Here is a 1,153,433-nt window from a genome sequence, read left to right as displayed (position 1 = left end):
GCCTGGAGAGCCCAGTTGAGGTGGTTCAGTTCATCTTGGAGGAGGTGGGGTTCGCAGATTCTTTTTGTACGGTCTGCCAAGGCTTTGATGGTGCTTCTTTTTTGACTTGGGTGGTGGTTGGAGTTTTTATGTAGATATCTATCTGTGTGTGGGGGTTTTCTGTAGACGGTGTGACCCAATTGTTGATCTGGTTTGCGGATGACTAGGACATCTAGAAAAGGCAGTCTTCCTTCATTTTCTTTTTCCATGGTGAACTGGATGTTTGGGTGGATGCTGTTAAGATGGTCCAGGAACCTGTTGAGTTCTTCATCTCCATGGCTCCAAATGGTGAAGGTGTCATCCACATATCTGAACCATATCGTGGGCTTTTTGGTTGCTGTCTCCAGGGCTTGTTCTTCAAAGTGTTCCATGTAGAAGTTAGCTATGACTGGGCTGAGAGGGCTCCCCATAGCTACTCCATCTTTCTGTTCGTAGAATTCATTGTCCCACTGAAAGTAACTGGTGGTGAGGCAATGGTGAAACAGAGCCGTGATGTCTTCTGGGAACCTCTGGTTGATGAGTGCCATGGTGTCTGCTACCGGGACCATGGTAAATAGAGATACCACATCGAAGCTGATCAGTTTGTTGTTTGTATTTAGCTTGAGATTGCTGATTTTTTCTATGAAGTGGGCTGAGTCCTTGATGTAGTGTGTAGTGAGCCCAATATGGTTTTGTAACTGTGCAGCAAGAAATTTTGCTAGGTCGTATGTGGGGGATCCAATGGCAGATTCTTTTTGTGTTGTCACATCCTGTTTGTGTGGCTGGCAAGATTGCTTGGGGTGTCTCTTTGCCTTTTCCTGCCAAAGTGGTACCTATTTATCTGCTGACACTTGAATGTTTTCAAACTGCTAGGTTGGCAGGAGCTGGAGCTGACAGACGAGAGCTCACCCTGGCTTGTGGATTTGGACTGCAGTTCAGACAACCTTTAGGTCAGCAGTTCAGCAGCACAAAGGTTTAACCCATTGCACCACCGTAGCCCCTGACCACAAGATTTGTGAAAAAAATAATACATCCTTTAAAAAAAAGGGGGGGCATGGCAATCACCCCAGTAAGAATGCTAAAGCAATGAAACACCAGAAAAAATGGTAGGACCATAGTATCCATAGTACCAAAATGTCCTCAAATTTATAAAAAATAACATGACCTGCTTCCCCACAAAAGCTCTTTAACCTGGTTAGATGTATATATGTTTGTTTAGTAATTTACAGTACTTTGATGACCTGGAAAAGAAAAAAAATAAGAATAACTCTTCTTAATTTACTTTAAAAACTTGCACTGCATTCTTAATATGACTTGGTAAGTTAAGGGGCCAAAAGAGGGCACATGCAGATCCACTAAATCAAAAAGTAGATTTTGCTTGCTTGTAGATACTTGCTCCAGCTAAGCTCGTGTTTTAATGTCAGTGCAATTGAATAAGTTCATGTCCTGATAGAATGACACAGATTAATTCTGCTCCCTGTGAAGAAATGGTCCCTCTTGTGTTGCTGCAGCTGTGAGCTGTTCCATGCTCTTGTGAGAAGCATGAGATTAAACCCTGTCACCACTGTAGTATTTTTTAATTAATTCAGCCTCCAAACTAATAATTTCCTAGTACTATTTTCCCCTCTCTGGTCCTCAGATTAATTAGTTAATGTCAAATTAATTAGTTAATGCATCTGCTGATGAAAAGCTCTCTTTCCAGCTGATAGGGTGATTGTTTGAGCTCTTTCTGGCAATTGCTGGAAAGGAAGAAGGTCAACCCGCTGCATGGAGAAAATGTTCTTTGTGCCCAGTCTCGGTGCCATTGAAGGTATCATGAAAAAAACATTTTCCTTAAAATTTATATCTTGCCATTGTTGCCCCAGCAAAACCATCAATAAGTAAAGATTCATCAATAAATAACCAAAAAATTGAATACAACAGTAAAAATAAAACCATATGAACATGAGGACAGTATCCCTAACTAGCATTTCCAAACAGAAATAGGGAGGTAACTCAGAGAAGGCTAGGTGAGATAATACTTTACATGTACTAAATAGATAATGGTTTAATAATATTAATAATACTAAATGTGAAACACAGTCAAGCATCTATTCCTCCTCTTAATCACACCTTAAGATGGATCATCTCCTAAGTCACCATGCCTGAAGAGGCTTTCCTCCAATAAAACATTAGGTGTCAGATAGCTGGAAGGTCCATCATTTATCTTACATACATGTTTTGATGTTTTGATGTGCACCAGTTTACTCACTATTTCCCCACCTGTTATGACCAAACAATTACTGTAATGCATAACTACATTTGATAGCCAAATTATGCCCTGGTGGGTACTACAAAATAGGGGAGAAATGAACAGTCCAGTTGTGGTCTTTGGCACATATATGTGAAGTTTGTTTTCAAAAAGTACTAAATCCAACATGGAGCCCCCGGCGGCAGGACTGCTGACTGAAAAATTGGTGGTTCAAACCCAGGGACTGGGGTGAGTTCCCATTGGTCAGCTCCAGCTTCTCATGCAGAGACATGAGAGAAGCTTCCCACAGGATGCTAAAAATTCCAGGCACCCCCTGGGCAACATCCTTGTAGATGGCCAATTCTCTTACACCAGAAGTGAATTGCAGTTTCTCAAGTCACTCCTGACACAGAAAAAAAATCCCCAAAAAAGTTGAAAAATGAGTTACAGATGGCAGCAAATTGTTGACTAGGAGTTGATCAAAACTATCAAAATGTATATCAAATCAAATCGCCTCAGTACAGGGGCTGAAAAATAGTATTTTATAGCAAAATAATGCATATTCTCAGCACATTTTCTTCAATTCCTGTAAAATATGTTTAGATGGATTGGGTACCTTTTGGAAACAAGCTCACCATAGTTAACTCTGGGCAGATCCAAAAAGCCTTTTATCCCAGGAGCATCCACTTAAAAAAAAAACCACAAATGTTTCTGGAAGGCTGTATACACCCACCCCAGAAAGCATGCACTTCCCAGTACAACATCGGGAGACCAACCGCTCTCCCCAGAAGCCCTCCTAAACTGAGTAAAAAAAAAGAGTAAATAAAGTATTTTGATGGAACAAACCCAGTTAACAATCTATTTATTTCTTTAAGGAATTGCTATGCCACCATTCTCCAACAGACTCAAGGCGGCCTACATCATTAAAACATACAATAAAGCCATTAATAAGATAATCCACATTGGTTACATAAATACTTCCAGACTTAAGTTGACCCTGAGAGAGGGCCGGCCCCCGGGCCATAGTTTGAGGACCCCTGATCTAGACTAATAGAATAAAAGAAGTACTGCCTGAAGAGGGAAAGAAACGAAGAGGTGAAGCTCATATTAGTATACAAAACTAAAGACAGAAAAAGGGAAGAACAAGCCACAATGAAGACCTTCATTTTTACATATATATTACCTTTTTTCTTTTTTCTTTTCTCTTTCTTTTTTCTTTTTCTATTCTTTCTTTCTCATTTCATATTTTAAATATCTATATGCAAAATTTCAATAAATATATATTTTTAAAATACCATTAAATTAAATTAAAACAGTCTAAAAATCCCATATGGTGATAAAATACTATAAAGTACTGTAAAATCCCATGCTTCTGTTTCAATTCAATTAAACGCTATCCCAAACAGGAAGCTCTTCATTTTTTTCCTTTAAAAACATGACAGTAGGGGCTGCTCTAATTGCTTCAGGCATCATTCTGAAGCCTCTGGCTGAGAAAGGCGGTATACAAATACGGTAAATAAAATAAAACTAAATAAATAACTGGAATTCTGAATTCTGAATTCAATCTGTCTGAAGAGATTCCTCATGTAGGATTCGCCATAAAAGTCATTCTCAGAAAGGAAATAACAGCAAGAATGAAAGCATGAATGACAAGATCAGTTATGTTGGGGAGAAAACATTGTTAGTGTTGTCATGCCCTATGAAGTTCACGTTGAGCATCCCTTGTAGACATATGAATTCAGGGAAAACCTTGTCCCATTTCATGTCCCGGTTTTCATTTTTTGTAAGCCTCCTGAATTGGGAGGGTTGTTTTCAGTTATTTCATTTGGGGCCCCGAAAATTGGACCATTATGGCGGGGGGGGGGGGGAGCTTCCTACCTAGTGGCTCCCATTCATGGCACATATTCCTCTTACCTAGCACCTGCTGTTTCTACTATAGAGTAAGAGGCACTTGGCTGTAGGTACTGGGTAGGCCCGCATACTTTCCAGGCCTAACTGCACACCCCACCACACATGCATTCTCCTTGGAAAAAGCGTGTGCACCTGCCAGTGTTTGTAACTGAGTGCCTCTTACCCTGGAGTAACAGGCGCTCAACTGCAGGCATGCTCCAGGCCTGCCTGCATGCCCCACTACACATGCACTGTCTTTTCAAGGCAAGGAGGCAAGCTTGGATGTACACAAAAACAGGCTGTAGGCAGGCTTTCATGTTGAGCAGATTTTTGTGTGGGAAGGTGGCTTCCTGTTTTATGCTCCCAAATAAATGGAAGACATGAAGGAGACAGTAGAAATGGTAGGAACACATTTTATGCACTTGTCTAATCCCTTGTCCAGAATTCCAAAAACTAAAATACTCCAAAATCCAAAACTGGTTGCATTGGTGAGATAATGACACCTTGCTTTATGATGATTTCCACAAACTTGGTTTAAATTTTTAAATTATTTCAAATTAATTCAAATATTATCTATATCTATATCTATATCTATATATATAATAAAGAAGAGTGTTTGTATGGGAAGGACAGAGGTGCGGAGGGCGGAAGGTGTATGTGCCAGCGTTCTGATTGGCTGCCGCTGTGGTGCTATTTGCATATGGTCTCTGATTGGGCAGCTTCAATAGGAGCCCCTGGTGGAGAAGAGGGTTCATGGCAGAAACGGGGCATGACAGAAGGAAATTTGCATATGGTCTCTGATTGGCCAGCCTCAAATCCAACATTCCGAGATGAGAGAGGAAAGGAAAGGCCAAAGGGAGCTGGGTCAGAACACTCCCAATACAGACCGAAATAGGTACACAGAGCCCCCATGACCCACTCTACATCCTACTGCAGTTTGGAGGACTATGAACCATGGATGATGGGACTTGCAGTACCACCACTCACATTCTGAGACTGCTATTAACCTTATCCAATGACTGATCAGGACCAAACTTCGCACAGAGACCTCTCATGACCCACTTTACGTCCTGGTGTGGTTTGGCTGGGGATGGACCATGGATTATGGGACTTGCAGTACCATTGCTCATTCTTCAGACCACTGCAACCCTCATCCAATTACCAAAAAATACCAAACTTGGCACACTGAGTCTCCATGACGCACTCTACATCCAGGTGCAGTTTGAAGGAGGATGCACCATGGACGATGGGACTTGCAATACCTGCACTCCCTTCCTAAGACCATTACAACTGCCAACAATGATGGATCAGGACCACAATTTACACAGAGACCCAGCATGACCCACTCTACATCCAGGTGCGGTTTGGAAGAATTTGAAAAAGGGTGATGGGACTTGCAGTCACTTCACTCACTTCCTGAGACCACTGAGACCCTCGCCAATGACTCATCAAGACTAAACTTGGCACATGGAGCTTCAATGACCCACTCTACATCCTGGAGCAGTTTGAAGTACGACAGACCATGGATGATGGGACATCAAGTACCTGCACAACCCAAGACTGCTGCAAAACTCATCTAATGACCAATGAAGACCAAAGTTGGCACACAGAGCCCCCATGACCCACTCTACATCCTGCTGCAGTTTTGGAGAAGGATGGACCATGGATGATGGAACTTCCAGTACCTTCACTCACATTCTGAGACCTCTGCAAACCTCATCCAATGACGGATCAAGATCAAACTTGGCACATAGACCTCTCATGACCCACGTTACGTCCTGGTGTTGTTTGGAAAACTTTGGAGATGGATGATGGGACTTGCAGTACCTTTGCTCACTTCCTGAAACCACTGAGACCCTCACCAATGACTAATCAAGACTACACTTGGCACATGGAGCTTCAATGACCCACTCTACATCCTGGTGCAGTTTGGAGGAGGACAGACCATGGATGATGGGACTTCAAGTACCTCCACTCCCTTCCGAAGATTGCTGCAACCCTATTCTAATGACCAATCAAGACCACACTTGGCACACAGAGCCCCCATGATCCACTCTACATCCTGCTGCAGTTTGAAAGGGGATGGACTTTGGATGATGGGACTTGCAGTACCTTCACTCACTTACTGACACCACTGCCACCCTCATCTAATGACTGATAAAGACCAAACGTGGCACGCAGAGCCCCCATGACCCACTCTATATCCTGCTGCTGTTTGTAGGAGGATGGCCCATGGATGATGGGACTTCAAGTACCTTCACTCACTTCCTGAAAACAATGCAGCCGTTATCCAAAGACCAATAAAGACCAAACTTGGCATACAGAACCGCCATTACCCACTTTCTCTAATAACCCGGGCAACGCCGGGTCCCCAAGCTACTATATAATAAAGAAGAGTGTTTGTATGGGAAGGACAGAGGTGCGGAGGGCGGAAGGTGTATGTGCCAGCGTTCTGATTGGCTGCCGCTGTGGTGCTATTTGCATATGGTCTCTGATTGGTCAGCTTCAATAGGAGCCCCTGGTGGAGAAGAGGGTTCATGGCAGAAACGGGGCATGACAGAAGGAAATTTGCATATGGTCTCTGATTGGCCAGCCTCAAATCCAACATTCCGAGATGAGAGAGGAAAGGAAAGGCCAAAGGGAGCTGGGTCAGAACACTCCCAATACAGACCGAAATAGGCACACAGAGCCCCCATGACCCACTCTACATCCTACTGCAGTTTGGAGGACTATGAACCATGGATGATGGGACTTGCAGTACCACCACTCACATTCTGAGACTGCTATTAACCTTATCCAATGACTGATCAGGACCAAACTTCGCACAGAGACCTCTCATGACCCACTTTACGTCCTGGTGTGGTTTGGCTGGGGATGGACCATGGATTATGGGACTTGCAGTACCATTGCTCATTCTTCAGACCACTGCAACCCTCATCCAATTACCAAAAAATACCAAACTTGGCACACTGAGTCTCCATGACGCACTCTACATCCAGGTGCAGTTTGAAGGAGGATGCACCATGGACGATGGGACTTGCAATACCTGCACTCCCTTCCTAAGACCATTATAACAGCCAACAATGATGGATCAGGACCACAATTTACACAGAGACCCAGCATGACCCACTCTACATCCTGGTGCGGTTTGGAAGAATTTGACAATGGATGATGGGACTTGCAGTCACTTCACTCACTTCCTGAGACCACTGAGACCCTCGCCAATGACTCATCAATACTAAACTTGGCACATGGAGCTCCAATGACCCACTCTACATCCTGGTGCACTTTGGAGGAGGACAGACCATGGATGATGGGACTTCAAGTACCTCCACTCCCCAAGACTGCTGCAGAACTCATCTAATGACCAATCAAGACCAAAGTTGGCACACAGAGCCCCCATGACCCACTCTACATCCTGCTGCAGTTTTGGAGAAGGGTGGACCATGGATGATGGAACTTCCAGTACCTTCACTCGCATTCTGAGACCTCTGCAAACCTCATCCAATGACGGATCAAGACCAAACTTGGCACATAGACCTCTCATGACCCACGTTACGTCCTGGTGTTGTTTGGAAAACTTTGGAGATGGATGATGGGACTTGCAGTACCTTTGCTCACTTCCTGAGACCACTGAGACCCTCGCCAGTGACTAATCAAGACTAAACTTGGCACATAGAGCTCCAATGACCCACTCTACATCCTGGTGCAGTTTGGAGGACAGACCATGGATGATGGGTCTTCAAGTACCTCCACTCCCTTCCGAAGATTGCTGCAACCCTCTTCTAATGACCAATCAAGACCAAACTTGCCACATAGAGCCCCCATGATCCACTCTACATTCTGCTGCAGTTTGAAAGGGGATGGACTTTGGATGATGGGACTTGCAGTACCTTCACTCACTTACTGACACCACTGCCACCCTCATCTAATGACTGATAAAGACCAAACTTGCAACCGGAGCCCCCATGACCCACTCTATATCCTGCTGCTGTTTGTAGGAGGATGGGCCATGGATGATGGGACTTCAAGTACCTTCACTCACTTCCTGAAAACAATGCAGCTATTATCCAATGACCAATAAAGACCAAACTTGGCATACAGAACCGCCATTACCCACTTTCTCTTTTTTTTTTTTTTTGAAATGATTTTTATTAAGTTTTTCACAATCCACACAAGGAAAGAGGGGGAACAAAAAACAAGAAGATAGAACAGTAGGAAAGGGAGAGGTACACACAAAAAAAAACACAGAAACCCACCATATCTAACTACCATCTAATACATACAACACAACTACTCAAACTATTCTAAAATGACTTCCACTCCAACCTCAGGATCTTTTCAAGATATTTCTTCACCTTAATATCTATTCTCATCCCATTGTTTTTTCAGCTTTCTTTTCATAATCATATATCAGGGACCAATCTGTCCTCCTCAAAACTCTTCCTTCATTTCTTCTCAACAAAAAAGTTAGTTCGTCCATGTCTCTTATTTCTTTAATTTTCTTCCACCAGTCTTCAATACTCGGAACCTCACCATTCTTCCAGTATTTGGCAAAAACCATCCTAGCCGCCGTTGTGCAATAGGTAAATAATTTATCTTCATTCTCATCCAGTTTACAGTCATCATCTGTAAATCCCAGAAGATAATATTCAGGTTTCTTCTTAAAGCTTTTCTTTAATATTTTTTGTAACTCCTCATGAATAATAGACCAGAACTTTATTGTTTCTTTACATGTCCACCACATGTGGTAAAAGGTGCCTACTTGCTCACTACATTTCCAGCACTTATCTGATACATTTTGATACATATGGCTCAGTCTACTCGGAGTCAAATACCACCTATAAAACATTTTATACCAATTTTCTTTTAAGTCCATAGCATATGTGTATTTCAATTTTTTATTCCACATCCTTTCCCATTCCCCAAAGTGGATGGGCCTTCTTATATTTTCCGCCCATTTAATCATAGAGGTTTTCACCTGTTCTGTTTCTGTCATCCACTGGAGCAATTTATTGTATAATATTGTAACCGTTTTCCTTTGTGTTTTTAGTATTCTATCCCATGTATTCTCGTTCCAATCAAAACCTGTTTTTTGATCTTGTTTAAAATAGTCTTTAATTTGTAGGTAATTTAACCAAGTTATATTGCTAAATAAAGTCTTTAATTGTTCAAATGATTTCATCTCTATTGTCCCCTTCACCAATATATCCTTGTATCTTGGCCATGTCCTCCATCCTAGTAGTCTTCTTTGATGCGCTTCCATTGCTGAAATCCATAATGGTGTTGTTTTATAGAAAAGAGCTTTATACCTCATCCATGTCCGTAATAGGGAGGCTCGCACGAAATGATTGCCGAAATTTTTCTCCTTCATCTCTCTATTATACCATATATACGCGTGCCATCCCACTCTTAAATCATGACCTTCTAGATTTAGGCACTTCTCTTTGTCTAAAGTCATCCAATCCCTAATCCAGGACAGTGCGCAGGCCTCATGGTAGGTCTTCAGATCGGGAAATCCCAATCCTCCTCTTGTTTTCTTATCTATTAAATTCATATAATTAATTCTTGGTCTTTTTCCTTTCCAAACGAATTTCATTAAATCTTTCTTCCACTGTTTGAACAGAGTTTGACTTCTTATTATCGGTATATTCTGGAACAAGAACATAAGTTTTGGTAATACATTCATTTTTATCAAGGATATTCTACCCAGGAGAGATAGTTTCAGCCGGTCCCAGTTCTGCAAATCCCTTTGGACCTTCTTCCAAACTAATTCATAGTTATTCTTTAAAAGTTGTCCATTTCTGGCTGTGATCCAGACTCCTAGATATCTAATTTTCTTGACACCTTCAATTCCAACCTGTTGTTGAATCTTTATTTGTTTCTCCTTATTCACATTCTTAAATAAAAGTTTAGTTTTCTTCATATTCATCTTAAAACCTGCCACCTTTCCAAAATCTTCTATTTTGTTTATCCAACTTTGTAAATTTTTCTCCGGGTTTTCAATTGTACCTATTAAATCATCTGCAAACGCTCGTATTTTATATTCAAATTTACCAATTTTTGCTCCTTTGATCTTTTCATCTTCTCTGATTTTCTTCATCAGGATCTCCACTGCCATAACAAAAATTAATGGGGAGAGTGGACAACCTTGTCTCGTGCCTTTCGTAATTTCAAATTCTTGAGTCACTTGCCCATTCACTTTTACCTTAGCTTTTTGAAATTCATAAATAGCATTAATTGCATTATTAAATTTCTCTCCCATATCCAACTCTTGTATCAAAATCTTGAAGAAATCCCAATTCAAATTATCAAATGCTTTCTCGGCGTCTATTGACAAAAGGGCAAATTCTTTTTGATGATTGGTCTCATAATATTCCAAAAGATCTAGAACGTTGCGTATATTTTCTTTCATATGTCTATTTGGAAGAAAACCTGTTTGTTCTTCTCCAATCCACTTACTTAAAAAAAATTTTAATCTTGTGGCCATGATATTTGCAAACAGTTTATAATCCGTATTTAACAAGGAGATCGGCCTATAATTTTTAATATCATTCTCCGGTGATCCTTCTTTATGTATCACAGTTATTTCTGCCTCCTTCCAGGAGTCTGGAACCTTTCGAGATATTAAAGCTTCATTCGCTATAACTTTAAAAATAGGTATCAACTGCTGTTTAAACGTTTTGTAAAATCCTGCCGTAAACCCATCCGGTCCCGGAGCTTTATCTGCATTCATTTTACTAATGGCTTTCTCGATTTCCTCTTCTGTTATTTCTTTGTTCAGTTCTTCTCTATCTTCGTCTGTTATTTTATCCAGTTTCATTTGTCCAATATATTCCATAATATCTTCTTTCTTTATATCCTCCTTTGTATATAGTTGTGTATAAAAAGTCCGAAACTCCTCCAAAATTTCTTTATCCGTTTTCAAGTCCTTCTCCTTGGTACTTATTTTAGCAATATGGTTGATTTGCCTCTTTTTTCTAACCTGGTTTGCCAACCATTTACCCGGTTTATTAGCATTTTCAAAAGCCTGTTGCTTTAGAAATTTCATCTGTCTTGATTGGAATTCCAGCTCCACGTAGTTTTTTTCCTGTTTCAGTGTCACCAATTGTTTCTCTGTTCGTTTAGATGGGTTTTTCTTTAACTCCATTTCTTTTACTGCTATTTCTGCCCTCAACTCATTTATTCTTTTATTTCTCTCTCTATTCCTTCTTGCTCCTTGTTGAATAAAGTGCCCTCTCATGACTGCCTTAAAGGCATCCCAAACCACTCGTGGCTCCATTGAATCTAGTCTATTTGTTTGTAGGTAGTCCTGAATTAACTTCTTGAAATATTCTTTGTCATCTTCCATTTTTATTAAGTTCTCATTTAATCTCCATTTTCTATGATAATTTTTTTGATTTACGACAATTTCCAGAGGGCAGTGATCTGATAAGTCTCGTGGCAGAATATTAATCTCTTTCACTTTAGTAGAGAGATTCTTAGTAATCCAAACCATATCAATTCTTGACCAGGATTGATGTCTATTCGAGAAGAAGGTAAAGTCTCTTTTATCTTTATTTCTAATTCTCCATGCATCTTCAAGATCGAAGTCTTTTTGTAAGTCCATGAATTTCTGGGGGAGTTTCCCTCCCTTAAACTTCTTTTTCTTCAAACTTTTATCTATCTGACAATCGACGACCCCATTAAAGTCTCCTGCCAAAATCAGTTCATCAAATTCTGTTTCTTTTAACTTAATATTTAAGAATTCAGCAAATTTTTTCTTCGGTCCATTGGGAGCATATATATTACAAACCAATATTTTGGAATCTCCAATTATTATTTTCACTGCCACACATCTTCCTTCTGTATCTCTAAATGCCAATTCTGAATCTATTGAGTCCTTTACATACGTAACCACTCCTCTTTTCTTTTTTTCATAGGCCGAATAATATTCCTTTCCTAATTTTTTATTCGGAAGGTGTGCCACATGTTTATCACAGATATGCGTTTCCTGTAACATTATTACATCAAAATTCTGTGTCTTCAGACTCCTCCATACTCTCTTCCGTTTTTGGGGGGAATTCATACCGTTAATATTATTCGAAAAACATTTTATTTGTCTCTCCATCATTTTATTTATCTTTATCTGGTCCCAATCCTGTGTCGCCAAAAGCCAATTCCATTGTTTCAGTTGCCGATTGTTCCGAACTCTGACCTCCTTTTTCTTCCTTTTTCCGTGGTGTCATTCTCTGTGGTTTTGGTTCTTTTCCTAAAAAGCCATAATCCTTTGGTGATTTATATCTTGCCTTTTTTGCCTTTACTCCTTTCCTTGGTGTAGATAATCTTCTTTCTTCACCTTCCTCTACCTCTGCTTCCTCTTCCTCTTCTTCTTCTCCTAATTCTTCTTCTTCTTCCTCTTCTCCTTGCTCTTCATCTCCTTCCTTCTCTTTCATAAGTTTTTCATAAAAAATCTTGGCCTTGTGTTCTGTTGTCAACCAATATCTTTCTTCCTTGTATGTCACCATTATCCCTTCTTTTCTTTCCCACCTGAACCTTATCATTCTTTTCTTCAATTCTTCTGTTAAGAAAAAGTATTTTCTTCTTCTTGCTAAGGTTGCCTGTGGGAATTCTTTCAGAACCGCAATTTTCTTTCCTTTGTAAAAAATTGGTTTTTTATTATTATTATAGAGCACATCATCTCGTACCTTCTTTCTTGTAAATTTCACTATCACGTCCCTATCTGTCTTATTTCTTCTAGAATAAAATGATGATATCCTGTAGACTTGGTCCACTTCCTGTTCTAATTCATCTCCCTCACATTCCAAACAATCTGCCAGAATTTTGATTATCAATAATCTTATATCTTCTTTGTCATCTTCCATTATATTTCTGAGTCTCAATTGAAAATCCATTTGCATTTGCAGTAGTCTTTCTTGTTCTAGTTCTATTTTTTCCCTTTGTCTGTCTAATCCTTTTATTTTTTGTGTCATCTCCTTTTGCGTTCCTTCTATTTTCTCTTTAGAGGCTTTCAATTCCTTTACTTCTCCATCCAGCTGTGTTATATCTTTCCTTATCTGTCCAAATTCCTCTTTTATTTCTGTTTTCATTACTTTAAATTCTTCTGTCATTTTAGTAATTATTCCTTCTTGTTTCTTATAATACTCCTCATGTTTAGTCTTCATTTCCTCCTTCAATTCTGTTTTCAACGCATCTTGTTTCTCTGATATCTTTTTAATCTCTTTTAAAAGATTATCCATTTTAGGATTTATATCCAATGATCCTCTTCTTGACTCTGCTTTACCTGGAGTTGTCATTTCCCAATTGCCTCTTATTTCCCAAAAATCTTTATTCTAATTACATCTATTATCAATTATAGTATTGATTTTCAAAGCAAAAGTCCATCAATTTAATTTAATTTCATAGCCAATTATGATATAAATCAATTTCTTACTTCTTACTTCTTAAAGGTCTTCAATTATTCAATTATTAACAAATTATAAAGTTAATTCATTCACTCATAATATATCTACCCACTAATATTTAAAATCTAATACTTTCACCAATTTTAATTAATTTTATTTATTTTATTCTAATTTTCCCCCTTTTAAAAAGGATATGACACTATCTTGTTTAAAGTCAATTTCATGTAATAGTATATTGACTACAATGGGTTATCAATTTATCACCAATCTAAAATTTCTAAAATATAAACTTTCTAATAGGAAGCACAAACTCTTTTCCTCCACTTGGGGGCACCAAAATTTTAGGTTAGTCCTTTACTTATCTGTTCCTCTTTATGTTTGTTCCTTCAATGGTTATTTATCATCCAGTTCTCCTCCCAATTATAGTAATTTTCGTCTACTTCTCTTCCTGGTCCGATGTCATCTTCTTCTCTTCCTGGTCCGTCGTCGTCTTCTTCTCTTCCTGGTCCGTCGCCGTCTTCTTCTCTTCCTGGTCCGTCGTCGTCTTCTTCTCGTCCTCGTATCTCCTCTCCGTCACTTCTATTTATGACTCTTATGCTTGCACCGCCACTCCTTTGCTCCTCCAATTCTCCCTGTCTTCCAAATGCACAAATTCCTTCTCTGCCAGTCTATAACGTTTTTTCTCTATGATCCAAAATGGCGCCAGCTCTCCTTCCGCCCCGTCACTTCCTCCTTCACTCCTTTCCGACCCCTCTTGGTTCCTCTCTTTTCTTAGTCCTCCAGAGTCTCCTGCCTTCCTGTTCCTGCTCCGTCACTTCCTTTACTTCATGCAGCCAGATTGTTTATAAAGAAGGCAGGGGTAGACTCAACAATAATGGCGTCAAGGTCGGTATTGTTTATCTTTCTTTCTTCCGTCTCTAGTTCCAAAAGGAACCTCCACTAGGATTGCGTGAGGGGCTCTTTATCCTCCTTACTTCTTTTATAGTAAATTATAGTATATATATAAAGATTAATTTCCATAGATCAGCTTATTTTCCATTAATTTGATCTATTTTCGCCAAATTTCCTCTTATCCAATTCAGTCCAATTTGCCCAAGTTATCAAATCACCTATATATAATTTATGTTCCTTGATTGTCTTTATTCTTTGGTTCTTTATTCTTTATTCTTATTGTTTGTTCCTTCTTCAGCCTTCCTTATCTTTCTCTTCCCTCCGTTCCTCCCTTCCTTCAAATATTATTAATTTGGGAACACCTTCCCGTTACCTGGGGTTGGGGTCTTTCTTTTTTCCTTTCCCCAGCCGGGGTTTCTTCTGTCTTCCTCTTCTTCTATTTTGAGTGGTTTTGGCGGCGGTTAGACAAGCCTCGCGGCTTGATCCTTGCGGGGTGGCTCGCTTCCCCTTCCCGCTCGGACCCTCTCGATTTCTCCTCCTTGAGGGGGGAGAGATCTTTGGGGCCTCAAGCGTCCTTGGGGTTCACGACACCTTTGCACTCAATCCGGCAAAGGGGGGAGCTTTTTTTTTAGCTCTACCTAACCACCCACGCTGGTCCTCGTCGGGAGCTCCCTCTCGACGAGGCTATCCCGTCGCCATGTCCACCGGAAGTTCATTTTACCCACTTTCTCTAATAACCCGGGCAGCGCCGGGTCCCCAAGCTAGTATAAAATAAGCTTCAGGCTATAAGTGTATATGAAATATAAATGAATGTGATGTTTAGGCTCCAAGATATCACATTATGTACATATATGCAAATACAAGAATTCCAAAATCTTTTTAAAAATCCCAAACAAGTTTGGTTCCAAATGAGTTGTTTAACCTGTGTTTTAAAAATCAAGGAGGGCAAAAGAAACATTTGGTTTAGTCATGTGAACAAGGTGTCTAATTAATAAATTGATGGGATTTGCTGGACTCTAAGAAGTGAAACAAGACAGTCAGTGCTAACAGGGAAAGTGAGTGCTGTGCTGCACTCCATAATATTGTTTGGCACCTGAGTTTTATTCAGAGAAGGGTCTTAAACGGGATACTATATATCTTCAAAAGTGTCTTTCTCAGTGTGGTTATTGACTCCAGCTGGGAAGATATGAAGCATATTTCACATTTTTAATGAGGCGTTTCCAATGACATTTCATTACTAGTTTCAAAAGTGATAAAATTTGGCATTGTGTTACCTGTCAAGATTGTCCTTAAATCGGTTTTCAGTAGTTGTTTGGGAAGGGGGGCCAAGAGGGAGAAGGGAAAAGACTTTTAGCTTTTCTTGAAGGCATTTGTACAGATGCGAGCCAAAGCTTTTTAAATGACTGACTTAATGGGAAGTAAATGGAAATTGTTTAATACAAGCTACCAACTCTTTGGCAGTCAAGCATCAGATTTGGAATGGATAATAGCTAACTTGACAAAAGGAGAAATAATTTCCTAGAAAAATAGAATGTCTGCAGCATAATTAGACACACAGCAAGTTTATGGCATAATATTCAAAAGCTAATACTTTTTCTGACATATTGCATTTCTAATTTAAGAGGTTAGATTTTACATAATGGACAACATGAATGAATACACAAAGGTTGGGAAAAATACCCCCCCCCCTTTATTGACTTTTTTTTTTTTTTTTACAAAAACAGGGTTGATTGACCCTGTTTTTCAAGGTTTGTTTGCTTTTTTTAAAGGCAAATAATATTCTGCAAAAGATTTTTCCAACCTAGTATCCTTCAAAACTATTCAACTTAGTGCCCTTCCAGGCATGCCCTATATCCCAGGATTTGATCCCAGGTTTTCTGTTTATCCCATATTATCTGGCAGTGGGGACTCATATAATCCAGTTAAAGGAAATGGAGGACACGAGGTGGAGGAAAAAAATGACTATCCACTTATTAGTGGATAGTCAATCCCTCAAGAATAATATCTCTCTGACAGACCATGGAAAACTATTTATGGCCTCATGTCTCTTAAGTTATCCCTCTTAACAGGACTCACACACAGTTGTGTTGTGAGCATTCATCAGGTACAGTATTGGCATTGCAGTACCAATGGTTCTTGGAAAGAAATCCCAAATTATTTTCAGTTTCTGGGAATTTTAGTCTAAAGTGTGCATGGTAACATTCACATGGCATTATTGGACAAATCCCATTTTGCCAAAGTTTATAAATTGACCTTCTGTCCTTTCTTTTGGTATATGGGATAAGCAACCTTCAGATGATGATTTTTAATGCATTGGTGACTTTTGAGTATAGGTTGTCAAGTGGGGCAGTGATCCAGTATTGGAGTTCATGCAAAATTCAGGAATAACAGAGTTCCCTAGTATAAAACATGACCAAGTAGTCTCAAACAAAGACAGATAAAATGTCTGGTAAAGATCTTGACCTTTGATATTAGATTCATAAACATAGTTTAGGATAACTTTGCTTACAGTGTAGTTATTATATTTATTTATTTAATTTCTGTTTAATTTCTCCCAGAATGGAGATTCAGTATTAAAGAGTACCTATATTAAAATTAAACAAAAATGCAAAACATCTGATTGAATTTTGGTTTGTTATCCTAAAAGTATTACTTAGCCATGACACCATATGTTATATGGTACTCCATTTTAAACTGGAGAGTTTCCCTCTTTCCATAGTTCATAACTGTGATTTTGGGGGCTTCAACACAATGTCCTAGTTGTCTCTTGCAGATTTCCAGATGATCCATCTCTGCTGTTGGGCTCCTTACATTTCTTTTGGTGATTGCAGATATGATCCATAATCACTGGACATGGCAAGGGATTTGTAGCCCTTGTCTCCATGCAACTTGCAGAAGAGAAGTTTGAGAGGAGGCATGATTCCCATGTTTACATCTTTCAAATGATGTCATAAGGAAGAGGGAGCAGATTTGTTTTCTGCTGCCCTGGAGACTAGGACTCAAATTACAGGGAAGGAGATTCCACCTGAATGTATTGTCGAAGGCTTTCATGGCCGGAATCACTCAGTTCTTGTGGGTTTTTTCGGGCTATATGGCCATGTTCTAGAGGCATTTCTCCTGACGTTTCGCCTGCATCTATGGCAAGCATCCTCAGAGGTCTGTTGGAATTAGAACAACTGGGTTTATATATCTGTGGAATGGCTGGGGTGGGGCAAGGAGCTCTTCCCTGCTGCAATTAGGTGTGAGTGTTTGGCTAATCACCTTCATTAGCATTTGAAGGCCTGCTAGAACCTGGGAAAGCCTGTTGCTGGGAGGTGTTAATCTGTGCCTGGTTTCTTCCTCTCTGTTGTTTAGCTGTTATAATTTTAGAGTTCTTTAATACTGGGAGCCAGATTTTGTTCATTTTCATGGTCTCTTCCTTTCTGTTGAAATTGTCCACATGCTTGTGGATTTCAATGGCTTCTCTGTGTAGTCTGACATGGTGGTTGTTGGTGTGGTCCAGCATTTCTGTGTTTTCAAATAATATGCTGTGTCCAGGCTGGTTCATCAGGTGCTCTGCTATGGCTGACTTCTCTGGTTGAAGTAGTCTGCAGTGCCTTTCATGTTCCTTGATGCGTGTCTGGGCGCTGCGTTTGGTGGTCCCTATGTAGACTTGTCCACAGCTGCATGGTATACGGTAGACTCCTGCAGAGGTGAGAGGATCCCTCTTGTCCTTTGCTGAACGTAGCATTTGTTGGATTTTCTTGGTGGGTTTGTAGATAGTTTGTATGTTGTGTTTCCTCATCAGCTTCCCTATGCGGTCAGTGGTTCCCTTGATGTATGGCAGGAACACTTTCCCTCTGGGTGGATCTTCATCTTTACTCTCCATTTCCTTGAAAACACAGAAATGCTGGACCACACCAACAACCACCATGTCAGACTACACAGAGAAGCCATTGAAATCCACAAGCATGTGGACAATTTCAACAGAAAGGAAGAGACCATGAAAATGAACAAAATCTGGCTCCCAGTATTAAAAAACTCTAAAATTATAACAGCTAAACAACAGAGAGGAAGAAACCAGGCACAGATTAACACCTCCCAGCAACAGGCTTTCCCAGGTTCTAGCAGGCCTTCAAATGCTAATGAAGGTGATTAGCCAAACACTCACACCTAATTGCAGCAGGGAAGAGCTCCTTGCCCCACCCCAGCCATTCCACAGATATATAAACCCAGTTGTTCTAATTCCAACAGACCTCTGAGGATGCTTGCCATAGATGCAGGCGAAACGTCAGGAGAAATGCCTCTAGAACATGGCCATATAGCCCGAAAAAACCCACAAGAACTGAGAGATTCCACCTGAATATTAGAAGAACTTCCTGACCATGAGAGCTGTTCAACAGTGGAAGTCTTTGTCTCAGAGTATGATGGAAGCTCCTTCTTTGAGGGCTTTCAAACAGAGGCTGGATGGCCATCTGTCAGGGGTGCTTTTATTGTGCTTTTCCCGAATGACAGGAGGTTGGACTGGATGTCCCACATGGTCTCTTTTAACTCTATTATTCCATGATTCTATGATTCATGCTTCTGATTCACTTTTATATCTATTACTGCCAGAACTCATTGCCTTAGGCTCTTCCTTTTGTCTTCAAGCCTAAAAGAATATGTAGCTGTATGTATGTGTGTGTATGTATCGGCATATATGTGTTTCTGTGTATAGCTATAGATATACACAGAAAAAAGTAAGAAAAGTAAAAAGTAAAAAAGTATGAATAAATACAGAAGAGTGTCCAAGATCTAGTGTAGTCATAATGAACTCCAACTTTCATTTGCAGGTTTCTATCAAACATATCCAGGAACTAGCCATTTTATAGACTAAAATAATTGTTAGGATTTTCAGTCTTCTTTAGGGCAGGTCACACTTCCTCAAAATCTGCAATATACTGATCCTGTGAAAATTATCACTTTGGCTATTGAAACTGCTTGCCTCAGTCCTTATCTTGCATAAGCTGGAAATGCAGATGTTTTCCTAATGCCAACAGTCTCACTAGCGAATTAATGTGCCATGTCCATTCCTTGAATGCTCTCTAGTTTCTCATTTTCAGGGCCTCTCCGTTTGAAGCTGACCTGCTATACCTTAATAAAAAATATCTATTCATTTCTATTTATTATCAGTGTGGGCCCAGAGACAGCCTGTTTTAGAAGAACTTGACATCTGGCTTGGAGTGGAAAGCTCATTTGTTTTCTCTAGTTTTCAACTCATAGTGGGTAATGCAGTCTGCATTATTAAATTACAATTATTGCACTGTGTTCTGGCATGATAAAGTGCTCAGCAAGCAGAGATACGGAATATGAAATGTGTTTTCCTTGCTGTGGCTGCCAGAGACCAGAAGCTTGTCTTCAGTGTCCAAACAATGAGGTTTGTGCTGTTGTTGAGCACTTTCTCACTTTCTCCCCCCTCCCCTGCCCCACGATGTTTCTAGACTCTAAGGATTTAAAAAGCTACTGCATTCAGTAACCTTCTTCTCCCTTAGTATCTGTTTTGTTCTCTGATGATTATCAGGCCATGTAGGGTGATTTTCTTTTCTTTTCTTTTCTTTATAGAAGTCTGTCCTCTCTTTGAAGATGACCTTTATTTGGATGGACTGCTCAGAACCTTTGGAATTGGTGACTCTGAAATCAGTGGAGGCAGAAGAGGCTATAAAGGCACTCTGAAAATTAGTCCAAACTTCAGTTCCTTCAGTCCTCAAATTAAAATTGGGAGACATTCACAACTTTCACTGACATTGGAATGCCTAACCACCACATAATCACAACAACAAAAAAGAAATTGCTTTTCAACTAGAGTTGTGCGTGAAATTCATTCCTACCATTTCTACTGTTTCTTTAGTGTCATTTCTTTGGGAACACAAAACAGGACGTCCCCTCCCTGCATGAAAATTTGCTTGGCACGAAAGCCTGCTTTTGTCTACAGCCGAACCTGCTTCCTTGCCTTGGAAAGAGAGTACGTCTGTGGTGGGCCGTGCAGGCAGGCCCTGAATAAGCCTGCAGCTGAGCACCTCTTACACTAGAGTAAGAGGCACTTGACTGCAGGCACTCTCCAGGCCTGTCTTCAAGCCCTGCCACACATACACTCCCTTTCCAAGGACAGTGTGTGTGTGTGGCATGGCATGGCATGCAGGCAGGCCTGGAAAGTGTGTGCGCCTGCCAGTGCCTGACTACAGCCAAGCACCTCTTCCTCTAGAGTAGAAATAGCAAGTGCTAGGTAAGAACAATGGAATTGCTTAGCTCTTGTGGGTTTTTTTCGGGCTATATGGCCATGTTCTAGAGGCATTTCTCCTGACGTTTCACCTGCATCTATGGCAAGCATCCTCAGAGGTGAGGTCTGCTGGAGCTGGGAAAAAAGGGGTTTATATATCTGTGGAATGACCAGGGTGAGACAAAGAGCTTTTGTAAGTTGGGCTAGGTGTGGATCTTTCAACTGACCACCTTGATTAGCATACAATGGGCTGACTGTGCCTGGAGCAAACTCTTCTTGAAAGGTGATTAGATGTCCCTGCCTGTTTTTCTCTCTGCTGTTTTTGCTGTTGCAGTTTTAGAATTTTTTAATACTGGTAGCCAGATTTTGTTCATTTTCATGGTTTCTTCCTTTCTGTTGAAATTGTCCACATGTTTGTGGATTTCAATGGCTTCTCTGTGTAGTCTGACATGGTGGTTGTGAGTGGTCCAGCATTTTTGTGTTCTCAAATAAAATGCTGTGTCCAGGTTGGTTCATCAGGTGCTCTGCTATGGCTGATTTCTCTGGTTGGAGTAGTCTGCAGTGCCTTTCATGTTCCTGGATTCTTGTTTGGGCGCTGCGTTTGGTGGTCCCTATGTAGACTTGTCCACAGCTGCATGGTATACGGTAGACTCCTGCAGAGGTGAGAGGATCCCTCTTGTCCTTTGCTGAACGTAGCATTTGTTGGATTTTCTTGGTGGGTTTGTAGATTGTTTGTATGTTGTGTTTCCTCATCAGCTTCCCTATGCGGTCAGTGGTTCCCTTGATGTATGGCAGGAACACTTTTTCTCTGGGTGGATCTTCATCTTGACTCTTGTGGCTTGTTCTTGGTCTTACAGCTCTTCTGATGTCTGAGGTGGAGTATCCATTAGCCTGTAGAGCCCAGTTGAGGTGGTTCAGTTCATCTTGGAGGAGGTGGGGTTCGCAGATTCTTTTTGCACGGTCTGCCAAGGCTTTAATGGTGCTTCTTTTTTGACTTGGGTGATGGTTGGAGTTTTTATGTAGAGATATCTATCTGAGTGTGTGGGTTTTCTGTAAACGGTGTGACCCAATTGTTGATCTGGTTTACGGATCACTAGGACATCTAGAAAAGGCAGTCTTCCTTCCTTTTCTTTTTCCATAGTGAACTGGATGTTTGGGTGGATGCTGTTAAGATGTTCCAGGAACCTGTTGAGCTCTTCTTCTCCATGGCTCCAAATGGTGAAGGTGTCATCCACATATCTGAACCATATCGTGGGCTTTTTGGTTGCTGTCTCCAGGGCTTGTTTTTCAATGGAATTGCTTGCTGGGAAGGGTAGGCAGTGGGTGGGAAGCCCCTCCCCATAATGGTCCATTTTTCAGGGTCCCAAATCAAAAACAACTTTCCCAATTTCAGGTGGCTTCCAAAAATGGATTGGGGCCCCAAATGAAAGCCGGGACATGAAATGGGACAAGGTTTACCCCAAAAGCACAACCCTATGGTAAACCATTAGCATTGGGAGTACAGAATGGGATGTGAACATTCAGACAGGCTGCTTGCTCAAAGCCAGCTTGGAAAGGAAAGGTAAGGTAAGAAAAAGAAAAGAAACAGAAAACCTCTTCTGGAAAGGTGTCTCCTTCCCTGCCCATTGTTATCCCATCAGCAGATGCCCTCTTGTTGGTGACTTTTATTTGAAAAGCATTGCAACATTGGCCCTACTTTAGCACCAGAAGCAGTGGCAGAAAATGAGAGGGGAAGGATAGAAAGGAGAGAGGATAGAAGTGGGAGACCCTGCACATTATTTGTTCTTGCCAGCTGGAGCAATTGAAGGGCCAAGTCGGCATGCCTCTGAGCGAGACAGTGATGTTGGTGTCACCTTCTTTGAACATGTCAGTTCAGCCTGAACTCCCTGCATTGCCCTATGATACTAGTAGTTCCAAAGGCAAGATTGTCAAGGTCTGCTGTGCCTACTCAGAAAACATTAGGATTTCAATATTTGAGTATACAGGAGTGCAATCTAATTATACCAGCAAGAAAAGTAAATAGAGACCTAGAAAAAAGCTGTAAACAAATTTATAAATACCACATATCTTACTAATAATTCCATCTCAGATCTGAAAGTGAGGAAACAAAAGGACCAACTGACACCTGGTTGAATAAGGATCTACAACAAACTGCAGTTAGTTTTTATAGTCATTAACATACTAGATGCCACAAAACTACCAAATGTGTAACTCATCTGTTGATACTTTCCAACATTTCACAGTTGAAAACCAGGAAACATGTGAATAAGCAACATCAGAGTGTAGTCAAGATGGCAAAAGCTTGCCATGAAGAAGAACACACAAGCTAGGAAGGACTGTATTAGTTTGTTTGTGTGTAAACCTACCAGGAAGGGTAAGATTCTGGTCTTCCTCTCCTCTTTCTTTTGCTAAGTTATCTGAATGCACTTTTGGATGACAGAGAATTAATCAGAGCTTTCTCTGCCAAATCTGGAGGCAAGGAAGCTATGACTGTTCCATGATGGGTATGAGTAACTGTACTGAGGCCTTTTCATTGGGGAAAAAAGGCCAAGTTAGATTGCACTTTTATACAGTTAAGGAAGGGAGGCAAGATTTATGTGCATGCTCAGCCCCAAGATCAAATGCCATTCTGTTTTTATCAGGTTTCTGACATTTGCAGGCATTGCTTTCACTTCTGCCCCATCCATCAGCTCCTGAAAATACTGGCCTTTTCATATTGCCACCTTTATTCTGTGTTCTGCCACAGCTGTGCATTAGAAATATGCCTTTCATACTTATTTCTTATTTTTCATCCCTTTTTAAATATTGTTTTCATGCAGTGCTTTTCATAGCTTATTACACAATAAACACTGGTGCCTGAGATGAAGATGTATCAGGTTCGGCAGAGCACCTCTTCATTCCTTTGTTCAAAGGTAATTGGTTTTCCCAATGCCCTCCCTCTCTTGCTATCTTGCTTACTCTTCGAAATATACTGCAATTTTGCCAAGGGGCCAGAATTGCTTCTTCCCATCTGTTTCTCTCTCTAGTGTTTCATGGTTAGCCTTTTCTCAGATCCATCTTTATGACTTAGACTCATCTGTAGAAGGTCCTGCCCTGTCTACGTTCTCTATATAAAAAGGAGGACTAATTGGGATAGTTTACAGAAATTGTGATTCTATAGTATTTGTGGCAAGCAAAATAGTAGCAAATAGTAAATCCTCCATTTGTCTAATCCATTCTTGTCCTTTCCAGCTAGTGAAGGCAAAGGAAAAGGAGGAGGAAGAGGAAGAAATGTAGCCATGAATCAGGTTCTTTTAGATTGCTTTTTGCAGATATATGCAAATTGCGTTGGTTTAGTATTCTGAAGAGGATTGCAAGTTAAAAGATCTACCCTACCAGTTAAGAACATAGATGAAAATATGAAATCACACCAAGTAGCAATGACAGGGAATTTAATCTCTGGCCTATGTTTGTCAGTGACAGTAGTTAGACAGCATCAATTCACTATTCATACTGCTTTCTTAAAAGAAATGATGAAAGGTAAGTGCATTACACACCGAGCCCTTCTCAGGAAGCTTAAGAAAGAAAATCAACACGGAGCCTTCATTCTCCTTTTGGCTCTGTGCTTTGTATATATTAAGATGAAAAATGCTTCACAGCTGCATTTTGCTTACTTGTACCATTTGTCTTTGTGCTTGTTTGTGAAACAATCTGTTATGCAGCAGAACTTCTCTTACAGTTGATTTTTATCCTTGAAAAAGGCATCCTTTTTTGCAGGTTAGTAACGTCATTACATTTTGTAGGTCATATTTGCACCTTCTTATCCATTCCACTTTTTGCAGTTTTGCCTAACTGCAGTTAGCTAGCCTTCCTATTTATAACTTGTCTTGTTTCTCTGCATAATGCTGGATATTCAAAATTTGGGCAGTTTGAGAAAAGGGAGTGAAAGGGAATACCAAGGCTGCTTATATTCAGATTATTTACTGTAATTTATGGGGTTTGGACTGTATGATGGCAAGACAAAATAGTTTGTAATTCCTTTGAATATTGCTTTGGTCCAAACAATGGAGAAACCTAAGGAAGGAGGAAGGACCTACTAGCTAGAATTGGACAGAAGCTGCGGTTGCCATGATTTGAGTTTCTTGACATCAAAATAATCCATGCTATTTGCCTTTTTTCTTGAGAAGAACTAGTCTTCAGAGGAAGGTCAGAAGAGATGCGGGCCAAGCAAAATCAGACAGTGTGCTTGGCTCAGATAGATAAGTCAGGTATAGTCCATGTACATTTTATATAACATTGTTAATAATTTTGTGCATGAAACAAAGTTTGTCTACACGGAACAATCAGAAAGCAAAGGTGTCATTTTCTCAGTAATTCCTGTGGATAATATCAGATTTTGGAGGTTTTCAGATTTCAGATAGGGCGTGCTCAGCCTATACTGACTTCTTCCTACTCCCCTTTGGAGAGCTGATAAGGAATAAATTAAAATTATATCAGCATCCATCAGCTCCAGAATACTTCCTTCAGGTAGGAAGTCAGATGAATCGAAAAGGTCTTAGTTGATATGAAACAAGGTTCTTGCTTTCTAATTTTCATTAGTATTAGTGCATCCCCTCCCAGTGTTGGGTTGTTATATGTTTTTCGGGCTGTATGGCCATGTTTCAGAAACATTCTCTCCTGACTTCACAACCTCTGAGGATGCTTGCCATAGATGCAGGTGAAATGTCAGGAGAGAATGCTTCTGGAACATGGCAATATAGCCAGAAAAACTTATAGCAACCCAGTGATTCCGGACATGAAAGCCTTCGACAACACACTTCTAGTGTTATTGTTTGGCCAGTGCAAAGTGATGCAAGTCAGCTTGTTCTATCTATTAAAAATATCAACGAAGATAGAAAAAAGCTGTTTCTTGGCAACTTTCTTCCTACATACAATTGGCAGTTCAGCCCATCTTTTTGTTGTACTTCCCAGACACCTTCCTACAATAGCTCCTGAACTTAACCAGGTTTCTGAATCTCAGCACCAGCACAATTACAGATGAATAACCAGAGTCATTGGCTGCCTATATGTTTCCGGGCCCAATTCAAAGTGCACCTTATTACCTATAAAGCCCTACACCAGGAGTCCTCAAACTAAGGCCCGGAGGCCAGGTATGGCCCTCTAAGGTCATTTACTTGGCCCTCGCTCAGGGTCAACCTAAGTCTGAAACCACTTGAAATCATGCAACAACAACAACAATCCTATCTCATGAACCAAAAGCAGGCCCACTACCCATTGAAATACTAATAAGTTTATATTTGTTAAAATTGTTCTTCATTTTAATTATTGTATTGTTTTTAGGGTTTTTTGCACTACAAAAAGATATGTGCAGTGTGCATTGGAGTTTATTCATGTTTTTTTCTAATTATAATCCAGCCCTCCAACAGTTTGAGGACCCCTGCCCTACACGGTTCATATTCAGTCTATTTATGTGACCGCATCTCCCCCTATGAACCAATTCGGACCTTTAGATCTGCTAGGGAGGCCCTCCTCACGGCCCACCTCCATCACAGATGTGGTTAGTGGGGACGAGGGAGAGGGCCTTCTCGGTAAGTGCTCCCACGATTTTGGCACGCCCTCCCTAGGGAGATGAGACAGACTTCCACTCTATCCATTCCCCAGAAGGAACTAAAAACCTGGTTATTAAAACAGGCATTTGAAAATGGGTAAACTTAATGTCATCTAACGGTTGGAGATATGTGATAAATCTAAATTGGATCTTACTGTTCCTTTTCACTTGAATAGTGGCTGGAATTTTTAATGAATGATGCTTTATGTAATTTAAAATGCTCCTTTATATTGTTTGCCTTGTTATTAACTGTTGATTTGATTAAATTGGATGTATTTATGTGTGTTCTTGTTGAATGATTTGCATAATTATATTGTTCTGAGCCACTCCAAGTCTTACATCCCTATAGCGCTTTGTCCACAACAAAGGATTGCTTGTAATGGCATGGTTCCTCCCATGTATCTCTGAATCCAGGAGGGTCCTCTTCAGGAAAAGGTGCATGGCTTCATCTATCAAGACTGCAGGCATCATCCTGATATAAGGAGAAATTTTATATACTGGATCGATGCAACCAATGTGCCTCTTTTAGATCCTATCAGCCAAAATAGGATGATAGAATCTGAGTCCCTTCAAGGAGAGAGGCCAGGTTATAAATAAAGTATTATTATTATTATTATTATTATTATTATTAAAATAGTATCAAGCTTGTTGTTCATTCGTTCAGCCGTCTCACTCTTCGTGACCTCATGGACCAGCCCACGCCAGAGCTCCCTGTCGGCCGTCACCATCCCCACCTCCTTCAAGGTCAGTCCAGTCACCTCAAGGATGCCATCCATCCATCTTGCCCTAGGTCGGCCCCTCTTCCTTTTGCCTTCCACTTTCCCCAGCATAATTGTCTTCTCTAGGCTTTCCTGTCTCCTCATGATGTGGCCAAAGTACTTCAACTTTGTCTCTAGTATCCTTCCCTCCAATGAGCAGTCGGGCTTCATTTCCGGGAGGATGGACTGGTTGGATCTTCTCGCAGTCCAAGGTACTCTCAGAACTTTCAAGTATCAAGCTATTGATGTAGTAAGGCAGACTTCTATGTGGCATTAGTGGGGCTCTTTTCTATTTGTTTCCTGGGTGAATAGGTTTTTTTCCCCCCTGGTGCACAATGGCTAAGTATTATACATAATTCTTATCAAAAAGGAATTATTTCCTTTTCTGAGTAGAGTGACAAAAGGTGAGAGATTAATCCATCTCAGGAGAACCTAAAAGAAGTATGGTTTCCTTCTAATCGCACCATTGCAGTGGAACGTCTGACCTTTTAAAATGATTGGGTAGGAAAATTGTGACAGCAGCAGCCACTGGCAGCTGATCCCCTGAAGTAGCATTAGTATTTTCTCCTCCCCATGGAATAGCCTTAGGCTTATAGACAAGTCACACCAAAATCCATCATTTTGGCCCCCAAACCTGCTCTAGACCAATACATGAAGTCGACTTATACATGAGTATATACTGTGGTTAATCTGGGTAGGAGGTTATTGTGGAGGAGGGTGCTAGATACCTTCATTCACACTGATCCAAAAAAGGGTACTCTTCCCAGTGACTGTGGCAACTTTGACATTATGTCCTGACTGAATATGGATGGCTTTACAAAGAGCTTAGCAGATTCATTGCAGCAGGCGACCTAGCGTTCCATATCTAACTCTTCCAAGCTCTGTCTTAAGAAACTCAAATACTGTGGATCAGTCTCTGCAATGGAACAGTTTGCTCCAGAGATGTGAAGATTTCATTCCCTTTGCTTCGCCTTTGCCTTTGTCTAACCTCACTTTTCAGGAGCTTGTCTGACACATTCAGAACCAAATCCTAGGCTATATGGAGGCTGAGAAGAAGGTTGAAAAGAGCCTCTATGAAAACTGAAAAATGCGCGTTCATGGAAGAGACAGTTTAGTGGAGTGAACTAGGCACTTGGGAGAGAAAAGGTGTGTTCCTCTACCACTGCTATTCTTTTCAAAAGAAAAATAGGAAGAGATGTGTGGGAGGAAGTGAACTCAAGTGAAAAAGCATCAGTGAGAAAATAACAGAGCAGACAATACAAAGAGGGAACATACAAAGGCTCCCTAACTGCTTCCGTCTAATTCGGTTGCCCCTTGCAGGCACATAGACACTGGTGCAAGTCATTTTCATATGGCTTCACTTCCAACACCAAATACTTGTCTGCAGTTCTTTGCATTGTAAAAAAATATATAAACTGATGGGGACCTTAGCATAGGAATTTATGGCTTCTAGGCAACATCTCAAATTATTTCTCTTCCTCTTCTAAAGCAAAGCTTTTGTTGAGAAATATTCCTTGTGTGCTTCGGAATACATAAAGGGGAAAAGTCAGCACGGAGGAACATCTTTAAGCAACAGCTTACCAATCTCAGCCTTTTGGAGGAAAACTCCACGAGTACAGCATGCTGTAATAAAGAAGTGTTTGACACATTCAGGGACGCCAACATAATAGGAGCCAATTTCCGGCAGAGCTGAGGAAAATTTACAAGTTGTATGCAAGCAGTGCTTCTCCATGAACAATCCTTCTCTAACGGAGGTGGAATTTACAAGAGGTGGTTCAAGTTTTCTCATAATGAATAACATCAAAGATTCACTTACTCTATAACAAAACTGATTTATTATAACAAAACTATTTCTCTTTCTCACACATAACACCAAACACATGCACTCATACATAGTTAAGCTTATACTTTAATTATTAATTACAATATTTACATTATTATTAATTAAATACAAAATAATACAAAAATTAGAAATACAGAGGGGAAAGCAAAGTTAAATGAAAACTAATGATGCCAGATAGGTAAGAATGGTTTGAGTCTTGTTTGTTATAGGTTGATCCTTCAAAAGGCTTCTGAAGATGCAGTCCCAAGAATTAATTTGTCTTTGTGCTTCCCCTTTCTATTGCAGAGATTTTTGCATTACAAATAATTTAATAGATTGGCTCCTTACCTGGAACTTAGTGCAATTACTACATGTACATGATGCACAAACATGAACTTTTCTTCCCATCTGAAGGTACTTTCGTCAAGTCGTAACGATCATCTAGGCACAAAACATGATTCTTATTTAATATATGGCTTCTGGTGTTCCTTTCACCACCACAGCAACATTAACATAATGATTGTCAGCAGTTTGTTGTGATATTTGAAATGCTGACACCAAAGCCTTTTCAACTAGATCAAATACAGATTATGTTTTCTTTCGAAAGGTCTCTGTTCTCGCATTTCCACTATACATTGACCAGTGAAAGAGCATAATTGCAAGCATACAGTTTTTTTCCATTGATTTAACTTTCTTTTTTCCTCTTGACTTCAGGTGCAATTTATTATCTCAAAGGAGAGAACAGTTGTTAGTTAAAACAACAAAAATGCTCTTGTAGACCTTTTCTTCACTCCTAAATATAATCTATTCTGAGCATCCTTCCTACAGGTGCACCTACACTATAGAATTAATGCAGTTTTACAACATTTGAACCACCATGGCTCAATGATATGGAATAATGGGAGTTGTAGTTTTACAAGGCCTGTAGCCTTCTCAGCCAAAGAGTGCTGATGCCTCACCAAACTACAAATCCCAGGATTCCATAGTGTTGAGCTATGGCATTTAACACAGTGTCAAGTTGCATTAATTCTGCAGTGTAGAAGCACCCTTACTCTAAAACAAAGATAGTTATGCAACCTACTCTGGTTGAAGACTGAACTGAAATGGTGATGGCAAAGTCTGAGGCACACCTTTATGCTTGGCTTTTTCACATCTCTTCCTTTAAAAATTCAACCTAAATAGAAGATGTGAAGGGTCTTTTCCATCATCTGCATAGTTTAGCAACCACTGTCTCTTTATGTACTAAATTGCAAGGAAATCAGTGTGGTTTGGAATCATAAAGACGCAAACCAAAGTTTATCTCTGAATTTTCTGCTCTTTTTTATCCAGCCTGGTATCTTTTGGGTGATTTATCTGGCCACTCAACTAACTTCAGGTGGTAAACCATTTCGGGAAATTTATCCTTCTAAAATTTAAAAGGCAGGATGAATTTTATTAGTTGACTTATTGACTCAATAAACAAGACTCTTTTTTGGGTGATTCCAGTTATGAGCCAATTTTCATCCAATGTCACAGACACTTTAGAAACTCACCACTGACTTATGAATATATGGGAATTCGTATTCAGCTAAAGTAAGTTTTAGGACTACTGCTCAGGAGAATCTCATTAAAATTGTACTGAAATAATTAAGCCTTTTATATCCATCATACTTATTACCTAGAGATTCCAAGAAGTCTTTTCCCCTACCCATCAGTAAGAAGAGAAACATCTCAGCACAGCAGATGAGCATACACATCCTTTATCATTACCATAAAAAGAGATCTATGACCTTGCAGAATTCAGTTCTTCAGGGGCCTGAATTTGGAAGAGTTACTTTTTTTGGACTACAGATCCCAGAAACTGCAGGCAATGTCTCTATAACATTGGCTATCATAGCTTTCTGGAAAGATATTTTGGGATTATTAGCCAAGGAACAACCATTCTGAGCAATCACAGAGTCCAGAAAAGCTCACCTGACTGCTCAAGCCCTCATCCTTTCCAACACCACAGTAGCTCAGAAAAGAAAGTACCCTATGTCTACACCTTGAACCAGCTGCAAGGAGTTCATGCAAGGTATAGCCAGTTCAGCAGAAATGCTGCTTCCACAAAAGGAATTGCAGGGTATTCTGGGGCTTCCAGGAAACTCTGAAGTGAATTCTGTTCTTTTTGATGCATGGACAGCTGGATTAGAAATGGAGATGAGCACCACCCCCCCCCCCCCCCCCGAGTCAGACATGCCTAGACTTAATGTCAGGGGAAACCTTTACCTTTATCTTTATATGACATCTCTTTGCATTTTTAATTTGGCTATGATATTATCAATTTATTATGTTTATTAATGCAAGACAACAGATATTCACTAAATAGGAAATAGACTTCACCTAGATGCAATATATATGGGGGGAGGGGGGGGGCTTGAACTTTTCTTAACCCAACAAGATTTTTTTTTTATCTCGTGCTACTTCTCTTGGAAATTTTTAGCCTCTTGTACGCATATAGGAAAGCTCAATGTGAAATAGGTGTTTGCCCCTATCCTTCATGATTCAAATGAAATGGTGAAAAACATGTCTCTTAATATCAAGGTTTAACATTTCCCAGTGTTTCGCTTTCCCTGAACACATAGTTGTATCTGTATTGAACAAGAGACCCCAGTGAGGTACCACAAAAGCTATTGTGATGGAGGTGAAAGGACAGAGATTTAGGTCACTGATGATGGAGAAAAAATGGTCTGTACCCACATTTTGCTCCCTGTATGGAAACATCACAGTGCTGGGCTTTTGTTGTGGGGAAAAGCCATCTCTCACTTCGGCAAATACAAAGTATATGTTTCCTTCTTTTGCCCCTTGATATCTTTTAAAAATAGATCTGATCATTGCTCTATCTGGAAATACAAAGGAGCAAAAGAAAAGTATGTCTCATTGTCAACTAGAAAAGGAAGACTCGATCCATATCCCTTTTCTCTGTTGGAAATACCTATTTAGCCACCAGTCCACTATAATAAGGTTTAAGCCTCTGCATTTGAATATAATTAGGCTCTGCCTAGGATAGTATTTCTAAAATACTCCCTATAGTTTTTATAAACTCCTTAAACAGTGTTGAAATAGGTTTTCATATACGTTTGAAATCCTTCACCATTCTTTTTGAAAATTTTAATGGCATATGTCTAGTTCCAAAGAAAACAATCTCCAAGACCTCCTGCCCTTTATTTCTTTGATATTTTCCTATTTGTATCCAGAAGGAAGGCTGCTTGGGAACTATACAATAGCATATTTCACGACATCTTCAACACTGGTTTTTTGTCACCTTTGAAACTTTTTTTTAATTTTAGTTCAAAATGTTATTGCACACAGAATGGTGCCACTCCCACCTAGGGATGAATGGAACTGGGCTGTTTCTTTCTTTTGAGCAATACATTGAACAGCAAGTTCCATTCTGCACTAATGAATGGATTTTGTGGTTAGAAGCTGCACAAAAATGGAGACACATTTGCCTAATGCATTTCCTCTTTTTATTTCTAATGCAAGAGTGGGCAGGGCAGAAGGTAGAGCAGGTTCAATTAGCAGGTATCTGGTTTATTAGTAATAGGTTACTAAGAATGTTTGCTATCCACTTTCATTTATAAATACAGAAAGAAAGTGACTCTTCCTTGGCCTAAAATTATACTTCTGACATGAAATAACACTTAACAAGCTTATTATTGTTTTGAAAAAGGGAATGCATTTTGTATGGAAGGACTATCACCTACATTTAGTTGTGGTATCACTGAGTGGAATTATATTAATCCACTATCATGGTGTTGTGTACATGTTATGCCAGGGGTCCACAAAATTTTTAAACAGAGGGCCAGGTCACAGTCCCTCAAACTGTTGGAGGGCCGGATTATAATTTGAAAAAAAAAATGATGAATTCCTATGCACACTGCACATATCTTATACACAATATAATAATTAAAATGAAGAGCAATGTTAACAAATATAAACTTATTAGTATTTCAATGGGAAGTGTGGGCCTGCTTTTGGCTGATGAGATAGGATTGTTGTTGCTGTTGTGTGCTTTCAAGCCTTTTCAGACTTCGGTTGACCCTAAGCTAGGGCCGGGTAAATGACCTTGGAGGGCCTTAGTTTGAGGACCCCTGTGTTATGCCATCATAGTCCCTTTTTATTGCTACAGAGGTCAGAATTCTATTAATGCATATCATCCTCTGAAACTCCTCAAGTATTCACTAGGAGGTCCTTCATAGGGAGTTCAGCTAAAGAAAACAGTTGGACTCACCTCTGCTATTCTCCCTGAGCTCAACCATTGAATCATAGAATCCTTGAGTTGGAAGAGACCTTGTGGGCCATCCAGTCTAACCCCTTGCCAAGTAGCAGGAAAATCACATTCAAAGCACCCTTGACAGATGGCCATCCAGCCTTTGTTTAAAAACCTTCAAAGAAAGAGTCTCCACCACACTCTGTTCCACTGCTGAATAGCTCCTACAGTCAGGAAGTTCTTCCTCGTGTTCAGGTGAAATCTCCTTTCCTATAGTTTGAAGCCATTGTTCCACATCCTAGTCTCCAGGAGAGCAGAAAACAAGCTTGCTCCCGCCTCACATATTTATAAAAATATATGTTTAGCCTTCTCTTCTGAAGGCTAAACATGCCAAGCTCTTTAAGTCTCATAGAGCTTGTTCTCCAGACCCTTGATCCTTTTAGTCACCTTTCTTTGGACACTTTCCAACTTGTCAACATCTGCCTTCAATTGTGGTGCCCTGGTGTGTTCTGACCAAAGCAGAATAAAGTGGTAGCATGGCTTCCCTGGATCTAGACACCATACTTCTATTTATGCAGGCCAAAATCCCATTGGCTTTTAAAGTTACACCATGACATTGTTGGCTCATATTTAACTTGTTGTCCACAAGAACTCCAAGATCTTTTTCACATGGTCTGCTCTTGAGCCAGGCATCCCCCATTCTGTATCTTTGTATCTCATTTTTTCGCTGCCTAAGTGGAGTATCTTGCATTTGTCTCTGTTGAACTTCATTTTATTAGTTTTGGCCCATCTCTCTATTCATTTGCGTCATTTATATGCCGCCCTTCTCACCCCGAAGGGGACTCAGAGTGGCTTAAAATATACATTTTCATACAATATATTATATTATTAGCATAGTACAATATAAGTATTATATATTACTATATTGCACTATACCATTATATTGTATTATTATTACTAGTATTATATTGCATTACATATAAATATACTATATTATATTATTAGTAAAGACAAGATGGAAATGTCTTCTGCTCCCCTCTGTTTTCGCTCTGGCCAGAGCCACAGTTGGTGCCACAGGGGGAGGAGATCTAATCTCTCTAATCTGTTCAGATTGTTTTGAATTCCGCTCCTGTCTTCTGAGATATTGGCTATGCCTCCCAATTTGGTGTTGTCCCCAAACTTGATTATCCTGCCTTCTCACCCTTCATCTAAGTTATTAATAAAAATGTTAAACAGAACCAGGCCCAGGACGGAACCCAGCAGCACTCCACTTGTCACGTCTTTCCTGGAAAGAAGTGGGCACTACCTATATTAGGAAGAAGATGGAAGATAAAGAAAGTGTGTGTGTGTGTGTGAAAAAATCAATTACTCAATCATTCTATTAATCAATTCTGGATGCAGTTCTCTGTTGAAAGAAAGGGTAAGTTGGTCATGTTTCTTGGGTTCTTTTTCTTTTTCTGAGAGCTGCAGTTGGCATGGGCCATAGTCATTAGTGCTTGGTCTCTTCTCTCTACCCCTTCCACCTATTTTTGGCTAATTGGAGAGCTGCAGTTGCCTACTAAAGTCACTAAACCTTAAAGGATAGAGGTACAGTTCTATTTTTCTGCCTGGAAAAACATGTTTTTACCCACACATTCTGGCTGAAGAATCTTTTATATACATCGAATAACTTCTTGACTGCTTTGAATATCTCTGTCTCATATATCAGAACAATGTGGATATGAAGCATTTAATATGAATAGCAAATTATGTAAGAATGAGGCATTTTTCACTTGTATCAATTATACGTCTGCAAAAACGCCTTCCTTGTTCATTCATTTCCTCTTGTCTTTGATACAGACACACACACACACCTTCTCTAGCAACAGCTGCTTGTGCTTTTCTCAGTGTAGGCCAAAACACATGCTTTTCTGTGGTGTGGTATCATGGTAAATATGGGTTTAATTTGTAATTTTGATAGCTCAGAGACAAACACACACACAAATGCAATCTCAGAATACAAAAGGGTGGGGTATGGATACTTGAATATTCTGCTGTATCAGCTATAATGTTGTATGGTTTGGTACAGGAGGAGGTCCATAAGGGAGACATCAGAAGTTACCGTACTGGGTGATACCAACCCTAGTGATGCCATCCCCTTAATACCATCCCCTGGACAGTGGTATCTTCATCTTTAAAAAAAAGCATTTCTAGTGTTCCTCATATGAATATACAATCTAATTAAAACAGTACATTGGGGGGTGGGGGGAGACAATTGCATTGCGGCATACAGTAAAGAGTTTGTACTGAAGATCTGTTGTTTATCTGTAGTCATTAAAAGATTTTCGAAAGTTTCCTTCAATGTGAAATGCTCTCAGGCATTGTATAATATGAAATGCACTCAGTCAATTTTGTGAGAGGTTTTTACATGACACATGTTGGGTCATTTGATGGGACGTAGGCCCATCAGTTTGATGCCTGTCATTTGTAATGCTGCTGATGTTTGTAGAGGGGTCTTATTAATCTTTATTTAATGCATCCCTGCATAGGAGAGGCAAGAAAAAAATAAACACAGAAATAATAAAGCATATGCATTATGGAATCCCTCTAGGCATTCAGACTGTATTTTTCATATCTTCGAAAGGTAAAAATGGCAAGTTGTATTAGCTGAGTTCAAGACACAAAAGGCAATATTCATTTCACAGCATGTGTAAGTTATGCTAATAGGAGCAACTTCGGGGAAAATAGCAACACAATATTCTATCCATTGGAATAATACAATTTAATAAGTACTTGTCATAAAAAGCAGCAGATGAGTTCTGCTAACTTTCCCTCTCTCTCTTTTGGCTCAAGCTGTTGTTTAACTTTTTTCTTAAAGAAAATAAAGCAAGTAGAGATGCCCAGGCACAATATATGCTTAAAAGAGGGAGGTCTTTAGAACAAAATATGTTTAAATAGTCTGATTACAACTGGTGGAGATCTGCAATGTGATGTCCTGATATTTTGGCCACTCAGAGCTACATAGATCATTTGGAAGAAATATAAAGTGTAAAAAAATACGTCTTACAAATTAGAAGTGCATGTGATGGAATTTATTCATGAATTGTCTTGCCCACCATCGTTATTCTGTTTTGGGCCTGGAAAAAGCAACAGATGGAAGAAAGCTAGTGTTAGTTGATACAGTTTTGGACTAGGGCTGTAGAGACCCAGTTCAAGTCCCTATTCATTCATGACATCAATTGAGTGATTTGGAATTAAACACTACCTTTAGGGGCCCTTTCACACTACACAAGCATAGTACTATGAATCCACTATAACTACTAGGGCTACATCTAATGGAATCCCGGGACTTGTAGTCTGGTACTCTTTGGCTGAGAATTCTAAATGCTTTGTCCATAAAGTACACATTTTAGGATTCCATAAGATGTTGTCATAGCAGTTAAAGCAAGATTGTGGCATTCTAACTGTGTGTGTACTGAGAAAGGACCCTGACCTCACCTAACTTGAAAGGGTCAATAATACAGGGTGAACTGGGTGTGAGGACCATGTATTGCAGACAGAGCTACTTAAATTATTAGGTATCTTAGTGATTATAATATCCTTTTAAAAATAATCGATACACACACCCTTTTTCAAGAGCTGATTGCTTCTCCAAGCACCCTATAGCAAAAATGAACTTGTCCATAAAGGTACAGTATAAAATGAAGGAAGGATGAATTTGGATGACAATTGTGCTTTGAAGTCTGCTCTTGGAAAGGGGGCTTCTTTTCTGAATTGATGTGTTAGGTATAGGTTTCAGATGAAGTTTTTTGGATTTGGCAGGCATCCAGACAGAAATCTATGCATTTGAACATATTCCATAAAGCAGTCTTGGGGCCAATTCTGCTTCCTCCAGGCTTTCTCTTGCTCCTTATTTTTCACATGCACTGGTAGAAGGTAAATTATGTAGTTTGTGGTTGTCTGGAGCATCCTGAGCTAGTGGCTCTCAATGCCATTACTCGTGCCTACTGATAACATGGAAAGAATGCAGAGCAGCAAAGGAGAATTTACAGAATCTGTTAGCTCAGGGTACTAAGGGGCTGCAGAGTACCGGGTAAGACCATCTGATAAGTGAAACCAATATGATTTTGCATGTGTACCATATCCACAGATCTACAATATTAAAACTCAGTGATAATTTACTTTGTGAACTTTTAATGTGCATGTACTCTGGTCACAGCTGTTGTGATTATCCACGGATGGCATGGTTTCATTTGCAGATGCTAAAAGCACCCACATGTTTTTATCATTGCTTATTTTTTATACTCACTGAATTTGTGAGCATGGGGTGACATTGTGAGTTACTGCACCAGGTGACACCAACCGTAGTGACACAATTGCCTGAAAGAGTTTGGATTGGAATACCTTCAGCCAGTGGTGTTTTTCTCTCATGCTTTGTTCCTTTGAGTATGTGGGATAATTGAGGTATATGCTAAACCTATCTTAGGTAAGGATACCTGGAACATCATGAGCCTACAGTTTTCACTGTCTTCTCAAAGAAAGCAGGGATTGTTTTGGCAATGTCTTACCCCTGTGAAAAAGTCTTTGGAAACAATCTGATTCTGGACTATTTGGTACAAATAGTGTGTGATTTATCTATGTAGTAAATGACATTTTCAAAGTAGGATGCACCAATCTTTTTAAAATAAATATTTCTGCATAGAAACAGCTTTCCCCCTATACAGGGGATACTGTTTTACTGATAACAAAACACAGTAGTTATGAACAAGGCCATAGCCAGAAAAAAAAATTCGGGGAGGGTTGGAAATTTGGGGGGGGGGGAATGGGGGGGTTGAAACCTGCCTCCTAACTCACACTGAAGCAAAGAGCACAGCAGGGGGCAGAGCAGCCTTCAATAGCCTGCAGCTCCGCCCCTGTCAACCACCTCCACCAAGTCTGCCCTCCTTAATGAGAGCATTCAACATTGGCTATTGCTTCAAGTAATGACAGTGTGAATAAATTGTCAATATTTGCTTGAGATAGTGCTTGCCGTTCTGGAGGGACTATTAATTTTTTGCATCTCATAGACTTAGCATGGGGATTAGGTTAACCAGTTAAAATTAATGAGTAAACCAATCCTCACTGGTTTAGAGGTGGGGGTTACTCTGAATCTTTTTTCCCCTAATCTCCATAATACTCTACAAATATTAAACATTTTTTTTAAAAAAAACACACACTAAAATACTGTAGTGTAGCACTGAAATAGCCACACAATATGCTCCCAGGGAGATCACAAAACTGTGTTCAGAAGATGAGCAGGAAGATGAACAGATAACAAGCGATAACTTTGGCTAGAAAGTTATCTGGTTATATCCCGTATAGATTACTGCAATGCGCTCTACATGGGGTTGCCTTTGAAAACTGCTCGGAAGCCCCAAATGGTCCAGCGTGTGGCAGCCAGGTTGCTAATGGGAGCAGCGCTCAGGGAGCACACAACTCCACTGTTGCGTCAGCTCCACTCGCTGCCAGTTTGCTACCGGGCACATTTCAAAGTGCTGGCTTTAGTCTATAAAGCCCTAAATGATTCCGGCCCAGCTTATCTATCCAAATGCATCTCTCCCTATGAACCCACCAGGAACTGGAGATCGTCGGAGGAGGCCCTTCTCTTGATCCCACCTGCTTCACAAGCACATCTGGCAGGGATGAGAGATAGGGCCTTCTCTGTGGTGAGCCCTCGGCTATGGAACTCCCTACCTAGGGATATTAGATTGGCCCCCTCCCTGTCCAAACATAACTCCCTCTATGAACCACCAAGGAAGTTATTATCATCCGGGGAGGCCCTGCTCTCAGTCCCACCACCTTCGCAGGTATGACTGGTGGGGACAAGAGACAGGGCCTTCTCTGTGGTGACTCCTTGGCTGTGGAACCCCCTCCCCAATGAAATTAGGATTGCCCCTAAAAACTTAAAATCTGGCTGTGGGATCAAGTATTTGAACAGTAGATGTAGCAACTAGGAAGAAAATGTTTTAAGTAACTGACAATGGACTGACCTGGACAATGTTTCTGAACCAGTGGACTGTTTTAAATTGAATGTTTATAGTTGTTTTTAATTGTAACTGTGTATTTTAATGTATTTGTTTGGCATCTAATGGTTGCCTGTTTTAAGCCACCCTGAGTCACCCTCCGGGGATGAGAAGGACAAGGTATAAATGTTCAAAATAAACCTGTATTTTACATAGCCTTGTAAGGCAAGACATCATTACTGGAGGACATTGAATGTGACAACAAATGAGTAAGGAAAATGCAATTTTGTACGCAAATCCCAACATGGGCCATTATGTTCCAATTTTAGCAGCTTGTGTAACCATGAAAACAAAAATCAGTCTAAAATGTGTATGCCAACATTCAATAGCACAAAAATATTTCAGTTTTTTTCCCCAAAGCCAAGACACAAGGTGGCTTACAACTTTAAAAATAAAACAATATAGCTAAATCATAGAAATGTGTAATTGACATTAAAATATAATTAAATTTTCAAAATGTGTGTGTGTATATTGGTTTTCATACCTGGAAATCTTGTTGCCCCCTGTTCTGCCTCCTGCTGGCTCTGTTTAATGTCTTGCCACCCTGGATCCACCTGCCTCAATCTCATCAGCTGTAATGGGCAGCAGCCATCACTGAGTGGTACAGTTGAGCTGAGTCCCCAGTGTCCCATGGCAAGCAAGTCGTAAGCCTTTAATGTTATTTGTGGAAATGTTTAGTTGGAGCTTTTTAGTGCTTTATGCAGAGAGCATAAGGGACCATTACTATGCCTTATATAATATCTACCATTTAATGAGGTGATCATAACTGCTAATTGCCTTCTGGATGTGAAAAGGCATTAGCTGGGAGCTTTGAGATGCCAATATTGTAAAAGTTCTGTTTTGTTTAAAATGCCTTAAGGGTGAAGCAGGGTATACTGCTAGAAGCACATACCAGCCAATAGTCCCTCGGGTTCAAGAACAGCTTGACTGGATTTGGTGGGTAGGGGTAAAGACAGAATTGAGGATGCACAGAGAACCTCTGAGGCCAAAATGGTATTGACAAATACCACATGTCTTGTAAAGCTGCTTCTGAATCTTAGAGCCCTCGTGTGCCAAAGGTACCAAACTCAATAATACTGCTTTCTATCGTGTAATTTGGTCTAGATAGGGTTTCCAGAGTGCAAACTGGAGAGAACTTTCGTATTTTTAATAGTTGTGCAGAAGAGAGGATTTCAGCAGGTTTTTTTTTATTTCACACAGTTGATACAAAGCAACATCTACTGAAATCCTCTCTTTTACACAAACTTTAACAGTTTTCACTCTGCCATCTCTAGATCTAGAACTAGAAATTTGTAAATGTGGTCTGTATCAAATAGGTCTACTATAATGACATTTTAGTAGTAAACTGCCAGGTTTGTTTGTTTCTCCCAAGACACAAGGTGGTCAAAGAAACCATAGACTTCTGGCTGTTGTGGAATGTGAGAAACTGTAGTGTATCACACAAGAAAAATAATTAATATTCACAAGCATAACATGAACAGTAACCAGATCCCTTTCATTAGCTCACACACACAGGGGTCAGCAGATTAAAAAACCGAGTTTAGGGAAAACCTACACTGTATTATTAATGCAGTCTGACACCACTTTAATTGCTATAGTTCAATGCTGTGGATACTCTGGAGTTGTGGTTTAATGAAGTTTTTATCCTTCTCTGTCAAAGAGTGCTAGTGCATCACCAAATTGCAACTAGTGTGATTGCATAGCATTGAGCTATGGCAGTTAATGCGGTGTCAAACTGCATTAATTCTACAGTGTAGATACACCCTTAGTCTTTGTAAAAACATATGAACCAGGATTACTTACAGATGGGTAAAGTTTTATAACATTCCATCATCAGAAGCTCTGTAACATATGTTCTTCAGACATGTAACGAAGACAGAGAATTGTGAACTACAAAATGTCGAGTAAACAAAACTCAAAATTACATCCAGATTAAGTGATGTGAAAAGAAGGGAGGTGTTAGTAGGACTAATAAATAGGAAATATTGTGAATACATGCTGTGCCTGAAGTGTCAGAGAGACATGCAAACTAGCAATTATTCAGTATATGCATAGTATAGTTTCTTCCTCTAACATCGCCATTGAATGGTCTAATGTTTCTATTAAATAATTTGTGCAGACTTTAGTGAAGGTCTCTAGAGATAATGGACATCTTTTACATGAACAGATTTTACCCAGATGACAATTGAAATCTTGTACCTTTCCCTCTGATGGCAAGAATTTCCTCCCTCCCTCTCAAATGCAAGTAATATAATCTTAGCAGATAGTTAGATTCAAGTATCAGTGGTGAGTATGATCTTCACTTACTTGCATTTGGTCTCAGAGTTTTAGTAGGCATGAAAAAGAAAACAGAAATTTGCTCTAAGAAGTGTACTGATAATACCACAAACCTATAGAGATCTCATGTATTGCAAGAGAGTTGAGATTTCTTTTAAACTAACTGTTCAAAGCAGAAGTGGCCCTTGAAATATCAAGGTTAATAGTTTCTTCTGTGCTGAAAAGGAAGAACATTCAATTCCAGGTATCTACGTTGTTGGTGTATTTTTCAGAGTATCACAGTGATCAATAACAGATAGATTGAAACATGTGCCTTTAATTTCCCATGTTTGTTGTCTACCAGAATAATGTATTGACCTTTCTGGTGGTGTTAATGAACAATTTATTAATTTAAATTGGACCTCCTCCTTTATGAACGATGTTTGTGTGACTTACCTCCCTCACCTCATGAGAGGAGAATGTGTCCCAAATAAGCTGTTTTTTCCCCCTTTTTGGCTTTTTGTCTCTTTGACATCAGCATGGTATGAAAGGTGACTTTGAACACACCACCTTGTCTTGGTCAGTGTCACAATCTGGACTCTTTTGCTTTTAATTTTGCAGTGCTTGCACTGGTCTGTATAATCATATTTCAACCCCCTCTTGGCTCCTGGGAACTTTTCACCCATCACATAACTGCCGTTTTCCTTCACGGGCTAGAGTAAGTCTACAAGTTATGACCTTGTAAAGCAGTAATTTGTAAGCACTGATATTAATTCATGCATTTCCCCATCTCCTCATATCAGACACAACCTCAGTTTGCATAAGTAGTATACAACCAGCTGACCTCTTTCTCCCTAGGTGGGTTTTCTGTGCAGCCAAGATATGCAACCATCTGTGACTTTGCAATGCAAAAGGCCCTTTGATATTTCCCTTTTTAAAAAGAGCAGTCCCATGATATCAGTGTTTTGCTTTCAATATAGAGAATAATAATAATACATTCTCTGTTACCAGAATTAATTGTGAATTGACATTAATGAGTTTGATTTTATACCTTTGCCAGATGTCTGAGGTAGTAAAAATTCAACCAATAGTTTTTATGGGAATAACATTGTTATAGGCTGTCCTGTTGACATCAACCCATGGATTCAACACCCTGAACCTGATGAATCCTGTTTGGATTTTTGGAATGTGCTGCTTTGGAGTGTGATGGAGTCTCTTTCTCTGGGGTTTTTTAGACAGAGACTGGATGGTTCTCTTCTAGCTCTGTGATTTTATGGTTCTATGCACTTTCCACAATTGCTTTCAGTTCAGTGGTAGAGCGACCAATTGAAGTCCTTCATTCTTCACTAGCAGATCCCCTATTCCATACAGACCAGTGGGAAGAGCAGTAGTAAAACTTGGGGCATTTCCACACAGGACTTAAACGCTTCAAAGCAAGAATAATAGGATAGGAGGATAATAGTGGCCAAGTAGGTTTTTAAAACTTTTGATGGTTTATTTTTAGGGTTTGGGGCAGGGGTGCCTGTTCCTCTGTTTTTCAGGCTCCTGGAGCCCAAAAAACAGACACAGCTGTATCCCTGGGCTCAATCCACACAGAACACACACCTGGTAAGACCTGGATTTTACATAAGATCTGGATCTTACCAGGTCTTTAATTAATTCATAACAAATTGGGAAAACTCTGTTTTTTCTGAATTAATTTGGTTTTACTGACGGTGCTCTTTGGACGCCTCCAGTAAAACCGTAGTCAATTACTCCCAAATCCCTTTCATATGTATGACTTTTAAACCAAGCATCACCCATACTAGACTTCTGCATTTCACTTTTTTTCAATAGGACAGTTTTTATCTCTTACCAGCAGTCTCTTCTCCGTTTTTTTCAATATGGCTTCTAAGAGAAGGTTTAGTCTGCTGCATCCTAATCAGGTGACTTCAATGATTATGAAAATCTCAATCCAAATCCAGAGATTGGGAAATTAAAAGCTAACAAAATAGCATTTTTTTAAAAAAACATTCCAAAGAACAATAAATAAAATATCATTATAGGAAAACACAAGAAAAACATGCAAAATACTCACTCTAGCTCTGCCTAATACATGTAAATATTAAAATGTATGAACCACAATTTCTCCAAGGATTGGCATCTGTTGTTTCTTTGGACGATTAACTCAAGAAACCATTTTAATGGTTCTGGAGGGAGGGAGGGGCACTCTCAATTAACGAAACAAAGGAAGCGATTTGTATTTCCTGGTATTTCCGATCTTTTTTTAAAGAAAATTTCGGAAATAATTTCAAAATTGAACCATTATATACAAAACGAGTTTACCAAGCCTACTAACAACATCACACTTTAGTCATAGGAGAATACAAAAGTTCAAAAACAAATCGTACAATGTGGTAAAAACATATTAAAATATAACAAATGCTCTTAAAACGGCATTTAAATCAAAATTACTGGCTAGCATCATGTTAATGAGTTTCACTGCTGTAAATAACATTGCACAAATGAGTGTACTTTTTTTGGAGCCTGCAACAATTCTGCCAGCCTGTGAAACTATTTCTTAAAAGTGATATGTTCCCTATAACCCACCCCCCCTCCCCCCCCCCCCACACACACACCTTCCCAGTCAGTTGCTTAACCTCAACATTTTGTCCCTACTGAAGTTTTCAACAATATATTAAGAGTTCTGGAAATGGCATCCAGTCTTCATAAATAAAGATTACGCAGAGTGAGCTGAAAATGTCAACTTTAGAAGGTATCAAGTGGGCATACCAGCTGAGATCCAATGGACATAGCAATTGGGGGATATTATTGTCCAAAATAGTGACTTATTCAAGATCTGAAAAATAATATATTTTTCTCAGAACAGTAAATCAATGCAAGATTACACATGACCTTTGTAACCAAGAGCTTTTGTTTTAAATGTAAATCAAATATCAGATCCTGACAAAAGACTGTGAAAGTGAAAATTGTCATCCAGAAAATACCTCACATGAATTACATGATTTGGGCTCATGCTAATTGACTTCTTGGTCTTGTAAGTCAATCATCATTTGATTTATGAGGCACAAGTTCCATTTGACATTAACAGAAGGAATAGCTATTTACAGTGAATAGTCTGGTTATAATGGACAATATCCAGAAGGGCAGCTGACTTTATGCAACAGAACAATAGAGAGTTATAAAATCTCTTGGTTTAGTTACCTGCTACTCTCAGTTCCTTGTCAGCTTAGAGCAGGTGTGGGCAAACCCAGGCCCAGGGGCCTGATGCCGCCCTTTGGGCTCTGTTCTCAGGCTCTCCTCTCTCTCACCCTCCTATCCTTCTTTCTTTCTCTCTTTCATTCCTCTTTCCCTCCTCCCTCCCTTCCTCTTTCTCCTTCCATACTTCCCTCCCTTCCACCCTTTCATCCTTCCTTCCTTCCTTCCTTCTTTCCTTCCTTCCTTCCTCCTTTCCTCTCTCCTTCCCTCTTTCTCCCTTCTTTCTTCCATTTTGTCTTTCGTTCATTTTGTCTTTCCTCTCTTCCTCCATTCCCTTCCACCATCCCTTCCTTCCATTCTTCTCTTCCTCTTCTTCTTCCTTCTTCCTCTTTTTCTTTCCTCCTTTCCTCCTGGGGGATGTTTAGCTGGGAGAAGAGAAGGTAGAGAAGGAACATGAAAACTATGTTCCAAGATTTAAAAGGATGTCCCATTGAGGAGGAGGGGGAAAACCGATTTTATGCTTCTCTAGAGACTAGGGCACAAGGCAGCAATGGACTCAAATGGCAGGAAAAGAGATTTGACTGAAAGGATTAAGAAGAACTTCCTGAGAGTAAGAACTGTACAGAGGTCCTTGCCTTCTCAAACTTCTCAAACTACATTTCCCAGAATTCTGCTCACACCAGAAGAGCACAGCTGCCCATGTTATAGCCCCAGTGTAGCTTAATCACATGTGCTTAAATTGGAAAAAAATCTTAAAATCAGTTTGCGGTTGGATAATTTCAACAGAGGAAGGTTATATACTGGATATGGACAGGAAGAAACACAATTCTCAAAAAGTTACTATGAGTATAAGTTTTAATAAACACACAGAAATAGAACGGACTTCCAAAGAACATGTCTTTATCCCTCTCCCGCAAGTGCCACACCACAAAAGACAGATTCAACATCGAGGGATCACCGTATTTTCTGGTGTATAAGACGACTGGGTATATAAGACAACCTCAAACTTTTCCAGTTAAAATATAAAGTTTGGGATATACTTGCTGTATAAGACTACTCCTCTTCTAACATACACCAAATATTTTTTTTTAAAAAAAATCAGATTTAATTTCAATATGGTAATTTTCCTATTATCATACTTCCATCTCTGCCTCTCAGATCTCACACATGTGTGCCTGTGCTGCTTCACTGCAGTCCTCAGGAGCGAGATCTGAGAGGCAGAGAAGGCGGTACAATAATAGGATACAAGGGTGGGCCAGACGGGTGAAAGATGCGTGTTTTTCTGAGCACAGTGCTGCTCTATCTCTTTTTTTCCATACCCCAGGTGTCCTGGATGTGGGCAGCTTGCTCCACCCTTCACTTATATCTTCCCGGTTAGGTGCCCCCTCACCTTGTCATTGGGATCACGTTAAGTCATGTCTTTCCATGAATCCTGGTGAGTGGATTTTCTTCTACGCTTGCTGCTTTCATACGGTTCATACGGTTGCCACATATGGCAGGGATGTGGCCGTGGCCGTTTTTGAGCTTTTATGCAGCGACTGCAGATTCTCCAGTCCAGATCAGCAGTTTCAGCACCTGCCCTATAAGATGACACCTGGCATAAAAGATGGCCCCTGACTTTTGAGAATATTTTCCTGGGTTAAAAAGTAGTCTTATACACCAGAGAACACAGTATATATAAAACCAGCTTTGCAGAAAGATTTGGCTTTCTTCTGTTGATTGGCTGACAAAAAAAAAAAAAAACAGGCATGCAGCTGACCTTATAAATCACATCACTCCCCTCCAGCCCCAACCTCAACCCCAAACAATTACAGGTGATGGGACAGCAAATTATGTTACATTGACAAAAAAATGAAAGCTCTGAAACAACAAATCTTTTATGGATATCTCTGAAAGTTTCAGAGGCTTGTGTTTTGATTTGTAAATGCTTCAGGGGGGTCCTTTCTAATAAGTAATTTGGAGATTCACATTTATGAATAATTTGAATCTCTGAATTATGCAGCAGCACTCCTAAGCTTTGCACATCCCTAAAAGAAGGGCCCAAAGATTGGTGATCAAACAACCCATGGCTTCTGGTGAGCTGAATCCCAAGAGAAAGTGAAGCTGAAGTGACTGTGGAAGGGCCTGTATTCCAGGGCAGGGCATGGCAGGGCTCAGAAACATCTCCATAATAAAAAGGCTTAACATGTTTTGAGGATATCACTATATTCATGAGGCACAGAAACATCCTGATGTATTTGGTTTGGATTCAAAGTAGTTTGTCAGACATAATGTATGCCACTTTGGAAGGCAAACAATGTTCTACACTGTTTGATATGGACTTGCTGCCTGAGTCATAATTTAAGATCCCATTCATAGGACTGTAATGTCCTGATGTGTAACCTGTTTTTAGGCAATGTGACTAGAAGGTCTCTCATTAATAGGGTTGCCATAGACCAAAGTTGACATGAAGACAGTCAGTAACAAATAGAATTGAAAGTATTTGAGGTTTTCAGATATCTTATAATATTTCGAATGACTTTGTGAACCCTTATATGGTCAACCTGTTCTGTGCTTTATCCCGTCTTTTACCTGTAGTCATATTGTGTTTATACAAATTCCAATAAAACTCTCTGGGGGTGATGCTTATCATACCACGTAAGAGAGTAAGGGGAAAGGCATTTAGCTTTTTATTATGGAAGCCGATAATCTGTAAGATTCATTCTGCAGGACAACTCCTCTAAGCTTCTTGATAGAATAATTAAACATTCTTAACAAACAGAAATAATCCTCCATGTACGTTCTGTGCTGTGTAACAAAGGTCTTGAAAGGATTTTCCCCCGCTCCCCATGCTCCCTCATACAACAGGATAAAATTGTATATTAAGCAAAACTTTGACAAACTCTCTTCCAAGAAAATGAAAGCCTGGATCAAATAAAAGATTCTACGTGAAAGTGGGAAATGTAATATAAAGGTTTCAGGTAGATCTAGCATTTTCATATATGGTAACTATGGTGCTGGAAGAAATCCAAAGTCAAAGCAAAAGCCAGAGGCTCTGTTGGTATTCTCATTTTGTATTCCACATTTTGCAAGGTGGCTTACACAAATTAAACCAGATGAAGATGAACACTCATGTAGACAAAACTGTATCAAATGTCACTTCATGCTGAAATTTAATTTAACAATTGGAAGACTTAAATCTCATTTCTGCATCAATCAGGAGCAGCTGCTTGTGAGTATTCTTCAGAGTCAGAGAGATTTGCAGCAGGAATCCCTTTTTTACCTGTCTTGATGGAAATAGCTCCCTATAACCTCCACACTTACATATGGGTTGAGGGCTATTCTAGAAGAGCCGGCAGCAGGGGGAAACTTGGAGACTGTAGTTCAGGGAGGAATGACACACAAAACCAGAGTCACAGTGGCAGTGTTTGCTCAAGAGAGAGCCCAGGTGAATCAAGAGCCATGAATTGAGAAGCTTCACTATTTTCATTAGTTATTAGACTTGTTTAGGTTCACTTTGTTAAAACCTTAAATTTGTTAAAACCTACTGAATTTGGTCTTCCGAATCAATTTTGAAACATGCAGGAAAAGTAAGAGGTGTAATTACGATTTGAACCACTTACCCTTTTTATTCATAAATATTTCGTAATGTTCGGAAGTCTCCCAAGGTTATTTTAATTTTCATAAGTATTAAGCAACTTTTGTAAAGTTTTGCTTCTGCTCCCAGGCTGTGCAAAGGAGGGATGAGGTGGATGTGCCTAAGCATGGCCATTGCTGTAGTTTGTGAAGGGAAGACCTCCAATGGTAGAGATTGCAAAAGGCCGTGTTGTTAAACTACATTTCCCACACTGCCTTGCTGTGCATTAGCCGAAATGGTCGAGCACCATGCTCCTCCTCCTCCTTTTCTGCATTACCAGCTGGATTCCCACTCCGGAGTTTGCATTCAAACTGGATTTTCCTCACTCCCCCCTTCTCACCCCAATCTCAAGGTTTGGCAACTGGGAGTTTAGCCAGGCAGGAGGCAGCCTCCACTCAACAAGATCAAGCCAATGCTGGGTTTAAAAAAAAGGAAAGGGGGAAGGCGGGAGAAAATGGGGAAGGGAGAAAGGAGATGGTGCTTTCTGTCATAGATCAGCAGCACTAAAGGTTGATTGGGATATCAGTTAAAGTGACCAATTTTGGAAAGGAAGGAGAACCTGTCAGAAGCATCTTCCTTCCTTCCCTTCCTTCCCTTCCTCCCTTCCTCTCTTCCTTCCCTCCCTCCTTCCTTCCTTCCTTCCTTCCTTCCTTCCTTCCTTCCTTCCCTCCCTCCCTCCTTTCTTCCTTCATTCCCTCTCCTGCCTTTCTCCCTCCAGGTGGATCAGGCAGATCTTATCGAGGAACCACTTCCAACCGCTTCGCCTCAATGCTACACAATCCTGGGAGCTGTAGTTTTGCATGGTTTTTTAGCCTCCTTTGCCAAAGAGCACCATACTACAAACCCCAGAATCCCATAACATTGAACTGTGGCATGGCTGCATCTAAACCAGGCCTGGGCAAACTTTGGCCCCTCCAGGTGTTTTAGATTTCTATTCCCATTATTCCTAACAGCCTGAGCCAAGTGGCACCTGAGGGGGCGTCGCTGCCTCCTCCTCCTCAGCATTGACAGCCAAGGCAGGCCTGGAGTGGAAGAGCCCCTGATGTTTCCCCAGTGCCAGTGCTGTTTTTTCCTACTGCGCACGCGTATCTGCCATTAATGAAGCGGTTTCGGAAGTTTCTGAAAGTTTTGAATTTTTTGAAAAAACAAGAAGTTACTTTAGAATCAAACCACCTTGGGAGACTACATCTAAAATGAGTTTTGAACCCCCTCCCCCCCCCCTTTTTTTTTTTTTTTTGGATCAAACAAGCCTACTAGTTATATTTATCCCGTTCTTGCCACCACTGGACAAAGTTTCTTACTATACTTACCCAAAGTGCTGTTGCAACTTCCGACACTGGATAGAGAATTTGGATTTGCACAGTTGGACAGGGCCAATGGATGGCTCAAAGAGACCTGTAATATCCTACATCTAATCTGTTTTCTACCAAACTGTTGTAATAGGCCCACCAGCAAGTCCTTTAGCATGTAGATGACCACATGGAATAATTTTGCTCAATGTAATGTTGCTTTTATGAAATCACAATTCGTGGTGTAACTAATATTTGTCCAGATAATATATGCAGTGATTAACTGAAGTGTTTCTATCAGAGTTTTGTTTATTTTGCAGCTTGCAAAGCAATTATTATGCTGATTTTATGACATTTATTTCTGAACATGAACATGTTTTCAGATGCAGGATGCTATTTGAATCTCAGTAGAGAACTCTGTGGGAATAAAGAGGCTTGCATTATGAATTTGGTGCAAGGCTGTTTTGTATGCTTCTCTTTAGAAAAAACATAACCATGTTAAAAATAAATTCAAACTTGACCTGATCATTTCTTGATTTAGGATGTTATTCTATGAGCCACATTTGAGGCTCCCTAACTACAAATGAAAAAAAATGTACCATTGCATGACGTTGTTTAAACTCACTGCAAACCACTCTACAGCTCATATTGAAGCAGTCATGTTTAGAAAATTGGGGGGGGGGCATTTTAGGGCTGCTGAATGCATGTTCAGGGAGTCTTACAAGGGTTTTCAGCAAGGTGATAATATTAAGCAGCTTCTGCAGTGACTTTGGGATCAGTGGCATCTGTGCTGGGTATGCTGTAGATGTTTCTTCTATTTTTGGCAGTTTCCTGTTCCCATTTTCACTTTTGATAGACATACAGATCTCTGCCTACCAAAAGTTTCCTCTTTTCTGATCACTTCCTTTTTTTCAAAATTCAAGTAACTGAGTGCCTCCATATCTGTACCAAGCCACTGATTTGAATTTCCCATCTTAATTGTTTCCTTTCCTTGCAAGACAATTTTGCAGAATCTACCACTCATGCATGGTTGTGCACCATTCAACAAGGTTTCGGGGTTAAAACTATACCTCCTTCTTGCAAAATGTCACAAAATAGAAAAAGGCTTTTAATTCTAAAATGCCTATTTATTTTTAATTAATATTTTACATGTTCATATGGATATGCTTTGAAACATTGAAAACACAGAAATCCAGAGGTTCACAGTTACAAATTATCCATAGAGCAGAAGTCCAGTCTCATGAGTTTGTGAACTCTTGCAGTTGCACAATTCTCACAGAAAAAGGGAGCTATGAGTACTCAAGCAAGATGGGTTTGCAATGGCCAAACCCATTTGAGAAGCCTTGTGTGATAATGTCCTTAAAAGAAATCTGATGACAATTTGCCAAACCATTTTGTATATATTGGGGGTCCTCACCAGCCCAAACTAATTTTCAGCCACAAAATTTAATGATTCTAAGTAGCTGTAACAAAAATAGATATTTTATTGGTGTACAATATCAGAGCTATATGACCATTAAGAATTACTACTATGTCCTCCTAATCACCAGGCAACAGTGAATACCTTATAGTGGAGCCAGGAACATTCCTCTCTCACTGATCTTGCCATTTTTATCTAATTTCCCTAAACCTAGGTTATAATTTTTCCCGCGGGGTTAGGTCCAGAAGGAATATTGAAAGCCAGTTTCACAGAACTGGTTTTTGAATTGAATATTTTATGTTAATGCTAATTAGGTAGGTAAGGGAAAAAAGTATAATCCTTCATTTGATCTAGTTGTGTGAACATTATCTTCCCACCACTTCCCAAATTGCTTGCAGCTAAGCTGAAGTTAGTGACGTTATTAGCTATAATGAGGACTCTCATGTGCTGTAGTAGTTCTCTTTGTATGTTTACAAAGAAAAGGCTTTGTTTCTCCCATTTTGGGTTGTTGTGTGTGTTTTTTTCCATTACTGATTGTAGTAACTGGGTCAGGCTATCAGTAAAAAAGGAGGGTTAAAACATGCCAGACTTGCAGTAGCAGTGTGAGTCAAAGTGGAAACTGAATAGAGATACAATTTTGTCCTCTTTGCCTTCTAACATCTTCCTGCTCCTGACCTGTTGATTCATTGAAGTAATTAGTAGATTGCTCCATCAGGAGTATATACATTCTGATATTTTAGGATCAAAACCTGAAACCTATGTATGATCCCTCGTGACCCATGGATAATCCCAAAAGGAAGCAGGTCTTAGTCATGTCATTAAGAATGATACCTTAAGTATCAACTGCAGTTTCACAAAATGTGCCCTTCAATTAATAAAACCAAGTTCTGAAGGGTCTGAAATCATGCCCTATGAATATGGCTAAGGGAGCTGGGTATGTTTATTCTGGAGAAGAGAAGGTTAAGCAGTGACATGATAGCAATGTTTAAATAGTTGAAAGGATGCTATATGAAAGATAGAGCTAGTTTGCTTTCTGCTGCTCCAGGGACTAGGCCACAGAGTAATACATTCAAACGACACAAAAAGAGATGTTGCCTAAAGTGTAGGAAAAACCTCCTGATGAGGAGAGCTGCTTAACAATGGAATAGGAGTTCGGTGGCATTTTCTTCACCAGGGGATGAATGATAACCTTTGGGAAGTGTTTTGGTTGTGTTTTTCTGCATGACAGGAGGTTGGACCACATGACTCTTGTGTTTTCTTTCAACTCTATGATTCTAAGTTCAACAAATGAAGAATATGTCAGGTAACTCTAACATCTTGGCAATTCCTGGAAAGTGTCTTCATGAAGAAATCCAGCCAGGATCCAAGCGTATAGGAGCTGAACTGCAAGAACAACACTGACACCAAATGAAGATGGTTTTTACAAATGCAGGAAGGCTTTATCTTCAAAGGTTGCACAAGATATTTACAGCTATACAGAATATACAATCTCTATCTCTCCACTACAGCTCCCATCCGTTCCTGATTACCACCATCAGTTCCTCATATGTCCCTCATCACTGAGCACATGGGAGCAACTTGATTTTATACCCTCCCACATTGCATCAGCCACATGCCTGGTCATGGTGACACAGCACTTTTCCATGTAACTAGGCTTGAGTGACTAGGCCATTTACCATTTTAATATGACAAGCATTTTTACAAGTCTTGATGTATATACACTTTTCAAAGCAGTAATCACATCCTGAGATATCTCTTTCCCAGTCTTTGGATTGGAGAAGAGAGTCCATGGACTGGAACTCAGGGCCAGACCCTGAGATCTATGGACCATTACAGGAAGCACCAGAACTTCACTGATTCTAAGCAGTCGCCTGAGGGCTGAGAAGGGCAGTATACAAATATAGTAAATAAATAAATAAATAAATAAATAAATAAATAAATAAATAAATAGTGCTATTTATCCAGCCTATAATTCCTTAATGTGTCCATGGAATACTGACACTGCTTATTCTGGCCAGAGATTCTGAGAGTTTTATTCCAAAATAGCTTCCTTAACTTTTACTTTTAGACAAATTGATTATGGGGTCTCTGGAAGGTCTATGGATTTGAGTTAATATAGTCCCACCAGCATGTATATTGTATTACCAAAAGACTACATAAAGATAGCTTGTTAATCCTCAAAGATCTTATAAAGAGTTTATAAACCCAAATGGTGAGAGGCAATAGGGGAAGAGGAAGCGGGTAGAGGTATGAGCTACAAAGAATAGTATATGTTTAGTTACAGTCTTGCTAGTACAAGACTGAAGCAAATGGCAACATGATAGCTAAGCTTTCCCAATACAAATTGGGGTGGGGTTGAATCTTACTTCAACATTCTCCATTATATCTGAGCACAAAAGATCATCTTAAGGATTACAGGGAACCCTGGTGGCAGAAAACTCACTACTGTCCACTCCTAGCCCTCAAAATGTATTTTTTGAAGTTGATGTCTCATTATATTTGATGTCAGACCTGGTCCTCCATATTTTGAGGTGTAGTTGAGGGGTGCAGTGCACTAAAGAATTCTACCAGAAACTTTGTAGAAACAGTGAATTTTTGAAGAGGATTTAATGAAAGAAATATAGGAACTGTCATACCAGGTCTTATATTTTTGGAAGTATGCTCAGGCATAAATAGTGGGAAAAAGGTGCCAAATCCTGTCTGACCTTGGAAGCTAAAAATCCTCTTTAGTACATGGATGAAAGATGAGAAATGAACACCAGGTGTTGTTGCCTATAATTCAGAAGAAGGGAGTGGCAAACCAATATCTGAGTATTCTTTACACATACAAGGAAGAAAAAGAAGAAGTCCTTTGATGGGAAGCATGAGTCAATAGGAGAGAAATCAGGTGTCCCAGAAAGCTGAATGTATCTATACATGTAAATTATCACTCACTCACACACACACAATAATTTTAGGACATTTGTCACTTGTGGTATCTCCAAATGCCAGAAAGGAATTGCCCAGATGATGTTCTCCCACCATCCAGAACCCCATCCCTTATTTTTTTAAAAAATTAAGACACAACTAAAAACGTGATATAAAATGATATGCCAGAATGCTGTGAAGTTCCACTGGAGCTAGCCCATACACAGTACACACCCGAAATTGATGCCATCCCATTGTCTTGAGCTGTATTTCGCATCAGCCCAAGTTAACACATTCAGTGTCAGAGAAACAAAAGGTCCAGAGTATCTGAAGAACATCAGTAAAATGGGAAATAGTAGTTTCTGCTATATTTCACTTCATGAAAGAAGGAATTATTTTGCATGTCAAGGTAAAGAGAACTGCCAGCAGCATCTGAGGTTAGATGATGGGCAAATGTCAGCTTTGGAAAAACAGTCTTAATCTAAACAGAGGGATGACTAAGTTTGGATCAAAGTAGGTTGTATCTTTGTGAACATGGAGGTGAAGTGTTGCTCGTGTGCATGCTGTTCGTGTTGTATGAACACTCAAGTTCTCCTTGACTTTGTATTTTTTTCAGCCAATGTGTAAAGTCCATATTCTATTGAAGGTTATAAAATCACATGTGATGCTATTGCTCATTGTTGCATATTGTGCATTATATAATATGAGAATGAAACATCAATTGTACAGTGGCACATTGGTCATTTCAACATCACATATCCCTAACAAAGTGACACAGAACATCTAATGCAAACCTTTACAAACATCAAGTCATGCTACATCTCTTCTCTCTCTCTCTCAATTTTTAAGGCTCTTCTATTCAAATGCTATCAAGCCTTACTGGGTGCAACATGAAAGCCCTGTCCTGCTGTTGCAGAAGATAGTCATTTGGAAGCCTTCGAAGAAGATTATGTCCCGTTCCCCCCACTTTTTTTTTTGCTTTTTATTAAACTTTACATAAAATTATTTCCATGAAAAATATTTGTTTTTCAATTTATAGGACAGGTTTCTCCATATTGCTTTGTTCTTGCCTCCTTTCCCCCTCTCAATCCCTCTCCCTCTCTTTCTCTTTAAAAACATTCTTTGTAAAACTACAAACTGAGGGTCAATGATGCTTCCCTTTCTTTTTTCCTCCACAGGAGTAAAAAACAAATCTCTCAAAATGTTCTTGTGCTAGAAGAAGCCCTGAGGCAAGACAAGCAAAATGGTAGGAAAGGCAGACCTTTTGTAACAGTGTGTGATACCTTGTGGGAGACATAAGTAGTTCACAATAGATATTTACCTTGCAAAGAAGAAGTGTTGATAGATCTTTGGCTTTGGCAACAAAGGGAAAAACATTTTTTTTAAAAAAATAAACTTAAACAAAACAAAACCAATAACGTAATAAAAGCATGATAAAAAAACTTGTGGATTTCCTTATGGATCTCATCTCATCTCTAGGGCACAGTACACATATTTACTGGGTCTATATTGCATTCTCTATGTTGTAGGAGAATATGAGCCTCTTTTTTTAGATCATGTAGTTTCTTCACAACATTAGCTTGGGCCATTGAGGATAAACCTCTGCTTTTGCATTCTACCTGTCAGTGTTTGATTTGGCCTTCTAGGAAGCTAGACAAGCTGGGCTCCCCAAACCCTCTCAACATCGCTTAACATACAAATATCAAAGGCTTATAGGTGACTTGATCTTTTAATGGGTTAGGGCCTTAATATCTCAAATGGATATTAACCATTCCATCCTCTCCTTCTCCACTCTGTCATTTGTGATGATAGTATAGGGTACGATCATTTGCAAATATTGCATCAATGGCCAGGAAGAGGACATGTTTTGCAAGCACTCTGAAACTATAGAAGAAACTTCAGGGGAAGTTGCATGATGTTTGTTGTCCACTTTTACAGTTCAAAGAACTATCTGAATAAAGACCAGCTATTTATCTGAGAATTCTTTACATGACTTAATAGTTGTTTGTCACCTGAAAGTGTAGTGACTCCTCCTTCACTTACCTGTACTTGAATGTCAGCAGATGAAATCCTCTTCCAAGAGCCTCTTTTTGGGATTGTGAGACATAGAAGCTACACCAGTGTAACTTCCCTTACACATATTGTTATGCAATGGACAAAGTCCATGTCTGCATATGTGGAATTCCATCAGCATAGTCTAATATGAACCTAACTCTAGTTGGTTCTATGTAGAACAAAGCTACTGAATCAATTGGATTTACCCATTAGCTGACTCACATTCAGCAGAGGTTATTTTCTACTTGCCAATAATGAGCTGCTAATTTTTGGATTTTTCTTAACTATCTGTCATAGTCTACAGCATATTACTATATATTCTGATATTGCCAAAAATAGCTTCTGTGAATTACCCATTGAACAATGGGGCAATAAGCAGGCACACTGGAAGATGTGCCATTGGTTTTGGCAGGTTTGGAGCAAGAGCTATTTGGAAGAGCTCGTCCAGAAAGGAGGTGGGCTGGCAAACATATAGTGGATCAATAGGTTAAAGAGTTCATGATAGAATTAGTGATTAAATACAGTTTGCACAAAAGTTCAGCCTAAGAACACAATATAACTTTCATGCAGCTATGATTTGTTCAATGGAAAACATACAGATTTTATCTGTATGTTGGTAGAGCCTGGCAACCGCTCATATCTGAATTCCCCCAGGAGATGGAAATTTCTTTTGATAGGATATGGGAATTACAGATAGCATTGTCTCTTCATGATGGACTTATATCACAGTAGGTGGCCAACTGGCACATACACAATCATGATATTTGCACATTATCCCCCATGCGCTGGACTGCATCTTATACCATTGTTTTCCCCTCCACTCCAGTGCATGTTTAGTTTTTTTTAAAAATGCAGAGCACATATGAAGAAATACACAAATATTATAACCATGTATATGATACAGTGATATCTTATAAGAAACCAGAGATGTACACTCCTGAGGCATGGAACAAAACTTTTGTTAGGGGATTTTAAAATAGACTTACTGTTCTGGCCTTCACAGACATACCTTTCCTCCTCACCTCCCCCAAGGGTTTAGTCCAGCAAAGATTAAGTAATTCCACCCCACACCCTGGAATGTGCAGTTGCAGGAGACAGAGTTTCTACTGCAGACCATCAGAACAGACCTTTTCTGATATTCCAGAACTTTTATTAAAGTGCCAAAATATATAATAAATTTGTAATTTGGTTTAAAGACCTATTCTGAGTTTCTTGTTTGGGAGGAGGTCGGGTTTTTGACAACAATGGGAGCTGTAGTTCTTTAACCTTCCCTGTCAAAGAGTGCTGGTGTTTCACAAAACTATAAATGCTGGGATTCCAGAGTATTGAGCCATGGCAGTTAAAGTGGTATCGAGTTGTATTAATTTTACAGCATAGGTACACCCTTAATACCATCATTTTTTTCTTTTCACTTGATAAGGCATGATGCTGGTTTTTTAATATGTGAGTTGGTGGTATTTTAATAGGGTGTATTTTTTATTGGATTCTGTGTTTGTAATTTTGATGAACTGTTCTAGAAATGGGAACTCATTTTCTGAAGAAAGCTCATATGAAATGATGTTAAGAATTACATATGTATTCTTTCTCAGCCCATTAACCTTATTCTATATGGTTGGCCATAAATACAACGTATTAATTGCACATTTTCCTTTGGACTGGATAAATATGTGAAAGAGGACTCTTGTCTTATAGAACTGATAATATGTTTATGAGTAAACATTGCCGCTGTTCTCAAAATAGGTTTGTTCTTCTTTCTCTTTCACATTATTTTCAGGGAAATGGCTGCTTTTTCTTCCCATATTGCCAGAACAGAAAATCAGAGTCATGGGCTGTAGTGACAGCCCCATTGTGTTTTAAAGATGATTAAGAAGGCAGTACTTCTGAAGCTAGATTTATTTATATTACCCAACGAAAGATTCACAGTCCTATATATATTTCAGAATGGGACTTTCCTCAGAGCCCCATCAGTAACAGGCTGATGAATTGCATCATTTGAGGCCTGACGGAAGAACGACTGGGTGATACTTCAAAAGGACTGAAGACATTATAAAAACCCTTGTAATAGACTTAATGTTTTTGTACCAACAAACTGCATCAAGGCTGCACATTTCTAAGCAGGGAAACTGTTTGTGACCCAACTTCCACAGTCATTGTGAAGGACAAAGAAAAGGAGACATTGCAGGATTCCTATTGACAGTGACCTCTTAATTTATCTCTTAGGCACACACTCTTCATACATTTTCTAATGGGCAACTTTGGTGATTGCTTACTAGTATTTATAGTAGTAGTTGTGATAAAGTCAATGGAAACAGTCTGTATTAGATTATGTGTTCTTTATTTATTTATATAGGATTTGGTCATAGTGTTGTCTAGAATAAATAGCAGGCCTTTCCCAAAAAATGCTCAATGGCAGAATAACTTACATTTGTGCATCTATAAACCATGCCACAGATGGTATCTTTTTGTGACACACTACACTTTCACTGGCTACATCTACACTTACCTAGATAACCTTGAGTATATTCTGGAGTGCCCCAGACGCAGCATGGGAGTGTCCCCATGTAATTTTGGTGTCCAGCCAGCTTCCTAGACTATGAGTGCATTGGAGCTGCCACCACAGCCACTGTTTTATTGGTCCAAAACTGCTTCCTGGCAGATTCTTCCTGGTGATGTCACTTCTGATCAGGTCACAGCAGGGCACCCATCCTTGTGACCAGAAGAAGCAATGTTTCAGCTAAGGCTCTGCCAGTAAGCTGCTTCTAGTTGGTGATACAGTAGTGGGTCTTTTGACATTAGACCAGATCCAGACCAATCCATCTGCCCACATTTCAAGAACACTGTGATCACTCTGGCGCTTCTTGGAAACTCTGGAATACATTTTGGTTCTCTTGTTTCAGCTCCCTGCTCAACAATGGAAACCCACTGTGTGACTTTCAACAAGTCATACTCTCTCTGTTTCAGGCAGCCCCCTCTGAAAAATATTGGAAAGAAAATCCTGTGATAGGGTCACTTTAGGGTTACCACAAGTTGTAAATATCTTGAAGGTACACTGCAGCAGCAGTATTTTCTGACCACTGTGTATAAAGCTCCTCCAACTATTTAATTTTTTTTGTTTCATATTAAGTGTTCCAATGGTTAGCTGAGAAGCATACAAGAATTTGCCAGAACAAAAGCAACATGCCTCCTTAACCTGTGCAATACCTTCATGGTTAAAATGTTGTAATAGGACTCTAGAAACTAGGGTCTGAATCCTTACTCAGCCGTGGGAGCTCACTGAGTTATTCTGAGGTAGTCACACCCTCTCAGTACTGAAGAAAGGAAATGGGAAACCTCTGAATAAATCTTGCCAAGGATCCATGTGATAAGATTACTGTAAGTTGGAGTCGACTTGAAGGAATGCAGTAACAAAGGTTTTAGCCAGCTTCTGCAAGGTAATATAAATCGAATGATATCTGTCCACTAGAATAGGTTTAAACTGTATAGTGCCTTCAAGTCTTTTAGTCAATCCACTTTTTGTTTCATTTATCAGAATACAAAATTTTGAGCTTGCCTGTGTTTGGATGGTCAAGAGATTCTTGTTTAAGAGCCCTTAGAATTTAATATCTTTGCCTCAGTCTCCCTCTCTGCAGTTCAACAAAGTATATTGCCCTCACCAGGCATGTAGCCGGGGGGGGGGGGCTCGGGGGGCTTCAGCCCCCCCCAAAAAATTTTCATGGTGGTTCGCGAAAAGGCCTTAATGGTGCATTATTTAAACTGTTATGTTTATTCATATCATGATCTGATCACCATACTCAGTATATCCCATATGCATGGGGGTATTGGGGTAATGATACAAAAGGTTTGCTAGGCTAGACCCTCTTTCACTCAGACTCAGCCCCCCCCCGAAACCCCCCCTGAAAAAAAATTCACCCCCCCCCCCACCCGAAATGAAATCCTGACTACGGGCCTGGCCCTCACTCTTGTCTAGAGGCATTTATAAACATGTTTTGGGGAAAGTGTTGCAAGAAAATAGGGTAATAAGCAAAACAAAAGAAAACAACATTTCATTATAACTTTCCATTTCCATGACATTTAAATTTGTGCACCAGCATTTTTTGAAAACTGAGTGATCTTACGGTTTTATTGATTCTGTTTTAATAGTCTGACATAAAATGCTGATTAAATGAAAGATGGTAATAAAGGAGGATGCTGTACACATGAGCTTTCATTCTCTCTCTTTCTCTCGCTCTCCCAAATCAGCATGCTAAAAAGAGCTGCTCATTCTGGAATGAACTGGCAGAAAATGTATGAGGAAAGAGAGGCATGGGGCAAAATATTCATACTCAGCATGACAGAAGATGGGCTAAAACACTCCATTCAACTATTTTAACTAGACAGCAGTCTGAAATAACACGTCCACTCATTGTAGTTGATGAAACCCTCTGTTGATTAAAATGAAAGCGAATGTTCATTAATTATGGGAAACTGATTTATGAAATTGGTCCACATTTGGTCTCTAATACATTGTATGACACTAAATGCTTTGGGCTGGATTAAGACCAAAACAGCCACACGAAGATTAATGGGACTCATTAGCTGTCATGACTAAGTTTTCCCATTAGTTTCATTGGGACCTAAGTGCACCCTATGTAGTCTGTATCCAATTCATTTTCCACTCCTTCAAGATGATTTTCCTGCATTTTACAACATCTATTTCTTGAAAAAATTCTGTAAGAACAACTTGGGGTGTAATTCCCTTCGGCTTGCATACAACGTTGTTCAACTTTTATTTTAAATTTGAAGCTTCTAAGGTTTCTATGCAACCCAGCATTCAGTAGAAGGAGGTGGATCACACTTTGTAGATAAATGCCAGAGTGTTGAAACTATGAGACAGCCATAAGCAATTTCCACTGAAAGTGTACACTACATTTTAAAGAAAAGTATTTATGCATGATACACTAAAGTATGTCTATGACTGAGTATCTTCTTGCTTTCAATAGAACCTCTAAATCGATGGACGCAGAACTCCAGTTTTAGCAGGCTCAGACTGCATTTTCTACACTTTACCAGGGTATTAAGGGCTAGCTCTAACAATAAGGTAGTGTTAATATTGAAGCTTCAGAATCAGGATAATATGTTGGAAAGGGCTGCTGCCATTTATCTAGTACCTGTATTTGGAATATCCTGAAATCATTTGAAATACACAGTGGCACAATAATATTACTAAGTCAGAAAAGCAGAAATATTGAAAGACATTTTCTCCCCCCCCCCCCTTTTTTTTTCAGATAGAAGGGTGCACTTTAGATGCAATGGCTTTATGCATATCATGAAATTATTGCCTGGGAGCTTTCCTTTCCTTTATAAGAGGCAGAAATGGCTTTTTTGATTGTGCCTTTGGGCACAGATACTTCAGAATCCTATTTGCCAAATTGATTCCTGAGCAATTTGCTTTGGGTGAAGTGTGTGTGTGTGTGTGTGTGTGTGTGTGTGTGTTGGTCTGATAGATTTCACATGAAAGAGTTTGGCTGAATTATATTATCAAAACTTGAACTGGAAAAATCGCTGTTCTGTGTGAAACGACTACCCAGTTCTCAAAGCTGCTAAATAGTAAATCAAGCATATCTGTGATTTAATCTGAAAGATCCTCATTTGCCTTCAATAAAGAAGATAGCAATGGTTGAACAAAGCTGTTCACCTTATTTAATGCTTGGGAGATACCCCTTCCACACCAAACCATACAAGACACAACTGATACAGCCTGTCTATAAAGGCACTATCACATTGGAGGATTAATAAGCAATTCTGTTCTGATTTTTTTTTAAAAAAATGCTGTGTAGCTAAGAACAGTGATGTAAAATGTTTTATAAAACAAAAGTGAAACTTGGTGATGTTTAAAAAGTTTCTCATGTGGGAATTAAATTATTTTATAATGAATGTATTTGTCTACCAGTGGAGGGAAGAGAGACTTTGGTCCCTTCCACACCGCTGAATAAATTCCCACATTATCTGCTTTGAAATAGGCAGCCATTGCATCCTCCTGGTGCAAAGAAATGATGCTCCAGGAGACCAGGGGGATGGGGCTATTTTCCTCCTCCCTTGTTGCCTGGCACATCATTTCTTCATGACAGGAGGATGCAAGAAATGAAGCATCTTAATTTCAGTTCAGTAAGTTTTTTAAAGAGTTTAAAGGGTTGTTTTGGGGACTTGGGGGGGGGGGGGCTTGGGCTGTAAGAACCTGGAAGGTCTTGGAAATAAAGCACATTCACAATGAGGTTTCACTGGAAAAATGTCTTATTCTCCATCTTAGCAAAGTCAAAAAAGCTAGTTCTACCAATTCTACTAGTTCTACTCCCCTTGTTATACACCCTAAGCAGCTCATACTCGCCCCTCAGCAGGTTACATTCCAACATCTTCAGTTAGTCGGTTCCTATAACAACCTGGGTCTAGATGGGACTTATCTCAATTGCAACTCCCAGTCCTTATTTCTCTCTCCCCTTTTCCCATCATAGGCCTCTCATGTCAGGATGACCAGTCAGTCAATTCTCCTGCTCGAGTGTGGGTTCTGGACATGGGCGCTATCCTGGACCTTTGGGTACTACCTGGGGGGTGAGTCCCCACAGACCCCAATATCCCATTAGACCTAGACCTTTCAGGAAGACCCAAATGTAATGCAGTATTTAATTAATTCAAAATAAGGTTATTCTAAATTAATCCGTTTTTACCAGGGATAAATCAGGTGCCAATTCTCAGCTTGGATGCCTTTGGGAAAAACCCAGACAGGTCTCAGTTTTAAGACCAGTCTGGATGGGCCCATTATCTCAACAGAGCAGACAGTAGCTATAATACAGACCTTCAAATCACTTCTTGACTTTTGGCAGCCCCATGAATTTCATAGGGTTTTCTTAGACAGGAAAATTCAAAATGTAACTTACAATGTCTGTACTTATTTGGCAGTACTCCGTCCAAATACTAACCAGACCTTATCCTGCTTGACTTCCAAGATCAGGCAGGATATGGTCCTTTCAGAGGTTGATGTCTATTGTTCAGAGGGATAGGGGCATTGCATACCATGGATAAATCAGGTGCCAATTCTTAGATGGCCAGCATGTACTTGCCAACTGAGAATTGGCACCTGATTTATCCCTGGTATGCAATGCACTATCCCACTAAGCAATAAACATTATAACCTGAAAGGGCCACATCCTGCCTGATCTTGGAAGTTAAGCAGGACCAAACACTTGTGCTGGTAGGACTGAAGATAACAAGTTGGAGGTTTGAATCTGGGGAGACCATGGATGATCTCCCTCTGTCAGCTCCAGATCCTCATGCAAGGACATGAGAGAAGCTTCCCACAAAGATGGTAAAACATCAAAACATCTGGGTGTCCCCTGGGCAACATCCTTGCAGACAGCCAATTCTCTTACACCAGAAGCAACTTGCAGTTTCTCAAGTCGCTCCTGACACACACACACACACACACAAAGCATGTACCTTCTAACATTTACTCTTCTTGATCTTCATGCTCCAGAACAAGTATGTCAGTCCTAGAGGGAAACCGAGGAAACCTTTCTGTTCAAACATGCTGTGTGGTTTCTTGGCAGAGATCTTTCATTTTCTTCTTTAGAAGGCTCTTTTTTACCTAGATTGCGGCCCCATTCTTTTCTGCTCTCTTTTCAGTTTAATAAATTTACAGACAATTTACATAGTATAAAGCCATTCTCAGAATTATATTACTTATTCCTCTTGTTGCAACTTCAAAATTAGCTTTCCTTTCATAAAAACCATGATCCAAATTGCTTCTTTTTCTATAATCCAAAAAGCATCCCTGCTAATGGGGTTGTGCTGGTCACCAATTCTGGGGCTTTATCCCTTGAACAAACAATGTTTTCAAAGATGGCTAATCTAATTTTCTCTTCTTAAAAAAGAGCAAGAGGAAAATGGAGAGGCAGAACTATTGTTTATATGAAGCTGGATCAGGTGCAAGTAGTCAAGAGAATCTGAATACTAAAAGTATTTTATTCCAAGGCACCAGATATAAAAAGCAGCCGTCTTCTTTCTTCTTCCTCCCCATCCTCCGTTTCTCTTCCTCCTCCTTCTTTTTCAATAATGAAATGAAAACAGTAGCCTAAATATCCTAAAGATGCCAGATATCATCTGACCTTGGAAGCTAAGCAGGGTCAGTCCTGGTTAGTAACTGGATGAGAAACTACCACATAATCCCAAATGGTGTGAGCTATATTTCAGAGTTAGAAATTGGTAAAACAAATCCTTTGCTTATCAAAATCCTACAATGGGCTATTGTAAATTGATAGGCAACATGAAAACCAAGCAGAATTGTGATAGACAATCCCATGTGCGTATTGTTATTTGGACATCTTTTTTATTAAAAAAAAAGAATTATAACAAGGGCTTTAAGAGCTAAAAACTGACAGTGTTGGCATAGACTTGAACATTTCACAGATGACCACCAGAACACAACATTAGTTCACTTAAGGTGCTAAAATGTATTAGTGAGAAAAAACACACAAGGTATGAGAGGCAATTTCCTTTTGCCTGAACTTTCTGGAAATAACATCTTTCTGGACTTTCTCTCCTTTTCCACCTGCTGAGTTAATTTTGTATAAATAAATTTTGCATTTTGAACTCAGTTTGAAACCACTAAAGTTAGCTGAAAACAAATGGGGAAAGTGGAAGGAGAGAGAAAATGGGGCATTTTAAAACCAGACAATAAGTAGGAATGCAAGGGATTAATGGAGACTGTCCCTGCCACAGCTGGCCAAAAATGTAGGGTCTGTTACATTTTTTTGTCACAGAATGCCAAAACCAATGACAAAAAGAAAAGAAAAGAATTTCTCAATCACACCCATTCATTCTTTCAAACATACTATGGATACAAAACTACTAGATATTTACATAGTGACACAATCATCTATCCAAATAACATCATAAATATTAAACTCTGGTGTGCAGCCTTCTTCCTTAAGGTATTGAAAATACTGCAGAGATGTTTAGCATATTTCTTTAGAAATGCATATGCCTCACGTTTTGTTGATTAATAAGTGTATATTAATTGGAAGTTTCACTTTTAGCAATTCTGACAAATAAAACAAACCTGTTGTTTTTTGAAATATTGAGTTTACAGAGGAGCATGCCACCTGCATACTTTTGAGATTAATTTAGATTATATGGCCTAAATGCTTTTATTGGACTCAGTTAAAATGTTAAGTCAACACTTACATAATTTGTGATGTCTTTAGCCAACATACAATTGTACAATGTAGAATCAAGGCATTGGCAAATGCTCATATTCCTCCGAGGGAGCATTGTTGGAGTTACACCATTGCGACCATGGCACAAGCAAAATAAACACAATGGGTGTTGCAATAGTATGGCATTTTGTGAAACAGGTCAAAATTGCACAATGACAGCACAAAGAGCAAGGGAATAATGACATTAAAAAGAGTTGAGGGCACTGGTAATCCAGAATGGAGGGCAGAGCAATAGGAAGTCATACCCCAGAAAATCTTCCCACTTTTCAAATTGCCCCTTTGCATGGTGGGAGCCCCTATTGCATACTGGGTATTCAACATTTCTCCTGCATCTACGGCAGGCATTCTCAGAGGTTGTGAGGTCGAATGTTTCTGGAACATGGTCATACAGCCCGAAAAACTCACAACAACCCATTGATTCCGGCCATGAAAGTCTTTGACAGTTGTAGTTTTACATGGTCTTTAATGTTCTCTTCGAGATAGTGTGGGTGCCTCACCAAACTACAGCTACCATGATTCCATAGCATTGAGACGTGGTAGTTACACTGTGTCAAACTGCATTATTTCTACAGTGGAGATGCACCCATGGTGCAGGACTGTTACTAAGAAATACAAAATAACATCAGTAGATTTGTTTGATAATGATATGATATGACAAGCCACCCAAGAACACTACAGGTTGAGCTTTCCTTAACCAGAATTACTAAATCCAAAATACCCCAAAATCTGGAAATATTCACATGGGTGGTTGAGACACCTTTGTTTTGTAATGGTTCAAGGTACAAAACTTTATGACAGACAGATACTGTAATAATTGTTTTTCATACACAGCATTACTACAGTTATTGTATAACATTACCTTCAGAAACATATATTGATTTCTTGTTGAGACTTGGGCACCTTTTAAAAGATATTACTCCTCTTTTATGGATGAATATGCAAATACAGGTATTCTGAAATCCAAAAAAAATCCAAAATCCAAAACATTTCTAGTCCCAAGCATTTTGAGTTAAGGATATTCAAACTACATTAATATAAAACATTTGTGTACAGACATCTCCCCAAGCACTTAAAGTTCTTCAGAGGACTATTTGGCATATTGCTTCAACAATTCACATGTCTTTAGCTGATTAATATATATGTCAAATGAAAAATAATGCAAAGTGAAGCTTTCTACAGTTTTAAGGAATAAGGTGGCAATATGCTTTGTTTTGGTAATATCAGGTTTACACAGGAGTGCAGATATGAAAAATAGATGATTGTAAAAATGTGGGATTGACTTGCCTGGTGTTAATAATACTAACAGTCAATTTTCCAGTGTTGTATTTTCATATTTGTACACCTGAGTAAACTTGATATTACCATAACAAAATATGTTGTCACCTTATTGCTTAGAACTGCTGAAAGCTTAAGTTTAGGCTAACATTAAACCCATTTATATCTCAAAATGTCACACTATAACCAAGTATGTTAAGCCTGATATTCTTGGCAGTTCTGGTGAACAATATATTGGGTACAGGTGGTATGAGTGTTCAAAATATTCAGAATTTCAAAATATTGTGATAATTCACAACACTGGACGTTGTTTTCTCATAATTTTGGGAATTAAAGTTGCTGTCTGGATGTTCAGAGCTCTGACAATGCCTTCCAGGTTACATCCTGATTTTAAAGGACCGCAGGTTGCTTAGAACAGAAGGGATTGGGGTGAAATAAAAAGTGTGAATTTCCCTTCACTTATGGGGAACATAATGAGATGCATGTGAAATGCTAGCTAGTGTTACCAGTCACTGAATCATGGAAACATAGACTTGGAAGAGATCACATGGCTCCCTCATAACAAGGCAGCCCTAATTCAGAACGAACATGGTTGAGCACACAAGGATTCAAGCACAGTCTTTTAAAAATTAAGATCTCAGTAAGTATCACTGATTGGGAAGTTTAGAACTTTGATGCATCAACACAAGTCAATTACTGCAGGGCTGGTCTGGAGTGACAGTCCTTCAGACTGGTCCCAGTGATGGCTATACTAGCTGCTTCCGTTCCACTTGGCCCTTATTTGTCTCAGTCTTCTGTCACTTTACTGGTACCCATATAGTTCCAAAGAGCTGCTGGCCATTGCTTGGTGCCTTTTACAATGTCAAGAATGGTAACCACATGAGAGAGGAGTCCAAGTTGTATGAGCACTTTTGATAACATTGCAAAAAGTGCCAAGCGATGTCCAGGAGCTCTTTGGAGCTCCATGGCTACTGTTATGGTGGCCAGAAAATGACACAGGAAGGTGTTATCCCAGTTTACCCATGTCATGAAGTGCAGCAAAATGGGATGATGGTACTGGCAGCCTTTTCTAAATTGCAGCTAGCCCAATTATTCACACCAAGTGTGGAACTGCTACAGAACATTCCTCATCTTTACCTAATATAGAGCAAAACTTAGCCCCCTTCCACATTGCCCCTATATCCCAGGATCTGATCCCACATTATCAACTTTGAAGTGGATTATATACCAGCATGTCTCAGATAACCTAGGCCCTTCCACACAACCATATAACCCAGAATATCAAGGCAGATAATCCACACTATCTGCTTTGAACTGGGTTATCTGAGTCCACACTACCATATGACCCATTTCAAAGCAGATAATGTGGATTTTCTGCCTTGATATTCTGAGTTAAATGGCTGTGTGGAAGGGCCCTACATCTCCACTGCCTGAAAACCTAGAATAAGCAGATAATCTTGGATCAGATCCTGGAATATAGGGGCACAGCCCTATATGCCAGAATATCAAGGCAGGAAATCCCACATTATCTGAGTGTGGACTCAGATAACCCAGTTCAAAGCAGATATTGTGAATTTTTTTGCCTTGATATTCGGAGATATAGTGCTGTGTGGAAGGGTCCTCAGACTCAGACCCCTTACATTCCAGTTAAAAAGCAACTTTCAAATCTTGAAACATTCCTATAAAAAATAAAATGAAGAAAAATATTCCCAAACTGAAAAGCCAGTGCTATTTGTATATAGTTAATTTCTGCCTCAACTGTTCCTGAAGGCTATACAAGCAAGGACAAGAGATTGCAGCAAAACCTATAAATAGCATCTCTTTCTGAGACACAGTGTTTTGTATACTTTACTGTGAACAAAGTGTATGTGTGTTTACATGCTGTTTTAATTTTCACAAAAGAAGAAAGCTATCATTTCCACACATTGTAAATGGGATTGGCACATAAATTCCCACACTTCACAGAACCAATGCGATGTTGAGATTTCAGCATTGGACTTGGAGACTGAGGTTCGAATCCCTGCTCAGCCATGGAAACTCACTTTGGCAAGTCACATCCTCTCAGCCTCAGAAGAAAGCAATGGAACAAATCTTGCTAACAAAACTTCCTGACAGATTTGCCTTAGGGTCAACATGAGCCAGAATGTGAACATGAACATACACAATGGCAACAACAGAAAGATGAACTACATCACATTAATATCAACCATTTCATTGTTAGAAAATGAAGATTTAATCATTATCCCAATGGGGACTGGAACAAATGGAAGCTTCAATTTATTTTTGTTTGAGATCTCATCTCCAGTAACCTGTTAATCCAGGCAGAAATGTTCTGGACTGGTGGTTATACGCACCACCCAAAACCTATGGTGGTGGCAGGTTAGAGTTCATATGGGCCCCACATGGCTGTTACCTTACCACGCATGTTGCAGTTGGCCCTGCATCACTGTCATTGCTCTTCCCAGGCAGCCATGAGAAATCCCGGCCAGCATGGGCTTCACATGCTGACATCAGCAAAGGCATCCACATGACCCACTCCTTCTTGGGTGCCTCTGCTGATGTCAGCACTGGATGCCAGTAGAACCTCAAACAGAGCTCTGTGAGTTGTCAAAGGCTTTCATGGCTGGAATCACTGGGTTGTTGTGAGCTTTCCAGGCTGTGTGGCCATGTTCCAGAGCTCTGTGACTTTCTGGGAACAGAGATGGTAGTGATATGGACCCGATTAACCCCCCTCCTTTCTATGCACTGATTAGTTCAAGCAAAATTGGGTTACAGAAGTGATCCATGTGAATAGCCCAAATCAATCTTGATCCTGTTATCTACACTGCCTTAATGTTGTAGAGTTACCCCAGAATACCACACAAGCTCTGAATCATCCTCCAACTTTTCTTAATGTAGGGATAGAGTGGATTAACCTGGTTTACCCCATAATGAATACCAGAAATAGAGAAACTATGTAAAAACAACTAGCACCAAGTACATGGTGAGTACAGGGTACTAGGTTCATGTCAGTGACCTCTAAGACAAAAAGGATACAGTTTTCTGGATATGTATATGTCAGATAGGAAGTGTAATACATTGGCTTTGGAAACAATATTTCTTATCCTATCTGCAGCCACACCTAGGAGAAACATGAGCCACATGTGAAGGCCATCCTGAAGGCTACATAATGAGGCATTAATAATAGAGTACTCTGCACAATAGGGAGAATGTGGTCTGATATCTTTTTGTTTGCTGTCAGAATGAACACAAGAGTGTTTTAAGACATTTTATCTCCTTATAATCACCCCAAAGAGGTCTGTACCACAAATATGATCACTGTGAAACTTCCATGGAAGGAAATGGTGTTTGTGTGTACAATAAGAATCCTGGCTCCCTTTCTCCCTCTTTAAAAATAAAGAAACAGAATAGAAATGTGGTTTGTTACAACACTTAGATAAGATCATGAATCATGTATTGTTAGTCGTTATAGTCCCCCAAAGATGAACGAGTACAAAAAACTATGCCATACATACAAACACTTAAATAATTTAACAGCCATAAAGGAGGCAATTGATACATTACAATATGTAAGAGCTAACCCATTTTAATGCTTCGGTGAAGTAATCTGAAATAAAGATGTACAGAAGAAGAGAGCACATACGCCTGCTGTTTACATTATGGGGATTATACATAAGGTCATAAAGAAACTGACAGGCATTTTATGGCTTTATGGCTTTGTTGTGTAGATCATCAGAAAGTATAAATGTAATTTCAATGGAGACAGAGGCATTTGCTTGCACTCTTAAGATGGTTATTATTGAGAATCAATAGGCCATGGTTCCAGCGAGATCTTTTTTAAAAGTATTTTTTAAAGCAACACAAAGAACAAAAAAATTAGTGGCAAGAGAAAGAACCATCTTTTAGAGGGGTTCAGAAGTACTCTGCAGCACTATGCCAGAAAGGTTATATGTGGGGTACAAGATACAGAGAATTCTTTTTCCCTTATTAATGAAGACTGCTTTAGAGAGTAGCATTGGAGATTCCTGTTCAACCCCAAACTGAGTTTTAACTTGTTTCCCATTCTGTTTAAAAGCTATACAAAGCCACTGGGTAAGGTAATTAGGAATGGGAAGAAAAGCCTAATTACATGTCTGCTCCTATTTTTCTTGATCTATGACCTCACCACACAAGGCAATTTGCCCGTCATATGGTGCTTGCTCTCCCCTTTCACCAAGGAGCCCATTACACGATGTACAGCTGCTTCTGGCCAGAGTCTGCGGTGAAAGGGTGTATGCCACCACTGTACCAACATGGAAGGTTTCCCGTGATGCCTTTGAAACATTGAAGGGAAGCAGGGTGGAGGACACTTCCCCTCATGGGATGGGCTTCCAGGTAAGTTGGTTAATACGGGGCATGGGGCAACAGGTTCTCCACACATCCCGCCAGGAATCCATGGATTCGTCAATGTGATAAAGTCACTAGTTAGTTGGGGTTAACAGATGTTTAACTGTGACTTAAAGTTTAAAGGGATATAATTCAAGCTCTATCATAGAGGGACAAAGATGAAGACATGTGCAATCTTGTGACCCATTTGTGATCTCTTCAAAACAGTCATGGTGTAGTTCAATCAGGTGTTATACTGAGGGGCAAAACTGGTTTTCTGCTACTCCAGGGACTAGGACATGAATCAATGGATTCAAATTGCAAGAAAAGAGGTTCTATGTTAACATTAGGGGGATGAGCTGTTTGATAGTGGAATACGCTGCTTCAGAGTATAGTGGACTTCTTCTCTAGATGTTTTAAAACACAGGTTGGATGGCCATCTGTTGGGGGTGCTTTTACAGTGTTTTACTGTGTTTTCATGCATGGCAGAATGGGGCTGGACTGCATGGCCCTGACAATCTCCTCTAACTCTATGAGTCTAGTCTATATAACTATACCAGCTGTTTGCCTCCACTAGAGACCATATTACAATAAAGAAAATAAATTAAAGACATGAAGCACAGGCTGAAATAACACTCATCTACACTAAAAGAATTTCTATCCCTCACAACGTGAGGGAGAGAAAGGAATTTGCCTCACCCCCGAAGAAGAGAATGGGGGCATGGCCAGCAAAGGGGGCATGGCCAGCAAAGGCCTGGCCTGCCTCATGGTCCTCAGTCAGGACCTGAACGTCAACCCACCACACCCGCCCATTAACAGTATAATCATTGGTTGCCTTTTGGGGACCGGGTAGGAATTTTTCCCCTCTGGGAGGGTTTTTTGCCTACCCTGTACTGTTTAAGGGCTAGATAGTATGGTGGGGTTTTGTCTATAAATAGGCTTAGTGGAAAATAGTTAGGGAAACACAAAAGTTTCGGTTCACACAAGGCATCCCCCTTTTAGGTGTGTGGGCCATTTGCTAAAACACTCACCTGAAAGTTAAGTTATTTGGTGAGGTGAAATCGGATGGCCCAGAAATGGGAGAGTCTGGTCTCAACAAGTTTGAGAAAGTCTCCTTTCACGTTTCCCTTTCACGTTTCCCTTAGAGGTTGCTCGGGTATGGTTACCAGGGAACCTAGGTTTTCGCCCAAGTTAGCCGAGGGATATACCCGGCTGGGATACCTCTTCGGCTTTGTATCCAAGTTCATTACCCCCGTTAGTTTAGGTTAAGGCAAAAAATTAAATAGGTAACATTTAAATTAAGTTGCCCATAATTTAATCCAAATTATGGTGTGTTGTCTCTTTATTTCGGGGATGGGCAGGCAAATCCAGTTAAAATCTCTTTTGTTCAACTTCTGCAGCAACAAATGATAACACTATGTAACCAAATTTGAAACATTTTCTGTTCCTGATTTGAAAGTATTGTTCCTGTTTAATTGTGAGGTACATACTTTGAAAGTAGTTGTTCTACTTCAGAAACTTTTTGGGGCTGCCACAAATTATGTTGAATTGGTTGAGACTCTATGACAGGGGTCCTCAAACTTTTTAAACAGAGGGCCAGGTCACAGTCCCTCAAACTGTTGGAGGGCCGGATTATAATTTGAAAAAACAAACAAACATGAATGAATTTCTATGCACACTGCACGTATCTTATTTGTAGTGCAAAAAAAACAAAACACACACACACTTAAAAACAATACAATGATTAAAATGAAGAACAATTTTAACAAATACAAACTTATGAGTATTTCAATGGAAAGTGTGGGCCAGCTTTTGGCTGATGAGATAGGATTGTTGTTGTTGTTGTGTGCTTCCAAGTCGTTTCAGACTTAGGTTGACCCTAAGCAAGGGCCGGGTAAATGACCTTGGAGGGCCACATCCAGCCCCCGGGCCTTAGTTTGAGGACCCCTGCTCTATGAGATATTTTTTGAAAAACTATAGCAATATGTGCTGTAGGATGTCCAGCAAAACAATGTTTTTTGCAGTTTAATAAACATTTTCATGTTTTTATGCTAGAATCAATTAAGAAATGACGTTTATAACCCAAGAACAAAAAATATGTGTTACATAGTGTTATTGATTTCAACATAGAAAGTGGATTATGTTGATCTTTTTATTCCAATGTGCCTGTGAGGCCAGGTAAATATTAAATTTTGGCTTTAAATGTGGGAAACTAAAGCCTAGAGATAGCAACTTACCACTGTTTACAGGTATGGCCATAGCTGAGCAGGGCTTTCCAGATTTTAAATACATGGAACACATTGAAGAATAATTGTGGCATCCTAACTTTGCAGAAATACAATGTTCTCTCACTTATCGTGGGTGTTATGTTCCAGAACTACCCATGATAAGTGAAAATCCATGAAGTAGGAATGCTCCACCCATTCCTCTCTCCCCCTCCCTCCCTCCCTCCCTCTCTCTCTCACTCAAGCAGCACGGCAGAAGGGGGGAGGAAAATGGAGGATTCCTGAGCATGTGTAGAGTGCTTCCTTGTGTGCCTAGTCATCTTCCTTCCCTCACTCCCCCCCCCCTTCCTGGCACTCACCCAGAGCATTTGCTGGTCAAGCTTGTGACAATCATGGCTAAGTGGGCAGCTAGCTCAGGTTACGCGGCAGAAGGCAGAAGAGGAGGACAAAGCAGCAGCAACTGGCAGGCACCCAGGTGGCTGAAGAAGCAGAAGTGGAGCTGGAGGGGTGGCTGAGGAGGAGCCTGGCACCAGGGAGGAGGGAGGGAAGGAGGGAGGATGGCCAAGGAAACGGCACTCAGAGGGACAAGGATGGCCAGGAGCACATCCACTGTTGCATTAGAGCCATGGCAAGCAGAACAGAGTCGGATTGCAATGCACAAGATGCGCGAGGCAACAGATCATGTACACATATTCATTTTTTTAAAGGGGGGGGGGCAGTAAAAGGAATGGAGACAGGTCTCAAAAATCCGCAAAACAGCGAGTTTGTGAAAAGCGAACGATGAAGTAGCAAGGGTGCACTGTATTATTGTTGTTATGAAATCATAGAAACAAAATTGGAAGAGAACATAAGGCGGCCCAGTCCAATCTCCTGCCATGCAGGAATCAAATTACTCCCAACAAATGTCCTTCTAGCCTTTGTTTAAAAACCTCCAAAGATGGAGACTCCACTACCCTCTGAAGCATCATTTCACACTCTGAAATGATGCTTCAGAGGAAATGAACTCTCAGGAAATGACTACTAATGAATCTGTTGGTCCATGTCCTTGTCTCTGGAGCAGCTGAAGACTTGTGCACCTTGAAATAATTTTTGATTTATGGCGATCCTAAGGCAAACCTGTCATACTGTTTTGGCAAGATTTGTTCAGAAGAGTTTGACTTTGTCTTTCCCTGCCTTCCACTGTCTGACTTGCCCAAGGCCACCCAGTAGGTTGTTATGGCTGGGTGAGGATTCAAACCCTGGTCCCCAGGATCTTAATCCAATGCTGTAATCACTACAGCACTCTAGCAGTCTGCAGAAAGATAAACGTTAGTTGCATTTAGTGCACACTTGGCATTCAGTAATACTCATAGGGACAGGATTAATTCTATCTATAGAATGAAAGTTAACAAACATGGCATTAGGGCATTGCACTTTCATCATGCTGTAATGAGGCATAGGCTAGCATTGTGTATCACAGTTACATGTTCATAACCTGGAGGTATGAATCTGTAATTGCACTGTATTCATTAACACTACAGCCTACTCCCAGCCTACTTTTACAGATGACGGCTACATTGAGAGATGGAGATCTGTCCTTCTGTCTATTGGGGCACAGAAGGATGATGTTTCCATCTCCTGTCCCTCCCATGAGCAAGGTGGCAATAAGGAATTGCTATAGGGTTCTTGCTTCTGATGTCTCAGCTGTCCTTGCAGGTAATAGGTGATAGATCCACCATTCTGCCTGATCACCAGCAAAGGAAACCTTGCTCTCTTAGTTTGGCCACTGACTACACAGCTCAACAACAATAGCAAAATCTTGGTGTCTTGGTCTTTAGGCCTGTTCCTGCAGTTATTTGGGGCACTGATTCCAAAAATTGCTTAGAAGGGACTGCATCAGCTTTAGTTTCATAAATATGATTATCATGATTTTCTCTGGATGATCAAGTGAAGACTGGTACATGGCATATGTTCTATATCTCCAAAATTAGAACTGATATGGGGAAACTGGTTCCATTTTTGGAATTAGCAGTCAAATATACCCAAAAACAGATTTAACGTTTGAGGCACCAAAATGTGTGTTGACCAGTGCTAGTAAAGTAGGTTCAGACCAGGAGATGCTACTTAGTTTACCCATTCATAACTGTTTTTTTATTGTTAGCTGCTTTCATAATGATTTCAATTTATGGTAATCTCAATAGAATGGGAGACCTCTAAGCTACCGTATCCTCAACAGCCCTGCTCAGATCTTGCAGACTCAGATCTGTGGCTTTCTTGATTGATTCTGTATATCTGGAATGCAGTCTTCCTCTTTTCTTACTGCCTTCTACTTTAGCAAGCATCATTGTCTTTTCTTGTAAATCATGTCTTCTCATGATATGTCCAAAGTATGACAGCCTAAGTTTAGTCATCTTTACTTCCAGGAAGAAGCCATTTTCTCTAGGGTCCACTGATTTCTCTTCTTAGCAGTTAATGGTATTTGTAGAATTCTTCTCTAGGAACACATCTCAAATGTCCTATCAGCTTTCTTCAGTGTCTATTACTATTAAGATGCTGAAGAACATCCACTCTGGATTACAGTGCCAGCTGTCTTATCACTGAGCTAAATGATTTCTTAGAGTTTCAACCCCAATCCGGTTTTGGTGAGAGGTAACTTTGTGCCTTCAGCTCATGTCAACATTATTAATGTTGCAGCCCAGCCCAACCGATGTGACACCTCTGCATCCAAAATAATGCTCAGCCAACAAGGAAGCAGTCGATGAAGTTAATGTTTATTGTAAAAATAAGTGTAATATAGAAAAAGCTAGTTCAAAAATACATTCCAAAATAAAAACTATAAAAGTCTCTTCCAAGTATATATAAAAGGTAGAAGCATGAATACACCCCAAATACTGGTTTCAAGGGATATTCCAAAATGCAGGTTACAGTCATAATATTCTTGATGCTGCAAACCACACAAATCCCTATAGAAATTAAAGCCAAAAAATCCCTAAAAGTTATATCCAAAACATGACTCTCCAAACCAGGAAACATGTCATGAAAGCAAGGTCCAAAATCTTCTATTCTGGAGCTCATCCAAACAGAATAAACTTCTCTTGAAAATGCCAAATTGCTCTCAGAGAAAACAACTGATGAAGCTGACTTAAGAAACTGACTCATTTCCATGGGGAAACTAATGATCTACCACCTGGCATTTCTTTTTATCTTTTAGATGCTGTGAGAATCTTAATTGTTTTTGCCTAGCGTTATCTCACCTTAACTGAAGGTGCTTTTTTCATGTCAGGAGTGACTTGAGAAATTGCAACTCGCTTCTGGTGTGAAAGAAATGGCTGGATGCAAGGATGTTGCCCAGGGGATGCCTGGATGTTTTGATGGTTTACCATCCTTGTGGGAGGCTTCTCTCATGTCCCCGCATGGGGAGCCGGAGCTGACACAGGGAGCTTATCTGCACTCTCCCTGGATTCGAACCTGCAACCTGTCAGTCTTCAGTTCTGCTGCCACAAGGGTTTAACCCACTGCACCACCAGGGGCTCCACAACTGAAGGCGCTGAGAGATAGGAAACAACCCAGCCTCTCCCGCCTCCCTCACATAATTCCCAGGGTCAGGCCAAGCCTCTGACTGTGTTTCATGGGAAACATTCTCACTAGGATTAGGTCTATGAAGCAATTCCCATCATCCAGAGAAGAACTACTTTCCCCCAAGGCACTACAGAAACAGAGGGCTCCAATTTAGACTCTATTTCAAGAGTATCAGCCCCCCTCACCAAAGTGTCCCCCTCCTCCTCTTCAAACCAGGTCTCAACAATTAAGTTTAGTTTCTATTTAATAAAGACTGCCTTTGGCATGAGTGAATTACTCTCCTAGTTGTCTACATACAACATTTTCTTTGCATTTCAGTTTGTGATATATTTGATATGATAGTATTTCTTGCTACAGATGATCTTAGGAACAGATCCATTCTTATGAATATATTATTAAACATCATTTCAACTATGTATGTTAGACTGGTTTATTGGGCTCATATAAAATATATCTTGGTTTGCAAACTTTACCTTGTTTTTCTTTTAATCCACACCATTATTCTCTGCACCTTCTTTGGTTGGTTAAATGATTGACTCTGCACTGCATGTGACATGTTCTATTTGCTTTTCACTGAAGAGTTTAGATTTTGTATTAGCCTTGTGGGAAATTCATGAATGCCTTCCTTTTCGCTCCATTGAAAACAAATGTAGAATTTTACTAAGCTTTCAATGAACTATATGCAGTCCATCTGGGGGAAATGGTTGAGCTATCAATAGCTCAAACCGGCTTCCATTCTAGGTGTCCTTGATTTTGATCCTTTGGGATAGGTCTACACAACACACATCCATTTTCAACTTGAATTAAACAGCTGACATCACACTGGAATTTAGACTGAACATAATAATGAGATAGCTTTAGTAAATATGTAATGATGTGTAGTTTTAAAAAATAGTTTAAAAGATCTGTCCTGGTTAGGTAGATTCTCTTTCATTGGAGAGGTTAAACTAGAAATTAGATAATAATGTCTCCTTGGTGCTCTAGGAATTGACTTCTACGTGGCAGGGAATTGGACTAGATGGTACCTTCAGATGCTTTTATTTTTATGTTATAGATTAGCCCATTGACCAATTCTGTTAATCTTATTTTCTGCTGGACATGTCCAGAGAAATGTGACCAAAAATGATCCAAAGACTGGAAGCCAAGTCTATGAGGAACAGCATAGGGAGCTAGGTATGTTTAGCTTGGAGAGGGGACATGATAGCCATGTATAATTATTTGAAGATGTCACATTAAGGGGGAGGTAAGCTTGTTTTCTTTTCCTTTAAAAACTAGGACATGGAGCAATGGAGTTAAAGTACAGAAAAAAAAGATTCATGTGGAAACATTAAGAAGAGCATGCTGAGGATAAAAGCTGTTTGACAGTGCACTATGTTGCCTCATAGTGTTGTGGACTCTCCTTCTCTGGAGATTTTAAAGTAGAGGTTGGAGGTTGGGTGTTCTTGGCCATGGTAGTCCACGCTCTGGTTACATCCCATATAGACTACTGTAATGTGCTCTACATAGGGTTGCCTTTGAAGACTGCTCGGAAGCTGCAAAGGTCCAACATGCGGCAGCCAGGTTGCTAACAGGAGTGGTTCTCAGGGAGTACAGAACTCCTCTGCTGCACCAGCTCCACTGGCTGCCAGTTTGCTTCCGGGCATAATTCAAAATGCTGGCTTTAGCCTATAAAGCCCTAAACGGTTTCGGTCAAGCTTACCTATCCAAACATATCTCTCCTTATGAAGCATCTAGGACATTAAGATCTTCTGGGGAGGCCCTGCTCTCGCTCCTGCCTTCCTCGCAGATGCGCTTGGTGGGGGTGAGAGACAGGGCCTTCTCAGTGGTGGCCCCTTGACTGTGGAATGCCCTGCCTAGGGATATAAGATCGGCCCCCTCCCTCCTTCCTTTTTGAAGGAAGGTGAAAACCTGGCTTTTTGAGCAGGTTTTTCCAAGTACAGCATAGCTATACGAACACACGGAATGACTGACAATGAAACTGAATAATGACTTGACATGGAGATGCTCACAATAATGTTTTAAGGGCTTGTACGGTTTTTAAAAATATATATTTTTAATATTTTTATACTCTTATATTGTATGTTAAATGTTTTGATGCTATTTTATGGTTATTTTAACTGTTATAATTGTGGCATTGAATTGTTGCCAATTGTGAACCGCCCTGAGTAGTCCTCGGGCTGAGAAAGGTGGTATACAAATATCGCAAATAAATAAAATGTATGGCAGGGGTTGGACTAGATGGTCCTTGTGTCCCAACTCTATGATTCTGTGCTGCTCCAGAGAATAAGGTCATTTATATACCAGCAAAAAAACCCAGATTTGAACCTGAAGCTAGTGCTTCAGAATGTAGTGGAGAAGACTGGAGGTGTTTAAACAGAGTCTGCATGACCATCTGTTGAAGGTGCTTTGATTGTGTGTTTCTGCATAGCAGAATGGATTTGCCTGGCTGGCTCTGCCAGTCTCTTCCAATGTATGATTCTATGAACTTCGCTTTATTCCCTCCAAACCTGGTTCCTAGGCTTCTATGTTAGTGGAGAGTTAGCTCTGTGCATCAAACTCTATCCTTCAAATAGTTAATGACCTTGGATACCTCCCTGAAAATTCAGACCAAAACTCAGAATGGATTCACAAAAGGCAGCAAAGGCATGACAAGCTGTCACTGTCACTCGATAAGATGAATGTAGCAACAAAGAAACTAAACATCACGGGCCTATCTTTCAAAGAGTCCTCCAAAATAGCAAAAATTCATTCACATTCAAAGTGTTGTATTAGTTTCCTCAATATCTTTGTAACTAGTATGATCTTTCTAGCAAAAGGACCAAAACAGACAATGCTAAGAGATGCTTGAGGCACCTGTTCATGGTGTTTTCAGTTCTAAAAGAATCTGTAGGTCTTATAGATTTCAGATCTGAGGAGACTAAATGCCTGGGTGAAATTTTGGCATTTATGAATGTTCACATCCTACAACATCAAGGTGGATATAGTCTGGTTGAATGAGAAGACTTGAAAGACACTTCTGGCATTTCTCAATACATCAATAGCAAACCAAGATGAATGATGTGAAAGAGGAGGAAAGGGGTTTTTTTTTTCCTAGTGTAGAACCCATCCTCCTGGCAATCAATTATAAAACCATGATAAGAGAATGAATTTTCTTTTGTTTTGCCAGGCAATGTCAGAGACCATTTCAGCATTATTTCAAACATGCCTTTTCAGTACTGTTTCTGAAAACTTCATCTTTTAAAAAGACAACCTTTTACTTAAATAAAACATTCTGGCATACAAAGCATGTAAAAAAAACCTATGTCAGAAAACTTTCATCTGATTTCATCAGAAATTGTTAAAATGACCTGCTATTTATTCAAATCCAGAGCTTGGAAGTAACTTGTTATCAGTAACAATTATTTGTAACTTGTTACTTTTTGTGTAACATGGAGGAATGCCCTTTCTTTCACAAAATAATGGCGCATCAAACACTTTGCTGGTGTAAATGGTGTTTTTCCTTCTTAGGCTAAGGCTGAGGACTCGTGCCTAGGCTTAGTTTAATAATGAGGCAGAGGGAAGTTTATTTCCTCCTTTTTAAAATTCAAAATATGGTTTCCATGCTACCCTGAGCAATAGGGAAAGTGTGCTTTTGGAATTTCTTCATTTTTGTAGGCACTCTGGCCACTGTCCAGAGATTTTTAAAATATCTGCTGCTTTGCCACTTGTCGATCAATGCCACCTCCACATCACCATCTTGGCATCGCTATTAAATGCTTCGTTAGGAGAAGAAACAGGACCAATGGAGAAAGAGACAGTGACTCAGGGCGGAGAAGGAAAGGAGGATTCATAAGGTGAGCTAGCCAAGTTAGGCAATTGTGGGATCCTCTAGTTACATGGAAGAGAATGGCATCGTGAAGCAGTTGAGACAACTGACAGAAGAAATGGGGAAAGAGAAAGCAGAATAGATGGAGGAAAGGGAAAGGAAAGGCAGAATACAATACGATGAATTTAAATAAATTTCTAGTGGCAATTATTCCAGCTTATATAGTGGCAGAATTTAAGATGAGTCATCTAAGTGAAAATTGGTTGATTTGAAGCAATCTCTGCTTCCCTCTATAGCAGGGATGGGCAAAGTACTAGACTTGTTTAGGTTCACTTTGTTAAAACCTTAAATTTGTTAAAACCTACTGAATTTGGTCTTCCGAATCAATTTTGAACCATGCAGGAAAAGTAAGAGGTGCAATTACAATTTGAACCACTTACCCTTTTTATTCATAAATATTTCATAATGTTTGGAAGTCCCCTAAGGTTATTTTAATTTTCACAAGCATTAAGCAACTTTTGTAAAGTTTTGCTTCCCCTCCTGAGCGATGCAAAGGAGGGATGAGTGGGCATGCCTGAGCACAGCCATTGCTGTAGTTTGTCAAGGGAAGGCCCCCAATGGCCAAAGGCCCTGTTGCTAAACTACATTTCCCACACTGCCTTGCTGCGCATTAGCCACAATGGCCGAGCAGCAGGCTCCTCCTCCTCCTTTTCTGCATTACCAGCTGTATTCTCCCTCCGGAGTTTTCATTCAATCTGAGTTTTGCTCACCCCCCCCCCCCCTTCTCACCCCAATCTCAAGGTTTGGTAAATGGGAGTTTAGCCAAGCAGGACGCAGCCTCCTCTCAACAGGATAAAGCCAATGCTGGGTTTAAGAAAAAGGAAAGGGGGAAGGCGGGAGAAAATGGGGAAGGGAGAAAGGAGATGGTGCTTTCTGTCATAGATCAGCGGCACTAAAGGTTGATTGGGATATTAGTTAAAGCAACCCATTTTGGAAAGGAAGGCGAACCTGTCAGAAGCCCAGCAGCGGGAGCCAAGTGGCACCTGAGGGGCGTCGCTGTCTCCTCCTCCTCCTCAGCATTGACAGCCAAGGCAGGCCTGGAGTAGAAGAACCCCTGAAGTTTCCCCAGTGCCAGTGCTGTTTTTTCCTACTGCACATGCATATCTGCCATTAACAAAGCTGTTTCGGAAGTTTCGGAAAGTTTCGGAAAAAAAATTAAAAAAGGAAGTGACTTTAGAATCTAACCACCAGTGCCCCCTCCATCCGAAACAAGTTTTGAACCATGTTTTTTTTATTTTTGATCAAACAAGCTTACAAAGTACAGGATATGGGCAGCATATGGTCCTAGAGCACATAAAAAGCTTTTTATATACCAAAAGGAAAGGGAGGAGGTCAGATGATACAGGAGGTGAAACAGCCTTCTGAGATCCAAGAAAGTTTTGTGTTCCCATACCTCTGACTAATGACCATCCTTGTTCTATCAGCTGTTTCTCTCTAGTCTATAGAAATACTACATTCTACAGGCTAGAATGATATGATATGCTAGCCATTGCAGGAATTGTTATTGTCTGGAGGCCTATGTTACTTCCTGCAATGATAAGAACATCACTGGTCACATTCTGTGATGTAGCTGGTGATCTTAGGAATTCTGGCTGTTCAGATCTCTGCAGAAATTGCCTGTCTGAAATGAAAGCAAGATGCAGGGAGGTAGATTTTCATTCATTTTATTCTATTCAGGTAAACACAAACAGAGACACAGATGCAGAGCTCCAGAACAAGTATTACCATGACCAACAAAGTATGTTATGTGAATCAACACACATGCATGAGCTACTGCAAGAGTCTCAAAAAGAGCAATGGAATGGTTTATTATTTTAAAGTAATATTCCAAGTTCAGCTCAATGGCATTTGTAGAATAAAGCTAACCAGGTATCAGTTTTGTCTTTCCTGTAGGGTACCCTTGAGCAACCTATGGCCCTAGGAGTTCAGAGACTAATTTTAAAGGGCTTCTTCTGTAAAATGCCAGATCAGATGTCAAACAAGAGCCAGGCAGCTCTCTCTTGGCAGCCCACTGGGTGGTAAATGAGAAAGGGGCAGAGATGGAAAGAAAAAGAATGGAAGAGAAAACGAGAAAGTGGCAGAAAGAAAAAAGGAAACCAAGGCAAGGGCTGGCCCTGACTACGGATTCTTGCCTCAAATGCTACTTCTGGGCATTTTCTGTGGTTACCTCCAAAGGTCTTCACCCCTTGATGTCAAGGTAACATGTGCTCCAACCGTCCCAATTTTGCAGGAACAATTGCAGTTATTCCTCTGGCATCTCACTTTTTTGATGGTTTTAAAATGTCTCAGTTTCTCCTCTCCCAGGATGCATCTGGACAGCCCCTTTAACATGGGACTTCCAACAAGGGGGCTGTCCAGATGACATCCCAGGCAAACCCAAATTAATTTGCCACAAACCAGGAAACTTTGAATTAATTTGTTAGTGGGCTTATTCCACTCCTTCTTGGAAGCCACATGATAAATCCACTACTTCTGCTATCTGGACTGCTCCCTCAAAAGTTCTGGATTTTTGAGGGGGCATTCCAGACAGTAGTCCCATGGTTTTCCAGGATAAATTAGCCATGGTTTTCCAGGATAAATTAGCCAACCCCCTTACAAAAGCCCCCCAACCCCCCTTTAAAAGTAAAATAACTTAACCAGTCTCCATTCCAGTGGTGCCAGAGCTCTCCTGGTGTGCAGAAATGACATGCTAGGAGAGCTGGGGGGGGGGGGGGGTGTGCATCATTTCCCTCTCTTCTCCTGGTGCATGATTTCTATGTGCCAGGAGACTCTGACACCACTCTAATGGAGTCTGGGTAAGTTCTTTTACTTTTGAAAGGGGTCGGGGGGCTTTTGGGGAGGGGGTTACAGTGTCTGGGTGTTCTCCTGGAAAGTTCCAGGAGAACATCTGGACACCCACCCCAGAAAGTATGTGTTTTCTGGGGGGGGGGGGTGGTGTGTGGATGGGAACCCAGGAACATTCGTGTTTTTTAAAAACGAATGTTCCTAGTTTAAAGGTCTGTGTGGAAGCACTCCCACTCTTCACTTTTTCCTTTTGTCCCCAACTTACTTTATTTGGTGCAAACTGAATTCGAAGTGTGAAAACAGCTTGAACAAAAACAGTTTAAACTAGCAAGGGATAGATGAAAGGTCAGATCCTTGCATGCACTTTAAAAGTTTCCCATGTAAGAAAAGGGGTTGTGTAAGTTTTAAAAACCTTAAGAATCCCTGCCCTGTGGTACTGTTTTTCTTTCTTGTTTTTCTTTTTTGCAAGTTCATAACCTCAATTCTAATGAAGAAATATTAAAATATATTTTTGTTCATACATAGCTGTGCAATTCCAAAAAAATGTAATTTCTTTTTAAAGGAAACAATAACATAATGATGGGAAAGTGGAAAACATGTAAGGATTTATTCAGGGTCTTTCTCTGACTGCCACCAAAAGTGTACTGCCAGATGGTTCAGCATAGGAGAACTGAGTATCAGGAAAAGACTGCACCCAAAAACACACCCTGAAGGACACATTACCTGCACAGTGGATGAGCTGCAGACAGGTGTACAATCAGAAGTCAAAAGCCACACCACTGATGCACATGGAGAAATAAACAATGAGTGAAGACTACTGGAATCCTATTCTTACAAAGGGTACTCATTGCACAGTCTTTGCATACAGGGGTCTACTGATTATAGACAAAACAGATCATACATCATGTGATAGGACCCAAAGGAACCAGCATGTAAAGGATGTCAGTCACAGGTATATGACTATGTGCTAAGGTTCTCTGTTTATGATCTTGGATTGGCTTGGTTTCTACACTGTTTGTTTCTTGAACCAGAGTTGTACTCTTTTGGCATGTGTCACCCTGAAACAAGATAATAACACTCCAAATCATGTCAGATTAACATTAAAACGCTATCAAATTAAAAAGCAATTGAAAATATACTTTAAAAGAGCACAGCATCTACCAATTAAAAACACCTTTCTCAGCAACCATTTTATTGTCAAAAGTCTGCTTGAATAAAAAAAAGTTTTTGCTTACTCAGAGAATGAGTGGGAGTTTAGTTTTTGTTGAAAAGATATTATACACACACTGTATAAGTAAATCAAAGTTTTTTTTTATTGAAGACTCTATAACTTTAGTTAAACAAAATGTCACCCAATGAAATAATTGCACGGAAGGTGGCCTCAGTGGTAGAATGTGAGTAGAACAGTACACTATAGTTTGACTGAAGAATGGGCAAAAGCAAAGTTCTTGTGTTTGTGAAGTGGAGGTCTAGGTATACAAAGACAATGTTGGATGTCAAATCAAGAGGGGAGATAACAGCAACCATAGAATAGATTAACTTGGGTGGAGTATGGTGGGAGTATGGTGACACAAAGTGGTCTGAGATACTGAATAAACAGAATGGGAAACAATGTCACAGCTCAGGATAGATTCACCTTGTTCAAAACATCACCACACACCAAGGCTGTAGATTTTGTAGTTTACTGAAGAAAAAGCAAAATCAAAAACATAGAAATAAGGTTGCAAAAGTTCAATAGCCAAAACAGAGTCTTAAATGCAAAGGCAAAGTTTCCAAGATTCAAAGGCAAATAACATGAAGTATAATCCATTAGCATTGGTCAAACAAGAATCCATGGCAACATGACAAAGTCCCCAAAGACCAAGATCAAAAACCCAAAGTCCCAAAGAGACAGAAGCTTTCCCCAAAAGCCGGGGCAATTCCAAAGAAGATAACAGGGTGTAAGCAAAGTAGCACTGACAAAAACTGGACTTCAATCAGAACGTTAAATACGTTTCCCCACAGCATGAAAGCATTACGTTGACCTCAAACTTCCAATTTGTTGGCAAGCTGAGCACTTCGTTGTACCCTTAATTGCAAACGGTCCTCCCTAATCAAATCCCCATCACCTTCAAGGCCGGATAATTCATTATCCTGGGACTGGTCACCCTGGGAACCGTGAGGCACTGAGCTCACAGATGGAGTGGCTGACTCCTCCACCTGCAGCTGTGAAGTTTCACTTAAATCATGACCTTCATCTAAAACATTTCTGGGAAACATAAATGCCGTCTCTTCTTCAGAATCAACACTGTCTGCCTCAACAACAGGGACATGTTCAGAAATCTGTAATCCATCATCCTCCTCGTCCTGAGGAAATTCATGCTCAGACAGCTCAGGCTCAAACTTAGCCATAACAAACAAGACACTAAAGAAGACAGGCAGCATTTGTCTGAATTTACTAGGATTGTATTGCACTAACCAGTAGAACTTTGGCCTAATCTGTCTAGTTCTCATTCCCTTTGTCATGTATCATGTCTTGCAATTGATTGTGGTTGGTAGTGGCAGGCCTAGCAGTTGGTGAAGGAATGCTTAATGTAAGTCTTAGTTCTAAAGGGCTGAGTAATTTGTAAGTAACAGTTTACAGGTAAAAGCAATTAAGGGTGGAGGCATGCAAGGGATAAGTTGCATGAATTTAAGGAGCTAACCTTGGGGCTGATATTTAGGAGAAAAGTATGGTGGTAGATGCTGCTAGTTTGTCCCCAGGTTTCTGGATTTTTGATGTCCTGACCTGTCTCCTGAACTCTTGGAACCTTGAATCTTTGGACTGGCTTTTGACTATGGTATAGACTCTTGATCCCTAGACTTTGCTCATTGGACTCTCAGCATTTGACCACTGCACTGGAGCCTTTGACTACGGTGTAGCATTTGCTATCAATTTTTGTTTTATATTCTGTGGCTGAGTGCTATCTTTATGTTTTATAGTTTCGACTATTAAAACAGCCAGAAAGTAAGTACTGTTTTAATTAAACTGTTTGATACAAACTGGGTATTTGTTTGATTCACCTCTGCCTGAATACCGGCAGAGCCCTGGCATTGTGACACCCTTTAATAATTTTCATATGACTTCAAGATATTTTTTTGCTTTGATCATTTAATAAGTTGTTGTGATAATTATGAAATGAAAGAGAATTAATTATTCTGCTCATTGCACAAAGATTTAGATAGCCTAGATTAAAATCTTTGATCATAAGATATCTGCATTGGTGGCTTAATAGTACGATGTCACGTAACCCATGTGCATTAAGAATGTACTGTCATATACACATGAGCTGGTTCTTATCTGATTCTCAGAAATCTAGCTCTTATCATTACAGATGAGGTGATGAAAATCCAAGTGTGTAGAAGCTTTCTCCAGCTGACCTTGCAGTTCTAGCCCTTAAGTTCCTATCAATTACTTTTGTTTTTCTACCGGAAACCTGCTCTGGATTCAAAACTCTGAACACAAGGTGACCTCTATCCCTGATAAATGGCTGTGTTGATCAGTGAATTCAGTGTAATCGAGCATGGCTATTTGTCCTTGTTAATTATTAAATTAAAACATTCAGACAGAGATGTTGGGAATACAAGCAGTAATGATTTATCAGATACCAAATAAAATAAATATCTACCCTAAGGCTGGTTCCACATGCAGTATACAGTAACATCTCAGTATCACTCCAAAGAACACTTCTCTTTGAACTCTCTCCACGTTCTCCTCCTACATCCAACCCTATTTGAGTCTCTTTCATTCACTGCTTCCTAATTGGTTCTAACTAATGTATCTATGCAAATATAACACTAACCTTTTTTGGCTAAATCAGCCTGCCAAAACTGGGGTGTGCATTAGATTTGCATAATCTTAGTGCTGAGCCAAAGCAATAAGGAAAGCTGCTTCAGGAGCACCTAGAGTTCCTATTTGAGGGATGTCGTCTTTAATTTAATTGCCATAGATCAATGTTATGTAATCCTGGCATTTGTAGTTTGGTGAGGTATCTGCGTTTTGGGCAGAGCAGGCTCAAGGCCTACAGCCCCCCCCCCCCAATACCATAGAATTGAACCAGGGCAGTGAAAGTAGATTTATTCTACAGCATAGATGCACCCCAAGGTTTTCTTTTCCACTGCTGGAAGCTTTGGTGCTCTAACACTTTTGATTTTAAAGAAAGAGTTCTAAGCAGGCAGCAACTTTAATGGCCATCAAAGAGTCCTGGGCATTACATTAATTAGCAAATACTTTTTTGGTTTCAGGGTTTTGAAAATTGAGATGTGCATTAGATTTGATGGTGTATTAAACTTGAGTAATATGGGTAACTGTTTAATAGACAAGTCTCTAGGCTATTTCATTTCCTACATTGCCCATATGTTGGTCCTACCCAAGGTTGCTCAGCTTCTTGCTTCATAATGCATGAGTTCTTGGTGTTTTTCTAATCTCTCTATTTTTTCTTTTCCTTTTTTCTTTAATAACATCAATCTGTTTCTTAAATCAGAACGTATGAAAGTTACATATTTAGACTACAGCTTGTATAATCCCGCCAGTGAAATTGTAGTGAAATAGATGTGATGCCTTCATCCCTATTTCTGAATAGAAGTTCTTATCATGAACAAGTTATTTGTATCGTCTCAGAGGTCATTTTGCTAAATACCTCTCTGCCAGGCATGTAGCCGGGGGGGGGGGGGGGGGCTTGAGGGGCTTCAGCCCCCCCCCCCGAAATTCTCATGGTGGTTTGCCCTGGTGCATTATTTAAACTGTTATGTTTATTCATATCATGATCTGATCATCATACTCAATATATCCCATATGCATGGAGGTATTGGGGTAATGATACAAAAGGTTTGCTAGGCTAGACCCTCTTTCACTCAGACTCAGCCCCCCCCCCCGAAACTCACCCCCCGAAACCCCCCTGAAAAAAATTCAGCCCCCCCTCCCCCCCCCCCCCCCCCGAAACGAAATCCTGGCTACGGGCCTGCTCTCTGCCGTATATAATATCTTCATTAGAAGTTGAAAGAGATACTGACAAACTGGATGGTATCCAGAGGAAGGCAACTAAAATGATCAAAGGTCTGGAGACCATGAATCCCTATCAGGAGCATCTTAAAAAGCTGGGGATGTTCAGCCTGCAGAAGAGAAGGTTGAGGCATGATTGCCATCTATAAATGTGTGAAAGGATGTCATAAGGAAGGGGGAGCAGGTTTGTTTTTGGTTGCCCTGGAAACTAGGATTCGGAGCAATGGGTTCAAACTACAGGAAAGGAGATTCCACCTGAACATTACAAAGAACTTTCTGACTGTGAGATCTGTTCAGCAGTGGAACTCTTTCCTCGGAGTGTGGTGGAAGCTTCTTTCTTGGAGACTTTTAAACAGAAGCTAGATTACCATCTGTCAGGGGTACTTTGATTGTGTTTTTTCCTACATGGCAGGAGGTTGGACTGGATGGCCTATGTGGTCTCTTCCAATTCTATGATTCTGTGATTCTAACTTAGCATCTAAATTGTAATACTGTTGTGGCAAATAGCGAGCCTCACTTCCTAGCATAGTTATTGTAGCTAAGCCCACCTTTTGTCAAATTTTATCCTCTTTTCATTCTATTGGAGTGGGAAAATTCTGTAATTGTTAACCGAAACCATCAAATCCTGGTTTCACAAAGTATTTTCATTTGTAGGAAGTAAGTCCTGTTTTATCCATTAAAAGACATTCAGATTTATGCGCTTAAAGATGCTTATGCCAGTAATTCCTAAACAGCATTGTGTTCCAATCATACAAAAGAGGTGTGGATATCCAACACCAGAAGAGAAAAGCAGGCAATCCTGCTTTTCACCAGAAGAGAAAAGCAGGCAAATGAAGGGTTGCATTTTGCAAATCTGTTCCATTTAGCCACCTTGATAGTTGGAGGTGTTTGTTACAAAAGCCAAGACATTTACCTTGACCTTGCATTTCTTACATGTTTTGCAACTCTTGCATCTGCTTTGTGTAGCTATTTCCCTCTTATATATTCATTTCTAGTGAATTAAACTGAACCCTTTTAGCTGAACGTAATCTGGACCCTTTTGAAAATTTGTATGTAGTACAGTCACTTCTTAAGAGTGTTCCTGATTTCTTGAGTATATTTTTCATTTCCAATGTTCGATTGCTATGCAGTAAGGAATCTGCCTTCAAGTGTGGCCAGAATATTATCTGTGTATTGCTTACTGGGTTATTTGAGAACCATTATATAATGTATGCTGCTAATGCAACTATACCTATTCTCTAAGGCACATTTTAAATATTGACAGCTTTCTAGCTTTTTATGAGCCAATATTACATTGGAAAAACTTTAGAAGGAAGTGGATCTTTGACTTTTGGGGAATGTGACATTTTTGTGCATATACGAGAATGCTTTTTTAGTCAGAGAGAGGGTGTTGATGTAGTAAAGTTTATCATTTTTATCACTTAATTCATCACTAGAACATCTCACTGCAGAATGTTTATTTCTGCCGTATGTTTGATGCGACCTGTGTTGGTGGGGATCTCATGAGTTCTTTTTTGTTTGTGCTGCCTTGGCCACAATCCAAAGGGAAGCATATGCACGTTTTGTGTATGCATTTTCACTTTTTTGAGTTCCTTTTCTGAAATACCCATTCCAGAACCCTCAAATTGTTACTTTAGTTCTACAAAGTCTGATCAGAAGTCTGGGGCTTTTATCTGAGAAGAATTCAAAGAGTGTTTGAGTGCATTCTACTGGCAGTCTTTCTTTAACATGCTGTTTCATGACATTTCCTAATGTCAGTTTCTAAAGTCAAGTGAATCACTTGTAAGGGATGGCGATGTGCTATTTGTTGATCTTTTGAGTTCTTATGCCCTACAACTCCTCCTCCAACAAAGTGATAAAGGGAGACTGGAAGTATTTGCTCTCATTTTTAACTTTGTTATAAGATTAGACAAACTATGTGTTGAAAGCTTGGAGAAGATAATGATGCTGGGGGAAAAGGAGGGAAAAAGGAAGAGGGCAAGATGGTTGGATGGTATCCTTGAAGTGACTGGCTTAACCTTGAAGGAGCTGGGGGTGGCCACAGCTGACTGGGAGCTATGGCGTGGACTGGTCCATGAAGTCACAAAGAGTCGGAAGTGACTGAACGAATAAACAACAACGTGTTGTAATAACTGTGGTGTCTTCAATCAAGGTGAATTAAAACTCTGTCTACCAGCAATATTTTGAACCACTAGAAGATAATGAATAGCCCCATATACAGTGCATTACAGTATTATGAAAAGGAAATATGGTAATTAAGGCATGTGTTACTAAAGGCAAATCTGACATATCCAGGAAAGGCACCCTAGCCTTAATTGTGCAAACAGCTCCTTTATTTATGCCCCACCTTGTCTCTAAAACATTTTGAAACTTTTAAATGACTTAATAGGATTTTGTGCTTGTTTTTAAGAAAATGTTTGAGATTATAAATAGTTTTTACAGTGTTCCATTTTAACCTATACTATAAATTATGTTGCAGGTATAATAATGATGGTTAATCCCACCCTCACTGCACTTGTGTCTATAAACTGAATTTATTTGAAAATGCAACTCTGTATTATCTCACTTTGATAGAATACATATAAGAAACATGGAATCAGAAAGCTGGAAGAGATCACAAGGACCATTCAATCCAATCCCCTGCCGTTTCAATATAGTGTATTAAATGACTATACCATTAAACAGGAAATAACACTTTCAAACCAGGATCAGATTTTCTTTAGTATTAAAAATTAAAAAATTCTTCAAAATTCCATTGATAAGTGAAACATTCTGAAATGTTGTGGGCTAACAGTGGTTAATGTACTTTACCATTGTAGCAAGTTTCACCATAATAGCTGTAAAATAGGGGAGCCTCTGAATTTTCCCCAATTATAGTAATTATGCATAATTACTATAACAAAATAGTAACAAAATTCCATTACTCTTGTTATAGTAATGATTTTTCTCATTAGACTTTAGAAACACTTTAGAAATGAAGCACCTGTGATCCCCCATTTTATAATGACTTTGAAACATTTTTTTAAAATTAATCGCACATCCCTAGTAGATGGGAAGCAAGACATGATCACATATAAGATTAGGACAAATGCAACTACTTTGAGGCTGATCGTTTTTCATGCCCCAATGTTTGAGCAGATTCTTATGGTTACAGGACCTGCCTTAGGTCTCTGTGATTGGCAATAATAATTCTTGGTTTAGAAATATAAATGCAAGATGGCTACATTTATGTTGCTTATTCTCTAGGGTATACTGGATGGTAACTGACCTCACACCAGGCCTGTAGCGAGGGGGGGGGGTTTAGGGGTTCAAACCCCCCCCCCCCCGAAATGTTTCAGATGTTTTAAAAAAAAACCTGGTTTACTCATGAATTTTAACTGGTTAACCAAATCCCCATGCTAAGTCTATGAGATGCAAACAAATTAAGAGTCCCTCCAGAACTGCAAGCACTATCTCAGGCAAATATTGACAATTTATTCACACTGTCATTACTTGCAGCAATAGCTGATGTAGTGGAGCTGCAGGCTATTGAAGGTTGCTCTGCCCCCTGTTGTGCTCTTTGCTTCAGTGTGAGCTAGGAGGCAGGTTTCAAACCCCCCCCCCCCCGAAATTTTCAAACCCCCCCCCCAAAATTGTCAACCCTCCCCCAAAAAATTTTCTGGCTACGGCCCTGCCTCACACCCTGCTTTGCAGCTGAGCTGAAACAATAATCATGTAGTCAAGTTACAGCAATGAGCACATATGCTTCTGTTCTTGATGTATGGCAATGGCTTCAAAGTTATTCCTCTGTGTTTGTGCTTTTCTTACAGAGGATGGGACTTACATGGTCTTAGAGAAACAATGGTGATTATTTAGACTATCCGTCATGATAAAATATCCCTTTCTACCGAATGTGTGTTCCACTAGATTAGTGTTATTGATCATTCACTCCTCAAGTAGTCAACAGATGATTTTGGAAATCTGAAACTATTCTTCTCTCTTGTCTAGTGTAATTACAACTACAAAGTATAATCTAATTAGAAGACAACAAGGATGCATTCTAATTGTTCTAATAAATTATACAATGCTTTTACACTTTCTGTTAGGTTTTAGTAAAATAAAGCAACAAACAGTGTGGAATCTTGTCTTCCTGTTGCTAACAAGGGAAATGGAAAACAAAGCAACTATCTTCAGTATTTCATGGGATAAATATACTTTTTAAAGTATTACGTGTATTTGTTTTGCTTTTCTTTCCAAATAGATTTTCCTGTTGGAAACTGGAGAGGTCTTCAACGTTGCTCTGTTTTATTTTATTTATCTTTCCCCACATATTTTTTAATGTATAAATCAGACTAATTTTTTGTGTTGGGGTATTGCCGTTGCATTTTAAATCAACATTTCCAAGCAAGTCTATTGTGGTTCATTTGACACTGGAGGACTGCGCCTTCAAAGAATACTGGTATGTCATTAAACTACAACTCCCAGATTCCATAACACAGACCCATGGCAGTTATAGTGGTGTCAAGGAGAGAAAGGGAATAGAAGGTGTTAATTTTTTAGTTTTGTGGCTGGACATAGAGCCACAATCGACTGTACATTCCCCCTGTCTTCCATGGCTCTCCTAGGCCGAGCAAGGATTGATTTAACAACTGGGGGGAGGAGGAGATGGGATCTCAATCTGGGCCTTCAGAGCAGCATGGTCGGACCAAGGGACATCGATTACTGCAGATAGGGATGCTCGCACCCCAATATTGAAAATCAGGTCTAAAGTGTGGCTGGCCCGATGTGTGGGGCGCGTCTTAGTTAATGAGAGCCCCAGAGCTTCCAAGGTTGGTACTAGATCCTTGGTTATTGATGAAGATGACAGTGCCTCCACATGTGCATTGAAGTCACCCAGAACAATAAGTCTGGGGAACCTCAGGACCCAGTCTGCCACAAGATCTAATAAGTTAAGAAGACTCTCTCCCGGAGACCCAGATGCACGGTATACTACAAGAATGGCTAAAGATTCCCTGCTAGCCAGAACCGCACCAACACACTCAATACCGGCTATGTCAAGGTCTATTTTCCCCCAAGAGTGCCTCAAGAGCGCCCCTGGGCAAAATCAACTATATTGCAAATGCTTACTTTGCATAATGGGTTGAGCTGCCCCTGAGTGTGACAATCTCCTATGACTAAAAGCCACATGCTTCAGAATGGCTAGTGCCCATTGAATGTGCTTCTTAGTCTCAGAGAAGTTGCAGTGGAAAAAAACAAGCCTATCCAGGATCATACAGAGAGAGTCAGAAGAAGAATGGTGGAGGCATCAATGCCATCAATGCCATCAAAGAGTTGCCCTAGGGCTGAGAACGGCGGTCTACAAGTGCAGTAAATAAATAAATAAATAAATAAATAAATAGGAAGATCAGTCAGAGCAGGAACTGCTGCTAGTCCATGAGTCACTGAAGAAAATAATCTGAGGAGCAAGCCAAAATTCAAGAAATGAGGCAGACTGAATATAACTCCTGCTCTTGAAATGCTTTTGAAATAAAAAAAACATAATCAAACAATGTCAAACAGACATTTTGGAACTATTGTTAATTTATAGTGAGCTGGGATTTGATAGAGTTGGCCTAATCACATCAGTGTATTCCTTTAAGGCAGAGCAAGGTATTTCCTGCTCTTTTGTGTCTGGTGTTTCAGTCTATAACAGTGGTGTGCAACCTGTGGCCCTGCAGGCGTTGGTGACTCCCACTCCCAGAAGCTCTAGCCAGTTTGTTTGATGGTCAGGAATTTTAGGATCTGGAGTCCAAAACACCCAGAGGGCCAAAGGTTGTACACCACTGGTCTACAACATTCAGGAAGGTGAAGCAGCTCAGTATATAACTCTTGAGTGCAGCAGCTGAATGTCCAGGCTCTTTCCAACACTTTCTGGGGCAAGGCTCTATCCTGCTCTGATTTTGAATAGCCTCTATTATCATGGCTTTTCTTTTTCTTTCACCACATAGGACATAATAGCAATTCATATAGAAATAATACTTTTTCCTCTGAATGAGCAGATGCAGAGAAGGTATTCCAGTCTTTCCATACTCTGGTCCTGAAGAGTTTGAAATGTTATTTTAAAGGAACTCAGTACATTACTTACAACTCTGATGAGCCATTTTGCCATCTTTCATAATGGGCATGTTTTCATTATGCCACTGAATAACAGAATTTAAGCATCCACAAATTTTGGTATCTATGGGGAGTCATAGAATGAAGTCAAGGGCCGATTGTATATTATTCTGAAATGAATTACAGTTCAAGATGTTATCGGAGGAACAGTAACACATCTCATTACTGTGAAAAGTAACTAGCTTCTAATGGAAGGAACATTACCTTCATGCTCTGGGATAATGTATAGATATGTATGTTTATGTGCATCCACTAATCCTGGAGTCACCCCCACATTGAGGCTGAAAGCTGAAAGGGCAGCACATGGCCTAGCAGAACCTGGCGGAACTGTTGTCTTCTCTAGCCCTCTCTTCATTTGGAGCAGCCATAGGTTTCTGTTTCTCTTTTGACCGATTGCATTCTATCATTGTGCTCAAATCTGGACAAATTGAGGTTAATCTTAAGTCTGGTTAATGACACAATTTAACTTTAAACTTTCTTTTCTGTATCTGAAATGTTTAACCTAAACTAGAACTTAAAGGTTCAAACACAGTGTTAAACTGTAATTAAGCAAAAAATGAAGAGCTCCAGATCGTCTCATAATTTAATGATACATCTGAACAAGAAATGGTGAATGCATGTGACTTTTTATGGCATGAACCTTTTAAAGAAAGGGAAAATAATCTTTGCTGAATGGGGTAAAAAAACTAATGTCATACCTCTATGACCTTTCAGAGCAAAACTGTAATACTAATTGAGTAAACACCATCTGCCACGGTGTAAATATGATTAGTTCAGAACTGTGTTTTTCACTTCTCAAAGTACTGAGAATGTCAGTCTTCCAAAACAACTCCTGTCCTTCTGGACCAAGGGCTCCTGCTTGCAGGTTTATTTTTCTTTCCATTTGTCTCTTGGCAGAAAGGTTGATTCCTTCGCTGTTCAGTGTGGCAACTAGCACCCTGAACAATAACCCATGATTATTTCTAATAGTAGAGCACTTCCTTGTGTGTGTCTAAATAAACCCAGTGCAGAGAAAATGAATGAGAAATTTTCTATCGCTTTACTATTCATAGTTTTATGCTTAGGACAGCAGATAAGACTAATAATAAAAATAACAACAACAACAACAACAACAACAACTTTATTCTTATATCCCACCATCATCTCTCTGAAGGTACTCAGAATAAAATATAACCCAATTAAAATACAGTGCATTTAAATAATTAAAACAATAAAACTGAACAACAGACATCATAAAAATGTAAGAACAACAATAACCATCAACCAGTAGCCAAGAACAGTGAGCGTGTTCAGATCTAGGAGGGCTGGGCAAGGGCTAGTGTAATACAGCTGTAAGGATGGGGCAGGTAATAAAGTGCTACAAGGCCAGACAATGAATTAGGATTAGGGGAGCCTAGTCAATAGATGAACCGATTAAAGTTGAAACACACAAGTTTTCAGGTCATAGCAACTTAGCAGCATAGACAAAATGTGCTCCAGATGTTGTTGGACTATAAATCCCAGCCTTGCTCACCTATGGAAGTTAGGAATGCTAGGAATTACAGTCCAACAGTACCTGGAGGACCTTGCTTTTAAGCACAACTGCTTCAGAGTCCTTGCTGAGTGTCTTACCAATTTACATCTGGGAGGAGAGCCAGAGTGTTGTAGACTTTGGAGAGTTGGATTATGACTCTGGAGACAAGGATAGAACCCTACTCAGCCATGTAAACCCACCAGATGACCTTGGCCAAGTCACATACTCTCCATGTCAGAAGAAAGCAAACAAACCCCTCTAAAGTGTCTTGCCAAAAAAACCCCTGTGATATGGTTGCATTAGGGTTGCCATGTTGGAAATTACTTGAAGGCACACAACAATAACAAAATCAGAGTAAGGATCAGTAACAATGTACTAAATGATGAAATCAGCAATCCACTTTGGCAATTATGTATCTTGTCGCAACCAAATTGTCACCACCCATGCTTATTTTTAATAGTCATGTCCCAGTTTCCTATGTTTTGTTATTGGTAAAACCCCCATGATTATTTTCATTTGTCAGAATTCTACATGAATGGCTTAGTTAGTTGCATCTCTGAGGATCTCATCAGATGAGTTAAATTGTCTGTCATACAACGGTCCTACTCTACTTGTGCCACGGAGTTCATTGACTCCCATCCCACAGCATCAAATTACTTTTGGTGGGGCTCTGTGGTGCAAGCAGAGTAGGACTGTTGTATGATGCTGCTGCGGCAACACGGTAGACTTTCCATGTTGCATAGCCAACACCAGGAGGAAGCTGGGTGATGGACACTTCCCCCTGTGAGATATGGTAAAGGAGAAGCCGGGGCTTGGGGCAACAGGGCTTGGAGCAAATCCCATAGGTAATGTGATAAGGTAAAGTCATAAGTAACATCTCTCAGCCTGAAACCTACCCAGGTAGTATTAACTGCATCAGTGAGGGTCTATTTACCTGTCAATCATCACACAGAAGAGTGACATTTCCATTTCCCTCTCAACAGCAATGTCTGTTGTAAGGAGGAATTGTATCAAGGATCTTACTTCTGACTGGGGCACCTGAGATTACTCATAATAGGCGATGGTGAAAACCATGGTCTGCTGTGTACTGTATGACAGGGCAACAGACTCCAATTGTTTGCAGCCACTGCTGCCCTGTTAAGTCAGGTTTGAAGAGTTTTTATGATCCTTATCAATGCCCTATAATATTTAATATATATAAACCATGAATATGGAAGTATTTATTTATTTAAAACTTTTATATCCCAATCTTCTCAACCTCCATAGAGGGACTCAGACCCTAATTGTTTCTAACTGAAATTGCGAATTTTAGTCATTGTCTTTTTTGTTGTTGTTGAGAAGAATAGGGTGGGAACCACTCCTAATCTTTGGCCCGTCTACCTGACAATTCAATGCAGTTGGAAGGTAGATTCAAACTGCAGTGGTCAGACAACAAACTCCCACCAAAGCATGTGAAACAAAGGCTTTTATGTGCATCAATATTTTGTTATTTGCATAATCACCATCTAGGCTTCAAACTGATTCCAGGTTTCCTATGTAATCTGCATAGCAAAACCACTTTTTCAAAACTGATTTGAAACTGCACAAATTGATCAGTGTAGATGAGGTTATTGTGAGCACTTTCTGGTTAGAAAGACATTTTAAAAATTTGACAGATAAATTGCAACCTGGATCTACCTATGTCAATTCCATGTCACTTTTTTAACACATGACTTTATATAAGGTCACCAGGCTTTGAAACACTGGCTGAGGCCCCGGAAAGCTGCCTGAAGGTTTGAGGACTGCTTTTCTTCTTCAAGTGGAAAGAATCGCTTTAGGATGTGTAGAGCTAGAAAAGGAGAAAGTTTAATGTTATTGTATATTTGTACTGTATATTCTCTCCTCCTCGCTTTTCACAGGATCACTGTCATAGCCCAAAGTTTTTTGTAATGTGTTATGCTTGCAGAGTGTCAAGAAGTGATGAAAAACATCAGTGGGAGGAAAGGAAGTGAGATAGACAGAGCTAGTGTTCAGTCACACTTGTGTTGAACCAGTTGGGAAGAAAGTTTGGAGAGAGGAATCAAGCAAGGGTTTGGCAGTGAATGGTTAGCATGTGTCTGGCCACCTCGGAGAAGGAAGGAAAGGAAAAAGTTCAAGGAAAGGTTAGAGAGGATACAAATTTAACAGGGGGATTAAATATGACCTGCTTACCCATGAATTCAGTATCCATGGTTTCACTTAAAGGCTCTGCTGAAGGAGCAGTGCCGGAGGGGGGTATGTGTGTTCTTACTTCCCAAACAGTTTCCTTCTGAACTGTTGAGTAAGAGTCTTCAGTAAATGAACTTCAGAACTTTCAGATCTGATACATGAGGGTTGTTGATCTTATTTGAACTACTCTGGAAATATTTGGGATGAAAGTGAAGGGTAAATAGTAGGCCTGTGCAAATAATCACGTGTTTTTTGGATATTGGATCTACTGTATAAAATTTGTATATACAAATATATATTAAAATACACAGGCTTGGGGGGGGGGGGGGTGCACATGCAAAAAATCAAAACACTCAATACTTTTCATTTGAATGCTGTAAGCCTTGAAGTCTCTTGTGCTTTTTAGCACAAGCAAGGCGAAGCCGAAGAGGCCACCATTCCTCTTTAAATTAAGAAGAGCCAGGCTGCCTGTCACCATGGGTGCAAGTGGCAGGATGGGATGAAGAGAGATCAGAATCCTGTGAAATTAGGGAAGGCAAGGACCCCTGTGGCAGAGAATTCAAAAGGCTCAGCATCAGAAAGCCCCAAGATGGATAAAGGAGAGCTTCTCTCCATAGCAGCAGCCAATCAGGCACACAGTTTGGAATTCCAATCTGCAATGAGGACGAATAATAAGTAAATTGTGCTGGACTGGGAGAAAATCTCTATGTTGAAGTTCTATGGTTATGTTATGTTGTGTGTCATATAGAAACACTCAAGGGGATAGCTCTTGTGGCTTTCTTTTAAAAAAGGTTTTGTCAAAACTTTTTTTTAAATCCCCAAAATCATTAGATGTGCAAATCTTTCTAAAACTTAGGGTGAACAATCCCTTGTTATTGTATAGAAAATTCAAAAAGATAGGTCTTGTAGGTTTTTTTTTAAATGTTTGTAAACACTTCAAAAATTCCCCAAATATCAGTGAATGAGTGAAGTGTTCTGAAACTGGGTGGGCGAACAGTGGTAAATGGGTACTACAGTTATAGCGAGTTTCATCCTGTTAGCTCTAAAAATGAGGGAGAAAGAAGCCCCAGAAATTTCCCCACTTACACAGCTATTTAACAAAAAAGTAATTAAAAAGTAGTAACCTCATTATAGTTCTGACATGGACCCCCACCCCAATTTAGTAATGAGTATTGAAACATTTTTTTAATGATTGCACAGGCCTAGTAAATAGTACTGTCTCCATCTAGACACTCACTCACTTGAGAGGTTGAGTGGGCTAACTCCTAAAAGTAGGGAAATGTAGTTCCTCAGATAAAAAAAAACTATGAAGTGCATGCAAATTCAAAGCGGTGAGTTAATAAACAAAAAATTACTAGCTTATAAAGCCTGTTTTTCTTATACATTGGTACCATTAGGGGATGTGGGCTGTGCAAACCACATCAGGTAACACCATCAGCGAAGGTGACATCAAAATGACTATAACATTTTTTGTGCAATTTATAAGCAGAAATTTATTATTTTAATTTTTCATAATTAATTTTTCATAAGTCTAGTTTACATTTTTTGTATTACTCATCATCACCATCACCACCACCATCATATATTTATTACCCACCTCTCCTAGTGGCTTGAGGCAGGGTACAACATGGTTAAAATGGTGAGATAAAACAAAACACTATTAAGATACATATAACAAATAAACACAAGTAAAATGCAGATTAAAATTAACAAATAAAATGCAGGTTAAAAATCACAAGTTAATATTAATAAATATACTTATAAAGGTTAAGCTATATGCATAATTACATTTTGAATCCACTGATGAATGTGCACGTAGGACAAAGCTGTCATTATCACTTAATTGCAACAATGTTCTGAATCATATGATTTCTTGTGCATGTGCTGTTGTTTATGTTGCTGATTTGTATAGTCACTGATTTTGTCATAGTTTCTGACATTTTAGCTACAGTGTGGCATGTTCTGATACAGGCAGCGATCCATGAGGATGATACTATGAGATACCTCATTGGGTGATACATAGAATCATAGAATCAAAGAGTTGGAAGAGACCTCATGGGCCATCCAGTCCAACCCCCTGCCAAGAAGCAGGAATATTGCATTCAAATCACCCCTGACAGATGGCCATCCAGCCTCTGCTTAAAAGCTTCCAAAGAAGGAGCCTCCACTACACTCCGTGGCAGAGAGTTCCACTGCCGAACGGCTCTCACAGTCAGGAAGTTCTTCCTAATGTTCAGATGGAATCTCCTCTCTTGTAGTTTGAAGCCATTGTTCCGTGTCCTAGTCTCCAAGGAAGCAGAAAACAAGCTTGCTCCCTCCTCCCTGTGGCTTCCTCTCACATATTTATACATGGCTATCATATCTTCACCTCAGATATGCAGACACCACTCTGATGACACCACTCTGATGGCCAAAAGCGAGGAGGAGCTGAGGAGCCTTCTAATCAAGGTGAAAGAAGAAAGCGCAAAAGCCGGGTTGCAGCTAAACGTCAAAAAAACCAAGATTATGGCAACAAGAATGATTGACAACTGGAAAATAGAGGGAGAAACCGTGGAGGCCGTGACAGACTTTGTATTTCTAGGTGCAAAGATTACTGCAGATGCAGACTGTAGCCAGGAAATCAGAAGACGCTTACTTCTTGGGAGGAGAGCAATGTCCAGTCTCGATAAAATAGTGAAGAGTAGAGACATCAGACTGGCAACAAAGATCCGCCTAGTCAAAGCCATGGTATTCCCTGTAGTAACCTACGGATGTGAGAGCTGGACCTTAGGGAAGGCTGAGCGAAGGAAGATAGATGCTTTTGAGCTCTGGTGTTGGAGGAAAGTTCTGAGAGTGCCTTGGACTGCGAGAAGATCCAACCAGTCCATCCTCCAGGAAATAAAGCCCGACTGCTCACTGGAGGGAAAGATACTAGAGACAAAGTTGAAGTACTTTGGCCACATCATGAGGAGACAGGAAAGCCTAGAGAAGACAATTATGCTGGGGAAAGTGGAAGGCAAAAGGAAGAGGGGCCGACCAAGGGCAAGATGGATGGATGGCATCCTTGAAGTGACTGGACTGACCTTGAGGGAGCTGGGGGTGGTAACGGCCGACAGGGAGCTCTGGCGTGGGCTGGTCCATGAGGTCACGAAGAATCGGAGACGACTGAACGAATGAACAACAACATCATATCTTCTCTCAGCCTTCTCTTCTTCAGGCTAATGCCCAGTTCCCTAAGCCGCTCCTCGTAGGGCTTGTTCTCCAGACCCTTGATCATTTTAGTTGCCCTCCTCTGGACACATTCCAGCTTGTCAATATCTCTCTTGAATTGTGGTGCCCAGAATTGGACACAATATTCCAGGTGTGGTCTAACCAAAGCAGAATGGAGGGGTAGCATTATTTCCTTAGATCTAGACACTATGCTCCTATTGATGCAGGTCAAAATCCCATTGGCTTTTTTTGCCGCCACTTCACATTTTTGGCTCATGTTTAACTTGTTGTCCACGAGGACTCCAACCAACCAGCATGGTGGCAGAAGCAAAAGAGGGGCCTCTATGGCAGATCTTACTGCCCGCACTGGTTCATAGGGAAAAATGTGGTCGCAAAGGTAGGCAGGACCCAAACATTTAATAACATGCACTTTGAATTGGGAACATAACCTTATTCTTCTTCTCTACCTATCTCCAACACTATACAGTTTGGTTACATCCCGTTTAGATTACTGCAACGCTCTCTACGTGGGGCTGCCTCTGAAGACTGCCCAGAAGCTGCAACTAGTCCAACACTCGGCAGCCAGATTGTGCTGGGTACAGGGAGCATACAACCCCTCTGTTACGCCAGCTCCACTGGCTGCCAATTAGCTTCCGAGCACAATTCAAAGTGCTGGTTTTGACCTACAAAGCCCTAAATGACTCTGGCCCTGTTTAGCTGTCCAAACGGATTCTCCCCTATGAACCATCAAGGTCTTTAAGATCTTCTGGGGGGGGGGGGGGGCCTGCTCTCGATCCCACCACTGTCACAATCGCGGTTGGTGGGGACGAGAGACAGGGCCTTCTCAATGGTGACTCCCCGGCTTTGGAACTCCCTCTCACAGGAGATTAGAACTGCTCCCTCCCTCCTGACGTTCAGGAAACTAACAAAGACTTGGCTATGGAATGCGGCCTTTGATAACTGAGTCAACTTTGGTCCACATGGAAGGTGTGAAGTCTCAGCCTGTTTATTTCCCTGGAGTTAGACTGTTCCATTCTGTTAAGTTTTAGAGTAGGAGCTTAGGCTCGCCCTATAGGCCGAGCTCTTTGGTTCAGCCCATTCTGCCTCAGAGCCTGGTGAAAGACTTTTTGGCTCCATTCCTTTTGATCATAGTTTATAGATAGTTGCCAGAAAAGTGTCTGGTCTGGCTTGCAGTCCGTACAGGCCATCCTTATCACATATTTGCTTTAGAGTTTATAGTAGATGTTATAAAGAATAGATAATATATGCTTCATAGAATTCTTAGATAATACATGCCTTAGAGTTTATAGTTTATAGAATACTTACCTCATAGATTAGAATATACATCCCCCAATAGTTAATAGTTATATATGCCATAGTTATAGCACACACTTGCCATAGTTTATAGAATACTTACCTCATAGAAATTATAGTTTGTTACCTCAGAGTTTATATTTCACGGTTCTAACACCATCATAATCAAACTGTACCTTTATACCTTGATTATTCAGTAAACAATTGTTGAACTTAATCTTGTTTGTAGAGTTTTATTTTGGAGGAATTATAGTAATTTAGGGCATACCGATGGTCACTGGGAAAATAGCCAGACACGTTTAGTTTCTCATTAGATCTTCCTGGTGTGCCATCATAGAAGGAGAATGAATAACTGTGAATTATGACCAGGAATGCTTTGACGACGTGGCTATATAAGTGTGATGATGACGATGTTGTATTGTAATATGTTTTTAATTGTGTAATGATGGTGCATTGTGTGGTTTGTATTTTTGTATATGAACACATGTTGTGAACCAGATCTGAGTCCCTCTTGTAGGTGAGAAGATTGGTATAGAAAACTTTTAAATAAATAAATACAGGCACACAGAGCTGTTTTTGATAAAACCGAGCTGTTCGGAACACCAGAAAAAGAAAGAATCCTTAGTATTGGCTGGAAATGGATTCTGGTGCTTAAGGCAGGGCAATTGAAGTGCATGCTTTCATTTTTCCCTCCCGGGCAAGATCAGATGTGCTGAAACTGAAAATGTCTAAGACTCTTTTTTGACTTGATGTTATTGGTCCAAAATGATAACAATTGTGTTATACTTTATGATTCCCCACCCTTTTGATTTTTCCTTGATAAGAGGGAATGAACTGCATTCAAATTTTTCAAGGTCACTATGGAATAGTATATTACTGGTCTGTGGCAGCATTACAACTCCCACATGCTGTGGTGGCGTTGAAATAAGACTGTGGCAAAGAGCTGTGCTTGAGATCTCAAACTTTGTGGAGAAAAGAAGGAAGGTATATTAATTTGTCTAATTTAATATTTCCTTGAATTTGAAATAAATTTAATTCATAGTGTAGGCACATACAAACTGGTTTGTATACCACATTTCCAAAGTATTGTTGCTGGGTGCTTGCCAAGAAAACCTATCATGAGGTTTTCTTGGTAAGGTTGATTCAGAGGATGCCTTCCTCGGAGGCTGAAAGATTATGGCTTGCCCAATGTCACCCAGTAAATGTACATGGCTGAGCAAAAACCCTGACCTAGTACAACACTCAAGCCACTACACTATACTAACTTTCCCTCATAATATGTTTTTACCCTAAAGTCTTTAAAGTATAACATTTTGTTAGTTGCCATATGAACATTGCACCTACCTCCAAAACCTCTACATTTCACCTGTCATGTCCAGCACTTTTAAATTTGTTCATTGCATTGGCCCGGCCTTAGGTTATAAATGCGTCATGGTGTCATTGTTTTTAGTGTTTTATTTTTGCTTGATGTTTATTGTTTGCTTTATGAGTTTTTTTGCTGTATTGTTAGGTTGTTGTTTTGTTGGCGGCCTTGGCCTTTGTAAGCCGCACAGAGTCCTTCGGGAGATGTTAGCAGGGTATAAATAAAGATAATAATAATAATAATAATAATAATAATAATAATAATAATAACTGGTTAGTACTTGGATGGGAGGCTGGCAATGAATACCAGATGCTGAAGGTTTTATTTCAGAGAAAGAAAGAGGAAAAATGACCTTTTAGTGTCCCTTGTCTAAGAAAACCCTATGAAATTTATGGGGGACACTGTAATTCAACTGGCAATTTGAAGACAAATACACACAAATCAACTCTGATCTAGAGTGACCCTAGATTAGAGTTTTCTTTTCAAGGCTTAGTCAAAGGAGGTTTGCCATTGCCTTTTTCTTAGTCTGAGGGTGTCACACCCCAGACCTGAAGCGACCTATGACAACAGCATCACACAAGAGTCCTAGATAGAAGCAAACAGTTTATTGTAAAACACTCAAAAGACATATATACTAAAAAGTCAGCAATAAATAAATCAGGTATATAATCCAAGTAGTTGGTAATCAATTGTCTCTTGTAAATCCAAGGGTTAAATAGTCCAAAGATAGTCCGAGTATACCAAGGCAGCTTAAGTCCATAAGCAAAACATGAACATGTAATACTTAGATCCAAAATCATGAGCAAAACTTGAAACAAGAATACAAAACAAGACCATGAGATACTTGGATCCAAAACCAAGACTTGAAATGAGAGAGCCAGGCCTAGCTGATCACTTGAATGTCATGTTAACTTAATCAAAGAGCAAAGTTTCCATTAATAAGCAGACATGAAAGTATTACGTCTACCCTAGAATTTCTGCTTCCCATGAAGCCGTGATGACCTAAGAATCTGGTTACCTGTTCGAATCTGCAGGCACGCCTCCTTGCTTAAGTCAGAAACATCAGGTGCGTTCCCATATGAATTTCTCATCCCCTCATCTTCGCTAGACTCCTTATCTGGGAAGGATGATTCCAAGTCCTTTCCCTAACCTTGAGGTTCAGAAGCAATTATATTCTCAGGCCCTGCATTTGTACCGGCCTCTCTAATCAAAACAGTTTCATTTTCCTGGCCTGCATGAAAAAGAATCCCAGGGCGTGTATCAGTATGAATCCTAGGAAAGCCCACCTCTAAAGATCGGGACCTTAATATAAGCTCCAGGTCTTTAGAGGTGAGGGCCCTGCTTCTTTGGGCTCCCAAAAGCCTGGAGGATTGGGAGGGTGCCCCCTTTCCTCCCAGCTCCCCTTTTCACCCCTCCCCCCAAACCCAGCAGAGAAGCCTGCAGGCAATGCAGGCTCCTTTGCAGAATCCCCCTGATACTTGGAAATGACATGTAAGGAGGTTGGGTGGAAGATGAGGGATTTCCTTCCTCTCTCTCCTGGCATGTCATTTCCAAGCATCTGAAGACTCTCTGGAGGAGCCTGAGCTGCTGGCAGACCCCCCTCGCCCACATTTTATTTGGGGGGGGGGAGTGAAGGGCAGAGGGGCTGGATGCCAGCCTGGGTTGATCTTTGGTGACCCAGGATGGCAGCTAGCCACCCGCCGAGGGAAAGCTCGGGGTTGTAGGAGGTGGTGGGGACTCAAAACCAGGAGAAATTGGGTTACTTTAACTTATTTCCTCCTGGGGTTTAGGCAAGTGTAGAAGGGCCCCATCCACTGATTTTGGGGAATTTTAAAAAGATTTGTGAACAACATTTTTTTTAAAAAAAAACTACAAGAGCTATCTCCTTGAATTTCTTTTCTTTTTTTTTTTGTGAGAAAATGCAGACAGGGCATAATTCCCACAAAGTTTCAGAAAGAAAGTGTTTTTTTTGGGGGGGGGGCAGGAATAAATGAGTTCTACCATTGCTGAAAATTTCATCCCAATAGCTCTAAAAGGAGGAAGAAAGGAGTCCCCACTTGTCCAATTACTTAACAAAAAAGTAATAAAAATTGTTAAATCCTTATAGTTACGATACGGACCTTTAACTATAGTTTAGAAACACTTTCAAAACAAGCCCTCCCCCCAGCCTAACATTTACTTGTAAGCATACTATTAAATTAAACAATAGCTGTATGCCTCAGTTCAGACCAGTGAGGCTTCTGTTACATTATATGGTGTACTCAAGACTTTTTGTTTCTGTTTCTCCTCTCTCTCCAGGATTGACATTTTATATGACAAATTATTACATAGGAGAGGTTAGGCATAATTTGAGTTAGTTTTGGAGGCTTTGCTGGCGCCTCGCCTGGCTAAATGTGTGGGCAATCTGTCTTTACCTCAGTGGGAACATGTAAAAACTGAAAAATGAAGCAATTTGGCAAGTGCATAATATTTTGAACTATGGTGAGTGGAAGAAATGTGGAGGGGGCAGTGTAGAGTGGGTGGGTGAGATAGATAGAAAAATAAGATGGCTGGGATTTATTCTAAACATTTTCCTGCTGCACAAAAAACAGTATCGAGGAGCTTCTCTCAAATCTGTCTGGCAATGCATGCCATTTGGATGACCATATAGTGCTATGCTATCATATTGAGGACTGAGGCAGAACTAGTGGTAAAAATCATAATGAAATCTGATGCTGGAAAACAAACCTTACAGCTATGGTGCAAAAAGAGTGCTAGAGGCAGTTGACAATGCCTCCAGCAACACAGTTGGATCCAAAACAGCCAGGCAAATCTTTATACATGTATCTTCCTTAGTCACAGATTGAACTGTCTAGTACACTCTGATAAAGTTATGAAGACTGAAAGGTAATAGCAATCATTTTAATATTCTTTTTTCTATTCTGTTAGTTTGCAGAAATCTTGTACCTCTTCAAAGCCCATACTGCCAACCTCGTATGGCACACTACATTTGAGTAAATACGGGTAATTAAATTGGTCACCCTTCTCTGGGCATGTTCAGTTTGTCAACATCTTTCTTGAATTGCTGTGCTCAGAATTACACACAATGTTATTATAATTTCTTCATATAGTACCACCAGGGTACATGGTGCTTTACATAAGCAGCTAACAATTGTTAAATTGATAGCCCCCTCTTCTCAGCCTTTCAATCTAAAAAGACTCAACACACAAGGAAAAGGGAGTGGCAGTGGGAAAGGGAATTAAATCCAGCAGAAACTGTTTGCTGTTTTCTCCCTCAGATACCAGAGCAATGGCCGTTGGGATGGATGGAGGTCCTTTCCTGCCTATTCTTCTCTCCCTCCAATGCCAAGCAGTATAAGTTCAGTCACTCTAAAAATGCATATATGCATACAAGGCAGAAACCAATTCCCTGGTTCTGTATGACCTTTTGTAGACAACACCAATAAGAAACCCCAACAGACTGATATCAGTTATTTCAATGTGTATAACAACAAATCCCACCCATTAAAAATTCTTTCAGAATCTCTTTGAACTAAAAAGCAATTATGTGAAGATAGAATTATTTTCTGTATCCTAAATACCTTCATGTTTAGCTTGCTCCTTGTCTCTAATCATCTCTATACCTCTAATTTAAAATGCAGATAGAATGCAGCAGCCATATGCATGCTCATGCATATATGTGCTCTTTCCTTCCCCCAGTAGGGCTAGTAGCTTCCACATTAGTGAGATTCATTTTAGCATGAACTTCAAAGGTTCAGATCTTCAAAGTTTGGGATACAACTCATTTGGGATACAACTAACTTGAGTTAGCTTCTGTCATTGTTGAGGAAGGAAGGGAGGGAGGGGTTGGATTGGATGGCCCACAAGATCTTTTCCAAATCTATGATTCTATGATTCCATGAAGGAATCGTAGAATCATAGAACTGGAAGAGACCATCCAGTCCAACCACCTGCCATGCAGGAAAAGCACAAACAAAGCATTCACAACATAATATCTGATTCTCTTGTTGCTTCTTCCACCTTCTGGACAACAAATTGTCTGCAAGGCAAGCAAGGAATTTGTTGGATTTTGTACTCTTGGAAGAATTTGTTTTCCAACAAATATCAGAATAGTTGAAATTACTACTGTATCTCTTCTTTCTGCATGCTTGCTTAATCTGTTCTCGGAAGGCTTTATGTAGGTCTTCAGTCTAGCTTGGAGATCTGTAGAGGACTCCCACAACTACATCTTTTTCAATTCTTGTTCTCTTAATTCTTATCCAGGAAGGAAGGAAGGAATGAAGGAAAAGTCTAATAAAAAGAAAAATAGTGGACTTGACCATTTCCTATTTGAGTGTACAGACAATTTGGTGTAAAAGAAGGCATCATTTGTAATTTTTGTATTCCTAACTGCTTCCACCAATTACAGATTTTGTTACAAGAAATGATATTATTTTCATGCTTCTTTTTTATTTCTCCCTTTTTTAAAAAATCACAAATACCTTTGATGTATGCTTGTAGTGTACCCCTTTCTTATTATTATTCAAACAACAAGCTTGTTGATGTAATGCCACTCACTAAACTCAACATTTGATATAAAACAATGAGCTTAACTATGCCACGTATTGCACTAGGATAGAAATATAAGGTGTTTTCTGGTGAGCATATGCAGCTTCCAGAACAAGGAGAACCCAGTCTCTTCCTTTTCTCAAGAGCAGCTGCAAGCCAACACTGACATTGTGCCTAGTTTTGAATGCCTTGAATTGCCTTCATGTGCAGTGTAAGCGTCTGCATACATTAGACGTGTCAGAACATAGTGAATAAATGGCTGTTTCATAATTATATAAATGCCTTTTGTACTTTACTAAATATTTGTAAATTCTGTATTGTAAACTGTTTCAAGCTGCTCCAGCACCTCTTTGTTTGAGCTATAAACATCTTATGAATGTGGTCTCTGAATGTCTCAGGGAACATCTTTTCCCTTGTTCTTTACTTCAACCTTTAACACAATATGAGAATGTATTCTTGAAGCCTATATTGGTGCAGCAGGATTTAATAACTGTTTTGTGATAGTTATCTCTTAACAACAGAACCATCCCCTCCCATCCTGAATTATTGGTCAATGCCAGAACTTGTATGCATTGTGAAAACATTATAATGTCATCTTTCTGGAACATGAGTACACAGGCATGGGAAATTCAACTGTTACATTTCTATATAGAATTAATTGGATATACTAGGTTCTTGTGGGTTTTTTCGGGCTATAGGGCCATGTTCTAGAGGCATTTCTCCTGACGTTTCGCCTGCATCTATGGCAAGCATCCTCAGAGGTAGTGAGGATGCTTGCCATAGATGCAGGCGAAACGTCAGGAAAAATGCCTCTAGAACATGGCCCTATAGCCCGAAAAAACCCACAAGAACCTAGTGATTCCAGCCATGAAAGCCTTCGACAATACATTAATTGGATATAATGTGCATTTCGGTTGGGATCATGCAGGTCTCCAGATATTGCTGTAGTGCAGACCCAGCATTTCTCACCTGTGGCTATATTAGTTAGGCCTGTTTCATTTGTCCAGTCACATCTAAAGGGCCACACAATTTCCACTCCAGGATGTGTTCACACTAGGTAGTCACAGTAATGGTTTGAAGTTACAGGAGAGTAGATAAGATTGAACATCAGAAGGAACATCTTGACAGGAAAAGGAATTTGGCAATGGAACCAATGGTCTAGAAAAGTGGTAGCCCCCCCCCCCCTTTGGATATCTTCAAAAAGATTCTGGACCCCTACCTGTTGGGGACGCTTAAACCCTGCACTGAGTAGGGGCTTGAATTTGACTGTCCATGACGCCCTTATCAACTCTGTGAGTCTATGATTTTAACATGACTGTAGACTTGGAAGCACACACATGCACAGACACGCACACACACAAGAAAACTAGATCTTACAGTTTTCCTCTCAAGTTTCAGGCCAGCAGAACTTTACAGAGGCCAGATGGCAAACTTTTCTCTCAAAACAGTTCTCTAATAGATCAGGCATCACACTCTGACTAGGTTTCTGACTCCTACCTTCTTGATTTCCTACTTCTCTCCTGCTTCGCTTTCTCTTCTTTGCATTCTCCTTCAACTTCAATGGTAAATCCAGCTCTCTTTTCATTTCTTCTGCTCAGTTTCTACTTCTAGCTTTTCCTCCAGCTCTCCAATTAAAAAAAACTGAATTCTTATCTGGCTTATTTGCTTCAACTTTTGATTTCCTACCACTCACTTATAATCCTCAAAAACTTTAAATTTAATGAACAAACATTCACCACTATACAGTATGATCCCTGTATCTGTGGGGTATGTGTTCAAAGACCTCAGGTGCATACCTACAACTGTGGATACTATTTTGACTATAGTTGGGCTAAAAGCATGCAATAGGATCACACCAGAGGACCTAGAGAGGACCACAAACATTTCCAGGATGGTGGATATTTTTCAAAGCATGAGTTTGTGAAACCATGGATATCACATCTATGGATAGGGGCTATACTGTATATCAATACAAAATAACATAAAGCACTCCTTCATACTTGTAAGCCAGTGTAGAACACATTCTACCTTCCTCAATGTGCTAAAATTCTGTGTGTAAAGATAATAAAAATATCACCACCATATTAATGGTTTTTGGAACAGGGCTTACTTGGCATATTTCTTTTCCATCTAAGTATACTGTGCATGTTAGAAAGAAACTGCAAGCTCCATTTATATTATTAGCAAATAAGGGACATTGTTGTCAGATACTGACACAGATTATTCATATAGTGCTGCAAGACCTCATAAGTCGAAATGTAATAGATGAGGAGGGGGCAAAGCACTCACAATCATTAGGATTTGATCATGTAAATGCAGGAATAGTATTAAGTGTCTTTATAATGTGCTTGATTGATGTAATAGGTTTCAGCAGCCCCGTCGGGACATCTATCTTAATCCATTTTCTGTGTCACCACTGGAACAGAATCTTGTCACAGGTCTCTTGCCAGTAAGTAAATGCCAAAGCAGAGCAGAGACGTTTATTTTCAAAGTGGAGAATGTTTTATAACATGATAGCAAGCTTACGCTAATCTCTTTTCAGTTCTTAACACGGTCTCCATGATATCAAGTGATTTAATGCAGCTATAACAAGTATATTTGATTTCAGAAAGTGTGTATATATATGTTTGTGTGTACATGTTTCAATATTTCCAATTGTATAATGATGAGGATAGATTCCTTTGTTACTCTGAATGTTTGTGGTTTAGCATGCAGGAAGAGCTAGTTTGGATTTACAAAATATATGTCCTCTAGCACCATCATCCTGTTCCTATACACATTTCTGTTACTCATATCACTGTTCAGTGCTTTCCTTCCTCCATTTTTTCAGAACAGATTTCTTACACTTGGTTAGTTAGAACACAAAAGGGGAGCCTCGATGGAGAGCTGAGGTCATAGAAGAAGCCTTCCTTTAATTGACGGTCTCATTCCATGAGCTTTCCCTCCATGGAAGAATACAAGAGGAGTTGCCCAGATAGAGAACTGAGCTCAGAGAAGAACCCTTCTTCTAATGAAAAGTCTCATCTCTCTTGGAAAAAAGACATCTGGATAAAACCCAATTTTTTTTTGTTGAGTTGGCATTAATAATGTTCACAGTTCTCAGGTGACTATGGAAAGGTATTCATGCTTCCTTTAAGAAAGGATGATCGCCTTTACTGAAAAACCAATGAGGATAAATAAGTGATGTTGGCAGAAGCAATTAAATTAGCACAACAACAGATTAACACCATTAAACGCATTATGGGTTATGAGATGAGTCCAGAAACCCCCGAAAGCCATGTAGGACCCCACAGGTATAACTGATCTTTCTTGTTCCTGCTCAATTCCCTATGGTTGCCAAAAAAATAATGAGGTTGGACAAAGGCAGATCTCACTGCATCCTGATGCCACCATTGTGGTCAGGAAAGCAATGAGATGCGTGAATGAAATATCTGATCAAAGGCTATATGTGAGTCTGCTGTCAAATTTACTTTCTTAAAACATTGGGACATTCTCCACAAAGGTCTTTTGCTGTTGTTATTTGTTTTCAAGTCAACTTTGACATTTTTGCCATTATATAAATAAGAGGCTTCCAAAAACTCTGGTCCTCAACAGGCATTAGGAAAAGAGGTCCTCAGGTCTTACAAACTCAAAGCTTCCTTGATTGATTCATTCTATCTGTAATCCATTGGTCCTCTTTTCCTAATGCCTTCTATTTTCCCAGCTTTTTCCAATTAATTGTTTCTTCTTTTTATCTGTCCAAGGGTCAATAGCCCCAGTTTAGTTGTTTGAGCTTATGGAAGACTTCAGGATTAATTTGCTCTTGGGTCCATTTATTTATCTTCAAGCACGACATCTCAGATTAGTTGTTTTCCTGACAGCTTTCTTCACTATCCAACTTTCACATTCATACATAGAAAACAGAAATGCTGTGGCAAGAATGAGTCTGACTTCAGTATACCTACATCTGAAGATGTGATTGACTGGTTCCATATGGTAACTTTGTTAGAAGGAGGCCCTCACCATTTGTGTTAATAGAGCAGAATGCAATGATTACTCATGCTGTTAAATAGGCAAGTATGTGGGAAGCTATCCTACACAGTTTTATCATTTGTAGGAGCCTACAGACTCGATTTCAGGCTAAGAGTTTCTTACTTTCAAAGACTAAAAAGAATTAAAACTAAGATTTTGCAAGACAAAAAGAAAGAGAGAATTGGTGCTACCAGACCTAAAACTGTATTTCAAATCATGTACATTAGTTTGGATGACAGATTGGTCAACCTTAAGAAATGAGAGACTGTTAAAAGAAGGTCATGATTTACATTTTGGATGGCACATCTACATGTGGTATCAAAAAGCAAAAGTACATGCAGAATTTAATTACAATTTTATAAGGCCAGCCATACTAAGGATATGGAACAAGAACAAAATTAAATTATGTCCAAAACCCCAATTATCAATTTCAATTGAAGAAGCGTTTTGCAAATTAGTTAAGAAGAAAATAGAATGATAGATTAGATAAAGAGATTTAATAATACATGAAGATGATAAATACATATTTAAAACTCAAGAGGAATTGATGAATGCAGGACTTCACCTACAGTTGTACAGATATACACAACAGAAATATACATTAGATATACATTAGATAGCAAAACCACTGGATTTGAAAGAGAACAATCAGAATTTGAAAAGAAGTTCTGTAGTAATGAAGAACATATTATTTTTTTAAAAAATCAATTGGTGGTGGAAATAGAACAAAATTGATAAAGGAGTGCATGATTCAATAGGCACAAAATGTTGGACACAAAATAGAATTAGATAAATCGGGAAAATGTGTACTATTAGTTTAAAATTCTGTGCTATGACCTTAGAGAATTGTTTTATAAAATGATAAACAGGTAATATCTGAGTCCAGCAAAACTTACTAAAATGTATAAAGGAAGAAACAACAAATGTTGGAAAGATAAAGAACATGAAGGAACTTCCTTCCATATGTGGTGTTCCTGTAAAAACCCAAGAGAATTCTGGGGCAAGATTCAAAAAACATGGCAAGAAATTTTAAATTAAGGATACAATTAAAGTCTGAATTGTTTTTATTGGGAATGTCAAATAAACAAACAAAATCACTAAACTACAAAGCATTGCATGGACATTATATGCCCAACTTTGGGACCAAGCTTTTGGTCAGTAAATTAGAGCAGTGCAATAAGAGATTACAAAATAACATAATGATAACTTGGATCAGTCCTAGAGCATGACTTAGATTGTATGATTTTAATTAATGTCTCAATGATTTTAATTTTTTTTATTTTAATGCATTTTTATTTATTAATCTGTATTTGTATATGTAGCATTGAAGGAGCCCATGGAGTAGAAGCAAGATACACCTTCAATAATTATTCTGAATTAGGGTTTCTGCCCCCAATGTGGTTGTCTGACAAGTTTTGTACTTAATACAGATTTTTGTTTCCCTGATCTAACTACTAGTGAACTGAGCAGTATTGTCCAGCTGCCCTCTCCCCCTAGTATGGTATTTCCTTAAAACTCATATTTGGAGTTTATATCCAAAAGACTAAAAGCAGTTTTGTGTATTTGTTCAGCTGTGAGTACTAGGCTTGGTTGCCTCCTTGTTTGTTGTGTTTTGACTGCCCTAGAAGCAAAGTTCAGCCTAGCACATTTAATATTTCCCTGTCTTATACATCCCCCAAACTCTTGATATTTGGGACATGAAATCATAAAAACAGGGATGTGGGAATGGGAAGCAACTTTTCTAGAGAACATTGCTTTCAAACAAGATGATTAATGTGGTCTGATAAGACTGCAAGAGTTTCCTTTACAAATGGTACTGGTTTCTCCTTCTTTTAAACCACTCTTTGTGGTTTCCATTAATTCTTCCATATGATGTTAGTGTGTCAGAACATGAAATGCCTCCACTGTTGGTCAATATTTGTTTAACAATATTGAAAATAAGAAAGGTGCTTGTCTAGCTCATGTCTTATAAAGAAGACATAGAAAGAAAAAACCTCCCCCACTAAAATCGGAAATGGGTAAATCACATTTTAAATTACAATGGTAATGACAATAGCTCTCCCTTGAATCTCGTGGTTCAATACAGCTCCCCATGAGCACTTTCCACTTTTTACAGTAAGAGGATTTGCACTGTATGTGATCCACCAATTGCATTTATGGGAAAATATCTCACACTTCATTTGTTCAGTCTAAAACTCAAATGTTTATTGCAATGTGCAAGAGCATTAGAAGTAGTTACTTAGACAAATTAAATGATTCAGTGCAGTAGCTTTGAAAAGCCTAATTTCTATGCATTGAATAATTTTTATAATTGTGTGCAGAGAGCAGAGAAAAAGTAGATTTACATTGTTATTCATAACATTTATGTCCTACCCTGTTGGTTTAAATGTCAGCAGCCTATCCAGAGCCCATCTGTAAGCTAATAATGTCTCACGTGCACAAGTGTTTAAATAACACTAAGATTTCAACATCACATCACCCTAGATTATCTGTCTTTAACATCTTTTAATGTAGACTGCTAGAGAGCTCTTTGGAGTTAGAACAATCTGAAATTTTAGACTTTCCAATATTTTAATGTGTTTCTCTTATAACAGCTCTGTTGGAATCATTATAGCCTTTTCATGCAAATATGCAATTAGGACATTCTAAAAAATACATATGATGGAACCTAGTAATTTGGAAAGGCTCCTTTGGGTATTCAGTGAATGTAATTGAGATTTTCTTTTAAGTCCCTTTATGTTTTTTCAACTCTGTAGTTAGTGATGTGTGTGTGTGTGAGAGAGAGAGTGTGTACACTTCTCTCCATTTTACAATTCTTCTTCCTCTTTTTACAATAGATATATTGAGGCTATGATCATGGCTTTGTGGAGTCGCCAATTTCAAAACCTTGCATTCTGTAGTGTTCATATGATCTTGTGAATAACTAATTTGGTATTCACAGTGTTGCTGGCCCATTAAAGATAAATGTGCCTATAGAGTTGCAAGAAAATATGTGTGTGTGTTATTGATGGAAAGATTTAATAGGCATAGGAATCAATGGGATACGGGAAATATAACTGAAAGGTAAAACAGCAATAAAATGGGGCTGCTGTTTGAAACAGCAGAGGTCTCTTTGCCTTTCTGTAACATCTGGTACAATGTACTCTATGTTTTGACAGCTGCAAAGGAAAAAGACTACCACTCATTTTAGTCAACCCACAGCTATGTCAGCTTTTTCAGTGGACCTTCAGGTATGGTTCCAGGACACCTCCGTAGATACCAAAATGTGTGGATGCTCAAGTTTTATTATATACAATGGTGTAGTAAATTGGTGTGCCTTATATAATAATGTCAAAATCAAGATGTGTGTTTTTTTTAATTAATTTAATTTACTTTTATGTGTGTTGGGTACAGAATTTGTGGATTGTTGTTGTTCATTCGTTCAGTCGCTTCCGACTCTCCGTGGCCTCATGAACCAGCCCACACTAGAGCTCCCTGTCGGCCGTCACCACATCCAGCTCCTTCAGAGTCAAGTGAGTCACTTCAAGGATACCATTCATCCATCTTGCCCTTGGTCGGCCCCTCTTCCTTTTTCCTTCCATTTTCCCCAGCATAATTGTCTTCTCTAAGCTTTCCTGTCTTCTCATTATGTGGCCAAAGTACTTCATCTTTGCCTTCAATGAGCAGTTGGGCTTTATTTCCTGAAGTATGGACTGGTTGGATCTTCTTGCGGTCCAAGGTACTCTCTGAATTTTCCTCCAACGCCACAGTTCAAAAGCATCTGTCTTCCTTCACTCAGTCTTTCTTATGGTCCAGCTCTCACATCCAGATGTTACTACGGGGAATATCATTGGTTTAACTATGCAGATCTTCGTTGCCAGTGTGATGTTTCTACTCTTCACTATTTTATGAAGATTGGTCATTGCTCTCCTCCCAAGAAGTAAATATCTTCTGATTTCCTGGCTGCAGTTTGCATCTGAACTAATCTTTGCACCTAGAAATACATTTGTGGATACAGTAGGTCAAAATTACTTTTCATTTTAACCTTTTAAACCATTTTCTTGCTCACCTCCATGACAGGTTCAAAGCAAGCCTGAAGACATGGAGTTGACATAACTTGTTGTTGTTGTTGTTGTTGTTGTTGTTGTTGTTCTGACCTTGCTGTAGAATACTTTAACAAGCAGGTATTAACACTTTACTCAAAAGGTGAGTCTAGGAGAAAGTGGGCATAGGGCAGTGGTTCTCAACTTGTGGGACTTACCAGCTGTTAGGATTTCTGGGAGTTGAAGACCAAAACATCTGGGTATCTACAGGTTGAGAACCACTGGCCTATGTTGGGACTCGGCCTGTGATTGAACCTGAGCCTGTGCTTGAACCTGTGAATGTGTTTCAATCTCCTGATGTTTCTGTGTCTGATGTGGGTAATGAGGAGGGAAATCAGTCCCCTGTTGCTTCTGATGTGGAGGATGCTGGGACTGACTCTGAGGTGCAAGATGGAGACACTTTGGTCAATGGGTTTCATGCAGACACTGACAGAGAGGTTTTGGGGCAAAGGGCAGTTTCTCATGAGAATGGTTTGGTCAGGCCTTGGGAAAATGGTTTACTCCCTCCGTCTGTGAGCCCTTGAGATTCTAGTTTGGAAAACAGTCTGACACCTGCTAAAGTTAATGAGGAGTCAGATAAGCCGAGACGGCAGCTGGAGATTAGCCAGAATCAACAAGAGGCCAAATGTTTATGTAGATCCGAAAGAATTCGTCAATTAAAGTCAAAGACTGGGGGAAAACGAAACCAGTTCTTGGGATTTAAGGTTTGCCGGTAGAAAATCTTGTCAGAACAGGTATTGTTTGGAAACCTAGCACAAGCCTCATGGAATTCCTGTTCAAGTGATCTCATCTTCATGGTTTTTTCTTGCCTTTCAACTTGACTAGCAGCGTCTGGTTTGTGCTTGCTTCTTGGTTAATAATAAAAAGGATTGTTCCTTCACTCAACATGTGGTGTGTTTATAGTCATAGTATTCTGGAGTGCAAGAGCCTAGGGCAGGGGTTCTCAACCTGTGGGTCCCCAAATGTTTTGGCCTTCAACTCCCAGAAATCCTAACAGCTGGTAAACAGGCTGGGGTTTCTGAAAGTTGTAGGCCAAAACACCTGGAGATCCACAGGTTGAGAACCACTGGCCTAGGGAAAACAATCCTGTAAACCATAGTCTTTGCACTTTTACAGAAAATCTCTATGTTTAAACATGCCAATTGTACATCCTATATCAGACCCACAAAATTTGTAATTTTGTAGGCCAAAGGCACCATCACAGTTTCATAAATCCCACTGGTTTTGTAATGGCATAATGAAATTATATTCTGAAAGAAGACACTTGGTGTATTAGTTACTAGACATGCGCATTCAGGGGAAACCTTGTCCCATTTCGTATCCTGGCTTTCATTGGGGGGCCCGATCCATTTTTTGTACGCCTCCTGAAATTGGGAGGGTTGTTCTCTATTTGATCTTACTGTAGTTTTGTGTGCATATGTACAACAGGCAAGGTAAAGAGCAGCTGCCTCCAGAATGACTTACTGAGCATGTGTGAAGAGTAAACAGAAATAAAAGAGGAAAGCAGACTTGCTTGCCTTACCAGCCACCCTGAGAGGTTGAAAAAGCATGGATATGTAAGTTCATCCATACTTCAAAATATCGGACAGTATTGAGCAGTGCTTCTTAAATTATGGTTTCTAAACCCAAATGAGGTTCCCTTTGATCAATGTTAGGGTTGTGAAAAAAATTGACCACAGTAAAAGCTTTTTGAATGCCAAGCATTTACACTAATCTATTAGCAACAATGTGCAGTATTTACAGTACACTCTGAAGAAAATGCTTCAGGAAAATCATCCTGCTTAGCAAGCTTTACAAATGCTGATTTATTATCATTAAATGTTTGGTTTCTATATCTATTTTATATACCTATATAACCAGGGTCACATCAAAGTTTGTTGGGCCAAAAGGAGTCCTACATGAAAAAGCTTTAAGAAGCCCAGGTATAGAGTACCTGGCAGTTGCTAGCTTTTGTTGAGTACAGTTTCTCTGCCCACCAGTGCACAATATACAGTGCATGGTCCATGTCAAGACTTGTCAGGATTCTACAATAGAATTCAGCTGATTTCCCCACAGTCATAAACTTCCTGGCAACAGAGAAGGAGAAAAGAGAAGGTAACTTGCATGCCACATGATGTTTACTTTGTATTGGGGAAAACAATTTTATTCCATTATCATATTGCCATTCTTCTCACAGGTGGAAGAACTGCAAATAGTGTGAAAGAATTTTTAAAAAAATCTCTATGGCAAACTCAGTCTTTATTTTATTTCTTGATGTGGAAAGATACACGAGAAAGGCTTCCTAAATTAAACAATGGAACTGGAAAGGATTTCTCTATTATTCAGTGCTTCTTCTTTGTGAATAGTGTTCCAGCACTTCACAACTGATTCCCCTTTTTAATCACTTTTTGAGGGATGAACTAATGAAGGTTGAGTCTTGTCTCATATATGTTAGCTCAGGCCTTTAACAAGTCCACAGTGTTTTAGCTAAACATTTAACCCTGATGTTTAATAGTCTAAATTGGTTATATTGACAAAGCCAGCAAGTAGTAAGAATAAGCACTCCAAATCTTTCCAGTTAACCGGATGAGTGCAATACTTTCCTGAAGTCAGTTCTCCTTTTTATCATGGAATTTATGTGCACATATTAGTCATTAGCTTTTAACCTGCTATCATTCTGCCCTGTATTAGAGGTAAGCTTTGTGATATTAAACATTCACATATTAAATTAAGCCCAGGGTGCAAAGCAGATTAAACATCAACACACCAATTTGGAAAAAAAAAACTATCCCAAGTCCGGTGAATGCCTATGTAGAGCTAAGAGCATTTATTCATACAATAACTTGGAAAAGTGAAGATTCTTTGGATTATAACTTCATAAATTAACCAATTCCAATAGCCAGGCCATTGGCAAAGCTAGCTAAAGAGCAAAGCAAGCCTTAGGTCACACTAGAGGTCGAAATGACTAATCTGAAGCTGTTGTACTTTGGCAATATCATGAAACGAAATGGGTTCATTAGAAAAGATGAAAATACCCAGCACAATGGAAATATGTAAAAATATCATGTTGTACCTTAAAGCAAGGCTTCTTAAACATTTCCCACTTGTGACCCTGGGCATATAGATGTGTAAAATAGGTTTAAAAATCAAACATTTGCTGACAACAAATCAGCAGTTGCAAGGATTGCTTAATAATCTGATTTTTCTTTTTATGAAGTACAGCTGAAGCATCTTCTGTGGAGTCTAGTGTAAACATTGCACAACAGATCATGTAAACGTTTTAAACAGCCATTATGCCATGTTCAGAGAACTTTTACTGTTGCCATTTTTTTCAGGGTCTCAACATTGAGCTAAGGGGACTCCATTTGGGGTTGGGACCTACAGTTTAAGAAGTGGTGCCTTTGGGACTAAGAACTATCCCACCAAAATGAATGCCATAACAGTCGCATTAGGGTAAATAATGCCAAGTTCAATTTCACACTTCTCTTTGGTAGTGCAATTGTGACAATATGCCAATCTGCTGTTCCATGACCAAACTTTCATACACCCTTATAGCCTCATCTTCTTGAACTACTCCCTACTACTTCCCCTTGCAGCTCATTTATAGTTTTAATTTTAATGCAACTGTACAATTGTAGCACCATTTTAAAAATGGCAAAAATATATACAAACACATATATACAAAATCAACCGCCTTGGGAATAGCAAAGGGAGAGAAAAGATAGGGAGTATCCAATTCACTGATGTCATGTTACTGCCAGTATTCCAGCACAGTGGGATTTGAACATTTCATTAATAGAGTGGAAATCTGATATAAGCTGATATGTGATTGGTGGATAGAGGTGATACTTTGTCATACAAGAAATTATTATTATTGAATCTGCATTAGTAGTTATGGAAGAAGACATAGACCTGTTTCTAATTTTACATTCTTATCTTTTTATACTGGAATAAAACATATTGAACTTGAAATAAGATCAGAAACTTTCCCACACAGATGGAATAAGTAAGACAAAGTTGCTTTCCACAAGAACCTGAAATGAAATTTGATTTGGACAACATTCCCTCCACCAATTTAAAATGAATGATAGTTCGGTTTTTAACCTGTCCTCTCTTCCTTAAGAGAGCATCAGGGTTCAGAAATCCGTTTGACTTGTGAGAACTGATGCATTGACACATTATCATCAGCTATATATTTTATTTAGTAGACATTACCTTCTCTCAATCACTCTATATTATAGAATATTTCATGTAATGTTCTGAAGGGCCAAAGTCTTCATTAACAGGGACTGTGCTTCTTCCTACTCTTTGACTATGCAAATAGATTGGCCAACGAGTTGTCTGCACCAGGACTGAGATATCTTGGTATAGTGGTGTTGATATTATATGCAATTTGTTCATGTCAAAATCTCATATAATGACTACATTTGGAGGATGAACTGCTTGGTTTCAATGAAGCACAATTAAGATTAACCACAGATTAGGGTTGTGACAAAATGCAAAATCAAATAAGCTGAAACTGAAAACAAAAGCATCCAGTTTCTTTGTGGCTGCAATGGACACTCAAGGGCTCTTCATTAAAAAATGGTGAAATACAGATTGATTGATTGATTGATTGATTGATTGATTGGAGAGTAAGAGAGGAGCAGGTATGTATTTCCATGGCTTTCTGAAACCTTATTGCATTATTACATTTAAAGGTAGGTCACATTTTTTGAAAAAGGAGGTTCATGTAAAACGGGTTTTCTGTGATTGAAACGCTCTTTCAATTAATGAAGACTTTGGACCAAACCTAACATTTTCTTAAATATGAGATAACAAGTGAAAATTAACAAAAGGAATAATAATTTGTGTGTGTGTGTGTGTATAATGCATACATACATGTGTGTGGTATATACACACACAAATATTTGAATAATGTTTCCTAATATTTATATAATGTATGTTCCTAATTATACTCTTTCCTGCCCCCCCCCCCCCGGCATTCCATTGTATTGATTTCCAGTCTTTTGGGTCGAAGACAATAATCTATAATTTTATTCTTCCTTCCTAGTGAAATGTTTTTCTATTCTTCCTTCTAGCATAATTAGTTTACAATTCCATCCAAATATTCTTGCAAATAAATGTTAATTTATGAAGCTTTCTGTAAAATACTTTTCCCTTTTTCTTTTTTTAAAAAATAGAAATGTTTCTCAGTCTTTGGTAAAGTTCTTTTGGTTTTTTTCTTTGTTCAGCATGGTCAATTTATCCAAGTGAAATTTCAATGTACAGATTCAATAAGGTTCAATTGTCTCATCAAAGCAAAAGTATGAAATTTGAGTTAATCACTTGAGTTAATTGGGGATTAATCAGCACAGCTACATCACCATTTCCTCCAAGGGGCATCTCTATGACAGATTGGCTCTTTAAAATGTCCAACCACCGGCTATCATTCCTCCTGTCATGGGTATCTTTTTCTCCAGGCCATGATGTCAGGGGAAACCCTGGGCACAGATCCTAGCCTGGCTCTTTTTCAGCCAATCAGGGGAGGGAGTGGGACGTTTGAATAGCTGTCAGAACTGTATAAGATGTCATGTATTTCTCTGTGAATTTATCCTTGTGCCTTTTGAAGTGTATTTCTTGTACTTACACCTTTTTTGACCAAATCGAAATAAATCTCTGTGGCTTGCTTATTCTCTCTCCTGGCTGATCTGATTTTGCAGATGCTCACTGGGCACAGACCTCTCTAATTGCAGTTCTAGTTGAAATCATTACATCTTGGTATCTATAATAGTGTGTAAAATACAACACAAGCAAGATACCAATTTATAAAGCAAATAGATAAGTCTCCTTAGTACAGTGGTTCTCAACTTGTGGGTCCACAAGTGTTTTAGCCTACAACTCCCAGAAATCCCAACCAGTTTACCAGCTGTTAGGATTTCTGGGAGTTGAAGGCCAAAACATCAGGGGACCCACATGTCTGCTACCAGCACAATTCAAAGTGCTGGCTTTAGCTTATAAAACCCTAAACACTTCTGGCCCAGCTTACCTGTCCGAACGTATCTTTTCTTATGAACCATCTAGGACTTTAAGATCATCTGGGGAGGCCCTGCTCTCGGTCCTGCCTTCTTCACAGATGCATTTGACATGCATGAGAGACGGGGCCTTCTAAGTGGTGGCCCCTCGGCTGTGGAACACCCTTCCTAGGGACATTAGATCAGCCCCCCTGATTTCTCAAAAAAAGTTAAAACCTGGCTTTTCGAGCAAGCATTTGCTAATGCAATGTAACAGGCAAAGATAGGCCCATTGGAACGACTGATGATGTGACTGAATAAGAAGATGCTGAGGATTTATGTTTTATTGGTTTTATATGAATCTATATTTTATATGCTAATGTTTTTTATGTTTTTGGGGGAATCAAATTGTGCCGAATGCAAACTGCCTTGTGTCACCTTCAGGCTGAGAAAGGCGGTATATAATAAATAAATAAGGTAAATAAATGAGCAAACATGAAGGAGCATTTTGAAATGAATCTGGGAAACAATATTATAGATTGGTGGTGGCAGTGTTTATATTCCCCTGATTTGAGAAACTAACTTGAATGGGTCTTTGTAAAGACTTTGCAAGTAATGTCCTTTAACATTCTTTGAAAGAAATCCTCCCCTTCCTCCCATCCAAGAACCTTTTTAAAAAATTCTCTTTCCAATAGTAAAAACAAATAATGTATACCAAGTACACCTTCACCCTTAATTTGGGGCTTCCAGCATTTTTTAAATAGGAAAGCCTAAAGCAAAGCCTAAATGGTGGCTTTTACTTATTTATTTTGCCTGTGGTCTGTTTCCTTTCAGATTAGTGAAAAATACATTATTATTGATATTATTTAAAAGCCAGTGCCCCTTTCTTCCTTGAATGTCTACAAGAGAAGCATTAATTCCAAATACCAGGAGAGCAAAGAACAAAGCACCAGATTGTATTCACTGCTAGGTCGTTCGGTTAAATGTGGGATTTGGATATTTTTGTGTCACTTAAGCAGGCTCGTTTAAATGTTTGTGGCATCCCTGTTCCAGCTCATGCTTTATCTCTGTGACAGCCTCTACCTTTTGTAATAAATCTAGGCTTACCGTCACTTCAAAGAGTAAAGCCGTGTGGCCAGTAATCCCTTCTGAGAACTGGCATCCTTTAGTATCAGTTCCCTTTGTTTGGCTGACTTATTAGATGCCCTCTCTCTATCAAGCATGAGAGGCTTGGTAGATAGCATCCACCCCTTCCTTTCTTTTGAATCAATAAATCCTAAATGCCACATGTAAGACATAGGTTTCCTCCCCATGAATTTTTTTTCTGTTTAATTCTTGGTGCAACATGTAAGTTATCTTTCAAGACTCACATCTCTTCCGTGTCATATTTTAGTTTCTTGACCTCTCTGGAATCACAGGTCTGATTTGAGGAACCACTCAGTTGGTCCAGAAGAGCAGGAGTATTGAATCAGAAGCAGATTCAATATCTTAATTTAAAAAATCAACTGCAGCTTTTGGAGACCATGCAAATAAGATACCTTCGCTTGAATATGGTTTTCCAGTGAATGATGGATTGACTTTAATCTAATGTTAAAAGTGTAACCATCTCAGATACCAAATAAAAAAAAACTGGAAGCAAGAATTAGAAAGTACATAGAATAGATCTATAGCTTAACTTTGCAATCTAACATTGTCTTTATAATGTGATTCAATTATTTGAGTTCCAAATATCTAGCTGGCTACTAGAGGTGTGCATTTTTCCCATTTGCCTCATAATTCGAATAAATTCGTAAAATTTTGTACATACAAGGCGATATTAGACATGTGGGAGTGGCCTGTGCCAAAGATTTCAGAATCAAAACTTACCCATACTTTTTCGTTTTGTAAATCTCAGAAGGCTCCCAAAGTCAGTTTCCTTTTCAGCACAAGGAAGCAAAGCAAAGCCAAAAAGGTTGTCTTAGTTCATTGCCTTGCCTTTTCCCTAAATTAATGGGGTCTCAGCATTAGAAGTGAGAAAAAGAAGGAGCAGTGTTTGCTGGGAACAGCATAGAACTCTGGGAAATGTAGTTTGGGAAGAGAGAAGCTCTAGGCCAGAGAATTCAAAAGGACCTGCCCTAAACTACATTCCCCAGAATGAATCAGCATCAGAAAGCACCAATCAGAATAGCAGAGAGAAGATTTGTTGATACCTAACAGCAGCCAGTGAGAGTTCAGATGAATAGTTGAATCTGTAAAGAGGAGGACTGACAGATACTTCTAATAAGTAATCTCTGTGTTGGAGTGAGAAGAAATCCCTAAATGGATGCCCCCCATACTAAAGGGGAAGCATATTATTTTATTTATTTATTTATTTAGTACACTTGTATACCGCTAATATCTCAGCCTAAATCGGCGACTCATTGCGGTTTACAACATTTAAAAACAACAATATTCCAATTAAAAATATAAAACACATACATATACAATACACAGTATTGGGCCACCAATACAGACCAATGCATCTCTTAAATTAAAATCATAATCCAATTTCGTTGTCTGTGATTGCCAGTCCTTGATCAGAGACTTTATCGCATCAGATTAGCCGAATGCTTGCTCAAACAACCATGTCTTCAGTTGTTTTCGAAATACCATCAGCGAGGAGGGTGATCTTATCTCTATAGGGAGGGCATTCCAAAGCCGCGGGGCCACCACAGAAAAGGCCCTATCTCTCGTTCCCGCAAGCCGCACCTGTGAAGCAGGCGGGATGGAGAGAAGGGCCTCTCCCGAAGATCTTAGGGTCCTGGTGGGCTGATAGGCCGAGATACGTTCGGATAGATATGTTGGGCCAGAACCGTTTAGGGCTTTAAAGGCCAATGCCAGCACTTTGAATTGGGTCCGGTAGCTAATCGGCAGCCAGTGGAGCTGGTACAGCAGAGGAGTTGTATGCTCCCTGCGCCCTGCTCCTGTTAGTACCATGGCTGCCGCCCGTTGGACTAGTTGGAGCTTCCGAGCCGTCTTCAAAGGCAACCCCACGTAAAGAGCGTTGCAGTAGTCAAGGCGGGATGTAACCAGAGCGTGGACTACCGTGGCCAAGTCAGACTTCCTAAGGTACGGTCGCAGTTGGCGCACGAGTCTTAACTGTGCGAATGCTCCCCTGGTCACCGCCGAAACCTGGGGTTCCAGGCTCAGCGATGAGTCCAGGATCACACCCAAACTGCGAACCTGTGTCTTCAGGGGGAGTGCGACCCCGTCTAACACAGGCTGTAACCCTATACCCTGTTCGGCCCTGCGACTGACCAGGAGTACCTCTGTCTTGTCTGGATTCAATTTCAATTTGTTCGCCCCCATCCAGACTGTCACAGCGGCCAAGCACCGGTTCAGGACCTCGACAGCCTCCTTAGTAGCAGGTGGGAAGGAGTGACAGAGTTGGACATCATCTGCGTACAGATGACACCGCACCTCGAAACTCCGGATGATCTCGCCCAGCGGCTTCATGTAGATGTTAAACAACATGGGAGACAGTATTGAACCCTGAGGAACCCCACAAAACAAAGGTTGTGGGGTAGAACAGGAGTCCCCCAGTAACACCTTCTGAGACCGACCCTCGAGGAATGACCGGAGCCACTGCAAGGCAGTACCTCCGAGACCCATTCCCGCGAGGCGTCCCAGAAGGATACCGTGGTCGATGGTATCGAAGGCCGCTGAGAGGTCGAGTAGCACCAACAGGGACACACTCCCCCTGTCGAGCTCCCGACGGAGATCATCCACTAAGGCGACCAAGGCTGTCTCGGTACCATGCCCCGGCCTAAAGCCAGACTGAGCCGGATCCAGATAATCCGTGTCTACCAAGAATGCCTGGAGTTGTGAGGCCACCACACGTTCCATGACTTTGCCCAAAAAGGGGAGATTGGAAACAGGCCGATAGTTGACAAATTGAGTGGGGTCCAGTGATGGTTTCTTCAACAGCGGTTTTATCACAGCTTGCTTTAAGCTGGCTGGAAATATGCCTTCCCGAAGGGAGGCATTAACCACCACCTTAACCCACTCGGCCAATCCCCCTCTGGCCTCCTTTAGAAGCCAGGATGGGCAGGGGTCTAGGATGCATGTGGTAGCTCTCATTCCTCCAAGCACCTTGTCCACATCCTCGGTTTGAACCAATTGAAATGAATCCATCAAAATTGGACAAGCAGATGCTCGTGTTACATCCTCAGAGACTGCCGTTAATATGGTGTCCAGTCCAGAGCGGATCAAAGCGACTTTGTCTGCAAAGAACTGAGCAAAGGCTTCACAGCGAGCTGCCGAGTCATCAGGGCACCCATCCTGAGTGGTGGGTTTTAACAGGCCTCTGACAACTCGGAACAGTTCAGCCGGACGGTTCTTTGCAGACGCAATAGTGGCCGCAAAGAAAGTTTTCTTTGCGGCTCTTATTGCCGCGGCATATGACCTTAAAAAGGACACAAACCATGTTCGGTTTGGCTCACTCGGATCCGAACGCCACACGCCCTCTAGTTCCCTCTTCTTTCGCTTCAACGCTGCCAGCTCCTCAGTAAACCAAGGGGCTGGTTTAGTTCGGCTACTTGAGAGGGGACGTTCTGGAGCGATCGTGTCTATTGCCCTAGTCATCTCCCCATTCCAGAGAGCGACCAGGGCATCAACAGGATCACCAACCGAGGTGGCGGGGAATTCCCCAAGAGCCGTCAGGAATCCCTCCGGATCCATAAGCCTCCTGGGGCGGACCAATTTAATAGGTCCTCCACCTCTGCGGAGGTTAGGGGGTGCAGTAAGTCTAAAGCTGACCAAGTGGTGGTCGGTCCATGGCAACGGAGAGATGGATAACTCCTCAACACCGCCGCCTTCCTCCCATCCCTGACAGAAAACCAAGTCCAATGTATGTCCAGCACTATGGGTGGGGCCAGATACTTGTTGGGACAGCCCCATGGTCGCCATGGTAGACATGAAGTCCTGAGCCGCTCCCGTTAGGGCAGCCTCAGCATGGACATTGAAGTCCCCCAGCACAAGCAGCCGTTGGGACTCCAATGCCAGGTCCGAGACCACCCCCGCTAGCTCAGGTAGGGAGACTGTAGTGCAGCGAGGTGGGCGGTACACTAACAGAATCCCTAATCTGTCCCGGTCACCCACCCTCAGGTGGACGCATTCAAAATTTGTTGACTGTGGGATGGGGGCCCTGGTCAGAAGAATGGAGTCTCTATAGACTACTGCAACCCCGCCTCCCCACCCTCTGGATCTCGGTTGGTGCTGCACAGAGAACCCGGGTGGACAAAGCTGGGTTAAATTTACACCTCCCGCTTCGTCTAGCCAGGTCTCTGTAATGCATGCCAGATCTGCTCGTTCATCCAGGATTAAATCTTGGATGAAAGTTGTTTTACCATTGACAGATCTGGCGTTCAACAGCACCACTTTCAATCCCGAGGGACCGCCAACCTGGTTACACCAACTTACCGTATCAGGAGGCCGATTTGGAATTACTAATGTTGTTCCATGTTCCCTAGGCCGAATTAAAGGTCTCCCTTTCCCGTATCTCCCCTTCCCCACCACAACTTCTATGGGGGCTCCTCGGTTAACGGAAGCCTCTCCCTCCTCCATGACGCATTCAACATCCATAATAACAACCCAAAGATCATTATAGACTGTTTGACATATTACAGCTTCAATTTGCCATGACTTTGCCTTCCAGTCATTTCCCGTTCCTATTATGTTATATTCGGGTCCCCCTGAGCTACTCCATTCCCTCTGACCCACATATGCAATTAGCAACCAGATTAACAAATGCCGGGGAGTGGATAATGACATGAGTGACAGCTGTTAAACACAATCAGGGGGTTTGTTGAGGCTCTTAGAGTGCAGATGGAAAATTATGTCAATATACACGATGGAATAATAATTAAAGTGCAGTGGCCTGACAGTTAGCTCTAAAGTGCTTAATGAAGTGCGTCATGGAGGCTTAATTCTACGCTAGATGTATCGAATCAGTTAAAGTGCTAGAGTTAGTTAAAGTGCCACAGAAGTAGTAATCTAAAGTGCTAATAAAGTAAAGTGCTAAGATCACGCAGATAATGACCAACACTGAAGTTGGTCAGCACAATTGAGACGGTGGTCACACAATCAAGGATAGTTAGCACAGTCAGAAAGGATCAGCACAATTTGGATGATCAGCACAGTTTAAGACAATGGTCAATACAATCGAAGATGGTCAACACAATCGAAAAATGGACTGCAAAGTCAAAGGGGTCAACACAGACAGATTAACAACGATCAGCACAATTTATCCAGAATTGGACCAGCGAGATGCAAAAAGGTGGCAGTAATTTGGTCACAGGTGGCCGACTCAGTCTTCCGGGAGATGGTGGATACCGGGCAGACAGCGAAGGATAATGGCCAGGTAGCTGTTAGAATTAAAAACTGGCTCTGTTATCTGTTGCCCGTCAGAGATGGAATTTCTTCTAGGGCCTAAGCGTTGGAAAGGTCGGCTAAGGCTTCGATGAAGCAGACTGGCCCTCAAGATGGCGGCAGCGTGCTAAGGCCGGCGAGGTGGACCCAAGATGGCGACGCGGCGCCGCCCCACGGCAATCCAGCCGAAGCGAGCCGAAGCGGCAGCGTCCCGGCTCGGCGTCCACGCCAGAGTTGTTCAATAGCCGGGGGCAACGCCGGCCCCCCGATGGAGGGGCCCACTCCAACGCCGAACGCCGAGGCCCAGATGAAAGGCCTCGCCAAGCGCCAGAGCCAGGACCGGCCGACGCCACAAGAGCCGGGTACTGGTCCCCGCAGCTAGGCAGGAATCCAAGCCGTCACGGGTCCCAAGCAGCAAGCAGCAAGGCGACGATGCAAGCGGCGTGATGTCAGGCCGCGCTCTAGGCCTCCAGCTAGGCGGCGATTCAAACCGCAACAGCGCGGAGCCAGGCGGCGCTCCCCCAGGAGAGTGGAAGCGGAGGAGCACAAGGAGCAGAGTCTCGTACTCCGAATTCCGGCGGTCCCAGATCAAAGCAGGCGCCGAGAAGGAGGCAAGCAAAAAGCTCCCGAGAGCTCCCGAGAAGCAGGCAGCCCCCGTCTCCTCGCCGACAGCGGCAACAGCAGTTTGGTAAGTCCCGAGTGGGCGATGGAACCAGCCGGGAAGGGAGCGTACTCAAGGCCGCAGCTTTATAGTCACTCCCTCCTTGGAGGATTGCTGAATCACACCCAGTTGGAAAGGGCCTGGGGCTTCTCCTACTCACAAGTAGCCCAAGGAACAGCCAAGCTGGATGGAAGGATTCAGGACCCCTGTGGCAGCAGAAGCAGCAGTCTGAGGCTCCAGTTTAGAGACTGGATGCCCACCTGTCAGTAGAGTTTTCTGTCTGAAAGAAGGGGTCGGACTAGATGGCTCTTGGGGGGTCCCCTCCAACTCTAGGAGTCTATAAATATGTATTGGTAAATATTGGAAGAGTAAAAAGGACTGAACAAGAAATCCATTTGTAGCCATTATATATAACATTATAAATATAATCTATTTATCTACAGTATATATCTACCTTGAATATACTATATATGTGTATAGTGTGTGTGTGTGTGTATGTATGCGTGTGTACATAATTTATTACATATCTGATATATATTTATGACCCTAAATATTCTAGAGGCACCAGATCCATCTGATCTTAGAAGCTATGCAGCGCCAGTGATGGTTAGTGCTTGCATGGCTTGCTGTCAATAAATGCCAGGTGCTGTAGGTTATAGTTCAGAGGATGGAACTGGCAAAACCATCTCTGAGTATTCCTTGCTTAAGTAACTCCTGTAAAATTCATGTCAACAGGGGTCTTGAAGTCATACACACATCTGATATATTTTCTGTGATTTGTGTATGATAGTATATATCTGATTCATACCTGATCCTTTCTTTCTTCACTTATCTTCCCCTTGATACAGTTAAATCTGGTATCTTGGTATGAAATGTAGCTCACAATTACATCACAGATACTTGCCTGGGTGAAAGCAACCATCAGCCATCAAAGGGTTGTGTCTCTTCTCATGCTTTTCTGCCTCTGGCCCACTCCCTGCAAAGTCTCACTCCCATCAGTTTAATTTTATCCTCTGGCAAAAGTTGAATTATGCAGCTGGGATGACTCTATGAATTCTAAACTTGGTACGGAGACAAAGTCAGATTATCCTTAGGCACCTGCAGCCTAACAGTCATTTCCATTCATATACATTTGGAGATAATTGATCCTGAAGTGGCTTGCCCAGAAAACTAGTGGCTTCACAGTGTCACCTAAGAGAGGTAGCATAATAATAATAACACATAGCCAATACCCCTGGCATGGTATGTTCTTTTTTCTCTCTCCCTGAGAGGAGACAAAGAACTTTCTCTTTCCTGTAAAGGCAAAAGAATGTCTGCATGCAGATCTCCCCCTGGGATGTCTATATTCTGGGGAATAACTTTTGTAAAAATAAAACATAAAAATCTTTTAAAGTAATCTGCTACCCTTAGGTTCTTGAAGGTTGTTTTTTTTTCCTGAGTAGCAATTCAGAATATCTATCTTGGATTTCAATCTCTCTCTTTCTCTTTTTGCATTATCAAATCAGTATATAGTGTTGATGTGCAAATATATTTTCATTAAGGACTAGCCGTCCTCTGCCATGCATTGCTGTGGCCCAGTCTTTGTATATGTGTTTTGTGTGTATATATATGTGTGTGTGTGTTTGTGTATATATGTATATATGTGGTTGTGCCCGTGCATTGTAATGTATTTTTGTTTTTTGTTTTTAAGTCTCTTCTGCTATGTTTTTCAATGTTTTTATGACTGATGGTCACTTGTTGGCCTGATAGGTGTATTGGGTCCAAATTTGGTGTCAATTCACCCAGTGGATTTTGAGTTATATTAATTCCACAAATGAACATTACATTTTTATTTATATAGAAAAGCCGTCCCCTGCCATGTGTTGCTGTAGACCAGTCTGGTGATCTGGAAAATAAAGTAATGAGAAAGTGTTGATTTCTAATATATGTAATGTCTTTATGCTTGTGGGTAAACAGTATTTCTTGCTCTTTCTTTGTCAGTGTTGACACGAAGATTGTCTGGTTTGCCTACTCTGGAACATGCATCATATAATTATCCTTCTTTAAGAGCCTCTTTCAAATCTGTGATACTATATCTCTCTGTGTGTGAATCATATGTATCTATCTATATCTATGGCTGGATGTCTTTTCTTGCCCCGGTGAAGGGAGTTGGACTGGATGGCCTTAAGTATGGGAGTTCTATGTGGGAAGTTTATCCAATTCTATCGTTGGTGGGGGTCAGAATTCTCTTTGATTGTAGGTGAACTATAAATCCCAGTAACTACAACTCCCAAATGTCAGGGCAGGGTCTATTTCCCCCATATTTGGGCATATGAAATATTTGTGCTAAGTTTGGTCCAGATCCATCATTGTTTGTGTCCAAAGTGCTCTCTGGATGTAGGTGAGCTACAACTCCAAAACTCAAGGTCAGTGCCCACCAGGCATGGAAGCAGGGGGGAGGCTTGAGGGCTTTACCCCCCCCCCCCGGAAATCTCAGGGTGGACCATGAGAAGGCCTTACTGGTACATTATTTAAACTGTTATGTTTATTCATATCATGATCAGATCACCATGCACCATGCTCAATATATCCCATATGCATGGGGGTATGGGAATAACAATACAAAAGGCTTGCTAGGGTAGAGCCCTCCCCCCCCCCCCCCCGAATCAAAATCCTGGCTATGGGCCTGATGCCCACCAAACCATTCTAGTATTTTCTGTTGGTCATGGGAGTCCTGTATGCCATGTTTGGTTCAATTCCATCATTGGTGGATTTCAGAATGACCTTTGATTGTGGGTGAACTATAAATCCCAGCAACTACAATTCCCAAATGACAAAATCTATTTTTTTGAGTGATGATCACTCCTTGGGTTAGTAGGTAACCCAAATTTGGCTGCAATTTGTCCAGGGGTTTTTGAGTTATGTTAATCCCACAAACGAACATTACATTTTTATTTATATAGATTAAAAGGAGATGGGAATATGGTCCAAACTTTAAATGATCTATCTGCGGTGTGAAACTCTGTTCCCCATGCAAAAAAAGGCACAGCACCTTGGATAGTGCTCAGACTAAAGACTTAAGCACATTTATACATGCAGCCCGAAATGAGAGACTCAAGTTGCACCTATAGATGATGTACATTTTTGTGCGCACATACACACACAAATGTGTAAAGGCAGAAGTTATTAAGAAATATAGAACTAAATAATACAATTATATTGTGCCAGTGTGGCAAAGAGGTTGGAGACTTGAACAATTCAAAACTCATACACATAGAGAGACTCAGCCCTGGTCAGGTCAGCCATCATCTGTTTTTGGAATTGAGATAACATGGCAATTATGTTTTGACTGATAAAATAGCAGGTATCATTGAAAAACTGTACTAAGGAACAAACAAATGAAACTGACTGATACATCAAAGAGGAACATTTCACATGACAGTTATCATGCTCCTACTTATTGGCATAAGTTTTCAATTAATGGTTTTAATTGATGTGTTTTAATTATGTAATTTTAATGTACCTGTTGTTTTTATGTTGATATATGTTCAAGGCCTCAAATTGTGCCTTTGTTTCGAGTCCCCTTGGGTGAGTAGGGCAGGATATTAAATAAACAAACAAACAAATAAATAAATAATATTGATTAGCAATTCAGAATATCTATCCTGGATTTAATCTCTGTCTTTCTCTTTCTTTTTTCCATGCAGTCATGCTAGCCACATGATCTTGGAGATGTCTATGGATAATACTGGCTCCTTGGCTTAGAAATGGAGATGAGCACCAACCCTCAGAGTTGGACATGACTGGATTTAGTGTCAGGAGAAATCCTTTACCTATAGGAGAAAACTCATGTAGGTGTGAAGATATATAGAATCATAAATTTGGAAGAGACCTCATGGGCCATCCAGTCTAACCCCCTGCCAAGAAGCAGGAAAATCACATTCAAAGCACCCCTGACAGATGGCCATCCAGCCTCTGCTTAAAAGCTTCCAAAGAAGGAGCCTTCGTCTCTCTTTCTACCATCATTGGAGGTTGCCACAACCATCCCAATGCGACTGGCTCTATATACCGGGTCCTAGGGAAGTGCACTTGGAAAGAACCAGACGCAGGTCCTTCGCTATTTCTGCCCCTGCCTTATGGAATTCCTTGCCTCCCTATTTAAGAGCCATGTGTGACTTAGGGCATTTTATCCTAGCACTTAAGACCTGGCTTTTTTACTAGAGCATTTGACCTATGTTAATTTTAATATTTGTATGTATGTGTTTTATCCTGTATAATTTCTGCAATGTAAATCGCCTGGAGCATCTCAGATGGAGGGCGATTAATAAGTAATAAAAGATGATGATGACGATGATGATTATGATGATCACACTCCGGGGCAGAGAGTTCCACTGCGGAACATTGAATACCAAAGTTAGGAAGAGAATGAACTCATTTGAATGTGGTGCTGTAGAAGAAGCCTACAGATACTCTGTCTGGACTGTCAAAAATCAAGCTTGAATTCTCCCGAGAAGTCATACTTGGGTCATATCATGAGAAAAGATGGAAGGTAGTAGGGAAAAGATAATATCCAGATGGATAGAGTTCAGCAAGGAAGACACAGCCCTTAAACTGCAAGATCAGTATAGGGTAATTTGGAGGTCTCTCATTCATAGGTTTACCATACATCAGGACTGACTTAAGGCAGTTAACAACAGGGGGAAACATATTTTTCTGTGAATACAAACATAAAATTCTCCTTTCTGTAGCTTGACAATGAATGTTGCTATTGGGAAAGCAACATACTGCAAAAGATTCCTGCCTTCACATTGAAGGCATTCTTGAGTACATGGAAATATTTCTGGTCTAAACTGTAGAATGTGCTCGATTCCACTAGATTGAAGGCACTTGTTAGAATAGTTGTGTAAAAAAAAAAGACAGTAATGGAAACAAATAAAATAAAAATAAAGTCATCACACATTTGAAAAGCAACAGTGTATTATTTCTTGTTTGCTTTCTAAAGCTAGAGCCTTTTGTGCTTTTGATCTCTGTAGGCCAATATGCAGCTTTACCATGAAGCAATGCTAATGAGAGTTTGGAGCCTTTAATTTATGATGCATCTGACAGCATTGTAGTGAATTGGGCACGAGATGCATGCGATTATGCCGGCACGCTGAAAAATAAACCAGCTGCTATTTGTTCTGCCAGCGTTCAGAGAAACACCCTCTCGTTAATGGCCCATAGCATGATCTGGCATCTGGTAAACTAATACGTTGTCATCTTTACCGTGAAAGTCGCCACAAATCATTAATGAATCCAACAACCCTTCAATTTCTTATGTTGTCTGAAATACACCAATTACTGTAAAAGTGTTCCTATTAGCAACATGATTGAATGATAGTAACCAGAGAGTAACTTGTTAGCACAAACTCTTGTTACAAAGACAGTAATGAACTGCTCATTCCAGCACTTGTTATTTTCTTTTACTCAGGAAGGATGTTTAGACCTGATTATTTATATTGTATCTTGCAATGGCACCCAAGGTAGCAAGCAGAAAAGTATTCAGCAGGGAAGCTGGCTCCAATGATATCTACCTGCAGCTACAGTCCAAGGTAAAAATGAACTAACTTGTGGAGATGGTTCCTACTTTTCTAAGTTATTAGGAGTATAATAATATATTTATATGTACAGATAAAGAACACTAAATTTCTTATTTTCATTGGGATGTGGTGTTTTAACACACTGAGAAACACCATTGAGAAAATGAACATGGCCCATGAGTTATTTTGCACTTTGTGCAATATTTGTTTATCTCCAAATACTTAGTATTTGCTAAAACTTTATTTTGTGCAAAGCACACTGTTTTCTGTGCAAGCATTTTTTTCTTTTGCTCTCACAGAGTTGTACCAAATCCTATTGCTTCATCGAGGTGAGACCAAATAAAACACAGGGATGTAGCAATATTTTGACCCATCAGTCAACAATGGATTTAAGGGGCTCATTCTATTTGGGAGCTGACCAAAGGGGTTCAGGCCACAGGTGTGAGAGTGTGTGTGTGTGCATGCACATGTGCAACTGAATACTTCACACAAAAAGTCTTATTTTTTAAAAAAAATGCATTACATTTTCGTAATTTTATCAAGCATGGACACAAACAACTGAAAGTATTAATTTCTACACATAAGAATGCATATGTTCTGATTTTCATTTGTGCTTATATAATGTATTATAATATAATGTTATATATATATATATATATATATAGAGAGAGAGAGAGAGAGAGAGAGAGAAATAATTGCATATGGATATAATTCATAGGCATGTCTCTACATGATTTCCCTACATTTGAAAAGAAGGTATTCACATGTCATTGAGTGTATCAGTTTATTTTTGGTCATCCATGTGTTTTTATAGGATAACATATTTTGAAAACTTTGTTTTCTGACATGGAGAGTGCATGTCAAGCCATTTTCCTGGCTTGTTATGTAATAGAATCATGGAGTTGGAAGAGACCATACGAGCCATCAGTTCTGCCATGCAGGAAAACATAATAGAAGCATTCTCAACAGGAGCCATTCAGCCTCTGATTTAAAATCTCCAGAAAGAGAGACTCCACCACACTCTGGGGCAATGTATTTCACTGTTAAACATCTCTTACCATCAGCAATTTTTCCTAATTTTAGGTGGTATCTCTTTTGCTGCAATTTGAATCCATTGCTCCGTGTCCTAGTCTCTACAGCAGTGGAAAACAACTTTTCTCCCTACTCAATGTGACATTCTTTCAAATATTTGGCTATTAACATGGCTATTATGTCCCTTCTCAACCATCACCTATCTGAGCTAAACAATCCCAGCTCCCTAAGTGGCTCCTCATACAAACTCACTCATTGTTTTCGATATGGTTAATGGAATATAAATGGATTAAATAATAAAGAAAAATAGCATTTTAACACAGATAATATCTCAGGATAATGGTGCTCAGTTTGCAACCTAAGTGACCTTTACGAGCTTCAGTAATCAAGAGTATGAAAGAAATATCAGCAACTTTTTAATACTGAGTGAGGCAAATAATTCACTTGGCTGAACAGCTCTCCAGGGTTACAAGTCGAGGTCTTTTCCAATCATCTCTCAGTTATTGCATGCCAGGGACTGAACCTGGGATCTTCAACAGGCAGACATATCTTCAAGCCTCTCTCTGGAAGCACTTATAAATGACCATAAACATGGAAAGTGTTTAGGCTGCAAGTATTGATTGTAATTGTTGTAGGCTTGCAACTGCAAAAAGCTGTAGTGGATAGAGGAATGGAGGGGAACAAGGAAATGGGTTTTACTTGTTGTATACATGTGGTAGGGTCTAAGTGAAAACATAAACACTTATTTTAAAATGGGAGTGAGTTGTAGGTTTTGATGGAAGCTGATGTCAGGTAATGGACCCATGTATAACTCCACTGGGTACCCAATCCATAAAATGCTTTTGCAGCCCAGAGTGAAAAGCAATCTTGGACTCCTGAGCTACAGCTGGGACTATAAATAAAATGTAATTTATTTTACCAATTTGAGAAGTGCATGACAGGGAGACTTGTGTGCTGGTAATGTACTGGCTTTAGCATTCAGCCATATAAAAGTTTTAACAGAGAGTTTAGCTTTCAAAGGTTATCAAATGGGGATAGTATCTTTTGGTTGTCCATATATTATTTAACTGCATCTCCCATCAACCCTAGTTAATACAAACAACGATGAAGAACGGTGGACAGACACGACACACCCACAGGCTGTCCTGATTTGGCAAGCGTAGCAACAATTAGTTTTGACCAAAGTAAAGAGTAATTAAAATATTAAACTTTATACCATGTTTACTTGAATCTAATGCTCATCTGTTTTGGCTAAAATATCATCCCAAAATTAGGGTGCACATTAGATTCTCATCATATGGTAATCTTAGTGCTGAGCTAAAGCTACTTCAGGAGTGCCTGGAGCTTCTATTTGAGGGACATAATCTCTAATTTAATTGCCATGGCTCAATGCTATGCAATGCTGGGATTTGTAGTTTGGTGAGGCATCAACATCCTTTGGCAGCCCCCATGATCTCAAGATACAGCCCCCATGACCCCATAGCACTGAGCTGGGGCAGTTAAAGTGGATTCATTCTACAACATAGATGCACCCCAAGGTTCTCCTTTCCTATGCTGGAAGCTTTGGTGTTCTAACACTTTTTTAAAAGAAGGAATCCTAAGCAGGCAGCCACTGTAATAGCCATATTACAAAAGGTGCCTCTTTTGCTGCTGTGTGTTACATTCACCAGAAAATACTTTTTAAAATTGGTTTCAGGGTTTTGCAAATTGAGGTGGACATTACATTTGATGGTGCATTTGACTCAAGTAAATACAGATCATACATTTTTTGTATTCTATCTGAATAATTTGGTTTATAATTGTAACATGATGTTCAATACCAAGGAAAGTTAATCATCCATTTGATTTAACATCAGGATCCTACTTCCTAATATGTCACTTATTCTGTATTTTAAAGGAACAATAACTTTGAATATTTGAAGCTGTATGAATCTAGAAAGATTAGAAATATTCTAAAATTATGTGTACAGCACCAACCTACATGCTGTCAGCCCTTCAAACAGCAAAAAGTACTAGAAATCAATGGCATATATGTAAGTCAGGGTTTCCCATTTCTTCTTTCATTTCGGTTTCTATGTCAGAGGTCTTTTTTATTGGCATTACACTAGTTGCAAATTGCCTAGTACTCTGGGCAGCACACAGGAACAAAATGTGCAGGATTTTCTCTCTTCCCAGGATACAGCAAGACCAGAAATCCTATTTTGAAAGGCCAGTCACCTTTCTCTGCACAATAATTCTATCCTTCAAGTACTCGTTTCCTTTTAAAAGTTTATATCAGTAGTTAGAAAGGTTGCCTGAGGCGGTTTATTTTCTGTTACAACTCTTCTCCGTGTAAAGCATTTCCTTCTAAATCCTCTTAATGGATGACCTTTCCTTAGCTTAGGTTCATGCCCTCTTTCCCTTTTCTTTGTCACAATTGCCTATAATTTTTATGGGATGCTGTTTTCTGTTGGGAAGTCTCCTGTCCTTTGGAATAGCTACCTGTAAATTTCCGTCTTTAGAACAGACCTGGTCTGTCTAGTTTCTTAGCCTATTTCAAGTTTAGAAGTAGCCTTAATGCACATTTGCATTGTCTTCTCATTTCCTGGTGCATAATATTCAAACAAAGGTGCCCCAGAAGTTACTAGTGTCTCATTTAAAGACACTTTGTGTGCTTTTAATAGATATAAAGTACTGGTCAGTACATGAACTACTTAGGGTGCATCTACATTGTAAAATCCATGCAATTTGACACCACTTTAACTACCATGGCTCAATGGAACAAAGCTTTATGTCTCAATCAAGAGATAAAAGCAGGATATATAAATAATAACAACAATAACGCAATGGCAGTTGTAGTTTTACAAGGCTTTCAGCCATTTCTGTCAAAGAATGCTGGTGCCATACCAAACCACAACTCCCATGATTCCATGGCATTCAGTAATTGCAGTTAAAGTAGTGTCAAACTGCATTCATTCTACAGTGCAGATACACACTTAACTAAGTATGCTTAATTAACTAAGTATGCTCACTGTTTTGTGACAACAGAAATCAAAACTGCTAAATGACATTAGTTAGTATTCCGAACTAAACTTTGTATGTCTAGCTAAGTAAACAACCTCTCCTGGCCTAGCAGCCTCCCAAACCTAAAGCTGATTCCCAGTAACTTAGTTTGAGTGTATTGTGTCACCATCGTGACTAAGTAGTGATCATGAATATGAAACAATTATCTCAATCTAACAACAACAACAACATTTTATTTATATTCCACCCTATCTCCCTGAGGGGACTCAAGTGGATTACAGCATATAGGCAAACATCCAATGCTTTGATAAAATGGAATGGAAATTCACAGACAAAGGCAAAGGCTTCCCCTTTCATCTCTGGCTTCTGGAGTCAGTGCTCAAATCCAGCTCTTGGAAAGGTGTTCATCTCCAATCTGAGATGCCTGTGTTGTCCATACACACCTCTTGGTCGTTTGGCTGGCATAACTGCTTGGAGCACCTATTGATCTACTCATATTTGCATCTTTTCAAATTGCTAGGTCTGCTGGAGCTGGGGCTAACGTGGGAGCTCACCCCACCCCACAGATTCAAACTGCCAACTTTCAGGTCAGCAAGTTCAGCAGATCAATGCTTTAACTCATCGCACCACTGTGGCCTCTCATTGTGCCACCACAGCATCATATTTTTTCTATATTTGTGATTGCTGCCTGGCACAATTATAACTCTCCCCCAATTTATTTTAAAGTTCATTGGCTGCATGGGGAGAAGATTCATTCTACATGTGATCAGAGCACAAATAAATGATGTTTCCATCACCTCTCAAGAGGAGGGATAGGAGATGTTATTTAATTGTGTATACTTAACTAGGCATATAAAGCAAAGTTCAGAATATCATTTAGCAGTCAGGATGACTCATGCTGTCATGCAACTGCATTAAAGCAAAAATTGTAAACCTCTATCCTTTATGGGTTTTCCATTCAGCCTACATGTTTCCACTACTGTAAGTTTCTCCAAAGCAAGACAGGAGCTATTTAAAGCCTGGAAAGCTTTTACATGCAGATAGTGTTAGCTTGGGAAAAACGTTTGTTGGAATTAATCTTTTCACCGCTGGATGCTGTTGCATGGAACTGATCTGTGCTTTGCAGTAGAAGTCATTGCACTGCCAGCTGCTGCTTATGGCTGCTCAGTAACACAGCATTGAGCTATGTTTTGTATGCCAGCAGGACAACTTCCACATTTAGTAAGAATTACATCTCTCCTACCTATTTTGTTTTGACCCCACCCTCTGCCCTGATTAGCCCACAGGAATGCAGTCGATAAAATACTTTCCAAGTTGGAACTTGGCTCCAAAGGCCAAAAAATGTTCTCCAGACCCACAGTATTTTTTCCAGCTGAGTGTCTTATTTCTTTATGGGTATCAGAGATTCAGGAGGACTTTTCAAGGCAAGGCAGTCTAATAGCTACCCTGTGGGTAAAATTATAGTTCCTGGATATATGTCTTCATGTTCTAATTCACACTGAATGTGTTGGATTGCTATCAGGCCAGGGTAAAAGAAGGGGATAACATACAGATCTGTTATGTTCATAAACTCTGAGCCTGAATATATCTATAAAGGCCAGGCCAAGGCCTTGATAGGAGGTTATAAACCAAGAAGACTCTGTGAAGCCATTGTTTTGAGCTACAGCCTGAAGTGTAGCAAGTAGAAATTATTGCGCAGTTGACCAAGCAAAGGCATTGACCAACTCTTTCAATTTATTCTAAGCTTGGCCAATTCATAGGTGGCACATTTCCAGCCAATGTTTTATTCCTCTATGACTTTTTGTGCCTAAAGCTGCTTAGAGATCTGATCACACATCCCTAGCTTTAGATTCTCAGCATATCTAGTTCATTCCCTGGAGTCCTGACTTTAGGGTTTGAATAATGGAACTAAAAAGAAAAAGAAAGCATGTCTATCTGTATATTTCAGCAACTTTACCCTGATTTTCCTCGCATGGACTCTGTGGTCTTCTGAGGGCACTGCTTAGAACTGTCAAGTCAGGTTTTGTATGCCTTATTAGAAGAAGTTTGCGGAGGAGCCTCAGGTGGTACCTTGTGGTTTACTTTGACCTTGCAAGTTCCAGTATGCACAAGGTAGCTTAACTATGCAGGAAATCTGAATAAAATGCTGTACAAGATGATAGGGAAAATTAAGTGGAAGGAAAAGCAATGAGTAGACAGTTTTGTCTTGGACATGTAGGGAAGTTTTAAAGATCAGTCATTTGCATTTTATTATGTTTATTAATTTCTATGCTCTAGGTACTTGCTCACTGCATACATTCCACTAACACACATTTTTTTTCTTTGCCATTTGTCTTATTTCCAGTTTGTTTTTTTTTAGAAATTTTGGCAAAGTGTGAATGGCTGTCTGAATGCATGCAGGGTCCAAGCTGGGTTAGGTCAATGGAATTCATATCCATCTTCTGTGTCCATCGGAGTCACAATTTGGAAAGCTATAGAAAGCAGAAAGCAAATGATTAAATATTGAAGCTGGCATGGCTCTCCACACTATCTCTTTGGACTGAGGAAGTGATGATTCTTTACAACTTCTCAACAAAACTGGGTCTGTCTGGAGGTTCCCTTTATCTGATTACCTGGGAAACTCAACTTGTGATTCATGGTAAACTCCAAGCAAGTAAAGTTAGCAACAACACTCCACATCTTAAAAACTGAAATCTCTATTTATTGCTATGGGAAAATGAATAGGCTCTTTGGTGTTCCTCTAGGCTATTTTATTATATACAGCCAAAGATATGTAAACATACACTCCCTGAAACATAGAATATCAGTGTCTAGGCCCATTACATTCATTGCATCTATTACAGGAAGACATTGTACAACTCAACTTAATATTAGGGTGTTCTAGTCCATATTCCATCTGTAGACAAACACTTGCACATCTAATCAAATTAATATCCCCAGTCATCACTAAATACATAACAGTATCCATTCTTTATCAACATAGCAGGAAATATCAATTTTAGTGTACCCTAATTCTCAGCAGTGCTGTCAACTAGGAACAATGAAGTTTTTAGGAAACAGTTGTCTTTGCTAGCTGTTTATTCTTCTTCAGTTTTTTGTTCAATCCTCTCAATGATCTTAGTAGTCTTTACTCGAGAGTAGGCCTGCACCACCTGTGGCCCTCCAAGTGTTTGGCACTCCAACTCACAGAAGCCCTAGCCAGCTTATCTAATGAACAGGCATTCTGGGGGCTGAAGTCCAAAATACCTTTAGAGGCACATACTGTGAAGGTCTGCTCTAGGGCAGTTTCAGACAGCCCTTTATCCCAAAAGCATATGCGTTAAAAAAAAACATGGCATGCAGTTTCCCCCTGGAGCAACTCTCCAGATTTTCCTCAATTGTGACTCATTTGTACACACTGGGAGAGTTGCTCCTGGAGGAAACTGTACACCTGGTAAACTTTTCTTACTTTTCTAAGGGTCTGGGGGCTTGGGGGAAGGGAGTTGGTATTCCCACAGTTTACTGGGCCACGGAATAAATACACTATCAAATTAATTTGCTACAAACCAGAATGTTGTCTGGCAGCTCCTCCTTTATTGTGGGAGTACCAGCAATAAAGGCCCTGTCTGGACGGACCCCTAGAGCATAATCCTTGATGAGCTCCAGTTCCTTGACTCCCTTCCATCAGATTGTATCTGCCAGTAACTCTTTAATGTAGTACTGGTAAACCTTTCATGTAGTTGCTTTCCGGGGTTTATTATAAATCTATTTGCTATTTATGCTTCTTCAAGTTTCTTTTTTAAACATTGGCTTCATGCCTAGAACTAGTCAATGCCTATCTCTTAGTATTTCACATACAGGCATTCATGATGGAAAAATGTGTTATTTTAATACTTTATCAAACACACTGAAAAATATTCGCCCATTCCTGGTTTATGATGCTTGAAGTGAGACTAGGGGTCTGTCTGTTCTAGCCCTAAAACCCAAGTGGACTAGAAGGCATTATGGAAAGTTTAAAACACCCTCACACTTTACGCAAAGTATGAACAACAGACATGCTCCAGTGCATTGCGATTTGCTATCTATATGGTTCAGCACCACTTCCCTTTTCTCCTATTCTTGTCAGCACAAAGAAAAGGAGATAGGTTGCCCTCCTCCTCCTTTCTGGTCATGCCGATATCATTAAAATGTCCTGGTGCTGGCCAGGATGTCTCTAACATGACAGAGGCAACAGAAAAGGTAAGGGTGACAATCCAGGTGGGTTGAATTGGCTTCAGCCTGCCTGTACTGTGAGGACTCCATCAGACCACTGCCGCAGTTGGTGGATGGAGTATATGAATTCCCCAAGGCCACATGTTTTCCTTCATCACTTTTACTTTGATATGGCCATGAGAAGGAGTTTAAAAGCTTTCATTTATGTTGTAGTTAGTTTTAATTATAGCATGTTTGATACAAGCCAAGAATGGGTAAAGAAAGTGGTTTATTTCTATGAACTATGGTTCAAATTAACAACTATTTAGAGTTGTAATGCTAAACTGCTGTCAATTAAGAATGGAAGTGTATGCTTTTGACCTCCTTGCACCTAAGTTGAGAGAAAAAGAGAGCCAGAAGCTTGCCAAGATATTTCTCTTCCAGAAGAATAATAGTTTAGCATGTCAACCAAATACAATAACTGTGATATAGGAAGTAGGTTAGATAAGCCTCACTATACAGGGAGGTAAAGGCAAGGAAATGATTGTTCAGTTCATCTTGTTAGCTAGACATGTAAGGCCTAAGCATTATAGCTTTCTTGACATCTTTTAAGAGTTTTATTATTGCTCTGTATTCTATAATGATCTTGGGGATTCCTAACTCTTGTACTGGGAGAAAGGTGAGATATAAATAAAATGGAATAAAATTCCTTTATTTGATCCAATACATTTCTGGAGACATCTTATCAACCATAGGGTTCTTAATAATGTCTTGTTTTAGCTCTTTTCGGGGTTTTAAAGGAATATTTCTTAAAGTTTGGCTCATCACAAACTCTTTTCTTATCATAGCATTAAAAGCTTCTTCTTTGGAGGCATTTCAACAGAAGCTGGATCGTAATCTGTCAGGAGTACTTTGATTGTACTTTTCCTTCATGATGGGGGTTGGACTTGATGGCCTGTGTGGTCTCTTCCAGTTCTATGATTCAGTGAAAAGTTTAATGCAGTGATTCTCAACCTGTGGGTCCCCAGATGTTTTGGCCTTCAACTCCCAGAAATCCTAACAGCTGGTAAACTAGCTGGGATTTCTGGGAGTTGTAGGCCAAAACACCTGGGGAACCACTGGTTTAATACACCAGGACCATTTTTCAGTGTACCAAATGGCTGAGCATCACATAGCCACAGGAAGCAGAGTTACATATGAGTTTAGGGCCTAAGCTTTGCAGCAAATCATGAAAAAATGTTCATTTTAGCATTTTTAATTTTACCAACAGCCCTCCATAATTACCTTTAACTAGTTTATTTGCTTTATATTTTCTTCTATCTAATACATTCCAACGTTTTATAGAAAACCATGACACTTGTGATCATGCAGCAGTTTGTTTTTGCTTGGGCTGGCAGGGAAAACAGTTTGCTTGCTGGTTTCCTCTCTCTTTTGCCAAGTTAATTGAGATAAAAGCACTTGGCACTCTGAGCTCTGTAAGCTGAGGACAAGGGGATTAGCGGAAGGACAATGGTCCCATCTACACTGCCATAGTGTAGGCATGGGCAAACTTGGGTCCTCTAGCTGTTTTGGACTACAATTCCCAACAATTCTAGCAGCCTGTGGAGTGTTAGGAATTGTGGGAGTTGAAGTCCAAAACACCTAGAGGGCCCAAGTTTGCCCATGCCTGGTGTAGACTCATATAGGGCAGTTCAATGGAGTTGGACTGTATCACATTAGTCTATATTGGTCATATAATGCAGTTTCAAACCACATTATATAACAGTGTAGATGGGGCCAGAAAAACATTTCAAAAACAGCTGAAGATGTGTGGTCGCCAATGATTAATTTGGATTGTCCCCATCAAAATCCCATCTTGACTACTGATGTTGTTTGGAAACATGTGTCCTGACTTTCATCAGTGAAATGTTGGAGGTATGTAACCCGTCAGACAAGACTGATCACAAACAAAGAATTTGACCCTGTATTCTTTGACTGCAGGTCAAAGAATATGCTGGCTATTCTTGTTTCACAGCTGCATAAGCATGCCCCATCACCTCCTTGGCCACTATGAGGATGTGAGGATGTTAGAGAAATGGGAAGCTCAGTGCAATAATGTCAGTGGAGCTTTATGTACACTCCATCAGTGTTGGATCTTGAGGGTCAAAAAATAATAATACTGGGAAGCAGTGATTCAATTGCCTGCAATCTTGCTGGCAGTACTGAAGGAAATAAATCAACAGCTGGAGATAGTTTCTACACCTTCAGTAAAACATAGATAGGCTGCTGAGAAGCACAGGTGGAAGAAACATGATACAAGGGCTCACTTATCTGATACTACCCTCTTCAATATGAAGGGGTTTTTTTTTCAAATATGAAAGGTTAGCAAAAAATTAGAACAGATAGCAGATATCAGGGGATCAGAACACTCAAGAAGAGGAAGAATGTCATCTTGTGTATGAAAAATGTTCCCTTTTACTAAGAAAAAGAAATGCCTGTTTTTTCCTCCCATATCTAATAAATAGATGTCGGTTTCTTCTCTCATGTTGGTTTTACACATCTCTTATCTTATTTTAATTCTTGGTTTACACAGCACCATACTGAAATACAGAGACAAGTCCCAAAATGGTGGTTCATATGTACATTTCCCTTATGCAAGTAGATGTCCTTTTTTCAGGCATTGTGTGAGTTGATATTCCCTCCCGCCCTCCAGAACACCAGCACCCCTCCTGCTTACTGAAAAGCACCTGGAGCAACCCCTCATAGGTATTTCATGCTTCACAGAAAGTTGGCAAAATTGGAATCTCATCTGGCTACATTCTAATTTTTTGTTGTTGTGTACCATCATCCTATAGCCAGATGCTCAGTTAATACAGCTGTGCTCAGATCCTAGTCTGCTTCCCTGGAGATTAGGATGTGGAACAATGGCTTCAAACTACAAGAGAGTAGATTCCATCTGAACATGAGGAAGAACTTCCTGACTGTGAGAGCCATTCAGCAGTGGAACTCTCTGCCCCAGAGCATGGTGGAGGCTCCTTCTTTGGAAGCTTTTAAACAGAGGCTGGATGGCCATCTGTCAGGGGTGATTTGAATGCAATATTCCTGCTTCTTGGCAGGGGGTTGGACTGGATGGCCCATGAGGTCTCTTCCAACTCTTTGATTCTATGATTCTATGATCCCCAGAGAACCTGGCAGATTTCAACATCAATGCCATATTTCAAATCTGGCTATAGATATTTAGCCAGACACTTCTGTTTGGTTGTACAAAACAGCTTTAAGACTATTCAGTAAATGGAAAGGAGTAGGTATAACGATCATTTATTTATTTATTTATTTATTTATTTACTTTGCTTATATACCGCTGTATCTCAAGCCCGAAGGCGACTCACGGCGGTTCACAAACAGTAAAAACAGTAGAAACAGCAGTGGTTCCATACAACATATAACAATTGACTTAACACATTATCCATAAATTACCAATAAGCAATTACAATGCACAATTATTACAAAAAAAACAACCGTACCCAATCTTCTCATCATCCAAGCGTAGTCCAGGTTCGTCGTCCATTGTTCCATTCCTATGTTCCATTACCAGATTGCACTAAATTACTCAAACGCCTGCACAAACATCCAGGTCTTCACCTTTTTGCGGAATACCATTAGAGATGGTGCTAGTCTAATGTCCGTAGGAAGGGCGTTCCACAGCCGAGGAGCCACCACCGAGAAGGCCCTATCTCTCGTCCCCGCCAGCCGAGCTTGAGAAGCAGGCGGGATCGAGAGCAGGGTCTCCCCGGAAGATCTCAAAGTCCTGGTGGGTTCATAGGCAGAGATGCGGTCAGATAGGTAGCTTGGGCCGGAACCGTTTAGGGCTTTAAAGGCCAACGCCAGCACTTTGAATTCAGCCCGGTAGCAGATTGGTAGCCAGTGGAGTTGGCGCAACAGGGGGGTTGTATGCTCCCTGCGCTCCGCTCCTGTTAAAATCATGGCTGCCGAGCGTTGGACTAGTTGGAGCTTCCGAGCTGTCTTCAAAGGCAACCCCACATAGAGAGCGTTGCAGTAGTCTAAACGGGATGTAACCAGAGCGTGGACTACCGTGGCCAAGTCAGACTTCCCAAGGTATGGGCGCAGCTGGCGCACAAGCTTTAGCTGTGCAAATGCTCCCCTGGTCACCGCCGAAACCTGGGGTTCCAGGCTCAGCGATGAGTCCAGGGTCACACCCAAGCTGCGAACCTGCGTCTTCAGGGGGAGTGCGGCCCCATCCAACACAGGCTGTAACCCTATGCCCTGTTCGGCCTTGTGACTGACCAGGAGTACCTCTGTCTTGTCTGGATTCAATTTCATATTTCCATAGGGTTTACTAGAGAGTGTAACTTTATGTAGTTTGTTGTGATTTACTGAAAACACACAAGCAAGGAAGGTCTCATGTTCTATTCCCAGTATCTCCAGGAAGGACTTGAAAAGAGCTCTGATGAAATGCTATCAATAACTTCAACAATATGGAGTCAAATAGACCAATGGCCTTAGTTGGTATAATGTTCTTTTTAGTTCCCTTTCATTCTAAGGAACTACTGCAGAAGCACATATCAGACGTGTTGTTGTCTATTTTGTGCTGGAGCACTATGTGTTGCAGGTAGCAACCTTACTAGGGGATATTAGTTTTCACTAAATTTTATCTTCTTGGTGGTAGCAAGAAATAATTTCAGCTGTTTGCTTCCTGGAGTGAGAAAAATCTACAAAAACCACACAATTTCTAAAGGTTAGTTGCAATTTGGGACTTGTTCTGTGCAAAATTCACATGTGGCAGTGTTCAGCACAGGGAAAAAAAAGCCTTTTCAGCACAGGAAACAGCACTGTCTGTATAGACAATGCTATTTCAACATGTAAATTTTAATTCCTGCGCAGAAAATGCTGTTTTCTGTGCAAAAATATTTTCTGCCTTCAAATAATATTTTTAATGCAGAAAATGCTGTTACCTGCACACACACACATTTTGCTTAGAATAAACCCAAGCTATAAAAATTCTCATCAATCCAGGATTCTTCTCAGCAGTCAAAACACATGGGTTTTGACAATTCTATTTTTTAAAATATTGTTTGCAACCCTTGACCTTACCGTTGTACATTTGTACATTGCACGCATGCATCTCTAAGAGTTTAGGTACAGAATAACTGTGTGTTGTTCTTAACCGCATTCTCTTCTCTTTCATCAATTAGTCTGCAGTCTGAGTTTGTCTTCCCTTTTCCAGTCTGAAGTTCTCTCTCTTTCATAAAAAAAAGCCTATTACAGAGGGGTTTTTAAAACCATGGCAAGGTATAATTAATCTGTGATGTCTTGAATTACAAGGTAACATTTCATGAGGATAAACTATATGGGTACAAATTTAGTATCCTGCCCCAAAAGTTGAGATACATACATGCAAACAAAGTCAAAGTTGGATCAAGACTCAAAATTCTACCATCACAAGGTAAAGTTGAGGTAAAGTTTCCTCAAACTGCAATATTTCATTATGATAAATGTTGGCAACTTTTAATGTAAATGAAATGACTGATATAGGTAATAGCTTCTATTAAGAATAGGGCTTTTCATCCTAGAAGCAGAATGACCTAAGAAATCTATTACTTGGCCTTTGTGTTCTCTTCCTATCAAATAGCTTTATTTGCCTGCCTCTTGTTGCATGTAGCTGTCATTGCTTTGTGGACACCCGTGATTGAAAATACAAAATATTAGCAGCCAACAATGCTAGTACATGATCCAAGGCAGGGAGAAAGCAATTCTTTAAAATCATATTATGTATACTTAATGCCTACCTGACCTTTTCTGCTGTTACTTTAATCTTTTAAAAATTCATTTAATTTAAAAGCCAGTGTATTAGGCCATTTATATGTAAATTACCTTTAATTCATGCATTGATTTAACAGACTAATCCAAAAGATCCTTTACCACTGGTGACCTTTTTGACTTTGTACTTCTGAGGAAACTGTAAAGTGGCTCCCTGTGACCTCCCATCTATGTGTAGCATAACATGCCTCTTTCAATCTGTATAAATCAGTCATAATAGCATGAATTTCTGCCAACAGTGAATTATTAACAATACAATAATATGAGATACTATTGGAATTACACGCTGTTGTTTTTGCTGCTTTCTCTTCTTTCTCTCCGTTATCATCTACTTCTCTTCCTCCTCCTCTTCCTCCTCCTCCATTTAAAAATGTGGTTTTATCATTATATGCTATTTAAAGTATAATTGTTATTATGTGCTTTTGAGTGAATTGTGGCTTATAGTGACTCATTCATGAGATTTACATGGCTATTTTTATTCAAAGAAGACTTGTCATTGCCTTTCTGTAAGGCTGAGTTTCCATTGCGAAGTGGAAAGTCAAATTCCAGTTTTCAGAGTGAAAGCTCAATGCTCAAACTTTCTGGATTTTTTTTTTAAAAAAAACAAAACATTTTCAGATGGTGGCTGGTTGAATCTGTGGATACAGAATCCATAGATACAGGGGGTGACTGTAATAGTGAAACAGACTCTAAAAGGCATATGCAATAAATCAGTGAGATATAATGAAATCAGTATGTCTTCAGAATGCATTCTACCTATGCCTACATCACTAGGACCTCACTAGTTGTGTATCATCCCATCCAGGTCCCACCAAATATGTGATATTGTTGAGATAGTATATTGGACCCTGTTGGGTTGATTAAAAATCAGGAGAGGAATATATTAAAGCTGAAGAACCAAATCTTAATAAGCAGGTGGTGGCAGAGATGCTGTGAAGGCTTCTGATAAGGCTGACACTGTTGTCAGGATCCAAAAGGTTTTGAATTTGCCTGAAAGACAAAGACAAAAACCTAGAAGGGAGCACGGAAAAGAAACTATTTTAGATCAAGGATGAATGAGGAGGGAAAATCTGTGGGGGAGAGGGGAGAAAAGGGAGAACATATGCAATTTGTCATCAGTGTGGGCTGCATAGAAAACTCTATTGAATTCTCACAATGTCTTCTGGAGTGCATCCTCACTTTGTGCCCTTACCCCTACATAAACAGCCTGTTTCCTTAAGTTGTTAGTACCGATGGCAAATGTTCTTTGACACTGGTGGATATGCAATAGTTGGTAACTCATCAGAGAAGGCAGAAATGGAAGAGTTAAGGGACTTAGTAGAGAATCTTAGGCCTAGGGAGAATCAGAGAAAAATAGTGGCCCAGAGGAAGTATAGGTATCTTAGGCCTCTATAGCAGGAAGACTACACTCTGAAACAGAGGGTGCATCTACACACTTGAATTATCACAGCTCAATGTTATGGAATCCTGGGATTTGTAGTCTGCTGTAGCCTGGGAACTCATCAAATGATAGATTGATTTAAGCTTTGGCAGAGAAGGCTTAAAAAACTAGTAAAAATACAACTCCCTTGATTTCATAGCACTGAGTTATGGCAGTAAAAGTAGTGCCAAACTGCATTAATTCTACAGTGTAGATGTGCCCAGAGACTACTCTTGAAAGGGAAAAATACTTTTTTTGTAGTAGGGTAAGAGAGAAGAAAGTAAAGGTGTGTAAGCTCAGACTTCATAAAGAATGTGCATTGCCCCAAGGATATCAACTGAACTGCTAAACTGAGATATGATCTACCCTAAGACTGCTTTTGGTGCTTTGATTGTACTTTTCCTTCATGGCAGGGTGTTGGACTAGATGATCCATGTGGTCTCTTTTAACTGTATTCTATTATTTTAGGATTCTATTTTTATGCCATAATTTTTGTGTCAATTTACAAAATTTAGGATAAAGAAATTTAGGATAAAGAAAGGGGCTTTCTTTATCCTTTAATTGTCAATTTATGGAGTTCCTCAGTTTTGTTTTTTGTACTCATTTTCTTATCTAACATCTTTTGTTGTTCTAATCCAGTGAAAGACATCTACCAATTTTAACTTTATTGACAGAATCATAATTGTCTCTGAAGTTATTTTCTTACAGTGTATCTCATGATTCAATGGCAGGTGTGATTCCTTCGTCTCAGTCATAGGCCCCTTCCACACAGTTGAATCAAATCCCACATTATCTGCTTTGAACTGGAATATATGGCAGTGTGGACTCAGATAACCCAGTTCAAAGCAGATATTGTGGGATTTTCTGTCTTGAAATGTTGGTTTAGGTTCCTTAGAGTTATCCAATCTCTTACACCTAGTTATCAAGGTGAGTGAAGATTGCTTTACATTAGATATGTCATTATTAGTCATTAGTTATGTCATTATTAGTAAGATATGCCATCTGTCTAGGTGAGAGTGGATGTGCAAACATTTATTATGACAATCCCCATAGCTGTACTCTTTCCAAGAAAGTCCAGATTGAAAAGGAGCCCCAGCAGTTTTCAACCCAAGTCCTAATTATACAAAAAAATCATTGAATCAATAAGATGTACCTATGTTGACTATTCAGTGGTAATAGGAGGATCCAGACCTTCATGTCTCCCCCCCCCCCCCATCACTTCAGGGCTTTTGTAAAGCTAGTAGTGGGTCTTAATTGCCATTAAAGACCAAGTGGGTTAATTGCCTCTCCTAGAAGTTTCCACAAACATCACCTGTTTTTGTATGAGGTTGTAATCCCCCCTTGCACTGTTTAACATCACAAGTCACATTTTTTAAACCAGAAGTGGACTTATGAAGTCTTAGGTTTGATGTTTCAATTTTTGATAGTCAATACAGCCCCATAAGATCCCTAGGGTTGAGAACTGATCCCTGGACACACAATAGTTGTCAACACTTGGTGTTGGATTTCTTTGGTTTGGTTTGAATTTGTTGTTACTTTCAAGCCCCATTATTAGATATATCTAACAAGTTCTAATAGCCTTCCAAATGTTAATACAATAAGACATCCATAATTGGGGAACCCATATCCATGGTTTTAGCAATGCCCAGGGGAAAATTGTCTCTCTAGGAATTGGCTAGTTCCACAAATTATTCTATGGCATACTTCTCCAGGAAGTTACCACAGAGTCATGTTGGAGGACCTAGCAAATTCCCAGAAAAGTAACTATACTCTGGCCAAGAACTTATCCACCTTGGATAAGAGGTGGTGCTGTATTGTTGAATCGTTGTTGCACTTAGTTAATACTTAAAAGCTAAAAATGATGCATTATTTTCCCCTTACCAATACAACAAAATTAATAAAGAACAACATTATAAATCTATAAAAGAAATAATTCCTTTCTCAAGACTGTTGCATAGGAAATTGAAAGGTATTTCTTTAAGCAAAATAGTGCTTGTGCAAATAATTGCTGGCATAAAGAAATATTAATTCAGGAGATGCAAACATAAAATCAGCCTTTAAAACACTAGCATAAAGTTCTATTTAGGCAATGAAGCACACTGGAGGTGTATTTTTCAGTGATTATACAGTAAATGCAATTTATTTGTTTATAGCTTTGCTTATATGAAATGCCATAAAACAGTTTACATTGAGAGGAATGACAACTTTGCAAAGTTATGTGCAGTCACATACACAAAGCAAACGAGCATTCTAAAAGCTTGCCACAATGAAAACAGGAAGAAAAAAATGTGTCAAAATGCTGGCTAACAGAGATAAGGTCTATAATAAGACTTCATTTTGTTATGAATGGTAGAATGTATTGACAGGATTTAAAATGTGATCCCATCTATTCTCCAGAAGATAATGGATGTATAGAGATATAAATATATGGATATATAGATATAGCTACATTCACAGACACAGATTCATGCATACACTTATACAGGGGAGAGGAAATACATGCTGAGTAAATGTGGGAAATACATTAAAATGATTATATTGTATGTAGAAAACAATTATTCCAGAACAAAAACATTAGAAGATAGGTAACGCAATCGTTTTTTCAAAGAACTATAAATAAAAATCTTGCTGTTGAGAACCATAAAGTATGCTCCATGCTTACAAAATAATTCCTAAGGGTCAAGGTTGGTCTGTTCAGATTTTCTCCTTTCCTAACCATGTTGAAGCTCCTGATTGGGGAGTTATATGGTGAGAAGACCTGTGTCCTGGACAGTTTTGACAGTGAGGACGAAGGGTTGTTAAAAGGTTCATTGTTGGATTTGGAGTCCCCAGTAGCCCTCTTAGCCTACCTTAGTCAGCGCAGGAGAAGAGCCTTCAACAGAATCTACCACTTCCCAGCAGGAGGAGCAATTAGAGGCCACTACATCAGGGCAGGATGAGGAAGGGTTAAGTGCTACACCCCTTTTACAATTTAGACTGCTGCGTGCTGCTAATCACAGTTCTGTGTGATTAGCAACACTTGAGAACATTGAATAAAAGGAGGCAACATCTTGCTTCATGATAAAACCAGATGCTTTGGATTATTTGGCTGTCTTGAGTCTAGACTGCATCTTAATTTCTGTGAGTGGATTTTGTCTTCAGCTTACTTGTCCGAACGCATCCACCCCTACATCCCACCTCGTAATCTAAGATCATCCGGGGAGGCCCTGCTCTCACTCCTTCCAACAGCACAGATGCGCCTGGTGGGGACGAGAGACAAGGCCTTCTTGGTTGTGCCCCCCCCCCCCCTATGGAACACACTCCCAAATGAGGTAAGATCCGCTCCCTCCCTCCTGGCTTTTAGAAAAAAAATAAAATCATGGTTTTGGGGACCAGGCCTTCAGGCAGTAGAAGTAAATGTATGCAGCATTTTGGAAAGACAATGACTGGAACGGCGACTGTTTTATTGTTTTAAGACTGCTTTATTGTTTTAATTTTTGTTTTATTGCACATGGGTGTATTTTTAAATTTTGATTTATGTCTAATTGTAGTGTATAATTGTAATTGTTTGTACTGGCATTGAATTTTTGCCATTACTTATGTGTATTTGTATACCGCTTTGAGTCCCCTCGGGGTGAGAAAAGCGGTATACAAATACTGTAAATAAATAAATAAATAAATAAATAAAGCCCATCTTTCTAAAATATGTCATTAGTTATTCAGAGTGTCTATGTAAATTAAATAAAACTATGGAAACTTGATAAGTCAACACTTATCCAAGTTCTGTTGATGCATTGCGTCTATGTTATATGAGACTACACAGATGCCATGTGTGTCTAGTCAACCATGTAAATAAATATTGATGTGAAGAATGCTTGCTGTTGTCCTGTATAAACATCCAGTTACTAATCCCAACTATAATAAATGAAGTAAATCAATAGATTTACATAAATATTGATTAATCATTCAGCAAGTGATTCAATATATCTATTTTAGGCGGGAATATCACTTGAATTTACATGAGTGAATTTCTTTTTTTCTTTTTTTTTTAAAAAAAGAGCTTTAAATCTAGCATTTGACAAGGTATGATTGGTTTACCACTCATAGGACCCCTGATGGCCTTGCTGGTTGTTGGATTCTGGAAACAATGGTCCAGAAGACAATTTCTCTCATTCTGATGAAAGAGCAAAGAGTGAAAATTATGACACCTTTGAGTTCTTCTTAAACTCAGATTATAATCAGAGCTGTTGAAGATCACAGATCTTTCCTTTCTCTTTCCACAATTCATTCTAGAAGTTCAAAAAGCTTGATCAACATCTCATCTCCCTCCATACCTTGTTGCTCCTGTGAAAGAGTTATGAAATCCCTTTCTTCCTCTTCCGTATATAGAGCTACAGTAAACCAGATGCCAGGTAACATGGGTTTCTTATGGAGAGATTGAGTCCATGTATTTAAACAAAGGCAAAAGTTTGACAGGGTTTAATAGCTGTCTTGATATGGCTAAAAAGAGAACATGTTTTTAAAAGTATAAGAAATAAATACACTGGAGGTTATGTAACAGCAAGCAACAGTTAGGGTTGTTGAGTACATTTTGGAAGCTCTTTGTGTGCCTGCCTACCTAACAGATCTAGGCGAGACCAGCCATTATTGTATATTATAATTTTACTATGATGATAGTCATTTGCCCAGTAAATTAGAGATAATCAGCTAATTAAAGGAACAGATATGGGGAAAGTCAGCCAAAAAAATTAACTGACAAGATAATGTTGTTTGTACCAAAGCCAAGAACATCACTGCAGATCATCCGATGGAAAACTGTCAGTTCTAGAAATTCTGTGGGCTTTAAAGTAATTGATGGGAAGCCTAATGAGCATGTGGCCTGACTTTAGTATTATATGATAGAAGAAAGAGAGTGTCTTGATGGAAAACATGTATTGAGAGGAGAAGAAATAGGATGACGGTGGTGGTGTGAGAGTGAGATTCATAACAAGATACTAATGAGGCAATTATGGTGGAATGAACAGGGTAATCTTCTATCTCTTCTATTCCACACTTCTCAGAAGTTACGGGAAATATTAGAAAAGAGACACACTCATGTGTGGTTTTTATGAAGCATGGTTATAACCTCATAGTGAAATTGTTCATAAATGATCAGTGGTAGGATGATGACCTGGGATCTAGAGCTTTGTGTCCTTTCTTTCTTTCTTTCTTTCTTTCTTTCTTTCTTTCTTTCTTTCTCATACTTCTCTGTCTTTTTCCATACCACAATGCTTCACAAGACAATGAATAAAAAACAATTAATACTATATACTTTTTTAAAAAATAGCCCATAATTTAAAACTTTTTAAAAGACTGAAAATAATCTGGAAACCATTGAAAGAGTGCCATTTCAAACATGAAAGACCATTTGAAACAACAGTGTTTTAGCTGCTCACTGGAGCTAAAATTATTATCCTACTACTTTTCTATTATGTTCCTCAAGATCTTACTATTTAATTATGACAATTCTTTACTGAACCTTTTTTGTGTGCTCCTTGACACGATTCATACTAGGAGACAAAAATGAGGCAGTTGAGCTTTTTTAATATAAGGAAATTATTCAATGTATAAGGCTGAACAATCACTGTAAAGTTATCACTCTACAGTAAAAGAACAGCCATTAGTGCAGTCCAGCCCATATGATATCAAGTAAAGGTTTACTTGGCTGCCCTTTTATTTTGGATGAGGAAGATATTTCACATACCCTTTGTCTGGAAATACTTAGGGCCATACCCTTATCAATCCTTGTAACACTCATATTTCTATAATTTAAAAAGCTTAATAATTATTAGATTCTTCTCCAGTACAGGGAATAAAGTATTTTCTACGGCTCTGCCAGTCACAACAGTATAGTGACATGATCATACACTTTAGTCCACCATTCAAACATTTCTCTGTTACTTTTGTCCATTTTTGCAGCTCTTAAGACTGGATACAGAATGCATATTCTTCTAGATGTTGTTGATCTGCAGTTCCCATCAGTTTTGCCCAGTATAGTCAATAATAAGTAATGGTGAGAGCCGGGATGTAAATACTTACTTTTGAGATAAATAATCGGCTTTCTCCTTGAGTTGGGAGAAAGCAAACATCACCATATTCCAATATTCCAAAGTGTTGTACCAGAATTATTTTTCAGAGAAAAATCACGTATTTTCTTGTGCAAACCCCACATTTTTGATGCAGTAAACCCATTTTCAGTGTAGAAAATAGGGTTACTTTCTACAAAGAAAACTCCCTGTAGAATGCTTTGATATAGCCAATACAAGGAGAAAATTGCTCTGAATTTTCAGTGTTCTTTTATTTATCCTAGAGTTGGGGGAACTGACTGTCAGGAAACTTGCTTTGTGACCTCAAAATAATAGTATTCTTTCAATTTTTTAAATTTTTGATGACCATGTGTTCTGCATCCTGCATTAAAGCATTCCTTGTTCCTGCCTGTGCCCTGCATTTTCTCTGTTGTTTATCAGTCCTCAAAATTATACTCCTGTGCTTTGGTTCATCCCTATGTTTTCTTTTGCCTTATGTTCACTAATAATCTGTTGTGATTTTCCCCTGTAGAGCTTGTGGATGAGAAAACATTTTAGAATTATGATGGAGAGGTTGCCAGCTTGCTTATTTATTATTAATCAATGCATATTATTATTAATCAATGCACAGACTGTTCGGAATACTCAAAGTTATCTTGCAGTAGTTTGCAATGCAACATTGTCATACTAAAACACACCAAAATAGGAAACATCATCATAATACTTGTCTATTCAAACGTTTAAAATTAAGTCTCAAAATTCTGCACTTGAACCATTCAAAGACTTAGCAGCATAATCCATCACTAAGAGCTGGAAAAGGATAATAATTAATGGAGTGAAACCTAAGGAAGGCAACAAGATTCATTTCTATTCATTTCCAAGCAGAATAATGGCTTTCCCAGTTCTTGGGGAAACCCTATGGAGAAGAACTGAACAGTGATGAGTTTCTTCAAATTCTGTGCAGCCTTTCAATGCAATTTATTTGTTCAAAAATATATGCATAGGGATCAGTGCCTTTTGTATAGAAAACCTTTTTTTGTGTGCAGAAAAATGAGTTGCACCTTTGTATAAAATAATTTTCCCCAAAGACTTTATAGAAGGTTTTTAAAACCCTCTTGAGAAGTCTGCAGAAATTTTTCATGTTTTCCTGCAGTTTTGCAAAAATTATACAAACTACGTTATTTATCCTTGCATGCAAATACGAAGAATATAAGGATTTACTTCCTTGCTTTAGGCCACACTGCTTTAGGCCAATCTATCCAATAAAAGTTCCAGAGGACACACTGCTTTGTTCAGAAGTATTAAATAGTTTCATCAATGATTTGAATAAAAAGTGTGTGCGTGTGCATGCCTTGAAGTCAACTGTTAATTTATAACAACTCCATCAATTTCATAGTAAGTTGTTGTAGGTTTTTTGGGTTTGTATGGTCATGTTCTAGAAGCATTCTCTCCTGACATTTCACCTGCATCTGTGGCAAGTGTCCTCAGAGGTTGTGCAGCTTGTTGGAAACTGGAAAACACAAGGAAACTCCAGCCAGGAAACAATCAGTAACACTGGTCACCTCTCAACAAGGAAATTTCCCAGGTAGTAACAAGCCACACCTTAAAACTGTCAGGCCATCAAATGCTAATCAAGGTAGCCAATTGAAACATTCACACCTAGCTCCAACAGATAAGAGTTCTTTCTCCCACTCTGGACATTCCACAGATATATAAATCCAATTTTCCTGTTTCCAACAAACCGCACAACCTCTGAGGATGCTTACCACAGATGCAGGTGAAACATCAGGAGAGAATGCTTCTAGAACGTGGCCATACAACCTGAAAAACCTTACATCAACCCAGTGATTCCAGCCATGAAAGCCTTTGACAACACAATTTCACAGTAGCTTTCTTAGGCAAGGAGGTGGTTTTGCTAGTTCTTTTCTCTGAAATATAGCCTATAGTACCTGGTATTTGTTTGGAATCTCCCATTCAAGTACTGATCAGGGCTGCCCTACTAAATTTCCAAGATGAGATGGGATCTGGTTCCTTTGCAATATTTTTCCTTGCAAAAAGAGTAGGTGACATGCTTTTCAAATCTAACTAAGAGCCCTTCCACACAACCCTATATCCCAGAATATCAAGGCAGAAAATCCCAAAATATCTGCTTTGAACTGTGTCATCTGAGTCCACACCACCATATATTCCAGTTATTAAAAACAGATAATGTAGGATTTTATTCAGCTGTGTGGAAGGACCCTGAGAAAGAAGCTATGAAAGACTATAGAGGTTAGAGAACAGATGTGGGCAAATTGCCTTCTTAGAATCCATTCAACAATAAGCTGTACTGACATCTATTGAATATATATTTTAAATATACATAACATGACACCTAACGCAAGAATTTGCCTTCCTTTCTAAAAGTCTTCACTTATTTTCTTGTCACAGACAAGAACAAAGAATTCCAAAAAATATTATCTCTGTTGGGTGAGGTCATAACAGGTCTTCCCCCTCCGCTTTAAGCAATATTCAGATATCAGAGCTTTTTCTGGGTGAAATGCTCATTTATGAAAGAAGAAGAAGCAGCCTTAGCACCAGCAGCAGAAGAAGCAGAACCAAGGATGCAAAAATTCAGCTTTTTTGCCAACACATGGGATATTATGAAAGATACTTATTTTTTTGCAACTAACATTTTTTTGCTTGCCAACTGCCATAATGGCTCGAGGAGTCAATGTGTTAAGTGAGTCATCCTTTCAAGGATGAAAAAATTGTGAATATGCTTTGCATCCATAAGAATATTTGATGAGGAAAGAGAGAACTGTATTTGAGAAATTTGGGCTGCTTAAATTTGGGCAACTTAGTGGAGCAGAGACATAGGAGACTACAGCTTAAGGACATGTTTTGTAGTGGAATCAATTATACCATTCACTGGAGTGGTATTTGTCAAAATTGTGAGCTTGGGAGCTAGGTTACACACAATCCCTTTATGAATTAGGGTATGGCCTGATGGTTATTGGTCCAAAGTTATCTCAAAACCTTTCTGGCTGATGTATACTCAAATTTCCCTAGAGATAAAAAGGTGTGTGTGAGTGTGTACACACACACACTGCCATAGATGCACAATATATAGTGAAGACCATATTTTTGAAACTGTTCTGATACCATGTCTATGCATTCTTTGGGGGGGGGGGGTGATGTTGTGGCTTCTGATTTAGCCCTGAGTATTGATTACCATGATTTAAAAACATCTGATAGGTGATTTGCGGATAAGCTTTTTTAGTTGTCAGTGGCTTTCATGGCCAGAATCACTGGGTTGCTGTAAGTTTTTCAGGCTATATGGCCATGTTCCAGAAGCAAAAACTCTAAAATCATAACAGTAAATAAAAACAGGGGAGCTCCAGACAAGAAACAATCAGGGACAGCTAATCACCTCTCAACAAAGGATTCCCCCAGGCAGTAAGAAGCCACACCTTGAAAACTGCTAGGCCATTAAATGCTAATCATGGTGGCCAATTGAAATATTCATAACTATGTCAAACAGACAAGAGTTCTTTCTCCCATCCTGGGAGATATATATATCCCCTCTTCCTAGTTTCCAACAGACCTCACAGCCTTTGAAGATGCCTCCCACAAATGCAGGTGAAACATCAGGAGAGGATGCTTCTGGAACATGGCCATACAGCCCGAAAAACTTACAACAACCCAAACTTGTTTATGTTGCCACCTAGTGCAAATAATGTCATACATTGATTCAACCCCATTTATTCACACATAAAGGGATGTATCTTCTTGTGTGCATCTGATCAAGGTATATTCCAAGACTCCCTGTGGATACCTGAAATGGCAAATAACACTGGACCCTATATACTGCTTATACCTGGGCTGGAAACATAACGTAGCATAGCATTGGAGGGCCCTTTCACACAGTCATATACCTAGAATATCAAGGCAGATAATTGACAATATCTGCTTTGAACTGGATTATCTGAGTCCACAGAGCCATAAAATCTAGTTCAATGTGGATTTTATACTGCTGTGTGGAAGGGGCCACAGAGAGACCTACAAGGACTTCTGAAAGGGAATATATTTTGGAGCGTGGATAAGTGAAACTATGGTTATCAAGTCCACAGGACAATGGGTTGCTTTCCTTGTTTTAAATTCACGTTTTAAAAGATTTTGATTCTGTTGTTAGCTTTAAAAGTTTAAATCACATATTTTTGTATGTTTTTCTCCAGGTTTTTTTATTTGTAAGCTGTCTTGAGTCCCAGTTGAGGTGAAAAGCTATGCCTCTCTCCCTGATGTCATCTGGCATTTGTACAGAAGTGCTGCCATTTATAACGGAACATATAAACATATAGCTCCTTTCCAAGGGGTTTCCATGACAAGCTGAGAGACATTGTCCCCTTTCTTAAAAAGCCTGTAACCGTTAGAGGTGAAAGCACATCCAGGCTTTTATAAGTATTCTGTAACTCTGTGTTCAACACAGCTTTGGGCTATAACATGGCACGCCTGTGATCTCAGCCCGGGGGTGCATTTTTCTTGTTCTTGTTTTTTCCAAAACAATTCATTTTTTACATTATTTTTAGATGCAAGAAAATAAATATTTTGTCTTTTACTGAGACCTAGCAATTGATTAGCCAGCCTGTGCTTACCCCTCTTTTTTAATATCAGGGGGCTGTTTTAAAACAAAGCCTTCACAAAGGAAAGAGGCTTTGATTTAGAAATGATGTAAACTGTATTGGCAGCTCTCTTGAGATCTTAATTTTCTCCTTTGATGAGAAGAAAGGTTATGATGGATGTAAGTATCTGCCTTCCAAGTATATTTTTCAATTCATATGCATCCTAGAATCTGAGATTTTAGAGTTAAAGCCTGAGGTGTATGGATGGCGTCTTATAACATCATTGGTGGTTGGCTTCTTTTGCATTAACATAATAAGCAACAACCATAGTTTCTCTTAAATAAAATGAAAAGAGAGCTATCTCCATTACTGTGCAAATCTCCTGGTTTGACTCCTGGAACTCAGCTTGAAAACTGGTAGTAAGCCATCTTAAGTGACAGTATTCTGTGATACTGACTAGCAGGGTATTAAAAGATGATATGATCCGCCCTTCCTATTATTATTATTATTATTATTATTATTATTATTATTATTATTATTACTTTATTTGTACCCTGCTAGCATCTCCCAAGGGATTCGATGCGGCTTACAACAGGCCGGAGCCCAACACAATACAACAATACAATACATAGCAAATAAAACAGTTAAGCAGAAAACAATAAAAACAATAGCAATACAACAAGACATTATTAAAAACTGTGCCGGCCGGAGTAGGGGTACAGGATTAAAAAGTGCTGATGTGTCGGAGGGATATGGGATTAAAATATAAGTGGAACAGGGTTACAACAAAGAGGTACAATAGGGACCCATACTCCTTGCACTGCTCCTCACACTGGTGCTCCCTGGAGAAAGGGCATGTTCACATCATTATTTATTTATTTATTTGTTTATTGTTCTTATACCCCGCTACCATCTCCCGCAGGACTCGGAGCAGCTTACAATAGGCCAATCCCAACAGCATCATAAAAAACAACAACAACAAAAACAATAAATAACTCATAGAAGCAAAACAATACAATAATAACAACACAAAACGTTTAAAAACATGAGGCAGGGCCAAATGTGAAAATTTAAAATTAAAAAGCTGGAAGTTCAAAGGGAGATAAGAGGAGTGTTTTGGGTAGATGGACGTGCAGACAATTCTAAATCTCTCATAAGGTGCATTAAGGACATATTGCTTAGGATTCCTTATTCTGGGAAGGCACACTGGAACATCCACTTTTTCAAGCTCCTTCTGAAGACTGCCAATGTTGGGGCCTGCCTAATATTATCCTGCTGCATCCTGCTCACTAGTGCCATAAGAATATCAGGTCTACCCAGACAGTCTTTAAGCCCTAAATGGTTCAGGTTCAACTTACTTATCCAACTGCATCTCCTCCCCCCTTTTCTGGCTGTCATAAAACCATAGAATAATTGAGCTGGAAGAGACCATGTGGGGCATCTATTCCAACCCCCTACCATGCAGGAAAAGCCGATTCCTCTCCAATTCTTTTGGGAGGAATGGCTGAGAAATTGTCTCTTGACATCTACTAGAAACTAACTCGGAGTTGTGCTAACCCTCTTAGCCCATTGCTCTTTATCCTGTATGTTAGTTTACCTTTCAAACATCTCAAGGTTCCTAACTCCCCAAGTGCTTGGTTCTTAATTCCTAAATGCACACTATTATTAAGCATAATATTAACCCTTTAGTATGTATAACTTAACACAAACATTCAAAAACACAATCCGCTACTAGAGCTTTAAGATTGGCTGAGGAGGCCCTGCTATCAGCCCCCCTTCTTCACAAGCACAATTGGTGGGGAGGAGTAACAGGGCCTTCTCAGTGGTGGCCCCCTGGCTGTGGAAATCTTTCAGGCTGACCCCATCTCTTCTGGTGACATCAGGCTGACCCCATCTCTTCTGGTTTTCAGAAAAATATTGAAGATCTGATCCTGCACACAAGCGTTTGAAGAATAAGCTATTACAGATTTTGACACAGTCTGAATAAGGATTATGGATGAATGGTATCATGCACTTTATTTATTTATTTATTTTTTTATTTATTTTATTTACCATATTTATATACTGCCCATCTCAACTCGAGGCGGTTTACAGTCAGCAGTCAATGCCCGCAAACAACATAACTAATCTACCTAATTTGACCATGAATTTACACTCAATCTAAGATTCTCTGTAGGTTTTCTTCTGCGCCAGAATTGCTGTGTACTCTCTTGCAGTTTTCTTCAACTTGATTCTCTTCAGATATACTAGGCTGGATTATAGGAGTTGTCATCCAAAATATCTGAAGGATGACAGTCTGAGAAGTGTGCTCTATTGGAGGATTGTCAATTATCACATGAATTTATGATTAGTAGTTTATGAAATTCAGCTTTGATGTATGCATGGCTGTTGCTGTGTGCCTTTACGGTGTTTATGCTATCACTATGGCAAAGCCATCACAGGGATTTCCGGCAAATTTTGCTCATAGGGGTTTTTCATTCATTTCCTTTAAGGCCAAGAAAGTATGACGCATTCATTTCCTTTAAGGCCAAGAAAGTATGTTGCAATCACAAGAAGTGATTGCAACATTCCTTATGTTAAGAAGGTAGTCAACATAAGATCAATACCAATCAAGAGGATCAACATCTGGCAAGGAAACTGAGATGGAACCAGGATGGAAGATGTCTATCATTAATTTACAACTTTGGGACTACATCAGCAGAATATTCCTATAAAAGTCTCAGTCTAATAATGCTCAAAGTGTGACAGACAGAGATGCTGTTTACCCGCTTTGCTGTGCTTCATGGGAAGCGGAGAGGAGAGTGACAGATATGCTATGGGAAAGCATGATTCTGGTCACTTTGGGTCTTCTTTCTCAAGTGAAGAGAAAGAAGTGTGCTTTTGGAGTCTTAGATTTTGTGCAGGGGGTCAGGTTCTGCTGTATGGAAAACAGAGATATGGTCCTTGGCATTGTTCTTAGGGAAAGAAGTTTTGGCATTTTGAGGTTTTGGCATTATGGAAGTTTTGGAACTATGCATTGGCAGACTGCAGGAAATCAGGGTCTGGCCTAACAGGTGCTTCTCCAAGGAGGGGGGAAATGATATGGTAATACTTGAATTCCTGAGGATGAATGTGTGTACATGTGGCGTGAATGTTGAGTGAAAATGTAATTCCCCTATGTTTGTTTGTTAACCAATGTAATTGTAAATCCAATGTAGTTGCATAGAATCTGTATGTCTGTATGTCCAATGTCATTCTTTGTCTAAATGTTTTTCTGTAATCTTATATACCCTCTCACACTGGAAATTGCAATAAAAAGAACCTATGCATCAAAGTTATTGAAAAGTCATTCATGACAAAATTACTACACCATGCTGGCTCTCCACCAGTCTCTTGCTGTGCAAAATTATCTGGCATTGTCTGTGGAGCATCCTCAGGTCTGTAATAATTTATACAATATGTTTAAGTTGCTGCACATGTATGCGTAGATATGAGTCCTCCTCCTTAGACTTTAGAGATATACAGAAATATATATGGGTAATGACTGAAATACAGTTAAAGCATGTCTCCAATGCATGCTGATGAACACTGGAGCCAGGGCAAGCATGCAAAAATGTGAATGTAAAATGTCAGTACCTGCCAAAGTGGAAGATAGAGTAAAGTCAAGGCAGAGAAAAATAATGATCCAGGCTGAGGCATATTCACTCATTCCTAAGGCCTTTAGCTTACAAACACAGTTTGTCATATTATCTACTGTATTGGTGCTGTAGACATTATGTTGGATTCAGTGTCAGTCGTGCTCACAGTTGGCCTAACTGTACATTTTGATTTTTCTTTTGTCCATTTTGATTCAGTATTTTTTATTTTTGAATGGAAATATTCCAAAGATGCTGTTTTATAGGTAAATTAGATTCTTTATTCAACTGCCGTGTCCCTTCAAAAAAAATCACCTTTTCCTTAGTTAAATTTAATCACTTTTTTGAAGCCCTTGTGGGAAGATGAAATCATGTAGTCCAATTTCTTTTTTTCTGTTTTTCTCTCACTCCCTTTGCAAGGAGACCAATTCTAAATGACTGGGTAGTTTTAGGGAAAAGGCCTGCAAGACTCTTGTATCTGTGTTATCTTATATTCATTTCATTTTGCTCTGTCACTATCACAATGGAACTACTTCATTGTGTAATTTCCATGTAACTCCTCTTGCCTTTTTGCAATTCAAATTTTTGCCTGCCTATTGTATTACACAAGAATTGAAGAACTAGGATATTTGCATGAAGGACATTTTAAATTCTAATGTCAGGGGTCATTAATCATTTTTTGTTGTTATACCTACAAAATACCATTTCTATGCAAGGGGGGGGGATGCAGAAGAGGTTTCCATTTTGAAAATGCTGTCTGAGATTAATTTTTCACTTTTTTCCAATCCTCAACCCTCGTCTTAATAAATTAAAAAGAATCCCAAGTCAAAATAATTTACATTCATTATAACTTTGGCAGCTGTTATCCATAATATCTGTCTGAAAGTGTTGATGCTGGAATTAACACTTTTTAAAAAATGTGTGTGTGTGTGTGGGGAGGGGGGTGCATTTTAAAAATTGGGATTTCCACAAACTGACTTTTTTGATACTTTCTGTTTTTATTAACACTGATGTCTCCAGGGAAAATGCTGCGAAGTCTTTGAATATCTCAAACGAATTTGCAAAAGCTAGTTTTGGATTCAATGTGAAGGTTCCCAGCACTATTATCATTTCAAGATAGAAATGGATTTGTTTTCCAGCTAAATTATATGTTAATTAATTAATGGAGGGGCGAGCAATGTTAATTCAAAGTATTATTTGCAATTTTTTTCTTACTGATAATCACTTTGAATTGTGGAACAAGTTTCATAATTAATGGTGCAGTTTGCATTTCTCATACCATATCCTTGTCTATATCACGCCTAAGATACTTGGCCTCAAAACAGTAGCTTTTAATGGAAACAGACAAAATTGTGTATGCATAATGTAGTAATAGTGTGGTTGAAAGCAGTAAGGAATACCACTTGATTCAAAGGAAGTTAAATTTTCAGTACTAGTCAGGTTGTATGTGGATAACAGGTTTTTACTTATTTATTATTAAAACGTATATTTGCATCTCTTTATAGAGGGAGCTCAGGGCAAGTGTACATGTAAAAAACAATATACAAATAACATTTTTAAATGATAAAACACATTTACAAATGTCAACATGATAATGTATTTTAAACAAGATGAATGTAAAATGAAATCATTTAACAAGATTACTGTAATTTTGAAAAGTTAACTAGTGAAAACATTTTAAAAGATTAAAGCCAAATGAAAGTATGAACATGCACATTTGAAATGTAGACGAAGCCCCAAAATATGTAATAAGAGCCAATGTTTTGACTTCACTAGAGAAAAATCAACTTGGTGTCAAATCAAACATCTGAGGTGAGATCATTCCATGTACAATACAATCCCCTTATCCACAGACTCAGTATCCATGGTTTTCCTTACCTGTGCCCTGCAAAATCTCCTCCCAGACGAAGTCAAAATTTAGTGTTCCCTATTACCCAGGTATCTGCCACAAATGTTGGAAGTGTCTCACATGGATATTTTGGTGGGGGGGGGGGGGGGGACGGACATACACTTTCAAAGTAGAGAGGGCCATCTCCTATTTCCTCTTGCAATATATTGCTTCCACTGGTGGGGCAAGAAGGTAGCACTGATAAAAAATTGCAGTTCTCAAGCATGTGTGTGTAGATTATGTGGAACATATGTAAATCTTCACGTTGCATTTCATCAATTCTAATATGCCATCAATTTTAAGATGCAAACTTCTTTCACTACCAACAACAGATATATATATAGGTAAAGGTTTTCCCCTGACATTAAGTCTAGTTATGTCCTACTCTGAGGGTTGGTGCTCATCTCAATTTCTAAGCCAAAGAGCCGGCGTTGTCCATAGATACCTCCAAGGTCATGTGGCTGGCATAACTGCATGGAGTGATCTACTCACATTTGCATTTTTTCAAACTGCTCATGCCACTCCCCGGATTTGAACCTGCGACCTTTCAGTCAGCAAGTTCAGCAGCTCAGCACTTTGACCCACTGTCCCACCAAGGACTCCAAAGAAAAAAAGCTTTCCCCTGACATTAAGTCTAGTCATGTCTGACTCTGGGAGTTGGTGCTCATCTCCATTTCTAAGCCGAAGAGCTGGTGTTGTCCGTAGACACCTTTAAGGTCATGTGGCCAGCATAACTTCATGGAGTGCCATTACCTTCCCACCGGAGCTGGGGCTAACAGGGGCAGCTCACACTGCTCCTCGAATTTGAACCTGTGACCTTATGGTCAGCAAGTTCAGCCTGAATCATCTATGATTCTAGGATTTACCCCATTTCGAGGTATTTATATTGGAAATTGCATTTTAGAATCTTGTATAGAAAATGCTGTTTTTCTATGCAGAATGACTAAATGAAAATTTTAGTGCAAACATAGCCCTAAATTGCAAATGGGCTTTGAAAACTTTGATAACTGCCTCTGATTCCCTTTGGGGAGAGAGGGCGGGTTATAAATAAGTCGTTGCTGTTGTTGTTGTTTTCTATGACTTTCTCACAATGAGAAGAAAATTGTTAAAATTACTCATTGCTTCCTTAGAGAAGAAAATTAGTTAAAAAATATTCCCGTAATTGCATTCTGTTCCTTTGCTTGAAAGCATCCCAAAGCCTTGTGGATAGGGCAAAATGCAATGCCATGTTCTCTGTTGTTTAAAAAATAGAGAGGGGGGGGGGCAACTACTGTTTTCACTCATAAATGAAGATGAAACATAAAAGAGTTTCAACCTGTTGTTTTTACATCTGTAGTGCAGATGCGAACTCTGCAGTTCAAGCCACAGTTATGAAATGAACATTGGGATGGCACTCATTGTCTTAAAGACCAATGAAAGACAAGAAAAGGTCATATTTATTTCTATTTCATTGGTATAAATTAAGGTTCTTCTCAATGATACATGAGATAATGCCTTATTAAAATAAAATAATAAAATGGATATAAAATGAATACATCAAAATACTAAACATAAAAAGGAATCTTCATGTCCAAAAGATTAGACAGGGAGAATGAAATAATAGAGGTTGAGAATGAAATAATAGAACAGCATTGATATCAAAAGTTTTATCCAAACAACAAGAGAAGGAAATAATGGAGACTTCTGTATTTGAGGTATTGTTAGTACATAAAAGGCCAAGGCTCACGTATCTCCCATTTTCTGCAGTAGGAAAATAAAATGTGCAGTAGGAAATAAGACTTTGTACAGCTGACACAATCACTCAATCCATCAATCTCTTTAATTATAGCCTGCCTTTTCCCTGAAAGTTGGACTGAATATGGGTTTTCCTCAGGAACAAAGTTATTTCTCAAGACAAACAGAGGAGAAAAAGAGGAAGAAATAGAAAACTAAAATGACCACAGTGATCCTCCTGACTTCCTAATTTTATATTAATAGCCTTTAAATAGTGGGGTAGTTTGTTCAATAAAATACTATTAATACAAGATTATGAAGATTAAAAAATAATAGTAGTAATTTGAATTTTCTATTTCTCTTTTTCTCATTTATTAAACATTCATATCTACTGGTAATGAACTCTGCAAATAAAAGGTTTAGCATTACATGGCAATACTAACACAGAACAGAAGGCTAGACAAATGTGCCATATGTCATACACTATACTGATTATGTCAAAATTGCCAGTATTTGTTTGTGTAGAAGGACACCTCATCTCACACATGCTTTCCAGTTTAATTTAACTACTGCCAGGAATGCAAAAGTGGCAGCTGGACTAACATTAAATAGAGCTCCGATCTAACGTTTAATCTGACCATCAGTAGTGGAGATTGACAGTACAAAATCCATGGAATGAATTGCATCCAAAGTCTTGGCCTTTTCAAACACTTCTACAACTAGAGTCATAGATCTGTTTGAAGATGCTTCCTATTTTTGAAAGATATGCAACTTACTGTGATGCTAATTACTCTGTAATAGTTATCTTTTGAAATGCCATACCTAAGAGATGCAGCCTACAAAGTATTAAGAAGGTTCTCCAGAACTGAACCCAGTGACAGCTGGTAGCTCCCATTTTGCAGCAGTTTTAGTCTAAACTTTAAGGAAACTTTCCAAGGTATCCTAAATTGTTTGGGGTATAGGTTTTGGCACCATTTAAAATTTGGCACTTTAAAATTCAGAGAGAAACCTGGAACAGATTGTTACCCTACTGACATGAAAACTGTCAGTTGCCACTAGCTGGACCGAATTTGATTTAAGCACTTTGCAAGCATAGCTCTGTATACTTATAACTTTGGGTATGTGTGCAATTTCAAGCAAAATAATAAAAGCACTATCCAAGGTGCTGATCTTTGCCCTGAACATCTTGTGGAATCTGGGCTGTATGAGTGCATTTGCCTGCCTTCAAGTCACAGTTAACCCCATGAATTTCATAGGATTTTCTTAGGCAAGCAATACTCAGAGGTGGTTTTGCCAGTTCCTTCCTCTGAAACAGAGTCTACAGCACCTGATATTCATTGGAAGTTTCCCACCTAAGTACTAACCAGGGATGACCCTAGTGCCTTTAGGGATTGGTACGGGGCGGGGGAGGGGGGGTGGAGGGTGTGAATGCCACATTTACAAAGTTTTTATACTGATAAATTACTTAAGATCATCATGAAGAATCCACACCACCACAATGGTTCCGTGGTTCCCAACCTTTTTTTGACCAGGGCCCACTTTGACCAGGGCCCACTCTCCAACATTAGTACCCAAAAGGGGTAGGGCTGATCAGCTCTGCAGAAAAGAGTGGAAATAAAATAACTAAAATTAAATAAATAAATAAAGAGGAAGGAGGTTCACGGACTGGATTTTCATTCCCTCCCTCTCTCCCTCTCTCTCTTACACACACACACTAGCATCAGACAAGTGGTGAAATTTTATTGATTGATTGGATTATATCCCATCCAATATAGAATGTTCTCTGGGCAGGTTACTGCAACAATAGAACAATACCACAGAAAATCAAGTAATAAGGCTTTAAAATTGAGCATAGCATAGCATAGCATAAATAAATAAATATATAACCTGCCCTATCTCCCATAAAGGACTCGGAAGGTTTGCCAACAGAAGGTTGAATCCCTACAGGAGAACTCACAATGACACCAACATTTCAGTTTTTCAAATGTCAAATATCCCACGAGTTGAAGCTAAATGCAAATGATAATTCTACATCCGTAGGTTGACCACACATGTGTTTTTGTGGATTTTTTCCATTATTATTAAAACAAAAGGGTTGTAGATTTTAAATAGGTTCTAAAGCAATTTAATGTGTTTTCTTTTAACACTATCCTAGTTTCTTTTTAATATTTTATTTTTATGGGCCTTTTCATCTTGTACACATCATGCCAGAGCTAGAACATACTTTTAATTTGTCTTCCAGATCAGTTACAATGATCCGGCTCATGAGCACTACAACAGGACTGGATCACATTGTATAGCTTTAATTATCATGTCCCTAGCAATTCTAAACCAAAGTAAAATTAAGGTTTTGAATTTGTTTTTAAAGTTGTCTGAAAGAGAAGGAGAAATTGCATGTTTTTACCATCTTTAGAGATGGAAATGATTTGAATAGCTCTTATGCAAATAACACAGACAAAATAACAATGTGTAAAGCATTCACAACTTAGCTATGCTTGCACATTCTAGCTTTGATTGTTCTTCAAAGATACATAATTTAGTGAAATATATTGCTTGCTCTGGTTACAAATGGAAGTGGCCCAAAAATAACCGAAGGAAAAGTGGTGCCTGCTTTTGCTCCCTTCCAAAATGTGTAAATCTTTGATAACAGTGTCCCTGTCACTCAGTAGTAGCCTGAGGGCAACAATAGCAACAACAACAATTTCTATTTGTTATCCACCTCTCCTTATGACTCAAGGCAGGATACAACAAAGTCAAAACATATCAACATAAACATATACAATAAAATACATATATCATATAAAATACATATATAAAAAGCATACATCAAACACAGGGCATAAAGATCAACATACAGTGGTAGCAGAATGCAAATCCCAAACTCATGATTCAAAGTTGACCAGGTAGGCCTGATGGAAGTGTTGTGTCTTCAGTTAGGACTTAAATTCTGATATCTCATTTACCTGTTGGATCTGTTCTGGCAGGTCATTCCACATTTGTGGGGTGAGTAATGTAAAGGCCCTATAGGTGACAGTTGTTAGTTGAGTACAGGCTAGTTGGAGTAGCTGACCACTCCCCAGAAGACCTTCATGGCCTAAGGGGTGGATTGTGAAAAAGAAGGTGATTTGTATGAAACCTGGACCCAATGTTTGTAGTACTTTAAAGGTCAAAACCAACACTTTGTATTTTGCTTGGAAACTAATTGACAACCAGTAGAGGGACTATAGTGTAAGTGTGATATGCTCACTCCTAGCCCAGTCTGGCTATTATCATGACTGATCCTGGTTTATGTGGCCAGTACAGACTCGGGCTTACTTCCTGTTTGCCTAAATGGGAGGAGACATACTTTCACTGTTCCCCACCATCACCATCATCTGGTCCCACCACTTTGTTTCTTTGTCAATTGTTTTACTCCCTCCACCTAAAAAGAATACAGATAAGGACAATAGGGCCTAGCCAATTCCCGGGCATCACCCTAAAATCATGTCTACTAGAGGGATGGTTTGGAAGGGAGATGATTTCAAATGAGTTATTTAGATCCCAGTGTGAACTGAGCATCAAAATAATTCATTTGAGCTATGTCCATTCTCAATCAAGTGCTGCGATGGGGACAGGCATGCAATCAGTAAGAGAAATTACTGCATATTGCTCAATTCAACCTGATGCAAAGAAATGGAAGACAAAAAAAGGCAATTAATTTATTTTCCAGGAAGATAAGCATTAGACTAGAGATAATAATATTACTTTGTGTAGCAGAATTTCAAAGTTAATTTAGTTATAAAGCATAAGCCTTTATTTCTAATATTCTTCATATAGGTGAGGTGAAATGATTAAATTGCAGATTCTGATGTAAATCAGCTTTGACAGATGCAGGTTATCAGCCTGAAGTCAAAGCATATAGAGAAGCTCTTTGAGAAGACCTCTGTAGTTTCAAGCATTATCTGTCTTCACATACTTTTATAATGCATTCATTCTTCCATGGTAATTATGGAATGTCATCTTAGTATGTTATTTATTATTTATTTACTTACAACATTTATATGCCACCCTTCTCACCCCAAAGGGGACTCAGAGTGGCTCAGATCAATAGGTGAAAAATATAGTTAGGCCAATGGAGACAAATGAAAATGGTTGGTTATTTCTGTCAGCCTACAAAGTTTTAATAATCCTGGAATGATCCTGTCTTTTAAATAATTTGATTACTCTTGCTGATGAGACCATAACAAGTTAAAAGTGATAATTGCAAACTCAACTATATGAAGGATATCATTATGTAAGTTTATCCATGAACTTTTGACAGTGTCTTCTAATCATAATCATGAATACTTAAGTCCTTATTTTTTCATATAATTTTATTGAAAATATATGAGGAATTGGGAGGGGTACAAGAGTGGATATAGAAAGGGGTTATTTTTAACATCTTACATTTTCATCTTATTCCATAGCTGTCTAATACTAAAAAGGTCTCCATGAAGTTAAAAAAGAAAAGAGAAATAATAACAATAGAAAATTTCTTTTCTAATCTAAAACAGAAGGATAGAAAATTGGGTATACAGCGTTATGAAATAAAGGAGATAGAAAAGTTAAGAAATGGAAAATAGAAAGCCCCAACTAATGCTTCACTAACTAATGCTTCTCACCCTGTCTCTGCTGCTTGGCCTGGTATTAAATATTCCTCCACCAAAGACCAGCATAGAATCTTTGAAGATTAAAGCAGAGTGTCCCACCATTTTGGGAGGTCCCTGGCTCAATTTGATATTAGATCACTTCCAGAAGTCCTTTTGTTCACTCAGCTCCATCAACCCTCCAAACAAGTACATGCCATTGCCATACACCACGGCCGAGTGACCATGTCGGGGGCCTGGATTGTTGCCATAAGCTGCTGCTGGGAGAGGGGGCTTCTATTTGTACCATCGGCAGAAAGAATCTGTAGCTTATGGTACGTGGAGTTTCAGTTTCAGTTTTATACATGTTTATAGAGGGTTGTCCTTTTCAGTTCAATAGAGTTTAACTTATGAGGGAATAAAAGTATGACCAGTCCATTAGTTGCAAAGTTTTACTACTTGGCTCAGGCTTTAAATAATTATGGCCTGAAACCTATGACATTCTAAAGTCAAAATGTAAATGAGTTTACTGAAGCTCTGACATTTATCGGATTCTACTGTATTTTGAAACCTTTAGAGACACTTGTATAGACATCACATCATCATGGTCATTGTCATGGTCATCATTTTACCAATGATAAAATCTTCATTAATCAAGGATCCTTCAAAACAAGATCACAGCTTATGATACTGACTCATACAATCTTGACACTCACAAAGAACTATTCAAAGTATTCTTTTTCTTCAGTAAGATTTATTCTTCTAGGTATTTATCATTTGATTATGACTAATGCTTTCCACCAGATGGAAAGCTAACTGGTCTTAAATAATATTCAGAGACGAATTCTAGACATTTGGACCTAATGTGCATGTGTGCTGTGTTGTTATGTACATAATAATAATAATAATAATAATAATAATAATAATAATAATAACTGAAATGCTGGCACAATATGAGGATTTAAAGATTGAACTGCAAAGGCTCTGGTACAAGCCAGTTAAAGACCTTGGCCTGCACTTGAACACAATTGGCACTGACAAAATTACCATCTGCCAGCTGCAGAAGGCCACCTTACTGGGATCTGCATGCATTATTTGCCGATAAATCACACAGTACTAGACACTTGGGAAGTGCCTGACGTGTGATCCAATACAACAGCCAGCAGAGTGATCTTGTCTGCTGTGGACTCATCTTGTTGTGTTTCAAATAATAATAATAACAATATTTATTTCTTACCTGCCTTTCCTCGAGGCTCAAGGTGAGGCACAACACAGTTAAAATTTCCTGGAACCCTACTGCATCCTTTTAAACATTTGGTGATACACTGGCTAATTTCTAGTCCTTGGAATGTCAGCAATATGAGAGCATAGTTCTAACTATGCTGTGACCAGTAGGACTATGTGTATGGGCAAGAAATCTGGAAGGCAGTTCCTGCAAGGGCATCTGATATGTATGGTATGTTTTGTTGGGTAAAGGAAGAAATTAGATGAGTAAGGTGGAAAAGACTAGAGTTTGCACCAGCTGGACATTTTGTATTTTCTGTTTGTTTGCTTTGTTCTGTTAGAAATGTAATATAATTGACTGGCTGCCCTGACACGAGAAATAAAACCAGCTGGACTACTCATTCTTCCTATTTGTATATCTGCCACCAGTTGCTTTGTGGGTAGGATTCTAGGAGTAAGGCAGGCAGAATGATATCAGCAGGGCCTCAAGTGGGCTTCTCACCTTTTCCAGTAGGATCACATAGCACCAACTGCTCTATGGGAGGAATCCTAAAGCTCTTAGCCCCAAGTGTATAGCCATTATTTAATCTAGGTAAGTTGCCATTTCATTCCATTCTGCTTTATTCAGACATCATATGGAATACTGTGTCAAGTTCTGGACACTACAATTACAAAAGGATTCACAAATTTTTCAACAGTGAATTCCCTGCCTTGGAGTGTGGTGGAAGCTCCTTCTTTAGAGGTTTTCAAACAGAGAAAGCATGGCCATCTGTCAGGGGTGCCTTGATTGTGCTTTTCCTGCGTGGTGTTTCCCAACTCTATGAGTCTAAGCTGGAATGTGTATCCAGGGAAGAACAAATAATATGATCAAAAATCGGGAAACCATGCCTTATGAAGAATGACTAATTAGGCTATATCTACACTGTAGAGTTAATGTGGTTTGATACACGTTTAACTACCAGGACACAATGCTGTGGAATTTTCTGATTTGTAATTTGGTGAAGTGCCCACATTTTTATTTTTTGCAGGGAAAGCTAAAGGCCTACATCTCTCACAATTCCATAGCATTGAGTCATGGCAGTCAAAGTGTTGTCACACTGCACTAATTCTACAGTGTAAATGCCTCCCTCCCTCAGTCATAATTATGACATTATTATGATAATCACTATCACTTTAGCAGAGATGAGTTGAACGGGGAGAAGGAGGTCCATTCTGATACTGATCAGAGCATTGATATTTTTGTCATGGAGTTGAGCCAAGACAGACGACCTAGTTACACATTCCCAACTACGTAACCAGTGTAGAATACTGGGCACTGGAAAATAATAATGTGTATAGTTTGCCTTCCATATCCATGGATCCTGTATCCACAGATTCAATTATCGACAGCTTGAATGTTTAACCCCCCACCCCAATACAAACCTTGATTTTGTCATTTTATATAAGAGACATAATTTAATTACCCATTATATAGTCATGGATTTTGGTATCCATAGGGGATCTGGGAACCAACTCCAATAGATACCAAGAGCCCACTATACTTGTAAGACGTCTTAATGGGATTTAAAAACTGGATCATGAATAACAATAGTGATGACGGTGGTGATGACATCTTACCACGAGAATGAACTAAAGGTGAGGGAACTCAGAGCTGAAAGCAGAAACTTTGCCCCTCTCTTATCTTTTAGTTTTGCCCTAAAACTGTCTGGGGCATTATGATTGTCTGGATGTTGTTGGTCTGCAATTCTCATCAGCCCTTCCCCACCACTGATAATAGTGAAGGATTATAGGAATTTCAATCCAATAATACCTGGAAGGCCTGATAGGTTTACAGATCAAATACAGCAAATTCTACAGGGAAAATACAGGGCACTGCAGATAGCTAAGATCTCAGAGAAATGCCAACAAAAATATCTATGTTTTGGAGTTCAATGCCATCTGTACACAGATGATGTTAAACTCTATTACTCTTTTCCACCTGCTACTAAGAAGGCTGTTCAGGTCCTGAACCAGTGCTTGAATCCAGACAACACAAAGGTTCTCCTGGTCAGTTGCAAGCCAAACAGGGTATGGGGCTAACCCCCTGTTACACCAGCTCTACTGGCAGCGAGTTTGCTACCGAGCATAATTCAAAGTGCTGGCTTTAGCCTATAAAGCCCTAAATGGTTCCCCACCCAGCTTATCTGTTCGAAAGTATCTCCCTCTATGACCCTCTATGACGACGGATGTTAAGATCATCTGGGGAGGCCCTGCTCTTTATCCCACCACCTTTGCAAGTGCAATTGGTGGGGACAAGCGATATGACCTTTGTTGTGGTGGGCCTTTGTGTATGGAACTCTCTCCCCAATGAAATCAGGTCAGCTCCTTTCCTCCTGTCTTTCAGGAAGAAGCTTAAGATGTGGCTGTCGGACCAAGCATTCAACCAGTAAATAGTGCAATAAGGATAACGGACTAATGGAATTGACCATTGAATAGACCTTGGACTACCATCTGGATTATGTGATTTGAATTGATGTTTTAATAATTAATGTTTAATTTTATGGTTTTAATTGTATTTGTTTATTTGTATATTTATATGTATTGCCATCGAATCGCTGCCCCAAGTCTCCTTTTAGGGTGAGAAGGATGGGATACAAATATGTGAAATAAATAAATAAATATGTCTATACAGAAAAAATGTAATAATGCCACCTTGGCAGTGTTTCCATTTCTGTCTGCTTCCTTTGGAAAAGCTTTTAGTTTTGGTAGGCAGGTAAGTTGCTAGTTGTATCATACAGATAATCCGTGGGCTGAATAATATTTTCTCAGTAGGGGAGTTTTTCTTCATTGGGATGTTTTTCATTGGTAGATAAAATGCTTAAAATATTTGCTTTTGATTATATTCATATCTCAATATTCTTTTGTTAGAAGATCAAGTGTTTGACTTGACTTGCTACTGTGCCTCTATATTTTTCCATTACTATGTTTTTCTTAGAGAAATCAATGGATATTAGTGTTGTTGTTGTTATTGTTGTTAGATGTATTTATAAATTGCCCCTTTGCTCACTGGAAGTTCAAGGCAATATACCACAGAAATCCACAATAAAATCAAGATAAAACGAAGACATTATCATAAGGAAATAAAAAATGGGACCCTCACATTCATCATGATAACATCAGACAGCAGCATTAAACACATTAAAAGAATAACAGAATACTATAGACCGTTACTCACCTAAAGCATTATAAAGAGGGGTAGAATTTTACATCTCTATTATTAACCAAACTATCTTCTCTTCACCTTTCATTTGCCTAGCATCCACCTGGAATCAGGGTGAGTTATAGAAGTGTCAGAAAAAGTGTAGTTATGTGTATGTGTGTGCTTCCTTCCTGTATGTGTCAAGGACAAAATTTATCTTTTCAGGTAAAATGTGTTAACTTGCATTCCTGTAAAAGGTTTACTTCATTGGTCAGAATATATTTACAGACCCAGGAGATGCATTAAACATTTTGAAATAGTTTTGCCTTCGTTTTCCTCTGTCGTATTTCTTCATATATTTTATTTTCCTAAGCAAAGGACTTGAAAAAGATAGGAGCACAAACCTTTTCATTTTAATGAGACCTAATCTGACCAAAGGAGCATCTGTATTGTAGAATTAATGCAGTTTGATACAACTTTAACTGCCATGGTTCAATGCTATGGAATCCTGAAACTTGTAATTTTGTTGAGGCACCAGCAGAGAAGGTTGTAAAGCTATAACTCCCATGATTCCATAGCACTGAGCCATGGCAGTTAAAGTGGTATCAAACTGCATTAATTCTGCAATGTAGCTGTATCTCCAGGTCCAAGAAACAGGACCTAAACCATAATCCCTATTGTATTGACTATAATTTTTGAGGTATAACTATATACTACTGAAAGTCTTTCCGCGAGTTTCTCTAATTCTCCTGGTTTGGAATCATAGATTTGGAAGAGACTACATAGAATCATAGAATCAAAGAGTTGGAAGAGACCTCATGGGCCATCCAGTCCAACCCCCTGCCAAGAAGCAGGAATATTGCATTCAAATCACCCCTGACAGATGTCCATCCAGCCTCTGCTTAAAAGCCTCCAAAGAAGGAGCCTCCACCACACTCCGGGGCAGAGAGTTCCACTGCTGAACGGCTCTCACAGTCAGGAAGTTCTTCCTCATGTTCAGATGGAATCTCCTCTCTTGTAGTTTGAAGCCATTGTTCCGCATCCTAGTCTCCAAGGATGCAGAAAACAAGCTTGCTGCCTCCTCCCTGTGGCTTCCTCTCACATATTTATACATGGCTATCATATCCCCTCTCAGCCTTCTCTTCTTCAGGCTAAACATGCCCAGCTCCTTAAGCCGCTCCTCATAGGGCTTGTTCTCCAGACCTTTTATCATTTTAGTCGCTCTCCTCTGGACACATTCCAGCTTGTCAGTATCTCTCTTGAATTGTGGTGCCCAGAACTGGACACAATATTCCAGATGTGGTCTAACCAAAACAGAATAGAGGGGTAGCATTACTTCCCTAGATCTAGACACTAGAGTCCAACCCTGTGTCATGCAGGAAAAGCACAATCAAAGGACCCCTGAGAGATGGCTATCCAGCCTCGGTTTATGAGATCAGGCAACTGAAGCAGGTCAGTTTAGAATCCCTGGTCTCAGTCTAAATGCTGGAATATTAAAGCAGGCATCTATATTCATTCATTTTGACCCTTGGTTTGAGGCTTTCATCGTTTAGCTTTCTTGATCAACTTTCCATCCACTGCAGCTCTGCTTTCCAACCTAAATGGCTTGAAGCTTGTTCCCCAGCAGGTCTGCTGAAGTCATTGCAACCTCCTGGCTCTGCTATACTGTTATTTGTAATGGCTATTGTCTGCATTCGCCATGCATATAGAGTTAATGAAAGAAAGCGAGGTGTCATATTCTCCATATGCCTCCACCTTCACTCTAGTTGCTTAGTGGGAGACCAGCAACTGAATGGGTATGAGTGAAAACAGGGAGGAGGATGGGGTTCCATGCCCATGCAGCCAGGTATCCCAGCGAGTCTTTCTTGCCATTTCCTACATTCACCACGTCTCCCATTTCCTCCCAAAAAAACCCCTAGAGCTGACACTGATCATCAGCTCTGGATTCCAAATACTAATGGGATAATAATTCTTTTTAATGATATTTATTTATTACAGTTAGGATTTTACTGGTGACACCATTCTGAAATGGTCATCACTGGATCTGAGGTGTTCCTTGGAGACTTTAGTTAATAGGTGTATGTGGCAAGCCTAGTCTTCTCACTGCATACGAGATGATGGATTCTTAGCCTGCAGTCGAGAGATGCTAAACTCTCAAGCAGCCATTCCAAATGTGGCTAATGGGGATAGGGGTGGTAAAAGGGTAGTCTAAAAGATCAGAAAATTCTCTATTCTATCAGGTAAGAGAGAGAAAGCTCGAGATGATGGTTGGACAGAAGCCAGAACTCAGGGGACCTAATCAAAGAACAGAAGATGGAGATCACAGTGAAATCAGGCACACCAGACTGTCAAACTTTAGACAAGCCTGGAGCAAAGCACACAAGGAAGGTGAGCAGGCGAAAAGAGCTGGGAAAAGAATGAGACCAGGGCAGATGTAGCCAGAATCCATAACTCTACCATGACAAGGTGGTACCATGTATTCATGTTACACCTGATGCATTGCAATGCGGCAATCTTTTAGGCCAGATAATATATGCCATTGGCACATCCTTTGAAATACAATGGAGCACAGAAACTCCCAATATTGACTCTACAGAGCAAATCTATGTTGTTAACAAAATCATAGCCTCTAACAGTGTAAGTATGTGCTCCATTGTCAGCATTATAGCATTGCTGGTGATTTTCTCAGCCCAGCTCTGCTGCACACTAGGCATGGTTAGGTTCGGTTGGAATCTTCATAATTCAGAATAAATTCGGAAAGATTTCCTTTTTGAAGCGATTTTGAAGTTTTTAAGGAAACCGGAAGTCCCTTTGCTCTTCCGAAGCTTTTTCCACCATTTCTCTTATGAATCAGTAAGTAAGTCGGAAATGATTTTTCAAAACAGTGTGGATGGATTGGATTCCCTTCATTTCCTTTCCCTCCCACGTCAGTCTTGGGTGAAAGAAGCAGTTTAACCCCTTGTGGAAGGATTCCCTTCATTTCCTCCCCCCCCCCCCCCCCGCATCAGTATTGGGCGAGAGAAGCAGTTTAACCCAGTGTGGATGGATTTGTTTCATTTTGTTTCCTTTCCCTCCTGCGTCAGTCTTGGGCGAGAGAAGCAGTTTAACCCAGTGTGGATGGATTTCCTTCATTTCCTTTCCCTCTCGCGTCAGTCTTGGGTGAGAGAAGCAGTTTAACCCAGTGTGGACGGATTCCCTTCGTTTCCTTTCCCTCTCGCAATTTCTTCACTTTGCTCCCCCCCCCCCACTTCTGGAATAAAACAACTACTTTCAAAGTAAAGACCACCCAATGAAACAGGAAATAACACTTTGAAACCATTAATGAAGGATTTGGAAGTCTTGAAAATTTTGAAAAGTTTTGAACTTTTTTTTCTGTGAAAATCAGAATTGACTTTAGATCCAAACCACCAGCGCCCTCTACATCCGAAACAAGTTTTGAACCATTAGGTTCTTGTAGGTTTTTTCGGGCTATAGGGCCATGTTCTAGAGGCATTTCTCCTGACGTTTCGCCTGCATCTATGGCAAGCATCCTCAGAGGTAGTGAGGTCCATTTTTTGAACCATTTTTTTAAAAATCAAACAAGCCTACTGCACACCACAGGACATGTCTCTGGTCGAGTCAGGAGGACTAGAAATAGAGCATTTCCTGACTTCATCTCATCTTTCAGAGTGGTCTGGGAGTTCATTTGTTGGTGCTGCTGTAGATTATCTTCCTCATTGTGAAAAAAGCCCCAACTGGAACTAGGGCCTTATCTGCACTTTCAAAGAATGCAGTTTGAATTGCATTAAATGGTCAGTGTATACTCATATAATACAGTTTAATGGCATTGGAACTGCATTATATGAATCTACATTGAGTTGCCTCTGGGCTGAGAAAGGTGATATACAAATATGGTAAATAAAATGCAGTTCCATACTGCATTCCATGGCAGTGTAGATGGGGCCAGAGTTACACAGTGCTCTCAAGTTTTGAACTGCATTTCATTGGTGCAGAACTTAGAAGTTACTTTTCAGACTAAAGTATCCAGAATCTTCCAGTCAACACAGGCCATTGGTTGGATTTTATTGAGTGTATATAATTGGCAATTGAGAGGAAAACATATACAATCAACCTAATAGTTTTCAGGGCTGCAGTTGCACAGCTGGTTAAATTGCTAGCTGTAGAAAAACTTGTTGCCTGGAAGATTAGCAGTTTGAAGCCGCAGGTCGGGGTGAGCACCCACTGTTAGTTCTAGCTCCTCTAGCAGTTCGAAAACATGTAATGTGAGTAGATCAATAGGTATAGCCTTGGTGGGAAGATAATGCAACTATGTCGGCAAACACAGCCAGGAGGGTGTACGGGCAACGGGCTCCTTGGCATGAAAAATGGAACAAGAGAACCTCCCCATGGCCAGAGTTGAGCATTACCTCCAGATGCCAGGGATGGAAAGGGAAACCTTTGTCTTTGTTTGTGTATTGTATGTTACTGTATAAAAGGCATTCAATGTTTGCCTATATATGAGTAAACTGTAATCTGCCCAGAGCAGAATATAAATAAAGATTATTATTATTATTATTATTATTATTATTATTATTATTACTACTACTACTATCTATTGAAAATGAAAGTGTCTAATCTGGAAGTGTTTTACATTGATTGTATTTGATTGTTATGGTGAGAGCCTATGAGGTAAAAGTGTTCTAATAAATAAATAAATAAAATATATAGGAGGAGCCAGTCATAGCTCTGTAGTAGAACACACATTTCCATCAAGAAGGCAGCAGCTTCAATCTCTGTCACTTCATTGAAATAATGTTAATAATAATAATAATAATAATAATAATAATAATAACAACAACAACAACAACAATAATTTGCTAATGATGGGGGGGGGGTGAACTTTTACTGGAACCCTAAAAATCCATTTTAAGTCAACAAACTGAGCTCATAGTCCTGCTCACTGTATGGCAATTCCATATGTTTATTTTTAATAGAAGATTAGCAGAAGCTTTGGCTGAGATGTGAAATACCTGGCAATCTAAACAGGTGAAAGTTAAATTAATTGTATCTGAGAGTGTGCTGGTGTTTCTGTACGGAAATTCTCTTTTTACATGATGCATGTCAACATCAGGCATAACGAGCAATCATTCCCATGAAGTTTTATCCCTTCCTGTAGTTTTTACAAAGAAATAAGCACTTTGAGAAGCAAAATGTAAAGTTCTCTGGCTGCTTGATTTTTGATGTTTGTTCTCTCAAAGTATCAATCAATGCTATTGTTTTTTCCAGCCCACATTCATAAGTGGAAGCACATTGGCTTGTCCCCCCAGCTTTCATATGGAAGATAAAAAGACTTTTTTTCTGACTCCAAGCCAAGATTATTTTTGCAATTCTTCCAAGGCTAACTGAATTTTCCTTTCATATCCACCATTTATTAAACTGCATTATGTAAGTCTATACTGCCTATATATTGTAATGCAGCTTCAAACTGCATTGTATGGAAGTGCAGATCGGGTCTGGAACTTTGCTAGTCGGGGTTTAAAATCTCTACTTAGCCATGACAACCAAGTAAGGACTTTATCAGACAGGCAAAATTGCTCATCTTATGACACTGGGCCTCTCTTTGGGCACAAGGTGCACTAGATCCCATCACATGATGTCGATGTACTTCTAGCAGGGCTCCATGCCTAAGAAGAGGTTTCCTATGTTGCATAAACAATGGGGGGAAGCTGGGCAGTGATGTTTCATCACATAGGGTGAGGTGAAGGGCAAGGAAGTTGATGCAGGCTGTGGGGCAACAGGTTCCGCATACTCCCCGCCAGATTTGCCACAATTTGTGGTAAATCCCCCTGCTATCACCTGGATAGGTGACTCAATGTGATGAGGTTGTAGGAGCCCGTGAACTAAGCCTCTGAGCAAAATAACAGTAAGCCCCTTGTGAACACATCCTGACAAGAAAATTCCATCATAAGATCATCATAGAGTTGTCATAATAATAATAATCATCATCATCATCCATCAAGGAATAAGACAACAATAATAAAACATTGGCTGACCCTGTAAGCCTGTACACTTTATCCTAGTGTTTAATCCCAAGGAATTAGTCTTAATTCTGAGTAGGTAGTCCCTGAACATTAAGGCTGGAATTACATCCAATAAGTCCCAAACTGTGGATAAGTTCCATGAAGTCAGAGTCACTTCCTTCTGAAGCAAACCTCTGTTATAATACAGTGTGTGTTTCTAGACTTCATGTGGATACACAAAACTATGAATAATAGGGTGGTATGGCCGTAAACCTTATTGAAGTGAAGAACTTGTGGAGTAATGACACAATTGCACCCATAAAATGGTAAAACTGTACCCATAAAATGGTATTTTGTTGGACATGGATAAAGGAAGCTGAAGGTGCTGTTCCTGCAGATATGGGAATTGAACTGTGCACGGTATGATATAAAACTTCAAAAGACTAAGTGTTGGGAAAAAAAGCATTTAAAAGTGAAATTGAGGAAGATTTTATTAAAAGAAGAATTTCACCATGGTAGTATTTTAATCAAGGTAGTATGGCATCATTTAACTTGAATGACTTGGTGATTTGGGGGCTAGGATGGACAACAAGAACCACCAAACAGGATTATTCACATGTCCTAACCATTGCACTTTTATATAACCAATACAAATTGGAAAAACATGTGAAAGAACAGAAATTAGGCAATATAACCTGTCTAAGAAAAAATGTGAATAGCTACAGCAGTTTCACACAAAACAGTTGGTTTTAAAAATAAGTTTTTGAAGCATTCACAACTACAGGAAGACTACATCTCTGTACGGATGTGTCCACTGTTCTGATTTTGTACTGCTATATATAGACTGCTCCTCCCTTGTTGTTTAAGACATTTCCTTCACCAAAAAATTCTTATTCTTTACTCGAAGCTCATCTAACAATCTATTTATCAAGGGTTTTTCACTTGAAATTCTTAGCTGTTGGGAAGCTCTGTGAATAATTGATATTCCTTTATTACTCATTGTTGGCTCCCCTTGCATAAAGAAAGGCGTTTATCTTTTATAGTTTACTCTCTTGTGTACCAAGATAGAGCTGGCTTTAGGCATGTAAAAATTAACAGCCAGAGGGACTTCCATTTCTAAGTAGTTTTCTTCAAGTAGGTTGATAGGTCTGCATTGTTAATTAAACAAAACACAAAAGCTGTTATCACCATGACATACCTACTGGGCCAAATGTCTTCTAAATAGACTATAATGTTATAACCAATGATAAGTCATCTTATTTCCCCTTAAAATCATGGACACACCACTTCATCCTGCCTTGCAAATGCTGTGTTCTCACACTGGGAAACTCTCTAGCGATGCATCCTCCTTTCTCTGCTGAAAGGAAGATACTGTGAGCTTTCTCAAAGGGAACTGATACATATTCAAGACTCACCTGCTGTACAAGATTTGTTCAAGATGGAATGTAAAAATAGGTCACTCTGAGTTTTCCATTTGTCAAGTAATTTAAATGACTAGAACAAACAACACTTGCACAAAAGACCAATTTAAGTGGCAGCGTATAAGGGCAGATGTAGCCTTATAGCCACAGAAGGGCTAAGAAACCTGTCTCGTTCATGTGCAGCTTCACAGCTCAATTCTGGACACATTTATTGGGAAATAAATCACATTCGTCTAAACTAGCCTCCTGTTTAAGGAGACCCAGTAATATAGGTGAATACTTTAGAGGCAGAATCACAATGTTGAACTGGGCCGCTAAAGGTCTAGAGGCTACTCTGAAGATATGTTGGGCTCAACTCCATGTGGTGGACCTTTGTCCTAGTGAAGCTATTTTACATTGATTCAAAGTGATGGACAATATCTGTAGTGTATTCCATTTTGAACATACAAACTCAGGATGTTACTTTCTTAAATCCTGAAAGTATGTCTTAAATAAAAATGACAATGGGACATTACAAACAGTTCAAGGTTGAGTATTTCTGGGAATGTTTCCAGTCATACCATTCCACTTTCTCTCGTACTTCCCCAATTTTCCTTTTCTTCTCCCCTCCAACCATCAACCAGTGCCCTCAAGCAGTTCAATCATTATTTTGAGATTTTTGGTTGGCATCAAATCCCTAAAAAGACAGTGGGGATTATGATAATCAATCTACTCTGGAGTCAGTCTGCAAAAACATTGTGTCCATACACTGACTAATCTTAATACACATGCCAACATGTGATGATGGGATGCACTCGCTAATGAATATAAATATCTGAAACCATCCTGTTCTGCAGAACATCAGCGAGCTAAAATACTTGTTTGAAGTATCTCTTATCCTGGGTAAAACAATTCAGTCTCATATGCATAATGATTTGCTTGTCCAGCGTCGTTAATGTGTAGTCCAGTGTTTATTGATCCTAAAAGCATTTTGTTTGCAGTGCATAGAAATGAGATTGCTTTTGCTCTGTGGAAAGAACAAAGCCCCATTTTATGTTCCCAAAATGCAGTGTCACACTGTCCTCCTTTTCCTTCATCTGATGGACTCATAAGTAGCTTCATAATGGTTTCAACAGCAGGGATGTTTGTCTAATCAGGGAAAGGAAATGGAAGCAGAAAAACATCCATATGAAAAAGGGGAGATGGGAGGAGGTGGAACTTCTTGCTTTGTTTCACAGGATGCATCTACTTCAACAATTTAAATTTGCATATGCTGGACTATAAGGAGAGTTTTTGTCTGAGCACATTATATGTTTAGCAGGAATTGCATGTAATGAAAGTAGCTGATGGAAAAGTTATGTTGAGCATCTGCTTTATCACTCTAATGGGCAGAGAGTTAATTGCAGGGAGGACAATGGACATTGCTACTTCCATAGGATCTGAAATACATCATTTCTCTGATTAGTTGTGATTGTTTCTTCAGTGTGTTATTGACATGACAATGAGGACATGGGATAAAGTATCCGTAGCAGACTATTACTGCTAATGGCACACTGGGGGTTTCAACAAGCTCTAGGATATATTGATTTTCAATATCTAGTAAAGTGATGACTACCTTTATTCACCACATATTGTCTAGAAAGTGTCTTTGAGCCTGTAAACCGGCCACCTGATATAATCAGGCTCCATCACACATTCAGGGGTGGTTAACTGTGTGGAGGACATGGACTCCAAATCAGGCTTAGGGGAATAGGAGACCACAAACTGTGTCTTCCAATGTCATCTGGACCCATGGTTTGCCTTTTGGGACATTTTTTTTTCCATATAGGAAGAGCTATCAGGGAGTTGGAATGGTGTAGCAAGCCCAGGTGTGGGCAAGACTTTCAAATTATGTGTGTTTCTGGTTTAGTGAACTGGGGAATGTCTCAACAAAATTATTAAAAACACTTTTTTCCTACTTGGATTTCATTATAGCAAAAACAGATTGATATGGTCCTCCATGGTTTTTGTTATACCACAACAGCTTAGCCAGTGATTTTTAGCTGATGCTGGCCTTCTGCAGTATAATTATAATCTGTATTTAAACCAGGTGATCGAACTGAGCCAGGTGTGAGGGCGCCAAGCCAGTTCCACAGCTCTCTGTTCTACCTCATGTTCTCCTTACTCTCTCTTTTTCAAGTATCAGAATAGAAATATTTGAAAGAATGTCTCCAAGCAGCACAGTGTTCTAAATATGTTTTGGTGGTTGGTGCCATGTGACAAAAGCAGAACTGAGATATGCTGGTAAGCAGATTGATTTTATGAACTTGTAATCAGTTGTTAGCATTAGTGGATCATCCAATATATGAACACAAATGAGAAGTATACTGAAATATGTGCACTAGCGGTAATGAGGACTCATTAGAATATAAATAATTACCATGTGGCCCTCAAGATATTTTTGGATTGTAAATCCCAAGCTCTCTGTACAGCCAGTAGTGCAGGCTGCTTGGAGTTACCATCAAGCAACATTTAGAGTTTGCTAATTCCTGATCTTTACATAAGAAATAAGACAATGCCATATAAGGGATTGCTTGCCGATGCCATCTGCCCCACTCCATTACTGTAAAATAAGTCTGCATACTTATTTCTTGGCTATTCAAGCTGTCAAAATACATACATTATTAAGATAGTTGTAGAATTATGATAGCTATGAGAGTTTGAAGAGTACAAGAATGAAGTTTGTGGTTATATGTGGCCTGTGCTTTATGCTTGAAGTCACCCTTCTTAGTGTCTATTGGAGGTGAAGAAGAGGAAGAAGAGGAAGAAGAAGGAGGAGGAGGAGGAAGAGGAAGAGGAGGAGGAGGACTGTTGGTATTAATGGATGATAACTGACAAATACACATCTTTCTTTTCTTTTGTGTGGGTGGGGAGAGACTTTCAAGATACAAAAAGAGGCCAGGGGTGGTTTAGAACTCCTCTTATGGAGCACATGCAGTCCAAAATGATAGCCTTTACTTACCGGGGGGGGGGGGGGGGAGGGGGGAGAGAGGCTTCTTAATGTGAAATGCAAAAATGTAATGTCTATCTAAACCTCATTAAAACAAAGGAAGCGTGATATGACAAGCTTATCTCAGTAAGTGTGTATATGCCTTTCATTTCACACTGAGGAACACTTCCGAAATGTTCTCAGTTTCCCATAGACATCAATATGTTTCTGAACTGACTTCTGTTAGTGAAAACTATGGATAATAGCAAATCCTATTAAATGAATAACATCAGATGGAAGTATTATTGAGGCACAGTAACCCCCAACCCTGGAAGATCTATAGTTAACCAAGGGTTCAGAAATGGTTTTTCTTCTGTTTTTTTTTTTTTTAAAAAAAAACATTTTCCCGACTTGCACAAGTTCAAAGCATCAGAAGATTGAGACCGAACCTGCAGCAACTGTAAATTCCCCTGGCTGATTCCCAAGTCTGATAATCATCAGATTCATTGTTTATATGTAAAGACAGACAATCCCCTGTATCAGCCAGATTAGCTCAGAAATGCTTGTGTGATTCTCCTGAAGTTGAGAGCCTGTTTTCCCCACAGAAACAGAGACTTAAAAATAGGTACATTCCTTAAGTCTTTTAATTGACAATCCAGCCCCTGTCTGCCCAGGATGGGCACCTTTGTGCCTCAGAGGATCTGAGGATGCTAGCCACAGATGCAGACAAAACATCAGGAGAAAATGCTGCTAGAACATGGCCATATGTAATGAATCCCTTAACTTGGCAGGCTAGCTTAGGCTTAGGGAGGTGGGCCTGGCGTAGCCATGGCATCCATTTTAGGAAAGGGAGTCAGGGAGATGCCATCTTAGGTTAGGTTTGCCTTGAGGGGGCATGTTCTAGTCTTGGAGGGAAAGTTAGAAGGCTAGGATTGGTTAGGAAGATGGGGGAGGAGCCTAAGGGTTCTAAAGCAGTGTTTCTCAACCTGTGGGTCCCCAGTTGTTTTGGCCTACATCTCCCAGATTTCTGGGAGTTGAAGTCCAAAACATCTGAGAACCCACAGGTTGAGAACTGCTGTTCTAAAGGAAAAAAGTGGCTTTTAAACTGAGGTTTGAGTTCCCAGGTTGCCAGTTGGACTTTGGAACGGGTAGAGAGAAGAATTGTGGGTGTTAGGGGGAACAGTTTAGGTTTTTGAAGAAGAAGTTTGGGTTAGTCTCTTATTTAGTATTCAAAATAGCTATTGAGAATTATAGCTAGAATACTATGTGGAGCAGAACCCCTTTAGTAGTCTGTTCATTCCCTAAGGAAGCCTAGTTCAGGGTTTTGGCTAGTTTCCTAAGGGGTATTTTTGGGAGTTACTTTCAGAGATTTATTTCCTGAAGAAATTTTTTGTGTTGTAACTTTTAAGACTTGTAACCCAGAAGTTTTTAAGATCTTTACTCAAGCGCAACCATAAGCTTTTTGTGCCAGTATTTTACTGAAACCATTAAGCCTTTGTACCTGAATTATTCAAGCCTGTTCAATAAACTTTCTTGTTATTTTTATCAACTTATACCAGCCTCAGTGGAAATACCTTTGTGGTCAAAGCATTATTCAAGTCAGCTTTCAGCAGCCTCTAAGAAAACTATAGTGGCACAGAGTGTGATACTGAACAGCCTCTCAATAATACCTCAGCCTGTTTATTATTAATATGGCGGCAGTGGAAATCTTTTGAAGAATCATTTTAAGTAACTCAGTTCCAGTGGATCCCAGTTTCTAACTTTTAAAAATACAGTTGATTCAGCAACCATCCCCCTCTATATTTTGGTGAATATTGTTATAATTTGGCTGAGCAGCATTGGGATTATTTTTCTATATTTCCCTGTCTGATAATTTCAATTTTAAAATCTCTTACTACTACCCTCGCTGCTGCTCGTTATACCATACAACCCAGAAATAGCATATTTGTTTCTGAGTCTTGCACATTTGTTTCCTGAGCTCTATATCATTGTTTGACAAGGAACTAGACAGTTGAACTAATCAAAAGTTCATCAACATATCGCTAGCATTGTCTACTCCCAGCAGCTGATTGATCCTTAGCCTGACCAATCCCCTTCTTCACCAAGGGAATCCCCACATGGGGGCCATGATATCAGCAGAGCCTTAAGCCAATCCTGGCATGGATCCTAGCCAGCCTCTTTTCTGGCCAATAAGAGGCGGGAGGTTTGAATAGCTGTCAGAACTGTATAAGATGTCATTAGTTTCTCTATATCCTTATGCTAATACAATTTGAAGCGAATTGCTTGAACTTGCATCCTTTTTGCCAAATTACAATAAACCTCTGTGGCTTATCTTCAACCAGGTGAGTTGTTGCTTTGTCTTGGCCCTTCTGGCTTTAGCATAAGCTCTCCAGGCACGGATCCTCTTGTTGGATATAGCAACCTTCCAAGCCTCCACTAACTGTTTGTTAATACAATTGTTAACCTGCATTCTATGTGTTTGTTGATTTTCCAGTTTGGCTTGCATCTTTGATGTGGGAGGAGTTATAGATGTGATTTTACTGAGCATGTGCAAACTGAGGACTCCATTTTGTGTTCAGTATGCTTTTGAACTTCATTGAAACTGGATGCATACTTATGGACTTCAATGAAATAGGTTTGGTTTCAGACCTCTTTGGAGATGGATATGTGCTCATAGACTTGAGTGAGTACAGATATATTTAAAGACATTTCAAGACTATGTGCCTGTATGGTGAATATGAATCTACATGTTTGTTAGTAAACAAGATTTGTTATTTTTCAAAGAAGACTACTTTGTTTCGTCTCTTGAGAGCATGTCTTAAATAAAAGGTTTAAGGGAGTATTTGGTGAAAGTATGATAGCTGGGACGCAGTGCTGGTAGCGCTATGCTGTTTGAGTAACGCGGCTGTGAATTAGAGGAGGGAACACATGCACGAGACACAGCATCACGTGAGTGAGAGACCAGATGCTGTGAGAGACTCAGCTGTGACAGAGTCTACAAGGCAGTTCGATAGAAGTGGGGGGGGGGGGGGCAGGCAAGCATAGTGATGTAGGCTATCCGGAGATCCTATGCAATCACGTTCAAAAACGTAGTTGGATTGGAAGGAAGGATAAAAAGGAGGGAGAAATACGAGTGGAGGTGAAAAATGAATCAAATCCAGTTGCTGTTACATTACTTCACTATTATCCTGTCCCACTTGCATTGCAATACTTCACTGGTATCCTCCTGAGGCTGCGTCTCTCACTCAGTAGGCTGTTTCACATTGCACTGTTTCGCATTGCACAACCAGCGTAGCACTTCCAGCACTGGGTCCCAGCTATCATAATTTTACCGAGTGTTTTTTTTTTGGTCAACAACAATTACAACTGCTAATTCTAATTCAAACAACCATCCTCTGCTAACCAGATATATTTTTGTAGTGGCCTGTCTTTATCCTTGGTCGTTTAAAGACATGGTTCCTCAGTTTAACAGCTGAGCTACCTGTGAGCTATGACATTAATGTTTTATGAATATCACTCATCTTAAGGTTTGGCTTAAGATGTTGAAATGACTAGAAGTCATTTGTTCAATAGGGTTTGCTATTTTCTTCAATTTTCACTAACAGCAGTAATTCTGGGAAAGTATCCCCTGCAGATATGGGGGCCGTACTGTACTTATATAAATTACACTGAGTCAGATTAGGACTAATTATTGTATTTAAGACATAGTAACTTAACAGTGTAAAGGTATAAAATAGCTGAAAAATTTATTGCAATTTTGAATAAATGTTTCTAAGAATAACTTTATTTATATGTGGGTAAGGATAAATGGAATAGTGCGAGGGATCTTGAATATAGCTTAACGGGACTGAAGAACACTTGGAAGGATAAGCTATGGCAAAATGCAATTATAACATGGTATGCAAACCATAACGATCCCTGGCTTATTAATATAAGCACCAAAAGCGTCATGGAGGAGGGAGAGGCTTCCGTTAACCGAGGAGCCCCCATAGAAGTCGTGGTGGGGAAGGGGAGATACGGGAAAAGGAGACCTTTAATTCGGCCTAGGGAACGCGGAACAACTTTAGTAATCCCAAATCGGTCTCCTGATACGGTAAGTAGGTGTAACCAGGATGGCGGTCCCTCGGGATTGAAAGTGGTGCTGTTGAACGCCAGATCTGTCAACGGCAAAACAACTGTCATCCAGGATTTAATCTTGGATGAGCGGGCAGATCTGGCGTGCATCACGGAGACCTGGCTGGACGAAGCTGGAGGTGTAAATCTGACCCAGCTTTGTCCACCCGGGTTCTCTGTGCAGCATCAACCGAGATCCGGAGGGCGGGGAGGCGGGGTTGCAGTAGTCTATAGAGATTCTATTCCTCTGACCAGGACCCCCATCCCGCAGTCAACAAATTTTGAATGCGTCCACCTGAGGGTGGGTGACCGGGACAGATTAGGGATTCTGTTAGTGTACCGTCCACCTCGCTGCACTACAGTCTCCCTACCTGAGCTAGCGGGGGTAGTCTCGGACCTGGCATTGGAGTCCCAGCGGCTGCTTGTGCTGGGGGACTTCAATGTCCATGCTGAGGCTGCCCTAACGGGAGCGGCTCAGGACTTCATGTCTACCATGGCGACCATGGGTCTGTCCCAACAAGTATCTGGCCCCACCCACAGTGCTGGACATACATTGGACTTGGTTTTCTGTCAGGGATGGGAGGAAGGTGGCGGTGTTGAGGAGTTATCCATCTCTCCGTTGCCATGGACCGACCACTTCCTGGTCAGCTTTAGACTTACTGCGCCCCCTAACCTCCGCAGAGGTGGAGGACCTATTAAATTGGTCCGCCCCAGGAGGCTTATGGATCCGGAAGGATTCCTGACGGCTCTTGGGGATTTTCCCGCCACCGCGGTTGGTGATCCTGTTGATGCCCTGGTCGCTCTCTGGAATGGGGAGATGACTAGGGCAATAGACACGATCGCTCCAGAACGTCCCCTCTCAAGTTGCCGATCTAAACCGGCCCCTTGGTTTACTGAGGAGCTGGCGGTGTTGAAGCGAAAGAAGAGGGAACTAGAGAGCGTGTGGCGTTCGGATCCGAGCGAGTCAAACCGAACACGGTTTGTGGCCTTTTTAAGGTCATATGCCGCGGCAATAAGAGCCGCTAAGAAAACTTTCTTCGCGGCCACTATTGCGTCTGCAAAGAACCGTCCGGCTGAACTGTTCCGAGTTGTCAGAGGCCTTTTAAAACCCACCACTCAGGATGGGTGCCCTGATGACTCGGCTGCTCGCTGTGAAGCTTTTGCTCGGTTCTTTGCAGACAAAGTCGCCTTGATCCGCTCTGGACTGGACGCCGCATTAACGGCAGTCTCTGAGGATGTAACACGAGCATCTGCTTGTCCGATTTTGATGGATTCATTTCAATTGTTTCAATCCGAGGATGTGGACAAGGTGCTTGGAGGAATGAGAGCTACCACATGCATCCTAGACCCCTGCCCATCCTGGCTTCTAAAGGAGGCCAGAGGGGGATTGGCCGAGTGGGTTAAGGTGGTGGTTAATGCCTCCCTTCGGGAAGGCATTTTTCCAGCCAGCTTAAAGCAAGCTGTAATAAAACCGCTGTTGAAGAAGCCATCACTGGACCCCACTCAATTGGTAAACTATCGGCCTGTTTCCAATCTTCCCTTTTTGGGCAAAGTCATGGAACGTGTGGTGGCCTCACAACTCCAGGCATTCTTGGTAGACACGGATTATCTAGATCCGGCACAGTCTGGCTTTAGGCCGGGACATGGTACCGAGACAGCCTTGGTCGCCTTAGTGGATGATCTCCGTCGGGAGCTCGACAGGGGGAGTGTGTCCCTGTTGGTGCTACTCGACCTCTCAGCGGCCTTTGATACCGTCGACCACGGTATCCTTCTGGGACGCCTCGCGGGAATGGGTCTCGGAGGTACTGCTCTGCAGTGGCTCCGGTCATTCCTCGAGGGTCGGTCTCAGAAGGTGTCACTGGGGGACTCCTGTTCTACCCCACAACCTTTGTTTTGTGGGGTTCCTCAGGGTTCAATACTGTCCCCCATGTTGTTCAACATCTACATGAAGCCGCTGGGCGAGATCATCCGGAGTTTCGGGGTGCGGTGTCATCTGTACGCAGATGATGTCCAGCTCTGTCACTCCTTCCCACCCGCTACTAAGGAGGCTGTCGAGGTCCTGAACCGGTGCTTGGCCGCTGTGACGGTCTGGATGGGGGCGAACAAATTGAAATTGAATCCAGACAAGACAGAGGTGCTCCTGGTCAGTCGCAAGGCCGAACAGGGTATAGGGTTACAGCCTGTGTTAGACGGGGTCGCACTCCCCCTGAAGACACAGGTTCGCAGTTTGGGTGTGATCCTGGACTCATCGCTGAGCCTGGAGCCCCAGGTTTCGGCGGTGACCAGGGGAGCATTCGCACAGTTAAGACTCATGCGCCAACTGCGACCGTACCTTGGGAAGTCTGACTTGGCCACGGTAGTCCACGCTCTGGTTACATCCCGTCTTGATTACTGCAACGCTCTCTACGTGGGGTTGCCTTTGAAGACGGCCCGGAAGCTCCAACTAGTCCAACAGGCGGCAGCCATGGTATTAACAGGGGCTGGGCGCAGGGAGCACACAACTCCTCTGCTGTACCAGCTTCACTGGCTACCGATTAGCTACCGAGCCCAATTCAAAGTGCTGGTTTTGACCTTTAAAGCCCTAAACGGTTCTGGCTCTACATACCTATCCGAACGTATCTCGGCCTATCAGCCCACCAGGACCCTTAGATCTTCAGGAGAAGCCCTTCTCTCCATCCCACCTGCTTCACAGGTGCGGCTCGTGGGAATGAGAGATAGGGCCTTTTCTGCGGTGGCCCCCCGGCTTTGGAATGCCCTCCCTACTGAATTAAGATCAGTGACCTCGCTAATGGCATTTAGGAAAAAACTAAAAACCTGGATGTTTGAGCAAGTCTTCAATTGACCCTCGTCGTGATGTTTTATCTGACCATGGATTAGCAATCAAGACAACGAATTGGATGACGATTTTAACTATGAGATGTCCCGATCTGTATTGGTGGCCCAATACTGCGTATGTTTTTTGTATGTATTCTTAATTTTAATTTTTATATGTTTAAGTGAATTGTATTTTTTAACATTGTATATTTTAACATGTTGTAAACCGCAATGAGTCGCCGCACAGGCTGAGATATTAGCGGTATACAAGCATACCAAATAAATAAATAAATAAATAAATAAATAAATAAATAAACTTATGGCTAAAACATAACATCCTGACAGAATTCAAAGGTAAAGTCAGGCCTATCCTTGTATATAAATATCCAAATTTCTATCCATAGACTTCCTCATTTTCACCACAGGGAATAGAAGCTGGTAGGGAATGTTATTTTTTCAGTGACTTAAGATGACTGGAATTTTATTGCTTTAGCAGATTTGGACTTTATCAAAATACCTGTTTTAGAAAAAAAGAACACAGCCCTGCTGTTTTTCTGTCCATTAAACACAAACAGCATTTGAACAATGGCTCTGCATAATTCAGCTAAATCACAATATTCTCATAATCACACCATGATCATCCTTTGTGTCTCAGACATTACTGGCTTGTTCTTTTTGGCATTCCATTAAAAGCCATTATCAGCATGAAATCCTGTGGTCCTCTTTTCAAATTGTCATCACATTCATTATCTTGTGTTTAGATTTTGGAAACTGAATTGAGCAATGCCTTTTCATTATCAGCCATAATAACAGAGTGGGGGGCAAATGGTCACGTTCCCAGCTCTTGTTTATCAATTAAGGCTTTTATTAAAAAATGTCAGCAATCATATATGCAAAGTGGAATACTAATTCCATTCATTCTTTTTTTTTCCAGGACACCCTCATGCTAGCTTTGTAATAGTGCCATTGAGCCACTTGCAGCCCGGAGTTGTTTGTTAAACCATGATAATCTCCTTGTTTTAATGTGATATTAATGAACATAAGACACAAGATGCCAGCAACAATGCTTGCCATGAAAGTGCTATGAAAACATAATCTGATGTCCTTAATTAAATAGGCTGTAAATGTTTAATCAGCAAAGGTTTGTCTGGTTTGGGTTCTTTGGAATATTTGTGGATGAATGTCATAGGAAGATTTACTCTCTCTCTTTGTCTATCCCTTTTTCCAGTTGATCATAAAATCATGGAATTGTAAAGTCATGGGGCTGGAAGGGATCCCAAGTACCATTTAGTCCAATCCCTTGCCAGTCCAGAAATGCATCACATCCACCTTCACACTGATCTCAAAATATATGATTCTACCCTAGATCTTATTTGGCTATGTTGGTAGAGTTTTTGGGCTAATGTAGTGGAGTTGGTTGCTATTTTGATCTTTATTGCTGCTCTTCTTGAAGCTATTTGGAACTACTGTTTGATGCACAGTCTGTTAGAAATGGTCAGTGCCAAACTCCAGTAGTTCATCAAAGATCACTCTTTCTAGACCTTCTTGAGAAGGATTTCCCTCTTCTGCAAGCACAACATACCTGATAGCTTAGCTCTTTGGTCACATTGATCTGCCCCTCCTCTATTTTTCCTCTTTTGAAAAAGAAGGGAAATTGAGAACCAGAGCAGCTGGCAAACCAATTGAAAAACCTGATCATCCAACTGGCACATTTATGAGAGAGGAATTAGCTGGATTATTTCAGTATCAGTGCCTAACTAGGAACTCAAAGCTTTCTTTCTACCCCCTACTGTCAGCTTTGTTGAATGAATAAATACAACATATACTCACAATCCCAGACAGTCCAGTCAGCCTTCAAAAGATTAGGCTTCATTCCTTTTATGCATGGCACAAATGTCCATAAAGAAGAAGAGTGTGCATTTCCTGGAGTTTTCAGCGTGGCATTTCCTGGAGTTTTAGCTTGTGTTAGTATTTGAACATACTGCTCAATGAATCTACATCCTTTTCTCTCATTTGCTATTAGAGCAGAGGAACTTTAGACAGTATAAGAGTTTTCTGAATGTCCCCTTCTTTTTTTCTGGGTCATGTAAATGTCCCATTCTGATGTCAACAGAGACTCCCACAATGGCCAAGTGTTCTCACATAACTCTGTGGCTAGAGTGATGGTACAAACACAGGTATAATTCATCCCCTTTTCCTGTGTTGATGGTAAATAATGGCACTGGTGTCTCACCTATACAATGGACTGGCCTGAACTAGACCCAGTCCAACTGCCTCAAAATGGGACAAAGTGGCTTAAGACTAGAAGGCTAGTCATTGGAAGTAGCTGTGCATTGTAAAAGCAGCCATGATGCAGAGCTAGTTCAGGTGACTACCACAATAGACCTGGGGTTCTTGATTTGTGCATTCAAGGACTGAGTCCCAAACTGGATGAACTGCAGAACAACTAGGTCACTGAAGTATTAAAAAAATACCCTTTAGACATTTATTCTAGGGAAAATACCTATTCCATGATCCACTCATGAACCTTGGGACCAAACTAGTTATGATTTTCATCATATAGTTGCCACAATGCAGTTATTTTTTTCCGTGTCTTTATTTATTTATTTACAGCATTTGTAGCCTGCCTTTCTCAGCCTTACGGTGACTCAAGGCAGCTTACAGAAATTGGCAGAAACTTATTTGTATTTATGTGTACACATGCAGAGAAAAACAGTGGAGCAGTGTTTCTTTTAGATGCAAAAGGTTTTTGAGTCATACTTTCAAGAACCTTTTTATATGTCTAAAGATTTAAAAGTTGCTGAAGACAGCTCTAGTTTAGTCTGGAAAAAGGCTCATCCTGGCTGGTTCTGCCTATCCATGGGAAACTGCTTTTGCCTAGAGACTCAGCACTATGCCTATATTTCCTATCAAAGAGCTTTACCTTATATCATAACAGCCAATTCAAACATATCATTATGGAGTATGCACAAGATGATGGAGAACATAGTGAGTCATGAAGTGAAAAGTTTAATTCCTTTGTTAAAAGTACAGGTGGCATTTCCTCTAATTTTCTTACTATGAGAAAAGACTAAAATGGATTTCAGTGTTGCCTATCATGTCTCAATATAGAGCTGACCTGTTCCATAATGTAGTTGCCTCCAAAAAGAGATCTGAGGTGTCATGAAACCATTTTTGTTAGTTATGTATCATTATGGTATTTCCCCCCCTTACCAGGCAGGTAAAGAGAAGCTCAAGATATGTTCTGCCTCTGGGACTTAATAATTTGGCTAGCCCGAGATACTTGATGGAGTGGCATTGTGTGCACCACTGTTTCAGGCACTAAAATGCCTTAGCATTAGTATGCGCATGCTGGGTTTCCAATGAAACCCAGTGGCTAGAGTAGAACTTAGGAACACGTTTTTCAAAGATTGGCCATGCTGCCTGAAGAATTCTGAAAATTGCCATCCCAAAAAGTAAGTTTCTAAACTCTGGATTAGGGATACATCTGTGTGTGGGAAGTGTCCTCTTTCTGTGTAAGGCTGGTGCACATTATATGAGAAGGTGAAGATGCATTAATGTGTGGGAGGAGAAAGTGGCAAAGAGGAAATGTTAATAAAAACTGCAAACTCCATTTGGGACTTTTCACACTTCTCTGTTTGTGATTGGGTATGATGAAAATAATTGATTTTAGCAGAGCTTGTTGACTCTTATCAACTCTCCTCCGCTTCTGATTGATCTCTTCAACAAGTAAACAAGCCAGAGACAGAAGTGAACAAAGGGGTCTTACTTATAGGGATCTTGCACATAGCCATTTTAAATTAAGGAAAGTCATAAAGCCCATGGTAACCAAAAGAGACAAGATATTTCATTTTGGATTATCACCAGGGGCAGGAGGTCTTCAGTGCTCGTTTTGATGTCAGACTTCTGATATAATAAGTAGTCAGCATAAAATTCAAAATGCCCCAGAGCAAGAATCATTATCCTCTTTTTTCAGTCACTCCAGAACGTACTTTATTCAGTTATTTATGCATGAATCAACATTTTCAGCCTCCAGATCACAGAAGTAACGTGGGGAACACTTTCTCTACAATGTGATTTTGGCCATCTTCTGATAAATTCCAGGTGATTACCCTTTGGAGGGGAGGGAATGGGATGTCTTGATTTGTTTCTATAACTTTCTTTTTTAAAAAAACAACCTTTTTTATTTGAAAACTCTTTGTCCAGAGTTCTTTCAGTGCTTAACACTGAAACACGTTATCACTGAAGATAAGCTTTGCTGGTAGTAAATGATGCAGTAGATGGTCTATAGCAGAGCTTTCCCAACATTTCATGTTGGTGACACACCTTTTTAGTCGTGCATCATTTCATGACACAGTAATTCAATTTTACTAGCAATCTGAAAGTTAAACCAACCCCTTATAAAAGATATGGGCAGATAGATAAATGTAAAGGGACACTACGTATCTCAGGAAAACTGTTTATTTATATATATATTTAAAAATATATGATTTATTGCTTGTTTCACATAGACTCAAACTTCTTACATTCATGTGACATATCCACATACTGCAGCCAACTTACTAAAGTGTCATATCACACAGTTTAGAAAACTCTGGTCTAGAGTAAAGAGGCATTCCAGCCCTTTTCTAATGGGTAAATCAACATGTACAAGTGTGAACCCATTTCTTCTCTCCACCCCTACATCGCCCGATAGATATAAAACTGCACATGCAGGTTCACTACAGAGCAACATTCTCTCCTAGTCCATTTCCAGCCCTCATATCTTTTCACCACCTCAAACTATCAAGGAAATGAGAAACTATCAAACAAGGCCACCAATACAAATTGAGCTGTTAATGCCACTGGACAGCAGTTTGGCCATGATGTCAACTGAACCTAGACTCTAAAACTGATCTTCCTGGTGGCAAAGAGCCAACTTACTACATTGGTCAAAGAGGAGAAAACTGCCTATTGGGACTTCTCTTTATCTGATCACTAGTGGGAAGAGCAAATAGTAAAAAATATGTAGACACTATGAGCTTTTCCTTACCCTTCAGTTCTTTAAAATTTTGTTTATTTTTAGTTTATAAAATATAACTTAAGTTTAAATGCAGTTTTCGATGTTTCCAGGTATATAACAATATGTAATCTATATAAATAAAAATGTAATGTTCATTTGTGGGATTAACATAACTCAAAAACCACTGGACGAATTGCCGCCAAATTTGACCACAAGGCACCTACTAACCCAAGGAGCGACAATCATTAAAAAAATGAGTTTGTCATTTGTGAGTTGTAGTTGCTGGGATTTATAGTTAACCTACAATCTAAGAGCATTCTGAACTCCGCCAATGATGGAATTGAACCAAACGTGGCACAGAGGACTCCCATGACCAACGGAAAATATTAGAAGGGTTTGGTGGGCATTGATGTTGAGTTCGGGAGTTGTAGTTCACCTACATCCAGAGAGCACTGTGGACTCAAACAAAGATGGATCTGGACCAAACTTGGCACAAATATTCCATATGCCTAACTAGGAACACAGATGGAGCTTGGGGGAAATAGACCTTGACATTTGGGAATTGTAGTTACTGGGATTTATAGTTCACCTACAATCAAAGAGCATTCTGAACCCCACAAACAATAGAATTGGGGCAAACTTCCCACTCAGATGACCAACAGAAAATACTTAAGGCCATTCAGTCCAACTCCCTTAACCAAGGCAAGAAAACATAATCAAATACTGTTTACCCACAAGCATAAAGAAATTACATATATTAGAAGCCAACACTTCCTCATTACTTCATTTTCCAGATCAACAGACTGGGCCACAGCAATGTGTGGCAGGGGACGACTAGTATGTTATATAATATGTTGACTACACAAGCTTTGATGCTGTCCATTGTATGTTTTGTGTGGTGTACGGACAGCGTATCGGCAGCTGAAACTCCCTTAGGTGGAATACCATAATGTTACATGTTGTTCCCATTTCCCTCTCTGAATAAATCATGTTTCTGTGTAGTTTTTCAAAGAATCCTCATTTTACTCATGTGCGTTTTAAAAGTCACACATTATGTTTTACACACTTTACTTTTGGAAACATCCCCTAAGCTAGACATCTGTACAAATCCTCAAGGTGAAATGAGCATTTTCTAACAAGTCTCAGAAGAAAGACGAATGCAACTTTTGTGGAGTTCAACAGCATTTTCCCCCATCCCTTGCAGTTAGTGTATCTTTGATCTGACGCTTATGAAAACAAAAGGAAGGCCATAAAACAGCAGAGCAATGATAACTTCACCCATCCACTTTAATAGCTTCTCAAATAGCATCCTACAAACGAATGCTAATAATGAGGCTCTGATGAGTTCATCCAGATGCCACGTTTTTAAAGCCTTCCTTGCAACAAGTACCTCGAGCATCAACAAGGAAAATTGATTAAGGACGGGGCTCCACTGTGTCTGCCTTATTCTCCTAATGAATGGTATTATCTGTGCTTAAGGCTTGCTTGTAAAAGGAGAGTTATGGCAGTGACGTTAAGAGACTGTGCATCCGAGTCCAAGTGATCAAACAGCCATGTGAAGAGATCATTTTTTTTTATCCCATGGCTGCATAATTGGCAATCTCAATTGACCCTCACATTTCGAGAGCCCTTCCATACTGAAATGACTCGTGAGACTACTATCAGTGTCTTACAGTGGTTAGAGTGTCAAATTAGAACTCAGGTGGCCCCGTTTCAATTCCTATTCAGTTCTGACCTCAAATCAGTCACTGTTTCTCCAACATGAATGGATAATATGGAATGGGGATAGGGGGAATGTGCCATAATTTCCACTTTGGGCTCCTTCCAGAAAAGCTGATTTTTTTGTACTAGAAAATACCCTAAATACTCATATATAAGTCTAGACATTTTAGTAAAATTTAACCTCCAAATGGGTTGACTTATTGTGAGTACTGTACATTAACTCTTTATACACACACACACACACACACACACACATATAAACGCAGCCTTCTTTAAGTAGTGTGGTGAAAGATGAGCTTAGCTAGTCCATCCCCAGAGAACTTAAAAGTATTGACCCCTTCAATTCTCTCTGGTGTGGCACTACTACTGATTTTTTTGAGTGCCTTGGTGGGAAAGTAGCAGTGATGACAGTCAAGGGCAGCATTGTTGCTTTCCCCTCTATGGAATAGTGGTCGATTTATTTATGGGTCATATCAGAACCTGTAGGAACCGTTGGTGGCAGCAGGATTACTGACTGACAGGTCAGTGGTTCGAATCCAGGGAGAGCAGGTTGAACTCCCTCTGTCAGCTCCAGCTCCCCATGTAGGGATATGAGAGAAACCTCCCACAAAGATGGTAAAACATCAGACATCTAGGCATCCCCTGGGCAACGTCCTTGCAAACAGCCAATTCTCTCACACCAGAAGCGATCTGCAGTTTATAAAGTAACTCATGATATGAAAAAAAAATCAGAACCCATAACTCTGGCTCACAAACCTGCACTTGACCTATACATGAAGGTGACTTATACATGAATATATATTATGAGAAACCTAAGTTTATCAAATTATCTAACATTCCTAAGACAGAATTACAAGTTCTAGAGAGTATTTTAATCTGCTTTGGAATGGTGGTATGTGGAATTTGAATGGAATGAAAGACTGCATTATTTCCCAAGGTATTTTGTTTTACACATTTTTATATTGATTTATATAGCCTTTTCCAAGCAAAATGCCTGACTGAAAGTACAGCCCTGTCATTGGATTGAACCATAGGCAGCAGCTGTAGACAAGCCAGGAGCTGAGAGGGAATGAAAGAGAATGAAGAAAGCCAGGGCTCAGAGCCAAGGAACACACTGGAGCTGCAGAAAAAAAATATCATTACTACTCAAGCAAAGCCAAAAAAAGAACGGTCCCTCTAAGTTCTTTCACTTTCATGCTGGCCAGTGGCTACGTTGGATTGCTAAACTTACCCCAGATGTTTTTTCCACTTATACAGGTGCTCCAAATTGTAGTTTGATATTATAACTGTTGTTATCATTGTGTGGCTTCAAGTTGTTTCCCATTTATGGCAACCCTACAGTATACTTATCATGAGGCTTTCTGGGACGGAGAGGTTATGACATCTAAGGTCACACAATAGATTTCCATGGCTAAGTGGGGAATTCAACCCTCCTCTCCAGGGTTAAAGTCCAAATGCTCAAACCTCTTAAGGTTTAAACCAAGCTGGGATTTTTTTAATTCTGTTTTGAAAAAGTGAAGACATGAAGAAATTACCCAAGTAATCTAACTAGGGAAGACTTGATTGCATTTGTATTATAAACCTTTTAAGATTACTTTTTTATGATTATGGAACGTGGTCTTATTAAATAGTAAGGAGGAACAGACTACGATTCAAGAGCTGATTTATATTGTGAGTCCGATGGCTGCCTTGTGATCGGCTGTATGATACTGTGATAATAGCAACAGGTGTTGTCGTAGGCTTTCATGGCCGGAATCACTGGTTTGCTGTGAATTTTCTAGGCTGTTCCAGAAGCATTCTCTCCTGACATGGACAGAAATGCAGTAGGTTTGAACACAGCAGACGGTGGCAGAACATTTTGTCATCTTCTGACATCTGACCAATTCAGGTGCCTGATCTCTCTAACCAGTTCCACAGATTTTTCTGAAGACTTCTTGCAGCACCCCCCCCCCCCCGACAATGAATAAAATTGCTTCAATGTCAGATACTAGAGTCCCCAGCTCAATCTCTGGAGTCTCTTGAAATACTCAAGAGATAAGTAGGAAGTATGCCAAAGAAATGCGAGAAAGAAAGATAATATTGTATTGTCAAAGGATTTCATGGTTTGAATCACTGAGTTGCTGTGCGTTTTCAGGGCTGTATGGCCATGTTCCAGAAGCATTCTCTCCTAACATTTTCCCTGCCTCTATGGCAGGCATCCTCAGAGGTTGTGAGGTCTGATCTCACAATCACTGAGGATGCCTGTCATAGATGCAGGTGAAATGTCAGGAGAGAATTCTTCTGGAACATGGCCATACAGCCCAGAAAACTCATAGCAATCCAAGAGAATATTGTGCTTAAAGTAGCACATAGTTTTAGTGGTATTAACTTGAACAGCTAATTGTAGCAAGAAAGTTGTGCAGTTTGACAAAAGCTTGTTTTTAAGTGTTTGGTAGAGGGACTTGTCCCACTGAAAATAGCTGGTGGTTTCACCATTGCCTCACCACCAGCTATTTTCAGTGGGACAATGAATTCTACGAACAGAAAGATGGAGTAGCTATGGGGAGCCCTCTCAGCCCAGTCATAGCTAACTTCTACATGGAACAATTTGAAAAACAAGCTCTTGAAACAGCAACCAAAAAGCCCACTATATGGTTCAGATATGTGGATGACACTTTCACCATTTGGAGCCATGGAGAAGAAGAACTCAACAGGTTCCTGGAACATCTTAACAGCATCCACCCAAACATCCAGTTCACTATGGAAAAAGAAAAGGAAGGAAGACTGCCTTTTCTAGATGTCCTAGTCATCCGCAAACCAGATCAACAATTGGGTCACACCGTCTACAGAAAACCCACACACACAGATAGATATCTACATAAAAACTCCAACCATCACCCAAGTCAAAAAAGAAGCACCATCAAAGCCTTGGCAGACCGTGCAAAAAGAATCTGCGAAACCCACCTCCTCCAAGATGAACTGAACCACCTCAACTGGGCTCTACAGGCCAATGGATACTCCACCTCAGACATCAGAAGAGCTGCAAGACCAAGAACAAGCCACAAGAGTAAAGATGAAGATCCACCCAGAGGAAAAGTGTCCCTGCCATACATCAAGGGAACCACTGACCGCATAGGGAAGCTGATGAGGAAACACAACATACAAACAATCTACAAACCCACCAAGAAAATTCAACAAATGCTACGTTCAGCAAAGGACAAGAGGGATCCTCTCACCTCTGCAGGAGTCTACCGTATACCATGCAGCTGTGGACAAGTCTACATAGGGACCACCAAACGCAGCGCCCAAACAAGAATCCAGGAACATGAAAGGCACTGCAGACTACTCCAACCAGAGAAATCAGCCATAGCAGAGCACCTGATGAACCAACCTGGACACAGCATTTTATTTGAGAACACAAAAATGCTGGACCACTCTCACAACCACCATGTCAGGCTACACAGAGAAGCCATTGAAATCCACAAACATGTGGACAATTTCAACAGAAAGGAAGAAACCATGAAAATGAACAAAATTTGGCTACCAGTTTTAAAAAATTCTAAAATTAAAACAACAGAGAGAAAAACAGGCAGGGACATCTAATCACCTTCATTAAGAGTTTGCTCCAGGCACAGTCAGCCCATTGTATGCTAATCAAGGTGGTCAATTGAAAAGATTCACACCTAGCCCATCTTACAAAAGCCTTTTGTCTCACCCTGGTCTTTCCACAGATATATAAACCCCCTTTTTCCCCAGCTCCAGACCTCACCCTCTGAGGATGCCTGCCATAGATGCAGGCGAAACGTCAGGAGAAATGCCTCTAGAACATGGCCATATAGCCCGAAAAAACCCACAAGAACTGAGTGATTCCGGCCATGAAAGCCTTCGACAATACATTGTTTATAGGTGTTTTACACTGGAACAGAGCTTTTCCATATGATTATGAGGTGTTTGCCATCGCGCCTGGGGCTATAGAGAAAGAGGCATGGACATGACTGTTTTGCCCAGGGGATTGCTTTCTTGCCCTCCTTTAGGGAAACTGGAACTCCCAAGGACCAGAACACAACAGTTAACTCGAAATGATGTTTATTGTTAACAGTTCTCTTTCTTTGACACAAACTTTATGTTTCAACTGGGAAAAGATACTTTATAAACTCTAAGTCCAGGGTCCCAGGAGTAATAAGCTGAGAAGCTTTTCCGGTTCCCTCTCTCTCAATGGCTATGGATGCCGGAGCAAACCACAACCCCAGTTCAGTGGCCTAAATTGAAGGACAAGACCTTCCTATGGTGCCAAAGAACTGGTGTGAGGGCGCCTGAGGTCTTCACATGTTCGTTCAGGGGGTTTGAACATAAAGAATAAGACTCAGGGGTAAAACTTAAGAACTGGTAGTAAAAAATGACTTGACCAGGGGCTTTTGGGCCAAGCTTTTGGACACGTCCATCCAATGAGTCTTTTACTGAGGTAAAAAAAAGGTGAGGGAGAAACCTTCCCTTTCTCCCTTGGAAGGGGCGGAGCCTAAACAACTGAACTGGGGAAACAAACCAATTGGTGAACAACAACAATAAATTGACAGCTATAGTAACCAATGAAATTTAACTATACATGTACAAGGTAGACAGAAATAAAATGGCAGTTTAAAATCCTGCAACTAACAGTTCAAAATATATGAGGCGCCACACGCGCCGTCACAAGGTGTGAAAGTTCAGTAGGTTTAAAAAAGAATCTGAAGTTTTCATGCTTACCTCGAAAGCTTATTGTGGGGAACTTAGTTTGCTTTTGTCAGAAGTTCAAGGATTTATGAAAGACTTTTGATAGTATATACATAGATTCAGCACTTTCTGGCTCAATCTCCATTTCTAAGTCGATGGAAGATGAAGGGGAGAAGATAATGTGGTCTGACTTCACATCTGCCCTGCAACAGGCATAGAAAATACAGACCAGATTATAGCTCATTATTTCATATTGTTTCGACAAGGGGAAAAACAAACTCCTCTACATAATGGTTTAGCTTCTGCCGTTGCCATTGTGTGGTCGTGATTACAGATTTGCTGCGCTTTTGACAAAAGTTGCTTGAGGGTCCACACGTCATCAGCCTGGCCCCTCACTTGCAAAAGTATTACTTAGCGTGCCTTTGTATAGCTTTTGAACAGTTGCAATATTTTCTGATTTCTAAGGCCGTTAAATGAGCTCCATTGTTAGACAAGGGGTGAGAGATTTACGAATGAGGCATCCTATTTTGCAACAGAGATTTCTTTCTCCTTATGCTTGCTTTTTCATGGCAGCCTTTCCTCTCTGTAATTCCATTTTCCACTGCACTAGTAATAGGCTCTTGCTGGAGCTTGTCTTCAGTTCATGGCCTGGCAACCACTTTAATACATCGCCCAAAATTGTTCTACAGTATTTCAGCCATCTGCTGTGACCTCCTCTACATTGAGTACAGGGGTGCCAGGACCTCTGGAAGTGAAGCTTTATTCGTGCTCTCTGCATTTCCCATGTTTTTGCCTCTCTCCCATCTCCTCTATTCTTTCTGAATTTTGTTGAAATGCTCAGAGTAATGGAGCAAAAATGGCTTTTTGCTGTCCTTATTTTAATCCAAAGCATTTGGTTTTGGCTTGGCCATGAATTGACAACAATGACCCCTTCAGCTTCAGTAAGAGCTAGCATCTGTAGTGGTTTGTATGCTGAACTAGGACTTCAGAAGACCACACCCCATCTACACTCATGGGCTGTTTGAAGCTGCTATATATGACTCTCCACACTGACCAAATGATACAGTTTCAAACTTCATTATATGGCAGTGTAGATAAGGCTCAGGTTTCAAATTTCTGCTTAGCCTTGGAAACCCCAAGAGTAACTCTGGACAAGTCATACTCTTTCAATGGAAACCCCCTCTGAACAAATCTTGCCAAGAAAATCCCATGACTAATTCATTTTAGGGTCATCACAAATCAGAAATGACATGAAGGCACAACTATAACAAAGCTTTCAAAATGATCTGCTTCTGGTGAAAACATGAAATCCTGCGTTTGTTGATACGAATCGACAATCTTGCATCAAAATATCCATGTTGGGTTTTTACCCTTAGGACTGTCATGATGACAGTCCTCACTTCAAATTTTACGACTTGGGAGTGGTGGTGGGTGGTGTTAGTTACCAAAGCTGTTTTCATATGATTTTTGGAGTTTGTATTGAAACATGAGATTTCACACTACATAATATTTTCCTGCCACTGAGGCTGCAATACTCATGAATGCACCTTCTCAGCCTTGTGGGATGTTGTTCCCATGCCACTGTATGTGAATAGGGACTAGGGTATAATTTGCATTATCTCCAAAATACCTGGAGGGCCAAAGTTTGCCTAGGCCTGGTGTGGATGTATCCCAAGGAAACAGTGCTGATCGCTTTCGAATCCTTGCATTGCTCTGCCTTTTTGGTGTATCTCAACACTGCGACATTGCTATGGAATGCTATGAAAGTCCAAAACACCTGGTGGGCTGAAGTTTGCCCATGCCTGGTGTAGATGCACCCCAAGGAAACAGTGCTGATCGCCTTTGAATGCTTGCATTGCTCTGCCTTTTGGGTGCATTCTCTACACCAGTGGTTCCCAACCTTTGGTCCTCCGGTTGTTTTGGACTTCAGCTCCTAACATTCATAACAACTGGTAAACTGGGTGGGATTTCTGGGAGTTGAAGTCCAAAACAACTGGAGGACCAGAGGTTAGGAACCACTGCTCTACACTATAACATTGTTGTGCTATGAAGTCCTGGCTGTTGTCGTTTTTCATGGTCTTTAGCCTTCTCTGCCAAAGCATTGTGGTTGTTGTTGTTCATTCATTCAGTCACTTCCGACTCTCCGTGATCTCATGGAACAGTCCACGCCAGAGCTCCCTGTTGGCCGTCACCACCCCCAACTCCTTCAAGGTCAAGCCAATCACATCAAGGATAGCAGCCATCCATCTTGCCCTTGGTCGGCCCCTCTTCCTTCCACTTTTCAAAGCATCATTGTCTTCTCTAAGCTTTCCTGCCTTCTCATGATGTGGCCAAAATACTTCATCTTTGCCTCTAATATCCTTCCCTCAAGTGAGCACTCAGGCTTTATTTCTTGAAGTATGGACTGGTTGGATCTTCTCGTGGTCCAAGGCACTCTCACAACTTTCCTCTAATACCACTCTTCAAAAGCATCTATCTTCCTTCTCTCAGCCTTTCTTTTGGTCCAGCTCTCACATCCGTAGGTTACTACGGGGAATACCATTGCTTTAACTATGCAGATCTTCGTTACCAGTGTGATGTCTCTACACTATTTTATCAAGATTGTTCATTGCTCTCCTCCCAAGAAGAAATCTTCTGATGTCCTGGCTGCAGTCTGCATCTGCAGTAATCTTTGCACCTAGAAATACAGTCTGTCACGGCCTCCACATTTTCTTCCTCTATTTGCCAGTTATTAATCAGTCTGGTTGCCATAATCTTGTTTATATATATATATATATATATATATATATATATGATTCTAACAGGAGCGGAACGCAGGGAGCATACAACCCCCCTGTTGTGCCAACTCCACTGGCTACCGATTTGCTACCGGGCTCAATTCAAAGTGCTGGCGCTGACCTTTAAAGCCCTAAACGGTTCCGGCCCAAGCTACCTAGCTGACCGCATCTCGGCCTATGAACCCACCAGGACTTTGCGATCTTCCGGGGAGGCCCTGCTCTCAATCCCGCCAGCCTCACAAGCATGGCTGGTGGGGACAAGGAATAGGGCCTTCTCGATGGAGGCTCCCCGGCTGTGGAACGCCCTTCCCACAGACATTAGATTAGCACCATCTCTCATAGTATTCCGCAAAAAAGTAAAGACCTGGTTATTTGGGCAGGCGTTCGAATAATTAGTGCAATGAATGGTAATGACATAGGAATGGAACAATGGATGACGAATCTGGATCTTGTTTTTTAGTGATGAGACGCTAGTGAATGGTTATTATAGTAATTGTGTATTAACTGTGTATTAGATTAGGTTGTTAACTGTTTTTATATTGGTGCATTGAATTTTGCTGTTTTCCTGTGTGTTGTGAACCGCTGTGAGTCGCCTCCGGGCTGAGAACAGTGGTATAGAAGTAAAGTATATATATATATGTGTGTGTGTGTGTGTGTGTTTAGCTACAACCCAGCTTTTGCATTTTTTCTTTCACCTTGATTAGAAGGCTCCTCAGTTCCTCCTCACTTTCGGCCATCAAGGTGGTGTCATCTGCATATCTAAGGTTGCTAATGTTTCTTCTAGCAGTCTTAAGTCCAGCCTTGCATTCACCAAGCCCCGCACATCGCATGACGTGTTCTGCATACAAGTTGAATAGGTTGGGTGAGAGTATACAACCCCGGCATACGCCTTTCCCAATCCTGAACCAGTCTGTTGTTCCATGGTCAGTTCTGACTGTTGCTACTTGGTCCTTATACAGATTCGGCTTAGGGAACTGGGCATGTTTAGCCTGAAGAAGAGAAGGCTGAGAGGAGATATGATAGCCATGTATAAATATGTGAGAGGAAGCCACAGAGAGGAGGGAGCAAGCTTGTTTTCTGCTTCCTTGGAGACTAGGACGCGGAACAATGGCTTCAAACTACAAGAGAGGAGATTCCATCTGAACATTAGGAAGAACTTCCTGACTGTGAGAGCCGTTCAGCAGTGGAACTCTCTGCCCCGGAGTGTGGTGGAGGCTCCTTCTTTGGAAGCTTTTAAGCAGAGGCTGGATGGCCATCTGTCGGGGGTGATGGCCATCTGTCAGGGGTGATTTGAATGCAATATTCCTGCTTCTTGGCAGGGGGTTGGACTGGATGGCCCATGAGGTCTCTTCCAACTCTTTGATTCTATGATTCCTCAGGAAAGAGACAAGGTGATTTGGTATGCCCATACCACCAAGAACTTGCCACAATCAAACTACAAAAGCCCAGGATTCCATAGCAATGAGCCAGGCAGTCAAAGTAGCATCAAACTGCAGTTAATTGGACAGTGTAGATGCCCCCTGAGACTCAAAGGCGCTCCAGCCTCCTTTCCCATAGACTTCCTCCACAGAGATGCAAAGCTCGCATTCTTTTCCCGTGGTGCTTTGCGAACTCACTCTCTTTTGCCCCCTCCCCTCCATGTCCGGCTGTGCTGCTTTGCCGCCCACTAGCCACGCCCCCGCCGCCCTTTAGCCACGCCCCCCGCGCACCCTTTCCTTGCCGCAGCGCAGCGAGAGCCAGGAAGGTCCTTCAGTGCCATACAAGGTAGGCCTGGCCAAGGCGCGCCTGTCTCAAGACTCATTTATTTTTTAAAACTGTGCATTAAAACCATCGTGTCTCTTCAGCTCAAGTCAGAGCGGTTCAGCAACGAGGAGGACCTTTCACACGTGTGCACAGTTAGTCGCTCTGTGGGGGTCTACTATGTTTGCCCCGTGGGTTTCTGGGAGTTGTAGTGTGGCGCCTGAGTCCGAGCTCGCTCTGAGAGTTCTGATTACTCCAGCAAAGACTCCAAATCCCAGTGTTCCTTGGCAATTTAAAGGGAAAGAACCAAAATATCGTTTAGGACCCTTTTCACCTTATACTGCCTTTAATGCAGTGATTTGAAACCTTTGGTCCTCCCAGTTCTGGATCTTCACTGCAATGCAATTAATCTACATTCAGAAACTGGATTATAGAGCAGTGTAGATCCAGCCTTAGATTCATAGAGTTGGAAGAGACCCCAAGGGCCATCCCCATCCAACATACCCCCTTTTGCCATAGAGGAACACAATCAAAGCATTCCTAATAGATGGCCATCCAGCTTCTGTATAAAAATCATAGCTGTGTGGAAGAGTGGCTTTCAGCTGGTATTGATTGCTTCACTTGTCTCACCCTGGTCATTCCACAGATATATAAACCCTTTTTCCTAGTTCCAACAGACCTCACTACCTCTGAGGATGCTTGCCATAGATGCAGGCGAAACGTCAGGAGAGAATGCCTCTAGACCATGGCCACGCAGCCCGAAAAAACCTACAACAACTGTTTGACATTTCCTCTTTTATGTAACTAGGAACCCTTCCAGGTCCTATATCCCAGAGGATGCTTGCCATAGATGCAGGCGAAACGTCAGGAGAGAATGCCTTTAGACCATGGCCACGCAGCCCGAAAAAACCTACAACTGTTTGACATTTCCTCTTTTATGTAACTAGGAGCCCTTCCAGGTCCTATATCCCAGGATCTGATCCCAGGTTTTCTGTTTATCTCAGATTATCTTGCAGTGGGGACTCATATAGTCCAGTGTAAAGCAGAAAACCTGGGATCAGTTCCTGGGATATAGGACCTGGAAAGAGGGAGGCATTATCACTCTGTGGCAAAGAAGACAACCCGTATTTTTTTAGAGACTCTAAAATCAGGACAGTCAATAAAGAACAACACTCAAAAAACAGCGGAATTCCAGAAAGGAGACAATCAGGGCCAGCTAACACCTCCCAACAAAGGATTCCCCCCAGTCAGGAAGCAGCCATGCTTTGAAGCTGCAAGACCATTGGGTGCTAATCAAGGTGGCCAATTGCAACATTCACACTTGCCTCCAGCAGACAAGAGTTCTTTCTCCCACCCTGGACATTCCACAGATATACAAACCCCACTTGCCTAATTTCCAATAGACCTCACAACCTCTGAGGATGCCTGCCATAGATGAGAATGCTTCTGGAACATGGCCGTACAGCCTGGAAAACTCACAGCAACCCAAGGCTAAAGACCTTATAAAACTACAACTCCCAGGAAGGATTCCTTGCTTGGAGCCATGGTAGTCACAGTGGCATCAAACTACACTGATTCTTCACCCCTGGAGGTCTGTATTTGTCCCACTCTTACTCTGTATCCGTCCCTTTCTACAAAGGGAGAGGCAGGGAAAGAAAGTCTTGCCTGAGGCAGGGAAACAGTATTCTAGTATGAATGGGGAAATCTGCCTTGCCTCCCCAATTTCCCTTGGAGCCAGACATAAAGTGCGGTGTCAATGTCTGTTTCTCTTGACAAGGAAAACATCTCAACTTTGACAATGCATTTTATTTATTTTTTCCAAACTGTGGGAAGGAAGAGGTTTCCACGGATTATATCTGCCTCTGTTCTGCTTCTAATGAGTCCGGTTCAGGTCTGCTTAGGTACACAAGCCTTGAGTTTTAGCTGAGCTTACCTGAGAAGGGACATGATAGCCATGTTTAAATACTTGAAAGGATGTCACATTGAGGAGGAGCAACCAATTCAAATTGCAGGAAAAAAGATCCCCACTTAAACATTAGGAAGAACTTCTTCATGGTAAAAGTTGTTTATCTGCAGAGTATGCTGCCTCTTTGGAGCATGGCAGAGGCTGGATGGCCATCTGTTGATGGTGCTTTGATTCTCTGTTCCTACATGGCATAATGGGGTTGAACTGGATGGCCCTTGAGGTTTCTTCCAACTCCATGATTCATAGAATCATAGAATCATAGAATCAAAGAGTTGGAAGAGACCTCATGGGCCATCCAGTCCAACCCCCTGCCAAGAAGCAGGAATATTGCATTCAAATCACCCCTGACAAATGGCCATCCAGCCTCTGCTTAAAAGCTTCCAAAGAAGGAGCCTCCACCACACTCCGGGGCAGAGAGTTCCACTGCTGAACGGCTCTCACAGTCAGGAAGTTCTTCCTAATGTTCAGATGGAATCTCCTCTCTTGTAGTTTGAAGCCATTGTTCCGCGTCCTAATCTCCAAGGAAGCAGAATGACTTGTGGTTGATTAACATAGGGTGGGATCACATTAGTGTTATAGAACGGAGGCTTTTGTCTCCCTATTTCCCAGTTTACTCCTACAGAATTATGGGAAATGTGGTTTAGGGAAGCCAGGACTGTTCTATCCAAGAATTGTCGGAGTGCGACAGAAGCTTTGGAGCTTAGAAGAATGGACACTTTGAGACTTCAGTAAAAGCAAACGTATAGCTTTACTCAGTAGAGCAAATATACTGCACAAACTCGCATTGACACCTAACCAAAAAAGACAGCAACAAGACAAAAGCACCGAAGTGAGAAGGACGAATGAAAACTTATCTCTGGATCCTCCCTACGTGTTCCAGGCACACTCAGGGTCACAACTTCACAGTTCATTAGAGGCTTGACTGATTAACCCTTTCAGAATCAATACACTCTCTGCTAATGCAATCAGGTTACATTCACAGGCATTGCACAAAATTACATTTAAACATTCACATTACACTAATCTTACATTAGCAAGAATTCCAAAGGCCCTGCCCTAAACTACATTTCCCAGAATTCTGCAGGAGCAACAACAACAAAACTTTATTTATATACCGCTTTACCTCCCCGAGGGGACTCAGAGCGGTTTCCAAGTAACATCATCAAAACATATAGAGTAAACAACATAAACATAAAATTAACAATATAAGCATAAAATTGTCACAATAGCACATATATATATTAAAAATAATCCTACCTGCTCAAGGCAATTTAAAAGCTGGGCTGAGGCTAGAGCAAGCTCAAAATTTCTAGAGGTCCCGGGAAATTAAGTGCAGTGCTATAGCAGGCAACAACAATAACAGGTATGGTCTATGGCTGTTCATTTCTGGGGCCTATTAGAGGAAGTGACCTATTAGAGGTAACTGGTAGGAAAAATAAGGCTATATTCAGCAATATCTGGGGCTGAGCTAGAACTAGTCATTCTCAAAGGCTTGTTGAAACCACCAGGTCTTCAAGCTCTTACAAAAGGAGGGAGGGATGGGGGTCTGTTTTATTTCTCTAGGAAGGGTGTTCCAGAGGTGGGGGGCCACCACCAAGAAGGATCTCATCCATAGTCTATCTAGGCATCTTTAGGTCCTCTAGTGTGACCCTATAGTCAACTTTTGGTGGAGGTTGATCAGAGTTATGCTGAGAACCTAGAGATTTCTAGCGAAATGTTCTTTTAGGTTTGAAATAGTGGGTTTTTATTTGCAGGTTTCCCACTTTTGCAGGGGACCTGCAACTCTAACCTCAGCCAAGGTGGAGGGCTGATTGTAACAACATTTGGGAAAAAAATCTGTTCCTGATTTGAAAGTGTTATTTCCTATATTTAACCCGGTGGTGCAGTGTGTTAAGCTGCTGAGCTGCTGAACTTGCTGACCAAAAGGTCAGCGGTTCGAATCTGGGGAGCAGAGTTAGCTCCTGCTGTTAGTCTTAGCTTCTGCCAACCTAGCAGCTTGAAAACATGCACATGTGAGTAGATCAATAGATACCACTTCAGCAGGAAGGTAATGACAGTCCATGCAGTCATGCTGGCCACATGACCTTGGAGGTGTCTACAGACAACACTGGCTCTTCAGCTTAGAGCACCACACTCCAGACACAACTAGACTTAATGTAAAAGGTGAAACCTTTATCTTTTATTTACTTTGAAAGTAGTTATTATATTTTCAATATTAATTGTAAAACTATAACAAAATCTGCTGCAAGATGTCCTGTAAAAACAAAAGTTTTTGCAGTTTAAAAAACTTTTTCCATGTTTTAAGGATAGAATTAATTAGGAAATGACATTTATAACCCAGGAACAAAAGTCATGTTACATAGTGTTACAGTTCCTTATTTTCCACCATGCAGATCTTTAGGTTGAAATCATCTAGCCCTCCAGCTAATGTTGAACTTCCTACATTTCTCACTTTTGTCTATGTTGACTTAAGGATGCTATTTATTTATTTCACATATTTGTATCCTGTTCTTCTCACCCCCGGAGGGGGACTCAGGGCAGCTTCAGAACAGACATTCATTCAATGCCAACAACAATAATAAATGATAATGCAATTAAAATATAAAGCTACTAAACATTGTTTACATCACGCAGGTTTGAAATCATAGTCCAGGTCAGTCCATTGTCCTTCACACAAATTGGGTCTCATTCTAAATTTGCTGCCTCTACTGTTTAAATGCTTGGTCTCATAGTCAGGTTTTGAGTTTCATTCTAAAAGACGAGAGGGAGGGTGCCAATCTAATGTCACTGGGTAGAGAGTTGTATAGTCGAGCAGCCACCACTGAGAAGGCCCTGTCTCTTGTATCCACCATTCCCGCTTGCAAAGATGGCGGGACTGAGAGCTGGGCCTCTCCTGTCGATCTTAGACTTCGTGATGGTTTATAGCAGGATATACATTCAGACAGGTAAGCTGGGCCAGAACCATTGAGACTTGTAGCCAAAATCTGGAGGTCAACATAATTCCCAGCCTTGCTTGAGGATGCTGGAACATGACTACTTGTATATAAAACACATATGAACACAAACAATCAGAGTAATGAGCTGATCTCTTGGGGGATCATTTTCTGCAACAAGAACAATACCAGTTTTGCTAAAAACAATTAGTTTTGAGATGAGAAGTTATGTGCAGAACCAAACTCGGGGCCTTCAACTCATATGTGTAGGGGTTGGAGAATGCATTTTAGAAGTATTTGCATGCATACAACCCATAAGATTTTAATGCACTTCATACAACTTCCACTTCATCTCTTTTAAATATGAAAAGCACATAATTTTTTCATGAATTACTTCTGACATATTGTTCTTTTCTCCAGTTGGATTTCTAAAATTATCTTGTAACGTGTCATAGAAAAAGACGTGGGCTCTCACATCTAATGGGTGGCAGTTCAGATGGCAAAGACCTTTTCCTTTGGACAGGAAATGTCTGTTTGTGGCGTAGACGTGGGAAGCTGAATCCAGCAATTAACTCTTGAGCGTAATGGGAAGAGATGTGAATGTTCCATTCTTACAACCTGCTACTTTACTTCGCTAATTTATATTCTTACTTTGTTTGCATATTCATTCTGAAAGCATCTGGTGAGCTTTATGTTGTTGTTTGTTGGGTGGGCTTCTTTGTGTGCCTTTTGAATAATAAGAAAAGACAGAAATCAAATTCAGCAGAATGCAAATTAAAAGCGACAAATGGGATTTGGCATGTAAATGAAGAAATTGGGGAGGGCTGGTCCATTTTCCTATTGCCACTGCTGTAATTTTTTTTTTTTTTTTGGTGATACATCAGTATGTATGCGCCACGTATTGACTAGGGATATGCTTGTGAAGGTCATTGCGCAGAGAATCAAGAAAATTGCCTATGCAAATCCACACCTAAAAGAAGGAACCCGTATATCACTCTTGTATAAGTTGACGTCATGTATAAGTCAAGGATGGATTTGGGCCCAAAATTATGGATTTTGATATGACCAGTGAATAAGTCAAGGAGAGGGGAAAGTCCGTAAGTCAATGGAGAGGGAAAAACACCAATGTTGTCTCAGGGGGGCAGAAGCGGCATATTGGCAAAAAGAGCAACAGGGGCAAATGCTTCCTTTAGGTTCTCCTATTGCAGACTAAGCTCTTTCCTTTTGCTACTCAATTTAGAGAAGTGAATGTTTCTTTGTTATGTAAGCGTTAAGATTCAGTAGCTGCATTGACCCATGGACAGGTGGACCCAGGTTTTTTTGAGGTCTTTTTCCCCACTAGACTTCTACATGAGTATATAGGGCAATTTCCCTCAGCCCTACTATACTAATTTGTGGAACAGACAGTTTTCTAGTGTAGTTTTGGCTTGACACACTCATATGGAGCTATAGCTCTTCCATGGTTTCGTTTGGGCAAACCACAAGCTGTTTTATCTCTGGCCAGACTATTTCTAGTTTAGGTTTTAGACCGCACGTGATCAGGTGCCTCATTTGTTATGTGGAAGTGTTAGGAATTGAACTTGTGCCGTTTTATGTGCAGAGGTTATATTCTGCCACAAAGCTGTGGTCCCAAAGGTATATAGCCTTATATTCTTCTCCTTTGTAAATGTATGGTGGTGTCATATTGGCATCTGCACAGACCACATCTGGTTCTTTGCTCTTCAAGGGCTCTTGAGCTCTTTCTTTCAGCACACACAGAGAGACTGGGCACTTAGACTGGGCACACAGTCTGGGCACTCAGACTCGGCCCATAACCATTTTTATTAGGGAAAACGACCCTAAATATACAGCAATCATCCGAAAACAAATAGGACACTTAAAGTTGAGCATTCAGCTCATTAGTGTGCAGAGCGTGAAGTGCTGTATGACGTGGCTGCAAAAAAAATAAGAGCTTAGGAGGCAAACATGCAGAGTCCAATCTTAAACAATCACAAAAGGTTTATTTACAATAATAAGAAATAACTCCATTTCTTAATAATTAAAGGACTGGGTCTGAACTACTCTAACACCCATCTCGTCTAAGGTTTCAAGAGACAAAAAAGCTCAATCACTACATCTCTCCTGAAACACAAGCAGAGAGAGATCTCAAAGCACACAGCACATACTCTCCCTACTAAAAGTGTAAGAAGGCAGAAATCAGATTTAAAAAGAATTGCAGTAGAAAAGTATCTATTTTAAACAACCAATCAGAATGAGAGCAGAAACAGAGAGGAGAGAAGAAATACATTCCAAACTGTCATTCAGGATACATGGGGGAAGGGAAACCCATAGTCTATACTAAACTAACTGCTCCTCATTGAGGACTTGAGACTTGGGAAGTGTGGGGTTGAATTCCAACACCTTGTAGTTAAGGAGAGAACTGAAGTTTGTTCATAGAATCATGGAATTGGGAGAGACTGCAAGGGCCATCCAGACCAATCCCCTTCTGCCATGCAGGAACACACAAAGCACTCCCGGCCTTTGTTTAAAAACTTCCAGAGAAGGAGACTCAACCGATCGCCGAAGCAGCATATTCTACTGCTAAGCAGCTCTTGGCATCAAGAGGTTCCCTAATGTTTGAATGGAAGCCCCTTTCCTGCAAATTGAATCCATTGCTGAGTCCTGGTCTCTAGATTAGCAGAAAACAAGCTTGCCTCCTACTTAATATGACATCTTCTCAAATATTTAAATATGGCTATCATTTATCGTTTCAGCCTTATTTTCTCCAAGCTAAACATACCTAACTTCCATAGAGCTTGGCTTCCAGACCTTTCATCATTTAGGTTGCCCTTATGTTCCAGTTGAAGCTGACATTCTTGTGAAGTAGTCCAGAAGACAGCAGGTCCTTTATCATTGGGAATATGTTCCATGACTGCATGGATAAATAGAGAACCCCTTTTGATTGGGATGAGTGTGAGAAGGACCAAGAAGAGGGTGTAGCTTGTGTAGAAGGACTTAAGAAAATAAGTGACACCATGGATAAGTGACACTATGCATATTGGTTCTGCAGGGTTGTACAGTGTTTCAACTGCTGATACATAGTCTTCAACTGGCATTTCATCCCTGAGAAAGGTTGTGATGCTCTTGCTTTGCACCAATGCAAGACTTCGGGCTTCCTATTTGCTCTCTTACTTATCTGATACCCAAGGTGCCCTTGGATCTGAGTATCTGGCAAATAGTAAACTGCCCCAGCAAAGAAAGCTTTATCCTGGAACATTGTACTAATGCTTCTGAAAGTCTGTGCTGGCTTTGCTACTTTTTACTGGTGTTGAAAGAACAGCAAATTACACAACTGAGCCAATGCAAAACATGTGGGATGCTCAGTTTTCTGTGTAACTGGCTATTTACTGCAGAGGGAGAAAAAGGGAAGAACAGTGAATGAAGAATAAAGTAAGTATGATGCATGCATATGTGTTATGGAAACATAGCAGTGAGAAATTCTTCTGCTTGCTTTTATTATGCTACTCTGAACATACACAGTCTTATCTGATTTTCAGAACTGAGCAGGGTTGGACCTGTACTGGGATGGGGGACCAGACATTAGTAAATTAATAATAACCACAACCATGATAGAATAATTCTGTCTGCATTCATGAGAAATACTGTGCATTGACATTTGCATCTCATTTATACTCAGAAAAAGATAGTTGGTATGTCCAAGTGACAGACTTAGACAAATGATTGGGATACTGTATCTTCTCCTTTTCAGAATAGGAATATACCTAAGACTGTATTAAAGGTTTGCCAGTCTGTTTGTTTTTTTGTTTTTTTTTTTTGTATCGCCTCCCAGGCCACAAGGGTTATCAAGTCAAAGGACCAAGAAAGACCAATTAATAAAATTTTTAAAATCTAATGAGAATGCTCCTAAAAGCAGTCCAAAAACAATTTTAATTGACAATTTTTGAAATAATGGATAAAACAGGAGTGAAAGTAGAGGTTCCAGAATTCTGAAATCTGAAATCATTCATGCGGTTGGGCGAAGTAGTGACACCTTGGCTTTCCAATAATTAGACTTTATTTCATGTGCAAAAATATTTAAAATATTGTATAATTACCATATTATGTGTATAAGGTATATATGAAATATAAATGATTCCTTAGATTTATGTTCCCTCTCCAAGCTAAGATCATCAGGTAGGGTTATGAAAATACAGATATTCCAACATCCTCCCAAAAATCTGAAATCCAAAACTCTTCCGGTATGAAACATTTGGGGTAAAGGACATTACATTCTATTGGGAGGGCAGAAATGGGGCAAATCTCACACACAAAAAAACAAACAAAACAACCAACCTTGTGATAGATTCACCTTAGGACTGTCATAAATTTAAATGACTTGAAGGCTCACAACAAGCAAATAATTTCACCACTTTCACCTTGATTTTGTAACATCAGCATTGCATAACAGAGGTTGCTGTATTGAGTGACTGGACAAGAATGTTTCAGCCATTGGTGGCTATGACTCACACCACAGATTGCTTCACAAGGCCGCCCTGTGCAGCCATGCTTGACAGTGGGAGGAAATGTCTCATTCAGTGAAGGTGTCTTTGTGCTTCCCAGAGTTGGCTAGTCCAGACTTTTACTTTAGAGTTCGTCAGTTTTGTGTTCATTTCTATTGAAAAAATCAAAACCCTGACCCAGTATAGGCTGTACAAGAAGTAAGCTTGTTAACAAATGTAGGCATTTCTACTTTAGTTCAGTTTTATTCATGCGATAAATGGTGTCAAAATGTAGGTGTGTGTGTGTATCCAGGCAATCCTCCATTTCAGAGCTTTCCAAACGGTGTTTTGCAACATGTTAATGTGTCAATGTATTGTTGAAGGCTTCCATGGCTGGAATCACTGGGTTGTTGTAGGTTATTTGGGCTATATGGCCATGTTCTAGAAGCATTCTCTCCTGTCGTTTCACATACATCTATGGCAGGCATCCTCAGGGGTTGTGAGGTCTGTTGGAAACTAGGAAATTTGGGTTTATATTTCTGTGGAATGTCCAGGGTGGGAGAAATAACTCGTGTCTGTTGGAGCTAGGTGTGAATATTTCATTTGGTCACCTTGATTAGCATTTGATGGCCTAGCAGGTTTTTTTTGTGTGGCTTGTTGGTGCCGGGGGAATCTTTTGTTGAGAGGTGATCAGCCATCCCTGATTGTTTCCTCTCTGGAGTTGCCCTGTGTTTGTTGTTTTACAGTTATAATTTTAGACCTTTTTAATACTGGTAGCCAGATTTTGTTCATTTTCATGGTTCCCTCCTTTCTGTTGAAATTGTTCACATGCTTATGGATTTCAGTGGCTTCTCTGTGTAGTCTGACATGGTGGTTTTTGGAGTGGTCCAACATTTCTGTGTTCTCAAATAACATGCTGTGTCCAGGTTGGTTCATCAGGTGCTCTGCTGTGGCTGACTTCTCTGGTTGGAGTAGTCTGCAATGCCTTTCATGTTCCTTGATTTGTGTTTGGCCGCTGCGTTTGGTGGTCCCCATGTAGACTTGTATATAGCTGCATGGTATACGGTAGACTCCTGCAGAAGTGAGAGGATCCCTCTTGTCCTTTGCTGAATGTAGCTAATGTTAATGTGTCAGCTGCATTGTGTAGGTGTGTCACTCAAATATAAGGAGGAACCTCTGAGCCTATGTGAAATAAGCAGTAAATATTTTAAAATATATTAATGAAGGGTTTTCATGAGATATGTTTTGTCCCTATACAGTTATGCGTGTTTTGTATCTCTTGTAAGGGCTTGGTTTAACCTCCAGTTTATTAGTAAAACTGAATTACTGTGTTGAGAAACGATGTATGTGTCAGAAGTGTGTCACCAACATGAAATGTTTGGAAAGCTCTGCTCTACTGGAAAGAATACAATATCCACCCACATATATCTTCTTATGTGTACCTAATGTATGCCTAAAGTTAGGAAATGGCCTTATGCCAAGTGAGACAGCTGGTCCATGTAACTCACAGTTGTCTGTTACAGTGATGCCTTGAAAAGACAGGGATCTTTCTTAACCAGGGATCGGTGCCACAATTTGCTGTGTGCAGAGCAAATTTTCACCCATGCATCTTCCTCTCAGGACCAGAGCATTAACTTTTGTATGCCTGATTATAAATATCAGAAAAAGAGGAAAAGCTGATCTAGGAACACATTGTGTTGCAACTATAGCATTGTTTTATCAATCTCCATGATACATTTTAAATAAAATAGTCCTCAATGTAATAAGAAGTGTGCTGAATAGCAAGGAATGACATGCAAGCCATGGAAATGGAAAGAGAGGTCTAAGAAAGGCCAAAAGGAAGATCTAATCCAGGTATGGACAAAAAGCAGCCCTAGTGTCCTATGTTTGATATATGTGGCAATCTGTGGGGGCTTTGAAAGGTCCCAGACAGGGGCGGCTCAACCCATTACGCAAAGTAAGCATTTGCAGTATAGTTGATTTTGCCCAGGGGCACTCTTGAGGCGCTTTTGGGGGAAAATAGACTTTGGCATATGCAAGTTGTTGTTACTGGGATGTATAGTTCACCTATAATCAAAGAGCATTCTGAACTCCACCAATGATGGAATTGAACCAAATATGGCACACAAAACTCCCACGACAAACAGAAAATATATATCAGTGATTGGTTGGGGTGGGGGGCAAAATACTGTTTGCTTACCATTGAAAATTACCTAGGGCCGCCTCTGGTACCAGAGAAGAGGAAGTTAGCCCCAAACCAACTACACTTGCTCCCCTTTGAGTCTAATGTTCTTTTGGTGGAAGATGCTAAGAGAAGAGTCAGAGCTCTGGAAAGGGGTGGTTGGGAGCAGGCATGTAGCCGGGGGGGGGGGGGGGGGCTCGGGGGGCTTCAGCCCCCCCCCCCCCGAAATTCTCATGGTGGTTCGCGAAAAGGCCTTACTGGTGCATTATTTAAACTGTTATGTTTATTATCATGATTTGATCACCATTCTCAATATATCCCATATGTATGGGGGTATTGGGGTAATGATACAAAAGGTTTGCTAGGCTAGACCCTCTTTCACTCAGACTCAGCCCCCCCCGAAACTCAGCCCCCCCCCCGAAACCCCCCCTGAAATTTTTTTAGCCCCCCCCCCCCGAAACGAAATCCTGGCTACGGGCCTGGTTGGGAGGGAAAAATGGATCCATAACAATATATTACTTATGTACATGATTTAATCTACCTCACAGTGTTGTTGTAAAGAATGGGAAGTGAATCTGAGTTCCTTGGAGTAAAATGCAATCTTTAATAAACAAAGACAGGTTAAAATGATGGTTTTGCTTTTCCTTCCTGTGCAGCCCAGCTGACTTTTCACACTAGTCATTGGATTTCAGTGGAAGATCATTGCAAGTGTGACACACAGCATGGGTCCTTTAGGGACTATTTGCCACTAACCAGTGCTCCTTCAGCCCTCTTCAGCCCCCTAACTGGGTTAGACATGGCTGCTGCTTCAAATGAGTCTGAGGAAACCTATTACTTCAGCCAGGGTTTGGGGAGAGGGTAGTTCTTCAGAGTTCAATTACAAACCCTAGCAGTTTAAATGATAGTTGCTGTGCCATAATCTAAAATAAATTGCTTTTCACAAGAAGCCGTGTAAGCTTTTGCTCTGTGATGCCAAAGAGGCTTCTTTTTCTTCTTCCTTTTTAACTCATCTGAAATTCAAGTAGCACCAACAGACTTGCCTTTGAACTCGCCTCCATACCTCAAAGAGAATTAGCCTCTTCATTGGGGCTTAGGTGTTTCTTTATACCAGAAGTTTACATTTACAAAAACAAGACTCTCCCTGGGTTTCTCCCTCTCCTCCTCCTCAACCCTTCTGCCTCTTGACAAACTGCTACAGAATTTTCTACCAAAAAGAATGAAATAAAAGAGAAAAAGGAGAACAAAAGAGGAAACTATTAGCAGATAAGAGCAGATATCCACAGTGGATACATTTCCCCATTTTCTTCTTGATACACAAAACCACAGATAATAGCAAACCCTATTGAAATGAAGGACTTCTGGTCCAAGAATACCATACACATGTCCAGAGAAGACATATTTTGTTGCATGTGGATAATTGAAACTGTGGATACCAGTCTCACAGATAGAGAGGTCATACTGTATTCCTTATCTGTGCCACTCATACCTACAAAGCCAAGAAAACACCTACCCAAAGTCCCAACTGAACATCTCTGATGTTAATACAGTCTAAATATAGCAAGAGAGAAGAAAAGAAAATATGACGCACATGTATACCTTTGGGTTTAACACATCCGGGATTGTCCCTCTACACAGGGAGGTGGGTGGAAGCAGATGGCACCTCGGAAGGCTATGCCATTGCAAAGAAGTCTCACAACAACAGCAGTAAACATGTTTCATTGGCTCCATGGCACGTAAAGAATCCTTGTCATCTCTCAAGAGAACTGTGATCTGAAAGATTTAATTTCTACTTCTTCCCAAAGCACATGAGGATTTTGGTGGGAACAGTAGAGATGATAGAAAGATAATGGATCAAAAAGAGACATTGGGAAGCATGGTGGAACATCTTGGATAGAGAGACAGCATAATTTAGTAGACTAGGATGGAGGGCTCATCCACCTGTTTTGGGATATATTGCACTGTGCATCCTCTGGGCATGTGGGCCTCCTGTGTGTGAGACAAAGAGAATCAGGCAACAGAAAGCATGTTGGCTTCTATCCATCAGACTGCAGCAGTCCTATGCACTTCAATCCTTGCAGAGAAGTGCAGGCCCGTAGCCAGGATTTCGTTTCGGGGGGGAGGGGGGCTGAGTTTTTTTTGGGGGTGGGGGGTTGGGTCTGAGTGAAAGAGGGTCTAGCCTAGCAAACCTTTTGTATCATTACCCCAATACCACCATGCATATGGGATATATTGAGTATGGTGATCAGATCATGATATGAATAAACATAACAGTTTAAATAATGCACCAGTAAGGCCTTTTCGCGAACCACCATGAGAATTTCGGGGGGGGGGGCTGAAGCCCCTCAAGCCCCCCCCCCCCCCCCCCCGCCTACATGCCTGGAGTAGTGTGATTTCATGCTACTATTGAGAAGGTTACTTAAAGCTCAGTGAGATTATATCACAACAGGAAGGAGACAAAAGAGGGAAGTTTTATATAAACTTTGGAATTTGCTAATATATATTATTTATACAGACCAGTTTCCCTAAAATGATTACATTTAAATAGAAATATGATACACTTCATCATAATGCTGAAATCTGACCAAGTGAGTTGTGGGCTTGTGTATCACCTTGAGTCCCTTTTATCTGGAGAAAGGCAGGATAAAAATAAAGTAAATGAATACAATTAATACAGTCTGCTGCTCAGGTGTTGGCAATTGTTGATGAGAAGCCCTGGTCAGGACATCTCATTGGTAAGGAATGGTCCTATTGGCCCACCAACCCCTATGAAGACCTAGCCACAGAACATGGTTTTATCTTGGAGCTTGATCTCTTCCTGAATTTGCCTGTGGAGCTGGTTCTGGCAACTTGAGCCTTGTTTGTTGTCCTGTAATATATTTTGAACTGCAAAATACAAAACACATTGGGTATGGGCCAGAAGTGAGAATTGGATGGTTCCCCAGATGCAGGACTGGAACACTCAGTAGTCTAAGCTAGTATAGCTGTAGTGAATACTGTGAGTTGGAATTCAGCAACAACTGAATTAATGAAGTTTTCACCTCTCATTTTTACCTTGTTAAGATTGAATAGACCTGGAATATAAGAAGATGCTTTATACTAATTGGACTATTTGGTCCTTCTGGCCTAGTATTGTCAGCAGTGACTGGCAATGGCCCTTGAGTATTTTAGGCAGGACCTCTTTCAGACATCCTTGGCAATTTGTGGATGGACCCAATACCTGTATTCAAAATCTACACTCCACCCATAAATGATAAATTTTGAGTCTTAAAACCATCATGGTTTGAGCACTCTTCCACATAATATGGAAGTTCCTGTTCATCTGCCCAGGGGTCTGTTGTTCTCCCTGTGCTAGATGACAGTTTATTTCTCCCGGAGATAAAGGTTTGCTGCTTGAGATTTTCTTTGATTCATTATGATTACAAAGGATAATTCAGTGAGATCAATGATCTTTTACCATCTTAGACTGGAATGTCAGTTTAGATTGAAATGCCACTTGGACAGAGACAGCTGACATTCAGTTATTCATGGTTAGATTGCTGTAAAATGGGATGCACAGAGCTGCCTTTGAAGACTAGGACTACTGTGGATGCAGAATACATCTTAAACACTGTTGCCTGGAAAATGGCCTTTTTATGCCACCATTACACCAACAACACTGTTTTCTAGTTTGTTTTGAGGTCCAGTTCAAAATGATGGTTTTGCCTTTTAGGGATGGATTTCCTTTGCCTGGGTTCGCCTGTCTGCTCTTGTTGGCAATCTATTTCCTCCACAACTTTCTCTTTATACAGATTTTATTGCTGGACTTTTACCAACAGTATGCTCATAAAACCTGAGACTTTTTCCTTTATGTGAAACATGTGTCTGAAGGAATATATTACAGGCATATTGAACAATTATGCAGAGAATTACCAAGGGAAACAGGTCTGTTTAAGAAGAGATGTGTGGCTTGTTCTTCAGTTTTCCTTCAAGCTGATAGCTCTGTCCTACCTTCACCACATTGTCTTGTCTTTTCCTCTTTTCCTTGGCAAGAAGGCTTGAGCTGCTGGCTGCCCTTTCCAAAGCTGCCAGTAAGTCTTTTCAGGCAGAGTAGTTGGCTTGCTTGGGAAAAAGCTGGATGCTTTGCTACTTTCCCTAATCTAAATTATGTTTCCACTGTTCCTTGTCAGTGAGGTTTCAGCACATTGACAGGCAAAATTAAACGCCATAATTTAGTGAAAGAGGGGAGAAATGACCATGTAATCCACCCTGTTCTCATGCAAATTTGTCCAAAGACAATTAAAACCAAGCACATGCAATCAAGTCAAAGCACACTTTGATTCTATACTGATTTGTCTAATAATATTGAAGCTGTGCTTTGAGATTACTCATGTCCAGGAGTGTGTGCACGCAAGTGAGTGAATGAGAAGTCTTGGCATTTGTTCTGGGGGACAGATGTTCAGTCAGGCATATTTTAACGAAGTAAATGTATAATAAAGTGTTCTGATAGATGCAATTAAGGATGGATCCACATATCCCCTTCCTCTCCACTCAAACTGACTTTTTATAGTTTTCTTCCCCCATCAGAGAACTTGTATTGGCTGTTGCTCTTAAGTTTCATAAAGGGAAAATGCTATGTGTATTGGGATCAGTAATGATGTCAGGTTGTGTGAAGTCACACCACATCAGCTAGTTGTGTTTCAGCTGTCACTGATCTGTACTTTGACACAGGTCATGCCAGATACTCTGCTTCACATAGAAATGCTGGTGAAAAAAAAATGCCAACCTACTGTCATTTCCTGTGCCTGCTCTCTCCCTATGGTGCTCATGTAAAAAATAACCAGTATTGTTTCCTCACTCACACTAGCTGTCAAGAGTGATGTGAAGTGGAGACAGAGAAACTGTCTAAGGCAGATGGGCACCTTGGTCCTCCAAATGTTGGACTACATCATCCATAATCTCTGACCTTTGGTCATGCTGTGTAAGACTGTGTATGACAAAATTGTGAACACTTCTGAAAGTTAGGCATAGGTTCCAACTGACAGATGTAACAATATTCAGCAAATAAAATAAATACCCAATTGAAAGAAATGGATAGAACATTTTTTCATTTCCGACTCTTTGTGACCTCATGGACCAGCCCACTCCAGAGCTCCTTGTCAGCTGTTGCCACTCCCAGCTCCTTCAAAGTCAAGCCAGTCCCTTCACGGATACCATCCATTCGTCTTACCCTTGGTTGGCCCTTTTTCCTTTTTCATTCCATTTTCTCCAGCATCATTGTCTTCTTTAGGCTATCCTGTCTTCTCATTATGTGTTCAAAGTACTTCATCTTTGCCTTCAGTGAGCAGTCGGGCATTATTTCCTAGAGTATGGACTGGTTTGATCTTCTTGAGGTCCAAGGCACTTTCAAAATTTTCCTCTAACACCATAGTTCTCACACTGGTCATTGCCCTCCTCCCAAGAAGTAAATGCCTTCTAATTTTCTGTCTATAGTCATGCGAGATCTCCTTTTCTTTATGCAGGTTCTGGTTGTTAAAGTGGGTTTGTAAGGACCCTTATGTAGCCTTACAGTAGGGCTATGAAATCTGTAGGTTATGAGTCTGTACCTACAATTCGGAATGATGGCCAAAATCCTTTGGACATCTCTCATTTATAGGATCTCTCTAAAGTAAATCTTACCTGATGGGACAGAATTACAATAATGAGGACAGAAAGAATTTGAAAAGTTCTTTATCAATACTGTGGCTTTGGATGCTGGCTGAGATTTCCAGAAAGAAACTATGATTCTCCTTCTATCACTAGCCCTGGCAGATTCTGTGCCAGATTTGTTGTCTTCCTAAAAGTTTATTGTTAGCTGGTAAGGATCTGCCCATCTCTTTTACGTTTAAGGAACATGGTAGACACGATGAGAGACATCTGGGACGCTGCTTTTTTCTTTCTTTTATAAAGAGACTGTATAAGCTCTGTTGTTTGTTATTAGTTTTGGGTTTTGTCCAATAATCTATCCATTGAAAAAATGAAAATTGGAAGCTGGCTCCAACCTGTCGCAGGACAGAGGACTTAATAACATTTGCTTCCATTAATTTCTCAGGCAGCCAAGCCAGAAGTCAAGTTAAGCAAAATCCCTCTTATTGTTGGGAAAAGGGAAGAGATGAATTTAATGTACTCATTATGGGTCTTGAATGCGAATAAGGAAACAGATCCAGGAAGTAACATAAAAATTTATGCAGTCCCTTTGCCATTTTGTTAACTTTGTTAGATTTCCAATAGGTAAGATCCAGGAATAAATGTGTGTTTTACCTTACATTGTCTTCTTTCATTCCCCTTGAAAGAAAAACAGTTATAAGAAGGATAAACACACATGCTTATTAACAGCTCAAGAAAATGGCCGTAAAATAGATTCGGATTTTTGTGACCCCCCACCCCCGCATGCATGAAATGAAAATGGGATTTAGCACCCTCAAATTAAATTGCTTGAAAAAATTTCTTCCATGCCTATCTTAAAAAGCGCTAAGGAATTCACAAAATAAAAATGACCACATAAGGTTTGTTTCCATTCCTAAAACAAAAAATAGAGGTGATAATAAAAACAATGAACCCAATTAAGAACAGTTGGAGTGAAACAGCCAAAATCTGTTTTAAATGAAATTTTGCTACAATCCTGGAAGTAAGTGGCTTTCATCTCAGCCAGGCTTAATTAGAGCAAAAGAATTATGGAGCTGTAGGGGCCTCATGAGTCATTTACTCTCACCTTTCTCTCAATGCAGGATCTCTAGCTAAAGCATTCCCAACAGGTAGCTCTCCAGACTCCTTTTGAAGATACCCAGAGAAGGAGACCCTACCTTCTTTCTAGGAAATTGGTATCATTGCCAAACTGCTCTTACTATCAAGAAGTTCCTTATAATAGTCAATCAAAATTTACTTGTCCCTTCAGAGTACTAGAACTGGTCCTACCCTCTAGGACAGTAGAGAAAAGACCTGCTCCTCCTCTCTGTGACAGTCCTTGAGATAAGAGTGCAATCATATCCTCCATATCTCCAGTTTGGACTTGGGTAAAGAAAAAGAGCAGATGATGGGGCCAAAAGAGAGGAGAGACAGGGACATGTGAGCTTCATTAGGGAGGAAATTCCATAGCGAGAGAGCCAGGGAGCAGGCTTTTGGAAATAGAAGCAAAGCCCTGCCCAAAGGTCTTAATATTCAAGCAGATATGGTCTTTCAGACGTTTTTAAAGTAGATGAATCCCTTCCTCATGAAAGAGAATATTTTGGTTTTCTTGCCAATAATACACACTCAAGCTCCTTATTCTACAAAGGAGTCACCCCACATTGGTCATATCCTATTCTAGGACATGTTATGTTTTTCTTTCACTTATCCTGAAATGAGATCATCCCCACCCATTCAGGAGGTTAAGGGAGGAGGTTGCAGGCGATTTCTTGGCTTCAGTGCCTGCTTCACTTTGGAGCTGAAATGGTCAAAATCGTAATGAGAGAATCGATCTGCAGAAATATGTAGTAGAAGGACTTTATTGAGTTACAGTCAGTGTGGATTTACAAAATACAGATCATGTCAAAGAAACCTGAAAGCCTTTTCCAATATAGTCACTGAGTGGGCGGAGAAGGCAGATGTCGTGCACATGATGTGTCAGAGTAGCAGCAGGGCCTTTGACATTGAACCACACAGGAAGCGAACAATATGTTTGACAATCAGCGTACCAGTTGACAGACAGGAAATGGTGAGATATTATTGATGATTACATCAAAAGTAGAGCGAAGGAACACAAATCCTGAGGCCACAACCTTACAAAGACCAGCTGGAAGGAAGGCATTTGTTATTTCTCTACTAACATCTCACCTGAGTGGGAAGAAGTGTAGTTTTATTCTCAGATTTAAAGAGTTTATTATGTCCCTTTTTATTTTTAATGGGCAGAGTCGAAGCAGGAGGTGGGTGGGAAAAGCAGAGCTTCCGTTATTGAATGGCACAAAGCAACCATAGTCCAAGCCTTTTAAGTGAGGCAGAGCCAGGTTGCTTGACTCAGTACTCTGTCACAAAAAAACACCTTCCAGAATGACTGAATACAAAACAAGGCAACCTTGATGTGCCCAATAGATATTTGGAAAATGAATTGTATTCTTATAGGTTTATTTACTACAGTTGATGCAATTTTTATCGTACCTAGATTGTTTTATACTCTAAGTCTCCTTGTCTTGAAGTTTAAAGGTATCATGGGTAGAGAAGTGTGTAACCCTCCCGATATTGTTGGACTGCATCTCTCAGCATCCTTGGCTGTGCTTAGTTGGAGTTGCTGGGAGTTGCAGTGCAACAATATTTGGAGGGCTGTACAATTCCTGCCATAGGTGTCCATGATGGCCACAATCTCTCCTGGAGCTCTGAGCTGTCCAGCAGTAGCAGCAACAACAGGGAAGGCAAGGTGATGGTCCATCTGGGCTGAATTGGTTCAGCTTGACTAGACCATGTAGGCACTGCTCCACCACCACCTCGGGTAGGGAATGGAATGCATGGCTACCTCTGGGGCCAATACAGGGAAATACTGTTCTGGACTGGCCACAGATGAATAGGCTAGTGTAAATAAGGCTTAAATCTCTCAGGTTCCAATGGGAGATAAACTATTTTAGACTTTCTGTATTTATGTGCTGTTAAGTTGCCATCAACTTGTGGCAACTTAGGTCCATGGAAGTAGAAAGAATGAGCTCAAAAATGATCAGTCTAATTCATGGAGGGTGGTTGGGATTGTAGCTTTCCTTCTCCTTTCCTGATTAGTCACAAAGGTAAAATCCTCTCTGTACCTACTCAGGAGTAAGATGCATGAAGTCAGTGGAGCTCAAGTGGGTATACAATTGCAGCTGAAATTATATTCTTTGCTCTCTAATTCAAATCAAAGAGACTCAAAGTGCTTGCTTTGGGTTGCATTGTGTCCTCTGTGTTTACTGCCCAGGATTAATTCCATTGAGATAATTGGAACACAGGTTGTGTAAACTAGTACTGAAGAGAGATAAATGAGCCTCCTGTGGTTATGCAGTTTGTATGAAGCCTTATTATTTCTGAAGCAGAAACTATAACTAAATTATGTCTGGGCTGTTACCGAGAAAGGGCTAAGGAAAAAGGTAGGGAAGACAGTGAAAAGGTTTTTTTTAGACAGTACTCAATAGTTTGTCCAGGAGGTGGGGTGAAATTAATTTTTAAATGAAATTCGAAATACAAATTAGATTGAAACCAAAAGAGGGCATTCATTTTTGTTACTCCAACCTGCTAAGCCCATTTTTTGATTATTTTTTTCTAAGTTTTAAATGGTTTGAGAAACTGTTGGTAGGCATTCATATTCATTTTTCATGGACTTGAATTTTACACAGGCATAGCTCCATAGATAGAAGTGCATTTTTTCCATATTGTTTGACTAGCTTCAAGAGATTGTGCTATCTTGGACAAATGACAAAATTGTGCACTGTTAACATATAAAAGATGACAAGACTTTCAGCTGAACTTTTATTTTGTCACAACTGGGAATAGACCAGCTTGGATGTGGGTTTATCATATGGTGAACGTCTCTGGGATCTTCTCACTGCTGCCCATGTTGCTCACATGTCTAATGATAGGGCCGGTCTTGTGTGCCATATGCCAATAGGGTGGAATCTGCCTCTGCTTGCAAAGGTGATTTCATTTTTGTACTTGAGAGACAACTCAGAATTTAATACAGTTTTGTACAGTTTGGAAACTTCAAATACTTAACGGCTTATCTCTATTTCTATGAAGGATCAAGTATGTGATAAGAGTGCAAGTGTGCATGTTGCAGATGTCCAGGGAGCCACAGCTTGCATTGATTTCTCAAATCCTTTAAACCATGGATGGCGGCTTGTAGCACTACAGAAGTTGTTGGACTAAAAGCCCCATAATCCCTCACCTATGCTACCTAGCAAGAGCTGATGTGAATTGTTGTCCTGAAGCCCTTGTATATGATAGTCCTGTATCAATGATGCACCCACTATTTCAAACAGTAACGGCACATCACAAAACATTCTTGGGGATCGTTCTACTACAATGGCCTATATGTCCTGAGGTTAGCATTTGATGAAGTATTTCATGAGCATTTTCAACATTTTGCTGGGTCTATCTATGCTTTGCTAAGATTAAGGATGCAGAACTAATATATATTAATACCAAACATAACAACTTAAAATAACTTGTCAGCATTCTTGTATATTTTTATGGACTTGTTTTATAGCGTTGTTATAAACCACTTTGGGATTGGAGTATAGAAGAAGTGGGATAGATATGTTTCTAATAGTAAATTCTAATTTGTTGAAATGGAGAGTTTTTGTATTCTAATGGGTATTTTATATTTATTATGTAGAAGCGTTTGACGCATTTGATTTTAAATATTTTTTGTTTTGTGACTTTAGAATGAGGCCAGATAAATAATATGAGGCCTTCTTTGAGATTTGGGACATGAAAACTCTTGCATCATCCCTGTTAATAGCCATGGCTGGTTATGCTTTTTTTGTAAAATCTTTTCAGAAAAATTGAAAAGAGCGAGAAAGAGGGAAACAGCTGCATATTCGATTGTTAATCTCATTGCATTCTTAATCATAAAAGGATGAAAGTTTGTATTGTTTTTGGAAACTGATTTTTACTAAAATGGCATTTATGATGTGGTCCTGCTTATAATATGTTTTAAAATAAGATTTCAGTCAATTTTAATTCTGTTATTATTTAATGCTGCTTTTGTATATCTTTAACTTTTGTATATAAGTTGTGGGCAGGTTTTGGAAAATGATGGATGTTGATATGATCCAGGAATAAGTCAAGGGTAATTCCACAGAGACAGGGAAGTGCCAAAGCTGCCTCTGGCTGCCACAGCTGCCATTTGCCTACCTAAGCATTCCAAAACAGCAGAAGCAGTATCACAACAGAGATAATATTTGAGGTCAGAATTTTAGATTATCCCAAGATCACTGTGTCGCTGATACTGGTTGTTAACCGCTCTGAGTCGCCTGATGGCTGAGAAGAGTATACAAGTAAAGCAAATAAATAAATAAATAAATAAGATGGAAAGCCTTTGTCTTTTACCATTTCATTCTGAGAAGGGGATGTTTATTTTAAAAAAGTAAGAGTTAAGATATAGTAGACACATGGACTCATAAATAACTTAGGTGTTTTGCATTGATTTTTTGATTAAAATTTCTAGACTAATGAACTAGTAAACCACTTTGAATCCCCGCCTAGAGGAAAGTCAGGATACAAAACTAAATAAATAAATAAATAAATAAGAATGGTGTTGATGATAGTGGTGGTGTTGATGGTGACAACAGCAGTTTAGTGATTTTGAATTACTGGGACTCCTCGCATAACAAGTATGAAACCAATTTGTAGTCAAAGTCTTGGATGCCTTGATTTTACAGACACAATAACGACTCACCAAACCTGATCATGATTTACCACAGCTTGATGTCATCAGCAACTAAAATAATGACTTTCTTGATCCCCCCCCCCCTTTTAAAAAACCAAACAAACAAAAAAAAAAACCCAAATCATTCTCTATTCATTGTGTGGGGAAAATGCACAGAATCTTAAAAATCTCCACCATTCCCTAAGTTGTTCTGGAAACTTAATTTTAAAACTATTTACAAAAAAAACCCACTTAACAATTTAACGTTAAGTAGAATGGAAAGCAGTTCTTGGGTCTGAGATGGAAAAGTGATCTGCTGAACTTCATTGCTCTTCCTGTCCCCCGGCTTCCCCATTTATCAAAGAGATTTTTCATCATATTGCACATCTGCAGCTTTCAGAACAAATTCTGGCAGGAGCAGTCAGCATCACCATGAGAGAGGGGGGCGGGAAGGCTTAGATGTTTCCTCGGGATAGGGGGAAGGAAAGCAGCCCCCCTATCAATTCCCATTTCTCAGACAGAATGATGCCTTTAACACTCAGTAATGAAAAATTTTATATGTGAGAGGGATTACCAGCATCAGCCTGTTATTGTCCTTTGATGTGCCCTAGAAATATTACAGTAGAAGTTATTAAAGAATAAATTGTGGGAAGCAAATAGCCCCTCTAGTTGTGTTTGCCTTTTTGCCCTTTAGCCACTTTCTGTCATGGTGAATTCCTTCTTTCGCAGATGCTTGTTTACCTTCTCTTAGCTTTGTAAAAATCCTCTTCCTCTATTTTATTTTATTTTAAACCCAAAAAAGATACTTGATGGCACAGTATTCAACATCATGACTGCTATGTGAAGCTGATGAGAAAAATATTGCTTATCAGTAACTACTCGTGTATGTCAAATGGTTCAGTGGAGTAAGAGGGAGATGGTTTAACCATTTTTTTAAAAAGCTTTTGATCACAAAGAGAAAGATTAGCTGGCATGGTGCCTTTGGAATGGAGAAAATACAGAGACTTGCAAAACTTCATGTTGCCAAAACTGACTTTCAAAAATCTGCCAGTTTTTGAATGTGCATGTAATTTTATTTAAGTGCTGCTTAAGGTCGGCAAAAACTCAGGCAGTATGCTTCAGTGGAGGCTGATTAACTTGGACCTTCTTTGTACAGAGAGCTATGACTTGGGCATGTGGTGGTAGGTGGCCCAATGCCCATTGATGGAATGGATTTCACCAAAGGACCACCCTTGGTCGAACCCGCTGAAGATAAAAGAACATGTGCTTATTAGTATTTCTCTCTAAGGATTAATTAGATTTTTTCTTTCCTTCTTTTTGGGGAAGAGCCATGATACCCAAACAAATAATTTGGAGAAATTATGAGAAGTGAATAGATGGCCAGGAAATGTAGACACATTGCCATCTGTCTTGGGCATTTTCACTTGGAAAACCTTCATCTGTTTGAGAATAAAGCGAGATGTTAGAAATAGGTATGAGTCTGGGGAAAGAGAGATTCTCTCTCTCCTCTGCCAGCTTCGCTTTTTCTAAAATAGATTTATATCATGCATTATAAATACCTTTTGATTTCTAGGGAATCGTGAAGGTTAGTGGATCAATTTATGTTGGTGAGCTCACACTTTGACAGACTTGGGGGTTATTTATCTAAATTTACTTTGCCCATGAGCTTTTAAACGCTTATTCTTTTGCTTGTTTTTCAGTTTTTAGTAGAAATATGTATTCAGTAAACATATATTCTTTTTAAAAACAGTCCACTCTGTGTTGCTGTATTTTTTGTTTTTGTTCTTATTACTGTTGTTTAAATTACAGCTTAGGGAAGAATGGGGGGAAGAAAATAAGATTCAAGTGCAAACATACATTATTAAATAACAAAGTCAGAGTAATCAATTCCATTTATATCCAATATCTGTATACAATGGTGAAAGTTGGACAGTGAGGAAAGCTGGAAGAGAATCAAGTTATTTTTCAACGTTGGTTTAGAAGAGAGTTCATGCATACCATGCACTGTTAAAAGTCGGAGGTGATTTGACAACAAATAACAAAAAATGGAGAAATTATCCTAAGATTAACGCAAGATTAAAACAAAATAGTCTCTTTTGTTACATTGTAGCATCATCTCCACCACCCCTGCCTGCATTACCTCAATATCTTCCCTGCATTGTAGACCTTTGGAATTTAGAAGTGAGGAATTTAACCTGTTTTCTATTAAGTTTCTCAGTTATCTTGCGGAGTTGAAGACTGAGGATCCTAAACTGATAAGGAAAGGTTCTGGCCTGGGTCCACGGTCAACAGGGTGTAAAACAGTAAAGAGATGAGGGCATGCACAGTTCCACTATCTTGTTTCTTCTGATATTAATAAAACCAGTTAGGATGCTTGATTGTAACAGTGCAGTGATGTGATTGTTGTAATTATTGGTGAACTCTAGGTCCTAGAATTGGTTTTCTGTAGCAGTACAGATTGCCAACGCCTACTTAAAATGCTAGCTCTAATTATAGGCCTCCTTACAGAATATGGAACAATCCCCTTTCAGTGTCAGAAGTACACATGCCCTGTGTGTTAAGAGGGTAAAGCATAACAGAATAAGGCAAGACTGTGAGCCAGTCTAGATCATCCACAACAAGTAGCTTAGGCAAACTATTTTTCTGACTTCAACTCCATTTTCCTGCAATATGTAGGTTCAACCAGGCACAAAAATATGTAAAATAGGAAATAATCAACTGAGATTAGCAGGATTGTTAAATAAATAACAAAATATTTCTTAAAACAGCAACTGTTTTCTGTGCTTATGCATAAACAACATTTTAGCCTCTACCGCATCTCCACAACTCCCTAAAATATATCAGTATTATTATGTAGGTAATAATAATTATTTCCTGTTTTACATATTTTTGTGCCTGGTTGAACACAGCAAACCGAATGGCATTGGTTCAGAGTATGGGTTACATCCAGATGCCATATTGAGTTAGTTGAATTTATATCCCATTGGGATCCCTGAAACAAATTACTGATGAATTCTGTCCCATTGACGTTCTGCTAATGTAATCTGGAAGCATCTACGGAAAGCTTGAAACAGGTGTGGAGTGTAGAAAGAGAAGTACTGTGAAGCAATATATTGAATTGCTTTAAAGAAAGGGTTATTAGAGTCCAGGATAATGATGATGAATGCAAATTGTTATGTAAGTAGAGGATTAGCATTAATCACAGATTCATGTATAGCATGAAAATTTACACTAATATTGAAATGCAAATTACAGTGCTGAAACCCAGGTCTCCACCTTGTGTACTTGGTCAGTACTCATTAATGTTGAAAGCAATGACATTTAAGGATGCAGGTGGTCTGGGTAGCCAGGCATGTCCTCTTCAATTCTGTTGGTTGATGGAGAGGCATTCTGAGTCTCATTATATCTGTGTCATTGACTCTTATGGGTAATCTGAGCGCATGGAGAAGGAATGTTGATATTTATTTCTATATACATCCAATTTATCAATAATGGTGGAATCTTTTAAGTAAGAATGTTGTTGCTATGTGCCTTAAAGTTATATGGTTGCTCTTATGTGCCTTCTGCCTTAAGGGTTTTCCTGGCACAATTTATTCAGAAGAGGTTTGCCATTGACTTCCTCCAAGGCTGAAAGAGTGTGATTTACCAATACTCCTCCAGGACCTCCCCACATTTTATATCTCCCCATTATCCCCATACTGATTATTTTCTGTCACTAGAAAGGATTAATTGTGTTGTTGGTGTTTTTTTTCGGGCTATATTTATTTACTTATTTATTTATTTCTTGCATTTATTGACCGCCCCTCTCAGCCCCAGGGGCGACTCGGGGCGGTGCACAACAACAAAGAAAAACAGTGTACAGTGAGTCAGGACAATACAAACCAGACAGATACAACATAACATACACTTATACTAAAAATCCGCTTCGTCAAGTTCTGGGGTCATAGCCGAAAATCGTAGTCTTGATTCATTCCAGTGTCAATTTAACTACACTCAATTGAAGGCCTGCTCGAAGAGCCATGTTTTTAGGCCCCTACGAAAGGCCATCAAGGAGGGCGCCTGTCTGACTTCAGCAGGGAGAGTGTTCCACAGCCGGGGGGCCACCACCGAGAAGGCCCGCTCCCTCGTCCCCGCCAGACGTGCCTGTGAGGCAGGCGGGACCGAGAGAAGGGCCTCCCCGGAAGATCTCAAGGCCCTCGTGGGCTCGTAGGCCGAGATGCGGTCTGCAAGGTATTTTGGGCCGGAACCGTTTAGGGCTTTGTAGGATAACACCAGCACCTTAAATTGGGCCCGGTAGCAGATCGGCAGCCAGTGGAGTTGGAACAGCAGAGGCGTTGTATGCTCTCTGCGTCCAGCTCCCGTTAACAACATGGCTGCCGCGCGCTGGACTAGCTGAAGCTTCCGGGCCGTCTTCAAGGGCAGCCCCACGTAGAGAGCGTTGCAGTAGTCGAGGCGGGATGTGACCAAAGCGTGTACCACCGTGGCCAAGTCAGACTTCCCAAGATACGGGCGCAGCTGGCGCACGAGCCTAAGCTGTGCAAATGCTCCCCTGGTCACCGCTGAAACCTGGGGATCCAGGCTCAGCGATGAGTCCAGGGTCACACCCAAGCTGCGAACCTGCGCCTTCAAGGGGAGTGCGACCCCGTCCAGCACAGGCTGTAACCCTATACCCTGTTCGGCCTTGCGACTGACCAGGAGTACCTCTGTCTTGTCTGGATTTAATTTCAGTTTGTTCGCCCTCATCCAGACCATTACAGCGGCCAGGCACCGGTTCAGGACTTCGACGGCCTCCTTAGTAGCAGGTGGGAAGGAGTGACAGAGTTGGACGTCATCTGCGTACAGGTGACACCGCACCCCGAAACTCCGGATGATCTCACCCAGCGGCTTCATGTAGATGTTAAACAGCAAGGGGGACAAGATGGAACCCTGAGGAACGCCACAGGTCAACGGCTGCGGCGTTGAACAGGAGTCCCCCAGTAACACCTTCTGAGTACGACCCTCCAGAAATGACCGGAGCCACTGCAGAGCAGTGCCCCCAAGACCCATCTCTGCAAGGCGCCCCAGAAGAATACCGTGGTCGACGGTATCGAAGGCCGCTGAGAGGTCCAGGAGCACCAACAGGGACACACTCCCCCTGTCTAGCTCCCGGCGCAGATCATCCACTAAGGCGACCAAGACTGTCTCGGTACCATGTCCCGGTCTGAAACCAGACTGTGCCGGATCCAGATAATCCGTGTCTCCCAAGAATACCTGGAGTTGTGAGGCCACCACGCTTTCCATGACTTTGCCCAAAAAGGGAAGATTGGAAACAGGCCGAAAGTTGTCCAATTTAGTGGGGTCAAGTGATGGTTTCTTCAACAGCGGCTTTATAACAGCCTGTTTTAGGCTCGCTGGAATCTTGCCTTCCCGAAGGGAGGCATTAACCACCACCGTTACCCACTCGGCCAATCCCCCTCTGGCCTCCTTAAGAAGCCAGGATGGGCAGGGGTCTAGGATGGACGTGGTGGGTCTCATTCCTCCAAGTATCTTGTCCACATCCTCGGGTTTCACAAACTGAAAAGAATCCAACAAAAACTGACAAGCAGGTGCTTGTGTTACATCCACGGAGACTGCATCTAATGTGGCGTCCAGCCCAGAACGGATCGAAGCGACTTTGTCTGCAAAGAACCGAGCAAATGTTTCACAGCGCGCTGCCGAGTTGTCAAGGCTCCCACCCGTGGGGGGAGTTAAAAGACCTCTGACAACCTGGAACAACTCCGCCGGACGGTTTTTTGCAGACGCAATAGTGGCCGCAAAGAAAGTTTTCTTTGCGGCTTTTATTGCCGCAGCATATGCCCTCAGAAAGGACACAAACCGTGTTCGGTTTGACTTGCTTGGGTCTGATCGCCACACGCTCTCTAGAACCCTCTTCCTTCGCTTCATCGCTGCCAGCTCCTCAGTGAACCAAGGGGCTGGTTTAGCTCGGTTACTTGAGAGGGGACGTTCCGGAGCGATCTTGTCAATAGCCCTGGTCATCTCCCCATTCCAGAGAGCGACCAAGGCCTCGACATTATCACCTACCGCGGTGGCGGGAAACTTCCCAAGAGCCGTCAGGAATCCGTCCGGATCCATAAGCCTCCTGGGGCGGACCATCTTAATGGGTCCTCCACCCTTGCGGAGGTTGGGGGGCGCAGTGAGCCTAAATCTAATCAGGAAGTGGTCGGTCCATGGCAACGGAGAGATGGACAACTCCTCCACACCGCCACCCTGCTCCCATCCCTGGCAGAAAACCAAGTCCAATGTGTGTCCAGCACAGTGGGTGGGGCCAGTTATTTGTTGGGACAGCCCCATGGTTGCCATGGCAGACATGAAGTCCTGAGCCGCACCTGTGAGGGTTGCCTCGGCGTGGATGTTGAAGTCCCCCAGCACAAGGAGCCGTTGGGACTCCACCGCCAAGCTCGAGACCACCCCCGCTAGCTCAGGTAGGGAGACTGTAGTGCAGCGAGGTGGACGGTACACTAGCAGAATCCCTATTCTGTCCCGGTCACCCACCCTCAGGTGGACGCATTCAAAATTTGTGGTCTGCGGGATGGGGCTCCTGGTTAGATGGATGGAATCTCTGTAGACCACTGCGACCCCGCCTCCCCGTCCTCCGGCTCTAGGTTGGTGTTGCACGGAGAAACCTGGAGGACAAAGCTGGGAGAGATTTACGCCCCCCGCTTCATCCAGCCAGGTCTCCGTGATGCACGCCAGATCTGCCCGCTCCTCCAGGATTAAGTCCTGAATCCAAGTTGTTTTTCCGTTGACAGACCTGGCGTTCAACAACACCACCTTCAAGCCAGAGGGCCCGCTCACCTGGTTACACCAAATTACCTTAGGAGACCTATTGGGAATAATTAATTTGGGAAAGCGGTCCGAATTAGGCCGAATCCGGGGTCTCCTTCTCCCGCATCTCCTCCTTCCCACCACGACCTCTATGGGGGCCCCTCGGCTAGTGGAACATCTCCCTCCCTCCATGCCGCAGTTATGAGCCATAAGAGTATTTTCTCCTATGCTTGTTGTTAAGCTTATTAGTTCTTGCCCGCATCCCCCCTCCCCCCTCTCCCCCCTCCCCACCACACTTTCAATCCCAGGCTCCGGGCCACCTCCTCTTCTGCCCCCTCCACCACACCAGAGCAACGTAAACAGTATCCAAAGGGGGGCGGGGGACCACATGGGTAGCGGCGATTCAGATGGTGGTATCGATACAGCCAGTTCTTAGAGTGCAAAGTATCGTCGGTCTTAAAGTGCCAGTTCTTAAAGTTCTTAAAGTGCAAGAGTTTCGGGAACAGTCCGTCAATGATCGAGGATGATCGTAAATTACTTAGCAGCAACACACATTCAAAGGCACATTGATGAGTGCTAGGTCTAAAGTGCTCTACTTAACGGTATAAAGTGCGGCACAGAGGGACAGGGAAGGGGTGAAAGTGCTGATGCAATCTAGCAGCAGAAGGCAGGCGCCTGGGTGTTCTAAATCGTTCTTATTACAATGATCACAATGACAACAAGGACTACCGGACAGTGCTAGTTGATATTATACGACTACCCGTATACGATAATGGTGGTAGTTAACTAATATTGCTATGACCCCAATAGGACTTAGACGGTTGACAACCAGCGGATAGGCTTCCGGAGTTGATACCTCGGGGGTGGGGCAGCACAGATGGTTAATCACACTTTGCTCAGTAAATCACAAAGAAGAAGCCAGCTTAAAGATCTCCACACAAAAACCACACCGAATGCCGGCCAAAGGTCCACACAGCTGTCTACACAAGAGTAGCGCTCAGTAAAAAGCGGGCTCGCCCAAAGGTGGCACAGCTCGGCGGCCCAACAGCGGCTCAGCAACCCAGCGGGGCCTAGCAACGATGACTTTGCCGCTGGCAGCACTCGGCCTCTCCTTCCGGCCAAGCGGCCTTCGGCCCAGCAACCCAGCGGGGCCTAGTAACGATGACTTTGCAGCTGGCAGCACTCGGCCTCTCCTTCTTGCCAAGCGGTCCTCGGTGTCGACAATAGCCTGATGGAGGGTGGCAGCACGAGATCCTCCGTGCCGGCGGGCGAACTCGCCCGAAGATGAGGGGCGGGATGGGTTCGGCCACCAATGGGGGAAGCTCGATGTAAGACTCGTAAAGATCGTCCAAAATGGAGGGTGAAGATGGACTCGCCTGATGGCAAAACGGGCCCAGCAGCCCAGCAGTGGCCCAGCAGCCCAACAAAAGCCGCGGTGATGACTCTCCACCGGCCGCGGTTGCGGGGGCTAGGGAGCGCCCAGCCCCCCACCCGACGGCCGGCGGCGGCGGCGATGGTCCGGCAACAATTGCTCAGCGGCTCAGCGGCTCACGGCGGCGGCCCGTCACCCAGCACCCGGCTTCAGGCTTCCTCACTCCACGGCGGCAGCCCGTCACCCGGAAGCCGGCGGCGGCGGCGATTCGGCGGCCCAGCGGCACGATGGAGGGGGCCAGGCAACACTCGGTCCTTCTTCCGGCCAGGCCGCACCCGGCCGCGGTGACTTGCCGGCGGCCCTGCGGCAACCAGACGTCCCTCCTTCACGCCGCCCCTCAGCAGCCTGCCGCAACGGCCCGGCGGTCCTGTGACCCCCACGATGATCTTCTTACCATCGACAGTGGTAGCGGGGGCCAAACGGCAGCGGCGACGGCAGCGACAACGGCGGCAATCCGGCCGGCCGGGCCTCTGATCTCGGTGGCGGTGCTAGAAGGCCGCGGTAAGATGGCGGGTGTCTCCTCACCTTCTCTATCTCTCCGGGTTTTTCGCTTTCCCCAGCCTCTTCCCCGGTCTTCCACCCCTCTATCGGGGCTTGAGGCTTGGGTTTCTCTCCCCCCCCCCGATTAGGAGATGGTAGGCAGGGGGGGGGCCTCCGGATTCCCCCAGATTGAAAAATTTGGCTGAGCAGCACAGCGTTTTGCTGCCAGCCACCATACCGGAACCGGAAGCTATATGGCCATGTTCTAGGGGCATTCCCTCCTGACGTTTCGCCTGCATCTATGGAAAGCATCCTCAGAGGTAGTGAGGTCTGTTGGAACTACAATAAAGGGTTTATATATCTGTGGCATGACCAGGGTGGGACAAAGGACTCTTGTCTGCTGAAGCTAGGTGTGAATGTTTCAACTGACCACCTTGATTAGTATTTTATGGCCTGGCAGTTGTTTGGCGTGGCTTGTTAGTGCCTGGGGCAATCTTTTAAACGCAGTGCCCAAACACAAATCAAGGAACATGAAAGGCACTGCAGACTACTTCAACCAGAGAAGTCAGCCATAGGAGGGCACCTGATGAACCAACCTGGACACAGCATATTATTTGAGAACACAGAAATGCTGGACCACTCTAACAACCACCATGTCAGACTACACAGAGAAGCCATTGAAATCTACAAGCATATGGACAATTTCAACAGAAAGGAGGAAACCATGAAAAGGATTGTCTTGCCTAAAAATTTCCAGGAACTGAGATTCAGTCTTTGAATGAAATACATTGGATTACTGCAATATTTTGCATAAAAGGTCAAAAGTGGACTTGTGAAAGGGGTTTTCCCTCTAGGTAGTTTTGTAATTCTGGTGGTTTGTAGAAGTTCTAGAGCTGGCTGCACAACCTGAGTCTTCCAGGTGTTTGATCTTCCAATGCTCAGAAGGTCTAGCTAGCTGTTCTAATGGCCAGGAATAATGAGAGCTGATGCCCAAAACACCTGGAGGGCCACAGATTGTGCAGACATGTTCTACAGCCAGCAAATTGGCTTCTGGAACTGCCAGTATTAGTCACTATTTGTTGCAATGTGTCTAATATCAGGATACGTGTGAAAGAGAGTTCTACAGAATGTCCTTTTTGGAATGACTGGAGAATAAGCCCCAGGAACCTTTGGCACTATAAAAAAGAGCATTCTAGCTGAGGATGGGTTTAAGCAATGTGGATATAAGTGATATTAATGTCTGTATATATTTATGGTTTAATGTCCCAGAACTGAATGTTTGCCGTATATATATTGTGCTCTGCCCTGAGCCCCCTGTGGGGTGAGAAAGGCGGAATATAAATGTTTTAAATAAATAAATAAATAGGATGTGATTTCATGAGCATATTTTCACAGATTTTATCCATTGTTTGTTCCCATTCTAGCCCCACTTCTCTTTCCCTCCTCGCCACAAATGCTTGGTCTTCATATCATGTCTCATAACACTGCAGTGCATAAGGTCTATATCAAGCCTGAGAGTCATTTTGTAGAAATCTAATGTGGTCTTGCTACAGGTTTTGTTGTTGCATTGAATGAGTAGTTTGTGTAGCTCTTCACTAAGATGTTGTGCTGGCAGAAGAATGATTTATCAGACTATTATATTTGTCAGCAGTAGTTACTTTTCAAACAGGTAGTTGTCTTTCTCTCTTCTCTTTGTTCCTATCTCTTTCCTTACTCTTTCAATCTCTCAATCTTTTTTTTTTTAATTCTTGTATTCTCATTTCACCAACCAAAAAAAAAAAATAGCAAGTTAAACAAACCAGAAACATTGAAAGCAAACAACATCAGATAAAGACATGAACTGCTAAATTAACTAAAGGGCATTGCTTCTCTATTGAGATGGAGTAGAAAACTGGAGCAGACAATAGAAGTGCCATTCTAAGTATGAGCTGTTGGATCTCCTAGGTCATAGTAAATCTCACCTGATGTTAACATGAGGACAATTTCCTAGAAGAAGCATTACAAGCAAACGTTCTTGCAATCCTTGCAGGTCCCTCTTAGTGAGGATTGATGAGTGCTTTGGACTGTAATGCTGTATACAGCAAAGTGTATCAAGCTTGCTAGATTTAAGAAGTTCTTTGTCTTCTGCAGGTGAGACAGACATTTTTCTGCCTTTTGGAAGTATGTTTTCATTAATAAAGTTGACAGATGGTTGTGGGGCACATTTATTCTCGCTTTGATTTTTTTCCAGCAAAGAGTGTCTTTGCATTACTGTGGTTTCAGTGATTGTTGGACTATGTTTCTAGAGACCAGGTTTGTGTAGATATAGAAATCCGTTGGGTGACTTTGCACAATTCACACCCTCTCATTCTTGGAGGAAACAATGGCAGACCTTTTTAAAAGAAACCTTGCCATAAAAACCCTATAACAGGGTGATCTTAACTTAGAATTGACTTGAAGGCACACAACATCTTAAACAACTCCTCGGTTTGCCCATTAGCACTGCACTAACCTCTGCAGGATTTTACATTATCCCGTTTGTGCCCATTCCAAGAATTAGTGTACCTTTTAAGTTCCAGGTAACCAAGGTATGACTGGCAATGTATTCGATGTGGTCATGAGTACCTTATTGTAATGTGTGTGCTGCATTCTGTAATGTACATCAGAGGCACATGAGTGTTGAAGAGCAGTATGATAGCAACTCTTTAAAATCCAGCCAAGTTTTTTCAGCAATAGTAATCACTTCACCCTTCAAATTGCTTTGAAAAGTCTCCCCCGTCTTCTCTTTCAAAATAATTATTCCAATTCCACCACCTCTATAAAGAATGAGGCTGAGCTCATTCAAATCTTCTTTTAGCCATGAACTCTGTAAGTGAACATTGAGATATTCTTAACTCCTTTTGTGCTCTTCTGTTAGCAATACGCAGATGATAATACTCACTAATAATGCCTGGTTGTTGTCTGAAATTCTGAACTACTTTATATGAGGTGGGTTTATACCTTTCAAATTGTTTTCTAAATGGATGGATTTCAGCAGGATAGTAACGGTACCTTCTAGATCTTAGGTTCATTTCACAGCTGAAAGGTGGCCCTCAAACTGTATGGGATAAGGGGGCCTTAGTTGTTTAACACCAAGCTGCCTGAGGCCACCTGTTACAGGGGTGGGCAACCTAAGATCCATCAGATTTGTCAGCTTCCATTATCCCTTTTTCTGGATGAGGTTGATAGGCATTGAATTTAAACAGCATGGGGACCAAAGATTACTTATTTTTTTAATTATTCTATTTCTTCATTTCTAAGACTCACTTTTCCCAAATATTAGCATATCTAAAAATGGAGTGCATTGTTTATATCAATAGAACTTTTTTTTTTTACTGTTGGTGTGCATTTTACAAGCAATGACATCTTAGAATTTAAGAAATACGGCAATATAAAATATGCATTGATTGTTCTTAATATGTATTCATTCTATGTGATCTATCAAATGACATTATGTGTGTAAATCATTATTGTTCTCCAGCTTGATCTATAGGGAGAGGTGAGTAAGAAGTAAATACTATAGTTGTTGTTTTCACACAGTATTACAGTCAAGATTATAAGGAACATCTGTTGGCAGAATCAGATGCATATATTTAGCATATTTTCTTCGAGGTATAAACCTCACTTTTTCCTGCAGTTATCCTCATGGAATAGCACACTCACATTGAACCGCCATGTACAGAATATGGGGGAAATCACAGTCCTGTTAGTTGTACGCTAAATTTTATGTCTAATTATTAAGGTGAACAAACAGTCCTGTGTATTCCACAGAAGTGCTGCTTTTTCTGCAAGGATGAGAGAAAGATGTGCTGCTCCTAAGAGAAGAGAGAAGAGCTGTAGTAACCTGAGGCCATTTTTCCGACTGTAGCCAGGCAGTTTTGCTTCAGGGCACTGCTTTTGTTATCTCCCCTTATGCCTTCTGCGAATGAAAGCATACAAAGAAGCTTCCAAGAGAGAGCTACCTTTTTTTGAGTAGAACTCGGCAGCTGAAGGAAGTTGCTCTTGATGGATAGGAACAGGGGGCTGCTTCATCATAACTAAAACAAAACATGTTCAATAGACCTGCTGTGATTGCTGAAGGCTTCTTTCCTCAACTGTAGTTCAGCAACAAAGGTTACATGAAGTCCTAGAGCGGATCCTCATGTGGATGCACTGCACACCACTGTGATGAATGTGTGTTCCTCCACCATGGAACAAAAGCAAGGTTTTACCAGCCAAGGCAGTGCCGCTCAGGTTGGACAGCTGGATTTGCTTAGAAATAAATACTTGCTTTTGGATTTAAGATATACTCTGGGATTGTCTGTCTGAAACATGAATTATCCTTTTGACCAAACAATTAGTTGACGTCACAGATCTAACATAGCTGAACAAAGATTCTTCTCCCTGCCAAATCAAAATTTGCCACCCATTTGCAAACTGACAATAACATAAAAATGAACAGCATAAACACAGAGTTCTGCTGGACCTCTCAGCAGCCTTTGATACCATCAACCATGGTATACTTCTGGGATGCCTTGCAGGAATGGGCCTTGTAGGTACTGTCTTACAGTGGCTCTGGTCCTTTCTGGAGAGTTGCACTCAGAAGTGTTACCGGGAGACACCTGTTCATCCCCACAACCATTGTCTTGTGGGGTACCACAGGGCTCAATATTGTCCCCCATGTTGTTTAACATCTACATGAAGCCACTGGGGGAGATCATCCGGAGTTTCAGGGTGCAGTGTCACCTGTACGCAGATGATGTCCAATTCTCTCACTCCTTCCCACCTGCTACTAAGGAGGCTGTACAGGTCCTGAACCAATGCTTGGCTGCTGTGACGATCCGGATGAAGGCGAACAAATTGAAACTGAATCCAGACAAGACAGTCGAAAGGCCAAACAGGCATAGGGTTACAGCCTATGTTGGACAGGGTTACACTGCCTCTGAAGATGCAGGTTCACAGCTTGGGTGTGATCCTAGACTCATCGCTGAGCTTGGAACCCCAAGATATAGCGGTGACCAAGGAAGCATTTGCACAGTTAAAACTTGTGTGCCAGCTGCACCCATACCTTGGGAAGTCCGACTTGACCACGGTAGTCCACACTCTGGTTACATCCTGAATAGATTACTGCAATGTTTTCTACGTGGGGTTGCCTTTGAAGACTGTTTGGAAGTTTCAAATGGTCCAACGGGCGGCAGCCAGGTTACTAACAGGAGTGGGGCTCAGGGAACACACTATTCCTCTGTTGCGTCAGCTCCACTGACTGCCAATTTGCTATCAAGCACAATTCAAAGTACTTGCTTTAGCCTATAAAGCCCTAAACGATTCCATCCTAGCTTACCTGTCTGAACGTATCTCTTCCTATGAACTGTCTAGGAGCTTCAGATCATCTGCTCTCGATCCTGCCTGCCTCGCAAGTGCGATTGGCACAGACGAAGGACAGTTGTGCCCCCCCCCCCACCTATGGAACGCTCTTCCCAGGGATATTATATCACCCCCTCCCTCCTGACTTTCTGAAAAAAGTAAAGACCTGGCTCTTTGAGCAAGCTTTTGAGAATGTAGCAGAATAGATAACACGGAACTATGAATGATGAACATGGAATGACCAGACAATTTTACTGGATAACAGTTTTAATAGGATGTCACCAATGATTATATGCTTTAACAGTTTTTATATATGTTTTATATTGTAATGCTGATTGTTTTAATGGTACTTTTATGAATGCCTGACATCAAATTGTGCCAATCTGTAACCTGCCTTGAGTCGCCGTATGGCTGAGAAAGGTGGGCTATAAATATCATAAATAAATAAATAAATAAATAAATAAATAAATATTTTGTATGTGTATGGGAGGGATGTGAGAGGAAATCAGCAGTGGCATAGATAGGACAACTGGATTTATGACTGTCTTATAAATATATCTCAGTATAAAAAGTAGAGATTGTTCTCCTTTACCTTGGCTCTGTAAACACCAGAATCCTGAACTTTTAAGTTCTGCCAGTAAAGAACCCAAGTGAGTCTTCCATGAAAGGGAATTTGATAGTTTAGATGCCAACAAAAGAGGAACTCTTTCTTGTGTAGCCTCCCACCACACGTCAGATAGGACATGTGTGGAAGTGCTTCAGAAGATGTTGTAGATGTCTTTTAGGAGAGGTTTTGTTATGTGTCATGGCGTCTACCAACCTTAAGCATCTGCCCATTCTTGATTGATGCTCTTGACAAAAGAAAAACGAAAAGATAAAGGAAAAGGTTGAGGCTCTCGAGAAAAGGAGAAAGTCTAATATTTTTCTTCCACGATAGACACTTTCAGTTTAGTTGAACTTAGATCCTGGATAATTAGACTTCCTCTTATTCACAGAAAGATCCCTGGTCCCTGAAGTCATACTCTGGAAAACTGTATTTCATTGATTTGTCCTCAGATGAGATCCATGCAGTATGATTACCTATATGACTTTCCCCCCTCTTCAAGATGCGTGTGGCAATAACTGTGACAAATGTTGAAAAATGCAATATGTGGTTCAAGTAAGCTTTCATCATAATTTTACCTGCTTTTCTTTATCACTGTATGAACAGCCAGACTGCTTCTGCCTGCCAAGTTAGGCATCTCTATAAAGAGCTCCAAAATAAAAGGCATGACCTTTCCTTCTGACACAACCGAGACGTCTTTGTACCTGCTGCTGTGCCACAGACGTCACAACTGGCAGACCTGTATGACTCTATGAATAGTGTGTTTTGGAAAGTCACATGATGGCTGTCGTAAATGTACAGCTACAAAATGAAGGTGATGTTTTACTGCTGTACTTAACACTTGGCACTAAGTAGGAGTTGATTAGGCAGGAAATAGACAATGAATTAATTTGAGCAAATTACAAGGGGATTAGCAGTGGATGTAGTTTTTATGTCATGAGTGGTACATGATAGAGCTGCTTATCCAGAAAAAAGAGTCAAATGGACCTTCTCAAATGTATTTAAGGGAAGAGAAAGGCGAGTAAGGAATAATTCTGGATTTTAAATATATTTCATTATTAAATGGAAATGTGTAAGAGTTACCTATTCAAGTAATACCAGTTGGTTGTTGGCGAGGGCAAATTCATTGATCTTTTGCCTGCTTAGCCATGAAAATTCACCTTGGACAAATCATGTCCGCTCAGAGGAAGGCCTGGTCAAACTTCTTTTGAACAAACAAAGACTAGTGAAACTACTAAGATGTCATATGGGGCATATGATCTTTATTATTAAGATAATAGTATTTAAAACACTCCTCCAGGGGTACAATTACGTTGGAAAGCAAGTCTCATAATCCCCTTGTGTCATATTTTCTAATGGAAGTTTTGCATTATTTGGCCATTGTTCATTGGAGGAGAGAGAAGATGGAACCAATTGAATTCCTGTGAATATACTGAACTCTGCCAGAAGCTATTTCTAAATGTTTAGTCGCTAATAGAAGCTAAAGAGCGACACTTAGATCCAGCAGTTTTTAAGGTTAAACAGAAGCAAAAATGAGAAGATAAGATTAGTACTACTACCATAAAAGAGCCAAAGCATTTATTGGAAAATTGACTAAATCCGATACTCTCCAACTGTCCTTGACTTGGCAGAAACAATCCTGATTAATCCTTTATTTTTTAACTTTTCAATTGTCTTTAAAATGTCCCCATTCCTTCTCCCATTTTTCCCTGCTTACTTTAGTTGCTGAGGGCAGAGTCCAAAAGTAGCTTACACTCAACTAACTCAACAGCAGGGAGAGGAGAGTAGGGGTGAAATTGTGCCCTTCCCTGTAGAGTTGGTGAAAGCAAAATGCTTCAGCCTTTCCTAGCTTGTGTAATTTTATGAATAACTTTTGTCATCTTGATTATTACCCATATTTCTTGGTCACAGATGTCCTGGTTTTCATCTATGAAATACATATGCAGTCTACTTGATAGAAGATTAATTAAACTACCATATATAAACATGAATAAGTCCATCCCATGTATAAGTCAAGGACAGGTTTTGGGGCCAGAGTTGTGGGTTTTGATATGACCTGCAGATAAGTCGAGAGTTATTCTATGGAGACTGCCACTGTTGCCATTTCTGTACCCAGACATTCAAAAAGACCAGAAGCAGTGCCATGACAGAGGAAATAGAAAGACCCAGTACTTCTTTTAGGGACTTCAAAGAACCTAAAAAAACATTCTACTTAGAGAAGGGGATGGTTTCTTTTTTTCATAATATGCCCAGCATATTTTTAAATTTTAATTATTACATTTGGCCCTGCCATAGATTTTAATACGTCGTGGTATGTTGTTAATGTTTATTGCTTTGTTTTGAGTTCATTCATTGTTGTATTGTTGTTGTCGTTGTTTTTACTGATGTATATGGGCTCGGCCTCTTGTAAGCCGCACCTAGTCCTCCGGGAGATGGTAGCAGAGTATAAATAAAGGGTTTATTATTTATTTATTTAAATAATAGTTAAGGTACAGTAATCACACTGACCTGTAGTTAAATCAACTCAGATTTTTTAAGTTTCTTTTTTTCCTGAAAATTTTAAACATATACAGAAATATATTGTATATCCAGCTTTGAACTCAAGAACGGAAAACAGAATGTTGGTGGGCAGGAAAAGAGATCTAAAGATGGGCTCAAAGCCAACCTTAAAAACTTTGGCACAGACACTGAGAACTGGAAAGCCTGGCACTTGAGAGCTCCAGCTGGAGGTCAACTGTGACCAGGAGTGCTGTAGAATTTGAGAAGGCATGAATGGAGGGCGAAAGAGAGAAATGTGCCAAGAGGAAGGCGCATCAAGCCAACCCCGACCAGGACCGCCTTCCACCTGGAAACCGATGCCCTCACTGCAGGAGAACAGGCAGATCAAGAATAGGGCTCCACAGTCACCTACGTACCCACCGCCAGTACATCGATCTTGGAAGACAATCCTACTCGGACAACGAGGGATCGCCTAAGTAAACAAGTAAGTATATTCAGCTTTGTTTCCTTTCAGTTTCAAGACATTGACTTTTCCTGGGAAGCAGTAATTTGTACTTCATCAAATTTCACTAGCTCTAGCAAAATCCCTTCCCAGAATAGCTCCTAATGCCCCCGTCTTATTTCTGATCTACATCAGTTTTGCATTAGGCAGTTCTATGCCTTTATATCAAAATGTAGGAAATAAAAATCCTCCTCCACCTCAGCAAGAAGTGACCCGCTTAGTAGCTTGAAATACCGAGTGGCAAATCACGGGAAGGCATAGGCCCACTGGGGACATCTAAGTAACTACTTTTACGGAAGCTATTCTCCCACTTCAGAAGTAACAAATAATCCTGTAACTGAATATAATTTTTGTTGAAGGGAGCAGCATTAAATGGCCCATGGAAGCGTGGCTCAGCATATTTCATATAAATCTTGAAAGGAAAGAAGACGGGATGGTTTTGGAAGCAGGTTTGCTGCTTATCTGCAAGTGAGAGGAAAAAATGGCTTTAGAACTAGTCATGGAAGAAGCAACAGAAATTTATCTTCACTAAAGAGCTGGAACGAAGCCCGGGAGGAGGCTGTGCGTATTGTGCTAAAATAGGTGTACTACCTGGAGGGCGTCTTGTCAATGACTGTAGCATCTTGAAAGACTGGCGCCTACAGTGTCTTAAGCTGCTTGAGCCGCCAATTCCCAGCAGCAGTTCTGCTTTTACCGGGAGGGGATTGTCCCACCCGGAAGTTAAAAATCAACTTTGCCTCAGCCTGTGTAAGTAAGCACATAGGTCAGAGAGGGTTAAACCCAGGGGCTAAAATCAAGTCCACAAAGGTGATGGTCTCCAAGCTAAATAACTCCAATCACTCATTCATTTATTTGGTGTTGCATGTCATTCCTGATGTATGGTGACTCTGGGGGTGCATTCTACACAATAGATTGACATCACATTGACTGCCAATGTTATGGAGTCATGGCAGTTGTAGTTTTACAGTGTCCACAACCTTTTCTACCAAAGAGTGCTGGTATCTCACCAAACAACCACTTCCAGGATTATGTAATATTGAGGCATGGCACCTGATGTGATGTCAAACTGTATAAATTCCATAATGTAGATGCATTCCAAGATCTCCCAATTCATCTTCCAACCCTAGTTCAGTCTGTGACAAAATATGCCCCCGCTAGTCATTTCTGTGTTCTCTTGCATGACTCTATGGCAGTGTTTCTTAAGCTTCCCAATGCCGCAACCCCTTAATACAGTTCCTCATGTTGTGGTGACCCCCAGCAATAAAATTGTTTTTGTTGCTACTTCATAACTGTAATTTTGCTACTGTTATGAATCGTAATGTAAATATCTGATATGCAGGATATATTTTCATTCACTGGACCAAATTTGGCATAAATACCTGATAGGCCCAAATTAGAATAGTGGTGGGGCTGATTTTGTTATTTGGGAGTTGTAGTTGCTGGGATTTATAGTTTGCTTACAATCAATTCCGAACTCCACCAATAATGGAATTGAATGAAACTTGGCACATAGAACTCCCATGACCAACAGAAAATATTGGAAGGGTTTGATGGGCATTTATTTATTTATTTATTTATTTACTGTGCTTATAGACCGCTGTTCTCAGCCCAAGGGCGACTCACAGCGGTGTACAACATGAAAAGAATAAGATGCAAATTACACAACATAATCTAACAACAACTAGCAATATTAAAACATCGTCATCAACAACATCAACAATCTCAATATCAATATACAAAAATACAAAAAGTAATTCGCGTCGTCTCATCGTTAAACCACAATCCAATATCGTTTTCCGTTATTCCATTCCTGTCGTCATTACCAATTATTGCACTTTTTGTTCGAATGCCTTCTTGAACAGCCACGTCTTTAGTTCCTTGCGGAATGTCATCAAGGAGGGCGCTAGTCTGATGTCCACGGGAAGGGTGTTCCACAGCTGAGGAGCCACCACCGAGAAGGGCATTGACCTTGCGTTTTGGAGTTGTAGTTCACCTACATACAGAGGGCACTGTGGACTCAAACAATGATAAATCTGGACCAGACTTGACACAAATATTCAATATACCCAAATATGAACACTGGTGGAGTTTAGGGAAAATAGACCTTGACATTTGGGAGTTGTTGCTGAAATTTATAGTTCACGTACAATCGTTCCAATTTTAGTATATGAGCTGCCGAAGCGAGCACTATAGTTCACATACAATCAAAGAGCATTCTGAACCCCACCAATGATAGAATTGTGCCAAACTTCCTAAACGGAATCCACAAGCCTCCCTCCAGGATTGCATGCTGTCCCTCACCTGCACATGTACACAATCCTGCCTTGCACCGAGCACACCTGCTCTCCCCTCCCTGCTTGGAGTCTCAGAAATAGCCCTCCCCTTGGCTGAGAGGCTGGCTGCGAGGCTGGCCAATCACAGTGGAGGAGGGCTTTTGGTGGGAGGATTTGCTGTTTGTTTCCAAAATGCAAGAGTAAGACAGGCAGAGAGCTCTTTAGCCTTCTCTTCCAGAGGGGATCCTAAGATCCCCAGGTTGAGAAACACTGCTCTATGGTATTCTTCACCCATACAGCCTTGATTTCAATAGGGTTCACTATCATCTGTGTTCGTGTATGCATGTGCAGCCTAAGAACATATGTATTCCTCATGAGTATAGAGGTTACACTAGTTAAAATCCCCAATTTAGCTTCATTGGCAACATCCTACAGAATTCTGGGATTTGTAGTTCAGGGCCTTTAATAATTATCAGCCCGAGAGTTCTCAGTCCTCAACAAACTACAGAAAACCAGGATCCCATTGGATGCAGACATAGTGTTAAAAGTGGGGATCTTAGCTATTTATAAAGTATGACCCCTGGTATCCACAGGAATATATTCTAAGACTTTGCATGGATACACAAAACCACAAATAATAGTGAACCCTACACTGCAGTCATGGCAGTTAAAGTGGAATTGCAGTGCTATGAATTGGTAGTGTGAAAGGGCCCCTGGTTTCTTAACCCTTGTATGGCTGCACAAAGGGTTGTGTGAAGTGCTCGGTCTTCTTCCTGGGCTTCAGCTCCATGTTCATGTTTTGTGTCACGGCCATCCCGCTCATAGTATGGTATAGCTTTGCTGTTGCCATGGCAACTTTGGCGTTGGCTTTGAGTTGTCACAAAGCATCGCAAGAGCGTGATCCGTCATTGTAAAGCCTAAATAACCTTGCCGCCATTCAATTACAAAACAGTCCATGTTACAGGAGGGTTAATTTACCATGTAATGAAACCTCCCCTGAACCAGTAGGCCTTCTCTCCTCCATAAAGAATCCCAGCCATTGCTACTAATAATGCCCATAAAGAGCCATTTGTGTGTGTGTGTGTGTGTGTGTGTTGTGTGTGTGGAGGTGTGCACAGAATATCAGCACCATTAAGAGCGAGAGAAGATTTTGATTTTCCTCGCTCTGCTTCAGCAAAGCAGCCGCTAGAGCAGCATTTCTTCAATGCCTTCGTAACCACAGAAACACACCAAATCTCAAGGCATCTTGACGGCAAAGCATTTCCCTTTTGCTTTAATTCAGGAAGTACTCAATCCTGCGAACGTGAGCGCCACGTTTTGAACTTGCGGCATCTGAAAGCGAGATGGGAACTCCCTTGTTGTTCCTTCCATTCAAGGGCTATTGCCCTTTTCTGTTGTCTGATCTTTTCAGACAAGCCTTTACAGGAGGGAGCTTGCTGGATAGCCAGAGGGTGAGGCGGTATGTTTGGGCTTAGGCAAGGCAAATGGGAGTTAGCCCGAACATCTGTTAAAATAAGAACCAATTAATCAAGATTAATGCGGAGTAATGTAAGCTAATTGCAACGGGTTTGTTAATGCAATTGGAGAAAAGCGGCATGAGAAGGAGTGCTTGCAGGGCAAAACGTCTCCCCGTTGTGTAGGTTGGAAAAAACACACAATGGTGCAGAAAATATATTACAGTTCAGTATCTCATGGAAAAGTTTATGCCTGCATCATATACACGTATGTAAACGTACAGTCAGCCCTATACACAGACATACAGTAAGATGTATTTTTCCGAAAGGGTTTAGTTCCCGGACCCCTCAATGAATACCAAAATCCGTGGATGCTCAGTCCCATTATATGCAACAGCATCATAAAAATGGGGTCCCTTGTATAAAATGACAAAATTAAGGCTAGATTTTGGTATTTTAATTTTTTTGTGCAGAATCCATGGATTCCAAGAACTTGACTATATATATTGTATATACCAGGGGTCTTCAAACTTTTTAAACAGAGGGCCAGGTCACCATCCCTCAAACTGTTGGAGGGCCGGATTATAATTCGGGGGTGGGGGGGGGGAACCATGAATGAATTCCTATGCACACTGCACATATCTAATATGTAGTGCAAAAACCTCTTAAAAATACAATAATTAAAATGAAGAATAATTTTAACAAATATTTCAATGGAAAGTGTGGGCCTGCTTTTGACGAGATAGGATTGTTATTGTTGTAGTTGCTGCTGCTGTTGCTGTTATTGTTGTTGTGTGCTTTCAAGTCATTTCAGACTTAGGTTGACCCTGAGCGAGGGCCAGGTAATTGACCTTAGAGGGCTGTATCCAGCCCTCGGGCCTTAGTTTGAGGATCCCTGGTATATACAGTAGACTCTCAGTTAACTGGAACACAAGCAATCAAAGCTCTCAAGCAACAAGCAAATGTTTTTTTTTTTTAAATCAGTGGTTCTCAACCTGTGGATCCCCAGATGTTTTGACCTTCAACTCCCAGAAATCCTAGCATCCGGTAAACTGGCTGGGTTTTCTGGGAGTTGTAGGCCAAAACACCTGGGGACCCACAGGTTGAGAACCACTACTTCAAAGAAAAAGCATTTTAAATATAAAACAGCAAAACAGTAAAAGTTAAATTTGTCTTTATTTCACTTAATTTGTTTTTAATTATTGTATTTCAATAATTATATCAAACCAATACTGAGTTTGTGGTATGGTATAGTATGGGGTATTGGGTCTATTTTAATAGCTACTCTCAAGCAGCCAGAAACTATATTTATCTGGCATCTACCAATCTCATGGGCACCAGTTGACTGAGAGTCTACTGTGTATACTTGTACACACACAGAGTTGGGCCTCCACATTTGCGAGTTTAATTTTGTGGATTTGATTAAAATGGTCTCTCTAGTAATCTCTAGGTTCTCCAGTGCCGTTCTGTTGTCACTTTTTGTCAGAAATAGAGCCATTGGTAGATAAATGTAGTTTCTGCTTGCTGAAGAGTCATGTAGAAGAGTCTTCTACATGACACTCCACATTTCTCCCAGCAACACTGGAGAGCTGCAGTCTCCTTTGTGATGGGAGCCATGCTATTTTTTTCTCCACCTACTGTGTCCATAAGGGTGCTTTATAATGACTATGCAACGTCCTCATCCAGGCATCCATATTAGATGTCACATTTTTCTGCACAGCTCCATCAGTCTGGTGCTGTACTGAAAAAAGGATCCAGTTGCTAAGAAAGTAAATGAATTTGAACAGGAGAACGATACTGAGAATACTAAGAACCATAGCATGTCCTTGAACTAATAAAGATAACAGATGATAATTTTGATGTTTCTCCTTTGTATTCCATTCAACACAGGAAGAGATGGAAAGCAGTAGTGTGTGGCCTGGGCCTGCTCTCCCATTTCTCTCTGAAATTTCTGAGCTTGCTGTGCAGAGAGAAGAGAGTGTTTCTTTCCAAATGGGATGTGTAGCACATATATTTCGTTTGCATGTCTCTGAAGTAAGGGCTTGTAACATTAAAGAATCTTTCTGTCTACCTAGTGAGTGTCATGTTAACTCTGGTGTGAAGCTTGTTGATTGCCTTTGATGTGCCTTGATCTTTCTTCTCATGCTTCCCCATCCTGAACTATGTTTTATTAAAATACTGTAGGAGTTATTGACTCTTTCCAAGATTTTGTTGCCTAGGCACCCCATAGAGAATAGAAAAATTCTTTAGTCTCTTTGGAGAAGTTGAGTGAACAAGTTGTCCAAATGTAGCGGCTTAATCAGTAGGAAGGGCTTCTTGGCACTTAACAATAATAATCTAATTATTGTGCTAATATGGCCCAGGAGTGGGTGTTGGGAGAGTGGGAAGAAGCTAAGAAATAACTTAATGCTAAGGATATTAATTTACAAATCTGTCATTTGGATTCTGACATTCACAGGTATATCTATGTGAAATGAAGAGAAAGCTTCTATTTCCATTTTTTACTGAACACATGAAGTGGAATCCTAGGGTGCATCTATGTAGAGTTAATGCAGTATGGCACTACTTTAGCTGCCATGGCCTACAAAATGGAATCCTGTAGTTTGGGAGGCACCAAGACTCTTTGGTAGAGAAGCTAAGACCTTGTGAAACTACAACTGCAATGATTCCATACCATTGAGCCATGACAGCTAAAGTAGTGCCACACTACGGTAATTTAATAGTGGGGATGCATCCCTAGTCACACACCATGGTTACCCACCACTATGTCCACATATTGACAATTCTATGCACAAAGACTTGTCATTTTTGAACATGTGTGGGTATTTTGTTGGCCAGTCAACTTATGTAGCTTAACAGAGTTTAATCACAAACAAAAGATTCTGTGTTGAATGCCAACAGCTGAAGCATGTCCTCTGAGCTATTGATCTACCGAAAGAAGCAGTTCTCAGTAGCGTTGTTATTGATAACTTAAGTTTTTCTCAGGGATATTTGAGCCATTTGTTTCAGTCCATTTTAAAAGATAATCTTCCAACATTTGGACTATTTAGGAAGGTAAGAATTTGAGAAGAAATTAAGAAAAAAGGATGTGAGAGACCAAAACATGATTGACTTGCCTATTCAGACCCATGATGCTGAATTCCTTTTTTTTTTCCCAGTGTGAATCCATACCGAGCTATGTTGTGAATTTGAGTTTTCTGCTTTTTCCCTCTGAGATTCCTTGTGATAGGTAGATTCTATAAGTGTCACATAAGTGCCAAATATAGAATCATAGAGTTAAAAGAGACCATATTTAGTCCAATCTCCCTGCCATGTAAGGTCAGGCCTGGAGGGGGAATACCAAGAAATGCCAAGTTATATATTCAAATAAAGCAATGGCAGCCTTCCCCTGAGTATTTCTTATCTAAGAAAACCTTTTCAAATTCATGGGGCCCTCATACCTGGTGTGGGTCCAGATTACCTACTGAATGGCTTTCTCCTGTACAATCCACCCTGAACACTGGGGTCCTCTGGGAGTGTCTACTCCAGCTTGCCAGAACCTGACTGACAACCACCACCCAGAGGACCTTTTTATCGGCTGCCCTAAGATTGTGGAACGACCTGCCAGGAGAGCTCCGAGAGTAGATCAGCTGTTGGAATTTAAGGCACAAGTGAAGGCCTATCTCTTCCAAAAGTCCTTCTGAGACATTTTTAAGGATGAACTTTAAACTTCTATTCTATGTCTAACTTCTGTTTTGTGCATTTTAATATGTATTTTATGGAAATATATTTTAATATGTGTATTCTACAGGGTTTTTTTTAAACGTTTTAGCAGTGTTGTAGCCTGCCTTGAACCATGAGGAGAGGCAGGTAAGAAATGAAACAACAACAACAACAACAACAACAACAAATTGGATAGGCAACTTGAAGGTACACATTTTACTTTTTATATGGTACCACGACTGAAGTGCCAAACAAAAGTCTGAATCAGGCTTTCTGTTGTATCTTCTCCTTTAGTCAAAATTCAGTTCCTTCATTTATCTCCTAAAATCATTTGTATCTTTCCCCAACACTCTTCAGCATTGCCTGGCAATGTTAGATTTTTAAGAACCTTGAGATGGTTCATCTCTGCAGCTTGCTATATTCTTCACAATATTCTTTGATTTAAAGACAAGCAGAGAAGTGGCTACATTCCCGAACTTTGCAGGACTAGGAGCTGTAGATGATTTTAAAAGCTTGTCGGCAAGGCAGGCTGAGAGGGCAAGATATGACACAGTTAGGAAGGTGTTTGAAGAGTTTTGCATTGGAAAGAAAAGTGAAAGATTATTTTGTGAGTGGGCGGGGAAAGAGATAGCGAGAGAAGGCTTTCACAAGATGACCCAGTGGGAAGGTGAGTCATCTAAGGAATCTTTCTGCAGACACAAAGCTGTAATTTTGGGCAGTCAAGAGTTTCCATCAAAAGATAGACTGTAATCAGAATCAAAAACAGACAAGGTTAGTCTCAATTTGGACAGCATTTTAGTTTACACAAAGCACTGAAAATGTGACAGGCAGCTGATATTGCCAGCATTGTGCCAGTTTTGATTATTTGGGGCTGGACATGAGCTACAGGGACTTAGAAAGTTTACATAAAAAGAAGAGTCGAGATTTACATGTCCTGAAATCTTTTCCAGGTCATATAAAAATCTAAGTAAATGGAGAATTCCCATCTCCCTCCTGCCTGTAGCTGCAAGGTGCCAATACATACTCTTCGCTATGTTTTACTGATCCTTGGGCAGGTGTTGAAGGCAGAAAGAACAGTCAGGTGAACAATAGCAAAATCTGGTCATTGTATATTGAGGCCTAAAGACTCAAGTTCAATGGGACACGTGATGCTCTTCTTCCTCCTCACTCTCCCTCCTTCTCTTTTATACCTTCTCCTCCCTCTCCCTCCTTCTCCTACGCCGCCACTTTTCTTCTTCTCCTTCTCCTGCATCTTTCTCCTCATATTCCTTCTTCACCTTTTCCTCTCATCTTCTCCTAATTTCCTCCTTTCCTCTCCCTCCTTATCCTCTTCTTCCCCCTTCTCTCCCCTCTTCTTCGTCCCCTACCCCTCCTTCTCCTCTCTTTTTTTTCTTCCTCTCCTTTTCCTCCTTTTCCTTTCACTCCTCCTCTACAGTTATCCCTCCCCCTCCTCCTGTTCTCCTTCCTCTCCCTCTCCCACTTTCTTCTCTTCCTCTTCCCAATAATAATAATAATAATAATAATAATAATAATACATTATTTATATAACACCCTATCTCCCCAAGCTAAAAATACATTGAGTCTCTTTGATTGTCATTTACATAATTTTGATAATAACACTAGTCCATAATGTTCATAGCAGAGTATAGTGGTGCATATTCCTACATTTTATTAGATTCCAGTAAATCTCCTCTCAACTGAAAGTTCTGTAAAAATCCCTTAGCAGATTGCATGTCTGTCAATGCATTTTGAACTGGAGAATTTTTTTTATCAGCCTATACCTGTGTTTCCTTTGAACATTCAAACAGCATGTTTGCTGAAGGCAAATACAATTCTTTTATGAAAGACTCATGTGTCAAAAAAGGAAAAAGAAAGAATGTGAGTGACACATTCTGAATTACTTTTTTAAAGAGTAGTTAAATACAGTCTCAGTCTAGCTGATCATTGGAAGATAGTGTACATTATGGTTTGAAAGTTTCTCGAGGCATTTTGTAAATGATATTGAAAAGATTATCACTCCTAAGTGCTGATAATGCACGAGGAGGTTTATGTCTTTATTACTTGCTGACAATGTGGTATTATCACCCCATAAATTTGCTTTTACTCCTAATTAAACTTTTAAAAAATAGTTAGACTTGTCCTTTAAGAAGACGAAACATTTGCATGTATACAGAATGATGCATTTGCAAAAATAGGTAAGAAAATATAATATTTATTGACAAAGTGCCATGTGGCATTGGCACAATTCTAGATAACGTTATAAATATCCACAAATGTGTTGGAGGCAATAGCTAAACTCACGCACAACATTTTTCATGTTTTGTTGATAGTTGGCTTATACATGCATAACCAATGGTTTCTAAGTGGTTTATTTAAATAACTTGGAAGTGCAATACAAAGCAGTCATTTTAATCTTTACATCTTCCATTAGTCCTTTTCTCTTTCATGGCAAATCCAGGCATATTTGCTATGGAAGCTTGGAATGCTATTGTAGAGAATTTGGTAAGAGATATTCTATCAAGTGGAACATGAATAGTATTTTTCTGATAGTATTCAGAAGGGAGGGTATCTGTATACTCTGTGCTCATTGCCCTATTTGGCCTCCCTGTCTCTCCTCATAAGTGACAGTGTGCCCCAAAATACGATTATGCCTATATGAACTTGTCCCTTGTGTTGGGCTGACTAGAGCATGCCTCCTGAATTCAACCAATGAAATAAAATGAAAAGCAGGTGTAGAAACCATCAACAGAATTAATGGATGAAGTGAAATGAAGGGAGAAGAGAAAGAAAAGCAATTTGGGTGATTAGCAAAAGTTAGTTGTGGATTTCACAAACTAAATAGAGGCAGCCAAGAGTTGGAGAACAAAGAATCTGTGAGGAGGATAGGATTAGAAGATTGGGTTTGAGACAGCTTGGAGGATGTATGTAAGAGCACTGCTTTTTGGATTTATGTCGACATAGCTGTAACTAAGGGCACATTTCTATTGTACAATTATTGCCATTTGGCACCACTTTAACTGCCATGGATTAATACTATACAATCAAGAGATATGTAGTTTTACAATGTTCTTAGCCTTGCAAAACAAGGTTGTTAGCCTTGAGTGCTGGTACCTAACCAAACTACAAATTCCAGGATTTCAAAGCATTGAGCTATGATAGCGAAAGGGGCGTCAAACTGCATTAATTTTATTGTGGAGATGCGCTCTGAATGAACTAATGGTGCTTTCTTCATAGGCATGTTCCTGTTTTATTACTGCAACTTTGGAAATGGTAATATTTAATCTGATACTTTTGCTTTCATTGAGACATTAAGCCAGAGTTATTTTCCAGAAAGATATAAGATGGTACAGTTTGAAGGCAGGGAACTGTCAGATTAATGATTTGTAAGCTGTCCAGGGAGTTGATTGTGTTGAAAGTAGGGGAATAAATACTCTTAATCAATAAATTAATAAATCTGACTGAATTACACATATTTTTAATATCAAAGTTTTAACACAATGTTGCTACTACAACATAGTATTTCTACTGTTTGTTGTACAGATAAGTAGGCAGGTGAAATAAACCCAAATAAATATTTTAAATAAATAAATAAATGGAAATCAAACTTATCTAAAACTCTCCTGGCTGGGAATAAGTTATGCTGAAAAGTGGTCTTTGGCTAAAAATTTTCTGAGCCTCTTAGGGTCCGAGAGCTACATTGAATTGGCCTAGCATTTTAGGATCAATTTTCAATCTGATGGTTTGTAGTGCTACAGGAGTGCCGCAAGCCATGGGACACACTACTTCAAGATTTTGTGGAATGGGATATGGAGGAACCAAGGAAGTATTTCTGATTTCTGTCTTCCCTCATCAATTGCTACCTTGCAAACCTAGAAATCATCTGGTTGAAATTTGATCTGACATCTGACACTTGATTTAGTGTATGCAAATGGGGTAAATAATGAACTCTTTGTCATGTGTCCATGGAGGCTGCAGAGTTCTGGGAATCATCTCAATAATAATAATAATAATAATCATCATCATCATCATCATCCTCATCATCATCATCCATCATTTTGTTACCTTCCTTTTCCAGTGGCGCCTTGAAGCCATCATTTGATTGTTTTTGACACAAGGATTCTGCAAATGAGAAAAAATAGCTATGCTCTAAAAGCAGCTCTGATAATATTAGGAAGACCTAAATACTTCTGAAGGCACCAGATCCCAAGTAAATCTCAGAAGCTAAGCTGAGTCAAGTCTGATTAATACTTGGATGGGAGATCACTAATCAGTATCATGTGCAAATAGGCTATATTTCAGAGGAAGGCAATGGCAAACAACCTCTGAATATTCCTTGCTTAAGAAAACTGCAAAATGCATGGACACTAAATTAACCAGTAATTTGATGCCTTATACCATTACAATAAATTCAGAGCAGGGAATTATTTGCATGGGCTAGGCCATTGATAAATCTTATAATTGCATAATAGGGTCAAGAAAGCTTTTAAACTTGCAGTGAAAAAGCTACTGACCCATATTATCATTGCTGATATTACTAACCAGTGGTAGCTCTTCCAAACATAACTTAGGAGGATGTTTTAGCTTGACCCTTTCTATAGCACTGAATAAAGATGTAGGTCCTCAATTACTTTTTTCTTGCCTGATGAATAATTACAGTAGCCTTCTCCCTACTGTGGAGGAATTAACCTGGAGAGACAAAAGGTGTGTTTTCTATACAAGGGAATTATTTTCCGTAAAATATTTTTTTTTACAAGAATTTTTCTGCAACATATTGGGACATCACAATACTAGGTAAAAAATGCTCAAAATTCATTTTGGTCTGCTATTCTTCCCAACAGACTTTCTCAATTGTTTGAAAACCTGTTTTTAAACTGGGAATAGTTGCAGATATTCTAGTAGTGGATGCAGGTGCCATAGCTCACAGCCTAAGTATGACTACAGGTTAACAGAAATTCTTTGTTGAGCCTATTATGTAGTGATAAGAATGGCAAAAAATATATCATACTATTCTTCCACTAATGTATCCTCAATGTACCACCCAACAGAGTTCTGAATGGTGAGGAACCTGTTGGGATCAGAGTTAGAGAAGCCAGCAGTGGAGTCCTCAGTTGCCTGCTGTGACAAGTTTGCCAGGTACTTCAAGGGGAAAGTAGCTCATACTTAGTCAGAGCTTTATGCCTTGGTTACTACAGAGTCTGGGGGAGTGTCCAATACTCAACTTTTCTGATATCAGTTTTAAGTTACTGAGGCCCAGAGGTGTGGATAAGATATTTGAATTAGTCCATCCCATCCCATTATTGTTTGAGTGGGTCCAGCAGGTGGGAAATTCTTCACTCTGTCAGGGGAAGTACTTAATTCATTGTAAGAGGAAAAATGTATTTAATAATGTTATTAATTGCAAAGTATTTGAGTTACTACATTTTACTACTCCACAGTATGTTATATTTGAGCACCAATGGATATTCACAGGGGATCCTGGAATCAAATCTTAATGGATACTGTGACCTGGTTGATTCCTATCCATTCTTTTCAGTTTGTATTTTGCACAAAAATATTTAGAAACATGTTTACCTCAAAACATCATTATTATTTACTTTCCCATCTTTGAATAAATTCTCCAGAATTATCTTGTTGAGAAACAGGCTATATATTGCATATTACCTTATTGCATGAATTCTGAGAAGGCAGTGCCTCAGTAATGGTAAAGGATTCTAATGTACAACCAAGCTTAGTTGTATATGTGTATGTTCTTACTATTGCATTTGTTCTCTCTGTCTCTTCAGACATTCTGAATTGTGTTTGAACTTTGTGGATCATCTGAATGTGGACTCACCGCTCTCTATCTCTGTCTCTCGTTTTCATAATTTCTCACACACACTGGTAGAATTTGGAATATTCCAGGTGCCTGAGCAATTGACGCAAGAAATAATAATCCTGCTGAATTCATCAAGTTTGGACAAGTTTGATATTTTCCTTCCTAATGGATTCTTTCAGTTAGCCATGCTCATTATCAGTTTCTGAAATGATCAAGTGACTGTTCACACTGTGAATGTAATTCCTTCAGAGAGTAATTCCTAGTGAGCTGTTTCTAATATTAGGTGTTTTTTTTTTCCATGATGGCTCTTGTGAAAGTGTGTGAAAACATATTGCTTAGGCACTTAAAGCTAACCTAGAATAATCCTGTGTATAGTCATGAGAGAGCCCATGTGACTGCAGTGGTTTGAACGTTGGGCGATGACTCTGGAGACCAGGGTGTAATTCTCCAATCAGCCATGGAAACCCACTGAATGACCTTGGGCAAGTCATGTGCTCTCAGAAGGGGAAAAGAGCTTTCCTCTAAATATATCTCAGCAAGAAAAACATTAGAGTCGCCTTAAGTTGGAAATGTTTTGAAGGCACAACAGCAAGAGCAATGGTCACAAAAGAACTTGTGCCAGTATGAACAGTCTTGCCAGCTGGGAGAAAGAAGGCCATGTCATCACGCTTATCAAGTTCTCCCCCTCCTGCACCAATCCTATCATGACTAATACAACCAGTCCACTGCCTAGTACTGAAGAGGGAGTATTTCAGAATCTGTGGAGAGATTCTATAATGGACATCATAGCCAAATTCCCAATGGCATAAGAAGGGTTATTTAGTCTTCGGTAGGTCCTGCTACAGACATCTGGTATAGTATAGTAGTTTGAGCATTGGACTACAAATCTGGAGATCAGAGTTTGATTCCTGAAGCAGACACAGTGAGCCATTAGGTGACTTTTGGTGAGTTGCACACTCTCAGTCCCAGAAAACCCTGTGAGAGGTTCACACATGAGTCATTTAAATTGGAAAGCACACAACAACAACAACAACAACAACAACAACAACAACAACAACACCTTGTTAAATAGTTTATGCTTTACCCTAGCAGTTCAAAGATATACAGACATCTGGGAATAAACTGAGGGAGGAAGGTGTCCTGTTAACAACTTTCTATTGTCCTTATGTCTATTTGAAATAGAGTTATGTCAGTTTGCAAAATGTATTTTCCTTCATTTGGTTCTACTTTAGATAACAACAGGGATCAATCTTTCAATTTTGTCACAGGTTTCGTGTTCATCCCAACTTAGTTGACACTGTTATCCTGCCATGGAGATTTCATGGGATAGCTTGAGCAGCATTTGCTATTTAATTGGCAGATTCTTCTTCTCATGAAATAGAGTTGAAAGCACTCCCAGTGCCAATGCTTTCAAAGCTATCTGATGTAGGTGACTGGTGGGATATCCCCCCCACCCTCAAAATGTACCAGGACTGAGACCCATGATTATGCTATTACTACAACTGCTTCTCTACTGAAGAATATCTGAAAACTGGTATCTGATGGCTTGCAGACCAGCACCAGTCAGTGGACTACCACTGAACAAAACTGAGCTAAAAGCCTATTTTGTCTTCCTCTGGTGTTTTTGTTTGCCATTAGTTGAGCTTATCCTATAACAATAGATTAGGCCAATTTTCTGTATTCAAGCACACTCTTGAGGAGGCCACCCAGTTCCAGCCCTTAACAAGTACTTCTCTTCACTATTTGTCTAGCTCTTCGTGGGTAGAACAAAAGAATACGGTACACAGCTGCTCTCAGAAGGTGAGACTTTTTCCTAAATGGAGGAGTAAATTGATTAGGGGCCCCTGAGCACCTACTATGGTGCCACCTCTCTTCAACAAAGCCATGGCTTTAGGAAATTTCCAGTAATGTGTTGCTTTAATTATGTTTGAGATATGATATTTCTTCTACCTCTGTAGCAAGATCTCTCTTAGTTGGAATGCTATGGCAGATATTTTGGATGAATTTCCCTTTGTGCATTTTAGTAACTAGAAAAAGCCTTCACAAGCTGTATGTTTGTGTCATGCATCATTCGAAGGTGCCAGAGCCTAAACATATCCACGAAAGAAGAAAAAACAGCTTTCAACCTGGTTGTATCAGCCCAAACTACAGATTGAGAGGTTCTGAAATGTTTAGAGATATTTTCCAAACTAATGAGAACAATCCTTTTGATATATGGAGGTGGCTTGGTAGTAAGCGTATTTACACCAAAGTTTAGTTCCCAGAGGTATGCTATTTCCCTGTAAGGGTTTCCATTGATGGGAATGTTATATTTGAAGGCATTTTACTGCAAGCGGATTTACATGGTTCACTGCTTGGTTTTGCTTCTCGGTGCCCAGTTGGGAATTTTACTTTTATGTCAGCTCTTGTTTTTAGGCTTGTTGGCTGTCAAAATAATAGTAAAAGTCATATATGAAGAAGTATAACCCAGTTCATCTTCATTTTCCTCTAATATTGGTAGTCTAGGACAGAGCAAAAGCTGAAGTCAAGATATACCACCTTATCACATTCAGAAATTTCCCAGTTGTAGGACACTTCAACCTCTTTGCAGGCATGGAGAGGCACTGAGCTCATCACATGAGTTAAACTACTGTCATGCATAGCCCTCTGTGGTTGAAAAGAGGTAGAAGTGTCCTGAATGAAGAGAACTCTGGCAATTGACCTCATCACATTGACAAATTTTCCCCTTGTAGGAAATTAAGCCTCTTTTCTAGTATGAAGCAACATGGAGCTCATCACATGTTCTAGGATTGAAAAGTGGCTGAAATGTCCTGAAAGGAGGAAACTCTGAACATGGGTCAGCAATCATGTTCAGTACTCCTTATCACACTGTACTCATGGTTTCAACTGAAACAGGTTTCCCGACCTTTTTCATTGCCCAACCGTCAGCAGTCTCTTGTTTTCTATAGGGTTTGATGCGGAACCATAGGATCTCATGAAAAGAAATTGGTTTAACCTGAATCAGATCCAGTAAGTTTGAGAGGTGAATTTGGGGGGGGGGGGGGTGCCATCCTGCTCCTCCAGGCTTTGGGGAGCTTGAAGAAGCAGGATGGCTGTGGAGACTGACTGTGGAAGCAGTCCCAGGAGTCACTCACTACAGAGCCCTCATTTCTAAAGACCTGGACCTTAGCTTAAGCTTCAGATCTTTAGATGTATTTAATGAATGAGAAGTAAACTGGGAAAACCTGGGTTACTCTGTATTAATTCGCTTTTATCTGAGGCATCGTTTGGATGGGTCTCGCGTTTTGGCCTTTCTGAAATGGCTCTGAGTCTTCTCACTGCCTAAACAGGAGAAACACTGTCACTACTACAACCATACCTTCCTTACTACCTCAACCCTCTTTCTTCTTCTGTATCTTGGAACTGCTACTGCCGTTCTTTCCTTCCTTTGATTCTTTCTAAAAGCATAATGTATTCAGCGGTTGTTTGCTAACAGAGACGTTTCTTTGCATAAGTGGATAAGCAGTCACCATATGGTACCTGTAATACAGTTCATGGGGAAGGCTAGCTGGGGCAAGGCAGCTCCCTTCAATGAACCATGAAGGATGGGATGTGTAGATAGAGGTGACAAGGTAATATGAAGTATGAATTGCAAACTTTACCATTCCTCCTACCTACTCCATACCTTGCTCAGGTGACATCCAGATCCTATGAAGTTATGCCTGCTGGCTCCCATTAATTTTGCATTTCACTATCTGTAGCATCTAAAATGCCATGCACAATGCCACTAATTTGGGAGAAAGAGAAACTTTTAGCACTTCCCACTGTGTTTCAGTAGCTAATTGTCAACAACACTAAAATCGATATTAACACTCTGAGGCCCCTTCTACACCACCATAGAAAATCCAGATTATCTGCTTTGAACTTGATTATATGGCAGTGTAGACTCAGATAATCCAGTTCAAAGCAGATAATGTGGATTATCTGCTTTAATCATCTGAACTATATGGCAGTGTAGAAGAGGCCTGAATTTCCATGGCATTGTATTAAAGATCTTGTTACACATTTTTAGGGGTCAGGGTGCAATATTTGGACCTAATCATTTATTATACAGGCAATCCCTGAGTTACAAACATCCAACTTACAAACAACCCTTAGTTGTGAATGGGCATGAGACAACAGGGATTGAGAGAAATCTGTTTCTGGGTAGGGAAATTCACTCCTGAAAGAGTTATCATGGGGGAATGGTATCTCATTTGAAGCTTTATCAACAATCGTTGTTTCCACAACAAGCCCTTTTTTCTTTTCAAAATTCAATTATCACAGGGACAGAAAGTGAGGTGAAATCTCCTGAACAGGGGCACAGACTGCAAAGGAAACCCCACAAGGGGTGTTAAGCCTTCCCTATGCTGGCGTTACACTTAAAAATGTGCTGTTCGGACTTACAAACAAATTCAACTTAACAACAAATCTGCAGAACCTATCTTGTTCATAACTTGGGAACTGTCTGTATTAACTTTGGTAACTGGCAACTTACAGAAAGTCACCTTGTTCTCTGATACAACTGCATATGCATTTTCTCTGTATCTGTTTTCCATTTTTTCCTCAAATTTCAGCTTGCTATATTCTTCTAAATTTTTGCATTTTGGATCAAGAATTTTCTTCTTTGTTTAAAGCCTGTATGTAACTGTGCATGACCACCATAAGGGGCTTAAAGTTTTCCATAATCAGCTACAATAAATCTATTATATTGGCAAGAACATTACCAGATGCTAGAAGCAACTCTTACAACTGGATTAATACTTTCCTCAATAACAAAAACAACCTTTCCTCAATATCTACTGCCAATAGAATGAAAATACTATTTCATCCTCTTAGAGCTGAACAAACTTGTAAGCATGGCAACAAAAGAAGGGGCAAATAACAACCTTGTCTCTGAAGTATTGTAGAAGGAACTTTGGGTTCATGATCACTGCTTCCAAAATGTAATACTTCAGAATTGTAGAGATGGTTGTATTTAGAACCAAGAGTCCTAAATATAACAGATTAAACTGACATAAAATTGTTGTTGCTTTAAGAAATGCTTCCACTGTGGACTGACATATTTGATTCATTATTCAGTAAAGCATATATTTAATATAAATCATGTGCTTTCCTCACAGTCTCCTCATTTTTTTATGCTTCGAAAAGTACATATTTTATTTTAAAGGTTGGGTGAGCAGTATAGTTTGCGTAGGTGCTACCCTCAGTTAGGTTTCATTACTATTCTTCTGTAGAGTCTTGAATATTTTACCACTTCCTATCTAGTCTTATAGCCACTAAAGGGTTAAAATGGAGTAGTTTGGGGGTACGTTTGTTTGCACATAAGGGAGACAAAAGTCTTTCTCATATTAAACAAGACCAGCAGTTCGATGATACCTTAAGTGCAATGGTTGAATCCTCTGAACTCCTGGAACTTATAGTTTGGTGAGTCAGTAGAACTCTTTGGCAAAAAGGTCCCCTAAAACTACAAAATCCAGAATTCAGCAGGAAGGAACCATGGAATCAAACTGAAGGAGAAATAGTGCTTCTATAGGTATCCTAAAAAATCATGTTCATAGAATAATAGCACTGGAAAAGATCACTAGAGTACAACCCCCTGGTAGGCAGGAATACAAAATTAAAGTACTCCCAACAAATGGCCATCCATCCTCTGATTATACACCCTTTTAGAGGAGGATACTTCACCACACTCCAAGGCAGTGTATTCAACTATTGAACAGCTCTGACCATCAGGATATTTTTCCTAATGTGTAGGTGGAATCTCTATTCCTGCAGTGAATCCGTTGCTCTGTGTCTCTTAGTTTTTGTAGCAGTGGAAAAAAGGTCTTTCTCTATCTTCAGTACAACATCCTTTCAAATATTTCATCTATGTTATCATGTCAGTTCTGAACCTTCTCTTCTCTAGGCTAAACATACCAAGCTCCCCACACTGCTCCTCATAGGACATGGTTTCCAAACTTGGGCCATTTTGGTTATCTTACTCTAGGCATGATCCAGGGTGTCAATATTCTTCTTGAACTGTGATGCCCAGAAGTGGCCACATTATTCCAGGTGAGGCACAGTATTCACGTATTCCAGGTGAGGTCTAACCAAAGCAGTATAAAGTGGGACTTTTCTTTTCTCAATCCAGATACTATTGAATTGCATTTTTGTTTGTTTGTTTTACCTGCTGTATCACTGTTTGCTCATATTCAGCTTCTGGTCTACTAAACCTCTAGATCTTCTGTTTACTCATCATGTTTACTTTGGTTTACTCATCCATTGCAACCACCACTCTTTGTCTATCAGTTCATCTAAGAGGCTTACGGTGGTCTGCCTTTTGAACCCAACCCCATTACCTAGGACTCAGTAGCTTGAAGTATCCATTGTCTGTGCTGTAACCAGCAATGGTTTATCATGTTAATGCCATTTATAAATGAACAGTCAGTTAGAAAATTAAACTGATTTTAAGTTTCAAAACATTTTTTTCAGGGTGGTGAGGGAAAGAATAACTGAGTTAAGTGCCTTGATTAAAATGCTCTGAGGTTCACCCACTGATTTTGCTGTCATGACTTGTCTGGCCCTCTGCTGCTAAATGACCTTGCTCTTTGTATGCTAAATGCATACAGTGTGTGAGAAAGGGAAAAATCCTCAGTTTGGTTGTTCTTGATGCCCAAAGAGCTATGGCTCTGGAAAGAATGCAGAGCAAACCCAGAGCAAACCAATTCAAAATGATTTGCTTAGATCAGGTTGAAGCTCTGAATTTGTGACTTCGGCAATTTTGTGCGGCGAGGCAAGGGAGCAAGAGTAATCGGTGAGACTCCAGCCTCCAAGCTGAGTACACCGATATTATTATGTTCAAAACTGTTGTTACAATATTTGGCAGCTGTAAAAAAAATAAAAATAAAATACAACTTTAAGGCCAAAGAGGTTTGTGGCCTCATTCTACCTTGAGTCAGGCTATTCCTTTCTGTTTCAATCACCTATGTTTATTCTGAGTTATCTATATTTATCTCTATATTTCCATTTTGAGACAACTTGTAGCCTCAAAGAAAAACTGATCCTACATTTTGCCAGAGTGCATTCACCTCTTTCTAGTCTCTGTTAAAAAAAGTGTTCCAAAATTTGTGTTTATTTTATTATATCTTTTCCTTTAGCACTAAAACACAAATCAAAACTTTTTCCCGGTGCTCTTTTCCGTTCTGGAGAGAAGATACATACAAGGACAGGACTAAATGTGACACTGGACATGCATGAATTTGACACAACATAATACATACGGTATGTCCATGTAACATTTAAGCAGGCTTTTTCATACTCCTGGTTTATGTCATTACTTTCCCTTGTTGTGGGCAAGGAAACAACAAAAATAAATTATGTGTTGAGGTTCTGAAGTTGTTAGAGTTCTCTTAAAGATCATGACCACAGGTCTACGTATTGTAAGATGTGATTTCACTGCTTGCAGGAAATATGGAAATGTTCACATGTGGAAAAATAACAGAAACAGTGTGGTTACCTGCCAAGGATTCTGGGATTAGGAATCAGAATATTTTGCTGCCAAAGGCATAATGCCTAAAGCGAACCAAGCTAATTTGGCATGAGATACAAAAATTACATGAGCACCCATCTGTAATTAAAAAATCAAACTCAAAAACCTTGGTCAACTTATTCATGAGTCAGTGAGAGTACTGGAACTTAACTCTTATCAAAAAAGGAACCATGCCCTTATCTGAGTAGAGTGATGAATGTCAACAGCTTAGTCCATCCCAAGACAACCTAAATAAAGCACTGACACCCTCTACTCCACAATGATGCTGCTTCTGGCCTTTTGGAATGCCTGACTTATCCACATATAAAAATCCATAATTTGTGGGTAAACCTTGTCCTTGACTTATTCATGGGGTTGACTTGCTTATATATATATATATATATATATATATATATATATATATATATATGGTACTATAATTACCAATTTTCTACTCTTTTTTAAAATTCAGAATCTCTTGCTTGAGGCAGATGTCTCCCTCTGTCTTATAGCAGACTTAGTCGTACTCATAAGTTAAATCAAGTCTCTGGAGGAAGAAATACATATTTTTTGCTGGGTGTACCTGTCACCACCACATCCCAAGAAATGTTACTAGGCTTTGGGTCAGGGAAAAGGAGATAGTAAGTACTTTTAGGATCCCCAGAAGCAAAAACCAGCCCTATAAAACCCTATACTTCTCTGGCCTAGTGTACCTGTCCGAACGTATCTTCTTCTACCTCCTGCCTAGGAATTTAAGATCTTCTGGAGGGGCCCTACTCTTGGTCCCGCCCATGTCACAAACGAGGTTGGTGGGGACGAGAGACAGGGCCTTTTCGGTGGTGGCCCCCCGCCTGTGGAATTCACTCCCCGGGGAAATTAGATCATCGTCATCCCTCCACTCTTTCAGAAGGAAATTAAAAACATGGATATGGGACCAGACCTTTGGATAAACTGGCAGACTGACAATGGACAATGAGGACTAAAGCTTTGGAAACAGACTATGATAAGAGGAATGAATTTATCAATTACGAACTTGGCAAAACGATGGCCACCAGGCTGGCATTTTATTGTATTTTTATTGTATTAATGTAATGTTTTAACTGTTATAATTTATTGTTACTATGTATTTTACTGTGTGAATTGTAGGCATCAACGTATGCCAGTTGGAAGCCGCCCTGAGTCCCCCTTCGGGGGTTGAGAAGGGCGGGGTGGAAATACCTGAAATAAATAAATAAATAAATAAAAGAGCATTCAGAAAAGTTTTTTGCTTCTTGGAAAAACTTTTTCTAATACTTGCAACATTCCAAAGATGTGTGTCTCAAAATATGGAAGTATCATTGCCACAAACAAATGAGTGAATACCATATGAGTAAGCTTTTTCAAGTAGGATACATAGGCTTGATGTCTGGTGTAGGATTTTCCTGTATAGCTGTGAAAAGGCCCTTATGCTCCAGTCCAAAATGTGCCAACTTGGAAGAACATCCCACAGGAACCAAAAAGCTGATTCCTGAGAAAATGGCTCCCAAGGTTGGCCCATGGATGATTAGCAACAAAGGTTGAGTAGTAGAGTCAGCCTCTACACCACGGACATCCATACTATGAATATACTCTTTCGATTAATTCTGGATATGTTATAGGCTGTGTGCTGATAACTTCTCATAAGTTGTGAACTCTTTTTTTTTTTTTTGTAAAGTCCTCTGATGTGCAGAGCTTTTGCCGCTGGTGAAAACAATTCTAAAGCGGGGGTGTATTTTGATTCCCTCTTGTGCCTTCAGGGCATGTGTCAGTTTCCTCTTGCGTAACATCGCCACATCTTAAGGAATTCTGTTTTATAGGCTAGGATGATGAGGAGATGGTAGAATCTGCATATCTTTGCATCAATCCAGAGGGGGAATGTTCCCACAATTTATGAAGCAATTCTGGGTAGAGCTGGTGCAAAGTGTCAGAACAAGAAGCTTTTGAGTGCATTTCCTGATTGCTGCCCTAGAGAAGATAAAATTCTTCTGTAGTTCAACAGATTTTATGCAGTAAATTTGAAACAAACTGGCTGTAAGTTTCTTTTCAACACTTGTTTCAATCATCCATTGTGAACTATTTCCCACAATACTTAGAAAAAAATCACATAATGCATTTTCTTGCAAGGAATTAAATGTATTGAAGTCAGCCCTGATAAACAGCAAAAGAAGTAAGAGCTGCAGGAAGTATACAGAGTGGGCAACTACACAAAATGAGGGCAGATTTGCCTCCCTTTGAACTCCTACTCCCATGGACCATACCCTTGACAGTGTTGCTAAATATATCAATCTTCATTGGAATTTTTCCCAAAATGGTGACCAGAAAGAATACTGTGTCATTTCATGCCACATGTTTGATAAGGACACTAACAAGAATATTTGTGAGCCTGACAAGGGGTTCTGGGGGTATTTTTTCATGTTCTAGGGGCTTTCTGATGATTTTTGGTGACCCCCCCCCCTCCAAATAATTTTATTTATTTATTTTGTACACTTCTATCCTGCCCTTCTCCCCACAAGGGGGACTCAGGGCGGCCTCACATAGCCATCAACGATGCTTACAACGTATACATTATCAGAATACAATTAAAATAGTAAAAATATCTTAAAACATCATACAAATCAGCCAATAAATTCTTTTAACAATAATATTAGAATGCCAGTAAAACCAAAAATCAAGCCGGGAAATCCTGTGTCACAAATCCAGATTCCTTTTCCTATTGTCACTTTCATCTAATCAAACGCCTGGCCATAGAGCCAGGTCTTCAGTTGTCTTCTAAAGGACACGAGGGAGGTGGCCAACCTGATGTCCGTAGGGTGGGAGTTCCTCAGACGGGGGCCCTATCTCTCATTCTCACCAACTGCATTTGCGAGAGTGGTGGGATCAAGAGCAGGGCCACTCCTGATGATCTTAAGCGTCTTGATGGTTCATAGCAAGAGATATTTTCGGACAAGTAATATGAGCCAGAACTGTTCAGGGCTTTAAAGGTTAAAACAAGCTCTTTGTATGGTACCCAGAAGCCAATCGGCAGCCAGTCGAGCTGGCACAATAAAAGAGTAGTACACTCCCTGTACGCCGCTCCAGGTAACAACCTTTGGACTAACTGAAGCTTCCAAGAAGTTTTCAAAGGAAGCCCCACATACAGAGCATTGCAGTAGTCTATTCTGGATGTAACCAGAGCATGGACCACCGTGGCCAAGTCAGACTTCTCAAGGAACCGGTGCAGCTGGTGCACAAGCTTTAATTGTGCAAAAGTTTTCCCGGCCACCGACAAGACCTAGGGTTGCAGGCTCAGTGGTGAGTCCAGGATCACTCCCAGACAGCAAACCTGTATCTTCAGGGTGAGTAATCCCATCTAACACAGGCTGTAACCCTATCATCTGTTCGGCCTTTTGACTGACCAGGAGTACCTCTGTCTTGTCTGGATTAAGTTTCAATCTGTTCGCCCTCATCTAGACCGACACAGCAGCCAAGCACCGGTTTAGGACCTGCATAGCCTAAGGAGTAAAAGGTGGGAAAGAGTGATAGAGCTGAACATCATCTGCGTACAGATGACATCTGACCCCCAAACTCCAGATGATCTCTCCCAGCGGCTTCATGTAAATGTTAAACACCATTTTTTGCTAAGACAATTGATGGAAGAGCTTGATGGTCTGGCGGGCAGTTTCAGAGCCACAAAACTGACTTCTAGGAACTGTGTTTTGCTCAACCAATCCACAGCAAATATAGATATCATGAGGCCATACAAGTGCCATGGCTAATAAGGAGGAATGCTGAGTTTTGGTCTGGAGGATCACATATTTTTCAATCCCGTTCACCAAGCAGAAGGCTAATGGAAAGAACTTGAGATGCAGTGCTAAATGCCATACCTTCCAACATTTTACAAATGAAACCTGGCATGTTTGTGAACAAGCAACATTAGAGTGTGGTCAAGATGTCAAAGGCTATTTATGAGGAAGAGCATGTCAGGTGAATGAGGCTGCAGCAGTTTGCTTTTGCCTCTTGAGAAGCTTAAGCATTTTGAGGGCCTCAATGGAGTTGCCTGGCTGATTATGCGATTTTGCTGAAATTTTTAGCATCTCTTATTCAATCTTCAAAATTCAAAATGTGTGGTTTTCTCGTTAATTATGAAACTTGGGCCTGCGGAAAGTGGCGATCAATGCTTCAATCAGGGGATTAGTGTTTAATGATTTCCAGACACAAATACCTAAATTTATCTGACGTAGTGTTCCTCAGATTTGAGGAACTGATAGGTAACCAAGTAATTTAGCCAACAGGGTAATGAATTTATGGATTGTTCTCCCAACCTGAAAAATAAACTTGGTTTGATGTTCAATTGCAGTCAGGCTGTTTTAGTCTCCCTTGAATTTAAGTCCCATTGATCAGATGTGCTTTAAAATAAAAAGTGAAACAGGGCAGGGAGCATAATGGTTATTGTGCATAAGTGATGAATGAGATGATCTCATGAATCATGACATCAGCTTGGCTTATTCTGAAGCCAAAGTTGACTTTCAAGCTATCCCTCACAAGCACACTGCAAACTATTCTAGTACACTATTAAATAGGAGTATAAAATGGAGGGAAGGATACTAGAGACAAAGCCGAAGTACTTTGGCCACATCATGAGGAGACAGCAAAGCCTAGAGAAGACAATTATGCTGGGGAAAGTGGAAGGCAAAAGAGGGGCCGACCAAGGGCAAGATGGATGGATGGCATCCTTGAAGTGACTGGACTGACCTTGAAGGAGCTGGGGGTGGTGACGGCCGACAGGGAGCTCTGGCGTGGGCTGGTCCATGAGGTCACGAAGAGTCGGAGATGACTGAACGAATGAACAACAACAACAACAACAATAAAATGGGAATGCAGAAGTAGTTTCCTTTCTGCCTCTTACTCATACCAAATTTGATAAGTAAAGGTAAAGGTTTCCCTTTGATATTAAGTCTAGTCGTGTCGACTCTGGAGGGGGGTGGGTGCTCATCTCCATTTCTAAGCCAAGGTCATATGGCTAGCATGACTGCGTGGAATGACAGATGTACTATAAAATTAACCTTGAACTCTGCCAGGAAGACTGCAGGGAAGAAATTAATGCAATAATTATCTGTTACTGGTTATTGTTGTTATTGTTTGTCTTCAAAATCATGTGATTTTGAAGACAAACGGTCACCAAAAGGGAAACATATCATAGGGTTTTCTTGGCAAGCTGTTCATTGGGAATGTTTGCTCATGCTTTCCTCTGAAAGTGATTTTCCCAAGGTTAGTCTGTGAGTTTCCATGACCAAAAAGGGATTTAGATCCTTGTCTTCTGGAGTCCTAGTCTATCAGTCATCCTGCTACAAAGTATTTTCACCTGTCTTTGAGAGTTTACTAATCGCAAGGAATATTCTCTGGTCATGTTAGATGAGAGTGATGTGAGTTGCTGTGCAACAACATAGAGAGAAGAACAATTTCTGCATCCTATATTTAAAAATGGAAACATATAAAAACCTTTTGCTTATGAGTTCTGCTTTTGTAATTTGTACCTTACATCCTACATTAGGAGAAAGGTAGGGTATAAACACAGTTGAATATAATGCAAGACAATAAAATGAGCCTGAAAATATGTACTGTTGCATTCCCACATGGACATAGCATTTTGCAGCTTTTGAGGCACGGTAGAGTGGTCGTGGCCTTCAAATTCATTTATTTTTGCAGTCCATGCTGCATTTTAGAAAAAAACCACACATATGCTTTTAAAAGATTCTGGCTTTCATGGCCAGAATCACTGGGTTGCAGTGAGTTTTTCGGGCTGTATGACCATGTTCCAGCAGCATTCTCTCCTACATCTATGGCTGACATTTTCAGAGGTTCTAAACATCTGAAAGAAGGGAGAGTAAAGGGAGACATAGCCAGGTCTCTCTCAACCCATGTTATGAGGTAAAGCCAGGACAGTGCACCGCGACAAGTCCCCTTCCCCCTGGGCAGGTGCCCCCAAAATCAACAGGACTTGCTGCAATACTTGACAATTCCAGCAGCACATGTGATGAGGTCTAAGGAAGAATAACACAAATAGTTGTGCAAGACTTTCTCTGTTCTTCCCAACTCATCTAAAGATACATAATGAAATCTAGATACGTTGCAGGGGAAAGATGTAATCATTATTCCATGCACACTGACTCAGTTTTGACATCATCTCATGCTTATAAGTGAACCAGTTCCATTTTGGTGACTGTATCTGCATGCATTCTCACTTAGACTGAGGAAGAACAATTGCTCTATTTTCTTTCAGTAAGCCTTGCAACTCATTGAATGGGTATTTTACTCAGGTCCCACGCTATCAAACAGCAAAGTTACTACCACACCAAAGCAGGTTATGAACAGAAAAGCTAGAGATTGAAAAAGAAATTAGCTGAATTTGCATTCCCACATGGACATAGCATTTTGCAGCTTCTGAGGCAGAGTGGAGTGGTCTTGGCCTTCAAATTCATTTATTTTTGCAGTCCATGCTGCATTTTAGAAAAACCACACATATGCTTTTATAAGATACATGAAACATAGAGTTGGAAGAGACCCCAAAGGCCATCCAGTCCAATCCCATTATGCCATGCAAGAACATACAATCAAAGCATCCCCGTTAGAATGGCCATCCAGGTACTGCTTAAAAACCTCCAGAGAAAGCAATGCTACCATACTCCAGAGCAGCATTTTCCACTGTTGAACAGCTCTTAGTGTCAGGGAGTTCTTCCTAATGTTTAGGCAGAATCTCTTTTCCTTCAGTTTGAATCAATTGCTCCATGTCTTGGTGTCCAGAGCAGCAGAAAACTAACTTGCCCCTCCTCAATGTGACACCCTTTCAAATATTTAAAACAGAGCCCCCATGGTGCAGTGGGTTAGACCCCTGTGCCGGCAGGACTGAAGACTCGACAGGTCGCAGGTTCGAATCCAGGGAGAACACAGATGAGCTCCCTCTATCAGCTCCAGCTCCTCATGCAGTGACATGAGAGAAGCCTCCCATAAGGATGGTGAAAACATCAAAACATCCGGGCATCCCCTGGGCAACGTCCTTGCAGATGGGCAATTCTCTCACACACTAGAAGAAACTTGCCGTTTCTCAAGTCACTCCTGACATGACATTTTTTTAAAATAAAATATCATATACTATAAAAGGGGTGGGGGATAAGGGAGTGTGTGTGGAGATCTGTATAAATGAAAAATAGGTACAAAAATAGGCACTTAATTTCCAGAGAACAAAGAAATAATAATAGAATAGAATGAATATGTGGGGACAAGTGGGAGAGATTGTGAGGAATGCAGAGATAATTTTGTTTGCTGTTTTCCATTATTGATGGACATTATTGGCATTACTGGCTTTCATTCTGCAGCTTTTAGTTTTCTGTTTGCATTTTAAAGATTAAAAGAACACTGTGTCTTGTGCTGATTACCACATAAATAATTTAGTGAGTGGTTTGTATGTTGATAGCTGGTAATGTAAGTTGTAATTGGAAGACATGTTTAGTACTTTTAACACTCAATGTACTAATAATAATAAAATATAAGAATTATATATTTTATATTACATGTAATATTACTAATAATATTACAGTATAGTGGTATAGTATAGTATAGAAATATATAATACTAATATTGTGCTGTGCTGATCACACAATATATTGTATTTACACATAACTTCTAAGCCACTCTGAGTCCCCTTCGGGGTGAGATAGATGCCATATAAATGTCATAAATAATTAAATGTATCTCAACAGCATCAGAAGTTGCTCACATGCCAAGCAACATGTTAATATGGTACTTTCCTAATTGATGAATTTTTTTTTCCATGTCACGAGCAACTTGAGAAACTGCAAGTCACTTCTGGTATGAGAGAATTGGCTGTCTGCAAGGACATTGCCCAAGGATGTCTGGATGTTTGATGTTTTATCCTTGTAGGAGCCTTCTCTCATATCCCCACATGGGGAGCAGGAGCTGACAGAGGGAGCTCAACCTGCTCTCCTCAAATTCGAACTGCTGACCTGTTGGTCAGCAGTCCTGCCTGCACATGGGGGCTCAATGAATGATATTGAAATATGGATTTTCAAGCATATCATTTTCTGGTAGCATTTTGATATAGAACAATGTGCCACACATATTTTTTGTGCTCGGGTCATTCCTGTACATTATCTAAAGCAAGATGAATTGACTTCATTGAGGCTTTCTACCTGGAAGGTGTGTTTGGGATGGCAACCCAAATGACTTTTTGTATGTATTTTGTTTTTGCCAAGCCACTTCCCAACTTTAATTTATACAAACCTCTGTATTTTCCTTTGGAGACTAGCAGCTGATGTGTTTCACGAATATTCACATTTTGCATTTTTATTAATAGAGTGAGATAAAAATGCTCTTGAGGACAGTTGGATATTGTAGGAAATGCTAAGCATGTGACAAATTATCTGTATCATACACTAGGGCCACATTAATGTCAGAAGGTTTAAATATATTGTATTGCAAATGGAATAAGGTATGATAAATCTTTACCTTCAGACGTCTCTACTGTTTTCTTTGCCTGTTTCTCATTCTTACTTTTTCCAGCAGCGATAAGGATCTCTCTGTTTATGCTTATGTTTCTTTCCTGCAAATCTGTAATTTCTTGATATCATTCTTTGCTCTATTTCTGAGTTTCAGGCTGTAAATGCCATTATTCAGCAGCCAAAATGACAGCATCAAAGGCTGGAAGCATCAGCAGCCATGTGGAATCTTGATCTTTGCAGAAATACACTTTTCTTTTTTTGGGAAAAATAAAGTATGAAGGAACCTTATGTAGTACCATATGGGGTGTGCCACTAGGTGTTGGGGGGGGGGGGGTAAGATAGGAAACTGTCACAAAAATGACGGTACACAGGGTCCCTTTTGTTTTCTATTTCAATTCTGTTGCTCTCCTGTTTGTTTGTTTGTTTATTTGTTTATTTCTTTGTTTGTTTAAAGCATTTATATTCCACCTTTCTCGCCCGGAAGGGGACTCATGGCGGAGCATAACATAAATAAAGCAAACATTCAATGCTAGAATAAAAACAAACTATAAATATACACAACATTAAAATCAATTGTATCCACTTTAAATCAAATTGTTAAAAACCATCTCAAACCAGCCATACCAGATTATTACCTAAAGCATGTTAATCTCTGTAGTAACCTATGGATGTGAGAGCTGGACCATAAGGAGACTGAGTGAAGGAAGATAGATGCTTTTGAACTGTGGTGTTGGAGGAAAATTCTGAGAGTGCCTTGGACCATGAGAAGATCCAACCAGTCCATACTTCAGGAAATAAAGCCCCACTGCTCATTGGAGGGAAGGATATTAGAGGCAAAGTTGAAGTACTTTGACCACACAATGAGAAGACAGGAAAGCTTGGAGAAGACAATGATGTTGAGGAAAATGGAAGGAAAAAGGAAGAGGGACCGACCAAGGGCAAGGTGGATGGGTGGTATTCTTGAAGTGACTGGCTTGACTCTGAAGGAGCTGGGGGTGGTGATGGCCGACAGAGAGCTCTGGCTTGGGCTGGTTCATGAGGTCATGAAGAGTCAGAAGCGACTGAATGAATAAACAAAAACAAGCACTGTCCCAAAGGCTTGGTCCCATAGCCAAGTTTTACCCTCTTTCTAAAGGACAGGAGGCTGATCTAATCTCACCAGGGAGGGAGTTATATAGCTGAGGGACAATCAGTGAGAAGGCCCTGTCTCTCGTCCCCACCAATCATGCCTGTGGTGGTGGCGGGGCTCAGAGCAGGGCCTCCCCAGAAGATTTTAGTCTCCATGGTAGTTCATAGTGAGAGATAGTTTGGACAGGTAAACTGGATTTATATCATCTTGATATGTTCTTAACAGGTTTATATCATTATTCTTCCTTTATATCATTGTCCTTCCTCCTCCACAAGATTTCATTACTATTTTAAAAGTAGTCCATCTTCCCTATCCCAGAATGATGACATCTGATGCTAAAGAATCACAACTGTGTTAACTATATCAAGAATTGAACAGGAATTGTAGATGAGTGAGAGCACCATCTCAGCTGACTATGGTTACATTTCTCAGAACTGGGAGCAATGCATATTTGATGGAAATCGTTCATCAGATTGGGATTTGATGGAATTGTCACCAGACTCTTCCATGTGTGTGTGTGCACTAACTGTTGACTTATGGTGGCCCCATGCATTTCATTGGATTTCCCTTAAGAAAAGAACACTCAGAAGTGGTTTTGCCAATTCTTTCATCTGAAATAAAGCCTACAGCACATGGTATTTGTTAGCTCTCTCCCATCCAAATGCTAACCAGATCTGGCCTGCTTATCTTCCAAGATGAGATGGGATGTTGTACCTTTCTGGTATTTGACCTTGAAGTTCTTTCTTACATATGCTTAAGTGCCCAAGTCTCAATGGTATCAATTTGAAGTTGAAAAAAATGAAGTTTTGTAAACCTGCAGATACCAAGGGAAAGTCTAGCGAGTTCCACCAACTGCAAATGTCCCAAGACAAGAAATCAGAATCTCACCAGCATGAACATAAATAACAGATGTTTTTATTCAATCTGCAGAAGGGATGCTTACCCCAGAAACTAGTGCTCAAAATTTATAAGCATAGCAAATATGGAAAAGGCAGGAATTTTTATACACAAAGAATTCCATGCATTAACATTACTACCTGTTTGAAACTGCCACCCAGCCTCCTAATTGGTATGGAGGCAGGACCTTGCCGGCTTGCTCTCCCATTGGCTGGAAGACAATAACGTAGCTGGGACTTCCTACCTAGCTGGGCAAGGAAGTCCTAGATCTTCCAATGAGCCATTGGAGACAGTGTCTGGGGCGGAAAAGTATCCAGGTCTGAGCTCATTGTCTTTACATCCATGCTTGGAAGACAAAAATAGTATCCCAGAAATGTCTATTGGTTTATATAGTTATTGTAACAGAACTGAACCGAGGCTTCAGTTGTATTTTTTTTAAAAAAAACCAAACAAATAACACCACAAATATTAAGAACTTGGCATTATACTAAATGTCCTTTGACCAGTAGCTGGCCACTTGGAGTGTCTCTGATATGCTATAAGAAGATCTTCCATTGTACATGTAGCAGGGTTCAGATTGCATTGTAATAGGTGGTCTGTGGTTTGCTCTTCTCCACACTCGCATGTCGCAGACTTCACTTTGTGAACCCATTTCTTACGGTTGGCTCTGCATCTTGTGATGCCAGAGCGCAGTGTGTTCAGCACCTTCCAAGTTGCCCAGCCTCCTATCTGCCCAGGGGCGGGGGGGGGGGGAGTCTTTCATTCAGTCTCAGCCATAGGTTTAGGTGCTGGGTTTTAGCCTGCCACTTTTGGACTCTCGCTTGCTGAGATGTTCCTGCGAGAATCTCTGTAAATCTTAGAAAATGATTTCTTGATTTAAGTTGTTGGCATGCTGGCTGATATCTGAATGGGATGGGACCAGAAGTGACTTGCAACATGTCTATGTGACTTGCAAAGTTTCTTCCTAAACCTTTGTCCCCTGGATAACTGAGATCCCCAAAGGGAAAGTTCTTAGTGGCAGGCAGATGGCCTCCCGCTGGCATGTAGGAAGATTCTTTGTCCAACAGATTATATCTTGTCTCTAGTTCCTACACAGAGTGTGGAAAGAGTATCTGGAAGGTTTGAGATTGCTCAAGAAGTTATTAGAGTTCACAACTTCATGTAGGTTTTGCCTTCTATTTCATAGAAGTTTAATTATAGTTTAGTGAAACAAAATAATAGTAATAATAAAATAATAATAATACCTTATACAAGATAGAGTCCATGTGATGTTTCAATATAGGTTTCTAGGTGGAAAGAGGGGTGAAGGGAGAGGGGCTGCATGCAGGCCATGAAAGATTGTTTGCTTTATTTTTATTTATTCCTCTATGCTCATGTACACATTCACATAAAGAAATAAAGAAAGAAATATAAAAAGATACTTTGTATTGTGGAGAGTCTGGACATGGAGGTATAGGATACATTGTATTAGTCAGGGTGGCAACTTAGTTGGGAGAGAGTGAGGCCATGAGACGATCTTCATCTGAGTTTGAAGTTTGCTGATGTGAACTGGCTTAGGCTGAACACCTGAGCTAGGGTGCATGCGTGTGTGGGAAGTTGGGGGTGCTGCTGGTCCCAGGAGGCTGGAGGGAGGCTGGAAGGATGATGCCATCATAGTTCATTTCACCCTCCATCCTTGGGGAACTATGTCTCCTTTTTATTAGGGGTGGTCATGGTGGTTGTGTTCAATAACAAGTTCACTTGGGTTGAGAACAATTATTTCTTCCCTTTCCTAGCTCCTGCAAAAATGTCTTACTTTCCCCCGTCTGTCAATTGTTTCTTGCTATAAACTCTGAGTTCAAAGTACACAGTGTTGTGCACACAGTTATCTCAGCAGGGGTTCACTTGCAATCTAGACAGGAGAGGAGGAAACCTTTCCCACTCAGATAAACAAGCAAAAAAACCCTCCGAAATTGCAGTTGCAGTCATTTATACATTGCATATTGAACAAATCAAACAGATTACAGCTAGGTTAAGAGACCAGGGCATCCATGAAGATGGGAAAACCATGATTTTTTAAAAAAATGTTTGTTGATCTGAGAGAATACCTTTCTAGGAATCTCTTAAGCCCCCCATCTCAACCTTATGGTCAATTTCTACCTATTATTTCTTTATTTGAGTCAGTATGAGCATGCAACAAAGTGGCACAGCTCCACAAGAAAAGAGCTGTAACATGTAGTAGTCTAATGTTGCATAATGTTTACGGTCTAATTCAGGCCCGTAGCCAGGATTTCATTTCGGGGGGGGGGGGGGGGGCTGAATTTTTTTCAGGGGGGGTTGAGTTTCGGGGGGGGCTGAGTCTGAGTGAAAGAGGGTCTAGTCTAGCAAACCTTTTGTATCATTACCCCAATACCCCCCATGCATATGGGATATATTGAGTATGGTGATCAGATCATGATATGAATAAACATAACAGTTTAAATAATGCACCAGTAAGGCCTTTTCGCGAACCACCATGAGAATTTCAGGGGGGGGGGCTGAAGCCCCTCAAGCCCCCCCCCCCCCCCCCCCGGCTACATGCCTGGTCTAATTACTAGGGTGAGAAAATCTTTTTAAAAGTCCATTTACTGTCAATAAATACTGATGAGGAGAACCCTGGACAAGAGTCTTCACAGAATTAGGCCGAAATTGTGAATAGTCTTACAGAACTTCTCCGTTTCGAAAACATTTCTCTCATTGGGGAGAAAATTGGAAAAATTACTTGTTGTTTCATTTAAGAACAAAAGGAGCACAGAATTAGATCATGATACTTTGAGAAAGCTTTTTCCCCTACAGAGCAATGTTCCAATTACATAAACAATGCAATCTTATCCATACATAATAAAAAACGAACCACAATGAGTTCACTGTGACCTACTCCTAAAAATTGTGTGTTTAGGACTGTAGTCTAATACATTAATGAAAGCTAAATAAATGAAAATGCTTTTTAAATATAATCATGGTTTTTCTAGCTATATTTTCCATAACTAATTTCAATCCATTTATCTCCTAGAATTAAAAGTATTGTTCATGAATTTCCCCTCATCCACCAAACTCCTCCATTTCTATCCAAACAACAAACCTGTGAAGTAAATTAGGATGAGATAGTTATGTTATGCCGAAACTGGGCTTTTGCTGCATCTGTAAGGTCCATTGGGATATATGTGAATGCTGGGTGCATGAAGTGACCATCAGTCTGAGCAACAGTAGTAATTTTGAACAGATCTGATAAAGATTCTTTGATTTTACTGTTAGGCATTGTATAGTAGTAAATTTGTTGCTAAATATGATGTTCTTACATGTAAACGTACATGTGTTTGGCTAGTTGCTTTAGGACCCTTCTAAACAGGCCCAAAACCTGGGAAGAACTGTTTTTTTTTTAAAAAAAACCATTTCCTCCCAGGTTTCTGTCCCCCAAAAACAAAACCTCTGGCTTTCCCTCAGGGGGTGGCTAGATGCCATCTAGGTCAACCATCAGCCCCCCTCTCCAGCCCCCCATTTCCCCCTCCAAAACTCACCTGGAGAGCCTACCAACAGCATAGCACCCTCCAGAGAGTATTCCTGATGCATAAAAATAAGGTGCGGGGAGGAGGGGAGAGGAAAATGGGGGACTGGGACATGCTCTCCAAGAGTCCAAAGACCTGGGATGGCTATGGGGATTGCCCCCCAGGACTGCAGCTCCAAATCTTTGCAGGTATCAGACTAATCCAGAGTAACTGGGAAATTCCAGTTTACTCCAGATTAAGCTGGGCTAACCTGAGGCATCATTTGGATGCCTCAGGTTAACCTGTAATGGGTTGCAGATTTCGGGACAGTGTAGAAGGGCCCTCAGATTTTTCCCCTCCAGGCTTTTCTGAAAAGGTCTTTATATTGTCAATAGTAGTTTTGTGTAATTTTTCTCATTAATAGCTTTTGCCCTCTTTGGGCTTGGCCATTTTGATCACACTTTAAGGTTGCTGAGCCAAACATATCCCAGTTTTTGTCTACGAAATGATGGAGGGCATGGGGCATTTAGAAATTCAGCTAGATTTTCTCACATCATGCAATATTTTGATCAATATTCACAAATTGTAGACCATAATGTTCCAGTTTTCAAAGAGAAAATAGATACTCTCGTGTCTCTTTCCACTTTTAGGTTCAAACTTCCTTTTCCATTGAATAGCAGAGCTGAGAGCTTTTTGTTCCATCATGCAAGGTCATTCTGTATTCCATGGCCTTGAAGCACATACATTTAAGCATGGCTATTTCATTCCACATACTGTTATTTTTTTGTAGCTCCTTTATCTTGCTTCTCTTTATCTTACAAAAATAGAAATAAAATATATTTTAGCCTCCCAATAATATGAAAGAAAACCCAAAATATTTTATTTATCCCTCAGGATGAAAGGTAGAGTTTGCATGTATTCCTATGGGAAAAACAACAACATTTAATTCCAAACAGATACTATAGCTATTTCTTAGGTTCTGCTCTTTAAAAAAAAAACTCTGGAAAAGAATGATTGATATTAATCTTTTATTTTCCTTTATAAAAAATTATTTTTCCCTGAACTGTGTGCTGGTAATACATTATTCAGTCGTTTTCTTCTTCTTTTAATAACAGCTTTGGGTTCTTCCATTAGTCACTACAGTTATTACAACACTAAGGCCTAATTCATCAGCATTTGACTTGCGCGGGCAGGGTGTAATGCATTTCTGATTCCTGTTTGCATCAGGGCTGTCATTTTTGGTCACATAAGAAGTAGTTAGGCAGAAAGGTTCCAGTGAGAAGCAAATGTGGCATAGTGGGCAAGGTGGGTCCATGCTTGCAGACAGCAGCATGTCAGGTGTCTTTTGTAAAGAAAATCCTAATAAAATAAATATAGTATGGCCCCCTGATCTGCAGTACCAGTACCCACAGTTTCACCTACCCATGCCAAACAAATATGTTCTCACTAAGTATTTTCTAGGACCTTGAACACAATGCATTCATTTCCACAGGGCATATTTGTAATTCCAGGATCATAGCTCCTGTATGGAAATTGTATTGTATACATTGTGAACATGTGTGGAAGTGTGGTGTTTTAAGCATCATCATCATCATCATCATCATCATCATCATCATCATCTTCATCATCATCATCATCATCTTCATCATCATCATCATCATCTTCATCTTCTTCATCATCATCATCATCATCTCTTGCCTTTCCACAAGACTGAGACTTAAACTGACTTACACATTGAAATTATACAGTAAAAGTCAACATTTTAAAAAAAGAAATAAGTTTGATTTTCATATCCATAGGACCGGTACTTGAAGTTTCACTTATGCATGACTCGATGAAAAATAGTGTCAAAGGGGAGGAGGAGAAGGAGGACCTCGGGTCCCAGAAGTTCCACCCCAGAGGTTCCCACCCGGAAGCCCCCACGCCTGGGCTGGGTGTCCCTCATTTTTAAGGAAGACACCTGGCAACCCTATCTTTTAGCCTCCCTAAGAAAAAGGCGGAGAAAGACTAAGGGCAGCAATCAAAAAGACCTTCTCTCATAGTCTCACACACCAAACCTTTGAAGACTGAGACTCTCTGGATTCAGGCAGGCTCTTAGGAAGAATTGTGACTGTCTATCAGATAGATGGACCTAAGCCTTCATTATAACCAACATTCAGAGTTATAAAGCATTTAGAGCAGGGAACATTTAGCCAACATTCCAAAGGGAATTTCATAGCAAGAGTTAAGGATAAACAAAAAGGCCCATCCCGCGGGACTCGTAGAACCATGGTTTCCATTTTGTATCATTTTATATATTTCATAAGTTTGGGGGTTCCAATTTCTTATAACAACTGCAGAGAGTGACCTATGTCTGCCATGGTAAGGAAGACCTAAAACCTGAAAAAAGAGACCACAGGGCGTTATTGCTCCTTTCAGGGTCTTCCATCATGGATTAAGCTTAGCCTATGCCAAAAAAAGCCTGAAAGAAGCACCCTTACTTACTTAGGCGATCCCTCGTTGTCCGAGTAGGATTGTCTTCCAAGATAAGTGTACTGGCGGTGGGTCCGTAGGTGACTGTGGAGCCCTGTTCTTGATCTGCATCTTCTCCCACAGTGAAAACACTGGTTTCCAGGTAGAAAGCGGTCCCAGTCTTGGTTGGCTTGACGTGCCTTCCTCTTGGTATGTTTTTCTCTTTCGCCCTCCATTTGTGCCTCTTCAAATTCTACAGCACTGCTGGTCACAGCTGACCTCCAGCTGGAGCGCTCAAGGGCCAGGGCTTCCCAGTTCTCAGTGTGTATGCCAGAGTTTTTGAGGTTGGCTTTGAGCCCATCTTTAGATCTCCTTTCCTGCCCACTAGAAGCACCCATCACCCTGCTCTCTCAGCCATATTTGGAAGCCCCAACACAGCTGCCACCACTATTTTCTTCAAGCAAGCATTACAAAGTGCCAGAAGCTTTGCTGTGATGGAGAGAGGCATTGACCTGTGTATAAGCCATCACAGTTTTGGGTGATCTTTTTTTTTTTTTTTACAATACTTTTTGAACAGTTATATATACTTGAACAAGGGAAGTACTTCCTCTTGGAGGCACAAACTCTGTATTTCAAAGTGGTTTTGTGTCCTTCAGCAGAGATGCAAGTGTTGAAATGACTATATCTGGAAGATAAGCAGGATAAAAATAAAGTAAATAAATAGTAATGAGAAATTGCAGTGGGGAATGTGCACACATGCCTGAGAGCCATGGTCATTTTCAAGGCTCTCTCTCTCAGATTTGGGACTTACTTTTCTTTGCCATAAAATACCTGTGATACCCATGAAACACTGATAGATTTGCTTTTCCTTCAGCAGCTTTGTCTCAATCTTGTCCAGCCTCAAATATGTTTTGGTGAGCTGGGCTTTTCCAAGCCCTAAATCATGACAGGCTGTATGTTGACTTGTACAGATTTCTCCTTTAATATACCTCAGGAGTAAAGAAAGAGACAGTGATGTGAAAACATCACAGAGGAAGAACAAGCGTTTACTTCTGAGTGCCTCTCCTTCATTATTCATTATTTCATCAAAATGGTGAGAACATAGGTAGTGAGGGGAAATGTCACTTTCTGACATAATCAAACCCTTTTAGCAAAAGTAAAAAATAAATAGCTAGAAATACATTTTTAGGAAACAATTTTGTTAAACCAAAGGGCAAAATAATGCATCTTAGAAAATGTCAAGGAGAAAATGAATTTAGCAATAAACATTTTCCTGAAGACACATTTTATTTCCCCAGCAACGACCTATGTCAAATACTCATTTCTGTGTATTTTTCCCCAAATCCAGAGCATTCACTTTGCCATTTAAAGGTGATCTTTAAAAATTACAGAATATAATAAAGCTAATTAAACAAATGAATGTGCTTATATAATGCATTTGACCTCCCCCATATTAAAATTTGGGCTTAAAAAATTAAAATCAGTAGGGAGTCTATTGAAATCAGTAATTAGCAAGTGGGCTGACATTTAACAGTCTGAAATGACAAATCCCAGACATTTAAAAACACTGTCTTGTGTGAAATCACAGCGCTACCTTCTCTCACCCTCTCTGCCAATAGAACCCTCACATTCTGATAGAAGTAATCGTCTGGGTCTCCTTTTTTCTCCCCATAGCTAGTCATGGTCCCATTTTGCAGTATCTCATCCAATATTGTGGCTATAAATTTTGGCAAGAGTGATGTCCCCTTGGATGGTTTTGAAAGCTTGGAACTGAAAAGCAAACCTTGAACATGTTTTTGTTTTCTCTGGAAGCAAAACTCTGAGATTATTTAAACTGAATATAAGCAAGCTTACAACGGTATTCAAAGATATCATGAAACATCTGTTCTTGTTTTGTTCACTTATGCTCCGTCATAAAACAGCCTACTTTGCTTGTCCCCTTGGAAAGGAAGAATAATGTGGCACATAACAACCTTGACTAATGAAGAACTTTGAAACATGGTGCTAGAAACTCTTACAGGGAAAAAATGGACGGAAGTGCTGCTGTTTATTTAGCCTTTGGTTATTCTGTGTGGAGAAAGATTATAATCACAAAAAATTTGGAAGAAACTCGCCAAGTTTTGATTGCTGTGGTTGTCTCCCTTCAAATTAACTATGAGTTATGATGACTCTATCCTTTGGTTTTCTTGGCAAGATTTATTCAGAGAGAATTTGCTATTGCCTTTTTATATCTGTCCGACCTACCTGTCCGAACGCGTCTCCTCCTATGAACCAGTTAGGACATTAAGAGCATCTGGGGAGGCCCTGCTCTCGATCCCGCCGGCTTCACAAGCACGCCTGGCGGGGATGAGAGACACGGCCTTCTCAGTGGTGGCCCCTCGGCTGTGGAATGCCCTTCCTGCAGATATTAGATCGACCCCCTCCTTGCTGGCATTCCGGAGGAAAGTAAAGACCTGGCTGTTTGAACAGGCATTCGACTAAGCAGTGTGATTGATTGACTGACTATCGGAACACGGAATATCGGATAACGAGTTTGGATTCTGATTTCATTGATGAGACCTGATGGATTTGTTATATTGATATAGTGATGTATTGATATTGATGTTTAATGATTTGTGATGCTATTGCTTTTAAATGCTTAATGATTTTGTATTGTGTATACCTAAATTGTTGTAAACTGCTCTGAGTCGCCTAAGGGCTGAGAAGAGCGGTATACAAATAAAGTAAATAATAATAAAATAATAAATAATAATAATATATGGTTTAGAGAACATGTTAGACCAGTGGTTCTCAACCTGTGGGTCACCAGGTATTTTGGCCTACAACTCCCAGAAATCCCAGACAGTTTACCAGCTGTTAGGATCTTTGGGAGCTGAAGGCTAAAACATCTGGGGAAAGACAGGTTGAGAACCACACAGGTTGAGAACCACTGTGTTAGACTTTTCTAAGATTTGACAAGCTGAAATGTGTCCAGAGGAGGGTGACTAAAATGATCAAGGGTCTGGAGAACAAGCCCTATGAGGAGCAGCTTAAGGAGCTGGGCACGTTTAGCCTGAAGAAGAGAAGGCTGAGAGGAGATATGATAGCCATGTATAAATATGTGAGAAGAAGCCACAGGGAGGAGGGAGCAAGCTTGTTTTCTGCTTCCCTGGAGACTAGGACGTGGAACAATGGCTTCAAACTATAAGAAAGGAGATTCTATCTGAACATGAGGAAGAACTTCCTGACTGTGAGAGCCGTTCAGCAGTGGAACTCTTTGGCCCAGAGTGTGGTGGAGGCTCCTTCTTTGGAAGCTTTTAAATAGAGGCTGGATGGCCATTTGTCAGGGGTGATTTGAATGCAATATTCCTGCTTCTTGGCAGGGGGTTGGACTGGATGGCCCATGAGGTCTCTTCCAACTCTTTGATTCTTTGATTCTATAATTTGCCAATTGATTTTCATGGTTGGTTGGGGATTTGGACCCGGTTCTCCCACAATCCTAGTCTAAGATGCAAACACTATGGCATGCTAGGTCTCTATCTGGCAGTAGACCAAGACATGTCAGTTCCCCCGAGTCATGATTTGTATCAAATCCACACAAAAAGCAGGTCCACAATATGGGCATTCTACAATATTGTCATCTGAACATCATCTCCACATTGCAGTAACTTATCACAATTGCTTTCTTCTTTCTTTCTTGATTTTATGAATCCCTTTCTCACAATGTGCCACCCAAGGGAGCTTACAATATTAAAATTAAGTAAGCTAACACCCGGAAGTCATTGATAAAGTAATTAGTCTTATTTTGTTAAATAATCTTATTGCATTAATTAAATCTTAAAAACATAAACAACAAAGGGAAGGGAGGCAGAGAGGGGCTAGGATATCCTCTTATAAAAGAGAGATCCACAGACAAGAAGAGGAGCTACTGAGAAGGTCATCTCATGTGTCCCTACTAAATGTGCCTATGTGAGCAATGGAATGGTCAGAAAACCTTCTAAGAACTTGGGCAGGTTTACATGGTTACATTTTTTAAATTAATAGAAAATTGGGACAAAATTGATATTGATTTATTTTACTTAAGGAACTCTGTTCCCCCCCTCCACATCCCCCACAAATGGAATTTATTGAGATGAAGAAAGTTCTTCAGCAGTTTTCTTTTTTCCTTTCCTGTCCTTTCGAATTGTGAAGTAAAGAAGCAGAAGTGATTTAAATTTATTGGCCTATTCACATGGAATGTGAGGTTTTGGCAGGGGAGGGGAGACTATAGAATTCATTGGGTTCAGAAATATCCATAATACGATGATTATCCAGAAAGTAACATTACAAGGCAAGTAGCTCTCATGGGAAATTTTTGCGGGGGAGTTGATATCACTTCCATGTAGCGGGAAGCCAGCGGAAGTGAACGAGCAGTGTCAGTCATCAGCAGTTCATCGACTGGCATTGTGGTGAAGGTTAGAGATAAGCACTCTCCTTCCATTTCCCTTCTGTCTGTCTCCTTCATGACAATGCATGTCTGCACACCACTCATTTGTTTGCAATGTTTTAAGCCACCCCTCTCACAGCCCCAATCTTGCACCCAGTGACTATCATCTGTTCACTAAATTGAAGGAACACATGAGTGGAAAACACTTTTCTGACGAAAATCAAAGTGACAAACTGGCTGAAAATGGCGGCAGGAGACTTCTCTGACACAGGCATCAAAAAACCCGTTGCATAGATGACAAAATGTATTAAACTAAATGGTGATTCTGTGGAAAAATAATGTAATACCTGTGCTATAATCCATGTAAGTTTTATTCAAATATATTCATTCTTTGTATTTTTAAAAGATTGTTACTTTACTTTCCAGATATCCCTAGTATAAGAAGTAGCATGCAAGTTAATAAGTTTCTTTCTTTCCCCTTCCCAATTTTTTACATGTAGCAACTATATTGCTGGCTGTATTCCAAAATCTCTCCCCAGAATCTTCCCTGGTGCAAAACCTGGTTACACAAGCAATGCTTGCAGAAGGAGGAATCCAATAGCATTTATGCAAGCCATTTTCCCATCCACATGTCCTCATGCCTTAGGTTGTTTGGAGGACACAGAGGGTTACACTGCAGCACATAAATGGTCCGGTAAGCATCTTGCATGGAGGAAGATTCAAATATATGACTTCTCCTTCTGCATTCTGAAGAGGTAATGTCCAGCAAGCGCAATGCCATACCATACCATCAAAGCCATTTCCTGCTGATTGCTGTTAAGTCAATTCTCCTAAATTGTTCTGGATTTAATGCAGCATTTTCTACAAGACCAACTATTTCTAAAGCAAATAATCTTCCCTTGACACATTTGCAGAATAGAAATTGGCTGTGCAGTACATTACTAGACAGTTGTATTGTTGAAAACACAATGTGAAGAATGGCACAACACTGACCCTTTCTTTTAAGGATGGAGGGAAAGATAGTTTAAATGGTACATAATGACTAATTAGCGATTCTTGTCAAGAAGTGTAAAGACAGCACTGGAAAAGCATTTACTTTTAAGTGAAGAGGATAGTCAGATATAAAAGCTCTATAATAAAATCACCAAAATAGCATGATAGAGAGGTGGAAAGAATAAATTCACACATCTGGCTCACACCCCAGTAGCATTACCTCTCATCTGGTAGTGTCTAAATAGATTCAAGTAAAAAGGCAACACCAGAAGCACTCCAAGTGGCCAGATACTGGTCAAAGGACATTTATTCAACTACCAAACTCATACATTTTGTATTTTCTCTGTTTGTTTGCTTTGTTCTGTTAGAAATGTAATATAATTGACTGGCTGCCCTGACACGAGAAATAAATAAGTAAAAAGGCATGTCCACATATAATCTCAGTTGTTTTACATTTGACTTTCTTACGTGATGTGGTGGTTGTAGTCCTAAAATCTCAATTCTGCAGTTCCTATCTTCTCTTTAGCTGTCAAACACCAGGATGCCAACTTTTCTGGTTCCTTATCTGAAATAATAATAATAATAATAATAATAATAATAATAATAATAATACCCACCACTCCTTGTGGCTTGAGGTGGGGTACAACATGGTTAAAACAGAGAGATAAAGTGCAACTTTCTTAAAATACACAAATAACAAAATACACACCAGACCAACACCAACATAATGCAGGTTAAAATTCACAAATGATAATGGGTTTTAGATTCCTGCACTGGAATCTAACACCTCGCCACCACTTCTACCTTCTAAATTATTTACAAAATTGAAAAAGCATCCAAGTATTGTTGCACATAAGAAACAAAAATACTTATGCAGAATTTTCATCAGAAGTTGATAATAAAAAAAATTGCTGGAACCCTAGAGAAGATACTTCTCTATGCATTTTCTAGGTCCTTCAGAGTGATGCTGTGGTACTCAAAAGCTCTTCACATATAAATAAAATGCTATTCAACATGTTTAGATAATAAACAGGCCTACTGTATTTCCAAGGGCTGTTTAACAGTTATCAGTACAAGGGTTGCATGCAGTAGCCTAGAAAGGAAGTTTTCTTGACTCAGAGCACTGATGAAGTGTGTAATACACACATATAACATAATTGCCCACAATAAAAATAGCATATTATCCATGAATTAAAACACCCACAGTTTGAAAATATCTTATATCTTATATCTTATGTATATAATGGTACTTGAGCATCCACAGATTTAGTAGGCTTGGTTGATCAAGGAAAAAAATGGTTCTAAACTCATTTCATATATAGGGGGCGCTGGCGTTTTGATTTTAAAATTATTTGTTGAAAAAAAAAATTGGAAATAGCAAAAATCTGAATAGCTTCATTTACTTCATTAATGGAAGGTGCCCCTCCCCCCTGTTAGTTTAAAATCTCGCAGTTTCCCTGGCCTCCCAGGCAATAAGCGGCAATGCGGTTTCCTCCAGTGGCCGTCAAGAAGAGCTGGGCATAACCAAGCCCACCTTGCCCTTCTGCATCGGCTCTTGTCACCAGGGAGGCTAGGGAAACTGCGAGATTGTAAATCTGGTGCAAACTTTACAATCTCGCAGTTTCCCTGGCCTCCCTGGTGACAAGCGGCGATGCGGAAGGGCGAGGTGGGCGTGGCTACGCCCAGCTCTTCCTGAAAGCCATGCCCCCAGTGGCAATCAAGAAGAGCTGGGCGTAACTACGCCCACCTCATTCCCCTGCCATCCATCGCTCTTCGCAGACACCCAGGGAAGGGAAACGGCAAGATTAGTTTTAAAATCTCGCAGTTTCCCTTCCCTGGGTGTCTGTAAAGGGCGAAAGATGGCGGGAGAATGAGGTGGGCGTGGCTACGCCCAGCTCTTCTTGATGGCCACTGGGGGTGTGACCTTCAGGAAGAGCTGGGCGTAGCCACGCCCACCTCATTCCCCTGCCATCCATCGCCCTTTGCAGACATCCAGGGAAGGGAAACTGCGAGATTGTAAAGTTTGCACCAGATTTACAATCTCGCAGTTTCCCTGGCCTCCCTAGTGACAAGCGGCGATGCAGAAGGGCAAGGTGGGCGTGGCTATGCCCTGCTCTTCTTGACAGCCACTGGGGGCATGGCCTTCAGGAAGAGCTGGGCGTAGCCACGCCCAACTCGCCCTTCCGCATCGCCGCTTGTCTCCGGGGGGGGCAGGGAAACTGCGAGATTGTAAACCTTGACCAGACATCCAAAAATAATTCTGAAAAATTGGTAAATTGTTTCAATTCGTAATTACTCCTCATACTATTCCAGCATGGCTCGAAATTGTTTCTAAAATCATTTCAATACAAATTCATTCCGATTTTAGAAGCTTCCGAACCAGATCAACTAAGCCTAAGATTTAGATATCCACCGGGGGGGGGGGGGACAAAAATTAGGTGAATATCCAGGCCCACTATATATGAATTATGCATACAGCTACACTTACCTAGGAATTGTCTAATTGTAAGCCATTAAAAATCTATGCATGTGTGTATATGTGTGTATACATATACATACATACATACTCATGTGGAGTTTTAACTTGAGGAAACTTCCACTAATTTAGGGATGCCAGCATATAGAAAGAAGAGACATACAGGAATGATTTCTGAAAACCTTAAGAAGGTTAACCTTGCCTCTCAACTTCAGTTGCTTTCTTAAAAAACTGAAATTCCACAGCATAGTATTACCCTATATTTCTGAGTGGGATTTGATTACTTCTTCCCTCAGTGAATCTCTGAGCTACTGTTAAACACATTGGGGGCTCAGTGGCACTATAGTCCCTGGTAATTCAACGGGAGAGTTAGAATAAAAAGTACCAGATCAGCACTTTTTTACTTTCCCAGGAGCTTAGGTTATTGAAGCATAGGATCTGCCTTTTATTTCCAAGGTCATCAACCTTCTGCTTGAAGTGTTTATTGTTTCTGAGTGTGGCAGGAAGCATCATCTTCGCTTCTGCCAATGTGCTCTCTGTGTCTGACATGCTTTCTTTTAATAATTCTATTTTGGAGGTGTTGGCTTCCCGCACCCCTCCTCCTTCTGTTTTTCAATGCCAGTAAGTGGTTTCTTGATAGCTATTGAAGCTTTTCTTAATTCCCATTTTGAAATTATTGCTAATCGGATTCAGCCTGTATGCTATTAAGAAGCGATGGGTGGAGAGCTAAGCTTACTTCTGAACTATATGGTTTCCTATGGCTTTGTATTGTATTATCTTCTTCTTCTGAGAATTTGTAAATTTGATTATTTCTGGGTTTGATCAATAGGGTCTCTCCAAGAATCTCTAGATACCCTGATGCAACTCTGAGGTAAACTTCCAGCAAACCTAGATATGCCTAAAGAATTGTTATCTGCACATTTCCTGATCTTTCCACATTCAGCACCTAATCTTTTAGACATTATGCTGTTTTTAAAATGTGTACTTGTGATTTTAACTGTTTTTCTGATGTTGTTGATTTTAACTTTTTCTTCATTTTATTTTATTGCATAGGTTTTACTTTGTATTTTCAGGCTTGTCCCCTTGGAAGCCACCTCGAGTCCCTTTGGGGAGATGGTGGCAGGGTATAAAAATAAAGTTGTTGTTGTTGTTGTTGTTGTTGTTGTTGTTGTTGTTGTTGTTATCTCAAAGTAAAAAAGTTGCATTTTTAATTTGCAGATTTTCACTTTTGTGAGGGTCCTGCACCCTTAATTTCAACAAATGTGAAGAGCCTATTGTACTTTAAAAAAATAGAGTTGCCATAGGTTGGAGTTGACTTGAAGGGGCTCCGTTCCACATTCGGGCTGTGCTGGCAAGTAAGACTGGTACCTAATGATTTCAGGTGCCTTTTGTGTGTAGGAAGCCTTTCAGATTGATATGTTTATAGGGCAGTGGTCCTCAACCTTTCTAATGCCGTGACCTCTAAATACAGTTTCTCATGTTGTGGTGACCCCCAAACATAAAATTACTTTTGTTGCTACTTATGAATTGTAATGTAAATATCTGTTATGTATTTTTATTGTTATACATTGAACATACTTAAAGCATAGTGATTCATCACAAAAACAATATGCTTGGGGGAGTATGGACAATGGATGATGGGATTTGCAATACCTTCAACTGATGCAGCTCTGACTTCCACATACCACTGAGACCCCCATGAATTATAGACCTGGACCAAACTTGGAACAGAGAACCCCCATGACCAACGGAAAATACAGGAGGGGTTTGGCAGGAATTGACAGTGATTTAGGAGAGATGTACTTCACCTACATCTGTGAACTCAAACAAGTATGGATCTGGACCAAACTTAGCAGGAATACTCAAGATGCCCAAATCTGAACACTAGTGGAGTTTGGGGGAAAATAGACCTTGACATTTGGGAGTTGCAGTTGCTTGGAGTTATAGTTCACCTATCATCAAAGAGCATTCTGGAATGGAATTAGACCAAACTTGGCATACAGAACTCCCATGACCAACAGAAAAAACTGGAGAGGTTTGGAGAAAGTAGGGAAAATAAGTTTGGAGTTATAGTTCATCTGCTATCAAAGAGCATCCTGAAAATTTCTCCTGAACTTGTCCTCCCCATTTGGAAGCTACACTGGAAGCGAACAGAGAGGAGGAGGAAGAAGACCCCAGAGGAGAAGGAGGATGGCAGGCAGGAAGATAATGGTGCAGGGAACGGAGGCCTACCTTCCTTCTTCCCCTCCAGGGTCTTCCTCCTCCTCCTCTCTGTTTGGAGTGCCCAAATGGAGAGGAGGAGGAAGAAGAGCCCAGAGGAGATGGACGAAGGCAGGCCTCACTGCTGCTGCTGCTGCCCTGCACTCTTTTTGCTGTTCTTCGAGGCTTCCACCAGAAGTAGAGGCCTCGAAGAGCAGCAAGAGGAGTGCGGGGCAGGGCAGCAGCCCTGAGGCCTGCCTTCCTTCTTCCCCTCTAGGGTCTTCCTCCTCCTCCTCTCCTTTTGGAGAGCCCAAATGGAGAGGAGGAGGAGGAAGAGCCCAGAGGAGAGGGACGAAGACAGGCCTCACTGCTGCCTCTGCCCTGTGTTCCTCTCGCTGCTCTTCGAGGTTTCCACCAGAAGTGGAGGCCTCAAAGGGCAGCGAGAGGAGCACGGGGCAGGGAAGCTGCAGAAAGACCTTTTCTCCTCTCCATTCTCTTCCACTAGTGCCTCCAAATGGAGGTACAGCTTTTGCTGCAAGGGTGTGGCCTCCTCTTCTTCCTCCTCCTCCTCACCACCAGATTCGCCTTCTCACTGGCTTGGGCGCTCCTGCGTTGCCCCCGGGGTCCCGGCAGCCATTGCAGGGAGGTGGAGGGGACAGGCCCAAAGGAGGTGGCATCATGACCCCTTGGAAACGTCCAATCAACACCCCCGGGGGTTGCAACCCCCAAGTTGAGAACCGCTGTTATAAGGGATCTTTCCTCAAAAAATATATGGCACAGTAAATTCACTAGGTTATAAGCTCACTATTTTTAGCAGAATTTGGGTGGTTGACTGGCATCAAAATAGAATGGAACAAAGACATAACTATGAGGAATACATGTGGCTGCCTCCATCACATCTAACTTGACCCATGCTCATCTCATTCACTGATTCCATGGTATTATTTCTAAACATACAGATTTACTGTCCTTTTTATGCCCTTCTGCCTCTCATCACTACCTGAGGTTTGTAAATCCAGATCACTCTGGGAAAGGAATGGTTTCTTTTGATGCTTCAGCTGCAAAAGTGCTACTTCTTGTGAAGCGTTATCCTGGGAAACATACATTGCTACCTCGTTTTGCAGGACTCAACCCTCCAGTGAATGTAGAATAACTCCTATAGAAGGACATCCCTCTAAACTAATAGATTTCAGCAGATCCAATATACTGTAAAGGTTTCTGCAACTGACTTGTTCTCTGGTCTAAATAACAGGAGACTGTGTTCTTCTTAATTTGTCCTTGTCTTACCTTGCTTTTTCTATCTCACCTTCAATAAAGACTAGATCTGATACAATTAACATATAAAGTAGTGTGTGTGTGTGTGTGTGTGTGTTTGTGTGTGTGAGTCAAAGCCAGTCCCCAGTGTCTTCCCTCCTGTGTCATAAGTGCTCTGATTGTTTGGTAAATGAGGCAGGCTAAATTTTGCTAATCAAGTGTTCCCTCTGGGCTGATGTTCTAGACTGAATATCATCAATTAAATCTGCATTTTGAGAATAGTTATCTAATATCACCAACTGATTGGGATGAATGAAACCCAAGTCAGCTTCTCAGTTTGAACAACTTTTCTCACTGAATAACCAAACAATTTGCTATTTTATGGCTCACCTGCTTAGATTGTCTGGAGCTCCAACAATATACAATCAATATTGAATTGATCTGCTTGTAACTGTTTTGATCCTTGCTTCAGTGGGCTAGAATGGAAAGCTCAGCTTGCCCGGATCCACATCTCTTGTCACTGCCCCAGGGATGTAAAAATATCTCTAAATGTTCTCACCTTGGGCAATGAGATATCCCATTCGGAAAAACTATCACCCCTTCAGATTTTTCACTTTTGGGTATTTTTTTCTGGGTGAAGAAAAAACCAATTTAACCAAAAAAGAAAGAACCAATTCAACTACCAGGTTTCAGCAGAAAGGCCCCCCCCCCCCTCAAAAATCTTTATTCTGCACAAAATCCAACATTTTGGCACATTTTTATTGGCTAAAAATAAATATTTCAAAAAAAAAGTTCCAGATTGGGTAAACAATCATTCTATTTGTTTAGAGTAAACTTTTTGTTTAGAGTAAACTTTTGAAATTATTTTGCATGCAAACAAATGAGTGGAAGTTTGCATCCCTGGGCAGGGGCTCAAAACAAAAAGGCCTGATTCTTGCTGGTAACATGTCTTTGTACCTGTTGCTGTGCTATAGTTTTCACAACTGACAGACTTGTATGACACTGCAGGTTGGGCAATCACATGATGGTTTCCATAAATGTACAGGTACAGAATGAATGTGATGTTTGACATTTGTATAATATTTAATACTTGACTCTAAGAACACTAAGTAAGTGACCCTCTTCTGATTAGCTACTATGTCCCATCCATAGTCATTTTCAAAGCTAGGCCAAGGTTTAATATTATTTTGACAAATCAAAATGGGCATTTTTAGATACATCTTCCTTTCCTTCCCACTTTTGCCATCTGAATAGAAAATAAATATTGCAGTGTGCATGGGCATTATTTTTTGGGATTCAATGATGGGTTCAGTCCTGCTGGCACAAGGGTTTAACCCACTGTGTCACTGGAAAGGATTGAGTGGCAGCAGTGGGGCCAGTTGTGGGGTGTTCCCCTTGTTCTATTGAGCTGAGCAGAGTAATGTGCAGTCATCCCAGACCTCAGTTACTTTTTGGGCCCCTGTTTTAGAACAACAGTGTCTCTGAAAATTAGCCCATACAGTTGATGTGATGATTTCCTTTATTCTCCTTAACAGTTTCTTCATGTTGAATATGTCGCTCCGTTTTGGGCAGCACCTCATCAAGCCTTCCGTGGTGTTTCTGAAGACAGAGCTATCTTTTGCTCTGGTGAATAGGAAGCCGGTTGTCCCGGGACGTATCCTTTTTTCCCTTTGGAGAGAAAATATCCAGTGTGCTGGTGTTGGATACTTGGCTGTCTCCATCGGAGAAGAAGAAGTGTCTCCTCTCTTCATATGGAAGAACAGGTAAGATGTTACTCATATTTATTCTGAAGCCAGTCAGTGGAACGTAATATGCTTGATCAGTGTTGCAGAACTTCTGAAAGTGGTTGCTTAGCAACAGTGACCTTAGAGGTGAATTTTCTACTGACCTTTTCACCAAAGAAGATGTATAAATAAACAGGTGGCATTTCTTTCTTTCAAGATCTGAAAGCTTTTTTACGATAATCTCTGTTTAAAACTATCATATTATTGGTCCTGTGACACTATTGGTTTTTACTAATGCTTCCACAAGTATTATCATCTATGGAAATGCCTTGCTGGGCCATTAAAATAAAATGCAACAATTCTCCTAAGATGTCCAAATGTCATGTTGTCTGACATCACAGCAACAACTCCCCAATTCTCCAGGGGAGTGGACATCACCAGTTAAACAATCCAATTAAACCTCTCTCTGGTTTGTGCAGGATAAACTCAGACTAAATTAGTTATTTCTTATGAGGGAAAAGCTTCTGTATAGTTACTGGGAGTTAATCATACCTCATTGGAAAAGCAAGTGCTTTCATCCAGGTTATATCTAAGCTTCATCTAGTTAAAACATGGATGGAAGAGCCTTAGACCTTGGGAGCAAATCTGAAGTCCCAATTTAAGGGTCAATAATAATAATAATAAGCGTCATCATCATCATCATCTTTATTTGTACCCTGCCACCATCTTCCTGAAGGGGACTCGGGGCAGCTAACATGAGGCCAAGCCCAAAATTACAGTACAGCAAAATAAAATACAAGAAGAAAGATACCATCAAAATAAATACATGAAATAACAAAATGAAATAAAAAGTTACAAAATAACATGATAGAGAAATAGAACACAGTAGGTGAGCCAAATGCACTAGGATAAAATTGATAAAACCCTGGATGAGATAAGTAGTGGGAGAATGTGTTTCTGAGGGAGGAGCTCAAAAGGAACGAATAGTGGAGTTAGACCTTCATTAAGGGTGGGGAAAAAAGTGCATAATGAGGACAGAAACTGTAGTTGAAACAGACAAAATATGGAATATATGTTCACTCGCCAAAGGCACATTGGAAGAGCCAAATTTTTAAAAGCTGCCAGGGTAGAGGCTTTCCTAATCTCACTAGGTAGTGAGTTCCAAAGCCGAGGGGCCACAGCGGAGAAGGCTCTCTCCCTTGTCCCCACAAGTCGTGCTTGTGGGGACAAGAGTGAAAGGAGGGCCTCCCCAGTGGATCAAAGAGATCATGCAGGTTTCTGGTAGAAAACACAGTCATGAAGGTAGGCGGGTCCCAAACTGTTCGGGGCTTTGTAGGTGATAACCTGCACTTTGAATTTGGACTGGAAGATGAGCAGCAACCAATGGATCTCCTTAAACAAGGGGGTAGACCACTCTAGGCTTTCTCATGGTACCATCATTTTGTAACTTCCAACTTTCCAAGTTCACTTGCCCCAATTCATCTTACTTAATGGCAACAGGATGTCTGAATGTTAAAATATGCTGGCAATTTTGAAGACACCCACCATTGATATGTGACCATTTACAATTTGTTTTGGAAACTGAATTATGCCCTTTCAAGAGTGGTTATTCACAAAATATAAAAGATTGGTAATGTGGGAAACATTTACCTAAGGTCCCTAGAGTATGTAGTACTCAGTCCATGTATGCCATACTGAACTGTAGGTATGGATAGTTTATACTCTTGCAAAACAGTTTCCTATGTATTAAAACATATATCTGGAATGCTATTATGACTTGCGTGGATACTGAAAATATAATGAAATCTGTAACGTGCAAGGCAGTGTCTGTGCCAAATATATTTACTGACTAGTCCTCAAAGTTTATGGTAATTGATATATCCAAGGCTGCTCAGAACTATTGCTTTTATGAAAGTTTGCATTGAGTTTCAAATGAATGCCCTTTAAAAGAATGTTGGTATAACTATCACACAGCAGCCTACCAAATTATAACAATGACACCATTACAGATTAGCTCACCAAAAATATAGAGGGAGAATAGTTTTTGAACCAACTGTATATTTACAAGCTAGGAACTGGGAACCACTGGAACTGTGAGGCTTAAAAGAATTCTTTAAAAGGTTTCCGCTGCCACCATATTACTACTGAACAGGCTGAGGTACTATTGAGAGGTTGTTCAGTAACACACTCTATGTTACTCTAGTTTTCTTAGAGGCTGGTAAAAAGCTGACATGAATAACACTTTTACCACAAAGGTATTCACACTGAGGCTGGTATAAGTTGGTAAAAATAACAAGAACTTTTATTGAACAGACTTGGATATTTCAGGTAGAAATGCTTGATGGTTTCTGTAAAAATCTGGCATAAGAAGCTTGTGGTTACATTTAAGAAGAGATCTTAAAAACTTCTGGGTTACAAGTCTTAACGTTTCAACACAGAAAATTACTTCAGGAAATTATTCTCTGAAAGTAACTCCCACAAAAATACCCCTTAGGAATCTAGCCAAAACCTGAACTAGCCTTCCTTAAGGAAAAGAACAGACCACTAACGGGGTGCTGCTCCCCACAGTATTCTAGCTATATTTCTCTATAGCTATCCTGAATACTAAACAAAAGACTGACCCAAAATTCTTCTTCAAAACCCCAAACTGCTCTCATTAACACCCAATGTCTTTGCTCTACCCTTTTCCAAGCTCGAACTCCCAACTGGCAAACTGGGAAACTCAAGCCTCAGTTTAAAAGTCACTTTTTTTCCTTCAGATCATTTAGGCTCTGCCCCCATTGTTCTAACCAATCCTAGTGGTCTAACTTTCCCTCCAAGACTAGAACACGCCCCCTTAAGGCAAACTTAACCTAAGATGGCATCTTCCTGTCTCCTTTCTCTAAAATGGATGCCGGGGCTTCGCCAGGCCCACTCTCCCAGGCCTAAGCTAGCTTGCCAAGGTAAGGGATTCATTACAGTTGGCTTCATTGATAAAGCCTCAATTTTGGTCAAGAAATGGACTGAAAAGAAGACTTCTAAGGTTGTGTTCAAACTGATATTTAACTGGGAACATAGGTATGGTTACAGATCAGGCATGCATATATAAATCAAATATTACATCACATTAAAAATAACTGTCTGAGTAAACTTGTAGTATATTTTTTGTTTATGGGATATCTCGTAATATGATTTGGTTGACTATAACATATAGTCTTCCAATGTGATGTGTCTACAATTTTAGATTGACAAACTTTGTTTTGATATTCCACAGTATGTAAAAAGTGTGTGTATGTGTGTGTGTTTGTTACAATGAGTGAGTGTGCATTATGTTGCATTTTGAAGTAGTTCATATGATGTATACAGCCTCTGTCTTGGGTTTTTTTCCCTATTCTTTTCTCATTGTGAGCAAGTAAGTGTTTAGTTACTAAAAACAAAAGCAAAGTCTTCTCCCCACAATTATATGGAAAGGGGAAGGAGGGAAGGGGGAGAGAGAAAATTACTTTGCTGAAAACAGACTGTGGTATGTAAAATAAAGCAATTTGCTGCTGAGAGCCATAAAAGGCTTGCATAAAGCTATATTCATCTGATCTAGCAACAAGAATGTTTCCTGTACTTTACAGCAACAATTTTATCTCCTTGGTTTCTGACTCACTTAGAGCTTGCCTTTTAAAATATATGTATTTCCTAGCAGACAATGAAATATTAATATATTTGAATTCCTGTGAGTTGGAGACAAAAAGAATGAGTACAAAAGCCAATTCACGTCAGATGTCATGTTAATTAACTTGTAAGCTTTGAAAAAAAAATCCAGATTTAAAATAGGCAGGGAAAGGTTTTAGACGGCGAGTTTATTCCCAGAATATGGACAAAGCCAGGATAGTTACCTTTAATAGTAAATAGTTCTACTTATAGTTCAAGTGGCCAACCCAAATTAGTGCTTTTGCAGTGTGGTGAAGCAATTTGACTACTGGTTTCCAGGAGACCAGAGTGCAAATCTCTGCTCAACTATAGAAACCTCCACAGTCTGGCTTTAGGCTGGGACATGGAACTGAGACAGCCTTGGTTGCCTTGGTAGATGATCTTCACCGGGAATTGGGCAGGGGGAGTGTGTCCCTGTTAGTTGTGCTGGACCTCTCAGCGGCCTTTGATACCATCGATCATGGTATCCTTCTGGGGCGCCTCATGGACATGGGGCTCAGGGGCACTGTTCTGCAGTGGCTCCAATCCTTCCTTGAGGGACGGTCCCAGAAGGTGTTATTGGGTGACACCTGTTCAGCCCCACAACCGTTGTTGTGTGGAGTCCCACAGGGTTCAATCTTGTCCCCGATGTTATTTAACATCTACATGAAGCCGCTGGGGGAGATCATTCGGAGTTTCGGAATGAGATGTTATCTCTGCGCAGATGATGTCCAAATCTGTCACTCCTTTCCACCTGTCACCAAGGAGGCTGTCCAGACCTTGAACCAGTGCTTGGCTGCTGTGTCGGACTGGATGAGAGCTAACAAATTGAAATTGAATCCAGACAAGACAGAGGTCCTACTGGTCAGTCATAAGGCCGAACAGGGCATAGGGTTACAGCCTGTGTTAGATGGGGTTACACTCCCCCTGAAGACGCAGGTTCACAGCTTGGGAGTGATCCTGGACTCATCGCTGAGCCTGGAATCCCAGGTCTCGGCAGTGGCCGGGAGAGCTTTTGCACAATTAAAACTTGTGCACCAGTTGCGCACGTACCTTGGGAAGTCGGATCTGGCCATGGTGGTCCACACTCTTGTTACATCCCGATTAGATTACTGCAATGCACTCTACGTGGGGTTGCCTTTGAAGACTGTTTGGAAACTAACTAGTCCAGCGGGAGGCAGCCAGACTGCTCACCGGAGCGTCATACAGGGAGCATACCACCCCCCTGTTGTGTCAGCTCCACTGGCTGCCAATCCAATTCCGAGCACAATTCAAAGTGCTGGTTTTGACCTACAAAACCCTATACGGTTCCAGCCCAGTGTATCTGTCCAAACGGATCTCCCTCTACGTCCCACCTCGGAGTCTAAGATCTTCTGGGGAGGCCCTGCTCTTGGCCCCGCCTCTATCACAAGTGAGATTGGCGGGGACGAGGAGCAGGGCCTTCTCGGTGGTGGCCCCTCACCTATGGAATTCACTCCCCGGGGAAATTAGATCAGTGACATCCCTCCTTTCCTTTAGGAAAAAAATGAAAACTTGGATTTGGGACCAGGCATTCGGACATTCTGGCAGCTAAACAAAGGACTTTGACAATGGACAGGGATTGACTAAGCGGAATGGAATTATGGAACTCTGAAAGATTAACGCTGAGCATGAGATTAGTTTTATTGATTGTGTTATGTACCGATTGTTTTTAACTTGATAATTGTTTTAACTGCTATTTTGTATGTATGTGTATCTTGTGTAGGCATCGAATTGTGCCTTTTTGTAAGCCACCCTGAGTGCTCCCCCCCCGGGGGGGGGGGCTGAGAAGGGTGGGGTAGAAGTACCCAAAATAAATAAATAATAAATAAAACCTACTTTGTGACCTTGAGCAAATTAGCTCTCTTGGCCTAATTGAAAGGCAATGCAAAGCTCCGATGAATAAACCTTTTCAAGAAATTCCTAAAATAGTGGTTGCCATAAGTCAGAGTCTACTTGCAGTCATATAAGAGCAACAACAAACCAGTGCTTTCAAGGGGTTTCTGAAACAGGACACTGTTCCAAACAGTAAAACATTGTACGAAATGGTCCTGATCTCCAAAGGGGATAGTGAATTTCTGGAAACTCAATGGTCAAGATAAACTTGTTTACAGAACCCATTATCCTGTGATAAAAATCCCTTAATCCTGTAACGTCAAACCTGGAGTTCAGTTGTTTGAGAAAGGTGTTAGAAAGAAACTCTTTAATTCTTACTGATTTGCCCAAAGGATTTGTTAGACAGGTGGATGAGGTTAAAGGGATCTTTCACGGAGAAGCTGAAGTTCAAGGTGTGCTGAAGTGTTTGTTGAGCGAGTACTAAATGGGAGGGATGAAATAAATGGAACCAAACAGAGCTGTAGAAAAGAGCTAAGAGCAGAGCAACTGACGTGTGATAAAGGATGTCTGCTTTTAAGCATCAGCCAACAAAAAGAATGAAATTAATAGAAAATGGCATAATTTGGAGGTGAATGATGTTGAATGAAAGATGTGGAATTATTAACCTTTATATGATTGTTGCTGAAAGATTTTGTGTGTGCATTTTTGACAAACAAAGCAAGAAATGAATAATGTGATGAATCCACAATCATTACAAGAGCAAATCCTTTTTCCAATGGGCGATTAGCTGTGAAAGAGAATGGTAAGTCATCTCTAAGTTTGTATTGTGGTAGGCTTTTAAAACAACAAAAACAATGTCTCCTGTAAAGGAAAAAATAATAATTGGTGCAGTTTGCAAGAATTGCTGAAATGTTTCATGTCAAGCATGCTTTTCAGTAGCGATTTGATAAGAAAATAGCCTAATCCAAAATATCTTCATTTGCAGCTAAGAAGTATAGTTACTGAAACATTATTATCAATCATTGTCATCATCCCCACCACCATGATCACTATCATATCTCTCCAGAATTGAGACTCAGAGCAATGTACAATTTTAAAAAACAAAACTTTAAAAAAGTGAACATTAAAATAGCATTGGATTAGTCACATTCTAGTTAAAGGATGCAATGGAAAAGATTAAAACAATATTAGAGCAGTACAGTTTATATCTGTTCAGTGCCCTTTAGACCAATCTTAAAATCTTAGGGTACCTTTGGGAACTTTCTGTATTAAAAGCTTGTCAAACTAAAAGAAGGACAGCGGAGATGTTTTCTGAAGGTGGACCTCAATTCTGAGGTTCAAGATTGACTTCTAGTTACCCTGCTTGGCTTTGGGGACTAGAAAAATGTCACCAGCTGAGCAACACCAAATGCCACTTCTTGCCTTCCTACCACTTTATGAATTCATAGATGGGTGCAGCCAAAGCCCCCGTCAATGGCTTATGGAGATATGCATCAAGAACGGTCCAATCTTGCACCCAACACAATGGACTCCTCACTTAACACGTCATCTGGAATAATTATCCATTGTTCAATCAAGAAAACCTTCCCCTCTGCCAGCCAATACCAGCCAACAAGCATTGTTTTCCCAAAGTAATCATATCCCAGGCTTTTGAGTTCCTATGGACAAAAGGGGTACTGTAGATACAGAAGATCAGCTCCAGAATTCCTCCAATGAAAAGATTTTTAAGTTTCCTGTCAAAAGGTAAAGGTAAAGGTTTTCCTCTGACATTAAGTCCAGTCGTGTCCGACTCTGGGGTGTGGTGCTCATCTCAATTTCTAAGCCGAAGAGTCGGTGTAGTCCATACACACCTCCAAGGTCATGTGGTCGGCATGACTGCATGAAGCACCATTATACTGTACACCAATCCTGCCATACTGTACACCAATCACAAACTGTAAACCTTGCAAACACAAATGTACTATTGAAGCAATGAAACTGTGGAGTGTAATATGTACCAATCACAGCAAATGCCTAGGGGCAGCCACAGAGAAGGCCCTCTCTGGTGTTTCCACCAAGCTATATTTGTGAAGGTGGTGGACATTTTCTTTTGACCTCTCATTTGTCTTTCGACTGACCAAGACAAACTCACTCTTTTTCAAATTAAGTTTCAGTTGGTTTGCTCTCACCCAGTTCGCTACTTTCACTGATTTAAACCCAAAACAATATTCCTTCAGTCCCCAAATATATTGCATTGCAGAAATATAAAATGTTGGATAAACTGTTTGAAATAGAGTTTAAGTATCCAAAGAAAAAGGGGCAGGAAAAGTTACCATGGGAATATGAACAGAGCAAATATAAGAATCCTGGATTGTGAATGATTTTCAGTGTTTCTCTGTCTGCAATGCTAGAAACTTGAGGAATTAATTGACATTACATTGGGGTGCAGAATGTTGTAGATCAGCCAGAGGCAGATGGCTTAACTGATGATTTAGAGAGGATTGTGAGCTTTCCTGTGGCACAAAGTGATGGGCCTTCAAGTCTGGGAATTATGGTACTCTCTGTGATAAAACTGGCTCAGAAAGTACAGAACTTCAAGGCCATTCAGGGGAGTCAGAAGTAGCAACAATAAATAAGGAATCAAGTGAAGAACTGAGTGATAAGGAGGGCCACCTATAGTTATGGAGATCAACAAAAGTCTTTGTTTGCAGATCAGAGCAGAAAATCGATTGCGTCATTCAGAGAGATTACGTGGGAAAGTTGTGGAGAAAATTCATGGGAAACAGAATGATTTCATGGGTGTCTATTAAACACTAAGTTGTTTACCTTAATGTCAGTTCAGGCAATGTAGCATTAGCGTGAGAAGCTAAGCCTGAGTTCTCTGGTTCAAGTCAAGGTTTGGTTTTGGATTTAAATACCCTGGAAGTTTTCTATGCTCCTGTTCCTGTATTCCTGTTCAAGTTTTTATTAGTTATACCTTCTTATTTGTGGGCTTATGCTGTACCTGTGATTTGATACCTCTGGCCTAGCTGATGGGAAGGCCGAAAGATGCAATTCAACTACATTCAGAGGGCTACACAGTTTTCAACTGCTTTAATATAAAAACAGTGGGATTTCCATTGAGTATCCTGACAGAACCAAACAAAGCACAGCTTTCCAGATGTTACTGTATCACCACTCCCATCAGCTCTAGCCATGATGTCTAATGATGACAAATGATTAGACATGTGGAGAGCCACTTAAAATTACCCTTGAGTTTGACACATGTGTTAATAACCTGGCCTTAACCAATCAGAGCACTAAAAATTCTGTAATTATGTTGCTTTGTTCATTTACAATAGTGCCTTGGCACTGGTGTTTTTTTGTACCAATGTGAGTGCAGGCAGTCCCCAAATTATGAACAAGATAGATTCTGTAGGATATATATGTGCAAGCTTTGGAAAGCATATAGAAGAGTTAACAGCCTTGTGGTGTTTGTTGTGCTGTATGTGCCCTGTTCAGAACATTTCACCTCATTTTCTGTCCGTGTAATAATTGGATTTTCAAAAAATTGTCTTGTTGTGGCAAACAAGGATTGGTGAGAAAGTTTCAGTGGAGACATCTTTTCCCCATGATAACTCTTTCAGCAGATAATTTACTTTCCTGGGGTTAGAATTCTCTAACTTCCTGTCTCACCCCCGTTCTTAACTATGAGTCATTTGTAAGGTGGACGTTTGTAACTCGGGGACTTCTCTTTGCTGCTGTTTTTGTTTGTGCATTTACATCTCATATAACTCAGCTTTGCATGGGTTTCACTTGAGTCCTCAATAAATATAACCATTATTGAGTTTCCTTTTTTGTTGTTGTGGATGAGTTTTATATGCATTTTTTTCTTTTTTTATTACACTATAAGGTCCTTGCTTTTGTATTGTGTTAAAACTTGAAAAATGAATTTGAGCATTAATAGAATCCATTTGTGGACTAAGGCTTTTATGGTAAATAAAATTATTCATTTGTTATGTCCTATTGTTTTCAGCAGACACGGTATTGATCTTTGGGTTTCTGCTTGGGGATGCCATAAGGAGCGCTAACATAAAAGGGGAGCAGAGCAACATTTGTAAATTGATTGAATATAAAGCATAATGACAGAGACAAACATCATTTCTATAGCAGAGCTATATTACACAAAGCATTTTTCAACAGCTTATTGAACTGGTTATTGAAAAGAGAAGTCTATCCAAGATGGAACAATAAGCAGGATGTTATTGGGACCAAACCATTTTATGGTGATTCATCGAGGACAGTGTGACCTGTACAAAATATGCATTTAGAATTGGAATTGACCTTTTTTTAAAAAGAACTTTTTGGCCTACTTTGATGATAAAGCAAAAGTTTTAACATAGGAATAGCAAGATGCCTTTGCTGAGACTGTTCTTTATATATGCATTGATTCTATATTTGATCTCCATCTGCATCTTGAATTCCAAAAGCATACATAGCTTTCTGTTGTTCCTGTCAGTAGTCAGGCCTGTGATTTTTATCTATGACTCAAAGCTGCTAAAAGTGTGGGATAAATTCAAGTGGAAATTCTGAAAATAGAATAAATTAACACAACATTAGGCATGAGATTATTTGTGTCCAACATGTTTGATATTCCATACCTGTCAATATTTCAGAGATGAAAACTGGGAAACGTGCAGCCAAGCAACATTGCAGTATGGTCAAGAAGGCAAAATTAATTAGGAACTAATAGCTAGGAGAAACTACAAGCAAGATTATGTCCACCAAAATTGGAGACTTTGCATCCTCGTATCTTGTCCAAAGATGAACTATGAAAAGCTGGGGATTTGGGACCAAGCCTTGAGGTCTGGCAGCCCTAAGGTCACCCATATCTATTTGTTGAATGGATAACAGTTTGGAAAAACTCTCTCTCTTTTAGCTATTAGCGCCAAGAATCTCCCACCCACCAGTGGGAATTTATTGAAGCTCTAATGAGCACTGCATTCAATGTAGCGTGGGAGAAATATTAACACAAAGCCCCAGAGGTTTAAAAATAAAGAAACACTTTTCTACTTTGTAGCATTTGTTTCACGTGTTGACTAGATTGTCTATGGCAGTTTTCTCACCCTCCTTCCACTACTCCAAATGTGGGGAAATCGATGTGTTTGGGTAAGTGCCTTCCAAAACTATCCTTTTGATTGGCTAAATGTATAAGGTTTTGTTGGAATTATTGTGTAGAAATGTAGGAAAGAAATAAGTAATTCTTGTTTTGCAGAGATTAGGGTCTTGATTCAGAGGAGAAAAGAGTAAAAAAAAAATTAGCATTCAAATGCTTGGTAAAGATGGTTAGTGTCCCCGTAGGAAGGGCTTTTAGATGAATAGTCAGCTACTTTGAATTGTTCATAAATCTCTTTCCTAGAGATCAGCTGTAGAGTTGTGTAGAAAAATGTAATTACAAATTACTACTTTTTATAGCCAATTTTTTTCATTTTTTTTAAAAAAAACCCTGGTACATAAACTACCATATATACTCATATATAAGCCAATCTCATGTATCAGTTAGGCACGTGTTGTAGGTCCAGAATTATGGAACTTGATATGACACATGTCAAGGGTAAAACCTAGCAGCATATAACAATGTCTGTGAAGGATGAAGCAAAGAAAATCAATGCCAAGGCAGCAATGAGGAGGCACTAATGAAGTCAGTCTCACTAAGAACAGAATGGAGGATGGGAAGAGAACACCTGGTACATCTGCAAGCTCTAATCTTCTCTAAACTTCCATGTCCATATGATATAAATTGCTATTGTTCTCTCCATACACCTCCCTGTATGAGGAAGCACTGTTTTGTTGGGTTTCTCCATTGACTGTGCCAGAGCAGGGAGGGCTAGGAAGCAGGAGGTGAGATCTGAAAGTCCACCAGTTCCTTGACTGAAAGTCTCCTCATGTTCTCCCTCTTCTTCTCCTGGTCTCCTCTTCTCATGTTTCCATTCTCTGTTGAAGAAAAAAGCCTGCTGGTTCCCCCCAGACCACCAAGTTTACCATACTGACCCCCCCCCCCCCGCTCCTCCTTTTCTTTCCCTCAGACATTGATAGGTATATCCCTATTGCCTGCCTTACTTTGCCATGGAGATATTTCCTTGTAGAAATGTAGGAACAAAATAAGTAATTCTTGTTTCCTTATTTCTCTGAATCCCCCTTCTTTCTGAAGTATGATAAAAGATAGTCTCTCCCCCCTCAAGAGGAGAAGAAGCACTGAATGCAGTGGCAGCAGGAGGGATGGAGGAGGAATCCTTTAGTGGTGTCTTGTGTGCACAGAGCATGTATCCTTTCCCTCCTGCCAGCTAGCTGCCGCAGGAGACCCATACCTGACCAGGTCTCTTTTTAAACCCCAAGATTTTCTCATCCTTAACTTCCTGCTGCCACTTTCCCTCTCCTCTTCCAGAATCTGTATTTTGCAGGGTCAATAGTGGGCTGAAGAAATGGCAGCCAAATAAAAGCAAGCCCATGTCAGGTGAAGCAGCACCACCTTCTCAGCCAGCATTCCTTGTGGGGAAGAGACTTCAAAGAAGGTGGAGGCAAATATAGAACATTGCCATTTAGGTTTTGTATATAATTATGAACATTATATAATTATGAACATTTTTTAAAAAAACTTTCCCCAAATAATTTCAGTGATTCAGCTTTGTTATTTTCAGTACAGCTGCTAAGACTGGCTGGGCAAGAGAAATTGGGGTCTGAATTTATGACAGAAATGGAACATAATTAAAAGAGATTAATAGGGTACATTGTTATTCCTAACAAATGCCATACAATTGCGATAGATAATGCCATACACATTTTGAATTTCCATTTGTAATAAAAATAAGATCTGCAGCAAAGTCAATGAAAATTACATTGACTTCCACATTGTTCCTGTAATGGATGATAATGTTTTTGGAGATGTCACTGAACTCTGTAACACATTGATCTTTTCCCTTCCAAAATCAGATTTTGAGATAGATTTGATGTTTCCCCTTGTACTTCTTTCCAATGGGATTAATGGTGCAATGTTTGCTCTTTTCACCTTTGACCCACCATGTATTGGCCAAGTCTAAATGGGAGCACTTTTTTTTTTTTGGTTAGGCAAATTGCATGAAAAACTTAGAACTTGATTCACTATAATTGTTTCTAAAGGGGTGTTTGATGACTTCACAGATAATAACCAGCTTTTCAGAAAGGTGTTCTTTTTTTAAGTGACAGGTGTCAAGGCACAGGCTTTGTGAGTAACAGTGAACATTTTTATTCAGTTCATGTTGAGGCACAAGGGTCTGATCTTCAAATACATACTTTTCAAATGTCTCAATTTAAACTATAGATGGTAAAAGTTTACATAACTTTCTCCATAGCATTTATTGCTGACAAAAACCTGAATATGTACATATTATTATTATTACTTGATACATACAAGAGTATTACAGAGCAAATAAGACCACTATGCTGGCTTCGGTATTTGATCACACATCAGACACTTCCCAAGGTTGTTGTTGTTGTTGTCGTCGTCGTTGTTGTCGTTGTTCCCCGCTTTATCTCCCCAAATGGGACTCAAAAAGGCTTGACATAAAAGCGTTGACATAAAATATACAAACATGGAAACAAAATTAAACACAAATTTACTCGAGCCTAATGTGTTATCAGATCTAATGAGCTCCTCAATTTCCAAAACCCTGAAACCAAAAAAAGTATTTGCTGGCTAATGTAATGTGCAGTGGCAAAAAAAAGTGAACACTTTATCATTTCGCTAAAAAAAAGATGGGCATTGCAGTTGCTGCCAGCTTAGGATTCCTTCTTTTGAAACAAAAGTGTTATGAGTCCCAAAGCTTCCACCAATGGAAAGGAAACCTTTGGATGCATCTATGCTGTAGAATGAATGCATTTTAACTGCAGTGGTTCAATGATATAGAATCATGCTGTGGAATCATGTGAGCAGTCTGAGAAAGACCCGAGCCTTCTCTGCCAAAGAATGCAGATGCCTCACCAAACTACGAATCCCAGAATTCCATAGCATTGAGCCAGGCCTATTTAAATAGAGATGACATTCTTCATCAAGGAGCTTCAGGTGACGTTCCCCTTTTAACTCAGCATTAAAATTACTATATGACACTAATTTAATTCGCACCCTCAGTTTAAAGAGGCCATTTAGCCAAAAAAGGTGAGTGTTACAAATACGGTATTTGCGCATAAAGTTTTTTTTTTCCAGCAAAGCTTAATTTTCAAAACATGACATTCCACAGGTGAAAACAAGGACATGCGTAGCCAAGAAGCATCAAACTCTAGTAAAAAGGGGAAAAGTTATTACTGAAGAAAAGCTAAGCCAGTCTGCAGCACTTTGATTTTTCCCCATCATACAGGGAAGGGCAAGTTTACTCCGCTTTCTCTCCCTTCCTCTGTGATGAAATAATTGAATGCAAATGACTTTGGATCTTTGAACTCAGTTTGTAATGATTGAATTAAGCTGATGATGAAAGGGGAAAGTGAGAGGAGGAGAGAGAAACTGGGGTATTTTAGAAACAGACGAGAGGATAGAACAACAGAGCGTTAATTGCAACGGTCCCTGCCAAATTGGGACAGTTTGAGAATAAAACTCTTGAAGTGCAATCAGTGATAGAAAACTGTGTAGAAACCTCCATGTTTGTATGGAGCATTCAGAAAACTTTAGCAAATATTTTTGCTTACATATTGTCACTGAAAAACAGTGACAATTTAAGTCCCTAAGTATGAAGTGGATTAAATTTGCTTAGTTCAACCTAAAAGTCATTCCTTTTGGCTTTAGAATAACTAAACCCATTTGTTTTTTTCATGTCAGGAGCAACTTGAAAAACTGTTGAGAGAAATTGTTGCAAGTCACTTCTGGTGTGAGAGAATTGGCTGTCTGAAAGGACATTGCCCAGGACACACCCGGGTGTTTTACCATTCTGTGTGAGGCTTCTCCCATGTCCCTGCATGAGAAGCTGGAGCTGACAGATGGAAGCTCATCCCACTCCCCGGATTCAAATCACCAACCATTCAGTCAGCAGTCCTGCTGGAACAAGGGTTTAATTCAATGTGCCACTGGGAACTAAACCCAATGAAAACTTAATAATCTTGATCACCATATATGCTCGTATGTAAGTTGGTCTCATGTATAAGTTGAGAGCTGGTTTTTGGATCAAAATTGTGGGTGTTGACATGACCTGTGGATAAGTTGAGGGTCATTCTTTGGAGAGGGGAAAGTACCAATGCCGTCCCAGGGACCAGTCATCCTTGACCACTGCCACCATTTCACTACCCAGGTATTCAAAAAGGCCAGAAGTGCCCCGAAGACAGAGAGAGTAGAGGGGATTATTTTAGGTTCTCCCAGGATCGACTAATTTCCTTTTTTGTTAAGACTTAAGGTACAATACTCAGATTGACCCATGGATGTCAACCCGGGTTTTGGGTTGGTTTTTATTTTACTAATATTTGTGGACTAATACATGAGTATATAGGGCAGTCACTTAACAGGACACCTATCTCATAGGGAGGGCTGTTCAATCATAAAAGTTATCATAGCTGCACTCCTTAGCATTCTAATTAGGGAGTGACCCATTGAAAAAAGAGAATCTTTCTATGCACAAAACATGCAAATGTGTGGGGTGTAAATGTTCATATGTGGTATTGGGAGGTCTACCTTTAGTCTTTTTTACCTTAACACAGCATTTTTTCTCCCTTGAGCTTAGTGTTATACGATCAACAAGTATGACTCTGCCTGAGAGTGGGTAAATGTCTCCTTCATGTCTAATTTTTCTCCTTCCTTAATATAGCCAGAGATGGTTATAGTTATCAAGAGATCTTTTCATTTTAACGATTTATTTCCAGCACAGGAGATCTTTTCAGACTGAAAATTATTTCTCCCTCTGCTAATAATTCTGTAACGGATCACAATAACCAATGGGCTATTTGATAAAAATGGCAGTTTAGGCGTAATAGGTGTTATATACGATACAACCAGATCAAATATAGGGGGAAATATCAAATTAAATAGTTACTGCTCTTTTTAAAAGAGGAAGTAAAGTGGAGATTTGTTAGAATGTAAAATCCCTTTACTGATTTGCCAAAGAGCAGCTCAGTTTTTTTGTTGTTGAAAAAACATATTGCTCTGTTCTGCGTTTTGCTCAGGGATTTTCTTAGATTAAATTCCTTCTATAACAAGTATTAATTAAATGATTCTGTGCTTTTGCTGGCTATACAAAATTCTTTACATTAAAGAAAGAGAAGGAGTAAACAGTGTAGGAGGATGCTACGTTCACTACAGGTAGAAAAGTCCTTAACAATTAAGGCATAAATGGCAAAGGTGGCTTGAATCAAATTGCTGGTCACAACTAGAGTAAACCCATTTAATCAGTTGATAAATGGTTAAGTTGGCACATATATAAATTCAACTAATTCACTGGATATAATGTAACAATTGGATTTCAGTCCCTCTTAAGTACTGAGGGAGGAATCAATTTCATTTTGAGGAGCCAGTCTTTTTATTGTGTCAGAAGCGACCTGAGTATATACTGCAAGTCACTTCTGATGTGAGAGAATTGGCTGTCTGCAAGGTTGTTGCCCAGGGGACACCTGAATGTGTTACCATCCTGTTGGAGGCTTTTCTCATGTCCTTGCATGGGAAGCTGGGCTGACAGATGGGAGCACACCCCGTCTCGGGAATTCGAACTGCCAACCTTCAGGTCTTCAGGTCAGTAGTTCAGTCAGCACAAAGATTTAACCCATTGCGCCACCGCAGCTCTCTTGGAGCGTGCTGATACATTTAAAGAGCGTGCTGATATGCATAAAGTACTTTATTTTAGATTTTCTCAACTTTACATATTTTGATTTGAAAGTGCAGCACACTTTCATAATCCGTACAGTTTAACTACCATGCACAGAAGCTAGCCTAAAGCTTTCAGGGGTCTCCAAGAAAGCAGCTTGGGTTCTCCCTGCCCCTGGATTTCTATGTTGACACCCACGAATATGACATCTGGGCTGATCACAGTTGCCTAGCCAGATATGGCATTCCTGGCACTCTCTAGGCACTGAGTAATTTTAATCCTTCAGTTACCCATGCTAGCAGGCATGTGTCTTGGAAATGATTTTTCCTGGCCTATAATTCCACCAACTGATTAATAAAAACTGCATGAAATGGTCAGCGGAGCAGTGCCCTGATTCAGAAACCAGGGGACACTATGAGTCTCCATGTTTCAGGTCATGAAAATGACACCCAAGCATGCTTTCCTGTTGGAAGAGTGTGAGAACCCCAGTATTAGAGGCAACAAAGGCCTTTCCTGTTTCTTTTAACAGGAAAATGAAAGAGCCCCAATAAATCTTTCTATATTATATTTAACACACACACACACACACACACACACACACACACACATATATATATATATAAGACTTTGGACACGGACCTCACTGCATTTTAAAATTTGACAAATTGGCTGGGCCAGTGACAGATGGATGAAGAAAGTTTGCATTAACTAATTGGGGGAAAAACATGAACAAATTCCTATGCACACTGCCCATATATCGTTTCTCCCAGTCACCAGTTTTGGAAGGACTCAGATGAATATAAAGGTTATTGGAAGAACTGAAAGGGTTGTGTGACCTATGAGGAATAGTTCAAGAGGGAGAAAATTGGGCACTGTACAGTTGTATTGATTTTTGTCCTATAATGTGGAGAAAATGAAGTGTGAAGCTAAGCAAATTCTAGGCAATGCATGCAACCGAATTTCAACTTTTAACTGTCATGCCATACATTACTGGAAAACAAGGAAAGCACCTAGACTTTGGTGAAGAGAATATCCAAATCAATGAAATGCTTGAAAGAGATAAAAGACACAGTGAAGCAGCATCTCATGGTACGAATGTGCATTGTTATTCAGTTGTCTTATTTATTAGAGTGACAAGTCACAGCAAAGGACCACTGAAGCAATTGTAAATACTTCTTTAAACATTCTTTTAAATTGATTTTTATACTAACACTTCAGAATTACAACTATTTTTTATTCCTATTCGGACTGGGAAAAAATGACTTCATCTCACACCACTACAGAGTAGCAAGAGCTAATTTAAAATTGGTTGGAGCACCACTTGCTTCAGGTACTATTGAGATATTACTTTGTGAGCCTTCCTGTTTATAGAGATTGTGAGAGCTACACTGAACATATGGGAGGAAAATTACTTTCTCAATTAGGCAAACAAAAAAATATCAATTTTAGAGTTATGATTTTCTACAACGCCACAGATATTTCATGGGATTTCTCTATGAAGGTGTCTGCTTTTATTCTCAGATATTACTCCAAAGCTGTAGCTCAGACGATTAAACCTGGTTATGCTGTGCTTCTGGATTTTATTGAAATTCTTTAGGCACAAAGGCCTCCTACGATACCTGAGAAATGAAATTACCCAGTTCCTCCCCAAAAATTTATTTAGCCTCAGGTGGAGTAAATAAAAGCAAAATGAAGTCAAACTTTAATATAGTTCTTTTTGTAAAATCTTTGCACAGTGTAGGAATATACTTCAGCGCTACAAACTTCATAAGTACTTTAGGTCAGAGTCATTTGTTTGATTAATTTCCTTTAAATGTAAAACATGAATCCAACACCCTCTGCTTCCAAGCCATGAAACATATTAAATACGAGATAGATCCATCCTACAAAGAAGCTGATATTGACCCTTATGGTTCTATTGAATATTTGTTAATCAACACCCTAAGAGGAGGAAGATACCAGGACAAAAAGGGGAAAAAAAGAATGTGGCAGCATCTTTAAGACTAATTGTTTTTCATTTTAGCATGAAATTTCATGCATATAAATTCCCTTCTTCAGATGCAGTACTGAATGGTATGGAGACCTTAGGTATTTGCATAGTTGTGGGAGTGGAACAGAATGCAATTGGATCCAGAAACATGTAAATAATTTCCCATGACCTTTTTTTTTTGAATTGCCAAGGGAGTTGATATAGATTTTTCAGGTTTTTAGAATGGCCAGTCAGTGTCCATCGACCTAATCAGACAGGCAAAATTGCCCATTTTACAACACTTCCATTTCACTTGAGGTACAGAGCCCATTGACTCCCATCATACAATGTTGATCTCTTTCCGGCAGGGCTCCGTGCCTCAAGTGAAGTTGATGTGTTGCAGGAGGCAATGGCAGCAAAATGGGAGGCTTCCTGTGTTGCATAGAAAACAACAAAGGGAAGCTGGGTGGTGACACTTCTCCCCCATGAAATGAGGTGAGGGACAAGGTGGGCGATGTGGGACATGGGGCGACGGGTTCCTCATGCCGGGTCTTGCTGAATTCTCCATGATGCGTGGTGAATCCCAGACTTAATGTGATGAAGTTCCAAGTGTAACTGTAATATATCTGGATATCATCAGCAAATAAAAGAGATAATTAAGAGACATCATGGCAACTATCTACAAACATTGGAAGGATTGTTGCATTAAACATTTGAGAATTAAAAATTGAACTGTCAGATTAGAAGAACGTTTGACAAAAGTTTGGTTATTTCAGAACTGAGCCTTGATAGCCTCCTGGGGGAGGGGGTGTTAGTATATTAACAGGGTATTAGACTGAGCATTAGAAGCCCCTTCCAATTATATGGCTTTGTGATGATAGAACCAAGGGCCACATAATATGATTTAAATGACTAAGCACATTCCTAGGACGAAGAGGATAATATTTAGTTGTCCTTTCCCTAAATTCTATAAGTTTTAAACATCCTCACTAGTATCCAGAATTGGCTTTGGAAATACAGTACATTGGGAACTAAATAGAGCTGAACAAATACATGTCTGAATAAGGCTGTCTCAGTAAAGGAGTCACATGGTCACAGAACCCTGGCTGCCATATTTTGGACAGTTAGAAGTCTCTCCATATTTTTGAAAGACAACCCCATGTAGAAGACATCACATTAGTATAAATGTGACATAAATATACTGCCTGGTCACATATAGATAATGTAGTAATAGATTTCCTGCATAAGTGGTTTAGATTTGCTTTGTGGACTCTTCCAACTTTACAATTATGTGTGTTATGAAAGATCCATCTACAGTTTTTTGAAATAGGCAGAGCTATCAGTTGAGCATTTTTACTCTGCCTTGTGGATTCAGTGATGGCTGGTTCTATCATATAATTGGTGAACTGACCAGTTGTTTTTTGTTTTTTTGGTATTTATGTCAATTTTCATGAATTAGTTTGCAAAATTTTAGTGTTTGCTACCTCACATCACGTTACATAAAAGGGCAAGAATTAAGTTTCTGTAGGCCTTTCAAGGAATTATATGGTAGAAACCCATTCCTAACCTCAGTCAGGTATCAAAAATAGTTAATTTCTTGTAAAAAAAATCTCTTTAATTAGTAGTTAGTCATGTGGAAGAAGTGAAGTGGCAACTCTGTGCGCAATTAATATTTTCTGATATTAATCCATTAATATTAATAAAAGAATTTATACATGATTATTTCATGAGAGAAAAGAATCTTGAGGCTGGCACAGAAAAAGTTGTGCTTGAAAAACTTGGACTGTAAGGTACTTTTAACTTCAATATTCAAGGCAGAAACATTATTGGAACTCTGCTGACACTGCATAAGATTTTACTTAGTTAGACTCTGTTAATATGGATGGGGTAGGAGTGTGTTATTTCACACCACTTTTAAAAATCAAATTATTTTCTACTATAAATGTTTAGTAGGACTTGATTTAGACTTTTCTAAAGATTTCTGTAAGCCTGATGGAAAAGGCAAGGAAATGGCAGATGGAATTGCACCAGAGTTGGAGCACCAATATAGATTGTTGTGCAAAGACAGTAAGATCACCTGATTCCTTCCATCTTTTTTAAAAAAAAATCTCCTCTAAGCTTCAACACAACTCTCACAATAGGTGGAACATCCAGATTGTCTCAGTGAATTGAACTGTTGTGGGCTGTCCCTGTTACTACACAAAGTTCAGTTAGCCCTCCATATCCACAGGTTCTACATCCATGGATTCAACCAGTCATAGCTCAAAAATACTTTCAAAAAGTATTCCAAAAAGCCCTTTGAATTTGCCATTCTCCGAGCACTATGTTGTTGTATAGACATACCTTGCAGTAGCCTTTCATAGATTCTTAGGCTCTCTTTGACTAGCATTTTATATAAGGGACAGAGACAGCATTTTACTATGCCACTGTGTATAGTGAAGCTTGAGCATGCAAGGATTTTACTATGCGCTGTTGTGTGTGTGTGTGTGTGTGTGTGTGTGTGTGTCCTCGAACCAAACCCCAGAAGATATCAAGGTCCCAATATACTGGTCTCTCATTGGATCATGGTTATGAAGTTGCTGTGTTGGTCAATCTCATAATTTACCACTATACTACTATGTTAGAACAATGTTATGAATATTGAATAAAAAATAAATCCCATGCTCTTCAATTATCTACAACCATACCTAATGCTAAGAAAGACTGCTGGATGAAACTGTTTGATAATCTTGATATGTCCAAAAGTAGTCACAGAGCCTGGTAATTGTTGAGATATCTGGATAATGATCTTCTGATGCACTGTGGACATTCAAATGTAATAACAGACCAGATAGTTCACCAGCTAATTCAGAATGGGTAAACCAGTGGTAAAATATAGTACTTTGATCACATGATGAGAAGACAGGAAAGCTTGATGAAGACAGTGATGCTAGGAAAAATAGAAGGAAAAATGAGTTCACTACAGAATTCCCCACTTATGCAAAGTCTTAGTATGTAGAAGCCACATTCATTCATTATGTCATTTTACAATTAATGTGTACAGGGATACATGACAAGTGAACACTGTGCCCCAATCCACTTGTACATGGAGGAAGCAACATAGATGTTCTCACAGAAAACCTTCTGCTTACAAGATGTTTGGACTACAGCTCCCATAAACACCCAGCATGGCCAACCAAGGGCAAGATGGATGGATGGTATCCTTGAAGTGACTACCTTGACTTTGAAGAAGCTGAGGGTGACCACTTCCGACAGGGAGCTCTGACGTGGGCTGGTCCATGAGGTCACAAAGAGTTGGAAACGACTGCACGAATAAACAACTCCTGAATGTGATTTCAAAAACTGTGTTTTCATCACATTTCTCTGAACCCTACTAGCATTCATGTCTCATCTAACTTTCAGATTGCTTTTCCTCTTTTTCCACATGAAAATGTGTGCGTATTTTAGGGATACTGTTTTCTTAATATAAGGATTTCTTAAAATAGATGAATTTTTATTTTAGAAACCTAATGAACTAAATTGGTTTTGGGACCCATTGTTCAAATACACTCATTTAATGACATATTACCTATCTAATTCAATAGATATGTTCATGATTTCCTTCCCAAATAGGATAAATAAAATTATAGAATGAAAATTTATTTCCCACCCTTACTCAAAACAGTAGCAAAGGCAAGTACAGCTGGGCCATAGGCCTCCAGGTTAAGGGACAGAAAAACATATATGATTATAGCTTAGCTGTGTAAGAGCCCTAAAGATTTTGCCTGACTACAGGATTTATTATAAATTGAGGCAAACAGATTCGCCCACTTCCTAATCTCAGACTGGGTAATATACACTAATAGCAATTCTTTTTTGTAGAATGATTGTTGACCCTATAAATGACAGCCCCCTGCATGGCAAAATTTTGCATCATTTTCCTCTGTCGCAAGTTGCCTTCAAGAGCTTCTAAGAATAACAGTGCTATTGTTTCACAACACAAGGCGATTTACTCCTTTCTCCTCAAAGTAAAGCCTGTTAAAATGTGGTGGCTGGAATCAGCCTATGTTCAGTGAATTATGAGAGTTGAAGTTAATCTCTGAAATGCAATGGATTCTTAACTGAACAAAATTTCTTCCCTTAAAGCATTTTGTTATTGCAACATACGTCTTAGTGTTTAATACCTAGCCCAGGCAGATTCATTTTGCTGCTTGGGAACTTTTCTTGTTTTCCAGATTCAAATTAAACCCTTCAGGGTACACTTTTGAGTGCCATTAACTGGGTTAAATTGCTTGGCAATCATTAATAATAATGAGAGTTAGTGTAGTTGTCTGTATAGCCTTTTCAGATCTGAAAAATGACCTCATAATGCTGCTAAATATGTGTGTGAGAGAGTTGTTTTGTGCAAATTCTTTTTTTTTAATGACCGGAGAAATGTTTTTGCTTGGTAGAAGAGGCACTGTTAAATGTTTAAAAGGAGAAATGAAAATACTGCTATAAAGAAAATGGATGGGATGTTGATCTGGATGTTCATCATGGCATATTGTTACCTGTTCCTAGTTTCCTTAAAGAAGGAAGTTTCAGCTTTTGTTCAGGTTTAATTCTTGATCCATCTCTCCAAATGTCAGCCCAGGTAGATGTGATGTTCAGGAGTGCTTATTATAAGCTTCAACTGATATGCCACTCCACTGGCTGCTAATCAGTTTGTGGACAAATACAAGGTGTTGGTTTTGATATTTAAGGCCCTACATGGTTTAGGTCCAGCTTACCTAAAAGCCTTCTCCGGTACAATCTGCCCCAAACATTTAAGTCCTCTGGTGCAGCTATTCCAAGTTGCCAGCAACTGACAGGGAACTGTCACCCAGAGGACTTTATCATTGGCTGTCCCAAGACTGTGGAATGACCTGCTGGAAGAGCTCCGACAGCTATAAATGAGCGGTTGAAATTTAAAACACATCTGAAGACCTATCCAACCCAGTCCAACCCAGTCAGTTGTAATGAATTTTAAAATCTTGAGTTCACTATATTTTAATCTACATCCTGTGCATTTTAATATATGTATTTTGTAGAAATGTGTATTAATATGTGTAGTTTATATAATGCTTATGTTGTAACCTGCCTTGAGCCATAAGGAGAGGTGGGTAAGAGATATTATTATTATTATTATTATTATTATTATTATTATTATTATTTTCTGCTAGGTATAGAACACTGGTGATGTTTTTGTTATTTTTGAGTTAGTTTATGTTATGCATAGATGGAAGATCATCTCAGCTTCCAACCTTACCACAGTCCATTGTTCCCTTCATGGGATGATTGACTGGACTGCCTCATCCAGTGGGGTCACCACCCTGCGACCAAAAAAGAAAAATGAACTTTGGTACATGGAATGTATGGACACTGATGGACAACAGTGACAGTGAACGCCCCGAACACAGAACTGCCATCATTGCAAGGGAGCTGGGACGCTTTAACATCAACATAGCAGCCCTTCAGGAGACCCGGAGAGCAGGAGAGGGACAGCTGAAGGAAGAAAAAGGAGGCTACACCTTCTTCTGGAAGGGACTGCCTGAAGAAGACCAAAGACTACATGGAGTTGGCTTTGCTATCAGAAATGATCTGGTGAAACATCTGACCGAAGCACTCACTGGCATCAATGAATGACTCTCAACCCTTCAAATTGATCTTGCCAAAAACCAACAGGCAACCATCATAAGTGCCTATGCACCAACACTAGATGCTGATGAAGACATCAAGGAGAAATTCTACTGTCAGCTAGACACCGTCCTATTGGGGATACCTAAGGAGGACAAAATCATCCTCCTGGGGACTTTAATGCAAGAGTTGGGCGAGACTTCGACCTGTGGCCAGGGACCATAGGAAAAGATGGGGTTGGAAACAGCAACTCAGTCTGAATCCTGCTTCTCACCAAATGTGCGGAACACAACCTTGTCATCACCAACACAATCTTCCGCCAGAAAAAACAAGTTCAAGATGTCATGGAAGCACCCCCGGTCAAAGCATTGGCACCTATTAGACTATGTAATCACACGTGCCAGAGACTGCTGTGATGTGCTCCTCACAAGAGCCATGACAGGTGCTGATGACTGCTGGACCGACCACAGGCTAATCCGATCAATGATGGCTATCAAGATCGCCCCCAAGTGCAGACTCCAAGGAAGAAAGACAAGGCACAAAATGAACACCCAAGCCCTTCAGGAGCCCTCCAGACGAGCCCATCTCCAAACAGCACTCAAGAACCATCTACCCACAGAACACCCCGAAAATGTTGAGGAACACTGGAACAAACTGAAGACCTCCATCATCACAGCCTGTGAAGAAACTATTGGATATCAAACCAAGAAATATCAAGATTGGTTTGACGAAAATGACATCGAGATCCAACAGCTAATTGACAAGAAAAGGAAAGCCTTCCAAACATGGCAGAGAGACATCAACTGTGCTGCTAAGAAAAAGATATATGCCAGCACAAAAGCTGAGGTCCAAAGAAGGACAAGAGAACTCAAGAACATCTGGTGGACAAAGAAGGCTGAAGAAATCCAACACCTGGCGGATACCCATGATGCTCAAGGATTTTTCAAAGCCACAAAGGTCATTTATGGACCAAGAAACCATGGCGTACACCCTCTACGCTCATCAGATGGAACCAAACTCATGAAGGACCAAAAATCAATTGCACTACATTGGAAAGCACACTACCAAAGCCTCCTGAACCGCAGCTCCAATGTGGGCGAAGAGGTTCTCTCACAAATCATTGTAAGCATGAACCAGATGTTGAACCAAAGTGAAAAGAGTCCTTGATTTCTGACAAGATTAGGGTCTGCCAGCCTGCTCCTTTCATCTCAAGATAAGTTAATTTTTTGGTAAGAAATAGCAGCCTTGGACTTTGCCCAAAAAGAGGAGATTGGAAACTGCCCGATAGTTAACAAACTTTATACAATGTTCATAGTTCTCATCCTCACGATCTCCTCACAATAATGAGGTAAGCTGAGCAGAGGGAAAATGGCTTTGAATGTACTAAGTTTTGTGACTCGATGAGGATCTGAACCTGAATTTCCCAAGAATCTTACCATCACATCTCCGTCTCATCCCAATTCATATTTTTAAAAAAGATTCCTCATTCCCCTTGGCATGTGGAGGAATTGTTATCACCTCCCCCTTCTTTGAATCTCCATTGCAACCTAGTTAGCATTTGTACATTGAACATGGAGGAATCACCTTGTGCTTTGTCTCAGGTTTCTGTTTCCTTGTTAGGCCAGTTTATCTGCACTATCCAGAAGTCAACACAGATATGATGACATTAGTAGTCAGAAATACATGCGTTTTCCAGCTTGCTATGTCCATTGTGTAACAATATAAATTATATATTTGAAAATTGTGGGTGAAGGATGCAAATATTTGAGAAAAAAGTTGCACCTTATCTTAGCACCTTAGGGCCCTTCCACACAGCCCTAAATCCCAGAATATTAAGGCAGAAAATCCCACAATATCTGGTTTGAACTGGATTATCTGAGTCTATGCTCAGATAATGTGGTATTTTCTGTTTTGATATTCTGGGATATAGAGCTATGTGAAAGAGCCCCTAGAGCAGTAGTCTCACTTAGTGCATGGCATGCTACATGGGATATGCTACTCTGTTCGTCAACATCCATTCATTGCTGTGAGTTTCATATCCTTGCTTTAGCCAATAAGGTAAAGTGTACAAACACACACAGATTGGGCCCTTGGTATGGTTTGAAGACCCCTCGTGAATATCAAAATTTGTGGATGCTCAAGTCCCATTAGACACAATGGCATAGTATAATGATGTCTCTTATATACAGTGGAAAAATCAAGATTTTCTTTTGTGGATTTTTAAAAAATGTTTTCTATTCATGGATGTTTGAATCAGTGGATGCAGAATCTGTAGAAAGTGAGAATGAAAATGCACATCCTGGAAAGATGCATTTGGGAAAACACATATATTTTGATTTGGAGGAAAAAAGAAGAAGACTGACATTCCATTGTGGAATGAGCTTGGCAGCAGAAAATGTAGACTCTTGACAACATCGATCTTGACAAGTGTTCACCTCTTAATGTGCACACTGTCTGCTGTCAGCAGAACACCATTATAACTAACCAATAATGCCGTCTTCTGGGGAGTGGAAAACAAATTCTCAGTATATCAGTGATAGAAGAGTAGAGTAGCAGCTGTAGCATTTCTCTGACGTATTTGTATGTGGAGAGCTGAACAGTTGAACTTCACAAATATTACTGCTGTCAGAGCTGTATGTTTCTGAAGTTTTAGATAATAACAATCTTCACGACTTGTTAATTATACCTCCTGACAGAATGCCTCCCCTTTTTAAAAAAGTCTTTTGTGAATTAATATTAATTGACAATGGGGAATAGAACTAAAATACAGGAAAGGAAGTGGCAGTTTTGTGGAATTTGTGCTGTCGCACCTGGGGGCTATAACTCTTAGTGAAAGAGGCATGGATGTGGCATCATTCCCCAGGGGATTGCTTCTTGCCCTTCTATAGGAAACTGGAACTCCCAAAGACCAAAACACAACAGATAACTCGAAATGGTATTTATTGTTCACAATGAGTTATCTTTCTCAGGCATAAGCTTGATGTTTCAACAGGGATAAAGGAAATATACTTTACAATCTCTGAAGTCCAAGGAGTTTGCAGCTGAGAAGCTTTTCCTGTTTCCTCTTTCCTCAATGGCTGTGAATATCGGAATAAAGACAACCCCAGTCCAATGGCCTATGTTGAAGCGACAAGACCTTCCTCTGGTGCCAAAAGAACTGGTTTGAAGGCGCTTCGGTCTCCTCAATGTTGTCCAGGATGATCTCTACATAAAGCATGAGTCCCAAGGGTAAAAAACCTTAGAATTGGTGCTGAGAGGTAATTTAAGCAGGGCTTTTAGAGCCAAGCCTCTTACTCACGTCCATCCGATAGAAACTCTGATGGCAGAAAAAAAGAGAAGCACTCCCCTCCTCCAGGAAGAGGTGGAGCCAAACAATTGAGCTTCAGAAAGCAATTCAACTGGTGCAAACAACACTGATTGACAGCTATAAATAACCAATCAATCCAACTATACATAAGCAGGGTAAAAGGCAGGATTAAGCGTGATACAACAGTTTAAATCTTGCAACTAACAGTTCTACACATAGGTGGCACCACTCGCGCCATCACAGAATTGATGCCGAAGACCTTTAAAAAGTATGAATAATAATCTTTTCCAATTTCTAGGAATCTTATTTTGTAATAGGCACTTTAAGCAAAGTTGGAGAAACTTTGGCCCATAATTGACCATGCATGGTAGAGTTGAAGGGAGTTGTAAACTAGGTTTGGAGGACAAAAGGTTCTTCCACCAATGTTTCAAGTTGAAATTTGGCAATATGTGGAATACTGAATCAGCCAGGTCTTTTCAGGAGAGAAGGAAAGAAGTTTTGTGTGACACGGTTTCTGTTCCTATCAGGGGAAGGTATCATGCAACTTTCCAGATGTTGCTCATTGCAGAGACCTTCATTTGATAAAATTGGGAGGGCTGTACACAGGAAGGAAAATTATTGCATGGCATAAACTAAAGAGATGCAACGGACATCTGGTAAAGGTTGTATCTAAGGTCCCTTCAAAGTGGATAATCCACATGCTTTGAACTGGATTCTTTGAGTCTACACTGCCATATAATCTAGTTCAAATAAGATAATCTGGATTTTATATGGCAGCGTAGGTGGGGTCTAAGGCAAGCAGTAATGCATAAGTATCAAGAAGTTGCGTTTATGTGAAATGTGATGCTAAAGGGGAATTCTGCGGATATTATAGGCCGTAAAAACAAAGAAGAAATGGATTCAAGAGCAGATTAAGACCAAATCCACAAACAAAGATAATTAAGCCAAGACCTCTTCCACATCTGTATAAAATCCACATTGAATTGGATTATATGGCAGTGTGGACTCAGATAACACAGTTCAAAGCATGTGGATTATTTGCTTTGAAGGGACCTTAGATACGACCTTTAGCAAGTGGCATTCTCCAGGCTGCAGAAGAAAGAAATGACAAACCACTTCTGAATAAATCTGGACAAGAAATTGATAGAGACACCACAAGTTGGAGTCAACTTGCAGATCTATAAGAACAACATAGCTTTACTTCTGCCCCTAACCAGACAGCCTGTTTGAAGTGACATGAAAGGGCAGCAAATAATTAGTAATCTGTTTTTATCTTCCTTTTATTGACATGAATAGAAAGATTTCCTACCTTCTGTACCAAAATAACTTGTACACAACTTCTATACTATATTTGCTTCTCTGTCTTGGACAGCATCATGTTTTGGCCAGCCTTAAAGGTGTTGCACCTATCTAGTTGTACTGAACCTGATCTGCTGCTTTGTCTCTTAGGCCCCTTCGATACTGTCCTTTTATCCCAGGATCTGATCCCAGGCTAACTTCTTTGAACTAGATTGCATGAGTCCCCGGTGCCATATAATCTGGGATAAGCAGATAATCTGGAATCAGATCCAGGGATATAAGGACAGTGTAGAATGGGCCTTAGTTGCCAGCTATGGCATCTCCAATAAAGCTGGGAGAAAACTACCTTCCAATTTGAGCAGCATGTGGTTGATTTTAGAGATTCTGAGTGCCAAGTGTGATCCTGTTTCAGAGGCTTAAGATGGATGTACATATTCTCTCTCCCCCTTTCTAAGACACACCCACTGCTGTGATCCTCTTTCCTCACTGGGAAGGAAGAGAAAGTCGACCATTCTTCAAACACGAATTAGCAGTATACAAATCACTCATTCCTCATTTTTCCTGGTAATGGGGAAAGAATGGGTTACATGAATGTGATGTGAAATTAATTGTCGAAGTGTTTTTTTCAGGAGCAAGTAGGTCATGACATCCATGGAGGTATAACACAGTGAAGACCTTAAGTAGTGGTGCCTAACTTGTGGCCCTCCAGTGTTTTGGACTTCAGCTTGTCCCATTGGACAAACTGGCTAGGGCTTCTGGGAACTGGAGGCTCAAATACCTGAAATGCCGCAAGTTTGACACCTCTTGTCTAAAGGCTGCAGCTAGGCCAAGCCTGGGCACTCCTGTGTTACATAAACATACCCATTTGGATAAATAACTTGCACCAAGCATCACTTTTCAACTATATAGAGATGGAAACTGTATTCATCCTTAGTATGCTGTTGTAGTAGAGCCTGTTAGTAACACTGCAAGTGGTAGTATGGGTGTCAGAAGAGGGAAAAGGAGTGCTCATGAGCAGGAGCTTGATGAGGAACAACAAAGGAAAAGGATCTGGGATATACTTATGTCACCTACCGACAAAGACTCCTTCGAAGGGTTTTCTGAGAGCAAAGGGTCAATGAGTGAGGGAGAGGAAGAAGATACAATGGATGTGAATAGGGGAACTAAGAGGGTTACTCGGGAGCAGGAATCGGATGAGGAGCGACAAAGGAAGAAGATCCGGGATATACTTACTGCTCCCACAGATGACGAGTCTTTCGTGGGTTTCTCTGGGAGTGGTGGGTTTGGGAGTGATGGGGATGGGGATGATACACTGGATTGGACTAAGGTTCAAGAGGTTTGAGATGTATGTAGTCAGCCAACGTCTAGTGACACGTTTGTGGGGTTTTCTGGTGGTGGGGATTGGCAATCGGGAGATACTGCTGAGTCTTGGGGAGATCTAAGTCTTGACAAGAGGTGGAGGAATTGGAGGGATGGGCGTCGGAGTTCAGGTGTGGAGGCAAGAATAGCTGTAAGAAATGATGGCAGGGCAGTCAGCTCATCATCGGATGATGAGGTGTAAGATAAAAGTAGGCACTGAAATGGTGAATCTTTGCAGAAGGCAAAGTGTTGGTTTCATGCCTTGGGTTTTGTCGCTGTCGTTTTCGTGTTGGGTTTGGGTCCTGGATCTGCAGGTTGCTGCTTCCATTCGTGTTACAACTCGGCTTGGATTCTCGTGAGTGCAGATTTCCCCTTCTTTGACTTCGGACTGGTTTTGACTACGATGCTGCCTACGTGGACTTTGGAACCTCGCAACTTTGGACTTGGCTTTCTTCGACCTCGGACTTCATTTGACCGTGTCTTCTTCATGGCTCTTTGTTTGTTCATCCTTTACTTGCTGTGTTATTTTGCGTGACTTTTGAAGCACTTCAGTTTAATCCGGATCTTTTCTCTGGATAATCCGGATTATTGCCTTAGTTTGTTTTTTGAACTAGAACTTGCTGCTACTTTTGAGTTTTGACCAGGGACACTGAAGTAAGTGTCTCTGAGTCCCTTTTGCTTTGTGTTAATAAACTCTACTTTTGGACATACTCTTTAAGGCATCTGGGTTCTGACACATGATTTCTAGTATTTCACAGATGGAAACAGAGACCTATGTGGCCAAACAATGTCGAAGTCCAGTCAAGATGGCAAAAAATATTAATGGAGAAGGAGGCATAAGCTCACAGAGGCTACAGCAGTTTGCTTTTGTTTGAGTCTATTGGGAATGGCAAGATTTCCTACCTCTCCTCCTTCCTGAGTGAATTGAATATAAACTACTTTTGTGCTTTGAAATCAACTGAAGCAAGCCAAGGATAAAAGGAGACTATAGGGGGTGAAGACTGAAACTAGGATGTTTTAAAAGCAGCTGAAAGAGTTGAAGAACAAGATTACTGTCCCCCATGTTGTTTAACATCTACATGAAGCTGCCTGAGAGATCATCCGGAGTTTTGAAGTTGGATGTCATCTGTACATAGATGATGTTCAACTCTATCACTCCTTTCCACCTGCTACTAAGGAGGCTGAACAGGTCCTGAACTGTTGCTTGGCAGCTGTATTGGTCTGGATGAGGGCGAACAAATTGAAACTGCATCCAGACAAGACAGAGGTCCTCTTGGCCAGTTGGGAGGCCAAACAGGATATAGGGTTATGGCCTTTGTTGGATGGCGTTATACACAAGTTCGCAGCTTGGGAGTGATCCTACATTAATCTTTGAGCCTGGAACCCCAGGTTTCAGCGGTAGCGGGGGGAGCGTTTTCTCAATTAAAACTTGTGCACCAGTTGTGCCCATACCTTGGGAAGTCAGACTTGGCCACGGTGGATCACACTTTAGTTACATCCCAAATAGATTACTGCAACATGCTCTATGTGGGATTGCCTTTGAAGACTGTTCGAAGCTCCAAATGGTCCAATGGGTGGCAGCCGGATTCCACACTGGAGCAGCATACAGGGAGCACACAACCCCCCTATTATGTCATCTCCACTGGCTGCCAGTCTGCTACCGAGCACAACTCAAAATGCTGGCTTTAGTCTATAAAGCCCTAAATGGTTCCTGACCAGTTTACCTGACTGAACAGATCTCCCACTATGAACCATCTCAGAGATTATGATCATCCCGGGAAGCCCTGCTCTTGGTCCCACCTCCTTCACAAGCCCACCTTGAGTCCTCTCTGGGGTAGAAAAAGGTGGGATATAAATATAGTAAATAAATAAATACACAAATAAATAATCTAAATTGTTCCTGCAAAATCAGGCCAAATTAGAATTGTTTTAGATGCCTTGCCTGGTTCTGTAGCTGATATGTCATATAGTTCCCCTCCCCCCCCCCCATTACTATTGAGATGTTTCATGATCTTTGAAAAGTGTTGTATTGTAACTTACCTAAGAGAGAAATCCTTATTATTTCCTGCACTATACATATATAAGACACACAGACAGACAGAGAAATTTTCAAACACTACACGTTTCAAGATTTTCATAGAAAAAGTTATTATTTCAGTTGAAATGTTGATTTTAGGGGAATATTTTTAACTTTTTTTATCAACATGGTGTCCATCATATTAGCTTACTTGCTTTTAAAAAAATTGTCTTTTTATCTCTGCTTACCCCTCCAACCCAGCAACATTTTGACATGTTCTCTGCGGCTTTTGTTTCCTGCCCTTTCTCAGTGTGAAGTTGGTGGGCTGATTACAGACATTCTGTGCAATCATGGAACATGTGATTTCTTTGCCAGGTTTCCAAACCATTGCATTTGATGGGTTCTTAATTGTCATCCCTCCCTGCCACCTTCCACTTCTCCCCAAGGAAACTAGTGTTGATGATTTGATGCTTTGCAAAGATTTCTACCTTAATGCAAAACAAGATGATCAGATTACTTGCCACTGCTGTCTTCTTTCCTAAATATTTACTCAGATGAATTGGCATCTGCCTAATGTATTTGGATATCCATAGTCAATAGAGTGATACCGTTTGCATCTTCTGAGACAGGACTTCATGTCTATGCTTTCTGATACTTCCAATTAGCACAGCAGGTAGCTGGCTGCACAGTTTTGTGCGGAAATGTTTTTTAAATTGCCTACATTCAGATTTAATGTGGGTCAAAATATTACTAGCAAGACGCAACATTTGTTTTCCTTCCCTCTTAATGTTGCTTTGTATACAAACACAATAGATGCTGTTGTCTTCACAGATTAAGTAACTGCAGTATATCATGGGTGGGCAATAGCACTGGTTTTGAGCATCAATTTTCTGCCCCATTTTAGAAAAAAAAAACAAAAACAAAAAATATTTTAGAATAGGTCATTCACCCTCCATTTTTCAGCAAGAAAAGAGGAAGTCAAAGAAGTTTATAGGAGTCGTAGAGTTCCATAAACAGCCTGAGAGGGCTATACTTTGTCCCCAAGATACACTGTTCTATTAGACAAGATACACTTATCCTCACATATTCTATTAGGCCATACATATTTCCAAACAGGGGGAGATGTAATCCCAAAATGAAGGTTGAGTCACCCTCAAGTCTACTTGAAGAACAGGTTTCATAAAGTTTTGTTGAAGGCTTTCATGGTTGGAATCACTGGCTTTCTGTGAGTGTATGTGTATGGCCATATTCCAGAAGCATTCTTTCCTGGCCACCTTGATTAGCATTGAATGGCATTGCAGCTTCAAAGCCTGCAGATTAATTCAACTAGAGAAGTCAGCCATAGCAGAGCACCTGATGAACCAACCTGGACACAACATTTTGTTTGAGAACACAGGAATGCTGGACTACTCTAACAACCATTCAATGCTAATCAAGCTGTCCAATTGCAACATTCACGCTTGCCTCAAGCAGACAAGAGTTCTTTCTCCCACCCTCGACATTTTACAGATATATAAACCTCACTTGTCCTAGCTTCCAACAGACCCCTCAACCTCTGAGGATGCCTGCCATAGATATGGGTGAAACATTAGGAGAGAATGCTTCTGGAACATGGCCATACAGCCTGGAAAACTCACAGCAACCCAGGCTTCATAATGTTGATTTAAGTGGCTTTATTTTGTTTCACTTGCCATTTGGAATGGTTGTGGAAACTACACATGCAGATGGTTTCTGGATGAAGCACAGTTCCTATTTTCATCCAGTGTGTATTTGAATTTCCTGCTACCGGATCAGAAACACAAAGGTTTCCTTAATTTGGGACCCATTCACATTTCACAATTATTGCACTGTGATTGCATCTACATTGAGAATTTATGAAGTTTCACAGCATTTAACTGCTTTAGCTCTATGCTATGGGATAATAGGAGCTGTAATTTTACAAGGTCGTTAGCCTTCTCTGCCAAATAATGTTGGTATTTCACAAAACTACAAACCTCAGGATTCCATAGCATTGAGCCTTGGCAGTTAAAGTGATATTGAACTACATGAATTCTACAGAGTAGATCAGGCATGGGCAAACTATTTTGGACTTCAACTTACAGAAATCCCAGCCAGCTTACTAACTATTAAGAATTGTGGGAGTTGAAGTCCAAAACACCTGGAGGGCCAAAGCTTGCCCATGCCAAATGTAGATGCATCCTAAGATTCTTAATCCTACATACTAGGATTCCAAATGATGAAACCATAACACTGTACTTAAAATGAAACCATAGCATCAGAATTCCATAGTGTGAATGGGCTTCAGGAAGTTTTTATATTATCTGCTCTTACAGTGCTAGTTGTCATTTGTGAAAAGTGCTGAATTGTGAAAGGATTTAGATTGAACTTACATGGAACTATGCAGGATCTCAAACCCATCATCCTCTAATAGATTCTGCACCTTGGATAGCTTCTTCAAAGTTTGAACTGGAACAGGTTTGTTGAAACAGAAGCTATCAGCTCCCACTGCTTAGAGGTATCTGGGACTGGGACTTGGCAAGCATCTTTGAAAACACTTTGTCTATATTTCAGTTTGCTTTGATTTAGTTGTGGTACCTGTGAGATTCTTTGCTTTTATGTGAAAACCCGTTTTGTTTTTAGCTGCTAACTTTCTTGTCGTTGTGTGCCTTCAAGTTGTTTCCAGCTTACGCTGTCCCTTTATAGTCAAGATAGGCAGTTTGCCATGAGCATGCTTACAGATCCAAATTCCACTGTCTGTGTTCGAAAACTACATTATGCTTTAATTGCATTGATTTCAAGTAATTGTGCTGCTTAATATCAGGGCTACAGAAGCAGATGCCAATTTATTTCTGTATTCACAATGGAGCTATGATTGAAGTGACTTTGAAAAGTGAAACTGGACTCAGTGTACTTGGCTTTTATCAAGGTTGGCACAGTCTTTGTCTCTTTTTGGTTTGTTGTAGTGTGTTCTTTTTTTCCATGCTAATATACCCAGTTCCCCAAACCACTCCCCTCTGGCATAGTTTCCACACCATTTACCAGTTTGGTCATTTCTTTCAACATAAGAAGACATTATTACCCTGTTATTGAGCCCATCAGCATCTAAGAGGGCACTGAGCTCATTATGAGACAGAAAAGATTTTGGAAATTGTATGCAGAAATATCTAGAGCAGTGGTTCTTATCCTGTGGGTCCCCAGATGTTTTGGCCTTCAACTCCCAAAAACCCTAACAGCTGGTAAACTGGCTGGTATTTCTGGGAGGTTGAGAACCACTGATCTAGAGGAAGCTCTAGATTTGGTTGAAATGCCATGCTTCAGAGTGATCATTCTGGGGCATGTGGGTGCAAAATTAAAATAACAAAATAAGCCAGTCACTTGACTCTGAAGGAGCTGGACAACAGCTATGTCTTTGTGTGATATGTGATGTTATTTTATGTGATGTGTTTAATAATGTTTAATATTTTATTAGGGGAGGGTCAATTTTAATGTTTTATACTGTTTTATCGAGGGCATTGAATTATTGCCAACACTGTGAACCGGCCTGAGTCTCCTTCGGAGTTGAGAATGGTGGTATACAAATATTACAAATAAATAAAATAAAATAAATAAAAAGTCAGATGGTACAAGGTTGGGTGAATAAGGGGGATGTGGTAGAGTTTCAAAGCCACAGGATTATGCTTTCATTTGGGCAACATGTGAGTTGTGAACTGGTGCATTGTCTTGCAAAACGAGTACACCTTTGCTGAGCATGCCACATCTCTTGGTTTTGATGGCCTCTCTCAATTTCTGCAGCAGTGAAGCATAGTATGCCACAATGACCATGGAACTCTTTGCTAGGAAATCCATCAATACTACTCCCTGCTGGTCTCCAAATACTGTGAGCATGACCTTGCCTGCTAAGAGTTGGAGGCAGTGAGTCACAATGTGTCCATTGCATCGACTGGATTTTAGTCTCAGGATCATAGTGATGGACCGAGCTTTTATCCTGTGTAATCAGTCTGTTGAAAAAGTCCTTCTGGGATCCATGGCACATTGTCAATACAGCCTGAAAGTTTTCAACTCGTTCCTGCTTCTGGAAAAGTGTGAGCAGCCGGGGGACCCAGCAAGCGAATATCTTATGCATGTGAAGATGGTCTTGGATGATTTTTTTTCCATGGACCCCACACTAATCTTGACATTTTGAGCTAGGTGCTGAATGTTTATGCAGTAATTTTCCAAAATGGCAACCTCCAGAGTGAGGTCACCCTGGAATTGGAACTGTTTGCACTGAAGTCCGACCACATTTGAATTGACGATGCCAGTTCTTGACTCCATCATATGATGGGGAATCATCACCATAAACCTCTTTCATCTCATCAAACATCTCATTTAGTGTGCAGCCTTTCAAGTAAAGCAACTGCTCTGTATCCCACTGGGTCCATTATCAAACGTCACACCATTTCAACACCTGTAAAATCAAGACCGTTATCAGTTCTGAGTTGTAAATTGGCACATAACCTATAGAAATTTTACATTTACATGCAGTTTCAGCATCCTGTGATAAATAGAAGTGGGTCAGGGGAAATCTTTAATGAACACCCCTCATATTTATAAGTCCACCGTTTTATATATTCATCTTAATTTAACTGTATAAGTAAAGGGAATGAACCAGGGATCAATTCTGCTCTTGGCCATGGAAGCCCATTAGGTTACCTTGGGCAAAATCACATTCATTCAGCCTCAGAGGAAAGCTAAAAACCCTCCGAACAAATCTTGCCAGGAAAACCACATGATATGTCTACTTTAGAGTTGCCATACAATGACTTGAATTAACACAACAACAGCAGAAGATTCCAAACATTTGTCTTTTATACCCTGCATTAAGAAAGGGCTTTGGTTACTTCATAGTCTTTGCTGCTACATTCATGGTATGGATACCCTCCTCCTTTTCTTTCTTTTCCATTCTTTGATTGTTTTTCTTCTGCTGCTCTCATCTGGGCTGCAGAAAATTCTCTTTTTTTCTGTTTACATAAGAAGAGAATGATGTGATGCATTTGCTCCAGATCTCTCATTGGTAGGAAGCGTTCTGGTACAACTGAACATGACAGAGGTAGAGGCCCACTACATTAATGAATTCTAATGATCCAATTCACTAAAGCATATTTTAAACTTCAGACTTAATGAGAGAATCAAGAGAGTTAGGTAAAATGTACTGAATCAATAACAGAATGAATTAATTAACTTTTTAAGGCCAGTTTCTGGTATAAACGTTTGTTGTTGTGTTCTTTCACATCATTTCCAACCTATGGCAGAGTTTTCTTGGCAAGAGTAGTTCAGAGGAGGTTTGCCATTTTCTGACTTGCCCAAGGTCACCCAGAGGGTTTCATGGCAGAGTGGGGATTCAAACCCTGGTCTATCAGAGTTGTAGATTAATGCTGATCCCACTACACCAAAACCTGATTCCCCTCCTTCCCTCATTTGGGCTTGTGAGTTAGTCAATTCGAGGCAAGCTTGAGCTCAGTTGAAAGGTAAGATACAGATGTCATAACAAAACTGAGTAATTGAATTGTTTCCACAGCATGAATGTGGCTCTTGACGTCCAACACCTAGCTTTCTTGCATTCTACGCCCTAGCATTTTCAGAGAGGCAGCGTTCTTTCAAAAGTGAGCCCTGCGTCATTAAAATATTACATGCAAAGTAGCCTGCAGTGACTGGAATGCCAACAACCTTCGCACAGCTTCAGAGCACTGGCAAATAAAGAGTGAGATTATCTTTGCTTAAGATAGAGACATGCTATATAGGCCTTGAAAATCTAAACGATATGTACTACTTTCATTTGGAATGATAATTAGAGTGTATAATGTCATTTAACTGTTTAATGAACTCTGGATAATGCAAGGGAATACAAATATTTGACCTTCCTGACAGTGACTGATGGATTGAAGCTGTGTAGCATGGTATCATTAGAATGTCAAATAACATCATTATTCATGATTATCAGGAATTATTCAGGTGAAATGGCAAACCTAATGGAAAGCTATTATTTGTGTGTGTGGGCTGCAGTTTGACTTTCTCTGTCAGTGGCAGTCCCTAGATGATGCAGACCGCAAGGCGCACATATTTATTCTGCTGCAAAGAACAATTACCGTTGCGTGCTAAACAAATGACGGCAATAAAACAAAAGTATTTCAGCAGGTATTCAGCTTGGAATAATGCAAAATATTCCATGCCAAGAAAATATTTTTAAAATATCTATTTAAAAGGTGTTCAAGACACTACAACTTAGTTAACCATGGTTTTTGTTACTTTGAAATACATCTCCTCTTGGAATGGAAGGCAGCAATTGTATGTTGGCTGTATCCACAGTTTATACCAGAACAGTTGTGGCTGTATCCACAGTTGTAGCAGATTGAAATCACTTTACTTGCCATTACTATATTTTGAGAAATCTTGGGATTTGTAATCTGGTGAGTATTTAAGGTTCTGCAGTACACTTCCCTCAACTGTAATACTACAACTTTCTTCCCTCATCAGGCTACAAGACCCAGAATTCAATATGATGAATCTATGGTGGTGAAAATGGGATCAGAGCTATGACTGTATTGTGCGGATCCATCCATACATGTTTTTGATTTCTGAAACTACAGTCATGTCAGAACCTTGGAACTGAATGAGGATGATGGGAAAAGGGTTTCTTTCCAGCAGCAGAATCTGAGCCCAAGCTGGATGAGCAGCCTGACACTGTAGAGATTGCTCCTGCTGAGCAGGAGCAGGACCCTTCAGTAATGGAGGCTTCAGAGTCTGGTACTCAGAAGAAAGAGTCTCATCCCACCCGGCTTCCGCTTAGGCTTAATGCCATTGAATTACGAAGGTCCAATCGGCTGGCTCAGAAGAGGATCTTCCTTTAAGTTAATTGGAATATGACGAGTTCCAATATATGTGTCACTGATTCAATTATTTATGTCAACTACTACTTTCACATTCAGTAGGGATTGAGGCGCAGGACCCCTGTGAATATGGAAAGATGGCAAATAAAAATACTATTTTTAACCTAAGAATGTCCAGGTTCTCCAGCATCTCTGTGGTCAACGTTCAATGGAAACCATACAGTTGCACTGGAGGACCTAGAGATTCTTAGAAAAAGCATTTTAATCAAATTCACGAGTAAACAAATCTGACAAAGTCAAAACTGCAAATGTGGAGGGTTGGCTGTATTTTTATTTGTTTGTTTGTTTAGTTAGTTTTTATTAATAATATTGGTTTGGATTTTACCTAAGTCTTTCACTGAGAGAAATAGGTGTGCCAAGACATTTTGTGCCAAGACATTTTGTGCCAAGACATTTTGGTTCTGTTGCCTCATAAATTGTCTGGATCCACTACCAACTTGTATGACAGCTCTGATCCTTTTTCTGTCTTTGGAATTTCCTTTTCAAAAAATGCCTTTTTTGTTATTTAGCTTCCTTTGAAGTTTCTCTTATTATAGCTCATTATGTTTTTTGATTGCCTTTGTATGTATCACTACCAATGGCATGAAGGTGTTTTAATTATACAAAAGAGCCTTTATATTTATCACTAGTTATAACAATATGGCATGAAGATGTTTTCATTATACAAAGGTAAATTTTAGCATTGTCATATCTTTGTCAGTTTTTGACCCTGATTATTAAGGAGTTTATAGTGTCTACACAGCTTAATGGTGTAACATTAGAAAATGTTGATTATTTCTGCTACCTTGGCAGCCACCTCTCCACCAAAGTCAACACTGACACCGAAATACAACACTGCCTGAGCTCTGCGAGTGCAGCATTTTTCCAAATGAAGCAGAGAGTGTTTGAGGACCGGGACATCCATAGGGATAACAAGGTGCTTGTCTATAAAGCTATTGTCCTCCCAACCCTGCTATATGCCTCGAAACATGGACTATCTACAGATGTCACATGCAACTTCTGGAACGATTCCATCAGCGCTGCTTCCGGAAAATCCTGCAAATCTCTTGGGAAGAGAGGCGGACAAATGTCAGCATGCTGGAAGAAGCAAAGACCATCAGCATTAAAGCGATGGTCCTCCACCATCAACTCCGCTGGACCAGCCACGTTATCCGGATGCCCGACCACCGTCTCCCAAAGCAGTTGCTCTACTCCGAACTCAAGAATGGAAAATGGAATGTTGGTGAACAGCAAAAGAGATTTAAAGAAGGGGGTCAAGGCCAACCTTAAAAACTCTGGCATAGACACTGAGAACTGGGATGTTGGGGTTCAGCCTGCGTGTGAACCTGAACCTGATTCTCTGATTGTATTTCCTGATGCTACTGAACAGGCTACTGAACATGTATTTTTCCCTGATGGTATTGAAAATGTTGATTCTGAGGTCCTTTGCTTGGAAAGTGAAACTACACATCCTGATGAGAATGTTTCAGAACCGAGCGGTGATAGCTCTCCAGGCTTCCTGGCTTCCTTAATGAGGATAGAAAAGGACAGATTTGAAAAAAAAAACAGGAGTGAATCGCAGAGTCTGCGAAGGTCAAGCAGATTAAGGGAAAAGGAGGCACAGGCTTCAAAGCTTGGAGGCGTGTCATGAAACAGTTTCTTCAGTTTTAAGTGCCTCTCCCTGGGCTGTCTCGTTAGATCAGGCATCGTTTAGACTGAGGCATTACCTTGGCAGATTTCCCGTTTCCCGTGGCCTACATCCCAAGAGACTTCTAGTGCTCCAAGTACGGTTAGTGAAATGCTAACAGGTTCCAGGTTTTTGCAGTGTAGCTTTTGGAATTTTGATCTAGTTCATAGATATTCCTGACTGCTGAATTTTACTGTGGCTTTTTGACTTTGCATTTTCCTCTATTTTGTAACCATTTTTCATCAATAAAAAGGGATTGTTTTTCCCCACGGTCAAGTGTGGTGGATTGTTATCTTATGGTCTTGTTTCCTGATCTGGGTCGCAACATGGGGAGCCCTGGCCCTTGAGCGCTCCAGCTGGAGGTCAGCTGTGACCAGCAGTGCTGCAGAATTTGAAGATGTATGAATGGAGGGTGAAAGAGAGAAATGTGCCAAGAGGAAGGCGCATCAAGCCAACCCCGTCCGAGACCGCCTTCCACCTGGAAACCAATGCCCTCACTGCGGAAGAAGAGGCAGATCAAGAATAGGGCTCCACAGTCACCTACGAACCCACCGCCAGGACACCAAACTTGGAGGACCATCATCCTCGGACTATGAGGGGTTGCCTAAGTAAGTAAGTAAAGTATAGTGTCTACATTTAGGTGACACACTTTGATGATTTCTTCTTCTAGCTGTGCAAGGAATGCCAGCTAGAAAGAACATAGGAACTTAAGAGTACAGCTTACATTTTATTTTTTAACAATTATGCAGTGGACCCATGCTATCTGCTGCTGTTTGGTTTCAGGACATCCATACAGTAGCATAACAAAAAGGTGTTCGAATTAAAAAATAAAAGGTACATCAAAAATGAAAAAAAAAGAAAGAAACAGATCAGGTAAGACTTGCACAAATAAATAAAAAAAAATATGCTGAATATTTAGAAGGCATCTTTCAAAATGCATTAAATGATGGCTTTTCTTTCACCAGACTCCACTTTTCTTATGATTTATATTTTGGTGGTCAAACTGATATGTTTTTTTTTGTTTTTGCTTTTTTTAATACACTAGAAAGAACAATTGTCTGTTCTTCCCTTTTATCTGTGTTTAGTAATGGATTTTGGAGGCAGCTGCGCTTTTCATGTCTGTTGTAGGCAAGCACACACTGCTATGTTATAATCAGTAAAGGTTGGTCCGTGCTTTTCCACCCCCTTTTCACTATGCTCTCAATACTGAGGTTGCTCAAAACATCCAACTAGATAGAGCAGAGGTCTCCAAATTGTTTGTCAGAACAGGTCAGTGTGTCGACTGCAGTGTTTAGGTGTGTCGCTTAAAAATGCTTGATGGCAAAATGTGAGTGTCTTTATCTAATATACCACCAAAATATTCAAAAGCTGTGTTAATTCCATCAACCTCGTACATCCCTTTAAAATGGTAAGCAGTTATTTCATTGGTGTTATATATATTTTTTTAAAAACTTGCACATATTTATGTATCTGACTCATAAATGACAAAGATCTTGGGTGTTATTATTTTACAAATCATATTTTTTCAAATTATAAATGAAGGGTTTTGTTATTACAATTTATGTGTGCATCTGTATCTCTTATAAGGGGTTGGTTTGCTATCAAAATTGAATTACTGTGTCACAAAATGATGGTGGTCTAAAACGTGTGTCAGCAACATGAAATGTTGGAAAGCTCTGAGACAGAGGATGAGAAGAAGGAGGCTCAGTGTGACTTATTTAAATGTGCTTGATTATCAGAAGATATTGTTAACTAAAGTATGCCTGCAGTAAATTTCTTCACTGACTCTGATTTTGAGAAACAATAGTTAAAATTCAATCTCATGAAAAATATGCAAGCAGAACCTATACTTACAGTCTCATAACAATGAATTAATAGCTTTGTCACAGTCACACAACACTGAATTAGCTACAGTCAACAATAGGAAAGCAAAGAAATGTGTATTTCTTTCTGAGTCTAAGAAAGAAAATGACAGTAGTATGAAATATGCATAATGATAGTTTGTATTTATTTACTTTATGATAAAATACTTACGTAAAAGTTTAACAATTTCTTTTAAGCTAGCGAAATAGTGTGGCAGCCAAGTAATCTAATGGGGTGCTTTTTTGTCCTTGTTGCTCCTTGGGAACCATTCCAGGTATGATATCTGTATCAAGAACTCAGACACCTGTATATACCAAGTCAAGTGTGTGCATGTGCACGTGTGTGTCTGAGTGTATATATATGGCATGTGCGATCTATTAAAAATGGTTCTAAACACCTTCCAAAAATAGGAGGCACTGGTGCTTCATTAAGAGCGCAATTCGAAATCCATTCACCCTGATTTGAGGGATACAGAAACAGCAACTTTATGGCCACAGGATGGGCATTACATTTTACGTGAACCACAGTATATTGCTCATTGCATATGGTGCTTGTACTCCATTTATGGAATTCCCAACTCTATTAGAATTGGGTTTTTGTAGGTTTTTCAGGCTATATGGCTATGTTCTAGAAGCATTCTCTCCTGACGTTTCACCTGCAACTATGGCAGGCATCCTCAGAGGTTGTGAGGACCTCACAACCTCCTAGGATGCCTACCATAGATGCAGGCAAAACATCAGGAGAGAATGCTTCTGGAACATGTCCATATAGCCCAAAAAGCCTATGACAACCCAGTGATTCTGGCCATGAAAGCCTTTGATGATCTCTTAGATTTCTTGTGTGGTAGTTTCACAATTTACCCCTTTCAATAGTCAGAGATGCAACTTTATGAACTCCCACTACAGATGCTGCTGCCATAAATGGCAGCTCATTTCACATGATGTAAAAAAGGACAGGTGGGCTGTGGTGCAAGAACTTTGCACCTGTTTTGTGGATACATAACAATACAGTAACTATTTTTTAGAATATATTCTATGGGTCTAAGTCAAATTTAGTAAATGTTCATGGAACCAAGCCTAGGGTATTATAATAGGGAAAAGTGCAAATTCATTCTGACAAATTTCAGTAGCAGTTTTGGCTTCTTTTTTATATATTTGCAGTGCTTTTTCTTGAAGAGAAATCTCTTGCTTACAATTTCAGGTTCACTGCCTGTGGTTATACAGATGTTCTTCTGGAATATGTGTTTCAGTTAGTTGCTATTATAGTTTCCTGCGTTAGCCTATCAAAGAGTGATACAATTAAGCTGGGAGAGGCCTCATGGGCCATTGAGTCCAACCTTCTGCTCAATGTGAGATCTTCAGCTTCAAAAAAAAAAAAAAAATCCCCAGCAGGTAGCTATAGCTGTTCAGCCTCTTTTGAAAACTCACTATATCCAACTGATTCTGTACATGGACATTTTGCCCAAGGTAAAATCTACAACATTAAAATTTTACTTTAGGTGAAATTTCATTGTCCTGTAGTTTTTAAATAAAGGCTTTTCTATGTTGCGCTGCTGCGAGTTATCTTTAAACTCAGATAAAGTGCTATTCAGCTCTACAAATTATAGCAGAAGCTAGTAATCATGATATTATCTTTCAAATCAGTTGCAATGGATGATAGGCATTACAAACCAACAACAATAGAAGGTCTGAGCTTGCCAACACTTGCTCTATAGGTTTTATCAGTATATGCTAAATATTTCAGATGTGCACAACTTGTGTTTTATCTCTCTAGCCTCTTAATTGAATGAATTCTTTGTAAAAAGTATATTACCAAAACACCTTGAGAAGTTTCTTCATTAAAGCTATCTGAGAGTATCATATGTTTTGGGGATTGCATGTATTAAAATTTGCTATCTTATGTGGAGGGTTGTTTGTCAGGGTAAACTTGAATTTTTGAGAAATCAGCAGCTATAATACAAATGCCCTCATCTACTGATTTGATTTTGCCGATTCCATTTTCAGGTTGCTTTGCTGCCTTCTCCGAATAGCTAGTGCATATGTTATCTTGCTTGATGAGATGGAGAAAATCGAGGTAGATTGAACCAGCTAAAAACAAATTTTAATGAATGATGATTGCCCTTACTCGCAACAGGTCTTTGGAATCGAAATAGCTTTTTGAGACATTATGGTTACAAGAGCTGCTCTGAAGACTCTAGGAGTCCTGAGATTTATTTTCATTTCAGAATGAGTGGTAATCCAGAAATGTGTGCACACCCCTTACAGTTATGGTTTTATCTCTTGCAATCCACAAAATAACTTAATTATTTCATGTGGGACATGTCTGTACATTTTTTGTAGTTGCAGCTCAAGTGGAAACAGATATTTCCAAGCAGTCATTGCGTATTCCCCAGCTACATTTTTTATGGTTCCCTTTCCTTTATATCCCTCCACCCATTTGGATCTTACTAGTCGTATATTTTGCTTCTAATTCTTGGAAACACAATGGCTGTTTCATGAAAAAACATTAGCTGAATGGTTAAAACTGTCTTCTAGCTGTCATCTTGCAGAGATTGCAATGATTTCTGCCAAATGTAGAAATCACCCCCATAATTTTAGCAGTGATATTTCTGTGGGAAAGCAGAATTGCTGTCAGTTCTGTCAGATTCATTGTTCCACTTTCTATGTCTCTACCATTGCAGGAAGCATGAAGTGTCAAAAGGCACCAGTTACATTGTTTGATGATGCTTAGAGACATCTGCATAAGCTGTGGGTTGCACAGCATCAACTTCGTTTTCTATACAACTGTACATATGGGAGAACAATCTGCATTGGGTATGGATGGAAAGATATGCCAGTTTGGGTGTCTTCCAGAATAGGATTACATTTTCAAACCAAACTCAAGTCCCAAATTCAATAGGTACAGTTCTGCTCAACATGGATAAAACAATATTTGACCGGAATGTCATACATATGTTATTATATTGTGATTTCATTTTAGTTTTTGCTTCAATCTGATTTTCTAAACCCTTGCATACTTTCCATGCTGAATGTGAAGAAATTTTCAAATCTCCCCAAATTTCATGGTAGTGATGGAATCAAGTTAATGAACCTTTTGATGGCTAATTTAATCTCCCCAAATTAGGTAGCCATATCAACCAGGCCAGTCCAGTGATATATATTTTAATGATTGTATGTTGTTTTTTATGTCTGGAAACCGGGCTGAGTCCCTCGATGAGGTTGAGAAGTTCAGTATAGAAAACCTCGAAATAAATAAATAAATAAAATAAAAAGGATTAATAGTAAAAAAAAATATGTCATCATGGTATGGCTATCAAGCAAAGAAATTCACCTCATTTATGTAGATGCCACTAACATCTGTTGTTCATATTAGGCGAGCTAGAAAGAGCAACTATCTGCTGGTGTTATGTTTTTAAAGTGAAGTTTGTATTTTTGTTGATTTTAAATTGTCCTGAAATGCTTTTAATGTAAGCTGCTTTGAGTCTCCTTTGTGGAGAGAAAAACTGGGGGTAATAATAAGAATAACAACAACAACAACAACAACAACAACAACAACAACAACAACAAAGTTTAGATTCATATTTATTTATTTATTTATTTATTATTTAATTGTATACTGCCCTTCTCAACCCCGAAGGGAACTCAGGGCAGTTCTCCGTGCTGGCAACAATTTAATGCCATTAATAAAAAACAGTATAAAACATCAAAATTGACCACCCCCCCCCCCGATAAAATATTAAACATTATTAAACATATCACATAAAATAACATCACATCACATATCACACATATCTCCACCACCTAGACTAGAAACAGCTATATGTCTTCTCAATTCAGATGTAGTATATTCATTTCAGCACATTGTGGAAATGTGCTGTTCACCCTCTTTGCTAGGAAGTTTAGAATCAGTAATTGCAAGGAAACCACATCCTGTGATATACCTCTATAGCAAACATTTATCTAATCAGGTAAGAAAAAAGTTGTATGTTGAGTGGACATTCTGTCTTCATTTCTCATACTATCTTCATAAGGTTATTTACCAGCCGGGAAGCAACATTAACAACATTAATACTGTCAGAAATAGCAAGCTGTGACCTCGTTGGAGGCTGTCATAAACTTATTATGCCATGGTCTGTTGAAATATCTTTTATAAAATTCCAGTGTCTGTTTTCTGTTCAAATAAAAGTCTTAACTGCTCTATGTTAGTTATAAACAAAGATTTTTCTATCCAATTAGAAGCAAGATTTCCCTGTCCATCTGTAAAAGCACTTTACACTCCAGTGTATAATCCATATAATCCAGTTTCTGAATCCAGATTATCTGCTTTAAACTGGATTATATGAGTCTATACTGCAATATAGCCTAGTTCAAATGAGATAATCAGGATTCAGAAATTGGATTATATGGCAGTGTAGATGGGGCCTAAATCAGATGTAAACATTCTAGCAACTTTCCATCAGATTTTATTTGGTATCTATCATACCAATACAGTATATTTCTTTCTAATATAAAGATTTTCCCTTTCTTTTCCTTATATTTGCACTTATTTATTATATATTTTATAGTTATAATTTTATATTAAGATTGTTTATCCACTATTTTGATTTCTTATTTGTTTGTTTTTTTGGCATTGAATGTTTGCCAATTTGTTACTTTAGTTGGAAACCACCCTGAGTCCCCTTGGGGTGATAGAGCAGGTTATAAATAAAGTGTTGTTGTTGTTATATGCTCTTGAAGGCATCATCATCATCATCATCTAGGTGTTCAGTCACTCAGCTCAAAATATAATAATAATACATTATATTTGAACACCCAGAACCAGATTGTAAGTCCATACTTCTAATAGTTTGTTCTCTGATATACATGCATTTTTTTACTCTGTGAAGACACCAGCCATACTTATTTGCATTTCATCTACCAAGATACAGGTTTCAGAATGTAAATTTTATGACATGTATATAAAATATAGTGCTCAGCCTGTAACACTGATGGAAATTAATGCTATTTGTGCTTAGAAAACAGTTACGTGCTTCAAATGTGTTCTGTAAAAGAAAAGAAAAACATGTATTCAACACAATATATGCATTTGATGAAATTGCAAAAAGAAAAAAATTGCATGGTTTCCCCCCCACTAAATTCAATCAAGAGAAGTATTCATCCATTAATGTGTCCATTTGAAAAATACCATGCAACAGACAGAATTAACTTGAGATTGATTTGGAGAGTGGGGAAAAAAGGAATTCCATAGAAATTAACTTAACAAATCTGTCTTTTGCCAGATACTGAGTGCAAAAACCAATGCATCCACATATGGCTGGATTGGCTTCCTGAAATTTGTATAACAGAGAAAACTTATAATTATAGGTTATAGAAGGCCTGACTCATGGGAACAGCTTCACCTGGAACCTTGTCTAGTCCTTGAACCTATAAGAAGAGTGAACAAACCCTAAGTTGCCTTTCTAAGCCTCTTTAAAATTTCAAAGAAACTGCATTTAACAATATGCACTTTGAGATAATTAAAAAGTCACATTTCATTCTCAGTTTATAACCCCACTGTGTATTTCCAAAGCATTTTATCTTTCTTAAAACATTAGTGGATGCCACACTTCCTGCAAGGCATTCTTTGAAAAAAATATAGCTTTATCTTTGAGCTTAAACCAAAAAGGGCTACACAAGTGGAGAGGCAGACATCAAGAAGTATTAGGAGGATTTTGTAGTGCATTTAGTACTTCTGCAAAGAAGATGGCACGAGTGCTTTCAAAATAACAGATGGGGAGGGGGGGGGGAAGCAAGAATGAGAATAATCACAACTCCTTGGACAATTATTTCCCTAATGCAACATGAAGTTCTATTGTTGCCAAGTAACTTCTCAAGAAATCAATTACGAGGGGCCGTGTGTGTGTGTGTGTGTGGGGGGGGGGATGATAGACAAAATTAATCTTTCTCCCTGAAATATATCTTTGGTAATGTAAATGCTTTCTTATCATTATCATAAAATTAAATGCCTTTAAAGACATGGCTAAAGATGATTAAAATATCATACAGAACCAAAAGCTCTCCAACTGTAGATATTCATTAAATTGACCATTAATAACTTGTGATAAAGAGGAATGAAACGGTGTTAATAAATTTTGTATGCATTTTTTTATTAAGTTGGCCCATTATATGAATTGATTCCATGACATTTTGGGGCTGTATAGATAACAGAGTCTTGTATGAGCCTTTCTCTAATTGTAGACTTTCAGGTGTCATATTCTCTCGGTCATTGTTCTTTACTAGCTGGCTATCAGGATGGGTAATTACGGACCGGTGTTTGTGATGTTGTTATGAAGTGTTTCAGCAAATGTTTTCAGACTTGACAAAGCTTTAAAAAAATCTTAACCTAATAATGCAGCATGTTCCCCTTTTTGCATTTCCCATAGGAAGTGCCATGATGGTGAGAAGTGAAAGATGTTCTTGAGTCACATGTTGCTTTGAAAGTGGTTTTGACCATCTATATGAATGATTTATTTATTTATTTATTTATTTATTTACCTTACTTATATACTGCTGTTCTCAGCCTGAAGGCGACTCACAGTGGTTCACAACAAATAAAAAAAGGAAAAATTAAGTGCTACAATATAGAAACAGTTAACAACCTAACACATTACACAATTAATAAACAGTTACTACAATACCCATTCACTGTCGTCTCGTCATCAAAAACATGTTCCAGATTCGTCATCCACTGTTCCATTCCAGTGTTCATTAACCAATAATTGCACTAATTATTGGAACGCCTGCTCAAACAGCCAGGTCTTCACTTTTTTGCAGAATACCATTAGAGATGGTGCTAGTCTAATGTCCATAGGAAGGGCATTCCATAGCCGAGGAGCCACCACCGAGAAGGCCCTATCTCTCATCCCCGCCAGACGAGCTTGAGAAGCAGGCGGGATCGAGAGCAGGGTCTCCCTGGAAGATCTCAAAGTCCTGGTGGGTTCATAGGCAGAGATGCGGTTGGATAGGTAGCTTGGGCCGGAACCGTTTAGGGCTTTAAAGGCCAACGCGAGCACTTTGAATTCAGCCCGGTAGCAGATCGGTAGCCAGTGGAGTTGGCGCAACAGGGGGCTTGTATGCTCCCTGCGCTCCGCTCCTGTTAAAATCATGGCTGCCGAGCGTTGGACTAGTTGGAGCTTCCGAGCTGTCTTCAAAGGCAACCCCACATAGAGAGCGTTGCAGTAGTCTAAACGGGATGTAACCAGAGCGTGGACTACCGTGGCCAAGTCAGACTTCCCAAGGTACGGGCGCAGCTGGTGCACAAGCTTTAGCTGTGCAAATGCTCCCCTGGTCACCGCCGAAACCAGGGGTTCCAGGCTCAGCGATGAGTCCAGGGTCACACCCAAGCTGCGAACCTGCATCTTCAGGGGGAGTGCGGCCCCATCCAACACAGGCTGTAACCCTATGCCCTGTTCGGCCTTGCGACTGACCAGGAGTACCTCTGTCTTGTCTGGATTCAATTTCAATTTGTTCGCCCTCATCCAGACCGTCACAGCAGCCAAGCACCGGTTCAGGACCTGGACAGCCTCCTTAGTAGCAGGTGGAAAGGAGTGACAGAGTTGGACATCATCCGCGTACAGATGACACCGTACCCCGAAACTCCGGATGATCTCCCCCAGCGGCTTCATGTAGATGTTAAACAACATGGGAGACAATATTGAGCCCTGAGGAACCCCACAAGACAATGGTTGTGGGGTTGAACAGGTGTCCCCCAACAACACCTTCTGAGATCGACCCTCTAGGAATGACCGGAGCCACTGCAAAACAGTACCTCCAAGACCCATCCCCGCGAGGCGTCCCAGAAGGATACCGTGGTCGACGGTATCGAAGGCCGCTGAGAGGTCCAGCAGCACCAACAGGGACACACTCCCCCTGTCGAGCTCCCGGCGCAGATCATCCACTAAGGCGACCAGGGCTGTCTAGGTACCATGTCCCTGCCTAAAGCCAGACTGTGCCGGGTCTAGATAATCCGTATCTACCAAGAATACCTGGAGTTGTGAGGCCACCACACGTTCCAAGACTTTGCCGAAGAAGGGGAGATTGGAAACTGGCCGATAGTTGTCGAATTTAGTGGGTTCCAGTGATGGTTTCTTCAACAGCGGTTTTATTATAGCTTGTTTTAAGCTCGCTGGAATCTTACCTTCCCGAAGGGAAGCATTAACCACCACCTTAACCCACTCAGCCAATCCCCCTCTGGCCTCCTTTAGAAGCCAGGATGGGCAGGGGTCCAGGATGTATGTGGTTGGCCTCCTTCCTCCAAGTATCTTGTCCTCATCCTCGGGTTTCACCAATTGAAATGAATCCATCAAAACTGGACAAGCAGGTGCTCGTGTTACATCCTCAGAGACTGCCATTAACATGGTATCCAGACCAGAATGGATCAAAGCGACTTTGTCTGCAAAGAACTGAGCAAAAACTTCACAGTGAGAAGTCGAATCGTCAGGGTTCCCACCTTGAGCGGTGGGATTTAAAAGGCCTCTGACAATTCAGAACATCTCAGCCGGACGGTTCTTTGCAGACGCAATAGTGGCCGCAAAGAAGGCCTTCTTTGCGGCTTTTATTGCCGCGGCATATGCCCTTAAAAGGGACACAAACCGTGTTCGATTTGGCTCACTCGGATCCGAACGTCACACACTCTCTAGTTCCCTCTTCCTTCACTTCATCGCTGCCAGCTCCCCGGTGAACCAGGGAGCTGGTTTAGCTCGGCTACTTGAGAGGGGATGTTCTGGAGCGATCGTGTCAATTGCCCTAGTCATCTCCCCATTCCAGAGAGTGACCAGGGCCTCAACAGGATCACCTACCGAGGCAGCGGGAAACTCCCCAAGAGCCATCAGGAATCCATCCGGATCCATAAGCCTCCTGGGGTGGACCAACTTAATGAGTCCTCCACCTCTGCAGAGGTTAGGGGGCGCAGTGAGCCTAAAACTGACCAGGAAGTGGTCGGTCCATGGCAACGGAGAGATGGTCAGCTCCTCGACCCCGTCCTCCCATCCCTGGCAGAAAACCAAGTCCAATGTATGTCCTGCACTATGAGTGGGGCCAGATACTTGCTTGGACAGCCCCATGGTTGCCATGGCAGAGATGAAGTTCTGAACCGCTCCTGAAAGGGCTGCCTCGGCATGGACATTGAAGTCCCCCAGCACAAGGAGCCTCTGGGATTCCAATGCCAGGCTTGAGACCACCCCCGCTAGCTCAGGTAAGGAGACTGTAGTGCAGCGAGGTGGGCGGTACACTAACAGAATCCCTATTCTGTCCCGGTCACCCAACCTCAAGTGGACGCATTCAAAATTTGTTGACTGCGGGATGGGGCCCCTGGTCAGAGGGATGGAATCTCTATAGACCACTGCGACCCCGCCTGCCCGCCCTCCGGATCTCGGCTGGTGCTGCACGGAAAAACCTGGTGGGCAAAGCTGGGTCAAATTTACGCCTCCCACTTCGTCCAACCAGGTCTCCGTAATGCACGCCAGATCTGCCCGCTCATCTAGGATTAAGTCTTGGATGAAAATTGTTTTTCCATTGACAGATCTGGCATTCAACAGCACCACCTTCAATCCAGAGGGACCGCCATCCTGGTTACACCAGTTTACCATATCAGGAGACCGGTTTGGAATTACTAATGTTGTTACACAATCCCTAGGCCGAATTAATGGTCTCATTTTCCTGCATCTCCCCTTCCCCTTTTACATTTTGTTTGTTCATGTTTATGGGCTGCACATGCATCTTCATGGAAATGAGATATTTTCTCCTCAAGAAACATTATCCATGGATACCTAGGAAGGAGACAATGACTTGCTAAACTATGGCTAATAGGAATGATAGATGAAGGTGGGTCATTCAAACCCTTATTGATATTAGTGTTTTTCTTGTATAACATGATTGTACAGGACACATTTCAAGTGAATACATTTGTCGTCCCTAAAGCAAAGCATAATCACAAAGTGGACTGACTTTAAAAGTATGACATTTTTAGAGGAGTAAGGTGGGCTATGATCAATGGAACACATGTTCCCGTATCTTCTTCCCATGTGGTTTGAGAAAATTATACTAGCATGATCATAATGTGGCATGAAGATAATCATGCTGTCTGTGCTTGCCATGTGAGCAGACAATATTGAAGTAACCAGGCATCATGTGGGCACTATCATTTCAACCACCTTGAGTCCCCACGGGGAGATAGGATGAGATATAAATAAAGGCTTATTTTATTACTATCATTAAGAAGAGTTCTTCTCATCTAATCTCATGGTACTCAATAACTTTAGGCCAACCACTTTCTTCCCTAATCTACACCAGAGATTCGTTGGAACGATGAATAGAAGATAAATCCCTTTGTTTTCCATGCTAAGGCCCTTAATGGATTGTTGGACTATATACATAGAAATAAATAGGCTTATTTACTTATTTATTTATTTCGAGTATTTATATCCTGTCCTTCTCACCCCTGGAGGGGTACTCCAGGTGGCTTATGAAAGGTAACCATTAGATGCTAGCAATACACAAGTAAAATATCACAATTAAAACAGCAATTAAAACACTTGTGTAAACAGATAATAACACCAGCAAGTCTAGTTTTACAGTCTGGGCCCTTCTAGACAGTCATATAACCCAGAATATCAAGGTATAAAATCTCTTTGAACTGGGTTACCTGAGTGCACACTGCCATATATTGCAGTTCAAAGCAAATAATGTGGGATCTTATTCAGCTGTCTGGAAGGGCCCTCTGAGAACTGTTTCATAGTTAACAGCCGATACATAGCATCCAGCAGAAAAGTGTTGAAGCATGATGCCTCAACCAAATGGGGACAAACTTTCTGGAGGGTCCCTTGTTCCAAACAGATCTTGAATCTCATTGGTAGCTTCCATGTCAATGATGAATCCATATTTTGCTTCATATTTTAAAGGTGCTGAAGTATATAGTTTCATTCAAATAGGTTCAGTATTTCAGGCTGAAACCCAGAGCTGACACACAGCCCAAATGGCATGAAAATCACTAGCCAGCCATCACTGTTTGAAGGCATGGACTGGGCAGCAAATCCTATACAGAACTTACTATAGGTAGTAGCAGTAAGACTCTTGTGTCTGAGCAATGTGGTACCTGAACTGAAGCACCAGTAGAGGAGAACACCAGAAATGTGGTAGCAGCTATTTCTTCAATGAGAAAAATTACAATATGCAGTTTGTCAAATCAGTAAAGTAACTGGTATAAGCTTTTGTGAATCAAATGATGAAACTTTAATTGATCTTGGAGGGGGGAATCCAGGAACTCATTCAAAATGTACATCTGTATTATCCCTTTGAGGAAAATCACTTTTGCAATGCAGAATTGTTAGTTTGAAATTTTATGCTGCTTCAGCCCCTTTTAAAACCAAGTTCTTTGTGTGCAGAAGAAGAAAAAAGAGGCAGCTTCATTAAATAACTGGCATGCTGTTGCTCAGGGTTGACCTTTATTCAAGAGAAGTAGGAATTAGAATCTGAAAAAACAGGAGTACTATGCCCAGTTCTTTCTAAACCTATTGTTAAAACCTCCATCTCACCATGCAGCTTTCCAACAAAATGAGCTTTTCTTTGCTTATTACATCTGCAAAGGGAAGTAGGTAAGCCCAAGGCTTTAATTATTGACTCACATGCTCTGAAAAATAAATAGAGAAGCCATTTCTATTAGGTAGGACTTTAGTGCCCACGGTAACATCAGAATTTTCTGTGAATATTGTAATTAGATTGGAAACATAATGTTCCAGAATACATGCATCTAAAAAGGACATGTTCCACCACTTAGTGGATCATACAGACTTTTGTTAAAATAGCAAACTAAAAAGAGAGAGCATGTTAATGGCACCAGAAAAAGACTAGAATTTTGCTACAAGTATGTACTTAATCAATTCAATACAATGACATTTCAAAACATATTGAGTTCTTTAACATGTTTGCTCCTTCAACATGTGCAATCTGAATCATAGATGGGATGGCAGATTATCCAGTCCTGTCCAGTTCAGAAAAATAAGGTTACTAGGTCTTAATCCCAGTGATGTCAAGGTAAAACCAGGACCAAGGCATTTTCTGATGGCAAATCCTTGTAGGAATGAAGGCAATTATTGAAACTACTGGGTGCAGTAGGGATTAGAACTGTAGTTTGCACCATATGATACTTCATGGGACCTTACTTGTCCAAACGTATCTCCCTCTATGTTCCACCTCGTAGTTTAAGATCCACTGGGGAGGCCCTGCTCTCAGTCCCACCGGCCTCACAAATGCGTCTGGTGGGGACGAGGGGCAGGGCCTTCTCGGTGGTGACCCCCCACCTGTGGAATTCACTCCCCAGTGAGATTAGATCAGCGTCTTCTCTCCTTTCCTCTAGGAAAAAACTGAAATCGTGGTTTTGGAACCAGACTTGTGGCTAGCAGGTACAACGGCCCTTTGTACACTAAACTGGAACATATGATTCTTATGATAATGAAGGCTATATGACTGTATAATTAATGATATTTTTTCAATCTATTATGTATTTATGGTTTTATATTGTGTTATATTGTGATATTGTGGCATCGCATTGTTGCTAGTGTTAGCAGCACTGCGTCTCCTGTCGGGGCTTGAGAAGGGTGGGGTAGAAATGTTGTAAGTAAGTAAATAAATAAATAATCTATAGCATCCTTGGCATTGAGTTTTTCCAGGCCCTCCACTACACTTCTCATAAAGCTCCTTACCCCCTGACATTGTGCCATTTTTTCAGGGTTTGAACAGCAAGACAACTGATGAGTCAAAATGCTGGCATTGCATTTCTTGCCTTGTTCCAAATGGCATAGTGGGACCAAATGCACACAAACTCATTTCTCTCTCTCCATTTCTTGTCTCTTGTTATTGTCTGTTTTGGTGCTCAGATACTTTGCACTGAACCTGGAGCCAATTGGGAATGGACAGATACCAAGGCTTACATCTAAAAATTGGCTTCCTTCTCCAGTGCCTTTTGTCCAGAGATTTGTAGATCAATCTAAGACCTGGAGAAGCACAGTGACTCCTTGAGATCAGATAATGTATAGAGATTTGGTAATCTTTCATATTGGTGAGGATGGGAGTTAAGAAGTGGGATTCCTAGGATAGCAATGTATTTGTATTGCATGCTTATATATATACATCTTGGATGATATCTTGAGGCATCCTATTGATATAATAGGCAAGTATGGCAAGAGTTGTTACTGTTTTTATTTGCATTTTAGGATTTTTAGCAAGAAGATATGGAAAATTCACAAGAAATTTTAATCATTTTCCTTCCTACTGTGAGAAAGTCTTTAAAAACAGCATAATATTTGAAGACTATCTTTGTAGTTTGAGACTCTTCCTCCATAAAATTTGCATATGGCAAGTTTCCTTCACAGAAAATGCAGTAATTGGGGACTTTTTAAATAAACAATGCACATATGGATTTTTGTACAGAACACAACCTTTCTATCCATGATTTTCTGCACAAAAATACTGTGTTCTGCATAGAAAATGTTGTTTTCTTTGAAAAAGAAAAAAAGAACAGAAAACCACATGCAATTTTTTTACAGAACAAGTCCCAAATTGTGAACATGCTTGTCAATCCAGAATTCGCTTCACACTTAATCTATTATTTAACCATTCTTGAATATTTGTGAATATTCTTTCCATCTGTCTTTTTTTTTTTCACTCAGAGCATCCTGGGATTGTAGTCCAGGGAATGGACAAGAGCTCTCTGTTTAGGAAAAACCCAATACAAGATTGCTTATGCCAAATTAAATTGGCAGTTCAAGTGTGAACCTGATATAATTGTGTAATTCACATGCACCAAATCTCACTTTCAGGATAAGATACTGAAAAACACCTCAAAGGAACTAAATTTGGAGATATCTTTTTCAATGTGAAATCTTTGAAGAAAATTCAAATGAATTTTATTCTGTTTAACCAGCTTTCTGGATAAATCATATTCTGGCTTTATTCTTAAACAAAATTCTAATTGAAGATTCCTTCTGAATTGAAACTAATAATGCAAATAATACTCACAATTATTTGTACTTGATGAGAAAAAAATCTTTTAACACAGATGTCTCACTGGAAATCAAAGAGATGACTCACTGGAAATCACAGTGAACGCACACACACACACACACACTTTGGGACTTTTTACAAAAAGCAATTGTTCATGCAGTCATATTTTCCCATCTAGACATTGTTTTGTAAAATAATGCTTTTTGCATAAAACTGATTTTTAAAACAGAATATATGTTTTCTTTTTGCATAAATTTTAAGTTTTTGCAAAAGAAGTCCAGAAATCCCACCCTAACCCTTCAAAATTAAACATAAATTCTTCTACTCATGCTCAGTGGGGCAAAAACCATCTCATTTTTTTTCTCATTCCCATATATTAGAATGAGATAAGCCATGATTTGCCTCTCTAATCAAAAGACAAGAAATATCATCAGAAAACAAAATAGCATTGTCTGAAATATACTATTTCTTACAACGTTTCAGATATTCCCATGAGATTATTTTAGCCCCACTGAGGGCATAAAAATGCAGTATTCCACAGTCTCATAGATTCATAAGCTCAAGGCTTTATGTGTTATAATACACAAGATCATAGGAAGACCATTGTGGAAACACAAAGGGCAAAGACAACAACGGAGACAATCCTATGATGATTGGTAATGTTTGAATTCTTACTAGACTTTTGCTCTTATCACTACATTTTTGTGTTTTAAGTACAGGAAAGAAAGGAAGCTTCCTCATATTGAGTTAGACCTTTGGTACATTTAACATGGTTTCCTTTGACTTAAATATTAGCAGCTCTTCAAAGTTTTCAGGGGGTCTTTAGCCTTTCTCAGTCAATGTGACGATACTTCTCCGATCACTTCGGAGAATATGTCCCAGTTTATCCACTAACTATAAATGTATTGCCCCTTTACTCTTACTCGTTGTCTTTGCAGAGACTGGTGTACTCCCACGGCCAAATATTTGCCATCCTGTGCTGCTCCATGAATTGTCAAGGCAACCAAGCTATCATCTGCAGAATGACTTTGTGCTGCTTTCCTATCCTGCTCAACTCTCAGCAGTCCCTATAATAAAGTGGGAAGTTAGGACAATTGCTCTTTGACCATATGTTTGACAGGTAATTTGTGTTCCATGTGGTGTGCTAGCAAGGCTCAGCGGGCCTCAGTATTATGGATTTGCTTCCCATTTTGAATTAAAAGAGCTTTAAATTACAGTAATGTGATGGTCATGTACACACAGAATTAGCTCAGGCTGTGAGAATGCATTTTCTGGGAGGAAGAAAGGAACCTAATTAAGAATGAGTCACATTGGTTTACAGGAAATACCTCCACTCTCGAAAAGTCAAAAGCAGACTCCTCCACTATTGCAAATGGATGGTCATAAAGGTTGAGGGCATATACTCAACCCTGTCTTACTTCATGGTATGCCCACTGAAGTCTGTTTTAAAAAAATAATGTTTCACATTCCTTTCAATAAAGTATTACTTGACATACTTTGGATTGTTGAATCAGAGTTGCTGTCTGGATCCTAGTCCTGCCCATGTTGGCTTGCCATATTTTTTGCACCTTCTTTGTAACGTAGGGCGATGGGATATGTTACATAGTTGGTGATGCTAGGAAGACAGATTGTTTTCCATTTGTAACTTTGAGTAACAAGACATATGGAGAAGGAAAAGCCAAGCTGCAAACTGCTAAGGTTATTCCTGTAAGAAACCTGGTACAAGAGTGAAGGAGTGGTAAGGCCAAAGAAGACAGAGTGTTTCGTTTTCTTGGCAAATGGGAGAAAAGATAACAATATGTTTAAACTGCTTTGTTCTTTAAGTATAGTGTGCAACTGAAAAGGTTTGATTTCTAACAACAATGGTGTGCTGTGATCAACTCTTGTTTCCAAAAAAAAAAAAAAAAAGCTATCTGAACCTGCAGAAGGCTTGTGTTTCTGAACTGGAGTTTGCCAGTATATTATAGTTATATAGCTGAGCTTCCAACAAAGTTAATGCAAATTTGCTTTTATATTATTCACTCATGAAGCCTGCAAGGAAAATATTAGATTAGTGATATTGCATCTGATTGCTTATATTATACAATGAGCTTGTTTATTTGGATATCCTAAAGGCTCAGAGAAATGTAGAATGTTAATTAATATCAGTGAATAAGAATAATAAATAAAATGGAGCACATTTAAATCACTCACTTATATACACACCCAGCATGACCATTACATAATAACATCTGCCACACAAGGAGTGCTTCCAAAATAAGTTCATGTCAGGATCTGAACTCTGTTTCTAATCCTGGATAGATTAGATCCATTGAAATTAAATACATGTTGATTGTCACCACTGATTTAATTGATCTTTTCTCCTTGAGGGTAAAAACAGGATTTGTGTCTAGGATGCTGACATAAGTGGGCTGCAATCAATTTACAATCTCCATAGTATTGCCTAACTATCTGCATATGTAGCGCTACACCAACACTATGCAACTCCCATGTACAATAGAAACATTGGAATAACACATATCAAAGATTGGGCACTGTGGTGTAATATACAACTGTAATCCACAATGCACAGTGCATAAACACAGTGTGAAACATTGCTGTATGCACAATACCATTTTCATTGCTGTCAGCAGAATACGTTTCCTGTGCTGTGGCAAATAATTTGCCCTGCATGCAAATGTCAGTAAGAGAATGCCAGCCATGCAGTGAACGTAGTTCTATAAATGTAGCATAACTATCAGAACTGTAGATATACATACTTTAACTAGATGTTCACAGCAAGCATATTTTTATTTTACCTATTAACTGCAGTTTTTTTTTAAAAAAAATGGTTTTATACCTGGAGTTTTTATTGTGACAAAAAGCAAACAGATACAAGAAAGAAATAATCAACAAAGCACTAAAATGCTGTATTGGAATAAGATGAATTATTTTTGTTACGTGAAACAGCTGTGTGCAAACAAGCAAAATAAATAAGTGAGACCAAAATACTTGGGAGCTGTGCCCTTTCGGTCATTTTGTCTTATATGAACCTAATCTGACCTTATTGCAACCAAGTCTGAGAATCAGGATATGAGTTTGATTACCTCTCTGTGCAAGCCAGTTGTCAACACTAGGAAATATTAGAACAGGATCTAAATTGGTGCCATGGCCTGGGACCCTAATCTTTCTCGGTCTGAAGAGTAAGGATAAAAACAAGAGTTCCTGAAGCCCCATCAAATATTATCCAAAGGCATTTTCCAGGGAAAGAGGAGCTCTGCAGACAATGAGGTTGCCATCCTTCAATCTATGCACTTCTGTTTTCCTCCTTAAGTCTCCAACAGTATTATTCTAGAGCTGGAATATTCTAGTGACCAGGGAGAATGTCATCATGATCTGTTCCATGTAAATTAAATAGCTAGAATTGTGGCTATGGGGACTACTATGATGAGAACCATGGACCACTACACACCTAGTGGCAAGTATTCTTTGCAGCCACCAGGAGGACTTCCTTTTCTAACCTGACTATGGGCAGTATTGCTAGGGTACACATCTTTGTAGTATTACCCAGTCCCTTTCAAAGTAGTAGGCTAAGCAGGCCTACTCCAGGGAAGAGGTGCATCAGCTGTGCATCTCTCGGCTGTACATCTCTCTATGGAACTCTGTAACACTTCCATATTACTTCTGGAGCATTATTGCTACTGCTTCTCTGATCCAATATAATCTTGCTCTCCAGGGGGCTATTTGATCCTCAAAAGAATTGCCCAACAATATGTGGTAAGCTTGAAGAAAATTGCAAAACCAATGAATTCATATGCAGGGAAAATTAATGCTGTCATGGAACATTAATGCTACAAATGATCTTTCACTAGGAGAGCTCATTCAGAGATAAGTGGGTTATCTTAGATGATGACTTCGTTCAGCAAGTTCTAGTCTGCTACGGGTGACTAGAGCAGTAGGGCAGTAAATGCTTTCTGAGTTATATGAACTTTAAAAAGACCAGTTTTGTCCTATGCCTATGGGCAGCAAGTGTCCAAAGAGATAGGTTTTCTTAGGGAAAGCAGCTACAAGGAAGTCAATTCAATCCCAGTCATTCAGAGCTAATCCAAGAAGATGAGGGAATTGCAGAGGCTAGGTCTCAATCAGTTCAGATGTTGCTTCACAAAGCCAGTAGTTCACCCATCTAAGTCAAAAATAGTTGAGACAAGGAGTCATTAAAGATAGCTAGTCCAGAAGTCAAACATTTCAGGAGATACAGGAATACCAAGAACACAGTCACAAGGGCTGAATGATTTTGAACAGGGATTCCCCAAAACTGTTAGGAGATTAGTAGAACATGTCTCTAGATGCCAGACACTTAATGAGTCTGCACTGTTTATCTAACAGATCGTTCTTACAAAGTTTCTCTTTTTATCTTTACCAGAGATTAAGGGCATGGGTGTCTCTTAATTGTTTCCCAAATCATGCTAAAGAGGGACCCTGTCAGCTGCTTAAGACACCAGATTTGGGGAGACATCTGGGTTAAGACATATCCTTGATGCTAAACCTTATTCCCAAAATAACTTCAATCACCTGAATAGGTTCTTCAAAGACTAGACTAAAACCCAGGATGGATTCATCACCCTGCTGACCTGTGTGTGTGTGTTTGTGTGTGTGTGTGTATCAATCACTTCCTAGCATTGCCAGATAGAGAGAAGTCGTGGTGGGCAATTGAGGGCTCCCTTAAACTGTTTCCAGTCATGTCTAGCTGAATTTCCAGCCTTGGTCACATGAGGACTCTTCTGTAAAATAGTATTAGAGAATCTACTTCCAATATTAGTAGTTAATGCTGCACTTAAAGAGGGAGATGTAATTGCTCAGAGTACAAACTTCCACGGCCCAGACACACTTTTTTGGATTTATGTTCTTCACGGCATTACATGGGAGGAATAATTGAAAACGTCTAAGCTTTCTCAATATCCTTTTGTTTGAGGGTGTTTGGTTCTTAAATTTAAGCCTTTGAACATTGCCTTTAATAAAGAACAGTATTTGGAGAAAAAAATAAGTAAGCACTAGCTACTTGTAGGTTTGTTTTTTAAGATAAGCTCTTTGTTAGCTCTTAGATGTCCTAAAGCACTACAAAATTAAAATCACATAAACAAAGATATAAAAATTAATCACATTTCCTGCAATTTTTCTGAGAAGAACAAATTTAATAGTCATAAGCCCCATCACCATCACTGAAAAGGTTAATGAATCTCATGGCGAGGGGGTTGTTAATTTTTCATCCTACTTCTGTGGGTTAGAATGCTTTTCTGCTCAACATGAGTTACCTTTGATGTGTTCAGTTGATATTAAGAAAAATCTTATAAGTAATCCTTTCATTTATCTTGAACTTTGCATGTAGTAATACAGAATTTTAATTCAAATTGCCTCTTTTGCATATCATATCAAAGAACAACATAGCTATCTTATACAACACAAATTACAAAGCTTTCTCTTTCCTGTCATACATAGCATTGGCATTGAGAGTTAGAATTAAGTCATGCCTTTGAATTCTTTTTTCTCTATCTAACCTTTTATGGAGTTGTAAGAAGGAGGGTTAATTTATATTATTAAATCTTAAAACAGATATGCAATGAAACAAAGAAAAAATAGTGTTGTGTTGCTGCTACTGTTATCGTGAACCAAGTATCTGATCTCTTCTTTACCTTACCAACTAAGCCCAGGTTACACCTAAGCTTTTTATGTCAGCCTGGTTCTTAAATAAAAATATTGGTCTCATCCAGTGATTTTTAGTGCTTTTAGAGACAATATATGCTTTTCTCTTGATCTTCTTAAAATCTGTTAACAGCTTGGGGAGAAAACTGGAATCAATCAAAGAAACTCCAAGAGTAATATAAGTCTGATTAAAACTATCCTCCTTAGGATTACCATATGTTCATTGATCAAGGAATTAATTATGGTGCTGTACTTGCAAATAGCTCCTGTGAAAGGTTGCCAGATGCCCTATAATTTAAAAAAGGTGTCCCTGCCTTTATAGGGATGTGCCTCATTGCAGCACATCATTGTCTCTAGGATAAGAATGCAGTGCATACGTTTACCTTTTTCCAAAGGTAACAACTTTGTACAATTCCACACCATAACATGGACCATTGTGTGGTATGTTATTTCTGAAAATTTCTTCTCATAAGCTATATGTATTATTCATAATCAGTAATAATATTTCTGCAGGCAGGTGTAATCAGATATTTGTAAGGATGGACACACAGTTGCTCCAGATTGTTTTTCTGATTCAATTGCCTTGTTTATATGGACAAGAACTTCTCTCTTTATGAGAATTATATTTCCTTTTTCATTGTATCGCGTCTTGAGGGCATTCACAGATTACTGCTCCTACTTGTTGCATTATGTTATCTAAGCCATGTTTGATTATTCAAGATAAAGGCCATTGTTTGCTACTTTACTACATGTTAATTTTTTGATATTTTAAAGTAACTTATCCAGCGATGAAGCAGAAGCCAGTCAAGAGTGTCTAATTGCCCTGAGTCTTTTCATTACATTCCGATATCTGATTAACCCCTAGATTGTGTAAATAATATTGAAACTGAGCTGAGTTGGTTGTTACCATGTGTGCTGTAAACAGGATCTCTGAGCTCTTTGATCAAGCTTCATCATTATTTAACTCTGCTGGGAAAATTCCAGGGACCGTAGTGAGGAAACAAGCACAGAAAAACCATAAGATAAATCCAGGAATGACTTCTGCGGTATAGAACATGGCTGGAAGAGACAGAAGAAACATTTCCTTCCCTTTGCTGTGGTTTTGTGAAACACTCAGATCCTGGTATTCCTCCATCAAAGTCTATAAGGCTGGAGGGATGTAGAGACAGTGGGGTGGGGGGAAGAGGGGAGGGGAGGTTGACATTGAATAACTCTGTTTCTGATCATAGTGCATCAATTAAAACCGGGCCTATTGATAGAAGGGAGGGAGAGTTTGGGAGAGGCGTGTGTCTGGGGCGAGGAGCCCCTATTGAGGTGGTGACTGGGAGGGGAAGATGCGGGAAAGGGAGACCCAGATCATTAATTCGGCCTAAAAATTGGAACAGATCAAATATAATAATCCGACCTATAAGTGAAAACTCAAAATTACCAATTTGGCCAGAAATTGAAGGACGAACTCTTGTAAATTCAAATAGGGCTCCTGACAAGGTTAAGCTGAGTACCCAGGATGGCGGTCCCTCCAGGTTGCGAGTGGTGCTGTTCAATGCCAGGTCAGTGAATGGAAAAACATCTATTATTCAGGATCTAATCCTTGAAGAACATGCTGACCTGACTTGTATAACGGAGACCTGGTTGGACGAGGCGAGGGGGGGGGGGTAATCTCTCCCTGCTTTGTCCACCAGGTTACTCTGTTCAGCACCAGTCAAGATCTGGAGGACGGGGAGGGGGTGTCACAATTGTTTATAAGGACACCATCCCCATGACCAGGTGCCCCATCCCACAATCTACCACATTTGAGTGTGTTGGCCTGAGAGTCGGTGACCGGGACAGGATAGGGATTCTGTTGGTGTACTGACCACCCCTCTGCACTAGTCTCCCTACCTGAGGTAGCCAGAGTGGTCTCAGGCCTGGCCTTGGAGTCCCAACGGCTCATTGTGCTGGGGGACTTCAATGTCCATGCCGAGACCACTCTGTCAGGAGTGGTTCAGGACTTCATATCAGTCATGGCAACCATGGGCCTGTCCCAATTAGTATCTGGTCCCACCCACAGTGCTGGACACACGCTGGATCTGGTCTTCTGCCAGGGATGGGAAGAAAGTGGTGGGGTGAAGGAGCTGACCATCGCTCCGTTACCATGGACCGACCACCACCTGATCAGGTTTAGATTTATTGCACCTACCTACCTCCGCAGGGGTGGTGGACCCATTAAAATGGCCCGTCCCAGGAGACTTATGAATCCAAATGGTTTTCTGATGGCTCTTGGGGATTTTCCTGCCTCCTCGGTAAGTGACCCTGTCAAGGCTCTGGTCTCTCTCAGGGACAGGGAAATGACCAGGGCTATAGAGACGATTGCTCCAGAACACCCCCTCTTGAGTAACCGAGCTCAACCAGCTCCTTGGTTCACTGAGGAGCTGGCAGCGATGAAGCGAAAGAAGAGGTGGCTAGAGCGCATGTGGCGACGGAAGCGTAGCGGGTCAGTCCAAGCACGTCTAGTTTCCTTTTTAAGGAGCTATGACACGGCAATAAAGGCTGCACAAAAAGCATTTCTTGCAGCCAATATTGCGTCCGCTAAGAACCGTCTGGCTGAGCTGTTCCGAGTTGTCAGAGGACTATTAAATCCGCCTCAGAGCGAGATCCCTGAAAACTCGGCAGATCACTGTGAAGCATTTGCTAGGTCCTTTGCGGACAAAGTTGCACTGATCCGTTCCGACTTTGACACCACGTTAACAGCAGTCTGTGAGGATGTAACACGAGCACCTGCTTCTCCGGTTTTAATGGATTCTTTTCAATTGGTTCAGCTTGAGGATGTGGACCAGATCCTTGGAGAAGCGAGGCCTACCACATGCATCCTAGACTCCTGCCCATCCTGGCTGATCAAAGAAGCCAGAGGGGGTTTGGCAGAGTGGGTTAAGGTGGACGTTAATGCCTCCTTACAGGAGGGCAAGATTCCAGCCAGTCTAAAACAGGCTGTCATAAAACTACTGTTGAAAAAACCATCACTTGACCCCACTCAATTCGTCAACTATCGGCCAGTTTCCAATCTTCCCTACTTGGGCAAAGTCATGGAACATGTGGTGGCTTCGCAACTCCAGGGGTTCTTGGTAGACACTAATTATCTAGATCCGGCACAGTCTGGCTTTAGGCCGGGACATGGCACTGAAACAGCCTTGGTCACCTTAGTAGATGATCTTCGCTGGGAACTTGACAGGGGGAGTGTGGTTGGTTCTGCTGCACCTCTCAGTGGCCTTCGATACCGTTGACCACGGTATCCTTCTGGGACGCCATGCAGAAATGGGATTTGGAGGTACTGCTCTGCAGTGGCTTCAGTCCTTCTTGGAGGGTCGGTCTCATCTGGGTGACACCTGTTTGGCTCCACAACCATTGTCTTGTGGAGTCCCTTAGGGTTCAGTGCTGTCCCCGATGTTATTTAACATTTACATGAAGCCGCTGGGGAAGATCATCCGGAGTTTCGGAGTAAGGTGTTACCTGTATGCAAATGACGCCCAAATCTTGTCACTCCTTCCCACCTGTTACTAAGGAGGCTGTTCAGACCTTGAACCAGTGCTTGGTCGCTGTGTCGAACTGGATGAGAGCTAACAAATTGAAATTGAATCCAGACAAGACAGAGGTCCTCCTGGTCAGTCAAAAGGCCAAACAGGGCATAGGGTTACAGCCTGTGTTGGATGGGGTTACACTCCCCCAGAAGACACAGGTTCTCAGCTTGGGAGTGATCCTGGATTCATCGCTGAGCCTGGAACCCCAGGTTTCGGCGGTGGTCAGGGGAGCTTTTGCACAGTTAAAACCCGTGCACTAGCTGCGCCCGTACCTTGGAAAGTCTGATCTGGCCACAGTCATCCACACTCTGGTTGCATCCCGAATAGATTACTGCAACGCGCTCTACGTGGGGCTGCCTTTGAAGATGGTTCGGAAACTTCAGCTACTCCAACAGGCGGCAGCCAGATTACTAACTGGGGTGACATACAGGGAGCATACCACCCCTCTGCTGTGCCAGCTCCACTGGCTGCCAGTCCATCTCCGAGCTCAATTCAAAGTGCTGGTTTTGACCTTTATTTATTTATTTATTTATTTATTTATTTCACTTGTATACCGCTCTTCTCAGCCCTCAGGCGACTCAGAGCGGTTAACAACCAATTCAACAGTACAAAACAGATCATTAGTCAATTAAAACAGCAATATCAATTAATTAATATCAAAACATCAATACAACAATAAACAAAATAACAATCCATCACGTCTCATCAATAGAATGAGCATCCACTCTCATTGTCCTTTAATCCATATTCCAATAGCCAATCAATTGCACTGCTTAGTTGAAAGCCTGTTCGAAGAGCCAGGTCTTCACTCTCTTCCGGAATGCCAGATAGGAGGGGCCGATCTGATGTCTGTAGGAAGGGCATTCCACAGCCGAGGGGCCACTACTGAGAAGGCCCTGTCTCTCGTCCCTGCCAGGCGTGCTTGTGAGGCTGGTGGGACCGAGAGCAGGGCCTCCCCAGACGATCTTAACATCCTAACTGGTTCATAGGAAAAGATGCGCTCGGACAGATAGGTTGGGCCAGAACTGTTTAGGGCTTTAAAGGCTAAAGCCACCACTTTGAATTGTGCCCGGTAGCAAATTGGCAGCCAGTAGAGCTGGCGCAACAGAGGAGTTGTATGCTCCCTGAGGTCCACTCCTGTTAGCAACCTGGCTGCCAATCATTGGACCATTTGAAGCTTCCGAGCTGTCTTCAGAGACAATCCCACGTAGAGAGCGTTGCAGTAGTCTATACAGGATGTAACTAGAGCATGGACTACCATGGCCAAGTCAGACTTCCCAAGGTATGGGCGCAGCTGGCGCACAAGTTATAGCTGTGCGAATGCTCCCCTGGTCACCGCTGAAACCTGGGGTTCCAGGCTCAGCGAGGAGTCCAAGATCACACCCAAACTGCGAACCTGCGTCTTCTATAAAGCTCTATACGGTTCTGGCCCAGCCTACTTGTCTGAACGCATCCATCCCTACATCCCATCTGGTAATCTAAGATCATCTGGGGAGGCCCTGCTTTCGCGCCGATCAATTGCACAAATGTGTCTGGCAGGGATGAGAGACATGGCCTTCTTGGCGGTGGCCCCTCACCTATGGAATACACTCCCAAATGAGGTAAGATCGGCTCCCTCCCTCCTGGCTTTTGGAAAGATATTAAAATCATGGCTTTGGGATCAGGCCTTTGGACAGTATATGTTTGTAGAATTTAAAGGACATGGACTAGAATGACAATACGACTGGTGAGACTGTTTTTATTATTTATTGTTTTAATGATTGCTTATGTACTTTCTAATTATGATTTATGTTTAATTGTGGTTTTATTATTCTGATTGTTATGGTTTGGCATCGCGTCAGTGTCCAATGTATGGCATTGAAGTTTTGTCAGTTATGTGTAAATCGCTTTGAGCCCCCCTAGGGGTCAGAAAAGCGGTATAGAAATACTGTAAATAAATAAATAAATAAATAAATATGAGTCAAAACACAGGATTTTCAGGATTAGTGAAGAGAGATATTATTTGTACGAAGGACTGTACCTTGAGATAGAACACATGCTTTGCTAACAGATGGTTCCAAGATCAGTCCCTGGTATCTCTTAGCTAAAAAGATCAGGGTTGCTGGTGATCAGAAATGAACATCTGCTTGAGACCCTGCAGTGCCACTGGGAATGAGTAGGTGATACCAGGCTCAATAGCAGAAAAGCAAGGAGGAAGGTAATGCACCGTGTAATCCGTGTATGCACAATAAAATAATCAAATGATCTCAAATGTTTGAAAATTATTGCATGCTGGCTATCAAACAACAATAACATTTTATATCATACAAAAGTGTGCAAAATGCAAAAATCTAGATACATAATAAATCACGTTGAATGCATTTCATCACCATGGGTATTTAGCAGTTGTAAAGCATGAACTGAATAACAGAAACATACATAAATGTATGAAAATGAGCCACTCAAAGTGGTGGTCCAAGGAACACTGTGAGTCTACCAGTCCATTTACAGGGAAATATTTACAGGGAAACATGTTTCAATTCAAGATAAATTATAAGCTTGCTTATTATTTTTAGAATGATTTAAAGATATTATTTACACCCTAGATCATCACTGATCTCCTCCAGAGGCTTTTTGGAAATGAGTAAGCACTTGGAACCTATCACATGATTATTTTGAAAGCCTTGTCTATTCTTAGGCATATACATTTTATTATAAGTAATAATGACTGTTGATTTACCCAAAAAGAATATTTTCCCCCATCTATATTTTCTCCCCTCCACTCTTGCCTGCAATATTGCTATGCTGAAAGAATAAAATGCTAGATAATTTTGGGTTTTTTTTTTGTTTAACAGAAGTGAATACTGAATGTTCAAAGCCTAGAATTTCTTGCTACTTCTGAAAGATGTTAATTGGTGGTCTTTAAGATTAAAAACCCACTGCCTTCATTTGAACATCAACATCTTTAAAATATTTTTTTAAGAAACCATTCATCTGGTGCATTCAAGGGGCTTCTCATTAAACAACTATATGCAATTTATTTGAGTTTATGTGTGTATGTGTGTAATAATAAAGATTCATAAAGAGTGAAGTCATTAACAAAAAGATGTCTTCACATTGGACAGTTCTTATTGCTTATAGCAGGTATCCTCAAACTGCGGCTTTCCAGATGTTTGGGCCTTCAACTCCCAGAATTCCTGACAATTGAACAAGCTTCTGGGAGTTGGAGGCCCAAATAGCTGGAGGGCCGCAGTTTGAGAATACCTGGCTTATAGGAGTGATGACTGTAGTTGTAGACCTCAGAGATCATCGGTTTGTTGTGGATGGAAAAGAGGAAGAGAAGTGTCATTATTCTCTTTTGAGGAGGACAGAAGCAGTATTGAGTAGACTTGATAGCTATTTCAGGAGTTATGTTATCATATGTTATCTTTCTGGCATCGAGATCCAGGACTCGACATGGAAGCTACTAAGATTTGTCAACTCACTGAATGTTATCCCTTTCTTTTGATCCACCTGGCAATAAATCTTTTTGCCAGATACAGCTTTCAACATATTACAAGTGGAACTTCCGGTGGGGCGGCATGGCGGCAGGAGCACCTCTCTGAGGCTCTGCGGAGAGGAACCACGTAGAGCGATCGGGTCGAGCCTGTTTATTTATTTATTTATTTATTTACAGTTCTTATATTCCGCCCTTCTCACCCCGCAGGGGACTCAGGGCGGATTACAGTAAACACACATATGGCAAACATTCAATGCCAGTTTGACAAACAACATTTAACACACAAAGGCTATTTAACTTTTTTCTGGCCGCCAGGGGAGCTGCTGCTTTTCATCGTCCATCAACGACACCGATGAAGTTCTTCCGCATTCCACATTCCCCGGAGTCTTCTTTCTTTATGGCCTCATAAATTAGTTAAATTTAGCCTCCCACACAAGGTGGTCCCTTTTTTTCCTACTTGACAGATGCAACTGTCTTTCGGGTTGCAAAGGTCGACAATGGGCTACACAATGGCTGGACACCCACTCCAGCCCGGGCTGGCTTCGAACTCATGACCTTTTGGTCAGAGTGATCTTGAATGCAGCTGACACTCAGCCAGCTGCGCCACAATCCCAGAGTGATCTTTAATGCAGCTGACACTCAGCCAGCTGCGCCACAATCTGTTGCTCCCCTCCTCAGTCGGATCGAGTACTGAGGGGACGCGAAACCGTTCAGGACCACCCGACGGCCCTAGAAGCCCCTATCCCCTCAAGGGTGGGAGCAGAAAGGGTCCGGGAACGGACCGTCGGTAGCGGATCGCTCCGTGGGAAGCAGGGGAAACCCTGCAGGGACTGCTGTCCACCCCTCATTTAACAAAGAAACTAATCTACAAGAGCAACCCCCCTGTTTGCAGGGGTAAGTAACAAAAAATTGGAGAGAACTGACTCTGCTACGGAAGAAACGGACGGGAACAAGGAGATAAGGAAATAAGGAAGTATAAATAAGAAAGGGACTTGAATTTAAGAATTGGAACGGGAGACTGGAAATTAAGTCTACTATTTGAGTTAATTTGACCTGAAAATTTGATTGGCGAAGGGGTTTGCCGGTGATATTATAAATAAAAGAAGAGAAAAGCTGTGTTTAGAGCAGGGGAAACCTTCCCCCTCCATTTCCCTCCCTCCCAAATTAAGTTCAGGAGTAAAATAAAGACTGAGAATTCCCTCCGAGGGGACAGAAAACGGTGGCGCAACCTCACAGAAACCCGACGGAAATCTTGGGGAAAACAACATCTCTGACCTTGGCGCCATGTTGTTTTGACTAGCGTGGAGCTTCTTGTCAACAAAGCCTTCTGGGGACGGAAGGAGAGAAAGAAGGAAGTGACGACAGACAGACAGGAGGAGCCACTGGAGAACGAGAATGAAGCAAGAACGGAAGTGATGCGCCTGGGCGGAAGAGAGTTCTGAAGGTATTAGAAGAAGGGCGGAAGTGAGGCAGGCGCCATTTTAGAAGGCCGGAAATTGTAATTCCGCCATTTTGAGAAGGGCGGAAGTGAGGGAAAACGTGAAGAAAACTCAAACAAAATTTAAAGATACACTCACAGGGGAAGGAGGGGACATTAACGGAGGGTGAAGACATCAGAGAAGACTGCAAGGCTCAACAGACGAAGAAGCGGAGAACTGGACTACGGGGGACAAATCGGTGGAAAATTGAAGAAGACAAAGATAGATCATCGAGGGACGAGAGAAGACAAGATTGGAAATTGACAGTAGTGCACGAAGGGACTTAGAGAACAACAAAGTGAAGGGGAAAAACAAGCCCTAATTTTATAATAATTTGAGATTGATTTGGAAAAGCCTAGAAATTAAGGAAATAATGGACTAATGAATTATTAATTGGTATGATAATGAATTAACAAAATTGGACTACCTTTTTTTTTCTTTTTTTGATACATTACTTCTATCCACGAATTTTAAAGACAAGTACTAAATTAATTGCTCTAGCACTCATTGATGATTGATAATTGATAAGACTGAAAGACACACGGATATACTAAACACATAGAATATAGTCAGCCACAGATCGAAAGAGAAATGACAACACCAAAAAACAAACAGGAAGTAATTTCTAAAGTAAAACAAGAATTAAAAATAGATCAGTCTTTATTACAAAGAAGAAATTCCCAAGGCTCACAAGAAATGAGTATGAAGGACCTGGTAAAAGAAATTCAAAACTTGGCTGCTTCACAAACAAATCTACAGGAATCATTTGAAAAAGGAATAAAAGATCTGACGGCGAAACAAGAAAGTCATCATAAGGCACTACAAAATAAATTTGATGAACTAAAAACTGAATTAAAAAATGAATTAAAGAAAGAGATTAAGGAAGAAATTGGCAGAGTGGACAAAGATTTAATTTCGCTGAAAGAAGAGATTAAAGATATAAAGCTGAAGACAAAGGAGAAAGAAAAGGTCCAGAAGGATATCCAAGAAAAAATGGACACCTGGGACAGACAAAGACAAAAGCTGGAAAGGAATCAAGAATATCTGGAATCAAGAGAGCTGGAAAATCAACTTAGATTAAGAAATTTACAAGAACATCCTAATGAAGACATAAGACAAATAATATTAGAAATTTTGGCAGCGTCATTGAAGAGTCCTTTGGAGGTCTTGGAGAAAGAAGTGGATCAGATATTTCGTGTTTCAACTAATTACTCCCGAAAGAATAAAACACCTAGAGACGTCTTGGTGAAGTTTGTCAGAAAAAGAATTAGGGATGACGTGTTACAAGCTAACAGCAAGATCCCTCTTCAATTTAGAGGGGAAAAAGTGGTAGTGTTGAAAGAATTCCCTCAGACAACATTAATGAAACGGAGACAGTATCTCTTCCTTACAGAGGAATTAAAGAAAAGAAACATCAGATTCAGATGGGAAAGAACAGAAGGGATAATGACGACATTCAAAGAGCAGAAATACTGGTTGACTTCCATAGACAAAGCCAAAGACTTCTATGAAAAACTAATGAGAGATCAAAAACCGGAAACATCGGAGAGAAAATCACCGAGACAGGAACGCAAACTAGGCGCTGGAGCAATGTCGAATAAAATCACACCTTTAACCCCGAGAAAAGGCAAAAAAAGTAAAAGGGCAAGGTTTAACTCCCCGGATTATGATGTGCTGGCTACGGATAATGACGAAGAAGACACCTCGAACCCCGACGAAGAAGGAGACGACCCCGGTTTGGACCAAGAAAAGATTAAAAATGGCAATTGAACGACAAATAAAACTTCTATCTTTGAATGTAAATGGTCTTAATTCACCCAATAAAAGGAACACTCTATTTAACAAACTAAAAAGGGAAAAGTACGATATCATAGCGCTACAGGAAACACATATCATGCACAAACATGTAGCACATCTAACAAACAAAAAGCTGGGTAAACTATACTACTCCTCTTTTGAAAAAAAGAAAAGAGGAGTAGCATTATACATTAAAGAAGATTTTCAATCGGAATTGGCTTTTAAAGATCAGGAAGGAAGAGTTCTGGCAGTTAAAATCACCAGTGGAGAACAAAGAATACTAATTTGTAATATATACTCACCAAATGGACCGAAAGTTAAGTTTGTGGAAAATCTTAAAGAGTATCTGGATGAAACAGTATATGATGACCTTATAGTGGTGGGAGATTTCAATGGGGTACTGGACAGTAAATTAGACAAAACAAAAACGGGGAAAAAACCCCCAAAGGGGACAATGCCCACTTTACCCAAAAGATTTTTAGACTTCAAGAAGGAACAAGATTTGGAAGACGTTTGGAGATATAAAAATCCCACAAAAAAAGATTTTACTTTTTACTCTCACAGACATCATACATGGTCCAGAATTGATATGTGCTGGGCAACTAATAATATTATCACAAAAATTTGGGATATAAACATATTGGCAAGAGACATCTCTGATCATGCTCCCATAGAAATCATTTTGAATCAAAGGCAACCAAAAGGGAAATGGAGATTAAATGAGAATTTAATAAAAAAGGAAGAAGATATAACAAGATATAAAAATGTGATTAATAATTACATAGAATTAAACAATACCCCAGAAACCCACCACAATGTGAAATGGGATGCCTCGAAAGCGGTGCTAAGGGGCCACCTCATTCAACACAATTCCAGAAATAAGAGGCTTAGGCAAAAAGGTTTGAATGATATTATAAATAAAATAAGAATAAAAGAAGATGAATTGAAGAATAATCCAGGAAACAAAGCTATACTCAATGAAATTGAGCTGCTGCACCAAGAAAGAACTAATAAAGAAATAGAGGACCAAGCCAAACAGCTAAAATTTTTAAAACAGTACCATTTTGAGAACGCAAATAAATCAGGTAAATGGTTGGCCAAATTAGTTCGAAAAAAGAGACAGGCTCAGCGAATAGTCAAAATTAAGAACGAAAATGGGGAAGCAACTACGGATAAAGAAATTTTACAAGAATTTAAAGGATACTATGAAAGGCTCTACGCGAATGATGGTATTCCCAAACAGGATATAGTGGAATATTTAAGTAAATTTAATATCCATAAAATCACGGACACCCAAAGAGAAGATTTGAATAAAGAGATTACTGAGGAGGAGATTGAGGCAGCCATAAGAAAAATGGACGCAAACAAAGCGCCAGGCCCAGATGGTTTTACCGCTGGGTATTATAAGACATTCAAGAAGGAACTTATGCCTATGTTAAAAACAGTAATGAATGGAGTTCTACAGAATCAGGGAATTCCTCAGACATGGAACCTGGCAGAGATAATAGTAATCCATAAAGAGCAGTCAGATCAATCGGATGTAAGGAATTACAGGCCAATTTCCCTTTTGAATGTGGATTACAAAATCTTTACAAATATTCTGGCCCAAAGATTAAAGAATTTTTTAAATAATTGGATAGGGGAAGAACAGGTTGGCTTCTTACCTAAAAGAAACATGAGGGACAATACGAGAATAGTGGTGGACATGATTGAATATTTTGAAGCCAACCCACATAAGGAGGCGGCCTTCCTTGCGGTCGATGCAGAGAAGGCGTTTGATAATTTAAACTGGGACTTTTTCAAGATTTTGATGAAAGAAATGGATCTTGGCTTTCAATTTATAACTGCCATAGAGGAAATTTACAAGAATCAACGAGCGAGAATCCAAGTAAATGGCCAAACTTCCGAAGAATTTAAGATTGAGAAAGGATCCAGACAGGGCTGTCCCATTTCACCCCTGATCTTCATAATGTCCCTAGAAATACTGATGAAAAAGATTAAAGAAGAGGAACAAATCAAAGGGGTAAAAATCGGGAAACAACAATATAAAGCCAGAGCTTATGCGGATGATATAATTGGAATAATAGAAAATCCACGGGAGAATATAAAAAATTGGTTAAACACTATCGAAAAATTTGGGAAACTGGCTGGTTTTAAAATAAACAAAAATAAGACGGTAATTCTGACTAAGAACATGACAAAGGATAAACAAGAAGAATTAAGAAGAATCTCAGGCCTCCAAATAGTGAAGAAGATTAAGTATCTGGGCATTTGGGTAACGGCGAAAAATGGCCAGCTTTTATCTAATAATTATGAAAAACTCTGGAAAGAAATCAAAAAAGATCTAGAGAAATGGAAATTCTTAAACCTTTCCTTGCTGGGTAGAATTGCATTGATTAAGATGTCAGTTCTCCCAAAACTGCTTTTTCTATTCCAAAACATACCTATAATCAGAAATATTAAGAAATTTAATGAATGGTCAAAGGATATTCTGAAATTTGTTTGGAAAGGGAAAAAATCAAGAATAAAATATCAAATTTTGACTGATAAAAAAAATAGAGGAGGGTTTGGCCTACCTAATTTCAAACTTTACCACGAAGCATGCGCTCTGATCTGGATAAAAGACTGGATAAAACTGAAGAATGAAAACCTTCTGACTTTAGAGGGCCACGATCTCCGGGTCGGTTGGCATGCATACGTATGGTATGGAAAAGAGAAGAAGGAAAGAAATTTTGGTAACCACTTTGTCCGCTCCTCATTACTTAGAATATGGGAAAGATATAAAAATCTTTTTTACTCAAAAACTCCCTTATGGATTTCATCAGTGGAAGCCAAACAAAGAAGATTATTAGGTTGGTCCACTTGGCCTACATATAAAGAGCTTTTAAAACAAGGAACAACTGAGTTAAAATCACATGATGAAATAAGACAAAGTTTCCCAAGAACCACATGGCTGAGCTATCTACAAATAAGAGAACAGTACAAGCAAGACATAAATTCAGGATTTCACATTAAGGAAGAGTTTTGGGACAAATTTCTTAAAACGGAAACAAAATGTATAACAAAACTATATGATAAGCTGTTAGAATGGTCAACAGAGACGGAACTAATAAAAAAATTGCATGCTAAAATGGGCAGAGAACTTTAAAAGACCAATAGCTTTGGCAGACTGGGAAACAATGTGGAACAAAAAATTAAAGTATACTTATGCCACTGATCTTAAAGAAAACTGGTTGAAAATGTTTCATAGATGGTACATGACACCAGTAAAACTAAATCAGATGTATAAAGAAGTATCAAAATCTTGTTGGAAATGTGATGTGCATGATGGAAGTTTCTTTCACCTATGGTGGAGCTGTGACACAACTCAAAAATACTGGAAAGGTATCCACGAAGAAATGCAAATAATCTTTAAGAAAAAATTCCCAAGAAAAGCTGAGTACTATTTATTGGGAATTACAGATAGTGATATAAGTCTAGACGCAAATGAAGACATTTTATTCACTTATTTGACCACAGCTACTAGAATTATATTTGCAAAATTATGGAAGCAAAAAGAAATTCCGGAGAAATTTCAATGGATAAAGAAGATAAATGAAATAAAGGACATGGACACACTGACTTTTCTATTGAAAAAGAATACAGGTAACCCCATAAAACAGACAAACTGGTCAATAATCAATGAGTATATTGAAAATAGAGTAAAGGACACTTAATAAAATAGAGTGATCATTAGACAGACATGTCTGGACATTTAAAGAAGATTGACAAAAAGGAAAGAAACGTGCAGAATCAGAAGGAAGCCCAATTTTTTTTATATATATTCTTTTTTCCCCTTTTCTTTTTGGGGGATTTTTTTTCTTTTTTCTTTTTTCTTTTTCCCCTCTCCTTTTTGGGGATTCTTATCTATCATTCCAACTTTTCTATCTTCGTTAAATTGTTCTCCCTCTTTCGTTGTAGTTACTGATATTTCAATAAAAAATTATATATATATAAAAAAAACATATTACAAGTGACTCTAGGGGTTTGGGTCAAAAGCTGGATCATCTTGGGGACACAAGCTGTTGTTTTGTTTTCATCAATTGAAGATCATGGGCCAGGAAGATAAAGATGTGCTTAATCCTTACTTGCATAGTGACTTTCTAAATCAGTTGAAGGCTAGGCCTGTTTGATCAAGAAAAAATTTGTTTCTAAATTCGATTCTTAATTGGGGTGTTTTTTTGTTTCGATATTTAAAATATTTACAAAACTTTCCAAAAAAATGTTTTGTTATTTACGAAATTTCGTAAATATTTACAAAACATTTTAGAAACAAATTTTTTCTTGATCAAACAGGCCTAAAAGATAGAGATGTAGGGCAAATAGACATATGTTTGTGTGCTGGGGAGGGACTGGGCTGGCATGGCTGCAAATCCTGTTTCTTGCCATGGGAAAGGCAAATTGCTTCTGCTGCAGTGGCCCATCCAAGGCCCAGAGAAGAGGCCTGCCTTCCTGGCTCTCTCCCTGCGAGGCCCGGCCAGCCTTGCTTCCCCTCCCATTTGCGCCAAGCCCTTCCCTGCTGGGGAGAGGGGCCCCTCCTCACCTTCTCCTTCTTCAGCTTGTAGGGCATCCCGGACCGTGAAGGGCTGCCTGTGGCCCCGCGCTCGGCCTTTCTCTCGTCTCTCGCCCGCTTCTCCTCCTCGCCGCCGCCTCCCTCCTCCTCCTCCTCCTCCTCCCAGCTGTGTTGCAGGAAGTGCCGGGACTCGGGAGGAGGAGGAGGAAGAGGGCGCAGGAGCGCGCGCGCCATCCGATCGGCTCCGGCTGCTGCGCCCTCTTCCTCCTCCTCCTCCTCCCGAGTCCCGGCACTTCCTGCAACACAGCTGGGAGGAGGAGGAGGAGGAGGAGGGCGCAGCAGCCGGAGCCAATCGGATGGCGCGCGCGCTCCTGCGCCCTCCTCCTCCTCCTAGCTGTGTTGCAGGAAGTGCCGGGACTCGGGAGGAGGAGGAGGAAGAGGGCGCAGGAGCGCGCGCGCCATCCGATCGGCTCCGGCTGCTGCGCCCTCTTCTTCCTCCTCCTCCTCCCGAGTCCCGGCACTTCCTGCAACACAGCTGGGAGGAGGAGGAGGAGGAGGAGGAGGGCGCAGCAGCCGGAGCCGATTGGATGGCGCGCGCGCTCCTGCGCCCTCCTCCTCCTCGCGCCGCCCCTTCGCCCCGCCCGCCCCATTTACTGCTGGGGTGCTTGGGAGCGCCAGATTGGCTCCCAGGCACCAGCAGCACAGCAGCCTCCATCCCATTAACGAGCGGAGCTTCAGCTCGTAAAAAAAATGGGGCTGCTGCTTCGATATTTTCAAACCCTTCCGGGTTTGAAAATATGTTTTGATATCGCTTCGGATATGTAAAAAATAACGATTTAAATACGAAATAACGAATTAACGAAACGAAACCGACAGGCCTACTATATATATATTTAAAAATCTACATAGTAAATAGGAGAAATCTAGTAGTCACAAGATGCTTCACCTACTGTGATAGCTGTTCAAATCAGCCCATGCTGAAAGTATAAGTTCCAACAAATTCCTAACTCACCTTGCAGACAACTTTATTTTTTAAGAAGTGAAAGAAGTGAGAAAGAGGGTCATCACTTGTCTTAGATTTGATTCTCACCAACAGGGAAATACTGTTCAGTAATGTAGAAGTAGTGGGAACCTTTGTTAAACTATGTCCTGGAATTCTTTATACAGAGGAAAATGAAAATCCAGTACAGTTGGCAACACACACACACACACACACACACACACAGGAATTTAAGAGAGCCAAATTTAATAAGCATAAGGAAACATTGGGTGAGGTGTCAAAGTCAGAAACGTTCAAAAAGATATCTCTCTCCCATGTGTGATACTGAAGGCAGAATTGTGAATATTTTCGATGAGAAAGAAAAATGGGAAGCATGAAACGAGTGAGGTGGATGCATAAAGAATTTTCAGACAAGCTGAGATTTGAAAAGGAGAATGTATAAGAATTGTATAAGATATATCAAAGAAAAGTACAGATGAGCAGCCAATATTTGTAGGGAGAAGATCAGGAGGGCTAAGGCTCAGAATGAGCCCAGACGTACAAAAGAGATTAAAAATAATAAGGGTTTTCAGGTACAAAAAGAAGAATGGGGAAGTATTAGGTATGTTGCATAGAGAAGATGCTGAAAAGTGGAATACTTCTACACTTTGTTTCTGCTTATACTGTTCATCCAGAACAACAGAACAAATTATGCATTCGGGGGCCAATAAGGAAGTCTGCCAAATAAGGAAAAGGGTGTTAGAGGAAGACCCAGCTACTTAAATGAATTTAAATTCTGTTTTACCAGAGGACAGAATCCCAATCAACGGATTAAGATTACATGAAAAAAAAAATTCTACTAAATTGCATAGAATTATGAGGAACCTCCTGATGAGATGAAATGTTTATACTGCTATGGAAGATTGTGACACATCTTTGCTGGGCATTTTAACACACAATTGAATGGTTACCACTTAGTGATGCTTAATCTGTGGATACTTCCCCTTTGAGAGGAACCATTTCGATAGGACTTGTAATAATTTCCCCTTTTAATGAGCATGTGCCCATTTTCCTTATGCTGATAGCAAGCCAATAAGCCATATAATATAACTTTATAGAATTAGATAATGGAAAGATGAGTTATATTTATCACACTGAAATAATGTCAAATTCTAAGCCATTGCTATCAAGTTATGATTACTATCTAAAAAGATATTCTTAGACACTGTCAGTCCATCTTGCCCTAATCCACCCCAAAATATGTCAGAAAGTCATTCTGTTTCAGCCTCCTTATCCCCTTTTAAATGCTCATGGATGTTGTTTTCTTTGATTTTTCTAAAGGCAAACTTTGCATTTAATATAAATTAACCTTTTAAAAAAGGTACTGCTGGATCCCTGCCTTGTGTCGTTTTTTAATAACTTACAAAATAAGTTTAAGTAGGCTAATTATCATGACCTACCCCCATCCATCTGAATTTTTAAAAAAGTAGCAAAACCAGCTAGGTGATATTAAACCATCTGGTGTTAAATACCAAGCTTTTTTTTTTTTTTTCCAGCTCACATCCATTAAAGTGCACTCTGGTGTTTGCAGTATTTGATTCAAAACAAAAGAACAGATTAAAGTGCTTAAAGATTTAATACTGGGGAAGTCTGTATGTTTCAGCACATATGGGATAACATGTGTTTTGTGACAGGTATTGTACTAGTTGTCCATATGTATCTTCATGTGCTTCCCCATTTTGTACGTGGGCTGAAGTCATATATATTCACAGAAGGGAACTGAAATACATGAAGTTGAGCCTTGTCCTCTTGAGAGTTATCATAGTTAGAAGTTAAAGTTGAAAGGTATTACTGATGGCAGCATCTCTACCATCAAGAAGTGGTGGGAAAGTGGGCAGGCCTTTACGGGAGGGGTTACATTCCTCTTGTGACTACCATTTAAAGTGTTTTTTTTTAATATTAAAATATTCCATTTTATTTTACATGGTACTAATGCTAACAGTATCATCTTTTCAGAAATAATGAACTAGCAATGTTGAACAGGAAATAAAAGAATATCCGCTATTATTTCCTAGCTGAAAAATTGGGCCGTTTGTATTTCTGCATTGAATAATTTCTTGAAACACTTCAAGAGGGATGAACACTAGCTGAAAGCTGTGTACAGGATTACTTGTTTCCTACTACACCAGAGAGAAAACTGTTGAGATTTTCCCTTCTAGTGTGCAAAAATAAAGTAATGCTGGATTTGCATTCCTACTAGGGTATGCGTGTTTTTAAGATATGAGCAGTTGTGCAAAGTTTGTTGGGTAACCTGTTATAGAGGAGTTTGTACAACTGATAGTAAAAGTGACTGTTTAACTGGGTAAACAACCAGTTGCACAATTGTTTTGCACAATTTTCACTCTCCTCTTAATTGAGTTTGGGCCTTTGTGTTTAACAGCAGGTCAACTTTGGCTGTGAAAGGCAAGGAATTTGAACTAAGAAGATTTTAGTTGAAATCTTGGTAGTAGACATAATGTGTTAGGTGGCTTTGAATAAGCAATCATCATAATAACTTTCTTGCAGAATGCACGTGGCTAAGCAACATTAGAGTATAGTCAAGATAGCAATAGTTATTGCGAAGGAAAACCACACAAGCTAGGAACTCTTGGAATCATTTTCTTTGGCCCCTTCATTGTAGGATGGGAGCCTGTGGGCTCCATCATAAATCTATAGAGCAGCGTTTCTCAACCTGGGGGTCGGGAACCCTGGAGGGGTCACAAGGGGGTGTTAGAGGGGTCACCAAAGACAATCAGAAAAAACAGTATTTTTTGTTGGTCAAGGGGTTTCTGTGCAGGAAGTTTGGCCCAATTCTATCTTTGGTAGGGTTCAGAATTCTCTTTGATTGTAGGTGAATTATAAATCCCAGCAACTACAACTCCCAAATATCTATTTCCCCCAAACTCCACCAGTGTTCACTTTTGGTCATATTAAGTATTAGTGCCAAGTTTGGTCCTGATCCATCATGTGCTCTCTGGATGTAGGTGAACTACAACTCCAAAACTCAAGGTCAATACCCACCAAAGCCTTCCAGTATTTTCTGTTGGTCATGGGAGTTCTTTGTGCCAAGTTTGCTTCGATTCCATCATTGGTGGAGTTCAGAATGCTCCTTGATTGTAGGTGAACTATAAATCCCAGAAACTACAACTCCCAAATGACAAAATCACCCCTCCCAACCCCCACCAGTATCCAAATTTGTGTCTATTGGCTATTTGTGCCAAATTTGGTCCAATGAATACATCAAATCTTTGCATTACAGTTGATAACAGTAGAAAAATTACAGTTATGAAGTAGCAACGAAAATGATTTTATGGTTGGGGGTCACCACAACATGAGGAACTGTATTAAGGAGTTTGGAAGGTTGAGAAACACTGCTATAGAGGAACCATCACATGCCACCTAAAAGTACTCCATCTGATGAGGTTGATAGTCTAATGGCTTAAACCGCTATACCATATTGCCTTTAAATCCTAAATACATTAACTTAGAATATCATTCTGTTTCCTGATAAATATAGTAGTAGTAGTAGTAGTAGTTGCAATTCTTCTACAGAACTAAAAGAATGGCATATTTCAATGGTGCAAAGTATGGCTCAGTATGTTTACCTTTAAATCTTTATACTCTGAACTCATCCCAGTTCACCTTGAACAAATGCTAGTTTCCTTCCACTGGCTTCAGGTTCTCACTTCTTTGCAGAAACTGTGCATCAAGGGAAAGAAATATTCAGTGCATTGCCTTTACATTTGTATGGCTGCCGTCAGGGTCATTACTGATTCTCAGATCCATATGGGCTTTTTGAAATATTAAAAGAAAAATCAGGGAGAGTAACTTTTTAAAACAAACTTTTACAGATGGGCTTTGGGCTGATATCAACAAACCTGACCTTTCAATCTCTAGTGCAAATGGCAATAAAAATCTAGCCTATCTAATCTGACTGCAAATAGCTGTAGCTTCACTGATCTGGTCTAATCAAAGGAACAAGCCCAGAGGGGTTTTAAAGGTTTTCTTCCCTCTTTCTCTCTCTGCTGTTGCCACTGCCATTAATTTAATTGGTAAAGTATAGCAAAGCAGCAGAGAAGATGGCAAATGCTGAGATCCCCAGGGGAGGCCACAGCTGTAACCTTCTTATTTGTTTTGTGGGGAGAGGAAAACACAGAGAAAATCTGCCCAACCAGTATCAGGTGGCTCAAGACAGCTTGCTGCCTGAGGCAAAGGATAAAGCTAGGCTCCCCACCTTCATTCCATGCAAAAAAGCTAACTTGATTCACACTTGATTCTTATTTCAGTCCCGGAAAGAGGATTAAAGCCTCCCAAATAATTGATAATACCAGGCTAATTTAGAAATAAGAAGTTAAGCTATAGGTTCATACAATTCCTTCTCTTCAAGGAATTAAAGAATTGTAGACTTGTGGAGTTGGAAGAGGCCATCATAGACTTCTGGAGTTGGAAGAGGCCTCTTGATTGCAAGCATAATGGTTGGGCATTTAGATGAAATGGTCAGGGGATTGCCATTGCTGTTCCTCAATATCCACTGCTTGAAGCAGTAGACTCACTGTGCCTGACAGAAGATACTGGTCCTGACTTGCTCACAAAATTGTTATTTTATTATGGAAAATATTTTATATTTTATGTAGTTTTGGTCAAATGAAGGATACATTGATTTGAACCACAGATTTAAATGTTTTTATATGCTACCGTTTTATTATTTTAATTCACAATGTATTTTGTATGTTTTTAGGTCTTAATGTGGCTTTGAATTATTACCAGTTTGGAAGCCACCAGAGTCCCTTTCAGGGTTGAGATAGAGTGGGGTAAAATAAATTAAATAAATAAATAAAATAAATAGTATAGCAATCAACCTTCCTCCTTTTTTAAAAGACTGTCAAGGGGCATAGAATCTCATCACACTTACCAATTCAAGCATCCTAGGATGCTTGCCGTCCAATTGAGGGACAAATGGGCATGGAGCCCATCCCATGATATCCCAATGAAATGGAGCAATTTGAGGCAGCCATGGATTGTGAGATCCAAGCTGTGGATAGTTGGAACCCAGGACCAGGAGCCTAGTCCATTAAATGGTGATTGGTACCAGAACCCGGTCTCCTTGAGAATTTGTGTGCTTGACGAAAAGAAGTTCACCACGTTGGAAAACTTGGTTAACTTCTCCAACAAAATGAAGTTCATCAAATTGGAGCAAAGCCACTGAAGTTTTTATTAAAGGCAGCTGAAGGGATGCTGCATGCGGTAATCTACCAAAAATAAGCTCATAGAATCATAGAATCAAAGAGTTGGAAGAGGCCTCATGGGCCATCCAGTCCAACTCCCTGCCAAGAAGCAGGAATATTGCATTCAAATCACCCCTGACAGATGGCCATCGAGCCTCTGTTTAAAAGCTTCCAAAGAAGGAGCCTCCACCACAATCCGGGGCAGAGAGTTCCACTGCTAAACGGCTCTCACAGTCAGGAAGTTCTTACTAATGTTCAGATGGAATCTCCTCTCTTGTAGTTAATCTCTCTTGTAGTTAAATCCATTGTACAGTAATACATGCATTTTTATACATTTTAGATTCAAAATTTCTGCTGCCCCCAGCTGGACCCAGCTTTGTCATGATTGGCTGAGCCAGTATGATATCAGCGGGGACTCCCTATAGAGGCAGGAGTTCGGCGCATCTCAGCCAATGAGAGAGCGCCGGCTGCCTCCAATGCAGATTTTCCTCTGTTCAATGATTGGAGAGGGGCTGGCTGGTCCCAAAACAATGGATGAAGAATTGACTTCTGATGGGATTAAGAATCCCTGGCATGAAAAACACAATTGATTAATAGGTCCCCAGAAACCTTATTGTCGCTTAGATGGTAATCTTGATTGAGTCCAGTGCCCATTGTCCTGGAGTCCATTTAACTTATGCAGAAAGTATTGTTCATCCCCGGAGGAAATAAATGTTCAGTTACTGGGAATAAGAAAGGGGAAATGACTCTGTTTTGGAGAGACAGTGGCATGGTTTCCCAAGACTGCGATCTCCATACCAAATGATAAATGTAATCCAGTTGGTTCTAAGGGCTCTGGTGGTCCTCGGTATTGCCTGAGTTTATGGGTTTATTGAGGTAGCTGATTGAATCCAATCTCATGTAAATGAAGCCTGGCAAGACATTGGATGGTCTTCCCAGAACCAGAAAATGTAGGTGAGATGTCACCCCAAGGCTGAGCTGCCAGCTTCTCCAATAATTTCATAAGGAGATATAAAAATATAGACAAGATTATACACGTACATACACAAGGAGCCATGGTTACGGGGAGACCCTTAACTAGAGGCCCGATCCTCAAGGTTGGGGGTTTACACAGATTGGTACATGCAAGCCTTTCTCATGGGGAAGAAAAATAGAGAGAGAAAGAGAGAGTGAGAGAGAGAGAGAGAGGCAAAAGGGGAAAATGGATACATGAGGGTCCTGTGAATAAAGATATCCATGGTTCTAGGGAAGACTTACAAGTCAACTTCCTTGTAAAGACAGGAAGACAATGCTTCTGCCACTGGGGTGGTGGGGGGTGGTGATAAGGTCCTAACAGTGGGATACATAACCTACTTCCCTTCCTTCCACACAACAATGCAGAAGTACAGAGGGAGTGAATGAACTGACTAGGAAATCTCTCTGGCTTTAATCCATAATTCTAACCATCATATCATACTAGTTTGGAGATGATATTCCCAAATATTCAATTGTGCCTAAAGCTTTTTTTTTACTTTCTTTCAGGCATAGCATTAATTGATGTAGTTATGTGAGTGTTCTGCCATTCCAACTGCCAGATAATGCTCATAGCAGGCAATCATGTCAGTTTTATTTACAGTCTAGTCATAGGATTGGAAGAAACAAGAGCCATCTAATTTCAACTCCCTGCCATGCAAGATTGCACAATCAAAGCACTCCCAACAGATGGCAATCCAATCGGTATTTAAAAACCTCTATGAGACCAACACACATCCTTCATTGTGTTATGATGCAAGGGATGGGATGGCTTCCCCCTATGAGGAACTCTGGAATCTCTCTACCCACATTCTTAAGTTAGTGCTTGTATGAACTGGCCAAGAAGCCAGGATGATTTAACTGAGATTGCTGTACTTTGTCCATATCATGAGAAGTCACAAAGATAAAGGTAAAGGTTTTCCCTTGACATTAAGTCTAGTCATGTCTGAATCTGACCAGCGGTGCTCATCTCCATTTGTAAGCCGAACAGCAAGCGTTGTCCATAGACACCTCTAAGGTCATGTAACCAGCCAATATTTTTAATGTATTTTTATTGCTTTTTAAATGCCTTTTTATTGCTGTTGACCTGTTTATGTTAATTGTTGTGCTATGACTGTTTCTTTGTTGGCATCTAATAACTGCCAATTGTAAGCCGTCCTGAATCCTCCTTTGGGGGTTGAGAAGGATGGGATACAAATGCTCTAAATAAATAAATGACTGCATGGAGTACTGTTACCTTCCTGCCAAAATAGTACCTATTGATCTACTCACATTTGCATGTTTTTGAACTGCTAGGCAGAAGCTGGGACTAACAGCAGGAGCTCACCCCACTCTCTGGATTTAAACTGCTGACCTTTTGGTCAGCAGGTTAAGCAGCTCAGCAGTTTTACCCACTGCATCACCACACAACTCATTAGAAAATACCATAATGTTTGATGGATAGACTTGATCAAGGAAGCCACAACTTTGAATCTGCAGGACCTGAGCAGGGGTGTGCATGATATGGTAGTATTTCACAAAACTACAAACCTCACGATTCCATAGCATTGAGCCTTGGCAGTTAAAGTGAAAGCATATGGTGGCTTAGAAGTCTCACTTTCATAAGATGAAGACAATTTGAAATCAGTTAACAACAAAAATGAATTGGCTCAGTGTTACCAATAAGGACTCATGTTTTGTGCATTTTAGCTTTGCAGGAAGGGCTGTTTATGCTTCAGTTTCACCGGGAAGTAAAGACACAAACATCCTGTAAACACAGTGAGAAGACACTGAAATGCGAATGATTTATTAGGTACAACCTGATGCCACTCTTTTGAAGTCCCTGTTTATTAACAGGCAAAGGGAATCCTGTCACACTTTTATTAGTCTTCTCTTTCTCTGGGCCGGGAATCAAAATACTTTCTATATTCTCCTCCCTTCTCTCCTTGTGTGACTTTTCCAAAGTATTAATAACCAAGATATTTTAAAATGAATCTTGTTTATTGTTATCTAGCAAACATATGAAAATGCATCATACAAGCTTGGTAGCAATTTGTACATTTGTATGTTATCTTACTGGACTGGTGGAGCTTAAATCTCTTACATTGTTGGAGCCTAAAACTTTTATGCTGGTGGTTGTGTTCTAAAGTCTTCAGAGGCACAGGAGCAGCCAAATGCAACTCACATATATTACATAGCATAGTGTATCCAGTTACTAACTAGCTGTCCTTAAACATATGAAAAACATGTAGGAGGATTCACCCTTCATACAATGATGAAGGCTCTTACTTTTTCCCATGGTAGGCTCCTCCAGCCACTGGCCAAGTGTGGATTTACCTTGGTCAGCGGATTCAAAGGCATTGCACAAGGAGATGCTGGAAACCTCTTGATGCAATGCACAAAAGGTTTCATCAGACCACATCTGGAATACTGTATCCAGTTCTGGGCACCACAATAACGATATTGATGATGTCTCCAGAGAAAGACAACAAAAGTGGTAAAAAGGTCTGGAAGCCATTCCCTATGAGAAATGGCTGGGTAGCTGGGTATGTTTAACTTGGAGAAAAGAAAGTTAAGAGGGGACTTTTTGTGTGTGTCAGGAGTGACTTGAGAAACTGCGTTGCTTCTGTTGTGAGAGAATTGCCCAGGGGACGCCTGGATGTTTTTTGATGTTTTATCATACCTGTGGGAGGCTTCTCTCATGTCCCTACATGGGAAGCTGGAGCTGACAGAGAGAGCTCACCTGCTCTCCCCTTGGATTTGAACCTCTGACCTGTTGGTCTTTAGTCCTGCTGGAACAATGGTTTGACCCATTGCGTACCAGGAGCTCCTAAGAGGGGACATGATTGCCATGTTTAAAAGGATGACATATTGAGAAGGAAGCAAGCTTATTTTCTGTTCCTGTAGAGCATGTGTTTTCAAACTTTTAAAGCCATAGAGCCCAAGAAACATTTGGGCACAGGGGCTGCACTACATTTTTAAATTTAACAGACAGACTGTGGGCAGTGGCAGATGGATAGAGAATGTTTGTGTAAACTAATTGGAAAAAAACGATTAAATTCCTATGCACATATCTTGTTTTTAGTGTAAAAGAAAGAAAGGGGAGGAAGGGAGGAAAGGCAGAATGCAAGAAAGAAGGAAACAAGGAAATTGGGAAAGAAGGAAGGCAAAAAAGGGAAGAAAAGAAGAAAAGAGAGGGAAGAAAAGGGAGGAAAGAAGGATGGAAAGAAAGAAAAGGGGAAGGAAAGAGAGGAGGGACCAGAAGGAATGAAAGGGGAGGAAGGGAGAAAAGGAGTGCAAGAAAGAAGGATGCAGGGAAGTTAGGAAAGAAGGAAGGCAAAAAGAAAGGGAAGGAAGGAAGAAAAGAGAGGGAAGAAAATGAAGAAGAAAAGAAGGAGGGAAAGAATGAAAAAGGAAAGAAAAGAGAAAGGGGGGGGAGGCATGCAGGTACACTGAGTTGTGACCCCAGTGGTTGCAGAAAGCAATAAAGTTTCTGGGTCTAAGTTGCAGGCTACACTCATCTTCTGCTGGCCTGCCACACCATGGACAAGGAGGATCAAAGGGCTGGGGCTGACTGTGCATGCCATTCCCAATGCTGCCACCTCCTTCATTGCCATTCCTCTCCAAACAGCCAAGTGGACAGAAAATATCTCATTCATCTCACATGTTAAGAGGTAAAATATATCAGATTTTGTTCCTGCCCACACAATCTGGACAAGTGAGATTTCCATGTATAGACCAAGAATGTGGAAGTGCTGTATTCTCTACCGCGGACGGTTGCAAGTAATGGGCCCGTCTTTTTTTTCTTGAGGAAATGTCCTCTGTCATGTATCTGAGCAGTGAGGGTCAGTTTTCATGACAGTCTGCAGATGTTCATCCCTCCTTGACCCCTATTCTGGACCTGGAGAAGAAAGATAACTCAACCATCTGCCTTTGTTATACATGGAGTTTCCAGCAGATCTGCTATGAAGACAAACAATGGTGAGGTCACATGGGATGGAAGAAGAAATTACCCACTGCCTTCCTTTACCAAATATTAAGGGCATCAGTCTTTCATGCGACAAAATAATGATAATTTTGTTGCTCGAAGCAATAAAATGACAGTCGTGCTTTTCCCTTGGTGGCATTCTAAATTGATGAACCAAGACACTTACATTGGGTATTTTAATAAAGCCACATGCTTTCTATATATTTTCATAAATCTTATAAATGCTCAATTTCTTTCTTATGATAAACTCCACAATGCAAATCCTATGAGCCTTTCAGAATTGCATCCCAATAGAAGGATGTACAGTTCATGATTACACACCTTACTTCTACATTCCTCATGCAACTTTTATGAATAGAGGCCCACACAAGGGGCAAACGAGTTAACTTGCATCTTGTCTGCAGTAATTCCCATAATTCTTTGCAACCATTCATCAACCACATTTCACATACTGGCTGTAATTGGGGTAGACAATTGCTTCCAGATAGGTAAAAAAGAATTGTGTTAGGCCAGAAGACAGTAGGAAAAATGTAAGAGCACTCTGTTCATTTACAAGTGCATTCTTTCATACGAACACTGAAGTATACAAATCTATGTAAACAAGAATAGAACTAGACACAGGGGCCCCTTCCAGACAGCTGAATAAAATCCCACATTTTCAGTTTTGTACTGGGATAGTTAGCAGTGTGGACTCAGATAACCCAGTTCAAAGCAGATATTTTGGGGGATATACTGCCTTGATATTTTGGGTTATATGGCTGTGTGGAAGGGCCCAGGGTGGATCTACATAAACCATTTATCCAGGACTAATCTGGAGTGGTAAATGCCGGGATGGTTTAGACTGTCATATACACACCGCCTGCTGTCAAGGCAGGAGGCAGTCCTGAACATCCTCTCCCATTCCTCTCATCATGATGGCTAGTGGGTGTGACATGGGTTGTGTTGGCCACCCGTAGGCTGTGGTGACATCAATTGGGGTGCTGTGGGATGGGGAAGTGAAGGACTCTGCCCCTCCTTTCTTTGATCATCCTTGTGTCCTGGCCAGCAGTGATGGTGAGTGCCATCTCATGACAGTAAGAACTGTTTAGCAGTGGAATATACTGCCTCAGAGTATACTTCTCTAGAGGTTTTTAGGCAGAGACTGGATGGTCACCTGTCAAGTGTGCTTTGACTCTGTTTTCCTGCATGACAGAGGGTTGGAAAGTATGTCTCTTGTGGTTTCTTCCAACTGCATGATTCTATGTGCCTGGGTCACCCAAACCCAGGGAAATGGGATGACCATGTAAACCAGTGGTTTTCAACTTGTGGGTCCCCAGATATTTGGTCTTCAACTTCCAGAAGTCCTAACAGCTTGTAAACTGGCTGGTATTTCTGGGAGTTGTAGGCCAAAACACATAGGACTCAAAACAGTACAGGTTCCCTCTTGAAGCCAGTCCAACTGTTTACATGGGCTAAGAATTGTGGTTTGCTTTTGATTCTGGGGGAGAATGTAGAACAACTTGCAATCCTGATTAATACATTTCAATGCCATGTTAAGCAGTTTTGACCCACATTAATCTGGATCAGCTACCACAGAGCTGATATGCTGGCCTCTCGTGCTAAGTGGTTAGTGGAGTTGTGCCCCAAGGTTCTGTTTGTCACTTACATGGAGCATCAGGTTCCACTAAGATACTTATACGGTGATAGGTGTTTTCAGTCCCATTCTGGGACAAATGTGTGATATTAGTCAAATAAATCAGTAAAGCCAGGGAACTGTATAATGTGAGCTTTTCTAGTAAAACCCTATGACCAGTCAATGACCATTGAGGCTGGGTTGGACAGAGGTGTGTCCAGGAATCAGCCAGCAGCTATTGAGGAGGCATGGACAATTCTTTGTGTATGTAAGGGGCCTTCCACACAGCCCTATATCCCAGAATAACTAGGCAGAAAATCCCACATTATCTGCTTTGATGGCAGTGTGGACTCAGATAACCCACTTGTGGGATTTTCTGCCTTGATATTCTGGGATATAGGGCTGTGCGGAAGGGACTTAAGAAGTGATATTTTTATACCACATTGGAGAAAGCATTGATAATAGCATAAAATCTGCCCACACCTGTATAAAACCACCAAGAAATAGTTTTTAAAAGCTTACAATATTCAGGAAAAAAAAGTCTGTTTATGATGCTCTCCTGTATGATCCAAATTAGCTTTATAGAACAGATTCTACAGAGAGATGCTTGAATTATTTGCAGTAGATAAGCAAGGAATATGCCTTTTTATTGCTCATCTTATATATCCTGATAGATCCATATAATGACACTTCTTCCTTATGACCTGTATACTTGGAACTGCATCCCAGATGCCCGTATTGTGCTAGAGTTCTTTTCTGTGAAGGATTCAGCTCTAGCACCCAGTTTCTACCCCCACCACCTCAGACAAATCCTTCTGCTGTTCTCCCCTGTCAAATAGCACACCCCTTTAAAATAGGGCAGATTTTTAAAGCCTGCTATGCTATGACATGGAGGCCTGTGGTTCATGTTTAAAATGTCTTTTAGAAACCTCCCTGAACTCATTTAAGTCCACATGTGATTAAATGTCTGCATCTGCATTGGTTGCTTTGAGTAATCAGTTATGAGTATATATAAAAAAGCCAGTTTTCCAAGGCTGTGATTTTCCATTTTCTGTGCTTTGGTCACAGCATTAAGTTTGTCTACTAGCCCCTCCAGGGCCCTAGGCATCTCTTTTCTGTGAGTGTTTCTTGACTCTTGTGAAGACTAATTGGTTTCATGGACTTGAACTCAAAATAGTTTTCAAGTTGAAATGTATACTCAGTGCCTGCACAGAACTCACTTTCTGCTCAAAAAGAACACTTAGGTCTGTTATGTTTGCTCTACATTTGAGCCTTATTATTATTATTATTATTATTATTATTATTATTATTATTTGATTTGTAGCCCCTATAATAGAACTCAAACTGGCTTACAGCTTCTTTTTAAAAGTACAGATTAAAATTATAAAGATCAATTAAGATTTGAAATATAGCAGTTGGTTTAAAAAATGCTATAAAATTGAAACAATTTAAAATTTGTTTCAAGTCTTTTATTTTAAAAAGTCACAAAAACTCACCACAGCCATGACTCCCCTAGTGACATTTATTGCCTAGAGGAGGGCTTTGGATTCTGCCTACAGTTGGGAAGAATATTCCAAAATATTCCACAGAAACAGATTTCTTGGGTACAAAGGAAATTGTAGACAGCTAAGAAGATTTGTGCTCAGAAAATGCTCCCTGTGGGAATCCATGTTTTCTTTTAATGCACAATAAGTCCTGAACTGCTAATAGTCTTCAATGCCTGCATCATTTTCAATGATTTGTTTTTGCAGAATGAAGAAAACTGGTAAAATTATTTGTTCTTGCCTGAAAGAATGACATTTATGAAGCTTATCATCCCTGTTCTTGGCTTGTAATTCTGGGCCATGTGGAAACTTCCTTCAAAATCTCTTCACCATTTGCCCCATGTCGGGTGCAATTAGTTTGAGTTGGCAAAGGAATAACGCAACGGAGAATGTTTTGCATGTTCTGTGATATCTAAAAGAACACGTAAGAGAGGCTGTTAACATTTTTGATAACTTCTTACTTTGTGTGCATTTGGTAATGGCACTTTCCCCATGGCGCTAATCTTTCCATCTTGACAGCACAAGTTGGGAGCCTAGACTCCATATGCCTAGAGAGCAGTCAGGTGTAGACGTAAGAAAATCCAGGCGATGCCCTTAGAATTCTTTCTGAAAGCTAGCTTGTTCAGGCATATAGTAATTAAACTGTTCACGACAGCATGTAATTACATCATTATGTACACAGCCGTCTTTCTGTAATTTGGATCATTGGAGGGCGAAGTGTCAAAGTCTCTATAATGATATTTAATTCCATTTTAACATTTCCTAAAAGCCCTGCTTTGTGTTTCATTTTGAACTGAGGAACCTTTAAGAAAGAAAGAAAAAAAAAACTTCTCAAGTTGTGTCAGAGCCGTACACATCAAAAAGAATTATGTAAACCACAAAGTGCACTTTTTACACACAACTTCATTAAGCCCACTGCGAATCCAGCCTGCTGGCATTTCCTTTTGTAAGTGTACAAGGAAATGCATGGCAAAGTATACCTACAGCTATCTCCTTCACAGTCTTTTAAGACCCCCAAGAGAACAATCTTGAGAACAGTGTTCCCAAGGGTAGATCTCCATCCCTCCATCCATCTATCTATGACTATTACTGTTCAGTCAATCTCTTGCAATAATTTAACCATCACAAAATAAAATTATAAATTAAGAACCAGAGTTGAATATTGACACACAGATATGGCAAATGAGAGCAACCTGAAAAAGAAAGGCCTAAACCACTATGTGTAGGCACTACAATACAGTACTTCAGATGGCTTGGATAACAATCCTGTGTGCATTTTTCTGGAAGTAAATCCCACTGAATTTAGGAGCATTTACTTATGACATAAGGCAGTGCTGCAGAGCTGTGTGCCACCTATATTTTGCAGGAGATGTGGGAGTAAAGCACTCCCAGCTCACCAAAAATTTATTGTCCCCCTTTAAAACAAGATATATGTTGACCTTTATTTTAAAGAAAAAAAGTGCTTTCTGGAAACTTTAAAGAATTAGTTCATTAAAGGGTTGAAAGGCAAGCCACAGAAATTGAATAGGTTGATTGTATATGGCTGATGAATTATTCATCTCATATCTAAACTACATGTTATACTTGTGTGACTTCAATCCCTTTCTGACTGTAGTGATCCTAAGATGGTTCATGTGATTTTTTGAGATAGGATTGTTTGTCATTGCCCTGAGTGTGAGGCACTAGAACCTACCCAGGAACAGTCAATGGTTTTCCATTATGGAGTGAGAATCCAAAACCTGCTATCCCAAAGTTTTATTCAAATGTCCAAACCATTGCACCTCAGTAGCTCAATGTCCAGTGTTACATATCTCATATCTCACTACACTAAAACAGTGGATGTGTCTCTTAATGGGAAATGCCGCATTATCACAGGATGTCTACACCACTGGAAAAATTATACTCTTTAGCTGGTATAACAACACCTGACATCTGCTGGGTAGTACCAGCCAGTAATGAAAGAACCAAGGCAGTGACATTTCCGGTCCATCCTGTCCAGATATCAGCCAGCACGCCAATGCCTTAAATCAAGAAATAATTTTCTAAGATCTACAGAGATACTTGCAGGAACACCTCAGCAAGCGAGAGTCCAAAAGTGACAGGCTAAAACCCGGAACCTCAAGCCATGATACCAAATGAGAGCCTCCCCCCCTGGGCAAGCAAAAGACTGGGTGATTTGGAAGCCTCTAAACAGACTGCGCTCTGGAACCACAAGATGCGGAGCCAACCTTTAGAAATGGGGCTACAAAATTGAGTCCATGACATGCGCGCGTGGAGAAGAGCAAACCACAGACCCCTTATTACAATGCAGTCTGAGCCCTGCTACAGGTACAATCTTCTTAAAGCAACACCAGAAGCACTCCAAGTGGCTAGCTACTGGTCAAAGGACATTGAGTATAATGCCAAGGTTTTTAAAGTGTTTTTTTGAATATATTACAACTGTACCCTTGGTTCACTTCTGGTACGATAAATAAATAAATGGTAGTTCAATATGCATGCTGCTATAGCAATGTATCATTACTCCACCATAGATGTACCTCATTTTGTATGATTTTGAAAGCTAAGCAGTTAGGCCTGGTTACTACTTGGATATGAAACCATCAAGAAGGAATATCAAGGCTCTACAGGTAGGTCTTGGGAAAAAATGGCCTGAATCCTAGAGAGATTGCTGCCAGTTAGCATTGTCAATATTGGGCTAAACAAACCAATAGTCTGACTCAGTTTGACCTGTATGTTCTCTTGTTTCTCAGTATCACTACTATGAGTATAGCTTCTCACCTCGGATGTTATTGAACTTCACTTAAATGAGGCAAAATGAGGCAATACTGGAGGTTTCTACTTAGATTAAACATCTAACGAATTTGAAGGATACAAAAATCCCCCAGAGTTTTATAGGATTAGCAAAAAAATTTCACAGGGGTTCTGCAAGCTCTTTAAGCTTAGTACATGCTGTGCTGCTCTCTTTGCGGCTAATCTCTTTAAAGATAAGCAATAAACAGATTTTGTTGTTGTACACAAGACTTCCTTATTCTGAGATTGTTCAAAACATACAATTCATACTGAGTACATATAATAAAGATTTTGAAGGCAACAGAAGCAGAATGTGAGCCCTTTTAGTTCAAATTCAGAACAGTTTGAAGATGTATGAGTGCTGGTCACACTTAGAAATTCTAAGTGCAACCAGCGCACTTACTGCACTGGTTGTCACATAACATATCACCTTTTTATAATGTTTTAACCATTGCTCCCAGTTGTTTTTTTTTTTAATCTAGTGTTTAATTTATATTAATTGCCATATTCATACAGGTTACTTAGGTTTAATTGTTGGTTATTTGTTTTTTACCAAGTTTGGGTCAGGAAGCAAGACCTATTCTGAAGAAGGCCTCCCTAGATTCCTCGGTATTGAATAACTGTTGGCCAGTTTCCAATCTTCCTTTTTTGGACAAGGTTCTAGAGCAAGTGGTGGCTTTTCAGCTCCAGGGATTTTTGGATTATCTTGATCCACTGCAGTCTACTTTTAGGCCTGGTCATGATATGGAGACAACATTGGTTGCCTTGGTAGATGGCCTCTGTAAAGAACTGGATAGGCGGGAGTGGGTCCTTGTTGGTTCTCTTGGACATCTCAGCAACTTTCAATACCATCAACTATGGTATCATTTTAGGGCCCCTTTCCAGAATGGATCTTGGGGGCATTGCACCCAGTTGGTGATGCTGGGGCACTCCTGCTCAGATCCCTGGCCACTGACCTGTGGAGTCCCGCAAAGTGTTGGAGTTCAGCCTGTGATTGTGTTTCAGGATCAGGGTGCTTTGGATGTAGAAAGTGATGCCATTGAATTTCAAGATGGTAATGGTTTGGTCAATGATACTGATGCAGAGAAGGACCAGGAGACCCCTGTGCAAAGTGTAGTTTTCCATTAGAATGTCCTTGAAAGGTGTGGGGATGATAGTGTACTTCCTCAATTGCTACCAGAGAATTCCCAGAATTTGGAGCTTGAAAAAAACTGGGCACCTGGCCCACCTGCAAAACTTAATAAACAAATAGATAGATGAGAGGAAAATAGTCAAAACAGACAGGCCGAACAGTGCCTTTGGCGTTCTGCCAGGCTCTGACAGAAAAAGATAAGAGGATCTTAAGTAAAGTGAAACCAATTCCTGACTTCGTGGAATAGCTTAATGAGGGGATAAAAGTTCCAAGTATGGGAAATGTAGCCAGATGAGGCATCGTTTGGAATCAAGTTAAGTTCTCGTCCTTATTTCATGGAAGCCTTGCTTGGAAGATTCTTGTCTAAGTATTTCTTGTTTCATGGTTTGGATTCTTGGATTGTATGAATGCATACTAATGCCTTGGATTAACGTTTCCTGATTTTCTGAATTATTTTAAAGAAGTGTGGACTTTGTTTTTATGGACTTTACCTAGCTTTACCCTAGACTATTTTTTTCCTGCTTATCTTCTTACCTAATTGGATTTACCAATTTCTTTTAAGTGCTTTTTTACTTTGCTACTTTTTAATTATTTTCAATGAAAGGACTGTTTTCCAATCAACGGTGTGGTGTTTACAGTTAGAGGGCTTTTTCTGTCCTGACACTCTAATATTGTTATGAACCCAAAAAGGTTCCTGTTCTTTTGCGCAGAGTGTTCAAGGAATAGTAAGGTAGTTTAGACCAATGAGACACTCTAGAGACCAAATTTGGTTTTAACACTATTCATGTAACATTTATTGTAATACAATCACCATAGAATCACATCAAGTGAGAGTTCTCGTGTACACATTCCAAACATTCACACATACTCTCACACATACTCTCTCACACACAGGCCTTCTCCGGACGAAGATGAAGGTGCGGAAGTTCCTGTTGCTGCGGATCAGGAAGCATGCATACTCTTGGGGTCCTATGCATTTATAGGCCAAAACCAATCTTTCTTCTTTAATGAACACGCTGTCCTGTTTTTGTGGGTTCAAGACATCCACATTCCAGGCCATATGACTTATAGGGTACCTCCTGCACACTCCTTACACGCTTGGCCACACTCCTTATTGTTCAATGTTGTTCAGTTATGCTTTACTGCTTCCTTGCTTCATTTGCCAAGTCTGACCCATATCATGCTTTGCATGAACTCCATGTTGTATTTTCTCAGGCCTGCTTCTTCTGCTCTTCTCCATCCACTCACACATTCATTCATTACAGCACTCCTTTCCACTGAATTCCAAGGGAGCCTCCCTGATCTTGAACCAGTGCCTGACAGCTATAATGGATTGGAGGTGGCTAATCCAGACAGAGGTCCGCCTGGTCAGTCATGAGGCCGATTGGGGTATTGGGTGGCAATCTTTGCTTGACAGGATTACACTCCTGGACTCAGTGCTGATGCTTGATGCCTAAGTGTCAGTGGTGGCTGGGAGGGCCTTTGCACAGTTAAAGCTTGGGTGCCAGCTGGGACCATACCTTGAGAAGCTTGACTTGGCCACATGCCTTGGTTACATCCAGATTGGATTGTTGCAATATACTCTATTGGCTTGGAAACTGCAACTGGTGCAAAGGTTGGCAGCCAGACTTCTAAATAGAGCTAAATATAAGGAAATGCACGGTGCCCCTATTAAAGCAGCTCTACTGGCTGCCGATAAGTTTCCAGTCCCAATTCAAGGTGCAATTTACGATTTACAAAGCCCTAAATGGTTCAGGCCTATCTGCCTATTTTTGTTATCTCATCTCCTCCTATGAAGCTGCGTGAGCTTGTAAGATCTGCCAGGGAGGCTCTCCTCTCACTTCCACCTCCATCTCAGGCATGGTTGGTGGGGATGAGAGAGAGGGCCTTCTTGATGGTGCCCCCCCCAACTTTGGAGCACCCTCCCCAGGGAGATTAGGCAAGCCCCCACACTGTCATCCTTTTGTAGGGAACTGAAAACCTGGATGTTTCAGCAAGCTTACGAGAACGACTAGTCCCTAGGCCCAGTCTCTAGGTTGCCAGATAGTACTCTGTTCTGCACTTCATCCACTTCCCTGACTGCAATCATAGGGATTGTAATTGGAAAAATATAGATTTTAATAACTGTAGATATAATAATTTTATGAGACCTGAATAATATTTCAAAGGTTCCTCCTGGGTGAAATGTTTGTGCCCATAAAGGGGTTATAAATCCATGTCAAAGAGGAAATTAAATAAGATAAAGCCAGGGGATGGGTTGAAGAAGAAAAGTGGCAAGTCTTCCCAGCTGTGGTACCAGAAAATATTCTTCAAATATGTTAGGATAGAGACTTTCAGTGCCAGCATGCTGATGAAATACCTGTTAGTAGAATAGAATAGAAAGGAAAGACAGCATAGACTTATAAAATTCCAAAGTCTTTTGACTATTGGGATTAGAATAATCAGAGGATTTTTTTTATGGCGAATGTACTGGTTATATACGTAAACAGGCGGGCTTCCTAAAGCCTGTAAAAGGAATATGGCATGCAAAATGAGCACAAGAACAGCCTAGGATCCCAGGATGAGAATAATTACAAGGAAGCTGGTAGTTTAAAGACAAGCAATTAGAAACTGGCACACATCCAGCTTCTATAAAGTTGGGTTATTGGAGGGGCAGGCAATGCACAGCTGTATACTAAAATTTCAGTTAGCTTATCTTAAGGAGCAGCTTGTATTGTGGCAATGTTTGATACTCTAAGCAGAACGACAACAAAAAGAGGAAATTATACTGCTGGAATGTCGAATTCTTAGATATATCTATATATTGCAATTCATGTCTGGAACCACAATTCAACAGCATAATTTGCTAGATATAGTTATATTGCATATGGATGTATATTTATATGCATGTATTGTGCACTGCTATAGCATGTGCAGGCAGGCAAAGTTTTGATTCAAACATTTCTTATGTTAGATGCTCCCTCTTTTCACTTTATTAGTCACTGCAAAATGTGTGTTACTGTCACAAGTCATACAACAGAATAATTATCACCATGTTGTGATTAACGTAAAGAAATCCAATGTATTACTGAATGATCCTATGAAGAAACCTATAATTATATGAAATACATAAGAATAGTATTACCAAGCTAGAGAAAATGTTTTGGTGTCTTATCTAAAGCAGAAAGGATAATGTGGATCTCCAGATGCTGTTCCCCTCACACCTGGTCAGCACAGCTGATAGTGAATGATAATAGGACTTTGTGGCCCAATAATACCTAAAGGGCCACATGTTTTCCTCTCCATCTTATAATTAAGAAGTTCAATTTGAGCCTGCAGTTGTTATTTGTCATTAAGTCAAATGCAACAAAGAGTAATCCTATGAATGAGAGACCTTCAAGAGCCTTAGTCATCAGTAAGAATTCAGGTTTTGCAAATTCAGAGCCATGTCTCCTTTCTTGAATCAGTCCACTTGTGTGACCTCCCTTTTTGACTACTTCTTTTCACTTTATAAAACATTGTCATCTTTTCCAATGAGTCATGTTGTCTCATTATGAGAGCCTCAATGTAGCCATGTTCACTTCAACCACCTTATCATATTGAGAAATTTCCCTATCATAGGACACATCAGCCTCTTTTCAAGCATGAAGAGGCACTGAGGTCATCAGTGCCTCTCCATGCCTCTCCTCTGGCTGTTATGCATAGTTCTCCTTGGTTAAAAAGAGGCAGAAGTATCCTGAAAGGAGGGAACTCTGGCAAGAAATGTCTTGAAAGGATGGAACTCTGAACACGAGCCAGTGATCGTGTTCAGAGCTCCTACCTCCTATTGCACTTTACTCCAATGGTTCCAACTGAAAAACAGGTGGGATAGTAACCCTCAAATTTTCCCATCCTGTTTCATTGCCCAACCATCAGCAGTCTGTTGTATGGTATGGGCTTTGATGCAGAACCATAGGATCCCATGGAAATAAATGGTTTTAACCTGGAGCACTGCCTCTTGTATAATATGAGATTTGATGCAGAAAAATATTATCCCCTGGAAAGAATTGGTTTTAACCTGGTGTCAGTCTCCTTTAATGTAAGGGGCTTTGGGCAGAGCAAGTCTCAGAAAGTCTCTTGACTTTCAGATATTGTTGTTTCTCCTGCTTAAAAAAAACTTTTTTTCCAAGTGTGAGTGTGATGGGAGGCAGAACTCGAAACAATATTGCTGACAATATAAGAGGGGCAATTCTCTATGTTAAAAGGATGATCACCCGTGGTTTCCCTTCTCAATGTGATGAGGTTGCTAGTGAGAGTTCAGATTTGATTTGTTTAAAAACCCATTCATATGTCTTTTTTGAAGTCCATGGAATCTATGGAACTCTTCTATTGCTTAGATCTTATTTATTATTTATTTCATTTACTTATACCCCGCCCTTCTCACCCCGAGGGGGACTCAGGGCGGCTTACAGTGGGGGCACTGCATCTTGCCTGCATTTGCACTCGCCTTATCACTGTAAATTTAGATAACAGTGAGTTATATTAAATCTAACCAAGGACTCCATTATGTCAAGCCAGTCGTGTAACTTGAGGAAGCTTACAAGGGAAGCTTAGCTAATAACCAATACCACTTGCTTGCAGAAAATGATGTTTACAGCATAGAGTTTCAATTTGGTTCAAGCGTGGTTTGAGTGTTTGAGGCCCCAGGTGCCAGGTGCTACCTAGGAAGGGCTACCCTATCCAAAGAAAGTTGACTTTAAGATCCAACAAAGTTTCCCACTTCTGGTTTATTCTCATCATTAATCCCCCCCGTACAGTCCCTTTGTCCCAGAGGCAGATGCCTTCTGAGGTATATATGTATACTTCAAGAACATCAGCCTCCTTCTGTCACATTGACAAATTTGTAGCTTAGTGACTGGATTTCATCAGGTTGGTGGTTGCAAAATAGCAGCAATGATCTGAAACATGAGGGGAGTACTCTGGGTTGACAAAAAAAATATTGTGCTCTGGTTAAAAACTTGATTCTGCTTTAAAACAAGGGGTGGCCCCCTTCTTACATGAAGAAATGCTTGCTTTGGCTGGTCTTGACTATGCTAAAAGCTAGTGGAGGTTCACTTACTGAGCATTTTTGAACTCTCTTCTGGCCAGTGTAACATGTGTGACCACTTCCTTGGCTCTCTGCCTCTTGTCAGATATCAAAGCGGGTGCATTGCCTCTGTGATTTGTAGCCTAAGGCGGCTAGGCTTTCTTGATAATGGAACACACTTTGAAATCTTTATGCCACCATGCCAAGAATGAGATCTGCCAAACTCTGTATAGGATCGCTTCTTTAATGCACCCACTGTAGTTTGCAATAATGAGATGCATCCATCTATCCATAGCTCCCTTGCTGGGCTCGGCTGTAAAAATATCGCTGCTTACTGCTTAGCATAATGGGCTTACAATGTCTTGCGGGCCCTCCAGACACCAATATGAATAATGTACGAGGTTGGTGTTGCTTTGGAACGGGTATTAAAAACTTCAGTTGTCATTTTGGGTGAGTCTCTAAAACAGATGTGAAAAAGAGAGAGAGAAGCTGAGTTTCACACTATAATATTGTTACAGCTGGAAAGCATATGATTTCTTTCCCGGATAAATAATAATTTATTTCAGGAGCAAATCTACCATATTGAGCTGATTACAGGCCTGTAGCCCCGTAGTTTATTGACTGTGTCTACATAAGCCAAGGTTAAGTATTACTGTGGAGATTATAATTAAAGCATGCCAAAGGAATGGGGTGGGGATCGGGAGAGCCGACGATGGAGTATAAGCAATTCATTCTGTTTGATAGGATTGTCATATTTTAAAAAAACAAAACAAAAACAAAACTGTGCTTGAACATATTTTCTCTCTCTGTCTGTTTGGCATGGTGAGCAGCATGTGCTTCTTTTTCCTTTTTAAAATTGTCTCTTAAGTATTTGATGTGAAGTAGAAAACAAGTTGCAAAGACAAGCTCAGGCATGCTTAAACAAGATTGTAGCCAGTCCTGGCGGAAGGCCTTTTGGGGGCACAGTGTGTGTCTTTTGCCACATTTGACTTGTTATACTCTACTTAACTTTGATTGATTAAACTTGATGCAACGGTCTTCAGATTAAAGTGACTTATTTTTAAGTACAAGATAATTATATCTTGGAAACAATCTAGCTTTTTCCCAGCTCTGGTTCCCAGGATTTACTGGAACCATTTTTTTTTGGGGGGGGGGAGGGGGGCGCTCACATAACTATTCTTAAAAGTGATTCCTGAATATTTCTTCATATATGCAGATGACACACAGCTGTTGAAGATAACTAGGAAAACCAAATTTTAAAATATAAAACAAAATATGAACATGTTAATTTTGCTACAAGCTTCAAAGGCTTAATTATCTATCCCTATTTCCCTGTCATTATAATCTGTGTTTCTGGATAAACTGCAGAAAACTTGTCTTTAAGACATTTTGAACTGTAACTCCTAACATTCTGATTGTTGGTTATGTAGACTGGAGTTCAGAACATCTTTGGGACATCGGGTAGTTAAAGGAAGTATTCTGATAGTATTCCTCTCCTCTCCTGGTGGTTTCCTCCTCCCTGAAACTTTGTAATCCTCTTTTCTGAAGGTGTAACGTTTGAATATGTGATGGTAGCACATTATATTCCTGCATGTGGAAACAAAACAACTCCTTTACCTACTTTTGCCCTCTTTTCACAGGACACACTACCATGCATACAGAAATCATTTTTATCTTTCAGTGCCTGTGTTACTCAAGACCTTTTGTCATAATTCGGTCATTGCCTCTTTTTGACCAGTCTTGCATATGCATCCAATTCTTTTATTTCTTTCTGAATCATATTCTCTGGGTTCAGGAGTAGAATTCTAAGCTCTCTATGCAAAGTTTGTTATGCTAAGTTTTCATAAGTTCTCAATGGTCTAAAGGTGTTTCTTCAGATCTGAGCATTAGATAAAGCTTTGTCCCTGCCCGCATTCTTCGGAACATCCTACTGTCTCTGAACATAGATGGAATGTGTGATTAATATTAATCCAAATACTTATCCTCTAGCATAATTTCTACATTTGTTTAAAATCCATTTTATAGCTAGGAGCCTTGAGACTATAGGTGTGAATAAATTATTGCCAAGACCAGTGGGAAATGCATAAGAAAGGACATACAAGGAAAAATATCTAATAAAAATTGTTTTGCAAACACATTGTTCTAACATTATTGAATGTCTGACTAAGGGCCCTTCTACACAGGCCCAAAACCCGTGATAGGTAACAGGATTACTTGAGATGTCCAAATGACATTTCAGGTGAACTCAGATTAATCTAAAGTAAACTGGATTTTCTTAGTTTACTTCATTAATAAAACACCTCAGCAAATCCAGACCTTACTAAAAGGTCCAGATCTGTTGAGGTGCTGGGGCTATGTAGTTCCACAATCCTGGGAGTCAATCCCGACAACCATTCTGGTGCTTTGGTCTCCTGAAGCCTGAATGAGTGGGAGGGCACCCATCCCCTTCTCTCGGCCCCATATTTTCCCAAAAGAAGGCGGGGATGGGGAGGGAAAAGGGAAATCCCTCATCCTCCCCCCACCTCCTAACACATCATTTTCAAGTGTCAGGAGGACTGTGTAGTGAGGTATGCGCTGCTGGCAGGGCCCTCTGATAAGTTTTTTTTTTGGGGGGGATGGGAGGCTGGGGGATGACATTTATCTACTCCCCAAGGGAAAGCCTGTGGTTATGGGAGGGGTAGGGACCAAAAACCAGGAGGAAGCAGGGCTTTTTAACCCATTTCCTCCTGGGCATTTGTTAAGTGTATATCTGTACTGAAAAATTGTAGCACTTTCATTTTAATTTAAATGCTGCAACCCCATTCTGTGAAATACTGATAACAAAACATTTTAAAATGGGGAAATCACGACAGTTCTTCTGGATAGAAAATAAGAGCTAAAATCAAATTCCTTGACTGGGGCAACAGATTACTTTAAATGTGCACCAAGTCTTCGAGCCTAGTTTTAAATTACTTTGTTTGCCTCTGTTTTTAAATGGGGCTGGATTGTTTGACATGGTTTAGATGAGATTGCTTTCAAGGGGAACATTTTTGTTTGTTTTAACAAATTGCAGTTGCATTTTCTGCCTCCAATTACAATTTTACATATAAACTACGATGGCACTTTAAAAAGCACTGTAATAGTATGAGATGTGGCCTATTAGGTTACATACTTACATTTCTACAGAAATTTCAAGAGGGACCAACAGAAGAAAATGTCATAATATTTGCAGGGAAGAAAATAATCTTTCTATATTTGCACCTTTTTGTTAAAAAAAGGAAGTCCAGGAGTGTTTTCAAATCATATCAATAGGTTGCACTGAGCTTTTGTCATGGTGGCATTTGTGAATCTGATTTTCTAAACTGCTGTGCACATAAATTCTCCCTTTTAAAGACCTGCTAAATAATTTTATGTTTAACCAAACCTGACGAGGAAACATATGTAGTAAACCATGTCTGGGTTTCATTTCTTGCTTTGTTGACAACCTTTATATTTGTCTCTCATAGTGTATCAAAATGCATAAATACACCTTCCCCATTTTTAAGCACACTGGGGAAGGCTTTGTTGAGCTTCATCACCATGGCTGTATATAGACTCTGGAATTAATGCAGTTTGAAACTACTTTAACTGCTACATCTCAATGCTATGCAACCCTGGAATAGTAATTTGTTGAGGCACTAGTAGTCTTTGGCAGAGACCTTGTTAAACTACATTTTCCAGGATTCCATACCATTGAGCCATGGCAGTTAAAGTGGGTTCAAACTGCATTAATTACACAGTGTAGATACTAGGGCTGTGCATAATTTCATTTTTAATTAGTAAGTCGTATCTAATACATAAATGTAAGTATCAAAACTCAGCCTGGGAATTCTGTAATGCTTGGAAGCCGATCAAAATCAGCTTCAATTTCAGCATGAGGCAAAGCCAAAAAGGCTGCAATTCCTCTTTAACTCAATGGCATCTCACAATAAGGAGAGGAAAGCAGCAGGACAGGACAAATTGAATGAAAGAAACTGAGAGAGCACTGAATTCTGGGAAATGTAGTTTGGGAAAGCAAGGAACTCTATGGCAGAGAATTCAAAAGACCAATTAGGATAGTGGAGGGATGTTTCACTCCTAGCAGTAGTCAGAGTTCCAATAATAAATTGTTGAATCTGCAAAGAGGAGAACTGACTGATACTTCAATACAAGGGTTGGGAAGAAATTTATTTCTTATTTATTTATTTATTTACTTCATTTATATGCTTCTTTTCTCACCCCTGGGGGGACTCCAAGCAGTTTCCAACATATTCACGGCAAAATTCAATGCCTTACAAAACATGAAAATCTAATATCAAACAACAGCAACATAAAACTATCAATTAAGTCATAAAACGTAACTACATTTTAACATTAAAATGGGCTTAAAACATATTAATCTAAACATTAAAATCATATGATCCAAAAGCATAGTCCAGGCCGTTCCAGTATCAAATAACAATTGCACATAATCCGTGTACATTTATCTTCCTGCTTACTGGCCAAATGCTTGGTTCCACAGCCATATTTTTTCTTTTTTTTTCCTGAAGGCCAAAGGGTTTAAGTTTCTGATCTAACCTAAATTAAAGTTATATTGGCTAATATGAGAGACATTATAGGGGCATGGTGGTGCAGGGGGTTGAACCACTAAGCTACTGAACTTGATCAGAAGGTCGGCAGTTCAAATCCACAGACAGGGTGAGCTCCCTCTGTTAGCCGCAGCTTCCACCAACCTCACAGTTCAAAAACATGCAAATGTGAGTAGATCAATAGGTAACGCTTCAGTGGGAAGGTAACAGCACTCCATACAGTCATTTCAGCCACATGACCTATGAGGCGCAGTGGGTTTAACCCCTGTACCGGCAGGACTGAAGACCGACAGGTCGCAGGTTCGAATCCGGGGAGAGGCAGATGAGCTTCCTCTATCAGCTCAGGCTATATGGCCATGTTCTAGAGGCATTCTCTCCTGATGTTTCGCCTACATTTATGGCAAGTATCCTCAGAGGTAGTGAGAATGCTTGCCATAGATGCAGGGGAAATGTCAGGAGAGAATGCCATATAGCCCCAAAAAACCTATAACAACCAGTGATTCCAGCCATGAAAGCCTTCGACAATACAATAAATTACATGCTTGTTTTTTTTATTTAAAAAACTGTATAAAAAGAAACTGGTAACTTAAACAACTGAATGTCACAACCTCTGAGGATGACTGCCATAGATGCAGGCGAAACGTCAGAAGAAAATGCCTCTAGAACATGGCCATATAGCCCAAAAAAACCCAACAACAACCCAGTGATTCCGGCCATGAAAGCCTTCAACAATACACCCCAGTATTCTTGCCAAGAAAACTAAATGGACCAGCACAACAAGAGATATGTTGGTATGCCATTGGAAGATGGGACTCCCAGGTCGGAAGATGGTCAAAATGCTACTGGGGAGGAGCAGAGGTTAAGTTCAACTAGCCCCAGATGTGATGACACAACTAGTTCAAAGCCGAAAGGAAGGCTACCGGCTGACTGTGCTGGAGGTGAACGATGAATCCAATGCTGTAAAGATCAACGCACCATAGGAACCTGGAATGTAAGATCTATGAGCCAGGGCAAACTAGGTGCTGTTATTGGTGAGATGTCAAGACTAAAGATAGACATTCTGGGGGTCAGCAAACTGCAATGGACCGGAATGGGCTACCTCACATCAGCCCAGCGCAAAAGCTGAGCTGCAGCTAAACATAAAAAAAACCCAAGATTATGGCAACAAGAATGATTGACAACTGGGAAATAGAGGGAGAAAACGTGGAGGCAATGACAGACTGTATTTCTAGGTGCAAAGATCACTGCAGACGCAGACTGCAGCCAGGAAATCAGGAGACACTTACTTCTTGGGAGGAGAGCAATGCCCAATCTTGATAAAATAGTGAAGAGTAGAGACATCACACTGGCAACGAAGATCCGCATAGTTAAAGCAATGGTATTCTCCATAGTCACCTATGGATGTGAAAGCTGGACCATAAGGAAGGCTGAGCGAAGGAAGATAGATGCTTTTGAACAGTCATGTTGGAGTAAGTTTTGAGAGTGTCCTGGACCGCAAGAAGATCCAACCAGTCCATACTTCAGGAAATAAAGCCCGACTGCTCATTGGAGGGAAGGATAGTAGAGGCAAAGTCGAAGTACTTTGGCCACATCATGAGAATGATGTGGCCACATACATTCCTCCTGCCATTTCAGCACTTTTAATCTTGTACCTACTTCTCTGGCCGGCCCAGTTTTAAAGTGTCTTGACGTATTGTTATTGCTGTTGTTTTGCTGCTTAATTGTTTTTAATTTGCTTTAGGTATTGTTTTGTTATACTGTGTTTTGTTGTACTGTGTTTTGAGGCTTCGTCCTGTGTAAGCCGCATCGAGTCCTGCGGGAGATGCTAGCGGGGTACAAATAAAATAATAATAATAATAATAATAATAATAATAATAATAATAATAATAAAGGAAAACTTAGAGAAGACAATTATGCTGGGGAAAATGGAAGGAAAAAGGAAGAGGGTCTGACCAAGGGCAAGATGGATGGATGGCATCCTTGAAGTGATTGGATTCACCTTGAAGGAGCTGGGGGTGGTGATGGCTGACAGGGAGCTCTGGCATGGGCTGGTCCATGAGGTCATGAAGAGTCGTAAATGACTGAATGAATGAACAACAACTTTGTCCTTCTTTTCAGCCCTTCCAAGCAACAACAGCTTAGACTGGGGAGGAAATGTGTGCAGAAAACAAGGAGGTTTTGCATTGGTTTTTCTCAATGCCATATGAAGGTGCAGCTGGCGAGGTTTGGACATTGATCTTGGACAAAAAGCAGGTGTTTGTTTAGCTGTAAACTGGAGCGTAATCCTATCAGAGGCAATTGAATTTTTATGTACTTAAAGATAAGCACACCTGTGCTTGTAAAAAGTGGCTGGATAGTCCTGGAATGCCTATTGACAAGTCCTTTTGTCCAGTGGTTCCCACACTGTGAAAGATGGCAGAGTTTACAAGGCAAGTTGCCAAGACTGGCCACAGTGCATTGCATATCACAGTATTTTAGGAATTTTATCATTTTCAATTTTTTTTTACAATTTTATTAATGAGATTTTTATACATTGTTATTGTACTTATGCCATTGTGTTTATACTTATGTATTGTCTGCATGTGGCACTTGAAGCACTTCTGTGAGCCACCCTGAGTTCTTTTGGAGAGATGATGGTGATGTACAAATAAATATTATTATCTGATGAGTCCACAGCAGGCAAGATCACTTTGCTGGCTGTTGTATCGGATCACACATCAGGCAATTCCCTGGTGTCTAGGATTGTGTGATGTATCGACAAATAATGCATGCAGATCCCAGTAAGGTGGCCTTCTGCAGCTAGCAGATGGTAATTTTGTCAACGCCGATTGTGTTTAAGTGCAGGCCAAGGTCTTTAGGCACTGCACCGCGTGTGCCGATCACCAATGGGACCACCTTGACTGGCTTGTGCCAGAGTCTTTGCAGTTCGACCTTTAAATCCTCATATTGTGTTAGCTTTTCCAGTTGTTTCTCTTAAATCCTGCTGTCACCTGGGATTGCAATTTCGATGAACTATACTTTGTTTTTTAACACAATCATGAGGTCAGGAGTATTGTGCTCCAAAACTCTGTCAGACTGAATTCGGAATTCCCAGAGTAGTTTGACATGTTCATTTTCTGTAACTTTTTCAGGCTTGTGATCCCACCAGTTCTTTGTCACAGGCAGATGGTATTTGTGGCACAAGTTCCAGTTAATCATCTGAGCAACGGTGTTATGCCTCTGCTTGTAGTCTGTCTGCGCGATCTTCTTGCAGCAGCTGAGGATGTAATCTATTGTTTCATCTACATTTGGGATCTGTCGTCCACTTTTCAATTCTGGCTTTGATGGCTTTTGTTCTAATGGCTTGTTCTTGGGTTGCCAGAATCAAGCCCCCCATCTCCTTTTTCAGATTATTATTATTATTATTATTATTATTATTATTATTATTATCTCACAATGGCCAATGGAAGAAGTTGTTATTTACAGGATCATTCAATGTCTGTAATAATGGTACAGACTAGGGGTGTGCAAAAGACCATTGGATGGTTCAGACCAAATTTTTCAAAATCAGATTATCACAGGGTCAGAGAGTGCAATGAAATCTTCTAAACAGGGCCACAGACAGCAAAACAAACCTAGCAGGGGTGTTAACGCTTCTCTATACTATCCAAAGCTCATAATACTTAAAAATGTACCCATTCCGACATATATACAAATTCAACTTAAGAACAAATCTACAGAGTATATCTTTTTTTTTTGTAATTTGGGACTGCCTGCATATGCAGATATAGGCATTTCAAAATTGAAAAAAAAATCCCAAACAGGTTTGGGCCCCAGCATTTTGGATAATGGATATTCAACTCAGAATAATATTAACCAGTGAGAAGATCCGGGTTGGAGGGTTGGGGGTCTACTGTTAAGGTTTCATTCATAATTTACGGCAGTTAGTGCAGATAATCTTTATCTTCTCTTGGCTGCTGAATTATTGCTTTGCTTTAAAGAAAACTTTCCCTTGTATTTGACCTAAGCGTTACCTCTCCTCAGTTTAAACCCAATACGCCCCCTGATGACCTTTAAGTGACAAGAGAAATAACTGACCTCCATTTCCTTTACAATACTTACTTTTCACACTCACACTCTTGGTATTAGGGGGGTTTTAGGTTCACAGTACTCCAAGGGACCCAGTTGTCTCTTCTTTTGAGCTAATAAATTCAACAAGAATTCTTCTATAAATCATTCCGCTTGTAAACTTTTTATCTGACATTCTCAGAGAGGAGAAAAATGAATGGGTAGAAGTGAATGTAGAGGATTTAAGGGGCGGATCAGAAAAGAATTCTGTCACTGTACAAAAGGAACAAAAGTGTAATTGCTTTAGTAGGTGATGGCTGTACAGCGTAACTTGATATTCTTTAATAAGAACCTTCTACGTCTTCATTTATCTTCGTTTAGATACAGTGCTCTCAAAATAATGCATCTACCTTTATCAAGTCAAATCAAGGTATTTGCTTTCATGCTTCCTCACTCATGGAAATTAAAATGTTGGCTCCCTTTGATATTTTGGTTGCATTTTTCTTCATATAAGCTTAATTGACAAAAAACGTGGGCAGATTTAAAAGATGAAAACTGACCATAAATGTTGTCAGGACTAATTAGGGAAAACATTTTCCAGCACAAGGGCAGCGTTGCAACAGCTGGCATGTAAAATAGAAAGATGCACCCTATATACTCATGAATAAGTCTACAATTTATTTATTTTATTTGCGGTATTTGTATACCACCCTTCTCAACCCCAGAGGGAACTCAGGGCAGTTCACAGTGTTCGCAACAATTCAATGCCATAGATAAAAAAAGGTATAAAACATCAAAATTGGCCCTCCCGTTATAAAACGTAAAAACATTAAACGTTATTAAACACAACACAGCATATCACAGAAAGACATAGTTGTTGTCCGTAAACAGTCCTGGGTCATTGCACTTTCGACTTTCACTTTAACTTCAAATATTCCTATGATGGGCCAAATGCTTGGGTCCACAGCCAGGTCTTTAGCTATCGCCTAAAGGTCAGGGGGAAGGGGGCCAACCTGATCTCACTCGGGAGGGAGTTCCACATCTGTGGGCCACCACCGAGAAGGCTGTGTCCCGCATCCTCACCAGCCACATCTGTGAGGCTGGTGGAGCCGAGAGCAGGACTTCCCCAGAAGATCTTAATCTACAACCTGGTTCAGTTAAGTCAAAAAATCACCCCAAAATGCACAACTTATCCAAGGATCATATCAAAAACCATAATTTTGGCCCCCAAACCTGCACATACATACTGTATATATTGGAGTATAAGCCCAGTTTTTCAGCCCACTGTTTTAGGCTGAAAATGTTCCCCTCAGCTTATACTTGAGTCAAGGTTATTTATTATTTTACTCTGTTGTTGTTGTTGTTGTTGTTGTTATTATTATTATTTTTATTATTTTATTATTTTATTATATTATATTATTATTTTACTCTATTTATGATTATGATTATGATTACATTTATTATTTTAATCTATTTTTATTATTGGTTTTATTACATTTATTTTTATTTATTATTATTACATTTATTATTTTACTCTTTTATTATTATTGCATTTATTTTACTTCAATATTACTGTTATTACATTTCCATTATTTATTCTATTATTATTTTTATTACATTTATTATTTTACTCTCTTTGCTATTAATGTAAGGATACATAAGCACATTTACATTGAAGAAGGTTAGAATAATGGTTTAATCAGAATTGGACAGTCTTATCTCAAATTACAGTTTTATGTAAATACTCAAAAACATTTAACCAACTGATGATTATCAGTAGCAGCTGCATTCCTCACCCTCAGCTTATACTCAAGTCAATACATTTTCCCAGTTTCTTATGGTAAAATTAGGTGCTTCGGCTTATATTCGAGTCAGCTTATACTCGAGTATATACGGTATATGGTAAACATATGGGAAGGACATACCTATCTGCTTTGCAGCACTCATCTTGTTGGAGGAAATGCCTAAGTGAATGAAAGGATGCATTGTTCACTTTTTTTTCAGTTTAGTTAATTCTACAGACACAGCAGAAATTGACAGTTTCCTTTTTGCGTTGTTCCAATGCATCAAAATGCTCCAGAAGCCTTTACCATTGCTTAAATGAAATCGAGTTAGCTCTGCCGTGTTACCTGCCTACCCAAGGACTGTCTCTGAGTTGTGGTCAGAGTGCTAAGCAGGGAAGTTTTTCATTATGCTTTTTTCCGTCTCTCTCCCTCTCCTGCGGAAGTAACGTTGATTAAGACTAGACATTACATTTAGGATTTGCACACAGAAATTGCTTTCTCTCCTTCCCCATCCCTTCAGAAGCCTGTGGGCAAAAAAGAGCATTTTGTATTTTTCAGCTTGATTACCATTCTGCAGCTTATGTCAGATAAAATACAGCTGGAATCCTGCTAAGTTCTAAAAATGAAGAGGGACAATTTTTAAAACTGATACAAATTAAAATATACAAGTAGCAGAGCCTATTTCAGAATAAGGATATGTCACCCGAATGGGAATTATGGTGTAACGGAGTATTGTTGATGTCCAGCAGTTCATTTTTATTATGGTTTATGACCACAACTTTCCCCATTTCTATTTGTAGCTCTTCATTCTGCTCTCCTCTTTGTTCTAAGTGACATTTCCTATTTATGTTGTTTCCTGCCATACCTTCCTTTCAGTTTTATTGAATTTCTATTTCTTTTCATGATTGCAGTGTTTTTTCAAATTCTTCAGCATGTTCATCTTTCTGGTATAGCCTATAGTTGCATACAGAACTGTGCTGAGATGGAGTCGATTCTAATATTACTCAGATCTCCAATTCACATTATTTTGAGTTTTGCTGGTAGCTTAATGACAATGAGCACTTGGAGTCTTCTCCTCTGCATCTGTTCCTCTTTGTGGATTCAAACTGGTTGCCCTGAGGTCTTTGTCCCTTCTATTAAAGAGGAAGAATGTGCAAGCTAGGAGAGGGTGCAGCCCTTTGCTTTTGCTGAGCCTATTAGGAAAGTAAAATTGTGCCTGAAACCTTCCTCTCCCCTTCCCATGCTGAGGAATGAAATGCAAACTACTTTTATATTTGAAGTCTACCTTCAGTGAGTGAAGGAAACGGAGGACAAAGAGGGAAGTGATAGAAGAGGTCCCTTCCACACTGCTTCTATATCCCAGGACCTGATCCCAGGTTCTCACCTTAATTATTATTTATTATATTTATTTATATCCTGCTTTATCTCCCCTGAAGGGGACTCAAAGCAGTTTAACATGAAAGCATCAGCACAGCCATATAAAACATACAAATATAAAACAGGATTAAATTTAAACAGTATTAAAAATTCCCAGTTAAAACCCATTAAAACAAATTTAGAGTTAAAAATCACAGTACTGTCTAAATTGATCTTAAAACCATCATCTTTAAAAGCCTGTCTAAATAAAAAGGTATTAGCCTGCCACTGGAAGGACAGCAGGGAGGGGGCCTTTCTGGCTTCCCTGGACATGGGGTCCCAGAGTTGACAGCATGGAATGCTGAGTAACCCTACAGGCCAATGGCTAGATGTTTGAACAGGAGTCCCCCATCACCACCTTCTGGGCACAACCCTCCAGGAAGGAGCAGAGCCACTGTGCCTCCCAGTTCCATCCTGAGGAGATGACCCAGAAGCATACTATGATCAATCGTACCCTGGCAGCTTTTAAGGAAGACCTAAAAACTTGGCTCTTCTGATATGCCTTTGGCGAGTGAACATATATTCCATGTTTTGTCTATTCCAACTACAGTTTCCGTCCTCATGATGCACCTTCCTCCCGCCCTTAATGAAGATTGCCCCATTGTTAATTCCTTTTGAGCTCCTCCTTCAGAAACACATTCTCCCACCACATCCTATCCAGGGTTTTATCAATTTTATCCTAGTGCATTTGGCCCGCCCACTGTATTCTATTTCTCTATCATGTTATTTTGTAACTGTTTGTTTTATTTTGTTATTTCATGTATTTTATTTTTATGTTATTTTTTGCTTCTTTGTATTTTATTTTGCTGTATTGTAATTTTGGGCTTGGCCTCATGTTAGCCGCCCTGAGTCCCCTTCAGAGAGATGGTGGCCGGTACAAATAAAGTTTATTATTATTATTATTATTTATTATATCAAAAGTCGCTGGGAGGTTCAGGAGAACCAACAGGGACACACTCCCCCTGCCTAGCTCTCTTCGTAGGTCATCTGCCAAGGCAACCAAAGCTGTGTCTGTTCCATAACCAGGCTTGAAACCAGATTGAAATGGATCTAGATAATCCGTTTCATCCAGAAATCCTTGCTGTTGGGAGACTACCACACACTCCAATTACATCCATCGGAACTGTGTCAATAACAGCATCCAAGTCAGAATGGATCTGAGTGACTTTATCTGCAAAGTGCCTTACAAATACTTTACAGCAGGTTGCTGATTGGTCATGGATTTCTCCTTGAGGACCAGTATGTACTAGCCCTCTGACTACTCGAAGCGGCTCAGCTGGATGGTTCCTTGCAGTGATTTCTCTGCTGCCTTCATGCCACAGGCTTTCAAATGTTCTGTAGCCTGTGCTTAGTCAAACAGGCTTTGAGTTCTCCATCAACATCTCACAGTGGATACTCATATAATCCAGTTTAAATCAGATAATCTGGGATCAGATCTTTGTATATAGGGCACTGTAAAAGGGGCCAGAGAGAGGCTGGGGCAATTTCAAAGAAGCCAAAATGTGATGGTGTATATCTAGAGCAGGGGTCCACAAACTTTTTAAACAGAGGGCCAGGTCAGAGTCCCTCAAACTGTTGGAGGGCCGGATTATAATTTGAAAAAAAACCATGAGTGAATTCCTATGCATACTGCACATATCTTATTTGTAGTGGGGGGGGGGCACTTAAAAACAATACAATAATTAAAATGAAGAACAATTTTAACAAATATAAATTTATTAGTATTTCAGTGGGAAGCGTGGGCCTACATTTGGCTGATGAGATAGGATTGTTGTTGTTATTCTGTGCTTTCAAATCATTTCAGACTTAGATTGACCCAGATCAAGGGCCGGGTAAATAACCTTGGAGGGCCGTATTCGGCCCCTGGGCCTTAGTTTGAAGACCCCTGATCTAGAGCATGCAGTCGGACTGAATTGGTCTTGTGGTTTCTTCCAACTCTATGATTCTAGGATTCTAAGTGGAATGATAGGGGATTACAGAATTGGAAGAGACTGCAAGAATAATCTAGTCCATCACTGTTTACATGATCATCTTGTTTTCCCCAGGCAGAGCTGGCATAAGGATAGGATATGGCACTTAGTGCCATTGTCCTGTACCCATTGTAGCAGCAACCTGCTTATGGTTGCTGCTCATTGTCATTGCAGATGCTTGCTGAAGTGCCAATATGATTAGAGAGAGATGGGAGAAAAGAGCAGCAATCACTTGAGACCTGCGGGCTCTTCAGTACACATCAGCAATGTCACCAACTATAAGTGTCACATGGTCACAGCTATGATGGGGATAGGGTGGTGATGGTAAGGGTGGTTGTTCAGTGGCTGGATGGTGTAGACTTCTTGCCACTAAGGTGGCACAGAGGCTGGCTATGCAGAAATTCTTTTGCTGTGGCAGCGGTTGAAAGGCTCTCCCAGGGCTGATCGGGAGTACCCCATCTGGATCAGCTCCAGTGTAAGTGGTCCATGTAAATGTGCCCTTCATTTCTGGAGCAGCAGAAAACAAGCCTGCTCCCTTATAATTACTCCCTTCTTATTGAGATTGTCCCTGCCAAATAGGGGCATTTGGATGTTGTGTGATGAGAGTATGCCTGTGTTATGTCTTCATCCTAAGAGCTAAAATCAATGTGCAGGCATTATTTATTTATTTATTTATTTATTTATTTCTTGCACTTATTGACCGCCCCTCTCAGCCCGGAGGCGACTCGGGGCGGTGAACAACAACAACAAGACAATGTACAGTAAGTAAAGACAATACAAACCAGACGGATACAACATAACATATACTTATACTAAAAATCCGCTTCGTCAAGTCCTGGGGTCATAGCCGAAATTCGTAGTCCTAGTTCATTCCATTGTCAATTTAACTACACTCAATTGAAGGCCTGTTCAAAGAGCCATGTTTTTAGGCCCCTACGAAAGGCCATCAAGGAGGGCGCCTGTCTAACTTCAGCAGGGAGAGTGTTCCACAGCCGGGGGGCCACCACCGAGAAGGCCCGCTCCCTCGTCCCCGCCAGACGTGCCTGTGAGGCAGGCGGGACCGAGAGAAGGGCCTCCCCGGATGATCTCAAGGCCCTCGTGGGCTCGTAGGCCGAGATGCGGTCTGCGAGGTATTTTGGGCCGGAACCGTTTAGGGCTTTGTAGGATAACACCAGCACCTTAAATTGGGCCCGGTAGCAAATCGGCAGCCAGTGGAGCTGGGACAGCAGAGGCGTTGTATGCTCTCTGCGTCCAGCCCCCGTTAACAACATGGCTGCCGCGCGCTGAACTAGCTGAAGCTTCTGGGCCGTCTTCAAGGGCAGCCCCACGTAGAGAGCGTTGCAGTAGTCGAGGCGGGATGTGACCAAAGCGTGTACCACCGTGGCCAAGTCAGACTTCCCAAGATACGGGCGCAGCTGGCGCACGAGCCAAAGCTGTGCAAATGCTCCCCTGGTCACCGCTGAAACCTGGGGCTCCAGGCTCAGCGATGAGTCCAGGGTCACACCCAAGCTGCGAACCTGCGCCTTCAAGGGGAGTGCGACCCCGTCCAGCACAGGCTGTAACCCTATACCCTGTTCGGCCTTGCGACTGACCAGGAGTACCTCTGTCTTGTCTGGATTTAATTTCAGTTTGTTCGCCCTCATCCAGACCATTACAGCGGCCAGGCACCGGTTCAGGACTTCGACGGCCTCCTTAGTAGCAGGTGGGAAGGAGTGACAGAGTTGGACATCATCTGCGTACAGGTGACACCGCACCCCGAAACTCCGGATGATCTCACCCAGCGGCTTCATGTAGATGTTAAACAGCAAGGGGGACAAGATGGAACCCTGAGGAACGCCACAGATCAACGGCTGTGGCGCTGAACAGGAGTCCCCCAGCAACACCTTCTGAGTACGACCCTCCAGAAATGACCGGAGCCACTGCAAAGCAGTGCCCCCAAGACCCATCTCTGCAAGGCGCCCCAGAAGAATACCGTGGTCGACGGTATCGAAGGCCGCTGAGAGGTCCAGGAGCACCAACAGGGACACACTCCCCCTGTCTAGCTCCCGGCGCAGATCATCCACTAAGGCGACCAAGACCGTCTCGGTACCATGTCCCGGTCTGAAACCAGACTGTGCCGGATCCAGAATATCCGTGTCTCTCAAGAATACCTGGAGTTGTGAGGCCACCACGCTTTCCATGACTTTGCCCAAGAAGGGAAGATTGGAAACAGGCCGAAAGTTGTCCAATTTAGTGGGGTCGAGTGATGGTTTCTTCAACAGCGGCTTTACAACAGCCTGTTTTAGGCTCGCTGGAATCTTGCCTTCCCGAAGGGAGGCATTAACCACCACCGTTACCCACTCGGCCAATCCCCCTCTGGCCTCTTTCAGAAGCCAGGATGGGCAGGGGTCTAGGATGGACGTGGTGGGTCTCATTCCTCCAAGTATCTTGTCCACATCCTCGGGTTTCACAAACTGAAAAGAATCCAACAAAATCGGACAAGCAGGTGCTTGTGTCACATCCACAGAGACTGCATCTAATGCGGCGTCCAGCCCAGAGCGGATCGAAGCGACTTTGTCTGCAAAGAACCGAGCAAATGCTTCACAGCGTGCTGCCGAGTTGTCAGGGCTCCCACCTGAAGTTGGGGGAGTTAAAAGACCTCTGACAACCCGAAACAACTCCGCCGGACGGTTTTTTGCAGACGCAATAGTGGCCGCAAAGAAAGTTTTCTTTGCGGCTTTTATTGCCGCGGCATATGCCCTTAAAAAGGACACAAACCGTGTTCGATTTGACTCGCTTGGGTCTGAGCGCCACACGCTCTCTAGAACCCTCTTCTTTCGCTTCATCGCTGCCAGCTCCTCAGTAAACCAAGGGGCTGGTTTAGCTCGGTTACTCGAGAGGGGACGTTCCGGAGCGATCTTGTCAATAGCCCTGGTCATCTCCCCATTCCAGAGAGCGACCAAGGCCTCGACATGATCACCTACCGCGGTGGCGGGAAACTCCCCAAGAGCCGTCAGGAATCCACTCGGATCCATTAGCCTCCTGGGGCGGACCATCCTAATGGGTCCTCCACCCTTGCGGAGGTTAGGGGGCGCAGTGAGTCTAAATCTAATCAGGAAGTGGTCGGACCATGGCAACGGAGAGCTAGACAACTCCTCCACACCGCCACCCTGCTCCCATCCCTGACAGAAAACCAAGTCCAATGTGTGTCCAGCACAGTGGGTGGGGCCAGTTATTCGTTGGGACAGCCCCATGGTTGCCATGGCGGACATGAAGTCCTGAGCCGCACCTGTGAGGGTTGCCTCGGCGTGGATGTTGAAGTCCCCCAGCACAAGGAGCCGTTGGGGCTCCACCGCCAGGCTCGAGACCACCCCCGCTAGCTCAGGTAGGGAGACTGTAGTGCAGCGAGGTGGACGGTACACTAGCAGAATCCCTATTCTGTCCCGGTCACCCACCCTCAGGTGGACGCATTCGAAATTTGTGGTCTGCGGGATGGGGCTCCTGGTTAGATGGATGGAATCTCTATAGACCACTGCGACCCCGCCTCCCCGTCCTCCGGCCCTAGGTTGGTGTTGCACGGAGAAGCCTGGAGGACAAAGCTGGGAGAGATTTACGCCCCCCGCTTCATCCAGCCAGGTCTCCGTGATGCACGCCAGGTCTGCCCGCTCCTCCAGGATTAAGTCCTGAATCCAAGTTGTTTTTCCGTTGACAGACCTGGCGTTCAACAACACCACCTTCAGGCCAGAGGGCCCGCTCACCTGGTTACACCAAATTACCTTAGGAGACCTATTGGGAATAGTTAATTTAGGAAAGCGGTCCGAATTAAGCCGAATTCGGGGTCTCCTTCTCCCGCATCTCCTCCTTCCCACCACGACCTCTATGGGGGCCCCTCGGCTAGTGGAACATCTCCCTCCCTCCATGCCGCAGTTATGAGCCATAAGGGTATTTCCTCCTATACTTGTTGTTAAACTTATTAGTTCTTGCCAGCATCTCTTGCCACAGCCAAGTGAGCAGATCAAATTCTATACCATGGCCAATTTAATACCTCAGATCTTTCAACCTTGTCCCAGCTTGCCTTGGGTTGGAAGTGCAAGTATTTCCTTTATTCACTCTCACATGGAAGAATGAAATATTTCACACGATGCATGAGATTATTATGGTTTTGTGTATTTATAATTCTTCTTCTTGTGAAAACCTTTGATTTGCACAAAATGCATGTTGTGTAGTTGGGAAAGAGTTGATCTTTTTATATTTCAAAGAGGTGAGCAATCTTAGAGTGATTCACAACTTTTTTGACAAGGTGTCAAACTATTGCGACAAGGCCTTACTGAAGATGAAAAATATTCTTGGTAGTTTTTGTCCTGGGCAGCACTTCTTTAATGGCCATAAACTCGGGATGGAAAGTAAACAGATTGGATTTCATTTCTCCAGGGAAATGTCCATTTCACAACTGCAACGGGTGACGGGATGGAATGCATCCTACTGCAAAAATCCATAAATAGCTCTGGCTTGCGATGCATTTTATTGCAGAAAAAAATTGTACACAAAACTAGAGCTGCCTGATAAAAAAATCATTTATTTGAAAAATGTGCATGAGTACACTTTAGTTAACAGAAAAAAATACAGAAAAGGTTACAACAGAAAAAAATATGTAAAGATGTCTACATTCCAGAAAAATAAGTATAAACCCACACATCTATCCATCTGTCTGTCTGTCTGTCTATCCATCCGTCACTATATTTATACTGTGTCTTTGCCTCAAAACTGGAACCTGTGGTGATACAGGCATTTCCACACTGGGAAGGTAGTTTTCCAACCTGTAGGTGTTTTTTAAAAAAAATATATACTAAACAGTTACAACACTCTTGTTCAATTTTATTTATTTTTCATGGTAACTGGAACCATGGTATCCTGGAATTTGTGAAGTTCAATCCAACTGAAGAACCAAATTTTGGGAACAATTGCTTGCGCCTCACCAAACTTCAAATCTGGGGATTCTGTAGGCTGCAAACATAACTGTTAAAATGAAATATAGTGTTATATTGAAGTAGTGTGAAAGGGGTACCGGACAGGCCAAAAATATTATTACATTCTGAGTAATGCAATGGAAATAAGATATCTATACTATAAACCCCTACACTTTTAAAATCCTCAAATGATTTTATTCCAAATCCCAGTTAGTCATAAAGTGGGGTTGGGACCCCAATCTGGGGTCACAGACACAACCCTGCCAGACCTGTGAGTGCAGCACAACCCACAACATCCAGCAATCCCACAACCCCCCCCCCCCCCCCTTAGCCCCACTGCTTATAAAAACCTGGAAGTGAGATCCATCTCCTTTTGAGCCATGTGTGTAGGACCCTTCTGCTCTGTTTTAGAACTAGGAGATACCTTTTTTCCTAACTGAGTCCCTTGATGACCATATCCAATGTCAAATTGACCTCTCCTGTGGACCTAAGAGGACACAGCATGGTTCAGTCAAACATTTTAGAGGAAGTATCAAATGTATTGAGGGGAGGGAGAGTGGGAAGTTTTACTGGACTTCTTAGGGTCAGCATGAAGCCCGCAAGGCCACATTTAGCCCACTCGTGTTATAAAATGGAATATGGAATGTCAGCTGCCTCTTTGTTCATGCTCCCTGTTTGCCAGACTTCTTAAAAAATTACCTGCTGAGGCTATTATAATGAAAAGGTTAAGAACTTTTTTATTTTGTCAGGCTTTTATGTTAATTTCCCTTGACAAGTGGTTCTTGGCCTGACCTCTCCTGAACAGTTCATCCTAAGTTTTATGGGTAACGTATTAAAGTTTGCAACATTTTATATTTAGTGATTCATTTAACTTTTTAAATCAAGCATAGTGCACCTGCAAATTTTGACAATCTACATTTTGCTTAAGCACATAACATATTTTCATGAATACAAATCTATACACACTCTACAATTCTATCCCCTTTCCTCCTGCCTAACCTTTACTCCATGGAGGGAATGATGGTGCCCCTTAGATGTTGGGCTACAATCATCATCATCATCATCATCATCATCATCATCATCTTTTTTTAGCCCACCCCCTCATCCCAGAAGGACTCAGGGTGGCATTCAAAGTCTTGTCAATGCTGGATTGCGAAGCCAGTAGTGAGGAACATTGTGAGTTGTAGTTCAGCAACATCCAGAGGATCATAGAATCATAGAGTTGGAAGAGACCTCATGGGCCATCCAATCCAACCCTCTGCCAAGAAGCAGGAAAATTGCATTCAAAGCACCCCAGACAGATGGCCATTCAGCCTCTGTTAAAAAGCCTCCAAAGAAGGAGCCTCCACCACACTCCAGAGCAGAGAGTTCTACTGCTGAACGGCTCTCACAGTCAGGAAGTTCTTCCTAATATTCAGATGGAATCTCCTTTCTTGTAGTTTGAAGCCATCGTTCCACATCCTAGTCTCCAGGGCAGCAGAAAACAAGCTTGCTCCCTCCTCCCTATGACTTCCTTTCACATACTTATACATGGCTATCATGTCTCCTCTCAGCCTTCTCTTCTTCAGGCTAAACATGCCCAGCTCTTTAAGCCGTTCCTCATAGGGCTTGTTCTCCAGACCCTTGATCATTTTAGTTCCCCTCCTCTGGACACATTTCAACTTGTCAACATCTCCCTTCAATTGTAGTGCCCAGAATTGGACACAGTATTCCAGATGTGGTCAAACCAAGACAGAATAGAGGGGCAGCATGACTTCCCTGGATCGGGACACTATACTCCTATTGATGCAGGGCAGGCCAAAATCCCACTGGCTTTTTTAGCTGCTGCATCACATTTTTGGCTCATGTTTAACTTGTTGTCCATGAGGTCTCCAAGATCTTTTTCACATGTACTGCTCCCGAGCCATGCAGGATCATATGATGACTGATTCTGTTGCAAACAGTATTTAAAACTGTTGGAATAAATTCAAAGTCTTCGCACAACGATGGAGGAAAAAAACTTAGAGAGACCCCGATTAACTTCCCAAGTCTGTATGTACCTTCTCTCACACTGCTTCACAAAAGTTTCCTGTAGACTTCATGTGGATAACGGCATGCAACTGATGTTTATTTTTTACCTCCTTGTGATCAGTGCAGGTATATCTGTTTCTTGACACCTGGTGATATCTTCCTTATGCTGGCAGTTACGTGATATATACCTGACAAACTACGCATTTGTGCTGCTTCCTTGTTATATTATGTCTGTATAGGAGAGTTCACCTCTTGTGAATTTGCCCCTGGAAGCCAGCATTTTGTCCAACATATACTCTAGGGCTTAACAGTTGTCAGTTACAGATCTCACATGCTGGAAGAACATTGGTTTGTATGAAACGGGTTGTAGCTTTTGTTTGGTTGCTAGCTGCCACATAAATAAGCATGAGAGAGCCTGCTTTATTGACCATCACATTTCAAATATTGTGGCATATTCCATGTGGTGCTCTCAGCCCTTCTGCCTGCTCCCACTGGCTTCAGTAATTCCGCCTTTCACCCACTGTTTTAAATCAGTGACTCCTGGGGTTATTTTGGAGGTGTTGCTTCAGAGCAGCATGAGCTGCAGGCCCACCGCAGAGATATATGGAGGTCAGGTGGGCGCCAGTTCGCTAAAATATAAAATACCTTATCTTGGTACTCAGGTGAGATTGACACAGAGGTCACCTTTGATGCAGAAATTTGCTTCAGATTGAACAGAAGGAAGTCACGACTCTTTTGGTGGAAGAAAAGCAGATAAGTGACTGCAAACCAGAGCAATGCTGATCTGCTGTGTATTTTCTCTCCATGTTTTGAGAATAATAGATGGTGTACAGAAATGTGGTTTCTAGTTTATTTTTTTTAAATGCATGCATTCATTTGTCCCCACATTGGGGTTGTATTTGGTTAGTACTTGGAAAGAAGACCAAGTGATGTAGTCTGATGATATTCAGACTTTGGTCCTTCAGATGTTTTTGCAGAATCTTGATAATGGACTATTCAGAGGAAACCATTCAAAATTACCTTTTGAGTATTCCTTGCTTAAGAAGAGTTTCTCAAATTCCTAGCTCTACATACAGTGTCCCCTTGGTATCCATGGACTGGCATTCCATGGATTCACCCATCCATAGCTTGAAAATATTCCAGAAATAAATTTCCAAAAAGCAGATTTTGAATTTGCCACTATAAGGGATGCCATTTTACTACACCAATATACAGATGTCGCTGTTAGAAGGTCCTCCATTGTGCATGTGGCAAGGCTCAGACTGCATTGTAGTAAGTGGTCTGTGATTTGTTCTTCTCTACATTCACATGTCATTGACTCCATTTTATGGTCCTATTTCTTAAGATTGGCTCTGCATCTTGTGGTACCAGAGCGCAATCTGTTCAGCACCTTCCAAATTACCCAGTTTTCTGTGTGCAGATTTGGGTATGCGTGAGGGATCCTGGATCCAAACCCCAGCAGATACCAAGAGTCCACTGTACTTTGTTTTCACGGATAGAATAGAAACACAAGAGCACACACTAAGAAACATATTATGGGCATGTGCAAGCATGCTCACACCACCCTAGATCCTATATCCAAGGCCAATTCTACTATTGGATAGAGCAAGGAAGCCATAACTTATTCTGGCTTTGTACCCTCCAGTGTCTCACAGATGGAGTTGGACACATATGATCAAGAACATCAGTGTATGGTTAAGATGGTAAAATACATTAATAAGGAAGCCCCCAGTGGTTCAGTAAGTTAAAGCACTGAGCTGCTGAACTTGTTGACTGAAAGGTTGCAGGTTCGAATCCAGGGAGCGGGGTAAGCTCCCGCTGTCAGCCCCAACTTCTGCCAACCTAGCAGTTCAAAAACATGCAAATTTGAGTAGATCAATAGGTACCGCTCCGGCAGGAAGGTAAAGGTGCTCCATGCAGTCATGCTGGCCACATGACCTTGGAGCTGTCTATGGACAATGCTGGCTCTTCAGCATAGAAATGGAGATGACCACCACACCCCAGAGTCGGACACGACTGGACTTAATGTCAGGGGAAAACCTTTACCTTTACCTAAGGAAGACCACAAAAGTTAGGAGAGGCCTGAGTCCATAAGAGTGGTCAAGATTTTCCCCTGTTTATTGAGTTCAAAATACATATGCACTTTGATTTCAGTAAACCCAGGATGAAGGGGAAAAGCTTGTGGAGAGGAGAAAAACTGAGACATTTTAAAAGCAGCTGAAAAAGTAGGACAATGGAGGATCCATGGAGACTGTCCTTACCAAATCAGAACAGTTGGAGATGATGATGATGACCATGATGATGATGATTTGTACCCCACTGTTATCCTAGCACTGGGACTAGTTTTGGTATTATTCACTATTTAGATGAGGGCCATTGGGAAAAGTTGCTGCTCCATCTCTAGCAGTGAAATGGCTTGAACAGGTCTTACATTTACAAAAGCAAAACAAGGGTTGAAAAATAAAGTTTCCCCACAGTTCTATTTTAACAGTTATGTGTTGTGGGAAGTTTCATTTTCCATTTCCTTTGCCAGGGCAGGCATTTGCGGGGTAATTGCAACAAGAACAAAAAGGCAGAGCCCCCAGAAAGAGAAACAGTTTGAACAACAAAAGCAATTCAGCTCACCCTTTGGTATTACAGCTCTTAGCCTTTGCAGCTGTCTTTCTCTCATCCCTCACTCACTTCCGCTTTCTCCCTTCAGGGAGGCAGCTTTTGACCTTTTTAAACTCTGTCGTGCTTGGCCTTTTCTTCCAGGCCTCCCTGGCCTCCTCTAAGGCTATTAGCCTTTAGAATGGTGCTACTCAGAAACACCGCACAGAAAGGTGCCAGTGCACAAAACAAACACACCAGACAACCGCTTTGACTCTTTTCAGCTGCTATGTCCAGCTCCTTTTGCCATATACAGAGAGGAGGAAAAGTCAGAAAGTTCTACACACTTAAAAGGTGGACTATTGGAAATATCCTCAACTTTGTAATGGCCTTGAAACAAACTTTTCAATCTAATTATGGAGTTTGAAAATAGTAGCTTTCTAAACTCAGAAAAGCAACATAAAGTGGCTTAGTGTCATCTCAAAAGTCCTGACTTAGAGTGCATCTATACTGTGCAATCACTGTAGTTTAACACCACTTGAAGTGTCATGGCTCAATGCTATCGAATAATGGGATTTCCAGTTTGGTGAGGCACCAGCGCTCTTGGGCAGAGTAGGAAAAAGATCTTGTAAAGTGAAAACTCCCATGATTCTGTAACATTGAGACATAGCAGATAGCTGATAGCAAACTTCATTCCTTCTGCAGTGTAGGCAGGCTTCAGCCCCCCCCCCCCCAAATTCTCATGGTGGTTCGCGAAAAGGCCTTACTGGTGCATTATTTAAACTGTTATGTTTATTCATATAATGATCTGATCACCATACTCAATATATCTCATATGCATGGGGGTATTGCGGTAATGATACAAAAGGTTTGCTAGGCTAGACCCTCTTTCACTCAGACTCAGCCCCCCCCCCCGGAAACTCAGTGCCCCCGAACCCCCCCCCCCTGAAAAAATTCAGCCCCCCTCCCCCCCCCCCCGAAACGAAATCCTGGCTACGGGCCTGAGTGTAGGTACACCCTTAGTGGTACAGATAGATTCACCAGCTTTTAAAAATGTTTTGCATGAGCAAAAACTGGTAGATGGCACATTTAAATTTTGCATATTCATATTGGGTGTCTGAAAAATAAACTGGGGATACCCCCCCCCCCCTCCCAATGCTGGCATCATAAGTGTTCATTGGTGAAAACAAGATATTGTTTAAGAGGGACCAGCAGAACAACTGGCCATAATTGTGGCATAAGTAACTATATTTATATGCAAGAAAATGTTAGGTAAGGTGCTTCACAGCAGCATGTCATCATTCTATCTGCCCTTCTCTTAAAACACCTTTTTTTAAAGTGCCTGAGCATTTGAATCCAAATGCCTTAGCATTCACAATTGGATCAGAGCTCCCCATGTCATTCCCTGCATTGTTTTAACTTGATGATGAAACAGTCTCAATGTTATATGACCTGATACACACTAACTTTTGTCAAAATCCATGCAAATGGCATGTTTGATGCAATTGTGGTGTGGTTATTTGATCGCCCAATGAAATTTTGTTTCATCTAACACAAAATAAATAAATATGTGTTGCACAACGTTTTGCAAGAACATTCAGCTGCCCGGGTTAGAGTATCAAATTATATGACCACTCCAATCAAGGTAGACTATAGATTGTATATTTCTCATGGTTTACATCTGAATTTGCTTGGAACAGAATTTGGAAAGAAACAGCTAAATGTATGCCTATACTGCATATTGAAAAAAAAATCAGTTTTGTCCTTTTATTTATACTCCTTTCCTGTTTAATCTGAATGAAGAATTACTGCTTGAATTACCCATGAATTATTCAAATGCTTTTTCTTGCACAAGAAAATGCAGCATTTTCAGTGCAAGTATGAATGTCATGCAGAAGTCCTGAACTGCAAATAATAATTGAAAAATGCAGTTTCCAGAGGCTTCCTTGTGATGCAAAGATTGCTAAAATTAATCACCGCTTCCTTTGACCATGAAATCATAGTGAAGAGTTGCATCCCTTCCATGATCTTGAAGAGCTATTTTACATTAAAGAATATAGGAAGGTTCTTCAAACTTCTGAGGAGAAACTTGGCCATTGTTTTTTTTATTTTGGGCCAAAACAAAATCTGAGAATTTAAATTGAACCAGGAAATGAATACATAACAAATACATTTACACTGTGATTCTCTAACCCTGAAAGAATTCCTGCAGTTGAATTTTGTACCAGTTGTATCACAATCTTAATTAAAAAGCCTGGGGATCACAACCAGATACAGGGAAGACATCTGCCCTCGCACTTTGCTACTCTACTGCTGAGTATGTATTCCTAGTGTGGAACATATCTCACCATGCTAAAACAGTGGATGTGGCTCTTAATGAGACATGCCACATTACCTTAGGATGTCTTCACCCCACACCACTGGAGAAATGATACTGTTTGGCCAGTATTGCACCACTTGACATCCACCAGGAAGTAGCAGCCAGTAATGAAAGGATCAAGGCAGTGATATCTCCGGCCCACCCTGTTTGGATAACAGCCAGCATGCCAACACCTTAAATCAAGAAATAGTTTTCCAAGATCTACAAAGATACTCACAGGAACATATCAGCAAGCAAGTCCAAATGTGGCAGGCTAAAACCTGGAACCTCAATCAGTGGCTGATACCAAATGAGAGACTCCTTGAGCACACAGAAGACTGGGCGACTTGGAAGGCACTTAAAAGACTGTGCTCTGGCACCATAAGGCACAGAGTTAACCTTAAGAAATGGGACTACAATGTGAAATCCACAACATGCAAGTGTGGGGAAGAGTAAGCCACAGACCACCACTGCAACCTGAGCCTTGCCACATGCGCAATGGAGGACCTTCTTATAGCAACACCAGAGGCACTCCAAGTGGCCAGCTACTGGTCAAAGAACATTTAATAATGCCAAGTTTTTAAATGTTGCATTTTTGAAATACATTACAACTGTATCCACGGTTCACTTCTGATACGATAAATAAATAAGGAAAAAACCTTACTATAATCTAATCTGGGTATAACTGGAATTTATGCGTGACAAATTTCCAAGCCCTTTTAGCTTCACCAAATGGGTTAATCTAAAGGGATTCTTTTAGACATCCCATCAATGGAGGATTATGTTTGTACTTAGAAGTAAGTAGATGGACAAACACAATAAGAGCCAAAGATGTGGAAAAACAGTTTATAAGTGGTTTAAAGAGCAAATTCAGAACTATAAGAGCAAAATGATGTTCCCCTGAAGTGTTTGATAAAGGTTTGGAAAAAAAAATAAACGCTACCAAAAGCATAATTGGAGGAGCAAAACAGAAAAATCTGACTTTTGAAAATAATAATCAGAAACAGTACAACGCAAATAAGTGCTAGGTGGTGAAATAGAAAGGGGGCATTTTAACCGATTACTGGTGGTATCTGATTCTGATAAAAGACTTTGGTCATAATGGAAAACTGAGTGATTCTGCCTGTTCTGACCTTCACCCTGCTCAAAAGTCCTTTTGGCAAGAGGTTTACAGAATGCTATGAAGACTGCTTCATTTTGTAATGCATCTCAAATTCAATGAACTCATAGACATCAGCCAAATTTTGTTTGAAACTGCAATCTATGTCAAACGCTGCTTCATTTGCATAATCTGCAAATCAGTAGTAAAGGAAGAAAGACCCCAAAACATCATGTTTGGAGGCATTACTTCAGACAACTATGTTGTTGGAGGAGGAAAGAACCTACGGTGAGAGTGAAAATTCTGCAAGATGACCCAGATGACTTGCAGAAAGTGCTATCTGAATTCCAAGTCATGGGAGAGCAGCAGAAGAATAACATGGACATCAAATGGGGACTACAAAAAAGAGGCTGGTGTTTATTCTATGAACCACTCTGAGCAGAGTGGTGAAAGACAAGAGGTTAGTCCATCCTTAGGTCCATCTTTAGGGAAAACCCAAAAGAAGCACCAACTCTCTCTGTCATGATGTTGCTTCTAGCCTTTGTGAAAGCCTGGGCAAGGAGATGATGGTGGCAGCTGTGTGATTGCCCCCTCCCAAAGTGGCACTGGTGTTTTCCAGTCTCTATGGAATGACCCTCAACTTGTCCATGGGTCATATAAAAACCCATAATTTTGGTTCCAAAGCCTGCCCTTGACTTAGCCCTGAGGTCAACTTATACACATGTATATACGGTTAATTATAATGCTCATAGGAATTGTTTTTGTTGTTCATTCGATCAGTCACTTCTGACTCTTCATGACCACATGGACCAGCCCACACCAGAGCTCCCTGTTGGCTGTGGCCACCCCAGCTCCTTCAAGGTCAAGCCAGTCACTTCAAAGATACCATCTATCCATCTTGTTCATGGTCAGCCCCTCTTCATTTTATATTTCCTTGCAAATATACAACTTATAACCATATATTTGCAAGCTGCTCTGGGATGTTTTTTTTTAATAAAGAGCAGATCATATCCTTCAATATTTGACAGAACCAGGACAGGTGTGGACAAACAATATCAGAGTTTAGTCAAGATGGCAAAAATTATTGATTAGGAAAAGCACATACGATAGAAGAGGCTATATCAGTTTGCTTTTGTCTTAGCCTACAGGGTGGGTAGGATTTTATTCCTTCCTCTTTCCATGCTGAGTTATGGAACTCAATTTGAAGTAACTTGAAGACAATGGTGGAAGGAGGAAGAGAGAAACTAGAGCCTTTTAAAGCAGAGGAAAAAAGTGGGGGTGGGGAGTGCAGAAGATTAATTGAGACTGTCCCTGTCAAGCTGGGATAGTTGTAGGGCAGGCCCGTAGCCAGGATTTTGATTCGGGGGGGGGGGGGGGGGGTGAATCTGAGTGAAAGAGAGTCTACCCTAGCAAACCTGTTGTATTGTTACCCCAATACCCCCATGCTTATGGGATATATTGAGCATGGTGATCAGATCATGGTATGAATAAACATAACAGTTTAAATAATGTACCAGTAAGGCCTTCTCACGGACCACCCTGAGATTTTCCGGGGGGGGGGGGGTTGAAGCCTGTTGAAGGGTATGGGTTGCCTGTTGTAGGGTATGGGTGTTGCAATTGAATAAATAATATCATGTCCAAAACCTTTTTATTTGTCCATGAGCATTTTGTTATTTCTGCAGCGAGGTCCTTGGGGGACAGTGAACTTTGCAAGATGCATTGTTAGTGTTAAGTTGAAATCTGACATAACAACTAGAGAAGTTATCAATGTGACCTGTATTTTCCCTGCAGTTAATGAAGCCAAAATTAGCAACAATCCTGCAAGGCAGACCTACAAATTGACATTTTCTGTCTTACTCAACATGAAGTGGAGGTACTTGGATTTTTGGAGATGTTCCCAGTCTTCATAAGAAAAAGGAGGAAAGTCCTGCACACTGCTGCACACACCCATAAGTCCTAAGATAAAAAGTAGCCAACATTCACAATTCAGTGGCAGTAACCTAGAAGTCAGATGCTGAATTTAGAACTGGGCTTAAAACTGGATTATTCAACACACACACACAGAGAAAACACTGGATTATAACAAGGTATATTTATTTCCAAGAGCTGAAAAGTGAAGAAGACTGCAAAATCCCAGAGATTAGATAACCATTCGGAAATCTATATATCAAGCAAAAACAAGAAAGTTCAGTATCCTAACTATAATATCTCTTCAAGCATAAAGCCTGGAGCTTTATACAAAGCAAGATCTAAAGATCATCATAACGGCACACTTGAAATAGAAAACAAAAGAGTGCATTAGCTATTATCAGATTCATACAGAAACCCAACTAGAACTATGAAGAAAATAACCACATTATATTTTGAAGCTGCTTTCTTTAAAACACACACATATACGCACTACTCTTGTTTTTCAGAAACTGATAAAAGTATAATAACTAAGCAATGTAAGTTTGAGTAAGAGTGAAATTGCTAATTATCATGTTGTGACTTTTAAAGCAAGGAGGGGGAAAAAAATAATAACATGACTTGGTTGTTGTAAGTTTTTCGGGCTGTATGGCCATGTTCCAGAAGCATTCTCTCCTGACGTTTTGCCTGCATCTGTGGCAGGCATCCTCAGAGGTTATGAGGTCCTCACAACCTCTGAGGATGCCTGCCACAGATGCAAAGGAAACATTAGGAGAGAATGCTTCTGGAACATGGCCATACAGCCCAAAAAACTTACAGCAACCCCGTGATTCCAGCCATGAAAGCATTCAATAATACAGAGAACATGACTCTTGCGACCTCATTACATGGGCTAAAATTTGGCGGTGTGCACCTGCTCCTCTTCAGTTTTGCCATAGAGCCTGATGGCTCCTATGCCACTTTGTACATTTACTTTCAGTGAAGCTTCGTGACAAAACTGAAGCAGAATTGATGTATGCTACCACAGCAGCAACACAGGAGGCTTCCAATGTTCAACAAAGGAAGCCAGACAACAACACTTCATCCCATGGGATGAGGTAAGGCAGAATCTAGGTGATGCAGGGCATGGGGCAACAGGTTACCCATGCCCCCCCCCCCACTGCCAGATTTGCCAAAATCCATGGTGATTCTGGTGGCAAATGTAATGAGGTCTTTGCTAATAATTGAAAGCAGGAAAGGAACAGATAGAAAGGAGCAATACAATCAAAGAAAGCAAAGATATTCTGAAATGTAGTATACTAAAATCAGTAGATGGAACTGATGGAAAATAATGGCCACAGATTACAAATTTCAAGGAAAACCTTACATAAGGGTTTAAGTGGGTGGGGAGGAGATTAGTCTTAGGAAGAGAATCTCATTTTCATGAAAGATTTAAAGGAAATACTCACCTCTTACAGTTATATCCTTGCTCTGTTTTTGAGTACATTCTATAATTCTCCTTTTTGTGTTAGACAGAAATGTGTGCCAGTGTTACCATCTATTCACAGGGGGGTATATCATTAAAATATTAAGACATGTAACAATTTCAAGAAATGACAGTATTAAATAGAAATGTGTGGGGTTGTAATGGTTTTATCTATCTATCTATCTATCTATCTATCTATCTATTTGGCTACCTTTATCCTTCTCTTTTCTCCAGCTTGGGGAAATAAATATATATTTAAAATGTGTTTACAACATTTAAAGCAAGTGTAAGAAAAGAGAAATAGAAATAAAGCAACTTAAATACATGCTTCCTTTAAAAAATACTGTCAATAAAACACATTATTGAAAGCCCTTGTAGAAGCCATCCTTTAAAAAGTCAAGGATATTGAGGAAGAAAGTGGAAAAGCTGGGTTACAGTTGTATACTGAGAAAGTAAACTATTATCATAGACGATTTTACAAAAAGTAAGAAGATTCTGAAATAATGAAAGATTTTGATACTTTGGTTCAGTCATAAATCAAAATGGAGAGTGAGTCAAGAAGGCCAAGACTTGAAAGGGCAGATATGAAGGAAATAGATAAGACCCTGAGGTGTAAAGATATATCATTAAATACCAGTCAGAATCATTCATCCCATTGTACTTCCAAATTCTATGAATGGCTGTGAAAGCTGGAGAGTGAAGAAGTCTGATAGGAATATCAAATAATTTGAAATGTTATTCAAAGGCCTTTTCACACCATAGAACTACAGTATTATGATTCCACTGTAACAGCTTTGTATTTATCCTGTGGTTTTACAATTTAGGTTGAAGTATTTAAAATTCTCAGCCTGAGAGCTTTAGTACCATCCCATACTACAAATCCCAGAATTTCATAGGTTGTAGCCATTATCTTTAGTATCAAATCATACAGCCATAACCATGTAGTGTAAAAGAGCCCCTGAAGGAGAGTTCTATGAATAACATGGACTGCTAGATAAATAAATGGGTTGGAGAGCAAATTAAGCCTGAACTCCCTCTAGAAGTCAAAATGACTAAAGTGAGACTATTGTGCTTTGAGATGACATGGCTCGTTGGGAAAGATGATAGTGCTGGGAAAAGTGGAAGTGGCAAAGAAGGAAGATATGTCACATGTGGATTGATTTATTAAAGAAAGCCACGATTTTGAGTTTGAAAGGCTTAAGCAGGGCCATTGACCAAGCCTCTTGAAGATCTTATTCATAAGGTCACCATAGGTTGTAGCTAACTTAACAGCACAGGGGTGTTAAATTATCACAAAGAGGTGGAGTGTATATTTTCGTTTTATTACATACCTTTCTATTGCTTCACAGCCTCCCTGGCTACTCATGTTTCCTGATCAGAAAAAAAAATCAATGGGATGGATTCTTTATATAAGCAACATACATTATTGAATTTTCTTGTGCTTACTTTCCCAAATGTGTGCATATTTATTTTTGTTTAAATAAAATAATAGATATAATAAAGCCTCCCTCTGAGGCGAACATCAGTGAATGACCAAAACTTCCTGAAATTCAGCAGGCTTAAAATCGTAAATGTTGCCTACAAGTGTGCCAAGTTCATCCTGATAGCTATAAAAATGATGGAGAAATGAGCCACACAATTTTCCCCATTGCTGCTAATAGAACTAATTTTAATGAAGCAATTACAAAGCTTCGGAGATTCAGATTACGAATTGGAACAGGATCCCTCCAAAAATTTACTAATTGAAGCGGGGCTATCCGAATCTCGAATTACTGATGAGATTTTAGTCATTTCCACACACCTCTATTGTGAAAGACAGGGGGCTTACTTCGGGTACTTTGCGGTCAACCATAAACACACGAAAAATTTATTCTTATTTGACATTAAACCTGTCTCTTTTTTGTGAAATTTAATGAAGATGGTCAAAAATATATAAGAATCTTTCTATCACATCCTTGCTAATTGTATCAACAGCTTTGCTAAAATGCAGGGGGTGTTTTTCAGCCGTACAGAAAGGCTGGCATTGATTGATGTGTCTGTTTTCGGTGATGCAATAGTGACTTAAAATTTGCCATATGCTGATTTCAAGTTAATGAAGCATGCAGCCACAATAGATGTTTGATGCAATATTAGAAGTGCATTGTGTAGTTTATTTGTTAATTGCATTTACTGAAGCTGTAATACAGCTAAATCACTTTGAAACATGAAAAATATAATGTAATTACAAGGGAAGCACTAGATTTCTATCAATTCCTGTGGATGTAGCAGCACTAGATCTCTGTCAGTTTCGATGGATTGCCTTCCGGTTATCCAGGAAGAATTCTGCATAAAACCTATTGTGAATGTTGGCCAAGACAGGAGCAGGATTCAAAATGATCTTGACAGATTAGAGAGATGGGCCAAAACTAACAAAATGAAGTTCAACAGGGACAAATGCAAGATACTACACTTTGGCCAGAAAAACGAAATGCAAAGATACAGAATGGGGGACAATGCCTGGCTCGAGAGCAGTATGTGTGAAAAAGATCTTAGCATCCTCGTGGACAACAAGTTAAACATGAGCCAACAGTGTGATGTGGCGGCAAAAAAAGCCAATGGGATTTTGGCTTGCATCAATAGGAGCATAGTGTCTAGATCCAGGGAAGCAATGCTACCCCTATATTCCTCCTTGGTTAGACCACACCTGGAATATTGTGTCCAATTCTGGGCACCACAATTGAAGAGAGATGTTGACAAGCTGGAATGTGTCCAGAGGAGGGTGACTAAAATGATCAAGGGTCTGGAGAACAAGCCCTATGAGGAGCAGCTTAAGGAGCTGGGCATGTTTAGCCTGAAGAAGAGAAGGCTGAGAGGAGACATGATAGCCATGTATAAATATGTGAGAGGAAGCCACAGGGAGGAGGGAGCAAGCTTGTTTTCTGCTTCCTTGGAGACTAGGATGTGGAACAATGGCTTCAAACTACAAGAAAGGAGATTCCACCTGAACATTAGGAAGAACTTCCTGACTGTATGAGCAGTTCAGCAGTAGAACTCTCTGCCCCAGAGTGTGGTGGAGGCTCCTTCTTTGGAAGCTTTTAAACAGAGGATGGATGGCCATCTGTCAGGGGTGCTTTGAATGCAATATTCCTGCTTCTTGGCAGGGGGTTGGACTGGATGGCCCACGAAGTCTCTTTCAACTCTATGATTCTATGATTCTAAGAACTGACGGAGTTCTGATATATTTTAATGGCACTGTATAAGGACCTTTACTTTTGGATCTTAGGAATTTGCCTTATGACGAAGAAAGTAAGAACACTGGTCCTTGTGGCCCAGAATTGCCTACATAAAGGCAATGACTTTCTAAGGTTTAAGCTTGGAGTTTTTCCACCTTCCTTGGAAGTGGCAGGGTTTGGATCCAGATCTTTTAGTCCGTGCACCTTGACTAAGCTTGAAACTTCCCCCTAAATATCTTGAAACAGAATATCTTGCCATCTCTGATAGCAAGGGAGGAATCAGTTTCCCGGGACTATGTATGCTGTTTAAACATTTGCCTTTCTCCATGACCATAAATATTTCAGGCTGTGTTCTCAAATCTTGTTTTGTTGTTTGTTTTGCTTCATTCCTTCACTGTAATAAGATAAATTTGGACCTCAGCATTTCATTGTAATATGCTGAGGATGACTGCATGTATTTTCCCTGGAACTGTGCAGAATGTTCATTTGTGAATATTTTCAGACAGAGCATGAACCTTTGTTCAAATCTTTGCTCTTCATCATCTTTCCATCCTGGTTACTCATCAGACAGTTCCAGAGCCACTGTACTGTCAGGACTTCTTTCCTTCTTCTCCAAATAATTATAACATAATGTAGTCCAGTTCTGGGGAATGTGTTACTCTCCAAATATTGTTGTGTAAGAGGAGGTTCACAAATATCAGACCTGTTACATCTCCTCAGGTGGGAACACGGTCTGCCGGTGAACCGTGAATAAGTGAGGAAAGATATGGAATTTAAACTTTGATGAAAAGAGTTCCCAGCATCTCAAGAATAGAACACCTGAGCCATTTTTTTTTCAAGAATCAAGAGGATGGTTTATTGATTATGAAGTGATGAACTAATGGGGCATGCATTAAAGTCTCAATTTTCCAAGTTTGTCATTCAGTTAAAAGTTAGAAATAAAAGTCTTCTTGTTCACAACCCACAATGGTGTGATCATGAGAATGCTGAACAATGAAGAATTAATACTGTCCTTACACAAGAGATAATAAAGCCAGTAGAAATCACTTTAGCTAATCTCACCACTAAAATCAGCAAGTGCACTTTCAAAGTTAGACAGTTGCTGGGTACTCTAAATAGAAAGGTAAGGCTTATTGTTAATATTATGGCTGCACTTTGGTTCAGATTTAAAAGGAGGTAAAGGGGGTTTAATTCCAATTAATCCAGTTTTGCTGTTAGTGTTCATTCTCCAGTAAGCAGAACGACATAGGAACTCTCCAGGGTCCTGAATCCTTCAAAAACTTAAGTATGGCTGTCATAGTGTACTCTCGAGGATGATGAATTCTTATAGTTGGACTGCAAGTCCGATTATCTCTCACCAGTGGTTGTGCTGGATATGACTAACCTTTCATCTTATTTAGTAGGTCTGTTATTCGTTTTCCCCACCAACATCATCCTCCTCTTCCAAATTTTGCATTGCTGATATACCTCCATACCATGCTTGTGTCTACTAGAAAATACCATAATTCTGGTCACCAAAGAAGGCGTTATACAGTAGACTCTCAATTAATGTGAACTCAAGCAACCAGAACTCTCAAGGGGCAAAACATTAAAAGAATAATACTTCAAATAAGAATTAAAATTATTTTAGCGGAAATGTTACATTCAGTTTGTCTTTATTTGTCTATTTGCTTTTAATGACTGTATTTCAATATGAATATATAGTCAATACAGAATTTCTGGTATGTTATAGTATGGAGTATAGCATAGTTAAGACTATTTCATATTAACTCTCAAGCAACCAAAAACTATATTTCTCCGGCATTTCTGAATTTCCTTGGGTTCTAGTTGACTAAGAGTTTACTGTACTTACATATTTATAACTAGTTAATTCTACCTTTGTATACCTGAAATTTCAGATGAAATCCTGCAAATCACAATACATTTCTCATTAGCACAAGCACAGACACTTGAAAAAATACTATCCATCATTTTTTTTAAAAAAAAATATGAGCATAATAGGAGGTGGAAAAAATATTATGCAGTTGTGTAAAAGCCAATTCTGCTTTGCAATGAGAAGTCTGCATGTTTTGTAGCAGAAAACCATTTCATTTTTAGAGTAATTTTCAGATATTAATAAACAGTACAGTTCATAAAATTTAGAGTTTATGCAGTTTATAGAGACATGCTGACCTAAAGAAAAAAAATGGATCCCAACTTTTACTAAGGCTTAAAAATAATAGAGTTCTTTTACTGCTCTCAGGTTTGGCAGCTTCTAGAGACTTTTAATTATTCTTGTTCTCATTTAATAGATATGAAAAAGTGGAGAAATAGAGCTAACATTGCATAATTAATAGCAATGTAGTAGAGAACAGGCAATCAAAAGAATATTTGTGGTGGGCAAATCTTTCCAAGGAAGCTATGGGAGTTTCTACCTTTTCCAGCTTGTTCTTATGCTGTTTATAGAATTATAGAATCAGATGGCACCACAAAGTCCAGTTAGTCCAAACCTTTTATAGCACAAGTCTAGATAATTTGAAGGGCCACATTTTCCCATACAAACCTGGCAAAGCTTTGTGATCTTCTGGGGAGGTCCTTCTCTCAGCCCCACCACCTTCATTGGTACATCAAGTGGAAACACAATGGAGGACCTTTCTCCATGGCTGGAACTCCTTTTCAAGGGAAGTTAGATCTATACCCTCTGTACTATCTTTCTGAAAATAGATAAAGACTTTATGCTGTGACAGGCCTTTGAGGACTGATCATTTAGGCAGGATATGCCTGTATACTAGATTTGCTAATTAGTTCCCAAGTTACATACATCTGACTGGCAAGCTACTCATAGTTCAGAAAGAGAGTGAGACCACAGGAAGTGAGAGAAATCTACCCCTAGGAAGGACAGATAGCAAAACAAACATCATAGAGGTATTAACCCTTCCCTATGTTAACCAAAGCATGCATGGTTATGGGTATGGGTGTGTTTGTATACACATATATGGATGGCGTTACACTTAAAAATTGCACCTGTTCTGATTTACATGCAAATTCAACTTAAGAACAAACCTGCAGAACCTATCTTGTTCGTAACTTGGGGATTGCCTGTAATAAAGCTGCAAAAAGGGTGATGTTCTCACCAGTCACGCAGCAGACATAATGTACTTTATTATTTGAAAGGGTTATTAATTATACATACCTAATTATTTTAAACTAATTGCTTCTGGTGTATTTTAGGAGATCATATGTGGCTGGATCAACCAGGGGGGAAAAAGAAAGAGAGGAAAAAGAAGAGCGTGAATTGGTCCTCCGGTCGAGCAATCTTTTGTTTTATAAATGAAGTATTATAGTAGTTAACTGACTCACGCGACACATAGGGCACATCTATAGAATCACAGAGTTGAAAGAGACCACATGGGCCATCCAGTCGAACCCCTTGCCATGCAGGAAAATCAAATTCAAAGCACCCCTGACATATGGACATCCAGCCTCTGTTTAAAAGCCTCCAAAGAAGAAGCTTCCACCATACTCCAGAGTAGAGAGTTCCACTGCTTAACAGCTCTTACAGTCAGGAAGTTCTTAATGTTCAGGTGGAATCTCCTTTCCTTTAATTTGAACCCATTGCTCTGAGTCGTCGTTTCCAGAGCAATAGAAAGCAAGCCTGTACCCCCTTCCTTAGAGCAGTGTTTCTCAAAATGTGGTCCTCCAGGTATTGTGAACTTCATATCCTAGAAATCCCAGCCAGTTCAGCGACTGTTAGGAATTGTGGGAGCTAAAGTCGAAAATATCTGTAGGAGCACAGTTTGAGAAACTCTGCTGCAGAATTTGATAACACTTTAATTGCTATGGCTCTATGCTATGGAGTCATGGGATTTGTAGTTTGAAGGAGGTACTAGCACAGTTTGGCAGAGAAGGTGAAAGAAATTATAAAACTATAACTGTCATGATTCCATAGCACTGAGCCATGACAGTTAAAATAGTGTCAAATTACATTAATTTTGCAGTGTCGATGAACCTTTGGATAAAGAGAGATGGTGATTCCATACAATGACATAGATGAAAATGGTAGAGGAATCTATATTGAAAATGGGTAAAGAAGCTGGATAGTTGAGCGACTTGTGAAAACTCCATTTCAGTTATTCATCCAAAGCCTTGTTTTGAGGTTTACACCCTACTAGCCATGGATGGTTGAGTCTAACTAATAGGGCCATTGAAACAGTCTCTGTGAGAAAGTTTGGCATCATATTTACATTTCCACCTGTCTGCTGTTTGGTTCAGCATAGTAAGACCTTCCAATTCTGGTATAGGTAAAGTCCAAGATGATGTATGTGTATAAAAGAGATAAAAGAGAGTCCTCCATCTCTCCCTTCCAAGAAATGTTTCTGAACTGTTTATTTATTCTTTTTTTTTTACTTTGCCCCAAACTCCTCAGATGTTTTACTTCTGGAATTTAGGTTTAGACTCAGGAGTAAATCAGGTGTTAGATGTCAGCAAGCATCAAACAGATGTAGAAAGCTTTGCATTAAAAAGCAATAGCCTGCCATGAAAAGAGACCTAAGTTCAAATGCAAACTTGCTTCAACAAGCAAAGAGGTCTGAGTGGACTACAGAGGTGAGGTCTATTCTTTTCTAGCCCTCCCCTCCTCTTCCACTTTCTTGCATGTCTGAGAATTGAGTCCTTCAGGGAACATTCTTGCCATCTAATTTATGTAATAGCTTTGGTATCGAGCACTTTGCTTGGTATTTCTTTTTCTTTTCTCTCTGTGTGCCAGACGTGTTCTCTCAGACTTAGCAGGAAATGAAAAAGTGGGGAAGAAGGCAAACTTTACAGGAAAATAAGCTCCAGCCTCCAAATTAATGTTCGGCCATGTGTGTTGAGAGAGGAATTGTGGCTTTGCTTACTGTGTGGTTTTAGAAATGAATAACGTAGAGTGGGGGTAGAGGGTTATCTAGAAAATAGCTTTCTCACTGCATCCTCATGTCAATTTATACTAGGGTTGTCAGGTGTTCCTTAATATAAAATATGTTTCTTATTTGAGGGCCAGAAAACTTGTCCCTTATAGGATTGGTCAGTGCTCCTTATAAAGAACACCTGTTGTTTAAGGGATTGGAAAGACTTTTATGTTGTATAGACTAACTAAGAGAAGAATTTGGGGGTGTGGGACGTTCACAAAGACAGAGAGGCCATGGAACTCCCTGATATTAGATCAGCCCCCCTCCCTCCTGTCCTTCAGAAGGATGGTAAAGACCTGGCTGTGGGATCAATCCTTTGAGGCAGTGCAATGAGGCAACAATAGAATGGTGTCCTGTGATGGTTTTTAAGTGAATGATTTTAAAGTGGATATAAGTGATTTTAATGTTTGTGTATATTTATGGTTTTATGTCTCGTCATTGAATGATGGCCGTATATATATATATTGTGCGCCACCCCAAGTCCCCTGTGGAGTGAGAAGGGCATAATATAAATGTTTCAAATAAATAAATATGTACTGTTTGAGTCCTCCTTATGTGAAACGTTTAAGAATGAAGTTTTTCAGATACTGGAATTCCTTTTGGTTTTAGAATATCTTTATTTGCCTATACATAATGGAGGAGGGATAGGGGAGAGCTGCACACCCGTGCCTGCACCCCTTCTTCCCCCTGTGCCTGGTGCGTCCACTTGTGCCCTGTTTGCAAGAGAAAGAAGCAGGGATGGGTGCAGATGAAGAAAGAGGCAGAAAGCATGAGCAAACCCCCCAGGAACTTTGGGGCGACAGCTAGCAGAGGAGGGAGGGAAGTGGCTCAACTCCCTGTCATGACCTCCCCATCACCTCCCCAGCCACTGTTTTGGACACCTGTCCCCTACTACACTTAATACCTCTACACCAGTGATTCTCAACCTGTGGGTCCCCAGATGTTTTGACCTTCAACTCCCAGAAATCCTAACTGCTGGAAAACTAGCTGGGATTTCTGGGAGTTGTAGGCCAAAATACCTGGGGATCCACAGGTTGAGAACCACTGCTCTACATTATCCTGGTTGCTGTGGAGAGAGGCAGGGGGGCTAGCAGAGAAAGAGGCAGAAAGTGTAAGTGACTCCCCCCCCCCCACCCATGGGAATCTTGGTGGAAGTTTTGGTGCCTATCTCTTCTCCCTGGCCCCAAGACAATCCCAGAGATATCTACAGATTTTCCATCTTCATGGGGGTTCTCCATCATTAACCCCCATAAATGTGGAGGTTCCACTGTATAATGGTTTGAGTATTAAACTATGGCTCTAGGGACCAAGGTTTGATTTCCCATTCAGCCATGGAAACCCACTGGGTGACCAGTAATGGCAAACCTCAATTGAATCAATTATATAGTAATAAAATTCTTATTGTTGAAAAATGATACAGATGATAGAATTTCTGATTGAGAAATTGCTAAATTATTATAATATAATTAAACAACAGGGCTCCTCTTTCAGAAAAAAAGAATGCAATTGATACCTTGACAGAAGGAAAGAAGGAAAGGGTTTTGTTTTAGTGAGTGTGTGAATGTATGAGAGAGAAAGAGAGACCCAAAATAGATGGAGACAATGCTCAGTAGACAAGTGATGAACTCAAGGATGGATGCATAGTTCAGCTCATTTATAATTCTGGCAGAAATACTGGTGAGAGAAGAAAATTAACATTGTTTCCCTCAATAGGAGAGAGGATGATAATTTTTCAGTGTGTGCGTGTGCGCTTGTCTCTATATAGTTTTGAAGTTGCAAACCAATCTCATTGAAATTGAGAAAATGCTCTATAGATGACTGTTTTGTGTTGCTGGGTGATGTTTAACAGAGACCTTGTGAAAGGAGACAAACATGTAAATGAAGTCAACTTTTCAGACCTCTGGGATCCTTCACAGCATGAGATACTCTTAACAGATAATTAGCTGGGGCTGTTAATCAAGTTTAACAGGTGTTGAGTAATGAACCGAGACAGGGCATCTGCTGTGACCGGCCTTGCTTTCTTCCTCTAATCTGGTTAGGGAAACTGAAAGCCAATTGGAGCTCAAACTGCTTAGAAATCTGAGCCAACATTGTATTTTCCTGATGCATCCATCCGTCTTGTGATCATTGAAGGATGGTGACATTCACAACAGGAGTACATAAGGAACCTGCCCAAAGTGCTAATGAATACATATTCTGCACGTCTTGAGCCTCATATACATAACCATTTTTTGACAGTGAGCGCATAATACCATTGGCATACCAATGGTAGTTTTTAAACTTCTGACAGGGATAATTATAAGACTCTGTGTCACAGCATTGGTTAGTATAGCATAAATATTGACGGCTCAGAAGCTGGGAAGAGTGCATATGAGTTTCCTGAAGAGGAAAAAAAATGGTAGTGTGACATGCTCGTGGGCATGTTCAAGTGCGGTGAAGATGACAGCAAACCTGGTGCCCCTTTTCTTTTTCACACATCCTTTTGGAGAATATTATGCTACTAAAAATGTTAGACAAAGGCTGTATCCACACCTCATAATTGAAGCAGTTTGACACCACATAAACTGCCATGGTTCAATGAGATTGAACTCTGGGATCTGTAGTTTTGCAAGATATTTGCCCTTTTTGGGAAGAAAGTTTTGGTGCCACAACAAACTATAAATCTCAGGATTCCATAGGAAAGAGCCATGGCATTTAAATTAGTATTGAGCTGCTATAATTCTGTCATTTTCTCAAAATCGGTGTAAAGGCTGTAAAAGAATATTAGGTTTATTGATGGTCTAAGTCTAATGACCTTTAGTGGACCTTTTAGGCCCACTAAAATGAGTAGGACTTAAACTTAGGTTTCTTTGATTGCAGTGACTAACCTTTAGGTAAGATTAACCTTGCATTTAGCCCCAAGTGTTCCACTTATTTGGTTGCCAAATACATCTGAAACACAAAGACTGCAATTGTGTGCGCTAAGGGAAATCTACACTGGTTCAAAAGATCTGTAGAGCCAAGCAAGAAATAATGTATTCCTAACCTTTGCTTCCTCTTCCTTTATTCATATAGCTGTAATAAAATGTTATATTGTTGTTGTTTATTTATATAGCTACATCAAATGTACATGGCACTTTACAACAAAACAACATAAAGAATATGTCCTGCCAAAAACATTCAGTCTAAAATATATGGGTGTACGCATATACATCCAGAAGACAGGTGTAACAACAAATCACAAATACAATTGCAAAACAACTTATCCGGATAAAATGCAAATAATGCCTCTCCTAATATAATGCAAAGCAAGCTGATTGTACATGTAATCAACATCAACATATTGATTCCAAAATGATAATGGGATTTTGCTTGTGCCACATTTGCAAATTTAGTGTTTTAGTTCATTTGTAGTAAAGTGATTTTTTTAAACTTCCTTGAATCAAGACCATGCTGTAGCTGAGATTGTACCTCCAGTTTTGTAAGGAATACTCCACTCCTCCAAGTTTTGGAACCAACTTCTTATCATCCCCCAGGGGTATGGGGAGGAAATCTTTTGTGCTTTTGTCCACAGGTGCTGCTTTAGACCAGGAGAGCAATTTATTCCCAAAAGGATATAGCTTGAAAATTTTGATCACTGCTATTACAAAATAAATATTCTTCTTAATCTAAAAAAGCCTAGAGTTGTAAAACATGAAATATTTTGGTGCAGACATCCTTTTTGGGGAATTTTTGTTTTTGAGATGTGTGGGGCTCATGGAGTGGGGTGGGCCCCCAAGTTCTCATGTGGATACAGTATGGTCCCTTAATCCTCAATCATTGTCCATCTGCACTTTCATCTATCAGCATTGCCATTGTCCAGCCTCATGACATATTAATAAAATGACCTGATAAATATGATAGATACTAGAAATTTAGAGCCTGGCTTCCTTGGAACATAGTCTTCGGTAGCTGGACCCAAAGATATATTATTAAGATTGTGAAAGCTGAAAGACTGTTTAATCCTTTTCTTATCCATTTGTTTTCAGAAATTGTTCCTGCTTAATGCCCATTAATTGCCAATAGTGCCAATTGCACTATTTCCAACTTATTTTCCTACTGCAAAAATGTGGTTGCACATTAGAACAATGCCTGGTTTGGACAGTTATAGTACAGAAATAAATATTAGATGTCAGAAAGTGTCATAGATTTGAAACCGCTATTTCCAATTTTTAATATGTATTCTCGAATAGCTTATTTTGCTTCCCTTCCTCATGTAGTTTCGGAGCCATAAAAGCTGAGTTTGCGTTTAGTCTTGTGCCAGTTTTGGAAAGTACCATGTATTGGTTAGCTATTTCATGAGTTTATCTGTATATATTTTTTTTATTAAAGACATATTATGCTTTCTAGAGGGAATCATTCCCATCAATTTATGCACATTAAAACACCTAGTAAAACTCCTTAGGAAATCTTTTACTGTGCATGCCAAGTACCTAATAATTCAAAGATTAATATCTAGGTGCTCTGCTGTGTTTTTTTTCTACCTGAAGTACAGAAAGTGATTAGAGATTATTATGAACTTACTGGTTGCCATATTTCATATTTTTTTAATCATGTTTGCAAAGCTGTGACCCACTTGAAGACCTTTTGGGAAACAGCATGTAATCTCATGATTGGGAGGGAATTAACCTGTGACTGTGGTAAATAACAATTCTTTGGGCTTGCTCACCATATTTTTTATGTCTCGCTTCTCTGCCTTTGTCTTTCTCCTTCCTGTCCTACTATGTTTAACCCCAGAGACAGTACCGGAACAGTACAAATTACCTGCCATCTTGTACCATCTGGGTATCTGTTCATTTATTCTTATTATCTCCATCTGCAATTGGCAAGCTTTTTGCCTTCCACTCCTGCTAGTCATTTTGCCTGGCCAACTTGCTAAACTCAGACAGAGAATCATAAAGTTGGAAGAGACCTCGTGGGCCATCCTGTCCAACCCCCTGCCAAGAAGCAGGGAAATCACATTCAGGAACTTCTACATCTCTCTTTTACTTTAGTGTTACTCCTGCACATATGAGCAAATACACTTCACAGCAGGCCTCCTTGGCTGTTTGGAGTCATAGTGTGCAGTACAGCAGTATCCTCATTGTTACTGCTAGTTGAGAATGTCCAACTGAAAGAAGCTCATTGGTACATATCATTACCTTGAAAAAATGGTCTGTGCGCATTGGTCTCTACACATTGTTGATGAGACCTTGTTAAACAAAGAAGAAGTTACACTTTGGAGATCTGGGTTTGGACATGGATGGTCTCTTTGAAGGAAAAGGGCCACAGAATGTCTAGTGAAAATAGTTCAGGAGAAGACAAGTATGTGAGGGCTAGTAGCCAAATAGACATGGGGTATTCCTTCCATTGCAAGTCCATTATTCTCTGCCATCTCTCTAAAATAATGACAAGAAGTAGCTCCATATCACCATTTTGAGAAGTATTACAAAATAAAGTTGATGTAGGAAATAGTATGGGTTTCCGGGGTGCTTGTGGAGGTGGGGTATGTTTTCACATTTTTGGGTGGTTTCTCCATTGTCGAGAGTGTTCTCCATTGTTGAGAGGTAGTAACTCAAATCATGCCATAATGTTTAACAAAATCGGTGAGTGGGGTGGTGGGACTGGTGAGCTTTGTGGGTCACAAAAGTTGGGCTCAGGGGAACAGGCAGCATCCATATATGTTGCAGACCAGTGTTGGTAACTGATTCCTATGTCTATTACATAAGCTAGGCATCCTCAGACTTTGGGTCTCCAACTCCCAGAATTCCTGACCATTGAACAAGCTGGCTAGGACTTCTGAGAACTGAAGACCCAAACAGCTGGAGGGTTGCAGTTTGAGGATGCATGGCACAATCTATTCATTTGCAGTGAAGCCTTGTTAAGGATAGATTCTAGCACCTTGGACAAGTCCTTCTCATACTAACTACTCTGTTCAGATCCTATTCTAGTTCTCATGTGATTTTCTCACAAAATAGCAGGATACAAAGTCAGTGTTGGTTTCCATTTTGAGAGAGACTCTGAAGATTCACACAATTATTTAGCATTGGACTATAACTCTCAAATCCCCATTCAGCCCCTAGGTGACTTGGAGCAAGTTGCATTCTCTCAACCTCAGAAAAAGGCAAAGGTAAACCCTCTCTGAAAAAAAGTTGTTAAGAAAACCTGTAGGTTTGCCTTAGTGTCTCCTCAAATCAGAAATGACTGGAAGGCACAGAATCACAAGTAAAAATAAATGGACATTGTTATGGTTTGCATTAACTGTATAACCTGCATTGGGTTGTTGTTATTTGCCATCCAGTCAAATCTGACTAATGCTAGGGTTTCCTTGATAAGATTTAACCAAATGAATGTTGCAATTACTTCCTTCTTAAACTGAGAGAGTGTGACTTACTTGACATCACTCAGTGGATTTCCATGGTTTATTGGAGATTCAAATCCTAATTTCCCCATATTTCTAGTCCAGCACTCAAACCACTACATCATGCTATTGATTGTTTGTTGAATAGTGATTATGTTTTTATTATGTTTGCTATACACTGTGTTATATTTTAATGTGTTGCCTGGGCTTGTCCTCATGTAAGCCACCTCAAGTCCCTTCAGGGAAATGGAGGTGGGATACAAAAATAAAGTTGTTGTTGTTGTTGTTGTTGTTGTTGTTGTTGCTGCTGCTGCTGCTATTGCTCTTCTTCTTCTTCTTCTTCTTCTTCTTCTTCTTCTTCTTTTTCTTTGCTGGACAGTAATTTCCACTTGGTTCACATTTAATTGCCCATCCCTGCTCTATTGTAATAAATCACCATCGGGGCTAAGACCACCATATTATGAATTGCTACACATTCACACACTATTGCTGATTCTAACTGATTCTTAAGGCCACTATGAACGCATCCCTGTTCGGTAATTCTGTCACCCTGATGACTTAATGACATTGGCATGAATTAGTGGTATTAGGCCAGGACTATTCTAGGCTACTAGTTTTCAGTTACAAAACATGAAATTATATTTATTTATTTGTCATGTCAGGGCAACCAGTCAATTATATTACATTTATAACAGAACAAAACAAACAAACAAACAGACAAAACACAAAATTTGCAAGTTTGGTAGTTGATTAAATGTCCTTTGACCAGTATCTGGCCACTTGGAGTGCCTCTGGTGTTGCTGCAAGAAGGTCCTCCATTGTGCATGTGGCAGGGCTCAGGTTGTATTACAGCAGGTGGTCAGTGGTTTGCTCTTCTCCGCACTCGCATGTCATGGATTCCACTTTGTGGCTCCATTTCTTGAGGTTGGCTCTGCATCTCGTGGTGAAAAAGTGCAGTCTGTTCAGCGCCTTCCAGGTCACCCAGTCTTCTGTGTGCCCAGGGGGGAGTCTCTCATTTGGTATCAGCCAGTGGTTGAGGTTCTGGGTTTGAGCCTGCCACTTTTGGACTCTCGCTTGCTGAGATGTTCCAGCGAGTGTCTCTGTAGATCTTAAAAAATGATTTCTAGATTTAAGTCATTGACGTGCTGGCTGGTACCCAAACGGGATGAGCTGGAGATGTCTCTGCCTTGGTCCTTTCACTATTGGCTGCTACTTCCTGGCTGATGTCAGGTGGTGCAATACCGGCTAAGCAGTGTAATTTCTCCAGTGGTGTAGGGCGCAGACACCCCGTGATAATGCAGCCTGTCTCATTAAGAGCCACATCTACTGTTTTAGTGTGGTGAGATGTGTTCCACACTGGGCATGCGTACTCAGCAGCAGAGTAGCATAGCACAAGGGCAGATGTCTTCACTGTGTCTGGTTGTGATCCCCAGGTCGTGCCAGTCAGCTTTTGTATGATATTGTTTCTAGCACCCACTTTTTGCTTGATGTTCAGGCAGTGCTTCTATGAAATTATATGATGATCTCATGTGATTTCATGGGAAGCAGGCCCTGGTGGTGTTGAAAGAGGCAGCTCCTTATGATATATCAAACATCAACTAGAGAGTGCAGTCAGTTATCTACAATCACTGGGATTAGGGTACAGGAACTACTGCTAGAACCTGACCATAGAATAACATTATAGAACCTAGAGAGTCCCAACGAGATGTTCTCTCTAGAAATCTCTAGATCATCCTGACTGAGGGAAGTTGACCCTTAAAATCACACTGGAGGACTCTAGATATTTCTAGATAGAACATTTTAAACCCAATCCATGAATAATCAAATCCACAGGTGTGGAGGGGCAACTTTATGCTGCTCAAACCAAAAATAATAATAATCAAATCTCACAAATGAGGGGGGCACACATTACAGACTTCTCAATGCAGTTCTCGTACTCTGAGATTTCTTCATCTTGCTCTGAGGATCAGAGAAGAGGGACTAGAGCTTTAAATCTGGAACACCGATGTAAGCCCAACTGTGGCAATTCAGGTAAAGAACTAAGTTTTGGCTGCAGCAAAGGGAAACACCTATTTTTTTCTGGTGAAAATGCCACAATCCAAAAACGTATAGAGCAGGGTCTTAGGGAAAATGTAGTCTGCCTTTTGCAGAAAACATTGGGAAGTAGCGAGTATTTCATGCAGTCCTAATTTCAAACTTCATCAACCAAACCCATGCCTTGCAAATTACAAACCCATATTTGTGATGTGAAATGAATTGCTTTATGTGGTTCCTGCAATGAGTCAAAAAGTATGTTGCAAATGCTTTTGGACTTGATTTTTTAAAATTATGTAGTGAATATTGCACAAGTACATTGATCAGCATCGAGTTTGAAGTAGTTAAGAAAGTAGTATAATAAGCAAACAAATCACCTCTGGTTTGCCTCCAGCACTCCCATTCCTTCTGAAAATATAGACAAATGAAAAGAGCTAATAGGTGGAATTGATTTATTTGAAGCGCTGTCTGTCTTTTTCACTTTCTTTCGGATAGCAAAGAGGTTGTGGCAGACTGGGCTCCAGATGTCTGAGACAAGGTATAAAAGGTTTGAAGCCATGCCCTGTTTGATTGCATTTGTCTGAAGGGAAAAATGGAATAAGATTAATCTTGCTACAATGATGTTTAGCTCCTGAGAGTATTCTTACAGACAGAAGAGGATATTTCAGATGCAGAGATGAACAAGTATTTCCATTTGCATTCTGCTCTGGATGTCAAAATGGTACAGTATGATTGGTTGGCTCCAGTGTGCGGTTAATTGGCTTTCTATTAACAGCTTACTTCAATTTAAAACATAGGGAGGGGGGCAGGCAAATGAGACCAAAGAACCTGGCTTCAAGGACTTCCCATATCAAACAAATTAAATAGCAGCAGAAGAGGGCTGCCTGCACAGAAATGGTCAGAACAAAAGTGGCCTTTGCAAAGCACACTAAGCATTGCTACATGCCGACAAACAAGTGATCTTGAGATTTTGTCATTTTCAGTCTAAAATGGCAGTACAACTTTGAGTCACCTTCAAAAGATAGTTGATGTCTTATTTGGAGTTAATTTTCTTTGTTTTCATCGTGTTTTCATATCCTCCAACATTTCAGAGGTGAAAATCTTACCAAGCAACACCAGAATGTAGTCAAAATGTTGAAAGCTATTAATGCGAAGAAAGACTAAAACTAGGAAAAGCTGCAGCAATTTGCTTTTGGCTGAGCCTACTGGGAAGAGTAAGATTCTGCCTTACCTCTTATGTCTCTCCTGGTGCACCTTCAGACTACAGGAACTAAAGTAAACTTAGGGCAAATGGAAGAAGACAAACAGACATTTTAAAGACAACTGAAAAGGTGAGACATCAGATTAATATTAGGCAATGTCCCTGCCAAAGTGGGACAGGTGAAAGGTGTTATTTTTAAAGTTCTCTTACTGCCTATGTTAATAATCTTTCTTTGATTTGTACCCCACCGTTCTTTGTAAGCACTCAAAATATAAAATGCAGAGTTAATATCACAAATCACCACTCAGTAACCTCATTGTAAAGTATCAAAATAACATAATATAATAACATAAAATGGTCAAGGATCTGGAGAATAAGCCCTATGAGGAGGGGCTTAAAGAGCTGGGCATGTTTAGCCTGAAGAAGAGAAGGCTTAGAGGAGACATGATAGCCATGTATGTGAGAGGAAATCATAGGGAGGAGGGAGCAAGTTTGTTTTTTGGTGCCCTGGAAACTAGGATGCAGAACAATGGCTTCAAACTACAAGAAAGGAGTTTCCATCTGAACATGATGAAAAACTTCCTAAATGTAAGAGCTGTTCAGCAGTGGAACTCTCTGCCCCGGAGTGTGGTGGAGGCTCCTTCTTTGGAGGCTTTTAAACAGAGGCTAGATGGCCATCTGTTGGGGGTGCTTTGAATGCAATTTTCCTGCTTCTTGTCAGGGGGTTTGACTGTATGGCCCATGAGGTCTCTTCGAACTCTATGATTCTATGATTCCATGATTCCATAATACAAATTGCAAGTATTCACTAAAATATCACAAAAGCAATCCAAAATTACAATTATTTTGAGGCCTGTGCGATCGATGAAAAAAAAGTTTAAATACTCATTGCTGAATTGGAGGGGGGGGGGGCAAATTATTTCTAAAGTGTTTCTAAAATGTTGAAAATGGTTTGTATCCTAACTGTAATGATATAACAATTTTTGTTACCTTTTCATTATGTAATAGTGCAAGAGGGAGGGAGCTTCTGGGGCTCCCTTCTCCCTCCTTTTTAGAGCTATTTGAATGAACGCTGTAATTTTAGAACACATTTATCCCTGTTACTCCCCCCCCCCCGCCCAAAGTTTCAGAATGTTAAAAAAAGTTTTTATAAACATTTCTTTTTAAACAAACTACAAGAGCCACCTCCTGGAATTTCTATTTTCAGTTATACAACATAACCAGGGAATCATTCCCCCCAAGTTTCAGAAAGATTTACACATTCACTGATTTTTAGAGGATTTTAACCAACGTCTAGTTCAGCCCCCTTCTGCCAGGCAGGAAAAGCACAGCCAAAGCAACCCCAACAGATTCCCGTCCAGCCTTTGAAATAATAACAATAAGAAGAAACCTACTAAGTCAACTTTGGAGTTACTGCCTTTCAACTTTGCCTACCTCATTGGGTTCAACTCCCAAAAATCCCCTTTTATCTCGAAATTCCTTTAGAGAATGAACACGGGTTTACCCCCACTAAAACTTTCAGGGAGAAGGAGGAGGAAGTGGCACAAGGCAGCAAGTAGAATGCTGGGAAATGTAGTTTAGAAAGGCGAGGACCCCTATGACAGAGAATGCAAAAGTCCCCACCCTAAACTACACTTCCCAGACTTCTGCTCACTTCCTGCATTAAAGCCTCAATAATATTTATATTTGGCCCAGTCTCCCCAAGGGCACTCAATGTGAATGTGGTCCCTACCTATCTCCCTCTGGGCCAGCCATGTGCTGGAACTCCCTCCTGCCTGCCCACCCTTGGCCACCTTCACTGCCCCCTTTTGGGAAAGAGCTTTTTCCTCCACTCCGACCTCCCCATCAGGGCCCTTTGGGGGAAGCAAACCCAGCCCATTAGGGGAAGAAGTAGCACCCGCAAGGGGGACCTGGAGCCATTTTTTTTAAAAAATCCAGTAACACAACCAAAAGTCATAGGTCAGTGTTTTGAATTTTAAGTTTTTTGTGAGAGCACCACCCGCATTTCTTACTATCAAGTTGCATGTACGAATGTTACGAAATAGATATAACAAACAAGGCACAAACAAGATTTTGCACAGGCCTGGTTATTTTCTAAAATATCACAAAAGCAATACAAACAGCAGAGTCTAGGACAAATTAATTTCAGAAAACTTGCACAGTTAGATGTGATTTTAACTGGCACCTGAAATTCAGAGGTTTGAATATCTGTTGAAAGGGAAATTGCTAGTATCTCATTCCTAGAAGCTGAATGTCATACACATTTTATCATCCTACAAAATTTAAAAGGAATGATCAGTGCATTCTCCTTAAAACAGCAGTGGCTCCTATAGATTCGTTGCTTGCAAACCCCATTGAACAATGTGACCTCTGTACTGTCATTGAGTACAACTTTTTTCTTTTCATTTTTTAAAAATCCCATTCAGCTTCCAAACATTACAGTAGGGCTACTTTCCATGTTGTCCGGCTTCTTGCACTGTTTAATTGCAGGAATATGGGCTGAATTTGAGTGTTGCTTAAGCTTTAACATTCAACCTGTAAATGAGTTGGTAGGAGTTATAAATGGTATGCTGTTGCTAACAATGCCATTACCATCACCATCCAAGAGAGACAATGTGGCCTCCTGTAATGTTAGGGAGATGTATTGTGTGAGCAAAGGAAGATAATGTGTATATACTGCAGTTTTTATTATCTTTCCCCATCACGTTGCATCTAGCAGTGTTCCAGCTATTAAAAAATAGCAACTATCTCAGCAAACCAGAAACCACCATCCCTGCCTCTCCACCAATGCAATTTTCCTACTTCTTGGCAGGGGGTTGGACTGGATCACCCACGAGGTCTCTTCCAACTCAATGATTCGATGATTTATTTTTCTCCATCTGTAACATTATTATATGCATCAGATTTGTTACTGAGCCCATGGCTGAAGGGAATTTTCACATAGCCACTAAAATCTAGTTGGTTGTCCACTTTGGAGTATAATGCTGTTGTCTTTCTGTCTCATTGTACTTTGCTCTTCAGTTTTGGTTCAGATATTGTAAAAGAAAATGAGCTATCCCTCAACACTTTGCTTGAATTTTTGTTCTGTATTGAGGAAAAGTAAATGGTAGAAAGAATAGCCCCAAAGGGACACAATTTGACCTGAAATTACAGTGGGAAATCTGACAAAGACAGCTATTGACTTAAACTGGTATTTTGGTAGATGCCCATCAGCAATGCCAAAAGTGGCTAATGAGTTATATTTGTCTGATGAAAACTCTTGAACAAATGCCCCTTCCTGCTGTGAATACTAGAGCTGTCATTGAAGGAATCTGATGTTCAGAGAAGAGCGATCAGAAATTCCCTTGGAAGAGGAGAACACACACTACCATGTAAAGTTTGCTGTTGGATCCTTTCAGTGGTGAGAACATTGACAAAGTGAATGTGTAGATTCAACTCTCTGGATACCTTCAGGAAGGAAGGAAAAAGAATTTTCACCAGAATTCATCTGCTTAAAAAATTGTAAGATGTGAATTTACAAAACTTTAAATAACTCATAAAGAAAGGTTAAATACAAAATGTTTAGTGCATTTACCAGCAAATACTTTTTTTAGTTTCAGGGTTTTGAAAATTAGGGTGCAAATTAGATTAGATGGTGCACTAGATTTGAGTAAATAGGGTCTACACCTAGCTCTGTGGTCAGCTGTGGTAGAGACCCATGCTTCTAGAACATGGCCATACAGCCAGAAAAAACTACAACATCCCAGTGATTCCGGCCATGAAAGCCTTCGACAGTACATTGACTCATATTTTATTTGTTAGTGGTATCATAGTTTAACACCTGAGGAAAAAAAATCTAGAGGTTAGATTGTAGTTCAATGGTAGATATTATAACGTACATTTTGTTCAAAAAATCCAAAATTCAAACTCTGGCTTTTCCAAGATTGGAGGAGATTGTTATCTGTCTCTGAAGCTTTGGAAATCTGCTCTCAGTCTCAATAGGATTGTTGTAGATGGACCAGTAGTCTGACTTGTTACAAGGTAGGTTCCAGTGACTGTGATCTCATAGATGCCTGCAAACAAAATCATTGTAAGTTTCCTAGAGTTATCAACTTAAATGGAAGTGAGAACAAATAAGATGAAAGACAGCAGGGGCAAAGAAGCAGACAGCAGGGGCAAAGACTCAGCAGAAAAAATGATGTTGACATGAAACGCAGCCAGATAATCAAAAGGAAACAGAATAGCATTCATTTTTAAAGTAATTGGTTCAGTAGCGCTGAATATGCTAATTGCTAAGCAAATATCAAAACTACAGAATATTTTCAGCATACCTATCATTTGATCTCTTTCTTTGAGTTAAGTTGCCATACCAACTTCAGTGTGTATTTTTGTGTAGCAGTTTTCCAACCTCCAAAACACATTTCTTGAGTAAATGCTGCATAAAATATGCTAAGTGTCTAAGTAAACCAGACTTACCTCTAAAGTCATGAATGACCATCTTATTGATTGTTACTTGTATTCATAACAAAAAGAGAACAAAGTGCTTGCTTGGTTTTTTGATAAATGTGTGTGTCCTACAGCATTTCACCAAACTCTAGCAATCAAGCCCTTTCAGTATCTCTCTCATCTATAGATCCCAGGATTCCTTGTCATGGAGCTAAGTCAACTGGAGTGGTCTAAAACATGTAGTTTCCTGGCTCCTGGATTGAAAGAAAATGCCAGGAGTGCCCCCTCCCTTCACACCTCCCTCAGCACTTGTTTTATTTTGTTTGTTGGAGGGGCAGTGCACATGGTTTGCAAATCAGGTTGTAAGAAAGAATGGATTTTCTGAAACATGTACAACTTATAACTTGCATCAAATTTTTACACAGCCCTACCAAACCTAGACTAAATGAAAAAAGATGGCACTGAGTGAACGAAGAAGGAAAAAAAGACACTAAGGGTGCTTTCACACAGGCCATTATCCCAGGAGCATCCACGTTTAAAAAACACAAATGTTCCTGGACCCCTATCCACACACACACACCAGAAAGTGCATGTTTTCTTGGGTAGGTGTACAGATTTCTCCCGGGACTTTCCAGACGATCACCTGGACGATCACCTGGACTCTAACCCCCTCCCCAAAAGACCCCCAAAGCCCTTTTAGAAACAAAAGAACTCACCTGGCCTTCATTAGAGAGCTGCTGGAGCTCTCCTGGCATGTAGAAATGATGTGCCAGGAGAAAGCGGGGGGGGGGGGCAGGAGCCATTTTCCTTCTCTTCTTTTTCTTGGCATGTCATTTCTATGCACCAGGAGAGATCTGGCAGTCCTCTAATGGAGGCCAGGTAAGTTCTTTTTTAAAGAGCTTTTGGGGGCTCTTGAGGAGGGGGTTAGTGTGGGACTGCTGTCTGGACTGCAGTCTAGACAGCAAAAAGTAGTGGGTTTATCCTTCACCTCCCAAGAAGGCACGGAATAAACCCACTAACAAGTTAATATGCCCAAAACCAGGGTTTTCCTGGTTTGTAGTGAAATAATTCAAGTTTGCCCAGGATGTCATCTGGACAGCCCCCTTTTAATTACAGGAACTCCTGTGTTAAAGGGGCTGTCCTAGGTCAACTGAGGGGAAAAAGCCCCACAGTACATGGTTGCAAACCCATAGTACCAAAATGACAAAAGAGCAGAATATGACTTAAATATTCAAGATTGGGCTGCAATTTAAAATGGTTGAAGGAGCAGGTCATCGAAAAGCTAATCTTCAAAAAATGGGGGATGTCTGTATGAGTCACGATTTATTTAATCTCGAGAATCTACTAGTATCTTCATCTCCAGAATACAAGTGTATGTTCTTGTCTTTCATTTACTTTCCAAAGCATCTGGCAGTCTTCCTAGATTGATTGTAGCCTCTTTTCTGCTGTCGCACACATACACTCTCCCAGAAAGCTACCTATATTACCTCTTATTTGGTTGAATTCCATCTTTTAAAGTTATATGAACAGGCTAAGAAACTGACAACAGAATATTCGCAGGCCTATATCAGCAGGGGCTTAAAATGTGGCAAAATTGTCATGCAGGGCCCAGGTAGGGACATCGAGAGCATTTCTGGGACCTATGAGAACTTCAAAAATGGCTTTAGGATTCCTTGCAGGCTTCATTTGTCTTACCCATAATCTATAGCTTGTGGAGACAAGACTGAGGTAATGTAGAGGTGAACACTGGGTGAATTTCGTGCGATTATGGAACATCCATAGCAACATGGCACATCCAATTTATTTATTTATTTATTTATTTATTTATTTATTCGGAGTGCTTCTACCCCGCTCTTCTCAACCCCCTAGGGGGGACTCAGGGTGGCTTACAAAAGGCACAATTCTATGCCCAATAGTTCGCAAAATACAATATAACGACAACAGTTATAACTAGTTAAAACAGTCAAATTAGTACAATAGCAGCAATAAAATCATCTTGTGGTCAACGTTCGCCAATTCATAAATCCATAATCCATCCAGCATTGTCATTATCCTTTCCTACTCTGGTCGTCATTGTCTTTTATCCATCTGCCAGCTTACCCAAAGGCCTGGTCCCATATCCAGGTTTTTAACTTACTTCTGAAAAAGAGGAGGGATGTTGATGACCTAATTTCCCCGGGGAGTGAGTTCCACAGGCAAGGGGCCACCACCGAGAAGGCTCTGTCCCTCATCCCCACCAGTCTCACTTATGATAAAGGTGGGGCCGAGAGCAGGGCCTCCCCAGAAGATCTTAAACTCTGAGGTGGGACGTAGAAGGAGATATGTTCAGACAGGTGCGCTGGGCCAGAGCCGTATAGGGTTTTGTAGGTCAAAACCAGCACTTGTGCTCGGAACTGGATCGGCAACCAGTGGAGCTGACATAGCAGGGGGGTGGTATGCTCCCTGTATGATGCTCCGTTGAGTAATCTAGCCATCGCCCATTGGACTAGTTGAAGTTTCTGAACAGTCTTCAAAGGCAACCCCACGTAGAGCGCGCTGCAGTAATCTATTCGGGATGTAACAAGAGCGTGGACCACCGTGGCCAGATCAGACATCCCAAGGTACGGGCGCAGCTGGTGCACAAGTCTTAATTGTGCAAAAGCTCTCCCAGCCACCGTTCCAGGCTCAGCGATGAATCCAGGATCACTCCCAAGCTGCGAACCTGCGTCTTCAGGGGGAGTGTAAACCCATCTAATACAGGCTGTAACCCTATGCCCTGTTCGGTCTTACGACTGACCAGTAGGACCTCTGTCTTGTCTGGATTCAGTTTCAATTTGTTAGCTCTCATCCAGTCCGACACAGCAGCCAAGCAGTTCAAGGTCTGGACAGCCTCCTTGGTAACAGATGAGAAGGAGTGACAGATTTGGACATCATCTGCGTAGAGATAACACCTCACTCCGAAACTCCAGATGATCTCTCCCAGCGGCTTCATGTAGATGTTAAACAACATTAGGGACAGAATTGATCCCTGTGGGACCCCACACGACAATGGTTGTGGGGCCGAACAGGTGTCACCCAGTAACACCTTCTGAGACCGTCCCTTGAGGAAGGACCGGAGCCACTGCAAAGCAGTACCCCCAAGTCCCATGTCCTCGAGGCGTCCCAGAAGGATACCGTGGTCAATGGTATTGAAGGCCGCTGAGAGGTCCAGCAGAACTAACAGGGACTCCAAGACTCCTCCAGTGCCCTCATAAAATTGCTTCAAATGGCCAGACTCCCTAAGAAGCCTCAGGCAATATAGACATGTGTATGCATTTTTTCTTCAAACCTGTTATAGAAATGGAAAGTGACTTTTCTCTATCTAGTAATTTCCAGTTTTATTTAAAAAGGCATTTTAAGGCCTAGAATAGTCCTAGGAGAGCAAAATTGTGCTTTAAGGGCTAAAACAGTACAACTCTGTCCTCATATGCTTCTGTGGTTTTGTGATTTTGTGTCAGTTTGGACAAGGCAGGGTTATCAGATGAGAACTGTGTGTGTGCATATAAGTGTGGAATGGCCCCTGTACCCTCAGAATTTGCTGACACCAATTGTAAAAAATATTGATTACTACTACACAAAAAAAGATTGATGATGGTAATAATGATGATGGACTGTTTAAATTCCTTCATTGACTATACTTCATGAAATCTCTACATAAAGTTGTCTTTTACTGGGTCAGGTTTATGTCTCCATCAAGTCTAGTATTATCTCTTTTGATGAGTAGCACCTGCTGCCCGTCCTTATACAATATAAGTTGACTTGTCAGTGGTTGAAACTGATATTGTCTGCATACAAAGCATGTGGTCTATTACTAAGTAAATGAAAAATTGTTGCTTAGCCTTAAATCCGTCCAGCAGAGCTGTTTCAAGTAGTCAGAGGGTTGTTGAAACCCACCTCTCAGGATGGGTCCCCTGACGACTCGGCAGCCCGCTGTGAAGCTTTTGCTCAGTACTTTGCGGACAAAGTCGCTTTGATCCATTCGGGCTTTGACACCAGATTAATGGCAGTCTCTGAAGATGTAACACAAGCATCTGCTTGTCCAGTTTTGATGGATTTGTTTCGATCTGTTCAACTCGACGAGGTCGTCAGGGTTCTTGGAGAGGCAAGGCCTACCACATGCATCCTAGACCCCTGCCCATCCTGGCTGGTGAAAGAAGCCAGAGGGGGGTTGGCAGAGTGGGTGAAGGTGGTGGTTAATGCCTCCCTTCGGGAAGGCAATATTCCGGCCAGCTTAAAGCAAGCTGTTATAAAACCGCTGTTGAAAAAGCCATCACTGGACCCCACTCAATTTGTCAACTTTCAGCCAGTTTCCAATCTCCCCTATTTGGGCAAAGTCCTGGAACATGTGGTGGCCTCGCAACTCCAGGAATTCCTGGTTGACACAGACTATCTAGATCCGGCGCAGTCTGGTTTTAGGCTGGGACATGGTACTGAGACAGCCTTGGTCGCCTTAGTGGATGATCTTTGCCAGGAACTAGACAGGGGGAGTATGTCCCTGTTGGTACTGCTGGACCTCTCTTCGGCCTTCGATACCATCGACCACGGTATCCTTCTGGATACCGTGGGACACCTCGCAGGAATGGGTCTTGGGGGTACTGCTTTACAGTGGCTCTGGTCCTTCCTCGGGGATCGCTCCCAGAAGGTGTCACTAGGGGACTCCTGCTCGATTCCTCAGCCGTTGTACTGCGGAGTCCCACAGGGTTCAGTACTGTCCCCTATGTTGTTTAACATATACATGAAGCCATTGGGAGAGATCATCCAGAGATTCGGGGTGCGGTGTCATCTGTACACAGATGATGTCCAACTCTGTCACTCCTTTCCACCTGCTACTAAGGAGGCTGTTGAAGTCCTGAACTGGTGCTTGGCCGATGTGGCAGACTGGATGAGGGACAACAGATTGAAACTAAATCCAGACAAGACAGAGGTACTCCTTGTCAGTCGAAAGGCCGAACAGGGTATAGGGTTACAACCTGTGCTGGACGGGGTTACACTCCCCCTGAAGGTGCAGGTTCGCAGTCTGGGGGTTCTCCTTGATTCATCGCTGAGCCTGGAGCCCCAGGTTTCAGCGGTGGTCAGGGGAGCTTTCGCACAATTAAAACTTGTGTGCCAGTTGCGCCCGTACCTTGGGAAGTCTGACTTGGCCACGGTGGTCCACACTTTGGTTACATCCTGTTTAGATTACTGCAACGCTCTCTCTCTACTGCAACGGGCTCCCTCTGAAGACTGCCCGGAAGCTGCAGCTAGTCCAAGGCTCGGCAGCCAGATTTCTAACGGGTGCTGGGTACAGGGAGCATACAACCCCTCTGTTACGCCAGCTCCACTGGCTGCCGATTAGCTTCCAAGCACAATTCAAAGTGCTGGTTTTGACCTACAAAGCCCTATATGACTCTGGCCCTGTTTACCTGTCCGAACGGATTTTCCCCTATGAACCATCAAGGTCTTTAAGATCTTCCGGGGGGGGGGGCTGCTCTCGATCCCACCACTGTCACAATCGCGGTTGGTGGGGACGAGAGACAGGGCCTTCTTGATGGTGGCTCCCCGGCTTTGGAAATTCCTCCCACAGGAAATTAGAACTGCTCCCTCCCTCCTGACGTTCAGGAAGCTAACAAAGACTTGGCTATGGAATGCGGCCTTTGACAACTGAGTCAACTTTGGTCCACATGAAAGGAGACTGAATAACTATGAATTATGACCAGGAATGCTTTGACGACGTGGCTATGTGATTGTGATGATGACGATGTTGTAATGTAATATGTTTTAATTGTGTAATGATGATGCATTTTGTGGTTTCTATTTTTGTATATGAACACATGTTGTGAACCGGATCTGAGTCCCTCTTGTAGGTGAGAAGATCGGTATAGAAAACGTTTAAATAAATAAATAAATAAAATCACCAAACTTTAGGGTGACTCTATGGCAGTGGTTCTCAACCTTCTTTACTGTTGAATCTGGATAATGTTTTAAATGGATTTTGTTGTTTTAATTGTAATTTTATTGGTATATATGTGGATTGCATCACTGGATGCACATGTAAGGCTGCCCTGAGTCCCCTTGTGGGGAGAATGGCGGGATAGAAATGTATGTAATAAATAAATTAATTCATTAATGCTGTGACCCCTTACTACAGTTCCTCATGTTGTGGTGACTCCCAACAATAAAATTATTTCCATTGCTACTTCATAACTGTAATTTTGCTACTGTTATGAATTGTAATGTAAATATTTGATATGCAGGATGTATTTTCATTCACTGGACCAAATATGGCACAAATACCCGATATGCCCACATTTGAATACTGGTGTGTGTGTGTGTGTGGGTGGGGGGGGGGGAGTGATGTCATGTGGGAGCTTTAGTTGTTGGGATTTATAGTTCACCTACAATCAAAGAGTATTCTGAACTCCACCAAAGATGGAATTGAACCAAACTTGACACACAGAACCCCCATTGCCTACAGAAAATACTGGAAGAGTTTGGTGGGAATTGACTTTGAGTTTTGGAGTTGTAGTTCACCTATATCCAGAGAGCACTGTAGACTCAAACAATGATGGATCTGGACCAAACTTGGCATGAATATTCAACATGTGAACAACACTGGTATATATTGCGGAAAATAGACCTTGACATTTGGGAGTTGTAGTTGCTGGGATTTATAGTTAATCTACAATCAAAGTGCATTCTGAACCTCACCAATGATAGAATTGGGGCCAAATATCCCACACAGAACCCCCATGACCAACAGAAAATACTGTGTTTTCTGATGGTCTTTGGTGACCCCTCTGACACCCCCTCGAAACACCCCCAGGGGTCCCAACCCCTAGGATGAGAAACGCTGCTCTATGGTAACCTCTGGTGGAAGTCACTGACAGCAGTGGGATTTTCTATTATCTATGCTTTTCTGTTTCCCCAGTAAGTTCAGGAGCATATCCCACAGGGACATGAGTGCCATACTTTATACTTATATATAAATATTTGAAAAAGTTGGGAGTAGTACATATGCCATGATGCTAAAAGTTACCTATATATTTAACCCCATCTCAGAATTTAAAATAATTAAAAATACATATGCTTGAAAAGAAAAAAATACTACAAAACAGAACAGGATGCTTTAAAGTATGTTCACATACTTTCTGGCAACATCCTAAAGATGAAATGATGTCCTTGTGAAATGTCTTAGTCCTTCCATTTAATGTTCATCAGAGACACACTCTGTCTTGTCCACTTTCTGGTTGCTTATTAAAAAAGAGCAGTGACAGTCTTGGCTCCAGGTGTCTGTTAGGGAAGCAATAAAAATGTTCTTTGCCATCAGGGCTTTGTCTGATTATATGCATTAGACCAAAAAGAGAGAGCGAGAGAATGAGAGAGAAAGAAAGAGAGAGAGAGAGAGGTGCCAGTTTCATAATTCAACTTTCAAAGAGATATTTCTATTAGTGTGCTAGCATAATGGAAAATAAATTATGTGTGACAAAAATTAGCCTCTCCCTCCCCAACCATTGCATGATTTTACATAGTTTAATTACTCCCTTGATTTTTCAAAGTTTACCTGTAATTAGTCTTTCATTCACTAGTGGGCACTAGACTCAACATTCCCTGCAGGGGATAGGTTTTCCGGGTTAAATATTGGACGGGGTTATGGCAACTTTATTATTTGAAATTTAAATAAAGATAGGTATATTTCTCCAGCTCAACAGAAAAGTGTTGTACCTTGTTCTGCTTCTCAGTAAAAAAGCCTGATCTCATATTCATTTTGGCAACCCTAGCAAAATATAATAATCTATTGCATTGGAGCCTTCATAATTGTGTTTGAACATAGATGTGTACGCCTATTAACATACTTTATAACAATAGGGAAGTTTATAGCAACAGTACCTGCTTTTTCAGATAATAGTCTTGTGTACACATAGTCTTGCCATAAAGTATAGAAAGATCTCTGTGAACTCCAGTTGGCTTCTATAAATTAAGGTTGGATGATTGTTAAGATTTTATGTCATTATATAATTTTTGTCTGGCTACATATGTTCAATTTATTGATGTTAGGTTTCATATTGTTTTCATATGTGGGGTTTTAATGGGATTTTATGTCAATATTTGTTTTATGGAGGCATTGAATGTTTGCTGTTGTATGTTGGAATCCACCCTGAGGGGAGATAGGGTGAAATACAAATAAAGTTGTTATATTATTATTATTCCCATATAGGCAATTTTGGAGCATTTTGGGTTTCTGGAGAAGAGATCTTCAACCTGCCATTGATACAGAATTGCAGCCACAGAGAGCATATGTGATTATACCTAGAAGGTATAATTGGATACATGTAATCTATTCTGTTAGATCTGTTCCTTAGTTTTGTCAGTGTCTTCATTGATATTTAGCCCAGTCATTAAAAACTGCTAGCACATCTTGTTATTATTGTTAATTTAATTGTGGCAAGAGATCAAGAAAAAGACAGTCTACTATTATTTTTATTATGCAGGAAAACATAATTAAAATACCACTTTGAAGGAGTTCCTTTTAATTACCTTTTCTCTGATACACAAATTGCGTGGGTTGGTTGTGCGGCCAATGATGGTAATTGGACTGACATGAGCTAGCAGAGCCCAGTTACAAAATAGTTCTCGACCAGGGGCTGGTAGTGATCTCTTATTGTCTAATCCTCCTCCTCTCCATAGGCTACTGAGCAGAAGTAGGTCTTCAATTGTTTTTTAAAGGAGAGGAAAGAGGGGGCCAGCTTCAGTTCTTTAGGGAGGGAGTTCCAAAGCTGGGGGACGACCATGGAGAAGGCCCTCTCTCTCATTCCTACCAGCTGTACTTGAGATGAGGGTGAGACTGAGAGCAGGACCTCCTCCGCTGACCACAGTTCCTGGGATGGCTTGTAAGAGGAGATGTGATTGGTCAAATAGCCTGGATGACCTATTTGCCTTAATGGAAAAAACCCAATTTTTTTCAAATATTGTATGCACATTTTTTTCAGATTAGGTGTATATGAAACTTAAATTTATTTCATGTTTAGACTTGGGTCCTGACTATTTTCATTATGTTTATGCAAATATAATGTTTATGCAAATAACCATTTTGAGCCCCCTTGGGGAGATAGGTGTGGGATATAAATAAAGTCATCATCATCATCATCATCATCATCATCATCATCCCAAAATCTCAAATTCAGAATACTTAAGTCCCAAGCATTTTGGGTAAGGGACACTCAATCTGTTGTTAGAAAAATAAACATACTCAGTACATAGCTAAGTAGCATCTCAGTCCAACCCCTCCACCCGAGGTCTGCTAGCCACTGTGAGAAATAGGGGTCTGTTCCTCTGTCAATTGGGAAGCATGTGGCTGATATTTCCACTATCCATGACTGATCTCTGGTGTGGCAGTCAAAAGCAGCATCCTTGTCACAATTCCCATTTGCACCAAACTCATTCAAGAGAAGGGATGAGTGGGAGCTTCATATACAAACCTGCACTACTTTCCCATAAATAGAGATTGGGGGACTTTCATAGTCCCTATGTATTCCTTAAAGCAGTGAATTTGTAGGGACTGGGATTATAGGAACACTTTAAAATGAAATGCCAGCACACACCCTTTCCAGTTTGTAATGACTTTTAAACCATTTTTTATGGATCGCACATGCCTAGTACACTGTTAACATATGTGCAAACTGGAAAAAGGGAGTATGGACCAAAGAGTATGTCTTTACTCCTGTGTGTCCCATGAAAGAAAGTAAAGATGATAGAATATTATTCTACCAAACAAACCTAGAGATACACTTAAACATATAAAGTGAACATACATTGTTTATACATCTAATTGTTTTTGGGTTAGTGTTGCCAGATTTTCAAAATAGCAATAAGGGATAGCAAAAGTTCTTGGTATGCAGTATTAACAATCAGGAAGTGGCTATTAACAGGTTCATGTTCTAAAAATCAAGTTCACTTTGTTATGGATTTCTCTGTAAAATCAACATGTTAACTTACATAAATTACATAAGGTACCCATTTCTGTCTTTATGGAGGCCCCCTCCATACAATTTTTTGGGGGAGGGTATTTTCAGTCTGTATGAAACAGAAAGCCTCCCATTTCTCAAAAATGAAGGACCTCTTACTGTAAGGGACGTTTGACAGCCAATAAGGGACAAGCATTCCAATCATCAAATAAGGAACATCCCTTAGAATAAGGAACACTTGACAAACCTGTTTGGGGTCAAAGACCCTTTCAATGGCAACCCTAAAAGATTTTTATATCATATGCTTTATATCAGGGGTCCTCAAACTTTTTAAATGGGGCCAGTTCACTGTCCCTCAGACCGTTGGAGGTCTGGACTATAGTTTTTTCTTTAAAAAATCAATTAAAAAATTCCTATGCACATTGCAAATATCTTATTTTGCTACTGTTATGAATTCTAATGTAAATATCTGATTTGCAGGATATATTTTCATTGTTACAAACTTAACATAAAGCATAGTGATTAATCACAAAAACAATATGTAATCACAAAAACAATATGTAATTAGAAATAAATAGATCAACTGTCTGTTGATCTATTTATTTCTAATTACAAATAAATGAAATTTTGATTTAAAGCATGCCATAGCATGGGTAACAGTCTTAATATAACAGTAGGGAACCCATAAATATGTTTACTGATCAGCCTACCAGCCGAACTCCCATCACGAACAGAAAATATTGGAGAGATTTGGGGAAAACTCCCTTGGCATTTGGGAGTTCCTGGGATGAATAGTTCCTCTGCTAACCAAGAGCATTCTTAACTCCAGCAATGAAATTGATCCAAACTTGGCATACAGAACTCCCATGACCAACAGAAGATACTGGAGAGGCTTGGGGAAAATACACCTTGGCATTTGGAATTACTGGGATGTATAGTTTACCTGAAATCAAAGATAATCCTGGAGGGGTCTGAGCCTGGATCCGTTGGGAAGTCTGGTAAGCAACGAAACTGCACTTTGTGGCCTGACAGATAGCGTGAGCCAGCCAAGGGAGGAGCACTGAGAGGGTGGCCTGAGAGGGCACTGAGGGGGGGGGCTCCTCCTCCGTGGGCCGGATAAGTGCCCTTGGTGGGCTGGAAGTGGCCCAGGGGCCATAGTTTGAGGACCCCTGCTTTATATAATATGGAAAATACATAATTATTTTATGCACAAATCTTTCAAAAAAATCTAATTATTGAAACCATCTGGAAAAGGATTGCGGTATAACATAAAATATATATTTTGCTGGAAATCCCACTGTTTTGGATCCATATTCAATCATGCTCAAAACAGACCTATTGAAACCAAAAGTACAGAATAGTCAGCTTGTTTGTATAAGTATTTCCTGCTTGTTTATCAGGTTGGGGATCAGAGCACTGTCAAAAAGTGGATATGGTTGAAAAGCAAAACCCAGTATTGGATATAACCCATACCTTTCTGTCTGTCGATCTGTCTGTCTATCTATCTATCTATCTATCTATCTATCTATCTATCTATCTATCTATCTATCCCCCCCCCCCGCCCAATCAGTCAAATCAGCCAAAGTGGTAGTGCCTTTCCTGCATGGCAAGGGGTTGGACTAGATGGCCCATGTAGTCTCTTCCAGCTGTATTATTCCATGATTCACTCCCCCCACCTTTTTGAATAGAGGAGCAATGTTTCTTATTTTCCATTTATCTGTTTTCTTTTCCAATCATCTCTCTGTGTGTGTATTACTATGTTATAAGCACAGATATTCTTAGCACAAGTATAAGTACTGTATGAATACTGCATTATAAGAACAATTACTTATACGGTACTGTATTAGAGATGTACTGCATTACAAATGACTGAATATAGGCCGAATGAAAGAAATGGCACCAAGTAAACTGAGAGAAGGAAAAAACAGTATGTGGTTACAAAAATATTGAAACAGCAGGCCACTGATAGAAAATATAGTTTGGGGTATACATGCAGAACTGTTGAAAAAGCAGGTCATTAAAAAGCAAGTTATCAAAAAGCAGCGGATCAAATTTGTATCTAATCAGTTTTATGAAACATGACTACATGAGGATTGAGAGGGGGGAAAATACTGTAATTGTCTACATGGTTTGTAAGATCAGAGTTTAATGTGTGCTCCTTACTGAGGAATTCATATTTGGTGTTTTGTCCCATGCTACAGTAACATACACATGTGTATTGCTATAGAGACACTATTCCAAACACTCTGATGCTCAACTAGCTGATAAAACAGCTAAAGAGGAACTCCTTGCCTTTTGAGAAGAAATCTTAAAAACACTCCATAATGTGCTGAATGTATCAGGTCACAAATGAGACACAGTCCAGTGTCAGAAAACTGTATCTGTATCTAAAAGATCTCATCTTTACCTGAGTCTCTTTCTGAGACGGAGCTGCAGGAAGCAATCATACACGGCATGCTAAAAACAACTTCTGAAACAGTTAAGTGCCACTCTGCAAGGACAGGCTTTTAACAGAAGAGACAAGTGCTACTCAGGAAGGGAAAAGAAGAAAGAAAAGAAAAATGGAAGGAAATCCACTCCGAGTTCCCTTTTTAGTACATATAATGGTTTCAAGTTAACTGGTCATCCATTTTTAATGCTTACTCTTCCAGACTGTGGATCATTTAAGGTTCATCCCCATATCATTTGAAGGTTTTTGTTCCCCTCTGCCTTCCTTCCTTTTGAAGCATTACTTAGTCTTTGAGGTCTGATAATTTTAAAGTGCCTTTAGACATATAGCTTGAATTTATAGACTTCATGTATTTAATTCCACATTATTTTAAATTTCTCATATTCTCTCTATATATATCTTTCTCATATATTTCACTGGTGTCCACCTTTTGATGTTACAAATTTAGTCCTGGGGGAGTTTTAGTCTGAAGGTACTTAGTTTTGATATACCTCATGATTACTTCAAGATTTTCCTTCTAGGCAAAACTCGGGAAATACTTCTTTTGCTTTTTGGATAGCAACTCCAAAATTCCCTGAGCAACCATGGCCACACATAGGATTTTTGTGGGGAAAAATGCGATTTTGCAGGAAAAACAGAAATTTTGAACAAAACAACTATGTTTCTGGGAAGATTCCCCCCTTCCCTGTTTTGAGCAGAAAGCCTAATTTCCAGGAACATGTGTTCTTATTACCCCTCCCCCCCTCAAAAAAATAACACAAAAGTTTCACAAAGTGTGTAATAAAAACATGTATTTCTATTTTTTTTAAAAAAAAATGTGTCCTTCTGCATATAATCATTTCCTCAAATATAGATAAAGCAATTTTATGATAATGGTTATGATAATAATATTTGGCTGTTGAATAAAGCATTTCCGTCTTCTAAATAACTGTTAACTACTAAGGTGAATATTTTAAAGCTAGAGTAGACTGCTATGTTTGTATATTTGATCTGGAACCTGTCTAGTTCACAGAAAGATACTGGGGACAAAAATTAACGGCTGAAATGCAGTTCAATTTTAAGAATAAATTAAAAACACATCATTAACAATGCTCAATCAATGAAATTTCCTCCAGCCTCTAAAAAAGCTCTCTTTTGCATATCCAGTAAATGTGCCTCATATGGTTGCAGAGCTAAGAGAGGCCCCTTCTCAAAAGATATTAAATCATAGGCATGTTAATATAAATGAAGGAGAGAATATTGACTTAAAGCCTATCTCACAGGCCACATACTCCAGATCACATTGGAAGTTGGTCCTGGGCATCTAGATGACATCCAGAGTTCTCCAATTTCCCTAATTTTATTCTATGTTATTTGACCATAGGGAATAGTCTGGAGCTACCCTGCATCTGGGGATGGTGTGAGCTAGTTCTAAATTGAAATGGTCCAGCTGTTCACATGGGCCATCCTATTTTTTTACACTTTGCAGAGAAAGGGGAAATCACATCCTTTCCCTCTTCCTTTCCTCAAGACACATGGGTGCCTTTGTTAACTTTGGCAAGAGTGTCTGGCAACATACAGGAGCTCTCGAGAGCTCCATGGATGCTGTTGTGACAACAGATGACAAAAAAGGTAACTGTGACCACCAAACAGGACTACAGCAAGTTTGGCCTGACTGAACAGTTGGGACTCTGTCCTGCCATCATATTGGACGGGAGTTAGGCAGTACTTCCAAGACTGATGCAGAGAATTGCCATTCTGGACCAGCCCCTGATTTTGTAGCCCATATAAATGAGTCCTTAATATAAGACAATTTCCAATGCCCATGTTCCATGGCATAGATGTATTAGAAGCATCTTCCTAATTGTAAGAAAGGTCCAATGGTGATACAGAATACCTTGGAAGATGTTGAACCTTTCTTCATAGTTTCCCAATGAGATAGGATGGCCAGCTTTCAAGCTGTAGATTCTTGTTAAAAGGATAAAATGGGCTAGATAACCTTTTTGATATAGATGAACTAGATGAGATGTGTGGTGCTTTGTGTAGTTTTGAACACTGTGATTTTGCAGATGCTCATGTAATCAGGCAGCCATTTCATGTCTAGCTGAACAGCAATACCAACAGCAGATCTGTATTACACCACACCCCAAAAAGTATTGCTTTGCTTCTATGTAAATTTGTTGAGTCGAAGAATATAAGGAAGTATTTCATTCATGGACCTAAATATTGAAAGTTGTGGTTTTCAAACTCTGTATTTATTTATTTACAGCATTTTTATCCTGCCTATTTCATCCCGAAGGCGACTCAGGGTGACGTACAGAACCAGCACAATTAGATGCCCCATACACACACACACATATCTCAGTTAAAAGCAATTAAATTACATCATAAATACATATTAAAACCATATAAACAATAAAAACTATATAAATCTATAAAACTAATGTCTGTATTATACCACCATTATAGTTTTGTGTTAGTTTTGATTGTCCACTTCTCAACTGGGTATGTGACTCATCCACATTATCTAATGAAAGTATAATATACAGAAAAGAGTTAAGTGTTTTGGGGAAAACATTACAGCATTTGGTAGCAATGTATTTTTTTGCTAGAACAGAGGCTGCAGCATACTTTTTACTGTGAAAACCAACATGGCTTTTAAAAAAAACAGCCTGTCATATACAGAATCCTGATTAGGTATGAAGGGGATGTCCTGTCAGTACAATGATCAAGGAATCCAGGATAGCACATGACAAACAATCTCTTTCTAAAAATACAAGGTAAAGAAAATTGCTCTAGGAGAAATGATTAAAAGACAGGAAGAAAGCTGTGAACCCTGTAACTATGAATTCCCAGCCAGGTATCAAGGATGAGAAAAAATGGATACCCAGAGATATTATGAAAGGAAACAAAAGCCATGAGCCCATTCGGCTGGCATGTCTTATTTATCAACTTTCAAAAGTCCAATCGAACTTCACTGACTGCAGGTGAAAATGCTGTTTGCTCTGGGTAATATACCCAAGTGACATTAGTTTGATGTAGCTGGGAGCTGTTTGATGTGATGATAAGCACAGAGAAAAGGAAACATAATTGACTCATTCTTGTTCTCTGCATTTCTCCACCACATTCAAAAGGTACATTTTTAACGTCTTTTTTCAAATTTCACTTGGGCATTGCAGAAGCTCCTGATGGTGAGAGGTTGTACAAGTCCATACACAAACATTTCCCTTTGGTTTCAGTTTCACTTCCACCCCATAACTTCTTATCACATCAAGAATTCCTTCGGTTTCTACTACTTAATTATTTTCCTTGCCTGAAAATTAAATTGTATCTCTTCCTTGTGGGTTCTGGTAGACTTCAGCTAAAAAGGAAATATTTAGAATTTTTGTTGTTGTTCAAGGAAATGAATAATAGAATCATTGGGTTGGAATAGACCACCAGAACCATCCAGTACAACGTCTCCACCATTCACACCACTCCTGATTATGGTTATCTAGTTTCTCTTTTAAAACCTCCAAAGAAGGTGATTCCACCACATTTGGAGGCAGTGTGTTCCTTGGAATGTGGTGGATTGCTATGTGGGATGCATTTTGGCAAATGAAGAATGGCACACAGTGTAGGGAATGCAGAGTATGCATTGTCTGCAAACAACATTTTAGTTCAAGAAGAGAGAACGAATGGAAAGTGGGGAAAAAACTCCTGAAATGTGAAAGAAAAAAATATTAGAGAGTGAGAAAAAATGCTGGTGGATTGATGAGAAAATTTTGTGCTGGAGTCTCTCTATTTATTTTATTTATTTATCCTATTTATACCCCATCTTTCTCGACGCTGAAAGGGATTCTAGGTGGCTTACGTATAGGCAATTATTCAATGCCTGAGAGCAACATACAATTCCACTAAACATTAAAATTAAAATTAAAAAATCATACATATTAAACATTTACGTATTAAACATCTCTATCCTGTCAATTCTTGCAGAATGGGTTAAAATCATTCAACATTGAAACATATCTTTTTTTTAATCTGGAAGGAGGTGTAGCATCTTTTTACCAAGCCATTTGGAGATTAGATCGCTGTTATTCATTTTGCACCAGCTTAAAAGTTTCACACAGAACTCACAGTTCAGAAAGAAGAATAAGACATAATCCAAGACTTTTTTAAATTCATCTCATCTGGTTGTTCTTGTAGTACACATGAATTTAGGAAGGGTGTTGTTTTAATTAGAATGCACATTTATAAATCACTGTGCTTGGTAAACTGAAATTATTCTCAATTTGCTCTACTGTATCATGTAATTGAATGAAAATCTAAGGTTGATAACTTGCAATTACATGGATTTCCATTTTGGTCCTTGGATATTCTTCAGTGTGACAGGGCTTGTAGCAAATGTCACTTTATCAACAACGTGCCTCACTTGTGCTCTAATTGCAGGTGACAGCTAAAGAAGTTCTAATACTGTGTGAATGTGCTCTCTTCAGAGGAGATGAAAAGTGCAGGAAACCTGTTAGGCTGGACAGCTTCACTGACACTTATACCGTCGTTTCAGTGAACTCATTCTCTCTCATCCAGTTAGAGTAATTGAGTACTTGGAAATAGTTTTCTGACTGTGATCCTGAGAGAGAAAAGTTGTAATGGGATGCTGGCCAAGAGAAATTTTCATTTAGCATCCATGGACCTGGAGTGAATGCGATGTCAGGGTTAGAAGGCTGAAGCAGAACTTGAGATATCCAAGTTCAAGTCTTCATTGAGCCATGAAATTCACTTAGACTGAACTATCTCGGTTAGATTTTTGTGATGATAAAATAGGAATGAAAAGAATCACACCTTGAACATCTTGATGTAAAAATGAGATATAAATGTAATTAAACAATAAACACATTTACACAGATAACATGGATCTTTAAAAAAAGCAGATCCTAAAATAAATCAGTCCTGAAATCTCACTAGAAGCTGAGATGATTAAACTGAAATAATTATACTTTGAACATATCACGAAATAACATGACTCATTGGAAAGGATGACAATGTTCAGTGCAGGAGCAAAAGAAGAAAACAGTATTGTATGGATGGATTCAATTGAGGGTTTGTAAGGTTGTAACTAGGGCCCTTGGAGTTCTCTCATTCGTAGGGTTGCAAATAACAAAGAGTAATAAACAATCAAACCTCAGTTATGCATACATTTCAAGGACTTGTTTTGCTTTCTATATTACACCTCCCACTTATAGCTTCCAACTGATACGTCCTATTACCTCCCTGTTCATCAACTTCATGTCTTCTTGAGCTACTTAAAGGTCTCCTGCTCCCTTTAAAGCTTACCTTGCTGTCCATTGCACCCCTGCTGAAAACACTGATGTAGCTACTAGACCTTTTTCTCAAGTCTGACTCAGAGTTTCCTTCCTATGAAGCCTTTGCCTCTCAATCCCAGTGAAACCAAAGAATGCATAAGTGTACATACTTGCATTCACCCTGTTTGTGTTTTATCCAAAGGAATTGGTTGGCAGGCAGCACTTGCTCACAAAACACATAATTTATTAATGCAAGGGTAAGATTTCTGAGAGTTGCAGGGATGGCCACTAGCTGATATGTTTTTGAAATGTGATTATATTACATTCATTTAGGCAGACTGAACTAACAGCAGGCATTAGCTGAAATAGCTAGATGGTTCTGCAAAGTTCATAGACAGCATTCCTTTGAAGATCAAAGAGCAAGGGAGAGTTCTATTTATGGTCTGCTGTGGGCTTCCCAAAAGTATCTCATGTTTGTTTATTCATTAAATTGTTTCAATTTATTAAAATATTGCTGTCCCACATTATAACAGTCTCCCTGTAGAGAGAAAACATGAGGTGTAACTAAACATAACAACAACTGAAGCTCTCAAGATGATCAATAAAGAAGCAATAGGCTTATATAGAATCTCAAAACGTTTTAAACACTATTGAACATAATAAGATTAAATGGACAATCCTATAGATCAAGGCCAACCTATGATTGCTGAGACCCAAAGATTTAGTAGTGGTTTATTTCACTGTCAAATAGTTATTACAATTAAGAAATTCTTCCTATTGTTTCAGTTGATTTTTTTTGTTTTGTGTGTGCATTTGTAATTTGAATCCATGTAAGACATGACCTGCTCTCCCTAAGAGCTTACTAAAACCAGGGAAAGTAGACTATAGTAGACTCTCAGAGCCTTTCCAGCCAGGGCTAAATCCTTCCAGTTCCTCTCGGGAATTAGTCCCGACACCTCCTCCAAACCCTGTGCTTTCCTGGGGGGGGGGGGGGGGGGTGGCTACATGCACTCCTGGGTCAACCTCTGATCATAAAATGCTCCTGACATATCCAAAGAATGCTGGGGAAGGGATTTTCCTTCTTCCCCTCTCAACTTGTAGTGCAAAAAACACTTAACTTCCCCTCTCAACTTGTAGTGCAAAAAACACAATCATTTGGATGCATCAGAAGCTGTCTTCGAGGGGTCTGCGCATGCAGCCAGGCCCCTCTGGTAGGTTTGTGGGGCAAAACAGGGGGCTGGGAGGGAAGGGTGGGAATGCCATCCCCCACCTTCAGGCTCTGAGAACATGAAGAACTGGGGTGGCAAAGGGGATTGAGCCCCAGAATCATGGAGTACAGTCCCTTGGAGTCAATCCCCACTTGCCCACACCTGGAAAGATCTTAAATTAATGTCCTGATCTTTCCAGGTGTCAAATTAATCCAGAGTAAACTGGAAAATCCCTGTTTACTCTGGATTAATTTGGGTTTACCTGATGTGCTACCCATATGGGTTATGGCCCCACATAGGGATTATTTATTTATTTATTTATTTAGAACTTTTATATCTCATTCCTCTCTACCTCCATGGAGGGACTCATTATGTAGTTTCTGGAAACAAATTGCCCATTCTTTTTTTTAAAAAAAATGGGGAAAATGCTTCCAGTGGATTTCCAGTGGATTTTGTCTTTAAAGTGTATAGAAACAGAAACCTATGAAGCCGGGGAGGAATTGATTTCACGGCTCTCCCTGTGCATAGAAATGTCTGAAACCAGGTATTTAACATAGGATGGGAGCTGTTGGACTTTGGATGGGATAGAAACTACTGTCAATTTCCCAGTTTCTTTTGGACACGGAAGGCCATTGGATTCCAAGCTGCTAGCACACTGCTGAGACCACCAAAGCCCATCAAACACTGCCCCAAGGTTTCCCCCACTGTCCATCGGCTTCTGGACCCCCATGTGTTGAGGTCCTAAGAAGATGGTTCCCTATACCCCCCACTTGTGGGATGGGGGTCCAGTGACTATTAGTCATGAAGGTTCTATGTGGCTACCAGTTTTGGAGGCAGTATGTCTCTGAATAGAGAATGCTTGAAAACTTGGAGAGTGTTAATATGACAATTTCATTTTTGTGGATTTCCCAAAGACATCTGACTTTAAACTTTAGGAAGCAAGATTCTGAACTAGATAGTTTTGTGGCAGACCAGAATCCAGCTAGGCTCTTTATATGTTTTTGTCCTGATGACAACCCTGTGAAGTACTTTCAACAAAGTTTCAAATAAGTTTGGTGCCTAAATGGAGATTTGAATTTGAATCTCCCTGGCTCATTGGCTTTCACCCTTTTCCTAAGGCCTGTATTTGGTGGATCATTATCCTTAATTACTCGCTACAGTACCAACACAATGATGGGATAGGACAGAAGATGTGGGAGTTTTTTTTTGGTTTTTTTTTTGGACAGGTTCAATGAGTTTGAGGCTACATAAAAGGAAACTGTAGGTCTAATTAAAATGTGCTTACATAGGATGACAGTTATTTGAAATACATCTGCATAGTAAAGACCTCATTATGAACCATGTGCTATATGTTAAAGTGATAATTATGTCAAGGGATAATTAACTTTTTCTCCGAGGCAAGTTTGATAGGTCACTTATGACTGTCCAGATTGTTTGTATTTATTAGCTCCAGGAAAGGCAGAGATGGCCCTAGCAGCTGAGATCCTTTTAGCTTTTAAAAGTATGGAGAGACATATGTATGCTTTGAAAAGCTTTATTAGCTATTGTAATTCCAGACATGATCAGAAACGTGAAAGAGCTTGCTTTTGTAAACACAATGTGCCTCTGCATGATCACAGCCCCCTACTTCCAAGATAATAATTTGCAAACTACTTCCCTGGTCTTATGTTTTCCATTTTGCGTTTTCTGGCAAAACAGAAAGTTAATAAATTCAATTTAACAAGCAATCTTGTGTTCGGAGAAAGCTTGCACAAACAAGTGATTCAAGGCCATTGCAGAACCAACCAACTTACAGTCAAGTTGAATAAGCGGACAAAAGGACAAAACAGCTCAAGGTTATACAAATTCAGGACAGATGACAGTACAATGTCTCCTTTAATATAAAAGCCCCAAGTCTCAATTTAGGGAGGTTTTGGTGACCTGTCACCTTATATTTCAAACACATATATAGTAGTTCCACCAGTTGTAAAAAAAAAATCTCAAGGCTAATTAATTAATGCCTTGCCTTTCACCTAAGGTGGAGTGTTAGGCAGTTTACAAAGCTAAATCAAGACACAGTTAAAAGCAAGATTACAGTATGACCTCCATATCCACAGGGAAAACATCCCAGGACTTTGTATGGATATTAGGATTGTGTAAGGATTTGTTTTGGGCATTTGCCTTTGTCTTGTTCAGACACCTGTAACGACAAGGCCTCTGATGCCATTTTTTTTAACTGAAACGGACTACGCAGCTGCCAGTTGTGGCTACTTCTGTTCTATTTGGGATCACAATGCATGTGGAGAGGCTGCTGCGTGCTCGCACAGGGTTTCCCTGTGAGCTCTGCCTGTTGGGCCAATTAGAATAGAAGAAAGCTGTGATGTGTCTCATGCAAACTGTGTCTATTTGATGGGGCAAGCATTTCCATAGTTCAGTTGTGTCCTGGCTTTAGAGAGAGGTGCTTCAGTCTGATGGCCTTGCTGTTGGCTCACAGCTTTAGCTTTCAGCTTTGCTCATTGAATCTAATTTTATTTTTTGATTTTCCTAGATTATTTTCTTGATTTTTTTATTTAGGGTCTGGGAGTTGGAAAGTAAGGGTGGGTGGGTGAGTGGTGCTTGGTGACTTGTGGGTGGGCGGGCTTTTCTTTTAGGATGGATCTGAGCTTTGAGACACTCTTTAGCCTTTACTAAAGCCTTTAGCTTTTTCTCTCTCCTCCCTTCTCTCTTTTAGAAAATACTTTTAAAAGATTACTGTTATTAATAATTATAAGAATTACAGCAAAGAGCAAAGCCTCATTCTCAGAAACACTACAAACCTACACCTACCACCAATACCTCATCCTTGCCACCCTATATGAGAGCCATGCGTGACTTAGGGCCTTTTACTCTAGCACAGTGTTTCTCAACCTTCCTAATGCCGCGACCCCTTAATACAGTTCCTCATGTTGTGGTGACCCCCCAACCATAAAATTATTTTTGTTGCTACTTCATAACTGTAGTTTTGCTATTGTTATGAATCGTAATGTAAATATCTGATATGCAGGATGCATTTTCATTCACTGGACCAAATTTGGCACAAATACCCGATACTCCCACATTTGAATACTGGTGGGGTTGGGGGGGGGGGGAATTGATTTTTGTCATTTGGGAGTTGTAGTTGCTGGGATTTATAGTTCACTTACACTCAAAGAGCATTCTGAACCCCACCAATGATAAAATTGGGCCAAACTTCCCACAGAGAACCCCTATGACCAACAGAAAATACTGTGTTTTCTGATGGCCTTTGGTGACCCCTCTGACACCCCCTTGTGACCCCACCAGGGGTCCCGACCCCCAGGTTGAGAAACCCTGCTCTAGCACTTAAGACCTGGCTTTTTACTAGATCATTCGATCTCTGTTAATTTTTAATTTATGTATGTATGTATTTTATCTTTTACAATTTAGCTGTAAATCGCCTAGAGCATTCTTGGATGGAGGGCGATTAATAAGTAATTAAATATGATATGATATGATATGATATGCTTTCCTTTGCAGCCTCATCACAAGTTCTCTCTGTTGTTTTATTATATTTCTCTCTGTGCTGTCTGCCTCCTTAATTTCATTGAATAATAATAATTTGGCTGTTTGCCACCTAATAATAATAAAACTATTGAGCTTCTGTGGAAACTTTGCCAAGCCAATAGAACCCATTATCTCTCTCTAGCTCCAGCCTTCATGAGGACATAAAATATTATTGTTATTATTATTTCTATTATTCATAAGAATTGTACTAGCAAAACACCATCAACCCAAGTTCTACCAGCCTTCTTATACCAATGTGATTTTCCTGCTTCTTGGCCGGAGGATGGACTGGATGCCCATGAGGTCTCTTCCAACTCTATGATTCTATGTTTCTATCTTATTCTTTGCAATCTCTCTTAGTATGCTCACTGGTTGTAACACATGGAGAAAAGGTTACTATATCTGTCTGAGATGGGGAAAAGTAGTTAAAATTGGGCAGTTTTCCAAACAAGGATTAAGCTTGGCCACCCCTGTGGCTGATACTGCATTTTCTGATTTGCTTGCACCTGAGGTGCTTTGCTGCTGGTGCAAGTCCTCCCTTGTAAGTTCTCCCTTTCAGCCACTGCCAGCCTGGTAGATGAAGCATATTTCAAGTTTCTCTTATGGTGTTTATTCTCAGATGGTGTAACCACGGCACCTGCCCTACCATGTCCAACCAACTGCTGCTACCTTTCCCTTGTTTGGAGAGCTGTGGTTAACTTAAGGGATTGGGTGCAAGTAATCAGCCAGCTGCATCCAGCCACAGCCAGAAACCCTAGTCCCCATCTTCTCCCCTTGTCCTTGAGCCCCTTTCTTGGGGTCGCCACCCCCTTTCCTTTCTGAATCAGTTAAGCTGGTGACCTTCGCTGAACCGCTAAGAATTAAAATAATATAATGTGCTCCAAAAACATTGGTTTTCTTCCAAAAATGTCTAGATCTCCCACAAACCATTTTAAAATGTTTCTCTCCCCCCCCCTCCCCAGTGGATCACACAGAACTGTTCTCTTATAAGAGGATATGCTGCTTGCTTGCTTGTAGATGGTGGTCTACTGGCCTCTTCCAGTATTTTGTGAGAACAAAATGCAAAAGTAAAGAAAGTATAATGCTGGACTGTGTGATGTGGAAGTGATTTTTTGACATTTGGCAGGAAGGAATGCTGCCCAGTTGCTACTCCTGGAGAAGTTAGAGGGTGGGGTCAGTGAGGATATCTGTTAGGGAATTTTTTTAAAAAAGATTTTATTTCTAGAAAGAAAAATAATTCCTAAAAATCTTGAAACTTCATGGGCTAACAGTGGTAGATGTTCCTCCCAAGTGTGGCCATTTTCATCCTGATAGCCCTAAAAATGACAGGTAGGGGAGCCTGTGAAACTCCTCCATTGCTGCTAATGGACCAGATCTTGCCACATTTTTCAGCTGCGGACCGAAAACAGCTTTTTGGATGGAAGCATGCAAAAATGGGTCCACGCGTCCACTGAAATTCAGGTTGCAGAAACAGTTCACGGTTAAGCTGAACTGTGCAAGCCTAATGGATAATCATATACAAGTAATAATATACAAAAATGCCATTTCATTTATAAAGTTGAAATACATTTAAAAGCATTATATAAAAAAGGACTGTCCCCTATAAAGAGACCATTTTGCACAACCGCTTAATCTTCAAGAGACTATTTAATTTTTAAAAAGGTTTTTATCTGCTAGCAAAAGGAGATCAGGCAGTCAGTCTCATCTTCCATAGAAAAGAATTCCACATCTGGGGAGCAGTGATTTAGGCTGAATCTGGATTATTTGGCAGCATAAACTTATAATATCTAGTTCAAAACAGACAACCTGGATTCAGAAACTGGATTATATGGCTGTGTAGATCCAGCCTGAGTCTACACTGCCATACAATCCAGTTCAAAGCAGACAATTTAAAACTGGATTATATGGCAGTGTAGATGGGACCTTAGAGGGCTCTCATCGAAGTTTTTCATCATCTAGCTTGATTCTATCTTGTTAAATTTCCATTGAGTAGAAAAAGAATGACTGATGGCAGCATGAACAAATTCCTGTTTGTAATGCTTGGCACCATGAACAAGAATTTTAATTTTCAAAAACAATACCACAGATCAGGCCTACACAACCTGTGGCCCTCCAGGTTTGGGAGCTGGAGTCCCAAACACCTGAAGGACCACTTGTTGTCCATACCTGCCATAGATGAATGGTAATCACAGATCCTCTAAATCAATGATTCTCAATCTTTGACTTTATAGTTTCAGATTATAATTCCCAGAACACTCTAATAAACATCACTGGGGTTTGAGAGAAGCCCTAGTCCATACAGCAGAAGTAACAGCAACAACAAACAACAAACAACAACAACAACAACAACAACAACAACAGGTTATTTTCTGCTTTGAAATGAATTCTTAGTATGAAGTGCTGAGAAACACTCTCAGCTCTTTTTCCTGCTGGGACCGCTAGTGACTGATTCATGCATTTATTTAATTCATTAGCCCATAACAGTGAATTCCACATATGCCAGTCTAGTATAATATGAAGCAATGCTTCCTTAGATTTGTTCTTCCAGCTTGAAGGCAAAATCAGAATAATGAAAATGACTCCCGCTTGAGTTTTCTCATGTTTTGAAAAAACAGTTAAAGAAATAAATAATTATCTACATCCCAGAGATGTTTTGAATGTCAGCTCATTTGGCAGCAAGGTGCTTATTTTTGTGGGTAATGAGTACATCACAAAACTAACTGAGTTTCAATACAATTAAAGGCACTACTTCCATGGCAATAGATAAAGCTCCTGTAGTATAGTAAAATGATCTTAGACTACCACATTAATTTGTAGAAAGTGTTATTTTTAAAAAAACACACACACACACATTATAGATGATTACTTAGCTTTCTTCTTAATAAAATTCTCCATTAGGGCAAGTGCAAACTTCAGCACTCTACTGCTGTTTATTTACTGCATATTATCTAGGAATGCACTGTACTTAATGTATGATTAATGGCACTTTCCACTTTGCTCCTTGTTACATCATAACCCAGATATGAAATATTGATTTGTATTCCCCTTCAAATGCCCATGTGAAAGAGCAGCAATTAATCTGTGAGTTCAAAGTGTGGGTGCCATGTTGCTAAGGGAATACTCAGTTCTGGAAAGTCAACACGTTATTACTCTTGGTGGGAAGGAACCGTGGCAATATTCTCTACGGGCGACCAAATGTTTCCTTCTTTTAAAAGCAAAATTGTATTAAGACACTCATTTATTATTGTAACTTTCTGAAATCTGTTTTTGGCACTCTTAACAAAGGAAGCGATACAGTCTAGCTTTTCATATTTGGTGATAAGGGTTGTGTGCGGCTTTAGCTGGAAGGTGAAATGGGGTTATATTAGCACAGGACTCTGACACAAATGAGCACTACATATGATTCACATTTAAACTGTTACACTAAAATCACACTTTTGTGTTTTCTGATCTTAATTATAGGGACAAAACAGAAAAGCTCCCTATGTCCGTGAAAATCAGTGATCCTGTGGGTTGTTGGACTCGTCTGTGGAGCTTAGTACCAAAGGTTGCAAATAAAACTTGGTACCAAAGCTTGCAAATAGAACAAGGAATTGATGACAATCAGAATTTAGTGAATCAGAATTTGAAAAACTTCCATCATCCCTCCCTTCTTCCCCTTCTTTTTCCCTCTCCTCCTCTTCTTCACCTTCACCACCTTCACCTCAGAATTTGAAAAATCAGAATTTGAAAAACTTCCTCCCTCCCCCCTCCCTCTCTCCCTCCCTCCCTCCCTTCCTTCCTTCTTCCCCTTCTCTTTCCCTCTCTTCCTCTTCTTCACCTTCCACCACCACCACCACCACCACCTCCTCCTCCTCCTCCTCCAACTGAATTCATCCAGAATTCCCAATGACTATGTTGCCTAGAGAAATTTGTTTTTTCTAGTCCAAAAATTAATGTAAGCTCTAAACATAAATGATGTATGAGCCAAGACAAATTAGTAATTAAATGGAAGGAGCTCCAAACTTCAAGTTTCCACCAGCCTATAAGAGAGCTATTGTGGTCAAAGGGAAAATGAGCACTCATTTTTTTTTACCTCTGGAGAGTGCAGGTGGAGTTTGATTTATGTCTGGAAACCTTATCATCACAAGCCCTTTGTTGTAATAACAAAGGGGTCATGGACATGTCAAAACCTTTTCTTCCTTGTAGATGAAGATCTTGATTTACTTTGATTTAGGGAGAGTTCACAAGCTTATTCCATGCATGGGATAATTTCTTCACCCCACTGGCAATGTAGGATGTGGCTTGTAGTGCTCACAGAGAAAAATACCGCAAATCATTTTAATCTGGTAAGATAGTAAATTGCCATTGTTGTGATGATGAACAGTTCAGCTAACAGATAATCACTCTAAGTGCTTCTACTTTCTATCTATGAAAGCAAGGGGTAGTTGATCTTAGAATGAATAATAATACTATAGAGGTCTGAGTTTATTTGTTTCACTTATGCATATTTGCACTTATGCATCATTGAAATGGTTCATTTGTGTCTTTTCTATACCAGTTTTCCCAACATGCACCTTTATTTACACCCTTTTCCTAACAAGATTTTCTCTATCAACTAAAACACAATTATTTGTATTTTTTAAAATTATGCAAATGCATTTGTTTACATTTTAATATATATTTATTATTTCATGTGCACAAAAGATACCACAGGCATTTCACATGTGTTAAATTCTAAGACTAGGTGAGTTTTTAAATCTCATTTTGGAGCTGGAATATTTCACTGATAGTTTTGGGAACACAAACATTCTCTATAATCCAGGACCTTAGGCAGGGGTGGGGGGTGGGATTCTAAAAGGATTCTAAACCCCCCTCCCCTGAAACTTGATTTACTCATAATTTTAAACTGGTTAACCAATTTATGAGTAAACCAGGTTTCTTTTTTAACCTGACACATTTCAGGGCAGGGTTGAACTTTTAACTCCCCCCCCCCCCCCCCCGCTCTAATCTTGCAGCACTTTGGCAGGCAAGAATGAAGGGAACTAGATTCTAACAATAACTGGATCAATTGGAGGGAGTGGTGTTATAGGTTCCTCATTTCCACACAAACCTGTCTTGAGTGTTATTTTTATATATCACACTCATTGTGAAATCTTTATGCACTCAAGTGGTCTGCTCCCTTTCTATCCTGGTTGGTTACAGTATTTAAAAGGACAAGATCCAGTAATAACAAATGGATTTCCCACTACCATTGGTATATGAGGATATCTTGGCAGCTGTGGTGGTCTGGATGAGGGCAAACAAATTGGAATTGTATCCAGACATTACAGAGGTACTCCTGGTTAGTCGAAAGGTTGATCGGGGCATAGGGTTACAGCCTGTGCTGGATGAGATTACATTCCCTCTTAAGGCACAGGTTTGCAGTTTAGGAATGATCCTGGATTCATCGCTGAGCATGGAACCCCAAATTTCAGCACTGGCCAGGGGAGCTTTCACACAATTAAAACTTGTGCAGCAGTTGTGCCCATACCTAGGGAAGTCTGACTTGGCCATGGTAGTCCATGTTTTTGTTAGATTGAGAATAGATTACTGCAATGCACTCTATGTGGGGTTGTCTTTGGAGACTGTTCGAAAGCTTCAAGTAGTCCAACGGGCAGCAGCCACATTTTTCACTAGAGCACACAACCCCTTTGTTACACCAGCTCCACTGGCTGCTTGTTTGCTACCAAGCACATTTCAGCCTATAAAGCCCTAAATGGTTCTGGCTCAGCTTACTTGTCCAAACATATCTCCCTCTCTGAACCATTTCAGAGGTTAAGATATTCTGGGGAGGCTCTACTCTTACTCCCACCTCTGGCGCAAATGCAGTTGGCGGGGGTGAAAGAAAGGACCTTCTCAATGGTGGCTCCTCAGCTCTGGAACTCCTTCCTCAGCAAGATTAAATTAGTGCCCTCCCTCCTGATCTTTAAAAAGAGAACAAAGACATGGTTGTGGGATCAAGCCTTTGGTTAGTAAAATAACTCAGTACAAGAATAATTAAGAAACATGTACAATGACAATGGGAATGGCTATGGTGTACTTTTTTATTATGGGATTTTAATATTTATACTAGGATGATTTTAATGCTTTGTCTGAATATTTAAATTTTGATTATGTCTTAAAATCATTAAAACCATTAAATATAAGTCAAAGCTATATGTATTAATTAATTTATGATTTTGTTGTGTTATTTTATGTTGGTATTGAATATAATATGTTGTAAACCGCTTTGAGTCCCCCCAGGGATGAGAAAGGCAATATATAAATACAGTAAATAAACAAACAAATAAACAAATAAATAAATATCAGAGTATGTAAAATGTATGCTTTGTCTTCTGAAGTCATCTTCAGTGGTAACAGGGAGGGCAACGGAAGCACTTTGAGTGTTGAGTTGGAGGGCAATAGTTTTCTTTAGGAACAACAAAGCTATATTTACCAATTTTGATTTCCCTCATTCTTAAGTGTATAAATGGAAAAACACTTTATCCGCATCTGTAGCTTTGAGGCAAGCAAAATTTTGTTGTTGTTGTTGTTGTTGCTTTCTTTCTACCTAAATAGCTATCTTGTTGCGAGGACTTTTAAAAATTAGCTGGTTTTTCAGGGTCTATCTGATAAATTAGACAATTTATCTGTGCTTCTTTATGATAATAATAATTATTATTATTCCACTTTCCTCTCTTAAATGAGACTCAAAGAGGTTGCATATGTGTGTTTGTATGTCTGCATGTGTGTACTTTGCTTCACCAAGGGAGAAAATAGTTGTTTATTGAAATACATTGTTGCTAAAATTTCTGAAACCTCGACAGAAAGTTCTCTGTCTTATTTTTATGACAGCGGCATGAACAATTCCAGAGGCTTTCAAGTTTGTCAAGAACTTTTTTAATTCTACAAATATTTTTTTCTCATTCCTAGTTTGACCCTCTTTGAATGCCTTCCCTCACAAATATTGCACGTCCCTTCATACTGCTGTCCTTCTTGCTTTTTAACATTTTGTTTCTGAATCAATTTCCTTTGATGATAAAATTTTGAGTAAGATGAATTTTTCCTAGTTAGAATACTTCACAGACCTAAAAATATTGCATGCTCTTGCAGTTATATTTTTGTTCCCCATTATTTATCCTGTTAGAATAGATGACTGACTGTACTTTGGTCACCCCTGCCTTTTCTCTTTCTTTTCATTTCTTTTAATTCCCCTCTCAAGATGGAAAAGAAGTAACAACTACATCCCTTCCCCTGAAAGGAGCTTCAATTCTCTAATTGCTCAGGCTTGTTTAGGTCCAGGTAGGCTGCTCTCTACTACTTGAGCAACAATTTTCTCATTTAAATTGCCTTGAAACGGTGACATTTTGGCAGGAGCTTCTTGCCTTCTCACCTCCAAATGATGGTTTTATATCTTGCTAGGCTTGCTCTATTAACACCAGAGACTTGAGCCAAATTTCATTCTCAAGAGCCCTAGAGATTGCTGAGCTATTCATGTTAATGGGGCTCATACTGCTTGCCCTTACTGCCAAGTAGCTAATGCAAACTCTGTACGAAAGGGGGAAGGAAGAAGAGGAAAGACTTGGAATTGCAGCATATATTTCCGCTTTATACACTTGAGAATTGTGTGGATTGAGCCTATGCTTCCCTGCTCCCTCTTTGGTCTATTGGGGGCCAGATAAATTCAGAGCAAGTGGTATATATGTGACCACAGCATCCATGAGAAATTTCCTCTGCTGAGGGTTTTCCTCCTACTTTATGTGTACATCCCTAAACAAATTTAGAAAGGGATGTCTATACTGCATAGAAGAAAACTGTGGTCAACTATGTGTGGATATTTGTAAGATGCAACAAGCCACTCTGTGCCACTAAAACCATGTAAATGAGCAATAACATGCTGCAGTTAAGGAAGATACATGTCCATTAAACATCTTTTTAAAGTTAAACACATGTAGATTTTTTTCTCCTTTAAAAAATTAGGATTGTTATAGAACCAGCACAGAATAGTCCTGGAAGCAGGCAAAGGAGAAAGCCAATTGAAATGGAATTGATGATATGACCATCCATAATGACATCCCCTTTTCAGCTCCCAGGGGCTTCATTTGGAGACATAGGATGTTATCTTTTGTGATAAGGATTCATGTTTTCCACCTGAGTTAGCTTAACCTTGGGGGTAAACTCTGTCAAGGCTGCCTTTCCTGGTTAGCCTGGACCAGTAACCTGTGTAGATGTGCCCTAAATCCACTTCCTTAGTTGAAATTCAAGGAATAGTCAATGGGTGCAGCTACACTGTGGAATTATTGAAGTTTGATACCACTTCACTGCCATGGCTCAATGTTATGAAATACTGGGGGTTGTTTTACATTATTTTTTGCTTTCTTGTCCAAAGAAATCCTGGGGGTGCAATGGTAGGACTGCTGACCAAGAGGTCAGTGGTTCAAATCCAGGGAGAGCAGATTGAAAATTTTAACATTTTACCTTGTGCATTTGGACCGTCCTTGTGTTTGACTTTTACTATGATATTTTGCACTGTTTATTTTATTTTGTTATTTTATGTATTTTGTTGTGATGTAATTTTTCTGTTGTTTTGTGTCCAATTATGTGTATTATTTTTGGGCTTGACCTCATGTTAGCCGCTCCGAGTCCCCTTTGGAGAGATGTTGGCGGGTTATAAATAAAATTATTATTATTATTATTATTATTATTATTATTATTATTATTATTATTATTGAGCTCCCTCTTCCAGCTCCAGCTCCCTATGTGGGGACATGAGAGAAGCCTCCCAAAAAGATGGTAAAATATCAAACATCCAGGCATCTCCTGAAAAAAGAATCCGGAGAGTACTGGTGCTTCACCAAACTATAAAACTTAGGATTCCATAGCATTGCGCCATGTCAAGCTGCATTAATTCTATACTCTAGATCCAATCTTTGGCCCATCTCTCTAATGACAAATGGAGTGCTGCAGGGTTCCGTCTTGGGCCCAGTCCTGTTCAACATCTTTATTAATGACTTAGACGAAGGGCTAGAAGGCATGATCATCAAGTTTGCAGACAACACCAAATTGGGAGGGATAGCCAATACTCCAGAGGACAGGAGCAGAATTCAAAACGATCTTAACAGATTAGAGAGATGGGCCAAAACTAACAAAACAAAGTACAACAGTGGTGAATGCAAGATACTCCACTTAGGCAGAAAAAACGAAATGCAAAGATACAAAATGGGGGACGCCTGGCTCGAGAGCAGTACGTGTGAAAAAGATCTTGGAGTCCTCGTGGACAACAAGTTAAACATGAGCCAACAATGTGATGTAGCGGCATAAAAAGCCAATGGGATTTTGGCCTGCTTCAATAGGAGCATAGTGTCTAGATCTAAGGACGTAATGCTACCCTTCAATTCCGCTTTGGTTAGACCACACCTGGAATATTGTGTCCAATTCTGGGCACCACAATTCAAGAGAGATATTGACAAGCTGGAATGTGTCCAGAGGAGGGTGACTAAAAAGATCAAGGGTCTGGAGAACAAGCCCCATGAGGAGCGGCTTAAGGAACTGGGCATGTTTAGCCTGAAGAAGAGAAGGCTGGGAGGAGATATGATAGCCATGTATAAATATGTGAGAGGAAGCCACAAGGAGGAGGGAGCAAGCTTGTTTTCTGCTTCCCTGGAGACTAGGATGCAAAACAGTGGCTTCAAACTACAAGAAAGGAGATTCTATCTGAACATGAGGAAGAACTTCCTGACTGTGAGAGCCGTTCAGCAGTGGAACTCTCTGACCGGAGTGTGGTGGAGGCTCCTTCTTTGGAAGCTTTTAAATAGAGGCTGGATGGCCATCTGTCAGGGGTGATTTGATTGCAATAATCCTGCTTCTTGGCAGGGGGTTGGATTGGATGGCCCATGAGGTCTCTTCCAACTCTTTGATTCTATGATTCTGTGGAACACCCTCCCTGTAGACATCAGACAGGCGCCCTCCCTTATGACATTCCGCAAGAGACTAAAGACGTGGTTGTTTGAGAAGGCGTTTGACTAAGTGCTACAACAACTGGCAATGATGATTGGAACGGAATATGGAAAACGAGATTGGATTGTGATTCTATGATGAGACGTCGCGAATGATTTAGTGTAATTGTATTATCGAGAGTGATATTATTACTGTTGTTTGTGTTATTGCCTTTTTTGTAAATTGTTTTTTATATGTTGTACACCGCCGTGAGTCACCCTAGGGCTGAGAACGGCGGTCTACAAGTGCCGTAAATAAATAAATAAAATAAATAAATGGATTGAAACGTTGGCATTATGTGTGACACTATTTGGTCTTCTACTGACCTGGGTGTAGTAGGACCTTAGTATCTGTTAGCATTTGGTTCCAGGTTTCCCTGTGGATACCAGAACCCAAAGATGCTCACACTTCACTATATACAATGGCACAATAACATGGTGTTCCATATATAAAATAGTAAAATTAAGGTTTGCATTTTAGGTTGGTTTTGAAAATAATGATTGCAAGCAGTGAATGATTGAATCCATGGGTACAGAGTCTGTGGATATAGAGGAACAACTCTATTTATGAGGACAGAAATGTTTTCTCAACACAGAACAAAATAAAGCCTGGCACATAGCCACTATTTTCATGGAGAGCTGTCAACTTGTCTTGAGATGGCATGTCATTTGCTTGTGAAAAAAAGAGGAAGCCGTTGCCCAAACAGTGAGGGATGAAAAAGGCCACAGTTTTAGTCACTGTTTTGGAAGGAACAAGGCTTTCTTTTTTTACTAGACATTTTAATTCCCCATTCTAGCCAATGTGCTTGAGGGCATTTGCTGCTCGGGAGGCAGGATTTGAGATGCAGTGGATGAAACATATACAAGCTGAGGACACTTTGAGGACCGATCACCTCCCGTGCCTTCAGTGGAGCAATGCATTCTTGCTACTTTCCATTTAATTTACACATTTGCCGAAGTGAGGGCAAGCAGGGTTTTCCTTCTAATAATTCTTCTTTCCCTAAACATTAAATAAATACTCTCTGAGCACTTTATTGACTGGCTGACAGCAGTCATGTCTCCTTCCAACTCTGGCTGTCTTTGCAATCGTACACTTGGTGATCTTACCCCCCACTTCCCACCCGAGAGTGTCACAGAAGCATCTGCTTTCACAGACTTAACAAGAACTTGACAGTGACCTTTCGAAATTGCTTCAGGGGGTGAAAACAAAACCTACATTATCTCTGTACTGGAGTGTATGCTTTATGTTTAAGATGGGGGGCGAGGCATATTGTTAGGGATGTTACTAATACTACATATTACATAATTGTGGCATGAGTCAGGATGGGGGTGCTATAGGCAAGCGAATATTCTGAGCTCTCATGGGCAAGTGGGCCGGCTTTCTGTTCCTTTGATTTGTGGAAGGCTAAAAAGGGAGGAACAAAGGTGCAGAACTTGAAGAAATCCTAACAGACTCCTCCACCATTCCTTGTGGCTGTTGCTTTAAAAACACTACTTTATTTAAAGATTTTTTTCCCCATCACAAAAAAGCGACACATTCGCCAACACTTCATTAACCAACATGACATTAACCATTCGTTTTAAACGTAACCAACAATTTTCACTTGCACATTCTCTTTTCAGAGTCACTGGAGATCAAATGTATTGGAAGTAGAACAAGACAATATGCTTTTTTTTTTAATCGTAATGCATAGGAATCACTCTAACATTATTTGTGTGTGTGTGTGTCGGAAACTGCAACAACTTCTCTGAAAAAATCTTCCCAAAACTTAGGGTGGGAAGCAGTTCTACATTTTATTCACATACATTGTCAAATCAACCCTTCATAGGAAGTACCTGGGGGCTCCTGTTCACAAACGCATGCTGCCTACTATTATGAAATCTGCTCCTCTTGTTGTGGGACGATGCATGAACATTTTTGCATCTCATTCATGCAAGTGTCATATCAGATGATCTGGAGGGAAAGTAGGCAATGTCCAGACATTGCAAATGTATAATTTAATTTGGTAAGCAGATATGTAATCATCAAATAGGTGATGAGTACAGGCAAAAAGGTTTGAATCCAGGGAGCAGGGTGAGCTCCTACTTTTAGTCCCAGCTTCTGTCAACCTAGCAGTTAAAAAACATGTGAATGTCAGTAGATCAATAGGTACTGCTCTGGCAGGAAGGTAATGGCGCTCCATGCAGTCATGCTGACCACATGACCTTGGAGGCATCTATGGACAACACTGGCTCTTTGGCTTAGAAATGGAGATGAGTACCACAATTAGATTTAATGTCAAGATGAAAACTTTACCTTTACAGTCAGAAAGAGGGAAGCTTTATCTAACTAGTTGGTTCCTTCGACTGAAGTATAAATTTTGAGCCAATGGGCGTGGAGTAAGTAGTAGGGTTTCATTGGTCATCAGTGCTATTTCAGGGTGCATCTATACTATAGAATTAATGCACTTTGGCACCCCTTTAATTGCCATGGCTCAATTCTATGGAATCCTGCACATTGTCGTTTGGTGAGATCTCAAAGAAGGGTAAAGGATTTGTAAAAGTACAACTCCCTTTATTTGTTTCACTAAATAAAGTTGGATCTCTGAGTCACCAAGCCTAGTTTTCTAATTCTCCATATGGATTGGACTAGGAAATTCTAGGTCAAGGAAAGTTCCCTTGAATTCCTATGTTCACACGTCTGCTTTGAAGCCAAACCATTTGCATATCAGAAGGGAAATGTGCTTGTCCATGTATCCCAAAGATTGCATTAATTTGGTAATTTGAAATCTAGTGACTTGAGAAGAAGAAAAATGTTATTGTGATTTTTTCTAAGTCCTTTACAATGGAAGCAGATTGTAAGTAAGATGGAAAGCTACACCAAGGGGTGAACTCAAGGGTAAATAGTATGTAATGTGAAAGGCCAATGACTGAGTTTGTGAGAAGTTGCTATCATACTGGGCTAGATGCACAAAGAGTTAGGACGGTGATCACAATTCCCCTATTTGCATTTAAGTCCTTATGCCAGTCGGATAAAAATGATCTTGAGGGATATTTGATGCTGTTCAATCTTGTCTTTGGTTGATTGATTGATGAGATGGATGACAAGATCATAGAATCGTAGAGTTGGAAGAGACCTTGTAGGCCATCCAGTCCAATCCCCTGCTAAGAAGCAGGAAAATCACATTCAAAGCATCCCTGACAGATGGCCATCCAGCCTCTGTTTAAAAGCCTCCAAAGAAGTAGCCTCCACTACACTCTGGTGAAGAGAGTCCCACTGCTGAACAGGTCTCACAGTCAGGAAGTTCTTCCTAATGTTCAGGTGGAATCTCCTTTCTTGTAGTTTGAAGCCATTGTTCCGCGTCCTAGTCTCCATGGCAGCAGAAAACAAGCCTGCTGCCTCCTTCCTATGAATAGATAAAATGAGATAGAACAGATAAAATGAGAGAGAGGAAGTAAGAAGTGGCAACATGGGTGAGGAACCCCAGTGTAAATTAGATACCACAAATTCACAAAGTTTTAAAGGAATGGAGCATAATTGTATTATTATGACCTGAAAAGGAAGGGAACAAGCTGGCATTATTCTACTTTGTACAAGAAAGGAGGGTGAGGAGAGGGTTGTAACTTCCCTACTAATCCTTTGATTTGGCAATACATTGCATTGATGTCTCCTTAGTGGGTGAACAGAAGTCAGTGTGAGGCAGAAGGCTTTGGACTGAAACACCATTCAGACTTCCAAATGTGTTTTTAGATAACACTTACAGCTGGCATCTTACCATTTCAAACAATGAAGACAGAGGAGATGGATATGAGGGATGGAGATGGCAGGAGGTAACAAAGGAGACAATACTGTTACAAGCAGTAGAATTGGCCAAGGATGAGTGGAAATGGCTGAGCCGCTAAGCTGGATGCTTTAAAGAGAACTAAAAAAATGTACCAAAGAAAGTGAGAGCAAAATCCAAAGAGAAGCGAAGTGAATATATCACCTGCGAAGAACCATCTTAGACTCCAGGGGAATGTGCACGGCTGGAAAAGCAGTTAGCTTTTAATACACTACAAGTTTATGGTTTTCACACAGTATCCATTCTAATAGTGAGTTTATTAAAGAATAGGTTTTTGACTGCTTCTTGGCTTAGCCGGCGAGTGAGATTTGTTGTACCAGCTTCCACAAACAACATTTGTTATTTCTGTAAGACTGTGACATATTTAGCCACTGCCAATCTATTGGCTGGGGGATATAAGTCTTGTCATAGCCTGCTATCACAGCCCAGGATGGAGTGTGTTACGTCTGGGCCAGTCTCTGCTGCTGAGATAAAGCGCAAGAACATGGAGAATATTTGAGAACAAATATGTTTACAGCCAGCTTTATTTGAGGAAGACTCACCACTGACATGACATAAATTTTGCTTGCTAGAGCGGGTGACTTTTATCTAAGCCTTTCATCTTTGTTAAATCTAGTTCAGCGCTTGCTTTCTTGGGAGAGAAGAACAGATGATTGTGTTAATTTCCAGAGCAACAGCTGGCACAACCAAACATGTGAGTGCAACCAAATTAGAAAGGTAAAGAACCAGGAAGTGACAATAGATCAATTAATAGAATTTGTGTTGACTGGGATTGAAGAACATTTGTGTAATACATCCCTGAGTCACTGCTGTCCCATATTTCACTTGCTCCTATTGCATGGGCTTGGGGGTATTCAGAGTTCAGCTCTGCTCAAGACATTGGTGAGATAGTGCATCATTTTTTTAAAGTCAGTTTTTAAAATTCCAATCAAAATCCCAAAAGACTTGTCTGTTGCAGCAGACAAAGTGGATGTGGATTAGCAAGGACTTAAATGGTAGCTGGCAAGTGCTTCATTACAAACTGAAGTCATCTTGAAACCCAGCCAAACTCCTTATATTTGGAAAAGGCAATGACATCAGCCTTGCTAATGACTCTCTTTTCAGCTTAGAATTTAGCTGGAATCCTTGGACTTACACTGGGTAAAAAGCCAAGAAACTTTAAAACACTTGTGTCTGTGAGGAATTTGGTTTAGGGTGCTCAAGAATACTGGCATACAGGACTGTAGCCAGAAAAAATATCGGGGGGATGGGAGTGTGTGTTTGTGTGATTTTTTTTAGTGAATCATGAGAAGGATTTATTTATTTATTTATTTATTTATTTATTCGCTATATTTGTACACCACCCTTCTCAGCCAGCAGGCAACTCAAGGCGGTTTACAGACAGCATCAATTCAATGCCCACAATACCATAAAATACAATTAAAAACATTAACATATAATATAAAACCATAGCAAGATCAATAAAAGATATATTATTAGTGCCTCCTTGTTCCATAACACAAAAATAATTTAAATAGTATGATTAATTCTATATTTTATATAGACTTAATTAAATCAATTTTCTCATCTCCTTCAAATCCCTCCCATGTCTTAGGCTTTGCCTACCAGTTGTGGGTGAGCCAACTTGGTTGCTTCCACTATACCAGCTATTGTTGCAAGTAATGACTGTGAAAAAATTATCAAAATTTGCTTGAGATAGTGCTTGCAGTTCTGGAGGGACTTGTTTAGTTTTTGCTTCTCATAGGCCTATCAGGGGGATTTGGTTAACCAGTTAAAATTCACAAGTAAACCAGGTTTTTTTAACCTGAATTTTTTTTGGGGGGTGAACCCCTAACTCCCCCCCCCCCCTTGGCTACACCCCTGTGACACACATTTGGTGTCCTGTCTAAGGTGTGTATTTCACCAACAAATATCCAGAGCTGTCACAGGGAATGTTTAGCTCCCACAATGTATTTAGATTACAGCTCTCAGAAGCTATTACCATTTGCCGGCAGGTGGGCCTACAAGGGTTGAAGTTGACTAGGGCAGAATTCTTACTGGGGCCATGCTCTCATTTTGCCACACTTTGGCTTAGCTACATCCCTGAGATGGATCACAGAGACCAATAAAGGAGTTGATGTTATCAAGCAATTTAAAACAGCAGTGGATAGTGAGATCCAGGCCACAGTGTTTTAAGCCTGGTGAGAAAAAGAAGCCAATATTCCAGAATAATTCTCACCAAATTGAAGCAGAAGCCACCGAGGTATTTATTTAATTCCAGCTGAAAGTGATGCCAAGTGCACAAATTGTGCCAATCGCAAAGAAATTGCAATAGTTTCTGCCTTGATACATGTTCTTTTACAAACTAGAAACATGGATTCTAGTTGTCATTTTGTCAAATGGACAGTCCTTTTGTGCTTACTGCATGTGTTTATGTGTGCACTGTGCTTCAGAAAAAAAAGAGAGAGAGGGTTTTGGATAGATATTGTACAAACTATGGAAACCATGACCAAAAAATGTCCTTCTTGTCTTGTTCTGAGGTCTTTCACAGAAACAGGCATTGTCTTGACAGTCTGCCTCAACATCAAGAGTCCCCCTTATTGAGAAATTTGGTAAATAATCTTCACTTCCCTATAGCCTCACTTCCTTATAGCCTTACATCGATTGTGTAAGAAAACTAATGCATATGTTTGCTAGAAATATTCGGTGGAATTCTGTATAACCACTACCTGCTACATAGCACTGTAATGATCGTAGTATGTAATGGGTTCTGGACCAACTTACTTCACCTCACTTAGATAGCATCCACACTATAGAATTATAAATGTTGTACACCATTTAACTGCCATAGATTAAACCTGTGGAATTCTACTGTTTGTAGTTTGTTGTTTCACCAGAGCTCTCTGACAAAGAAGGGTAAATATCTCTCCAAATCCCAAATATCCATAGCATTCAGCCATGACAGTTAATGCCATCTCAAGCTGCTATAATTCTGCAGTGCGGACACAGCCCTGGCTTTAAATAGCTGCTGAGACTGATGAGTGCCTGTTTCCCTATTGATCAAGAAATGACTGCCTGGTATTCCCAGTCCTTTCCATGAGCAATCTTTGGCATGACCAAAAAAAAAAAAAAGACCCCTGCCACAATTTCCTCTCACAATAAATACCACTTTTGCAAGCAGGACTGCGAATATCAGGGAGCCAGTTCTTGATCAACAGAGGAATGGACCCCTGTCCATTGCAATGGCTGCTTACTGGTAAAATGGGTTTGAGGGATTTTCACAATCCCTATGCAGCCCTTACAATATACATAACTGTAAGCATTCCGCTGAAGAGCATTTTTGCCATTATTATTGGTGTTACTGGTAGAATGTTTCTCTCTTTCCCTCCTGCTCAAATAATCAACAAGAATCTGAAGTGGTGTTATTTATTTATTTAAAAAACATGTTTAGAGCTTGCAGGTTTCCAGCTGGGTTCTTGTAAACAACCCAACAAGAGAATGAAGTATATGAACTCTATGACTGCAATCATTCCAACCATGCATTGCGTATGATTATAGGGAGCAATTTGTTTCACTTCCAAATAGCTAATAATCGAAACTAAGTACTGATGATAGCAGGTAATGCTGTAGAATGGATGCTAAGTCACTTGTGTAGATAGGTGTTGTTTTTTTTAAAAAAGAGAAAACCAAATAACACTGTAATTTAGTTTCCTTTCATTTAATACTTAGACATGTTAATAATATGGCTTGTATTGACCCTGACTTTGTGTTAGGTTTATCACTTGGCTATCACGATGGGCTAGAAATCTAACTTTTTGCTTATAAAAAAGTTGATGACTGTAACATTTTTCAAGAATACAAATTCAATGTTGCTTATTCTTTTCTATAGGAGCAGAGTTTGGACTTAAAAATTATTTACTACCCTTCCCACATTCATTTGTTACCATAGCCTAAATCTTCTTATCCCAACAAGAAACTGAACCATTGAATACATGGGATTGACATATGTTTGGACACCCTATTCAATAACTCTATTGTAGTTGGACTAATGAATAGTTTTCCATCCTATTCATGTTATTTATGTCTTTATTTGATGGGTGTTCGGTGTTAAACTCTAGCACTTTAATTACAGCTAAGTTCTATAAAACTCAGTGGGGAGTAATGCTGCCCAAACTATGGCTTTCAAAATATGTATTTCCAAAACTTTGCCAGTCTGTGTATTTCTGGTTTCTTCAATATACAGATGTTTAGTTTTACACCATACATCTCGGGTGTCTTTTCTTATTTTCTGGTTACTTCAGGATTTCATCAAAAAGACCAATAAAAATCTATGCAGACCACTCATATTATGTTTATATATGCAATTTACAGTTTTCGTCTCTCATCTTAATAAGAAGCCCCAATTGTTACTTAGGACTTCATCATATTGAGGTCCTGAAACCGGGGAACAGTCGGGACATTTGTTGGGCAATGGGGCAAATCCGGTCACCCCCTTCCCTTGGGGGAAAGTGTCAGGGTTACAGCCTGTGCTTGATGGGGTTGCACTCTCTCTGAAGGCACAGGTTCACAGCTTAGGAGTGACCCTGAACTCATAGCTGAGCCTGGAGCCCCAGGTCTCGGTGGTGGCCAGAGGAGCTTTTGCACAACTAAAACATGTGCACCAGTTGTGCCTATATGCTGGGAAGTCTGACTTAGCCACAGTGGTCCACGCTCTTGTTACATCTCAAATAGATTACTGCAACACACTCTGTGTGGGGTTGCCTTTGAAGACTGCTCGGAAGCGTCAGTTAGTCCAACGGATTGCAGCCAGGTTGCTTACTGGAGTGGGGTTCAGGGAGCGTACAGCCTCCTGTTATGCCAGATCAACTGCCTATCGAGCACAATTCAAAGTGCTGGTTTTAGTCTATAAAGCCCTAAATGGTTCCAGACCAGTTTACCTGTCTGAACGTATCTCCCCCTACGAACCACCAAGGAAATTGAGATCATCTGGGGAGGCCATGCTCTCAGTCCCACCTTCTTCACAGGAGCGACTCGTGGGGACAAGAGACAGGGCCTTCTCAGTATTGGCCCCTCGGCTGTGGAACACCCTCCCCAATGAAATTAGATCTGCCCCCTCCCTCCTGGCCTTTCGTGAAAAACTCAAAACCTGGCTGTGGGATCAAGCATTTCAGCAATAGATGTAGCAACTAGGAAGAGATTGTTTAAAGTGACCAACTATGGACTGACCTGGACTATGAGTTTGAACTGGCAGACTGTCTTAAATTGAGTGTGCATAAGTGTTTTAATTGCTGTTTTAATTGTAATAGTTTACTTGTATATTGCTGGCTTCTAATGGTTGCCTTTTGTAAGCCGCCCTGAGTCCCCCTCCAGGGGTGAGAAGGACGGGATATAAATATTTGAAATGAATAAATAATAAATAAACAATATATATCATTATAACTATTAAAGATTATAAACTTTAACATACAAACCACATGGCTTTTAAAAACATAATCTTTATCCATTTGTAAATGCCTGATTGCATTTTTTTAATTAAATATCTTTATTGACAGTTTTTTTATAATACATCATACATCAGGCGTTACTTACTATTATAAGGAAGGGGGGTTGGGGGGAGGGGGGTGAACTGGAGTGGGAGTGTATGGTAGAGATGATAGAGGTGAGAGGCGAATCCATTTAAAAAACAAAGTTGACTTCCAATCTAGGTTGCGGGCTATCAAGTTCCCGAGCTTGCCGTTGTTGTGTTTCTTCTTTTCATTGTCACCTTCGCTTCACTATTCTGGTAGGGATATGTTTTTCCTTTCTTTTAGAAACTTCCTTAGCGGGTGCCAATCTATCTTGTTTTTCTTGCTCTTGTCAAATACTAGGTTTGCTAGAGTGTCAGATTCCATCAGATCTCTGACCTTGAGTAGCCAGGTTTCTATTGTGGGTAGTTCTTTCTTTTTCCACATGCTTGCAATCAGCATTCTTGCTGCAGCCGTCAGATGGTAAAGTAGCTTGTCTTTGTTTTTGTCCAAATTAAAGTCCATCAGATGGAGGAGGTAATACTCCGGTTTGAGTTCAAATTTGATCTGTAGGATTCTTTGTGTTTGCTTGTGTATCTCAAGCCAAAAACTCTTTACTCTTTTGCACTGCCACCAAACGTGGAAATAGGAACCTAGTTGGTTGCCACATTTCCAACAGTTGTTGTTTGTTCCTTTTTGGAATTTGGCGAGTTTTTGCGGAGTGATGTGCCAGCGAAAAAACATTTTTTTCCAGTTTTCCATTATATTTGGCTGACTTGGCATATTTAATTTTTCCCCTCCAGATGTTTTCCCATTCTCTCAGTAGGATGGAGTGCCCGAAATCCGTGACCCACTTTATCATGTTGTCTTTGATTAGCTCTGTCTCTGTATTCCATTCAAGCAGCTTCTGATACAATGCTTTTATTATTTTCTTTTCTTTTTTCATTATCCGGTCCCAGGTCGTGTCTTGGGGGGCAAAGCCCTTTTTTTGGTCTTCCTTATAGCTTTCTTTTACTTGAATGTAGTGAAACCACGATAGGTTCATCTCTAGTTTTCTTAGTTGCTCCAGAGACTTTAAATTCCATTGGTCTTCTTTTTTCTCTAAGAGCTCTCTATAGGTGTACCACTTTTCACTTGGGACTTCTCTTTTGTGAAAAGCTTCTGTGGGGGAGAACCAGATGGTAAATGCCTGATTGTAGATAAATGTTTTTTCATGTTGACAAAAGTGAGCAGGAATGTTCCAGAGTATGGAAGCAGCCTTCCTCAAAAGTGCAGTGTAGGTCACAGAGTAAGTGAAAGAAAAGTTGATGGCCCTACTGCCAAGAATCACATGTTTTTATAGCTTCACACCTTCACAGAAAAATGGGATGTGCCCACATATATAGTTTATGTTGTAGTCCATGCATAAGGAAGACCCAGGTTTAGGAACTTAAAATGTGTATGTGAAAACAATCCAAAAAAGAATATATCTGAAGTGTCTGTGTGTGTATGTGGGGGTGGGGGAGTTGAAACTCATATTTCTGTATCAGCTATACAACCTATTTTCAATCTTGTTCATAGGTCACCTTTAAGAGTGTTATTCCCTCTTTCCAGCAGCACGAGAAAGGCTTACAGGAAATTGGTTGTCAGCTCTGACTCTGCTGTGAATAGAACTGACCAGGGTGAGATGGGAGGTGACATTTACAATCATTTCATTCAAAGGAGCCCATCCTCAAAGCTGCCCTTCTCAATGCAAGTTTCTGAGAGGGGGGCTTTCTTTTATGAGGATGATGAATTCCACATTTGCAGGCAGTATGCTGATTCTGCCATAGTTTTTACACCCATAAATATTAATTATAAAATTCTTTGCTTGACCTCTCTTAAACAATGCCTTCTTCACTGTTTGTTTCTCTTTTCTTTCTTCTTCTTCTTTTTATATTCTGTTGATCAATGGCACTGACATTACATCTGGGAATATTTATCGAGGGAAGGACTGTGCACTGTATCTGTGTGCCTGACCCTTTCTTTTCAGAATGAATTTCCTATAGAACTTTTCTAATGCCCATCAGCTGCAGCTGGTCTGACTGTCTCTCTGTATCTGTCTTTTCCCCAAGTGCACAATGTCAGGGCTAACAAATTGGCAATATTATGGCTTGTCATACCAAAGATTGTCATTATGCCACTAGGCTCTTACCCATGAGCATTCAAAAGAAGACCTTAAAATTGTATGGAGATGTACTGAGTTGGGTCAAAGATATATCCTAGTTTAATCTCTTTTTCCTCCATGATAGTAAAAGGGAAGCTGATGTGAACGTAAAAATGCTCATCCCTTTACATTCTCTAACAACTAATATACATCAAAGGAATACCTTTGCCATTGCGTATGGTTATCCCACCCTTTTCTCACTTCCAAACTCAATGGGGATTTAAACTGTTGAAACGAGGAGGGGGAGGAGGAGGACGACGATGACAACAACAACAACAAATATAAGCATAGCATATAAAATACTCTTTCCCTTTGAGTGTCAGCTCCCAAGACCTGCTGAAACAAACAACAAATAAAAAGCTCTGTGCCTGACTACCAAAGAATTGCAAGGAAGGGTCCAGTTTGACCTCTTTAGGAAGGGAGCTTCTGAGTCTGAGGGAAGTAACTGAAAAGGGCACTTCTTGTATTCCCACCAAACATGTCTCTCCAGGTGATGAAACAGAGAAAAGGATTTCCCCAAAGGATTTCAAAACAGAAACAGGCTGGCATAAACTATATCACCATAATGTTTGGTGCACGTGTTGATAGTCTTATCCTCCATGAATATGTCTTAACCCTTTTTAACAACACCCATGTTGTTATCCATCTTATGGTGGGTTTCATAATTTCACCATGGAGTTTTTGCTTTCTGATCAATAAGTTTAATAATTTATTGTTTAATTCTATTCAGATTTATATGTAAATAAGCCCAATACTCAGTTGACATAGTAGATATGTTCCTGATCATTATTTCTTTAATGGAAACTTTGGTTCCAGAAACAGAAACATCAAGGAAAGACCAGACATGGGTTCCTGTACCACAGGAGTTAGTGTGAAGTGGACTTATGGAATCTCCCCTTTTCACTTTTATGCTTTTCAGTTATGTTTAGTATGGGAAGCTGAAGGCAGCTGCTATTTAACCTTGCCTGTTGTAAGCAGATTGTTGTTGTTCAATCATTCAGTTGTTTCCAACTCTTCGTGACCTCATGAACCAGCCCACGCCAGAGCTCCCTGTCGGCCGTCACCACCCCCAGTTCCTTCAAGGTTAATCCAGTCACTTGAAGGATGCCATCCATCTTGCCCTTGGTCAGCCCCTCTTCCTTTTTTACTTCCATTTTCCCCAGCATAATTGTCTTCTCTAAGCTTCCCTGTCTTCTCATGATATGGCTGAAGTACTTCATCTTTGGTTCTACTAGCCTTCCCTCCAATGAGCAGTCAGGCTTTATTTCCTGAAGTATGGACTGGTTGGGTCTTCTTGCACTCTCAGAACTTTCCTCCAGCACCACAGTTAAAAAGCATCTATCTTCCTTCTCTCAGCCTTCCCTATGGTCCAGCTCTCACATCCATAGGTGACTATGGGGAATACCATTGCTTTAACTATGTGGATCTTCGTTGCCAGTGTGATGTCTCTACTCTTCACTATTTTATTGAGATTGGACATTGCTCTCCTCCCAAGAAGTAAGCGACTGCTGATTTCCTGGTTGCCATCTGCTATAATCTTTGCACCTAGAAATACAAAGTCTGTTACTGCCTCCATGTTTTCTCCCTCTGTTTCCCAGTTGACAATCATTCTTGTTGACATAATCGTGGTTTTTTTGATGTTTAACTGCAACCCAGCTTTTGCGCTTTCTTCTTTCATCTTGATTACAAGGCTGCTCAGCTCCTCCTTGCTTTCGGTCATCAAAGTGGTGTCATCTGCATATCTAAGGTTGTTAATGTTTCTTCCAGCAATTTTAACTCCAGCCTTGCATTTGTCAAGCCCTGCACATTGCATGACCTGTTCTGCATACAAGTTGAATAGGTTGGGTGAGAGTATACAACCCTGCTGCACACCTTTCCCAATCTTGAACCAGCCTGTTGTTCCATGGTCAGTTCTTACTGTTGCTACTTGGTCTTTATACAGATTCCTCAGGAGAGAGATAAGGTGATTTGGTATTCCCATACCACCAAGAACTTGCCACAATTTATTATGATCCACACAGTCAAAGGCTTTAGAATAGTCAATAAAACAGAAATACTGTAGATATTTTTCTGAAACTCCCTGCCTTTCTCCATTATCCGGCAGATATTGGCAACGGTTCTGGCCCGACCTACCTGTCCGAACGCATCTCCTCCTATGAACCAGTTAGGACATTAAGATCGTCCGGGGAGGCCCTGCTCTCGATCCCGCCGGCCTCACAAGCACGCCTGGCGGGGACGAGAGACAGGGCCTTCTCAGTGGTGGCCTCTCAGCTGTGGAATGCCCTTCCTGCAGATACTAGATCGGCCCCTTCCTTGCTGGCATTCCGGAGGAAAGTAAAGACCTGGATGTTTGAACAGGCATTCGACTAAGCAGTGTGATTGATTAACTGATTATTGGAACACAGAATAACGGACAACGAGTTTTGGATTCTGATTTCACCGACTAGACCGTATGGATTTGTTATATTGATGTATTGATGTTTTGATGCCTATGTTAATGATGTTAATGACTTGTGATGCTTCTGTATTTTAAATGCATAATGATTTTGTATCCTGTATACCTAAACTGTTGTAAACTGCTCTGAGTCGCCCAAGGGCTGAGAAGAGCGGTATACAAATAAAGCAAATAAATAAATAAATAAATTTGGTCTCTCATTCCTCTGCCTTTTCTAAACCCAGCTTGTACATCTGGCAACTCTCGCTCCATGTTTTGCTGAAGTCTTCCTTGCAGGATCTTGAGCATTACCTTACTGGCATGTAAGCAGATACACACACACACATTCACAGCTCTGTTTTTCTTAACTGCATTGTGGATCTGGCTTTAAACCACCTATTGAGTTATGGTGACTCTATATGGTGATTAGTACATCTTAAGTCAATCTCACTGGAATGCTGGCAAATTTACTCATATCTTATGGGCTGCTATGGTACATTTTAAATCATTACTGATGTTGTTGTTCATTCGTTCAGTCATCTCCGACTCTTCGTGACCTCATGGACCAGCCCACGCCAGAGCTCCCTGTCGGCCGTCACCACCCCCAGCTCCTTCAAGGTCAGTCCAGTCACTTCAAGGATGCCATCCATCTTGCCCTTGGCCGGCCCCTCTTCCTTTTACCTTCCACCTTCCCCAGCATAATTGTCTTCTCCAGGCTTTGCTGTCTCCTCATGATGTGGCCAAAGTACTTCAACTTTGTCTCTAGTATCCTTCCCTCCAGTGAGCAGTCGGGCTTTATTTCCTGGAGGATGGACTGGTTGGATCTTCTCGCAGTCCAAGGCACTCTCAGCACTTTCCTCCACCACCACAGCTCAAAAACATCTATCTTCCTTCGCTCAGCCTTCCCTAAGGTCCAGCTCTCACATCCGTAGGTTACTACGGGGAATACCATGGCCTTGACTAGGCGGATCTTTGTTGCCAGTGTAATGTCTCTACTCTTTACTATTTTATTGAGACAGGACATTGCTCTCCCCCCAAGAAGTAAGCGTCTTCTGATTTCCTGGCCACAGTCTGCATCTGCAGTAATCTTTGCACCTAGTTTTACTGATTATTGATTACTGATATGTTAGGCATTTTTATGCATTTTAGTCATTTAACTTTTTGGGAGCACATGCATTTTTGTGTAATTATGTTTTATTTAAATATTAGTATTTGAATTATATTTTCTTATTTCTATTTTCTTTTGTCAATATAAGTTTATTGATGTTAGTTTGTATTGTTTGATTTGTGCATTTTCGTTGAGTACGGCATTGAATGTTTGCCGTTTTGTATGTAAATCACTCTGAGTCCCCTTGGAGAGAGAGGGCAGGCTATAAATAAAATGTTATTTTTATTTTATTTACATAGGGTTTTCTTTGGCAAGGAATAATCAGATATCATTTTGTCAGCTGATTCCTCTGAAATGTAGCTTACAGCACCTGTTGTTCATTGGCAGTAGTTATCCAAGCATTAACCATGGCTGAGCCTCCTTAGGCTGCTAGGTCAAACAGGACCTGGTGTCTTTGGGGAATGCATTCCTCAATTAATCTGTCTAATCCAGAGTCCTATAGCTTTCAGGCTTGTGCAGAAAGAATTTCAGTCAGTTCTTGCTTTTACATAATAAAGAACCTGTCCTGTATCATACCTGGCAGCCTTGTGTTCACTTGTGGGTAGGAACTGAGATGCTGAACTAGATGGACCTACAGTATGATCCAGAAGGAGACCTTTCAGAAACAAACAAACCCAAATGTTTAATACAGGGGTCCTCTAATGTTTTAGGCAGAGGGTTAGTTCACAATCTCTCAGACTGTTGGGGGCTGTACCATAGTTTGAAAAAAAAATAACAAATTCCTATGCACATTGGACATACTGGTATCTTATTTGTAGTGCCAAAAAACATGAAAGAGCAATACAATATTTAAAATGAAGAACAATTTTAAGCAACATATACTAATCAGTATTTCAGTGGGAAGTGTGAGCCTTCTTTTGGCTGATAAGATGGTCAAGTTAGTTAGGATTATTGTTGTTGGGTGTCTTCAAGTTGTTTCATACTTAGGGCGACCCTAAATCTAAAGTTTAAGGTGGGGCTGGGTAAATGACCTTGGGAGACTTCATCTGGCCTGCAGGCCTTTCTTGAGCACCCCTGGTTTGATTGGTCAGAACATGCCCATTTGTGAAGGGTAAAGCCTCTGCCTTTATTACTGAAAGGGCTTGTTTTCCTTTTCCTTTATGTCACCCACATTTCATTTTAGCACATCTACTTTCATGGGGTGTGTGTGTGCAAAATATGAAATTAGATTGCAAACTTGGGGGTTGTTTCACACATTGTTACACAGCTAGAAGCTCAGTTTTGCCACTCAGCAGGTAGTTGAAGCCAATTCCAACTTTCTGACAAGTGTATGTCTTCGATGCATATGTTTTCAAACACCTGTTTGTCACATTCACACTTTAGGTGTTCACTTATTACAAATCTTCAGTGTACATCTAAAAAAGGATAAAATGTGCGAAGGGACTGTTGGCTGCCGCTTAATGTCATTGTGAGGCAAACATTCTAGTTTCATTTTGTTTGGATTTTTATTTCCCTTCCTACTTCTAGAAATGTGTTTGTTTCTTAAATTTGCTTTCTGCAGCTTTCCCCCCCTCCCAACTGTGTCTCATAATTATGCCAAACTTTGGAACATTGTTGGCAGAAGCTCAGCCTTAAAACATAAACTCTTTTGTTTAAGTAGTCTCAGCTGTTACAACTCAATCAAGTCTTAATTGGCCATTGACAAAACTTTGGACACTCTGAGTCAGCCACACATAGGTGCAAAAACTGACCAGTAGATGGACTTTCCACATAATTGGTTTATTGTGTAATACATTCAGTGTTTTGCCCTTCTCAAGTTCTCTCCAAAAGTCTGGTTGGGCTTCTGCTGTGAAGTACTTTTCTTTCCAAATTCTTTCTATTATTGTGGGGTTTTTTTTTGACCAAATGAAGTTTTTTTCTTTTTCGATCACGGTAAAAGCAAAACACAGTAGGAACGTGGTTCTATAAATATCATAGCTATGAGCTATTTATTTTTCCTTGCTGTCCTCTGCATGCATATTGGCCATACTCATGTTTTGACTTGTCTAAGAATTTTTTAAAAATTTTTTCTGTGCCTGTATGCTCAGTTTTGCATCCACTGACCGCATATCTAGGTTAAAGAACAAAGGTATTTGCAATGCTAGGTCAGACCAAAGGTCAAAGCAGTGGCCAACCATTTATTTCTGGTAAATTCACAAAGGGGCCATGAAGTTAGTAGAATGCTCCCTTTAGCATCTGGCTGCCACTGATATTTGAGGGATTTTTCCCTTTAGCATCTGGCTGCCACTGATATTTGAGGGATTTAGGAAACAATTCTGATTTCTTTTATAATCCTGCAACCACCTCATTTCCCTGTACTAGAAGGATCTCTCCATTTCAGAACACTTTAGTCTGAATCATGTTGGAAGTACCAATGCAAACAGACCCATTGACTCACCATGCAATTATTTATTCAATGAGTCTGTTCATTTGGGGCCTTCAAAAGGATTTTGACCGAAATTGAATTTCAACAGTCTAGCAGAGAATGAGTAAATACAGAAGTGATTGCACATAGATTAGTGGTTCTCAACCTGTAGGTCCCCAGATGTTTTGGCCTTCAACTCCCATAAATTCTAACAGCTGGTAAACTGGCTGGGATTTCTGGTAGTTGTAGGCCAAAACACCTGGGGGCCCACAGGTTGAGGACCTCTGAGTAGCACTCAGCATCTTTCCAGTTTATGTAATCTTAACTCATGTAAGAAGGCTTTTCACATATACCAAAACACCTCTTTCACACTTCACAGACACAGACTATGATTCCATTTTAAGTACTGTGGCTATAACCTATGGAATCCTAGGATTTGTAGTTTGGTGAGACCCACGAGCTCTCTGGCTGAGAATTCCGAATACCTCTCTCTAAACTAGGATTCTATGGATGTTGCCATGGCAGTTAAAGTGAATTGATGGTACTCCATGTATTGTCAAACGTTCACCATGATATACAACTAGTGGTTGTAAGGGACATGTTCTTCAATCTTACCTCCTTTGTGTCTTTCAACTGATCACAAAGCATCCATTCATCTAGATCAACTCAGAGTTAAAATATTCTATGGCTTAGGTAAACTAGTTGCCACAGACAAAATAGGAGACATTGGTATTTTAAAAATACCTTTATGGTTCTGGCCCAGTTTACCTGTCCGAACGTATTCTCCGCTATAAACAATCAAGGGTGTTAAGATCTTCTGGAGAGGCCCTGCTCTCGGGCCCGCCACTTTTGAAGTCGCGCTTGGTGGAAGCGAGAGACAGGGCCTTCTATGTGGTGACTCCCTGGCTATGGAACTGGTCTGCCCCCTCCGTCCTGACCTTCAGGAAGCAATTGAAATTCTGGCTTTGGAAATCTGGTTGAAATCTCACCCGACTCTTTCATTGAAATCTCCCAGGAGGATGATTTTTTCCTCCTTGGGTATCTCTGATAGCTGATGGTAAAATTTCTCCTTGATGTCAGCACCTAGTGTTGGTGCATAGGCACTTATGATGGTTGCCTGTTGGTTTTTGGCAAGTTCAGTTTGGAGGGTTGAGAGTTGTTCATTGATGCCACTGGGCACTTCAGTCAGATGTTTCACCAGATCGTTTCTGATAGCAAAGCCAACTCTGTGCATTCTTTGGTCTTCTTCAGGCAGTCCCTTCCAGAAGAAGGTGTAGCCTCTTTTTTCTTCCTTCAGCTGTCCCTCTCCTGCTCTCCGGGTCTCCTGAAGGGCTGCTATATCGATGTTAAAGCGTCCCAGCTCCCTTGCAATGATAGCAGTTCTACATTAGAGGCATTCACTGTCAGTGTTGTCCATCAGTGTCCATACATTCCATGTTCCATTTTTCTTTTTTGGCCACAGGGTGGTGACCTCACTGGACACGGCAGTCCAGTCAGGGATAAGTGAGGCAGACTATGTTTAGGGCACCTTTTCTAGCTCCTTCCCCATATGGGGTGAGCAGAGAGGATCCTCAAAAGGGCTGCTCAGTAATGGATACAGCTGCCGAACTACTCAACTGCCTCGGACTTTGAGGTAGAACGACTGAGTCCTTATCCACCGCCCATGTGCCAGTCTGTGACTAGGGGCTGGTAACTAAAAGTTATTGGACCACAATATGTAGACTGAGTTGGATGATGTTTTTAACTTGGCAAATGGTTTTATATGTATTTTAACTTATATGTATTTTAACCTATTGTCTTATGTATGTTTTTTTTAAATGTTATTTATTGTTTAGCATTGAATTTTTGCTGTTAGCCATTCTGAGTCCCTCCACTGAGGCAGAGGAGAATGGGATATAAAAGTTCTAAATAAATAAATAAATAAATAAAATGATTACTAACTATGGACATGATTTTGTTTCCTTCTTGAGAGTTAGCTTTGAGTGAAATATAGGTTATAGATTGAATGAATGAATTCATGTAACTAATAGCAGCTGCTTTAAAAGACTTAGATTTGAGTGATGTATTTATTGCATCCTGAAATGTCACAAATACCTCAACTCTTTCAGTTCCACAGAACTCTTCTTCTTCATTACATAATTTGGATGACTGTTGGAAAGTGAAAAGTCCAACGATCTGGCCAGATGTATTGTACATTTTCTCTGTAGACTGACTGATTTCAAAGATGAATAAAAGACAAGAAGAAAGATGTGAAAGTATCAATTTACAAACAAAAGCACACACGCAAATCCTTGACATCAGTCCATTGTCTTAATGGAAATACACAGATCCTAGAAATGTCTTTGATCAGAAGAATAGGAGCAACAGGATGAAATTTATGCCAGCAAAGTTGGAGATTAAATCTGCACTGATTGAAAAAAAATTGCATTAGTCAATTGAACCCAAATTGATATTTTTACCTAGTGATTAACAAGAGAGTGAACTGTAGTCTTTTGTAAAATCTTCTTCCTCTTGTTTGAAGATCCCAACTCAGGCAGCTAAATCATTGCATTTCTAAAAGAAGTTATTTCAAGATAGGCACGTGAGCTGTATGTGCAAATAAAATTATGATTGAGTGATACTTTTCACGGATCACTAAAATGTTACAGATAAGGCATGTATTTGAATTCTTCAAAAGTCTTCTTCAGGTATAGAAGGTACAACCTTTGGGAAACTTTGGAAGGAAATATTTAGGCTTGATCAGTATTGCAGACAGAGCTGCTTCCATTTCTCCAAAGGCTTTTTTTTAAATCCCAGGAAGAAATGAATGATTTTCAAAAATTTTATGAAATGCTAGTATTAACAAAACATTTAACACTTACCATTCTTTGATGGAGGTGTCATTTGAAATGATATTCTTCATAATTTACATGTCCAAATAGGCAATATTTTTAATATTTATGCAACTGTAATGTCAGTTTTATAGCTGCCACCCCACACTGTTTTTCTTTCCTTTTGCATAATCATATCAATTAATAACTATAGAAGACTGATATGAAACTTTAGAAGTTCATAAAGCCAACCAAATACCATATGATAGATTAGATGATAAGAAACTGTTAACTTGGCCAATAAAAGAGAGCCATCTGCAGCATGACAACAGTCTCTTTATGGATGACAATAGTAACTGTTCTAAGTCAGCAGGAACTCTCTTTTTTTGTTTGCCATATGGACATTAATCCCATGAACCACATAATTGGGATTTACATTTTATCAGTAGTAAAGTGGTCCTTTGGTGACATTACATTCTGTATTCAAGCCAGGCTGGTATCAATCTGTTCTATTTGTTTTCTAAAGTCTGCATTACTTTACTAGGTTGCAATGTTTTGCTTTTGACACAATCACATAAGGGCCTAGCATAATGTGAAAGGATCTAATTAATAAGGGGATGAAAATAATATTTGTCATTATTAATCCCCAGCTTGAAAAACAGGGTTTCCTACTGTTGTAAAAACCCATCAGGAAGAATAATACATTAGTGAGAATTGTTTGCAATTTTCCACGCATTTCACAATGTTGTGTAGATATAATAGTCCATAGAAACACATATGGGCTCTTTTCTGTTACAGATTTCATTTTTTTTTTGCAGGCAACAACATTTTCCATAACTTCCCAGTCATCCATGCTTTTTTCCTTATTACAAAAGCTAAAAAAGGTTTCAAGTATGGAGCTTCAAAACTGAAAATACAAGAGTTCAGGGGATGTGCAACTTTAGACCTCAACTTCAACACTTGAAGTTGGACACAACCGCCCTGAGTCCCCTTGGGGAGAGAAGGCAGGTTATAAATAAAGTGTTGTTGTTGTTGTTATCTTACACAAAAACAAAAAAGGAGGAACATGTATGAATATGCAAGGATTGGGAGGAATCCAAGCTTTTTCAAAGCACTTTAAAAATGAAGAAGAAGAGAAGGCTGAGAGGAGATATGATAGCCATGTATAAATATGTAAGAGGAAGCCACAGGGAGGAGGGAGCAAGCTTGTTCTCTGCTTCCTTGGAGACTAGGACGCGGAACAATGGCTTCAAACTACAAGAGAGGAGATTCCATCTGAACATGAGGAAGAACTTCCTGACTGTGAGAGCCATTCAGCAGTGGAACTCTCTGCCCCGGAGTGTGGTGGAGGCTCCTTCTTTGGAAGCTTTTAAGCAGAGGCTGGATGGCCATTTGTCAGGGGTGATTTGAATGCAATATTCCTGCTTCTTGGCAGGGGGTTGGACTGGATGGCCCATGAGGTTTCTTCCAACTCTTTGATTCTATGATTCTATGATTTACGTGGTAAGAAGAGGGGCTATCCCATCACAGAGAAGATTGATTTACCACAGCAAAAGCCATTTTAGCAGATGCATGTGCTAATATCCTCAGTCAAGGGGCTCCAGTAGCTCACTAAAATACAAAACCCAGAAGTCTGTAGAATAGAACCAAGGCAGTTAAAATAGAATTAAAAAAACATTATAATTGTGTGATGTGAATAGGTTTCTGATCAGTATACCAGCAAGAAAAGAAAAAGAACTGCTAGAAAAAGTGTATAAAAGGGCAAAAATTCAGAGTGCTGGGTTATTTGGTTCAAATGTGCATTTATCGTTTAGGTTAACTGCATGAGCTTGGGTCAATTATTATATCTCAGCCAACCTTTCTACAAAATCTTCATTCTAAGAAAACATCAGGAGAAGGAAACGTGTCACTCAGCTTTTTGGAGAAAAAGCAGTGATTAAAAGGAAATCAGGAAGATATTCTATCAAATAGAAATATTAGTTTGTGTGATGTGCAGCTATTCTGTTAGTGAGAGAGCACATCCTCATATCATTGTTTCCTTTCTTCCTTCTATTTGGTCTGCAAAATTTTTACCTGTCCAAAGTTAGTGACAAGCCCTTTTAGCCTTATGGGGTTGCAGTTGAATGAAACAGTAAACGTCAGCATGGTGTTTATTAATGGATTTGGAGACTAGATTTTCCAAAGGTTCCCCGGCTGACTGAGCCAGTAAATTATGACCTCCTTAGTGCCATACTTGAGCATTGTTAATGAAAATAGAGGTTGGCTCTTTATAAGGTTAACTGGAAATGTTTTCTTGTAAAAGTGCTGAAGGCGAATGCCTTCCCAGGTCCTTTCCCCTGCCAACAGGATGACTGGAAGAAAGACTAAATGGCAAATGATAGTGACTTCTTTTGAATCTACAGAAGAGGGAAAGGATTTGTCTCCCAACCCCCGAAATAATCAGACCACACAACATAGTTGGGTTTAAATAAGGACAACTTTATTAATTGTTACCTAATTAATTTTAACAGTTTCAAATAACCAGAACTTAGTGGGGCAAAGTCGAGATAGACCCTTTCCCAGCCTAATCTTTAGCAATGTGGAGCGAAACTATGTATCCCGTGTAATCTTAATACGGGTAATACAGGAATAAAGTTTGGATGTGATATTGAATGTAAACCATTGCCTTCACATTGACTTTTTTTAAAAACCCATTTAACAATAGAAGATAAAGTCTTGATGACTTACTGAATGTTTTAGAATTAAGCGCAATCTGTAACCTCTTAAAGTAATGTAATTTGCAACTTTATTCAGATAACCAAGCCCAGACTCTCCCCTCCCCCCCCCCCACTCCATTCCTAGGCCATTTTCTTCCCCTCACCTAACCACAGAGAACTTTAGGTGAGTGTTTTCTTCAGTGTCCTATCAATCCTGAGGGGGATGCCTAGGGACTATATTAACTATTCAACTTATTTAACTATTTTCTGTGGTAACCTATTTATAACCACACCATCCCAATTTGCCCCTAACAGTATAGGGTAGGCAAAAAATCCTCCTAGAACGTAGGAGGGAAAAAATTCCTACCCGGCCCCCTAATGCATCTTATACTGTTGTATAGGGCAGGCGTGGTGGGTCGAAGGTTGGCTTCAGAATGAAGGGTGGGGGCGGGCCAGGCCTACAGGCTGGCTCCGCCCCCAAACAAGTAGTTCCGGCTGGAACTACTTCTTTTTATTTGGGGGAGGAGGACAAACTTCTCTCCCTTCCCAGCGAGCAGGTAAGGAAAAGGTTATTTTCATCAAATATATTTAAGGTTCACAATATATTGGCTGTGATCCTGTTTATTTATTTATTTTATTTATTTATTTCTTGCATTTGTTAGCCGCCGCTGTTGGTACATGTAATGATTCTAGGGGTGCATCTACACCATAGACTTAATGCAATTTGACTCTACTAACTGCCATGACTCAATGCTATGCAATCCTCAGATTTGTAGTTTTGTGAGGTACCAATAGTCTTCAGCAAAGAAGGCACAAGACCTTGCAAAACTACAACTAGATTCCATAGCATTGAGTCATGATAATTACAATGGCGTCAATCTATATTCATTCTACAGTGTAGATGCACCCTAGATTAGTCAGCAACATGGTAGAAGGAATAGTATGATTGCAGTGTTTGACAGGTGGAGGTGGCAGTGAAAAAAATCCTATTTTGTGCATGTCATCTTTTTAACACATTAAAGTGTTTTCCATTTGCTGAAATCATTATATTGCTTTAAATTATTTTAACCACTTTACAGGTAGTCACCCTTCCACACCTGTAGTTTTGACTTGTGCATTTGATAATTTATGGATTTGGCAGAATATATTTCTACCAGGAATCTCTAACCACCTCTTCATACCTCCAATGGCTGGCGGCGGGCCACTTCACCAAGGGGCATGGGGAATAAGGCACCCCACATATCCTGGATCCAAGGGAGGGCGATGATATGGGGGGAGGGACACGAACATGCATGGTACATGCGACTTCTTCCTATAGACTGTATGGCAACATGGGGAAGTCTCCACACTCCTTCACCTATGGAGCTAGCTTGATGTCATGTGATGGGAGCCAGCCAGCTCCATGGATGACCTGGGCTAAAATCGGCACATACTGTCAATTTTAGCCTAATGTAACAGGGTCGTAAGCCCTCCAGTGTGTGACACTATGGACAACTTCCTCCAGTCATGTTGGAGGACCTAAAGATTCCTAGACCTTTCTAAAATAGTCTGGATCTTCCAATGAAATTATATAGCTAGGTTCCAGCAGAAGTTTATTATAGATTCATATTGTAAGATGAAAATAAAAAAGAGGTGTTCTCCTTGGGGAAACAAAAATAGCAATTTCTTTATGCATTTTTAAAACTTTCATAAGGGCCCTATGTTTCTGATCCCAGTGAATATGGAGGTCTGACTGCATACTGATGTTTATATTCACAACTTTCTACTATGTTGTGATATAGGGCATGGTTGAGACATTGTCATTTTCCTCCACCACCATCATTATTACTATTGCCATCATGATTTTTATCACCACTACTAGTATTTTGCTGGTTAGGACAGCCTTCATTGTCAATGGAGATGGTTTTCTTTGTCAACCCCATTGCCATTATCTACTGCTCTAAAAGGTCCTTTATCCTGACATGTCAGGTGTTATACTAATGCAAGTGATCAACATGAATGAGGTCATTTTCTGATACTGGATGTGAATGTGAAGGTGGCTTAAACCATAAAACCCAACTGCAATGGCTAATAATATTATCCACATTGGATGAAATTTAAAAGCTTCCCCTGCCTTATTTGCTCTGGAGAAAGACTGAGTTTGGAGAAAAATCGGATGGGCCTGCCTGTGGTTTGTTCACAGAGCACAAGGCAATACAGTTTTGTTATGAGAAATGCAATGCAGTATGTTTTTTTGTTGGCATTGTGTATCACAAGATTGATAATGTCCTTAAGTATTCATTTCCTTGTTTATGAGTGGAATGGGTTGGGGGGGGGGGATGTGATATATGAGTATGTTCCTGTTGCTTGGCAACTACGGACAATATGTGAAATATAGTCCTATAAATTTGTACAGTGGGGTTCTTTCACCGATTGCCATAAGTACATCTGGTATCAGTAAGTTGACAAGGAAATTATCACCTCCAAATTTCTGTTCCCTTGCTTGGATCATTGGGAAAAGGACAATTATAACCTTTCTGAATTGTCAAAATCTTCATTTGTCTCCTGGCATCACATGTTGCAAGATCAGGTGAAAAACTGGGAAAACAAGGACTTGCAAGCTTGGCACTTGCTCCTTCAAATAAAATAATCAGGTTTTTCCAGTTAATCAAATTTTTGTTTGAAGCAGCTAAGTTTTGTGAGATGACAAGTTTCCTGCAGAAGAGGTCAATATCTGACTTTTAAAAATATTGAGATGGCCATTGCTTTTGTTTTTGCCCATGTGTGTAGTAGAAGCAAGATCAAGAAAGAGATATGGAATAATTTCATTGTAGCAGCTTGAAAACCATCTCGACCAGTGTCCAATAGGAAGGTATAACTCCTTCTTCCATGTGGATATCAGAGTGATACAGAAATATACACATTTGCCAGGACAGCTTTAGTGAGATTTTTTTTTGAGTGAAATGAGATGATGGAGCTCTCATATCTCTTCATCCTCACTATATTCCCAAAAGTTACTCAAAAGCACTGGGAAACCCACTCTAGCCAGTTTTCTGCTGGCACAGATGACAGTGAAGCAGAGAGGAATAAAGTTTGGATGTGATATTGGATGTAAACCATTGACTTCACATTGACTTTTAAAAAATCCCATTTAACAATAGAAGATAAAGTCTTGATGACTTACTGAATGTTTTAAAATAAAGGACAATCTGTAAGGAAGTTTCCCTGTTTCCTATTCTGTATACAGCTGGCCCTTCACATTTATGGGTTTGACTTTTGCAGATTATACAAGGATGTGAATAAAATGTTGTCTCTAGCAATCTCTTACATAGTCACTTTCTAGAAGAAATTGATCATAGATTCACATTGGAGAACCTAGAAATTAAAAAAAAAGTGGGGCTATTCATAGTTTCCCCCACTTTCATGGTGGACCTGTGCCCCTTATCCCCATAAATGTGGAGTGCTGCCAATGGTAGTATCCAACCAGATTTGAAGATGTGTCCAAAAATTAGGAACATGCAATAGGCATGTGAACTCACCACACCACTGTAAAAGAGTCTTACCGGTGAGTCGATTCATGGTTTTCAAAACCTGAGATACACACACCTGTTTTAACCATGTGAGATAGTAGACAAATCTCTGTCTAATTAATGCATCAAGAGTTAAAAGGTTACAATGGGATTTGTATCTTCCTAGAAGAAGCAGATTTTCTGGTCAATTTTTCAGCAATTAATCTTATTTAAAATGCAGAGGGTGTTTTGTTAATTACCTGGAGTTTTGAAGGGAACATCTAACCAAATAGTGTCACATATTTTCTACCTTCTGGAAAGCCCAAATATAAAGAACAGGATCTACTGGGCAAATATGTTTTGGTGACAGCCTGTTCTAGAAGGGAGTAACATGGCACATAGTTATGGATTAATTCTTCTCCCTCTCTCACTTTGTCTTAAAATGCATTAGACGTGGATTTCCCTCTCAAATTCACATGATTTCAATTGCCTTGGATTTAATGATAACTTCCTGTCAGACTGTTTAATGGAAGGTGGGATTGGGTATGGTAAATCCCCAGACATACTTCTCCTTCTCCAGAAAAACAGGCTTCAATTCCTCCCTCTCACATAAGTCCTGTGTGAAACAGTTATAATCTGAGGAGAAAAAAGAAAGAACCTAGCCATCTTCTAATTATTGTTGTTTATTTGTTCAGTCGCTTCCGACTCTTTGTGACCTCATGGACCAGTCCACACCAGAGCTCCCTGTCAGCCGTCACCATCCCCAGGAGCTCCTTTAGAGTAAAGCCAGTCACTTCAAGGATACCATCCATCCATCTTGCCTTTGGTCGACCCCTCTTTCTTTTTACTTCTATTTTTCCCAGTATCATTGTCTTCTCTCAGCTTTCCTGTCTTCTCATGATGTGGTCAAAGTACTTTAGCTTTACCTGTAATATCCTTCCCTCCAGTGAGCAGTCGGGCTTTATTTCCTGAAGTATGGACTGGTTGGATGTTCTTGCGGTCCAAGGCACTCTTAGAATTTTCCTCCAACACCATAGTTCAAAAGCATCTATCTTCCTTCACTCAGCCTTCCTTATGGTCCCGCTCTCACATCCATAGGTTATTATGGGAAATATCATTATTTGACTATGCAGATCTTTGTTGTCAGTGTGATGTCTCTACTCTTTGCTAATTTATTGAGATTGTTCATTGCTCTCCTTCCAAGAAGTAAACACCTTCTGATTTCCTGGCTGCAGTCTGCGTCAGCAGTAATCTTTGCACCTAGAAACACAAAGTCTGTCACTGCCTCCACATTTTCTCCCACTATTTGCCAGTTATCAATCAGTCTTGTTGCCATAATCTTGTTTTTCATGTTTAACCACAACCCAGCTTTTCCACTTTCTTCTTTCACCTTGGTTAGAAAGCTCCTCAGCTCCTTCTCACTTTCAGCCATCAAAGTGGTATCATCTGCATATCTAAGGTTGTTAATATTGCTTCCAGCATTTTTAATTCCAGCCTTGGATTCATCAAGCCCCACACATCGCATGATGTGCTCTGCATACAAGTTAAATAGGTTGGGTGAGAGTATACAACCCTGCTGTACTCCTTTCCCAATCTTGAACCAGTCTGTTGTTCCATGGTCAGTTCTTACTGTTGCTCATACAGACTATAGTAAATCAAATTTCTTATCTGCTGTTCCATAGAATCGGATCCAAAGCAACAGATTCAGAGTGATTTGAACTAAACATTAGAAAGAACTAATTTTAATTGTTGATTGATAGTGGTACAAACTACCTTATAAGGTGGGGAACTTGCCTTCATTGGACAGTTTTACACAGCGATAGGCTGGCTAGTTCTCAAGGATGTCATGGACTTGTCATGGACTTCCAACTCTCCAGTTGTAAGATATTAGATTCTTGGCTTTTTAATTACTGTGTTAATTGATTTTCAGTTCATCTGGGCTCCTAAAGCAATGTACAATAAAATATATATAAAACATTACTTAAAACGAAGTAAAACTGAGTTTTAAAAACCAAATGCCATGCAGTATGCCAGAAGATCACCAAAGATTATCTACTTTAGTATGAAGCGCTACAATCAAACATGTACTACAGAGAACTAATACTAGTTAATTAAGTACTTCCTGATTTTTTTCCCTCTCACTCTCTGTCTCGAGCGAGGTGGTGGTACATCTCATATGCTTTCTATGATAGAGGTGTCACATTTTCCTTGATGATCTTCAGATAGTCACTCACATCTACAAACAACATGTGTTGCTGATGTCATCACTAATAGATCAACAATGCTTCGTAAATACATGTCTCAGTAATACTTCTTCTTGTGTGAAGCTATTTTGTGATTCACACAACCACACAGTGATTGAAGTTATGGTTTCATCGCACATTTGTCTTAGCTTTTTCTGAAAACAAAGTGTCCCTTTCATGATCGGGAGTTTAAACCTGTCACAGGTTTATCACAGCATGAATAGCTGCTTTACTTCATCTCCATAACCTAGAAAACGCAGCTATAAGAAACCTAGTAAATTGTGTGAGTGATATTATTTCTAGCGACAAAGGAGCCTGTTGCCTCCCTCTTCTTTATGGCTGCAATCTATTTGTAAACATTTTCCTTAAGTTCATTGGGAACATGTTTGTTCTGCCTCATTTATTCGCAGATAACTTACTGTGTCTTGGATCTTTAGCTTTTTGTTTCTAATGATTCCTTTGAAATATTATTTTAATGAACCTATGAAACACATCATTGTATTCTTTATTTTGTGGCTGGACTGTTAATGATACTCATCCATTAAGTAAATGGTTTTGTAAGCAACACAAATGTAATAAATAAAGTTAGTCAGTTCTTTTATACTACTTTTCTGCTGATGGGCATACCACATGCTGGGGAGGTAATGTTTCATGACCAAAATAGCTCCTTTTGTAGGCGAACTGGGAATCTTTGCATTTAGGCTGTCAGAGAGCTCCAGAGAGCAATACATGCTATCATTTGTGTTCACTTAAAAAGCCCTTTAATCTAGCTATAATAGACATAATAATATACATCCAAGTGATGTTATCATCTTAAGATCTTCTGATTGATATAGATGTCAGTTTGACTAGCACTCAGCTGCAACTGAGGCAGAAGATCAAAAAAAATGAAGTACTATAGAGGCCTGCAGATTACTACAGGGCAGTATGTTGATCTGATAGGACTAAAAGAAAGCACCGAGATTTAATCTAGATGTGTAGCATTTGGAAGACTTCTAATTCATTGACTCAGAGTTGGAGAGTGTCTTGCAAACCCTTGAGCTGAATCTTGATCTAGGAAATTAAAAATATGGCTGGATGGATCAATCTAAGTCCATCCCTGGTCACTTCTTTAATTTTTCATTTACATGTTCTGTCTGTCTTGTTTCTGCCTAAACCTGCAAAGTTTCTAAGAATCTTTGTGAAATTCGACACACACACACACACACTATTCTCAATGGTTTTAAAAATCTCAAAATGTAATTTTTAAATGCTTTTAGAAATGCTCTTTTGAATGGTGTTGTGATATTTGGGGAAGAACAAGATTTGATGGATAAATATTTTTTAGTCCATATATTGTCTGGGAGGAGGAAATAAATGCCAGTTCTGTGATCTGTGGTCTAGACCAGTGTTTTTCAAATCTTGGTCTTCCAAATATTTTGGACTCCCAGGAATCCTGGCCATTGCTCATTCTGGGTGGACCCTCTAGGAATTGAAATCCAAAGCATCTGGAGCAGTGGTTCTCAACCTGCGTCCCCCCAGATATTTTGGCCTTCAACTCCCAGAAATCCTAACAGCTGGTAAAGTGGCTGGGACTGTGAGTTGTAGGCCAAAACACCTGGGGACCCACAGGTTGAGAACCACTGATCTGGAGGAACATATTTTGTGAAGCATTGGTCTTTCTTTGTAGACCTCCTATAAGGGAAAACTCATTTTTCTAGAAATGTGGTGTCCTTGTTGAGCAGCTGTTATGATCCATGCATATCTGCTAATGTTCAATTGAAATCCATTTTGCTGTAATTTAGGAAAAGAAGAACATCTTAAGGTTCTATGGAATCAGAAGAAAGGAAATTTTTGACCTCACAACTGCTATCCCAGCATTTGTGGAAATCCTACAATAAGATATTAGTGTAATGAAACTTCACATGAATTCTCTATAGCCTGGACTTCACAAACATATGTCTCAGATTCTGGATCTCTAATATAGCCATCAGTAGCTACTACCTTATCTTCAGGAGCCTCCTGTGCCAGCAGGATGGAAGACCAACAGGCTGCAGTTTCAAATCCAGGGAGAGCGTGGATGAGCTCCCTCTGTCAGCTAGGCTCATCATGTGGGGACATGAGAGAAGCCTCCCAAAAGGATGGTAAAACATCAAAACCTATGGGCGTCCCTGGGCAACATCCTTGCAGATGGCCAATTCTTTCATACCAGAAGCGACTTGCAGTTTCTCAAGTCGTTCCTGACACGATTAATAATAACCTTATTTTCACTGTAGTTTTCTAATCTTTTCAAAAATGTTCAAGTTAGTGATCACTACTACATCGTTTTCAGGCTGTTGGCATTTTACTTCATGCAAAAGCCAAACTTCAGTTATGCATGGGGAAATGGTGGTTACTCCTTTTGTGGACCAGAATATCCTACTTTTTAAACACATGAATAAATTAGAACAGAAACCAAACACAGGGCTATTTTAATTCATGGGTGAACTACATCCCCAGGCTCTGTTTCCTTTTCTCTGTACCTAGAAAATTCTATCTGTCATAGTTGAACACTTAAACTCCTATGCTACTCTGTATATATCACTGTAATATATGCAATTATACTCAATAAGAACTAGCAATGCTGGGAAAGCAAATAATATGTAGCTTAGTCAACAACATTAAAATCAATAATGACAACTAAAAGTACATCATTGACATGCTAATATGGCTAACATCCTTTCCAGAAAATGCCAGTGTATAAAAATGGGTCATATGAGTGTGTTTAAAGATCAGCAGCATTAGGTACTGATAACTGTTATATAGAAATGCAACCTCTTTTTTTTTTTTTTGCTACCAGTTTAATTGTTCTCAAAGACCTCATAGGGCTTTGGGTACTGCTTTAGAAATGTGGGCAACCTAATAATCCAGCCCTAATTATTACGGCTAATCCATTCCTACATCCCTATTGCACCTCACATTTCTTTGATGTTGATATGTTACGCTTAACAGCACAACATCCTGTCTTATCCTTCTCATGAATTAAATTGGATGCAGAATGTCTAAGCTTCAGTGACTTTTGAATGTGAGGATAATTGGAGGCCAGTTGTACAAATTTAAGCAATGAGAATGCTGTTATATACACACTGAGTCCTTACAAGGGCAGCATTTGAGCGTAGAGGGATTTCATTTGATTGACTAAATGACTGTGAGGATAAAAGTCTGACAAAATGTCCAGTAATGAGGCATCACCCATAACATTTTAGAACTGTCCATTGTTTCCCAACATTTGCCTAATGACAGATGAGTTAAGACCTGCATTTAAAATGAATGGTCAAACAATGTGAAGCTTGTGATGAAGGCCATTTCTAGAAACACCAAATTATTGATGAATTATTTCAATAATCTATCAGTCTGTTGTCCAAAAGTGATCCCAATTAAGCTAGAATGACTGATCTGTGGTGAGGGGTGGGAAGGCAAAAAACTTTGATCCTCTGAAGATGCCAGCCACAGATGCAGGTGAAACATCTGTAGAAAATGCTGCTGGAACATGGCCACACAGCCTGGAAACCACTCAACACCCCAAGTTTGATTTCAGCAATGAAATATATTTTATTTGTTAGGCAGGTTTGGTTGGGTGTTGACAGGGCTTCTTATCACCTCTCAGGAGGAGCTGTGTGAGAAGCTGAAAAAAAATAATTTATATTTCTTTTATGGATGTGTTTGTGAATTAATTGAAAAAATTGTGAAATTTCTCATTCTCAACAAGTCAGCTTGTATTTTGTTCACACTGTAAGCTTTTTTGAGTCCTGCTTTTGGAGAAGTGACAGTTTATAAATAAAATGATTGATTGATCTAGATAGATGGATATAGGTACATCATGACAACCAGGACTCACAAGAGGTGTGTGGGGCAGAGGCTGCTATGTATTTCCAGAATGCGGGGTAGGGGCTTACTATGTTACATATGTTTTTGTCTTTCCCAGTAGTACAGTATTTCATCAATTTTAAGACACATACTTTTTCCCTATAAACATCTTGAAAAAGGGCTGCATTTTAGAATTGCAGGTTCTTTTTATATAAATAAAGCTTTTTTGTTGGTTGTGTTACTGAAATTAGTTTGCGTCTTCAAATAGATGGTGTCTTAGAATCAACAAAATACGGTATCATTAGTTGCCACTTGTATTTGACAACCATTGTAAAATCAGTCAATTTCAAAGAAAAGAACAATATGTAAAATGTTATATTACAAAATGTGAAACTTTTTAGTTGCAAGAAAGTGAAGGGAGGGGACCCAAGTGAGAGAAAGGAACTTAAGGGATGAGGTAGCATCAGCAAATACGAGGAAAATAACAAGATTGTAGGTGGGTGTTGGAAGAAGCCACCATTAAAGGAGAAGACCTCCACAGCTAGCATTAATGTTTGAAACTACAGCCCTGGAAGTGATTAGCTACTGTAGTTTCAACTACTAAGACAAGGAGGAGGAGTGCTTTCACCATGTTGCAGGCCGGCAATTATCTCCATTTTTCACCAATGATAAACATGGTCTAGGAGGAGGGCAGAATCTGGCTGCAGATCAAAGAGCACAGCTGGACAGCTTACTGGAATGGAGGGAGCTAGTTGTAAGTGGCAGGAACTGTGTGCTCCTCCTCCCACAAAGTTTTGAAAAAAATGAGTGATCTTCTTGTAAGAGATTAACATTTAGAAAAAGTTCGTTTTGGCATGTGCTTTCCAAGTTCCTTGTTGGTGTTGTGTGCATTCAAGTTGTTTCTGACCAATGGTGATGATAAGGCAAACTGTTATCAGACATGACGATCTCCACCCCTAATAAAAGAAAGACATGGTTTGGCAAATGAAATAAGAGTTATAGTTTTCTAAAGACTTGGGGCCAGAATGAATTGCTATTGCACTCTTCTCTCCAGTGAAGTCACACCCCATCCTTCCCAGACCAGAAGATAACCCCAGCCTATGAGGTCCATTTCCATCCACTTACTATTTGGCTTAGGGTTAGGGAGGAGACGAGACCCTGAACTCCCTGATTGGTGACAGGTTTGCATCAGCGGTTGTCAAAACAACCCTGTCTCCCTTGGGACATAAAACTTCCAATATCACAGAATAAAACATATTTCCTATGATGCTGCTGCAATGTATCGACATCTTTTGGGCTTCAACAACACTTTTCATTCCCACCCTATACTGTAAATCATTACTTCTACTTTTTCCATCTAACATTCGCATATGTTCAGAGAAGAGAATAATGAATAAAGGAGGAAAACTTTTCCTATCTTTTGTGCATCCAAGACAAACCCCCCACTTCTCCCTTATTTCTAAAAATATGAACTAAAAATATGAACCTCACTTGATCCTTATTTTTAATTATATTATTATTTTCCTATGAAATATATCTAAATAGAAGGCAAACTAAAATGGACTGTTTTAACCTCTTGAACAATATCAAACATTCCAGGAATTCTCCCCACACCCTGGGGAGACACAGCTTGGACAATAATCTTTTTGAGACAATGTATTTTTTGACAACCAGCAGGAGGTCATCTGTTGGCCACCAACATTTTGGGAAATCCAAAACATTTCAAACCAGGCAAAGACTCTGGTGGTATCATCATTTCCAATAGACATTTTCTGGATCTTATAATTGCCCACCCAGTGTGGGAAGATACCTGGGGACTCGGCATTCATTCCTGGACATGATATCTACATAATTTCATGATTTATCCATCTGGACACTAATTGTTTCCAGCATTCCATTAGCCAAAACCTGGAGGTGGGTGCTACATCCTGAAGACCTCCCTGCCCCAAGAGTTGTCTCCACCTGCTGATCAGAGCCCTCAGGACTTCCCCGCCCAACAGGGAGGGGATCCTCAGCCACATCATCACCACCTGCACTGATCGGAGTGCACACAAGTTAGGTCTGTCCATCAGCCAAACAGGGGAATTAGAGGGAATTTCAAACCCTAGCAATGTTAATGCATGGAAACTCTTATGTATAAAAATGACTGCATCTCCCATATGCTTTATGCTTGTACATTTTGAGCACCTGTTGCTGTAAAGGCACCCCTTCCGCAGACTGAAGAAAACCTATGTCATTTACCTTCAAACCGGTAAGATCTTGGTTTCTGTTCTGGAACATTCTGGAACATTTATTTATTTATTATTTACTGTATTTGTATACCGCCTTTCTCAGCCAATTGGCGACTCAAAGCGGTTTCCAGCAAATCAGTATACATAAAACATAATAGATAAAAAAACATTAAACAGTATAAGAACATCACAAAAACAAAACATTTGTGGTTAGCAGAACTCACCAGGCAGCCCTCAGTAACCGTGGGTCTTGGAAAACTGAAAATTTCAGCTTCAAAACCTATCATCTCCAGACACATAGTCCAATGCTTAAACTACTATACTATGCTTGTGCTTTACAGATTTCCCTATGATTCTACTAAATCATTGAAACACTATGATTTCACTTGAAGTGTTATGGCAGTATTATTTGGAATCTTGGGATTTGTAGTTTGGTACTAGAATACTCTTGCTGATCATTCTAAATGTTCCTCCCTAATAGTGTAATGAAAAATGACAGTGGGCCCATATATGCTCTCAGTTGCTGGGATAACAGTCTATAGAGAAACTGAACATGGTTTTAAATTGTCTTAAATTATTTTATCTTTTTTAAACTATCTTATTTTAGCTTTTTCATTCTTTCAGAATGCCTTTAACCTGTTTAAAGCAACTCTTACTCATGTAATTGATTCAATTGGGATTAGATGATTTTATTGTATGCTTTCTCGTGATGTTTAAATAATAGGGTAAGGAGACAAATATTTAGATAAATACATATATCTGTAAAAATTTAAATAGAAGACAGCAACCATTGTAATTTTGCACAGAAATTACTGTCACCCTTTGTGTAAAAATTGCTCCCAATAGTGCTATATAAAAAAGCTCCAGAAAGTATTTTGTTTTCATCTAGGCAGGAGGACCCCCCCCCCCTCAAATCCTTTTCACATGAAAAAAGTAGACATGCCAGGATTTGCAATCCCAAGTTGTCATTAAGAACAACAGGCCTTCTTACAAAGGTATGGTAATTCTGAACCATGCAAGAATTGGCAGAGACTTCCTTGATCCTGCCTAGAATGGCTCTCTGTGACCCAACCCCAACCTCCATTACCAGTTTCAATTGCCTGAAGCATTCATTTGAGGAAAAAAAAATGCAAGGTTGGCAAGGAGCAGAATTTTTTTATGCCACTTCTATGCACTTTAGGAAGATTTGCAGAAATTATCCCATTTTCTAAATGTCCTGCCATCATGAAATGCACAAAAGATTTATGAGCTGGTTTGATTGAATTGCTTTTTGTTGTGTGAGTGTATGTGTCTTAAGATGAAAGCTCATTCTGTATTTTCTCTGTTTTTGTGTATGTCACTCTAACTTCACATGGGAACAATTGGAAAGATTTGGAGTTAACCTAGTCACCACCCTTCAAGGATTCATTGTTGGAAATAACAATTAGCAGTACCTGGCCACCTCTGTACATTGGGGTGAAGTAAAATTACAGCCATCTCTGCTTTGTCCAAAAGAAAGAAAGAAAGAAAGAAAGAAAGAAAAGAAGAAGCTCATGGATGTATCATACAATGCCAGAATGAATGTCATATGGAGGGTCAGCTCTACAGAGTAATATAGCTGATCAAGACAGAAGAGTCTGGGCATCAAGAAAGGACACAAAATCTGCCTTGCCTTACCTTTCTCTGCCATAGACAGATGGGGTCTTTTAGTTAATTTCTGTCTCATGTGAAAAAAACTTGGCTGACTTTAGATACGTGTCTTGGCTTGGCTAGCTTGGTTGCCAGTAGAAGTCCATTTTTTACTCTTTCTTAAGTAACAAAATGATTGGCCCTTATATGGAGTGCTTGAAAATGTGCTTGGCTAATCTGAAACACTTTGTGTGGGAATAATTTGTACAAAGGCCGTTGGAATTGCCATTACCTCTTAAATGCATGCCATATGGTATATTCAATTAACACAAAAGGTGTTCTATCACCAGAATAATTTTAAACATATCGTCACTGGGCCTATCAATTAAATCTTGTGTTTTTTCATGTTACTGGTGTATTCTAGCAATTGTCTCCAGTCCTGAAAGCATGACACGAGAACTGTCCTATTTTGTAAATGTATGGTGCTCATCCTTCTTTCTTGTTGTCATTTCTAATTTGCCAAGATTCCTCCTATCATTGACATAGGTGCCAATAATATATACGAAATCAATGCCACGTATTGCAATGATGACAACTGTACAATGGCACCAGGCCTGTAGCGAGGGGGGGGGGGTTAGGGGTTCAACCCCCCCCCCCAAATGTTTCAGATTATGAATTTTAACTGGTTAACCAAATCCCCATGCTAAGTCTATGAGATGCAAAAAATTAAGACTCCTTCCAGAACTGCAAGCACTATCTCAAGCAAATATTGACAAATTATTATTATTATTATTATTATTATTATTATTATTATTATTTACTCTATTTGTATACCACCTTTCTCAGCCTATTGGCAACTCAAGGTGGTTTCCAACAAAACAGTATACATAGTATCACAATACAATTTAAAAACATTAAAATTACATAAATCACAACAGCAATAAAAACATCATTGGTGTCTCCTTATTGTCAAGCATTGTCCAATTCCATCGTCAGTTCATTCCTATATAAGTTGTCTGTATCTGTTACTCTGTGTTTGTGAACGCTTGCTCAAACAGCCACGTTTTGAGTTGCTTCCGAAATGTTAAGAGGGAGGGAGCAAATCTAATCTCTCTGGGGAGGGCGTTCCATAGCTGGGGAGCCACCGCTGAAAAGGCCTTGTCTCTCGTCCCCGCCAAATGTACCTGTGACGAAGGTGGCGCCGAGAGCAGAGCCTCTCCGGACAATCTCGAGGTCCTAGATGGTTCATAAGGGAAGATACATTCGGACAGGTAAGTTGGGCCAGAACCATTTAGGACTTTATAGGCTAGAACCAGAACTTTGAATTTATTCACACTGTCATTACTTGCAGCAATAGCCGATGTAGTGAAGCAACCAAGTAAGGAGGGGTGTTGAATGCTCTCATTAAGGAAGCCAGACTTGGTGGAGGTGGTTGACAGGGGCGGAGCTGAAGATTATTGAAGGCTGTCTGCCCCCTGCTGTGCTCTTCACTTCAGCGTGAGCTAGGAGGCAGGTTTCAATCCCCCCCCCCCCCCCCCGCAAAAATGTCAACACCTCCCGAAATTTTTTTCTGGCTACGGCCCTGAATGGCACCATAATCATATGTTAAAAGTGTCTTCCTAATTCATTCTGCTGCTTGCTGGGATTTCCATTATGACCAAGATCATGCATTACTTTAGCATAACATAAATGTCTATCAGAAGAGTTAAATTATACAACTCTTATGTTGAATACCAGCATAGCATATTTATGTAGATTGAAAGCTAACACGCTTGGCTGACAGGCAGAGCCTTGCTGCTGATGTCTCCCCTGGTGATCATATGGCCGGAAACCTTGTTGTGACCTTATCAGAAGCAGACCTCAATATTCGGTTGGTTAGCCATTTCTGGTTGGCAAAACAGTAGCAAAGTTGGTTCTCAGGAGGATGTGGCACCGGTGCCATTGGTCTGGACTACAAAACAGCTTTAGTGCATTCCCATGGTAAATCCAAGACAGTTCCAGAGCACACTACTCTAGATTTCACCCAAATTATTTCACTTGGTGTAGACCCTGCCCTATATGGTTCTGGACCAGACATGGGCAAACTTCTTCTCTCCAGGTGTTTTGGGCTTCGACTCACAGAAATCCTAGCTGGTTTACCTTCTGTTAGGAATTGTGGGAGTTGAAATCCAAAACATTCAGAGGGCTGAAGTTTTCCCATGTATGTTCTGGACTCTCTCCATCTCTCTTCCATGCTTTATCTGCAGATTCCTGCATGGCAGTAAATTAAACTGGGTGGTCTTTAGCAGTGGTTCTCAACCTGTGGGCGCCCAGATGTTTTGGCCTTCAACTCCCAGAAATCCTAAAAGCTGGTAAACTGGCCGGGATTTCTGGGAGTTTTAAGCCAAAACATCTGTAGTGATTGTAAGCACAAGCCAAGGTTGTCAGGTGTCTTTTCCTTTAAGAACATTTCTTTCAAGGATGTCAGCACACCAATTCCAAACATGGCTATTAGGCTTGTGCGATCAATGAAAAAAAAATGTTTCAATACTCATTACAAAATTAGGAGGTGGGGGGAAATTGTTTCTGAAGTGTTTCCAAAACTGAACAGGGTCTGTATCATAACTATAATGATTCATCTACTTTTTTGTTACTTTTTGTTAAGTAATTAATTGTGCCAATGGCGAGACTTTAGCGGCGCCTTTCCCCCTCATTGTTTTGGTGAATTTTCAAAGTTTTTGCAAACAATATTTTTTAAAAAACTACAAGAGCTATCTCCTTGAATTTTCTATACAATGATACAAGAAAGCAAGGGATCATTCCCCTTAAGTTTCAGAAATATTCCTTTAGCTACTGATTTTTGGGAATTTAAAAAATGTTTTTGACTTTTAAAAAAAAGCTATCTCATTAAGTGTCTGCCAGTAACCCATATTAACCAATAGAACAATTTAGGGATTTCTTCCCTGCCCAGCACTGATTTACTTACTTATATGGAAGCATCAGTCAGTCCTCCTCTTCATAGATTCAACAAATTATTGGAACTCTGGCTGTTGTTAGGAGGAAAAAATATCTTCCCTATCCTAATTGGAGCTTTTTGATGCTGAGCAGAATTCTGGGAAATGTAGCTTAGGGCAGGGCCTTTTGAATTCTCTGCCATCGGGCTCCTTGCCTTCTCAAACTACATTTCCCTTTCAACAAGCTCATCCCACCCTGCTGCTTTCCTTTCCTTGTGGTGAAAGACCATTAATTTAAAGAGGAATGGCAGCCTTTTTGGCTTCCCTCACTTACGCAGAAGATGAAACTTACTTTGATGGGCTTTTGAGCATTACAGAATTCAAAAAAAAATATTGTGTGAGTTTTCATTCTAAAGTTTTTGCATGGATGCCCCTCCCCAATATTTTTAATATCTGTTAGTATATACAAAATTCACAAATTAGATTTTTATTTATTGTATCAGAAGCAAACCGAAGGTACAGTTGTAATGCATTTAAAAGAAACACAAACTTATACTAAATGCCCTTTGACCAGTAGCTGGCCACTTGGAGTGCCTTTGGTATTGCTCTAAGAAGGTCTTCCATTGTGCATGTAGCAGAGCTCAGGCTGCATTGTAATAGGTGGTCTGTGGTTTGCCCTTCTCCACACTCGCATGTCGTGGACTCCACTATGTGACTCCGTTTCTTAAGATTAGTTCTGCACCTCATGGTGCCAGAGCACGGTCTGTTCAGCACCTTCCAAGTTGCCCAGTCTTCTGTGTGCCCAGGGTACAGTCTCTCATTTGGTATCAGCCATGGCTTGAGGTTCCGGGTTTTAGCCTGCCACTTTTGGAATCTCGCTTGCTGAGGTGTTCTTGCAAGTATCTAAAACTATTTCTTGATTTAAGGCATTGGTGTGCTGGCTGATATCCGAACAGGGGATGGGCCAGAGATGTCACTGCCTTGGTCCTTTCATTATTGGCTGCTACTTACCAACAGACAGGTGGTGCAATACCGGCTAAACTGTATAATTTCTCCAGCAGTGTTGAGCATTGACATCCTGTGATAAAGCGGTATGTCTTATTGAGAGCCACATCCACTGTTTTAACATGGTGAGATGTGTTCCACACTGGTCATGCATACTTGGCATGGGCAGATGTCGTCACTGTATCTGGTTGTGATCCCCAGGTTGTGCCAGTCAGCTTCCGTATGATATATATCATATGAATTAAATACACATTACTAATTAGAAACAAAATTTTGCATAGTCCTAATAGCTATTTTGTTTCCATGTTGCTGTTTTTATTGTATAAAGCAGCAATGGATGGAAAGCTAGACTGCCAGAGTGATAAGGTGGCATTCATATATTCCAATAAATGATGTCAGGCTCCAATTGTTTTCCCTACCATAAGCTAGTCTTCTGAATCTGTAACTCTGCAAAATTACAAGAATTCTGTCAATAAAAGCTGAGGTGTTGGTGGTTTGTTAAAACCTGCCAGGCATGAATAAAAGACAGTAAACACACTTCGCTGAAGACCTTCTCTAAATGATGATTAATTACTCTTTTAAAGGATTATTCTAGAGATATGCTAAATTACTCAACAGCAATTTAAAGTTGGCAGACAACAGACATTTTCCCGTCTGTTGTGTTCCTGCTGGCCAGCTTCTGTTGGCCTCTTTTGTAGTTCTCTAGTTTCAAAGTGGTATAGGGACTGTTGTCCTGTAAATCTGAGCTGTCACGTCAAATTATGTCACACTTTTATGTTGTGCAGTAATATGGAGTGAGGCAGTATGTCATTAAAAATGGCTCACTAAAAGCATGCATGTCACATTTTCAATTATCCCTAAACAGTTGGAAATATGGAAAGTGATTTTTCCCCTCACCCTTCCATTTCATGTAAATCTTTTAATGTCCTGTTTTCAATTGCTACCTCATAAGACCTGAAAAGCAGAATTTGGTACGATCTCCACGGCTAGAAATCATAGCTGGGTTCCTATGGCTTAGTTCCAAGTAGAGTAGAACCATTGAAGCAAGTGTTGAATTCAAGTCAACACACATAATCAAGTCAACACAGAAATAAATGGTGTCGATTTAGGTTGCACTTTCACTGTAGAATTAACATAGTTTGACACTACTTTAACTGCCATGGCTCAAATAGAATCATGGGAGTTGGAGTTTTACAAAGTTTTTAGCCTTCTCTGCAACAGAGTCCTGGTGCCTCATAATATCACTAATTTCAAGATCCCATGGCATGGAGCCATGACATTGAAAATAATTTCAGTCTCCATTAAATCTTCAGTGTAGATGCATCCATAATGGGTTTACTGTAGTCAGGAGTAAGAATAGGATCATGATGTGTATGTAATGTTCTATGAAAGATGTGCATGAATGACAAGAGCAGTTTGACTCTGCTTTGAGACAGATGATGGGAGGAAATAATACACCTGGCAAATGTCTTTCAGGTGCATACATGTCAGCCATATTCCCGAGCAGTTTGCTCAGAGAGAGATGCAGTTGTGAACTGGTCCTGTAAAATATGAGCTATTGTGTTCCATGCCCTGCTAGGCCAGCAGCCAAGAAACACACAGAGCCATTTTGATTTTGATTCCATCAACGCCATATGACGGGGGCAGCTCACTGTGTTTGGCATGGGCAACTGTATAAATGGAGCAAAGAATCATGTTGTTTATTACAGTGGCTGCTTAGGAGGAAGAAATAATACACTGTGATAGCAACTTTGACAGATGTGGCAATGAGGAAGAAGGGCTTAAGTTGTGTTTCTTCTCCTCTTGCTTTCAGGTCACCCCTGGATAAAGAAAGCCCTCTTCTTATGAAATTCTAGGAGTTCTAGTATGGTACCAGAAAAGGCCAAAGATCTTGTAAAAGTACAACACTTGTAATTTCATAGCGTTGAGCTATGAAAGTTAAAGCAATGTCGAATTTCATTAATTCTGCAGTGTAAATACACCCATAGAAGCAACTACCATTACTAGTTTTTGACCACATATATATCTACCTGTGAGGAATTTCTATTGCTGGTCTTGTGGTGTAAGGTAAAGGTAAAGGTTTCCTTGATATTAAATCTGGTTGATATTAAACCCCCGACTCTGGGGGTGGTTGTGCTCATCTCTATTTCTAAGTCGAAGAGCCGACGTCCATAGATGCCTCCAAGGTCATGTGGCCGGCATGACTGCATGGAGCACCATTACCTTACCTGCCAGAGTGATCTATTCACATTTTCATGTTTCCGAACTGCTAGATTAGAAAAAGCTGGGGCTAACAGTGGGAGCTCATCCTCCTCTCTGGATTTGAACTGCTGATCTTTTGGTCAGAAAGTTCAGTAGTTCAGTGGTTTAACCCATTGCACCATCGGGGGCTCAGCCTTGTGGTGTAGGATCCCAGTATTTGTGATATGAGAATGTTCCCATTTACAGCTTCCACTGAATATAAAACAACTTAGCCACGAAATGTTTTTTTCAAAATTGAAAACAAATCCTGGGAACCTGAGAAAGGAGCACTACAGTTCCCATCATCCTTGGCAATTTGTCACGTGGGTTGAAAATGCCAATAATAACATCTGGAGTGCCACAGATCCCCCCTCCCCTGTGTAGACAGTTCAGACATCTTGTTTGGTAAGCCCTCACATTAATTTGTTGGTTAATACCTCTTCTCAAATGCCAAATGAGCTTGAATGTCGAACTGAAAGATTACATGCAATGTTGTATTGCTGTCTATCTTGAGCTAAACAACATGTTTTTTATAATCTCCTGTGGCATAAAACAAAGTACAAAATAATTAAATAAAGATAACAGTGATTTTACTCATGGAGCTTTGGTAACACAAGCATGTGCTGGTGTATAAATTGAAATATTTGCATTTAAAACCATCCCAAAGGAGCTCAAACCCATCTGTTTAACCAGCGCTTGAAACATACGATTGGCAGCTTGCTGATGGCATGTGTTTTCAAGAAGAAACAAGAGCAGCAGTTGTGAAAAACTGCATTATTTGAAATCCCTCAGATTTGTGAGCAGTTTAATAAAGAAAAGAATGGTAATGAATAACAAAAACAGAATTCTTTGACCTTCCAGTGGATTTTAGATGGAGAATAAAAGCAAAGATCTAAGGAGCCCTTGCGCACACATTCACTCTGTAGCATGGCATCATTAATTTGTCATTCATGTTTTGATTCCCAGCTGCTAAGGCATAGCGATCCTTTTCCTTGTTATCGCAGCTGCTGTGATTTTCTTCATGCTGTCAAGAATTTCCTTTTTAACTTGAGTGTGTGCACAGTGGGTGGAGTGGGGAGAGTTTTGAGTGAACTGTGAAGTGTATGATACTGTGTGCAAATAATATCACCACATTTCTAATGGTCTGGGTGGCTGTTATTACAGGTCTTTCCACACTAGAAACCATGTGTCCACACTGCAAAATTGTGTTCCTTCAGCAGCACATATTTGTCATGTCTCCTTCTCATGGAACCTTGGGATTTTATTTTTAAAAAACAAGATCAGATCAATATCGTCTGTGTTGGCCATCCACATCTATGAGTTTAATTTTAACAATTTTGATTTTTCATGGGTATGATTAATATGGTTTCTCTGAAAATGGCTAGGTAATCCAGTGTGACTCTAGGGACAATTTCAACCAGAGTTTGTCCATGGAGTTACTCTTGAGGATCTTGAGATTTGCAGAGAAGTGTTTTCTCAGACAAAAAAGAGTACATCTAGGAGTGAACATATTACACTGATCCTAAAGTCACTCCACTGGCTTCCAGGAAAAGTACAAGTTGTTGGTTTTGACCTTTAAAGCCCTACATGGTTTTGATCCTGGTTACTGATAGGATCGCCTTTTCCTATACAATTTGCCCCTCAAAAGTAGGTCCTCTGGAAGGGGGGGGGGAGTTACTCCAACTAGCTAAAACCCAACTGGCAACCACCACCCAGAGGAGCATTTCATCATCCGCTCTACAACTGTGGAATGACATACCGGTAGAGCTCCAACAGCTGGATCAGATATCAGAATGTAAGATACAAGTGAAGACCTGTCTCTTCTGGCAGGCCTACCATGACAGTTTTAATTGTGAATTGGAAACTTTTTGTTTTGTGTATTTTGATACGTATTTTATGGAGGTATGTTTTAATATGTGTATTTTACAGAGTGTTTTGTTTATGGTTTAGTAATGCTCTAACCCTCCTCAAGCAACGAGGAGAAGCGGGCAAGAATTAAATCTATTATATTCAAAATATTATTATATTTTTCTCAATTTTCCCATTTTGATGTAGTTCATTAGCTAATGAAATCAACAGAACCAACTATAGCCAACTTGGATGATCAACTTCCCATTGGCTAGCTGAACTAGCTGTGCCCCTAACCCAGTGGTTCTCAGCCTGTGGGTCCCCAGGTGTTTTTGCCTACAACTCCCAGAAATCCCAGCCAGTTTACCAGCTGTTAGGTTTTCTGGAAGTTGATGGCCAAAACATCTGGGGATCCACAGGTTGAGAACCACTGCCCTAACCTCTTGAATGTAGAGGACCCATTGTAGTAGTGGTATTCATGCATTTAAAGGACCCTGGACAAAGTGTACAATGGGGAGGTACCTTTATTAGGAAATGTGCCATTTTTCAAATTCTCCAGTTTTCCTTGTCTGCCACAACTCATTCAGCTAGCCCAAAGAACATGTTCTGTCACTCAAAGAGGGTCCTTCCAGTGGGAAGGTGATAGCCCAAGTTGGTCATCCAGTTTCCTGAACAAAAATATTGCTTTCCATGCCGAAATCTTTCACTTTCTTCACAAATTATCACTGTACATTTAATTTCCTGGAAGAATGCCTGGAACAGTGAATAATGTCCAAAAACTGTGTAAGATCATTTAATATTTTCAGAAAGTGGGGAGAGAATTGCTCGCATTTCTCATTCTTGTCTACAGTAATGAAATGAATGTAACCCTAGTTTCAAGTGGTTATCCAAAAGCATTGGCTCAGCCAAAGTTACTCCCATGTGAACCAAATGTTAAAGAGTAATACTTTATTAAATAGGTAATGCAAAACTTGAAATGCATTAGATCAAATTGATATTATTCAGAGGACCTTTGAGGCCTTTTCTATTTTTCTTGGCAATAGCAGTTCTTTGCTGAGGTTTCTAGATAGTTGAATGGGGAGCCAGATAATATAATGGTGCTTCCTAACTGTAGATCACTGATCCAAGTATACAGTGTAATGTAAGCAATGTTGTGCCTAATATTTAAGTAACCTATCTTACAGTGGGTTCTTGGTATCTGCTAGAGTTTGGTTTCAATATACTCAACTCCTATTACATGCTGTTGTGTACTAAAACAATGACCTTATATAAAATGGCAAAATCAAAGTTTGTTTTGGGAGGCTTGTTGAATATTTTAAAGCTATAAAGAGTGGAATCCATGAATGCAAAATACATAGATAGTTAGATACAACTGAATAGGCAACCTAGTTCCAATTGAAGCAGGGAAGTTTGATCTGAGGGACCGATGTTGCTAGACACAGATCCATCATGCTTTGGACCAATAGAGAGAGACCCTCCCTTCCAGATTTCAACTACCATTGATTGGCCTCTGAGGGAGAGAAAAACAACCAGCATCTGCAGGATTTAATTCCCTCCCTTATTGCTGTTCACATTTTCATGCGTTATGGGGGGTGGGGGGAAATATGAAATGCATAATTTGCAAGCTTTCCTAAGAGTCTTTTTGGGCTGAAGGGTGATTTATAATTACTCATAAAAATGAATGTAAGAATTGATACTATAGAGTGAAAGACATGCATAACAGAGTAATGGTAGAATGATGCTGTGAGATGCACAAAGTGTTATTCATAGCTTTGGTCCATCATTATATTCATTCTTATTAGAATTCACTTGCTGAACTTGAAACAGCATGGTGGTTTTTATTGCTATATATTGTAATTTCCAAAGAAATTCTGGCTAGTGGGAGGTACCAAGCAGGAATAGAGAGTTTATTTTAAAATATTTCAGAAATGGTTAACAAGCCGTTGAGTGCTGAACCCTATTAATGGAGAATCCTGATGACAGCATTTCCAGTTTGAGACAATTTCCGTGCAGAATTCACCCATGAATTTCTTCCGCAGAAAATAGCATTTTTGACACAGGAAATAGCATGTCTTATCTATACCATAATATTTCTACTAATATAATTTTCTGCACAGAAAATACTGTTTTTGTGAGGGAGGGAGAATATAAATTTTGCACAAAATATATCTCAACATAGAAATTGCATGATTTCCAAAGTCTTCTGATAATGAAAAGGAAATTGTTAAAGTTACCCATTACTTCAAGAATGAACTTAGAAAAGCATTACATCCCTGGTAGCCAGGGGTACCGTAGGTGAGTGATGTATTTCAATCAAATATGCTTTCTTTGAATTGAATTTCCTTTGCACCTTTCTTTTCTTAAAATTCTCACCTAAGTAAATGATTTAGAATTGGTTATCAACTGGGAACAGTAAAATTCACAGCATAATAAGGATGGAGTACCAACTTCAGATGAGGTATCCAGAAATGTGTGGTAACTCCACCATTAGATTGACAATCTGCAAATGCTCTGACACAGTTTGTAGGATAATTGACATGCTTCTACAAAGTATAGAAGCTCACTATAATCTGCTGCTGCCACTGCCATTTTTGTCTGCTAGTATCACAGAAGCTATTATGGTTCAGAGATGAACATGTGACCCTCTGCATGTGGCCAAAATGGGGTGGTAAGGGTTAGTCTTAATCTTTATTGACTGTGTGGCAGAGGAGAACTTTTTTGTCACTATGAGGTAATGTGAAGTATTTTTACAGTACAGACCACTTAATGTGGTACCAGATAATCTAAGTAGTAAATGAAGGAGATTTAACATAAATATTTCAGCACATCACCTGGTTATGTAAGTCAAGGTTTTATTTAGTTTGTATTCCCAGTTGTTGTAACCTATTGACTGTGAATACTGTTTTCTGATATTTAGTGTATCATCATCATCATCATCATCATCATCATCATCTTTAATTACTTATTAATCGCCCTCCATCCGAGATGCTCTAGGCGATTTACAAGCTAAATTGTAAAAGATAAAAATACATACATACAGAAATTAATGATTAACATAGATCAAATGCTCTAGTGAATAATGTTAATATTCATCAGAAGTGTTGGGAATGTGAAGATGTTGATGCGCAATGGTGTTATGGTCCATGGACAGATATAATAGGGCCAAATTGATAACCATAATGAAGATTAGTATTTGATACATTTTTATTTAGAACAACAGCAGAAATTCCTGGAGTCACAAATATACTGTTTCAATCAGCAGTAAAAGAAGGTAACCTTGTTATTATTGTTGTTTTGGTTTGTACATATTAGCAGATGACCGAAAATAAGGGGGGATCTGAGGATGTGGTGCATCTAATTCTAAGGACATCTGATACAATCTAACAAAAAGGTTACCCTGCCTTATTGTTTTTTGGGTGTGTAGGGAGGGGGTGGAATCGCTTTACAATAATGGGATGACAATCAGATCTTCATTGAGACTTGGTTTTAAACCACTTCACGGGGTATGTTGGAATAGCACATTCCCAGATTAGTTTAGTGTTTATACCTTATTTTATTTATCTAGTTATTTAATATTTAATGTTTATTTTACTTAAGTGATATTTGTCTTTATTGTTCTAACGTAGCACAAATCCTATGTAAAGTCATACTACTTATTTTTGACATTAATATTGAAATCTGAGATATATTCAGAAAATCTTTCCTTTGACCATAACATCCATTCCACTTCCTTGCTCACCAGGACTTTTTCATCATCATGAGTATCTTTTCCAGCACCCAAAACCCGAGATCTGATGCAGTGTACTGGAATTTCTCAAAATAAATAAATTCAGACCATTGACCAATATATGGAGATCACTCTCCTTTCCCCACAAGACATGTTTTTTCCATATCTATTTTTGCTCCTGGTTTGTTTTTTGGACCAGAGCTTCCATAATCCCCTGCCACCATGATACATGGGGATTATCAGGTTGTAAAAAAGTATATTTAACAAGTTCTGGAAAAAAATTATTTTTCATAGACTATTTTTTACATAAAAAACTAGATTATGCACTCTCCCTTTACTCTCAACTTAGTGGCTTGTGAGAATGGAAGATGTGTAATACCTCTATGGTTTTAGGTAAGTCTTTCTTTAGCAGATGCAGCCTACTTTGCACAATTGGCAGCGTTCCTGTCTCTTGGCAGGAGCCTCAACATTTGTTTGTTTGGATCTCTCTTTCTTTCTCTCCCAAACTCATTCTTGTGACAGCTGAAAGAGCCAACGAGACATCAGGGAGCTCCCTACAGGACCTTTAAGGACTCTCCTAAGAGCAGTCGAATAAAATGCCTTGTAGCGAGAGGGAGCAGTTTATCAGAGTTAACTCTGATGTAAAACATTCCTTTAACCACTTTTTCACGCTCTCCATTGCTATTTGGTGTCAGGAGCGATAACAAGTGAGTTTCTAAAACTGGGCAAGCAAGCATGAGTTTTTGCCTTGATGTTTGCAGTGCAGATACGAATGCAACATTGTTGCTGATTGAAAGCTTGCAAGGGAACCCGCCGAGAATTATATTTCTTTCATGATTGAATGCTGGTACTTGGTGCTATGTGAGGAAGCAGTGGCTTGGTTTAATAGGAGCACAGCTGGTATTATCTAAAAAATAATCATTATGATAGAAAGCACACATTTTTCATGTTTTCTGTCAGATCTGCAAGAGTGTGTATATTCTATGGAGCCGTCACATACTTTGTCTGCTGTTCCTTGAATTAGATAGTAAAACAAAACGAAGTTGCTTTGAGTCGCCTGAGGGCTGAGAAAAGTGGTATATAAATGAAGTAAATAAATAAATAAGTAAGTAACATTTACTGTTTTAAAAGAGAACAGTATACTCAATGTGGTTGTTTTATCAGGGGAGGGGGCAAAGTGGAATTGGACATCTGTAGGAGCTACTTTGAGTCTCATAGAATCATAGAATCAAAGAGTTAGAAGAGACCTCATGGGCCATCCAGTCCAACCCCCTGCCAAGAAGCAGGAATATTGCATTCAAATCACCCCTGACAGATGGCCAGCCTCTGTTTAAAAGCTTCCAAAGAAGGAGCCTCCACCACACTCCGGGGCAGAGAGTTCCACCGCTGAACAGCTCTCACAGTCAGGAAGTTCTTCCTCATGTTCAAATGGAATCTCCTCTCTTGTAGTTTGAAGCCATTGTTCCGCGTCCTAGTCTCCAAGGAAGCAGAAAACAAGCTTGCTCCCTCCTCCCTGTGGCTCCCTCTCACATATTTATACATGGCTATCATATCCCCTCTCAGCCTTCTCTTCTTCAGGCTAAACATGCCCAGCTCCTTAAGCTGCTCCTCATAGAGCTTGTTCTCCAGACCCTTGATCATTTTAGTCGCCCTCCTCTGGACACATTCCAGTTTGTCAATATCTCTCTTGAATTATGGTGCCCAGAACTGGACACAATATTCCAGGTGTGGTCTAACCAAAGCAGAATAGAGGGGTAGCATTACTTCCCTAGATCTAGACACTATGCTCCTATTGATGCAGGCCAAAATCCCATTGGCTTTTTTTGCCGCCACATCACATTGTTGGCTAATGTTTAACTTGTTGTCCATGAGGACTCCAAGATCTTTTTCACACGTGCTGCTCTCGAGCCAGGCATTGTCCCCCATTCTGTATTTTTTTGAGAAGATATATATAAGAAAAATAAAGTGAAAGGGAAGTAATGAAAGAAGATGAGATAAAGCAAAGGGTGGGGAGGGAAAGAAATCTTAATTCCTACCACCCTCAATTTTCATATCAAATGTCATATGTATGTTTATGTGTATACATATAATTATGTATGTGTATATATACATATACATACAAGCTGACTTGCTGGTTCTGCAACATGAGTGAAAATGTTGCTGCCACTACATGCTCTCCATAAACAGCCCTATCCTAGGTTCTTTTGTTTTTGCAGGATTTATTCAGAAGGGATTTGCCATTTCCTTCCTCTGATGCTGAGATTGTGTGATTTGCCCAAGACTACCATGATTAAAACGGAATTTGGATCCTAGTATCCTGGTATCCTAGTGCAGGACCACATCAGCCTTATGGTTGCCTTCAAATGGCTGGTTGTAAATGTATGACCATATAAATGTAACTATATTGCCCTGGCATTAAAAGTCTTGTGAGCTCCATAAAATGATGTATTGAGCCTTGCGTTTGATGCATGTTTGACACATGTTTCCTAGATAGAAAACACTTAGATGACTTCTCCACATTGGCTGTATAATGGTAATGGAGTTCCAAACCAACATTCCCTAACCTGATACCCTTTACATGTGTTGAACTACAAATACCGTTATGCCTGTGCAACATCTGGTCCAACAAATCTCAGAAGTACCTGATTGGTGGCAGCTTTTCCATTAGAACTAAGCAGAGTTATGCTAAAAGTTTATTTAATTCCGACAGAACAGTAGCCACCAATCAGGCTTATGTTTGAGATGGAGTAAGCATGGTGTAGTGATTTGATTCTTGAACGACAACTCTGGAAACAGTTTTTAAATTTTTGCTTGACCATGGGAACCCATTGGATGATTTTGGGCAAGCTACACACTGTCAATCTTCAATAGCCCTATGAGAAGTTAACCCTAGGGCCGCCATAAGTCAGAAATGAATTGTGCACAACAACTCTTGAGGCATCCATATCAAAGGCTTGGATGCAAGGAGAGAGTTGATACCTTTGCAGTAGTTATTGTAACATATTAATATACCTTTCCCTTTTCTTGGCTGCTCCGTCTTCCTTCTTTCCTTTCCTTTCCTTTCCTTTTTTTTAGGCTGCCCACAATGCTATAATTTACCTGGGAATAAATACTATGGAACATAATGGAGCATACTTTCAAGCTGTATTGATAACTTAAATATCTCCAAGAATTACACTTTGCACCTTCAGGGATATTTTTGTTCTCTTCCTTAATAAATAATATTTTCTCCCTGAAGCCAAAATCTGAAAATGCACAATTGCAATTTAGTTTGAGGAGCATGCATGACATGGTTTAAATTTCAGAATGGAAGCTTATGGATAGTATGGGAAAACTGGATCTCATACAAGAACCAGAGAATTGGAAGAGACCACAAGGGTCATCCTGTCCAACCCTATTTTGCCATATTGGATACATAATCTGAGCACTCTCAACAGATGGCATCCAGACTCTGTGTAAAAAACCCCAAAGAAGGAGATTCTGCTACTACCAAACAGCTTTTACTGTTAGGAAGTTCTTCATAATGTTGCACCGGGATTGTGGCGCAGCTGGCTGAGTGTCAGCTGCATTAAGATCACTCTGACCAAAAGGTCATGGGTTCGAAGCCAGCCCGGGCTGGAGTGGGTGTCCAGCCATTGTGTAGCCCATTGTCGACCTTTGCAACCCGAAAGACAGTTGCATCTGTCAAGTAGGAAAATAAGGTACCACCTTGTATGGGAGGCTAAATTTAACTAATTTATGAGGCCGTGGAGAAAGAAGACTCCGGGGAATGTGGAATGCGGAAGAACTTCATCGGTGTCGTTGATGGATGATGAAAAGCAGCAGCTCCCCTGGCGGCCAGAAAAAAAAAGTTAAATAGCCTCGGTGTATTTGTGTGTTAAATGTTGCTTGTCAAACTGGCATTGAATGTTTGCCATATATGTGTTGACTGTAATCCGCCCTGAGTCCCCTGCGGGGTGAGAAGGGCGGAATATAAGAACTGTAAATAATAAATAATAATAATAATGTTTACATGGAATCTCCCTTCCTGTAATTTAAATCCCTTATTCTATGCCCAGGACTATCGGAAAACAAGTTGGCTCCATCTTCAATATGACATTCTTTCAGATTTTAAACATGGCTATAATGTCATCTCTTAACTTTTTCTTCTCCTAGATAAACATACCTGATCCTCATAGATTATGATTTCCAAACCTTTGATCAGATTTGATCAGGCATATAATAAAATCCCACTCACTCATGAAGCTCACTGGGTGACCATAAATCTGTCATTATCTTTTTGCTAAACCTCTTCCTTCCCTCCCCACTCTTCCTATGTCATATAAAGTCAATCATTTGCCTTTGAGAAACCCACAAGAGAAGTATGAATACAATAGTCTTCTCCCACTGTTTCTCCTCAACTGGTAATTTAGAGAAATGTTAAATCTGAATCTATTTTTGAAGGAAGTGAATGGAGTGTTGGATTGTCAGAATAAAAACTGTGGGCAGCTTTAAAGGGTTGTGTAGAAGGAAAATTCATCAAATGTTGCTTGTTACCTTGTTTGAGAAGCAACACTTGAAAGTTGCACTTCTACATAAACATTGCAGTGGTATAGGAACTTTTCACTCAGGGCCCTTCCAGACAGGACCCAAAATGCAGACCCTGATGGAATTTTACTGGAGGCTTCCAAATGACACCTCCCGTAAAAGAAAATCAATTCAGGACAAAGCAGGTAAACCCTGCTTTGTCCTAAATTTTGTTGCTACCCCATTAGACCCGGACCTTCCTGAAGGCCTGAGTCTAACGGGGTATGGGCCCTGTGGGGACTGACTACTGGATACTTCTGGGAGTCAGTCCATACACCCGTCTCACTTCTTTTCACTTCCAAAAGCCTGGAGAAGCAAGGAGGGTGTCCACCCCCTTCCCAACTCCTCTCCCCAAAAGCCTGTAAAATAAGAGAAAACGTACCAGGCCACCATTATGCTTCTCCAGAAGCCTTCTGGTGCATAGAAATGATGCATCAGGAGGCAAATCACTCCTCCCCTCATCTCCTGGTGCATCATTTCATTGTACCAAGAGGCCTCTGAAGAAGCCTAATGGCATCCCGGTAAGTTTTGTCTTATTTTCCGGACTTTTGGGGTTTTTCTTGGGGGGGGGGGGGGGGAGGCATGCCAGTCAAGATTTTCAGCGAGGGTCTGAGGACTTAAAACTGCTCTGAAGCAAGTTTAAGCCCTGTCTGGAAGTGCCCTCAGGCAATCCTTATGGGCTGTGACTGCAAAAACTTTTCCTCCCTCCCTCCTTCTTTCCTTCTTGCTTTCTTATTGATGTGTTTTCAATGTAGTCAGTACTCTAGGTCCTTGAATTCTTCATCTATGTATTCAGCCATCCATTGAAAATAAATATTTTAAAAAATCCAAAAAGGAAACCTTACCTTAGCCATTTTATATAAGGGACATTTTTCTACATCATTGTATATGATGAGATCTGAGCATCCATAGATTTCAGTATCCATATGTGTATGTTCTGGACCCCAGAACTAAGGGCCCACTGTATATTTTTGTATTTGCCTTGTGTCCACTTCCATTTGAATTTTATAATTGCAAAGTACCTTGAATACCCCTTTTGGGCATCAAAATAGAATACTGTTTTAATAAACAGATAAGTTACAACTGTTAAGTGTTGCTATATTTCTTCTCTCTTATTTTCAGTCCCCTGGGCGTTTCTTTGAAAATCCATTCCATTTTGGTGCCTTTGGTACTTTACCTCTTGGATCCTCATTTTCCAAATTTCACTTAACAGTTTATTCCTGCTTTGGGAAGAATGTGACTGCCTTCTTGCCCACCTTGAACTTTATGAAATCTAAATAGTGAGATTGGGCATGTGCAACCCTCCCTATGTGGTTGAATTGCAATTTATTAGCTTTCCCCACCAGTGACTATAAGTGGCCGAAGGGAGCTACAGTCTCAAAACATCTGGAAAGGTACACTCACCAATTATATATAGGAGCACATCTGCTGAGCTGCATACAAACAAACACCTTCTTCACTTTTAAATCACATCCCTTTTTCTAAGGCATGGTCATGCTCTTGAGCATACACCGTTGGAGTTTTTGCTTTTTGGGGTGCATTTATACTGTAAAATTAATACAGTTTGACACCACTTTAACCATCATAACTCAATGTTATAGAATCCTTAGATTTGCAGTTTGCAAAAGGCTAGGAAATACCGTTTTTTAAACTAAATGTAGAACGAGTGTACCAAGATCTTCAAAGGGTTTCAGTGGTAGTTATTACATTTTCTTTTTAAATAGAGACATGCATATGTGCATGCACATTATAATTCAGTTCAGAAATAAAAAGGCATTGAAGGAAGAGAAGAAACTGTTCAATTTTAGTGTGATACCTACCTTGGCATTATGTTATTGATATATAATCAAAGGGTACATCCAGGCTTTCAGCAGGTACGCATATGACAGTAAACCAGAGATTTCTTTTCTATTGCACTGTGCAGCTCCTATAAGTTATGAAAGTATAGCACAATGACTCCTAAAACCCTATTACTGAAATGTAGCCTTTGATTCAATTTGAACTGCTATATCTGTTCATCCTTGTACTTTTTCTTGATTACTTTGGAGGAAAAGTGCACCGGATATTTCATTTTTCAGTGTAATTTTACCTTTAGAATACAATTTTAAATGTGTGGATTTTTTTTTAAAAAAAACCCCAACTCTGATGCACCTGTCACTGAGAGGTGACATTCAAGGCAAAACCATGACAGGATTTCATAATTTTGGTGACTAGTGCTTTTGTAAGAGCCAGCAAACTTACAGTTATATAGAAAAATCTTCAGAATATTAACAATTTTTAAACCTTCAAGCCAAATCTACAGGAGGTATTTTAAAAATTCATAAAACTCTCCTAATTACAAAGAAGCAAATAAAAAATAGAGCATAACTAAATCATCAAATCTGCACACCCAGCAGGTGCTGTTAGCCATTATGCTTGAGATATTTCTATATATCTCTATCAATCATATTTGTGTGTCTGTGTCTGTGTGTGTGTGCTCTACTTCACTTTACAGTTTATTTGATATAACACCCACCCATACCCATACCCACATACACACATCAGATAAACGGATGTAGATTGACATAGAGCCACCCTTAAATGTGAGTGGCAAAGGAACCAAATATCTAGATTAGAGCTTTCCAAACAATTCCAAACAAAGAGACATGCACAAGAAGTGGAAAAAGGGAGAAATCACCAAAGAAGAATACAAACAAATAGCCAACACCTGTAGGGAAAAGGTCCGCAAGGCTAAAGCACAAAACGAGCTCAGGCTTGCCAGGGACATTAAAAAACAATAAAAAGGGATTCTTTTCTTATGTCAGTAGAAAAAGGAAAAACAAGGAGGCGATAGGGCCTCTTCGAGGAGAAGATGAGGCAATGCTAACAGGGAATAGGGAAAAGGCAGAATTACTTAATACCTTCTTTGCCTCGGTCTTCTCACAAAACAAAAGTCATCGTCAACCTCAGCAAGACGGAGTGGATGAGGGATTTGAGGACATCCAACTCCAAATTGGGAAACAAGTCGTACAGGAATACCTGGCTGCTCTAAATGAGTTGAAGTCCCCAGGGCCAGATCAACTACACCCAAGAGTATTGAAGGAACTAGCGGAAGTCATTTCAGAACCATTGGCAACCATCTTTGAGAGTTCTTGGAGAACGGGAGAAGTTCCAGCAGATTGGAGGAGGGCCAATGTGGTCCCAATCTTCAAGAAGGGAAAAAAGGATGACCCAAACAACTACCGTCCGATCAGCCTCACGTCGATACCAGGCAAGATTCTGGAAAAGATTGTTAAGGAAGTGGTCTGCAAACACTTAGAAACAAATGCGGTCATTGCTAATAGTCAACATGGATTTATCAAAAACAAGTCATGCCAGACTAATCTGATCTCTTTTTTCGATAGAGTTACAAGCTGGGTAGATGCGGGGAATGCCGTGGATGTAGCATACCTGGATTTCAGTAAGGCGTTCGACAAGGTCCCCCATGACCTTCTGGCAAGGAAACTAGTCCAATGTGGGCTAGGCAAAACTACGGTGAGGTGGATCTGTAATTGGTTAAATGGACGAACCCAGAGGGTGCTCACCAATGCTTCCTCTTCATCCTGGAAAGAAGTGACGAGCGGAGTGCCGCAGGGTTCCGTCCTGGGCCCGGTCCTGTTCAACATCTTTATTAATGACTTAGATGAAGGGCTAGAAGGCAGGATCATCATGTTTGCAGACGACACCAAATTGGGAGGGATAGCCAATAGTCCAGAGGACAGGAGCAGAATTTAAAACGATCTTGACAGATTAGAGAGATGGGCCAAAACTAACAAAATGAAGTTCAACAGTGACAAATGCAAGATACTCCACTTTGGCAGAAAAAATGAAATGCAAAGATACAGAATGGGGGATGCCTGGCTTGAGAGCAGTACGTGTGAAAAAGATCTTGGAGTCCTCATGGACAACAAGTTAAACATGAGCCAACAATGTGATGTGGCGGCAAAAAAGCCAATGGGGTTTTTGCCTGCATCAATAGGAGCATAGTGTCTAGATCTAGGGAAGTCATGCTACCCCTCTATTCTGCTTTGGTTAGACCACACCTGGAATATTGTGTCCAATTCTGGGCACCACCATTCAAGAGAGATATTGACAAGCTGGATTGTTTCCAGAGGAGAGCGACTAAAATGATAAAGGGTCTGGAGAACAAGCCCTATGAGGAGCGGCTTAAGGAGCTGGGCATGTTTAGCCTGAAGAAGAGAAGGCTGAGAGGGGATATGATAGCCATGTATAAATATGTGAGAGGAAGCCACAGGGAGGAGGGAGCAAGCTTGTTTTCCCTGGAGAGTAGGACGCGGAACAATGGCTTCAAACTACAAGAGAGGAGATTCCATCTGAACATGAGGAAGAACTTCCTGACTGTGAGAGCCGTTCAGTAGTGGAACTCTCTGCTCCGGAGTGTGGTGGAGGCTCCTTCTTTGGAAGCTTTTAAACAGAGGCTGGATGGCCATCTGTCAGGGGTGATTTGCATGCAATATTCCTGCTTCTTGGCAGAATGGGGTTGGACTGGATGGCCCATGAGGTCTCTTCCAACTCTTTGATTCTATGTTTCTATGATTCTAATTTATAAAGACACATTAATGTGTGCTGCAGTATTTGAGTCATACAAACGTAACGTGAAACCTCTGAGTTTATGTGGAATAAAGAATACCCATTTATTAAAGGTTTTCATGAAACGTTGCATCCCCATACGTTTTGTTATTACGATGTATGCATGTGTCTGTATCTCTTTTAAGAGGTCAGTTTAAAACTTTTGAAAGCTATCTAGTCCAACCCCATTCAGCCATGCAGGAATGTACAATGAAAGCAGTCCCAACAGATGGCCTCTACTTAAAAACCGCCAGAGAAGGAGACCTTATCACATTCTGAGGGAGCGGATTCCATTGCCAAATAGCTCTTACTGTCAAGATGTTCTTCCTAATATTTAGGTGGAATCTCTTTTCCTACCATTTGAATTCATTGTCCCAGAGTAGCAGAAAACAAACTTGCTCCCTCCTCAGTATGACACCTTTTCAAATATTTAAGCATGGCTATCATCTTTCCTTTCAACTATCTCTTCTTCAAACTAAATATATTCCATATGAACCTTCCACCTTTTAGATTATAATGTATTCTTTTCATCACAATGCTTTACACTCCATAGAAAAGTACTTGAGATTGTACTCCGGTGATGTGTCGCTTTAGCTTAAATGGGTATGTGTGTTCTCTTATGAACCCTGTGGCAATTGTCCCTAGGCCAGGCACTTTGCCTGGAACTAAACCTTGACTTTAGAAGTGATTTTGGGAAGAAGTCTTGATTAAAATCATGTAGAGAAAAGGAACAGCATGAATGAGCAGACAGGGAGAGGTCTGAGAAAATTCTTGCCTTAATTACTTGATGTGAGTGACATATAATAGCTGGAGTTCATAAGCACTGATCAGATTTGCTGTTCTTGCTAAAGAGTGGATTAAACTATGCCTTTGCCTTATGACAAGGTGGGGAGAAAGCAGAAAGGTGCTTTCCCTTTAATGATAGCTGCTGTAGATAAGGAAAGATGAACTAGCCCTTGGGAGACATCTCCACCCACTTGAGCAAGATCTATGAAGGCTATATGACCCGTTTGAATCCTGATCTAGCATCACTGTCCTGACCCGAGGGGGACCAATTGTCTGGAATAGTTTCTCTGTCAGTCAGAGCGATGTGCTCAGAATTCTTTGGCAGCCTGCAAGGGAACGTGTGCAAGCCATGCTGTGAACTATCAAACTGTTTTGAGGATTAAGACTGATATTTTATCATCGAGCATCAACTTAGTGAGCACCAGGAGGGCTTTACTATTCTTAACTGGATCTCGGAGCTTGGAAACATTTTGTTTTGGAGTACACCTTCTAGAATCCCCTGAACAGAATGGCCCTCAGTGTCTAGAGGATTCTGGGAATGTAGTATAAGAGGTATGATTTCCAAGCCCTGGTTTAACCATTTTAGTGGCATCCATTTTAAGCAGGGATGGAAATCATGTTGCCTTACAGAGGATTTTGGACTGTAAGTCTCTGCAGTCATTGCTACAAATAGTGGGAAATGCTGGGCACTGCATTCATATATTTACAATCTCAGGATTCCTGTCATTGCGTGCATCTGCACCGTAGAAACAATGCAGTTTGACACTACTTCAACTGTTCTGCCTTAGTGCTATGGAATCCTGAGAGACATGGTTTGATGAGCACTAGTTGACAGAGAAGACTAAAGATCTTGTAAAACTGCATTAATTCTACAGTGTATATGCACACTTTGACTGAAAGAGGAGCTGATATTATGATCCGATATTCTCTCTCCTGGAAACTTCCATTTATTAAGCAATTGCTAGGTCTCCTTGCTCTGTGTGGTAGCAATTTGGATGAGAGAAATCCAAGGGAAGAGAAAGAAATCCTAGACTTGTTTTTGCATTCACTTTCACCCTGTGGAGTTCTTTCTTTGTTAGAATTGATTGCCTTCCCTTCAGGGTAGGTCACAAAATACCTTTTGTGTGCCAAGTGGTTACAAGAAACCCATGCAAATTTAAACGCTCCCTTATTTGACAAAAATATATCTGTGGCAGAAAGAAACTGATTCAGTTCTGCAGCTGGCACACACTCTTGTGATGGCTAGTTTGGGCCCCTTTCTCTCAGTCTTCCCACGTTGAGCTCTTCTCTCCTTCATTTATAGAATCATAGAATAATAGAGTTGGAAGAGACCACACAGATAATCTAGTCCAACCCCCTGAATTGGTTCCTCTGGATCAATTCTGCTCGCAAATTGTTGACCATCCCACAATTGTCTTAACTTATTGTCTGCTTTGTTCTTCTTTTTCTTCCATATAATACAGGGTGTTTTGAAAGGATGGATCCAATTTGAAATGATGTATCTCCCTCTATTAACCATCTTGGAGGTTAAGATCATCTGGGGATGCCTTGCTCTTGGTCCCGCCTCCTTTGCAGGTGTGACTGTTGGGGACAAGAGACTGTGCTTTCCCAGTGGTGGCCCCTAGTCTATGGAACTCCATCCTTAACAAAATTAGATGAGTGTCCTCCCTCTTGGCCTTCAGAAAAAAGGCAAAAATGGCTGTGGAATAATAATAATAAATAATAAATTTTATTTATACCCCGCCACCATCTCCCCGATGGGGACTCGGAGCAGCTTATATGGGGCCAGGCCCGAACAACAATTACAATAAAGAAAACCAAGACACAACCAAAAATGCGAACAATAAACATAACATCATAATTACCTAAAACATATGAATACAAAAAAATATATAATTACAAGCATTTGGGCAGTAAGGAATACAAGGAACAGACCAGGATTATGTGCAATTGTTATTTGATATTGGAACGGCCTGGGCGATGCTTTTGGAACATGTGATTTTAATATTTATTTAATGTTTGTAATTCCATGTTTCAATGCTGTTACAGTTAATGAATTAATAGATAGTTTTATGTTATTGTTGCTTTATGTTAGGTTTTCCTGTTTTTGTAAGGCATTGAATTTTGCCATGAATATGTTGGAAACTGCTTTGAGTCCCCCCTGTGGTGAGAAAAGTGGTATATAAATGAAGCAAATAAAAGAATAAATAAATAAATAAATATATCTTTGCAACTAAGAAACACTTGAAAGGGTGGGGAATAGAATTTCAAATGATTACTGCTAGATGGCTCTCCCCATGCCCAAGTCTCCATCATTCGCAAGATGGCAATCCCTCCCTCTTAACTTTCAGGAAGAAACTTAAATCCTGGTTGTGGGAGCAAGTGTTTGATTTGATTTTACTGGCAATGATGAGATTTTATTGGACTACAATTTGGATGGATTTGGATGACTTTTTAACCTGGTGAACTGTTTTAATGTATATTGATATTTATTTTTTAGGCATTTGATTGTAGTTGATGATGTGTTTTATTGTTTCAGCATCAAATTGTTGCCTGTTAGTAGCCATTCTGAGGTACAAATTTCCAAATAAAATAAATAATAAATAAAATCCTATAATATTTGTTTTAGATTAGTAAACAACCTTGATAACTTGATAACTCATTAAACCATTGCCATCATAAAATACACTGCTTTGAAATTGAGTCCATCATTTTGAAACACCTTGTATTCTTCTGACCCCACCTCTCCATATCACTATTCAGATGATATGAATAAGGAATACCCAAACATAGTCCAGATAGTCTTCCTCTCTGTGGCAGCTTAGCCAGTCATTCCAAGGAATGTCAATCTCCTATCCTGCCAACAATGCCATACTACCTCACAGTACAAACAACAAACAATGGGGTATAGTAGGAAGAGGGTTTGCTCATATGTATGCCTGCTAAAGAATGACAAAAGTGCAATAAGTTTAAAATGACCCCTTATAGATCTGATCTAATTTTGATTACTTTTGTGGTCTCTTGCCCAGCAATCAGCACCCCTGGATGTCATAGTAATCAAGGGCTGCAAGTATCATTAGCTGGAGTCAGCAATAAATGAGAACAGACCTTTAATTTCAAATTATAAGATAACACATTGATTAATAACCACAGGATGATTAGTCAATTCGAAGCCTTAATGCACAATGGAGGAATTCATCCATTATCTGCACAGCGTAATTCTTCTTTCATCTTGGCGACTTTAAAAACAACCAAGGAAAATTACTGTCCCTCAGTAAAGGCTTTTGAATTTCATATGCATTTAATTAGATAACTGCCATCCCAAGGACAGGAACCATGACAAATAGTTGTTCTTTTCAAATTAGAAGAATAGACTGTTCAATGAGCAATATTGATGTTCTTGCATACCTAGTTATACAAGAGTTTGGCTAGTTCTTCCTTTAATTTATCTAACCTTTTAACATTTAATGAGTTTTTAAAGCACAGTTTTGGTTTACGTGTGCTATTCAATTCCCTATAAGACAAAATTCCTATCAGCAGTGATGCCATTATTACATTCATGCTTATGTGCGCATGCATGCACACACACCCACACACACACAGAGGCTCTATTCTATTCTAGGATAAAACACAAGAGCAATTTGCAGAGCAACCACAATAATTCTTCAACAACATTAGAAGATAAACATCTATGCAGAGGAACTAGAGGAGATTCACTAAGTTATTCAACTGTTTTTCTTCCTCTTTCATAGGCACTGACAACAATATAAATCATTTTGCTTATTTTTGCCAGTAAAGAAATTATCATTATCATCATCATCGTCATCACCATCAGGAATTAGACCTGGGCACTTCTTTCAGAGTTGCTGTTATGTTACTATGTAAGGTAGTTAGCAAAGTGACTGATGTACAATGGGACTTACGTATATTGGGACTGATGCACATTGGGATTAGTGCACATTGATCCCATTATGTGTCATGGCACTGAACAATGTGATGTGTGAATCACATTGGGACACTTCCTGTTGTCCTGTTATATATCTTCACAATTCACTAACTGTGTTTCTTAGCACATCTGCTATTCAGCTAAGTATACATAAATATTTGTAAGATATTGCTGTGATAGAAGATTCCAGCCATTATTGTTAATATTCTGTCTTTCTACTAAAATTGAGATTCAAAGTGGCTCAAGAATTATCCGAATATAGCCTTCCTGACAAACCAAAAAAAATTCTGAGCCAGCATTATGCACAGCCGGATTTCTTCTTCATCCATCAGACTATTTGGACATCTATCGAGGGTGGTTGTGGTGGTGGTGGTGGTGGTGCTTTGATTGTGCTTTTGAGGGCTGGACTCGATGGCCCATATGGTCACTTCCAACTCTATGATTCTATGACCAGATGTGAAAATCATTATTTCTATTTAAGGCAGTGATGTCCAACCTGCAGCCATACAGGTGTTTTGAACTTTAGCTCCCAGAATTATTTGCCATTAGACAAGCTGGCCAGGGCTTCTGGGGGAGATTGACATTCTTTGGAATTACTGGTTAAGTCCCAAACACCTGGAGAACCAAAGGTTGGACACCACTGATTTAAGGTCTTATTTAAGGTCATTTTTGGTCATTGACCATAATAAATAAGTATATAAGGTCTTATAGCATGCCTATCTGTTAAATATTTCTTATGATTTCTAAATATATGTGTACTTTATACGGTTCCAGCCCAGTTTACTTGTCTGAATGTATCTCCCTCTATGATCCACCTCTGAGGTTACAATTGTCAGGGGAGGCCGTGCTCTCGATCCCACAACCTCGCAAGTGCGATTGGCAAGAACGAGACACAGGCCCTTTTTGGCGGTGGCCCCCCATCAATGGAACACATTCCCCAGTGAAATTAGGGTGACTCCCTCTCTCCTTTCCTTTAGAAAAAAAAGTTTAAATCTTGGCTTTGGGACCAAGCATTCGGGCAGCTGAACGAGTAGCAGCTGCAATGACTTATGAGAACTGTCAATGATCTTTGACTAGAACTCTGGTTCATGATTTGGATTTGGGGACTTAGGCTCAGTTGTGTTTTAATATTTAATGGTCAATATTTTAATATATTTCTATAATCTTGTTCATTTATTTAATGTTAATTGCTTATACTGCAATTGTTTGTTTGTTGGCATGTAATGATTGCCAGTTGTAAGCTGCCCTGAGTCATAGAATCATAGAATCATAGAATCAAAGAGTTGGAAGAGACCTCAAGGGCCATCCAGTCCAACCCCCTGCCAAGAAGCAGGAATATTGCATTCAAATCACCCCTGACAAATGGCCATCCAGCCTCTGCTTAAAAGCTTCCAAAGAAGGAGCCTCCACCACACTCCGGGGCAGAGAGTTCCACTGCTGAACGGCTCTCACAGTCAGGAAGTTCTTCCTAATGTTCAGATGGAATCTCCTCTCTTGTAGTTTGAAGCCATTGTTCCGCGTCCTACTCTCCAAGGAAGCAGAAAACAAGCTTGCTCCCTCCTCCCTGTGGCTTCCTCTCACATATTTATACATGGCTATCATATCTCCTCTCAGCCTTCTCTTCTTCAGGCTAAACATGCCCAGTTCCCTAAGCCGCTCCTCATAGGGCTTGTTCTCCAGACCCTTGATCATTTTAGTCGCCCTCCTCTGGACACATTCCAGCTTGTCAATATCTCTCTTGAATTGTGGTGCCCAGAATTGGACACAATATTCCAGATGTGGTCTAACCAAAGCAGAATAGAGGGGTAGCATTACTTCCTTAGATCTAGACACTATGCTCCTATTGATGCAGGCCAAAATCCCATTGGCTTTTTTTGCCGCCACATCACATTGTTGGCTCATGTTTAACTTGTTGTCCACGAGGACTCCAAGATCTTTTTCACACGTACTGCTCTCGAGCCAGGCATCCCCCATTCTGTATCTTTGCATTTCATTTTTTCTGCCAAAGTGGAGTATCTTGCATTTGTCACTGTTGAACTTCATTTTGTTAGTTTTGGCCCATCTCTCTAATCTGTCAAGATCGTTTTAAATTCTGCTCCTGTCCTCTGGACTATTGGCTATCCCTCCCAATTTGGTGTCGTCTGCAAACTTGATGATCATGCCTTCTAGCCCTTCATCTAAGTCATTAATGCTGTTGAAAAAACCATCACTGGACCCCACTCAATTCGTCAACTTTCGGCCTGTTTCCAATCTCCCCTTTTTGGGCAAAGTCCTGGAACGTGTGGTGGCCTCACAACTCCAGGCATTCTTGGTAGACACGGATTATCTGGATCCGGCACAGTCTGGCTTTAGGCCGGGGCATGGTACCGAGACAGCCTTGGTCGCCTTAGTGGATGATCTGCGCCGGGAGCTCGACAGGGGGAGTGTGTCCCTGTTGGTGCTGCTGGACCTCTCAGCGGCCTTCGATACCGTCGACCACGGTATCCTTCTGGGACGCCTCGCGGGAATGGGTCTTGGAGGTACTGTTCTGCAGTGGCTCCGCTCATTCCTCGAGGGTCGGTCTCAGAAGGTGTTATTGGGGGACTCCTGTTCAACCCCACAACCTTTGTCTTGTGGGGTTTCTCAGGGTTCAATATTGTCTCCCATGTTGTTTAACATCTACATGAAGCCGCTGGGTGAGATCATCCGGAGTTTCGGGGTGCGATGTCATCTGTACGCGGATGATGTCCAACTCTGTCACTCCTTTCCACCCGCTACTAAGGAGGCTGTCGAAGTCCTGAACCGGTGCTTGGCTGCTGTGACGGTCTGGATGGGTGCGAACAAATTGAAATTGAATCCAGACAAGACAGAGGTACTCCTGGTCAGTCGTAAGGCCGAACAGGGTATAGGGTTACAGCCTGTGTTGGATGGGGTCGCACTCCCCCTGAAGACGCAGGTTCGCAGTTTGGGTGTGATCCTGGACTCATCGCTGAGCCTGGAGCCTCAGGTTTTGGCGGTGACCAGGGGAGCATTCGCACAGTTAAAACTTGTGCGCCAACTGCGCCCGTACCTTGGGAAGTCTGACTTGGCCACGGTAGTCCACGCTCTGGTTACATCCCGTTTGGACTACTGCAACGCTCTCTACGTGGGGTTGCCTTTGAAGACGGCTCGGAAGCTCCAACTAGTCCAACGGGCGGCAGCCATGGTACTAACAGGAGCAGGACGCAGGGAGCATACAACTCCTCTGCTGTACCAGCTCCACTGGCTGCCGATTAGCTACCGAGCCCAATTCAAAGTGCTGGCATTGGCCTTTAAAGCCCTAAACGGTTCTGGCCCAACTTACCTATCCGAACGTATCTCGGCCTATCAGCCCACCAGGACCCTTAGATCTTCGGGGGAGGCCCTGCTCTCCATCCCGCCTGCTTCACAGGTGCGGCTGGCGGGTACGAGAGACAGGGCCTTTTCTGTGGTGGCCCCGCGGCTATGGAACGCCCTGCCCTTGGAGGTAAGATCAGCCCCTTCATTGATGGCATTCCGAAGTGCATTGAAGACCTGGATGTTCAAGCAGGCATTTGGATAACTCAATGCAAGAATGGTAACTGACTAAAGGACTGGCAATATGACGACGAATAGGATCATGTTTTAGTTAAGAGCTGAATTGGATTGGTATTGATGTATAAATTGTGTTTTTATGTTTTTTATGCTTTTAATTGTATATTGCTAACTGTTATTTTATGCTGTAAACCGCGTTGAGTCGCCGGCTAGGCTGAGAAACGGCGGTATATAAGCATTTAAATAAATAAATAAATAAATAAAGATGTTGAACAGGACCGGGCCCAGGACGGAACCCTGCGGCACTCCGCTCGTCACTTCTTTCCAAGATGAAGAGGAAGCATTAGTGAGCACTCTCTGTGTTCGTCCACTTAACCAATTACAGATCCACCTCACCGTAGTTTTGCCTAGCCCACATTGGACTAGTTTCCTTGCCAGAAGGTCATGGGGGACCTTGTCGAAGGCTTTACTGAAATCCAGGTACGCTACATCCACGGCATTCCCCGCATCTACCCAGCTTGTAGCTCTATCGAAGAAAGAGATCAGATTAGTCTGGCATGACTTGTTTTTGATAAATCCATGTTGACTATTAGCGATGACTGCATTTGTTTCTAAGTGTTTGCAGACCGCTTCCTTAACAATCTTTTCCAGAATCTTGCCCGGTATCGATGTGAGGCTGACCGGACGGTAGTTGTTTGGGTCGTCCTTTTTTCCCTTCTTGAAGATTGGGACCACATTGGCCCTCCTCCAATCTGCTGGAACTTCTCCCGTTCTCCAAGAACTCTCAAAGATGGTTGCCAATGGTTCCGAAATGACTTCCGCTAGTTCCTTCAATACTCTTGGGTGTAGTTGATCTGGCCCTGGGGACTTGAACTCATTAAGAGCGGCCAGGTATTCCTGGACGACTTCTTTCCCAATTTGGGGTTGGATGTCCTCCAATCCCTCATCCACTCCATCTTGCTGAGGTTGAAGACTCTCTTTTTGTGAGAAGACCGAGGCAAAGAAGGCATTAAGTAGTTCTGCCTTTTCCCTATCCCCTGTCAGCATTGCCCCATCTTCTCCTCGAAGAGGTCCTATCGCCTCCTTGTGTTTCCTTTTTCTACTGACATAAGAATAGAAGCCCTTTTTATTGCTTTTAATGTCCCTGGCAAGTCTGAGCTCGTTTTTTGCTTTAGCTTTGCGGACCTTTTCCCTACAGGTGTTGGCTATTTGTTTGAATTCTTCTTTGGTGATTTCTCCCTTTTTCCACTTCTTGTGCATGTCTCTTTTGTGTCTTAGCACAGTTAGAAGTTCTTTGGACATCCATTCTGGCTTCTTTGCACTTGTCCTATTTTTTCTCTTTGTTGGCACGGTTTGCAATTGCGCCTTGAGTATTTCACTCTTGAGAAATTCCCATCCATCCGTAGCTCCCTTGTCTTTTAGTATCTGTGTCCACGGAATGCTGCTCAGCGTTTCTTTCATTTTTTGGAAATCAGCTCTCCTAAAGTCCAAAATGCGGGTTTGACTTGTCTTAGTTTCGGCCTTCCTTTGTACCTCAAATTGCAGGAGCACATGGTCACTTGCCCCTAAGGATCCTACCACTTCGACCGCATCGATCAGGTCCTCCGCATTTGTTAGGATGAGATCAAGAGTAGCCAATCCCCTTGTTGCCTCTTCTACCTTCTGGACCATGAAATTGTCTGCAAGGCAAGCGAGGAATTTGTTGGACCTTGTACTCTTGGCCGAGTTTGTTTTCCAGCAAATATCGGGATAGTTGAAATCGCCCATGACTACTACATCTCTTTTCTGTGCCTGTTTGGTCAACTGTTGGCAGAAGACTTCATCAAGATCTTCCTCCTGGCTTGGGGGTCTGTAGTAGACGCCTACAACGACATCTTTTTGAGTCCCAATTCCCTTGATTCTTATCCAGATGATTTCAAGCTGGTTTCCCAGATTGCTGTCTTGAATTTCTTCTGCAGCATAAGAGTTTTTGACATATAAGCCTCCTCCGCCTCCTCTCCCCTTTGTTCGGTTTCTGTGAAAGAGGTTATACCCCTCGATATCTACATTCCAGTGATAGGAGTCATCCCACCAGGTTTCAGTGATGGCTATGATATCATATTTGTGGTGTTGTGCTAGAAGTTGGAGTTCGTCTTGTTTATTTCCCATGCTCTGTGCATTAGTGTAAAGACATGTGAGCCCCTGGGATCTTCCCTTGAGCTGTTTAATTGGGATTATTGTGCTTTTGGTACTTGGTCCTTGTTGTGTTTGTGCAGCCCTCCGTTTAGCCTTCTGGCGATTCCCAGACATTATGGGTAAAGTAGTGTTCGCAAGGCTGTTGTCCCCCTCCCCCGGTGGACCTAGTTTAAAGTGCGTCTAATGAGGTTTGCGAGTCTGTGAGCAAAAAGGTGTTTTCCTACTTGTGTGAGATGCACCCCATCCCTTGCCAGTAGGCCATTCTCCTGGAAAAGCAGGCCATGGTCGAGGAAGCCAAAGCGTTCCTCCTGACTCCATTTTCTAAGCCAGTCATTGACCTGTACTATTTTTCTGGCTCTTGTGGGTCCGTGTCTTACAACAGGGAGGAGGGATGAAAAGACCACCTGTACATTACATTCTTTTAGCATTGCTCCTAGAGCTCGAAAATCATTTGTGATCTTTTGAAATGTATGCCTTGCAGTATCATTGGTTCCTACATGAATCAACATGAGGGGAGGACGGTGATAAGGCTTGTCAGTCTTATCCCCCTTCGGGGGTTGAGAAGGTTTGATTATCTCAGATTTGATTATAATGAGAGTTCTCCAGAAAAAGTATTTCTAAACTCAGTGTACATGATTCTAGTAAGAAGTTGAGAAATAGTCATTAAAAAGCTCTCTCCACACTACTACTGCTGCTACAACTACAATCACCACTCTTTTCAATACCAAACTGCTATTCTGCCACCATGAGTCATAATGTAGGAAGCCTGCTTGGTCTTTGGTTTTGGTTCTATGTCATTTTTTCTTCTTCCAAGATATATCAAGCTTGGTATTTTTACACAAGAAATAAAAGATTACTTAAAAGCACATAGGGATGTAAATCATCATAAATTTCCTGCTTGTAAGCAAGAACACATAATTTTACATATCTTCTCCTCACTATAGGAAAATTATCAAAAACAGCACACTTTGAAAACTATTTACAGTTCAGGATGAATAGGCTTCAAAAATTGCAATTTTCCTGCATAAAAACAGCATTTACTGTGCAGAACTTTTGTTAAATATTAACATATTTAAATTTCATTGAATCATAGAATACTACAGTTGGAGGAGACCCTATGGGCCATCTAATCCAACCACTTGCCATTTAAAAAACTAAATATTATTAAATCATGATGAATGTGTAATTGCTTGTTATTTGTGTGTGCACTTTACTTGTATGTCTTTTAAATGATTCTATACAGTTTTAATACAATGTTTTGTTATTTTTTACTTAAGTTGCTCTTATATGCTGTTATAATGTTGTTCTTTTATTCTGTTTTATGCTGTTATCTATGTATTTTAATGTGTTATTTTAACTATGTTTGATTGGCCTCGTCCCCATGTAACCCACCCAAGTCCCTTCAGGGAGACCTGTTTTGGGTTTCTGTGAATTTTCTGGTCTGTATGACTGTATGTTCCAGAGGCATTCTCTCCTGATATTTCACCCACATCTATGGCCACCAGATTTTGTTCATTTTCATGGTTTCCTCCTTTCTGTTGAAATTGTCCACATGCTTGTGAAGTTCACTGGCTTCTCTGTATGACCTGACATGGTAGCTGTTAGAGTCGTCCAGCATTTTCGTGTTCTCAAATAATATGCTGTGCCCAGGTTGGTTCATCAGGTGCTCTGCTATGACTGGCTTCTCAGGTTGAATTAGCCTGCAGTTCCTTTCATGTTCCTTGATTGGTGTTTGGGTGTTGTGTTTGGTGGTTCCTATGTAGACTTGTCCAATTCTGCATGGTATACTGTAGACTCCTGCAGAGGTGAGATGATCCCTCTTGTCCTTTGCTGAATGTAGCATTTGTTGGATTTTCTTAAATGTCAGGAGAGAATGCTTCTAGAACATGGTCATGCAGCATGGAAAACTCCCAGCAACCCAATGATTCCAGCCATTTATTTATTTGTCGTGTCAGATCAACCAGTAAATTATATTACATTTCTAACAGAACAAAGCAAACAAACAGACAAAATACAACATTCGTGAGTTTGGTAGTTGATTAAATGTCCTTTGACCAGTATCTGGCCACTTGGAGTGCTTCTGGTGTTGCTGCAAGAAGGTCCTCCATTGTGCATGTGGCAGGGCTCAGGTTGCATTGCAGCAGGTGGTCAGTGGTTTGCTCCTCTCCACATTCGCATATCGAGGATTCCACTTTGTAGCCCCATTTCTGAACGTTGACTCTGCATCTTGTGGTGCCAGAATGCAGTCTGTTCAGCGCCTTCTAAGTCGCCCAGAGGGGACATGAGAGAAGCCTCCTCGCAGGATTGCAAGACATCCGGGCGTCCCCTGGGCAACGTCTTCATAGACGGCTGATTCTCTCACCATAGAAGCGACCAGCATTCCAGCCATGAAAGCCTTCGACAACACATTTAAATCTTTGGTTGGGACTTTCTGTAGTACAAGTGCACAAGTGTTTTCATAATGCAAATACCTATGTGTTTGTGGAGAGCTTTCACACTGCAAGTGGGGCTTGCAGACTACTTTTTAATAGATGTCGATTTGCAGCCCTTTTACAAATAAGTGTTTATCTTCATATTTGCATATAACTCTTTCCTCTCATTTCCCTACCAAGAAAAGGTTGGGGAAGGAGCACAATCCACTGATTAGCTAATGGAGTAAGTGCCACCAGTGCCAGGCAGTGCGACAATGGATCAATGGGAAGTTGAGCTCCTTTCACCTGTGATTAGTGTTAATGAATGTATGAAGACAAAAAGAGAATGAAACTGCCATTGTGTTTGCATAAGAGGGTGAGAAATGAATTCAATATGTAAAAATCAAATGAAACAAAAATGGTTTTCTGTGATTCATAAGAATCTATAATATCTACATTAATAGCTAACAAGGTAACACCCCACTCTGCTGCAATTAATCATTTCATGAAATGAATTGTCTAAGACTGCACTCCAAAAGCCATTTATTAAGGAATTGTTCTACTGAAGTCTTAAAACCAAGGCACACATTGCAGAAGAGAGAGAGAAAAAAAAAACATTGTCAAGCAGTGTCTTCCAGTGGCAAGAGCCATATAGCTCAGTGCTCTCCCCTTGAAACATGCATGGCAAGCATCAGTGCCAATGTTGAATGTTTCCAATTTGCTGTTGTATAAAATGCGCCTACAGATATCAGCTGCCATTAAGGGCTATGCTGGAATAAGATATTTGTAGGATAGACTGTTCCTGCAACATGGAGGTACAGTAGCTATAAGAGAAGCATGACTCTTAACCAGGTTTTACATGTTATGAGATGTTAGGATGTTTGGGAGTTTCAACAAAACTCTCCATATGGCCTGACACTGTCATCTTTTTCCTGCACTCCACAACACAGGGGGGACAGACAGATCAGGGCCATGTCATTGCTTTTACTGGATACCTTTACTTCACTGACCCTCTTTCATCCTGGAGGAAAACAAGAGTCATTGCCATCTTGAAGCCAGGCAAAGACCATAAATGATCCAAAAAGCTATAGACCAATCTCTCTGTTGTGCCACCTCTACAAAGTTCTGGAGAGACTTATTTTGCATAGAATTATGGAAAAAATAGACGCATGTCTGATTCCACAGAAAGCTGGCTTCAGGAAGGGCAAAAGCTGCACATCACAAGTGCTGAACCTGACTCAGCACATAGAAGAGGGCTTTGAAAGGCAGCAGATCACAGGAGCTGTCTTCATAGACCTGTCAGCTACTTATGATACTGTAAACCACTGCCTCCTCCTGAGAAAAATGTATAATATCACAAAGGACTACCACCTCACCCGCCTCATAGGAAACCTGCTACAAAACAGGAGCTTCTTTGTTGAGTTCCAGGGCCAGAGAAGCAGATGGCGGAAACAGAAGAAAGGCCTGCCTCAGGGGAGCGTGCTTGCTCCATCCATGTTCAACATTTACACAAATGACCAGCCATTGCCAGAAGGGACTGAGAGCTTCATCTATGCTGATGATAGTGCCATTACTGCTCAAGCAGGGAGCTTTGAGATGGTTGAACAGAAGCTATCCGAAGCTCTAGGTGCTCTTACCACCCACTACAGGGAAAATCAGCTGATCCCTAATCCATCTAAAACACAGACATGTGCTTTTCACCTTAAGAACAGACAAGCATCCCGAGCTCTGAGGATCACCTGGAAAGGAATTCCACTGGAGCATTGCAGCGCACCCAAATACCTGGGAGTCACTCTGGACCGTTCTCTGACCTACAAGAAGCACTGCCTGAATATCAAGCAAAAAGTGGGTGCTAGAAACAATATCATACGAAAGCTGACTGGCACAACCTGGGGATCACAACCAGACACAGTGAAGACATCTGCCCTTGCACTATGCTACTCTTCTGCTGAGTATGCATGCCCATTGTGGAATGCATGTCACCATGCTAAAACAGTAGATGTGGCTCTTAATGAGACATGCCGCATTATCACGGGGTGTCTGCGCCCTACACCACAGGAGAAATTACACTGTTTAGCCGGTATTGCACCACCTGACATCCGCCGGGAAGTAGCAGATCTACAGAGACACTGACTGGAATACTCCAGCAAGCAAGAGTCCAAAAGTGGCAGGCACAAACCCAGAACCTCAATCAATGGCTGATACCAAATGAGAGATTCCCCCCTGGGCACACAGAAAACTGGACAACTTGGAAGGCGCTGAACAGACTGCGCTCTGGCACCACGAGATGCAGAGCCAATCTTAAGAAATTGGGCTACAAAGTTGAATCCATGACATGCAAGTGTGGAGAAGAGCAAACCACTGACCACCTGCTGCAATGCAACCTGAGCCCTGCTACATGCACAATGGAGGACCTCCTTGCGGCAACACCAGAGGCACTCCAAGTGGCCAGATACTGGTCAAAGGACATTTAATCAACTACCAAGCTCGCAAACTTTGTGTTTTGTCTGCCTGTTTGTTTGTTTTGTTAAAAGTGTAATACAAATTTCTGGTTGCTCCTGACAAGATAAATAAATAACTCTGGTTGCATGGGCATATTTGCTGATGTCAACAGAGGTATCCAGTAATGGCCTTGAGATCTCCAAAGGCCTGTTGTCCCTGCTGCAGTGGCAGGGACAACAGGCCAGGCAAGGGTGACCCCCTAATGGGACTGAACCTGACTTTACTCCCATTGCTGTCACAGGTCAGGCACAGAACATCCAAAAAGCTGTGTGGAATATGGGGCCAGTCCATAACAGAAAAGCCTTTGGACTGGCCCCAGATTTTGGTGAATGTGTAGATATTAGATAACCCTAACTCAACAGTCTTCTGTAGTGCTGAAGCTTCAATTTACAAACCACTTGAATGAGAAAATGGGCACCTAGTAACAATGTCCTTATCTGGAAGGCTATAGAATTCCTACCACGTTCTGTTAAATTGTGTTCAGCACTTTTTCTCTTTCATACACACAAACACACACGAGTACACACATTGACTTAGAGCAATGGTTCCCAAACTCTGGTCCTCCAGGTGTTTCAGAATATAGAAGTTCAAGTTCACACTGCTTGTTATCCTTGCGAATTTGGTCTCCTCCCCAGCTCTGTGTGCATCTTTATTTCTTGTTTCCTAACAATGTATATTGTCACGGAAATGACATTGTACTCGGAAAGGAAGGCGTAATCCCATCAGGCAAAGTCAAGCCTGCAAATAAGTGTTATCCTACATATGCAGAGATGTCATTCTTTGCATTAGCCCAAAGGTTTTGTATTGCTTAGGGAGATGTACAGCGAGCACTATAAAAATAGATGCTTGACAGTGGGGATGAATGTGTGTGTCAAAATAATATTACTGTTTCGGGGAGGATGACAGAAAAAATGACACTACATCCACCAGCCTGATTTTTATAGATCTGCCTCTTTGCCAGATGTCACCTTTTATAAACTGCTTTATAAAAAAAACATGACAGCGCTATGCCATCTTATCTTTATAGCTAGATAAACTTTTGTAATAAAGTTAGGATTGGCTGAAATCTGAAAGCCTCCAAGCCTACTTATTAAATATTTTTGAAAGCCTACCTAGGTTTAAGTAGCCAGATTTTAAATACTCACTCTGTAGGCACAATGGAAAATACCAAATTGTCTTCCTGGGTTTCATATGTTTGAGATAAATATATAATAAATATATGGGCCCATGAGAGTCTCTGGGTGATTTTATGTACCACCAAGCCCGGTAATCACCTATTTAAATTTATGACCAAGGTTTTGGAGAGAATAAAAAATGTTTGCCTTGCCTTAGATTTACACACAACACAGGAAGACACACACACAAAATATAGCATGCATATCAAATTATATGTTTCAAAAGGGGGCTATGAGGACAGACATAATTATGCTGTAAATAGCTCTCAAGCATACAGTTGTTTTATTATATAATAAAAAAGCATTGCATATTACTATCAGTTTGCTGCAAAGTGATTCATGGTTTTGCAACATAGCAGATTTGTGAGAAGTTGTGGGTGCCCTAAACATTATTGTAGGTTTGTTTCCATCCCTTTGTCCATAAAGAGGGAGGGTTTGTTGGAACTTTTGCTTCACACAAAAGAGATCATAAGTTTAAATGCTAACTCTCCAATTATTAGGGGAAACGTTCTGTCTCACAACCATTGCTGCATGTATATCCCAGTGAAGCATTCAATGTCATAGCTTCAGATTTTTCTAGTTTGAAAGTTGTGCAATCCAAATATCACACATCATGAAAAACTCAGCCCAACTGGAGCCATATGTAGTTTTGCTGTGAAACATTACTGAATTTTGTCCAGCATTTTTTTTGTGCCACATTATTTTTGTGCAACATTTTTTATGTAGAAAAGCAGTGTTGCACAGCTTTTCCATATCACAAACTGGACGGTTTTCAAAGAAAGGTTAGTAGTTCTCAAGAGGAGCTGCATAGCTTCTGGAAAACTGTATTTTCTGGAGCAGCTGCACTGTTTTCATAGAAATGCTGCTCAATTTATTGGCATTGCTGAAAAAGAATCCTGAGTGTCTCGAAACTATGCAATGAGAAACTGTTCTTTATGTCTGTCAGGCCTTGAAGAAATCAAGATTTACCATCCTTAACAAAGTAAAATAAATACTGAACACTAAAATGTGTGTGTGTGTGTGTGTGTGACTATATACAAAGAGTGCAAAAAAGACTCATTCTCTTTCTCCTCTTTCTCCCCCCTCTCTCTATACACGCACACACACAGAGTAGTGTCTCTCTTATCCAACATAAATGGTCCAGCAGAACGTTGGATAAGCGAAAATGTTGGATAAAAAGGAGGGATGAAGAAAAAGGCTATTCAACGTCAAATTACATTATGATTTTACAAATTAAGCACCAAAACAAGTTTTACAACAAATCGACAGAAAAAGCAGTTCAATACACAGTAACATTATGTAGTAATTACTGTATTTACGAATTTAGCGTCAAAACATCACAATGTACTGAAACAGCTGTAGATTTGGGTGGGAGGCAGACTGCGTTGGATAATACAGAACACTGGATTAGCAAAGGTTGGGTAAGCAAGACTCTTCTATATGTTTGTACGCATGTGTGTGTATGTATCTTCTTAGATTCCAGAACTTTAGAGTGGTTAAGGGAAGGGCTGAGATACAGATTTAGCTAACAGATGGTAAAGAACTCTCAGTACAAAGAGATAAGAGTGAGCTACCACACTTGTTTCACTGCCCTTCTCTACACTGAAAGCCTGAAGTGTTGAAACATTTGGTTAAATTGTTCCTTTGCAAGGTGAGTGGGTTACTCTTTGTTTTTGGACTTGCGACATCTTTAGGGCTTCACAATGTAATGATTTTGCTTTGTAAATAAATCAGCATGCAGATATGGAAGGAGAACTAAACTTTTCTAAGTGGGAATAACTTCAGATGGATAGCAACATGTCAACATGTCAACTCCTAGAAAGTGCAAATATGTGTTAGATCATGTGAGTTTTCCTCCAAATCCGCAGAGAATCAGAGTAGTGTAACACTGGGGTAGTTTGATGCTATTGGATTGAAACACATGCACTGTAGCTTTCCAGTGGAGTTGTGCCATAAAAATTGATTATAGGCATTGGGAATAATGGCCTCACTTCCTGACAATGGCACAGATTACAAATGTGTGAGTTATGAAACGTGCCCTTCCTCATCAGCACTAAATTCTTAGTGTGTTCTGTGGGAAAGATTTTTTATTCTATTTAAATCAATGGACTCCTGCAAAACCCCACATGCACATTTCTTTGGGTGGAATGGAAGACACAATGGCAAAAAAAGTGCACTTGGACATGTGATATTGCTCTTATCTGCTCTTGGAATATTTTGCTGCCCTTTGCTTCAAGTGACTTTTAAATGGTTTCTTTTCTTTTCATTCTCTCCCTCCCTTTCCACCTCTTCTTAACAGTGCAATAGGCTATAAAGGTTTAGTGTGTTTTTTGGGGGGAAAATATCACAGAAATCTTAAAAAACCCATTGCAGTGAACGAAAAGCATTTAATGATTAAATTATAAAGCATAAGGCATTTACCAAAGCTATATTGGTTTTGTTCCATTATATCCTTGACATCAAAGATTAAAACTCAAATGTCACAGATAAATATCCCCTTTCAATTATTGATGTGTTTTCAACACTGTGCCCTGTTGCGTGTCACTTGGTGTCCTTTGTCCCTGTCACACACTTCTATCATGTGTAGCAAAGTAGTTCAGGCCTATATAATGAATAAATGAAGTATTTTTTAGCTACTACTGATTTTTTTTTAAAAAAACTCTTATAGTGGGCTTTATAGTAAACCCTCTCTTCCTTCTTTTTGAGGAGGGTATTTACATTATTTGTTATCATTTCTTGAAATGTTCACAATTTCTTTGACTTACATTTCCTACAGAATCTTCATGGTCATCTTTGTGGTCATCAGTGGACACAGACAAAATCTCATTCAAGTAGCTTTCATCCTCTTTGTTTTCGATTGTTGAATAGCATCAGTGTACAGTTCATGAGAATCATATAACATAAAAATAAATCAGTGCTGGCACATTGCCATCTGCTCTTTCCAGCTGCTCTAGACTTATTGTGAGTACAAAAATCAACCAATTTTAACTATGAACAATTAATCTTTTTTCCTATCTGTAGAAAACAGAGAAATTATTGTTTGAGTATTGTTCTTTTTTCATTTTAGTCAATTTTATTTTTAAACTACTGAAAACAAAACAGTTGATTGTATTGTCGAAGGCTTTCATGGCCAGAATCACTGGGTTGTTGTAGGTTTTCCGGGCTATATGGCAATATTCTAGAGGCATTTTCTCCTGACGTTTCACCTGCATCTATGGCAAGCATCCTCAGAGGTAGTGAGGTCTGTTGGAAGTAGAAAAATGGGTTTATATATCTGTGGAAAGACCAGGGTGGGACAAAGGACTTTTGTCTGCTGGAGCTAGGTGTGAATGTTTCAACTGACCACCTTGATTAGCATTTAATTGCTTGGAAGTGCCCAGGGGAATCTTTCTTTGAGAGGTGATTTGACGTGCCTGATTGTTTACTCTCTGTTGTTTTGCTGTTGTAATTTTTGAGTTTTTTAATACTGGTAGCCAGATTTTGTTCATTTTCATGGTTTCTTCCTTTCTGTTGAAATTGTCCACATGCTTGTTGATTTCAATGGCTTCTCTGTGTAGTCTGACATGGTGGTTGCCACTAGATTTCAGCAGTGTGAAAAGTGTGTGTGTGTGCATAACCCACAATATGATGTGGAGAGCCCCAGAAATTGCTGCATCCTGCTTTAGCCAATAATGGCAAACAAGAACAGTCTGAGCCATATTAAGAATCCAAGTGTAGAATGCAGTATCTATAGAGAATGTTCAAATGAATGTAATAAAGTAGTGTCTCCCCTGGTCACATGGCAAATCTAAAGAATCAGCCACAAGGAAACCAGAAGCAAGGAGGTAAAGAGAAGAAGGGCACTTGATGAAGTTTCAAAGCAGCTTGACAGTGCAGGGTATATATTATTCACATTGTAAATGCGTGCAGCAATTAAGAGCTTTAAACTGGGATAAGAAAGATATTGCAGAACCTGGATCCAGTTCAAGGCCAGCCTCTGTGGTGAGTGAAAGTACTATCCACATCTTGAACTGGTTTGAGGGCTTCCCATGTAATCATCTGTATAATGAAACAGCTTCCTTCTCTGTTAGATTGATTTCACACCAACCTATGGACCAAGATTCCACAAATCCAATCAAGCCACTGAGCTTTATTTTTTTCAGTCACTTTAGCACTGCTTATTTTCTAAAGGAAAGCCTTCCCAGATTTTCAGTGACACATAAAAAGCATTGGTGGTCATGCCACAGCATTCAACATGACCAGAGTAGTGATCTCCAAGGAGGTTCAGGAAGTTGATGGCCCCTTTTGGAGGACTTGCAGTTGGTGTTTCCCTGGCTTTGACCACATGGGATGTCTTTGCCATTTGTCTTTCATGGTACAATAGGCTGTCTTGGTTTTTTTCCCCAGTGTTTAATGTTCGGTTGTCCCTCTGATACAATATGACAGCATTTTTGCTTCTTGCTTTTGGCAAGGGCCACCAACATATTGGGGAATGCCTTACCGTTTTTTATTACTTGCAAGAGGATGTTAAGAGAAATGACTCTGGCAGAGACAATTTGGTATCACTGCTGTCAAGATAAGCCATTAATCAAAAGGGTACCTTTGAAAAGGACAGCAGAACTGAAATACCAGGCTATTGAATTTAGCCTTCCATGACAATATGTGGTCTTTTTATAGTCTGTTAGAGCCCTTCAGAGCCTTTTACGTATGCACTGAGCTCCCATATTATATTTTACGAAGTGTCCTGCACTAATCAAGGGTCTATTGCAGTTAAGCAATCGATTACAGAGGTGTGATCCCTTTAAGCCCACTGTTATTTTAACCCTTCTCAGAGGCCAAAATGACATTTCAGAGGCAAATGAAATATGTGTATATAAGTTTAGAAGGGTTTGCAGTGAACTCTTAAAATGTGCACTTGAAGATTTTCTTGTCCTCAGGGTAAAGCGTTTGGGAAGCCTCCCATTGTTAGCTAACCTAATTCCCTATTTATTTGTAATTAATTGTGTATGGTTGTCTGACAGAACATAATAGAACCACTAAACAATCACTTAGAACAGGAAACAACTGTCAATTAATACACTAATGACTCAAGTTTACTAAAGGTGAAGCAGCTAAGGTTCCCAGAGGGAAACTGTTAGACACACAGTCTCTGTGCCCGGCAGGCTCATCCACTTATATGCCATGATTCCATGTATCTATTTGAAAAGCTGTTTGGAAGTAAGGTTGCTCAATCACACCTTGGAACATCCTCAAGAAGGAGCAGAGATTTTTAGCTAAAAAAACAAGGGAGGGGCTGGTCAGGAACCAGGGCACCACTGACAGAGACAATTCCATCAGTGGAGCCTCAAGTAGAAAACTATTCTCAGCATCATGGTCTACCCAAGGTTGGCATGATAAGTCCCATTATTGGTAAGTGCAATGAATGAGAACCATCATAAGTGCAATGAATGAGAGCCTTTGCAGTTCAATCTTTAAATCCTCATATCATGTCAGCTTTTCCAGTTGTCCCTCTTCAATCCCGTAGTTGCCTGGGATTGCAACATTGACGAGCCATACTTGACTTTTTAACACAATCATGAGGTCAGGAGTGTTGTGCTCCAAAACTCTGTCAGTCTGACTTCAGAAGTCCCAAAGTAGTTTGATGTGTTCATTTTCTGTAACTTTTTCAGGCTTGTGGTCCCACCAGTTCTTTGTTGCAGGCAGATGGTGTTTGTGGCACAAGTTCCAATGAATCATCTGAGCAACGGTGTTATGCCTCTGCTTGTAGTCTGTCTGTGTGATCTTCTTGCAGCAGCTGAGGATGTGATCTATCATTTCATCTGCTTCCTTGCAGAGTCTACACTTGGGATCTGTTGTCAACTTTTCAATTCTGGCTTTGATGGCATTAGTTCTAATGGCTTGTTCTTGGGCTGCCAGAACCAGGCCCTCCATATCCTTTTTCAATTCCATTTGTGAGCCACATCCATGTTTTTTCTTTGTCATTTTTGCTCTCAGTTTTTCCCAGGAATTGTCCATGGAGAGCCTTCTTTTGCCAGTTTTCTCTTATTATTATCATTATTTTTGTTATTGTCATTATTATTAGCTATGAAATGCTGGCAGTTGGGAACATTAAGGCACAAAGCAGAGCCACCAATGACAATATGGATTATCACTGGTGGTGACAATCGATATTCATAAAATGAAATTTTAGAGGGAAAGTATATCCTTCTTTCTAACAAAGAACAAGCTCCCAACTCTGCAACAACGAGATAACAATTGCAGTCACTGAAAACTTCATCCTGCAGAAGTTACTTGTACAAAACAGATTTCTTATTTCTTTTCAAAGGTGTCTAGGATGAACTTGTTCAAATGAACTTCAGCTGTGTGTCAGTATTACATGAATGTCTGGCTTGATACAGCCATTTCCTAAAATGAATTGTATATCAAATTTGTATCACTAGTAACAATTCCCTGAGGAGTAGCTTTCTTAGTCTTTTGCTTGAAAGGTTTGTGTCCAGTGAGGTGGAACATGAAGACCATAACAAGTTTGTCCTTGAACAGACAGCATTTTCATGCTTTTACTGTTAGTGGTAGCTGGTGTCATCCATGTCAATGGAATGTGAATCCATCCCTGCTTTTGAAATGAACTTTAAAAGAGCTATTCAAAGTGCTGTAATTATTTTGTAAATCAGATTCAGAACCCTGAATAGCTACATGGAAAACATGGACTAAAGCCCAATCAGATCACTATCTCCAATGACATGGTACTTTAATTATAAGGAGACAGGAAATGGTAAGGGAGAAGGTGGCCCTAAAATACTTAATTTTAAAAGTAAACCCCAGAAAGCCAGGAATTTGTTGAAATAGTGACTCATTGTGTATTTCTGGAGATGAATATGTATCACCATCTTTACACATAAAATATTTGTGTCAGCAGTCTGCTTAGAACATCTGTTGGACATTTACCATTTAGAGGTGAGGCTTTAATATTACTTGTGATTAGATAAACTTCTGTGTTCCATTTCAGTTACATATTATAGCAACATCTCAATGTTCTACTTTTGTTTAGCCCTTAAAATATCAGAAACACCTGTCTGTAATTATAATTTTTTCTTCTTCCATATAGATGTGAAATTAAATTAAACCCTTGGGTTGATTGAATATCCTCCTCTGTATGTTTCATCGCTAGCAGTGGGCTATCATCCGCTGGTGCATGCTATTAGCAAATCACCCATAGAGTTCTGTGTTGCAGTCCATCTGCTGTTTTGAAAGGATTCAGATCAGTTGCTTGAGGAAAACCAAGTGGTTGTCCCTCCACACTCCTTCTGACTGGCACTCAGTCCTTCAGGTATTTGGAGATATGTACAATGCATTTATATTTTTGTTGTTTGTGCATGTTTTCAAATCATTTCTGATTTAGGAGCCCCCAGTAGCGCAATGAGTTAAACTCTTGTGCCAACAGGACTGAAGACCGACAGGTTGGAGGTTCGAATCCAAGGAAAGTGTGGATGAGCTCCCTCTGCTAGCTCCAACTCCCCATGCAGAGACATGTCAGAAGCCTCTCACAAGGATGGTAAAACATCAAAAGATCTGGGCATCCCCTGGGCAGCATCCTTGCAGATGGCCAATTCTCTCACAACAGAAGTGACTTGCAGTTTCTCAAGTCGCTCCTGACATGAAAAAAAGAATCTGATTTCTGGTAATAATAAAGTGATCCTAACCTGTGTTTTTCTTAGTAAGATTTGTTCAGAGAACATGACATGCCCAAGTTCATCTAGTAGGTTTGCATGGTTAAGCAGAGATTTGAACCCTGATCTTCATGGTCATAGTCCAACACTCAAACTATGGCGTCATGGTGACATCTCATGAGTCATTTAGACTCCAGTTCTTCTTAGTAATGCAGAAGTTCAGTCCTCTCTATTCAGCTCTTTTGTCACTTATACATTTCAGTTGTTGAACACTCCATACGTTTCCTTTTGGATGGCCAAGGCCTTTCTACAGTTTTTTTTCCACTGACATTGAATTTGTAGTTGATGGTCACCACAGCACCTGTTGTTAAGATCACACTTATTTTTAATTTGGGTAAATTGGTAGGGGGCTACATTCTTTGTTTGAGAGCCATTGTTTTAGGATCCGAGTACACCTTTAATTATGCTTCATACTGTGCCTTTTCTTGATGTCAGGGTTTTAGAAACAGTTGAAGAATATATAAACGTATGATCTGATCAAAGTAACTTTTAAATGTAACACAATGAATCTAGTATCTTCATGTGCATGGATAAGTAAATGTTCAACTTCAGATGACATTTTCCTATTTTCAAAAAGTTATGCATATGAGATGTAAAATTAACAAAACTTATATTGATGCATTTTTTAATCTTTCAAGTTGACACATATATATTGTACTACATGGGGGGGGGAGGAAAAGAAGATTGACATATTCTTGTTGTAATGCTATGCTTGCTTGCTTGCTATGAATTATTAATTAATATTGCCTTTAGACTTAAAAAAACAATAATGTTTCTTTTTGAAAACGCTGAATTGCCTTGAGAATGCTGCAAGTCACACTGAATAGATATATCTATATATCTATATGTTTACATTTCTTCCTTGTGTATCTATAAGAGCTAGATTTATTAATACTCGGAATGAAAGTAAACAGTGATGTTTTGCAATACTGTAATGGAAAAGTCATTATGGAAAGTACCATTTGAGGAGAAACTATTTGCTGTTTTCAATAATACAGGGGACCCACACAGAGCAAAGCCTACCAAAAAATGATTTCAGACCATAATACTGTTGGGTTGTTGTAGGTTTTTCGGGCTATATGGCCATGCTCTAGAAGCATTCTCTCCTGATGTTTTGCCTGCATCTATGGCAGGCAGGCCCATAGCCAGGATTTCATTTCGGGGGGGGGGGGTTCGGGGGGGCTGAGTCTGAGTGAAAGAGGGTCTAGCCTAGCAAACCTTTTGTATTATTACCCGAATACCCCCATGCATATGGGATATATTGAGTATGGTGATCAGATCATGATATGAATAAACATAACAGTTTAAATAATGCATCAGTAAGGCCTTCTCGCGAACCAACATGAGAATTTCGGAGGGGCCTGAAGCCCCCCGAGCGCCCGCCCCCCTCGGCTACATGCCTGATGGCAAGCATTCTCAGAGGTTGTGAGGTCTGTTGGAAACTAGGAAAATTGGGTTTATATTGTTATTTGTGGGCTCCTGAATCATTTCTCAAAGGCACTTGAGTCTGAGAACCTTGGATCTTATTCCACACTAAATTTTCCTCAATTTCTCATTGTATTCTCGTGCTGGAATAATGGTGTCCCCCAGAGTTCTTTCCATGACACACTCCCACTTCCGATTGCTGTGCATGCAAATCTGTCACACCAGTGTGAAAAGATAGAGATAAAAGTCCCGTTAATCGACGATAGTGACAAGAAGTGGAGAAAGTGGGTAAACATTGGATGGATGACCATCCCCACTATTAAGGGTGCTTTCCCACACTTTCCTCCAATCTCTCCCCCTTTCCCTCTTGCCCATGGGATAAGGTCGCTTGTTAACAGAACACTGTCTCTTTTCTAACTCCAGCATGTATAACTTTGTGTATCTTCCTCAGATTTTAAAAATTTTGGTGTGTTTTGCTATCCATGATTGACAAGTGTTTCCTCATGCATGCATTATGAGAAGAAATGTTTCTGGGATATTTGATGTCCTTTCTCTTATGTGTTTTAAATAGAATATTCATGATGTGGTTTTTTAATAGGCCAGATATAAGGCAAGATAGTAGAAGACAGAGGCATCAAGGAAAGACACTTTTATTCTTATCAAGTCTGGAACAGAATAAAATTTCTTAACAACTTAGATATGGGGTGATAATCATTTCTGTTTGGAAATTCAGTGTGACAGCCAAATAAGGTGTATCAATAAACAGAATAAAGTTGTGAAGCTGAGAACAATTGAAGCTACTTCCTTGGAGGCTTTTAAACAGAGGCTGGATGGCTATCGGTTGTGTTACTTTGATTGTATGTTTCCTACATGTAAGGGGGTCAGACTAGATGGTCCATATGGTCTCTTCCAACTATGATGTCTGCATGTATATTTTGCATAGGCAGTGATAGGTATAACTTGTTTCTCTCTTTTTCCATTTTTCAACTCAAGGTTTGAAAACAAAGTAGTAGGTGAGTTACAGTCAGTTACAGGCATGTTACCAGGTGGGCATTATTCAGCACTCAAATAGAGATGGACCTGTAAACACTGGACACATGCTGTGAAATGTCCAGAAGTAATACCTGAGTTTCTACATGACATCCAGAGACTTCTGGCTCCTAACGCGGAGTGAAACCAGTTAATCTGATTTTAGCCCACATTAGGAAAAGTTATGGAGCTTTCCTGAAGTTCCATAACAGCCCCACACTTTGAGATGTATGAAAGCTTATCTGGTGAGCATGGGCAATCCATGGTTTTAAAGTACTTACAAAACTAGCTGGTGCTAGTGCTTTGCTTCTAAAATGTTGCTAAAGCTAGTGCTTTGCTTCTAAAGTGTTGCTAAAGTTCTGGTGGTGAAAATTTCAGAACTCTAACAAAACTTTCAAAATGTTATTATTATTTCGTTATTAGCGATTTTTATGACAGAACCAATTAGGAATTGCCATTTATAATGACATTTTGAAAGTTTTGTTAGAGTTCTGAAATTTTCATCACCAGAAATTTAACAACACTTTAGAAACAAAACACCAGTGCTCCCTAGTTTTGTAAGTACTTTAGAACCATTTAGAACTATGGATTGCCCATGCCTATTATCTGATTCCAATTCAGAACCAGCTTGCTGTTCACATGATCCAGCACCACGTTCCCACTCTCGAGGCCATGGAGCTCAGAAATATTGCTGTCCGTCGCAGGGCTGGGCATCTTTGTTGATGCCAACAAAGGCCCAAACAACTTGGAGAGAAGAGGGTGATTTTGTCCCCCTCATTTCTCCTTTCTTTCTTTAGGTTGTCAAAGGTACACATCGACAGAAAGGTGCTCTCTGTTGCTCCATGGCCACCCCTGCAGCAACTACAAAGGTAGCGGTTACCATCCAGAGAGCTGGGCTGGGTTTACCACCACTGGATGGTCAAGACTCCACTCTTGCCACTGCTGTGGTTTGGAGTGGGGGGGGAGGTATAAACATCATACAAGGGTTTCAGACCAGCTCCAGAACTTCTGGCCCGAAGGGGTTTGTAGTTTGGTGCAGAACCCTTTGGCAGAGAAGGTTAAAGACCTTGTAAAGCTACAAATCCCAGGATTCCATGGCACTGGGTCATAGCAGTTAAAGTGATGCCAAACTGCATTAATTCTACAGTATAGTGGCACCTCCTGAAACCATGTCCAAGCTGTATGCACTCAACAAAAAGAGTTTGAAGGATTCTTCACTGAGGTGTTGTTATTATTATTACTTACTGATAGAGCAGCTGAGGAACACCTTCTTTTAATTGCATATGCCTTAAAATGAATTAACATGTTAAGATGACAATTGGTGTGAATAGTCAATCATTGAGGGAAAGATACCTCATAGGTTGCTTTCTTTCTTATCAGCTCATAATGGTAAGTAAGAAGAAGCAAATGGCTCTCTGTCGCTTCTGTATTAAGAGGATGTGGCTGATCATCAAGTGATATCTCTTATTTGACAGCATGTTCAGGCAAACGCTGTGGTTTCCATTCCACCATTTTAGCAAGCATTGTTAGCAGAGGCATTTCACATCCTTTTGTTGTTGCTGCACCTCCAGTCTCTGAATAATTAAGGAATGAAAGGCTTTCAAGTTGGCATCAGGTTTGTGGTTGTTATATAAATAAGTCTGCAAGAATCGCAGATGCTTTACACAAATCTGACAGCCGCTATAAAAGACTTTTGAACATTTTTGTTGTTATTGTTGCCAAAGTCCTGGGGATTGCTAGAATCTTAAGTAGCCCAGTTTAAGCCTCAATTCAGGAGCTTTTTGTCATGTTTAATAATGTGGTGAATAATTCTTTCTCTGTTAGTGGCTTAAAAAACAACAACAACACACACACATCATAATCCACAAGGAATCTTTGAGGCATAGAATGGGTTTTTGTTTTCCAAGGCAGGAAATGTGTGAGCTGTTTCAACATTTCAAGTTTGTTTTTCAAATAAACTTTTTTCTTTCACTAGTGATTTCTTTGATCCCATCTACACTGATCACTTAGGTTGGTGTAGATTAGGATCAACCCCATGGTGAGCAAACACCATATGGCACTCATCTATGGTAACATGAGGCACCTTAACACAGCCTTATCCCGTATTACTGAACGTTGGTAAAAATCCCAAATTTTGCCTAGTTTTTGGAATTTCCAGCAACTTGGGGCCAGTGAGGACAGTTGGGCTGGTTCCCAAATTAAACTAACTGCAATCATCCTCACTGCCATCCTGTGTTTCTTGGACTCAGGGTGCCAAACCTCATAGTGGGTGAGAATCTTCTATGTAGAATTTACATGATGCATGGAGCCATCTCGTCCCCAATGCAAGGCACAGCTACTTAATATAGTGGTGTCCCACATTAGGGAAAGTAAGAAAATGCTCCAGAGCTCCCCACATTTCAAGGTGTGGGTGAACAGTGGGGCAGGTTCTGATTTGGAACTGGCCCCATTGTTTACATGGTGCTGCCATCCTGCTTTCCCCGTGCTCCTTGGTGCAGGGAAAATGGGATGGCACTTACCTGTGACACTTTTCATAGCCATTGCTTGGCATCCTTGTTGATGTAAGAAAGTTGAGAGGAGAGGGTGGGCATCCCCTCCTTACCCCTCTCATCAAAACTGCTCTCTGGAGCTTCAAGGCCTCCAATACAGCTACAAAAATTATACAGTTCAGAGTGACCATCCAGTGGAACTAACACAGTTCAGGGGCAGAGCAGTGAAAACATCAAGGCAGAATCCCGGTCTATGTAGATGCACCAAGAGCTGGGTATGCTATACAGCCTGTCCTTATGGAGAGCCCACTGCTTTCAATTTTAGTGGAGTGTGCTCTCCCATTGCCAGCACAGCATTAAGACCTAATCTATTAGCTTTATGCATTAATGAGGAAGAGAGCACCATCTTGCCTCTGGCAGTGGAGTTTTGAGCCAGCCTTACTGACTGGTTTTATGTTGTTCTTTTACATTTATGGTGTTCTTATTTAGTAATATTCTTTTGAAAAGTGTTTTGGTTTGAGCTTGTTTTACTGCCATTTTAACTTTTTGTCGTCTGCCCTGAGAACTTGTTGAACAGTGGAATATAAATTCCTTAAAAGCATACATATGGCATATCTTGTTCTAGTTTCTTTATCTTTTGGTCCACATATGCAATCCCAAGATAGGCATATCCTTTTATAGATGCTAACTTTCTTATTGTTCAAGCATTCTGCAGTCACAGGAGGCCCTTATTTACTTCACTGGAAACGTATGCCTTACCTTCTGCAATGAACATGTGGAGCCTTGCTACTGGCTCTATTTCATCCTAATCTTCAAACCTGGCAACAAAAGCCATTCTTGAAGGCATCCTGTTTTACAAACATTATGAAATGGTAACATTGGTTGTTCTCACAGGCATACCTTAGAGTGGCGTATCTGTCAAGTGATTTGCTGTTTATTTTTTGATAGATGAAGTCCAACCCAAGGCTCTCTACAAAACCATGGAAAACAAAATTGCTAGAAGACGTGCCTAGCAACAGTAAAGCACACAGCAAGTGCTGGGGAATAAATACCCATTTCGTTATGTGTTTCCACTTATGCTTTTCTAGTCTTTTTTGCAATTTCATGCTTAATAGCCATTGTGCTGGTGAAGTATTTTTTTCAGCCTCTAAGATGGACTTTATTTAAAACGTAGAAGTAGAAACAAATACATGGATGAAATTTCCTCTATTTGATTGAATGAAAAACCTTTATCAGACTACTTGAAAAGCTATTACAATGTTTCATTCTGTGATATTAATGCTTCTCCATTGTTGAGTTTTCATCAGAAAGTGCAATGACATTATTTTGTTTACCGCGATTACCTTTCTCTGTTCTGAAGTCAATCCATTTTGTGCCACATTTTTCATCATGTCTGCCCACTTTCCTATGGTACTCTTTAATAATAGTTGTCTTATTATTTGAAATTGCTATTGCACTTCCTCTGGAAATATTTCATTTTCATTTTACAGGGAATGATTAGGTGTTCTTCTAAATCTTTGTTAATCTCCCCCAAATCTCCCATTTAGTTTTTCACATATATGATGTTTGAAAACTTGTTTATTGGGTTGCTGTAAGTTTTTCGGGTTGTATGGCCATGTTCCAGAAGCATCGTCTCCTGGCGTTTCACCTGCATCTATGGCAGGCATGCTTGGAGGTTGTGAGGACCTCACAACTTCTGAGGATGCCTGACATAGATGCAGGTGAAACATCAGGAGAGAATGCTTCTGGAATATGGCCATACAGCCTGAAAAACTTACAGCAACCCTGTGATTCCGGCCATGAAAGCCTTCGATAATACATTTAACTTGTTTATCTTGTGTATATTTATTTTCTTCCTCATTATATGGGGCCTCCTTTTAATGCCAGTTTCCTCTGTTTTTCCAATGGGAGTTCTCTCTTTGTGTTTGGACAGATATCTGTTGGTTGAATGATAAAATTATACCTTTCTTGATATTGTTTTGGTCCAAAAAGATGGATTGTTAAGTGGAATTGGTTACAAGGAGCATGTGACTCCCATGTTGGACTAATTCTCTAGTCTGCCAGGCTGTTTCTAAGCACAACTCCAAGTTATTGTTATGACCGATAACGCCCTAGGTCCAGAATATCTGGAGGATTACATTTTATCATACCTGAGCTCTTAAGAAGAGGTGAGTCTTTCTAGTCTACTACATTCACAAACATTTCTGGTGGGTGAGGTCCTTATTGGTTGTTGCTCCCACAATCTAGAACTCAGTTGCTAAGATAATATGTTGGGTCTCTCTTGATTGTCCTATAGATGGCAGCTATGATAGAGGTAAGCATAGGTAATAATGTGTCGACAATGGTGCTTCCCCCAAGATAAAGTTAACAATTGCCTTTCCTCCCTTTCCTCTTGCATTGTGCTTCCCCTTCAATGTGTCACAGATACAACCTGGGACACACTTGACCAAGCAATATCACATTGTGGTCCAAATGGCAACAATTATTAATGAGGAACACACAAGTTGAGAAAGGGTATAGCTGTTTGCTTTTGCTAGAGTCTGCAGTGAATGTCAAGATATCTTTTGTCCTCTCCTATCCTGCTGAATTAAATAAAATTTTCCACTTTGAACTCAGCTTGCTGCAAATGAAATTAGCTGAGGAAAAAGGAAGAATGTAGGAAGAGGAGAAGGAGAGAAAAATGGGACTAAAAGCAGATGAAAAACAAAGACATTTGATTAATGAAGATGGTCCCCATCAAATCAGGACAACTGCTTTATATTTGAAATTTGTTTTTATAAATAGCATTTAAAACATTTCAAATGAAAATGGTAAAGAGGTAGGATCAACATTTGTTTTAGGGCTCTAAAATGTATATGTTGAACATTGTCCTTTATTGATAATAGAGGTGATCATTAGACTGTATTATCATAACTTCTGGGCCTTGGGATCATTTTAATATTCCTTAGTGCAAGTCCAATCTTTCTCTTCTCTTTTCCTAATACACAGTTTCCTGAAGACATTTCCATTATTTAGTTGAGTCTACATATTTCATTCTGAACTCTTAGCTGGTTGGGATCAAGTCTCATTTAATTGGCAGTGATTTGTAGAGAGTTTTTTTTTTTTTTTTACGTTCCAGGCTACTCTCCGACTGCCTCTTAGTGCTAATTTACTTAAATGATGGGGACTGTAGAAGAACCCGATCTGAATAATAAACAAATAGTGACATTTGAAAATTTACAAGAATTGCTATGGCACTAGAAATCTAGTGACATAGAAAATATACCTACAGCTTCCAGCATTTTTGATAATAGTCTTTATTAAACATAGAAAAGAATATAAAGATATAGATAGATTTATCTATTTTGCATGTTGGAATAATACAAACAAACACACTACATACTAAAACTACCAAAACCATGAACAAACATCAAACATCCTAGCTAGGATGCTAGGTACTAAGGTTTGCATTACCCTATAATAAAAATCCATGTCAATAATACTAAAATCCACAATAAGACAGTGTCTTGGTTTATTTGAAGAAACCTAACCAAAACGTTACAAAATGGTGAGCAAATGTTGGTGTTCTTCAGAACGTCTTGTTATTTATTTACTATTTATTTATTTACTATATTTATATACCGCCCCTCTCAGCCCAAAATCTATATTGAGTCAGAGAGTAGGGTATCTGATTGAATTACCAAATGGTTACAAAGAAGGCTTTGGAGACAAAACAGCAAATAAATATATATGTGTGTGTATGTATGTCTTCAAGATCCCTGTTAACCAATGACCATGCCGTGAATTTCATATGGTTTTCTTAGGCAAGAAATATTCAGAGGTGGTTTAGGCAGTTACTTCTTCTTAAATATAGTCTACAGCAGGGGTCCTCAAACTAAGGCCCGGGGGCCAGATACGGCCCCCCAAGGTCATTTACCCGGCCCTCGCTCAGGGTCAACCTAAGTCTGAAATGACTTGAAAGCACACAACAACAACAACAACAATCCTATCACATCAGCCAAAAGCAGGTCCACATTTCCCACTAAGACGTTAATATTTGTTAAAATTGTTCTTCATTTTAATTTTTGTATTATTTTAAAGTTCTTTTTGCACTACAAAAAAGATATGTGCAGTGTGCATAGGAATTCATTCATGTTTTTTTCAAATTATAATCTGGCCCTAGAACAGTTTGAGGGACTGTGACCTGGCCCTCTGTTTAAAAAGTTTGAAGACCCCTGGTCTACAGCACCTAGCATCCACTGGCTATCTCCCATCCAAATGCTAACCAGGGTTGGGCCTGCTTAATTTCCATGATTTCCTCTTCCTCAGTGTCTCACATGAAACAGTGCAGGGAAGCATAAGATAGCACTGTTACTTGTTAAATTGCATTGCTCTATAGCACATAAAATGCTTAAGGCACTTGGAAGGAAACATGTAACTGTTAAAGAGTCAAAGTGGAGCAAAACATTGGGGCTAGTTGTTGTTCATTCGTTCAGTCGTTTCCGACTCTTCGTGACCTCACAGACCAGCCCACGCCAGAGCTCCCTGTCAGCCGTCACCACCCCCAGCTCCTTCAAGGTCAGTCCAGTCACTTCAAGGATGCCATCCATCCATCTTGCCCTTGGTTGGCCCCTCTTCCTTGGGGCTAGTACATAATACATTCCCTCCCAGAATGTATATAATTTTGTGGATTATATAGAACTTCATCCTATGCTAGTTTGAGACAGCACTTTCCTGTGCTGCCACAATGGAGTCCCATGAAGGCCATCACAAAATGCAAGTGACATGTGAGACTCCATGTGACTTTGTGGTGGCAGAGCACGGAAATGGAAGGAAGACTCCATTGTCAGGGGATGCGTTCTACCCGACTCCCATCTGCAGAGAAGGCAGGAAAAGGTGCGGAAACGCTCAGAAAGGACATGGGATTAGTCCTCATGAGTCAGATCAAATTCGTTAAATTTGTACCATATAAGTCTTCCATTTTTTTTAAAGTCAGAAATCAAAAACACCTGGTTTCAAGTATTTCAAGTATAACTCAAGTGTCTGTATATCTATCCATCTACCATAGATTTATGTTTGAAGTTTTTTCCTTCCAATAAATATAGTTTTTAAGAGATGCTTGTTCAGATATGCTAGATATACCTTTTTGGACAGAGAGATAAAATGTATCTATAAACAATAGATGATACTTTGTTTCAAAGGCTGTCATAGAATAGTCTTCTGTTTGAATGCATTCACTTTTGAAGGTTCACCCAATCCAGGTTTAAAGATAAAGAACCATAAGAATTGGAAGCAAGGTCAAGGAAGTTCTAATTGAAGATGTAGCTCCAGGGTAGCAGAATAGAAAGACACGCAAGGCCATCTGGTTGATTGGGATTAGACATACTGTATTTCTATTTAAGTTAGGGTGGGCTCTTAGTATCCATTGAGATTTAGTTCCAATACCCTATGTGGATACAGAAATCCATGGATGCTCAAGTTTCATTATATACAGTGGGGTAGTAGAATGATGTCTCTAATATAAAATGGCAAAATCAAACTTTGCTTGGATTTCATTTTGAATCAGGGAATATTTTCATGCCATGTATGGTTAAATCCATGAATAAAGCATCTTTGGATATGGAGGGCCAATAGTATAGTAAAACTTTCTATACATCTATCTCTTCAACTACATGATTATGTACAAAGAGATTTTTATCTCAACATATATATTCTTTTATGTAAATATTACTGTGTCTCTTTTCATATCTTTTATTTTTTTGGTGGCACATTTCCTCTTTCTAGAGATGCCTAAGTGGATACCCTAGGTATGTCAGCAGGAAGTTCTTCATCCATTTTTGCTTAGACTCTTCCAAGCTTTCTTGCCAACAGTTGAGAATCTGGCCTCATCCATCATCAACTATGAATTAGAAATGCTCTTTTCCGTGAATCTGCTGAACTTTGGTAATGAAATATTCATGTTTTGCTGCAGTCAATGCAGCAATAAACACGTTTATTGAAAAATGATGATCTATTATTCATTTTTGTTTGAATTTTTTAAAAAAGAAATGCTTTCCCCCAGTAGATAGTAGGTGATGATGATTAAATATTTTTCAAAGATATTTCAATCAGTTCCTTTTGTAAAAGTCTAAAGTGTCATCCATATATCAGCATACATATGAAGCCTCTTCATGTTAAGTATGTGAACCTAGAGCTCAAGAGATAACGTTATGTTAATTGCTGCCCTGAAATGTCTACAGACTGTCATTTTTCTTATTAACACTGACTATGCTCATATTATTATATGAATAATCAGGGAGGTGGGTTTTTGTTCTTGCTGATACTATTGTTTTTTTCAGAAACAAAGGGATTTCAATTCTCATTTAACAAAATGATTCCAGGGAACTACAAACCAAAATGTGGACACCTATTCATGGCCCCTGTAAGATGATAGGCAGCTACCATGACTATGAATTTCTTTCTGATAGAACTATGACATATCTATCTTCATAGTTCCCACTGTTTTACAAATGTGCTACTGTTATTGCTCACTGCATATTTTACATCTGATGTCAAACAGATGAGAATTGAAAGACTTGGCAGAATAAATTATTTTGCCTAATCTGGGGAACACCTGTGCACACTTTATGCCTTGTCTTAACTTCAAACAATGCCATGATCCATTACTTCTTTGCCATCTAGGCATCCTATGGGGAAAACAATGTCTCTATTAATGTTGACTAGTGATTTCTGTATTAGTTGGGTGGTAAATCCATTCCATATTTTAGCCTCATGAGCTAACCAAAGTGCTGAACCTGTTTAACAGGGAAAGTTCAGCACCTTGTGTAGCTTTGTTAAATTGCAGATTAAAATCAAAAGTAAATGCACTGCCCATCTGACATGGAAGCCACCAATGAACATTTTATGTTTGACCTATCTCTATATCATATTGATTACTTAATTTCTGAAATGTGTCAGTTATAACATGTGAAATTCTGGATTCATTGTCTGTTTTACAGCTAATGTAATTTAATACCCATGATCTTTTAAAATGCTGAACAAGAAATTGTAAGGTTCAAAGTATAAAATTACCTAGCTGTGCCGACAGGTAAGACTAGAGCAATTTCTTGTCCCCAATCATTTTAGATTGAGGTGTAAAGGTGTCCCAGGGAAAATCTGAAATGAATCTTATCTGCTCTCTTAGATGCCAAAAAGCAAACACAATTATTGAGAGAAGACTATTCCCAAATGCCGCAGTCTCCACTACACCTGTGGCTTGAAACAAGGAGCTGAGGGAATCATACTTCTCTTTCGGAGGCAGAAAAGAGAACAGAACTACAGTCAATACTGAGAAGTTGGTGTAGCATAAATATTAATAAGATATCCAAAATCCTTTCTTCATTAATTCCCTATTGGATGGCCATCATACTTCTTTGCCCTTGTTACAGAGTGGGAAGGAGGTGATTTATGTGTTCTTGTCTCTTGCTTCCACTCCTCCTCCTTGTTTTGAATTTCTGCATTTTGAGACATCCTGGGATTTCAGCAAACAGCAGACTCCAGCTTTCAGTTCAGTTATATATTCTCATATTCTGTGAACAGAATGTTCTCAGAGGGTTGCAGTTATTACAAGTGGGAAGAAAAATCCCCATGGAGTGAGCTCTGTCAATTACTTATTATACTTAGCCCTCTCATGAGTATTAGGCCATCTCTCTTTCTTTCTTCTAAAGTCCTTTCTAACTTCTCTACCCTAGGGCTACTGCTAACTTCATTTCCATTTATTTCTTTTAAAAAAGAAAGAATGAAAGAAAGTAAAGAAGTAAAGGAAAGAAGAAGATTTTTGTAATTGGACTTGCCTGGGCTTCAACAAGAAACATATGGAAGAAAGACAATTTCATTCTGCCCTCTCCAGGGGTGCAATGTCTTGTACTAGTTTGCTCCCAGGCTGTGCATCCTCATTTTTTGCTCTCATTGTCTATGCTCTTGTTCCAGTTTCCAAAACTTTAATACAGTGGGTGGGAGGGAAAATATTCTCCCCACACCCCATCTCACACTTCCAGCTCTGCTTCTTTCTGTTTTTATTTGCATAAGCAATGTCAAGCACAGCCTTGCTCCAGATAGTAGGAGTTATCTTCTCTTTGTTCTTGCTGTTTTGTGGTTGTTTTGCAAAACAATTTTAAAATCAGAAATAAAGGTCTCTTAAGGAAAGTTTTCAAAAGTGTGCAGTTATATAACATAGCATTAACCCGCTTCTTCCCACTTCCTCCCCCTCACCAAATATACACCCAGATGCATTCATAAGAACGAAATGGAAACAAACAAAAGTGCCTCAAAAGTATGACAAGAAGAAACATTTCTGTCTGGCCTTTCATTGCTTCTAAATATTTAACGTACCGATAAATATATGTGCTTATTTACTGAATTCCTTTCTAACCTTCCATTCAATATAAAACTCCCATATTAGTTAAACAAATAAAGAGATTAGGTAATAATAGAGGTGGTAATTATATATTTCTATCATGCCAAACTGCCTTGTGCTGAAGTTAAGTAATTATGGCTAGAAGAAAGCAATTGATGAGTTTTTCATCTACGGCAGGACCTCCACTTTCATCAAGGTTGGAGATGTTGAACTTCTTGCACTATTTTTAATGTGCTAGAACACCTCTCTAGGAACCTCTAGGTCCTTAAACCTTTTAAACAGAAGGCCAGTTTATGATCCTTCAGACTGTTGGGGGGAGCAGACTATAATTTGAAAAAAAAATTGAAAGAAATTCCTATGCACACTGCATATATCTTATTTGTAGTGCAAAAAAAGAGCAACACAATATTTAAAATAAAGATCAATTTTAACCAACATAAACTTACCAGTATTTCAATGGGAAGTGTAGACCTACTTTTGGCTGATGAGATAGTCAAGTTATTGTTTGTTTGTTGTTGTTTTTGTTGTTGTGTGTCTTCAAGTCATTTCATATTTAGGGTGACCCTAACTCTAAAGCAGGGGTCCTCAAACTAAGGCCCGAGTGCCGGATATGGCCCTGCAAGGTCATTTACCCAGCCCTCACTCAGGGTCAACCTAAGTCTGAAATTACTTGAAAGCACACAACAGCAACAACAGCAATCCTATCTTATCAGCAAAAAGCAGGCCCACACTTCCCATTGAAATACTAATAAGTATATATTTGTTAAAATTGTTCTTCATTTTAATTATTGTATTGTTTTAAAGATTTTTTTTTTTTTGCACTACAAATAAGGTATGTGCAGTGTGCATAGGAATTCATTCCTGTTTTTTCAAATTATAATCTGGCCCTCCAACAGTTTGAGGGACTGTGACCTGGCCCTCTGTTTAAAAAGTTTGAGAACCCCGGGTCTAAAGTTTAGGGTGGGGACAGGTAAATGACCTTAGAGGGTCACATCTGGTCCATGGGTCTTACTTTGAGGACCACTGGTCAAGGTCCTCCACAGTGACTTCCATCAGCTTCCATCAGAGGTCAATCAGAAGTTGACAATAGATACATCCTGGAGCACCTGGAGATTTCTAGAGTATATTAATCAAATATGCGAATAATCAGTTCCACAGAAGTAAAACCTGCAAATGTGAAGTACCAACTATAATCACAAGTGCTGGTAGATTAAATTTGAGATTTTTTAAAAATCTAATTTTGTTGAAAGCAAAAATGATAGGTTTACCTACTGCTATGCAAGAAATGCACATCTCTACACAGATATTTTCAACAACAGCATGAAATGCTCTCTCATTAACATGAAATGTCATAACTTTAGGTCTGCATCTCAAAGTGCAGGAGAACAGAACAGCAGTGTGCCATGAACTGACTCAATGGGTTTTAAAAGATAGAGAAAAGAATGGGCTTTTCTTATAGGATATTTTCACAATTACAAAAGCAGTGCTACAAAATCGCAGGAGATAAGTCTGTCTTTAAGTTAGCCTGTTCTTGCTGGTACTTGCTTTCTTTCCTTTTTAGGGTGATTGATATTGTTCTCGATCGAGTCATTTGCGTTTCAATTTGCCAATTCATGGCTCCTGAGCAAAGCTTGAAAAGTTACTTTTGTAAAGGTAATTAGTTACACTTCCCGCCTTTAGGCCTGGCAGCTCATCACACGGCCGGTTATGCACATAACAATGCATTCCCAATTATTGCCTTGGCAGTTTTACTTATGAGCCAGGCATCCTATCATGCCAGCACCAGGCCTTTTCAAAAGAAACAAGCACAGTTTTGCATTTGTTCTTAGAGGCATCGACTTACGTTTGGGGGCCTTTTTTCCTTCTCTGTCGCTGAGTACATCAAATCTTAGAACACACAATTTTTCCTTTTCAGCCTCTCTTCCACATAAAAAGATTAGACAGACCCTACTCTCACAGATTGCATGCCATTCATAATTGTCAGATGCAAGGTAGTTTAATGGCTAAAATTCAAATTGTCCACATGGGTGGCTGAGATAGCGATGCTTTTGCTTTTAGTGTACATATTACTTTATTCAATGTTCACTAACTGTATTTAAAAATTGTATAAATTTACCTTTGAACTGTATGTGTAAGGTATATAAGAAAAATAGATGAATTTTGTGTTTAGATTTAGGTCCCATTTCCAAAAATATGTCAAATGCAGATATTCCAATATCTGAAAAAATTCAAAACACTTCTGGTTCCAAGCATTTTGGATAAGGGATAATTTACCTGCACATTTAAGTATTTTATTGCTATAGAAAAGTAGAGTACAAATGTGTAAATAAGTAAAACAATTAAGGCCTCATCTACGCTGCCACATAATGCAGTTTCATAATGCAGTTTAACTACATTGAACTGCATTATATGGCAATGTAGACTCATATGCAGTACAGATCAGGTAGTGATATTGGGCAGGAAGAGATTAACAAAAGTGTATCTATGTAACCAAAATGAGAGCACTGAACCCATCAGCTACAAATTCTGACTACCCCCATGAAATTTTCCTTAAGTCTCAATCTTTTTAGCATTCCAGAAAGTGTGATAACAAAATTTGTCCACAACTAGGACTCATATTTACTGTTTACTAATTTCATCTTTTTGGGGGCTGCCTAAACTGTATTTCTAAATGTTCTAAATTTTATTAGTGGGTGCAGAATTCCTATTAGGAGTGCAAAGTAAACATTTTGCTCCTCCACTATCCCCATGACTATACCTGGAGTTTAACCTTATACTTTGGAAGTGCAGCCACCCCTCCACTTTCATGTTCTACACTTGCAGTTTTGATCATTTATGAACTTGTACTGCTGCCCCTGCCTCCCAAAGTTGTAACTGCCATGTGAACATTTAGGAGGTGAGAGGGCTGCTGTTTGAGAGCCATGGCATGTGTTTCTGTTTCACCCAGTATCTCCCTTCCTTTGTCTGGGTGACACAGTTACTCATGGCACATAGGAAGAGGAGGAATCAGTTCTGCATGTCACTTCACTTACCCTGTGGATATGGCTTGTCATCCTAGTGTTATTAATATCCGTTTCACTTGAACAAAGGAAAGGAAAAACTGAGGAAGAGGAGGAGGAACCTGAGCTGCAGTAAGACATCATGGGCACACTTGGGACTGATTCCACTTTCTCTTCCTAATTGCAATATGTTTCTTCCCCTTTGATATTGCTCTTCCTTTTCCAAGGTGAAACAGATACTTGCACCATTCAGAAGAGGCAAAGGAGCTTTCTCCTGCGTCCACAACAGGTATTTGTCCCCCCACTGACAGTTGAAGTAGTGCCCCCCGCTCCCCAGTTATTCACAGTTATTCCACTTTTGGAGAGGGGTTGCACCTATAAGCCCTATCAGAGTTGAGGTACACTGTGATCTCAGCAGGCATGTAGGCGGGAGGGGGGGGGGCTTTGAGGGCTTCAGCCCCCCCCCCCCCCAATTCTCATGGTATTTCACAAAAAGGCCTTACTGGTGCATTATTTAAACTGTTAAGTTTATTCATATCATGATCTGATCACCCTACTCAATATATCCCATATGCATGGGGGTATTGGGGTAACGATACAAAGGTTTGCTAGGGTAGACCCTCTTTCACTTGGACTCAGCCCCCCCCCCCCCCGAAACAAACTCACCCCCCCCCCCCCCGAATCGAAATCCTGGCTACAGGCCTGGATCTCAGCATCTTTGCTATGTGTATATGAAGTGGAGGAGAGAGCGTTTACTGTAATTTGAGAAAAGACTCAGGGGAAAATGTCTAATATTCCTCTCACTAACAGCACTTCCCTGCTCATACAAGCAGATAAGAAGAGGTATTGCAAGGCTGAACAGGTATAATGTTACAGCCTGTGCTTGATGGGGTTACACTCCCCTTGAAGGCACAGGTTCGCAGCTTGGGAGTTCTCCTGGACTCATTGCTGAGTCTGGAATCCTAGGTTATGGCAGTCGCCAGAGGAGCTTTTGCACAATTAATATTTGTGCCCCAGTTGTGTCTGTACCTTGGGAAGTCAAACTTGGCCACGGTGGTCCATGCTCTCGTTACATCCAAGATAGACTACTGCAATGCACTCTACATGGGGTTGCCTTTGAAGAGTGCACAGAAGATTCAAATAGTCCAAAGAGAGGCAGCCAGGTTAATAACTGGGGTGGCTTACAGAGAGCACACAACTCCCATGTTATGCCAGCTCCACTGGCTGCCAGTTTGCTACCGGGCACAATTCAAAGTGCTGGCTTTGGCCTATAAAGCCCAAAATGGCCCTAGCCCAATTTACCTGTCTGAACGCATCTCCCCCTATGAACCATCACAGAGATTAAGATCCTCCGAGGAGGCCCTGCTGTCCATCCCACTATTGTCACAGGTGTGATTGGTGGGAATGAGAGAGAGTGATTTCTCAATGATTGCCCTCCCAGCTATGGAACTTTCTTCCTGGTGAGATCAGATTCCCCCCCCCCCCCCCGGTCCTTCAGAAGGATGGTAAAAACTTGGCTGTGGGACTAAGCTTTCAGGACAGTGCAATAAAGCAGTGATAGAAAACCTTGGTAAAGGTAAAGGTAAAAGTAGTCCCCTGACATTAAGTCCAGTCATGTCTGACTCTGGGGTGTGGTGCTCATCTCCATTTCTAAGCCGAAGAGCCAGCGTTGTCCGTAGACACCTCCAAGGTCATGTGGCCAGCATGACTGCATGGAGCGCTGTTACCTTCCCGCCGGAGCGGTACCTATTGATCAACTCACATTTGCATGTTTTCGAACTGCTAGGTTGGCAGAAGCTAGGGCTGACAGTGGAAGCTCACGCCGCTCCCCGGAATCGAACCTGCGACCTTTTGATCAACAAGCTCAGTAGCTCAGTGCTTTAAACCACTGCGCCACCGGGGGCTCCTTACCAGGCCAATTAGATTAGATGCAGATGATCAAGATGGTTTGAAACAGTGTATTTTAATATTGAGACAAATGTTTTTAATGTTTATGTATGCATATAATGAATTCATGTCCCAGCATTGAATGTTTGCCGTTTGTATGTTATGCTCTGCTCTGAGTCCCCTTCAAGGTGAGAAGGGTGGAATATAAATGTTTTAAATAAATAAATAAATAAATAATATCATTTATTTCAAACAAAATTGTGATTACAGATCTCTTGTGTTATGCCAAGGCTGGGTATTTGGGATTTGAAATTGAATAGTGACCTGCTATGTTTAACAAACTTAGTTATCAGGCCACAGTTTTTCACAAAATAAAAACTTACTCTAGCAACATAGATTACTTTTCTTTTAAGTTTGGTAGTTCGCATGCCTCCTACAGTGACTTTTTTTTTTCTAAAATGCAATCTGGTCCGATTTTATTGCTGCCCTTTTCCAAGGAACAGCTTTTGCCACTGTAGCCAAGGAGGAACCTAATTACTTGTCATTATCAGTCATTCAATCAACCGTCTTATGTAAATCAGTAGAGTTAGTATCATAATAACAGCCTTTGAAAAGAAGCCCTTTAGTTACATAACTTAACACCATAATTACTCCTGTTTCAGTTTAGCTTGATGGCTTAAATCTGAAATGATTGACATTAGAGGTGACATTTTACCCCAAATAACGTCTGTTCATTAACATCATTCTTCAACATCTTCCCCCAGCCAGTGACCTTGGATCAGTTTGTTTATGTGTGATGAGCACATTCAGGCCTCATTCTCGTTTATTGTTAAGCATCACAGAAAAAAATACTCTTGTGATTGTCTGATTGGCAGTAGAAGTTAAGATGTATCCCATTTATTTCCTATGCTGTATTTTTGTACTGTTAAATCACCTTCATTAAGGATGGGCAATTCCCTTGGAAGCACAGGGGTATCTTCTACCCAGAGCCCCAGCGGTCCAAATGACTATAGCTTTTATTATCATTTAAGCACGGGAGGAGGGGGTGGTTCTTCATTCTTATAAGGCAAAAGCTACCCCAAAATGATTTTTTTAACAGATGTATTGGGCGCGGGAAGCTTGGGAAGACGAGTGGTAAGCTTTGGGGGCTTTAGAAGCATGGTCCAGGGTCCACATGGAGCCTGTGTTCAGGCTGTCCAAATCCCTAACCTATAATTTACTGAACATTTTACAATTTCCAGGATAAAGGGGGGAAGTATATACTTCACTGTGGATGGGTATCTGAAAAACACTTCTCATTCTGCAGAGCTGATTTCACTATGTAATGTGGTTTACATTTGCAGCTCAATGAAGCACATTAAGGGGTTTAATTCAGACTTTCCCTGTCTTTGTTTGATGTGCTTTACTGGCCTTTATTTGCACTGCAGTACACTTTGGCAGCTTACATTTTATGCCCTTCATAGTTTCAAGCCTGCCTGAAGCTACATTCAGTGGTTAGTTTCGATGTGCCCTAAGCCTGGTTATGCTTACAAATGGCATTTATATGCAAGCTTCTGATTTTTGCTTTGTGTACATTGAAGTATCAGATAGCAAAGGTGCCACTATCTCAGCCACTCACACTGACAATTTTGGATTTTGTAATATTTCAGATTTTGTATTTATAGATAAGATATTGTTTTTGAAGACTCCCATGTCTTTGAAACTTCTTAGGTCTTAACAGAGTTGCCCACAGGTTGTTTTATTAGGAACTGCCAGTGCCTACTATGTTAATCTGGAAGATGGAACAGAAGATGTAAAGACTGACTGAGTGTCTGCCTAAGAGGCAGGATATCTGACCAAGGATGACAAATGTGTTCATTTGTTAAAGAGCTGTCAAGATGCAGGATGTTCCACTAGACTCTTGCTCACAAAGTTTCCAATCAAGTAAGAAGGTGGCATTTTTCTTCAAGTCCTGCTAGATCAGAGACTGCCAGACCCTACAGTTTAGCAAACCTGCAATCATCATCATTATTATAGCCCAATTTTCTCACACTCAAGGTGGTTTACAACTTACCTTGATTGTAACACAGTTAAGAACATAAAAACACCAGAATCAAATTATTAACAATTTTACAATTTAAAACATAAACCTAAAGTGATAAAAGCAGTTAAAAACAGTAAATTTTTAAAGCAATATGGCATCCACTTAAAATAATCGTACTGTTCATTTGGATGGCACGAAACAGTACACCCCCTCCTGTTCAGAGATATGGGTGAAACGAAAGGTAAGTCGGAATGGTAACCATTTGGTCAGCTGATTTTTGGCGCTCGGTGCTTGACTGTAGGCCCTGTAGGCCCTGTAGGCCCTTTGGATGGTCCAGATTGTTAACTGGGCTTTGCTACAGGGAGTGTAGAACACACATTGTATTGTGTTTATGGGCAGAGAAGTGTAGATACAAACTGTTAAACTTCTGCAGTAAGATTTCTTTTTACTGTTGAAGCCACTGAGACTTTATGTACAAAGTGAAGAGGGTGCAGCATTTGGTCTTCTTTAAAGCACTTAACATCAGTGGAGGATGATAACAGCAGTCTGCAGAAATTGTCAAGTAAAGGTGAGTTCAGGTCCAATTTGTAGCCGAGAGTAGAGATGGTCTACTATCTGTCCTGGTGATAGTTTGGATGATTGACACCTTGAATGCCTGCTGAGGTTAAAGAAATGTCAGCAGATAAATACTATGTAAACCTTATTGCATGCCCTCCTCATCTCCCTGTTAATTGGAATGCCCTTCTACCAAGACACTATGTGAAAATTTTGCTATGATCAGGTTAGCTGAGTTGGTGTGCATGTCTTGTAACAATGTGTAGTGCTAGAATTAATTCATTTCCTTTGCAAAGCATTGCTTTTGTTGCTTTTAAAATATTATTCATAATTAATAAATTATAGAAATCACAAACAACTAACATGAACATTAACATAAACAATTAATCATATATTTTTATACATATAATCTCTGGATGCACCCACCACATATATTTATCCTTAATATTAATAATTCTTATATTGACCTCTTCTCCAAAATGCTAGTGTATGTTGATTTGGTTTTATTCCTTTTTCTTTGACAAATATATATATATATATTCTAAGAATTCACCCAGTATTACCTCAAAATCATTTCTTTTTGTTAATCCCTTTTTACATTTTATTTCACAAATCAGTTTATTGTTTATTGTGGTGTGCATTGCTTTTTAAATAATAATCTGCTTGATTATTGTGGAACTGTGTTTCAGAGAAGGAGCTCCCTCAGAGGACCAAACGCTGTTGACTGAACATGGACAGTCTAAAGTGATGGTTAGGATATCATAGTGAAATGCAGGAAGTCACAGAGTGGAATGGGATACATTCCCTAGTCAATGTGTAAAAACTTTGGGGATATAAAGAATATTATTATATTTTATGCCATATTTGAGAGATGGTAGCTCAACATATCAAAAGGTATTGATGAAAAATCAGCAATTTTGAGACTCATCCTTCCTCTGCTAAGCATATTACTCTCTCTCTCAGGGCTTCATCACATACAATAAACTCCGTGTTTTGACACACTTTAGAAATGGCTACTGAGGAGCCCATCACACAACGCATGGTTGTTCCATGGGTTTGTAATTTTTGAGTATTTTTAAAGTGTGGTTTTTCCCAATGATTTAAAATTTGATTGGCAATTGATTTCATTTCAAATTCCCTGTGTAGAAACAGACAAAACTAGAAAATTTCACATGTGATGGGAATCCCTCATTGTATTTAATTGTACCGGAGTTGTAAGCTGCCTTGAGTCCCCTGTGAGGGAGATAGGCAGAGTATAAATTAAGTAAATAAGTAAATAAACCCCTCCTGTCTGCTTGTCTGTGCTTGGAGGAGACAATAAGAGGAGAACTGTATATCCTGTGTGATTGGAAGGCAAACAGATAATTTGTAAAGAAAGCGGAATGGCAGAAAACATGTGATGAGAGTACGAAATTATTTATTTAATTTCCAAATGGCGCTTTGCAAAGCTTAAGGGTAAAATTATGATCCCCAATCCTTTTCTAATTGCATGGGTGAAGTCCTCACACACAACAAGCATAAGGAAATAAGTTGCTTGATTAAAAAAGATACAAATACACTTTTAACTGCTTATACTTTACAAAAGCCCATGCAACAAGGCAGCAGCTACTGTAGTTTGTGCAAAAGAAAGTTGCCTAATGTACATCACAAATACAGGTGCATTTGCAATACAGATGCAAATACAGACAATTCTTCCAGACTGTCTGGATAGAAGATTATTTTTCATTCTTCTTCACAAAAATGAAATAAATGAGGATTTACATCCTAAATATGTCAACAGTCTAAAGAGTGGATAAAAAAGAAAGCCTTTCATTTCATTCTCCTAAGGTCAACTTTGTATATCAACAATAGCAATGAAGTTTCATAGGCATGGCAGTGGTAGTGGAGGAAAGGTAGTTTATCTCCAGAGGTTGAAAACCCTTCTTGCAGAATTCTGCAAGAGAAGAGCTACACTCTTGCATTAGTTTAGGGCAATATCTTGTGCCAAAATACCCTAAAGTTACTGATCTTGGAAGCTAAGAAAGATTAGATCTGGTTTGTACTTGGATGGGTGACTAACAAAGAATACTAGGGGCTGTAGACTATATTTCAGAGTAAGAAATTGGCAAAACTATCTCTTAATATCCTTTGCCTTTAAAAAATCATAAGAAATATATGTGGTTACCATGAGTTGACCAGTAACTTGAAGCTCTTACATGTGCATGCACACACACTTATAATAAATAAAATAAATAATAATCCAACTTTATTTCTATTCCACCCTATCTCCTCAACGGGGACTCAGGGAAATTCACAACATGCAGCAGGAAAGATTCAATGTTGTAAACAAACCATAAATCAAATCACTACACATTAGACATCAATATCAAATAATAATGAAGCATTACAACAAATTGGGCATCACACAACTAAAAATTCATGCTTAGATTAATAAGCAGTTAAAATAAGACTTAAAAATTAAGCTAATAAGAATTAAACATGAGAATTTAAAAAGTCAGAATAACGTGCCATTTGGATGTGCCTAAAGACATCCTAAAGTATTGCTTTAGAATGGAGCAGTCTTTTATTTTTCAGCCATTAAATGAAGAAGGACTCTATCTTGTATGTTAAAGAGAATAGTGAAATACAAGACTTGGAATCATGTGTTGTTATTCTCAGGTACCTACCATGGCCCATGTTACACAATGAAGTCCTCTGCTAACCCCTGCCCTCCCCTTTCTCTGCTTCTTTCTCTCCATCTTTGGCCCCTTCTACACTGCCAGATAATCCAGGTTATCAAAGAAAAAAATCCACATTATCTGATTTGAAGCCCAAAAAACCTACAACAACCCAGGGGATTATCTTAGTCTACACTGTCATGTAATCCAGTTCAAAGCAGATAATGTGGATTTTATACAGCTGTGTAGAAGGGACCTTTGTTGTAAAGGGAAGAGAGAGAAATGTGGCTCTTGTTCACTTCCTTTTCTCTCTTTTAGAAGCTGTATTAGTTGGGCCTAAAAGAAGAAAGGAAATAAATAGTCCCACAAAAGACATGTTGTTTATAGTTCTGCCTCCCGTACCCTTGAACCATTTACTAAGGCTTGGAAAAGTATATCTGAAGAAGCAGAAATGAAGTACTGAATTATTGTTTAAATTTTCCTTCCTCAGACTATTAAATGCATGTATTTTATCAAAAGTTCAGTCCCTATAGCTTGTTATAGGGACTGGCGCCTCACTCCCAGGATCCTATAGCATTCAGCCATGGCAGGAAAATAGCACTGAGGTAGTAGGGACCTCTACAACATCTTACAGGAAAACTCTTAATCCAAGCCAATCCTACCTTCTGGATCTCCTCTCCAGCCTGACCACCCTGATCAACCATCCGGGGTCTCAGAAGACACCTTGAGGAGCCAAATTGGTGTAGCTCAGGCAAGGAAAAAGGGAGAGGAAAGAGGAAAGGTTGATCATGACCTCCATTCCATCCTGACCAAAATGATCTAGAGCTCCCATTTAAATGACTGAGGCCTGCTTAAGGGACCTCTGGTCTCTGTCCTTTCACCTGTGCTGGTTACAGACAAAATTTACCTGTCTGGGTGCTTCGGTAGCTGTTGATCCCAACTATCTGGGTTTTCGGATGCTGTCCTGCTGGTCCTGCTGGCCCACGTAGCGGCCTTTACTTGTGATTCAGACTAATCTGACTATCCTATTAAGTGAAAGCACTGTTGAATATAGCATTTCCTTTGAGATTTTTGGAAGTTGTCTAGCCTTACATTTTTCACTCTGAAGTTAATTATGTCTTCACCACTGAATGTCTCTGCATTTTTGAAGTTTCTGTTACTGTATTTGCTGCATACACACTATAGCAAAGTATTTGCACTCCAGGTAAAACAAAGTATCAAAAGAGAAGTGCTGTCATAAAGTTGTCACTTAAACATCCCTTTCTTTTCATTCTCTTTTATTTCTTCCAAGATTCCTCCTACATCTAGGCATTTTATATGCTGAACTTGCTGGTTCACAACAACCTTCAATCAAGTGGTTGCAAATGCTTGAACACAATGGTGCAGATAAATTTAAATGTAAAATTTGTAACTCTGTGGCTGCATCTACACTTACCAAAATAATGTGGAATATTTCAAGGATGCAACATGGGAGCATCCTGGAGCCTTTTTGGTGTCCAGATGGTTGGCTGGGCTGAGAGCACTTTGGGCCAGTTACTCTGCAGAGCCTTCCTAGCAGCATCACTTCTTCTATTCACATGATTGGGTGCCCTTTTGTGATCTCATCATCAGCAATGTCACTAGCAAGACATTGGAAGGAAACTGATTTTAGTAGGCAACATAGGAGTATGACTTTTGGATGTATGGACACTATCAGGCTGGAACAAATCCAAAGCTATATAACTAATTTCTCATCATGGGACTATCTGTATGACTTGCAGAAGCATAACTATGTAAAAAATAGATAGGGTCTTTGATGTGAAAAGATAGATAGACATGTTTCAAATAGCTTCTGAATCTAAAGTTCACTATCACAGATTTTATAGGGCAAAGAGTATGTAACGGTAGGTCTCCATGTCTGAGTGGAGAATTAAACCCTGGTACGATAGTTATAGCGTAGTGCTCAAAACACTATGACACATGGACAGGTCTTGCTTTAGCTAAAATAAATAGTTCAGTGATTTATATTTGTGTATTTACATTAGCATTGGCCAAGAGAAATAGCAGCAACCTAGAATGGATCTTTCTATTTAAACCCCTTCAGATTTTCCTAGTGCATTTCAGTCTTGTGTTTAGAGAAGATATATAGATGTATGATACTAAAACAGAATACCACAGTTCTTCAGCATCCTTTCATTTGAGTGCCACTCAGTGTGCTACTCTCCCATTCCCAAAACACAGTATCACATGTATCATTTAATTGGCAAACTCCATTGTTGGGAAGCACTGGCAAACACCACAGTGTGACACATCACACTGTGAGCATTCAGTCTTCACTGCTTTCAACTGGGGCCAATGAATATTTATGCTCTGCCAGCATTCTCTGGAAGAGGCAAAAAGTGTATCACATCGCGCTGCCACCATCCCTTGAATGTTTTGATTTGTAAGATGTAAAAGTTTTATTTTAGTCCCTGATGGCAATGTTGAGGACATTCAACCTGGTATTTGTTTCTTTGAGGAAGCATTTCCTTAAGTAATTTCTGTGCCCAAAAAGCATTAGGTGCTTATGCTTTAGTTGTCCTTTCAGAAGGAAGATGGAAAATAACACCATTATCAATAAAGAATGTGAAACGTGTAGCTCCTCAAAAGTATCCTATGAGGAAGAATAAATGGTAGCAGAGGCAGTGAAGGACTGGAAAAAATAAGAAACAGAGAGAAACCCATTGAATCAATAGTGAACGGGGAGTGAGCACATAAGTAGATCCAATTCATGCAATACCTCTGCTGTAGTTGGGACAAACATAATAATAATAATAATAATAATAATAATAATAATAATAGCAGTAACAGCATGAGCAACAGCAGCAGCAGCAGCAGCAACAATTTACCCATCTCCTCTTGTGACTTAAGGTGAGGTGCAATGGGTTTAAAACAGGCAGATAAAACACAATACTAACACACACAGCTTTTATTGGCATATAAAAACAAAAATGGCATACAACACAGGTATATACAACAAAAGGAAGTAACAGATAAAAAAAGAAAACATTCCGTATATACTCGAATATAAGACAAGATTTTCAGCCCTTTTTTGGCTGCAAAAGCCTCCCTCGGCTTATATTTGAGTCAAGCCAGGCAGCGGAGCCTAGAGGCAAGGCTCCAAAGGCGACTGGCCTTTGCCCCATGGAGCAGGCCAGAGGAGGAGGAGGAGCAGAGGTGGCGGTTGCAGTGGAGCCCATAGGTGAGGCTCTGATGTTGCCACCACTGCTGTTACAGCCATTCCTCCTCCTTCCCTCGGCCAGCTAGCCAGTGAGGAAGAGGATGTGGAGGACGAGCAGTGGTGGTAGGAGCAAAGATTACAAGTGAGGCTCCAGTGTTGCTGCCACTGTTACTGCCACTCCTACCCCTTGGCCAACTGGCCAGGGAGGAAGAGGAGGTGGAGGATGAGCAGTGGCAGGAGAGCCCACAAGCAAGGCTCTGGTGTCACCGCTGCCACTGTTACTGCCAGCAAAAGGCATGCTGTTGAGTGGGACGGCCACCTCCCATGCCTGACTGTTGCCACAGCTGCAGTGAAGTAAGTGCTGCCACACCCAGGATGCCCAAAAACCTCCTGTTCATCTTGCAGTCTGTTAGTGGCCACCACAGCCATTCTGTGGATCTCCTATTTATTTATGATTATTATTATGATTATTATTATTATTACATTTATTATTTTACTATATTATTATTACATTCATTATTTTATCCTATTTATTATTATTATTATTATTATTATTATTATTATTATTACATTTATTATTTTACTCTATTATTATTATTGGAAGGGTACATAAGCAGTGCACACTTACATTGAATTAGGTTAGAATAATGGTTTAATCAGATTGGGACAGTCTTATCTTAAATTACAGTTTTATGTAAATATTCAAAAACATTTAACCTACTGATGCCCCAATTAATGTAATTTTATTCGTATCTATTTTTATTTTTATATTTGAAATTTACCAGTAGCTGCTGCATTTCCCACCCATGGCTTATACTCAATTCACTACGTTTTTCCAGTTTTTGTGTGGTAAAATTAGGTGTCTCGGCTTATCTTCAGGTCAGCTTATACTTGAGTGTATATGGTACTTAAAAGTTACTAATGCTAAGGATAAAATTTGCTACAATCTCACAAAAGAATGCATCAGAGTTGTTCGGAACATAGGAAATTTTGTAACACTTTTAACATTGAAACAACTGTGGAAAAAATTAATTCCTGTATTTCATCCATATATTAACATATTGGGGGCAAACAAGCAATGAATGATGAAGTGTTTCAAAAGAAACTAAGTCACAAGAACAAACTCTTTTGGAATGTTCCACTTTTTTATATCTTCCATCCAAAAGAGCTGATGGCAACACATTACATCTTGCATTCACCAAAGCTTTCCTCTGGGTGGGATTAATCAAAATGCAAAGATATGCTGCCATGACTCCATGCTCACATGGAATTAATAATGTGGTAGGGGAACAAATTGTCTTTTTGCAAAAGTCAGATTTTGGAAGTCAGGATGAAAAAGTCTGCTCTTGACTGACTTGCAGAGTTCGACATTTGCGAGTACTAAGACTGCTTCCAAAGACGGGCCAATAGCTTCAATCTTTTTGAGAATCAAAGAATACCAATCTGAAATAAAATGATCTGATAACAGAGAGAAAATGTAGCTATTTGGCGTCTGCTTAAAAACGTATCTGCAGCTATAATTTTATAGCTCTCATTCATGTTAAGGTTTCAAGAGTGGTTTGACCCATCTCAGTGCAGAGAATGGCATAAGGCACACATCTAGGGAGTCCCATTAGTTTCCAAAGAAACTTGGAATGTGGCGCATTAAATGATTTATTGGTTGCAGAAATCCAAATAGGGGAGCCATACACTAACAACGAACCAAATACAACACTATTAAATACTAAAAATACTAAAATATACAAAAGACTGAGACCAACAGAAATGCAGATTAAAATTCACACCTTCAAATTGACTGGATAGACCAGCTTGAATAGATAAGTATTCAATTGTATATTGTATTCTGACAGCTGATTTATCTGTCAAATCTCCTCTGGCAGATCATTCCACAGTCTTCTTGGGGTTGCCATTGAAAAGGTCTAGATGATGGTTGCCAGTTGGCTTCTGGTTGACTGGAGAAGACTCTCGCCCCCAAAGACATAAGTGCTCTAAAATGGGGGTTGTATGGGAGAAGACAGATCCTATGCCTTAATTCAAGACCCAAGATTCATGCTAAGGTTTGACTCTTTGTTTTATGGGTTTACCTTTGGATTCATGCCCATGTTTTGCTCCTTCTTTTGCTCCACAGGTTGTGAACCACTGCTTTAGGTCATTGTCTCTATCTGCTGCTGTTATGTTTCAGCCAGATGAAGATAAGGAGTTTGAGGGTCCAGGGACTGATGGTCCTGTAAGTGAGCAAACAGAGAGGGTTTTAGAACAAGATGGTTCTGCTGTTAAGGGAACGGAGGGGGTTTTGGAGCAACATGATGTTGCAGAGAACTGCTTTGGAATTCAACAGGCAGGGAGGGGAGGATAACATTAGCTCATCCAAGGAAGCAGCTGATTTAGACAGAGATACCAGGCTGCTTCTGAAGGGGCAGAAATTCAGGTGCCTCTCAAGGTCAAAGGAATGTGTTCATGTTTTGGAGTTCTTAAATTAGTGAGAGAGCTGTTAGGATTTTAGATCAAGCCAAGATGCTACTGGAGTGAGGAAGTCCTGTCTTGTTCCTAGTTCATGCCTTAATTCAAGACCCAAGATTCATGCTAAGGTTTGACTCTTTGTTTTATGGGTTTACCTTTGGATTCATGCCCATGTTTTGCTCCTTCTTTCTTGGATTAATGTTCATGCTTTTACCATTTTTCTGGATTCACCTATTGCCTTAGGGATTTGCTTCCTTTATTAACTCTTGGATTTTCACCCTTCTATTTGCTTAAGATGCCTTTTACCCTTTTTATATGTGTTTTATCAATAAACCATTTATTACCACGTTTGGTTTCTTGCTGAGTGCTTCTTCCCCTTTTTCCTTCTCCTTGAGTGGTGATCTTGCGTCCTTGTAGAATTATATGTAAAGTCTACTAGGTTGGGGTATAAAATGTATAAATCTCATATAACAGGGACAGGGAATGTTTTCTTCTCCAGAAGTTTTCCAGTACAGTCTCTATAGTCCCTTACAATCGTTCATGCAGACTAGGGCTTCTTGGACCTAAAATCTAAACTTGATGATTCACACTTTTGTAGTATAGTACATTTGCTTTATATTTCTTATTTCATAAAAAATAGGAAAAGATGGGTCACAACACACAACCAAATTGTTTCTCAGTTAAGTTTGGAGTTATATTTAATATGTCTTGTGATTCATTTTCTTATTATATATTGCTCTATTTATCATTTGTCTTAATTTCTAATGTATTGTGTGTTTATCATTATTTTGTATTGCTTTTCTTTGTTGTAAGCCACTTTGTGTACCCTGGGGGAGAGGGGTGGGATATAAATAAATTACTATTATTATTATTATTATTATTATTATTATTATTATTATTATTATTATTATATTAAGCATGGCTTCACTGTGACATTATACAGTCATCCCTCCATATCCATAGGTTCTGCATCCACACATTCTATCAACTATGACTCAGAAATATTCAGGACACACACAAATGTGCAAGACTGTCTGTATGTGCTTTGGCAATGGCAGCTGCTGGCTTTCATGTCAATGGGCCAATGAATCCAGTCTGCATTTAAGTTCAGACACTAATTAAACTATCCTAGATGTTGAATCAGACATGTGTTTGAAGTTTTGGAATAAAATCTGGATCAGATTCACTCTCTCACTGATGTGAAACCCAGAAGCTGTTTTTAAAAGTATCCAGGTTTCAATACTATGAAGGTTTTCCATATTGGTTGTTAAGGTTCTAATATGTGTATTCTCCCACAGGGAATTTAAGGAGGGTTGCTTATACTTTCTTTTATGAGACACTTGGAGACACTTAGGCATAACAAATAGTATACTGTCACCATTGATAATATTTATTTTTCGTTCAGGGGTTCATCATACATAGTGACAATTTAATGATTTTTTTCCCCTCCAAAACACCAAACCAGTGGAAGCCATGCGTACTGTTAACTCATTTGGAGGATGGCTGAATACATCAATATTCATTACCCAGGATGCAGCAGCAGGAGGAGCAGGGAGGTCCCATTAAAATTTGTTGCAAAGATAGAAAATGTTCATGTGAAAGATGTATTAAGAAGAAGCAATGGTTTATATGACTAAAAGGAAATGGAGAGACAAAAAGTGAGGTGATATATGCAGAATCCAGAATTGTTTCTTAAATGGAGCACACATGTCTAGTCTTCTTGGTTATTGAATAAATGCTAGGAAATGTATATAGAATGATCCAATGATGGGAGGAAATGATAAGTTAATGATGAAATATAGAGAGTCATAAATACTTTAAGGCAGTGGTTCTCAACCTGTAAGTCCTCAGAAGTTTTGGACTTCAACTCCCAGAAATTCTAACAGCTGGCAAACCAGCTGGGGTTTTTGGGAGTTGTAGATCAAAACACCTGGGGACCCACAGGCTGAGAACCACTGCTTTAAGATGAAGGAAAATTCTATCCTCCACCAGACTTTATGGACCAACTGACTCCTTCCATTAATCATAGGAATTCTAGGAGTTAGTGTGATATAGTGGTGTAAGTGAGGCCTATGATTCTGGAGACCCCAGAATCCCTGCTCAATCAAGGAAATCCACTGGGCAACCTTGGGCAAGTTATACTCTCTCAGCCTCAGAGGAAGGCAATGCCACATCTTTTCTGAACAAACCTTGCCAAGAATATTGCTAGGATCAGCATAAGTGAGAAATGAAAACACACAATAACAGCTAATTCCAGTAATATACCCTGTAGAGCAGGAGCAGAGATACTCTGCTTCCCTCTTGATGCTTTGACCTAATCAAAATGCTGCAAGAGGGAGTTATAGTCCTTCAGGAGAGCATGAGGTTATCTATTATACAGAAATAACACCAGGAAGGTTTATCTTGCTATCAAAATCCCAGTGGGGGAATTTATTAAATGCCCATATGCAATCAATAATGATCACATGAAACCTGTTCTTGAGAAGAGCCCTAGTTGTTTGACTGGGCAGGTTCACTGCAATCAAATTTACTAGGCTTAGTTTACACATTGTACTGTAGAATTGGTGATTGTAACCTAGTATTTCCTTAACAATGCTGCTGTGTTACTCTATCATTTTGGAGAAATAAAGCAGAACCCCTGGGGCACATCTGTGCACCTCATGAAAGGGAAAGTGGTTCTGTCTTGCATTTGCATCCGTAAAATGGGACTTAGGACACTTTCACCATCTCTTCCTCTCTGTCTCTTTCTTTTTCTCTTCTCATTATTACAGGATTGTCACTCCTGTTGCTGAAAACTGACAGGGAAGGAGATTTCATTGTTTTTCTGCTATTAGATACTCATCTTATACACATGTGCACAAATAGAGGAAAATAATCTTTTGAGTCTACAATCTGCAAACTATAATCTGCATTTTGCTGGCTGTTATGGAGGAAGAAACATAACTTTCCAAGGTGTTGATTGTGAGAAGGTGGAAGAAAAGCAGACCAGATCTCTCATACAGAGATTCATATCCTTGAGCATTTTGTCCTCCTGTACAAGGAGGAATCATTGTTGTAGTTTTCTCTCCCCTGCAGGAGAAGAACATTTTTCTGCAGTTTTCTTTCCATATACAAACTGTTTGTTTGTTTGTTTGTTTGTTTGTTTGCTATACTCTTATATTACTTCCCAACTCACCAAAGTCCCTGAGGTGATGCAAAACAGGAAAAAATCAATTGAAACATCAAGAAGAATTGTTGTCCACAGAACAAAAATATGCTTTTTGTGCAAAAAATTGGGAGGGGGGGATTTAGCTTTGTTTTGAGGTAGCATTAAAATTTATGTGTTTTTCTCTACACAACCGTTCAGCCACAACAGTTTTGGATGCTTACATACCAGGAGAAAACAGTGCAAAAATCTCCCTCTGCTCAATTCTTCTCCTTGTTGAGATTCCTGCTAGACAACTCATTTTAAAACCTGGAAACAAATACTTAAGAGTATCCTTCCTCAATTGCTCTCATGACAATCAGCACGTATTGTCCTGGTTTCCTATTCAACATAAATATCTACAATCTCAAATGATAATTGCTTTTGAATTGAACTCTACCATTAATAATCCTTTATGTGTATTACTGCTTGGAATCATGTTTGTAATAAGGACAGAGTGAAGAAGAGAGATGTTCACTGCTTTGAACACAGTAGAGGAAAATCCGAATATAAATATAACCACTTAAAAATAAATCTCTTCTTTGAATCTGAAACAGAAATCAACCATTATTTCTGTTTCACTCTTTACCTTTCCTATTTTGTCCCATTGAAAGCTGAGGAGTTGTTATATTTTCCAGAAAGCTGTCTTGTATGCTGTGAAGGGAATATTATAAGAATAAATGCAGAGTATCACTCTTATAGCAGAGTGAATGTTTCTCATTATAGAGATCCCTGGTTGCTCTCCTAAATAGAATTCCCTGTAATAATGTGAAACTTCTGAATTATTTATTGATTCCTATTAGATCAGAAATATAATTTTCTCAAAATAAACTTATTGTCATCAGGAAATAAGTTTATGAAGGTTATCTATAATAGTACAATGAAAGATAGCAGATACAGTGTTATCTATTGCATTGACTTCTTGGCTCTGAGGATGAAGCATTTTAAATGGAAGATTTAAAAATTGATGAAGCCCAGTCATGTAACAAGAAGCTTTTCTACCATATTGTTGCTCATCTGTAGTTTTGTTCATATTTTTAGCTTTTTTGCATCCTGCAGTAATGATTGATTGTATATGTTGCTGGATAGTACTGCAGTTGGGTGTGCTTGCCTTAAGCTACAAAACAAAGAGAATGGGGGTATGTATTCTGATACTTGCAATGTATTACAAATTAGGAAATTTGAAAGTAAGTGTTCTGTACAGGCTATGATTTTGAAACTGTTGTTGGTTATTGACATACCTTCCAATTTGTAATAGGTGAAAACTGGGGCATGAATAATCGAGCAATGTCACCATGTGATCCAGATGGCCAACATTATTACTGAGAATGAACACACAAGTTAGATAGGCTGTAGTAGTTTGCTTCTGCTGAAAGTTCTGGGAATGTAATGCAACAATTTCCTTTTGTTTGAACCTTGCCCCCCCCCCCCCAATCCTTTGAGTCAATAAAGTTCAAACTACTTTTTAAACTTTGAATGCAGTTTGCAGTAACTGAACTAAGATGTGGATAAAGGAAGTAGAAGGAGGAGAGAGAAATTGGGACATTTGAAAAGCAGATAAAAGGTGGGGAGACAGAGGATTAATCAAGACTGTACCTTCCAAACCAGAACAGGAGATGGCATACAATGCAATTAAGAAAGAAAGAACATACAATGGACTCTTGGTATCCACTGGAGTTTGGTTCCAGAACCCTTCTGTAGATTACAAAATCTGTGGATGCTTAATCTCTTTATAAATAACAGTGTAGTAAAGTGGTGTCTCTTATCTTAAATGGCAAAGTTAAAATCTGATGTCTTCGTTTTTAAATACTTTAACACCATGAAATATATAGACTCTATCAAAGATGAATCTGTGGATATGGAGGACTGACTATTTAGAGGAAACAATCCCAAACTGGCATATTGACAAAACTGCTACAATTTAATTTTCAAGGTGTACTTCCCAGAAATGTGTCTTAAATCACTTGGGCAGCAAACTAAGCCATTTCTATTGATGTAATTTTTTTTTAAAAAAAAAACACATTTCTTTCACTCAGCAATGCAATACTCAACAGTACACTCCTGCTCCACAATATCAAGCATGGGCAAGCTTTTATTTTTCTTGCCAAGGACATTCCTTCAAGGGCAAACAAACCACTGTGGAGGTTGCACACCTGGAGAAGGTAGAATTGAAGTAACCCCTTTAATGACCTGGCCCTTTGTTTTCTCTTTTCCTACTACCCTTCTCTCCCTTCCTCCCTCTATGTGTCACACCTCCCCTCTCCCCTGCCACCAGGCCATTGAAGAATGGACAGGTTGCACTTACAAGCCCCTGATGACTTGTAGAAGGCAACTGATATTTGGCCATAGTTTCTTGGGTTAAAGCCAAAGGTCATAGGTTACCTATGACTATCTCCGAACTAACCCTAGGACTAGATCTGTGGATCTCAATCTGTGGTCCATGGACCACCAGTGATCCCCAAGAACTAAAATATGGTCTGCGACCTCACCGTTACTACACAGTTGCAACAAGAGCTACTGGTCTCGCTAAACCCTCTTATAGTGCCGAAGCAACAGGGATGTCAGGAGGGTAGAGGCTGACTACCCACGAAAAATGCAACAGCAAGCCTCCTGACTGCTGCTTCTCCTCCTCCTCCCTCCCCCTGAATGGAGCCATTCCATGTGGCACCTGGAAGTGAGGGCACCTTGGTGTCTTTGTTTATAGGCCTCTTCCTAGGTTTATTTGGGGTGCTGATTCAGAAAATTGCATAGACCACATCAGCTCTAGATTATAAAAAAGGGTTTTCTGCGGGTGAGCAGATGGCAACTACTGATGGCATATGTTCTGTATTAGAAACTAGAGCTGATGTGGTCTATTCAATGCAATTTTCTTAATCAGCACCCCAAATAACCAAATGGAATCTAAAGTTGACCAAAAACTGATTTGTAACTCTTTTGGTAGTAATGTTGAAAAGTGATCCCTGGTCAAAATATTCCCTGGTCAAATGGTCCCTGGTCAAAAAAAGGTTGGGAATCACTGCACCAGATCAGCTACTTGCCATCCTGTATATGCCATGCTAGTGAGAAATTATCTCTTGTCTTATCTTCACATGCAGAAACCAAGAACTACACAATTGTTCTCTTCACTTTGCAATAGGCAGAGATATTTTATGATTCTGTAAATATAAAAATGAGAATGATTTTTTTTTGTGCAAATTCAGAGAAATTATGCAAATAAAGCAAAGCAGCACAATTATGCAAAATGGCTGTGGCTTTGTTGCATGGACTTTTAAAGATTAGAAACAATGGAATAGGTTGTTTTTATCTTTTTAAACAACCAGCTAGTTGTTCTGTGCTTGCTGTGTGTATGTGTGCTTTGGTTCTCAAATGGGTACAATGTTGTTTTGCGCAGAAACATGCTGTATATATTTTTGAGACCAGGACGAGGCCTTATTTCATTCTTGCTTAGAAATGAAGAGACCTGGAAAATTCTTCAGGATGTTAGATTAAGTTGAGAAAGCCTAAATTAACAAGGCTGTGAAACTGAATAAGTATTCTTTATATTCTTTATATCCCTAATATGTATGGGTTTTACTGGTTTCCCCTATGTATTGTTTACCTGTAAGAGATTTTTATTCCAGGGTATTCAGATCTACAGGGGGTATAATACAGGTCTGTGGATTCTGTTAGGAAAGCATGTTCATAGTTGATCATCAGAAGTAAATTTCATAGCTAACAAATTCCATCTTAGGGTGTCATTCACAAATCACTGAGAATTAAGGCAGCCAGTTCAGGACTATATTCAGCCCCGGGATTTCAGGGCCAAATCCTAACACCTACAACAGATTCCTTATGATGTCACAGTGGGAGGGCTCTGGTGATTTCATTAAGCATGAGTCATTAAATATCTATCACCCAAAGGGGGACTCAGGGCAGCTAGCAATCTTTCTGTTAGGAGATAGTACAATCTACTTTGTACATTCATGGGAGTCAGGGGCACAGAACCCATAAAAGTTAAAAATTGTGAATAACAAAAAAAGCGCTAATTTTTAATCTGGGAGAACACCTCTCTATGAATTTCTAGGTCTTCTAGCATGACTCCATGTTCAATATCCACTGGTGACTGACGATAAAATCACATTGGTGGACGAAGAGAATTAACTATGTTGATTGGGCTTGGCCTCGAGTCCCTTCAGGGAGATGGAGCTGAGCTATAAAAATAAAGTAGTAGTAGTAGTTGTTGTTGTTAGTAGTAGTAGTAATAGTAATAGTAATAGTAGTAAGTTGTTTTCTCTATAAATCTCAAGGTCCTGCACTAGACAACATTAATGACAGAGTTACATTGGAAGACCTAGAGATTCCTAGAGTGAACATTTTAAAAATCAAATCCATGAATAATCCAATATACAGAAGTAACAACCACAAATGTGGGGAGATGACTATACTAAGTTTGCTATAATTTCTTTTTAAGACTAGAACTCTGTACAATGCACCTTCTTTGGTATTAAAATTGAGGTAATATTCTACAATACTCAGGATGATTTTGAACAATCACCTCTGAACACCTTGGTGAGCACATTTCTGAATCCGTCCTATAACTTGGGAGAGACATCTTAATCTAGTACCTGTTAAATATTCTGTACATCACTGAAAGGGCTAGAAGTTTGTGTCTCCAGAAGACAAGACAGCTCAACATGCAAAGAAACTCACCTTTATGTCCAGGACAGAGGTTTTAAGTCACAGTTGAAGTTTCAATTAACACAAGTTGGTGGCTTCCAGCTGAGCCTCTAATGGGTAGGAGTTCACATTAAACCGTACTAAACATAATTTAGCACATTTTGGTACAGATGGCAGTTGACATTGACGAGATGGCCACCTGGTGACTCTGTTATTTTTTCTTCTTTGAAGAATAGCCAGGTCTGTGATCCCTGGCTGAGAGAGGCAGAGGATCTACTCTGTGATTCTGCATGACACCTGGCCTGGCTAATTATGGCTGACCTCCCTCTCTCCTCCAGTAGCTCCTGGAAACTCACAAGAAATTGTGTGTCATTACTACCAGCCCCGAATTAACTTTATGAACTGGAATGAAGAGGTCTTGATTTCTGGGATATGGGGTCATGCTGTTCTCTATGAGTGCTTTGTCATGATTCCCAGGATTTGTGAGTAGGAACTATCCGCTTATACCTGGATGGATTTTTCCATCATTCCACCTGTACAGATCCACCAGAATCCTCCATAGGAGGGCAGACATCCATCTTAAGCTGTAAATCAAGGTCACTTCATGAAACATCAACCCTGTCTTTTCTGGCATTTATTTTGAACAAGGTTTTAATTATACACAATTAATGAGGTACTTAAGGAATCAATAAACAAATGGCTTTTGGAGTGTGCAGTACTGATGTAACTGTTAACGTCATGAGCAAAACTAACTTCATTTCAAAGGAAAACAAATCCAGATTTATGTCAAAGGCCATAAACTAGAAAGCAGCTTGCCATTTGGCTAATCAAACAAAGTTATTCTGATTTGAATATGCTGTCACTCCTTTTGTGCAATTCATTAAATGGAAGCTCTGACTTCTGGAATCTATATCATTGTTCTCTGTCTTAGAAGGATTAAACTCTGCTATAGATTATATTTCACTCAGCTGTAGTGGATTAGTTGCAGTTTTTACCTTTTAATTAAACAGCTGCTGTAACGAAACACAATTTTGAATAATTTAATAGCCCACAGTACTTTTGTCAACCCACAGTGCTCGGATTTTTTAATTATATGGCGCCATACATTTTTTATGATGAAGGCTTTTCCTAAGATCAATCGTCAGTCACTAATAATGTGTCCTTTCTAGATGTCTTAAAGTATCTCACCATTGCTTGAAATGATTAAAACTAAATTAAAAGATGGGACTATCAAAGAAAAGATCTATGCTATCTAAATTATGCAGTGTAGGCTTCTGACAATGTGTGTGTGTGTGTTTTTAAATATACACTCCCTGTTAAAGCTTTTGAGTTGATAATATCTAACCCTTTCCGCCTGTGTGATGTGTTTCAACATTGCAAAGAACAATTAAAAATGCAGTAATAGCATTCAATTCACATACATCAAGTATTTCAAAATGCCATATCTTTCAACATTGCAATGAATACGCATTTTTTTGTTCTTCAAATGATGCACAATGCTATACACTAAATGCATGGAAAACATTTTTGTTCATTCTAAGGAAAAGTAAATCCACCAGTCAGGTATTTGTTACCAACTTATATTGCTTTGTACTTCCTTTTATGTTACTTTTGCAGAGTGATCTGGGATTTCTTTTGTATTGTTCTTTCTGATGGAGATGATCCAGAGCTCAATCAAAACACTATTTTAATTGCTATGACTCCATGCTAAGGAATCCTGAGATGTGCTGTTTATAGAGGATTACTGCTTTTTAGAATTTTCATCTAGGAGTGCAATGCTTCACTGAACTACAATTCACTTGTCATGTGCATTTGAAATTTACCTTGATCCACTTCATGTCCCACCTTTTGGAGGGGCCCCCAATTTGTTTTCATCTGAACTTCCATTTTTTGGGGAGCGGGGGACTTCACTGTATGGGTGTAGGTTTTGGGCCTATGCACCCAGGCTTGACAAGGGACTGCAGCAGAGTGCTGAATAAGAAACGCTCCTTACGCAGTACTCGGCTGCAGGCACCCTGGCGCTTTGGGCCTATGTGCCCAAGTCTGGTAGGGCCTGCAGCCTATTCACCGAGTAAGGAGTGCCCCAGAGTAAGGTAAGCAAAAGTTATGCATAACTTTTGCATCAAGAGTTGCTACTCCTTGGGTTAGCCAAATGCCATGTGGCACTTTCAGAATACAACACAACTGTCCTATAGTGACAATATATTGTAATGCAGTTGTTATGAAGGCTGGAAAAGACAAGAAGGGAACAATATAGCAGGAGAAAAATGTTAATAGTTACAGCCTCACATATCACGTAGTCGAGGAACTACCGGTTCTCCCATGAGATAATGAAGATTTGTTTACTGACTTCCAAAATACAAATTGAGAATTCCTTATCCACAATTCCAAATTCTGAAATCTCCAAAGCCCAAAGATGTCCTCATGGGTGCTTGAAATAATGGCATCTTTCTGATAGCTCAGAGGACAAAAACTTTGTGTTGTGTACAAAAGTATTACAAATTCTGTGTATAAAATTATCTTCAGGATCTTTGTGTAAGGTTTATATAAAACAAAAATGAACTTCATGATTAAGCTGGGATCCCATCATGTGCATGCAAGTACATATTCCAAAATCTGAAAAATTCTGAAGTGCAAAATGTGTTTCAGATATTCAGTCTGTATGATAGATAGCATCACAACAAAGCTGATGAGGAGGTAAACATCAGCTGGAGATTAAAATGAAAGTGTAGTTAAGGTACTGGGGTATGGTTCTTCTGGTGTGGGACAATTCTGCCCTGTCCATTGGAGTCAGCAGAACACGGGAAGGCTCCTGTGTTTGGGGGAGACACTTTCACCCTGGTTGGGGCAGAGCCTCTGCCTAATGTCACCCAACCTCATGTGATGGCTGACATGGGTCTCCATTCTTGAAGAGGGCTCGAAACATCCTAGGATGCTTATTTTAGTAAGTGTAATGAATTCCTTAGCTTTGAGCAGAGGTATGGAAAACCCAGTTGAGAAATTCCATTGCAAGTTGACATATTCCAGGGTGATTTTTGTCCTGCCATCAGAACTCTGCAGCATTCCATTCCATTTAGCTATTGGGAACATCCCTTTAAAGACAGACAGACAGGAAAGAACACTCCGAATGCATGCTTCAAGTACAAGGTAGAAATATAAATGGTGCTTTCCCCAAATTCCAGATTTGGTAATACTTCTGGCTGCTATACATTTTGTCCATGATCAGATTTCCAGAGTCAAAGCTGAGAACTATCCTTCCAATGTTCTTTCGGTTTGCTGCAGTTCCTTTAGCTCCGTAAACTCCTGACCCCAATCTCTTTTCACTATAATAAGGAAGAGCAGGGGAGAAAAGTCTGGCTCAGGATGAAACAATGCCATAATGTGTGTATTTTTGTGATTTGGTTCTGCAGCTCCTTAGAGATGTGTATCAGGTAAAAACTTCAATTGGGGCACTCTCTCACAGCACAGTTGTGTAGTTTTGTGATGCTACTTTTAACTGCTCTGTCTGCATGACATCTTTGAAAATATGAAAGGATGTCATACAGAAGATGGAACAAGCCTGTTTTCTGCTGCTCCAGAGGCCAGAACACAAAGCAATGGATTCAAATTACAAGGAAAGAAATTCTACCTAAACATTGGAAACTCTTTCATTGGTGGACTAGTCTTTCTTGGGGGATGGTGGACTTTCCTTCTTTGGAGGTTCTTAAATCAATGTTGGACATTTTTCAGAAATGTTTTACCTATGGATACTTGCATGATGGGGAAGTGAATGAAATGGCCTTGGAGTCCCTTCCAATGTAAAGATATTATGATACTGTGTTTCTGTAATCCTGCAGAATTCTGGGATCAATAGTTTGGAGAGTAACTAGAGCTCCCTGGCTTAGAATTCCAAGCACTCCTCCTTGAATTGCAAATTGTACTTCTTTGAGTAGCAATGTTTTCTTTTTGTACTGATTTAAGTTACCCAAAATAAATGTAAAGAAATGGCAGCTGTTTCTTTGCATCCTTCCTCCATCCCCATCAGTAGATTATAAATACATATTCATTGGAATGTGTGTTTGCTAGGCTTGTATGAGATTTCCCTGAGGATTTTTGCCAGGTTGTATTGTTATCCTTTAAAAAAAGAACTCCTTTCACTTTTTTTAAAAAAAACAAAACATTGGAACGGTTTTCCTGAAAATGGGATTGAATATTCCTTTTCATAGTCTATTTTACATTCAGTTCTGTTGAATTATGGGAAGTAATGACTAAAGCCAATGCTACTTTATGTAAAACCTTATTTCATTTCAACCTCTATGATGGTGAAGTAAAATCATGTTCTGTATCAGGCTTAACATTCCTGAGAAAAGTAAAGCAGAATGCAATGTTATTCCAACTACACAAGAGACAGAGAAGCAACAGTTGGACTAAAATAAAGCTGTATTTTCCATGGCTACTTTGTCTTGAGAAAATAAAAAAAATGTACACATGCATGAGAAAAACAATCAATCAATGTTGACTCTTAAAAACAAAAATAAGGCAATTGTGCCTAATAATTTTTTTAGCCCCTGCAGTGATTCCTGAATTTTTTATAAGGTTCATTTTATTGTTTTTATCCCCCACTCATTGTTGAATAAATTTCAGATCATTGAAGGCTGCTGGAAAAGTTGGGATTCCTAGGGTATTGCTTTTCACTTCCTGCACACAAGAGAAGATTCCAGCTGAGTTATTGTTGTCACATAAAAAGAAAGCTATTTAATTGTAGATTCTGTGGTGCTAGCAGTTACCTTTCAAATGTATTTTTTATTGAGGCTTAATTGTGATCTCAACACTAACTGCCTATAGGTACATAATGTAAATACTTACTGCTATAAATATAGCTTTTGTTCAATGTTTAATCATTTAAAATATTTGTTATGCTTAATTTTTATTGTGTCAGAAGCGACTTGAGAACATACTGCAAGTTGCTTCTGATGTGAGAGAACTGGCCATCTATAGAGTCATTGCCCAGTGGACGCCCGGATGTGTTACCATCCTGCTGGGAGGCTTCTTTCATGTCCCCACAAGCTGGAGCTGACAGATTCACCCCATCTCACATATTCGAACTGACAACCTTTAGGTCAGCAACCCAATCTTCAGGACTGCAGTCCAGCCAGCACAAGAGTTTAACACGGTGTTTCTCAACTTAGGAGTTGGGAACCCTGGAGGGGTAGTTTTGAGGGGAGTGTCAGAGGAATCACCAAAGACTATCTGAAAACACAGTATTTTCTGTTGGTCATGGGGCTTCTGTGTGGGAAGTTTGGCCCAATTCTATTGTTGATGGTGTTCAGAATGTTCTTTGATTCTAGGTGAACTATAAATCCCAACAACTACAACTCCCAAATCTGAAGGTCTATTTTCTCCAAACTCCACCAGTGTTCACATTTGGGCATATTGAGTATTCTTGCCAAGTTTGGTCCAGATTCATCATTGATTGAGACCACAGTGCTATCTGGATGTAGGTGAACTACAACTCCAAAACTCAAAGTCAATGCCCACCAAACCCTTCCAGTATTTTCTGTTGGTCATGAGAGTTCTATGTGCCGAGGTTGGTTCAATTCCATCATTGGTGGAGTTCAAAATGCTCTTTGATGGTAGGTTAATTATAAATACCAGAAACTACAACTCCCAAATGACAAAATCAATTCTCCTCCAACCTCAAAGTATTCAAATTTGGGTGTATCAAGTATTTGTGCCAGATTTGGTCCAGTGAATGAAAATACATCTTGCCTATCAGATATTTACCTTGCGATTCAGAACAGTAACAAAGTTATAGATATGAAAAACAATGAAAATAATAGATACGAAAAACAATGAAAATAATGAGGAACTGTATTAAGGGGCTGTGGCATCAGAAAGGTTGAGAACCATTGGTTTAACCCATTGCACCACTGTGGCTCAGTTATGCTTAATGAAGTTCACAGATGTCTTTTTTCCTTTTTTGCAGTTTTAAATACAGTGACCAGCTTCACATTTCTTAGACTTCAACATGCATCAGAATACAACTATCCTTCAGTTTCTGAAGCTTGTTGAAATGGTTGTGAAGTTTTAAAAAGATAGCAAAATGCCACTTTTGCATCTGAAATATAAATATAGAGATTTGAAGAAAATATACATTTTTATTTTTGACAAGAGAGGCTGCCTTGCTAACTCATCAATCTTAATGAGAGTCCTCACCTCAAGCACATGAGCAAAACAGGACATTTTTGTTTTTCAATGAGGTTACTGTAACTCGTGCAAAATATTTATGTGAACAAAACTATAGTCTTTTTGAAGCAGAATGCAACTACACACAGAAGCCAAAAACCCCTGTGATTGATATTTGATCAGTGTAATTTTGAACAATGAATTATCGGAACACATGTTATTCTTATTTATATTCTTATCACCATCATCATCATCATCATCATCATCATCATCATCATCTATTTATATAGTACCATACTGTTTTCTAAAATTATCACAGTTTTGTGCAATTATGCAATTTTTCTAAAGATCTTTTTTTTTTTTTTTGCAAATTGGAGGACTCTAGCCAAATAAAGGGTAGGTAATGTTGAGACATCTCATAGATAGGAGTGGGAAGAAAGTCATTTTTTCCTGTTAACATTTAGGATTGAAACAAATGAACATACAGCCCTAAGACAAAATGCATATTCTAGCTTTAAAATAATACCAAAGGTAATGGATTAAATATACCATATTTTGTATATTTTTAATATCACAGATTGTTGAAAAATAGGATGAAATTTACTTTTGAGCAAATTAGTGTGGAAAGAATTTTTTTCTGTTATTTATTTGTCAAAAATGTGAATTTTCTAACAGTTGGGAAGCCTTATCAGGAAAAAAAAATAGAGCAGCAAGATTTTTAAAGTCCTTCCCCCCAAATTTGAATGCCCTGATTATTGTTTTTTTCTGCACAGAAGTCCACATGGTAAGGGAGTGGAGTGTTCAAGCTACATTTTCTGTACAAAATATGTGTTTCTTACAGAGGAAATGTGTCATTCTGCACAGAAAAATCCTTTGGAATGCTTTGGACTATGTGAATACAGTGAGGTATATATTTGTTGTCTTCCACGGCAGGGAGGAAATTCATCCTTGCATATGAAGATGAACTCGTAAAGGATTTATACCTCTAGAAGAAACATGTGTGAAACTGGCATAGACTGGCTGTAGAATGATCTATCCATCCACAGTTGTTTTCCTTTATGGTCTTTTAGGCTAAAGTCTCAATGACCTACTGTGAAGAAAGCCAAACTATACATAATGGGTCTGACAAATGTCAGCACATGGGACTGTGCTGTGAGAAAATTGTCATACTGTTTTTAAAATGTTAGCATACAACAACATGGGTTTTTCAAGAGATAAATCCTTCATCCCAAATTCCTTTCTAACTATCTGCAGAGCATTTTGACATCTGGGCAATAGCAGTCAGTATTTGGCAATATCTGATGGATGACATGTGGTAGCAGTTACCACTTGACAGCCATATGGTCAGCATGGGACAATAATTGACATCTTTGTTAGTCAAGAGTCAGTAATATTTGACAGAATCTGGCATGAGAGCACTCAGCTGTATGTTTCTTTCCTGAGAGCAAGCTTCACAATGCAGAACAACTACCACAGGGTATGGATTCCTTAGAATCACTACTTTTTAAATACTATTGTAAACCATATTTCTAAATCTCACAGCAAGAAAATGTGGTGATCTGTTTTATTGCATTATTTCTCCAGAAGTGGAACTTTTGTGGTTCACAAAATTCTTTATTCCTAAACTCATCCCATGCTGAGATCTTGAAATGGACACCAGATAGGGAGTATCGACATCAAACCAATACAGTGTATTACATTTTGTAAAATTTAGAAACAAGTCCCTCAAGATAGTCATCCCACTGATTTTGTACTGATAGGCTAGAAACAAGGAGAATGCTGATGATTTTGATCTTACCATAAAACTGAATAAAATACAACCTTTTCCTTTTTCATTTTCTTTCTTCTCATGAGTACTCATCTTATCTCTCCTTCTGACCATAGTTCTGTTAGTCTCTCTAGCAAGATTTCCTCCGATACTTTTTCCAGTGCTACTTTTATGCTTTGTATAATTGTTAACCTCTATCTTAACTATTCTTACACAACCATTCCAAAATGCTATACAAAGGCCTGAATCTTACTGTTAGTCCTGAGTAGAGAAGAAGCATTCACTCAGTCGAATTTACATATGCATTAACTTTGATTCATTATAGTAATTGTGCAATTGGTGAAAATGTATGGGCTCCTTTCTTCCTCATTTTTACAGATATTGAGGTGAAACTTGCTACAATGGTTGAACACATTTACCACTGTTAGTCCATCAAGTTTCAGAATGTTTTACTTATCCACAGATTTTTGGGGAATTTTCAAAGTTTTTATAAACAACATTTTTAATAGAAAATGAGAAGAGCTATCTCCTTGAATTTTCTCTACAATGACATAAGATAGCAGGGGATCATTTCCATCAACTTTCAGAAATATTCATTTACCTACTGATTTTAGGGATTTTTTAAAGTTTTGATGAAAATGTTTTGTAAAAAAAAGAAAAAGAAAAAAAGAAACGACAACAGCGATCTCATTGAATGTCTCTTATATTAACCAATAGAACTTCCATTTAGGGATTTCTTCCCAGCCCAGCACAGAGATTTACTTACTAGAAGTATCAGTCAGTCCTCCTCTTTGTAGATTCAATAATGTATTGGAATTCTGGCTGGCTGCTGCTACGGGGGGACAAATCTCTCCCCTATCCTGATTCGGGCTTTCCGATGCTGAGCAGAATTCTGAGAAATGTAGTTTAGGGCAGGGCCTTTTGAATTCTCTGGCATAGGGCTCCTTGCCTTCCCAAACTACACTTCCCAGAATTCTGTGATTTCTCAGTCTTTTTGCTAGCAATCTCTGCTTTCTCCCTGCTTCTTCCCTCTCCTGATGGTAAGAGGCTATTAATTTAAAGAGGAATGGCAGCCTTTTTGGCTTTGCTTTGCTTGCTTGTACTGAACAAGAAACTCACTTCGGGAGGCTTCTAAGGTTTACAAAATTCAAATGAAAAAGTATTGAGCAAGTTTCAATTCTTAAGTTTTTGACATGGGCCACGCCCACATGTGTTGTAAGTATGAATTTAACTAATTTGATCTGACTTATGATGACTAACAAAAAATTTGCACAGCCCAAATACTTACATATATGTATAATGAGACACCTCAGAGGTGGCACCCAAGTATAAACATTAAAATAATTTATGTTTCGTATATGCCTTTGTCACGTAGCCTGAATCGAATTTTATACATAACATTTTAACAACTTTGTTCATAAAACAAAGCTTATGTACATGGATACATGGAACCACCAGAAAACCAGTCATTATCTGAGCTTCCCACAATAGCAATTTAAGACTTTGGAATATTTCTGATTTTGGAATTCCAGATAAGGGATGCATAGGCTGGATGGTGAAAACCATACAAAACAGTTGACATTGATGCACAATTAAACTATTAGGATTTTAAAACAATGAAACATGAATTAAAACAATATAAATTGTACAATTTAAAATGATACCATGCCCTCTTATAGCCCCCCCTTTTCAAAAGCCTTGAGTTCTACAAACCTATTTGAAAGGAAAAAAGTCTTGTTTTACAAGGATAGCAATGAGTGTGGCATTATAGAACCCCTTAGGTAAGAGTTCAAAAGGCCGGAGTCTGCAATGAGGAGTACTTTCATGTTCACAACAACCATACCTGTGAAAAGGGGCACTTTCCTTAAATGTCAAGATCTAGACTGGTTCATATGGTAAGATATAGTCTGCCAAATGGCCTAGACCAAACCTGTGCATGGTTTTATAGGCCATGATCAACACATTGAAGTGTGTCCTGTAACAGACCATCAACCAATGGAGTTACTGGAACATGAGGCATTCTTCAAAGGCAAACCCATGGAAAGAACATTACAGTAATCCAAATGGGATGCAACCAGGCATGTGATGTTATGGCTAAATTAGACAAGTGCAGTTGGCATACAAAGTGTAATTGTATAAAAGCAATCAGGGCTATCCCAGAAATCAGGGTTCATAAAACCAACTGCAGGTGTACAGCCAAACTATAAGCCTGCATCTTCAGGAAATGTGTAATCCTCTTCAAGACACATTGAATCCTCATTCTTGATCTGCCCTTTGACTGATCAGGGACTTCTCCATTTTGCCTTGCCTTACCTTGATTTAGCTTCAGTTTATTTGCCTTAATCTAATCCATTACTGACATGATTGAGAAATGAAACAGCTTCATTGGAGTTAGATCAAGTCACTTCTGCAGTTTATTTATTTATTTGCTATACTTGTATACCGCCGTTTCTCAGCCTAGCCGGCGACTCAACATGGTTTACAACAACTTATAACAAACAACAGTATACAGTTTAAAAGCATAAAAACATAATCCACAATACATATATCAATAAACAATCCAATTCATCTCTTGACTAAAATCGTGATCCAGTTTCGTCGTCCAGATTGCCAGTCCTTCAATCATTACACTTATTGCACTGTGTTAACCGAACGCCTGCTCGAGCATCCACGTTTTTAGTCTTTTCCTGAATACCATCAATGAGGGAGCTGATCTTACCTCCATGGGAAGGGCGTTTTGATCAGTTTCTCAAGTCGCTCCTGACATGACAAAAAATGGAGTTAGATGGAAATAAATACAGTTGGGTGTCATCAGCATATTGGTGGCACTGACCCCAAACCTGGCACCCAACAGATGACCACTTCCAGTTGCTTCATGCTTATGTTAAATCATGTAGTGGGACAGAATAGAGCTATTTGGCCTCTGCCCTTTTTAATGAGCAAAGAAGACACAAGGTCACCTTCCCTCTCTCCCTCCCCCTTCCTCACACACACACACACACACACACACACACACACATGTACACAGGCAATGGAGTTTTGATAAAGCCAGATAAAATTGCATATATGTTACAGAACACTATTGATAACTATATTACAAATTCATTGTTTTACCAATTAAAGAGGAGAATAGGGGAGAGAAATCAAAGTTTTGTGTGCTGCTTTGCATGCTGAATAGATTTTCTATTGATTGGCGGAATCAAAGGTTTTCTACAAGTCAAAGAATTTGACAGCAAAGGTGAGCTCTTTGATCTCCTTGGCCAATACATATGCTAGTGAGGAAAAAGCTACCCATATTGCAAAAAGAATCTCTGTGTTCTTTTAAGTCCTCTGACTGAAAGCCAATAGTGAAAACAGAAACCACATAAGAAATAAATTAAGATCAATGTTGGCAAAAAGATCAATGTTAAGTGGCATAATTCATTCCCCCTAATTTCTTTCCCTAACATCTCTTCTGTGGTTGCTGTTCACCCACTGCCACATTTTCCCAGGGTAAAATTATTTTGTTCCTGGATGGCGGAAGATGACGTTTGAAGATGACAAGCTGACCTACTTTCTACAAACCGATTAAGCTTTATGACTCTTTCCTTCTTATCAGGGATCTGGTCTATAATCAGATGCTTCGTGGCAGACAGTACATTTTGATCAGAAGGTTCCCTAAGAAAAGGAAACCTGGCTCATCTTAATTGGGCATAGGTGAGGAATCCGCTCCAGTAGATGTTTTTGCAGACTTGCAAAATAGTTTTCATTGTGCTTTTCTTTAAAAGTGCAAATTTTAAAAGTATGCATATTTCAGATGGGTCTAAAGCAGCAGCTGATGTCCTCCATCATCAAATATAACTCATTGGACTCATTGTTGTAATTACGTTTTATAATACCAGCCCCCCCCCCCCCAACCATTTTTTTCCATTTCAGATTGACAGTGCCTCAATTGATCTGAAAACCTGAATGCTCCAGCAAGGTTTGGAGAATTACTATATATGCCCAGTCCTTTGGTTGCCGTTTAGTACAGTGTTCTCTCACTTATTGTGGGTGTTCAATTCCAGGACCACCCACGATAAGTGAAATACTGCAAAGTATTCTCCCTCCTCCTCCACTTTCCCTCATCTTGTCTCTCTCACTCAGTTGGTGCTTCTTCTGCAGGAGCCGCCACACTTCAGCCAGGTCTCCTCTAATGGCAGCCCAGTGCAGCCTGGGCAGCTCTTTGCTCTGGACTCTTTTGCCCCCACTGAGCTTAGGGGCAGTAGCTCCGGCGGCTCCCTCCATTTCCTCCCCAGCCCCAGCATCTTCTTCTTCCTCCTCTTCTTTCTCCCACAGCCCCAGGAGAGAAAGCAGTGGAGGAAGGAAGGCAAGGAGGGAGGGAGGGAAGGCAAGGAAGAGGAGGGCCGCACAGGCGAAAGTGTTCCTCTTGCCAGGAGAGAGTGGCATGGACGTCTGAGGGAGGGAGGAAGGGAGGGGAAAGAGGAGAGGAAAGAGAAGTCGAAGTGAGGAGGGGGGAGGAAAGATGAGGAGGAGGAGCGCCATGCAGGGAAAACTGAGAAACAGAGAATCTGCTGTATGCGAACCGTGAAGGAGTGAGGGAACACTGAACTCAGTTCTGTACTTCATCCACTTTCCTGGCCCTATGGTCACTCTTTTCACTATCCTTTGCCTGGCCCTTTTATAGCTTGGACACACTTATCTTAGTAATCTTGACCATTGGTTTTGTTGAACCTTGTCCAGAGTTTCAATGTAATCTGTTTTTTCTGTTTAGTGTGTTTTTATTGTTGTATTTTATGATGCTTTTATTTTAATTGTGTTTTTGTTTTGATTCTTTTTGCTTTTATGTCTTGTGGATGCTCTGTCCCATATGTTAGCCTTCCTGAGTTCCATTATTATTATTATTATTATTATTATTATTATTATTATTATTATTCTCCTCAGGGTTTTCTGTGGTACTGCAGATTGGGGTACAGGGAAATTATATCTGCAGTGTTCTCCCAGTCACAAGATATATCAAGAAAAGGCAACTGGAGAAGATCTCCCTGAGGTCCTGCTTGCCTTAAGGTGCCCTTGTGACAGGAGAGCACTGTGACATCATTCAGGCCCGTAGCCAGGATTTTGTTTCAGGGGGAGCTGAGTTTGATTGGGGGGGGGGGGCTGAGTCTGAGTGAAAGAGGGTCTACCTTAACAAACCTTTTGTATTGTTACCCCAATACCCCCATGCATATGGGATATATTGAGCATGGTGATCAGATCGTGATATAAATAAACATAACAGTTTAAATAATGTACCAGTAAGGCCTTCTCGTGGACCGCCATGAGAATTTCGGGGGGGGGGGGGGTGAAGACCTCCCCCCCCCCCTTAGGTACATGCCTGATTCTAGGCATCTTGAAAACTCATCAGATTAGGTGCTGCCAGACTGAAAGATTAGGTTTCGTGGGTTGCATTTTGTTATTAACTATTGTAAACATGAATCTCCAACAATTACCGGGCTGTTGCTCAGTTTACCACTTTGCAGCTACTGAATAGGATTCCAGCTAGCATTTAAACTTCAGTCCACAGGTAGGCAAAGTATGGCCCTCCAGATTTTGTGTATTGGGCATGTGTTACTGTCAGTCTCAAAATTCTCGTGGCAGGTTTGCCTTTGAAAACAACTTGAAAACACACACAACAGCAACAACAACCACAACAAGATTCCATCAGGTCTAGCTAGCATAATTGATGTTGAAGAGTGCTGGCAACTACAGTGGAGCACTGTAGAGGAGAGCAATTTGATTTGTTTTGGGGTCAGTATATCTCTATAGTTTCATAAATTTCCTCCAAAATATGCAGATTTGAAATATGTGTCAGTCAGGTGGATTCTGTTATTTGGAAAGCCTAATTGAAGAAAACATATAGCTTTGGAGATAGAAAAGGAGTGAAGTGCAGAAATGTATGCTATATAGGTGTGAATATCTTTTAACAGAAACTGAACTTGAAAATGATGCTGTTGAAAACCTAATGTGGGGATGTCAAGATACAGCAGCAAAAGTCTAAAACTGATATAGTTTCTAAATATCATAGACAAAATGCCAGGAATGATGTGTGTGTGTGTGTGAGAGAGAGAGAGATTGAGAGAGAGAGATTGAGAGAGAGTGAGTGAGAGAGAGAGAGAGATCTTTTAAGTCTCTCTCTTAGCAGCCTATGAGCCAACTACACATGGTTCCATAATGCTCCCTCTTTCAGAGAGAAAACTTTTCCTTGCAAACAAAATAACAACAACAACAACAACAATAGACGGCCATCTGTTAGGGGTGCTTTGAATGTGATTTGCCTGCTTCTTGGTTGGAGTGGATGGCCTATGAGGTCTTTTCCAACTCAATCCAATCCAAGATTGGTCATTGCTCTCCTCCCAAGAAGTAAACGTCTTCTGATTTCCCTACTGAGGCTTGGATGGTCAAGAAGGCTCACAGTTTAGTTCAGGGCAAATATTCAGCATATCCTTAGATATCTTCATTTTACCAAGGACATAGCCTTTCTACCAACCTCAGCCTTTAGGGATGACTCTTCCTCTGCTCACCTTTGTCATTCAAGAACAAGAGGTTACATAAATTATAATAGACTGTTTTTACAGGTGACGTTTCTTAAAGTCTTTGTCCTAAGTTGCCTACAGGCATTTGCTGATAAAGTAGGTCTCTTTATGATGGAATATTTTAGCCTTTGTAACCTGCCCAGTCATCCTGCTGTCCAAATACCAAAGATTTCTTTGCATTGTTCTCACTTTGTTTTATCTGTTATGATTCCCCTCTGCTTGATCTGTGAATTGTTGTGTGAGAGGTCACTTTCTGTGGCATTTCAGACTAGAAAGGACATTCATGGCTTCTCAGTCCTTTAAGGCAGACCAGGGGATTTTACCCTTAGATATGGATAGCTTCTCTCAATTGAAAGCAATTTACCATGGCCTTTGAGCAGCAGAGGGTTTGATATTAACATGTAAAAGTGGTATGTTTGGTCAGTTACCAAATCATCTGATGAACAGGGACTCCTCATTAGTAGGAAAGTGGCTTTGAATCTTGTTTTTGCCCCTCCAAAGATCTCTGACATTCTCCCAAATCCCCCTGGAACCCCTCACAAAATTTCAATATGGTGAGGATGATTTGGTGTGATATTCCTAAGAACTTCCCCAAACCACATGCAGATATGACAGTTTACTTCCCAACCACCCGTTTTGTCTGAAAGTGGAAATCACAACACGTGTGAGATCATTTCTTTGGCCATTTTAGTTGATGCACTTTGATTTTAAGTGCCAGAGGGCCCACACAGTCCTACATCCCAGAATATCAAGGCAGAAAATCCCACATTATCTGAGTATGGACTCAGATAATCCAGCTCAAAGCAAATATTGTGGGGTTTTCTGCCTTGATATTCTGGGATATAGGGCTGCATGGAAGGGTACATTGTTTCATACTGTGGTTTGTGGCTTGATGAGACACACAATGAGACCTATGGCTGATTATTCTAAATATCACTTTCTAATCCCATAGGACATACCATGGAAGATACAGAAGAACAATAATGCTTTAGTTGTGTAGTATGAACATGAATCCACTGGTAAGCTGCATGGTAGTAGTGAGGACTATGTGGCTTGAAGTAAAAATTGCACTCATCCTTCAGGCTGTTGTCCATCCCAGTACAATCTAATTGTATACATTACTTTTTAAACCAATATATCATTTCCTTATGGTCTTGCAACATGCACAGATACTCTCCAGGGTCTGTAGCAATGCCCCAATAAAGTCTTAAATGGTCAACAAGGGTTTAGCTGTGGTGGGGATGAGCAGGTTGAGAGCATTGCCTCCCTAATAAAAATGTTGGTTCCTCCAATGGAATGTTTTTTTTTCTTCAGTCACCATCTTTGTAGCATTGCCAAATTGGGTATTTAGAAATATATAAATAATAATTAATACTTTATTTGTAACCCACCCTATCTCCCCAAGGTGACTTAGAGTGGCTTCCAAAATGATAACAGGCAAACATTCAATGCCTATATAAACAAAAGTAAAAATTAAACAAAAACAACACAATACATTCTGCAGTGGATTAAAATAAACAAGGACATCAAAATTATTGTTAAATAATAATCATTCAAACAATTAAAAGCCAACTGTTGTAGGGCTTAGGCATACAAAGAAAAGGCTTTGTTAAAGGAATGCAAGCACTACATATGGAATAATTATAGATGCTTTGTAACCAAGGTGAAAAAAGAAAGTGCAAAAGCCAGGTTGCAGTTAAACATCAAAAAAACAAGATTATGGTAACCAGACTGATTGATAACTGGCAAATAGAGGGAGAAAACATGGAGGCGATGTAAGGCTTATATTTCTAGGCTTGAAGATTACTGCAGACACAGACTGCAGCCGGGAAATCAGAAGACGTTTACTTCTTGGGAGGAGAGCAATGACCAATCTTGATGAATAATGAAGAGTAGAGACATCACACAGGCATCAAAGATCTGCATAATTAAAACAGTGGTATTCCCTGTAGTAACCTATTGATGTGAGAGCTGGACCATAAGGAAGGCTGAGCGAAGGAAGAGAGACATTTTTGAACTGTGATGTTGGAGGAAAATTTTGAGAGTGCCTTGGACCGCAATAAGTTCAAACCAGTCCATCCTCCAGGAAATAAAGCCTATATTATTGGCAAAGATGGATATTAGAGGCAAAGATGAAGTACTTTGGCCACATCATGAGAAGACTGGAAACCTTGGAGAAGACAATAATGCTGGGGAAAATGGAAGGAAAAAGGAAGTGGGGTCGACCAAGGGCAAGATGGATGAATGTTATCCTTGAAGTGAATGGCTTGACCTTGAAGGAGCTGGGGATGGCCACAGGTGACAGGGAGCTCTGGCATGAAGTCACGAAGAATCAGAAGAAACTGAATGAATAAACAACAACATAGATGTGAATGCCTTTCAATGACTCAATCTCTGGAAACTTGAGAACTAAAGGAAAATTTAATTTTGGGAAGCAGATTTCTTATTGAGACAATTCCCCAACTACCCTATAGTAACACCTGTGAAGCTCAGACTTAACACTTTTACTTGGGATAATCTCTCCAGCCTGCTTCTTAGATTTCCATATTACCTGATTGTATAAATCATCACTACCAGCCCTCCATTCCTTGGAATTGGGAATTTGCTTCTCAGGCTGACTCTCCAAGTTAATGTTGATTCTAGGACCGTCCCTTTCTAGCTGGATCTTTCCTAAAGCCCCTTAATTTCTGAGGCAGGCAACTGTCACATTACATTGGTGAGTTCCTCTTCTTGAAAGTACAACCTTTTGCTCTTCAGACATAAAATTGGCTGAAATCAAAATGGGAGACTTGTTCTTTCTTTGCCATTTTTAAAATTCTTCTTTGTATGTGAACAGAGAGAATGTTCATTTCCTATATAAATTTCACAGACTTCACCTCTCCATCTTAAATAGTAGTTGATTAAGATTAAGTGCTTTCTTATGTAGATATTGAAAGGACCTTTGATGTGGTTTATATTACATTTGATTCAATTAAAAGGCAAGAGAGATTGAAACACTTCTATGAAAGGAAAATGAAAAATGGGCTCGTAGAAAGAGAACCGGAGATTCCGGAGACACAAAATCAAAAGGTTTTGATTGTGAGATAAAAGGGATAGCAAAGAACTTCTTTGAGAAACTGGAGTAATGGGAAAATTACCTGCAATAAAACACAGTCTTGTGGTCTTTGGAGACTTCTACTGACTGCAGATCATTTGTGGCTAACACTCAAAGGATCAATTCAGGGATCCTTATTCATTCTCTTCGTAGTGAAAGATAAAAGGTGATTAGGACAAATAAACAATGGTGATAACAATGATTTACATGATACAAGAAGGCAGGCCCCTTTCTCAAAGAGATTGCAATGAAAAATTTGTTTCAGGGGATGGAGAAGAATGTGGAAACTGTGATAAGAAAGGGAAATAATACAATGTCACCCCTTTAATCACACTTTCAGTTACCCATGATCCAAAAACTATTCCCATCTAGCAATGTTTGCAGGCTTCTAATTGATTCTATGGTATGATTCTAGTTCAAGTATAGTAAAATTTTAGGTTTCACTATTATCTGCGGTTCTAGATATCAATGGGTGTATTGGAATGTATCACCCTCAGAAATAGGGACCATATTTTATGTAATTCAGTTACATAAGCTTAGCTTTTCCTGTTTTTCTTTTACTTTCTGCCTCCAAAAGAGAAGAGGAAAGGGGGGGGAAGGTGAGGGGTGGGTGGGGAAAATTCCCTCCCTCCTGGCCTGCCCTCCCCTCTCCAACCCGCCATGTGACCCCCAAGTTAGAAAGTTTGCCCATGCCTGTATTATGGCATAATAACTTCTGGATTATATGGATAATTCTCAGATCACCTGTTTAGGACATACTTTGCACATTAATTTGTGGCCACATGGTCAAGCAGAAGTGGAAGAGATGTCCTATAAATGGCAGAGAGAAGGCACCCCTCCCCATCATCTCTCTCTCTTTCTCCTCAACAATGGATGTAAACAAATGAATATTCAAGCATTTCCAAAGAATGCATATCGCCAATTAGAATGAACACTTGAGTATATGCACTCTCTTCCTTTTTTCTATTCTTTGCAATTTTTGACAAGATGGAACACAACAGTTCATCTCAGTTGCGTCGGTGCTGCTGAATGCAAACTGTCACTGCCAGTGCTGACATAAAATGAAAGTACAAAGAGCAGCCATTTGCTAAAAACAAAGAAAATAGGATGACTGGGGAGACAGTAATGTAACATGGAACCTTTCCACCCTGGGTTCACCACTTCTTAGAAATGATCATCAGCTGACCTGTGTGGAATGAGTCAGTGAATTCAGTTCAGTTCCTTGACAACAATCATTCACATCACCAAGACTTCTACACAGCCAGCATCACTTCAGGAGGCTGTAATCATCTCCTCACAGCCTGAAACCTTTGCACCTTAAAGAAAAGAAGTGGCAAAAATTGGAATAGGCTGGTAGCACAGCATCTAGATGCCAGCAGAAGTTCAAACCCATTGTACACTTGAGACTGTTACAAAGAGACAATTTCAATCTCTATGGGTTCCTTCTAAAAGTTATTAGGATTATGTGACAGGAGACTATCAGTCGAACAGTCAGTAGGCAAGCATGTATTCATGTTCACATACTGAACTGGAAGGAAATGTAAAAGTAGGGTAGTTACATAGCTGGAAGGCAACGAAAACTTGTTCATGGGCACTGGCCAGGGTTTTTTGACCCACTCTTCCAGAAATATGTTTTTTGTCATTTTGACTATATTGAGGATTCTTTTAATTACTGTTGTCATGCAAACAGATCAGACATTTCAATATATTTCTAGATCTTCTTGCATGACAAAAACAAGTTGAAATAATATGAACAACCAAGGCGAAGTAGTGACCTAATCTATAAATTTATCTTATCTGCATATCTTATGGAAAGATACAGTAATTCATGGTGCTGTCTACTTTTATTGTATGTTGTTTTTACTTTTTATATGTTGTTCACTGCTTTGAGTTCCAGGGATGAAAATCAATAACAACAACAACAATTCAGGCAAATCTTCAGAGCCTGATCATGATAACAAGTAAGGCTTTGATGTGGTCCAAATGTAACTCCATACTTCCAAAACATATATGATAGGGTCAGATATGAGATTGAAGCCAATTTCTCTGTATTCAGATGGACAAACTATAAATTGTGTGTAGTTATGTGGATGTAAATGCTAATGTCCCAAGCATCCTGTTCAGCAATTATGAGATTTTAATCTAGATTAATGATAGCTTAACTGCTGGAGATTGGCCAAACTTTAGCACAGACTTTAACCACCAGCTGCAGTAAATCTTGCCAACTGAAAGGTTGATAGTTCAAAGCCTGGGTCAGGATGAGCTCCTGGCCTTTAGCCCAGCTTCTGCATACCTAGAAGTTCAAAAGCAAAATGTGAGTAGATAAATAGGTACTGCTTAGAAGTGGGGAGGTATTTAAGGCACCATAAGAAAATGCCAGAAAAAAAATCTAGTGATTTGATCAAGGAGGAAGTTTATGAAAAAAAGCTCTTTGGCAAGGAGATGGAGCGACAGCACCCTCCCACGGTCAGAACTGAGCACAAGCCTTCAAGATGCCAAAGATGGGGAAAGCCTATATATACCTCTTTATATGTACAATTGTCTGTCTTGTCAATGTATAAACAGCACTGAATGTTTGTTGTATGTGTGTTCTGTGATCCACTTGAGTCTCCTTCGGTATGAGCAGAGTGGAATATAAATACTGTAAATAAATAATAAATAAACATGGTAAAGAACCCCCAACAGTGACCCTCCTTCCTCCCAACCTACCTTTATAGCTGACAGCACCCTTATTAATGTCTTTTCTCAATGCTGAAGAGTACAGCACGGGAAATTACATTTGACACTCTGTCCTGGTCATGGGATTCCTTGGGACAAGCAGTTGTAGAAGGACCTCAAGGGGTCTTGCAAGTTGCCTTTTCCAAAGACACCCTAGAACCAGGAGAATGCTGAAAATATCACACTTGTTTTCTGCAGCTCTAGAGATTAGACTACAAAGTAATGCATTCCAATGCCAACAAAAAAAAAAGGATATTCCACGTAAACATTAGGAAGAACTTCCTAATAGTAAGAGCTGTCTGACAAACAATATGTCACCTTGGAATGTGGTGAAATCTTCTTTGGAGATTTCAAAACAGAACCTGGATGGCTATTTGTTGGGTGTCTTGGGTTATGTATCATTGAATTACATTATGCACTGCTTGGTTATTTGAAGGAACTTATGTCTCTTTATGAACTTGTTTAAAAATCTATGGTGCTTTGGGAAGGGCCTCTCTGTCTCACCACTGACTCAAATGGAAACTGCTCTGAGTCCCCTCAGGGAGATGGAGCGGTTATAAAGTTTTATGTTATATTATTATATAAATGGGCTTGGTGAGAACAAGGGCGAGGGACTTTTTAGGGGCTACTCCTAGACTATGAAACTCCCTCCCATGGGAGACCAATATGACTCCATCTCTGCTTGCTTTTCTCAACCAGGTAAAGACATTTCTCTTCTATCAGGTTTTTAGGGAAGGATGAGGGGCATACTTCAGGAGGATTTGAGGGGAGTTGGGGTGATTTGTTGTTCCTTCGTTCAGTCGTCTCCGACTCTTCGTGACCTCATGGACCAGCCCACGCCAGAGCTCCCTGTCGGCCGTTACCACCCCCAGCTCCCTCAAGGTCAGTCCAGTCACTTCAAGGATGCCATCCATCCATCTTGCCCTTGGTCGGCCCCTCTTCCTTTTGCCTTCCACTTTCCCCAGCATAATTGTCTTCTCTAGGCTTTCCTGTCTCCTCATGATGTGGCCAAAGTACTTCAACTTTGTCTCTAGTATCTTTCCCTCCAGTGAGCAGCTGGGCTTTATTTCCTGGAGGATGGACTGGTTGGATCTTCTCGCAGTCCAAGGCACTCTCAGAACTTTCCTCCAACACCACAGCTCAAAAGCATCGATCTTCCTTCGCTCAGCCTTCCCTAAGGTCCAGCTCTCACATCCGTAGGTGACTACAGGGAATACCATGGCTTTGACTAGGCGGATCTTTGTTGTCAGTCTGATGTCTCTACTCTTCACTATTTTATCGAGACTGGACATTGCTCTCCTCCCAAGAAGTAAGCGTCTTCTGATTTCCTGGCTACAGTCTGCATCTGCAGTAATCTTTGCCCCTAGAAATACAAAGTCTGTCACGGCCTCCACGGTTTCTCCTTCTATTTTCCAGGTGTCAATCATTCTTGTTGCCATAATCTTGGTTTTTTTGACATTTAGCTGCAACCCGGCTTTTGCGCTTTCTTCTTTCACCTTGATTAGAAGGCTCCTCAGCTCCTCCTTGCTTTCGGCCATCAGGGTGGTGTCATCTGCATATCTGAAGTTGTTAATGTTTCTTCCAGCAATTTTCATCCCAGCCTTGCATTCATCAAGCCCCGCACATCGCATGATGTGTTCTGCATACAAGTTAAAAAGGTTGGGTGAGAGGATGCAGCCTTGCCGTACGCCTTTCCCAATCTTGAACCAGTCTGTTGTTCCGTGGTCAGTTCTGACTGTTGCTACTTGGTCCTTGTACAGATTCCTCAGGAGAGAGACAAGGTGGCTTGGGATGCCCATCCCACTAAGAACTTGCCACAATTTATTATGATCCACACAGTCAAAGGCTTTAGAATAGTCAATGAAGCAGAAGTAGATGTTTTTCTGAAACTCCCTGCCTTTCTCCATTATCCAGCGGATATTGGCAATCTGGTCTCTCGTTCCTCTGCCTTTTCTGAACCCAGCTTGAACATCTGGCAACTCTCGCTCCATGTATTGCTGGATTCTTCCTTGAAGGATCTTGAGCATTACCTTACTGGCATGAGAAATAAGGGCCACTGTACGGAAGTTTGAGCAGTCTTTCGCATTTCCCTTTTTTGGTATGGGGATATAAGTTGATTTTTTCCAGTCTGATGGCCATTCTTGTGTTTTCCGTATTTGCTGGCAAATGGCATGCATCACCTTGACAGCATCATCTTTTAAGATTTTAAACAGTTCAGCTGGGATCCCGTCGTCTCCTGCTGCCTTGTTGTTAGCAATGCTTCTTAAGGCCCATTCAACCTCACTCCTCAGGATGTCTGGTTCTAATTCATTCACCACACCGTCAAAACTATCCTCAATATTATTATCCTTCCTATACAGATCTTCTGTATAGTCTCGCCACCTTCTCTTGATCTCTTCAGCTTCTGTTAGGTCCCTGCCATCTTTGTTTCTTATCATACCAATTTTTGCCTGAAATTTACCTCCAATGTTTCTAATTTTCTGGAAGAGGTCTCTTGTTCTTCCTATTCTGTTGTCTTCTTCCACTTCCATGCATTGCTTATTTAAAAATAGTTCCTTATCTCTTCTGGCTAACCTCTGGAATTGCGCATTTAACTGGGCATATCTCCCCTTATCCTTGTTTCCTTTTGCTTTCCTCCTTTCTTGGGCTACTTCCAGTGTCTCAGCAGACAACCATTTTGCCTTCTTGTTTTTCTTTTTCTTTGGGACGTACTTTGTTGCCGCCTCCTGAACAATGTCGCGGACTTCTGGGGTGATATTTAGCTTTAAATGCACTTTTTAATTGTACAAGTATTTTTATTGCATTTTAAAATATAATAATACAATATTTAAGTGTTCTTAAATTATTTTTTATTTTTGTATTTTGTGTTTTAAAATTTATTGGGTTATGTCATGTAATTGTGAGCCACTTTGAGTTCCCATGGGGAGAAAGGCAGGGTTGGGAAAAAAGTAAGTAAGTAAGTAAGTAAGTAAGTAAGTAAGTAAATATAGTCAAAAGGGGCTGAATTGGTTGGCCCTTATGGTGTCTTCCAACTTTATGATTCTAATATTATAAGTACAGAATGGTATGCATAATAATACATCTTCTTTGGAAAGTAGTAGAATTTGATTGGACCATGCACTCTTTACCCTGACTCCATTACTCTGTTTGCTAATGAAGTCATTAATTGGAGCAAGTGATAGATAATTTTACACAGCACGGATCTTTTGTTGCTCCAAGCAGAGTGTAAAGTGATGATTTCTTCATTCTATCAGTACCATATATATTCATATGAAAGTGAACTTCATATGTATATCAAGAGCAGGTTTTGAGGATAAAATTATGGATTTTGATATCACCCTATAATAAGTTGGAGCAGGAAAAGCATCAATGTAGCCTCAGGGGGTTAGCCATTCCTGGCCATGACCAGGCCTCCAAAAGGCTAGAAATGGCATTCTGGTGGAGAGAGTAGAGGGGATATGTTATTTTTAAGGTTCTCCTGGGATGGGTTAAGCTTTTGCCTTTCACCACTTTATTCAGAGAAGAGGATGATTCCTTTTCGACTGAGACTAAAGTTACATCACTCACATCAATCTTTGGATATATTTAGCCTATTTTTTGACTAACATTTCTAGAGGTAGGCATGATATGTAGACAAGTACAAGAGCTGTGCGTTAATGCTGATACTATGAACATCACATAGAAGCATACTTCAGAAAGAGCCACAGCACTGTGTTCTCAATGTGTGGCAGGTAATTCATTAAAGTTTATTGCACTATGGATTGATTATGCTTCTGGAAAGTACACAACCTTATGTTGTTTTCACTACTGCAGCAACACGTGATTCTCACAGCAATACTTCTGTAAGCCCCGAATAGTTTTTCTTTAAAGAATAATAACCGAAATTTGTTTTCCTCCTTTGGGAATAAGTCAAAATATTTCAAGGGATATTCTCCTTTATTAACTTGCATCCATTCTTACTTTTTGGCTTAACTGTATGTAAATTATGAAATCTGCAATTCAGTTATTGCCTCTATCTATTCTAATGGTAACTAATAAAAAGATATTAAAAAAGCAAACTAACTAATGAAGTAGGCCAGCAAGGCGTCCTCAAGGTATATTCTCTGCAGATCTGTCTGTGTCCATAGTACAAAAGGTCTTGCAAAATCTTTCCAAAGATCACTCTAAAGACCCACATTAATGTCAAGCACTAAGTGGTAGCTATCTTTAATCACTGAAATGTTATGGGGCTTGAACTAGAGATGTAATTCTTCACTGATTTCCTTCTCAAGAGAAGAAATGATTAGTTTTATCAATTGCCTCACTGCTGTGATGAAGTCTATAAAAGCCACACCATTTTTGAAGCTTATTTCCAACTTCCAAAGGATCTTACACAAATTTGACATGCTGTGCTTTTTTCAGTGTAGAAAACAACATTCCTGTGTAAAAATCCCACTTTTGGTGCACAAAATGCTATTTACTGCAACAGAAAATGATGTTTGCTATGCAAAACAATCACATATTAATTTTGTGCATATCAAGTCCTGAACTGTTACAATTCTCATTATTCCAGGATTCTTTCTGTCAGGGTTTCTTAACACTAAAATTAGACACATGTTTTTGACCTTTTAAAATATGTTTTAATTTTATTTCTGTCCCTAAATTGAATCTACCCATGGCTTTGACCAAATGAATGGATTTTAAGCTTATTTTCTAGATCATAAAAACTGCTTTCATCCATGTTGTCCATGTGTAGGAGTCAGCTAATGTCTAAGCAGAATTGGTCCCTTTAGACCAGGCAAGGGCAAACTTGCGCCCTCCAGGTGTTTTGGACTTCAACTTCCAGAATTCCTAACGTGGGTCCAAGTTTGCCCATGCCTGCTTTAGACAGATGTTGATAGCTTCCCAAAGTGGAATCTACCCAGTCAACATGAAAGTCAGCACTGTTAATGGTGATACTGGAGCCCATCTTTTCCTGTCTCTCATCTCCCAACACAATTTGGAAGTTGAATTTCTGAATAAGACTAGAGTCCTCTGAGCTTTGAAAATGAAAACTGACAATTTTATGTAACACTGCATATTTGATAGCCATCTTTCCCAATCTGGCACCTTCCAGAAATTTTGGACCACTTCTCCCTTGTCCCCATCCATTGGTTATGTTGGCTGAGGCAGAGAAGTGTTGTATTCTTAAGCATGAATAACACTAGGTTGGAAAATGTTGCATTGCAAATTTAGAATGGTAAACAGTTAAAAATGGCAAAATAGATATACAATCAAGCATGAAGTGGATCTTACAGATAGAAATGATTACATGATAATACACAAAAGGTATGGATTGCACTACTTGGAGAGGTTGCTGCTTTTGCATACTCTCTGGTAATTAAAAGTGAAGCTTTCAGTAGAAGGAAACAATGGCACTAGTATGAAGAAATCATCTCACTTAACACTTGACTACTGTGCCATTTGCTAAGTTCTTAATAGCTACTTCCTGGTTGTCAGGCATGATTATCATGAATTTTGACTGCCCCTTTTTGCAGGAGGTTATGGCAAATGTGGAAAATTTTAAACTAGTAACAAAAAGTCTTGGCTTCATGTTTTTTGCCCACTGTAATGCTGGCATAATGTTTTCCATGTTGGGGAACCTACCTAGTGACTTGAATGGTTTTGGAGCTTGTGGGTGGTCCCAAATGAACCTAGGGACCACCCATTAATTTGTCCCTTTCACTTTGATGTCAGATATTTGGTTCCAGAGAAGCCAAAGATGCAGGTATTTCTGCAGCAATAAAGAATTCTGTCAACGCATCTTCCCCTCCAAAGTTTGACCTTCCTTTCTACCCTTGGAGGAGCTACTCTGTCGGTGACCCATGTTATGCCTTCCCAGGGACACAAGATTGCACTGTTTAATGCATGACACAAAGGTTTTGCCAGTACTTCTGAGGGTGCATCTATACAGCAGAATTAATAGGGTTTGACAACACTCTCACTTCAATTGCTCAATGCTATGGAACCATGAGAGTTGTCGTTTCCAAGAGTGTTGGTAGATCACTAAAGTAAAACTCCCTGGACTGCACACTACTGAGCCATGACAGATAAAGTATACTCAAGATACATCAATTCTACAGCGTAGGTGCACCCTCACATAAGGAGAGGGAGAAAAAAAGGAGGATACACATTTTGGTAGATCTCTTTCCATTTCAGTGTACTCTAAAATGTTTGTTTTGATAATGGCTACTAGTCATGTGCATTCCCGACTTCCCTTGTTCCATTTTGTGTCCCAGCTTTTGGTGGTGGACCCGATCCATTTTTTTTCGTCTCATCCTCTCAAAGTCAGATTTTTGTTTTGTTTACATTGTTCGGGGGGGGGGGGGATTCACCCATGGGCCATAAGCACCCAGGTCTATGGGTGCAGGCTTTGGGTCTACATACGTACCCGTGCCTGGCAGGCCTGCAGCCAAGTGCCGAGTAAGGAGCGCTCCTTACTCAATGCTCGGCTGCAGGACCTGCCAGGCCCCATGCAATCCATCCCAAAGGCAGGCGGACCTGCCTTTTGTATCAATTGCATTTTCATTTCAGGAGAGATCTTTCCATTTTGTGCCATCTGAATGGACAGAACGAAATGAAAACAAGAATGAAACAAATGGGACAAATTTCAGGCCCATGACTAGCGGCTACAACTGCATGGATTTTCCAGATAGGTTTTCTTTTGTTGTTGTTGTTTCTTCTTTCACTAACTTCAGTGAACAATAAAATGAAAAAAAAAGTTCATATTCCAAAGGAAGCAAGAAGCAAATGCTGTTGGCAATGAATCCTTTTTTTTTTTCATTATTCAACTTTTGGGATACATTAAATATGCACTTACCTTCCTGCACCGTGTTATAGTTTTGTTGTGATTTTGTGTTAAAAATAATGAAGAGCCTATGGATAAATGCATTAGGCATTACAGAGCTGTAAAATATGCAATATATATTACTGTTAATTCATATAGCCAGCTTACATTTTAATAGCTTCCAAGGAGCCTTTACAATACATGCTGTGAAGGCATATTAAAACAATACACCAAAGTAGCTTAAATCCTCACAGATGCTTCAACTAGCAATAACACAACATCCAAAGCAGATCTATGGCTCTATTTTTTGGTTAATTGCTCCTATTAGGTTACTTTAGTTTTACAGAATAACTAAACAGAGTAATAATGCCACAGCATGTCTTCCTCACACTACATGTTAGAATTTGTTTGAACTCGCTCAGATGCAATAGAATATTAGATATGTTTCACCGATGGACAAATTCATCATTTTCAATTTCTCTCCATTTCTCTCTTCTCTCTTCACACCATTTTTTCCCCATAAGTTTTGACTTAAAAATGAAGGATGTGTGAAAATTCACATGCATTTTCATGTGCATTTATATACATAATTTTGTCTGATACGTTGCTTTTAGCAATTCCCCTTTGTATCATGCCTTTTGTATGTTTTTCATAAATATATGCATTTCTTTTTTCATGTTTCCCCAGTATAATACCTCTTTGTATGCATTCTTTCCCTTAAGAATTCTATTTCAAAATTCCAAGAACTCAAAATAGTGAAGGGTAATTATTCTCAAACTGCAAATCTGATAAATTCACATCAAAGTGCAAAGTAAATTAAATTCTCCCTTATATCAGATCTTACACTCTGCTTGTGATTGTCAACACTCATGGAGATGCCATCATGATTAAGAAAGAAAGTCATTTTATAGGTTTTTGCTTTTCTCTTAGTTGCCTTGTGCCGGGGAGACCATATAACTTAATACATTTCTAGGTTCTGAAATGTCGAAAGTTTTTGACCCCAATAAATACTTTCATTCTAAACTCAAGAATTTTTCAATTATTTTTTGAGGAGAAAAACCCATACCGTGGCCGGCGAACATAGGGTCGAATTCGGTATCTCTTTCACAAAAGGAAAAATGGGCAGCAAACAATGCAAAAGGTTAATAAGGAAGACAATCAGAGAGAAGCAGCTTCATTCATGTAATCCCCACACAATAGTAAAGGTTAGGAAAGGAACACTCAGAGAATGTGCTTAAGAATTAATCAACCATTCAGCAGAAAACAGGAATTGCCTCTGGAAAAAAAGAACATGGGAGGGACGATAGAATGAGGAGTAAGGAAAAACAAGTCTTTGGGGCAGGGAACCTGCTGTGGGAATATTGGAGTAAAGCTGTCAAGGTTATGTTGAAGATGCTCTTACCTTCCAATACTCTTGACTTCAACCAAAGATTGTTATGAAATAATTCCTTATAGCTGAATCATGTGAACTCCAGCAAGGGCAGACAGTTCAGTGCCATCTAGATATTTTGGACGTCAGTTCCTAAAATTTCAGCTGTGTTGATAATAGCAGTTGTAACTCAAAAGGCACAAACTTGTCTGTTCCCTTGCTACAGAATGAGGTGCTCAGGGAAGGGTCAAAATGATGCATCATGTTGGCCTTTCTCTCTCATTGGAAGCAGAGAATTTGGCCTAAATGAGATATGTGGAAGATCTTGAAGCAGATAAAGATGGTTGAGCATCTTAGTTAATTTCATCAAAATCCACAATGGGTGTTGTGTGTTTTCTGGGTTGTATGGCCATGTTCTAGCAGCATTTTCTCTTGACATTTTGCCTGCATCTGTGGCTGGCATCTTCAGAGGATCCACAATGTATGAATATAGCAAAAGTGAAATGGAGATATTTTCCTTTCTTTAAAAAAAATTAAGAGATGGTACCAGAAAAGACTTTTTTCATGCAAACTCCCCTGCAACTCTTTTTTCACACCCGTATATGTATGTATATAACACACATACACATAGATAAAATTCTTTTATTATCATCATTTGGGAATTTAACAGGTTTCCATTTTATAGCTTTCTGTTTATATTAGAGTTCCTTTTCTTTAGACGTGTTTTGGATGTGTTGTGTCTTCTACTGAAATAACACAGTATTTCAGTCTTCTACTGAAATACTGTATTATTTCAGTAGCAGTTATGAGGAGAGACGGGTAACAAATAAATTTTTTCTTTATTCCTTTTCCTCTTCCTCCTCTTCATCATCATTTTCTCCTTCACTTTCTTCAGACTTTTCTTCCAGTCTAAGGACATTATCAGAAAGGCTGCTGAAATTGCCACAAATCATGGTAAATCAAGCAGTACCCTGGGGGGGGGGGGGGGGCATCACACCCTGTCCTGCATTGCCTGGCTTACCAGCATGCTGATCCCATGGGGGTCAGCATCAAATGTGCAGCTTCCACTCATTGCTTCTGGTGCAACTTAGGAAGCCCTTCCCCTCCCAGTATTGCCGACATGGCAGCATATGGCAGTTTCACTATAGTTTATCCACAGAGCCCTGCTAGAAGTTTTTTTGCATCATGGGATGGGAGCTGGTGAGCTCTGTGGTTAAACTTTGGCTGAACTGGCATATGCCACTGAAGTAAGCCCAGTCTAATGAGTTCATTAGATGTAACCTCACTCCTCTACTGTGGTCCATCCCTGAATCAGATGTACTGGAATTGAACTTTTGAGTAGATCTGTCCAGGTTTACACAATTTGTCTTCACTAGCTCCGTGTTTTGAAACCTGGCCAATACTATTGCCACTAATTTGAAATATTTTGTCTCCTTGTCTTTTATCTCACAACTGCTATGGAGGCATCATATCAAAATAGCTGCTTCTGGAGGTAAGTTGAGCATTTCATTTTCTGAGTAGATGTCCAGCGTAGATGTGACCTCTTTCTTCTCATTGGATATATTCAGTAGTGCAGATGGAAAGACTATCATATAGGATGCTCAAGGAAGAAGCTGCATCTTCAGTGAGTTTCCGGGAATGGAAAATCCATGTAGATGAGACTCAATTTGTGTCGTGGTCCAAATCTGTTCTAGCTTTTGCGGTATTCTTTTTTTTTTCTTCATTGTCTTCAGTGGATAGCACTGGCTTCTTTTTTTCTTGATTTTATGACTGTCCACAATAAATTGTCTGATCAAGTATAAAGCAAAGAAGGTTTTATATTAGACCATAAGTATCTTAGAAAGTGCTAGATGGAAAGAGAGAGGAGGAAAGACGTGTCTCTCAGACCACAGCAGTCAGTGCAGAACCAGTGGGAATAACAGCCAAAGAGATAAAACAAGATCTGGAAAATCAGCAGTAACCAGGGGAAAGGATACATGAATTGAATCACTCTGCCATATTGGGAAAAAAAAACATGCAGTTTTCATGTTGTGATTGTTTGACCATTGCTACCTGCTTTTTCCTCACATTCCACTGTTGTTGTTTTTTTTTTTGGGGGGGGGGGGAGTTGTTGTATACCGCCGCAATGGGGTGTGTGCCCTTGTGACTTTTGGATTCATGAGGCATCTAGAAAAACAGAAGTCAATAACACATGCTTTCACCTTCTGACTATCTTTCTTAGTAGATCACTGCTTCATCAAATAGGAATACTAGAACATTGAAGAAATGCACGAGGAATCTAGTTTTTGTGTATTCATATACAAACTGATTTTCCACAGTAATGTGGGGGCAGCACTTAGTAACCATTGGTTTCTGAATTTTCTGAAGCATTTCACAACTCTAAAGCCACTAGAAAATATGTATTTTAAGTGAATATGTATTTTAAAATGGGAGCATTTGCACATAGGTAAAAATAAAGGTTTCTCCTGATATTGTGTAGTTGTGTCCTACCCTGGGAGGTGGTGCTCATCTCCATTTCTAAGCCAAAGAGCCAACATTGTCTGTAGATGCCTCCTAGGTAATGTGGCCAGCATGACTGCATGGAACATCAGTACCTTCCCACAGAAGCTATATCTATTGATCTACTCACATTTGCATGTTTTTGAATTGCTAAGTTGGTAGGAGCTGGGCTAACAGCAACCCACTCCCCAGATTTGAACCACCAACCTTTCAGTCAGCAAGTTCAGCAGTTCAGTGGTTTAGCCCTCTGTGCCACATATCTCAATGAAATTGACTATACCTACATTCTTATTTAAATACTAGTTTCAGCATCATTCTTGTGCCATTTCTTTTTCTAACACAGATTAATTTGAAACTGGAACAAGAACTAAGTCTGGAAACAAATTATACTTGGGGCTATGCAGAGGAACTGTTCCTATATAAGCAGAGGATCGATTTTGGGATCAGAATTGTTGATTTTTATATGACCTGTACTACTCTACACAGAGAAGGGGATGGTCCGGTGTTATATATATATATATGCATTAAAATGCAGTACTGACCTGTGGCTAAGTTGATATATATATATATATATATATATATATATATATATGCATATATGCATTAAAATGCAGTACTGACCTGTGGCTAAGTTGACTCAGGATTTTTGGAATGATTTTTAATTGCAATTTCTAGTCTTATATATGTGGATATATAGTAATTACCAGGCAACATCCAAAATGCATGTAGATATAGATATATATTGGATATGTATTTAACAAACAGAACTTTAAAATATATATATGCTGCTGAATACAATATAATTCTTTTCAGTACCTCTCATTAAAGGGTAGCCCAAAATTGCAAGATAGGGTATTTTTTGTTTTCAGCTACTGAAGAATGCATAAGCTAAAACATTTTACTAACATACAATATAATATAATAATATAAAATTCTCTTTGTAAATTAATCTCATATGTGTGAGTGTATTTATGTGTGACTCAATAAATAGATCTATAGATCAGGGATCAAGAAAAAACTTTGATTATATGCTGTATGTTTGATTTGAAATTATCTAGATATAGCACTACACACAAGTTGTATGGAAAGCTCTCCCAACATCATGTTCAAATTCAGAGGAAGAGAGGGGGGGGGGGGGAGAGAGGGAAGGAGATGGTTAGGTGTCAGTCTCTCTCTCCACCTGGGAACATACTATTGGACTTGTGGCATAGCTCCCAACCCTCTCACCCCTTTACTATGCACTCCAGCTATTTCGATCTTTGCAGAAAATGAAAAACAGGTAAAGCACTTTTTAACCTCTTTCACACCATTATAAGTTTTGACTATCCTGCCCTTGTTATTATCATCCCCTCTTATTTACATCTTGCTTCACATATGGGAGGCTTCAGCAAAATATATTTCTTCTCTGTATGGCTAAAAGCTGCCATACGGCAAATGGGTTCATGTTGTCTCTGCTGACTTCTCACCGTCTACTTATTTGTAGCCCTGCATCAGTTCAATGGGTGGCCTCGTGGAATAGGAACCCTCTTCTGTTTGTAGAGACAGTATGCAGGGTGTATGTGTGCGTGTCTTCAGGTCCACTATCAACACATAGAGACCCCATGAATTTCATAGGATTTTCTTAGACAGTGAATACTCATTTCTAGGTTTTGGCAGTTCTTTCCTCTGAAATATAGCCTACAGCACCCAGTATTCATTAGCTGTCAGTGTCTCTCATCCTACTCACAGATAAAAAGTCTGCATAATTCAGGTTTCAACTTTTTGAGGATCCTCCAAGAGTAAGTATGGCTTCTTACTTCCGAAGTTTGATGTTATAGTGGACTGAAAATGAGAGAAAGATCATGTACAGACAGTCTCTCCAGCTTGTCCATGTTTTTCATCAGATGTGTGGAGAAAAGAAATAAATTAAGAGTGTGTAAGATATTGGTTTGAATCTCCTTTAAGAGAGAAAAAATGGGGTAAAATATAAAGATGATGATAATGATGATGGTGGTGGTGGTGATACAATCTCTGGTGGTTGCTCGGTTTTGGGGTATATGATTTCACAGAATGCCCTTTGGCTACCTGGGAATATACTTAGGGAGAGTATCTTCTATGAAAAGTCCTTTGTAAGAATGGGCGAATTTCTATTTTTTTCCCATTTATGATAATATATTAACAAACCCCATGTTTTAAATATATATTAACCATGGAAAGAATTTGACAGGAATTGAAAGTGGGAAAATTATTCATTCAGGCACAGTGCTTCACTCTTAAAAAATTGGTTTTGGATCCTTGTGTATTCAACCGTGGTAGTGCTGCTGAACTGATGTCACTTTTTTCCCTGAGAGACTCCTCATCTTCAGCGTGGTGGGCAGTTACAACACAGTCCTCTCCACTTTAGGAAGAGCTGCATACATTGAATTCAAATGGTACACATTTTGTTTCACATTATTTTGGAAGACATTACAAAAAAATTGCTAACCTCTCTCTATTTTGGATAGAAATATGCCAGGGCTTATAAAATATATAACCACAATATTTGTATCTTACTTTGTTCTATGGATTTAGGCAGGGAGTAACAGATTAAAATATAAGAAGATTAATCCCGACAAGACAGAGGTCCTTCTGGTCGATCGTAAACCGGATCGAGGTATAGGGTGGCAACCTGTGCTGGACGGGGTTACACTCCCCCCCTGAAGTCACAGGTCCGCAGTTTGGGTGACCTCTTGGACTCATCACTTACGCTTGAGGCTCAGGCGTCAGTGGTAGCTGGGAGGGCTTTTACACAATTGAGACTCGTGCTCCAACTGCGACTGTACCTCGTGAAGGCTGATCTGGCTGCGGTGGTCCATGCCTTGGTCACCTCCAGATTGGACTACTGCAATGCGCTCTACATGGGGCTGCCCTTGAAAACGGCTTGGAAATTTCAACTAGTCCAACGGGCGGCCGCCAAGATGTTAACTGGTGCTCCTTACAGAGAGAGGTCAACCCTCCTGTCCAAGGAGCTCCACTAGCTGCCGTTCATTTTCTGGTCCCAATTCAAGGTGCAGGTGCTTACCTACAAAGCCCTAAATGGTTTGGGACCCGCCTACCTGCGTGACCGCATCTCCGTATATGAACCCATACGATTTCTCTGATCATCTGGAGAGGCCCTGCTCACGATCCCACCTGTGTCACAAGCGCGTTTGGTGGGGACGAGGGACAGGGCCTTCTCTGTGGTAGCCCCCCGACTCTGGAACTCTCTCCCCAAGGATATCAGACAAGCCCCAACATTGCCAGTCTTTAGGAAGAGCTTGAAAACATGGCTGTTCCAGTGTGCCTTTCCAGAATAGGAAACTCCTAGCATCATGTCCCAAATGCACTTTATTAGAGATCTAAGATTGTCTGCACACTGCACCTACCTCTAAAAACCTATATATTTCACCTGTCATGCCCAGCACTTTTTAAATTTTATTCATTACATTTGGCCCGGCCTTTAGTTTTAAATGCGTTGTGGTGTTATTGTTCTAATGTTTATTGTTATTGCTTTAATGTTTATTGTTTTTCTTTATGAGTTTTATTGTTCTATTTGTTATGCTGTTGTTTTATTGAGGGCCTTGGCCTTTTGTAAGCCGCACCGAGTCCTTCAGGAGATGTTGGTGGGGTATAAATAAAGTTAATTAATAATAAGAACAGGCACGTAACAATGTATTGTTGAAGACATTCATGGCCAGAATCACTGGGTTGTTGTAAGTTTTTCGGGCTGTATGGCCATGTTCTAGAACAGTGGTTCTCAACCTGTGGGTCCCCAAATGTTTTGGCCTTCAACTCCCAGAAATCTTAGCAACTGGTAAACTGGCAGGGATTTCCGGGAGTTGCAGGCCAAAACACCTGGGGAGCCACAGGTTGAGAAACACTGTTCTAGAAGCATTCTCTCCTGATGTTTTGCCTGCATCTATGGCAGACATTCTCAAAGATTGTAAGGTCTGATGGAAACTAGGAAAATTGGGTTTATATATCTGTAGAAAGTCCAGGGTGGGAGAAAGAACTCTTGTCTGTTGGAGCTAGGCGTGAATGTTTCAATTGGCCACCTTGATTAATATTTGATGGCCTGACAGCTTTTAGGTGTGGCTTGTTACTGCCTGGGGGAATCCTTTGTTGAGAGGTGATTAGCTGTCCCTGATTGTTTCTTGTCTGGAGTTCCCCTGTGTTTGAGTGTTGTTCTTTATTTACTGTTATAGTTTTAGAGTTCTTTTTAATACTGGTAGCCAGATTTTGTTCATTTTCATGGTTTCTTCCTTTCTGTTGAAATTGTCCACATGCTTGTGGATTTCAATGGCTTCTCTGTGCAGCCTCACATGGTAGTTGTTAGAGTGGTCCAGCATTTCTGTGTTCTCAAGTAATATGTTTTGTCCAGGTTGGTTCATCAGGTGTTCTGCTATGGCTGACTTCTCTGGTTGAAGTAGTCTGCAATGCCTTTCATTTTCCTTGATTCGTGTTTGGCGCGTAACAGTTAAAAACACAAACTCCAATTAGAATGCATAATCATTCATTTAAAAGGCATACATATTGGAAATAATAAATTACTAATTCCAAAATGCATAATTTAAAAACCACCTGAATAGACCTGCCAGAAGATATTAGTCTTTAATGTTGGTTTAACATGGAAGATCATTCACAATTCCGAGGTGGCTGAAGAAAAGGTCCAGTGGTTGCCAAACTAGTTCTAGGTTACTGAAAACCCCTCAGGGGACCTGGACACAGGGCCATAGCCAGAAAAAAATTTCGAGAGGGGGGGGGGTTGAAACTTTTTTTAGCAAATCATAAAGAGTAGTTCGATAACACAACAACAACATTTTTAATACAGTCCGAAGACCCTTATTTCTCTGTAAAAGATATAAGATACAAGGTATGCAAGGTTAGCAAGACCAAAAAAAGCCAAAAAATAGTTGGTTTAGGTTCTTGTGGGTTTTTTTCGGGCTATAGAGCCATGTTCTAGAGGCATTTCTCCTGACGTTTCGCCTGGGTTTATATATCATTTTTCCTACTTCCAACAGACCTCACAACCTCTGAGGATGCTTGCCATAGATGCAGGCGAAACGTCAGGAGAAATGCCTCTAGAACATGGCTCTATAGCCCAAAAAAACCCACAAGAACCTAGTGATTCCAGCCATGAAAGCCTTCGACAATACAATAGTTGGTTTTTTTAACCTGAAAATTTTAGGGGAGGGGGGGTTGAACCCCTAATTCCCCCCCCCCCCCCCCGGCGTGAACATATAGAGTGGATTATACATGAGTTGACAATTCCATGGATAGCCTGGGCTACATCTATGTAGGGCTTTAAAGTTAACAACCAACATTTTGTACCTTGCCTAGTTTCAGTCCCGTGAAACTAGATACAACAAGCATGGATTACACCTTTGTATTCTCACACCATTTCCAATATGCAGCATCTACAGGGAATGAGCATTCTTAGCAAAACATTCAGTTAAGCAGCATTGATTCTTATTGTAGCCAGAGAGCTCTGCTTTACCTTTATGACTTCACCAACCCAGCAAGTTCCAGTTTGTTGGAATTTAATTCCTCTGCCCCAGGTCACCTGCTCCTATGACTCTCCTTAAGCTACCTAGTGGTGGATGGGAGTGGGGTTGGGAGTAGAGGAGACCGATAATTGCCTAACTGGATTACCTAGTAGGATCTGATCACTATAAATGCAGCACTTTTTAAAACAAAGCTTGTGAAATTGGAAATGGCCTCATTTGTTTAAGGAAAGTATGCCTGTGCTTTCAAAGAGTGGTTAAAATTAAAGAAGTATTGAGACTGCTGGTTTCTCCCCAGGCTGAGATTAATCCAGAAAATTGAGACTTCTAATTCACATTTAACATTGAGGAGGGGAAAAAATAGAAAACAAGAGAAAACCTCATATGCATAGTCTACTTCTTGATGTTATAGACCAATCATGTTCTTCTGGTTTCCTGCTGTCCTGCTGTTACACAAACTGCCATGTCTGCATTACCATCTTGGTCATTGACATCAAATGTAAAAAGCCATGGAGCAAAGGCACTTGACACAGTATGCAACACAAAGGCAGGGGATCACCATGGCAGCAACATTATTAAGTAAAACGACTCTCATTTCAGTCATTCTAATTACCCACCCACACTCTACTGTAATTTCCCTCCTCCCATTTAGTCTAAAGAAGGCAGTTCTATCAATGGTCCATTAGAGATCCTAGAGAAGGTGTGTGTGTATGTGGGTGTGGATGTGTGTTCATGTGCACACCTGAAACAGGTAGATATTGAATGGCATCCTGTTGGCAAAATATAATTGTGTGTTTCCTCCTCCTTTTATTCCTTCTTTTAGTTGTTGTGGAAGTCACATTATCTGTAGTGACGAACACCCCTCAACTGCCTTTTACCTTCTTCACATCCCACAACATGGCCATTCACAGGTTGTTGGTGGGATGGCAGCAGAGTGGTTTCTATACCTGGATACTTGGCATGTGCAATCCATTAAAATGATTCTAAACTGTTTTAAAAAGTAGGAGGCGCTGGCACTTCATTTTTAAAGTTTCATCCAAATATTGGTGGTAAAAATTTTGAAACTCTAAAGAAACTTACTCACAGCCGCCAGACATCATTCTAAATTGAAAATATTCTATACTTAGGGTGCCACAGCAGATAAGTCCCACTGTGTTTTTCCACAGTGGGATAATCATAATCATCATCATCTTTATTTATACCCTGCCACCATCTCCCCATAGGGAACTCAGGCTGGCTAACATGAGGCCAAGCACGAAAATACAATACAGCAAAATAAAATACAAAGCAACAAAAGAAAAATTACATCAGTATAACATACATAAAGTAACAGAATAAAATAAGCAGTGCAAAATGACATAGTGAAAAATAGAACACAATGGGTGGGCCAAATGCACAAGATAAAATGGTAAAACCCTGGATGAGATAGGAGTGGAAAAGTGTATTTGTGAGGGAGGAACTCAAAGGGATGAACAGCGGGGTTAGGGCTTCATTAAGGATGGAGGGAAATGCATCTTGAGGACAACTCTATAGATGGAACAGACAGAAATGGGATATATGGTCACTCTTCAAAGGCACGTCGGAAAAGCCAAGTTTTTAGATCTTTCTTAAAGGCTGCTAGGGTGGATACACAGGAAGTCTACTACAACACATTTTAATTCTTAGGTAGACATGGAAAGAGAGATATAATAGTATCAAAGCCTACATTGCTTGGGGCTTTAAATGTTATCACCAGCTTTGGATTCAAGAATGGAAGTGTCAACTTGTATATTTCCAATTTAAAGAAAGTGCTTTCCTGAGTCTATAATGAGGTTGAGAGTGAAGTGTCATTGTGGGCAAATAATTTCATATTCCAGTTTCCTAGAAAAGGTGATATAATAATGATGGAAGAGATAGTGATGGTTGCTGTGAAGATTTTGTTGACCATATCTTATTAGACTCATCCAACATTATCTGGAGGGCTACAAGATCTGCTATACACAGATACATTCATCCCTACCCAGTCATCCATTCACCAGCTTTCAAAAACAGACCATTTGCTTGTTTCCAACAGTGTGGACATCCCAGCCTGTTTTGTTCCTGTTACTACAATCCAGGTGTCTTTGCAGATAGAAAATGTTTTAGCAGATAATATTGAGTGGTGCAAAATGGCTTACAAAGCTGTAAGGGCTTGAATATAGAGTCAATCCTATTATCTCTATTATGGTTACTTGCTGGGCAAATTTTCCCTTTTAGCTGCAAAGGTCTGTGTTTTCATCTCTTCCGTTTGGCGCACAAAGTTCACCTGGCAACCAGTGGTGTCCAATTTTTCCCTAGTCACTTTGCCCTTACACAAACACCATGGCTAGATAATTGACTGGCACTCAAGCTGTGTCCCGGAGACATATAATGGAAGCCAAGGTCACTTGCTTCCTAGCAGAGTGTCAATCCATCTAATCCATTCTGTCGCTTTCTATATGGAGAATCTAGGCGCTGAATGTTTTTACTTGAAGTGTGTGAGGTATCTGCCAGTAGCAGATATATAAAGGGCTAAGATGGAAATAGTAATAATACTTTATTTGTATCCCACCACCATCTCTCCTAAGGGACTCAGACTGGCTTACACAAAGATTTTGGGATAGGAAAATGGTTGTCTATAGTGTTGCTTGGTTTCAGATGCCAGGTGCCTTCTGGGTGTGTTGAACTACATACTGGCTTGGGTTGATGGGCATTTTAATCCAACACATCTGCAGAGAGAGCCAGATAGTTCAAGGCTGTTTTTGCACATCTTCCATGTTCTCCATCTGTTTATAAACATAGGACTTTATCACACAATCTCACTATTCCACTACAGCCATACTATCATTAATAGTGAATACACACCAGATTCTCCAGGATTCACCTCCTTCAATCATTCACTTGTACTGATTTGGCAGTTATGGTCCCATGATCGTATTTTTGCATATCCCTGCAATCCTGTCTTTTATACTACCATTATTCTTTAATTTATAATTTTGTTTTTATAGCAATTTTGCAATTCCAGCTTAGAAAAAACAAACAAACATAACTATAAAATATAAAATGAAATGGAAATGGAAAGGGGAGGGGAAGAGGAGGATAATGCACCCCCCCATCACTTTACTTCCAGCATGCCAGAATAGAAACAGAATATGCAATTGGAATGTTGTTGGGTAGGGAAATATTGATGAGAATTACAAGGAGTAAGCAGATTGGCAGCTGGTTGAATAATGTAATAGCTGCAATGCCAGCTTTTTTGCCTCATGTGATAACATTTGTAGTCTCTGTTGTCTCCCTTTTTGTGGTGTCAGATTCACCTATCACCCCTCATTTGGATCTTGAGGTACTGAGTTAAGGCCAGGTAAGGTAATTGGCCAGTTATTTTTAGATAATGATAATTTCCCCTCCCATTTCCATCCCTCTTTAGATTCTTGAGCTATAGAACTGGAATGGATTAGATCAGTGGTTCTCAACCTGTGGGTCCCCAGGTGTTTTTGGCCTACAACTCACAGAAGTACCAGTGTGTTTACCAACTGTTAGGATTTCTGGGAGTTGAAGGCCAAAACATCTGGGGACCCACAGGTTGAGAACCACTGAATTAGATGGATTAGATGGATTGACACTCTACTATGAGGAAAGTGACCGTGGCTTTCATTATGTGACTTCTGGACACAACTTGAGTGCCAGTCAATTATCTTGGCATGGTGCAGAGTGGCTGCATTAGTTGATGCCAAACAGAAAGGATGAAAAATATTTTATTATTTAGAATGCATTATTCGTTTTGTGTAGATTAAATAATAAAATATCTAATCTATTACTCTGATCAGACCCTGATTTTGACCTTTGATTATTGCTCTCTGTCCATATATCCACCTGCATCTTTCCCTGAGAATCAAATGATGGTCACTCTCAGGGACTTGGTGTTATATTTTTATGGATCTGTTATTTGTACTACACTAGAAATAGACATTTTACATGTTTTCCCTCTATCAAGCAGAGGTTTTTTTTTCCATGTCAGGAGTGACTTGAGAAATTGCAAGTCACATCTGGTGTGAGAGAACTGGCCATCTGCAAGGATGTTGACCAGGGGACACCCAGATGTTTTGATGTTTTACCATCCTTGTGGGAAGCTTCTCGCATGTCTCTGAATGGGAAGCTGGAGCCGACCAACGGAGCTCATCCACGTTCCCCCTGGATTCGAACCTCCAAGCTGTTGATCTTCAGTCCTGCTGGTACAAGGGTTTAATCCATTGCACCATCGGCAATGCAGAGATTTGAGCTTCACTCTTCCTTATCCAAGGGTGCATCTACACTGTAGAATTAATGCAGTCTGGCACCACTTTGACCCCATCTACACTGTCATTATGATGCATATTGAACTATATTATATGGCAATGTAGACTCATATAATCTAGTTCAGTGCAGTTCAATCTGCATTCTATGTATGAGTCTGTGCTGACCATGTACTGCAGTTCTAATTGCATTACACGGCAGTGTAGATGGGCCCTTAAAATACCATAGCGCAATGCTATGGAATAATCAGAGTTGTACCTTTACATGGTTTTTAGTCTTCAACTACGATTCCCATTATTCTATAACATTGAGCCATGGCAGTTAAAGTGGGATGAAACTGCCATCATTCCATAGTGTAGATAGTACATCTAGGGTAGGCTAAACTGCATTATTTGGCAATGTTAATCCAGCCACAATCAGCAATTTAACCATTACTCTATAAAGATTCTCTCAGTTCAGAAGTAACTGTAAAAATGCTGTGAATGTTGAAACATACAACAATTAATGTCTTTAATTTACATAATAAGAACAGCAGTTACAATGATATTTACTTTGGCTAAAATTGGATTTTTTACACATTTCTGGGTCAATAACTTTAGTTTTCATCAGGAATTCCCTGCACTGCTTAATTGTTTGGAGATATATGAAGAAGCTGCCCCTTATTTCTAGAACATCCTTCCTGAATTCTTGTGTCATGTCAACTTTTCTGTTTCAGACCATTCCTCAGTACAAGCTTATTTTCTTTGCTTAATCAATCTAGTAGGATTAAGACTTGCCTGAAATGAAACTTTAATACACATAACTGTGCAGTCTAACCCCACCCCCCTGCTCCAATTCCTTCCTTTGTCTGTTGATTGCTTAACCTCCTTTCCTCTCCTCTTTTCTCCTTTTGGTTAACATACAGTGATGTTAAAATAGAGATGCTAAGCTTCTTTGGGTAGAGACTTGACTTTTCTTCCCAGGGCTGTTAAAACTAGGGCTGAGCTGAATATTTTTTCCAACTTGTTCTTTTAAAAGGGGAAAAATTCAACAGGGAAAAAATCTAAACATTCTTATAGTAGGATATTTGTTGAAAGAAATATTGCTGGTAAGAGATCTTGTTGTATTCTTTTAAAATATGTAATTGTTCTTCAGTGATCAATAGAGCAATGCCTGGTGTCCCAGCAATGGAATGCTGGAATGATGTTATAATATTGGGAACAACCGTTCCCCATATTGTTATCCCGTCCCCATATTGTTATCCCATCCCCATATTGTTATCCAGTCCCCTTATTATCCCATCTGAGCCCCCTCACAAATCATAGCACTTTCTACCTATCTCACCTATGGGTTTTATCAATTTTCTTTCAACTTTTAGTCATGGGCCTTGCTCTCTTTGTCTAATTCTATTACCATGTTATCATTTGTTTTTATTATGATTTTGTTATTTTTATTTTACTATATTATTACTAAATATTTTATTTGATGTTGTTTGGTTTATATGTATTTGTCCACTATTGTAATTCATTTGGGCTTGGCCTCATGTTAGCCACTCCCAGTCCCTTTGGGGAGATGGTGGCAAGCAGTTTATTATAACCAAACTTTTCAAAGAGGAAATGTATCTATTGAGGAGGGAGAACTCAACTTCTCTTGTTATAGAATCATAGAGTTGGAAAAGACCTCGTGGGCCATCCAGTCCAACCCCCTGCCAAGAAGCAGGAAAATCATGTTCAAAGCACCCCAGACAGATGGCCATCCATCCTCTGTTTCAAAGCCTCCAAAAAAAGAGCCTCAACCACACTCCGGGGCAGAGAGTGCCACTGCTGAACCGCTCTCATGGTTAGGAAGTTCTTCCTAATGTTCAAGTCCATGGGCCCTTCTAAATTCACCACTTATGACAGATCAGAACCAATTTGACAGAAACCAGTTTTGCTACACGGATTATTACATTGCTATTTCTGGAGCAGGTTCCAGAAAATCAGTAAAACTAACCCTTAATTTTTTTTGTAAATCTAAAAAACAATTAAATAAAACTGAAGGGAGTTTAAAAAACACATCAGAAATGTGTTACTCATCCTATTTCAGACAAATTAGAGCTAGGGGGAAATCTATGCGACTACAAGAAAGCAAGGCAGGATTCTAGGAGTGCTGCAATTCCAAAGAAATCTCCTCAAAAAAAGCACTTCTGAGCCGTCAGGCTTCTCTCATTTTGCTGCTGTTTGAAAAATGTGTCTATTCTTCTTACTTTCCTTGAGAAAACAATATGTGATCACACAACACAAATTTGGAGTTCACTTTTGCTGAGGCTACTGTGAATGGCAACCTTCTCTTCTCTCCTCCCCCTCCAGTTAATTGTGCTTTTACATCTTGAATTCAGTTTGCAGCAGCTTGAAGTAAGCTGAGAATGAAGAGGAAAAGTGGGAGGAGGAGAAAAAACTGGGACATTTCAAAAGCAGTTGAGAAAATTGGACAGCAGAGAATTAACCAGGATTGCCTGCCAGTAGGGACAGGTGGTGGGTTAGGAGGAGACTTACTACTTCATCATGAATGAATCCACTTAAAATCCAGTTTCTGCCTCTGCAGAATTCTAGGTTTTGTAGTTTAGTTAGGCTGTTAAAGGTTCCTCCCTAAACTACAAACCCCAGAATTCTGAAGGATGCAGCAACAGATTTAAAGTGGATTCATTCTTTAGTGTCATGATGTCCCTATTAGATGAGATTAATGTGACATTAGATGAAGAATCTAATATGTCTTTCCAATGTTTATTTGGAATAGCTAGTATATGTTAGAATGGGGCCACTGACCTGGAGGCCATCTTTAACTAGGATTTGGAATAAATTGTTGCTGTTATGTTACATCTCTCAGAATCCCTCAGTCAGCATGATTGGAGAAAGGGTGTGTGGATGAATTCTCGATATGTCAAAGAACAGATGCACAGAGACACATACATATGGTGTCACACACAGTGGAGTAAGTTTTTGTTTTCAAAGCAAATTGAAAGTACATGTAAGTTATTGCCCCAAACTTCTATTCTGCCGGCATCAATTCATATTAGATTTGAAACTTCCAGTGTTTGTTTGCCTTGAAACTAGAGGGAATTCATCATCACAGATTTGTTGAACCTCTTGGGAATCAGAAGTATTCTCTCGTGTTTATTTGTTATCTCTTTCCAGCCTACTCAGTTTTTAAGATCACTCAATATCTCCATGATAACATTGTTCTTCCTCCTCTGAACTAACTATGATTATCTTATTCTTCTTGTGAATCTGGTTGTTAAAGTTATTCTCCATATTTATGGAAACTAGCAGATGATAAGGCTGACATCAGACAACTGATTGCTCTTTGCAGCCAGCTTTTTCAGCTTTTACTGAAAAGTTCCTAACTGTGAATTTTTGATGTGCCCCAGAGTTCTCTCTTTCCTAAGTAGAATATGTTCCCAAGTTATCATGATGTGCTGTTATGTGTTGTGTTGTATTCAGCTGCCAAATGTGTCAATAATTAATTATCTCAGGAAGAACAAAAGGAACCAGCTTTAAAACAACATGCTGCATATTTTAAGGCCTTATTTTCATGGAAACTAACCAAGTTTTTAATGCATCTTGAGGCTCATAGAACTGATGCTGGAGCTAGCATTATAAGACATATAATCCTAAAATTTGCTCTTTTTCTGTTTCTTCTAACAAACTACCAGGATAAACTCTCAGCAAGTAAAAACATCATGCACACAACACCCTCTTCGTTGCATAAATCTCTAAACAACTATAAGCTTTTCATTTCATTTCCATTTATTGCTAATTTGGTTGAAGGAACTTCTTAAGGCTGGTAATGAACCACTAGAATATGCAAAGCATGTGTGCATTGCTTACTTAATGTTATAGTCCTATCATCCCTGCCCCACTCTGTTTCATGCAGACAGATTTTATCCTAAAGAAGCTTCATTGAATGCTTAATGGAATTTCATTGCGAGTCCTCACTAAAGTAGACCAGTTGAATAAATTGCTGAATACTAAGGATCCTTCTATACATGGCTAAAAGCCCAGGTTAAAAGGGAGGGTGAATAAACCATGTTTAGTCAAAGTGTGGACAAAATCAGATAAACAGTTGAAAAGCACGTGTTTAAAAACTTCACTTTCCGTCTGAAAAATGCACACCTTTGCATGACTGTATATCCCTGCAGTCATGCAGAACATGTGCTTTCCTTATTGTGATAAGGTTGATGACTGGTTAGGATCATAACCTATTGGGGATTATGGTTTATGACCTGTTAGGATCATAATCTATTGGGTAACAGAGTTTGGAGGTATTCCTTTAGGTTATTGAGTAATGGATGATCACTGAGCTCATAAATATCTTGTTTCTATTCAGTGCTCTCAGCAAAGATTCAAGTGGACTTCTTTTAAAATAACAAGTTTCTTTTACTCATAATTTCATGTATTTAAATATACAGGCACATTCTTGTCAGGTTAAACTTTAAAGCATTCCAGTTTGTATCTTTAACTTATTGTCTTTAACAGTCTCCTCAAAAGCTATATTTCTCTGTACAGTTCTCTTTCATAAGAGTCTACTCTCAAAAAATTCAAGCGTCAATAGTTTTCTAATTTCCTATGCTGACATCTGACTGAAAAACAGACTTCTGTACTCAAGCTACTCAAGGCTTAACTATCTTCTAACATCTAACACAGACTTCTAACTGGCTCAAGCCTTAACTTTCATTCATGTTTAAAATGAATTCTAAGTAGTCATGTGTTCTGCAGCCCTTCCCACTGCCTGAAATACATAGAGCTAAGGAAACTGCAAACCAAAGAAGACATACACTTCAGGAAATAAAGCAACACATTATAAACAAATGAACATCAAATAGAGGAGGTTTGTGAAGGTTGTTATCTCCAACAATCTATGTTAAAAGTGGGTGGCTGACTAAACAATGTTTAGCCAAATCTGGGCGAAATCAGATTAACAGCTGAAAAGCACGTGCTAAAAAACTGCACTTAAAACCTGATTCTACCCTAAAAATGCAAACCTTTGCATGACTGTATATCCCTGCTCCAAGGCATGTGCACATTTTAAAAGCCCAAAACACCTAATCAGCTGATTGGGTTGTCAAAACATGAAGCCACGAACACACAGGTGGCTCAAGGGAAGCACAAGTGGAAAACAATTAGAACTCTCTGAAACTCTTTATTTTAGACTTTTTATATTAAACATAGCTTGAATTAACAATTGGGTGAAGAGAGAGAAAAGAAATCTGCTTGTGTTTACATTAAGATATTCACATGTGCATATATGAAGTCCAGTGCATAATGGAGTGCATTAAAAAAAACTTCCGCTTGATGTTTCCTATCTGGTCTGTGTCTGGACCTACTGTCAGGTCCTGGGACTTTTTGCCTCAGTTTTAAAACACACATTTTGGTGCTGTCTGGAAGCATCCTTAGTCAACAACTTGGAATGATGAATAAAATTTGTTGATTCCACTCTCTCCTTTAATTATAACTATCTATAGGATTCAGATCATGACTTCTAGGACTGAGGCTGGATCTACACTGGTCTATATTCCAGGATCTGATCCCAGATTATCTGCTTTAAACTGGATTATATGAGTTTCCATTGCCCGATAATCTGGGATAAACAGATAATATAGGATCAGATCCTGGGATATAAGGCAGTGTAGCTCCAGCCTAGGAGGGGTTACTTGCTTAATTGATGTCAGTATCCTTCATAGAGAGTTAGATCTGAACTCTGGGTGCCAGAGTTCAAGATTGAAAAGCCAGAAGATGTCTGATGGAGAGAGACAAAAAAATAGCAAAGGTTCTTATGAGGCCCTGTCTACTCAGGCCCTAAATCCCATAATGAGTAATGGGTTTACTTGAGGCATCCAAACTGATTTCCCAGTTAACTCTGGATTAATCTGACACCTCAACCTTACTGAAATGTCCAGATCTGTTGAGGTGCTGGGACTTTGGGGATTAACTTCCCACAGTGATCCTGATTCTTTGGGCTTCTGGAGCCAAAGGAGCAGGATGACACCCCCACCCTCCCCTCCCCCTATTTCACCCCTAAACTTGAGGGGGCTGGTGGCATGCTCAGGCACCTACGCTCAGCACTTCATCAAAATGACATGTCAGGAGGGGGAGGGGGGAATTTTCTTTAAGGCAATAATCCACATTTTCCCCATGTATCTAATTCTTTGTTGTGTCCAACATTTTGTGGTTCTATTTCCATCTTCAGTAATACTTTATATATTTTTCCAATAAATTGTTCTTCAATAGTACATAATTCCTTTTCAAATTCTGATTGTTTTCTTTCCAATCCAATATTTTTACCATCTAGTGTAAATATTTCTTTCAGTTGCCTATATCTGTACCACTGTAGGTGAAGTTCAAGTGCTCAGATTTTAAAAACAAAGGCAACTTATTTGTCCTCTTTCTCTCCCGTAATTATACCATCCGTACTATTTTGCAAATAGCTTTAGAATTGCCTTTGCGTGACTCATCGTGCAACATAGGAAACATTTCAGAGATGGCAAAGATGTCCCGAAAAGACGTCAAATTCTTGCCACTGGTGGGACATGTGCATCTCAGGCTCCATTCTCTAAACTATGATTCATCTTTCCCATACCCAAATTCAGCCTCTTCTAGTAAATCACTAATGGGTGCAGCTGCTGGCTTTGAAGAATTCTTAAGTAAATAAAACTATTCAGGCTATTCAATATTCAATTCTCTCAGGTGAGTTTTAGCTCCTGCCTATGGCATCAAAGCAGACAGTGTTACAGCATTTGAGGGAACAGGAGATAAAGATATAGATGCTCTAGGAAATAGGTCCCTTGGCATTTCTACTTGAAGTCAGAATTTTACAGTGTATTCAGAATTATGAATCCAAGTGGGAACTAGTGGCAAGATAAGTGAATAAATGAGTTTTATGGAAGTTTTCCAGTTTCATACAATACTCCAGTGTATGCTAATAAAGTATTTCTGGGGCGTGCCTCAGGAAACATCCCTTTTTAAAAATGATGATGATGATAGACTTGTGGGATCCAGATTAACCTAAATCAGTCAGTTATTAGTACTCCAAGGCATTGAAAAAACAGGGAATGGTGTGTGCAGTGAGGAGGGAACAATAAAGAAATGCATCTTTTAAAACATTTTGTGACTGGATCAAAGTTATAGGATGAAGTTGCTGGCATCATCACCACACAAGGCCAGATAAAGATATTGTTGTGCCTGAGGCAAAGAAAAAACTAAACAGCTTCTCAACACAATAAACAGCATGAGCCAATTTAAGTAGAATACCTGAAAAACACAAGCTTAGGCACACTCATGTGTGCGGGTGTGCATGTGTGTGTGAGAGTAAATACCAGTGATTACAGTTCTGATAACTCCTAGAAAACAGGATATTAACTTATTGCTACATAAAAACCCAATATCAGGGCCCTTCCACACCACTGTATAACCAAGAATATCAAGGCAGAAAATCCCACAATATCTGTTTTGAACTGGTTTATCTGAGTCCACACTGGCATATCTTCCAGTTCAAAGCAGAAAATGTAGGATTTTATTCAGCTGTGGGGAAGAGGCCTAAGTTTAGCACAGTGGTTACCAACCTTTGGGTATCCAGATGTTCTGGACTTCAACTCCCAGAAATCCCAGCCAGCTTACCAGCTGTTGGGAGCTGTTAGGAGCTGAAGTCCAAAACACCTGGAGGCCCAAAGGTTGGGAACCACTGGTTTAGCAGGTGGAGATAATATGTCTAAGGACCTTACTACATGAGGCTTCTGCAGAACACATTTGAAGCTGCCTAACCATGGACAGAAGCACTTAGCATTGCACAGCATCATTCAAAAATCACTATAAAGCTATGGTTCAAACAGTATAGGGGTCATGTGCTCCTAACCTCAATGAATGTGAACAACTTGAGTTTTCATGTCTGCCTCAAAGTCACAGGCACCTAAATAAATCAAGTTAGATCAGAGGTACTTTTGCCTTGCAATCTCAGTTTGGGCAAGAAATAAAAGTGGATAAGAAAGTTTCAACAACAATGAAATGTGAATCTCATCTGTGAACTGCTTCTAAAATGAAGCATCTGCCAACAGGCCTTTTGAGAAGACTACCATAATTGAGGAATTACATAGAGATTCTTCCATTCCCTTATACCCTGCCAGTTAGTTTCAGGACAAAAGTCAGCAGGCAGTCTTAAACTTTCATACATTTATGTGCTAATTGAACTGACGGGTGACTGTCTTCAGTGGCTGTGTTTGGGTAAATGTTAGATTGTCCACTGATTTGTGGTGCTAAACCAGCTTGATTGGTTTGTTTCCTCCTGTTCTTATACCCTGTTAGTTGTTAGTCTCTGTGTAAAAGCCAGCAGGTGGTCTTAAACTTTCGTACATTTGAGTTGATTAACATATTCAGTAGAGCAGCTCATGAAAAAAAAAACCCACATTGCCTAGGTGGGAGAGCACATCTGGAAAGCTCTTTTGAGAATGCACACTGCTGTGCTATTTTTCTCCTTCAGTGTAAATATGTAACATCAGTTTCTTTAAACAGATTCGAAATGGGAGACAACTGAGAAATATATCCAAGGACTCACTGTAATTATACAGACTCAATGTGTTCCTGTTTGGGTTGTATCTAAGGCCAATGTCATCATAAATGGAATGGGCTGGGCAATAATGTAAGACATAGTGTGCTCGCACACAGGCACCATATGTTGCGATAATTCCCATATTTCCTGACTGCTTTGAAAGGGATTTATAGAGAAGGGATATATAGTTAATGATTTCCTAGACTTCTACATGGATATATCAGGGGCATACCTTCAGCCCTCAAGCCTAGCATAGTCACCTTGCTTTTTTGATAGCAGATGATGATGATGATAATAATGATAATAATAAATGCTATTATTATCATTTTTATTTTACTACCTGCCTCTCTTTGCTGCTTGAGGTGGGATACAAAATGATTAACACTGCTAACATGCATATAACAAGATACATACAGATAAAATTCAGTTTAAAATTCATAAGTTAAAATTGACCGGGTAGGTTTGCCGGAAAAGATAGGTTTTCAATTGTGTCTTAAATTCTGACAGCTAATTTAGCTGTTAAATCTCTTCCAGAAGGTAATTCCATTGTATTGGGGCAGCTGATGAAAAGGTCCTCTGGATGATGGTTGCCAGTTGAGTTCTGCTGGTTAGAATAGCTGCCCACTAGAATTCCTCAGTGTCCAAAGGGGTGGATCGTATGAGAGAAGGTGAATCCTGTAGGCAACATGGACCCAAAACACGTAGGGCTCTAAAGGTTGAAGCCAACACTTTGTACTTTGCCTGGAAACTAATTGGCAGCTAGTGGGGTGACTTAAATATGGGTGTAATATGTTCATTCCTAGATGTTCATATAACGTCATCTTGTGTGGGTTCGCAGCATGTGGGAACAGAGGGTTATGATAAGAAAATAACTTGGGGGGAGGGAGAGATGTTTCTTGATTTGCCTTCAATCAGGATTTCTCTCTTAGACTGAAGGGTGATGGTGTCACTGCAACACTTGGCTATGGCTCAAAAGTTAATCATAATGGAAGGCTTAACATGTTTCTTTAGCATTTAGAGAGCTCAAAAATCTAATCCATTCACATTTACATTAAATGGTAAAATATTTAGCACATTCAATTGTTATTATGTTAATCATTAAAGCTAACACTAGAAATCCTGGGATATACATTGAACATAGTACTATTATACTTTGATTGACATCCCTGACTGTAAACTTATTGTGAGAGTTTAAGGTCCCTTCCAGACAGGCCATCTATCCCAGGATCTGATCCCAGCTTTTCTGCTTTAAACTGGATTCGCTGACTGCCAGATAATCTGGGATAATCAGAAAACCTGGAATCAGATCTTGGGATATAGGGCCTGTCTGGAAGACCCCTTCATTGCTCTCCCAAATCTGGCATTTCCCACACCAAGAATCCTGTCTCTGTTTTGTCGAAGGCTTCCATGGTTGGAATCACTGGGTTGTTGTAGGGTTTTTGGGCTATACGGCCATGTTCTAGAAGCATTCTCTCCTGACATTTCGCTTGCATCTATGGCAGGCATCCTCAGAGGTTGTGAGGTCTGTTGGAAACTAGGAAATTTGGGTTTATATATAAGGTGGCCAACTGAAACATTCACACTTAGCTCCAACAGACAAGAATTCTTTCTCCCACCCTGGACATTCCACAGATATATAAACCCAAATTTCCTAGTTTCCAACAGACCTCACAACCTCTGAGGATGCCTGCCATAGATGCAGGCAAAATGTCAGGATTGAATGAATCTAGAACATGGCCATATAGCCTGAAAAACCTACAACAACTCAATCCTGTCTCTGCCTGAGGATGTTCATATTAGTTTTCCAACAATGGGAAAGTGCCAGATTGAAGAATGCTGTCCTGAAGCCATGATGTCAAACAATATGTGTAATTAGATTTTGTCACTATCTTGTGCATATTTTCTCATCTTTCTTCTCCCACTCACCCCAGCAGTATGCATATTTTTTATGCACCTTTCACATACTATAGATTACACGAGCAAAATTCTAAAAGTCCTTCAAAATCCCTAAGAACTTCCTTTAAGGAGGAAATCATGTAGTGCTCCGGATATTGTTAAACTGGTAATCCCAGCAGTCTTAGGGCCCTGCCACACTGCCATATAACCTATAATATCAAGGCAGAATAACCCACAATATCTGCTTTGAACTGGAATATCTGAGTCCACACTGCCATATATCCCAGTTCAAAGCAGATGATGTGGAATTTTATTCAGCTGTGTGGAAGGGGCCCTAGTCATCAAAACTCATCATGGGGAATGCTGGGGGTTATAGTCCAATAGCAAGGCTTCATGCTTTAAAAAAACTTTAAAAATAACTAGAATATGTCACTTGTTTCATCAAACAGATAAAATTCCTGCATAATCCAGCAGGGGGACAAAAGCTCATCACAAGCAGCTGAATTACTTTAGCTAGTACTTTTAATTCCTCTGTGGTCCATACAAGCTCAGTGTTTCATATGGGCAAATAATTTTGGACTTGCCCCCCTTGACTAAGTTCCTAGGCTTTCTTTTGGGTTAGGAATCTTATTTATGGCAGGGTATTTTTTTTCTCATGAGACGCAACATACCCCATTCAGATTTTAATGACAGCAACGTTGGTGGCCAGGGGGGTTGGCAGATGCTAATAAGTATGAGATGGTGACAGAGCTTGACTCTTAATGCACCTTTTGGCCCTCATGAATGTTGGCAAAGACCCAAGTGGAGCTTCTACTCAGTAGTCCGCCATTTTTTACAGGTAAGTCCTCTCTTCAAAGCCCATTCTCTGCATTCTATTCAGCATCGCCATCTTTGTCATGAACTTGCTCTTGCCTTCTATATTCTACAATTCTATAATATAATTTAGTCTATGAACTGTGATTGATGGAACCACTAATTTGATTAGAGTGTCCAAGTTTGCATCCATGGCAGCTGGTACCCACTGGGGCTGTTGGAGCAAAGAACAGGGTCAGAGACAAGAAAGACTAATATATATATATATATATATATATATATATATATATATATTATCCAGTCTCCATCATGCAGTCCTAAGGATGCTTAAACAATGCAGTTGACTAACTGAAAAAAATGTTTTCTGAAAAATTAAGCAACAGAATTCATTCTGTACCGAGAAAAATATATATGTGGTTTTCGTACAACCATCATGCTGTTTAGAGGTGTAGTTAAAAGGGGTGCAAAGCAGTAGCAGCCCCCCCCCCCAAAATTCTGCCTCCCTCAAATGAAATTTTCCTTCAGTCATCATATTTCTATCATTGCAGTAACCTTAATTTTCAGTTGAGCATTTAAAAAGGCAAAGTTACCAAGTAATCACAACAAATACAAGGGATTACAGCAATTGCACTGGTTCTAGTTATGTTTTCTATATTCTAGGTGTGAAAACTTTTGTCTTATTTTTTCAATGGTAAGAATGTGAAGACCTGAGAAAAATGCATTAGGGACAGAATTCTTATTGGGAGGAAATGCCATCATCCCTCTCATTAAACCTCTCTTCCCACAGTGCAATCCACAACATTGGACTGTGGATCCACAAAATCCACAAAAGATATCTGTGTTGGTATAAAGAGCATGTAGCCTCCATACCATTTATTGCCACTCCAATCCTCCATTTGGGTACCTTGTTCTTCATATGGCAACAAAGAAAAGTAAGGGGCATATGCACAGTAAAGTCCATTTCCTTCTGAGCAGCATGCATAAGATTACAAAACAAATCCTAGGCATGATCATGATTGTGACAAGGAACTCCAACAAAATGCAGATGCATTTCTTTGTCCTCACGTCTGTCTTCTTCATTTCATCCATAAAAGTGAAGGTAAAAGTTTCCCCTAACATTAAGTCTAGTCATGTCTGACTCTGGGTGGTGGTGCTCATCTCAATTTCTAAGCCGAAGAGCCAGCATTGTCTGTAGACACCTTCAAGGCCATGCAGCCAGCATGACTGCATGGATCCCCGTTACCTTCCTGCTGGAGTGGTACCTATTGATCTACTCAAATTTGCAAGTTTTCAAACTGCTAGGTTGGCAGAAGGTGAGGCTAGCAGCGGGAGCTCACCCCACTCCCCGGATTTGAACTGGTGACCTTTCGGTCAGCAAGTTCAGCAGCTCAGCGGTTTAACCCACTGTGCCACCGGGGGTCCATGTATTTATTTACTATCTCATTTAGTATAAGCTTTATTTTAGTCTCCCATCCTCAGTACACTAATTCATACAATAATTCAAGTAATTTTGTCAGGTCTAATGAACTTGATTCAGCCTTACAAAACTCTAATCCCCATTGTTCAAAACTGTGACATCCATTTTACAACTTAAAGACTTCATCTCAAAGTACAGGTATTAAAGAGAAATCTAGCTCTTAAATACTCATAGAAATATGTTACATTCAGGAAATGCTTGCAGGGAGTATACAAACTAGACAAAGTGTGTGCAATAGGTCAGCAGGTTCAGCAGCTCAGTGGTTTAACCTGCTGTGCCACCAGAGGACCTATATCCATAGTACAGGGAAACAATAAATAATGTCAGTGATGACAGGGATATAAGGAAGAGGGGAGGGCTCGTATTGACTTTTCTGGACTTAAATTATACCTGCCAAAATTTCCTCCTTGACTTTTAAATATTAAATATACAAAAGTTTTCTCCACTTCAGTTGTACCTGCTGAAATATGCTTTTTTGTATAACTCTTAAAGATACCAAAAACCTGTTCATTTTTATTTTTAATGAAGCAGAAAACATTTGCAGAACACATTCAGCTATGTGCGTAAGGGAAAATTGAGATCATGATTGCAAGGGAGACTTTGAGTCTGATTCCAACAACACACTTTGTGGCACCAAGCCCATTTTCGTTCAAGTACATCACATCAAATCATGTGTTCTTTCTTTAAAAAATAAAATCAATTAACTAACGGCAAATTGAACGCATGGTTTTGGTTGACTGGCATGGAACTGGATGAGGACAATATATGCGAGTGGGGGTAAGTAGTCATCTTGGCTGTCTTTCCACATTACTTCTGACTTACACAGAAAAAAATAAGGGAAATTTCTGAGCCTTACTTACTCAGAATATCATCCTTGTTCAGTAGCAGTTGGCAGTACTAAACCAAGATATGAGGCAAACTCTCTTGGGGAAAGAATGAAGACATGGAAAGTCTCCAGTTTTGCACTAACTGGTGAGTGTCTGAATGATATTTAGGGTAGATCAGGGCTGAGTCCACCGATATTAAGAGAGATCTAACAATACATCTCTGTCTACATCAATAGCAGCCAGCATCTTCTGAATGAACTGAGAGTGAATATCCATCTCCCTCCTAAGGAATTTATTCCTGTGGATCTTTCATCTATTTTTAATTTTCAGTATTTTTGTGTGCTGGCTTTTGGAACACATCCTTAGTAAATACAGAAAGTCAGAAATCTGGTGCAGAATATTACATGAGTATTTTGTTTGACCTATTCTCAATTCATAAATGTAAATGCACCAGTGCACAAATTCCCCACTCCCTTCTTGAGAGCAATGCTTCTGGAAATACATACCGTATAATTACTGTTGAGCAAAATTGGAAAGCCATTCATTAAAGCCTTGCAAAAGATGTTAGGTTTTTCTTGTAGCAACATCTCTCTTAGATGTGGATATTTTAATTTTTATTTTTTACAGTGTCAGATGCACATCCGTTCCCCCTCCCAAGTTGTCTTTCAAAGTTTTATGTTGGTGATTCAAAAAGGGTAGCTGTATTTTTATGGCAGATAAAATCCATCTGAGCACAACAATTGCCTGCCATATCTGTCTCACATCTCCGCTGCATCAGACAGTGTTAAAATGGGTGCAATCTTGCATTTGCTCCAGTTAAGACACCATAAAAAAGAAAATGCTCTTTTTCTGATATTTGTCATAGACCTTATTCTTGTTCCCTCCAATCTTGTGAATAGCTCTTTTGCTGAATATGTGAATTGGATAGACTGGATGCTGAGCAAGTGAAGAATCACAGCCTGTCATTCTGCCCTTGTTTTGGCAGCCAACCCAGAAAGACACACCCGTGGTGCTCTATCAAGCAGTGCCATTGCACCACCTGCAACCATGTTCACCAAGTATCCAACACTATAAATATCAGCATATATCTGATTTCCCATCAATATTCTAAAGGTGAAACTTAGGTATTTTGACTCTAAATCATCATCTGCCGGATTTCAATTGCAGCCATGCAGAACTGAGCGATGTTGTATACCACAGCTGAGTTTGTGTCTGAGAGCAGCAGGGCTATGTAAAATTGTCCAGAGCATCCTCAGTATTTAATTGTCCATGGCATGATGAGATAAGATTGAATGTCTCTGTAAACAGGCACTGCAGTAGCACATGCTCCATTGTTTCTATGTGACCTGAGTCACAGGGACATAACCTCTCGGAGTATGGTAACCACCTTCCAGTATGGCAGAAGGAAGCACATAGCATCATGCCAAGGTGACAGCTCTCCCGTGGCTGGCTACTTCCAATGTAGTAAGGTATTCCATAGGGGAGGTACAGCCCCTACTGTCTGCATTGGTGATAAAGGATGAGGTGCTACATAGATCTGTTTGGCACTCAATGTCTGTTATTTGTTGTTTGATCTAGGATTTGGCTTGGTCATATCCCATGCTGGTTAGTAGTTCAGGGAATAGACTTAGAGATGCAATTTTATCTATTATTTCCCTTTGCCAACTGGATTGAAAGTTGTTCCTCATAATGAGAGGTACAAGGCCCAAAGGAGAGAGGGAGAGTCTAAGCCAGTAATTCAATATTACCACCCACACCCTGGCCTCAACGATCAAGGAGCCAGTCTCCAGGCATAGGGTGGCATTGGCGACACACCTTGGTACCGGGAGGGCTGATCTTATGAATTTGGATTGAACAGTCTCCAGTGGGGCGAAGTTAGAAAAGGGACCAATCTGGGAACCATAAAGGAGTTGGGCAATTGACTTGGCTTGAAAAAGTTTGAGTGCTGTGGGTATAAAGTGTCCCCATTTTGACTTCAGGTATTTTAGTATGGCAGATGAACTCCTTTTTTGCATTCTAAGCCACATAGACTCCATGTGCTTTTCTGCTGCTGGAATAGTAGATGACTACCCCCAGATATATGAAACATGTGACCTGTTCAATTTTATTTCCATCTATACTCTAATGGTGAAGCTTAGGTCTTTTGGCAAACACCATGATTTTCATTTTCTGGTAGTTGAGTTGTAACTGATCCTCCCTACAATATCATGCCAATGATTTCAATGCTCTTTTGAGGCCTATTGGTGTTCTTGAAATCAGAGCTGCATCGTCAGCATAAAGTAGGGTGAAGATATGCCTCCCCACAAGTTTTGGAGGATGAAAGTCCATGTTGTGCAATTGGTCCACCATAGAGTTGATGTATAGGTTGAATAATGATGGTGCTAAGATGCAGTCTTGTTTGACTCCTTTCTCTGTTCTAACTGCATTTGTGAGGTGGCCTTGAGGGTTGAATCTTATTTTGAGAGACATCCCTTCGTGGAGTTGACAGATAAGATGGAGAAGCCATCTGTTGATTGATGTGCCTTCTAATTTTTCCCATAGCTTGGTCCTAGAGATGGAGTCAAAGGTAACCTTAAGCACTTCTTTATTAACCTTTATACTTTCCTTCTCTGCAATAGAAAACCAGCAATAGTACTGCCAACATTTGTTCTCCTTCTTCTCTAATGACATAGTATCATGTGGTATGGTCCTTCGCAATATTATTTTCTAATGTGGTAAATATGTTAGGAGTAGCCTGGTGATCATTTTGGTATCAAAATGTATAGCCATCTAGAACAATGTCTAAACTCTCCAGAAATCAGGTTAAAGGGCTACTGAACTGCTTCAGTGCAGCCCAGGGAGCCCTTTCTCTGTTCAAATAATTGGTAGGTTTGAGGATGTATCAGAATCCTACCACCTTGCCACCAGCAAGCAGCTCTCCACCAAGGTGAGCTTGATGGCGACATTTCTGGTCATTTTGCTCAGCAACCGGTATGAACTTATCAGAAATGTGATGCTGCCAATTCTCTTCTGAAAGAGAACTGTTTGCTGGTAGCAAGGCAGTATTGGGACTGTTAGTGGTGTAGATGCAGCCCAATCCAGTTGTTGACATTTCAGACACTGCAGAATCACTCCTGAGCTATCTGGAAACCCAGAGTAATCCCTGGAGTGGTTTAACAACTGGTTGTAATGAGTATGCTGTGCATCCAACCCATGTATTGTGTGGACTCACTGCAGCAACTGAATGATGAGTCCAAAGTGTGTAGACATGGATCCGGGTTCCTTAGAAGCATCTATTGGAGAAAGATAACACAATCACAAGTGTCCACATAAAATATCTGCATTGCCACATTACTCTGTAGCTGCATGGTTGGGAAAGTTCCAATGAACACATATAGCCTCTTGTAAGTGGAGTTTCACAAAACACTTTTGTATGTACAGCAGGCAATTCCCACTGAAGACTCAACAGATGCCTCGGCTCACTGAAAGCAAAATCCCATCCCTGCTTACCTGGAGCTTCGCTTGTGCTTCAGAGCCCCCAAGGGTGCACTGCAGTGGCCAGATCAATGCAAGGCCATCTAAATGTGAGTGCAGCCATAGGAATGACTCCCTAATGGAATCTAAATCAGCTTTTGTCTCTTTTTTTAAAACCCTCCAAAATACACATAACAATGAGTTCAGAACAAGTCATGCATAAAAATGTCACTTTATGCACACATATACATCCTGAACCAACTGTTGTTCCTTACATTAATCTCACCATCAGCTCATTTTGTACTAAACTGTTAAGTCAATGCAGCACTCGAATTACATTCAATGCAAATAGAAAGAAGGGTCACTTCACTCAACCACAGGTTTGTGCAGTGTTGCTGAAATCAATGCAACCACACCAACCTAGGTTTCCTCTTAATTACCTCTAAGAGAATTTATTTTTCTTCCTTTTCCCCCCTCTTCCAACTAAAGTATTTACAAATCCTGGAGTATTGCTGACATTCCGTGTGTTCCTCCTACTGTGATATGTTCTCCTGACTACACTGACACCTGCTGAGGCTGTATTGGATTGTTATTTTATAGCAGCCTTTTCTTGAATTAATTACATATCTGCAATCAGGGAACCATGTCTGTTGTTTATGAGTAACATCTCAGATACAACTGTGAACAAATGAATTAGTGCCAATTAATTTCTGGCAGTATTATTGAAGACGGAGGGAATGCAATGTAGCCAGGGCAGCAACCCACCCCCTTCAGTGCTTTTGTTGATAATTCCCAGAGTTCTGTAAGAGAGCCTGCGACCAATGTCTGTCTATGATGAGTGAAGAAAGGTTATCTGAAATCCAACCTTCTGATGGAGCCTTTTGGGCCTGCACGTGCCAAGTAGTGAGAAAAAAGGAAGTTTTTTTTCTTAGTGCTAAATGACTGGCACAAAACATTTTGCTGCAAGAAATGGCTTCCAAAACCTTCAAGCCCAAATCTATGTATTCTCTAAAGCTAGACTTAGCAAGTATGGGTATTAAAGTTAACACACTGACATTCACTCCAAAATTACTGGGTTGTTGTAGGTTGTTTGGACTATGTGACCATGTTTTAGAAGAATTCTCTCCTGATGTTTCGCCTGCATCTATGGCAGGCATCCTCAGAGGATACCTGCCATAGATGCAGGCAAAACATCAGGAGAGAATGCTTCTAGAAAATGGCCATATGTCCCAAAAAACCTACAACAATCCAGTGATTCCAGCCATGAAAGCCTTCAAAAATTCCAAAAATTAGTTAGTTAGCAATAAATTAATTTGTGATTACAATAAATTAATGTGTCATCCTGATGTTAATGGTCCATATACCTATTAATTTTGTTAAAGTAACCAATCATTGCATTTATTTATCATCTGCTTTCTTCTCAAAATTGAACCTCAAAGTTGCTTATAAAAATGAGCGGTTACAGTTATAGCTACAGATAGCTATCAAAGAAGTAGTGGTGTTAGTTCTTGCAGCATAAAAAGAAAGAAAGAAGGGGAAAGAAAAAAGAAATGTGGCAGCACCTTTAAGGTTAACTGGTTTTTAGTTTCACAATAGCTTTTGGGGGTATTATAAACTCATTGCTTCGGTTGCAGTAATGAGTGGCATGTGAAGAAGTGGGTTTATGGAAGCTTGAGGGAAAATAAAAACCAATGACTCCTAAGAATGCCACCATATTTAGAAACCCTCCCCTTTCCCCCTTTCCTCTTTCTTTTTACATATATGGATAAAAAATTGCAAAAAAAAATATTTTATAGTATAATTAAAGTAGCTACAGATTTAAAAACCTTTGACAACATACCATTGCAAGGCAATTACAGTAAGTGAATGAAACTCCCCTTCTTCTAAACGACTAAAGGTGCATCTACAATGTAGAGTTAATGAGGTTTGACACCACTTTAACTGCTATGTCTCAATTTTATGGGCATTGTTGTCTTAGAAAGTCTCTAGCCTTTTCTGCCAAATACTGCTGGTGCACCACTTAACTGCAATTCCATAGCATTGAACATTGGCAGCTAGAATGGTGTCAGACTGCATTAATTATACAGCGAAGAGCCAGCTTCACTTCCTCAAAACTGTTGGGATAAAAATGACTTCAGTGGCAATGATAAGAGAACAAAGGGGGGTCTGTCCTTAGGGTGGCACCATTCAGAAGAGCCAGAAGAGCCTTAGAAGGAGGAGGCAGCATTTGCTCATTATGGGTTGCCTCTGACCTCAGCTCCTGGTGCAGAGGCCTGCTTGTCCAGCGTTGATAGATACTTTCGAATTTGTGCAGCCTGAGGATTTGGACAGGATCCTTGGAGAGGTGAAAGCTGCCCCATGTATTCTAGATCTTTGCCCTCCCTGGCTGATCAAACAGGCCAGAAGGAGACTGGCAAAGTGGTGAAGGTGGTAATCAATGCCTCCTTGGAACAAGAGAGAGTTCCAACTTGCATAAAGGAGGCAGTTGTGAGGCCTTTATTAAAAAGCCATTTCCTCCATAATGGATAATTATTGGCCAGTGACCAACCTTCCCTTTCCGAGTAAGGTTCTGGAGTGTGTAGTGCCCTCCTAACTGAGGAATTTCTGGATGAAATGGATTATCTAGATCCATTTCAATACGGTTTCAGGCTTGGCTATGGAACAGAGACAGCCCTGGTTGCCTTGGTGGATGATCAATGCAGAGAGCTAGGCAAGGGGAGTACATTCCTGTTGGTTCTCCTGTACCTCTCAGCAGCTTTCGATACCATCAACTATGGTATCTTTCTGGGTTGTCTCACAGGGATGAGACTTTCTTGCAATGGCTCCAGTCCTTCTTGGAGGGCCGTATCCAGAAAGTGGTGTTGTGGGACTCCTCTTCGAACCCCTGGCCATTGACTTGTGGGTTCCTCAGGGTTACGTTTTGTTCCCCATGCTGTTCAACATATGCATGAAACTGCTGGGAGAGGCTATCTGGAATTTTGGAGTACTGTGCCACCTGTATGCAGATGACACCCAATTCTACTGCTCCTTTCCACCTAATTCCAAGGAAGCTGTCTTGACCCAAAACCAGTGCCTGTCATCAGCAATGAACTGCATGAGGGCAAACAAATTAAAACTTAATCCAAACAAGACAGAGGTGCTTCTGATCAGTTGGAAGGCAGACCAGGGAATAGGGATTAAGCCTGTGCTGGATGAAGGTCTCCCTCCCCCTAAAGACACAGGTCTGCAGTTTGGGGGTCCTCCTGGATTCAGTGCTGAACCTGGAAACTTGGTGGTGGCTGTGGCCAGGAGGGTCTTTGCATAGTCAAAACTTGTGCACCAACTGCACTCGTTCCTTGAGAAGCCAGATCAGGCCATGGTGGTACATGTCTCAGCTACATTCCATCTGGATTACTGTAATGTGCTGCCTCTGAAGAGTGATTGGAAACTTCAGTTGGTCCAAATAGCTGCAGCCAGGTTGTGAACTGAGACTGCTACAGGAAGCAGACAACCCCCTGTTTCAACAGTTCCACTGGCTGCCTGTCTGTTTCCGGGCACAATTCAGAGTGCAGGCTATGACATTTAAAGCCCTGGATGGTTTGGATCCAGGCTATTTGGCTGATTTCATTTCTTTGTATTAACCTGCCTAGGTCCTGAGATCTTCAGGAGAGGCTCTTCGTCCCATCTCCATCTCAAGCCCGCTTGGTTGGAACAAGAGACAGGGCCTTTTGGTGGCTACTCCATGACTCTGGAACTCCCCAGGGAAGCCAGAATGGCTGCCTCCCCACTGTCTTTCCGGTGGCAGGCTAAAACCTTTTTATTCAGACAACTGTTTAAAGATTAAGATGTTTAAGATCTAACTGTTTCGACAGATTTGAACTGAATTTTTAGTGCTGCTTGTATTTAATTCTATTTTAATTTTTGCATACTTATATATTTTAAGTTGTATACTAATACTTTTATATCAGGCCACTTTGAGTCCCCTTATGTCAGTAGAAAAAGGAAAAACAAGGAGGCGATAGGACCTCTTCGCGGAGAAGATGGGGCAATGCTGACAGGGGATAGGGAATAGGCAGAACTGCTTAATGCCTTCTTTGCCTCGGTCTTCTCACAAAAGAGAGTCTTCAACCTCAGCAAGATGGAGTGGATGAGGGATTGGAGGACATCCAACCCCAAATTGGGAAAGAAGTCGTCCAGGAATACCTGGCCGCTCTTAATGAGTTCAAGTCCCCAGGGCCAGATCAACTACACCCCAGAGTATTGAAGGAACTAGCGGAAGTCATTTCGGAACCATTGGCAACCATCTTTGAGAGTTCTTGGAGAACGGGAGAAGTTCCAGCAGATTGGAGGAGGGCCAATGTGGTCCCAATCTTCAAGAAGGGAAAAAAGGATGACCCAAACAACTACCTTCTGGTCAGCCTCACGTCGATACCGGGCAAGATTCTGGAAAAGATTGTTAAGGAAGCGGTCTGCAAACACTTAGAAACAAATGCAGTCATCGCTAATAGTCAACATGGATTTATCAAAAACAAGTCATGCCAGACTAATCTGATCATTTTCTTCGATAGAGCTACAAGCTGGGTAGATGCGGGGAATGCCGTGGATGTAGCGTACCTGGATTTCAGTAAGGCCTTCGACAAGGTCCCCCATGACCTTCTGGCAAGGAAACTAGTCCAATGTGGGCTAGGCAAAACTACGGTGAGGTGGATCTGTAATTGGTTAAGTGGACGAACACAGAGAGTGCTCACTAATGCTTCCTCTTCATCTTGGAAAGAAGTGACAAGTGGAGTGCCGCAAGGTTCCGTCCTGGGTCCGGTCCTGTTCAACATATTTATTAATGACTTAGATGAAGGGCTAGAAGGCATGATCATCAAGTTTGCAGACGACACCAAATTGGGAGGGATAGCCAATAGTCCAGAGGACAGGAGCAGAATTCAAAACGATCTTGACAGATTAGAGAGATGGGCCAAAACTAACAAAATGAAGTTCAACAGGGACAAATGCAAGATACTCCACTTTGGCAGAAAAAATGAAATGCAAAGATACAGAATGGGGGACGCCTGGCTCGAGAGCAGTACGTGTGAAAAAGATCTTGGAGTCCTCGTGGACAACAAGTTAAACATGAGCCAACAATGTGATGTGGCGGCAAAAAAAGCCAATGGGATTTTGGCCTGCATCAATAGGAGCATAGTGTCTAGATCTAAGGAAGTAATGCTACCCCTCTATTCTGCTTTGGTTAGACCACATCTGGAATATTGTGTCCAATTCTGGGCACCACAATTCAAGAGAGATATTGACAAGCTGGAATGTGTCCAGAGGAGGGCGACTAAAATGATCAAGGGTCTGGAGAACAAGCCCTATGAGGAGCGGCTTAGGGAACTGGGCATGTTTAGCCTGAAGAAGAGAAGGCTGAGAGGAGATATGATAGCCATGTATAAATATGTGAGAGGAAGCCACAGGGAGGAGGGAGCAAGCTTGTTTTCTGCTTCCTTGGAGACTAGGACGCGGAACAATGGCTTCAAACTACAAGAGAGGAGATTCCATCTGAACATTAGGAAGAACTTCCTGACTGTGAGAGCCGTTCAGCAGTGGAACTCTCTGCCCCGGAGTGTGGTGGAGGCTCCTTCTTTGGAAGCTTTTAAGCAGAGGCTGGATGGCCATCTGTCAGGGGTGATTTGAATGCAATATTCCTGCTTCTTGGCAGGGGGTTGGACTGGATGGCCCATGAGGTCTCTTCCAACTCTTTGATTCTATGATTCTAATATAATAATAATAATAATAATAATGCAATTCTCAAGGTCTGGGACCAGCCACATAGAGACAGGCAAAATGGTCAATTTCCCTGTGTGAGGTTAATCTCTGTTGCCCACCTTTGTTGCCCGCTTGTAAATAAAACAATAACGCTGAATGGGGGAAGAGCCAAAATGCCCATTTCCCCAGCTTGCCAATGCAGAGGCTTGAGGAAAGATAAATTGCCAATGCAAAGGCTCTGGGAAAGATTAGAGCTAATTTAAAACCATTTTCCATAATCCAGGGTGTTTTCTTTTTTAAGATAATCAAAATCCTGGAAAGACAATGGTAGGAAATCTCAGTGCAAATGACCCAGGGAATGTGCCACTGTAAGAAAGATTTGTAAATCTGCTTCATTGTAAGGGTCTTGGAGGCCTTAAAAGATGCCTGCTTTCAAAAAAAGTGTGCTGGTATCCTTGAAATGGGAGGAGTTATTGTCTGCCCAGGTGAAGGGAAATAAGTAGATGGTTGAGTTAGAAGCTGAAAAAGGTGATGGGAGAAAGTAAATACTTTGTCTTCTTCAAAGACAGAACTCCCGTGAAACTCCACCCTTTCCCCACTTTCCCTCATTTTCTCCGGTCCCTTGTGATGAAGTCCTGGGTCTGTCTTTGGCTGGTTTCCATCCTAACAGAAATAATATGGAATATAATTATCATTCTGACATTATTGATGTTAAACTTAAAAAGAAGCATAGGTTGAGTATGCCTTTTCTGAAATGTTTGAGTGTTTAGATTTCGGATTTTCTTTGAATTCTGGAATATTTGTATTTTGGAATTCCAGAAAGGTGATATCCAGCCTGTATTTAGTTATTTTTTTATTTTATTTACATTACTTTTATCCTGCCCATATCATCCCGAAGGCGACTCAGGGTGGTGTTATGATATTAAAATTATTATAGTGCCTACTTTAAAATTTTAGGAAAAATTATGACATATATTTATTTTAACTAATTAATCCCAATCTCTTCTGAAGACTGGCCAAATTTGTTGGTGCCTGTAGTCAGAAAAGACACATGGTTCTTTCACTAAGAATGAAAAAACCACAATGATACATAAAAGGACCATTTATTGCTCTTCCTTGACACACCAAAACCAGCAACCTCACTCTACCTAACAAGTAGCTGGAGTGTCATCACGTAATGACTGTAACCTATTCAGGCTGAGAAAATTGGATGCTAACTCTGAAAAGAGGCTATTCCTGATTGCCACAATGCACTGAAGAAAAACCACTTTAGAGGTCACAACCACTCAAAAACAATTTTGGATGAAACAAAGTGTTATCAGTTTGTGTAACTGCTCGACAGAGCTTGAGGCCTGTTTCAGATTTCTGGCAGTTCCTTGAATTATTTGCAACAATTTCTTGCATCTTGGCTTCTAGCTTCAGCTGCTGAAGCCCATCAGGATGGTAGACAGATAGGGAAGAACCTTTTCAGTGGTGCTCCCTCCTAGTGGCATTTCCTGAAATCTAAGCTTTTGCTTGACCTCCTGGTTATCCCTTTTTAAAACATAAGGTTATATTAAATAATCTGAAACGGAATCATGTCTATTTTTTTTTAAATCGTCCCCACATCATACAATAGGTTGTTTTAGATTGTCCTATGGATTTTGTATTTGTTTTCTTTTATCCTATTTGAGAAGGTCAGAGGCAGTTTATACACAATTAACAGCATTCTATACATAATTAAAGGTATATCTACACTCCATGCTTAGTGAAATTTGATCCCACTTTAATGACCAGTTCTGTAAAATTCTGGAGTTTATAGTTTGATATAATCCTTTGCTAGAACCCACTCACCAGAACAACATATAATAGAGAATCCCTGATATCTGCTGGGGTTTGGTTCCAGGACTACCTGTGGGTACCCAAATTGTGGGTGGTCAAGTCCCCCAATAATAATAATAATAATAATAATAATAATAATAATAATAATAATAATGATGATCTTTATTTATATTCCACTTTATCTCCCCAAAGGATTCAGAGTGGATTGCAGAACACATATAAGCCAAATATTCAATGCCTTTTTACATGAACAACAACATACAATACACAGATTAGGTGAAAGCCTTCCCCTTTTCCCATTTACAGCGTCTTCCCAGCAGCATTGTAAAATGGCATCCCATGTATGAAATGGCAAAACTAGGGCTTACTTTCTGGAGTTTTAAAAAATTCAAACCAGGAGCAATTAAATTCCAGGATGAACAATCTGTGGATATAGAGGGCTGGCTACTAAGAGGTGGATTGTAAATTCCCTTTGAGCTGTTAACATCATAAAAGGATGCTAACTTATTTTTGCACAAATGTCTGTCTTTGTTTTACAAAAACAACGATTGCTGCTGTCTTTTGGTGGCGTTTTCAAAACAGAAACATTGAACTGGCTATTGTGTCTTTTAACTCAATAATCCTGTCCTCTTGTGCTTTATTATTATATGCTTTGCAAGAGACTGTTTGGGCAAGAAAGGACTGTCTACACAAGAACATAATGTGGCTCAGAACCAGCATGAAAAATGGCAGTTCCAAGCTGTGCTGAGGTTACACAAGGATGTCCTGAGCCACTTGGCTTGGTCTCCATGTTCCTTGTATCACCAACTTTTTTCCTGGAGAAGACAGAAAAAACACTACTTCATGGTAGCAGCCTCCTTTTCCTGGTCTATGCCAGATGACTGGCAGTGACCCCCCTCCCCAAATAATCTTCTCAGGTTCTTTTGGCAGTCACTTGGCACTGGACCAAGAAAAGGAGACTGTTACTATGCAGTAGGTGCTTTTTCTTCTCTGGAGAAATCAGTGATGCAAACCGCAGGAAGGCACCGTTATCCCATTTCCCTGGGACACCTGAGCCCAAGAACTGCAGGGTGGCTATGGGGGACAATGATCCTGGATCCCACATAAGGATTCAGGATGGCTGTTCCCACTGCCAAACACGGTGCAAGATCTGAGCTCTGGAGTAGGATTCAGACCTTCCCTGATGTTTTTTTTTTTTTTTTTTTTTTTACCCAGAGTACAGCTGCATTAAGTAGTTTGCCTTGGGTTAAATCACATTATCCCATGTGTGTTGTGTGGCAAATGCAGTAACCTGCCCCTGGGGGACTTGGGGCAGGTTACAAAGGGACAAGCCCAAAAACTACAAATAAAAACAGAGACACAATTAAAATCAATCAAATAAAAATAATAAAACATAATACAGTCATAAACAGCAACATAAAACAATATGGCTGAGATAAAGGTCATAGTTGAGTTCAGGCTTCATGAGTGCAAATAATTCCTGAAAGGAGCCCATGAGAAGTGTGGAAATCAAATGAATAGGGGCTAGGGAATACCCTTGGTGAAAGCGTTGAGGTAGCCAATAAGAGGACCGAAATAAAGTGCAGAACTTAAAACGGGGACAGGATAGTTCTCTGGTGAACTGCCTAATCAAAGGCAGAAATCCTTGTTTCCACAATAAGCCCAAGCCAATTTTTTCAACGTCCAATTATGACAGGAAGTGAGGTGAAATCTTCTGGACAGGGGCACAGACAGCAAAACAAACATCACAGGGATGTTCAACATTTCCTATGCTATCCAAAGCTGTTTTGTTTATTTGTCGTGTCAGGAGCGACTTGTGAAACTGCAAGTCGCTTCTGGTGGGAGAGAATTGGCCGTCTGCAAGGACGTTGCCCAGGGGACGCCTGGATGATTTGATGTTTTTATCATCCTTTTGGGAGGCTTCTCTCATGTCCCCGCATGAGGAGCTGGAGCTGATATAGGGAGCTCATCCACCTCTCCCCGGATTCGAACCTGCGACCTGGCGGTCTTCAGTCCTGCCAGCACAGGGGTTTAACCCACTGGGCCTCTGGGGCTCCTCCAAAGCTCCTCACAGGGATGTTCAACATTTCCTATGCTATCCAAAGCTGTTTTTTTTTGTCATGTCCAAAGCTGATATATAGCTGGAGTTAAAAAATTACCTGTTCTGACTTACAAACAAATTCAACTTAAGAACAAACCTAAAGAACCTATCATATTTGTAACCTGAGGACTTCCTGTAGTCAATTTCTGACCGATGACCATAAAGTCACTCTGTAGAACTTGGAGATTCCTCGAGAGAACACATCCATAGAACACCTCTGTAGGACTCTCTAGGTCCTTTAGTGCTGGAGGATCTAGAGATTCCTAAAAGGTATTCCCTCGGGTGAAAAAGAAATGCATTTTTATTCATGGTTTTTCACTTTTGAAGAGGTGCTGTGCCACTAACCCCAGGGAATGTTAAAGGCTGACTGTAAAGTTTTTAAAATAGTATAAGGAAATTAAATCAATGCACATCAGCTATCTTGCTCATCTCACCTGGGAAGGTATGCATGAGATAAGACAGACACTGCTTAACATTAATCAGTCTCCTGAAGTCATTACATTCATGAGGAAATGTAATTCACATGTGATTACTTTTTAATTTACTCTGTAATCACATTCCAAGTGAGTGGGGTAAGCTTAAAATGAAATTTAAAAGTCAAATACTGCTTTGTATTAAGCATTCACAATTTTATACGCACTTAGGTTAATAAAGATTTTTACAATAACCATTTGTGATGGGAGATACTATCACTTTCCCTTCCTTCCTGAAGCTTTTTTTTTTTTTTTACTTTGATAAAAGCTTCTTCAGTCTTACCCTGAGGTGCTGTGTACCTTTGGGAAACTTTAGGATTATGTTTTGTGCTAAATAAATTTTCATCTGTTTATTTATTTTATTTTTAAACTAATGTAATGAAACAAAATTATTCTATCCCACATTGACACTACTGAAGCTAATGCATTTTTAATGTCCATGGAGCTTCAGGAAAGAGGTGAGTGCCTTTGTTTATTTTGCATGAACAAATGCAGATAAGAAGATACAATAATAAAGCTTTTATATCTAGAAATGAGTGGCATGGTTGATTTGAGGTAGACTTTAATATTCTTAAAAATTTAGTTCTTGCCTATGAAAATCTTTCCCTATGAAAATACTCACATGGATTAGCACTGAACTGGAAATTAGTGGTACTTGTGTGCTTAAAGAAAAGAAATGTTTTCTTATTTTCATTCTGATTTTGTTTGGTAGCCAAAATGCCTTTTCTAGTATGAAGATTGTCAATTTTAAACATCCATTAGATATATTACAGCCAAATTTCCTATTGTAAAATACACGTCTTCTGAAAACATGGCTGATACAACAACAGAAATAAAAATAGTGGATTGTGACTAAAATGCACATTTATACAATGCCCAGTTGCAATGTAAAATCCTTTGTTATGAAGCACACAAAAAGTGACAGATTACATTTGTAGTTCTTTGTGCATTTACCTGTGAGTAATCCCTGTTAGTGTTAGTATAGTTTATTTCTGAGCAGTGGTGTATGAATCTTGCTATTTTGGAACTCTCAGGGCCCTTCTCCACATGCTGTAAAACCCGTAAGTAACCGAGTTAAAGGAAGGGGGTAACTAAATGAGGTTTAGCCAAAGTGCGGAAGGGATAAGATTAAAAACCAAGTGTTAAAAAGGTGCGCTTAAACCCCAATTCAGCCTGAAAAAGTGCACCTTGACATGACTTTTTATCCATGCAGTCATGCAAAACACATGCTTTTCTTCCCTCCCCCCTGTGTAGACTTCTCCAGAGCATGTGTGCTGTCAAATGGACACACAGGTGGTTCAAGGGAAGCACAAATGGAAACCAAATAGAAACCTCTAAAACACTTTATTTTACACTTTATAATTTTATACAGAGGTTGAATTAACAATGTGGGAAAGAGATTAGCGGCTTGAAAATATCTCCCCTCACATCTGAAAAGACAACCTTGATTTTGCTACTTCATATAAGAGGCACCATTTTACTATGCCATTGTATGTAGTGGGCACCCACAGGTTTTGGCATCCACAGGGATTGGAGGGTTCCTGGAACCAAACCCCAGCACATAGTAAGGGAATACTTTATAGGTAGAAAAAAATTGCTAACATTTTCTCTCTCTTTTCCCCCTGCCAAATAGATTACCCAAATCTATAAGGCAATTATTAAAATGTACACACCCTCCTCCAGTTCTGAGTGGCAGATGAGCCACTCCTGCTCAATAGGTTCCACCCTCCCATCTCTAGCACAGTTCTGTCTTCAGCCAGCTAACAAGAAGGATCTACTCCAAGAAGCATCTTTGTTTCCATGCACCTTTGCTGCTTGTAATGTGCTGCTTGTAATGTGCAAGCAGCACATTACATGAATGACATCTTTACTGGTATCTCACAGCTCATTCATGATAGGCATTTGCCTAGCTCACTGGTATAGTGGTAAGGGAAGTCTTTTAAATCTTCAAAATGACACATGATAATTTTCCATTTTACTAATGCTGGTGACCTTCCTCAATAAAGACACTAATCAGTTTCTGGATTGCTTTTCAAATATGGTGATGTATTTAAAGTCAGTGGGTGAGGCTTTTCTGTTTTCATTTGGATTGTTGATCTATGCTGAGCTCTTTCTATGGATTTATGGACCATGGATAATGGAAAAAAAGTACACTAACAGATGGAATGCCATGAATGGGTATTTATTGCCACAGAGACAGGCAAAACTCCAGAAAGTTCTAGAGAATAATGTGAAAAATAAAATGAGTTTCACCTTCAAAAAAAAAAAGCATACACATTTTATCTCTTTTTCTTCTTTTCATTAGGCATGATGATATAATAACCTAATTAGGAAGTGAGCCCCATATGCTATCTTGATTCAGATCATGGATTTTTCTTATGCATTGTTCGCATCCATCAATTGCATGTATACAAACACTCCACTTTCTTCCTCACAATGACCTTGTGATGCACTGATAACTTCTTTGGTGTTCGATTGGTAAAAACTAAACCAAATCTGACTTTAGTGTGCATCCACTATGCAATGGCTGCCACGACTAGAACTGGCTAATAAAATTTTCCTCCCAAGGTATGACTTTTAAAAATATATTTGTTTCTTGACCCCATATGTTGAACTAGAAGTAGATGGAAATAGTATAGTGTATTGTCGAAGGCTTTCATGGCTGGAATCACTAGGTTCTTGTGGGTTTTTTCGGGCTATAGGGCCATGTTCTAGAGGCATTTCTCCTGACATTTCGCCCACATCTATGGCAAGCAGAGGATGCTTGCCATAGATGCAGGCAAAACGTCAGGAGAAATGCCTCTAGAACATGGCCCTATAGCCCGAAAAAACCCACAAGAACCTAGGAAATAGTATATATCACAAAAGAAAAAAGGGGGGAAACTCAACACTATGGACACATAAGGGTTAAAAAAATTGTTTAATTTTAATTTTTAAATGTACAGAAACCTTTGCAGAAGACCTCATACTATATCATTCAAATCAGGGGTGATTTGAATGCAATATTCCTGCTTCTTGGCAGGGGGTTGGACTGGATGGCCCATGAGGTCTCTTCCAACTCTTTGATTCTATGATTCTATATGTGGTTCCCCCTTGCTTTTTTATTTTCAAGATAAACCTGTGAAGTAGAGTTGCTTGAAAAAGAGTAGCATGGCCAAATCTCCCAATGAACTTGGTGATCAAATGGGAATTTGAATTTGAGCCTCCCATGGGCAATTAATGTGTGTCATACTTGCAGATAAAATAATAGATTTTCAGTGTGGAGGATATGAAGAGATGAAGGCTATTAAAAACAATCATGTAAATAAACAGGGATTTTTGTTGTGTTCTGTTTTGATTTCTGTTGGTGCAAAAATGGCTCAGCAAAACCAGAAACAATTAGGGCTAAATTGACTATCATAACAGAGTACACAAGGGAGCTATGAATTGGAGGCAAAATCAAGTCTGTTCTAATTTATTAGATCCATGAGAGGGGGAAAAGTTTAGTTAACATGATACGTTTTTGTTTATTTACCGATGTATTAATATATGACATTGAATTGTTGCCTTTGTAAGGCTGCCTTGAGTCCCCTTTGGGGTTGAGAAGGGAGGGATATAAGTGTGATAAATAAATAAAATAAATTATGTCCTGCTCTGAGCCCTATCACAGTGCTTCTATTTTCATTGTATGGCTTCTTCAGAATCATGTGAAAAGCATAAGAGGAGGCATTGGTTTGGAAAAATCAAAGAATAATGTTAGCCCTCTGAGTGAGTGAGTGAGTGAGTGTTGCATATTTTTGTTCCTGTATCTATCTATCTTCCTTCCTTCCTTCCTTCCTTCCTTCCTTCCTTCCTTCCTTCCTTCCTTCCTTCCTTCCATTGTAATCAGATGATGAGAGCGTCTACACTGTAGAATGAATGCAGTTTGACACTACTTTAATTGCTATGCCTAAATGCTGTTATTACTTCATAGCTGGCAACTTGTGTGCAGCACCAAAAGAGTGGGAGGATGGGTGAGATTTCAAGGATCTGACATGACACAAAGTCCAATTATTTCTCTAGTGCCACTCCATTCTCCAATGTATGGTTTCAGTAGTTGTTTCTTCTCTGCCATTTTTCTTAGACTGTCTCTGTGCTTTGTTGCCCAAGCATATCTCTCTTTTGAAAGACCATGTGATGTATTTAAATTCCATTTGAGGGGGCGAGCAAAGATGCAACTTCTTTTGACAAAAATTACATTTCACGCAGCTCTTGAATGCTCATATTCTGACCTGAATATGGGTCAGAAATACTCCTAAGGGAACTTATTGCTCTTTTTGATCTCTCTGAAGTCCTTAGAAGTGGCAACCCCATTATGTAAACTCTTCTTTCTTCCCCCTCCTTTAATTAATGGTATCATGAAACAGCCAAGGGAGTATGTGGAGATGTTAAAAACCACATCTACCCTCTGTAGAAAGTGAAAATCCCCCCTGAAATTTCTCATTTGTTAGAAGTGCTTGGGGAGGGGTTGTTCTACAGAAATCTTGCTTCAAAGTAATGAATAGTTGCATTTATCAAAAGTATTCTTTTTTAGAAAATGTATTTGAGCCATTTCACATAATTTCATTGGATTCATAGTTCTGTGCAGTACAGTCTTTTTGGTAGCTCCGAAGTTAGCATTTTGCACTACATTGGATGTAATTATCATTGATTAGGGGAGGCATCAAGCATGGTTCATTTATGACCTTGTTACTTAAGCAAGACTTGAAGGTGGTATGGGGCAAGAGGGAGCCGACTGTTCAGCAAAGCCATTGGAATTAAGACTGAGATGGGTGAAATCCTCACATGATGACTTATGCAACAATTCTAAGCAAAAGTGATGCTTAACAAAAACAACTTAAAACTAATGACTTCTAAGCCAAATCACATGGCCTCCACAATTGAGCAAGTTAGGGATTAAGCATTTCAAAGAAAATCCTACTACTATAGAAACTTGTGTATAACTCAGTGATTCTCAATCTGTGGGTCACCAGGTGTTTTGGCCTACAACTCCTAGAAATCTCAGCCAGTTTACCAGCTGTTAGGATTTCTTGGAGTTGAAGGCCAAAACATCTAGGGACCCACAGGTTGAGAAACACTAATATGAGTCAACCTCATGTATAAGTCAAGAGTAGGTTTTGGGGCCAAAATTATGGATTTTGAAATGATCTGTGAATAATTCGAGGGTTCTTCTGCACAGAGGGGGCAGGTCAGAGAAAGGGTCGGCTGGCACCATATTTCCACCCAGGCATTCAAAAATGTAAGAGCTGGTGCTTCTTTTAGGTTCTTAACTTTCACCACTCTAATGATGGATACATTGGATACATTGCTCCAAATTTTAGGGATCAATTTTTGGCTAAAATATCCAGACTTAAGCATGATGTGAGTATATGCTTAAGCCGGATGGAATCTTGTTGGGCAGTGCAACATGCTTTGGGACCCCATTTGTTATCATGCGGCTTGAAGAATTGTCTATGGTTTGTTTTTTTTTCTTTTTCCATAGGTTTGCCCCTTTTCATCAGCAGGGGTGCTGCTGATCACCAGCTGCACTTTTTTTTAACACCCTGAAGTCTGTAATTCAGTATAATTCCTCTGCAATTTGATGAGCCATGGGTTACTTTTCAGGCTAGTTTTTAAAGCCAAGACTAGGAATGGGGTAAAACTTGCAATTGTGAGAATCAACTCCTTATTCACTGTGCCAGAGATTTCCTCTGCCCATTTCTCTTTCCTTTTCACTTTTCAAAGTAGATGTGATCACATTTTAAACATTAGAGCTCCTTCCCTGGGAGTTTTTGAAGTGTAATATATTTTTACTACTATCTTTGAGGGTACCCTGCAGCTAAAATGAAAGGGAGCCCAAAAGTACAGTTATTTTGCCTCTTCAGATTCACAAAGTGCTTTTTGAAAAAAATATTTTTATGCAGAATATGCTCATTTTGGCATGCAGTTTTATTTTCAGATGGAAAAAATGTCAATTATTCCTGATATAGATTGGATATCATCCTAGAGTTTTGTGGAATACTATAATTTGGTTGTAAAGTGTTTTTTTCCCCCAAAAAAGTTTGCTATTCATCCAGAATCAAATAAAACCCTTAATGTGAAGATTTCATGAGCATAAATAAACCTCATGCAGCAACCGGTGTATTTTCCCTAAGGGCCTGTTTTCTCTCTCAGAGAAGTTTCATTTCTATGGCTTCTGTGCCCTGGGTCTTGTTTTTGGGCTCTCCTGTTCAGAGGGGTTTATAGAAGGGAGAGAAACCAGAAACTCTGGAGTCCAAGAAGTCATTCTTTTATGAAGGGAGAAATGTATTCCTTCTCTTTAGTTAAGGTTGCCAGTTCAGGATTGCCTGGGGCCCTGAAAAGTTGAAATGGTCTCTGGCCATGTTTTTAAACATTACACATTAAGCAGAACTTGAAGTTGCTAAAGCTTGTTCTATAAACTCAAATTCATTTCCCCATTTGCCAATGGAAAAGAATTTTAATTGAAGTGGCTATTCCCAGATCTAGGTGAAATGAAAAAATAACGCCATTCCTCCACATTCACTGGGATAAGGGGTTCAAGATCCTTGTGAAAGTGGGGAAAAAAACATGAAAAAGAACACATCCCTAGGAATCTGTAGGTCCTCCAGCTGACTTTGACTGTTGCATCATGCTGGAGGATCTATATCAGGGGTTCTCAAACTTGTTAAGCTGTGGGCCGGTTCGCCTCAGACTGTTTTTTTCTTGCGGGGGAGGGACGGGGGGACTATAATTTCGGGAAAAAACATAAACAAATGCCTATGCACACTGCACATATTTTCTTTGTAATGCAAAAACAACCATGAAAAAACAATAGAATATTTAAAATAAAGAACAATTTTGACCAACATAAACTTTCCAGTATTTCAATGGGAAGTATGGGACTGCTTTTGGTTTCAGACTAGGGTGACCCTAAAGTTTAGGGCAGGCAGGTAAATGACCTTGGTGGGCCACATTCAGCTCACCCCCTTAGTTTGGGGACCCCAGAGCTAGAGATTTTTTGCAAAGAACATATTAATCAAAAAATCAAATCTTCAAAAGTGAAACCTGCAAATGTGTTGAGTGAATTGTATTTCTTTTCAGTGACTTAGAGAGACAGAATAAGGAACTTTTATTACTTGCTTCTAGTATAAAAATATGGATGCAGAAAAGAGCAGAGGGAGAGTTCTGGAACCTCGATAATGGGAGGAAAGAAGCTAATTAAGGACCTGTCTATACTTAAAAAAACAAAAACTTATTCATCCCATATTTTCCCAGGCCACATAGATTCTGTGTTTGGACCACACACAGCAATCATGTTGTGGTGAATTTGTCTGAAGTGACTGCTTTGTTTTCCTGTCACATTAGGGTGACCAACTTTCATATATAAATTAAATGGAGATTAAGTTGCAATACATTTTTAGCAGTACGACATAACTCCAACAAATGTTCATAAAATTGGTAATATTAAACAAAACAATTAATTTACAGTTTATGCAATGCAGAATAATAATTTAAAAATTAACATATTTTTAGTCCCCCTATCAATATTGTCCTATCTCCCAGTGTTTTAAAATTTTATCTTTGAATTTGGCCCTGTCCAATGTAATCTTTTGTGTTTGAATGTCTGATTTTATATTGCTATGTCATTTATTATATTGGTTTTGCATTTTATGTATGTTATGTTCTGGTTTTGTTATGCTTCTGTGTTACATTGTGTTTATTGTACTGATGGGCGTGGCCTCATGTAAGCCGCCACGAGTCCCCCTGGGGGAGATGGAGCGGGGTATAAATAAAGCATTATTATTATTATTATTATTGTCCACCGATGCTGCAGAACTAAGCATTTTGTTTCTTGTGCAAATTTGAATAACTCCTTACAATACTGTTATAGCAGTATTATTCTACTTTAACTGACATGACAACAATGTATAGAATTCTGGGATTTGCAGTTTGGGGAATGGTATTTAGAATACTCAGCTGGAGAGCTCTTGGGCCCCATTAAATTGCAAATCCCAGAATTCCACAGAGTATTTGTCATACCAGAGAAAGTAGAATAATACTGCTATAACAGTGTCCTGTGATAAAAGTCTAAGTCTGTAACCACAGTGCAGCATTGAAGGAATTTGACACCATATTATCTGCTATGACTCCATGCTATGGAATTCTGGGATTCATAGTTTTCTGAGATAGTTATCCTTCTCTGTCAGACAACTCTGTGCCTACTGCACTCTCAAAAGCTTTGTTATGCATATGTAAAGTAGGGGTGTGCAATTTGGAAAAGCCCCATGACATTTTCACTGTTTGCTTTTCAGGTGCTCTCAGTTCCATTTTTTGGGAACTATCAAAAATCAGAAGGGGGAAATACTGTTTCTCCATCCATCAGCCGGAAGTTCTTTTTTTCACTCAGGGAAGATCAGTCCCATTGGCGGCAATGGAGGAACTTCCAAGGCTCCTCTTCCCATCATTTTTAGGGCTATCAAAATGAAAATAGCCACACTTGGAGGACACATTTACCACTGCAAGCCCCATTGCCCATCCCATTTCCAGGGGTTTAGTTATCAGATCTGCCAGATTTCCCGGATCCTGTGCACACCCTTAGTGTAAAGCCTCAAAATGCATAGAATCACATGGCTTCTTCTTTTGCTTTAACAATTTTTTTGGTATAATAATATCCACACAAATAAACATTACAAAGTTAATCAACAAATATATAGTAACCACAACAAAGAAAACACAATCCCCATCAAATCCCAATTAAAACATTTTCATTTTTCTATTCCCCTTCCACATTAAAAATTGACTTTCCATTCCCACCAAAGACGTCTATAAATATTCTGTATGAAATTTCTCATTACTACTTCCTTAACTTTAAATTTCTGCTAATAGTCAAATAAGAACACTCAACTTTTTAATTCCTCAACTTATGCTCTTCCTTTTTTCTTTTATATAAACAGTACAGATGCCTCTCAATCTTTTACAAACCTATCTTTAATCAATACTGACAATTTGCCCACCTCTGCCATTTCAGCTATTTTTACAATCCATTATTCTTCTGTTGGGAGATGGCTTCCTCTCCTTTTTCCTGGGAGGAATGTATCAAATGTCAGGACACCATTTTTTCCATCAAAGTTGCAAGCTGTTCTTCACATCCCTGGCAGCTGGTCTGGTTCCTTTTAGCAAACATATTGACAACACACTTTGTGAAGAGCTTCCTGCAAACTCTGCTAGGCAGTTCCCTTGTGTAGGATCTGTTCAACTTGGACAATATTCATGGATGTAGAAAAAGCACTTAGGCTCAACAGATCACATCCTTTGGAGATACTATGGCTCTCACATCCTGTTTTGTGTTTAAATATGCATTGGCAGCACAGGCACTCTGATGCAGAAATACTGAATGGTGGTGGATAGCATAAATGTGAGAAAATGTAATTTAGAAAACAGCTGAAACCAGGGCTCCTGTTTTGTAAGCAAGCGTGCATGCCATGACAACTGCCTTGCCTGTGCTGCCCTGCAGTCACTTTTATTGACTCATCTGTGCAGATAGAGATGGTTAAAATATATATGAGCGGGTCGATTACAACTACAGAATAGCGGGCTATTCAGCAGCATTCAGTACCAATCCCAGTATACAATTGTGTACTCCCTGCAGGCTGGAGGCCAATTAATTTGAAGATCAGATCAAATTCAGCAAGTGTTTTTGTGTGTTACATGGATACACAATCCCTGGAGGCCACTGATAATGATAACAATGTGTTAATACAGGGTAGTCCTCTCATCCAGACTCTAATTACAGACTTCTATGCTGGTTTTTGTTCTTGGAGGAGAGTCTTTCATTAGAAGTTATGGTGCCATCATCAATTTTTCCCCATTTTGTAGCATCTGTTGTTTAAGATATTGTTTCTTTTGCGAGGTGGCAGTAAACATGAGATGCTGATTCCCGTGTGACTGCATATATCATTAAAAGAGTTCCATTTATACAGAGAAGAGTGTGTGAGATCCCATTAGCATAGGTAAACAATTTCAAGATGTTCAGTTCAGAACTGTGTTCCTCAGTATCCAAGGAGGCCTTTAAGCGGAGAGGGAAATGTCTTTGAGATTGACTCAACCCATTGTATCAGATTAACACATTCAGCAGAATCAAATTATGATCTCTGTCTTGATTAGAGAGTGAATTATAGCTGGCTTTAGGAGGATTGGTTCCAGCTGGAAGAAAATTCTCATGAAATCAAGTCTAAGAGTGAGTGATATTTAGAAAACAGCTCCAGGCAGATTTCATGCTGAATTTTGCACAGTGTAGAACTGGAGAGAACATAATTCAGAGTAAACACTTGGTTTTCATGGACAAGGGCCAGGTCGCACCCCGACATCACAAACTGTAAGATGTTGCAGTGATCAAAAAAGAGACCATGGAGAGTGGCTGCCAATGCAAGTCAACAATAGTTAGATGAACAAATAATCCAATGTTTTCGAAAAGGCATGGACAAGGTCAGCCCTCCAGGTGTTTTGGACTTTAATTCCCAGAAATCCCAGCCAGTTTATTGGCTGTTACGTATTGTGGGAGTTGAAGTCTAAAGCACTGGGAGGGATGATGTTTGTCTGTGCCTGTTAGAAGGTAACTTTTATTTTATTTATTTACTTCATTTCTATCCTGCCTTTCTCCCAATAGGGACCCAAGAGGACTAACAGCAACATGATACACCTCAATAAAATTTAAAAAGAAGGCAACCATGATGGTTCATCTCCCTCTATGAACACGGATGATAAGATCTTCTGGGGATGCCTTGCTCTCAGTCTCACTTTTGGTGGTGATGAGAGACAGGGCCTTCTTTGGGGTGGCCCCTTGGGTGTGGAACTCCCTCCATAATGGGATTTGATTGCCCCCCCCCCCCCCTGTCATTTCGCAAACAAGTGAAAACTTGGCTTTGGGAGCAAGCATTTGGCCCAGCATAATTATCTGTGCAATACAGTTGGAATTGACCCTGGATTGATGGATATGATTATTTGTTCATCTGGCTTTGGAGCTATGCATAATAGTCATCTAATGTTTACATATATTGTTTTAATGTTGTTTTAAATTGTTGTTTAATTGCTTTTAATTGTTGTGGTTTGGGAATGGAATAATGCTACTTATGTAAGCCTCCCTGAGCCCCCTTTGGGGTGAGAAGAGAATAAATAAATAAATAAATAAATAAATAAATAAAGACAAAAATGTAATAAAAATTAAATATTTGTGTCATGGATACAAAAGTTAAAAACAGCTAAAATACAATAAATATTCAATTAAAATTGCATTTAAAAACTAAACAGATCCCCAAAATCCCACTGACAACCTCCCCAGCAGTGTGCTTCTAACCATTTCCCAAATGCCTGGTGGCAGAGGTATGTTTTTACCTTCCTATGAAATGGAAACATTGATGTGGCCATCCTGGTCTCTCTTAGAGGGAATTCCAAAGTCTGAAAACAGCCACCCAAAAGGCCCTCTCTTTTGTTCCCACCAAACAACTTGAGAGGGTCGTGGGACAGAGAGAAGGCTCTCCCCAGATGATCATAGAATTCTCGTAGAGAGAGAGATGGTTCTTCAAATAACCTGGACCCAAGCCGTTTATAGCTTTGGCTTTCTATGTTCCTAAAAAGAAAAGAAAAAGGACTTTATCACACCAACCCATTATTCTGCTACAGTTGCCTTACCATAGGCAATGGAGCACCTTTAACATTACACCTCTCTTCAGTAGTGCAATTGCATCAATTTTCCATTCCATGCTCCCTTGGTTGTATTTCCAACTCCTTCATAACCCTAGCATCCTGCACTAATGTGGTTCCTTTATTTTTTGGGTTTATTCTCGTGCAGTTGTGTAATGTTATCCTTAAAAGCAAAACAAAAGGCAAATATAAATAAAAGCACAACAGACAATTTGGGAACAGCAAATAGGAGTGGCAAAACGGAGAAGGTAGAATTATGTCTTTGATGTCACCTTACTGTTGGCATGCTGGCACAAAAATGGAAGAGACCCATTTGATCAAGGTAAGTGATGAAAACATAGTGGCTAGGGATAGGAAAATCATTTGTGGTGGGGTGCAAACTATAGTGGGATATGCATAGGGAACATCACCTGAGATGATGATTCAGCTACAATGCTGGTTTTACTGCCTCAAGATAAAATGCTAATTTATATTGCCCTTAGGTACCTCAGGTGTTGTGAGTGGGCTTGGATAGAGGCAACTATCATGGCTTGGCCCCAGGCAGAAAGCCACTAACATGTTTAGATGCCTAAGATGAACAAGAGTTTATTTTAGATCTGATAAAGAAAAAAAAGACATAAAACCATGGCAATTGACCAAGAGACCTATGAGTCTGAACCAGCATGACTAGTGCTGAGCCAGTCTTTGGCCACAAGAAATATGTTGGTCTTTCCCCCCTGCAACTGGCTAATATAGCTTCCCTTCAAGTCAGGCATGTAGCTGGGGGGGGGGGGGGCTTGAAGGGCTTCACCCCCCCCCAAATCAAACTCAGCTCCCCCCTGAATCAAAATCCTGGCTACGGGCCTGCTTCAAGTAGAGAAAAATTATTTCTGGTCATGGGCACTGGTTTCCATATGAATTGGCAAGACTAGCAGCTTAATGGTAAAGAAATCCTCTGTGCATGCTTACAAAGCAGCTGGTTTTGCAGTTCATGGAGTTTCTGAGCAATCAGCAAGAGTTTCAACAAGCTTAAGGGTCAGCTTCAATGAGCTACAAAGCATTTGGATGGTCTACTGAACACAGACGGCACATTTCCAAAATTAGCAATTAATGGAAAAATTATGAAATGCACAGTTCCCAATTTAATAATGAGCCTTAAGACTGTTATATTTCAAAAATTTGTAACTCATAGTTTGAAAACAAAATTCTTAAATGCAAACAAACATGTATATTTTGAGGAGAGAAATACACTTTTCATTGTCAGGAGTGACTTGAGATAACTACAAGTTGCTTCTGGTGTGAGAGAATTGGCCATCTGCAAGGATGTTGCTCAGGGGATTTTTACCATCCTGTGTGGGATTCTCTCATGTCCCCGGATGAGAAGCTACAGCTGACAGATGGGAGCTCACTCCGCTCCCTGGATTCAAACCGCCGACCTTTCAGCCAGCAGTCCTGTTCGCACAACGGTTTAACCCATTGTGCCACTGGGGACTCCTAGTGAAACACATAGTAAGGCCCTTTCCACACAGCTGTATAAAATTCATATTGAATTGGATTATATGGCAGTGTGGACTCAGATAATCCAGTTCAAAGCATTGTGGATTGTCTGCCTTTATATCCTGGGTTGTATGTCTGTATATGGCTGTGTGGATGAAAACATTACAGAAAGTGTACACATTGCATTAAAATGTACAGGAATATACAAATAATTGTGCAGACTAATTTTTTAAAGTCTCATTCTGGTGTAGGTTTGGAACAGAACGCACTAGGAAAATGAAGATCTGAATAACATTATGCTATAAACACTTTCCTCTTCTTGCACAGAATCTATTTTTTCTTTGAGGGATCCACTTGATCCATAAGCACTGGAAGCAGTGGTGGTTAATGACTCTAATGTAAGTGAATCTTCTCTTAATTTTTGTTCAGACTTTAAAGGATCCCCCAATGTGCTGAACATTTTTGTGAGAATAAGGCTCAATGCCCTGAAGTAATCCTTTAAATTTTAGACTAAAACACAGAGGTTCACTGTCCCATTAATAAGTGAGCTACCTGTTGTGATTGATTGTGATGCATGAATATTCCTTTTGGAAACAGGTAGCTAAAGATAACACACTAAAGGCATTACATCCCATCTGATCTGGGAAATTAAGCAGGTCAACCCTAGTTAGTATTTGGGAGACTGCCCATGAGTGTTGAAGGGACTATTTCACAGGAAGGAATTGGCAAAATAACTTTTAAGTATTTTTTTGTTAAGAAAAACCTATGAAGTTCATGGGAGCACCAAATGTCAACATTTGACTTGGGGCACATCCAGACAGCACCTATAGCATCCACCATGCCATGTTTTTTCCCAGGCCATCCAGATGACACTTCAGGGAAAATGAATGTTTTCAGCATAAAGCAGAAAACCCTGCTTTGTGCCAAGATAATTTGTCTGCTGGAAAGACCCGGGTCTTTCAGAAGATATGTGTATTTCAAGGTGCAGGGACTGTGTAGATGGGACCAGGGATCATGCCATGCAACTTCCGGTGCCCATCTACACATCTGTCTAAAGTTTCTTGAGCTCCTGGAATAATAATAATAAAAAAACAAGACAGCCCCTATTCCCTCCCAACCCCCCCCCCCTTTAAAAGCCTTAAAAAGGAAAATAACTCACCCAGATGCCATTCCCCCTTCATCTGAGCTCTCCTGGTGCATACCAATGATGTGCCAGGAGAAGGGGGGGATGGGGAAAATCACTCCTGGCCCCCCTTCTCCTGGTGGATCATTGGTATGCACCAGGAGAGCTCCAGAGAAGGGGAAATGGTGGGCAGGTGGATTATTTTCCTTTTTAAAGGATTTTAAGGGGTTTTCTTTTGTGTCCCAGTGTCCTGCTGGAAAGCCAGCACCCACCCCCAAAAACATACACACTTTCAAGGGGGGGGGACTAGAACCCAGGAACAATTGTGTTTTTAAATTGCAATTGCTACCAGGTTAAAGGGCTGTGTGGAACTGCCCCTGAAGTTATGCATACAGCTAAAGATATAGAGCTCCATAGGAAAATGCATTCAGTCAAGTCAAACAAACTTTTATTAAAAAAATAATGTTATTAGTAACTCGTGGTTAATTATACATTTCAATAAAATCAAAGATATGGGAAAAAGGGACAGGGAGAAGAAGAAAGAGAAGGAGAAAGAGAGAAAAAAGAAGAAAAAACAACTAAGAATATATTTGACTTCCATCTACTCCTTGGTGGTCATTCTATATATTCGTCATTGTATTTAAGCACAAGATTCTGTCCTGCCTTTTCTTTATTGTCTTCACTTCCCCTTTCTTTCAGTCTCTATTCTGTGAATATCTATTTCCTTCTAATATATTTCAGTTACGTTTTTCCTCTAGATTATTAGTTCCATCTTTAATCGTTTGAAGTAGTCTTTGACTGGTTGCCAGTCAGTTTGCTTTTTTGGTAATCCTTGATTTGGTGTATTCAAGTATGAGAGTCTGTCCATGTTCATTATTTCCATGATCTTCAATCAGAGGTGGTTCTTTAAGCCTCCAATTTCTTGCATATACTATTGTAACTGGTGTAAATAAGTAGTTAAACGGGATCTCTTTATTTCTTTCTTTTTCCAAATTTAACATTCCTAATAGAAAGTATTCAGGTTCCATTTTGATTTTGATTTTTAATGGTTTTTTGTATTTTTTTCACATATTTCCTTCCAGTAGTTTTTTTTTTTTTTTGCTTTTTCACAGGTCCACCGTGTATGGCAGAAGGTGCCTATCCCATTGCCACATTTCCAACATTTGTTTGATATGTTTTATAGCACTTAGAAGTAAAGTATAAGAAATCTTTGATTAACCAACATCTTAACTGTCTATTTTATAATTATATAAATAATCTGTGAGCATTATTTTTGTTTTCTTTATGTTGAACTGTATTTTATTTTACTTTCTTCACTAGTCTTTCCAAGCCTTTGCTATTTTCTCCAAGTAGCATGGTGCTATCTGCCTATCTTCAGTTGTTGATATATTTTTCATCCAATTTTCATGCCTCCTTCCTCAGCATCCAATCCAGTTTTGCATATTATAAATTCAACATACAAGTTAAACAAAAAGGAGGATAAAATGCAGCCTTGTGTGGCCCCCTTACCAAACCATTCTATTTTTCATTAGGAAACATAAAACATGTAATCAGCAGATAATCAACACTCATGAAAATCTCTTAATAACAAGGAAGGACTTTCTTCATCCTCTGATGGAACAGCATAAGGGAAAGGGAAAGATAGATTTCTCTGAATAAATAATTCTAAAGTTTTGGGGGCTGAATCCCATGTTAACTGATCATGGTGCTGTGCCTTCTAATAACAGTAGATGGGCTCACATGATCCTGCCACTGATGCAGCAACAGCGATCAAACGTTTTGTAAGTGTATTTTCATTAATTTTGTGAAATGAGCATTTGGGCTAACTTCCACCTCTAATGACATTAACAACTTTGTAAGATGGCCACCGGCATTACCTGCAGAGGAGTGTGGGGAACCCACCACCCCACTCCCTGCATCACCTGGCTCCAACCGAGGGCAATCAGATGCGGGGAGCATGAGTATGCATGGTGCGTGTGGCTTCCCCCATGGGTTGCAATGGCAACACAGAAGCCCTCCTGTGTTGCCCCAGCAGTGGCATGCCAGATCCACCCCCCTTTACTCATGAAGCTGTGCTGGTGTCATGTGATGGGAGCCAGCCGCCTTGCTGGGTGATGGCGGCTAAATTGGTGCATGTTGCTGAATTTAGCCCCATGTGAAGAGGTCATAAGAATTACCTTCCATCTTGTCTCCTACATGCTGGATCCAGAACTGCAATGGTTTATATTATGCATCTTTGGATCACTCTTTTGTACTAACTGGATATACATTAGTAGTAACCTGCTAGTAGTTCTGTATATATGAATAGATATTTTTATTTTTATTTTTTATTTCATATACTTCTACCCCGCCCTTCTCAACCCCCGAGGGGGGATTCAGGGCGGCTTACAAAATGGCACAATTCGATGCCTACACAATAATACAATAAATCTATAAAAACAGCAGTTAAATGGTTAAACAATTAAAACAACAATATATATCACAGTCAATAGCCAATCTCAAGCACAGCGTTTGCCAACTCAGAGTTCATACTTCGTTCCACATTATCTATTCCTATCCGTCGTGGCAGTCCTTTATTTATATGCCAGATTGCCCAATATATAGGGCCTTTCCCCAATGTAATCCTTTATATGACTTTGTTGAAATGGAAACATAGTCCTATTTGATATCTCGTTTATTTATTTTCCCATGACATTTGTTTTTATTTGTTTTTAATACAGTGCTTGCTTAATCTGTTGGGGGGTGAAATGAGATTAAATGCTGGAAATAAAAACTGTTAGCCTGGAGTTAATAGGATGGTATTTGTCAGCTTTGGTACAGGGGTTATGCATTTCAAAATTCATTGGATGTTTACTTGAAAATAAATGTCCAGAAAATACCTGAAAGGGTTTGTATTTTCAAAATTCTATGTGTTTATGAGCCTGTGTGTGTGTATAGTTTTCACATTGGTTTATAGAGCACTTCTGCCAGCTTTTGATAGCCATCAAAGGTGGATCTGTGTGTAATTTTGTAGCTGAAAAATAATGTGTGGAGATAGAGATACGGCAATAGCTTTTTTTGCTGTAATATCTCATTACAGAGCTTCGGGTTATCTGAATCATTTAAAGCATCACTTAAAACTAGCTCCCTGGCATTCCAGAGCTAAATCTTCTTGGCTTTCAATTCATTTAAATTTCATTTCACACACTGCAAGTTAACATTAATACTTGTAAAGCATTGGCATCTGTATCAATCAAATGTTTATTCATTTAAAATTGGATTGTCTTCATATCATTTCATCCTACAATCTAATCTTCAGCATACTATCATTACCCTCCCCTCCTTTCTGTACTACCCCCTATGCAGTATACTTTTGGTTCTGCTACTATAGCTTCCATCTCCTCCTCCTCCTGTTCCTCCTTCCTGTTCTTTGACTTCTTCCATTCGTCCTCTCCCACTCCTCCAGTAGTGGGATGCATGTGTTAAGGCAGTGGTTTTCAACCTGTGGGTCCCCAGATATTTTGGCCTTCAACTCCCAGAAATCCTAACAGTTGGTGAACTGTTTGTGATTCTTGGGAGTTGTAGGCCAAAACACCTGGGGACCAACAGGTTGAGAACCACTGTGTTAGGGGGAACCACTGTGTTAGAGGCTGCCACTAAAGATTGCCAAAGGTGATGGCCCAGCTGCTATCATATTAACATGGTTTGCCTGCTTTGTGTGATAAAGTTCTTATAGCACTTTCATAACACTTAAATGCCATGGTTCATCCTGTTGAATCCAAGAGTTTGCAGTTCTGTGAGGAATTTAAAACTATTTTTAAGGAGCTGTAGTGCTGCAGAAACCACAGATCCCAGTATTCAATAGGATGCATCCATAGCAGTTTCCAGGACCAAAATTGTGTAGTGTGAAAGAGACCTGAACATGATGGGCTGTAGATTTTGAATGTTCATTTTTTTAAAAAATAGATCCCTTTCCATCTTTTATACACCATTCTTCTCCTTTACTGTAAGGAAAATAAATGGAGTATTGACCCCCAATCATAAGACAGTTAAAATAAGTTGAGCAACAGTACAGACACATACAAAATGGCAGATGTGCTCAGAAGAACAAGCTGCAATGAAAAATATAAACCAGATGACATGTGTTTTAGATATTTTCAAGGAGTTAACAGGGGAAGCAATAATAATGATGCCAGAAAATGGTAGAGACAAAAGATACTGGCGTGCATTTCCCCCTTTCTTTCAGGATAATGAGATTCACATAGAGCTCTACAATGGAAGCTGGCACTTGTCATGGGTGCATTGAGCGAAATTGCTATAAAAGCAGGTCACTTTAAAGGCAGGGGGGTGTCCCAGTTTTCCCTTTCTGAATTCTCATTTCTTGACTAACATGATTGGAGAGGTGGCAAATGGTACTGAGCAGCCTGCTTCCCCACAATTCTGACAAGACACAAACCACAGTGTCACTTTTTAATGATTCCTCAGCTGGAGGAGCGATGGCAATTCCTTTCCCTAACCCACCTGGCATGAATCCTCTTCTCGTTTCCCATCAATATATGTATTCCTAGAATCAGTTTTAAATTGCATTTTCACCCTCCCCTTCTTCTTTTTTTTTTCTTCCTTTAATTAAAAATTGGATCTGTTGCTTTTAATCTTTTTGAATAGCATCTCTTTAGCCAAGAGTGACATAATCTGACTGTGGCTCAGTTCCTTCAGCTGTTTTAACTTGGCTTGATGAGGGCTGTTCTGTTGAGAAGGAGTAAAAAGCCAGCTTTTCCCACTTCCTGGCTTAGTGTAAATGGCTGCTAAAATCTAGCCGCTTTTAGCAATCCAAGGTGATTCTCAAGACTGTTGTGACCTGCTGATTATTCTTTCATTTTAATTTATTTAATGACAATGTGCCTTGTGTGTATCGCAGGATCTTAGGCACCATGCAATGTGGATTAAAATAAAATATAGTGGGGCTTTCAGATGGAGCCCCACAGGAAATTTGATTGTGTCGTATAATGGAAGCTGGCAGGCTCTGTCTTATTGGCTCTGCCCCCAATTTAACCCCATGTGATGAGGTCATGTGTATATCACAAGCTGAACATGAAATAACAATTTTTAAAGATTTTTTTTAATTTTCAAAATTATTGTGAATAGTGCTACACAAAATTATACAATCAAAACATTTTCCATTGGGGACATAGTTACCCCTGTCCCTGCAGAACAAACCGGAAGGCAGCACCTCTTCCCCCCTCCCTTCCCTTTCCCCTCCTTCTTTTTCTTGTCTCCCCCCTTTCCCCTTCCCTTCCCCCTGCCCCCTTGTCCCTTCTTTCCTGCCCCATTCCCAATACTTCACTTTCCTTTTCCAACTTTCTCTCTAAAACGATCACGTTGTTCTCCCACTTTCACTGTAAACCTTTGGAAATTATAAAAAAAATAATTTTAAAAAAACATTTTCCATTGGTAAAACATGTTTACATCATTTCCCATCTTTCTCCCTCCCTCCTGTCCCTGGGAACAGTTTACAAATTTTACTGTACTTATTACAATTGTTCAATCATGAGGATAATCTAATTTAATACCTTATATTTATCTTTCTCCTTTATTTTGTAAATTAAGCATTTCCATTTTGCTTCCCATGGCTTTCTGGTCTGGCCCATCCTGTAGTAACTTTTCCTTTTGCTAATGTGGTCTTGGAGAAGGTAGTCTGCTAAATATTTATACCATGTTTTTGGTGTCCCATTTCTTTTGGTCCTTCCAGTCTAAAGTGACTGAGGCTTTAATTACATCTAACATGTAAAGTATTATTCCCTCCCATTCTTTATATCCTCCCTTTGCTTTCAACTTTTTGGAGGAAAAATTGTATCTTGTTCCAATCTATTTTTATCCCCAATAGTTCCTCCATTTCCTTCTTAATTATTTTATGGAACTTTTGTATTTTTTCACAATCCCATCACACGTGGGTGTATGATCCTGTTTTCCAACATGAGATAACAATTGATATGTGTGTATGCATGAATGCCCCAAAAATATGGTGATCCCATTGATTTGATAGGGTTTCTTAGAGAAAGAACATTGAGAGGTATGATGTATATCCAAAAAAAATCAAGGTAATTCTGGACTGCATCAACCACTGACTAATGTCTGGATCAAGGAGAGAAAAGAAGTGTCTAGTGATGTTTAATCAAAATGACTAGATTTCTGGAAACCAGGCTCCCTAAGCAAACTCACTTAGGGAGCTAGGTATATTTAGCTTGGAGTAGAGAAAACCAAAAGGTGACATGGTAGCTATCTTTAAATCTCTGAGGGGATGTCATATAGAAGATAGATTGGGCTGGTTTCCTGCATCTTCAGAGACTGGAACATGGGTCAGTGATTCAAATTACAAGAGAGTACACCTGACTTAAACATTAGGAATAACTTTCTTACTGTCAGAACTGTTCAACAGTGGAATAGATGGTCTTGGAAGATGAAGGGCTCTCCATCTTTGCAGCATCCTTCAGGAATACTTTAATTGACAAGAAGGCATTTGTGTTTCCTTTTCACTCTAACATTCTGTGACTGTTTTGATGTATTTCTTTTGGTGTATGTGTAACCTGGAGTAACAGTATACATCAGGCCAGTAGGCTTGCTGGCTAAATGATTCTGGCAATAGTAGCCCATTTTTCCAACCTCTAGTATATATTTAGTACATGAGGTAGCACATCTGTTTCTCTATTTCTTTTTAGTTCCAAATCTCTTCAACTCAAACTGTGAACTCACTCTGTCTATTTTGCTCAGCTGGACTTTGATTTTTCCATTACCTTCTGCTTATTCATAATGATGTTATATTTACTTTTACTACCCCCTTTCTCTTCAGTAAATGTAATATGTGAAAAGACATTCAAGCAGCCAGTTTAATTACATGTTGTTCACAATAATTGGTAGGATGTTAATTCCATCTGCTCATAACTCTTTATGCTCTGCATTCCTGCTAGGATCTTTTTATTGCCTCTATAAATCCTGTTGCTGCACCTTACCGTCAATCATATGCTTTGAGGTTTATTGAAAAATAGCATTTGTGGCAGCTTTGCCGATACCCCTGAGAAATAAATGGCTGATCAATAAAAATAAGTCAAAGGGATTCCCAAAATGTGTGCCTCAACTCTCTGCTCCCCCTCAAGTCACAGTCTTTTGTGTTTAAGCCAGAGATTGGAAAAGTTTATTTTTTAGACTATAATGAAATAATGGAGTACAATGACAAGACATCAGATTCTCATTTTGATATCATCGAACATTTCACAGTTGAAAACTATGGCACATGTGTCCAAGCATTTAGTCACGATGGCAAAAGTTGTGAGAAAGTGCATATGAGCTACTTAGAGATTTAAACTCCTTTCTTGTAATTCCTTCCCTTCATCTATAATTATGATTCTGTTCTTCTGTCCTTGAATCTCTAAACAAATGGATCTCTATCTGGGAAAGTCTTGGCATAAAGAGAGAAAGAACAAACAAGAAAAAACATTTTTCTACAAGAAAAGGTCAGAAACATAACACTATGTAACAGGATTTTTGTTCCTGGGTTATGAATGCCATTTCCTAATTGGTTCTGTTATAAAAACATGGAAATGTTTCATTACACTACAACAACTTTGTTTTTGTGGGACATCCTGCAGCACATTTTCCTATAGTTTTTCAATGAATAGAGTCTTAACCAATTCAACATAGTTTGTAGCAGCCACAAAAATGGAGTTTTACAAAGTAAATATCACACTATTAAATAGGAAATAGCACATTCAAGCCAGGAACAGAATGTTTTTCAAATTTTGTTACATAGCATAATCTGTGTCATTCCTTTTGCCCACCTGGCAGATCTTTACAAAGTTTGCTTTGCATTTAGACTCCTAAATGGTGAACAATCAAACTATAAGCTGTTAAAACAGAACTATTCCTTTTCCGTTTTTCATAATCCCATCTTTTAGCAGAGGGGTCAAAATACTATTGCTGCTGCCCCGAGCAAACATGCTGAAGTTGCTATGTGAAGCATCTACTTCCTTGGTAAGATAGACTACAAGGAAAGATAGAATTAGGAATATTTGGACACATTTCTGTTTGTTCCAACGCACCTGGGTGCTTTCATATTTAACAATCTACTTTAACTGCAATGACAATATCATGTGGGATCCTTGGGTGGCACATTCTCTGACTGAGAATTTTACATTTGTTGTTGTTGACTGTCTTCAAGTACTTTCTGACTTGAATGCCATGTACACTAATGGTGTTAAATAAATACATAGAACACAGAAGGAAGGCAGGCAGGCAGACTATAACTGTGTATTGTGAAAAGCCTTAGAGTCAAATAGCAACAGTAGTTCATCCCAGGAGTGTGTTCTTGAGAAACCAAAATTTCAATATAATGTTATCATTTGTTCCTCCCAAGATTACTGCCTTGGGATACTCAATTTTTATAAGGAAACATTTTTAACCCAGCCATTGCACAACACAGACCTGTGCCGGATCATCATATGTATAATGTAGGTGGCATTGCAAATGGGAAACAACCCATGCCAATTTAAAAATGGCACACACAAATGTACTAGTAGGTTGACTCTTGCATGAGAAGAACCATCTGATGATATTACACTTTGCACTACATAGCAAAGCAAGTGATAGTTAAGGTAATGGTTTTCCCCTGACATTAAGTCCAGTCATATCCGACTCTGGATTGGTGTTCATCTCCATTTCTAGGCCGAAGAGCCAGCATTGTCCGTAGACACCTCCAAAGCCATGTGGCTGGCATGACTGCATGGAGCACTGTTACTTTCCCGCCAGAGTGGTACCTATTAATCTACTCACATTTGCATGTTTTAAACTGCTAGTTTGGCAGAAGCTGGGGCTAACAGCAGGAGCTCACGCTGCTCCCTGGATTCAAACCTGCGACCTTTCAATTAGCAAGTTCAGCAGCTCAGCGCTTTAATACACTGTGCCACTGGGGGCTCCCAGTGATAGAAATAAACTAATTAAAATCAGTTAATATCAGTTAAGAAAAAAAAGGCAACATTAAATTAAATATATTTATTTTCAACTAAAGTGATTGATTTAAGTTGAGGTCAAAAACTAACTGAGATCTCTCTTTTGCTTTATGTATTTGGTCTAAGAAACAGAGCTAGTAAAAATACCCATCACTGAAGTACCCTAGTCATTTAAATGCAAATATAAGAATGTTTTGGTTTTTCGTAGAGTTGTGTTCAATATTCAGTGAGATATCCTAACATGAACAGATAACATATAAAGGTCTATTCAATATTGCATACTCTTGAAAATATATGTGGGGAGCAGTATCAGTGGATGGGCTGAATCCTATTGTTTCATTCAATTAGGGAAGATCCATTAAACAAGTGGGATTTTTCTATACATTGGCACACCATTCAACAAGTGATGTATTGGATCTACTATAGTCAGGACTAATCTGTAGGATTTTAGTCAATGTCACTAGATTTCAAGGATCACAAGTCTTGAGTGAGTAATACCATTTTGTCAGCAACCATTGCATTTCTTATGCATCACTGCATTTGTAGAGATCATCTCTTCTTCTGCTTCCCCTCTGAATCTTTTATTGCTATGTTTTATAGCTAAGGATGATCCTGAAAATCTGTATAGCACAAAGTGCAAGCTTTTGATTTGAATACAGATTGCTCAATTTGCATAATTAGATACAATAATAGAGTAATTAAATCAGGAGGCTTTAACTATCGACTTTTGCAAGTTGAAGTAACACCCAGGGCCACTTCCTTTGATACACATTTGAAATAGTAGGAGTCTTCCTATAAGACGTGGCTCTATTATGGATGTAATAACTCAGGTCCAAAGCTCATTTAAGGTGCATGCTCATAGAGCTCCAAATAACATGTGCACATCCTTACGGAGTTCCAAATAGTTTGTTGTTCATTCGTTCAGTCGTCTCCGACTCTTCGTGACCTCATGGACCAGTCCATGCCAGAGCTCCCTGTCGGCCGTCACCACTCCCAGCTTCAAGGTCATTCCAGTCACTTCAAGGATGCCATCCATCCATCTTGCCCTTGGTTGGCCCCTCTTCCTTTTTCCTTCTACTTTCCCCAGCATAATTGTCTTCTCTAGGCTTTCCTGTCTCCTCATGATGTGGCCAAAGTACTTCAACTTTGTCTCTAGTATCCTTCCCTCCAGTGAGCAGTCAGGCTTTATTTCCTGGAGGATGGACTGGTTGGATCTTCTCACAGTCCAAGGCACTCTCAGCACTTTCCTCCAACACCACAGCTCAAAAGCATCTATCTTCCTTCGCTCAGCCTTCCCTAAGGTCCAGCTCTCACATCCGTAGGTTACTATAGGGAATACCATGGCTTTGACTAGGCGGATCTTTGTTGCCAGTGTGATGGCTCTAGTCTTTACTATTTTATCGAGATTGGACATTGCTCTCCTCCCAAGAAGTAAGCGTCTTCTGATTTCCTGGCCACAGTCTGCATCTGCAGTAATCTTTGCACCTAGAAATACAAAGTCTGTCACGGCCTCCACAATTTCTCCCCCTATTTTCCAGTTGTCAATCATTCTTGTTGCCATAATCTTGGGGTTTTTTTATGTTTAGCTGCAACCCGGCTTTTGCGCTTTCTTCTTTCACCTTGTAGAAGCTGACATAATGTTGGATAGTTAGTCTATATGTGTATTTTTAGATGATTTCTCATCTCTTCCTCAGAATGGGAAGTTCTTCTTCTGTAGTAATTACAAAGTGAAAATTCTCTGTACTGGAACCATGGTTTCAGGCAAAATGTTTTAAAACATTGTGGGAAAATTGTGGACCACAGTCTGTGTGTGATTTATGGATTCCATTGAAGCCCTCACTCATCCTCCCGATACCATGCCCAATCTCTCAATTTCACAAAATTAGTAGATTAGTAATTTAACCCCCCCCCCCCAAACTCTACCATATGCTATTTCCAGAAAAACACTGCTTCCCTCGAAAAATGGTAACAGGAAAAAATTCAAAGTCATTTTCTATCACCGTTTTGAGAAAACAAACAGAAGAAAACAGTAGTATTTGGTTTGTTGTAAGCAGATATGGTTTGTGAGTGGGTTTGTGTCAGGAAATTGATCCCACTTGCATTTGCCCAAGCCTTCTTAAAACATGACTCTGAGACTGGTGTGTATGCACAGATATTAAATAACTCAAGATATAAAGAAGCAGATTTTGGGGGGACTAAAAATGTCTCATAGCAATAACAAAATAAAACAACACAGCCACATGTACAGAAATGTGATGTTACAATGTGATAGGCTATACCATCATCCTTGCCCATGTAGTTGGGGCACTCCTCTGGATGTGGAATAAATCATCTTCCACTGAAGTTGGCCAATGGCTAGTGGTTTCCTGAAATCAGAGAGAAAACTGCAGTGTTTAGATTCCAGGGGAGTTACTGATTTCTCACTTTCAGTCCCTTACAAATAAACATGGATGTCTTCGTAGACAGGCAGCCTGTCAATCTTAATAGCAGGCAAGTTGAGCTTTATCTGTCTTTAACCACACTTGATCCACAGCAGCAGCATAGGCTTTGCTGCTACTGATGTAGACAGGGAAAGATATGTTTCTGGGATGAATGTTTGATTCACAAACCACTTTGCCAGACTATATTGGTGTCTGCATAGTCACATTATACAAATCCAAACTACTTCCAAAGGAACTTGAGCAGGAGAAGGAGGTGTATTCGGTTCAGAGAAACTGTTTAACCCCCCCCCCCCCCCCAGTATATAGTTTTCTGATACAATGGCAGCCTGGCATTGTCACCTTCTGGAAGGGTTCCAAATGCATGTTTATGAGTGTTAATAGGAATAGAGATGCCAGGGCTCTCAGGGTCAAAGTGTCAGGACTTTTTGAGTAGTAGGGACTATATCATTTCTTTCCTCCTTCTCAGGTTAGCTGCAATTTCCACAGTAGCTAGAGGGAAATGGCTTTTCCAGCAACAGTGTATTGTTATGTGCTATCACTACTAATCATCCAAAGTATTTTAGACTGGCTGAAATTTTGTAGGATAGGAAAAGGAAAAGAGTATGGGAAGGGAAATGACTGCTTCTCTGACTTTTCATCACTAAGAGGAGCCACAAAGGAGTTTATTGCATACGTTTCCATATAGCATATGCTTGCGTTCCTACAAGGTTGGTGGAGTGGTGCTCAGGTGTGTGTGTGGGGGGGGGGGGGGGATGACAATTTTCCTTGGAAATAAATATTCTGCACCTAAATTTCCTTCATTCCACTAATTTCTGGTATTGCAGCATTTTACAACTTGTGTTGATTGTATAGAGTAGGGCTCCCCAAACTAAGGTCCATGGACCAGATGTGGCCATCCAAGGTAATTTACCTGCTCCCACTTTAAACTTAGGGTTGTCTTAATTCTGAAACAACTTGAAGGCACACAGTAACCACTATCCTAATTAACTTGATACGTGCAGTGTTCATAGGAATTTGTTTTTCTTTTCAAACTATACTCCCCTCCCCCCCCCTCCCCAACAGTCTGAGGTACCATGAACGGGCTCTTTGTTTTAAAAGTTTGAGGACTCCTGTTATAGAGCTATAGTTTAGGAATCCCAAGAAAAAAGTGTAAGCACAGTTGCAAAGGGACTATAAACACACCAAATAAAAAGGTTCTGGGATGAATGAATGTCACTGTCTTGCTCTTGTTACATATTTAAGTACTGAAGGAAAGGGAGCAATATCCATAGAGACAGCCCTGGCTTGATGAGCCCGAATGAACTTCACACTGACTATTGAGTTGCTCCAGAGCTCCCATTTTGTCCCATTCTTAGGTCTGATCCAAGTTTTATACACTACTAAGATGAAAAACAAAACCTTCTTCTTCATATTATTTTTCCAGAGGAGAGGCTTTCTTCTCAAGAGCTCTGTCTGCATTAGTTTCCTTTTTTGGTTCTAGATCTGTACAGCATAAGCTCTTCTCTCACTTGAAATTGCTAATAAACAAGCATCTATCCTCCCATGACGCCTACCAGGGATTTTCCTCTTTCTGCCCAGCTGTTCTTCTCTTTCACAGATACAGACTCCTGATTGTCTAGGGGCAACATGTGCTGTGAGACTAACTCTATATGAGTTCCACCCCAACCCACTTCTTCACATTATGCTTTGGGGGCACTCAATTGCTTCGGCAGTATTCCAGATTCCTCTGCTAAAAATCAGGCTCAGACCTTCTGAGTATTAATGTCATGGACTAGCTTGCCTCACATCATGTCTTCTGACCTATGGTGAGGCCATATCACTCTGATACATATACAGTCATCAACGGGGCTTTAGCCAAGCATTAACATCCTCACAGCTGCTGCCTTCTGTCAGAAAATTGCAGCATAGCTTGTCCTGGATGCCAAGAAACTGTGTCACTGAATGCAAACATTTGCTTGAAATAACATATTGTGAGTTACTTTTCTCTGGTTTGCCCCTGACCTTGGAGGTTTGGATGATAAGGTGACATAGGTGGGTGGGTAAGAGGGTGAAATAATATGTTTCTTAGTATAGGGTTTAAAAGAACCACTCTGTATTAAAACTAGGTCCTTCTCTGAGCTGAACGTGATGAAATGTCAGTTCATATTTCAGCCAGGCCATGGAGGACAGGTAACCAGGGTGCCTTTGAAGCAAATTAGGAGAATCACCACCTTTTTTTGTCTTTTCTGTTTACTCTCCTAGTAGAAGTTGAGTATCCCTTACTGAAGGAAGCTGATGTATACTGTGTTTTGGAATTTCACCCCCAGTTTATATGATACAGTTTGAGAATCCCTTATTCTGAAATCTAAAATTGTCCACATGAGTGTCTAATGGTTCAATGGACATATTTTTGTTTAATGCACAAAATTATTTAAAATGTTGCATAAAGCCTATTCGGTCAATTTTAACTTGCAGCGTAACATGGAGTTCCACCTTTAGTTCTGTCTGAAGATTTACAAAACCTCAAGAATTAAATTAGAGTGAGTTTGGTTTTGTATCAGAAATAGCCACAGGAACAATGTTCTGAAAATGAATGCTTTTCTTCTAACTAGAAGGTTATCCTGGTCCTGAAGGTAATGATACCGCCAGTCCAGCCTGTGCCGAGGACTGCAAGGTAAATGGACCAAGCCCAGGGAAGTCTTCCTAAAATGCTAAATAATTTGCAACCTGACAGCCCCAGTCCTATAATTAAATGGGGGAAATAATTCCAAACCCTCCTCATCCGGTATTGCACTTTCCCCCCTTTTATAGACATAATTACTCTCTTCTGCTAAATTAATCCAGCCGGATCCCAGGTAGAATTATATCTGTAAAAACACATTTTCAAATTAAGAGAAAGAACTAAATAGAGTAAGTGGGGGAAAGAATATAGACATGAAAAACAGGATGACACTCAGGGTTTTCTAAAATCATTTTTTTTAAAAAAAAATCTCAAAGGCTTTTATAACTTTCATAAATGGCAGTAGCCTTTGTGTTTTGTAGCTATTTCAATGTGGGCAGAAAAAATATGGCTGTTTTAGGGACGTAGGAGGGTTGGATCCAGCTTACAGAGCAGAGTCACCTGGAGATGAATCACATTTAAAGCTCATCTGAAACTGTTATTTCACTGTCACTCCTATGGAAAACATAATATATAAAATATAGTCCCTTCATTCCCTTTTCCTCTCAGTTTGACCTCCCCTGGAGAAATTAATCAATTTGGAATGAAATTGCTCTTGACCTTTGTTTTACATGGGAGGTCATTCCAAGAGTATCAGGGTTGAATAGCCTTGGCCTGAAGAGGAGAAAGGAAGCCAGAATGACAGAAGGAAGGGTGAAGCAAACAACTTTTTGGAAAGGGCAAAATGGATGAATTGAGGGAACCAAGGAGAGGTCTCAGTGAGTGATTTAGACTTCATGGAATCCTAGAGGAACCCCATGGGCCATCAAGCCCAACCCTACAGTCAGTGCAGGATCTACAGCTAGAATATCCCCAGCAGGTAGTGGTCCAGCAACACAAATGATCAGCCACTGCCAAAGGGGACAGAGAGTTTCATCTATGCTGACAATCATGCCATCACCGCTCAGGCAGGGAGCTCTGAAATGATTAAACAGAAGCTCTCCAAAGCTCTAGGTCAGGGGTCCTCAAACTAAGGCCCGGGGGCCAGATACGGGCCTCCAAGGTCATTTACCCGGCCCTCTCTCAGGGTTAACCTAATTCTGAAATGACTTGAAAGCACACAACAACCACAATTTCATCTCATCAGCCAAAAACAGGCCCACACTTCCCATTGAAATACTAATAAGTTTATATTTGTTAAAATTGTTCTTCATTTTAATTATTTATTGTTTTTAAGTATATATATATTTGCACTACAAATAAGATATGTGCAGTATGCATAGGGATTCATTCATTTTTTTTCAAATTATAATCCAGGCCTCCAACAGTTTGAGGGACTGTGACCTGGCTCTCTGTTTAAACAGTTTGAGGACCCCTGCTCTAGGTCAAGGCTCCTCAAACTAAGGCCTGGGCCTCCAAGGTCATTTACCCAGCCCTCACTCAGGGTCAACCTAAGTCTGAAATGACTTGAAAGCACACAACAACAACAACAACAACAACAACAACAACAACAACCCTATCTCATCAGCCAAAAGCAGACCCATAATTTCCATTTCAATACGAATAAGTTTATATTTGTTAAAAATGTTCTTCATTTTAATTATTGCATCATTTTAAATTGTTTTTGCACTACAAATAAGATATGTGCAGTGTGCATAGAAATTAATTTTTTTTTCAAATTATAATCCGGCCCTCCAACAGTTTGAAGGACTACGACCTGGCACTCTTTTTAAAAAGTGTGGGGACCCCTGCTCTAGGTGCTCTAACTGCCTATTCCAGGGAAAACCAGCTGATTCCTAAACTATCTAAAATGCAGACGTGTGCTTTTAATCTTAAGAACAAACAAGCAGGGTATGGTTTAAGTTTGTGATTACATCCTTGTCTACATGTCTGCCCTGTGAACAAGCTAGTAAATGCCTGCACGGGATTCGAGTACCCATCTAACCCATCATGCTGGTTTTTATGTTAGATAGGATCTCCTGGAACCTCACAAGCAAAATACAGCCACATCTTCAATCTTCCCTTGCTTATCTTTTCCCTACCACCTATTTTGCATTGTAAAAGTAAACACAGGGACTGTCTTGCCTTTCTTTGTCTTATATACATCCCTCCAATAGTCTTTTGCATTGAACAGTGGAGAAAAAATGTTTTAAAATGTGTTTAGAGAGGGATGACCAATAAGATCAAAAGCGTTGAAACCTAGTCTCATGAGACCGAAATAGCTGGATATGTTTAGGTTGGAGAACATAAAACTAAGAGATGGCATGATTGCTATTTTTAAATATCTGAAGCAATGCCATGCACAAGATGGAGGAAGCTTGTTTTCTATTACTACATCGACAAGAACAAGAAACAATGGATTAAAATTAAAAGAAAAGATGTTCCATCTTAACATTAAAAAGAATGTATTTACTGTAAGAACTGTCCTGTGATGGAGTAGACTATCTTGGAAGGTAGTAGATGCTCCATCTCTGGAGTGCTTTAAATAAAAGATTGGATGGGCATTTTTAGAAGTGCTTTAGTCATCCATTTGTGCATGGCAGGGAACTGGAATAGACGGTCTTTAGGTTCTTTTCCAAATCCAATATTTGATTAATCTATAGATAAATAAATAAATTGCCCTACAGATCTTGTCTCTTTTACCCTACATGAACAATATTCCATGGTGTATTAGCTCTGACCCTAGTTCTCCTCAAAAGATTTTTCATCCTGCTTTACAAGTGAATTCCCCAAAGCAGCTTGCAACACTCAAAAACTCTAATCAATCAATAACTTGACACTGGAGGTGAGCAACCTTTGGTTGTCCATGTGTTTTGGATTTCAGTTATTCAGCAGCCCTATCTTAGCATGGGGAGTAGTAAGGGATTTGAGGATTTATAGTCCAAAATGTCTGGGTCAAAAGTACCTGTCTTTCATTTTAAAGAATAGTCTCTCCCTTTCTGTCCCCACCCTCTCTCTCTCTCTCTCTCTCATACACACAATCCAGATTATATCAGGTTGCTTTAATTCTACAGTGTAGAACCAACTTTAATTACTTCATCTCCTCAGGACAATTTCCCCATGCTCTTCCAGTGAATTGGCACACACAAACTTCTCTTTTGTGCTGGAAAATTAGTCCAACAACTTGAAATATCAACTGAGTGAATAACCATCACAGCATCACCATTACATTATGAACACCATAAAGAGGCATATACTGTGTCTAAAACCCATTGTTTCCTTTCCTTGTCCTGAGGCATGTTTTCATGGCTATACTGTAGTCACTGTTTTAGAACCCAGACGCCTTAAAGAGCCAGACTATTTCCAAAAGCTAAAGGGACTCAGAGACACTTAACTCAGTGCCTCTGGTCAAAACTCAAAAGTAGCAACCAGTTCTAGTTCAAAAGGTAAACTGAATCAATAATCCGGATTATCTGGAGAAAAAATCCGGATTAAAACAAAGTGCTCCAAAAGTCATGCAAAATAACACAGCAAATAAAGGGTTAACAAGCCAAAAGCCACAAGGAAGAAAACGTAGTCAAACAAAGTCCGAGGTTGTAGTAAGCCAAGTCCAAAGTTTCAGAGACTACTTTTATTTTACACCTCATCATCCGAAGATGAGCTGACCTCCGCCCCGTCATTATCTCTTACAGCTAGCCTTGACTCCACACGTGAACTCCGACGCCCATCCCTCCAACTCCTCCATCTTCTGTCAAGACTTAGATTCCCCCAAGACTCAGAAGTATTTCCCAACTGCCAATCCCCACCACCAGAAAACCCCACAAATGTGTCACTAGATGTTGGCTCTGCACATACATCTTGTACCTCTTTTACCTTAGTCCAGTCCAATGTGTCATCCCCATCCTCATCACTCCCAGTCCCATCACTCCCAGAGAAACCCATAAATGACTCTTCATCTGTGGGAGCAGTAAGTATATCCTGGATCCTCGTCCTTTGTTACTCCTCATCACACTCCTGCTCCCGAGTAACCCGATTTCCCCTTCAAGTGTCCACACTACTGGTAGCATTGTTACTCGCAGGCTCTACTACAACACACTGGCTCTCAAGATGAACTCAAGATGAACTAGCATTTCTCCCTGGAGGAAGAATTGGGCACAGCTCTAAGGTATAATTATTAAAGATCAGTAAGTCAAACCAGACCTCTACTATTCTGAATTCAATCCTGAACAACAGATATGATTTAGTTTTATGTCCTTTTCTCCAGGGAGCCATATAGCAATACTATAGCTCAAAGTACTCTCTCACCAGACTTTTACAAATTTGCTATCTTGTGTACTTTAATACCTTCGTGGTGTCTTTCAACACTGGTTTTTCTATGTTATTCTTCAGCACTACATATCTAATTGAACCAAACATATAAATTGCATTGCTTTGGGGTGAAAAAAATAACCAGCTTTGAAGCAGGATATAAAAGTGATGGACAAAGCTACCATTCAGTAATGCCTTGTCCGTCTCCTTCTCCTCAGGATACAATTTCCAAAGAATAATCTCTACTTAGCCCTGCATTGACCTTGAAGGTGTCTTTTCCTAATTCAATACATCGACTTCCATTTCAGGTATAATTTCCTTTTGTGTGAACTGAGATCTTAGTCTCTCCTTAAGTGCACAGATAATAAAATCTAACCACAAAACTGTTGATCTTAGTACAATCACTGGTTTTAATGATATCTCATACAACTTTTCTGACTTGGATTCAAATACCTCTTCTTCATATTATGAGGAAGAAAATGATTGCACTTTCTAATGGAATTTTCTGAACATACTGCTTTACATTCTGTTGTAACATTTTGGTGCACTGGAAATAACCGATTACGGTACAAGCACAAATAAATAGTTGCTTGTTTTTAGCTCCCAATATCTCCCTAATTCATTTCAGTTCTAATTTAATTGGAAACTACTCTATTTATATAATATACCTCTAATGTTATAGATACTTTTAAATTTGTGGCATGTGTTGCCTCACTAAGGATGGACGTTTGCTATCATGCCAAGTCTTTAAAACTTTGTTTGTGTTTTTAAATACATTTTAACTGTACCCTCAACTTGCTTCTGACACAATAAATACTAGGGATGGAAGGAAAATAATGCATGGTTCAAATGCTGGATTTTTCTTCTGTCTTCTGCTCTGTGATGACTACTAAGGTGGTGACAATTTGGACATGAGAAGAGTGAAGGGGATTTAGACATTAGAAGAATATTAATATAAGCATTGGATGTTAAAGAAACTGCATTGAACAGTCAACCTAAAAACTATGAGGCAACAAGCTTTTGATGATAACTGAAATAAATCAGGAAAGGTAGAAATAGATTGTGAACTAAAATGGGAGGATGAAGGGGAAAGAAAATGGCAGTGCATGTGGTAACCCAGGGATGCTTGCATCCCTTTATTTGTGTATCCTCTTGCTAGGCAAATGCCTCCAAAAGAGCAAGTTGACACTGTGTTGGTTACATTGCATTTTCTGTTTACCTTATAAAATGGTATATATGACCAATTGACTCCTAGACAGTTTGACTTCTATCTTGTTTGTTAGCTTGATTAAATTTTCTAAGCTCACCATTTGACAGTAGTGACTTGGGAACCTTGGCAAACTATATTAGGATGTAAGAACTTGTGGTCCAGGTCTCCCATTCTGTTGATTCTACTCTGTTGAGAGGCAGGGAGACTGAAATGCATTTCTTTCTCTAAATAAAGTTGGATCTTTGATTCACCAGGCATAGTCTTCTAATTTCTGAGTTCCCATTAGACCAATGCTTTGCAACACAGGCTAGGAATTTAAGGGCATTCAGATGTTTGATTTTTTTTAAAAGTTATCAAAATGTCTATTTTTGATAAATGGGGCCATACAGGGAATATATTTTCAATAAGGTCACTATAAAGGTAACTTAGGGGATCTTGGAATTATAATCCTTAAAAAAAAGTAGTTCCTCCTAGTTTGCCTATACTAGAAATCCTTTAGAGTTTAAGTAACCTGGTAGATTTTCATTCTTTTTACAAAGAGTCCCTGCTTTTCCCATCAACCTTGTCACCCACCCCAAACAAACAGGGGAAATGTATGCCTTTGTGTATGCACTATGTACAGTATTGAGACCATAACACTGAACATGTTTCAGTGATATTTTAAATCTCATTGCTGGACTATTCAGGGAGACCTCGAGTTACAAACATTTAACTTAATGAGTTATAGTTAAGAACAGTGCTAAGACAATGGGAAGTGAGAGAAATATATCCCTAGGAAGGAAAATTCACTCTGGAAGAGTTATCATGGGGGAAAAGTGTATCCACTGAAGCTTTCTCACCAATCCTTGTTTTCGTAAGAGGCAAATTATTTCAAAATCCAATTATCATGGGAACAGAAAGTGAGGTGAAATCTTCTGAACAGGGGCAAAGACAACGAGACAAATACCACAGGGGTGTTCACCCTTCACTGTATTATCCAAAGCATGTATTTGTGCATGTTCATGTGTGTGTATGTATGTATGTATGTATGTATGTAGATAGATAGATAGATAGATAGATAGATAGATAGATAGATACACACACACACAGGGGTGGGGGTGGTTACACTTAAAAATACACTTGTTCTGACTTACATACCCACCCCCCTCTCCTTCTTCTGATTTTTTTCTAGGCATGATAGGAGTGTTGAAAGGAGGAAAACATTCATGGAGAAGAAAATGTTTAAAATACTTGGTTACTAGGGCAAAAGAAACAAAAATATCTGTGAGCAAGTCCTACATGATTCTCCCTCTTTGCTGTCTGGTGGTTCCTGTCTCTGTTCTTCTGGGCCCTCTCTCATCCAGTGCCCTACATTTAATTGTGGCCAAGGGGCTTCCTTCCCCGGGACCTCTCCAGCTTCCAAGATCTCCTCTCCCTATCTCTCATTCCCTGTTTCTGTATGGCTGCCCTGATCCCTCTGGCATCAGTTGTACAGGAGAGATAGAGCTGGGTATGATCAGCATAGCCAATGGCATTCAATCCCAAAGTTCCAGATGACCTCATGTAGATGCTGAAAAGCAAAGGGGACAATATTGACCTCTATGGAATGCCATAAGCCAATGACCAAAAGGCTGAATTAGGAGCCCTAATTAGTTAGTAGCTCTCTGCACCAAAAAATAGGCATTCATTGCCAAAATGGCAAGTGCATTGCAAGTGCAATGCTTATGCTGGCATTGAGAAGTTTGGAGAATTGTGCCTAATCAGTATCACCATAAATGCCACTAATAGGCTCTGTATTTGGAAAGGCATTGTGAAAATCATCTCAATGATAGAGTGATTTAATTAATCTAACTACTTATGGTGGCTAGGAGATAACTCTCAGGGGATGTCAGGATGCATCCGTCACTCTACTAATTCAGTCCTTGGTCTCTCAGGGCATACAGAGATAGCAAAAACTTGGAATTTCATACTGCACAAGATGGACTTGGTAGTTGATCCTTTAATGCTGAATCCCTCAACCTGTAAAGAGGTTGTCAAGACTATTTACAAGTAATATGTGTGTATTTTAGGAAAGGTTGTAGAAGAGCTTCAGATGCAAGTCTTGTACAAAGTGAATGGCTCTTGCAATTGCTTTCAATCAGTTGATGTTGAGTGCAGAAAATGTAAAATCTGGCTCCCATTCAGCATGGGTAATTGTTTCAATAGCTGGACTTCTTTTTCCCCTGAACACTGAAATTTTGAGGATCATTTTTTCCATTTCTGCTGCAAGATGGAGAGTTAAATGTGTGGCGTAAGCTTTTATCTGACTGTCACAAATGCTTTTTTTTTTTTTTTTTTATAAAAAAGCTATGTATGAATCTTGAAAGTGACTCTGAAATCTTCTGGCTAAATTTAATATTAGTTCTAATGGTTAAATCTAATGTTAGCTATACATGGAGTAGAGCCATCAAATCAATGAGATTTAAGTTAATTATGACCAAAAAGTTCTATTCATTTCAATGGGTTTAAGTAAGACTAGTATTGAGTTTAGCCTAGGAAAATTGATATTGGATGTACACACACACACACAGCACTTCAATTTGTAAAGTGCTTCTGAGTATTTGCCACGCCCTCATAATGAGTCTGTAGTTATTTTTCTGATTATTTAGGTGAAGAGATGTGATTGAGAAAGTCTGTTTTTTAGAAAGCCACTGAAATAGAAATATAGAATACTGCAACAGAAAAGGTGTCCAATAATAAAAGAACTTACTACTTCATCACACTAAGAGAATAAATCCACTTTAAATCCGGTTTCTGCCTCCTGAAGAATTCTGGAGTTTGTAGTTTAGTGATACTGTTATAGGCTCCTCTCTAAACTACAAACCCCAGAATTCTGCAGGAGGCAGCAACTGGATTTAAAGTGGATTTGTTCTCTAGTATGATGAGGCCCTAAGTGTATATTTACATTTTCAACACTGAGGATGAGATGGGTGGAAAGACTGACAGAAGGTCCATATTGGCAAGGTCCATAACCCTAGAAACAGTGATGCTGATCCAGAGTGGGATACTCCAGGTCAGCATTGCTATAGGTTATACCCCATAACTCTGAGCTTTCTTGAGAACCAGATGGTGACTGCACAGGACAGCCTCAAAGTGGCCGAGCACCTGGTGGATGTCTGCACAACTGAGCACCACCAGAACTGGTTCAGTGCCACTTGATTGTGATTCTTACCTTGTCCTGTCAATCTGGAGTGACAACATCCAGAGCAAGGAAGTGATGCAAGGCAAGATGGAAAGGAGGAATCATACTCCCCTTTCCCCTCTCCTTTTTCCAATTGGCTTATTGTGCTGGATATCATTATTCCAGGCACCAAGCGGTGTCCAGAGCCATTTTATGCACTACAAATGCCAGATCAATGGGGCAAGATAGATACCATCTGCTGTCCTTGGGGTGTCCAAGCCTGAGGAAGGTGGGATGGTAGTGTAATCAGTCACAGTAAAGCTGATCAATGATTACATGTGCCCAAAGTCACGGCTTACTTCAGAGTTTTGGGGAAGCAACTGCTGATAATGCAGTCCAAGGCTGGACTAAACTGCATCTGTCTGTGAGTTGTGCAACTTCCATGGTAAGAATTGTAATATCCACAGGAGTTCTTGGAATCAAGTCACAAGGGCCCATGTAAAGACAGTCCCCGAGTTACAAACATCTGCCTTACAAATGACTATAGTTTATTTATTTATTTTGGGTAGTTTTACCCCCCCCCCCTTCTCAACTCCCGAGGAGGGACTCAGGGTGGCTTACAAAAAAGGCACAATTCGATGCCTATACAAATTACACATAATGTACAAAACCATAGTTAAAACAATTATCACAGTTAAAACAATCAAAACAATAAGTATATAACATATCATATAAAACTATTCTCATGCTCAGCGTTTCATCTTAGTTCTATTCCATTAATCATTTCCTAATCATTGTCAAAGTCCTTTCTTTATCTGCCCGATTGTCCGAACGCCTGGTCCCAAATCCATGTTTTCAGTTTTTTCCTAAAGGAAAGGAGCAATGTTGGAGATCTAATTTCCCCGGGGAGTGAATTCCACAGGTGGGGGGCCACCACCGAGAAGGCCCTGCTCCTCGTCCTCGCCAATTTCACTTGTGATAGAGGCGGAGTCAAGAGCAGGGCCTCAGAAGATCTTAGACTCCGGAGTGGGATGTAGAGGGAGATCCGTTCAGACAGATACACTGGGCCAGAACCGTATAGGGTTAAGACAAATGGTAGTGAAATTCACTCCTGAAAGATAAGTAGTTAAGACAATGGTAGTTAAAACAAATGGTAGTGAATTTCACTCCTGAAAGAGTTTTTATGGGAAAAAGGTGTCTTGACTGAAGCTTTATCACCAATCCTTGTTTATACAACAAGCCACATTTTTAAAAATCTAATTATTACAGGGACCGAAAGTGAGACGAAATAATCTGAATAGGGATATAGACAGCAAAACTAACATCACAGGGGTTTTAACCCTTTCCTGTGCTATCCAAAGCATACATATCTGGGAATGCACTTTTAAAAGTACCCATTTCATCTTTCAAACAAATTCAACTCAAGAACAAACCCACAGAACATGTCTTGTTCATAATTTGGAAACTGCCTGTATATGCAAAATTTTAAAATGCACAGCTTTTCAGACATGGAGTAGATGCTGACATTTACATCAGTGTTATTAATAATTTCATATTACTTACATTCATAGAGTTGATTCAGTTATTATATGCCCTGGAAAACATTTATTTATTTTACCATAATTCAATACATTTGTTATACATTGTTTGTTTTATGGCAGACACATTATATTCAATACAATCTACCATACATTCACTTTTGGCATTTACTGTTATTTTTAAGCTTATACATATTTTCTATCCCTCACCACCATTCTCCCTTCTGCCTGAACCACTGCTTTTATATATCATCTGTTCAAAATTTCATTTCCTCTTGTGGATGTAACTCTCCGCCTTTCTTTTTAAATCCCTTTTCAATAAATTTACTCCACACATCATCAAAATCCCTTTGTTTCCATATCCCTCATTTGACTTTCAATTTGCATGTCAGCTTATCATTTATATACCATTATGCTCATGTATAAATCAAGGGCTTCTTTTGGGGCCAACATATGACGTGTGAATAAGTCGAGGGTCATACTGCGGGGAGGGGAAAGCACCAATACTGCATCAGGGGGGTAGCCAGTCCTAGACCCCACCACTATTCCTCCCTCCTCCCAATATTCAAAAGGGCCAGAAGCAGCTTTGTGGCCAAAAGAGTGGAGTGGGTCAGTGCTTCTTTTAAGAATGGACCAAGCTCTTGCCTTGTCACTGCTGAGATGAAAACCTGGCTCTTCCGATGTGCCTTTGGAGAGTGACTATTTATCCCATTTCTGTTTGCCCCACCTTTAGTGTCACCTCTATGATGCACTTTCCTGTCCATCCTAAACTGAAAGCCTTGTTCTTCTCATTCTTGGGCTCCCCTCACTTACATATTTTTATTCCTACCTCACCCAGGGCTTTATTATTTTATCATTTTATCTTGTCCATTTGGCCTGCCCATCTTGTTCAATTTCATTTTGTGTGAATTTGCTTTATTATTTTGTTTTGTTATTGTAATTATCTTCTGATGTAATTTTTGTTTTCTGTATTCCATATTTAATCGTGTTGTATTGTATTTTTGGGCTTGGCCTCATGCTAGCTGCCCTGAGTCCCCATTGGGGAGATGGTGGTGAGGTATAAATAAAGATTATTATTATTATTATTATTATTATTATTATTATTATTATTATTATTATTATTCAATTTTGTTGATGATAAAGCTTACAGAACTCATATTGATATGGCATCAAATTGTTACCTCTCTGTGTCCCCTTCAGGGTGAGAAGGACAGGGTATAACTACAATAAATAAATAAATAATGGCCCAGGTAGAAGTCAACCCAGTTTCTTTGAGTTATTTTTTAACAATTTTTGTTAAAAATACATGAGGTATTATCATTTTGGAATATTATAAATATTATAATATAATATTATGATTTAATATAAATATTATAAAAATATATTATTATTTTTTGGAATTCAGGTTCAAATCCAAATCCAAAACCTGATCCCAAGCATTTCAGATAAGGGATACCTAATCCATATAAACTCATTCACAGTGCAGTAGCTGTTGTAAAAACACTGCTGTGAATGAGATCACTGCTGATCTCCACAGCTCGAAAGGATATCGCTCCATAATAACATCACTGTAATAATGCTTCTAACCCGTCACCTCCTAATCAGCCAATAATTGTAAATGACAGGGACACAAGAGCAGGGTGGTTAAGGAGTAACATGCAACAGGCGTTGGGTTTCTGGGTGATTATAGAATACCTCCAGGGGAGGGGAGTTGTAGTATAAGCCAAGAGGCCAAAGAGCAAAGCACGTCTACCACTGGAGGCTTCTTCTAATTGCCCAGAATTGCACAGCCTGTCATATCGTATTGCTGTTATGCATATATTATGGAAGCAAAAGTGACATTTATATGTCAGGAGAATGTACCATACATGGAGATTTCCTCCTAGAAAGTAGAGTGTTTGCTAATTTTTCCCTCAATCAAGCAATCTCATATTCCACTCTGGAAACAATAAAAAGTAATTTGTACATTAATTAACATCTCCCCCCCCCCCAGCAGTAAACTGCAGCTTGTTTTGCGACAAACTGTTATTGGTTGTGAATTGATTTCAATATCATATGTTGTCCTTTTACGGGAGGAGGGGAGAGAGAGGGAGAGGGGGGAACCACATACACAAACTCACAGTTTTACTAAGCTTTGCGACATTAGAACAGCTGGCAGTGTCACTTTTGTTAATGTCTTTAACCACATTTTTAACAAAACAGCAGATGCTCCTCACAAAAGCTATTTTCTTCTCCAAGCCGAATGTGTGCAACCAACATACATTCTTCAGTCAAAGCTGAGCCAACTCAGGAGGGGAATTGACCTGCAAAGAGGATGTGTGCTTGAGAGTCACTCAAATTCCCTAACTATTGAGCTGATTTAAAACAGTTGCTCCCATATGACAGACTTCCTCCTCTGGCGAGAAACTTCCACTGCAAAATGGAAACAACATGTCCCTTCCAATTTGAGACCATCTGTGTTTTCAGCCACACTTTTAAGTCTTCAGCAGCTGTGGAGAGAACATATCACTTTTGCCCATGTATGGCACAATAGCATATTTGTAGCATTTCATCCTCTAAGGAGCTCTTAGTTTTGCCAAGATTTATATATCTGCTGGATAGAAAGTGACTGAGAAAAATCTGGCTGATGTGGCCAAAAGGACTTGATACAATCACTCTCCAGAGAAGGAAACAAGGATTTACAGGATGTATCTTAATTTCTTTATTCCGGAGATCTATCTATGGGGAGGGCACAAAAATGAGAGTATGATGCCCTCAGATAAGAATTTTGTCCCCCAAATGTTTTTTCTTCTTCTTTACAGCATGTACAGATTGAAACACTGAAACCTTGGTTGCATCTAACTGTAGAATTAATGCAGTATGGCACTACTTCAGTTGTCATCACTCAATGCTGTGGAATGTAACTTGGTGAGGCACCAGCGTTATTTGACAGAGAAGGCTAAATTCCCTCTTGAAACTACAAATCCCATAATTCTATGGTTGCTTTATTCTTTAAAAAAGTGCAAACTTGCTCCATGTACTAAAAAATGATATCTCTTAGTATCCTTATTTCTTTCTGTTTGGGAGTAAACGATGTATTCAGACAAGCAGTCTGTATGTAAAAGTGAGAAGTTTATTTATTTATTTATGACGTTTGTACCCTGCCCTTCTCAACCCCAAAGGGGACTCAGAGCAGCTGATTGAAAGTCTCCAGAGGAAAGTCTGGAGAATATCATATTATATTCAAGAATGTAGGGAGTTGCTTTACTGTAACAGGTTTTTGCCATCCAAAAACCCACACTGTGTAGTAAATAATTTCTGTTGCATGTTGTGTCCCAGCCAATGTCACTTGAGGCAATGAGTGACCAATATGACCCATGTTGCACTAGCTGACTTCTGTGGTGAGAAGAATGAGAGCAACCTGTGAGTTCAAACCCCAAAAGAGGTAGCTCAGTGTTGGTGTAGTGAAAGATTTGGTAACAGTAAAGTATGTCTGAACACCATTTTGTGACTGTTTTAGACATTACATAAATCTGTTAGCAACATTGTTCAACATCTTTATTACTAGATGAAGGTTTCAAGGACGACACCATATTAGGAAGGATAGCAAATATTCTAGAGGACAGGATCAGAATTTAAAGTGACCTTAATGAGTTATAGAGCTGGGCCAAAACTAACAAAATGAATTCCAACAAGGAGAAATGTAAGCTACTACACTTAGAGACAAAAAATGAAATGCAAAGATACAGAACGAATGATGCCTGGCTCAATACTAATCCATGTGAAAAAGATCTTGGAGTCTTCATGGACAACAAATTGAACATGAGCAAATGATGGGATGCTACAACTAAAAAAGCCAATAGGATTTTGGGCTACATTAGAAGGAGTATAATGTCTATATCAAGTGAAGTCTTGGTGCCTCTCTAATCTGCTTTGATCAAACCTCACCTGGAATACTGTGTCCAATTCTGTGCACCATAATTTAAGAGAAATATTGAGAAACTGGAATATGTCCAGAGGAGAGCAATGGAAATGATCAAAGGTCTGGAGATCATGCCCTATTAGGAGCATCTGAAAGAGCTGGGTCAGTTTAGCTTGAAGAAGAGATGGTTGAGAGGAGACATGAGAGCTGTGTTTAAATATTTGAAAGGATGTCATAAGGAAGAGGGAGCTGCCCTGGAGACTAGAACTCATGGGTTCAAATTACAGGAGAGGCGATTCCACCTGAACATTAGGAAGACCTTCCTGAATGTAAAAACTGTTCAGCAGTGGAACACTTTTCCTCGGAGTGTGGTGGAATCTCCTTCTCTGGAGACTTTTAAACAGAGGCTGCATGGCCAAACCCAGAACCTCAATCAATGGCTGATACCAAATGAGAGACTCCTTCCTGGGCACACAGAAAACTGGGTGACTTGGAAGGCACTGAACAGACTGTGCTCTGGTACCATGAGATGCAGAGCCAACCTTAAGAAATGGGGCTACAAAGTGGAATCCACGACATGCGAGTGTGGAGAAAAGCAAACCACAGACCACCTACTGCAATGCAACCTGAGCCCTGCCACATGCACAATGGAGGACCTTCTTGCAGAAACACCAGAGGCATGCCAAGTGGCCAGCTATTGGTCAAAGGACATTTAATAGAATACCAAGCCCCCAAACATTGTGTTTTGTTTGTTTGTTTGTTTTAATGCAATACAACTGTTTTGGTTCGCTCCTGACACGATAAATAAATAAAGGGTACTTTGTGTTTTTCCTGCATAACAGGGGGCTCGTCTAGATGACCCATGAGGTGTCTTCCAAACTTAATGATTCCGTGATTTAATTTATTTACATTATTTCTATCCCACCCATTTCAGCCTGAAGGCGACTCAGGGTGGTATAATGTGTAGTGTTTACAGAGGACTCTGCAAAAATGCTGCAGATGTACTTCATAAAAAGGGAAAATCAATCTGTTTGGCAAGCTTTGCAAATGCTGATTTATTATCAGCAAATATTTGATTTTATACTTATTTTATATACTTATATACCCGAGGCCGCATAAACATTTCTCAGGTGGAAGGTGGTTTCAAATGGGAAAAGTTAAAGAAGCTGTGGTCTAAATCATTCTAACGCTGATTTCGCATTTTCCATGCGAGATCAGCCCCAGAATAAATGGTTGGTGTAGAATTGTCCTATGTCTGTGCCTATTATTTTGATTGTTGTTGTTCACCTTCATGTTGTTTCTAACCTATGGCAATCGTATAATGTGGTTTTCTTGCCAAAATTTGGTGACAATTCCTATTGCATGATGCAATATGCATCCAGCTTCCAATCTACCTTTTTCTGTGATTATCCCGCCTCTAGCTCTTGATGGGTAAAAGCCTTCTACTAATATCTAATATCCCTGTCACCACTTTGGTGCAATGTGTCCCTTCCACTTCTATGCTGCATGCCAGCGGTAAAGCAAATTCAGGGGGCAGGATTTTTCTCCATCTCTCCCCCCCCCCCCCCCCCCACACACACCCTTGGTGTTCCCAACTTGTTATCATTTTTTTGTTTCATTTTTGATGGCAAAATTAAAAATGTCTCAAAAATGTATTTAAAAAATTAAACAATCACCGTAACACATGAAGCCATGGTGCATAACTATGATTGTGGGACAATGAAATTTTCAATTGTGCTATTGAAGAGATGTGTGATACTGAAGGTGCTCCACATGATGTGTATCCATTATTTACAATAATGTGAATAGCGGATTGGTTTGATAAAGTCCCACATCAGGCGTAACCCCCCCATCCTAAAAGTTTGTGCATCCTTGTTTTCTATTTCACAGATTTTAACTTATAGGAGACTCTTAGCAAGATCACATAATTATCACATAATCCTGGATTTTTTTTTTTACTGGAGGAGAACTTTGATAAACTTAGAGATATTGACAACAGCAAGTTTGTGTTTTGATGAAAATAACAGCTCAAGACTGGTATTTAAACAATACTGTTGTTTTGATTTTTTTATAAATTTATCTTTATGATGAGGAACAGCTTCATTTCTGCAACTGTTACTAGGCAACATTTTTAAAAATCTCCAAAGGGGTTTGAAAGGCATACTTTTATAGTTTGGCTTGGGTGGACAGTTTATTACTTCACTACCTTTTTTCAGAATCTGTTCAAGAAATGAACTGGCATCCTGTTACAATGTTACTGTCATATTGATCATGATTCTTTGCATTACCTACAGCAGTGGTGGTGAACCTATGCCATACATTTCAGAAAGGGACATGCAGCACCAACTCTCCTGGCATGTGCACAGTTGTCTGCCCCTGCTCAGCATGCCGCTCTCACTTGCCCACTTGTTTGCCCAACTCTTGCTTGTGTGCTCGCTTGTTTGCCCACACTTGCTAGCTCTATCAGCCCCTGCCCATCCATTCATTCGCTCAACCTGCTCACTTGCCTGTTTGCTCACCCTTTGTTTTCTTGCTGGCTCACCCACCTACCCCCACCCCCCGCTCACTAACCTGCCCCTGCTTTCTTGCATTCTGATTCACTCATTTGCCCATCCTCCTTGCTTACTTGTCTGCTTGCTTGTATGTTTGCTCGTCCACTCACCTGCCCTCTTGCTTGTTCATTTGCTGCCCCCCTTGCTTGCTCACTTGCTCACCTGCTTGCTTGTCCACCCCCTGCCTGCTTGCTCATTCACCCATTGCCCCCTTGCTCGCTCCTCTCCCCCTTAACCTTCTGTCCTCCCCCACTTGCATCTATCTTTCAGAAGTCCATGAAATCTCAAAGTAGCTGTTGTACATAATTCCAGGTTCTATGCCATGACAAAATTGTGCTATTGTACAAGAAAGCCTATTTTGTAAATGCAGACATTCTGACCAAGACCTATCAACTAGGCTGGGTGAATATGATGTATTTAATTGCCTCTCCTGGAGGTTGTTAGGAATAGTAGTCACTCCCATTTATTCAGGCTTATCTGTGGGACCTCAAAGTGCCAAAGTGTACAAAAATAGTCCTGAAAATAGCACCCAGTTCCTTGGGCTGCGTTTGGCATATCCATGCCACCAGAACCAAGAAGGAAGCATTTCCATAGGATGATATAGAAGTGTCTTTTGAGGCAGAGTCCTTGATGTGAAATATTAGAGCAACTTCCATGGTGTTTGAGCATGTTAAGAGGAAAGAGATATGTGTTTTGGCAGAGTGCTTGGTGCCAACTATTGATGGCCAGAAGCAATATCTTGTTTAAATCTTGTTAAGATAAACCGAAGGAGAAGGTGTGCTTATTCCAAAAGTTTTATGAGACTAAGTTCTTGTGGGTTTTTTTGGGCTATATGGCCATGTTCTAGTTTTATGAGAGTCATGCCACAGATAGCTTTACTTACTTCTTTAGCCCAACCAGATACTGCAATGGGTATCTCACAATGGTTAAGTTTCTATCAAGCTTGTAATTAGCTTGCCTCCTGGTAGCATAAGATTCTGTTATGCAATATTGGCTGACTATTGACAGCTCTGTGTGAGTCGAGCAAAACAGTTGTCTCTTCTATAGTTCATCTGTCAATCTGGAGAAAATTAATTGTTGTCAACATGTCAAATAATAGTGTTAGCCCATCAATAGATTCTGTCACTTGTGTGCCCACATCAGGAGCTGATAGGTGTTGGGAATATACAATCTATGTACTCATTTGTAATAGTGGCAATCATGATATATGAGAAAGGCGCTGAAGTCATCTTGAGTTCATATAAGCGAGGAGTGGTGTGATATTAATTTTACATTAAGCACTGCCACTATAACACTCAATTTAGATTTTCTGCTTTGTATGCAGATAGTCCAGGGCTCAATCCCCAGCATCTCCAGTTAAGAAGGGCAAGTAGCAGATTATTCAAGAGACCTCTGATAAGAATCTGAAGTGATGGAACCATGTTTAGAATGGTAATCTTAAGTGATATAAGACATCTTCTTAGGATGAGTTGAACTGGTTAAAAAAGGAAAATTTGGGTGCACTTAAACTGTAGAATTAATGCAATTAATGCCATGGCTCAATGCTATGGAGGTGTAGTTTGTTAAGGCACCATCACTCTCTGGCAGGGAAGGCTAAATACTTTGTAAAGCTACAATTTCCATGAATCCATAGTATTGAGTCATGGTAGTTCAAATAGCACCAAACTTTATTAATTCTATCTTGTAGATGCACGCTTTTGTGTATTGCAATCATTATAGCATACAAATGCACAGTCTTATCTACTATTTTGCTACGCACAGTGATACTGAAATTTAGACTGCAATTAAATGAGAGCACATTAGCTAACCATCAAAGTTCCAGATTAAAGACTCACCAGGAAGTGAAGGCAAAGACAGAGGCTTTAATTACATTCTGGCCAAGAACAGATGCACGTGAGCTCCTTCCCCAAAGTACAGGCATAACCAACATGGAGTGTATAACCATTTTATACAGTAAGATTTCCATGCATTAACATTATTTAAGTTTGTTTTTCCCTCCCTTGATGGTGATTAGTTGAGAAAGTCCTGGGATGCCAATCAGCTGTCGGGGGTGTCCCTTGGGACAGAGAGGGTCTTTCCGGAAGTAATGCCCAAATTTGTTGAGTTTAGACAGTCAGCAGGGGTCCAGGAGTGTAGATGGCAGGATTATGTTGATGTAAAACATAGGAGCCCCCGGTGACTCAGTGAGTTAATCCATTGAGCTGCTGGACTTGCTGATCGAAAGGTTTGTGGTTCAAATCCAGGGGTGTTCATGGACAACACTGGCTCTTCGACTTAGAAATAGAGATGAGCACCACCTCCCACAGTCAGACATGACTAGACTTAATGTCAAGGGGAAACCTTTACCTTTACTTTAAATCATCTGAGGACAATGGGTGCTGAATCCCCAAGCCCATTCCCAGACAAGGCAGGCAAAAGGAGAATTGCAAGATGTCTATTGAAATAGTAGGGTGTTCAAAGGTTCCTTTGTGCAATGTCCTGTGTGGCTGATAACTCAGATCTCACTGGAGAGTCTTATGAGTTGATCATAAGACCATCAGCTCAGTTGTTGATAAATAATAATAAAAATGTCCAAGGGATTATTGTTTTTCTTATGCAACTTGTCTGAAATGGCAGGAGACATTTTTTGGACAATGGCCTCACCTCGTGATAGGCAGAGGTTTAAACAATGTTTCTTGTCTTCAGAAATAAATTAGAATAAAATGGAATATAGTAGCTAGAATATGGAAGAGGAAAGCAAGGATATAGGTTTCATACCAATTGAATTGGCATGGCTTTTTTCCATAGAGATCTATGGGTGGTAGCTTTTGGTGATTCTTGGAATTATTTGCTAAAGAGCTCTTGTGTGGACATTCACGAGAGGGCCCTTGAACAATCTAGCAAAGAAATGTGAGTGCCTCTGACCAAACTAAAAACCCCACAATTCACTAGGAGGTTTGTAGAACATAGATACACCCAATGAGGAAATTACCTCATTCTGTATTTTTTTTCTGCAAGTGTTCACTGCTAGGGGTGGGGATGTGGGAAGCAATTATATGTGGTGACCATTTTAATGCACCATTCTAGTTTATTTGACAAGGAGTGAAAGTCCTGTGAGAATCACATCAGACGTCTTGTGGATTCAAAGTGGCAAACATTACTTTTCATTTGTAAATCTTAATGGAAACTCCCCCCCCCCCGAGTTTTACTTAATCTAGGAATGAAGTCTAAATGATTTGTAAAATTTATCCTGCAATTATGCAAGTTCTTTCTGAACTTTTAACAATCGTGTCACCCTATTTTTCTTAATTTCAACCAACACAAAACATCCGAAGCGGCAAATTTTGCAGTCTTAAACATCCTTTGTTCTGTAGGATTATTAATAAAAGGTGTCAGCCATTTTTGAATAAATATGGGTGAGGCAGGGATGAAGAAATACAAAAGATTAGTAGGGCAGAAAGAATCTTGAATGAAATGTTAATTATATTTTAGAATAGCAATAGGAGAAAAGCAGACAAGCAGAACAGGGATATACTGTTGAAATTTGCAAGGCAATAAACAAATCTTCATATGAATGTGTGGGGAAGAAACACATAAAATTGTTAACCATTTCTTTTGTTTTGGAAATATGGTTGGAAATTAAGTTTTGATCAGTACACAGTAAATTTTCTCATTCTCTGAGGATACCCTCTTTTCTGGTAATGAGGGCAGATCTGGATCTGGTAACTGCTTTGTCAATTGGTGGTGTGTCTTCTTGTGGAGTGGGGTGCTTTAGTAAAAGTTAAAGGTTTTCCCCTGACATTAAGTCCAGTCGTGTCTGACTCTGGGGGTTGGTGTTCATCTCCATTTCTAAACTGAAGAGCCAGCATTGTCCATAGACACCTGCAAGGTCATGCAGCCAGCATGACTGCATGGAGTACCGTTACCTTCCCGCCGGAGGGTTACCTATCTATCTACTCACATTTGCATGTTTTCAAAACGCTAGGTTGGCAGAAGCTGGGGCTGACAGCGGGACCTCACGCTGCTCCCCGGATTTGAACCTGTGACCTTTCAGTCAACAGGTTTAGCAGCTCAGTGGTTTAACGCATTGCACCACCGGGGGGCTCCAGGGGTGCTTTGTACAATGGTATTAATTTATTGTGTTATACACACGGATGCTCAAAACATTTAAGGGACCAAGAAGCATTTACAAGAACAAGTTCACAACAAAATATGGATTAAAGGAAAAACCTATCCAGCTGGTTGTTCAGAAGCCTTTTTGAAATCCATCACTCCAGATTAAAGTGACCAATTCTGGTGGGAAAAAAAATCTTTTTAACACGCAAGACACAACTGAGTTCACTTGTAATTTTACCTATATTTTATGTGTATTATGGCACTATTATGGGCTATTCTGTAAGCTCTCCTGAGTCCTTTTGGGAGATGGTGACAGGATACTAATAAAGTTCTCCTCCTCCTCCTTCACTATTGCTTTTTCTTGTCTGAATTCACAGGCTTAATTTCCATTCACTTTCCCTTTCTAAATTAGAGTTTTGGAGCCCAGAAAGGAAACTATTTATTCATGTATGTATGTATTTCTTGTGCATGTGCTTTCTTCTTTTGGAGTACAGTGGACCCTTGGTATCCACTAGGGTTTTGTTTCAGGATCACTCATGGATACCAAAAGCTATGGATGCTCCAATCCCATTATAGGCAATGGTGTGGTCAACTTGCATCTCGTACATAAAATGGCAACCTAGATTTTCAACAGCTGAACATCCTTTCAGCTTGAGTTCAGTTGCATCATGAACCATAGTGATATCTGCAGTTGTCCTCCAACATCCCAGTACTACCCCAGTAGAGTGTTCAGAGCCACCTGACTTGGGAGTGCCATTTTCTGGCACTATCTCTTCTTTTGTTTTGGATTGTACCATCATAAGAAAGTGAGAATAAGCTTGTCCGTGCCTTTTGGATGTCCTGATGATGTATATTTTAAATTTTGCTGTATTTTATTTTTTGAGGCCAATATGGCTACTCTTACAAACCACTCATGTTTCATCTGAAGAGTCCTGTGGATAAAATCAAAAGTTTCTTTGAAATAATAATAATAATAATTATTATTATTATTATTATTATTCTGCTTTTTTTCTTTTAAAGAGATTCAAAATGCTGAACAGTGGTAAAAGCAGAGGTAAAAAAATGTAATCACTCTCCCAGTTCCATTGATCTGCAAATGGAATTGGGAAAGACACTACATTGACCAAACAAGGCAACAAAGGACCCTTTTGACTTGTTTTGGGTGCTTTTCTCCTCCCACCCATGAAATGTGTACAGTTATCAAAGTACAAGGATGGGTTAAGAGTACACCCAGGGGGCTGTAAATGGAAAATAATAATAGCTTGCCCGTGGTCTCTGGTGTTAATTCAAATTAGATGTTTCACTTCAAGGTTATGGATGATGCTGAATGATGGGATAAAAGCTTTTGTGCCTTGTCTGAAGGAAAAAGGTCAAAGGTAAAATAGTATTAGTGAGCAAGTGTAAATGCATGCATTATATCCAAGGGCTTTCTGTGGCTTTGAGGCTGAAAAGCTGTTGTTTAAAACACAAAAGTTCATTAATTTAGTCTCCTATTACTAATGGAACTGCCCAGACAGAAAGAACAGAGAATATTTCTGCAAAGTCATTAACCACAAGAAAGACATAATTAATCTCTTTAGGTAGATTTCAACAATCAGATTTCAGCAATGGAAAAGGGAGTCAAGAATTCTTTTGTATTATTATTAGCATTGTGTGGACTAACCCTATGAAGCCAAAAGGAGTGAAAGCAGAAGAAGATCTTAAGTTTTAAATTAAGTTGATAGTGCCATTGCACCCTGGTAAGTCAACATTTAAGGAAGTTTCACTAACTAAATGGTTAGTCTGTATGGTGATGATGGCCATGGTGATAATAATGATGAAATTCATTTGCAGTCAGCCCTATACATGCACGAGTTTGGCTTTGCAGATCGTTGATTAAAATATTATCTCCAGGAAACTCTAGATCAGGGGTCCTCAAACTTTTTAAGCAGAGGGCCAGTTCACAGTCCCTCAAACTGTTGGAGGGCTGGACTATAATTTGAAAAAAGCATGAATGACTTCATATGCACACTACACATATCTTATTTGTAGTGCAAAAACCACTTAAAACAATAAAATGAAGAACAATTTTAACAAATATAAACTTATTAGTATTTCAGTGGGAAGTGTGGGCCTGCTTTTTGCTGATGAGATAAGATTGTTGTTGTTTTGTTGTTGTGTGCTTTCAAGTCATTTAAGACTTAGGTTGACCCTGAGTGAGGGCTGGGTAAACGACTTTGGAGGGCCGTATTTGGCCCTTGGGCCTTAGTTTGAGAACCCCTGCTCTAGATCTTCCAGTGCGATTCTATGGACAAACATTTTCTGGTAACACAGGAGGGCCCAAAGAGAAAATCCCTCTTGTAACACATTTTTAACAGCTATGGCTCTATGCTATGGTTTGTAGTTTGCTGAAGGCTAAAGACCATGTAAAACTACAACTCCAGTGATTCCATAGCATTGATAAATGGCAGTTAAAGTGGTGTCACTATAATTCACCCTTATTTCATAGAATAGCAACCTTGGAACTATCCCATTGTTTTTACATCATTACATTATTGTTAAGCTTGTTGAGGAAAGACAGGATATAAATGTTTGTGATGCATACTTACATACTTACATATGTACTTCATTGGGAGAGTAAATATTTTATCTTCCAACATTTAATCAAATATGAAAGAAAGAAAAATAGAAATAGTGTGTCCCCAGTTCTATATTTGCTGCAGGTGCTGCAACAGACATGTCTGTCTGTCACTTATATTTTCAGAATATTTCACAAAAGTGTGAAATTGACTGTGCATGTTCAGACAAGCTGTTCTTTTGAGTGAGAAGATGGTAGCATGTGGTAATGAATTATGGAGTCTTGGATCTGATTCATGTCAACTGAGACTGCAAGTTGTTGCCTTCTCACAGTTCATTATGAGATGATATGACCCCATGGTGAGTCCTCGTTCTCTAGCATCACATTTGTGCTGACTTAGGGATATAAGGATACAAGTATTTTGTATTCACTGAAACAACATGTGCTCACTCAGCAGTTGATATAAATATAATTGTTGAAATTTTATGCTGCCACCAAATTTATCTTTTGATTGTTGGTGCTTCACTGATATCATTGGCTACCCCCTTATACTGTAGACCTGTGAAATCCTGGATTTCCAGTAATAGTTATTTTTATAGAGAAATTGCCAAAGACTTAAGAAAAAAACCCAGAAGTCCTTTTATCATTGTTGTTTGGTGAGGCACCAGCACTTTGACAGAGAAGACCAAAGACCTTGTAAAACTACAACTCCCATAATTGCATAGCATTGAACCATGGCAGATAAAGTTGTCAAATTGTATTATTTCTGCAGTGTAGATTCAACCATAATCACAGTGAAATTTTAACTTATGCAAAAACTGTTTCCATCTTCAGACAGTAAGAGGCTACAATGCTGCTTATGTATCAGCTATGCCATTATTCCCAAAACTACTGGCTTGCCCTACATTTTGAAGCACTACTTAGATGTTCACTACAAGAAGTAATATCCACACATGTTGAGGGTATGGGAGCCTCACACTTGTTCATGTGAGATGTTATAGTTGAAAAAGATGGCATCCTTTAAGTGTAAATGCCTGAATAATTCTGGTGTGTGAGATTTCCAGGAGACATTAAACAGACACCTCCGGTAAACCTGGATTAATCCAAAGTAAACGAGGCTCACATTCATAGGGTTGTTCAAAGTTGACGTTATTGTGGTGTGCTTTTATGCCATTTCTAACCTGTTGTGACTATAAGGTAACTAGCAAGATTAGTTGAGAAGAGATTTGCCATTGCTTTCCTCTGAAGCTAAGAGGGTGTGACTTGCCCCAGGTCACCCAGTAGGTTTCATGGCAAAGCAGGGGATCTGATGCCTGATCTCCAGCTTTATAATCCAGCACTCAAACCAATTCACCAAAGTTGAATTGAAAAAAAAACAACAACAAGCAATCAAAATGAGAAATAGGAAAGATAAGAGAAAACCTCTGAGTTACAAACATCCAACTTACAAAGGACTTATCATTACAGATGGAGATGAGACAACAGGAAGCGAGAGAAATCTACCTTTAGGAAAGGAAATTCACTCCTGGGATTCCCTATGCATACGCACGCATGCACGCACACACGCACACACGCACACACGCACACACGCACACACGCACACACGCACACACACACTGAGTTACACTTAAAAATGTACTTGTTTTGACTTACAAACAAATTTAACTTCATAATAAGCCTATTTTATTTTTAAGTTGGGAACTGCCTGTAGTCCAGACTCCTGGAAATGTTGGTGTAGGTGGGAATTGGGAAGATTGACTTCTTCCAAGTCGTCACATCTCTAAGTGGAAGCATGTGGATGTAGTACAAGATTAATAGTAATAGCTTTCATATTCTCTTATCACTCCTTTAGCCTTCATTCCTGAATGTGCTTTATTTTTCATTTCCATTTAAAAAAACATCTTGGGGAAAAGCATTTCCCTCTAATAACTGAAAGAGCATAATGGATCTATACAATACTAAAATGTTTGAGGGGTGGGTGGGAAAGTGAGAAGGAAAATGATTGGTAATGATCTACAGGCAGAGCATAACATCTAACAGGGAAAGACAGATATTCAGATGTCACTAAATTTGACCCTTGAAAGCTGTGGCAAGCACCCATGCCCCTTTCTAACATATGTTCCTCTGTGATGTTTGTGAAGAGCATCCAAATGTCCAAATATTGGGTTTATTGTAGATATAAAGAAGCTTGCTAGAAAGAGATGCTATCACCAAAAAAGCAATTTTAGGGATCTTACTGATATATTGGAGCCCCCGGTGGTGCAGTGGGTTAAAGCCCTGTGCTGGCAGGACTGAAGACCGACAGGTCACAGGTTCGAATCCGGGGAGAGGTGGATGAGCTCCCTCTATCAGCTCCAGCTCCTCGTGCGGGGACATGAGAGAAGCCTCCCACAAGGATAATAAAACATCAAAATCATCTGGGCATTCCCTGGGCAACGTCCTTGCAGACGGCCAATTCTCTCACACCAGGAGTCACTCCTGACACGACAAAAAAAAATGATATATTTATATAAGAATTTTAACATTGTCTTTTCAGTCTTAAAATGTCATTCTAATCCAAACATGAACACAAAGGAAACACAACTTTGAAGGTTTTTAAACAGAGGTTGGGTGTCCATCTCTTAGGAGTGGCCTTAGCTGTGAGTTCCTGCATAACAAAGAGTTGGAAATTTGTCTCTTGGGGTTCCTTTCATTTCTGTGATTCTATGGTGCTATGATTCTATGAATATATGAAACAGACAAATCCACTTCTGTATGTTGTTGTTTATGTTGTTGTGTGCATTCAAGTATTGTATTTACTCAAATCTAATGTGCACCTTTTTGCCTTAAATGCTTAGCCAAAATTAAAATGTGCATTAGATTCAATGGTGCATTACAATCACGCGCCAAAAGGTCTGACTAGCAAACTAATCCTCCACCTGATGGTAGGGCCGGGGCTTTCCTCTCCAAGCCTATCTCCTTAGTCTCCCAGCGGATCATCTCCCAGCTAAGAGAGGAGGAGAAATGGCACCTCTTTCCCTGACTGGCCATTTCTCCCTGGTCTCCCAACATCGGAAACTGAGCACAAACAGAGCTGCTTTCCTTCCCTGGGAAAGAGAGAGGAGAGTCAAAAGATGAAGCCAAACCTTCCAAAACCCAGCCTTCTTCCCGAGCTGGGAGGGAGGGAGAGAAAGAGTCCAATCAAGCTGAAGCCAAAGGGAAGACTAAGCTTCAGGAAACTTCAGAAGCCCATCTGTATTCCCCAGCTGGGGGAAGTCCCCATAACTTCTTCCAGTAAGTCTGGCTAGTTTTCAATGAGATTTTCTTGTGGCTTCCTTTTGCAGCTCTAAGGAGATTGGGAGGCTAAGGCCTAGGACCCCAGCATAGACCTCCTAGGATGCTTCTACACTGCAGAATTAATGCAGTTTGACACCATGTTTAATTGCCACAGCTCAGTTTGGTGCAGGACCGGCATTCTTTGGCAGACAAAGCTGTAGACCTTGTAAACTATTGCTCCCATAAATCCATAGCATTGACCCATAGCAGTGAAAGCAGTGACAGACTGCATTAATTCCAGTGTAGATTCACCCAAGAACTTTAGAATCAACTAATGCCAGGGTAGTTAAAGTGGTGTTGGGCTGCATTCATTCTCTAGCATAGATTAACCTAAAGAAGCTGACTGGATAAACAGTAGAGCAGTGATTCTCAACCTGTGGGTTCCCAGGTGCTTTGGCCTACATCTCCCAGAAATCCCAGACAGCTTACCAGCTGTTAGGATTTCTGGAAGTTGAAGGCCAAAACATCTGGGGACCCACAGATTGAAAACCACTGCAGTAGAGGCTTCTTGAGAGAAGGGTTACCCATTTCTCTGGTTTTCTTTTCAATTGCTGGAAGATTTGGTGTCCTAACACTTTGGTTTTGAAAGCACCAGCTCTAAACAGGCAACAACCGTAATGCACATCTTTTCTGGCCAAATTTCAAAGAGTGCCCTTTTTGCAGCAGCACATTACATTTGCCAGCAAATAGTTTTTTTAGTTTCAGGGTTTTGAAAATTGAGGTGCACATTACATTTGATGGGGTTACTAGATTTGAGTAAATATGGTAATTTCTGATTTATGCCAAGTTTAAGGCAAACCTATCATGTGATATCTTGGCAGAATTTGTGCAAAGGGGATTAGTCCTGGCCTTCCTTTGAGACTATGAGCACTTCAAGACAGCACCAAAACATGGGAAGAAGAAGAAGTGGATTTTAAAATGCGGGACTTCAAAGGGAGTCCAAACACAGACCTTTCAGTCCCACTGCATAGTCCCTGGCCATCCTCACAGCTGTTTTTTTTAAGTGGATTAAGATGGTGGGTGGACAGAGGACATCAAGTGGGAGGGTTTTTAAAAATCCACTCCAAAGATGCTCATATGCGCATATGAGGTCTAACACATAATGAAGATTTCTTTTTAAAAAAAATCAGAAACACACATGCTCTCAAGGAATCCACACAGGGGGGAGTCCCAGAAGGAAAACTTAATTTTTAAAAAACATATTTAAGATTCTATGTGTTTTTAGAAATGAAATAGCTTCAAGCTTCTTAAATTTCATTTACAGTACTTTTTTTTTGGACTTCTGGGATACTGCTGGGATATACAGGCTTGGAAAGGTACATGTTTTTCAGGAAGAATCAGGTTTAAAGGGCACCTTTTAAATACATGTTATCTGGCCATTAACACGATTCCTTCTGATTCCTCCCAGACTTTGCCTAAATATCATTTAGCCACGCCCCCCCCCCCCTTTAACTTGCGTCTTCTCGGGTTTTAATGCATGTAGAAGGGCTCTATGTGTGACTTGTATATGGTCATCCAGTAGTTCTTCATGGCCATCTGGAGATCTGAATCCTGGTCTTACAGTCTCCTAGTCCACCACTCAAGTTGATTGACCATGCTGGCTCCCCACACAGAGAAGGCAGAATTTTGTAAGACAGTATTTGCAAATGGAATAAGCATCAGAAAGTCAAAATGTCACATCAGCAAATATTTCCTCACTTTGTATAGACACACATAACCTCTCATGCTCTCTCTCATACACATTCACTTTTATATGTGTGGGCATGTACAATGTTGAAGAAGGATGAATTTTTTAATAAAGCAAATTATGTCATTTTGAAAATCAAACAATGAATAAAGTGCTACCCCAAGGTTTGAAAAAGTTATTTTCATAATATGATAATAGCAAGCTTTGGGCCAGAAGACTGTCTCATATGTCATAAGAAAGTAATTGTTCTTGGTTTTCTTCAGGGCCTTTTGTGTTGCTGTCAAGTGTTGTAAAAGGCAGCCTCTAGTCTGTGATAATATTGAAAAAGGTAGCAAAATGAAGAAATCGGTTATTGCCTGGCTTCAGCTGATGATGTTCTCTTTTCCCTTTCCATCTAAATTTGAAGAAGTTACTTTGGTTCTAAACTAGTATCTCTCACCAGGAATGGAGGGTGAGAAAACAGAAGCTTAATTCATACAAGAGAGTTGCCCTAAACACCTGCAAGCAGCAGGTTTAATAGCAACTATAATGTTTTTGAGATTTGACTGTGGGTAGGCATTGGACTAGGTTGTTGGTTGATGAATTAAATTCTGATTTGGTTATATGATTAATAATGTTTTCAAATGGTTTTTAACTTAATGTTTTATCTAATGTGTAATATTGTATTGTAATGTGTTTGTATATTGCTGGCATCAAATTGCTGCTGTTGTAAGCCGCCCTGAGTCCCCCCTCGGGCATTGAGAAGGACTAGGTACACATTTTTGAAATAAATAAATAATGCAGATTAGAAAACTGGAGGAGGTTATACTCCCTCTGAAGATGCAAGTTTGCAGTATTGATGCACTCTTGGATGCAGCCCTGAGCCCAGAAATGCAGGTTTCTATGGAATCAGGCATGCATTTTCACAGTTAAAAGCACTGCTACTAGCTGTATCCCTTCTGAAGATGTCTGATCTGGCTTTGTTGACACAGACCTTACTTACATCCCATTGGGATTACTGTAACATGTTGTACATTGAACTATCTTTGAAAAGTGCCCAGAAAATGCAGCTGATTTCCTTGTTACGAGAGCTCCACTGGCAATTGGACCATTCCCAGGCACAGCCAAAAGTGTTTGTTTTATTTATCTATACAGCTGGGATCCAGGCTATCAGACAGATACTCTTTAAAAAGCTCATATTTTGAGTGTGTTAAGAGAAGCCCCTCTCTTGCTTCAGCTGCTCTCACAGACATGCCTTGCAGGAACACGGCTTTTCAGTGTCTGCTCTCAAGCACCAGAACTTCCTTCTTGTCGATCTTTTGTCTGCTGGCAAAGACTTTTTAAAAATTCCAAAAAGCCTTTAGGATTATTTAAAAGGAAAGGGATTTTAATATTTGTGTGCAACTTTCTAGTGGGAGGATTTTTAATGGATGTATTTTCAAATGGTTTTGATTCTATAGGTAGTTTACATTTTAACAATAATGGCTGGAATCCTATTGCACAGTTAAATCTTCATAAGCAGACTTGCACATGCAGTAATTCAAGTTGGACAGTTTAATAACATCCATCTCCTGTAGAGGCAGTTGTTGTTGCGGTTTATCAGTCTATGCGGAAGCTACCCAGCAGTCTTCCCAGCCCCAGTCCTCTGTTGAATCACACAGAGTCAGAGTAAAAGGAAAAACAAAATTTACTCTTGAGTACTCAGAGATAAATATGCAGCTTTACAAAATAACCAGCCTTGAAAATAAACTTAGTCCATTTCAGAAAAATAACTCACACAAAGTCCAATGCATTAAAACCATGCATTCTCTGCTTCTTCAATGGTGCAAGGAGTCTTGTAGTAAATGGTCCAGAACTTCAGCAAGTCCTGTAGTAAGTCCATAGAAGTCCCATCCGGTTTCTTCTCAGTCATCTGATCACCATCATCTGGATACACCATGAAGCACTCCTCATGATATACTCCATGCAGTGAGTGGCTCAAGCTTAATTGCTTAATTGTCCAGGTGTTCTTCCTCAACACACACACACACACAGGAGATGATCCTTGCAAAGACTTAGCATACATATGCACATCCTGTTTTAGTTGTCACATTACTATGTAGTACAGCTGACAAAGTATCTGGGGTGCTTTGAACGTGATTGCCCTACTTCTTGGCAAGGGGTTGGTCTGGATGGCCCACAAGGTCTCTTTCAACTCTATTATTCTATCATTCATTGCACAATGATACACATCAAGGGCAAGTTTGGGGGTCTAAATTACGATTTTTGATATGACCCATGGATAAATTTAGGGTCATTCTGTGGAGGGGAATAGCACCAATACCACCTCAAAGGAGACAGCTACCTGTGGTTACTGCTGATATAGTTCCACCCAGGATTTTAAAAACGGCAGAAGCAGTGCAACAGCAGAGAAAACAGAGGGGTCAGTGTTTCTTTTAGGTTCTTCTGGGCTAGACTAAGATCTTGCCTTTTCCCACTTTATTCAGGAAAAAAGGATTTTGTTTTTACACAGTTAAGGTCACATTGACTGGATAAGTCAATTCAGTTTTTTGGGGTTGATTTTTTAACTAAAATATTAGACTTATTGATTGGTGTGTTTTTCAAAGCACTGCAGAGATAAAGCTGATCTCAGGTGTGTATGTGTATAATGGGGGAAGAGGTCAAATGCACATTCCAAGTCTCAGGTGCTTCAAAATCAATATGAATGTATGGAGATTTGAGATTCACCTCCTGTCTAATGTCCTGCTCATGTGAAATCTCTGATGAACTCACTTTGACAGTACATCCCAATCCCATTTCCAGCCATACGACCTTATCACATTTGGCTGAGGATTTCCCATGTATTGTGGTGAATCCGTGGGGATCCTGGTGCTCCACACCCTGCAATGTGCCACTTACCTTGTCCTCATCCGAGAGAGGAAAATGTTGTCACCCGGCTTCTCCGCATTGCTCCTAAGGCAGCACAGGAAGCCTCCCGCCATTTTCAATGTCTATGATGTTATGTTTCACTCAGTCTTGTTGTAAATATTAAAATGCACAATAAAAATTATATTTAAAAAAAAGGACCATAGAACCATAGAATCCTAGAGTTGGAAGAGACCTCATGGGCCATCCAGTCCAACCCCCTGCCAAGAAGCAGGAATATTGCATTCAAAACACCCCTGACAGATGGCCATCCAGCCTCTATTTAAAAGCTTCCAAAGGAGGAACCTCTACCACACTCCAGGGCAGAGAGTTCCACTGCTGAATGGCTCTCACAGTCAGGAAGTTCTTCCTCATGTTCAGATGGAATTTCCTTTCTTGTAGTTTGAAGCCATTGTTCCACATCCTAGTCTCCAGGGAAGCAGAAAACAAGCTTGCTCCCTCCTCCCTGTGGCTTCCTCTCACATATTTATACATGGCTATCATATCTCCTCTCAGCCTTTTCTTCTTCAGGCTAAACATGCCCATCTCCTTAAGCCGCTCTTCATAGGGCTTGTTCACCAGACCCTTGATCATTTTAGTCTCCCTCCTCTGGACACATTCCAGCTTGTCAATATCTCTCTTGAATTGTGGTGCCCAGAATTGGACACAATATTCCAGGTGTGGTGTAACCAAGGTGGAATAGAGGGGTAGCATTACTTCCTTAGATCTAGAGACTATTCTCCTATTGATGCAGGCCAAAATCCCATTGGCTTTGTTTGCCACCACATCACATTGTTGGCTCATGTTTAACTTGTTGTCCATGAGGACTCCAAGATCTTTTTCACACATACTGCTCTCGAGCCAGGCATCCCCTATTCTGTATCTTTGCATTTCATTTTTTCTGCCTAAGTGGAGGATCTTGGATCTGTCACTGTTGAACTTCATTTTGTTAGTTTTGGCCCATCTCTCTAATCTGTCAAGATCATTTTGAATCCTGCTCCTGTCCTCTGGAGTAATGGCTATCCCTCCCAATTTGGTGTCGTCTGCAAACTTGATGATCATGCCTTCTAGCCCTTCATCTAAGTCATTAATAAAGATGTTGAACAGGACTGGGCCCAGGACGGAACCCTGCGGCATTCTGCTCATTACTTCTTTCCAAGATGAAGAGGAAACATTGGTGAGCACCCTTTGGGTTCGTCCATTTAACCAATTACAGATCCATCTCACCGTAGTTTTGTCTAGCCCACATTGGACTAGTTTCCGTGCCAGAAGGTCATGGGGGACCTTGTCGAAGGCCTTCCTGAAATCCAGGTACGCTACATCCACGGCATTCCCCACATCTAACCTGCTTGTAACTCTATCGAAAAAAGAGATCAGATTAGTCTGGCATGACTTGTTTTTGATAAATCTATGTTGACTATTAGTGATGACCGCATTTGTTTCTAAGTGTTTGCAGATCATTTCCTTAACAATCTTTTCCAGAATCTTGCCTGGTATCGACATGAGGCTGACCGGACGGTGGTTGTTTGGGTCATCTTTTTTTTTTCCCTTCATGAAGTTTGGGACCACATTGGCCTTCCCCCAATCTGCTGGAACTTCTCCTGTTCTCAAAGAATTCTCAAAGATGGTTGCCAGTGGTTCCGAAATGACTTCCGCTAGTTCCTTCAATACTCTTGGTGTAGTTGATCTGGCCCCGGGGACTCATTTAGAGCAGCCAGGTATTCCTGGACGACTTGTTTCCCAATTTGGGGTTGGATGTCCTCTAATCCCTCATCCACTCCATCTTGCTGAGGTTGAAGATGACTTTCTTTTTGTGAGAAGAGCAAGGCAAAGAAGGCATTAAGTAGTTCTGCCTTTTCCCTGTCAGCATCGCCCCATCTTCACTTCGAAGAGGCCCTATCGCCTCCTTGTTCTTCCTTTTTCTATTGACATAAGAAAAGAAGCCCTTTCTACTGACATATGAAAAGAAGTAGCATTGGATAGGTAAATCAGCCCATCTGAAGAGGTTGTTAGTCTCACACTCCTTAACTACTGTGGCATCCGCATCTTCTTCCCTCTCTATCTTCCATGGGTAAGGACATGTAAATGTGTTCATTTTGTTTGTGCTGCACTTTTCACAATCCCACTGACATCCCTGTCCCATCCCATTTCCATATTGGATCAAAAGATAAAAAAATAAATGCTGTTCATTTTTCTTAAATTATGTTTGCATACATTTCAAATTGTGAATATTTTTATATATCTCCCCTCAGCAGTTGAAATATTTTTGTGTACAAATATACATATTTTATTTGTGTACCTTATGTGTACATGGGACACTTTTTTGTAGATTGCATTAACTTGTATTTGTAATGCAAGGTGTGCTCTGTTGTGTTTGCCATCCTTAAGGTGTGAAACAGATATTTTCATGTGGAAATACAGGAAAAGGGATTCCACCTAAACACTGGGAAGCACTTCCTGATAGTAATAGTTATTCAGCAGTAGAATACAATGCTCTAATGTGTGGTAAAGTCTCATTCTTTGGACATTTTTAAACAAAGGTAGATGAACATCTGTCAGGAGTTTTGTAACTGTATATTCGTAAAAGACTGAGGATTCGACTGGGTGGCCCTTTTCATCTCTTCCAACATTATTATTCGGTGAAATATCAAGCTCCCATTCCTCACATGGTTACCTGATGCTGTAGCAAATCATATTGTTATGGAAGGAGGAAGAAATAAAAGACCCATTTACTATATTTTCCATAGATGCAGCTAGGTGAGAGGAAGGAGGGGGGATACCTTATTATACAGGAGGAAGGTGAGTAAGTTGTGGGAGGAAAGAGAAGGAATAACTCTTTGGTTTGTATTATGCTCCAAATTGAAGGAGAACAATTGATTGCAAAGCGATTTCTATTAGATCTTAACATTATGAATTATGAAAGTTCATATCAGAGGAGGGGTTCTGAAACTTGATTACACCATCTATTGATTTTATGTTATCACGTTGGCTTTTACTTATGCAACCCTATGAACAACACCCCTCCAAAAGTTCCTGTTCTTAACAGCCTTTCTCAGACCATACATATTTGATGCAATTGTTTCCTTTCTTATGTTGATCCACTGCTTTCAGTTTTTGCAGTATTATTATCTTTGTCAATGTGTCATGTAGGCTCTAATAGCTTCATTTGAGTCCGGGAAATATATATCCACATTGTGAAAGACCATGCAGATCCAAAATAGTTCTCTACAATCACTTACGGACCCATCACCAAGACTCTACCCTTGCAAGACAATCATACTCAGGCAAAAGTAATAGCCAACCCTATGATGACTTCTTTGGAGATTTATTTAGATTTTTTGGCAGTCCATGATATCTGTAAAACTCACCTCCAGCATCACATTTTGAATAAGCTGATGTTTTGAATCAGTTAATGTCAACACTACTTGACATTATCCATAGACTGGTGCATATTGGATTGATAAGGCATTAATGAACACTGTGGTATTGTCATGGTGGTAGACATGCATAGAATTGTTGTGGCAGTCACAAAACCTCTCAGCTTACTTTTAATCCATACTCTACAAAATTCTTACTAGTTACTTCTCACCAGGAAACACTTGAAATGTTATGGAAAAGCAATAGGTGAACCATAAAGTGAAAGTTTTATGTTGGAAAAACACAAAAATGTAATATCTTCAGTGCCTCAGGCTGCTATCTTAAACCAGATTGCTTCTTTACAAGTTTCCCCATTGAGATCAATATGACTTACAACTTATATGTGTGTTCAGGTACACAGCCTGAAGGTATTGAATATGTGGAGGGAAAGTATCAGAATCTGTCCTTTGGAAGTCTCTTAAGGGGTGACAGAAATTGTTAATAATGGAATCTCTGTTTGCAAAAGCATTAGGGGGAAATTTCCTAATAGCAGCTGCCAAGAATCAATGCCTTCCACTGAATAAAAGGTGTTGTGTTATTTTCACTTGGCTATTAAGTGATAATTAGTAATCTCTACTAGCATTTCATTTTTTTAAAAAAAAAAACAACATCAACCTGCCTAGCTTTCTAATTATTTTGGAACCCTCAAAAACTCTGACAGTCACACACTTAGTAGTCCTGGCAACATTTGTGGGCAAAGAGGTTCTTTGGCTCTCCCTCTTCTTGTTATAAATGTTTGTTTCCTGTCTCTGCTTTTTGCAAGCTTAATTTATAAAAATGTGTGGGTGTTTATTAGAATGTGCATTATGTCTCTTAGTGGGAAATCATTAGAATAATAGATTAGCCTGTTTTGCAAATTCTACATCCCCCCTCATATAATGTGTTGGCAAATACATAATATTTAGTGCAAAAGGTTAAAAAATGATTCAACCTGCTGCTTCTCAAGCCTAAGGTTCCATATGGTGGCCATTTATCTTGGGATAACACTGGAAATAATCAGAAGCTGGATCTCTGATTTTCACTTTTTTCACTTTATGAGTAACAGAATGAGAGGAGGGGGGGTTGTATGTGTATGTGTGTTTGCGTGAATACAATACATGATGGAACAAATCTTGTCATGCATCAAGGTGAGAGATGCTGGGAAGCAGAGATAACGGTTCCTTGCTATTCCGTTTGGATCCTATAACATTCTCCTCCATTGGAAATATAGAAAGGGCCTCATAGGCCATAATGGGCTCAGTATGGGATCCCCAGATAAAACATTAAGCCTCTTTTTGAAAATGTTGGAGAAGAAAATGTCCTCCCACCTCTTTAGACAATTAGTTCCATTACTGAACCATTCTTAATGTCAAGAAGTTCCTTCTAATATTCATCAAATCATAGAATAATAGAGTTGTTACGGTCATTTTGAATTCTGATCTTGTCCTCTGGAGCATTATCTATGTCTCCTAATTTGAGGTCATCTGCAAACTTGATAAGCACACCCGCTAAACCTTCATCCAAGTAATTAATAAAGATGTTGAACAGAACTGGGTTCAGGACTGAATCTTGCAGCACTCCACTAGTCACTTCTTTCCAGGATGATGAGGAAGCATTGATGAGCACCCTTTGGGTTTGGTCACTTAAACAATTAAAGATCCAACTAATAGTAATATTGCCTAATCCACATTTGACTAGTTTGTTTGCAAGAAGGTAATGGGGGACTTTATCAAAGGCCTTTCTAAAATCAAGATATGCTACATCTAAAGCATTCGCGGCATCTACCAAGCTTGTAACTCTATAAAAAAAGAGACAAAATTAATCTTGCATGATTTGTTTTTGAGAAATTCATATTGACTTTTAGTAATCACAGTATTTTTTTTCTAAGTGATTGCAGACTGCCTCTTTTATGATCTGCTCCAGAATGTTTCCTGGTAATTATGTCAGGCTGACAGGATGGTAATTGTTTGGGTCCTTGTTTTATTCCTTCTTAAAGATAAGGACAACATTTGCTGTCCTCCAGTCTGCTGGGATTTCTCCTGTTCTCCAAGAATTCTCAAAGATTATTGCCAGTTGTTCTGAAATGACTTCTGCTAGTGATGGAGATCACTAATTGAAGTTATGGCTCTGAGCTAACAATATCTTTATGGATAGATATGTGGAATCAATATTTTTTCCATTGGATCAGAAGTATTCCACTGATTAAATTGAACCCATAAAATATATAACTCAAAAACCTAAATTATTGGAAGGCACCAAGTCCTGACTGATCTTGGAAGCTAATCAGCATCAGACTTCATTAGTACTTTGATGCAGATCACCATGGAATATCAGGTGCTGAAAGCTATATTTAGGGGATAGCGCTGACAAACCATCCCTGAGAATTTATTGCCTAAGAAAACCCTATGAAATACATGAATCCACCATAAGTAAACAAGCAATATGAAATGACACATATCACACAAATATAAATACTGATTAGAATTGTGAGAGTAACTAAAATGTTATAGTTAAATGGCAATAGCACAATGTTTTCCTTTGTCCCATTAGAAACAATATAACATAGCTACACCTTAATCATTGAGAGAGGGAATATATTAAACTAATTGTTTCTAACAAATTACTCCAGGCCCTGCATATGCATGCTATTGTCTTGAGACCAAACAGGGGAAAATGGCATGTTATTCAGGAGCATGAAATGAGATGTCCTGTCTGCTGCCCGTGTCAATAGGTATCATTCTTGTGGAGCGAGGGGAGCAAGCTCTCATGTCTTATCTGGGTCTTGTGAGTGGCATTTAATAAAGAGAGTTTGCAAGCAACAGCAGGCCAGAGCCTTGAAGCAAAAAAGCATTTCTGCCCTGTGTCACTCATTTACTCCTGTACATGACTCAGAATTTTCCCCTAAGAAAAACACAACAGAGTAGAAATTGGAGCAGGAATGAACACTTTTTCTATCCCTCTTTTTAAAAAATAACTTGTAAGCCAAAGGCCATATTAAAATCAAGAGAGGTGAGCATAAATACTACAGGCTTTCTTCCACGTTCTGCTACTTTTATCCTCCACCCATTTTAACTGTCTTTTTCATTCCCCTGTGGATATTATCAAAAGCAATTTGAAAGAGAAATTCTTAATGTTCTTTTGGAATTCTTTCTGACCACTTTCTCCAGCTGATGCACCAGCGTGCCCCCCCCCCCCTCCACTTAGAATTGGAAGATCTGAAGATTACCACAAATATCGGTAACCTCAAGCTTGGACCTCTGCAATGCACTTTACATTGGACTACCCTTGTCCCAAGTTTGGAAAGTCCAATTAATTCAAAGTATAGCAGCCTAATTGGCTTCTTGAGCACCCAGGAGTGAGAATATCATACAAATATTCAAATTCCTCTGCTAATCTCCAGTTAATTTCTGGGCAAAATACAAAGTGTTGGTTACGATCTTTAAAACTCTAGACAGATTGAGTCCAGGTTATCTTCAGGATTTCTTTCTTCCATACAATCTGCCCCATACACTCAGGTTTTCAGGGGACATTTATGTGTACCAGCCAGACTGGCAATTGTCACCCAAAGTAACTTTCTGTAGAACGACCTGCCAGAGGAGATTCAACTGCTAAACAGAATGTCTGAATTTTAGAAAATTAAAAACTTATCTCTTCTGACAGGACTACCTAGTTGATTTTGAACTAAGAACTTTAAACTGATATTTTGTAGGTGTGAATGATTACAATTGTGTGCTTTAATATTATGTTTATGTGTTTTAATATTAATAGTTCAATGTTTTAGTTATCTATTGTATCGTAATTCTGTGCTGTACCCTGCCTTGAGGCCTGAGGGGAAGTGGTAAGAAAGAAAATCTATTATTGCTGTTCCCGTGGATGTTTTGGTAGTAGTAGGGGTTACAAAATACCTAATTTTTAGTAAGGGGGAGTGAAATGTCTGAGTAGCTGTTAAGTCGCAAAAGAGGTGAGGTGCTGTGGAGTCAAATCAAAGATGTTGATTCTGTCTGCGCTTGCCCTTCATACTTACGTGACACAATTTGTTATATCTCATTGTCATAAAATCAAATGATGGCAGCTTTTATGTTTATCCGGTGCCATTTGACACACTGAGCAATTATAGTGCAATGATTATACATTAATAACCATGGTTCTTAGCAGAATTGTCAGTACAAGAGATGGCTACCCCTTGTGGCCAGCCCCAAATACCATTTGTAATGGATTAACCCACCTTACAGGGTTGGTGTAAAGGCAGTAAACAGGCCTAGCTTGGAAAAGCTAAGGGGAGCAGGGGGGTGGAGCGATCAGGCAGCTTCATAGCTGGAAGTGGAGTCTGACTGGCTGATTAAATTGGAGGGCATTGCTTAGCAACCGAAGATGGGCGGAGCCAGAGGGGGGGGGGGAAGAAGAAGAAGCTAAGGTAACCATAATTAGTTGAGTTGTGAGGTTGGTGTTTGAAAGGTTAGAAGATGAATGAATGAAGGAAGGATAAAAGAGTTTTGGGAATTGTTTGTTAGAAAGATATCTCTTTGAGGAAAATAGTTAAAACCTTCAGGGAGAAGGAGTAAGAAATATAGAGTTAGAGTGCTGGCTGGAAAGAGGATTCAAAAGGTTCAAAATGGCCTGTTTGTATTCCTCTGTGTAGAAAATTGCTTTTAAGAAACTCAAGTAAAAAGACCATTGTTTGTAAAAGTAAAGCCTAATAGATTATTGAAACCACTATGCATATTTACTGTTCAAGAACCAAATAAACAACATATTCTTGTTTTATTTCACCTGAAGAGTTTGTGTGGCTTCTTGAACATTCTAGTGAAGAAGGTAGCATATGAATCAATGACTGGTGGCAGCAAAAGAAACCTTCAATTAATAATTACTTGGTGGCAGCAAAGAAAAATATAATATACAGTGATAGCATCCCACTGTCCTGTCTTGTGTGTGTGTGTATGTGTGGATGTGCCCCTTGCCCCTCACAGCCTTCACTGGCTTGTCCATCCATCTTTTCTTATTGCACCATTTCCCTTCAGCCTCACAATTTTTAAAATTCCAAGAAATGCAAGCAAAGCAAATACAAACATTCTGGGTGTGAATTATTTGCAATTGTCCACTTTCTGAAAAGCTAGACATTGGGGGAGGGGGGGGGGAGAGAATGCCTTCACTTTGTGCCCCTGCTACCCAATAGCTACAGTCTTGCTATCTTCCTCTGGATTTGCAGCTTTGTTGTTGTTATACTTTTAAGTCATTAAGTGTTGTTGTTGTACCCTCAAGTCATGATAGGATCACATATGAAAGTGATCCTATTATAAAGTTTCCTTGGCAAAGTTTGTTTAGAAGGATTTGCCACTGTTTTCTTATAAAGCTGAGAGAATGTAATTTGCCCAAGACCACTTAGTGGGCTTCCATAGCTGAATGGGATTTTGATCCTTATCTACCAGAATCCTAGTGCAATCTTCAAACTATTACATCACTCTCCCTTCCATTTTTAGTTTAGAGGGGAATTTTTAGAATTCCCTCAAAGAGGGATCAAGAACCTTACCAGACTACAAACACCATGTTAAATAGAATCATAGTACCATTTTAAGGACATTTAATCAACTACCAAGCTTGCAAACTCTGTTTTGTCTGTTTGTTAAAAATTTGTTTAAAATGTAATACAATTGTCTGGTTGATACTGACACGATAAATAAATAAATCGTACCATAAGTGAGCAATACGAAATAGCCCTTTGTTTATGCTAAATAGCCAAGGAGAAGGCAAACTGGTGCATGCTTCCCATGTTTCCCTGGATCAATGGGGAGGGGGGCAGGCGGCGGACACTTCCCCCTGCCCCATGGGATGGGAAGGTCGGTGAATTGGGTGATGCAGGGCAGGGGGCACTGCCAGAGTTGCCACAACCCATGCCAATTCTTGCAGCACATGTTAAGAGGTCCTTTTATGACAAGATTGAATCCCAAGCCAAAGTTTTCAATGTCCTCATTTTCTGATAAATATGATATAGTCTGTTTGCCCAATAAGGAGTGGAAGGAAAGACATACAGTGGTCCCTTTGTATCTGCTGGGGTTTGGTTCCAAGACCTCCCATCAACAACCAAATTTGTGAATGCTTAAGTCCTATTCAGTGGCATAGTAAAATGGTCTCCCTTATATAAAAGAATATGAAATAATATAAAATATGTGTAAATAATAAAATAGCTAAATCAAGGTTTGCTTTTAGGATTTTTAAAAGGTTTCCAAGTTATGGATGGTTGAATTTGTGGATACAGAATCTGTGGATATGAGGAGCAATTATATATCATCTGTAGAGAGATCACATAAAATTTTGAATGATCAAAAGTAAATTGTATTATCAAACATGATAACTCAAAGCTAGTTCACTCAAGTTTTGTCATTGCTAATTACCTTTACAAGGTAGATAAGAAGTCTGAGAAGTTTCTTTAAAAAACAAAAGTGCCACCCCAGGGAATATGTATTACCAGATGGAAAACAGGCTTCTGTTCTTTGTTAAATGTTATCTTTTAGAGAAGTTAATGTTAATTGTTATAATTTCTAGGTTTCTAGTACCTGCTATTTTGTAATAAGGAATTGTTAGAACAATACAGATCTCTAGGGGTTGATTACAATAGCCCAAAAAGGGCAAATTTAATCTGCGTAAGAATTTGCATGCTATGTGTTAACCTTTTTTTTCATTTAAAGGTGAAACATTAAACAAAAGGTGGCTTGGCACCTTTGCTAAATGAGTAATATACATTTGCCTTAATATTCTCATACTGTTCTCAGCTGACTCTCCCCCCCCCCCCCCCTAATAACATCTGTTCCTGTGGAAGAACTCAGAGGTTCCAAATGGAATGAAAATGATGATGACAATGATGGTGTTATTAGGTTTATATGTCACCTTTCTACCAAAGTGGAACCCAGGACAGCTTACAAAAAAGCAACTGAAAGTATCATTTAAAAACATAATTGAAATGAATCTTTTAACAAAGAAAGTTATGCTCCCTGTAGCTAGCCACCACAATTTGCTCATGTTGAAATTTCTGAACAATGTCTGAAGTTTCTGAAGTTTCATATTTTAGCTATTCAGAAACTTAACAGCAAAAAGGTAATTGATATTGAGGCCCCATCTCCACTGCCATAAAATAGATTCAGAAAGCAGTTTAACTGCATTGAATTGGATTATGTAGTTAAACTGCATTCTGAAACTGCATTGTATTAGCATGCTGATAGCAATATGGCTTAATCCTACTGTTAGTCCCTTATAGAGTAAACCCATTGAATCAAGGAAATGTACATAGGTGCAGGCTCATCATTATTTATATTTGCTCTTTTCTAAATAATAGGATTCAGGACTTAGATATGTATTGATATAAAGTCATGGAAAACAATGAAAACTTATACATCAGTGCTTTGAAATGGGAATTAATTGAATATTGTTACACATAACTCTGTTTAAATCCATGTATTTATTGATTTCTTGTGTTTATATCCCTCCTTCCACAAAGCCCAAGTAGTATATTTTCTTCAATTTGTTCTGTTACACATAGCTGAGTGGGAGATTTTAATCAAGCTCTCTCTAGTCCCAATCCTACAAAGCAACTGCCAATTGTTCCACCAATAGGGATGTCGGCTAGATTCCTCTACAGCAATTAAAATTGGTGTTAGGCGCTCCTGATTGTTATATGTTTACAATCTTTATGTAGCCCCTCCTCCCCCATTTTAGGGGATGTAGCTAAAAAGGCAAATGGGATTTTGGGCTGCATCAAAAGGAGTATAGTGTTTACATCAAGGGAAGGCATGGTGCCCTTCGATCTATTCTGTACTGTGTCCAATTCTGGGCACCACAATTCAAGGGTGGTATCGACAAGCTGGAATGTGTCCAGAGGAGAGTGGCTGAAATTATCAAAAGTCTGGAGACCGTGTCCTATGTAGAGTTACTTAAAGATTTGGATCTGTTTAGGCTGCAGAAGAGAATTCTGATGATAGCAATGCATAAATATGGAAGATGATATCATAAAGAAGAGGGAGCAGGCTCCTCTTTTGATGCCCCGGAGACCAGGACTAAGAGCAATGGGCTCAAATTACAGGAAAGGAGATTCCATCTGAACATTAGGAAGGACTTCCTGACTGTGATAGCTGTTTAGCAGTGTAACCCTCTGCCTCAGAGTGTGGTGGAAACTCCTTCTTTGGAGGCTTTTAAACAGAAGATTGATTATGCTTTTCCTACATGGCAGGGAGTTGGACTGGATGGCTCTTGGGGGGATTCATCCAACTCTATGATCCCATGATTCTATGATATCAGCTGTGAAAATTTCCCCAATCTCCTTATGTGAGCAATACACAGTGCAAGGGGTCATGGCAATTTCACATTGGAGCACGCTCACAGGAAGGGGTTGAAATGGCACCCCGTTACTTCCCCATTTACCAACCCTGTAAGGCTCTTGTGAAAATCAAGTTATAGATAGGAAAACCAAGATGTGTCCTGTGCTCTTTGAGAATATATGTCACTGTCTACTCTAACCAATGAATCAATTTCATAAAAGTTGAGTTACCTAATTTCCTTGGGTTGTCCTTATCATTATTCAGCTGTCCTTGTTAGTTCTGTGGGATCTTTCAGGATTTATTTATACTGCAAAATGCAGTTTGGTACCACTTAAACTGCCATGGCTCAAAACTGTGTAATTCTTGGATTTGTAGTTTGGTGAGGCACCAGCACTCTTTGACAGAAAAGGCTAAGACCTTGGAAAATTCCCAGGATGTCATGGCCTTGAGCCATGCCAGTTAAAGTGTTATCAAACTGTATCAATACAGCAGTGTAGATGAACCCTTAAGTGGCGTTTCCAGCACCACTGAGCATGCAGTTTTTCTGAATTTCCTCATTGAAATGGGAATTGGAGGCACTGTGTGATAACAGTTCATTTACAAAACATAGTGTTAAGGTTTCACAGTTTAGCACAGTTGCTAGCAAAGAGAATGTTTTAAGCTCAGGTAGAAGGTGTTTGCCTTCAGGGCAAAAAAAGGTGGTTAAATATTCAGAGGTAAAATATGCCTCTGACTTTCCATTAGTCCCCATTATTGTGGGAAAGCCCACTCTATGTACCACCTCAGAAACAATTTCCTACTTTGTTTCCGGGCTCTTTGTTTCCTTGGTGACCAATGAAATAAAATGGAAGAGTGTACAGAGAGAAAGGAATTGATCCACTCAAGAAAGTGAAAGTCAACACGGATGCAGAAAAGGGCAGCATGTGATTCACTAGTTGGCACGCATTTAAAGTGCCTTAAAGCAAGACTGCTAAAAAGCTCGTGTCCATTATGGTTTACTTACTCATTTATTTATTTTTTTATCTATTTATGGCATGATGTCATGGATTTGGCAAATGGTCCAATTTAGTTGTCTAGTGGAGGTGCAGAGAAGATGATGGGAGAAATAGCAGTTTTCATATACATAATTTGATAAAGTGGAAGCAAGATGCAGTGAAGCATCCCATCTGTTCCACAGCCAGTGCAAATATTCAAAAGTTGCAAGTTTTCATGAGATTGTGACATTTCTTTGAATGCAAACGGTGAATCATCTGGCCATACTGATGTAGTTTCTGATGAGATAAGAGAGGAAAATAACATATGCCTTTAACTGATGGGATATTTTTACTACAGGAATAGACAGAAAGTGACCCATTGCTGCATACTGCCTTTTGACTCCTTTAGTCTTCTACTACCATGCAAAGGCCCTCATCCTCATTAACTGAAAAATTATATATTTTAGTGCAATATGTATGTAATTTACTCCTTAAATCACGCAGAAAGCAATAGAAACATGGAAATTATCATTGGACACACTATTGAACCTCATGCCACCTTCACATTTCTTGTTTAGACCATCTCAAAATGGTGACAGAAAGTGGCTTGACACCTTCTATTGCCATTTTGAGAAGAACTGCAGAGAATTTGAGTATTGAAGTTTGCTATAGGGAGTACAGTCTAGGAGCCCTTGGGAGGGAATTGATTCTTAAATAGTTGCCCACACCGCTATAAGGCAGTCCAATATAAGACAGCCCAAGAGACTGAGAGAGGCCTGAATTTATCCATGGTCACCTAGTGATGTTATGGAAGAGAGATTTGAACTGATCCATTGGTCAATCTATCTCCTAGGGTCAGGGGCGGCTCAACCCATTACACAAAGTAAGCATTTGCAGTATAGTTGATTTTTGCCCAGGGGCACTCTTGAGGTGCTCTTGGGGGAAAATAGACCTTGACATATGCAAGTTGTAGTTACTGGGATGTATAGTTCACCTAAAATGAAAAAGCATTCTGAACTCCACCAATGATGGAATTGAACCAAATATGGCACACAGAACTCTCATGACGAACAGAAAATATATATTAATGATTGGTTGGGGGGGGGGGGAAGCGAAGCACCAAAATACTGTTTGCTTACCGTTGAAAATTACCTAGGGCCGCCTCTGCCTATAGAATTAATGTAGTTTGAAAACACATTCACTGCCATAGCTCAATACAATGAACTCCTGGAATTTGTGGTTTGCTGAGGCATGAGTACTCTTTGATACAAAGGGTTAAAGGCTTTGTACAACTGCAGGTCCCATGATTCCATAACATTGAACTATGGCTGTTAAAGTGGTGTCAAGATGCATTAATTCTACAGTGTAGATAGATACGCCCTCAATTGCCATAAATTCCACCTATCCTCTAAAACACTGCAACTCAAAGTGTTCGTCCCTAGACAAATGACTATCCAAGAGCCACTGGCTGCTGGTCACTGCTGAATTTCCAGGGAAGAGAGAAATAGTGAAAGCCAGATAACATGATTAGAGTACCAATTCTTGGCACATTGGAAGGAAAAATACCCATATCAGATAACTTGAGATGCAGTTTTAAAAGTCTGCACTCATAAAACTTTGCTCATCTTTTCACATATCATGCTGCATTCAAGATCATTTTCCTTCTCATGAGAGCATTCAGAACTTAGCAAAAAAAGAGAGAGAAGAGAAATGGTGAAAATGAGTTAAATAAAAGGGAGAGAGTTTTGAGCTGTTTTGCTTCTGGCCATGCCAGTATCATGTAACCACAGATCCTTTCATTGTCCACTATTCCAAAGCTGATTTATCTCTTAATCTTACCTGCATTTAACTATGGAAAAGAATGAATAGGGCTATAATCCAGAAAGCAAATTCTTCCCCCAAAGAGATAGCCATGAAGCTGAGAAACCATCAGAATTTTAGTCATGGAACCCTGTGCAGACGGTTGGTCAATGCAACTTATGCAACGTGCAGTCATTGAATTCTTGACAGCAGAAGCTGTCACCCCAAAGGAGATTCATCAGAGAATGCAAGCTGTTGATGGTGATTGTGTTGATGCGAGTACTGTGCATCAGGGCGAGTAAGTTTAAAGATGTTGAGATAGGAACATCTGACTTGTGTGACAAACAAAGAGTTGGACATCCTGTGGCAGCAATTATTTATTTATTTACAGCATTTCTAACCTATTCTTCTCACCCCCGCAGGGGGACTCAGAGCGGCTAACAATGGCAACGATTGGATGCCGCAATAATTACAATTATAAAAGCAAAATAAAATCATACAATATAATACATTAAAACAACATTAGTTATCCAATCATAAAGGCATTTCCATTATAACAACCATCTGGTCCAATTCACTGTTCAGGTGCTGTTATATCCATTAGTCAAAAGCCTGGTTCCACAACCACATCTTCAGTTTTCTTCTGAGAGAAAGAAGGGAGGACGCCGATCTAATTTTTCTGGGGAGCGAATTCCACAGGAGGGGGGTCACCGAGTTTCACAAGCAAAAGATTGAAAGATTCAGGCATGTAGCCAGGGGGGGGGGGCTCGGGGGGCTTCAGCCCCCCCCCCCGAAATTCTCATGGTGGTTCGCGAAAAGGCCTTACTGGTGCATTATTTAAACTGTTATGTTTATTAATATTATGATTTGATCACCATTCTCAATATATCCCATATGTATGGGGGTATTGGGGTAATGATACAAAAGGTTTGCTAGGCTAGACCCTCTTTCACTCAGACTCAGCCCCCCCCGAAACTCAGCCCCCCCCAAACCCCCCCTGAAAATTTTTTAGCCCCCCCCCCCCCCCGAAACGAAATCCTGGCTACGGGCCTGGACAGATTGATTCAGGACGATCGTCGTATCACTCAGAGAGAAATTTAAAAGTAATCGGCATTTCACAAGAACATGTTAGTCACATTATTTCTTTGCTTGGCTATCAGAAGATCTGTGCACGATGGGTTGTGGAAACAGAGTGTCGACTTCTTCCGTGATGGCTTCAGAAAACTTGTTCATCGTTGGCAGAAATGTGTCCAATTGTCTAGTGATTATGTGGAAAAGTGAATAGTGGTAGTTAAAGAGCACATTCTAAGAATTATTTCTGCGTTTGATTTATTAAAATATTCCCATCCAAACCCAAGTAATGAAGGTGGAGGCATTACTTTTCATTCAACCCTCGTATGTCTTGCAACCAAGAAGATAATGAAAGGCATTGACTAGGATATCTATTTAAGAGACTAAGACCCAATCCTTTTGAGAATCTAAAATATAAATTGTTTTGTCAATCTATGTTGCAGTTGATGGTTTGGGTATTGGTAACACAGAGATTTGACTTATATCCCAAGGGAAGACTATGGGCTCCTCTAACCCAGCAGTGGCTCTACAGGTTTTCAGATTGAATTCTACCTGAAGATGACTGTTATTTCTTAGTAGTCTGCTATCCTATTATTCACTTGTTTTGCTTCTGAAATCAACCAAGATTGGGTGTGGCCAGGGTGGTGCTATGGTATATGGATCTCGTATAAAGCATAATAATTAAATCAATTGTAATGGGAATAGCCTAAAAGTCTATGATGAAATAATGAACCAGTAATTAATAAATACCAAATAGAGTCTAGGAAAATCAGAAACCTCAAATGCTACATCCTAGCTTAATCGAACTAGTTCAACTATCCAATTTTCACAAGCATTAATAGAAATCGGACATACAGTGGCATTGACAATCCTGGTAAATTGGATAACTGATAACTGCTATTTCACTTTTATATCAGTGTGAAGGTCATGATGGCATGACTTTGGACCAGGAATGGGCCTTCACTTTCTATGGGACTATAGCATTTACAGGATGAAAGTTCCAAGTCCTTTTGATTGGCAGGGACAATGAAGCCAAAAAATGTATTGTTGTGAGCGGTGTCTGCAAAGTATTTGCGGATATCTCGAACAAGCAATCAAAGGCCTCTTAATTTATGATGAAACTAGTGTAACTAGTTGGTTGCAAATCTGCTTATAGAAATTCCATATACTTGGAATGAATGAAGGAGCTCAAATGTAAATTTTGAACTACAGAGAAGGTAAGAACTGGGAAATCAGTTCATATGTAAATTGTTGTAGAGAAAATTAAAAGGAGAGAAGAAATCAGAGGTCATCATTATAGGCAGCAAGGTTTTCCTGGCAAACAACAGGGTTAAAAGGCATGAAATCTAAGGTGCAAGCAATAGGAAAGATGCATATGACTTCTATTTTATTTTCCCTTGGCTCCCTCCCCCACAGCTTTTTCTTATGACTTAGCTGTTACTTTTTTTCATCAGAGGATAATTCAAACACCATTATTAAGACAATGGCTTTGACTTTTCATTGAGTTTATGTCTTTAAGGGTAGTTTTCAGCAAATGAGTCAGCCATATGTTAAATCAAATTTAATATCCATTACGAAACAGTGAATCATACTTTATATCTGGGTAATGATAACTAATGGCCATTTCTCTCATGTTCCTCCTATTTGTCCTGCTTCTCATCAATCTTGCTAATATCTTAAAGATTTATTAGATGGTTTGTAGGAGAGTTTCGAACTACAACTGTTTTAATATTAATAGCTCCATTTTATGTTGTTTCTCTTTCTCTAATTCCCATTTGTATCTTTAAAAAACTGCTGACTTGGAAAGTAATAATCCTTTCCATTGTCAAATTTAGTGAATAGAAAACTAGTAAATCAATAATAAGGTCCGCCTTAATGAAATTTTCTAATGGTACCAATACATTACAACAAGCTATATGTTTCGTGATGTCCTACGCTAGGGTCACAATTGGAAAAGTAGAAGCAAAGGAGGAGCACTGAAGGTATTAGTTCAAATAAAACTCTCTGCTATAGCTACTACAGAGAGTAATAAATGCATCTGGATAAATATATCTCGTCTGTACTTATATATATTTTAAAAACACCCAAGGGTAACGTTTTAGCACTGCACTATGGAATTTAATGGTGCCAGTGCTGTTACTGTAAATCCCTGATCTACAAAGTGTTCCCAGGATGTTTCGCTAATGGTATTTTCCGTACCTTAGATACACCAACTCCACTGAGGGAGCTGAAACCCAGGTCATATGATATGTCTGCATGAAATCAAGTGTGGATTATCTTTTTCTTGAAGGTGGATGACATTAGCAGTATAATTTATAAATTGTGCAATAAATATAATTTGCAAGTCAACCCATGCAAGTTGGTTAGGATTTGAAAGAATGTGTGTATTCAGTGACTAAGGATGTAAAGACTCTTATTAAGGAGTAAAGATACCAAGGGCTAAAAAAACAAGCTAAGGCTTTATTGTAAGGACTCCATCAAGGATAGGAAAATTCCCTTAAGAGTGCTAAGCCAAGACTGATTTAAGCTGGTTTCACTCTTCTTTAAAGTGGGAGAATGAGGTTGCATGACAAAAAAGTGCCTATCCATTTAGTAGCCATACATAGTAATAAAGGTATGCATACTTCTGCCATGTTAGGGTGGCCTCCAGTGAGCATATTGGGACTTCCAACTTTTATGAGGCAACACTCAGTGGCACAACTACATGGAATGCTTTATCCTGAAGGGTGGAATGACTCAGCGCTGTGGTGGCTGCATTGAGATGCTTGGGCTTAATACAGCTTTGAGCACCGAGACTGTGGCGCAGCTGGCTGGGAGTCAGCTGCATTAGGATCACTACTGACCAAAAGGTCATGAGTCTGAAGCCAGCCCAGGTTGGAGTGAGCTTCCAACCAATTTGTGTAGCTTGTTGTTGACCTTTGCAACCCGAAAGACAGTTGCATCTGTCAAGTAGGGAATTTAGATACTGCTTAAGTGGGGAGGCTAATTTAACTAAATTTACGACACCATAAAACTCTCCAGTAAGCATGCAAAGAATGAGGAAGTACTTCATTAGTGTCACAAATGGATGGTGAAGCAACAGCTCCCCTGGTGGCCAGAATCCCCTCATGAAAAAAAGGTGGAATGTTAAATAGCCTCTGACTGTTTGTCTATATATGTTGTGTGTCTATGGCATTGAATGTTTGCCATGTACATGTACATTGTAATCCGCCCTGAGTCCCCTGCAGGGTGAGAAGGGTGGAATATAAATACTGTAAATAAATAAATTAACAAATGTCACAGGTTGCTCCAAGAATCCAAAGCAAGCCATGACATTGAGTCCATCTAAACAATCGGACTTTTGTTTGTTTGTTTGTTTGTTTTTGCCATGTTAGGAGCGACCTGAGAAATTGCAAGTTGCTTCTGGTGTGAGAGAATTGGCCGTCTGCAAGGACGTTGCCCAGGGGAGGCTTGTGGGAGGTTTCTTTCATGTCCCCGCACGAGGAGCTGGAGCTGATAGAGGGAGCTCATCCGCCTTTCCCCGGATTCAAACCTGCGACCTGTCGGTTTTCAGTCCTGAAGGCACAGGGCTTTAACCACTGCGCCACTGGGGGCGCCTAACACTCGGACTGGTTTTCTAATGAAACTTTTTGCAACTGTTTTTTATGGACATCCCATATTACCTGGGCTTGGGCAGACTGGGGACATAGGATGGCACTTATTATCTATATATATGCTGCCCCAGTTGTTCAGAGAGTAAAGGGGCCTGCTGCTAGAACATTCTCCAATCCCTACGCTAAGGATGGATATTCTCCATTTCCCACTTCCTGACAAATTTTGAGGGAAAGGTATTGGTAGTTCATCCTGTGGTCTCAAAACATACAGGATTTTTTTCTCATAAAGAATGGAAAACGTGCTACAGTGTTTAAAAATTGTGCATTTTCAAGAAGCTCACAGGTTTATTAGAACTGTGTAATTTTTTGAAAAACAACTGCACAATTGTAGGTCATGACTATTTTGCATAACTTTTTGAGAAAGGCCTTACCAATCCCAATTCCACACTTATCAACCACTTCTGTCCAGCAGTTTTTAACCCCCCCCCCCCCCCCCCCCCCACTTTGGGATTGGTAAGGTTAAGTAAATAAGATACATTATATTAAGTAAAAAATGCAAATGGAATTTCATTATTGAGATTTGTATTACTTTACTTGTGTCTACAATTAATAAAAAAATAAAAAAATATTTTGAGAAAGAGGGAGAAGAAAGCACAGGAATGGATAAATTAGAAATTAGGAATCAATTATAAAAATGATATATTAAACACTGAAGACTTGTGGGTGGTATTCTTGGCTTGTTTGATAGAAGAACCAAGTTGTGCAGCAAAAGTCACATCAATCCCGATTCACCTTCTGAATAACAACCCTCAAACAATGGATTTTCTGAGGCTATGCTTCCTTTTTTCCTTGACTTGCCTGCTTACTCCATTTGTTTTTTCCCTGCCAAAGAATCATAGAATCAAAGAATCAAAGAATTGGAAGAGACCTCATGGGCCATCCAGTCCAACCCCCTGCCAAGAAGCAGGAATATTGCATTCAAATCACCCTGACAGATGGCCATCCAGCCTCTGTTTAAAAGCTTCCAAAGAAGGAGCCTCCACCACACTCCGGGGCAGAGAGTTCCACTGCTGAACAGCTCTCACAGTCAGGAAGTTCTTCCTCATGTTCAGATGGAATCTCCTCTCTTGTAGTTTGAAGCCATTGTTCCGTGTCCTAGTCTCCAGGGAAGCAGTAAACAAGCTTGCTCCCTCCTCCCTGTGGCTTCCCCTCACATATTTATACATGGCTATCATATCCCTTCTCAGCCTTCTCTTCTTCAGGCTAAACATGCCCAGTTCCTTAAGCCGCTCCTCGTAGGGCTTGTTCTCCAGACCCTTTATCATATTAGTCGCTCTCCTCTGGACACATTCCAGCTTGTCAATATCTCTCTTGAATTGTGGTGCCCAGAACTGGACACAATATTCCAGATGTGGTCTAACCAAAGCAGAATAGAGGGGTAGCATTACTTCCCTGGACCTAGACACTATGCTCCTATTGATGCAGGCCAAAATTCCATTGGCTTTTTTTGCCGCCACATCACATTGTTGGCTCATGTTTAACTTGTTGTCCATGAGGACTCCAAGATCTTTTTCACATGTACTGCTCTCAAGCCAGGCATCCCCCATTCTGTATCTTTGCATTTCGTTTTTCCTGCCAAAGTGGAGTATCTTGCATTTGTCACTGTTGAACTTCATTTTGTTAGTTTTGGCCCATCTCTCTAATCTGTCAAGATCGTTTTGAATTCTGCTCCTCTCCTCTGGAGTATTGGCTATCACTCCCGATTTGGTGTTGTCTGCAAACTTGATGATCCTGCCTTCTAACCCTTCATCTAAGTCATTAATAAATATGTTGAACAGGACCGGGCCCAGGACGGAATCCTGTGGCACTCCGCTCGTCACTTCTTTCCAAGATGAAGAGGAAGCATTGGTGAGCACCCTCTGGGTTCGTCCATTTAACCAATTACAGATCCACCTCACTGTAGTTTTGCCTAGCCCACATTGGACTAGTTTCCTTGCCAGAAGGTCATGGGGGACCTTGTCGAAGGCCTTACTGAAATCCAGGTATGCTACATCCACGGCATTCCCCGCATCTACCCAGCTTGTAACTCTATCGAAAAAGGGAGATTAGATTAGTCTGGCATGACTTGTTTTTGATAAATCCATGTTGACTACTAGTGATGACCGCATTTGTTTCTAAGTGTTTGCAGACCACTTCCTTAACAATCCTTTCCAGAATCTTGCCTGGTATTGACGTGAGGCTGACCGGACGGTAGTTGTTTGGGTCATCCTTTTTTCCCTTCTTGAAGATTGGGACCACATTGGCCCTCCTCCAATCTGCTGGAACTTCTCCCGTTCTCCAAGAACTCTCAAAGATTGTTGCCAATGGTTCCGAAATGACTTCCGCTAGTTCCTTCAATACTCTTGGGTGTAGTTGATCTGGCCCTGGGGACTTCAACTCATTTAGAGCGGCCAGGTATTCCTGTACGACTTGTTTCCCAATTTGGGGTTGGATGTCCTCAAATCCCTCATCCACTCCGTCTTGCTGAGGTTGAAGATGACTTTGTTTTTGTGAGAAGACCGAGGCAAAGAAGGTATTTAGTAGTTCTGCCTTTTCCCTATCCCCTGTCAGCATTGCCCCATCTTCTCCTCAAAGAGGCCCTATCGCCTCCTTGTTTTTCCTTTTTCTACTGACATAAGAAAAGAATCCCTTTTTATTGTTTTTAATGTCCCTGGCAAGCCTGAGCTCGTTTTGTGCTTTAGCCTTGCGGACCTTTTCCCTACAGGTGTTGGCTATTTGTTTGAATTCTTCTTTGGTGATTTCTCCCTTTTTCCACTTCTTGTGCATGTCTCTTTTGTGTCTTAGCACAGTTAGAAGTTCTTTGGACATCCATTCTGGCTTCTTTGCACTTGTCCTATTTTTTCTCTTTGTTGGCACGGTTTGCAATTGCGCCTTGAGTATTTCACTCTTGAGAAACTCCCATCCATCCGTAACTCCCTTGTCTTTTAGTATCTGTGTCCATGGAATGCTGCTCAGTGTTTCCTTCATTTTTTGGAAATTAGCTCTCCTAAAGTCCAAAATGCAGGTTTGACTTGTCTTCGTTTTGGCCTTCCTTTGTACCTCAAATTGCAGGAGCACAAAGCTGCTACTTTCCAGTTGTTCACTCCTTTCCCACTCTTTCTCAATCCAATTCCTTCTTTTTTCAGGTGCCTTATTATTCTAAGTCCCTGATTTCTTCTCATCCTTGCTCATCACTCTCCTGCCATCCCTTCCTTTTCGGCTCTTTCTTAGGATTTTGTCACATGCAATATTCTCTCTGTTTTTCTGCACTGCCGAAATGGAGTCCTTTGGAGGTCATCACATGATTCAAGGCTACTTCTGGTGGTTACTTGTATGACTCTGTTGTGGCAGCTGACTGCAGAGAAATGGAGGGAAGACTGTGCTGTCAGGAGCCAGGTGCTACCCAATTCCCAATGGGAGAAGCCAAGTAGAATTTGGGAAGAAGTGTTTCCTGTTGTCCAGGAAGTTGCTAACTGATGTTCTCTCTCACACACACACACTCTGGGCCAGTCATTTTCTTTCCCTTAGTTGCCCCTCAGGGATGTAGTGAGAACCAAGTGGGAAGAATAGACCCATGTATACCTTTTTGATGTCATTTGAAGAAAAATGGAGTGTATAAATAAAATTAAGTACTTTAAGAAGCCCACTACTTCTTTCTACATATAAGATTTCTTAGGAAAGGCAGGAAGACAGACATTTGCTGGGGAGAGGAGATGGCTACCCCATTTGGAGTCCTGACCCAGAAGCTGTGATGTAGAGGAACACTGGACAGATTGGTAGGAGTCACTTGTCTGCGGTGGGATCAGTAAAAGCACATTATTCAAATAGATACAGGAGGGGAGAAAATCCAGTGTGATCTGGTTTGTCTGTAACCATTATCTTCAAAAGTTGTGGGTTGCCTGCAGAAAAAGCGTTTCACGCTTTGAATATGATAAGATCCTATATCTTGGAGATCTTGAAACAAAGGTCTGATGGCCATCTTTGGGAGTGCTTTAGCTGTGTATCTCAGCATGGCAGAAGGTTGAACTAGATGTTCTTTATGGTTTTGTCCAACTCTATAATTCTGTGATTCTGATTAAAAAAATATTTAACTAGTTGCTTAATCATCTGGTGGTCCCTGTCTTCATGCTTCAATCTTTAAAAAAAATAGAGAAGAATTATAAGGTAATTCAAAATCAAGTTGGATTGTAGCACCAAAGTCACCCAGGTATTTTTGAAATGTCTTATATGCACATACAGAGAGATATTACCAGAAGGACATCCTTACGCTTTTGCCTTTGAATTCATAATAATTAAAAAGATAGTTTTCTGTTCATGGTCTTTGATAGTCATGTTCACACATAAATTCCATCTTCAGACTTCCGGCAGATGAGATTATACTATTTTAACAATAAACACTGATACTTTTTTTTGAAAGGGTTGTAATGAAACACTTGCCCTATTCCTGACCTACCATAGTTAGACTCTGCTCAAAGATTTGTAAAGGCTGAATAATAGCTTCCCTCTTTTAGCAAGCTCCCCTCAACTCTTAAAAAGCTTTTTAAAAAGGAAGCCCTTGAGCTAACACAATACATAAGTATTAGCACCGTTCACCCAGGTCCATTTAATATTTGCTCAAACTTTTCTCACATCTTCTAATGCAGACGTTGAAAATGACTTTCGTCTCTGGGGTGATTGTGCCTATTCAGAAGCAAGCCTATCCTTTTGGACCAGAAAACCAATGGCTGGAAATCTTATCCATTTAACTCCACACATATTAAAATATAGCAATTAATTATCTCTAGTTCTAATCCAGTAAGTCTGTGCAATTAACATCTGGGATTTGGTATATCCTTTTTGCTGACTTTTTAATTTAAGGACAGGGACGTGGTGGATCCCTTTAGCAGAGTTAAACTAATTAACTTATTGAAGCATTTCCTTCCGATTTAACATACAGACTCTTTTCTTGTAACTCTGTCAGTCATTATCTCTGTTAATCAGATGGTAGCATTTCATTGACATTAATAAATTTAGGTTTCCTATATCATGAGCATTCAAAGGCCTGGGATCTCAGACCCAAAACCTGAGACATTAGTGTGGGATGTTGCAATGTCATAAGGGATAGAGGAGCTGAATACAAGTGGTGACCAATTGATTCTTTTCTATCCATTTAAGTGGAAGACAAATAAAGAAACATCCAGGATGTCTGCCTAGTTTAAGGGGAGTCATCCCCCCATCTTCATGGTCTCTCCCCCCCCCCTTAGGACTCCGTAAGAAAAAAACTCAACGGGTGCTGCCCCAAAGGTGGTGGTGGGGGGGGGGGAGCTGTTGACAAAAAGTTTCAGTTTTTGTTGTGTTTTCTGAATAAGAGAGACTTAACCTGTAATGGGGAAAACTATCTGCATTGAGAATATGAGAAGGGAAGAAGAAAGAGGCCAGGATGCTCCAGAATATCTATTCCTAATTCCAGCCTTTGTGGCAGCTGATTTGCAAGCAGCACTCTCATCCGATGTTTGTGGAGATGCCAGAAAGCCTTCTCATGTCTGAGACTTCAGTCCAAGTTCAGCGTGTCCAACAGTTCACCCAAGGAACCCTATGCCACCCATAAGACAACATAGGGTGGCTTCTGGTGAGACTCCATGGGTGAACAGGGGCAGCAGCATGGTGGGATGTTGCCACCCCCAACATGGAAGCCTCTCTGTATTCCGTAAGGAACAACTGGGCTTTGGCAGACTCAAGCCACACAGCGACACTACCAAATGGGATGGGAAAGTGTCAGCTGGTGACCGGGGAGCTGGGATTGCTCCGCTGCTGTCCCAATGCAGCCCAGAATCACCACAGAGTCTGGCAAATCACAACTCTGGACCCCATCCATGTGATGAGGTCTTTACACCAATCCATATTTCAGTCAGAAAAATTTACCTAGTTGGGCAATACTTTTTCCAGTGATGGCATTACAGCACACTGTTTTTGATGTTTATTCAGCATCCTCTTTAGAATACTGTTCCTAAAGAAGATATTCAAGACCAGTACATGTAACAACTATTGTACCAGGAGCTGACTGGGCTTGAACTGGGCTTCTGTGCAATGCTGCTTTATGTTATGAATGACAGGTTGTAGTGGATTGTTGTAAGTGTTTCGGGCTGTATGGCCATGTTCTAAAAGCATTTTTCACCCACATCTACGGCAGACATCTTCAGAGGTTGTGAGGTTTGTTGGAAACTAAGAAAATTGGGTTTATATATCTGTGGAAGGTCCAGGGTGGGAGAAAGAACTCTTGTCTGTTGGCGCTAGGTGTGAATGTTTCAATTGGCCACCTTGATTAGCATTTAATAGCCTGACAGTTTTAGGTGTGGCTTGTTACTGCCTGGGAAATTCCTTTGTTGAGAGGTGATTAGGTGTTCCTGATTGTTTCTTCTCTGGAGTTCCCCTGTGTTTGAGTTTTGTTTTTTATTTACTGTTATAATTTTAGAGTTTTTTAGTATTGGTAGCCAGACAGGTTGCAGTGTTTTCTCACATGGTATAGGGTTTCTCAACTACTTATTTCTCTGTTTTCTCCTTGCTATTAGCTGGAAGGGCTTGAATCACTTCTAGTTCTGTCAGTGACCTGGCCGTGAGATTACCTTTTGTAACTCTAACTTGTAGAATTAACTTCTGACTCCTTTTTTTAAAAAAGAAAACATTATTAATTTTTCAAATATATAAAATCCAATGCTAACCATAGTAAAGAGAGAATGATATAGAGTCTCTGCAGATGTTAGGAGAAAAGACTACATTGGCTTGGAGAAACAAACTGAAGATGTTATTATGGGAGCCCATTCTAAAATAGGAAAGTTACTCAGGGTACTGCTTTAATCCAGCTTCATTGTAGGGGGACATCTGAGAGAAGATTGAAAGAAAGTGAAGAGATGGGAACGTATCCCTAAGAGCATCAGCTTGCATCACTGTTGAATTATAGAATGATAGAGTTGGAAGAGACCACATAGGTCACCCAGTTCAACCTCCTGCCATGCAGGAAAAGCACAATCAAAATATCCCTGACAGATGGCCATCCAGCCTCTATTGAAAAGTTTCCAAGGAAGGAGCTTCCACCATACTCCGAGGCAGAGAATTTCACTGTTGAATCAGAATACGTAGATGTAGGGAGAAGACCCTTTGGGTGACAGAAACAATTAACTTCATTATTACTGATCACTCTCCAGTACTAAACGTTGATGCACATCCTCAGAGGGAACACGAAAAGATAGATACAAAAAAATAGAGAAAAAGAAAGAATCTGAAAGTAAAGAATAAAAGTGACATTCAACTTTCTCAACAGCAGTTAATTAATATATTATTAGTCTGGAGCTCAACTCTAATCTCATCTCATCTTCAGATGGGACTTTGACTTGTTCTTCATTCATTTATTTTTAATGGTATATGTTGTAATTTATTAATTTGTTGTATATGGTTTATGTAATGGATGATCTGTTTTAGCTGGCTTATGATGTTTTGTTGAATGTGTATTTTATGTAATCTTTGTTTTTTAACCACTGTACACCACTTTACCACTTTGAATCCCACCTATGGGAGAAAATCTGGATAAAAATGAATTAATAATAATAATAATAATAATAATAATAATAATTTATTCATTTAAACTATTCTATCTTGCCCCTTTTGTGGAACTTCTGAAATCATACAAAGAAAGCAAAATTACAAAATTAAACACTTTCAGCTTAGTCCACAAATAACCCAAAACATTTTTTTAAAAAACATAGTGAACAAGTCAACAGTCAACCAACATAGAAAAAAAAAACCTTGTACATCTACATTCAAAAGTAAATTAGTCCCTAAAGACTTTCAGAAAAAAGTCATACTTTGGCTTGGCAGCAAGAAAAAGCCAAATTTGGTGCCAATCAGATGTCCAAGAGCAGGGCACAAAATAGAGAATGACTTCTCCCTTATCATCCTGCACCATGTTGTCATCCTGTAGTCTTGAAGGAATAGCAGCTCCTTCATGTGTGTGTGAGTTAGATTATCTGATATCCAGGCCAAACTTCTAAAGGATGGTCTGTGCCATGAGCTGCTTAGTCTCACTTCAGGATTCCCATTCCAGTTTTAGTGACTGGCTCAGGTTGATCAAATTGAGAAGGTAGAATTTGAACTTGATAGTTGAATGGCATATGTTCCTGTGGGCAGTGAATTGCAGAAGGTGGGTGGCAGGAGCACACAACTTTGATTATGACAAATCATAGTTGTTCTCATCTGATATGAAAATAACACATCTTAAGCAGAGCCAACTCAGAAGTGAGTTGAAAAAAGCTGTATTGTGTTTATATGTTAAAAATAGCTCCTTTTCCAACGCACAAGACAGCCTACATTTCAAAAGAGAGGTGCACTTTTGAGACAACCTGACTATACCAAAAACTAAGTGGCAGAAGTATTTTACATCCTATATGTCAGGTTGACAGAAGAAGAGATGTGCACTCAGAGGTAATGTATATACTCATGTATAAGTATTTTAAAATAGTAAAAAAAAAAAAAAACCCTATCAACTCCCAAAAACTCCCAAACTCCCAAAAACTTGTTCTCTGATCAACGTGAGTACTCTACCTCTAGTCTTTAAAACAGAATAAGAAACAAATAATCTCCTCCGAATAGAGTGGTGAAAGGCAAACGTTTTATCTGTTCCCAGGAGGATCTAACAGAAGGGTCAACCTCTTCTACCCTCTTTGCCATGCTGCTGCTTCTTGCCTCTCTAAATGCCTGGACAGAAAGACAGGAGTAGCAATTGATTTCTTTGGTGCTTCTCTCAAAGGAATGCTACAAGAGAAGTGGGATCTGGTGCTTCTTTTCGGTTTTAAACCTTGCTATGGAAACCGGAGATTTGTCATTTGGTGAGGGAGAGAAGGCTAAAGACTTTGCAAAACTACAACTCCCTTGATTCCATTGCATTAAGCCACAGCAGTTAAAGTGGAGTAAAAATGAAATTAATTCTACAGTATAGATGCTTTCATAGTTTATTGTCTTTAGTTATGGCAAAACTATGAAAGAGAGGCCTCTAAAAAACCCCATCATCAACTGGCCTGCTCGGGTCTTGCAAACTCAGGACCATGGCTTTCTGGATTGATGAATTCGTTTTGCCTGCCCTAGTTTAAACCTTGAATATTTCTTTTCTATGAACAGAATACAGCATTTTGCGTTTTGCTAAAATAAATCTTTCCCTCTGTTTCTTGCAGAAAGGAACATAAGTCCCATCATATGTCAGACAGGATATGGTAATTTTCATTTTCCCAGAGGTTCTGTTGAAGCTGTGTTACTCTCCTATTATCACTTCTATTCCATGTCTGTTTTCCATAAGCTTTGACATTCAAGATGGACTCAAGGCAAAATTGTTGAGGTGTGTATTAAAAGAACCTAGAAGAATTGTTATGTGGTACATTGCTTCCCTCCTCCTTCTCCCTTTTATTGTTTAGGATATACTTAGGCTGAAGCAGGTAGACCTTGTCAAAATGTGTAAAAAAAAAGACACAGCTGTCAGTTTTTGCATCAGATGTGTAATTCAATGAGAATGTATGAGTGTGCAGGCCTTATAGACATTCAATGATTCACATTAGTGAGGCTGGGAGTTATAAATCCAGAAGGATTTGGGATTCTGATTAAATTTTAAAGAAGTAAAAGACAAATAAAAGTGTAGACTTTCAACCTGCTGTTCTGGAACCATTAGGCATCAATAATATCCACACAGAAAGTTTAAACTATTCCATATGTCCTGTGTGGATTTACCACATTTTTCATTTGCTGAAGGTCACACGGAGCAGCTTCATATGTTTTCTCACAACTCTAAAAGCTATAGATAATTGTTCATGGAAGTGGGCAGATAGCATTGGATCTGGTCTGAGCTTAGAATTATTTCCTTGGAAACCAATGTGCTAGCATTGATAAATAACCCTGGATCATTTTATGTTGTGGCAGCCATGAGTGAAAGAGTCAATACCACATGTTCCAATGCAAGCCCACTATATCTGATCATAGCAGTCACAATTCCTGGGTTGTTATAGGTCTTTTGGGCTGTATGGCCATGTTCTAACTGTTGGCTGGTAGAGGAATGTCTTCCCTTACATTAGAATCATAGAATCATAAACTTGGAAGAGACTCCAAGGTCCATCCAGTCCAACCCTTTGCCATGCAGAAACACATGATCAAAACACCCCCAATAGATGCTTTAAAACCTCCATAGAAGGATACTCTAAAGAGCTGCCCTTGCCATCAGGAAAAACTTTCCATCCAGTGGAATCCTTCCTCTGCAATTTGAATTAATTACTAGGCCCCTTCCACACTGCCCCAGTATCTGATCCCAGATTACCTGTTTATCCCAGGTTATCTGGTAGTGAGGATTTATATAATCCAATTTAAAGCAAATAATCTGGGATGAGACCTTGGGATATAGGGTAGTGTGGAAGGGTTCCTAGTCTCCAGAGCAGCTAAAAACAATCTTTCCCCCTCCTCAATGTGACATCCTTTCACATATTTAAATATGACTATCAGGTTTCCCCTCAGCCTTATTACTTTCTCCCTCAGCCTTTCAACACAGGGCTTAGTTTTCAAACCTTATTTATGAGGTGACCAGAGGGCTTTTCCTTCACTCAAATAACAGCTTACAAGTAAAGAGAAAGAAACAGTAAGTGAATGCAACTGGGAAGTCCTGTTAAATGAAAGAGGAAGAGAGAGGTCAACAAAATTGTTTTTTCCAGTTTCCCTTTATATTCCAAAAGTAGTGCTTGAGTCACAGGTGACCTTGGGAATTTTTGTTAATTCTGTTTATAGTGTGTGAGAGACCAACAGAGATATAGGGGCAGAGATGCTACTTTGCTGCTGCCTTCAGAGGCAAAAAAAAAAAAAAAAAAAGGAAGGAAGGGGGAGGTGGCTCCAAAAGAGTCTTAGTAAAATTCAAAGGTCTGACAATATTGTTTATTCATTCATTCATTTATTGCATTTATATACCACTTTTCTCACCCCTGGAAAGGGGGGGGGGGATTCAATTAGTTCACATAAAATGAATGGCAAAAATTCAATGTCTCACATACAATAAAAACAGTATATCACATATCTAAAACAATAACATATAACTGTAAATTAAACCATTTAAAACTAAAAACATAGGTGAAGTAAATTAGAACATTGCGCACACCAATGAAATTTTCCTTCAAACCGTACATTTCTAGCATGGCAATAATGTTAAACAGCAGTTGAACATTTGGAAATAGAGTTTAAGCACCCATAAAAAGGAGACAGGCAAAGCTGCAAAAGGGAATGCAAACATAGTAAAGTTCTGAGTTTGAGTGATTTTCAATGTCTCGTTCAGTTCCAAAATTTCAGTGTAAGAAATTTAGGAACGGAACAAAATTTGCATTAGCTTAGGACCTTATCAGACAGTCAAGGAAAAAGGAGGGGAAAGCCAGGGAAAGTGAAAGGAAGGGAACCGTTCTCCTTCATTTCCTACCAACTTTCCCTGCCTTCTAGGATGGCTTTGGGCTCTCATCCCACATTTTTTCCCATTCTTTCTCATTGCACCGGGATTGCACCGGGATTGTGGCGCAGCTGGCTGAGTGTCAGCTGCATTAAGATCACTCTGACCAAAAGTTCATGAGTTCGAAGCCAGCCCGGGCTGGAGTGGGTGTCCAGCCATTGTGTAGCCCGTTGTCAACCTTTGCAACCCGAAAGACAGTTGCATCTGTCAAGTAGGAAAATAAGGTACCACCTCGTGTGGGAGGCTAAATTTAACTAATTTATGAGGCCATAAAGAAAGAAGACTCCGGGGAATGTGGAAGAACTTCATCGGTGTCGTTGATGGACTATGAAAAGCAGCAGCTCCCCTGGCGGCCAGAAAAAAAGTTAAATAGCCTTTATCTGTTAAATGTTGTTTGTCAAACTGGCATTGAATGTTTGCCATATATGTGTTTACTGTAATCCGCCCTGAGTCCCCTGCGGGGTGAGAAGGGCGGAATATAAGAACTGTAAATAAAATAAATAATAAATAATTGCTTCCCCGCTGCTTCCCCATGTTCTCCAATTACGAGGAGTCAAAGTAATACCTGACTCCTCAAAGGGTACTCTAAGCTCTGTCTCTTTATGCTGCTAAAACATAACCCCACAGACTCCCACCAGAAGTTGCCTTGAGTCATGTGATGGACTCCATGAGACTCTGTTTTGGCAGTGTAGAGAAACAGGGAGAAGATGCAGAAAAGATGGGCCTGATGAAGTCATAGGAAGCAATAACTTCACTTTCATATGGGTCTAGTTGCTAAGTCAGGAAGGTTCTTGGTTTATCCTCCCTTCTGTGTCAGTGTCCATATTATTTGGCTAATTGTTGTACAGAAGTAATTCAAATGCTAACATTGCGGAAGGGCCATCCTGTGCAGGTAAGTAAGTCTGATACCCAGGAAGTGCAGAGGGAATTCTGTTTGCCCTGCTTCAAGCTATGTACAACTAGATTCAGATACACACTTTTTATCTCACCTAAGGACATTAGCACCTAAGGATAATGCAAAGTGTATGCACATAGGGATAATGCAAATTTGCAAATGTCTGCCTTAAGCAATACCTCCTATTGTCATTGTACGGTGGGATCCACTTTACACATTCAGCACCTAGTCATTGATGATTCATTAATATACAGACTCCCATGAATCAGGTCCAAAAGCAAAGTTCTAAGCAAAAACCCACGGTGAGATGAGACCTGACTATTTGCATGATCCTGAAAAATTAAAACCTTAAAGGCCATTGACTGAATGGACTATTAACTCTGTTTCCCCAATTCTTCCACTTTAGCTGACATATTTCAATTAATTCATTTTGGTTGCTTAATTGACATGCCAGTGGTGTGCTTATTTTAATTTATTTTTCCAAGAGCAAGACTTTGCATACAAAGAACAAATTTGCATGTATTGTAAAATCACTTGTGGAAGTGGGTATAAACAGTCAGATTTAACCTCCCCCTTCCACCCCCACCCCCAATATTTTTTCTGGATGGAAATAGATAGGGCAGAATATAATTATTATGTATTATTTTTAAGGCAAGTGTGGTATAGCTCCATTGCAAACATAGTAATTAAATGTATGTCTAATAACACATCTTAATGTGTAATGTTATTAGGGATGCAAATCCTTGCTGCTCTTGTTCTTGAGCATGAGAAGAAGAAACTGTCATATATTTTATTTTCTTCTTACTTGTGAGATGGTAAGATATTTCCCATTGGTCTTGAGATAGGTTTTTGCTTTTGTGTCAGTGATTTTGATGCAAATTGTGTAAGTTGCACAGTTCGCATGAATTGCAAAATGAGATGCATTTCTGGATAGCCAAATTGCATTAGGCCCTACTGTAAAGTTTAGGTTTTCAAAGTTTAAAAACATTGGCTATGGATCAGTCAACGGTCCTCTTCTACTTGCTGTGAATGTGTAAAGGGACAGACAGCTGCTGGGCATCCAGAGGATAGTTCATCAAATTGCCAATGGTCACCGCATCGCATAGAAAGCTCAAATATCTCATCTATCTCAAAATGTTGGCCAAAAGTGATTTTGTCTCACCTGCCATTTTTTTGAAAGGAAAGTAGAAGTATTTGGAAATATTATTGTATTATGGGGTAACTGTGAAGGTATCTGACAATATTTCATGAGTGTGATAGGCTTTTTTTGGGAGGCCGGGGGGGGGGGGGAGATAACATGCCAAAAATCTGGGTTGTTGTAGGTCTTTTGGGCTATATGGCCATGTTCTAGAATGCTTCTAGAACATGGTCATATAACCCAAAAATCCTACAACAACCCAGTGATTCCAGTCATGAAAGCCTTTGACAATACATTCCCAAAATCCACCAAAATGTTAAAATTTTCAGAAATTGGGATTTGTGGGGAGGGGGCTCAAGAGTCACAAAATGTGGGTCTGCATAATTCTCATGCATGGCTTAGCGTCACAAAGAGAAATGACAGTAGTTGTGAGAGATGTATATGTTTAACTTGGAAAAGAGAAGGCTGAAAAGTGATAGGATGGTTGTTATTTTAAGTAGTAAATATTTAAAGCTGTCAGATGGAAGGTGTAGAAAATTGGTCTTCATCTGCTCAATGGTAGCACCAGAATCAATGAGTAGTTATAAGTTATAAGAAAGAGATTCCAAGTCAATATTAGAAAGAATTTATTAATGGTAAGAGATGTTCAGCAGAACAGACTCCCTTATAAGGTGGTAGATTCTCCTTCACCAGAGATTTATAAACAAAACTTGGATGTCCACCTCCCAAGAATTGCCGCACTTCCAGGGATTTGGACAAGATTGCTTCTGGAGTCCCTTCCAACTCTATTATATATCCAGTTTCCAAACTGGATATGACAAATTAAATGAAGGTTAACAAGTGCTCAACAAGCTGTCTCAACTTGACTGAACAGTCTGTTTTACCAAAGATAAGTTACAATACTTGTTCACTTCTCTAAAGGCTATTGTGGTCCACACTTTTGTTGCATCCTGAATAGACTACTGCAATAATCTCTAGTGGGGCTGCCTTTGAACACTGCCTGGAAGCTTCAATTAGTCCAACAGTCGGCAGCCAGGTTGCTCATTGGAGCGGCGTACAGGGAGCATACAACTCCTCTGTTACACCAGCTCTACTGGCTGCCGATCTCCTTCCGAGCACAATTCAACATGCTGGTTTTAACCTTTAAAGCCCTAAATGGTTCTGGCCCAGACTACCTGTCCGAACAAATATTCTGCTACAAACCATCACAAAGTTTAAGATCACCGGGAGAGGCCCTGCTCTCGATCCCACCACCATGGCAAACGCGATTGGTGGGGACGAGAGACAGTGTCTTCTCAGCAGTGGCCACTCATCTGTTGAATTCCCTCCCGAGAGACATCAGATTGGCCACTTCCCTCCTGTCCTTCAGAAGGAAACTCAAGACTTGGTTGTGGTACCTTACATTTGACCATTGAATAGCGGCTAGTGAAAAGAAGACATAAGTGAAAAGAAGACATGCAACTCAAAGTGACAATGAATTGACCCAGACTCTGATTTTAACTGACGTGTTTTAACAACTGTTTATTTAATGTTCTGATTTTAATGAATTTGTTGATTGTTTTTATTATTGTGATGGCACCAAATGGTGCTTGCTGTGAAGCCGCCCTGAGTCCCCCTTCAATCACACAAATAGTCCCCCTTCGTGAATGAGAAGGGCGGGGTACAAGTTTATGAAATAAATAAATACATAAATGTTGAATCCAGTGAAATACATTGGATTCTATAGGGATCACTCACAGAATCCCTACAAAATTCCATCACAGGGACATAGGATTACACCATTATACTGAAATATAAAACATATTTAATTAAGTGGGGCTGGTTTTAGGTAAGCACACTCCTACAATCAGCCACAATAATGGTGCTATTGAGTAGACTGGATAAGTTAAACCTTAAGTTGGATAAGAGTCCTTTCAACATAGACTCTTCAACAAGTGTGTGGAGATAAAGGCCAATCCCCTCCACTGGCCACATAACCCCACAGAAAAACCATAGTGCTTCCTGTTACCACTTAAATGAGGACTGTTTCCTTGCCAGTCCTTATCAAAGTTGTAATAGGAAGCAATGTTCCTTTTGCCATTTTGTGTGGGATTGCTAAGGAAAATAGAATTATTTAGTGGTGGTGTGGTTTTTTGGGTGTTCATGGGGATGATATCCATAGAGAATACATTAACTGAGCATGAAAACAGGAAACTGTGGATTACAGTGAACCCTATTGAAATGAGTGACTTCTATCAGAAATTCACACTGAGTTACTTTGGAGGATAAAAAATAGAGCACATCATGTTGGATAAGGGTAGGTGAAAGTGCAGGTACCAATCCCATGGGTATGGTGGTCATACTGTATTTTGTTTGGGGAGGTGTTAGCAAAACTTGAATGACATGAAGTGAGGGAGACCTTTCGCTTCAGGCCACATCCCCATAGTCCCAGAAACCAGGAAATTATAAAATCAGCCGAAAAGTGGGACAACAAAGGATTAATCAGGGTTGTGAAGAAAACTTAGAAAGTTAGACCTAGAAAAAAGTAATTATATTTAAAGAAATAAATGCATTTGTGTCTTCAACTGCAACAGACCAGAATCTGAAGAGAGAAGCATAATCCACTACATTCTTATATAATTTGCCAAGGTAGCTAAGAAATGATTGCAAAGCACAAACTCAGGGCTTAATCACAAAGCCATGAGAAGTGTCCTGCTTTGCCTGGGTTCAAAGAGAAAAGAGAGAAGCAGCAGGGCAAATCTGTATCCCTGCGTGCAGCTCCTTCTCAGCAACGCTTTCCCCATCACACAGGGGAAGAGTTGCCCTTCCACAGAGGACCCATGCTGGATCCACTGGAACCAGCACAAGAGAAGCCTCTCATGTTGTGGGGGAAGCCTCCAATGATGCTTTCACCCTGGTAGGAGGCATGGCCTTCGCTGGAAGACACATGACATTGTGTGATGGCCAGCATGGGATTCTGTCCAGAAGACAGAGTGAAAGTGTTCTAGGATGTTTTTTTAGGTGAGTGTGATGAGGTCATAACAAACAAGAGAGAAACCAAACTTTCTAGACATCAACTGATCATATACAAGTCATATATATCATTTTACATGACAAACAAAATGCTCTGTGTCCCTGCCAGTTTGGGACAGTTGGAGAGTATGTAGCAGATGCTGCCCTACTAGCAGGCACTGTAGGATTTCAGGAGAAGAGGAAGTGTAACAATGTAGTCAACTGGTCCCCTAGCAGAAAACAGATGAATCAGAGATGGAGAAGGAGACAGCTTCTCAGAAGAGAAAGGAACAGGGATGAAATCAAATGGCTTGTTGTACTTCTGCAATAGCAGTATTAGATTAGTAAGGAAAACATTCAGTTTTTTTTCTCTTTTCCTCTAGGATTACTTGTTCATTACATTAAAATAGCTAAAACATAGTTTATTTCTTACACGCACACTTACATAGTCCTGCTGTTTTCACTTGCCCTTTCTAGTTAACCTGATTTTAGCCCGCATTAGCAGAAGTTGAGGAGTGCTCTAGAGCTTCTCAGTTAGGTCCAGAGCAGCCCCAAACATCAGGTTTGATAAACGGCTGGGTCACTTTTAATTCAGACTATTTCATCTATTCATGTGGCTGCCATCCTGTGTTCCACAGTGTGGGGAAAAGGTAATGGCACTTACCTGTTGTGTCACCTCCTCCCCCTGCCCTTATCCCTGCATTCTCCAGCAATTGCATGGGCATCTTTGCTGGTGCCTGGCAATAGCCAGAAGCTCTCCAGAGCTCTGTGGTTGCTGCCATAGCAACAATGCAAAATGTAAGAATGAGTATATAATGAGTCCAAACCAGATTTGGCCTGACTGGATGGTCAGGTTCTTGTTCCCACTGATGCTGTAGTTTGAGAGTGGAAAGGTAAAAAACACATCCACAGAACTTGTGGCTGATTCAAAGCAGCAATATTTCAAACCAGCCCTAGATGTAGGTGGTCATGTAGACAGACCTGAAGAAGGTTTTGATCAGAAAGGTATTTATTACATTAAAGCTATAATCTCAATACCATGCATGTGTGTATATTCCTGTTTCTCTTGTGTCCACTCAGGTATCATTTGTGCAACAAATATATGAATAAAGGATTCAAGCTTATAAACTAAACTAGTGGTTCTCAAACTGTGGGTTCCCAGGTGTTTTGGTCTACAACTCCCAGAAATCCCAGCCAGTTTACCAGCTGTTGAGATTTCTGGGAGTTGAAGGCCAAAACATCTGGGGACCCACAGGTTGAGAACCACTGCAGTAAACTTTTCAATATAGATTTGTTTTCCCTTTGTTATTTATGGCTAAATGCTTCCCTTCATATTTGTTCACTATGAGGACTTCAGCATGTAACCTGTTGTTGTCTCCATCTGGCAGGTAGCAATGACAAGTTGCTGTCACCTTGTTCTCGCTGTGATATACAGATTCCGTAACTTATGAATCATGATATATGAGAAATGGAAATCTCTATTGTGGTGTGCTTTTGGCATCTCTTATTTCTCTTCACAGGGCCTTATTACATTTTGACAGGCGTCTGACATGAGATGCTGTCACTGCTGAGATTTTCACCTTGGTCTGCCACCTCCAATTTCCTTGCCTAGGACCTGAGAGACAATAAATGGGATTTGAACGCTGGTTGAAACCTTACTTTTACCCTGTTTTAATTGTCAATTGCATGAGATGTACTGGTGTGCTACAGTTAGCATGGCAGGTATTATTTGCTTGCCAGACCTGGCTTGGTAAATTAATCTACCACTCCAGTTCAAAGTCATCAAGGGGAGAAAATGGCATATTATCTTCTCTTTTTTCAACAAACAGAAACAAAAAAGCCAACTTCAGCAAAAATAGGAAAGATGTTGTTGCTTTGCTATAACCCTATTAATGCTGTATTAATTCATCTCTCCTATAACATGTTACTGCACAAGTACACAGAAAGCCATCGTGCTGACTGTTGATGAATTCTGGGGTGCTGAACAAGATAAACTCAGAAATATTTGCATATTGAATGTCCTTGCTTTGGAGATGTTTCTGTGTGTTGTTTTTGAGATTCTTCTAGTTGTTGAAAACTTCCAGTTATCTCAAACACATCCATGATTATTGCAGAACATTAATAGCGATTAAATTCACTTGGAAATTTATTTAATGCTAGGTTACTACTATACACTACAGCAAAGTTATGAACAAAATGTGGGCAACTTCTCAGTTCAGTCCCCCAAAAGCCCAACTCCTGAAAGTTCCTCCACCCAGCCTCCAGGTCTTTCCATCTGAGCCAGTTTGTGTTATCAAGCTCCTTGTACAGTTCACACCACTCTGAAATTCAGAGGATTTCTGGAGCTTTGGGGAAGTGCCGGAGCATTCACCAACTTTTCCTAATGTGGGGCAAAGCCAAGTTAGACACTGGCAGCCTTACCCTGTGTTGAGGGCAAAAGAGTCTTGTGTGCTATTTTAATGCCACAGAGTGACTTTTCACACATTCTGTGGTATGCTGCCAGTGTAAATGGGCCCTCAATCTGGAAGCTGCCTTGAATCCCACCCCAGAAAAAGTGGGGTATAAATACAATAATAGATATATGCATGTGATGTGATAGCCTTGTGATCTAAACAGATCAGTGTTATAATCTGATAATGCGGTTCTTATATTTTTAATGGTTGAAAATCCTGTGTAGCAGGGTATAAAGCAACACATAATTCATATGCCTACTCATTTTAGTTATTTGTGAGAACTTCTATGTCGGTGTTTCCCTCAATGTGCCCTTTACATAGCATATGTCTAGCCTGTGGAATTTGTTATGCCACAAGATGGCAGCTTAGATCACCTGTTGGCTCACAAATTCATAGACAGGGCTACAAGGAGTAAAGACATAAGGGATATATTTTCCCTCCAGCATGAGAGGTAGTCCTCCTCTCAACATTAGTTGTTTACAAACATGAATGGGGCAGTGGCCCTCATGCCCGCATTCTATGAACTCATGGAGAGCATGAGGAGACAACTTGGAGTCCTCATGGACAACAAGATAAACATCAGCTAACAATGTGATGCGGCAGCAAAAAAGTCAATGGGATTTTGGCCTGCATCAATAGTGTCCAGATCCAGGGAAGTCATGCTACTCCTCTATTCTGCCTTGTGTCCAATTCCGGGCACCACAATTGAAGAGAGATGTTGACAAGCTGGAATATGTCCAGAGGAGGGCTACTAAAATGATCAAGGGTCTGGAGAACAAGCCTTATGAGGAGTGGTTTAAAGAGCTGGTCATGTTTAGCCTAAAGAAGAGAAGGCTAAGAGGAGACATGATAGCCATATGTGATAGCCATAACCGTATGTGAGAGGAAGTCATAGGGAGGAGGCAGAAAACTTGTTTTCTGCTGCCCTGGAGACTAGGATGCGGAACGATGGTTTCAAACTACAAGAAAGGAGATTTCATCTAAACATGAGGAAGAACTTCCTGACTGTGAAAGCTGTTTGGCAGTGGAACTCTCTGCCCTGGAGTATGGTGGAAGCGCCTTCTTTGGAGGCTTTTAAACAGAGGCTGGGTGGCCATCTGTCGGGGGTGCTTTAAATGCAATTTTCCTGCTTCTTGGCAGGGGGTTGGACTGGATGGCGCATGAGGTCTCTGCCAACTCTATGATTCTATGATTCATTCAGTGAGTCTCTCTAAAGGGAACCTTGGACTTTCAGTTTGATCCAGCATGCCTCTTCTTACATCAATTCGACGTACATTTTGCCTTGTTACCAGCCACAAAGTTCTAAAGGTGATGTTCCTGTCATCCTATAGTATTTGGTAGATATTTTGAGATGGAGTTGTCGTCAGGGCTTCACTGATCATAGTAAGCTGTTCCTTTTCCTTCAATTACTCATGGATGTCAGAAGGAAGGGAAGAAAGGAGAACACTAGAGTGGTATTATATGCAGTGGCACTTCAAAGGTGATTACTCTTCCTTCCCATCAATCACACAAAGAAAATTCTCCTAGTGCACTTGATAATCCTATTTTCCTTTGAAGAAAGGAGACAAGCTTGATTCCAAGCTAGCCATAGAATTAACACATTTTTGAACTCATTAGAGTGTATTTAACATGCCCAGGCTGTACAATATTTGAAAAGCAATTTTGTCAATGATGATAAAGTGGATAACAATTTTTGTACAAAACAAGTTGCAGATTGCTGCCTATGAATTTCTTTTTAACATGTCTGGGACATTGTGAAAATGTTCCACAGTTATTCATGTAGCTGAATGATTTGCTGAAGTGATCACTTGGTTTCTAGAAATAAAGTTGTTGAAAAATGCAGTGACTGACAATAGTAGCTTGAAGCTTTGTTCTTTTCTCTTTCCTTCCTCCTTAGTTTGTTTGCATTCTACAAAACCAGTTGGGGAGAGAAAAGACTGGGCTATGATGCAGGAATCATTTTTTACAAAATGCTAGAAAGTGAGATACATGAGAGCAAAGTATTTACACCTACAGGACAAGATTCTGAAAATCTCTCTGATTTTTTATATTCTACTAGCTGTGCCCTGCCACGCGTTTCTGTGGCCTTTAGTAAGAGTTTTGAAGTCTCTGCCTGGCCTCTCTTCCTTCCTTCACTCGCCCTCTTTCCCTCTTTCTCTCTCACACACTCCTTCCTTTCCCCTCTTTCTCTCTCTCGCTCTCTCTCTCTCTCTGCATCCCTCCTTCCTCCCCCTTCTTTATGCTTGTGTGTAAACGTGAGTATCTTCTGTTGGTCATGGGGGTTCAGTGTGGCATGTTTGCCCCAATTCTGTCATTGGTGGGGTTCAGGATGCTCTTTGAGTGTTGGTGAACTCTGAATCCCAGTGACTACAACTCCCAAATGTCAAGGTCTATTTCCCTCAAACTCCATCTGTGTGGATATTTGGGCGTATTGAATGGTTTGGTCTGGACTTTGAAGACACACCCCCTCCCTTCGCCCCACCCCTTTCCTCCGTGACTCACTCCTTCCCTCCTCCCTCCCTCTCCGGTTAGACACGCCCCCTCCCTTCACCCCACCCCTTTCCTTCCAGGAATGTCTCAGGGAGGGAAGGGGTGGGGCGAAGGGAGGGTATGTGTCTTTCCGGAGAGGGTGGGAGGAGGGAAGGAGTGACTCAGGGAGGGAAGGGGTGGGGAGAAGGGAGGGGGCATGTCTTTCCGGTGGGGATGCGGCGTGGCGAGGCTTGGAGTGTGCGGAGCGGGGCTTGGAGGCAGCGTGGGAGGAGTAAGATGAAGGAGGGGGTGGAGGGAAGGGGGCGGGGGGAAGTGGCGTTCTTTGTGTGTGTGTGTGTGTGCCATGGGGAAGTGTGGTGACGTGTTCGCGCTGGGCGGGGCGAGGGAGGGAGGGAAGTGCGTTGGCCATTCGGCCATGTGTGTGCGCGCGCTGGGGACTTTGCGCCAGTGCGCATGCTCAGTTGTTTTGCCGTTTTTTTCTGTGTGTGGTTGTGTTGTTTTGATTTCTGACTGGATTAGTTTGTACCTAGTGGGTTGTCCTTGGGGCATGGCAATTTTGGTGGAGTTTTGTGGAGGGGTTTTAGAGTTTTGCTTCCCCGTTGGACGCCAGTAGGAAATTTATAGATATAGATGTAATGGAACAGTACCCTTTGATAATACATGGCCCACACCAACTCTGATGACTTCATCATGCCAAATGCATTATTCCACAACAGTTGTGTTAGCTTAGACAATTGATACAAACTGTGCTGAGTACCTTTGATATTTCACCTTTCTTTAGTAGTGCAATTGCACTTGTTTGCCAGTGCATGGTCCCAAGATCAGACTTTCGTATGTCTTCATAACCCCGCCTTCCTGCATTTCTTCCTACCCAGCATACTTTTCATCATACTTTGCAGTTCTCTTCCTTTTCCTCTATTTCTTCTATATAAAAATGCAAAAATATATAGAGAAAATAAGAACAATGTGACCACCTTGGGAATAGCTAACATTTGGTCTCTGTCATTTTGCAGATTTATATACTGGAATCAAATATTAGATGACCTAATGCAAAGTTCTTCCTCTGATCAAACCACTTGCAACCCAAAAGACAGTTGCATCTGTCAAGTAGGAAAATTAGGTACCACCTTAAAGTGTGGGGAGGCTAAATTAACTAATTTATGAGGCCATAAAAAGACTCCAGCAAGCACTCCAGCAAAAAGCATGCGGGGAATGCGGAAGTACTTCATCAGTGTAGCAGATGGACGAAAGTGACAGCTCCCCTGGCGGCCAGAAAAAGTTAAATAGCCTCTGTCTATGTCTGTATATGTTGTATGTCAAAATTGGCACTGAATGTTTGCCATATATGTGTACACTGTAATCCGCCCTGAGTCTCCTCCGGTTTAGAAGGGCGGAATATAAAAGCTATAAATAAATAATAATAAATAATAAATTAGGCAATCACATGAAGCAGGTTTTGGGATTACTTAAGGCAGATGGGGGAAGGAAAAACTGCCATTGTGTGAACAGAATTCTTCTTGCATGATAATGGTTTCCAAGCCTAGCAAATATGCTTCATTCAAAATATGAAGTTTCATGTTTTCAATTTATATTAGGGATAAGCAACTTTGGCAGCTGTAGGGTCCATTTTCCACTCACCAGGACTTCCAGAGTCAATATCAATAGCTTGAAAGGGGTGGTTGTATACATTTGTGAACAATGTCTATGTAGAAATGGCTAAGTATCCCCTCTGTACATCTGTTGCTGTGGGACACTTGATGACAAGCTTCCCAGAGGCAACTAATCGTTTTTTGTTTTTTGTTTTTTAAAAAAAGAATGATGGATGAAACAGTAGAGGTGTGCAAAATGCAGAAATCAGTTTGTTTCATTTTGAAATTCAAATGTCCTCCCCCCCCCAAAAAAAAAGAGGGGAGCAATTTCAATTCATATTTCAAAATGTGGAGTTTTGTTATTTCTGTAAGATTCTGTTCACTAGTGCCAATGGAATAACTTGCGAGGCTCATTTCTCTATCATTTTTATGGCTATCAGGATTACACTTGCCACACATGTAGATCATATTTACAATTGTTAGCCTGCCAAGTTTCAGAACATTCTGGTTATCAAATGAGTTTAAGGAATTTTAAAAAATACAAATAAAATTTATTTTCAAAAAAGCAAAAAGACACATCCTCTTGAATTTCTCCACAGACACATAACATATGTAGGGCATCTTTCCTGCAAAATTTCAGAATAATGTGGTCATCCACTGATTTTTGGGGAGTTTTTTCGATTTCAGCACCTTGGGTTACTCATACTCTCAGTCTCAGAGTATTGAAAAATCATTAGTTTTGGCTATTGGGAGGAAACTTGCCACACCCGGAGGCCATATTTATGATTATAAGCCTGCCAGGTTTCAGAATGATCTATTATTATTTATTACTTTTGACACTACCTTAGCTGCCATGGCTAAGTGCTATGAAAGAATGGGGGCTGTGGTTTTACAGGCCTTGAGCCTTAGCCTTCTTTGTTAAAGAGTGCAGGTGCCTCACCAAACTACAGCTCTCATGATTCATAGCATTTTGTCATGGCAGTTAAAGTTGGGTCAAGCTGCATTCATTCTGTAGTGTAGATGTATCATTTATCATTTGTTTTGTCCACAGCCACCCATTTTGCCACCTGATATAATAAAACTACACTTCCCAGAATTCTTTACATGAGTAGGGATACCCTTTACAATTGCATTATACTGTATGTCTTATTGCCTCATGGTTTGAAGGAAAGACATCAAACGATATAGACAGGCAAACAGAGAGGAGGTCTATGGAAAGGCAACATTTGGGTCCTCATGCTTTTATTCACCATTACATTGAGAAGTTTAAAAAGTGGCATTATGATTTTAAATACCTTTCTTCTTCTGGTTGGCTGACAAAAATAAAACTGTGTACAGCTGCCCTTGTCAATCACATCAGCCCCCAACCTCTCTCACTCTGGAGCGACGAAGTATGTTACAATGGGGAAAAAAGGTCTGAATCAACAGTTTCCAAATATATCTGAAAGTTTTGGGGCCATATGTTTCTATTTGTTAATGCTTCAGAGGAGTCCTTCCTGCATTATATTTTGGTAGTTTGTATCTCCAAATCACCAACATTTTCTGAAATCCAAAAAGGATGCCTGTAATTTCACACACCCATATCAAACATGGTTTGGTCTCATTGAGGATGGTCCTCCTTATGTACTTAAGAACTTATGTACTGTAGGCTGCCTCACGTTGTTCCCCTGAAACTAGAAGTGGGCTTCTGATCACCTTTTGTTTCAGATGAAGGTGCATTGGGGAAATGAGTCTTTATTTAAAAGAGAATCAGGGAATCAGGACCTCATGAAATTCTTCTCTGCAGAAGCAGCAGTGAGGGGGCCCTGGGACACAGCATAAAAGTGGACAGTGACCATGTGGAATATGTTCCACCTATTATCCACCCTTGGTCTAAACTTTTATTTTGCTTTTCATAATAAGGATGAACTTTGATTGGGGCATCTGATTTGAGATCTAAATCTATTTTATCCTTGCATACCAGGACTACTACTTCTACTTTTTTCCTCCCATAGTAGTAAAAAGCAAACTAAAATCTGGACTGGTTTCAACAGGTATTCATACATCACAAAGGATTTTGGGAATTTATTCTGCACAGTTATACATATGTGGGAGGTTTTGCACAAAAATTGTAGAATTTATGCAAAATTATTTAATTGTTCTTTAATTTAAAAAAAAACTACGTTCAAAGTGTGGAATTGTTAGCCACCTTGAATGCCCATGGGGAGAAAGGTGGGGGTATAAATAAAGTCAATAAGTAATATTTTTAAAAAACAAAGCAAACAAAACTGTGTTTTGTGCATCCCAGCACTGCTTCCCAAACACAGAGAAGCTACACACACTTCTGGAGGTGTTTTTGTATTTAAATGTATGTGTTTTTTCCTTCATTTTTTGCCCCCAAAATGCCACAGAATAATTTCCACGAAAATTAAGTAAGTTCTCTCTTCTCAGTTATTGCAGAAGAAAGCTGTTGGGAAATCCATTTTTTCTGTCAAGACTTGAATAAAGCAATTATTATTTCCATAATATTCCTTACATCTGCCATCTGCAGAACAATTTGCATTTTCCCATTGTTTCAATGCACAGCTGGTTAATAGTGCAAGTATAAGAACTGTGTGCTTTTATGAGTAAGTAAGATTCACATTTAAGCACTCATTGACAATTTCTTACTGACTACTAGCTCAAGCTGAGATTACCCTTGCTTCTTTTTGGTGGCTTACTCATTTGGCATCATATATTGTCATTTTGTGTGCTGTTAGTGAAGAACAATAGACATAAGATTGGTGTCTTTTCCTCTTTTGAGTTCCATCTTCATTTAACTGTATTTGCCCTGGTCACATAAAGAGAATGAAAATAAACCTTATAATGTAGTAATCGAGAAGAGATAAGGGATACTATCTAAAGTGTTTGTAAAGCATTTGGAACACTCTCAGTGTATATGATGATACTTGAATACCATGGTGATAAACATGTGAAAGACCGCTATGACTGATAGGTGTCGTTCTTCGCGATAGAATTATTTTCTCCACCAGCAACAGCATTTCACGGCATTGAAGACCTTCCTGTTGGAAATTAAGGAAAGCACTCTTCAACCAACATATAATTAGAAATAGGTTCCATTTCAGTTCAGAATTTGATTATTCCCTCCAAGCTCAGACATTTGAAAAGAATGCTCTGAAATGTTGGAAAGTGTAACATATGTGAAATATTTCCATGGCATCTCTCAACTATTTCTAGTTTTCCTTGTGATTGATCGTTTTTGTGCAAATCTTTTGTGACCACCTGGGGCCATGTTCAGCATGCAGTGGCTTGATTTCTACCACCCAGTAGTACGTAGAATCCCAAACCAAATGTTGGATGTTCACTTGAGATAGGCTCGATTTACAGGTAATGTATAAGAAACAACAACAACTGAATTAGCACCCCAGGAGAATATGGAGTCCACAACCCCTATCACACCCCTTCAATACTTTAGGGAACATGGGGTCAATTTCACCTTGTTTTCAAATCTACGCAGGACTTTTTTAATGATAGGAAGGGAGCAGAAGTGATTTCCTGTTTACTTCTTATTTCAAAGAATTTCCTTTGTCTAAATTGGTTCAGAGCCCTACCACCACATAGTGGAAATGACTTCCCTCTACCTAGGGAAAATTTTAGGGCATCTTGAGGAAATTGTTTCACCCCCAGAGTCCCTGGGGACACAACAATGGTCCTGGGTCTACATTAAGTCTGTTGGCCACATTTTGTATATCCTGATGTACATTAATGGTATCGTATATGATGGTGATGGTGACGACAACACAGGGCAGATCAAGCCTTCAAGGCCTCCGAGTCTAATGTTCATCTCCTGATTTTCAGTCACACCGTCTGTTTTTGCTTTCATCTTCATTTTGAATTGATGAGCTTCTGGATCTCACAGATAGGCAGGAATATAGCTAAAATATACTAAAGATGCATTTATTTGGTAAGGAAGGAAGAAAATGGAGAGGGCTCCTTGTGTTTTCTCAACTTCCTCCCCCCCCCCCAGTCCCCTTCTCACATTTCTGTACATTGAGAGCACAATGCTTCAGAGAAGGCTTGGTTCCAGTTGAAAACATTCAGCCAACAGCCAAGTGAAACCCCATAGTTGGAAAGGGGGTGGTCACGTGGGCAAGTGAAGCTTCACTCAGCTATTTTCATGTTCCTATTATGCAAGGAATACAAAAATATTTGCCACCTCAAAAATGGGAGTGAGACTATTAGATGGTGGTGGCAGCTATTATGCAAGGAAATACGGTGGTTTGATGAATCCTATGTTTCCAGTTTTGGTCACTTCTCAGGGGCATGATGATGATCATGATAATGAACACATGAACTATTTAATATTAAGTCATAGATGGTGAGCAAGGCGAATGCAGTTTTCCACACTCATTCATCATATGACCCGAATGCTACCTACTGTATTTTGTTGTTGTTGTTATTATTATTATTATTATTATTATTATTATTATTATTATTATTATTATTTCCCATCACCATCTCCTTGGAGGGACTCGGGGTGGCTTACACACGACACAGAAGTGCCTAAAAACAGAGCATAACATGAAACACAATATTCAATGCAATTAAATAAAACAAATATGCATATAAAACAACAATTTAAAACTCAGTTTCAAATGGCATTCATCTGGAGGTAAGCCACTGTAAACATGACCAGGCTGTAAACAATGGGCAAGGAAATGGGAGAAGTGCAAAGGTGCAGCCATGGGACAAGGGCATGGGATGTAGTCTAAGAGTGCATAACAATTGCACAGAACAGCTAGGAACCAGTAATATCAAGCAAATAATATCCACATTTCACTCAGATTTAACCAATTTCTCTGTGCAAAGTAAATAATATGTGTTATGTTGTAACTTAATGTCTGGAAGATTTTCTTGCACTGAAAAAAAGAGGACTGAAAGAGGCTCCTTGATATCTGCTGAAGTTTGGTTCCATGGACACTAAAATCACATTATACACCACGATTTAGTAAAATGGCATCCCTTAGATGAAATAGTGGACAATTTAAATGAGTGTTGGAGAGCGTTCAAGCATCTGTAGAATGGTGGAAAGCTACAGCAGGTTATATTAGTATATTCATATCCGCATATGTTCGGCACATAAAAAATCAATGTTTCCTTTTGGGAATTGTTTCTGAATATTTTTGAAATATGGTTGTGTAAGTAGAAACTGTGAATAATACAAAGGGCTGTCTTAATCAATATGAAGGTGAAACAGTTGAAGCAACTTGAGATATAACATTTTTGTTCATCCTTTCCTTCACTGGCTTGCCATTTATAGAAATCCCTCAACCCATTTTGTACCTCTCTGTAGTCAAATTGGACAATTGTATACAATATGCACCAGGTGACCCAGTAGGATGAATTTTACTGTTTAAAAAACCCTTCCATTCACTTTTAAAATGTATCTTTTCACATCTGAAAAGGTATCCTTCATGAAGAAAATAACTTTTCCTGACTCTTCCTCCTTCTTCATGGAAGTAATACTGCTGAAATTTGTCTCTGACATTTTGCCCTCCCTCAACAAAAAATTCTCTGCAGAGCTGTAGATTTGTCTTTCATTTTGATTTTCATACAATCACAAAAAGGGGAAAAAATAGATTCTTGTTTCATAATAGTCTGGGATTCATAGAATTCAGAATGATGCTTAGCCACTGCTACATTGATAATAGTTTCCATTCACGTCCCATTTTCATTCATTTTAATTTTCCTTGGGGTGGACTGCAGCTACATCTGCCAATATAATCCAAAATACCATGATATAGAGTTGCCCTAGATACTGCACAGGAGTGCCTATAAGGCCTTTTAAAGAGATATCCAGGCCAACAGAGTATTCTGGCTGCCACTGTTTCTTTTGCCTTGCTGTCCAAAAGCAACTCCGTGGCAGAGACTTGCTGTCAGCATAGTTTCTGATGAAGTTGCAACAGGGCACTCAAACATGATCGCAAAAGCATGTCACCAGCAAGTCTCTGCTGGTGAACTACATCTAGCTAGTAACACAGTTGTGTGGACACTGATTGGTCTAGATCCAGCCCAATCCAACTGTCTGTTGTGGTTTATCATTCTATGCAGAAGCTACCCAGCAGTCTTCCCAGTCCTCTGTTGAATCACACAGAGTCAGAGTAGAAAGAAAACCAAAATTTACTCTTGAGTAGTCAGAGATAAATATGCAGCTTTTCAAAATAACCAGCCTTGAAAATAAACTCAGTCCATTGCAGAAAATAACTCACACAAAGTCCAATGCATTAAAACCATGCATTCTCTGCTTCTTCAATGGTGCAAGGAGTCTTGTAGGAAATGGTACAGAACTTCAGCAAGTCCTGTAATATAGAAGTCTCATCTGATTACCTTCTCTCTGAATACACCATGAAACACTCCTCATGATATACTCCATGCAGGGAATGGCTCAAGCTTAATTGCTTTTGTCCAGGTGTTCTTCCTCAACACACACCCACACAGGAGATGATCCTTGCAAAGACTTAGCATAAATATGCACATCCTGTAACACTGTCTGGAACTTCCTGAGAGCTCCAGAGTAAATTGTGGCTCCTCTTCTGCTGCAGAACCATAAATTGTGTGGACTGCTTGCAATGGTTTCAGAGTGCAACCGTTTCAAAGTGCAACCATTAACTCGAGTTAATATCAAATTACACTTAAATGTACACTGGTGTTATTTTTTCCCCCAAACATCTTCCTCTCTCTTTGTCCCTTCTTTCAATGAAGCAGTTGGGAATTACTCAGATGATGCTTTTGATATGATGCATCCTTGAAATAATGACAGATACTTCAGAACCTACTGAAGTGGGAACATATAATTCGCTTAGGCTGAATGCAACATATATTAATTGATAGGACACTTCCCTTCTAATTCTAGAGAAGTCAGTGACACTGGCTAACTGCAGGCAACCTTCATTTTGAAGCTTAATTCATGTGTGTGTGGTGTATATATGTAATGATCTGGAAACATGGGTTGTTTTTTTGTAGAATCCTGCTATACACTGAGGAAAAATTAACAGTTTGCTTATATCTCTAGGTCTTTCATAGATTAGTAACACCTTCCCCCATACATATTATGGCCTTTGACTACAGAAAGGTGGGTATCCAAAAAAGTGAGAGGTTTTTTTAAAAAGATTGCAGTCTCTACATTCCTGTGCAGTAGTTACTAGTCTACATGGATCGAAGACTATGGGCACATTATGTGCAGTCACCTCTCCATATTCACAGATTCTGCACCCATGGATTCAACAAACCATGGATTGAAAATATACAGAACAATCATTTCTTGCCCTTTCACGGATAGTCAGCCTCTCTCCAGCATTTATTTATTTATCGTATCAGGAATGAACCAAGGGTACAGTTGTAATGTATTTTTAAAAAACACAAATTTAAAAAACTTGGCATTATATTAAATCTCATTTGACCAGTAGCTGGCTTCTGTTTGCTTCTGTTGTGAGAGAATCAGCTGTCTGCAAAGACATTGCCCAGGGGAAACTCGGATGTGTTGCAATCCTGTGCGGGGAGGCTTCTCTCATGTACCCCTCTCCAGCAATGATTTGAGCTGATTGCCATTGCCATAAAGAAGCCCCCCCCCTTTTTTTTTTACTACACCATAGTATATAATGGGGCCTGTGCATCCACATATGTTTGATGGCCAGAATAATCCTGAAACCAAACCACAATGCACAAATATAGTGGACTGAGGGTCCACTATATGTATCATTTCATCTTTGTTGATCTTAGCCACCCATTAACTTCTCCTGCATCAGTTAGTCTACAATTTATCTGCATTTGTTCTTCTTCCATTTTTGGAGAATGCACTTTTTCCCCTCTTCTATACTTGAGGTGAACATATTGCACAGTCTTTCACCAAGACATATTATGAAACCCTTAATATTTGAAAGTAAATGGATCGACTGAATCACTGTTGTGTCTCATATATATGGTGCCTGGATCTTTGTGGAATAGATCATTATGTGGTGATCTTATGCATGTCACTTTGATGTCTATCTGATTTGAGACTGTAATCTTTTACAATGGCCAGTAACAAAATAGAAAACATGATCATCAAGTTTGCAGACGACACCAAATTGGGTGGGATAGCTAATACTCCAGAGGACAGGAGCAGAATTCAAAACAATCTTGACAGATTAGAGAGATAGGCCAAAACTAACAAAATGAAGTTCAACAGTGACAAATGCAAGATACTCCCTTAGGCAGAAAAAACAACATGCAAAGATACAGAATGGGGGACACCTGGCTCGAGAGCAGTATGTGTGAAAAAGATCTTGGAGTCCTCATGGACAACAAGTTAAACATGAGCCAACAATGTCATGTGGCAGCAAAAAAAGCCAATGGGATTTTGGCCTGCATCAATAGGAGCATAGTGTCTAGATCTAGGGAAGTAACACTACCCTCTATTCTGCCTTGGTTAGACCACACCTGGAATATTGTGTCCAATTCTGGGCACCACAATTGAAGAGAGATGTTGACAAGCTGGAATGTGTCCAGAGAAAGGCGACTAAAATGATCAAGGGTCTGGAGAACAAGCCCTATGAGGAGTGGCTTAAGGAGCTGGGCATGTTTAGCCTGGAGAAGAGAAGGCTGAGAGGAGATATGATAGCCATGTATAAATATGTAAGAGGATATTACAGGGAGGAGGGAGCAAGCTTGTTTTCAGCTTCCCTGGAGACTAGAATGCGGAACAATGGCTTCAAACTACAAGAAAGGAGATTCCATCTGAACATGAAGAAGAACTTCCTGACGGTGAGAGCCGTTCAGCAGTGGAACTCTCTGCCCCGGAGTGTGGTGGAGGCTCCTTCTTTGGAGGCTTTTAAACAGAGGCTAGATGGCCATCTGTCAGGGGTGCTTTGAATGGAATATTCCTGCTTCTTGGCAGGGGATTGGACTGAATGGCCCATGAGGTCTCTTCGAACTCTAGGATTCTTTGATTCTATGATTCAGAAGAAAGTACAAAATGCATCTGATTGCTGCTGTGTCTCGCCTGTCTTGTTTCCAAGGAGAAGACATTAGATTTATCTGAATTACTGAAAAGGTTGTCAGCATCACAGCACTGGATATGCTTGTCCGTCATACAAACGTCTGCTAAACAATGTTATTAAGATGCGGCTGTGTAATTACTTGTTTGATGCTAGAGGCCTGGATGTTACTTCTAACTTCCTTGTATGTGGAAGAAGGCATCCTACCCATGTCACCTTGGGGCATGATCCACTATCAGATTCTGAACTGTGCTTGAATGTCATTTTCACAGACTCCTACTTTTGACTGATCTATTTCAGTAAAGAGACAAATAGATGTGCTTAGATCTCCATTAAAGATGTCAAAATCATGGTGTACTGTTTTTCAACAAAGATTTTTTTCCTGAAAAAAAAATGGTGTTAAAAGGCAACTCAGGGCTCATCTATTGTGTTTTGCATCACAGTTTTCTTCTCTGCATTGAATGTGTTAATGCCACACACATCACATTCATAATGGTGAGATTGCCATAACTGACATTTCTCCCAGTGAACATAATTAGGTGTAAAGGGGGAAATAATGTGAAAGATCTCCATTCTTTCACATTATTTGCAGCCACATGGCGATTTTGCTTCGCTTTTTCTTCCTCTTCCCAATCATGAATGTGAATATGTGTATTTCTTCCTGTTTGCAATGATTTGGGAGGACTTTGGCCATCTTGTTAAGTGGGGGTGTATTAATGCTAATATACTGATATACAAGTATCCGCACTAAAAAACCATTTTTTAAAAAAATGTTGAACATGCTGACAAACTTCAAATTAAAACTGAGAATGAACCACTTCCTAGTGGAAATGATTGCATGGTCCAGACTACCACCTACCAACCCACCACTAACTTGAAATTGAACTGTATATTGTCATGTGTAGACCAGCCATAGGGCTGAGTTTTACATATTTGTGGCACGTTGCCTGATTAGCTGAAATCACCCATACCAAGAAGAAGAGTATGGTCATCCTACCACATTTGCAGTTTTGAGTTTTGCAGATTGGATTACTCATGGGTTTGATTAAAATGCTCTCTCTGGAAATCTCTAAATCCTTCAGTGTGACTATATGGTCAACTTTCTTTAGTAACACTGGAGGACCTAGAGATTTCTAGAGAGAGCACAATTCTAGGCACATCTATGTCCTCCACTAAAATTCTATGGTCAGCTTCCAGCAGAAGTCCATCCTTGAGTCATCTTGAAACACATACAATCTCATCAGATGCGTTGAATTCAGCATCATTGGATGCTTTCACCCTATCTAGAGGATGGAGTCCCCTGCTGGACATTACATGACATTGTGTGAGTTCCAGCAGAGTCCCTGCCCCCAACCGGGGTGAAAGCATTGCCAAACGCTTTCCCACCAACACGGTAAGCTTTCCATGTTGTGCTGGCTCAAGCACTGTGCCTCGCCAGGAGGGCAACACTTTCCCTATGTGATGGGCAAAGTGTCACTGAGGGGGAGATTCATTTGGCGTAGATAGGTGTTATCTCAGGTTGAAAATAGTGTTTTCTTTATGCACCTTTTCACTTTAATGGGGGTCCTAACATCCCTAATGTGGAGGGCTCACTATAATCTATTTGAGGTATCTCTTATGATGGTTAGAATATAAATATAAAACCACATCAATATCATTCCTGTTTTTGAGTAATTACACTGTACAGACATCCTACAAGGCCAATGTAAGGCTCATAAAGAATTAATCTATAATGAGGCAGAGCAAAATGGCTCTCTGGCAATGAAATGGGAGGTTCATCTTTTTGAGTGTTTCACATGTAGAAGTTGGGGGATATGTGATCACGCAACATCAGAAAATGGTCAAGATGACAAAAGTTATTAATAAGGAGGAACACTCTGGAGAAGCTGAATCAGTTTGCCTGACTCTACTAGAAAGGACAAGATCTCACCTCCTCCTTGACTCTCTGCTACAGAATTAATTGAATGCAACCTAGTTTTTAATTTTGCACTCAGTTTTCAGTAATGGAACTAAGCTGAGGGGCAAAGTGGAAGAAGAAGCAGGAAAAATGGATCATTTTAAAGGCAGCTGAAGAAGTGGAACAGGAGGGAACTATTAATCAGGATTATTCCTGCTAAATTAAAGCAGTTGAAGGATATGGAAGATGTATCTGCTGCTCTCTTGTGCTAGCTGCTTCTAATACCATTTGTTGTTAATATGTTTGTTTGAAATGCAAACAACTTGCACAAGCTGCCAGCAGATGTTCCTTTGTTGCTGCCAGTTTCCCAGGATCTTTGCTGCTGCAAAGTGACTTATTACCTACCTAGGGATGTAATTCTTTGCTAATTTCATTCTTGAAAGAAGCAGTAACTTTAGCAATTTCCTGCTCTAAGAAAGCCTTTGAAAACTGAGCTGTTTTTGAAGATCATCCTGCTATTTGGGATCTTCAATTTTTGAATAGAAAGCAAATTGAGCCAGCAAGTTATAGTGATTTGAGTGTTGGATTAGAACTTGGAGACCAAAGTTTGAATCACCCTTCAGCCATGGACACTCATTGGGTGATCTTGGGCAATTGGTTCAGACTGCAGGAAAAGAGATTCTGCCTAAACATTTGGAAAAACTTCCTGATGGTAAGAGCTGCCATGGAGTATGGTGAAGTCTCCTTCTTTGTTAATTTTCAAATGGAGGCTGTATGGCCATCTATCCAGAATGCTTTCATTGTGTATTCTTGCAGGTTAAGCTGAATGTCACTTCAGGTCTTTTTAACCTCTATGATTCTATGACATTATCTCAGCCTCAGAGGAAGGCAATGACAAAGCATACACTAAACAAATCTTACCAAGAAAATCCACTGAAAAATTTGCCTTAGGGTTCCTATAAATCAGAAATGACTTTAATTCAGACAGCAGCAGCAGCAACAGCAAAATGTCCCAAATTGAAGAGTCTTGATGGTCTATGTGCCATCACTTCTTTCTTTAGTGTAGCTGGTTAAAAGTGAAAGCCATGGTTCCATCACACAGCTGCTCAAAGATAGGATGGTTCATGTTTACTCATGGTAGAAATGTTCACTTATATCAATGTCACAAACAGGGAAGAATTCTCCTCTCCAATAGAGATTGGTGAAATTGTGATAGTGCTGAACATTTTTCACTTGTTTTGACACTTCTTTTTTGTAAGACTTGTTTGTGCAATGTTTTTGCAAAATATTATTTTCTTTTGATAGCAGAATGCACAAAATAATGATTTGTTTCCTGAACCATTTTTTTCACAAACACACATACACAAAGTCCCAAAATGTGAAATTTCTTGTGGTAGTCAACTACGGCAGTGAACCAGAGACAGTTATAGGAAGCATTTAACTCCCTTATTAAAACAACTTCACTAATACTGGTTCATTTCTGGGGTAAAATGCAAAGTGCTGGTTATGACATATACAGTCCTATATGTCTTAGGTTCAGATTATTTGAAATATTATATCTCCCCATATGAACATCTTAGAATCCTGACATCTTTGACAAGGGCTTTCTCTCAGTCCTGCCAATATCACAGGCTTGCTGGGTGAAAACATACAGAGAGCCCATTTACAGTGCCATATAACCCAGTTTGCATAATATGATCAGTGTAGATTCATGAAATATAGTTCAAGGCCATTTCAAACTTCATTATATGGCAGTATAAGTAAGGCCCAAGCTAACCTCCTCCCTGTTCTTCTTTCATTAGCAGGAAAATACCTTTTTGTTTAAGCAAGCTTTATAGCTGTATACAAAGGAGTTTCTTATTGGGATTTTTTTATTTAACTTTTTAAAATTTCTTGTATTTTTAAAATTATTTTGTTATGATTTCATGTGGTGATTTTACATATTTTAAAATTGTATTGTGAAGGTTTTTTAATTGATTCTCTGAGATCCTCCTTGGGTACCAATCTGGAAGAAAGGCAACATACAGATGAAATAAATAAACAATAAATAAAAGACACTTTTTCACTGAGCGCGTTTTAAACTCTTATTAGCTAGGAGAAGAATAGATTAAATTTCTGCCAAAAATTCAATCTGGCGAACATCATCGTAGAGTATAAAGATAATGTAAAAAACCAGATTTGTACATTTAAGCCTAATTGACCAGGAGTCCGAAAAACTGAAACCAGGAGTGTTGTCAGGGAGAAAATGGAAAGCGTGGTATTTGCTTTGAACATATAGTTGAGCTCAAGATTACTGTGATTTTCCAATTGGACTGTGTCTATAAATTCACCCCTTTCACTTTTAAACATTGAATCAATAACACAATTAAGGCACACCTAATAGCATAATCTAAACACTTGCTCTGTTCCAATTCCAGCAAGAAAAGTAGCTGGTTCTAGGAGGGAACTGCTGGATTTTTTGGTAGTATCGAACATACATTATATTTTTGGATTCCAACTTGCTCATCAACGGAATCAGCAAGGTTTATTTTTAAGAGTACATTTTTCAATCTTAGCACTAACCATTTGTAGTATCTCTGTAATAATATATTTATATATAATTTTAGCACTGGAGAAATTATACTGCTTAGCTGGTATTGCACCACCTGACATCTGCCGGGAAGTAGCAGCCAATAATGGAATGACCAAGGCAGTGACATCTTTGGCCCATCCTCTTTTCAGATATCAACCAGCATGCCAACACCTTAAATACTTAGAAATACTTTTCTAAGATCTACAGAGATAATGGAACACCTCAGCAAGCAAGAATCCAAAAGTAGCAAGTGAAAACCCAGAACCTCAAGCCATGGCTGATGCCAAATGAGAGACTCCCTCCTGGGCACACAAAAGACTGGGCGACTTGGAAGGCACTGAACAGACTGTGCTCTGGCACCACGAGATGCAGAGCCAACCTTAAGAACTGGAACCACAAAGTGGAGTCCACGACATGTGAGTGTGGAGAAGAGCAAACCACAGACCACCTACTACAATGCAACCTGAGTCCTGCTACATGCACAATGGAGGACCTCCTTATAGCAACACCAGAGGCACTCCAAGTGGCCAGTTACTGGTCAAAGGACATTTAATATAATGTCAAGTCTTTGTGTTTTTTGAGTACAGTACAACTGTACCCTTGGTTTGCTTCTGATACAATAAATAAATTTGAATATATATATATATATATATATATATATATATATATTGATTTAGCCAAAAAAAAGAGAATGAAACAGATCATTGAAATTTTAGCCCATAGATTTTTGCCCCAAATGATTGCTTTAGTTACATTATTATTTACTTTTCTGTCTCACATGGTGGGAAACTAATTTGAACAGGCTGTTAGAAACTATCAGTGTGCTTCTGTATAAAACCACCCTGGAGTATAACAACCTCCATTTACTAGGTGACATTACATGATCTTATCTCCTAATCTATTGCTGGCAGTTTCCCTCTCCCTCGCAGATATAGCCACTTCAAGCTAATATCCTAGCAATTTATACAGTGTAATTACATGGAAGATGTTGTCTGTTTTCCCTTTTAAATATTCTGCTTGAAAACAATGACAACTGCATGGCTTCGAACATGTATCTTCCCACCCCATCTCTCCCTGGCCTCTAGAGTGAGGGATCCAGCTAATCACTTTTAATAAATCAGAATTAGGTGCATTCTGGAATTCTTTTAATATTTATGGCATGCTTGGACTTTTTAAAAAGGTCACTTGAAAATGAAAAAAGGAAGGGAGTCAGAGAATACTAAACATGAGCAAAGGAGATGTATTCCTAATGAAAACTGTGATACTCATCTCATCAAAGAAAGGTTCTGTTTTTCCCCTTGGATTCTTGACATTGTCTAGCGCCATTTTCCTGGATGATTATGCCTTAATCTGTGAACTTGATTCCTATCATTTTCCACAAATACTATGGAGAAAGGAGGGAGGGAGGGAGGGAGGAAGGAAGGGAGGAAGGAAGGAAGGAAGGAAGGGGTTATTGCACCAGAGAGATGGCTGAATAATAAAACAGAGAGAGACAGTTTCTTCAGATTTTAGCTGTTTCCTCTAAGCGTCTAGTTGTTTCCTAACTGTATATCTAAGCGTATGTTTTCTTCCTCTTTGTTAAAGGATGAATCTCTCTGTGTTACAGAACTTCTCGTCCTTTGTTGCCTTCAGATGTAGCCCACATTACTGTTGCATTATCCATATTATCACTGTACACTTTCTATGCATGGAGTGGAGGAAGGAATACCATTTCGATCTGCAAAGATCATGTAATGTCACATACATTGAATCTATGCTGTCACGTCTCCTCAAGTGGTGATCGGGAGCATGAGCAGCCTAAATATATGAGCAGAAGAATAAAAGGCAGGGTTTAGGTTAAAGAGCCATATAGAACTTCCAGAGTGGGCCGGAACAAAGCAAGGCAAGAAGCAATAGAAAATATATTAGCCAGTACTTAGACTAAAACCTTGGCTTCATCCTTCAACAAAGAGGAGCCAAGGTTGTAGCCTAAGTGTTTGATCATGTTGCCAAGTCTCTTCTGTTTTATATCCACATTGTTTGAAAAGCAATGCTACCTCATGGTATCATCCATTAGAAACTATACTTTTAGTAGGTGATTCTGCTGACAGAGGAGATCTCAAAGAAGGTCTTCTTAGCAGTAGGCCAATCATCTCTGATAGCAAGCAAGATGCCCTTTTATTATTATTATTATTATTTATTATTAACTACATTTCTATACTGCTTTTCTCACCCCTGGGGGACTCAAAGTGGTCTACAACATAATAAATGGAAAATTCAATGCCTCACATATATATAAAAATATCACATATCTAAATCAATAACACATAATTGCCGATAAAAACCGTTACAACTATAAAAACATCAAACATAGACATAAGCATGAAACATATTATTGCTGCAATTAACAATGTAGACCCCCATCTCTTCCTCACCCCCCCCACTCCCCAACTCTCTGTCCATAGCATTTCAGCCCTTCTTTTTATACCCTCCCTGCTCTCCCCACATCCCAACAGACACAAAGTTATTTAGGTACAGACTGACTACAAAATGGGGAGGGTAAAAAAAAGTCCTGGGCCTTCTTGGGGGATGGTAAATGTGATATGAGGTCTTTGGGGCGGGTGGAGGGAGAGTCTTATCTGATGATGGTAGTAGGCTACTGATCAGTTTCGTAGAAGTCCGGAGGAACATAGATTTTATCAGTTGTGGTGTCATAAGTTAGTTGTGAGATATCACTTGCCTGTAGACTGAGGATGGGGAAGTGCAGCTGCCCCTGAGGAGAGTTGGTATGTAGGCTGCACCTTGCACTCTGGAGAAGCTGAAATCTCCTGGCCTCCTTTTCACCACCTCCTTGCTAGCTGTTGGAGGGAGGGGGCAGTGAGATGTAGTTAATGCCAAGGAGGGTTGGTGTGTAGGCTGCACCTTGCACTCTGGAAGATCTGAAATCTCCTGGCCTCCTTTTCACCACCTCCTTGCTAGCTGTTGGAGGGAGGGGGCAGCGAGGTACAGCTGCTGCAGAGGAGGATTGATGTGTATGCAATTTTATGGAATTTTCTTTCCAGAGACATTGGCCCACCACTTAAAAAAAAATACTTACTATGGACAAGAATGCACTCCTGTGGATGATATATGTCAGATTTATCTAACATGTACTAATTTACTAATCTTTGTAAATAGTGGAAAAGGTACATTTTCTCCCACTAGAACTCCTATAATCTCCTACTGACCATGGCTAGTGAATTCAAGCAGTGAACTCAGCTAGTGGCATTACTGACTGGGAGATTCAGACTATCCAAGTATTGTATTATACTTATTCGTATCTGTGTTCACAGCTGTTCTAAGAATACATATACTGAAGGATTGCATAGAAAAAGAATGAATGAATTGATAAATCAATGACCCTAGTTAAATTTCTACCTGTGGTAATTCCCGGTTCATCAGTTGTACTTTTTAACACATGTTTTTCATGCTACAAAATGTCTTAGAACCCTTCCTGCATCAAGATTTTTCCCAACGGCATAAAAGCACAGGAGGACAAAGCATAGTTGGGCTATCAGGGCCCCTCTAAGTTTATTTTTATGACCTCTCCCCCAGAACTCCTTAAAACTCACCACAAAAATGGGGGGGGGGGTTGCTAACTGTCAAACTTATGTTTGACAGTTTATGGAGCCTCCAGAGGATCCTGAGGGGAAGACAATTGGCCCTGGACCCACCAAAGTTGCTCAGTCTGAGATAAGACCTATCCCAATACTCTAGACAAGGTGTACTTTATGGCTGATACACATCAAATTTAAGTGTCTCTATGGGTCAAATGTGATATGCGTATGAAACATTACTCCAGTCCAAATGATGATGACCATCAATTTGCACATCAGTTTTAAATTGATAATTCTTAATAATTGACTGAGTTTTTGGATCTAATGTGTGTTTCACAGATTTATCATGGCATCATCAATAGATTTCTCATTCAGGCATTTTTTTATGTTTTACATGGCTCAGAACTAGTTTTACATCTGAGGAATTCATCAGATAGGGGAATTTAGCATCCTAGGATGCTTTCTACTCATTTTCTGGACAAAGCCCCATGCTACATTGTATGACTTCTGGAGGAGGCCCCAGAACCAGAGGGTTCCCAAACAACACGGGAGATTTCCTGTGTTGTACTGGCTCCAATGGATGCATCTCTCTGCCACTCTCCTTTCACTGTGATGCCAGGCGAAGTGAGACACTTTGCCTGGTCTTTGTGGTAAGGCACTGAATTAAGCATGAATCATTTGATTGATTGTTTGATGCCTAATTCAGACATGAGACCAGTTCTGAGCCAGGGTCACATGTAGCCAGCCAAACATTACCAGCCAAACATTCTTTTTTTTTTGCTCCCATCAGCTTTCTGCTATATGAGGGACACCAACCTCGATTACCGTTCCAGTAAGATTACTTATACAACACCTTTCTATGTGATGAAGGAACTTCTCCACACAGTTCTCTTTTCTAGCCTTCATCGCTTCTAGAGATGGAGAATCATTGGCCTTCCACATGTTTTGAACATATATTCCCAAAGTTCAATTTAGCATGGGCAATTTCTTGAAGGCCAAATGTTCACCATCCCATAGCTGCATTGTGAGTTAAACTTAAGATGAAGGAGGACATTTAACTGGTAGTAACTATACTGAAGTGTTCCAAACAGTTTTATCTTTTTGCTGTTAAAGTGATGGTGGAAAGGTGCTTATACTAACTGAATAGCTAGTGTGTGCATGTGTCACAAATCAGATATTTATGGAAAAGCTTTTGCAAGGGTTGATGCTGTTGTTCTTCATTCAAAGAAGGATAAAGAAAAGAAACTGCTAATATTCTTCACTATGTTGTGCAAAGGAAAATGTCATTAAAATGAAATTATCCAAATTAACCATGCAGAACATCTGCTTATTTTGCCTCAACCTAGGTTATGCATTTTATCCTGAATTTGAGATTTCCATCATCTCACCTCCCATCATCAATTCAGCTATCCTCTGATGTAACTTTAATGCAGTTAATAAGCTGCATTACTCATGCATTCCTTACGGCACCAGATAACAGAAATATGCAGACTCACAGATGCAAAAATATCTAGAGCATAATTATCCTAGCATAACAAACAATAAAACAAATACAGTGGTCTTTGGTTTCTGCTGAAGTTTGATACCAGAAAACACCATGGATGCCAAAACCCATTAATACCCAAGTATCATTATATAAAATGCCATAATAAAATGGTGCCCCTTATATAAAATCAAGATTTGCTTTTTGAATTTTTCAAATATTTTCAAAGCTGTGGATGGTTGGATCTGTGGATGTAGAATCCATAGATATAGAAGGTGAACTATAATAAGTTAATTGATTGCTAGTTTAAAGGTATAGAAAGTCAACAAAGATATCAGTTGTGCTGCCGGTCCTCCCTGTCCCCCGGACTGAAGATATCCTGTCTCTTATACATGTGTTCAGCAAACAGAAGGCATCATATTAAAGGTGTTTCCTGTGCTTTTCCTTTAAATCTGATTTTCCTTTTCTCTGGCCCCAACTACATTGACATAATTCAGTGTAGCTGTCACAGTATCCTGCACCATCCAGACAATGCACCCAGGCCAATGTGGTTTTAGCCAGAATAAGCATTTTACTCAAGTTTTCACATAGTTAAAAAAAAAAAACCTTCAAAGATCCAAATATTTGATGAAGATCTGAATCTTTCTGAATGCTGAAGCAGTAGAGACAGATATCTGGGTGCTTTTTCACACAGCCATATAACCCAGCATATCAAGACAGATAATCCACAATATCTGCTTTGAACTGAATTATCTGAGTCCACACTGCCATATAATCCAATGTGGATTTTATATAGCTGTGTGAAAGGTGCCTGGGATAGCTGTGTGTGATCCCAGATGACATCTCTGCAGCCATCTTGCACTCTATAAGCTCAGGCAGCCCAGAAAAGTGTGATGGCAGTGACTCCCAAACCTCCCTGGACCCTATTTTCTACCCCCCACAATGAACAGAAAGCTCTCTTACCAAGCCTCCAAAAGTGATAGATCTCTGAAGAGGGAAGGGGGGGGGGGGTGGGTCCTGTTCCAAATCCCCATTGTATCATTTGAAGGCGATCCAGAAGAGGACAGCCTCCTGCAATAGTGAGGACGGAATAAAAAGCTGTTTTCTTGCAACTGGTTGTCTAGAAGTGATAACTAGGCAAGGAAAGTACCTTCATTTTGTGTGTAAATTCATGTTACTGTGTATCTTTCTATGATTAGAAAAATATTCCTTAATTATTATATATTATACTCATGTATAAATCAATTTCATTTACAAGTCAAGGCAGGTTTTGGGGCCAAAATTATGGGTTTTGATTTTACCTGTGCATTATTCAAGAGTCATTCTGTGGAGATGGGGAAGCACTGTTGGCACCTCAGAGGGACTGCAACATTCAAAAAGTCCAGAAGTTTCATCATAGAATAGAGGGGATTGGTGCTTCTTTCTAGGTTCACCAGAGAAAGATTCAGCTCTTTCTTTTTGCCACTCTACTTAGAGCAGGGAATGGGTCAATTTTTGTAAGAGTCAAACAACATTGGTCACGGTGGCACAATGGTTTAAACAGCTGAGCTGCTGAACTTGCTAACTGAAAGGTTGGCAGTTCAAATCTGTGAGCTCCTGTTGATAGCCCCAGCTTCTGCCAACCTAGCAGTTCAAAAACATAGAAATGTGAGTAAATAAATAGGTACCTCTCTGGTGGGAAAGGAATGGTGCTCCATGCAGTCATGCCAGCCACATGACCTAGGAAGTGTCTACAGACAACACCAGCTCTTTGGCTTAGAAATGGAGATGAACACCACCTCCCAGAGTCAGATTCCACTAGACTTAATGACAAGAGTGAGCCTTTACTTTTACCTTTAAGCAACATGGACCTGTGGATAAGCTGTCTCAGGGTTTGGGGTTTAATTTTTGGACAGAATATCATTAGTATGTAGAAGATGCATGAACTAATTCTGATTCCTTACTGAAGGCTGTATTTAATTGTCCAGATTCTTTCTGCACTGGAGATAAACCATAGTTTTGTTCTAACATTTTATTGTATTTTCCTACCATTCTGCTTGGAATTGTGTGATACCTTGTTATGACTCATCTTATTCCCTAAGTAAAAGCTCAGCCTAGTTTTTTTTCTTCATTTTATTGCATATTTATAGTATTCACTGATTCCAATGAGGAAAACAGATGCCAAAGTGCTTGACACTTTCATACAACTACCTGTTTTCAATCATTGGATTTAATCAATTCCATAAGCTCCATCTAGGATCCTGGTTCTATCTGGAAACAGTGCTATAGCTTGCTTTCTTCAACTATTGTTTTGGGTCTGTTTGAGAGACAGAAAAGTGATGGCCTGCTGAAACTAACCTTTATTTTGTTAGTTTTTTTAAAAAAGGATGAATTAGCTAATGCTTCTATAAAGGCAAACCTCAACAATTGCCATGACAGTGCCATTTTTCATGGAGCAACAGAGATGAAGAGGTTGGGATATCTGAATCATCAGCATGCTTTTACTGGAAAATTATTTTAATGCAATAGGCTAATGTAATTTAACACAAAAGCATCAAGTTTGGGAAATGAGATGTAAAACCTTTAATTGTATGGAAATGCATCTACAATACAATCATACTTCTTTTTGGATGTTTTTGTTTCAAAAAAGGACACCATCAAAACAGGTCTTGTTTTGAATTAGAAGAAATAATCTTTCCATCATAAATGGCTTCAGGCTCTTTCTAAGTCTTTCCATTGAATTTCAGGAATATGTGTTAATAATAAGATATGCTTTCAATTGATCCTGGGAATATTGAGTGGCATAATAAAGTAGCTTTGTATCAAAGAGGCTCAGTGATAGGAACTAGCTAATTAAAATCAATTAAGTTATCAATTAAGTGAGAATTTTTGAACAAAAATGAGCAACTTAATTAAAAATATTTTAATTGAAGTATTTGACATAAGTTGGATGTTCACTGTTAACTTAATTCTAAAAAAAAATACATTATTAATCTACTTGTTAATGAATTAATGAGTGACACTGCTCAAGAGCCAACATATTTTATATTTCCCTGCTGATTCTTTATCCAATGCCTAGCTCCTCTGGATTTTTGGCAAAACTCTTTATTCTCTGCTTGCTCCTAAAGGCTGGTAAATTACATGGATTTGTTTTACAGAACCCAAGAATATGCATGAGAAAAACAGGGTGAGGGAAAATTATGAAACTGTAAAAAAATGGAGAAAGAGAAACCAAGGGAATTGATTTTACTGGAACAAATGGTATCCCCCCCCCCCCCAAAACATTCACACAACCTTTTCATTTACTTGTAAACTAAAAACAAGGGAAAGGATGGGGGGGGGGGGGGGTAATATAATATGCATGCATGTATGTATGTATGTACCACACTTGTACCCCTCCCTTATCCCCCTGAAGGGGTAGAATATATTTATAAGAATAATTTATAAAATGCTTGAACATGTTTTTCACAAGTGTTTTATATCAGAAGAAAGAAGGGATAAAATAAAATGCACAAATAAATGGCAACAAAACCTATCCAGGAGAAAACTGCACAGAAAACAATATTTCTGCATGGAAATATTGGCAGGAATTTGGTTGGTGTATTACAATGGTATAAGGACTTACATTATCCAAATCACTTATTTGCAAAATTCTGTTCCAACAGACAATGACAAAATCCAAAACTTGTATTGTGAGAAGTGTTCCCATGGAATGTTTGTATTGCTGGATAGTGAGAGGGATAAGTTTCTGCTGTTTTGGTATAGTGGAAAGATGCCATTTGCAAAAGACTTTTACTGGAAGACTTTTACTGCAGAACTCTGGAGGTAACTGTCACCTTGTCATGATCAGGGGGTTTGCATGTTCCAATGAACCTGTGGACACAACAACTGGAGTTGTGCACTCCCAGGAGTGGCCGCGGGGGAGGTTCCAGACCAAGCACAGTCCAAAGATCCAAAGACCTTAATGGTGGAGCAAGTGGAGGATAACATGGTACATGTTACAATGGCTGTGAAGGTGGAAGAAGGCTGCAACAGATTGAGAAGCCACAGTCATCTTGGCAAATTATGCCACCCGAGGAACCTAACTCTGTGAAGACTGTTTGTTGATCAGTATGCACTGACCTCCATACATTAAAAAAATCCACGCACAGGCATCTTCCAAGGGGGGGGGGTGTAAACAAACCAACAAAAGTCCCCTGGCGATCAGTGAGTGGCGATGGGGGCAGGACTGTGAAATCTGCAAGCCCCTAGTCACAGACTGGCCACATGGGCGGTGGATACGGACTCAGTCATTCTACCTCAAGATCCGAGGTAATTGAGTAGTTTGGCAGCTGTATCCATGACTGAGCAGCCCTTTTGAGGACCCACTCTGCTCACCCCACATGGGGAAGGGGCTAGAAAAGGTGCCCTAAACATAGTCTGCCTCTCTTATCCCTGACTGGACTGCTGCATCCAGTGGGGTCACCACCCTGCGGACAAAAAGAAGAAGATGCAGATCAAGAATAGGGCTCCACAGTCACCTACGAACCCACCGCCAAGACACTACACTTGGAGGACCATCATCCTTGGACTATGAGGGATCGCCTAAGTAAGTAAGTAAACTAAAAATTGGGCTGCCCTATTCCAATTCCTCAAATCTGGGGATCTAATTTGCATATTATGCAGATTATTTAATTATGCAGATTGCTCTAATTGGTATTCTCATCATTCAGATTAAACACATTTATCATTGTACTTCTCTCTTGCTATTTCTCCCACCAATTTTAAACTTACAACTGATCTGAAAAAACCATTATAATATTTAAAGTTCAAGACTTGAAACAAGGAGACCCAAGTTAATCTGTGCTTACTCATGGAACTAACTATATGACTATGGACTACCATTAGGTAAAAGTAAAGGTTTCCCCCTGACATTAAGTCCAGTCATGTCCAACTGGGGGTTGGTGCTCTGCCATTACCTTCCCGCCAGAGCGGTACCTATTGATCAACTCACATTTGTATGTTTTCAAACGGCTAGGTTTGCAGAAACTGGCACTAACAGTAGGAGCTCACGCCTGCAACCTTTCAGTCAGCAAGTTCTCAGCTCATTGCTTTAATCCACTGCACCACTGGGGGCTCCTGATGGACTATCATTATCTCCAAACAAATCTACCTTACAAAATTGCTTTTCAGAACAAAAAAGAGAGAAATCATATGAATGGATAAGTACACATAAAAGAAAGGCAGTACACATAAAAGAAAACAGCAATAATGTTTTGTCATGCACAAATACTTCCAGTGGTATACCAGATCATTGTTTTTTTGTTGTTTTTTTTGCCGTTTTTCACTAAGACCAAAAAGCTGCAAATTCATTATAGTCACCAGCATCTGATTCACAGTGCAAACTGTGAGAAAAGGAAAAAGAAATTGAAGTGTCACATATGGTCTAATTTCCTTCTAATAAATATTTTATAATAAATAGAAAAAAATACTTAAACTAACTATCCCCAATTTGAATTTTCATAAAACATGTAGAATGTGTATGCTCCCATCAAAATATTCCTTCCTAATGGCTGTTAATGATAAATGTTTGCACTTCTATGTTTCAATTTCCTTTCACTTCACTAATTACATCCTCCCATCACAAAAATGTACAAGAATATTGACCAACGGAGAAAACTCCCATGCATCTGATGGAATACACAAACATTTATGACATATAAATTGTGCTAGTCTTTAAGTTAGATTGATAGGTAAGATTTGATACATGGCAATGTTGCAATTACACAGGGACATTTAAACAGGCACATGATGTGGCTTGGAACTGCCATTAAAAATGCTGGTTTTGAGCCACATTGAAGCCACACAAGAGTGTCACTGAGCCACCTCGGTGGCAGGATGCCAACTTGACAACACAGCTGTGCCAAAGCTGATTCAGCAGGACTGGGTTTGCTTTGCACTCTCCCTTTATTCCCAATTTAGGCCCAGAAAGGAAGAAAAAGCCCCTATCACACGTTAGCAGCCTACTTGTCCTCGTTCTGAGCCATGTGACTGGCAAAGGAATCTCTCAAAAAGTGGCCTCCATCACCTATCAGAAAAGTACACGTGCCAGCATGGTGCTGTGGTGGATGGCTGTAAATATTGCCCACTTGACAAGCACTGGACTTCCTTGGTGTTTTTTTTAAAAAAATCTTGGGTGCAAACTCATTAAACACCTTACCCCAGGTTAAATCGCATTAGCCTGCATGCATTGTTTGAATGCACCAAGCTAAAGCAATACCTACACTACATTATTTGGCAATGTAGATGCAGTCACAGTATCCCTCTTAAAAACTTTAAAAAGTATTTATTCAGTTCTTGTGGGTTCTTTCGGGCTATATGGTCATGTTCTAGAGGCATTTCTCCTGACGTTTCACCTGCATCTATGGCAAGCATCCTCAGAGGTGAGGTCACTCAGAGGTGACCTCACCTCTGAGGATGCTTGCCATAGATGCAGGCAAAACTTCAGGAGAAATGCCTCTAGAACATGGCCATATAGCCCGAAAAAACCCACAAGAACGGAGTGATTCCAGCCATGAAAGCCTTCGACAATACATTAAAAGTATTTATTGATTGAGAAAAAAACCCAGCTCAAAATAAGTGTGAATCCAATGTAGAAAATATGTTTCCCCAATACTTCTCAGTATAATTCCTATCTACATCTTTACCCCTTGTAGCTGCTTCCCTGATAGAGCTTACATCGTAGAAGGAAATGGTACTGCTCTCATATGCATACATTTAACTTGTGCATATGTTAGGGGTGGTAAATCTTGATATCTCCAAGTCCCAACAGATATCAAAAACAATGAAGCAGGTGTTTTTTTTATATTTTAGCTTTGAGATTTGCCCACACTCCCACATGAGATTTGACCATGACAAAAAATGGTACAGATTTTCTATAAAAGATATGTAGCTTCCCTTAAAAAAACCCTCACAGATTTCTTGAAATTATGCAGCTTCTTCTGAAAAGTGCACAATTTATTCTGTTTCTTGTGCAAAATATCTTTGTGCAAATTTCACCCAGAATAAGTCCCTGGCTACAAATGTTTCTGTTTTGTGTCCTATTTAGGAAAGGCTGGTTCCTGCAGACAAATATACTAGATACATTTTTTTTGTAGAAAATTAGTCTGAAACATGAATCATATTCAAAAACTGCAGCGTTTTTAAAGATTTTCTCACAGCAAGAAGAATTGCTAAATTATTCCTTGGTTCATTTGAAAGCAACATTAGCAAACAATTACAACCTTTGTAAAACCATAGGTGTCTTTTTCTGGTTAGATTTTTACTGCTAGTCTTTAACTTCAACTTAAATGCCAGCTCAACATAGGCATACTAGTTCAATCCACTCCCAATCTAATTGCAGTTGAACTAGAGGTGTGTGTGTGTGTGTGGGGGGGGGGGGGGTGTGTGGCAGCTAATTAATGATTGACTGAATACATTATTTTCTACTAAGGTTCCTGTACTATATGATGTGTACACTATCATTCGGGGATCTCAAGATGGAATTATTAAATGGCATACAACATGTGACTCAGAGATTACCACTGGCTTTCAAGTGCCCACTTTTAAAACAAAACCTGACTGTTAAAATAAACAAAACCCTAGCTACAAGCAATGCAAAGCCATCAAAACAAACATTTACAAGAGTCATGCGCTTTCCCAAAAATCTGTGAAAACCTCTTAGAAATTAGCATTCCTAACTTGTGGTTAAATGTAGCTTTAACCACATTTTAATACGGAAAATCCATAGAATAAATTATTTCTGAATTGTGAGTTGGGGGGAACCCATTTGATTATTCTTGATCTACATTATTCTGGTTGTTGTGTTGTTTCTAGGTTGGCATCTTAGATGTATATGTAAACCTATTATAATACCTCCCAGAGCTGAACAAAAGCTTACTTGGAATCAGTATCCACTGTTATATTTCAGTGCTGGAATAGGTGGAACAATAGTAAATAACAGAGATATAACAGAACATGTACTTTGGGCAGTATTCAGGCTTTCTGGGAAAATTTTAGGGTATGTATTTTTTCCGGGCTAGTAGTTCTTTTGAGAATAGTGCGCTTGCTGAAAACCCTACTAGCATTTGGCAAACAAGCAATGTGTGCGTGTATTGGTGAGGGTGGTGCATTGTGTGTAGTTGGTTTTTTATTGGAAGTAAAACTAAAACATCCTTTAGTGTATTCTGTGGCCCTCCAGTTGTTTTAGACTTCAGATCCCAGAATTCTGACTAAGGCTTCAGGGAACTGGAGTCCCAAACACCTGGAAGGCCACAGGTTGTGCAGGTCTGTCTATTACTCCATCACACTAGAAAAAATCCACTTAAAATCTGCTTTTTACCTTCTGCAGAATTTGGGGGTTTGTAGTTTAGAAAGGCTATTAAAGGCTCCTCCCTAAACTACAAACCCCAAAATTCTGCAGGAGGCAGAAACTGAATTTTAAGTGGATTTTTTCTCTCTTGTAATGAGGCCCTTTAAACAGAAATCAATTTCTTAATCTGAATTTCATGCAGAATTAATGTAATTTGACACCCTTAGAATGACCTAGACCTCAAGATTCTAGGACTAAGCTCTGAATGGTCTTGTTTCACATTTAAACATGTTATGTTATCTATAAGAAACATATGGTATAACCCAAAACTTTTGATTCCCCCCTCCCCATCATGTAGTGGCAAGATTGGGACCTGTAGAAGATCCAGAGTTTCATCATGACATAGATACTTGGACTAGAGTAGTGAGGCATGGATATCTGAACAGTTTTGAAATGAATGCAGTACCACCCTCCTGAAGTTCTACTTGCTGAAAGATTGGATGCTGAGAGACACATGGGAACAATTATGTTGAGCAAGAAATCATAAAACATAGAAAACTAGCACATCCAGGAAAAGGACGGATGAAGACCCTTCTTTATAATATAATAATGTATGCAACTGCTATGGGCAGTCATCCCTGCCATCTTTTCATGATTTTTCCTGTCCAAAAACTCATGGCTGAATTTCTTTCGGTAGCTTCCATTTTCCTATATGTATCTGTTATGTTCTTTGCTGGCCCTCCTTTGTCTTCTGCAATGTGTCTGTATATCTTTGTGGTGGGTGGTAGGGAGACTCTTATATATTTTCCTTCCAAATAGATTTATTTCAAATTCCTGATAATCTTTACCCTCTGGAACTCTGCTGTGGATTTGCTGGCTGTATCACTCTAATGATCCTCCTTTCTTCTTTTAAACCACAGGCTCACCTCTTCCCCTTTTATAAATCTCATTTGAGGTTGTGCAGAGAAATAATGGTTGTTTACCGCAGGATAGAAATGAACAGCCATGGTAGCATATAGAGCAGGTTGAAAGGCTGCATTGTGTTCTTTTTTAAAAAAAATCATGGTAGATATTCCTGCTTGGAATGGAAGGAAATGACAGAAGAGAGCAAAGCAACTGCCGTGCATTAGTCATAGTTACATTTCTTCATTACAGCTTCAAATTGAAAAATGCCAACCACTACACAGCTCACTGAAGGAAGTTCAGACAGAACTGCATACATTCAAAGGTCGGAGTGGGAAAGGAAAATTATAAGTCATATTGTTTTATTGCTTCCACCTCATGATTTTCGTTTTCCCCCTTTTGTTTTACTTTCCAAGTTAGAAAGCAGGTGGGAATGGCGGTGAATAGCTAGAATGACAACAGCAAGATCTATGTGAGTGAATGAAATTGTAGAAATCAAATTTCACTTACGAGTCAACAGGTTTTTTATTCCAGTCCAGTGCTTGTCAAGTGGGCAATATTTATAGCCATCCACCAAAGCACCATGCTGGCACATGTACCAAAGTACATGTGCCAGCATGATAGGCGATGGTCGCCACTTTTTAACCAGATGAATAATTTCAAAACAAGTACATAAAAGGACATACTTTCCTGAGCAGGACTCATTTCTTTGGCAATTTCTAATGCGTCATAAATCATATCATCTTTTGGCCATATATGACCTTTTAAATAATGCCATATCAAGTAGCATGGTTTTCCACAAAGAAAATGTCAAATTACTCTGATTTTAATAAATTGTTTGCCAAAAGCTACCAGTAAAGGTCCACTAAAGTTGGTAACTATATTTGCAAGAGCTCTTTGGCAGTCCATTAAAAATGAAACAAAACAAGAAAATGAAACAAGAAATGTGGAAACCATGTATTGAGTACATGCCTTTGAGTTCATTGGTGGAAGAAAATATGAGAAAAAAAAGAATTAACTGTTTGCAGCATTTATAGCCTAACCTTTCATCCCTTTAACCATAGTTTTTTCTTGGTACCACTGTTACATTTTAATGAGGATAACAAGTTCTAACACAAAAGTGAGGATAATGTCTCCAGACTGATGACCAGCATTGGCTTTTTGCTTGCAAATCTCCTCATAACACTAGAATTTTGTTTTAAAAGGATGGATGGAAGGAAAGTCTGTCCCTTTTTTGAAGTATAGAGAGGTGAAAAGTTTGTTCAAAATTAATGTTCTGAGCAAAGAAATTTCTTTGTTTGCTAGACTTGCAAAGTTTTAATATTTAACATGGCATGATGTAAAACATGAAGGAAAAGCCTACATCTTTGTGTAAGTTGGTCTCTCCCAGCAAAAGAATTCAAGGATGACATTTTATATTGCAGAGTGAGTCACAGAAGAAGTAGGAAATAGAAATTCACAAATACAATATAATGTTTATTTTTCTGTGCTTTTTTGCATTAAAAAACATAAAAGCAAAGCCGCACAAAGCATTTCATGCAGACATTAGAGATCAGGCAAATTGTTACTATTGACCTCTGTAAGCAATAGGCATGGGAAAGAGTCTTTGAAACTATTCATAGAACGGCCAAAACATGTGTCTTGAGTGTCAAGAAATCCTGATTGTAAGAAGGCTGGACTGACAAGAAGACACATATATACAGAAAATATTATCACTACATACAAATATTATTTTCTACATATAAAATTGTTTTTATGCAGAAAATGCTATTGTGTGTGTGAATTTTGCACAGAATGAATCTCAAGTTGCAAACGGTCTTTGAAAACTATGCAGTTTTCAAAACATTCTTTCAGTAGTAAGAAAATTCCTAACATTCCTTAGACCTGATCCTCTGTTGTTCTCAATATGATGATGATGATTTTATATTTTATATCATAGACACAATTTTAAATTTTGTTTAGCCAAGAGATACTAAACAGTGAAAAATAACTTACTTTTATTTCTTAATCATTTTAAGGATACATACATATACGGTAAGACAACTATATGCGTACCTTTTATATTCCATTTTGCATAGCACTGGAAAAAATCAAACTCATATTGATCAACATGACCCTCCCCACAAGAAGCAGTCTGAACACATTACAATAGGCCCAATTATTTTGCAAGCTCATTGAAGAAGGTTTTATTTATACACAAAGTGATTTGAATACCACAGAATTGCTCCAAAGGATGTAGAGAAGTTCTCTCTTTCGACTTCTAGCACAATTCTATGATCAATTTCCACAATAAATTTCCCCTAAAGTTCTGCTGGAATTTGATCATAGAATTGAGCTGGAGTTCTAGACAGAACATTTCTTTTGACATAGAATCACTTCTCCGGAGTGATTCTATGATATGCTTCAGCCAGGATTTTACTAATTTCAAATTAGAAAAATTAGATTCCCAATTATATGAACATTGTATTACACAAAAACTCCTGGAACAGATCCCTCATGTAACACACAGGACTATAGTACAAGGTACTCAGGGGGCATATAGAAAAGTCTAGAGGACTATACATAATAGAATATCTTTATTGTCATTGTAATATGTGTTGACTCATCATTTCTCTTGGGAAGCAAATGGAGCCAACCTGCTGGGAAGGAAATTTGACTTTTGCTTCTTGAGATCATGGTGCACCAGACAATGGCACTGGACATTTTGTAGTCTTAATACAGGACATTGGCTGGGACCAAAAAATTTAGTCCATTGCAAAAAACAAAACAACAACAAACACAAACACAAAAAAACTGTTTCTCCCAGCTATATTTTTAATCTTAAAGAGAAGTTGTGCATTACAGATTAATGAAAGTTGGGAAAACATTTTGAACTCATAAAATTACTTCCTGGTGGGTCTAGTTCTGTATGAATTCTGGACCAAAGCATGACCATTGGACTAAAATGCCTGGATATAAGTGATTAAAAATTAAGATCTAATGGTAGGTGTTTTATTTTAGGTTCACATTACTTACAAACTGTTATATGAACCAGTGTTCCTTGTCCACATCACACAGCTGAGACTGCGGATTAATCAATAATGAAACAGTGAGCTGTAATTTTATTTTTCTATTTTAAATCTGAAAGAAAAAAAGAACAAGGTTTATGTGGGACATATTAAGAAGACACGATTTCAGTCAATCAATAATGAAGGATTTAGTGATCCTCAGTTAATCCACAGTTATTGATTCTCTGATCTAAATTCATTTTAATTTGATTTTTTTTTCTCAGGCTAGTGATGACAGAAGCAATATTAATTCCCATTCTTCTCTTTATTGGTGATATTGTTGCTTTCATTTGGGTCAGGGGGCAGAATGAGTAAAGTTTGTTAGGTGAATCAAAGATATATGTTATAAATATATTTAACTGAAATAAGGTATTTGTTTCTGAACACTTTGCTGACTTTATCTCTTGTTTGCTGTCAATGTACTTAAGTTTGTTGTGCAGCTGCATTTGTGGATGTGTTGATCCTTCTACACACATTTAGATAAGGTCACCCACTAAAGCAGAGCGCACCAATCAAATACAGTTTGGGACAATGTTTTGAAGAATAACTTTGACTAAAAGCAGTCGGGTATAACCTGTTCCTCAAAAGCAAAGTTTTAAAACAATATGTCAGGATAGATCTTCCAGCACCAGAGCATTGTAACAGCCTTGCTGTTCTGTTTTAGTAAAGTGGCTCCATCCCTGAAGACATGGTGTCACTTGGTCTTTGCTCACTTTAATGGGATTTTAGGAATCTCATTCTGCAATCCCCCAGTTGAAGAAAGTGCTCACACCTTTAAATGTTTTCCAGGCATTGAACACAACTGTAAATGGCAGATGGACACCCTCCTGCTTGATTCACTTGCTGGTAAAGATGGGTGGGAGTTATAAAATTGGTCTGTGAAAATATGGTTATGTGATATTGGATGGCTGCCATTCTGTACAGTAGTTATGGGTATTAAGCTCAATTTGCAGATCTATAAGTGTTGAGTATTCAGAAATACTATACAGTCAGTCACTATAATGGCACTATTGCCATGATCATTAATTCCTCCCAACTCACCCTACTCTCTGCCACAGATGCATTGAGTGAAGGAGGCCTTTTCAACCCTAACCCTAACCCTCTAGGGTTCAAAGAGGGTGAAATTTCTAGACATTTCCTACTCATGAGTGAAACTGTCACAATTCCTTATTGAACTCTTCCTCGCGGTCAGAAGGGGGCCCGGTCACAATCTAAATATATCTCCTTTGCTCAGAACGATTACTGGCTCATAATTTATTTATTTATTTACTTTATTTGTATACCGCACTCTCTCAGCCCGTAGGCGACTCAGTGCGGTTTTGTTGTTTTTTGGGGAAGTCACATTATATAGTTGCACATTTGCAACTAAGAAGGCAATGCATATTTCTTTAGTAATTTTATTTTCTGATTATTTTGGCTTGTGGACCAAGGTATGTTTCATGTCACCTTGTAATGGTGGCATGAGATCCCTTACCCCAGTCATGCTATGCATATTTTCTTTATCAGTTCAAGTGCCAATTGAGAGTCATGAAAAACCCACATAAGTATTATTTGAAAGATGGAGACAGAAGCCTTTTTCTTCATTGACACGGAGGAAATTGTGTCCTGTTCAAATGTTAGTAACATTCTCTTACATGTAGATTGGATAACCACTCAACAGGAAACAGATCCATATTATGAGGGTGAACCTTTGGAAACTGACTCGAAGAGAAACCAATTGCCCTATGTGACTTCCACCTTTCGTTGTTGATTCTATAATTTGATTTACTTGCAAAATCCAATTAAAGCTTACTTTTAAGGAATGTTCTAAGGTCAAACTTTCTTCATATCTGTTTACACCTCTACATCGATCTCTTCTACTTGATTCTTGCTTACATTTATTACTGTAGGATGTATCAAACTTCCACAGCTTTCCAAAAACTTCCAGACAAATCTATCATATATTTCATTGAAACCAAACTATTTTACAATTATTGGCTATTCCTCAAAAATCAAATGATTTATGAGCTGTTACCAGGCATGACTTTACAAGAAAGTTAGAAAGATAGCTTTCAGAATTGTGAGGATTTTGCTTTTATTCATTTTCTTGCAAATACACAGCAAAACTGGATGTAATAGCAAACCATAATGAAATGATGCCTGGCTCAATAACACTCCATGTGAAAACGATTTGTGAGTATTAATGGACAACAAGTTGAACATGAGCCAATGGTATGATACAGCAACTAAAGTGTCAATGGGATCTTGGGCTGCATCCAAAGGAGCATAGTGTCTTGATCAGGCATGGGCAAATTTTGGCTCTCCAGGTGTTTTGGACTTCTAACAGCCGGTAAGCTGGCTAGGATTTCTGGGAGTTGAAGTCCAAAACACCTGGAGAACTGAAGTTTGCCCATGTCTGGTCTAAATCAAGGGAGTAATGGTAACCCTGTATTCCACATTCCTTAGACTTCACCTGGAATACAGTGTCCAATTCTGGGCACCACAATTTCAAAGAGATATTGACAAGATGGAATGTGTCCAGAGGAGGGCAACTAACATGATCAAAGGTTTGGAGGCCATGTCCTATGAAGAGTGGCTGAAAGAACTGTGGATGTTTAGCCTGCAGAAGAGAAAATTGAGAGGAGAAATTATCACCATGTTTTCATATTTGAAAGGCTGTCATAAGAAAGAGGGGGGAGGCTCATTTTTGCTGCCCTGAAGATGAGAACTCAGAGCAATGGGTTCAAATTACAGGAAAGGAGATACCACTTGAACATTAGGAAGAACCTTCTGACTGTAAGAGCTATTCAACATTGAAATCCACTGCCTTGGAATGTGGTGGAAGCTTCTTCTATGAAAGCTTTTAAACAAAGGCTTGATGGCTATCTATTGGGGGTGTTTTGATTGTGCACTTCCTGCATGGTAGTGGGTTGGACTAAATGACCCATGTGGTCTCCTCCAATTATATGATTCTATGAAGGACTCCCCACTAAGTAATATCACAGGGACATGCTAGAGGAAACCAAATCTTTGCCAACCTTGACTGGAAGGTGGAGGAGTGATGGGTATAGGTCTCAGGCCATGTATACAACATTAAAAATTCAGATACTTTCTAAAATCATCCAAGAAGGAATGCATTACTGCCCATTAGCAGTGTAGTTATGAGAAATGAGGGCATTGCCACTCCAAAGGAAAAAAAACCTGCTTCCTGTGATTTTTTTAGTCACGGGGGAGGGGGGGCATTGCTTTGCAAAAACTTTTAAGTTATTGCAATGTTAGAAATTTATGGAGTTAATGAAAAAAATTGGGGGGGGGCAGTGTCCCCTTTTTCTCCAGCCTCCCTAATAGCTATACTCCTGAAGTCCATTTAAAAAAATGGAAAAGAAACAGGCATGAGTTGGACATAGGTGTGGGGAAAGGAGGATATCCACAGATGAAGACTTGACTAAAGTGTGCATCCCAAATAACCCTAGCTTTTCCAAGTTAGTCCAAATATGTGAATATGTGAGCATCATACACTCTATTTAAAATAACAAAAGACATTGGAGCTACACTTGGAAATAAGTTGCCAGATTTCATATATCTCTAATCCTGTTATTCTTTGGCCTTCCAACCTGTGCTGTTCATGTAAGATATAAGTGTTTCTTCTGTTCCCACATGGAGCAAGAGTGGCTTGCAGGCTTGATGGAGTTACAGATGACTAGTCACAACATGGAGCTTTTCCATTCACCCGAGGCTGTGCCATGCTGGCTGAAAGACGAATGATGAACAAGGGATGTTCCTGGACACCCGCCTGTCAGTATGAATATTGCTGCAAGGGCCTGCATCTGATTTGATACCTGTCAGTCGACTCACAGCAAAAGCTAGCATCATGAAAGTCCTGCTGGCTGCTTCTCTATTCTGTCTCTCTTTGCCCCATAGAAACACAATTCTCTTTGTTCAAGGAGATGAAAATGTTAGGATTTTTCAACTAGGGATTCGATAAGGAAGAAGCTGTTCTTATGTCCTCAAACCCCACTTTGCATGAAGGGATTGCTTATGTTTGCTTTGATGTAGGAATTCATTTTGTCTCCAGATGTTTGCAATGTTTGTTTTTCATAAAAATCAGCCCTCTTCTTCCTTCTTCTCTTCCCTCCCAAACCATTAGATTGGTTTATTTTAACCCAGTATACGATCAAAAAGAACAGAAATAAAATCTGGGACTTTTTATTCAGTCTGGATCCATCCATTATCAATTTAATCTACTGTTTTCTTCTACAACAACAGCAGCAGTAGCAATAAATGTCTTACCCATCTTTCTTCGGGGCTCAAGGTGGGATACAACTTAGTTAAAATACATAGATAAAACCATTAAGACACATCAGACTAACACACATTAAAGTCACTGATACCAATAAATGTCACTTTAAAATTCAAAAATCATATACATGTTCTTCTTAATTTCCCATTTGAGGTGTTTGTGCATTTTCAATTCTACAAATGTTTAGCCATTTGACTTTTTAAAATGTGTGCATAAATTCATGTAGTGCAAGCTTTGAAAGTCTGAATTTCTGGTGTGAGACATGCTGTTTCCCAATTAGGTCTGGGAGGTGGGAAATAGGACATTTGGGAAAGGTTCTCAAGGAAGGTTGAATGGAGCAAGATTGTGTATTTCAACATCAGGGGATTGGACTATGTGGTCCTTGTGGTCTCTTCCAGCCCTCTAAATCTATGGTGTCTTTAGGATATTTAGGCTCATGACTAAACAAACAATACTGTATATAAATGATTGACATCTTCTCACTTGCCATCATCTTTTCCCATGAGGAATGTCATGTTAAGATAATCCCAATAATTCCAGAATTATTGTTGTGTAGAAGAAAGATATCCTCAATCATGAAACACACACAATGAGCACTCTCCTGCCATCTCACAAGTTTCAGCTTAAAACCCTAAAGACTCAAATACTGATAAATACATAACCCCCATCATTTTCTGAAGTGGAACAAATGAATATACTGAAATGACAAAGCCGAAGCTAGATGTCTGACAAAAAATAACCTAGGAAGTCTCAATTAATTTCCAAGTAGCATTTGCCCATCCTTAGCTCAGAGCTCTTTGACCTTCAGTAACAATGCCATTAAGCTGGAGTCTTTGTTTGTGTCTCTGTGGTCTTCAAAACAGTATGCCCTGTGTGCTTGTTGGCATTTAATAAATGTTAAATAGCAGTAGTGGTGATTCCTATAGACTCAAAACTGGGCTAATATTTCTAGGTTTAATCACTTCCAATCAACAGGGAACGTTCTTGCTCTCTAACAGAGTCTTGCTCTTTCTGTGCTTTTCTCCCTTTGAGAATTTAACACAGAAGATCTTTCCCTTCTGTCCCCTTATCTGGAACCTTTCCACTAATCTTCCCAATCATGTTTGACAGGTTAGTGTGATTATGTGTAGGCAGTCAAAGTAGAAGGTAATGTGACAAGGAAAGGCACAACAGACATGTCAGTTCATAGCATCCTGAACCTCAAAATTGGTAATGAAGTATCTTCCGTGTCACCTAGATTATGTTGCCAGAGCTCCTTAGCTTCAGGGAGAGGTGAGCACAGACACAGCTGTCAAGGGTGCCCCTTCCTTATTGCAGAAGAAAAGAGGTTAAAAAGGATGAGAGTAATTCTGAATGGATATTTTCCATTATTCATCAAGAGTTTTGTTCCTCTGGCAAATTTTTATTATGGTGCCACAGTTCTCATGGTGGGAGGTCTTTGCTCCTTATACTGCAATCCTGCAAATCTCTTGGGAAGACAGGCATGCTGGAAGACGAGCACCAAAGTGATGATCCTGTGTTATCAATTTCTCTGGAGTAGCCACATTGTCCAAATTCTACAAAGTTACTATACTCTCAACTCTAGTATGGAAAATTGAATGTTGGTGAACAGGAAAAGAGATTTAAAGATGGGCTTAAAGCTAACTTTAAAAACTGTGGCATAGACACCGAGAACTGGGAAGCCCTAGCCCTTGAGCGTTCTAACTGGAGGTCAGCTGTTACTAACAGACCAGTGGAATTCGAAGAGGCTCAAATGGAGAGTGAAAGGGAGAAACGTGTCAAGAGAAAGGCACATCAAACCAACCCTTGTTGGAACTGTCTTCCATCTGGAAATCAATGTCTTCACTGTGAAAGAACATGAAGATCAAGAACAGGTCTTTACAATCACCTACGGACCCACTGCCAAGACCCTGTACATGGATGACAATCATACTTGGCTGTGAGTAATAGCCTCTGATGATGATGACGATGACGACAACGACGACAGTTGGGGTTCTTTCACACCACACAATTGTGACATTATGATTCCATGTAAACTGCAATTGCTGCATCCTAAGGGTATCCTAGGATTTTTAGTTTGAGGAAGAACTACAGCTTTTTGTGTGAGAATTCTAAATACCACTCTGAAATTTGCAGATCTCAGCATTTCATAGGACAGAGCAATGGCAATTAAGTTGAATCATAACTGGATAATTATGTAGTATGAAAGAGCCCCTTCATGGAGAGGGGTTCCTTTTTCTCCAAGTGAATTCTATCCAAATCAGTAAATTACTATGAATGGTTTGCAACAGGGACTAAGGATGCCATTTAGATATTATCTTGGTTTAAGGGCGCATGCCGCTGAGGTATGTGTGTAGCATGTTCAATGTATACAATGAAGCCTATAGCCAATTTCTGTAACACGGAACTAAAATACTAGGGGACTTCCATGTGCAGTAAGTGTTAATCCTCTTTATATGCTGGCCCCAAAGAAAGGCCTCATTTCATTTTAATGATTCTGTGTTCTTGCATAGCAAGGGGTTGGACTGGAAGGCCTTGGAGCAGTGGTTCTCAACCTGGGGTCCCCAGATGTTTTTGGCCTACAACTCCCAGAAATCCCAGTCAGTTTACCAGCTGTTACGATTTCTGGGAGTTGAAGGCCAAAAACATCTGGGGACCCCAGGTTGAGAACCACTGCCTTGGAGTCTCTTCCAACTCTACAATTCTATTATTTTCTAATGTTCTGAGAAACAGGGAAGGTTTCATTGAACCAGTTAGGACTCTGGCAAGCATCACCGGTTGTTGGAGATTATAGGAGTTGCAGCAATATTTCGAGGTTCATATGTTGGGTATCACTAGCTTAGTGCATCTTTGGTGCATCTGTCTATATTGGTATCATTCTCACCACAAAGGTTGAATGAACAGGCCCTCCTTGGATCTTCTTATTCTCTGATGACCAGCAAAGATGTTTCCTTAGCTTTGAGCAGTGTGGCATGCTGTTATTTTTTTTTCCAATTCACTTTATGTTCTTCATGGCAGTATTGCTATGCTTTCACCACCCAGAACATTATAAGCCTTTAAAAAAGAAAGGAAGCAGGCTTTCTACCTTGAAAATCCTTCTTTGGCAATATCTATTATAGTGGAGTCCACCTTAAGTTTCTAAGGATTCATGGGTACTGGACTCTTAGCACTCTCTGCACATAGATATGTAAGGACTTTTGACAGTATATAAAATGCTCCACATGCTTGAACCAGTCATTTGAGGCAAATCCATCTAGATAATTTTACACAACTTCATTATAGTGTGGTACCCTCAATGAACAAGAAGGTACAAGAGCACTCACTCTTCTCTAAGTCATCCTTCTGGCACTGGTTCATTCACCATATCATCACATTAGGTACAATCTACCTTCCAAGGATCAGCAACGTGATTACAGACTCTCTCAGCCACACTCAGACATGTCACAAATTGCATCTACACCCTTAAGTTGTTACCTTCCGCTTCCAACAGCATAACGTTCCAGAAATTGATTTGTTTGTCTCAGCCAACAACTCTGACTGCTGCTTGCCCACTAAAATATGGTTTTCAGGGACATCTTTCTTTTTCATTGGGTTGGCCTCCTGGTGTATGCCTTCCCTCCCAATTCCTTTCATTACCAGGATATTTCCAAAGTTTTGGAACATCAAGGCTAAGAAAGTAATTATCGGGTTGTCGTAGGTTTTTTCATGGCCATGTTCTAGAGGCATACATGGCCGTATAGCCCCAAAAAACCTACAACAACTCAGTGATTCCGGCCATGAAAGCCTTCGACAATACAAAATAATTATCACTCCTTGCAATGCTAACTGTTCCGACCTTGTTTCTCAGTTGGGCAATATCTCATGAACATCCACTCTGACCTCATCTCACAGAGAATAATGGTCAGATCCATTATCAAGACTTGGCTGATCACCCTTCACCCAGCTCTCAGGTGGCCTCTATTGACTTTTTCACTTCAGTAAGTGGAGTTGTTTTCTTCAGATTCTCAACTGAAGCAACACACCTTAGTCACATTCTCTCCTTCCTCCTGTAGACCTGTACTGAGGAGCAAACATATGTGAATCATTGGTCAACATTCATGGCTGACCTCCCATTGTGAAAAATGCAATGCATGCAGAGCACAAAGGACATGGATAACAGTAATGCACATTTGTACACCATCTTATGTACTTTGATGCACTCCTGTATGTGCACTGGTACCTTGAGCACAACTCTGTTTAGGTACTATAGCACTGTCCAAAAACGGACACAGCAACCAAAATGACTGCACATGTCACCAATAGGATGTCAGCTCTAATTTGTCCCTAGCAGTCTGACTATACTGAGAATGAAGAAGACACAAGTTCCTGATAATGAACTAAAGTTACCTTCCACAGAATTGTATCCCAGCCATCTTAAGGATAGATCTTTGTTAAGTGCAGGTTAACTACCTTCTGTTTTGTCTTGGGGGCTTACATAGTAGCTTCTGTGTAATCTGACAGCATGATTACCTCCTCTACACCTTTGGCAGGAATTTGAAGGCATGTTTCTTGGCTTGGGAGCGCTGCAAGTCAATACTGCAAATAAATAATAGCCTATGGAGCTGTCTGATTTACAGTCATTTAAACAGTTCCAAGGCAGGAAAGCACACTCCAAATTTCTTCCTCTGATATCTTTTTCACGGCACTTATTGCTTCTAAATAGCTTCTTCCGAGCTTATTATGTAGCACTACAGAGAGGGAAAAAAGCTTAGCCAAACTGCACATCTTGTTCTGGAAATGGCAAAATGCTAGTAATTTATCTTCAGTAAATTTTTGTCTCAGGGTAGAGGGACAGGATGCCTTCCTCCTTGCAGTGTAGATTTTGTGGAGTTAGACATGAAAAGGAAGATGTTGTGTCTGGAGAAAAAGAGGGCTGAGCAATAGGGCTGGGCAGTTTCGTTTCGTTAATTTGTAATTCGTTAATAATTCGTTAATTTTTTTAATTACAAAACGATAACGAACCATTCTGGAGCAATTTTTTAAAAAACCGAATTTTTAAACACGTTTTGCAAATGCTTCGTATTTCGTTATTGTATTCATTTCGTTATTGTTCTGAGGTCGTTTCGTTATTATTTCCGCATGTCTGGGGCAAGTTTTTTGTTTAATTAGTGAAAAAAAATTATAATATCACACCAACAGTCAACAACAGAGGGAGAGGGAAGCTTCAGAAGTTTTTGGAGGTTTTTTAGTGTATTTCGCGGTCGCGTCCGCCATTAACGAATCGATTCGTTATTGTTTCGGAAATTGATTCATTAATGTTTTGTAATTTTTTTCACATTTACGAAATTTTGTAAATATCGAACTTTTTAAAAGGAAAATGTTGTAATTATTTTAAATAACGAAATGCAAAAACCCCCAAAAAACGAATCGATTTTAGAAACAAATTTTTCCGTTGTTACCCAGGCCTACTGAGCAAAGCTATTCACAGAGAAGGTTTACAATTTGCAGTGGTGGCTCATATGGATCCCGCTGGTGAATCTGCTCTGAGATTAATGGAGTTATCAGTTTTGGGGATAGGGTTCAACACCTTGGATAACTCCATTAAACCCCTGATTAAAACCCAGAGTGCATTCACCATCTTTTTACACAGGGTACGCCTACACTGTTGAATTAATGCAGTTTGACACCACTTTAACTGCTATGGCTTAAGTATGAAATACTGGTGAAGCACCAGCACTCTTTGATAGAGAAGGCTAAAGAACTTACAAAGCTACATCCATGATGTCATGGCATTGAGTTGTGGCTGTTAAAGCATCGTCACATTGCATTGATTTCATAGAGTAGATACACCTATTTAAGCCATCAACATCCATTGATAGGTCAGCAGTAATGCTTGAGAATGGACAATTTTTTTCAGTTCACTTGCTCTGAGACTCTTTTTAAAAGAAGAACAAGCTCAAGTTATTTTCAGTTTAAATACAAACACATTTAAACTTGTTATTGTTAACTTATTCAAAACCAAACTGGAGGAATGATTTCAAATTATAGGAACAGAGATTTCACTTGAACATTAGTAAGAACTGGGTTGTTGTAGGTTTTTCAGGCTGTATGACCATGTTCTAGAACAAAAAACCTACAGCAACCCAGTGATTCCAGCCATGAAAGCCTTTGACAATACATTAGGAAGAACTTCATGACTGTAAAAGCTGTTTAGCAGTGGAACTCTCTGCCTCAGAGTATGATGGAAGATGGAAGATTCTTCTTTGGAAGCTTTTAAATGAAGGTTGGAAGGCCATCTGCTAGAGGTGCTTTGATTCCTGTATGGCGGGGATTGGACTGGATGGCCCATGTGGTCTCTTCTAACTCTAATCTCCAATAAAACTGCTGTGGAAGACTAGACAACCACTGTCACCCAGTGTATCGACTAGACTGGCCAGTGCTTTCCAGATATTTCTTTGAAGAAAAACCCTCAGAATCCCTAATCACCATTTCTATTCCATATCTATTTGAACTGAAACCATTAGACCAAATTATATTGTATGGTCATTTCCTCCTTTGTTCTCAGTTGTAGTGTGTTATCTTTTTCTAATTAGGATGTCTTTATACATAGTAGGCTAAATTAAATAGAAAGAAGATGATGATCCTAACTGAGAATATGTCTAAAAACAATCAAGAAAAACTAAGAGAAAAAACTGGGATATAAATATTTACTAAGATAAAATGCTTAGGAATTCAGCTAACATCAAAAATCTCTCAACTTCTAAAAAACAATTCTGAAACTAAATAGTTAGAGATTTTAAAAGATTTAAAAAATTGGAATAATTTAAACTTATCAATTATTGGAAGAATAGTTACGATTAAAATGAATGTCTTGCCAAAATTATTGTACCTGTTTCAGAATCTACTAATGATTAGTAATGACAAATTATTCAAGGAATGGAACAAGGAGATATTAAAATTCATCTGGAAAGGGAAAAAGCCAAGAACCACATGAGTCATTTGTAAGTCAGATGTTTGTAACTTGAGAACTGGCTGTATTATTCTTGTTTAATTTTTAAGCCACATTGAGTCCCACTTTTTGTTTTGTTTTTTGTTTTTTGTAGAAAGATGGGACAAATATCAAGTTGATGGTGGTGATACCAGTATCAATAACCTGATTGTTTAATACTGCTCTTTATATTCCTTTGCCTAACAAGGGAGAAATGCCTATGAAGTTAAAAATATTGTGATGAATTATTAATATAATACTGTATAATGCCAGAGGTAGGGGATTAAATGGTGTGTGTAAAATGGGTGCCAGCTCTTCTTTCTAAAATAGTGTTGATGTAGAAGTCTTACACATAAAGATACTTCCAGGTGGCTTTGAAAAGGGTTCATCTATTAAAAAAAAAGATTTGGCTGTTCAGCACATGACAGGTGGCATGACCAGGGGGTTAAATCACTTGATTTAACACACCTTACATGCCTAACCATCTGTTAAATTGTGCTAGATTTTCACCCCTAAGAAAATAATAATTGATGTATACTTCAAATTGTTCCATAATTCGGCTGAAGATTTCAAGTGCAAGTTCTTTCCTCAAATGCCAGAGATTGAAGCAACATCCAGGACTTCATAACTCAATATGTGATTTCAGAAATCAGAGTGAAAAAGTGTACTGGCTTTACATTATTCTTATCATATTTCTCCTGATATATGGACTCAATAAATGTAAAACAATGCTAATAAAATAATGCAGATGATAGGCAGACAGACACTAACAAGGTCCTTTCTTGAGTTCCCACCAAAGGAGCTTGAAAGGATGGTGGAACAGAGCAAAGATCCTCTCCAGGTGTCTTCTAATAGGGACATAAATAGAGAGAGAGATGGCCCTTCAAATAATCTGGAGCCAAGTCATGTTTTCTTCAGCCTTTGAGCAATCCAAAACTTGGAAAAGTTACTTTTGGGGGACTTCCTGCTAGCCAGCATGCCAACTGCACATCTCTGTAAGTCCTAGAGATGATTTCCACTTAAATGGAAGCACCTACACATGTAGAACTGCATGTTTCTAAGACTCCTTATGCTGTTGAATCTGGTGGAAGTTTTCCATTAGTGTAAGAACAAATCTGACATTGGAGAACCAAATTTGAGTTCAGATGGCTCCTTTGCCATGTGAGACCTTGGATCAACCAGAACTAGGAATGTAGATCAACTAAATTTATTCCGTAGAAGCAAGAATCTTTATGAAACTTTACAATTTTCCTCCTTGATTTGAGACAGGTTTTCTGCATAATAAACACAGAATAACATTTCTGGCAGGAAGCTTGTTCTGGTATTTTCTTACAGTGTCATGTGCATTTTTCATGCTAATTTAAGTACAGAACTACAACAATTCTCTAGGAATCTTCTTACCACAATTTCCCAAAAATGGTTTTTGGCATTAAAAAAATATTTTCTTCCCATTCATAGTCTGATCAATCTCTCAGGGCTCTTTTAAGAACAAAAGTAGGGAAAAACAGTATCTACCCCTTGATAGAAGTATAACTGTAACAGGTAAAGGAATATCTGACATGTTTGCTTATTTTACTAAGTTTATAACCACTATAATTCTATGTATAGCACATCGTAAATATCATCCTTATCCAAAAAAAAAAAGAGTACATCTATTTATCCAATGATTAAGTGACCACAAAGTATGCTTCACTTAACAAAGTGGAATTTACTTCAGAGTAAATATAGGATCATGCTGATTTACATATTCAATTGGTAGACCTTATATCATATGATGAAGGAGCCAAGCTTGGAAAAGTGTTCTTTTGGACTACAGCTTCCAGAAACCCAAATCATGATGGTCAATGGCTTTATATGGTGCCTACATAAGACCACATTGGCTATCAACAAAGTTGGAGTTTTATTCACCAGTTATTGAACAGAAGCCTCGTGGAATTCAAAAGTTAGCAGTTATCTGCAGAGTATGTTACTTTCATGCTTTTATCTATAAATCAATTCCAAACTATTTGAAACTTGATTGGTGGATGATTCTTTAAAAAATAAAAAAACTACATTTTTTTTTCATGTCAGGAGCGACTTGAGAAACTGCAAGTCACTTCTGGTGTGAGTGAATTGGCCGTCTGCAAGAACATTGTCCAGTGGACGCCTGGATGTTTTCATGTTTTATCATCCTTGTGGGAGGCTTCTTTCATGTTCCCTCATGGGGAACTGGAGCTCATTCGCACTCTCCCCGGATTTGAACCTCTGACCTGTTGGTCTTCAGTCCTGCTGGCACAAGGGTTTAACCCATTGTGCCACCAGGGGCTCCATAAAAAAAATCTTATTTAAATACTTAAGGCCAACTGGTTTAAGTACAGCCTTTTCTCATTATCAACTTTTGCCATCTTGGCCATCCCCTGATGTTGCTGAGCCTGGTTTTCACCTGTGAAATGTTGCAGAGTCTATGGGAGAAAGGGTTGAAGCCATTGAGAAAAGCAGGAACAGCTGTGGAAAATGTTATCTAATACATAGCTTTTCGCATGAAAGAGTTCTTTTCTCCCTGTACTAACATAGGTCATTAGCCTTTGGGTAATTAACTCAGAATGAATTGTGAGGCTTTTTGTGGCCTGCAACACAGGTGAGATTACAATACATTCATGCTCTTTCACTCTGTAAATCTCAATTAAGCTCTAGTTGTTTCGGGCAACAGGGGGATGCTTGGGCTGATTGTAATAATGCAGTATATCCATAATCCCTTTCCTTAAGAGAGAAAGAAAGTGAGGAAAATAGAAAGGGATAACTGAACCAAAGGTTCTCAAGGTGAAAGGAAAATGCAAATTTTAAAGTTGTCAGCACTGAAGTTCCTTATTATTATTATTATCCCACTTTTTCTCTGCATAAGGAAACTCAAGGTGGCTAACATTAAAAGCATTACAATACAATGTAAAATATACAAATATTAAAACAGTATTAAAGAAGTATTAAACTAGTATTAAAAACAATTCAGATTAAAACCATAAAAAGTTTTAAAAGCCTAAAAAACCTTAAAAGGCACAGCAGCCCCTGATATAACCATAAAAACCTTCTTCTTTAAAAAGTCTGCCTGAATAAAAAGGTTTTAACACTGTTATGTTTACATTCCAAAAGTCATCAGATTTCTTTGTGGAATTAAAGGTCCAAAATAGTGGACTGACATCTAATATTCTAGGTCTTGATTCTCTCTTTTGAGAAATATATATCCTTGGACCTGTTGCAGATCATTCAGTTGGGGTTGAATTAGTTCCAAGGGAATGTGTACTGTAGTACCTGTTGCAGATTACTCATTTGAAATCCATTTTTTAGTGATTTAGAAATGACAACAACAGTCTCCATGGGAATATTTGAAAATACTTGAAAGTTTTAGCTTACAAATTTGCTTCCAAATTACAAATTTAGCTTACAAATTTAGCTTACAAATGGTTTATTCTGCTGACTTTTACCAGATGAACAAAATCTTTTAACAGGATTGGAGTCTACCCCACAGTGCTGGACATGGAATCAAAGTGTTGGAAGGAACCCAGCATAGGCCATCAAATTCAATTCTCCACTCAGTGCAGAAAATTCAGCTAGCCCAGTGGTTCTCAACCTGTGGGTCCCCAGATGTTTTGGCATTCAATTTCAGTAATCCTAACAACTGGTGAACTGGATGGGATTTCTGGGAGTTGTAGGCCAAAACACCAGGGGACCCACAGGTTTGAGAACCACTGAGCTAGAACATCCCCTAGCTTCGTTTTGAAGATCACTGGAGAAAGAGATCCCACAATTTCATGACTTCAAGACTTCATAGTTATGAACATAGCCAGCTCTTGGCTTTTGCTGGGGTTAGGGGCATAGGACCCCTTTGAAAGTAAAAAAACAAAACCCTGTAAATATATCATGTTATAATTTTAAAAATACTTTTTTGCTATGAAAACATCTCTCTTTGAATTTCTAGGTCTTGCATCTAGCAAATCCTAAAGATGTTTTAATGAAATTGGTGAATAATCAAATCTTCAAAAGTCAAAATCTCAAATGTAGGGGGCTAATTGACAATAGTATTTTCTCATTTTGCTCTTTCCTTCTCCACTACTCATCTAAGTAATTAGGACAAGCCTCATGATTTCTAAGCATACCGGGGGCAGATTACACTATATAACATGACATTTGTTGTATTGTCGAAGGCTTTCATGGCTGGAATCACTAGGTTCTTGTGGGTTTTTTCGGGCTATAGAGCCATGTTCTAGAGGCATTTCTCCTGACGTCAGGAGAAATGCCTCTAGAACATGGCTCTATAGCCCGAAAAAACCCACAAGAACCTAATGACATTTGTTCCTGGGTTATAAATGTAATTGGTTCTATCATAAAAACATAGGGAAAATTTATTAAACTTTGTTTTTATGGGACATCCTGCAGCACATTTTTCTATCGTTTTTCAATGAATATCTCATTGAGTCTCAACCAATTCAATATAGTTTGTGGCAGCCACAAAAATGAAGTTTCTGGCATATAACAACTACTTTCAAAGTAAAGGCCACACAATTAAACAGTAAAGAATGCTTACAAACCAGGAAGAGAAAATTGTTCAAATTTTGTTACATAGTGTTATCAGTGATTAAATTGGTAGAATTAATCCAGCCTTCACACAGGCCAGTAGCCCAGGACTGATCTTCCTCTTCTTTGCAATTGACTTCTGGTATCCTCTGATGTTTCTTTTATCATTACTGTTTTATATGTTACATGAATAGTTGACTATATGTAGATTCACGGCATCAGGCTGTTTGTTTTGCAAAGCCTTTTTTATTTAATAGTCATTCACTTATTCAATTCCTGCCCCTACAGCTGCAATGCACAGAGGGACACCTATTTCTGACATTGTCCTAAGCCTCCTAGCACTCTCATCTGGCTTCGGGCAATAAATCTGATTTTCCTTGAAAACAAATTCAGTAAATGTTGAACACTATCTCCAGTGTATCTATCTTTAGAGCAGCATATCTTGAATCTACATTACACACTTACATTGGATTTTGTTCACTGTAAATAGCATTTCCCAGACTCTCCTAAGAAAAAGATTTCAGTGCCAGAACTATCCACCACCTAACATCACCATCTCAAAACTATAGTTCCCAACACAGAGGGAATTAATATGAAGCTGTTTTATGCTTACAATGTCTTTGCTATGGTAGTGCAAGTTTATGTTTTTCCTTGTGGTGACAGTTAAAGGATATGAACAATACGTGTTTTTTTTTCTTCTCACAATGTTTTCAATGGAAAACTGGTGCTTCTTTTGCAACATGTTCTCTATGCTCTGCAAAAAAGTTATTGCTTAGAGTGTGAAAAGTCTTGTAATGACATAAATATAAGCAAAAATGCTCAGAAATCTTGATGGGAACTACTAGAATCACAGTATCTTAGCAGCTCATCTACACTGGCCAGGAGCAGTTTATTTATTTACTTACTATATTTATATCCTCTCTCTCATCCCAAGGGGAACTTAGAGCAGTGTACAACATGGCAACATTTAATGCTGCATAATATACAATCAATAAAAGCAATACATCATATACAAAAATACAGATTATTTATTTATGTATTATATCCTGTCCTATCTCAACGTCCGCAGAGGGACTCAGGGCGGCTAACAACAACAAATTAAAAATAAGCATAAATATACATATTATAATAAAAACAATATAAAAGCATTAGAAAGATTGCCGATTTAAGTCACAATCGTAAAAGCAGTCCATCATAGTCCATTAAAACCATAACTTTGCCAGCAAGTCAGTCTAGTCCTCAAAGGCCTGATCCTACAGCCAGGATTTCACTTCTGCATAAAACATATAAAAACTGTGAAACTGTTTTGAGTAGGAATGTCTAGAGACCTCAAAGGTGACTACATACTCTGTGCCCAAACTATATACTCTGTAGCAGCACAGCAGAATCTACATGGTCTAGCCAGACCAAAATAACTTTAGCCTAGCTGAACTGACATCTTACCTTTTTTTAATCACCATTGTTGGTAATTTAGTTATTTATTATTTATTTCAAAGTTTTCTATACCGAGCTTCTCACCTCTTAGAGGGACTCAGCCCAGTTTACAACCATAAAAACATACAATCAGTAAAATATCATAGTTCATAATTACACTAACACATTTAAAATAACAACTATATTTAAAACTACGGTGGTCAGTCGTCATATTAAAAACAAGTATACCTCATCTTCCATCCACAATCCTAGGGTACCATCGCATTCATCGAAAGCCTGTCTCCACAACCACGTCTTCACCCGTTTCCTGAATGTCAGGATAGACGGGGCGGTTCTGACCTCCGGTGGGAGAGAGTTCCAGAGTCGCGGGGCCACCACCGAGAAGGCCCTGTCCCTCGTCCCCACCAGGCGTGCTTGTGAGGCCGGTGGGACCGAGAGCAGGGCCTCTCCAGATGATCTTAGTAATCTTGATGGTACGTAGGGGAGAATACGTTCGGAGAGGTAAACAGGGTCGGAGTACTCCTGGCCATTGCAGACTGGGAGTACTCCTGGCCATTGCAGACTCCCAGTACTAACATCAACTGAAATGCCTGTCCATCCCCCTCATCTTGGTTGTGTGACAGGGAAGGGAAGGTGACAATCTAGCTGGACTGAATTGGTTTTGACTCACCTGGATCATGTAGACTTCACCACACTTTGAATGCAGGCTGGGCACTGAGTGAGTGAGCACCTCTGGGGCATCCAGGCCCATCCAGAGTGTTTCTGCTCTGGACTGACCCCACAATAACTGGTGAATGTAAATCAGCTTGGAGTTTCACCCAAAGCTCTGGAGTAGTCTCTGACTTTCCTTAAGGTAAAGGTAAAGGTAGTCCCCTGACATTAAGTCCAGTCATGTCTGACTCTGGGGTGTGGTGCTCATCTCCATTTCTAAGCCGAAGAGCCAGCGTTGTCCGTAGACATCTCCAAGGTAATGTGGCCGGCATGACTGCATGGAGCACCGTTACCTTCCCACCGGAGCGGTACCTATTGATCTACTCACATTTGCATGTTTTCGAACTGCTAGGTTGGCAGAAGCTAGGGCTGACAGTGGAAGCTCACGCCGCTCCTTAGTATGAGGCTAAATCAGTTTAACTTGGTTTCTGCAAGTGATTAAACTGAAGTCACTGCATGTTGTGTAGATCTGGATATTTTCTCACTCACTACAGTATAAACAGTCCATGGTGGACAAGGGATTAGGGACCACAAGGGCCATCTAGTCCAACTGTGTATTCCTTACATGGAGTCCCTGAAGACAGACCTGTGGTGTATGCTCCCTAATAGGACTAAAGCATTCCTGAGAGATGCCTTTACTCCCTTTGTAAATACTGATCTGGGTTTGCATCCAACTATATTTTTAAATAAACCTGGGAAGGTTCAGTTGGTTCAGCTAGCAAGCATTTCTATTCTGACATCCATATATATGAAATTCAGTAGTATATGAAAATGTATACATTGTGGGGTGCTTTGTTAGTGACTACCAGCATTCAACCAGAACTACCTGATAATGACTTCGATGTGACTGTATATCAGACTTCTTATAAGAACAGTTGGCACAGAGCTAAAGAAGACAGCTCATGACAACCCCCTGAGCTATTCAGACTCCAATTTGATTGATTTTAATTACTCTTAAAATGTAGGGAGCAATAAAATTTAATGTCTGTTTAGACAAGGTCAGCTGCAAGGGAGGAAAAAGGGAGGGTTTCCACCCAGCTTTCTCTTTCCTGACATTGCCTGACATGCCTAATTATGAGTGAGAAGAAGGATGATTGGGTTTCTACTGAAAACTCCATAAGGGAGAGGTGAAGAGACATTGGATATCTGGTCCTGTTCAGTTCAGGTTGGAGTCATGTGGGAGGTTGTTCCTGAAAAAAGACCTGTGTTGATCTTCCCTAACAAGCCCTCAGAGGTTAGCTGAAAAAAAGGAGCTGGGAGTACAGAAATTCTGAGCTTGGAAATGACACTGAGAACATTGCCATCCCTGGCCTTGAAAATACTAAAAGTCCTAAACTAAATTATCCTATTGTTATTAAAATGTACAATCAACCCTTCACATTTGCAGGTTTGACTTTTGCCAATCTGATTGTGGATATAACAATATGTTATCATTAGGAATATCTGGGTCCTATAGCACAACACAACAGTCAACTTCTGAGAGATGTTGACCATAGTGTCATGCTGGGGGCCCTAGAGATTTCTAGGGAAGTGTTTTCTCAGGGTTAAAAAATCCATAAATTTTTGTATTCACCAATTTTCCCACTTTTGTTGGGGTCTTGAAACTCTATCTCCTGTGAAAATGGAGAGACTACTGTACTTCAGCCAAGTGAGAAAAGCAAATCTGCCATTATTTATATCTTTTTTGGCTGATCTAGAATCTTCATTTTACTTGCCAATTGAAACAGTCTTTCTTTGACACACTCCTTCATTCTGTTTTTGCACTTGGAGCTATATATTTGTAATGTTTTGGTTTTTTTAGAAGGACATTAAAGAGTTACATTGCAGATAATGTACAAGACTGTGTATTATACAGTAGAATCCAAAATAATATTATCAGAGAAGGAGAAGTTAAGATAGTGAGAGAATCCCACCATTTAAAATGATTAAAAAGCCAAAAAATAAATGGAGAACATCAGCCTTTTAAGACAAAAGTGCTTGCAATTCTGTACAGCTATAGGTTTTTCAACCAGGGAGTGTGTACACTATAGGAGTGTGAAGTGGCTGAAATCCAATTAGTAATTAGTTTCAGAGATTCAGATGGCTCCCACATCTTTTCATAAAGATTCAAAAAGGACCTGTTCCGATTAGTAATCTGAATCTCCAAAACTTTGTAATCGTTTCATTTTGTTCCATTAGTAGCTCATTTTTCCATCATTTTTATGGCTATTAGGATGAAACTTGGCACACTTATAGGCAACATTTAAGATTTTAATCCTGCCAAGTTTCAGAGCATTTTGGTCATCCTAATTTTTAGCAAATTTTTAAAGTTAGTTTTTTAAAAAACTACAAGCGATATCTCATTGAATTGTGGTACAGTGAGACAACATGAAGAGGTCAACAAACCTGCTAATTTTTAGAACAACCAGTCTTGTACTGATTTTAAATATTTTTTCAATGTAAGCACTAGAGCTGTGCAAAATGATTGTTAGTCCTCAAAACTTGGATGAAATTCATTAAATTTGTACTAATGACACAATATCTGACACATGAGTATGGCCTGTGACAAAGACTTAATAATCAAAACTTACCCAATACTTTTTTGTGTGAATTTTGTAAAGCTCGGAAACCTCCCAAAGTCAGTTTCATTTTCAGCATAAGCAATCAAAGCAAAGCCAAAAAGGCTGCCATTCCTCTTTAAATCAATGGCCTCTTGTCATTAGGAGAGGAAGAAAGCAACAGAGAAAACGAAGAGTTCGCTGAGAAAGAGACTGAGAAAGCAGAGAATTCTGGGGAATGTAGTTTAGGAAGGTGACGAGACCTATGCCAGAAAATTCAAAAAGCCCTCAGGCTCAGCATCAGAAAGCCCACGTGGTCTCTTCCAACCCTATGATTCTATGATTCTGAAACAGACAAACATGCAGCTGCACTTGTCAGTCGCATCGGTCCCTGTCTCCTCCCATGCCAGATAACTACGAACTGAGTATGTTACATTGGGGGGAAAAACAAGCTCCGAAACAACAATTCTTTACTAATCTCTCCGAAAGTTTTGGAGGCTTCTGTTTCTATTCTTGATGCTTTGGAGGGATCCCTTTCCAATTAACAATTCAAATATTCTTATTTACAAATCATACAAAACTCCTGATTATGAAATGGAACTCTGAAGCTTTGCACACCCCTAGTGCATACCATCAGAGAGATGAGACACCATCAGAGTGGCTGACACTAAAATGACAAGTTTTTGCACAGTGGGATTAATATTTTAGGAAGAAATATTTTTAAAAAAATATTCCTGGTACCATATCGAATCTTGTTTGTCTCATGTACGTTTTTGGTGAGCCTCAGAGTTGTGCAAACTCTTATCTCACTCCCCATATGGTGGCTGCAATGTTTCTTAAGCCATTTATTCTATTATAGATGACAGTCACAAGACTATCTTTTATTTGAAATGTTATGTTTGAGTGAAGTTTAAATGTAAAGGAACTATGTCAAGGAGAACAAGAGCTCAATATTAAATTACCCATCAACAGTTCGCATCCAACAATATCTCCCATCTCGTAACCTAAACAGCCACACAGGTCACTTGGGACCATCATACATGTCTTTGCAAGCATCCTAGGATGCTTGCAGCACAGTCAATCCAACATCACCCATCACATGATGCACACTAACATCCAGTGGGGCTCCATTGTTCAACTGTGGCACAAGCATCCCACAATGATTGTCAAGAAGATGGAAAGCTTTCCATGTTCCATGGGGAACAATAAGGCCAGCATGGGTGGAAACAGTGTGGTGATGCTTCCCCACGTGTGATGATTAAGTGTTGCTATGAGCGAAGCAGGGTGCCAGAATTGGCTCACTGCCTTGTGCATTTGCCACAGAGGCTGGTGAATCACTCCACAAGCCCTCATCAATGTGATGAAGAGGAAATGTACTGCATTTCTAATTCAACTGGTTCAGTTTGCATTGTTGTATATCAGGCATGTACAAACTTCAGCCCTCCAGATGTTTTTGACTTCAACTCCCAGAGACCCCAGCCATCTTACTGGCTGTTAGGAATTGTGGGAGTTGAAAACACTTGGAGGCCAAGGTTTGCCCATGCCTATTGTATACAAATGAGCATGAGCATGTGTTTATGTGTATGTGCCTTCAAGTCACCTGTCAACCTATGGCAAACCCATCATGAATTCCACAGTAATGAATTCTTAAGCAAGGAATATCAGATATTGTTTTGCCCATTCCTTTTTCTGAAATAGAGTTCACAGCACCTGATGTTCATTTACGTTCTCTGTTCTAAGTACTAAGAAGAGTACTTAGCTTCCAAAATTAGCTTAAAACCCTGTCCCCAATATGTTCACTCTCGTGATCTTCAAGTTCCTGATTCAAACCATTCACAGATACACATCCCTGTTTCATCTTTCTCAAGCCAATTTTCTTGTGCAAGAAAAGCCAATTGTAATTATAGCAAGTTCCTGTACACATTTAGATTAGCAGTGATTTCTACATTAAGGGTTTTGCTTTTCCGATATGATGGAGAGTTCAGCTTCTTTCTTTGTAAACAACTGAAGCCACAACCATCCCACTGACATGCTTTATAAAATACAGTAAAATACACAACTTACCCTGTAATAAAAATAATTTCAAGATATGAGAATTGTATGGTGGCAATGATGCATCTTTGGCAACATTATTTCTGTAAACGGTAGATGGTGCTTTAAATTTTACATCTAAAATGTTTCTCTATAAGAGACAGAATGGCTACCATTTAAAATCTTTCTCTTGAGAAATAGATGAGCTTAAAATTTTGCCCTTTAGCTTTTAAAAGAGAATTTTAAAAATCTATCCATCCATGTAAATGCAAGCAATGTAGGAGTAAAATAATATTTATTTATTTATCCATTTAGTTTATATTGTAGCTTTAGTCATAAATTGGATTCAAGGAAGCCAAATACTGTTTAAAGACACAACATAAAAACAGATACATTAAAATACAATTAAACCACAACAGTGAGCATAGGTAAAGGTAAAGGTAGTCCCCTGACATTAAGTCCAGTCATGTCTGACTCTGAGGTGTGGTGCTCATCTCCATTTCTAAGCCGAAGAGCCAGCATTGTCTGTAGACACCTCCAAGGTCATGTGGCCGGCATGACTTCATGGAGCGCCGTTACCTTCCTGCCGTTTGCATGTTTTCGAACTGCTAGGTTGGTAGAAGCTAGGGCTGACAGCGGAAGCTCACGCCGCTCCCCGGAATCGAACCTGCAACCTTTCGATCAACAAGCTCAGCAGCTCAGTGCTTTAACCCACTGCACCACCGGGGGCTCCTAACAGTGAGCATAATGAGAGATTTTTTTCAGGTTTATCCTATATGAACCACATCAGACATGGGCGAGAATTTTGTTTGGTTTTTAAAAATAACAGGTTAACAAAATGTGCAGTTTCTTTATAAATAGGACACAAAAATATGAGGGTTTTTTTAAAAAAAAGAAAATGTGAAATTGACAGATTCATCCATTCAGGTTGAGGATGTGTTTCCTAAAATTGTCTATTCAGCCATATCTGTGATGTTGAATCAAGGCTGTCATTTCTTTCTTTTTTTCAGAAGGTTTCTTCATCTCTAAGACCTACATCTGTCCAGCTGATAATTTCATTTTATATTGTCAAAGACTTTCCAAAATTTGCAGGAAGATAGGAGAAAGTGAAACCAACAAAATAGTCCATTCTTTCATTCAACATGTGCCATGTGTTCCTGTGTTTGATAGCTATTTACAATGTTGTGTGTTCAACAAAGTTGTATCCAGACTGTTGAACAGGGAACATGGGGCTATGTTGCAACACTAGTGAAGACTATTTTTCCAAAGTAAGTACACCTTAAATGCTGTACAGACAGAGCATAGTATAACTTTGGTGTAATGTTATGGGTTAGTAATATAGATTGACTACTAGGAGAGAATGCTTCTAGAACATGGCTATTTAGCCTGAAAAACCTACAAGAACTCAGAAATTGATTAGCTCTTATCCAAAATTCTTGGGACTAAAAGTGTTTTGGATTTCAGATTTTCTGAATAATGGAGATGACATCGGACGTCTAAACACAAAATTCATTTGTGCTTCATATAAATCTTATAAACATAGCTTAGAGGTTGCCTTATACAATATTGTTTAATAATATTAAAATTCAATGGGTTAAATATCAATATCAATATCATTCAATGGGTTAAACTCTTCTGCTGACTGAACTGCTGACCTGAAGGTCGGTGATTTGGATCCTCAAGATGGGGTGAGTTTCCATCTGCCAGCCCCAGCTTCCCATGCAGGGCATGAGAGAAGCCTATCACAGGATGGTAATATATATGGGCATCCCCTTGGCAACATGACTGTAGATGGCTGATTCTCTCACACCAAAAGCAACTTGCAGTATGTTCTCAATTTGCTTCTGACATGATAAAAAGTCATTCATTCATTCAACTCCCAGTTGGCAACAACAGCATGACCATTAGCTATGCTGATTGGGAGTCTGAGATTTAGACTTTAAAAAAAAACTGTCTATACTCTTAAAAGTAGCATGTAACTTAGTACATACCTTTTGTAAAAGTTTGTTAGCAAGTTGTGGCCGCGAATTAACTACTTCATCATAGCAACAAAAATGCAAAGCTTTACTAAAGGCAAGAAGTAGCAATTAATTGCAATAACAAAGAGAACAAATTAGTGAAACGAGGAGTAAATCTTTTGAAAATTTATTGTTAATAGCCTCTTATGAAATATAGGGAGATATAGGATAGTATTTCCAATCTTTGTATCTGCAAAAGAGTGTGTGTATTTAGCTCTATTACTAATTGATTGGCCCTCTCCTTTAAAGACACAAATGCGTGAAGGTGGAAGTAGATGGTTGGCTGAGATGTTTTAATGGGCTACTGAAACATAAGCTAATGAACAGATAACTAACAATTATCTCTCATGATAGAAAAGAAGAGAGAAAACTTAATTTTCTTTTATTTTTTAAAAGTGTAACCTCTATGTAATACATTTTCTGGTAATAATATCCTCCAGTGTGTCTAGCTACTCATAATCAATTTCTAAAAAAAAAAAAAAAACAAGGGAAGAGAACACTTTACTGGAATCTAGAAGACCCCCTTTGACTCCTTTAGCATCAGAAACCACACTTGATAGCAAACATATAAACAAGAGTTTCCAGGTAGATTAGATAAGGAATTAAACCCATTAACCTCAGAGGAAGCAAAGCGGTGAAAATGTATTCCTTGGGGTTGTTTTCTTCCTTCCCTCCACCCAGCCTCTGCAATTGTTTGTACAGCTGTCTGGCGGTTTTTTCCTGTAGGGATTTCATAAAAGGTAATATTAATATTAACACAGTGTCTTTGTTACTTTATTTTATTTCTCTGGAACAAGTAGTAAATTTGCCATTGCCAAATTGAGATTTTTTTTCCCCAGCTGTAAAATTTATCTCGACTCATTTCTCATGAAAATTTGCCCCTTAGGAATGGTTTGAAACAGGATCCCAGGTGTTTAATGTTGTTCACCTAATGAAGGCAAAACTCACAGAAACAACTATTGAACTCTGGCACCCTTCATGAATATTGAGAAGGCAGTCACATCTAAGATGCATGGCATCGCAACTGGCTCTATAAACTGCCTCTCCGTAAGCAGCAACACTCTATGAATATGTTTTATCCTATGCATATTTCCATTCCCTTCATATCTCAAGTATTTTTTGAAATGGATAACATGGAGCTTGGCACTCTCATGATGGGAGCGGGGAGATGTAGATCTCAAAAGGCTTGACAATCAAGAAATTGGTAATGAAAAGTCTTTGGAGACACTTGGTAATGGAAACTAAATGAGACGGTCATATAAGTGGCCAAGTGGAAGTTAATGCCTCCAGGTTTTAGTCTACACAGCTTAAAACAGCCATACTATTGTTTACTGTCTTCAGCCTATCATGACATTATGAATGAGAGACTTCTAAGGTAGGCTGTCATAATGATTTTCTAATGATTTGTTCAAAGTACAATCGCTTCTGTTTGTTCATTGAACTTTTTAAGATTGATTTGCTCTACACTGCAGGATTGGTGCAGTTTGAGACCACTTTAACTCCCATGGCTCAAGTCAATGATGATGATGATGGTTATTATTATGTTATTGTTATGTTTATTTATACCTCACTTTATCTCTCCTGAAGGAGACTCATGAGGACAAGTCATGGGGATTGTAGTTTGGCATTCTTTATAGCCTTCTCTGCCAAAGTCTACTGGAATGTCCCAAACTACATAGCCCAGGATTCCATCACATTGAGCATGGCAATTTAAGTGTCAAACTGCATTCATTATACAGTGTAGATGCACCTTCTAAGATCCATTAAAATAATAGGTCATTTTGGCAGTCTGTACAATTTATAGAACTCCTCTCCAAACTGTCTTCTTGACATGTATTGTCGAAGGCTTTCATGGCCAGAATCACTGGGTTGTTGTGGGTTTTTCAGGCTGTATGGTCATGTTCTAGAAGCATTCTCTCCTGACGTTTCACCTGAATCTATGGAAGGCATCCTCAGAGGTTGTGAGGTCTGTTGGAAACTAGAAAAATGGATTTATATATCTTTGGAAAGTCCAGGGTGGGAGAAAGAACTCTTGTCTGTTGGAGCTAGGTGTGAATGTTTCAATTGCCCACCTTGATTAGAATTTTCCTAGTTTCCAACAGACCTCACAAACTCTGAGGATGTTTGCCATAGATGCAGGTGAAATGTCAGAGAGAATGCTTCTAGAACATGGTCATACAGCTCGAAAAATCTACAACAACCCAGTGTCTTCTTGACTGTTTTCTTTATTGCCCAGCTTTCACAGCTGTTCATAGCAACTGGAAATGTTATTGCATGAATGATCCTGACTTTGGCATTTAATGATATATCTTTACACATGATCTTGTTTAGTTCCTTTAAAGCTGCCTTGTCTTCTTTGGATTTCATGATTAGACCCTTGTTTTAATATATAACTGGGCCAAGATACAGAACATATTTGATTATTTCAATGTCAAAATATCTATCCAAGGTGCTAAACCTACTGAGGAAGGGTACAACACCTTTAATAGCCCCTTGGAAGCCCAGACTGAAGACTGGATTCACTGGATTCATCCAGAGCACTTTAGTGCCTCACAAAACTAAAAAGCGCCAGATTCCAGGGTGCTGCTATGGCTCTTAAAGTGAAATGATTGTTCTACAATTGTATAATGTTTCAGGGCCCTAAGTACTGATTCATCACTTGGTTCATTGGGTCAACTCAAGTTATGATTAAAAAATAGGATTCATATTTCAATCAATACAAGTGAAAGGTGAAAAATCCTAAAAGAATTGTTGAGATCATGGAATGATAGTGAATCATGCATGTCCACAAGATGCCTAGAAAGGCTTGGCAAAAAAAGGAGTTAGGTTATTTTTTGCAACTTGAACTAGTTGGTCTAGTTAGAAACCACAGACTTTTGACATAATTTTAATGTAGTATTTGTATAGGAATTAATTTAATAAATCCCAATGTTGAATCGAATAAGGTCACATTTTACTACTTTGACCAGAAGTGTAATCTTCCAAGATTCAGTTTTATTACTGTTATAACACTCAAGACTGGATAAGGTCACCAGTATTTCTTTCACAAGAATGTAATATATGAAGACAGACTTTCTGCCAACTTCATTTTCTGCAGGCAGCCTGGATTTATGCTGTGAAAATGTGTGAAGCAGAAAGGTACTTGCTCCTCCTACCTGTAAATCCACAGAGTGAGTTGGCATTATTCTACTCAAAACTGGCAAAGTGTGTACAGTACTTTCACTTGATCACCTTTTTAAGACTTGCATCTGGACTCAAGGTACATCTTTTCTAGCAGTAAAGTTAATTAAACACTTCAGTTATGTGCTAAGAATAATGCTTTTTCACCTGGGGTATTTAAATTTACATTATTTTATAAGAAGACAATGGTATATTGAATCCTGACTAAATCTTCATGCTACTGACCCATTCTCCTTTGAGGAGCTTGCAAATTAATTTACATGAGTTCAGTGGTGTTTGCTTTACAATATGACCTCCGTATGTGTGAAGGATATGTTCCAGTGTTGGATAAGACTGAAAAATCAGCTCTGCTATATCTCTCAACACTGAGCTAGGATGAGCCCTCAAACTGGGCAGGAAGGCAAAGAAATAACAACTTTGGCCAAAGGCTCAACTATGTTCCAGCACTGCTTTCAGTCCAACCTACTCACACCATAAAATGTTGATGCTTGAAATAAACTTTATCTTAACCAGTGCTCATCCCAGCTCTGTGTTTCAATTAGGAGATACAATATAGGTCTTATATTTAAGTTCGGCCAAATACCAAGACCCAAAAACGCATGGATACCATAGAGTAGTATTTCAGGACCTTAAGAGGCCCGTGAACACTGGGCCGTAGCCAGAAAATATTTTTGGGAGGGGTTGAAATTTTCGGGGGGGGGGGTTGAAAATTTCGCGGGGGGGAAGGGGTTTGAAACCTGCCTCCTAGCTCACGCTAAAGCCAAGAGCACAGCAGGGGGCAGAGCAGCCTTCAGTAGCCTGCAGCTTTGCCCCTGTCAACCACCTCCACCAAGCCTGGCCTCCTTAATGAGAGCATTCACCCCCCCCCCAACTTGGTTGCTTCACTACATTGGCTATTGCTGCAAGTAATGACAGTGTGAATAAACTGTCAATATTTGCTTGAGATAGTGCTTGCCGTTCTGGAGGGACTCTTAATCTTTTGCTTCTCATAGACTTAGCATGAAGATTTGGTTAACCAGTTAAAATTCATGAGTAAACCAGGTTTTTTAAAAAATCTGAAACATTTCGGGGGGGGGGTTGAACCCCTAAAACCACCCCCTCGCTACAGGCCTGCGTGAACACTTCAAAGGAAATTTTTGGAGTGAAACTAGGGGTGTACAATTATTCAAATACTGTCCTTTTTTAAAAAAAAATCCCATTTTTGGCCCACCCTCCATTTTGTTTACCAGGAAATTCCCAAAATTGGGAGGGATACTATAGTTTTGTGATCCGTCAGCCAGAAGCTCTGTTTTTGCTTTGGGAGGATCCAGCTCATTGGCAACAATGAGGGAAATGGAGAGGTTCCTCTTTCCATCATTTTTGATGGCTATCAGGATGAAAATGGCCACACTTGGAGAAAACCATTTATGACTGCAAGCCCCCTAAGTTTCAGAACATTTTGGCCATCCATTGATTTAAGGATTTTTTTTAAGTTTCTACAAACAAAGCAGGAAGGCTAATGGACTGAAACAGCAGTACACACAAGCTAGAAGGTGGGTCTGGGAGGGGGTTAACAAAGACTGAAAGTTAAAGAGGTGAACTATAAGAAGAAAGGGCTTTTTTATTTTTTGAGAGGAAGAACTAAGGCTGCTGGTGCAGGGGAAAGTACAGAAGCAGGCCCGTAGCCAGGATTTCGTTTCGGGGGGGGGGGGGGCTAAAAAATTTTCAGGGGGGGTTGGGGGGGCTGAGTTTCAGGGGGGGCTGAGTCTGAGTGAAAGAGGGTCTAGCCTAGCAAACCTTTTGTATCATTACCCGAATACCCCCATGCATATGGGATATATTGAGTATGGTGATCAGATCATGATATGAATAAACATAACAGTTTAAATAATGCACCAGTAAGGCATTTTCGCGAACCACCATGAGAATTTCAGGGGGGCTGAATCCCCCCTCCCCCCTCCCCCCTTGGCTACATGCTTGTACAGAAGCCAAAAGGTAGGCCTGGAGAAATTTTCCCTGTGAGGACTCAAGGAAGTCAAGCTATTCCTAAACCTCTCCCACATTCAGTCAATGTTTTTTTTTTAAAAAAAACCCTAAAATATTTAAACAAACACACACAAAAACTTCTTTAAAACACATAGCCCTCCCAAATGCACACCCACCCACTCTTCCGTAGCAACATTTTTAGTAAAATAAAAAGGACTATAAGAAAGATATTAACTAGATTTCAAGAGTGAAATACTCAAGACGCAATTGCAAACCGTGCCAACAAAGAGAAAAAAATAGGACAAGTGCAAAGAAGCCAGAATGGATGTCCAAAGAACTTCTAACTGTGCTAAGACACAAAAGAGACATGCACAAGAAGTGGAAAAAGGGAGAAATCACCAAAGAAGAATTCAAACAAATAGCCAACACCTGTAGGGAAAAGGTCCGCAAGGCTAAAGCACAAAATGAGCTCAGGCTTGCCAGGGACATTAAAAACAATAAAAAGGGCTTCTATTCTTGTCAGTAGAAAAAGGAAAAACAAGGAGGCGATAGGACCTCTTCGCGGAGAAGATGGGGCAATGCTGACAGGGGATAGGGAAAAGGCAGAACTACTTAATGCCTTCTTCGCCTCGGTCTTCTCACAAAAAGAGAGTCTTCAACCTCAGCAAGATGGAGTGGATGAGGGATTGGAGGACATCCGGAAAGAAGTCGTCCAGGAATACCTGGCCGCTCCTAATGAGTTCAAGTCCCCAGGGCCAGATCAACTACACCCCAGAGTATTGAAGGAACTAGCGGAAGTCATTTCGGAACCATTGGCAACCATATTTGAGAGTTCTTGGAGAACGGGAGAAGTTCCAGCAGATTGGAGGAGGGCCAATGTGGTCCCAATCTTCAAGAAGGGAAAAAAGGACGACCCAAACAACTACCGTCCGGTCAGCCTCACGTCGATACCGGGCAAAATTCTGGAAAAGATTGTTAAGGAAGCGGTCTGCAAACACTTAGAAACAAATGCAGTCATCGCTAATAGTCAACATGGATTTATCAAAAACAAGTCATGCCAGACTAATCTGATCTCTTTCTTCGATAGAGCTACAAGCTGGGTAGATGCGGGGAATGCCGTGGATGTAGCGTACCTGGATTTCAGTAAGGCCTTCGACAAGGTCCCCCACGACCTTCTGGCAAGGAAACTAGTCCAATGTGGGCTAGGCAAAACTACGGTGAGGTGGATCTGTAACTGGTTAAGTGGACGAACACAGAGAGTGCTCACTAATGCTTCCTCCTCATCTTGGAAAGAAGTGACAAGTGGAGTGCCGCAGGGTTCCGTCCTGGGCCCGGTCCTGTTCAACATCTTTATTAATGACTTGGATGAAGGGCTAGAAGGCAGGATCATCAAGTTTGCAGACGACACCAAATTGGGAGGGATAGCCAATAGTCCAGAGGACAGGAGCAGAATTCAAAACGATCTTGACAGATTAGAGAGATGGGCCAAAACTAACAAAATGAAGTTCAACAGTGACAAATGCAAGATACTCCACTTTGGCAGAAAAAATGAAATGCAAAGATACAGAATGGGGGACAATGCCTGGCTCGAGAGCAGTACGTGTGAAAAAGATCTTGGAGTCCTCGTGGACAACAAGTTAAACATGAGCCAACAATGTGATGTGGCGGCAAAAAAAGCCAATGGGATTTTGGCCTGCATCAATAGGAGCATAGTGTCTAGATCTAAGGAAGTAATGCTACCCCTCTATTCTGCTTTGGTTAGACCACATCTGGAATATTGTGTCCAATTCTAGGCACCACAGTTCAAGAGAGATATTGACAAGCTGGAATGTGTCCAGAGGAGGGCGACTAAAATGATCAAGGGTCTGGAGAACAAGCCCTATGAGGAGCGGCTTAGGGAACTGGGCATGTTTAGCCTGAAGAAGAGAAGGCTGAGAGGAGATATGATAGCCATGTATAAATATGTGAGAGGAAGCCACAGGGAGGAGGGAGCAAGCTTGTTTTCTGCTTCCTTGGAGACTAGGACGCGGAACAATGGCTTCAAACTACAAGAGAGGAGATTCCATCTGAACATTAGGAAGAACTTCCTGACTGTGAGAGCCGTTCAGCAGTGGAACTCTCTGCCCCGGAGTGTGGTGGAGGCTCCTTCTTTGGAAGCTTTTAAGCAGAGGCTGGATGGCCATCTGTCAGGGGTGATTTGAATGCAATATTCCTGCTTCTTGGCAGGGGGTTGGACTGGATGGCCCATGAGGTCTCTTCCAACTCTTTGATTCTATGATTCTAACTAAGAAAATTTAATGCAGAAGAAAAAGGTTGGAATTCTCACAAAGCGATCTCTAAGGACTAAGAAGCAGTGATGACACTGCGGTAGAACACATGGAGCTAGCAAGCATGATCGATCTCTCTCTAACAGCAGGATGCTACAGAAAATGGATGAGATTACCCTGATATATATAGAGTTTAGACCAGTTTTGCAAAAAGACACATGATCCATTTTCTTCTTCTAATTAGCTCTGGTAAGGTTGAGGAGAAGAGAAAACTCATGTAGCAGCCAAATGAAGCCAGATTCAGCTGAAGATCAGCTGCCATGTGTCCTGTTATTGATAGTCTCTGGCTGCCCCTGTTGTCTCTTCCATTTCTGGGGATCTGGTTGATGGATTTCCTGAATCCCCCTAATACAGTACATCAAAACAATATTGTGCACACCGCTAAATGAAAACATGGATATCAAGTCCACAGATAAGGAGGACATTGTATAATAAGGGTAATTCAAACTGATATCTTCCAGTGGTATAGGGAAACGGATCCCATTGACCATGCTGGTTAAATCTATTGGGTATTATAATCCAAATAGGTGTTTAGCCCAGTATATAGAACTGCATCCTGACAAGGTTTTTAGATAAAGTGAGCTTGATTGTGTCACACATGCAAATGAGACTTCTGTTGTTTTCTGGACAATTGCTCCTTAGCAGAAACTCAATTGATTTTGTACAGCTCCTCCAAATAAGGGTAGACAAAGCCATCCAGGCTGCCCTGTGAAGATTATTTCAGAGATGACGAAATCTGTTTTTGATATGATTTCAGACTAGACAGACTGGGATGCTGAGGAATGCAGTGGACCAATTTCAAAGATTCACTTGATCCAAATGAGTCAGTCCAGCTGGCAATGCAGGAGAATTGTAAGTAGAATGGACTTATACTAGGAGTCAGTCCATAGATTTGATGAGACTTTAAGAGCTTAAGAAAAGAAAAGATTTAGACAAATGATCATATTGAAGCAGGAAGAATCTCCTCTAAAAATTTCAGACATCCCTCTTGTGTTAATCATAAATGGCTTGCAGCAAATTGATAGATTCTCTCATTTTATCATTGCTTGATACTGAACGGTTACATTCCATTTTTTTCACATTGATTTAAAGCCAGAATAAGTATATATATTGAATTGGAGATCTAGTGTAGGATAGTGGTATGAGTGTTGGACTAGGGTGCTGAGTAACCAGTATTCTACTGACTGCTCATCCATGGAGAAGACACTGAACAGACTATGGTCTGGCACCTGAGATGCAGAGCCAACCTTAAGAAATGGGGCTACAACGTGGAGTCCATGACATGCGAGTGTGGAGAAGAGCAAACCACAGACCACCTATTACAATGCAGTCTGAGTTCTACCACATGCACAATGGAGTACCTTCTTATAGCAACACCAGAGGGTCTCCAAGTGGCCAGCTACTGGTCAAAGGGCATTTAATATAATGCCAAGTTTTCAAACTTTATGTGTGTGTTTTTTTAAAAAAAATAGAATACTACTATTTGGTTCGCTCCTGATATGATAAATAAATATCCATGGAGATCTGTTGGGAGACCTTGGGAAAATCATACTCTTTCATCATCTGAGACAGGCAACAGCAAAACCTCTCTGATTAAAAATTATATAGGAAACCGTGTGATAAGGCTAAGTTAGGCTTGCCATAAATATAAAATAATTTGATGAGACTTCAACAATGACATTGGAGAGAATTTTGATTCAGTTTGATTTTACATAATTTATCAGAATTTGTAAATTACAAGTTCAAAGAGAACTTAAGGTTTTAAAATCTGGAATGTGGAGAAAGCAAAACTGGTAAGATTTCCCCCTTCCCTATAACAGCCTTTACCTGATTTGTAGGCTGATGAGGTGCCAAAGGTTTACCACTTGAAGGTTGTCAGCTTTTAGTTTATAGGTGTGGGCTGCTGTTATCCCTTTCTTTGTTTTGTTCTGGCATTAAAGGAGACACTGTCAGGCTCAAAACTAACATTTCATTTTTTATAGAGCTATGACAAACTTTAAATGTGTTCCCAAACTCTATTCCTTCAGGTTTGGTGGCAAACGTTGGGCTTTATTTGCATACAAATCACTTTGCCCATCCACCCGCCTTCCTTGGGAAAGGCTCATTTTGACACGTTCAAAGTGTAGTTTATCTCTGAAGTTTTTATTACTCCTGTCTTTGTTTCCAGAGACTACCTGATTAGCTTATTCTATTACAGAAGGTATTGGTGTGACATTAAATTGGCTTTTTTCTTGTCTCTGTTGTTTTGGAAAACATGTCGAGAACACTACAAAACACATGCTGTTTTCTTTGGGGAGGAATAAAAGCACTGTCCTTTTGAGAGAAAGAAGTTGTTGATCCAGTGAACAAAATATGGAGAAATGAAAGAGGTTCTGATATTTAATATCCTTGGTGGCACCTTTTATGGTTCAGGAAGTTCTAGTTGGCTTTAGATATGAAGAGCAGAGTGTGGAGGTGGGAGTATGAGTTTTATTTTTCTAGACCAAATCCTTTTCTCTTCTTATTTTAAAAGCACATCCAATTTATTATAACATATCATAAGTCATACAGGCTTTTAAAAATCTTTATTTATGAAACACACAAATCTTTATAATTCGTGGTACTCTATTTCTTTTGAAATACAAACCACAAAAGACACAAAACAACTTTATGATGGAATAGGATTCTGTGGCTTTACAGATGTTGTTGGACTGTAACTCATAGCATTTGGGGTTTTGTGGTTTATGAAGGCCCCCAGAAATTCTATAGCTGTGAGTTTTAAATGTCTCTTCCTAAACTACGAGTCCCAGGATTCCATAGGTTGTAACCATGGCAGTTAAAGTGGAATGGGTTCTGTCATTGTTTAATGTGAAAGGCTCTATGTCTTTATATATAGAGTTTAATTTTGGTAAAACACATTACCAAAATTAGGGTGCGCATTAGTATTGGGTATTACAGTAATCTAACTGCCCAGCTAAAGGAAAGGGGGAAGTTCCTTTAGAAGCAGCATGAGGCTTGCAAATATGGAACAGCTGTGGGGAAAAGAAGAGGAAAAGACACCAGAGAAGGAAGCGCTTGCTTTTCAAACATTTTATGCCTCTTTTTCCCAACGCTAAACAGCTTCTGAGGCCAAATGGAGAACTGGGAAGTTGGGAAGAAGTTCTGCCTGGAGGAGAGGGAGAGAATGACAGGAGAAGCAGCAGGTGTTACAGAGCCCAGGCTCACAAAGGGATTTTTCCCCCAACTCCTTCACTGAAATATGACATACCCCAACTGGTGTTCATTGAGGATCTCCCTTTCAAACATTAATTAGCACTGCCCTTGCTTAGTTTCCAAGATCAGACAGGATGTTCCCTATTCTTCTTTAAATCTTGCAGAATTCTGGGGCTTGTAGTTCAGTGAGCCCCAGGACTTCTCTTGCTGATAATTGGAAAAAGCCCCATCCTGAACTACAAGCCCCAAAATCGTGCAGAAGGCAGTCTCAGGATTGAATGCGGGTGCACACTGTAAATCCTATTTGGGGCAGCGATTGCCTTTGGCATGTTTAGTCCCCATAATTCCTTCCAGAGTTTTCCATAAGATTTGCTTGTGGATCCTCTTTGCAGCTCTAAGTAAATTTGGAGACTAAAGCCAAGGACCCCAGTATAGCCCTCCTGGGATGCATCTCCACTACAAAATTAATGCATTTTGACACAATTTTAAATTGCCATACCACAGTACTTTGCAATTGTAGTAGTTGTAGTTTGGTGAGGCACCTGCATTCTTTGGCAGAGAAGGGCTAAAGACCTTGTAAACTATTATCCCCATGATTCCATAGCATTGAACCATGGCAATGAAAGTGGTATCAGACCACATTAATTCCAGTGTAGATTCATCCAAGGACTTTGGGCTCATCTAGGATGCACCTATATTGTAATCATGTATGCTGTTTGATAACACTGAGAATATCATTACTCAGTGTATGGAATCCTGGGATTTGTATTTTGGGGAGCACCAGCCCTCTTTGGCAGAGAAGAGTTGTAGAACTATAATTTCCAGGATTCCATAGTATTGAGCCAGGGCAGTTAAAGTGGTGTTCAGCTGCATTCATTCTATAGCATGGATTCACACAAGGAAACTAAGGCAGGATAAACAGGAGAGGTTCCTTGAGGGAAGGAGTTCCTATTTCTCTGGTTTTTCTTTTGGTTGCTAGACATTTTGATGTTCTAACACTTCGGTTTTTAAAGACGCATTTCTAAGCAGGCAGCAACTGTAATGCATATTTTTGGCCAAATTACAGATAGCATTTTTTTTGTAGTTGCATATTATATTCAACAGCAGTTGTTTTTTGTTTTTGTTTTTGTTTTTGTTTATTGGTTTCAGGGATTTGAAAACTGAGGTACATATTACATTCAATGGCACACTAGATTTGAATAAATATGATAACATGCATTGCTACAAGAAGCAAATGGGGCAACCAAACCATTGCTGGTTAGCAAATCTAAAGATCTCTCTCACACACATAATGGCAAAATTAAAGGTTGCTTTTTGGAATTTGTTTGAAATATTTTCAAGACATGTATGGTAGGATTTATGGATGCAAAATCCATATATATGGAGGGCTGAATGTAATCCCCTTTTTTCAAGTTTGTTGGGGTGGGTACAGGCTTTGGGGTGGATGTGGAGTTTTAATGCATTTTAGTATTTAAATGCTTGTAATGCTATAAATGATTAATTTGATTTTATTTATATTTTAATGCATTTACATTGTTTTAATCTGCATTATTTCATATTTAATGTTAGCCACTTTGAGTCCCTGTATCAGAAGAAAGGTGGGATAAAAATAAATGCAGGAAGTGGCAACTCTTAGCCTGAATTTCTGAATAGATGTAGAAAAACCCAAATTTGTAATTCAGGATGTAAAGAATGTTCACTAATATTTGCTTTCCTAATGGACAAAATAATGGGTGTTGTAGGTTTTTTCGGGCTATGTGGCCATGGTCTAGAGGCATTCTCTCCTGACATTTCGCCTGCATCTATGGCAAGCATCCTCAGAGGTAGTGAGGTACCTGAGATAGTGATGTACTGAGGTAGTGAGGTAGTGAGAAAAATAATGTTTAATACTTAAGACTGGTTATTTTGCCCCCCAAAAATGTGAAGAAAATGTATGCCAAAAAACTATACATAGCTTTTCTGTGCAGGAATCCTTTTGTCTGCACAATTCTTTTACATAAATGTTTTGCTCTTCAGCTGAAAGTAGTTTGTACAAATAGGTGGATTTCTGCATAGGAAAACTACATGTAATTTCATGCCTATTTTTCCTGATTAACTCCCCTCAATGTTTTTGAGAAAGGATCAATATAATTTGTGCAATATATATATTCTGCACAAATGTTTATTTTGTAGAAATGTATCCTACAATTAAACAAAACAAAAAAAAACCTGAATAGTATCCCAAAACTGAAACCCTTATGTTTTTACAGTGCTGGGAAAAATTGTTGAAATTATGCGTTCTTGTGTATGAAATGAGCAAAAATTTCCATCCTAATATTTGACTTCCAGCATAATGTGACTTGACCTACATCTAATTGTACAGGGTCATTTTCTGGATTGGTCTGTAGACATCTGTTAGATTGCACATTTCTACAAAATTTGTGATGCATTTCTCAGCTAGAAAACATGAACAGAAAACTGTGTATCATGAGAGCAAATACAGCTAGAAATGCATGAAGAAAAATGCATTGTTAAAGTGTGTACTTGAATTGTCATGGAAAAACATCTTGCAGATTAATGCAGAAAAGGACAGAATGGACACAACAGAAATAATATGATCCTTCCATCCCTAATTTTAGTATCCCTAGGCAGAGAGCAAATTGCTGATGATGGATGAGATGGCTTCTTTCTCTGAAATGAAGAATAGGAGAAGTGAATGGGGACACTGCCGAAAAAATGAAGATTGGAAAAGAGGAATATTGCTAGTATTTTAGGCAAAGAATGAGAGACTGGTTGGAATGGGTTAGGTATTCATTTTAACACTTCCAATGTCAGGAGGTATGAACCTGGCAAAGGATAAGCTGATCGGTGATAGGAATGAATTAACTAAAATCAATTAAGTTGTCAATTGCTTTATACATTTTACACTGAAAAAAGGAACTTAAATTTATTTAGTAGTTAGTGTTTGACCAACCTTGGAATTTCAGTGTTTATATTTAACCAGAATTAAGTTATTATTATTATTATTATTATTATTATTATTATTATTATTATTATTTGAAACACAACAAGATGGGTCCACAGCTCAAGTATCTAGGACTGTGTGATGTATCGGGAAATAATGCATGCAAATCCCAGTAAGGTGGCCTTCTGCAGCTGGCAGAAGGTAATTTTGTCAACGCTGATTGTGTTTAAGTGTAGGCCAAGGTCTTTAGGCACTGCACCCAGTGTGCCAATCACCACTGGGACCACCTTGACAGGCTTGTGCCAGAACCTTTGCAGTTCGATCTTTAAATCCTCATATTGTGTCAGCTTTTCCAGTTGTTTCTCTTCAATCCTGCTGTCACCTGGGATTGCAACATCAACAATCCATACTTTGTTTGGGTTGTTGTGAGTTTTTCCTGGCTATATGGCCATGTTCTAGAGGCATTTTCTCCTGACGTTTTGCCTGCATCTATGGCAAGCATCCTCAGAGGTAGTGAGGTCTGTTGGAAGTAGGAAAATGGGTTTATATATCTGTGGAATGGCCAGGGTGGGGCAAAGGACACTTGTCTGCCAGAGCTAGGTGTGAATGTTTCAACTGACCATCTTAATTAGCATTTGATGGCTTGGCAGTGCCTGGGGGAATCTTTTGTTGAGAGGTGATTAGATGTGCCTGATTGTTTACTCTCTGTTGTTTTGCTGTTGTAATATTAGAGTTTTTTTTAATATTGATAGCCAGATTTTGTTCATTTTCATGGTTTCCTCCTTTCTGTTGAAATTGTCCATATGCTTGTGGATTTCAATGGCTTCTCTGTGTAGTCTGACATGGTGGTTGTGAGAGTGGTCCAGCATTTCTGTGTTCTCAAATAATATGCAGTGTCCAGGTTGGTTCATCAGGTGTTCTGCTATGGCTGACTTCTCTGGTTGAAGTAGTCTGCAGTGCCTTTCATGTTCCTTGATTCGTGTTTGGGCAATGCTGCATTTGGTGGTCCCTATGTAAACTTGTCCACAGCTGCATGGTATACGGTAGACTCCTGCAGAGGTGAGAGGATCCCTCTTGTCCTTTGCTGAACGTAGCATTGGTTAAAGCCTTGGCAGATCGTGCAAAAAGAATCTGTGAACCCCACCTCCTCCATGATGAACTGAACCACCTAAACTGGGTTCTACAGGCCAATGGATACTCCACCTCAGACATCAGAAGAGCTGCAAGACCGAGAACAAGCCACGAGAGTAAAGACGAAGATCCACCCAGAGGAAAAGTGTTCTTGCCATACATCAAGGAAACCACTGACCGCATAGGAAACTGGTGAGGAAATACAATATACAAACCATCTACAGATCCACCAAGAAAATCCAACAAATGCTACACTCAGGACTATATTCTGAATAATTGTGAAAAAAGTTTTAACCTTCCTGAAAAAGACTATGTTGATCATCTTCAAAAATGTGAACAAAAGTGTTGTTGCCCATGTATGTAGCGACCCCTTGGTATGCACTGGAGTTTGGTTCCAGCCCTACCACCCACCACTGTCTCCACATGGATGACTACATTTGTGAATGTTCAAATTCCATTATAAACAAGAGCACATTAAAATGGTGTCCCTTATTTAAAATGGCAAAATCAAGGTTTGTTTACTTTTGATTTTTTAAAATTTGAACTGTGAATGCCTGGATCCATGGATGAAGAATCTGTGGACCCGGAGAGGTGAATGCACACCACCACCCCCCCCCCCCACATGCACACACACACCACACTGCAGTGATGACCCTCCATTCAAACAGCTGATCTACAGAAAAAGGATCGGATTGCACCAACCATTTCCTGAAGTGGATCAAATCTGTTTGCCAAAGCCTTTCAGAGTCTGTGGAAAATTAATCAGAAGAACTGTTTTCCTCACCCAAGGCAAAGATCAGAAACACTCCAACTTCTTTGTGAAATTTAAAGACTAGCGAGTTCAAAGGGAGCTTGCCCAAGGAATGTATTTAATTTTGGGAGCACCCAGGTGCTGGTCACTTACAAAAGGATTGGTTTTATAATAACAAGCTTAGCCATTTATTGGCATGCGGCCAGGTCGCTTCAGTGACCCTGAATCCTGCAGCTTAATCCAAGGGAGACTGCACAAATGACAGTGGCAATGCATTCATCCGGAAGGATAAGAAACTGCTCTGTTCTGGCAACCATCATGGGGTCAGATTTCTGATGACCCCAGCGAGGAACGGCGCATCCACTTTTCTCAGTGAGTGGCCTTTGATGGTCACCAGAGAAACGTTATGTGGCCATAATTTAGAGACAGAAGGCAGACAGCTGTTACAATTTGTTTCTTAAAAGAAACTCACTAGACCAAAACAGTCACTGGCAAAGAGGTGAATGGTTTGTACAGGATAAAGAGGAGCTATTCGACATGCCAGTTCAGACCAGCCTGATGTCACGTCAACATATGTTATTCTCCAAAATACTCTTTAGTATATTTTAAAATAGGGATGGGAAGACTTCATGCCAGGGGTGAGTAAAATCTGGTACCCTGGAAATTATTAAATTATACCTTCCACCAACTCCAGGCAGTATAGCACTGGAAAGGAATGCTAGGAGTTTCAGTCTATCCATATCTAGAGGGCAACATATTTTCATCATCTATTGTCGAAGGGTTTCATTGAGTTTTCCATGCTGTATGGCCATATTCCAAGATAATTCTTTCCTGATGTTTTGCCTGCATCTGTGGCAGGCGTATGTTTGGTCTAATAGGAGTTGATTGGTTGTTGTGTTTCCCCAATTAAAAGTCCTTGGTATCAACCAGAGCAAGTTTCCCAATTATGGAACAAGGCATCCCCTAACCACATGACCAGGCCAAGGGTTTGTTTTCAGTTTCAGGACTGAAGCCCACACACAAGTTTTTTTCACACAAAAAAGCTCCTATTGTAGGAAAATATAGCTCCTCCCCCCTTATCACTGTAGTTAGGAATTGGAAACCCTTTCTAATCCAGTGGACATCCACTTGGGGAAGTCCCACTAGATCTCAATATACATTATGCTTAACCCCAATTTAACCTGTTTTTATTTATTTATTTATTAGGAGCATTTCTATCCTGTCCTTCTCGCTTCCGATGAGGGACTCAGGACGGCTATCGACTGACACCACCTGGTGCCAAACAATAAAAACAAAGCGTAAAATACACTTAGCATACATTAAAAACAATTGTAAATACATTAAAACAGTTCGCCATTTCACGTCATCTTCCAAATCAATCCATTGCTGTCAACTAAAAACAGTTTATTTAAATAATCTATTCTGCAAACGCTTGATCCCATAACCAGGATTTGAGCTTCTTCCAGAAGGTAATGAGAGAGAGTGCAGATCTGATCTCATTAGGGAGGGAGTTCCACAGCTAAGGGGCCACCACTGAGAAGGCCCTGTCTCTCATCCCCACCAAACACGACTATAACAGCAGTGGGACAGAGAAGAGGGCCTCTCCAGATGATTTTAAAGTCCTTAGGGGTTCGTAGGAGGAGATATATTCTAACAGATAAGCTGGACCAGGGCCGTTAGACAAATTCTAGCAGTATTTATGTGGTCAAAATGTATATTTGCAACATTGTAGTTTTTAAATTTTGCATTTATGGTCATTGCATCAAACAAATGCTTGAGTGTGCCCCCCCCCCCTCAAACCCACCTTAGAAATACAGGTATAAAACCAACATGAGAATTTCCAAGGTGCTGGGAAGGGGAGTGGTGACTGTGAGCAAAGACGTGTCCACTCCCTTTCCAGCAGAGTGCCTTTGGACAATCAGTTGCAACATGATCCCACAGGAGTCCTTACACCAGCCATTTGGAAAACACCTCACTGCCCAAAGAAATATTTTTTCCTCTTTTTCAGTGTCTCATGAATGCCTACATCAGTGACATTATCTGATTTTAAGGTGGATTTTCAGGACTTGCATCATTAGATGTAGCTAGCTACATGTCCTGATGGAGGATAGTGGCCAGTTCATTTCCTAAATGGGCTGCAGTGTGTATCTTGGCTAAAGTAATAAGTGGTTTTTTCTGTGGCCAGTAATGTGTAATAACCAAGACCTTCTGACCCAGGTGAACACAGAGTAAATAGACCGCAGGCATTTGGTGTTCTAGTCAGGCCTACATACTGTTCCTGCTTTTTCCATGATCCAGGTCTATTGGCTATTATTTGCTTAGGAGGTTAAAGAAAAAGCCATATGAACAAACAAATGGGCCCAGGGTTATCTATATGTCACACATAGCAATACATGAACCTCCCTCCATTTTTTCCATTCTTTCAAAGGCAGTTAATATTGTCACGTTGAAGGCTTTCGTGACTGGAATCACTGAGTTGTAGGTTTTTCAGGCTGTATGGCCATGTTCTAAAAGCATTCTTTCCTGACGTTTTGCCTGCATCAATAGCAGGCATCCTCAGAGGTTGTGAGACAATCTCTGAGGATGCCTGCCATAGATGCAGGTGAAACGTCAGGAGAGAATCTTCTAGAACATGACCATACAGCCTGAAAAACCTACAACAACTCAGTTAATATTGTTTTTTCAATGGGTATGCTTCATTCTTATTTAGATATTTTTGTTGGAATCATAGAATTATAACGTAGGAGATCACATGTGCCATCCAGTCCAACCCCCACCATGTAGAAAAAGCATAATCAAAGTACCTCTGACAAATGGCCATTCAGCTTATGTTTAAAAGCCTCCAAAGAAGAAACTTCCACAACACTCCAAGGCAGAGAGTTCCACTGTTGAACAGCTCTTACAGTCAAGAAGCTCTTTCTAATGTTCAGGTAGAATCTCATTTCCTGTAATATTTAAAAATGGCTCCTCTCAACCTTTTTCTGCAGACTAAACAAACCCAACTATTTGAGTTGCTCCTCATGGACATGGTTTTCAGACCTCTTATCATTTTAGTTGTCCTCCAGCTTGTCAATATCTTTCTTTCATTGATTCCGGTATGTTAGACTTTCCCTACTGATTGTGTATGATACTTCAAGGACTGTATAATAATCTGAACTTGAATAATGAATTTTCTGGAGTTTTGTCTTCAGATTCTTCCTCTAATTCACACCAATTGATGTATTTGCAATGTGCTGTCAAAGGCTTTTTAAACGTTTCTTCTGATTTCTTGACTACCTTGTACAATTAAGTCCAAAGTTTGACTTAATCCATTGCATCTCATCAAAAGGGTGATAACTATTATTGTAATATGTTGGGAAGAAACACACCTGAAATTTCATCTCCCTCTTCCAAAGTCCATCAAAATGACATATTTTAAAATGCAGACATACTTTTGCAATCAGTACTGCAAGCAAAGTAAGTAAGTCACATACACACCACCCCCTCGTGATCCTGGAAGAGATCAGTGTGCCTCACAGCAATAATCAAGAAGGCTGCAGTCAAAAAATTGCATAGGGAAAAGGTAAAAGATGCCACATTCCTCCATTTGAAAATGTGCAAACTCTCCATCATCTATCAGAAAAAGCCAAAATAATGAGGAATAATGGTTTCTGGAACTATTCATAAGTCTCATTATTAGCAAGGAGATGTCAGGGATATGGAAAAAGCTGTATTGTAGTCATAACATTTCTATCTAGTCCCCATCTTAAAATTTAATTTGGTTAAGCTCAACTATGCTCAAGTAGGCATTCTTCAGGTTTCAGGTTGTGAAGATAAAGAAACAAAAATGTCTGCTCCCATTTTTCTGAAGAGAGAACTTGGATTTACCTCTTGTTGTTATGTGCCGTCAGGTTGATGCAAACTTATGACAAGCCTATCCTAGGGTTTTGAGGAAATATTTATTCAGGGAAGCTTTCCACTGAGAGAGTGTGATTTCACCCAGTGAGTTTCCATGACCGTGGGGACACAAAGCCTGGTGTCCCTGAGTTGTAGTTCAATAGTCAAACCACTACAACACGCCGTCTCTCATTTGGTTCATTTGCTACTAAAACATAGAGAACACAAGTTAGGTGTGAGCAACTATGCTTTTCACACCTATCACTCCCAACACTCTCAACCAGCCTAACCAATGGAAGATCATTATGGGAATTCCTGTCCAACAATTTTTGTAGGTGTGCATCATAACCATCCTTATCTTATATTAAAGAATCGTATTTTTTAAAAAATACGATTTAAAAGAAATGTGGCTACTGCTAGTACTACAATGGATATATTTTTACTGTTGGTGATACATAATATTTGATATTAGTTCATTCCCTCCCTGTAATAATACAATAGCAGGGTACTGTGTGGCAGTTTAATACATTTAAGTAGTGTAGAATATAAAGATAAGATAAAATATGACATTTAAAATCAATTGAAACAGTTTTAAGCAAATTGAAATTAACACATGTGCCAGTGATGATGATGATGATGATGATGATGATGATGATGATGATGATGGTGATGATGAAGAAGACATATGTGTCTTCCCCAATGCTGTTAAAGGGCATGCCTTGCAAAAATTAAAACACAAACATTAAAATGAATCAGTTGAAAGCATTAAGAGCCATTAATATTGGGAAAATAGAAGGCCTATGAGCTTATCACATGGGGGAGTCCCCCCACATGTGCTGTTTTGCCAGCAAGCATGGTGAAACAGCAGGTGCGAGGAGTGACTTCTGCACTGTGCTGCTTCCCTATCACATGGGGAAGTGTTGCCCAAATCGGGCAGCAGGAGGCTCCCATGCTTGGAGGGAAGCATCCAAGAATGCTTCCACCCGGTTTGGGGATAGGGCCTCTACTGGAAGTCACATGGCATTGTTTGATGGCATGCATGTGGCTCCGTTCCCAAAGCAGGCTGGAAGCATCCTAGGATGCTTGATCTGATTAATGTGATGAGGACTTTTGAAGTCCATTTCATAAGTACCATATATTGAAACAGAACAGTTTTTGCTTCCTAATTGGTCCAATCCATTAGGCCTCAAAGGCATTAATAAAACCCAGGCTGGGACACTACATAGGAGTTACATTTTTGTAAGTCTACTTACATGTGCAAGGACTATAACTGTGAAGATGTGCAACATATTTATCCAGTAAAAAGTTCTTGTTATGTAACTACATAGCACAGCATAGCAGAGCCAGTTTTATGTAGTTGGGGATGGGGGAACCATTGGAGGAATGTATTTATGTGCTTAATTCTTTTACAACTAATGCTATCATGAAGGAGCAGTGTTTACCATATTATATAGGATGTCTTAGGTGGGGATGATTCATGGTAATGCTTTATTTCAGATCCCACTTTTTTCTCTCTTAGTATTATTTCAGTAGACTAGCTTCTGCTGCTGTATCCTGCCATGCCCCGTAGCCCTCCATTTGACTGAATGAATGGGATGGGCAGCAGCTTAGAAGAACCTGAACAATATGTAATCAACATTTTCACTTCATATACCCAAAAGGAAAGGAGAAACCGAAATATTTCCAACTCCTGCTGAGAAGCTTTGTCATGCCTCCGCAAGGGAAAACCACAAAGAGCTTGGCAAACTTGTTTCGGATGACAGTTGCCAGAGCCTCACCATGCAATTCAGCTATCCCAATAGTGTAATATCAGGAGACACACAAAAATAAGAGTTATAATAACAAAATAAAGAAGATCTTACAGGGACTAAATCAGGGATAACAAAAGTACAGGCATAATGTATTGTCGAAGGCTTTAATGGCCGGAATCACTGGGTTGTTGTAGGTTTTTTCAGGCTCTCCTGATGACCTCACTACCTCTCCTGATGACCTCACTACCTCTGAGGATGCTTGCCATGGATGCAGGTGAAACGTCAGGAGAGAATGCCTCTAGACCATGGCCATATAGCCCAAAAAAACTACAACAACCCAGTACAGGCATACATTTGGCACTCCAGGAGACTCCCCCTCCATTATTTACTGGAATCCCATTGGTGTTTTTAGCTCTCAATAGGTCAAGAATGGGATAAAGTGTAGCCTGTGAGCTTTAGGCAGATATTGGGACCCCTGAACGCAGCCTCTGAATCCTACTGGGAGCGTCAGTTACTATATTTGGTGGGCTGATTTGGAGGCATTTTTAAGTGGGAATGAATGGAGTAATGAAAGCAGGTGAACTGCACTGCATCTTCTTTTCACCCTCAAGAAAGGGGGGGGGGGACGGTAATTGAAAGCATGTAGACCTTTTATTACTCAGGCATTTCAAAATATGATTTATGGAATATTCACCTGATCTCTCTCTCTCTTTTTTTTTTTAAGGGGGAAAAAAGGTTAGGGCAATTCAGCTGTGTTGTGTTTATGAAGGCAAAAATTCTCTCCAGGCACCACATCAGCCTGGCACAACTATGTTTAATCAATCTCTTTTAACAAGTGGGTTCCGTACTCAGCTAAATGTTGTTAAATGGCGAAGTAAACAAATGGCAATGATGATACATGTTTTCAAAAGTGCCACGTAGCCAGAACTGCAAACGTTGATTACTTTGCTCACTTTCTTGTTTTCCCTCCAGGCAATATGTTTGAGTTACGTGGCTCAATTTGCAGGCTTCCTTTCTAACACTAGCCAGCATGGTAAACAACAACAACAACAACATTTTTTTTAAAAAAAATACCATTGCAGTTTTAGGCCTTCATCAGAGTCAGCTACTAATTTGGTCCATTGGAGGGAGAGAGGGGGGAAGGGAGGGTGAGTGTGAGAGAGATTTTATGAGCAGTTTTATCCCAAGGACAAAAAGGTTTTTTTAATCATGTCAGAAGCAACTTGAGAAACTGCAAGTCACTTCTGGTGTGAGAGAATTAGCCATCTGCAAAGACATTGCCAAGGGGATACCCAGATGTGTTACCATCCTGTGGGAGGCTTCTCTCATAGCCTCACATGGGAAGCTGGAGCTGACAGATGGGAACTCGCCCATATCGCTGATGTGAACCACTGATCTTCAGATCAGCAGTTCATCTGGCACAAGGATTCAACCCATTGTACCATGGTGGCTCCTAGCTAAGCAGAATGTTCAAGAAAGACAACAACCCTCAGACAACAGGATACTCAAGGGAAAAAAATACACCACACTATCCTGAGATTTATGAACTGTTGGTGTGGGCGTCTTCTTTATCCCATCAACCAGAGCAATATGCCACAAAGGGACATGGAGGAAGTCCTTCTCTGCTGTGGCATTTCAGTTATGCTATGGCACTCCAGTTAGGCAAATCACGCTCTTTCAGCTTCAAGGTGTCAAACCTCTTCTGAAGAAAGCCTGCTAAGAAAGTCTGTGATAGGGTCAGAAACAACTTGAAGGCACACAGCATCAAATTCCAGTATCAAACAAAAGGAGAGAGAAAGAGAGTAAACAGTATTTATGTGAAAGAAACAAATGCTATTTTGTGCACAAAAATACCATGCGTAAATTGTGTGCAGAATACATACTGAACTGTGAATAATCTTCAAACATTCCACAGCTGTTAAAGAATTTCTGATAGCCAGGAGAAAAATGCTAAAATTACTCGTGTCCTTCTTTGAGGAAAAGAATTAGTGAAGGACTTCATCCCTATAAATGGAGATTTTGCAGATAAAAATGTAGGGAAACGTTCAAAATAGCAGCCAGTTCCTCAGTAATGAGCATATACAGCCCCTTTTGTTCCAAGATTCCTGTCATTTCTATTTCTCCCAGCCAAACTTATTCTACCAGGTTAGAAAATATGAACTCAGGCTGGATCTACACTGCCATATAATCCAGGTTATTTGCTTTGAACTGAATTATAGGGCTTTACACTGCTTTATAATGCAGTTCAAAGCTATTAATCTGGATTCAAAAACTAGATATATGGCAATGTAGATGGGACCTATGCAATGTGCTCCTCTTCACTCCATCTTTTTGAAAATAGGTTGGCCTGTCTGAATTCATGTCTCTCTATTCTGATCTGCTTGGTGCCTGGTGACTTGTACCTGCAGGTTTGGGGAATTGGGCTGTCTAAATGATTTCTGTGCAGCTTCTGTGGGGTTATGGACCTGATTGTATTAAATAATAGTTTGTGCAAAGGCTGTAAACGAAACTCAGCCCAATGTAAGTTTCATGCATCAGCTTTATCAGCATTGCACACCCAGATCTCAGCTGGAGATTTATATTGATTTCCTTTTGTTCCACTGGAATGGGTAATTCTTACTCTCCCTACTTAAATCCTGCTTTTTGTATTCATGTAAACATGCACAGAGCTGCTATATCAAGATTGCTGATGTTAAGATAATTTGATTAATCTTAATGATTTTTTTCTTATGAATACCAAAAAAGAGACAGAGAAGATTAGTAGAGAAAACAAAGCAATGAAGGTACTTTGGTATGTGGTTGAATAATCTAAGGCAGAAGACTGAAGAAGAAAAAACACACCCACACCTTCATTATCATCATGAGATCATCTTTTGGATTCTATTTAAAACAATGAATAATTTTCACAAGCTTGTTGTTTCTTTGGTATTGCAATATGGTGTATTTTATTTCTTAACTGTTTTCCTAGGAAACATTTTTGCTTTGCCTATGGGTGTTCTCTCTCTCTCCTCTTATTCCTTTAGTCAAACATGGGTGGAACATGCCACTGTCTGACAGGACTCGGCACTGCTTGTCTCTGAAAGAAACCTAGATATATAAATCTTCATTAATGTCATATTCACAGGCAAAAATGAAGAATTTAATCAATGTTCTCTCCACTATGGGAAAGTCCTTGAAAACTATGCAGTTCTTGGCAATTATTCACAATTCCTGGAAACAACAACGGTGATAGATCAATGCAGGGAATGATAGATAACACAACCTTGGTTGAAAGAGCATATAAAACTAATACATATTAAAATCCATTGACAAATGTTTAAAAAACCAAAATTTAAAAATAATCTGGATGACTTGCCACAAGAGAATGGAGTTTACTGTTGATTTAAATTCAAACAGTGTTTTCAGCTGAGTAACTCTTCTAGCAGGTCATTCCACAGTCTGAGGGCAAGCAACCAAAAAAATGTCCTCTGGATAACAGCTGGCTTAATTTGGACTGGCTGAAGTAGATGTTTCCTAGAGGATCTGAATGTAAGAGACATATTATAGAGGAGAAGGTGATCCCATAAGTAATCTGTACTCAAAATATGTAAGGCAGAGCTTTCTGAATTGTGTGTCAGGGCATGTTAGTGTGTCAGCTGCAGTGCTGAGGTGTGTTGCGCCCAGTTTGAAGAGTGGCAGGGACCCAAGGTGATGGAGGGTCCATCTGCTAGACCACACAGACTGCGAGGCATCCATTACTCCTTCCCCTGGTAGCGGGCTATATTTATCCAATTGTGGTCACATACTTAATTTAACTCAGTGTTTCCTCCAACACTTCCCACCCTTCAGTCCTGCCATTTGCCTCCCTCAGTTGTGGGTTTGCTTGTCATATGTGCTGCTTCTCCCACAAATGGTACAGGCCAGAAAGTTTGCACAGTGGGACAGATTCAGCAAAACTAGCACTTACTACAGTGGTCTGGACAGTGTGCCCACTACCCATCCCACCCTTGTGGTTGGGTTTGCCAAGGAGGGACAGAAAGGCTAAGCAAGCTGGCAGCATATCTCCCTTTTTGGCAAAATTTGAACCCACTCCTCTCTGCCCTCCATTTCACTGCCAGGCCTGAGATACCTGTGGAGACTGTTGCTTTGGCAATATCTAGGGACTGGCCTCAAGAGGATTCACATTGGACATACTGGAACATCCTTGTATGTTGTCCTTTCTGTATGAGCTTTTGCACCTTGTCTTCCCTTGTTCTTCCCCAGTATCCTTCTGCCCAACTGAACTTGATCTTTTAAGAGCTGTCAATTCCATTGGAATATTGGCCTGCCAAATGTTTTGTATGACAACATCCATAACCCATAAATACTGACCATTAGGGATATGCAAAATGTTGTTTGTGCATTGTATGTTGGACCTATTTCATAAGATCTGTACATATGGCATGATTTTTGAACTGTGGGTGGTGCCCATGCAAATAACATAAGATTCAAAAAACTGACCTATGATTTTTCGAAAGAGTTATGTAAGTCGTATAAGTGGCTCCAGGTCTCTGTCGTGGCTGCTGCTTCTCCCCCAGAAGGTCTGGGTTTGGTTCCCCCAAAGGGCCCTGAGGAGGATGGTGAGGCTCAGAGTTAAGGAGCAATCAAAGAGGGCAGTCAGGGAGGTCCAGGAAGGTGGGAGAGAGGAGGTGATGCCTGGCTGGATGGCTGGACAAGGAAGAAGCCCAGAGAGAGAGAGAGGCAAAGACACACTCATCACATTGAGGCTTTAATGCAGACAGCCCCAGTATTCTGAAGTAAGCAACATTCTGGAAAATGTAGTTTAGAGAGGGGCCTTTTGAATTCTCTGCCACAGAGGTCCTCGCCTTCCCAAACTACATACCCCAGAATTCTGCTCTCCACCTTGAACCACCTCCTCTTCTTCCTCCCTGAAAGCGTTGGTGGGGGAAAACCCATGTTCATTCTCTAAAGGGATTTCGAGATAAAAGAGGATTGTTGATAATTGAATCAACCCTGTGAGGTAGGTTATTGTTTCAATGGCTGGATGGGCATGTTAGGGGTGCTTTGACTGTGCTTTTCCTCCCTGGCAGAAGGGGGTTGAATTCTATGGCCCCTGTGATCTTCTTGATTAAAATTCACTAAAAATCAATAGATGTGCAAATCTTTCTGAAACTTGAGGGGGGGATATGCCCTGGATATGTTGCATAATTGGAAATAGAAATTCAAGAAGATAGCTCTTGTAGTTTTTTTTTAATGTTTCTAAAAACTTTAACAAATCCCCAAGAATCAGTGGATGTGTGAAATGTTCTGAAACTTGGGGGGGCGGTTAACAGTGGTAAATGTGTTGTACAATTGAAGCAACTTCCATCTTTATAGCTCTAATAATGAGGGAGAAAGGAGCCCCATAAGCTTCCCCACTTGTGTAACAATTTTTTTGTTACATTGTATTAGTTACAATACAGACCCCTTAAAATATTTTAGAAACACTTTAGAAGTGATTTGCCACCCCTCTTAATTTAGTAATGAGTACAGAAACATTTTTTCATTGATCACACACCCCTATTGGCCATGTTAGCTTGGCAGAAGAGAACAGAAGCCTAAATCATTTGTGGGGCTAAAGGTTCCTAACCCCAGAGCTGTAGATATAGAGGAAGTGCCAAGTCAGTGTAGTGGTTTGAGTATTCAACTACAACTCTGGAGACCAGGTTTCTAATTCCCATCGAAACTGACTAGATAACCTTGGGCAAGTCACTTTCAACTTTAGAGGAAAATAAGCCCTCTCTAAACAAATTTTACTCAGACAAAAAAAGTGATAGGTTTGCCATAACTCAGAAACGACTTGAAGGCATCTAACCACAAAATTCTGCCCCCCCCCCCAATCCTCTCAACACCCCCCCCCCCCCCCCAGTTTTAGCATTGTTGAGAGTGAGACAGAGAACATTGATGAAAATCCTTGTATTTGTTGTGTGTGCTCTCCTTTAGAAAGTTTGGATGGTTCTTTTTTTAATGCCTGAATGAAGCTAAATATTCATGTTTTAGGAAATTTGGGAACTGAAAGAAAATTCATGAATTGGGGATGCCCTCATTCATCAGCCATAGAAGTGTCTGCCCCAGTCCTGTGCAGAATACTGCATGTCATGCTTAGAGGCAAGCAGATTTCCATTTTAAGCTGATGATATAGCACAGTTGTCCCAAGCTTTGGTCCTCCTGGTGTGTTGGGCTTCAGCTCCCAGAATTCATGACAGTTGCTCAAGTTGGCTAAGGCTTCTGGGAGTTGAAATTCCAAAATCTGGAGGACCAAAGATTGGGCACCACTGCATTTGCTGATTAATGAGTTAAATAGACTCGTGACAAGACCTATTCGCCGGAGCACCCAGTGGTGCAATGGGTTAAACCTTTGTGCCAGCAGGACTGAAGACTGAGAGTTCAGAGGTTTGAATCCAGGGAGAACACAGATGAGCTCCCTCTGTCAGTTCCAGCTCCCTATGCGAGGACATGAGAGAAGCCTCCCACAAGGATGGTAAAACATCAAAACATCTGGACATCCCATGGGCAATGTCCTTGCAGATGGCGAATTCTCTCATACCAGAAGTGACTTGCAGTCTCTTGAGTTGCTCCTGAACCCCTTCCCCTCCAAAAAAACCCCCGAGACTGATAGTACTTGATGTTAGCAAATATTTATTTATCAATGTAAATACACAGCGTTAGATTACAGGCAGTCCCTCAGTTACAAACATCCAACTTATGACACATAGTGAAGAACAGTGTGAGACAATAGGAAGTGAACAAAATCTACCTCTCAGAAGGGAAATTAACTTCTGAAAGGTTATCATGGGGAAAATTTGCTTCCACTAAAGCTTTCTCACCAAACCTTGTTTCTATCACAGGGATAGAAAATAAGGTAAAATTTTATGAACAGGGGCACAAGAGCTAAAACTGATTCATCTAGAGACATAGGGGTGTTAACTATCTCCTACGCCAGTGGTTCTCAACCTCTGGGTCCCCAGGTGTTTTGGCCTACAACTCCCAGAAATCCCAGCCAGTTTACCAGCTGTTAAGATTTCTGGGAGTTAAAGGCCAAAACATCTGGTGACCCACAGGTCCCATGCTATCCAAAGTGCACTCTCTTTATAGATATGTGTGTGTGGCTGGAGTAACACTTAAAATGTACTTTTTCCATCTTACAAACAAATTCAACTTAAGAACAAACCTACAGAATCTATCTTGTTCATTACTTGGGGACTGCCTGTACTGATTTATGTTCTGCCATTTCTCCATTACAGGACTCATAGTGGCTTATAGCATAGATTAAAACAACACAAGAGCTAAAACTGATTCATCTAGAGACATTAGAGAACAATTGAAAAAAAAACAATTAAGCAAGTGATCTCATTAAAACTAAGCACTGGATTAAAACAGTCTAAAAACATTGCCACTAAAAGAAGGGGGGAATATTACGCCCCTCATTAAAAGACAGCAATCCTCATTAAAGGGTATTAAAGAAACAACATCAATTTTTTTTCACCCATAACATAAATGAAATACTTTAGGAAAAAAACATTCTCCAGACATTTACCACCCTGATTTATTTTTATTTATCTGGTATGTCTTTATCACAATACACTCACCATTGCTTCACCACTTCTTTAAAAAATGTCCTCAAATCATTTCTTCCTCCCTCTGAATTTACTGATGTCTATCTCTTCTACAATGGTCGTGTCACACTCACAATTTATAATTTCACTACTAGTATTATATACTAGGGGTGTGCACAATATCGTTTTGATATACTGTAACCCCAGAAATGGGATAGTGGGGTTAGCCAAAGGTCAGTAATAATTGAGCACATGGTGGCCAATCTTCGGCTGTATCAGCTGCCACATGAGAAGAGCAGCTGTGTGCATGCATGGATTCCCCCCTCCACATTAGCCTTGGAAGAGCTAAGCGGATCACACGTCTTTTTACAAAGCTGGTCTGTATGTACCAGTGTGAGCTCTGCCATTTTCCTTTGGTGTCCTGGTGTTTGAGAAAGAGAGATTGTGTACTAACTAGCTCTGTGTATTCTATCTCAGTGTCGTTGCTGCTTCTTAGAGCTTAGGGATCACTTTTTGAGAATTCCTTTCCAACCTCTTTCTTTTGCATTACATTTGCATAACGTTCTTATAGTCTTCCTTTTATTTTATTAGTAATTTCACTAGGAAGGAGTTGGGTTTTTTGGGGTGGGGGTAGGGGAGGCTATTAGTTTTAAAGGGCCTTTTTATGTGTTTGTTTAAATATTTTAGTTTTGTTTTTTGTTTTTTGATTTAAGTTGTCTGAGTGTGAGATAGGTTTAGCCTGACTCCCTTGAGACCTCATGGGGAGAAATTCCCCAGCCCTACCTTCTGGCTTCTGTACTATGTCCTGGATCAGCAGCCTAAATTTCTCCCCTCCTCCCCCCACAAAAAAAAAATTAAAAGCCCCTTCTTTTTCTAGTTCACTTCTTTGATTCTCAGTCTCTGCTATTCCTTCCCCAGCCCTTCTGGCTTGTGTGTACTCCTGTATTAGTCCAGCAGCCTTCCTTCTTTATTTTTATAATCTTTCAAAAATTCCTAAAAATCAGTGGATGACCCAAATGTTCCAAAACTTGGGGGGCTTGCAGTCAAAAATGTGCCCTACAAGTGTGGCTATTTTCATCCTGATAGCCATAATAATAAGGAAAAGAGGAGCCTCACCAGTTTCCCAATTGTTGCCAATGGACCGGATCTTCTTGGAGTGAACTGAGCTTCCGGGTGATGGATCACAAAACTGTATTTTTCCCCTCCCAATTTTGGGAATTTCCTGATAAGCTGAACTGGGGCAGGATGAACAAAAACAGGGTGGGTTTTTGACAAATTGCATACTCTTATAATATACCAGTTTGGAACAGTGGTTTGAGTGTTGGACTATGACTCTGGGGATCAGGTTCAAATCCACACTTGGCATGAGTAAATCATCCATTCTAATCAAAGGAAGGCAAGCCTCTTCTGAACAAATCTTGCCAAAAAAAAAAAACCCTCCTATGATAGATTCATAAAAGAAAGAAGAGAAAAATATTTTCTGCTTACTTCATGTGGTTAAAATATCTCATAGGGAGTATTTGGGGACAGCTGGTGCAACATAACTGATTTATTTTAGTGAGGGGGATGCAGCCCTCCAGGATTTGGGGGTGGAGGGGGAATCATGCAGCCATTTCCTTTCACAGGTACCTGCCTATGTTATAGAGGAAATTTGAGGACTTAATTACAATATAACCCCCATATCCACAAGGGAAATGCTTAAACATATTCAAAAACAGTGGGAGACTTACAGCTCTGCATTGCAGAGCCCATAATCTCTCTGCATTGGTGATTTCAGATAGGATTCCAGATAGGAGTTCTGGGAGTGATAATCAAATAACATCTGGAAGGACACATAATCCCCATTTAGGGCGACTAAAATGATCAAGGGTCTGGAGAACAAGCCCTATGAGGAGCAGCTTAAAGAGCTGGGCATGTTTAGCCTGAAGAAGAGAAGGCTGAGAGTAGACATGATAGCTATATATAAATACATGAGAGGAAGTCATAGGGAGGAGGGAGCGAACTTGTTTTCTGCTGCCCTGGAGACTAAGATGCGGAACAATGGCTTTAAACTACAAGAAAGGAGATTCTACCTGAACATTAGGAAGAATTTCGTGACTGTAAGAGCCGTTCAACAGTGGAACTCTCTGCCCCAGAGTGTGGTGGAGGCTTTTTCTTTGGAGGTTTTTAAGCAGAGGCTGGATGGCCATCTGTCAGGGGTGCTTTTAATGCAATTTTCCTGCTTCTTGGCAGGGGTTGGACTGGATGGCCCATGAGGTCTCTTCCAACTCTATGATTCTATGATTCTATGAAAAGAAATGTTAAGAAATCTATGTTCTAAATGAAAACAGAGTAATTTTTGTCAAGGAAAGACAAATCAAAATACATTTAAATAATACTGTTTGTGTTTTAAAAGCACACATTAAGTGGAAGGAGGGTGGAACAGACTTATAAGTCAATGTGCAATGGGCTAGAATGCATCAACCCCTCTTTGTTTGCTGTGGATTGTGGGAAGGTTTTCCAATGCCAAGGAAAGCTATCCTCTCCGAAAATGTCTTGCCCACAGGGGGGCATCCAGCACACATCTGTCCTCATAGGAAAGGATTGCAACCCTACCCCTTACGCAAGCATTTAACAGGTTTCGGAGCCTCTGTGTGTGTGAAATGAAGTATTAATCCTGCCATTCAAACACAATAAAAAGCTATGAGGCCTTAAGGATGAGCGCAGCCTTAATCTCCGACAGAAGAGGTCTCTTGCTGAGAGTCATTCTGTAATGGGTGGTACACATTCAGCCAGGGAGATTATCACAGACTGAAATGCAAATTAGCAAATGTTCCCTTTAAGATAATAACAAAACATACTAGGGGCGTAAAGAGAGAAGAAAAATGATCCCAAATACCTCGAAGCTTTTCAATTGGTAAGAAGCAGCTCAGGAGGAAGATGGAACAATACGGAGGGAGAACTGTTCATTAGTAGGGTTGCAACTACAGTCGGCCCTCTGTATTCATGAATTCTACAATTGAAAATATTATTTTCAAAATCCAGAAATAAACGTTATTTTGCCATTTTATCTAAAGTACACCATTTTATATCACTGGGAGCAATTTTGGTATCTACAGGATGTATGTGGGTCTTGCAACCAAACCCCAGTAGATAGCAAGGGCCAACTTACACGGTTGTGCAAGGACATTTACTACCTGAAGTTTGCCTAATGCCCCAAAACGGAGGCATAGGGCCTTTTGATTCTCCAAATCCCCCTCCTTTGCATTAAGGCTCTTGCCAGCATTGAGTCTTCTCATATTTTCTGACCTTCTTTTCCCCTCAGGAATATTAGCATCAAAACTTCAAATATTCTGCATTATTTTCTTGCCCCTTTAAGACTTATTTTTAATTATAGTTGAGCTCTCATTTTGCTTCTGTGGAGCCCCCCCTCCCTCCAATTGGATTTTTTCCCAACTTGAAACTGGGCATTGCCTTTGGATTGCCAACTCTAAAGACACACTGTCCAATTTTGAGATTTAAACTGTAATTTCCTTATTGCTTATGCTTCACTTATCCCTGGTTGTGACTGCCATAGGCCACTGGAAGTTTGCACACACATGCAAATATTCCTTTCTATTGTCATAGATTACATTTTTGCCCCACCTCCTGTTTATTAATAGAACTTAAGATAGTTTATATATTCCATTTTGGTCTCTTATGCAGAAACTGACTAGACACAGTCCTGCTTAGTGACATGTAACAAAGGTAACATAGACACAGAAAACAGGATATCAGAGACATAGAAAGAAAAGAATTGTTACAATTTTTCATGGTTCAGTACAAAACTATGGTAAGCTGAGATATTTACCAGCACCGGCACCGATCTTGTGAAGCCCTTCCCATAGTCATTCCATCCTGGGGATTCGGGAGGGGGATAGCAATGTCCCTATAGCCAGACACAAAGAAATCACATTTGTCACTGAAACACACTGGAGTTGTCTCAAAGTCTCAGCCCCTAATTGAATGATTTCACATCTTGTTACAGGGAGGTAGCCAGATATTTCTATGATCCTTGAATGGGTGTGTGGAGCTCTGTGGTAGGCATGGACATGGTCTCTAGTTTCTTCAGAAGCAGGAGGAACCTTTTGCAGTAACATACATAGACATATGAAGACTTAAGCTGGTTTATGCCTGTGTATGTTACTAACAGGGTGCTAGACAATGTGTGACACATTTTTTTCTTTCACTTGTTCTTTTCTTCACACAGGGAAACAAGAGAGAGAGAATGGGGAAGCTACTGACACAATGAAAAAAGAAGGGATGATTAAGTGGGGAAATATATCCCCCTTGTCTTGTTCTTAGTCTTTCTGGTTCATCTAGGGAGGGCACATCCCTTTCATCTGAAAACAGAGTAAAGGTATGCAAGAGCTTCTTTCATACTCCATTCAAGTCGAATCATGACAAATTGACCTTTTAGTTTCATCTGAATTAACTGATTCCAAACAAAAATGTTTGCATTGGGGTTTTGTGTGCGCATGAGAAGATGGTGATGGTTCTCCTTTGTGTTTACTTTCAATTGGATTAATTTGTCTTGACTTTTCACGGTTTGTTTGCACTGAACAGTTGGAAAAAAGCAACCACAGGAGAAGCTGGCCTGTGAAAGTGACAGAGAGGCTGACAGCTGCTCTGACAGGCACCTTCAAAGCACTCCTTGCTCCTGCTGACAGCCTAGGCTGGGTGGCATCGAAGGCATGCATCAAGGCGGCTGATAGACAGCCTGCAATGGCAAGAAGGGAGTGCTTTGAGGTGCAGATTGGGGACTGCTGTCAATGTTCCATCTAATGCAGGCCCTGCTGGCACAGCAAGGAGTGATTTGGGGCACAAATATGGGCATTTGGCAGGTGTCCTGAGCTGTGCATTCAGCTGGCATGATTTCTTTTTCAAAGGTGTTCCCTACTGGAATAGAGATGACAGATTTCCACCTATGCCAGAAAAAAGGGAAGTACTTTGAAAATAGAGGTTAAAAAAGAAGGGGAAGCTGCAGCCTTAAAATTGGCTGGGAGGGAAGGGAGAAATTCAGCCTTAAAACTCCACACCAAAAGAAAACATGTCACTGTAGGTGACGTATACTGTAAGGTAGGTGCATGAGTTTTGTGGAAAGTTGCAGAAGATGTTCTTCTGTGCTCATCTTCATCACAGCACGCCTCAAAGGATTTAAATGGCAAATCAACAAGGGTGGAGATAGGTGTCAGAATACTTCCTAGTGTCCTAGGGTCTGGAAAGGGTGTTTGAAGTTTATTTTATCCCTGGGATTGCCTAATACTCTGGCAGTGTTTTGTGTGAATGGGGAGCTGGGCAGAAATTGTATGGTGGAGCCATCATCCTTGAGAATAGCAGAAGTTGCCATGTGGTTTAGGGCAAGTCTGCTTTGAAATATATGGATTTCTCAATCTTTCTAAAAGGGAACCATGTTAAATTCACTGACATGCATCAAAAGCAGGTGTAAGGTGAGTTCAAGTGAAGGGGAACTAAGCATCAGATAAAGAAGGAAAAAAAGATCAACCATTTGGTCTTATCCTGTCACTTTTTAAGCTTTATATAAATTAAGAAATGTATTGTGCTGCAAAATAGTAATTTCACTTGCTCTTGTGGAAAAGAACTTGTTTTGTGTGCTCTCAGGGTTTCTCTATACAGAAATTTAGTATCAACTTTCAAAGCTTTTTTGTTTTGTTTCTGAACGTCTTTTTAAAAACAAGAACAATCCCAATCCCTCCCCAATAAAAATGCAAATGAGAGATATAGATACTAGGGCTGGTCAATTCGTTTCGTTAATTCGTAATTCGTTAAAAAAAATCGTTAATTTTTGAATTACGAAACGATTACAAAACTTATTTTTAAACCTGGAAGTGTTTTTAAATATCGAAACGGCAGGCGCCAAAAAATTTTGTATTTCCGTCCATTTCGGAAATACGTAAGATGGCCGCCTGGCTTGCTGGGAGCTCCCCTCTCGCTGGCTGAGCAAGCGAGAGGGCGAGCGAGAGGGCGAGCGGCGAGCGAGAGGGCAAGGGCGAGTGGCGAGCAAGAGGGCGAGTGAGAGGGTGAGCGGCGAGTGAGAGGGCGAGGGCGAGGGCGAGCGGTGAGCGAGAGGGCGAGTGAGAGGGCGAGCGGCGAGGGCGAGGGCGAGGGCGAGCGGCGAGCGAGAGGGCGAGCGAGAGGGCGAGCGGCGAGCAAGAGGGCGAGCGAGAGGGTGAGTGAGAGGGCGAGCGAGAGGGCGAGCGAGAGGGCGAGAGGGAGGTCTCCTTCTCTTTCTTTCATTGGCTCAATGCTGTAGCATCCTGGGAGTTGTAGTTTGGCAGCCTGGGAAAAAGAGCCCCTCCTGGAAGGAACCCATCCTAGCGAGAGGGCGAGAGGGCGAGCGGCGAGCGAGAGGGCGAGCGGCGAGCGAGCGGCGAGCGAGAGGGCCCGCCAGAGTGAGTGCCTGCCTTCCCTCAATAATAATTTCTCCTCCCTATTCTACTAAATTAATAATTAAATTTAAAAAATATTTAAAAAATATTGGGAAAAAAAGGGCGCCATCTTTACAAAATGTTTTGTAAATATTTACGAAATTTCGTAAATACCGAACTTTTTTTTTTTTTGGAAAATTTTGTAATTATTTTAAATATCGAAACAAAAAAACACCCCAATTACAAATCGATTTTAGAAACAAATTTTTGCGTTGTTACCCAGGCCTAATAGATACCGGTAGAACATGACCAAGAGTAATAGGCTCGTACTAATAACTCTCATTTCCAGTTCTGAACAAATAGCAATTTGTGCCTTGAATGGTACAAGGGGGAAAGACTTAATTAAAGAGAATGACTTCAAGTAGAAAGTAAACTCAGCTTAGATCAATGGGACATACTCCTGGGTAAAGTCTCAGAATATTGCCAAAAGATGGGCTGGGTAGTAGGAAGGCACAAAGAACTTGCAGTATTATAAACTATGAATTTGCAAAAAGGGACGTTGAAAATAAATAATGACCCCAGATACTATTTATTTATTTATTTACAACATTTATACTCCACTCTTCTCAACACCTGAAGAGGGACTCAGAGTGGCTTACAACAGCAGCAATTCGATGCTGACAACATACAACATATTTATAAAATAGATAAAACATTAAATTAAAATACATTTAAAACATTATTATTCATAATATGTTCACATTCAGTGTTTACGCTTCTTGATCTTCCTGTTATCTTGGGTTTTGTCTTCAGTTGTTCCAAATACAAAAGGCCCTATTTTCTTTGAGACTCCAATTTTTGTCAGATCACAGCTCCCAAACGTTCACAACTAAAGGCCTAATAATAATAATAATAATAATAATAATAATAATGTTGAAAAATTCAGTATATTGGAGCTGTGCCTATGTTTTATTATCATATGCATTTTGATGATATGTACCTGAGATAAACGATCAGATGGCACTCTATGGGTGGATCCAGACAACCCCTTTAATGCAGAAACTTCCTCAATAAAAAGGGGGTTGTCCCTGGTATGTGTCGAATTAATTTGTTGGTGGGTTTATTCCACACCTTATTGGAAGGTGTGGGATAAACCCACTACTTCTGGTGTCTGGACTGCAGTCCAGATAGTATTCCCACAGTTTTCTGGGATAAATTAGTTCAGAAAACTGTCATTTCTACGTGCCAGGAGATCTCTGGCAGCCATTTGATGGAGCCTGGGTGAGTTCTTTTCTTTTTAAACAGTGTTTTGGGAGCTTCTGGGGAGAGGGTTACAGTATCCCGGTGTTCTACTGGGAAGTCCCAGTCGAACATCTGGACATCCACCCCAGAAAGCACACGCTTTCTGGGGTGAGTGTAGATGGGACCCCAGGAAGATCCGCATTTTAAAAAAATGGATTATCCTGGAATAAAGGTCTGTTTGGAACTGCTCTAGGTTAAATGTGTAACATTTTGTTCCAATTCTATTTTTATCTCATAAAATCATGTCACACAGCTGTCTGGATTAGAACCACAGTGTAGAGGGAAGAAAGATTCAATCCATCTCTTCTCTGTCAGAGTGCCATTTACAATTTCAATATCATATAAAGTCTTCATATGCAAAAGAAAGCAGCAAACCATGTGTCTAAATTAGCATAGGGAAACATGATTCAAGAATGTCATTTATGGAAAGGATATCTTACAAGAAAGGTGGGGTTCAGTTCCTCACTTTGTTGAAAAACTGGGCAAAACAACTTGTTTCTAGATTCCAGGAGAAATATTTGGGGAAGCAAAAACATTCTGACTAGAAGAGTAATTGCTTGTTTGAATGTTTATCAAGGGAGGTTGTGGCATTTGCATAAAGAGATGCTTCTTGAAATAAGCTGCATAAACATCTGTCAAGTTGACTTTGGGCTAATTAATCTTGCCTTATCCCTGTTGTAGGGGTGGCTACTATAGTCTCCAGAACGTGAGAAAGAAAGCATTTCTTCAATTCTAGAAAAAAATAGGTGTGTTAACTTGTTGCAGAATGTTGGAGTAGTTTTCGTGTAGCATGACATTCTCTAGGCAAATGCACAGAGGTAATGACCAGCATCCTGTGTTTGACATTGTTGTTATGTGTCTTCAAGTTGTTTCTCCTTTATGGTGACAAATCTATCATGTGGGTTTCTTGGCAAGATTTGATCAGAGGGCATTTGCATTTGCCTTTCTCTGAGGCTGAGAAAAGGTGACTTGCCAAGGTTATCCAGTGGATTTCCGTGGCTGAGTAAAAAATTGAATCTTGGTTTCCAGAGCTGTAAGTTCAACACTCAAAGTATGCTGACTCTCTGTGTTACTGACATACACAAATGTAAAAGTTCTCCACAAGTGGATATTTTTGGAGATTTAAACAACACATAACAATCATATCCAGTTGATGATGGTATGAGCAGAATTGTACATGGGGGACCATTGCACATGTGCATAACATAGGATATGAATGTACATTGCTTTGATACATTCACTCCATACATTGTGCATTATAACTATGCAACATTGGCCATTGAGCCACAAATGTTGTCAGTACAGAGATTTCATATCACAACCCCACCAGCAGATATTTCACTATGCTGAAATGATGTAGGACCTTGGTAGCTCTTATATGACAGTTACAGATTCAACACTACTTAATGTGTGTGAGGAAACATATCCTAGGAAACTTGAATGGGAATCAGTGGATGCTTTCTTCGGAACCTCTTCCCTTCCTGGATCAATTCTTCTACTTTAAAAACAGGTGGACTCTTTTATCATATTCTTTATAATATGTGAGAAAGCTCACAGTTCTGTAATGGATAAAAGTAAATATCTCCTTAGCTGAGATTTCAGTGTGAAATCATGTGAAGTCTAAATTGCTATATATGTCAGGGATGTGTGTACATGTACAGAAGATAGACAGAAAGGCCAACAAAATTCTGTTAAAATGTTACTTGAGGTTAATGAAATGATATTCTTAATTTACAATTGATACATTGAGCCCTCAATAATAAAGCATTGCAGTTGAAGAAGGGCAATGAACTACCTGAGTGTCAAACACTCCCTGAGGTAAAATCTCCCAATCTTTCCTTCTGTAAAAATGAACGTAGATTCAACAAATGTGTCTCCTTCTGTTTTGTAGTGTTGACATGATTTCCCCTTTTTATGGTCAAATAAATTGCTTTTCTGATTTCTTTATTCCTGGTATGAACATGCAGGTTGCATTGTAGGTTTCTTGCTTCCTCCTTGAGCTCCTAGATCAAGTAACAGCATACATTGGTGAAGGCACTTTCTAAATTATTCTGGAAAGACTACAGTGTTCCCTCACTACTTCGCAGTTCACTTTTCGCAAACTCGCTGTTTTTCAGTTTTTCAATAAATATGAATTTAAAATATTTATTGAAAATATTTTAAATATTCTCCCCACAGCTTCCTCCCCCCCCCCGCAACTTTCATGCACTCTCTCAGCTCTGAGCCCCGAGTCTCACCCGTTACATGTGAGGACCCCCATGTCGTTTGGTGATCATGGTTGGTTAAAATAATCCCCTCCAATGCCATGTTTCCCAGCACAGCCACTGCAATGACAGGTGGGGGGAGCCACAGGGGTAGAGGAGGAGGAGGAAGAGGAGAAGAAGGTGAAGAAGTTGTGCACAAACGGGGAGAGAGGAGGGGGAAGAGGAGGAGGAGGGGAGGGGGAGCCACGTACATGAGGAGGAGCCAGCAGGAAGTGTGGTGTGCAAGGGAAAGGGGGAGGGAGGGAGGGAGGGAGGGAGGGAGGGAGGGAGGAGGGGAGGGGGGAAAGGGATAGGATAGAGAAGGTGAAGGGATTGAGTGAGTGAGAGAAAGAGGGGGGAGAGAGAGAGAGAGAGGAGAGGAGTTTATGTACAAACTACATAAACCTTTTCCTTTACCTTATAAACAAAATCCTTCAGTCTCTTTTGTGCTGCTCAACTAAAGTGACTGAAGGATTTTGTTTATAAGGTAAAGGAAAAGGTTTATATAGTTTGTATGTGTGGGGAGGGTTTATAAGACTTAAAATAGTATATAACTTCTGGAATAATGTATAAATATTAAAATAAATATAGCATCCCTATTTTTTTTTTACTTATTTTGGATTTTTACTTATCATGGGTGATCCTGGAACATAACACCCGGAATAAGTGGGGGGACACTGTATGTATGAGAGGCTTTACTAAACTCTACAGCTCTTTACACTCCCTGCAAATAATCTCATAGCATTTTTAAAAACCCCATCAGAAAATGAACACATTATTTTCTAGTATCTTCTAAACTAAGAAATATACTCTTATCTTAGACAGTATTTGAAAATTATATATTTTCTAATTTCTAAGTTAGGTGGTATTAGAAAACTATGTACGCCTATGCTATATCTGCCTTGATACTTTGCAGATAAGTCTAGTACATGTTTACATAGATGTCAGTGTCATTGCAATAAGCAAAGCTTAAGTTTTACAGCCAGCTTGCAGGATACCTTAGATTAGCTTTTGTTGAGAATTTATCATTTAAAAAAATGCAATGGAAATAATTTGGGATATTTTGGGGGTGGGAAATGTGAAGGGAAAACAAAACTGATAGATTCCTCCATGGCTATTTTGAGTAATTGAGTAAGATGTAATTCTAAACAGATTGCGAACAGATGTTCTAAAATGTCTGAAATATTTAAGTAATGTAAAACATATATTCTTCTCTTTCCATAAGTGTAGTGTCCACAGCATCCTGCTTTGTATTCCTCAGGAATCCCAAGATGGAGGAGAACCCACACCAATTTGAAAATGTCAGAATGTTTGTATGATGATGAATCTACAATGTGAAAAATCTCTATAAAATGTATGCTTAGAATTTTGAGGGGAAATGTAGGTTTGGAGATAATCACAGTATGACATAGTAGGCCTGGGTAATAACGGAAAAATTTGTTTCTAAAATTGATTCGTTTTTGGGGGGGGGGGTTGCATTTTGTTATTTAAAATAATTACAAAATTTTCCTTTTAAAAAGTTCGATATTTACGAAATTTCGTAAATGTGAAAAAAATTACAAAACATTAACGAATCGATTTCTGAAACAATAACGAATCGATTCGTTAATGGCGGACGCGACCGCGAAATACGCTAAAAACCTCCAAAAACTTCTGAAGCTTCCCTCTCCCTCTGTTGTTGACTGTTGGTGTGATATTATAATTTTTTTTCACTAATTAAACAAAAAACAACCATAAAACTTGCCCCAGACATGCGGAAATAATAACGAAACGACCTCAAAACAATAACGAAACGAATACAATAACGAAATACGAAGCATTTGCAAAACGTATTTAAAACTTCGTTTTTAAAAAAAATTGCTCCAGAATGGTTCGTTATCGTTTTGTAATTTAAAAAAATTAACGAATTATTAACGAATTACGAATTAACGAAACGAAACCGCCCAGCCCTATGACATAGATGTAACTTGTGCTTTCTGAAGTAAATAGAGAGAAACATTCATTATACTAGAATATGCTCAGACTACAGTTTTTCTGTGGCTCTTCCTTTCTGTCTGTTTTTAACCCCGTTCATTTTCTTGCTTTAGTCTTGTCTTTCAAAAATCTCATTGGATTATACCCTCTTTTTGGCCTCCTTTGTTAAACAGATTAAGAAGCTTTTATAATGAGTTGCCTACATGTGAAATTGTGCCTTAACATTACACAAACCAGATGTTCTCATTTGCCCACTCCGTCCTGTGGAACGATTCCGAGACCTACACCCTGAAGAAGTAGCGGACTTATTTCGTGCAACGCAACTGGTGGGCAATGTGGTTGAACAACATTTTGGTGGCACTTCACTCACCATTTCAGTTCAGGTCAGTTTCTGCCTCTACTGTGGCTTCATTCCACTCAGTATTTTTTTTTACTAGTCCTATAATCAGAAAATTATAGACATACAAATGCTCCCCAAAGAGGATATTCAGGCTTGTAATAAAGGAATGGTACTGAGCTGTAATCTCCTTTGTGTGGTAAGATTCATTGCTGCAACATGACAACAGAAAGTCAATATTATAGCTGGCTTAAATGAAAAACCCTGACTAATTAATAACTATGTGTCTTTTGGGACAATTCTACCAATGCTGTGTAACAAGGAAAATGTACAAATGTACCAATATGGCTTTGAGGGGTACAGAACTGGATTTGTCATGTCCTACAAGGTACCGTGTCCCATTAAGCGTTATATTTTCACCAAAACTAGTGGTTATGGTGAAGTTCTCTCAGTTCAGATCTGGAAATAAATTTCAGACACTTGAAAGATCCATTTCAGAAAAAAGGCTTTCTAAGCCCCAATTTTTGGCTGAATCTACATTGCCATATGGGCAATGTAGACCCATATAATGCAGGTGAACTGCCTTGAACTGCATTATATGGATCTACACAGACCCATATAATGGTCATCGGACACAGGGTCACCATGTCTGATGAGGTCCTCAGTCTCAGATAGTGGCCTTAAGGTATTTGTTGAATACAAAAAGAATGATATTTAGGGCTGCGCCTTCTGGCACATAAAAACACAGGTTGGATATACATGAACCCTTGTACCTTTGAGTGTATATACATTGTTGCTGTTCCCCCTGGCTGAAAGAATGTGACTTTGCACAAGATCACACCTAGTGCATTTCTGTGACTGAGCATAGATTTAAAATCAGATCTCTCATAGTCCTTGTCCAACACTCAAACTAGTATACCATCCCTTAACCTAAATACATTTGCTAATTCCAACTAGAATAGACTGAGTGAATGAACTTTGCTGATCAACATTTTTGAAGTTTTTCTAATTCAAGATCTACTCTAATAATTGGATTTAGATCAGTGTGTTCATGCACGTGCAACCTGTTTTTAGGATACAAGGTGCATACACTGAAGTAGCAGAGACAACTCTTAAAGATTGAATTCCAGGACATTATGAGCAACAAAATTAATAGAAGTATCTGCCAAGCTCCTTGGCCTCCACTGTATCCTGCGACATTAACATTAATGTCCACTATAACTGGATAGGAAATGATTTTATCCAGCTACAATGTAGAATTAGTAACTATTCTTGTTGTAATCCAAAGTACCTTGGAAATGGCCTGGAATTGTGTTGAACTAGCAACAGAAATGAAGCCATTATCTCTGTTGAATGTTGAACATCTAAGAATGAAAGATGGGACACAAATATTTTAAACTTAGGTAAATATATATATCAAGTATAAGGTCAGGGGTTCCAGCCCCTATCCTTAGGTTTTCATATATATGCTAAAGTCAGTGACAGCATTGCGGGGAGAGGGGTGTCGTAGGTGCGGACTGCACCAGATGACACCATCAGAGGGAGTAATCTCAAAGTGACAGCCTATATACAATTTATTGTTGTTTATAAAAATTCCCCTGTCATGAAAATATTTTTCAGAAGCCCAACTTACATGTACTGTATCAATATATTCACCAGGCTAAGGCTCTTTGCATAATTTATTTTTGAAGCTTCTAATGCACATATCAGAGCTATCATTATCACACAGTTACAATGACACTTTGAATCACATGGTTTTGTTAGTACATGCTACAATCATTGATTTTGCCATTACACTCAGTGATATACAAAAATTATGATTTACAAGTAACAGTAGTGCAAAAAATGTTACTAAGGGTTCTATATCATCTGGTATGGTAGGTCCATGGAGGTGATATCATGAATGGCTACACTCGATGACACCAACCTTAATGGTGCCATGCCACAGTGAATGACTAAACAGAGTGTACCATCATACACCATCAGTTCTATTCCGGCTTTCATCTTTGCAGTTCAAGTTAGAATTTAAAGCTTGAAAAAAATTGCTTCAACCCTCCATGAAATGGCAGCCTCCCCATCCGTGCTTATGACAGTGGGACATGACAGTGAAGGACTTGACTCATTGGTCACCTCTGACATCGCAGACCCTTTTTGTTTTCTTAAAACTGCATTGTGTGGAGAAGGCCACTTTACAGTACTGTGCCTGCCAACAACTAACTTGTCTTTTATAAATAGCCCCCATAAATCTTGGTGAGCACCAACATTTATTGGGAGCATCTGTGATATAAGATAGCGAGGGCTGGGGGAATAAATGTGCCAGCGTTTATTCCTCTTCCGACCGTAGTTTCCCATTCGATCAGGACTCAAAATAGAAAGGTGTCTTGTCCCTAAACGCTTTGGTGCCAAATCGCACCCATGAGAGTGCTATAAATTAATGCACAATGAAATTGGATCTAAATTATTAATGGCCAATATTTGTGAATACCCAGGAGAGCCTCATTGGCTGCCCTTAACTCCATCTCATTTTCTTTCTTTTTTTACTTTCCCCTCCTCCCTTCCCTCCTCCTTGTCTACAGGATGGTCCCGAAGCTGGACAGACGGTGAAGGTGAGTGCTTATTTTATTATGCAGAGTACAAATTAATAAGAGACAATTATGCGAACTAATAAAACTCAGTCAGCTGCAGCACATTGCTGCATTGCTATTTTATCCTTGAAGCAGGAGGAAATTCAGACTGTTTGGACACTGGGAAAATATTGGGTATATTCCTGTCTCATCAGAATTGAATGGGGAAGGGATTTTTTAAAGCAGAAGAAGAGTCCCTGCCGGATAAGCCTGGGATGGGTCAAAGTTTTATCTTTGTGTTAACTAGAACTCTGCAGAGATTGGAAACCTTACTTTTGGGAATTACAAATACACTCCACAGCCCACAGGGCCACTGGCCCTGTGATGTGTGAAAGTTCTAGATGAGTCCTCTTTCTATGTCCTCATAATTTTTTTCTTTTCTTTTTTTTTACTGTTGCCAATTCTGTCATATAATTGCCTGTGGTTATGTTATGTTATCCCCTTTTTGTCCTCCTCAGCCTGTCATCTAATTCTTTTCACAGCATTATAAGAGAGTTTTTTCCAGCTTACATAAGTCTTGAAACCTTTGGTTAAGAGGGTTCTGTGTGCTATCTATCCAAAGACAGATGTGAGTTCTGGGGTGTGTGTAATCTCCACCTTTTTATTTCTTTTGGAGAAAGATGTAAATCATTTGTGTGTTTTGTAGGGATGTAAATCTTTTGTCTTTTTCATCTTTACACATGTAAATCTTCGGTTGGTTTCTCCCACTGCAAGAAAAAGTAAATATTTCTGTGCAAATTTTGCCCAGAATTCATATAACTGCACAGAAATATGCACTGTTTTGTAGGTTTTGGACATCCCCCTCCCCACTGTTTTCAATCAGAATATAGTTTGTGAAATGTATATAGTCTTATTTGCAAATAAATAAATAAATACAGTTTTGCAGATGCCCCCCCCCCCCCCAAGTGGGTTTTGTCCAGAATAATTTTCCAAGACACATACAGAAATGTAAATGCTCTAGGCAAACATTCTCTCCTCTGAGTTATTTCCCCAAGTCTCTCTTTTTTGGCTAGGAGATGAAAAACAGGGAGTTTTCTTTCTATTCCTAGATGGGTCCTCATAAAACAAGGAACAAAAGAGTATTTAAATCCATTTTTAGATTATTTTTGGATGTGACCATATGGGCAATACAGTTGTCTTACATATGATGTATTTGGTGATGCATTCTGTGTTCTGGGACCATCTCCTGATCCTTGTGACTTTATAGGCTGCGACTTTATCTGGCTGTTCTAGTCCTTCATTGATGGATTGTGGAAGCATTTCAAGGGATCCTGGAAAGGTGCTTGCAACTTTATACATTTATATATTGTATACATTCTGGTTGTGTTGTATGCTTTCATCCCCCCCCCCCCCCCCGACAGAACATGCATTCAATGTGGTGACCATTCCTTCAGTGTACAGAGCCATACCTCTCGTCCTGAGGGGTGAGTTTAGGATTTCTCTGTTAAAGATCTTGTTAGGGCTGATTAAGATATAAGGTTAACAACTGACAATAGAAAATGGAAGCAATTCTCTCCCTTTCCATTTGCTACATTGACCTTATTTGTGCTACAGTTTTTATTGTCACCTGAAAATCACTAGCAGGGATGGAAGAAGAAATCTGTGTAGAGCGAAAGGAGAAATAGAGAGGCATTTAGAAGACTGACAAGGAAAGACCCACAAATTTCAGTAATGAAATTTCTTTCTTCATGGAGTTACCTTTACCTCTCTATTCATGGCCCTTATTTTACTCCTTTCTATCAAGTTCAGACCTTTGCTACCAAGTTCAGACCTTTGTATTTCTAAATTTTTGGTCACAGAAAATGCTGTTCTCCAAGAGGTTTATTTTTCTCATGAAATTTTTTGCACCATGTCAATTTTGCACAGAGTAAGTCCTGAACTACAAACAGTCTTTGCAAACTGCACACTTTTCTAAGCATTTTTCCACAGAGGGAGGAAAACTGCTGAACTTATTTGTTCCTTCCCTTGAGAACAAAATTACCAAGGAATTTAATTAAAGTTGAATGGCACCAATGGCATGAGTCACTCCCTGTTGCTGCCACAAAATGTTGAACCAGCTGCCAAATATTTCTAGTCATTTGGCTGTCAAGTTCTTGTTAAGCCAACAGTCAAGTTTTTCTGAAATAGGCATAGAAGCATAGAATCATAGAGTTGGAAGAAACTGCATGGGCCATCCAGTCCAACCCCCTGCCAAGAAGCAGGAATATTGCATTCAAATCACCCCTGACAGCCTCTGTTTAAAAGCTTCCAAAGAAGGAGCCTCCACCACACTCCACAGCAGAGAGTTCCACTGCTGAACAGCTCTCACAGTCAGGAAGTTCTTCCTCATGTTCAGATGGAATCTCCTTTCTTGTAGTTTGAAGCCATTGTTCCGCGCCCTTGTCTCCAGGGAAGCAGAAAACAAGCTTGCTCCCTCCTTCCTGTGACTTCCTCTTTCTTGAAGTATGGACTGGTTGGATCTTTTTGCAGTCCAAGGCACTCTCATAAGTTTCCTCCAACACCACAGTTCAAAAGCATCTATCTTCCTTTGCTCACTGCTGGCATGGAAAACTCTTTTTACCAGTAGCATCAGAGCCGTGTTTTAGCCATGTAGCAACATCCTCAATAATCTCTAGCGTGGAGGACTAGACCAATAAGCAATATTCTCATAACACCTCTACAGACATTTGAAGGACTGGATTGATTGACTAATCAGAGCCTTACACATCTCAATTTCAACCCACAGCTGGTGGTATTGACCTCTCTGTTGGATTCTGGGTTACTTGAAAATATATTCATGAGCAGTGCATTAGTTGAAAGAAGTACTCCCTTGAATGGCCATGAACAAACATATACATTATTTTGAGAATTCAGGGGAAACATCATTTTTTTATTATTATATGAGAAGCAAAGGCCACTAGATGTGCCCAGTGAATTGGAAAAGTGTTGAAATGTGCTTAGAGCTTCTTGTTTCATTGGTTTGAGAAAAGCAATAGGACTACCATGTCTTGCTGTTGAAATTGGAAACTCTCGAGTTTATAAATCACACATACTTATTATTTGAAATATGATTTACATATGAGAGTCTAAAGAGTTCATCAGATGGACAAAATTGCCCGTCTGATGACACTTGGACCTCTCTTCAGGTACTGAGCCCACCAGATCCCATCAAATGACATTGATCTAATTCCAGCAGGCCTCCATGCCTGAACAGAAGTATAAGAATTGCAGGAGGCCGTGCCAGCAACATGGAAGGTTTCCCATGTTGCATAGAAAACAACAAGAGAAGCCGGGCTGCAGCACTTTCCCACATGAGATAGGGTGAGGGGCAATGTGGGGTGTAGGGTGACAGGTTACCAATTCCCCCCCCCCCTTTGCTGGGCCCCACCGGAATCACCACAATCCATGATGAAACCTCCCACTATCACCTGGATGAGGGACCTCAATGTAATGAAGTCCTTAGAACATATCTTCAGTGGGCATAAGGGGGTCATACGGTGTGTGTACATATATGTACATACATAATCACCTCCATACTCTTCTTGGGATATGTTTCAATGTAAGACATACACAATTCACAAATGGGGAGGGGGTGTATTCCTCAAAAATAGCTTTGTCAGACTATGTGATCCATGAGATGCAATTTCCCTATCACAAGTCTAGAGCATCTAACAACAAGCAACCATTTTTAAGAGGAACAACAATTCAGAAGAGGAAGTAAAAACCCAGATAGTTTTAATGTTGAATTTAAACTATGTGCCTGTCCTGATCATAAAGATATGATTGGTAACATGATTTGAGGGAGGGGGTGCAAACCTGATTCTATTATTTACTAACTGTTGACAATCCTAGGATTACAGGTTTCTTCCAGTATAAACTCACTATAATTTATTCCAAACTTTTAGAAATCAACCAAACTGGAAAAGTCAGTGGGTTTTCATATGAGGGCTAAAGTTTGACTTGTTTTATCTGAAACATGGGATTTAGACAAATTCCCAAAGTGGTAAACAATTTCCTCCTGACTGATTCTTATCCAGCTGGTTTGGTCCAGAAATGATGAAGTCGATATTCTCTGCCCAGCTCTGTCAAATGGAACCTCTGCACTTTCTTCACTTTTTGGATCAGATGTGTATTTTAAAAACACACACCAGTGACACCAAAAAGAGTTGTACCTTGCCTGCTGAGCACTCCTCAGTTTGTCAGCCACATATGTTCAAGTGAATCCCATGGATACACGTCTGAGCTGTAAATGGTGACAAGGTCTAAGTACCTCCCTCCTTGAGTTCCATATGCTCTCATTCCAAGTTCTCTTAGTCCAACAGGGAACTGAGGTTGTCACTTGTAAGGTGGTGTAACAATTTCTGTATAGCACCATCTGTTACTATTTTTAAACAGCAAAGCTTGCCTTTTTTGTATTCTTTCCCTTTTTTTTCCTTTTTCCAAGTGGTATTTCTATTGCAAAGGTGTTTATAATGCTGAATTAAATCAGGACACCTTGATGGACTCCTGTAGGAATCTTATGGACTAATCAAACGGGCCACCAGATTTTCCATGCATCATGGCGAATCTGACAGTACCAATAGAGGGGCATGGAGAACTCATTGCCTGTGCCTCATTTCACCCAATTCACCCATTGCCCCATCCTGGCTTCCCCCTGTTGATCTTAATTCAACAAGGGAAGCCTCCCATGTTGCTGTCACGGTGACATATGCCAGTTGACCTTCCCTTTTTTTAACAGAGCCCCACCAGAAGTGGCTCTACATCATGGGATGGGAGTCAGCGGGGCTCCATCTAAAAGAAAAGAAGGCCAAATGGCGTATGCTGCCAAATAGCACCCTGTCTGATGAGATCAATAAGCAAGAGTGAAATGTCTTTATAGGTGCCATTTCCCCTGTAAATTATGTATTATTTTCTCTTCTTTTTCCTTTTGTTTCTGAGGACTACTAGTTTTGAATATTCAAAGTGAATCATGTCATTGTGCACTCTGAATGCATTAGAAGGATTGGTGTCCTCAATAACAATAGGGTATTAATTCAACTGGGCTTTTTATGGATTCAACAGTTCCAGTCCTTGAGCAATGAGAGCAGAAAAATCACCCTCTTTGTTTTTTAAATGAGAAGCAGTGCTGCAACTGGGGAAAGATGTAGTCCCTGGGATCATTCCCAGTATTCCCTGTTCAAAGAAAAAGAAGAGAGGTTAAGGCAGCAGAAAAATAGATTCGAGTGTGTGTCTATCCTGAGCCTCCTGCACAGGCAGAAATGCTAGAAAATAGATGGAAACAGCAATGGCATGTGAGCATTTTTATTAATAGAAATGGATGGCAATTCTCTAGTGACTGCATCACCCCACCAATCATCATCATTGGGAAGCAAACACTGTCAACAAAGGTCATCAGCAGGACATTGAATATTTGTCCCCCTTCCAGCAGTAACAAATCTCTGTGATCACCAGCTGCCAGCAAGTGTTTTGTGGGGCCTGTGGAAGCCACAGCGGGAATTCTGATTGTCTTTGTTGAACTGTCAAAAGGATTCAGAGACCATGGGAGGCTGCATGCTTCCGTCACTTGCAGCTGTTCTAGAGGGTCTGGACAGGTCCCAGCAGGCCTTACGCTGGCCATGTAAAACTGTCGTTGAAGACCAGACTGGGAATAAAAAGAGGAGAGAATTGTCAATAGGTTTGCCTGAAAGACAACTCTGTTGGTACATAATGTAAAAGGATATGCAAGTGAATTCAGATACTGTGTAGGATACTGAACGTGGGAAAGTAATGGGGAGCGCAGAAAAAAAGAGAATGTGGCAGCATCTTTAAGACTAACTGATTTTTATTTTTGCATGAACTTTCATGAATGTAAACCCACTTCTTCAGATACAGTTCAGAGTTATGATAAATGCTCGGTTTTAAAGCATATCTACACAGTTCTCAGATCCAATAGGGTCCAGAAAGAGGCAAATTGTGATCTTTATCCTGAATTTTCAAGGGACTACATAATGCAATGTAAGTCTTTTAGATTTTTATAGTGGGCAATGTTGATGTGTCCTAGAAATAAATCTGCTGACCAAAACCCAGTTCTTCAGGGTCCAAAACTCTCTCTGAGAAGATTTCATTTGTTATATGTGCAGTACCAAAGTAACTTTGTAAATGTACTGTTCCATGCTTTGTTCATTCCTCTGCTAATGGATTCTAAATTCTAAATATAATACAGTTAATTAGTTTCTCTTCTTTGCCTTCCTTTGTAATTTCTTTGTTCAAGGGCTTCAACCTGCAAATCACTTATGTCCAGGAAGGTTCTTCTGCAACTGGATATTTTGGATTTTGCTATTTCTAATTTTGTGTCAATCCTCTTATGAAGAGGGTTGTATTATTCTCAAAAACTGGTTGCATCTCATTGAGGATACATTTATATGATCTTAGCTGGAAACCCCAGTGCCGCAATGGGTTAAACCCTTGTGCCAGCAGGACTGCTGACTGAAAGCTTGCAGGTTCGAATTCGGAGAGCGGGGTGATCTCCTGTCTGTCAGCTACAGCTTCTCATGCAGCAACATGAGAGAATCCTCCCACAGGATGGCAACATCCTTGCAGATGGCCAATTCTTTCACACCAGAAGCAACTTGCAGCTTTTCGATCGCTCCTGACATGAAAAGAAAAAGCTGGAAACCATAAGTGACCACTGTAGGCCTATAGGTGTGCCATCATTTTTGTAGTAAATGGTCCTTGTGCATTAATCATAACTAGTCAATTTGTTTCTTTCAAGTGGATAGTGTGGCTTGAGATATGCCTCTTATAAATTCAAGACTTCTGCATCTCTGTAGGAATTTTTTTTTTCATTCTTGTATGGGAAAATGAAATAAGCCAATATTTATATTTACTCTTTTATGAAGGAGCAACATTTGTATAGTTCCTGACTGTGGGAGTTTGAGAGAATAAGTGGGAAGGTGGCTGTTAAATAGAAAGTTTTCCCTTTTGGCTGGAATTTTAATCTGAACCGGGGAAGAATTATTTTCTCTAAAAAGAGCCAAATATTTCAAAGCTTGTAACTTATTCTGGACATGGTAAACTTTATGAGGATTTCTATTTCAGTGGAAGAAGAAACTATTTCCCCACTTTTCAGAATATTCATTTCCTAATGAGTGCCAAAATATGTAAATGTCATGATAGTCACCTCACATAGTATGTAGACATGGACTGGATGAAACCATAAACTCCTGGATGCTGCCACTTTACACTGTTTCTAACCCAAAAATCTGAGCTGATTCATGGAAGGAAGTCTCACAGACATCTCAAAGCTTTGCAACTTCTGATGATTTTCCTTAGAAAAGGGAAGGTGGCCTTTTCACTGCCACCATCCCTTGATACCAGAAGCAGTATAAAAAAATCTTGGTTTGATGGCTGCAGGAGACAAAGGAAAATGAAAGCAGTGCAATGATTGATAGATGTGACACTCTTTGAACTGAGAATACTGTGGGACTGTGAGGCAGTGATAAATGGAAATGATGACTTGGATAATGAAGTCTGTTTTAGAAATATCAGGAACTGAAGATCCCTGGAAGGGAAAAGGGACCAAATGCCATTCCCATAATTCTCTATGAATTATGATAGGACTTGAGACTTTTTTGCTCCTACACTATGGAATGTTATGACACTTTCCAACACCGGACCTACCAAGTAATATAGTGTTATAGAGTCCGCTACATTCCAAATAAGAATTCAAGCAGGTCCATTAAAAAGGTCTTGTGTATGTTGTGAAAGCTATCCATTTATCATAGTCATAGATCAAGGCAAAGACCAAAGTATGGATCTGAAATCTTTCAGTGAATCTTGCTCTTAATTATGATCTTTCCATCCAAACATTCCTACATCTTTCAATCAGTGAATTGCAAAACTTGTTGCTCATTCAGAACATAGGCTGTTTTTGTGATTATATCCCACCTTTATATACATCTGGAATTCAATGTGTCTTTCAAAGGGGGAAGCTGGTACTGGTTGAGTATCCCTTCTCTGGAAATGCCAAACTTTCCAAAATCCAGACTTGTCCAGAGGGCTGGGATAATTGCACCTGAAGTACGAATAAGCCTTCAAAGGGAATTTTCAGACTCTGCTGTGGTTACCAAGGAAGACTTTATATATTCTGCTAGAGAACATGTAGACAAATTCATGTTCTGCATTTAAGATGTGCAATAATACTGTCTTTACAAAGTAAAGTAGACATTTCTTGGCATTCTCGGCATGAAATAGTGGGTTGTAATCCCTCTCCCCTAACTGTGTCCCCTCCAGTTTATGCTATATTTGATTTATTTATCTTATATGTCACCGTTCTCCTACAATGGCACTCAATGTGGTTTTCAATCACATTAATTAAAGACATTTGCAGTCAAATTTTAAAACAATTAAAATATAGTCATTTTAAAATCAATTTAAAAACATACAAAAATTAAGAGAAAAACAAAACATCCCAATACAATATACCCACCCTTTCAAGATGAAAAGCATGCTTCAATAAATGTGTCTTTAGAAAGATTACACTTAAGTGAATAAAAAAATATAATACACCTCAGCCAGGTCTGTAAGCAAGTATGAAGATGTAACTAGTAAAGTTTTCTCATCCGTCTAACTGCATTTTATTCTGCTACAAGGCCAACGTGGGAAAGGAACTACTGTAAAAATAGATTTGGCTTTTTTTGAGATTTATGGAGATGTAATCTTGGCTCCCATTTCAAAATTGCAGAGCAAAACCTTTCTGTTACCTGATGCAGAGCCTTTTCATATCTAATGCCATGAGTTCAAATCCCATCTTATGTTGCATGAAGCAGCAAACTTAGCTTTATTTTCCACTCAACGTTTTGCATGTCATAAAGGCTAAGTTTACAGTTGGGTAAGATTATGTTTGATTGACAGAACACTCACAAGAGGTTGGGAATTTTGATAGCAGAATAGGAAGTGGGCAAATAAGGTCTTTCAAAGTGGCTTTACAGTGTACACAGCAAATGCTGTGCTTGTATACATGTATTCCCACAACATCTAGACAGTTTTTTCAAGCTGTTCCAATCTGATCCATGAAAATCTCCCTATTTCACTCTCTATTTTTCCAAAAAGAAAAAAAGTTTCTTCTGTATGTGTAGAGGACTGCTTCCTTGTTTTTTGCAAGGTTCCAAAAAAAAAAAAATTCAGAGTTTGAGACACTGACTGACATCTTGTGCAGTAGATTGTAAACCAGGTTTATCACCTCACATTTACCATTTGCAGGTTGGACTTTTTCAGAACTGTGGATTTGATTAAAACATTCTCTTTAGGAATCTCTACATCCTTCAACATGACTCTATGGTCAATGTCTTCCAGAATCTGACCATAAGTTCATTCTTCAGAAACCTACAAATTTCTAGGAATGCTAGTTCCTCCATTGCAATTTTATGAGCAACTTTCAGTGATTTTTGCATTTCACACAGATTCTGTGCAGCTAACCTAGCAAATGTGGAGGGCAAACTGAATATTTGTTAACATAGGAACACGATCCCCAAAATCTTTTTCTGCACCCCAACCGAAGGATTCCCAATGCACTGCATTTCTGGGTAATGGGAAATTTTGGTTACAAGATGCATTTGGAAAAATGGTTGCTGCAGGATGCTGGAGGATCTTTCCAGTTGCCTGCTCCCAATGTATCCCATGGCCAGAAGATGACTGCAATCATAATTTCCCATCACCATCTATGCAGCACCTTGAAAAGTCCTCACTTGGGAAGCTGCCTGGCTTATAAGGTAATGTTTTTCATGGGATGACATCATCAGACTTATCTGCAATGATAGAACTCAATTGTTGTAGTTACGTCTGACAATGCAGCAATTCCATAATCTGATGAGGTGGGATTTTGAAAAGCAGAAAGGACTGCTAACTATAGCTTTGAATACATTGTTTTAGGAATTCCTGCAGGTGGTTTTCAAGCTTCATCATAAGTAATATTGGGTACCTGCATAAATGCATTTGGTTAATAGATGTTTTTCAAAATTAAAATATTTTCCAAGTCACTTAATGCAAGGTGTGTGTGTGTGTGTGTGTGTGTGTGTGTAGAATTTCTATTGCAAATTGTAACTTGTCTCCCATTATAATTTTTGTTGTTTACATATTGCCTCTTTTCATTCGTTTATCTTTTAGCAGCCCCTGAAGAAGGCTGTTAAATATTTCTGGGCCAAAAATGTTGTGGACTATTTGTAAGAATAAAATAATCTTTTCCCATACCCTAAGACTTTAGGTGCATCTACACTGTAGAATTAATTGACTTTGATACTGCTTTACTGTCCTGCCTCAGTGCTATGGAATCCTTGGATTCATCGTTTATATGGTCATCTCTGGACTGACCCTGGATTAACTTGTCAGTGTAGGTATGACTTGAGATTATTTCTGAGAACACATTATTATCTTTTATCATGGCTCATTTTGGAATCAGGGAAATCAAGAAGATATGTACTAGAGTACTAAGTCAAATTGACGCATGCAATACAACTAGAAATCTCTCATCACATTTCCCTTTTTTTCTTCCCACATTGTGTTGTCTTTTCTGTTTTATATGACAGCTTTCAAATGTTTAACTTTGACATAATCATATGGGACTCTTCACTTTACAGCCCAATCCCACACTTCTGTCCCTGTATATATCTGCTGCCAAGTCATATCAGATTTTGTAATAAACTGCCAGCACACCAGTTGGTGTGCACCATTGTGAGTACTGATTTGTCACCTTGAGATGTCTTGGAAAAGTCTGTTTTTTATTTATTCATTGAAACTATCATACTCCTCCTTTCTGTCTTAAAAAGCCCTCCCTTAAGGCAGATAATAATCAATGTAAAACAAATGGGAAAACATTAAGGTAAAATAAAGCCCTGCTGGAGCCTCAAAATCCAACCAACAAGGCCCTTCCCACAATACTCTGGAAAAGTTAATTGGTCACAATGGCAGACCAATAACAGGGAATCCAGGACACCTTTGCAAAAGGAATCATGCATTTCTGGCATGATAACCAAGGGCTGCCATGCTAACATACACATGCACATGTAATATTGAAATGTGTCTTCTTATGTACTTTGTGGTCCTGGATGGGGAGATGGAGCTTAATGTTCTATGCAGGTAGAACTCCTGCAAAGCATACCTTGGCCCTGGCCCCTAATTTCACAGCTGTTGGTGGCCCATGGAGAACAGACAGTGGTGAAGAAAGATCTATGTCCTTCATGCACTATGACAAAAGCACCCTCTGAGATCTTGTAGAACTCCTTCAGAGTCCCAGAGCATGATATTATCATAGGCCATTCAGTTTTAGTTTAAGAAGAATTTACCAACATTTACAGGTTGGTTCTTGTGGGTTTTTTCGGGCTATAGGGCCATGTTCTAGAGGCCTCTAGAACATGGCCCTATAGCCTGAAAAAACCCACAAGAATCTAGTGATTCCAGCCATGAAAGCCTTCGACAATACATTTACAGGTTGCTTCATATATATGATAAAAAAACTTTGATATATATTTTAAAAAACAATGGAAGGAGAAAACAAAATGGCTATATTGTTATATTTCTATTGGCAACAGATTACTGATTCAGGTGCCATCTTCTGTTCCATTTACATTCACTACCATATTTGAAAATGCAAACCAAAATGCATACTCTCCAACTGTCCTAGTTTGGCAAGATCATTCTCTTGTCAACTGCTTTTAATATGTCCCAGTTTCTCTCTTCTTCCACATTGTCTTCAAATAATTTATATTGTTACAAACTGAGTTTAAAAAACTCAGTGGTGGGAGAGGGAATTTTGCCTTTCTCAGTAATCACAGGCAAAAGCAAACTGCTGCAGCCTCACTTAGCTTTTGTGAGTTTTTTTCATTAATAGCTTTTGTCATCTTGAACACACATAATATTGCTTGGCTGCAAGTCTCCCACTTTTCATCTGTGAAATATTGGAGCATATTAGATGTTAATAAGTACACCAAACATTATTGATTATTAGAATGAATGTTTATCCTGAATTTCTTGGGCAAGAGGCCACTATAGACAATAACATAATCCAATAATACAAATCATAAGAATGTTTTTCATATGTATGCTATGCTATAGTCATAGAGCATTCAATGTATGAACAAAGTTTGTTGAAGTTCAAAGTATACTACACAATGATTCAAAATACAAAGTCTCTTAACACAAAATCTTCCTTACATGAAACTTTGAACTTCAACAAGCTTTGTTTGTACATTGAATGCTCTATGATTATAGCATACATATGAAAAACGTTCTTATGATTTATATTATTGGATTATAATATTGTCTATAGTGGCCTCTTGCCTGTGTACTTCGGGGAATCCTTTCTCTGTATTATCTTGTATTTCTCTCACAATTAGTCTTCAGTTTGGACCTCTACTGCCCTATATCCTAGGATTTCATACCAGATTATCTGCTTATCCCAGATTATCTGACAGTGTAGACTTATATAATCCAGTTCAAAGCAGATAATTTGGGTTGGGATCCTGGGTTATATGGCAGTGGCGATCCAGCTTCAGTCTACTAGGGACCTAGGATCAACACCATACATCTAAAAAATGAACATGTTTGTTGTTTGATAGTTAGCTCCACTGCTGTGGCAATACAATCCTCCATAGTTTGATTTTTTGTGGATTTGATTATTTACAATGTTCTTTCTATAGATCTCTAGGCTAGAGCTTTCCAATAATTTCATGTTGGTGACACAGTCATTCAGTTTTCATAGAATCATAGAATCATAGAGTTGGAAGCCTTGTGGGCTATCCAGTTCAACCCCCTGCCAAGGAGCAGAAAAATCACATTCAAAGCACCCCTGACAGATGGTCATCCAGCCTCTGCTTAAAAGCCTCCAAATAAGGAGCCTCCACAATTTTGCTAGCAAACTGGAAGTTATAAGATATATGGGTACATACATAAACTGCAATAATGAAATGTATGAGGACACAACTTTATTCATGGAAATCTTTCATTGATATGATTGATTGCCTATTTCACATAGACTCAAAGGATTCTCATTACGTTTCTGCCACACACGTATATATTGCAACTGACACACTAATGTGTCAAGACACACAGTTTGGGAAGCTCTGATCTAGACCCTCCAGCATTACATCCACAAGAGTTGCACTAGATGACCTAGAGATTGTTATAGTTAATGCCTTTTTAGGAATCTCTAGGTCCTCTGGTGAGTTTCTGTGGGCAACAACTGGTAGATGTCATGATGGAGGACCTAGTGCAGTGGTTCTCAACCTGTGGGTTCCCAGATGTTTTGACCTTCAACTCCCAGAAATCCTAACAGCTGGTAAACTGGCTGGAATTTCTGATAGTTGTAGGCCAAAACAACTAGGGAGCCACAAGTTATTATTATTATTATTATTATTATTATTATTATTATCTTTATTTGTACCCCGCTAGCATCTCCCGAAGGACTCGATGCGGCTTACAAAGGACAAGGCCTCAAAACACAACATAACAATACACAACCTAAAGCAAATTAAAAACAGTTAAAGCAATATTAAACAACAAGCAATAAAACAATACACCAAGACACAATAAAACCGGGCTGGGCCAGAGTAATGGGTACAGATTAAAAGTGCTGACGTGACGGGTGGTATGTAAGGATTATGGGGTATGTAAGGATTACGAGGTAAACAAGTTGAGAACCACTGACCTAGAGAATCCTAGAGAGATGTTTTCTCAAGTACATTTTTATTTGTGGCCTTATGCCCCTCATGTCAGTGAATCTGGAGGACTGATTTTACTTCCCCAAATAAGGGCAATATATAGGATTATTTATATGGAGTGACTTTTTGCTATAAATATAACTAACATGGATTGGCTCAATTACCATAAAATCCCCCACTGTGGATGAGATAAAAGGGGATTCCAGACAGGGGTCCCAGGGAAAGCTTTCCATGTTAATAAGATACTGTTCTGGTTGGTTTTTGTAACCTATCTTGAAAGGAATATTAAGATTTTTCAAGTAAATAAATAACTTTTGGATCTACATGCTGCTAGAAAGTAGACATTTTTATTGCATAGCTTTCGAGTGAGAGGTAGCTTCTTTCTTACAATCTGTAAAGTATTTCTTGGCAGAATTGCACATGTAAGGGTATGCCCGCTCTGAAGATAATGATGAGATTACTGTATCTCACAGTAGGGAGTTTGGAGAAAATCTCTTACATTGTTAATACACAGGCTTTTCCCAGTACAAACATGGCCTATAAATCATTTCTTTTCTTTTCTTTTTTTTTTTTTTAAAAAAAAACATGGTTGTGAATTAAGTGCCAATAATTGTATTAAACCATGTGGATGAGCTCTGTGTTGGCAAAGAATTCAGTATATTTTTGCTGCTGCCCGGAAGCAAAGTGGAAGGAAGTTGCCATCCGCAAAGCAAATTGTATATTGCATATAGTTTCTGGTTTTCCTGAATTAGCTTTGTTTTTAAGTTAGGAATTAGGAAATCTGCAAGGTTTTACTCTCTTTCTACAGCTTTGTACAATACTCATTGTACAAACAACTTGCAGTTTTCCATTCATTCCTGTCTGTGCTCCTTCTGATGTTTGTTTTTACATTTATATTATACCTTCCTCCAAGAAGCCCAAATCAACATACCATATTTCATCACATAATAGTTGTCACCACATACAAGTTGCACACTCCATTTTTGGGGTGATAAAATGTATTTTTGCTGTTCCTTGCATAATGGTCTAACTCTGTCCCTTGGCAGCCAAGGGAACTCTCATAGCTCCAAGGGGTGCAGTCACATAGGTGAGTAAAGCCTACGTAATAGTCACCTCCCTTTTTTGGACAAAAAAGGGTGGGAAAGTGGAGCTATTATGCGGTGTAATATGGTACATGGTTCCCTTTTCCATTTTTGTCTGCTGTGAAGAATATTATACTGAGAGAGGATGACTTCTCCAGTGAGCTTTGGGACTAAATGGGGCTTGAACTGATGTCTGAGTCAAGAACTGGCACTCTGATTCCAACCCTACGTTATTTTTATGCACACCAAGTTTCCAGCAATTGAATGTTTGCCTTATATATTGGAAACCGCCTTGAGTCCCTTTGGGGAGATAGGACAGTATACAAATAAAGATTATTATTATTATTATTATTATTATTATTATTATTATTATTATTATTTAATTAAACACAGCCTTTAAAAAACAAAGCTGATGTGATCAGAATGTTGGTTAAATTACAGTTTTTAGGTGGATTATGTGTAGACATGCTTTATTACAATAACGCATAAAAGAGATTGTGATCCAATTACAAAAATAGGATGCATTTGCATAAATGAAATTACAGCCAGCCCTCCACATTCACTGGGGTTAGGGATGCAGGATCATGTGAAAGTGAAAAAACCCACAAATAACCCCCCCCCTTTCTTTTTCAATCTAAGAGGAAATCTCTAGGAATCCCTAGATCTCTCTAGGAATCTCTCATTAGGACTGGAGGATCTACATTGGCTATACACTCTGAAGCTGATCGTCTCCTCCTCTCTCCAGTTGCATATCAGCACTAGTGGCAGGCGATGACCAATAATAAGTGACATTTATGCAGATCTGCAGACCTAGATTCCTGGCAGAAAAATGTCTCTCTCTCCAAATATATGATGTCCTGCAGTTTTACAAACTAATATCACACTCTTGTGCCAAAGCAAAGGTTCCAATTAGCTATAGACCCAGTTACAGCTACCGAATAGGTTCAAGGAATGTTCTTAGAATTTATTAGGTTCTAATAAACTCCCCTCAGTGCACACACATTCAATATCTTCCATTAACATTAACGAGAGTTATGCATGCATCCTGGGGTGAACGGGGACTCTGTTTTATTTCTTCCCTTTGTTTTTAGTATTAAATCTTTTCCCACAGTTTGAACTGTGGAGCATACACGCTTTCCTGCTGGTTGCTTATTTGTTCGTCTTTAATATATACAGCTTGAATTTAGACTTCTTGCATAGCAAAGTGCATAAATAATACTGTTGGGGGACGAGGGGGGAGAGAGCCTACTTAAACAGAATTTGTGGACTTGTAAAGGAACCTGAGAGATATGTAAATGAGAGAATTAATGGATTACTATTGATTACCAGTTGGATCTAATGAAATCATAAATATCCCCTCAAACAATTACTTGCTACATATTATTAAATTATCAAATCCATAACTAGTTTTGAAGCTTAGGCTGTAAGACTTAAATAAAGTGCTCGAGGGACCGGAGGAGCATTTCGGAATAAAGGGAGGCAGAGGCAATGCCTAGGTAGAGAAATTTATGATTTAATTTGCCGTGTAATCTAATTGAGAATAACTATTGTATTTCTTTGAAAAGGGAACGAGAACACTTTGATTAGATTTCAGTTGTCAAAGAGTAAGTGCAATATATGGTCCAGTTTATGGTTTATCCAGAGAGTGTCAAGAGGGGAAAAGGACAATGACTACTGTAGTTCATGGCATTGTTTACTTCCTGTGCATCTTATCTGTCAGTGTTCACAAGATGGTTATTTTTTGTTGGCTGTGTATTGTATTTCATTTTTGCACATTATTTTTGCCATGTATTGATGTGTGGAGTCTCAAGGTTGCATGTTTTACATATGCATAAGAGGTTCAAGGACGCGGAAGGAGAAAATGGTCATTGAAAAGCTGTCCCCTCCCAAATCACATTGTGGTTACTGTTGACATCAGAGAATGCTAGTAAACTGTTGGCATTTTCCACTGTTCCAAAAAAGTTAGACCCACAGTAGTGTACTGGTTTGAGTGTTGGACCATGACACTGGAGCCCATTTGTTTCAAATCTCTGCTCAGCCATGGAAACCTACTACTAGAGTTGGACAAGATGGATACTCTCAGCCTCAGAGGAAGACAACAGCAAAGGCAAGGGTCACCTTTGGGTTACCACAAATCTGAAATAACTTGAAGACACACAACAACAATAAATTCTGAAATTTGTGGTTTTGGACAGAATTTTTCAGTATTTGTATTAGAAAGTGATAGCATCCAGTATGAGACATCCTGTATGAGTTCTGTCATCACTAAAAATCTGATTTGTCATCTTAATAATGCACCATGCAAGCATGTTAATGTTGATATCTGCTAACTGTATCATATTTCTGCTAATTCTGCTCCCAGGACATATCATAGACATGCAAGAGATGTCTGATGAGTATGATATTTACCACCCAAAGGTATTGTTTCACTGCCTGATTCACAACTTGCAGCTTGGCAGAGCATTTCAGTAGATAAGAACTTGAGATCACTTCTTACTTTGTGAAAATGTCAGGACACCCCTATTTTTGACAGGCACAAAGGAATTATTTAACTATAATAGCTAACTCCTATATTCTAAAAGTTCTGTACAAGAAAGGGGAACTTTCAGATATTCCTTTGTAAGCCTTTACTTTATAAGATTCTTAAGTGTGACAATATATTTGATCTTGTACCAGTCTGGAGGACAATTCCTAGTGTTGCCTTTGCACTTGGCCACCTCTAATTATAGGGAATTCTAGTGTTCATTGGCAAAAGGGCATGCAAGCTGTTCTCAGCTGTAAAATATCAGCTATGTCCAATGAACATGAATATATCTTTTAAAAAACAAATAGCTTTCTCCTCTTGTGATTATCCTTGAATCTGATCTGTTGTGGTGGCCTTTTCCATCACAGTCTGCTAAACATGGAGAAAGACACATTCAGACAAATTAAAGTAGAAGCTATTAACAGACCCTCCAGTTGTTCTGACTTAGCAGGGACAGGCCCAATTAATCTCCCTCCATCTTCCTTTTTCAGCTTTTTTTTAAAAATGCCCCTGTTTGTTTCATTCTTCTCCTTTCCCGCTTTGTCCTCAGTTTGCTTTAATTGCTGCAAACTGAGTTCTAAATGCAAAAGCAGTTTGTAATGTGTTGACTTAGCAGGAGGGAAAGCGGGAGTCCCTGCAGACTCAGATTTGCCAGGAAAACCATAATGTTCCAGCCAGGCCCCAGATTAAGCAGCCAGTGAAGATGAAGCCTATGAAACCTTCTGATTGTTTATTTATTTTTTATTTTTTTATTTACTATATTTCTATCTTGCTCTCTTTCACCCCGAAAGGGACTCAGAGCAGCTTCCAGCAATATTCAATGCTGCATATATACAATACAATGCATCACATAAACAGTAAAACAGATACGACCTAGCCAAATTTCTTGCTGCACAGTTACAAAGCCATATTGGGCTCACTACACACTACATCAAGGACTCAGCCCACTTCATAGAAAAAATCAGCAATCTCAAGCTAAATACCAACGACAAACTGATCAGCTTCGATGTGATATCTCTATTTACCATGGTCCCGGTAGCAGACACCATGGCACTCATCAACCAGAGGTTCCCAGAAGACATCACGGCTCTATTTCACCATTGCCTCACCACCAGTTACTTTCAGTGGGACAATGAATTCTACAAACAGAAAGATGGAGTAGCTATGGGGAGCCCTCTCAGCCCAGGCATAGCTAACTTCTACATGGAACACTTTGAAAAACAAGCCCTGGAGACAGCAACCAAAAAGCCCATGATATGGTTCAGATATGTGGGTGACACCTTCACCATTTGGAGCCATGGAGAAGAATAACTCAACAGGTTCCTGAACCATCTTAACAGCATCCACCCAAAAATCCAATTCACAATGGAAAAAGAAAATGAAGGAAGACTGCCTTTTCTAGATGTCCTAGTCATCCGCAAACCAGATCAACAATTGGGTCACACCATCTACAGAAAACCCACACACAGAGATAGATATCTACATAAAAACTCCAACCATCACCAAAGCCTTGGCAGACCATGCAAAAAGAATCTGCGAACCCCACCTCCTCCAAGATGAACTGAATCACCTCAACTGGGCTCTCCAGGCCAATGGATATTCCACCTCAGACATCAGAAGAGCTGCAAGACCAAGAACAAACCACGAGAGTAAAGATGATGATCCACCCAGAGGAAAAGTGTTCCTGCCATACATCAAGGGAACCACTGACCGCATAGGGAAGCTGATGAGGAAACACAACATACAAACAATCTACAAACCCACCAAGAAAATCCAACAAATGCTACGTTCGGCAAAGGACAAGAGGGATCCTCTCACCTCTACAGGAGTCTACCGTATACCATGCAGCTGTGGACAAGTCTACATAGGGACCACCAAACGCAGCGCCCAGACACGCATCAAGGAACATGAAAGGCACTGCAGACTACTTCAACCAGAGAAGTCAGCCATAGCAGAGCACCTGATGAACCAGCCTGGACACAGCATATTATTTGAGAACACTGAAATGCTGGACCACTCCAACAACCACCATGTCAGACTACACAGAGAAGCCACTGAAATCCACAAGCATGTGGACAATTTCAACAGAAAGGAGGAGACCATGAAAATGAACAAAATCTGGCTACCAATATTAAAAAAAACTCTAAAATTACAACAGCAAAACAGCAGAGAGAAAACAATCCGGCACATCTTAACACCTCTCAACAGAACATTTTCCCAGGGTCAGCCAGGCCTTCAAATGCTAATGAAGGTGGTCAGCTGAAACATTCACACCTAGCTTCAGCAGAGAGCTCTTTGCCCCACCCCATTCATTCCACAGATATATAAACCCATTTTCCTATTTCCAACAGACCTCACTACCTCTGAGGATGCTTGCCATAGATGGAGGCGAAACATCAGGAGAAATGCCTCTAGAACATGGCCCTATAGCCCGAAAAAACCTACAAGAACCTAGTAAAACAGATAAAAACTATAAATACTATAAAACTGTTAAAAATCATGATACCTAGTCCTGAAGTAGTCATTTGTGTTGCTACATTATACCAATTCTGTATTGCACTATCCAAACTCCTGATTCCATAACCATGTCTTCACATTTTTTCCTGAAAACCAGAAGGGAGGGGTCTAATATCACTGAGGAGGGTGTTCCATAGCTAAGAGGCCACCACTGAAATGTCCCTGTCACATGCCCCCACCAGTCATGCTTGCGAAGAGGGTGGAACTGAGAGCATAGCCTCCCCGGCAGATCTTAACACTCTAACCAGTTCATAGGGAGAGATACATTCAGACAGACAGGTTGGGCCAGAGCCATTTAGGGCTGTATAGGCTAAAGTCAGCACTTTGAATTGTGCTCAGTATCAGACAGGCAGCCAGTGGAGCTGGCATAACAGGTGGGTTGTGTGCTCCTTGTATGCTGCTCTGGCGAGCAATCTGGCTGCCGCATGTTGGACCACTTGAAGCTTTTGAACAGTCTTCAAAGGTAACCCCACATAGATCACATTGCAGTAATCTATTCAGGATGTAACAAGATTGTCAGCCACTGTGGCCAAGTTCAAAGCCATCCCAGCTTCTTTCTCTCAATTAGTCTCAAAGGTGCCACATGATCTGATTGCATAAGAATGTGTGTGTTTATAGCTGGTTTCCACCGTGACTAACATTGACATTATGGACTTCATCAGACAGGTGCAGGGAAAGCATGGGAAATTGGGGAAAATGGAAGAGACCAATCTTACCTCATTCCCTACCCTCTTTACCCATCTTTTGGGATAACCAGCCATCCCATGTTCCTTTCCCACTTTCTCCAATTTGAAGTTGGATGACACCCAACTCCTGAAGACATTCTTCTGGCTCTTCTTTCCATACACTATGGAAATAGAATCCCAAGGACTCCATCTGGAAATGCCTTTATGTCATGTGATGTCCTACATGGGACTCATGTAGGGCTCTCTGTGAAGTGCATGGAAACAGAACCAGAAATCTGTCTGATGAAGTCCTAAGTGTCTCAAAACTGCAGTGGAATCTGGATTTGGAAAATATTTATAGAGTAAATTCTACTTTTCCCAGATTATATAAATAGTATTTCAACATGACATAAATAATAGGAAGCATAAAGTTAAAGACTTAGGCATCTTCCCTACCCTGATTTCCAAGTTGAAGAGGTGACATATTGTTAGTGATGTAAGAATGTGCAAGTCTCTTTTTAAGTGAGGTTCAGGGGACAATTTTTCAGCCCTTTGAATTATTTATTTATTTATTTATTTATTTATTTCATTTACTTATACCCCGCCCTTCTCACCCCAAGGGGGACTCAGGGCAGCTTACAGTGGGGGCACAATTAGATGCCCAAGGCAATTCACAAGCAATACAAATACAAACAATTCAACAATTAATTAAAAACATCAGTACATAATAAAACAATAATTCCAAAAGAGCAGAGAAGGCAAATCAAGTGATGAAGATGTGGTTGGTCTGGGCTTAGAGGGAAAGTGAAAGAAGGGAGCATACTACCAATGAACACACACTAAATTGTTCCTCCTTTGAGCCAAGCAGCCATATCTTCATTGTCTGAATTGCATTCCCACCAGCCTGGGGCAACAACCAATGTGCTCCCTCCCACGACTTGATAGATGCTAGAATCAAGGGAAGGGAGACAGAGTATTGTGTGAGCAGAACATTTTTCTTCACTTGCTTTATGTAGGAGCTTGGCTGATGTGTCCAGGTTCTTTTCCCCAATGGGGAAAGAGAAGCGCAATGGAAGCTGCTTTCCAGCCAAAGTTCCAGCTAGAAAACCTTTCAGCTGGAGAAATGTGTTGCATGTGCATGGGTGACACACCTCCCTCCATAAACCCAAGGAGACATGTGCACAAGTTGATTGGAGTGAAAATTGGCCACAACTCATTTATTGATTACAGGAACATGGGTTGGCAGCCATGCATGGGTCCTGGATTAGGAATTGGGCAGCCCGCTGCTGTCCGATGTTGCTACATGCCTGAGTGCTGCCAGCACAATACCAGTCCACATAAACTGGGCACCCCAGGGGCCACAGGCATTATCCCTCCTTCCACCAAAAGGTGATAACCTAGCTAGATCCAGGGCCCATGCCACACTCCAAACACATAACCAACAAGCTAACAGAATAAGCTAATGTGATAGACTGACAAAATTATCAGAAACAAACCAGCTTGCAGGGTGGGTGGGATGGAAAAGCTGGAGCAGGCCCAGTGCCTGCTGGTAGGTCTCGGGCAGCCTTAAATACGTTGCCTGGGTGGAAGTAAAAGGCTCACTGGGGCCAGAGGGCCCCAACAGCGGGAAGTAGAAGCCCCCTGGACCAAATGGCAGTAAGGACACCCTGAGCTGCAATATGCTCAACCCAGTAAGTTGGGCCAAGTCATTTGTTGAGGATATGAACAATCTAATAGCCTCTGATATTATTTGGCCCACAGGGAGGTCAGTTTGAGAAGTTTCTCTATCCCTTATGCACATCTTTGTCTCTACGTCTGTCCTTCAAATTCTGGCTTCCTATTAAGTAAGCCTGTGTATGCATGCTCATTATCTCTTTCCTAATTCAGAAGAATTTGTTTATTTATCTAAACCAAAGGTCATGGTGAAATACAACTGTCTGAACCATAAAACAGCAAACTTATAAATATAAATCATACTAAATTAAACAAAAAATTAAATTCTTAATGTAGTAATTGTATAAAGAACCAGACTAGCTCATTTCCACAGGCATCCAATGACAGCTTGAAAACCCAGTTGGGAAATGATAAATTGCTGCTAACTGTCGTAATTATCCCCTGACATTCAGTGCTGAAACTTAACTAAATTTTGCTGAAAGTTGTGGAGGATGTGGGAGGGAGGGGATATGACTTCCAATAAATTAACTATAGTCTCCATTATGAAAAAAAAACTTGCAGACAACACAAAATTAATATTTATCTTCTCCCAGTGTGGTAACAGCCTTTGTTAAAAAGTGTCTGAAAGCCAGGAAGAGTTTGTTAGACAAATTATAATTTTAATTGCAGACCTAATTGATTATACTTGGCATGTTCATTAGGTTAAGGGAGAGTATGAGTCAACTTTCAAGGTCATTACAGTAATAGATATGGGAGGCATGTAATTTGTGATAAGCCCGTTTGTGAATGTCTAATTGCTCATTCATGGCAATGTGTCTACCACTTTAACTCCCCAAACACCTCTTTGTCCAATTTATTTAACACCCTGTAATATTCCAGAGTAAGAATTTACCAGGGGAAGCCTAAGCTTCAGCATCCAGATGACTGAAAAACATTCAGCTCCCGTACCTCAAAGGCACAGATTTCCATTGTTCAAATCCAGAGGGTTGATTGTCATGGCAAACAGAGGATTTTCCAAGGAGATTGACAAAGATTTATCCTTGAAGAACAATAAACATCCATAGGCCAGTAGGTGAATAAATAAAAAACCTTTGCCAATTTGCCTTAGCAAATTGCAAAGATTATTTTCATTTGTGCTGCTTAAAATAATACAGCATCCCAAAGGGCTCTTTAATTATCAAGCACATACCTATCCTTACTCCATAAGAAAAGTTGGAGGTTATCAGCATCCAATTAAATCCTTAATGGACACTGCAAATGATGTCCATATCATGTGAAACAGAACTTATATGTGCATAAAACACCATGCTAACTAATAAATAACAAACCCAGTATCAAGGAGAGTGAACCGTGTTAAAGGCACAGAAAAAATCCATAATAGGAATGGCAGCAGTGAGGAAAACCTTAGGACACTGGGTATGTTTAGCCTGGAGAATAGAAGGTTTGAAAAGATGTTGTATTTAAGATGGAACAAGCTTGTTTTCTGGTGCTCCAGAGACTAGAACACAGAGCAATGGTCTCAAACATCAGGAAAAAGATTCCTTCTAACATTAGGAAAATCTTTCTAATGGTAAGAACTGATTGACGGTAGAATATGCTGCCTCAAAATGTGGTGGAGTTTCCATTTTTGGTGGTTTTTAAACAGAGGCTGGATGGCCCTTTATCAGTAGTGCTTTTGATTGTGTATTCCTGTATAGCAGGGAGTTGGACTGGATGGCCCTTGTGGTCTATTTTCGAAGGCTTTCATGACCAGAATTGTATTGTTGTGAGTTTTCCGGGCTGTATGGTCATGTTCCAGAAGCATTATATCCTGATGTTTTGCCTGCATCTATGGCATCCTCAGATGATGTCTGTTGGAAATCAGGCAAGTGGGGTTTATGTATCTGTGGAATGTCCAGGGTGGGAGAAAGAACTCTTATCTGTTAGAGGCAAGTGTGAATGTTGCAAAAGGCCACCTTGATTAGCATTCAATGGCCTAACATTTTCAAGGACTGGTTTCTTACTGCCTGAGGGAATCCTTTGTTGGGAGGTTATTAGCTGGCCCTTGTAGTCTCTTTCAACTTTATATGTCTAGACATCTATGGTTCTATATCTCCACCAGCCTCAACCTGGGCTACTGTTTGAAGAGGTGGAGGGATTGAGTTGGATGATAAGTCAAAATTAAAACCCATTGAAGATTATCTTCTTTGTTGTTCTCATAACAATAATGCCTTAGAAATAACTGACCATAATTTGATAATATTTGTTCACCTTTACCTTGTTGCCATGGCCTTGGGCTTGTACATTAAATCATTTGATAATGTTTGTTAGGTGTGTTTGAAATTTCAGAGATCATTTTGTATTTTGTGAGTTTGGGGTGATTTGTAATTACGAATTACTGAAATACGAACAGGGAAGCCAGCATCTGGGTCTTTCTGAAACAAAACAGCCCCTTTGAAAACTTTTAAAATTTCTTTTTGGAAATATTTATTGATCTGGAGCATTTTCTACAATGTAAAGAAATTGACTGAGATGGGAAGGAAGGAGTGGGTTGAATGAAGCTGCAAAACTAGTCTCCTACCCTCAGTGAAAGATGTGTGCTTAAGAGATCTGTTCTATGCTTGCTAAAACCTAAATGTAGAAAGTAGTTTAAAATTAAACTCCTTTTTCCCTAGCCCTTGGATTGAGGATCGTAGAAAGTGGTTTAAAATTATACTCCTTTTCCCCTAACCCTAGCAGGAAAATGGAATTACTATATGATTATTATTCATTAATCATTAATTCATTATTTATTCATTTATTCATTATTTATTTATTTATTTATTTATTTATTTATTTATTTATTTACAGTATTTATATTCTGCCCTTCTCACCCCGCAGGGGACTCAGGGCGGATTACAATGTACACATTTATGGCAAACATTCAATGCCAAAGACACACAACACATATAGACAGACAATCAGAGGCTATTTAACTTTTCTGGCCGCCAGGGGAGCTGTCACCTTTCATTGTCCATCTGCGACACTGATGAAGTACTTCCGCATTCCCCGCATGCTTTCGCTGAAGTGCTTTCCTGGAGTCTTTTTTATGGCTTTGTAAATTAGTTAAATTAGCCTCCTCACACATAATTTTTCTACTTGACAGATGCAACTGTCTTTTGGGTTGCAAAGGTTGACAACAAGCTACACAATTATTAGACTTATACAGTTGGAAGGGACCCCCAAAGGCCATTCAGTCCCAACTCATTCTGCCAAGAAGGAAGATGGAATTACTATTATTATAATATCCATTATCATTTATTATCATTATTAGTTTTGCTATTCTATTTTATTTTATTAGATTCATACAGTTGGAAAGCACCCCAAAGGGCTTCCAGTCGAACCCCATTCTGCCAAGCACAAAGATGTAATTATATTATTATGCATTATTACAATGTATCATCATAGAATCATAGAATCATAGAATCAAAGAGTTGGAAGAGACCTCATGGGCCATCCAGTCCAACCCCCTGCCAAGAAGCAGGAATATTGCATTCAAATCACCCTTGACAAATGGCCATCCAGCCTCTGTTTAAAAGCTTCCAAAGAAGGAGCCTCCACCACACTCCGGGGCAGAGAGTTCCACTGCTGAACGGCTCTCACAGTCAGGAAGTTCTTCCTAATGTTCAGATGGAATCTCCTCATCATTAATATTATTATTCTATTTTATTTTTATTGGACTCATACAGTTGCAAGGGGCCCCAAGGATCATTCAGTATTACCCCATTATTATTAGACTCATAGAGTTGGAAGAGAACCCATCCGACTCCCTTTTGCTAGGACAGAATGTAAGAGCAGAAGAACCTCTAAGCTATGCACTTGGTCCTTCAGGGAAAGTGTAATTCCCTCCAATATCAGTTTCATACCACTTGTATTATTTGTCTTGTCTGAATTGAGTCCCCGCTTGTTTGGTCTGATTTCCCTCAAAGCCTTCCAGCCATTTGTTCTGGGGGCCCTTCCAGGCAGGCCAAAAATCCCAAAAAGAACCAACAGTTTCTCTTGGGATGTAGGCTACACAGCAGGTCCAAAATTCACAATTTTAGTGGGAGGGAGGTAGCTAAATGCCCTCCTGGGTCAATCAGAAATCAATCAGTTAGGCTATCTTTCTAGCCTCCAGATCAGGAGCTTATTTTGAGAGGCCTGCAGATGGAGGCTGACATCACCAGTAAGTTTAGGGGAGAAACAGGAGACTGGCAGGAAAGGGTGGCAGTGCCGTTCCAGTTCTTTGGGCTCCTGGAGCCCGAAGAACTTTGATGGAAATGGGATTGACTGCCCAAGATCATGGAAGGTATCAATCTCGACTGGCTCAACACCTACCAACACTTGATTGAATATTCTGAATCTTTGCAGGTGTTTTTTTTTTAACTAGGGGCAAATCTGGAAATCCAGGTTTACTCTGGGATATACCAGATTAGCCTGAAGCATCATTTGGATACCTCAAGCTAAACTGGAACCCATCATGAGATTTGGGTTTGTCTGGAAGGACCCTGGATTTCCATATGTCCCTGGGACTACTTGAATGGAAAATATGTGAGGTTGAGCATCACCAGCGGTGTGTTCCTTGCCATAGGGCTGGGTATTTTCTCCATTTCACGCATTTTCACACTATCTTATTTCTTCTTAATTAGCAGGCACTAATTTTATCCCCCCCCCCCCCCCGGATGGGAGGTACAGGCTTAGAAGTGAGAGTCTAAGTTTCGTTTTCATTCATGCCTACAGTTACAGCCAATTGTGATAGCAAATGAACAAATGAATGCCCCTCCCCATGTACCAGAAACACACACAAATACAGAGGGATAGAGAAAGTGAAGACGAATGAGAATAGTGGCTTCCTGTCCTTGAGGGCAAGAGGGAACATGTCAGTTGACTGACTGATTTTCACCACTGAAATGAGAGTATAGGAATCCCATTCTCACCCTGAATTTTTCAGTCCCTCGATCCAACCACCTTGTATTATATTGACCCAAGGAGAGCATTTGTTATGCAAACACAGTGCCATCTGTTGCACAGCAGTTCGTCAGTTACAGAACATAAACTGAACCAGAGAGATGTCAAAGTAATTTAGGAAGCCGACATGTTGAAAGGAGGACTTGGTAAATATAATGTGTTATTATGAGGTTTATTAATCACTGGCATCTGCAGGCTTTTAAAAAGGAGATGCCACTCTTCATCAAAGTCCTGCAAGTCTTTGCTTTCTGCATGTGACATAGTGATTGCTCCTGAGTATGAAGGAAGTGCTGCTTTCCAAGCAGAAAATAAAACTACAAAGTGGCATATTCCTTAGCCACTTACCAAAGCATTTTTATGGAGCATGCTGGAAAGGGAGAGAAGACAACCAAATCTGTTAAGACCTATTGGTTGCTTTTGCCAATGGTGCAGTGGAACAAAACCTCATAAATTAAATGAGCTGAGTTTTTTTCCAAAACCATTTAGAAAGAACTTATTTGGAGGAGAAAGCTTCAGGATTTGCAGGCATCTTGAGAAGGCTACAAGCAAATAATAGGGCTGTTCAAAAGTATTGTTAGTCCTCATAAGTCAGATCAAATTCGTTAAATTTGTACTTACAATGCGATATCTGACACATGGACATGGCATGCACCAAAAACTTTCGAATCAAAACATACATAATTCCTTTTCATTTGAATTTTGTAAACCTCAGAAGCCTTCCAAAGTCAGTTTTATTTTCAGTGCAAGCAAACAAAGCAAAACCAAAAAGGCTGCCATTCCTCTTTAAATTAATGGCCTCTCGCCATTAGGAGAGGGAACCAGAAGGGAGAAAGTAGAGTTTGCTAGGAAAGACAATGAGAAAGCACAGAATTCTACGAAATGTAGCCCTTTGCCAGATAATCCAAAAGGCTCTGCCCTAAACTACATTTCCCAAGGTGGTTCAAGACAGGTCTTTATCAAAGAACCATTCATGTTTAAAAACCTAATTTAGTCCGGGAAACTGTTGGAATGATGTCTGGACTGCAGTCCAGACACTGGAAATAGTGGGTTTATTTATTTATTTATTTACTATATTTGTATCAGCCCTGGGGCGACTCAGAGCAGTTAACAATAGCAAAATTCAATGCTCAAAAACATCATAAAACAGTTAAAAACAATTAAAAACAGTAGCATAATAAATAGTCAATATAAATCAACAAAACATCTCATTAGCATCTCATAGTTAAAATCAAGATCCAGTCTCATTGTCCATTTGTTCCATATTCCTGTATTTGGTACACTGCCTATTCATTCCTCCGAAATGTCAACAGGGAGGGGGGGCAATCTAATATCTGTAGGAAGGGCATTCCACAGCCGAGGGGCCACCACTGAGAAGGCCCTGTCTCTCGGTCCCCACCAAACGTACTTGTGACGCAGGCAGGACTGAGAGCAGGGCCTCCCCAGACGATCTTAACACCCTAGCTGGTTTATAGGAGGAGATGCGTTCGGACAGGTAAGTCGGGCCACAACCGTTATCCCGTGCCTTCCAAGAAGGCGCAAAATAAATCCACTATCTAATGAATTCACTACAAACCAGGGTTTTCCTGGTTTGTGGTGAATTAATTTGGGATTGTCCAGAACGTCATCTGGAGAGCCCCTTCTTTATTGCAGGAGTTACCACAATAAAAAGGGGGCTATCTGGATGCATCCCCAGAATTCTGCCCAGCATCAGAAAACCTCAATCAGGATAGGGGAGAGATTTATCCTTCCATAGCAGCATTCAGCCAGAATTCCAATCAATTGTTAAATCTGGAAAGAGTAGGACTGACTGACACTGCTAGTAAGCAAATCTCAGTGCTGGGCTGGGAAGAAATCCCTAAATGGAAGTTCTCTTAGTTAATATGAGAAACACTCAATGAGATAGCTGTTGTGGCTTTTTTAAAACAAACATTTTCATCCAAACTTTAAAAAATTCCCTAAAATCAGTAGATGTTTGAATATTTCTGAAAGCTGGGGCCGCGGGAGTGATCACCTGATATCTTGTGTCATTTTATAGAAATTCAAAGAGATAGCTCTTGCCGTTTTTTTTTTTAAGTTTATAAAAAGGTTGAAAACTCCCCAAAAATCCATGGATACATGAAACATTCTAAAACCTGATGGGCTAACAGTGGTAAATATGTTCTACCATTGTCACAAGTTTCACCCCAATAGCTATAAAAATGAGGGGGGAAGGAGCCCCTGAAGTTTCCGTACTTGTACAATTCCTATTACCAAAAAAGTAACTAAATTTAGTTACTCTCTTTATAGTAACAAAATTTTAACAAATGATACTTTCAAAACACTTTAGAAATGGAACACCAGCACCCCCTTATTTTGTAATGAGTTTTGATTTTTTAAAAAAATTATTGACCGCACAGCCCTGGTAGATATTAGCACTGCCAAGCAGGTAGCTTGAGCATACCACTTTAATTCAAATCTGTGAGAAATCCTGATAGCATGCAACATTTCAGAGGCAAAAGTGGTCATCAACATATAACTTATATGATATAAGTTATCAACAAGGAAGAGCAGTTAGGAGGGGTTTGCTTTTGTCTGAGTTTGCTGGGTAGAACAAAATTTGGCTTCATCCTTTTCTCTACATTCAGTCTACAGTGTAGATTCACCCTTAATTGATCACAAAGTACTTTGACACTTTGAATTTAGGTTGCAGCAATTGAAGTTAGCTGAAGACACAGGGGAAAATGGGAGGAGATGAGAGAAACTGTGATATTTCAAAAGCAACTGAAATAGTAGGATGACATGATTGAGACTAGCTCTGCCAAATTTGGACAGTTTATGTGTATGTCATAAATGCTTTGGCAATACAAAAAAGAGAGCAATAGTACTAAGTGTGGGTCAATGTATCCGTGATGAAAACATGTGAACAAATCAAGAGAGATGTCCTCCCAAAATCTTCTCTCCTTTGCCAGTGATTTACTTCTTTCTTTGCTCCCCTGTGAATATTTTCCTCCTCCAAAGTTGTCTTGAGAGGATTTAAGTCCTGTTATGAATTAAAGTAACTCTAAACCCCATGGTAGGATTGTCTTAGCATTGCTATAAGTCAGAAATGACTTCAACCCACTCAACACTTCTTAAATCCTTATTTCTTAGCTGTGCTCTATTTTTAAAAAATCTAGGTTTTAAAGTTAGTTAAAATATGTGGTGATGGAGCAAATTAGATATATGGGACTAATTGTAATGGGAGTGTGACTCCATGAAATCAGTGGAACAAAGTAAAAAAGAAAATGTGTCCCACATTTCACTGGGTCTAGTTTAAGCAAAAAAAATAAATGCCTGGCCTCAAGTCATTGCCATTTTTTTCAAAATATACAAAAGATGAATCGTCTTCTTTTGAAGGCAGTATCTGTTCATTGGAAGTATATTCCTTAATAGCATTTCTTAAACAGATGTCAAGTAATTAATTAAGAGTCTCCAGCTGAGCTTCTCCTACTGCCCTATATCTTTGCTAATTTTCTTTTTCTTTTTCATTAAGAAAGATATATTTGGTCAAATTACTAAGAATTATGTTGGTCTTTGTCACAAATGGTACTGCAATAAAATTCATTTTCCAACTGAAAATCTAAAGAATTGTTACCTTGCAACTATATCTGTCTTGGCTCCGTTGGGTAAGCCCCATATGCACATGTGTATGTGTATGCATATACCATATTTCATCAAATCTAGAACCCTATTGATTGTAAGACATATTTTTTAAAGTTGATATATTGAAATATTTTTTATTGCCCAACGGTCCTGGCCCCCAGAAAGCCTCTCCAACCTCACACCCAATGCTGCTGGCTCCCTAACTCCACAACTATAATGCTTTTGCTGCCTCCTGCTGCTGGCCTGGCATGGCTTCTGCTGTTCATTGTAACTGTCATCATCCCAGGTTTGTTTTGAAGGGAGAGGGGTAGCAGTGGCAGGTGAGAGAGTGGTGACCCACGTGGTTTGTTGTCTCAGAGCAGCTGGAAAACCTGTGCTATTTCTCTTTGTAGGTGTGCTGTTTCTCTTTCTTTCTCTCTGTCCTGTTTGTTGCCATCAAAAGTAGAGATGGCAACAGCAAGGGGACAGGGCATTGGGAGGAAGCCCTGAGTGCCAGGGGCATGAGGTGGTGGCAATGAAGAAGAACCACAATGGAGAGCCACTGCCTTGAGCTTCTGACACACAGGGCTTCGTCCCATCTCCCCATCCCCTTACCGCTTGCCCTACACTCCTTATGGTACAAGCAGGACAGAGAGAGAATGAAAGAGATAGAGAAGCAGCACACACAGAGAGAGAAGCAGAGAGAAGCAAGGCAGTTTTTCCAGCTGTTCCAAGCCAACAAACCAGCAGCTCCTGTACTCTCAGCCACTACCTCTGTTGCCATTCTTGATTTTCTCCCTTAGCTCATCTTCACCATTCCTTTTCCTTCAAAGCAAACCAGGATGCACAACAATGACAAGAAGCTGTGCATAATGGTCAGTACAAAAGGTTTGGGATGCCAGCAGCAGACTCAAGTATGGGGTTGGGAACACTTTCCAGGGGTTGACAGGGACAGGTGGCTTCCCTTCTGCTCCCTTAGCCTCTGCTCCTGGTCTTTAAAAAACACCCTACAAATCTAGGACATTCATTATTCTAAGATGCACCCCCTTTTTGAGCCTCAGTTTTGGAGGGGGTGCATCTTAGAATCTGTGAAATATGGGAGACTACGCACACACGATTCTTTGGTGATACTGAATTCCATCAAAGTTATTTGAAAACACATTGACATTATTATTGTCTAGTACAGCATTTCTCAACCAAATGTCAAGGTCTCTTTTGCCCAAACTTCAGTGTTCACATTTGGGCATATTGAGGATTCATGCAAAGTGTGGTCCTGATCCATCATTGTTTGAATCCACAGTGCTCTCTGGATGTAGGTGAACTACAACTTCAAAACTCAAGGTCAATGTCCACCAAACCCTTACAGTATTTTCTGTTGGTCATGGGAGTTGTGTAACAAGTTTGGTTCAATTCCATCATTGATAGAGTTCAGGATGCTCTTTGTAGTCAACTATAAATCCCAGCAACTACAACTTCCAAATGACAAAATCAATTCCCCCAATCCCACCAGTGTACAAATGTGGGCATATTGTGTATTTGTGCCTAATTTGGTCCAGTGAATGAAAATACAATCTGCATATCAGATATTTAAATTACAATTCATAACAGTAGCAAAATTACAGTTATGAAGTAGCAACAAAAATACTTTTATGATTGGGGGTCACCACACCATGAGAAAATGTATTAACGGGTCACAGCATTAGGAAAGTTGAGAACCACTGGTCTAGTAAGATGCCTACCAAATAGTATGTGAGCCATGAAGATAGGCAATGAGTGTATTAGTATATGTGTGGGAGCTAATGTGGTGCAGTAAAATCCACTGGGTGACCTTGGGCAGTCATTCTCTTTTAGGGCATGTTGACACTGGCACAGGAATTAGTATTTCCTACAAGGAGAAGAAATGCTGTGAAAAAAATAATATTTAATTGAAGAAAAATGAATTCTTATGCACAAAATGCTATTCTTTATTTAAATCAACCATATGCGAATTTTTCACAAATTCCCAATTACACTTTCCCCACACAATCAGAAATAATACTTCTGTGCAGCAATTAATTTCCTAACCAAAAATGCTGTGTTCAGTATAGAAAATGCTGCTTTTTATGCAAATTTTACACAGAAATATTCTTCTCGAATTGTGATGCCCAGAACTGGACAGATGAGGTATGTTGGTTATTAGAGATACAAATTAGTCTGAGATGAGGATGAGGAATGACATGATGTCACAGCAAAAGCACAGATATATTGCTTATATTGAGAAATGCAATGCTGTATTTACTGGTGAATGGCCACAGACTAACCGTGATTTCACCAAAATCAGTAATTACACACCCCATAAATCATTAGATCCTACCACAGAGAGTTGGAACTGGATTTTTGGCACTGATTCAAAAGAGATAGTGGTGGACTAAACATAAGAGTGTTCTCAATATAAGATCATTTCATATGTTGTTTTGCCTTTTTGGATCAATGCCAAAGCATCACCACCTTATGGAAAATATATGAGTTGCACTGTGAGGGAGGAGGAGGAATTGAAGAGTGATGCCTGGACATGTCTAGTTTTCCTCCCATTGAAATTGTAATACAATGGAATCCATCAACTTGTATATAATTTCTCTGAAGCAGGATGGCAATTTTCATATTACTTTCACCTAGGAGTCTCTCTCTGCTGCCTCCCCCAATGCTCATCTGTTATTACTAGCAATGAAAACTTCAGATAAAGATTCGGAAAATCAAATATCTAGTGTGCTGCAGGCTCTGAGTTTTTTTGTGCTTACTGTTCACATGCCAAATAACTGTAATCAAGGTTTAGTACTTCTACAGAAAGAATACTAATACTGTTAATACTTGGCATTGTAATTCTATTGTACTACAACTTCCATGGGGAAAGAAACAGAATGGAAAAAGTTGCAGCTAAGAAAATACATTACTAGCCAATGGTTGTAACTATTATTACAATATATTGTTGGATAATAAATTTCACTTAGCAACTGTAGTTGTTATTTATTATTAATAACCCCAGGTGACTCAGGGCGGTTAACAGAGGCAACAATTCAATGCCAACAACAAGATAAAACATTTAAAAATATTAATATATAATATAATACCTTAACATGATCAATTAAAAATATAAATCATAATTATCTCTTAATTAAAAACATTGTCCAAAATCATCATCCAATCATTCCATATTCCAGTATCTGTTACACTGCATTGTCAAACACTTGCTCAAACAGCCAAGTCTTAACTTAGTTGTTACACTTTATGTTTAAGTTTAATTCTGAGGTTTAAAGTTGACATTAGGATCACATGATCTCTGCTTGTTTTTGCTTTATTTCTTACAACGTGGGAATACTGTAGTGGGTTCCATGGTTTCCTTTCACAAAGTTCAAGTGATACTTGGAAGTCTCAAATGACATAGGTTGAACCAATCTAAGAAGATTTGTCCTTCCTCTTTCTCTTCTGTTATTCACTGCCAATTGAAAACTCTTCCATTTTGGTGGACCTTTGGGGGAAAGAAGACAGTTTTTTATATCTGCCAGCTTGTTACTGTGTGGGGATTTATATTTAGTAGATGTTTATGTTGTTTTTTTGGGGGGTGAGGGGGGCTGAAAAAAAACATTTCAGAGTCTTTTAAACAGGGGCTGGATGGCCATCTGTCAGGGGTGATTTGAATGCAATATTCCTGCTTCTTGGCAGGGGGTTGGACTGGATGGCCCATGAGGTCTCTTCCAACTCTTTGATTCTATGATTCTATGATTCTGGCTGACAGAAATATTTAATAGAAATACAGAGAGCTCTTCACATTCACTGGGAGTAGGGGCGTAGCATACCTCCCCCCAACAAAAGTGGAGAAAATATGGGAACATATCTCTAGAATTCTCTAGGTCCTCCAGAATGGCACTCTGGTCAACTTCTACTAGAGGTTGACCATAGTGCGACATTGAAGGAGTTACTCATGGAAACATTTTTATGAAACACAGCTATAATCAAATCTGCAGAAGTCACTGCTGAGTTGAGGACAAGAGGGGAATAGTAGGTACCATGCTCTGTTCTTGGCCTGCAAATGAACTGATTCAACTGGTCACACTGGCACAAAATGTTTGTGACCTCTGGAATTTGGGAAGCTCCTGAGCATCTCACAACTGTGAGGATCTCTGGTCCCCAGTTCCAGGAAGTAGGCCCTGTGATTGATGGGGAACACTATTTCCAACCCCTGTGATGCAATCTTCAGAAGCAGGTTCCATGTTGCAATTCCCCCTCATGCTGTAGGTTGCTTACACAAGAGGAAATGAGAACATTAGTCAGTTTTGCCCCAGTTGACAGGGGAACAAGTCCCCATGGATCACATTGGCAGATGATGTGGGCATTGGAAGATATAAATGTTATGTTATTTAAAGGCTTGGTTGTGGTTCTGAATAGGTAATAATTCTGTGTATTGCTACATTGCACATTTCACTGACAAATGGGATTCCAGCCAAACTCTGAAGGAAATGGTTAGCCACCAGTAACATCTCCACCACTGTGACTTAGCCACAGTGGTCCATGCTCTGGTTACATCCCAAATAGATTACTGCAATGCACTCTACGTGGGGTTGCCTTTGAAGACGGCTCAAAAGCCCCAGCTGGTCCAATGAGAGTTACTATTAAAATACTAGTACTTTACCCCATACATACAAACACACATACAAACATAGAATCAGAGAATCATAGAATCAAAGAGTCGGAAGAGACCTCATGAGCCATCCAGTCCAACCCCCTGCCAAGAAGCAGGAATATTGCATTCAAATCACCCCTGACAGATGGCCATCCAGCCCCTGTTTAAAAGCTTCCAAAGAAGGAGCCTCCACCACACTCCCGGGTAGAGAGTTCCACTGCTGAACCGCTCTCACAGTCAGGAAGTTCTTACTCATGTTCAGATGGAATCTCCTCTCTTGTAGTTTGAAGCCATTGTTCCGCGTCCTAGTTTCCAAGGAAGCAGAAAACAAGCTTGCTCCCTCCTCCCTGTGGCTTTCTCTCACATATTTATACATGGCTATCATATCTCCTCTCAGCCTTCTCTTCTTCAGGCTAAACATGCCCAGCTCCTTAAGCCGCTCCTCATAGGGCTTGTTCTCCAGACCCTTGATCATTTTAGTCGCCCTCCTCTGGACACATTCCAGCTTGTCAATATCTCTCTTGAATTGTGGTGCCCAGAATTGGACACAATATTCCAGGTGTGGTCTAACCAAAGCAGAATAGAGGGGTAGCATTACTTCCCTAGATCTTGACACTATGCTCCTATTGATGCAGGCCAAAATCCCATTGGCTTTTTTTGCCGCCACATCACATTGTTGGCTCATGTTTAACTTGTTGTCCACGGGGACTCCAAGATCTTTTTCACACATACTGTTCTCGAGCCAGGCATCCCCCATTCTATATCTTTGCATTTTGTTTTTCCTGCCAAAGTGGAGTATCTTGAAACCAATATACTCTGTACTAACTGTATGCTATGTTTTATTTTGTGTTGCCATTGAATAGTGCCTGTTGGTAGCCTTCTTGAGTCCCTCTTTGGAGGTTGAGAAGGATGGGATATAAATGTTCCAAATAAATAAATAAATAAATAAATAAATAAATAAATAAATAAATAAATTTCTTGCAACTAGGAAGCTCACAACAGCAGGGGAAAAATGAATGTGATATCACTCCTCTACCCACATATCCCACAGCTCTAAGATAAACGTTCTCATTATTTTCAGTTTACCTGCAACATGGAGCAATATTTTTTAGTGGCAACTGATATGGCATTTAGCCAAATGGGGAAAAATGATATCAACAAATGCAAACAAAACCTACTCAAAATATTTTATATACTTGTCTTTTTGGTATGTATGGATTATAAAAATTTAAGTGCACATGATACACATACATTCAAATCCAATAAACACACACAATCTTAATTTTTGTTTCATAACATCATTAACAACGGTGGCATTTCACAAAATGAGCAAATGAGGCAATAGCAAAAAAACAAAGCAAAGCCCTGACAATAATTATATGCAGCTTATGATGTTCTGTGTACAGTACTCTCAGTTAACCCATGGAGATTGGAAGATGCTGGATGAATGTAGTTTATGGTAGCATGAGAGTTACTATTAAAATACTACTACTTTACCACATACATACAAACACACATACAAACATACACCCTTCGAACCAATATACTCTTGATATCTGTTTCTAATCACCACATTTTTTTACTATTTAAATAAAATGGTGAATGGGGAAAAATACCTTTCTATTAATTAATTCTACTGAAAATCTACAGGCAGTTCAATGTGATGTCTAACAGAAAAATTGCTGTGTAAGCCTCCAAAGCCTTTATTGTTACAACTTGCCAATGAATTACTTAAGTGTCATTTGTTAAACTGTTTTAGTCAATAAAATCCCTTAGTTGTTTCGCAAAATGTGATCATTATTTCCAGATAATGTATATCTAATTTTCTCTTCACTTGGGTCTATCTCCATGAGCAAGACAGAGTAGCTTATTATTAATTAGCTCTTTATAGGGTATTAGCCAGAAAGGATCATGTTGCTGTAATAAGTAAAAGTTTGCAAAGATAAAATGCCCTGATTAAGGAGCAGAGCTGAATAGTAAGCATTTCCTGAAAATTGATTACAGTCCAGTAAACTGAAATTTGTTTTCCCCAAACACTGAATAAAATTTCTGAGAAAGAATGGTATTACTCATTTGTAAAGATATTGTGTTTTCCTTATTTGGTCACTTTTAATGTATTTATGGGAAGATGAAGCCATTCTTTGAACAGAGGGGCTTCCTGCATTGGTACCTTTTCTTAGCCACAGAGTTGTGGGAAGAATGACTGGATTATTTCACATTTCTAATAACACAAGTGCCATTATAACTCCTTTATCTAGGAATATCTCTCCTTAAAGTCAGCGATATTTACTTTTGTGTTCTACTCTGCACCTTGTTGTGGTGTGAAACTGGCCCTTAATTAACAGTGTGTAAGCTCCAAGAGGTTACACAGAACTAGGAGAGCCTTGAGTGTGGTCCTGGTTGTGAACTGTATCAATCCACAGTGTAACTGGAATTGTGGGGGTGGGTGTGGAGTTTTAATGCATTTTAAAATTTCAATGTTTAATGGCTAATTAACACAAAGGGCTCAATTGCTTTTCAAAAGAATATAATCTATTTTAGTGCATGTATACTGTCTTAATTTGTATTAGTTTGTATTTATTGTTAGTCACCTTGAGTCTATGTTGAGGGAAAGTGAGGATAAAAATAAAGTAAATTTTAAAAGTGCTCTAGATATTCTGGAGATACCATTCCCGCTCTTTCACCACCTTCTCTTGCTTATTTAGTAGGGACAAGGGAGAGGATCTTTTTGGTGGTTACTCCCATACTTTGGAACTCCCTCCCTAGAGATATCAGGATAGCCCCATCCTTGCTTTTAATTCCACTGGAAAAAGTCAAAACATTTTATGCCATTAGACTTTTAGAAACTGACTAAAATGTGGGTTTAATGCTGTGCTGTTTTAATGGTTGGTGAAGAGGCTTTTGATGCTTGTTATAATTTTTAATGTTTAATGTTTTACTTAAGAATGGTTTCATTGTTCTTAAATACCTATTACATTTTATTAATGTTTTTATATAATATTAGTTTTATTGTTTTAAATATGTTATTAGCTAACTTGTGTTTTGTTATCAGAAGAAAGGCAAATTATTACAAATTAATAATAATAATAATAATAATAATAATAATAATTTTATCTGACTGTCTCCATGGATCAAGGCAAAGAAGAGCAATGTCAAAATACGAGGGGTATTTTTTTAAGTAAGGTCCGTTTGAACATAAGTACACAACGAAAGTTTATTTCAAAAAAGTAAATTTATTTTCAGAAAGTACATACTTCACTCTATTTTTTGACATAGTTGCCAAGTTTGTTCAAACACTTATCATACCTCTGAACCAATTTTAAAATACCCTCTTCACGAATCCTCGCTTCAACTGAAGCCACCAAATCGTCTGTAATCAAAGAAGGGCGACCAGAGCGGTCCTCATCATAGACGTTGTCATGGCCATCTTTGAATTGTTGTACCCACTTACACACTTTGCTTTCACTCATAATAGTATCTCCGTACACTTCACAAATCTGTCGATGAATTTCTGCAGCAGGCATGTTCCTTGCTTACAAAAACCGTATCACTGAGCAAACCTCACATGCGGCGGGTGAGTTGATAGTCTTAAACATTTTTAAAGCGCAGAACAGAACCGTACAGGTTAGCTACAGAGCGGAAACTGAGCACAGTTGTTCCCGAGGCATGCCGGTACATGACGTACGCGCTCGTTGCAGTATGCGCGCGAACTACTAGTCTACAACAAAATGGACCTTACTTTAAAAATACCCCTCGTACTATATATACAAGCAGTTAAAATGCATAAGAAAAAACTTAGTTAAAGCATCAGTTTAAAAGAACATATAAAATCAGTACAAATTAAAACAATCACTACACTTAATCATAGAATCATTTATCATTACAGCTCATAATTTAAAAATAGTCTGGATAGGCCAGCCAGAAAGGACTAATCCTTAATGCTACAATGGAACCTTGACTTAAGAGCATCCTGATTTAAGAGCATTTGAATTAAGAGCCATTGCTTGGCCCAGGTTTTGCTTTCACATACAAGCTGCAATTTGAGCTAAGAACTAGTGCCAGAGGAAGCGCTAGCACCAGAGTGTAGGACTTGAGAGCTTGAAGGGAGCAGACTCGTGCCTCTTGCTTTTGTCCACTTTGGGAAATTACTGTCTGCTTTTAGAAACTTTGGATTAGTTGATTTGTGGTGTTTTTTAAAATTCCTGGTATGTTTGTTATGAAATAGGAGTATTAAGAGCAGCAGTAGCCTGTAGAATCATAATTGGCCACCCCTGCTGAAAAATGCATGCAAATTGGAAAGGGGAAGCAGAACAAGAATTGAACTGAGTGAAGCGAGTCACATTAATATCAAAACAAGTCTGTAATTTCTGAAAAATCAGAAGCAAATCTCTCATTTCTTCATTTCTTTGTTCTGACCATGCCTCACCCACATGAATTCTAAGCTCTTTGGGAATTATATAACTATTTTCAACAAACGCTAATATTGTGCTGGCTTTTGGTAACAACAGAATAGTACAATAATATCTTTATGGATCTTTTCAGAAATTGAAAACATTCAAATGTGTGCGAGGGAGTGTGCGTCTTTCTCAATTTCCCTTCTGGATGGGGTAATTTATGCATTGCATACTGAGATTGGCAAACTTAAAATGGAATGGAAATCACCAGATTTTGGTTTTATTTTGCAATTTCATGCATGAGCTGCTAACACAGAGAGCCTGGCTCCTAAAGGAACAGCTAGAGCTGGAGAAGATCATTTTTAAAAATGTTTAGAGACTATTCTACCCCTGTTTTTATGAAGGGAGAAGGTGAAGCTTAGTTTACTTTTCTTTATAAAAATGTAGTTAATGTTATGCATTTTTAAAAGAATTGTTTCTAAGAAAGAACAAAAAATATGGATGCATCATCTTTCAATCAGCATGCAATGCACTATGAATTGACAATCCGTGTGCATGTTGGCTGATATATAACTTGGTACAACTGTAGCACTAGTCATTCTGGGCCCATTCTGAAACCCATCCAGTCATGGCTGACAGGAGCAAATTCACTCAGTGAATCTATTTGGTATTTTATTACAGATGTTTAGGGAGCTGTCCAAAGTTCTGAACCAATTTAACTAAATCAGAATAGCTCCTTTAAGACCAGTTTTACAGACTTAGAGCCCTTTCCCACTACACAGCTATACTAGCACTATGATTACAATGTCTGCATCTTACGGAATTATTGGAGTTTGTAATTAGGTAGAATACTAGTGTTAAATGGCTGTGGATTGTAAGTATAGTCCTGTATAGTGCAGATTCTAGGTTTCCAAATAATAATAATAATAATAATAATAATAATAATAATAATAACACTTTATATTCTGATCTTTTCACCCCGAAGGGGACTCAGGGTGGATCACAGTACACTTACATGGCAAACATTTAATGCCAGTTTGTATAGACAATACACAGAAAGACAGAACAGAAGGAGGTGACATGGAAGGTTGGGTTTGAATCCAGGGGGTGCTGTTGCTCCATTCTCTATGATAAAGAGCTGTCAGGACTTCCTCCTTCCTTTTGGTCACCCAGCATTTTCTGATCTTTCTTCTTTATGGCGTTGTAAAAGCGGTACCTAATTTCTCTAATCACAGCTAAAGCTGTTTTCGAATTGCTTAGGTAAACAATGAGCTAGGGCTGACAGTTGGCCACTCACACTAACCCGGGGCTTTGAACTTGCAACCTTTTGGTTGATAGATCTTATCATTGCAATGATTTACCAGCTGTGCTGAATGCCACCTATTTACACAAATCTGTTAGTAACAACCTGCAGTGTTTACAATGGACTTCAGCTGGACTCCACTCCCCCCCCCCCCAAAAGGGGGAAGGAAAACCAGCCTTTACTAAGCCTTGAAAATGCTATTTTGTTATCAGTAGATGTTTTGTTGTTATGCCTGTTAAATACCTATATGCCTGGGGTCACATAAAAATTTCTTAGGTGGAAAGGGGTCACTAGTGGAAAAGTTTAAGAAGCCATATTAAATAGCAATAGAAGCTCAAGAAGAATCAAAGCTCAATATGTTACAGCATATGGAGCCCCCAGTGGTGCAGTGGGTCAAACCTCTGTGCCGGCAGGACTGAAGACTGACAGGTCACAGGTTCAAATCCGGGAAGAGGCGGATGAGCTCCCTCTATCAGCTCCAGCTCCTCATGCAGGGACATGAGAGAAGCCTCCCACAAGGATGATAAAAACATCAATTCATCTGGGCGTCCCCTGGGCAGTGTCCTTGCAGATGGCCAATTCTCTAACACCAGAAGTGACTTGCAGTTTCTCAAGTCACTCCTGACATGACAAAAATTGTTACAGCATGGAAGGGTTCTTCTTCTAGCTGGGCTAGAAGAGACCCTAGGCTAGAAGAGAGTGAGACCCTTTTAAGCAGAGATACTGTCTATTACACCATTCTTCCAAAGAGATGTTAGAAGTATTCCTCTTGGAAGGGAAACTGGAGGTGCTACGAGTATATCTTCCTTTAACCCTTCTTGCTAGGATCTCAGCCCATTTGGATTATGTTAAACATAGCCTGAATCAGACAGCGTGTGGGTGTGTGTGTGGGGGGGGAGGGGCAACAGCCTATCCACCCCATTTTGTCACTTTGCGGGGGGGGGGGGAGTAATTGAATCAGTTCATACTATTCAAGCTGAATTCAAAGTGCACAGAGCAGAGGATGGGATCTAAAGAGCCATATCTTGTCACAATAATAATAATAATTAATAAGAATAAGAATAATTTTATTTCTTACCTGCCTCTCCTCGTGGCTTGCAACAGGTTTCAGAATAATTAAAACACATAAACATTGTAAAAATAACACAAAAACACATATTAAAATGTATTTCTATAAAATATGCATATTAAAACATATTTCTATAAAAGACTTAAGAGTTTAATTTGTTCTGTGATTGTGTTCTTAACTCAAAATGTTCATATCTCAAAGCCAATTTTCCCATTGAAATGCTATTAATGCTAATTAATCAGTTCTGCTGCCCCCTGAGCACGCCCTTATTTAAAAAAAGAAAAGAAAATGTACTTTATAAATAATAAATAATGTATAAATGCACATTCACGTGGAACAATAAAAAAAGATAAACTTTAAAATGGTAGAAGCACAAAGTTGTGGCAAGGGAGCACAAAACACAAAATGGAGATGCAGAAGCACCATTTTCTTCATACTGAACTCATTCCAGCCTCCCTCCCTTCCTTGCTCCCTGTCTCGCTTCATGAAGCTAAATATACCAGGAATAAAAACCATAAAAAATCAACTAACACAAAGTTCCTCAAAATAGACAATAGCAAAGCAGATAGCAATCACCCAAAATGGACAAGAACACGAGGCATTGAGGCATGAGACACAGAGGTTGCTCCCTTGAAGCCCTGAAGTCCTGTATTCTCACACCCTTTGGCACTAGCTCTTAACTCAAAATGCTGCTCTTATGTCAAAGTGAAACCCGGGCTGATCAACAGCTCTTAACTATAACCCAATTAAGTTGGGATGCCTTAAGAAGAGATTCCACTGTACGTGTAGTTGGCTTCATCTATGGTGACTTTGTAATGTGCTGCCATTCCTTTACATGATCTACCTATGTAGTTTGCCGCCCCTCCATTGCAAGATCTAAACACAATTTGCATCCCATGCAGGTTGGAATATTGTTTAGGTAAGCTGGACAATGTGCCATCTTCTCAAATAATAGGACCATCTGGTCAAATACTCAAATAACGGGGCCTATATCAATAATGCCATCATGTCATTTCTGATTTATGGCAACCCTAAGGCAAACCTGGTCTTCAGAGTTGTAATCCAACACTTAAACTACTACAATATGCTTGACACAAGTTCTTTATTTATGCTTCAAACACAATATGTTGTAGGGCATGAAAGCCTATTGTAATTTTCTCCAAAGAGCCTGGACATTTTCATCTAGATGGTACAAGAGCAATTCAGCAATTTTCATGCCAGATTGGTGAAAAAAGTGCATATTAAGCTTTCTTCATTAATTAAAAGTGGCAAAGAGAGCAGTCGCTACCTCTGGCTTTATGAAAACAAATGCTGTTAAATGAGCTTGCAGCTTGGGACTGGGTGGGTTTGCGGATTAATAGAGCAAACATTTGCTTTTGATATTGTCTTGCTGGAGTGCTAACGAGTCCCTAATTGCTGACGGATTGTAAGAGAAAAGAAAAGTAGCTCAGCTTAATATGGGGCAGAAGAGAAGATTGGGCAAAGGACTGTAAATACACAATGGGGTACAGTGATCAGCTCGTAGGGGTCCTATGTGTGATGAGCTCATCTGATTTTCCCAGCTCCATGCAAACAAGATGTTCAGAGTCATTTATGCCAATATAATGATGCTCCTGCAATTAGATCTGTGTGCAACGAAAAGAAAATGCTGGCAAACGTTGCTGGCTACAGTCTGTAGTCCTTTCGGAACAGTAGGGAAAAAATTCTGTCAAGTCTGCAAATGCCTATTAGGAAAGCAATTTTGTTGCAGTCTGCAGTGGGCAGAGATGTCAACTAATGTAAGCTGCAGAACTGTATACATTAATGTGTTACTAACTTAATTTCTGCTTTTTCTAAATAATACTGTACTGGTCACTGGATTTATACGATTTTTATTTTGCTCCTGAGCAGTATACAAAGGTGCCAGAAATGTATTCATATGTATGTCTGGGTATTTGAGAGTTAGAGGGATGCTTTTCTACATCATAGATGTGTTGCATGTCTTCAAGTTGCTTCTGACTTATGGTAAACCTATCACGAGGTGTTCACGACAAGATTTCTACAGAGGGGATTTGCCTTTGACTTCCTCTGAAAGAGTGTGACTTGCGTAAGGTCAATCAGTAGGTTCCCTTGATGAGTGGGGATTTGAAACCTGGCCTCCATAAACCTAGTTCTACACACAAACCATTATACCATGCCAGCTCTCTAACTTCACAAATACTGAAATGGACACTGAAAGTAAGAACATGCTCCCTTGTCCCCCATAGACGATTCTTTTAAAATTCCCAAATTAACTACAGTTTTGTAAAAACAAAAGTAAACTTGACTTCATCAACTTCACAAAAATAAGAGTATTAACATATTGTTCTCATTTGCCTCCCATTATTGGTTGTTGCTTATGATGTCTGTTTTATTATTGCTTATGATGTTGGTTGAATGCTGTTTTAATTTTTATTTGCCTTTTTTTAAATTGTATGTTATTTTGGGCTTGGTCCCATGTAAGCCATCCCGAGTCCCTTTGGGAAGATGGAGGCGAGATAGAAAAATAAAGTTCTTCTTCTTCTTCTTCTATATACTAGATATTAGTGTGCACTAGTTCAAGGATATCCAGTATATAAAACTACTGTGTTTAGTCCAATTTTGGGAATAATTTCTTCTTCGTATTGTCATAAGATTTCTTACCCTATATTTTATATACTGGATATTAGTGTGCAGTAGTTCAGGGATGGGGCCCCTGGTGGCACAGTGGGTTAAACCACTGAGCTGCTGAACTTGCTGACCAGTTTAAATCCGGGGAGTGGGGTGATCTCCTGCTGTTAGCCCTAGCTTCTGCCAGCCTAGCAGTTCAAAAACATGCAAATGTGAGAACAATAGTTACTGCTTCAGCTGGAAAGTAATGACACTCTATGAAGTCATGCTGGCCACATGACCTTTGAGGTGCCTATGGACAATGGTGGTTCTTCAGCTTAGAAATGGAGGTGAGCACACACCCCTCCCCAGAGTTGGACTCGACTATACTTAATGTCAAGGGGAACTCTCTACTCTTACCTTTTTTTTAGTTCAGGGATATTGCATACAAATAAATAGTCATACTAGCAATAGAGTTTCCTGTTTCAGTGTAAAAGTTGTGCTGTTGGGAACAATTGATGGCACGTGAAAGCATGAGTAAACCAGTAGTGGGAAAAGTAGATGCAGAACAATAACAGTAAAAGAGAACTTCCATACCCCTGGCTACTTCAAAACCAGAACAAAAAGCACCACACATCATCCTAAGATAAAGCAAAAACAGTGTACTGTGCAACAGCATCATCAAGAACATTTGCTTTTCTTAGCTTTTTCATTGTTATCATATACAAACCAGCTAATCTACAGAGTTAAAACCATTGAAAATTCATTATTCATCAATTTATTAAGAGACAGAATACAGAAAATAAAAAAAATAATGTACTATGAAAAGCTCAACATGGTCAGTTCCTAAAAGCCTGGTGGAATAGAAAGGTTGTTCACTTGTTGGCAGAAGAAGAGCAGGGAGACTTAGAATGGAAACTGTAAAGTCCAAGAGCAGCTACCGAGAAGGGCCTCTTTACATATTGTTCAGATAATTTTCTAAGTTACCTTCCATTTTTCTTCAGATAATTCCTCTTATCTTTTCTAGCTTATCTGTATAGATATTAAGTTGTGACTGAATAATTTCAATAAACCCCTCCCTTGTTTTTGTTAAGAAATGTGACAGAATTTGATTTTGTTTTGAGGTGGTACAGCCTTATTTACAAGGTTAATATGCTCAATTAGGGCTTTGTGCTTACAGACAATTTATCACTGTATCTATTTACCAGAGAACAATCAATAGCTAGGATATTTCAGAACAGTGAAGTGGAAGAGTTACACACAAAGGCCTAAAAAAGAATTAATTTTACTGAGATTTCAGTAGCAACCTTTAAAAAACCCTGCAATGTGCGGACTATGAGTGCCCTTGTATTTGGGTAACAATGAAAGCTCTGACAGAAGTGCATATGAGAAGGTTTCAAACGTAAATTGCCATGGAGTTTTATCCTTATTGGTATAGTGTTACAGTAGACGTAAGCTAGATGTCATGACTTCTTTGAAGCCATGTCATAAAGGTCAACATGGGTATACACAGTTGTTGCATTTTTGCAAGGTTTACAAAAGGCAATTTGTCTGGGACAATCAAATGGGAATTCAGAGGTAGCAATAAAGGTCTATTTATGTAAGGGATTTGGTGTACAAAGGGTTTGTGGGAATGATTTATGAGCCTTTAAAAGGATGATTCTGTAGAGTTCTTCAGTTCTGACAAAGAATGTTATGTGTCAGCTAATCCTACTGTTTGTTAATAAATAAAATACCTTTTGAACATGATAAGACTCTTCACCTCATCACACAAAGGGAAATAAGTCCCTTGCTCTTCTTCTGGTTTGGAGCCTGCTGAGCGCCATCACAGTGGCTCGGCCCCATTGATGGCCAAAGTGGAGAGGAAGCATCGCAAGATTCTCCCTTGCCAACAACAAAAGGTAAATTGAGTTTTGGGTAGCTCCAATTGAGTTACTTGCAGTTTTGGCCCTTTTCTCTTGTCTGAGGGGTGCAGACAGGAGAAAACGGTGCCACACACATCTTCCGTTTCTCTGACAAAATAGAACAAAATAGAGGAGGGGGATATCAATATGATGAGGTCCTTTTTCTTGAAACAAACAAACTGGCTGACACCCTGATGCTTGGCTTATGAACAGTGGTTTTGGCGAGTTAAATCTGATTATGAAGGCCCTCTGGTGGCACAGTGGGCTAAACTGCTGAGCTGCTGAACCTGCTGACCAAAAGGTTGATGGTTTGAATCCAGGGAGAGGAGTGAGCTCCACTGTTAGCCCCAGCTTCTGCCAACCTAGCAGATCGAAAACATGCAAATGTGAGTAGATCAATAGGTACCACTTCTGTGGGAAGGTAAGGGTGCTTCATGCAGTCATGCTGGCCACATGACCTTGAAGGTGTCTATGGACAATGTTGGCTCTTTGGCTTAGAAATTGAGATGAGCACCCCCCCCCCCTCCCCCAGAGTTGGACATGACTAGACTTAATGTCTGGAAAGCCTTTATATGTACCTTTATCTGATTATGAACAGTGTTTTTGTGAGTTATGTCTAATTAATTATAGGAAATTATTTTCAATAATTATACATTTCTGCTGAAACACTGCAAAAAATTTTAAGGGACAGTCAGTTTGGTGTCAAGCCTTCTGATTGTATAACCACTGTGGTTCATACTTGCCATACCCCACTAGTGATAGTGCAGGTCCCATCTTGGCACTTTATCACACAAGGCAAGCAAACCAGCATTGCAGCAGGACTGTCACCTTTGGTGACAGTCTCTATCACATGATGCTGCATGCATCCCACTATTGGTCTCCCTCCCCCCTGATATTGTCTTGTCTGTCACTTTTAACAGGCAAAACCCAACAATAACTCCTAATCCCAAAACTTTTCTGTCACCAACCTTGGTGCAATGGGTCCTTTTTACTTCTCCGTTGATCTATTGGCTGTAACATGAAATCAGGGCATGGGATTCTCTCTTTCTCCTTCCTCTCATTATTCCTAAGCTGACCATTTTCCTTTTATTTTATATTTTGTTTTTACATCTGCCCTTATCTATTGTTTTTTTAAAATCTGGAATTGTGTCAAAAATAATAAAAAATACAGCTGGGGTTGACCAGCTGACAGTGAGACTTCTGCCCACCTACTTTCTCCCTTCTTCAGCTCTGAGAAAGCTTACCTCACAATGTCTCTATAGTAACACCCTGGCAATGGTGGGTAGGCTCTCTTTGTGATCCTTTTCTCCCTTCTCATACACGCCTATCTTTTCCAGTGACACCATAGAGAACCGCTTCGCCTAACAACAGCCTTTTCCTTATTAGGAAAAAGGTGAGATACAAATGTAAAAAAAGACATACATGCATGCATACATGCATACATGCATACATACTTTGAGATATAGATATAGATAAAGTAGTGCATGAAGGCAGTTACATGCATGTGTGGAAGTACAGTCACAAGACCACAAATTAGCAGATCACCACAATTGCACTACTGAAGAGAGATGAGATATCAAAAGTACATGACATGATCAATTATAACAGGAATGTTGTGGAATAATAGGTTTGTATGATAAAGTCCTTGTTCTCTCACAAAGTAATTGTGCCTTCCCTCAACTTACAATACACCTTCCCATAGTCTGCTCTGGTCCATTGTCTTCCCCTTGCTCCCATGGAGGTTTACTCTGACTTCTTCCAAGCCCTACATCTTTGGGAGTTGCTACTCAACATGTAGTAATTTCCCCAAATGGTGAGGAAAATATAGATCACTTGGGAAATAAAAGGTAGTAAAGGTTTCTTCTTGACATTAAATCTAGCTGTGTCTGACTCTGGGGGGTGGTGCTCATCTCCATTTCTAAGCAGAAGAGCCAGTGTTGTCTATAGACACCTCCTAGGCCATGTGGCTAGCATGACTGTATGGAGTGCCGTTACCTTCCCGCCGGAGCAATACCTATTGATTGTGGCATAATGCAAAATAAACCACTTGTAGTTCACTTATGATGAGCCCACACACTGTCTTGCCAGAAAAAAAGAAAATATGCCACACACGTGAACAGTAAAGAACAAGTAGTTTACTCTTCATCGTTCAAAACAACATATTTACAATGTGATCAGTTTCATCAACTCACATAATGTTTTTAATGAGATATTTAAAAAAGATCTTTCTTTGTCCATGTAGATAAATCCCTTCAGCAGCTCATGAAGTGAGAGCACATTCCAAACTCCGTCTCTCTCTGCATCTCTCTTCTAGGCACCTTCATAGCTCAAGCCTGAACAAAAGTGTAACAGTAACCAAAAGTCCCAGGCTCAGCCATCTCCCCGGGCATTGCCCGACCAACCAGCTTCATGCATCTTATTTTACAGTTGACACACACACATTAACTGATTCCTTACATGCTCCAACATTGATCTACTCACATTTTCATATTTTCAAACTGCTAGGTTGGCAGAAGCTGGAGCTACCAGAGGGAACTCACCCCGCTCCACAGATTCAAACCACTAACCTTTTAGCCAGCAATGTTAACCCATTATACCACTGGTGGAAATAGGACCCTTCTATCTTCTGCCCTTTCACAATATCTGTATCCAAGGAGCAAGATATATACTTTTTTCTCTTTTCCCCCTTGTATGGAATGAGTTCTGTGACAGGCATACAAAAGAATAATATGAAGATTCTTTTAAAAAAAGATAAAGAAGAGAAGAAGAAGCCTGTGATTATAGCACAATAAAATCCCTCTTCACTGTGACAGAGGCCTCAGCAATCACTGAGGCTCAGAACTTTGTCTTCAATTGTGAGCACAATTGATATTGGCATATCAGCACGTAAGTGCTGACTCATTTCTCTGAAGAGTTCCAATTCTGGTTGCATTCATCTTCAAAAATATATATTTCGGGTATGGATGGATGGTTCAGCTGCTATATGCAGACTTTGAAGAGATTGAATTCCCCCCTGAACTTAGATTTTAATCATTGCTTTGATCTGTGGCTCTGCTACAGGATCAGTTACAAATGTGTCTAGAATCTGTAAAGTTAAAATTGCACAAGAATACAGGATGTCACTTTTTTTTCCTGAGGCAGTATAAATGATGGTATTCATGAATCCGATTAAAGTTTGAGGGGCATTCCAAGAGCCTGTTGGAGCTTGCTAAAAATATCAAAATGCATTCTCCTTTTCCTCCTTCTCTGTCCCCTGTTCGATTCCTGAAGCTGGAGTAAGAGGCATGGGGCCCAAAATGAATTGGTTTTCATTTGCCATATCTCGCTGAGGGGACTCAGGGTGGCTTACAACAAAATACACAATGGCAAACATTCAATGCCAACAATAATATATAAACAAATCAATAAACAAATAAAAAACAACTCAATAAATTATAGACTGACATAAATAAACAAGACATAACATAACCCACATAATTATTAACATATTGAAACATTAAAATCTCATTTAAAATCTCTAAAACAAATAAAAAACAACTCAATAAATTATAGACTGACATAATAAACAAGACATAACATAACCCACATAATTATTAACGTATTAAAACCTTAAAATCTCATTTAAAATCTCTAAAATTAGACTAAAATTGTTGGAGGGGCGATGGTGAACAGCAGGTAAACAGAGTGGGTGCTAGCAGCTAGGTAAGGTGCATATAGATTTCCTTAAGCCTTCTCCCCTCCGTAACTTAAATTGCATTGACGTGTTTTTAATATATTTTTGAAGGAGAGGAAAGAGGAGGCCATTTTAACTCTTTCGGGAGGGAGTTTCAGAAGTGGGGAGCACTCACGGATTATGTGGATTTGATTATTAACAGATTTGATTAATAAATTGTCTCTAGAAATCTTTAGGTCCTTCAGTGTGATTTTATGATTAACTTCCCCTGCCTTCTGCTTTTACACACTTGAACTGATTCCTTGGGACTCAGTCACAATAGAGAATTATGGTGCCTGATTTCACTTCTCTGAGAACATCCTAGGGAATCCTGGAAGTTGCAGTCCAGGAAGGGCCATTTAGAATTCCCAGCCAGTGAATTTTAGATTCTATAAAATGTTGTCATGGCAGTTAAGGTGGAACTATAGTGTTATAAATCTATGATATGAATAGGCCCTAGATACTAGACATCAGACTAAAGTTTCACATCTTCTCTAAGGGAGCAAATGTGTAAGACAAAAAAACCAGGATTCTATCCAGCATATGAAAAAACATCCCCAGTGGTATTTTACAGAAGCTTTAAAAATGATTGGCTGTTGTGTAGTTCACCTTTTTTAACACTCACAAAATGGTTGGAATGACTACCCAACAGACCTAGTTAAACCTTCCCTTATCTTGCAATTTCCCTCTCCACTTCTAAACATTCACTTTCCTCTTTTCCTCTTTATGCAATCCAAAGTCATTTGTGGTATCGCTATTATACAACAGTTCCTAGATGTATTTTGATAGCAGTGTGTAAGATGGCATTGAGTTAATCCAACTCCACAGTGAAATCTAATTGCCTTCATCCTCTTTTTCCAGCCTCCCTGGCCTTAACCACTTAACTCCGGGAATGCAATAACCCCAGCTTCTGTTATATTTCCCACTTGGGGCTGAGTTTGTGTTCTTTTGTGTGTGTGTGTGTTTTGATTTGGCAACAAAAACTTTTTTTTTCATTTTGAGAGTATAAGGTGAAGGATCCTTCAGTCTCTGCAGATGCTCAGTTCAACTAATTTGATTATTATTGATAGATAGATCTATTCTCAAAAACACGAAGGGGCTCAGAATGAAAAAGAAAATGTATGTAATCACCCCTTTCCTTCATTTTTGTTTAGCTGTAATTGTCTCAAAAGGGATTCAGATTGATCAGCACAGCAAGATGTTTCCTTGGACTGTACTAATTAACAAGGATTTGGATTTTTTTTCCCTCATGGAATGAAATGGTCAGCAAATTAATGGGTTTCCTGAAGGCTCTTTGGATGAGGATTTCTATCCCAGAGTTCCTTCTTTGGAAATATATGCACCTGAAAACCTTTTATATAGCCCTTAGAAATCTTTTTATATTTTCCTTTTCAAGTAAACAAGCAAAAAAGTGGAAAACTGAAAGAGAAATTAGACACCAGAGACATGAGTGAAAATATGTAAAAAGCCCACCAATGTTTTGAAATTGGGAAATGTGGGAGAGAGAAAACTCTACATAAAATATTTTCATATTACTCATTAACTTATCTTGAATTGTCTCAAAAGGGATTCAGTGGGTAGTCAAGGATCAAGGTTGATACGCTATTGTACAACTACAATACACTGGTTGCAAAGGCAATGTATGGGGCAATGTATATCTATATGCTACTTTAATGTGCTACTGTTGATGTAAAATAAGAATTAACAACAACTGTATGTTGATCTGTTTTAGTGAGTCTGATAAATTCTGTCTTGGCAATAGCTGGCATCCAAATGGTCTGTATTGTTTACCGAGTTCTCTCATTTCTACTATGATAGAAATGCTGTAATGACAATATTGTGTGCCCAGGGCCAACAACCAGAGGTTATGGTTATATATAGTTCCAGAGCCTGAGAACATCCTTGTAAGCAATTCCCCTTCCACTCTCTCTGTAAGCTGCCTTGAGTCCCATTATTGGGGAAATGGTGGGAAATAATCATCATCCAACATTAACACATTTCTTCATATTCAGGACAGAAAGAATGTGAGAACAACTGTGACTGGCAGGTTCATGCATTTGGGCAAAAGGCTTTGAGCACTTGGTTTTGAATCCCTAGGCATTCAAATGTGTCAAAGTCTAAATCTGAGTTGCCCTGTTTTTTCCCTTGAGTTGTTATTAGCATTAAAGGATGAGTAAAACATTTTCCTCTCCATACTGCGAGCAGCTCTATCTATTAATTTTAGCTGCTACAGAAAGGGGAGAGAGACACTTGTTTCAGTTCATTTATGAAACACCAAAATTCACAAATTTCTTCATGTACATTATAATGTGGGAGAAAATGAGACCAACGGATTTTTCCGGTCTCTAGTAGATTGCAACTAATACCATCCTTGTTTTGTCCTTGTATGTCTTAAGTTCTGAATTGGTCGGGTAGGAAAACCTTGTTTGAAAGTGAAATAGAGACTCTCATCTTTGAAACAAAGAGCTTTTTACATTCCTTGCTGCCTGGGTTATTGCTTAGCCAGACAGCTTAGAGATGAAGTGTGTAGCCATCCCTATATACATGTACATAAGCACATGCATGCCTGCATGCACACTCACAAGCAAGTTTAACAGATGTCAGAATGACAAGCAGAATGAAAAGTCAAACATATGCTGCTTGTTAGGATCCCAGCATGATGTTTTTGTTTTGTTTCGGAAACACCACTTGCTTGAGTGACTCTGGACTTGCCAGATAACATGCTATTTGCAGATGAGGTTGCCACCGTTTGCATTCTTCCATTATAAGCCAGCCTTTTAAAACAAGAACACAGCTGTTCATGACAAAACCCATTTGTCAACCTATCGTACAAAGTAATATAAAGTAGGATGGAGAGGGGAGGGATATTGCCCAGTGCTTGCTAATAATAACTCAGCAATGGCCAGGCACATTTTGTGCCACGTATAGTCCATAAACATCTGCTTCTACATGAGCATGAGTAGAGGGTTACCTGTTCTCTGGTAATTAAGCTTCATTAAAATTGGTTTGTCTTTAATATGGTGGAATTAAAGTGTAGCATATTGCATCGTTACTTACTCAGTCTTCCTTATAGGACTCTGCTTTGAGGACCATTAGCTCGCAGTACATTTGTCTGAATTTAAAGCGTAACTACATTCCCTTGAAAAGACCATCTGTTCATAAAGACTATCCTTTTCATACTCCCAGCAGTAAACTTTAGAGAGCAATGGAATTAGCAGAGGAATGTATTTCAATGAAAATGTATGTGGATAGAGAATAGGTAGAGCTATTCCTATCTGAGCTTATAGAATGGGCATGTGCAGCAAAGATTATAATTATCTTCTCAGTGTTTCCCTTTAGAAGCTTTTTTTAAAAAAGTGAATATCTGGAATTTCTGGCACTTTAATGCAGATTGTCCAAATGGACAAGGAACATTTTTGGCTCTTTGTGGCTGAATATAAGGCCATTGACTAATTTTATTACTTTACTTTTGGCCAATGGAGAGGATCACTCTTGGATCATATTGACAGTTGCCCAAATTTGGCATGAATGTGCTGAGGTAAGACTAGTTCACATCAGATTTACACTAGATTAAACTGTTCAGTGTAGATGCGTCTTAACTCTTCTTTCAGAGAGTTCAAAGGAACATTATATATTCTGACTGCTAGGACAAGGGGGTAAAACATCCATGATCAGGAATTGTATTACCTCTTCTCTTTGAGTATCTCATGTCATCTCTTATAGTGTTACTGAATTTCAGAAGGCCTTTTCTTACACCTCCATTCTAATGGAAGAAATGGAGAAAATCAACACCAGAAAACCTCCAGTGAAGTATAATCCAGCACCGCAGCAAATCTTTGAACTATGCTCCAAAGTGATGAGGAGAAGCTGAACATGAGATAATATAGCAGCTAACACTGTGTAGCTCAGTGGTTCTCAACCTACAGGTCCACAGATGATTTGGCCTTCAACTCCCAGAAATCCTAACAGCTGGTAAACTGACTGGGATTTCTGGGAGTTGTAGGCCAAAACACCTGTCAACCAAGAGGTTGAGAACCACTGGTCTAGCACAATACGAAATGGCTACAAACAGAGAGGTATCTAACAGGAATGTATGAATCTGAAATATTTTTATCTGGCCTTGTAAAGGCACGGACAAGAATTGCAGATGCTATTATTAGGGCTGGGTAACCACAGAAATATTTGTTTCTAAACTCGATTCATTTTTAGGGGTCTTTTGCGTTTCGTTTGTTAAAAGAATTCCGAAAATTTTCTTTAAAAAAGTTCGAAATATACAAAATTTTGTAAATTACAAAACAATTATGAAACAATTACGAATCGATTCATTAATGGCGGACGCGATTGCACAATATGCAAAAAAGAAAAACCTCCAAATGGGACAGGGGGAACTTCTGAAGCTTCCCTCTCCCTCTGTTGTTGACTGTTGGTGTGATTATTTTTTATCACTGATAAAACAAACAACAACCCTAAAACTTGCACCAGACATACGGAAACAATTACAAAACAATTACGAAATAAATTGAAAAATTTGTTTCAATTTTTAATTGCTCCTGCGTGGCTCAATATCAGATCGTAAGCTAATTTAAATACGAATTAATAACGAATTACGAAATTAACGAACGAAACCGCCCAGCCCTAGCTATTATCACAACCATTCCCCTGGCCTTGCACCTACTGCCTCCTTAGAGTAAAGAGTCCTTGTTTATTATTTCCACCATGAGCTTATGTAACTCTGTAGAAACTCTCCTGTTGTGCAGATTACAACTGGACCATCATTCAAGAAGCACAAAAGGGATATTTATTTACATCATCACCTGATCTAAGGAAAGTCTTCTGCCTTCAAATGCATTCCACCCTTCCAGAAGGATTCCCACTTTTCTAAATTCAAGGAAACTGGTATAATTGTTATGAGGAGGAGATGTGGAAGCCTATTTTTACTTGGTCAGTTTCACTCATCTAATGTTGCCCCGATGCTATATATTTTTGTATTGCTTCTCCATGGATAGGGGAGCTTCAACTAGTTTATACTAAAACCGAATGATCCCTGATAAAGTTTTAACCTTTCTTCATTTGTAAGAACAAGACTTTGCATCCTGTCTTTTCCTTGGGTATTGAAATGAGGTGGCAGTATGTCCTACTTTACCAAGAACAACCAGTGGCAAGACACTTCAGTTGGCAACATCACAATTCCTTTACTGGAAGAAAAAATACAATCAATTCCAAGAACATGAAGTCCAGTTCTAAAAATACAAGAACATCTGTATATATAAAGTCTGTAACACCACAAGGTCACACCCTGTAAGATAATATTATGATTATTCATACATGCTGAAATATTCTGCCCTGTCTGTTCAATGACTTCTACATTGGCTACAGCATTGACTTCAGAGCTGCTGAAGAAGGCATACTGGGGAAAAATTGTTACACCATTTTGAAATGTCTTTTTTAAAATGTCACTCCAATCTGTCTTCTTCTCATTCATGTGGGAGTGTGTGCGGAAGGCTAGGGAGATTGGGAGAGACATAATGTTCTGGGAAACCCAGATGTGTAGTAAATGTGTAAGCATGTGCCTTCAAGTCACTTTTTGATGAATGATGATCCCATGAATTTCATAGGATTTTCTTGAGAAAGGAATGCTCATAGATGCCTTTGCGAGATCCCTTCTCTGTAATTTAACCTACAACATTTGGTATTTGATGGCAGTCTATTATCCAAGTGTAAATAGAGCTACATCCAAAATCTGAGCAAAATATCTCCAAATGTCTCCAAAATAAGTATAGAATATGGAAAGAGTACTAACAGAATGCACTTCACTTTATTTTCCCAATAAGAGAAGGCAGCTTAAAACAAAGGACCTCATTAGCTAATATGTTGCTTTTCTACACATAAACCCAATATGTTGTGTGTTGTGCTGCAACTCTCTTGCCATCTACTGAATAAGGGGAATAGCTCTGCCAAAGTAAATGAGAGCATCTCAGTCATTAAAAACAACATCACTTTCCTCAATGAAAGATTTAAGTGACAGCTCCGAACTGTGAAAGTTATCAGGCCTTGAACATCAATGCGACCTATGGTATGTTCTTATCAGAACGATCTGCATCTTGCTTATGGTAAGGCATCCTTGTGTCTCAGAGAGCCTGCCAAGCAATGTTTATTATTTTTGTTTTCCAATCTCCATATATTCTTCTGTAGAGGAATTTTGTGGGGGCAGATGAGCTATGAATCAATAAATAGAAAAGAGCACCATCTTGTCTGGAATTACAGCTGCTGTTCAGAGAGACAGAGTGAATTATTACAGAAGTTCAGAGCATCACTTGTAAACTGCAGTCAGAATTATGATTTAACTTTTAGATACTGTATAACAGCATGCTTGGCATGGAAACCATGCTCACTTGTTAATACGTAGGCTAGGCATACATTTCCAAAATACAGAAAGTACAGATTTCTAAAGTATTGGAGGAATAGAGAAGAGGGACATAACTCCATACAGATGTTGTGGTTGTTGCTCAAGTTAATTTGCATTAATTGCTAATTGTTTAATGCCTGACCATCTGGATGTTGATGTTCTACAACCTTTATTCCTTTCCCACTGGAAACTGGGAATCAATATCTGGAGAGACATAGATTCCTCAGCACTGGTTTATGAATACTGAAATATAAATAAAGTTATTTCAAATAACAATACAAACTTAGATTTTCATTTTGCATGCACTCTATGACTATCCATGATGCAAACCTGAATATATAAATATTGGATATTGTGCAATGAAAACTTTATTTGTATTCCGCCCTATCTCCCCGAGGGGACTCACAATTTGGCTGTTAAATTCAGAACATCATCATCATCATCACTGGAGCCCCTGGTGGCACAATGGGTTAAACCCTTGTGCTGGCAGGACTGATGACCGGCAGGTCAAAGGTTTGAATTCAGGGAGAGCACAGATAAGCTCCCTCTGTCAGCTCCAGCTCCCCATTCGGGTACATGAGAGAAACCTCCCACAAAAATGGTAAAACATCAAAACATCCAGGCATCCCCTGGGCAATGTCCTTGCAGACGGCCAATTCTCTCACACCAGAAGCGATTTTCAGTTTCTCAAGTCACTCCTGGCACCAAAAAAAAAAAAATCATAATCACCATTTATTTGTTACCTACACATGGCTTGAGGTGCGGTACAACATAGTTAAAATACATAGATGAAACATAAAACACTTGATGGCAAGCACCTCTGTCTTGTCTGGATTTATTTTTAATTTCTATTTTTTCCTCCAATTCATTACTTCCTCCAGGCATTCATTCAGAAGAGACACACTATCCTTAGCCGAGGCTCTTTGTGAAGGAGTGGAGAAATATATTTGGGTGTCATCACCTCAGATGATCTCTCCCAGTATGTAGTGTGAAATCAATACCATAATTTAACATGTCTGTTTCTCTAAATGTCTGATGTGTTAGACAAATCTGCATGCTTGGTTTCAGACATCACACTTGCTGTTGTGTGTTATATAATGTATGATCACCTTATATTAAGCACTTTGGGCAAAGGTTATGCATAGGTTATGTTCTTGTGCATAGATGGAGTCTAATGAAAGACAACTTTAAAATGCCTAATAGTAAATTAGAAGTTATAAGTGGGATTATATTCAGTGTGTATTCACTTTTGTAATGACTGAAAGCTGGTGTGACCTTTGGACTGCTCATTAGTTACAAATCTAATTCCATTTTCTCTTTAGATCTTTCTTTCTTTTTTTTAATAAGCAAAAGGATTTTAAAAAAACAATAAAATGAAACAAGAACAAAGCTAAACTGGGTAAGTATATTTTTAAAATAATAATGAAGTAAAAAAAATAATAAGCAAATTGATGGAGCATCAGTCTCATAAAATGATAGAAATGTCTTCAGTGAGAAATGAAATAAAAAAGAGAGTCAGAATTTTATGGAGCAGATGTACTTCATAGAGCAAAAAATAACTTGATAGAAAAGGCTCACAAATGAGGTAGGATATGTTTGATTGATTCCATGAGATCACAAAGCAACATAGTCCTTGTTTGGTAGTAGGTGAAAAATCACAGAGATTTAGGGCTAAAATGAAAGAGACATGGGCAGAAAGGCCCTACCTCATAACTAATGAAGAACTTAAGGGGTCCATCACTTGCTCCAGAATTATTAGAAGATAGCTTTATTAGAAGAAAACGAGGAGGAGCTGAGGAGCCTTCTAATCAAGGTGAAAGAAGAAAGCGCAAATGCCGGGTTGCAACTAAGCATAAAAAAAAAACCAAGATTATGGCAACAAGAATGATTGACAACTGGAAAATAGAGGGAGAAGATGTGGAGGCCGTGACAGACTTTGTATTTCTAGGTGCAAAGATTACTGCAGATGCAGACTGTGGCCAGGAAATCAGAAGACACTTACTTCTTGGGAGGAGAGCAATGTTCAGTCTCGATAAAATAGTAAAGAGTAGAGACATCACACTGGCAACGAAGATCCGCATAGTCAAAGCCATGGTATTCCCTGTAGTAACCTACGGATGTGAGAGCTGGACCTTAGGGAAGGCTGAGCGAAGGAAGATCGATGCTTTTGAGCTATGGTGCTGGAGGAAAGTGCTGAGAGTGCCTTGGACTGCGAGAAGATCCAACCAGTCCATCCTCCAGGAAATAAAGCCTGACTGCTCACTGGAGGGAAGGATACTAGAGACAAAGCTGAAGTACTTCGGGCACATCATGAGGAGACAGCAAAGCCTAGAGAAGACAATTATGCTGGGGAAAGTGGAAGGTAAAAGGAAGAGGGGCCGACCAAGGGCAAGATGGATGGATGGCATCCTTGAAGTGACTGGACTGACCTTGAAGGAGCTGGGGGTGGTGACAGCCAACAGGGAGCTCTGGCGTGGGCTGGTCCATGAGGTCACGAAGAGTCAGAGACGACTGAACAAATGAACAACAAAGCTTTGTTCCAGAACAGATTGTGAACAGATAGAAAATAAATTCTGAACTTGATGATTGAAATGGGATTGTGTGAAAACTAAGGGAACTTCATTCTTCTACAGTCCCCTTCTATTGACAGCATGTGATGATAGCAAAATTTACATTAACTCAGTTGAGGACCAGAGTGGTGGTTAATTTCTACAAAAGTTCAATTGTATAGATACCAGAGAGACTGGAAAATATTCTACCATGGAAATTAGGATCTAATTTGTGCAGCTTTCCTACATAATGATTTTCACTTAACCTTTCCAACCCACTGGCATTTTCATTTTACTTTCAACTGAAATTGTGGCTCTTTCCTTGAACACATGAGTGATTTTCTCACTGGAGTTAGCCTGCTCTAGAGTCCTGTTGTATTTTTGAGCAGATCCCATTCTTTGTCAATTGTGTTATTCACATAGTCTTGTGACTTCATCACAGGAGCTTTCTTGCCTGTCAAAAGATGCTTCCAGCATAGTTCACGGAAGGAGCCCACCAGATCCCATCAAACAAAATGCACAACTACTTCTGGTGGGGCTTTGTCACCAAACTGTGCTGGAAGCACCCTATGATGGAGCAAGGAGGACACAGGAGGTTTCCCGTGTCCTCGTTGCTAGCAACAAGGCTAGTGTTGGGGGGAAGCCAGGCAGCAATGAATTCCCCCCACTGCCCTATGCAATTATCATGATGTCTGGTGAATTCCCACACTGTCATCCGTTTTAAGGCACTTAATGTAATGAGTTACTTGGTCTTATTCATTGAGTTGCTTTCTTTGCCCATTTAAACATGTGTAGTCTAACTTTATTTATTTATTGAATTAACATCCTATCTTTATTTCTTCCAAAATGGAATTCATGACTTTCTCCTGGAAAGCAAAAAGGATGTAGGTTGAACTCTCATTGCCAAACACCCTAAGAGCTGATTTTCTTTAGATGACCTATAAGTGATTTCTCAAAAGCTTTGTATTGCATGTCATTTTGAACTATTCTGTAAATAGTTCTAAATTGCACCGGCACAGTTTACCTGTCCGAATGTATCTCCCTCTATGAACCTCCAAGGATGCTAAGATCATCTGGGAAGGCCCTGCTCTTGGTCTCACCACCATCATAAGCACGACTGGTGGGGACAAGAGACAGGGCCTTCTCCGTGGTGACTCCTCAGCTGTGGAACTCCCTCCCCAACAACATCAGATTGGCCTCCTTCCTTCTGATCTTTCGTAAAAAAACTTAAAACTTGGCTATGGAGTCCCTTTGAGCAATAAATTGGGATAATCTGGGAAGAGAATGTTTTAACAACCTTAATGGTCTGACCCGGACAATGTTTAAACTGGGAAATTGTTTTAAATGGACTGTTTTAAAGTGATTGTTTATAATGGTGTTATTGTGTTTAATTGTATTGTGATTTTTAATGAATTGTATCGGCACCATGGGTTTCCTGTTGTAAGCCATCTTGAGTCCCTCCCCGGAGGTGAGAAGGACAGGATATAAATGCCCTAAATAAATAGATAATAAATAACATATGAAAACCAAGTTCATGAAATGGTGAAGAAAACTGAAAATTAAAAAAGAACAAGCAGTTGAAAACTTTACTGTCCTCATATCTTGACACCTACAACCAGCAATATCTGCACTGTTAACATTCACACTATGAAGAATAACAAAGAAATATATCAAATGCTTATGGCTTTTCAATATTACAGTTCCATATCGTTGAAAAACAATGGGTGTTATAAGTTTTGTATGTTATTAGTTTAATGGTAAAACATGTTTATATGCATTATATTAATGGCTTAGTCACCTTTAACATGTGCCACAGTCTTCTCCTCTACACTGTTCTATCCAGCCAGCTTCAGTTTAAGAGCATGCAAACCTTTTACAATTGTCTGTTCTAAAGGAAAAGGGAAGGGAAATAGAAATAGTTAATGGAAGAAAAATGCTGTAATAGGAGTTTTGAATTTTAATCCTTCCAGTACCAGTCAGAAAACTAACATCCATTTTTAATTTTTCCTCCCTGAGGCAAGGACCTTGAGCAATTGTTTGCTCATCAGGCACTCTCAAGGTCAAACTCGATGGTACATTGAGCTCATCCTTAAAAGAGATGTTCCCTCAAGTGGTGAAACATGTTTGTTTGTCACAGCACATTATTGTCTTCAACTGAACATTTTGCATTAAGCCTCCTTTGTTTTGGAAAGTGTGCATGGGTTTTAATGGTAGGTGTGATTATTGAAGCATCTTTTTTTAGATAAAATCCTGTCCTCGTGAGGAAAAACATGATCATTGCATCCTCCTTACTTTATTGACACTCTATTGCATATGTGAGTTGTGGGAGGAAGAACTGAGCTCGCCACACTTTATTTATTGTATTGGGTAGAAGGAATAGAACAGACACCTCCCTTGGGATTTTTGTTGTTGTTGCAGTATCTCTCCCTCTGATTTTTAAATTCTCCACTCTCTGAGAGGGGAACAAAAAGCTGCAGCTGGTGATAGGCATTGCCAGTCCAAGAAAACAAAAATGTTGTTTCGTTATTTCTTAAAACCGGGCTATATCTACTGCAATCTCCAGCAACACTTGCATCATCTGAAGGAGTCCAAAGTGGGAATGTTTACATGCTAAGATTTGCTCTTAAAAAGCAAGGACTGATATTGGCTAGAACAGTGGTTCTCAACCAGTGGGTCCCCAGATGTTTGGGCTTTCAACTCCCAGTAATCCTAACATCTGGTAAACTGGTTGGGATTTCTGGGAACTGTAGGCCTGTATAAAAGAAAAGCAAGGACAAATCGTCCAAGTTATCCCGCAGCACTCTGGATATTCTATACCTGAGCAAAAGAGCTTCTAGCCCAGTGGTTCTCAACCTGTGAGTCCCCAGGTGTTTGGCCTACAGTTCCCAGAAATCCTAACATCTGGTAAACTGGTAGCGGAAATGGTCAATATTTAATGGTTATACCATTAAGCTGTATTTCTTGCATTGCAGAGTGATTGGCCAGTGACTGCTGGAAGAGCACTTTGGTTTTGTCAATGTTCAGTGGGAGGTCAAGTTTCTCGTATGCTTCTGCAAATGTGTTTAGGGTGGCTTGTAGGTCTTCTTCTGAATGCGCACAGACTACGTTATCTTTTCCACGACCTCCATAAGGACTTTGGTGGGAACTTAAGAGAAGACATTTTCAGTGGTTGTTCCCAGGCAAGAGAAGTTCAACTGGCAAACTTACTGTTTTTTCCAAAAGAGATAGAAGACCTTCTTTTTGCATCAAGTCTTTGAGACGTCATTTGTACAAAAGGCAGAAATGGGTTTCATTTAACATGTTGGATTTTTTAAAACACTTTTTAAACACTTTTCTTTCTTTCTTTCTTTCTTATTCTTTCTTTCTTTCTTTTCTTTCTTTTTTATTTTTTGAGTCCTGAATTGGGAGAAAAAGTGACTCTCTTTCAACATAATCAGACATTTAGATGTGATTAGAGGAGAAAAATGAAATATTGAAATACAAAGCCTACTTTTTTTCTTACATTAGGGAATATATTGTATTTATTTATGTATAAGTCCCTCTCCACGTATCACACACAAATCCAGCTGCATTCTGTCCAGCTATCCAGAGCATTCCCCCACAATAAACAAAAACAAATCAATACACCACTGAAAGATTTGATACAAAGCTCAGCATTTTAAAGCCAGCATGAAATCTGCCAGAGCGTATATCACCTTGCAAAGGACTTGATGTTCATGTCGTGAATCAATTGGAATTGAGGCAGACTCCATGGCAGCCTGCAGTCTTACTTAATCAAATGATATTTCAATTAAAATTTTGATCACCTTATGTAGTGCATCATCGTTATAAGTGCCAACTTAACAAAGGAAAAAAAGAAGGGAGGGAGAAAGAGGGAGGATTTGAAGATGTAACATTATTAATGCAACAAACATGTAGTGAACTGTCTACTAAAAAAATGAAAACATAAAATTTGTGAGATTGCTTAGTCTTTCCCCTGTAGACTCCTTCGTTGGCTATCCATTTGGGCCAGGAGCTGTTTCAAGCGTTAGGTCTTGCATTCAAGACATTTCACTCTGATCTCCCTCAGTATTTGGCAGCTTGACCAGCAAGGCATATGTCAGCTAGGAATTTAAGATGCAAAGATTTTAAAAAATTGTTCCATCAGCATGCACAGCTCTGTCAAGGCTGTGAGCCTTTCAAGATCTCACTTCACTTCTGTGGATCAGTCTTCTTTTGAACCTCTGGTTGGAAAATCTCCCTCATTTTCATAAAGCATTAAAGACTTCCTCTTTGATTTTCCGGATTAAGCTGCTGAGTTGCGCCTGAGGTTGGCTGTTGGGATGTTGGGGATTTGGTGTCTATTTATAATCTTATATTTTATTGTCTTTATCTTTGATTGTATACATTTGATGTTCCACCCTTTGGTGGATAGGGTGTTATAACTAAGATGGGGGAGCAAGTGGCAATTATTCTGTAAAACTCTGTCTCAGTGAACATTCCCAATTACATCTGAGCATATTATTATCTACAATCCACTGTTGTGGCGGTATCTTCTTTAAAAGATTCTTTTTGCAAAAAGCAGATAATAGAAAATACATTCAACGCTCATGTTTAGAGTTATTGAAAATTCATTATGATGCTTAGCAGCAGCCTTTTCTTCTGCATTCTTCTTATATATATCCTCCTTCAACTTATTTTTGACAAGGAGATTTGCAAAACAAAAAACTGCTTCAATAAATAGACTTTTTTGAAAAAGCATAACAAGAGCAAAACAAATTAATGGTTTAGGAGGCCACTGATTTATTTATTTCACTTGCACATGCTTCAGCATAGTTGCAAGCTCAGTTGTGGTAGGGCCCCAGGGAACAATGCTGGCTCCAGTTTAGATTTTGGACAATAACTAATAAAAATAATACTGAAGTGATATTATTTAAGAATTTTAAAATAATTAATTGCTCTTACTTTTAGGTATAAGCATTTTTTAGGTGCGGCTAATGTACAAGCATATCATTTGAGAACATAGAATTGCTGGACCACTCTAACAACCACCATGTCAGACAACACAGAGAAGCCATTGAAATCCTCAAGCATGTGAACAACTTCAACAGAGAGGAGGAAATGAACAAAATTTGGCTACCAGTATTTTACAAAGCTCAAAAATCAGGACAGGATATAAAGAGCAGCACACTTGTCTCAAACAGACAACAGTCCCCCCCCCCCCCCCCCGGACATTATTCTACAGATATATAAACTCCACTTGCCTGATTTCCAACACACCTCATGACCACTGAGGATGTGTGCCATCAATGTGGGTGAAACGTCAGGAGAGAATGCCTCTAGAACATGGCCATATAGCCCAAAAAAACCTACCACAACCCATATTTCTTTGGTCTTTAAGTGCCTGTAAGTAATTTCCAACTTCCATAAATAGTGGTTTACTTACATAAAAACTGGTTTACCATACTTTCCAACATTCACAGATTCCAAGTATTCTGAGAGAGTGGTCAAGATGTTATTAAAGAAGAACAAGAAAGCTAGGAGAGACTTTAGCAGTTTGCTTTTGTTTGAGTATACTGGGAAGGACACTATTCTAACCCCATTTCTTTCCTCTTCATTGCCGTGTTGAGTGCAAATACTTTTTTTGAACTCAGTTTGCAGCAATTGGAATAAGCAACAACAAATGGAAAGAGCAGAGAACTGAGACATTTGAAAAGCAGCTGAAAAGGTGGATAGACAGAAGATTAGTGAGGCCCATCTTTCTCAAATTTGGACAGCTAGAGAGAATGCATTAAAAAAGTTTATACTCTTTCTTTGAAATATAAGGATTTCTAGAGCGTGGATGATACATAATCATTTCTTTGCCCCTGAAATGCCTGCATGTCGACTTCTAGATTGTTTACTAGGCTGTCCAGAGGTGGTTGGTTTTATTGCCTAATATAATTCTTATTCTTCAAAATGTCAAAATGTATAAGTCAACCTAGGTGTAAAAATAAAAGGCCAAAGTGGTGCACCAGAGGTAAATGGAGGCCTGCTGGGTTAAATTGCCTCAGGCTGCAAACCAGCTCTGTGATTACATTGTGGTGTATAACAGTGACAAAACATCATGGTCACTAAAATGGGAATTGTACACTTTTAGGATAGGCAAGGCATCATGTAGCCTGCAAACGGCACCAGCCTGGAAAGTACTTTTTAAAAAATTGTACCTGATTAATATATTAGCTTTTGCAGTACATTTTTTCTCACAATTATATGGAAGATTTCATATAAGGAAACCACCATCACTATAATCATCAGTTGTCAGACATAATAAAATATCCAATGAGATTACCTTATACTTCCTTAAAAGTAAACAATAACAGTTCAAATCTCAGCAGTAACAGGTAAAAGTGTTAGTATGTTTATGTCTTTCTTCAAGTCTCCTATCAATTTATGTGGGGGTTTCTTAGGCAAGGAATCCTTGGAGGGGGTTTTCTAGCTCCTTTTTGTGGAATATAGCTTACAGCACATGACATCCATTGGTGGTCTCTGATCGAAGTTCAGTTGGCCCTCAACAGCTACAGAATCTTTATTCACAAAATCAACCAAACCTCTTGTTTTTACCAATTTATGTAAAGAACACCATTTTCCTATGCCACTGTATAAATAGGACTTGAACACCTACTAATCTTGATACCCTTTAGAAGCTGTGGGATCAAACTTAATCTTCAACCCCCTCTCCCCTGAATGGACTATACTTGGCTTCTGAGATTAATGAGATCTGAAGCCTTTGAGGTACTATTTAGATCAACAGATAAAACTGTTAACATAATTCACTCTGAAATTGAAATGATTTCTGTTTCAGAGTTTTACATTTAAACATTAGGCCACTCATATTTTCCATAAGAATCATAGAATCATAGAATCAAAGAGTTGGAAGAGACCTCATGGGCCATCCAGTCCAACCCCCTGCCAAGAAGCAGGAATATTGCATTCAAATCACCCCTGACAGATGGCCATCCAACAGATGGCCATCCTTAAAAGCCTCCAACGAAGTAGCCTCCACCACACTCCGGGGCAGAGAGTTCCACTGCTGAACGGCTCTCACAGTCAGGAAGTTCTTCCTCATGTTCAGATGGAATACTGAGAGAGGAATACTGTTAGAAAGATTCCATTCCTAGAAATGAATCTATCTATTTCACTTTTTTCCACATTATTAAAAATCTAAAATTATTTCCATTTCATTTATAGGGAATTTTGGTAAGTCCTTATTAGAACTAAACCAAACAATTTTTTTAGCCATCTGCATGGCTAAAGTTAAAAGAAATTTCTCGGTGTAGAAATTTATTTTTCATATCAGAAGTGAACCGTGAGTACAGTTGTAATGTATTTTTTATTTTAAAAACACAGATTTTTAAAACTCTGCATTATATTAAATGTTCTTTTACCAATAGCTGACCACTTTGAGTGCCTCTGGTGTTGCTGTGAGAAGGTCCCCCATTGTGCATGTGCTCTTCTCCACACTTGCATGTTGTGGACTCCACTTTGTAGCCCCATTTCTTAAGATTGGTTCTGCATCTCGTGGTGCCAGAGCTGTCTGTTCAGTACCTTCCAAGTTGCCCAGTTTTCTGTATCTCTCCAAATGGGAAAGTGTGGAAACAATGATGTATTTTCATTCTATGTTGCTGTAGAAATCTCACTTAAATAAGAGGTGGTAAACAAAATTCTGCACCACAAACTTGGAGGAATCCAGATTGAGCACTCAAAGTTATCTGCTTGGATTAAAAATGTGTCAATATACTTGTTTCCCATTGTCATTTAAAAAAGAGGAAAAAAATCTCAAATGTTTAAAGATGTTCATGGAGCTTGAAATTTTCTTATTTGAGAAATATTCTTATTTGAGAATAGAATCAAAAGCACTCCTGAAAATTCCCATCCAACCTCTATGTAAATACCTCCAAGACAGTCCTTTCCATTGTCAAAAAATTGTTACATGGATATTGCCACTGCATTTTATCTTTTTGAAAACAAAGAAAATAATATTTATCCACAGAAAAAACACACATACAAATTTTCTGTGACCCCCCCTCCCAAATCTACATTTTTTTTTTACATGGAATAAGTTCTCATGTACAGCTTTTTATGTTCAGGTTATTGTACTTTCATATGGGAATATTATGTAGCTGTACTGAAATATTATTTTTAGAAATATGCACATTTGTGTACAGAATTGGTCTTGAATGGCAAATACAATCAGACTCCATATTCACTGTAATTGGGGGCACAAGACTCCTATGCATGCTAAAAAAAACCCCACAATCACCATGAATTTAAAAAAATGACACTTTTTAAAGCTGAAAAATTCATCTCTAGAATGCTCTAGGTCTTCCAGTGCAATTCTGTAGTAGATTTCCACTGGATATTTACCCTAGAGTTGCATTGGAGGTACTGGCAATTCCTAGAAGAGAATATGTTAACCAAATCCATGAATATTCATATCTGCAGAATCAAACCCACAAATGTAGAGGGCTGCCTGTAGTCTTTCAAAGAATAGTCTTTGAAAACAGTTTGAAGACTTTTTTTGTAGCTGGAAGAATATTTCTAAAACTTCTCATTCCTTCTATCTAGAAGTAAATTAGCAAACGATTACATCCCCAAGCACAGAACAGCTGGGATCTCTTTGCAAAAAAAATTGAAAGGAATGGTGACTGAGTAGTACAGAAATGTCAGCAGAGGCAATTTCAAAGATCTGAAGTCACTGATTCATTAATCAGCTACTAGCAAGCAGCGCCTTTCACATTCTTTGCTCTCAGTCATGACTCATTACAACAAAAATACTATAGGTTTTTTTTAATGCTCACCATCTTTCTCATAATTTCTCACAGAAAATAGATGACAGTTCATTTATAAGTAGGGAGAGCACTCCTTTTAAAGTACTGCCACCAGGCATACCAAACTAGATGTTCCAAAGTTTTTCCCCTGCACTCCAAGAGACCAGGTTTTGTTGTTGCTGTTGTTTTATTTAGATCAACTGAAAACTCTTTCTGAAATTCAGGCTGAAGATAGTCTCCTTTTTCTGCCTTCAGATCACCCAGTGTAAATTTGATAAAAGTTCTATATTCCAACATCCATTTTTTTCCAGTACCACTTTACCTGTGAAAGGAGATTATTTCCTTAACTGATTTTATAGCCATGTCATTTAGCAGAACAAATATTGAACAAAGAAGCAGCTGGAGCTAATACTCAGAAAAAGGAGGGAAAGTAATAAGGAAGCCTAGTTAAAAGGCTGACACTCAAGAGAAGCAAGGGCTTTTAATAGCAAAAGAATATTTTAAAAAACAGAAGCAATATCTACAATATCTCAGTTTCTGTTTTTAAAACTTTTAACATCCTTTTCGCATAGTTCCTGCTTCTGCAAGAGTAATCCACTTGTTACAGGCCTCTGTTGTAATCATGGCATTATAGAGTTGGAAGAGATCACATGGGCCTCTAGTCTAGTCCTCTGCCATACAGGAAAAGCACAATCAAAGCACCCCTGACAGATAGCCATCCAGCCTCTGTTTAAAAGCCTCCAGCGAAGGAACTTCCAGCACACTCTGAGGCAAAGAATTCCACTCTTGAAGTTCTTTCTAATGTTTAAGTGGAATTTCCTTTCCTGTAATTTGAGCCCATTGCTCCAAGTCCTCTGCTTCAGGGAGACAGAAAACAAGCCTGCTCCCCCTTCTTTATGACAACCTTTCGAATATCTGTATCATGCCTCTTCTCAACCTTCTCTTCTTAAATCTGAACATATTTAGGTTTTCCTTTCCATTGCTTTGGTGTCCCAACATATATATATATATTTTGTTTTAAAAGAAGGAATTCTAAGCAGGAATGCACATCCTTTTTGGCCAAATTACTAAGAGTGCGCTTTTTGCTGTGACATTACATTTGGCACCAAATTCTCTCTCTCTCTCTCTCTCTCTCTCTCTCTCTCTCTCTTGGTTTCAGATATTTGAAAACTGAGGTGTGCATTAGATTCAATGACACATTAGAATCGAATAAATATGATTATTTTAGGACCCATATGCTGGTCTTTTTTTAACAGTCTCAGATATCTATAGAACTTTCCATAAGCATTGCATTTCAAGTGAGTTGATTATATTCCTTTTTTAAAAAAAGCATTCATTTTTCTAGTGACTTTACATACAAATGTGAAGCATTCTTTAACATCCAACACATTGAAACTAGATCTCTATTTTCTAAAAGTGTCAATTCCCCTGCAGGCGGTTTTCTCACCTGTCCAGCTTTTACAGCCCTATGAAGAAATAAAGAACACAATGGACTATCCTGATTTTAGTATGCAATGATATATCTTTATGCTCGACACCTCAATAGACAGTGCTATTCCCATGTAGCTATTTCAAGCTGAGGATCTTTTCAGGAAAAAGAAGAAGTGCACAGGAATTAAAAGCCAAATCAGTAAGGGCTACACACTCAAAGTCCTCCGTCTGGATGAGCAGATCTGTCATTTTCACTTTCTCCTTCATTTAATTTTTTTTTTTAAAAAAAAAGTCAAGTTCTTTCTGTCTCACATATGAAGAAGGGTATGCTTTCTAGAAAATTCATCTTTTAAAATGTATTGAATGAAGTGCTCACTTATCCCTAATTGCAACTAGAGGTCTTAGAGGTCATAGGGAAGGTGAAACTTTTGAAGAAGAACAGAACACTAATGCCTTCCTCTCTTACAGATAACAATGTGAACAAAGTTCTAGTTTCTTTAGTAAGAAAAATGTGGTGCTAAGGGGAAACAATATGCATCAACTTGTCTCATGGGTTCTATGCCCCATCTCTGAATTCAAGCCTACACATATGTATCATAACATCCAATATATCTCTTAATGGAAGGAGTGATGGTATATTACAATAGCAGTTGCACTTTCTGACTCAAAAGCATTTTTTCATTATTTTAAAAGTGTTCTCACACAGCTCGCAATCAAAAGCAATAGCCTGAACTGACCACTCAGCTTCCAGCAGTTACCCAGTAGGTGTGTGCTTTTGATCGGATCTCAGCACAGCACTTTCTAGCAGAATGCAGAAATCCATCAAAGAAGCTCAAAGTGACTTCAGGAATGCCTAAAAAATCCTCCTGTGTAAATTTCTCCTTGGATCTGGGGTCCAAATTAATTCATTTTGTTTACAGATTTTCAGTTATACCTTCCAACCCTATACACAAGCCTTTTCACTACTGATTCTCATTGAGTTGTGCTTGATGTAAATAGGAGGTCCTCACCCTGAAGCTTCCTGTTTTTTATTTGCTTAGAATTCACAAGGGGTTTTGGGACCCTCCCAAATTTTGACTCAGCCCTGAAAACTATAACCCTGGAACCTGCTCTTCACTTTTTGAGGCATTTGGCATTTAAAAACAGTAGCTGGAAGGGCTGAGCACTTAACACCATGCTGATCAATCTTAAACAGATTCTCTCATTGGTCTTTCGGGGTTGTCTGATTGATTTCTGCCTATTCCCTCTGATGTGACAGGAGATCAGACCCTGTCAATCAATGCAGATGTCAGCAGTCCTTTGCATTATGCAGAGCAGATGCTATTAGGTCAGTGCAGTCACTAGGAAAGTGTAAAACATGCCAACTGGTATCTTGATTGGTAAGCATAATACTAATGTGCTAGTCTAGTTCATGGGGAGAGAGGACTTCCTGTCATTTTCTGTCTTTAAGAGTTTGGACTACTCTTAAAACAGAAATAAACTTTCATCATTTGCTATAACTCAGTGTTGAAAATCATAAGTGTGTAGTGATGATAGCCACTGTGTGCCAGATGATAGCCACTGTGGTTGATCATTTATTGATTATTTATTGGATATTGCCTAATGTTTTCTTAAAATAAAAGTTCATATCTCAACATTTTGACCTTCTCTCACAATGACGATGTCTCTGTTCTAAATTTCCTTCTTTCGCATTTGGTTTTCATCTCCCATCTTATTTATGTCCAAAACTTATCCAACACTGACCTTGTGATGTTCCTTCTCAGGTCTTTGCATCAGCTTCTCAACTCATTTTGCATTTAACAAAACTTTCTATAGCTGTAGCTAGTCCAAATCAATCTTCTTTTTCACCTTTATCCTATTTCCATAAATGCTTCCTCACTGTGTGAGGACTGCAGTGAGCTTGCTGTTAAGACAGATGAATGGAACTGCTTATATAAAGCTTGCCTGAAGCTTTATAGAAGATGTATCCTACCTTCCTGTTTCCCCTGCTCACACTTAGGTGCTGAGCCTCAGGCACAGAATAAGATGCCAACACGAGTTTGCTTACCCGGCCAGCTGCACATATTTTGTACCCTTTAATTAAGTTGCAAGGTTTCAAATGAATTTGGCTGCTAGTGTCTCACACTCTCAGGCCATGTTCAGTTCTAGGATGGATATTAAATGGTGCGGAAACAGGGCATGACCTCACTTTGATGTCAGCTGATCTGGCAGGAGCTGTTTTTGTGTAACTCATTTAGAAAGATTGATTGTTGGTTAATTACATTAATGAACTCAACCAACATAGGTGCAGATCAAAAAAAGGAGACGCTCAGCAATCTCCTAAATAGCCATTAGGAATAAGACATCTATCTTTTCACCTGCTGGTTACAACCTCCTGCTGGGTGGCAGGGCAAACTGAATGTTAATGCTGAAGGTTAAATGACACTGGGAAATAATCATAAACAGCTTACCTTTCATCACCTCCTGCCCAGATGGAGCTTAGAACAGCAATTCAATGGACATTTGGACAGAAGTGCCACTTGAAAGGACTCCAGAATCCAGCCATTTCAGCTGGCAAGAGGAAGTATGAAATAGGCAGCCAAGACAATTCCAGCTTTTCTCCTAGAAAAGAATATTTAGATCTAAGCGGTGGAAAACCAAGATATAAACAATTATAAAATATTTTTTAGAATCAAGGATGGCATTCATACATTGTTAGCTTAGAAATTAAGTTCCAGAGATGGGCTAGTTTGTGCATTGTTTCAATACAGCATAAATATCCACTGATGAAGTTACATTACACAATTACAAAATAAACTATTAATATATTTCTATTAAAGTTTTAATATATTATAATCTTGTCATGGTCCATATTGTCAATAAATTTCTCTTTCAAAGAGAAATTGATTTCCCCCTTCTTTCATATTTATAAACCACTTACATTGCCCACTGCCCTGAAAAAAAATCCCAAAGCAGTATACACCAATGGTACAATATACATTATAACAGAGGATTGGGTAATTTTGAAGAATCTGTAGTTATTTTCAGTTGTGGGCTATTCCAAGTGTAGAAATACACATAAAATTCAGGACAGGAAAACAAAAAGTCCACTTCGTATTATTTGTTTTTTAATTTCAAAAATTGGGGCAGTGGATGGGGTTGCCTTACTATGTTACAAATCTTTTTGTTTTTTGCAGGCTTTCAAGAACTGAAACAACACTGTTGCACTAGTTTTTCTTCTGGTATTGGGGAAGTAGACAATGGGACTGGTCCATGGGAGGGTCCATAGGCGACACTTACACATCTCTGTGGAAAAACAATATGTAGGAACCATAGCTAGTTGAATCCTCTGGGTTATGTACATAACCTTAACACAGTGTACTGTGTTTCCACACCTTGTTCTGGATGTTGAAGATGAAACTATTCACTTCCTAGGGTCTTGTGGGTTTTTTCAGGCTATAGAGGCATTTCTCCTGATGTTTCGCCTGCATCTATGGCAAGCATCCTCAGAGGTAGTGAGTTCTGTTGGAATTAGGATGTTGCAATCCAGAGAAGGGAACGAGGCCCTAAGATAACTATCCACCACACTTGGCTGTGAAAAACAATCCTTTTTTATTGAAGAAAAATGGTTACAAAATAAAGGAAAAATGCAAGTCAAAAGCCACTGCAAAATCAGCAAACATGAATTTAAATGGACAAAGCAAAACCAAAAGCCTCACTGTGAAATACTGGAACCTGTTAGCAATCCACTAACCGTACTTGATATCCTAGAAATCTTCCCAAACTATGGCCAGGGAACCAGGAGAACTGCCAAGGTCTTCATCAATTCTGAAACGATGCCTGAACTGAGACAGTCAGCCCGGCGTAAGTCAATTAAAACTCAAGAATTGGTTCCGTGAACCGCCCTTCTTTTTTGAAGCCAGTATTTTTAATTCTTGAATTCGGGAGGATCGACGCAAACTGAGTGATTTACTTCTGTCTTCCCAGATTTGGCCCCATTACAGTTAACAGGTGCAGAAGGGAGGGAAAGTTCAAGGTCTCCCTCTGAAACATTCTCATGAACACTGGTACTTTCATTTTCCAAATCTACAGAAGTTCCTTCCTCACTAATTTCAGGAACATTGGCATTTTCCAAACCTACAGCAGTTTCTTCCTCACTAATTTCAGGAGCATTGGCATCAAAAGGTACATTTCCATTAGCATCAGTAAATATACTTTCATTAGCATCAGGAGGAACAAACAGAGAATCAGGTTCAAGTTCAAACTCAGGCTGAACCCCAACATAGGACAATGGGTTTATATATCTGTGGAATGGCTGGGGTGGGGCAAAGAGCTTTTCTCTGCTAGAGCTAGGTGTCCTAATTCCAACAGACCTCACTACCTCTGAGGATGCTTGCCATAGATGCAGGTGAAACGTCAGGAGAAATGCCTCTAGAATATGGCTCTATAGCCCGAAAAAACCCACAAGAACCTAGTGATTCCAGCCATGAAAGCCTTCGACAATACATATTCACTTCCTACTCCACCACAATGACTTTCAGGTTTTAGAAACTCTGTCAAAGCATTTGACTAGCTGGGTGTGCAAAGGGAGAAAAACGTGTGTTAGAAAATGCCTAATATTAAGGGATAAAAGTATTCCACATTGAGGTTACCACTTTGCTAAATGCTGTCATCTTGACTGTGGACACAATCAGAGGACACATGGTGCTACTAGAATGATTTCCCCAGATGGTTCCAAGGGCTTAATGGGCCACACTGACCATTTAATGCAGTTCAAAACTAGCTTCAAACTTTGATTGCAATATAAAAAAACTCCCCAAGTGTTGCATGAAGTACAGGCCCTAATGTGCATCCCTGCTCCGTGGTTTATGTAATCACCTTCTGAGCTTTCAACTAGTTCCAGGATTTTCTATGCACAGAGAAACCAATTCAATACTGGTTTGAAACTACATTGAATGGTCATCAATGTAGATGTGTCCTTTTTCCCAAGTTATGCAGGGCTTTATACACTGACAACAAAACACTAATCTTAATCATAAGCTCTTGAAACATGTGGTTTTACACTAAGGATAAAACCACATTTCAGAGAGCACAAAGCTCACATTCAAAATGCCATCCCCATTGAGTTCTTTTCTCCCAAACTGCAACAGCTTGTTTACCATAATGCATGTCTTAACAGAACATCATTATAATGATATCATTTCTTTCTCATTGTACATTATAGACTGCCACTAACAGGGATGGTGAGCATAGAATAGGACATGAAGTTAGTTGTAGTGACTTTGCAGGAAATAACAAAACTCCCCAAATCAGATATAAAATCCCCTCCCCAAAATGTTAGTGGCCATTCGAATTTCAAAACAAAAATGGATTTTTGCTATTTTGCCCAGAGCATTTGAATGTCACAGATTAGCTGCTTAAAGCATCCTGGCCAATCAGGAAAAGAACAAAATGTGATGTAACCAAGAAGTAAAGTATATTTTGCCTTGAAGTCTAAATAATTTTCAGTGTCTTCAGCCTTCCTTTTGAATTTCTTATATGCATCTGGCTTGCCACTCTAACAAATGGGGATCTGGACTGGAATGTATGGATATTTGGTCTGATCCAGTAAGGTGATTCTTATGTTATTATGGCTATCTTGTTCACGAAGAAAAGCACTGAACAGAACCCACTTCTACATGAGTTGCTTTTCTTCAATGGATGAGTACCCCAGTGGTAGCAGAATTAGTTGGATGGGTCCCATGCATTTCTTCATAAAGATGTAGAAACTGAATGGTTGCTTTGCTAGCCACACCAGAGTTTGACTGATGGTATGGGGTCTTCTTTTAACACAAAAGTTTTCTTCTATCAGTTTTTAAGATAGTGGTCCTGTGCCCACTTACCTGGAAAGCAACTCAAATGCACCAAGTGAGGCTTACTTCATAGTAGACTCCAGTATAAATTTCCTTTCTTACATGCCCCTTTGCAAATTTTGCAACTCTGAATGAAGTTAGAAAATGTATCTTGTATGCATAGTCATTCATTCCGTAATGGGCTGAAATTGTGAAGGGAGTATTTTGAGTAGGTAGGTGGGGTGATTGGTTTATAGTCAAAAGAGCAAGGGTGAAAATCAGAAAGGTGCAGCAAATAGAAGCTTCTATTATAGTTGGAAGCTGAGCTGAATTATGCTGTATTTTCTAGTTTCATTCCACATTTCAAGGTCAGTTAGGTCAAAATCCACATGGAAAGCAAGGCCAAGAAGTTAGCAGATGGCATCAACTGTGAGTCACCAAAGTCACAATTTTCTCTAATTCCCAGGCTCTAGCTAATTGAAGGACAAAGGGCTATGCTGTAAGAAATGAAATATGAGGGTAAACCTGCTCTGAACATTAAAGGGTTTTTGATCAACTGAAATTGATTCAGCTGAACATTTTATTTTGTTCCCATTAGATATTTGCCATCTTTTGAAATAACATAAAATATTTCTTTAGAAAAATCTGTAGCAGGCTTTTCATGGCAAAATAATTCAATTTGAAACAATCTCATTGAGCCAGCAAGAACAGTGAGATGTATGTGTATGTGTGTTCAAGTCACCTCATGACTTACAACAACCCCATGAATTCCATAGGGGTTTTTTGGCAAGAAATATTGGTTTTGCCAGTTTCTTCCTCTGGTATTCCTTGGCAGTTTTCCATCCAATACTAACAAGGGTTTGACCTGATTAACTTCCATGGACAGATAGGTCCAGTACCTTCATACTCTGCAATAAAATATATAAACTATTCATATATTTAGACAGTCTTTGTCACATTGTGCAAGAAAAACAACAACAAGTTTGATAATAACAGTAACAAAAAAGAATATATGTTCATGTCTCCAGAGCACCTTACTACCTCTTGCTACCTGGAGACATTCACCAATAACATTCTAGGACAGGAGGCAGACAAAATTAAGCAATATCTATGATTTGCTTCAAGCTTACTCTAAAATTCTTAGGAAAGGTTAGGGAATGTGTCTTCTAGCATTTAAAAATGGGGCCGCAGGCTACATTCTACGAACTGAAATTAATGAATCGATGGGTTTTTAAAACCAAATAATCCTGGGTGGTACACCCCACTCTCCATGCATCTATTATATTTTAATCTTTTTACAATGTATTTGAATATATGTATTTTACAGAAATTTGTTTTAATACATGTATTTTATTGTATATATTTTACGATGATGTGTTTTAATTGTGTTGTGCCCCACTTTGAGCAATGAGGAGGGGCAGGTAGTAAATTATTATTATTATTATTATTATTATTATTATTATTATTATTATTTGAAACACAACAAGATGAGTCCACAGCAAACAAGATCACTATGCTGGCTGTTGTAGTGGATCACACATTGGACACTTCTCAAGTGTCTAGGACTGTGTGATGTATTGGCGAATAATGCGTGCAGATCCCAATAAGGTGGCCTTCTGCAGCTGGCAATTTTGTCAGCACTGATTGTGTTTAAGTGCAGGTCGATGTCTTTAGGCACTGCACCCAGTGTGCCAATCACCACTGGGACCACCTTGACTGGCTTGTGCCAGAGTCTTTGTAGTTTGATTTTTAACTCCTCATATCATGTCAGCTTTTCCAGTTGTTTCTCTTCAATCTTGTTGTCACCAGGGATTGCAACATCGACAATCCATACTTGGTTTTTTAAACACGATTGTGAGGTCAGGAGTAATGCTCCAAAACTCTGTCTATTTGAATCCGGAAGTCCCAGAGGAGTTTGGCATGTTCATTCTCTGTAACTTTTTCTGACTTGTGATTCCACCAGTTCTTTGTCGCAGGAAGATGGTATATGTGGCACAAGTTCCAATGAATCATCTGAGCAACAGTGTTATGCCTCTGCTTGTAGTCTGTCTGCGTGATCTTCTTGCACCAGCTGAGGATGTGATCTATTATTTCATCTGCTTCCTTGCAGAGTCTACACTTGGGATCTGTTGTCGACTTTTCAATTCTGGCTTTGATGACATTTGTTCTAATGGTTTGTTCTTGGGCTGCCAGAATCAGGCCCTCCATCTCCTTTTTCAAAGTTCCATTTGTGAGCCACAGTCATGTTTTTTCTTTGTCAATTTGGCTCTCAATGTTTCCCAAGAACTGTCCACGGAGAGCCTTCTTTTGTCAGTTTTCTCTTCTGCTCTGGATTGTGTTTTTACGGTATTCACTCTTTAAGCAGTTTACTATTATTGACTTCAAGCAGTTTACTATTATTGACTTCCCTCAATGTTGGTTCTTGACTGACTTTCACATAATCTGCCAGTGCATGTTTCTCTTCTTCTACCATTTGTTTCACTTGCAGAAGCCCTCTGCCTCTTGATTTTCTGGGCAGGTAAAGTTTATCAACATCACTTCGCGGGTGTAATGAGTAGTGGATTGTCAACAGTTTTCTTGTTTTTCTGTCCAGATCATCCAGCTCTGCTTATGTTCAGTTCACAATTCCAGCAGTGTATCTAATGACGGGGATGGCCCAGCTGTTTATAGCCTTGATTGTATTTCCGCCATTTAATTTGTTATTATTATTATTATTATTATTATTATTATTATTATTACTATCATCATCATACGTTTTCTAGATTTTAATGGCTTGGTGCGCTGGAGCAGGCAGACATGAATATATATTCTTTGTTGTTACAAGTTGTTACATAATCTTAGAAGTAAACTTATGCTAGATGTGGCTCTCTTGGAGTGGTTATTTTGTGTTAGATTGGAGGCCTTGGAACTGTCTACACACATTTTGTCTGCACCGTCCAGTTGGCCCACCCAGACTGTCTTCTTATCTTCCCTGTCACTGTCACCACTGCTAGACTATCACAAAGCTCCAGGAAAGCTCCTGGACATCACAGGCATCCCATGTTTACATCAGCAGAGGCACCCACACAACCAGGAATAAGGTTGCATGGGTGCATTTGCTGATGTCAGTACAGCGATGCCACAACAACCAAGAGTTCTTTCAGAGCAGTGTGACCATCTGCAGTAATGATGACAACATGGGCCTGATCCATCCATTCCCCCCCCCCCCCCGAATTAATGAGTACAAAGAAAAAGATGGCAGCAATGACCTGTGTGGGTAGTGAACCATCTACATTAGACCTGATCATCCACATTGGACTTGATCCATATTATACCCAAAATGTGGGCTGCTCTGGAGTTTTGCCTAAACTCCAAAGCATTTCCCAGATTTCCTTAGCACAGAGCTAAGATGGGTTAATCCATTATACCTGTGTTATGAAATTGAATTTTCTGGATGTCATGTAGACATCAGGAGTGACTTCTCAGGGTGTTAAAGATTCCTTATCTTCAGAAGACAAAGGGGAGCAGAAAAGTGTTCAGGAACTGGAAGAGCAGTTAGAATGAGAAGATGAGGTTTTGCAAGTGCCCACATTTCTGGAAAGGTGAAAGGAAGCAGAGCAGAGACGTTTATCAGGTAGAATAGCTGCTAGAAACACCAAGGTAATTGGGAGCCGCCCTAGCATCTCTGTGTGGGAAATTCAAGGCTATAAATCAAAAGCAGGGACAGTAGCTTTTGCTGGTAACAAATGACTCTGATGCTGATGTCTTCAGTCAAATGGTACCTGCTTCATGTCTGCTTCTAAAGATTTAGTGATCATTGCCTATTGTCTGATGTAAGACTGCTGTTTCTTTTGGACATTATCAGAGACTTGAGTTTTGTGTCTGCATTAAGACTTCCTTGCTTTCTTTTGCATTTTCAACTGCATTTGCTGTTCTTTTGTGTTCACTGAAGTAAAGCATTTTTCTTTTACTTTCAACATCATATTAAGGCTGTTATTGAAAGGCAAATCAGGACACAGGGCACCTTTACACCTGTATTATAAGCCAGGTTAAATTGAGTTAAAAGACAGAGTAGCTAAACAACGTTTAGCAAAAATGCAGGAGGAATCAAGAGGAATCAGATTAAGGGATGGAAAACACATGCTGAAAGGGTGCCCTTCAAACCCAATTCCTCCTGAAAGAGGAATGCCTGTGTTTTCCTTCCCTCCCCCATAGTCCCCCTTGGTGCCCCCATTTCCCTCTCAACTTACCAGAGGAAGGCTCCAATGCAGACCTGGAGCCTTTTCCCCACTCTCTCCTTCCTGGAAGAACCAACAGAGGATCTTGGAGAAGGAATCCCCCTCCCCTACTCAAAGGCCTCTTTTGGCTCTTCCAAGGGAAGGGGGCAGTGGAGGAAGAAGAATGCAGGCCTCATATGGAGCCTTCTTCTGGGAAGTGGAGTGTGAAATGGGGGTACAGGAGAAAGAGACTGGCAGTGCCCTTGACCTTCTCAAATCAGCAGGGACAGTATCTGGACACAATCCCTGCAAAAGCATGGGGTTTAGGCCAGCTATGTGCCCTCAATTCCAAGAGAAAGTGGGATTTAAAATTTCAATTCCTTTTGGATTTTTGGCATGTCTGGAAGGGCCCTCAGCCACTTTGAGGTTTTGGGCTTGTTAGGCTTGAGTAAAGTTTGCTTTAGAAAAGCGGCCCAAAACTCCTGGAGGATCAAAGTTTGGGAACCACTGCTTTACATTGTGTTTTTGATGGCCAAAGCTTTCACATACTATAGACATGGGGGCCAAAAGTACATACATCTAGAGACTGAGAGTAAGAGGAATGTTTCCTCAAGGGCAATTGAGACTGAAGTACACTGTGAGGAACATTTGATCATCCAAGGAAATTGGTACTCATCCGCCACAGAAAGCAGAACCTGAATGGCCCATAGTGCTTGTTAATGATTCTCTCAAGCAATGCTGGTAAAGAAATAAAAAAAATAAACTAGAAGGAAGAGGCAGCCTTAAAATGTTTTAGTGCTTAAGGCAGACAATCAGAACACTGAATGGATGGTGCTAAAAATACCGCAATAAACCGAATAATTGACAATTTGTTGGTCTTTAAGTTATTCCTAGTCTATTAGAAAGGGCCAATCCTACCTTTGAGCATAGGCTCCTCAATAAATGAGTCATAACCTTCAGAGGATGAGCAGTGTTATTTGTTGACAGTTAATTCTCCTGGTGCTATTATTCTCTTTCCTTAGATGTAGTATTGTTGGGCTTTATTCCCTGTGTATTCTGAATCCTAAAGGGTTATGTTTTATATAGAGTAGCCTTATTGGCATGAATTCAAGTATCATTGATTTCAGGAGACCTGCTGTAGGTAAGACTAACATTGAATTCTGCCAAAAGCAATTTGTTTTGCTGATCATAGACAACACTCCTTGCCCTCTTTATCTATCCTTTAAAACAGGGGTCCTCAAACTAAGGCCTGTGGGCTTGATACGGCCCTTCAAGGTCATTTACCCGGCCCTCACTCAGGGTCAACCTAAGTCTGAAACGACTTGAAAGCACTAAAAAACAACAACAACAATCCTATCTTATCAGCCAAAAGCAGGCCCACACTTCTCATTGAAATACTAATAAGCTTATATTTGTTAAAATTGTTCTTCATTTAATTATTATATTGCTTCAAAGTGGGATTTTTTCCCCAATACAAATAAGATATGTGTGGTGTACATAGGAATTCATTCTTGCTTTTTTTCAAATTATAATCCGGCTCTCCAACAGTTTGAGGGACTGTGACCTGGTCCTCTGTTTAAAAAGTTTGAGGACCCCTGTTTTAAAAGATCTGAAAGCTGTCATATCTTTCCTCTAAGCATAGCCACCTCTTAAGTTGGTTTCTCCAACAACCATTTGAATTAATTTTTAAGTTTGGGAACATTTTGCAGCTGTTTGGGAGGGAAACTTTTTTGATGGAGAAATAATGTAGATTCTCAAATATATTTTGCACCTCAAAAGGTAGGAGAAACCAATTTTCTTATCCTAACCTTTATCTGCTTCCTCATCTTTCTCTTATCTTTGAGGTCTCTGATGTGAAGCGGAAAGCAATGCACCAGCCCAAAGCCATAATTAGCCAGTGCTTTCCCCGTAATTATTGTATTAGTATCTCTGGAGGGATGTGAAAAAACTGGCACTGTCCCTTTTCCAGGACAATTTGATAATCCTCTTAACACTTTCTCCTCCTTTTCTGTGGGTTGATAATATTTCACAGAAATTCTACTTGGTAAAATGCTCCTAAAGGGAGGCTTAAGCAATAATGCAGAGATTATGGAAATGACTCTCATTTAGCGCAAGGAGAGACATGACAAAAGCCATGGATTGCTGCAGGATGTGTGTAACTGCCCCCCTCCCCATTAAGAGCTTCATTTAAATGTTTATTCATTGAGCAATAAATGTTTATTATAATACATTTTATTGGAACATAAATTAAAGAACTGTGATTATGGAGGAAGGGAATGTTAAAGCCATGTGTGTTTATCATGGCAGAAGGTGAATACAGGAGTGGACTGTATGGGTTGGCTTGTAGCTGTGTGATTTGTCAGGTAAAGGCAAGGCTTACTAAGGTGTGCATGTACATGTGTGCATGTACATGTCCCCCTCGATGGACTGTCACCTTGTCGTGGTGAGGGGGCTTGCGCGTTCCGATGAACCTGTAGGCACAGCAACTGGAGTCGTGCACTCCCAGGAGTGGCTGCGGGGGAGGTTCCAGACCAAGCACAGTCCGAAGACCCAAAGACCTCAACGGCGGAGCAGGCGGAGGATAACATGGCACATGTTACAACGGCTGCGAAGGCGGAAGAAGGCTGCAACAGACTGAGAAGCCACGGTCATTGTGTTAAACTACATCACCAGTGGAACCTCACTCTGTGAAGTCTGTGTGTTGATCAGTTGTGCACTGACCTCCACACATTAAAAAAACCCACGCACAGGCGTCTTCCAAAGAAAATAAAAACAAACCAACCAAAGTCCCATGGCGATCAGCGAGTGGCGACGGGGGCAGGACTGTGAAATCTGGAAGCCCCTAGTCACAGACTGGCACATGGGCGGTGGGTACGGACTCAGTCGTTCTACCTCAAGGTCCGAGGCAGTTGAGTAGTTCGGCAGCTGTATCCGTGACTGAGCAGCCCTTTTTAGGACCCACTCTGCTCACCCCACACGGGGAGGGGGCTAGAAAAGGTGCCCTAAACATAGTCTGCCTCACTTATCCCTGACTGGACTGCCGCGTCCAGTGGGGTCACCACCCTGCGGCCAAAAAAGAAAAATGAACTTCAGTACGTGGAACGTACGGACTCTGATGGACAACAGCGGCAGTGAACGCCCCGAACGCAGAACTGCCATCATTGCAAGGGAGCTGGGACGCTTCAACATCGACATAGCAGCCCTTCAGGAGACCCGGAGAGCAGGAGAGGGACAGCTGAAGGAAGAAAAAGGAGGCTACACCTTCTTCTGGAAGGGACTGCCCGAAAAAGACCAAAGAATGCACGGAGTTGGCTTCGCCATCAGAAATGATCTGATGAAACATCTGCCCGAAGCACCCACTGGCATCAACGAACGACTCTCAACCCTCCGAATCGATCTTGCCAAAAACCAACGGGCAACCATCATAAGTGCCTATGCACCAACACTAGATGCTGACGAAGACATCAAGGAGAAATTCTACTGTCAGCTGGACACCGTCCTATTGGGGATACCTAAGGAGGACAAAATCATCCTCCTGGGGGACTTTAATGCAAGAGTCGGGCGAGACTTCGACCTGTGTCCAGGGACCATCGGAAAAGACGGGGTTGGAAACAGCAACTCAAATGGCATCCTGCTTCTCACCAAATGTGAGGAGCACAACCTTGTCATTACCAACATGCTCTTCCGCCAGAAAAACAAGTTCAAGACATCATGGAAGCACCCCCCGGTCAAAGCATTGGCACCTCTTAGACTATGTAATCACACGCGCCAGAGACCGCCGTGACGTGCTCCTCACAAGAGCCATGACAGGTGCTGACGACTGCTGGACTGACCACAGGCTAATTCGATCCTCGATGGCTATCAAGATCACTCCCAAGCGCAGACTCCAAGGAAGGAAGACAAGGCGCAAAATGAACACCCAAGCCCTTCAGGAGCCCTCCAGACGAGCCCATCTCCAAACAGCACTCAAGAACCATCTACCCACAGTACACCCCGAAAATGTTGAGGAACATTGGAACAAACTGAAGACCTCCATCATCCAAGCCTGCGAAGAAACTATTGGATACCAAGCCAAGAAACATCAAGACTGGTTTGATGAAAATGACATTGAGATCCAACAGCTAATTGACAAGAAAAGGAAAGCCTTCCAAGCATGGCAGAGAGACATCAACTGTGCTGCTAAGAAAAAGATCTATGCCAGTGCAAAAGCTGAGGTCCAAAGAAGGACAAGAGAGCTCAAGAACATCTGGTGGACAAAGAAGGCTGAAGAAATCCAACACCTGGCAGATACCCATAATGCTCAGGGATTTTTCAAAGCCACAAAAGTCATCTAAGGACCAAGAAACCATGGCATACAGCCTCTATGCTCATCAGATGGAACCAAACTCCTGAAGGACCAAAACTCAATTGCACTACGTTGGAAAGAACACTACCAAAGCCTCCTGAACCGCAGCTCCAATGTGGCTGAAGAGGTCCTCTCACAAATCCCACAACAACAAACCAGGGATGAGCTTGCAGCACTGCCCAGTTTGGAAGAAGTCAGCAATGCCATCAGCCAACAGAAGAATAACAAAGCCAGTGGACCAGATGGGATCCCTGCTGAAATCTTTAAAGAGGGAGGACCTGAGCTGACACACCAACTCCACCAGCTCATAGAAAAAGTGTGGGTGACCGAGAAAATCCCAGCAGACTTCAAGGATGCCACCATCATCACCCTCTTCAAAAAAGGGGAAAGAACAGACTGCGGAAACTATCGAGGTATCTCTCTTCTAACCTCTGCTGGGAAAATCCTCGCAAGAATCCTTGCAAACCGCCTTCTGCCCCTCTCAGAAGACACCCTCCCAGAATCCCAGAACGGCTTCCGCCCCTCCAGAGGAACCGTGGACATGATCTTCACTGCACGACAGCTCCAAGAAAAATGCAGGGAACAAAACCAACCTCTGTACATGGCATTCATCAACCTTGCAAAGGCATTCGACACAGTGAATCGCAGCGCTCTCTGGACCATCCTCCAAAAAATCGGGTGCCCAAGCAAATTTGTGAACATCCTGCGGCTCCTCCATGATGACATGATGGCAACAGTCTTGGACAGCAGTGGCTCCCAAAGTGACCCATTTAAAGTGGAATCCGGTGTCAAACAGGGATGTGTTATTGCCCCAACTCTATTCTCCATCTTCATCGCTATGATACTTCACCTTGTTGATGGGAAGCTTCCCACCGGAGTGGAAATAATCTATCGGACAGACGGCAAGCTATTCAACCTCAGCAGACTGAAAGCCAAAACCAAGGTTACAACAACATCTATTATAGAACTCCAGTATGCTGATGACAATGTCGTCTGTGCGCATTCAGAAGAAGATCTACAAGCCACTCTAAACACCTTTGCAGAAGCATACGAGAAGCTCGGCCTGTCATTGAACATTGAGAAAACCAAGGTGCTGTTCCAGCAGTCACCAGCCAATCCCTCTCCAATGCCAGTGATACAGCTTAATGGTGTAACATTAGAAAATGTTGATCATTTCCGCTACCTTGGCAGCCACCTCTCCACCAAAGTCAACATCGACGCCGAAATACAACACCGCCTGAGCTCTGCAAGTGCAGCATTTTCCAGAATGAAGCAGAGAGTGTTTGAGGACCGGGACATCCGTAGGGATACCAAGGTGCTTGTTTATAAAGCTATTGTCCTCCCAACCCTGCTATATGCCTGTGAGACGTGGACTGTCTACAGACGTCACATGCAGCTCCTGGAACATTTCCATCAGCGCTGCCTCCGGAAAATCCTGCAAATTTCCTGGGAAGACAAGCGGACAAACGTCAGTGTGCTGGAAGAAGCAAAGACCACCAGCATTGAAGCGATGGTCCTCCAACATCAACTCCGCTGGGCCGGCCACGTTGTCCGGATGCCTGACCACCGTCTCCCAAAGCAGTTGCTGTACTCCGAACTTAAGAACGGAAAACGGAACGTTGGTGGACAGGAAAAGAGATTTAAAGATGGGCTCAAAGCCAACCTTAAAAACTCTGGCATAGACACTGAGAACTGGGAAGCCCTGGCCCTTGAGCGCTCCAGCTGGAGGTCAGCTGTGACCAGCAGTGCTGCAGAATTTGAGGAGGCACGAGTGGAGGGTGAAAGAGTGAAACGTGCCAGGAGGAAGGCGCGTCAAGCCAACCCCGACCGGGACCACCTTCCACCTGGAAACCAATGCCCTCACTGCGGAAGAAGATGCAGAGCAAGAATAGGGCTCCACAGCCACATACGGACCCACAAGGAAATCCATAATGGAAGACCATCTTACTCGTCCAACGAGGGATTGCCTAAGTAAGTAAGTAAGCATGTACATGTGTGCCTCAGAGCATGGACAAATTACTTTTGGTTGGCCATGGCTCCCCCAAATCTCCACACCATAATAGCCAGTGATAGCCCCTTGACCCGAATGTTCCCAGCTCTCAGATTCCTGCGTATGAATCTTTAGTACAAAGATGTCTTTTTCAGGGCTTCCAGCTTAAACACAGAGCTTTGCAATCATCACCAGTGAGTACAGTCCCCTCTCTGGGCTATATGTGTGAAAGTCATTTCTGAAAGAATCTTCCTATATGCCATATTTCTCCAAATATATAAGGCCTTATATTAATTTTTATCCCAAAAGGTGCATTAGGACTTATTTTCAGAGGATGTCTTATTTCTTCATGTAGAACAATCTACAATTATTCTATTCATGTATAAAAATCTGCATTTATTCATGTATGCAAATCTACATTTATTGAAATACAATCATGTTGTCTTCTGTAACATCATCCCTCAGCCCTGACCACTGGCCATACCAGCTAAGTTTGCAGTCTTTTCAGGCACACCTGCCAATCTATCTTTTGTTGTTGTAGCAAGTGCAGATATTCAGCATTTTGATCCACTGTGACCACATATTTACGAATCCTTCCAGATGTTATTTGACTACAGTTCCCAGCATTCCTCACTGATGATAGTGGCAACTTCCCTTAGTCTTAAGCTCCTCTTTTGCAGAGATCAAAAGAAGGAAGGGCTCTATGTGTGGTCCCATTTCCTGTTGTCTCTTACTGCTATCTGTGAAGTGGCTAACTATACCAAATGCTGATGCAGAACAGAAATTCATCAAGAAGACTTTCTGCTTCTTCCTGTATGCTATATGTGGAATTGTAAATTGGGAAGAAAGGTGCATAGGACAACATATTTGACTTTTCCAAAATTGTCAACACCATGTCAGTGATGCTTTTTGCATTCCTAACTGGCAAGAAGTTTGCTATATTATTCCCTACAGAGTCATATTAAATGAAATCTTCCATATAGATCAAGCATTCTCTACAGAACAAGTGCAATCATATAATCAGAAATAACAAATGGATGTGCTATGAGAAAGAGGGAGTAACAAATTACCCTATTTGTCATGTTAATATTCCCAATCTCCATCTAAACACATTTGTCATGCCTTTTTGAAGAAGCTTCTTTTTTCTCAATTTCTTGTATTGGGTTTGCTCCTTTTAAATTCACTTTCCCATAAAATTCGACAACAGAAGAATATGGTGGCACTGAGCAAAGTCAGCCCTATGATCTGCCGGGGAGACCCTCCTCTCACTCCCACCACCATCACAAGCACGGTTGATGGAGATGAGGGAGAGGGCGTTCTCGGTGGCAGCCCCTCAACTTTGGAACACCCTCCCAGGGAAATTAGGCAAACCCCCATACTGTCCTCCTTTTACAGGGATTTGAAAACCTGGATGTTTCATCTAGCATTTGAGAACAGCTAGTCCCTAGTTATAAATGTCCAGCCCATAGGTCACTGGATATATTTCATTGTACTTCATCAAATACCCCAATCCTATGGTACGCTGTTTTGCACAATCCCTTTTTACCTGGTCATGTCTATTGTATTACAGGTTATTGGTTTTGTTGAGCATTGTTTTGAGTTTCAAGGTTGCTGTTTGATATTCTTATGTTTTATTTAATTGTGTTTTTATCTGGATTGTTGTATTTTACTATGCTTTTATTTTAATTGTGTTTTGGCTTTAATGGATTGTTTTTCTTTTATGTTTTGTGGGCATTTTTACCCATGTGTAAGCCGCCCCGTGTCTCTGGGGTACGGGTATAAGAATAAAGTTGTTGTTGTTGTTGCTGCTGCTGCTGCTGCTGTTATCTATTAGGTAGGGATGGACAGTCTGTGATCCTTCCTGATGCTGGCAAGATGCTTTTCTACCATCCCTCCTCATTCAAAAGACTGATGGGGGCTGATAGGGAATAATGTTCAACAATGTATGGAGTTGCCCATCTCTGAACAGTGTTTCTTTTTTTCTCAACAGCTTTTGGTACCTCCTTGAATGTAAAGCCATACTATTTATCTATCATCTGTTGTTGATTGGTCCATTGGTTATTCTGTCCATTATCCATCCATCCATCCATCCCTCCTCCACCATCCCTCTCTCCATCATCCATCATTCCTCCATCCATCAATCCATGCACACGCAAACACTAGCTGTGCTGCTCTCCTGAATTTGAAAATCAACAGCCATAATATTCAATGAGTTATTGGTACTATCCCTCATCACATGGGTACTCTGCCAACATGGGAAGCTTCCCATGTTGTATTGGATCAACGGGGGGGGGGGGGGTAGTTGGGTGGCTCGTGCTTCCCCCTGTGGGATAGGGTGATGGGTAAGTTGGAGTGTCCCCCTGGCTCTGACAGGTACTGCCAGAATTACCACGATGTGTGTGAGTCAGAGATTGAGAGTTATTTTACATAGCAGTGTTGACATGAAAGAGAATTCTACAATGACTTTTTTCTCTATTGCCAAGGCTGAATTGCTTTGAGTTGAGTGCATGATTACATCCCTTTTTGAAAATGGGTCTTGTTGAATGGAAACAACTGAAGCAAGAACAAAGGGCCTCCTTGCAGGTTGCTAAATTGGAAAGCAAATTAGAAAGAGGCAGAAGTTTGCTTTTCCCAGATGTTTGTCTCAGCATGGCACCCATGACTCCACAATGATGCCCCCCACCCTTATTTTCTAAATCAAAACAAAAGCAACCACTTGCAATGTAATTGTCTCTTGCTGTTCCTGTGCAGTTCCATTATTGGAACAGTAGGGAGAATTCAGCTTACTATATATGTTCTGTTCATAACCTTAAAACAACAACAATGAAATTGTCTGTCCCTTGCCATCAAGTGCCTGCTGTTCTTATTGATGGAGGGCATAGTGATCCCAAGCAGAAAAACAGAAGGGTTTTGTATATTTAAAAAACAACAGCAACAACAACAATACACACACACAACCCATTTGTTGTTTAAATAAAATGTATGGATTTTGTCACACCACATTGCATTCTATAAAATTGTAATGTGAATACTAAAGGTGAACAAACCATGAAAGTGTCCTTGCAAGTTCTAAGAGATCCATATGCCAAGGTAAATGTTTTGCCATTTAAACCATAAAGTTGTGCATGACATTTCTGTTTCTCCTTACAAAGCTGGCTTGGGGGAGCATCCTTAGTCAATGAAATCATATAATCACTGATTACATAAAAATTGGTTGTCTCTCATTGCTAAGATCAGCCGTAAATGCATACTGTGATGACAGCTTATTGAGGACCATAAGATATGCCAGATAAGACCCTTTGTTTGTTTAAAAGCACATCTACAATCATCAGGCTCCATAGCATTTTAATAAAAATCCAGGAGGAAATCAGATTCTAAATTAGGGGGGGGGGGATACATGTATCTTGATTGCCAAATATAGGCTGGTATACTTGTGATAATATGCTTCATTGTAAAGCAACTTAGGGTGGCACAAATTTGCCTTATACCATTATGAAACATTTGTATTATCAGAAATGTATCTACACCATTGGGACCATTGGCCAAGTGGAGCTAGCAGTGTGGATGCTGTGTGATGATTCAGTCACACAACATGCAGAGATACACAACATACCCCATTGCACAATGGGAACCCCTGTTATACAACAGGTCAACTTGCGTGGTGCCCCATTTTGCATTGTCACAATTCACTGGCATGGGTTCATATTGTGTAAACAGTGCAACTTCAGTATCAGAAAGTTATGCTGTGATGATGATCATAGCCTCTGATACAGGATCATCATCACAGTTTGAAGCTTCCCCTTTTTACATGCTTTATTCTATGATTTACATAGAATGCCAAATAATTACACACTGCGCTAAATTACCATCTGGCCATTAGAATTTTTGTTTGCTGATATGCACGCCTTGGAACCATAAATGAAACCTCTTTTTAAAAAAGAAGAAAAGAAAGAAAACTTGAAATGTATAAGACACTGAAATCTATGGGAAATGAAGACCCAAGAGCTCAGTGATGTGGAAATGGGTTTCAAATATAATTTCTAGTTTGTTCCTGTTCTTCTAGGAATGGTTAAACATGAGAGCCCTTGTTAAGGCTAAATTTAATATATTTAGACCCAAAAGGCATTTTAGGGATTTAGATTTGTGCAATCTGGGTAAACCTTGACCTGTTTTGTTTCCCGGCTTTCGGTGAGGTCCCCAATCAGTGTTTTGCGAGCTTCCTAAAATCAGGAGGTAGATATCTGTTTTCGCTCTGGGGTGCCAAAAGATCTGTTTTCTATCAGCCCATTTTTTTTGGGGGGGGGAGGGGCTTCCCAGGCTTTTCTTCCTGTCATTTTAGGCATTTGAGGTATTCCTACTCTAAAGGAGAGGCGCTAACCTGCAGGTAGGCACAAGCTTTAAGGAGGCTTCTTATCAGTTTCTCTCCTCTAGGTGTGAGGTGCTCAGTTGCAGGCAGGTGCACATGTGTTCTGGGCCTGCACACCACATACACACACTTTCCAAGGCAAGGAGAAAAGTTCTGTTTCTTACTGTAGAGGAGGCACTTGGCTGCAGGCAGGTGTGCATGCTTTCTGGGCCTGCATGCCATACACATTCTCTTTCCAAGGCAAAGAGTGTGCTCATGAAAAGTAGGCGAAGATTGACTTCCACTTGCTTTTGTATTCAGCTGATTTTTGTTCCAGGAGGGGGTTTCCCATGACATGCTCATGAAGATAGAGAAAGTAACAAAGGAACGGATGTAACAAAGGAAAATGGATCCACACACAACTCATGTTGGGCATAAAACACACACACAAAAAATTACAAATCCATTCTCTCATGATTAGTTTTTAGGACTGACCAAAAGACACAAAATACATTCCATTTGAGAGTCAGCATTGTGTATTGGTTTGAGCACTGGACTAAGGCTTTAAAGATGGACAATAGGATAGGTATTGTATTCTCCCTTCCCCTGTTTCTTTTATTTCTTTGTGTTTTACAACAAGATTCATGCATGAAGCAATTAAAATCCTCATCATAGAAAAGAAAAATAAAAGCACACTGTAGTTCACATTCAGGAGTAGCCATGTTGGCTTGGCATCGTTATCATCATCATAAAAAAATCCACAAAAGAGTGATACTGCCAGACCAACTGTCTGTGATTTTGACATCACTTTTCTTTTCTTCTCCTGTATGGTTTTTAACATCTTTTTGCCTGACAAAGAAGCATCCAATGAAGCTTCAAAAGCTTTCATAGAGTGTTTTGTGCCTTTTAGTTGGCCTATAAGGGTAGCACTCTCTTGTGGATTTTATTTTATTTTGTGGTTGACATAGAAATATATAGGCTTAATTGTTCAGTAACATTTCTGCCTGCTAATATACATTGTAGTGTTGTAGAAAAATTACCACAGGGATGAAATGTCTTCTCAAAAGTAGATGTTTGATGACTACTTCTTTCTAATCAAAATGTATGTCATTTATCACCATTCATTTCTATCATAGTACCTTATTTCAATTCTCACTATGTGAGAGGACATATAAAGGGGCAATGCTACTGAATTACTTACTTCACCCACTTAAAAGGATGTGCATTTCCAGTACCTTTAATAAAGTGAGATGGGAGTCCATTACATGCTTATGTGATATATGAGTGTATAAATATGAATATGTATCCAGCTTTGATGTGTGATTTGTGCATTTGTACAATCTATGATGACAAGACTATGAGAAAAAATGGCAAATTATGTAACTTGAAGATGTAACCTGATAAGACATTGAAATACTGGTGGAAGCACATCCTTGGAGGATCTTTAAATAAAGCAAACCATCAATAATGCATTGATGGTATGAAAGCACAACTGGCACTGAATTTGAACTGGCTGATGTGATAATCTGCTTTGGTTTATGGACATGAAATGGAAACCAGCACTTCTTGCGTGGGCTTCACACATGACTAATGCAGCAATCCTCTATACGGTTAAGGTGCTTAAATCTAATTTTCTCTATATCTGACAGAGTGCAAAATTTTAGCTTAATTCTGGGAATTAAAACACTGATGGAAATCCATAAATTTTTTTTGCCAGAGTTGAGGAAAGCTTTATATTTGACAAAAATATCCAAACCTGCCCAGTCAATATGAACCAGTTGTCATGTTGGGAGTAATAGTCTCTGATTGTTGTTTGCTACTCCTTTGTATGGCACTGTTTCTTTATCTTCTTAGTTTTCCTCAACATACCCTTAATTTTCCAAGTGAGTGTGCAAATGAGGGCCCAGTGGTGCCAATGAATTCTTTTAAGCTTGCACTGTGGTTTTGAGCAATATATCATCAGGGCAATGATGCTGGGATGATGCATTGCCCTAATACATCATAAGAGCACTATCGCTCTTGTGATGTATTAGTATAATACACTATCAGAACACTATCACTGATGTATTACTTGAAAGAATCATTTTTAACCTTAAACATAACTGTCTTTAGTTTCTCCTGTAAACAAGACAGCAGTAACAACAAGAACAACAATGAATTGTAGGATGCCGTGTTACAGCCCAAGAGAGCTGTCTGCAGAATTACATTCACCCCGACTGAGGCTGGATCTACACTGCCATGTACAATCCCAGAATCTGATCCCAGATTATCTGCCTATCCAGATTATCTGGCAATGTAGACTCATATAATACATTTCAAAACAGATAATGTGGGATCAGATCCTGGGATATAGGGCAGTGTAGATCAAGCCTGAGATTTCTTTGTATTCTGGTGAGTGAATAGTCTTCCTAAACTAAACCTTTGACAATTACGGTTTTGCATTAGATGTATGATGAGAAATCTGTCTGTGCCCCTGCATTTAACTACAACAGTAAGGTCTCATTTGCTAAGAACAAACATGGTATCAAAACTAGTTTCCAAATTGCTGTCTACAAATAGGTCCAGATGAACCTTAAACTACTCAATAAGGCCATTGCCCAACCCACTGAAATTCAAGTATATCCCCTGCTCCAGAAACTTTGGATATCAGGATTTATACCCAAAAAACTCAAGCATTCTTTTCCTTTCTACACCCATGATGTTCTTAAATACAGCCTTTTTCCTCAGCACTACACTTAGGAGTGGTAAGATACACACAATCTGCTTCATTGAAGGTTTTTAAAGGTTTTATCATAAAATATTGTGTGTATTTCTGAAATATGCACAAACCCACTTTAGTCAACAGGGTTCTGTCTCAGTTAATGCAACATCAGTTGATCCATTGGGAATTTTTTTGGGGGGAAAGGTGGGCTTTTTAAAAAAATAAATAAATAAAAGAATGAATAAACATTGAACACGGGTATTAAAATTTCTAATCTTTTAGAGCATTCCAACAGGAAGATGTTATATATCTAATTATGTGTGTGGAGATATATATCTTTTATGAGATATTTGGTGGGAAGATACATTTCTTTTTCATATCTGAATATTAGCAGAATAGATATGTAAGGCTAACCTGTTCAAAACCATATACAGATTAACAGGGAGAGTAGTTACATTAAGGTCAATTGTACTGGGCATGCAGAGTGAGGCAGCAGCTTCAAGCAGTGGATTTGTGGGTTTTACAAATTCTTAGTTATTAATCTTATGTAATCTGGATAAACTGTGGTCTGTTATGGTGTCCAGAATTTCAGGGGGGAGGATCCCAGTCCGTTTTTTGGGAGCCTCCCAAATTACAGAAATCCATTTTTGATCTGGCAAGCCAAAATATTTGTTTTCTATCTGGCCCATTATGGGGGGGGGGGGGGGGACTTCCCAGACTTCCCTTCTTGTCATTTTAGGCATCGTTGTCTTTATATCCTTCATTAAGACCTGGATTAAAAGCATCACAATTAAGATACCACTCTTTCTGCGATCCTTTCCCTTCTGTCTGTGGAGGAGACTGGGTTTAATACTTCATTAAAGCTGTTTCTGCTTCAGAAGAGACAGGCACATGTGCTGCACTCTCTCCCTGCAGTACACAGCTTTCCAAGGCATTTTAAGGAGACTTCTCCATTTCCCAGGGAAGGAAGAGTGAGCAACCTGAAACTATCCTAACTTTAAAATGCCCTCTCTTTTATCTTGACTGGCAGGCCCTGGAGTACTGCTTTTCCCCCACCTTGAGCTTTTCCTTCTAGCAGCTGCCTCCACTCGTAACTGAAGGTAGTTGGTTTTCAACAGCCACTGTTCTGTTGTGGCTGGAAAAAAACATGGAGGATGTGCCCTTGCAGTTACAGTCATCCGAATAAGCCTAACCAGCCTGATTAGCCAAAGGGAACTGGCCAAATCAAATCTGTGCACAAGCCTATTAGTTATCCAATTTGTATACATTTATGGAGGAAGTATTTCTGTCTCAATTGCTTAAATAACTTATCATTTCTAGAGATAATGCATCTTGGGGTGCAATTAACTATTCTGCATCAGGTAGGAAAATACCTTTGACTGTCTTTCTGCATATAAAGAAACTCTAAGAGATAATTGGCAAGCAACCGTTGGAAAAATATGTTGAACAAAGTAGATCTTGGTGTATACTTATAATTTCATTAAAACTCTAGTCCACACATTTTTCTCTAATACTCCATGCTATCCTCCTTATTTAAATTGGTTTGTTGACAACCAGGTTGAACAATTGTTACACTTGTCACTTTTAAAGACTTGACAGTCAACTGTCTGATAATCTGTCATTTCAATGAAAAATAAAATTTAGATTGACAACTTCTAATATTTCAACAAAGCTTCTTAACATCCTCTCAGACTGTCACATGTCTATACAGCTTCCCTTGCTTTTCCTTTTCTGTGTTCTTCTGATGAAAAAAAGTAATGTCACTTTTCGATAACAGAAATAAAGTGATCTTTATTACAAATGCATTTCAAATACACTCAAATACATTTGCATAATGTTTTTATAAGCTGCTCAGGTGATTTGGGGTTTTAAGGTAGGGGTGGAAATTATGTGGTTCTATACATGTTGTTGGATTACAACTCTTAGCATTAATTACTATTCTTAACCTGAATACAGAAAATGTCTGTGGCTTTCCAACATCAGATGGAGTGCCATATGATCCACACTTCATTTGGGGATAAGATTAAGAAAACCTAAGACCTTTTTTGCATGAATCCACTATTCCATTGCAGTTCCATTGTTACTGATTGCACATACATACTGAGATGGGCACATTCAATATCACACTTCTCTTCATTTGTGCAGTTTCACCAATTCAGCCATTCATGGTCTTATGGTTGTACTTCTGCAATTCTGTGTACCCTTGTTACCTTACCTTTCCACACTTCTGCTGTTCTATAAGTTTTTTCTAAATTTTAATTTTAATTTTTGAAAGCAATTTTGCAATTTCAGCTTTGAAAAACAACAAATAAACTAGACTGGTGAAGAAGAAATATTTGTTCAGCATATGTGAATCTTTTAACTCACTAGTTATGATAAAGGGGAGGGGGTGTTTATTGTAAGTTTTAGGAATTTAGAAAAAGTTACTAAAATAGGAAGGTTTATAGAAATATAAATAGTATTTAAAGATTAAAAAGATATAAAAATCAACATACAGCGAGTGTGAGGTTTATAGACTACTATTGTCTATGTTTGTTTATTAGTATTGTTCTTTTTATGTAGATTTCTGTCCCTATCTGTTTCATTTCCTTAATTACATTTTGTTATCTGCAGTAGGCTTTCAGTAGTAGAGTAATATTAGTAGTGGTTAGAATTCATATAAAAAGTCTTTTTTTAAAAAAAAATCAAAACTTGCAATTAGTATAAACCTGCTTTTGTATGTGCGTGTGGATTTTTGTCTTTAAATAACAAACATTAGGGGGAAAGAAAAACAAAAAAGGCAAATAACTGTAAAACAGAAAATAAATAGAAGCCAGAAAGCTTTGGAAAAGTGAGAGGGAGAGGAGAATCCCACTTTCTGATATACTGCCAGCATCCTGGCACAGAGTTGGAATGGACCTTTTTGCACCAAGGCTGGTGAGGGGAATATTTTGGGATTGGGAATCAGTAATGTGTTTTGTCCATCAATAGTGTGGGCCAGGATAATTACAGGGAGAATAGAGACCAGCAGTGGGGTGCATATGGTACCATGCAAAAGGAACCATCACCAAACATGACATTCCAGCTTCAATCATGATTTGGCTACCTCATGAGACAAAGTCATAAGCACATTCTAAAATTGTCATAAAAAACAGCAAAACATATCATTAGAATGTGTCATATTTGGTATAATTTCATTTTGTTTTTTGTTTTTTAGCATGTCCATGTCCATATACTTCCCAGGAGAGCTGGTGATTTCAGCAGAAATGACAACATCTATGATGAGGTATGTTGGAACTCAAAAGATGTATCATTTAATTATTTTGGTGGCCGGTGATGTTATTTTTTCTGGATAAAATTCAATCTAGTTTGTACCAAATACAGTATGTTTGGCATTCTCTGTTTTTAAAAAGTGTCTGCAAATAATCTTGGTTTTGTTCTTTAGAAGTTTCATTAACTCCTTATGATCAGTAGGATAAAATTCTGTTTGTTGTCAGGAATTAATAGCGTATCTTGCAAATATTCCTTTTTAGTAAGGATAGTCTCAATTAATGCTGTGTCATCTAACTTTCCAGCTGGTTTTTAACAGTCTCATTTTCTGTCTCTAATTCCTACTTTCATCATTTGCCCTTAACTGACTTCAGTTCCTTAATTTGAAGTGAAATAGATTGGACTCAAATTTCTCAGATGGGAAAGAAGAGAGGAAGGCATGACATGTTGCCCTTCCCAGGAAACAGAGGAAAAGGAAAATGCCTCTCTGAGCTTGCATGATTGTCCTTAATCATGTTTGGTATATTGACCACACTTTGATGTTACTTGACCATACTTGTACTCATTTTCTTCTGTGATGTAATATAGTAACGCACTGTGCTCATTGTAATCAGGAATCAAATTTCAATACATAAAGAGTGATTTCAAAAGAAAAAAAATCCTTAAGATCATTCAGGATTCACTTTTTTACATTCTTGAAGCACCAAAATGGCATTCTTAGGACATTTGGAAAATGGATGGGGAGAATCAACTACTTTCTCTTAGAAGAAGTGAGCCATTTATGTTGTCAATTAGATTCAGTGAGAAAGAATGTGCTCAGAGTCTGGGATAGATAATGTCTCTGCAGAATGGTTTTGTGTTTTGGGACCTAGAAGCGTAAGAGCAAAGATAGTCACCCATTGGTGATCTCATCAGATCTTTACAATGGTAGGACACAAAGGATTGCTCACAGTATTACTGTAAAATGTGTCATCCCTTTCACTCTGTGGACATTCCAGAGAGGCCAGTTTGCCTCTTGAAAGAGAGATTCTCAGAAGAACATTAGTTTTCCTTCCCAACTAAAACGTTATTATCACAGATGCTGTGTACCTGTGATGTTCCGAATGACACTTTTTTCTCGTATGTCCTCCCAATCTTTTGGCAAGATAGAGTGTCCAATATCCACTGCCCATTTGATCATATTGTCTTTTATCAGTTCTGTCTCAGTATCTCATTCCAGAAGTTTCTAGTCTAATATATGTATTAGTTAAAATACTCAAGATTCACCAATATAACTGAAAATTGGTATGTTCTTCCACTGGAACTTAACACCACAACAGCTAGCTAAATATTATAAGAATTTAAATAATAGTTGCTGGAAGTGCGGTGAGCAAATAGGTTCATACTACCATGCCTGGTGGACCTATAAAGTGGTAAAGAAGATCTGGAAAGATATAATACTAATATACAAAATATTCTAAAGATTAAGTTTAACCTAAAACCAGAATATTATTTGTTAAATCTGATAGACTTCAATTTGGGGAAAAATAATGATAAGTTATTATATTACTTGATAGCAGCTGCTAGAACTGCCCTGGCACGTAGATGGAAGGACAGCGAGCTTCCAACCTTGGAGGCATGGATTACTAAAATAAGGGAGTATATGGACAGTGACTTTCTATTATTCCTGACCTATGACCAAAATAAAAAGAATAAAACAGACTGGCTACCATTGAGAAGATACCTCAAGGAAAAGAAAATAATACAGATTCATTAAATTAAGAAATAGGGAGAAGAAAAGCAGAAAGAAAGCGGCATGACAAAGAGAAAGAAAAAGAATCTTTTAGCTATTCCCTATGGAATGGACTGGAAGTCTTTTAATCATCCCCCTTTTCTTTTCTTTTCTTCTTCTTCCTTTTCTTCCCTATCCCAATCCATTTCCAATATCTCTGCACCTCCCCCACTTAACCTCCCACTCCCTCTCCACTTCACACCTTATCCCTTCCCATGATTGTAAAATTTCCACAATAAAGATTTTTTTTTTGAAAATGCACTTTTATAATAAAGCTTAGCTGCTTATAAAGGAGTTACTCTTGTTGGATATCACAGACCTCTTCTTCTCCTCAGAGCTGGAAATTGGGTTTTTTTAAGAGACCACATTTAGGGGTACAGGGTGTCCTCTCCACAAAACTGAAAAAAAACCTTTAAAACAAATAACACTTGCAAATGCTAGAAAAATGCATCTCTCAGCAATTGTAAATACTCCAACGAGTTGACCATAGAGTCATGCTGGGCGACCTACAAATATCTAGTGACATTTTTTGGGTCACATATAGGGCAGCAGTGGAAGTAAACAAAGCAATGAAATGTGTGAATGCTTCACTCACAAATTTGGAGGAACAACTGTGGTTTCCCAGAAACCCTCAGCTAGAAAGGTACTGGTCATATTTGCTGAGGGATTTTTGGAGCTGGAGTCTAAACAAGTACATTTTCCTGAGCCATTGTTAACAAGTCCAAATTTTAGAAAAAAAGACAAAAATCATGGTGGACACCTGTGGCTTTGTGGTTGTAAAAGATCTTGGTAAAGAAGAAGGTCAAATACAAACTCTAGGCTTAATGTCATTACTATTGCTGAGCATTTTCCATATTATACATGGAATAAAAGCTCATCCTTTCCCAAGTATGAATTATTCAGTGTAAAACTTTTAAACCAGCAATGGTATTCAGCATGCAGCGTCTGCCTCTTTCCCCCTGACATTCAGAGACACAGCAAGAAAATCACTTAGGGAAAGATATTTTGACTTAGCGATCTTATTCAGCGCATTATGCTAAATCATTTTGGCAGCACAGGAATACCTATTAGGAATCATTTTCAATTTTAGGAGATGGAGGAAGTGGCTCGGCATAAGACTTAGCAGCTTTCTGGATTCCATTTCAGTCAAGCCTAACTGGTGAACAGAAACGCATTCATAAGCTGATTTCCAAATACTCTAAAAAATTCGGTTGCTGTTAAAATAGCCTGCTTGAGCTTTGACTGTCACACACCACTGCCTCTTAAGCCAGCCCGCCTTGGAAATAGTTTTCATGAGTAAAGAGGGGAAAAACTCCAATAGTCATGCAAATGCTTTCTTTTCAGTCTCCCCAATGGCTTCTCAATAGCTGAATGATTTCCAGTTACTAGTGAATGAATGTAGGCTTTCATAATCTTATGACTTTGTAAAATATGGATATTTGTAAAACTATCAATGCTGGAGCTTCTGAAACCTTACAGAATAAAAGATGCCCACAAAATGTTCCTTTTATATCACATGTTGAAATGAAAGGATGGTATCACCAGTCAGAAAGTTTTCCTGAAAATATAGCTGGTGCTTTTCCTAATGTGTAGTCCAACCCTTGTTCCAATACACGCTAGAAGATGTTGTGAAGACAGACATGGAAACAGATTTTCCTACCAAATAATCTGACAGTGTCATCCTTGGGTCACCCTTGAAACATACCTTTTAAGCTGTGGAGTTTTGATGGCCGGGGGGGGGGGGGGAGCAGACTAATGGCTATACAGCCAGCTATTTTGCTGTAGCCAGACACTGTGCCAAAGACATCTAAAGAGACCTCCAGGAAGCCTCAGGTGCTGTCCTTGAAATGTGTCCAGATACAGCAAAATAACTGGAAGCATCTCTGCTTATCCCCTTGCTCTCCATCAACATGGAAATAAGCCTGGTAGGAGTGAGGGTTGCATCATTTGAAGGATAGATTTAGGGGATTTTGATTGTTGGTCAATAAAGTATTTTAACCTCAACAACAGTCAAAACAGTGGGCAATGATTGTGTAAGCTGAGCTTAAACTATTCGAACTCACTACCAGCTGCAAATAACCTGCTTATATCATGGTTGTATTAAAGCCCTCTCAGTGCAGTTCAGGGCAACAGTTTTTATTATTGTTGTTGTTGTTGTTGTTGTTGTTGTTGTTATTATTATTATTGTAGCCATGGCTCTCCATTCCATCCCATGATTCCCATGTAATAGTGTTTTTTTTCTAGCAAATAAACACCAATAATTGTAATCTTTCACTTTTGGAAATGTTAGGCACATGTTGCTTTCTTCACCTCAATGCTTACATGGTAGAAGCTGGTGGATTAAAAGTTTATTAAGAAATTCATGTCAGAATCTGTCCATGTGGGATAAGAAAGGATTCTCAAAAATATTTTTTAAATTGTCCAAAACATCTTTTTCCAGTGTTGAGAAACTCTGACAAGAAGAATCTGGGAATACTTTGCAAAATTTGCATGTGGTTGCTTTGGTGTATAAAGAAATATGATTCATTAAGCAGAAAATCCTATGTGCAGAAAATGCTGATCTTCAGGACTTATTTTATGAAAAAAGATTTGGATAGGCAGCAGCAATTTTTGTACAAGAAAAAGCTTTCTCTGAGCATGAATTACCATTTCTCCATTAAAAAAAACATTTGACACTCAGAAAATGATGGATCCTGCATAGAATATATGCATGACAATTTTGTACAGAAGAAATTCCAAATTGCGAATAGCGTTTGAAAAATGTAAAGTTTTTAAAGATTTTCTTGCAGTAGGAAGAATGATTCTTAGCTTACTCATTGCTTCCTTTGAGAGGAAGCTTGGTGAAGAATTACATCCCTATCACCTTGTCAGACAAACCATTGACAGAAAATGGAACCTTAGGAGGTAAAGCTCTTAGACATTTTATAGTTTTCAATGACAGCCAATTCATTTACAGAAGTATAAATGGTGCTTGTGCAGGAATACCTTTCCAGTTAGTGAAACATATTATATTAATAGATGGTTTATCTATGAAACCAGATGCTCAAACTGACCATCAGTACAGTTTACCAAACAAAAACTTGTATTCAGCTCCCTATGTCAGGAAGCTATGGGTTTGGATGTGCTTAGTTATACAGTTTATTCCTATCAGTGTGCTTCTCAAGTGGATGTTTATTTTATCTTAAGTGTTTCTTTATTCATTGAGGCTTAATTTTCAGCACTTAACCTGAATCAATGTGTGGCCATGCTGAAATTTGTAACAGAAGACTCGAGAAGTGATAAAACAAATGAATCTCACTTGTACAATTTAACTTTTTCTTACGAAATGCATATCAGACTTTCACCATGTAGGTATGAAAAGGTTATTCAATCTAAACTAGATGCGGGCTCTCAGATACAGCCTAGTTTGCTTTTTGCTGTTGTTCGTTTGTTTGTCTTTATCTTTTGTTCTAATTTTTAGCATTTTTGACAGCCCATGCAGCTCTAAGGGGATTGCAGGGGCAAAAAATTCTCTGCAGACCAACCCCCTTCAAGAAGCCAGTCCCTTCCTATCTAATCCTCTAAATAACCTAGTAAAAACAAGCTAGATTAATATTATTATTTCAGATCTAGTCTTTTTTTGTCTGCTTCAGCATTCTATGTCAATTCCAACGGCACTGAGAAAGCTTTTAACAATCAAATTTTCCTTGTGGTGTGAGCTTCATTGGATCCCACTTCAAGAGAAGGCAGCATGCAAGTTATATGTTTATATTTCCTACCTAGGTTGAATTTATTCAGATTCTGTTCAAACCATGAATGGCATGCATCTGGCCGATATTTGGAAAGTATAATTAAATAATCACTGAAGCCTGCTTCTAATTATGGTGCTTTGGGTTGCATTAGATGCAGTCTCATCAGAAAAAAAAAATCCTTTTTTTCAATCAGTGTTATGGGAAAATCTCTTATTTTATCACTTTAGTGAATAATGTAAGAACGCATAGAAGAGAGTGTGTTCCTATTGTTTCTGCTGGATTTTATGGTGGTATGAAACTTGGAACCCTTTTTGTGGTGGAGGATGTACCAGAATACTCTGATTCAGCAATGGGGCTTTTGTCTCCTGGTGACCCTAGAGTTCTATCTATTCATTCTGTCTATATCATTTAACATATATTGGGATTGCTGGGAGAAATTTTTAGGAGTATGAGATTTGGTAATATATGATGATATGCGGTTCTACCTCTCTTTTCCATTTGATTTCATAGAACACTATTCTGGTTTTAAATAAGTGTTTGTTGCTGACAATGGACTGGATGAGGGAAAATAAATGAAATGTAATACAAGTTGGAGGTGTTCCAGGTTCCTACTCCTTGTATCTCCACTGTATCTGTAAAGACAGGATATCTGAGAGAATGGCCTCACATGAAGATTGTATTCCATAGAAAATCTCATAAAGAGGAATACACTTTTAAAAATTGACTACTAGATGCTATTGGTCCCAATAGAAGTAAATGTATAAACCAAAAATTTTAAAAACCTAATGAGAAGCATTACACAATGCCATATATCTTCATTAACAATATATCTTGCCACCAAGATTTTGTCTTGTTCCTCCTAAAATGATCAAAGGTGTAGAGAACAAGCCCTATGAGGAGCAGCTTAAAGATCTGGGCATGTTTAGCCTTCAGAAGAGAAGGCTAAGAGGAGACATGATGGCCATGTGAGGAGAAGTCACAGGGAGGGGGGAGCAAGCTTGTTTTCTGCTGCCCTGGAGACAAGGACACAGAACAATGGCTTCAAACTACAGGGAAGGAGATTCCATCTGAAAATGAGGAAGAACTTCCTAACTATGAGAGCTGTTCAACAGTGGAACTCTCTGCCCCGCTCCTGTGGAGGCTCCTGCTTTTGAGGCTTTTAAGCAGAGGCTGAATGGCCATCTGTAAGGGATGCTTTGAATGCGATTTACCTGCTTCTTGGCAGGAGGTCGGACTGGATGGCCCACGTGGTCTCTTCCAACTCTATGACTCTGTTATTCTGTCTTCCATCCAATTTCTAGTCTTCTACTTTCTTGACTGCAGTCTCCATTCTGATTAATGACTTAACCAAAGTATGGGAAATCTTATACTATTACAGAGTCTTCTTTGTCCAACTTTAAAGTTATATAACTCATGTAGCCATTATTTTAATTTTCTTAATGTTCAGCTGTAAATCTGCCACTGAACTTTCAACCCTTACTGAAGAAAGATAAGGGAGAGCACATTACAGAGGGATAGACTCAATTAAGGAAGTCACAGCCCTGAATCTGCAAGACCTGAGCAGGACTGTTGATGACAGGGTGACTTGGATGTGTCCCATTCACAAGGTCATGGTAAATTGAAGTCAACTTGATGGCAGTTGACAACAACAAGCAATGCCAGAATTTCTAGGGGAAAGAGGAAGAGCCATGTTCTCCCAAGTAATATGGATGTTTAATTAGATTGTTAAAGAGATAGTGTTTTCTTGAACCTAGGAGGATATATTAATTTGTTGATCTATTCATCTCTCATTAAATTATTTTTAGGACTGCAAATTTCCTGACATGCTGAACAGAATTAGAACTGCAAAATGAGCAGTGAAGCTTTTCTATAGCAATACACTCATTAAGATGAAGAGCTACCTGTTGGACAAAAACAAATCTATCCCCAAATCCTACACTTTTCTCTCATTGCATCTCACAATTGTTTTACCATTTTGAAGCCTTGCCAAGTTGGTTAGCTTCCTCATCTCGGTAATGTTCTATAATTTCCATGTTAATTCTGTTTGTGCTGGCTTGTTAGTCATTTTCCATCTCACTGCAATTTTCATTTTCTCACACTCCATTAAAAAAAGGAAACAAAACAGCTTCAACAAACCCAATAGGGTTGCATTTGCTGTTTGTTTTTGTTTGCTTTGGATCCTGTTATCCTAGTTAAGTAAAAATCATTCCTCTCTAAATGCTTGGGGATTTTCCAGGCGTCTCAACGAATCATTCATGTGATTGTGCAGCCATGCTTCTTAGTGGAAGATATTGCTGCCTAGAAGTCCTCTTCTTCCTTCCTTTGCCAGCCATGCATCATTGATATCAGGACACAGATATGCATATTCATGCAAGAGCCCCTTCCACAGCCAGTTTGTCTGAAAAGAAGCAAAATCCTTATATTTTCAAATAGAGGCTCAGAAAAGGGTTGAAAAGCTCATCGGCTTCCCTGAGCTATATCCAAATTGTGCATGCTGCCTGAATCTGAAATGGAATCCACCAAAAACATGCTTTTTGATGAGACACTTTGTTAGTTCTAAGCTGTAAATATGGGGAGATGATCCCTTTGCATTGTATTTTGTCACTAACAGAATAGGAAATGTACTGAAAACCCATATCCTGGCACTTTAGAATGTATTGGTATCATAAGAATATCCAATATTGTCATGCATCCAATGTGAGATTGATGCTACTATCAAAGAGAGCAACCATCAGTTTCTCACTGGGCTGTGAGCTTCCTCTTCCCGTCCTGTGATGACCATGTGCATGGAAAGCTTTTCTAGGAGCAGAGCTGCAATATGACATCCAACATCATGCCTAGGCAAGACATCTCTCAGAGATTTGCACAGAAATATCTTTTAAAAGACTTTTAAAGATCTTGCATGAATGTTTTTGCTCTGGATTCCTGTACTGGCAAATGGTTAGACAAGATGGTATCTCATTATATGGCCATGGGATCATTAAATTCAGACCCTGATTCAGGACATCACTGAGGCTGGATCTACACTGCCCTATATGCCAGTATCTGATCCCAGATAATGTGCTTATCCCAGATTCTCTGGCAGTGTAGACTTATACAATCCAGTTCAAAGCTGGGATCAGACTCTGGGATGTAAGGCAGTGTAGATCCAGCCTCCTGTGACGCCTGCCTCTACTGAATTGTAACAGGGGTTTTTACTACATGACATGGATTCCCTACTATCATTGAAAGTATGGCATATAAGAGTCTATTCAAAAGCATATTTGGAGGGAGAAGAATAATTCTCTCACATATAATGCTACACTTGCATTAGTCTTCCTCCCCCATTTCCAAATAAAGCAAAGAACATGAAGGAGGTTTCAAAAAATGGATAATCCATGAATTTATTTAAGCAAAGCTTGGGCCTAGTGACTGTACAAAAGACCAATGGATTAAATAATTGGGGAACTTAGACCTTGCCACCATTAGTAATAGCCGCTGGAACTGAGAGGGTGAGATAATTGTGAGAGAGTGGTTATAAAGAAACCTATCACAGGAAATTAAAATGAATCAACTATATAAGTCACAGCTGTTCTAAATTGCCAGTGATTTCCCCCCTCCTCCCCCAAAGCCTCCCTGCCCATTATTTTTCTTTTAAACTAATTATTTTGTATTGATTTTCTTCTGAGGGAAAAATTGCCAACATGACCTGTGCAGTATGAAATGCTTCAGTCTCCTGTTACTTTGAGAATATAAAACTGTTGTTGCTATAATCGAAGAAAAGGCAATGCCACGTGAGGAAAAAGAATAAATGACAAGGATTCCTAAGGGCCACTAAAATCTGTTCTGTATCTGCAACTGACCTCTCTATAAATAGATTGTTCACTAAGCAGGAAGCTCAGTGTTATCATATCGGTTTGCTACATTTCCTCTACTGAGCAGGACCATTGTGCCCTTAACAGATAAATGATGGGAAAGTATTGAAAAGCTGAGAAGTATTTTCTTTCATTGTATCTCCATGGCAGGAGAAGTTTCACTTATTTCTGCCTGCTGTGAAGTCAAGTTACAGAAGTCCATTAGTAAATGAGAAGTTACAGTTCTTTCTCATCCAGGCTTGTGGTGAAGATGCTCTTATTTAAAGTATTCATTCTTTCAGAAAAAAATAAGTACAGTAACAGTCTTGTATCTGTGGAACTGATTTATGCAGTTTCGCTTATCCACAGTTTCACTTACTCAGTTATTCCCTTAGAGCCTCCTATATAAGCTACACCCTCCTCTGGGTACCCTCGGCATTTGTCCCACTGAAATTAATAGGATTTGCTATTATCAGCAGCTTCACATAAATGGCATGATATGTTAACTGGGGACCATGCTCAACATCAGGTTTTCCTAAACCCATTGAAACTACTGGTCATTAAGTGACTTATGGCTAAGAAATTTTTAATAGCCTACTCTAAGTTTGATTCCCCTCCCCCTTTTTATTGTGGTCACTTTATGTCATCAGGAAACTTGAAGTCACATATATTCAAGCACCATTATCAGTTTGTAAACAGCAGATGGAGAAGACAAAAACATAGCTGTTGCTAGATCCAATCCACTACCAACCCACTTCTCCACATGCTATATAAACATGAAGAAGAGCTATTATGGACATTTATTACAGCTCTCTTACAAGACCCATAGTCATACTGGGTCCCCAATTTGGTTTAGGACCACAGAGGATTCAAAGGGTTACAATCCTCTCAATCCCTCCCAGTCATTGGGAGGGATTGCTCCCATACAATGGCTGCTGTTTAGCACAGAAACCAGAGCACAGTTGTTTATTACAACAACATTTAGTTTGGTCATTATTGTGTCCATAATTCTTGGTTCCAATATCAGAAACATCACAAGATTGATCCCTAAAAGCCCATGGAAGAGACATACCTTTGCCACTATATCTTGCTGGGGCACTAAAAGAAGCAAATGGTAAATTTCCCCAATTTGATCACATTCTTTTCTGTGTTAAGGCAGTTAAAAAAGTTTGCATCAACTGCCTGAGCACACTCCCAAGCAAAATGTGAATTACAATTCCCAAAATCCTGGATCCCATGTGGCATGGGCATTGTGACAGTCCTAGTCTGGAAGAGCAACATAAACACACTCTGATGTCAAATTCAGCAGACCCACAGCAGACAAGGACTTGATCAGCAGAAGCTCCAGTTCTGTGTGAAGAATGTATCAACTACCACATGAAACTGCCATGAAGAGGCAAACTCATTACTATCATTCCCAATGAAGCCACTTCCATCTGAAATAATTCTCGTTTGCCCAAATAGCTTTGCTTGTGTTGAAATGCACTCCACCAAGAACAACATCCTTCAAAACTGCAGCCAACCTTACTCAAGAAGCATTTTCAGGAACAAGCTCTTGAGCTCCAGCACAACCTCAAGTGCAAGCAAGGTAAAAGAAGCCTCTGAGACTCTCCTAAGCACTAATCCCTTTATCAGCAGTTTGTCTTTGGTCAGTCGTGATTCCTTACTGCTAAAGTCTTTGCCAAGGAATGGCTGTCAAGGACGTGCTGCTGCAAATGCCCTACAACCCATAGCAAATAAACAAGTGTGTCTCACTCCTTTGCAGGAAAATGCAAAGGTGAGTGCCTTTGTCAAGGGTGAAGACTAAGTGTAAGCAATTACTTAAGAGCCAACATTTTTGCATGTTCAAGAGGGAAAGGTTTGTCAAAAGCACTCTCTGAGACAGATCGCTGAAGCAAACACAAACCAACCAAGGGCTTCAAGGAAAGCAGCACAGCAGCCAAAGTATTGATGGAAATGCAAGGAGACAGATGGGCTGGAGGGCAATTAGGTGGCATGATGATATGTAAAATGCCAAACAAGCTCTACCTTGCAGACAAATCAGAGGTGTAAAGGTTAGGTGAGTGATCGCTAAGCATACAGATACTTTGAAAAGGAACCGTTCTATGTGCGGCTCAGTTCAGCTGCCTCCAGATGTAAAGGAATGAGTGTTTCTCTTGATGGCATTCAGTAAAGAAGTTCACGATTTTGGGCTGCAATAACATCACCAAGGGCTATTGAGGGAAAGGGCAAGTGGTGGTATTTGGAATGGATGCGAACATTTTCAAAAGTGGTGCTAGAGATAAAGAAAACTCTGGAAATTGAAGATACTTATTGGAAAAAAATGTAGAGTGCATCCACACAGTAGAGTTTATGCAGTTTGACACTATGTTAACTGTCATAGCTCAATGCCGTGGAATCCTGGGATTTGTGGTTTGGTGAAGCACCAGCATGCTTCAGTAAAGAAAAAAACTACATGTCCCATTTTTCCATAATATTGAGTTATGACAGCTAAAGCAATGTGAAACTGCACTAATTTTGCAGTGTAGATGTATCTGTCTCGGTATTGTTTATGTTGTATTGTGTCTTCATGTCTTTTTGAACGTATGGCAGCCCTAAGGTTTTTCTGAGTCTGAGAGTGTATGAAGGAGCAGAAAAGCACCCACCCTTCCCTAGACCTTCATTTACCCCAGAAACATACTGGAGAATCCTGCCAGCAGAGCAGGCCCCTCTGCAGAATACTCCTGATGCTAGAAAATGAAACATGAAGAGGTGGAAGCAGGGGATTTCCTTCCTCTCCCTCCCACCACCTGATATATAATTTTCAAGCATCAGGAGTACTTTACAGAGGAGCCTATGCTGCCAGCAGGCCCCTTGGGCAAGTTGGGAGGGGGAAATGGGGGGCTGGAGGATGGTTGGATGCCATTCCCTGAGGGAAAGCCTGGTGTTGTGGGAAGGGGTGAGGACAGAAACCCAGGAGGAAGCAGGTTATTTTAACTCACTTCCTCTCGAGTTTCAGCCCTGTGTAGACGGAGTACAGCTACCACACCTCTGTTTTTTCCAGTATTTCAATAACAAACTAACAATCTCAACTTCTTTTGCAAACCAGAGCTATTGGGGGGGGGGGGGGGGGGCTGGAGAGACGGGGAGGGGGGAGAACAAGCTAATTACCAAGCTAGTTTCTTAATACTTATTTTAATCATACTGACTACTACTTCTTGGCAGACATAGCCATTAGGCAGAGACAGGAGGCAGGCTATCACAGCGAAATGGTGATGATTCTGGGAATTGGGCTCAGGAGTACAATTTGACTTGTCAGTTTATATAGACATAAAGCTTCATTGTTGTGCATAGACACAACTGGCTTTTAAAGAGTCTGTTTCCCTCCTGATGATGTGGAAATCTGCTAAGCAGTCATTTGCTCACTGATGCAATCTGGGGAATGCACGTGCATGAAGACTGATCCTATTGGATGTTGCTGATAGAGAAAATGTTTTGGAGACACCCTTCTGGAGAGGTGTTAAATTTTTACATATGTGTATTCTCAAATCTTTGCAGCAAAAGAAGGATGGGAGAATTATCTATTTTCTGTCCATGTCACATTATCTTGTGTTCAATCATGCAACCATTCTTTGCTAATATCTCCTCCTCTTCCTCCTCCTTTTCATTATCAAATTATAGAATTATAGAGTTGGGAGAGAGCACAAGGATCATCCAGTGCTACCCCCTACCTTCCTTTCTTTTTGAAAAAAAAGAACTACACTAAAAGTTACAGTTCCATTGTACACAATTTCACCCTATAATTCTCGTTTTGTGCATGGCTTTGCCATATCTGGAGATAAAATACTAAACCAGAGTGGCTGAAAGTCTTGGGATTTTGGAGGAGATGTGCCTGTACTTGCAGGGATATTTTATGAAAGCAAATATCCACCCAACCTTTCTCCTGTCCCTTTCTATTTCCCTTGAATTTCTTGGATGGCACTTATTCCTAAGGCACATTTTGACTACAGCCATAAAATATATGCAGCATTTTTAGAAATGAATGTACCAGACTGGAACAGGGTGCTGGAACAGGGTGGAGAGGAGGTGCTGAGTTTATGGAAAGATGGAAAGAAAACCAACTCATATCACTATGAACTGTGCCTCATCCAAAGAAAATAAAACAAACCCTGGAAGTGACCTCATGGGCCATCCAGTCCAACCCCCTGCCAAGAAGCAGAAAAATTGCACTCAAACCACCCCTGACAGATGGCCATCCAGCCTCTGTTTAAAAGCCTCCAAAGAAGGAGCCTCCACCACACTCCGGGGCAGAGAGTTCCACTGCTGAACGGCTCTCACAGTCAGGAAGTTCTTCCTGATGTTCAAATGAAATCTCCTTTCTTGTAGCTTGAAGCCATTGTTCTGTGTCCTAGTCTCCAGGGCAACAGAAAACAAGCTTGCTTCCTCCTCCCTATGACTTCCTCTCACATATTTATACATGGCTATCATGTCTCCTCTCAGCCTGCTCTTCTGCAGGCTAAACATGTCCAGTTCTTTAAGCTACTCCTCATAGGACTTGTTTTTCAGGCCCTTGATCATTTTAGTTGCCCTCCTCTGGACACATTCCAGCTTGTCAATATCTCTCTTCAATTGTGGTGCTCAAAATTGGACACAATATTCCAGGTGCTGTCTAACTAAGGCAGAATAGAGGGGTAACATGACTTCCCTGGACCTAGACACTATGCTCCTATTGGTGCAGACCAAAATCCCATTTGCTTTTTTTTTTTTTTGCCATCGCATCACATTGTTGGCTCATGTTTAACTTTTTGTCCATGAGGACCCCAAGATCTTCTTCACACATACTGCTCTCGAGCCATGCGTCCCCCATTCTGTATCTTTGCATTTCATTTTTTCTGCCTAAGTGGAGTATCTTGCATTTGTCACTGTTGAACTTCATTTTGTTAGTTTTGGTCCATCTCTCTAATCTGTTAAGATTGTTTTGAATTCTTCTCCTTATTCTTGCAACCCTTACTGTCTGAGAAATTTTTATGCGACCCCAGATAAATAGGTATATAAAAATCAAACATTTACTGAAAATAAATTAGCATTAGCTTGCTGAACAGACTGGTTTTACTCATTATGGAGTAGAGCTGAAGCATTTTTTGCAGAGTTCACTATAACCAATGCATGTTGTTGCTAACAGATTTGTGTAAGTGGGTAGTGTTCAGAAAACGTTTACTATTGCCAATTTTTTCATGATCCCATCATTGAACTAAGGGTACCCCATTGGGGTTGGAAACCATACTTTAAAAAGTACTGCCTGATGACCTCATCATGGCTGCAACTGACCATGCAGCTGCTGGCCACAGCTACTTTCAGTTTCCATTTGGGAACATACAGAGCACAGAGAGGCAGTTGCATGCACAAATGGGATTTCCCTGTGAACCTTGCCTGTAGAGCCAATCAGAAGAGAAGGAAGCTGTGACATGTCTTAGCCAAGCTGGGTCTATGGGGTGAGTGCTTCCATTTCTCTGTTGCTTCCTGGATTTTGAGAGAGACAAATTGGGCTTCAGTATGCTTGACCTAGTTTCATTAGTACTCACAGCTCATCACTTTTTTTTTTTGGCTTGGCTTCAATTTGCTAGCATTTTGGCTCAAAAACAAATAGCATTAGCAATCTATTTCTTTGAATCTTATAATATTATTTGATTTTTCTTTATTTTCTTTTTTCTTTATTTGTAGTGAGACAGGGAGTTGAAAAGTGTGGGTTGAAAAGTGTGGGTGGGGTGGGTGTGTATTTGGGTGGGAGAAAGAGCATCTCTTGGGTGGGTGAATGTTTGTGCTTTGCTTTAAAAATACAAGGGTTATCCAGAAAGTAAGGTTACAAGATTTTTCAAAAATACAAAGAAGGACTATATTTTAATAAAACTGACATGGATTGTAGCATAGCTATTACATTATTTTTCCACATAATCACCATTCCGTTCAATGCATTTTGTCATCTGTGGAAGGAGTTTTTGATGTCTATGTCATAGAAGTTTCCCTCCACGTTTTTCAGCCAGTTTATCACTTCGATTTTCACCTCATCATCATCAGAAAAGTGTTTTCTACCAAGGTGTTTCTTCAGTTTAGAGAACAGATGATAGTCATTGGATGTAAGATTGGGGCTGAGAGGGCTGGCTTAAAACATCCCAACCAAATGAAGCAAACAACTCTTACGTTGCATGATAGGTGTGTGGATATGCATTGTCATGAAGGAGACAGACTCCCACTGTCAGAATCCCATGACGTTTGTTTTGCATGGTTCTGAGAAGTTTCTTCATGGTCTCACAATATGATCCGTACCCATTTTGTCACATGCTATCTTGACATTACATCCTCTCCATCAATGGAAATGATTTCATGATGAATTGCAGTGGCCTCCATGTCCTTAGCATTTCGGTATCATAATACAGCATGAACTTGGCACTTGGAGGGAAATGGAATGAGGACGTTCATCTCTAACCTTCACCACAATGCCAGTCAATGAGCTACTTATGACTGGCACTGTTAATTCTCTTCCACTGTGTTCCCACTATACGCAGTGATACCAACTTCCCCCAATAAAATTCCCCATGAGAGCTACATGCCTTGTAACCTTACTTTCCAGATCACCCTCGTATTAGGGTAGCTCTGAGCCTAGACCCTCCTAAACTATTTTGCTTCTCTCCTCTCCTTATATTTTTTCCTCATCTCTCTCCTTCAGAAAATACTTGTTTAAAAAAAATTACTAAGCAACAAACACAAACTTCAGAAACCAACCTATTCCCTTCTTCCTTTGCCAATTCCATTAATTTTTCTCAGTTCGTTATTTAATTTAATCAATAGGATATCTCTCTTTCATTCTTGCTGCTGTCGTTTTTATTAGTAAAGTTTTTTTAAAAAAAACTTTAAAATTCTTATAACTTATGGATATTAAGATCGTCTGGGGAGGCCCTGCTCTCGGTCCCACCTCCTTTGCAGGCGTGTCTGGTGGGAACAAGAGACAGAACCTTCCCAGTGGTGGCCCCTCAGCTGTGGAACTCCCTCCCCAGTGACATTGGAGCAGCTCCCTCCCTCCTGGCCTTCAGAAGCAAAGTGAAAACCTGGCTTTACAGCCAAACCTTTGGAGATTAATCTATAGTGCAATAATAGCCTTGAAACATGTACAAATGATCTTTGGAACAGCCCCAGCTTATGATTGTTGATGGCATGATTTTAATTCTAAATCTAATGTTGTATATGTTTTAATGTGCATTTAATTTTAATTTTAATGTTTTAATTTAAGTATATTTTTACAGTTTGTTGTCCAAAGGCATTGAAGAGTTGCCATATGTAAAGCCGCCGTGAGCCCCCTTCGGGGTGGAGAAAGGTGGGATAGAAATGTAATGTAATGTACAGGTGGTCTTTTCATCCCTTCTTCCTGTTGTAAGACACGGACCCACAAGAGCCAGAAAAATAGTACAGGTCAATGACTGGCTTAGAAAATGGTGTCAGGAGGAACGCTTTGGCTTCCTCGACCATGGCCTGCTTTTCCAGGAGGATGGCCTACTGGCAAGGGATGGGGTGCATCTCACACAAGTAGGAAAACACCTTTTTGCTCACAGACTCGCAAACCTCATTAGACGCACTTTAAACTAGGTCCACCGGGGGAGGGGGACAACAGCCTTGCGAACACTACTTTACCCATAATGTCTGGGAATCGCCAGAAGGCTAAATGGAGGGCTGCACAAACACAACAAGGACCAAGTACCAAAAGCACAATAATCCCAATTAAACAGCTCAAGGGAAGATCCCAGGGGCTCACATGTCTTTACACTAATGCACAGAGCATGGGAAATAAACAAGACGAACTCCAACTTCTAGCACTACACCACAAATATGATATCATAGCCATCACTGAAACCTGGTGGGATGACTCCTATCGCTGGAATGTAGATATCGAGGGGTATAACCTCTTTCACAGAAACCGAACAAAGGGGAGAGGAGGCGGAGTAGCCTTATATGTCAAAAACTCTTATGCTGCAGAAGAAATTCAAGACAGCAATCTGGGAAACCAGCTTGAAATCATCTGGATAAGAATCAAGGGAACTGGGACTCAAAAAGATGTCGTTGTAGGCGTCTACTACAGACCCCCAAGCCAGGAGGAAGATCTTGATGAAGTCTTCTGCCAACAGTTGACCAAACAGGCACAGAAAAGAGATGTAGTAGTCATGGGCGATTTCAACTATCCCGATATTTGCTGGAAAACAAACTCGGCCAAGAGTACAAGGTCCAACAAATTCCTCGCTTGCCTTGCAGACAATTTCATGGTCCAGAAGGTAGAAGAGGCAACAAGGGGATTGGCTACTCTTGATCTCATCCTAACAAATGCGGAGGATCTGATCGATGCGGTCGAAGTGGTAGGATCCTTAGGGGCAAGTGACCATGTGCTCCTGCAATTTGAGGTACAAAGGAAGGCCGAAACTAAGACAAGTCAAACCCGCATTTTGGACTTTAGGAGAGCTGATTTCCAAAAAATGAAGGAAATGCTGAGCAGCATTCCGTGGACACAGATACTAAAAGACAAGGGAGCTACGGATGGATGGGAATTTCTCAAGAGTGAAATACTCAAGGCGCAATTGCAAACCGTGCCAACAAAGAGAAAAAATAGGACAAGTGCAAAGAAGCCAGAATGGATGTCCAAAGAACTTCTAACTGTGCTAAGACACAAAAGAGACATGCACAAGAAGTGGAAAAAGGGAGAAATCACCAAAGAAGAATTCAAACAAATAGCCAACACCTGTAGGGAAAAGGTCCGCAAAGCTAAAGCAAAAAACGAGCTCAGACTTGCCAGGGACATTAAAAACAATAAAAAGGGCTTCTATTCTTATGTCAGTAGAAAAAGGAAAAACAAGGAGGCGATAGGACCTCTTCGAGGAGAAGATGGGGCAATGCTGACAGGGGACAGGGAAAAGGCAGAACTACTTAATGCCTTCTTTGCCTCGGTCTTCTCACAAAAAGAGAGTCTTCAACCTCAGCAAGATGGAGTGGATGAGGGATTGGAGGACATCCAACCCCAAATTGGGAAAGAAGTCATCCAGGAATACCTGGCCGCTCTTAATGAGTTCAAGTCCCCAGGGCCAGATCAACTACACCCAAGAGTACTGAAGGAACTAGCGGAAGTCATTTCGGAACCATTGGCAACCATCTTTGAGAGTTCTTGGAGAACGGGAGAAGTTCCAGCAGACTGGAGGAGGGCCAATGTGGTCCCAATCTTCAAGAAGGGAAAAAAGGATGACCCAAACAACTACCGTCCGGTCAGCCTCACGTCGATACCGGGCAAGATTCTGGAAAAGATTGTTAAGGAAGCGGTCTGCAAACACTTAGAAACAAATGCAGTCATCGCTAATAGTCAACATGGATTTATCAAAAACAAGTCATGCCAGACTAATCTGATCTCTTTCTTCGATAGAGCTACAAGCTGGGTAGATGCGGGGAATGCCGTGGATGTAGCGTACCTGGATTTCAGTAAGGCCTTCGACAAGGTCCCCCATGACCTTCTGGCAAGGAAACTAGTCCAATGTGGGCTAGGCAAAACTACGGTGAGGTGGATCTGCAATTGGTTAAGTGGACGAACACAGAGAGTGCTCACTAATGATTCCTCTTCATCTTGGAAAGAAGTGACGAGTGCCACAGGGTTCCGTCCTGGGCCCGGTCCTGTTCAACATCTTTATTAATGACTTAGATGAAGGGCTAGAAGGCATGATCATCAAGTTTGCAGATGACACCAAATTGGGAGGGATAGCCAATAGTCCAGAGGACAGGAGCAGAATTCAAAACGATCTTGACAGATTAGAGAGATGGGCCAAAACTAACAAAATGAAGTTCAACAGTGACAAATGCAAGATACTCCACTTTGGCAGAAAAAATGAAATGCAAAGATACAGAATGGGGGACGCCTGGCTCGAGAGCAGTACGTGTGAAAAAGATCTTGGAGTCCTCGTGGACAACAAGTTAAACATGAGCCAACAATGTGATGTGGCAGCAAAAAAAGCCAATGGGATTTTGGCCTGCATCAATAGGAGCATAGTGTCTAGATCTAAGGAAGTAATGCTACCCCTCTATTCTGCTTTGGTTAGACCACATCTGGAATACTGTGTCCAATTCTGGGCACCACAATTCAAGAGAGATATTGACAAGCTGGAATGTGTCCAGAGGAGGGCGACTAAAATGATCAAGGGTCTGGAGAACAAGCCCTATGAGGAGCGGCTTAGGGAACTGGGCATGTTTAGCCTGAAGAAGAGAAGGCTGAGAGGAGATATGATAGCCATGTATAAATATGTGAGAGGAAGCCACAGGGAGGAGGGAGCAAGCTTGTTTTCTGCTTCCTTGGAGACAAGGACGCGGAACAATGGCTTCAAACTACAAGAGAGGAGATTCCATCTGAACATTAGGAAGAACTTCCTGACTGTGAGAGCCGTTCAGCAGTGGAACTCTCTGCCCCGGAGTGTGGTGGAGGCTCCTTCTTTGGAAGCTTTTAAGCAGAGGCTGGATGGCCATTTGTCAGGGGTGATTTGAATGCAATATTCCTGCTTCTTGGCAGGGGGTTGGACTGGATGGCCCATGAGGTCTCTTCCAACTCTTTGATTCTATGATTCTCTATGATTCTAAATAGAGTTAATAATAATAATAATAATAATAATAATAATAATAATAATAATAATGTGGGATGTGTGTGGAACTGAGAATACTTCACAGTTTGGCACTTGGCAGGAATTATGTCGTGCTACTGCTCCTATCTGTAACTGGAGAATTACAGGACAGGGTCAAAGTGGAATAAGTTTTTGAGTTTGTTTTAAAGGAGATTTAGTTTCTAGAAAGTTTAAGAATTTCTTAAAAATCAGGGGATGACCCAAATGTTATGAAACCTGGGGGGCTTACAGTGCTAGATTTGTCCTCCACGTGGCAATTTTCATTCTGATAGCCCAACAAATGATGGGAAAAGGAGCCTGGGAAGCTTCCCCATTGCTGCCAATGAGCTGGATCTTTCCAGACCTTTCGGATCAAAGGACAGATTTTTCCTCAGCCAATTTCAGGAGGCTCCTGAAAAACAGATCTGGGAGTCCACTGAAATCTGGATACTGAAAATTGGAATAGGGTTAACCAAATTGCTCACCCCTGATATCTTTACACATCTCGGCCAATGTTTGATTAGTAATTGGTGTATGCAATATTCTAGATATGGTCCAGTTGGTGCCTTTCTGAATAATTTTGAACTCGAGCAATGAACTTTTGCTTTAAATAGAGACTTTCATATTTTTGTTTCTTTTCTTTTAATTGCTGATATGTCCAGCAACTTCCTTTTCACTCTATAAAAAGATCAAAGACAGAACAGAGAAAATATCTATCTCTGGCTAGAATTGTTTGAAGCTCAACCTGCTAAGTGGCAGTGCCATTCTTTTATTTGGATTTCATTCATGTAAGTTCAACAATCTCTTTGGCTTTCTTAACTGAACAAACTAGCAACCTCAAAGTGGGACACATGCCACTTTGTGGCAGTCCAGCTGTTTCTTCGTGTGTCAGAAACCCTACACCTCCAGCAATGGGGGTTCTTTGTAGCTTGGAACCAAAGGTTCTTATTGAAAGAAATTGTAAAAACCTTTCCAACCATTTCAAGTCTTTTCATTAGGGCTAAGGTGCATTTACCCCTACCTTTTCTGAAGTCACCTTTGGTTATATACATAAAGAAACCAGTTGGATGCCATTGGGTACTTCCTCACTCTTTTCATAGTCAATGGGAGAGTGACCCATTCCCCTGTTTCTCAGGAGAAAAGTACAGACACTGTGCCTATCTTGCCAGTATTTTGTACTTGATGAATGATGTTGGAGGCAGGAGAGACCTGTGATTAGGGCTGGCCTAAGATTGTAATACCTCAGATGGAGCAGGGAATATTGTCTCTCCACATGCAGCTGAGTCAAGATCTATGGCACCAAAAAGATGTCCAGTGGATTTTAATCACCCCAGAAGAGATTCCACCTAAATGTTACAAAGAGTTACTATACTGCAAGAACTGGATGACAGTTCTGAAAGATGGCCATCCAAACTCCTTCTTTTAGGTTTTTAAACTAAGGTTGGAAGACCATCTTTCAGGCTTAATGCAAGCATTTATGACCTCATCACATGGAGCATTTTCCTCAACTTAGGACACTTCAACTCCATTTCAAGGATGAAGAGGCACAAAACCCATCAGATGATATTTGTCCTTCAAATGGAGCTGAAGCATGCTGAAAGAAGGGAGTTCAAAACATGGTTGAGAAATAGTGTTCTGAGCCCCTGGCACATGCCAGAACCATTGGTAATACTAAAAAACACGTGATTGGATCTGACATATTTGCCCATGTTGAATTGTTTCAGTGACGTGGAGGAATGGATGTTTCTTACCACATTGCTGTCACTACATTTCTCTCCTTAATAGTTTTGTAGGCTCCATATGAAGTGGTGGATTTTATGAAGTGCCCCTCTAAGAATATTCTGTTGTTTAAAGTGGTTTCAATAAATACTGTGTGGGTCCTATTGAAAGAAATGTTCTAAAATGTGCTGATCTCCTCTAGAGGGAAACCACTAAATTGTATTCTGCTTTGAAGCTGGTTTGAAATGGGTCACAGAAGTGTGTCTCATCCAAGACTGCCTAGAGTTGGAGGGCAACTGTCTTTTCAATCACCTTGCCAAAAAAAGGAAGGTTAGACAGTGACACTTTTCTGTAATTATTAAGGTCTGGGGGATCAAGGGAGGGCTTTTTCAGCAGTGGTTTTAAGCTATTTGCCCTTGCTGACATTTCAGTCTCTGCATTCAACTCTAGAAGAAGCCTCAATGTTTTCTTTAAGGACAACTTCATATGCAATTGACTATGGTAACCTAATCAGCAGTTCATTATAATGTGCCCAAATTCTGTTAGCTGATTAACATGGGTTATAAAGTTTAATCTCAGTTATTAATTCATTAATTAAGAGCAATTTAGGTAAAATTATTGGTGCAATCATTAGTTAGAAACAAAAGTGGCTAACAAATATTTTAAAAAACAACAGCAAGAAAATATCCCAAGATTGCTTACCTGAACACTTGTGGACTGCTCCTTCCCTTTTACCTTTCACTTAAATTTTCCAAACTTAATGTTGCTATTGTTTTATAATTATGTATGTTTTTATACACAAGTGTACACATGGTTAACCATCGCTCGTACTTGAATTTCCACGTGTCTTTGTCAGTTTGTTTTATATTTCTTATGTTGTGCTTGTATTTCTGGTTGAATAATTTCTTTTCCAACTGCTTTCTTGTGTTTGCATTATTCCCACTTGCTTCTGAGTATGTGTGCCTTGTATTGTATTCCACTGGCAAGGCTGTTCTCTTGTTATTGTTCCTATACTTGTAAAACACCATGATTGTACTATATATATAACCACAAAAGCAGCAACCACAACAACATCTGATACTCCCTATAGACTCCTTTGGGTGCCTCTTCATCACTACTGCCTTTAGTGAGTCTTCGTTATTGTCAGTCAGTATTAAGGAACAAATCTGATCTTTGAAGTGGTGGGTGTGGAGAAGTTACTCATTAGTGTAATGTAATTAAAAGAAAATAAAACACCACGCCGAGCCAGATTTCCACATCCAATCACCACCCTAGAGGTTGATCGAACTCAATTATTCATCATTGTGCTTGTTAAGGAGAGCAACGTGTTGCAATGATCCCAGAAACAAATAGAACTAATGCTGCCAGGCATGTTTATTCGCAATGCCCATTCAATATTTTATTTTAATTTCTTGTGGAAGGGAAAAGATTCTTCCTGGCCATAGAGATAATGTGAAATTTTGAGTCATTCAGAACACTGCAAAAGATACATTTGGTAAGTTGACAACAGCTTAAACATCTATTACATTTACATCTTCCTCTGCATATTGATGCAGAAATCTTACTGAGTTCAATTGTATTTATGGGAACTAAGTACCTTAAAGTCACAATATCCTGACTAATCTTGGAAGCAAAGCAGAGTATGCCCTCATTAGTACTTGGATGGGAGACCAGCAGGTTATATTTCAGAAGAAGGAACTGGAAGAACTACCTCTGAGAATTCCTTGTTTAAGAAAACTCTTGCCTATTGACCTTGAATCAGCATTGCCCCTGGTGAAGCAATGGGTTAAACCCTTGTGGTGGCAGGACAGTTGACCTGAAGGTTGGGTTGCTGACCTGAAGGTTGCTGGTTTGAATTTGGGGAGAGCATGGATGAGCTCCCTCTGTCAGCTCCAGCTCCCCATGAGGGAAACCTCCCACCAGGATGGTAAAACATCAAAACATCCAGCATCCCCTGGGCAACGTCCTTGCAGACAGCCAATTATCTCACACCAGAAGTGACTTGTAGTTTCTCAAGTCGCTCCTGACAAGGGGGGGGGGGGCACAAGCAACTTGAAAGCACATACAAGTGGGCAAAAATTTGTAACCTCAATTAAGGTGTATTGTGTATCACTGTTTTTGTTATTTTTTAAAACTTGGCTTGAATGCTTTCCACATGAGTAACCAGCTGCAAAATTTGGGCTTCCTACTCTTTTAGTCAACCCAATGATTTTTTCCCCTTCATTTCATAGAGCCAACTGGCAAAATGCTGGGAATAAGATACCCAGTGTAATTTAATATTTGGTTTGATTTTTTTCCACCCTTCTGTAGCGTTTAATATATCATTTGATACATCAGGCCTTGTTAAAAAGATTACAATCGATGAAAAAGGAACAAAGAGGAAAATGAGAAGCAATGAACTAACTGAAATCTTTTATTAGCATTATCCTGTATCCGTGATCACCCTTCCTTTTGTGCAGTGAAGTATAATTTAATAATTGCATGCATGCTGTGCTGTTAATGGTCTTTTCTCCTCTTGTGACCCATGGGTCATTTACTCCTCTCTGAAGGTAGGGTGCAGCAAAAGCGCTATATGGATTTCACATTTTGGTTTCATCTCCCATATTACAGCAAATGATAGTTGATTAGGATTTTCTATAGATCATTACCAATTGTTTTCCACCTTGCAAATAGTACCATTACAAGAAATCTATCACATCAGGGAGCGTCTATCCAGCATGTTGTTTGTGTGTGATTTATTATAGGCACTGTGGAAATGTTGTTAGTGAACGTTGGGAAAGCAGTGAATATATTGGGAAATATCAATGTATCCTCATGTTCTTGGTGGTGATGACAGTCAGTGATCCATCTCCTTGACACTTACCTTGTTAACATTTTGATCAGATCGCAAATTTGTCATTTTTCATGGTAACAAGTGTGCACAAAAATTGCAGCTAGATGAAGATTTCTTTTTGTTAACCCCCTCCTTTAGAACACCCCATTGTGTGAAATAATTTGTAATCTTTCTGGAAAGTGAAATAATTACTTTTTGGAAAAATATATCCATTGGAAAATGCACCACATTGAGAGCACTCCAATTTCTCATTATTTGAAGAGTGAGCAGTCTGACGCTTTTATTAGCAGGTGAAACTGACATGAACTCATAATGCAAAACAAAGTTCTCCTGCAGACAATATTTCTCTCTGTGTGTGTGTGTGTGTGTGTGTGTGTGTATTGCTTTTAGCAATGAAATGTTTATGAATTACTTTTCCATTGCAGAGCTTGAAAACAAAATGTGCTTTTGGACTACCACACCCAGAATCTTGCAGCCAGCAAAGGAGTTGTAGTCTCAAAAGATAACTTTTCCAAACTTTAGCTGTTTTCAGGGCTGGTGTAGAACTAATAGTGTTAGCAACTGATGCTGACAGTAAACAAAAGCACGGAATACATAGATGGCTCTAGTGAGGCTTCCAAAATTCTCCTTGTCTGAATATCTCTGGTTTTGGGAGTTCTGGATAGTACTGGGCAATATCACACAAACATACACACACACACAAATTCATTTTGAAGCCTAATTTTGTCTATTATTACGAATATCATATTCATTTATAACCCAGTTCTCTCCCCCCCCCCCTCCCCCAAGATTGGGACTCAAGGCAATTTACACAACAAAAAGATTACAAAATAGCATAAAACATACAAAATGTATAATGTACTATATAACACTCATAAAAGCCAGGAGTGGCACCATGGTGGAAACAGCAGAAGGGATTGGTGCCCTTTTAGGTTCTCCTGAGATACACAAAGCTTTCACTTTTTGCCAGTCTACTCAGAGAAGAGGATGTTTCCCTTTCTGATAAGAGTTAAGGTCTAGTACTTATATTAACCTCTGGATAGGTTGACCCAGGACCTTACCACAAAGGATATAAACCTGCTTCTGACACGTTATGCATACAAGTCCCAATGTGTGTACTCACATGACACAGTGCACCCTTTGTCTGTATCCCATGGGGACTCACATGCATCAAGTGTGCACCCTGAACTTTTGTAGAAAATAGTTTCCTTAGTGTTTTTATCCATCTTCATTGGTTCCTTTTTTCTCAATGCATACTATGTAGAATGATACAAGTTTGTTTATTTATTTATTTATTTATTTATTGCATTTATATACCAATTTTCACACCCTGAGAAATACAGAAAATAGTTATACAGAAAATCATGAAAAATAGATACAATGTATTAAATGGTTAGATAATAGATATGATAGTTTAGGTTTACAGCTGCTCTTGGTTCAGTCTCAAACTTCTAATGCTTTGAACTTACGCAAGTCTGGAAAGGTTTTTTTTTTTTTAAGGAAAAATCTTATATTTATTTCTGAACCCTTGCTGAACTATAAATCTTTTGGAGGGGGCTACCGTGGCTTGATAACATGTTAATAGGGGAACAATCCTTAAAATTCATTACATAGGGAACAAATAGAAGATACCTGTGATGACTGACCTCCAAGGTCAATCCATGTAGTAATAGATAATTTCAGGTCTTCATGGTGTTTTTAAGTTAAAAGTTTCCCAACTTTCACCATGAAACTTTGGGGAAAAGAATACCAGACTGGTTCATCTTCCGATACTGCTGAAACATTTGCTATTATCTCTGACAAAGAAAGGATATCTTCTCTCTTTTTTTAACAGAAATAGGCAAATGGGATCTTCACCATGTAACTTCTTGGATTGATTCCACAGAGAAAGGAAAATAATGAAAGATAGTAGTCTAGTATTTAGTTTCTGGGAAGATGGGACAAATCTGTGTGATTCTAATGCAATAAGAAAGAATGGGACATAATATAGCAGCTTCTGTCTATGGTTGAGTTGTATCATCATCATCATCCTTCATTGAACCAGCTGGATCTATCCCAAGGGCTAAAGATTTTATTCCTTGTGCCATCTTTCAAAGATGTAATTTCAAGATTTTGATTTCTCGATAGACACAGCAATATGGACAACGAATCACAGAATGTAGAAAAAGCCTTAAGTAAGATGAACATTTTGGAGAGCCTTTCTTACTGGAGTGGCAGCAGTAGGTAATATAAGGAGCTATTGAACTCTATTCTAAAGCTATAACCACTGACCAGAACCATGAAGAAATGAATTTCAGACCCTAGGACTCCTGATACTCCTTTAAAAAGTTTTGGCCCAAGGTATTTCACTGTTTGAGACAAAGCAGAAAATGGTAACAGCCCTTACCATTCACTAGTGCATTAGTGGGCATAACATCCAAAGCCACATTATTTTGACACATGAAATGGAAAATTTCTGAAGCACTTCTCTCCATTTCTGGTCATAAAAAAGCAATGATAGCACAGTTAATAGCTGATAGTTTGTTGCTTTTTCATGACACCTAAAATTTACTACCTAAAGTTGTTATCTGATATGCTTTGTGTGGATAAGGAACTCCAGACAGAGGCATATACTTTCCCCTCCTATTTTCTATTGTGGGATCTTTTTGCTTTTGTCGAAATAGTTCAGAATGCACTCATTCAAGGAAAATAAACCCCCACTTAAGGTGAGCTAAACATACTTTGCCATATAACAATGGAAGTGCTCATAAATGTATAAAAATAACTGGAGTACAGCTTATGCCAATGATTTAGTAGATACATGTAAGAGGAGGGGGTAAGGAATAGTGTGTTAAGATTTAGGATGGCTAAAGATAATGTCGGAGTAGAATAAGAGGTTTATGCAGCAAGCCGTTTGCCAGAGAAGGATAAGACAAGAGGGAAAAGATTCAAGGGAAAGCAGGCATCTGAGTGGGCATCTACACTGTCAAATGAATGCAGTTTGACACCACTTTTGCTGTCATGACTCAATGCTGTTGAATCCTTGAATGTGTAGCTTTGTAAAGTTTCAGTATTCTTCGGAAAACAGAACTAAATCTCTTGTAAAACTACAAGTCCCATCACTCCACAGCATTGAACCGTGACAGTTAACGTGATGTGAAACTATTCATTCTACAATGTAGGTGCACCTACAGGAAAACAGCAAGATTTCTTGAAAGACCATGAACTTCCAGGAAGGGTGTGTGGGAAGGGACAGGGACAGACTCGCAGGGGTTGCTTTGGTTTTGGACACAAGAATCATAGCAAGGTTCATCTCATATATGCAAAAATGCCATTACACAAAGAAAAAGCTTATGATATCCGAACTTCTATGACTCACTTAGGGCAAATGAGTTCAGGATCAGCTCCATGGTGACCAAAGATTACATAAAATTGTTCTTTGGCAATGTGGGGCAGATTTTCTCCACATTGACCAAAATCAGAGAATGGCCAAATTCTTCTCCAGAATTCAGAATATCCCCTAACTTTGTGTCTGTCTGTCTGTCTTAACAGTTGGGCAAGCTCCTGAACATAACTCGCATGGCTCAGGGAAACAGGATGGTACATACCATGTTCTCCTGTCCTCTATGTCATGTTGACCACACATGACATGAGACCTACTTGTTGACCATCATCTGCAGTGACAATGAACAGTGTGATGGTGTGATCAGGAATTGGAGGGAAGAAGTAAGGAAGGGAGGATTCCACCTATTCCCATCTCTCTCATTGCCCCATCACCCTAGCCTGCATTCATCAGTTTGAACCAGATTGTTCTGGTTCTTCCAATTATGGATTCCAGATACTAGCATTAGTCAGAATTTGCTAGTCTGCCTCAGCACATCTGCCTCAGACTGTTCAAGGCAGCTGTTTTCAGATGAAGGAACTGGAAAACAACTTCTGAGTATGCCTTGTGTAAGAAAAATATGAAATTCATGGGCTAATTCTTTTGATTTCTCAAGTTGCTTCTGACACAATAAAATAGACTCTGGAGAATCATAGGGTTGGATGAGACCACCAGCACTGACTATTCAAATTATATTCTGCCATGCAGGAATATACAATCAAAAGACTTCCAATAGATGGTCTTCCAGCCTCTGTTTAAAGACATCCAAAGTAGGGGACTCCACCACACTCTGAAACATAAGCCAATAGGCAACTTGAAGGCACACACATATACACAGGCCATAATTTACAAAGCAGTCATTTCTGGATGTTGCACTTCTTGTGCCTATGTATATAAACTTTGTTTTATATACCTAGTGAAGCTGATAATTCTATCTATTTATCTGTCTATCTATCTATCTATCTATCTATCTATCTATCTATCTATCTATCTATCAAAACAATACTTAAGTACATAGATAAAAAGAGGTGCAACATCCAGAAACATATGATTTGTAACTTATGAAATGAATGTGATAAAAGCCAATTTGATATATTGGTTTGTGAATTAGACTGTGACCTTGGGGTTCAAATCTCCATCCAGAATTTAAAGTTAACATAAATATAAAGATAAGGTTTTAAAACATACATTTATACTATTACGTCTTAATTGAACAGGAGTCAGAAGAACTCTGGACTGAAGTTAGGTATATTGTCAGGGAGGATTGAAAAAAGACACAATCTGTACTCAAAAAGAAAGAAAAGAATCAACAGATGACAGATGAAATTCTTCAAGAAGTTAGGGACAGATGAGAAGCAAAAGTAAAAGGTGACAGAAATAGTGTCAGAAACCTGACTGCAACTGCTCAGTGACTTGGGCACAAGGTTATAGAAAACTACTATATCAGTGCACAGAAATAGAAGGTGATAACAAAAGAGGAAGAACAAGACATCTTTTCCACAATCTCTAAGAAATCAAAGGAAAATTTAAGAGCGAAGATACTCTATGACCAGCAGGAGAACACATTGTATGACCTGGTTGAAATAAAAAGACAATGGAAACCATATACAGAATTGTAGGACCATAGACATGGAAAATACCACGAGGACCACCCAGTCTCACCCCTCTCCATGCAGGAATATACTGAAGAACTACATAAAAAGAGATGAAAGAATGACAGATTCATTCAAGGAAGAATCATTTGAAAACAAACCTACAATTTTATAAATTGGAAACTGCACTCAGAGAACTTGGGAGAAATAAATCACCAGGAGCAGATGGCAGACCAATAGAGTTTACTTCCAGCTACTGAGATAGAATCTACTCTAGCCCTAATTAAAATCTACAAACAAACCTGTAAAACAATGGCCCACAGGTTGGAAATGGGATCAATATACCTTCCAACCTGCAAGAAAGGGGATACCAGTGATTGAAGTAACCACAGAATTGTTGCATGGGTCTCCCAAAGAGAGTAAAGTGATGTTCAAAATTCAACAACAAAGACCTTTTACAATACATGGAACAAAATATGCCAGATGTCCAAGCTTGGATCCAAGAAAGGTCAGAAGTATCAGAAATTCCAAGGAAGCCCCTCGGATACTGGATCAGTGCCTAGCCGCTGTGATGATCTGAGGACAAACAAGTTGAGGATCAATCCTGACAAGACAGAGGTCCACCAGGTCAGTCGCCCATCTGATCAGGGTATTGGGTGGCAACCTGTGCTGGACGGGGTTGCACTCCCCCTGAAGTCACAGGTTCGCAGCTTGGGGGTCCTCTTGGATTCAGCACTGACGCCTGCTGCTCAGGTGTTGGCGGTGGCCGGGAGAGCCTTCGCACAGTTAAAACTCGTGTGTCAGCTGTGACCATACCTCATGAAGTCTGACTTGACCACGGTGGTCCACACTTTAGTTACCTCTAGACTGGATTACTGCAATGCACTCTACGTGGGGCTACCCTTGAAGATGGCCCGGAAACTACAATCGGCAGCCAGATTAATAACTGGGGCTAGTTATAGGGAGCGGTCGACCCACATGTTTAAGGAGCTCCACTGGCTGCCGTTTATTTTCCGGTCCCAATTCAAGGTACAGGTTATCACCTACAAAGCCCTAAACGGTTTGGGACCCGCCTACCTTCCTGACCGTATCTTTCTCCATGTACCAACCCGGGCACTTCGATCCTCGGGGGAGGCCCTCCTTTCGCCCCTACCAATATCACAAGCTCATCTTGTGGGCACAAGGGAGAGAGCCTTCTCCTTTGGGGCTCCCCGACTCTGGAACTCATTACCTAGAGATCAGGAAAGCCCCTTCACTAAAAACATTCAAAAAGAACCTTAAAACCTGGCTCTTCCACTGCGCCTTTGACAAGTAGGTGCACAACATGACACTATTGCTCCCTTCAACTTCTGCCACTGGAGTACATGCCCTCAAAATGAGAAGTTTAGTTCTACAACCCTGTGTGTTTTTATGAGCTCCCTGCAAATAACCTGCTCCTATTTTTATCTCATTGGAGTTTTTTAATCATTTTATCCTGTACATGTGGCCCACCCACTGTTATCGTGATTGTGTTCATTGGAATGTTATTTTGTTACTGTGTTTATAGTTTTTTTTCTGTGTAATTCTGATGATGTTGCTTGTTGTTTATGTTCTGGTTTTATTTTGCTGTAACATGTTGTCTGGGCTTGGCCCCTTATAAGCCACTCCAAGTCCCCATTGGGGAGATGGTGGCAGGGTATAAATAAATATTATTATTATTATTATTATTATTATTAATAATAATAATAATATTACAAGCATAGTGGAGTACAGTAAAGAATTTCAAGAGAATATTAGCCTAGGCTCTATAGTAATGCCTTTGATAATGTAGATCATGAAACACTATGGATCACTCTTTAAGCAATAGTTATGTCACAATATTTGATTTTCCTAACGTATAACCTGTACTCAGGACAGGATGCTACCTTCAGTACAGAATACAGAGAAATTGAATCATTTCCAATTGACAAGGGAGGCCAGCAATGCTGTATTTTATGTATCATCCTATCTGTGTAATTGTGCTCAACAGATCATTCATACAGCAGGATTCAATTTGGAGAAACAAGATGTGAAAATTTGGGGAGGAACGTGAACAATTTAAGATATGCAGATGATATCATACTAGTCAAAGAAAACAGAAAATATTTTTAACAATTCCTGAAGAAAATAAAGGAAGAAATTGCAGAGGCAGCTTCTTCCGGTTCCGGTATGGTGGCTGGCAGCAAAAACGCTGTGCTGCTCAGCCAAAATTCCAATCTGGGGGAATCCGGAGCCCCCCCCTTGCCTACCACCTCCTAATCGGGGGGTGAGAGAAACCCCAAGCCTCAAGCCCCGACAGAGGGGTAGAAGATCGGGAAAGAGGCTGAAGAAAGCGAAAAACCGGAGAGATAGAGAAGGTGAAGGGAACACCCGCCGCCATCTTACCGCGGCCTACCGGTATCGCCGCCGAGATCTGAGGCCCGGCTGGCCGGACTACCGCCGTTGCTGCTTGGCCCCCCGCCGCCACTGCGGATGGTAAGAAGATCGTTGCGGGGGGCCACTGGACCGCCGGGCCGTTGCGGCTGGCTGCCGAAGGAGGGCGGCGTTGAAGGAGGGTCGCCGGGTTGCAGCTAGGCCGCAGCTAGGCCGCCGGCAAGTCACCGCGGCTGAGTGCTGCTGAGTGCTGCCTGGCCGGAAGGAGGGGCCGAGTGCTACCTGGCCGCCTCCGTCGTGCCGCTGGGCCACCGAATCGCCGCCGCCGGCTGCCGGATTGAAGTGGGGAAGCCGGGTGACGGGCCGCCGCCGCGGAGCCGCGGAGCCGCTGAGCCGCCGTTGCCGGACCACCGCCGCCGCCGGCCGCCGGGTGGGGGGGCTGGGCGCTCCCTGACCCCCGCAACCGCGGCCGGTGGAGAGTCATCGTTTCGGCTCCGGCTGGGCTGCCGGGCCGCTGCTGAGCTGCCGTGTTGCCATCAGGCGAGTCCGCCTCCACCCTCCATCTTGGACGAGCCTTACATCGAGCTTCCTCCATCGGGCAGCCGAGTCCGTCCCGCCTTTCATCTTCGGGCAAGTCCCCCGCCGGCACAGAGGATCTCGTGTTGCCACCCCTCCGCCAGGCTAGTGCTGACCACCGAGGGCCGCTTGGTCGGAAGGAGAGGCCGAGTGCTGCCTGGCCTCATCCATCAGTCTACTAGACCGCCAAACCACCGCCACCACCAGCTGCAAAGTGGAGAGACCGGGTGCTGGGCCGCCGCCGCTGAGCCGCCGCCGCCGGACCGCCGCCGCCGCTGCCCACCGCCGGCCGCCGGGTGGGGAGACCGGATGCTCCCGACCTCCACAACCGCCGCCAGAGGGAAAGTCATCGTCGCTGGGCCCTGCTGGGTTGTTGGGCCGCTGTTGGGCCGCTGAGCCGCTCCACCTTTGGGCGAGTCCGATTTCACTGAGCGCTACCCAGGCTGGCTACGATTACGTAGCCATTCCATCAGATCGCATAGGACAGGGTTTACTATCTACGTATGGTTCCTATGCAATGATATGAACCGACCTCTTGTGTAGACAGCTGTGTGGACCTTCTGCCGGCCACTCGTTGTGGTTTTTGTGTAGATCTTTAAGCTGGCTTCTTCGCTGTTATTTACTGAGCAAGTGTGACTAACCATCTGTGCTGCCCCACCCCCGAGTTATCAACTCCTGAAGCCTATCCGCTGGTTTACCAACCGTCTAGAGTCCCATTGGGGTCATAGCAATATTTAGTTAACTACCACCATTATCGTATACGAGTAGTCTTATAATATCAACTAGCACTTTCCGATAGTCATTGTTGTTATCTGTTATCATTGTAATAAGAACGATTTAGAGCACCTAGGCGCCTGCCATCTGCTGCTAGATTGCACCAGCACTTTCACCCCTTCCCTGTCCCTCTGTGCCGCACTTTATATCGCTAAGTAGAGCACTTTAGATCTAGCACTTTATTAATGTGCCTGAATGTGTGTTGCTGCTAAGTAATTTACGATCATCCTCGCTCACCGACGGACTGCTCCTGAAATTTTTGCACTTTAAGAACTGGCTATATCGATACTACCATCCATATCGCTGCTACCCATGTGGTCCCCTGCCCCCCTTGGGATATTGTTTATGTTGCTCTGGTGTAATGGAGGGGGCGGAAGAGGAGGTGGTCCGGAGCCTGGGATTGAGAGTGTGGTGGGGAGGGGGGAGGAGGGGGAGAGGGGATGCTGGCAAGAACCAATAAACTTAACAACAAGCATAGGAGAAAGTACCCTTATGGCTCATAACTGCGGCATGGAGGGGGGGAGGTGTTCCACTAGCCGAGGGGCCCCCATAGAGGTCGTGGTGGGAAGGAGGAGATGCGGGAGAAGGAGACCTCGAATTCGGCCTAATTCGGACCGCTTTTCCAAATTAACTATCCCCAATAGGTCTCCTAAGGTAATTTGGTGTAACCAGGTGAGCGGGCCCTCTGGCTTGAAGGTGGTGTTGTTGAACGCCAGGTCTGTCAACGGAAAAACAACTTGGATCCAGGACTTAATCCTGGAGGAGCGGGCAGACCTGGCGTGCATCACGGAGACCTGGCTGGATGAAGCGGGGGGCGTAAATCTCTCCCAGCTTTGTCCTCCAGGATTCTCCGTGCAACACCAACCTAGAGCCGGAGGACGGGGAGGCGGGGTCGCAGTGGTCTATAGAGATACCATCCATCTAACCAGGAGCCCCATCCCGCAGACCACAAATTTTGAATGCGTCCACCTGAGGGTGGGTGACCGGGACAGAATAGGGATTCTGCTAGTGTACCGTCCACCTCGCTGCACTACAGTCTCCCTACCTGAGCTAGCGGGGGTGGTCTCGAGCCTGGCGGTGGAGTCCCAACGGCTCCTTGTGCTGGGGGACTTCAACATCCACGCCGAGGCAACCCTCACAGGTGCGGCTCAGGACTTCATGTCTGCCATGGGAACCATGGGGCTGTCCCAACAAATAACTGGCCCCACCCACTGTGCTGGACACACATTGGACTTGGTTTTCTGCCAGGGATGGGAGCAGGGTGGCGGTGTGGAGGAGTTATCCATCTCTCCGTTGCCGTGGACCGACCACTTCCTGATTAGATTTAGGCTCACTGCGCCCCCTAACCTCCGCAAGGGTGGAGGACCCATTAAGATGGTCCGCCCTAGGAGGCTAATGGATCCGAACGGATTCCTGATGGCTCTTGGGGAGTTTCCCGCCACCGCGGTAGGTGATAATGTCGAGGCCTTGGTCGCTCTCTGGAATGGGGAGATGACCAGGGCTATTGACAAGATCGCTCCGGAACGTCCCCTCTCAAGTAACCGAGCTAAACCAGCCCCTTGGTTTACCGAGGAGCTGGCAGCGATGAAGCGAAAGAAGAGGGTTCTAGAGAGCGTGTGGCGATCGGACCCAAGCGAGTCAAACCGAACACGGTTTGTGTCCTTTTTGAGGGCATATGCCGCGGCAATAAAAGCCGCAAAGAAAACCTTCTTTGCGGCCACTATTGCGTCTGCAAAAAACCGTCCGGCGGAGTTGTTCCGGGTTGTCAGAGGTCTTTTAACTCCCCCCACTGGTGGGAGCCCTGACAACTCGGCAGCGCGCTGTGAAGCATTTGCTCGGTTCTTTGTAGACAAAGTCGCTTTGATCCGTTCTGGGCTGGACGCCTCATTAGATGCAGTCTCCGTGGATGTGACACAAGCACCTGCTTGTCAGATTTTGTTGGATTCTTTTCAGTTTGTGAAACCCGAGGATGTGGACAAGATACTTGGAGGAATGAGACCCACCACGTCCATCCTAGACCCCTGCCCATCCTGGCTTCTTAAGGAGGCCAGAGGGGGATTGGCCGAGTGGGTAACGGTGGTGGTTAATGCCTCCCTTCGGGAAGGCAAGATTCCAGCAAGCCTAAAACAGGCTGTTATACAGCCGCTGTTGAAGAAACCATCACTTGACCCCACTAAATTGGACAACTTTCGGCCTGTTTCCAATCTCCCCTTCTTGGGCAAAGTCATGGAAAGCGTGGTGGCCTCACAACTCCAGGTATTCTTGAGAGACACGGATTATCTGGATCCGGCACAGTCTGGTTTCAGACCGGGACATGGTACCGAGACGGTCTTGGTCGCCTTAGTGGATGATCTGCGCCGGGAGCTAGACAGGGGGAGTGTGTCCCTGTTGGTGCTCCTGGACCTCTCAGCGGCCTTCGATACCGTCGACCACGGTATTCTTCTGGGGCGCCTTGCAGAGATGGGTCTTGGGGGTACTGCTCTGCAGTGGCTCCGGTCATTTCTGGAGGGTCGTACTCAGAAGGTGTTACTGGGGGACTCCTGTTCAACGCCGCAGCCGTTGACCTGTGGCGTTCCTCAGGGTTCCATCTTGTCCCCCTTGCTGTTTAACATCTACATGAAGCCGCTGGGTGAGATCATCCGGAGTTTCGGGGTGCGGTGTCACCTGTACGCAGATGACGTCCAACTCTGTCACTCCTTCCCACCTGCTACTAAGGAGGCCGTCGGAGTCCTGAACCGGTGCCTGGCCGCTGTAATGGTCTGGATGAGGGCGAACAAACTGAAATTAAATCCAGACAAGACAGAGGTACTCCTGGTCAGTCGCAAGGCCGAACAGGGTATAGGGTTACAGCCTGTGCTGGACGGGGTCGCACTCCCCTTGAAGGCGCAGGTTCGCAGCTTGGGTGTGACCCTGGACTCATCGCTGAGCCTGGAGCCTCAGGTTTCAGCGGTGACCAGGGGAGCATTTGCACAGCTTAGGCTCGTGCGCCAGCTGCGCCCGTATCTTGGGAAGTCTGACTTGGCCACGGTGGTACACGCTTTGGTCACATCCCGCCTCGACTACTGCAACGCTCTCTACGTGGGGCTGCCCTTGAAGACGGCCCGGAAGCTTCAGCTAGTCCAGCGCGCGGCAGCCATGTTGTTAACGGGAGCTGGACGCAGAGAGCATACAACGCCTCTGCTATCCCAGCTCCACTGGCTGCCGATTTGCTACCGGGCCCAATTTAAGGTGCTGGTGTTATCCTACAAAGCCCTAAACGGTTCCGGCCCAAAATACCTTGCAGACCGCATCTCGGCCTACGAGCCCACGAGGGCCTTGAGATCTTCCGGGGAGGCCCTTCTCTTGGTCCCGCCTGCCTCACAGGCACGTCTGGCGGGGACGAGGGAGCGGGCCTTCTCGGTGGTGGCCCCCCGGCTATGGAACACCCTCCCTGCTGAAGTTAGACAGGCGCCCTCCTTGATGGCCTTTCGTAGGGGCCTGAAAACATGGCTCTTCGAGCAGGCCTTCAACTGAGTGAATAGAATGACACTGGAATGAACTAGGACTACGAATTTCGGCTATGACCCCAGGACTTGACGAAGCGGATTTTTAGTATAAGTATATGTTATGTTGTATCTGTCCGGTTTGTATCGTCGTGATTCATTGTACACTGTTTTCTTTGTTGTTGTTCACCGCCCCGAGTCGCCCCCGGGCTGAGAGGGGCGGTCAATAAATGCAAGAAATAAATAAATAAATAAATAAATATTGTTAAACATCAAGAAAACAAAATAATGACAACATATTATTTACTTCACTTTAAAGTAGACAAAGAAGCCATTTAGTCAAATATTTCCTGTACCTTGCTTCCATCATTGATCATAATGGAGACTACATTCAAGAAATCAGGAGAAGTCTAAGACTTGGAAGGGCAGCTGTGAAGGAGCTAGACAAAATCCTGAAGTATATCATTTAGTATTATGGTTAGGGTAGTCCATACCATTATATTTCCAATTTTATCTATGGTTGTGAAAGCTGGACAGTAAAATAAACTGATGAAAAGAAAATCAACTCATTTAACTTTCTGAAGAAAATGTAGAAACAAGATTCTGGAGAACAGGTCTATGCATACTGTGGATTGCTAAAAAGACAAAGAAATGGGGCCAAGAGCAAATCAAGCCTGAACTCTACTTAGAAACCAAGATGGCTAAACTGAGATGACTGAACTTTGGATTTATCATGAGAAGAGATTATCAATGCTTTATTACACTAACCTGCTATTCTATTATAGTCATATTAGTGTAGATAATAGATTCATACTTAGCCGGTCCCTCATTGTCTGAGTAGGATAGTTTTCCAAGATCAGTGTACTGGCGGTGGGTCCGTAGGTGAGTGTGGAGCCCTATTCTTGATCTGCATTTTCTCCTACAGTGGGGGCATTGGTTTCAAGGTGGAAGGCGGTCCCAGTCGGGGTTGGCTTGACGTGCCTTCCTCTTGGCACGTTTCTCTCTTTTGCCCTCCATTTGTGGCTCTTCAAATTCTACAGCACTGCTGGTCACAGCTGACCTCCAGCTGGAGTGCTCAAGGGCCAGGGCTTCCCAGTTCTCAGTGTCTATGCCAGAGTTTTTAAGGTTGGCTTTGAGCACATCTTTAAATCCCTTTTCCTGCCCAACAACATTCTGTTTTCCATTCTTGAGTTTGGAGTAGAGCAACTGCTTTGAAAGACAGTGGTCGGGCATCTGGACAAGGTGGCCGGTCCAACAGAGCTTATGGTGGAGGCACATCGCTTCAATGCTGGTGGTCTTTGCTTCTTCCAGCACTCTGACATTTGTCCACTTGTCTTCCCAAGAGATTTACAAGATTTTCCAGAGGCAGCGCTGATGGAATCGTTCCAGGAGTTGCATGTGACGTCTGTAGACAGTCCATGTTTCGCAGATGTAAAGCAAGGTTGGGAGGACAATAGCTTTATAAACAAGCACCTTGGTTGTCCTGGTCCTCAAACACTCTCTGCTTTATTCGGGGAAAAACTGCACTCGCAGAGCTCATAGATTCATACCATGTCGAGTATCTTTGATATTACACCTCTCTTCAGTAGCACAATTGTACCAGTTCACTATTAGTATACTTCCATGTACCTTTGTAAATTTGCTTTCCTATACTACAGCAGTTTCTTATTTGTTTATTTTTTAATTTAGTACAATTTCAGTATTTTTAAAAGGCAAATTTATGTATAAAACAAAAGGAACATAGCCAATTTGGGAACAGCAGGGGGTGTTAACATACTGCCAGTATGTTAACAAGAAGCAGAAGGGATCTATCACATCAAGATTGGTGATCAGAACATTGCAGGATTTGTAGTTATTGACAGGTTTAGCCATCCGTAGCTAGGGATGGGGAAATAATTAGGGGCAGAAGAGACACCACAGTAGCATAACGTGCATGGTATCATGTAATAGGATGGAGCCCCCAGTAGTGTGATAGGTGCTGGAAGGACAGCTGACTGAAAGGTCAGCAGTTCAAATCTGGGGAGCAGGGTGAATTCCCATCTGTCATCTCTAGCTGCTCATATGGGGACATGAGAGAAGCCTCCCACAGGATGGTAAAACATCCAGGTGTCCCCTGGGCAACATCCTTGCAGATGGCCAATTCTCTCACACCAGAAGCTACTTACCGTTTCTCAAGTCTCTCCTGATATGAAAAAAATGTGATGGAGTGACAATCAAGCTACATTGCTAGTTTGACTGCCTTGTGTGATAAAAGGGCAATAATGCTTGCTAATACAGAAGGCAGCAAGAGAAAAGGAAGACCACATAACAAGGGGATAGACTATTCAAGGCAGCCATGGTCCTGAGTCTAGAAGACCTGACCTGGGCTGTTGAAGATTGAGTGACTTGGTGGTCCTTCATTCATCAGGCATTAGTCAGCTTGATGGCTGTTAAAAAACAAGAATAGTTTTGTCTAGTGCAGACAAGCCCTTAGCCTCCCTCTAATTTCTTAACTGTAATATCCATTCTGATTCATGACTGAGCCAAGATATCTCCATTGTCTAACTTTAAAGTTTTTAAAGTTAGTTATGTTAGATGAATTCTTTGTTGACATTATTATTGTTTTCTAAATGTTCAACTGTAAAACTGCCTTTACATTTTCTTTCATTATTTAAAAAAGTCAAGGAAGACCACATTCCAGATGGACAGATTCGATTAAGGAAGTCACAGCCCTGAGTCTGTGAAACCAGAGATGGATGACTCAGAGGTCTCTTTTCCATAGGGTCACTATAAGTAGAAGTGAATTGACTGCACTTAACAACAACAATAACTCAGTAAAGATTCAGGGCACTGTTACAGGAAAAGCAGTTAGCTGTGAAGATTCTGCAAATAGATGAGAAAGTGGCAAGCTTGGAGAGATGCTAAACAGAAATAGCATGAAAATGAAATCTGAACTTTCAGTAGAGGCGGAAACCAGGCTCCTGGTATTTATAGCAGACCTGATCAATCTTTACACTGTTTGTAGTTGCCAGCTACAGATGCTCATGTGACATAACCCTTCCTTCATTATATACCTACATTGTGTAAGATATGAAAACAGTAAAAATGCTAGTGTTCTACGACCTCATCAGACAGGGGAAGAATTGGCGGCATGCTCCACTTTGCCACCCATTCAAGCACAGAGCCTGGCAGCTCCCATTACACAATGCATTACTATTTCCGGGGGGGGGGTTCGTGGTGGTGAAGTGGAGCATTCAGCCACCATGGCAACATGGGAGGTTTCCCATATTGCCTTGGATCAATTGTGGGTGGGGGGAGTCAGATGGTCAACGCTTCCCCCTTGTGGGATTGCCCTGCTGGTAAGTCAGGTGATGTGGGGTGGAGCAACGGGTTCCTCATGGCCTCTGATGGTGGTCACTTTGTTCACCATGATGCATGGCGATTCTGGCAGCCAGTGCAAAGAGGTCCTTAGGCTGTGCTATAACCTCAGACTGTGATGCTCCTGTTTCAAGTACACTAAGGCTTCATGTTCTGTACTCATCTAGATTTTCAGGGCCTCCATTTTATATGGGATATCCTACATATGAGGGCAATATGATATGCCCAAAGTTCCATATTTTTCATTTGGATATGAGTGGGAACAGAAGTCAGCAACCAACACAGCAAAGGGTGAAATATTCTGCAACTGGTTTTGGGGTATTGCTATTTCTTAGCAGGTTTCTAGTGGAAAAGAGCAACACCACTGCTGTTGCTCAGCATAGTCAAGTAACTAAGTAATAGCTGCAAGTTTCTACTTTACTATGAGATCTGTTGCATGAGTCATCTGTTGATGAGTTGAAAGTGTTTACCATGGGCTTTCTTCCTTTCCTGATAGCAGAACCTGTTTAAAACGGCAAGCTGAACTCATCCATAACTAAGATTATGCTCTCGGCCTTCTTGATTTTCCAAGCTCTGTAAGAATATTCATTTAAAAGATCCTTTTAAGTTCAGTCCCCACAGAGTTAAAGTGGCACTTATAATAACACTCTTCGCTATCAAGGTCCAACATCATTTCCCCAAGCATTAGGAAGTGAGTGAGTGGAAATAGAAGCTTAAATTCCCAGTGCTTGAGGTAATGAAAAAGCAACATGTTGCGGATCATGGCAAATATCTAACATAAACAGGGTGACGTATATAAACTACCCATTACATTCAGAAAATTGTGGCTTCAGGATTCTTTTTTTCAAAAGTGCTGCCTTTCCTTCAGTAAGTGGACAAAGCTGTCAACAAAAACTGCAGTTTTGTGCATCCGTTTCTTAAGGTGCTTTTTGCAGAGAAATGTGTGTGTAACCAGCAGGGGTGACTAGTGGCTTCCATATTGGGCAAGGTGATATTGGTAAATTCACACTGGATTCTAATCTCAACTGTAAACAAACTATCCAAGGTGCTGAGCCTTATTCACCAAATATAATAAATATGGTGTCTGGCTTCTTTGGCGTTCTGGACTATAAAACGGGAACATAGAGGAAACTAACCAAGGGGCTTCAGCAATATTCTCATTCTCAAAATCCCCTTTCTATTCCCTGCTCTAATTTTTGAAATATTATTTTCATCCCTACACCTCACCTTGTAGAAATAGCTGCCTTCGCCACACTTATGTCAGGCACCGGGATTGTGGCACAGCTGGCTGAGTGTCAGCTGCATTAAGATCACTCTGACCAAAAGGTCATGAGTTCAAAGCCAGCCCAGGTTGGAGTGGGTTTCCAACCAATTGTGTAGCCTGTTGTCGACCTTTGCAACCCGAAAGACAGTTGCATCTGTCAAGTAGTAAAATTAGGTACCACCTTAAAAGTGTGGGGAGGCTAAATTAACTAATTTATGAGGCCATAAAAAGACTCCAGCATGCGGGGAATGTGGAAGTAATTCATCAGTATCACAGATGGATGATGAAAGCGACAGCTCCCCTGGAGGCCAGAAAAAGTTAAATAGCCTCTGACTGTCTATATCTGTTGTGTGCTTTGGCATTGAATTTTTGCCATATATGTGTACACTGTAATCCAACCTGAGTCCCCTGCGGGGTGAGAAGGGCGGAATATAAAAGCTGTAAATAAATAAATAATAAAATAAATATTTCTTCTTGATATGTGCTATTCCTTCAAGTAGCTTTCATCTTACGATGTATCTAAGCTGATCTTGAATAGTCTAAATATCTTAAAAGTAACAAATTCCTACTGATCTTGGAGGCTAAGTAGAGTCAGCTCTGGATAGAACCTGGAGGGAGACTATCATTGATGTTGGCATCCTGAAGACAAATATATATTCACACTCACATAGTGTACCTTCCATGGGATTTTCCTAGCAAGATTTGTTCAGATGGGGTTTACTTTTGCCTTCCTTTGAAAGAGTGTGTGTGTGTGATTCACCCAAGGTCACACAGCGGGCTTCCATGGTTGAGCAGAATTTGAACCCTGGTCTCCAGAGTCATAATCCAATATTCATATCACTATACAACACTGGCTCTCTTCTTGATATCTACTAAATAGGAATCAGTCTATAGCCAACTGTGTTCCTTCCTTTAAATTAGGTCTGATTTTTCTGCTGCCCTGAGAAACAAAGGCCATTACTGGATTTTGTATTCTACTGTGTAATTTCTCCACTAGCATCATGCTTATTGCCAACCTAGGAGTAAAACAATAATTTAAAAAGCTTATTTCAGATATATGACACTTGGCATGTAAAAATACCATATCCTCATCGCCTCAGCCTTCACATTTACCAGATTGCATTTGTTAAATGGCTACAATATCATCATCAACAACAACAACAACAAAAATTAGTCTTGGCAACCACGGCACTTTACTTCTTGGCTGTGTTTTAGTAACGGCACAAATAAAGATGCAGACTGGTGATCCAGTCCAAGAAATCCTTAGGTAAATGGCTAAAATGCATTTGAAAGAATGAGCTGGATAGGGTAGAGTGGGCATCTTTCCCTTGTGAAACAAGGAATGTGACTTTAAATTGTCACAAGCAAATCTTCCAGATTTTTCAGGTTCAAATGTTAATAGAAGTAAAGCAAAACATTCAGAATTTGGAAACATTGGCAAAGAGGTAGTATTAGGGGCTATGATGTGCAACTATATGATGACAGAGCTACATTGCTAACATCAGGTGTTCTCAAACTAAGGCCCTGGGGCCAGATATCACCCTCAAAGGTCATTTACTCTGCCCTCACTCAGGGCCAGCCTAAGTCTGAAATGACTTGAAAGCACACAACAACAACAACAACAACAACAACAACAACAACAATCCTATCTCATCAGCCAAAAGCAGGCCCACACTTCCTATTAAAATACTAATAAATGTATTTTTGTTAAAATTGTTCTTCATTTTAATTATAGTATTGTTTTAAAGTGTTTTTTGCACTAAAATTAGATATGTGCAGTGTGCATAGGAATTCATTCATGTTTTTTTTTTCAAATTACAATCCAGCCCTCCAAGAGTTTGAGGGACTGTGACCTGACCCTCTGTTTAAAAAGTTTGAGGACCCCTAGGTAACATGGTGTACAGGCATGCCAGAGAATGGCACCAATATGTGATGGGGGAGGCACACAAGGCTCTGTAGGGAGAGGCTGAGCTCTTGCAAAACAATGGGGCATTGTGAAAAGTGAGGACATTTTCTCCAACCAAACACTAGGCACCTTTGACTTGCCACTGCTCTATTTTAGGGATTACCCTGCTCATGCCTCTGCTGTAGCATGTTGCACTGACATTATGAAAGGGCAACCTGCCCCATAAAGTGCCATATTTATTTCATCCATTCATTTATGTCCCAACCCCCCCCCCCCCCCCCCCCGCAATGGCATTCAGTGGCTTATAACTTATGAAAAATTAGTTTCACAAAAACATTAATTAAAAAAGAGTAAATATATATAATTGGATTTTTAAAACAATGAAATAATTCCTAGAGTTAAACCCATTGTTGTTGTTTATTCATTCAGTCGCTTCCAACTCTTCGTGACCTCATGGACCAGCCCACGCCAGAGCTCCCTGTTGGTTGTCACTACCCCCAGCTGCTTCAGAGTCAAGCTAGCCATTTCAAGGATGCCATCCATCCATCTTGCTCTTGGTCAGCCCCTCTTCCTTTTTCCTTCCATTTTCCCCAGCATCAGTGTCTTCTCTAAGCTTTCCTGTCTTCTCATTATGTGGCCAACATACTTCATCTTGGCCTCTAATACCCTTCCCTCCAGTGAGCAGTCGGGCTTTATTTCCTGGAGGATGGACTGGTTGGATCTTCACACAGTCCAAGGCACTCTCAGAAATTTCCTCCAACACCACAGTTCAAAAGCATCTATCTTCCTTCGCTCAGCCTTCCCCTATGGTCTAGCTCTCACAACTGTAGGTGACTATGGGGAATACCATTGCTTTAACTATGCGGATCTTCGTTGCCAGTGTGATGTCTCAACTCTTCACTATTTTATCAAGATTGGACATTGACTTCTTGGGAGGAGAGCAATGTCCAATCTTCTGATTTCTTGGCTGCAGTCTGCATCTGCAGTAATCTTTGCACCTGGAAATACAAAGTCTGTCACAGCCTCCACATTTTCTTCCTCTATTTGCCAGTTATCAATCAGTCTGGTTGCCATAATCTTGGTTTTTTTGATGTTTTTTTGATGTTGAACTGCAACCCAGCTTTTGCACTTCCTTCTTTCACCTAGATTCGAAGGCTCCTCAATTCCTCCTTGCTTTCAGCCATGTAAGTGGCATCATCTGCATATCTAAGCTTGTTAATGTTTCCTTCAGCAATTTTTACCCCAGCCTTGCATTCATCAAGCCCCACACTTTGCATGATGTGTTCTGCATGCAAGTTGAATAGATTGGGTAGTGAATAATAAACCCATTATTATTCACTAAAGGACTGTAGTCAAACCAACAAAGAAGCACAGTTCACCATTAAAAGCCCATCGCCATCGTTTTCTAAAAGCTTGGTGGAAGAAGGATCTGGAAGAAGGAGAGGAAGGAAAGAGCCATCGTGACCTTTCTAGGAAAGAAGTTCCAAGGTCTGAGTGCCACCACAGAGAATGCTATATGTCTTGTCCCTACTAAATGAACCAGGCAACAAACTAGAGAGAAAAGCTCTCTTGAAGAAATTGAGTATTGCAATTATTGAACCCAAGCCACAGTGCTTGCTCTGCTTATGCAGAGACCCTAATGATCACCTAAAAACAATGCAGTTTGTTAAGAAAGTGGCATTTCTAAACCAGACAAACATAAGTTGTTTTTTAAGATCATAAATTCCCAACAGAATGGTCACTGGTATTTCTTTGGACTATAATTCCCAGGCTCCCCATTCAAGCATGGAGCTGTATGAAAAAGAGAGTAAATTTCCAAGTGCCAGAGAAGCTAAAATGGACATTCCAATAGGGTAGTAGACAAGTATTGATTGTTTTAAAAACCCATGGCAAGGCTGAGTTATAGGACAGGTTCAGTGACATTTGGTAATGGCCATTTAGCAAAGTCCAATGCTTTTTGCAATGATGGATTTATTGGTTAGTGGATCTGGTTTCGTCGCAATTGGAAAGCTGGTTTGTCAGTGCATTAAAAGGAGGTGGAGCTACAATAGATGAGCTGAACAAAATTTCACAGCACTTTAAGATACAGTAAAAGCACCATATTTTGACACAAAGCTTGACAATAACAAATGCTGGCAGGGGCTTCCCTTAAATGGGATTTTGGTATCATGGAAATTGTTTAGCTTTTGCAAGGCTGCTGGCACAAAGTCACAAACAAACAAAGATGTTAATTGCTTTCCAAGCAATGGAACCCCATGCCCACCGGCATGCCCTGCTGTTATATTCAAGATGTTAACTGGATCACCATAACAGGATCATAGGGGGAAAATTGAGTGGCCTTCTGGGGCTAACACAGCTTGTTTGCTTCTTTGTGCTTTCTCTGTGGGCTAAAAACACTATATAATATGAAGTGAACCATTGCCCACTTCTGAAAGCAATTGTCAGGCATCATGCTGCTAAACTGGCATGTCTTGCCAAGAATGTATGCTTCCCCGTTGCTTTTTGAAAGGGGAATAATCAGAACACACTATAATTCTGTTGTTATTTTTTCCTCACCAAAACAATTGCAATTAAATCCTTTCTTCTTCTTGGCATAATCAAGATAGATGTAACATTTTAGATTGGTTCTGTTCTTTGTCATTCATTAGTTAAATAAGATCTAGTGTGGTGTAGTAGTAGCTGGAGTCTCAAACTATAGCTGAGGACATTCAAATTATCCCTCAGCTATGATGGAAGTTACCTTGAGAAAGTAGCTGCTTTCCATTCCTGATTGGGCTGTTTATTTATTTATTTAGGGCATTTATATCTCATCCTATCTCACCTCCACAGAGGGACTCAGGGCAGCTGTTTTGAATATAGCAGTGGTCTAGCATACTCTTCAGTGTTATTTATATTTGTGCTGTTGTAAACTGGATTTTCAACACAGTGAGTTTTGGAATATCTGCTTATTGTCACTGCAATATTGGTATCTAGTATTGCAAGTACCAGGAGAAGGACCAGGAATGTAGGGATTCTGAAATGCAGGAGGGAAGGGAAGCAGTGAAGAAGCATTCAATTCTATTCTGACAGCAAGGCAGTTTGCAATAAGCAGCTGCAACAAAAACTGCAGAGATCCCTGTGTAGCCTCTCATAAACCACCAAAAAGATGTCATTATTGGCCAAGCAGAATGCACAGAATTCATCCTAAATGCTTTCAAAGCTGCATTGGTTTTTTATCAGGCAAAATATGTTTTTAAATATCATACAGGAGAAGAAAAAGCGATGGTAGTAGATCCAAAAGTCTACATTTTCAAATTTTGAAAGACATTTGGATGGTTTTTCTCATGCACTTTGGTTGGCCCATAAAGGTATCACTTTTTGTGAATTTATTTGAATTTTTGTTGTATTTTGCAACATGCTAGCTCTGAATGTATTTCCTTCTGGATTTGAAGATATCAGATTTTGACATAATGGGAAACTTTAAGAATAGAGAGTATTGGAACTTAACTCTTTGAGGTAAAACTCTTTCATTTGGACTGCAGTTGGCAAGTTTTACCTTTACAGCACCTAACAGTTTTTCCAGATGTAATAGTATAGGGAGTTGTGAGAAATTCAATCTACTCTGCCTACAAAGTGAAATTAGCATCACACAGGATGACGTTATTTTTCTGTTATGAATAGAGTTGAAATTTCATTATCTGCCTTTTATTGCGCTTAATCCCTGGTGAAGAAAGGGGGGAAGGGGGTCTGTCAGCATTGAGATCCCTCCAGAACAATTGAATTGTAGCAGTAACAACATCTGATACAAAATGTAGTCTTGTGGCTCTGACATCATCACTTTTCAAACATATTTTGCTAAGTGAAGAAGCCAGTGGAGCTTCAAAGCTTGCATGATATATTTTGTGAATTTCAAAAGGCCAATAAGAGCATCATTGCTTTGTGAATTTCAGATGTTGTTGTATTTTGCTGCATGTCCAACAAAGCTACCACTGAGTACGTCACAAAACATTTGATTGCTGGAAGGAGTCTGGTAAAATATTAAATAAATAAACAACCTTTAGAAACAAAACAAGAATAAAGACTACTTACTTACTTACATTCTGTGTTATGAACACGATTTTGTGCTATATATAGCAAATACATAGTTGATTCTTGTGTTGAAATCACATATTGTTATTACGTCCATGTTCTGATTTAGTGCTTTGATGATTTTGCTCGAATTACCATTTTTAATCTTACAATGAGAATGTATTTGGAAATTTAACAAGGGTCAAGCAGGTGCTGTTGAAAAATAAAGAAAAGGGTTGCAGCTCTTGTAGGCCCTTATCCATGAGTAATTATCTTGTTAAGTTAAAGTGGTTCTCCAGAATATTAAAATAATTAGTACCAACAATTTCAGCTTTGCTTTCTTCGGATGCGGTAATTGGCAAGGGGTGTTAACTAATTGAATGTATTTGTATTGCTGGCTGGCTAAAGAAAAGGATGAAGCACTTGTAATTACTGGAATTCTGTGAGATCACATATTTACTACAAAGAATAAACAAGTAGATTACAACATTTGTGATAGCCTAATAGCTATAGACAGCCATTCAAGTACAGCACATTGGCATATGAATCCAGGCATAACAGAAGAACCTTACATTTGCCTGTTCTGTTTAGTTATATTCAACCCGTTGTATTCCAGCAACATGGAAGTGGGTGTCACCACCTGATGTTGTGGACACACAGCTCTCCCAATAACCAGGAGATCAGTTACCCTTGTCAATAACCATGAGGTTGAGTAAGAGAGAGTTACTGATCCAAAAACATCCAGTTTCATGGTTCAGTGGCAGCACAAACTTGAACCTTCCAAGTTCTAGCCAAACATTCTGTTAAACTATTGTACTATCCTGGCTCATATAATCTAGACCAGGACCCCCACATTCACCTAAGGGAGCCCAAATGGGTTCACAGCTCATAAGTTAAGAAGCTTTGATCTATACAACAGGCAAATTGATGGATTTATTTGTGTACTGAAATTGAAAAATCTAGGAAGAACAAAAACCAGGAAAACTGAGAAATCCAGTGAAAAAGATGTGGTTCCCAGTCCCACTCATATCACTTTAGACCAAGCGATTAAGGATATTTTGACATTTGTCAGCTGATCTGTCTAGTGTCACTTTCAACACATTCTGGCTGCATGGGAATCCAGGGCTGCAACCACACTAAGTGAAAATACTCTGGAGTACAGAAGTGCCCTGAGACCCTATTGAGGCTGAGATAGCTGGCTGGGCCAACAGTGCATTGGGGATGCCGCCGCCTTTATTTTGCAAACTAAAAGAGCATAAAGTTATATGATCACCAGAAGTGATGTTGTCACCAAGGCCCTGCTGGGGAGGTATATCTAGCTGGTGACACAACTGGATCTTTTTGACATATGGATATGGGTTGCCATTGATCCAGTTCATTCCAGCTCCCCACATGTCAAAAAACACTGGGGTCACTGGAGTTCTTTGAAGCTCCAGAGGAATTTGAGGTTCTCCTTTTGCTAAATTGACAGCTGGAAGAAGCACTTCTGCAGCAAATCTAAATACACATCATGTGGAGTCTTTGCAGCAGTTTCAAAATGAGTTCATTCAATTTGCTCTATGTAGACATGACTCAACTTGTGACCAACCCTATAATCTAGAAAGGTAGAGTAATAATAATTATTATAATAATAATAATAATTATTATTATTATTATTATACCCCACCATCATCTCCCCTCTGGGTAGCTTACAAAGGGACAAGCCCAAGAATTATAGATAAAAACAGAGACACAATTAAAATCCATCAAATAAAAACAATAAAAACATAACATAGTCATAAACATCATCATAAAAGCAATATAGCTGAGATAGAAGTTATAGCTGAGTTCAGGCTCAATGAGTGCAAAAGATTCCTAAAAGGAGCCCATGGAAAGTGCAGAAATCTAATGAACAGGGGCTAGGGAATAACTTTGCCATCAACACACTACTTAAACATTCTGGATTCCTGGAATCTCAAGATATTTCTATATAGGCTATCTGTTAATCTTTTAAGCTATTTATTATATGCAATTAAAGATATACAAACATACACGTTATCTGTAGAGAGAAACACAGACATGTCAATGCATAGGCACATTCTTTTCAAAACATTATATTGCATATTATTGCTAAGGCATTGTGCAGAGATTTCATAAAGGTGATAGCTTGTAAAGAATTCTGTCTCTTGTATTATGTAACTTAGCCATCTATTCACTAAGAAATATCATCACATTTGTTGAGGAAACCTATATCTCTGAAGAGGCATCTGTGATCACATAGGCATTTCCAAGGAATTAATATCTCAGGGACTGCTAGATTTAGTAGATATCTGTGAACATACATAAGTGGCACCCATGACTATTAGCTACTGGGCAGTTGTATTTTCCTTGAACATCTAAGAACTTGAAACTTTATGCTTTGTTTAAAGTTAAAGAATCACTCTTTGCTGTCATGCTCACTATAGTTCTTTTAATTTATGACACATACACATTGACCAAAAAAAAGTGCAAGCATGTAGCTTGCTATTGTGAGAACCTATGAAGTAATCAATTTTGGATTCAGGCCCTTATAACTGTTTGACATTTCAGGGTCAGCGGGACAACTCTTTGAAAAATTGAAAAGCTTTGTTACTGTGCCCACAATAGATTATAAAACAGGACTAACATAAAAGGATGCTTCAAAACAGCTCACTTTTATCGTAATAGCTGTAGAGGGAAAGCAGCAAGAAGAACCGTTGGAAGAAGGAGGGCTGGACCCAGACACTAGAGACTTTCTGTATCGGTATTATGCTTCTGAAATAATCACAAGACTGTGCAGTTGTTTTGTAGTGAAAGCGACAGCAGTCCCAAAGAGCTGTTCTGTAAATGATAAATCAATTCTGAACCTGCCTGAGCTTATTCCAAAAGGCATTTTGAAATTGTGCCATGAGAAAGCTGGCCTGTGGAAATGTGGCTGCACAGCAATGGTGCAGTTAGTTAATTTTAGTCTCTGTGTTTAATAGTCTTGCCTAAGATGGATGTATCAAGAGCGGCTCAGGACTGCATGTCTTCCATGGCGACCATGGGGCTGTCCCAACTAGTATCTGGCCCTACTCACAGTGCTAGGCACACATTAGACCTGGTTTTCTGTCAGGGATGGGAGGAAGGTGGCGGTGTAGAGGAGCTAACTATTGCTCTGTTGACATGGACCAACCATCACCTGGTGAAGTTTAGGCTTACTGCACCCCCTAACCTCTACAGGGGTGGAAGACCCATTAAGATGGTCCGCCCCAGGAGGCTTATGGATCTGGATGGCTTCCTGATGGCTCTTGGGGAGTAGTCCGCCACCTCGATAGGTGATCCTGCTGATGTTCTGGTCACCCTCTGAAATGGGGAGATGACTAGGGCAATAGACATGATTGCTTTGAAACGCCCCCTCTCAAGTAGCCAAACTAAACCAGCTCCTTGGTTCAACAGATGATGAAGCAAAGGAAGAGGTGGCTAGAGAGCGTGAGGCATCAGGATCCAAGCGGGTCAAACCAAACACGTCTAGATGCCTTCTTGAGGGCATATGACACAGCAATAAAAGCTGCCCAGAAATCCTTTCTGGCAGCCAATATTGTGTCTGCAAAGAACCGTCTGGCAAAGCTGTTTCGAGTTGTCAGAGGCCTATTAAATCCCACCTCCCAGGATGGGAGCCCTGACAACTCAGCAGCTCGCTGTGAAGCATTTGCTCAATTCTTCGCAGACAAAGTCGCTTTGATCCGTTCTGGCCTGGACACCATGTTAACGGCAGTCTCTGAGGATGTAACACAAGCACCTGCTTGTCTAATTTTGATGGATTTATTTCAATTGGTGAAACTCGAGGATGTGGACAAGATACTTGGAGGAATGAGAGTGACCACATGCATCCTAGACCTCTGCCCATCCTGCCTTTTAAAGAAGGCCAGAGGGGGATTGGCCGAGTGGGTGAAGATAGTAGTTAATGCCTCCCTTCGGGAAGGCCATATTCCAGCGAGCTTAAAACAAGGTATAATAAAACTGCTGTTGAAAAAACCATCACTGGACCCCACTCAGTTTGACAACTTTTGGCCTGTTTCCAATCTCCCCTTTTTGGGCAAAGTCCTGGAATGTGTGGTGGCTTCTCAACTCCAGGTATTCTTGGAAGACATGGATTATCTGGATCCGGCATGGTCTGGTTTTAGGTTTTAGCCTTGGTCGCCTTAGTGGATAATCTGCGCCAGGAGCTAGACAGAGGAAGTGTGTCCCTTTTAGTTCTGCTGGACCTCTCAGCAGCCTTCAATACCGTTGACCACAGTATCCTTCTGGGACACCTCACGGGAATGGGCCTTGGAGGTACTGTTTTGCAGTGGCTTCAGTCCTTCCTAGTGGGTTGTTTTCAGAAGGTGTTATTGGGGAACTCCTGTTCAACTCCACAACCATTTATTGTCTCCCATGTTGTTTAACATCTACATGAAACTGCTGGGGGAGATTATCCAGAGTGTCGGGATGCAGTGTCATCTGTATGCAGATGATGTCCAACTCTGTTACTCCTTTCCACCTGCTACTAAGGAGGCTGTTCAGGTCCTGAACCGATGCTTGGCCGCTGTGACGGTCTGCCTGTATGAGTGCGTGTTGAGGAAGAACACCTGGACAATTAAGCAATTAAGCTTGAGCCACTCCCTGAATGGAGTATATCATGGTGTATTCAGAGATGGTGATCAGATGATCAGGAAGAGACAATTTACTACACGACTCCTTGCACCAGTGAAGAAGCAGAGAATGCATGATTTTAATGCATTGGACTTTTGTGTGAGTTATTTTGCTGCAATGGACTAAGTTTATTTTCAAGGCCAATCTATTCGGAATGTAACGAGCGTGGACCACTGTGGCCAGATCTTGGGCGCAACTGGCGCACAAGCCATATACAAAGTATACCTATATAGCTGTCATAAGTGAGCTCCACCATAGCATAAATTCTGCCAAGGAAGATTTACTTAATGTATACTTATGTCCAGTTGATAGTTGGTTCTGGGGCCAAAGTTATGGTTTTTGATATGACCTGTGGATAAGACTAGGGTCTTCCTGTGAAGAGACACCTTTGGAGGCTAGCCACACCTAGTCACCGCCACCATTTTTCTATCCAGGCATTCAAAAAGGCCATGATGGAGAGAGTAAAGAGGGATCAGTGCTTCTTTTAGGTTCTCCCAGAATGGACTACACTGTCACCTTTCATCTCTCAGAAAAGTGGATGCTTCCTTTCTTTGGTAAAATATTAGTTAATATACAGTACTCTCACATTGATTCAAGGCAGGCCCGTAGCCAGGATTTCGATTTGGGGGGGGGGGCTGAGTTTGTTTTGGGGGGGGGGCTGAGTCTGAGTGAAAGAGGGTCTACCCTAGCAAACCTTTTATATCGTTACCCCAATATCCCCATGCATATGGGATATATTGAGTATGATGATCAGATCATGATATGAATAAACTTAACAGTTTAACTAATGTGCCAGTAAGGCCTTTTCGCGAACCATCATGAGAATTTCGGCTACATGCCTGATTCAAGGATAAATTGACTCAGGTTTTTATAGTTGATTTTTTGCCCAAAATTTCTAGACCTATACATAAGTATATAGGGTAATTCATAGCAGGAAGAACTTCCAGCAACAGTAAAAAAGACAACCACGTTTTTATCAGCTTGCAGCATTCATTAGCTGCTTCTGACAAATCCCTCTGTCTTTTTATCTTCCCAAATGAATGAAAAATTGAATTCATTCAGTGAAACATATGCTCAGAATCCCATAGTGTGAGAGGGACATGTGTCCTGGGAGAAGATGACAAAATCAGGGCATGTGTCAGCTTTTTTGCTTTCCCATTTGGGACCATGAACACCTCCGTGCCTTATGGTAGTTGGCACATCCTGTAGGGAGGGAATTTCCTTCCCCCTTTTATTTATGCAGGCTAATCAAACTCACATCATGGCATTGGGCACTAAGATTAGAAATGCCAACATTTAAAACTGTTCCAAGACTGTTAGTCAAAGCTTCTAGAATTGCTAGCATGCCGTGAACAATTATGTTGGCTGCATGGAGAGAAGTATTTATGTTTGAACACTATTAATATTGCAGGGACATCTGTGGCATAAAAGGAAATTTAAGTTAAATAAAAGATTGGATTCATTTCTCTTGTAGTACTAAACTGTCATTATTAATTGATTATAAGGGTTCTTGCTGCCCCTCACTCAACATTGCTGATCCTACTGGGCATTTGTGAAGGGAAGTATTGCTTGTCATTTTTGTTTTTCCTTTTCTTTTATGTTTTACTATTTATTTGAAGAAGGAAAGTTGAAATTTTATGGAGAAAAGCTGAGTTGATGTCAGATGCTGGAAAGAGGGAGCCTACAAGGTGATTTGATTATGGCAGATAAAGATCTGCATGGAGAGATGGGCCCAGGCTTCTAAAGCAGTATTTAATCTTGTAGCAGAATTGAGAAGCCATGCCAGCATTTCAAAAATGTTAAAACCAATCCAAAACCAGAATAGAAATAGGTCTTCCATTTACTCATCAATGTAAGCTTTCCTGAAGATATGTTAATATGACACACTGTGATAATCTGTTATTATATTTAATAACACCTACAACGTTGTGTTTGCAAGAGGCATTATCAGTATGCTGCTATGTGGCAGAAATCCTCCAAACATTAACATTAGAAAATTTTAAAATAATATCCACAGTTTATAAGTGAGTTAATGTGGTTTCAGTAAAAAAGGTATGCCCAGTATCATGGGGTGACTGCATTCCCAGTTCCTAGTGCTTTACACTATTATGAAGTTGACGTATCCTGTAAAATAGCATTTCCAGGTCTCAAGACATGAATCCTGTTATTTGATCCTCTCGTGATTGTGAGGAGTACAACTTTCAGGATAAGGGTACTACCTTGAAAAGTATGTGTGTGTTGAGTTTCTTGTTTTATAAACATCATATTTTTGATTGATTGGCATACTTCTTTCCCATTCTGCATCCCACTGCTTTTCATTCTTAATTACACTAAGGTACACATGTGCAGAGGACTCATGCCTTAATTGTACCTTTAATAGTTGCTAGATAGATACCGCTAATACATAGGACAGATTTCTCTTCTTCATTAATCCTATTTGCGTCTGCTGTTCACTAATAATAATGGCATTTGCATTATAGTTAATTTATAAGGAACATTACTGACAAGTTTTGAAATCAGCAAAATTATTTCACAGGGGGCAGGACCTTGTGGTGTTACAAGAATCAGGTTAGATGTTCTAGTCCCTGGTAATGCCATTAACCATGTTGCATTAAATGCCAATAATATGTATAAATAGTATGCCCAGTGATGGGGGACTTGGAATAGTCCTGATCTTTCAATTCTAATGTAAGCACATTGGAAAAAGTATTGTAGAAACCAAAAGCTATGCAAGGTCAAACAGTTGCTATGGAAAGCCCATAAGCACATCATGAATACAACTCAACCCACACCCCCTCATGTTGCCTGCAAGAAATATACAGAAATATACAATCTATGGGAAATCTATGGGACCAGAAGTGATTTTGGTTTTGGCTTTTTAAAAAAAAATTGTAAGAACTATATTTGTGTATCATGTACATGAGATATCTTTGGAATGAGAGCCAAGTTTAAATGCTAAATTCATTTACATTTCATATAAATCTTATACACATAGCCTGAAAGAATGTTATACAATATTTTAAAATAATTTTGTGCATGAAACATTAGAAAGTAGAGTTATCATTATCAAAACCACTCAAGTGTTCAATTTTGGATTTTGGAGTATTTTGAATTTTGGAGTGCCTGACAAGGGATGCTCAACTTGTATATTCATAGCACTCTGCCTTAAAGGTAAATTAAAAATAAACATGTGAAGATGTTTGTTTATGGGATGAGAGAGCAGTTACAGTAGGAAGTATTTTGCCAATATAATTACGACTGATATTAGATACCTGATGTGTTTGTGTTCATGTGATATAACAGCAATGTACTCTATGCACAAATGATGCTTTTGTAATAGGAGGGGCTGACTGGCTTATTAGCAAGATGAGAATCTAGCAAAGTCTCCGTTTTAAAATAAGAACTTTACGTTTTTTCTTCAGTGTGCCCACGACTCCCATAAATAATAAAATGTTAATGATAGTTATGTAGCCACATCAAAGGAGTGTGGACTCTTTCATCTCAGTTAAATCTTGTTCAAATAATTAATAAAAGGAGTTGTCTAGAAAAGACAGGGGAAAAGAATACTAAGAAAGCCCTTTGTAGCACATCTAAATGCCTGGCACACACCCCCCCCCCCACCCTAAGGGAATCATTCACAGAATTGAGGACACCCACCGACCACACTTAAATGACTTTCATCAGAAAAACTGCATGCTTAAATAACGTGGTGTTCATATAGTCAAAGATATTCAGAACAAAACCTTTTTAAAAATGAGAAAAAGCAAAGCAACCATAGAAATTATTCTGTTCAGCTCATGGTTAAAGTGGGACAAGAGACATTGTATGGTGGTGGCAAGAACGGTTATAGGGGACCTGTGGACCTCTATATGGATCAACTACTACTTTATCCTCTCCTCTCTGCAAGTCATGCATGCACCTTTCAGGTGGCAAAGATGTCCAGCAATGTCCAGGAGCACTCTAGACCTCCATAGCTGCCACTGCAGAGGATACAAACAGTCAGAATAACCATTTAGTGGGTCGAAGGGGGTTTGGCCTGATTGATGGTCAGGATTCACACCACGAGATTTGGAGCAGAGAGGTGAAAACATTTCAGTAGAATATATGCCCAGAAAGAAGAAGCAATGCTTTGGACTAGCCTGTTTCACTCCAGGATAGGAATAACCCTCTGATTTCAAAACACCACACGATGAATAGGAAAACAATCCTTTTTTATTGAAGCTTGGTAAAATAGCCAGTTGAAATTATATGCTTTTAAGAAAGTGGAGAAGTCCTAATAAGGGAAAAAGTTCAGCAGGAATACACAGGCAATCCAAGGCAGGGTTTAACAATGTCTACAGGCAAAATCCAGACTTTAGTCATCTCCAAAAAGACCAAGAAATCCAACCATGAACAAGTACTCTTAACATGAATCTTCCAAGCAAGACTTCCATGGAACAAGAACTAGGTTTCTGAAATGATGCTTGATCTAACAAGTTTTCCCTTGAGGCAACCTTATATCCCAACACTCCAAAACTGGTTTCGTTTTCCCCGGCTATCATTCTTGGCTCTTATCTCTCGGAGCCTGGAGGAACGCAAACCTTGAGTTAGCTGCCTATTCTGCTTGAACTCTAGCCGCCTATCTATGAGCTCCTTATCTTGCTCCTCATTAATTCCTCCAGGTGTCAAGTTGTTTTCAAACTCCAAATCTTGAGAGCTCACAGAGTCAGGGAGTAAACCATCATCCCTATGCTCGGCAGGAACATTTTCATGAGAAACTGCCCTTTGAACTAGTGTCTCTCTGTCATTCTCAGCATGAATATCATTGACCAGACCATCTCCATCTTGAACCTCAGTGCAATCATTTCCCACATCATTTCCCACATCAGAAGCACCGTGATCCTGAAACACAAACACAGACTGAATTCCAACATAGCACAAGATTTAGGTCCCTGTGTAGATGGATCCTTATACCATGAAAGCTAATGCTACCAACTTCATTCTCTCAATTAGTTTCTAAGGTGTGACAAGATCCCTTTGTATAAATAATCCATAATAGATGTTTAGGCCAATCCCAACCACAGATTCTGAACAATTTAGTTTAGCATGCTATCTTTCTCTCCTTGCATGAGAAATAAACACCCTGGAATAAATGTATAGGCCTATATTTAGGGTCATTTTTATACAAAACATCCTGGGGGAATTAGAACATGCACATGGCTCTCTCAAATAAACAATTGAAATTATGCCAACATCTCCAGTTGTGTAATTAATATTCATTATGAAAATTTTACATTACCTTTGTGTTTCTTTAGAAGGAAATGCTTTATAAAAAGAGCAAAAGCAAAGAGCTTTGATTACCAGAAATAAATTATTTCCTGGTTGCTACACGTTAAATAATTCATACATGGTTTGCAGAACTTGCTCAATATAATTTTTTAATTAGAAAAGCTTTAAAAGAGGCAATATCATCCTACTGGGCTGATGGTTTCTGTGGATCTGTTTTTGACTCATGTAATATTTATTAAAACACCATTAAGGTGTAAATGAGAAGCAGCTATACAGGTATGTGAGTACTGTACTGCTCCTAATTGGAATGTTCCCACTGTTTTCTCCCCCTGCTCCCCAAATTCTTTAAAGTAATTTATGATTTTCACACTATCAGATACTAGTGGGAGGTTTAATCTTGCAGTGGTGAATAACAAAATAACACATCGGTCCCCAAATAAGCTTGTAAATGAAACTCTTAGCAATAAGCAACTAGGCCGTGGTTCTGTTCCAGCTGGAATTTGGAGAGTGCTGTTTGCCCATACTTCTGCATCTGTCCTCACCCTCCCCCTACCAGGTGTGGTTGTTGTTGTCTCTAGATTAGCATTTGCCCTCCCCAGAGCTTAGAATAGTTATTTTCATTTCCTTTGAAGGACTGCATTCTCCCATAATGAAGCTGCCTATGTTTTGAGATCTTCTAGAGAGGCTGTTCACTCTGTCCCATCACTTTCTTGAAACAGAGATGACATTATCTATGCCTACTTGCAGGAAGTTTCCCCTAATGTTTCAGCTGAATCTTTTGTTTTGTTTTGTTTGTTTGTTTGCTTGCTTGTTTAAGTTGAATCTGTTGGTTCACATTCTAGTTTCTGGAGAAGCAGACAACATGTTTGCTCATTTAACAGATACCATCTCTTCAAATATTTTAATATAGATATGATGGCACCTCTCAGTTTTCTCTTTTCCAGGCTAAACATACCGAGCTATTCATGGGACTTTGTTTAGAGATCTTTTACCATCATGATCTCCTTACTGAGAGATAAACTCAAGGGTTCATATTCACTAGAAAAATGTCCAAGTGTTTCTGAGAAGTAGAAACAGCACAAATACTCATAAATGTTCTCATTCTCAGTGGAAAATATGTCTCAACACATTAATAGATTCAAATTACAAGAAAAGAGACTCCCTCTAAATTTTGGGAATAACTTTTTGACTCTAAGAGCTGTGTAACAGGGGAATAGATTGCCTTGGAGTGTGGGGGACTCTCCTTTTTAGCAATCTTTAAACTGAGATTGGATGCCAATTTTTGAGGAATGGTTTAATTTATTCCTGCAAGACTAGAGGTTTGACAAGTAGGTCCATGTGATTCCTTCCCACTTTAAGGTTCAGTAATTCTATGACCTCTCAGGAAAAGTAATCAAGTCTCTTATGCAAGAGAGATCAACTGCTACAAGATGTTTGTTTTGCATAAATTTATTTTGGAGAGACTACAAATTGGCCTAACTATATTGTCAGTTTCAACTAGATCCAATCTATCTATTGGATTCATCTATGGGTTGACTCATCATCCAGCATTCAATGGTATTAGTCTAGTCCCATTGGAACTAACCAACAAGAAGCTGATCATTGTTTTTAAACTGAAAATAATTTTTAAACCAGACATGGACAAACTTTTTTTGCCTTGGGACTGTATTGCAGCCTGGACAAGGCTGGAAGGGAGGGAGGTTGGTCATGTGCTGGGTGGGATGGGCTTGGGAGGGGGAGGGCCTGGGAAAGGGTGGGACCAGTGTAGGGCCTGGGTCATTCTCAGGTTGTGCTCCTGGCATAAGGATGGGACTGCTCACCCCATCCTTATGCCGGGAGCAAAATGAGACATGAGGCGACTGCCCCGATCCTCCTTCCTGATCCTTCTCCCTCGATCTTTGGGGTGTACTTTCAGCATTATGCCGGGAGGAGGGTGAGACAGGCAATGGCTGAGAGAACTCTGCAAGACTCACAGCCCCTATGTGCCTTCCTTGGGCCAGCCTCCCTACATAAGGACGGGGCCGCTCATATCGTCTTTGTGCTGGAAGGAGTCCAAGACATGCGGTGTCTGAGAGTGCTCCAGAGGGCTCTCAGCTACTGTGTAAGGAGGCGGGCCACCATGTCCTTATGTTGAGAGGATATGGAGAATGAAGAGTGTCTGAGGAAAGCACTTAGAGGGGCACATCCAGCCCCCAGCCCTAGTTTGCCCATGCCTGGTTTAAAGAGAGTAGTTGAGAGTTTGGGGAAAAGTACACTCTTTATTATATCCCCTCCCAAAATCAACAGTATTTAGAAATGGTGGGGGGGGGGGATGTACAATGCCAAGACATTTCCCAATGCCCATCTCCAAAAAAAATTAGATAAAATAAACAAAAATCACCTGAAACAGGGAAGATGTGTTTATGTGTTTGAGAATTCTTTGCTTATGTGTTTTAGAACAAAATAAGTCAATATGGATGTTATGGATTTTCCTACCAATGAAGGACTAACCACTACAGTATTGACTGGGGAAACATAATTTCTTTTTTCTTTTTTTTCAAAAAGAGGAAAAGGTGCCAGATATTCCACTTAGAAACTGTCCACTGGAGGCTGCCATTCATTCCCTGAGTGCTCCAGAACACATTGTGTGAGAGTATTCTGGGAGCAACATGGAGCTGTCAATGGTTCATAGCGAAGTATGCTGAAATATCCTCATTATCAGCTTTCAGTTCTGCTTATTCTTCTCTTTTCTGTTCACTCAGTGTTTCTACTAAGCTGATCTGACTTGCCCAAACTTGTTCAGATGTTTTATTTAAAGCTTGCACGATGGCTATAGTTTTGATGGAGATGAAAAGACTTAGGATATTAGCACTTCAGCTGGACAGAACTGTCACCCTGTCTCATGCTAGGAAATATGGTTTAATTGGAAATTTGGATGAAATTTCTAAGCCAAAAATGAAACATCTTTAGCAGTGTACTCCTTTCATCTGTAATTTGAAAATGTATACATACATGCTCAAGGCCATGAATTTCAAAACATGTGACAAGAAGAATCTTTGACTCATTATACTACTCAAAGACTTACTCTCTCCCTTAAAAATTGAGTCTCTGTCATTTTGTGCATTACAGGAGATGTAAAGTTAAGCTTATCAGACAATATAGAGGCTAAGCTATTACAGTTAATGAGGCATTGAGAGCCTTGCTACTTTAACCTCAGAGGTTATTGACTGAAAACATGCCTATAACTTATGGACTTATTTTTGTTAATTAAGATTCCAATTAAAATACCCTCCCTCACATATCTCTTGTAAATCAAGTCGCTTTGATCCAATCAAAGAATTTATGCATAAAGTCTCTGTGGTGCAGGAGACAGGCGTTTCTGCTGTGTTGCTAATGAGAGAGGCAGGGATCCACAATCTTCCTACTCTGTCGCACTAAGGTTCAAAGACAACGTCTGTCCACAGATTTCTGAGGGAACAGAAACAAATTAATAGTATTTTCCAGAAGGGAAAAAAAGTTAATGCTTCTCTCCATTGCACTGCAAAATGACAGAATCAGAAAGTCGACATTGAGATGGAATTTGTCATACATATATACACCACTATATCCATTCACCCCAGATTTTATCTGAGCTGACAGTAAAAAGCGAGAATTTTTATTCAGTATCCAACTGGCTGATTCCCACAAGGTCCTGAATATGCAGCAGGATAGGCATCTTGTAACAAGCTGCAGCACAAAAGGCCATGTGTAGGAAGGTATGCATTTAAAGAAGTCTTAAAAGCTTGTGTCCCACATGTAATGTCAGTCAATTTGGGCCAACTGAATTTTAAACTGATCTCCTATCCCAGTTGTGGTAATGGTATGGGGTTCCCTGAGGCCAACAATTATATCAATTTGATAGCACATCTAGCTTTAAGATAATGTAATAAATAGTCGTACTTATCATAGAACTGAATGTAGAACAATTCTAGAACTTCTCTCAACTAGGAGTCTTGAGTGTACTCATCACTGTAGCAATATGCTGCCTACTGGCACATTGTGGGAGCTGTCATATTTTCCAGTTTGTATAGCCAGGCAACCATTTGGAGGCTGCTTCCTGCAGGTGGTTGAAGGATTCATTTTGGAGCACCTAAGAGTACTCAACAAAACATGTGGTCCTATTTCAATAATAATAATAATCATCATCATCATCATCATCATCATCAACAACAACAACAACATCACCATCATTATTTATATCCCTCCCCCTCTCCAAACAGAACTCCAATGCCCCCAGACAAGACTAAGGGCAGATGAGTATTGTATAAGAGGAGATGATGACTGAAATGTATTTGGTTTGCTCTTCTTCACCGCATACACTAGAAATCCTTATTCTTCCAAAGTCTGTGATGCCCCTCGCCCAAAGTGGATGCAGAATGACCCTAATGTTCATCTTCTATTTGACACCAGGCAAAGCTATAATTTGGTTGTGTCCAATATGTCACCATATCTATGTCCATTTCTAAGTTAGCAGGGTGGACCAAAAGTGGTGTTATAAGAATGAAATAATTAGTTTTCAGTGCAAGGTGATTGAGAATAGGATGGTTGAGAAGCTTTGTGGCAGTTATCAAAATTTTTAAAAGGAGGGTTTGTTGCATAGAACAGGGTTGCATGAGCTGGTCCACTTTTTTTGTTGTGTCAGAAGCAACTTGAAAAACTGCAAGTTGCTTCTGGTGTGAGAGAATTGGCTGTCTGCAAGGACATTGCCCAGGGGATGCCCGGATGTTTTTGATATTTTACCACTCTTGTGGGAGGCTTCTGTCATGCCTCCGCATGGAGAGCTGGAGCTGGTAGAGGAAGCTCATCCACGCTCTCCCTGGATTCGAACCTGCGATGTGTCGGTCTTCAGTCCTGCCAGCACAGGGGTTTAACCCACTGCTCCACTGGGGGCTCTGCTGGTCCACTTCTTAGAGGGGAATGGGGAACAGGAATGGTCCATTTACAAGCCAAAAGAATATGATTGCCTCAAGTAGCAGGTGTTGAGGACATTCACATGGCCATCTGTCTGATCTCTGAGTCAATTTCATCTCAGGATGAAATTGACTAGGAGTGGGTACTGTGTGATTTGAGGCAAAATGCCAAGCCAGCCTGATTCCAAGAAAATATAGGAATTGTCTATATCTTCCAGGTATTTCTATGCTATATTTCCACCAAACTGCATTATCACACTGGATGATCTAGCAAATTCCTAGAGAGGGCAACTCTCCAGAAACTTTCTAAATCCACCAGGATAACTTCAGGCAGAAGTCAGTCATTTCAGTAGGGTTCACTATTGTCTATTATTAGGAGCATAATTATTTATTTCTATTTATCCATGGTTTATTGGTCATATGTCCCAGAATTTTGAACAATGTTCAAGGCATTTAAGGCAAGGGAAGCCAGTGGACCTGCTGCTATTGCTGTGTCAGTGAATGTACACTGGATTTTATCTCTGCTTCATGCTACTTTGGCATCAACAAAGCTTATATTCTGCTCTGAGAACCAGTATGACAAACAGCCTTAAAGACTATAGTGGATTCAATGCCCATGTTAAGATTGACAGTTCTGGATCATACTAGGAACTGGGGATTCGGAGTCAAGATCTGAGACCTACAGTTGTTCACAGCTTGCCATAAAAACACATGCATATGCAGAAAGAAAGAACATGGTTTTCTTTTTGCAAAATAAGACTCATCTATAGGAGCTGTTCCCAAATCAAGATGAAGTTATTATTCCTTCCTACTTATGTAAGAAAGGTTCTGCACCCCTAATTATGTAATAAGGGATCTGCACCCCTAATTCCAGTGAATGTGAAAGGTCTCATCTATTTGCTTCTATCCAAATGGTGGATATAGAACAGATCTGTGGATGATACCTGGTGCCACAATTACTGTAAGAGAAGGAAGAAGCTAAATAAATGCATAGACTCCCAGTAAATTGTAGCAAAAATTAATTAATCCTTGGAATTCAGTGCTCCTCACCTTTACATGGCTTGTAATGTTCATCTATTTACAGAACATGATTTCCAGATAAATTATAAAAAGGCATATTGTCAGGCTGCCATAAATGAAACAAGGAGCTTCCATAAAGAATGTTCGACAGGAATGCAGTGGTCTTGAATGAAGAACAACTATGGTAGAATTCCATCAAAGAAAGAAAAACCATGTCACTTTATGTAAGGCACTTTAATGTTACAAAGAGTGACAATGGAATCTTGCTTTATGGGGAGTGTGTACATGCAGTTTGTGTGGAAAGATATTTTATGTTTATAGGCTTTTGAAACTTTTTGATATTTTCAATGAATCTTAAAAGCTAATTAAGGCCTGAAATTACCTGAGCAACCAAATAACATAAATTATTAACACATTTTCAGGGAAAGATGTATAATTTAGGTACACATGAAAGGAGAAGTGTTGTCTTTTTTTTCCGTTTAAGCTGCAGCATTCGTGTAAGAATGTTATTCCAAAAAAAGTGGTAATTTGCCAAAAAACAAAACAAAAAAATCCCAGCCTTTTGGTCATGCCTGGTATCATCATCATATGCATCAATATGTGTTTTTTATAATGTGATATAAATTGTTTAGATTGGCAAAATACATTATGGTAGTCCCACAACCAAGAATATATGTTACATGTGAACTGATTGGGTCGGAGTGGGGATAACAACGTGCGCCAAAGCAAGTTTTTTAAATCTGCTTTGGCACACATTTCTGTGAAGTCTGTAAGTGCCATAAGTTACCAAAATGAAATGTTCACTGATATTGGAGAGGGGAAAATCTATTGGAAAAGGTGAAGTCTACTACTGTACCGAGATAATGAATTGATATATAGCCACAATGGTAAGTCCCCCTTTGGGGATGAGAAGGGCAGTGTATAAGTACAGTAAACAAAATGAAGTCAGAAGTTGACTCTAGTTGTTGAGGCATCCACAGATACCTATGAGTGTCAAACCCAGTTGCATGCCTTTACATTTTACCAGAGAAAATACAGACCAATTCTCTGGTAATCAATTGCTTACTACATAATTTAATTCTCTCATGCTTTGATCCAAGCAAAAGTGATTCAGCTTTCTTTCCTTGCCAAGATAGGTAAAGAATGCTAATATTTTAATACTTTCATCAATTATGTTCACAATTATTAATAAATACAGATATATTTCTATAATTGTGCTAAAATGAAACATTTCAAATTGCTTATAGTGTCAGGGGTAGACTATTGTCAACATTGCAAAGCAGAATCATTGCTTTAGGATTATGTATATATTTATGACTGTGTCTAATGACTCTGATTAAAATGATGAATTCCAAGTATTTTTGTGAATAACAAATACTGTTTTCATTTTGTTGGTGGAATGCAGACTTAGTGCCTTTCTAGCATTAGTTATTCATGAAATTCAATCAATAATATTTTTTTACTCAACATAGCACTAGTGGAAGTAATAATAACAACAACAACTTTCAGTTCTTGTGGGTTTTTTTGGGCTATATGGCCATGTTCTAGAGGCATTTCTCCTGACGTTTCGCCTGCATCTATGGCAAGCATCCTCAGAGGGTGAGGTCTGCTGGAGCTGGGAAAAGAGGGGTTTATATATCTGTGGAATGACCAGGGTGAGACAAAAGGCTTTTGTAAGTGGGCTAGGTGTGAATCTTTTCAATTGACCACCTTGATTAGCATACAATGGGCTGACTGTGCCTGGAGCAAACTCTTCTTGAAAGGTGATTAGATGTCCCTGCCTGTTTTTCTCTCTGCTGTTTTAATTTTAGAATTTTTTAATACTGGTAGCCAGACTTTGTTCATTTTCATGGTTTCTTCCTTTCTGTTGAAATTGTCCACATGTTTGTGGATTTCAATGGCTTCTCTGTGTAGTCTGACATGGTGGTTGTTGGTGTGGTCCAGCATTTTTGTGTTCTCAAATAAAATGCTGTGTCCAGGTTGGTTCATCAGGTGCTCTGCTATGGCTGATTTCTCTGGTTGGAGTAGTCTGCAGTGCCTTTCATGTTCCTGGATTCTTGTTTGGGCGCTGCGTTTGGTGGTCCCTATGTAGACTTGTCCACAGCTGCATGGTACACGGTAGACTCCTGCAGAGGTGAGAGGATCCCTCTTGTCCTTTGCTGAACGTAGCATTTGTTGGATTTTCTTGGTGGGTTTGTAGATTGTTTGTATGTTGTGTTTCCTCATCAGCTTCCCTATGCGGTCAGTGGTTCCCTTGATGTATGGCAGGAACACTTTTCCTCTGGGTGGATCTTCATCTTTACTCTTGTGGCTTGTTCTTGGTCTTGCAGCTCTTCTGATGTCTGAGGTGGAATATCCATTGGCCTGTAGAGCCCAGTTGAGGTGGTTCAGTTCATCTTGGAGGAGGTGGGGTTCACAGATTCTTTTTGCACGGTCTGCCAAGGCTTTAATGGTGCTTCTTTTTTGACTTGGGTGATGATTGGAGTTTTTATGTAGATATCTATCTGTGTGTGTGGGTTTTCTGTAAATGGTGTGACCCAATTGTTGATCTGGTTTGCGGATGACTAGGACATCTAGAAAAGGCAGTCTTCCTTCCTTTTCTTTTTCCATAGTGAACTGGATGTTAGGGTGGATGCTGTTCAGATGTTCCAGGAACCTGTTGAGTTCTTCTTCTCCATGGCTCCAAATGGTGAAAGTGTCATCCACATATCTGAACCATATAGTGGGCTTTTTGGTTGCTGTTTCAAGAGCTTGTTTTTCAAATTGTTCCATGTAGAAGTTAGCTATGACCAGGCTGAGAGGGCTCCCCATAGCTACTCCATCTTTCTGTTCGTAGAATTCATTGTCCCACTGAAAATAGCTGGTAGTGAGGCAATGGTGAAACAGCACCGTGATGTCTTCTGGGAACCTCTGGTTGATGAGTGCCATGGTGTTTGCAACTGGGACCATGGTAAATAGAGACACCACATCGAAGCTGATCAGTTTGTCGTTTGTATTTAGCTTGAGATTGCTGATTTTTTCAATGAAGTGGGCTGAGTCCTTGATGTAGTGTGTTGTGAGCCCAATGTGGCTTTGTAACTGTGCAGCAAGAAATTTGGCTAAGTCATATGTGGGGGACCCAATGGCACTCACGTGGTCTGAGTGGGGTGGAGTCCTTATGGATTTTGGGGAGTCCATAAAGCCTGGGTGGAAGGGCTTCCGATTTACATAGCTGCTGTCGTATGTCGAAGTTGATTGAGGAGTTTTTAATTAGGGTGTTGGTTTTTCTGGTTATTTTGGAAGTTGGGTCTTGCTTAAGCTTTCTGTATATAGTAGGGTCCAGGAGTTTTCTGATCTTCTCCTTGTATTGCTCTGTATGCATGATGACTGTGGCATTCCCCTTGTCTGCTGGCAGAATGAGGATATCAGGATCTGAATTTAGGTCTCTAATGGCTTCTCTTTCCTTCCTAGTAATGTTACTGGAGGGGAGTTTTGCCTTTTTCAGGATCCTTGCTGCTTCTGCTCGTACTTCTTCTGCTTCCTCCTCTGGGAGGCGGTAAATTGCTGATTCGACATTGGCAATGATGTTTTCTACTGGGATCCTGGTGGCGGTTACAGCAAAGTTTCCTCCTTTCGCTAGTATGGATACTTGGTCTTCAGAGAGTTGTCTGTCTGTCAGGTTGATGATGGTCCGTGATGTATCTAGTTCTGGTTTCGGCTGTTGCTTTTGTCGTTTGTGGAATTTTTGTTTTTGTCTGTTGGTGTGGACAACCATGTTTTTCTCCATTTTCCTGTAAGTGAGATTGTCTATTTTGTCCCAGTCCTGGGAATTCATCTTCTGGCTGATATTGATATGGAGATGCAGCAGTTCCTTGTCTGTGTTTGCGAGTTCTTTGCAGATGGTATGGATTCTCTCTCTTAAGAGGTTGCGTTCCAGGCGGTCATAGATCCGGTGAGCCTGTGGTGTTTTGAAAGTCCTTTTGGCTGCGAGGAATTGTGGGATGGTATCTGTGTCTCTGCAGCGTAGAAGGAAAGTCAGAGAGCACAGTAGATGTGCTTTCCTGGTCCTTAGTTTCTCCAATTTCCGTGTGTCTTGGAACAGTTTCTCCCTGTAGAGATGTTCAATGTATTGTCGAAGGCTTTCATGGCTGGAATCACTCAGTTCTTGTGGGTTTTTTCGGGCTATAGTATATGGCCATGTTCTAGAGGCATTTCTCCTGACGTTTCGCCTGCATCTATGGCAAGCATCCTCAGAGGGTGAGGTCTGCTGGAGCTGGGAAAAGAGGGGTTTATATATCTGTGGAATGACCAGGGTGAGACAAAAGGCTTTTGTAAGTGGGCTAGGTGTGAATCTTTTCAATTGACCACCTTGATTAGTATACAATGGGCTGACTGTGCCTGGAGCAAACTCTTCTTGAAAGGTGATTAGATGTCCCTGCCTGTTTTTCTCTCTGCTGTTTTAATTTTAGAATTTTTTAATACTGGTAGCCAGACTTTGTTCATTTTCATGGTTTCTTCCTTTCTGTTGAAATTGTCCACATGTTTGTGGATTTCAATGGCTTCTCTGTGTAGTCTGACATGGTGGTTGTTGGTGTGGTCCAGCATTTTTGTGTTCTCAAATAAAATGCTGTGTCCAGGTTGGTTCATCAGGTGCTCTGCTATGGCTGATTTCTCTGGTTGGAGTAGTCTGCAGTGCCTTTCATGTTCCTGGATTCTTGTTTGGGCGCTGCGTTTGGTGGTCCCTATGTAGACTTGTCCACAGCTGCATGGTACACGGTAGACTCCTGCAGAGGTGAGAGGATCCCTCTTGTCCTTTGCTGAACGTAGCATTTGTTGGATTTTCTTGGTGGGTTTGTAGATTGTTTGTATGTTGTGTTTCCTCATCAGCTTCCCTATGCGGTCAGTGGTTCCCTTGATGTATGGCAGGAACACTTTTCCTCTGGGTGGAAATCCAGAGGATTAGCAATCCAACATCTCCCTGAAGGGACTTGGGGCGGCTTACATGGGACCAAGCTCAATCACCAGAGTTAACATAGCACATCGGAATGCATAACATCAATTAAAATAACATAAAACAACATTGTAACAAAATATAAAACAATCATCAAAACCAACAATAGCATAATTCAAGTCTCAATATAGGTGGGCAGACTGCTACACAACAATTCACAGGGCTTGAATAACAATGATTCAGACATTGAATACTGGATCAATTCAAGTAAAAATATAAAGTACATAAGGATTAGAGAAACACAAAGGAAAATACTGACTAAATGGTACAGAACTCCAATTAAATTAGCACACATAACTAAATTAACCACAAAATTGTGTTGGCACAGATGTGGAAAAATTGGCTCCTATATACATATGTGGTGGGAATGCGACAGAGTATAAAAATTTTATAATAAGGTAAAGAAGGAAATGGAAGAATTAATAGGACATAAATTGATTTTGAATAAAAAGGAACTCTTCACCCAGAAATTAGACATGAATGAAAACATTAAGGCTTGGGGGTGGATTATAAAATACATGATTGTCACCACCCAAGCAACTGAGGCCTTGAGTTGGATACCTAGCAGACTTTATGTTCGAGGACTACATCTTTGAAAGAAGAACCAAATATACATCAGACCGAATCAAGAAGAATTGGGTTCTGAAATGGGAAGATTGATAGATAGTCAAACGAAAAGAAAAATATAAAGAAATGAATCATTCTCTTTCTACAATTGATCAATTAAAATAATATTTGAATGAAAGAAAGTACTGTTCCCTGAGGGTGGGGGGAGGGGGGTCTAAAATTGATAGACAAGTGGGAGATAAAGGTGGAATAGGCACTAAGAAAATATTTGATATATATTTTGAAATGGTGATGGATTGTGATATTATTCTACCTGTGTCTGCAATAAAAACCTATTTAGAAAAAACAATTCAGAGGATAGGGCTACTAAGTAAAGTGCATAGGTCGTATAGCGACATTATGGATAAGGGCAATATAAGAAGGAACATTCTAACTTTGAATATATTAGTAGTAAAGTGCGTGGCCAAAATGTTTGGGTCCTAGCTAGGGCTAGTTGTCAAGGGAATTGTTTAGTCAAACGCACAGCAAAACATCCAAGTCTTTAGATCTTTGCAAAAAATGGATAAGGAGGGTGCTAGTCTCTGGGGAGGGAATTCCAGAGCTGGGGGGCCACAACTGAGAAGGCCCTCTCTGTCTGCACATATCTTATTTGTAGTGCAAAAACCATGAGAGATCATAGTTTTTTTCTGACTATGCCACGCTCTTGTTACATTCTGAATAGACTACTGCAATGCACTCTGCGTGGGGGCTGCCTCTGAAGACTGCCCTAAAGCTTCAATTAGTCCAATGGTTGGCAGCCCTGTTCCTCACCGGAACGGCGTAAAGGAAGCACACAACTCCTCCATTATGCCAGCTCCACTGGCTGCCAATCAGCTTCCGAGCACAATTCAAAGTGCTGGTTTTAACCTTTAAAGCCCTAAATGGTTCTGGCCCAGACAACCTGTCAGAACGTATCTCCTGTTACAAACCATCATGAAATTTAACATCATCTGGAGAGGCCCTGCTCTCGATCCCACCGCCATTGCAAACATGAATGGTGGGGATGAGGGACAGGGCCTTCTCTGCAGTGGCCCTCCTGTCTGTGGAACTCCCTCCCCAGGGACATCAGATTGGCCACCTGCCTCCTGTCTTTCAGAAGAAAACTTAAGACCTGGCTATGGGACCAAGCGTTCGACCAGTAATAACAGCAAATAAAAGAAGTTTTAAGTCAATTAATTGACCCGGACTGGACCTTGGACTCTGGATTTTGGATTCTGATTTTAACAGGCGTGTTTTTAATCAATTGTTTATTTACTGTTTTTTGTAAAATACAAAACAGAACACTGGAAACCATAACACAATAACCAGTGTGCCTTTGAATCATTTCCAATTTTAGTGATCCTAAGGGGGCTGTAGAATTAATGAAGTTTTACACCACTTTAGCTGCTGTTGGTCAATACTGTGGAATCATGGGGCTTTCAGTTTGATGAGGCCCTCTTTCACAGAAGGGGCTAAAAACCTTATAAAACTACTTTCCCCCATCATTCCATAGCATTGGACCATGGCAGTTAGTAGAGTCAAGCTGCATTAATTTGACAGTGTAGTTGCACTCTTAGACAAGACTACTGAATTATTTATTAAATAGTTAGCCAACATGTAGATTGACTGAATGAATCTATTTTACTTCAGGACTTAGAACTAGATTTAGGCCCTAGTGAGCAGGCTGTAAGAAAGCATTACTCATTTGAGAGTTTTATTTAGGGAAGCCTTTTGTCTTTATTGTTAGCCACCAATGACAGGCATGTGTGATGAAAGGCCTCTAGTGGTGTACCTAACAGATGCTTATATCCATGTGTAGGTCTTATGTTTGTGACTGTTCACTAGTATTTGCCTTCCACACTTTTTGCTCTCCATGACACATTCATATTTTCTTCAAGATGCTCTCCTTTTAATAATTTCCTTAATTGGAAATTAATTAATTAGTTGGAACCGGGGTCTGAAACACCATTTCTGGTTCTTTTTACAGGACTGTCTTGAGTTGTAATAGCAGCAGGGCATTCCTACTGCCCAGCCACACCAAATCCAGCTTCATGACATTGAGCAAGGGCCCAATTGCTAACCTTCCCTCTATTTTATGCCAGACATATTCTTTGTTCTCTTTCCATGTTTTGTGACTCTCAAGGGGCCCATCCAGATAGTACCTTTATTGCAGTATCTACCGCAATAAAGGAGGGGTCGTCCAGACAACATACTGACAACAGTCCCAAATTAATTCACCATAAATCAGGAAAACCCTGTTTAGTGGTGAATTAATTAGATAGTGGATTTACTCCGCGCTTTCTTGGAAGGTGCGGGATAAATCCACTACTTCCAGTGTCTGGAACACAGTCCAGTCATCATTCCCACAGTTTACTGGGCTAAATAAGCCTGGTAAACTGTGGGAATACCCACCTCCTCTCCCGAAGCCCGTAGACCCCTTCGAAAAGTAATAAAAACTTACCTGGCCTCCATTACAGGCTTCGAGCAGCTCTTCTGGCATGTAGAAAAGATGCGCCAGGAGGGGGGGCGGAGAAGAGGAGAATCCCCCCCCCCCACCGCTTTCCTGGCGTGTCATTTCTATGTGCTGGGAGAGCTACTCAAAGCCTGTAATGGAGGCGGGGTAAGCTTTCATTACTTTTCAAAGGGGTCTGGGGCTTCAGGGGAGAGGGGGGGTAAGGCGGATGTTCTCCTGGGCTAGTTCTGGGAGAACATCTGGACACCCATCCCAGAAAGTGCATGCTTTCAGGGGTGTGTGTGAACACAGATTCTTCTTTTTTAAACGCAGATTCTTCTGGGATAAAGGCCTGTCTGGATCCACCCAAGGAGTGTAAGTGGAGGGGTTTTCCCTTTTTCCATTCTCTTTCACAAGTCACAACACAGAGAAGGAGGGCGAAGAAGCCCTCTAGCCTAAGATAGGTTGCTTGGTCACTGCTGTATTCAGCAGTGACGTGAGTGGAAAGATGGGAGGACAGCCGTCCTGCATCCCTGGGCCACCTGAGCACCCACAACCTGTTCCACGTAGAACTACCATAATTTGAAGGGGTGGAACCAAATCCTGCTGCAGGATTCATGTTTTCTAATGCGTTATATCAACCCAGGGTCACATTAAGCAACTTCTCCCAGGTTAATCCAGATCCACATGTGTTTTGTGACCATCCAGGGGCTAGGCCACCCCCACACTGGTCTAATTTGTCTGTGTAGATGACACTTAGATATTCTCCTAAATGGTCCTATCTCATATTTGTTCTTTCTTTCTTTCTTTCTTTCTTTCTTTCTCTCTTTCTTGCTCAGCTATATTTTTTTCTAGATAAAGTGACAATGCTTTCAGTGAGGGATTCCATTTCAGTTTCTATCAGTTTCTCATTTTTCCCATTTCAAAATCCTGTTCATTTCAGTTGGCAATATTTTTCCCAGGGATTCAGGAACATGTATGTATACATTTTCATGAGGTTTCCCTGAGGATGTGTATCAATTTTGCAAGTCCATGTGTCTTAATATAAATATTTTTGTACAATCACGGATATATGGCTGGGGAAATACATTGCAAAATTTGGAGAAATAGAAATGCCATGCATTTCTGTTTATTTATCAATTTGAGAAGTGCAAATCAATCAAACATTATTATATGATGCAAATCTATTTCTGTCAAATTCCTAATCAATATAAAAACTCAAGTAATATTCATGAAAACAGTATATCTCTCTCTGTCTCCCTCTCTCTCTCCGTTTATTGAAGATGTACTATAGAGAAGAATCTAGTTCCCAAATGCAGGTATAACTTGGTATAAGAAATCAACACCATTCATTTGACAAATCAACAAGATTTGGGTAAATGTCAAACATGCTATTAAGCCTGACATAGATTTCCATATGCTAGTAAAAGTCCTGTTCTTAATATTACCATTGTGTAATAGGGACCCCTCCAGGTAACCCAAATGTATGAATTTAAAGTTCACTCCCTTGGCAGAATTTCAATTTCCCCTTCTTTCTTTTTTTAGCTTTTTCAAAACAAAGGAAAAGTTTAACATACAATTCCCAGAGGATGACCAACTGCTCTCAGCAGTTCAACCTACAATATGCTGTGAGGTCAACCGGAAAAGTTTGTTTTAATGCTTCCATGCACTTGGCTGTTTAATGATACAATACCCATCTTCTACTGAGATTTGTAGAGCTACATCTGAGGACCAGGCTCACTGAACTGTTCATAACTTGATGGTTGTTGGTGGTGCCAGTGTTTTCAACTGATGGTAATCTCGCCAGTAGGCAGTTAAGTGGTAGTTTAGATTTACCTCACCAGTTTCAGCTGAAATATTTTGTGAAATTCTAGTTGTGCCTACAATAGACTGAATGCAAATCCATTGAGAATCCTTCCTTATATTGATGAGTGACAACTTTTTAATAGTAAGCAGCTTTGAGTCCCCTTTAAGGGAAATAAAGTAGGGTATAACAACAAGAAGAAGAAGAAGAAGAAGAAGAAGAAGCTTGGGTTTCATGTGAGCTAGGTATGCTTGATGAATTTTATCTCTGTCAGGTACGGAAGGAAATGATCAATTCTATAACTCCTGACGTAGGGTGAAAATATCTCACATGTTGAAAGTTCCCTTTGCTTTAAAAATATTCTTATTAACATTTATATCTTAAATACATAAAATACCTAAATGTATATGTTTCTAAATTTCTAAATGTATATGTTCCTACTCTGATGTTTGTGCATTTCCTGGTGCTGGTCATGGACCGTAGTGTGTGTATGTGTGTAAGTGTGTGTGTGTGTATAATCTCACTATGGGTATACATATAAGAAAATAACACAAAACGCTTATAACACAACTACAAAAAAAGATACACATATTCTCCAACAAGCATACTACATTTACAATAATTATACTTATCAAAACAAAAGAGGAAGTTATATCTCATTTCTAACTTGCCAGATTATTATTGTAGGTATTATATTAACCTTGAAGTATTCTATATATAAGCAATTACATGTTTTAATCAAAGCCTGAAGTTAATTCTGACCCAATTTTTCTTCATGTTCTCAATCACTAAACCCCATTTTCTTTAATTTTTTAAAAAAGTTTTTTTCCTCCTAAATGCATTGGTTTATTCATTTCATTGTAGTCATGAAGTTTCATCATCCATTCCATGTTGGTATCTCAGGTTCTTTCCATTTATTTGCATAAAGTGCTCTAACTGCAGTTATCATACACTCCAGGATTTTTCCATACTTCTTTTTACGTTGATCTTCCATTATTCCAAGAATTAATGAACTGTTTAATATTAATTTCTCTTATGGTTAATTTCTGAATGATATATTAAAATTCAATATTTTCTTGCTTTCTCATCTCACTTGCTAAATTTTCTGAAACATTGCTGTTATCAAATTATACTGACACACATTTAAATACCATATTTGCTTTGAATGCAATTTTCCTGCTTTTTGGCAGGGGGTTGGACTTGGATGGCCCACAAGGTCTCTTCCAGATCTATGATTCTGTGATTATTTCATTGCAGCTAAGACACACTTTTTCCTGTTTAAGGGTCTCAAAAATATATGCAGCTTAAATTCCATGGCACCTTAGATTTACTGGTTTTAGGTCATTAAAAAAAATAGCAGAAAATTCTGTTCCCTTCTTTCTCTAAACAAAAATGCCACCTGTGAATTTTCTGCAAAATAAGTCCAAGTAACTAAGACTGTTATCAGCCCAGGATTCTCCTTTTCAGGGTTTCCCTACATTTGAGAAATACATTTTTAACTGTTTTGAATATTTTTCCAACCTTACCTGGTTTTATCTCTCCCTTTATTGTATTGTTTCATTAATGTGGATACAAATTGTTTCATTATTGTGGATACAAAAACAGAGACATCAGGCCAGCTGCCTTTAATGTCATAAATGTTTAATTTCACAAGGAGAGTATATATGCAATGTCATAATTTTTTCTAACTAAGGAGCCTTAAATTTTCAAAATGTAACAAACAATAATGTCTACACTTCAAAATTGTGAATGAATGCAGCTGTAGCTCAGAAGATTTTGAGAAATACTGCCTGCTCTGTTTCATCGATTTCATGCAAGTTATTGAAGGATAACAGAAAAATTCTGAATGATCTTACTTGTAAGCTCGGTTGCCCTTTCTGGCAGAAATTTGTGAAACATAAAGGCAAGGATTATTTTTGCTACTTTCATTTTGATATTAATAGAACTACTAAAAGAAAACCCTTTGTTCTTTGCAATCCTTTCTTAACACACACACAAAACAAGGGATTCTCACTCCATTCTGTAAATACATCAAAGGAGGTTATCCAGAGAAGAAGCTTCTTGGTGTTTGAAAGGACTCCTTTAAATATTATAAAATTGGGCCTTGTTGCTGTTGTCAGTTTTTAAGACAAAATGTTGTGATACTGGTTACTAGGCCTGTTTGATCAAGAAAAAATTTGTTTCTAAATTCGATTCGTAATTGGGGTGTTTTTTTGTTTCGATATTTAAAATATTTACAAAACTTTCCAAAAAAATGTTTTGTTATTTACGAAATTTCGTAAATATTTACAAAACATTTTAGAAACAAATTTTTTCTTGATCAAACAGGCCTAGTAAGTGTGAATGTTGCAGTAATGGTCACCTTGATTAGCATTGAATGGCTTTCTCCCACCCTGGACATTCCATAGATAATATTAGATGATATAACTCTCCATTTGCCTAGTTTCCAACAGACCTCTGAGGATGCCTGCCATAGATGTGGGCAAAATGTCAGGAGAGAATGCTTCTGGAACATGGTCATACATACAGCCCTGAAAACTCACACAAGCGGCCTCCGCGCGCCATCCGGCTCCGGCTCCTGCGCCCTCCTCCTCCTCCTCCTCGGGTGAGCGCGCGCGCGCCATCCAATCGGCTCCGGCTTCTGCGCCCTCCTCCTCCTCCTCCTCCTCCTCCCAGCTGTGTTGCAGGAAGTGCTAGGAGGAGGAGGAGGAGGAGGAGGAGGGCGCAGAAGCCGGAGCCGGATGGCGCGCGGAGGCCGCTTGTGAGCGCGCGCGCGCCATCCAATCGGCTCCGGCTTCTGCGCCCTCCTCCTCCTCCTCCTCCTCCTCCCAGCTGTGTTGCAGGAAGTGCTAGGAGGAGGAGGAGGAGGAGGGCGCAGAAGCCGGAGCCGGATGGCGCGCGGAGGCCGCTTGTGAGCGCGCGCGCGCCATCCAATCGGCTCCGGCTTCTGCGCCCCCTCCTCCTCCTCCTCCTCCCAGCTGTGTTGCAGGAAGTGCTAGGAGGAGGAGGAGGAGGAGGGCGCAGAAGCCGGAGCCGGATGGCGCGCGGAGGCCGCTTGTGAGCGCGCGCGCGCCATCCAATCGGCTCCGGCTTCTGCGCCCCCCTCCTCCTCCTCCTCCTCCTCCTCCTAGCACTTCCTGCAACACAGCTGGGAGGAGGAGGAGGAGGAGGGGGGCGCAGGAGCCGGAGCCGATTGGATGGCGCGCGCGCCATCCAATCGGCTCCGGCTTCTGCCACGGTGCACTGCTGGGGTGCTTGGGAGCGCCGGATTGGCTCCCAGGCACCAGCAGCAGCACTCAGTCAGCACAGCAGCCTCCATCCCATTAACGACACGAGCTGAAGCTCGTAAAATATATGGGGCTGCTGTTTCGATATTTTTAAACCCTTCCGGGTTTGAAAATGTGTTTTGAAATCGCTTCGAAAATGGTAAAAATAACGATTTAATTACGAAATAACGAATTAACGAACTAAAACCGACAGGCCTACTGGTTACGTATGGGAGAAACAAATCTGCCAATGTATATAACAGACGTTATCAAAGACTCACTGATTCAAATGTATTAAATGGGTTTGGGCATTTCTGTGTTTAGATAAATGTTTTCCATGTTTTAAGAAAATGCAAGTGAGCCTACGTAAGTAGGTGGGGACTTTTGTGGATAGGGGTGCTATTTATATGGGATTTATACAGTATTATATTGATAATGTAGGCTTCATGCGGGATTAGATTCAAAGTCTCAAAACCATAACTCTGGATCAGATTTCATCATGCTTAGAAAAGACCCAATTAAATCAATGGCTCATTTTATTTCCATTGAACATGATGGATCTGATCTACATGTGGTTGAATCTGGATCCAACTCATTAGGTAGTTCTATATGTCCACAAAATGCCAGGCCTGCTTGCACCTAGGTACCTCAAGCCACTTCAGGAGTGGAGGGAAGTCTGCATTGCTGGGCAGGGTCTCAAATGTCACCCATTCACCCACTTTACCACTGCCAGCTACAGCAGATACAATGGCCATGTAGGGGGGGGGAGGGTTCCGAAGGAAGGGGGTGCCATTCAAGTCGTGTGGGGGAGGAGAATAGCGGGTCACCGATATCCCAGGGAGAAGCGCAATAGAGTTCTTGCGATCCTGGAGAAGGTAGGTAGTGGTAGGCTCCTTGGCAGTCCCCTCGGTCTTAAGGTCCTGCTGATTAATGCCAGATCCGTTAATGGTAAGACTGCGGCCATCCAGGACTTGATCCTGGATGAGAGGGCGGATCTGGCATGCATCACCGAGACCTGGCTGGATGAGCTGGGGGGAGTAAATCTCTCCCAGCTGTGCCCACCAGGTTTTGGAGTGCATCAGCAGGCCAGACAAGGGGGGCGGGGAGGAGGAGTCGCAGTAATCTTTCGGCAATCCATCGCCGTGACCAGATGCGCTGTTCCGCAGGCTTCTGGGTTCGAGTGTGTCCACTTGAAAGTGGGGAGCCGTGACAGTGTGGGGTTCCTGCTGGTGTACCGCCCACCCCGCGACCCAGCAGCCTCCCTGTCTGAGCTAGCGGAGGTGGTCTCCAATTCGGCCTTGGTTTCCCAGCGCCTGGTGGTGCTGGGAGATTTTAACATCCACGCTGAGACCACCCTATCTGGCGCAGCTCAGGACTTTATGGCCACCATGACGACCATAGGACTGTCACAGATAATATCTGGTCCCACCCATCAAGCTGGACACACTCTTGACCTTGTTTTCGTGGCGGACAACGAAATGATTAGAGTGGAAGATCAAAACATCCTTCCGGTGTCATGGTCTGATCATTATCTGATCACTTTTAGACTTGCTGCGACTCTTAACCTCCGCAGGGGTGGAGGACAGATTAAAATGGTCCGCCCCAGGAGACTGATGGATCCGGATGGATTCCTGAGGAATCTTGGGGTTCTTCCTGCCTTGGAGCCTGGCGATTCTATCGACGCCTTGGTAACTCTCTATAATGGGGAGATGTCCAGGGCGCTAGATGTGATCGCACCCGAACGCCCCATCTCGTTGCGTCGTGACAGGCCATCTCCCTGGTTCACCGTGGAGCTGACTGTGATGAAGCATACGAGAAGGGGGCTAGAGCGCAAATGGAGGAAATCTCGGGACGTTTCTGATCGAGCACGGGCTAAAGCCTCTCTTAAGACATACTCCGTGGCTATACGGGCGGCCAGGAAATCATTCACGACCACCCGTATAGCGTCTGCAGCAAACAGATCATCGGAGCTGTTTCGGGTCGTGGGGGAACTCCTCCACCCGCCTGCGGTGGAGGAGGTCACTGACAACCCAGCAGCTCGGTGTCGCGATTTCGCACACCATTTTGCAGATAAAGTCACTCAGATACGTCTCGAGCTCGACTCCAATTCCATCGCAGTGCCAGAGGAGGTGACGGAGGCACCTGCTTGTCCATCTTTGTGGGATTCTTTTAGGCTTGTTCTTCCTGAAACCGTAGAGGAGGTTCTTGGGGCTGTGAGGGCGACCACCTCACCTCTAGACCCTTGCCCATCTTGGCTCATTAAATCAGCCAGGGTGGGGTTGGTTGATTGGTTTGTGTTGATTATCAATGCATCGTTGGAGCAAGGGATTTTTCCATCCAATCTGAAACAGGCTGTGGTTCGTCCACTCCTCAAAAAAGCTTCCCTTGACTCCACGGTGCTGAGTAATTACAGGCCAATCTCCAACCTCCCTTTTTTGGGTAAGGTGCTGGAGCGAGTGGTCGCCTCCCAGCTCCAGAGCTTTTTGGACGATACCAACTACCTAGATCAGTCACAGTCTGGTTTCAGGCCTGGTCATGGCACCGAGACAGCCTTGGTGGATGACCTCCGCAGAGAGCTGGACAGGGGGAGTGTGACTCTGCTGGTTCTCTTGGACATCTCAGCGGCTTTCGATACCATCGATCATGGTATCCTTCTGGGTCGTCTCTCTGGGATGGGCCTCGGGGGCGCAGTTTTGTCGTGGCTCCGGTTCTTCCTGGAGGGATGGGCCCAGATGGTGACGCTGGGAGACGCCTGCTCTGACCCCTGGCCTTTGACCTGTGGGGTCCCGCAAGGCTCTATCCTGTCGCCCATGCTCTTCAACATCTACATGAAACCGCTGGGAGAGGTCATCCGGAGTTTTGGAGTTGGGTGCCATCTTTATGCGGATGACACACAACTCTACTACTCTTTTCCACCTAATTCCAAGGAGGCTTCTCAGGTGCTGGACGAGTGCCTGGCCGCTGTGTCGATCTGGATGAGGAAGAACAAGCTGAAGATCAATCCCGACAAGACAGAAGTCCTCCTGGTCGACCGTAAACCGGATCGGGGTATAGGGTGGCAACCTGTGTTGGACGGGGTTACACTCCCCCTGAAGCCACAGGTCCGCAGTTTGGGTGTCCTCTTGGATTCTTCGCTTACACTTGAGGCTCAGGTGTCGGCGGTATCCGGGAGGGCCTTTGCACAACTGAGACTTGTGCGCCAGCTGCGACCGTACCTCGTGAAGGCAGATCTGGCCAGGGTGGTCCACGCCTTGGTCACCTCTAGAATGGATTACTGCAATGCGCTCTACGTGGGGCTGCCCTTGAAGACGGCTCGGAAACTTCAATTGGTCCAGCGGGCAGCAGCCAGGATGTTAACTGGGGCCCATTATCAAGAGAGGTCTACCCCTCTGTTTAAGGAGCTCCACTGGCTGCCATTTATTTTCCGAGCCCAATTCAAGGTGCAGGTGCTCACCTACAAAGCCCTGAACGGTTTGGGACCACCCTACCTGCGGGATCGCATCTCCATTTACGAACCCACACGCTCACTGCGATCATCTGGGGAGGCCCTGCTCATGATCCCACCCATGTCGCAAGCACGTTTGGTGGGGACACGGGACAGGGCCTTCTCTGTGGCGGCCCCCCGACTTTGGAATGCCCTTCCAAAAGATCTCCGACAGGCCCCTACTTTAGCAGTTTTCAGAAGGAACCTAAACACCTGGCTGTTCCGATGTGCCTTCCCAGATTAGGAAATTCCCCCTCCCAAATCCTAGAAGCACCTTAGCACAACCGATGTTACTGCACACCGCACCTTTTAATCCATGTTCCTCCTGCCATCTCAGCATTTTAACCCTGTACCCCATTGCGCCGGCCGAACCAGTTTTTAATTGTGTCTTGAGGTAGTTATTGTTGTTATTTTGCTTGATTGTTTTGTTTTGCTTTGTTTAGTATTGTGTTATGTTTCTATTGTATTGTGTTTTGAGGCTCCGGCCTGTGTAAGCCGCATCGAGTCCTGCGGGAGATGCTAGCGGGGTACAAATAAAGATAATAATAATAATAATAATAATAATAATAATAATAATAATAATGGGACCTACCAAGTGATGGTCCATAGCTCCTAGCTCCATGGGAGGAGCAAGATCCCATTGTACCCACTGTAGTTGGCAGGTTGGAGTGAGAGAAGGAAGGAGGGAGCTGAGGAGTATAGAATAGTTAAGACTTCCTATCACTGGTTTCGTATAAAAACTGGCTGTGGGTGTCAGCACTGAAATAATGTCGAGGAAAGTCCAAATCCTGGTGCAGGATGTCATTGCTTTCCTAGGTTAAACCAGATCGGCCTGCCTATATTTTGTAGCCTCCTGCAGGCTGATCCACACTCACATCAATCTAAATAAACAGTGTAGATGAGGCCTTTGTCTGGTTTCAAGCCCTTTGTTGGCGTTACTGTTTCCAAAGTATAGCATATTGCATTTTTTGTATTTTAATTCCGTTTTACCACAATGTTACAATTTAATTGTTTTTTAAACTTTTGTATTGCATTTTTAAAAATTGTCTAGTGTGTGATTATTGGTCACCTTGAGAGGCTGCCATGTGCTCAGATGGGGTTTCTCTGTGAGCCCTGCCTGTTGGGCCAATTGGAGTAGAAGAAAGCCATGACACATCTTATTCAAACTGTGTCTATTTCATCGGGCAAGCACCCCCATTTCTCAGTTGCATCCTGGCTCTAGAACAGTGGTTCCCAACCTTTGGTCCTCCAATTGTTTTGGACTTCAACTCCCAGAAATCCCAACCAGCTTACCAGCTGTTAGGAATTGTGGAAGCAAAAGTCCCAAACACCCAGAGGACAAAAGGTTGGGAATCACTGCTCTAGAGAGAGGTGCTTCAGTCTGATTGCCTTGCTGCTCACTCTCAGCTTTAGCTTTTTGCTTGGTTTGACTTCTAGCATTGAATATTTTAGATTTTCCTTTATTTTCCTATATTTTCTCGATTCTCTATTTAATGGAGCTGGGAGTTTGAAAGTACGGGTGGGTGGGTGCGTGGTGGGTATGCGTGTGCTTTTCTTTTAGGGTAGCTCCAAGCTTTTGAGTCACCTTTTAGCCTCTTCTAAAGCCTTTAGCTTCTTCTTTATCTTTCCACCCTCATTGTTATTAACAATTATAGGAATTCCAGCAAACAGCAAAGTCTCATTCTCTGGAAAACTGCCTACCTAAACTTACCACCAATATCTAATAATTTCTTAATCATACAGGACTGTTTTTATTATAAGGGGACATGCTGCTTGCTTGTGGATGGTGTGCTGCTGGCCTCTCCCAGTATGCTAGGAGAACAAGAAATGCAAATTGCAAAATCTTTGAAAGAAGATTGCTGTTGTTTTTTTAAGGAAAGAAAGTGTAATAAGAAAGCAGGGCTGTGTGATGTAGAAGTGCATATTTGACATTTGGCAGGAAGGAGTGGTGCCCTGCTGTTTTTCCTGGAGAAGTTACCGGGCAGGGCCAGCAGGGATACCTTTTTGGGATTTTTTTAAGGAGATATTATTTCTAGAAAGAAAGAAAACATCCTAAAAGTCAGGGGATGACCCAAACATTATGAAACCTGGTTGACCAGCAGTGGTAGATGTGTCCTCCAAGTGTGTCCATTTTCATCTTGATATACCTGAAAACGATGGGAAGAAGAGCCCATGAAACCCCTGATTGGATTGAGGTTCAACCAAAATGCACATGCCAACTTCTTATACCTTAAATTTTTTCCATCCCAAGTGTAGCTACATTTTCCTCATGGACTTCTTTCATAACATGTTTCCTCACCTTATTTATATATTTAATAATAATAATAATCATCATCATCATCATCATCATCATCATCATCATCATCGTCTTTATTTATATTCTGCTCTACCTCCCTGGAGGGACTCAGGGCAGATTCCAAACATAAAAGGCAAACATTCAATGCCTGAATACAACAACAATATATCCATACTAACAAAATTTAAACAACCCAACATATAAGCACGAATTATACATTATTTGGTAAATGTACATGCATTTCAGCATTTCATTTAATGTGCATATTATTGATCATTGAGTACTTGTGCATTTTTTTCAATTATATATATTTACGCTATTTATATTTTAAATGTGCATGTTGTCTTATGCTAACTTTATTTGGCCAAAGCCTCTGAAAGTGAAGTTCCACATATGGACATTCTTGAAGTGAAATGCACTTCCCCTCACAAGAAATCTTGGGAGGTGCAAAACATCTTATTTAACAGAGGCTGCTAAATCCAATGAAATTTGTATCCCTTTTGGCATGTCATGCTCCCATTTTGAGTTATCCCACTGTAACAGTCATAGCAGCATTAAGACTAAAATCCTCTTTTAAGAATCCGTGTTCTGGCTTGTTGAATGGCAATGATGATATTAAAACGAAAAAGCAAAGCCACAAAAGCCAACCCAAAATCTCCTATCTGACAAGCTAGGAGAGCTTACTGCAGCTTAACATTTGAGAAGGTGCTCCTCCATCACATAAGTGCTTTAAGTAAACAAGCCTAGCAGACTCAAACTTTCTGACACCTCTCTGAGAAACTCCTTCCTAGAGCAAATAAAATGCCACCTTGATCCACATCCTTCCTGCTATCAAAGATTTTTACCTAGCTGTAAATTTGTGAGATAAAGTTGCAGTTAATATTTAATGACTCTGGTGGCATGGAGCAGGAATGAATCATCAAATCAACAGTCACTAGATGTTTACTTTCTAAGGAGGAGCAACAGAGAATGAGGAAATGATCACATTTCCTAGGCAGGTTAACCAAACTGAACCTGCTGACTTGAATGACTTTCTTTGCTTGATGGAATGGTGCACAAGGGAGGTAAAGCTAATAAATCATGAATGTTAGGTGTGCTAAAAGCAGGTGAGGAGTACAAGGCATTTGTCTTTGTCTTTGAAGTTTCCTTTCCTGCCTCTCTGGGCCCTTCTAAACATATCTAAATACCCAGAAGAAACTGGGATAAAAAGGGTGGGTGGCTGAATCATGTTTGGGGAAAGTATGTATGGAATCGGGCTAATAGCTGAAAAGTATGTGTATAAAGCTACACTTAAAACCCTCTTCTGCACCCAAAATGTTCATCTCCACATAACTGTGTATTCCTGTAGTCATGGAAAACATGTGACTTCCTTCTGATCCCCCTGTGTGGACTACTCCAGGACACATGCATGTTTCAAAAGCCCAAAACAATTGACCAGGCTACCAAAAAATGGAAACACACACACTCAGGTGGCTAAATGGAAGCAGAGTTGGAAAGCAATTACAATTAGATCTCTCTGCAACCATTCCTTTGCTCTAATGTTTATAATATTAAATAGAGCTTGCATTTGTAATTGGGTGAGGTCCAGAACTTCTCAGAGAGACTTTAAAAAAACTACTGCTGGATGTCCTTGTCCCTGTCTCCCTTCATCTTGCAGAATTTTAAAATCCACTTCAAAGGAAGGCATCTGTACAGTGGGTGAGCATTTCCTGGGACTGACAAGTCTCTGAGTAGACTTGCTGTCAGGTCACAGGATTTTTTGTCCCACTTTTTAAACCCACATTTTGATGCTATCTTGCACATGTGCATCAACAATTTTCTTGCAGTTAGTGTTGGTTATTAGGCAGTCTCCAGAGGCTTTAAAATAGGGTTTTCATAAAAGAGGAGGCCACTGAGCAGATTTTTTAAATTCTCAACTGATTTTTCTTTCTCTGCTTGTTGAAAGAGGTAATTAATATGTTTAGTTAGTGACAAAATGAAATAGTTAGAAACTGCATTGCTTGTTCTGAAAAGAGTTACCCACCCAGATACAATCTTCAAAACGATTATGTTTGCTGATTACTGGAAAAGTATATAGGGAAGTGGCACGTTCTGTGGTTTCCAGGCTGTATGGCCATGTTCTAGCAGCATTTTTTTCCTGATTTTTCACCTGCATCTGAAGCTGGCATCTTCAGAGGATCCCTTGAAGATGCCAGCCACACATGCAGGTGAAATTTCAAGAGAAAATGCTTCTAGAACACAGCCATACAGCCTGGAAATCACAAAACACCTCAGTGACTCCAACCATGAAAGCCTTTGATAATATATAGGGAAGGGTTTATCATCTAGTTAATCTTGCATTTAAATATTCCAGTGCCATTATTATGTGACATTTTATTTATTCTGAAAAGTTTACTTTGTGCATTTATTGGCAGGAAAATACCTCAGAATACCTTTGTACAGGACAATGGTAATCTCTATTTGCTGGTTCATGCCAAATGACAGTTATAGTGGTTCTCAACTGTTCTGTACTATGCATGTGTGAGAATTGCAAACCTGTGAGACTTCTCCCTAACAGTGTCACAACAAATTGGGAGGAGTAAAGCTTCCATGATGTGATGAGTCAAACCGGATTACTTTACACAGTAAGAAATTCACGTGATGGGGGAAATATGCATCATGCCAGGATCCTGTATGCACCCTGTTGTAAAAAAATGAGATACATACTGATTAGCATTTCAAACTTTAAATGTGATGAGGTTCCTAGTCTCTGTAGGGATGAAGATCCAAAATCTAGAAGCAGTCATTGAAAAGATCCATTCTCATGTTCCCATAGAATGTGTCTGGTAATGTAATAAGCCAAAGAGATTAGTTCCTCCTGAACATCTTAGAGTTCAGACTGGTTTGTGTCAGGAGATACAGTCCTTCAGGATGGCCTGGAACCGTCCTGTACATGGCTTTATAGGCCATATCCAACACTTTAAATACATTTACCTAAGAGTAAGACCACTTGATGTCAGGTATGTGGCTGCCAATGTGAAGCCACAGAGAAAGAATAACATAAGAAGGAACTAAATATCTCCTTGCATAACATCCAAAAATAGACTTATACTTGCAAGCTTGGTTATACAAGCTTAAGCTGTCAGCCTAAGGTAGTTGCCATTTGTTTCCACTGGACTCTGTGGTACTTCATTTAAGACATGACTATTTATTCTAGTTAATTTCTGTGGGACCTATTAAGTTAAATTGATCTAGTCACAACACTTTTAAACCTGCTCACATATATGTGTTTACACACACACACATGCATACATACATACATACATACATACATACATATGAATGGGAGTTAAACATTTATTACAAAAACATTGCTTAGGAGTCATAATTACGCTGCCACATGATCCTTGTGAAATAGGTGTGCTACGATACATGGGGAAATGTTTGAAATCCTAGGTCTTTGAAAAAAAATGTCAAGCCTCAAGGCAACTAGTTTCCTGAAAACAGAATATCTTATGGTTGGGTGATTTAGAAAATGAATGCAAAAACACCATCTGCTAAACTTCAGATCTATGAATCTGGGTCGTCTGTAGAGAATACAGGCTGTATATGAAACTATTGATCCTCCATCTGCTTCAGCACAATCCTTAAAACTTTTTTTCTCACCCTAATAAGTGTTACTTTAGTGATATGACAGTACACAGAGCTCGTATAGCAAGATCTTTCTTAGAAAAAAAAACTAAGTTTGAACTTGACTATAGGACTGTGTTGTGCATCTGGTACTCATTCCAGGCATCATCCTGAGACAAGTTTTGGGTTAATGAGTAATGCTTACTTGTTACAGCAAAATGTTGGTTTAAGGGGTCATTTTGAAGAATATTTGCTCATTTAAAATGTAATATTCCCTAAGGCATCAGGTCCTGTCTGATTTCGGAAACAGAGCACAGCTGCCACTCTGGTTAGCACTTAGATTGGAGATCATCAATAATTATCAGGTTCTGCAGGCTATATTTCATAGAATCATAGACTCATAGAGCTGGAGGAGACCTTGTGGGCCATCCAGTCCAACCCCCTGCCAAGAAGCAGGAAAATCATTTTCAAAGCACCCCTGATAGATGGCCATCCAGCCTCTGTTTAAAAGCCTCCAAAGGCACCTCCACCACACTCCAGGGCAGAGAGTTCTACTGCTGAACAGCTTTCACAGTTAGGAATTTCTTCCTAATGTTCAGCTGAAATCTCCTTTCCTGTAGTTTGAAGCCATTGTTCTGCATCCTAGTCTCCAGGGCAGCAGAAAATAAGCTTACTCCATCCTCCCTATGACTTCCCCTCACATACTTATACATGGCCCTCATCATGTCTCCTATCAGCCTTCTCTTTTGCAGGCTAAACATGCCCAGCTCTTTAAGCCACTCCTCATATGGCTTGTTTTCCAGACCCCTGATCATTTACTTGCCCTCCTCTCGACACATTCCAGCTTGTCAACATTTCCTTTCAATCGTGGTGCCCAGAAGTGGACACAGTATTCCATGTGTTATCTGACCAAGGCAGAATAGAGGGGTAACATGAGGAAAGAACTGGCAAAGTCACCCCTGAGTTTTCCTTTCCTAAGAAAGTCCAGTGAAATTAATGGGGTCGCCATAAGTCAGCAAATGAATTGAAGATACTCACACACTGCTTCAAAATGTAAAATAATGTCACTATCTTGTTACTCTTACAGTAATAAGCAAGGTCATCTTTAAAAGCAAAATTCATGATAGTATATTAGGTTTTTACTGTAATGTTCCAAGCTACATTTTCTTTTTCAAAACGTTTTACAGTTTGATGAGTGCATTAAGATTTCAATTGATAGCTTCTCTTAAAAAAACAAAAAAAACATATAGTCCTTCCAGGCCCTGAGACTTCAGGACCAAATCCTAAAATAACTCATAGTAATATCAGATAATCATAATAGTGTTGCAATTAATCCCAAAATATTTGGAGGATGAATGGTCAGAATTTCTCCAGAGACATACAATGATGAAGGTATGGGTGACCATCTAGTGGGACCAAACCAGTTCAACTCCACCACTGCTACAACTTGGGAGCAAAGAGGTATAATCATCTTGGCAGAATCCAGGGTCTATCCAAAGGAGCAATGCTGTGAATTTTCCAGGTTGTATGACCATGTTGCAGAAGCATTCTCTCCTGACATTTCACCCAAATCTATGGCAGGCGTCCTCAGAGATTGTGAGATTTGTTTGAAACTAGGCAAATGGGGGTTATATATCTGTGGAATGTCCAAGATGGGAGAAAGAACTCTTGTCCAAGCCAAGTGTGAATGTTGCAATTGATCACCTTGATTAGCATTCAGTAGCCTTGCAGCTTCAAAGCTTGGCTGCTTCCTGCCTGGGGGAATCCTTTGTTGGGTTTCTTCCATCTCTCTGTTATTTTAAGAATCTTATTTTCTTGATACTGAAGTCAACTTAGTAATTTGCTGGTGGTTGCAAATTAGAAAGTAGCTAATTGCATATCTCATAACAAAACATTGTGGAGTATGGAAACGCACCCATCAGCACGTGGGTTTCAATATTGTGTGAAGGGTATGAAAAACAGCTCACTGCTTAAAAGTGTGAAAGGAGACTAAAGTTGACAGTTCCACTTAATCAGACCCTGCAATAAATTAAAAGTTATGAAATGCTTATAAGCCTAGGGACCGAGGTGCTCAAAGACAATTACCAGCTAAACATTTCATTAATGAAATTATGATTAATTATAATTACTAATTAAAATTCAGGATTACGATGTTGGTTTTGAGCATTAACAGGAGTAATGGCATTACCATTTTTAATGAATTCCAATATGGAAAATTATAGGATGGGGTTGAAAAGAAAATACAGATAGAATCTGCTGCAAGATTAAAAATGATTGTTAAACCCAGAGGCACAATTTTTCCTCTGCCATTGAACTTAAGTTAAGTAAGTTTAATGTGCTCTAACATAATAACTAATTGTGCTCTTTCTTCATTGCGGAGATGGATACCTGGTTTTTATTTTACAAGAAGAAAAAAGACTATTTGAATAGCTGCTGTGCACGGTGTGACAGCACTCTGCTATAGGCTATAAATCAAAAGAGAGAGGTTTCCCCATCTATTGCTTTATATTTTGATTTGGAATGAATATTACATTTCATTGTGTACTTCTGAAATTCACAATTAATGGGATTAAGAGTTAAATTGCCAACATAGATATTCATTGTACTACTGCAGGGCAGCCTGTGTGAGGTGTGTTCTCCACAATTGCATGTGAGGTGTTCTTTGAGTAATTAATACGCAGGCATATTAGCAAATGTCAGATTCCTCGAGGGACTTCCCCATTTGACCTGCATCATTAAGCCTCCTTAGGATTCATTAGCCATAGACAAATGCCTTCAAGTATTTGCTGTTCTTCACCTTTTCATACATAATGCAACACTTTGGCTTAAAGAAAAATCACTCATTTGCATCCTCTTAACTGCGTTATTCCTCCTGTTATGTAGTGTTTGTTTGCTTCAAAGCTGGCTTAATTTTAGTTGCCCTCTGCCAAGTCATCTTTGGGACTCTTTCGTCTCAATATTTCCATAGATCAGGATAGTTTAGGCCCCTTCTGCACTGCCATATAATCAAGATTATCTAAGCAGATGATCCACATTATCTGCTTTGAACTGGATTATCTGAGTCTACACTACCATATAATCCAGTTCAATGCAGATAATCTGGATTTTATATGGAAGTGTAGGGCCTTTGAAATACAGCCCAGTATTGTATATTCAGAGAACTATGCATCTGAAATGCTCCATGCTTCACAGATTGTGTAGGTTGTTACATTCTGGGGTTCGTATTCCCAAAAAGTAACTTTTCTGAGTTCTAGCTTGAAGTGAATCCAAATGAATTGAGCTAGATCATTGGTTCCCAACCTTTCACCCAGAGAAGTCCCTCGAGGAATGTATTTGATACTTCAACACCCAGAACCCCCAGCCAACCCGAGCAATTGTCAGGAATTCTGAGAATGGAAGTCCAAAACACTTGAACGACCAAAGGTTGGGAATCACTGGGCTAGAGATTAAGCAGCTCTTGGAAAAGTTACTTTTTGGAGACAGTTCCCAGAATTCCCACAGTCAGTATGATCATTTCTTAAGAGCCATGGAGATAGACTTAACCTTTGTGCCTGAACTGTTATCTTCTTTATTATTCCAGGTTCAGTAATACACTGGTAGTTTAGAATCTCTCAAGTGGACTGTTATTTTTTTCCTCCATTTCCTCCATTTGTTATTGTGTGTCTTCAAGTTGTTTGGAAGTTGTGTGAACCTGAAGTAATACTATTGTGGGATTTTCTTGGCATCATTTGTTTAGAGAGGGTTTGCCTTTGCATCCTCAAATATGGGAAAATATTATTTGCTCATGGTCACTAAGTGTGCATCATGGCTGAATGAGGATTTGAACCCTGGTCTCTCAGAGTCTTAAGCCATGTCTATACTAGCTAGTTAATCTAGAACAGTCCAGAGCAGAAGGTAGTCTCATGCATCATTCTAAACCCACTGCAGAAGTGGGTCAGAGTCCAACCCATCCAGCTTGTCCGAGATCACATCAGCCATCACCTTACCATTTGTATTGGAACTGATGCACCCAAGTGGCTGTGGACCTCTGTGTGAGTTCCTAGCCATCACAGGTGCCCCATTCTGACCCTGCGCCACCAGGAAGGAGAATATATGTCATCGTTAGAACAATATAGGCAAGTGGTTCCCTATAGTTCTCAGCCCTTGGTTCTCTAGATTTTACCTCCCTGATCTATTCATCATTGGATATGTTGGCAGAGCTTTCTAAAAGCTGAAATACAAAACAGTTGGAGGATCAAAGCCTGATAACCTTAAAGTAAAGAGAAATGGGGAGACCACTGTGTGAAGGCTCTGGTATCAGAACAGAACATGTATTGTAGCATAAGAAAAAACTTAGTCATGGGATTGAAGCAATATGCAAGTTATATCGACTGAATTTTGATTGTTGTGTGCTTCAAAGCATTTCTAAGGGATGAAGACCCTAAGGTCACTTGCTTTCAACCAGTAGTTTTCTATGGCTGAGTGGAAATATGAATGCTGTTCTCCCAGAGTCCTGATCCAACACTATATACCATGCTAGCTCTCAGCCCCCTGAAGCTTCAGCACCTTTGTCCACATTCAATAGAATCAAGCAGGTAAATCAAGCAGATAAGCTTGTAAGTGATAACTGAGATCTCATTGGGCAAAGATCTGCTCAAAATTTCTAGGACATTATCACAAAGGGGGAAAAACGCTTTGTGATAATCATATTTTAATATGAATCCCTATGGGTATGATCCCATGATGCCCTGCCCATTTCAGCTGCAACTTGTAGAGATTTGTATGCAAAGTGTATGCATCCAGTAGCTTTTGAAAGACAGGTTGGAAAGTTTCTTCACCCATACTCTTCCTTCCTGGGACATCAGAGGCACAACTTTTGTTGTGAGATAATATCTGTAGGAAACTGGATGACAGCACATTGTGTAGTGGGGAGAAGTTGAATGGTGGATGGTGGGGGTGAATGAAAAAAGATCACTTGACAAGGAGTAACTGGATGACTGTAGATGTTGGAAAGCTGAATGAAGGAAAATGGTTTGGTGGGGAGAAGCTGTATGACAGTAGATGAATGAGGGGAGATCACTTGGTGGTGAGAAGCTGGATGTCTATGGGAAAGCAATTTCTCACTTTGAGTGTGATAAGGTCCATAGGGACTGTCAGAAAAATTTAAAATCAACTAAGCATTTTCATTACAAAAATGTGAGTCAAGCACTGAAAGGGTTAAATGGATGCAATGACTCAGGAAAAGCTGCAGTTTAGTATAAGCAGGTGTGCCTGTGTCACCTCAGTGTGAGAGAGGTGTCACTCTGAGAGAGCCTTCAGTGTGAGAAGGCCTCTGTGTGAGAAGGGCCTCAGTGTGAGTAGGCCTCAGTGTTAGTTCCCTTCAGTAGGAGAAAAGCCTCAGACTGTGAGAGGTCTCTGAAGGAGAAAGGCCTCAGTGTGAAGACTGCTGTGTGTAAAGCTACTGTATGAAGCTCCTGTGTAACTTCAGCGTGAGAGGAGGCTCTGTGAAAGTAAAGCTATTTATCTGCATGAGAAAAAAGCCCAGTCTGGAAGCAAAGAAAGAAGTATAAAGAATTTGTGTTATGGAAACCTTGTTCTTGCAAATAGTGCAACCATATTATTTTGCTATAAAGAAAAGCCTCCTAAGGAAGATATAGCATTGGTCTGTATGTTTTTGTTCTTTTTATCACTTTTGGCTACTGGTGCTAAGTCACACTGCTGCTGATAAGTTACTCTGTTGTACATTTATGAGGAAGGTCGTTTGTTAATCAGCCCACCCAACAGAGACTACATACAATATATATCCCACTTTCAGAAACAAGAATGTCCATTACATACCCACTGCTTTCTCAAAGCACACAGCTCCACTCATTAGGTGATCTATAATCCAGATAAGTTTCTACTCAGAAATGCAACTGTGATAAACCTAAGTCACCAGCGTTAAAATCTGCTCACAGAAGTAATAATAAACATAATCAGTTCTTTGACTGGGTGGCTAGGCATCAAACGTGGCAAATTTTCATTAAAATGGCATCATTGTTATTGTAGCTCTGTTCTCTACCTTTCTCTTTTTTTCTTAAAAAAACCGATATCTCAGCCTGCAATTTGTTTGAAGAACTTAGCCTAGCCAATGCTTGATATAATATAAAGCAGTGATGTGATTCTAATATGATTTCACACTCATCATTGGAAATAAATTTCTATGCCTGTAAAAAGAATCTGTTCATATCCCCCCCTCCCGCCCACTTTTTTGTTTTTTACTCCAGAGGTACCTAGTACATTTAGTTTCCTCTCGGTGGATAGCTGCCACTGCTGTTTATCAGATTCTACATTTTGTAAATTACTAGAGTATAACACCAATAAATAAAGCCTACCTTAAAGTTTGTGCCAGTCAAAACATTTTTCACAGTTTTATGGGGAGACATACATTGTTTTTATGCAGCTGTCTCCTACTGAACTAATTTTATTACCATACATCAAGCTTTAAAGACCATCTCGTGTGAAGTTTTGCCAATGCTTTAATGCAGCCGAAGTGCTAAGTATCCTTATTTATTCTCTGGTATTTACTTAGGAGCATTTGTGGTGACAACTAAACATATGATCAGCACCGTGGAAAGCAATATTTTAAGTCTCTGTAGCCTGGAGTTCAAAGGAGACCAGGAGCCATACTAGAGTCAGAAACATATTGTATTCCATTTTTAAAAATGTAACATACACCAGCAGGGATAGTGATGATTACTGGGATCCAAGCAGGCATGGGGAAAATGTAGCCTTTTATTTCCCTGCTGTAAAACTTGTATAAAATCAGAGAAGAGCTTGATGTCATCAAGCAAGCTAAATTATTGCCATTACAATCATCAATAGGTAGGTAGGTAGACATTGTAAAGTGGCATATAAGAAGCAATGCCATAACATAGATAAAGGTGGTGGTGTGATTATTGAGACGGTGATAATTTAGCTTGCTTGATTACAATTATATATTTAAATTTCAATAAATTAAAACATACTTTAAAAAGACAGTATTGGCAAAAAAAATAGAATTACAAATTCAGCTGGTCTATTGTAACTAGACTGATTACCTCCATTTTGACAATTGCCAACATCTCACCCATGGTCTGTATTGTTTTGCTGCCATTTGTGCTATGCTAGAAATGCGGTATGGGGCCGCGGTAGCACAATGGGTTAAACCGCTAAGCTGCAGAACTTGCTGATTGGAAGGTTGGTGGTTTGAATCCACAGACAGGATGAGCTTCCGTTGTTAGCCCCAGCTCCTGACAACCTAGCAGTTCAAAAACATGCAAATGTGAGTAATCAATAAGTTTGGCAGGAAGGTAACAGTGCTCCATAGAGTCATGTCGGCCACATGTCGGCCACATGAGGTGCCTACAGACAATGCCAGCTCTTCAGCTTAGAAATGTAGATGAGCACGGCCCCACAGAGTTGGGCCCGACTAGACTAAATGCCAAGGGGAAACCTTTACCTTTAGAAATGCTGTAACTGCAATATCATGTGCCTATGTAATGTTATGGCGACAGTGCCAGACCCTGAGAATATCCTCACCTCCATTCTGTTCAAGTTACATAGGCGTTAGATAAGAAAGACTAAATATTCATTAGTTATTGCTCACATATACTTTTTCTTTGAAGCTGTGAAGTCCTATAAAATATTGATGCTTAAAATAAACACTATTTTGTCTAGTACTGTTAATATCTTGGACTGAAAGCAGTACTGTGCTTGGTAGGTCTTTTGGCAAGTTATTGTTTGTTTTATGTTTGACTTCCTGCTCAGTTTCAGGGCTCATCCTACCTTCATATTCTACCTGGACCACTGCTGTAGGACTGATATTTCAGTCCTACCCTAGAATATTACAGAACAAAAAAAGTACAGCCTTTTTACCACATTGTTGCCAATAAGTGGCAGGGAAGATGCTAGTAAATGAGCAAAAATGACACTGCCAATAAATGCCACCAACAACTTGGACATTGTCCCTATTTTGGGGGCTCGTTTTATGCCTCATGTCCAATTTCAGAACTATTGTTGGTACTTTCTTTTTAAATGAATATTTTAAGACACAAGATAAAGAAGGGGAAAAAAGAAAAAAAGGCAAAGGGAAAATATATCCATACATCCAAAAATACATTTTCTAGAAGCTGAAAACTTTTTTAAAAAATCGTGTTATAACTAAAGTTGGTAGATCTTCTGACCATCGAAGGATGATGGATGGTGATTACTAATCATTCCAACCTGTAATGTATCCTGTATTCAGTTGCATTATATTGTACAGTCATATGCACAACACAGCTATTTGACTCAAGGATTTTGTAGCACAACCATTGCATAATGATACATCCAGAGATTGTGGACTGCGTTGCATGAGGCAGGTAAACCAGAATTGAGGCATGTACATCTCCCTGCCAGTCTTCCTCCCTACTGATGGAAAAACCTGTCAATAGCTGCCAATCCTACAGTGTTTCCATCTTATGTGATGGCTCTTGGTGGGAAGATGGGGTTACCAGGATATGTGGAAGTAGAATCATAGGACCATCAAAATCATCAAAATTGTGTGAAAGAAGAGAGGTGTGATAAGAAAGATGCTTTATTTATTTATTTATTTCATATCAAAAGCATTGCATAAATTAGTAGAAAACTGATAAAAATAGAAAGAGCACAAGTGGCTAAATATCTTTTGACCAAAAACGTGTAACAGCAACCACATTGTCTGTAGTCTCCAACAATTTTTCCGCTCTGCATGAGGCAGGGCATTGTGGGCAAGCATACAGAAGCAGAGTTGTTTGTTCTGCTCCACAGTCTCACAAGGTGGAGGATTCTTCTAGGAGGTACCATTTTGCCAGGTTGTCTTTTGATCTGCCCACTCCAATCCTGAGTCTGTTCAGGGATTTCCAAGTTTGCCCCTGGAGGAAGACTCTTGTGGGGGGGGGGGGCATCCAATTGGGATTTCCTAGTTTAGCTGCCCAGAGGCATACTCTTGCTGTTGCTGGGGTATTTGTTAAGAGGAGTGGTGGTTCAAGCTTTTCCTTGATTTGAGTCTACTGGGAGAAGGCTGGTAGCCATGCAGTGGATGGCTTTCATAGTGTTTAACCTTATTTCTCTCACAGTTAGCAGCAACTTCCCGCCACTCTAGCTTTATCAACAAGTGTAGGTTTAAGACATCCTGTGATTATTCTGCATGTTTTGAAAGAAAGAAAGGTGCTCATCCCAATATATATCTGGTTTTGGTGATTGTGTGACTGCCATGGAATAGTAGCTTTGTGTAATAAAGTCTTCACACTACACACTGATGTTGGATCTCAGCCAAACTATTGAAATCTCGTTATGAAGAAAGGAGGGGATGAGAATGCCAGTGGAAAGTGGAATAACTTAACAAAATCAAGACTAAGAATTGTTCCCTTCTCTACTAACATATCAATTTCTGCTTGGCACATTTGCTCAAAAGACAGTCCAGCTGTGTCAAATGGAACTTGTTCCTTAGAAAGGTTGCATGGGATTTCTACATTCCTAATAATGTAGCCAAATAGAAGCCAATGTAAAGAGATCACCTGCAGTCACAGAGAGTGAGAATAGAATTGCTGCCTTGAAATTAGGCCCAATTGTTAATTCTTTGCTCCACCTGGGAGGTACAGTAACACAGGACCATAAAGGCTTTCAATGCCCCCCCCTTCCCCAGTATAAAAAGCCCCCCTCTATTATTTTCCTCTTTTGACAAGCTTCTTTGAAGAAATAAATGGGAAGTTACTGCCTATCATGGGGAAAGCTGTTTTGTTGTTAACGATGACCCCCAAAGGTTGTATTTCTGGAATTCAGCACATTACTTTTCTGAGTTCTCCTTAATGGCTTTCCAGATGATAAACTGTGATTATTATGGTCTGAAGATTACTTATCTAAATTATGACAGAGGTGGATGTGGTCCTTTAAAGGACTCTTCTTTCTTTGCACTCGCAGAATAGGAAAGAAAGTGTGAGAGAGGTAGAGATACAGAGAGAAAAAGAGGTGTTTTCTTCCTGTGTGGTCCCTGGCATTTGATCAAATACTCCCCACTGTAATGAGCCACGTGCCTCTACTGAGCAAGATTTTAAAAGGCTCTTTTACGATAGTTGAGAGCGAGGGTGAACACAAGGCCCTTTTCCCATCAAGGGGAGCACTGTCACTCAAAGAGATACCGAGCAAAATTCTTATCAAGTTCTACATTATTGCATTGAAATAGAAGGCTCTATACATGTTTTAAGTACCTCATTAGCCTGCTATACATCTCAACTTGCACGGAGACATTGATCTCATTACTGTGTATGCAAATGAGCACATTTTGGAACTTCTTACAGACGTGCTTCAATTCCAGCAGCCAATTTGTTCAAACGCATGTCCCCTTTGATTAGCAGGACAAAAGGCCCTTTCTTCTGCCTTCTCCAAACTAAGTATGCCTATTGTATGGAATTGTACTGCATTGTATGTTTCTGTCGGTTTTAACATTTTGACAACTTTTAATATAAAAATGACAATTCAAGAGCATGTGCCTCCTTAGTATCCAAAATCCCTCCCATTCCTAGTTCTATATAATATTAAGTCCTGATTTATTTAACATTTTGATAGATGGTAATGGGACTTTCTGTCCTAAATCCTATGGTTACTCTTGATTAGAGGGAACCCTCTAAATCAGGGGTCCCCAAACTATGGCCCATGGGCCAAACCTGACCCCCCAAGAGCATTTATCTGGCCCACCAGATGTGCTGGGCTGCTACTGCCCTTGGGAGGGCTGCCCCTCCCAAGGGCAGCAAGAAAGGGTGTCAAAAAGGCCCTGAGGTCTTCTCCTGGTGCAGTAAGGGCGTGCCCAGGGGCTAGTGCAGGGAGCACACGCCCAGGGGACAGTGGAGGATGCTCTTCTCCAGTGCATTCACCAATGCCATGAGAGGGACACTCTCCGGTGTTGGCAAGCAGGCGGGGGAAGAAGGCTAGTGCAGGGTGCACCCTCACTCTACCAGCCCCCTTTCCCCATACACTTTCCAATGCAGGAGGGTGTCCCTCTCCCAGTTTTGGGAAGCACACGGGGAAGAGGGCTGATGCAGGGTGTATGCTCCCTGCACTGGCCCTCATCCCCTGTGCACTTTCCAACACCTGGAAAGGTACGTTCTCCCGCATTGGCAAGCACGCAGGGGAAGCGAGACAGTGCAGGGAGTGCACTCCCTCCACTAGCCCCTGAGTGCATGCTCCCTGCACCGGCCCTCTTCTCCTGTGTGTTTGCCAGTGCTGTGAGAGGGACACTCTCCGGTGTTGGCAAGCAGGCAGGGGAAGAAGGTTTGTGCAAGGTGCACCCTCCCTCCACCAGCCTCCTTCCCTGATGCACTTGCCAATGCAGGAGAGCATCCCTTTCCCGGTGTTGGGAAATGTGCCGGGGGAAGAGGGCTGGTGCAAGGCACATGCTGCAATTCTCAAAACTCAGGCTTTATTTTCCCCAAGCCTCTCCAGTATTTTCTGTTGCTCGTGGGAGTTGTATATGTCAAGTTTGGTTCAATTCAATTATTGGTGGAGCTCAGAATGCTCTTTGATTGGTGGTGAAGGGGAGCCACAAATCCACACAACTGCAACTCCCAAATGTCAGAGTCAAATTTCCCCAAACCCCTCCAGTATTTTCTATTGGTCATGGGAGTTCTGTATACCAAGTTTGGTTCAGCTCCATTGGTGGAGTTCTGAATGCTCTTTTATTGCAAGTGAACTATAAATCCACACAACTGCTACTCCCAAATGTCAGGTTCTATGTTCCCCAAACTCCAACAGTGTTCAAATTTGGGCATATTGGATATTAGTGCCAAGTTTGGTCCAGATCCATAGTCGTCTGGGTTCAACAACAACAAAAACAACAACAATTAACTTGACTATCTGATCAGCCAAAAGCAGGCCAAACATTCCCATTGAGTTTGTGTTGATTAAAATTGTTCATCATTTTAAATACTGTACTGTTCTTTCATTTTTTTTTTGCAGTACAAATAATATATCTGCAGTGTGCATAGGAATTTGTCCATGTTTTTCTCAAAACATAGTCCAGCCCCACAACAGTCTGAGGGACAGTGAACCAGCCCTTTGCTTTAAAAGTTTGAGGAACCCTGCTCTAAATCAACAGGATTTAACTGCATGCCAATTCACCATTTAAAAATGGAACTAGAGGGTTTACTCTAGTTGGGACTAACCAACAGGATCTACACTGCTATATGATGCAGTTTCAAAATGTATATTAACTGGTTTTCCAGTTCCTCTGGGGAATGGCCAATTTCCCTTTGGCCAGAGTGGTGGCCTATAAGAAGATGACTCAAGGTGGTCTCAATTTACCAGCTTTACAAATAAAGTTTTTCTCAGCCAGGATTTTAGAAAATATGGCCAGGGGGTTAACCAACAGGTTGGCATGGAGGGGTGGCTTGCCCTTTTCACAAAGTACTGGGGTCAATGAGAACTGGGCTCAGAAATGGTGGAGGGAGGAGCTGGAGCCCTTCCAGGTGACAACCGCCATTAAGCATGCTGGGCCCGATTTCTTAATAAAGGTCTACTTTCAGCCACAGTTGGAAAAAAATGCCCAAAAGGAACACATGTCAAGTTATTTTTTAAAAAGCCAGAAAAAGTAGAGTATTTCATGGATCAGAGGATCCCCTCAGTCTGTGGGACATTCAAATATACTATTTGAAGGGCAACTGACCATGGCTGAAAGAAAAATAACAAGTTTGTCCCAGACTTCTGTGTCAGAAACAAGCCTGTGTTGCTGGAAGTGAGCCTAGGGAGACCACTGAACATTTCATCAGGGACTGCCCTTTGACTAAAGAGACCTGGCAAAAGGTGGACATCATCTTTGACTGGCCTTTGACTGGCGAGAGAGAGAGAAAGGGAGGGAAGGTTGGCCACAGCAATGCTAACAGACCAATGAGTGTCAATCACTCATGACCCACCCACCCCCCAAAAAAAACAGTGGAAAGAACTTAAAACACCCAAAAGATAAATGATGAAAAGGTAAATGACATACAGAAAAAAGGGAAGGAAGGAAGGAAGGGGAAAAGAAGGAAGGAAGGAAGGAAGGAAGGAAGCATGGAAGCAAAGAGCGAAGGAAGGAAGGAAAGAGGTAAAGAAGGATGAAATGAGAGAAAAAGGAAAAGAAGAGGGATGGAAAGAAATGGGTAGAGAAAGAAGGAAGGAGAGAAGGAAAGAAAAAAGAAAAGAAAGGAAAGAGGGAGCAAAGGGAGAAGAGAAAGAAAGAGGAAGAGGGAAGAAAGAAAAGACAAAAGGAAGGATGGAAGCAAAAAGCAAAAGGAAGGAAAGAGGCAGAGAAGGGAGAAAGAGAAAGCGAAGGAAAAGAAAAAGGGAGGAAGGAAAGAGGTAGAGAAGGAAGGAAGGGGAGAAGGAAAGAAGAAAAGGGAAGGAGGGAAAAAAGGAGAGAAAGAGGGAGGTAAGGTTGGCCACAGTAACGCTTGGCGGGTACAGCTAGTTGTAAATATTGAAAAACTTTTTTTTTGTCGTGTCAGGAGTGACTTGAGAAACTGCAAGTCGCTTCTGGTGTGAGAGAATTGGCCGTCTGCAAGGTCACTGCCCAGGGGACGCCCGGATAGTTTGATGTGTTACCATTTTTGTGGGAGGCTTCCCTCATGTCCCCGTATGAGGAGCTGGAGCTGATAGAGGAAGCTCATCCGCACTCTCCCCAGATTCGAATCTGAGACCTGTCAGTCTTCAGTCATGCAGGCACAAGGGTTTAACCCACTGTGCCACTGGGGGCTCCTAAACTAAGTATGTCTCATTTGATTGTAATTGTTAGCAAATGTGTTTGTGGTACATATTTATTATAATAAAAATTACTTATATAAAAAAAAACCTACTTATAATCAAATTTCATTCACCTTTCCTTCAGTTATACATCAATCCACCCTATGCTATTCTTCTCTTCCTTAAAAAAATCTGCTATACTTAATATACAATACTACAGGTAGGACTATGAGAGCTATATGTGAGTCCTTATACTGCTGAATTTTTTTAAAAAAAACTTAGATATTTCTCTGTGCTTAAAACATTTTCAAAACAGAGTGATTTTCCTTAACGTAAATTTTCAAAATCAAACTTATATGAACATTTTTTAAAATTTTCTGCATAGGACGTATCAATAAATAATGGTTGCAGAATCTTTATGATTTGAATGCATATTATCTTGCTTTTCAAATGTCCTCATTTAGGAGAATCTTTTTTGCAAAACAAAAACCAGGAAAGAAATTATTCAGCACATTAATTTTTACTCTTAGAAATATTAATGGTTTACAGCTCTGTTTTTCTTTGGCATTGTACCCATTAAAAAAACAGTCTGCAGTGTTTTTCCCAAGTAATTTTCACTTTTTTTCTGGGTTCGCTTTTTCCCTTGCCAACCCTTTTAGCATAAGCCAGGTGTCAACAGAAGCCTCGGCATGTTTGTGATCATTAAGCCGCATTAAAAGCTATCATTGAGTCACAGAATGAAATGAGAACATTGGGTAGTCTGCTACCTGCAAAGTAATTATTGTCTGACACATTTGCAGTCCCCAAACTAACAATCTGAATTTACACAGAAATAGGTACATTGTGTTACATTACGAAATCTTGCTGTGATGTTCATATTTAGCATTTGCATTAAGATAATTTAATTTAAATACACAGAGAAACATTTGATTGCCGTTTTTTATCATTAGAACAGACCTCACAGTGGAAAAAACTGTCACAAATATAGTTTTGCAAATAATTTGGGAATGCGGTGTGAATTTCTTAAGCCAAAGCTAAACTGCTTCTTTAATTAACTCTCACTGTGCCTTCTTAAATAAACTGGGAAACATTGGGTGTCTACTGTGTACAAATTGTTCCTTCCTTCCCACCCTCCCTTCCTCTCACTGTCTCACACATATATACAGTTATCTTATATCTTAAAAAGGGGTTGTATTTTCCCCTTCAGAAATGATATAGTATCATTATCTCAGGGTTGTTTTAAAATGGTAGAGAAACAGGGGGGAAAATAATAGTAGTAATACTGAAAAGGACTTTTCCTTAGAGAAAGCATTTATATATTGAAGATCAATTTTCTGATAGGGTTTTCTATTCAGAAAGGATACCTTGTAATTTTAGCAAACACAAATGCCAGAAATAGGGAAAGATATTCAGTACACAGCCATGATTTATAGGTCATTTAAAAGAATTTAAAGGTCCACATTGCTTTCTGTATTCTGCTAAATTCTAGGAATAACGATATGTTTCTCTGAACATTTCATTTCGCAAATGTACCTCCCAAGTAACTGCATTTGTGCGGAGCAAACACAGCCACTTGGAAACAACATCCAGTTAGAATGCTGACCTTTCATGAGTCAGGGCTTCCCAGTTCTTGGTGTTTATGCCATATTTTAAGGTTAGCTTTCAACCCATTTTACAGCATTTTATCCCATGGGCAAGAGGGAAGAGGACAGGAAAAGCAAAGGAAAGTGGGGCAAGTGTCCTTAATAGGGGGATGCAACCTACTTCAACAAGATCAGTTTTCAGGGATGGCCAGGCATCCCACAACCTTTCCCCGCTTTCCTACACTTCCTGCCCTTGTCTTCTTTCAGGAGTCAGGGGAACACTTGACTCCTGAAAATTGACTCCTCTGAGCTACTTTTCACACTAGCAAGATGGATTTCAACACACAAAGACTGGAAGTGACTGTGTGTCATGGGAACCTGTGGGACTCCGTTACATCAGAGTAAAAAAAAATGGTCAGAAAACGGGGAATTTAGGGTGGGATAAGGTTATGCAACCTCTTTTGCTGTCCACCAGCAATCCACTTTCTATTCTCGAGCTAAGAATAAAGTAACTGATTTAGGAGATGGTGATCAGGCATCTGGACAACATGACCAGCCCAGTGAAGTTGATGGCTCCCTGGCAGGGAATCATTGCTTCAGTGCTGGTGGTCATTACTTCTTCCAGAATGCTGATGATTGTCTGCCTGCCTTCCCAAGTGATTTACAGGATTTTTCTAAGGCACTAATTAAACACTCATTATAATGCAGATTAATCTGGAATAAACCTGGGCCAACATCCCCTCCCTGGCACTTGTTTTCCCATTTAAAGAGCAAAGCTTCCTTTCCTAGGCTGGAGACTTTTGAGGACCCATTTCATGTCTAAGTGATGTTGTGGTGCTCTATAACTCCATTAGGAGGGCAGGGGGATGGGTAAACGTGCTCACCCATGCCAACACTAGTTGGCATGGTTCAATGTCTGTCCACCTCCTCATCCAAAAGACAGGGTTTTGGGCCCCTGTGTGACTTCCAAATTTGGTTGAAACTGGCATTTGAACTACCAGTTTCACACAACTTTGGGACAGTGAAGAAGTGGCATAAGAGGCAGGGTATTATATTTCTAACTCATTTCCTTTTTTTTAAAAAAAAAGATTTTCATAGGCATTGGTTTACTATCTGCTATTCTCATGACTTGTGATGATTTTAATGAGCTTTATTCCATTATTAGCTGAGTTAATAAAAATGCTTTTTAAACCATCTACTAAAATTTCTACAATTTTAACTATATGGAAAACTTCCAGGAGAAGTCTATTAGTATTCTTCCATTAAGGTAACATTATGGACTTTTAATGAAGCCTATCATTATAATGATTTGTGTTCCACCCACAATGAACAAATGCATGAAAACCATTCTCAGTGGGGTTTTTTTTTAAAAGAAAGAAATATCATTGATATCAAATATCAATGGGGAATATATCGCCTAAATTAAAATGTTAGTCCCCATTGAAGTAGAACTTTTGAATCAATGAAAGGTGTGTGAAGTTGTCAAATTCATGTTGAATCTACTCTAACTGTAATTAATAATTGCATTGAATCCTATGTTTACACATTTGTTCCTCTTCTCTTCTTTATTGAGAGACACATATAATGAGGCAGACAGACTTTGGGTGCTTCCAGGCAGCGCCAAACTCCGGGTTTAAAAAGGGAAGTAAAAAAAATCCCAGGATCTGACTGCAGGTCCCCAAACAGACCTGTTAGTCTAGGAAGTTGGTGCCCTGCCATCCTCCCATGTTTCCTCTGTATCAGAGAAAGATAGAGGGCAGACAGGGGATATCTGTCAGAAGGGTTTTTTATTTTTAAAAAATCACTCTGTTATGTGCTGGACCTCATATGCACACATGCAAATATCTGAATGTACACACAGGCACATTTCTTATCTCTCTCTTCCCCCTATTCTTGATGTAAGCCCTGTTTAATATTATAAACTGTGAAATAAAAAGTTTCACAGAATTCTAATTTGTGCTTCCTTTAAACCAACTGTGTGTCTGTTCACTTGTTTCAGGCTTTTTAAAAGCAGACATGCACTGGAGCAGTCTCCATTGGGGGGCGGGGGGAGGAAGGAAATGGCCTGTTTTGCATGACTGAATGGTTAACTGGTTTGAATCCCATATGGGGATTACTAGGTTTCTGCAAACATTTCAGAAGTTTTGTAAATTGTATTAAAATTTGTCCCTCCCTAGCAGCAGTCAGACAGAGTTCCAATAAATTATTGAATCTGCAAAGAGGAGGACTGACCGATACTTCTAGTAAGTAAATCTTTGTGCTGGGCTGGAAAGAAATCTCTAATTGGAAGTTCTCTTGGTTAATATTAGAAACATTCAATGAGAACAATTGCAGCTTCTTTTTTTAAAAAAACTGTTTTTGTCAAAACTTATTTAAAATCCCTAAATTAGTAGATGTAGTTCTGAAATTTGGGGGAATGATCCCCTGTTATCTTTTGTCATTGTATAGAAAATTCAAGGAGATAGCTTTTTTAGTTTTCTTTTTTAAATGTTGTTTATAGAAATTTGAAAATGCCCCAAAATTCTGTAGATAGGAGAAACATTCTGAAATTTGGTGGACTAATAGTGGTAAATGTGTTATACCATTGTAGCAAGTTTCACCCCAATAGCTGTAAAAATGAGGGAGAAAGGAGCTCCAAAAGTTTCCCCAATGATAGTAATTATGCTCAATTACTATAATGAAAAAGTAATGGATTTTCATTATTCTTGTTATGGTAATGGAATTTTCACTAAACACCTCTTTAGAGGGTGCATCTACATTGCAGAATTAATGTATATAAGTTGCTAATACTCCCAGGACCCAATGCTATAGGGGTCCTGGGAGTTGTGGTTGGGTGAAGTGCAAGCTTTCTTTGGCAGAGAAAGCTAATGACCTTGAAAAACTGCACTTCTCATGATTAATCGTATTAAGCCATGGCAACCTGCATCAATTCTGTGAAGATGCACTTTAAGTTGTTTTACAATGTTTTATATTTCCACAGTGGGAAGATATTTTCTCAATGGCCATTTTCATGAACATCATAGCTGCCCATTTCTGACCCAAATGCAGTCTTCAAAGACAGACCCACACTGTATGTTTCAGTCATTGATTCTGTCAGTCCTAAGTGCAATGAAGCCAATAGAGCCCCCCCCCCTCCAAATTCCCAGGGTGGTCCGTGAGAAGGCCTTACAGGTACATTATTTAAACTTTTATGTTTATTCATATCATGATCTGATCACCATACTCAATATATCCCATATGCATGGGGGAATTGGGGTAATGATACAAAAGGTTTGCTAGGGTAGATCCTCAGCTCTCCTCTTTGAATCAAACTCAGCCCCCCCCCCCCCCCCAAGTCAAACTCAGCACCCCCGAATCAAAATCCTGGCTACGAGCCTGGTAAGAGGTAAAAGAAAATGAAAGGGGAATAAGTTGCCTGGGGTAATAAGATACCTAGTCTGGTCAACCTCTCTGCTGTCAATCAGCAAAAACACACAACATGGCTTAATGCTATGGAATCCTGGGAGCTGTAGTATTTAGCATTCTCTGCCAAAGCGTTCTGGTGTCTCACCAAACAACAAATCCCAGGATTCCATAGCATTGATTCATGACAGTTAAAATGGTGTCCAGCTGCATTAATTCTACAGTATACCATGCATTTCATAGAGGTTTTTTTTTTAAGGCAAGGAATGTTCAGAAGTGGCTTTGCCAGTTCTTTCCTCTGTATATTCCGAAATCTATGCAAAATTCAAGTTTATGGCATTTTCCTTGCACTTGAGGAAAGTATGTCTGGATCTACATTCCCAAATAATGAAGTTTGACTGTCATTGAACTGTGTTATATGGCTCTACCCTGATCATATAATGTAGTTGAAACAGCATTATTTGGCAGTGTGGATCCAGCCTATGTTGATTTTTAATATCACAGGTATATGTGCAAGAATAAGTTTGCACAGAAGACAAATATGTAGTCCTATATTTCCTCAGGGTTGGTCTGGGGGCTTGAATTATTTAGATTAGCAAGAGAGGGAAAAGATAAGCCAGCGCCTTTCAACCTGGCCCTTGGATTTGCTCTGCTGTTTTATAGAATTGTGCCATGTGAATGTTATTCAACTCATGATTTTTTAATACCTTTTAACATTCAGCTGCAAAGGTCAGGTGATGAGTTATTTTATTTGAAAAACAAACCCCATCATTGATGCATCACAGCCTCACGTCTGCTTGCAGAGTTATTTTTAAATTCAGGATTTGTTTACATATGCAAATGTGCTTTTTCCCCAGAATGATTTTGCACATAGATCAAGCAGGCTACCTTATTTTTCATCTGAAGAAGTTGTTTGTATGTGTTAATCTTCCTTTTTAAATACCAATATTTTTTTTTCGTAATCATCATTGCTCCATTTCACAACTAGGCCTGTACTTTTTGGCATGGCTATATCTAGTGACTTCTGTGGCACACATATATTAAATGCCCCACAGAAATGGCACAGTCTTTGAAATGCATGTCATCAAATAATAACCATTTGGCATTAAATCTCAAGAGAGCTGTCTCATTGCTTATAAAGAAACAGCTTCCATAGGGGAAACACACTGACTTTGTGATTTATTGGTGCTTAAAATTAAACACCTGATACTGAATTAAGAGCAGGTGTTCAGCAACTTTATCTTCAGAAGTTTCTGGTTATTGCCAGCTAGCAGAAGGGCTATTTGAGAAGCAGTGGGTTGCATAAATTACAAACATCTCTCGAACACCACTTAATTTTGATACAGTACTTGTATATACATGTGACTTTCATTTGAGGTCCTACTGGTTTGAGGTCCTGTTTGCGTGCATGGTTAACTAAATGGTGATTGCCGATTGAGTGATCAGTTTCAAAACAATATTTCTTATCTCACGTATGCTATATTTTCATGTATAGGTCTAGAAATCTAGTAAAAAGAATTACCCAAATAGCCTGGGTTGACTTATTAATATGAGTACTGTAGCTTAACTCTCCCCCCCCCCCCCCCCCCAAAAAAAGGAGTAATTCCTTCTCTGAGTAGAGTGGCAAAAGGCAAAAGGTTAGTCCATCCCTAAAGGAGCTAAAAGGAGGACCAACATCTTCTAATCTCTCTACAGTCATCTGGCTTCTGACATTTTGGAATGCTTCCGTGATAGTGCCCAGGAGTGGCTTGCCCCTTGAGGTGGCATTGGTGCTTTCTTCTCTCTGCAGAATGATCCTCAACTTTCCACCGGTCATATCAAAATTCATAATTTTGGCCCCAAAACCTGCCCTTGACTAATCATGAGTATATATCAGGCATGGGTGAACTTTGCCCCCCTCCCCCCAGGTGTTTTGTAGGCTGTTAGAAATTGTGGGAGTTGAAGTCCAAAACACCTGGAGGGCTAAAAGTTGCCCATGCCTGGTATATATGATAGCTGGCAAGCCTGTCAGCCCTGGGTTACTGATAGACAGAAGTCAGATTTAAGTTTACAGAAAGTCTCTGTTTTTTCCATTTTTATAGGAGAAGCTTATTGAATGGGCCAGCTGATGTGAAAGATGATATCTCCCAATATGAATCTGCCCAAGATTTAAAACTGATGGGAGATTACTTCTCAGACCCATTCGGTCACAGGCATTTTGGTGAGGATGATAGGAAAGATGATGGTTGCTCCCAGACTATGTAATCTGCTCCCATGGGAAGCAAGGCTGCTCTACTCTATTTCTGTTAGCAGGTGTTTATAATACTCAGGCCTTTGAGCATTAACTGATACAGAAGGTCTTTTAACTGTGATGTGTTATGTATTAATCCTTTTTCTAGCCCTTTAGAATGGTTTTAAATCAGGATTGTTTAATATTCTTTTTAAAAAAATGTAATATCCATTTTTATATTCTGTTTTGCTTTAATTCATATTGTGAACTGCCTTGGGAGCCAAAATGGGGGAAAGGTGGGATAAAAATGTAAAAAAAAAGGAAAACAAAGTTGCCTAGTTCTGCAATTCCAATCACGTTAACACCACCCTACTAACTTGTTGTGACAAGTGACACTTATCATGTATTATATGGCAGTATAGAAGGGTCTTCTGTGTCATTTCTAAGAGTGTAGAATTAAGACATTTAATACCAATTTAACTGAGGCAGCTCATTCCTATAAAATCATGGGAATTGTACTTTCACAAGATCTTTAGCCTTCTTTGCCAGAGACTGCTGGACGCCCAGCAAACATGGGTTGTACTGGTCACTGAAAAAGTGGAATCAAACAACCAAAAAAACCCTTGCCCTTATAGTGATAATGTCTGTCACCTTTTGGTTCTGAATGGAGACTTGTGGATCCTTGGAATTGGAGCCATCTCAAAAGAACTGTATTTAGATTACTGGTTTCAAAAAATGTATAACTTAGGATATCTGCAGTGCTGCAGTCTTTAAATAATGTGTGATATACTATGAAGCTGTACAGCTGTACAGCAGCACTGAGCCACCATGTGCAAAGGGACAGGATCTAACACTCTCCGTGGCAGGCTGGACTACTGCTTGCTTTCTGTTTTTGCTGTGATAGGTACTTATGCATTATGCGGAGTAAGCAAAATTGCCTGCCTAGATAAATGGCCCTGCATATGTAACTCTCTGGAGTCTACAGAATATGCATGAATCTCTATAGATTTAGATTAAATCCTCTGCTTTACCAGAAACTTCAATGTGACCTTGACTAAAGGCTTGAATCTCCTTTTTCTTTTCTTTTTCTTTTCTTTTTCTTTTCTTTTTTTTTTTTTGGCATTTCAATATACTGGATAATGTGAAATGTACTCATTATCTGTATGTATATTCATTTATATATACATTTATCACACACATTCCCACCGACATAATGACAGAAGCAAAACCACTTTTCCCCTGCAGTTGTTATCAAGGAATTCTTGCCAATGAGGAGACATTATGATGATGGTGATGTCTTGGGACTTGGGATTGTTTACACATTAAAATGATTACAAGATAGTTAAAAACATACACAGTGTTAACATACATTGCTGATTTCATTATTTGAGGGTTTGAGTAATATCAAGTCAGAAGTGGATCATACAGTCATGTTGGAAAACTTAGAAATTCCCAGACACAACATTCTGTAGGTCTTCCAAGACAATTCTATGGTTGGTTTCTGGTGGAAACTGGTCACACCAGTGGACTTGAAGATACTCAGATTTTTAAAAGTGATTTTTTAAAATTTGTGGTAACTCCACTTTTGCAAGGATTCTGTGCCCCTAACCCCAGCAAATGTACAGGGCCCAATGTATTAATTGTCTATCTCTGATTCCTTATTAAATTCATATATGTTTATTCTGTACACAAAAATAGTATTTTCTGCAAAGGAAGCAGCATTTTGCACAGAAAAATGTGATTTTATGCATAAAATAATCACATGTGAATTTTGCATAGAATAAGCCTGTACTGATAATATTTTCATCAACACAAGAGCTTTCTTGATATGGTTCCTTGATACCCATTTTTCAACCATTTCCCAAATATTTCTGAATATTCTTCCCATCCTAACGCTGTCCTACATAATTGTGCTCCTAGAACACAATGAAATTATTTTGGACTACAACAGAAACTGTCATAGCCTGGATACAGAGTTATTGGTTCAATACACAAAATTATCACTATGGACAATTCTATTATGTTCCTTGAAAACAAATATCTACTGTAAAGCTCATAGGAAGTTCGTTTACATATAATTACAATAATGCTGTGGGGAAACTTGTACAACATCCATAGACAAGATGAGTGGATTGCAAAATTATTTATTTTCATTATTCAGTCTGCGGTATCTTTTCAAGTTAGATAGGTGGGTTTTAGAATGGAGGGGACTGTATGGAATGCTGCTATTTAAAAGAAACGTATATTACTATGAAGTTTAAAAAGTATGCCGCTAAGAGACTGTGTAACCCTTGCTACTTTGTTTGATTGCTAATGAGTGCACAGTATTAATCTTAGCAACAATCATGGGGGAAAAGGGGAGGGTAAAGAGGTGGCATTTTGCATTAAATCAAGGAAATGAGCAAGTCACACAGAAGGGGTTATGGTTTTAATTTCCAGAATACAAAATGCACTGCTCCTGGCATCAAGAAACCACATGCTCGAGTTCTGTGAAGTTTCCTCATCAAGCATGCATGAGTCATAGATTCTTAATACATTCAGTTCTTTGCAGGAAGTCCATGTTTTCCCCATGCAGTGACATTAATTGTTGAAAATGAAAATGCCCCTGTTATCCAAGCTAAATCCAAAACCAAACAAAAGCTTGAGGGTTGGCACGCCTACACGCTCTTTAGTACTAATGGAACTTCCGTCCTCTAAACAAAATGAGCGATAGTTGTTGCAGCCATTGGAATGCTATTCAGGTCTGCTACAATAGTTAATTAAATGAGCAATAAAGACAGGAAATGCTGGTGTTTGGTAAACTGAAATTTAGCCCAAGAGGCCTGAATCATCAGGCTGCTTAGCATGGTACTGAAGGCTAAATGGTATTGCTCATCCTCTGCAACTATATTCCAATTTGACAGGGACAGTCCCAATTCATCCTCTGCCATCCCAATTTTCAACTGCTTTTAAAATGTACCTCTCTCCTCTTTCTAGTTTCTCCCTTTCTCCTTAGCTGACTTCAGTGACTGCAGTTCAAGAAAAAAAACCCCAGAGACAACAGGAGATGAAAAGGGAGGAGAGGCTACAGTCTTGTCCTTCCCTCTAGACCAGTGATTCTCAACACAGATGTTTTGGCCTTCAACTCCCAGAAATCCTAACAACTGGTAAACTGGCTGGGATCTCTGGGAGTTGTAGGCCAAAACACACAGGGATCCACAGGTTGAGAACCACTGCTCTAGACTCAGGCACAAGCAAACTGTTGCACTTCCTCGAGCCTTTTATGTTGTTCCTTAGTAATATTTTTTACCATCTTATTCACACTTCAATGTTTCTTGGCCCCACGTGTCATTTTTTTTTTCAGTTGAGGACAGTAAGGTCCTCCATATTTTGGATCCAGCCAAAAGGGCCATAGCTACCTAAAACTATGTATATAACCAATCATCAGTAATTTAGCTTACTTCCAGGTCCAGTATACTATGGAGTTGTGTTGGAGATCCTAGATACCATCTACACATAATCCAGTATCATAGTGCCATTGAATTGTATTATATGGCAGTGTGGACTCATATAATGCAGTTCAATGCAGTTAAACTGCATTACGAAATTATTATATGGTAGTATAGATGGGGCCCTAGAGTGAATCTACGCAATAGAACTAATGCAATTTGATGCTTTTTACAGGGTATGGCTAAATACTATGGAATCCTGGGATATTTAGTTTGGTGAGGCATCAGCACCTTTTAGCAAAGAAGGCTAAAGCACTTGAGAAATGTCAAACTCCTATTTCTCCTCCTCCTCCTCCTCTTTTGTCTCTGCAAAGATTCTATGTACAAGTTTGGCTAAAGGTCTAAATAAAGACATACATAACTAAAACCTCATGTTACAAAACATTTAAAATCATAAATTATAAATGTCATGAAATAGCCCCTACTCTTGGTGGTGGATTTGAATAGCAACTTTATACAGCATGTGGGAAATTCCCCTGCTTTTGGTATAGATTCCAGAATCCCTTCACCATTATGGTCTTTTTGTTGTAGTCCAATAAAAGAATATTTCCCCATTTATTGCTCCTGACTCAGGCAGATTTTGACTCTGTGGACCTAGATTTTATTTGTAAATTTCTTAATTGTGACCAAAATATCAAGGATCTCCTATCTACCCAGGAAACATTTATTTCTGTTGTTCAGTTTAATTTTAATATTTTTGTGTTATAATTTCATGTTTTCATTGTTGTTTAAAGAGATTTCCCAGGGGTGAAACTGTTTAACTGCTTTCCTCTCTCCCTTATTTTCCAGAAGTCTAAAGGGGCTCCTTGAGTTTAATTGCATGTGAGAAGTGAAAAGCAGCAACCATGGCAGATTTGTCCAGAGGGGTGACATAGCTTGGGTTGGGCAGGCCCACTTTTAAATTAGTTCTTTTCATAAAGGCCTGCTTCTCTCTCTATTTCCTCCACTTCTCTCCTCCTGTTTTCTCTGCCAATTTCAAAAACTTTTAGATTATTTGCAGCCTACCCCCCTCCCCCCCCCCAAATCATTCATAAATCCAACTGATACAATTTTGCTTCAGAAGAATTATTGTGGCAGTTATGACATTGTTGCATGGTATTTTTATTTATTTATCGTGTCAGGAGCAAACCAAAACAGTTGTATTACATTAAAAAACAGACAAACAAACAAACAAAACATAAAGTTTGCAGACTTGGTATTCTATTAAATGTCATTTGACCAGTAGCTGGCCACTTGGAGTGCTTCTTGTATTGCCGCAAGAAGGTCCTCCATTGTGCATGTGGCAGGGCTCAGGTTGCAGTAGGTGGTCTGTGGTTTGCTCTTCTGTTGCATGGTAAGCAGTGGGTGCTTTGGAAACAACATGTCCTTTATTTACCATATATTTACATGTATTAGTCAACCACATGTATTAGTACTCTAGAGCAATTCAAGTCTGAGCTGTCCCTATAAGCCAAGGTGACTAAACTGAGATGGTCATACTTTGGACAGATCATGAGAAAAGAGGACCTATTACAAAGACAATAATGCTTCGCAAAATAGAAGACAATATGAAAGAAAGACAACTGCATTCCAGAAACATTCAGTCAACCACATGTATTAGTACTCTAGAGCAATTCAAGTCTGAGCTGTCCCTATAAGCCAAGGTGACTAAACTGAGATGGTCATACTTTGGACAAATCATGAGAAAAGAGGACCTATTACAAAGACAATAATGCTTCGCAAAATAGAAGACAATATGAAAGAAAGACAACTGCATTCCAGAAACATTCAGTCAACCACATGTATTAGTACTCTAGAGCAATTCAAGTCTGAGCTGTCCCTATAGGCCAAGGTGACTAAACTGAGATGGTCATACTTTGGACAAATCATGAGAAAAGAGGACCTATTACAAAGACAATAATGCTTCGCAAAATAGAAGACAATAAGAAAGAAAGACAACTGCATTCCAGAAACATTCAGTCAAGGGAGCCACATTCTGATCCTGCAAAATCTGTTTTTGGGTGGGGGGGGGGGGGCGTGTCAGGGTGACTTGGAGGTCTCTCATTCATAGAGTCTACATAAGTTAAGGTTGCCTTGATGGCAGTCAACAACATCAATACTCTTGCAGAAAGGATAGACAGAGTGAGGACCCTTTTATACTTAACTAAAACCCAGAAGGAAGCAAGTAAAAAAAAAAACCAATTTCCTCCTGGGTTTCAGTTCCCACTCCTTCCCACAACCCCAGGCTTTCCCTAGATGCTATCCACCCCCCCCCCAACATACCAAGGGGCCTTCCAGCAGCACAGACCTCCCCATAGAGTCCTCCTTACACTTGAAAATGATGTGTCAGTAGATGGGAGGGAGAGAAGGGAAATCCAGGAGCTCAAAGAACCAGGATGGCAGTCCCTAGAGTCAATCCTCACTCTTCATTCATTAGTCCATGCTTACCTGAGGTGTCGTTTAGATGCCTCAGGTAAGCCCATTACCTATCAGGGGCTTTGGGGCCTGTATAGAAGGACCCTGAGAGTGTCTGCTATTTCACATTCAATAATTGGACTGTGTAGTGGCCATGTAGTAGGTTTGTTTTCTGGGCAGGGATGAAAAAAAAGAGAGATTAATGAATTGTAAATTGTGGGATCTGCTGGAGAGCACTGAGTTTATTTGAGAGGCATTTATCTCCTTTTATAGTCACTAGGAAAAAATATCAACATTTAATTAATAAACTTAATAGGCTTGAGGTGATCGGATCAATAAGAAAACACACAACGGAATGATAGTAAACACAGAATATCGAACCATCTGTAGGCAGGTACAAGATTTGCTTTAGAATTGATCATGCTGCAACATTATTGGTTTGCTAAGAGAATGTGTAACAAGATGTACTCCCCCCACTCCCAGTAATTCAAACCACAGGCAAGTAGAAATCCTAGACTAGTTTTACAGACAAGGAATTATCAGAAGACCCAAGTAGTAGATATCCTGCTTTGCACACAGGAAAGCTTTAAGCACGCTTCTTCCACCACCAGTTCTATAAAAAGGAACTTTGAAACAGCTTGTCAATCAGAAAAGTGAGGTCTAGAACTTGTCTGTCTTTTTTCTCCATTTTCTTGCAGAAAATTTATCATACCATGTATTGGCGTTACTCCTCTTCTCTGACAGCTACTACCTTCATGTTTATAATGCTGCCTCATTCCTGTGGTGGATACACAAGGGAAATCTCTGCTTCCTTAGTGAGCAGCAGAGGCACCTGGCAGGATGGAGCATGAAGCCTGCATCACACCTAGTCCCCATAGTCTTTCTTCTAGTGTTGTCTTCTGGTCTGGTCCAACAGAGCTCCCGTTCAACTCCCTGCATTTGAAGAAGGAGCAGCTGCAAAATCCAGATAGGATTTGCTAACCTACAGTGATGAATCTATTGGCTACCCCTGTTTTGTTTTTCAATTCTTACTTTTTTTTTTCAAACTCTCAGGTTCCTTTAATCTCCCATACAAAGAAACCCAGGGATTTTGTCAAATTCATTCATCCTGGAATGAAATGAAATGGAGCTGAGGTGGACTTGTCACCCAACTACGCTGGCCAGACTTAATAGACACCTGGAGACACACTTTATAGACAACATGTCATGAGTCAGCTCCAAGTTAGCACCACAAGCATTATTGTACACAAAACCATTTTTTTCAATCACTGCTTATTTGAGGATACAGAGCAAGTATATAAAACCTTCCATTTGATAAAAGTGTAGCTCACTTTTTTTTCCAAATAATCTTTAATGCTTTCCATTAAAACCACCATGTTGAAGTGAATTGAGTGTAGTACTATGAGTCTAGAAACCACAATTTGAACCCTATCCAACCCTGGAAAAATAGTGGGTGATCTTGGGCAAGTGATAACTTTAGAGGAAGCCAAAGGCAAATTCCACCTCTTGAACAAATCTTGCCAAGAAAACATCATGAGAGGGTTGCCAAAAAGTCAGAAGCACACAACACCTTTCATCCCATGAGAAATGTGCAAATCTGGGGGAATTCATATTGAAATCACAGTCTCACTCATCTCTACTATGGGTCATGGGATTCTTTGGTGGGAAAAAATCAGTGTTAGAATTGATGGGCTTGACTGCCGTTTCTACATCACACCTTAATTTTTCCCTAGGTGTACCATTAGAGAGCTTCTGTGTGAGAACAACAGTATTGTTAAAGTGCAAGCTACAATCCTATTATAAACAGCATATTGTGCTTTCAGTGAATCTTCTTGAGAAATACACCCAAAGAATTGCATAGCAATTAATTTTCTTTTTTTCTTTTTTTTTCTTTCTTTTTTTTTAGAATGTAGGAGTTTTGATCTTGAACCATTACCCTTGGATAGGATGGTGTGGCAGAATGCAAAATGGATAATTAGCATTTATGGCATTCTGTTGTCATCAAATAAATGTAATATTTACAAACCCAGGTGCATGTACAGAACTGGAGCTGATCCCTATGAAAAGAAATAGTGGAAGAAATTACAACAACAGAATACACAAGGCTGGCCCTACCATTTATCAGAGTGAAGCAGCCATTTGAGGAAGCAACCGTTTTCACGGATTTAATGGAAAGAAAGGAAATTGTTATTTTTATTTGTGAATATTGTATCTCTTCAAGCAGGGAGGAAGAGAGGCACTTATGGGATTTACTGCCTTATGTACCAAATTAACTTGGCTGGCCTTGCTGTATCTGGACATGGATGGCAACACAATGTCTTGGTCAGTTTGGGGAATACACTCCCTCCTCCATATATGGAAGATGTCAAACAGCCGTCTGCTTTTCCCTGCTGTCATTTCAGATTTGCACAAAAACACAGAAGCAAAATAGTAAACCACTACATTTGATGTGTTATTTGTGATTGTACATTTTCCAGTGAAATCACTCTGCAATATCTGTTGTTCTGTTTCCTCATTATTGAGTAGAGTATATTAGAAAATGGGTTGTATCATGTGGCTGAGCCATTGGAAAATAGTCGAATATGTGTCTGACAATTTCAAAAGCTTGAGATTTGTGAAGCTCTCTGTATGGTTTGTTGGGGTAATTTGATTATAATAGAGATGCTGTGTTGAATGGAAAAGTGACATTTTACATTCTGAACTATAAAGCAGCTTGAATGGCTGTTATTTTTTTAAACAATTCAGGTTCATATAATTTCCTAGTGACACAGATTTCTTCTTCCTTCTCCTTTTATGTACCTATATCTGGAGCATCCTTTCCCTGATGGCTTCTCTGGAGTCTAAGGGAAGATCCAGACAGGCCTTTATCCCAGGAGAATCTGTGTTTTAAAGACTTGGATTTTCCTGGGGGCCTGTCCACACCCACTACAGAAAGTGGGTGCTTTCTGGGGTGGGTGTCCAGATGTTCTCACAGGACCAGCTCGTGAGAACATCTGGAGGTCCTACCCCCCAAAAAAGCCCCCAGGCCCCTTAGAAAAGTAAAATAAATTTACCCGGCCTCCAGGACACTTTGGAGCAGCTCTCCCAACACATAGAAATGACATGCCAGGAAGGGGGAGGGAGAGCTGCTCCGAGAGTGCACTGGACACCGGGTAAGTTTACTTTACTTTTCTAAGGGATCTGGGGGCTTTGGGGGAGGGGATGGGTATTCCCACAGTTTTCCGGACTAATTTAGTCTGGAAAACGGTGGGAATGCAGTCCAGACACCGGGAGTTTATCCCATGCCTTCCAAGAAGGCACAGAAAAAATCCACCATCTAAGTAATTCACGACAAACTAGGGTTTTCCTGGTTTGTAGCAAATTAATTCGGGACTGTCCAGAACATTGTTTGGATAGCCCCTTCTTTATTGTAGAAGTTACTGCAATAAAGGTACTGTCTGGACGGGCCCTAAAATACTAGGCTATTTACCCTTTAATCCAAATTCCTATAAAATGTTCCAACTTCATGCTCACATTTCCAACATTGTGTAGAGCTTAGAAAATCTCTGATGTCAAATGCCATCTGTACAGATCATTATTCAAAGTAAACTTCAAACTTTTCATCCACACCTTCTCCAATTGTTCCAACTGAATTTGTGTACCTGTATTTTCATCCCAATCCAGCTAGGCTCTGCTAGCTAGGACCAGGATGCAATTGGGTCAGTTGTGTAAGTGGCTGAACTTTCCGAACCTTGTGTGAGAATCTTCTGGCTCCCTGTGTAAGTTTAGATGCCTCACTGCTCCATTTGCCATGCTAGAAGGTTGCAGCTCTGCCCCCTTACAAGCTGACAAGGCTGTGGATAGGTCCAAAGGACTTTGCTTGCAACATCTAGCCAATTTTCTGAGTGTTGGAGCTGCCCACTTCTGGGTGAGAGATGTGTCCTGTTAAGATCCAGAGTAAATAGGCTGATAGGCCATTTTCATTTTCCAGAGCTTTATTGGAACTCAACCAATGATTGATCAAATACATGAATATTCTCCCGTACTTTCTCTCAGAGTATTTCCATTTCCCATAATAATATGAAAATAAAGGAGTCAGAGGAGATAGAGAACTAGCCTGCTTACATGTTGTGAAAATACTTTTCAGAATTAACATATTGAAAACTTTGATCCCATCTACTGCCATATAATCCATATGATCTCCGCAGAGAGCTCGACGGGGAGTGTATCCCTGTTGGTTCTCCTGGACCTCTCAGCGGCCTTTGATACCATAGATCATGGTATCCTTCTGGAGCACCTTGCGGGGATGGGTCTTGGAGGTACTGTTCTGCAGTGGCTCCAGTCCTTCCTGGAGGGTCGTACCCAGAAAGTGTTGCTAGGGGACTCCTGCTCGGCCCCACAGCCATTGTCCTGTGGAGTCCCGCAAGGTTCAGTATTGTCCCCCATGTTGTTTAACATCTACATGAAGCCACTGGGTGAAATCATCTGGAGTTTTGGAGTTCAATGCCATCTGTACGCAGATGATGTCCAACTCTATCACTCATTTCCACCAGATGCTAAGGAGGCTGTCCAAGTCCTGAACCGCCTGGCCGCTGTGATGGTCTGGATGAGGGCAAGCAAATTGAAGTTGAATCCAGACAAGACAGAGGTCCTCCTGGTCAGTCGCAAGGCCGAACAGGATATAGGGTCGCAACCTGTGCTGGACCGGGTCACATTCCCCTTGAAGGCACAGGTTCGCAGCTTGGGAGTTCTCCTGGATTCATCACTGAGCCTGGAATCCCAGGTTGCAGCGGTGGCCAGGGGAGCGTTCGCACAATTAAAACTTGTCCGCCAGCTGCACCCATACCTTGGGAAGTCAGACTTGGCCATGGTGGTCCACACTCTCGTTACATCTAGAAAGACTACTGCAACACACTCTACATGGGGTTGCCTTTGAAGACTACTCGGAAGCTTCAAATAGTCCAAATAGTCCAGAGGCAGCCATGTTAATAACTGGGGCGGCATACAGGGAGCATACAACTCCCATGTTACGCCGGTTCCACTGGCTGCCAGTTTGCTACTGGGCACAATTCAAAGTGCTGGCTTTGGCCTATAAAGCCCTAAACAGCCCAGGCCCAAATTACCTGTCCGAACGCATCTCCCCCTATGAACCATCATGGAAATTAAGATCCTCCGGAGAGGCCCTGCTTTCCGTCCTGCCATTGTCACAGGCATGATTGGTGGGGACAAGAGATAGGGCCTTCTCGGTGATTGCTCCCAGGCTATGGAAATCCCTTCCTTGTGAGATCAGGTCGGCCCCCTCCCTCCTGTCCTTTAGAAGGATGGTAAAAACTTGGCTATGGGACCAAGCTTTCGGGACAGGGCAATGAAGCGGCAGTGGGAAAGATGACAGGGCCAATTGGATTTGATGTGGATGGCTAGGATGGTTTTAAATGGTGTATTTTAATATTTTGATAAATGTTTTTCTAATGTTTATGTGTTGTATGTGAATCTGTGTCCAGGCATTGAATGTTTGTATATGCTGTGCTCTGCCCTGAGTCCCCTTCGGGGTGAGAAGGGCAGAATATAAATGTTTTAAATAAATAAATACAATCCAGTATAAAGCAGATAATCTGCATTCAGAAACTAGATTATATGGCAGTGTAGATGGAGCCTTGGAGTTGTGGTTATAGTTATAAGGGTTGTAAGAGTCTCCTAGTAAAGCTTGTTTTCAGTAAAGGAAAGAGAATTTGGCTCTTTTTCAAAAAGCAGATTTCCATCCACATATTTCTTAGTTTGGCAGACTGTTTGCTCTAACATCAGGTACCTGCCTTCCTTTCTTCCCCACTTGACACATCCGTCACTACAACTGTGCTCATGTAGTCTTTCTGTATGACATCTTTGTACTGGATATGAAGCTTCTTCTTGGCTGCAAAGGTTAGATTCGCGGTGGGAGTCTGCTGGAACAAAGGGAATAAAATGTTAAAATGTCAAGTTTCTTCCAATAAAGACTAGAAGGCACTGTAGGATGAGGATAATAATAAAACCCACCATTTCGAACGACACTAGCTCCCAGGCCTGCTAACCTAAATAGATATTTCCACTGTTGATTATAATAGACTTTCTCCCATTTGCTAGGATTGGCTTATTTAAACTTGATTTAGATTTGAGAACCCACTGCAGGGTGCCCTCAATTTGAGCGGCAATGGTGAAAAATGTAGTCTCGGCAGTATACCGACTCTGCTGCCAACAAAGTTAACAGTGCTTTGTGTAAGAATTGCAATTGCGGCTTCTCTTAATGGAAACATCATTGTTCAGGGCACATTTTCACTTGGGTAACCAAGTAGGCTGCGTTTGTTATGAAAATGAATATACTGAATAAAATCTGTTTATGTAACCATATAGACATAGCTTTATGCCTCTGCTCCTTTGTGAACCACCTCATTATAATGACAATTACTAAGGAAGAGCAGGACTGGGAAGAATGCAGTGAGTGCGTGCTACTTCTCTATACAGTATCTCTATTCAACAATTATTCTATACAGTAATTGTTTCCCTGACTGTCTGGTGGACTGATTATATCTACTCTGCAAAATTATAGCAGACTGACACAATATTGATTGCCATGGCTCAATGCGATGGAATTCTGGGATTGGTAGTTTTGTGAGATTTCAACCCTTCTTGGTCAGAGAGCTCTGGTGCCACAACAAACTACAAATCCCAGGATTTCATAAGATGGACCCACACTAGTTAAAGTGGATCAGACTGGTATCAATATAAAGTGCTGACAGTCACACACAGCGATACAAAAACCATGGCTCCTACCCAAGATACTTATAGTGCTATAATCCCACCTATATAATCCTGGGGTTTATAATTTGGAGAATCACTAGAATTCTGGTTGAGATTTTTAAATACCCTCAATTGCAAATCACAGTATTCCTGAGAATGTTGTCATGGTAGAATTCGAAGCATATCCCTGTAAATGTGTAGCACGAAAGCTTCCCATTAAGCTATATGTTCTCATAAGGTAAATTAAAGGTTTCCCCTGACATTAAGTTTAGTCATGTTCAACTCTGAGGAGTGGTACTCATCTCCATTTCTAAGTTGAAGAGCTGGCGTTGTCTGTAGACATGTCCAAGGTCATGTGGCCAGCATGACTGCATGGAGCGCCATTATCTTCCTGCAGAAATGGTAACTTGATTTTCTCACATTTGCATGTTTTGCTCTGAGTCGCCTAAGGGCTGAGAAGAGCGGTATACAAATAAAGTAAATAATAAAATAATAATAATGTTTTCGAACTGCTAGGTTAGCGTGATATAAGAATAAAGTTATTATTATTATTATTAATAATAATAATTTTAAAAGCACTTATTTAAAACATTTAAGCATTTAAAATGAAACTATGACAATAAAAGTACAGCAACCTCTTCCTCTATTAGAAGATTGTTTTGTAGCCGTCAGTTTATACACCAAATCCTATCTTTAAAAAGTCTTTGACTACTGGTAGAAGGAGAGGGGACCAAGAACAAGATCACATTAGAGTTTTAAAGCACAGGTCCATATTTCCCTATTGGTCATGCAGAATTCTGAGAAATATAGTTTAGGGCTTTACTTAATTTCTCACTTAATTGCCTGTGGGTGCATCTACAGTGTAGAATTAATGCAGTTAATTAATTAATTCTCAGTCAGAGCAATTAATTCTCTCTGGCTGAAAATTTCAAAGATTCCTCCCTAAACTACATTTCCCAGAATTCTGCAGGAACAAACAAGACGATATTGAAATGCAGACCTGTGCATTAGAACTCGAATGTGATCTCGCCCCATTTAAACTATGGGAAGGCAGAACTACTAAGGCTCCATCTGCACTACCATATAAAATTCAGATTATCTGCTCTGAAATGGATTATATGGTAGTCAAGATCCAGCTTAAGAAATCCATCTCATGGGTCTTTATTAAATATGTCTCTGGTGGTGGTGGGAGCAAAGGTACAGCTACACTGACCCATGGGTTATGATTCAGGTTAATGCAGTGGTGGACCATGTTAATAGAAATTGTAGGTTGCTTTGAATTCCTTTCAATAATCTGGAGCAAATTGTTACTTTGAGACCAGGTAAGCATATGTTCCAGTTCTGTGATAGAACTGGCTGTAAGTGTTTACATGGCCATTTCGTATTCCCCAGTCTCAGCTGGCCTGGGGACATGGCATGCCACTTATTGTCCCCTCCTGTTCTAATTGTAGTGATGACCTCCAGGTGCAACATGTCTGGTGGCTGTCACTCATTGCCTAGATTGACATCAGCTGGGATGCAAGTGTGATTGGGAAAGAGAGGGGAGAACGGAGGAGTGCCTTCTCCTCTTCCCCCTCTCCTCTCTCATGTTGCTCCAACACCTTGGCCAACATCACACCAGGCAATGAATGATGGACACTAGCCACGTTGATCCCACTGACTGCTGCTGCAACAAGATTGGAAAAGAGATAGTCAGAACCCCCTGGTGCCTCTGCAAAAGCTTGGACACAGAGGATGGCAGTCAAAACTATTCCGGGGAATAGTGTGGAATTTCATACTCCAGATCAGCCCTGGGATAAAGGGTCAATGGAGATGTGCTCTCAGAGAAAGTTCTCCTCCAAGAATCTCAAAAGTTAGGCAGGTTCATTTATAAATATAATAAAGACATGGTCTGCACTCAAACCACATAGGTCTTTATAAATCAGAACCAGAACTTTGAATTATGAGTAGAAATGAGCCAGTAGCTAAAATAACATGAGAGTTAAATAATATTCCCTTGATGAAGCTCTTGTCAGCACTGTGAAGTGAGTCACTCTCATCCAACTGAAGTGAGTTACACTGGTTGAGAACTATTTCTGTATTTGGGCTCTTGTTTTTCCATCTCAGAAGTGACTTGAGAAACTGCAAGTTGCTTCTGGTGTAAGAGAATTGGCCGTCTGAAAGGACATTGCTCAGGGGTGATGTTTTACCATCCTGCGGGAGGCTTCTGCCATGTCCCCACATGAGAAGCTAGAGCTCGAAATATGGATTTGAACCGGCAACCTGTTGATTTGTTTTATTTTCAGATTTTATGTCATTATATACTTTTTATTTGAATATGTTTTGTTTAATTTATTGATGTTGGGTTCTAATGTTTTCATATGTGGGTTTATGTGGGTTTATTTGGGGTTATTATATCGGTACTTGTTTGTTTTACTGAGTCATTGAATGTTTGCCTTTCTGTATGTTAGAATCCGGCCTGAGTCCCCCTGGGGAGGCTGGGCGGAATATAAATAATGGTGATGATGAAGATGCTGATGCTGATGATGATGATTATTATTATCCTGACAGGATGACATCAAAAGGCATAGGTCACTGCAGGCAAATTTAATGTTTCCAGAAATGTGTACAACTGATGCACTAGTTTTAAATGTGCAAGCATACACCTGGCCATCCCTGAAAGTATGCAGACTCAGGGATGAATCCAGAAGTATGACCAAGCTGTGAACATCAGATACCAAGGAGAGTGAAATCCCATCCACCATAGGCTTGGTTTTAATTGGAATTCTTCTACTTCAGCAAACATGGTTTGTGTGGAAAAGGTTCTCAGTTTCTCTGAGAAAGCTGGAAAAGATTGCTCTTCAACATTTTGGAGAACCACTTCCAGTCAATTGTAGTGTAACTGGGTGGGCTGCTTTCTGTAGTGAAACAGGGTGGGCCGCTTTTTCTGTTTGCCTCATTCAAGCTTTTGGAGCTGTAGAGATGTATTTCACAGTAGCATGTTATGAAAATAAAGACCAGGAAAAGTGTCAGCCTATGTATAAACAAAGATAAGGTGAAGATAATAGCCAGCTTATAATAGCAACAGCCCTGACAATACAAGGTTATTGGCTGAATGCCAGCAAAGTACCATCACTCCTGTAACAAAAGAAAAGCAGCCGCCAGGCTGCAGGTTGGGAGAGAAAATAAAGCTCAGCATGTGCACTGGCTGAAACAAGTAGAATAATAATGACACCTGTCTTCCTCTTTTGATTGAATAAGAAAGTAGCTGAGGAGTAACTAAAATTAGCCTGAAAAAAATTGAAACCCTCTGGGCAGGAAAGAGATTTCTTTTTCACAAAGTGATCAATCTACAGACTGTTGCCATTGAGCAATTGCATCTAAATTTGCAAGATCTTCTTTTCTTGATTAAGCTTGACATTTAATACCCATCCAAATGCCAGCATATAAACTTTCAGATGGCTCCAGAGGTTCATGTGAGGTTCCAGACATCATAGGCACCTACTGTGACTTCAGCAGAGGTGTCTGCATAACCAGGAAGGAAGGAGGTTGGTCTCCATACTTTCTTCCTTTTTGCATGTATGCCTCTGCTTATGTCGCCTGCAATGGCCAGCAGCTCACACAGAGCTCTGTGGTTGGCTGGGAGCAGTGACAGTCATGACAAGGGCCCAGTTCATACCCCTTTCTCTGTGATGATGACTACAGGGAATAGGAAATGGTAGCAGTGCCTTGTATGCCCTATCCTGCTGTCCAAATTATCCCAAAACAGGCAAACTCCAGCGCATCCTCCAGCTTTTTTAAAATGGGGTTAAATCGGGGGTTTACTCTGTGTATTGCAAGTCACAAAAACATCATATCCCATCCCCCCCACCAGCTTCACCTGTTATTCCACTGGCCATTGAGTGGGAAGGAAACAGAAAGCAAGTCACAGCAACATATTGTCTTATGTACTATTAATGTAATTGTTACTTATGCACATTGTAAGCCTGAGGGCAAATTGACATTTTGTAAACCACTCTGACTTTGTAGCTGAGGAGCAAGGTAAAAAATGATCTAAATGTATCTATAGTAACTTCAGAAACGTTGTGGACAATTAGGATGGAACTCATGGTAAGAACTAGTTATATTGCACATGTCGATAAACTCATTCTCTCTGCTTTGCTATTTCATTTGGAATCGGAATTACTAAATTTGCTGCAACCTGAGTATAAAGGCAAAAAGGAGTTCAGATTCAAAGGTGAGAGAAGACATGAAAGGAAGTAAACCTTGCCCTTTCCGGAAGACTCGGCCAAAAGCAAATTGCTCCAGCTCTCCTGGTTCATGTGTTGTGGATAACTAGGATCATGGATAAGACAGTCAATGGCTTGATAACACATGTATTCTTCCTCATTAATAAACATTTGCCACTTTAGCCACACTCTGATGTTGCTTGGCATATATATCCCAGGTTTTATCTGTGCAATGTTGCCAGGTATGCTTTTTGCTGGAGCTCCCCCTATTTACTTTGGTGTGTTCCTGAATTACAATAGATTTTGCAAAAGTTTTTAGAAGTGACTTTCCTCCCATTCATTTACTGTGGTGTGCTTCCCTCACTCCCTATGTGTTTAAAGGTAGACAGATTGCTGTAAAGCTGACGAGGAAAATTAATCCCCTTTGCCCTTTGGGAAGCATTGCTTTGCTTACATGTTTTTGGAAACCTTGCATCTTCATTTTTTTTTTAAAAAAACCAATCAATCTTCTAATTTAAAGCCGTTGCTTGATATCCACAGTTTAAACCTTTTCGCTACACAGTTGTAGAAGGTTGCTCACTTCCAGCCCCTGCAGTCTTGTTGCATACCAATCATTTCTAAGCAATTAATATGTGGGAACTTGCCAAGCTTCTATTTTTGCTCATATATACATCTGAGAGGCTGCAGAGTCAGTGTAAAGGAAAGCATTTTAATTGGTTTGTGAAATTAGTGAGAACTCTTCTCCACTTTCTCTTTCATATTTAAAATAAAAGAGAGAACAAGAGGGTGTTGGCTATTCATTTTTGGGAAAGGATTGTACATTTCAGTGATGCAGTTATTCATGTGTGAAATACCAAAAAACAGTTAATTGAGGCAGACTTACAAAATGAAATTAGTTACAAGTGGACTGTGAATAAGGTAAAACATTTCAAGACTGTTTTCGCTGAGCCAGATTCTGGGGTTAATTCATTAAAGATAATCAGAGTGTTGAACACTATGCCATAAAAACAATATACTAAAGTACAAGTTGAACATCCCTTATCTTGAATTCTGAACAATTCCACAATCTGAAATTGTAAATATGGGTAGCTGAGACTGTGACAACTTTGCTTTCTGATAGTTCAGTGGACACAAACTTGGTTTTATGCTCAAAATTATGAAAACAATGCGTATAAAATGACCTTCAGGCTATATGTATATATGAAACATGTAGTGGTTATTACCTTTAAAACTCTACATGGTTTGGGTTGAAGCAGTACCAGATGGAGGATAAATAAGGTCCTGAAGGAGGTAGACCTACATTGCCTGCTTTGTGACACATTTCCATAGACTATCAACTCTGTCATTATGTTTAGAATTGCTCCAAAACAGAACATCTTCAAATTTAAAATTGCACCACATAAGCCAAATCCATTGTAAAAAAAATTGGGCAAAAAAGATGGGTCCCCCTGGCTGACGGAGACCTTGTACTTAAACGCACCTAAGTACACTGGGTACAGGTTACCTGCAGGATCTCCTCCTTTTGTATTATATTTCATCGTGTAGAAGTAGGTTCTCTGGTGGACATTTATTTCAACCAGCCAGACAACTGTCATCCAGAGCACCTTTTCCTCATCCACCCCTACTCTGTGGAATAACCTGCTGGAAGAAATTTGACAGAGTAATGGGCAGACAGGATTAAAAATAGGATAAAAGACCTAACTCTTCAGGCAGATCTACCCAATCAATTTTCAACTATGAAATGGTCACTTCATTGGTTTGAATTATTTTAGTGTATTTTAGTGTATTTTAATTGGGGGGAATTGGCTACATGCCATCCTGATTAAAATCGGGATGGCATGCAGCCACCGTGAATCCCCCAAATTTCACCTCTAAAAGTTAAATAAAGGTTATCTGGCTGCCATAACTTTCCTCCTCACATCCTCCTGGCATTAGGACATGATGCCTGAGGAAATAGGAGGGGCGAGGAGGAACATCCCGCCTTGCCCCCCTCCCTTGCACATCAATTATTTGTGCCAGGAGGACATGAGGAGGAGTGTTATTGTGACCAGGTAACTGTTACTTAACTTTTGGGGGTTTAAATTGGGGACCTGGGGGAAGGGGGTGAGGGCCATCTTGCACCTTTGGGCACCTTTGGGGTGGAGTGGGGACAGAATCCATTTCAGTGCAGATTTTGGTGCTGTATGGAAACACCCTTAGGGGGAGGGGTGCCATCTTGCACCTTTGGGCTCCAGGAGCCCAAAAGCTGTGAGATGGCAATGGAGACACACCCCGGGTAGTCTCAAGACTATCCAGAAGTGAATTTCCACCGGCCCAATATCCCATTAGACCAGGGCCTTTCAGGAGGGCTCGGATCTAATGGGGTATCAAATTAATTTGAATAAACCACGGAAACCTTAGTTTGTTCTCAATTAATTCATTTTTACTGGAGGAGTTGTTTGGACACCTCTGGTAAAACCCGAGACAGGTCCCCGTTTTTGGCCTGTCTGAATGGGCCCTAAGAGAGTGCATATACATATATTTGTATATGCAAATACAAGCATTCCAAAATATGAAAAATTCTGAAATCCAAAACACTTCTAGTCCCAGGTATTTTGGATAAGATATATTCAATCTGTATTGTGTGTGTGTGTGTGTGTGTGTGTGTGTGTCTGCACACACACACTTTGAATTGCAAGTTCATATTGATAGGCATACTTTTCTTTTCTTTTTCTTTGCCATTTTGATTGGTACTAATAAGATTGGAAAGCTTTGCTTATGAAGAACACGTATAATGCTGGAGTCACCTTGATAGCTAGCTTGAATTATTCCTTTCAGGCTCCAGGGTTTAGTAAATATTCCAACTGTACAAATTCCCCAAACTACACAAATTCATCAAATGAATACAAAGCACGCAGACTGTATCAGTGACAGGTTTTTTTCCTATGAAAATAAGTTATTCTTATCTTCTTCACAGAAAGCAATTCATTTATTGCTCTGCCTTAATTTATTAACTAATAGGATAATCCAATGGCTTATGCACTAGTGCGAATACCAGTGAACTAGCGTAACACACCACTACAAAAGCTGTTTCTTTTGTGGAGTTCTTCACTCAGGGCTTTTCCTGTTTTCACTGAGATTTCCTTATAGACACTGTTATTCAATAGGCTAAAGGATTTTATACAATACAATAATACAATTCTTTATTGATTAGTCAATTTTGACCATATCAAAACATACAAAACATACACATACAGTAAAACCATATATGAATACGAGGCATCATGGCCTACTGGCCTGTCAACCCACTCCTAAATAATTGAGCAACTACGAGATAAAAAGGTTAAAAGATTAAAATTGTTTAATTCCTTAAAATAGGATTTTATAGCACTTTAGACATTAACCATTGAATGAAGTTGAGGGTAAGAGCTTTCAGAAGTCGCATCTATACTGACCAACTGATGTGGATTGAGGGCAATTTGAAGTGTGTTTTAATAATGCACAAAAAGATTTAACAATGCAAATGAAAGACTTTAAACCAGGATAAACAAAATCAGGGGCTACTTCAAAATAAAGTGCATAATGCAAATCAGCATTGGATCCCCAGGTGGTGCAGTGGGTTAAACCACTGAGCTGCTGAACTTGCTGATCGAAAGAATGCAGGTTTTCATCCAGGGAGTGGCGTGAGCTCCTGCAGTTGGCCCCAGCTTCTGCCAACATAGCAGTTTGAAAACACGCAAATGTGAGTGAGTAGATCAATAGGTACTGCTCTGGCGGGAAGGTAACGGCACTCCATGCAGTCATGCCGGCCACATGGCCTTGGAGGTGTCTACGGACAATGCCAGCTCTTCAGCTTAGAAATGGAGATGAGCACCAACCTGGTTCCAGGGCTTTAATGCAATCAGTTCCATATTTGAATTGCTTCCTCCTCTGCTGGCTTCAACCCCTTCTTGAGTGGTCAGTGTAGATGTGCCCACAGACTATGTAACCCTCAGGTTCTGCTTGCAACCTTCCCAGAAGCATCTGATTGACCACTGGTGAACCTTGCTGCTTGTTCCAGGCTCACAATCTCAACTAGCAGAGCTTTCCCTATCTCTCCAAAAGCATTTTCTGTAATTCAGAAGGCCAAATAAAACCATAGCAAAGTTTCATCTGGTTTTCTTCATACATGAGATTTCCTGTCATATATTTGTCTTGGATGGAATTCTTAGTGTTGGGTCTTTAGTAAACTCAGCTGCACTGTATCGCTTTACAGTGGTGGCTCTTTCTATTCTTTGAGAGTGCATTAGAGCACTCTAGAACTTATTTTGTCTTTATCTTTCATGAAATTTCATCATGGAAGTTATCTTAAATTGGTACCTAGTTTTGCATGCCAGGTAAAATGAAAGGCACAAATCACTTATTTCTAATTAAGACTTGGATTCAAGTTGCATTTCTTCCTAGAGAATTATAGCATGGTGACTGCTGTGAATGGTCTCTTATGTAACTTCCAGCTTAGACTATAGAAAACTGTTGTATCTTCCTTTTCAAACCTTGGAAAAATGCATCTGTGCATACAGCCAGATGAGACATATCTTTTGAGCACAGCAATGGTGACCCCACCAAAATCTGGGACACTAAAATGGATTGCAGTTTATCCAGAATGCACAAGCCTGCCAAATACTGACTGTGATATTTTCTGCACCATGTTAATAGTTTTTAACTGTTTTAAGTTTTATTGCTGGTTTTTATCGACATTGAATTTTTGCCAGAGTTGTAAGCTGCCTTAAGTCCCTTTGGGTGAGAAAGGCAGGGTAGAAAGGAAGTAAAATAATAAATAAAACAATAAATAAATATGTCACTAAGTCTTTCAATCATTCGAATTTATTTTTTCACCTCTGCTACCATTTGTTCCATTCCAATGGAGTGTTGTTATATTCCTTATACGTTTTTCTTGTTCTCTGCTGCTGCTACTGATTTATCTGTTTGTCTTACTGAAAATGGAATTAAAGAAAGCAGAGGCATAAAGTATTTCAGTAAAATGTCATACATTGTTGCTTATATTATTATGTTTGCACACACAATAACATAGTATTTTGAAACTGGTTTTTAAATATCTCATTAGAGAATCATTGGATAACATTTTGGAGAGGCAACTGTAAAATTGCCAATGCACACTCGTCCTTTTTTTCTTTTCCTTTGGAAGGCCTTAAATGAGGGATTTTGATAGAGTGATCACATTGTAAGGATTGGCTGAGTTGGTAAAACAATCTGCTAAATTCCATGCATACCATTATGATATCAGAAACATAATTATCCAGCTTAACTTAATTAGACTAATGCATAGAAAATCTGGCATAGCAGATTGTGAAAAGTAAATTATATATACCAATTAAAAAATGGAACATACAGTGAGCAATGGCAAAGTTAAGCTCCATTGACACAATCCGTGTGTGGATAGGAATGTGTGTGTACAAAGAAAGAGACAATTAAGAAATCAAGTATGTGAGCTCCAACAAAGTCATTGAACTTCATTGATAAAATTTGTCTTACACCAGAAGAATAAATTGTATGGTCCTTTAGTTTTAAAAAAGAGCAATATATGGACATAAAAGCAACAACTTAATTCAAATTCATAAAGGATAATATGGACATTCATCACAGTTTTCTGCTTTGATTATAAACTATAAATTTCTAGGTCAAATATCAGTATACAGTTCTGGCCTAGCTTACCTGTCTGAAAATATCTCCCTCTAGGTCCCCCATCGGAATCTAAAATCATCCGGGGAGACCCTGCTCTCGTTCCCACCATCTTCACAAGCGCATTTGGCAGGGACAAGAGAGGGCCTTCTTGGTGGTGGCTCCCCACCTGTGGAATGCTCTCCCTAGTGAAATTAGGTCGGTTCCATCCCTCCTCCCTTTTAGGAAGAAGCTCAAAACGTGGTTTTGGGACCAGGCATTCGGACAGTAGGTTTGGCATTAACCACAGTGTTGGAATTCTGACAAAGACAGGCTTTGGACTGAGTCGTCAATCACTAAATCAGATTTGGATTCGGCTATGGTGATGAATAATAATGTTTGAAATGTATTTTAATCTAATGTTTTATCTTTTGTATAATGTTGTTTGAAATGTATTTTGTATGTTGTCGGCATCGAATTGCTGCCGCCCTAAGCTCCCGCCCTTCCCCAGGGGTTGAGAAGCACAGGGTAGATATGTTGGAAATAAATAAATACATAAATAAAATTTAAGCACCATTTTTAAACTCATTTGCAGGACATCAAAGCACAACTCAGTAGATAAATCCCTTTTTCTTTACTGGATGCTTGGGAACCTCAGGCCCTGGACCTTTATACCCTCTAGTTCATAAGTACCTTATACATTACCATAATTGTGGCTTGTGTTGTGATTATTTGCCACCAAGTCAACTTCAATTTAAAACAATCCTGGGATGAAGCTTTCATAATTCACACCCCTGTTTAGTAGGCCTGGGTAACAACGGAAAAATTTGTTTCTAAAATCGATTTGTATTTGGGTTTTTTTTTTGTTTCGATATTTAAAATAATTACAAAATTTTCCCTTAAAAAAGTTCGGTATTTACGAAATTTTGTAAATGTGAAAAAAATTACAAAACATTAATGAATCGATTTCCGAAACAATAACGAATCGATTCGTTAATGGCGGACGCGACCGCGAAATACGCTAAAAAACCTCCAAAAACTTTTGAAGCTTCCCTCTCCCTCTGTTGTTGACTGTTGGTGTGATATTATAATTTTTTTTCACTAATTAAACAAAAAACTTGCCCCAGACATGCGGAAATAATAACGAAACAACCTCAGAACAATAACGAAACAAATACAATAACGAAATATGAAGCATTTACAAAACGTGTTTAAAAATTCGTTTTTTTAAAAAAATTGCTCCAGAATGGTTCGTTATCGTTTTGTAATTGAAAAAAATAACGAATTATTAACGAATTACGAATTAACGAAACTAAACCGCCCAGCCCTACTGTTTAGGTCTTGCAGACTTCGGGTAAAGGCTTTAACAACAACAACAAAAAAACACATATTTCCCACCCACCTCTCTCTCTCTCTCTCCCTCCCTCCCTCCCTCCCTCTCTCCCTCCCTCTCTCTCTCTCTCTCTCTCTCTCTATATATATATATATATATATATATATATATATATATCAAAGTGGGGAATGACAATGGATTAGACACATAATACCAGTTAAAAGAGCATATAAAACAGATGCATATTAAAAACATCCAATGCATACCTTTAAATCGTTACTTTAAGAATCTTCTGGGAAGACTTGCTGGAAGAGACTGGTCTTCACTCTGCTTTAATAACAACAACAATAATAAAAAAACTTTATTTCTAGACCGCACCTCTCTCCCAAAAAGAGACTCAGGGCATTTTACAATATAAAACAGGCAAACATTCAATGCCTTACAAAGGAACAAACAACATCAGGAATAATACAAAATAATGCACAATAATAATAGTAAACTTGTAATGAAAGAATTAAATGTTGGAATGGTGACTAGGTAGTAATAAAGCAATTAGACAATAATCTAGGACATGTGTAAACATTAAATATATATCATTAGCAATTAAACTTAGGAAATGTGTCCTGCTGACAGAGCTCCTGTGGAAAGTCATTCCAGTATCGGGAGCAATTGAAACAAAAGTCCTCTAGGCCAGGGCTTCCTAAACTTGTCCCACTTCTGATACCTTTCTGTCAGATTTTTTAAAATGCTAACAAGATATATCTACATAAATAAAAATGTAATGTTCGTTTGTGGAATTAACATAACTCAAAAACCACTGGACTAATTGACACCAAATTTGTACACAGTACACCTATCAGGCCAATGAGTCACCATCACTCATAAAAACACTGAAAAACACAGCGGGACTTAAAAATGCAAAAAAGCAAAATGATGCTACAGCACATATGCAAAACCACATATATACAGACTGGGCCACAGCAATGCATGGCAGGGGATGGTTTGTATGTATATAAAACAGGAATAAAATAAAACATTTACTGGAAATAATTCAGCATTTGCAAGGCTTGTTAAACAGGCTGATTTTCCTTTTTGTAGAGTACAGGTGAAGCATTTTCTGGAGACTCCACTGCTAGCAGATTTGTGTAAATGAGTGACATTCAGAAACCTTTTACTGTTACCAAATTTTTCATGATCTGACATTGAGCTAAAGGGACTCGCTTGGGGTTGGGACTCACAGTTTAAGAAGCAGTGCTCTGGGCAAATATTGTCAACCTACTTTAGACTGATTGAAGAGGACCTGCATGCACAGGGCGGAATATATGGGAAAGGGGAAATTATTGGCAATGTAGACTGAAATCATGCAGAATTTTTATACTTTGAATCTTATTCAGAAACTAATTAGTAACCAGTGGAGCTATTTTTATATGACCACTCTGAGACCCCCATCTACACTGCCATTATAATGCAGATTAAACTGCATTTAATTTGAAGAAATTTCAGGTTGACTGTTTATCGTGAGCCTATATGATTAGTATAGACTCATAAAATGCAGTTTAACTCATTGCACTGGATTATATGACCATATAATTCAGTTTAATCTGCAATATAATGGCAGTGTAGATAGGGCCTAAGATGTACCAGTAGTCAATCAGGCTGCCATGTTCTGAAATAATTAATTTAGTATAGAGATAGTCCAATTGCAAGAGTCTAGTTTTGAAATGATCCATCTGTATTATAGAGACCCTTTTTATTAATTTAATTAGATTCCAGATCATTGTTGTTGTTGTTGTTGTTAGCACATGTCTTAAGGGTGATGGCAGAAGCCATGTTGATTCTTGACTACAGAGCTTGTCCTTTGACATACGTCATGCTCTTATCTTTAATAATGCTTTGTGTCATGTGTCCTAGAAGAAATGTCAAGTGGACTGGTCTATTATTTTCAGTTTATGGTGAAAAATGGAAGGAATTTTGAAAGTATATATACTATGTTTACTGATGTATAAGTCAATCTCATATATAAGTCAAGGGCAGGTTTTAGGTCCAAAATTATGGATTTTAAAGTGGCTTGTGAATAAGTTGAAAATCATTTCATGGAGAAGGGAAGTCACCAATGCTGCCTCAGGATGCCAGCCATGCCTGGCCATCATAATTTTCCATCTTGGCATCCAAAAGGACCAGAAGATGTGCCACAGTAGTAGGAGTGGAGAGGGTCTGTTCACAGAAGGAAAAGAGTTAAGGTACTCTCTTACATTGACCCATGGATAACTCAATCTAGATTTTCTGGGTTGATTTTTTGACTCAATTTTAAAACTTAGACATGATTAGATAGGGCGAATGGGAAATGAAAAGTGATGCCAATGACATCCATCCTTCATTTTTGGGAGAGAAAGTGTACATTGTAACCTTCACATACAACTACCCCCTAAGTATTTTCATTTCCCTTTGGGATTGTTGCTATAAAATAGGGGTCAGTAATACTTTTCAGGTTGGTGAGTGTGTGGTTGAAAAGAAAAGGCAGTCGGTGGGTCTTTGACGTGTATGTTAGTGTTTTGTGTTTTTTGCATAGAGCTCATGTAGAATGTAAAGATTTTTATGAGGTCAAGCACTGTCCCAATCACATCACAATATATTTAAAAGTGGAGCTCTTATAAGTGGCATATTTTAACTGGAGTATAGGCAGAAGTTGTGCAACAATGTATTTTTCTGCATTCATAGGTTAAACATGGTAGGATGGTAGGTAGATAAAGGAAGTCATAGCTTATTCATTAGGCAGAGAAGATAAGAGAAGATGTTATCAGATAACCGTCTTTCTGCATAAGAGTTTTAGATAAATCATAATCCAGCCAAACATTTTTATTCCTCTTGATTTCAGCCACAGAGCGAGAGAAAGAACATTTTTTAAATGGCTAATGTGATTATTGTAAGGCCTTGGCACTGTATTATGAGACTCATTCAGTTTATTAAAAGCAATGGTAAAGGCCATTTGTATTACTGATTTCAACCAAGAAGCTCGGGGATTAGTCAGACTACAAAATAGATGTCACTCCCGCCTGAACTCTAGAGGCATGTCATAGAGACGCAGTTGTTCTTCATGCTGAAATCCACTGCATCAGTCTGCTCTGTGCACTTAATAAACAATTATTGAAGTGCCTTGACATAATTTTGGGGCAGTTGGGGTTACAATACTTTTGGCAGGCATTTTTTTTTCAAATTCCTTTTGGACTGCCACATCCTCCACTGTTTACCTCTTATCTTTTTCTGATTTAAATGTCATGGCATTTAGCGCTGAATCATTATAACAAAATGTAGTAGAAAAAGAACCAATAATGCCACATAAGACGCAGATTTTTATTTTTCAAAGGGAATGCTAAGTGACTACGATACTTTTCTCTCTACCTGTCATATGTCAGTTTGCATTGACATATGCTCTCCGAGTGCCTTGTTGATTTTCCTGTCAAGAACTGTATAATGCTGAGTTCATTTTGCTTGAAGAATAGGAAGAAAACAAGCCACTGCACTCGAGAGCTTGAGGTCCAAATGTATTTTTGACAACTACAACCTCCTTGTGTGCAGTTAGAAATCTGTTCATCACAGTGCTGATATCTATACCCATATACTAGCTCTTGCCCCCTCCAAAAATGACGGAAGTGGGGTATTCAAAACAGTACCTCACTTGGCATGTTTTATCATTAAATGACATAAAATAATATGGGCTCAACTTAACTTCATTTGGCACGAGAGTTGGAGGACAGTCTGAGTCGCTACTTCTAGACTCACAACATAGTTGGAAAGATATTTTTTAAACTACATTTCTCAGACCTTGGTAAAATGAGCACTGACCATTCTGGATAGGAGTTTTTGAAGAAGAAGAACTTTATTTTCCTACCCCGCCTCCATCTCCCTGAAGGGACTCGGGGTGGCTTACATGGGGCCAAGCCCAAGGCAACATACAGTTAAAAACAGAACAATAAAATATTAAAACAACATAAGAACAGCATCATCATAAACAATAATAAACAAGCATCATAAGCAATAACAAAGATACCTCTAGTCTCATTTTTGAGGGAGAGGGGACCAATGTGGAAATGAGTTAGAGGATAGGCTGGTCAAAAAGGTGGATAGAACATATAGTAGCACAGGAATAGAGCAATTATAACAGGAACATTTCAGCTTAACTTAAAAGTTTGGTAATAAAAAATAGGAGCCTGAATTCAGGTCATGGTTAGGGACCATCTGTCACAGGAATCGTCAATCGAATGCACAACGAAACATCCACATCTTCAGTTCCTTATTAAAGATGCGTCATAGTTTGCTTAAATCCCATTGATTCAAGAATCTAATTCAATGGAATCGCTTTTCTTTTTGTCTAAATCTGTTGCTCCATGTCATAGGATACACCTACACTATAGAATTAATACAGTTTGACACCACTTTAATTAGCATGGCTTAATGATATGGGATTAAGGGAGTTGCCAAAGAGTGTTGGTGCCTCACCAAACTACAAATTCCAGGATTCCATAGATGACATATCTGTACACCAACAAGCATCTTGAAGTTTGCTGGTTAGTGCTAGTAAGTTGCATCTCAGAATTGTGAGAATCAATGGGTTCTATTGGATTGTTGTAGGTTTTTCGGGCTATATGGCCATGTTCTAGAAGCATTCTCTCCTGATGTTTCGCCTGCATCTATGGCAAGCATCCTCAGAAGTTGAGAGGTCTATTTCTTTAGAAAAAATGCTGCTAGTCACTCATTGAACTCCTTATTGCCTTGTCTATTTAAATCAGACATGAGCAAACTTGGCCCTCCAGGTGTTTTGGATTTAAATCCAATCTTGTTAAGCATTTATGGGACTTCTTGTTAACTTGTGCTAATATGTCATGGACTTTTTCTGTTGGGAAGAATTGACTGATTTCCCATCATTTTCTGACTGGTAGATCAAGAATAGAATTTCTTCCACTCCATATAACTGCTAGTCCTTAGGTTGGTTTTTTTGTTTTGTTTTGTTTTTGTTTTTGTTTTGTTTTGTTTTGTGATGTACATAGATGTAGAGGAAATTTCTCAACAAATATTATTTCCTCTTCCCAATTTTGCATCTGCATCCCATTGGCAGCATCTAGATCCACCGATCTCCTCCTCCACTGTATTAGTATACAACAAATAAATGGGCTATTTTGTAAGTTTGGTGTAGCCATTTAATTGTGGGGGGCTTTCATTGGATAGAATGGAAGCATTTTCTATTCAGGGCCTTAAATGAGAGAGAAAAAAAGAGAGAGGGAGAGAGGGAGAAAAAAAGAGGGAGGATAGATGATAGATAGATAGATCAACAGCAACAAACAATCACACTTCAAAACAAATTAACATTAGATAAACAACAAAATTATAAATATACATTAAATATTAAAACATTAAAAATATTAAAACACAATCAAGCCCAAATCCAAAGATTGCAATTAAACTAATCATATTTGTTTTCTTTTTATGTTTCTCCTCTCCCCTTCTCTTGCAGTGAATGTTTTATTAAAAATCAATAAAAATAAATTACAATAATAAAAAAGCATATTAAAACTGAAATGAACTAAGATCAGGGTGGTGGTGCAGCGGGTTAAACTGCTGAACTGCTGAAATTGCTGAACGAAAGGTTGGCAGCTCGAATCAGGGGAACAGGGTAATCTCCCACTGTTAGCTCCAGCTTCTGCCAAACTAGCATTTCAAAAGCATGCAAATGTGAGTAGATCAATAGGTACCGCTACTGTGGGAAGGCAACTACACTCCATGCAGTCATGCTGGCCACATGACCTAGGAGGTGTTTATAGACAATGCTGGCTTTTCAGCTTAGAAATGGAGATGAGCACCACCCCTCAGATTCGGACACAACAAGTCTTAATGTCAGGGAAAACCTTTACCTTTACTGAGTCTAAGAAATATCTTAAGAGCATACAAAGATTTCAAAAACAACACACAATAACATTTCAAACAATACAAGATGTTCAACTTTATTTCAATCCTAAAAGCCATTATGACTAAAAACATTTGGCCTGCCAACAGAAGGAGAGCATTCAAAGTTCTCAAGTGAGAGAGTTCCAAAGTGCAGAGACACCAATTGAGAAGGTCCACTCTTCTGTTCCCACCAGCCATACCTCCAAAGATGGCTGGGCCAAGAGAATGGCCTCTCCTGTGGTTCTCCTGGTCCTGGCAGCCTTATATTAGAACATAGCCAGGACTTAAGCTGTAGGTTTTATGTAAAAGCTTCTATCAATATTTTTGCTGAGAACCTACATCAGTTTGATGCAGCATTGAGACCAAGCGGACCTCTGCCTCTTCCTCCCTCCCGTCCCCCTCCATCCCATGAATACAACTAATTTATTTGGTAGCTGCCCCCCAAATGTTGGTCCTCTAAATGTTTTGGACATTGACTCCCAGAAGCTCAAGCCAGCTTGGCCAACAGTCAGGACTTCTTGGAGGTCAAATCCGAAAGATCTGTTAAGATCAAGATTTGGGAAATACTGACTTAGTATGTTTTCTCTACACCTTTTTAATAGGATGAGGTTGATTATACAATACATATTTTGTATGATTCCCAACTCAGTCAAAGCATGCTTGAACATTTTACCTCCTATTATACATATTCTCCTTTGGATATGAACTTAAGTGCCAATAACAATGCTCCAAATGTTTTTCTAAGTTGCACACAACTATGGAAATGCAAATATTTCTTCCATTATGTCTGCTGCTATCCCTGAAAGTTTCTTCCATATGGTCAAGATATAGAACTAGAAAACCGTAGGAATGTGAAGAATATTCATTAACACCCACATATTTATGAATGTCCTGAATCAGGCATGTAGCCGGGGGTGGGGGGGGGGGGCTTGAGCCCCCCCGAAATTCTCAGGGTTGTCCGCGAGAAGGCCTTACTGGTACATTATTTAAACTGTTATGTTTATTCATATCATGATCTCAATATATCCCATATGATCTCAATATAGCCCATATGATTTCAATATATCCCATACCATGCTCAATATATCCCATATGCATGGGGCTATTGGGATAATGATACAAAAGGTTTGCTAGGGTAGATCCTCAGCTCCCCCAAATCAAACTCAGCCCCCCCCCCCCCCGAATCAAATTCCTGGCTACAGGCCTGTCCTGAATGATGGAAAGGAGGAGATGCTTATCAAATTTGCAGATGACGTCAGTTAGGAGGCATAGCTTTTAGAACCAGAACACAACAGATTGATGTCTGCACCCTCTTCTCCTTTATAAAAACATGTGTGAAATCTGCTAGAAAATAATTAATTCTACCAGCAGTTACATTTTCAAGCAAATGCCTCTGGATGCTGCTCCATGAAGCCCAACTCTGAAGATCATTTGGATTTACAAACAACTGAAGTGATTCATAATCAGCAGCAGAGTATGACATTTCAGTTGCCACATGGTACACCATCTTTCTTGTTGTAAGTCGTAGCTAATCCACAAAAGCAGAATCTTTAGTAAATAACAGAATTGTTATCTACTGGATTAAGCTATCATGCAGAAATGGCAAGCATCGTTCAAACTGAGCACTGATTAATATCTCTGATAAGAATGGGGTGAATCAGTCAATAAGCTGATTGCCAAGTTACATTTTTTCCTCATTTCCTGTAAGTTCAGGGAGAATGGGAAAGCCTTTTAAAGGAAAAAAATGAGTTGTTGTTGGAGATTAATACACAAAGAACATTTCCCTTTTCCTTGAGACCCTTCCACAATCTATTACAAAATGTACCCAAAGTGCAATGGAGTAATTTCTTTGATAAAAATGAATAGTTTTCCTTTTGTGTTTTTAAAAAAATTCTTTTTGTTTTAGAAGAGTTCACAGGAACCACTCTGGAGAAGCACTGGTGTGTTTCTGAACAGTCTTTATTGGAAACCCTGTAACAAATAGCATTGCAGTGTAGTTTATACAGTTCCCCAGATAGAATTTTATAGTGAAGGAATAATGGAGGGGTATAGATGCATGGTGTTATATATATCCTGTGTGTGTGTGTATGTGTGTCTATATATATATAGGATTTCCTCCTGAAAAATTAACTCATAGGATTATATTTGAGTTGGGTAATTCTTTAGTTGAGGATCTGTTTATGAAGAAGGAATGCAATTAATTGTGCATGGTTGGTCAGAGGTAGGAAACAACTGATTTGTCTACTGTATTACTTTGCAAGTGGCTATATTTTGTAGTAATAATCTGGAACCCAGTAATGTTGTCCATTACTAGATGTGCCTGCGTTGTCCATTTTAGCAATGGAAGGTGAAGAAGGAAAGATCAAATGGATGACTGCCTTCCATTTCAAATGGGAATAATTGTTTTGTACTTACTTACTTTACTTAGAGGGCCATCAACCCCATGTAGCTTGAGGATGATGGTCCTCCAAGTGAAGTTTTTTGGTGGTGGATCCGTACGTGGCTGTGGAGCCCTATTCTTGGTCCACATCTTTTCCTGCAGTGGGGACATTGATTTCCAAGTGGAAGGAGGTCCCGGTCAGGGTTGGCTTGACGCACCTTCATCTTGGCACTTTTCTCCCTTTCACCCTCCATTAGTGCCTCTTCGAATTCTGCAGCATTCCTGGTCACAGCTGACCTCCAGTTAGAGCACACAAGGGCCAGGGCTTCCCAGTTCTCGGTGTCTATGCCACAATTTTAAAGGTTGGCTTTAATCCCACCTTTAAATCTCTTTTCCTGTCCACCAATTTTACATTTCCCATTCTTGAGTTGGGAGTATAGTAACTGCTTTGGGCAGGCCTGTAGCCAGGATTTTGATTCGGGGGGGGGGGGGGGCTGAGTCTGTGTGAAAGAGGGTCTACCCAAGCAAACCTTTTGTATTGTTACCCCAATACCCCCATGCATATGGGATATATTGAGTATGGTGATCAGATCATGATATGAATAAACATAACAGTTTAATTAATGCACCTGTAAGGCCTTCTTGTGGACCACCATGAGAATTTCGGGGGGGGGGGGGCTGAAGCCCCTCAAGCCCCCCCCCCCCCCCCCCGGCTACATGCCTGGCTTTGGGAGATGGTGATCAGGCCTTCAGACAACGTGACCAGTCCAGCTGACTTGATGGCGTAGGGGCATCACTTCAATGCTGGTGGTCTTTGCTTCTTCCAGCACGCTGACATTTGTACACCTGTCTTTCCAAGAGATTTTCAGGATTTTTCAGAGGCAATGCTGATGGAATCGTTCCAGGAGTTGAGTGTGACGTCTGTGGACAGTACACACTTCGTAGGCATATAACAGGGTTGGGAGGACAATAGCTTTATGAACAAACACCTTGGTATCCCTGCGAATGTCCCAGTCCTCAAACACTCTCTGCTTCATTAGAAAAAAATGCTGCACTCACAGAGCTCAGACAGTGTTGCATTTCTGTGTCAATCTTGACTTTTGTGGAGAGGTGGCTGCCAAGGTAGCAGAAATGGTCAACATTTTCTAACGTTATACCATTAAGTTGTATTTCTGGCATTGCAGAGGGATTGGCTGGTGACTACTGGAAGAGCACTTTGGTTTTCTTGATGTTTGATGACAGGCCAAGCTTCTCGTATGCTTCTGCAAAGTTGTTTAGAGTGGCTTATATGTCATCTTCTGAATGCACACAGACAACGTTGTCATCTGCATCTTGGACTTCTACAACAGATGTTGTCTTGTAATATCTTTTGAATTCTGCATTATCTGATGGCCCTTCCAGATAGGCCGTATATTCCAGGATCTGATCCTAGGTTTTCTGTTTATCCCAGATTATCTGGCAGTGCAGACTCATATAATCCTGTCTGAAGCAAAAAACCTGGGATTAGACCCTGGGATATAGGGCCTGTCTGGAAGGGGCCTGAATTGGCCAGTTGAGAGGAAGTTCTAATTCTGTCCAACAGTAATTATAACTTGTTTGTAACTTATAACATGGCAAGTTACCATTCTAGACCATGATGACAGAAACAAGCAAATGACCTTTTGAGTGATCGAATAATTAGTAAAGTAACTAGTTATTTTTATTAAACAAACATCCCAATATTTGTAAGTAATGGCTAATACGACTCAAGACATTGAAAAGGGAAGGGCAATATTTACTGGTATTTAATAAATGTTCATTAAGAAGATACATTGGAAATATTTGGATTCCATTTTAATGAGTTCAATGATTTATTTTGGGTCTTTCTTTCTTTTTTCTTTTTTCTTTTTTTTCTTTTGCTAACTTATCCTCATGGTGTCCTATGCTGCCTTAGAAAGTACCTTGTTATTTATTTATTTTTAAAAATGAGCTGAAAGGGAGGATACAACTTTCCTTTGAATAATAAATATGGGCCCAGTTCTGCCTTCGGTCTCTGCACACAACCCTGTTAACAATTCTTTTATTTGACAGACAGATTTCACTAGAGAAAATGAATGGGTTGAAACATTATTCTTTGAGCCAAATCATCTGTCTTCCCATATACTGTTTGTTGACCGATAAACTAGGATTATTAGCATCTATCTAAATTCCTCCCCCATTCTTTTATGAGAGCTATGTCTTCCAGCTCCCAATTTTGCTGCAAGCTATGGCGCTGTGTCCTTTTTACATTCTTGAATGCAGACTATATCCTGCTCAGCAGACAACGCTATACCAGAAAGCTATTTCCTACCCTAGCAAGGCATATATGATACAATCGCTGTAGGCAAATTAACCACATTATTGTTGTTCCACTGGCAGAAAACTCATTTTCATTTTGATATTAGTTTTAGGTGTGTTATAAATCCATCTTGTAACATTATTAAAGTGGGGGTACTTAAAAAAAAACAAGGGGTGTCACAAAGAATTGGGAGGATTTTGAAAACTTTGGTCTCCAGTACATAGGAATGGGGAGGGGCTTAAAATGAATGCAAATTTCATCATATAAATTCTGTGCAACTGGAAAATTAGATAGAGTAGAGAGACATTCTTGTCAGCATGGCTGTTTTATGTTACAGGATTATGACAACATGTGGAATGAATTGACAAGCAGGTTCTAATGGGCAACGGGCCTCACACTTTAAAACTGAGGTTTTTTCTTCATAAATGGAGGAAATATGATAACAATACACTGAGTAACATGCTACAAAACAAAGCAGTGCTTTTCAGTTCTATACTTTGTGTTGAAGCTGAATGTTAGTTCGAAGGCATAAAGCAGATGCAAATAACAGCCATAGGTTTTGTTTTCGGTGCACCCACCATTTTATGGACTCTAACATGGAAAACTGGAATATGATGATATATTGCTGCAATTGTAGAGTACCTTCTCAGGTAGAGTTGCCAGTTCAGGCTCATCCCAGATCCTAAGGTTTCCAAGCCAAATCTTGAGACAAAGGAACAGGCTCTGGTGATGTCTTCAAGGTCAAATCTTGAGACTTAAATACAGCCTCTGATGATGTCTTCAAGCATTGTTTATGACTACAAAACATTGCTCACAGGTTCTATGTTAAATGAACATACACACACACACAGGAGAAGATATGTGTTCTTTTTCTTGAAGACAGAAATTATTAAAGAATAGGGCTATTTTCAGATCAAAGGGAAATGAGGGGTGTTTAATGTAGGCTATTTGCTTCTAGCTAGAAGCAAATGTTTAATGTAGGCTATTTGCTTCTAGCTAGAAGGTTGAACAGAGTGGGGGGGGCAGGTTATGGTACCACAATGAGTGAGGGGAAAAGGAGAAAGTTTGCTAAATAAAAACAAAGCCACATACGCACACATACACACCCCAGAGAATCTTTGTCTACCGCAGCAAGAAACCAACAAATCCTTGAAATTTGTAGGAAGGTACTATTCTACCTTCTAAGATGGAAAGTCAAATGCAGCCTTCTCTTCTTGCCTGGAGCTGAGCCCCCCAACTGGAAGAACTTGTTGCAAACTGGAGATTCAGGGCCTGCGACTGCAATTTCCCATTCCTAGAAATAGGCCACAAATGACATATGGGTTTACAGCTCAACCAAAGATGAGTAGTGCTCAGAGGTGCAATCCAAGAATATCTCCATGATTCTCATCTCGTTTTAGACTAAACACAATCACCTTGAATTGTGCCCATACTTAAAATTACAGGAGGTAGTAGCTCCCTCCCTCCCTAAAACCAGTGTGTCTGGCCCATCTCAAAGGTATCCTTCTGCTGTAATTCTCTACATTGGGACCCTTGGAGGCCACAAAAAAGTCCTTGGGATTTTATGTGGTCCATTGCATGCATTTCTCCTATCCCTGAATTTGAAAGTGGATTGTTTAAGAGCATTTTCTCATTTCTAAAGTACTTTGTTAGTACTGGCATTTGAAGAATGGTGCTTAGGTCTTTGAAAGCTTAGGCTACTAACTTCTTTTTCTTGCTTTGTTTCTAAGGTGCTACTGATACCTTTGCATACTGATCCATGGCAATGTCTTTGAATTGTTAAGACTAGGTTCATTCACAGATTAGATTAGGATCCAGAACTCATTTCCACCCACTGATACCCACTTCACTCTATCCGTCTCCAAATATTTGTCCTCAAATAGCAAATTGTACCTTCAAAAACCTTGGGGAACACAATTTGCTCTTTAAATGTAATTTTGTCCCTCCATCTGCCCAGTTTTGCAGGGGTATGAAAAGTCTATTTTAGAAACAAGAAGAGACTTCTAGGCTATAGATCCCTGAGGGTTTACATGCTGTCCATAAAATGCACTTTGCCAACTCCTAGATTAGATTAAGTATCACATTCTACAGATGTGGGTACAGAAAAGAATCTTCTGGCTAATCTGTTTACAGAGATAAGATTGGAACAAATCAAGAAGCATAGCACGTTTTCTCCTAGAATCATAGAATCATAGAGTTGGAAGAGACCTTGTGAGCCATCCAGTCCAGCCCCCTGCCAAGAAGCAGGAAAATCGCATTTAAAGAACCATCCTTTATCAGAATTCTCCTGATTGATATCCAATTAAAAGTATGGTAAAACACTATGAGACTTTTCATGTTTCTGGATGTTTTGTAACATTTTCGCGTATACAAAAACATATCTGCTCAATATCCAATATTTCTGTAAGGAAAACCATTATTCTTGCAAAGACAGAAAAAGACAAAGAAAAAACAAGAAGTTTTTTTTAAAAAAAAACATGGAAATTTCACCCCAAAAACTTGAGAAGTGTGAAAAACCATCAAAAATTCTGTCACCTAATCATCTCTTTAGGGATAAAGAAATTAAAATTATTTGTTCTTGCACATAACATTGATATAAAAGAAGGTATACATCTCTAGGCAGAGTTCATGAAGGCCTTGCAACATGTCAAAAGATACATAGAGAAAGGGCTGATATGTGCCATAGACTAAAGGTTCGCTGTTCTGTATTAAAGAATAACTGCCAGTTTGTGGATCTTGAAGTTTTAAACAATATGAATTACTTGATGTGTGGTTTCTCTGCTTGTCTCATGCAGCACCGCATTTTTCTTCTAAGCAAGATTTATGAGATATTATAGAGGGATTTACAATTTGGGGGAAAGTGAGCCTGAGTTCTTTGGAACTATGGTTTGACATATATTAGTTTGTTTTAACTTGGTGAAAAATAAGCAGCGGTGCATGTTAATGGTATTTTTCCATTCCCTCATCTCACTTTTGCATCTCAGCTAATATATGGGAATCTTGGAAAGTTGAAAATGGCCTTTTTTCTTTATAAAAAGCACTGTGTTTTCAAAATGAAAATCTAAGCCCAAGATATTTTCTCTTCTTATTTTAGACACACTGCTGTTAACCTTTAAATGCAATCAATCTTTGATGAAGCTAACACTGCTCTGTAAGGACAGTAATTGATTCTCAAACTTGGTCTTGTGGCCTATAAAGTAGACTTCTACTAGAGTGCCTTTCAGTATGCAATTTGCTGTCGTTATGGTCTGCCGTTTGGGGGATATATATAGTCAGTTTTCAAACAAACCACCTGAAAAAAATCAAATAACCAAACTGGTAGCTGCAGATGTTCCATTTACACAAACTTGGAAGAAGCTAAGGTTCAGTAATACATGGATGTTTATCACACAAAGCCTAAATGTCCCATGGGGACCAGATCCCATCTGATCTTGGAAAGGAAGTAGGATTAGCTCTGGTTAGTACTTGGAATGGAGATCATCAGCCAATGCCAAGCAACGCGTTTCCCTAGAAAAAACTGGAAAACCATCTCTGAGTGGTCCTTGACTAATTTATTTATTTATTTATTTATTACTGCGCTTGTATACCGCCGTTTCTCAGCCTACATTGGCGACTCAACGCGGTTTACAACACTACAATATTCAACAATATTCAAGATAAAAAGCATAAAAACACATACATAATATACAATATTGGGCCACCAATAATCGAACCAATGCATCTCTTAGTTAAAAACACAGTCCAATTTCATCGTCTGTGATTACCAGTCCTTGACCGTCAGATTCGTTGCACCGAGTTAACCGAATGCTTGTTCGAACATCCATGTCTTCAGTCTTTTTCGAAACGCCACCAGCGAGGGGGCTGATCTTACCTCTATAGCGAGGGCGTTCCAAAGCCGAGGGGCTACCACAGAAAAGGCCCTGTCTCTCGTCCCCGCCAGCCGCACCTGTGAAGCAGGCAGGATAGAAAGCAGGGCCTCCCCAGAAGATCTTAGGGTCCTGGTGGGCTGATAGGCCGAGATACGTTCGGATAGATAAGTTGGGCCAGAACCGTTTAGGGCTTTAAAGGCCAGTGCCAGCACTTTGAATTGGGCCCGGTAGCAAATCGGCAGCCAATGGAGCTGGTACAGCAGAGGAGTTGTATGCTCCCTGCGCCCTGCTCCTGTTAGTAACATGGCTGCCGCCCGTTGGACTAATTGGAGCTTCCGAGCCATCTTCAACCCCACGTAGAGAGCGTTGCAGTAGTCAAGACGGGATGTAACCAGAGCGTGGACTACCGTGGCCAAGTCAGACTTCCCAAGGTACGGTCGCAGTTGGCGCACAAGTTTTAATTGTGTGAATGCTCCCCTGGTCACCGCCGAAACCTGGGGTTCCAGGCTCAGCGATGAGTCCAGGATCACACCCAAACTGCAAACCTGCGTCTTCAGGGGGAGTGCGACCCCGTCTAACACAGGCTGTAACCCTATACCCTGTTCGGCCTTGCGACTAACCAGGAGTACCTCTGTCTTGTCTGGATTCAATTTCAATTTGTTCGCCCCCATCCAGACCGTCACAGCGGCCAAGCACCGGTTCAGGACCTCGACAGCCTCCTTAGTAGCGGGTGGAAAGGAGTGACAGAGTTGGACATCATCTGCGTACAGATGACATCGCACTCTGAAACTCCGGATGATCTCGCCCAGCGGCTTCATGTAGATGTTAAACAACATGGGAGACAGTATTGAACCCTGAGGAACCTCACAGGACAAAGGCTGTGGGGTAGAACAGGAGTCTCCCAGTAACACCTTCTGAGACCGACCCTCGAGGAATGAGCGGAGCCACTGCAGAACAGTACCTCCAAGACCCATCCCCGCGAGGCGTCCCAGAAGGATACCGTGGTCGACGGTATCGAAGGCCGCTGAGAGGTCGAGCAGCACCAACAGGGACACACTCCCCCTGTCGAGCTCCCGACGCAGATCATCCACTAAGGCGACCAAGGCTGTCTCGGTACCATGCCCCGGCCTAAAGCCAGACTGTGCCGGATCCAGATAATCCGTGTCTACCAAGAATGCCTGGAGTTGTGAGGCCACCACACGTTCCATGACTTTGCCCAAAAAGGGGAGATTGGAAACAGGCCGATAGTTGACGAATTGGGTGGGGTCCAGTGATGGTTTTTTCAACAGCGGTTTTATCACAGCTTGTTTTAAGCTGGCTGGAATTTTGCCCTCCCAAAGGGAGGCATTAACCACCTAAGAAAATTCTTTGAAGCTAAAGTTAACAGGCAACTTGAAGGCACTCACAAAATTGCAGTACTAAGTCCAGAAGTGGACCATCAACCAGTGGAGCCGTTGCAACATGGAAGTCAGAATAAATTTGGTCATAGTAATTTCCTATTTATTAATTATTTATTTATTTGACTTGTATACTGCTACTCCCAATTTGGCTCGGAGTAGATTAAAACAAAAAAAATAACAACTTTAAAATACAATAATAACAAGAACAGACATAGTCCTGAGTTATTCACCCATTGAAAGCTTGTCAGAAGAGAAAGGTTTTACAGGCTTTCCGAAAAGCAAGTAGGTATCGGATAGATCGGGTTTCAACTGGCAAGGCATTCCATAAATAAAGGGCTACAATCGAGAAGGCTCTCTGCCTAGTAGAGGACAGATGATAAGTCCGGATGTTGGGGACTTCAAGCAAATTTTGGTCTTTGGACCGAAGTAATCTCTGGGGTTGGTAGGGGGATACTAGCATCTCCATCCAAGTTACCCATGTAAATTTCTCCATAAATCTCTATACATGCTGTATTAGCCAATCATCTTGTGCACAATCACAAACTAGAAATAAATCAAATCATTTACATAAAATAGCTGAGTGCTGAGAACTGAAATAAATAGTGAATTTCAGAACCCAGTGGTCAGAAGGCTAGGTTCTGAAATTCACTATTTATTTCAGTTCTCTGCACTCAGCTCTTTTATGTAAATAATTGGATTTCTTTCCAGTTTGTGATTGTACACAAGATGACTGGTTATAATCCAAAAGACTAAGCTTCTGCAAGCCCTGTAGGATACTTCTCCTATTCCAATTGTTTGCCTGTTGGGAATATAGGCAGATATTTTATGTGGGATATGTAAACAGAGCCATCCACAGAGCAAATAAAACCAGGCAAAAATGATTTATGTTTCTTGGATTTCCTTTATTTTTACTGGTACCTTGAGGCCCACAAAATGGAGCAAGAGAGTCCGCTTAAATGTCCACCGAGTTTGCTCATTCTTCATTTGGCTTTTTCTTCAGTCCTTAGAGCTCATGATCATGTTGGCTTGGGCATTTTGGAAAACTATAGTTTATGCAAAATTTGACTTTCTGAAGATACTTGAATGCTTGTCATGTGGCCCACATGGGTAAATAAGCAAACAACTTGGAGATTTGGGATCATTATTAGGCATTCAAACAGATGAGTGGATAGGCTGCTAGCCAGATATGAAAGAGAATAAATGGTTTAGGACTGCCCTAGCCGGGACCCTCTTGCTTAAGTCCAGAAGCAGGTGAAATGCTCTCCTTTCATCCCAAATATCACTGCCTTGACATTGGAGAGGGGGGGGGAGGACCCATTCAAACAGTACCTTTATCCCAGAAGCTCCCAGCTCAAATGAGAGGGTGGCCAAATGACATTTCCTGAAAGCAGTGGAACTCTTTGCCCCGGAGTGTGGTGGAGGCTCCTTCTTTGGAGGCTTTTAAACAGAGGCTGGATGGCCATCTATCTCGGATCAGCAGAGGTGGGTATCTGGACACACACACCCTGCAAAACCCCAGAGTTTAGGCCAGCTGTGTGGCCTCCATCCCAAGAGGAACAGAGATTTTAAATCCCAGGTCCTCTCAGATCTTTTGCCTATCTGGAACCACCCAGAGAGAAAGAGACAGTATCTGCTGGACTTAATCCTCTCCCCAACTGCCATTCTCTTTTCCCTTTGTGTCTTGTTAAGATTATAAACCAGAGGGCAGAGAATTATTTTGGTGTTATTTTTCTTGTAAAGTGAAATAACAACAATTGCATTATGTAGAACTAGGATTAGCTCCAGCCACTGGCCACTGTTAGAATCTAGCCATGCACCCCCCCACCCATTACCCCACAGTTCCCTAATAGGCTCTGGAATTGAGTTGCCACAGGCTCCACTATTACTATTGTTGGGATTGGTTATTGCACTTTACCCATTCCCCTGCCCCCCCCCCCCCCATGTTTTGCTTTGCACTAGCCTTGGTCCAACCCTCTTAATTTGCCTAGGTCCATTCTGAAATCCTGGCCCGAACAGTAATTTTGCACAAAGTAAGATTGGTTTGTAATGTATATGTGTTCTTTTGATAATTTTATGCTTATGTTTTTCTTACTCTGTATGTTTTGGTGTTACATGGAAACCACCCTGATTCCCTTAGGGAAGATAGAGCGGTATATAAATAAAGTTTTTTTATTATTACTATGTACAATACTATCACAAAATCCATTCTATTACTTGCATGGATATTTCAGACCATGGATAATTGCAAACCCTATATTTTGAGCATAACATGGAATTACATTGGAGGACTCCTAGAGGTCCAGAAATACTGGGGGAAGGGGCTGATATATTTTGGAGCATGGGTAAGTGAAACCACGGATATTGAATCTGTGAATGAGGGAGTTGCACTACATATTGGTGATGATGATAATGATGATGATATAGGAACAACAACAATCCTGAGAAATGTATTGTATTTTAATGGGAAAGCATTGTATCTGGCTTCAAGATCTATGGTGGGGTGAGGTTTGCATTGCAGAGGAATTTTCTGCAATGGTACTGCTAATGAAAGAAACAGCAGAGCCATGAAAGTGTTATAAAATTAGCTATAAGATTCACTGTGGTAATTGAAATTTAACCTCTTTTATTGTTATAAATTAATTAAAAATCTAAAGCCATACAGGTCATTGTTGTAGACAGCTTCTATAGGAGACATTGTGCAATTCTGGAAATCTAAGTTGTAGACAAAATCATGTCTGACAAGACAGAGTTAAAAAAAACACACAACCCAGGCTACCACAACTTCATTCTATGCAGTGCAAATATAAATGCATTCTTTCTAAGATGTGCCCTTCTCCAAGCAGATCATTACTGATGTCTGACTTCTTGGATTTCTTGATAAATTACCCTCTTCTTTCACCTCGAGCGGAAAATGCTCTTCCACCAATAAGCACCGACTGTCACTTTTGATCACTTGTAAACCAAGAGGTTCTTTGAATATTTCTCTTTGTGGGGGAAAAAAATATTCATTTTCTCACCCGTGTCTCCCAGCGTGAAGTTGCCAGCAAATCTGACAACCAGGTTTCAAGTTATTTTATTAAAACTGATAGTGTCATAGGATGGCTTGTTGTTGTTGTTGTTGACTTCACTATAGCCCTTGAGGCAAAGTGCAATATGGTTATATGCCTATTCACATAAGAAGTCTCTTTCTTTCTACTTTTCATCCATTACAATGAGAAATGCATGCTTCAGGAATTGCAAAAAAGTCTGTCATCTCTTCAGTATAAGACTCGTGATTTTGTTAGGCATGAGGTCCTTGTGATATTTCACCCTAAATAAATATGCCACAGGTCAGGACTATATAAGATGCCCCCCTCTTGATGAAATTGTAACTTTTCCACAATCAGAAAGAGTTGCTCCAGTGAACTGTGGAATTTTTTAAAGTAGACAACTTCAAGGTACCTGTGCCTGTGCATTATCTCTCTAAATAAGAAGAGTGCTCCTTTTCATTCCCCATATTTCTAGCATTGCAATATAGTAAAATGTTGGTAGAGTATTTGGAAATACAGTTTAAATATCCAAAGTACACAGGCAGGCACAATGACAAAGGAAATTCAAATATAGTGTTGTCCAAAAACGCTGACTCTGAAAGTCAGAGCCTGGAAAACGAGGCTTAGTTGGATGACCTCCCAATGCCCCACTTGATTTTCGAAGCAGGAATTCCTTTCTATGGAAAAGCCTCACCTGGTTTTCAACTTTCCCTCCAACACACAGTGTACATAAGTCACCAGAAATTTCTCATCAGCCAAGCCACTGGGATGAACAATAACTCAGGAATGCCGATAACAGCTCTACCAGCAGCCGATCATGCAGGGTCACAATGAATTGTACCCAAAGGGAGTCGAAACCCATAATCACAGCCCTGCTATCTATTGTCTCATCGGGGAAATCTCATCTTCCTGGAATGACTCCTTCCTGATAGTGATCAATGAATACTGTCCCTTACAGCACTCACTTCCCTTTTCGAAAAGGTCTCACTGGCTGAAAGGAGGTTGACATGGATACATAGCAACAGGATTTCTTTTTTAAAAAGGAAGCTTTTATTAAGTTTCCCACCACATGCTTTACACAATCAGGACAACAATGAATGCACTGTAAACAATAAGATCACGAGTCATAATTTATACCAATCAGAGCAATATGTATCATTTTAAAATATCTATAAAATGTCAATGTCTGTAACCAAATGGCATGTCAGCTCTGGCAAACTTCCCCTGACATCCTTTTATGGCCAACCAGAACAATAAACCTCTGTGTGTGTTGTGTCCCCACACAGCCCATTATTACAAGTCATGTATGTGTATCTCTTATAAAGGGTTGGTTTAACCTCCAGTTTGATAGTAAAACTGAATTCCTGTGTTGCAAAATGGTGCATGTCTAAAAAGTGTATCACCAACTTGAAATAATTGGAAAGCTCTGATTTAAAGGCTCTTTTAAAATACTTCTAGGGATTGCTTTTTTCTTTTCTTTTATCAGCCTTCAGTTTTTCAAGATTTCCTTTCTGGTGGTTAAATGTATAGATATTTATTTAACATAATTTGTAGCTTGTTTTCTCCTTTTTTTCTCTGTTTTAGTGTTTATACATGCTCAGCAAAGGATTCTTATGGCAGCTACAGTGTTTGCTTTGCGTACTGTAGCAGAGCATATGCAGAATCAGATCAGCCTCATCAGACAAGGATTCAAATCCCCATTCGGCCATGGAAACTTTGGACAAGTCACATTCTCCAAGCTCCAAAGGAAAGCAAAAGAGAACCTCATCTGAATAAATCTTGCCAAGAAAACTCAATGTTATAGTTATCTTAGGGTCACCATAAGTAAGAAACATATTGAAAACACATAGTAGGCTTGGTTGATTAAAAAAATGGTTCAAAACTCATTTCAGATGTAGGGGGCACTGGTGGTTTGATTCAAAAGTCAATTCCAATTTTCACAGAGAAAAATTCAAAACTTTTTGAAACTTCCGAGACTTCAGAATCCTTTCGTTAATGGTTTGAAAGTGTTATTTCCTGTTTCATTGGGTGGTCTTTATTTTGAAAGTAGTTGTTTTACTCCAGAAGCAGGGGAAAGCAAGCGGAGGAAATTCCTTCTTTCTCTTGTTTAAATCTGGCTTCTCTGGCTTGAACCAAGGCCAGGGACCAAAAGCAGGTGAAAACAAGCAGAGGAAATTCCTTCCTTCTCTGGTTTGAAACTGGCTTCTCTGGCTTTAAAACTGGCTTCTCCCGCTTGAGCCGAGACCAGGAAATTCCTTCCTTCTCTGGTTTAAAACTGGCTTCTCTGGCTTGATCCAAGGCGAAATTATTACAAGCAACAAGTTATCTGAGCGACTCTATCCATGGCTAGCACATAGCAACAACAAACAGTAGCAGCAGTAATCTATTCTGTACCAACTCAAACTTAATTGCATTGTTTACTACACTTATGTACTAATATTTACATTATTTATTTATTTTGTACAATAATAGCCTATAAGCCTGAATAAACTTCTCTATGATCTAAGCATGAATAAACTAACTACGACTAGAGTTATTCTGCTGCATTCTGCTGCTACGACTAGAGTTATTCTGCTGAGAAAAACTAGAGGGCTAGTTTTTCTCCAGCCCTCCCTCAACTTCTCCAGCACCAAAGCTGCTGAAACCTTTCCAGCAAGACATAGGACAAGAAGGGAGGTACTGTATAGATACACAAAAGGCCTTTGTAAGAAGAAGCTTCTTTATCACATATTTTGTTAACTGAGCTGTGCCTGTATATGTGCAAGAAGTTAAGCCTCATTGAACAATAGATAAAACGTCTGAGTAATCACACATATTGATGGGGATTACCTCTAATTAAACATGCAATACAGTTCTCCACATTTTTCTTTCTCTTTCATTTGCTTTGTTGGAACTTGTTGGGAGATTATGATCCCCATCCTTGTCTCCTGCTCATTTATTTTACCCCCATGTATCTGTTACAACTATAATAGGCTGACCATGCTTGACCTTTAACGAAAGCCTTATTAAATTGTGAGCTACAGCCTGGAATGAAGTTAGGACCTTCTTGACACAGGAGGCTTCTTGCAGAAATGGGGAGAATCATCTCAATTGCTTTTTGAAATCCATTTGTCATGTCATATTTGTGGCATTATCCTTTGTATGTTTACTTAGAAATAATATCTATAAAAATGAATGCATTTGCTCCATTATAAATAAGGAAAGGATTTCAAGCTTAGGAAAGTATTTGCTATAGATGCTTTTCATCTGAGGAGTGGTTGATAGCTCATCCTGTTTGTGGGAAGAGCTGACCATGTTCAACCATAGTCTTGTTTCAGAAACCAAAGCTTGTGAAATCCTTCACTGTTTTGTGCACACAAACATGTGTATGTAGTTGGACTCAGCCTTCTATTCTTCCATAAATTTAACATAGAGATGGAGTCAGAATATATCCTTAAGTCTTATGAAAGTATTGGCCCTAAGTTTATGAGGGACCACTTAGGTCCCCCATAAACTTTGCTTGAACTTATTTATTTGTAAGGTAAAGGTAAAGCTTGTCCCCTGACATTAAGTCCAGTCATGTCTGACTCTGGGGTGTGGTGCTCATCTCCATTTCTAAGCCAAAGAGCCGGAGTTGTCCATAGACACCTCCAAGGTCATGTGACCAGCATGACTGCATGGAGCACCGTTACCTTCCCGCCGGAGCGGTACCTATTGATCTATTCACATTTGCATGTTTTCAAACTGCTAGGTTGAGAGAAACTAGGGCTGACAGCGGAAGCTCACACTGCTCCCTGGAATCGAACCTATGACCTTTCAGTCAACAAGCTCAGTAGCTCAGCACTTTAACCCACTGCGCCACCGGGGGCTCCATATATTTATTTGTATAGTTAGAAAAGCAAGTTCAAAGTTTTCCTACATAGGCATAGTATTATCTACTGTAAAGCAATGCATAGGGTAGATATTTCAGAGATTGTAAGTATTTAACTAGATATATTTATTTGTATAGTTAGTTAATTACTTGCAATCTCTGAAATACCTACCCTATGCATTGCTTTACAGTAGTAGATGTATGTAAACTTTGAACTTGCTTTTCTTCCTCCCCAAGAAAAAGCTGTTGATGTCACTCTACCATTCCCCTTCTGTTTTCATTAAATTGAACTTGGACAGGACTTGATTTTTCAAAGACAGAACTCTTGGAAACATAGAGTTGGAAGAGAACCCAAAGGATATCCAGCCCAAACCCATTATGCCATGCATAAAAATATAACCAAAGCAACTCACAACAAATGGCCATCCAGTCTCTGTTTAAAAACTTCCATAGAAGAAAACTCTAACACACTCCCAGGCAGTGTATTCCACTGTCAATGAGCTCTTACTATTGGGAAGTTTTTCCTAATGTTACAAATATCTTTCTCCTTTATATGAGTCACATAAAGTGTGGTGGAGGGGAAGTCTTGATACAATAGTATGACTGATTTGTTTTCAGATTCTTGGTGTTCAAACTCTGCTTTAAAGGTGTACATGCAGGTGTCTCCTAGAACAAGACCAGAGGTGAAAAAACTCTGTGGAAAGCAGCAACATTAAAGTCCTTGTTCTTCACATAGCTTATTGTCAGAATGTCAGCTTTGAACACCCTTTTGCTCTGGGCTTTTTTTACAAGAAAGGCAGTTTCCTGTGATAATCCGTCAACAAGACTTTGGGCGTGAGGGTCCTCTGAGCTGGATTTCTGGGAAAGAATAAGCCCCGGAAAGAAACACAAAGCAGGAATGTGATGCTATCCAAAATTTCAGAAATAAAAAAAACATGGTATGCATTGTCAAACAACATCAGAGTGTGGTCAAGACAGCGAAAACATTGGCAAGTTATTAGTGGAGAAAAACAGACAAGTTAGGAAAGGCTGCAGCAGTTTAGCTTTTGCCTGGGATTGACAGGTTTCTGCCCCTGCTCTCTCCATGCTGAGTCGAATGCAAAAAGCTTTTGAACTCAGTTTGCAGCAATTGAAATAAGCAGGGCCATAGCCAGAAAAAAAAATCGGGGGGGGGGGGGGGGACGACTTGTTTTGTCGAACCATGAGAAGTAGTTCCATAACACAAAATAATGTAAATAGTATGGTTCATTCTATATTTTATATAGACTTAATTAAATCAATTTTCTATTTTATTTACAAAGTTTCAAGTGTTAACATAATTGAAAATTTATAGTTACAAAAGAATACCACAACGTCTGTTGGAAACACTTGAAAACTGTGTTGATACACTTTGATAGAAATTAGGTTCCATTGATAAACTTTGGTGGACGCTCAATAGTGTCAAGTCCAGTCAGTCTTTCTTGTCTCATTGTGCTTCTTAATGTATGTTTTCAAATGTTTAAGAGTTGAAAACAACCTATATATAGATGTAGCAATGGGAACCCTACTATATGGAAAAGAGGAGGAGGGAATAAGGAGGAAAAGCCCTAATTCCCCACTAGGTACCTGCCCCCTAATTCATGCTGAAGCAAAGAGCACAGTGCGGGGGGGGGGGGGGGGGCAGAGCAGCCTTAAATAGCCTGCAGCTCTACCCCTGATGACCACCCCCACCAAGTCTGGTCTCCTTCATGAGGGCCTTCAGATCCCCCCCCCCCCCGCAATGCCTTAGGTTTTGCCTGCCAGTTATGGGTGGACCAACTTGGTTGCTTCCACTATACTGGCTCTTGCTGCAAGTAATGACCATGTCAAAATTTGCTTGAGATCGTGCTTGCAGTTCTGAAGATACCTTTTGCTTCTCATAGATTTAGCAAGGGGATTTGGTTAACCAGTTAAAATTCATGAGCAAATCAGGGGTTTTTTTAACCTGAAAAATTTGGAGGGAGTGATTTGAACCCCTAACCCCCCCCCCCCCTTGTCTACAGCCCTGGAAATAAGTTGAGAACAAAGAGGAAAAATGTGTGTGTATGGGGGGGGGGAGGGGGCTGAGACATTTTAAAAGCAGCCAAAAAATGGGATGGCAGAAGAGTAATCAGGGCCCTTACTACCAATTCAGCTCTTCAGCAAGATGGGAGGCCTTTCAAGGGGATGGGAGTAAATAAAAAAGTGGCTGCCTCACATTGCCTCATGGAGGGGAGACCCAGCTCTCAGTGTGAGCATCTCATACAGCTAAAGAAATTGAAAGTTAAGGCAAACTACACATTCTTTGAATCTGGGATTTATTATTTCACAATCTCCAATTGATTCTCAGATCATGAGTGAATCCAGACTCCATCGCTTGCAGTAAATCTCTGCAAGAAATAGGGTCTGATAACCTGCTCATCTTCATCCAATATCTGCGGATTGAAGCTGTCCTAATTTTTTTTTATGATCATTCTTACTAGGGGTGCAACTACACTGTAGAATTAATACCACTTTAACTGCCATGGTCCAATGCTATGAAACCACAGGACTTTTACAAGGTCTTTAGCCCTCTCTGCTCAAGAGTGCTGGTGTTTCACTAATCTACAACTCCCAGGATTCCCTAGCATTGAGCCATGGCAGTTTAAATTGTATCCAACCATATTAATTAATTCTGCAGTGTAGGCACACACTTTGATACAAATACTTTAGAAATTTCTTAAGAGCACTAATTGAGCTCATTCTTCATCTTTTCTTTTTATTTCTTTTAATGCAGCTTCAACGTCACGACAAGGAGGCCGAGGATTCCCCAAGCAAATGGAGATCAGAGGATGAAATGGCTGCAGAAGCAGCTATTCTCAAAAAGTATTTTCAGTGAAAAAGGTAACTGTCTTTTTCTATTCAGCAGGATGGGTGTAAATCTTGTATCCAAAAATGATTAATGAAGGACACATAAGCTAGAGAGGCTGCATGAGTTTGCTTTTTGAGCCTACTGAGAAGAGCAAGATTTCACCTTCTCCTTTCCCTACCCACTGAATTAACCAAATCTATACTTACTTTTCACCAGTTGAAATAACTGGAGGAGAAAGGACGAAACTGGGAGGAAGAGAGAGAAACTCAGACATTTGAAAAGCACCTGAATAAATGGGATGGAAGAGGATTAATTGGGACTATACCTGCCAAATTGAGATGGTTCCTTTTCCCATGGAAAATGGAGAATACTCTAATTCTAGCAGGCATCTCAAATGACAAATTTAAATCTTTATAATATTCTATGTGCTGAGTGTGATTTTAGATTTTATTGGTCCTTTGTGATGTTTAACCACTAAGACCCCATCAACACTGACCATTTAATGCAGTTCAAAGCTATCTTCAAACTGTGATAGTCAGAAAACCAATTCCCACAAAAACATGCATAAGTAAGCTCTTAATATGCATCAGTGCTCTGTGGTTTGTATAGTCACCATCTGAGCCTCAAATTGGTTCCAGGATTTCCTATGTAATCATCTGCACAACAAACCCACTTTCTTCAATACCAGTTTGAAACTGCAGTAAATGATCGGTGTAGATAAGGTCTAACTTACATAGACTGCCAGACTCCCTGGACATTTATGGGTTCTCACCCTCAATCAATCAATCAAAAGCATAAAAAACAAAGAAAAGCAAGAGTTTACTGATAAGTCCCATTGATTTTTAGTATGCTTACAAAGAGTAGGCAGAATTTAGTCCAACTAGTCATTGTGCAGTTCCCCAGATGTTGGTTAATTGTGATGCCTTGCAAGCAGAGCCCACAATGAGGAATGGCAGGTGCAAAATCCAACTATTTATGGAGTATTGTATGATTCCCACCTCTGTACAGTAAGGGTGAGGGGAAAATGTAGGGATGATGGAGGATAATTCAATAAGAGCTAGACCCTTTCCAATAATAGTGCCCCAGTTGTGGGTTATCACACTGGAGACCAACTTAACTTCATTCCAAGTGAACTTTATCCAGTGACAAAAACTATTGCCTTGATGGGTTTTGATGGAGTTTAATCTTGCTTCATTTGTATTTTGATTTTATTTTGTTGCTTTTTCTTAATTGTAAAATGTCTTGAGGGCCCCAGTATGCAGGAAAGTAATTTATAAGTACTTTTAATAAACAAAGCAATAAATAAATATCTGCCCAGAAGGCCACAAAACGAGACACACATCCACCCCGCTGTTACATGACAGGAAAGACTTGTTTCCCCAAGTAAATGGAGCAGAACTAGCAGTCCTTGCATCTTTTGTCAAGTATACAATTGCATATGTTCCATGCAATATTGGCTATTCATTTTTGGCTTCCCTTTTGTGCAATAATAGGGCAGGGGAGTGGTTTCTGTGTGTCTAAAAGTTGCAAATTTAGACAGCCACTTACCTGGATTGTATCGGAAAATGCTACCAGGAAGCTCATACATTGTTAAATGCACAATCTGCTTAATTAGAGTGAAGAACATTTTCATTCCCATTTAAGAGAAACCATCCTATATCTGTACAAGAATGGATGAATGAAAGCACTTGTTTTGTGGGCTAATCCACAGCTTAGTGATGTATATGCAGAAGGCTAACATGAATGGGGCAGAATTAAGCAAGCCGACCCAATTCACATTTCCCAGCCTTGTATGCAGTTTGGAACATAGTTATCACTGACTGAAGGGTGCACATCTTTGCCTTTAGCAGTTCAGTTGGAAATAAATTCTCAGCTTAGAAATAAGACGAACAGGTATTATATATTATGATGTTTTAGTTTCATGTTTGTTCAAATATTTGCCTTTGAGCTATGGTGTATAATGAATAACAAAGATTAATGTTTAAACATCTAAATTTCATACAAAGATGCATATATTTGGTGAGCTGCATTGAAAAGCAGAGGGGAATGGTAAATGAAAAATAGAAACTTTCATGCATTTTAAACATAAATTTATCTTCTTGGTAGTTGTGAAGTCTTGGCTCTGCCTTTTCCTCTCCTCTACTTCAGTTTCCCCTGTTTATAGGTTTCTCCAATAGTGTAGATACCCTCCTTTGTATTAGTTTTTGTGTGGAGCATAACACCCCCCAGATGACAGCCTTTAGCTGGCCTTCTCCCTTTTTCCACAGTCTAGAGTCTTGGGGTATTGTCTGGTAATCCTAGGCCTAGCAATCCAAAAACAGGCATTCTTAGCAACTGCATTTAGCAGTATTTTTATACCATCAGTCCAAAGGACAACAGAAGCTTATGACCAGCTTATGCTTCACAAAAAAGAAGATTGAGACAGTTTATAACCATCGCTTTGCACCAGAGGCAGAAGACTCCAGAGAGATGAGTGCAGTCAGCAAATGCTCCTTTTGTGATGTATTGTTGTAAGTTACCTTATGATAGTCCCGGGTGGAGTTAATCCTTTATTTATCTTGTTTGCAGTAAACTCATTTTGGTTATCTTTTCACCTTGCCTAAAGTGCCTCTGTCTGCTAAGGGTCATAATCTTAACAGAAGGTATACAGATTTTATTTATCGTGTCATCAGCAACCAGACATTTGTATTACATTTTTAACAAAAACGAACAAACAGACAGACAAAACACAGAATTTGCAAGCTTGGTAGTTGATTAAATGTCCTTTGACCAGTATCTGGCCACTTGGAGTGCCTCTGGTGTTGCTGCAAGGAGGTCCTCCATTGTGCATGTAGCAGGGCTCAGGTTGCATTGCAGCAGGTGGTCAGTGGTTTGCTCTTCTCCACACTCGCATGTCGTGGATTCCACTTTGTAGCCCCATTTCTTAAGATTGGCTCTGCATCTCGTGGTACCAGAGTGCAGTCTGTTCAACACCTTCAAAGTCGCCCAGTTTTCTGTGTGCCCAGAGGGGAGTCTCTCATTTGAGGTTCTGGGTTTGAGCCTGCCACTTTTGGACTCTCGCTTGCTGGGGTGCTCCAGCGAGTGTCTCTGTAGATCTTAGAAAACTATTTCTTGATTTAAGTCATTGATGTGCTGGCTGATACCCAAACAAGGGATGGGCTGGAAATGTCACTGCCTTGGTCCTTTCACTATTGGCTGCTACTTCCCGGCGGATGTCAGGTGATGCGATACCAGCTAGACAATGTAATTTCTCCAGTGGTGTAGGGCGCAGACACTCCGTGATAATGCAGCATGTCTCATTAAGAGCCACATCCACAGTTTTAGCGTGGTGATATGTGTTCCACACCAGGCATGCATACTCAGCAGGAGAGTAGCATAGTGCATGGGCAGATGTCTTCACTGTGTCTGGTTGTTATCCCCAGGTTGTGCCAGTCAGCTTTCGTATGATATTGTTTCTAGTACCCACTTTTTGCTTGATGTTCAGGCAGTGCTTCTTGTAGGTCAGAGCACGGTCCAGAGTGACTCCCAGTTATTTGGGTGGAATAGGCAGTAAGAGCACCTAGAGCTTTGGAGAGCTTCTGTTCAACCATCTCGAAGCTCTCTGCTTGAGCAGTAATGCCACAATCTTCAGCATAGATGAAGCTCTCTGTCCCTTCTGGCAGTGGCTGGTCATTTTTGTAGATGTTGAACATGGATGGGGCAAACACACTTCCCTGAGGCAGGCCATTCTTCTGTTTCCGCCATCTGCTTCTCTGGCCCTGCAACTCAACAAAGAAGCTCCTGTTTTGTAGCAGGTTTCCTATGAGGCGGGTGAGACGGTAGTCCTTTGTGATAAATGAGGAGGCAGTGGTTTACGGTATCATAAGCCGCTGGCAGATCTATGAAGACAGCTTCTGTGATCTGCTGCCTTTCAAAGCCATCTTCTATGTGCTGAGTCAGGTTCAGCACTTGTGATGTGCAGCTTTTGCCTTTCCTGAAGCCAGCTTGCTGTGGAATCAGACATGGATATATTTTTTCCATAATTCTATGCAAAATAAGTCTCTCCAGAACTTTGTAGAGGTGGCACAACAGGGAGATTGATCTATAGCTTTTTGGATCATTACGGTCTTTGCTTGGCTTCAAGATGGCAATGACTTTTGCTTTCCTCCAGATTTTGGGGATCTGACAGGATGCCGTGCAGTTGTTCTTCAGCTCCAGCAGCCAGCGCCTTGCTTTTGGGCCAAAGTTCTTGATTTGTTCCATCCATAGATCATCCAGACCAGCTGCTTTGCCATTTTTACATTTATTGAGAGCCATGTCCAATTCAGTAGGTGTAATGGGTTCATGGAGGTTTTTGTTCTCAATCTCTGATTGTCTGGCTATTGGTTTCTTTCCTACTTTGGTAGCAAGGTTGGGTTTCCCATTCTTTGAGAGTTGGTGTGCTATCTGATCTGCCTTTATGTTGTCATGGGTATTAGTTTGTGAGGGGTCATTGCTCAACCGTCTTAGCAGCCTCCACACCTTCTGGCTCTTCCTGCCCATGTCGACTTCTGTTATCAGCTTGATCCACTGTTCTTTCTTGGCTTCAGAGATGGAGGACACAATGCTCTGCGCAACCTGAAGAGTTTGCTCACTAAATGGAGGCCCATGAGCAGGTTTTCACTATTTCAATAAAGTGCTGATATTTCTCAGTGATTGGCGCGACCGATGTGATCATGTCATCTAACATGTCTGAGAATTTAGTCCAATCTGCCTTTTTGAAGTTGAATCTTTGTTTAAATCGAACTTCCTGGGGCCTTATAGTTGGAAACAGTTGGCATACTATTGTTCGGTGCTGTGTGTTTGGGATTGGTGGTCCCACTGATTTAGTACATTGCTGTACAATGCTGTCGCTCACAAATAAGAGGTCTTGGTTATAACCTCGGTGCCATCTCCCGCTGTTGTAGGATGGTGGGAGCTTACAAGCATGAATGAGTGATAGTTTGTGCAGTTCAGACCAGGAGAGGACAGTCTCTCCATTTCTGTCCTCTTCAGCATAGCCCCATACATGGCTATGGCTGTTAAAGTCACCAATTACTACTGCCCTTTGGTGCCTATCATAGTTCTCAGGGGAGGAGAAACAGAACTCTTCATTTGGGGGTTTGTACACAGAAGTGATGGTGATGTTATTAAGCTGTACTGCTATAACCTCGATATTGTTTTCTTCAGTGTTGTGGACACTGCTGACTTGAAGGCCTGGTTTTACAAAGACAGCTCTTCCATACTGCGCATGTGGTCTTTCCACTATTAAAACCATTCCTGGAACTTTTGGTCATTTCTGTCATTCATCCCTGTGTGTTTCTTGGACACACAGCACATCACATTTCTTATCTTGGCACAGTTCATAGAGCAGGTGTTCTTTGGCAGCTGACATGCCTTCAATGTTGATTGAGATTATTGTCATGGTTGGTCCTGAAAAGGTTCGTTGGTTGTTTTGCTTGCTTGCTTGCTTGCATGTTGCAAGTCACTTCTGGTCACTTCTGGAGTGAGAGAATCAGCCGTCTACGAAGACGTTGCCCAGGGGACACCAGGATGTCTTGCAATCCTGCAAGGAGGCTTCTCTCATGTCTCCCAGATAATACCCAAGTAAAGCCAGACACTATATTTTTCCCATAGGCTTAGGCGTGCCATCACAGTAGTTAGTTACTTACCTCTTCTTTGTTTTGGTTAGTAAACATGGAGAGGAGCTTCTGGGAATATAGTTAAGATTTAAACATCCAGTTTTTCAGGGAACTGGGTTCAAAGCCATACTCTCACCCAGAAAGTTGAGTGATAGGTTCACTTTAGGCTGTCAATAAATTATAAATGACTTGAAGGCACACAACATCAATGGCAAAACCAGATCTTCATATTGGACCAAAAAATAGATTGAGGTGACCCACTGCAGCAAAAACAATGGCACAATTGCAACCTATACAAATACTTTTTTGGGAATCCTTTGGATAACATGATGACTGGGAGTTGCACTCTGGACAAAGTAACTTTTTCTGAGACCTATGTGTGATGTGATTAAAACAGCTCTTTGCAGTTAAACTTTGCAGCACAATTTTGAACCAACAGCAGCTTCCTGATAATTTTTGAAGGCAGCCAACGAGACACTAGTCTGAGCATAGTTCATCTTAAATTGGGTTATGGATCCAGCCCTTGTTGCCTGATCATAAGAATTACAGAACCAACCAATTAAATGCTTGTGAATAAAAGCCAATTTAGTGTCAGATACCGAGCACCAAGGTTTCCATCTCTCTAGGGAACCAATGAGGCCAGAGGCAAATAGCACAGGCAAAGGTCAAATTCCAAAAGCAGCAATGGAAGGTCCAAAAGATCAGAGGCAGGAAGTGTAACCTAAAGCAAGGCAGGAGGCCAACATTTGTGAATAGCAGCTGCTGATCAGAAAAGGCCAAAAGGAATCAAGACTATGGAAAACTGGAACAGGAGCTTAAACCAGAAACACCAGTTGTTCATAATTTAAAGGTTTCACTCCAGGGGTAGGCAACTGTGGTGCTAGGGGGCAATTTTCTTTTGTAGGATTGTCTGAAGGGCTCACACAATGCCAACACAGTGAAAGAAAGAAAGAAAGAAAGAAAGAAAGAAAGAAAGAAAGAAAGAAAGAAAGACAGACAGACAGACAGACAGAAAGAGCGAGCCTGGAATGACAAGACAGTCTACATCTGGTTTTGAAAAATATGTCTTTTTTAATCAGTGCAGCTGACTTCAAAGGCGAATCATGACTTCTGACCCCCTTTCACACTACAGAGTTATAGCATTATTATTCCAATTTAACTGCCATGGTTCAATTCTTCAAAGTCCTTGAACTGGCAGTTTGGGGAACAACATTTAGAATTTTTAGCTGGAGAGGTCAGATTCCTCAAAATACAACAAATCCCAGGATTTTGGAAGATGCAATCATGGCAGTTAAAGTAGAAACCTATTGCTATAAGTGTGTATTGTGAAAGGACCCCTGAAAGCTTCCAGGAGAAGGAATGTACCTTAGGAAAGAGCAAGAAAAAGACTGCCTAGAAAATTTTGGAGCTCTCAAGGGCTACAGAAAAGCCTTATGGAGTATACTTTGCCCCGTGCTACTCTCCAGTCATGCCTTGCCTCGAAGAAGCTACATACGTCTTAAAGGGTCAACTGACTGAATCTGTTGAGGGAACCCTATGTTGAAGCCTAAGTGGTGTATGTAAGAAAATGCTATGAGTATTCGATTTCAGTCCATTTAAGAATTTATCAAAATGTACAGGCTCCTTTACAGTCAGCGTGGCATGAATACGGTATGTTTTTTTTAAACGTAAGATGTGGGAACAACCAACCACTGACAGATCCATCCTTCCAGAACTCTTGCTGCTTCACTCAGAAAAGTATGTATTTGAAAACATCCTAGATTTAAAGATTTTTGTCTTTCCTTTCTTTCCCAAGAGGCTGTTTAACAACTTCATAGCAGAGGAGGACATGGCCCTTCTAGTACTGGAAATAGTATTACTTTTTGAATTTACTCAGTTCAAATTGGGAAGGGTTTCTGTTGAGTGTTTTAAAAATGGAGCAACGTTTGCAAGTTTTGTCACATTCAGGATGGAAAGGATATGTAGGCTGGTCTTCTGATAGTGACATAGGCCAATATGATGTTGGCATATGTCGTTTTCAGTCATTGTGGAATTCACTGCCTCAAACAACAACCGCCAACATCTCTTCAAAGTCTACCTGTCACTTACTGTCCCTCCCAACCTATAGTAGTAGTAGTGCTTTATTTATATACCACCCTATCTCCCCGAGGGAGATAGAGGCCCAGGAGGCCTTTCAAGATCTTAGGGGATCATAGAATTAGAAGTAATGGCTAAGCTCCTGTGATTCAAGAATACATTGCTGTGTGTCAGGCTAAAGGGACTTAGCTGCTAACGACTCACCATCAGATACTATTAAGCCAGATTGGGGGAGGCAGGAAGAGATGGATGGATTGCAGGAAGGTGAGATGGGAGAACTGGCACAGTTCCATCTGGACAGAACTTTATACCCCAGCTTATAATGAAAGATCATAGTTACATATTTAAAAAACTTTTCCTGTGACAAATCATGGTCCTGCTATAAGATCGTAAAACAATGTAGTATGTTCTGCAAAGGGTTGTGACAGAACATGGGCAAAACCCAGCTGCTGGGAGATTTGGCTTGAGATATGTCCTCCCAATGTTATGCTAGGTGCAGTGTACTTTTTCCTGTCCCATGACAGCATCACAAACCTTAGATTCATGCTTCATGCTTCCAGTTTCAAAGACATAATTCTGGTTCTCATTCTTTCTGTTCTGAAATCAGATGGCTGAATAGCTTCACTCTTTGGCCGGAGAAAGAATTAAGTTGTAAAAGGAAAGGCAGTTCTTCAGCAAGGCCTCTCAAAATTGATTCTTTTTCATCATCTCCTTAGGGCCCCAGAGGGCAGACCTTTCCATAGAAATGGATTGGTCTCCTGAGACCAATCTCTGTGGAAGCAGGAGGGACAGAACCGTAATGACTGCCCGGCTGTGCTTTCATTTCTCTATCACTTCTAACAGCTTCATAGTTCTTCTTCCAGGAAGGGGGGAAAAACAGGGGAGTGTAATAAATGTGTCATTGATATGACTCGGTTTTGACAGCCCAATTTGGGAGAGATCTTTGGCTAAATTTTACAAGCCACTTACCTCTTTTACGGTGGTGACGAGGAGGTCAGCCGTGTTTTTCTGAGCCATGTGGCATCATTAGTGTTTGTTTTCAGTTTATCAAAAGCTCTTCATCATCAGCCTCCCCTCCGCCTCTCTTTGCACGCCATCACTCTTTTCCTGTTTACTTGTAATGGGTGCGCTTTGTGTTATAGGAAGAAATGGGACCACACTAGGAGAGGAAGTTTCCACAGTGAGGGCAAAGCATGTCAATCTATAATGTGTGCCATTGGAAACAGGTCCTTCCCATTGAAAAAAAAAAAGGATACCATTGAAAAAAGGCATCTCTGCTTGGGGGTGGCCCAAGGCATTTCATTTTTCCAAAACATTTTCCAAAACAACCACCAGATTTCAATAGTTATTAACTTATAGTAGGATCCACTGTATGGATGTGGAGGCAGGTACAAGTTCTTGCCACAATCTCAGGTGCCAACTCTACCAACACATTCACTTGAGAAATATCATTACAAGACCGAATCACATTGCAATCACATAAATATGAGAGGCACTTTCATTTGATCATCCTCTTCTGTGATAAATGCCATCCTCCATTGGGCAAGCAGCACATTCCATTGGGCAAGTAGCCCAGGCTCTGCACCAGATGACAAACAAGAGCCTCTGCCAATCAGTCTCTGTTGTATGTATTGTCGAAGGCTTTCATGGCTGGAATCACTGGGTTGTTATAGGTGCATCCTCAGTGGTTGTGCCCTCACAACCTCTGAGGATGCTTGCCATAGATGTGGGTGAAACATCAGGAGAGAATGCTTCTAGAACATGGCCCTATAGCCCAAAAAACCTACAACAACCCAGTCTCTGTTGTATTATGGGAACACTTCTAATTCTGATTGGCTGAACTGCCACGATGTTACAGAATGTTATGTGGCTTGAGAATTCAAACAGTTTACAATTCAGATGTGCATATATGGTTGGCTCCTCCTGCATGCTTCTTATGGGCATGAATAATAAACAAATCGCTTTCTGGTCCTCTGTGTGAGAGACAACCCTTATACAGATCAGTTGATAAAACAGCTGAAAAACGAAGATACAATATTCTCAAATTCTAAAACATTTATTAGTCTAATATAATTCAACCATTAACAGGAGTACAGTGAGAAACAAAGAAGTATAATATGTAAAAAAATACCCACATCTGTTAAGGCACAAATACAAATGCATGCTACTTTACTTCTGCAACCTGGTCTACATTTGTGGGATAGTATTAATATCCAGTATCTTCTAATCCATAAGTAATTGTATTGTTGTTATTATCGTTTCATTTATACCCTGCCTTTCTCCTTTCAAAGGGGCAATGCAAGTTAATACAAGGCGGATAAAAGTATATAAGATTTTTAGAAACAATTAAGCACTTTACAAGTTTAAAAAGTAAACATTAATGCATTGAAATGAAAAGGAGAAGAAGGGACTAGGAATGGATGGAACATGTTCAGTTGAATTACGTTTTACATTTTATTTATTTATTTAGTATACTATAAGTCCCCTGTGGGGATTCAAGGAGAGTTACAACATATTAATGGCATGAATTCAATGCCAACATCACATACATATAATAAAATAAAATCACCAGAACTAAACACTGATATATAAGTATAAATTAAAATTATTAAATCCATTAAGCATAGGTATATACAACATGTAAACACTAAGACAAAGCATTAAAAACATTATAATATAAATATTAAAATCACCTGCTCCAAAAAGTGTATACTGTGGCTATTCTGATTGCCATAGCACCTATTTTCTGATTATTCTTTGTATTATATTACTGGCCAAAAGCCTGGTCACACAACCATGTCTTTGTTTTCTTTCTGAAGGTGAGGAGGGGGGGCTCTTATCTAATCTCACTGGGGAGAGAGTTCCCCATGTGGCCCATATTAAGTTCTTGCATGTTTCCCCTCCAACCCCCCCCCCCCCCCCAATATGTAAGATTGTTTTAAAGGGATAAAAAGTGACTACTTAGACTCACTAGAAAGCACAAAGGCTACCTTTAAAAAGAGATGATGTCTCTTCCTCAAATAGATTGGAAGTGCTAATAAGAACTGCAGCAACTATATGGATTGAAATGAGGCCAGAAATGTACTCCCCCCCCCCCAAAAAAAAACACACACACACACAAAATTCTATCTTTTCCAAGACAACTTTCAGCTCCATTTCAGCATGCACAGTAGTTTCTGCACTTTCCAGCTGTTCAAAGGTGTTAATAAAGTAAAATACATTGTGTGACTTTGTGCTCAAAGAGTTGTGTTTTGGTTGCACTGAATCATCTTGTATGAGAACAGAAATATTTCATAAGCAAATGATAATTTAGGCCTGGGTAACAACGGAAAAATTTGTTTCTAAAATCGATTCGTTTTTTTTTTGGGGGGGGGGGGGGTTGCGTTTCGTTATTTATAATAATTACAAAATTTTCCTTTAAAAAAGTTTGATATTTACGAAATTTCGTTATTATTAACGAATCGATTCATTAAGATGGCGGACCCCCTGCGCATGTGCAAATCACTTCCGAAACTGTGTTTCACCACCAAAGAGAAATGTTTTTTTTCTTTTTTTTTGAATATATTTTTAATTTTTTTTAATAATAAAAGAAATATTTAGCAGAAAAAGAAAATTTACCAAATGCTAGCCAAAAACAGCCACAGGCACACACACAACAACTGGGTGAAACAGAGCTTTTGTTTCACCAAAGACAAACAGTCAAACAGTCAAACAGTGTAGTGGGGCAAAAACAGCCACAGGCAGGCACACAACAACTGGGTGAAACACACACACACAGCAAGCAATGCCTCCTGCTCTCTCCCACCCTCCTCGCTCTCCCTAGTCCCAAGCAGCAGCCAACAACGCTTTAAAGCCTCCCAACCCGCTCCTCCCGGCTCCTCACCTCAGCCCAGAATGAGAAATGCGGCCACGTGGAGCCGCTTTTAAAGGGCAGCCCGCCCAATCAGAATGAGCCACGGTGCTTGGGAGCACCGGATTGACTCCCAGCGCACCCAGCATCCTCCATCCTTAAATGTCATTTCCGAAACGGGTGGAAGCTCGTAAAAAATGGAGGATGCCGTTTCGCTATTTAAAAACACTTCCGGGTTTGAAAATAAGTTTTTAAATCATTTTGTAATTGTTAAAAATAACGAATAATTAACAAATTACAAAATTAACGAACGAAACCGCCCAGCCCTAATAATTAGACATTGCTGTGCACAGTGTGCAACCATGCACAACCATGCAGTCAATGAACAATGGGCAGCAGTTCACAATATACTGTGCACAATGATGTGCAATGCAATCATGTGCATAATTGCACTTTGATCACCTTCAACTGAATACAAAGCATATAACTGCATTGTAAGAGAATGTATACATCTATAAAACACCAATAGGATGCAAACCTGCAGATTCCAAAATGGACTAGAATCCAACCCACAAATCAGTTAGGTTGCTGGATTCATTTAACTTGCTCCCACAATACAGAATTCCTCCTTCATCTCTCATATAGGCCCCATAAGGAAGTATGTAACAACAACAACAACAACAACAACAACAACTTTATTTTTATACCCCAGTTCCATCTCCCCAACGGGACTCAAGGTGGCTTAGATGGGGCCAAGCCCAACAGTACAGTTAAAACTTGGCTACTAAAAAACAATACACGATTCCCTGGACAGTTTATTGTCTCATAAACACTTCCATGGACAACTGTGGCAAAAAGCATCAAATTATGGAAGTTCAAGTGATGCCTCACACAGTTGGGTCTGGTGTCTTCCATTTCAGTAAGCAGAGATGAATCCGGTATCTGAAATATAAAGATGCTGCCCAAGGTGCAAAATCAAAATAAGTCAATTATTTGGCTACAGTGTTCTCTCACTTATTGCGGATGTTACGTTCCATGACCACCCACAATAAGTAAAATTCCATGAAATAGGGACAAGGAAGAGGAGGGGGGGGAGCCAGGAGCTGGCCCTTACCCTGGGGCTTGTCTCTCTGCGTCGACCCTGACGCAGCCCTCTTTGGCAGTGGCCTCCTCCTGCTCACTGCCTCCCCTGCTTGCCGCTCCTTCCTCAGAGAGGGTCACCCAAGGCTCCCCCTCCTCATCCTCTTTCTCAGAGGCCCTTGGGTGCCATTGACACCACTGCCAGGCTGGGCTGAGGCCTGGTCTTCCATGCTTAGCACTGAGGTCTCAGCCCAGCCTGGCAGTGGCATCAATTGTGCTCAAGGAGCCTCCAAGGAAAAGGAGGAGGAAGAGGGGAGCCTCAGCACAGCCCTCTTTGGTGGTGGCCTCCTCCTCCTTTTCCTTGGGGGCTCCTTGGGCGCTGTTGACACTGTTGCCAGGCTGGACTGAGGATTGGTCATCTGCACTCGACACCCAAGGGACGAGGAAGCAGGGATGAGGAAGAGGAGGGGGAAGAGTGCTAGACCCCCTTTGACGGTAGCCTTCTCCTCACTGCCTCCGCTGCTCCCGGAGACAAGCCCCAGGGTAAAGTCCTTAAGAAATCCAAGTCATTCTTTTGGTGGCCAAGAAAGGTGGGGTTTGTTCCCCCCCCCCCCAGTTTTATTACTTTAAAAAACCTTCCTTGCACTTACATAGATGACGAGAGGAAAAACCCGCAAAACAGTGAGTCCGCAATAAGCAAACTGCGAAGTAGTGGAGGAACACTGTATTTTTTTCAGTTTGCTTGGAAGTTCTAGCAGAAGAGCTCGATTATCATGTGCCCTTGACCAAAGAATGATACACTTGTTCTATCTAGGATGGTTGTCCTCTTCCATTAAGCACTTTTAAACTTGGAGCAGATTCATCTCCCCACTAACACAAGTAGCAACAACAATAAGTCGTCCAAGTACAAACCAATTTACCGGTAGGTAATAGAGAATCAAGGAGGCCACGTGATATTGATGGTTGAAAAGCCTGCAGAATTGGATAGGATTTTGCTAATTTAGATAAGAATCTGGCATACTTTATCAGCTAAATAATGTACAAAGGCCCAAAGGAGACATCATTGCCCATCATAAAATGACAGCTTCTCTCTCTCTCCCTCTCCCTCTCCCTCCCCCCCCCCCCTCTCGTTTTCTCATTTAAATTTAATCTGCTGGCCTTCCTTTCATTGCTGATTTTTAACCTTCCCATCCTGGAACTCTGAAGTCGACTCAGAGCAAGTTATCTTCTCACATAATTACTGGCCCTACAGAGTCAACTCAACAGCCCAGGATTAGCTACTATGGCTAGCCAATTGTGCCACTTACTTAACAAGCTTTCGCTGTGGATAATGGAATTGCAAAATGGGAAATCACATTGTAATTAAAGCATTTGGGTTTCTTTTTTTCTCAAAAAAAATCTCCATCACAATTCCTTTTCTCCTCCCATTAGCACATTCAAGCGTCAGCACTTGCAGAGCCATCCGGGTCAAGGGGGTCTTGAGGAACTGCAGATTGCTTTCTTTCCCATTAATTTGAGCAACAGGAGAGGGGGCAAAATCATTTGAATATAATAAAGAAGCACTTAATTCTCCTGACGGCACTTCTGCAAAACCCTGCATGTGCAATTTGCGCCAACACTGATTCTATAATTTATTTTAGTATATTTTCAGAATAGTCCATGAGAAGCATTGTTCAGTTCTAGAGATGACTTAAGACTGTCAGCAAGTGACAGGTTCAGAACTCAAGGTGGTGTCTTAGATTGGTACTAGAGACTACAGCCAAAATCAGAATACCCACCAAAATTAGCAAAAACATATCATTTCCTTTTTCATGTGCACAGAATCTAAACCAACATTCTCCAGTAACCACTTGGACTTTCCATGTTAGAAGAAATCAAATCCACTTGGGAGTTGAGCCTGAATTTTGAAAGAGCTATCTAAGATGAATAACCTATTTTGAGAAAGGGCTCAATATGTTGGATACATCTATTAAAGTTCAGACTAAAGTCCAGAATGGTTATATTACCACCACCAAACTGGCTGCTTTTTATAATTCTCATTGTCTTTGGCCATTGACCATGTGGGATGGTTCTGATTAAATGTGTAGATCAAGAGACCTAGAGGGCTTCATGGTGAAAAAGGCTCATCTAGAGATATTCATGATCTGATATGACGTGGATATCCACATGAGGGACAGCCAATCAATCAATGCAGCTTGACTCCACTATAACATTCATGGCTCAATGCTATGGAATTATGAGAGTTGCAATTTTACAAGGTTTTTCGATTTCTCTGCCAACTGATGCTGGCTCCTCACAAAACTAAAACTCTTATTTGAACCAATTGAGATCAGAAGTTTCAGGGGGGAAAGGATTTTGGAATTCCTGAATTTACATATAAACTGAAACACAACATTTATTGATTTATAAACATTTTGTACACATAGCCTGAAGGAAATTTCATATAATGTTTTCAATAAAACAAAACATAAAACAAAAGCAGTTTACAAAATACGAAGGTCATCCATGTGGACAATTTCATATTTTGGAGTATTTCAAATTTCCTAATAGGGGATTGTTGAGGCTCAGTCCCCCAAAATCTCTAGTATCTATTTTCAATTAAATACTAGAAATAAGGAGATGATAACCAATAGCTGAATCTGCAAAAAAACACTATTGGGTAGTTACAATTGCAAAAGTGGAACACCACACCAGACTGATCTGCATCATGGGTTTTATAGTGAACCAGAGTCAGATAAAAGTAATAATGCACACACACACACAAAACCTTTCCTCCTGTCCTCACTTCACTTTTTCCCTTGTTGGAATCTGGGGAGGGGTGAGCTTCTGTCTGTCAGCTCCAGCTTCCCATGCAAGGACATGGGAGAAGCCTCTCACAGAATAATAACATCCGGGTGTCCCTTGGACAAGGTCCTTGAAGATGGCCAGAACGACTTGCAGTTTCTCAAGTCACTCTTGACACACACACACACACACACACAAAAGGACACTCTGATCTCTTTCTTCACCTCTTACAGATATTACCTGGCAACTCTCTCTCTCTTCCCAATTCCTTCACTCCTTTTCACTCCCTCTTCAACTCATTCTCAAAACTTTCTTCGAAATTCACACTTTTAAAATCTCAATCTCTTCAAGATGCTCAATCTGAATATAAATATCCCTGATATATATCCTGAAACGGGGAAGGAAAGCACATCCACCATTTGTTTTTTGCTGAAAATAAATGCCTCCAGAAATGAACATTCTCCTCTAAAACAATGCACATTGCCTTCATTTATGTCCAGGAGAGGCTTTTTTTCTGTAGGATCTTTCTTTCTGTTTTAGAGGGGGAAACTTATTTTTGCCATGAATGTTGTCCACAGAGGATTTTGGAGTACTTCAGATTTCAAAATTCCAGGTTCTTTACTTGTACTAGAAAAATTCAGTTTTCTTATAACCACAATATTTCCGGAAAGAAGACATGGCTGTCATCAGCAAGTGAGTTCCGGTTGCTTTTCTTGGCTCATTCACACTGCTAACTAGATCCTATTAGCCACCTGCTACTAGGAAGGTGAAAAATTCTTGAGGCCGATCTCAGAATGCATTGTGAACATTTGGCTAACTCTTCACAAGTTCTTGTGTCTGACTTGAGATGAAGATAAAAGCAGAGGAAACTGGGAACAGCTAATGAATCCAGTGAAAAAAGAAAGTGAAGTACAGACAGATAGACATATGGAGAAAAGCGGGACACATAAAAGATTTTATTCCTCTGAATAGCCCATCTTAAGAAATAAAATCTTCTTTTGCGCATCTGAAGACTCCATTTCTCTCTTTATCTTTAAAACATGAAACCAAGATACCATTTTTGCCAGTTTGCATTTATTTGTCTTTATGCTAATTTTGCCATTTTATAACATAGCTTGTGTAGATGCACATGCAAAATTCTTTATTTTTTTCATTTCTGAAGTTAAACACACACCCGCACAGTAAACAGAGAGACCCACTTGTCACAAAGGTACAATTTACCCAGTGCTGCTACTTAAATAGTCAGTTAATGACAATTGTCATTAGTATTTTGCAATACTGCACATTTTATCTCTACTCATCATGGTTTTCCTGTCTCGGCCCAAAGTGCCTCTTAACTTGGTGTAGAATGGTCTCAGAAGTTTTGCAGCTTGTTTTGAGGAAAAGTCAAACTTTTCCCATTTATTATATGAGGACAAATCAAGTCAGGGTTAACTGTCTTATTCGGTACTATAGTACTGAGTTTTAGAGGACTTTAAGGCATTTGGAAAATTGGTTATCGCCCCAGCTTCCAGCTAGTTCCCATCTCACCGAGGAAACATCTGCTGCATTGAGAGACAAGGGACTACATTGCCAATGTTTCTTTTGCACACGTTAATGAATAAGATAGACACACATGAGAGAAAGTTGTGTCATTTGGAAGGCAACACTTAACAGGCTGGGTTTACAGTTGCAGGCTGGTTTTCAGATGTCTGCAGATTTCTTGTGTTGTGGGAATCAAAAGCCTCATTAGCAAAGTAAATGTTTTAGAAGCTCTGTTGCTGCCTGCATGTTAAAAATGCTACACACACACTCCGGCATCTGTAATTTGTTGCTTCTAAGCCAGCAAGCCGTGATTCCAATAAATGTAGATTGCATCTAGGGACTTTATTGCATCAAAAAGGAAAACCAACATCGAAGCAGAATCATCACAATTCGTGACAAGATGTTGCACACATCCTATTGTCAGTCTGCCTCCTCCCCATGATAAACCCATTGCCCAGTATTGACAGCAAAACCCATCAATAGCCACAGATAGCACCATGTTCCCACCACTTACCTGGTGTATTGAGCCCATTCTGCTTCTGTGCTGGCATGGAAATGACATCAGGGTAAATTTGGTACTCTTTGAAGTAAGTGAAGTAGCACATGTCATCCAAGATCCTATATGACAGTGGTTCTCAACCTGTGGGTCCCCAGATATTTTGGCCTTCAACTTCCAGAAATCCTAACAGCTGGTAAATTGGCTGGGATTACTGTGAGTTGTAGGTCAAAACACCAGGGGATCCACAGGTTGAGAATCACTTCTATGTGACTAAGATGGAACCTAGCTTTATACTCATAGAGTTAAACAGCAGTTGAGAAATGCCACATTGTTATTGAATCACAATTTAGTTTATTATCATTTATAACTTACTAAAATATTTATATCTTTTTCTGTATCAAGAAACCTCAGGGAGGCTATTCTAGTATTTAAACAGGTTAAAATAGCGAGACAGTTCAAATAAGCTATAACATATTAAATAATATAATGAGTTCAAAACAGTTTTTAAAAAAGAGTTTAAAGCTACAGATAATTGTTTTTAGGTTGCATTAGTGCAGCCCAAAGACCTTGGTGAACAGCCAAGATTTAACTCAGAATCCTATTCCCTAAAGAACTTTGGTGCATTAATATCTGAGGGACACTTGGAAATAAATGTCAACAATCAATACCTGAAATGTTTGCAAAGGACTCATATAATAGAATCATAGCATTGGAAGGGACCCCTCAGGTCACGCAGTCCAAAATCCAGTTCAGTGCAGGAAATCCAGCTAAAATGTTAAATCTAGGGCTGGGCGGTTTCGTTTGTTAATTTCGTAATTCGTTATTAATTCGTTATTTTTTTTATAACGAAGCGATATTGAACCATTCAGGAGCAACTAAAAAACGAAACGAATTTTTCCAATTTGTTTCGTAATTGTTTCGAAATTGTTTCGTAATTGTTTCGAAATTGTTTCGTTATTATTTCGTTATTATTTCCGTATGTCTGGTGCAAGTTTTATAGTCGTTGTTTGTTTTATCAGTGATAAAAAAAATTATCACACCAACAGTCAACAACAGAGGGAGAGGGAAGCTTCAGAAGTTCCCCCTGTCCCATTTGGAGGGTTTTTTAGCGTATTGCGCAATCGCGTCCGCCATTAATAAATCGATTCGTTATTGTTTCATAATTTCCGAAATTTTGTAAATATCGAACTTTTTAAAAGAAAAAATTCGGAATTCTTTTAAATAATGAAACGCAAAAACCCCCTAAAAACGAATCGAGTTTAGAAACAATTTTTTCCGTGGTTGGACAGCCCTAGTTAAATCCCAAAATTTAGTCCTCCATATACTTTAGAATTCAGTTCTCAGAAGACTCAGACAGTTTAACCCTCAATCAGGAATTCTAGGAGCTGATGTTCAACACACCTGAGCCAAAGCATCCCCTACAGATAGCTGTCTGGTCTCTTTTTGAAGACATCAATAGAAAGGGATCCCACCACAGTCCCTTCTAGACTACTCTATATCCTATGATCTGATCCTAGATTATCTGCTTTGAACTGGATTATCTGGCAGTGTAGACTCATATAATCCAGTTCAAAGTAGATAATCTGGGATCAGATCCTGGGATATATGGTAATGTAGAAAGGACTGACATTTATTTTTCCAACATTCAGATAGGAATGAAAGTGTCAGTTGACACATGAACATTATGCTGCAGTAGGAGTTGCAGATGTCCATTTAGAAGAGGCATTCAAAAGCAGTGGCATCTTAGGCCCCTTCTACACTGCCATATAAAATCTAGATTATCTGTTTGAACTGGATTATATGGCAGTGTAGACTCATATAATCTAGTTCAAAGCAGATAATGTGGATTATCTGATTTGATAATCTGGATTATATGGCAGTGTAGAAGGGGCCTTACAAGAGGAATTTTAAACTAATTTTGTTAACATAACACATGTAATCTAAGAGGTTTTATGCAACTCTTTTTGCTGCACATACTCAGAAAACCACAAACTGAATTTTCTTTATAAAAAATCTAAAATATTTCAATCGTTTGGTTCAATTATTTGAATAAATGTTGCAAAACGTATGTGAATGTGCACAGATGGGCATCTGCAAATTCACCTTCTGGAGCTTCTGCAAATGTATCTCCCTTTGGAGAGCTGCCTGAGAGTTCCCCTTCATGCGTGACATCTCGATGCACCTGGAATGGCTGGTTTCATATGTTTTATGTTTAGGAAAGGCTGCTATAGAAAATCCTGCAAGTTCTGCCATCCAGCGCTGAAACCACAAAGGGCCACTCTGTTGCAAAGTGTGATCGATCTGGATGATCCAGCTATGACTCCACTCAGGGACTGTTTGCATATAATCCTTGCCCAAATACACATTTTGGTAATCAGCTGTGTATTTCAACACACTCAAAGCCTTAAGTGCTATTAATTATATCATCCACTCAGCCATCCGTAAGAACCATTAATTATGAAGTAGAAGCGGCAACAGCAGCCAATTCTCTTCTAGGCTATTATTTCATTGCAATGAGAAAGGAAGGCCTTATAACTCTAGAAGAAATGTGTTTTCCAAAGGTCACCTTCTGATATCTCTTAAGAACACACAATACACAAACAAGAGAGAGAGGGATAGCAAGGGTGTCTATGTAAAGCAGCAGAGAGACAAAGCATTTGCTTCCTGTAAGTGTTTTAAAGGCAGGCTTGTTTTTAAATAGTTTGGAAAGTGGGAAAAACCAGCAACAATTCTGCATTACATTTTGAGTTCTGTTTTCTTCCCCTGAATTAGTTTGCTTGGAGTAATAATAAAAGAGGCAAATAGAAAGTAATCTATTTTTCCTCATTTCAACTGAATTCCAGGAGAAGCTAATATTAGCAGAAGGTTTATAGATGCACACACAAGTTGGCTGCTATTTGCAAGTGCTAGCAGAAATCTGAAACTTCTGCACCTAAGGTACTAAAATGAGGAGGTGGGTGGGAGGAAAGGCATTTATGAGTGGGTGGAAAATCCATATCTCAAACAGAAAGTGTAAGCAGGTAAAGGAGAAATGCAATTACTTTACCCAGCTAATAATAATAAATCCCGTTATGCTTATTGGAATCCTATTCCCTAAAGAACTTTGGTGCATTAATATCCGTAGTGCTTGGAGTTATGTCATGTCATCTCTAAGTCAAATCCCATCTTCCCCCTTCAAATGCAGCTCACAGGATGTAGAGTAGAAAAGTATTTAGTTTGCACTGATTTGTTGGCTTTCAAATAGATGTTTAAGACTGGAACTGTTGCATTACATCTGTGACACTCCATATCTGTTGTTAAGTTATTTTTATTTTCTTAAGTGATAAGAAATCTATGAAATAGTAAAGTATTGGGTATGTGGCTTTGTTGGTAAAGGGAGAGGCATAGATCCACAAAAGTATCTGTTTTATTAGCATAAGACATGTCTACATTACATAATTATATCAGTTTCACATCACTTTAACTGCCAAGGCTCCATGCTGTGGAATTTTGGGAACTGTAGTTAGAATATCCTTAGAAGTCTGCGCTATGGAGCTCTAATGCTATAATTTGAAGACTATCCTATATAATTCTAAATCACGCACCAGAGTTGTGTTGAATGAGTGTGTGAGAAGATATTGCCCACAAATAAGAATTCTCTCTTCTCAAATTGAATTTTCCTTCAGCCTTGTAATAGCTTAAAAATTCAATCGAGAATTTAGAGGTAAAGTATAGGCATCCAAAGAAAAGTGGTAAGCAAAAGAAATGCAAATGCAGCCAATAGAAGACGACTAGATATAAATTATTTTCATTGTCTTACTCTTATTGTGTGCCTTCTAGAAATTTCTGACTTCTGGCAACCCTAAGGCGAACCTATCATGGATTTTTCTTGGCATAATTTGTTCAGATAGAGGCTGCCCTTGTCTTCCTTTGAGACTGAGAGGAGACATTATAGCCATGTATAAATATGTGATGGGAAGTCACAGGGAAGAGGGAGCAGTCTTGTTTTCTAGAGACTAGAGCACAGAACAATGGCTTCAAACTACAGGAAAGAGGATTCTACCTGAACACTAGGAAGAACTTTCTAACGGTGAGAGCTGTTCAGCAGTGAAACTCTCTGCCCCAGAATGTAGTGGAGGCTCCTTCTTTGTGGGCTTTTAAACAGAGGCTGGATGGCCATCTGATGGCGATGCTTTGAATGTGATTTCCCTCCTTTTTGGTAGGGGGTTGGACTGGATGGTCCAAGAGGCCCCTTCAAACTCTATGATTCTATAACTGAGAAAGTCTGACTTGCCCAGCAGGTTTTAGTGACCGAATGGGGATTTGAACCCTAGTCTCTATAGCAGGATGGAGAATGGTTAATTCTGCCCTGTTTTCCCCAAACAATAACACGCACCCACACACCCTTGACAATCTTCTCTCAGACTAATTCTACCCTCCAGCTCATTCTGGTTTAGGCACTTTCTTCCATAGAAATGGGATAACTATTGAAAATATTCATTGCATCATGCACACATATTTAAAATGTGATTGGGTAAAGTGTATACAGTTGAAAAATATACAAACACACAATTTACTCCATGTATAATTAATGTAATGTGTAAATTATAAAAAAGGCTGAAATCCTGTTACATAGTTACAAAGGTGTAACTAAGAGTTAAACATTTGTAACTGCTTCGTATTCACGGTCTCTACATTTTTCCTAGTATAGGGGATACATTGTGTCTGTGAAAATCTCCAATCCTCACTTACTGGTCAGTAGCGGCAACGATTGACAGGAATCTGTTTTCTTCTTATCCAGGAGGAAGCTAACTGATATGCTCACCCATCCCTCATTTGAGTTACCTCCATTAGAAAAGGGGATTGCAATCAGGATCCTGTTTCTACCTGTTACAAATGGAGATCATAAGTGGATGAATATTTAGCTAGCTGCTTCTTAACAATTAAACAATTTATTTATTATTTACTATATTTCTATACCGCCCTTCTCAGCCTGAGGGCGACTCAGAGTGGTTTACAAAATGGCACAATTTGATGCCACAATAATATAGAAACAGTTAAAAGCATATAAAGTACATAAAATTCCGTAAACAGTAAAATCAATAAAAGCATAAATCCTCCACATCTCAATACAAACAAACAGGGGAACAGATCCCCATCTATCTCAATGGCTGCAGACTGGTTACTGAGGATTGGGGAGATTGGGCTGTGATTCGTTATGTAGCCACATAACTACCAGGGTTACAGAGCAAGATGAATTCTGTCCAATGGACATATTTTCACATATCAGGAATGCCAACTGAACTGGAGACATGTAGCAAAAATTGAGACTGTGGGCTTCTTTTTCTTTTCTCCTCACATTGGTTCCTGCTTTCTCATAAACATATGCACACAAACAAAATTACACCACAATTACGTGGACTAGTCTCTCGGTTTTGAATATGTTCATTTATAAAACCATTCCGTCTCATTATCATCTTAATCAAGAATTTAAAACTCACAAACATTTGATTTAACATATTGGCATGGCACAACAACACACCTTTTTCTATACATATATTGAAAAACATGCATTTTTATGAGGTGATGCCATGAATATGGAACAGTTACCTAGATTTACTCATCCATTACTCTTTCATATTCATGACTGTGACTTAGTCATGACTGTTAGACTATTGCCACAATCATAACATCCCTTCAAGCTACTTTACTGGGCATCAGCTATATGAGGAGAAGGAGATCCATTCTACTAAAGATCAGAACATAGACAGATGATGTTTCCATCAAGTTGGGGAGTGGGTGGGCTAGGAGAGGTTACTTAATTAAACATATTTAATTTGGGTGGTGCTTATACTTACCAGCAAACTGTGGTTTAAAAGGCTCCAGCGCTTCTCCATTTAGTCTATGAACCCTATAACCATTTGCACAGCAACCAGCCTCAGTGCACATTGAGGCTGCTGCCACTGCATTGCCACAAGAAAACGATTATTTCCCAGACACTTGCTGGTGATAGTTAAGTGTCTTAGCCCTTGATAGACCTTACAAGCCTCTGGGAGAGGGTTGCTTGCTGGTGCCAATGCAGTGGTAAATCTAGCATGATCCAGCTGTCCATGCCTTCAGATCTGTAAGATCATTCTGGAGCTTCTGGGAAGTTCTGGAGTAAATCCTGCATTCTACTTTTACAAAATAATGGATGCATAAAGCATGTATGCTGCAACCCCAACCCATGTTACAATCATGATTATATCATGTGGGTTCACCGCAGCAGCTAAGCTACAAATTCACATTATTTTGGCCATGTAAACCTGAGCTAAGGTCCATGATGTAGAATACTGGAGATTGTATTTTCAACCAACTTGTAAACTAGAAAGTAGGCAGTCTTTACCTGGATCCCTTGGTGAATTTTGAATGATCAAAGAAAGATATGAAAGTCAAGGAGAATGTGCAGATGTCAAAGACAGGGGTTGACAGAGCATCCCCACTTCTTCTTATGGTATCTATAGATAATGCCTGAACATGCTTTGAGTTTTTAGTAGCACTGCTTATGTGATTTTTTCCTCCATTGCAATCAAGATTCCTTCTTGGAGAATGCTAATACGCCATTCACTGATTGCTTAATCTCATAATTTTTGCCTTCTTCATGTAGGGTGCAAAATGTTACTGCATTAAGTAAACATCTGATTTTATATTTAATCATTTTTCAGGCAACAACACTGAAGTATCTTCAATGAATTCTGAAATACAAGAAAATAGAAACAGAATTCCTTTCTTGTTTGTGGCTGAAATGTGATTTAAAGCAAAGAAGATACCAATGTACTCCACTGGGACACTAGATCTTTCCACACTGTGTTTTATTGGCCCTGCCTAAGCATTATTTTAGTTAAGATGTTTGATCATTTCAGTTTCATATAGAATGTCTCATAAACAGTTGCTTGAATTTTTGTGAGCAAATATTTTACAATTATTCCTTTGTCTAACATGAAATAAAGCATTAAAACAACTGCTTCTCCAACATTATGAATAGTATTTTCTGCATTGCATTAATTGATGTCTTATTTTTCATTTGAAAATATTAATTTCACATATTACAAGGAATATAAAGAATGCCTGCAATGGTTAGCAATATCCTGAGCTTGCTGTGTTTCACACAATGCTTCCAATGTTATTTCTCCAAAAACATCTTGATTTGTGTGTGTGTTTGTGTACGTGATAAAAACATGGATGGAGGAAATGAAAATACGGCCCTTCAAATAATCTTCCTCTTTGAGCCAAGACATTAAGGAATATTAACAGTGTGGTGTTATCCTTTATTTGCAATTAATTTCCATTAAGTATCAGTCACATTTAAAAGTGGAGGCATTGCTGTCAGTGTTTTCATGCATCTGCATGAGTTCTGTGGACATCCTCAGATATTTTCAGACCTTTCATATCTGTTGTAAAAATTGGGCAATTGTTGTTGACAAGTTGGCAGGTTAAATACATAACAGAGAATTATATCTACAAGTTACTTTACTTATTGTCTCCCACCAACCTCAAGCATGTAGGGTCACCATGACTTAGAAATTAATTGAAGGCACACAGCAACATATGTCACAAAATTTTGTTGTTGCTCTGTGTCAGTAAAGTAAAGCACTACATAAAGAGAAACCATATAATTATATACAGATTGCATTTTGTTTACAGTGTTTTATCAGTAGACATATGTGTATTGGTCAGAAAAATGGGAAGAGGATACATGGAGAAACTGAGGGAACTAAACATGGAATTACAGCACATGTATAGTACTATGTGTACAAAACAATGGAGAATTCCCTATTCATTGATCCCATTATAAATAGGAGGAGATAAATCTGAATTCCAAAACCTAAGGAGAAAATTAGAAGAAAGGCAGATGACAAGTTTAAGAAGGCCTAGGATTTAGAGAATTTATCATGCACATGCTGCTACCCAAGTACTGCTATTTTCTTGAGAATCAAACTGGAAGAATGTTTGGTACATGTCTACTTTCATTAAAATGGTTAAATAGAGGTGATCGCACAGAGACAGTTGCTTGGAGATCAGATGATTATAAAGCTACCTTTGAATTTTGTGGAAAGGAAAAAGCCACATTTGATATAAAAAATAAGACATGATACTGTATGACATGACAAATGGCATTTTACAACATTGCCTTCAAACTTTGCAAAGCCCCTGGTCCTTTTTCCTTTTCTGTTTTTCTCCTTTTCCATTTCATCTTGAAATTGAAAGTAAACAACAACAACAAAATAACATTTTGAATGCATCTGCAATTTTTTTCAATTAAAAAACATGTGGGAAATACAGCAAAAACAGGGCAGCAGAGATGAGTAGGAACATTTTCGGAAACGGAAAGCATGAAAAGCTCATAGCAAAAGAAGCACATATTGCCCTTTGTTTTGAATATTTACACTGAATATCTCGAGTACAGATAGAAAAAGAGATATTTTTTTGAAGGAAACCTGCTGGTGCACCACAGGAATAGTCAAAGGTTGATGACTTCTACTTCAAATAGAGTTGGAAAGCCAGGAAAGTCTACCTTGCACTGAGTATCTTCTTATTCAATATGGGGAACTGTAGGGCAGAGGGAGTCTTGAACTTTGTCACAGGCAGTCTCTCTAAGAGAAACTACCAGGCAGAGTCTCTTGAACACAGCTAATAAACAAGACAGAGAGACAGTGTAGCCAGAGGCATTCCCTTTTAGCCTGGACTCACAAGATGGCAGATTAAAGGAAATGAAGAGGAGATAAGCCGCGGGGAACAGAAATGCTGTGAAATAAGGGTGTTGCAGTACTGATACCTAGAACTGCTTCATATCACCTGGGACTTATTCTTTTCTTCTTTTTTATATCAGTAATTCTAAAATATGTCAGGCTGGATAAACTAGATTGTACTACAACCTACCTCAGCAGAAATGTGTTCAGACAATAGTTTTCCTTGTCTCCATTTGTACAACACCTCTATGCCATATTTAACTGTTTTTCACTCCTTCTCTTGATATTCATCATAGCACCTCCCAGGTCTTCCATAAGGGCCTCTGATTCTCAAAGGTGTAGCAAACAACAGGGCATCTGGGTTATAAACCTCAGCCTGAATCCTACTGATAATCCTAAATAGGAATTCACCTGAGAGACTCAGGGTTCATCTTCACAGGCATTACAATCTGACTTGGCCCCTGGCTGGCTTCATAATATTTCTTTATTTTATGGGTTAATCTGTTTTATCCCTGTACTAATAAACATTGGGGGATGTTGAAACTCTGGAGCATCTCCATGGCCATAGGGCAGTGTGGAAAGCAGGACTGAGTCCAATTCATACCCGCTTTCACTTGTTTCACTGTCATCGCTGCTTCCATCAAATGAGCCTGTATGGACATCAACAGAGGCACCCACGTGACTAATAATAATAATAAAAATACATGGGTACAACATGGGGAGACATTGGGGAGATCTAGTCACTCCTATTTCATGTGGGCATCTCTGCTGCTGCAATAGCAAGGAGCTCACGTGGAGCTTTGTGGTCAGCTAGAAACAGCAACAGCAGCAAGGATGGTCAAGTGATGGTTCAGCAGGACCAACATGACCTTGGCTTAGCTGGACCATGTGGATTCCAATCTGCTAATGCAGCACCTTTGGGAAGGTATGTATGAAGGCCTCCTGCTGAATGACCCCAGATTTACAAGTAAGTGTAGACACAGTCCACACTGCAGAATTGCAGTGGTTTGCCATGGCTCAATGCTATACAATTCTTGGATTTCTAGTTCTGTGACATAATTATTTGCCACTTTCTATCAGAGTGTTCTGGTGTCACAACAAACTTCAAATCCCTGGATTCCACAAGATGCCATTATGGCAGCTAAAGTGGTGTTTATCTGCTATAATTTTGCAATGTAGCTAGGTAGTAAGACAAGGTGAAACTATCAGTAGGAGTTAGGCCAGACTGTGACTTCATGACATATAATCCAACAGTAGAAATATTGATATAAATAACATACTTATTGAAAAGGGATAGAACTTTTAAAAAAGAACTGGGGAAAAAATAGAAAGGCTGTTCATTCGGGAACAATTAAAGTGCTGTTTGTTTGTCACAACAAACTCAATTTGATGACTTCCCCAAATGCAAGAGATAAGAAAAGAAGAGAAGTCAGTGGGTCTTGGGTGCCTAGTCTATTCAAGAGTAGGAACTATTATGAACCCAATTGTCCTTTTTCCGCTTTGACCATTAATTTGGAAAACAAAAACTATGCATTAACTGATTGGCCTTGTAGGAGAGAGAGAAAGCAGATGTGGGGAGGGTTGAT

General features: G+C 40.0%; 1 protein-coding gene across 3 annotated transcripts; it reads left to right on the top strand.

Annotated features, from left to right (window-relative positions):
- The first annotated feature begins 210,605 nt into the window (after nucleotides 1-210,605).
- On the top strand, nucleotides 210,606-1,150,118 carry FHIT (fragile histidine triad diadenosine triphosphatase). Of its 3 annotated transcripts, none has more exons than XM_060766458.2 (7): nucleotides 210,606-210,661; nucleotides 301,383-301,501; nucleotides 870,786-870,931; nucleotides 873,462-873,491; nucleotides 969,611-969,679; nucleotides 1,125,613-1,125,719; nucleotides 1,149,823-1,150,118. In XM_060766458.2, exons 2-6 carry the CDS (start codon nucleotides 301,390-301,392, stop codon nucleotides 1,125,712-1,125,714), a joined length of 459 nt encoding a protein of 152 aa, XP_060622441.2. In that variant the 5' UTR covers nucleotides 210,606-210,661; nucleotides 301,383-301,389; the 3' UTR covers nucleotides 1,125,715-1,125,719; nucleotides 1,149,823-1,150,118. The 3 variants fall into 3 exon arrangements, with proteins under 3 accessions (XP_060622441.2, XP_067321637.1, XP_060622440.2); XM_067465536.1 differs by lacking the exon at nucleotides 1,149,823-1,150,118 and adding an exon at nucleotides 1,125,904-1,125,927; XM_060766457.2 differs by lacking the exon at nucleotides 210,606-210,661 and adding an exon at nucleotides 258,871-258,891.
- Nucleotides 1,150,119-1,153,433: the final 3,315 nt, after the last annotated feature.

The sequence above is a fragment of the Anolis sagrei genome, chromosome 2, assembly GCF_037176765.1.
Source record: "Anolis sagrei isolate rAnoSag1 chromosome 2, rAnoSag1.mat, whole genome shotgun sequence".
Lineage (NCBI taxonomy): Eukaryota > Metazoa > Chordata > Lepidosauria > Squamata > Dactyloidae > Anolis > Anolis sagrei.
This window is presented reverse-complemented; position numbering and strand designations above follow the sequence as displayed.

Excerpts from the sequence above, each read along its gene's own strand:
- FHIT (XM_060766458.2), top strand. The coding sequence starts at position 301,390 with ATGTTGAATATGTCGCTCCGTTTTGGGCAGCACCTCATCAAGCCTTCC. Across the intron at positions 870,932-873,461 it reads CACTCACCATTTCAGTTCAG|GATGGTCCCGAAGCTGGACA; the intron begins GTCAGTTTCTGC and ends CCTTGTCTACAG. Across the intron at positions 969,680-1,125,612 it reads ATGACAACATCTATGATGAG|CTTCAACGTCACGACAAGGA; the intron begins GTATGTTGGAAC and ends CTTTTAATGCAG.